The 1,153,433-nt window shown below is 40.9% G+C and overlaps 4 protein-coding genes and 1 long non-coding RNA gene across 15 annotated transcripts in view; 2 read left to right on the forward strand and 3 right to left on the reverse strand.

The window, feature by feature from the left end:
• Positions 1-227,540: 227,540 nt before the first annotated feature.
• LOC148139788 (uncharacterized) lies at positions 227,541-238,944 on the reverse strand. 2 transcript variants are annotated; one of them, XR_015753482.1, is made up of 3 exons: positions 238,809-238,944; positions 237,806-237,973; positions 227,541-228,737 (listed from the first exon to the last, which is right to left on the reverse strand). It is a non-coding gene; the product is annotated as an uncharacterized LOC148139788 (long non-coding RNA). The 2 variants fall into 2 exon arrangements; XR_015753483.1 differs by lacking the exon at positions 238,809-238,944 and adding an exon at positions 238,431-238,560.
• disp3 (dispatched RND transporter family member 3) lies at positions 238,833-731,011 on the forward strand. 8 transcript variants are annotated; one of them, XM_087980574.1, is made up of 24 exons: positions 238,833-239,202; positions 275,501-275,607; positions 434,840-434,977; positions 481,622-481,729; positions 518,295-519,372; positions 544,121-544,340; positions 581,766-581,902; positions 594,781-594,915; positions 597,625-597,785; positions 600,106-600,245; positions 638,972-639,153; positions 640,925-641,086; positions 650,533-650,694; positions 673,570-673,689; positions 675,693-675,829; positions 682,829-683,010; positions 688,772-688,902; positions 691,893-692,065; positions 693,400-693,526; positions 705,980-706,125; positions 709,157-709,316; positions 713,357-713,470; positions 718,442-718,608; positions 729,795-731,011. In XM_087980574.1, exons 5-24 carry the CDS (start codon positions 518,418-518,420, stop codon positions 730,155-730,157), a joined length of 4,074 nt encoding a protein of 1,357 aa, XP_087836700.1. In that variant the 5' UTR covers positions 238,833-239,202; positions 275,501-275,607; positions 434,840-434,977; positions 481,622-481,729; positions 518,295-518,417; the 3' UTR covers positions 730,158-731,011. The 8 variants fall into 8 exon arrangements, with proteins under 8 accessions (XP_087836700.1, XP_087836699.1, XP_087836705.1 ...); XM_087980573.1 differs by lacking the exon at positions 434,840-434,977; XM_087980579.1 differs by lacking the exon at positions 434,840-434,977 and having other exon boundaries at positions 673,570-673,665.
• A 228,554-nt stretch (positions 731,012-959,565) lies between these two features.
• On the reverse strand, positions 959,566-977,059 carry ubiad1 (UbiA prenyltransferase domain containing 1). The gene is made up of 2 exons (XM_043675591.2): positions 976,441-977,059; positions 959,566-966,800 (listed from the first exon to the last, which is right to left on the reverse strand). The coding sequence occupies exons 1-2, from the start codon at positions 976,946-976,948 to the stop codon at positions 966,316-966,318; spliced, it is 993 nt and encodes a 330-aa protein (XP_043531526.1). The 5' UTR covers positions 976,949-977,059; the 3' UTR covers positions 959,566-966,315.
• Positions 977,060-977,246: 187 nt separating this feature from the next.
• Positions 977,247-1,153,433, forward strand: part of mtor (mechanistic target of rapamycin kinase) — a 387,814-nt gene continuing 211,627 nt past the window's right edge. For 2 of the 3 annotated variants that reach the window (XM_087980582.1, XM_087980583.1), the window contains exons 1-28: positions 1,003,464-1,003,479; positions 1,011,061-1,011,214; positions 1,012,333-1,012,441; positions 1,013,380-1,013,612; positions 1,015,493-1,015,693; positions 1,016,767-1,016,901; positions 1,017,986-1,018,261; positions 1,021,850-1,021,958; positions 1,025,969-1,026,152; positions 1,026,608-1,026,736; positions 1,038,555-1,038,799; positions 1,040,247-1,040,462; positions 1,041,334-1,041,539; positions 1,052,577-1,052,699; positions 1,052,872-1,052,955; positions 1,053,608-1,053,700; positions 1,066,179-1,066,313; positions 1,072,254-1,072,383; positions 1,077,510-1,077,760; positions 1,081,539-1,081,625; positions 1,084,053-1,084,220; positions 1,087,797-1,087,909; positions 1,090,043-1,090,205; positions 1,098,344-1,098,436; positions 1,103,923-1,104,069; positions 1,112,560-1,112,702; positions 1,115,052-1,115,214; positions 1,118,503-1,118,648. In XM_087980582.1, the coding sequence (XP_087836708.1) occupies positions 1,011,095-1,011,214; positions 1,012,333-1,012,441; positions 1,013,380-1,013,612; positions 1,015,493-1,015,693; positions 1,016,767-1,016,901; positions 1,017,986-1,018,261; positions 1,021,850-1,021,958; positions 1,025,969-1,026,152; positions 1,026,608-1,026,736; positions 1,038,555-1,038,799; positions 1,040,247-1,040,462; positions 1,041,334-1,041,539; positions 1,052,577-1,052,699; positions 1,052,872-1,052,955; positions 1,053,608-1,053,700; positions 1,066,179-1,066,313; positions 1,072,254-1,072,383; positions 1,077,510-1,077,760; positions 1,081,539-1,081,625; positions 1,084,053-1,084,220; positions 1,087,797-1,087,909; positions 1,090,043-1,090,205; positions 1,098,344-1,098,436; positions 1,103,923-1,104,069; positions 1,112,560-1,112,702; positions 1,115,052-1,115,214; positions 1,118,503-1,118,648 (4,202 nt within the window). In that variant the 5' untranslated portion in view covers positions 1,003,464-1,003,479; positions 1,011,061-1,011,094. Of the gene's footprint in view, positions 977,361-1,003,463; positions 1,003,480-1,011,060; positions 1,011,215-1,012,332; positions 1,012,442-1,013,379; positions 1,013,613-1,015,492; positions 1,015,694-1,016,766; positions 1,016,902-1,017,985; positions 1,018,262-1,021,849; positions 1,021,959-1,025,968; positions 1,026,153-1,026,607; positions 1,026,737-1,038,554; positions 1,038,800-1,040,246; positions 1,040,463-1,041,333; positions 1,041,540-1,052,576; positions 1,052,700-1,052,871; positions 1,052,956-1,053,607; positions 1,053,701-1,066,178; positions 1,066,314-1,072,253; positions 1,072,384-1,077,509; positions 1,077,761-1,081,538; positions 1,081,626-1,084,052; positions 1,084,221-1,087,796; positions 1,087,910-1,090,042; positions 1,090,206-1,098,343; positions 1,098,437-1,103,922; positions 1,104,070-1,112,559; positions 1,112,703-1,115,051; positions 1,115,215-1,118,502; positions 1,118,649-1,153,433 lie in introns of those variants that run through there. The other variant, XM_043675588.2, reaches the window with a different exon arrangement.
• angptl7 (angiopoietin like 7) lies at positions 1,136,225-1,148,372 on the reverse strand. Its single transcript, XM_043675590.2, has 5 exons — positions 1,147,991-1,148,372; positions 1,139,851-1,139,951; positions 1,138,031-1,138,225; positions 1,137,617-1,137,815; positions 1,136,225-1,137,186 (listed from the first exon to the last, which is right to left on the reverse strand). Exons 1-5 carry the CDS (start codon positions 1,148,370-1,148,372, stop codon positions 1,137,017-1,137,019), a joined length of 1,047 nt encoding a protein of 348 aa, XP_043531525.2. The 3' UTR covers positions 1,136,225-1,137,016.

A 1,153,433-nucleotide genomic window follows, 5' to 3' on the forward strand; every position in this document is an offset into this window, starting at 1 on the left:
ACCATCCCCTTTCCACAGCAAAGTGAACAAGCATAATGTTCTGGGTTGCTGGAGGTAGTACCTTGACCTGGATATGCAGACAGATGATAAACCTTTTACGAGCTGAGGAGGCTCAGACTTTCCAATAAAGTGGTCACTGTGACTTTCATCAGCTCATCAAGAATGAGGTGGCATTGTCACTGAGGTCTCTTGTCCAGGACTCAAAGCACCATTGTTTTTCTGTCCTCTATATGGCCCTCTGATTGCTCCTCTGGTATTAGGAGAAGGGTACTCAACAGGGAACAGGCAGAGAGCAGCAGCTTACTGTCACCACCTGAAGTCAGGAGTACTCATCTGGGAGCTTACTGAAAATGTCATGGAGAGTGTTCACTGAGGGGACTAGGGTTGTGAATTATTTAGACTCGAGTGGCAGGAAAAATTCCGGCTAGCGAAAGTAAAAAGTAGGCCACTTTGGGCGATGGGACCATTTAATGAGGAGACAGAAGATTGGATTCTGTAAACTGAATACTTTAATTCATACTTGAAGGCAAAGTATTGACTAAAGACTTAATGGCACAGGTTGTCTTGAGCATCATTGGGAGGGAAACCTTCACAGAAATCTAAGAATATGCAAAAAGGCAGTCTGCTGCATGAAAAGGTATTATTCATAGTTCTCAGACAACAGACTGCCTATTTGCACATTCTTAGATTTATACCAAAAATTACCTTTGTATAATTTGGGCAATGGCATTCCAAACCATAAATCTCTATCAAGTCACCTCTCAACTGCCTCAAATCAGATTGTCTTATAGGCAGGAATACAATAGTTTGGCATGAGTAAGTATAACAATGGAAATTAATTTGTATAGTCAGTCATAATATTTTAGTTAATTCTCATTTCGTCACAAGAAAATCCAAAATAGGCATTCTCAGGATTATTACAGAACTCACCATGGCATGCCATTTAGCTTTTCTGACCTGGTTAAGCCTTTAAACCTGTTGTGGCACCATAAACCAGAATGATATGCTCCACTCCTGCTGCTGATTCATCTGTTACTTCCATTTAGGAAAGAATCTGCCTGTGGACCCTTAGTACATGCAGCATCATGCTCATGCTGTCATTGCTGAAGCAGAATGTTACTTTGCCATGTTGAGCCTCCAGCTGTGCCGTCCTGACTCTGTCAAATCACATCAGTAATGGTTTGATTTTGACCTTGCAGTGTCCCATTAACTATTGGAGCTGAAAGATACTGATGTAATTTGGGTTTTATGCCTTCTGCTTTGGAAACCTCGAAAACTGACGAGAATGCTGTGGCTGTATTTAGAAGCCACAAATAAGCACAGTGCTGAAACTTTGGGGTTCCCAATATGCCTGTGGTCTCCATCACTGCTTGTGATTCTCAATGTTAAATTTCAAATCCCTGCCTTCAGGTAATGTTGCAAAGGAACACATAGATGAGGAAAGGTAAGGAGAAGAGGCCAGGGATAGAGTCTTTAGAAAGACCAGAGGTTATAGTATAGGGGTGAATGCAAAAGATTGGATTTTCTGAAAGTGCATGGATTTAGTTTCACAGTATGTGTTTAATAGTTACCACAAACTAAAGTGAAAGCAAGTTACATTTGAGGGAGAGGTCACATGAATAAATCAAGCCAGCTAGTGCACTCTGTAAAATTGTGTTTCTTCAAGCACCCTATTTTTTCTGTGAAAAATGCATGCACTACCGTCAGCAGCTACATGTTACTCAAGTTACCAAATGTCCAAGATCAACAAAAATACGAGTCTGCCCCACTTTCGTTAGGATCTACACATACATTTTATCAATTATTTCTAAAGAATTCAAGTATTTTAATGACATCTGTGCAAGCTGCTATAACTTTGGTATCTGTTCATTCCTGGGATGATGTTGTTTCTGTGGGAAATGTCATTTCACTGGCAAGTGCCTGACCAGAATCCGACGTTTGTCTTTCAGATTCAATGTCTCTACTCGATCCATGACTTCCAAAGTATATTGAACTATTGCTGCTAATTTTTAATTCATGTAAAAGCCTCTTCTTGTTCTGCACCCCAATTTCAATGTACTTTTTTAGCCGTGAGATTGTATAAGTGTTCACATTCTGATGATAAATCGGACAAAACATTTGGTGGATAATTCATATATCCAATACACTATTGTACCACTTTTACATTTGCTCGTTACTGCATTTTTGTTAAAACTTGTTACATATGTAGTTACGGGTGTGTGCTGCTCTTTGAAAGGGTCATCTCACACGGGAGGAGTTGGGTGTCAGTCCAGGTCTGATTGTGTAGCTATAAAGACATAGAAGAAACTGTTTCTGGTTCAAATTTCTACAGCCTCACCTTGTGGCAATTTTACTTATAATTTAGATCTAAACAAAGCAAGTGGTGATGATATTGAGTCATGGCCCAGTAAAAAGTGTGATAACCATATCTTTGAAAGAAAGGGAGGATATCGAATGAAAATGGTATGGAATTGGAATGGAAGTGTGGTAGACTTGTTGGGAGACAGAACAAATGTTGAGGGAAGCGATTGCGTGGTGACTCAGACTGCAGTAGATGCTGGTGAAGAAGGGTATTCAACAGGGAACAGGAAGAGAGCAGCAGCCTATTGACAACAGCTGAAGACAGGAATACTCATCTGGGGACTTACTGAAAATGTCATGGAGAATGTTCACCGAGGGGACTAGGGTTGCGAGCTATTTAGACACGAGTAGCAAGAAAAATTCCTGTTAGCGAAAAAAAACACAGGCCAATTTGGGCGATGGGATCATTTAATGAAGAGACAGAAGATTGGATTTTGTACACTGAATATTTTAATTCATACTTGAAGGCAAGCAGAGTGACTGAAGACTTGATGATACCAGTTTTCTTGAGCATTATTGGGAGGAAAACCTTCACAATTCTGTTATAAAGGTGTAGATGTATATTGTACCTTTAAGAGAGAGAGGAAGCTAGCAAGGATTGAATGAAAGCACAGAGAGAGTTGAACAAGGTAAAAATGCAACACTTGGTTGAAACAAATAGCTGGAGTTATGTTACCATGGAACAAAACAAATTCAAATTCGGCCAATTGGTTTAAATTATGCTCCAGATACCAAAATCCAATCGAGTTTGAATTTAGTGTTTCGATTACACCAAACCAATGAAATGATCCAATGTTTTGGAGTATAAAACCAGACATTTTGAACAGTTAGGGGGAGAACTGCCAAGATAACCAACAAGTTAAGACTGCTGCCCAGATAGGGCTCTGCAAGGCACCTATCCATAAAAAATGTTCAGTAGAAGACTGAAGAAAAGCCAAAGGAAAATCTACAGAGGAAAATCGACGAAGCTGACTGGTTTTGAAACGTGATTTTTTTTGTAAATCTTAATCGGTTTTTTTATTAAATCAGTATTGTAGAGTGGGAGATAAAAGATAGGTTTAAGAGAAAGGAGTTGTTATTTTAATATTCTCTGTTGGACTTAAAGAATAAAATTGTTAATTTTTACTTTAAATAGTGACCTCTGGGATAGTTCTTCGCCTCTTGAAATTTAATAGATTATGGCATGAGGTGACCTTCTCTGTGTGTCGGGTTTACCGCGTATCATAACAATTCTAAGGAGTATGGTGCAACTCGAGAAACCTGCAGAACAGACCTATAAAGAACTATGTGCAGTGTTGGAAAATCATTTTGCACTGAAGCCCTGGTGACTATGGAACACTTCCGGTTTTATAAAGGGGTACACCATGAAGTAGCGTTCATCGTCCAAACCTTGGCTGCCTTAAAGAAGTTAGTGGAACATTACAAATTTGGAGGGCTCCTCCGGGATGCCTTGAGGCACCTTGCATGAAGCTATTCAAAGGAAGCTACGTTTAAAGAGAAACCTGGATTTTAAACTTTCAAAACTGCTACACTGTTGGAGTTGGCAGCCAATGAAGCAACACACTTGGCTGTCAGTATTCACGTGCACAGTAGAAGCTCAGCAGAATGCGGAACAAACTGCAGATTACCACTGTGGTGGTGAGTCTGGCCATGAGGAGTCAACATGTTGGACTCGAGAAATTCAGTGCTTAAAGTGTAAATGAGTATGACAATGCCCATAATTGTCAGTTACAAGGCAAATAAGAGAAGAGGAGTGAATAGGAACCAATCCTGAGGACAAGACGTAAGGTACATGTCACCAGCCGGAGAACAGACAGGGAGTCAGCTGGGTTTGCAGAAAAAGCAGAAACACCACCGTCAGCAGTGTTTTGGTTAAATATCTTGTCAGCTTGGGATGAAACTGATCTTTTCTGGGTTCTTTACAAATTAGAGGGAAAGACAGTAAGGACGGAGGTGGATATGGGCACAACGGTGTCCCTGATTCCCGAAACAGTCTATAGGGAGATGTGAAGGACACTACCATTGAAGCCTGCCAATGTGGTATACACAGAAGAAGTGGTGCTACTGAAGGGCTGTGCACTGGTGAATGTACAGCAAAGACTTGCAGAATTATCACAAAAGTAGTAAAAGGTGACTACCTTGTATTATTTGGATGCTCCTGGTTACGAAAATTAAGGCTCAGTTGGCGTGTAGTTAATAAGCTGGAAGAGTCAAACATGTTTGAGTTTGCAAAAGATCCTGGACAAACATAAACATGTTTTCAAAGGAACCCTGGAGGAAATGAAAGGAGTTGAAATTAGGTTACAACTGAAGCCAAAGGCACACCCTTTTGTCTGAAGGGGACTCCAGTACCATTTGCCATGCAGTCTAAACTGGAGGTGAAATGGCTGGTAAATCTGGGAGCGTTGGAACCAGTGAATCGTGGTGAACTCCCATCATTCCGGTCCTAAAAACAGATGACAAGGTGAAGACTTGCAGTGATTTTAAGGTCACAGTCAACCCAGCCCTGAGTGCAGATCAATATCCCCTTCCACACATAGGAGATCTATTCAGTGGACTGGCAGGAAAAAAAAATTCAAACATGGATCTGACACAGGTCCACCCACAGATGGGGGTCACAAAAGAGTCTCAGCTGCTGCTGACAATAGTAATACACAGGGGACATTTCTGCCATAAATGACTGCCTTTTGGTATCATGTCAGCACTGGTTCTATTCCAGAGGACCATGGATCAAATTTTAAGTGGATTTCCAGGGGTCCAGTGTTATCCAGATGAACTTAGGTCACTGGCTCTTCTGAAAATGAACATTTGAGAAACCTAGAAGCAATCGTAAAAAGATTGTGGAGAAGGGCCTAAAAGTACAATGGGAGACATGTGAGTTTTTAAAGATCCATAGACTATCTGGGCCATGTAATCGATGGTGAAGAACTATCCAAGGTGACCAGGAACCTGGAAGCCATCATGAATGCCCCTAGACCAGATAATGTGTCTCACCTGAAATTGCTCTTGGGACTTGTCAATTATTATGATAAGTTCATCTCAGATCTGACAACCATGCTAAAATACTTGCATCAGTGCTGGGAAAAGAGTGACCATGGAAATGGACCCTGGATTGTGAGGAGGCTTACTGAGAGGTAAAACAAACATTTAAAAAGTTGGAAGTACATTTTGACACAAAGTTGCCATTACAGTTAACGTGTGACACCTTGCCTAATGGGATTGGCACTGTACTATTAAACATCTTACTGAATGGAGAGGAAAAGCCTATTGCTTTCACATTGAGGTCACTAATTAAGTCAGAGGAGATTAATGCCCAAGTTGCAAATGAAGAATTGGGCATTATATTCAGTGTTAAGAAGTTCACCCAATTCCTTTACAGCAGGCATTACATACTGCTGACCAATCACAGACCTCTAACCTTCATTTTTGGCCGCTATAAGAGGATACCATCAATGGGCCATCACACCTGCAGAGATGGCACTGGTTCTATTAGCCTACTCATATGAAATCAGATAATGACAGGCGGAGAAGCACAGCAATTTATTTGACTTGTCAAGGGGATGTATAGCCGGTCAGGCAGCATCTGAGGAGCAGGTCAGTCCACGTTTCAAGCATAAGCTCTTCATCGGGAATATTGTGCTTGAAATGCTGACTCTTCTGCTTCTTGGATGCTGCCTGACTGGCTGTGCCTTTCCAGCCCTACACGTTTTGACTCTGATCTCCAGCATCTGTGGTCCTCACTTTGTCCTATTACCAGGGCATACTGATGTTCCCACCAGGAACTTGAAATTATATACTTTTCCCCGGAAATGATTGTCTTTAGTGTTGGTGAGTCAACTGCAGAATATTACCCAGAATGACCTTGTGTTGAGCCAAATGGTGGATCTAGTCTTGAGAGAGAGAGAGGGAGTGCCAGTCATAGAAATTGCCCAGAATTGCGCTCTTACCTCGGCAATGGGAGTTGTCTGTATTGGATTGTTGTTTAATGTGGAGAATGAGCATTGCTATTCTTCCCAGTTAAGAAGGAAGGTGCTGGAACAACTGCACCAAGGGCACTCCAGCCGGTGTAAATAAAGTAAAAAGCCAGGAGCTACGTTTGGTTGCCGAATGTGGACTACCCCAGATTGAGGACAAAGTGGGATCATATGAATCCTGTACATTGGTAAGGAAGGTGCTGCCATTGTCTTATCTTCACTCAAGGAGAATGGTCTCTGACACCGTGGCAGGGGTTTCACATTCATTTCATAGGATCAGTAGAGGACCAAATGTTAATAGTGATCCATGGGTGCCAACTGCAAATGACCCCAGGTGGCAGTCAAAACGTTTGGTAATAGCAGAAGCAACAATAGAATAGAACAGAATTGTCATGTGTACCAAAGTACAAACATACAGGAGTACGGTATATTGAATTGAATTGAATTTATTGTCACGTGTACTGAGACACAGTGAAAAGCTTTGTCTTGCAAGCAATACAAGCAGATCACATTGTTAAGTAGCATAGATAGTAAATAATAGGTAAACAGCAGCGAAACAAAAACAGGGGTACAGGTGAATGTTAAGAGTTTGTGAGTCCATTCAGTATTCTAACAACATGCACCAGCTGGTTTTGAAACAGTTTCAAAACTGGCTGGTGTGTGTGTTCAGGTTTCTGTACCTTCTCCCCGATGGTCGCAGTTGTAGAACAGCATTGCCAGGGTGGGATGGATCTTTGAAAATGCTGGCGGCCTTTCCTTGACAGCGAGCCTGGTAGATGGATTCTATAGATGGGAGGTTGGCCTTTGTAATCGTCCAGGCCGAGTTCACCACCCTCTGTAACTGTCTCCGATCTTGAATGGTATGGTTGCCATACCAGGTAGTGATACATCCAGACAGAATGCTCCTGATGGCACACCCATAAACGTTGGCAAGGGTACTCACCGTCATGCCAAAAAGTTTACAATGTAGCCCCACATGGCACCCCCTTAGGTAAAAAGTGCCTAGGCACAATCTCAATTACAAAATAGAGTAAAGATAAAAAGGAAAAAGAAAGTTACATGACCTTCCAGTTATTCACAGTGGAGGTTAGAAAAATAAGAAATAAAGTTAAAAAGATAAGTATTACAGATTTTCTATAAAGGGCCAGCAGTAGATCAGTGCAAGGGGCTTCCACACGTGGTCTGACCAGGCTCGCAAACTGCTGACTACCCACACTGCTCCCCAGTCCAACAACAGTCCCCGCTCAGCTCAGACCTCCAGCCCAATGACCATCCCCGCTCCTCTCAGGCCTCCAGCCCACTGGCCATCCTCCCTCCACTCAGGCGTCCAGCCCATTGACCATCCCCACTCTGCTCAGGCATCCAGCCCATTGACCAACCCCACATCACTCAGGCCTCCAGCCCATTGACCATCTCTACATCACTCAGGCCTCCAGCCCACTGACCATCCCCATTCCGCTCAGGCCTCCAGCCCAATGACCATCCCCACTCTGCTCAGGCGTCCAGCCCAATGACCATCCCCACTCTGCTCAGGCCTCCAGCCCAATGACCATCCCCACTCCGCTCAGGCCCCCAGCCCAATAACCATCCCCACTCCGCTCAGGCGTCCAGCCCATTGACCATCACCACTCTGCTCAGGCTTCCAGCCCATTGACCATCCCGACTCTGCTCAGGCGTCCAGCCCATTGACCATCCCCACTCTGCTCAGGCGTCCAGCCCATTGACCATCTCCACATCACTCAGGCCTCCAGCCCATTGACCATACCCACATTACTCAGGGCTTCAAGCCCACTGACCATCCCCACTCCGCTCAGACCTCCAGCCCATTGACCATCCCCACTCCGCTCAGGCGTCCAGCCCACTGACCATCCCAACTCCGCTCAGGCGTCCAGCACACTGACCATCCCCACTCCGCTCAGGTGTCCAGCCCATTGACCATCCCCACTCCGCTCAGGCATCCAGCCCAATGACCATCCCCACTCCGCTCAGGCGTCCAGCTCAATGACCATCCCCACTCTGCTCAGGCCTCCATCCCACTGACCATCCCCACTCCGCTCAGGTGTCCAGCCCATTGACCATCCCCACATCACTCAGGCCTCCAGCCCATTGACCATCCCCACATTACTCAGACTTCAAGCCCACTGACCATCCCCATTCCGCTCAGACCTCCAGCCCAATGACCACCCCCACTCCGCTCAGGCGTCCAGCCCAATGACCATCCCAACTCCGCTCAGGCCTCCAGCCCGTTGACCATCCCCACATTACTCAGACTTCAAGCCCACTGACCATCCCCACTCCGCTCAGGCCTCCAGGCCACTGACCATCCCCACTTCTCTAGGACCTCCAGCCCACTGACCATCCACACTCATAAGGGCCTCCAGCCCATTTGCCGTCCTCCATGTCTCCAGGCAACTCTGCATCAGGGAAAACACCAAAAATGGGAAATAAACAAAAGGAGCAGAGGAGCTCCAGGTAGAGCTTCCTACACTGCCACCAGCTTGACTAGAAAATTTGTAGGTTTGAGAGGTGGCAAGGAGGGTGGAAAGGACTGGACTGGACTGGACTGGACAAAAGTACTGAGATTAAGGAGAGGGGTAGAATCTGGAGGAGGTAACAGAGACAAGGAGGGTTGTAAGGGCTTGAAGAGGTTACAATTTGGAGTGGAAATTGTAACTTCCTCTGGCATCTACAGAGATTCAGAGGGCTGTAAGGGCTGGAGGTATTTACAGACGCACTGGGAGGTAAGGAAGAAAGGAGATGAGGAGGTGACATTGTTCATGAGCATTGGGGATGGGAATAGGTTACAGATATCGAGAGGGTTTTAGGGAGAAGGATTATTAGGGAGATTGCGAGGACTGGACATAGTTACATTCACATTGAGGACTTAGACCAACTAGATGAAATATTTGCCAGGTTTGAGAACAACAAACAAGTCGTGAGTAACAACAGTCCATAGTTTGTAGCAAAAGACTTCAGAAAGTACCTGGAATACCACAGAGTCAGACAAGTAAGATTGACTCTCTATCACCCCATGACAAACAGCCAGATTTGAGAGATTTGAACAAACCCTGAAGTAAGCCTTAAAGCCTCCCATGGGATTGTTCACTAGGAAGGCACATCACCAATCTCCCCAGCATGTGCAGGAACATGCCACATATGACAACCCAGTGCTCACTGGCATCCATAATGTTCAATTGCCAGCTGAGAACCATATTTGACTTGCTGCGGCCTGAAGAGACCAGAGAGGTTTTAGAGCAAAATCAAGAAAGACAAATGGCCAGAAGGTTGGGAACCTCAAAGTTCAGGGTATTCCAAAGAGGAGAGACCATTTTGGCCAGAAATTATACATGTGGGGAAAAGTGAATTCCAGTGATGCTGATGGCTCAAATAGGACCATTGTCAGATATGGTTCAAACCTAGAATGGGTGGCACGGTGGCTCAGTGGTTAGTACTGCTGCCTCACAGCACTAGGGTCCCAGGTTCGATTCCAGCCTCAGGCGACTGCCTGTGTGGAGTTTGCACATTCTCCCCGTCTCTGTGTGGGTTTCCTCCGGGTGCTCTGGTTTCCTCCCACAGTCCAAAGATGTGCAGGTCAGGTGAATTGGCCATGCTAAATTGTCCGTAGTATTAGGTAAGGGGTAAATGTAGGGGTATGGGTGGGTTGCGCTTCGGTGGGGCGGTGTGGACTTGTTGGGCCGAAGGGCCTGTTTCCACACTGTAATGTAATGTAATCTAATCTAATCTAAATTGCCCGTAATGCTAGGTGCATTAGTCAGAGGGAATTAGGTCTGGGTGGGTTACTCTTCGGAGGGTTGGTGTGGACTGGTTGGGCCAAAGGGACTGTTTCCATACCGTAGGGAATCTAATCTAAATAGTGAATCTAATCTAATCTAGTCTCAAGGAGACATGCGGACCAACTGATTGCCACACCTCACCAATGAGGGGATGTCCCTTAGAATTCAGAGCCTGTCTGGGGGGGCCTGTGGTATCAATCAAGTCATGTGTCTCCAAACCAGGGTTGGTCAATTCCAAGGAGACAACAGCAGTGTCACAGGACAATGTCAGCCAGTCAGAGAGTGATACATCTGCTGAATGGCAGGACCTTCTGGAAATCCAGGAGAATGCACCCAAAAGGCTTTGAGATGAGGTGACAGTCTTCTAGAAATCTCAGTCTTCTAGTCTTCTAGGTTCAAATTTCTACAATCCTACTTTGTGGTCTTTTCGTAATTTATAATGAGACTCAAAGATAATACAACTCCCACATTATCAGATTTTGAGTGAAATCCTTTTCCTTTCTGAACATGACCTATGTACTTGAATTCAGGCAACTTTTTATTATTCAGTCAAGAGGACATTGCTGGCTAGACCATCATTTATTGCCCATCCCAGAGGGCAGTTAAGTGTCAACCACATTGCTATGGATCTGGAGTCACATGTAGGCCAGACCAGGTAAGGATGGCAGTTTCCTTCCTTAAAGGGCATTAGTGAATCAAATGGGTCTTTCTAACAATCGACAATGGGTTGTGAAAATTTTAATTCCAGATTCTTACGGAATTTACATTCCACCATCTGCTGTGGCAGGATTTGAACCTCCCTGAGTTTCCCTGAGTTTCTGGATTAATAGGCTAGCAAGAATACCATAAGGCCATTGTCTCCCCATTCAATGGTATTGTTTGCCTATTCAGCTTCAGATTCATCTGGCAGCTCTGGCTGTCTTCTAATCATGATCTGCGGAGCTTCATTCGATCATAGGTCCACATGCATGGACTAGCAGATCATCTATTATAGCTTCCACTCCAGGAAATTCACTGACTATATCTGTTGTCTGTGTTGATCCTTCTGAAACAGTGGGAATGCTGAATAGTATGCACAACTACTTCGTCTCCTGAATGGAGTCCAAAATGTAATGAGAAAACTACTGCTTTCACCCAGCTTCACTTCCCAGAAACAATTCTTCACATCAAGGGTATTAAAGATCTTTACACTGGCAGGTTGTGGCAAAATTTCTTTAATAGTTCGCAAGGGATAATCAGATTTCTTCAAAGCTTTATTGAGGTTTTTCTGATCCATGCATACTCTCATCTTTTCTCTTCTTTTTACTGCTACCATGCTGCTAATTCAGCCTGTCGAAGTTGTCAGTTTATTTTAATTATTCTCTTCTTCTCTACCTTATTTTTAATCTTGTTTTTCAGGCTGGGATTTATGGAAATCTGAAATCTCATCAACAGATGCTGAGTCAGTCTCACAATCACATTTATTTTGAGATGCTATTTACCACAAAGACATGCAAGAACTAAAAATACATTTTTGTAAGCTTTTAGGATCAGTTAATCAGTGACCCGTAAAACACTTCAAATCTCTTCTGGCATGTGTACAGTTATCAGTTCAAGCTTCAGATTTGCTATAGCTGAGATGAGTGGATTTTTGCTAAATATCAACAATCTGGGATTCCAGAACTTCATTCTTTCCATTGAATTGGGCTCTCAGCATTGCTTGTTCTTTTGGATTAAGTATCATTCAAATGCATATCTTTGAGGGCTTCATGTTGGAGGTCACCATTTTGAACCACTTCACACAGATCTACAAAGCAGCAGTGTCCACTTTCTGTTCACCTGATGCTTTCATTCTGTAGTCATCATTCTAACAATCAGAAATCATTTGTCAGCTTTTGACCTGATGATGCTATCCTCTTGAATGGCATGAAATGAGTTGTCAGAATTCATACCTGATATCACTTTAACTGTCATCTTTATAGGCTTGCTTTCCTTTTTTCTATCGAGACATGTGTGTGCAAATTAGTTTAGTTTCTTGTAGTTAGAGCACAGCTTTCTCTATGCTGGACGTGCTTCCTCTCCTTTTATGTGATGTCTTCCACAATGTTCACATTCTTCTCTCGAGCCTTAATCCTGCTGCAAATCTTTCTCTTTTTTTCCACTTTATTGTTCTTATTGGGCCTGAGTTGCCTTTCAACATAATGAAACCTCATCTGTTCTCCCATTAATGTACTCCAGCTTTTAATTGGCAATCTCACAGTTCCGGTGCCTGTTACCTGTGATATCAAATGGTGGCAAAAACAGAGGTTGCTGGAAAAGCTCAGCAGGCCTCGCAGCATCTGTGGAGAGAAATCAAAGTTCATGGTTCAGGTCTGGTGACCCTTCATCAGAACTGATGGGAGCTAGTAAAATGTCAGTTTATATGCAGAAGATAGGGTGGGGGCAGGGGGTAAGGGGTAAATGATAGAGCCCAAAGAGAGAGAACAGTTAGACAGACAAAAGAATCCAAGCTACCCTATCTTCTGCATGTAAACCGACGTTTTCCTAGTTACCATCAGTTCTGAGGAAGCAGCACCAGACCCAAAATTTTGATTTTTGTTCACAGATGCTGCCAGACTTGCTGAGCTTTACCAGCAACTTCTGTTTTTGTTTCTGATTTACAGCATCTGTAGTTCTTTTGGTTTTTATATTGAATGGTGGAGCAGGCTCGAAAGGGCAAAAGGCTCTGCTCCTCCTCCTATTTTCTATATTTCTATGCTAAAATAATCTGATTTCTAATTAAGTATTCTTTCAGTTGTCTAAAGTCTCACAATTCAGCTAAATGTGTCAGTGCTATCACATACTGATCAATAATTTGACTGTCTCCCTGAGCTCTGATGTTGAATACATGCCAATCATGACTCATATTAACATGGGATTCAAAATATGTCTTCAAAGCTTTCAAATGCTCTCCTGTGTGGGCATTCTTCTCCTCGGCAAGATGAAGGCTGCAATACTGCTCGGAGCACACTTTCCCCTGCACTTACAACAGAATTGATTCTCTTAATTGTTTGGGCTTCTCATTCAGTTCTGCAGCAGTCGTTTACCATGGAGAGTGGACAGAATTCCAATTCTGACTCAGATCACTTTCCTGATCTCCTGATCTTCCTTCATTTCCACAACAGCAGGAAATGGAACATTAACAGTTGCTCTGACTCATGCAGCAGAATGAACAACTTTAAAGTTGCGTATAGTAGTTTGTTAGTACCCCTTTCATTTTTGGACTGCGGACTTGCTTTAAACCAAGGAATAAGTGGAAGAATAAAAATGGACAGAATTGCAATGCTGTAAATCAGAAACAAAAACAAAGGTTGCTGGAAAAGCTCAGCAGGTTTGGCAACATCTGTGAAGAGAAATCAAAGTTAATGTTTTGGGTCCAGTGACCCTTCCTCAGTTCTGAGGCAGGATCACCAGATCTGAAACGTTAACTCTGATTTATCTTCACAGATGCTGCCAAACTGTAGAAGATGTTTGCAGTTTGTAAAATGAGCTACTGGAAGTTATTGTGAGTTGCATGTACATTATCACCTTATACTTACATTGGAAAAGAATGCTAGACACATTGGCATCATGTGTGCATGTTCAGGGCAATTTTCACAACAGACAATCCTTTCATTGGTTTTTCAATCAAGACCAGTTATTGTTGGTTCAGAAGGACTTAGCATAGCCCTAATAACTTGATTGATTCTTAAGCAAATGACAACATTGGATGGCATGGTAGCTCAATGGTTAGCACTGCTGCCTCACAGCACCAGGGACTTGGGTTCGAATTCAGCCTTGGGTGACTGTCTGTGTGGAGTTTGCACATTTCCCATGTGGGTGTGCTCTGGTTTACTCCTACAGTCCAAAGATGTGCAGGTCAGGTGAATTGGCCAAGCTAAATTGCCCACAGTGTTAGGTGCATTAGTCAGAGGGAAATGGGTCTGGTTGGATTACTCTTCCGAGGGTCGGTGTGGACTTGTTGGGTCAAATGACCTGTTTCCACTCTCTAGGGAATCTATCTAATCTAATCCATGTGTGATAAATAAAGGAGAAGCCTCTAGTTTGCATAGTATCAGAGTCTAAATTTTTCTCTCTCCCTCTGGTATGGAGTAGTAACAGAAAATCTTCTAGTAGTTGTACAAATTTGCCTGTAAGTTACTCTTTCTGCTAAAAAGGTTTTAAAAAAGTACCTTCAGAGGTGATCACCTTCAGAGATCCACAAAATTAAACTATTTTCCTGTTCTCTCATTAATTCGAGAATGGAGATGAAAAAGGAAGTTAAAAAGACAGGATAAGGAAAGGACAGGTGGGGATGCCCTAAGATTCCCTCCTCAGATCACAAAGAAATGTGTTGAGGGTGGAAGTGAAAAACAAAGGTCTAATTGTTTCTATTCCAACATAGTAGAAGACTTTCATTTAGCATGTTGGAATTTGCGAGGGAATTCATGAACTTTATTGGGGTTTGTAAGTGAATTTGAAAAAGGAACTCAAAAAGAAAATGCTACAGATCAAACTGTAGCTGAAACTACAACAATGAGTCAAGAGATAAAATTGCTATGAGTGTCAGTGAGGTGAATTGGGTAGATTAAAGACACAAAGAGATTTTATCAAAAGCAAAGGTAACCCCTTTTCCTTCAAATAATGCAGCTAAACTATGGATAACTATGGATACTGGAGCTACTCAGACTCTTCTGCCAGAAAAGGACATGGTTTTCCCTCCAGAGAATGAAATGAAAGAAAAAGCATTCATAAACATGATAAATGGAGAGTATAGCACAGTTCCTTTGCGCAAAGTAAAATTGGAATGCGGCTTGTTAATCTGAATAATGGTAGTAGGCATTGTCAAGAAATATCCTGCAAATGGAGTTTACTTACTCCTGGGTAATGATTTGGTTGAATAAAGGTTCTTGCTTCACCCACAGTCAGAATAGGGTTATGGAGATAGAACAGTTATAGTAACAGCTTCCAGATATTTTTCCATCCTGTATAGTGACCAGAGCAATTGTTCAGCAAAGTTAATTAGCAGAGATCAAAGTAATATCAGAGAGAGATGTTAGAATAGCCAAGACTTTAGAGAAGGGGATAATTCAAATGAAGTATTTGGGATTTCCTCATTAATTGAGGCTTCAAAACTAGATTCAGAGTTTTTAAAAAAGAATAGCACAGACAATTTATACTGAAACAGTGGTTGAAGAAGGTTTGGAGTGTTATTACATGGAAATGAAGTTGTGATGAGGAAATGGAGACACTTTCACAGATCTATGGGTAAACTGCTGTCATGATGAGACATTGTGAGTAATACAACAAATTACAAAAGCAACACACGTAGAAATATGAAAAACTGAAGCAAGAATAAACAAGGTGTTTACCTGGTCAAGACTTCAGAAGAATGTCGTGCAATTCTGTAAGACATGCCATACATGAAGGTGGTAGGAAAACCTCAACATAGAATCAAACTAGCACCATTAATAGACATAGTAGAAATGAAGTATGAGCAGGTCTGGTAATGCCTGTGGAAAGGGAAGTAGAGTTCATCTTTTGTATTCTGTGTGAAGCTGGAAATGGTGGTTTTTATGCTGTTGATGGATGTGACGGAGGAGCAAATGGAACAGATTGTGAGAACGCCCACAGAAAAGACAAAGGCTGTGATAATGCTAGTAAGGGAGAAATAGAAATGTAAAATGGGTGTAAATGTTGCAGTTTTGAGAAGATTTGTAGCTCAAGTTGAAGTTCTGGACTTAAGCTTGCTTGCTGAGCTGGAAGGCTTGCTTTTAGTCTTCAGAGAGAAAGAATCTTAATCTCTCTCTCCCTGTGTGTGGAGAACCAACAGGAGTCTTCCAGCAGCTGTTCTCACTCACCATTTTCCTTTTAATGATGCAAATTGCATTGTTGAAAGGAAAAGGGAAAAATAAACTCATCAGCATTGAAAGGATGCACGTTCAACCATTGAATCATAGTCACCATACTAGCTAATGTCATCAGTGAGCATCCTGTGAAGCCCTGGTGTTATGCCTCACTTTTTATTTATGTGTTAAAGTTTCCTTGGGTTGGTGATGTCGTTTCCTGTTCTTTTTCTCAGAGAGTGGTAGGTCCAAAATCGATATGTTTGTTGATAGAGTTCTGGTTGGAATGCCATGTTTCTAGGAATTCTCGTGTGTGTCTCTATTTGGCTTATCCTAGGATATTACATGTGAAAAATAAAAATTGTTTCTGTTCTGCTAAAGTCCATATTATACAATGTTTTAATGAACTATTAATCTATAATGACCATAATACTCTAGCAGTTGTTAAAAAGTTTAAAATCCAAAATGTGAGATTGCTTAAAAGGAGCTTACCAATTTAACCACTCAATAAAGACATTGTTCCCTTTTCTAGTGAATATAGTGTGATTGCAGACACTTTGTCCAGGGTTGTCAAATAATGGAGCATATTAGGAACTTAATAGAAGGTGCAAAAAGCTTATAAAAGGAATAAATAAGGATGAATGGATGTAAGTCTTGCTTTTTGTTATCTAATTGCCATATACCTTAGGAAGAAATGCATTTTTGAAATGGCATTTAATTTCACTTGAGAGTGGAAACATATAAAGACTATTTTTATTGTTCACCTCTGGACTAGAAAAATGGGAAAAACTGCTGTTTTAAACTAAGGAAAGCTGTTTGCAGCTTAAAAAACAAATGACTGGAACTCTTTCTGAGTTGTATCTACAATGTTGCCTTATTCAAGCAGTGGGACAAAAAGGCTTGACACATCTCATTTGCGCCCATTCAGAGGAATTTTCCCCAGAGACGGTCTTTTGATCAGATTTTCAATTGGGACCAGTTATTGTAGGCTCAGCAATAGTAAACACTCTTTGATTAGTTCCTGGGCATGTGACTATACAGCCTTGTATGGAAGCTTCTAGCCTTCAGAGAGAAAGAACCTTAATCTCTCTCTCCCTGTGTGTGGAGAACCAACAGGAGTCTTCCAGAAGCTGTTCTCACCCACCATTTCCCTTTTAATGATGCAAATTGCATTGTTGAAAGGAAAAGGGAAAGGATGCATTGAAAGGATGCATCTTCAACCATTGAATCATAGATGGAGAATAGGTGGAGCCACAGCCTCATGTCATTAATAAAAATTCAGGAGCTGAAAGAAAGCCAAAAGATAACAACACAGTAGCCTGATCCAGTCTAGTGCAGTATCTATGCTTTTCCGATTTAATTCCCCTTCCCCACCTAAAATGTTTGTGTCTTGTTTTGTCTGTATGTGTTCATTTTTATATGTACAGGACTTTTGAAACAGGATAGAGTTTAAGTTATGGAGTTATACATTAGCAGCCCATGTTTGATTCTTATTATTGGTTCAAAAAAGGTTTTATTAAAATAAAATCTATGTGCCTGAATTATACAACTGAGAAAAATTGCACAATTCAGCCTTTTGATCAGATCTTCTCAATTGTGACAACACCAGGAATAGCTTTGGAGCAAATTACTGCAGATATTGGAATCTTGTACTGAAAACAACTAATGCTGGAGATCACAGCTGGTCAGACAGCATCCATGGAGAGAGAGCAAGTTAACATTTTGAGTCAAGATGACTCTTCCAGTATTGCTTTCCAGTTCACTATCCCAGTGAGTCATACACTTCCTTGCTATATTTCTACATATACATATTCACTCTCAACTGGAGAGTGAATTTGATCATAATTCACATAATATATTTAATAGTTTAAACTAAAATGAGAGCAAGTTAAAGTAGAGGCAGAGGTCACATGGCTATGTCAAGTTAGCTAGTACATTGTGTACAAGTTGCTGAGCATGCATGGGGAAGAATATACTCAAAATCATAATCATAGAGGATATTTTCTTTTATATATTTTATTCCATTGCTGCAGTATGATATGATTCCAATTACAGCTGCTCTCTAAAATTCTATCCGTTGTGGCTGAACCCAGTGATTGTTAGCCAGGGATCAACACTGTCATCAGCTGGTGCAAACAAAAGCAAAACCAATGAATAATCCACAACAGCAGACTTCCTGTTGGATGTAGGTTCGCTCACTGAGCTGAAAGGTTCTTTTCCAGACTTTTCATTACCTTATTAGGTAACATCTTCAGTGGATTTATGCAAAGCAATGCTGAAACTTCCTGCTTTCTATTTATATGGTTGGGTTTCTTTGGGTTGGTGATTTTATTTCCTGTGGTGAAGTCACTTCCAGTTCCTTTTCTCAGGGGGTGGTAGATGGGGTCTAAATCGATGTGTTTGTTGATAGAGTTCCAGTTGGAATGCCATGCTTCTAGAAATTCTCGTGCATGCCTAGTAAAGTAATGAAACGTCTGGAAATGAACCTTTCAGCTCAGCGAGCAAACCTACATCCAAAACCTCAACCTGAGCTACAAATCTTCTCAAAACTCACGAAGCAGACTTCCTGGCTGGACCTCTCCTGTCCTTAGCCCAGGGACCAACGACTAATCATATCATCAGCCTATTTTTCCAGGAAGGAACATGTGATGGAGCAAAAGGAATTAGAAGTGGCTTACACTCTAAGAAATACATTCAGAAATGAATCAACTAGGTCACATCTGCAGTTGATGCCACATTACTTATCTCGGCATTCCATTGAAGGTTATCATTTGTTAATTATTCTAAGATGTCCATTTTAAAGTCCCATGGCTAAATACATTTTTATGTTCCAAACATTTATTTAAGTAATTCATTGCATGCACATGCCTGAGGCCTCTTAACTGCAAGGAAAATGCAGTGCAACAAGAACTATAACACTCAGAAGAATGTGATGCATTTTCTGGAGGGAAATGTTTACAGCACCACTACATCACTTCTTCCTAAATGTGTACTGTCAATTCCAGTTAAATCTGTAGCTCATCCTCGTAAGGTTGCTAATGGTCCAGTTTTAACTAAGCAGTTATTTTCTTTATAATATCATAATTTTCAGTGGCATTGCTCACAATGAGTCAGAGCTATTGTGCTTTGGGGAGACAGAGAGACTATACACTGTGCTATTCATATGCTAATTTTAAGAAATTATAGATTAATATTTAAACAAATTGCCAGAACTTTGGGCCTAACATTATATTGTGTGATATAAAACAAACAATTTACTCTGTTAGTATGAAACTTATTTTGGCTCTTAGTACAATGGAGATATCTATCCTTTATTTTAGACATATCAATGCCTCTGTCAAAATAGTAAACAAAGAAGAACAACTTCCATTTATATGGTGTCTTTAATATAACAAAACTTCACAAGGTGCTTCACAAGAACTTTATCAGGCAAATTTATCACTAAGCTATATAAGGACAGAACCCAAAGCTTGGTCAAAGAGAATCCATAGCTTTGAAAGAGTGCTCTAAATGTGCTTTGATGCTGAACCTTTAATAAGATACCCACGAAGATTTATAAAATTAAAAGCATTGTATAAGTGCAATTTGTCATTGAAGCTGAATGGTGCAGACCAGAAGACACCAGCTATAATGTCCAATCTGTGCTGAGTCTGTTGGTTCCAGACAAGCTGCAGCCTGGATAACATCATTGGTGAAATAAAGAAAATTACATAAGGTCCCATTTATTGATTTCCTGTAGGGTATCTCCTTTTGAATTATGTGTGTGAAGGTGAGGGAAAGTGTATGACTAATACGTTAACAGATGTAATATGAGACTGGAAAAAACATATTCCTCTGATGGTCAATACAATGAACAGCATTAATTGTCTACTAGAATTACACTAAATATGCAGAGCCCAATGTCATGCGCTGCTAAAGGCACATTCTCAACTTTTGTGTTCAGCAGCACTAACTCACGACATCAAAGCTATCCTGTTCACAGTTTCATTTCATCCTTCGCCTCATCCAGCAATTTAACAAAAAAGCTATTATCTTCCTTTCAGGTGTGAAGTCGTTACTTTCAAAAACTCATTGATATCAACATTGCTCAGAATCCTTCTTCTCTTTGATTTTCGTTTGACTTCATCTCTTCTTCAAATCTCACTCCTTGCTATGCATTTGTGATTCCTGCTGATCCTCTCCTCTCTGACTCTGCAAGATCTGCCATAGCATCATCCCCTAATTGACCAAACTGAATCAGATTTGAGCTCAGTATGACACTGAGCTCTTGTTCTATCACCTCTCCCTCAATGTCCTTGGTCAGGAAGCATCCATCCACACAGTGGATTTTTTACACATCAACAATACTCTCTCTTCACTTGGACTCACCTCTCCAGCCACTTACATTTCCTCATCTTTTCATTGAGAACTACCAGCCTGATGTCAGCTGTCTAATTCTCTTTGCTCCAGTCATATAGTATTATCCATCCCCTCCTGAGATGGCAGTACTCTATTGTCTCATGTCAGCTTAAAAACAGGTTACTGGATGTCATTCTAAGTCATATCTACAATGTTATCTTTTTGAACAGTGGACAAGAATGCTAAACACATGATGTGTGTGTGTGTGTGTGTGAGATTTATCCAGAGACAGTCTTTCAATTAATTTTTCAATCAGCTCCAGTCATTGTGGGCTCAGCATGGCAAATACTCCTTGACTAGTTCCTGGGCACATGGATGTATAGCCTTGTATGTGGATAATACAGTAGAAGCTGTAGAAGCTGCAATGTGAAACAACCTAAATCTCTGTCTCTCTCCCGCTCTGGTGTGGAGGGCTAATAGGAACCTCCTGATAGCTGTTCTCAATTACGGTGTACCTGTAACTGGTGCAAATTCCCTTGCTGAAAAGAAAATGGAATACAAACACTTCAGAAGCCATTGTGAAACTCGAAAGGGTTCAGAAAAGATTTACAAGGATGTTGCCAGGGTTGGAGGATTTGAGCTATAGGGAGAGGCTGAACAGGTTGGGGCTGTTTTCCCCGGAGAGACGGAGGCTGAGGGGTGACCTTACAGAGGTTTACAAAATTATGAGGTGCATAGATAGGGTAAATAGGCAAAGTCTTTACCCTGGTGTCGGGGTGTCCAGAATTAGAGGGCATAGGTTTAGGGTGAGAGGGGAAAGATATAAAAAAGACCTGCGGGGCAACTTTTTCACACAGAGGGTGGTATGTGTATGGAATGAGTTGCCAGAGGAAGTGGTGGAGGCTGGTACAATTGCAACATTTAAGAGGCATTTGGATGGGTATATGAATAGACAGGGCTTGGAGGGATATGGGCCGGGTGCTGGCAGGTGGAACTAGATTAGGTTGGGATATCTGGTCAGCATGGACGGGTTGGACCGAAGGGTCTGTTTCCATGCTGTATGTCTCTATGACTCTATGACACTGAATGAAAGATGGAGAATAGGTGGATTCTCAACCATGTTTATGAATAAAAAATCAGGAGTTGAAAGAAAGCCAAAAAAAACAATTCCTGAACATCTGTGACCCATAAAGCTTTTGATATAATTCACCTTCCCTACTGATAATATTTGTGTCTCCCCTAACATCTTTATTAAAACTGTTCATCAAGTTGATAATGTTGTTGTTGTTTAGCATACAAACCTCTACTTAGTAATGATCAAGAGCTAACTCTAACATTTCATCCTTTCTCCCCTGGATCATCACTCCACCACTGAGCATCAGGCAATTGTATCCAGAATTTTTATTGAATTCATTCCTCTGGAAAACTTCCCTCCACAGCCTGTGAACTCAGTGTGTCTCTGCCGTGCAAAGGTCACTTCTACCTCTTTCCCACAATCCATAAACATCCACTAGCCACCCTGATAGATGTATAATTTCAGCTATTTCCTGCCTTATGGAGTTGATTTCTACCTATTTCAACTCAATGTTTCCCCCTTTAATCAGTTTATTCTTACCTATTTCTGAAACTCTTCTAATGCCCAATGTCATCTCAACAGTTTCATGATTCTAATAATCTCCTCTCCTCTATGAATATCTAATTTCTAACACTTCCAACCTAAAGAAGATAGTGTGACAGCTCTCCTGTTCTTCACTACAAACCATGGATTCCCATAACTGTCTTGACTACATTTCCTCACACTTCATTCGGATAATAACTCTATTCCATTCTCCTAGTTTTTCCTTCTTATTTGTTTAGATGGGACAATCTAGTTTTTTATGTTTTCAGTTTTCTCTTGTTTGTTTTAGAAAGTTGCTAGCCAGTATTTCACACTGATAATCTAGACTTTTCTTCTGTTTCTTTATGCAATAACACTTCCTTTAGAGTTTGAACCAAGAAAGTATTGCTATTTAATCTTTCTTGCCTTGCACTGTATTTCAGATCTTCCCTTTTGTTCTTTCTTCCCCCAGTCTCTCCTTTCATTTGTTCAAAGCCTAGTTTATTTCCAGGTTTTCTACATTATATTGAAAGATCACAGACATAAGTGGTGCTAAGGTCATTGATGTTAGTGGGATGTGACATATCTAAATTAGAATTACATTATGTTGATCATCTCGCCGCACCAACAACTGACGTCATAAAGTAACTAATTACTACTTAAGGACCTCATCCCTTCACTGCTGGTGTTAACAAAACTGCAGGCAACCTATCACTAACAGCTCCAACTGTTGCAATAGCTCATCTATTCCTTAAGGGATGAGGAAGCTGGAATCACTCAGTTAAGGACAGTCAATACCTTATCAAGGGCTCCAAGATCTGGAAAGGTCAGGACACAGTAAAAACCACATTACTGCTCTCAAAATGATCCACCTCTCCCCATGATCCCACACCATGAAAATTCTTCTCTTATTAATTAACTCTGTCCTTGGTTGCATCTCCTGTTGAGTCAGCAGGTACAAGAAATGCCTGCCTCTGACTGAATGCCAGATATTGTGGACGAGACCAATCACACAACACTATCGATTACAGGGATAGGCCCAATTCTGGCCTCACTACAATCTGATTGACATGTGTTTGGTGGAACTTCCAGAAAAGAGTCAGCATGGGTTTTTCACTAGGTCTCCAGCCAACAGTTGAGCTTCCTTTGCTTCAAAAAGATTCCCCCCAGTATACAGTTTTTCTCTCCACAGGTAACAGCTAAACTAATGGCGTACTTCAAGGACTTTCTTTTCAAGCCTTAGATTCAATTGTAGATTTCAAAAAATGTTATTTTTTGTTTTATGTTGTTTATGGTGAGATTTTCTTGTTCAGCTCACCATGCTGAATTGGAAATTGAAATGGGTGAAACAGAAGCCTTTTTAAATGACCTGCTCTAATCTGCAAGCTGCAGAAATCCTGGCCTTTGTATATTCACTTGGTATGCATTTATCAGGAAGTGATTGTATGTTCAAATGTTTCTTCCACTGCCATGCAGCCTACAGCCATCATCCCAGACAGAGGATTACTGGATCATAACTGATTGATCTTACTCAGCTCCCAGGACAGATCTATTTGATATTCTAGAGATTGAATTGTCTATTGTTGCTGTTGCTTTGGAGAATGAGTAATATGTACAGGGCAATGTTTCTGTTGCGAGTTCCAATTTAGCTCACATTCTGCCAAAAAAGGAAGAACTTGAAGTTATGCATTGGGTTTCACACCCTCAGGGTGTTCAAAGGCACTGGCCAGTTGATGAAATACTTTAAGAAATATTGTTACTATTGAAAGGGTGGAAAATGCAAGAGCTAATTTGCATACAATAAACTCGCCCAAACGGCAATGTAATAATGACCAGATCACACATTTTATATTGTTGTCTTAGGGATATATATTGGGAGAATTTCATTTTTCTTTAAAGTAGGGCTCTGGGATTGTTCACATTCACTTGAGAGATGAGGCAGGACTTTGATTAAAACCTATGCTGTAGCACTCTCACATTACCATACTCAGATCTATGGTGTGGGACTTAAACTCATAGCCTTCTGACACAGATACAAGCATGCTAACAGTGGACCTATGATTTACAGCAACCTGACTTCATTATTGTAAATGTGGTGATTTGTAGCAGTAGGCAGTCCAACCAAAAGTCTTGAAAGGACCTGCTGTAGAGTGCTTGGAAAAAGTTCAGCAACAATTCGTAAATTATTGCTGCACCAAAAGTGACCATCTCCACTACTTTTGTTTGGAATTGTTTCCGCCTGTCTTTTAATTTACTTGGATTGTTTGAGTTCTGTGAGGAACCCACAGTTATTTTAAACTTCTCCAATGCACCTTCCAATCCTCTAGTGCACAATGACCTTGATTGCCATACATTCCTGGTCCAAGGCCTGAAGGCTGCTTCGGATAGCCTGCTAAGGATCTCTTGCACATGTGCAAGTGCACTATCCACAACCTGATGTTGCAGACATAGTGGGATCATTGGCAGTTGGGAGGAGAATTGGCAGCATACCCTAGAGACCCTTGTGATGTTGTTTCTGGCATGTTCTCCTGGCTCTTCACTTCCCTGTAACTGTAATGTTACATCTTGGAATAGAAGGGGGATCTAGAGAGAGATCGAGGTGCCTCACTCCCATTGTGTAGATCTATGGCTAGTGCAATGTAGTGCAGATACATACACATATTCAGTAACCGCTGCATGTTCTGCTGGACTTGGATTTCCAAGACAGTACCCAACCTTTCCATAGAGATGGCCGAGAACAAATGTAACAGGAGCCATGACAATAATCAGAACTTGGACATTCTCCTCCACCTTCCACTCAAGTCTGCATGTGGCCTTTGGCATCTGTGCTAGATAACCCCCTGCATGTTGGTGCATCTCTATCAGGTCACTTATGGTCTATTCCAAAGGTTCAACTGAATGAGGATCAACATGGACCTGGTCTATCGTAGATCTCCGAGAATCAGAGACACATCTTCCATTAGCCGTGAGCATCATTCTATGATATGCTGACCAGATTGTGACACAGAGTCTAATGTAAAATCTGTTTTCACCAAGATGAATATCCCTGCAGTTTTGGAAAGTGCAGGGGAATGTTGTGATAGTGTTTCCTCTGAGTCTGTGGAGTCATTATCCTCAGAGGCAATACTTGAAGTAGTGGTGGAGTTGGACATGAAGTTTGCAGAAGTGTGTCCTCTCTTCCTTTTTTCAAGAATCTGCAATGGAGAACACAAAGAATTAGTTGATGGCTATGCACACTGGCGATTTTCTCATACAATCTATACATTTCATCTGATGCTTAGCTCAAAAACCCAAATGCCTGTCAAACTTGCACTTGTCCATTTACATTGCTTTATGCTCTCATGTATGGCACTTTTCAAAGGCTAAACACAGTACGTACCGAGGCAAAGCACAGAAGATTGTCCATTGACTTACAATATTGGATACAGGTTTTACTATGGGCTCCATAACTATTATACTGTACTGCAACATCAATCCAGGTCTTGTTACTTGGAGGCAACTTGTCGAATTGTCAGGAAATAGCCTTTCCCAGACAGCTTGGAAGAGAACCTATAAAAAGGCATCACTGAACCTTGGGGCTAGTCTTTTCCTTCATTGAGACATCATCAATTCACAGAATCACAGAAATGATAAGGTGCAGGAGGAGGTCCAATGGTCCACGGTGCCTGTATCAGCTTGTTAAATGAGCACCAATAGGCAGCGCAAATCTCCTGCCTTCTCCTCCATATTGTTACACATATCTTTTATCAAAATAATAATTCAATGCCCCCTTGAATGCCTCACTTGAATCTGTCTCCACTACACTTCCAGGTGAGGATTGGGAAAGTCCAAGTTGTTCAGACTGCTAAATAACACCAAGAGTGATACTCCTGGTTTGTGAATGTCTGTCCAGGTGCCCTTTAATTATAACCTGTAAATTTAGGCCAGGACCTCTGGCCTGATGAGGTAATGATGGTTCCTGCTCCACCCTGGCTCATTCCTAACTTATTAATTAATTAGGCACCACATGATCACATGTGACTAGACATTTGCCCTCAAGCAGAAGTGTCAGACACTTCCTCTCCTGCTATCGAAAACAACCTCACTGTTAATAGAAGATTCCATTCAAAAAATCCATCAGCACTGAAGGCAACCATTTGGCCCAATATGTTTGGACTGGCCTTTGAAAGACCAATCCAATAAGTAACAGTATCCAGTTTTTGCACCACAGCCCTGCAAGTGTTTCCATTTCAGATATGATTTAACATTATCATATCAATTGATTACTGCTTGAAAAAAAGTCAAATTAAAATGGGGTGAGATTTATGAAAGCAATTGAACGTAAACAGAATTTCTAAATGGCAGGTTTCCCAGAGAGTGTAAAGAGTAGTGAATCCAGTAACAGGGTATTGATGAATAACCAATCACAATGTCATACCTCAGTTCATGCCACATCCACGCAACAACTCGGTAAAATTACAACTTGGTGAAATCAATGGAGTGAAATCATGAGCAATTATTCATTGCAAGAGAGCAAATATCACCTCCCTAAAGATATGTTCTTTATTTCCCAGTAGTAAAATATTACCAACAGCTGAAAGCTTGATTTCAGCAGCCTCAATCAAGCAATTAGCCACAAGCACTTGTTAACCGGGAGAAAAGTTTAAAAGTTTGCTTTCTTTCATTACTTTGTCTATCATCTCACAGCTTCGCTGGAAAACTAATTATTTTGTACTAGATTAGGCATTATAATACTCCAGATGCAGAAGTATCGTATTTTATTTGATGTAATAAATAATAACAATATTGCTACTGCTCCTAAATTTTTAATGCCTCTCATTTCATCAAATGTCATTGTAACTTTGGGAGCAATTAGCCCGAGGTCTCTTTGGATTCCTCTTTGCATTTAGCTCTAATGTTAACATTATATAATCACAGAAGTAACTGCATAAAGTGGAAAAAGCCCACTAAATGAAAACAATGAATAAAGTTAGACATTGTTGGCAATAACCTTTTGGCAAACAAAATACACTTGGATAGCTGTTTGCTAGAAGTCAATGCTCTGACCCATTTCATTTTAATTGGGGTTTCCATTCCTCAATGTGGAGAGTGTTTGGCCTTAGTATTTAGCAAAAACATGAAATGATTTCAGCTTTAAACAAAAATGTTTCATTAGATTATAAATAAATTTACATTCTTTATGCCTTCTTTTCAAAGATCATTGACTCTAAAGTTTATAGCTCTTTGAGATCAGCCTCAGTCTCAGCAGGGTGAGCAATTTTGATCAATTCTAGTCTCTCCAGTTTTACTGCAGAAAATTGCAAAGGCTGTTCAATTAATCAAATTTAGAATGATTCTGAGCCCAGAGATGTCATCCATGGCTTTTTAAGGGCAATATCAGTGCAATATTTGTTAATTTTTTTCCACTTCATTTTATGATTGTCAATACCAAGTTTCATACTCCACAGAGGGAAGCAGCAGCAATCTCTTTGATTTCATAGTTTGTTCTTTGAAGGTCAATTGGTCTCTAGATGTATGGTTGCAAAACATTTTCAAAATTCTTTGTTGACTCAATCAACACTGCTTCTAATGCATTGTGTAAGTTGTGATGGAGCTCTGGTGATAACATGACACAGCACCTAAATTTGATTCATTGTTCAGATTGGAATTTTGACTTTATCCATAGCAATGCAGAAAGAATGTTATAATGGCCTACTGCATCGGGTAAATTATTTTAAAATATAATGACTGTAGTTGTGTGGGCAATTTGATCTATAAATTTGTACACTACCTTAGCTACAAGTGGTAGTGAGATGGGTGACCAGTCAGCTTATTTTAAATGCAGTTTGAAATGCTAGTGGATGATGTCTTTGATTCTGTTTGTCCTTATAGCTCACTGTGTCCGTGCACGTATGAGCTGCCCAAGACACACAACTGATGTTCCCTCATGTTCTATCAAATCCATGATCAGTTTTATGTAGTGTGAATTGGCCAAATGCTTGTGTAAATTGCTATGCACACGTTGAGCAAATTTTCCATTTGCACACTAAAAGATTCCTTCACATTTGCAAAGGCCATACAGGATTTGGATGTCAATAGCAATACAGTGTCTATGCACTCAGTTGACATTGCTAGCCTATTTACCAATATACCACTCTAGGAATCCATCGATCTCTGCATTGCAGCATTATAGCATGGTGTAAATCAGTATTCATTGAATTGATTAACTCAGCAACTCGTGCACATGAGTTCAGATTTAACATATGATACATGCCCAAATAGCTGATGTTGTAATGGAACCCTGCTAGGCCCAGGACATTAAAAGATCTTTCTTGGATTCCACAAGAAACATATGTTCAGTGAAACAGCACCTAGGCTCCTACCCCTTTCATATTTCTAATTTGTAGTTGATATGTTTTCTATACTTAGATCTGTTGTTGCATGTAAGAATGTTCTTCCATATTTTAATAGGTTCCAACCTGTACTCAAATCCACAGTCCAACATGTGGACCGATATTCTCCTTTTCACACTATTCCAGTTGCTCACACCCTCTCTCTTCTCTTCTCCCTCTTCCTCCACTTCATGAGCTAGACTCGGAACATTACCTTTGTCTTACTGCTGAATTTCTACAGCATTTTCTGTTTTTATTTCTGGAACAATCCTTGAACTTGTTCTTTTAACTTTTTTGTTTCCGATCAGGCTATTAATTATTAGTAAACTGCGTCTCCATGTATATCAGTCTTCCAATGTACAATTTACACATGACCCAAACTTAAATTAGGTATGAATTAAAGATCAGAAGGAGGCACTGATGTATCTAAAAAGGATTTTAGGGGAAATGCCTTTATCCAAGAGAGTGGCGAGAACACAGAACTTGCTATGACATGGAATAGTTGGAATTAATAGCATACATGTATTCAAGAGGACCCTAAAACAACTTTCATTACTACAATTGCTCCCAACATTCCTTGATGTTCGAAGAGACCAAAGACCTGAGTATCCCAATCTTAAAGAAACACACCAATAAAACATCCACAACCATCTGAGATAGAAAATTTTCAAGATTTATAATCCGTCGAATGAAGACATTTTTCCTGGTTTCAGTCAAAAATATCTGCGACTGAACATCTGTGTTCTTGATTCCCCAGCCAGTGGAAAAATAACTCATAGCATTTAGTCTAGCAAGCCCTTTTAGAATCTTGTATGTTTCAATGAGATCACCCTCATTCTTCTAACCTACAGGAAATATCGGTTTAGTTTACAAGCCTGCCATCACAGTACAGCTTTCAAATTGCAGGGACCAATCTAGTGAAACTTCACTATGCTGCAACAATACAAATATGTGCTTCCTCAAATATGGAGACTGAAACTGCACACAGTTCTCCAATATGATCTAACCAGTGCTTTGTACAACTGTACAAACTGTCATTATTCCTCTGCTTCAATAAAGGTCAACATGCCAACTGACTTCCCTTTTGATGCTGCACTTCCCAAGTTTTGTATACAAGTACAATCAAGTTTCCCCGACCTTCAGTATTTAAACATATGCTCCTTTTCTCACAAACATATTATACTCCCTCTGCCATCTTGTTAGCTAACTAATCCATAATCTCTTAACTAATCCATAAATGGAATCTTATCGGTGCTTGAACGATATGGAGGTACAAGTGTAATGCCCCTGGTTGATTGTCAGGTGGGCTGCACCAAAAGAAAGGCCATCCAGTACCTCTGAGGAGGAGAGTGCTGAGGCCTCAAAGGAAGCACTGACAAGGCTGTCCCCTGCACCCCGTATCAGCTGACATCTCAATGGGAACTTGAACTAGATTACAGTTGCGAACACAGGCGGGTGAGCACATCATTGACAAATTTCCGCAGATGGTCAAGAAAGAAACACTCTGGTTCACTGGCACTCAGGGATTGCCAGGCATCAGACAACTGCTCAGCCCCAGGCAGGGCAGGACTTTGGTCTTACCGATCAGGGACTTAATGCACAAATAGACACAGGTGTATCAGCTAGGTATCTGGGAGATAATGGCTTTCCTAGCTCAGAAGCTGTAGGACTATGGCAAGAACACACTCATTGATGTATGACAGACCCTGGAAGGGAGGGAAGGAGGCAGGATGCTACAATGCAAGGGGCTCAGAACATGGCAGATGAAGGAAGACAGGGTGGATCTTGGGGGATATACAAGAGCCATGAATGTGAAGAGATTCAGGATTAGAAAGAGAAGGCCAATGTAGAGGTCCTGAAGTCAAAGACAACAGTGGGCAGATAAAGGATCAGTTTAATGACGATGCTTGGCAGGTCAAGGAAAGTTAATGGGCTGATTAGCCACTGTGCCAGGAAGCAGAATGATGGTACCAACAGACATTCAAGGTGAATGAAAGTTGCATAGTGGTGATAATAGGTAACTCAACAGTCGATAAAGGTGGGGAAGTTTAATGGAGGGAGGGTTGAAGCTGATTGAAGGTCAAAAGTAGCTGAGGAAGGGTGCTGGGTGATGACTTCCAGCTGTTACATCAATGTAGGATTGTCCAGATATGCAACTATGTCAAAAAAAGTAGTCCTTGGAATTAAGGTTGAGGAAAGAGTTGTCCACAGTTGGGGATGTGTTGATCAAAGAAAAACAAATAACAAAGAAAATTTACAGCCCAGGAACAGGCCCTTTGGCCCTCCACGCCTGTGCTGATCATAATCCACTCTCTAAATGTCTTTTGCCCAATTCCTAAGAATCTGTATCCCTCTGCTCCCCAACTACTCATGCATCTGTCCAGATGTACCTTAAATGAATCTACCGTGCCTGCCTCTACAACCTCTGCTGGCAACGCGTTCCAGGCACCTACCACCCTTTGTGTAAAGTACTTTCCGTGTGTATCCCCCTTAAACTTTTCTCCTCTTACCTTGAATGCGTGACCTCTCGTTATTGAATCCCTCACCCTATCTATACCCTTCATAATTTTGTAGACCTCAATCAGGTTCTTCTTCAATCTCCTTTTTTCTAATGAAAACAATCCTAACCTACTCAACCTCGCTCCATAGCCAGCACCTTCCATACAAGGCAACGTCCTCGTAAACCTTCTCTGCACCCTCTCCAAAGTGTCCACATCCTTTTGGTTATGTGGCAACCAGAACTGGACACAGTATTCTAAATGCTGCTGAACCAAAGTCTTGTACAATTTTAACATGACCTGCCAGCTCTTATACTCAATACCCTGTCAATAGAGGGGCTACTAATGCAAATAAAGGGCTTCCTGTTAGTCATTAATCCCCATGGCAGGAGGGAGAGCCAAAAAGACTGTGCTAACCACATCTTTACCTGTCTTTTGTCTGCAGTTCATCTCAGGAAGTTAAGTGGGGTCAAGCACACCCAAAACTTCTATCAAATCTGAAGCATTTGTAGGGGGAATTGCAGAAGATCCCTCAACCTATCTACCCCCCTCCTCCACTCCAACCTCTCACCCTCACAACACGCAGCCCTCCACTCCCTCTGCTCCAATCCTAACCTCACCATCAAACCAGCAGATAAAGGGGGTGCGGTGGTAATTTGGCTTACTGACCTCTATACCACTGAAGCCAACTTGAAGACATCTCCTCTTACCGCCCCCTCAACCATGACCTCACCCCCCCATCACCAAATCATCATCTCCTAGACCATACACAACCTCATCACCGTAGGAGACCTCCCACCCACAGCTTCCAACCTCAAAGTTCGGGAACCCAGCACCGCCCGAATCTACCTCCTTCCCAAGATCCACAAGTCTGACCACCCCGGTCGACCCATTGTCTCAGCCTGCTCCCGTCCCACCGAACTCATCTTCACCTACCTCGATGCTGTCCTTTCCCCCCTAGTCCAGGAATCACCCACACCGTCCACCTCCTCCAAGACTTCCATTCACCCTGCCCCCAACACCTCATCTTCACCATGGACAACCAATCCCTCTACACCTCCATCCGCCATGACCAAGGACTCCAAGCGCCCAGTTTCTTCATCTCCCGATGTCCCCACCAGTACCCTTCCACTGATACTCTCATTCGTTTGGCTGAACAGGTTCTAACAATTTCTCCTTCGAATCCTCCCACTTCCTCCAGATGAAAGGGGTAACCATGGGCACCCGCATGGGCCCCAGCTATGCCTGTCTTTGTTGGCTACGTAGAACAGTCCCACTTCCATAGTTAAATCAGCACCACTCCCCACCTCTTACTCTGCTACATTGATGACTGCATTGGCGCCACCTTGTGCTCCTGCGAGGAAGTTGAGCAGTTAATCAACTTCACCAACACATTCCACCCAACCTTAAATTCACCTGGACCATCTCTAACACCTCCCCTTCCCTTCCTGGACCTCTCCAACTCCATCAACAATGACCAACTCAACATTGACATTTTTTACAAACCAACTGACTCCCACAGTTACCTGGATTACACCTCTTCTCACCCTACATCCTGCAAAAATGCTGTCCCGTATTCCCAATTCCTACGCCTCGCCACATCTGCTCCCAGGAGGACCAGTTCCACCACAGAACATACCAGATGGCCACCTTCTTTAAAGACTGTAATTTCCCCTTCCACGTGGTTGAAGAAGGCCTCCAATGCATCTCATCCAAGTCCCGCACCTCAGCCCTCAAACCCCACCCCTCCAACTGTAACAAGGACAGAACCCCTGGTCCTCACCTTCCAACCCCAACCTCTGCATAAACTGCATCATCCGCCGACATTTCCGCCATCTCCAAACGGACCCCCACCACCAGAGATATATTTCCCTCCCCATCCTTTTCCACTTTCCACAAAGACCGTTCCTTCCATGACTACCTGGTCAGGTCCACGACCCCCAACAACCTACCATCCCCTCCTGGCACTTTCCCCTGCCATCGCAGGAATTGCAAAACCTGCACCCACACCCCCTCCCTCACCTCCATCCAAGGCCCCAAAGGAGCCTTTCACATCCATCAAAGTTTCACCTGCACTTGCACAAATGTCATTTATTGTATCCGTTGCCCCCGATGCAGTCTCCTTTACATTGGGGAGACTGGACGCCTTCTCGCAGAGCACTTTAGGGAAAATCTCCGGGACACCCGCACCAATCAACCCCACCACCCCGTGGCCGAACATTTCAACTCCCCCTCCCACCCTGCCGGGGACATGTAGGTCCTGGGCCTCCTCCACTGCCACTCCCTCACCGCCCGACACCTGGAGGAAGAATGCCTTATCTTCTGCCTCTGAGTACTTCAACCCCACAGCGTTAATGTGGACTTCACCAGTTTCCTCATTTCCCCTCTCTCCACCTTACCCCAGTTCCAACCTGCCAGCTCAGTACCATTCTCACGACCAATCTTCCTTCCCACCTACGCGCTCCACCCTCCTCTCCGACCTAAAACCTTCATCCCCACCTCCATCCATCTGCTCTCAGCTGCTTTCTCCCCAGCCCCACCCTCTCCCATTTATCTCTCCACCCTGGAGGCTCCCAGCATCATTCCTAATGAAGGGCTCTTGCCCAAAACATCGATTTTCCAGCTCCTCAGATGTTGCCTGACCTGCTGTGCTTTTCCAGCACCACTCTAATCTTGACTCTGATCTCCAGCATCTGCAGTCCTTACTTTCACCTCGAAGATGATCCAGTCCAGGCACAACAGCAGCAAGAATGTCAACATGTTTGTTGAGTTTGGGATTATTTTCAGCATGGACTAGTTAGATCTAAGAATCTGTTTGCTTGCTGTTTGAGTCTATGACTCTATGTGCTGTCAGCAAATTAACAGAAAGCTCAGGAAGATGGAAAATAAAAGCCAATCTGAAATCAGAGAATAATATGCATTTGAGGAGACCACAGACTGACTAACTGCCTTCAAACATCAGAGACACAATGTCAGACAAAGCTGAGCATGACAATGTCTATGATAAAAGATGTCTCATATATATTTTAGGATTTGAATTTTAAAGTAGGGGCTGATGTATATGTGAAAGTTCTGTGAGGTGTTTTTTCAAACAGATCAGAAATCATTTATAACAGTGACCTAAGTGGGTTAATTCTAAGAAAGCACGTGAAATGGTCAAGAGTCTGGCAGGACACCTGCAGTGTGAATGGATGGAATGTTAATATGGCTAATTTACGACAGATCAGAAAGGCATTAGTTTTAGCTTTTGAATTCAGTGAAGAACAAACAGGAATTCAGTTCAAAAGGGAGAACAATTTCTTCAAGCAGAAGAATCAAGCTTTTAACACAGGAGAATCAATTATTACAGCTGAAGAGTTCAGTATGAAGCTTTCAGTCAGAAGAGTATTGGATAGAAGCCATCAAGCATTTGGGTTTCAGGGCAAAGCTTTGTATCGTTCTTTGTAGTTGTATCTTTCTGTCTTCTTTCATTTGGTATGATTTTTCTTCTTTTGTGTAATTAACACACATTCTGTTGTTAAAGAAAATCTGGAGCCCTGTGTGAGTATGTTTCAGTGACTAACCACCACTGTAACCAAATGTAAAAGTTAAAGACAATCTATCAAGTATCATTCTGGGATCTAACTTGTCCAATAGTACCACAAGCTGGGATTGTAATGTCTGTTCCCTATGTCAGCTGCTTCAGGATGATCTAAATCCCATTTGACTGGGAAAGAATTCAATGGAATTAGCTTAAAAATTACCGCATCATTGAAGGACAGGCAGCTAGGCAAAGTAGGTAGGGCTGCCTTGTTAGTAAGAAATGAAATTAAATCGATAGCAAGAAGTGTTATAGCATCAGACAATGTTAAATCTGTGGAAGTAGAGTTGAGGAACCAGAAAAGAAAGAAGCCCTTAATGAGAGCTATGTTCAGGCTTCACACCAGCAATCAGGATGTGTGGCAAGGAATGTGGAAAAGGCATGGAAGAAACACATTTTACAACAATCACAGGGCAGACTTCAATTTGTAGGCGGACTTGGAAAAGGAAGAAAAGGAATTTGTGGAATGTCTACAAGTTGGTTAATTGGAGCAGCTTGAGGTAAGATTACTAGGGAACAGGCAATTCTGGATTTAGTGATGTGCAATGAGGCACACTTGATCAGGGAGCTTAAGCTGAAAGAATCCATAGGGTGCAGTGGCCACGATATGATTGAATTCACTCTGCAGTCTGAGTGGAAGAAACTGGAATCAGATGTAATGGTATTACAGTTGAGTAAAGGTAACTACAATGTCATGAGGGTATTGCTGGCCAGACTGGATTGGAAGGAGATGGTGGAACAATAATGGCAGGAATTCTGAGGGTAATTTGGGAGGCACAGCAGAAATTTAGAGTCATAGAGTCATAGAGATGTACAGCATGGAAACAGACCCTTCGGTCCAACCCACCCATGCCGACCAGATATCCCAACCCAATCTAGTCCCACCTGCCAGCACCCGGCCCATATCCCTCCAAACCCTTCCTATTCGTATACCCATCCAAATGCCTCTTAAATGTTGCAATTGTACCAGCCGCCACCACATCCTCTGGCAGCTCATTCCATATATGTGAAAAAGTTGCCCCTTAGGTCTCTTTTACATCTTTCCCCTCTCACCCTAAACCTATGCCTTCTAGTTCTGGACTCCCTGACCCTAGGGAAAAGACTTTGTCTATTTATCCTATCCATGCCCCTCATAATTTTGTAAACCTCGACCAGGTCACCCCTCAGCCTCCGACACTCCAGGGAAAATAGCCCCAGCCTGTTCAGCCTCTCCCTGTAGCTCAGATCCTCCAACCCTGGCAACATCCTTGTAAATCTTTTCTGAACCCTTTCAAGTTTCACAACATCTTTCCGATAGGAAGGAGACCAGAATTGCATGCAATATTCCAACAGTGGCCTAACCAATGTCCTGTACAGCAGCAACATGACCTCTCAACTCTTGTACTCAGTACTCTGACCAATAAAAAGAAAGCACACCAAAAGCCTTCTTCACTTTCCTATCCACCTGCGACTCCACTTTCAAGGAGCTGTGAACCTGCACTGCAAGGTCTCTTTCTTCAGCAACACTCCCTCGGACCTTACTGTAAAGTGTATAAGTCCTGCTAAGATTTGCTTTCCCAAAATGCAGCACCTCGCATTTATCTGAATTAAACTCCATCTGCCACTTCTCAGGCCATTGGCCCATCTGGTCCAGATCCTGTTGTAATCTGAGGTAACTCTCTTCGCTGTCCACTACACCTCCAATTTTGGGGACATCTGTAAACTTACTAACTGTACCTCTTATGCTCGCATCCAAATCATTTATGTAAATGACAAAAGGTAGAGGACCCAGCACCGATCCTTGTGAAACTCCACTGGTCACAGGCCTCCAGTTGAAAAACAACGCTCCACCACCACCCTCTGTCTTCTACCTTTGAGCCAGTTCTGTATCCAAATGGCTAGTTCTCCCTGTATTCCATCTGATCTAACCTTGCTACTCAGTCTCCCATGGGGAACCTTGTCGAACGCCTTACTGAAGTCCATATAGATCACATCTACTGCTCTGCCCTCATCAATCTTCTTTGTTACCTCTTCAAAAAACTCAATCTAGTTTGTGAGACATGATTTCCCACGCACAAAGCCATGTTGACTATCCCTAATCAGTCCTTGCCTTTCCAAATACATGTACATCCTGTCCCTCAGGATTCCCTCCAAAACTTGCCCACCACCGAGGTCAGGCTCACCGGTCTATAGTTCCCTGGCTTGTCTTTACCGACCTTCTTAAACAGTGGCACCCCGTTTGCCAACCTCCAGTCTTCCGGCACCTCACCTGTGACTATCGATGATACAAATATCTCAGCAAGAGGTCCAGCAATCACTTCTCTCGCTTCCCACAGACTTCTCGGGTACACCTGATCAGGTCCTGGGGATTTATCCAATTTTAACCATTTCAAGACATCCAGGACTTCCTCCTCTGTAATCTGGACATTTTGCAAGATGTAACCATCTATTTCCCTACAGTCTATATCTTCCATATCCTTTTCTACAGTAAATACTGATGCAAAAGTATTCATTTAGTATCTCCCCCATTTTCTGTGGCTTCTCACAAAGGCCGCCTTGCTGATCTTTGAGCGGCCCTATTCTCTCCCGAGTTACCCTTATGTCCTTAATATATTTGTAAAAACCCTTTGGATTCTCCTTAATTCTATTTGCCTAAGTTATCTCATGTCATCGTTTTGCCCTCCTGATTTCCCTCTTAAGTATACTCCTACTTCCTTTATACTCTTCTAAGGATTCACTCGATCTATCCTGTCTATACCTGACATATGCTTCCTTCTTTTTCTTAACCAAACCCTCAATTTCTTTAGTCATCCAGCATTCCCTATACCTACCAGCCTTCCCTTTCATCCTGACAGGAATATACTTTCTCTGGATTCTGTTATCTCATTTCTGAAGGCTTCCCATTTTCCAGCCGTCCCTTTGCCTGCGAACATCTTCCTCCAATCAGCTTTTGAAAGTTCTTGCCTAATACCGTCAAAATTGGCCTTTCTCCAATTTAGAACTTCAACTTTTAGATCTGGTCTATCCTTTCCATCACTATTTTAAAACAAATAGAATTATGGTCACTGGCCCCAAAGTGCTCCCCCACTGATACCTCAGTCACCTGCCCTGCCTTATTTCCCAAGAGTAGGTCAAGTTTTGCACCTTCTGTAGTAGGTACATCCACATACTGAATCAGAAAATTGTCTTGTACACACTTAAGAAATTCCTCTCCATCTAAACCTTTAACACTCTGGCAGTCCCAGTCGATGTTTGGAAAGTTAAAATCCCCTACCATAACTACCCTATTATTCTTACAGATAGCTGAGATCTCCTTACAAGTTTGTTTCTCAATTTCCCTCTGACTATTGGGGGGGGTCTATAATACAATCCCAATAAGGTGATCATCCCTTTCTTATTTCTCAGTTCCACCCAAATAACTTCCCTGGATTTATTTCCAGGAATATCCTCCCTCAGCACAGCTGTAATTCTATCCCTTATCAAAAATGCCACTCCCCCTCCTCTCTTGCCTCCCTTTCTATCCTTCCTGTAGCATTTGTATCGTGGAACATTAAGCTGGCAGTCCTGCCCATCCCTGAGCCATGTTTCCATAATTGCTATGATATCCCAGTCCCATGTTCCTAACCATGCCCTGAGTTCATCTGCCTTCCCTGATAGGCCCCTTGCATTGAAATAAATGCAGTTTAATTTATTAGTCCTATCTTGTCCCTGCCTGCCCTGGCCATTTGACTCACTTCTATTCTCAACTGTCTCAGATTGATCTCTTTCCTCACTATCTCCCCCCCCCACATCTTGCTAGTTTAAATCCTCCCAAGCAGTTCTCGCAAATTTCCCTGCCACTATATTAGTCCCTTTCCAATTTAGGTGCAATCCGTCCTTCTTGTACAGGTCACTTCTACCCCAAAAGAGATTCCAATGATCCAAAAATGTGAATCCTTCTCCCATACACCAGCTCCTCGGCCATGCATTCATCTGCTCTATCCTCCTATTCCTGCCCTCACTAGCTCGTAGCACTGGGAGTAATCCAGATATTACTACTCTTGAGGACCTCCTTTTTAAATTTCTGCCTAACTCTCTGTAATCTCCCTTCAGAGTCTCAACCTTTTCCCTTCCAATGTTGTTGGTTCCAATGTGGACAACGACCTCCTGCTGGCCCCTCTCTCCCGTGAGAACATTCTGCACCCTCTCTGAGACATCCTTAATCCTGGCACCAGGGAAACAACACATCATTCTGCTTTTTCTCTGCTGGCCACAGAAACGTCTGTCTGTGCCTTTGACTACAGAATCCCCTAACAAAATTGATCTCTTGGAAGTCAACGTACCCCTCGTTGCATTAGAGCCAGTCTCAATACCAGAAACGTGGCTGTTCGTGCTACGTTCCCCTGAGAATCCATCACCCCCTACATTTTCCAAAACAGTATACCTCTTCGAAATAGGTATATCCACAAAAGACTCCTGCCCTAGGTGCCAACCCTTTCTGGAGTGAACCCATCTGTGTGACTGTATCTGAGACTTTTCCCCTTCCTATAACTGCCATCTATCACATATTGTTGCTGTTGCAAATTCCTCTTCACTTCTATCTGTCTCTCCAACCGATCCACTCGATCTGATAAGATTCACATCCAACAGCATTTATGGCAGATATAACCTGCAGTAACCCTTAAACTCTCTTTAAACTCCCACATGAGACAAGAAGTATATATCACTGCAAAGGCCATTTTTGCTCCTTCACAATCTACAGACCCAGAAAATAACACCGTCTTATTCCTCTGCAAACACTGCCCCAGGTTAAATTAATAGCTATGGCTTATGTTTTCAGTTTAATCAAGAGACTCATCTCCAAAAACATATAATCAATAAAGAATCCATGATACTCACTACTGCAGCCTTTCTATTGGACAGACTTAAAACAGCAATTAACTTATCTGATTCTGTGCTGTGAACTTCGTCCAACAGATCCTCCAAGATTAGTTGTGAATTTCACTGTTTGTTAATTTTCCCAGGTGCACTCCGTTGCCCAGTGATACACGAATTCAAACAGCAAATGTGGTAACTGTGCAGGTTTTCTTTCTCTCTCTCTCTCTCTCTCCTGCACTGTCCTCACCATGTGCTTCCTTTGTCTGCTCTTCTCCCTTTAAACTGCTGTTGTTTTGACTTTTTTTTCCCAAAGTTCCAAAACAATGCAACAGCATATAAAACAGTAACTGCTGCTCCTGGAATTCGAGGAAATCACCTCCAACATCTAAAATACCTCAAAAAAAAGAGCAGCTCTTACAGCCAGAAATTTTTCCCGTCCTCCATCTTATCCTAAGGAAGAAGTAAATTACTAAGGGGAGGATGAGGCAACTATGGCTGACAAGGGAATTCAGGTGCAGAATAAAAGCAAAAGGAAAAGCATACAACTTGGTGAAGATTAGTGGGAAGACAGAGGATTGGGAAGCCTTAAAAAAAACACAAATCACAACTAAAAAGGCAGTAAGGAGAGAGAAGATGAAATATATGAGGGTAAACTAGCAAGTGATATAAGAGAAGTTAAAAATCACACAACACCAGGTTATAGTCCAACAGGTTTAATTGGAAGCATACTAGCTTTCGGAGCACCATTCCTTTATCAGAATTACCTAGTGTGCTTCCAATTAAACCTGTTGGACTATAACCTGGTGTTGTGTGATTTTTAACTTTGTACACCCCAGTCCAATATCGGCATCTCCAAATCATGAATCTTAGGGAAGATTGCAAGTGTTTTATTGATATATAAAAGTTAAGAAACAGGTAAGAGTAAACATTGGATTATTAGAAAATGAGGTTGGAGAACTAATAATGGAGAACAAAGAAATGGCAGAGGAACTGAATTGATACTTTGCATCAGTTTTCACAATGGAAGACACTTGCAGTACACCAGAAGTTCAAGACAAGACAGGGGCAGAGGTGAATGCAGTGGTCATCACGAAGGAAACAGGTACAGGGGAAGCTGAAAGATCCGCAAGGTCCATTCGGACCAGGTGGACTACACCACAAGAATCTGAAGGAGATAGCTGAGAGTGGTGATCTTTCAGGAATACCTAGAATCATGGAGGGTCCCAGAGGTCTGGGAAATGGCTAATGTAATACCCCTTTTAAGAAGATAGAAGGTAGAAGATAGGAGACTATAGGCTAGTTATTCTGACCTCGGTCATTTGTAAGATTTTAGAGTCTATTAATGATGATATTGCTGAGAACTGGAGAATGAATGGCAAAATAGGGCTGAGTCAGCATGCTTTCACTAATGGGAAGTATTAATTTTAGTATTACTTGTGAAAATTTCAGTGAGTAGGATTAAAGTCACTCACTTCTCTGGCTTTCCTCATATGAAATTCTCCTCAATTTTTGGTTTTGTTCCTTCACCTGCTAGTAATTGGTTACCTAGTTCTCCAAACCTCTAATACAACTACTCACCTATGAGAGAGGCCACTCAAATGTAAAAGACTTTACAGGCAGTCACATGACCTCCAGAAATATTTCCAACTAAGTATGTTGGGCAGCTTGACAGAATGACAGGAAAATACTTGAGTATTCTGTACAGTATTGAAATTTTTGGAATTATCATTGATTTTCTTTCTGTATTTTTCTCATTTTTGGTTTGGAACTATGAACTAAAGTTAAGACTTGAACTTTGGACTTTGAGCAGCAGCCATGTATAAGGAAAGAAAACAAACTACTCTTTGTTTGTGGGAAGCGGCCTGAAAACTTACCTGCAGGTTAATTATTGTTTTAAGAACACCACAGACATCTCAACACTCGAGTTGTATTATGCTCAAAACTGGAATGTGATTGGATATTCAAAAGGACAATCAGAAGGAAGCTAGTGCCAATCAGAAACAAACAGAAAGAGAAACCACAACTCAAACTAATCTTGATTGTTTTTTAGACAGAAGGTGGTGCAGCTGTGAAAGGTGCAGGATTGAGTGTCTTGTTGCTTTCAAGTTATCCTCTAATTATCAAATTATATATAATCTCATGTGCCTGTGAACAACTTATTATCCAAGGATTGCATGAAAGTTTAGCAACCATATTTTGAAACTGTTTAAGTGAACTGGCCAATTATAACTCTTATTTTTCTTTCAGTTTATCCCTTAACCATGCCTGTCCATCTCTGTGTGTAAGTGGGGGTTGCAATCAAAGAAGATTGGGTTTAAATCATAGACATTAATTAGATTTGTTATCTAACTTTGCTGTGCTAAAGATACAATATTAATAATAAATTGTTTATGTTTAAACTATAAACCTGTGGTCTATTATTAGTTATTCATAAAGCTGTGTTTGGAATAATTGGACAATTTTGAGAATCACTGAATATTTTCACTGTGTTGTGAATCCAGTGTTAGCCAGTGTAACTTGGTCTGGCTTGCTATCCCTGTGTTGTAACAAAATCACATTCTACCTTGAGGGATATTTGGGAACATAAGTATGCACAAAATCATCATAGAAAGGAAGAACATGTATGTGTGGAATAATTCTGGACATCAAAAGTCTTAGCTAAGCTGTGCTTAAGTCAATACCACAAATAGCAAATCATAGAATAATAAGGTAATCTGTTTTTGTTGATGGTCAAATGAGAAATATTTGCTCAGGCATCAGGAGACCCATCTTTCTTTCCCAACTAGTGCTGTGGGAACATTTATATCTAATAACCAAGCCAGGTTCAGTTTAGCACAATCATCCCCAAAGCCATGAATATTGACAGCAACAGTAATGGAAGCAAATTGATCAAACACTGCAGAAATAAATCACTTGAAATCATAATCACTTATGAGCCTTGAGGGTGGCAATAACTTCAATGTTATTAATTGGGGAATAGCATTCTGACAGGCAAAATTCATAACACAAAAGTTTTTTTGCTGTTAACTGATGCTCATTAAAAGAAACTGTAAACATATCTGTACCTTATTATAAAACACACATCTGCCACACTACATATCAATGAAACTTTAGTCTTTCATGATAATTTTTGGATCCACTTTTTCAACTGCAAAATCCATATTTAAAATAAAAAGCATCTAAACTCATCACCCTCTATACTTCGATTTTTATATGGCATTATATTGCATTTGCCACAAAACATGATCAAAAGCATCCCAAATAATTTTCAGTTTTCTTTTCTTTTATTCTGAGTAAACAAAATTTCTATTCATCAGAACAAGAGTTTAAACAAAATAAAAAGAAAGCATTCTGTTTCACCGTAACCTGATTAAGTTCATAAATTCAATTTCCTTTGTGTTTTTTAATCTGCTCAAGGGCCACAGCCTTTTCCAAAAGCCTGGATTTGGGTTTGATGTTGTTATGGAAAGATTGAAAGTTTCAAAATAAAGCTATCTCTCTATTCTCAATACCTGCACATAAACTGAGATTGCTTTATTTATCTCTTTTCTAAACAGTGGTGGTGCATTGCCCCCACAATCTCAGTTTGTGGTTTTTGACTGTGTAGGAACCACAACAATACTGTTGCAAAAGTTAGGATTTATCTTACGCACACTTAGATGTAGGGTGGTGGTGGTGGTAGTGCTGGTGGGGATGGCCTGATGGTAAATATACACAAGAAGAGACCAAAGTGAAAGGAACAAATAGATTATTGATTATCAACTATCTGTAGAAAATTTTTAAAAAGATGCCAGTTTATCAATGCTGTCGTTTTTAAAATGGAGCTGGAATTAACAGTTTGGATTTCCTTTGTAGGGGTGATAGCAGTTCAGGAATCATAGCCAGTTTATAAAAACCAAAATAGAAACTGCTAGAGAAACTCAAAGGTTCTCTGAAGAAGGGTCACTGGATGCAAAACTTTAACTCTGTATTCTCTCTTCAGATGCTGCCAGATCTGCTGAGTTGCTCCAGCAATTTCTATTTTATCATAGACAGCGTCTTCTCTTAATATTTGTTCAAATTGCTGAATTTTGACTACTGTTCCACGATTTTGGTAAAAGAAACTTGACTATTTGCAGACAGCACAAAATGTAGGATTTTGGCTCATTTTTATGGGCAGGAGGTTTCTCTTTTGTAGCCCAGAGATAGTGGCTTGTGTTTTGTCAACAATGTATTAAGCAGTGCTGACTTCTTAACTGACTGCTATTTGGAAATTGTGTAGTTAAAGGCATCTGGGTTCAGCACTGTAGGAGTCACATGATGAAATCTCCAGACAGAGAGTGGTAGTAAATCAATTAACAATGTAACAAAGGTTTGTACTGCAAATGAAGGTCTGTCTATGGCTATTCCAAATGGTTTAAGTCAAAAGGCTTTTACATTAATTTTTATAGGATAGGGGTTATATGCAATTCTATTGTATCAGTTTCTTTCCTCCTGAAGACAATCAGAGTCTGTGACCGTTTTAACATAATAGTTGGCATTCCAGTCCTGTCAGAAAGTACGTGAGGTGTGGATTGTCTGGCTGACTTTGAGTTCTGAAAAGCTAAGAAAGTTACTGCTAAATTCAGTCAGGTTATAGCAGCCATAATAGTTGGGCTATTTAATGTGGTTAAACATTAGACCCCCAGAAGATTCCACCCTAAGCGTCAGTGTCAATGCTGTGGAACAAGAACGCCTCACAGACAAAAAAAAGTGTTCACTTATGACAAAAGTGTGTTATATTTGTAGTAAAAAGGTCACCTTCAAAAGATGTACAGCAGTCAAAAAGAGTTCCAGAATAGTGAAAGTACTTTTGGGTACCCAGATAAAGACCTTCATTAGAAAGGTACCTCCTTTGAAGATACATCTCAATTGGGGATGATGTTTGAGAAACTTCAGGCTGTTCACTTAGTGCTTATTCAATTATGAGCCTACCTGACATGAGTGACATGTGAAATGATGAGATTTATGGTAAAATTGACTGTGAAGTCCTGAGAAGCCAAGTTTGCTGTCTTGCTCTGTCTTTTATGCTTCTGCTGGACAGCACAGTGAGTTTTACCCTTGGGAGTGGTAAATTGTCATTTAAAGAGCATTATCGCATATTATACACATTGTTAATAGCCTAAGTAATCTAATTAATTATTCATCTTTCTATGTCATCAAATCTGTTAAACAAGATAGATGCTGAGAAAATTCAACATGTATACCACAGTGAGTACTTCCATGTTTGACAGTGAGCACCAAAATGTCATGGGAACTGGCCAAATGCACCCACTATTCATGGACTTTGGCATCCAATATGTGTCAGCATTCATGAACCCTTATAACACATCTCCAATCCACCTACGGTGCACGTTCACATTTCAATGTTGCATCTCAGGCACCAATGGCAACTATCATTATAATGCTATAGCAAGGATCTGGAGTTGCGTTCTCGTCCAGTCCTTGCTATAGCATTGTCCAGGTCCCTCTCCTCGAAGCAAAGTCATAATTTCCTCTTTGCTACACTGGAGCAAATCTCAGGAAGTATACAGGGCAGTTCCAGACTGACAGGACTTCTCCTAGCACACAATGGACTTTTAAAGATGGTACATACTCAAGGGATGCTGGTGAATTCTGGGATATCCACTCAGTGGCGAGTTGTTCTGGGTATGGCACGTGTTAAGATGGTACTGGAATTAGATGTGAGGGATGCCATAGGAGTAGGGTTGGTAGATAATCAGTGAGTTTGGTAAACTTTAGTGAGTAATTTTACATGGCCTCACAACAGAGATCTCTTGAAGAAACTCGACATAACCTGGATTTCGCCAAAACAAAAATAGGATTCAGTCCATGATGTATCAGTTTGTTTCTAACATTTCAGCTTTGATACAAAGATATAGCCCTGTTTTAAATTTTGTGGCCTATGATGCCTATTCACAAATGCAGCATTCTCATTTTACTAGTAAGTACTCCTGTTATAATTTTTCAACCACCTAATGTTCAGGTATGTTTTTTCTTTAGGAATCTAATTTACTGCTGAAGCTCTAATATCCGATCACACCTCAGCAGATTCCTGATTTAAATCTGTTCATTCTCTACCCAATTTTGTTGTTCATATTGGGTTTTTCTGCATTTTTATCCACCAGATCTGGCTTCCTTTCATCTCAGAATGCAGTTACAGCTCTCCTGAACCTGTACTACCTGACAACTGTTTAAACACTTCCATCTGCTGACTGACTGGCTACTCTTTTCTTAAAGACGAATGCACCAAAGGTTGTGACACATTTCTCAGCAATAATCTTCTCTGTTTCTTTCTCTTTGGATTCCACTAGTCTCTTTTCTCTGTTGATCTCTTCAGGGCTTTATGCAAGAGTGTCCATCAGCACCAACAATAACAGCAATGAGAAGGTCAGGTGCTACTTCATTTAGTTAAGTTAGAATGCTGCAATCAATCTTTCTTGTTATTGCTAGTCAAGAGATTTCCAGTTGTCTCTGGTGCAGGATGAATCATAAATAGGTTTACTGGGGCCAGAAGAAGTGACTGTGGGGGTTTTACAAAACATGAACAAGGCAGTCAAGTTGAAGTTGGAGTTACCTTCATCCGTAAGAAAAGGAGAGATAATTACAGCAATAACTCAGCATTTAAATTTGCTGGAAATGCCATTGGAATCTTGGAAGATGGCTAAAATTCAACTGAAAATGAAGAAGGTTGAGTTAGTGGCAAAAGAAAAAGAAATGAAACTGTTTGAAGTACAATTGAAAGCAGAGGAAAGAGGAAAAGAATTAAAGGCCTGAGTGGAACAAAAAGAAAAAGAGAGAGAAATAGAGAGGAGAGAGAGAAAGGAAGAGAGTAGAAAGGAAGAAACAGAGGGAGTTTGAACTTCATAAATTGGCATTTAGACAGGATGGAGATGAAGGCAGAAGATAAGCTTAGTGAGGAAGAGAGTGAGATGAGCAAACCCATGGTAGCCAAAGGCCTGGTGAAAATCTGTTTAAATATATTCAAACATTGCGAAAATTTGATAAGAAGGATGTAGAAGCCTTTTTCATCTCATTTGAAAAGGTGGTTAAACAAATACAGTGGCCAGTGACCATGTGGGTTTTGTTGCTCTAAACAAAACTTATAGGTAGATCTAGTGAGGTATTCGCTTCACTATCAGTGGAGGATTTGGAGCATCTGAGGAGGTGAAGAAAGCAATTTTAAGTGCACATGAGCTACACCAGAAGCCTACAGACAGCATTTCAGGATACTAAATAAGGACCCCGGTCAAACGTACATTGAGTTTGAAAGGATCAAACAAAGCAATTTTGACAGGGGGATAAGGGCATTAAAAATTGAGCAAACCTATTACACTCTTAGAGAGATGATTATTTTGGAGGAGTTCAAAAATTCACTTCCTGAAGTAATGAGAACTCATGTGGAAGAGCAGACAGTTAAAATGGCATGATTAGCAACTGAAATGGCTGGTGATTATCAGTTGGTTCATAAAACAAAACTTGGCTTCCAACATCAATTTCAACCAGCGAGGGATAGGAACCGGGGAGAGGAGAAATCTTCACATATTAATTGAAAGGTAGATCCTAGTGAAGATCATAAGCATAACTTACCACAGTGTAAGTTTCCCCTTGTAGGGGAAAGAGAATTTAAAAAAACTTTTGTGATTTCACTGTAATAAAGTAGGCCACTCGAAATCACAGTGTTGGTGGGTTAGAGAAAGCACTGGGAAGCCAGACGCCAGGATAAACCAGTGAACTTTGTAGGAGTGCTAACAGAAAGCACAATGAAGATGAGACATCTGTACTGGAATGTACAACCTGGAGACTGATTAAGGAAGAAGTGCCAGATTTTCGTAAACTATATACAGTATCTGCAAAGGTAAAGTTTACTCACATTGGCCAGGAGCAACAGATAAAGAGGTTGCAATATTAAGAGATACAGGATCCTCTCAATCTTTGATTTTGAAAGATGAGGAGATGTGTACCTCGGAAGGACTATTGCCAGAAGAAATACTAGTAACAGGAATTCAAGGTGAGATATGAAGTGCTGAATTATGTAGAGTGAGGTTTGTGATGATGATGCTCCTTTATTTAAGGTGGGTTGTCCTTGGTATTTTTCAAAAGTGTTGTACGAGGCTGAATTGCTGAAATATCTGGGTTGATCTGCTTGAAGAATTTTTTAAATTAAAAAAAACACTTGTATGATGAAACAGAAGTGGCCAGTTCTGCAAGCTCAACTTTTTCTCTGGTTTGGTTTGGTTTAGTTGGGTTTTAGCAGTTGAACTGTTCAGAACAAGCAATCAGTTTTGTGAGACTGCTGGTCAGCTGTTGGCTGGTCAAAAAAACAGCTACGTCGAAGAAGGTGTTCCATGCTGAATCACTTTGCCATCTCTCTCTCTCTCTCTCTCCTGTAAGACCCTGTGTTTGATTTTACCTTTTCTGCCAAGGAGTGTTAATGGGGATTGTTGCAGGAATTTGGAACAGCATCATTAAGTTGGGATAGTCTGTTGGGTTTTCAGATATGTCAAGTTATCCAGTATTCTGTATTCTTTTGTTTGTGTTCCATTCAGTAATTTGTAAATAAATTCTGTTTTGTTTTAAAACTGAGGGGTTTTGACCAGCTGCATCACTCCAGGAATACCTACTTTACACCTGCTCAAAACAACTAGAAAAGTTAGGATCTGGGCTACCTTCTTGAAATGTTTTGAGAGGGTCTGGCTGGTTCCATAACAGGTTTGAATATCCAGTGAAAAGTGGAGAAATTGTGGTAGGAGTACTGGACAAACTCTCAGGCCAAGAATACAATTTGTCCTTGCTAACAATACAGCTGGTTCACAGGTAGAACTGCTGCCTATTGTGGTTGAAAAGCCAGTGGAAACACAGGCAACTCCAATTTGCAGGAAGCATATCCTGGGATTTTTTTTTCCCTGACTCGATGGGAACAAGGTCACAAGGTCACCAGTTGAAACAAGAGAGATCAAAGAGCCCAGATAAGAAAATTGAAGTGGAATTATCAGAGACCCTGTTTGATCAAATGGTTGAAACAAAACAGGAGCAGATAGATGACAAAGTAGAAATCTCTAGATCAGAAAAAATAACTGAATTACAACAGAAAGATGAGAAACTAAACCAATTGTATAAAAAAAAACACAGAAGAAGAATCTAGATGTATCCCTGAATGTTACTGTCTTAAAAATTATGTCTTAATAAGGAAATGAAGACCATCACATATTCAAGTAGATGAGAAATGGGCATAAGTTCATCAAATCATATTGCCAGTGAGTTATACAAAGGAGGTGTTGCGGGTAGCACATGAACTAAAAGTAGGAGGTCACTAAGGGGTAAGAAGAACTCAAGTTAAAATACAAAAACATTTTTACTGACCTGGACTATACAAGGATTTGTTGAATTTTGCCCGATCTGTCATACAATGTCAGGTAATTGGAAAACCACAGGCAGTAATAAAACCCACATCTTTAAAACTTATTCCTGCATTCGAGGAACCTTTTACATGAATCTTAGTTGATTGTGTAGGACCCATACCTAAAACAAAAAGTAAGAATTAGTATTTGTTAAAAATAATGGATGTGTCCACTAAATTTCCAAAGGCCATTTCATTACGCAATATCACAGCTAAAAGGATTGTAGAAGGGTTACTCAAATGTTTCAATAGATATGAACTACCTACAGAGATATAATCAAATCAAGGGTCAAACTTCACATCAAAATTATTCAAGGAAGTTATGGACAGTTTAGGAATAAAACAATTCAAATCTACTGCGTATCATCCAGAATCAAAGAGAGCGCTAGAAAGGTGGCATCAGACATTAAAGACCATGTTGAGGGCTCATTGTCAAGACTATCCAGATGATTGAGATAAGGGAATTCTGTTTGTACTTGTTGCAATCAGAGATGCACTGAATGAATCACTCAAATTTAGTCTATTTGAATTAGTTTTTGGGCATGAGTTAATTAAGGATAAATTGGTAAGTCAGATTTCAGAGACCAGAGTTTTGGACTTTGTGTCATATTTTAAGGAATGGTTAAATAGAGTGGGGGGAGTTGACTAGACAGCATCACAGCGTACAATAAAACAGGAAGCAGACAAGAAATCAAAAACTTATGATTTTGCTATTGGGGATAAGGTGTTAGTGTTACTTCCAGTGGTAGGTGAACCTTTAAAAGCAAGGTTTAGCAGACTCTATCAAGTCGCAATGAGATTGAGTGAGGTGAGCGATTTGATAAGAACTCCATACAGAAAGGAATCTCGCAGAGTGTGTCATGTGAATATGACAGGGAAGGAAAGCCAAAAGAGACTGTTACTGGTTACAACACAGTATGAAGAACTAAGTTCAGAGGATTCTGAATTGGACTTAGCTCAAGTTAAATTGGACATTGAGGAAGTTGTCAAAGATTGGGATAAATTATTGAGTTACCTTCCTGAGGAAAATCAAAATGACCTGAAAGAGTTATTGCTATCGCATGAGGAGATATGTGGAAATAAACTGGGAAGTACTAACCTAATTATGCATGATATAGATATAGAAAATGCTGTTCCGATTAAGCAACATATTCATTTAAGATGCGTCTGGACAGATGTATGAGTAGGTGGGGAGCAGAGGGATACAGATGCTTAGGAATTGACCGACAGGTTTAGACAGTACATTTGGATTGGCTCAGGCTTGGAGGGCCGAAGGGCCTGTTCCTGGGCTGTAAATTTTCTTTGTTCTTTGTTTAACCATGCGAAGTTGGCACAGTTCAAAAGGAGATTGAACACATGCTCCAAGACGATACAATTGAAGTGAGTTACAATGACTGGAGCTCACCCATAGTAACGGTGCCAAACCTAAATGGTACTCAATGGTTATGTGTCGAGTATTGCAAAGTCGATGCAATTACAAAGACTGATGCATGTCTAATTCCACATTTGGAAGACTGTGTTGAAAAGCTGGGACAAGTAACTTATATTTCTAAGTTGAACATGTTCAGAGGATACTGACAGGTACTTTTATCTGAAAGAGCAAAGACAATTTCGGCTTTTGTAATGCCGAATGGACTGTATCAATTTAAAGTAATGCCATTTGGTATGAAAAATGTGCCAGCCCCATTTCAAAGACTAACCAATAAGGTTATTTCCAGATTACCCAACTGTGTAGTTTATATTGACTTTTAGTCACACATGGAAGGAACATTTGCAACATTGTTCGATCAACTTTGGGGGGGAGGCCTGGGGACAAACCTGGCCAGGCATGAATTTGCCAAAGCACAAGTCATCTTCCCAGGCCATTTTATTGGACATGGACAAATGGTCCCAGGGAATGAAGAAATCAAAGGTTATTGGGGAGTTTCCCATACCATCGACAAAAAGAGCAGTACTACAATTCCTGGGATGAATGGATTTTATCGGAAATTCATACCAGATTTTAGCAACGTGTCTGCTCCACTCACTGAATTACTAAAGAAAGGCAAGTGGACAGCAGACTGTCAGAAGGCATTTGACAGCCTGAAAAATGTGTTAACCACTGTCCCAGTATTAGCCAAAAATTACTCATAGCCATTCAAGGTGGCTATCAATGCCAGTGAAAAGGGTGTCAGTGCTGCGCTCCTGCAGGAAGACAATGAGAAGTTAGAAAGACCTATTGGGTATTTCTCCAGGAAATTGAATATTCATCAGCAGAAATATTCAACAGTTGAGAGGAAGACTTTGAGCTTGGGGTTAATGTTACAACATTTCAATGTTTATGCTACCAGTTATGGATCTGAGACAATCATACACACTTATCATTAACCCATTGATGTTTATGAAGAAATTTACAGACAAAAATTCCAGACTGTTTAGATGGAGCTTGTTGTTACAGTCATTCTATTTGAAAACTGTGTAGGTGGCAAGATGGGAAAATGTAATTGCCTACACATTGTTGAGAATTGAATGACAAATGGAAGCATTCAGTGGCAGGAGTAAACAGACTGAAACAGAATGTAGTAGTTCACGTTTGCATGTTTATAGTCAATGTAATGTATATGTGTGATGTAATGTGCTAACAGTTTAAGGTAAAGGGTTTAATGTAAAGCCATCTTTGGATATTGATGCTTCAGTATTTTTTAAAGTGGGAGGTGTGATGATGCTGCTCCTTTAACAAGGTTATGCTGTCCCTGATATTTGTTTTCAGATGGGTTGTAAAGGCAGAGGTTCTGATATGTCTGAAAATATCTACTTGAGAAAGCTTTAAGTGTTTTTTTCAAACACTTGTTTAATTCAAGTGGAGTGGTCAGTTCTCCCATTTCAGCGTTTGGGTTTTGTTTGGTCTTAGCAAGCAGTTTTGTTTGCAGGTGCTGGACAAGCTTTAACTGGGAACCCAGAGAGGCTGCTGGGAACCCAAAGAACCAGTTCCATACCAATCCTCTTGCTTGCTGACATCTCTCCTATAAGAACCTGTGTTTGATTTTACTTGTTTTGCCAAGGGGATTTTATAAGAATGTTGCAAGTAATTGGAACAGCATTATTAAGTTGCAATAAAGCCGATTGGGTTTTCATATAATTTATGTTATTCTGTACTCTGTTCTCTTTTGTTCATGTGTAAATAAATTCTGTTTTGTTTAAAACTTCATGGTTTGACAAGCTGCTCTTGAAATATTCTCTTTGCATCTGCTTAAAAAGTTAGGGTCTGGGCTATCTTCTTGAAATGTTTTGAGAATGGGCTGGCCTGGTCCTTAGCATGATGTAGAGATGGCTGATAGCATCAAATTCCTGGGAGTGACAATCACCAACAATCTGTGCTTGTCCACTTATGTTGAGATAATGATGAAGAAAGCACAACAATGCCTCTAATTTCTCAGGAGACTAAGGAAATTCATAGTCTATAAAGGCTCTTACAAAGTTTTGTAGATGCACCAAAGAAAACATCCTATCTGGGTGCATCACAGAGTGGTACGGCAACTACTCTTCTAAGACTGAAATAAACTACAGAGCTGCGAACACAGCACAGTCCATCATGCAAACCAGCCTTTCATCCGTTTACTTCATCTACACTTTCTGCTGCACTTGGAAAGCAGCCACCATAATCAAAGACCCTTACAACCCCAGCTCTGTTCAACCCCCTTTCAGAAGATATAAAAGTTTGTATCCATGTGCAAACAGATCCAAGAACAGCCTGCTGTTTGAATGCACCTCTCTAATGCTAATGTTGAAATCTCTCTACACTTTCTCCACAGCTGCATCCTGCACTCTGTTCTGTTACTTGTATAGTATGATCTGCCTGTAAAGCAAGTAAGATAACACTTTTCACTGTGCTTTTGTACATGTGACAATAATAAATCAAATCAAATCAAATCAAAACAGCCCAGTGCTCCACTCAGTGCTTGTGTTGTTTATCAGAATATGTAGTGCTTGAGAGTAGCTCAAATCAAGTATGTCAAATCCATTATCTTAATACGACACTTTTCAACCTCAGGAACACCCATTAATGCCCCATTAAATTGCTGATTGACACTTTTTAAAAGGACCTTCCTGAAAAGAGGTGATTTGGGGATCTTTTGAGCTCTCCAACCTGTAGGCAAGATCTGAATCATTTATGTTAAATTTCATTCAACTTTTCAGGTCCACGATTCTTCAAGAGAACTGATCTGAGTTTGGAATGTGCCATCTGAATACTTGGTTTGCATAAATTCTGAGGTACACCATGCTGTTCATTTAACTATATTAATGAAATGTAAAAAATTATATACAGCGTTGGCCTTCAAAATTATTTTTACAGAAACTAATTTCAAGTATTAAATTAGTCAATTCAGTTTTCTTCGAAAACAGAATGGTGATATTACAGTTATAGCATTGCAGAGAGGGGCTGATTTTAAACTATAGATGTACAGCAGGGTAAAGCATGTTTACTGCTTACCTATTGTTTCTGCCATCAACCTCAAGCCATTTTGTAGTCTGGGCCTGATTTGAAAGCAAGTAGTTCGAGGAGATCACCATCCAAGCACTCGCAATACACCTCATTGGTTGAAAAAGGTAGGAAATAAATCAGTTCCTATAGCCAACTATCCGCATTTAAGAGGAGGCGGAATTAGTTAATGTTGCAGGTACATCACAGAGCCAAAGTGTGCCTAGTCATGCAAAAGTTATTTTTAGACAAGGTAGTTTCTTTACCTCCAATGTTCCTTTTATAAAGAAAAGCCATTTGGATTCTGGTGAATAATTCTACAGGAGACCTGCAGTGCTAATTAAAAATCTCATTATTTAAGCATGTCTGACATAATTCACAAAACCAAGACAAAAGCTTGGACCGCATCATATTATAAATTTTATTTATTGAAAATTGTCCACTGTCTTGATCTCAACAGTTTCTAAAACTTGCTGATAAAGTATACATATTGTTGAAATTTGTTTTGCCCAGCACTCATCAGGACCATTTGCATGAATTGATTCCCTTTTACAAATTGTCCTGATGAATGCAAGATGTAAACTTTATCAAAATGTGTCTTTCTTCAGCAATGTTCAAAGTTGTGTACTAGCAAGTCACTATTTGTAAACTTTGAAAATTTGAAGAACTGAAACAAATGATGTCACAGCATTCTGTTCACCAGCTACCCAATCAGGTTTCAAAGTATCAGGGAAGTAGTGTTTGGAACCAGGACCAGGTAAATCTCATTGACCATGAGATCCTTGATGTGGTTGTTAACCTGGGTCAATCAGGGAGCCCTTGCTGACAGATATAACCAAGAGATTTGTTGGGTTGCTGGGGTGGGGGGGGGGGTCTGTATCCAAACACTGTTTCTTATGTACTTAGACTGTCTTGTATGTATTTGTTACTCCTACTTTTGTGATGACTGATTTGTCCTCATTTCCCTGAAAACTGGTTAGACGGTGGGGTTTGGGGTTTGGCTTTGCTGCTTCTCTCCCTAGTAAATTGCTGTTTCTCTATATACAAGTTAATTGTTTGTAAACTGTGTACTGCTTAATATAAAAAACAGGAGATTCAGAGCGTCTCCTTATTCTCGGGGCTGGTTCTGAGCTGGCTGATTAGAGGCCATGTACTGTGCACATAAATAAAGGGTGACTTGGTGACAGGATACCTACCACCATGGAGTTATTTCAAGATATTTCTGACTTGCCTCATTCAGTAGTACTTTACCTATTTTTCCTAATCAACCTGTTCAGAGGTATTATTACTCATCTCTGGAGCAGGTGGGCTTTTGAGCCTGCCTCCCAGTCAAGGGGTAGGGTCATTACCACTATGCCACAAAAGGGCACTGTCAGTAGTACTTTATACAAAGTCAAGCTGTGAGAGCCAGCTTTCAGTACCCTATAATTTAACAAACAATCATTACTGATTTATTTCTATTTCCTTTAGGTCGTTCTCTGAACTTGACAAATGGTCTTTGCTACTTATCTACACAATGATTACCTTCTTTATGGTGGTATATTTGTAAACTAACCAATGATAGGATATGTTTAATCTTCTCTCAACATTGATAAATAGTTTAATATTGCTTTATTGTTGTTAATTTCTGGCCTTTGCCTACTAAGAAGGTTTCTGTTAGTTATCTAAAAACAACAGAGCAATTGAAAGTGACCAGTCAGAGACTTTAGCTGATATACATTCAGCTGCAAGCTTTCATTTCCAGAACATCACCTCAACTTTCCTCTATAGGATTACTGCTGAAGGACACATCCATGCACAGCAAGAGTTAATACACCTGCAGGAATAATTTAACTATCTCCAATTGAATGATTTGATGGACAGCTCTGTAAAGGTAACACAATAATAAACTGTTGGGAGAAGTTATTGTTCAAATTGAGGTTAATTAAATTATGTAATGTAGAAACATACAGGAGGCACTCTTGTAGCATGGTGATAATGTCCCTAGTCTTGGATCAGAAGGCCCACTCAAGTTCTACTTGCTCCAGAGATGTGTAATAACATCTCTGAACAGGTTGATTAGTAAAAAAGATTAAATAAAAAAAAACACATGGATTCCTATTTGGCCAATGTGAAAAGAAGACATGAAGAGTGATGTAATAGAATAGATAAGGACATGAGTAAACCATATGGTCTCTGGAGGCGACTCTGACACTGTGTGAGAAGATGGCCAATCTTCTACACCAAATATATTTTCCCAGCTTTTTTCTCATACCATAAATATATCAGAAGTTCTATCATTTACCTTGAGCTTAACCTATGATTTTCTGAATTATCTAGAAATTCATTTTTAATATAAGTCTCTCAAGAGTATGTGTCATTTTAATAATAGGTGTGTGCAGTTAATGATAACAGATATCATATGCTTAATTCTCACAGAAGCCAATTAATGTTACAATACACAGTCATATTGTGGAATAGCAATCACCAAAAACTTTCATTTAAGTTACTATAGATTTCCTCATCTGCCAAATCATCAATAAACCTCGAGTACTTTGCACTTGCCTGATTGAAAGTAAGATAATACACCTTTCCAAACTAAAGATCTCACACCTGAGCTATCTCGAAGCCAACTCAACCCTAAAGGGAGCCTGATCCTTGGGTTTGTTTTATTTTCCAAAAATGTTCCATTTTCTCTTATTTGTTAGATTAGATTCCCTCCAGTATGGAAACAGGCCCTTCAGCCCAACAAGTCCACACTGACCGTCCGAAGAGTAACCCACCCAGACTAATGCACCTAACATTATGGGCAATTTAGCCTAACCAATTCACCTGACCCGCACATCTTTGGACTGTGGTAGGAAACTTGAGAAAGACCTCACAGTCACAGGGAGAATATGCAAACTCCATACAGACAGTCACCCAAGGCAGGAATTGAACCTGAGACCCTGGTGCTGTGAGGCAGCAGTGCTAACCATTGAGCCACCGTGCCACCACTGTATTTTTCTATTTAATCCTTTTGATTCTTTGATTAAGGTGATTTGATAAAATATTTAATAATCAGTTCACTAACATCGCCTGTCACACATATCAAGTTGCCCTTTTTTACTGACTTTATTAACGTTTATTTAATTCTTACTTATTCAGTTCTAAAGAAAAGTGTACACCTGGAACGTTGGTTGTTTAAAATGGAAATGTAGGAAGTTTAGGTAATTCAGCTCCTTGAGCCCATTCTTCTGTTAAATTAGATTATGACTGATATCTAGTTCCAATTACTTTCCTTGACTCCAACAAAATTCACCAATCTTAGGTTTGAAATTTTCAATTAACCACCAGCTTCAAACAGCTTGTGAGAAAAGAATTCTAGATTTTCATTGTCCTTTCTCTGAAATGGCATCATTCTGAAGAGTGTTTGGCTCTAGTTTTAAGATTATGCCTTTTTAACTGTCTATTATCGACCCTATCAAAATGTTTGATAATTTTAATTCAATGTAATCATTTTACAATTCTCATCAGATGACTAGCTCATTTTCAGTTTGCATTTTTTTTTACAAACTTTCATCATTTTGCTTTGTATTCCCCAAAACAAACTGCTTTCCTTTCAGAAAGTAGAATTACCAATTTAATCATTAGTTGGCACCTTTCTCTAAGTTTCTCCATAATAAAGAAAAGAGAGGCAAACTCAAGAAATTATGCTTCCTCTTATTGACTGCTATGGCTGTGGTTGTTGAAGATCAATCCTCCCAGATCTAGGACATCTATGCAGGAATACATTGCCAGCATCCCTGGCAATGGACGTCAGATTATAGGATGTATAGGCAGAAGAAGATTATTCAGCCCACTGAGTTTGCTCCACCATTCAACAAGACTGATTTGATAATCTTCAACTCCACTTTCCTGCCTTTGTTCCAGTATCCTTGATTCCTTTACTGATTAAAATCGATATATCTCGGTTTTGGACATTCTTAGAAACCCAGTTTTGAATATCCTCTGTGGTAAAGAATTTCATAGATTCACCACCTGTTGACAGAAGAAATCTCTGTTCATCTCTGCCTTAACTGGGTGATTCATTATTCTAAGACTCTGCCTTCTGGTCCTAGACTCGCCACAAGGCAAAGCAAACCTTCAAAATCCACCCTGTTGAGTCCCCTAAGAATCTAGAAGGGTCATTCAGATCTGAAGAATGGTCAAGCTGTCAAATTATTTAAGTCCCCAAAAATAGTGGCTCAGTGATTAGCACTGCTACCTCACAGCACCTAGGACCTGGGCTCAATTCCAGCCTTGAATGACTGCTTATGTGGTGCTTTCACATTCTCCCCATGTCTCTGTGGCTTTCCTCCAGGTGTTCCCGTTTAGTGTGCAGGATGTGTAGGTTAGGTGGGTTAACCCCAGGAAATGCAGAGTTACAGGGATAGGGTAGTGAGTGACTCTGGGTGAGATGCTAAATCAGAGATTCTGATTTAGGGCACAATGGCTGTTTCAACAATGTCAGGATTCTATGATGATGATGAATCCTATATGCTTCCTCATGATCACTTCTTATTCCTCTAACGTTCAATGATTCCAGAGCTAACCTATTGAACCCCTCCTCATAGACCAAGTGGTCGCAAACAAGCTGATGGAATGAGCAGACATGTGGCTGATGAAATATGAGGACAGAGAAATGTGAAGTGATACATTTTGCTTGGAAGAACAAGGGGAGGCAACATAAATGAAGGAAGGCATTGTATTGGGGCTTAAGGCGTGGAAGGACATGGAAATCTGTGTGCACGAATCATCAAAAGTGTCAGACTTACAAAGATACATGTGATCTTGAGTCTTAAAGGTTGTGGCATAAAACACTGGCTCAGCCTCAGCTGGAGTATTACATTCAGTTCTGGACCACACCAGGAAGAATGTGAAGGCTTTAGAGAAGGCGCGGGAAAGATTTACGAGGATGAAAGACTTTAATTTTGTGGAGAGATTGAAGAAGCTTGGTCCTTAAATTAAGCAGACCTTTCAGGAGGGAAATCAGGAAACATTTCATCACACAAAGGAGGCAGAAATCTGAAACTCTTTCAGAACATGATACACAACAACATTGTACATTTGAATTTGGCACTGTATAGATGTTTGTTTTGCAGCTATGTTAAGGGATAAGAGGCAAAGGGTGGTGGAAAGAATAGTGACAAATCAATCCTGACCTTGCTGAGTGGCAGAACAAAGAGCTGAGAAAAGTGTGAAGAATTATCTAGCCTAAGAAACAAAATCAGGAACAGAAATTGCTGGAAAAGCTCAGCAGGTCTGGCAGCATATGTGCAGAGAAATCAGAGTTAATATTTCAGTGATCCTTCCTCAGAACTCAGTTGCGGTGTAAATGTATCGGTAGAAACCATTGGATGTCTGGACAGAAAGTAGCTGTTCTTGCTCTGAAAGGAAAATAACATCTTAAGCCTGAAGAAAGTTGGTTTATTTTTCTTTCAGCAGTTTCTGTAGCCTATTGCTCTTAACAAGGCAGAAGTGGGTACTTCAGATGCTAGAGATTAGAGTCAAAATTAGAGTGATGCTGGAAAAACACAGCAGGTCAGGCAGCATCCGAGGAGCAGGAAAATCAACATTTCAGGCAAAATTCCTGATGAAGGGCTTTTGCCTGAAACGTCGATTTTCCTGCTCGTCAGATGCTGCCTGACCTGCTGAGCTTTGCCAGCACCACTCTAATCTTGACTCTGTTGCTCTTAACAAGTAAGCCAGAGACTGAATACGGGTGAATCAGTAACTCTGTACCTTCTGCAAGCAAATGAAAGTATCATGCAGAAGTAGAATCAAGAAACATACTCCCTGCCAAGCCAAAAGAAGCATTTCAGTGACGCCTGTGACTGGGACCATTGAACAGCCTTTCCCTCTGGCCCTTGCATCCATGCCTTTTTTTCATCTATGTCTGTCTATAAGTGTGTATGGAGGAGAGTTTGATAAGAGGGTTACAGATTTAACCAGTATTATAAATTGGTAGTTCATAATTGTATTCCTTGTAGACTCTATCTATTTGTAATAATTAGTCATCCTTGTCAAGTCAGTATCCTTGTCTGTTTTTTTTAACATTGGTCTAAGCAAAAGGGAAATTGGGGAATCCTGCAAGCTTTTTAAAATATTTAACTTATATAAATAACTTCAGGAATATTGGGGCTTAATTTCCCTCACACTACCCCAAATAGGCAATAACAGCTAAAACAGCAAGAAGCTTGATACCATACAGGACAAAGCAGCCTACATGATTGCCACCACACCCGCAAACATTCAGTCCCCCCACCATAGATGGCACAGTTGCGGCAGTGTGTACCATCTACAAGGTGCACTGCAGAAAATTCATCAAGGCTCCTAAGACAGCACCTTCCAAGCACGACCATTCAGAAAGGCAAAGGCAGCAAATATATGGGAACATCACTGCCTGCAAGTTCCTTTTCAAGCCTGTCATCATTTTGACTTGAAACAATGGCCCAGATTTTCTGTTGGCCACACAGTTGTTGTACCAGCAAAGATTGTGCATGGGAACCTGAGGAATCCCAACTGTACTAGACTCTGAAGGAATTACCTTGGAAATTGAAGATTCCCCTGGGCAATTTCTTTACAGTTGGAACCCAAGTATCAATGAATTCAGATTGTTCTATAGAAGTAAAGTAAATGATTACACAAGCTATATTAGACCATTGAATACATAGTTAACTCTTGAGTAATTATTCAACTGAATCCATAACTTATCACATACAGGTCTAACCACACCTTGCTCAAGCCACTTACACCCCATTCACTGATCGGACACGTCCTTCTTTTTCCTAGGAACTGGCACCCCCATCTCAATCTTAACCCATTAACCCTTCCCACTCACACTTTCCCCTATTCCAGAACAGTGGCCCCCACCTTCTCCCACACTGGACCTGATCTGTGTCCTCTCCATTATTTCAGAGGAACTAATACCCCCTCCTCCATGCTGGAGTCAATCTGTCTCCAACTCCCACTCATTCCAACTGACCCCAAGTTCAGTGATCCCCTTTTTTTTCCTTCTGCTCAGACACCCGAAGTCTGTGTGCAGCAGTGGCTTCTGGAACAGGAAGCTAATGCTACAATCCATGTTGGTACAAAGAATGCTCTTTGTGGAACATCAGAGCAGCTTAGAAGGAGCATTTCCCATGAGCCATCCCCTGCTTTTCAACTTCCCCCTACTTCTGTTCTGGATCAGATTTGCTTCCGCTCTCCACCAACCAGGACCTAACCCGTCCCCCTGGCTTTCAGACCCAACCCATCCACTCCCAAGGGACCTTAAACTCACCTTCTTTTTGCATATCTCCATGTTCCTGTTGGACGTAGTCTCTCCCACCCATCCCAACCTACGCTAAACACTCCATTATTTATCTGGTCCTAATGCCACCTTGCAGCGTGGCACCATCCATATCTGGCACCCTATTCACTATCCACTTGGCATCCCACTGACCTGGCAACCCACCAAATTGGCATCCAACTCACTTGACCAACCTCTTAATCCAGCACCTATCCACTTTGCAATCAACCCACCTACTACACAACCGCATAGCATCCTACCCACTATCCACTTGGCCTGCTATTCACCTGGACCCCTACAACTCCACTATTGACCCACCTGATACCCTACCCCGAATCACCTGGCATCCACCTCTCATGATAATTAAGCTCACATTTATTTACATACTCGTCATTTGACAGCAGCTGTCAAAGCGGTTGTCTGTGATTCTGGATATTTAAATTTCGGATATGGTAGCTGACTACTGTAAAAAAAAGACTTGTTTTGTCTGCTCCCAACAGTTATGCACTATTAAAGAATGAAACTACAGCTCCGTATTTCTGAAGGAACCCTGATCGGATTCTCTTATCAATAATGCAGAATTCCCTTACTTCATAAAAAGGGTGGAGTGCATGATATTGCTACACCACTGAAAATCTAGCCCTATATTGCCATTCTTTAACTGTCGCTGGATGAGGATCAAGGATCCTAACTGTATTGTGGATGTAGCTTCACCAATTAGACTGCAGCAGATCAAGAAAGCAGCTCATCATCACCTACTCAAAGGCAATTGAGGATGAACATTAAGTGAAAGCAATGGTTCTAACAACACTCAAGAAGCTCAACTCTATCTAAGATAAAGCAACCCAATTGATAAGTACACCCTACACAGCCTTAAACATTCACTCCCTCCACGATTAGTGCAACATGTCTGCACTGTGTACCATCCACAAAATGCGCTGCAACCCACCAACTCTTGCTCAACAGCATCTCCTAGGCATGCAATCTTAACCATCTAGTTGGAAAAGAGCAATACACACATCACAAGCGCTATGTTCCCCTATGAGGCACACTTGAAGATATGCTTATTCATGTCTGCTGAGTTGCAAGTAGAATGTTTAGAAGAGTGTGGAACTCCCTGCCTAACACTATCAAGTACCTTCATCACAAACACATACCAAAGCAGTTTAGGAAGGAATCCTAACACTATTTTTTCAAGGGAAATTACAAATGGATAATAAAGACTGGTCCAATTAGCAATGCCTATACCCTATAAAGACAATAGTAAAAAATATTAAATGGAATTTCAATTAAGAGTTTGGCAATAAAAAAAATGAAAAAATTCACAAGGGGATATTACAGTTGAATGAAGTGATATGATTGTATAATTTGTTTTCACAATGGAAGGATAGAGATAGAAGGTGCTTATGAGCCCCAGACAGTGATTGACATACATCATTTCACAGCAACAATGACGTACTACGATGGGTTTCAATTTTAATATTATGGCTGAATTCATTAGAAAATTCAAAGTAAATTGTTTGAAGAGGGAGGGGTAAAGCAGTTTATAAATTACCAATTCCTGTTTCCAAGCTGAAATCCACACTGATCTATGACTTTAGATTTAAATGTCAGATTGAATTGCTGCTTTTACATCTCTCAACTCTAACAATGAAGATCTTGCCTCCTGCCAAACCTGAAAAAACACCTGAACATGAAAATGACATCTGCAGAATGAGAACAATGCATTTTAGAAACAACATCACTGTTGCAAGAGGTAAAGCAAAAAGAGATACTTTAAGTTCCACTCTGCAACACATATGCTTTTGATTAACAAGTATTTTAACTGCATGCAATATACAAGAGCATATCATATGAAATAAGGGTTTTCCTACTCCAATTTTCTCATTTTCCCTATGGTCTAGAACAAACTGAGTCATAGCACTGGTAAACACCAGTATCCTTTATGATGATTCTCCATGAGCTAGCATCAGTAAACTACAGTGAGGTTCCTGTGGCTAGGTCCAGGTGGGATGCTCTTCGGAGGGTCAGTACTACCTTGCTTTGTGCCTGTGCTGAAAGGAAAGGCAAGGCAATGGCAAGGGTAGGCAGGTCAAGGCTGAGATTCCATGAGCATCGAGGTAGGTGCAAGGTGAGTCAGTGCTTGGAAAACAAGTGAGCAACCCTGAGATGTAGCCTATTCCAATCCATCATTCCAGTCGAAATGCAAAAGTCTCCTTGTAGCAGTATTACAATGAGAAGTCTCAGTGCACTCCAAACTGCAATATTAAAGCCAAGCGCCTGCTCTGACTTTCATGTTAGGAATTGTCAGCATCTAGTTTCTATCTGGCACATGGTAGATTAGGAACCTGCAGAAAAAAGAAGTGGGATTTGCTGTAACTGAGGGAGATAACAAGCAAAAATCTCTGTTAAAATTTATCTCACCATCCACTGATGATAATCTCCTCTTGACATCTGCTCACTCCACTTTTTTTAATTCACCCACCCCCATGGGTTGGTCACAAAAAGATTAATTTAAAATGGATAATTTTCCTTATGGATACATTTCAGCCAGACAAAAATAACTTATATTTTAAAAGAAGGTTATTAAACCAGGCTTTCATGAATTAACAAGAGAGATCTTATTAGTTACTAAATGAGAGAAGAAATAATAATGCAGCACAGGTTAAGGATGAGAATTGCATCCAATGCAAAGTAAAAGTATCTAAGTCATTCTGAAGCGTCGATAGTAGAACAGTAGGCTGATACATTAGACAGTTGTGGCAGTGTTGATATTAGTGATTGAGAAGTCAACTTCCAGATTCTTGACTGTGTAGATTGATTGAAATTCTTCTTTCCTGATTCCTTTTGATGGTGACTGGTTGGCAGAACTCAGTGTAAGTGCCTTTCGCTTTGTCTTACCTGCAGTTCAGTGATGTTTAATAGGTATTTCCAACTTCACAGTAGACTAGTCCATATATTAGCATACTGGCCACTAACACAAAGACTAAAGTTACAATCCATTCTTATTGCTTTTTGTTATATTCCTAGAAGTGGAAAACATAAACATCTTTGCAGGAGAAAGCTTCCTGTGGCTGGTATCTTTCTTATTTGAAGTTTTCCTGATTGTGCACAGGTAATACATTCCATGAGAGTATATAGGATTCTGCCAGACAATCACTGAATCCTTTATCTAAAGCAGTTCTCTTTTTAAAAGTATGTCAGAATTAGGTTTGGTATGTCCATAAACACTTCATGATTCTGATCTGTCGTCACAGCAATATTTGAAGCTATTCCCTTCCATTTGGAAAACCGATCTCTCCAGACAGCTTCCAAGAGCATCATCATTCTCAACAGTTAATGAAGTAAAAAGAAAATCATAATATACAAATGGTGTATCTTACAAAAAAAGTCTGTCAAAATAAATGGAATACCTTTCAAATTGACAGTTTCCCACCATTCAGAACCAAATCTGAGTGTTGTAGACTAAATGTTGCCTGCTAAAAGTCTGTTGCCTGCTTGTGAAAACTGATTTGACAATATAGCTTCAACCTACCACACTCTTCTAAACATTCTACTTGCAATGGCTGTTAAATAAAACTCTGCAATCTCCTCCATTATTATATATGTTTAAATGCATTCAATGTCAATGATCACGACCTGGGGATGAAAATAGAGATATGGAATTTGTTCAGTAAAGCTAAAATGGTGGGATGATACACCTGAGAAATGCCTCATACGTATTTCCCTTAAGCATTTCCACAAAAGACACGTTTTGTCAAAGCTTTTTGTTTTCTATTCATTTGAACAATTTGGAAGAATACCAATGGAAAGAACAACAAGATTTATACCATATGATAAGACCGTGCTAATTGGTTGGTGTATTAACTTTGATTGATAGATACATTGTCATAAAAATGTAACAGTTAAATAATGACTGACAGTTAACTGCAAAGCTTTGTTTAAATTTAAACCAGCTATTTGATTTATTAAGGATTGTCCTGAGGAATAAACCAGACAATAGCAGTCATCTATTTTGTTCAGTTGAAACAGGCACAGTATGTACATGTTCTTTCTATCTGAAAGGAACAGGACTCTTATATATTAAAGTGCATTGCTTCCAAGTATACTAATCTGCAAGCCCAAGTGACAACCTTACATTTGTTGTCAGCATAATTCTTAGCAGATTTGCGATTTATTTTTCAAATGTTGTTCAGCCTAGAATCTAATGTAATTTTGGATACTGTGCTTAAAATTCTGCAAGCATTTTGCTTGCTAGGCAGAATCATTTTTTTGTTTTTTTTTATCCACTTGTGGGATGTGAGCATCACTGGCTGGAAAGCATTTATTTCCCACTCTTTGTTGTCCTTGAGAAGTTGGTGGGGTGCTATCTTATTCAGCCACTGCAGTTAATATGTTGCAGGTAAACACATGATGCCAATGGGGAGAGTGTTTCAGGTTAACTTCTTTAGTAAACCACGGCTCCCTTGCTCGACTACTTCCTCCCTGCCTGACAGGAATATACTCATCAAGGACACGCAGTAGCACCGTGGGCGGCACGGTGGCACAGTGGTTAGCACTGCTGCCTCACAGCGCCAGAGACCCGGGTTCAATTCCCGCCTCAGGCGACTGACTGTGTGGAGTTTGCACGTTCTCCCCGCATCTGCGTGGGTTTCCTCCAGGTGCTCCGGTTTCCTCCCACAGTCCAAAAAAGATGTGCAGGTCAGGTGAATTGGCCATACTAAATTGCCCGTAGTGTTAGGTAAGGGGTAAATGTAGGGGTATGGGTGGGTTGCGCTTCGGCGGGGCGGTGTGGACTTGTTGGGCCGAAGGGCCTGTTTCTAATCTAATCTTCCTTGAGTAAGGTCCACATTTCAAGTGTGCCTATCCCCTGCAGTTTCCTTCCCCATCCTATGTATCCTAAATCTTGCTTAATTGTATCATAATTGCCTTTCCCACAGCGATAACTTTTGTCCTGCAGTATATATCTATCCCTTTCCATCGCTAATGTAAACATAACCAAATTGTGATCACTATCACCAAAGTGCTCACCTATCTCCAAATCAAACACCTGGCCAGTTTCATTACCAAGTACCAAATCCAATGTGGTCTTGCCCCTTGTTGGCTTGTCTACAGACTATGTTAGGAAACCCTCCTGCGCACATTGGACAAAAATTGACCCCATCTAAAAGACTTGAACTATAATATTCCCAGTCAATATTTGGAAAGCTAAAGACCCCATAACAACTATGCTATTACTCTCCCTTCTATCCAGAATTACCTTTGCTATCCTTTTCTCTACATCTCTGGAACTATTTGGAGCCCTACAGAAAACTCTCAAGAGGGTGACCTCTCCTTTCCTGTTTCTAACCTCAGCCCATACTACCTCAGTAGTTGATGGAAAGGTTTTGGGAAGTCAGGAGATGAGTTACTTGTCACATTATTCCTAACTTCTGACCTGGTCTTGTTGCCATTGTATTTACATGGTGAGTTCAGTTGAGTTTCTGTCAATAGTAACTCCAAGAATGTTGATAGTGGGGGATTTGGTGATGGTAACACCATTGAGTATCAAGGGGCATGGTTAGATTGTCTCTTGTTGGAGATGGTCATTTGTGCGGCACGGATGTTATTTCCTACTTGTCAACCCAAACCTGGATATTATCCAGACCTTGTTGCATTTGAACATGGACTGCTTCATTATCTGAGGAATCGTAATGGTGCTGAACATCATGCAATATTGGTGAATATCGCTATGTCTGACCTTACGATGGAGAGAAGGTCATTGATGAAGCAGCTGAAGATGGTTGCGCTAAGGGCACGACCCTGTGGAATCCTGTAGTGATGTCCTGGAGCTGAGATATTTGACCTCTAACAAACACAATCATTTTCCCATGTGCCAGGAATTACTCCAACCAGCACAGAGTTTGCCCGATACCTATTGATTCCAGTTTTGCTTGGGCTTCTTGAAGCCACACTCAGTAAAATATAGCTTTGATGTTAAGGGCTGTCACTCTCACCTCACTTTGGGAGTTCAGCTCTTTTGTTCATGTTTGAATCAAGGCTATGTTGAGGTAAGGAGTTCTGCCTGGCAGAACTCAAACCGGGCATCAGTGAGCAAGTGATTGCTGGGCAGGTGCTGCTTGATCACATTGTTGAGATGCTTGAGCGTAGATTGATGAGGTGGTAATTAGTCAGGTTGTATTTATTATGCTTTTTGTGTACAGGACATTGCTGGGCAATTTTCTACATTGTCGGGGAAATTGTAATTGTAGTATTGTAATTGTAGTGGAACAGCTTGGGTAGGGGAGCAGTAAGTTCTGAAGCACAAATCTTGAGTCCTATTGCCAGATGTCGATTAACATCCTATTAGTCATGAATACGATTCATGTTCCTACTGCATGGTAGCAGCATAAAACAGTTATTTTCATAACTGTTTATATTTTGATATATTCCATCCTTTAAGAATGTCCTGACATTGGCTGAACATTTTCACAATCAAAAGTGGTGGCCATAAACCCATGAATTTGTACAATATGCAAAGATCTAATCAGGATGCTGTTGTCTTGCAGGGTGGCTTTGACATGTCCTATTTCAGCCTCATACTTGCATGGTAGGAAAATGGTTCAGGCCTGATCCATGAGGTTGCCAATAAGGCCAATTTTATGGTGCTGAACTTGTAGGAAACTCAAACCGTATATCTGCCAATGAAGGTTGGCTTGTGGTAGACAGTACTGACAGATTTTCAACAAGTACATCAAGGAAAAGGAGCTCAATTAACTGCTCCATTTCTTTTCAGCATTACTCAAGCACCTTACACTGAGCGTGGTAAAATATTTCCTCATGTTCACTAATTGGGTTCCCACCACATACTAAGTGACAGACTAATCTTCCTAATGTCAGCAAAGGAAGCTATTGCTTGGTTCCAGGGATTTGATTTCATTAACTACATTTATAAGTAAAATCTGTGGGGATCTATAGAACTGACTTGGATAGTAAAACACAGGGATAGCAAGCCAAATCAAATCAGGCTTTCCAACTCTGGACTCACGATAGTGTAATTAAAATATTTGATGGTACCCTACAAAATGTTCAATTATTCCAAACTAGGCTTTACAAATAACCAACCTTGGGCACCAAGTCTATAGCTTAAGCCAAAGAATGGGAATAAATGAGTGCTTTTCTGGTTGGTAATCAGTGACTTGAGGTATGCTTCACTTAAACTATGGTGTAAGATTGCTCGCTGATCTGGAAGGTTCAAATTCAGACATTTTATCACCACATTAGGTAATATCTTCAGTGAGCCTCCAGTGAAGCACTGGGGTTAATGACCCACTTTCTATTTATGTATTTAGGTTTCCTTGAGTTGGTGATGTCATTTCCTGTGGTGATGTCATTTCCTGTGGTGATGTCATTTCCTGTTCTTTTTCTCAGATTTTGGTAAATGGGGTTCAAGTCGGTGTGATTGTTGATAGAGTTCTGGTTGAAATGTTGTGTTTTTAGGAATTCTCGTGCATTTCTCTGTTTGGCTTGACTTAGGATATGTTGTCCCAGTTGAAGTGGTGTCCTCTGTCATCTGTATGTGAGGATACTAGTGAGAGGGGGGTCATGGTTATTTTTTAGGCAAAAGTGAGGCTCCCTGCCTCTATTCCTGATGAAGGACTTTTGCCCGAAACGTCAATTTTCCTGCTCCTCGGATGCTGCCCAACCTCCTGTGCTTTTCCAGCACCATTCTAATCTAAACCATGGTTATTTTTTGGCTAGTTGATGTTATTGTATCCTGGAGGCTAGTTTTCTGCCTGTTTGTCCAATATAGTATTTGTTACAGTCCTTGCAAGGTATTTTGTAAATTACATTAGTTTTATTTTTGTCTATATAGGGTCTTTTAAGTTCATTAGCTGCTGTTTTAGTGTATTGGTGTGGGCTACCATGATGCCAAGAGTTTTGAGTAGTCTGGCAGTCATTTCCGAGATGTCTTTGATGCAAGGGAGAGTGCTAGGGTTTCTAGATGCATTTTGTCTGCTTATTTGGGTTTGTTGCTGATAAATCAGCTGTTTGCTCTCGTGCGACATCTAGAAGTGGCAGTTTGTTGTTGTCTTCCTTCTCTTTAGGCCATCAGTAATATCCTTACTGGCATAAAATTCATTAGTATCCTTACATACAGATGAGGAAGGACACCACTTTAACTGGGACAACATATCCTAGGACCAGCCAAATAGACACACACGAGAATTCCTAGAAGCATGGCATCCCAACTAGAACTCTATCAACAAACACATCAACTTGGACCCCAGTTACCATCCTCTGAGAAAAAGAACAGGAAATGATATCACCACAGGAAATGACATCACCAACTCAAGGAAACCTAAACACATAAATAGAAAGCGGGTCACTAACCCCAGTGCTTCACTGGAGGCTTACTGATGACATTACCTACTGTGGCGACGAAACATCTGAAAATGAACCTTCCAGATCAGCGACCAAACTTACATCCAGAACCTCAATCTGAGCTACAAATCTTCTCAAAGCTCACTATCACTTAAACTATCTATGTCCATTTGCAAAGTTTCACAATCCTCTGCACACTTTGCTCTACCACTTATCTCAGCGTCATCTGTAAACCTGGACACCTACACAGGTCCTCAACTACAAATCATGTATGTAAATTGCGAATAATTGCGGTCCCAACACTGATCCCTGAGGCACACCATTAGTCATTGATTGTCAACTAAAAAAGCACTCATTTATCTCCAATCTTTGCTTCCTATCAGTTAACTAATCTTACGTTCTTACATTCTTAGTAATAACATAACTTAGAAGAGCATAGGTCAGCTACGAAGCAATCTAATTAATATCTATGATCTAAGCTCAATCTTCTTTGAATAAAACCCCCACTCAAGCACTGATAGACAAATAGCCAGACATGGTTAAGGGATAATTCTTTTAAAAATAAGAGTTGCAAATTGCCAGTTCAATAACCATTTCGACTAATACAAGGCTTTCATGAATCTGATGCATTGTATTACAGGCAGTTTGGATTATATTTTGTTGAACTCTGAACTAACCAATCAATGCAAATAGACCTCTGAAGACTTTGCCTTATTTCTTATAGATCAGAGTTCCAGTACCTTCCTTAGGATTTTCAACAAGATAAGGTTATTGAGTATAGAAGTTAGGAAGTTACATTGCAGTTATACAGGATGTTAGCGAGTCTGCACGTGGAGTATTGTGTTTAGTTTTGATTACCTTGTTATAGGAAGGATGTTATTAAACTGGAAAGAATACAGAAGAAATTTACAAGGATGTTGCCTGGATTCAAAGATCTGAGTTATAGAGAGAGGTTAGACAAGCTAGGACCTTTTTTCTTTAGAGTTTAGGAGACTCAGGGGGACCTTATAGAGGTGTATAAGATCATGAGAGGCATGGATAGGGTGAATGCAGTCGGTCTTTTTCCCAGGGTCGGGGAATCAAGCATGAGAGGGCATCAGTTTAAGGTTAGAATGGAAGGGATAAAAGGGAACCTGAGGGACAACTTTTTTACTCAGAAGGTGTTATGCATATGGAATGAGCTGCTGGTGGAAGTGGTTGAAGCGGATACATTAACAACATTTAAAAGGACTTTGGATGAATACATGGATAGGAAAGGTTTAGAAGGTTATGGACCAAGTGCAGGGAAATGGGGTTCGCGTGGATGGACATTTTGGTCGGCATGGACCAGTTTGGGCCAAAGGGCCTGTCTCTATGCTGTGGGACTCTATGACTCGATGACTCTAATAACTGGAGAATAACTAGAGAGCAAAACCAAAAATCCAATCCAGCAGCTTCCAAAACAAAAATGAGAAAAGTAAAAGAAAAGTAAAAATGGTCTCAGCTGTAGTAACAAATCCTAAGTAGGATTGGTGATTTAGAATAAACCCCCAAAATGATCTTTATCAATTTAATTTCCTTTGATTGCCTGTTTTATCAATCCATGCTCAAATTTATATGTGGCCCCCAACACTTTACAATCATGAGGACGTTTACTCCTCTGTCGATTTAAATATTGTCTTCATCATGTGATAATCTATTCAGGTTTGGCTTTAACTTCATTTATTATTGCTGTCATGACTACTACTGTAAAACCTTCCTTTTGCAGAAATAGAAGGTCTTTCATGTGTAATTGATCATTTTCTGATACAGTCACTTTCATAGTCACTATTACATCTATCAACACCAGGAATACAAATGTGAGGCATCAATGAACTTAGGTAGAGCATTATCATATTTCATATTCATTGTTAACATTGATTTCTTTGCCGTTGAATAATACAAATACAAGCTTGGAATTGTTGCTTTAAATACTGAGGTTGAGACTGTTTCATGTAAGACTGCATCACACCAGTGGTGCAGATTGAATGGTAAACCCAGGAATAAAAAACTACTGACAGAAATGCTGAATTTACTTCTCCATTTCACAGACAATCTCAGACTCCCCAGTCCCAGCATATTTCCCAGTTAATACTGCTAACAGCAAATCTCTGCCTAACTATTGAATAATAAACTATTTAAGTTATTGGAAAACCTCATCAACTGTCACCAAGCATATTTAGCTTCTCTACAGGAGGGAATCTGGCTATCAGAATCTTCATTTCTGTGTTTTCTCAGGGAATCTGATCTCTATGGGTTGCATTCAATGCATCTGCATTGCTATTAAGCTTATTTGCATAATGTGAAAACCTAGAAAGCAAATATGGCAACCAACTTCCAAAATCTGAGACACACACATTTTATCACTGTTAACCACATTGTCTAATGACTCAGATTAATGAATCAAGAATTGAATATCTAACTTTGCAGATGGCAACAAATGAAGAGGCTTTCTAAGTTGTAGAGAAGGGAGCACAAAGTTGGAAGGGACCAAGATATACTGAGTAGCTGGGCACAGTTATGGTAAATGGAGGTTGATGTGAGGTAATTCACTGTGAGACCAAGAGAGACAAACAAAACATTTCCTGTTTGTTGAAAGATGAAGAAGTTTGGCAGAAGAAAGGGAATTAGGTGTTCAAGTGCACAATTACTAAATACTGATGTATAAGTACATTCATTTCTTCACTCAGAGAGTGGTGAGTCTGTAGAATTCTCTGCCATAGAAAGTGGTTGATGCCAAAACATTTATGTTTTCAAGAAGAAGTTAGACATAAGACGAAGGGATAAAGTAGGAACATGATACTGAATTGGATGATCAGCCACAACCACGCAGAATGGAGGAGCAGGCTTAAAGGGCCAAATGGCCTGCTCCTACGTTATGTGTTTTCATGTTCAGGTCATTTGTAACCATCATTATCACTTCCCAGAGATGTGTGCCCCGCTACTGTGGCAGCTGCCATGATTCCTACATGCTAGAGCACTCTCATGAACTGGTATGCTGAAGCTCAATAACCTTTGCAAGTCTGATATCTGGGCACAAGTGCTAGTCACTGTAACCATGGCTTATGCACAATTGTGCAATCCCTTGACTGATGCACAGCAGCAGACTTTTAATGCCTCTCTTGTCTCAACAGGGCAGTGGTGGAGTAGAAAACAGGACTGCACGATGCAGTTTCAATGCTTGGAATGCTCTGGGGGTAGCCTTCCAGAATAATTCAGACATAATGAACCTTATCATTGTAGAGTGTTGTGCACTGCATAATTGGAATAGGCAATGAGGTGGTGTCCTGGATTCTGAGGATCTGGGGGAATGACAGCAATCTTCTGAGGAGGAGGTTGAGCATTTTGAAGAAGAGAAAGCTTTCTTTGTCTGTGACAAAGATCAGCTGTGTCAGGCACTAATTGCCAGACAGAACCTTATTCACAATCACTCCCAACAGATGACAACTGGGTACATCAGACCGTCATGCACTGTAAAACACACATTGGTCATGATGCTGAAATTGGGTTTGCATTGTTGGTATGAATTTCATCCTTAGTTGGTTTTATTTGTGTTTGCTTTTGCTGTCTTTAAACAAAAGCGCATCTTGTTTTGTCTGAATGTTTGTCTGCATATAATATTTACACAAGCTGAAAATCTAAAGTGGACACTAGGGAGTTCCAACTCAGAGATTGTTCAGATGAGTTGTAGCTACAAATGGTAAAATATCGGTGTGCGATGGTTAAACAGGGCCTGGAATAATGGAATGAGGTTGTATGTGCAAGTAAGTGTCAGTCTTGCTGGCTAACTGCTATGGACAAAGCAGCTTTCTGGCTGCTGTGCCATTGTGTTGCTGGTGAGGGCAATTCTGGATTATCTATTCTTATCTGGGCTCACTGTGGCCTTTCACAGATTGCGTGGATGCAAGGCATGCTGGTCTTTTGGCAGATATTAGCCATGTGGCAGGGAACACCACTTCTAATCTTTGGTTACATTTTCTCTCCTTTGTGTTTTGCAGGTACCAGCAGAATGTCCATTGATTAGAGAAATGGCCTGAGTTTAAGAAGCCATATCTGATGAAGCGAGTATCAAGGGTACAGAGGAAGCATCAACAAGGCTGCCTCCAGTGCCAGCTGCCAACTGATATATCGATATTGAGATATTGAAAGTGTCTATGTGAAACACTGCAGAGGTCAAGCAAGAAGTACCGCAGGGTGCTGACACTGGGAGAACAGGCACCTGCTCAATCCCAAGCAAGAGAACCCTGTGATGTTAGCAATCAGGAACTTAATCCCCATGCACAGGGAGAAACAGCAGCTGCAGTCAGGTTATGTGGAGGACAATGGCCTTTCCAGCCTCGAGGTTGCAAGAGTGCAACAACATTATGGTACACAGCTGCCCTAAGCATTCAATTACCTGCTGCCTCCATTCCATTAAGCCTGCAGCTGTCCACCGTCTCCCCTATCCTCATCTTACACATATTAATAAAAGCATGTCAACTAATGAGTTCAAAGCCTGACTTCCTCTCTAAGGATTGTGTGACATATAGAAGTTAACTCTTAAGGATTGGAATCTGAGTTAAGTTTAATGCAAACAAGTAGGTTGATGGAGGACAGCTTTATTCTGTTAAATTCAGGCATCAAATTCTTCCCTAGACAAAGAGATTAAATTTCCAAATGACTACTTGTCAAGGGGTTAGAGTGAAAAGGTTATACATTTATCTGAAATATTTCCATTGAAATCCCTTGTGAGGTTCTTTAAGGAGGATTAAGGCCAGGGTATCGAACATTGAGAATACACACTGAGATCTATTGGGAAATTAAATGGTTATATTTATTTTTCTCCCTTAGAACAGTGCCTAACTATAAAGGATTGTAACTGAGAACTCAAGGTTGTAGCTATCAGACTGAAAAGACAGATAATATCCAGCTGTCAGACAAGCTGTTTCCGTTAGAGGAGTTGAGCTGTTCTTGGCTTCACCAGGAATCAATCATTTGTAGTTATCTATTTAACACTCTCCATCCTATTATTTTGAATGGTATAATTGGAATGTTAGTTCAGCCTGTGGATAAAATAGATAGATACCAGGATTCCTGTCAAGAGATAGCTCCTGGGTAATCATATATGTTCTACATTAAACTTTAAAATTTTAGAGTCAATATTTCTTCAAGGCATTCAGCACAAAATGGTAAACAATATTATAGAACAGCAGAATATTAGGATTGCATATGTCTAGGTTTTGGTTTTGGTGAATTTTGTGTTTGCTAATTGAGAAAAGCTGTGATACTTGGGGAATGGAACTATTTTGTCCACTGATACTCATTACCAGCATCAAAAACTCTTACGTGAGTAGGCAAAGCCTAGGTGTACAGTTAAATCTTCCCTTTATTTTGCTTGAAACATAAACTCCACATTATGCCTCTGATGAGTCAATAGGATTTTCAACAATTCTCAGCCACACCACAATAATAGTTTGAGATATGATGGACACCTTTTCATTGAAACCTACCAGATGAGATAGTTCACTTGCACACAGGGATGCTTGAGAAGTTGTAGCCCTGCCCCATTCTGCTTCCTTGCCTGTGATTTGACATCCATTAAAACAAATGGTCAGAAAGACATTGTGCTCAACTGTGCAGTTTCCAAAGGAAAACTCTCAATATATATTAGGAATACCAAATTAGGAATTTTGTCAAAATAACAAAAGCCTGTATTTATTTAGCTTTTTTAAGGTAGTAAAATGACCCATAGCATTTCACAACTGCAATTTGTGAGCACTGAACTTTACTTCCTTCAGCCTGTTTCATTATTTACTTAGATTATCTGAACTTAATCCCATCTACCCAACTTTTTAAAATATATTTGCTTTTGGCACTGGTCACTATCAGAGCCAGCATTTATTGCCCATTTCTAATTGCCCTTGAGAAGATGGTGGTGAGCTGCCTAATTGAACCATTGAGGTCCATGTAAGATAGATGAACCCATAAAGCGTTTAACAGGGCTATTCTAGGTCTTTGATCCTGTGATTGTGACAGAACAGCAATATTGTTCCAAGTCAGGATGATGTGGGATTTGGAAGGGAACCTGTTGGTGATTTTTCCTGATGAAGGGCTTATGCCTGAAATGTCGATTCTCCTGTTCCTCGGATGTTGCCTGGCCTGCTGTGCTTTTCCAGCACTACACTCTTGACTCAAGTGTCCACTGCCCATGATCTTCTGACAGAGATTTGAAAGATATTGTTGAAGGAAGTTACCTTAGCTCCATAACTTTCATTATCTTTTCTGAGCAAAAGACAATAGCTGACTCTGAACCAAAGAAAGGTTGATGATTTTGACTGGTGATCAAAACTTGGTCAGCTCCAAGCTTTAGAGATCTTAAAAAAGGAAAACAAAAGAGAGAAAGAGAGACACTTGGGGAGAAATGTCCAGAGCTTAAGATGTGAACAGCTACATCCTCCAAACAGTCTACATTGCTCCAAAGTCCTATTTCTGCACCTGTAAATTAATGGAGATAGGCCTAAATTTATCGCAAACTACAGTTGTGTAATACTGCTAAGATAAATTCAGTGGCATTTAGGCTTGTATTTTGAAGCTATGAGATCAGTTGTCATTGTAATAAATGGCAGGCATGATGGTAATGATTCAGTGTATGACATTTAAATTATAGCTGACATTTCTGATGAAATGCTTTTTCTCTGCATATAGCACTGGTATATCAATTCAAGTATTTTAGTGTTTGCAATCTGCTTTTAAATTTTCTGACATTTCAATTAAAGGTTACCTAAGTTGTAAGTGGGTTTAACCTTTTATACATTTTACAATAATCCATTTAAAGACTTTCCTGAATATTCATGCTGCACCTTTTTAACCTGGTCAACAATTCAAAAACCTATTTAGAAATTGCAGAGCTTGAGGCATTTGTTTCATTCCCAAAGGAAATGCTGTACAGGTAGCAAAATTGCATTCACAAATGAGGCTCTTGTGTAATGTAATATGTCAATTATATGGTTGTGCAGCCAGAGAATATTTGCTCTATATCGGTGATCATTTTGCTTACAGAGGAGATAGGGTATCAGGTGCAAGAATTATGCCCAAATACCATAATGTGTGTTAAAGCTCTGGCTTAAAATGGAAGGAACTAGTGAATTAGAGCATTAGTGAGTGACCCAGTGATAGAATCTGAACAAAGAACTGGAAGATGAAACTGAACTTTTATTAGGAGCACACACAGACCTTTCTGATAGTAAGTTTGTGGGATAAATTGTTAGCACGAGCATACAGGGCCAGGAAGAGAAATCATGGGCCTTGCCATTTCTCTTGCTTCTAGGCTCCTGATCCACTGCTATTCCCTCACATCCTTTGGGTGGATAGATTTGGGACCCACAGCTGCAGCGGGGTTGAAATGTTTTGTAGGCATAGGAAAGTATCTTGGCTTTAGCACTCTGTTCCTGTGTTTATAAAGCCCACTGAAGGCTCAGGTTTCAATAAGATGTACTTTTTAACCACGGTTTTGTCAGATAATTACACATAACTTGAATATTCACAATATGCAAACAGGTGTTCACCATTGAGTCTGGCCTAATTCAATATCTGTGCAGTAACATCCAAACAATTCTAACTTCATTAACAAAAGGTTACACTTCACATTGACAAGCCAGCATCTTCTGGGATCCAAGGTTCTGGCACAATATTTAATAGTCACCTGAGCATTCAAACCAAGAGCTCCACAACAGTCTATGATTGTCTATTCCATACCCACATCCTCGGGGATGTCTGCAAAATGTTGTAAGCAAAATGCTGAAAAATTCCTCTTGCCTCACAGATACCTAATTGAACGCTCTGTTGCAGGCTTCCCTGTGGTCTTCTTTGCCTCTGATGAGCAGAAGAGGCTCCCTCACTGTATTTGGACTGAGATCAGTCCCTCAGGCAGACATAAAAGGGAGATCCAGTGCTGGATGTAAATAAGTAATTTTCTGCATTCCAAAAGGATAAGTTCCATCAACTTCTCATTGCAAATTTGCACTTATAGAGATTTTGTCCAGTCCAATTTGGCCACCATACAGCCATGTCACATAGGCATGCAAACTTCACCACTGAAGGGCTATCACACGCAATCCCTTTTTTATGGCAAGTCAAGCTGGCACATATTAAAAAAAAAGCTGAGGGCCCAGCCTTGCAGAAGATTGCTGCATCCTCACCTCTTTTGAAGAAGATGCTGTCCAGCTAACAGGCAAGGAACAAGATCAGATAAAATAATCAGAATGTCAGAAACCAGTAAAGAATATTATTATCTCATCCTTTTAGATGTGGAACCACGCTCACTTATTCCTCTACATAAGAGTTTGTGAATCTTATGCAAATAATTCTCTCTCTTCTGGCAAGTGCAATCAGTGAACACATAAGAGATTGTCCAGCACTAGTACATCTGATTATGAAGCTGTTTAACCTTAGATTGCACCAGCAATGTGCTTACCTGCAACCTCTAGAGTGCAGAAACTCCCATGGCAATGAATAACGTAATGAGACTTGGGATACAATCTGGTGAGAACATCACTGCCATGTGTCTATAGTTAAAGAAAAAGAAATGCTTAAGGTCTCTGACACTGAGGACTGTTGTGCAGCTGGGACTTGCTGTGCACCATGCAACACACAGTCATAAATGACATGCTCAACCTGCAGCAACAGACAGGAGAGCTTCAAGTAGGGATGTATGAGGCCCTCAGTAGACTGCAGTGATATATGGAGGAATCTGACCATCTTTTAATACTGTAGTTGTTCCAGCATGAAAGCACTTGGCTATGTCCATGGAAAAGGTGGACACTACAATTGAGACTTAAGTCCAGCAGAACATTCAGTGGTTGCCAGACAGGTGCATGGGCTGGTATGCTTTCCTTTATTAGTCTGAGTATTGAGTACAGGGGTTGGGAGGTCATGTGGCGTCTGTAGAAGACATTGATTAAACCACTGTTGGAATATTGTGTGCAGTTCTGGTCTCCTTCCTATTGGAAAGATGTTGTGAAGCTTGAAAAGGTTCAGAAAAGATTTACAAGGATGTTACCAGGGTTGGAGGATTTGAGCTATAGGGAGAGGTTGAACAAGCTGGGGCTGTTTTCCCTGGAGCATCGGAGGCTTAGGGGTGACCCTATAGAGGTTTATAAAATCATGAGGAGCATGAATAGGGTAAATAGACAAAGCCTTTTCCCTGGGATGGGAAATCCAGAAATAGAGGGTATAGGTTCAAGGTGAGAGGGGAAAGATGTAAAACAGACCGAAGGGGCAACTTTTTCATGCAGAGGGTGGTCCATGTATAGAATGAGCTGCCAGAGGAAGTGGTGCAGGCTAGTACAATTGCAACATTTAAAAGGCACCTGGATGGGTATATGAATAGGAAGGGTTTGGAGGGATATGGGCCGGGTGCTGGCAGGTGGGACTAGATTAGGTTGGAATATCTGGTCGGCATGGACAAGTTGGACCGAAGGGTCTGTTTCCATGCTGTACATCCCTATGACTCTATGACTCTATGACCATAGTCATGGATGTTCAACATCAATGGCAAACCAAGAGTGAGATGAGACACCTTGACGTATTTCATGTGCCCTCTTGCCAAGGGGAATGGGCAGTGCCAACAGGTGTCCACATGAAAAATGTATGACAGTCTTGATACTACAAGCTCTCTGAACACTCCTGAGGTACCTGGCCATCCGCCTCCTCTCTGACAGTGAGCCAGATACCTGCAGCAGTTTATGGCCAAGGAGGGCACCCTGCATCAGTGTTGGAGAGCATCACCCACCTGGGCTGTCCAGGCCCTGCCACCAAGGAGAATGCCTGCTAATGATTTCAGAGTTACCAGATCATACCAGTCAGCTGTCTTTGTCATTGCTGAGAGGTAGCTACAAGACTTTGGCGGCAAAGTGGCACGGTGGTTAGCGCTGCTGCCTCACAGCGCCAAAGACCCTGGTTCAATTCCCACCTCAGGCAACTGTCTGTGTGGAGTTTCCACATTCTCCCCATGTCTGTGTGGGTTTCCTCCGGGTGCTCCGGTTTCCTCACACAGTCCAAAAATGTGCAGGTTAGGTGAATTGGCCATGCTAAATTGCCCGTAGTGTTTGGGGAAAGGGTAAATGTAGGGGAATAGATCTGGGTGGGTTGCTCTGCGGAGGGTCGGTGTGGACTTGTTGGGCCAAAGGGCCTATTTCCACACTGTAAGTAATCTAATCTAATCATCTACTCATTCCAGAATGCTGGTATCATGGACAGCTCCCTGGATACTATGCACAGACCTACATTCTATGGTTTGTCTGGTCACACATGTTCTGAACATTCATGGAGTGGAAGCCTTTCCTATTCATGAAGACTGCTGTTTGCTGATAGGACACTCTGATTGCTATGTGGGTGCAGTCTGTTGCACCCTGCATCTGTGGAAATCCCACATGTTGGCAAAGCCCACTGCCCGCACAGTTCAGAGGTTTATTCAGGTGATCCCTGGTATGAAACATAGGAACAGGGGAACATGTATAATATCCTTTGATAGCCTTGCTTAGTAAAGAAATGTCTGTCTTAAATTTAAATTGAACAATTGAATCAGCATTGACCATTGTTTGAGGAAGAGAGTTCCAAATCTCCATTACTCGTTATGTGTCGAAGTGCTTTCCAACATCTCTTCTGATTGGCCTCGTCCTAATTCTGAGACAATGCCCCATGGTTCTAGAATCTTCTACCAGTGGAAATAATTGATCTTTATCTACCCTGTCCTTCCCTGGTAATATTCTAAAGAATTTGATTAGATGACCGCTTAACCTTTTAAGCGGCAGAGAATAAAGGCCTGATTTTTCTCCACATAACTCAACCCTGAAGTACCAGTATCATCCTTATAAACCTGCAATGAAACCCCCACAGGGCCAAAACATTCTTCCTAAGGTGTGCATCCAGATCTGCTGACTGTACTCTAAATGGGGCCTAATTAGGGTTTCGTATAACTGCAGCCTAATGTCTGTATCTGTATACTCCAAGTCGTTAGATATGGAGAATAGTATTTCATTAGCCTTCTTTACTATTTTCTGCACTGGTTTGTGGTGTTTTAAAGAGCTATGCACCTGAACCCCAGCTCTTGTTGGATATCCACTGTATTTAACTCTATGCCTTCTAAAGTATACCCTGATCAAACCATTTTAAGTCAAAAACGGATAACCTCACACTTATTAATATTAAAATCCATCTGCCACAGCTTTAATCATTCACCTTATCTATCAATATCATGCGGTAAATTTATTCTGTTGTCAACACTGTCTACACTGTTGCCCAACTTTGTGTCATCAGTAAATTTGGATATTTGACTCTTTTTGCTATTTACTAAGTCATTAATAAATAATGTGAATAATCGAGGCCCCAACACAGTTCCCTGCAGGACAGCACTAGTCATGTTCTGCCAATTTGAGTACTTACCCATTAGTCAAACTCCCTGTTTCCTGTCACTCAACCAATTTGTATCCATGTGAGTAATTTGCCTTAAAATCTGTCGGCTTCCACCTTTGCTAACAATCTCTTGTATGAGACTTCACCAAAAGTCTTCCGCAAGCCCATATAAACACCATCCATCAACTTACCTCTGACCACCACCTTTGTTACATTTTCAAAAAGCTTGATGAGTTTTGTCAGACATGACGTACCCTTCGTGAATCCATGCTGTCTCTCCCTGATGAACTGAATTTTTTTGAGGTGAGCAGTTACCCTACCCTCCACCAATATCCCCATGACAGATATTAGGCTTACTGGTCTGTAATTCTTTGGTATTCCTCTGCCGCCTTTCTTAAATGGTGGAGTTACATGAGCGCATTTCCTATGAGAGGTAGAACTTCAGAATCCAGGGAACTCTGAAAGATTATTATTATGACATCAGAAATGTGCTCTCCTACCTCTGATAACACCCATGGATGGAAACCATCACATCTTGGGGATCTGTCACTTTTCAGTTCCATTAATTTTCCCATTATTGATGATTTATTTAAGCTAATTTTACTTAGGCTTTCTCCCTGACCCTCTGTAAATTTCCTTGGGACTTTTGGCAAGCTATCCTCTTTTTCTGCAGTGAATACTGAATAAAATTGATCATTCAGCATGTCTGCCATTTCCCCTTGGTCAATGACAACATCCCCACTCTCAGCCTCCAGTGAGTCAATAGTACTGTTAACTAGCTACTTTCCCTTTAAATAACTATAAAGTCTCTTCTTATTGTCTTTTATGTCCATTGCAAATTTCCTTTCATTATCCCTTTTAATCACTTTTATAAGCCATTTGGTGACCCTTTCCTTGTCTTTGTATTCGTCCCATTCAGTAGGATCTGTACTGTTCTTTCCATTTTCTTAGCCCTTTCTTGTAATTTTATGCTGTCACTTATCTCCTGAGATGTCCATGGCTGGTTATTTGAGGTGGAGCTTTCTTCACCTTGGGCTTTTGAATAGCTTTAAATGTTTTTTTGAACACCCTGCACTGTTCCATGGTTGTTTTACCGATAAGCAGAGCTTCCCAGTTTTCTATACACTGTCTCTGCTTCATCCTTTTAAAGTCTGACCAATCGAAATCCAAAATTCTAGCATTTGATATTTGATATTTGCTTATCTCTTACAATCATAACATGAAACTCAATCATGTTGTGATCACTATTTGAGAAATGCTCATGAACAATTGATTAAAACGGTCTCAGTACTCATTACTCAATCGAATATTGCTTGTTCTTTGTCACATCCAAGACATATTCATACAATCCTGACATTGTGTAAACAAGCCATTTGGCCCAAGAAGTCCACACTGAATCTTCGAAGAGTAACCTTTTACTATTGTTGTCCTGGAGCTGGAAAAGCGCAGCAGGTCAGGCAGCATCCAAGGAACAGGAGAATCGACGTTTCGGGCATTAGCCCTTCTTCAGGAATGAGGAAAGTGTGTCCAGCAGGCTAAGATAAAAGGTAGGGAGGAGGGACTTGGGGGAGGGGCGTTGGAAATGCGATAGGTGGAGGGAGGTCAAGGTGAGTGTGATAGGCCGTAGTGGGGTGGGGGCGGAGAGGTCAGGAAGAAGATTGCAGGTTAGGAAGGCGGTGCTGAGTTCGAGGGATTTGACTGAGACAAGGTGGGGGGAGGGGAAATGAGGAAACTGGAGAAATATGAGTTCATCCCTTGTGGTTGGAGGGTTCCCAGGCAGAAGATGAGGCGTTCTTCTTCCAACCAGTCCTCACTTTCTCCTTGAAGATTTTAACCTACTGAGAATCCTCTTACAAAGATGCCTTCCTTGAAAAGCTCTGATCTCCAGCATCTGCAGTCCTCACTTTCTCTTCTAAACTATCCTGGACACAGTCTAGCAGTTCACAACCTTTCTGACAGGAACTTGTATCTTTTTGTCCCAGTAATGTTAAGATTACATCCCCCCATTAATATTTCTCTGCCTTTGCTACATAGTTGCCTAATTTTAGCAACTGGCACTTCTGAGCTGCTACCAGATGGTCTGTATACGACAGCAGTTTTAGTTCCTTTATGATGCCTCAGTTCCACCTGTAACATTTCCAATGGGCACTTTCCCTCATTACATCCTCATTCACCTCAGAAGTCATTCAGTTTCTAATAAGCAATGTTTCCCTACCCCATCTGCTGTTTTCTCTAACCTTTCTGTAAACCTTGTAACCTGGTATGTTTATTTCCCAGTCCTGACAATCCAGCAGCCATGTCTCTGCATTGGCTACCATAATCACAGTTTCCAGTTTGAATCTGCACCTGTGGTTCATTTAATTTGTTTCTTACACTCTGTGCAGTTGTATAAATAACTCTATTTTTGGATGTACACTCTATGCTGTCATTTAGAATCTTTTTATTTCACTTTCCCATCTTAGCTGTTGCAGTCTTGCCTTGTTCATTACACTGGTCATACTTGTTCATCCTATTAGCATCTACTTTCTCCTCACATGCTGATCTGTTGCTTCGGTTCCTAACCCACTGCCATACATGTTTAAACCCTCCTGAGTGGCACTAGCAAGCCTCCCCACAAAAATATTGTTGCTCTTCCCAGTTTAGGTGCAACTTGTCCATTTTGTACAGGTTCCTCCTGCTCTGGAAGGGATGCCAATGATCCAGATATCTGAATCCTTCTCTCAAAACCAGCCCTTTGGCCATGAATGCAGCTTTGCTCTCTTTTTAGTTCTGGCCTGACTTGTACATGGCAAGGGAATAATTCCATGGTCCTGCTTTTTAATTTTTTGCTTCAGTCCCTAAATTCCTTTCACAGGACATGATCTAGTTCCCACGCAGATCATGATCTTTGACTGTTCGCCCTCTCCTTTCAGACTGTCCTGTGCCCACTCAGAAACATCCTTGACCCTGGTGCTATAGAGGCAACGCATGAACCTGGCATCTCACTTGTGGCCACAGAAACACCTACCTGTGCCCCTGATTATCTAGAGACCAGGCTGCTCACTTGCACTTTGACCCTCCTTTGAGGCACTGTGGTGTCATTGTTCTGGCCATTGCTGTAACCATCCCTGATAGGTCACTCACTCAGTCTACACCTTCAACAGTAACGATTAGATTTAGATTAGATTAGATTACAGTGTGGAAACAGGCCCTTCGGCCCAACAAGTCCACACCGACCCGCCGAAGCGAAACCCACCCATACCCCTACATTTACCCCTTACCTAACACTACGGGCAATTTAGCATGGCCAATTCACCTAACCTGCACATCTTTGGACTGTGGGAGGAAACCGGAGCACCCGGAGGAAACCCACGCAGACACGGGGAGAACGTGCAAACTCCACACAGTCAGTCGCCTGAGTCGGGAATTGAACCCGGGTCTCTGGCGCTGCGAGGCAGCAGTGCTAACCACTGTGCCACCGTGCCGCCCACAAAGAGGAGAAGACCCACAGGGAGCTTCTACACTGACTGCCTGCCCTTCCTGGTGGTCACTCGTCTATCTACCTCAGCTTTTAGAAAGCTTTGTCCCTAAAACTCCTGCCTATGAAGCTTTCTGCCACTTGCATGTTCCTTAGTATATCCAACAGCAGCTCCAACTGATCCGTGCAGTTTGACAGGAACTGAAGGTAGACACACTTCCTACAGATATAATTGTCAGGGATGTTCAAACTGCCCCTACTTTCCCACATCTGACAGCCAAAGCACATAAACTGCCATTTCTAACACTCGAGTGATTACTAGACTAAAAAATAAATAAGTAAATAAATGAATAAATCTTATTGAGTTACTTAAATTATAGTTATTATTCTCCAAACAACAGTCCAAGTATTCTCCCGTGCACTACAGTCAAATTCCCACTGCTCTAAAACTTTTAGGCTATGAAAGAGTTTAAAAAGTTGAATATCTGGATGAAAAAGAAGTTTGTCCTGTGAGCAAAGGCTAGGCAGGTGAGGACTGTACTCAAAGAAGTTTAGAGGAATAACGCTTGACAGGGTTAATGCTGAGAGAATGTTTCCCCTCACGGGTGAGTTTAGAACTAGTGAGCTTAGTCTCAGAACATTGCCAATTTAAGACTGAAATGAGAAGAAATTTATTCTGTCAAAGGGTTGTGAGTCTTTGGAACTCTTTGCCACAGACAGAAATAGGGACAGGGCCCCTGTATATACTTAAGATTGAGATAGATTCTTGTTCAGTAGGGGAATCAAGAGTCACAGGGAAAATTTAGGGAAGTGGACATGAGGAATGTCAGATTGGCTATGATCCTATTGAATAATGGGGCAGGCTTGAGGGGCAAAATGGAACATAGAATTGGATATCATGGATAAAACAGTTATGCCCAAACTAGACATTAAAGCAGAAGCTGAAGAAGCAATCGCACTTTGTAATCAACTGGGATTATAATTAATGGTATAGCTTGCCAAGGCATAACAGCACAGATATTTTTGACAACGTTCTACAAGTTTTTGACAATTACTTTAATTTGGCCACAAATAAATTCTTAAAAAGTGGAATTTTAATAGAAAAGTTCAGCATACATGAGAATCCATAAATAATGTCATTAATGATCTCTACAAAGTGTTATGAATGTGAATACATTTTCACACTGAAGCAGAAGGTCCTATGCTACACAAGAAAAATATGTTTTAGAAGTGAATTTCACAATTTTCAGAGATCGGTGGAGAGTATTAACTAGAAATCCAGTATAGCAACATGTGCTCAGAGTTAGGGAACTGAGCTAAGAAACTGTTAGAAGCCTGGGATAGTTGGATGACTTTCAGATGGAAGATGGACCAAGAAAGAGAAAGGAGGAAGACCTAGAGGAGCCTTCCCTACACTTCAACAAGAGAACAAGATACTGTGTTCACAACTTTAATGAGATTAACACACTCTGTGCCAAGTGGTTGTCCATCTTTGGGTATCAGTGAAGTATTCTCACTGTCACGGTTGATATACTTCTTTGTCTCATTAACAAAACTATCTTTTCAAAACTGTTCCTTCTTTACACATTTAATAAAATGTCTGAAAATTCCCTACAATTGGTCAAATGCCTATATTAGGTAGAGTACTCCCAAATTCATAGAATCTAACCTAATAAGTGGGAGGAAACCTATTTATGTTTGAAGGACATGTACCTTATTGCTGGCAAATATTTTTCACCAATGGAATGAGGTCAAAAAGTAAAATACCGCTGTTACAAATCCATATGTCAGAAACTTGCATTAAATATTTGCTACAGATGGGATTCCTGATGTGATCTTGTCAGAAAAGGGTCTATTTTGCTAACAAATCTTACAACCAATTTACAAACAGTTCTGGATTTGGACAAGAGAACAAACTTACTAAGGTCTTCACAAGCATATAGAGAAGCCAAGCATGGGATACAGGTAGTCAAAATCACTTTTGAAGTAAAGTGCGGACTTTGATGTAGCATTGTTAAACTACAAATTCACAACTTTCCACTGTGGCTTATTGCCATGTAAGTTGTTGATTGGTAGAAAACTAAAGACTGAACTTTCTATCTGACCAAAAAGGTTGACTTCATAGTTATGTCCATGAGATTATAGCAATGGATGCAACAAAAAACTCTTTCCAGGAGCAGGAAGCTAGCCACACAGAAATTTTGACAAACGAAGGCCACAGGTAACAGATATGGATATTGGATCTTAATAGGATCATTCAAGAAGAAATGGAACAGCAGAAACTGTATGTTATATACACAGCTAGGGAAATTGTATGAAGGATCTGCAGAAACCCTGTTTCATTGTGTACTAATTGACTGCAAATGAGGGAGATCTTGATTATAATGACTCACTGACAGCATCAAGGTCAATAAGCCTCAAGCCAAAGACCTACCAATTTTTTGGAAGAGTAGTGAAACCTCCAGGCTATTTGAATTTGTGAAGTGAGAGATTTGGAGGAATGGAGATGGATAGTGGTAAACATAATTATATATTTCATAGATAAATGCTTTGAGGAAGGTGTTGCATCAGGTGATTATTCTGAAAGATTGGATGCTGAAGCCTATATTGAGGATCAACTAATCTGATGATTATGTAAGGACCTGGATGGGGAAAGGCAGAAACATCTTAGGATCTCAAATGGGCAGACCTATTTTCCTAGATCTTTCAATAGTCTTAGCATTAATGCTTATCTCACTAATGCAAAATATACACAATTATGCAATAAACTACATCTTGTTTAATTCTGGATTAGTGGTGCTGGAAGAGCACAGCAGTTCAGGCAGCATCCAAGCAGCTTCGAAATTGATGTTTCGGGCAAAAGTCCTTCATCATTCCTGATGAAGGGCTTTTGCCCGAAACGTCGATTTCGAAGCTGCTTGGATGCTGCCTGAACTGCTGTGCTCTTCCAGCACCACTGATCCAGAATCTGGTTTCCAGCATCTGCAGTCATTGTTTTTACCCCCTTACATCTTGTTTAAGACTGGAGCCTCTTCTCATTTGGTTTCCTCATGGCCTTCCTTTATAACTTGGCCCTGTAGATCCAGTTAGACAAGGAGAATATCAACAGCAATCAATGCAACCACATGTTGGCAGTGATTGGCATCCCATGTTCCGATTGCATATTCCACTAATCTTTGCTAATAGTGACATAGATTTGTAAAAAATGTATTCATTAATTCCAAGAAGGTATTCAAAGGTGAATGATATACACTACAGATCATTTAACCTACAGATGAGGATGTTAGAGGGAGCAATAAGCTTTATAATGTCCATTGGAGATCAGTGTTCATTTCAGATAATTCAAAGTCAAATTGGAGATTTGATTCTCTGACTCGAGGGAAAAGGATTGAATCACAAGAATGTACAAGTTAAGATGATCAGGGTGAAACAGAATGAAAATAAAATTTTTACACATTAGTGAGAAGTGGATGTTGCTAACAAACCTAAGTTTACTGATAACCATTAACTAGTGTTGAAAAGATACTGGTAAGCTAACGCCTTAATCTACTCTAGCCCATATAGAGTAGACATAGCCACATTGCTATGAGAGAGGAAATTCTAAGATTATGACTCAGTGACTGTGAAGGAAAGATTTATCATTCATGGCGTGTGACTTGCCAAGAATTTGCAGGGGATGCCATTCCCATGATTTTGCAGCCCTTATCCTTCTCGAAATGATAGTGGCAGAACACATCCACTGCTGTCAGGAGTGAAAAGTAAAGTATTGGGCACTTACTGCTATCATTGCACAAAATCTCATCCCATTACAATTTAAACAATTAAACACAAATCTGGTTAGTTCATTTAAATTCAAATTTAATGGTATCTATGGATTATAAAATCTTTGGAGAGCTATAAAGAATGGAGTTCAATGATTTTCGAGGATTGTGTGAGTCATAGAAGATGAACTTTTGTCCTGGGCTGAAAACTGCAAGTATGCAGCTCTTGATTCATAACTTGTAAACACCACAAGACAGACTGATCCATTAGATGTCCTAAAATTACATCATTACATAGCATTGACAAAGGCAGCATCTTCAGGGTAAGAAGTAAGAAACTTTTTAGGAATTTCAAAATGCCAAAATTTCTGAACTTTGAGCTCAACTTTAGCTCCCATTAACACAACAATCACAGGCACCATCAATCTTCATTATGGACACAGCGAACCTAAAACAGACGTAGAATGCACAATGGCAATGGGGCCTTTCAGGTCTCAGGATGTAGGAAAGAAATAGTTTCAAGGAAATTAGTCGCATTAATAACACTGACCATGATAATGCTACATGTTTCCGCACAACTGGATTAACAAACAAGGGGCATTTGTCAGATGAACTGATCCCTAATCCTTATGTCACTAAGAACAGATTCATATATATACCAAAAGTGAAATATTTGCAATATTGCACTCTACATTAAAGGTCAGGGGAAACTTGTTACAAGTAAACAAGTGAACAAAATGGTTGAAATTGACAACTCAGAGTGCTTTGTTTTACAATCATGCTTATGAATTTTCTGCTAAAAATGTGTGCTTGGAAACATTTTCTTGAAAAATTTATTTTGTTGTTTCTTTTCCTCCTTGGAAGCTCTAAGTCGCAGTGGAATGTTAACACATTTAAACATATGTTTAGAACTCCACTGAAAATGTTTAGCGTGCACCACCTTGCACGTGACCTTATTATAAAAGGACTAAAATTTGCTACTTGCATTATCAAGATTTTATTCTGTTGTATGTGAATAGGCAAACATGTTGACAAATATTCAAACTCAAAAATAGTTTCCAATGACTTTACTGTGTCCAAGTAAAACTTGAGAAGTCAATAAGTTTGCCTTAAAATGGCTAAGCAATAATAGTGTTGGACTTGGATGGTGCACCGACTAGAGCATGACAGGGACCCATGGTGAGGTTCTTAATGTTACTGATTGAGAGGGATCATCTGGATGTTAACCTAATGAAATTAAATTAGATGGTGGAATAAATAGGGAGAGAAATCAACTTTAATGAAGCAGCCAAAGCTGGAGAGTGATACCTACTTACCATCATTTTCAAATTATTTAGTGCCCAGGTAAACTGAATGTGCTCCATTGACTAGACTGTTACGGTTATCCTTTAACATTAGAAAGTGTTAAAAGGTCAAAGGTTCCAAATGACTGCATTGTAAGAGTTTGAAAAGCTTAATGTCTGCAACAATGAGAGTAACAACTCACACTGTAATGTGAGATCATATAAGGGGGAAGAGAATCAGACTAAGAAGAATCACAGCTTCAACAGAATTGGTCATGTTTCTGTAAAGGTGCATATAATTCCTTAATTTGTGATAAATTAGCAGGGGGCCCACCCAGTTATTTGGGCTCCACTGATGCCTCAGCAGAAGAGCTGGATAGTAAATGTACAGACTTGTATATAGGAAAAATAAATTTTGATGTCTGTACGTAAAGTAATGTAATGTGTGCACAAGAATGACATGACCAATTGTAAAGAGACCCAAATAATTTTATGAACAAAGTTTATTTTTGAAATAAAAAAAATTCCTTAATTTGTGATAAATTAGGTATTGTTCAAATTTGGTCCTTTTTTTTATATGAAGAGAGGTTGATAAAGAGGTGATGAGCACTCTGTTCCAAGCCACTAAAGCAACCAGCTTGTGAGACCTTGGCCCATCATTTAAAAGCCATTGGAACAATAGAAGCACTATGAAGGGGTGGGGTCAAGTTCCCACACACTCAGGATTTCAGTTTAACTCCCAGTAGGTAATTGGGTTCAGAAGCTGCTATACATCTCACCTGTTACAGCAAAATGCCTGCATTCTTTCTCTCTCTCTCTCTCTCTCTCACTCTCACTCAGTATTTTCTATTGAGATCCTTTCCCCCTGGACTGGAGAATTGCATGTGAGACATTCTATTTTATGGATTTTGCCTTTGCCAAAGGTGTGTTTATGGGATGTTACTATATTAGAACAGTTGCTATTTAGTAGTTAAATAATCTATTATTCTATAAGTCTTTCAATAGAGGTATTACAAATTCTTATTTTCTTTGTTTGTATTTTAACTATAGTGTAAAAATAAAGTGCACTTTGCTTCATGCCTGATAGGTTGACCAATCAAATTGCATCACAATGCATTACACTTGTCTTTAAAAGTAAGAAAAAGTTGGGGTCCAGATCATCTTAAAATATTTGAGGGGTTTTGGTCTGGTCCATAACAGAACCTTAATGCCCATCTAAGATGGCAAAGGGAACTTCAGTTTAACATCTCATCCAAGAAACAGCATGATGATGCAACATTCCCTCAGCGTGGTATTGGAGTGTTAGCTGAGATTTTGTGTTCAAGTCTCGGAAGTAAGAATGATACTGAGCCATAGATGACAGTCCAACAGTTAATTTTTATAGAAAAGAGAAACTAAATTTTGCTGATGGGAAATGTGGACTATAAATGGCATATTGCTGAGAAAATTTAATTATAATTGACAGGACCTCGATCTTACTCTCAAATTAAACCATCAGGGATCTTCTTACAGTTTTGTAAGCCTCTCTGTAATTTTCATATCTTGCAGAAAAAAATATGACAAATCACATTATCTATTTAAGTGAAGATGAGAAGCAAAAAAAGGGAAAAATTCTGAACTGCAAGTCAACTACACCCACATTCAGTTAGAGGGTCATTGAAAGGGATCATACAGTGACCCATTACCTCGACTGACCTCCCCTCCTCATCTGAAGGGATGCAGGACAGAGTGGGATTTAGATTATAAAAGTGGAAATTGGTAGTAATATACTTTGATTGCAAGGATATTATAGCTGATGTATCTCTCTTAGGGTCATATCCAGCACAACATAAAGACTACAGTCAACAAGCTTGGAATTGGTGGAGTTTGTCAAGATAGACATTTTTGCAATAATTTAACAAGTTCCAGATTTCATCTTTCTTTGACACTGTCCAATTTTGGAGCTTTCATTTTATAAAAGGTCTTTCTGTCAATATATTGTGGTAGGTGTGGACCCTTGGCACATCACTAAATCTCTCAAGTACTCTATCTTTACTATTGTACCCACTGTCTACCAAAGCTCAGGGATCTGCCACTCTTACAATTGCGTGTAACAATTTTTCTCATTTATGCCTCCACCCCCTCACCAAATCTCCCACACAACAAACCCTGCATGGCCTCTGTACTACCTCATCAGTCCTTTCGAAAACCTCAAAACCTTTTCCGACATGCCAGCACTAAGAGCCATTCCATCCACTGTAATTTCACTCAGTTGTCTATTTTTTTTCTCATTATAGAGAAGACAGCCCATTACGGCACAGAGAGAGCTCAGACAGGCCAAGAGGTGCCTGACATTCATGTTCTCAACCTCAATGAGGAGAGCGTCCTAGCCCTGAGAGGAGAAGACTTGGACTGTTCCTGCAGGAATGTCAAAACATCCATGTCCATCTAAACAAGAAACACTATTCACTCCACAATAACTCTCACAATAATCCTGCTGTCAATCATTGCACACCATTTCTAATCACTGGCTGTGATGTCTTCTTGCTTTTTTGTCTGCATGCAGCTCCTTAGAAATGTAATTGGCACAGCAAGGTGAAGTAAACCAGGGATGCTTTGAGCATGTAGGCCCTTGCTAAGTGAACAAGCATTGAAAGTAGAAATGACCATCCCAGAGGCAGAGTCTAGTCCAGTTTGCAAGTAGGCACAAAGTGTCCCAAACTTTCCAAAGTTGGTGAACTGGTGAAATGTGTTTGCATGTGGAAGGAACTATAAGATAGAATATGTTGATTACTTAATTTACAGTGATAGATTCCTTCCTTACAGTTTGAAATTGGTATAGGAGGATCATTACCAAAATGCGGAAATTGGAAAATAAAGTACTTTTCATATAGAAAGTAGTAATTTGAATTATTTTTGAACAGAATGGTTAAAGCCAAATGAGAAGTGTTGCAATATGATTTCCAAATGACGTTCAATGAAATAGAACCTTAAGATCAATGGAAAAATCAAATAGCTATATGGATAAGAATTATATTTACCAAAGGAAAGACAAAATTTGGCCTTGACACTCTCACTTCCTACTAGATTCAGGATAGGTGTAAGGTGTTCTTAGAGCTAAAGGCTCAAGAAATTCACATAGAGGAAGGTTTAGATAATCTATTAGCATTTATGGACCAGTTATAAGAGAGGTGACCCATTAAATGCCAATGAAGTGCCATCAGAATTTGATAAATTTAGAAAGTTGGGCACTCAATAATGGGCTGTCTTCTCTATAATGTTATTTATGAGACTTTGTTCAAGATTGATAAACATCTATTTGGCGATCCTTAACTGAGTGCTTGCCTTTAAAATTTGTTGGACTGTACTAAGCTGTCAAACATGGAGAGACTCCTAGAATTGAAAGGAGTTAGATTTTCTAAAAGAAATGTGCATTTGGAACAGATTTCAGATGCTTTCAAAAATATTTATTCCCAGCATTCATAGCTCAAATGGCACACTTAGCAATAATGTTAAAGAATGAGAATTCAATGTTAGTGGCAAGGTCAGACCACCAGGGTTATAGGCTGAAGCTGTCAATTTGAAAGGAGAACAATTGCTAAAAAAATGGCAATTCTAACAAATGGCAAGAATTGGCAACTGTTAGATAACGTCAACAGGTATTTTAGTTGTGACTTGAAATAACCATTAGGTAATAAACTATTCTAAATGAAATAACAAAGTGTTCAAATTTAGGCATGGCATGGAAGGATGAGAAAGAGAGGATAGGGATAGTGATCAGCCAGAGGGAATTGTAAAGTCATTTAGAAGCTTCAGTCCAGTAATGAATGTTTTAGTCACAACCCTCTTCAATTACATTGTATTGGACAGCGGATATATGTCCACAGTGTACGCAATGGATTGGTTAAAATGTAACCTCATTTCTTCTTTGTTAACTTGTTTCAAGTTTGGAGACGATAACATGCTGAAATCTAAGCAATTGCAGCGATTCCCTACAAAATAGCTGAGATATACCACTATATCATCACAGATATACTGTACTATCAAGTGAAATATCCTCACCATTGAGCAGGTTGTATTGAATACAAGGCAATTGTTTTGGAATGTCAGTTGATTTGCAGTTTACACAATCTGGATTTTCAAGTATCTCTTTTAACAATAGTGAACCTCTAGAATTTTAAGGAGGTGTTTATTGACATCAGAGATAACAGTTTAAAGGATGAAAGGCTAATTATCTTGAAATTACATTAGCAGTTTGCCCATCTATCATTCACAGGTTAAACTTCTACAAAACGATGTAAGAGTAAGGATGATGAGTACACCAGCTGACGGAAGAGATCGGTGCTAAATGTCATAAATGAGAATAGAAAAGGAGAATGCCAATTAAATTCTCAACCGACCTAGAGGAAGAAATTTATTTATTATGAGTTTAAGCATATCTGTGGAAATATAAACATTGTGGTAATGATGATGGCAACTCACAGGGCCAGGGACCCAGGGTCAATTTCAGCCTCAGGCGACTGTGTGGAGTTTGCACATTCTCCCCATGTCTACGTGGGTTTCCTCTGGGTGTTTGGTGCATTAGTCAGAGGGAAACGGGTCTGGGTGGGTTACTCTTCAGAGAATTGGTGTGGACTTGTTGGGCCGAATGGCCTGTTTCCACACTAAGGAATCTAATGGAATCTAAAAAAAATTGAAAGACCCTTTAATAATGGAATGTGTGAAAAGAAAATCACACATTCAAAGATAGGATTCTTCATAAAAGCTTAATTAATTAAACAAGTTATAAATTCACAACACCAAACACTTATAGAAAAACAAAGAAAAGCTATTGCATTGGGGAAAGGCAGATTAAAATGAGGCAGGATCTGGTCAAAGTAAACTGGGGACAGCTACTTCTGAGTACCTCTACAGCAGAACATGAGTGGGGGTAGGGGATCTTTAAATTTGAATTGGTGAAATGACAGACTCAATATGTTCCCTTTATGGGTGAAATATAGAAGCAACAATGCTAGAGAACCCTGGATAAGAATAGATACCAAGGGAACAAATCAACGGAGGCCCCAGTTGAGGGTAGAAAGTGCGAGGGGATCTTAAGAAAACTATTATGAGAGCAAAGAGGGGGAACAAGAAAATGCTGTCAAGCAAGATGAAGAAGAATCCCAAGATATTCTGTAAATATATCAAGGGGAAGAGGATAACCAGAGAAAGAGGAGGGCCCATGATGTAGCAGGGTGGTAGAGATAAATAAGGAAATTAAATACTGGTAAGTCTCAAATGAGTGGGAGGGAACTACAGGAGAAAATTCTGAAGGAGAGAATTAATCTCCATTTGGAAAAGTAAGGTTTGATCAGCAATAGTCAGCATGGCTTTTTCCGAGAGACCATGCCAAACAAATTTGATTGAATATTTCAAGGAAATAATCAGAGGAAGGAATATAGTTTATATGAGTTTCAACAAAGCCTTAGACAAGGTCCCACATGGGAAACTGATAAAGAGGGTAAAAGTATTTAGGATCCAAGGGAACTTGGCAAGTTGGATCCAACGTTGGTTAGTGGTAGGAGACAGAGGGTGGGGGTAAAAGGCTGCATGATTGGAGATGGTTATCGAGTGGTATAGCACATTGATCAGTGTTGACTTCCTTATTGTTTGTGATATATATAAACGAGAGAGAAAACTATAGGTGTGGGGGTGGTTTAAGTAAGTTTGCAGATGACACAAATTTTGCCCAAGTGGTTAAAAGTGAGGAAGAAGGTTTTAGATTCCAAGTGGTTGTAGATGGATTGGTCAGGTGGGCATATCAGTGGCAGTTGAAATTTAACCCTGATAAGTGTGAGGTGATGTACTTTGGAAGAAGTAATGCAATGAGGGAGTACTCAATGAATGGCAGAACATTAGGAAGCTTAAAGGAACGGAGGGATCTTGGGGTGCTTGTCCACAGATTCCTGAGGGCAGCAGGACAGATTAGTAAGATAGGTAAGAAGGCTTACAGGATGCTTGTATTTTTAAGTGGAGGCACAGATTGTAAGAGGAGGGAGGTTACATTTGAGCAATGTAAAACTTTGGTTAGGCAAGATGTGATCTATATGGACTTCAGTAAGGTGTTCAGCAAGGTTCCCCATGGGAGACTGGTTAGCAGGTTAGATCTCATGCAATACAGCCATTTGGATACAGAACTGGCTTTAAGGTAGAAGAGAGAGGGTGGTGGTGGAGGGTTGTTTTTCAGACTGGAGGCCTGTGACCAGTGGAGTGCCACAAGGATCGGTGTTGGGTCCACTACATTTCAGCATTTATATAAATGAATTGGATGTGAGCATAAGAGGTATAGTTAGTAAGTTTGCAGACAACACCAAAATTGCAGGTGTAGTAGACAGCGAAGAAGGTTACCTCAGATTACAATTGGATCTTGTTTAGATGGGTCAATGGGCTGAAAAGCGGCAGATGGAGTTTAATTCAGATAAATACAAGGTGTTGCATTTTGGAAAAGCAAATTTTAGCAGGACATATACACTTAATGGTAAGGTACTGGTGAGTGTTGCTGAACAAAGAGACCTTGGAGTGCAGGTTCATAGCTCCTTGAAAGTGGAGTCACAGGTAGATAGGATAGTGAAGAAGGCATTTGGTATGCTTTCCTTTATTGGCCAGAGTATTGAGTACAGGAGTTGGGAGGTCATGTTGCGGCTGTACAGGCCATTGGTTAGGCCACTAATGCAATATTGCATGCAATTCTGGTCTCCTTCCTATTGGAAAGATGTTGTGAAACTTGAAAGGGTTCAGAAAAGATTCACAAGGATGTTGCCAGGGTTGGAGGATTTGTGCTATAGGAAGAGGCTGAACAGCTGGGACTGTTTTCCCTGGAGTGTTGGAGGCTGAGGAGTGACCTTATAGAGGTTTACAAAATCCTGAGGGGCATGGATAGGGCAAATCGACAAAGTTTATTCCCTGGGGTGGGGGAGTCCAGAACTAGAGGGCATAGGTTTAGAATGAGAGGGGAAAGATTTAAAAGAGACCTAAGGGGCAACATTTTCATGCAGAGGGTGGTACGTGCATAGAATGAGCTGCCAGAGGATGTGGTGGGGGCCAGTACAATTGCAACATTTAAAAGGCATCTCGATGGGTAAATGAATAAGAAGGGTTTGGAGGGATATGGGCCTAGTGCTGGCAGGTGGGACTAGATTGGGTTGGGATATCTGGTCAGCATGGACGAGTTGGACAAAGTATCTGTTTCCATGCTGTATATCTCTATGACTCTATGACTCTATGACAGCTGACGTATTGTGTGTAGTTCTGGTTACCCACTAAACAAAGGATGTGATTGTACTCAAGGGCTGCAGAAGAGATTCACAAGGTTGTTGCCTGGAATGGAACAGTTTAGCTGTGAAGAGAGGCTGAATAAACTTGGGTCTATTTTTTAGAGCAGCAAAGGATGAGAGGGGTTCTGATCGAAGTGTATAAAATTATGAAGGGCATGGACAGGGTGGATAGAAAGCAGCTACTCTTATTTGAAGCATCAATAACAAGGGGACATAATTTTAAGGTGAAAGGCAAGAGCTTTAGAGGGAATTTGAGGAAAGTTTTTTTTTTACCCAGAGGACGGTCCGAATTTGGAATGCATTGCCTGGGACAATAGTTGAGGTGGGAAACCTCACAACTTTCAAAAAATTACATGGATGAGCAATTGAAATGTTAACATTCGAGGCTAATGTCGAAGTGCTGAAAATTGAACTTGGAGTATTTTTGTTGGGGCAGACTCGATGGGCTATAGGGCCAATTTGATATTGTATGATTCTATGATCAGCACTGGCAAAAAAGACTCCCTGCAAATGATAGAGAGCTATGTACCGTATGTATTGGTTTTTGATAAAAATCCAAAAAGATTTTTGGCACTGAATGGTCATTTCATGGCTTGGAAAGGGGTTGCCACTGGTAACTACTCATTTTCTGAGTACTGAATATTCTGCAATGCATGGAGAAGAATATTAGTTAAAACTCAGATGACGGAAAAAATTTGGCAAGCCTTACAGTGTCATTCAAGGTCATCAGAAATAAATTTTAATGGGAGAATGTGATAAGAAAAGATAAAAAGAATGGAAATATCCAGGTAAAGTTATAAATAGTAATGTTTAAATAGCATTTACAAGGCAATCAAACTGCGAGGGTGCATCATCCATGCTGAAAACTAACTTCCAGAATCTGAACGTGACATAGAAAATTATGAGGCACCATACAATTCACATACACATATATTGGATATTTACATAGACAAGATTATAGCAGAAAATCGGCTAAATGAATGGATAAGGTGATAAAGATGCAGGACAAGGCTATTTGCCTCAGAGGGCAATCCTATAACTTGGCATGAAGGTAATATATGTGCCTGAAGGGGCAGATGAATGGAAGAATTATAGGGAGAGTAGAGAAAGCCACCATCAAAAATAAATGACTAAGTGTGCACAATGAGGGACAGGAAGAAAGATTCATACATTGGCAAAATGAGGTAAAGATGTGAAAGCCCAGTAAATTCAGTAGGAGCTCTTAACTTGGATCTAGAATGAACACGGTCCTAGGAAGAGATCAGAAACTTAATGGGAAGAGAACATATGTTGTCTATTGATCTGGGAAGCCAAAAGAATAACTTTAAAGTACCTTCGCTGCTAAAACATTACTTTAGAACATAGAAGAATACAGCGCAGCACAGGCCCTTTGGCCCTCAATGTTGCGCCGATCCAAGCCCACCTAACCTACACTAGCCCACTATCCTCCATATGCCTATCCAATGCCCGCTTAAATGCCCATAAAGAGGGAGAGTCCACCACTGCTACTGGCAGGGCATTCCATGAACTCACGACTCGCTGAGTAAAGAACCTACCCCTAACATCTGTCTTATACCTACCATCCCTTAATTTAAAACTATGCCCCCTCGTAATAGCTGACTCCATATGTGGAAAAAGGTTCTCACGGTCAACCCTATCTAAACCCCTAATCATCTTGTACACCTCTATCAAGTCACCCCTAAACCTTCTTTTCTCCAATGAAAACAACCCCAAGTGCCTCAGCCTTTCCTCATACGATCTTCCTATCATTCCAGGCAACATCCTGGTAAACCTCCTCTGCACCCATTCCAGTGCCTCCACATCCTTCCTATAGTATGGCGACCAAAACTGCACACAATACTCCAGGTGAGGCCACACCAGAGTCTTATACAACTGCAACATGATCTCAGGACTCCGGAACTCAATTCCTCTACCAATAAAAGCCAGTACGCCATATATGCCTTCTTCACCGCACTATTTACCTGGGTGGCAACTTTCAAAGATCTGTGTACGTGGACACCAAGATCCCTCTGCTCATCCACACTACCAAGTATCCGACCATTAGCCCAGTACCCCATCTTTTTGTTACTCTTACCAAAGTGAATCATCTCACACTTAGCTACATTGAACTCCATTTGTCACCTTTCTGCCCAGCTCTGCAGCTTATCTATATCCCGCTGTAACCTGCCACATCCTTCCTCACTGTCAACAACTCCTCCGACTGTCGTATCATCCGCAAACTTGCTCACCCAACCTTCTAGCCCCTCCTCCAGGTCATTTATAAAAATGACAAACAGCAATGGTCCCAAAACAGATCCTTGCAGAACACCGCTAGTAACAGCACTCCAAGATGAACCTTTACCATCAACTACTACCCTCTGTCTTCTTCTAGCCAGCCAATTCCTAATCCAAACCTCCAACTCACCCTCAATGCCATACCTCCGTATTTTTTGAAGTAGCCTACCATGGGGAACCTTATCAAACGCCTTACTAAAATCCATATACACCACATCTACCGCTTTCCCCTCGTCCACCTCCTTAGTCACCTTCTTAAAGAATTCAATAAGGTTTGTGAGACATGACCTGCCCTTCACAAAACCATGCTGACTATCCTTGATCACATTATTCCTATCCAGATGTTCATAAATCCTATCCCTTACAATTCTCTCTAAGACTTTGCCCACAACAGAAGTGAGACTCACCGGCCTATAGTTACTAGGGTTATCCCTACTCCCCTTCTTGAACAAGGGAACCACATTTGCTAGTCTCCAGTCTTCTGGCACTACTCCTGTAGACAATGAGGACATAAAAATCAAGGCCAATGGCTCTGCAATCTCCTCCCTTGCATCCCAGAGAATCCTAGGATAAATGCCATCAGGCCCAGGGGACTTATCTATTTTCACCCTTTCCAGAATTTCCAACACCTCTTCCCTACATACCTCAAAGCCATTCATTCTACTTAATTGTGACTCAGTATTCACATCGGCAACAATGTCCTGTTCCTGAGTGAATACTGACGAAAAGTATTCATTCAGTGTCTCCCCAATCTCTTTAGCCTCCACACGCAACTTCCCACTACTATCCTTGACTGGACCTATTCCTACCCTAGTCATTCTTTTATTCCTGACATACCTATAGAAAGCCTTAGGGTTTTCCCTAATCCTACCAACTAAGGACCTTTCATGTCCCCTCCTTGCTGCTCTTAGCTCTCTCTTCAGGTCCTTCCTGGCTACCTTATAACTCTCAATCGCCCCAATTGAACCTTCATGCCTCATCTTTACATAGGCCGCCCTCTTCCATTTAACAAGGGATTCCAATTCCTTATTAAACCACGGCTCCCTCACACGACACTTTCCTCCCTGCCTGACAGGTACATACTCAATAGTTGCTCCTTGAACAAGCTCCACATATCAATTACGCCCTTGCCTTGAAGCCTACTTTTCCAAGCCACGCATCCTAAGTCATGTCTCACCGCATCATAATTTCCCTGCCCCCAGCTATAACTCTCGCCCTGCAGTGCACACTTATCCCTCTCCATCACTAGAGTAAAAGTCACCGAATTGTGGTCACTGTCCCCAAAGTGCTCACCTACCTCTAATTCTATCACCTGGCCTGGTTCGTTACCCAGAACCAAATCCAGTATGGCCTCACCTCTTGTTGGCCTATCTACATATTGTGTCAGGAAACCCTCCTGCACACATTGGACAAACACCGACCCATCTAATGAACTAGAACTATAGCTTTCCCAATCAATATCAGGAAAGTTAAAGGCCCCCATAACAACCACCCTATTACTTTCATTCTTCTTCTGAATCATCCTCGCAATCATTTCTTCTACGTTTCTAGGACTATTAGGAGGCCTGTAAAAAACTCCTAACAGGGTGACCTCACCTTTCCTATTCCTAACCTCAGCCCAAACTACCTCAGATGGCAGGTCTTCATCTATCGTCCTTTCCACCGCTGTAATACGATCTTTGACAAGCAATGCCACACCTCCCCCTCTTTTACCCCCACCTCTGACCCTACTAAAACATTTAAACCCTGGAAACTGCAACAGCCAATCCTGTCCCTGTTCTACCCATGTCTCCGTAATAGCCACAACATTGAAGTCCCAGGTACCAACCCATGCTGCAAGTTCACCTACCTTATTTCGTATACTTCTTGCATTGAAGTATGCACACTTCAAGCCACTTTCCTGTTTACAGGCACCCTCCTTTGAGATTGATGCCATGTTCCTAACCTCCCTGCACTCCAGGTCCTGCACCCTAAAGCTACAGTCTAGGTTCCCATGCTCCTGCAGAGTTAGTTTAAACCGCCCCCAAGAGCTCTAGCAAACCTCCCGCCAAGGATACTGGTGCCCCTCAGGTTCAGGTGTAGACCATCCTGTTTATAGAGGTCCCACCTTCCCCAGAACGAACCCCAGTTATCCAAATACCGGAATCCCTCCCTCCTGCACCATCCCTGTAGCCATGCATTTAACTGTTCTCTCTCCCTATTCCTTGACTCTCTATCACGTGGCATGGGTAACAAACCAGAGACAACAACTCTGTTCGTTCTAACTCTGAGCTTCCAACCTAGCTCCGTGAAAGCCTGCCTAACATCCTCAGCCCTCCTCCTACCTACGTCATTGGTGCCAATGTGGACCACGACTTCGGGCTGCTCCCCCTCCCCCTTAAGGACCCGGAAAACACGATCAGAGACATCACGTACCCTTGCACCTGGGAGGCTACATACCAGCATTTTAGATATAGGGGTGTATTATCCAACATTCTAAAGGAAATCATTTACACGGGGCAATCTGAGGAAAGTTCCTCCCTGGAAGGTTATGTGGATAACCATTTTCATTGGAACAATGTGCATTTGACAAACGGTCAGAATATTTTAAAAAATGACAGAATGACTTAAAGGTTAATCAGGAGGAAGAAATTAAGAGTGTGAGAAGAAGCTAGTGAGAAATATAAAACAGGGAGAAAGTGAGGACTGCAGATGCTGGAGATCAGAGCTGAAAAATGTGTTTCTGGAAAAGCGCAGCAGGTCAGGCAGCATCCAAGGAGCAGGAGAATCGACGTTTCGGGCATAAGCCCTTCTTCTGAAGAAGGGCATATGCCCGAAACGTCGACTCTCCTGTTCCTTGGATGCTGCCTGACCTGCTGCGCTTTTCCAGCAACACATTTTTCAGCTCTGATCTCCAGCATGTGCAGTCCTCACTTTCTCCTAGTTGATTTTAACCTACTGCGAATCCTCTTACAAGGATGCCTTGCTTGAAGAAGCTCCCTTCCTCCCTCAGCTGAAGAAAGGCTTATGCGCGAAACGTGGATTCTCCTGCTCCTTGGATGCTGCGCTTTTCCAGCAACACATTTTTCAGAAATATAAAACAGATAGCCAGAGTTTCTACAGGTAATTATCAGAGAAAAAATTAAGTAAGTTGAGTGTTGGACCTCCAGAGAGTGAGAATAATAGTTAATTGTGGATAATAAGGAAATGGCTGATTAAATTAACATTTTGCTTATTCTTTACTATAGAGGATATACAAAAATTCCAATATTAATTATAAAGAAAAAGTTTGAAGAAGAGTGGAACATAATAAAATTACATTTATATGCAAAATGGTACGAAGCAAACTGATGGAGTAGTGGGCTGAAAAGTCTCTGGGTCCAGAAGGACTTCACCTTGGGATCTTGAAAGAAGAGGCAAGTGAGTTAGTAGATCCAGTAGTTGTTAATTTTCTAAATATTCTTCGAATCAGGAAAGTTTCCATCAATCTAGAATTGGCAAACCTCCATATAACCTTTCTGTTTATGAAGGGAGGGAGGCAAGAAGCAGACAACACTAAAGTCGGTAGAGTAGTGGACAGTTTGGAAGAATGTTACAGGTTGCAGGGGGACTTGGATAAACTGCAGAATTGGGCTGAGAGGTGGCAAATGGAGTTCAATGCAGCTAAATGCAAGGTGATGCACTTTGGGAAGAATAACAGGAAGGCAGAGTACTGGGTCAATGGAAAGATTCTTGGTAGTGTGGATGTGCAGAGGGATCTTGGAGTCCATGTACATAGATCCCTGAAAGTTGCCACCCAGGTTGATAGTGCTGTTAAGAAGGCATACGGTGTGTTAGGTTTCATTCGTAGAGGGATTGAGTTCCGGAGCCACAATATCATGCTGCTACTATACAAAACGCTGGTGTGGTCGCACTTGGAATATTGTGTACAGTTCTGGTCCCCATATTTTGGGAAGGATGTGGAAGCATTGGAAAAGGTGCAGAGGAGATTTACCAGGATGTTGCCTGATCTGGAGGGAAGGTCTTATGAGGAAAGGCTGAGAGACTTGGGTCTGTTCCCATTGGAAAGAAGAATGCTACGAGGGGATTCGATAGAGACATACAAGATGATCAGAGGATTAGATAGGGTAGATAGTGAAAATCTTTTTCTTAGGATGATGACGTCAGCTTGCACAAGGGGGCATAACTACAAATTGAGGTGTGATAGACTTAAGACAGATGTCAGAGGCAGGATCTTTACGCAAAGAGTGGTAAGAGCATGGTATGCCCTACTTGCTAATGTAGTCAACTCAGCCAAATTAGGGAGATTTAAACAATCCTTAGATAAGCACATGGATGATTTTGGGATAGTGTAGGGGGACGAGCTGAGAATAGTTCACAGGTCAACGCAACATCAAGGGCCGAAAGGCCTGTTCTGCGCCGTATTGTCCTATGTTCTATGTTCTAAAACTGTCGGTAAGGTAGCATGATATTTGTCATGGTTGGAGGTGCTGGAACTGATTGTTATAAAGGTTGGAACCAAGACAAACTCATGGGAATCAGGCAGGGTTGGCATGACATTGTGAAAGGGAGATAATGTTTAATTCATTTATTAGACTTATTTGGAGAAGTAGGATGAGCTGTGTTTAAAGTGAAGCCTGAAGTGGAGCCTGGATTACGAGAAGGCATTTTTCAAGATGGTAAATCAAAGGTTATTGCAGAACATACAAGCTCATAGACAGGAAACTGACCGGCTGAAGAAAACAAAGTATGCCTAAATAAATCTTCGTTGATTGGCAGTCATTTCAGGGTCTATGCTGGGCCCTCAACTGTTTACAATTTACATCAATGGTCCTGACTCTCAACCCCAGTCTGCACTGCTGCAATGACCGCCTGACTATCCGATAATCTGGGCCAACACTTGCTAAAAAAAAAAGAAGCTTCCAAATAACTGAATCACCATTATTTGGTATTATGCAATTCTACTCAAAAGACTCAATCTATTCCTGACAAAGTTTTCATGTTTGCTTTGCATCAAGACATTTAGATGTGATGACAATGCTTGGTGTGATTCATGTCATGGCAGCACTGGCTTTCCATAAACTATACTGAACTAGACATGCCCTATAAATTCTTTGGCTTCTAGACAAGTCGGCAATACTCACATCCTCAAGAACCTGTAGGGAGTAAATCACTTCTCTTCTCCCCATTTCCAGAGTTTTTAATTTGTTCTTGAAGATGTGAATATTGCTGGCTAGACTAAAATTTACTGTTCATTACAGTTGCCTTTGAGAAGGTGATGGTCAGCCACCTCCTTGAAACATTGCAGTGAGTCATCTAGAGGGTTATTTGGAAGGGAATTCCATAACTTTGATCCAGCAACAGTAAAGGTTTAGTTCCAAGTTAGGATGGCATGAGATTGGGAGAGAAGCTCGCTGTTTTGGGGATCTTTTATGTTATTCCGATGTTTGTCCTTTTAGGTGGTTGAGGTCATTGGTGTGGACAGTACCATCAAAAGGACCTTTGGAAAATCTCTAACAGTGGATTTTATGGATGATGCACATTGCTGCAACTGTTCATCAGAGATGGAGGGAGAAAGGTTCCTGGTTGTGATGCCAAACATGTAGCTGTTTTGGCTTAGATGGTCCCTTAGTGTGTCTGGAGTTACACCCATCCAGGCAAGTGGAAATATTCCACCACAGTCCTGATATCTAACTTGTAAATGGAGAGAATTAATTTAAAAATACCGAGATCTTGACCTGTCCTAGAGCCACAGTATTTATATGGCTTGTCCAGTTCAGTTTCAGGGCAGTTGGAATCTCCAAAAAGCTGATCATGGGAATCAGCAATGACAATGCCACTGAATTCAAGCATTGATGGTTAGATTCTCTTTTTGTGGAGATGGTCATTTCCTGACCTTTTAAATCAAGTCTGATTTGGTCCAGGTCTTTCTGAAATGAACACAGCTTGAGTATGTGAAGAATGGCTAATGGTGCTGAACATTATGCAATTGTCTGCAAAATCCCTACTTCTGACCTTATTATGGAGGGAAGGTCATTGATGAAACAGCTGAAGGGCCTAGGATACATCTGGAGGACCTCCTGCAGTGATGTCCTTGAACTGAGAAGATCAACTCCCAACAACCATAATTATCTCCTTTTGTTTTAGAAATGGCTTCAAGTAATGGATAGCTTTTCTTTGATTTCCATTGACTCCAGTTTTGTATGGGCTCCTTGAGTCAAGGGCAGCCACTCTCACCTCATCTCTGGGGTTCAGTTCTTTAGTCCAAGTATAGACCAAGGTCAGGAGCTCAGTGACTCTGCCAGAACCCAAGCTGAGTGTCAATGAGCAGGTTATTGCTTTGCAAGTGTTGCTTGATTGCATTGTAAACCATATCTTCTATCACTTAGCAGATGATCAAGAGGAGACTGATGGGGTGGTAATTGGCTGTGTTGATTTTGTTCATGCGACAAACTTGAGTGATTTTCCACTTTAAGTGTTGCAGTTGCACTTGAACAGGTTGGTTATGAACATGGCAAGTTTTGAAACCAAATCTTCAGTGCTATTGTAAGGAGTGTTCTTTTTATCTTTTTATTTTTAAAAACTATGGATTGAAATATGAGAGAACTAGTTTTAAAAAAAATGTTTGAAAGGTTGGCTGCTGTTTTCAAACACATAACCTGACATCCATGCCAAATATTGTGTGAACAAATGAATAAGCAATTATTGGAGTTGTAAACAATTTGGAACCAAACAGGAGCAGTTAATTCAGCTTATAAAGTCTGTTTCAATTATACCATGTCTCAATAGCACAATTCCATTCATGCATTTTGATTCCTCAACCTCAATATCTTCACCTAAAAAATACATTAATCATTTGTGCTCTCAATATCCCAGACTTGACACCTTTGTTTTGGAAGAAAATCCCACATTTTCTGAAGGAAATGCTTCCTCATATTACCCTCAATCTCCTGGCATTACTTTTAAAGTTATGTCCCCTTGTTTTGAAATCTCACACCACAGAAGGTGGTTTGCTATAGCTTGATGATTGTTGAAAATTGGGGTCCCTTAAAAATTGGGTTTTCCTAGTACTTATTGTGTAGCATGAGATTTCATTTAAAAACTATTACAACTTTTAATTTCTAAAATTATTAATTTCTAAAATTCTATCATATGAATACAAAGGGGTGAATTACAAAAGAAAGATCATGATGCCCATTGAACTAGCATCAACAATTTACCTGGTGCCAAATGTGTACTATTGTTGTGTAGATCTTAAAAACAAGCTTAGAAAGAATGGTAAACAAACCCTCACATGAAAGAAGATGAGGGAACAAGGGAGGGGTAGGGGCTGGGATGGGAGTCGGTAGATGGGAAGGGAGGGTTATTTGAAATTGCAAAACTCAATGCTGAGTCCTCCGGGCTGTAGGCTGCCGAGGTGGAAGATGAGGTGTTGTTCCTCAAATTTGCGTGTTGAGTCGTTGTGGCAATGGAAGTGGCCAAGGATGGTCATGTCGGAAAGGGACTGGGAAGGGGAATTAAAATAGGAGGTGCAGCCTGGGAGGTCCGGTCAATTCCTGTGGCCGACCACTTCAACTCCCCCTCCCACTCCGCCAAGGACATGCAAGTGCTGGGCCTCCTCCACCACCAAATTCTAGCCACCCGATGACTGGAGGAAGAACACCTCATCTTCCACATTGGAACCCTTAAACCACACAGAATCACCAGTTTCCTCATTTTTCCTCCTCCTACCTTATCCCAGATCCAACCCTCCAACCTGACACCGCCCTCTTGAATTGTCCTACTGGTCCCTCTTCCTTCCCACCTATCCACTCCACACTCTGCTCCGACCTATCACCATCAACTCCAACCTTCATCTACCTATCACATTCCCAGCTACCTTCCTCCTGTCCCACCTGCCTCCCATTTTTCCCTCATTCTCCTTGCGCCCCCACCCCCCACCACCACTCATTCCTAATGATGGGCTTATGCTCAAAACATCGACTCCCCTGCTCTTTGGATGTTGCCTGACCGGCTGTGCTTTTCTAGCGTCACACTTTTTCACTCTGTCTGTGAACCATCCCCAGTTGTCATGGTGGAGCTGAAAAATGTGTTGCTGGAAAAGCGCAGCAGGTCAGGCAGCATCCAAGGAGCAGGAGAATCGACGTTTCGGCATAAGCCCTTTCTCCAGTTGTCATGGTGGTATACTTTCTTTCAAACTAATTAATATATCATATATAAACTTCTTACCAAACTTAAATTGTCAGAAAATTGCTTACAGATCACTGCCTATTAGATAACTGTGACGACGATAGTCTAAAATCAACAATGGTTAACACATTTAATAATCTAATTTGAAATGTCCAGGAATAGGCAATACTCTAATTAGGGCCCACTGACTGCATCAAAACATCCATCTCTCTTTATTTAGATACTTTCATTTGCCTTTACTTTTATTTTTGCAATGTTCTGATGTAAAGTATTTTGATGGCAGCATGATGAAGCTAACCTTGAAGTTACTGATTCTGTGAGTATGAGATGACTAAATCAATGCAAAATGTTCATACATGTTTGCTGTGTCACTGTCAAATTACTGACTATTCTGGCTTGATAATCTACAGTTCATATACTCTATTTAGAAGCTAGCTAATTTAACTGCAAAACAAAGGGAATGAGTTCCAGCTGAATTTAATGACAGCAATATTAAGATTTTCCTATAGACTGTCCAAAATAAATTTAGTGATTACATCAGACAGACTATGTTGAAGGTAGTTTTAATCAACGTATTCAGTCACCTTAGGGATGAGTAAGACTTGAACATCAGCCTTCTGGCCAAGAGGTAGGGATATTGCCACTGGACCACAAGAGCTTCAACTGTATTTTATTGTGCCTCGTGGTGACATTCAATCACAGCACTGGATGATGTCACTGCATGTATATAAAACTTCACAGGGACAGGGGATAGTGAATCTTCTTTAATGCTATCTCTTAAATCCATGATATGTATCATCAAAACTGGACCTTAGGAGTTAGAAGCAATATCACCTCTAAATTCTGTTTTAAATGACATGACATCTGATTTGGAAATATCTCATTATTGCATCATATTCATTGCAGTAAAATCTTGTAAATCCCAATTTAACAGCACTATGAGAACACTTTTACCACACAGACTTCAAATGTTCAAGAGAACAGTTCAAACCATGTATAAGGTAACAGTTCTGAAGGGAATAATGTTGATGTTACATTTGGTCAATGCATTCAACTGATGTCATTCAGAGTTTGTGGTTGAAAACACGTTCTACTCTGAAATTTGAAATGAGCAGATAGATCTGTAATGTCCAAGTAATTATGTGTGACCAATTGTATTTGTAATTAGTGGGCGGCACGGTGGCACAGTGGTTAGCACTGCTGCCTCGCAGCGCCAGAGATCCGGGTTCAATTCCCGCCTCAGGCGACTGACTGTGTGGAGTTTGCACGTTCTCCCCGTGTCTGCGTGGGTTTCCTCCGGGTGCTCCGGTTTCCTCCCACAGTCCAAAGATGTGCAGGTCAGGTGAATTGGCCATGCTAAATTGCCCGTAGTGTTGGGTAAGGGGTAAATGTAGGGGTATGGGTGGGTTACGCTTCGGCGGGTCGGTGTGGACTTGTTGGGCCGAAGGGCCTGTTTCCACACTGTAAAGTAATCTAAATCTAAATTCCTATCATGTAACATACCTTGTTACTATAAGAACAGTACTTCTGCTATAGACATCCTTTGGGGTATCCTCTATGGAGTAAACTACTTAAAAAGCACAAACAAAAGGAGGATTAGTGGTAAAGAACTTTCTCAAACAATCCTGACAAGGTTTTAAAGATGGTAGATGCCATGAGGTACAAGGAGTGGTCATCTGGAAATTAGGCGAAAGATGCTGGAGATTAGAGTCAAGATTAGAGTGGGGCTGGAAATGCACAGCAGGTCAGGCAGCATCTGAGAAACAGGAAAATCGAGGATCCGGTAGGAGCCCTTCATCAGGAATGAGGCAAGAAGTCTCAGGGGTGGAGAGATAAATGGGAGGGAGTGGGGCTGGGGAGAAGGTAGCTGGGAATGCAATAGGTGGGTGGAGGAAGGGTTAAAGGTGATAGGTTGGAGAGAAGGGTGGAGCGGATATGTGTGAAGGAAGATTGACAGGTGGGTCAGGTCATGCGGATGGTGCTGAGCTGGAAGTTTGGAACTGGGGTAAGGTGGGAGGAGGGAAAATGAGGAAACTGGTGAAGTCCACATTGATGCCCTGGGATTGAAGTGTTCTGAGGCAGAAAATGAGGCGTTCTTCCTCCAGGTGGCGGGTGGTGAGGGAGTGGGGGTGGAGGAGACCCAGGACCTGCAAAGGTCCTTGGCAGAGTGGGAGGGGGAGTTGAAATGTTTGGCCACAGGGCGGTGGGGTTGATTGGTGCGGGTGTCCTGGAGATGTTCCCTGAAGCACTCTGCGTGGAGGTGTCCAGTCTCCCCAATGTAAAGGAGACTGCATTGGGAGCAATGGATACAATAAATGCTTTTTGAGGAAATGCAGGTGAAACTTTGATGGATGTGGAAGGCTCCTTTGGGGCCTTGGATGGAGGTGAGGGGGGAGGTGTGGGTGCAGGTTTTTCAATTCCTGCGATGGCAGGGGAAGGTGCCAGGAGGGGATGGTAGGTTGTTTGGGGGGCGTGGACCTGACCAAGTAGTCATGGAGGGAATGGTCTTTGTGGAAGGTGGAAAGGGGTGGGGAGGTAAATATATCCCTGGTGGTGGGGTCCGTTTGGAGGTGGCGGAAATGTTGGTGGATGATGCAGTTTATGTGGAGGCTGGCAGGGTGGAAGGTGAGGACCAAGGGGGTTCTGTCCTTGTTGTGGTTGGAGGAGTGAGGGTTCAGGGTGGAATGTGGATGAAATATGTTGGAGGGCATCTTCAACTACGTGGGAGGGGAAATTATGGGCTTTAAAGAAGGAGAACATCTGGTGTGGTGGAACTGGTCCTCCTGGGAGCAGATATGGTGGAGGCGGAGGAATTGGGGAGACGGGGTAGCATTTTTGCAAGAGGTGAGGTGGGAGGAGATGTAATCCACGCAGCTGTGGGAGTCAGTAGGTTTGTAAAAAATGTCGGTGTTGAGTTGGTCGTTGTTGATGGAGATGGAGAGGTCTAGGAGGGGGAGGGAGGTGTTAGAGATGGCCCATGTGAATTTAAGGTCAGGGTGGAATGTGTTGGTGAAATTGATGAACTGCTCAATCTCCTCGTGGGAGCATGAGGTGGCGCCGATGCAATCATCAATATAGCAGAGGAAAAGGTAGGGAGTGGTGCCAGTGTAAGTCCGGAAGATGGACTGTTCTACATAGCTGACAAAGATACAGGCATAGCTGGGGCCCATACGGATGCTCACGGCTACCACTTTCATCTGGAGGAAGTGAGAAGATTCGAAAGAGAAATTGTTGAGGGTGAGGACTAGTTCAGCCAAACGAATGAGAGTGTCTGTGGAAGGGTGCTGGTGGGGACGTCGGGGGAGGAAGAAACGGAGGGCATGAAGGCCCTGTTCATGGCGGATGGAGGTATAGGGGGATTGGATGTTCCTGGTGAAGATGAGGTGTTGGGTGCTGGGGAAGCGGAAGTTTTGGAGGAGGTGGAGGGCGTGGGTGGTGTCCTGACCGTATGTGGAGAGTTCCTGAACTAGGGGGGAATTGGACAGTATTGAGGTAGGTGGAGATGAGTTTGGTGGGGCAGGAGCAGGCTGAGACAATGGGTCAGCCGGAGTAGTTATGTTTGTGGATCTTGGAAGGAGGTAGAATCGGGTGTTGTGGGGTTCCTGAACAATGAGTTTGGAAGCTGTGGGTGGGAGATCCCCTGAGGTGATGAGGTTGTGTATGGTCTGGGAGATGATGGTTTGGTTTGGGGGAGGGGCTGACGTCATGGTTGAGGGGTCTGGAAAATTAGCACAATTGATACCTTCTCAAAGGCAACTGGAATTAGTGAGTAAATGCTGACTTCACTAGGGACACCCATATCCACAGAATTATATTTTGAAAAATCAGGAAACATTAGAGAGTAGGAATCACATATGTTAACATATGATCCTTGTGCATAACTTTTTTGATTCATGTCAACTCATGGTCAATGTGTATTATGGTTTGGTAGCCACTGAGTCTGATTTGAAATTGTTCAAAGTTGATTCATACAGGCTCTTCGTAACCAGTAGGGGAGAAAAAAAAGTCTGTTCTTGATACATTAGCATCTAACACTAAGAGGTAAATAAATAGATTCATCTCTATCGAACATATTCTGAACAAAAGATCTCTGCACTTTCTAACATCTAATTTGAGAGTTTGTGACCTTCAAGTTAGTCCTTCCTGGTATTTTTGATTGTTACACTGAAGAAGGCTCTAATACTAAAGGTGCCATTTCTAAGCTGTTAATAAGCTTCCATTCTTTTGTTTATTCACTTGTCAGCATTTAATCCACTCAGTGAGACAGCCTTCAAACACAAATCTCTACCACTTATTTTGTGCAAACAGCTTTCCTCCTAGTTTTCCACTAAGAAACATAAGCACTCCTCCATCCTCATCCATCTTTATTCCTCAAATACTTAAGGCAAACAAATAAAACATTTATTTCTTTTCAAGCATAAAAGGAAAAGCTACTTTTGAACAAACAGCCATAAATATTTCAGAGGATAGAATTCACGGATCAGCTACCTACAGTGCATATCAAATAGCAATGGAAGGGAGAGTTGTACAAAGTGATTGTATGAAGCAATAGTTTAAATCTCTGGAGGATGCATTCAGATGACAAACTATAGTTTTGAAAATCTCCCTATTCTACTGGCTGTGTGAACCTTCTGGAAACCAGTTTGGACTCAATGAAGCACATGATCCAGTTATGATCATTTTCCTCTTTGCTGTGCACAAATTGATTGCCAAATTTCCCTATATTCCAAAGACTGTGCTTCAGAAAATGACTTAATTGGCTGTACAGTGCTTTGGGACTTTGTGAAGCCATGAATGTTATGTAAATATCTGCCTATTTTTCAAGTTATTGATTGGACTAGTTAGAATAGCATTTAGTCCTTTCAACCTACACCAGCTGTTACAAAGGTCATTTTACTTCATATTTGCTCCTTTCTCCTACCCTTCTCCTTTCCTCCAGATATTCATGCACTCCCCCATTGAAGGTTCCTGCCAAATCCATGTTCACATCCAGATCAGCCATGAATTCTATATTGTTGATAAACTATATCCTCATGTTGCTTCAATTTCTTTTACCAACCATTTTAGATCTTCAGATCTTGTCATTGACCCTTCAGCCATGGAAACAGTTCCTTTTTATGTCACCTTTGGATTTCCACAGCACTGGTGTTTGATTTATTGCTGTTTAACAGTGCATTAGTATCTTGCTCAGAAAGAATTTCAACGGCATTAGCAGTCATGGGAGCTTTCTACTGTTTTTAATCAAATTATGATTGATCTAAGATGCTCAGTACTACATTGGGTGTTTAAAGTTAGAAGTCAACCAAACCCTGGAACTTGCATCTTGTAAATAGACTGTTCACACAGGCTGAGGGAAAGCACCAATTTCCAGGCAATCTCATAAGGTTACCTATATTTTAGTTAAAATCACACTGGCAATTAATCTATTGATGTCCTTTTTTCCTGATGTCTTGTATTTTCACTTGTTATCTGAGCAGGAAGTAAGGATTCCCACCAGTAGCCAGTGGAGTGCTTCATATTTACAAAGATCAGGATCCTATGATTGAATCCAAATTACAATTAGAATGAATGGCCTGGACCTAGAAACCTATATGACTTTTCTGAAAGGAAAAGAGAATCTAGAATTAGGAAAATCTCAAAATGGTGAGCTTCATTTATTTTTTATTTTCCACACAGAAGATTTATACAGTCATGGAGTCATTACACTTCTCCTACCCTAGCTTTTCCACTGCTTGCTTCCTTGCTTCATTTCTCTTGAATGAGAGACCCTAATGAAGCCTCTTTCATTTCCCCAACACTCCATCCCAACTATTCCTTTGCTGCATGAAACCATAACCTTTCCCACTGGTGGCCCATGCAGCCCACCTGTTTTAGTAGGTAACTAATTGACTGCAGAGTGGGGGCAAGGGTAAGGTGGAGCCCAAGGATTAAAGTTGCAAGTTACCCCTGCCCCCAAGTAAAAAAATGGTCTTAATATTTGAATTTCCTGTTCCTCCAATTGTAGAGATGCATCTGGATTAGATATTTAAATCTCTGTTATTATGCATAGATTGTTGGCAGTAGAATAGCACTAATGGATGTGGGTTTGCTTGCTGAGCTGGAAGGTCATTTCCAGATGTTTCATCACTGAAGAGGTAACATCTTCAGTGGGCCTCAGGCGAAGCACTGTACATGATTCCAGCTTTCTATTTATATGTTTAGGTTTCTTTGGGTTGGTGTTGTCATCTCCTGTGGTGATGTCATTTCCTGTTCTTTTTCTCAGGGGGTGGTAGATGGGATCTTGCTCGATGTGTTTGTTGATAGAGTTCCGGTTGGAATGCCATGCTTCGAGGAATTCTTGTGCGTGTCTCTGTTTGGCTTGTCCTAAGATGTGTTGTCCCAGTTGAAGTGGTGTCCTTCCTTATCTGTATGTAAGGATACTAGTGAGAGAGGGTCATGTCATTTAAAATGCATCTGGATGGGTATATGAAGAGGAAACATTTAAAGCGATATGGGCCAAATGTTGGCAAATGGGACTAAGCCAATTTGGGATGTCTGGTCGATGCGGATGAATTGGACTAAAAGATCTGTTTCTATGCTGTATGACTATAATCTGTAAATGTTATTTATAAGGGAATCTGAAAGCTGGAGGTTGAGTAAATAATTCTGAAAACCAAAAGAAGTTGTAAGTGGAGCTTGGAAAGTTGTGAAATAGGTTAAAAAATAAACTAGCAGATGGAAGTCAACATTTGTAAATATGAGATGATGAATTTGTTAAAGAAAAATATAAGTAATAGTGGTACTTTGAACAATGGAAGTTAGGTTGTAGTGGAAAAAGGGATTTAAGAGTTCAGATGTGTACAATATTGCAAGCAGCACCTCAAGCAGATAAGACCTTTTTAAAAAGGATGGCACAAACTGGCTTTTAAAACCTGTGATGAAGACTATGAAGATTGAAATATAATGGTAAACCTTCATAAACCTCATTAAAACCAGAGATGGAAGACAATGTTGCGTTTTAGTTTCCAAACAAAGGGTAAAAGTATTGAAGAAACACAGCAGGTACAGGATAGATTCATTAGGATGCTACTTGGTATGAGGACTCACAATCACGAAGAAAAACTTGAAAAGAATGAGTTTTTTAAAAATTATAAAACAATTGATAGATGTCCGAAGTAATAGCAGGGTGATTTAAAAAAGAAGGAAAAGATATTTCTTGTGGTGGATGGATTCAGGTCAAGTGAAAGAGATATAAAATAATGCAAAGGATTTAGAATAGAAAGAACCAGCATGCTGGGACTGTTAAAGAATGCCACCCACTGTCTGTTGTCGTTACATTTGGAATTCTTTGACGATCATATTAAACAGGACTATACCGTAGAGACAATATACAGTAGCGCCTCGACATATGAACGACCCCGTTCATGAACAAATCGGTTTACGAACAGGATTGTACGTAAAATTTTGCTTCAACGTACGTACGAAATTTAAGGTACGAACAAAGGTACGAACGCAAAAAGCCCGTGTGCGACCACGTGGTTTCATTGTTCTGCTTTGCTACATGCACTTGTTGAACGCAAAGGCTCTCAGGCCCTGCGTGATCTCATTCAGTTCGTCTTTGGCGCGGGCGCTGTGAACAGCCGTCCAAGCATTCTTACGCTATCCGAGCAATGGGAAAAATTGATTCAGTTCGCGAACTTTTCGGTTCGCGAACCGGGTCCTGGAACAGATTAAGTTCGTAAGTCGAGGCGCTACTGTATAATAAAAGAAAGTCTTTCATTTATAGAATACAATTCACAACCTCAGAACATCCCAAAGCATTTTATAACCAATAAGCCGTTTCAATGTTGTTACTGATATAATGTAGGAAACACAACATCTTGCTCACAGCAACAACCCACTAACAGCAATGAGATAGTGGCCAGATAATCTTTTTTTAACCTTGTTGGTAGATAGGAATACAGATGGGTTCTGCACTCTGTAAATGTTTTGCTTTGAGATTATGTCAAATCATGTGGTGAATAAACTTGAGTAAACACATACCACGTAGAGTGGCAGAAAATCAGTACTGGAGGTAGTTTTTTTTCCTACAATATTGATGCATGGAGAAGATCAATGTTTTGACTAAATTAACATTAGAGAACTAACCTCTATTGTTTAAAAAAAACATCTTTATTGGCATGAACATATTGCCTATGATACAAATCACAGTTCCTCAGAGGCTTAGCTAATAAATGCATGTGATTCTCAGTGAATGGAGATAGCTGGTTTCAGCCTACATAGTGATAAGGGGAATTAAAAATAACCTTAATGCCCTTGGATGATAGAAAATAAAATTAAGCAGTCTGATAACATCACAATCCTGTTCAATAACTGACCAATAGCACGGCTCAAAAAGCATAAGTGAGGGCCAGGGCTCAGCATCGATAGGTTGCTATCGCCCATAAATACATACCTAACTGCAAAGAAATGGATGGAAGAGAGCTGAAAATTGGAAATATAGACTACCCACATTTCAACATGAAATTTTGAGATTAAATGTTATGGAAAACAATACTAGAACTTTTTGTTGTTGCAAAATGTATAGTGAAAGGGAGAAGTTAATGCCCAGCAATTGTAGCTTTAACCCAAATCATTTTACTAGCAGTTTTATCAAAGTGATCATTATGACCTCTGAACACTCTTATTGTATTTTGACTTATCCATCATTGTTTACTTACTCTCGTCTCCATCTGCTGCTAACGAGAGGCAGAAGCAGAGTATTACTTTGTGATTCACCTCCACTTTATTTCCACTGATCCCTGCAGTTCTTCAGGATACACTTGCAACCTTGCTGTGTCTATCAAAACTTAGAGAAACAATAAAAGCTCACCAATAATTTTAGTTTTTAGAAATTAAGGGGAATGATAAGAATTCTGAATATGATGTGATAATTTGTTTCAAAACCATTTGTTCTATCTTATGCACTTATAAATAGAAAAAGTTCCCAAAATAATGATTTTATTTTTGGTCATTGGAATGGTACCGGGGATTACAGGGTCAAATTGAAGACTGTTTGCAAAAACACTGTTTATATTCTCTTGACTCTAAATGATTAAGTATTTCTTAAAAATTTAATATGAGAACCAGATTTCAGTGAATAGATACAACAAGATTAATGTCTTTTAAAATAAAGTCAGACCAGTTAGAGAGAAATTAGGAAACACATTTTCACACATCAGGCAGCAGAAATCTGGAATTTCCTCTCCCAGTAAATTGTCAATATCAAGCACAATTGAACCTTTCAAGATGGAGATTGATACGTTTTTGTAAAGTTTAGTTATCAAAGAAAATGGAACAAATTTGGGTAGATGGATTGTGGTATAATCGCTTATAATGGTAGAACAGTCTGAAGGGGTTGAATGACTTGGTCTTGTTCCAATGTTTTCTATAGATAGGCCTGGATATTCACTGTCAAGTCAATTTTACAAAGTTGGGAAAATTCTCAATTTGGCATATCCCTCTGAATTAATAACACCAACTAAAAACAATCAAAGCTTAGTTCTGAGGGGGGATGAGGTGAGTGTATACTAGAGTAGGCCCAAACCCCTAGAAATAATGCAGAGGCAGCCACAGGAGCTTTCGAATGCCAAGATGTGCTGGTCAAAAGGACTACTTTGGTGTTCCAGGACCCAGTAATTGCAATAGGACTAAAGTAAATATACACTGGAGTAAGTCATACAGAATCTGTAGTCTGTTCCAATATTCAACTGGAACTCCTTCCTTAATACTATATTCCTGAACTATCCCACTGTCTCTTGATATCATAAATAATTAATCTCAGCCTTGGATATAATCAATGACTGATGTTCCAGAGTCATCTAGGGTGGAAAATTCCAAGGGTTCATAACTCTCAGTGTGAAGAAATTTCTCCTCAACTCAATTTTAAGTATGCTATTTCTCATTCTGAGACTGTGTTTCTTGGCTCTTAATTTTCCAGGCAAGAGAAACTTTCATGGATCTGCACTGCTAAGCCCTCTAAGAATTTTGTATGCTTTAATTAGATCACCTCTCATTATTTTAAACTCTAGAAAATATTGACCCAGTCTTGCCTTTTTCTTTTCAATGGAGAGTCACATCCTCTGAGGGATTAGTTTCTTGAACATTCATTGCACTCCCTGTATGACATATGCAGTCTAGCCCTTAGGTGAGTCACTACGTGGTATTCTGGGCGTGATCTCAGCAAGGGTTTTTACAGTTGCAGCAAGACATTTTTACTCCCATATTCAGCACGTTTCATAATAAAGGTGAATACACCATGTACCTTCCTAATTGCTTTTTGCACCTGCATGTTAGATTTCAATGACTTAATATAATCAGTAACACAAAGAATAGCCCTGTCTGGCCCTGGCCCCCTTTCTACTTCCATACCCTACTCCTGCCCACCACCCCATAGACTTCAATAGCTTCTATGTCAACCTATGCCCTTCTACTCAGTCTCATGCCAACCCATTATCCCACTCACGATCATGGTCCCTTCCAGCCTCTATGCCAATAAGTATAATGTTTTAAAATATTGTGTTTGAAAACATCTTTTTAATTTTAGGGAAAAGGGGTAATGAAGAACAATGTGTTCTGCCATGAGGTCCGCCTGACAACAAACCTTTGTAGCTTGGTTACAAATGGAGGTGAGGGGCTTAGGTTGAGACTTCCCTCAAATCAAAGGGACAAGCAGCTGAAATGGCTGTGGCCAGTCTTTCTGTCTTGATTTTTGAGCAGAACAAGTAATTGAAACACAAAGACATTTGACAGAGACAGAAATCACTAAAGTGGTTGACTGTGAGGTGAAGGCTACAGGTCCTCTGTTAAACTCTCCAAAATCTAAGTCACTCAACATTAAACTCAATGAACAAGGAGTCATGAATGCATAGAACGTTTCTTATAAAGACTGTAATTTTGTGTTTAGGTTATTGAAAATTAACAGGTGCAAAAGGAAATGGTGAGATAAAGTATATGTATACAGCATGGGCTACAAAATAACATTGGTTCCCTTTGTCTGTAGCTCTGGTAGTAGTTACCACTAGGTAATGTTTAATGTGTGACTTTGTTTTACAGTTTGTTACAGAAAAAGAAGAAAACTTGAAATCCTAGTCTACAATTTCTTAGTCACTGGAAATTCAAATATTTTGTTTAAACTTAACAGGTATTATCATATGCTTAATAAAAACTGAAAGAACTGCAGATTCTGTAAATCAGAAACAGAAATTGCTGGAAGAGCTCAGCAGGTCTGACAGCATCTGTAAGAGAAATTAAAGTTAATGCTTTGGGTCCGGTGACCCTTCCGTTTTTGATTATAATATGCTTAGTCACGTAAAATTGCCAATATTCTAATCTTGTATAATGATTGTAATTTATTTCAGCTTGTGTGATAGTATCAGCAGAAGAGCCAGTTAGCACGTTCATTGCCTCTGTTGTGAATTATTAATGTGTCAACATCAAATGAGGACAGGATGAAACTTCACTGTCCTGCCATCTGCAGTTGATTATCATGTTGATGTTGACTGCCTGAGAGAACAGGATTGATGACCTTGGGAAGACACTGTATGAATACCATGGTCCACAGACAATTCCTAAGTATAAATTCTACCATCAGAAGAGATGCAAACAGGAGCTGGAAAAGGGGGCTTCATTTTATGTTTATAATTTTTGCAGAATATTTTGAATAGGTGAAACCTTTAGAATGTCATAAAGGATAGCTCAAATAACCCCTATTGTTTCTTTTCTGTGGCTGCACTGACTATCATTATTGAAGACATCATTCAAACCTTCTAATATATACATCTATTGCTTGATTACTATATTTTTGCCATTTGTGTTCATATCAGGCTGACACTGAGATTGGTGCTAGAAAGCTTAGGGTGATGTGAGCTAACATAAGCAAGGCCTGAAGGCCATGGGGGAGGAATGGAGTTTTAACCCTTTAGTTGAGAATAAATGCAGGACTATTGTCACAGAAGTTAGGGAAGACCCAAGCCCTAATCGGCCTGTGGATTAATTCAGCAACTGTACACAAAATCTCCTGCAGCCATCATGACTATTGCCTGTTGCTGATATTCCCCCTAATAAAAACCTGCAAGCAATGATTGTGCATCTAGAATTTTAATTTCTGACAGAGACAATGGGCAAGATTTTAACCCACTCAAAACCTATTAGATTGCACTCAACAGTTCCAAGCTTATCTATCTCACTCAAAGATAACAAAGAAGATGGCCATGGCAAGAAATGCAACAGAATTATGTGAGAGGTCTGGCAAGGTCTAGCTTGACATCTGAAGCAAGATCCAGAGATTTTTATTAGGAATGGTAAGTGACTTATTACGCAAATTAATGCTTGTTAACAGCTGGAGGTCTGTGACTAGTGGAGTGCCTCAGCGGTGAGTGCTGGGCTCATAACTGTTATCTCTATTAATGATATGGATGAGAATGTACAAGGCATGATTAGTGAGTTTTCTGAGGCAACTAAAATAGATGGTATCGTGGACAGTGAGGAAGGTTATCAGAAATTGCAGCAAGACCTTGATCAGCTGAGGAAGTGGGCTGAGAAATGGTAAGTGGAGTTTAATATAGGTAAGTGTGAGGTCTTGCATTTTGGAAAATCAGATCAAGGTAGGAGTTTCATGGTGAATGGTAGGGCCTTAAGGAGTGTCGCGGAACAGATGGATCTTGGAGTTCAGGCTCACAGTTCCCTGAAAGTAGAGTCACAGGTAGACAGGGCAGTGATGAAGGCTTTTGGCACACTGGCCTTCATCAGTCAGGGCATTGAGTATAGAAGTTGGGAAGTTATGTTGCAGTTGTACAGGACATTGGTGAGGCCGCACTTGGAGTATTGTGTTCAGTTTTAGTCACCTTATTATAGGAAGGATATCATTAAGCTGGGAAGAGTCAGAAGAAATTTACAAGGATGTTGCCTGGACTCAATGGTGTGAGTTATAGGGAGAGGCTTGGCAAGCTAGGACCTTTTTCTTTATAGAGTAGGAGACTGAGGGGGGACCTTATAGAGGTGGATAAGACTATGACAGACATGGATAGGGTGAATGCACTCAATCTTTTTCCTAGGGTTCAGGAATCAAGGACAATAGGGCATCAGTTTAAGATAAGAGGGGAAAGAATAAAAGGGAAGCTGAGGGGCAACTTTTTTTACACAGAGGTTGATACGCATATGGAATGAGCTACCAGCAGAAGTGGTTGAGACGGATCTACTAACAACATTGAAAAGGCATTTGGACAAGTACATGGATAAGAGATGTTTAGAAGGATATGGACCAAGTGGAAGGAAATGGAGTTAGCATGGATGGACATTTTGGTCAGCATGGACCAGTTTTGGCCAAAAGGCCTGTCTCCATGCTGTTGGAGTCTGATAAACTGCACATCTAACCTCATTAGTATGCAACATTCTGACCTACCAACCCCCATGAGTAAACTAGATGCCGGGAACTCTCGACAGGGAAGTCGGATTGGGTCTATCTATCATCAATCACTCAGGTCAAGTATAATTGTCCTACATATGGGCTCCTATTTGTGGGTCTTTGAATGGCTGAAGAGGTCAATGTGGAATCCACAGATTCTCTTCCAGAGTGGGCATTGGTGAGTGGTAATGGTGATTGGAGGTGGTGATGGGTGGACCGTCCTGATGTTCTGTCTATTCTTGCAAGAGTTACTTCTGTTCAGTGGTGTAGCAGGAATCAAACTGAAGTTCTGATAGTTTCTGGACTTGTACCCAAGGGTGCTTATTGCAAGAACTGAGAATGGTTGATTTAAGCAGACTTCAGTCTTCTCCTATGTCCTCTGGGGTCAATTTTGGCAAGTGAGACCTGTAGATGCTGTGTAGTGACCATGTCACTCAGGCTCTCAATGTTGAATCTTGGCCAGATCTGCTTCTTCTGAATCATCCTCTTTCTGTATAGCCTGCTGGGCATTGTGAAACAGATAAGGCAGTGATCAGTCCAGCAATCATCTGAGCCAATCGTAACCCTGGAGCGAACAATGACATAATCAATGGGATGTCATTGTTTCAAGCATGGGTGTTGCCAAAATGCTTTGAATTTGTGTTTCTGAGAGTAGAGTGTATTTGTGATCGTGAGGTTGTACTCAGTGCATTTTGTGAGAAGAAGGTCTCCATTGATGTTGCCAATATCTTCCCTTCCTATGGCTGTGGTCTCAACCCATTCTGGCATTGAAGTCTCCAAGAAGAATTATCATGTGATCCTTAGGGATGCTTAACAACAGTGTGTTAAGGTTGGAATAGTACGTCTCCTTTACTTCCTCCTCCAGGTCAAGTGTTGGGGCATAAGAGTGCCAAACTGTAGCCTGGTTACATTCCAGGTTTCCAAATTGATTATTCTTTGTTTCTGACCACATGTGGGTGATCCCTCTGGATGCAGTAATCCAGTCAGGAGTTTTGAGGCAAGCTATTTTCAGGGCACCTGAGGTGAGCAGAGCAGATCAGATTATAAACAGAGCTCATCAGTTGCGGGAGCAGGTGCTGAGATGCTCTATATGCCTCATCCAGGAGTAAGATGACTGAGTCTGACACCCGCTACTTAATGTGTCAGTTTGTGTCTCGGGGCTTCCAGCTCTCACAGTCCTGCCACCTGTGCCATCAGCTGAGCACCATAGGACTTTTGTCTGGGATGTAAGTAGGGCAGGTATCTCTTGGTAGGACACCTTTGCAAGATGTCTTTTAATGCAGGGAGGCTGGTACACAGACAGCCACCACATGGACCTTGGCAGAGAGGGGTTGAAGCCCAGCGGTATGGAGAGACAGCGACTGGCACCTCTCCTCAGTTGCACCCTTCATTCGCCACTGAAACCATTGTGTTGCTCTAATTTAAGTTCAGCTATCATCCTCTGCCTACACCACTGTTGAGGTCTTCCTGGATTGTGCTTTATCTGGAACTCCCCCCTTGACCTGATCATCATGGGTGATCCTGCAAGGAGCCACACTCCAGATGGTTTAGCTCTCGGGTTCATAGATATGCACAAGCCTCTCTACCACAAGAAGGTGACAATCCTCCAAGAGTAGAGGAGTGGGTACCTGGCTGCTGACTGTAAAGAAGCGCCAAGTTGCTCAACGCACAACAGCATCTCAGGGTACAATCCATTGGCATCAGCCACATGCATCCCCCATCTAGAGACATTGCCATCTGAGACTTGTCATCCTCTCAGGACCTTCACAACACCATTCCAATCCATTTACAGGGCTTAAAAAGCACAGACGACATTGCAGGGCATGATAGCAATTAGCACTGAAAAGCTACTGCAAGCATAATTTGAGAACATGGAAAGGCAGTCAGCTCATGGATTATACCAGGCTGCATCTCATGGCTGCTTGCTTGCTATCTTAGTGCTATGTCATTTCACCCCTACTTGGATGATAACAGCATCCCTGCCTTCCTTTGTTTTGGCATGACAACTAGTACAGACAGGAGAAAGTGAGGTCTGCAGATGCTGGAGATCAAAGTTGAAACTTTATTGCTGGAACAGCACAGCAGGTCAGGCAGCATCCAGGGAACAGGAGATTCGACGTTTCGGGCACAGGCCCTTCTTCAGGAATGAGCAGAGAGTGTTCAGCAGGAGAAGATAAAAGGTAGGGAGGAGGGACTTGGAGGAGGGGAGTTGGAAATGTGATAGGTGGAAAGAGGTCAAGGTGAGGGTGATAGGTCGGAGTAGGATGGAGGCGGAGAGGTCAAGAAGAAGACTGCAGGTCAGGAAGGCGGTGCCGGGCTGGAAGGATCCGGCTGAGACAAGGTGGGGGGAGGGGGGATGAAGAAACTGGTGAAGTCCAAGTTCATCCCCTGCGGTTGGAGGGTTCCCAGTCGGAAGATAAGACGCTCCTCCTCCGACCGTCGGGTTGTTGTGGTTTGGCGGTGGATGAGTCCAATGACCTGCATATCCTCGGTGGAGTGGGAGGGGGAGTTGAAATGCTGTGCCACAGGTTGGTTGGGTTGGTTCGTCCGGGTGGCCCAGAGGTGCTCTCTGAATCGCTCCGCAAGTAGGCGGCCTGTCTCCCCAATATAGAGGAGGCCACACCGGCTGCAGCGGATGCAGTAGATGATGTGGGTGGAGGTGCAGGTGAATCTGTGGCGGATATGGAAGTTTCCCTTGGGGCCTTGGAGAGAAGTGAGGGGGGAGGTGTGGGCGCACGTGTTGCACCTCCTGCGGTTGCAAGGGAAGGTGCCGGGAGTGGTGGTTGGGTCGGTGGGGGGTGTGGATCTGACAAGGGAGTCGCGGAGGGAGTGGTCTCTACGGAAAGCTGATAGGGGAGGGGAGGGAAATATATCCTTGGTGCTGGGGTCTGTTTGGAGGTGGCGGAAGTGACGGCGGATGATGCGCTGTACATGGAGATTGGTGGGGTGGTAGGTGAGGACCAGTGGGGTTCTGTCCTGGTGGCGGTTGGAGGGGCGGGGCTCAAGGGCGGAGGAGCGGGAAGTGGAGGAGATGCGGTGGAGGGCACCGTCGACCACGTCGGGGGGGAAATTGCGGTCCTTGAAGAAGGAGGCCATCTGTGTTGTACGTATTTTGAACTGGTCCTCCTGGGAGCAGATGCGGCAGAGACGAAGGAATTGGGAGAATGGGATGGCGTTTTTACAGGGGGCAGGATGGGAGGAGGTGTAGTCCAGGTAGCTGTGGGAGTCGGTAGGTTTGTAGTAGATGTCCGTGTTGATTCGGTCGCCTGAGATAGAAACAGAAAGGTCTAGGAAGGGGAGGGAGGAGTCCGAGACTGTCCAGGTGAATTTGAGGTCGGGGTGGAAGGTGTTAGTGTAGTGGATGAACTGTTCAACCTCCTCGTGGGAGCACGAGGTAGCGCCGATACAGTCATCAATGTAGCGAAGAAAAAGATGGGGGGTGGGGCCAGTGTAGTTGCGGAAGATGGATTGTTCCACATACCCTACGAAGAGGCAGGCATAGCTGGGGCCCATGCGGGTGCCCATGGCTACTCCTTTTGTTTGGAGAAAGTGGGAGGATTGGAAAGAAAAGTTGTTCAGGGTGAGGACCAGTTCGGTCAGTCGAAGGAGGGTGTCGGTGGAAGGGTACTGGGTGGTACGGCGGGAAAGGAAGAAGCGGAGTGCTTTGAGTCCTTCGTGATGGGGGATGGAGGTGTACAGGGACTGGATGTCCATGGTGAAGATGAGGCGTTGGGGACCGGGGAAGCGGAAATCCTGGAGGAGGTGGAGGGCGTGGGTGGTGTCACGAACGTAGGTGGGGAGTTCTTGGACTAATGGGGACAGGACCGTGTCGAGGTATGCCGAGATGAGTTCGGTTGGGCAGGAGCAGGCTGAGACGATGGGTCGTCCGGGGCAGTCAGGTTTGTGGATTTTGGGCAGGAGGTAGAAACGGGCGGTGCGGGGTTGTGGGACTATGAGGTTGGAGGCGGTGGATGGGAGGTCCCCTGAGGTGATGAGGTTATGGACGGTCTGGGAGATGATGGTTTGGTGGTGGGGGGTGGGGTCATGGTCAAGGGGACGGTAGGAGGAGGTATCTGCGAGCTGGCGTTTGGCCTCAGCGGTGTAAAGGTCAGTGCGCCAAACTACTACTGCGCCTCCCTTGTCAGCTGGTTTGATGGTGAGGTTGGGGTTGGAACGGAGGGAGTGGAGGGCTGCGCGTTCCGAGGGTGAGAGGTTGGAGTGGGTGGGGGGAGTGTGGGAGTTCAGGTAGCGGTTAATATCGCGGCGGCAGTTTGCTATGAAGAGGTCGAGGGCAGGTAGGAGGCCAGCACGGGGTGTCCAGGTGGACGGGGTGTGTTGGAGGTGGGAGAAGGGGTCGTCAGAGGGTGGGCGAGAGTCTTGATTGAAGAAGAAGGCACGGAGGCGAAGGCGGCGGAAGAATTGTTCGGTGTCACTCCGTGTATTGAATTCATTGACCCGAGAACGTGTGGGAACGAAGGTGAGACCTCTGCTGAGGACTGATCTTTCATCCTCAGAGAGGGGCAAGTCTGGAGGGATGGTGAACACACGGCAGGGCTGGGAGCTAGGACCTGGTGTGGGGCTGGAGCTGGATGTGGGGGCGGGGTTAGGCCTGGGGGCGGGGACAGAGGTCGGCTTGGGGGCGGAGTTGGACATGGTGATGGAGACCGGCGGGGGGGCGGGGTTAGGCGCGGTGACGGAACTCGGCCGGGGGGCGGAGTTAGGCGCGGTGACGGAACGCGGCGTGGGGGCGGGGTTAGGCGCGGTGACGGAACTCGGCCGGGGGGCGGAGTTAGGCGTGGTGGCGGAACGCGTCTTGGGGGCGGGGTTAGGCGCGGTGACGGAACTCGGCCGGGGGGCGGAGTTAGGCGCGGTGACGGAACGCGGCGTGGGGGCGGGGTTAGGCGCGGTGACGGAACTCGGCCGGGGGGCGGAGTTAGGCGTGGTGGCGGAACGCGTCTTGGGGGCGGGGTTAGGCGCGGTGACGGAACTCGGCCGGAGTTCCGTCACCGCGCCCGACCAGTTTCTTCATCCCCCCTCCCCCCACCTTGTCTCAGCCGGATCCTTCCAGCCCGGCACCGCCTTCCTGACCTGCAGTCTTCTTCTTGACCTCTCCGCCTCCATCCTACTCCGACCTATCACCCTCACCTTGACCTCTTTCCACCTATCACATTTCCAACTCCCCTCCTCCAAGTCCCTCCTCCCTACCTTTTATCTTCTCCTGCTGAACACTCTCTGCTCATTCCTGAAGAAGGGCCTGTGCCCGAAACGTCGAATCTCCTGTTCCCTGGATGCTGCCTGACCTGCTGTGCTGTTCCAGCAATAAAGTTTCAACTAGTACAGACAGGCAAGCAGGGAAGTTTGCCTTGCTGGTCAGCAGTCAAGGGGGCAAATATTCTGCTGTACATTAGTGAGCTATATCAAACTCATACATGGAAAATGTACCAGCAGCTAATGCAGCAAACTAACTGCATGTGCAGCAAGCAAGCACAGAAAGTCAAGACTTGGCTCTGATTACTGTCCAGGGGATTGGCTGTGGTCAGGCAGTTGGTTGGGGTGTTCTCAATCAAACGCTCGTGCCCCTTCAGTCCAGTGAATGTGTCAGTCATGCATGTGGCCTCATCGCAGCCAGTCCTGTGGATGGAGCCAGAGCAGCCAGGTCAGGGATATACACAGTGTCAGTAAAGGCTTGGCTACTACCTATCCAGGGCTATTCGGTTAGGTTGCTCAAGGGGATAGACCATGATCAGGCCTCAGGTCCATCCACAGAAACGAAAGGGAAAGGGAAGGGAAACAAGTACGTCTGCTGCCATGGCAGGGAAGGAGACTTGTGACTATTCATTGAGATTGGGACTGCAGGTTGGAGGCAAATGGAATGGGAAATATGAATTGTAAGAGGAGGATAGAATAAAGCATGGAGAGGAATGCAGTGATACGGGATGGGGAGATTCCTCTGCAGTCAAGAGCAATCCCCTAACAGAATAGCCCTGACCTTGAGAGGGTGAAAGTCGATGTCCACATCTGACATGGTCACTTCATGTGCTGGGGAAAAGGTAGATGTAGTCATATGTAGAATTCTCTGAGGAAGTAATGAGCAAATTAGATAAAGTAAACCAAGTGGATGTGAACTATTTCCAGAAAGCCTTTAACAAGATGCAACACAGGAGACTGTGAAATAAGGTAGGAGCCCATGGTGTTTGGGCCAAGATACTGGCACAGATGGAAGATTGACTAACTGGCAGAAGGCAGAGAGTGCAGATAAAGAGGTCTTTTTCAGGATGGCAGCCAGTGACTAGTGGATTATGATTTATTACTGTTACATGTATCAAGATATAGTGAAAAGTATTGCTTTGTATGTTAACCAGACAAATTATACCTTGTGTAAGTACATTAGATTAATAGAACAAAATGCACAATATAATGTTAGATGCACAGATAGCTCAGAAGGTGCAGAGAGAGTGCTGCAGGGGTCTGTTTTGGGACCACGGCTACTAACAATCTGGACAAATGAATTGAATGCATTGTTACTAAGTTTACAAATGACATAAAGACAAATGAAAGGAAAGGGTGAGCTTTTGCATTTTAGTTGGAAGAATAGAGGCACACACTATTTTCTAAACAGCGAAAGGCTTTGGAAATCTAAAGTGTAAGGAACTTGTGAGCCCTTGTTCATGATTCTCTTAAGATTAATCTGTAGATTCAGTTGGCAGTTAAGACAACAAGTATAGTACACCACAAAACTAAAAATTTCTCAAAGACATGGTGGCCATTTTTGGAATACCTGGACACAGATTTGTCTGCCACATTAATAAGGGCTTTTATATAGCCGGAACAATTGTTCAATATCCAGAGTGGGGGCACTGCAAACGTATGATTAGGTGAAAATTAATGCTCTTGATATTCGAGAGTTAGTGTTTTGTTTTGCTGAGCTGTATTATCATTATTTATTAGTTTGTTCTTAGTTATTATTTATTTAGTTCAGTAGTTAGTTGGTTTGTTTAATACATATTTATACATTTGTACATGAGGGTGGTTTGAGTTTTTTTTACATTTTTTGGGTGTTCTTTCTTTGTATTATTTTGAATTGTCTTGTTTTCTATTTGTTGGAATATTAATAAATCTATTTTTCAATGAAAATATATTTAAAGAAAAGATGTCAATCAAAGAGGTGATAAATTGCCTCCTGAAAATTTGCACCTACAGTCAGTCTGATAACATGAGTATGCTTGTGATCCCCAAAAGATGCTGTCTTGCCCAAGATGTTTATTCTAGTCTTACATGTGGGACAAAGAAAGTTTAAAATCAACATATTTTATCAATGCCAGAGAGCTTGCTGTTTTTGAAAACAATTTAAAAGGTGTCTAAATATTTTATTTAAAATTCTAAATATTTTGGCAGCTATGCATTTATTCCTGACAAATTGGCATCGTCAATCACATTTTTGTATCATACTATGTTGTGATAATATGTTTGTTGTTATAAAAGTATACTCATTTAAAAGCAAGATTATGTAAATAGTTGACATCACAGGAAGTGATGTAGTCATGTGACACAAAAACCATCTTAGTGTGCACAGCAATCAAGTTAGGAGATGGCACAAAAATAGGGGGCAAGGCAAGTTGCATAAGAGATGCAAGCAGTTTGTAGAGGTATATGGATAGCTTAAGTAAGTGGATAGAAAGTTGGCAAGTGAAGTATAATGTGGGAAAATATGATGTTGTTCATTGTGGAAGGAAGAACAAAATAACAAAGAATTACATAAATGGAGAAAAGCTGCAACACAAAAGGACTTGGGGCGACTTGTGCATAAAACACAGTCAGCCAAGATGCAGCAGAAATGCTAATGGAATGTTGGCCTTTATTTCAATTGGGTTGGAATTTAAGAGTCTTACTGCAACTGTAAAGGTGCTGGTGAGAGCATATTTGGAGTATGGTGAGCAGTTCTAGTTTCCCTTTTTTAAGGAAGGATATGATTGTATTTGTGGCTTTTATAGAGAGGATTCACTGTTGGTAAGGCGGGATTGTCTAAACAGCAAAGGCTAAAGAAGTTGGGATTCTTCTACTCACTGGAGTTTCAAAGAATGAGAGATGATCTTATTGACGCATACACGATTCTTAAGGAGCTTGACAGGGTAAATGCTGAGATGATGTTTCTCGCCATGGGAAAGTCCAGGAGGGATTTCTTTTCTCAGAAATTTGAGGGACTTTGAAACTTCTTGCAATAGAGAGCTATTGGGGGGTGGGGTGGAGGGGAGTGGTGGGTTAATTAGTCAATCTATGACCCTATTAAATGGTGGAGCAGTCTGGAGGAGCTGAATGGTCTACTCTTGTTCCTATTTCTTACGTTCTTACCAAATGTGACGATAGTAGGAAGAAGATCTCCAATAATGGTCTATGTTCAACTGTTATATCTGTCATCAGTTTTGTTTGTATTAGACTGTAAAAGAGATAATATCACACCTAGAATGTGTGATTAGTTTTATTTTACAAGACACATCAAGCAATAAAATAGTTTCTTCAGATCTTATCCTCGCTGAACTTGCCAACAGTAATAATCATTGGAGGATCCTTCAACATTTCACTTCCGTCTATACATGTTGACATTTCAGTCATACCTGCCCACAATTTGCTTTTCTTCATCTGCTTTTAATTTGAGCTCAGACATCAGCAAAAGAGCTGGAACCTTTGGTGGAGGGTGGTGCTGGAAATTAATAGTCACTAACAGCAAAAGTATAGTTACTACAAAGGCTTGACTTTTAGTGTCAACTAGAGCATGGGATGAAGCAGAGAGATAGGATTGGTCAAAACCTGGGAGTGGATAAAGTCTGAGGCCTTGTGGCGGGAGGAATCAGAGGTTTGGAGGGAATGAGAATCTGGGCCGAGTTGAAGGAAGAGGAAGTCAGAGGCCTTAAGAGAAGCCCTTTGAGGAAAGGACACCCAAATCACAGATGACCCTCAGGCAGATTCCTGGATCCAGGAGATAAGTGTGAAGGGCACTTAATTCCTGAATTCACCAACAGTTTACAGCGGCGGAAGCCTCTGTAGTTTGTCATGAGGTCAGCCAGCTGGACATCATAGTATATGAGTTCCCTGATTGGAGTTGTTAATATAGTCCAATCAGAAAGCTCTGGCTGACATATGAATAAAGTAAGTAGTAGAGATCCTCACGTGGTGCCTGACTCTGTTTGAGGCAGTACTATAACCAAGGATGTTTTGTGTTTAAATAAAGGATGACTTGGTGATGGGACACTCGCTTCTGTGGAGTTATTTCATTTCCCAGGTTCCCTGACTGTTAGAAATCCATCTTGACAGCTATTAAAGTTAAAAAGCTGCAGTAATGTGGCTCACATGATTATTATCAAATCTCCAGCAGAAACTTGTCTCATTGAACTTAATTGGTCACCCGAACAACCTCTGGTAAGCGAAAACTAGAAATAGATAGGGTGGACACAGGTTTGAGTTAGTAAACAGATTTTTCTAACTTTGACTCATAATTCTGCCTTGTCATGACCTTCCTGAAGAAGGGCTTATGCCCGAAACGTCGATTCTCCTGTTCCTTGGATGCTGCCTGACCTGCTGCGCTTTTCCAGCAACACATTTTGAGCTCCCTTCTGGGAAAGTGCACTGATAATAAAACCCTCCCATTCCTAGGATCATCATAACAGTTAAAGATTTAATCAAATTACTCAAAGCCTTCAGTTATCTTTCTGAAGTACTCAGGTTAACAGAAAATATTGACTAGGTTTCTGTACTTAATATGAACTACTATTTTATAGAAATAAATCAATAACTATAGGCAACCAAAAAAAAAGTTATTGACATAACTCTTCTGTTGGAAACTCTAACCCTTGCTTAAATGCCTACACAGATATGGAGACAAACACAGACAAAGAAACAAACGTGGATGTTATGGGTGGAGAAAAAGACATTGGGGAATCACACCTCAATAGTATCCATCCATACAGGAGTTAATGAGGTGTATCTTTTTGTTTCTTTCAGGTCTTTCTGATTATGATATCCAAGCTCTTTCCATAATTGCTGAAGTCACAGTGAGGGTTTGATAAATTAATTTTCTGTAGCCTATACAGAAGCTAATCAATGCATCTGATTTAGGAATCAACACTATTGATCAAGTCCAATTACTTTTGTTAGGTTATATCCAGAGGTCTTCTAGCATATATTGAAACTATGGTTCCACCAGAGCCTGCTTTTGTCAAAGTTCAACTGATAAGAGCATAATTTTATCAGGACACTCCTACACTCAGATCATGCTAGCAAAATTGTACATCCAGGTGTATCGCTATAGATTTTTGTTTTTCTTAAATAGTCTTCCAAAATCCTCCCATTGTCCTTACTCTAACTATGAAAACTCTGTGTCTAACTGCCCCAGTATTTCTTGAACTATCTCTCCTTTTCCTTCACTCAATTGTTTGTCATTCCTCCACTACTCTTTCCATCTGACATATTTGCTTCTTCTCTCCTCTTCCCTGTGATGATATTGTTATAACATTTTATGTGACATAACCAATTCTTCCTTTTATGATCAGAATAAATCACTATTAGATAAACCATTTTATTAATCCTCCCAAGCAACTTGTATGGAACACTGAATTTCTTTGAGATTCAACTTCCATAGACAATTATAGCGATATTTTGTCTACTGCGAGAAGCATTCCAGTTATAGCATGTCTGGCTACCCATTCTTTCATTCTTGCATGTGAAACTTTTTAAAGTATTCTTGTGCTGCTTTTCATGCTCCTGTGAATCTTCCTTGAAACATAGAAATATAATCCAACATTGAGGATTTGTACTTTTGTCTTAAAAACCTTTCCTTAATTATTAATAATGGGCTTCTTATCTTATGCCAATACTTTAATTCAAATATACCAAACCTAGTAGATTGCCCCATTTGGAGAAACTCTGGTACACATTTGGAGAAACTCTGGGGACAATAGTGAATAATCAAATCCTTTATCCCAATTCTATGCATATTCATGACAATATAATAATGGTTTTGTAAGCTTTCTGCTATCTCTCCAAAGCTCCCTTTGTTTGTAGAATGATGTGCAGTTGACTTCGAGTCATAGAGGAGAAAGTGAGGTCTGCAGATGCTGGAGATCAGAGCTGAAAATGTGTTGCTGGAAAAGCGCAGCAGGTCAGGCAGCATCCAGGGAACAGGAGAATCGACGTTTCGGGCATAAGCCCGAAGAAGGGCTTCCTGAAGAAGGGCTTATGCCCGAAACGTCGATTCTCCTGTTCCCTGGATGCTGCCTGACCTGCTGCGCTTTTCCAGCAACACATTTTCAGTTCGAGTCATAGAGTCCTAGAGCACGGTGACAGGCCCACCGACCTAAACTGGTCCATGCCAACCAAAATATCCATCCACACTAACCCTATTTCCCTTCATTTGGCCCATACTCTTCTAAACCTTTCCTATCCATGTATTTATCTGAATTTCTTCTAAATTTTGTTAATATTCCCTCCTCAACCACTTCCTTTAGCAGCTCATTCCAGAAGCGTACCACCCTCTGTTTAAAGAAGTTGCCCTTCAGATTCCCTTTTATTCTTTCTCCTCGTACCTTAAGCTGGTGCCCTTTAGTCCTCAATTTCCCAACCCTGGGAAAAAGACTGAGAGTATTCACCTATCCATGCCTCTCATGATTTTATACACTTCTATAAGATCCCACTTCAATCTCCTACACTCTAAAGAAAAATGTTCTAGCTTGTCTAACCTTTCACTGTAACTCAGATCCTTAAGTCCTGGCAACATCCTTGTAAATTTCTTCTGCACTTTTTCCAGTTTAATAACATCCTTCCTAAAGCAAGGTGATCAAAACTGAACACAATACTCCAAGTGCGGTCTCATCAGTGATCCGCACAACTGCACATAACTTCCCAACTTCTATACTCAATGCCTTGACTCACTGCCTTTGTCAGTGTGCCAAAAGCTGTCTTCATTACCCTGTCTACCTGTGGCTCCACTTTCAGAGAACTCTACATCTAAACTCCAAGGTCCCTCTGTTTCACTACTCTCCTTATGGTCCTACCATTCACCATGAAACGCCTACTTGGATTTGACTTTCCAAAATGCAACACTTAACATTTCAGTTGTTTCAACCCCAAACTGCTTATGTCCTGGAAACTTTAGATATAAAACTAGAAACTTGATAAGATTTTATTCCAATGAGTAAAAACCTGCTTTGACTTTTTCACTATTACTTTAGATGTAATTCTCCTGAAAAGAGTAGGTCCTGAAATCACGTTGTTATATCCATAATCGTAAAGATATACTGGTGTCCTGTTTTCATATTGGTAATGGTCTTATGCAACCTACTGATACTGGACTGAATGGTTCTTCAAAAACTGGCATGGGTCTTAAAAGTATTAGTTTAATTACAAGTTGAAGTTCCTACTTGGTATGTATGACACATTCTACAGGATTGCATGACATTGTTCGGTGATTTTTACACTCGTGATGGAGAGGGATAAGTGTGTACTACAGGGCAAGAATTATAGCTGGGGTAAGGGAAATTATGATGCGGTGAGGCATGACTTAGGATGTGTGGCTTGGAAAAGTAGACTCCAAGGCAAGAGTGTAAATGATATGTGGAACTTGTTCAAGGGGCAACTATTGAGTGTCCTTGATAATTATGTACCTGTCAGGCAGGAAGGAAAGGGTCGTGCGAGGGAGCCGTGGTTTAATAAGGAATTGGAATCCCTTGTTAAATGGAAGAGGGCGGCCTATCTCAAGATGAGACGTGAAGGTTCAATTGGGGCGATTGAGAGTTATAGGGTAGCCAGGAAGGACCTGAAGAGAGAGCTAAAAGCAGCAAGGAGGGGACATGAAAGGTCCTTAGTAGATAGGATTAGGGAAAACCCTAAGGCTTTCTATAGGTATGTTAGGAATAAAAGAATGACTAGGGTAGGAATAGGTCCAGTCAAGGATAGTAGGGGGAAGTTGCGTGTGGAGGCGGAAGAGATTGGGGAGACACTGAATGAATACTTTTCTTCAGTATTCACTCAGGAACAGGGCATTGTTGTCGATGAGAATACTGAGGCACAAATAAGTAGAATGGATGGCTTTGAGGTATGTAGAGAAGAGGTGTTGGAAATCCTGGAAAAGGTGAAAATAGATAAGTCCCCTGGGCCTGATGGCATTTATCCTAGGATTCTCTGGGAAGCAAGGGAGGAGATTGCAGAGCCATTGGCCTTGATTTTTATGTCCTCTTTGTCTACAGGAGTAGTCCCAGAAGACTGGAGGATAGCAAATGTGGTTCCCTTGTTCAAAAAGGGGAGTAGGGATAGCCCTAGTAACTATAGGCCGGTGAGTCTCACTTCTGTTGTGGGCAAAGTCTTAGAGAGAATTGTAAGGGATAGGATTTATGCACATCTAGATAGGAATAATGTGATCAAGGATAGTCAGCATGGTTTTGTGAAGGGCAAGTCGTGCCTCACAAACCCTATTGAATTCTTTGAAAAGGTGACGAAGGAGGTTGATGAGGGGAAAGCGGTAGATGTGGTATATATGGATTTTAGTAAGGCGTTTGATAAGGTTCCCCATGGTAGGCTACTGCAGAAAATACGGAGATATGGCATTGAGGGTGAGTTGGAGGTTTGGATTAGGAATTGGCTGGATGGAAGAAGACAGAGGGTAGTAGTTGATGGCAAAGTTTCTTCATGGAGTGCCGTCACTAGCGGTGTTCCGCAAGGATCTGTTTTGGGACCATTGCTGTTTGTCATTTTTATAAATGACCTGGAAGAGGGGTTAGAAGGTTGGGTGAGCAAGTTTGCGGATGATACGAAAGTCGGAGGAGTTGTTGACAGTGAGGAAGCATGTGGCAGGTTACAGCAGGATATAGAGAAGCTGCAGAGCTGGGCAGAAAGGTGGCAGATGGAATTCAATGTAGCTAAGTGCGAGGTGATTCACTTTGGGAAGAATAACAAAAAGATGGGGTACTGGGCTAATGGTCGGATACTTGGTAGTGTGGATGAGCAGAGGGATCTTGGTGTCCATGTACACAGATCTCTGAAAGTTGCCACCCAGGTAAATAGTGCGGTGAGGAAGGCATATGGCGTACTGGCTTTTATTGGTAGAGGAATTGAGTTCCGGAGTCCTGAGGTCATGATGCAGTTGTATAAGACTCTGGTACGGCCGCATCTGGAATATTGTGTGCAGTTTTGGTCGCCATACTATAGGAAGGATGTGGAGGCATTGGAACGGGTGCAGAGGAGGTTTACCAGGATGTTGCCTGGTATGGAAGGAAAATCGTATGAGGAAAGACTGAGGCACTTGGGGCTGTTTTCACTAGAGAAAAGAAGGTTTAGGGGTGACTTGATTGAGGTGTACAAGATGATTAGGGGGTTAGATAGGGTCGACAGTATGAACCTTTTCCCGCGTATTGAGTCGGGTATTACAAGGGGGCATAGCTATAAATTAAGGGGGGGTAGATATAGGACTGATGTTAGGGGTAGGTTCTTCACTCAGCGAGTCGTTAGTTCATGGAATGCCCTGCCAGTAACAGTGGTGGACTCTCCCTCTTTATGGGCATTTAAGAGGGCATTGGATAGGTATATGGAGGATAGTGGGTTAGTGTAGTTTAGGTGGGCTTGGATCGGCGCAACATCGAGGGCCCAAGGGCCTGTACTGCGCTGTATTCTTCTATGTTCTATGTTCTATATTGTTATGAAGTCTTGTTTAGGTAAAAAACCTATTTCTCAGTGGCTGTGTTTTCTGTGTTCCTAAATGTCCTGTTATGGAAATTTCATATGCTACTCTTGATATTTCTTTGATATCTGAATGGTACCTCTATATGATGAACAACCATCCAATCGTCATTTGCAGGTGTTTGTGCATCTCCACTTCACCATCAGAACTCCTTCAGTTTCAATGTAATGTGAGCTGATTGTGCTAACTTCTTTAAATCTGGATCTGCTTACTGAACCTCAATCCAGGAAGGCAAGGCAAACACTACTTTTGAACTATCCTCATTCTTAAAGATACTTTTAGCTACCATAATAACTGCTTGTGGTATTACTTTGACCTCTGGTGATAGACTTTGTTTAATGGTTGCTCTGGTCAATACAAATGATGGAAAAATGCCTGGAATCTGTTGTTTCCACTGTTCCTTCTCTTTAGTCTCATTCGGACTCTCTGTAATTTTAGGCAAAGCTAAATCTTTTACTCCAGCCAAATTATTCTCCAGATGTAAATTAACTCTGTCCAGGGGTAACATCTTAACTACGTTAAATACCACTGGTCCAGGCAACAATCTATGCTGCAGGTGCACTTTGTACAATGGCAGTCAGACTTAAGATGGCATTGAAAATTGTTAAAGAGTTTTTGTAAGTGTCAGCAGTTTCCTCGGCACAACTACAGGGTTGTGACTAAAACTAACGCAGCAGACTTAGTTGCAGACTGGAAATAAATTCATCAGTGCAAGCTAAGAAAGCAAAAATTATAGCTATATTAGATGAAATAGTTGGATTTATTGGAAATTGGCAGGTCAAATGATCCAACAATATATTAGACACAGTGAACTTTGAGTTGCAGTTCAGGCACATGGGAATGAGAAAACTGGAGATGGAATTTCAAAGGGAGTTAGAACTTAGAAAAATGAGATTCCAAAGGACAGAAAAAGAGAAAGAAAGGGCAGAAACCAGGGAGAAAAATAGAGAGAGAGAATTGGGGGAATTTAAATTTAAAATGGTGCAGTCTAGGCATATTAAATCAAAAATTTAAGAAGATTTGGAAGAGGTTCTTTCTAGTCATAATCCATGGTTCATTGAGATGTTTAAAATTGTTCAGGCTTTTTCAAGATTTGAAGAGAAGGATGTGAAAGCATTTTTTATATCATTTGAGCAATACAAACGAAGTGGCCAAAGGTAGATTGGACCTTGCCCAAAGTAAATTAACCAGTAAAGAGATTTATGCATCCCTGTTAGAGGAACATTCTGGGGATTATGATGAAGAGAAAATGGCTATTCTAAACACAAATGAGTTGGTCACAGAAGTATATAGGCAGAGTTTTCAGAACTTGGGAAACATCCCGAACAAACCTATACCGAGTTTGAAAGAACTAGACAAAATAATGTTAATAAGTGGATAAGAGCATTAAAGGCTGAGTGCTTAGATGCTCTTAGAGAAATTATTGTTATATGAGAATTTAAAACTCCTATTGAAGACCAAAAAGCAACAATAACAGGACAAACAGCTATAATGATTGATGATTATGCGCTGATCAATAAACCTGCTGTTCATCACTCTCCAGTAATTTGAGAAAAATAAAATGTAGGAGACTGAAAAGCAGGCAGGTAGCCAGGGTACAGAATAAGCAACAGGGATTGTCCCAAGTACTCCTGCTCAGATTAAGAAGGAAATTGCTGAGTGTGGAGGTGAAGTTTGGAAGCTTAAATGTTTCTATTGTAGTAAGTTGGGCTGTCTGCCCTCAGAGACCTGTAGATAGAGAATGGTTAGTTGAAAGTCACAAGGTAGACCCATGGGACTTGTAGAAGTTAGTAAACATTAGTCAGAGGAGGGTACAAAAATATAATACCACAGATCTAACCATAACAAAATGCTGGAGGTGAATCCTGTCATTAGGGAAAAAAATGGTGAAGATGGATGAGAGGTATGCAGGATTTTGTCAAGAGGAAAGGTGACTCCTTTTTTCTTAAGTTGAGCCACATATACCTATAATCATAATAAGAGATTCAGGGGCAACACAATCACTTTTATACAAGAAAGCCATGATTATCCATCCAGAGAGTTTGATGGGAGCTAAGGTATTAATACATGGGATTAGTGGAAGATATATTCCAGTTCTATTATATCAAGTTCAATAGAATGTGATTCATTATCAAGAGAAATTGTTGGAGTAGTAAAAACACTGCCTATTGAGGGAGTAGACTTGCTTCTGGGTAATAATTTGGCAGGACTAAGGATAGTAGCTTCACTCATAATTACAGAATGCCCAAAGGAGGTGCAAGAAACAGAACAATTAGAGTAACAAGTTCTTGGTATTTTTCCTTCATGTGTAGTAACCAGGGCAAAATCCATCAATAAGCATTGATGTGACACCACAAGTAAGTGAAAGGATAGCTGAAACTTGCCTGAGGTGTGAAAATAATCTAAGTGGAGAGTTGGGCTTGACATCCCTAATTACAGCACAAAAAACAGATCTTGAAACAAATAAATTAGCACAGTCAGCTCATACTGGGTACAAGCCAAAGGAATTCCAGAGTGCTATTATCTTAAGAATGGGGTGCTGATGAGGAAGTGGAGACCTCCTCAGAGACCTGTAGATGGAGAATGGTTAGTTTTACATCAGGTAGTGGTACCACACAGTTATCGTTTGGCGATATTGCAAGTAGCACATGAAATTGCCAAGGCAGGACAGATGGAGATTCAGAAAACCTAGACATCCATAAACAGGTATTTTAGCTGGCCAGACTGCATAAGGATATGGTGAAGTTTTGTAAAACGTGTCGTGCTAGTAAAGTTGTTGGTAAACTTCAGCATGTGATTAAATCTATTCCAATTCCTATGCCAGTTTTTCAGGAACGATTTAGTTCCATATGAGTAGATTATGTAGGGCCATTGCCTAAAATGAAAGCCAGAAATGAATGTATCCTTATCATCATGGAACTGACTACTTGATTTTTGTAGGTTATTCCTTTAAGGACAGTCAAAACTAAAGTGGTCGTGGAAAACTCACACGTGCTTTCACTTGTTATCATCTATCAATGAAAATATAGTCTGATCAAAGATGAAACTTAATGTCAAAACATTTTCAAGGTATCATCAGTAATTTGAGGATTTAGCAACTAAAATCGACTGTGTATCATCCACAGATCCAAGGTGCTTTGGAGAGGTGTCATCAAACTCTCAAAACCATGCTCAAAGTCTATTGTTATGAGTACTAACATACAGAAGAAAATGAGAATGTATAGGTGCGTCAAATAATGAATGTAGTAGAGAAGGATATAACAAAGAAAAATGAGACCCAAAGAAAAATGGACAATTCACAAACTGAATTTTCTACTTAACAAATTTGTACTTGTATAAATTAACAAAATCAGAGGATTTTCTTTTCGGACATAATTTTCCATGCAATAGTGGTGGTGGTTCTGGTGGTGGTTGGGTGGGCATGGGGTTTGGATTCAGTATTGCATGGAATACTATGGAAACACCTACAGTGTGGAGGACTCAGCAGAAGTCAAAGTTTCCATAACAAGTCATAGGACAGAGAATATGGAAAGGGTCAGGAATCTAACTTCAGGCACAACAGAAGAGAGGATAACTATGAGAGGCTTGGGTGCAGTCATCACAGGAGTATGGTTGTTGTACTTAAATGTACACGGCATACAAAATAAAGTAAATGAATTTGTAGCACAGATTGAAATTGATGGGTACAATGTTCTGGGTACCATGGAGACATGCCTGCAAGAGGATCAGGGCTGGAAACTAAATACCCAAGGATACATTTCCTATCTAAAGGACAGGCAGATGGGCAGAGGCGGTGGATCTGCCTTGTTTGTAAGAAATGAAATTACATTAATAGCAAGGAGTGATATACAGTTGAAAGGAATAGAATCTGTGTAGGGAGAATTGAGGAACCACACAGGGGAAAAAGCTATGGTGGGAGTTGTGTACAGGCCTCCTGTAGTCAGGAGTCAGGACATGGCAGGAAAATAAATCAGGAGATAGAAAAGGCATGTAAAAAAGGTACTATTACAATAATCAACGGGGACTTCAATATGAAGGTGGTTTGGGAAAATCAGTTTGGTAACTGATCTTAAGAAAAGGAACTTGTGGAAAGTCTACGAGATGGATTTTTTTGTAGCAGCTTGTGGCAAAGCCAATTAGGCAACAGACAATTCTGGAATTAGTGAGTTGTAATAGGGCAGACGTTTTTTATAAGGAGTTTAAAGTGAAATATATTTCATCTTCTTCCTCCATATTGCTTTTTTTGTTATCGTCTGCTGTTTTTTAAAGGTATCCTAATCCTTTGACTTCCCACTAATCTTCACCACATTGTATAATTTTTCTTTTGGTATTATTCTATCCTGACTTCCCTTGTCAGCCATGGTTGCCTCATTCACTCCTTACTAGGCTTCTTCTTCCTTGGGATGAATTTCTGCTCCACCTCTGAATTTGCCCCAGAAACTCCTACCATTGCTGCTCCACCACCTCCCTCGGGATCTGGAACTATAACATGTTAGAATTCACCAGGCAGTTTGAGAGGGAGAAGATTGAATCAGATGGAATGATATATCAACTGAGTAAAGACAACTACACAGGCATGAGAGAAGAGCTGGCCAGAGTTGATTTGAAGGGGAGGCTGGCAGGAAAGATGGTGAAACCATGCCAACTCTTCCCGATTGCTTTGGACTTCTTTAAGTTCTTAGCTATAACTTCTTTCATAACATCCCCCATGATGACTAATTGGCTTATAGTCTCCTGTTTGCTGCCTCCCTGCCTTCTTGAATAGGCAAGTTATATTTGCTGCTTTCCTTGGAATCGTTTCTGAATCAAGGAAATTTAGGAAAATTAATACCAACAAATATTCTACATTAGCTATCTCTTTTAAAGACCCTAGGATAAAGCTCATCTGGACCAAAGACTTGTCATCACACAGCTCCAACAGTTTACATAGTGCCGCTTTCCTAGTGATTAGTTTCAGTAAGTTCTTTTTTCCCTTTCACCTTCTGATTTATAACTATAACTGGAATATTTTGTCTCATCTTTAGTGAAGACAGAGCTAAATGCAGTTATATTCTCATTCTTTTAGTTTGATGTGTTTCTTAAATTCTTTAGTTAACCACTAATAGTGAGTCCACCCATTAGAATTTTTCTTTATTGTAGACTTATGCATATTTTAAAAATCCTCTTAAATTCCAAATGACCCAGGACAACACAATCCATGCTATTATGTCCACCCTTACATACTCAGATGTGCAATATGCACCCTTAACCAATCATTACTCCTTCTTTCCCCCAGACACTGCTCCGCACTTGACCAGCCATCATTCCTCCTTCTCTGTATTGAACGTCTTTTATTCCATCCTGCCCTGGAGAGACAGCTAGCTTCTGTGCTAGCTGTGCTACTTTTCCTCCTGTTAGAGAATTTACACCACAATTCAATCATACACCTTGACTCAGACCATGTTGCTTGAAGGACAGAACTATATCTTCCCTGAAGTTCAGAAAGAAGTCAAGTTCCGTAAGAGCATACTCTATAGTTGTGTTTGCAAACAAATGGGTAATTTTCAATTGGGCAGATCTTACTGGGTCAAAACTGATAAGTTTAGTTTTTAATGAGTTTCAAATGCACGCTGATAAGTTTTCTGACATCTGCAGTCAAGGAAGGTCAAGCAACAAATCACTGTCAGCGGGTTCCTACTCCTTGTTAATGCCACTTCCATTAATTAAACTCTAAGTGGCTTTAAACAACACTCCCAAGCGAAGGAAGGGGTTGCCACCCAGCACCAATTCTTGTAAATCTTCTTTGCATCCTTTTCAGTGTCTTGAAAACCGTTTCAACCATCATCACAGTTGCCCACAGACCTTCAACACAGGTTTAGTAAAACTTACCTGTTTTCAATCTGATTCACCCAATACTAAAATTGAGTTTTAATAAATATTTGTTTGGAAAATGAGGAAGCGAGAGTTTGCCTTCTAGGTTGGTTTATTCACACTCACAAAAATACTGGCCACCATGTCTTTCTATGGATCCGTTACTTTCCCAGGTGGAACCCAACTTTTTTTCGCCCAGAAATCAACCCATCACTTCAGAGAAACACAGCATCTTTTTTTTTAAAAAGATGAACAAACCAAGTAAGCAAGCCAAACCAAAATAATCACAAGTTAAACAAAAGAACGCTTTGTGTGCAATGTGACTGAAACAATTTAAAACAATGATTATTACACTAAAATACTTTGGTGATCCTTCGGTGGGAGAAAGGATCCCAGGACTATTATTTTCCAGATAAAACCAAAAACTGCACATTAGGAACATAGTAACAATAACAAAAATCAAAGAGCTAAATCAAAATATAATTAAAAGGGGAAATAATATGTCCCCAGAACTCTAATTATTTTCTTTATAAAACCCAATCGCCAAAAACAAATACTGACCATGAGGAACCTAATTCTTGTTATTATAATTAAACTCTTTGGACATGTTATGACACAAGTCTGGAGCAAATGGGTCTTGAACTCAACCCCAGAAGGAGCCGTTACCACTGCATTATATAACCCCTTGGAAATGGATTTCTGTTGTTCTTTTCAATTTATTTTCTCAACCAATGTCTAATCACCTAATTGCCTAATTAAACAAATAATACTGCCCACGAAGCACAATGTAACAATAACAAAAACTCAAAAAGATAAGGGAAACAAAAGTGTGTTGGAGGGGGAGATAAAGCACACCAGTCCACATAATACACATCTCTCTCTAAAAGTTCATGGATACATGAAGACACCAAGTATTCTCTTTCCAAGAACACCTGGACACACGTGTAGCTGCAGAAAAGAGGCAGGTATCAGGAATGATGATCCACACAACAGCCCACTGCCTGGGCTTGGTTGATAGGCGCTTTAGCCAGTCCTGGAAAGCAGGCTGATGAGGAAATTCTCTGATCAGCCCGACCCTATGCAAAATATATGCCCAAAGATCAGGAGTATGGGGCTGATGTGCAGCCAAAGAACAAGCACAGACATTTTAAAATAGACAAGCAGAGGGTGCAATCTTCAGTATCCTTGGTAGGTATGGTCCATAGTACCACTGAATAAACAGGTGGGCTACAAGTCCATAAACCACTTTAGTCTATGATCACATGGGACAACTATATGCAACAGTGGTCTGTTTCCTTATAGAAAGTGGAAGAACTGCACAAAGTGTCCTCCACTGGGGACTGAGACCACCCAGCCATAGAATGGAATATTAAGGTGTGCCTGGGTAGTGGATCAAGGAGAAGATGTAGATGATGTACAGCAGCAGCCAATACATTGCTCTCTTCTGTGTTGCATGGAAGAACATGGAGGGACCTCCCATGAGATGGCTCAGGTGCAGTGGCAGTGCAGATCTCTAATGATTGATGCTACACCTGAAGGTGGGAAGAAATGAGTCAACTATGTTCCAGAAGAGGATTGGGTCCTGGTAAACAATGGGCAGAATATCAAAGGAGTTCTGAAGAACTTCTTGGTCGATAGACATGAGCTGCATGTCATAACTCAGGCTGTGCATGAATTGGAATAAATATGTCACCAGGCTGCTTCATCTTGGAGGAGGTTTTGCTGCAATTTCTGAAAGCAGAAAGTTGCCACTTGGACCACATTCCCTCTAAGTTCCAATGCTGCACAGAAAGAAAATCAAAGGGAATTTTGCAACTGATTGTGATTTTTTTTAAATCATGAGATTACAATCTTGCTATCAACATGCCTCTGATGTCATCCACAAATTTAGAAATTGTGTTATTGACTTCAAAGTCCCTGACTTACATTAGTTGAAAAAAGGTGATGGCCAGAATTGGAGACAATGCTCTTTGCTTTTACATAGCTGCTGCAAAGATTGACTTGTGTTTAGCCTACCCTAAGAAAGTCTGATTACTCATCAATGTGAAATTCTTGGGATCGAACGGAAGTTAATCACTGCTGGTTATTTCTAATTTGCAGATGTTTATAAATTGATGTTATAAATTTCTGATGCTTATACATTTTTGGCATTAAGACCAATGAAACCAGTATGAAATGCCAATATTTCTATCTTTCTCTTTAGAATTCCTCGCTGTGAGGTGGGACATCAAAGCAAGACAAATATGCAGTAGATACAAAGGCATTATTCATACATAGCAGAGTCAATGTCCCATGGCATTATTCATGTGAAACAGAGACATTATAAGAACAATGAATAAAGCTGAATCGCATTATTTTGAAATATGTAAGCTTTTCACTTGTATCTATAAAATATTAAAAATCATAAGATTAATTTCTGGTCGATTGCATTGCTTTTTCAGTGCATTTCAATGACAACTGGCGGAAAGATTCAATGAAAATTGAGTTTCATTGATATACTGAGCTGCTTTAAAGCTAAAGGTTGTCTGTCCACAAAGCTAACCACACACCAACATCAATTAAACATCTTGAAAAGTATCTACTACTTCTGCCAATCTGTGGGACTTCAAGGCATCCCTAAATGTGCACCTTTTTGAGTGTACGGCTACCAATTGGCACAATTTAAAAGCTTTTGAACATATTAGAATATTTGAACAAGTTAGAATCTGACCACTGTTCTCCAATGCAATTACAAATATTCAATGTATTTTTGGAAAAGTAATTTTCATTAATTTAAATGCCAGTTACACAAGACAGTGGATTGACACTGTAATTAAAATGATTATTTTTTGTGATAAATCTAATCTCCACTATAATCAAAAAGCTTCAAGTTATCACTCTTAAATATATCAAGGAATATTTTTAAAGAACATCTTTCAGAAAATGTTAAAAACTGCTGCCCAAGTGCATAGTTCCATTGCAGATTTTGCCTATGCCTATATGCAAGTTATTATGAGGGACATAGAAACACTTCCCAAACAACCGTATTTTCTGCCCAGATAGCCAATTCCACACAAAGCATAAATTCTGCCCCTGTGTTTACAAATACTGCTTTCATGCTTTTCCTATTGTATAATTTCTTGTGTCTCAAAAAAAAATTCCAATTAGCACTGGTTTTCTTTCCTCATATATTCCTGACATTTTTTTCTTATAAGTTCATAAGATATAGGAGCCATTCGGCCCATCAAGTCTGCTCCACCATTCGAGCATGGCTGATATGCTCCTCACCCCCATTTTTCTGCCTTCTCCCCATAGCCCTTCAAACCATTACAAATTAAAAATCTGTCTAACTCCTCCTTAAATGTATTCACTGTCCCAGAATCCACTGCACTTTGGGGAAGTGAATTCCACAGATTCACAACCATTTGAGAGAAGTTGTTTCTCTTCAACTCTGTTTTAAATTTGCTACTCTTTATCCTAAGACTATGACCTCTCGTCCTAGAATGCCCCAGAAGAGGAAGCATCCACTCCACATATCACCTCCTCTGAACTGCCTCCAATGCCACTACATCTTTCCTCAAATAAGGGGATCAAAACTATGCAAATATCAGCCATTCTTCAAATATCAGCCACTTTCCTTTCAATAGTTACTACTAAAACAGTACTCACTATTGTATCAGACAGTGCCCTCCAAATCATTGTGAAAAGAATTCTTCATGCTGTCTCTAGTTCTTCCACCAATCACCTTAAATGTGTATCAATGATTATCAACCTTATAGCCATGAGAAACAGATTCTCTTTATGTTCATCTTTAGAATGGAAACTGCTTTCTTAACTTGTTATGTCGTTGGAGGTGCTTCATCACTGATTGGGATCAGGGAGGGTGTGAGGAAATATGTAGTTATGTGTTTCAAGTTTAGATATTGTTCCAGTAAACCTTTTCAGTAGAACATGGAAATAAGGAATTAGAATATGACTCTGGAATGGGACTACACTCTACCTGCCTGCCCAGGTCTAAATATTTCCTCATCCCATTATCACTCCCAGAGTAATAATATCAATAAGAATTTTCATTGCTAACAAGGGAGAAATGGATGACAAAAATCTTTTTCAAAAAGCATTTTGAGCAACATCTTTGATTCATCTTACCTCTTTCATGATGAGTCATTCAGGATTGATTATTTTAATAACTCTTACAAATTTCTGAGCATGTCTTCCCTGCTTTCGATCATACCTTCCACAGCTCTTCAATTCTAATTTACTGCTATTTAGTTTGAATCAATGTGCCAGTGAAACAATGATGCTGGCAGTCTCATGAAAGCAAATGAAACTTACAGGATGTATAGAGGAACAGTGGCCATAATATATATTCTGATATTTCTCATCATATTGGTCAATCGATCTGATATCAGACTGTTTTACATTAATGAAATATAAAATGACTTTCATGGCATTGTAGGTCATTATTTCATGACGGCTGATTTACAGTGTCTGAACAATTGAAACTTCTTGGCAGCATAACGAAAGGTAATTTTTGATTTTCATATAATAAAATAGTCCTGGAATAGCATGGAATAAAACATGTAGCAATGAAATGTTAAGCATATAAATAATTTTATCCCTTACAATTATTAAAATCGAGGAGTAGCTATCAGAGTTAGATGTATAATACTTACCAGGACTGCAATTGGGGATTTAAAAGAGGTCCTGAGATGATGCTGCATGTAATAGCACTGAAAATGAATCAAGGATTCAACAGAACTTGGGGTGAAGTTCTTTAATTTAATAGTTTTACAAATTAATGCAGTACAGGAATCTTTCAAAGTGATATCCTACATCAAGTTGTCTTCAGCTGCTTCAGTAATGACCTTAACTCCATCAGAAAGGCAGAAATAGAGTAGTTCACTGATGATCACACAATATTCTGTTCCATTGGCAAATCCTCTGGCAATGAAGCAGTCCATGCCCGCAAGCAGCACGGTTAAAAATGAGACAACACCAGGTCATAGTCCAACAGGTTTATTTGGAAGTACAAGTGGATTCCTTTCATGGCAAAGACTGATTATAGGTCTTACAGAAAAATCTATGAAAAAGTAAACACATGGTCTTCTGCACAGTCTCTGATTTCCTTCTATTTTTTTCAGTGGATGATCAAGAGACCCTTTGAGAAAAGGCATATTAGACAACATCCATAAAAGTTCCAGACATCTTTTGCCATCAAATCAAAATGTAAAACATAATTACAACTTTTAAAATCTCACATTTATTTTGAAGCACGTGCTGTGTTATGAAGAAATCTCCCTTGGGGATTAACATGTTTCTCAAAATAAAACATATGCTACTACAGGTAGACTCTCATTAATTACAATTTCATACACACGGTATCTTAGTTGAAAAAACATAGAAATAAAAAAAATTTAAATTTTGCTTCATCTTCAGATCAATTTGAAAAACCTTTAAGCATTATTGCTGGAAACTAGAGAAGTGGATTTAGTCAGTATGACTGAGTGAACAGCACTGACACATCCTAGAAAATTAGGCACACTGCATAATCCAAATTTGCCTCATAGTCTTAGCTATGTGTAAAACTATTCTGTACATGTCCAAGCACAAGACTTATGGAGAAGCTGGTACCATCAAGTGAAAAATTCAATGAAAGCATTAAAAACTGCAAAGGACAGGTCAATGGACAAACATTATCGTGAAATGTTTATTTCTTTGAATTTCTAGAAATTTAAGTTTTAAGTATTAGAAACTATTTATTTAGAAATAACATTTTCAAAAAGCATTTTATGCAAAATATTGGAACCTAGTGGCTGAATCAGTCTTGTGTTTACATCCATAAAATCCATTGTAAATATGGACATAGGAATTAATAATGGGAAAAAATTGGCACAGACAAAGTAACAAAAATATGACACCTAGAAAAGGTATTGCAGTCAAGAAGTGTACGTACATTTATTATGTTTATGTTTTATTATCAAGAATAGATATTGAGCTTTTTTTAAAGGTTGCAACATTGGCTATATATACTTTACATGAGCATGCAACAAAACATTCAAAACTCAAAAATCTAAAAGGAAACCTTTTCATGAAACAAATATGTTCATATCAAAAATGTAATTTTCTTTTGCAGTGAGTAGCAGAAGTTAAAAAAATTAAATCCCAAAGCCATCTTAACCTTCAATTGGCACTTAATATGACTAATTAAAGGATTATTTATTTCATGTGAAAGATAATTAGTATAACCAAATAAAGATTTGCAAACTGTAATAGACTAGGTAACTCAAAGTTTGTGAGAAGATTTGTAGCTCGGGTGCTCGTTGTTGTGGTTCTGTTCGCCGAGCTGAGAATTTGTGTTGCAGACATTTTGTCCCCTGTCTAGGTGACATCCTCAGTGCTTGGGAGCCTCCTGTGAAGCGCTTCTGTGATGTTTCCTCCGGCATTTGTAGTGGTCTGAATCTGCCGCTTCCGGTTGTCAGTTCCAGCTGTCCGCTGCAGTGGTCGGTATATTGGGTCCAGGTCGATGTGCTCATTGATTGAATCTGTGGATGAATGCCATGCCTCTAGGAATTCCCTGGCTGTTCTCTGTTTGGCTTGTCCTATAATAGTAGTGTTATTAACCAGGTAACTATTGGGATTCAGCATGTCCATTCATAGAATAAATTATTCATCTTCAGTAATTGTCTATTGCTAAACATTATCTTTTTGGTTCATTGGATTATATCTCCATGCATTTAGTTCTTGGCTACCAATAGATAGCTCCTCTTGGCACAATCAAAGTCGATGCCACAGTAAATTATTGAAATCTAGGCTGACATTCACAGCACAAAAGCAAGTACCATATTGTCAGGTATGAAAAAGAAGCAAAGAAAAATGGCACCATGCTATTCATGAAATGTAGCAGGCTAATTGATTCTTGTACTGATGATTGCACTGGCGTGAAAATATGTTTATCATATTAAAGTCCTTAAACCAGATAAGCCACAGCAATTATACCATGAGGCGCTCAATCATCCCTCTGTCAAATATACGCGCTGCTTTTCCACTTCTCTAACTTCTTCTAACTTAAAAGATAGCTAAAATTCCACTAATGGAAATGAGAAGGATTGTCAAAAACTTAAATTGCTGCAACAGTTAGACAGCTTTTCTCATGGACACTTTTGATAATATCCCCTATAAAATTCAGTTTTTTCAGCACATACAATGCTTGCTACCTATTGTAGCTTCATCCTCCATTGATAGCACATGCATTATCTTGTGCATTAAAAATCAATATTTTATGTCAAGAAAATGCTTTAGAACTAAATGGACCTATCTTAATTATGTATAAGAATTGCTTTTATTGAAAGGAGTAATTATGAAACTTTTTCACTGGGAATCAGCATGACATCATAAGAAGGAATCCAAACTAGTTGGAATCAAACCAGTATTAATTTGACTTAATTTGATACAATTAACTTTCATAGCAGATGGATATTTTGTGATATTGTGTCCTTAAGTACACTCAGAAGGCTACTTTGCATATTGCAGTAGCTGTTTGGATAGGTATATCTATTTAGCTGGAATGAATCCTGTATATTTTGTTTCTTGGCCAAAGACCAATCCTCAATTTCTTCTGTGAAGGAGAAAGACGACCAACACACCTGTTGCAATAAAAGACTATAATTTTCATTTTCTGGGCCTTTTATGTGGCCCACATCCACCCAAGCATAAATATACATATTCAGGCAGCAAACTGCACTAGGAAAATCAGGAAGAAAATAAGTGCACGGATGCAGCCATGACCATAGGCAATTCTCTTCAGATCAGCCTAGGAGCTTTTTTTTTACAAAAGGAATATGTATTCTTCTCATTTCATCTTTGGGTTCTTTCTGGAACTTTTCCATCCATGACAGTTCGATACCATAGGCTGTATCTTAACTAAGTGTCATTTTCATCAAGTTACATGGGGGGCTACACTCAATGAGGCCTAGCAGGATTTCCTGTGCTCTCTTCCCAAAGTTTTCTCATAACTACATACCATGACCTTATGGCACCACTTTTGTCCAATGCTAGCCCAATTTGCACACTTATTGTAGGCAGAAATATTTGCCACTTCCAGGATATTTCAGGATCCCTGGTGCTGGCACCATCTTGAAAAGGCTATTGGTCAAGTCTGGAGCTGCCCTCCACAATTCATGGCATTTTCTCTGGACTTGTCAGAAAAGGGTTTGTGGACACACTGCTTTGTGGACAGGACGTTTGACCCTGATGGATTGGTTCATGCAGAGGATGGCCATTTTTACTCCCCAGGACTAGTAGGGGAGATCATGCCACCATACCCTGCCAGCCTGGTCTGAGATTACCACCTGTCTTGGTATGGTCTCAACAGTCCAGAGGAATGCCAGTAATGCTGCAAGAAGGTCAATTACTTTCTCCACTCACCAGGTTATGTGCCACCATATTCTCTCTGCTACTTAATGTTCACTCATCAGTGTTACTCCACTCATCTCTTACTAAAGCTCATGCTTTATCATTCTCACTGTCATGTGCAACATCTTTCCTCACTCACTCCCACCCACCCAATACTCACACCACAACTATTAACCCTGAATGATGTCTGTCTCTCCAACTCACACACTTGAGAATAGCTCACCGTCTTTACCTCACCTTTCACCAGTGCTAATAGCTGTGTCACTCACTTTCATCTCACTCAACCTTTTTCTTTGTTTCATTCCAGGAGAAAACAGCCCATAGCAGGTCTGAATAAGCAAGATGCACGTTGAGGTGCCCAGCATTTGGCTCCTCACCTCATACAAGGAGAGGATTTTGACTGTGACTGCCCTGAGTGGCTTAATTTACAGAGTCCAAGCCCTTGGACAAAGCCCTCAATTGACTGTACTGGGACCTGCTGACAGATGGCAGCATCCTTTGACTTGACTGAAGACTACTTCCTGAGACTTTGAGACATGGCCATTTGGTTTAAGCTTTTGCATTGTGTTTGCTGCAAGGCTGTTTGTGCATACTGTAGGTGTGTGATAGACACATGACTGTGCTATTCCGAACATGTCATCTCTTTGTGTGATGACTGAAAAACCTTGACAGGCTAATTGGTTTTGTATCTGTGCAAAGCAACAAGACAAGATGGAAGCCCTGTGTCTTTAAGGTATGACTGAAGAGGTAAAGCATCTAAAGGTAAGGCAAGATACAAATGCTCTCAGCATCTAGGTTCGTGTGCGCTAAGAGAGTGAGCAAGCAGTACAATCCATGAGCTGGCACCTGCCCCACATCAAACGTAATAGATGTGTGTGGTGTAAAATTCCAAGCAGTGGAATGTGGTGAAACGGTTAAAAATTATGTCCCAATACATGTGTGAATCTAACCGGAATGGAGGTGTTGCTTAGTCCCGTGTGAATCTTCTTATCTGTATGTAACCAGAATGGAATGTGTTTTTTAGCCTTGCTCTGCTGTTCACATGAATGTTTATATCTGGAAAAGAGTATATCAGCTGGAAAAGTCTCCAGTTCGGTGAGTCTGCTCCGGGGTTACGTTTAACCGCCGAGCGTGGGTTGTTGGCAACCGCTCTACGAGAACTGACGGCTCCCAGTTTTGGTAACATGTAGAGTGAGTATAAGCCAGACCCGTTCTGGCGACGCTGCGGGGAATAAAATGCCCATATTCTAGCAGACTCGCCTCTTGGTCGTTTGTTCTGTGTCAGACTACTCTCCTACGAACCTGACCTTGAGAATTTTTTAAAACATTTGGCGTAGTCAGCAGGATCAATCGCAATTGAGGAGAGATTTTGATACAGAACAATGCTTTGGAAAAAGACTAAGAAACCAGAAGAACAAACTGTGGAGGTCCCGACCGTCCCGGGATGGCATGGATGTGGGCATGTACGTGGCAGTTTGTTTGAGAAAGGATCCCAGTCCTGCCGAAGAACCCCTTGCCTGGGGTACAGCGGAGGATGTGGGCATGTAAGCGGAGTTAACAGAATTGAATGGGATTGAACTGAACTGAACTGAGTGGAACTGAAGTGAATCAAATTGAACGGAACAAAATGGAACTGAGCTAAATTGAATTGAAATGGACGGAACTGAATTGAACACAATTGAATTGAACTGAACAGACCTGAACTGAGCTGAATTGAATTACACTGAATTGACTGAACTGAAATTAACTGAAACGAATTGAACTGAATTAAGCATAATGTAACACATGTATTGGGCCAAGCAGTGGAATGTGGTGTAAAATTATGTCCCAATACATGTGTGAATCATAATGTAACACATGTATTGGGCCAAGCAGTGGAATGTGGTGTAAAATTCCAAGCAGTGGAATGTGGTGAAACGGTTAAAAATTATGTCCCAATACATGTGTGAATCTAACCGGAATGGAGGTGTTGCTTAGTCCCGTGTGAATCTTCTTATCTGTATGTAACCAGAATGGAATGTGTTTTTTAGCCTTGCTCTGCTGTTCACATGAATGTTTATATCTGGAAAAGAGTATATCAGCTGGAAAAGTCTCCAGTTCGGTGAGTCTGCTCCGGGGTTACGTTTAACCGCCGAGCGTGGGTTGTTGGCAACCGCTCTACGAGAACTGACGGCTCCCAGTTTTGGTAACATGTAGAGTGAGTATAAGCCAGACCCGTTCTGGCGACGCTGCGGGGAATAAAATGCCCATATTCTAGCAGACTCGCCTCTTGGTCGTTTGTTCTGTGTCAGACTACTCTCCTACGAACCTGACCTTGAGAATTTTTTAAAACAATGTGTCACACACTTTCATCTTCCTTAATACCTACATCTCTCCGCATTAAGTCTGAACTAGTCAAAATGGGTGGTGGGTTGCCTGGTATTCAGCTCCTCATCCCTTACTATCGACCCAAGTGACTGACTGACCATATCAAAGCCCCTGAACTGGTGACAGAGATTGCCTTTCACTTTCTGTACCAGGACACCCTGACCAAAGGCTATCTCCCTTGACTTGACTGCAGACTTCTGACACGATGAGAAGCTTCCTGACTTTATGTCTGTCTAAAAAGACAAGGCAAGACTGAAGTACTCTGACCCTGCTATCTCTGGCTGAGGGCCAAGCCACAAAATGGCAAGGCAAGGATGCTGTGATCATCCAAGTAGACTCAAATTGAGTGAGTGCCATGCCAGCAAGTGAACAGCCAGGAGATACAATTTGGTGCATGTCCCTGAGTGCAAAATGAATTGAATTGAATTTATTGTCACGTGTATCAAGGCACAGTGAAAAGATTTGTTTTGCGAGCAATACAGGCAAATCACATAGTTAAGTAGTATAGATAGTAAATAATAGGTAAACAGTGGCAAAAACAAAAATACAGGTACAGGCGAATGTTAAGAGTTTGTGAATCTATTCAGTATTCTAACAACAGTAGGGTAGAAACTGTTTCGAAACCGGCTGGTGCATGTGTTCAGGTTTCTGTACCTTCTCCTCAATAGTAGAGGTTGTAGAAAAACATTGCCAGGGTGGGATGGATCTTTGAGAATGCTGGCAACCTTTCCTTGACAGCGAGCCTGGTAGATGGATTCTAAAGCTGGGAGGTTGGCCTTTGTGACTGTCCGGGCCGAGTTCATCACTCTCTGTAACCGTCTCCGATCCTGAATGGTACAGTTGCCATACCAGGTAGTGATATATCCAGACAGAATGCTCTTGATGGCTCACCTATAAAAATTGGCAAGGGTATTTGCCGTTATGCCAAATTTTCTCAGCTGCCTGAGAAAGAAGAGACATTGTTGGGCCTTTGTAACCAGTGCATCCACATGAAGTGTACAGATTGTAACAAGGTCTTTACAGAACTATTTCTAGCCATGTTTTTCTTTGACACAAGCTAAACAACTTTTGTTCATTTACATAATAATCCTGCCGTATAGAAAACTACTCACCTTGGTAATTAGGTTTAAACATGCTTCTAGGACCTGACATCAATAGTAAAGAGAAAAACTAGAAAAAAGTGAAAATGAGTCATGATACTTAGAATGCTGGGAGATTCACAAAGATTTTTGATTAACTTGGAGTCTAAGAACAGCCATATAATTCTTAACACTACCTTAATTTGCGATAACAAGAAATATATTGATGAAAACATATATATTTTAATATAAACAGATAGTTTATATTAAAGGACCACTGGAACAACTAGTTAGAGTTTTAACTGAAGCTGGGCTAGAGGAACCTAGCAAACTGTTAATACAATGTTAGAACAATTCTCTCAACTCTCATGCCAGGAACAGAATAAAGAATAGTTTCACTGTTCTCGTGGAGAAGTAGTACTGCTATGGCATAACTTGGATCGACTTTTAACTTTGAAAAGTATCTTATGCTACTGATTTTTATGAAGATTAAAACTTCTGAACAATAAATTTCAAAATAACAGTATTTATTTAAATGTACAAACTTCTATCATGAAGGACAAAATTGTTGGATAGGTATTCTGCTAATTAGACTTTACAATACGAATGCTTGCTAAAAATCAACTCTTGGTGTGAAGTTTATGGTAACATATATTACTCTCACTATTAAATTCAACCTATTTAAAAAAAAAATCTTACAACTTAAAGCTCCTCCAATACAAATAGGCACCACAGTGGCTCAGTGGTTAGCACTGCTGCCTCACAGCACCAGGGACCCAGATTCAATTATAGCCTCAGGTAACTGTGTGGAGTTTGCACATCTGCATGTGTTTACTCCGAGTGCCTTGGTTTCCTCCCACAGTCCAAAGATGTGCATAATAGGTGAATTGGCTGTGCTAAATTGCCCATAATGACCAGGGATATGTAAGTTAGGTGGATTAGCTATGGGAAATGCAGGGTTACAGAGATACAGTAGAGAGTGTGAGTCTGGGTGGGATACTGTCTGGAGAGTCACTGCCAAATTGTTGGGCCAAATGGTCTGTTTCTAGACTGTTGGTGTTCTATGAATAGGGATTTATGCAAGTAATGTTTTGAATGAAATTTTACATTCAAAGTTTGTGCGAAGATTTGTAGCTCGGGTGCTCGTTGCTGTGGTTCTGTTCGCCGAGCTGGAAGTTTTTGTTGCAAACGTTTTGTCCCCTGGCTAGGCGACATCATCAGTGCTTGGGAGCCTCCTGCGAAGTGCTTCTTTGATGTTTCCTCCGGTGTTTATAGTGGTCTGTCCCTGCTGCTCCCGGTTGTCAGTTTCAGCTGTCCGCTGTAGTGGTTGGTATATTGGGTCCAGGTCGATGTGTTTGTTGATGGAGTTTGTGGATGAATGCCATGCCTCTAGGAATTCACTGGCTGTTCTCTGTCTGGCTTGCCCTATGATAGTAGTGTTGTCCCAGTCGAATTCATGTTGTTTGTTGTCTGTGTGTGTGGCTACTAAGGATAGCTGGTCATGTCATTTCATGGCTAGTTGATGTTCATGTATGCGGATTGTTAGCTGTCTTCCTGTTTGTCCTATATAGTGTTTAGTGCAGTCCTTGCATGGTATTTTGTACACTACATTCGTCTTGCTCATGTTGGGTATCGGGTCCTTCGTTCTGGTGAGTTGTTGTCTGAGCGTGGCTGTTGGTTTCTGTGCCGTTATGAGTCCTAGGGGTCGCAGTAGTCTGGCTGTCAGTTCCAAGATGCTCCTGATGTATGGTAGTGTGGCTAGTCCTTTTGGTTGTGGTATGTCCTCGTTCCGTGGTCTTTCTCTTAGGCATCTGTTGATGAAGTTGCGCGGGTATCCGTTTTTGGCGAATACCTTGTATAAGTGTTCCTCTTCTTCTTTTTGCAGTTCTGGTGTACTGCAGTGTGTTGTGTTGTGGCCCTTTTGAATGGTGTCCTGATGCAGCTTCGTTTGTGTGTGTTGGGGTGGTTACTTTCATAGTTTAGGACTTGGTCTGTGTGGGTGGCTTTCCTGTATACCCTTGTAGTGAATTCTCTGTTCGGTGTTCTCTGTACCATCACGTCTAGGAATGGGAGTTGGCTATCCTGTTCTTCTTCTCTCGTGAATCGGATTCCTGTGAGTGTGGCGTTGATGATCCGGTGTGTTTTTTCTATTTCCGTGTTTTTAATGATTACGAACGTGTCATCGACATATCTGACCCAGAGTTTGGGTTGAATTTGTGGTAGGACTGTTTCTACTGCATAACTGCCTCTGCTATGAGTCCCGAGATTGGTGATCCCATGGGTGTTCCGTTGATTTGTTCGTATATCTGGTTGTTGAATGTGAAGTGTGTTGTGAGGCACAAGTCCAGTAGTTTAAGTATGCCGTCTTTGTTGATAGGTTCAGCGTCCTGTTTTCTGTTCTGTATGTCCAGTAGGTTGGCTATTGTTTCTCTGTTTGTTGTGTCTCTTCCGCCAGTCCATTGTTCCTGAGTGTGCATTCTAGTGCTGCTAGGAAGTCTGCTGTCTTGGCGTCCCTGTGGTTGTAGTTGAGCCCCTTGGCCAGTATTGTTCTTTCCGTGTCTGTGAGCTGTCTGTGGGAGAGGTTTTTAACCCAGGTGTGTGTTGTAGTGTCCTCTTTGTTGTGTGTTAGTTTGGCCATTGCATGACCATGTTAACTACATGTATTAGTTTGCCTGCCCACCCCCCCCCATCCCCCCCGCTAGGAACAACTAACTGAAATTGTAAATAGGTATTCACAACAAAAATTTCTTATACATCAAGAAGTTCTACATTCTACATGTATGTAGAAGTTATGCTCCATTTTTGGTGCAATACTCTTCGTATTTGATGTAAACTTTTAAAATTATTAAGCCATTTGGTTACTGGATACTTTCTTTTAGTCCTCTATGGCTTTTTAATTTTTTTAATCTCATGGAGTTTAAAATGCCCTCATTTATATTTTGGAGAATTATTTTAACACCTGATGCCAAATCATTGTGGATCAGTTTGTTTCTAAGATGGTTAGTACAATTGGCTATTAATTATTATGATTAATTATTTGCTTCAAATGGATCTGTACATCCAATAAAGACTGTAACGTCTAATATTGCTATAAGCATGCATTCTGGAGTATTGCATATTCTTACATATGCATTTTGATTATTGACATGAGTATACAATTCTTGTAACTGTAAATATTACTGATAGTTTATAGCTTTAAATATATACTGCTTTAGCTACTATAATATGAAGGCAGGTGGATGTACATGTCATGTCATCCACAAATGTTTAGAGATTCAGACCTCGAATGGGTTAATTTTGGTAATTCTTGGAATGATTCTGCTTCTCTTTGCTAAAATACTAATGATAATGCTAGACAATACATTCCTTTCAACTTTGTCTGACAGTATAAGATAGTTACTCTGAACATCAATGACAACACCAGTGAATCAGTACTACCACAGAGTCTACCACCACACCAACCAGACTTTTCATCTGGGTAATTCTAAAAAATGACATGGTATTAAATCCTTTAAAACAATGCCAGTTCTTGGGTTATGATCATGTGATTTGTTAGGATTTTCCATAAGGCTATATATTTATATCATAGATTACTCTATAAAATCTGATATCAACCAAAGATTGCGTCTTGTGAGAGGACTTTATTTTATAAAGAATTGACTATCATTATACAAACTGTGCTCCAACAATGAAGCAAATTAATTGTTTTGTTGCATGTTAAGGCGGGCATTAGCCTAGTACCATTGCTAGATGATTAATCTGAGAACCTTTCTCAAACCAGGGTGAAGTTTGAATTCAATAAAAACACAGAATCAAGAGTTTAATTATGACCACGAAACCATTAGAGATTATTGGAAAAACTTGCCTGGTTCACAAATGTCCTTTAGGAAAGGAAACTGCAATCCTTACCTGGTTAGGCCTACATGTGACTTTAGACTGACAGCAATGTGATTGACACTAAACTGCCTGAAATAACTGCACAGAGACCAGTATCCGGTCACCAAGTTACTCTTTATACACATGTGGAAGGTCCTTGACACTGCTCCAGCTCCTTCAGAGCCAGCTTTCAGAGTGCCAGGATGTCTGACACTTTTGTTTTTACCTGTCAGCCACTGTTACCTGATTTGACCAGATTAATAGCCCCAATCCTGGAACTTATATTCTACATGTAACCGAGTCTAGAGTTTACCTGGCCATTCCCATGAATGTGGGGGAGCTGCCGGCAATAATTGTTTTCCCTGTTGGCATCCACCAACATGGCTACATCTGCATCCAATCCTGATGTCACAAAGCTAGTCCCTTTTTTCCTAAAAGTTGTTCCTTGGCTCAAAGATACTCTGTCCTTGATTTTATTCAGAGGGATGATACAGAAATGAAAAGGATTTTGAGAGGCCTTCTGTTTTTATGGAAACAGATGAGACTTCAGGCCAAAGTGGTCATGTTTTAGGAGTGACCTGTATAATGAAAGGGGAGTGGTCAGCTCTCTAACTGAGCAGTTTAGTTCAGTCTTGAACTGGTGAGGAGTTCACCAGTGAGCTGTGAGGAAACTCTCTCTGTCTCTTTCTGCGCTTCAACTTAAACCTGTAAGCTTGTGTTCCATTTATACTGGTTTTTAAAAGGAGCTTGCTTATTGGGACAGTTGTGTATATTCAGAACAGCATAATTAAGTCTAGTTTGAATAAACTGAGTTCTGTAGTGGTTCTTCATTCTGTTCTTTGTGTTTCATTGTGTAATTTTGTGAATAGATTTTTGTCTGTTTTAAAATCTAGTAGTCAACCTCGCTAACTTAATCCGAGTAATTTTCACTGTATGGAAACAGATTGCAAAGTTATGGTCTGGGCTGCCTGCTTAAGAATGTTTTGAGTGGTCTGGCCAATTCATAACCCCAATGACTCGGGTGGAGTTCAGCCAGTATCAGGTGGCGACCTTTGCTTAGGACAATAACTCTTGGTCCCCATAATAATATGCCATCCTCTACTGTGATCTGGTTACTCTGAGTCCAAAAATGTTTCAATTCTGGTTGTGACAGCCCTTTGTTTTCCACCATCACCACCACCTGTATCAATTTTGCAAGGACCACATCTTTCTGTGTCTAAAGTATAATATTATCAGCTATAACTGGAAGTGTATCCAGAAAATTTAAGACCATTATGGAGTCTTCCAGTGACAGTACCACTGGTGATATATCTGCCAGCAGGAGCAGCTCAATATATCCGCATTCATTATTTGGTCTCCCAGGTGATGTTCTGATTTGTAATGGTATGCACTTAGTTTTAAAGTCCACTGCTGAATTTGGCCTGAAGCTATGGGTAACACTGCCCTGTCCTCTGTAAGTTGAACTAGCAAGGGTTTGTGGTGCATTATTATTACAAATTTGCATCCATAAAGGTTTTGGTGGAGCTTCCCAGTTCCAAATATGACTGCCAAACCTTCCTTCCATATCTGGACATAAATACACTCTGCATTAGCCAAAGTCTGGGCTATTGGGCATTCCTCTTCATTGAGGCACCTATAAGCTAATACTACACCAATGCAGTATGGAGAGGCATCCCATGTCAATGTCACATCTCATTCGCGCTCATCGTATAGCAACACCTTTGAGGATGAGAGCTGTTTCTTCACATCCTTGAAAGCTATGACTTGGCTGCACATCCATTTCTAAGGCTGATTCTTTTTTAGCAGTTGATGCAAAGATGCCAGAATGGAGGCCAGGTTACATATGAACTTTCCATAATAATTCACCAGCCCAAGGAAAAACCTAAGCTCCCGTATAGACATGGGAGCTGGGCCACTTTAATCATCCTCACTTTATTTTCCAATGGATGTAATCTGGTCTTGTCAACTCTGTAGCCCAAGTAGGTCACTTGGGGCATCTGGAACACATGTTTTTCCCTTCTAACAACCATCTGGGAGAAATATCTAAGAACCATGTCCAAAGTCTCTAAATGCTCCTTATTGATCTTCTCTGTCATTGGCATGGTGTCTAGATAAATGATGACTAGGGTGGACCTTGTAAAATGTTCTCCATCGTCCACTGAAAAGTTGCACAGGGTCATAATACACCAAATGGTACAAAACCTTATGGGTATTAATTGCAGCATACTTCTGGGAATCCTCATCTAACCGTAATTGCAAGTATGCATGGTTCATGTACACTTTTGTAAAAAACTGCCCTCACACCAGCTTTGCGTATAAATCTTTTATACAAGGGATTGGTATTTGTCCATCTGCAAAAAGTCATTTACCATTTGTTTAAAATCCCCACAAAGGTGAACTAACCCTTCAGGCTTCTCAGTTGGGATGACTGGCGCTGTCCATTTCACAAACTGGACTGGTTTGATGATTCCTCCAGCCTCTTGATTAAGTCATAAATGTGGATAAATGTATGGTTATCCACTTTGGTGGCAAGAACAGGAAGGCAGATTACTACCTAAATGGAATCAATTTAGGTAAAGGGGCAGTACAAAGAGATCTGGGTGTTCTTGTACACCAGTCAATGAAGGTAAGCATGCAGGTACAGCAGGTAGTGAAGAAGGCTAATAGCATGCTGGCCTTCATAACAAAAGTGATTGAGTATAGAAGCAAAGAGGTTCTTCTGCAGCTGTACAGTGCCCTGGTGAGACCACACCTGGAGTACTGTGTGCAGTTCTGGTCTCCAAATTTGAGGAAGGACATTCTGGCTATTGAGGGAGTGCAGCGTAGGTTCACGAGGTCAATTCCTGAAATGGCGGGACTACCTTATGCTGAAAGACTGGAGCGACTGGGCTTGTATACCCTTGAGTTTAGAAGACTGAGAGGGGATCTGATTGAGACAAATAAGATTATTAAAGGATTGGACACTCTGGAGGCAGGAACATGTTTCCACTGATGGGTGGGTGCCGAACCAGAGTACACAGCTTAAAAATACGGGGTAGACCATTTAGGACAGAGATGAGGAGAAACTTCTTCACCCAGAGAGTGGTGGCTGTGTGGAATGCTCTGCCCCAGAGGGCAGTGGAGGCCCAGTCTCTGGATTCATTTAAGAAAGAGTTGGATAGAGCTCTCAAGGATAGTGGAATCAAGGGTTATGGAGATAAGGCAGGAACAGGATACTGATTAAGGATGATCAGCCATGATCATATTGAATGGTGGTGCAGGCTCAAAGGGCAGAATGGCCTACTCCTGCACCTATTGTCTATTGTCTATTTTCTATTGTCATGCAGCATGGAACCAGACCCTTCAATCCAATCAGGCCATGCTGACTAAAATCCCAAACTAAACTAGTCCCACCTGTGAGCACTTGGCCCAGACCCCGCCAAACATTTCTTATTCATGTACTTATCCAAATATCTTTTAAATGTTGTACAAAGAACTAAGAACAAAGAAAATTTACAGCCCAAGAACAAGCCCTTTGGCCCTCCAAACCTGAGCCAATCCAGATGTACTGTCCAAACCTGTCAGTCAATTCCTAAGCATTTGTATCCCTCTGCTTCCCACCTACTCATGCATCTGTCCAGACACATCTTAAATGAATCTACCGTGCCTGCCTCTACCACCTCTGCTGGCAACGCATTCCAAACACCCGCCACTGTAACTGTACCCACATCCATCACTTCCTCTGGAAGTTCATTCCAGACATGGTCCACTATGTAAAAAAATTGCTGCTCATATCTATTATAAATCTTTTCTCTTCTCACTTTAAGAATATATCCCTTAGTCTTGAAATCACCCAGCCCACGGGGGTAAAGACACCTAGTATTCACCTGATTTATACCCCTCATGATTTTATAAACCTCTATAAGGTTACCCCTCAACCTTCGACGCTCGTGAAAAATAATCCCAGTCTCTCCAGCCTCCCCTTATAACTCAAACCATCCATTCCTGACAACACCCTAGTAAATCTCTTTTGAACCCTCTCCAGCTAAACATTATCCTTCCTCTAACAGGACTTCCAGAACTGGATACAGTACTGCAGAAGAGGCCTCACTAACATCCTGTACAACCTCAACATGACATCCCAGCTCCTATACTCAAAAGTCTGAGCAATGAAGACAAGCATGCTAAACACTTCTTAACCACTCTATCAATATGTGATGCAAACTTCAAAGAATTATGTACCTGAATTAGGTCTCTCTGTTCTACAATGCTACCCAAGTCCCTATTTTTAATTGTATAAGTCCTGCCTTTGTTTGTTTACCAAAATGCAATACCTCATGTTTATCCAAATTAAACTCCATCTTTCACTCCTCAGCCTATAGACCCAATTGATCAAGGTCTCTTTGTAACCTAAGGTAGCTTTCTTGACTGTCTACTAGACATCAATCTTGGTGTCATTCACAAACTTATTTACTTCTCATCTAAGTTATTTACATGAATGACAAACAAAAGTGAATCCAATGCCGACCCTTGTGGAACACCACTGATGAGAGACCTTCAGTCCAAAAAACAATCCTCATCCATCACTCTGTCTCCTGCCTTTAAGCCAATTTTGTATCCAATTGGCAAGCTCACCCTGAATCACGTGTGACCTAACTTTATTAATTACTCTCCCATGGGGAGCCTCATCAAAGGCATCACTAAAGTCCAAGTAAACAAGGTCTACTGCTCAGCCCTCATCAATCTTCTTGGTTACTTACTCAAAAAACTCAACCAAGTCTATAAGACACAATTTGAGATATGATTCATATATCTAGGAAACTCTGAAATATTACAGTTAGGGAATCTACAATGTGCTCCCAACTTCCTTTAACACTATCAGGTGGAAAATGTCAGGTCCTTGGATTTGTTATTCTTTAATTCCATTAATTTCCTCATTACTGATGTTTTACATATGCTAACTTCATTCAGTGTCTGTTCCCAGTTCACCATAAATTGCCTATTGACTTCCAGCAAGCTATCCTCTTTTTCTCCTGCCAATACAGAGGCAAAGTAATTATTCAATACTGCCATTTCCCTATAGTCATTGACAATATCTCCACTTTCAGTCTTTAGTGGGCCAACATTGCTCCTGACCTCCTTCGTTTCCTTTATGTAACTATAACATTTCTTCTTATTGATTTTGAAATCCTTTGCAAGTTTTGTTTCATAATCCCTTTTAGTAGCTCTTATAAGCTGCTTTGCAGTCCTTTGCTGGTCTTTGCCTCTTTTCCAATCAGCAGGATTTGTGCTGCTTTTGTTTTTTTTGGTTTTATGTTATCCCTTTTCTGTTTAGCTGTCCATGGCTTTTTTTTTCTCTCTCTGTGAAGTGGAGCTTTTACTTTTCAGAGTTACAACTGGTTTTGTATTGTGTCAATTGAGTTGACTCAAAGATATTCCAAAGAAATTTTACTGGAGTGTGAGCACAGTTTTATCTAAATCTTATTTGCTTTAAGGTAGATTTAAACATTGTGCATAAATATTAAGTAGAACAGTAATGGTATAATTATCTTTGATTAGCCATACAGGTAACACTCAATAATAACTGAAGACAGCATTAAATATTTACTTTTCTGGGAGTATTTACTCTCTTTGTTAGTGAAGTAATCGTCTTTAAGCCTTATATATTCTGTGATATTGTATTAATTCACACTATGTAATCTAGATTTGGCTTTTGCAAAAAAAATTCATAAGCAATTATGAAAGATTTCTATTCTCATACTTACATTCTCACGAGTCCATATCTAGGTAATAATATCCTAGAATTTATAGTAAGGATTTCAAGTGCTGTTAATGGTAAGTTGTTTTGGCTATAAAGCACTTGTGGTATATTGTATACACTTAATTGGGGGAAATGCATTTAATTACAGCACCCAGTTTATATTTGGTATAGCTGACTAAGTTCTTCCAACGATCTGAAATTTACCTTCATTGGGATTTTATGCTAACAATAAGTTTACTGTGTACATTTACTTGCTAGGGTGAGGATCAAGGTGAGTGGCTGGTTGGTGACGATTGTAAAACCATTCCCAGTGTTGGACTATAACCTGGTGTTGTGTGATCTTTAACTTTGCACAAGGATAATATTCAGTTTGTTTAAGGCTGACTTAATTGGCAAAGTAAGAGAAAAACAAGATAACGTGAAGATGAGTTATGATGTTGAGGATATTCAGTGCTTGTGAGATGCTAAAAAGATACAGGTGATAAGAAATAGGTGATTGCTGTAAAGAGATTAGGTGCATGGATTTGTTGTTGGTCTGTTTGCTGAGCTGGTAGGTTGTTGGCAGACCTGTCATCCTCTTTCTAGGTGACACCATCAGTGCTGGTTTGCCTCCTGTGAAGAGCTGCTGTACTGCTCCGCTTTGAATTTATGTGGTTCTGTTTGAACTGTGTCCAGTTGGTGTTGGTTCCGGTTTTTCTATTGCAGTGGTTTGTATATCGGGTCCAGGTCAACGCTTTTGTTGATGGAATCGGAGGATGAGTACCGTGCTTCCAAGAATTCCTTTGCTGTTCTTTGTTTAGCTTGTCGTAGTATTATTCTGTTATCCCAGTCAAACTCATGGTTCTTGTTGTCCGTGTGTATGGATACTAGGGAGAGTTGGTCATATCATTTAGTTGCTAGTTGATGTTCATGGATGCAGATCGCCAGCTGCCCGCCTGTTTGTCCTACATAGTGCTTAGTGCAATCGCTGCTTGGGATTTTGTAAATTACATTCATCCTGCACAGAGTGGATATCGGGTCCTTTATTCTGGTGAGCCACATTCAAGTGTCAAGTGAAGACTGGATCCATAAGGTCATGCAGTAATTTTCTTGTAAAAGAAAATTTGACAACAGGAATGCACGAGAAACCAAATCCTTTTATCCAAATTGCACCTCCAATCCAAAGTGAAAGAAAATGAAGGTCAATATGAAACTGAAAGCATTACAGGATTCAGTAGCAGAGCAAAGTAAATCAAGATCTTTTAAGATGAATCGGTTATTTTCACATTCCCAAATATTAAATGAAAGTAAATTAAATAAAAGTAGTCAAGTCAAAGCTCAGAGTTAACACAGTCAGTAATATTGAGAAAGCTGAGTCGAGCTAATGGAAATGGAAGACTATACCTATAGTATAGGAGAAGCAGCTATCAATAGGATAGCTGATGACATCAATAACAGTGATGTCAGGTCACAGATGAACAATGTGTAGGAATAGGATGATCAGCCTGGGATCTCTTTATTATTGTGCATATCATTCGAAAAAAAGAGTTGGTTGCAATGATCTATTCACTGTCTGTCTTTAAGCACATTTACTATGTGGTGGTAATTATAAGACTGAAGTATCCTTCCTTTCAGCACTTTAACAAGATGCCAGCGGAAGTACTACAGAAAAACTATGTAACCTACATATAGTGGTCGACCAGGAGCTCCAGTTTCAAAACTAGCATATCTGCAGCATCATCGTACTGTCCGCTCTAATTATATTAATGATAAAATGCAGTAGCTTAAGTAATTAAATTCATTTATACAATGTTTATATTCAATTAATTCATCTACATATTCAATACATACTATCAGCATTTCTTAATATACAATGGAACATATTACAGAAGGGAGCTCACTAGGTAGAGTTGTAGAAGAGAAATCCAGGGCTGCTGGCACACGATTCTTTGAAATTTGCATCACAGCTACACAGGATGGTTAGATTTAGATCTTATTGTCATGTGGCCTCAAGTACAGAATTCCAGGAGTATTGTGAAAAGTTGTATAATGTCACCACACAAAGGACCTCGGTACAAGGTCATAAAAGAGAGAAACGAAATTTAAAAGTTAAGCATTATACTCCTTCACAAAATAATTAGAAAATTAAAGAAATAAGGTAATAGTTAACAATAAAGTCCTTCTTCATGGAACTGGAAAAATAAAGGAATAAAGTTAAAAGCTCAACAGTCTACCTTGAGTCCCTATGCATGCTGGGGCCCAATCGTTTCTGTTTAGCTTGCTTTCTGGGAAACCTCAGCTGCCTGCTCCTGATGTCACTGCTACAGATACTGGGGACCTCCCACACCACTCAATCTTCTCGCATTGGACCGCAATGCCATCATCGCTGTTGCTGCCACTGAAGCTGCTGCCTCTGATCTCCTCATGCTACTTCCACAACAGGACTGGCTCACATTTTCCAATCGCTAGGTACTCACTGGGCCCCATCTCACTGCTGGCTGCCTTAAATGCTGGGCTGAGAGACTGCCATGGGTCAAGACACTGTCATGGGTTGCCGAAAGATCCCAACTTGTGATGACAGACTGAAGTGGGCCACTAAGATACCACCACGCGGAACAGAGAGACTGCCATGGGCCACTGAGAGACCAAGCTGAAAGACTGTCACAGGCCACCAAAAAGACCCCATCCCAACTGAGCGATTGCTGCTGAAAGACCGAGTTGAGAGACCCCCAATCCGAGTTGAGACACTGCCATGCCAGGCTGAGAGACCCACGATCCAGGCCAAGAGACCACTGTGGGTTGCTGAAAAACCAGGCTGGGAGACTGTCAAGGACTGCCAAAAGACTCTGCCAAAGGAAAGAGAAAACAAAAGTAACATCGAGAAAGCAAAGGTAAGAAGGAAGGCATGAACAAGCTCTGGCTGAAGCATTGTACTCCACCTCTATCTTGAGGCTTTTAGCACGCTTGCCTTTATTGAAAACATTGCTTTCAGATCTTTGAGTATAGGAGTTGGGTCATCATGTTGAGGTTGTACAGGATGTTGGTAAGGCCTCTTCTGGAATACTGAGTACAGTTATGGTTGTCCTGCTACAGGAAGGATATTAGTAAACTGGAGAAATTTCAGAAAAGCCTTTCCAAGATGTTGCCGGGAATGGAAATAAAGATAGGCTGGGACTTCTTTCACTGGAACATAAGAGGTTGAGGAGTAATGTTATAGAGGTTTATAAAATCATGAGGGGCATAGGTAGGGTGAATAGCATGGATCTTTTGCGTGGGGTAGGGGTGTTCAAACTATGTTTAAGGTAAGAGGAGCAAGTTTAAAAAAGGACATGAGGAACAACTTTACTTCCATTCCCGGGATGGGAATGGGATCAAAGATTATGAGGAGAAATCAGGATTAGGCTATTGAGTTTAACAATCAGCCATGATCATGATGAATGGCAGAACATGCTGGAAAGGCCGGACAGCATCCTCCTGCTCCTATCTTCTATGTTTCTATGATTAAATGCAGGCAATTGGGACTCGTTAATTTGGGAACATGGTCGGCATGGACTAGTTGGACTGAAGAGTCTGTTTCTATGCTGTATGACTCTGTGGCTGTATGACTCTAATTGGAATGGTACCTAGTAACATGTATCACTGGCACAAAGTTTAAATAAAAGACAACAGCAGGAGTCATGACTCAATAGTAAACCAAAACCAACAGAGACCCCTGGAGAATGGAGCACAGAGACTCCACCAGTGAACAGAACAGACAGAAAATGAAATTGGGCAGGAAAGAGTGAATAAATTCAGATGCAAGAAACTTAACCATCGCAGAAAAAAATCAGAAAAATATAGTATACAGACTCCAGAATCAGCAATGGGACAGGCAAGTCTAAGGAGTAGACCATACCAATTCAATTAAAGCAGGAAGAATGGCCTCAAACAGTACATGAGAATAGTTGAGCATTGTTTGACATCACTCTTAACTTAATACAAGTCAAGATAACTTTGTTATAGAGAAATCCCTTCCACAATCCAAATAATTTGAACATTTGGATGGCCCGGAAGAGGCTGTAAAATGGCAAAACTGGGACCTAAAATTTCAACACTCACAGCTGTCTCAGGCCACTGACACAAATTTGATAAAGAACCAATCAACATAGTTTTATATCCAGTTAGTTTAAAAGCTACAAGACAAGCAATTACTGAAGCTTTAGCCATGAATGATTGGAAACTGAAAACATTCAATAAATACCTTTACCTTTGACAGAATCCTGTGATTATTCTAAATTTAATTGATTCCCACAGAACTCAAATTTGTGAATCAAAACAATATATTGTAGATGTAGGGAATCTGAAACAAACAGACATGGTGGCACGGTGGCACAGTGGTTAGCACTGCTGCCTCGCAGCGCCAGAGACCCGGGTTCAATTCCCGACTCAGGCGACTGACTGTGTGGAGTTTGCACGTTCTCCCCGTGTCTGCGTGGGTTTCCTCCGGGGGCTCCGGTTTCCTCCCACAGTCCAAAGATGTGCAAGTCAGGTGAATTGGCCATGCTAAATTGCCCGTAGTGTTAGGTAAAGGGGTAAATGTAGGGGTATGGGTGGGTTACGCTTCGGCGGGTCGGTGTGGACTTGTTGGGCCGAAGGGCCTGTTTCCACACTGTAAGTAATCTAATCTAATCTAATCTAATCTAATCTAATCTAATCTAAAGAATGCTGGAGAAACTCAGCAAGTCAGCCAGCATCTGTTGACAGAGAAACAGATTTGGCATTTCAAGTCCGATAGTCATATGAGAGCCATACTAGACCCAAAATGTCAACTTTTTCTCCCTCCACAGATGCAATTTGCAAATGACTCATATTAGCTTGTGGACAATTGTAACTTTGGGCCAAGGTAGTGAGAATGATTTTTTTGGCTAATAGTCAAAAATCAGGTTCTCGGCATAAACTCTCCTGATTAAGTAATCATTCCCTAGTTGGCAATGTTCCAATGGATGGTGGGAAGCATATTTTCGTGAATTTGCACTCATTCATAGACCATCTCATTGCATTAGCATTGCACTCCCTAGCTTCCTTTCCAGTCAAGGAACACAATGGTAGAGAAATCTGACTACCAAATCTGAGTGTGCACCTGGTGATTTGCAGCTTCCACTGCAATTCGCAAAGTGCTGCACTAGTTTTTTTTAAACACTGAATTGCATTTTCTTCACAATGTACTTCCACGGTCAACTGACATAATCTTCCTGGACCCTTCAGCCATGCAACATGGTATAGGCAAAGCATCAGTCTCACACGTCATCATGCTGTTTTCTGTTCAAAATCAGTCAAAATTTGTGGGCTTCAAGCATGCTCTTCAGAGCTGAGGGAGGGCAAAGACATGGATGCTTATTGCAAACTTAAAAATCACACAACACCAGGTTATAGTCCAACAGGTTTAATTGGAAGCACACTAGCTTTCGGAGTGACGCTCCCTCACCTGATGAAGGAGCGTCGCTCCGAAAGCTAGTGTGCTTCCAATTAAACCTGTTGGACTATAACCTGGTTGTTGTGTGATTTTTAACTTTGTACACTCCAGTCCAACACCGGCATCTCCAAATCATGCTTATTGCAGGTCATTTTTCACTGAGCAACAGTCTGGCATCATACATACCTAGATAGGATTTTTGGTGCTGACATGGAACTGGGTATCTTCTGTACCTTAGCTTTTTTGTTAATACAGAAAGTCTTTAGCACTGACTTAGAAGCCGGTAGCTTCTGTGCCTTAGTCTGATTTTTAGGGCAGAATATAATTAATGCTGAATAACCGACAGGCAGCATCTGTAGAATTACCTGCTTTTTTTTGCAAAAACTGAGGCAGGACCCTTTTTGCAGTGGGGAATTCTGAACAGTAAATTCATCAGTCAGAAAGGACATGTACATGTTAATACGTAGCACGATACTACACTAAGATCACAACTACAGAACATGTCAGTCCCCTTTTGGCAAGGGGAGGTCAAGCAACAGGAGAGTCGATATTTCAAGCATAAACTCTTCATCAGGAATGTGGTAGACGGGGGTGGGGCGCGGTGCAAGGGGGCTGAGAGATAAATGGAAGGGGGTGGGGCTGGGAGAAGGTAGTTTGGAATGCGATAGGTAGAAGAAGGTGGGGGAGTGATGGTGATAGGTCAGAGCAGAGAATGGAGTGGATAGATGGGAAAGAAGCTGAACAGGTAGGACAGTTCAAGAGGGTGATACCGAGTTGGATGGTTGGATCTGGGGGAAGGTGGGAGATGGGGAGATGAAAAAACTGGTGAAATTGACATTGACTCTGCATCCTCGGATGTTGCCTGTCCAGCTGTGCTTTTCCAGTGCCACAATTTTTGACTTTTATCTCCAGCATCTGCAGTCTTCACTTTCTCCCACTTTAACTTTTTTAGTAAGGAATTCCAAAAAGATTCCCAGCACTCAGAGAATTATTTTCCACATCTTGCCTTAAATGGGCAACCCATTATTTTTAAACTATGATTCTCCCTCAAAAGGAAACATGCCTTGGAGATCCACCGGTTAAGTCCTCTCAGATTCATGTTTCACTTACACCACCTCTAACTCTTCTTAACTCCAGAGGATATATACCTAGGCTGTGTAACCTTTCCTAATATGGCAATCCATTCATTCCAGGTTTTAGTATGGTAAATCTCCGAAATTCTTCCAACTCATTAACATCCTTCTGTAAGTACAAAGAACAATACTCTACACAGAGTACCAGATGCGATCTGATAAATGCTCTGTATAATTGAAGAATAACCTTTCTACTCTTGCACTCAATTCCCCTTGCAATAAAACATTACACTCTAACATTAAAAATCACACAACACCAGGTTATAGTCCAACAGGTTTATTTGGAAGCACTAGCTTTCATAGCGCTGTTCCTTTATTAGATGGTTGAGGAGTATAAGATAATAAGACACAGAATTTATAACAAAAGTTTACAGTATGATGTAACTGAAACTATATAGAGAAAAAGATCTGGATTGTTTGTTTAACACCAGAAGGAGCAGCGCTTCGAAAGCTAGTGCTTCCAATAAATCTGTTGGACTATAACCTGGTGTTGTGTGATTTTTAACATTGTACACCCCAATCCAACACCGGCATCTCCAAATCATTGCACTGTAATAGCTTTCCTAATTCCTAAATCTATTGCTGTAACTGTATACTCACCTGCTATGATTCATGCACTAGTGCACCCAGGTGTCTTTGTATTTCAGAGCTTTACAGCCTTTTATCATTTAAATAATATATAAATTTAAATAATATTAAAAAATAAAACAGATAACCGTAAATGCTGGAGAGTCAAAAACAGAAATTACTGAAGAAACTCAGCATGTCTGCCAACATTGGTGAAGAGAAAATAGAGTTAATGTTTCAAGTCCAGTGAGCCTTCTTCGAAACTGATAGCAGCTAGGAAAAGATGGTCATTATGCTGATGATGGCGGCTGGGATTTAAAGGAGTAAGTGCATAGGTAGAAAGGGAACCCAGAGAAAGATAGGAAAAAGGGTAAGCTGATAAATGTTGATAGTATGCCAGGAGAGAAAATAATTTAGATAGCTAATAATGGGGACTATAAGCATTTGAAAGTGGATTGGCTGTGTTGAAAGCAATCCATTTTGTGACAGATGAAACATAAATAATATGCTTCTTTTTTATTCTTCCTATTGAAATGGGCAATTTTACACTTTCCCACATGAAACTCTATTTGCTAGTTATTTGTCCACTTAGTCATCTTTTCTAAAGTTAAAAATCACACAACACCAGGTTATAGTTCAACAGGTTTAATTGGAAGCACTAGCTTTCGGAGCTTAACAACAATCAATTTTTCAATGTATAATTTCAGTTACATCACACTGCAAATTTTTGCTATAAATTCTGTGTTACAATCGAGCCCTCCACTATCACCTGATGAAGGAGCGTCGCTCCGAAAGCTAGTGTGCTTCCAATTAAACCTGTTGGACTATAACCTGGTGTAGTATGATTTTCAACTTTGTACACCCCAGTCCAACACCGGCATCTGCAAATCATCTTTTCTAGATTTCTTCGTAGTCTCCTTATGACCTCTTTACAATTCACTTTCTACCTATCTTTGTATGATCAGTATATTTAGCTGCAATACCTTCAGCCCTTTCATCCCAATTATTTATGTAAATTACAAAGAGTTGAGGCTCCAGAACCGAACCCTATGACACACCACGCTTGACATACTGGAAAAGACCCATTTTTTTCCTACTCTCTTTTTCTGTTAGCCAGCCAATCTTTTCCAACACCCCTCCCCCAAGTCCCTCCTCCCTACCTTTTATCTTAGCCTGCTGGACACACTTTCCTCATTCCTGAAGAAGGGCTCATGCCCGAAACGTCGATTCTCCTGCTCCTTGGATGCTGCCTGACCTGCTGCGCTTTTCCAGCAATTCATTATCATCTCTGATCTACAGCATCTGCAGTCCTCACTTTCTCCTCGAATCTTTTATCCATGCCAATATGTTACTCCCAAAATAATGAGCTTTTATTTTCCACAATTATCTTTGATGCAGCACCTTAATAGATGTCTTCCATACTTTAAGTATAATACATTTACTTTATCCCCTTTTATGGACCAGGTCAGACTCCCTCAAAACATTACAAGAAAGTGGCCCAGACTCTAACTTTGCAATTGTTTTAAGCGGTGTAACACGGATATTCCAAGAATTATGCAGCTGACCGACTCACTTAGTTTTAAACAAAACAGAAGTTATTTACAAGATTACCAAATGAAACTTAAACAAAAGAGAACAGAATACAGAATAACCTAACCTATCCAAAAACCCAATAAATCATCCCAACTTAATGATGCTTTTCCAACTACCTGCAACAATCCCCATAAATACCCCTTGGCACAAAAGGTAAAATCAAACAGAAGGTCTTACAGGAGAGAAGTCAGAGATAGGGTCAGCCTGGACTTGCTTCTTAGAGTCCAGCAGCTTCAAAACACTACTGCTTGCTAACCAAACCAAAATGAGCAAAAGCTGAGTTGGGTGAACTGGCCACTCCCCTCTCATTGTACAACTGCATTTTTTAAACTTGAATGCCTTTTGCCTGAGGCAGTATCTGTCAGCTATAATCGAACTGGCCGTAAAACTCTTCAACTTAGACTTTTCGGAGTCTGGGTCTTTTACGACCTCTCTGAAAATAACTAACAACATAACCTTGTTAAAGGAGCGGCATTGTCACACCCTTTATCTATAGCACAAGTTACTTTTTCAAAGACATCCAATAGTTAAACATGATTTCTCTTTGACAAAACCATATTGGCTGTGCCTGATTATTTTGAACATATCCAAGTATCCTATTACAATGTCTTTAATAACATCATCTAACATTTTCCCTACAGCAGATGTTAGGCAAACTAAGTTGTAGTTCCCTGTTTTCTGCCTCTCTCCCTTTTTGAACAAAGGAGTTACATTAGGTATTATCCAATTTAAAAGAACCTTCCCTAAATCAAGTGAGTTTTGGAAATGAAAACCAACAAATCAACTATCTCACTAGCTACTTCATTTAATAGCTCACTGTAGTGATTGCAATGAGGTCAGCCACCACATGAATGAGACTCCTCCATTCTCATTCCAGCCTTTTCGGTGTCTGTGGCACAGCTGCCTGATATTCCCCTGTCTCACCCTTGCTCTCTGCAGATTGACCATCTCAATTTGGGCTGAGTACAGGACACACACATCTTCTGTATGGGATTGAGCAAGTGTCTGGTGAAGTCCATAAATTATTCATTAGAGTGCTACACAGTGTAAAAGTTCTTTATTTTGGGGATAATGTATGAATATGGAGAGAGGTTTGACTGATTTAATTGAAACAAAAGATCTTGATCGAGGTGGCTGAGAGAGTAAGTACTTGGAAGACCTTTCTCTTTATGTGGAAGTCTATGGAACCAATGATGACAAGAAGTAGTCTCCTATATAATGTGGAGGTGAGGAGCAATTTCTTCTCTCAGAGGATTGATAACCTTTACAAATTTCTACTGCAGAGAACACTGAAGATTAGGTCATTGATTATATTAAAGTTTAGGTTGGACAGACCTTTGATCAACAAAATAGTCAAGGGTAATGAACAGCAGGCAATAAAGTGAAATTACGACCATGGTTAGATCAGCTATGATCTTGATGAATAGCAAACCTGCTCCTATTTTGTGTTCTTAAATTAGTACTCTATGCATCTATTTTAAAACCATATTTAATTTTTAAACTGTTATATCTGGCTTTTTTCACACTTACATGCAACTTTCAGAAACTTCTTTGACTATTGTTATTGCTGCTGTTTGCAGCTACATCTGCAGGAAAAAATGCAGTCATGATATGTTATGTTTACCTGTCTTGTGCTGTCCTCTCATATCCACTGTAGATTATCTGCAACAACTCTGTGATATCTATCATTCAACCACACTTAGGTTTCCACTCTTTCTCCTACACTTCACTTTGTCTTTTAGATGTTTGTAGATTTTTCTGCTCTGATCAAATGGCCAAAATATTAATTTTTCTTTTTGATGTCACTTTTTGCCCTTGTAATTTCTAGTATGTCATCATTTGCATTATGTAATTTTTTTAGCATATGTTTTAGTACTAAAAACCTCTACTTTCTAGTATTTGGCTTTTCTTCAGGTTTCTGAGGCATATCTGAAAATGGATAGACTGTAGCATCGTATGAGTTATTTCCTGTTACAAATGTGAATTTTTTTATCATTAACACATCCTTTATCTTCACAAATTTTCTAGTTTTCTTTATCCTCCTAATTTCTGCATCACATCTTCCTGTATTACTTTTATCTTTCACAAGAGTTGAGCAAGTTAAGAAATGGCCTGGTAGAAGTCTTTACATTTATGAAAGAAGGATTATGATTAGAATAAGGGGATACACATATGTTTAGAAAGTCAAGACCAGTTTGAAGTGCCCCTGCTCTGAGCTAGAATCTCCAGGCTCAGGTCCCATTCCAGAAATGAATGCCCAAAGAAGATGTATTAATCATGCAACACAAGAGGTTGATTATCAACCTGTAAATCTTTCTGACATAGTGCAAGCACCTGACTGTCTCCATAGAAGGTATGGCTCTTTTAGAGTCCTAAGTATAGCTAGTGAGATCTCTGATTTGCTGGTTTTCATTTTCCAAAACTCACTAGACTTAGGGAAAGCTTTTTTAAATTGGAAATTCTAGTGGCTGCTAGATATGCACTTACATGTGTACTCCTTCATTTTAGCCATTGGAATACAGCATCAATGGCAAGGCAAAATGATGCTGAGGTGACCCTCCCTCTCAGGGAGATAGAGCTGTACCAGTAAGCACACATAGGGAGGTGGAGTGGCAGACAGGCACCCCAAAAGATTCTTCTCAGCACAGACCATATGTGGCTTGTTCCTTACTCTCTCTCCCCTGCTTGTGACACCAAACTATGCAGCAGTTTAAGTCAAGAAGGGTGAGTCTGCATCTGTGCAGGAGACTCTCAGTAAACTTGGGTTCTCACAACCAAAGGCACCAAATGACAAGTCCCTGAGTTCCATCGAGGCCAGTATGATGTCACCAAGTCACCCTTTATTTACAAGTGCATAGTACTTGACACTGGTCCAGCTTCCTCAGAGCCAGCTCTCAGACTGGACAGAACCTCTACACACCTGGTTTCCTAAACTAAGAAGATTCTAAATCTACTGGTTATATCAGTCAGCCAGGGCTTTCCTGATTGTCCCAGTTTAACATGGCCCAGTCAGCACAGAATCAGTCCCCTAAACTGAGGAGATTCTAAATCTCCTTATTTTTGTTTTAACTTTATTCCCTGCACTACCACCCAACAGCAGTAGTGCTTTTATTTTACACTCCTGTTTATTTCTCTTTTTCTTTCTTTTCTCTTTCTCAAATTAGGCAAACACCCGGGTGGCCAGGTGTTATATATATATATATTTTTTAACCCCCACACTACCACCTAAGTGCAGTAGTGCTTATTTTATCCCCAGAACCCATGGTGTGTGTGTGCAGGTGTGAAACACACTGAAAGACACAAAGTGCACAAATCCTTATTCAATTTCCACCACCAGGAAGATAGGAAAACACCCGGGTGGCCAGTGACAAACACTGCCCTTCACATCAGAGGGCAGTGCTGTGTGATCAAAACAGTGAAGGGGAGGGTAGGGACTAAATCAAAATAGAGTTGGAGGGAGAAATGATGCACTCCACTCCCTGCGGCGCCCACCTCTCCCTGAACAACTCCAGGGTGTTGTTCGACACCGCGTGCTCCTTCTCCAAGGACACCCGGGCTCTAACGTAACCGCGGAAGAGGGGCAGGCAGTCGGCCCTAACGACCCCCTCCACGGCCCGCTGCCTGGACCTGTTGATGGCCAGTTTGGCCAGGCCCAGGAGCAGACCCATGAGGAGGTCTTCAGACCTGCCCTCCTTCCTCCGTACCGGGTGCCCAAAGATCAGGAGCGTGGAACTGAAGTGCAGCCAAAAACAGAGGAGAAGGTTTTTCAGAAAATCAAAAAGGGAGTGCAAATGCCCACACCCAATATAGACGTGGTCCACGGACTCCACAGCGCCACAGAACAAGCAGTTGGGCTGGGAGTCCGTGAACCACCGCAATCTGCGGTTGCAGGGGATTGCTGCGTGCAGCACCCTCCACCCCAGATCCCCGAGAGAAAGAGGGATGACTCCCGCGTAGAGAGCCCTCCACTGGGGATCCCCACTGTCTGGTGGCAAATGGGCACGCCGAGGCGTGTCCGGACGGTGGATGAGGGAGAAGAGGTGGACGGTGTGCAGCAGCAGTCCGTACAGGGCTTTCCTTTTTACGTGCCTAAATGAGACAAAATTAAAATTTCGGAGGCGGCTCAGGTTGTGGGGCACAGGCTCCCGCGGGAAGTACGGGACCTTGGGGCCAATGTGAAATTCCGTCCGGGCTGGGGTGAGCGCGGACGGGATCCCACCGCACACCTGAGCGTCCACCAACTGGTGCACTACGTCAGATCCGAGCACCGCCGTTTTAAGGCATCGGATGGCAGTGGCCACGTACCGGACGTCTACCGCTGCCCTGCTGGCTATGTCCTGCGGCAGCATCCAGCCCAGGCCCCCGGCACCCAGCACATCCCCGACCCTGGTCACCCTCGCCACCACGGCCCTCCCCTCCGACAGCCACTCGAACCCGCGAGTACGGAGGTGCGGATTCCTGAGCAACGGCTCCCTGACGACAGCCGCTACTCCAGCCGGAGGGTAGGCGCGACGCGATTCGACCATGTTCCAGACAGTGATCAGGTCCTGGTAAAAGACAGGCAGCGTCTTGAGGGCGACCTCCAAACCGTCACGGTCGACGAACAGGAGCTGCGTGTCGTAGTTGAGGTTACGCACCTGGCAGAAAAAATACGTCGCCAGGGCGTACACTCCTGTTTATTTTATTTTTTTTTTTAGAGTCTCTAACACTTCTGCTTATTTTTTTTCTTCTTTTTTCTTCCCACACTACTGCCTAACTGCGGTAGAGACACCATTTTATATATATATTTTTTTTATCTTTTTCTTTTTTTTTCTTTTTTTTTCTTTTAACCCCCACACTACCACCTAAGTGCGGTAGTGCTTATTTTATCCCCAGAACCCATGGTGTGTGTGTGCAGGTGTGAGACACAGTGAAAGACAAAGTGCACAAATCTTTATTCAATTTCCACCACCAGGAAGATAGGAAAACACCCGGGTGGCCAGTGACAAACACTGCCCTTCACATCAAGGGACAGTGCTGTGTGATCAAAACAGTGAAGGGGAGGGTAGGGACTAAATCAAAATAGAATTGGAGGGAGAAATGATGCACTCCACTCCCTGCGGCGCCCACCTCTCCCTGAACAACTCCAGGGTGTTGGTCAACACCGCGTGCTCCTTCTCCAAGGACACCCGAGCTCTAACATAACCGCGGAAGAGGGGCAGGCAGTCGGCCCTAACGACCCCCTCCACGGCCCGCTGCCTGGACCTGTTAATGGCCAGTTTGGCCAGGCCCAGGAGCAGACCCACGAGGAGGTCTTCAGACCTGCCCTCCTTCCTCCGTACCGGGTGCCCAAAGATCAGGAGCGTGGGACTGAAGTGCAGCCAAAAACAGAGGAGAAGGTTTTTCAGGAAATCGAAAAGGGAGTGCAAACGCCCACATGCCATATATACGTGGTCCACGGACTCCACAGCGCCACAGAACAAGCAGTTGGGCTGGGAGTCCGTGAACCACCGCAATCTGCGGTTGCAGGGGACTGCTGCGTGCAGCACCCTCCACCCCAGATCCCCAAGAGAAAGGGGGAGGACTCCTGTGTAGAGAGCCCTCCACTGGGGATCCCCACCGCCCGATGGCAAATGGGCACGCCAAGGCGTGTCTGGACGGTAGATGAGGGAGAAGAGGTGGACGGTGTATGGCAGCAGTCTGTACAGGGCTCTTCTTTTATTTCCCTGAACGAAACAAAATTAAAATTTCGGAGGCGGCTCAGGTTGTGGGGCACAGGCTCCCGCGGGAAGTACGGGACCTTGGGGCCAATGTGAAATTCCGTCCAGGCTGGGGTGAGCGCGGACGGGATCCCACCGCACACCTGAGCGTCCTCCAACTGGTGCACTACGTCGGGTCCGAGCACCGCCATTTTGAGGCGTCGGATGGCGGTGGCCACGTACCGGACGTCTACCGCTGCCCTGCTGGCTATGTCCTGTGGCAGCATCCAGCCCAGGCCCCCGGCACCCAGCACGTCCCCGACCCTGGTCACCCTTGCTGCCACGGCCCTCCCCTCCGACAGCCACTCGAACCCGCGAGTACGGAGGTGCGGATTCCTGAGCAACGGCTCCCTGACGACAGCCGCTACTCCAGCCGGAGGGTAGGCGCGACGCGATTCGACCATGCTCCAGACAGTGATCAGGTCCTGGTAAAAGACAGGCAGCGCCTTGAGGGCGACCTCCAAACCGTCACGGTCGACGAACAGGAGCTGCGTGTCGTAGTTGAGGTTACGCACCTGGCGGAAAAAATACGTCGCCAGGGCGTACACTCCTGTTTATATCTGTCAGCCAGAGCTCCCTGATTGGATCAGATTAACAGTCCCAATCAGCAAACTGATATTCCGAGGACCAGAAAACTATGATAAATTTTAAATGCAGAGACTATTTATACTGGAGCAGGGAGGGTTAAGAGAAAATGTAGTAAAATTATGAAGGGTTTTGATGAAGGAAATAGTGTGATACTATTTTTCTGTTGGTCAAGTGCTTTGCAATTTATAATAATCACTACTGATTTAAGTTATGGACTCAATGGTGAAGTGTTATTGAAAATATTACTGGGAATGTTTGTAACAAAAACCATTGATTATTTTAGGAAGAGTACATAAAATTTTCAAGCATAAGGTACAGCACTATGGAGCTGGAGTAGAGCAGTGAAATTAATTTTGAATTGCTCTAGAACAGTTCTGGCACAGATGTAATCAGCTAAATAACCTACTTGTGTGTTGTAAACATTAATGGTTTTCTAATAGAAAAATATTTCTGTTGCTTTTACATAGTCCAAAATTTTATACAGTACTTTAACTAAAAGTCAACCAGATGGTTTACAACACTCTCTGCTTGTTTTTGTATTCTATGCCACTAGATTTTCAACAAAGAAATCTATTTGCCTTTTCAGTAGTCTTAGCCATTGCCTTTAATAGCCTAAATTACTTCAATAAGTCTCATTGTTTCTTTGCTTCTCTATTCAAGATTTCTTAGTTCAACATCCTTTCATGTTTCTTACTCCTAAGGTACAGGTCATTCTGGTATAATGTGCATTTTGTCAATGCATGTCAACGCATGTCAGTTTGTCTACTGAGCGGGTATAGTGATTTTCTTTGGCAGTATTTTATGGTGGTTTTTCAATAGCACAACGCTGCAGAGGAACACAACCATCACATTATATCAGAACGTCCTGTATATTATTTCACCTTATGTTGCATTATATAGCATCTGCTATCTCTGTGCTCATTCTGAGAGCCTTTTTGTACCCTTCTCCAACAATGATGTGAAGGTCCCGGTGTTGGACTAGGTTGGACAAAGTCAGAAGTCAGATGACACCAGGTTATAGTCCAGCAGGTTTATTTGAAATCACAAGCTTTCAGAGCGCAGCTCCTTTGAAAGGAGCAAAAGCAAACTACTGCGGGTGTTGGAAATCCAAAATAACAACAAGAGAAGAGAAACAATTAACATTTTGAGTCTCAAACTGACTCTTTCACAAAGCTGATAAGGGTTTGAAAATGATTGTTTAATGCTGTTAACAGAGAGGAAGGAGGGGTGAGCAGAACAGATAGCAAATGCTACCAGAGCAAAATCAAAGGTATGTGCTGATGGCAATAAAAGAGCAAGAGAGTTGTAAAATAGGTGAAAATGAAGTTGTGAAAAGGAGAAACTGGGTCTGTGCTGCTGGAAGCAAAGTCAACAAAACACAAGTCAGACAGGATGGAGAAGGGGTGAGGGATAGAAGGGCAATAAGAGGGCAGATATCACGTTGTTGCACTCTAAAATTAGGTGTTTTTCTTTTGCTTGTATTGGACTTTAACAGAACATTGCAGCAGACCTGGGACAGAAATGTGAGCATGGGTGCAAGGTGGTTATTGAAATGGCAAGGAACTGGAAGTTCAGGATTATACCTAAGGACAGAGCAGAGATGTGCTGCAAAGTTGCAATTGATCTGCATTTGGTCTTGCCAATGTAAGGGAGACAACAATTTGAGCAGTGTGTACAGTAGGTTAGATTAAGAAAAGTAAAATAGTGCTTCATTTATGAGCTCTGAATGAGGTCTTGGCCAGTGAGGAAGGAGAAGGCTAAAGGGTAAATATTACACCTTCTGCAACTGAATGGGAAGGTGCCATATTGGAGGAAGGGAATGTGTGGAAATGTTATGAGTGATTGAGGAGTGGACTTGGGTGTTATGGAAGAAATTGTCCCTGTGGAATACTGACAGTGGAAGAAAGGGAAAGATGTGTTGATGGTGGTGCAGAAGAATGTGCCCTTCTCCAGTCTTTCACAATATTTGTCATAATTTTCCAACACTACTATCAGTGAATATTGATGATGTGCATTTCAAGGTACAATCCTGTGTCACCTTTGGCAGAAGTGATCCTGAACATCATAACAAAATTCCTATTTATAGGAATATTACACAGATAGTTGTATGAATGACTACATTGAATATTTCAAATTAGGAAGTCTTGAAGAAGACCACAAAGTAACTTCTAAATTTCAATTTTACCTGTTTGATATCAGCAGTAAACTAATTATCTCAATAGTTCATGGTTGACATAAAAATATCACACATTCAGGGCAGGGAAGGAGCTGATGTGGATATTATGAATCCATATTATGCAGGAGAAATTTACAAGGACACAAATATCTTCACATTTTCATATACAGAAACAACACTATGTTCCTTAATACTTGAATTTAAAAACGGAATCACATGAGACTTGAGGATAGATCTAATTTGGTTCTATCATATCTTGGCTACTGGACACAAGGTGAGGGAAGCAATATACAATTGAATTAGGTGTTATTGCAGGCATTTATTGATTCTATATGGTGCAGTGATGAATTACATCAAAAATTCTGATAAATTCCTAAAACTCCCTCCCTAGATAGCAGATTGGACATGCTTTGAATCATTTACTCTAAGCTCCTTAATTTATACTTAGTGACAGTTCACCATGTTGAAGTTACTTTATTCCAAAATGACAAAAATATTAGTTGCTTCGAAATGAGTACATAATGATTTTACATCAATATCCCACAATGTCAGGTCCGTGGGGAGAACATAGAGTACCTCATCACCATGTTGTCACTTGGTGAGGCAAAACACAAAGTTCCAACACTCTTTGCTCCGTACCCAAGTCAGCAATCTACTGTTCCATTTTGGCAGCTCCAGAAAGATTTCCGCTCTAATCCTGACCTGTTTGCAACTCACTCCTGAGAAAGCATGTTGGCTACAACCTTTAGGCAATTCACACAACATAGAAATCAAAAGAACTGCAGATGCTGTAAATCAAAAACAAAAACAGAAATTGCTGGAAAAGCTCAGCAGGTGTGGCATCATCGGTGGAGAGAAATCAGAGTAAATGTTTTGGGTCGAGTGATGAAGTGTCACTTGACCCAAAACATTAAATCTGATTTCTCTTCACAGATGCTGCCAGACCTGTCAAGCTTTTCCAGCAATTTCTGTTTTTGTTTCAAAACAACATCAAATACCTTTCACTAATTATAATTAGAGTGGAACCCAACTATCCTACCCAGTTATTATGACCACGAGAGCATTCATTTGTAGATAATATAAACATCTTAATTGAGTACCATTAACCATAAGGTTACGTAAATCTAACCAAAGAATTAATGTCAAAATAATGACTATGCTTGCAGCAATTTGAGAGTAGTCACCATCCCACCCATCTAGCATTGATTTCTGCAGTACCCCAATAGTCATTGCTGCCATTTGGAGAAAGGTCTGTGTTTCCTATGCTTTGTTTCCCATCACCCCTTATCAAATCTACTCGTTACATTCCTGAAGAATTTCAGTCAATTTGTCAAACATGATTTCACTTTCATAAATCCATGCTGGCTATGTCTGATATGCTATTGTTTACCAAGTGCTTAGCTATTAATTATGTTATAGTGGACTCGAGCAATTTTTCCTACTACTGACATCACGTTGACTGGTCTATAATTTCTGGTTTTCTCTCTTCCACTGTTTTTCTTCTCTATGTAAAGAGGGGTGACATTAGCTACCTTCCATCTATAGGAACTGTTCCAGAGTTTATGGAATCTTGGATGATAATCAACAATGCAAACATTATTTCTGGGCTACTTTCTCAAGTACTCTAGAAAGTACATTATCAGGCTCTGGGGATTTATGGACCTTTGATCCTATCAATTTCCCCAACATTATTTCTTATTAATTTTGATTTCCTTCAGGTTTTCCTTTTCATGAAACTTTGCGTTCCCAATATTTATATCATTTGTGTCCTCCACTGTGAACACAGAAGATATGAACACAGGTTCAGGAGTAGGCCATTCAGCCCTCAATGAGATCATAGCTGCTCTGTGGTCTAACTCCCTTTATCTTTGGCCCATATCCCTTAAATACTTTTGCTTAACAAATTTTTATCTATCTCAGATTTAAAATTAACTGATGTAGCATCCACTGCCATTCATGGAATAGAGTTCCAAATCCTTTCCACCCTTTTAGTGTAGAAGTACTTCCTAATATCTCTCCTGAGTGGTTTGACCCTAATTTTTAGACTATGACTCCTCATTCTAGAATTTCCAAACAGTGGAAATAGTTTATCTTTATCTAACCTGTCTTTTCCTGTTAATGCCTTGAAGACTTCAACCAGATCATCCTTTAATCTTATAAATTCTAGAGAAAACAGAGCTAGTTTGTAAAACCTCTCCTCAAAAACAGGCCTTGAAGTCGAGGTATTAGAACCAAAATATGTATTTAATTGGTCAGCTATTTCTTTGCTCCCATTGTAAGTTTCTCTATTTCTGATTGTAAAGTAACTACACTTTTCTTCACCAATCTTTTTCTCTTCACATATCGATAGAAACTTTTACCATTAGTTTTTACCTTTGTACTTTATCTTTCTTTTCTTAATTAATCTCTTTGTCCTTCTTTGTTGAATTCTGATCTACTCCCACTCCACCGGTCTTTTGTTTTTCTTTCTGGTCAACGTGTTCCTTCTTTCTTGGATATAAAATTATCTTGAATTTTGCTTGTAAGACATGGTTTGGCCTCCTTTCCCATTTTAATTCATGCTTGCGCTCTTTAAATGTTTGCTATTGTCTTTCTACCATCATCCCTTTAAGCAATTTTCCCTAATATATTATAGACAACTCATATCTCAAATCATTGTAGCCACCTCTATTTAGATTCAGGACACTAGTCTCAGAATTAATTACATCATTCTCCATCTTGATAAAGAATTCTATCATATTATGGTTGCTCATCCCAGAGGGGCCTTGCACAACCTGATTGTCAATTATCTCATTCTTATTGCACAATACCTAGTCTAGGATGGCCTGATGTCCAGTTAGTTGTTTTCTGTATTGGTCCAGAAAACTATCTTGCATATTCTCCAGGAATTTCTCCTCCATGGTATTATTACTAATTTCATTTTCCCATTAAAAATGCAGATTACAGTTACCTATGATTACAAATGTTCCTTTTTTTGCATGCAGCACTAATTTCCGGTTGAATGTCATTCCCTATAGTTTGTGGGTATGCACATAATCCCTACTAAATTTTTTTCGACCCTTGGCATTTCTCAGTTCTATACATTCTGTTTTCATGTAGAGCTAATACCCTTCCTCACTATTGTGTCATATTCCCCTTTAACAGCAATGCAACTCAACTGCCTTTTCCATTTTGTCTGTCCTTCCTAGATACTGAATAACCCTGGATATTCAGTTCCCATCCCTTGGCACCCACAGCCATGCCTTTGTAATCCTGTCTATATCATTCCTTTTTTTATCTATTTGCGCGATTAATTCATCCACTTTACAGTGAATGCTCCGTGTATTAAGGTACAAAGTGTTAAGATTTGTCTATTTAACATTATTTGTCCCATTTCCATTACTTTTTAAACTCTGACCTTATTTGATGCTTGCTCTTGATTTGTCTTGCTATCTCTTTTCTTATTAAGCTATCTTTTCTTCTTGTCCTCAATTCCCCTTGCTCTAATTCCTTTGCTTAGGTTCCAGCCCGTGCTATTTTAGATTAAAGCATCACCAACTGGGCAAATACTCCACCAAGGACATCAATCCCAGGGGTAACCTGTCCAGTTGTACTGATCTCACGTTCCCACACAACCAATCTCAATGCAACCTAAATGCCATGGTAATTTGGCAACTTTGATTGACGTGATCTTTCCGACTCACATTCAGGTCTACTGGGAGGTACAGAGAGGTGTCTCCTAACTTCTACCATCTTTAACATACTACTTTTGAGGTAGATTTTCTTCTATATGTACAGGACAGTCTTCTTTTTGCTCCAGTTTCTGTATCAGCAGCCCAGGTGCTACATCAGAGTGAGGAATTCTTGTTATGGCCAGCTTCAGTTTCACAGGAATTCTGCAATATCAACCCTTGATCACCCCTTCTCTGTGCGAAGTATGGGGTATAAAATACAATACAAAATACTTAATTGCTTAACAGATGCAAATGATCAATTGGCCAGTCAACTAGCTGGTGAGAGCTTTCATGACTGACAAGACCGTAATACAAACATGTTTCTGAAAACCTGCAGTCATGCAAAGTTAACCTCTCAGTAACACACCTGGAGCAATTTCTTGGTGTATTTGTCTCTGACTGTAAACAGAAAGACAAACAAAACAGCAAATAATTCCACATTTACAACCATTCAATTAAGTGAATTGGTCAATCAGCAGACCTACAACAATGTTAGGCAAGCAGCTCTACTGGGAGAACTGTGCATTGTTAAGGCAAGACGATGAGCACATTAGCAACTTAATATAGAGTTACCTATATTGAAATAATAAATTAAAGAGGTCTGAAAGCAATTAGATTCGAAGGAAACCACTCTGATGGTCTACTTATAGATGAGTCTGTGATATTAGTAATCCAAATATTAATCTTTGATCTTTATGAAACTATTCTTTTCTTCTATTACCCACAGTGTGTCGATTGTACAAAGGTCACAAGAAGAAGTACAGGTAAGGGATGTCACTCATACATCTAAATCCACATTTTGTAATCATCCATAATCCTAAAAGTAACCTAAGAGCACATAATCCAGAGTACTAAAGGAAATGGTGCTGGAAATAATGGATACATTGGTGGTAACCTTTAACATTTTGCAGGCACTGGACAGTTCCCTTGGATTGTAGGCTTGCTAATGTTAACCTACTATTTAAAAAATGTAGGTAAAGAGAAAACAGGAATTTATAGATCAGTCATTCTGACATCAGCAGTGGGGAAAATGCTAAACTCCATTATAAAAGATTTAATACCATAGCATTTGAAAAGCAGTGACAGGTTCAGACAGAGTCAGTGTGGATTTATGAAAAGGAAATCATGCTTGACAAATATATATACGGGCATGTTTAAATATTAATCACTGCAGAAAAATGTATTTCTTACCATCAACCTTGAACTTACCTTTTACCAGTTCAGACAGGTATCTTTGACATTTCACCATGTTTTTCTATCAAATTATTCTCTTACATGGGACCAGCAACTTAGAACTTATTAGGTAAAATAGCAAGTTGTAAAACTGAATTTGTTAGATCATCATATGTAGTCTGGCAACAGAAAACAATAATGTAATATGCTCCATTATTGGAAAAATCTGGCCTAGTTACAATTCCAGTCTTAAAGTACATGGTCAACTCCTAATGTTGTCAGACAGCCAAGTATGGGTAATAAATACTTCTTGATAAATACTGAAGTAAACAATTATTTGAAAGATTTAAAACATTGGTATCCAATGATTAGTACTTCCTGTGTAGCATGAGACCTCAAATAACTGTGTAATTGTAGTATCTAGCCTTTTGCTATCATAAAACAAATTTCTAGCATATGAAAACAAAGAAATGTTCATAAGAATCACTATATCACAATGTTCCATTGAACTGATGTAGTGTTTATTAGGACCTTATTTTCAATTCAATGTTTTGTAGAACAGAATACTTTGGTTTTAGAAGGAATGACGACTAACTTTCAAATGGAGAAGGGCAAAGTAACAATGGTCATCTAATATCATAAGTAACTGTCCGTGGTCATTGGCTGACAGCAGACTGATATAGCATAAATTGCCATCATCCAACTAAAGGTAAATAAAAAGAGGGAATGGGCCATTACCTTCTTGATGGCTAGGGGTTTGAGGGAAGAACAAAGACTGTTATCATCAAGAAATACCAATGAAGTTTGTAAACACCCCACCACTTCAAAGCACAGGGTTTCACTACCTCGGCTTATCATAGAATTCCTACGGTGTGGAAACAGGCCATTTGGCACAACAAGCCAGGGAATTATAGACCGGTGAGCCTGACCTCGTTGTTGGGAAGTTGTTGGAGGGAATCTTGAGGGACAGGATGTAAATGTATTTGGAAAGGCAAGGACTGATTTGGGATAGTCAACATGGCTTTGTGCATGGGAAATCATGTCTCACAAACTTGATTGAGTTTTTTGAAGAAGTAACAAAGAAGATTGATGATGGCAGGGCAGTAGATGTGATCTATATGGACTTCAGTAAGGCGTTCGACAGCGTTCCCCATGGGAGACTGATTAGCAAGGTTAGATCTCATAGAATACAGGGAGAACTAGCCATTTGGATACAGAACTGGCTCAAAGGTAGAAGACAGAGGGTGGTGGTGGAGGCGTTGTTTTTCAGACTGGAGGCCTGTGACCAGTGGAGTGCCACAAGGATCGGTGCTGGGCCCTCTACTTTTTGTCATTTCCATAAATGATTTGGACGTGAACATAAGAGGTACAATCAGTAAGCTTGCAGATGACACCAAAATTGGAGGTGTAGTGGACAGCGAAGAGGGTTACCTCAGATTACAACAGGATCTGGACCAGATGGGCCAATGGGCTGAGAAGTGGCAGATGGAGTTTAATTCAGATAAATGCGAGGTGCTGCATTTTGGGAAAGCGAATCTTAGTAGGACTTATACATTTAATGGTAAGGTCCTAGGGAGTGTTGCTGAAGAAAGAGACCTTGGAGTGCAGGTTCATAGCTCCTTGAAAGTGGAGTCACAGGTAGATAGGATTGTGAAGAAGGCGTTTGGTGTGCTTTCCTTTATTGGTCAGAGTATTGAGTACAGGAGTTGGGAGGTCATGTTGCGGCTGTACAGGACATTGGTTAGGCCACTGTTGGAATATTGCATGCAATTCTGGTCTCCTTCCTATCAGAAAGATGTTGTGAAACTTGAAAGGGTTCAGAAAAGATTTACAAGTATGTCGCCAGAGTTGGAGGTGCTGCGCTACAGGGAGAGGCTGTACAGGCTGGGGCTGTTTCCCTGGAGCGTCGGAGGCTGAGGGGTGACCTTATAGAGGTTTAAAAAATTATGAGGGGCATAGATATAAAAGAGACCTAAGGGGCAACTTTTTCATGCAGAGGGTGGTACGTGTATGGAATGAGCTGCCAGAGGATGTGGTGGAGGCTGGTACAATTGCAACATTTAAGAGGCATTTGGATGGGTATATGAATAGGAAGGGTTTGGAGGGACATGGGCCGGGTGCTGGCAGGTGGGATTAGGTTGGGTTGGAATATCTGGTTGGCATGGACGGGTTGGACTGAAGGGTCTGTTTCCATGCTGTACATTTCTATGACTCTATGACTCTATAAGTCCACACCAACCCTCCGAAGAGCAACCCACCCAGACGCATTCCCCTACCCTATTACTCTACATTTACCCCTGACTAATGCATCTAACCTACACACCCCTAAACACGATGGGCAATTTAGCATAGCTAATTCACCTAACATGCACATCTTTGGATTGTGGGAGGAAATCAGAGCAAACTCCACGCAGACAACCACCTGAGACTGGAATTGAACCTGGGTCCCTCGCGCTGTGAGGCAGCAGTGCTAACCACTGAGCCACCATGCTGCCCATTGCTTCTCCATCACACAGAACAATTTTGTGATCAGTAAAGCATTCCAAACTGTGACATATTGTATACCTCTTATCTTTGTCTAATCGATTCATACATTGTATCTAAGTCGCTGCTTCTTAACAAACTCAATTAAATTTCTGAAAATTGCTTACAATCACTTGATTGCCTATGTTATACAACTGAGATCATGAACCCTCAAAACCTAATAACCAGTCTCAAAAGTGGGATGTCACAGATGTCGAGGTTTAATTACTTTAAGTTTGAAGAAGTTGAGAATCAGCAGTCTTAGATTGCAGTTACATGCATGTGAAGTTATTCCTAAGTGAAATCAGGATGTTGCAAAGTCATTTGAGTATGCTAGAGAGTGGTGGACAGTTTGATTGTAAAAACTGGGTGTATTAGACGTAGCAGAAGACCATGATGGAGATTCAGAAGGGTAAAATTATGATTAAAATAAAGTCTAGAATAAATGAATTCATGTGTGTGCCTTACAGCTGAATTAAAAAAATACAAGGGATCTAGGGAACAAGTTACAAAGAGAAGGTGACAGCTTACACATTCAGTTAACTCAGGAGATAGAAGCATGAAATGAGGAACGGTATAAAAAGAAACAAATAAAGAAAATATAGAAACAAAGCAATGTCTTACAAGCAGACAATCTGGTATTAAAAACAGAACTAGAGGAAACAAACGGTGCTCCAACAGAATACATTCAACAAAAAATTATTAACTCCCTTGAAGCAGAGCATACTCACTGTACAGCCAAAATGAAACAATTTCAGATACAAATTAGACAACAATGAACCGGGATAGGGCAGTGTCTCCGAGTAGGATCAGCAATCTTGATAGATGTTGGGGAAACAAGTGCAAAATAATTTTCCTGATGATTTCAGGCATTCGGGGATAATTTGATTGAAAGCAAGTCCTCTCCTGCTTTGTACATGAAACAAAGCTTGTATGTGTAGTCACAAGAGCCATGGCAAAAACTAAGCAGGAAGGAGGCAATGGCAAAAATCCTTTCTCGGTGGTTGGGGAATTCACAGTCACATACAAACCCATGTCACCTGCTGAGGTGAAGGCCTTGAGGAAAGAATTGGGCATTACCATAGAAATGAGCTCTGACATTCTCCTCCTCTTGCCAAAATGGGAAATGTATAAAATCTCCCATCCAGATTTAAGACAGTGATGACTTTTAGTAGATCCTCCTAGTTGCCTGTTCCTAAACTTAAAACCAGAAGCAAAGTGGGATATCATAGCAAAAGGTCTGCTTCGAGAATTACAAGAGGACACAGGATGGACACTGGGGGAAGCAGATATGCATTTCTAACAAGTATTAGTATTAAGCAATCCCCCACTGAAAATTACAGTGTATTTGCATACTGCTACAAAAAGAACCAGTTAGAGGAGGGAAGAAAAATCCAGGTAGAGCTGAATACTGTGATTCCCCAAATTTCAAGAGCCTCTTTCTGAAAGGGCTCCAGCTATTGGTCCAAACTGCATTGGGTGGTTGCAACAGTAAAACAGTGGACTGGGATGAGTTGATCTGTTATGCTCATACAGTCTGGGGACAGGTCAGTAATAGCCTTTGTAAATATTTGAAGAAAGGCTATGGTAACAGCATTGAAGGCCCCGCTCCCAGCCAGAAGTCTGAACCATCTCCCCTGTGCAAAGAAAGGGTATCCAAATTCACTGACCTGTTATGATTAGTTTAGTCACTACACCCATGATTGTTGCAATTTGGATGGGGAAGAGCTTGACAAGGAGAGCAAGTTCTGTTTTCCTCTTCCCATAAAAATGGGTATTGACCCAGTCAAACAACATCTAGAGAGAACAGAGGCAGCAATAGAAGCCATGAGGATCAGACTGTGTACTTGGCAGATCATTGTATTGGTGACCCAAACTCCGATTAGGGGTTTAGATAGGGTTGACCATGAGAACCTTTTTCCACATATGGAGTCAGCTATTATGAGGGGGCATAGCTTTAAATTAAGGGGTGGTAGGTATAGGACAGATGTTAGGGGTAGATTCTTTACTCAGCGAGTCGTGAGTTCATGGAATGCCCTGCCAGTAGCAGTGGTGGACTCTCCCTCTTTATGGGCATTTAAACAGGCATTGGATAGGCATATGGAGGATAGTGGGCTAGTGTAGGTTAGGTGGGCTTGGATCGGTGCAACATCGAGGGCCAAAGGGCCTGTACTGCGCTGTATTTTTCTATATTCTATGTTCTATGCTAACAAGCCACAGTCCACAATGACTTGTACAGGCTTCTCAGGGAGAGATGATGTCTTCACTGTGATATGATAGTTGTGGGAGACCAATAGTCCATACTGTTGTTAGTCGAGGCAGCAACTAATACTATCTGACTCTGGCTCCTCTGCCACATTTATCCATGATCCCTCACAAAGTCCACAAGTTCACTGGAAATTCTGACAGGATTCAATACAAGTTTCCATTTTCATTGAATTGAATATGGATAGGATCTGAGTCAGTGCTGGGAATAAAAAGGGTTAGGCAGAAACCTACAAACAACAAGTAAATGTGACTTCTTCCTCGATAATGAGGACATATGACCTTGAACCTTCCTGGAAGAATGTGTAAGACAGCAGTTCCAGTTGGTATGGGGACAGATTTGAAAATACATATCCTTCTGCTCGTCCTCTCTGATGTAGTAAGACATACTTTGGAATGTAATTTCATCACAGTCAGTGGTACAGGGATGGGCAAAGGACCATCCAGCACAGGTAAACAGGACATCATAAATCTGTACACATCCTTCTCATCCTGTGAGGTTACAGGGGCCCCCAGTAAAAAAACTGGAGTACATTCACAAGGAACTTTCTTGACTGTTACAAAGGACTCATCTTATATTTAGGTCACGTCTTTTTAAATCTTTGATCTTTTGGATCAAAAGATCCAAAATAGGTTTGACAACTAAGTTAAAAATTAGGAGAAAGTCAGGACACCAGATGCTGGAAAGTCAGATGCGAAAAGTGTGGCACTGGAAAAAAACACAGCAGGCCAGGTAGCATCCAAGAAGCAGGAGAGTCGATGTTTCAGGCATAAGTCCTTCATCAGGAATGTGGAGGGGGAAGGGGGCTGAGAGATAAACAGCGGGGAGAGTAGGTGGGATGGTCATAGGCATATGCAGGTGGGAGGTGATTTTGATAGATCGATGGGGAGAATGAAGTGAAGAGCTAGAAATGCCCACCTATCACCATCCCACCTATCTTCCCTCCAGACCCACTCCCACCCCGCTATTTATCTCTCAGTCCCATTCCCCCTCCACAATCCCGATGAAGGGCTTATGCATGAAACAATAACTCTCCTTCTCCTCGGATGCTGCCTGACTTGCTGTGCTTTTTCCAGTGCCACACCTTTCAACTAAGTTAAAAATGTCAAACCAAAGTTTTGGAAACAGCGTAGACTCCACTTTTGGAGGATTTGTTTCTGCAAAGTCAAACAGGTTCTCCCACCATATCATACCAAATCCACCTCATTAATTATCTACCATGCCATATGACATCTCTTCTCCCACAGTGCCCAGTACAATTTCTGACATTTGCTCCAGGCGTGACTGACAGGGGGAAATTGGTGACCAGCTTTGCAAGTAGAATCCTGGAGGTAGGAGGTGGGGTGAAAGTGGGATTTCCTCATCCTCCAGAACTAGTATTGAAGGCCACAACACCAGGCTTTGTCAGCCTGTTCAGGGGTTGCCATCAAGTAAAACAGTCTTAGCCAAGTGGAGGAATGCCCAGCCTACTCCATTCTGCAAGCATACGTATCATCATCTTCTCTCTAATATCTTACACTCTGCTACTCTACCTACCTATGACTATGGCTTATGTACTATCACTCTCACAATTCTCTGGAACATCTCTATTTGACCTCACCCACTCCAGCCCCTGAAACCACTAACCCTGCATACCCTCTGCTCTGCCTACTCACTTGCTTAGTATGCATCCCCACCAACATCAATAGTAATAGCTGTGTCATCAAATGTTATATCCCATAATACCTTTGTTTTTCTCATTCTCCCCAAAAGGAAAACAGCTCACAAGAGACCAGAAAGTCAAACCTGATGGTGGCCCATCATTTGGCTTCTCACCCCATATGAGGAGTGGATCCTGACTCAGACCACCCGAAGCAGATCCTGGACTGGAATGAGACCTACTGTGACTTACTGTGCTGGGAACGTCTGAGTGAACGTTATCCCGCTTGATTAGACTGAGGCCTGCTGACAACAACGACAAACTTTCTGGATTTGTGTGTGCACTGAGCTGCATGGCAAGGCTGTAGGAATATGAGCCTGGAAATTCTGGTGTAGAGGGAAAAATGCAACAAGACAATTAAAGAAAGGGATGCTATGAATACCCTGAAAACAGCAAAGAACCCAGTCATGCAGAATGGTCCATGAACTGAGTATGCTTGCAACAGCAATACAATATAGATGCAGGTGCAGCATCGAAGTGCAGAATCATCCTGTACGTGGATTGAAAATGAGTCATGAGGCTTCGTAGAGGCTGGAACATATTGAATGCAAATATCTGTGAATGTATAAGTATTATATCTGGTCCATGCCCATGGAGTATACCCTGAGATGTTGGTGCACATGTTGGTTTCCAAGATGGAGGTCAGTTGGAGCAATTGGTGAGATGAATCCACTAGGTGTGTGCTCTGATATCCTTGTCAAGTGTTTCCAAAGTCTCGCTTGGATTTGGCAGCATAAGAATCTGAATATTGATTAAACGAGTTGGACTTTCGACAATGTGTTTAACAAGTATTAATTCCCATAAACTAACATCTCACCACTGCCTATCAAGAATCTCACTATGCTGTTGTTAAAAGCATAAAAGGTAGCATGACATGTCCCCAGCATTGAGGTGGACCTCGCTACATTCATTGTCCAATTCTGCTACTCATGTTCCTTAGCCATTTCCACTCAAACCCCTGTAAGATTCCACTTAAACTGTTGGAGAATGCAAAATCCCTAAAATGACTAAGATCACTTGTGTCTCTGATATAAAAACACCATTTAAAATCACCTAGCCTGGAAATAATTGTTTCTGAAATTGGGATAAAGTACGTTGACACAAGTTGCTATGTTAAGAATTCAATGGGAAATTCAAGTAAAGTTTCAGGAGAGAATCAAATTAAAAATGTTAATATAAAAAAAATTAATGGATCAGCCTTGGCTGTCTTAATTTGTAACAATAAAAATGGGAAAACTTGTCTGAGGAGAAATTAATTGTCCACTAAGAAAATCTGTTAGCCCAACAACACTATTGAGATTGCACACACCAAAAAGACTCGAATATGTTTTGCTATATTTGAATTTGGAATAACTTTAAAAGACAGAAGAAAAAAAAGCATGATCTGGGAAGTTAATTTTCTGAAAATTTTCGCATCATTTTTTGAGAATGAACAAACAAGCGTAATTTGGAAGTGCTTCAAACAACACAGTAATATTTGATTTCTATTATGAAAGGACTTTTTAAACTGACAATTATATTTCTCCAGAGCTCCTGAATCAAATAGAATGGTAAATAATGGAATGTCCACTCCAAATGAAAGATAGTGATTGGAAAATAACACAACATTGAATGGTGATAATCCACCTTAGTTCAACAAAATATAGCAGGTGAAGGGAAAGTGTAGATGAAACTAATTAAGTGACAACTTTTTCTTGAAGACACATGTGCCCTTGCATCTGAACCTTTTCTTTAAATAAGATAATTGATTTGGATGATTTGGCCACCACATAAAATATTGGGATCAAGCACGATCATATACATACACCTACATCTCCAATTGAGCTTTCGAGGAGATCACCTGAAAACCAAGAATGCATAGCATGATCTTGGGATACCAGAATAACTGTGCAGAAGTGATTGGTTACATCTGAAATAAATAACATGAGGGAATGCATGGTGATAATGCACTGAAGAAAGTGTCTCAGACATAAATACCCAGGTTACAAATGGTTACTGCAAGAAAGAGCATGTAAACATATTCTAAATGATCAGGGATTGTGGCTAATCTATAGAAAAACTGACTGTAAATTGAGAGAAGGTAAAAATTACAAGATGTTCTGGTATAACGTTATGGTTGTGTCCCTCTGCAGTCTTGTGTTATCGAAAATCGCGCTATCTTGCTAAAGAAAATTGCGCCGTAGAAGATCACTATAGAAAATAGTTATACCCATTCAGTAGAAAGTTCACATTATCCAAACAGTGTCCACAACCTGTTAATCAGATTATAGCCAATTCACTTAACAAAATGCGCATTATACCAGAACAACCTGTAAAATGAATTTTGTATTGAGAATTTTGAAAGTTAAGGGAGGGGATGTATTTAGTAAGAAATATCCACAGATGAGTACAGGTGGAAGATAAGAGGTAAATTTTGTCACAACTAATGCCAGGACTATGAAACATGAGGGAGATGCTTGCACGATTGGGAAGTCCATCTTCTGCTTCCAGCTCACTGAGCCAACTATGATTGAAAGTCACTTCTTTATCCCTGTCTCCATAAAGGTGATCACAGAACTGTGAGTCAATATGTCAGTGCAGAATGAAGCGCTTGAGACGATCTCTCATTTTGACCACTCAATCCATTCATTGTCCCCAAACCTCAGATCATCCTAAAAAAGGACCAGTACTCAGATTAAAATAGTCCAGTAGAAAACAGAGAAGAAATTCAAAAGTCAGTAAGATACCCTGGTTGGACTGCTGTTGTTTTTATGTTTCGAAACCATTAAAAGTTTTATATTAACAATTCAAGTAGTTTTCCTATGTTATCTATATGAAGAAATTAGTGAACCAAACTTGTCCTTTAGAAATAGATAGACCAGAAGATCATTAGATATAGAAGCAAAATTAGGCTATTCAGCTATTGAGTCTGTTCCACCATTCGATCATGGCAGGTGTGTTTCTCAACATCATTCTTTTGCCTTCTTTCTGTAACCTTGATCCCCTTACACATCAAGAACCTACTCTGTCTTAAGTTCACTGAATGACTTGGCTTCTACAGCCTTCCGACACAATGAGTTCCACAGATTCACCATATTCTGACTGATTAAATTCTTATTCATCTAAGTTTAAATACTCATCTCTTCATTCTGAGGCTGTGCCCTCAGGTTCTAGTCGCTCCCACTAGTGGACACATCTTCTCCACATCCACTTTATCCAGGTCTGTCAGTATTCCTTAAGTTTCAATGCAAAACCCCTCATTCTTCTAAACTTCATCATGTACAAACATAAAATCTTCAACTGCTCCTTTTTGACAAACCCTTCATTTCCAAGTTTATTCTTGTAAAGCTTCTCTGGAACCCCTCCAAAGCCAGTACATCCTTCCTTAGATACAGGGCCCAAGACTGCTCAAAGTATTCCAAATCCGGTCTGACCAGAGCTTTATACAGCCTCGACAGTACATCCCTGTTCTTCTATTCTAGTTTTTTCAAAATTGCATGCTAACATTGCATTTGCCTCCCAAACTGCCAACTGAACCTGAAGTCCCCCAATGCTTCAGTCTTCTGAAGCCTTTCTCTATTAGAAAAGTCTACGTCTCTATCCTTACTACTAAAGTGCAAAACCTCACACTTGCACACATTGTATTTCATTTGCCCACTCTCCTAACATGTCCACGTTTCCTCACTTCCTCAACACCATCTATCCCTCTACCTTTCATTATGCCATCTACAAACTTAGAGCAATGTCTTCAATTCCATCTTCCAGATGATTAATGTAGAACGTAAATAGTTATGGACCAAACACAGACCCTTGCACAACTCCTCTAGGCACTGACTGCAATACTAAAAAAGACAACTGTTTCCCCACTCCCAGCCTTCTGCCAGTCAGTGAATCATTTATCCAAGCCAGTACTTTGCCTCTAACAACATGGGTTGGTATATTATTTCGCAGCGTACTATGTGGCATATTGTCAAAGATTGCTGGAAATCTAATTGATCATGTTAACTGGTTGTCCTTTGTCTAACTTGTTCATTACCTTTCCAAGTATTGTAACAAATTTGTCAGGCATGATCCCCTCTTGAGGAAGCCATGTTGACTCAGCCCTATTTTAGCATGCACTTCCAATACTCTCCAATCTCATCCTTAATAATGGACTCTGAAATCTTACTAATGTCGCAGGACAGGCAAACTGGCCTATAATTTCCCCTCCATTGCTTCATTCCCTTCTTAAAAAAAGTATCACATTCACCATTTTTCACTGGACTCTTTTTGACTCCAGTGATTCCTAAAAGACACCACAATGGCTCTTCAATTTCTTGAGCTAGCTCCTTCAGAACCCTAGGGTGTAATCCATCCAGTTCGGGTGATTTATCCACCTTCAGCCCTTTCATTTTCCCCAGTACCTTCTCCTTGGTGATGGCCACTACACTCACTTCTCCCCTCTCACTCTTTTGAAGTCCTGGTTTGCTACTGATTTTTTTTATCAGTCATTTGTGGGCATCACAGGATGTCAGCATTTATCGCCCATCCCTATTGCTCTTGAGAAGATGGTGGAGACCAGCCCTTCTTGAACCGTAAAAGTCCACCTGCTGTGGATTGGCCCACAATGCTATTAGAGAGGGAATACCAGGATTTTGACCCAGCAACAGTGAAGGAACAGCAATACATTTCCAATATGGTGAGTGCCTTCGAGAGGAACTGAAAGGTGGTGGTATTCCAATGGCTCTGCTGCCTTTGTCATTCTAGATGGAAATGATTGTGGATTTGGAAGGTGTTATCTGAGAATCTTGTAGGTAGTACACACTGCTGCTACTGAACATCAGTGGTGGAGGGCATGGATGTTTGCAGTGCCAATCAAACAGGTTGCTTTGTCCAGGATGGTGTCAAACTATTTGAGTGCTATTGGAACTGCCCCCATCCAGGGTGAAGACTGATGCAAAATATCTTCCACCAAGAGGCCTGAGACACAGTATCTACTCAGTTCCGCTGCCATTTCTTTGATCCCCATGATGGCTTTCCCAATCTCATTTTCCAGTGGTCCAATGTGTTATGGACCAAGCCAGACACACTCAAAACATTTCAAGAAAGTATCTCAGATCCCAACTTTGCTAGTTATTTTAAGCAGGTATAACATGGATATTCCAGGAGGGATGCAGCTGGTCAAATCACTTAGTTATAAACAAACTAGAATTTATTTAAAGATTACCAAATTAAACACAAACAAAAGAGAACAGAATACAAATAACTCAACCTATCTGACAAAACCAACAGACTATCCCAATTTAATGATGCTGCTCCAAATACTTGCAGCAATCCCCATAAACAGCTCTTGGCTGAAAACGTAAAAATCAAAAACTAGGGTATTACAGGAGAGAAGTCAGAGAGAGGGAGGGTCAGCACAGACTTGCTTCCCTAGGGTCCAGCAGCTTCACAACATCACTACTTGATAACCAACCCAAAGAAAAGCTGAGCTGGGAGAACTGGCCACTCCCCTTTTATTGTACAAGTTTTGTTTAAACTTGAAAGCCTTTTGCCTGAGATAATATCTGTTAGCTATAATCAAATTGGCCCTAAAACCCATTGAAAGCTAGACACTTCAGAATCACTGTTTTTATGACCTCCCTGAAAAAAAACAAGGACAACATAACCTTGTTAAAGGAGTAGCACCATCAGACATCTCCCCTTAAAAAAACTATGAATATCTAAATGTGGCTTCATTTTAAAACCTCTTAATTTTAAACAGTCAGTACACTACAACACACATACATTACATTGACTAAAACATTTACAACCACATTCTGTTTCAGTCTGTTTTACTCCTGCCACTGAATGCCCCCATTTCTCATTCAAGTCTCAAAAACACATGAGCAATCCCGTTTTCTGTCCTGCCACATGCACAATTTTCAAACAGTCTTGCATTTTTGTCCTTAAGTTTCTTCACAAACTTCAATGGGTTATGGTCAGTGTATATGATTGTCTGATACGTTACTGGTAACATAAACATTGAAATGTTGTAACGCCAACACCAAGCCCAAAGTCTCCTTTGCAACTGTTGAATATTTCTGCTGATGAATGTTTGATTTCCTGGAGAAATACCTGATGGGTCTTTTTATCTTCTCATCATCTTCCAGTAAGAACACAGCACTGACACCCACATCACTTGTATTGATGGACACTTTGAATGACTTTGTGTAATTACATTTGGTTCATACAGGGCAGTGGTTAACACAGCTTTCAGGCTGTCAAATGCCTTTCGATAGTCTGCTGTCCACTGAAACTTATTGCCTTTCTTTAGCAAATCAGTGAGTGGAGCAGCCACACTGCTAAACTTTGGTACAAATTTCCAATAAAATCCACTCAATCCTAGAAACCATAGTACTGCTCTTTTTGTCGATGGTATGCAAAACTCACCAATTATCTTTGTTTTTGCATCTTGTGGGCCCATTTGTTCATGTCCAAAAACACGCCCCAGGAAGGTGACTTGGGTTTTGGCAAATTCACTTTTCGCCAGATTTATCACCAAGCCTGCCTTTCGAAGTTGATCGAACAATTCAGAAAAATGTCCTTATCAAATAATTCACTTCACTCAATTTCCTTTCGACTTGATAAGGTCCACTAAACTTTGCTTTTAAAGATTCACCTATCACTGGAAGTAACACTAACGCCTTATCGCTGACAGCAAGATTGCATGTTCTTGGTTTCTAGTCTACTTCCTGTTTCATTGTATGCATTTAAATGTTGTCCAGCCAACTGTCCTGCTCTATTTACTTGTTCCCGAAAATTTGACACATAGTCCAAATATGCGGTCCTGAATTCTGACTTACCAAGTTCTCCTGAATCAATTTTAGCGGTCTTCTCACTTCATGCCCAAAAACTAATTCAAATGGACTGAATTTGGGCAATTCATTTGTTGCATCTCTGATCACAAAAAGTACAAACAGAATTCCCTTATCCCAATTGTCTGGATAGTCTTGTCTATAGTCCCTAACATGATCTCTAATGTCTAATGTCACCTCTCTAGTGCTCCCTGCAATTTTGGATGGTACGTAGTAGATTTGAATTGTTTTATTCCAAAGTTGTCCATAATTTCTTTGAATAATTTCAATATGAAGTTTGACCCTTGACCTGATTGTATCTCAGTGGGTAATCTGTATCTAGAGAAAACTTTGAGTAACTCCTCTATAATCCTTTTAGCTGTGATATTGCATAATGGAATGGCCTCTGGAAATTTCGTGCCTATATCCATTATTATTAACAAATACTGATTCCCACTTTTTGTTTTAGGTAGGAGTCCCATGCATCAATTAAGACTCTTATAAAAGGTTCCTCAAATGCAGAAATAGGTATTAAAGGTACAGGTTTTATTACTGCCTGTGGTTTTCCAATTACCTGACAAGTCTGACAAAATTCAACTACATCCTTGTGCAGTCCAGGCCAGTAAAAATGTTTTTGTATTTTAGCTTGAGTTTTTCTCACTCCTAAATGACCTCCTAGTGGCAGCTACTCACAACACCTCCTTTCTCTAACTCACTGGCAATATAGCTTGATGAGCTTCTGCCCATTTCTCAACTGCCTAAACCTGTGATGGTCTCCATTTCCTCATTAAGACCTCATTTTTAAGATAATAACATTCAGGGATACATTTGGATTCTGTTTCTGTGTGTGGTCTTTGATACAATTGCTTTGAATTTTCATCTTTCTGCTGTAACACAGTTAATTTATCTGAGCTAAAGATGTGTGTCTCAACCATTTGATCAAGCAGGATCTCTACTAATTTCATTTCAACCTTCTTATCTGTACTCTTTGATTTCTCTTGTTTCAACAGGTGACTTTGTGACCTCATTACCATACAGTCAGAAAATATTCCAGGAATATATGCCCTGCAATAGTTCAGTTGCCTGAGTTTCCACTGGATTTTCAACCACAGTTGGCAGCACTCTTACCTGTGAACCAGCTATATCATTAGCAAGGACAAATTGTATTCCTGGAGCTGAGAGTTTGGCCAGTACCCCTACCATGACTTCTCCACTCTTCATTGGACATTCTTTACATAATTGAGCACTTGTCTCATCATGAGTTCCCATTACTCATACCTCTTCTGGCAATAATCCTTCACAGATTGAGAGGATCCTGCATCTCTTAATATTGTAACATCTTTACCTGCTGCTTCTGGCCCATGTGAATACCAATGAGCCTTACTTCAGTTGTGGGTAAAATGTTAGAAAAGGTTATAAGAAATAGGAATGAATAATCTGGAGAGGAATAAGTTGATTAGGGATAGTCAACATGGTTTTGTGAAAGGTAGGTCATGCATTTTCTTTTATTTTATTGAATTCTTTGAGATGGTGACCAAACAGGTGGATGAGGGTAAAGCGGTTGATGTGGTGTATATGGATTTCAGTAAGGCATTTGATAAGGTTCCCCATGGTAGGCTACTGCACAAAATACAGAGACATGGGATTGAGGGTGATTTAACGGTTTGGATCAGAAATTGGCTAGCTGAAAGTAGACAGAGAATGGTGGTTGATGAGAAATGTTCATCCTGGAATTCAGTACTAGTGATGTACTGTAAGCATCTGTATTGGGGCCGCTGCTGTTTGTCATTTTTATAAAATGACGTGGACAAGGGTGTAGAAGGATGGGTTAGTAAATTTGCAGATGACATTAAGGTCAGTGGAGTTGTGGATAGTGCTGAAGGACGTTGCAGGCTACAGAGAGACAAAATAAGCTGCAGAGCTGGGTTTAGAGGGGGCAAATGGAGTTTAATGTGGAAAAATGGCAGGTGATTCACTTTGGAAGGAGCAACAGGAATAAAGAGTACTGGGCTAATGGTAAGATTCATGGTAGTATAGATGAGCAGAGAGGTCTCAGTGTCCATGTACATAGATCCCTGAAAGTTGCCCCCCAGGTTGATAGGGTTGTTAAGAAGGCATACAGTGCGTTAGCTTTTATTGGTAGTGGGATTGAGTTTCAGAGTCATGAGATCATGCTGCAGCTGTACAAAATTCTGGTACGGCCGCACTTGGAGTATTGCGTACAATTCTGGTCACTGCATTATAGGAAGGATGTGGAAGCTTTGGAAAAGGTTCAGAGGAGATTTACTAGGTGTTGCCTGGTATGGAGGGAAGGTCTTATAAGGAAAGGCTGAGGATCTTGAGGCTGTTTTCATTAGAGAGAAGATGGTTGAGAGGTGACTTAATTGAGACATAAAAGATAATCAGAGGGTTAGATAGCATGGGCAGTGAGAACCATTTTCCTCGGATGGTGATGGCTAGCACAATGGGACATAGCTTTAAATTGAGGGGTGATAGATATAGGACAGATATCAGAGGTAGTTTTGTTACTTAGAGAGTAGTAGGGGCGTGGAATGCACTGCTTGCAACAGTAGTAAACTCACCAACATTAAGGGCATTTAAATGGTCATTGGATAGGCATGGATGAAAATGGAATAGTGTAGGATAGATAGGCTTCAGATTGGTTCCACAGGTCAGCGCAACATTAAGGGCCGAACATTACTGCGCTATAATGTTCTATGTTCCAAACTTTACCTTTGCAGGTGTATGGTTCGGGATGATCTGGCACTTACTATTTAACCAACCTCTGACTAGGTTGTACATTGTGGTGCAGTTTTCTGGCATCCACAGAGCTTTCTGTTACCACTCCAACAAAATTCCTTGGCTTATCCTGTTTTCCTACATCTGCTTTCCCCGTGCTTTTCCTAACCCACCAATACTGTGATTTCATGTGACCTACTTTACTGCAGGCTCAGTGGTTAGCACTGCTGCCTCATAGCGCCAAGGACCCGGGTTCAATTCCTGCCTTGGGCAACTGTCTGTGTGGAGTTTGCGTGTTCTGCCCGTGTCTGCGTGTCCCCGTGTCCGGGTGCTCCGGTTTCCTCTCACAGTCCAAAGATGTGCAGGTCAGGTGAATTGGCCATGCTAAATTACCCATAGTGTTAGGTGGATTAGTCAGGGATAAATATAGGGGAATGGGTTTGGGTAGGTTGCTCTTTGGACGGTCGGTGTGGACTTATTGAGCCAAAGGTCCTGTTTCCACACTGTAAGGAATCTAATCTAAACAAAACACCAGAGCTTTTTAACTTCTCTTTCCCCTTCAAGGGTTTCATTTTAACCCTGTGGTAAGTTATCCTTATGATCTTCACTGCGATCTACCTTTCCCTTTCCAAGTGAGGATTTCTCTTTACCCTAATTTCTATCCCTCATGGGTTGAAATTGATTTTGGAAGCTGAACCTTGATTTATGGAGCAACTCATAACCATCAGCCATTTCAGCTGCTAATCTTGACATTTTAACTCTCTGCTCTTCCACATGAGTTCTCATACTTCAGGAAGTGAAATTTTGAACTGCTTTCTAAGTGCCAATTTCTGAAGTTCAAACTCCCTCTTTTTCTTCCTTCCTGTCTCTTCTGCTTTTAATCGTAATTCAATCTGTTTCATTTCTGCTGCCCTTTCATTGTCTTTTGCCTCTAACTCAAACTGCTTCATTTTCATGTGAATTTGAGCTCGCTCAAGATTCTGATGGTGTTTCCAGAAAATTTAGATGCTGAGCTATTGCTGTAATTTTCTCTCTATTCCTTACAGAAGGAGGCAGCTCCAACCCCAGCTTGTCTGCTAATTCCAGCAGCTTGGCCTTAATCACCTTAAACCCCCAAGTTCACTTCTTTCACCCCCAGAAAACTCCTGGTGACTGAAAGAGCCATTGCTATCCTCAGCACTGTTTAAACCAACTGAATTCAACACCCAGAACAAAAGACGCTAACACCTACCACTTGCTGTCTTCGAGTCCAACAACCCTAATCCCAAGAACAAATCCCAGACGAGTCCCCAATGTGTTATGGACCAGGGCAGACCCCCTGAAAACATTTCAAGAAAGTAGCAAAGATCTGAACTTTGCTAGTTCTTTTAAGCAGCTTTAATGTGGCTATTCCAGAAGTCATGGCAGCTTGTCAAATCACTTAGTTTTAAACAAAACAGAATTTATTTACAAAATTACCAAATGAAACACAAACAAAAGATCACAGAATACCAAATAAACCAACAGACTATCCCCACTTAATGATGTTGTTCCAGATACTAGCAACAATCCCCATAAACACCCCTTGGCACAAAAGTTAAAATCGAACACAGGGTCTTACAGGAGAGAGGTCAGAGAGAGAGAGAGGGTCAACAGGGACCTGTTTTTCTTGGATCCAGCAGCTTCACAACACCACTACTTGATAACCAAACCAAAGAAAAGCTGAACTGGGAGAACTGGCCACTCCCCTTTCATTGTGCAAGTTTTTTAAAAAAAAACTTGAATGTCTTTTGCCTGAGGCAGTATTGTTAGTCCTAATCAAATTGACCCTAAAACCCATCAAAAGCTAGACATTTTGGAATCGCTGCATTTACAACCTCTCTGAAGAAAACACCAAGGATAACATAAATTTATTAAAGGAGCAGCATCATCACAAATGTCCACTCTTGCCTTTCTCTTACCCTTCATAAATCTTAAAAAAAACGTTTGCAATCTTCTTTTACATTAATAGATATGTTTCACTTATTTCACCTTGTCACCACTTATTGCTTTTTTAGTTGTCTTCTGACATTTTTTAAAAGGCTTCCCAATCCTCTCATTCCCACTAATTGTCACCATATTCTATGATTTTTCTTTTGGTTTTAGTCTGTCCCTGACTTCCCTTGTTAGCCATAATTACCTCACCTTCCCCTTACTATGTTTCTCTTTCCTTGCGATGAATTTCTACTGTGTCTCCTGAATTACCCCGAAACTCCAGCCATTGCTGCTTCATCTTCCTTGCTAGGCTCGCCTTCTAATCAATTTTGGAGCTCCTCCCTCATGTCTTTGTAGTTACCTCAATGCAGTACCATTATATCTGATTCCAGCTACTCCTTCTCAAACTGCAAGGTGAATTAATATATTGTGGTCACTGCATCCTAGAAATTCTTTCATCTTCAGCTCCCTCATCAATTCTGCCTCATTACACATCACTAAGTCAGACATGCCTGTTCTGTAGTGTGATCTACCACAAGCAGCTCCATTTGTAGACATTCCACAAATTCTTTTTCTTGGGATCCACTAACCACCTGATTTTCCCACTAGCAAATTAGAGACCCCATAATTATGGTAGTAGAGCCTTTCTTACATGATTTTTCTATTTCCTGATTTATTTCTGCCCACATCCTGACCATTGCTAGGGTACCTGCACATAAGTTTCAACAGAGTCTTTTTTCTTTTGCAGTTCTTCAACTCTATCCACACAGATACTGTGCCTTCTGATCCTTTATCACTTCTTCCAATCTATTTGATTTGATATCGGATAAACAAGGCAACCTTGCTCCCTCTGCCCATCTGCCTGTCCTTTTGATAGGTTGTGTATTCTTGGATATTTAGTTCCCAGCCTTGATCCCCTTAAAGCCACATCTCTGTGATGCCCACAACGTTTTATTGACATCTTGTTTCATAAACTGCATGCATTTAAATAAAACACCTTCAGTCCTGTATTGACCACCCCCTTCTCATGGCTGTCCCCTTATCTGCTGTGCCTGAAATTAGGTTTATGATCAGTTCCATATTCTCTGTTCTATTGTTTTGGAAACTTGAATAACCTCTCCTCAGCCCTTCCCCACTTTATAACTCGTTTAAAAAGTCCTTTGACCACTCTATTTAGCCCTTTACCCAGATCCTGGTCCCAAATCGGTTTAGATGGAGTCTATCCTGTTGCTAAATTCCCTCCTGTCCCTAAACCAATGCCAGTTGCCATGAAATGGCATACCCCTTTAGTTACTAGTTTACTTCCCTAATGTCATTATCTCTTTGCCAATTTACAACTGACTCAGGCAATAATGAGATATTAAAACATAGGACTTAATTGGTTGTCATTTTGTTCCTAATTCCTGATATTCCCAAAACAGGATTTTGTGCCTACTCTTGCCTATGTTATTCGTGTCAATATAGACCCCAACAATTAGATCCTCCTCTCTATCTCCAGTATCCTTTCAAACAAAATCAAGACGTCCTTCATCTTAGTAACAGGTACACAAAAAGCAGGACACTCGATCCTACTCACAAAAGATGCTATCTGTCACACTAATTATCGAATTCTCCACCACTATCACTTTTATTTGTGCTCCCACACTTGAATGATTTTCTGGACCTGGTGCAACAGTCAGTTTCACCATCGTCCCTTCTGACTCTTTCCTCATCCAGACAAGGAGCAAGTAGCTCATACCTTTTGGACAAGGTCAAGAGCGGAGGCTCCTCTAATGTTACATTCAGAATCCCTCTACCTGCCTCACTTGATATCACACCCTCCTGTCCCTGCCCATTGGCCAAATTTAAAATATTTAAGTTACAGGTGTGACTGCCTGGAACATAGCCTCAAGGAAATTTTTCCCCTCTTGGATATGTTGCAGTTTCTGAAGCTCCTATTCCAGCTCATCAACTCTGAGGTGATTTTCCTTGAGTTTCAGATGTGGTCGCTGTGACTGACAATTGGATCCATCATCTCCCACATCATGCAAGAAGAACAGCTCGCCTTCTAACATAATTAATTAGGCTTTATTTCTTGTTGAAAAATAATATTCCCTGTTAATCAGTAAATTATTATATTTCTTTCTGAATCTAATACTATTTGAGGCTAATCCTTAATGTAAGTCCCTTGTCAGCCAATCAGATCTCTGTGGAGGCAGTAGAGAGTGTTGAGTTCCTACGAGTGACAATAGCCAATAATCTGTCCTGGACTTGTCACATAGATGCAACAGTCAAGAAAGTACAACACCTCTACTTCTCCATGCAGCCAAGGAAATTCAGCTTTTATAGATGCACCATAGAAAGCATTCTCACTAGGTGCATAATGGCCTGATTTGGCAACTGCTCAGCCCAGGACCATAAGAAACTACAGAACGCGGTGGGCAGTGCCCAGACCATCGGGGAAGCCAACCATCCATCCATGGACTCCATTTACTCTTCTTGTTGCCATGGAAAGGCTGCTAACATCATCAAAGGCTACTCCCTTGCTGGTAATGCTCTGTTTCAATCTCCTCTATAAGGCAGAAGATTTAGAAGCTTTAACAGACACACCAATAAGTTCAAGAACAGCTTCTTCCCTGCCATTAGATTGATGAATGAGCTGTCTAACTTCAAATAATGTTGATTTTGCTAATGTTGATCTAGCTTTGTGCACCACTGTGCAGTTGTAACTGTATGCCTTGCTCTGTCTAAAAACCAATGATCTGTATGTCCTTGTTTGCTATGATCTGCCTGTACTGCTTGCAAAACAAAGCTTTTCACTGTGCTTAGGTACACGTGACTGCAAAAAATCAAATCAAACTATTTGACCTACCAAGCCTCTTCAGAATTTTACTTATGTCAGGTCACCCTGAACCTTTCCTTTTGTAGAAAAGAAAGTCCTAGCCTGTTCAATCTTTTAATATATGCTTATTGCTACAGTCCCACTCTGTCACCTGAAGCAAATATTGGCACAACAAATAGGCTATCGAGCTGAGCATTGGGGGATGGTCTTGTTGTGGAAGGGAAATGTTCCTAACTCTGGCTGGAAAGCCCGAGTTCAATGCCCACCTGATAGGAAACATTCTTAACATGTCTCCACACTGTAGGGAATTTATGCTTCTATGCACAATGAGTCGATCAAAAACAAAATGACAAACATTGGGACCACCACTACGTTCTGGTCAAGCTGCTTGAAATAGTACTAAGTATGTATTGCTGACCTGTACAGAATGTGCCACAATTCATGGAATGGCAAAGGCTTGAAATAGAAATATAAAGTTTTGTCTTCAGACATTGATCAATGTTACTTATACGGAAATAGCTGAAAAATGTGTTGCTGGAAAAGTGCAGCAGGTCGGGCAGCATCAAAGGAACAGGAGAATCGACGTTTCGGGCATAAGCCCTTCTTCAGGGCTTTCGGGCTTATGCCTGAAATGTCGATTCTCCTGTTCCTTTGATGCTGCCTGACCTGCTGCGCTTTTCCAGCAACACATTTTTAAGCTCTGATCTCCAGCATCTGCAGTCCTCACTTTCTCCTATATGGAAGTAGTCTATTTTTGTCAGCAGTCCTCTCTAGGAACTTACGTTGCAGAAGAGCAACATACCACAACCAGCAAAGTTGTATTTATCAACATAAAATGCTTTGAACATTGAATGACCTATGGGATCAGCATCTTCAGAGAGGTCTTGATCTCATTTTTCATTCCTCTGTTGAGTCATCCATTTTATGGAATTCTATGGAATCATTTTCAAGTACCATAGACACAGCATTTCAATTTAATTATCATCTCAATCCATAAGTGATTTCTGTACAATTATAAATGAGTAACATATTCGACAAACACTCTGAAAATAATGAAACAGCAGCGCTCTGCAAATTTGCCACAGCATGCAAAGTAATTCGAGAAATGTTTAATTTATAAATGAATGGGCAACCTTATGTCACAGTATTAATTTGTTCTACATCGGTTATTCCAAGCAAAGACAGGTGTTTAATGTGGGGAATGAGAGTTGTTATCCCTACCACATTAAGAGGAAAGTTGCTGGAACAAGTGCACCAAGGTTACCCTGCTAATGATGTGAATTAAAGAAATAGCCAGAAGCTGATGGAGGGTGTGAAGATAAAATCCAATACTGGGGTCCTATGTTTAAACAAGGTAGACTATAATAGAATGAGGGAGAACTTAGCCAAAATAGACTGAAACAAAGATTTTATGGTGGGAAAGTTGATGACCAGTGGAGGACTTCCAAATAAATTTTTCAAAGTGCTCAGCAAAAATATATTCCAGTGGAAAGGAAGGACTCAGAAAAGGGGTCATCTATCATTGGCGTCTAAGAAAATAAGGGAGACTATTAAATTGAAAGGGAAGACATACAAAAGTGGCCAAAAACAACATGAAGCTAGAACACTAGGAAAATTTTGAAGGTCAACAGAAAGTCACAAAAAGAGCTATCAAGAAAAGTAAGATAGACCGTGAGAAAAAAAATCGAGCATAGAATATAAAGACAGATAGCTAAAGTTTCTATAAATATATAAAATAAAAAAGAGTGGCTAAAGTAAACTTTGATCCTTTAGAGGATGAAAAGGGGCATTTAGTTATGGGATACGGTGAAACGGCCGATGCACTGAACAGTATTTTGTATCAGTCTTCACAGTGGAGGACACTAAAAACATCGAGGAGAAAGTGAGGACTGCAGATGCTGGAGATCAGAGCTGAAAATGTGTTGCTGGAAAAGCACAGCGGGTCAGGCAGCATCCAAGGAACAGGAGAATCGACGTTTCAGGCATGAACCCTTCTTCAGGAATGAGGAAAGTGTGTCCAGCAGGCTAAGATAAAAGGTAGGGAGGAGGGACTTGGGGGAGGGGTGTTGGAAATGTGATAGGTGGAAGGAGGTCAAGGTGAGGGTGATAGGCTGGAGTGGGGGTGGGGGGTGGAGAGGTCAGGAAGAAGATTGCAGGTTAGGAAGGCGGTGCTGAGTTTGAGGGATTTGACTGAGACAAGGTGGGGGGAGGGGAAATGAGGAAACTGGAGAAATCTGAGTTCATCCCTTGTGGCTGGAGGGTTCCTAGGCGGAAGATGAGGCGCTCTTCCTCCAGCCGTCATGTTGTTATGGTCTGGCGATGGAGGAGTCCAAGGACCTGCATGTCCTTGGTGGAGTGGGAGGGGAGTTGAAGTGTTGAGCCACGGGGTGGTTGGGTTGGTTGGTCCGGGTGTCCCAGAGGTGTTCTCTGAAACATTCCGCAAGTAGGCGGCCTGTCTCCCCAATATAGAGGCCACATCGGGTGCAGCGGATGCAATAAATGATGTGTGTGGAGGTGCAAGCGAATTTGTGGCGGATATGGAAGGATTCCTTGGGGCCTTGGAGGGAAGTAAGGGGGGAGGTGTGGCCACAAGTTTTGCATTTCTTGCGGTTGCAGGGGAAGGTGCCGGGAGCGGAGGTTGGGTTGGTGGAGGGTGTGGACCTGATGAGGGAGTCATGGAGGGAGTGGTCTTTTTGGAATGCTGATAGGGGAGGGGAGGGGAGGGAAATATATCCTTGGTGGTGAGGTCCGTTTGGAGGTGGCGGAAATGATGACGGATGATACGATGTATATGGAGGTTGGTGGGGTGGTAGGTGAGGACCAGTGGGGTTCTGTCCTGGTGGCAATTGGAGGGGCAGGGCACAAGGGCGGAGAAGCGGGAAGTGGAGGAGATGCGGTGGAGGGCATCGTCGATCACGTCTCGGGGGAAATTGCGGTCTTTGAAGAAGGAGGCCATCTGGGTTGTACGGTATTGGAACTGGTCCTCCTGGGAGCAGATGCGGCGGAGATGAAGGAACTGGGAATATGGGATGGCGTTTTTACAGGGGGCAGGGTGGGAGGAGGTGTAGTCTAGGTAGCTGTGGGAGTCAGTCGGTTTATAGTAAATGTCCGTGTTGATTCGGTCGCCCGAGATAGAAATGGAAAGGTCTAGGAAGGAGGTGGCCTACTCCTGCTTCTAGTTCTTATGTTCTATGTTCAAAGGTGGACTCTAAATTCAGGGCAAAGTGAGAATATGTGAATGCTGCTCCTTAGTAAGGAAGGTACTGCTGTTGTCTCCCCTTCATCCATGGGAATAGTCTCAATCACCATGACAGTAGATTCATGTCAATTCATGGGACCAGTAGATGGATGGATATTACTAGTGGTTGTGGATGCCCACTCCAAGTGGCCTGACGTGGTGGTATTAGAGGAAGCAATGATAGACCAACTAGATGAATTATTTGCCAGATTTGGGAAGCCTGAACAAGTCATGAGCAACAATGGTTTACAATTTTGAGTTCAAGGAGTACCTGAAAAGTCATGGAGTCAGAAATGTGAGATCGGCTCTGTTTCACTCTGTCACTTATAGCCAGATGGAGAGATTTGTACAAACCTTGAAGCAGGCCTGAAAGATCTCATCTGGGAAAATTCGCGAGGGAAGAAACTCAACAGGTTCCATAGCAAATACAGGAACATGCTACATATGATGACGATGCTCGCTGATGTCCTTCTTCTTCACTGATGGTTGAAGATAAAGATCACACAACATCAGGTAGCTTCCAAATAAACTTGTTGGACTATAACCTGGTATTGTGTGATTTTTAAATTTGTCCACCTCAGTCTACACCAGCTTCTTCAAATCATCAGTTAAGAACCTGCTTGACTTACTCGGCCAAAATACATCAGAAAAGTGTTTCAGCAAAATCAAGGAAAGATGGTTAGAAGGGCAAGAATCTCACAGTTTAGGGTAATCCAAAGAGGACACATCATGTTGATCTGGAATTATACATCTGGAGAAAAATGGATCCCAACAGTGGTGGTGGCTCAGATAGGACTGTGGGCATGTATGGTCTGACTTGGAATTGTTATGGACCAGATCAGACACCCTCCTTCTCCAGGTATTGTAAAGGCATAGCCTAGACCCTAACTTCTGTATTTATTGAAAGGCAAGTATAAGGCGCTATGTTCCTGATGTAATTCAATTGACTGACAATTAGGCTTTACCTAATAAAATATTTTATTCTTACAATATAGTTGTATTCCAAAAAATATATAACTTTACTCTATTGAAATACCTAATAAGGAAAGGTATTATTTAAACACTAATAATCAAATGTTCCAATATTGGCAGCATCCCACAAACACACTCTTTGGCACAAATGCAAAACAGTTATGATTCTCAAGTGGGTGTCTGTCCAGCCCAGAAGAAAGAAACAATCTGCTCCTTTTGATTTTTTAAGAGCAAGTCTCACTACCTATGACTTCACTCTAATAGCCGCAAACTCAAGCTTTTAACTCAGCAACCAGCAGAAAACCTTCAACTAACTTGAAGCAACACTAAAAGCCTTTGTGGGTCTGTGTGAGTCCTGAATTTGCCCACTCATGATTCTTTTGTCTCATTTTTAAAGGAACACCACGGAGAAGTGAAAAGCTGCTTACCAACTTGCTGCTTGCCTATCGGAAGCAGACATTTCAGCATCACTATGTCCATACACCTCTGGAGAACCAGCACAGAATACCTCTTAAAGGCACAATCTTGTCACAGGTTGAATTGGTTTAGAGGAGAGACGCGGAACCGTCTGGTTGCTGAACCTCATGAATGGTGGGGGTGGGGGGGTGGGAACAAAAGTGCCCCTCAGAATACCAATGGGCCTAACGGTGTTGACTGAGTCATGTGTCTCCGAGCCAGGATTGGCCATACCCAGGGAGGGGACAACTGCAATGATACAGGTAATAGCCGATCAGAGAGGGACATATCCATGGAACAAGAGCTTCTGGAACCCTGGAATACTACACTTCAATAGTTTCTGAAAGGAGGAGGTGGGTGTTCCAGGAGAGGTCACCCGCCTCAGAGATTGATAATTTCAGTGTAGACTACAGAAGGGTCATTTTCTTTTTGCATTTTTTTTGACAATATTCCTGTCAATGCACATATGTTAGCTACAATGCCTGTATAACAGTTATAATTGTTGGAGATATATATACATATATATAAATAAAGGGGAGTATTGAAATAAAGAAGGAGTGACGTTTGTATGCAATTGGGTGTGTGTCTCCTTTAAGAGAGCAGGTCAGGTGACACAGACATGGAAGCTAAGAGAGGCAGTCTAAAGATTGATTGTGGATCTGTGAGATCTATAATAAAGTTTCCCTGTTCATGTTTACAGTCCATCTACCTTGTGTTCTATTTATTGTTCAAATGAACCACAAGCATTCCAAATTCATGCCCCATTTCAAAGGATTATCAAATCCCTATAGTGTGGAAACAGGGCATTTGGCCTATCAATTCTACACTAACCTTCCGAAGAGCATCCCACCCAGACCCAGCCTTCCACCCTATCCGCATAACACTGCACCAACTATAGTTAACCCACCTAGCCTGCACATCCCCAGACATTATATGGCAATTTAGAATGGCCAAACTATATAACCTGCTTATCTTTGGATTGGGGGAAGAAACCGGACCACCTTGTGGAAATCCACGCTGATATGGGGAAAACGAGTAATCACCAAACACTAGAATTGAACACAGGTCCATGGTGCTGCGAAGCAGCATTGCTAACCACTGAGCCAACATGCTGCCGTGTCAATCATTATACGCATCTTCTAACCATCATTCTCTATACTTTTCTGTCTTTTACCTTGTAGGACCAACTCCCCGACCTCTGCAGAAGAGAATACAGAGACCTCAGTGAAGCATTGGCAAGGCTGCCTCCTGCACATCTCAGATACTGACACCTTTATTGGAACATCAGGCTTAGGAAGTTGGAAACATAAGCTGATGGACACTTCATTGCAGTTCTGTAACTTTCTAAGCAAAAAAATCCTAGATCCTCAGCACTCAGAGGACTGCTGGAGACCAAGCAGTCTGCTCAGCCCTAGACAAGAAAAATTCATGGTGTCAGCAATCAGGGATTTCATGTATTGAAACAGAAGTGGCAGACAGGCATGTGGAACACAATGGTCCTCACTGAACAAAGGTTGCAGGAGTACAGTGTAGTCTAGTTCCTCCTTAAAACAAGTTCAATAATTCCAACCAGAATGTTATTGAATGAATTTGCCCAGGTGTTTCACAATATCAAACTAGTCAAATCACTAGCTGGTACCAATGCAAAATAGTCCAAACTTTATTAGGAATCAAGTTTCAATAGTTTCAAAACAATACTATCTCTAATCCTATTTAGCCCATTAAGCCTACATTTTCCAACACTCGTGTAGATTGTGCAGCCACACTCTCTCTGCTTCTGCGGGATTATGAAGCTGCTTTTACTTTTCCTCTCTCTCTCTGGGCAGTCAGCAGGTTTCTGCCTTTGGTCATGCGGGTCTCCTCAGAACATCCAAGAGGGTTGAAGAGAGATTGGTCTGCAGGTAAACCTTGTTTTCATACTTTTTTGGATGGTTTTCTGGAACAATCATGAAAACAGACTTAAAAGTGTGAAACATGGTCAAGTTTGGATGGCTTGCTACTGTTTGTTTCTTTGTGTAGCAAGACCCGTTACTCTTCTGTCTGGTCTCTTCTTTGGTGCACAAGTTGCTGGAGGTACGTCTGTCCAGGATGGCTGTTGCCTTTTACATTATGCTAATGTCATTGGCTGCTATGTTTGCACTGTCTCTGGTGTGTGGGTCTTGTAACTTCAGAGTTTTACTTGGCTAATGTACCCAGCATACCTTTCTGTTTGGGCAAGTTAGCAATCTGTGTTTCAGCAGCCAGAAGACTGTTCAGACACAGCTACCTAAACATGTGATTGACTGGCTGCCTGCATGGAAAAGTTGGCATTATCTTAGACAGCCAGGTGCAACTTTTCAAAGTCTGCTGCTGAAGCACATTGATCTGCCGTCACGACCCAAGACATGGTGACAGGGAACGAGGAAGTTAACACATGCTCCCAGTTGCCAGGGTGATGAAGTGTTGCTAGCAGGCACCCAGTCCAAGGAGCTGGCACACACACGCCCCTTACTAGTCACCTCTCAGGACATTCTAGAAGTGACAAGGTTCTCCACCTCCTTCCTGTCTGACCCCTCTAATCCTTGATAGGTAATGCCACTTGCAAGAACATCCTCAGCATGTCAGGGCCATCAATGCAAAGAAGTCTCCAAGCAAACCTTCAGGACCAATACGCTGCATTGCTGAGCAGGTTCCTTGCACCGCAGCTACAGATCCTGGGACATCACTAAGGTGAAGTGAGAGAAAAAGAAAGTTAAAAAAAACCTTTGAGGCACATTGGTGACACAGGTGACAGCAACAGTATACAAAGTATCACAGCTGCATAAATTTGATTGGTTTTGCTTTATATTTGTTTGCTTGAGTCTCTGCATTACTCTGAATGCAACTGTCCCAGTGTGATGGCTAACTTCACCTAAATACATGATGTATCATGGATCAACATCTACGTTATAGAACATTACAGTGCAGTACAGGCGCTTCGGCCCTTGATGTTGCGCTGACCTGTGAAATTAGTCTGATGCCCATCTAACCTACATTATTCCATTATTATCCATATGTATGTCCAATGCCCGTTTAAATACCCTTAACATTGACGAGTCTGCTACTTTGCAGGCATGCCCCTACTACTCGCTGAGTAAAGAAACTGCCCCTGATATCTGTCCTAAATCTATCACCCTGTAATTTAAAGCTCCCCTCGTGTTAGCCTTCACCATCCGAGGAAAAGGCTCACACTGTCCACCTTATCTCACCATCTGATTAGCGTAAGCATCAACGACATAGGTAGGAAGAAAAGTGGAGATCTAAGCAGAAATTCAGGGAGCTAGAGTGGAAACTTAGAGTTAGAAAAAACAGAGTTTTTATCTCTGGTTTGTTATCCATGCCACATGCTAGTGAAACGAGGAACAGGGAGAGAGCGGAGCTGAACATGTGGCTGCAGGGATTGTGCAGGAGGGAGGGTTTTGGATTCTTAGATAATTGGAGGTCTTTCTGACAAAGGTGGGACCTCTACAAACAGGATGGTCTTCACCTGAACCAGAGGGGTGCCAATATCCAGGAGGGGGGGTGGAAATTTGCTAATGCTTTTCAGGAGGGTTTAAACTAATTGTAATAAAGGAGGTTAAGAGTACTGAGGTCAGGAATAGGTTTAAAAGGTCACAAGAAGGCACCGGAAATTAGGATGTTGGTTTGAAATGTGTATACTTCAATGCCAGGAGCATCCGGAAAAAGATGAGTGAATTTGCAGCATGTATTGGTACCTGGGATTTCAATGTTGTGGCCATTTCAGAGACATGACTAAGGAAGGACAGGAATGGTTGCAGATTCCGGGATTTAGATGTTTCAGTAAGAACAGAGAAGATGGTAAGAGTTTGGGAGGGGGGGGGGGGGGGGGGAGGGGGAGCGTGTGGCATTGTTAATCAAGGGTAATTTTATAGCAGCTGATGTTTAAGGACTCAGCCACTGAGGTAGTTTGGGCTGAGGTTGGACACAGGAAAGGAGAGGTCACCCTATTGGGAGTTTTCTATACGTCTCAGAATTGTTCCAGGGAAGTAGAGGAAAGGATAGCAAAGATGATTCTCAATAGGAGCGAGAGTAACAGGGTAGTTGTTATGGGGGCTTTAACTTCCCCAGTATTGACTGGAAATACTATAGTTCAAGTAGTTTAGATGGGTCAGTTTTTGTTCAATGTGTGCAGGAGGGTACTCTGACAAAATATGTCGACAGGCCAACAAGGGGCGGTGCCATATTGGATTTGCTACTGGGGAATGAAACTGGCCAGGTATTAGATTTGGAGGTAGATGATCACTTTGGCGATACTGACCACAATTCAGTTATGTTTACAATAGCAATATGCAGGGATAAGTATATACTGGAAGGAAAGAGATATAACTGGGGGAAAGGTAATTATGATGTGATTAGGCAAGTTTTAGGATGCATAGGATGGGGAAGGAAACTGCAGGGATAGACACAATTGAAATGTGGAGCTTATTCAAGGAACAGCTACTGCGGATCCTTGATAAGTATATACCTATCAGGCAGGGAGGTAGTTGTTGAGAGAGGGAGCCATTGCTTACTAAAGAAGTTCAATCTCTTGTCAAGAGGAAGAAGGAGGCTTATGTGAGGATGAGGCATAAAGGCTCAATTAGGGGGCTTGAGAGTAAGAAGTTAGCCAGAAAAGATCTAAAGAGAGGGCTAAGAAGAGCCAGGAGGGGACATGGGAAGTTGTTGGCAGATACGATCAAGGAAAAGCCAAAGGGCTTCTATAGGTATAACAGTAATAAAAGAATGACAAGAATAAAATTAGGGCCAATCAAAAATTGTAGTGGGAGGTTGCGTGTGGAATCTGAGGACATAGGGAAGCACTTAATGAATACTTTTCGTTAGTATTCACATTGGAAAAGGGCCATGTTATAAGAATATAGAGATACAGGCTACTAGATTAGATGGGGTTGCGATTGACAAAGAAAAGGTTTTGGCAATTTTGGAAAATCTGAATATAGATAAGACCCTGGGCTGGATAGGATTTATCCTCAGATTCTCTGGGAAGCCAGGGAAGAGATTGCAGAGCCTTTAGCTTTGATCTTTATGTCATCATTATCGACAGGAGTAGTGCCAGAAGACTGGAGGATAGCAAATATTGTTCCCTTGTTTAAGAAGGGGAGTCGGAACAACCCTGGTAATTATAGGCCAGTGAACCTTACTTCGGTTGTGGATAAGGTGTTGGAAAAGGTTATAAGAGATAGAGTTTATAATCATCGGAAAGGAATAATTTGATTAGGGATAGTCAACATGGTTTTGTGAACGGTAGGTCATGCCTCACTAACCTTGTGTTCTTTGAGAACGTGAAAAACCAGGTGGATAAAAGTAAAGCGGTTGATGTGGTGTATATGGACTTCAGTAAAGCGGTTGATAAGGTGCCACACAGTAGGCTTTCGTACAAAATATGGAGTTTCGGGATTGAAGGTGATTTAATGGTTTGGACCATAAATTGGCTAGCTGAGAGAAGACACGGTGGTGGTTGATGGGAATTGTTCATCCTGGAGCTCAGTTACCAATGGTGTGCCACAAGGATCTGTTTTGGGGACACTGCTATTTGTCACTTTTATAAATGATCTGGATGAGGGCGTAGAAGGATGGGTTAGTAAATTTGCGAACAACACTAAGGTAGGCAGAGTTGTGGATAGTGCCAAAAGATGTTGTGGGTTACAGAGGGACATAGATAAGATGCAGAACTCAGCTGAAAAGTGGCAAAGAGTTTAATGTGGAAAAGTGTGAGGTAATTCACTTCAGAAGTAGTATCAGAAATGCTGAATACCAGGCTAATGGTAAAATTCTTGGCAGTGTAGTTGAACAGAGTTCTCGGTGTCCGCATGCGAAAACATATGGACATAAGGAATAAGGCATACATAGACAATGAGTTTTGTTGACAACATTGTTCCTTGTGCTAATGCATCCCTATTCTTTCCCTAGCCTCTGCTTCCAAATTTGATGGTGTAAATGAAATAGTCAGCATTGTCTGTTAGAAAGGTGTATGGCACCCAGACAGCAACACATAAAATTGCCAGGGATTGGTGACTTGTAAGCCTGAGTCCTGTACTGTGCAGCAATGTGTATGCATGATCTTGTTGCTCTCTAAAGAGTCTCACATCACTGCCTGTCAGCCCCAATCCTCATAGGTTGAGACATCTACCTGGACCATTCCGAAGTGGTCGCAGCCATCTTCTTTCCCATTGCATCTTTTGATTTCCAACATGATGGAAGGTGAAAGGGAATGCTCTGTGGCCAGTTGTTTCCAGCTTCCATCTCTACATGTTAGTGAGGCTCTGAACTTCCAGATCCCCTTCCTGATAGATCTTCCCATGAACCTCATTTCCTGTTTCACACCTCTCCAGATTGCCACCTGACCCATCTAAATGACACGTAAGGTGACCATTCCAGGTGTGGTCATACACTGTCTCCACAACCCTTGAAGTCATGTAGTCAATATCTCCTCCCCTGCATTACACTATCCCCATTCATGCTTTACCATATCCACATATGGAATCATAGAATTTCACATTTCAGAAGGGGGCCAGTCAGCCTAGCATGTGTTTACTGTCTATAATTGCTCTTCTTCACAAACAACATCCCCACTTCCCTAAGTGTCTGGTGAATTGGTTCTTTCCTGTGGCAATGTCAAATATTAAAGATTGATGTATAGTTTTACAAGTAAACCAATCAATCAATCAGAAGACACAGATAAAAGAAATGAGAGAATGGAGTTCTACAAAGTGCACAGGAATCCTTCGTCACATTGTATGTCAGGACATCATGACTTGTTATTGGATCCATTAATGCAAACTGATTCAGAAAAGATAGGTGAAAGAAAAATAGGAGAACATCTAAATAATAGTTTAAGGTAACAATTGAGAAGGACATGAGCATGACAAAGACTGCATTGATAGACTGGAGATACATTGATTTTGAAGGGCTCCAAACACAACATAAAATAAAATGGACAATGATATTGACAAAAAAATTACAGAATTGTAAAATAAAAATATTCAAAAATTTTCAATAGAGTCCAGAAATACATATTTGGGTAAAGAAAAACATGTACAAACTGAACACCAACAAGACACCACAGATGAAGAAAAACATCTTGGAAAGTTAAGGCAAACTGATATTTTTCAAATACATTGACAGTAGAGAGAAGATGGCAATACAAAAATGAAGAAACTGGAAGAGAATTTAAAACAAGCATTAAGGAAAAAAAACAGGAACACTAAGTAAATTATCATGGAGTATAGAACAAACTCAAATTATTTTACAGGTGAAGAATTAAGAAAAAGAAAATTTATTACAGGATGAACAGAATAAAGTCTCAGACAACATGAAACAGCAGAAATATTGAATAAATATTTTGCTTTCATAGTTATCAGGGAGATGGATCAGATGGACCTAACATTGGAAGACAAAATTAGAAATGATACAGAATATGTCTAAGCTAAAGAGAGGGGAAATATTCATGAAGGATAAAATCTGTTCTAAATATTACATTTGCATATTATGAAAGCATCAAAAGAGGAGAATAAAAAGGCATTATTACATGTATGTAATAATTTGTCAGAAATAGTCTATGCCAGAGATGTTAAACAATATTATTAAAACATTAAGAAGAAAGGGTATATACTTACACATTCATATGACTTAAAGCACTGTCAACCATTCAGTTCTCACACATACATTGATATAGTCAAAGAGAACAGAGTACTTTTGGAAGTTGGAAATAAATAACAATTCACAATTCATGCGGAGTGCATTGTGGGAATCAGCTTTTGAGAATGGAAACATGGACACTTTTCCCACACTTCAATTGTAGCTTAAACTAGTTCAGATAGCTAGAGTTGAATATAATAATTATTGCAGGATTCCCTTAAAAAGATTAATGTTCAGCTGGTCATTAAATTAGTTGCTTGTTACTTTCATATCAGAGGACACATTTCTTTGCAATGTTATGATGATGGGTACCAACTGCTACCATGCAATATGTTCCTTCATATCATGAGACCAAAATTCTGTCACTTTCTTTCCAGCATCACTACATCATTGTGTGGATCTGCATTGGATGAACAGTAGCAATTCAAAAAGGCAGTTCTCTCTCACTTTCTTAAGGGAGGAATGAATAGCAAATGCTGTCCTTGTCAACAGCACCTACACCTTCCAAAGGAATAAAAATAAGTTTGCCAAAAAACATCGCCTGGATTATGCACTCATTGGACTAAAATTAATTACACAATGGTTGCACAACTGACATATGTGGCTGTGTTATCTGTGAAAACTTGCATGAATTACATTGATTAGAAAGGTAACAATTGTAACACCCCTGGTTGACCCAGCTGGAACGTTCTAGGAATACTTGGTACTCATTGAAATGGAATATACGACAAGCCCAGGCCATTTAGCCCCATGAACTGTACTATTCCATTCAATGAAATTAGGGTTAATCTGACACTTAAATCTGTATATAAACCCTAGTCACATGCCCACTAATATCACTGGATAGCAAAAGTCTCTCATTCTCACTACTGTAAATCATTAAATTTCTAAAATTAGTCAACCATCAATTTCAACTGGGGAAGAAAGTCCCAAAATTCTACTACCCTTTGTGTTAAGATGCATTCTTAATTTCACTCCTGCAACACCTGTCTCTAAGCTTTAGACCGTTTGCTATAGCTCTAGATTACTCAAATAAAAAAAATTGGTTTCATCTACTCCATATCTAAGTTCATGTATATTAGGGCATCCTTATCAGATTTGTAAAGAATTGGCAAAGTGAAATTCCCATCAGTCATGATGAATGGGGACTGAAAAGTCCTTGGGGAAGTGTTTCCACTTGTTGTTTTCTTTCAGACTTTCACTTAATATATGTATGTTATTATGACCAGATTTCAGAGATGTCACTTTTATTCTGTTACTTGTAATTTGAATGCTTATGGTTAGTCATGTACCCCATTCTTCAAATGATGGTAAAAATAACATGAAGATCTCCCAGTTTTTAGTTCAGTGATGTCCTCCAAAATCTGGAATTTGACCTCTAAGTTGAGACAGAATAGTCACAAAACTGTCAAATGAAGAATTGCAAATGCTGGAAATCTGAAACAAAAAAAAATTGCAAAAGAAGTTCAGCCAGTCTGGCAATACTATGGAGAGAAAGCAAAGATAACAGATCAAGTCGAGTGACCCTTCTTCAGAACCGATAATACTTGGAAAGGGTGGTATGGAAGATGGGAGGGATGGAGTAACTGGGTTGAATGGACTGGTGGAGACAGGGGCCCTGAGAAAAAGAACGATTAGGCAGACAAAGGGATGGATGATAGTATGCCAATTGGAAAGAAAATTATCAGCGCCATTATCAAGTTTTCTTTCCCACTGGCACACTATCGCTCACTGCTTTTTTCCCACCACACTGTCTTCAGCATATATACCACCTTTTCTCTATACTGTTACTTCTGAAGAAGGGTCATTGTACTCGAATGGTTAACTCTGATTTCTCTCCACAGATGCTGCCAGACCTGTTGAGTTTATCAGCAATTTCTTTTCAATTACAAAACTACCTTCATGTTGTTTTAGTTATCCAATTTGCAGACTTTGCTGGCTTTGCAAACTAAACCAGCCTTTGGATAATTTAAAGTGAAGTTGTTACCCACATTCTTAAATTTTTTATATTAATGGCCAGTAAAACTTTGAAAGTATCAGAACTTAAATTTAACTTCATTTAGCAATTTTGATCTGTGGTACATTTGTAATTTTGAATTCTTGACATTGAAAAGAGCTGGCTTTCACTTGTGCAAGAAATAAAGTTGGTGTGTTTAGCCAAACATCATAATTTTTAACAAAAAGAGAAAAATTGCTGGAAAAACTCAACAGGTCTGGTAGCATCTGTGGAGAAAAAACAGAATTAACATTTCAAGTCCAGTGACTCCCTTTTTTCAGAACTGATGCTGCCAGACCTATTGACTTTCTCGCAGTTTCTCTTTTTGTTTCAGATCTTTAAGCATCTGCTGTTCTTTGTTTTATTTTAGCAATTATTTTTAAAAGATGTAACAGATTTATTGTTTGATAAATTTGTGATAAGTTGGCACCATTTTTACTATTTACGCTTCACTCAGTCTTTTTACAAACCTATTTGCAAATATTTATTTTTGGATACACCCTTCTATTCAATTTTTGGCATTTCCCTTTAAGTTTCTGTTTGGAAAATATCAGACATTCTCTTTAGGTTTGTTCAAGAAATACACTTAGAACTCGAGTGAAAGAGTTCTCACTAAAACTCTTCTTGATCATATAGGTACTTGCATTTCAATACTGGTGGTCGAGTTAAAAGCTGGAAATAAATTTTAGACCTCTCAGCAACTGTAAAAGAAAAACGGACTCGTGTTTTCTGTTTATACCCTTCATCAGAACGGTTCATTTGTCTTTTCTCTATAACAATGCTCACAGACCTATTACATATTTCTAACATCAACCTTTTATTCCTTATTGAATAGAGATGTGAGAAGTGGTGAGCTCCAATACAGTCCTTACGCTAGGTTTTTTTTCACTGTCCATTTGTCAAGTTATTCAAACAAACATGGGACTAGGTTGAATTTTCACTGCATCAACAGGAGTACAACACTGGTACAATCATGACCAGAGCAGGGTGCAATGCAATGATCTGTATAGTTAATTAATTGCACTGTTGCGTGTGATTTGAACATTTAGAGGTAACAGTCCAATCATTATGTGTTATCCCTTAGGCACTATGCAGTACTTATGGCAGATCTTTGGAAGGCTGTGGAACTCATTACCAGGGTTAGTGTTTGAGGCAGAAACAATAGCAACAGTGAAGATAGGTAGGATAGATTTTAAAAATAATAATAATTTGTTGGATATTTTGATATATCTAATTACCCTGGAAAAATTAATGTAAAAAGTGACTGCATAGAAAGAGGCTATTCAGCCACTTGTGTCTATGTTGACCCTCTAATGGGAACAAGCAATCCTACCTCCCACCACTACCATCCTTGCCTTTTCCCTGTAGCCCTGCACACTTTTTGTTTTCAGGTAATGATCCAAATCCCTTTCAAATGCCTCATTTGAATCTAACTCCTCCACACTCATAGGCAATACATTTGACATCTTAACCACATGCTAGATATAAAAAAATCTTGCTTCACTTGCAAATTACCTTAAATGTCAGCTCTTTGGTTTTCAATCTAGCTCAAATATGAACAGTTTCTATCTGATCTGACCAGACACATCATACTTTTGAATACCACTATCAAATATTCTCTCAGTATTTACTTCTCCAAACAAAGTTCAAGGCTCTTCAAACTATGTAGATGAGTGATATTCTTCATCCTTGGAATATTCTCATGAATCTTTTCTGAATCTCATCTAATGCCTTCACATCCTTCCCAAAGTCTGGTGTCCAGAACTGGAAGCAATACTACAGTTGAAGCCGATCCAATGTTTCATGCAGGTTTAACATAACTTCCTTTCTTTTGTAATCTATACACTTGTTTATAAAGCCCAGAATGCCATAGCTTTAATCATCTATTCTCTAAATCTGTCTGGTACATACACATATACACACCCTTACTTTGGCATAGGCATTCCCACAATGTTAAATAGAAAAACCCAGAGTTTTGACTCAGATCATCGAGAGTGGGTTGGCACATTTAAAGTCACTCTCCCTTTAACTGCTTATGGCACCCTGTCCCCCTTCATGATGATCCCCATCCCACCCTCACTTATCTTGGACCTGGGCTTTTGGTGGTGCTAATGGTATGGAAGACCTCCTAACCTCTGACAAGTTAGTAGGTTTCAGGAGGTGAGATCTCCATCACCAGGGCCTTGAATGCCAGGTAAGATCTGACAGTGGCCATTTCATAGCTAGGTCTCCTTCATGGAACTGACAGCAGTTTCCTGCAAATTCTCTGACTGATGGACGAGAGCTCCTAAGGCTGATTGAATCCTGACCTTATTATTACCATCTTTCTAGGATTAAACATGACAGAAAAGTATGGTTAACCAGAAATCAGCAATGTACAACACAGAAACAGACCCTTATGGTCCAACTCTTCCATGCCAACCAGATATCCCAACCTAATATAGTCCCATTTGCCAGCACTTGGCCCATATCCCTCTAAAACCTTCCTATTCATTTACCCATCCAGACGCTTTTTAAATGCTATAATTGTACCAGCTTGGCAGTTCATTCTTTACACGCACCACCCTCTGTGTGAAAAAGTTGCCCCTTTGGTCCTTTTTATATCTTTCTCCTAACCCTAAACCTATGCCTTCTAGTTCTGGATCCCTCACCCCAGGAAAAAGACTTTGTCTATTTATCTTATCTATGCCCCTCATAATTTTATAAACCTCTATAAGGTCACCCCTCAGCCTCTTACGCTCCAGGTAAAACAGCCCCAGCCTATTCAGTCTATCCCCATAGCTCAAATCTTCCAACCCTGGCAACATCTTTGTAAATGTTTTCTGAATCCTTTCAAATTTCACAACATTCTTTCCCATAGGAAGGAGACCAGAATTGCATACAATATTCAAAAAGTGGCCTAAACAAAATCCTGTACAACCACAACATGACTTCCTAAGTCCTATACTCAATGCCCTGAACAATCAAGGAAAACATACCAAACGTCTTCGTCACTATCCTATCTACCTGCGACTCTACTTTCAAGGAACTATGAACCTGCACTCCAAGGTCTCTTTGTTCAGCTACACTCCTAGGACCTGACCATTAAGTGTACAAGTTCTGCTTTGGTTTGCTTTTCCAAAATGCAGCACCTCATTTATCTAAATCAAACACTGTCTGCCACTCAACCCACTGGCCCATCTGATCAATGAGCAACGTGGTTGGAATTGAGATCTCAATGTGTAGGAAATTGCAGTTGTAAATTAATCTTCCCATGATCCCCACATATCTTGATTTTTCTCCTTTAATCTTATATACCAAAAATGAATAATTCATAATAGCGTCTCAATATGATTTCAAGACATGTCCAACACAACAGCTCCTGTTGTAGTCTGAGGTAACCTTCTTCGCTGTCCACTACACCTCCAATTTTGGTGTTATTTGCAAACTAACTAACTCTACGTGCTATGTTCACATCCAAATCATTTATATAAATGACAAAAAGCATTGGACCCAGCACCTATCCTTGTGGCACACCACTGGTCACAGGCCTCCAGTCTGAAAAGCAACCCTCCATTACCACCCTCTGTCTTTTATCTTTAAGCCAGTTCTCATCGCATAAGAAAAAAATTATGCCAAGGATATAGTAATAAGCTAGATACTTTTCTTGCACCATCTCATCGATTTGAATTAAATCCCGTTATTCCTGCTTTCAAAGAATATTTGTGTTTTCAAGGATTGCCAATTCTGTTTGGATATATTCCTGGAGATTTGATCTCTTGCCATTTGATCACATGATACTTGTGCAGGATTTGCAAATGTAAGTGTTTTGAGCTGAATGTAGCGTTTCAGTACACCAACAGTTCTGAATATTAAGCTGTTGTGTTGGGACAAAATGTCTTGAAATCATATTGAAACAAATTATGAATTATTCTTTTTTGGATTTGTAAGATTAAAGGAGAAAATCAAGAAATGGAGGTAATTAATTTCAGAAGCACTACTTGGTGTTGCAGATGGTATAATGTTGTTATAATGTGGGGATCACAGGAAGATTGATTTACAACTGCAATCTCAATTCCAACCATGTTGCTGGTTGAGGACAGTGAGCAATTTAAGCCTGACACTGGATAGGAGATGAAGAATTGTTGATAGGGGGCTGAATATAGAGGAGTGGTGAATGCGGGCTTAAATTTGATTTTGAAGGTGGGGGCTAAGTGTGAATTGGTTGTTACAGTGAGGGAAGAGGTTGCTGAAGGTGGGACTGGTACAGATTGTATATATTAGATGCCTGGTGTTTTCTTTGGATGAATTTCATTGAAGATCTACCACTCTTACTTTCATTTACACCTCAGAAGAAAATTAAGCGTAAGCACTGGGAAGTCACATTCTATCCTATGTGACATCAGAAAGAGTGGAACAAAATAGGGAGCTGGAATACTCCCTACTTGAAATAGTAACAATATACTTTTTTGAACAGACTGAACTTAAAGCATGTGCATTGGCAGCATGGTGGTGCAGTGGTTATACTTCTGCCTCACAGTGTCAGGGAACTAGGTTTAATTCCAACCTTGGGTGACTGTCCATGTGGAGTTTGCATTCTCCCTGTTTCATCCCTGTTTCCTCCCAGAGTCCAAATATGTGTCGGCTCGGTGGGTTGGCTATGCTAGATTGCCTCTACTATCTCGGGTTGTGCAAGCTAAATGACTTAGCTGTGGTAAATATAGGGTTATGGAGATAGAGTGGAGGTTTGGGTCCAGGAGAGATACTATTCCAAGGATTAGTGCAGACTCAATGGGCCACATGGCCTCTATCTGCACTGTAGGGATTCTATGATACATATGGGAGCATTGAAATTAACTAGGTTAGTGATTAACATATGCATGGAACTCCTGTATAGTCAATTATCCGAGATACAACACATGAATTACAAATAAATAACTCATTGTGATATTGACTGACGACATTGGCAGGTCACATCTATCATTTCATGTAATTGAAAAGTTACAATGTTGTGCCAAGATTTTTTTTGTGTACTATCCTTAACTAATCAACTCAAGTTGATTCCACCATAACTACAGAGTCAGAATTGTAACAAAAATCAATATTTTTCCTTATCTGAATCCACTGTACTCAGACCAAGTCAGAAATATTGAGTGCAGAATCCAATTATAATGTTTGGTACATTTTCACAAGTAAGCTGGACATGTTAACATTTCATCAGTAGCACTCAAAACCCTCGGGTCCGGAATTTGTGGATTCAAGTATCTGTCACAAACTGAGCTGGTAATCTATGATGGCCGTTCAGTTGTGTGAGTGAGTGCTGAACTGTTGGATGCGCTGTTTCTTTTTTCTCTCATGAAACATTAATCTAAGGCTTAACTGCCACTCCAGACAGTAACAATTGCAAAGCTTTATTTAAGGTGTCCTGTCAATAAATGTTCCTCAAATACTGCAAAAGAAAATCTAGTTATTATCACATTTGTTTGTAGGAACTTGCAGTACATATATTGGTTACTGGTTTCCTTACATTGGAATACTGAATATACTTCAAAAGATACTTTAATGACTATAAAGCATTATGGGAATACTTGTGATCATAATATATTTTATATGAATGCAAACTCTCCTTTTCTTTGACCCTTCCAAAAAGGAACGTTCCTTCAGAAATGCAGTGAAGTGTCAGCTCTAGATTAGTCCTGTAGAGGGCTCAAATATAAAATTTATGGCCGCTTTGTGGTGTCAACATAAATACTTCTGTTTAAACCAATGAGTTAAGAAGGAGCCTATGTGGACTTACCTTGTAGTTTAGTGCTAGCATGAACTATGTTTAGTATAATAAAAATGTCTGAACTGTGAGCTATCATTAGTATCCAAATGAACTAAATCATTTATTTGTAGTTTTTTTTCCTGATGGTTGGATATTATACTATTTTTAGCTTATATCTGAACACTCCTCAGATCCCCATTCATCTATCCACCACTGACATCCTCGTCCTTATGAAACATCATGGACTTCCCTAATGTTAAAAATGTTAATCTTTCTTTAAAATCAACTTGTTCAGATATGTAATGACATCTTCATGACAGGTGGTACTTGAATCAGACCTTCTAGTCAAGAGGTAGGATCAGTATTACCGTGCCACAAGATACCCTGCTTTTTCAACTTCTTTTAAAAATCAACATCTTGAATAAGAACTAGAGGGCATAGGCTTACCGTGAGTGGGGAAAGATATAAAAAGGACCTAAGGGCAACTTTTTCCACACAGAGGGTGATGCATGTATGGAATGAGCTGCCCGAGGAAGTGGTGGAAGCTGGTACAAATGCAGACTTTAAAAGGCTTCTGGATAGTTACATGAAAAGGAAGGGTTTAGAGGGAAATGGGCCAAGTGCTGGCAAATGGGACTATGCTAGGTTAGGTTATCTGGTTGGCGTTGGACCGAAGGGTCTGTTTCCATGCTGTACATCTCTATGATTCTATGTAATGATATACCTCTGTGGTCATCATGTCCTGAAGTGAGACTGAAATCTGAAACTTTTAACACAGAGGTAAGGGCTGTGCCACAAGACCCCTAGCACAATTTGCATATGACATACCTGTGAGGCAGGTGGGGCTTGAATCTCGACCTTCTAGCTGAGAGGTAGGAACATTACCAGTGGACCACAAAACTATCAGTTCTGTTTTCATGTTAACAGGTAGGAAAATATGACCATGTTTATAATGATAACTACAAACATTATCATCTTGGCAGATTACATTCATGTCTTTTACCTCCTATAGTCCCTTCATACGTTCCTCGATAACATGTGATTGGACCCAAAAGGATTCATGGAGAAAAGGGGTATGAAAGTAGGGATGCAGTTCAACGAGCTTCAATTTCTCATCAATTGACCACAGACCTAACTGCAGTCAGTACTCAACATGTTGACTTGTGGCATCATGACAATCTGCTCATGCTCAGATTAAAATGACTGACAAAGTTTTTAGCAGGACCTTCAAAGATTCCAAAGCCCAAAGGACATTGGCCAAGAGAAAATTAACAATAAAACAGGATTTGAGTAGCTTGTTATGTCAAAATTGTAGGGGTTACATGACACAGAAGCAGATGAAATGAAAGAGCAAAGATTTGTTATTGCACAGGGATATGCACGAGTGTCTTACATGTTTTATATTGTTTGTTGTCTGTTTGTTATTTAAAGCATGTACTTATGATTGTTTGGCACCAGTTTCCCACAACACCAATTTGCATTGGTTGGTTGTCAAGTGGCCTTTGTCATTTAATAAAAGGCAAAACCTGAAATGGCATTGATCAATGGGGATACTCAATTGATTTTAGGTCAGTTGGTGGCATTGATGGTGAGAAGTTGATGGAGGTGGGGTACAGACAGGAATTGTGGCTTTTGCCTGATGTTGAGAAATGAGTGCAGTGGTGGACTGCAAGTGATTTGTTTTTCAAGAAATCTAGGGCAGCTAAGTGCATTTCTCATATACCCTCCGTTCAATGGCCTCTATGCGCTATGCACAGAACAGCGCGCCATTACATTTCGGAAACCTTGGTCAGTCTACAAGATAAGATGCCTCCAGATTTGTCCAGGTAATGGAAATGTATTTTTATTATGTGATTCACCTAGTGTTCATAGTAGCTTTTGTTACTCAAGTTTGTAGATGTACCATTAGCCACTTTTTAAGTGGGTATTCCCTATTCCTGAACTGTTTATAGATAAATGCATCTTGGACAACGCAGATTTGACATCCTCTTCTATGATCATGAGGCTGGTCGTATACCATTTGCACCCTTCGCCCGTTGTCTCATCTCAAAGTAGGTCCTCCTATTGGCTCAGAGGTAGCCAATCTCTTGCTATGTGACTGGATCTCACTCCCTGTCTGCTACTCCACCTCCTCAAAGCCTCTTAGGAGTGAATTATTCAAGTATATACCTCAGCATCCATTCTACCATTCCTTACTTCAAGTTCTAAAAGCCAGATATTATACTAGCAGCACTCTACCATATTTCTAGTATCATCTCCTCTCCTCACTTTGTCTATATTGCTTCATCATTCCTGGTTCTCATCATACCTGTTTGGACAAAAAAAAAAAATCGCTGAAAATTAACAAAATGTAAAAATCTCATAGGCCAGGAAGATGTGTAGCATCATCATCTGCATTATGAGGATTACTTTCAAAAGAGGTAAGGTTTAGGTTCCTGATGTTCATTCTGAAACATTGTCCAGTATTATCTTTCTAGCCATATTAATCTTCAACTTTTTTTTTTAAAAGTACATTATATGCAATTTTATTCGCAAATCTAATAATAGTACAAGTTAAAATGTATTCTTTAGGGTGATATTAAATAGGGAAATTACCTTCATAAATTTGCAATAACTTGCAATGTTATCATATTTAACACTAGTGAAGATTTCACATCTCACTTAACCTATTACTAATAAAACACCACAAGGTGAAGTACGTGTAAACAGTTGGTTTACATCATAAAAAAATTAATGGTATTTGCACAAAAGTATTTTAAAAACTCAACCTGTATAAAAAATGGACACTAACATTTATTTTGTACGCTACAAGTATTTTGAAAATAGACAATACAACTGAAATTTTACGCACTTGAATTTTTGTGGACCCTTGCAGACACAGATGGGCCCCCAACAACATTGGTGTTTGACTTTGAAGTTTCATATTTAGATAAGTACATGAATAAGACGTGTTTGGAGGGATATGAACCAAGTACAGGTAGGTGGGATTAGTTTAGTTTGTGATTACGGTCGGCCTGGACTGATTGGACCAAATGGTCTGTTTCCATGATGTATGACTCTATGACTCTACATTCTAGTGTATCTCAATTGAAACATATACCTTCAAATTAAGGCTTAGTAAAAGCTTGTGAAGGTTGGAGATGAAGAGCCAGACTAGATTACCCATATCTTCAGAAACAATTCAGAAAGGCGGGAAGCCAGTAATGGCTGCCAATGACATCATCCTGACCCATAACAACCATGGCCTTGCTCTTAAGGACAACTGGCAGTCACCTACTTTAGAACAAAGGCTCCAGTTGGCAACGAGAACATGACTATCTGATTATGAGTAGTATGATGGCAAAACATCCTTTATAGTAAGGGCAAAATCAAAAGGCCATAGTAAAGGCAATGTAGACAAAACAGTATTTATTGCCAAAGATGAAGCTACTGAGAGTTAACTGGAAATCAACCAATGGCAGGGAAAATTGTCACAGAGATCCTGGTTGAAGACCTTGCAATCATGCTCTGCCAGTGGCCTTTACCTTCTTTACTTCTCACTGCTTTTGAGGATCAGCTGTAGACCATAGAGGCATCACAACAACCACTATGTTCCACTGCATTTTACTGTTCACAGGTGCACTCTTTACCAAATTCATTTAAGGAACAGAGGAAATTATTTCTTTTTTCCATCTCTGGATTTTTGTTGGGGCTGGGCATCATTAATTGCATCCATTTGGTCACCAAGTAACTGGCCAATGTGATCTACTAATAGGAAGGACTTCCGTTTCCTGTGTGTCCAACCAGTCTGCTACCATATGAAGAGAGAGTGTGTGGGTTGTTTTCCTGGCAGCTGTATTGACTCCATCCTCTGGTGTCCAAGTTATTTCAGAACTCCATTCAAACGTCCAAACTGTGTGGATGAATCCTAAAGGTCAAGGAAAATCTCTTGAAAAGATGGTTACTAAACTTTCTACAGGATTCAAAGGCAGAGACACGGAAACTGCTATCATTCAATTAGGAGTGCTTTTGTAATTACAACTTAATTTGTTAGAACAATACATGAACAACTTCAACATAAGCAAATAAAATGGATGTTGTAGATCTAAAGTACAAAAGCAGAATGCAGAACAATTCTGCAAGTCAGGTAGCAATTGTGGATTGAGAATAAAAGTTAACATTCCTGTTCAATGATGTTTCATTAGAATGGGAACATAGAGCAAGCTTGAGAAAGTTCGGTGAACACAAATTTCATTAAACCTAAAAATCTTGGCAAAAATAAGAAAACAATTAAAAATAAAGGTGAGCAGGCAGTTAGAGACAAATGAAACCTTCCTAGAATAGAAGTGACAGTGAAATAAACAATAAAATCCAAAAGAAAAAACAAATTTATACAATGCCATTCACAACCCCTACAGCTACTAAGTGGTTTACAGACAGTGAAATAATTTTGAAGTGCAGTTATTAGTTATTTTCAACTAATTAGAGCATAAAATAATTTCAATCCAAAGGGTTTGTTTTTCTGATTAGAAAATATCTTTTTTTTAAAAACTGAGGCTGTAGGCCTCAAAAATCTACCTCTTTCTAGCTGCAACATTGGTTAACTCTTTTTGTTTTACAGCAAAATGGAAGAAAACCATTATATGGAGGAGGTAAGTGTTTCCCAACACTGCTTGTGGGTTAGCAGAAACAACCAGAATGTTTCCTCTGGCAGCAAACCTATAAACCCTTCAGTGGTCAAACTGTTTTCCAATGATCTCTGATCCATTGACATATTCAATATTTGATCACCCATCAGCATGAGTATTGTTTTACTCCAGATGCCAAACACCCAAATAAAAATTAAATAAATTGCATTAACTTCTTGCACGTCAGCATGGAGCAACTAATACTGAAGTAGTCTTTGAAATGGTTTGGAAACCCATTTAATTCTTGACTGCATAAAGTCAGTTTATATTCCAATATGGTACTGAGAGAGCACTACATCGTTGGAGGTGTTTTTCTTTTATTTAGATATTTCGTTAAAACCTTATGGCTCAGCTGCAAATTGAAGATTCTGAGACACTACACAGGAAAGATCAAGTGATCATTTTGTGTTCATAAACATACTTCCTACTTCTTTACTTGATCTAAAATAATAGTTCCTGACCTTAAGTGATTTCATTATGTTCAAGATTGACATAATAAGATGCAACGTAAATAACACTGTTTTTGATCATTCCCCTAAATAGCATCCATCATTTCCTTGTACTAAATACCCTTCAAAATGTAAAGACTACTCAATAGAATAAGCAGGTACTTTTTTTTATTTAATGGAAGTGCATGGTTAGTCTTATGAAATTGAGATATTAGAAATGTTGTCATGGACCTATTGTGACCCCAAATCTATTTATTGCAAACTATTATACTCAACTTGCAAAATCAGAGAAATTAGATCAGATTTCTAGTGGAGCAATTTTTATAACTAGTAACCCCTCTGTTTTGAAGCTACATGCTATACTTATAATCAAAATAATGATAAGAATTCATTTGTAAACTTTCTTAAATAAGAAAATTCATAAATAAACTCAGCATCATTCAAACTGAAACTTTTTTTGCCTTAATGTCACATATTGTTATCTGCTACTGCTCTTTCCACAAGAGCCTGTGGAATATAAAGATCTAGCTTTCTTCAGGTAATATCATTATGAGACAAGTACATGTTACACCATATACACAGAGGCCAGGTTTTAAAATTACATACTTAGTCTGTCCTCTTGCTCGGCTTTCATTCTGATGCACAAAAAAGGAATCACAATATTTGAATGTTGATCAAGAAAGCAGTCCTGCACGCAGTACCTCTCTAATCCAAAGGGGCAAGGTTCTCATGAAACTTAAGAATGTGGTATATCTCTCAGCATCATTGACTGATCAGAGACTGCACACTTGTAAAGGAAACTGTGATAAAGATGCCTTATAAATAAATTATAGGAACTATTGGACAAACCCCAATCACTCAAAACACCTTCACTTTTATAAAGTTAAGATTGAGAACAGTATTTCATTGTTGTGGTTGTGAAAATATCTTTATTAAAAGGTTCTATTTGAGAATTTATTTCAAAAAATAAAATCATTTTTACAAATACAGAAGCCAATTTTAATATTACATATGTACAGACTTTTGTTTTTTTAATAACAATCTACTTTTGAATAATAGTGTGTTTTGGAAGTGTTCAAGTTTATATTCTTGCTATCATTTTTTTTTCCTCCAGGTCTGAATCATTGATCTCTCTTCTGGGACTGCTCTAGAGAAAGGGATGGCAAATTGCCTTCTTGAACCATTTCAGTCTATGGTGGTAAAAGTACCCTTCTGGCAATGTGTTATATGGAGTTCCAGGATTTTGACACAGCAACAAGTGGCCAGTAGTTACCCCTCATGAGATAGTGAGCATCAAGATACTATTAATTCTAAGGAGGTTAATGGCTGCACAGCATCCTAATATCCTCTAACTCCAACATGCATTTGCCAGTAGGATTCAGTGATTGTTCAGGAGGAGCAGAAATGCTTTCTGTGGATAAGAATTAAGAAGAAAACAAAAGAAACCACAGACTGTCTCTAAGATTGATAAAGCTTGCAAGGAGTATCGATGACCTTTCCATTTTATCTACCAAGTAAATATAATACACATTGTGCATGAATACAAATGGAATATCAAAAACAAAAAAAAGGTATAGACTGACTTTACACTTACTTTCAGAATCTGACTGCAGGAGTCACAGCAGTGTTATAAATGCATCATGCAAAAACAAAACACTCAGCAGCTTTTTTTGAAGAGGAACTTTACACACATCAATACTGTTGAACTGGTAACTCGTACTTGAATACTGTGACAACTGCTGCAGCTTAATCTATAAGTTGATGATTAAATCAAAAAGCAAACCAAGGCTAAGACTGGCACTGGTAAACAAAAGACTGAGTCCATAAGGAAATAATCATTTTAATAAGCAGAAGAAATTATAAAAAACATTTCTTGCCCAAACACTTGCCATTGAATGCATCATTCTGTTTCATTTTTATTGTTCAATGCTCTCCTCAAATATGCTGTTCACATCATTCTTTTCCAAGGATTTCAGGATAGCACAGGTCCCTGCTGTGATACCAGCACAACATTTTCTAAATGCTTATTTTATTAAATATGCTCGCAAAAGCGCTTTGTCAATGGATTAAATTCTATTCTTTAAAATCTCTGAATGTACTTGACTCTGCTCCAGAACATTTATGATAAATACTACTCTTATTCACTTATTATTTCAAAAATAAACCTTGGAAAATAATGAAGATTTCAACATGTAAATGCTTCATGCCTTTGTGACAAATTTCTGTCTTCACTATTTTAATGACATTGTTAAAACCATTTGAAATAAACGGGTTAGCAACTCTGTTAAAATAACATTCACATAACACCACTCACAATGGTTTCCAAGCTTAAAATTTTCCACCCCCACTCTCCTTTGTCTTTCTGTCCTTTATTTTCACCTTGGTACGTTCCTTAGAAAAGACAACTGATTCCATTATTAAAGGTCTATGATTGTGCTATTTTGTTGTGGCTTGACATATTGTACAATCTTGCTACATGGTGGTGGTGGGGTGCTCAGCCTTCAGTGCAACCTTTTGAACTTGCAACAGCCTTCAGCACCATATAAAATCCCAGCATTTTGCAATCAGAAAGCAAAAGCAATGCAGTGTTGAATGGCCAGAATGAAACTTTACTCTCCTTTCTCTTATGGTCATGTTTAGTTATTAGCTCCATCCTTTAAATAGGATTAAAGACAGGATTATTGGCAGTGTGGAGGAACAGAGGGATCGGGTGGGGGTGGGCAAGTACATAGAGCCCTTAAAGTTGCCACCCAGGTGAATAGGGTTGTTAAGAAAGCATATAGTGTTTTGGCTTTCATTAACAGGGGGGTAGAGTTTAAGAGCTGCAAGGTTTTGCTGCAGCTCTACAAGTCCCTGGGTGAGACCACTCCTGGAATATTGTGTCCAGTTCTGGTCGCCCTACTATAGGAAAGATAGAGGCTTTGGAGAGCATGCAAAGAAGGTTTACCAGGGTGCTGCCTGGACTGGAGGGCTTGCCTTCTGAAGAAATAAGCTCAGGCTTTTCTCTCTGGAGAGAAGGAGGAAGAGAGGAGACCTGATCGAGGTGTACAAAATAATGACAGGAATGGATAGAGTCTATAGCCAGAGACTTTTCCCCAGGGCAGGATTGACTGGTACGAGAAGTCATAGTTTGAAGATATTAGGAGGAAGGTATAAAGGAGATGTCAGAGGTAGATTCTTTACGCAGAGAGTTGTGAATGCATGGAATGCGTTGCCAGCTGTGGTGATGGAAGCAGAGTCATTGGGGGCATTTAAGCGACTACTGGACATGCACATGGATAGCAGTGAGTTGAGGGGTGCGTAGATTAAGTTACTATATTTTACATTAGGATTAAATCTCGGCACAACATCATGGGCCAAAGGGCCTGTTCTGTGCTGCATTTTTCTATGCTGTATGTAAATAAAGGAAGAGCTTGTTCTTTTGGTTGGTCACTGGATGGCCCACTGCATCATTATGGAATAATTTTAAAAATCAAAGTAGTGGCTAAATTTAACAATAATGAAGTACTCATAGCTGTAGTTTCAACAGGAAGCATTGCTCCATCTATTCAATGTGTTTCCAGCCCAGTCTCAGGTGAGCATTCTTTATATGCCAATCGGAATCTTCTCCATGTCCCACATGGTGAGCTGACAACTCAAAATGAGATTGTCAATTCAATGAAGACAATTATAGCCAGTTATGCATGAGATTACATTCATTAAGTGAAGAGCTGAGTTTATCCCAAGCACTCAGAGGATGCTCGAGACAGAGATGAACTTCCAACACATTAACCTCGGCCAGATAATACACTATGCAATTCAGCTTTGAATAATCGCTTTCTGAAATTCAAATAATCTTTCAACTCTCACCACACTGACATTATGTGAAGATTCTCCTTTCTTCTTATTGCTACTGGTCAACCTATAAATAACTTAGGTTGAGTGGTCAGAGAAACAGCAGTAGATCCTACGTCAGACTCTTATTTACTTTAGCTCTGGCTTCAACACCACAATTCCAACCAAACTCATCTCCAAACTCAAAGCCTTGGATTCTGCTTTGTCTTCTGCAACCAGATCTTGACTTCCTGACCCACAGACCACAATCAGCAAGAACAAGTGACAATACCTTCTTCAAAATAATCTTCAATACTGGTGCCATGTGCTTACTCACACTCCCTTACTATTTCGTAAGTCTATAAGGAATATTGGAGGAGGTGTAGTAGAAAGCGAAGGTTACATCAGAGTACAATGGATCTTGATCAGATGGGGCAATGGGTCGAGGAGTGGTGGATGGAACTTAATTTAGATAAACACGAGCTGCTGCATTTTGGAAAATCAAATCAGACAGGACTTATACACTTAATGGTAAGGTCCTAGGGATGTTGCTGAACAAAGAGACCTTGGAGTGCAGGTTCATAATTCCTTGAAAGTAGAGTCACAAGTAGATAGGATAGTGAAGGCAGCATTTGGTATGCTTGCCTTTATAGGTCAGTGCACTGAGTATAGGAGTTGAGAGGTCTTGTTGCAGCTGTACAGGCCATTGGTTAGGCATACTGCTTATAGTTCTGATCTCCTTTCTATCGGCAAAATGTTGTGAAACTTGAAAGGGTTCAGAAAAGATTTACAAGGATGTTGCTAGGATTGGAGGATTTGAACAAAATGAGAGGCCGAATAGACTAGGGTTGTTTTCCCTGGAGCACTGGAGACTGAGGGGTGACTTTTGTAAAATCATGAGAGGCATGGATAGAGTGAATAGACAAGGTCTTTTCTCAGGGTGGGAGAGTTCAAAGCTAGATGGCATAGGTTTAAGGTGAGAAGGGAAAGATTTAAAAGGGAACAAATGGGCAACTTTTTCATGCAGTGGGTGGTGTGTTTGTGGAATGAGCTGCCAGAGGAAGTGGTGGAGACTAGTACAATTACAAAATTTAAAAGGCATCTGGATGGATATATGAATAGGAAGGGTTAAGAGATATGGGCCAAATACTGGCAAATGGGACCAGATTTATTTTAGATTTCTGGTTGGCGTGGATGAACTGGACCAAAGAGTCTGTTTCCATGCTGCATAGCTCTACGAGTCTACGACTGTGGGGCTAAATTCTGCTCTAATTCCATTTGCACGTTTACCGATGATACCATTGCAATTATTCTGAATTTAAAAAGACGAGAGATTACAGGAAAGAGATAGAGCGCTTCATGGCAAGGTGTAAAGACAACAATCTCTCCCTTAATGTGAACAAAACAAAGGAGTAGGTCATTGACTTCAGGAAGTCTAGTGTAGGACATGCCCATTGGTATCAATAGTCGAAAGTTTCACATTCCTAGCAGCAAACATCACTAACGATCTGTCCTGATCCGTCCACATCAACGATACAGTCAAGAAACCACACCAATGTCTCTCCCTGTTCAGAAGGCAAAGGAAGTGTGGCATGTCCGCAATGACTCTTAATTTTTATAGATGTACCATGGAAAGCATCCTTTGCAGATGTATCACAGCTTGATATGGCATCTCTGTCCAAGACTGCAAGAAATTACAGAGAGTTGTGAACACAGCCCAATACCTCACACAAACATGCTTCCATCCATTGGCTCAATTTGTAGTTCCTGCTACCTTGGATAAGCAGCCAATGTAATCAAAGGCCCTAACCACCCACCTTATCCTCTCTTCCAACCTTTCCATCAGGCAGAAGATAGAAAAGTTTGAAAACATGTACCAACAGATGAAGAACAGCTTCTTCCTAATCAGACCTCTGAACAGACCTCTCGACCTCTCATACATTAAAATTCTGATGGACAATATTTTTCTAACCCAATTAACAAATTTTCATCTTTAAAAGGTATCTCATCTCAGGGTAATCTTATTACTCACTGGGCAATGATCTGGAATCTACTCCAGCTATTTCAGCTCACCAGCACCTGGATGACTTTTTTTGTGATCTGTGGAAATGGATCTAACTCGCTGGCAACCAAGCATGCGGTTGTTATCTTGAACAAATAAAATGGCATCGTTCTCCCAAAGCTACAAAACACTAGTTTTTGAAGTACTCCCTTTTGCCAGGAGAGGACCATCAAAAGAGAAAACAGTTGGATCAATGAAACTAATAGTACATGCATGGGTAATTAAAATATTAACAGTCAGAAAAACTTCACAATTGGGCATTTGCTTTATGCTTTGTTTAGTATTGGGTCTCACTAACTTAAGGCATTGAAAGGTGCAACAGGCTCACGGTACTGAATTAGACTCCTTCTGTTCCTTTGGCCCGTATCTTGTTGCTGGCTGCTACTGCTCTCCTGGTTATTCTATGCAGTGGAGTCAATTTAATTGCATGTACAAAGCTTCTGTAGCTGGTCAGAACTGCAGCACGATACTCGAAATGAGGTTTTCTCTGTAGTTGGCTATCCTGTATGAATTGATCTACTGATATTCCCTTGTGAATTTTATGGTCTGCAGATAGGGGTCATTTGATCGACCTCCTTAGGTCCTGGTTATCTGTCCAGGGCACTAGTCCATCATTTTCTTACAAGATTTCCATGAAAATTAGCTCTCAGATTGCTTGGGGATGGCATGAATATGGTTTCCCAATTGGCTTTATAGAATTTGTCACATGCTGCCAGGCCAGCCTGTTGGGACAGCAGGTGATTTTGCTTTTGCAATTGTACAAGAACCAGCTGGATTGCTGCTCACTGTCCTTATCTGGAGATTTTGGTACAATACTTGAACTCAGTTAAATTATTAGTAATGTTGGGTTTCAGTTTGGCATTTGGGCTGTGAAGAATATTCACACAGTTTAACACAGTGACAAATGTCACAGAGCTAAGGCTAACTATGGGAAGGTAGCTACTGAATAAATTCCACTTTGTGCATAATGAGAAGCGCCAAAGATGGATAATCAGCATAATTGCTTTGAAATTTTGAATTTAACTAGTTTTCTTGTTATAAATCAGTGTAAATATGCCAGTCACAAATATTTTAAACTAATTCATGGAATGTGGGTATCACTAGTCAAGGCCTGTATTTAAATGCAACTGAGCGGCAGGCTTAGCCATTTCTGGGAGTAGTTAACATTCCCCTACTTAGCTGTGGGCTTGATGTTCAATACTCACCTGGAGTAATGAAGAACAGCTGATTTTCTTCATCCACCCCAAGGGCTGATGGGTTTTTCGGAATTAATAATTTCAGGGTCACTACTGCCAGGACTGGCTTTTTGTTCCAAATTCTTTACTTAATGGAATGTAACTTCCTCTGCTTACTCTTTTAAAATCTTTGGTTCTGGGTTACTAACCTCATAATACCACAAATTCGATGAAAGGTGTTCTGAATGGTCACTGGACCTGAAACGTGACCTCTGCTCTTTCTCTGTTGATGCTACAAGACATGCTGACAGTTTTCCCAGTAATTTGTTTTTGTTTCGGATGTCCAACATTCAGTGCTTCGTTTTTCTTTGAAAGAATATCATTGATATGGAACATTAGCCCTTCCTTTCCACACATGCTGCCTGGCCTATGCATTGCAAGATTCTGTTTTTATTCCAGTGACGACCATAATGCCACCAAGACACCACGACTAAAACTAATTGCTCCGCCCGCTCAATGTTGTAGCCAGTCTTCGTGTATAAAGTGTTGAGACGCTACATAAATGGAGCACGAAGGAGTTTGCTGTTCGTAGCGTTTGTTAATTCATTTGAAAAACTGAGTTTACAACGGGTCAGAAGCGAAAAGAACCGGATAGCCAATAATAAACTTCAAAATTGACAGTTCAAGTCAGGAATGTGCTGTAAACGCAAACGTTTAACGTTTTCTTAATGTAGGAACCAGTTAAAACAGGCTTATGATCACTTCACAACTAAAATAAAAATATTTTAATTTAAAAAAAAAACTCTTACCTCGTATTTTGAACTTTTTCGCTAATAGTGCATTTCCCTTTGAGGCATTCGCTTGGATTTGTCGTGAGTGTAATACACAACTTTAATGGTTCATCATTCTGCCCTCTGCAGTTGCAATATTTCCATCGTCGCGGTTTCGTATTGCGTGGAATTTTACAAGGTTGGTGACTGCAGGGAGGGAAGTGTAATTCTACAATTGCGTACAATTAGCAGGAAAACTATTTATTCGAAAACAAAGTTTTGCTTTAATACTTTTGTGGTATGTTATAGCTGAAAAGGGGCCTGCATGAAAATTTCAGCATTTCATGAAAGCTGCCTTTTAATTTAGAAAAAAATGACACTAACCCAAAGTTGTGCAAATAAAATACTGCGCCTGAGAAGATCGGAATTTACGTAACTTAAACTCATACCTTAGGGGAAATCTCATTTAAATTAAATAACCAAGTATCCATACAATACAGCTAAACAAATAAAAAAAATCCAACACGGTTCTGGGTCACAATTGTTAAAAAAAATTACTTTAAAAAAAAAGTTTTATTCCCCAAAAGAGTTTATTTATTCCCCGCCATCTGTTTTAAACAATCTTTCTCACACATCAAAATAGTCCTTGATATTGACTCCTTACTTTTAGGTTTCATAATTGATCTTGATGTGTTTATACAGAAACGTTATAATGCCCCTATTTTCAACAACTTGGTTTCCGCACCAATTCAACATTGGTACAGAAAAACTATATCATTCTCAATACCTCACGCTCCAACTGTGTCAGAAACAGAAGAGCGCCTGGAAGATTAATATATCGTGAGACCGCACCAACCTGCTGAAATGCATGGGGTCGCCCGTCTCCACAGAGCACCAATTAACAGACCGTTTTACTCTTACGGCAAGAACTGGCTGCTCTTTGCGAGTAAAAGCAGGCATCAGGAGTCGAGTGCGCACCCGCCCGATGAGAGACGGGCGGGAAGAAGACGGGTCGTCCGGTTACACCGAAGTCAGAGTTTACCTTTATGGCGGATGTTTGGTGTACCCCGCTTCCAAAACAAAAAGCGGTGCGTGCGCTGGAGCTGGGGATTTTTGTTTTGTAGCTGGGGCTGGCGGTTCAGCGTTGCAAACACAGTAGCTCGAGCGTGACAGCTAAAACCGTTGGGCTCGCGAGCCAAACAGAACTGGGATTCCTGGGCTCGCGCTCCGGTGTTGCCATCCCTCCCGCTCCAACTGTCACTGAAGCCTCTTACTCCGCCCCAATTAAATCTCATTAAGTTTTAACATCGACGAAAGTAGAAACACCTCCGATGCATTTTTCAAATCCAATTTACTTATTTATCCTTTGACCATTTTTTTTCACTGAAGATCGTTCCCATTGCTGCATCATGTGTGAGGAAAATGCATTCAAATTGGTAAGTTACATCGTTTTGGCATATAAGGCAACAAAGAGTGTATGCATATAAGGAGATTAATTTTGCTGGGGAGGACGTACAGTTTGTTTGGCCTTTCTGATTTTTTTCTATTTTAAGTTAATTGTTTAATTTTCTGATCATTGGAAGTGATAACTTTCTATATTTAATCGTTGTATTTTAGTATGACTGACAGTGTTTTCCTTCCCCTCTCAAAGATATTCATTAAGACCATCGATTTCTGGAATAATATCCTTAAGTAGTCACAAAAATAATTGCTTAGTGATTATTTTCATTTTTAATAAATAGACCTGCATTTAATAGAATGTGTTAGCTTTGTCTTTTATACAATGCCATTATTGATAGAGGTCTCAACTAATCTCCTTTAATAAATATGTATTATTTATATATACACACTTGTAAACTACCTTTACAAACTACTAAGGTGTGCCATGATGTAAACGGTTTAAACTATTATTGTACCTTGACTGCAAGTTTTGCAAATTCCAGGCAAGCAATTACGGTATTTACCAGGAGGTATTGGAGCACAAGGTTCAAAACTGACTTGATTCCCTTTTGGTGGATGTCTATGCCTTTTGATTCTTGGTAAACTTACTGTTAAATTGAGGATGTGTATTGATTTTCAAAATAATTTCATGTTTCAACCCTCACATGTTTCTAACACAATAATATGTCCCACGATCCTTCACAGAAGTATTAGAAATTACAATTTTAAGTAACTAGAAATTGATACAAATGACTGAAAACTTTGTTTCAGGATTGTCTAAGGATTCTAAGGACTGTCTTTTAAAGGAGGGTCATAAAGGGGGAAAGGAAGTTGGGGATGAGGTGAGGAATGGAATTACAGAGTTTAGAGCCTTGATAGATGAAATTCCAGCCTAATTAAAAATAGAAATAATCAAAAGGTTAAAATTTAAGGAGTACAGAGATCTTGAAACATTGTAGATCCAAAGGAGATTAGAGCTAATAAGGATTAAGTAAGGTAAAGTGATGGTGTGATGATCATGTAAATATGTTGTAAAATTATGTGGTCACTGTGTTTGAAATATGCCTTATTGGTTGGTTGATGTTTGTGAGGCCACTATATTGAAACTTAGAACTGCAGCGTAATGTTAGGATGCCTTGAGATTAAATCGTCGAGTCTGGAAGTTTTTCTGTCGCATTAGTATATGGTAAATCTGTACAAAGTATTTCTTGGGATTGATCCAATGCTTAAGGTAGGTGTTGGAGGATGTTTTTCAGTCTTCTTAACTTGTTCATTAAACATGCGTTGATGAATTAAATTTTTGTGTTTATTTTTGTTTTTCTTTCCTTCCCTTTCTGCATTCCCCTCTCAGACGATGTTGGCATTTTATTTGGATCCTGACAGCCTGGAGTGGGCATTTTCATGTGAACTTTTTAGTGTTTGTCATCAGGTTTAGCCATGAATGTCACCATGGCTAAACCTGATCTTACCTTTTACTCATTGTACACAGCTCTGGATTTTCCAGTAGGTGTGACTAGATACTAATCCTAAATGATTCGTTTCTCACTAACTTCAGGATACTGATGCTAATAACAACTCTACCACTGCTGCATCAGCTTTGATCAGTAGAGGAAAGTTGCCTTGGGAGGAAAGATTTTTTCTAGCATTGGAAATATGTTACCATTTCTTAGTCATCACCAAGTCAAAATCTGGGATTTCATACCTGAACAGCATGATAGTATTTTCACACACAACATATTGATTTGAAAAAGGCTCACAACCACCTTCTCAAGGACAAGACATGAAGAGGACATTTAGAGTATTTACCTTTGCCACACTCATGTTAGTTCAACATTATAATTATGCAGCTTTTCCTTGAATTTATGCTCCGTAGCTATAAGGTTTTTTTAAAAAAAACATTTCATTAAGAACTACCATTGCAGCGAATAGTTTTCAGCTAATCTGCATCCAGTAGCTTATTTGAAAACTTTGTTCACATTGTGAGATCTTTAAATTCCACCTAAAGTAGCCCAGAAAATTCATAACATTCCAAAATAATTCAAAACATTTTTAAATAAAAGAGCTCATAGCATTCTCCAATTTGCCTCTCAACATTAACAGATCCCTTTAAAAAATTAAAATTTGAATGCATATCTGCACTAAAATCAAGCATTTTTTCTTTGAAACATAATCTGTGTACAAAGTATTTTTGAAATCTATCCATTAGTTTTTGAAATGTATTGTTTAAAACAGGGCATTACCTCCTCCCACCATCAGTGGCAAAGGTAATTAGTGTGGACAGTGAATGCTGACCTTGCTAGCAACACCCACATCTAATTAGTTAAACTTTTTAAAAGAACAATCTCTCATTCATTACTCTGTTTCTCATCAAGATGTGTGCACGTTTGATGTCCTGATTACTTTCATTAACCATTTTCAACATTGAGTGAAAGAATGTTTACCTGATATGCAGGTAACTAGGGCACAGGTTTTCTTTGTGATCTTCACAGCACACGAATGTTCAAACCCAGTGAGGTACACACCAAAACTGTTTAGTTACACTGGTCCACTACACTATTAACCCACTTTTTGTACAATTCTGGAGGATAAAGCAGAAGTAACTTTCTGCTAATAAGGGATGGAAAGCCCCCCCTCATTATCTCCTTTTAATTTTCTCTCTATTAGAAGTTTCACTGCTAATTTACAAGTGCAACATTCCATGGCTTGCCAGTCAATGCATTAAATCACAGTTTTTCTATAGCAGTCCTTTTTAAAAACACTTCATTTTGGAATTAAAATATTTAAAATGTCTTTAAATACTTCAGAGTTCTGATCCATTATCCTAAAAATTGTTGAAATTACACTTGAACATATATAAAATGTTGGTAAGTTTGCTCGCTGAGCCAGAAGGTTTATTTTCAGACATTTCGTCATCATGCTAGGTAACATCATCAGTGAGACTCTGGTGAAGTGTTCGTGTTATGTCCCACTTTCTATTTACGTGTCTTGGTCTCTTAAGGTGGGTGGTACCATTTCCGGTTCTTTTTCTCAGGCATTGGTAAATGGGGTCCAAATCAACATGTTTATTGACAAAGTTCTGGTTTGAATGCCTGGCCTCCAGGAATTCCCATGCGTATCTCTGTTTAGCCTGTCCTAGAATGGATGTGTTGTTCCAGGCGAAGTGGTGTACTTCTTCGTCTGTATGTAAGGATACTAGTGATAGTGGGTCATGTCTTTTGGTGGCCAGTTGGTGTTTGTGTATCCTAGTGACTAGTTTTCTGCCTGTGTGTCCGATGTGGTGTTTGTTACAGTCCTTGCAGGGTGTTTTGTAAATGACATTTGTTTTGCTGTTTGTTGGTACTGGGTCCTTAAGGTCATCAGTAGCTCTTTCAATGTGCTGGTAGGATTGTGGGCTACCATGATGCCACAGAGTTGGAGTAGTCTGGTATGTATGATGGCATACTTTGGTAGGAGGAACGAGAAAAGGCAATCTAAAATAACGGATGTATGATAGTGTGGCTAGGGTTTCTGGGCATGTTGTATCTACTTGTTTGGGTTTATTGTTTAAAAATCGGTGGACTGTGTTTATATGCTGTATAATTATTTTTCTTCTGCTCGTAGTTCCTGGGTGTTGCAGTGTGTTGTGGCCCATTTAAATAATGTCCTTTTGTGGGTGTTGGGATCATTGCTTCTGGAGTTAAGTATCTGGTCTATGTGTGTTGCTTTCCTCTAGACGCTGGTATGCAGTTCTCCATTAATTGTTTGTTCCACTGTGATATCTAGGAAGGGGAGTCTGTTGTTGTTCTCCCCTTTTGTGAAATTTGTCAGTAAGGATGTTGTTGATGATGTTGTAGGTTTCCTCTAATTTGTTCCGTTTTGTGATGACAAAGGTGTCATCCATTTGGCAGACCAAAGTTTGGGGTTGGATCATGGGGAGGGCTGTTCATTTGAGTCTCTGCATTACTGCTTCTGCTCAGAAGCCTGATATTGGTGATCCTATGGGTGTTCCATTGATTCGTTTATAGTCTTGCATTTAAGGTGAAATGAGTAGTGAGGCACAGGTCTACCATCTTAAGGATGTTGTCCTTGCTGATGAAGTTGGTACTGTCTTGTGTTTGTGTCCTTACTTTGTCTAGTAGTGTGGTCAGTGTTTCTTTGGCCAGGCTGATGTTAATTGATGTGAATAGGGCTGTTACATCAAAGGAAACCATTATTTTGTCCTCTTCTATTTTGGTCTTTGATGATGTTCTTGGGCGGAATGGATGGAGTGGCATGAGTCTTCCACTAGGTCTTTCATTTTTCAGTGGAGTTACTTTGCTAGTCTATATGTTGGTAAGTCAGGGAGTGGGATTATGGATCTGAGGGGGACCTCCTCAGGCTCGTAGAAGTGAAATGTGTTGGATCCATCAGGTTTCATCTTTTGGAAATCCATCTTAAAAATTTCATTTGATTTATGAAGCTTCTTCAATGTAGCTCTGATACAATTTTCTAGCTGTAGAGTTGGGTCTATCACCACCTGTTGGTAAGTGTTAGTATCTGCAAGCAGTGAGTTCGCCTTTTCAATGTACTGTGTTCTGTTTAGGATGATGGTCATACACCCTTTGTCTGCAGGAAGTATTACAATGTTTCTGTCTTTTCTGAGTCTTTCTAGGGCTTTCCTTTTCTCTGTGTTGACGGTGCTGTCTTCCTTCTTCCTGCTTAGTGTTGGTACAACTCTCTGTCTGATGGTCTGCTGGGTTTCTCCTGTGGGTCCGATGGTCTGCTGGGTTTCTCCTGTGAGTCCGTTGTCTTTCAGGGTTGATTTGAATGCTGCTAAGAAGTCCTTTTTGTCCAATCTCTGTAGTTGTACTTCATTCCACTTACTGGGATGGCTTTTTCAGTGTCTGTTAGTGGTCAGCCCAATAGGTTCTTAATCCAAGCCTCTGAATTGTCTGTGTGTTCTTTTGTGTGAGCTTGTCCAGATTTTTCTTTATTGGACCGATTTGGACCCATTTACCAACCTCAGAAAAAGAACCAGAAATGATATCATCCACCTTAATAGACGGAGACACATAAAAAGAAAACGGGACAGAACATGGATGCTTCACCAGAGGCTTACTGTTGCATGGCGATGATACATCAGAAAACAAACATTCCAGCTCAGCGAGCAAACTTACAACATGAACCTTAATCTTCTCAAAGATCGCAAATATATGAAAAAGTACTGTGAATAGAGTGATTCGGTTCTTTTTTGTGAGGTTTTTATAGGAGTTGTTAAGATGTTTGATAGTGAGAAATAAATATGCATGTTGCAGGAAAATATTTATGTATTTGTTAGGAGATCAGAAAATTTAAACTGGGATTCAGTCTGGAGAATTGAGGCATTGCATTTGGGGAAGGCAAGCTGATTAAGTGGGTATCCAAATGGTCAGATACTAAGAAGCAGAGCTAAAATGTACTATCAGCCGCATGTTAGGATGGGAGGGTATGGTTGGGGAAGTATAAAATTGCAGTCATGCCTGTCTTGCCATGCCTGTTGCCCTGCTGCCTCTGCAGGCATTAGAAGGCTTTAGACAGCCTGCTTGTCTTTGGCTTATTTGGGCAATTAATTGGCTCCATTGGAGCATTGGAATGTCCTATTGGAAGTTTTGTAGGGTGGTGGAAGCTTAAACCATGTGACCTAGTTTCTTCAGGCCAAGCATGGCACCCTCCTTTTGGGCATCTTGTACATCTCACTTGCCCTTATCTGGGTTCCCATCTGTTTTATTCAGGCTTGGCTCTGATGAGACCCTAGTCTCAACTGGGACTCACTATTGACTTTCACAGTGCCTATATAAGATTCAGTATGTGTCGAAAAAATCAGCAGAGGTATTAGTGGAGTACAGAAAGTTGCTGTGGTTCTGTTCGCCGAGCTGGAAGTTTTTGTTGCAAACGTTTCGTCCCCTGTCTAGGTGACATCCTCAGTACTTGGGAGCCTCCTGTGAAGCGCTTCTGTGGTGTTTCCTCCGGCATTATAGTGGCCTGTCCCTGCCGCTTCCGGTTGTCAGTTTCAGCTGTCCGCTGTAGTGGCCAGTATATTGGGTCCAGGTCGATGTGTTTGTTGATGGAGTTTGTGGATGAGTGCCATGCTTCTAGGAATTCCCTGGCTGTTCTTTGTTTGGCTTGCCCTATAATGGTAGTGTTGTCCCAGTCGAATTCATGTTGCTTGTCGTCTGCGTGTGTGGCTACTAGGGATAGCTGGTCGTGTCGTTTCGTGGCTAGTTGATGTTCGTAGATGCGGATCGTTAGCTGTCTTCCTGGTAAAAAGATTGGGTACCCAATGAACACAGTCCACCGATTTCTCAGCAACAAACCTAAATAAGCAGACAAAACACGTCCAGAAACCCTAGCCACTCTCCCCTACATCAAAGGCATCTCGGAAATGACTGCCAGACTACTCAGACCCCTTGACATCATGGTAGCCCACAAATCCACCAACACACTAAAACAGCAGCTAATGAACTTGAAAGACCTTATATAAACAATGAGCAAAAGACAAACAGGCAGAAAACTAGCCACCAGGATACACGAGCACCAACTAGCCACAAAAAGACATGACTCTCTCTCACTAGTATCCTCACATACGGATGAGGAAGGACACCACTTCGACTGGGACAACACATCCATCCTCGGACAAGCCAAACAAAGACACGCACGAAAATTCTTAGAAGCATGGCATTAGATTAGATTACATTACAGTGTGGAAACAGGCCCATCGGCCCAACAAATTCACACCGACCCGCCGAAGCGTAACCCACCCATACCCCTACATTTACCCCTTACCTAACACTAAGGGCAATTTAGCATGGCTAATTCACCTGACCTGCACATCTTTGGACTGTGGGAGGAAACTGGAGCACCCGGAGGAAACCCACGCAGACACGGGGAGAACGTGCAAACTCCACACAGTCAGTCGCCTGAAGCGGGAATTGAACCCGGGTCTCTGATGCTGTGAGGCAGCAGTGCTAATCACTGTGCCACCATGCATTCCAACCGGAACTCTATCAACAAACACATCGAGTTAGACTCCATCTACCACCCCCTGAAAAAAGTAACAGGAAGTGACTTCACCACAGGAAATAACATCAGCAACCCAAAGAAACCCAAACATATAAATAGAAAGCAGGAATTTTCAGCATTTTTCGCATGAGGCCCACTGATACCTAGTAAGGTAACGAAACGTCTGGAAATGAACCATTCAGCTTGGAGTTACTGTGCTTATATGTAAATATGCAGAATATAGTAAATATGATCAAGAAATTCAAACACCTTGCCATGTGGAAGAATGATTTGTGGAAATAGCAGAGATCTAGCTTAAGGAAAAGCAGTACTGGATATTAAATATTCCTGGGTACAAGGTGTTGAGAAAAAGAAAGAAATGAGGAGGGGTAGCAGTATTGGTTAAGGAGCCATTGCAATGGTAAGAAAAGAACATGTATCAGACAGTTCAAAGACAGAATCAATTTAGCTAGAGCTAAGGAACAAAAGGGATACAATTATGTTGTTATATGTGGTCTATAAACCAGCAACAGCATGTAGGAAAGGACATAGAGGAACAAATCTGCAGGGAAATTAACAAGATGCTATCATTACAGAAGAGTTATAATAGGAGACTTCAAATTTCCAAAAACAGATCAGGATACTTGTATAGTATCTTGAGTGGATACTTGTAGCAGAGAGACGCAAACATTCCTGGATTACAAGCAGGAGACCTTTCTATGGTGGTGTGTCCAATCCAATAAGAAAGGATGCACTTTTGGATCTGGCTGTTGATAATGAGGGCCCCACGTGAATCAAATGCCAGTCGGGAATATGTATGTGATATTGACCATTTAATCATAAAATTCTGGATGATGGTGGAGAATGATATATAACAATCCAGAGTGAGAAAAATCAATTGGCTGAGAGCAGACTTCAATGGGAGCAAAAATGGAGCTGGACAGGATTGACTAGAACAAGAGTAATCGTTGCTGGATATTTTTTCAGGCTGGAGGAAGGCTTGTAGAGGAGTTCTGCAAGGGTTGATGTTGCCTTTTTGTGCGGTGGTCAAGTTCAGAGTTTTCAGATGATATGAAATTGCAAGAAATATAAACAGTGAGAATGACAGTGTAGAACTGCCAAAGGACAAGCGGGCATAGATTTAAAATGATTTGCAAAAGAAGCAAGGATGATATAATTAGAACAGTTTCCACTGTGAGTAGTTATGGTATGGAATATACCACCCAGAATGTAGTGGAGGCAGATTCAATTGAGTCATTCAAGAGGGCATTGGATGATTATTTGGATAAAACATATTGCGCAAGGCTTTGGGGAAAGGCACAAGACTGGCACAAGGTAATGCTGACTATTTGAAGAACTGGTGCAGGCATGAAGACCAAGCAGCCTCTTTCTGCATCTTAAGACTTGTGTGATTCTGTGATATTCAGCTAATTTCAAACCAGAATTGGATAATAATCTGTAAAGATTTACAGTGCGAAGATGGAAAAGATGTGGGATCGGTACTCGCTGAATTGCTGCCAGAAACAGTATGGACATGATGATCTGAAAGACCCTCTTTTATACTGTAACTATTCTTTGTAAGTTGGATCACTTTGTTTTTGGCTGACAGAAGACACAATGAGCCAAATGACCTACTGTGTCATGATTTTTCTATGTTCCTATTCTGAATTCTCAATTTGCTATGACATTTGTGACCCATCCATACCTCGTTTTAGATGTCCATGTCTGAATTTAGAACAGTTTATTTCTCCTTGTATTCTCTGGAGATCATGTTGTGATTCTGGTTAGAGAATGCTGAAATTGTTCTGTGATGATTGCCAATTAGAGTTCCAGTTTAAGCTGTGATCATTCTGTGGGAGTAACTGCTTAATCAAAGTCCAAATTCAGTTTACTTGTGTTCCTAAGTCAACCTGTTAAATCACTTGTTAGGTTTAGACATTTGCATTAGTTTTTAGTGTGCAGAGAGATATTGATGTGAAACATTTGTTGAGTGTAAAAGCATGGAAGAACCTAAATTATCATAGCTGAACCTGAGTGGTTAATGATGACATTAATAGATATTGATTCTGGTTCCTTTCACAGATCAAGTATTGAGAACAAGATAATTTTGGTAACCAAATGCAGTTCTTAATTCTTTCTGAATAGTTAAAAAGGAGAAAAAAATGTTAAAAAGGAGAAAGTCTTGTTAGTGAGTTCTCAATCTCAGAATGCCCTGTTGGGATAGAGCTGAGAAACAGCAATGAGAAGCAATTATTGGTGGGAAATGTTTATATGCCTTTAAACTGTTGTGCTAATTTTCCATGCTTTAAATCAGGAAATTAGAAATGCATATAAGTAAGACAGTAATGGGCAACTTCAATTTACATATAGACCAGATTAACCAAATTATTACTAATTAATTGTGTACAAGATGGAACAACCTTTTTAAAAACTGACTAAGGTTTGGTCTATTTTGAATTTTGTTGTGTAATGAGAAAGGGCTAATTAATAACCTTGCTGTAAAGAGGCCTTTGGGAATTTGCGACCACAATATGGCAGAATTTTCTATTTAAAATAGAGTTGAACGTGACATATTTTATTCTGGAATTATGATCTTAAATCTGAGTAAAGAAAACTGGTAAATTGTCAAAGTGTGGATTGGGGAAGTGCTAAAATATTTAATAGCAGTAATAGCTAGTATTTAAAGGATTATTACAAATTCTATAAAAGAAAGCAGAGTAGGAATCAATGGCTGTTCTCAAAGATGCACATTATTAATGATTGAACTGGAATGGTCAATGCTGGACTCTCAATCTATTTAAACACTTTTTAGATTTGGACTCAAGGTAAATGTGTAAAGTTATGCAGTTTGGTGAAAAAAATTATTAAATGGTGAGAGGTTGGGAAGTGCGAAGTGACTTGGGTATCCTTCTCCATGAGTCACTTAAAAACCTGTATATAAGTGTAGTAACAAGCAGTTAGGAAGGCAAATGGTATGTTGGCATTTATGCCAATTATTTTAAATTATTTTTATGTACTATACATCGGGTTTCTCTCCCTTATTAAATAACCAAAGAGAAAATTGGCAAACATTCTCTTCATAGAAATCAGGAAGGTTTACGTTGTATTTCACAAGTAAGAACAATGCAGTTAGCAAACCTTTTTATACTATAATTGGAAGTTCCATCCCTACTCCACATTATGGACAAATATTGTTGAATGAACTAAATTGCATAAGGTTGCAAAGACAAGAAAATAAGTTTGGTACTTCTATTAGTCACTTAGAGGACGGGAGTAACTGAATATGGTGGCTTAAAACAATTATGGATAAAATTGATGTCAAAGTCTGAAATGAAGCATTGTCTATTTGCTGGGGAGGGATAACTGAAGATTAATGAAGGCAATACAACTTAGTAGAGAATCTGAGGTCAAGAAACAAAGTTGATAATTATCTCTATAGGTGAAAGATCAGTGGAGTATACATTTCAGTGCAGAAGTGGCCAAACATAAACAAGAATGAGGATGATTGTGCCATTTTCCAAGGAGTTGGGTCACTTCCAAGCTGCGTTTGCTACTGGAAACATATACAAGATAAATCTAAAGCGAATCTCTCAAAAGATTTAGATATCCATAAAATAGTAGACATCCAGAAAATAGTGTATGCCTTCTCTTAGCAAAAATAAGAAACCAATAGCAACTGCTAGATTACTAATGTCTTAGTAGAGGGAAATGAGACATTCTTCAAATTAAACAAGAGTACAGCAGTTCTAGATGATACTGAATGGTTGATCGAAGAAAAGTTATCTTCCATCACCACTCATGTCGGGAGGTATGGAACTCAAAATCATTAGACAACTGGATGTAAAACTGAGAGATTTTAGAAAGAAAAATCATTAAAAATTTACATAATACTGAATCAGTGTTTTGCTTGTAAGCAGGAAAGCCTATGCTAAATTGCATCTGATTTACAGAATGGAGGAATTTTAAAACTTAGATCAGATTAAAGCCGTCAGAGTTGATTTTCCATAGCTCTTCAAGGGCTGGGAAAGGTGATGTCAGCATACCAGAGAGGGAAAAGAAAAATCCCCATTTAGTCTTGCAAATTGTAAAGAAGAAATTTTGATTTTATATTGAATGAAGAGAGTAGTTCATCTTTAATAGAATCAACATTCTCATCCGGGGGATCATCCTAGTGCCAGGGCTAAAATAATGTATCAGAATAAGTATAGATCTTGCACAGTTTATTAAATGCAAAGTTCATCCTATATTGTCTGTGAGTGAGAGCTTAGCAAAATTATGAAAGGGTTCAATCTTCACACAATGGACAAAAATGGCAAAAAATGCAATGCCCCCTTGAAGAGTTTAAATTAGTCACAACATTTTTTTTTTACTCTGTTTTAAGATTTTCTTTGAATCTATGGCCCTTCAGCATGAGAGCAGTGCCAGAAATGTTAGAGAATATATAGCATCTTTGAAACTATGGATCAGTATATTTCACATTGATGACATGATCCATGGAACCACACAGAATATGAATCGTGTGTGCTGTGCTGCCATGCCAAACCTAGCTGTTATTATATGAACTGCTCCATTAGCTGTTATGATAAGACAATATTTGGTGATTTCAGTATAGTGCAAGGAAGCGTGAGAGAAACTTTTTGAGAAAATCAAAGGTGTTAATATCACTCGATATTTTGCCTCCCGATGACCCAGAGGTACCCATCACCATTGTTGCAAATCCCTCAATTGGAATAGAAGCTGTACTGTTTCAGATATAGGTGGAAAGCGTGACCAGTTTACAATGCAATTGTTTTCAGTGACAGAGGAAGATACATTAGTCCATGGATTTGTGAAAAGTTTGCAGATTACATTCTTGTCCTTCACTTCAATAGAGAGACAGACCACAGACCCTCAGTGACATTCTTAAATTAGTGATTCAGATTGAGGGTGATAAGTTTAGATATTAATTTTAAGAAAAGTAAACTGCTCGATGCTTTGTCTTATATTCTTGATTCAAGGCCTGGAGTTGAAGAGGTGAACAATTTTGCATTGATAATGTCTGCACTCATACCAGCAACAGCTCAGCAACTGAATGAAATTAGAGAGACACAGAAATCTGAAGAGTATGCTTTGGTTAGCGTGTCCTGCACCAAAAGGTAACCAGCATATATGCCACCCATTCTTCAACAGTGATATGAACAGAGAGCAACTGTGTAGTAAATTTTGTAGTCACTTATTACGAGAGATTGGTCATACGAGTTCTGTAATTTGATTAATTGGAACAATTGGTTATCGTAAGATGTTTAGTCAGAGCAAAATATTATGCTGAATTTTACAGTTTTGTGGCTAAGTGCAAGTTGTATCAAATTTGTTGGAGGGATTCTTATCGCGAGGCTGAGTGTATATTCAGGCCAAATCTGACCAATCTCACTGCTTTAATTGCCGACTGCTCCCCTATCATGAAATTTATTTTTGTCATGTGCCGCTCCTAGAACAACTCGCCACCTGCCAGATATCCCAGAATTGACTGACATTGCTGGTGCAGGCACCACCTTTTAAAAAGCTGTTGCACACCCAGACAAGTGCGGTCAGTCCAAAGTTGCCTCTCACATTGCAACAACTATCCTAGAGCCCTTTCTGGATATGATGGTACACAGGTGGCAATTAAATAGACAATAGGTGCAGGAGTAGGCCATTCGGCCCTTTTGAGCCTGCACCACCATTCATTATGATCATGGCTGATCATTCACAATGTTCCTGTTCCTGATTTATCCCCTTATTTCACTATCTTTAAGAGCTCTATCCATTTCTTTCTTGAAAGTATCCAGAGACTTGCTTCCACTGCCTCCTGGGGCAGAGCATTCCATATATCCACCACTCTCTGGGTGAAGAAGTTTCTCCTCAACTCTGTTCTAAATGGCCTACCCCTTATTTCTAAACTGTGTCCTCTGGTTCTGGACTCTCCCATCAGCAGAAACAAGCTTCCTGCCTCCAGAGTGTCCAATCCTTTAATAATCTTATACGTCTCAATCAGATCCCCTCTCATCCTCATCCTTCAAAACCCAAGTGTATACAAGCCCGTTGCTCCAATCTTTCAACATATGATAGTCCTGCTATTTCGGGAATTAACCTCGTGAACCTATGCTGCACTCCCTCAATAGCTAGAATGCTCTTCCTCAAATTTGGAGACCAAAACTGTACACAATGCTCCAGGTGCGGTCTCACCAGGGCCCTGTACAGCTGCAGAAGGACCTCTTTGCTCCTATGCTCAATTCCTCTTGTTATGAAGGCCAGCATGCCATTAGCTATCTTCACTGCCTGCTGTACCTGTATGCTTGCTTTCATTGACTGATGTACAAGAACACCTAGATCTCGTTGTACTTCCCTTTTGTCTAACTTTACTCCATTTAGATAGTAATTTGCCTTCCTGTTCTTGCCACCAAAGTGGATAACCACACATTTATCCACATTAAACTGCATCTGCCACGCATCCGTCCACTCACTTAGCCTGTCCAAGTCACCCTGTATTCTCATAACATCCTCTTCACTTTTCACCCTGCCACCCAGCTTTGTGTCATCAGCAAATTTTAGTACCTTCATCTATATCATTAATGTATATTGTAAACAGCTACAATCCCAGCACCGAACCTTGTGGTACCCCATTCCGAAAGGGACCCATTTATCACTACTCTTTGCTTCAATCCAAGTCAGTATTTTGCCCCTAATACCATGTGCCAATACCAATTCCTCTTCCTCTTCCTCTTTCCCAAGACCAGCAGTGGAAACCATAATGTCAGGCCACGCCAGCCTGGTCTGTGTTTGCCATCCACCTTAAAGCAGCAACAGCCTTCTAGAGGAACATGCAACAATATAGGAATCAAGTCATTGACCTTCCCATTCTATCAGAGTAAATGCCACCATGTTCTCTCTGAAAACAGAGTTCCTCTTTCTCTGCGCCTTTACTTGCCACCCACCAAGGTTCATGCTCTACCACTTTCATTAATATGTAAAACATTTTACGTGCCCCAGCCTATGATGTGGCTAACCATACTTGCCTTCTGCACCACCTGTTCACATGCTTAGGACACCTATCCACGCGCTAACGATGTTAGCTGTATCACCCACATTGAACCCCTTTGCTATTTGCCTTTCAAGGAGGATAACAGCCTATAATAAGGCTGAAAGACTCAAGATGAGTGGTGTGCTGTCTGTCATTTGGCTCTCACCCTGTATGAGGGGATATTCCTGACTATTCCAGATTTGAGCCTTCTAGCAGGCTGTAGAATAGTATCAGAGGTTGTTATTTACTTAGTTTGCCAGGAACCTACTCAGCAAAGGCTATCCTTCTTGACTGAAAGCATGCTGACGAGTGTGACAAGTTTCCTGGATTTGTGTTCATGCTAAATGGCAAAGCAAGACTAAAAATATAGGCCTAGTATCTCCAGCTGAGGGGGCAAAGTGCAAGATGGCAAAGCAATAGAAAGAGGGATGCTGTGAACACCCAGGCAAGCTCAGAGTTAGTGAGCACTGTGACAAGAAGCAAAGAACTCAGAATGTAGTCTGGTTTAGTCCATAAGTTAGGTGTGTGTCCCTGATTGCACAGTGTTCTTGCAGCAACAATAAAATGATAGCTGCTGATGCAGTATTGCAGTAGAGGAGCATAGTATAAGTGGATTGCAAGTGTGTAATGAGGGCTCTTAGAGGCTGTAACATGTTGCTCCCATGGAACTTATCCATTGTCCAGAATAGAGGTTATTTGGAATAAGCGGCAAGCTCAACTTGCTTTTGGTTTCTGAAGAAATTCTCCAGACTCTGACCTTGAGGATTGACAAAATTTTATTGCATGATATCATGGGGAGCACACCATTCCTTAGTATAGTCTGATTCATCTCCAAAGCACTTCCCAATTACCGCGGATTCATGTAGTACAAAAGATGTTGAGCTGACAATTTCTCAGGACTGTACATAACGAGCTCTTGTTCTCAGACCTTGAGTCAATGCACACTCTAGATACTACATGTGCCAATTGATAACGTTTGGCTGAGATGCGTTTTCTACAGATAAGCAGTTTATGCGTTATGTGATCAAAGCAGAAGTTATGTGGTTGTTACAGAATGTTGTAGCAGGCTGGGGTCACCCAGGGCAAGAGGCCAAGCCAGGTGAGAGCAACACCATGACTGACCAAAATCTCTGCAAACCAGCAGTCCATCAAAAACAGCTTCCATAATCCCTCCTTTTTGATCATAAGATCAAAGCAGCAGGTCAGGATTGCCAGCACGAAAGGGAATGTAGCCAGAACCTGGGGGATTATCTGGTGGTGGAGGCTCAGAATCAAAGGAATACTCATCTGTATCAGGGTGAGGGATTTCAGCAAGGGGGATCTTGACCAACTGAGAAGTTAATGGGACTGAAGGTAGTAATAGTGAGCCAAAGCGTACACATCACTGTTTAAGGAGAAAGTGGGGTCTGCAGATGCTGGAGATCAGAGCTGAAAATGTGTTGCTGGAAAAGCGCAGCAGGTCAGGCAGCATCCAGGGAACAGGAGAATCGACGTTTCGGGCATTGAAGAAGGGCTTATGCCCGAAACGTCGATTCTCCTGTTCCCTGGATGCTGCCTGACCTGCTGCGCTTTTCCAGCAACACATCACTGTTTAAGACAGATGATAAGAACTGAAATGATAACGAGAATGACAACAGGTATAACAAGGCCCTGCAAGAGGGCCTTTCCTAAGGGACAGAACCATCCACCCATCCAGCTCCACAGATTCCGAGGGGAGCTGGTTTTATGAAGCTTGGAGGCAGACTTTTGAATGTGATCAGCAAGGTTGATAATGTTCTCACTGGAGTCGGGAATATAGGTGCAACATTTGGCGCCAATGAAGGCACAAGTGCCCCCTTTCTTGGTCAGTAGATAATCTAAGGCCATTCTGTTTTATAAGGTGACTGTGCGAATGGTGGCTACCTCTGCACTAAGTTGGTCAAGGACCGCCATTGTGTCATTCGGGTTATTTCCTCAAGAACTGAGGCCAATTTCCTCACTGCTATGAATGGTCCCATAAGAGGGGAAGAGAATGGCCAAGAACTGCTCAGTGTCAGTTATAGCTGTCTTGTTGTGAGGCCAAGACCGTTGGAATGGGGAGGAATGCAAGTGGTAATTAAAGGGACCACATACTCTAGATTTGCGACTACCAGTCCAGGAGAGTGGCAGCCAGGGATAGGCTTTGTGGCCGCAAATGAAATAGGTGCCATTATAAGTTCTCAAGTAATTGGTCTGAGTTCCAGTCCAAAGAGTTTGGAACTTGGCACTTGTAGTAGTATTTTTTAGCTTCAATATTCATGCCTCAGTGTTGCTCCTTATGACTCAGATTTTTAAAAATTTCTACACTTTTGTTGGGAACTTCAAGGTTCAGGATATTCCCAGCGTAAGTGCATTGACACATGGATGGGGTAAGGAACAGGGAATGGATACATTTACTGGTTCCAGCATTCCATCCTGATGTGTAGTTACTTTTAAGGCAGATGGTTCTCATGGGTATACCCTTTCTTGTAGTATTAGTGAGGAACAGAGCTGGGAGTGTATGCGCGAGGTTGGAACCAACCCTTATACTTTTCCATATTATAACCTGCGGACTCCCAAATGAACTTATCGTTAATGGAGTAATTGGTCCTGTCAGGGCCTCGCATAAAAGAGTTGAGATTCCCGGTCAAACCTACCCCCCCCCCCCCCCCCAGGGGGAGTTTTGTTCCAACCACCGTTCTACTGTTTTGGATTCATTAAATGGAATGGATCTCAGGGGGATTCCTCCCTTAGAGTGTATGGGGATATGGGTGCATACCCAGCAGCTAGAGTGGTTAACCTTCTGTGCATAAATGTAAGTCATGTAAAGAAAAGTGTTGGCATCCAACTCCTGTGACAGGGTTCGTCATCCCATCTTTCCTGTTCCCCTCTTGCCCAGTCAGTATGAACAAGACAATGAGGAGCACAGAGACTGAAATAGCTATCAGTCTCTACATATTGTGTCTGGTGGGCAGGCTGATGCCGCCAATGTTTTCTGCGCGTGTCTCTCCGGGGATGTTGCTCTCTTGCAGCAGGTTCCATGCGTCACTCAGGTCTTCCCTCGAACTTGACAGCCATCCGGGTTACCGGAGGAAGAGGTACGGGCCTTTCCATCTAGGAGAAAGAGACCTCAACTGGGATCATTCCTGTGGTTCTGTTGACCTGGTTTCTTATGGTATACAGGGCTAAGGGTAGAGCTTCTGGCCAAGGCAGGCCTGTGTCCTGTGTGATCTTTATCAGGGTGGTTTTAAGGGTGCCATTCATCCGTTCCACCATATCTGAGGACTGGGGCTGATAGGGAATATGATATTTCCAAGCGATGTCTAGTGCTTTACTAACATTGTCTGCGACTACTGTGGTAAAGTGAGTGCCTCTGTCATTGTTAATGCTCCCTGGAATTCCAAACCTAGGGATCACATCCTTCATGAGGCATTTGACCACTGTTCTCGCATCGTCTTTCCTGGTGGGGAGGGCTTCTACCCATTTAGAAAACATGTCAACGATTACCAACATGTACTTTAAACCCTGTTTAGCTTGCATGTGAATGAAATCAATCTGTACATAATTAAAGTGTTCATCTGGGACTAGCAGATGATCATATGTTGCTAAAGGTTTAGCATTTTTATTTTGTTGACATATTAGTCATTTTAATATTTGTGCTTGTGCAGCTGCTGCAAAGCCTGATGTGTACTAAGTTTGTCATACTGCATATATCATTCCTCCTTTTCCTACATGGTCGACCACATGGGCAGCCAGTGCAAGAACACAAAAGTAGACTTTAGGGCAAATGAACCTTCAGTTAGGGTGCACCATTATTCCTAAAGAGGATTCCTTAGCTCCAATGTGTGTCCAGCTGTCTTTCTTGGTTTGTGGAGAAGTTCCTTCTGGCAGCACAGCAGATTCAAGGGTTTCAAAATGTGTGCATATCACATAGTCAGCTAGCATTTGGTGATCTGAGGGCCGAAAAGAGGATCAGTCTGTGAAAAGGATCATGTCTGCGTTGTCTAATGGAGTCTAAAAGGTCAGGGCATGGACTACATGCAGATGATTGTGTTCCTCTGCCGGAGAAACTTGTATAATAGGGAGAAGAGTGGCAGGTTTTAAAATGGGGGAACGCTGAAGCGTAAGATTAGTGTGAGAAAGTAGGATGATCTCACAGCCAGTTCTCCTTGATGTCATAAAATGCTGAGTTGCTACTGAATTAGGTAGCAGGGAGACCGAATGAGGAACAAAAACTGTACAAGGATAATCTAGTACAATAGGGGAGGACTTTTCTACCTTTACAGTGGCAGCTGCTGCAGCTCGTAAACAGAGCAGCATTTCCCTTACAACAGGTGGTAACTGAACAGATTGAAAGGCTACTAGGCACCAGAGGTTCCCCATGCATTTGTGTTAGAATACCAGACGCATTTCCCTCCTTTTCATTAACATAAAGCTGAAAAGGCTGCATGTAATCAGGATGCCCAGAGCAGGTGCTGAATTTAAGCACTGTTTAAGTTCTTAAAGGCTTGTGCCATTTCAGGTGTCCAGTTCACCTGGGTCAGGTGGTTTGGTGAGGATGCCTGGCGGACAGATGCATCAATAACTCGATAGTCTGGTATCCAATGTCTGCAGTAATTCACCTTGCCCAAAAAGGACAAAAACTCAGTTCGTGTAGTGGGAGGAGATTAATGATGGCTCCGATGCAATCTTGAGATTGTCTCAGACCACTATGCGAAAGTCCATATCCCAGATATTGTACTATCTTTTGGCAGAGCTGCATCTTTTCAACAGAGACCATATGTCCATCCTGAGCCCGACAGCGGAGCAATGCAGCAGGTGAATCAGAGGCCACTAATAAATCATCAGCAGAATGAACCAAGGTGTTTTTATATGGCAGGTGGAGGTCTTTCAGGGTCCTTTCAGAGGCATATACAGTAGGGCTTTCAGTGTACCCTTGGGAAAGCCATGTCGATGTATATTGGCAGGTGTCATAAGTAAAAGCTTTCTGTCACTGGCTATCTGGTGACAATTTAATGGGGAAAAAGGTTGAGCAGAGGTCAATGACAGAAAAACAAGTGGCAGTAGCAGGGAGGCTGGTAAGGATGGTATTCGTGTCTGGCATTACTGGGGGCAGAGGACAGCAATGGGATTGACTGCCCTCAAGTCCTGCACAAATCTCCACTGTCCTGGTTTTCCCTACTTAGGAATAAGGAGTATAGGAGTGTTGCAGGGGCTGCTGTAGGAGGGAATCAATAACTGATTTTGTACCTTCTTTGGCAAGTGGTGACCAATTGTACTATCTAATAGAGGGTAGGGCGGCCCCATGTTCCACAGTGACCATATCAGGTCGAGCAGATAGGACTAGTCCTGCGTCATTGAAGTGCTGTGCCCATATTGATGGTGGCACATTATTGAGCAATAAGGGGCTATTATAGGAAGGGGACAGTGATGGGGTCTGTAAGGTAAAGGTTGTATTTTCAGATGAGGCAAAACAACGTACCTGAAACTCCTCCTGCCCTAAGCGGACAACCTGCATGGAGTCTGGATCAGCAGGGTCCAGGGGTTTAAATTCTTTGGCAGACTGCGGAGTCTGGGCACCATGGGCCCCAAATCCTTTGGGTGCCATAAGGCTTTAACAATGATTGCAACATGAGGAAATGAGGCAAGGCTGTTTCAGAAAAGCGGTTGTTGTTTGGCATTGAGATGAACTTCAGCAGCTAATCCTTCATTTCCAACTTAATAAAATCCAGGCAATGTCAGTGTCGAAGGCAAATTGAGGTAGGGGTCTGCAATAACGAAATAAGATGGATCAGGGTCGGTAAGGTAAGTAGCAGTGCAATGAAGCTTGGACAGAAAACAGCCTGTCTGAATGATTCAGTGAAGGAAGGAGGTGGTCGGGGACGGGAGGAGCATGCAACAAATGCAGGAGGCAAGAGGTAAGGCAAGAAGAGAAAGGATTGCCCAGGAAGGTCCATGCGTAAAGGGAAGAAGCAGGAGAGGATGACGGTGGAAGAGCACTCATGGCAGCCTGTAAAACGAGTTGTTGGAGTCAGGGAGTTCCAAGGTGAGGGCCTTTGGAGAGCAGTGAATGGAGGCATTCAGTTTGCAGAGAATCTGGTGGCCAAGAAGGGCAACCAACAGGAAGGGGAAATCATAATAGTGTCGGACACAGACGACAATAGGACGGGGTAGAGAGAGGTTCAGCCCTGGGCACTCCAGCGACAACCAAGGTGGAAACTGTGTCAGAGCTGAGAGGAAGATCCGCTGAGGAAGGCGCAGATGTCTGGGTGGCTCCGGAGTCCATCAAAGCCAAGACAATATGACACCCCCATCTCAAAGTCCGCCATGGCGTTTTATGACAGGGAGTGGGAGAGTTGTAGTGAGCCAGCCTGCAAAACTTTCCTCATGCGGCACCCTTAAATATTAGGGGTGTGGGGAAAAGGATCGTGAAGAGTGAACGCAGCCTGTCGAAGCTGTCGCTGCAGGGGAAGTTGCTGTTGCGACAACTGTTGAGGGGGGAGGTTGGACCGGCATTCTCGCACCCAGTGGCCTAATTTCCCATAGGCTCTGCATCTGTCTTTGCTTTTATCCCTGCGTTGCTGTCCCCTGTCCCTGATTCCATGGCTTTGTTCATCAGGAGTAAGCCTCCTTTTCCTTCTTATAATCAAAAAGACCCTGTTGATCCATATTGATAATGGCAGGAAGGAGGGGATCCCAGTTCGTCTCCTGCAAGTTGCAGATATGGGATTTGAAGGTCTAGGTGTGGTGGGATTGCATGCAATTGACAAGAGTCTGGCGCGCTAAACGATCATTGTCTGAGAGAGGGATGCCTGCTGATGATTCCCAAACTTCCTTTAAAGCAAGCAAGGAAGTCAAGCATAGGCTCATTAGCTTTCTGCAGACAACACGTAACTTCTCCAAAGTGTGCCTATTGCCATGCTGCTGTCATAATAACAGGTTTAATGGTTTCTGCAAGCCAATTTGCACGTGCATCTGCATCAGTCCACGGCGCCTGGGGGAATACAAAGAAGCCTTTTAAGGCTGCCCAATGGGTCCCGTACGCCACATGCATTAAGGTCTGACGTCCTGTGGCAAGCAATTGTAAATCCTGCAGATGTTTGCTAGACTGTGTCTGCGGCACCTGGTGAGGGAACCAACAAGAGGGAAAAACATATTTGAATTCTTCCTTACCAGTTGACCAGCTGCAAATGCATCTGTCCATGACAGTAATGGTAAGAATGACCATTGCACAGTCCTTGTGGTGACAAAGTCCCACCTTCACGTTCAGAACAATGTCCATTGTGTTGTGTGCTACTATCATCATGCTAAATGGGACAGACTTTGAACAGATCTGCAATATTCAAGTCTGTGTTACTAAATTATTACAATTTTTAGATTAGATTCCCTCTAATACAGAAACAGGCCCTTCGGCCCAACAAGTCCACACCGATCCTCCGAAAAGTAACCCATCCCCCTACCATAAATTTACCCCTGACTAATGCACCGAACACTATGGGCAATTTAGCATGACCAATTCACCTAACCTGCACATCTTTTGGATTGTGGGAGGAAACCCACACAGACACGGGGAGAATGTGCAAACTCCACATAAATAGTCACTGAGGCTGGAATTGAACCCGAGTCCCTGGTACTATGAGGCAGCAGTGCTAACCACTGAGCCACTGTGCTGCCCTATCATATGTTTATTATATGGTAAAGCATACATATGTTCACAGACATGATGTAACAAATGACAATGAATGAAGATTAATTATATTTAACAAACTAAAGAACTGCAGGTGCTGAAAATATGATACAAAAACAGAAATTGCTGGAGCAACTCAGGCCCAGCAGCATCTGTGGAGAGAAAGCAGAGTTAACATATCATGTTCAGTTACCCTTCAGAACTGTTTACACACACTAATTCCACTTCTAATCTTGCATCACCCTGATTGAAAATATCCCAGTGATCAACCCTCAAACTTTATTCACAACCTAACTGGGACAATAATGCTGATAATTGTACCCGGCTGTTTCTCAAGCCATCACAAAATATATGAATATATAAATCCCAATTATACCACCAAATTACTCAACTTGCCTGACTAACTGCTATTGCGTATAAAAGCAATTCACATCAATTTACATCATTAACACTAAAATAATTACTTATTCAAGCACAGTTTTCAATTCTCTTCCTACAAGTTAGGTTTTCAGTCTACTATGGAACTCCAGCCATTCCCTATCCTTTTAAAAAAAAAGTAATATATGTTAAATTGTTACATGTAAACTTCTATTCCCTCTTCCACTGCTCTAAAGCACCCCCCAAAAAATGCAGTTAAGACAGAGACCCCCCTGGTCCTCACCTACCACCCCACCAGTGTCATCATCCAATGCATCATCCTTCCGCCAACTCTACCTAGACCCCACCCACATCCTCCCGTCCCTATCCCTCTCCACAAAGATGATTTCCTTTGCCAATCCTTGGTTTGCGTCACTCTCCCCACCAACACCCCCTCCCGAATGTCCAGGTATCTTCCTCTGCAATCGGAAAAGGTGCAAAACCAGCCAGCACACCACTCCTCTCGCCTTCATCCAGGGCCCAAAACAATCCTTGCAGGTAAGACAGATGATCACCTGCCTCTTCTCCAACCTAGTTTACTGTATCCGGTGCTCCCGATGTGGTCTTTTCTACATCGGAGAGACCAAATGTAAACTTAGGGAACGTTTCGCTGAATATCTCAGCTGGGCCTGCAGAGGTCAACTGGACCTCCCAATCACTGCCCATTTTAATTCCCCTTCCCACTCCCTTTCCGATATGACCATTCTTGGCTTCTTCCATTGCCACAACGAATCAAACCGCACATTGGAGGAGCAACATGTCATCTTCCACTTGGGCAGCCTACAGCCTGAAGAAGCTGAAAATGTGTTGCTGGAAAAGCGCAGCAGGTCAGGCAGCATCCAAGGAGCAGGAGAATCGACGTTTCGGGCATGAGCCCTTCTTCAGGAATGAGGAAAGTCCTGAAGAAGGGCTCATGCCCGAAACATCTATTCTCCTGCTCTTTGGATGCTGCCTGATCTGCTGCGCTTTTCCAGCAACACATTTTCAGCTCTGATCTCCAGTATCTGCAGTCCTCACTTTCTCTTACAGCCTGAAGAACCCAACACTCCCCCTCCCCTCCATTCTTCTCGGCCACCTACTGGATTCATTTCTTCCATTAACCAACCAGGTTGTACCCTCTACTTGTCTTCACCTACCCTCACCTCACTACCCTGCTCTCCCCCCAAGCTCCCTTTATTTGGAGCTCCCCTGACACCCACCCCCAGAGTTCCATCCAAAATATCGACTTCTCCACCTCCTGATGCTGCCAGGCTTGCTGTGTTCCCCTAGCCTCCTGCTTGTTTAACTTTGTGATCTTTAGCAATGGTAACGTGACATTGTCTGTGGGGTGATGGCTATTCTTCGATTTGACAGTAAACTTAGGTTCCTTGTTTAAAAATTCTTTCTTCATATTTCTGTCTTTTTCGCTATATGAAGAGTGAGCGGTGAATGCTTTCCATCAAAAGGCTATATATAATTCTCACACTGCAGGCCTTGGCATTTGTTTTTTGCAAAGTTTAAAAAAACTTTCTGTCTGCTGCTCACCTGGCACCTACACCTTTTAAACAGGCTGCAGTTGATCAATTAGAAGCTGTTATTAGATAGACTTCTCTTAACTCAGTGACATTCCAAATTCTCTGTCTTACTGCTTCAATAAGCAATATTGAAGAGTAGAATAGCCTTTTATTTGTCATTTCCACTTTATGCAACTGATAAAGTAAAAACAAGACAGCTTTCTTCCAGTTTCTGGATCAGTGGTGCTGGAAGAGCACAGCAATTCAGGCAGCATCCGACGAGCAGCAAAATCGACGTTTCGGGCAAAAGCCCTTCATCAGGAATAAAGGCAGAGAGCCTGAAGCATGGAGAGATAAGCTAGAGGAGGGTGGGGGTGGGGAGAAAGTAGCATAGAGTACTTCCAGTGCTGAGGGTGCTACATTGACACACAAACTACACAATTGTACACGGCATAAAGTGCATAAGAAATGCAAATTTTGCAAGTTGTGTGTAACAGAACAATGATGAATAATCTACATTTTTCTAGCAGCAATACGAAATAGTTTCAGTTGGGAAAGAGTCTGATTATACTGTGTTAAGGAGTCTGATGGCTTGGGGGAAGAAACTGTTGCACAGTTTGGCCATGAGAGACCAAATGCTCTGGTATCTTTTACCAAATGGCAGGAGGGAGAAGAGTTTGAGTGAGGGGTGTGTGGGGCCTTCCACAAAGCACTTCGCCTTTCGAATGCAGTATGTGGAGTAAATGTCTATGATGGAGGGAAGAGAGATCCCGATGATCTTCTCAGCTTTCCTCACTATCCATTGTGGGGTCTTACAATCCGAAATGGTGCAATTGCTGCTCTTGCTTTTATTAATGTGCAAATCCTGCTGTTGTAATATGAAAAGGTGAGTAAATATACCCTGACTAACCTAAACCAGTTCATAGTAACCCTTCTTAGCTCAGGCATGTTACGTGATGAGATAGACAAAGGGGACTGGAGTCTGGGGAAGTTTTAACGCAACTTTATTGAGTACTTAATTAAAGAAAAAACTATCTATCAAACTCTACTCCACTATTTGATTGAACTCCATCAAACTCCATCAATTTCTTCAGAGGAGTCTCCAATAAGTAGTCCTAAATGTACAACTGGCTTTTGACATGTGCTTTTGCGGATTCACTACACCCCATCCACAGGTCCTTATCACTGTATTTGAACTGGTTGGCTGAAAGGATTGGTAATACCTATTCAATAAGGCTGGGACAGACTGTTTGTTAGCCTATGAATGTTGGCTGATGTTTCAGGATCTGCAGTCATCAATATGGGCTTCCACTGTCATTTGGGGTTGGTTCTCATCTTCGGGTTACCTCACTGAGGTGGTCTCTCTGGAGAAACAGTTGAAGATGCAAAAAGCAAAGAACTGTAGATCCAGACTGTTCTTTTTATGATCTTCTCAAAGATTCTGCAGCCTGTGTCCAATATTAGCATTGGGCAGGAGCAGACATTCCAGTAAGGTGACTAATTTACATATTTGGAGGTTACGGAAGATGATTTTGAATCTTGAAGAATCAAATGCTGTTGATGCCAAACCTCTGGCCTCCTAGGAGCTTGGTGCCACAAAATGTGCATAACATTTTACTAACAAAGCAGGTACCCTGGAGGTGTCAACAATGGTTCGTTCTGAAACAATGTGGCTGTTCGCACCTGGCCAGGCATTTACAGGCCTGTCTGGTTTCAACAGGAAGTTGATTGTCCAAGGCTTAGCTGCATGAATACTGTCTGTTCCAGCTGTGCACTTTGCAAATTGATGTCCAGCCAGGTTTAAAATTGCTTTTGCTTTTCATGTTATGATCCATACTCATGAATAGATGCCAATATTTCTGTAACAATTCTGGAGGTCATCATGACACTACTGGTATTTCACTTGCAATTCCCATTTCAGCTTCTCGTCCCATAAAAATATAAGAACAAAAGAACTTGAGAAATATGAATAGGAGCAGATCATTTGACACCTCAGGCCTGCCCTGCCATTCAATAAAATTGTGGTTGATTTGATTACAATGTCCACCATCAAGAGTAGCTTGGCAGCAGCTACTGATTCAGCTGCTCTGGTTCTAAATGACATATTTGCTAGACTGTGTCTATGGCAATTGATGAGGGAACCAACAAGAGGGAAAAACATACTTGAATTCATCCTTACCAGTTTACAGCTGCAAATGCATCTGTCCATGACAGTATTGGTAAGAATGACCACTGCACAGTCCTTGTGGTGACAAAGTCACACCTTCACATTGAGAATAATGTCCACTGTGTTGTGTGCCATATCATCATGCTAAGTGGGACAGACATTGAACAGATCTAGCAACAGGGCATTGTGGGCCGTCAACAGCAGCAGAATCGTACTCCAGCACAATTTTTAACTTCATGGCGCAGCATATCCCCCATCAACCATTATATCAAGCCAGGGGATCAACCCTAGTTCAATGGAGAATGCAGGAAAGTAGGCCAGAGGCAGCAGTAGGCATACCTAAAGATAAGGTGTCAACCTAGTGAAGTCACTGAACAGGACTACTTGCATACCAAACTGCATAAGCAGCAAGTGATAGACAGAGCTAAGCGATCCTACAACCAACAGATCAGATCTAAGCTCTGCAGTCCTGCCGCATCCAATCGTGAATAGTGATGGACAATCAAACAACTTACTGGAGGAGGAGACTCCACAAATGTCCCCATACTCAATGATGGAAGAGCCCAGCACATCAGTGCAAAAGACCAGGCTGAAGCTTTCGCAGCAATCTCTAGCCAGAAGTGCCGAGTGGATGATCCATCTTGGCCTCCTCCAGTATCACAGATATTAGTCTTCATCCAATTTGTTCACTCTGTGCAATATCAAGAAATGGGTTGGCTTATAATTCCAGGTCAACATTGTTTGTCCTGATTGGAATGCCCTCAAAACTTGAGGTTCCCACCCTTCTGCACATCTGTACTTCTTGATTTCATTCTACTAGCTCTCTGGTCTCTTTCTCCTGCAGCAAGTCAAACATGGTTCTGACCTGATAGTTGAACATTAAGGATGCCAGTTAGCCATCCTAGTGATGCCACCCCTTGTGAAACCTATAAGACCTACTTCCAGGTTTGTACAAATCTCTTCACCTGGTCATTTATCAAAAGGTGATATAGAGCTAATTACATATCTCTGACTTTTGATTTTCCAGGTACTCCTCAAATTCTTGTGCCATAAACTGTAGACCATTGTCACGATTGTTCAGGTTTCCCAAACCTGGCAAATATTTCATTCAGTTGGTCTATTGTTGCTTCTGCTGATATTGACCTCTTGACTGCCACCTTGCCCACATGAAGTGGACATCCGAGACCTCAAGTAGCGTGATTTTCTCTGCCTATCTCACAAAATCAGTGTGAATCTGCTGCCATGCTGTTTGAGGTCATTCCCATGGACGAAGGGATGATAATGCTGGTGCACTTGTTAAAAATATTTGCATGATCTGACTTTCTCCTCTATCTGGCAGTCCACATTTGGCCACTAAAAGTAGCTGTTGGCTGTTTCCTTTATACCAATCCAGGGTGCTCTTGTTCCAGCATCATTCCTCTTAATGGGATAGGAATAACAACTCTCATTCCCCACGTTAAACACCCGTCCGAGATGGATAAATCCCAACTCCTGCACAGGTAAGGGTCTAGTTCTGGGCTGTTTCCATGACTGGTCCTCCCTCTCACGACTAAATCAACCACTTGACTCCAAACTAGGTCGTTCTGAATAGCATTTTACATCTGATGCCCTAACACCACACCTTGACATCCTGAGAAAATTAGATGATTTGCAGGTTCCAGTCTGGGACATCTTTATTCCCTGGTGGTGGCAGCCTTGACAGGACATCTGCATTGCCATGCTTCACGACTGTGGTATTTGATCTTCTGTGAGTAGACTGATACAGCCAATTCCCATCTGTACCGATATGCTGCCGCCATTGACGGTATGCCTGTATATGGGCCATAAATGGAGGTTGTAGGTCTGTGGGTGGTCATTAGCACGATGTGACTGCTATAAAGAAAATGGTGAACTTCTTAATGTCAATCACAATGCTCAATCCTTTCTTTTAATTTAAGCACAATCTTCTTCCATGTTTGTTAGTGACCTTGATGTGAATACGATGGGCCTTTTGTCTCCATTCTGTCAGATGTACAACATTACAGTGCCAATCCTATAAGGCAAGGCATCACATCCTAACTGTAGTGGCAACTTCTATTCGAAATGTGTTAACATTTTTAAGGCTTGTTTCACCTTCTGATGAGCCGTCTGATCATTCTGGATCCATTTCCATAGCTGCCCCGCTCCCAGCATCCGATGCAGCGGTTTTAGCATGGTTGTCAGGGATCAGACACAAACTTGCCATAGTAATTTACAAGTCTCAAGAACAATCTGGGTTGAGGCACATTCTCTGGTCTAGTGGCCTTCATGACGGCCTCCATTTTGGGTGCCTTGTGCAGTCCCTCACCATCAATTTCATGGCTCAAGTATTCTAAGCAGTCTTTAAAAAACTCGCATTTCTCTTTTTATGTTGCAGATCATGTTCCTGCAATTTTTTTAGGGTTCCTTCTAAATTTTGAAAATGCTCCACTTCAGAGGATCCAGTAATTAAAATATCATCCAGATAACCTTGGACTCCTGGCAAAGCATTTAATATTTGATCCATGGTCCTCTGGAACAGAGCTAGCACTGTTGTGGTGCCGAAAGAAAGCCACTTGTCATGGAACAGTCTCCTGTGTGCTACTGTTGTCAGCGGCAGCTGAGACTCTTTTGTAACCCTCATCTGTAAGTAGGCCTGTGACAGATTCATTTTTGAAAAATTTCTTTCCCCCTGCCAATCCACTGAATAGATTTTCTATAAGTGAAAGAGATATTGATCCACACTCAGGGCTGGGTTAATTGTGACCTTAAAATGACCAGAAATCCTCACCACACCAACTGCTTTTAAGACCAGAATGATACAAATGACCTATCCACTGGAGGTTAATGGTTCCAACACTCCCAGAATTACCAGCCGTTCCAGTTCTGCTACGCTTTAGCCTGGATGACTTTCAGGCTCCTAGGATGAGTCTGTGGCTTCAGCTGTAATTTAGTTTCCACTCTTTCATTTCCCTCAGGATTCCTTTGAAGACATCTTTGTACTTGTCCAGGATTTCTTGCTAACTCGTGTTTAAGTCTGCTAGCCAATTAACCGTGCCCTAGTTCAACCTTATATTTTTGTAACCAGAGGTGTCCAAATAATGCAGTTATTCTCCTTTTACTACATAAAATGGCAATTCTTCACACTGGTCTCTTAACTGTACTTTCACCAGTATATAGCTCTTCAGAGCCAACACCTGTCCATGTCCAAAGTGTGCTCTGGGGAGGCCTCAGTGGTAGTGCCTTCAATCTCTACCTTTAGATTGATTCTGGAATCCGAGACACTGCTCCATCCATATCCATGTCCATTTTTAGTCTTCCCCTCTACTTTGGGTAGAATCCAGAAACGATCAGCTTCATCCTGCACCACCAATATTTTTAACTAAAACTGCTGTATCTGGGCCTTGTGCTTCTTCTGCAGACCTAGCTGACTTTCTGTCTACTGACATGTACTTTAAGCTTGTCCTTAGAATTTTTTCTGACTATCCTTCCCTTGTTTAGGTTGTACCTGACAATTTCTGGCAATATGACCCACTCGCTTCTACCTGCGGCATTGGGCTTTTCAAGTGCAGCACGATGACTCCTTGTGGCCACTCTTGCTACATCAGCGGCATTCAACGATTGGTACTGCATTCTACTGAGTTTACACTACTTGATGCACCCGCAAGTCATTAGCTGACTGCGTCGCTTTGCTGGGGGTCAACTCTATCGAGGTAGCAATTTCAAAAGCTGCCTTAGTTTAGGTCTCACCTTATTAGTATCTTATGATGGATGGATTTGTGTCAGAGGCCACAAACCAAATGGTCCCACAAGGTTTCTTGGAGGAACCCTTTGATTTTTCAATGGTCCTCTCACCCCTTTTAGGCAACCATGAATTGGGCGATGGATTCTGCTTCATGCTGTGCCCGTTTATAAAAACAAAAATCTTCGATAATCATCAGCAGTTTGGCTGCAAAATGATTTTCTAATTCTTCACGCAGCTCTTGGAATGTCTTCCCTGCAGGTTTCTCTGGTTGCACCAGACTGCTTAGAATCACAAAGACTTACTTCCAATAGTACATAAGAAAACTAATGCCATGATGACCTCAGGCACTTCGTTTGCCTTTAACAATGAATTAAAGTGTTCTGTATATAAAGTCCAGCTTCTGCCGCTGGAATCCAGTGGGTATTTGCAGTCAGCTTCCACCTCAGCTGCTTACTCACCAGTTATACAAGTGCACCATTCCTTCTTGGTGTTGCCTGAAGCCAGAGTTTGCTCACTACCAATCTCTACGCAACTTTGTTAGTTCCTGAAGCCAGAGTTTGCTCACTACCAATCTCCACACAACTTTGTTAGTTCCCAAGTGTGTACTCTTCTTCAGCTGTTGGCTTGAGTACCCTCTCAATTGCTGCCCTCAAACAGCTGCCCGGTGAGTACCTTCTCTCCTGGTGTGGACCATGACCCGAGTCCCCTCGTGACTGCTTCTCTTGACGTTAACTCCTTAATCCTATGCCATTTCCAAAGTCCAGCAACATCCCCTCCATCCAAAAAAAAAGGTATTTGCAATTTGTTCATGCGCTGGATCCTATCTTTGTTGCCAGCTGTTAAGTTGGTGCTTCCTTTGGAACCAGGAATTATATACCAGGTAGACAAATAAATCTGAACAGGACCATTTCTTTGGTGATGCTCACACCTCCATGGCCAGTTCCAGAATGGATGCAAGTTTTGCCCCTCTGGGGCACCTGACTAGTTCTCTAAAAGGGGAAGCACCTCCAAGTACATACATAATAATATCTCAAGTCACTTAAGAAGCGAGTACATTTCAATAAAATTGCCCCTCATTCTTTTAAACTGAGTAAAGGCCTAACATATTTACCTGTTCTTGATAAGTTAACCTCCATTTCCTAAGAATCTACCCAGTGAATCTCTTTTGATCTACCTCAAATGTGATATATCCTTTCCTAAATATGGGGACTAAAACTATTCTTTGTACTGCAAGTGCAGTTTCACCCACATGAATTATACGACATTAAGGAAGAGTATGATTTTGAAGTATTACCTCAGTAGTACCAATATGTGAACCTTATAAGGAAGTACTTTTGTCTTAAAGATATTTCAAAATAAACACAGTCTAGCCTACTGTAATTTTCACAATTTTACATTCCAAGTGGGGTGAAACCAATCATATCCCTCTAGACCATGAAAGACACCTATCTTCTATTATTTCACAGCAGCTGAAAACTTTTTGATGTCTCATCTCAAGCATTTGAAATGTTCTTATCTATTTTCGAACAATAACTGCCACAGACATGAACTAATAATGTTGCTCTGGAATAAACAAATAAGCAGGGAACTTTGAGGGATTGAAGGAGAGATTAGAAGAATGCGGTATTGATAGCTGTCCCAAAGAGGTGTTCCTGGTTCTACAGAAGTGATCAACCTTTTAAGAAATTTTACTGTTAACAGTGTTACGACAAGGGGTAAACCACTCTGCTAATTTAAACCAGCAACACCTACTGTAATCTGTTAAAATGCGAGAGGCAAAGATCTATCCCAGAGGTAAATATTTAAAGTAAAAACTAACAACTTTATTCTTTAAGTCTAGGCATGTTAATTAACAATTTTTTACAACTCCTTTCTCTTAAACCTATCGTTTACCTCGTACTCTACAATACTTATACAATAAGAAATCCTGATTACGATTTATGAAAAAAAATAACGTTTCAAAACCAGTCACATTTGCCAAATCTCCTATGTAGATTCTCTCCAGGTTGGTTGCGATATTGTGCTGCGTAGACTTCTTCCACAGTTAGGTACCTCTCAGAGCTCTTAAACTACATCTGTTGGCCTTTTGGCACTTCTCCCCCTAACTGTTCAAAATGTCCAGTTTCATACCCTAAAACCTTGGATCATTTCATTGGTTTGATGTCATCAAAATACTAAATTCAAATTTGATTGGATTTTGGTATCTTGGGGCATAATTTAAACTAATTAGCCAAATTTGAATTTGTTTTTGTCACATGGCAACCCAGCTACACTGTTTGTGTCAACCATGTGTTACATTGTTATCTTGTTCAGAACACTTTGTGCTGTGTCAGGCAGTTTTGCGAGCTTTTCAACTCTCTTAAAGGTACAGTACTTCTACACCTTCATAACAATAGACATGTTTTGAAATGTGGACATCTACCCCATAGAACTACATCTAAAAGAATAAATGAAAAGCTGAAACACCAATTTTAATTCATCTCCTTGAGATAAGTCAACAAACTGCTAGCTATATATTCCTTTGTTTTAACTTTTTCATGAACTATCAACGCTCAGTGAGCCTCACCTTTTGCACTGCATACTTGTATGTAATACAGGCCCAGTTGAATGTGTGTAACCTTATGAATGGTGTTGTATTACATAATCTGTCTCAGCTTGAGCACAGGAGAAAGTGAGAACTGCAGATGCTGGAGACCAGAGTTGAAAAATGTGGTGCTGGAAAAACACAGCAGGCCAGGCAGCATCCGAGGAGCAGGCGAATCGACGTTTCGGGCATAAGCCCTTCTTCAGGAATGAGGCTGGTGTGCCAAGCTGGCTGAGATAAAAGGTAGGGGGGAGGGAATTTGGGGGAGGGCCGCTGGGAATACGATAGGTGGAAGGAGGTGAGGGTGATAGGCTGGAGAAGGGGTGGGGTTGGAGAAGTCGGGAAGAAGATTGCAGGTCAAGAGGGCGGTGCTGATTCCAGGGGTTGGGACTGAGATAAGGTGGGGGGAGGGGAAATGAGGAAGCTGGAGAAATCTACATTCATCCCGTGTGGTTGGAGGGTTCCTAGGCGGAAGATGAGGCGCTCTTCCTCCAGGCGTCGTGTGGTCAGGGTCTGGTGATGGAGGAGGCCAAGGACCTGCATATCCTTGGCGGAGTGGGAGGGGGAGTTAAAGTGTTCAGCCACGGGGCGGTTGGGTTGGTTGGTGCAGGTGTCCCACAGGCATTCCCTGAAACGTTCCGCAAGTAGGCGGTCTGTCTCCCCAATGTAGAGGAGACCACATCGGGTGCAGCGGATACAGTAAATGATGTGTGTGGAGTTGCAGGTGAATTTGCGACGGATATGGAAGGATCCATTGGGGCCTTGGAGGGAGGTGGGGGGGGAGGTGTGGGCACACTTTTTGCGGTTGCAGGGGAAGGTGCCGGGAGTGGAGGTTGGGTTGGTGGGGTTGTGGATCTGACGAGGGAGTCGCGGAGGGAGTGGTCTCTCTGGAATGCTGATAGGGGTGGGGAGGGAAATATATCCCTGGTGGTGGGGTCTGTTTGGAGGTGGCGGAAATTACGGAGGATGATACGATGTATCTGGAGGTTGGTGGGGTGGAATGTGAGGACTAGTGGGGTTCTGTCCTGGTGGCGATTGGAGGGGCGGGGTTCAAGGGCAGAAGTGCGGGAAGTGGAAGAGATGCGGTGGAGAGCATCATCGACCACCTCGGAGGGGAATTGCGGTCTTTGAAGAAGGAAGCCATTTGGGTTGTTCGGTAGTGGAATTGGTCCTCCTGGGAGCAGATGCGGCAGAGGCGAAGGAATTGGGAATATGGGATGGCATTTTTACAGGGGGTAGGGTGGGAGGAGGTGTAATCTAGGTAGCTGTGGGATTTGGTCAGTTTGTAGTAAATGTCTGTGTTGAGTCGGTTCCCCGAGATAGAAATGGAGAGGTCTAGGAAGGGGAGGGAGGAGTCTGAGACGGTCCAGGTAAATTTGAGTTCGGGATGTGGTCTCCTCTACATTGGGGAGACAGGCCGCCTACTTGCGGAACGTTTCAGGGAACACCTCTGGGACACCCGCACTAACCAACCCAACTGCCCCATGGCTGAACACTTTAACTTCCCCTCCCACTCTGCCAAGGACATGCAGATCCTTGGCCTCCTCCATTGCCAGACCCTGACCACACGACGCCTGAAGGAAGAGCGCCTCATCTTCCTTCAGGGATGAATGTAGATTTCTCCAGCTTCCTCATTTCCCCTCCCCCCACCTTATCTCAGTCCCAACCCCCGGATTCAGCACCGCCCTCTTGACCTGCGATCTTCTTCCCGACCTCTCCGCTCCCACCCCCTCTCCGGCCTATCACCCTCACCCTCACCTCCTTCCACCTATCATATTCCCAGTGCCACTCCCCCAAATTCCCTCCCCCCTACCTTTTATCTCAGTCCGCTTGGCACACCAGCCTCATTCCTGAAGAAGGGCCTATGCCCGAAACATCAATTCTCCTGCTCCTCGGATGCTGCCTGGCCTGCTGTGTTTTTCCAGCACCACATTTTTCAACTCAGCTTGAGCACAGAATAGTATTTGTTTATAAAATTGTTCATTATTTAACCTAAGAAACCTATCAGACTGAAATTTTCATAGCCTCAAAAAGCAATTATGGACATGTACAGAATTGACTAAATACATCTTCTCTAAATTCTGAAGCCAAACTCTGTGATGGTCTAAGTAAGAATGGGAAAATTCATCCCTCCTTACCAGGTACTAACAAAGTGGAGTGAGGATCTGTGCCAAAGCAAGGATTTAGCAAGCATTGCTCATGATCTCACAAAAGAAAAAGGAGAATGAGTAGCTCAGGAATGCTCAACTATTCTTTCATCGTCTTTACTGTGCCCTTTTCTTACTCTGTTTCCTTTAACATCAGCACAATTTTGGTCTTGTCGGTTTTGGTCTCTGAGTCATGAAGGTACTGATGCTTGGATCTCTGGTTAAAGCTGTTCTTTAGCTATGACATCAGCTGTCCTATTCTTTGAAAAGATAGCAGATGAGAGACCGAATATGGTACTGCACAATAATTTAGACACTCATAATTGTTCTGTTATTGTGTACGTACATGCAGGCAAATGCAACTCAGTAAATATGATGAGTCATGTATAATTTGGTTTGACTGGGCATCATTTGTAAAGGGATAAAATTGAAAGCAGAGAAGTTGTATTAAGCATTTGTAGAACATTTAGTTAGGTCACAATTAGTGTGAAGTGCATTGTTTTGGTTTCTATATTATGAAAAGGATACACTGGAGAAGCATTAGAAGGATTTGCAAAAATGATATTAAAGCTGAAAGATGTTTTTTAACAGGAATACTAAGAGAATTAAGCATTTTGTTCTCTTAAAAATGATGAGATGGAGGATGACCTGATTATGGAAAGGTGTCATAGGATAAGCATGTAGCAGATATTTCTTCTTGTTGGACAGAAGAAACCATAGGCCAGAAAAGGGAAATAGTCAGTACTGATACGTTTAAGAGGAAATTCAGGATAAACATCTTTCGTGGTTAGAATTTTGTAAGGATTTTATTTTTAGGTTTCTTTTATTTTCGATTGTGGACTGAAATAGATTAAGGACTGTTTTAAAACCAAACGGTAGAGAAAGAAATGCTACACTTTTGAAAATACTGGAACTCATTGTGAGTTGTGTTTATACTCTTTTCTTTGCAAGTGATAGGGAAGATAAAGTAAGTTAGCACAGCATTGGAGGGCGGATGTGTGTGGCTGAGCAGAGAGTGATTTGACTGATGACAGGTAGCTGATCTGTTTGTGAAAATGTGACCAGTTGTGGATACCTGAATTCATCAGCTTGATAACAGCTGTCTGTTTTCTGTGTAGGTGACAACTTTGGGTTTTACAATAGAGGGTGAGAAGCCTACAGACTGTTGGATGAGCAGGTTCTATGTCTGTTTTCTCTGCACTAAAAATGCCTGAAGGAAAGCCTAATATTTTGTCTTATTAGCTGCTCTGATTTATTGCCTTCATCCAGTAACGCAGAGACTTTTTAAAATTAGTATAATTAGCCTCTTGTCAAGAAATGAAAGAACTTGGAGAAGACTGAAGAACAGAAGACTTGGGGACAAAAAGGAATATCAGTCTATTGAGTGTCATTATACTGTATTTTTTCCCTCAGTTTTCTCTCTTCCCTAAACTCATTACACCAATGTTTTCTTGTTTGTCTGTGCCTATCGGTGTGTATGGATTTAAAACAACTATTGGATTTAACTCAAACAGCAGTTATGTATTTAGTTCATGGTTTTGTTTACATGTGGCTATAGCCTACTTATATGTTATAAGCAGTAGTTTTTATTTAGTATGGTAATCTGTTCAGTATTTTCTATTCCATCAGATAGGTAAATTGCAGACTTTGTATAAGTCTTTAACTTTAATGCCGATCCAGGTGTAGTAGTGGTTGGGAATCAATGTACTTACGTAGGTCATAGCAATGTGGAACTGGCTACCACAGATAGTTGAGGTGACAATTGCAGATAATTTAACATGAACCAAGATGAATTAAATAGAATGTGTTGATGCATTTAGCTGAAATAAGAGACAATTCATAAAGAGCTGCTATCAACTAATGAGCCAAATAGTCTTTTTTTGCTGTGTTCCTCTATGGGATGTGACTGCTGCATTTTGTTGTCTGTTCATTATTGCCCTTATTTCTGTATAAGATGTTATTTGTGCTATCTCCTTTTCACTTATCATCACAAAGTTACCTTTAGTTTTTTTTATTCAATCACAGGATGAGGGCATTGATGGCTAGGCCAGTATGCATTGCCCATTCCTAAATGCCCAGTTAAGAGTCAACCACATTGCTGTGGATCTGGAGTCACATGTAAGCCAGACCAGGTAAGGATGGCAATTTCCCTCCCTAAAGGATATTAGTAAACCAAATGTTCTTTTTTCTGACAAATGGCAATGGATTCGTGGTCATCATTAGACTCTTAATTCCACTTTTTTTCTTGAATTCAAAACTTACTGAACAGTCCACACTCCTGTTTAAAACCTTACTTGATTAGAAAATCTATCATAGAATATTTTAGGTAGGGAGGAGGGACGAAATTTATAATAAACTGAAATCTCTTGGCTGTCAACCATAAGTTCATTACAGGGTCTTAAAGGATGACTGAAGCAAATTGGTAAACACATTGATGCTTAACCTTAGATTGCGTGGTGATTCAAAAGACTTCAGTTTTCCATTAAACTCAAATTTGGCCAATCAACTAAAATTCTGATCATTTACCTCACCAGTAATTTCAAACATGAAAGCAGGACATGTTGACATATGGATGCAGAACCCTTTCTGGGCAATAGGTACCACTTTGTTACTGGATTGCTGAACAGTCCTGTGATTACAGTGAGCAAGATGGTCAGTGACAACTCCAGCATCCAAGCAGTGCAGCTATTTTTTGAAATGTGTAAATTTGTACAGTAATAGTCAAATTTCATAGGATGTACTGTTTCATGAAATTACCCATGGTGAATTTGCTGAAGTTTTATGTAATAAGTGTTGTGTAAGTGACATTGATATAATATTGGCTTGGGGTATCTGGAGTCACTCTGCTCTTTTGTTGACCACTGGAGTCTCCTTTAAATCTTATTATGTAGCTTGTCTCAAGATGATATAAAAATTGCCCAAGTATTTGTGTGAAAGATCGAATGGCATTGACTCTCCAGTTATACGACTATACCTCCCACTCCGTAAAATAAAAGATCAACTGAGCTACAGATCCAGAAAGACCTGCTGGGATTGCAGTGGAAGTTTTAATCCTTTTTAGACACTTTCTTTCTAAAGGAAAATGCTTTAGATGTATTGTCTTTGAAAGGATTTAATTTTGTACATGGGGGCTGCTCATTTCACTGAGAATTTCAAACAAAAATTGAATATATAACCTTTAGTGGTTGTGGAGACAGTTTGGCTCTGGTGTAGCAAAGTGGTTGGATTGGGAAATTTTGCTTCAATGTGTGTCCCAACCCCACACTGTAAGGGGAGCATCAACTTGACTGCCCTTTTCATCAGGTTGAAGAATTAGTTGCCTGAAGATATACTTGGTGTCCAATTAATAATTCTGGACAAACTCCTGAGGCTGGACAACCACTGGTCACTGAAGGAATTGCAGTCTGTGGTAAATGAAAGAAAAGGATGTACGTAAGGGAATCAGAGAGGGTGCCTCCATATTAGATTAGATTAGATTACAGTGTGGAAACAGGCCCTTCGGCCCAACAAGTCCACACCGACCCGCCGAAGCGAAACCCACCCATAACCCTACATTTACCCCTTACCTAACACTACGGGCAATTTAGCATGGCCAATTCACCTGACCCTGCACATCTTTGGACTGTGGGAGGAAACCGGAGCACCCGGAGGAAACCCACGCAGACACGGGGAGAACGTGCAAACTCCACACAGTCAGTCGCCTGAGGCGGGAATTGAACCCGGGTCTCTGGCGCTGTGAGGCAGCAGTGCTAACCACTGTGCCACCGTGCCGCCCATATTGAGGTATCCTCTCTGCACTTCCATACTATTTCAAACAAAATAATTGAAACAGCGACAGGACTACAATGATGAGGGAGAATCCTTTTCAATTCAGCCTGTGGGTGCAGCCATGTAGGTGGGGCAAGGTTTCAAAGATAATGGTGTTCTGTCCACCTGGTCCACCATAATTGGTAGGCCAATTCTAGGCAACCACATTGGTCCTGATGCAGTGAGGTTCTGCAGCTCAATTGGAAATTCCTTTGACACTGATTTTAATCCTTAATTAGGCTTTAGATTGACTAAACATTACTTCAGCTGCTTCTGAGATGGATGTTCCAGGTCCAATTCAACCTTCCAGAAACTGGTTGAGGGGCAGAATGGTGCTACAAAACAGTGGTGGCTTGAAATTATTTGTTTGCCTGTCTGAGTTCCCACTTTCATACGAACAATTATTTCTGGAGACAGAAACAGAGTTAACAGAGTGGGTGGCATGGTGGCAGTGGGCAGCACGGTGGCAGTGGGCAGCATGGTGGCTCAGTGGATAGCACTGCTGCCTCACAGTGTTAGAGACCCAGGTTCAATTCCCACCTCAGGCAACTGTCTGTGTGGAGTTTGCACATTCTCCCCCTGTCTGCGTGGGTTTCCTCCGGGTGCTCCAGTTTCTTCCCACAGTCCAAAAATGTGCAGGTTAGGTAAATTTGGCCATGCTACATTGCCCGTCGTGTTAGGGGAATGAGTCTGGGTGCATTGCTCTTCGGAGGGTCGGTGTGGACTTGTTGGGCCGAAGGGCGTGTTTCCACACTGTAAGTAATCTAATCTATACTAACTAAACTCCTTTTTTATTGGTTTCATTTTTTCTTTGGCAGCCGATCATGGTTTTTGCCATTTGCATCAATTTGTTCCTTTACTTCTCTCCCCATTCTTTGTTATCTTGCACCATTAGTCATTTTGTTATTGAATCTCTCATGCCTCTTAACTTATCGTAGATCTTCTCTTGCAGCTTTTCTCACCACTCTCCCATCACTGACTCTATACTTGTTTTGAAGCCTTTTGCATCTCCAATATTCCCTTTCATGATGTAAGGTCATTGATCTGAAATGCTAACTGTTTTTCGCTTTCCACAGATGCTGCAAATCTGCCAAATATTTCCAGAATTTTCTGCTTTAATTTCGTATTTCCAGTATGTTTGGTGTTTTTGCTTTTGCAGTGTTTCCACTAAGAAAGTAAACAGAGGTTCTGTATGCCTGCTTGCTGTTCATGAACAGTCTTCTGATGTTAAGGTTAAAATAATCAATCAACCAACACCACCAAATACAAAATGATAGATCAATGCTTTGTATTTGCTTTTGGAATTTCTTTGTGCTTCAAGGCTAATTCATGATTTGAGAAGTGCTTTAGAATGTCTTTAGGTCAGACAGAAGTTTATTCATTTGTACTTTTGCTTATCAAGAACATGCATCTTGAGCAATTCTTTTATCCTCTTGATGATTTCTTTGATGATTAGACTATTATGCCTATTGCTACGATAAATAAAACATTTTCCCATTCCTTCCCCTCAAGCTATCATCTGCCTGATCTCCTTTTGAAGACTGTCATTCGTCTGTTGAATTTGAAAAAGAAATTTGGTTGTGGAGGGCATTTAATTTATTTACTTGTCTGACAATGAAAGGAGAATAACACGAGTAAATTGAAGACTCAAGAAAGCAATAAACCTAAGCTGGAAATGAGAGGGTGCAAATTGCAGCAATATATTGGAGTAATTGTTTAGGCTTCTTGGACAGGATTGCTATTACAGCCATGTTAATAATACCAGTAAATCAAGTACAAAACCTGTGTTCGTGTCCTGGTAAATGCAACTCAGCTAGAATGTGGAAATCCTTTATTATGATAATTGAGTGAAATGTTAAAGTTATCATTTGGTATTATACAGTATAAAATGTCATATGATAAATTAATTCATGATCATTAACATTTCTGTAAAGCCACAACCAATGTTGGTGTTTGCTCCCTGCTTTGCCTTGTATGCTGCAAATAAGATTAACTAGCCTCAACCTGAAAATATGAAATGCTGCAAAGCTGAGAGAATGCAACATGCCTCGGTCATTCCACTTGGGAGCTGTTATGTTGTTATATTATTTGGAAAAAAATTAAGGGCTATATTATATGTGTATGTAAACATGAATTACTCTGGATGCTACATCATTCACGACAGCGCTATAGTTTGCAATTGAATTAATAATGTGTCTAGCAATATATGAAAGTTTGGAAAATTCCACTTGATGTCAGCTGTGGTACTTGTTTCTGAAAATGTGATTGTAACTTTGGGTACCACAAGGCGATAGGCTGCATATGATTTCATTTACTGTTATATATGGTATCATTTTGCTCTCTGCGTGGGATAACTATATTTTTAGAATCAATGAAGCCATTCTGTGATTGTACTTCATTTAAAAAATGTAGATAACATATTCATTCTGTTCCATTTTGTAAATGGATCATTAAGTAAATGTGAGCAACTTTATGCAATGTTTTGTGGAAAATGGATACAATACTCTAAAATCAGATGTTTATTTTAATGGACAGATATAGCTGATATAATCTTAATTGACAACAGAGTTATTCATTTGCAAACTTGTTGATTTTCTTGCTTTCAACTTGTTTGGAGATGTTAGCACTCACCTTTGGAGCAGGTGGGACTTGAACTCAGATCTCCTGGCTCAGAAATAGGGACACTACTACTGTGGACAAAATAAAGACTGCAGATGCTGGAGATCAGAATCAAAGAGTGTGGTGCTGGAAAAGCACGGTTGGTCAGACAGCATCTGAGGAACAGGAGAGTCAACTTTTCGAGCATAAGCTCTTCATCTAGAATGAAGGGTGTCCCAATGGGGCTGAGAGAAAAATGGGATGGTGGTGGGGCTGGAAAGTTGGGAATGCAATAGGTAGATGAAAGTGGGTGTGAAGGTGATAGGTCGGAGAGGAGGGTGGACTGGATAGGTGGAAAAATGGACAGGTAGGACAGTTCAAGAGGGCAGTGCCAAGTTGGAAGGTTGAATCTGGGATACGGTGGGTGGAGGGGAAATGAGGGAACTGGTGAAATCCACATTGATCCCGTGTGGTCGGAGGGTGCCAAGGTGGAAGATGAAGTGTTCTTCCTCCAGGCGTCAGGTGGCTAAAGTTTGGCAGTGGAGGAGGCCAAGCACTTGTATGTCCTTGGCGGAGTGGGAGGGGGAGTTAATGTGTTCGGCCACAGGGCAGTGGGGTTGTTTTAGTGCGTGTGTCCCAGAGATATTCCCTGAAACATTCCACAAGTTGGTGTCCTGTCTCCCCAACGTAGAGGAGACCACATCGACAGCAACGGACATATTAGATGACGTGTGTGGAAGTATAGGTAAATCTCTGTTGGATGTGGAAGAATCCTTTGGGGCCTTGGACAGAGGTGGGGGGAAGATGTGGGCGCAGGCTTTGCACTTCTTGTGGTGGCAGTGGAAGGTCTGGGAGTGGAGTGTGGGTTGGTGGAGGGTGTGGACATAATAAGAGAGCCCCAGAGGGAATGGTCTCTCCAGAATGCAGATGGTGTGGGGAGGGAAATATATCCCCAGTGGTAGGATCTGTTTGTAGGTGGCGGAAATGGCAGAGGATGCTGCAATGTATCCAGTAGTTGGTGGGGTGGAAGGTGAGGACTGGGGGGAACTGTCATTGTTGTGATTAGAGGGGTGGGATTCCAGGTGGAGATGCGGGAAATGGAGGAGATGTGTTGGAGGGCATCGTTGACTATGTGGGAGTGGAAATTGCAGTCTTTTGAAAAAGGAGGCCATCTGAGAGGTTCTGTGGCGGAATTGATTCTCCTGGGAATAGATGAGGCGGAGGTGGAGGAATCGGGAATAAGGGATTGCATTTTCACAGGAGCAGGGTGAGAGGAGGTATAGTCCAGGTAGCTGTGGGGTTCGCTAATTTTGAAGTAGATGTCGGCATGTCGACTCAGTCGCCGGAAATGGAGATGGAGAGGTCCAGGAATTGGAGGGAAGTAACCGAGATGGTCCAGGTGAACTTGAGTTCAGGGTGGACAGTGCTCATGAGGTTGATGAACTGTTCAACCTCCTTGTGGGAGTACAAGGTATTACAGTCATCAATGTAGCAAAGGAAAAGGTGGGGAATGGTGCCGGTGTAGCTGCGGAAGACCGATTGTTCCACGAACTCAACGAAGAGGCAGACATAGCTGGGCACCATGTGGGAGCCCATAGCTACCCATTTGGTCTGGAGGAAGTGAGAGGATTGGAAGGAGAAATTATGTGTGGACCAGTTCAGCCAATCGAATAAGTGTGTCAGTGGAAGGGTACTGGTAGAGAGAGGAAGAAATGCAGGGCTTGTAGGTCTTCGTCATGGTGGATGGATGTGTACATGGACTGGATGTCCATGGTGAAGATGAGATGTTGGGGGCCGGAGAAACGAAAGCCATGGGGTAGGTGAAGGGCGTGGTGTCCTGAACATATCTGGGGAGATCCTGGACCAAGGGGGACAGGATGATGTCAAGGTAAGCGGAGATAGGTTTGGTGGGGCAGGAGCAGGCTGGGTCAACCGTGGCAGTCAGGTTTGTGAATTTTAGGTGAGAGGTAGAATTAGGTGGTGCGGTGTCAGCAGACTGAGGTTGGAGGCTGTTGGTGAGAGATCCCCTGAGGTGATGAGGTTGTGGACGGTCTGGGTGATGATGGTTTGGTGATTGGAGGTGAGATCATTGTTGAGGGGGCAGTAGGAGGAGGTATGTGTGTGTTGACACCTGGTTTCAGCAGTGTAGAGGTCGGTAGGCCAAATTACCAGTGTCCCCTCACTCCCTGCCCCCCCCCCCCCCCCCCCCCCCCCCCCGCCCATCTGCTGGTTTGATGGTGAGGTTGGAGTTGGAACAAGAGCTGGAAATGTGTTGCTGGAAAAGCGCAGCAGGTCAGGCAGCATCCAGGGAACAGGAGAATCGACGTTTCGGGCATAAGCCCTTCTTCAGGAAGGGGTGACATCACCAACAGAAGTGATGTTTACCCCGGGGGTCGGGGTTGGAAACAGTGCCTTCGTTGGCATCTGCAGGGGTGGAAGTGATGTAACACCTGACAGTTGATGTCATCGATGGTGTTCCAGTGAGTGACACGGTGGGGGCAAAAGTGGCTGAGGCGGTGACAATTACGGAGGTGGATGTGATTTGCCAGGTAGACGTCATGATGGTTATGGTAGCGTTGTCTTGCCGGTGATTGCAGAGGTGGTTGTCTTGACAGTAATCACTGAGGCAGTTGTCTTGATGGCGATCGTGGAGGTGGCATAGTCGGCAGTGGCTGCAGTCTGTGGGGTGGTGGGGGCAAAAGTAATGTCATCATTTACTGTGGTGATGGTGGCTGGAGCGGATGCATGGCAAGTCTGGGAGAGTGTGGCCTTGAGCTGGGAGAGGGCTGACTGCAAGGAGAGTAGGTGGCAGCACATGCCTGCAAGTGTGGCGCGGAGGATCCAGAGGGAGAACCATTTTTGGAGGCTTTGGATTTGCAGTAGGTACTAGTTGTCCTGGTCAGATCCAAATTGTGATGATCTGAATGTAGTCGGAGTCCATATGGTATCAGTTGGTACTGTCAGCAAGTGCTGAGGAAGGACATGTGGCTCTGATAGCCGGTTTGCTTCAGGACATGGATGAAGAATTTCAAGGCAGAGGAGACAACCTGGGATGTGCATTGAGAGAGAGACTCACTTAGATCCTTGTACTGGGAGGAGGAGAACTTCTTCAAAGTAAGCATCCTTGGAAGAGGCTTTGCAGTAAGGTTAGAATCAACTAGGAGAAAGTGAGGACTGCACATGCTGGAGATCAGAGTCGAAGAGTGTGGTGCTGAGAAAGCACAGCCAGCCAGGCAGCATCCGAGGAGTAGGAGAGTTAACGTTTTGAGCATAAGCTCTTCATCAAGAATGAGGGGGTGGCCCAAAGTGGCTGAGAGATAAATGGGAGGGGGTGGGGCTGGGGGGAAGATAGCTGGGAATGCGATAGATGCATGAGAGTGGGGGTGAAGGTGATAGTTCGGAGAGGAGGATGGAGTGGATAGGTGGGAAAGAAGGTGAACCGGTCAGGCAGTTCAAGAGGGCAGTGCTGAATTGAAAGGTTGGATCTGGGATAAGGGAGGGGGAGGGGAAATGAGGAAACTGGTGAAATCCATTTTGATCTCATGTGGTTGGAGGATGCCAAGGCAGAAGGTGGGGCCTTCTTCCTCCAGGCATTGGGTGGCTAGAGTTTGGTGGTAGAGGAGGCCCAGGACTTGTATATCCTGGGAGGGGAAGTTAAAGTGTTTGGCCACCGGGCGTTGGGGTTGTTTACTACGTTCGGCCACAGGGCAGTGTCTACTTTCCCCAGCCCCACTCCCCTTCCATTTATCTCTCAGCCCCCTTGGGCCACCCCCTCATTCCTGATGAAGAACTGATGCTCAAAATGTCAACTCTCCTGCTCCTCGGATGCTGCCTGACTGGCTGTGCTTTTCCAGCGGCATACTTTGACACTACTACTGTGCTGAAACAACTCCTTTTTTTAAGCACTCATTCAAAATTGGCCACCATCCTTTTGCTCACTTGTTTCTGGTGATCCAGCTGGAACTTACCGGAGTGGATGTCAGGTTTACACAACATTTATGCTCAGATTTGCAAGTTAACCGAGCTATTAGCTTTCCAACTTTAAATGCATAAACTCAAGACTGAAGGCGCGCAATCCTGGTGCTAATGGAATCTTGTTCAAGAGTCTTTTTATTCAATGGAGATGTGAAGTGGAAGAGAAAACTGCAATAATTAAAAATAAATTTTCTAGAAATAATTGGAAAGTCACAGACACGTGTACCCTGATAATGTCTGTAATAATTCTAAATGATTTTAGAACGTGTCATTTGAACTCCACAAGCAAAGAAGGGTTCAGCTTAGATTCTTGATTATTGCTACCTATTTGAAAATGCATGTCTGCCTGTTACAGGTAGGGTTATGATCTATTTCTACAGTCAGACCATATTTAGTATATTGTGAGCAATTTTGAACTCCATATCTAAGGAAGGCTGTCCAGAGGAGGTTTACAAGAATGATCCCAGGAATGAAGGATATGGCATTTGATAGGTTGAGGACTTTGTGTCTACACTCAGTGGAGTTGAGAAAGGTAAGGAGATCTCATTGAAATTCTCAGAATCCTGAGATGCTTGGGTATAGTGGTTATCGAAAGCATGCTTCCAATAGTAACAGAGATGAGAAGCTGAGTGAAGCCTCAATGTGAAGAGACAATCTTTTAAGAACTGAGATGAGGGCACATTTCTTCAGTCTGAGGGTGGTGAATCTGTGGAACTCATTGCCACAGAAGGCTGTGTAGGCCAAGTCACTGAGATAGATAGGTACTTGATGAATTAGGAGAATGAGGTTGAGAAACATATTAGCCATGATTGAATGGTGGAGCAGACTTGATGGGGCAAATGGCCTAATTCTGCTCCTATATCTTATGGCCTTATGGTCAGTAATCTGCAAGGGGGTCAGATTGGTTGAGTGAGTGGGCAAATACCTGGCAGAAGGTGTTCAATGCAGGGAAATGTAAGGTCATGCACATTGGTAGGGAGAATCAAAAGGTAAACTGTTATTGAAATGCAGAGAAACTCAAATATGTGTAGCATTTGGATGTTCTTCTGCACGAAATACAAAATAATTAGCATGCAGGTGCCACAAATAATTAAGAAGGCAAATAGAATTTTGACCCTTATTGATGTGGGTCTGGATTTTTTTTTATTCATTCATGGGAGGAGAGTATTGCTGGCTAGACTATGAGCATTTATTGCTCATACCAGAAGGCAGTTAAGAGTCAAGCACATTGCTGTGTGTAGGCCAGACCAGGTAAGGATGCAGTTTCCTCCCATAAAGGATATTAGTAAACCAGATGGGTTTTTCCAACAATTGATTCCTGGTCATCATCAGACTCCTAATTCTTGTCTTTTTTCAATTGAACTCAAATTTCCGGGTTTTGAACCCACACGCCTGGCACACTCCCAGGGTCTCTGGATTAATAATCTAGCAACAATAATCTAGCCACTAGTCCATCACCTCCCCCTATAGTTTAAAAATAAAAAAGCATTGTACAACTGTACAGATGTTGGTGAAGCCACAGCTGGAGTACTGTGTACAATTTGGCCCTGTACTTGAGTAAGGATATTTAGGCTTTGAAGGTTATTCAGAAGATGCAGAGTAAACCATTTAAATGGAGATGTGAAGGTATTTCTTCTCCCAGGGGGTAGTGAATGTCTGGAATTATCTGCCCCTGAGAGTTGTGAAGCCTAGATTAATGGAAGTATTTAATGAGGAGGGAGAGTTTTGAAATATCAGGGAGTTCACAGTTTGCTGAGCTGGCGTGAAAGAAGCATTGAGACTTCACTGTTGAAGGGCAGGTCAGGCTTAAGGGGCCATAAGCCCTATTCCTCTTACTTTTTATATTCTTACCCAGCATACTGGACTAGACGGGTGTTTGAAAACCTAAAGGTATAATCACTGATGTTAAGGCTGAAATATCCAATTTAGGACTAGGAAATCAAACTGTGTGAAAGAATTGCATATTGGATGATATGATTGAAAAACTACATCATTTATTTATAAAGGTAAATTCAGTCTGGCACTCCAGGCAAGCATGTTGGGAGATGAGGTGTGCTGTTGCCATATTGTTGTCATATTAGTGCAATAATCACTAAATTAATTGTTGACACTAGTTATTTTGTCGTATGACTTCTCTCTGCATGTGGGATAATTGACTTATCCCATAAAGGAAAAATGCCTACCATGGATTTGATGAGCTGAATGGCCATTTTCTCTGCCATAATGATTACATGTCAAATACTGGGAATATGAAATACTAAAATGTCATATTCATTGTATTCACCATCTTTTTTTTTCACATTTTTTTGAAAAATCTGAATTAATTGGAATGAGCTCTTCTGAGATTGAAACTGATCAAAAGGATGTGTGATAGCATTAGGGAGAGTTTACATTTTAATTAAACCTTAATACCCAGTTTGAGGTTAAGGCATTTATCCACCAGTTTCTAAATACTGTAATTTGAGATTAAAAATGTCAAAGCAATAATCCTATTATTTGTGATGTCCAATCAATGCACTAAGAAATGTCAGTATATTTTAAGTGGGATTTAAATTGACTTCCTAAGATGTGCTAAAAATAGCAAGGGAAAGCCAAGATGGATCTTATCCCATGTTGGTTCCAGTATTTTCACTTTGAAAGCTTTAGGCAAATCAAACATTTACTGAACCTACAAATTATCATTAATTAGTTGTTTTAATGAATGGGCCTACATTTCAGTTTGGAGCTACATATTTTCATGGTGTTTAGATGGGGCTTTTTGTAGTAGTGGACCAGTAAACCAGAGGTGGTGTGCTCAAATCTTACTGTGGCAGGTTATATCTTCAAACGTAGTAGCTCTATGCTGATGTTTTGGCTACCAAAACAAAATCCACCAGATTTAGTTGCCACACTACTCAGTCTGATTTACAGTAAGTGCATACATCTGATAGGCCCTCAATGCTCACACTGCATTAAATTGTAAAGAAAAAGGTCTTGGATTTAAAACAAAATAGTGAGAATTATTATGACTGACCTGATGTGATTCAAAGTGACATTTTATCACTATTAGATTTGCCCTAGACCAACCAGAGTTTGGTTATAAATGAAGCTTTGCCAGTAGTGCCCACGTTATAGGAATAGAAAAGTGAAATATAATTGCAATAAAATTTGATATTTCTTGCAACTACATGGTGTTGCTGGGGTCATCATATGATTTAAGATGGTATTTTGTATGAACTTCCTAAATTCTTCTATTATTCAGTTTTTATTTAGTACAAAAAATAGTTTCAGGCAACCAAGTTAAGACCTTACTCAAGACCACATGTATTTAGAATTAGTGCAGTAGCTCAGTGTGGTTCCTATTACTTTATAAAAATATTATGTATTAAAAATGCTTGCATAATTTGAGCAAAAGTAGTGTATTTATATTAATAGAATCAAGGTTATACTGTAAATGAAATGGAATTTATTGAGTTTCCATGATAGCAAAGGAATATTGGGTCCATGGTGTTTGTTTCTGTATGACTTGTGTAAATTACCAGTTATTGATTTCAAACAACCTGCAGGCTTCTGGCAAAGAATTAAATTTGAAATGTTAGCGGTTAGGCTGAGAAGGAGGGAGATCAGGGTAGCGAGAGCATGCAAGACCACTGGAGAAGTTGTCCCTTGACATGAACAAATCCCTCTTTTTGTTTATTATTTCTGTAGATTCAACTGCAAATTATTCTTTTGGCTTTTTGAAAGCAAAAGTAAGTCTGATGCTCAGAAGTGTAATCCTTTTGAGATTGACAGTTTTATCATGTTCTGGGATGTGAAGTAGTAGCAGGTGTTAGAAAAGTGCTGCACAATCACATATACCAGGGTGTACAAGACTGCACACACTAAAGTTGAAAGGAAATGGATAACTGCATTCTTTCTATAATGACAAAAAATTTCAGACAGATTGCCTACTAATAAATTCTATCTGACAACAACTTGTTTACAAGAAAAAACTGAAATATACAAAAGTCCAGTCAGCATTTGTGAAAGGGAAACATCAAATCTTGGTTTTCTCGAACAGACATGTTCGTGCATTCTCAGATGGTTAAAATGTCTTTCCTCTCCTCTCTTTTGGTCCATTCAGGCTGCAATTCCAATTTGATTTGTGTTTTTCAATCTGATTTCAGTATTTGAAGTGTTTTTTTTCTGTGCTAATTTTAAAGTTTTAACTGTCAACAGTAATTACTGCAACTACTTTAGGTTGAGATATGGAGCTTTGAAAATATTTTCTTGTCAGAAAATATTTCACCCCTGCCTTTTTTTCTCTCTCTGCTAATCTCCAGGTTAGCATTTTTGATATTGGGCTTTTAACAGGATTATTAGAATGGATCGTTTATGGTAATGCAACTTGTTGTTTTGCTTCAGGTGAACTAGAAATTCTATAATCAATTCACTGTTTGTTTTGCTTAGACAAGTGATGTGAGACCATCTTGTAGAGGACTTGTTTTTAAAAGTTTAAGCATGCAAGGTGTAGGTCATTTGGCTTTTCAAGTCTGCTCTGCCATTCAATATAACTATGGCTGGTCCTCCAACTCATTATTTTGTTCCTGCTTTATTCTCATACCCTTTGATTCCTTTTAGTTCTAAGAACAGTATCTCATTTTTGAGAATATTAAATGCTTTGACTCAACTGCTTTTGTGGCAATAAATCCAAGGATCACCATTCTCTGGATGAAGAAATTTCTTCTAAACTTAGACCCATCCTTGTTTTCTTAGACGATGATCCCAGGTTCTGGAATTCCCAATCATCGGGAAAATCCTTCCTGCATTTACCCTGTGAAAGAATGCATACGTTAAACAAAATAAAAGTCAATAGGATGCAACCTCTTCCTACTTAAAATAGCTGAGGGAGTTTCTTCTTTTAGGAAGAAATGATGAGTTCATTGGATGAGTAATCCAAAGGACCAGCCTAGTCTTCTGGGGTGGTGAGTTCAAATCCCATTAAACCACCTATCGGAATTTATATTTAATGCATAATTCTTGATTTTAAAAAAATACCATAATAGTGACTATAAAAGCTATCATACATTGATAATATAATATATTGATTGCTTTATCAGTATTCTTTAATGGAAGGAAATCTACCATCCTTAGCCAGTCTGGTCTGTGAATCCAGACACTCAGCAATGCAGTTGACTTATAGTTGTCTTCTGCAATGCCCAAGCAAGTCAATTGTTTCAAGAGCAACTAGGAATAGAGAATAAATGTCAGTTTTCCTGATGATGCCCATTTCCCACAATGGAAGACGAAAATCACCTCCTTGCACTGTTGACTAATAGAAATGCTGAGAAATTCAAGTTCTTTAAACTTTGGTCCTGTACTTATGACAGTCTAATATCCTTGGAAAGGGAGTAAAGTATTTGCAGAACAAATAATAAGCCAACTTTTCAATACCATGCATATGAAATTCCTCCTTGTTTTGGCAGAGACACAACAGGCTTGTAATGATAAATTAATACCTCAACTAAAGCAGCATATAGAAGAATTTTAGGATAATGAATTAACCTTCAGTTGAGTTGGTCTTCCTCATTTCCATTAAAAACTGAGGATTTTCTATGACTCCACCATTGGTGGCCATGCCTCTGATTGGCTTAGCGTTAAGATCTCCATACCTTTTTTTGGCTCTCCACCTTGAATTCATCGTTTGGGATGTTCTTTTTGACTGACATGTATTTCCCTCCAGATGTGGGAAGTAGGACCGTCAACTTTCTTCAGAACCCAAATCTGTCCTTGGTGTGTGGGAAAGAAATTGACCTTTAGGATTTTTACCAAGCTGTTGTCTTAGTTATGTTAGGAGCAGATGGAGGGGCATTTAGAGAACTTCTAGCTTGGAAATACTAGCACAGTGCAGTAAAACATGAGTAACTGATCACATCCTTCAACATGGAGGTGTACTGTTGACAATGTTTAGTTAAACTTTAAATAAAAGTCAATTTAGCGTCAGGAAGAGGTGAAATGCATTGATTCTACAAAGCAATCTTTGGCTTCATGCGCAAAAATCCAAAGAGACAGGAAGGTCCTTTAGGGTTGGAGAATTTCTCTGAACCACCCCACCCCAATCCCCCTATCATTGGTCTTTCTGCTGGTTTCCTCTCTTCAAGAACTTAAACTCCATTGGGACGCTTTGCAGGTCATAGAGTATTAGAGATGTACAGCATGGAAACAGACTTTCGCTCTAACTCATCCATACCGGCCAGATATCCTAAAACAACCTAGTCCCATTTGCCAGCGTTTGGCCTATATCCCTCTGAACATTTCCTGTTCATATGTCCATCCAGATGTGTTTAAAATTTTGTAATTGTACCAGCCTCCACCACTTCCTCTGACAGCTCATTCCAAACACACACCACCATCTGTGTGAAAAGATTGCCCCTTAGGTCCCTTTCAAAGCTTTCTCCTCTCCCCTAAGTCTATGCCCTCCCCTAACCTGGAGAAAAGAACTTGTCTATTCACCCTATCCCTGCCCCTCAAGATTTTATAAACCTCTATAAGGCCACCCCTTAGCTTCTAATGCTCCAGAGAAATAGCCCCAGTCTATTCAGCCTCTCCCTATAGTTCAAACCCTCCAACCCTGGCAACATTATTGTAAATCTTTTCTGAACCCTTCCAAGTTTCATATATTCTTCCTATAGCATTATTTAGAGAAGACTGGGTTGGACAAATTAAAAATCACACAACACCAGGTTATAGTCCAACAGGTTTATTTGGAATCACCAGCTTTCGAAGCGCTGGCTACTATCTGATGAAGAAGCAGTGTTTCGAAAGCTAGTGATTTCAAATAAACCTGTTGGACTATCACCTGGTGTTGAGTGGTTTTTAACTTCCTATAACAGGGAGACCAGAATGTTTGCAGTATTCCAAAAGTAGCTTAACTGATGTCCTGTACAACTGCAGCATGACCTCCCAACTCTTTTGCTCAATGCACTGACCAATAAAGGCAAGCATACCAAACGCCCACTGACGTGTGATTCCACTTTCAAGAAACTATGAACCTACACTCCAAGGTCTCTTTGTTCAGCAACATTCCCCAGGACTTTACCATTAAGTGTATAAGTCCTGCTCTGATTTGCCTTTCCAAAATGCAGCACCTCACATTTATCTAAATTAAACTCCTCCACCACACCTCAGCCCACTGGCCCATCTGATAAAGATCCTGTTGTAAGCTGAGGTAGCCTTCTTTGCTGTCCACTACACCTCCAATTTTGGTGTCATCTGCAAACTTACTAACCATACCTCCTATGTTCAAATCCAAAACATTTCAGCTGGAATATCCAGAGATTTCCGAATAGTGACCCTTTAATAATCTTGATAACCAGAGTTAATGAACTAAATTGATTGCTCAATTCATTATGTTCAAAAGCATATGTTCATATGTGGTTTTAGGAAAAGCACAGCAGGTCAGGTAGCATCTGAGGAGCAGGAGACCAATCATTAGGAATGCCTGAAATGTCAACTTTCCTGCTCCTTGGATGCTGTCTGTCCTGCTGTGCTTTTTTTGGTGTCACACTTTTCAATTGACTCTCCAGCGTCTGCAGTCCTCACTTTCTCTTAGTCACTAAACTCATATGGTGTGCAATCCTGCTGAACGTGGATCTGCCTTAGCAATAATTTCCAGCATCAGAAAACTGGCACGCCAGTTGGCATTGGTATATTTGGGCTCCATTTGTCTCTGTTTCTGTTTTTAGCTCCTCAGGAAAATGCAACCCAATATAATTCTATGTGACTTTGTCATATTTTAGTCATAGAGTCATACAACATGGAAACAGACCCTTTGGTCCAACTAGTCCATGCCTGCCATGTTGCCAAAACAAACTTGTCCCACTTGCCTGCATTTGGGTCATATCACTCCAAACCTTTCCTATTCATGTACTTATCCAAATGTCTTTTAAATGTTCTAACTGTACCTGCATCCACCACTTCCTCTGGTGGTTCATTCTACATACAAACCAATCTCTGTGTAACAAAAGTTGCCGCTCATGTTCTTTTTAAATCTTTCCACTCTCACTTTAAAAATATGTCCCATAGTTTTGAACTCCTCCACCCTCAGGAAAAGACCCTTACTTTTCACCTTATCTCCGGCTCTCATGCTTTTAGAAACCGGTGTAAGGTCACCCCTCAGCCTTCAGCAAAGTGTCCCAGCATTTTTTTTTATAATTCAAACTTTCCATTCCCCGCAAAATCCTGGTAAATCATTTTTGTACCCTCTCCAATTTAATAATATCCTTCTTATAGCAGGGCAACCAGAACTGTTGAAACTTTATTGCTGGAACAGCACAGCAGGTCAGGCAGCATCCAGGGAACAGGAGATTCGACGTTTCGGGCACAGGCCCTTCTTCAGGAATGAGCAGAGAGTGTTCAGCAGGAGAAGATAAAAGGTAGGGAGGAGGGACTTGGAGGAGGGGCGTTGGAAATGTGATAGGTGGAAAGAGGTCAAGGTGAGGGTGATAGGTCGGAGTAGGATGGAGGCGGAGAGGTCAAGAAGAAGACTGCAGGTCAGGAAGGCGGTGCCGGGCTGGAGGTATCCGGCTGAGACAAGGTGGGGGGAGGGGGGAATGAAGAAACTGGTGAAGTCCAAGTTCATCCCCTGCGGTTGGAGGGTTCCCAGTCGGAAGATAAGACGCTCCTCCTCCGACCGTCGGGTTGTTGTGGTTTGGCGGTGGATGAGTCCAATGACCTGCATATCCTCGGTGGAGTGGGAGGGGGAGTTGAAATGCTGTGCTACAGGTTGGTTGGGTTGGTTCGTCCGGGTGGCCCAGAGGTGCTCTCTGAATCGCTCCGCAAGTAGGCGGCCTGTCTCCCCAATATAGAGGAGGCCACACCGGCTGCAGCGGATGCAGTAGATGATGTGGGTGGAGGTGCAGGTGAATCTGTGGCGGATATGGAAGTTTCCTTTGGGGCCTTGGAGAGAAGTGCGGGGGGAGGTGTGGGCGCAAGTGTTGCACCTCCTGCGGTTGCAAGGGAAGGTGCTGGGAGTGGAGGTTGGGTCGGTGGGGGGTGTGGATCTGACAAGGGAGTCGCGGAGGGAGTGGTCTCTACGGAAAGCTGATAGGGGAGGGGAGGGAAATATATCCTTGGTGCTGGGGTCTGTTTGGAGGTGGCGGAAGTGACGGCGGATGATGCGCTGTACATGGAGATTGGTGGGGTGGTAGGTGAGGACCAGTGGGGTTCTGTCCTGGTGGCGGTTGGAGGGGCGGGGCTCAAGGGCGGAGGAACGGGAAGTGGAGGAGATGCGGTGGAGGGCACCGTCGACCACGTCGGGGGGGAAATTGCGGTCCTTGAAGAAGGAGGCCATCTGTGTTGTACGTATTTTGAACTGGTCCTCCTGGGAGCAGATGCGGCGGAGACGAAGGAATTGGGAGAATGGGATGGCGTTTTTACAGGGGGCAGGATGGGAGGAGGTGTAGTCCAGGTAGCTGTGGGAGTCGGTTGGTTTGTAGTAGATGTCCGTGTTGATTCGGTCGCCGTGTTGATGTCAACACGGACATCCACTACAAACCAACCGACTCCCACAGCTACCTGGACTACACCTCCTCCCATCCTGCCCCCTGTAAAAACGCCATCCCATTCTCCCAATTCCTTCGTCTCCGCCGCATCTGCTCCCAGGAGGACCAGTTCAAAATACGTACAACACAGTTGGCCTCCTTCTTCAAGGACCGCAATTTCCCCCCCGACGTGGTCGACGGTGCCCTCCACCGCATCTCCTCCACTTCCCGCTCCTCCGCCCTTGAGCCCCGCCCCTCCAACCGCCACCAGGACAGAACCCCACTGGTCCTCACCTACCACCCCACCAATCTCCATGTACAGTGCATCATCCGCCGTCACTTCCGCCACCTCCAAACAGACCCCAGCACCAAGGATATATTTCCCTCCCCTCCCCTATCAGCTTTCCGTAGAGACAACTCCCTCCGCGACTCCCTTGTCAGATCCACACCCCCCACCGACCCAACCTCCACTCCCGGCACCTTCCCTTGCAACCGCAGGAGGTGCAACACTTGCGCCCACACCTCCCCCCCTCACTTCTCTCCAAGGCCCCAAAGGAAACTTCCATATCCGCCACAGATTCACCTGCACCTCCACCCACATCATCTACTGCATCCGCTGCAGCCGGTGTGGCCTCCTCTATATTGGGGAGACAGGCCGCCTACTTGCGGAGCGATTCAGAGAGCACCTCTGGGCCACCCGGACGAACCAACCCAACCAACCTGTAGCACAGCATTTCAACTCCCCCTCCCACTCCACCGAGGATATGCAGGTCATTGGACTCATCCACCGCCAAACCACAACAACCCGACGGTCGGAGGAGGAGCGTCTTATCTTCCGACTGGGAACCCTCCAACCGCAGGGGATGAACTTGGACTTCACCAGTTTCTTCATCCCCCCTCCCCCCACCTTGTCTCAGCCGGATCCCTCCAGCCCGGCACCGCCTTCCTGACCTGCAGTCTTCTTCTTGACCTCTCCGCCTCCATCCTACTCCGACCTATCACCCTCACCTTGACCTCTTTCCACCTATCACATTTCCAACGCCCCTCCTCCAAGTCCCTCCTCCCTACCTTTTATCTTCTCCTGCTGAACACTCTCTGCTCATTCCTGAAGAAGGGCCTGTGCCCGAAACGTCGAATCTCCTGTTCCCTGGATGCTGCCTGACCTGCTGTGCTGTTCCAGCAATAAAGTTTCAACTTTGATCTCCAGCATCTGCAGACCTCACTTTCTCCAACCAGAACTGTGCACAGTACTCCAGAAGAGGCTTCACCAACGAAATGTACAATCTCAACATGACATCTTTATTTTGTCATGCTCCAGTGAAATGCACTGGAATGTTTTCCTACATTGAAGGCATAATAGACAAATACAAGTTACGGTCTTGTAGAAGCTTTGAGTTCTCAAATTGTGGAGGAGAAGTATGATGACTGTTGTTTATTTTTATGCGTGGCACAGATTTGTACAAAGTGAGGAGCAAAGCAAGTCTGGCAGCATTTGTGGAGAGAGAAACAAAATTAACGTCCTGAATCTGATATGATCCTTTATTTGAAATCTCCAGCATCTATATTGCTTTTATTCATGTGCCTCCTTGTTCATAATCAGGAAACATTCAAAAGAAGGTTCACTGGACCTGAAACGTTAACTCTGCTTTCTGTCCATAGATGCTGCCAGATCTGCTGAGTTTTTCCTTCAATTTCTGATTTTGTATCAGGGAACTTTAAAAATCTGGGAATGATTAGAAAGCGTCAGTTCAATTACATGGTTCACATCATATCTAAGCACATGAATAAGCTCTTGCCTGAACTATGAGATGAGATTACATTTTTGGTCAAAACTAATTTCAGGGCATTGCTTTTGTTTTCATGAAGAATATATAATGTCTATTAATTTCTGGTATTGAAATTTTAAATTATAGATTTGATGGAACTGATTAAAGGTCTTTCCCTGGAGAGTCCTTTGCTATGACAAAGATTGTAAGTGGGAGACAAAAGAAATCCATGGCTAAGCAAGGAAGTTAAAGATATCATAAAGTCAAAAAAAAGGCATAGCGTATTCCAAAGGTGAGTGGCAGACTGGAAGATTTGGAAAATTTCAAGGACTATCAAAGTGCTACTAACAAAATAATAAAAAGAGCAAGGTACTAGTGTTTTCCACTGTGAAAACTAAGGCAAAGCACTGATTTAATGTCATGACCATTTCTGTGTTTTCTACTATTAATTTCTAGTCTCTTCCTCCAGTGGACAGCATTAACTTTAGCATGACAAATTATAAAAAACAAACTAGTTCAAACTATAAAAGCAGATATCAAAGGTTTCTATAAGTATATAAAAAGGAAGAGAATAGCTAATGTCGGAAAACAAATGGCAGCAGAGATAATAGATCCATTGTTTCTAATATTCCAAAATTCTCTTGATGTTAGAAAGGTTCTAGTGACTTGGAAGCATACAAAAAGCCAAGTAGAAAGTAGGAAACTATAAACTAGTTAGTTTAACATCTGTCATTGGGAAATTGCCTAAATCCATTTTTAAGAAAGTCGCAACAGGACATTTGGAAAGTCAAAATGTTATCCATCAGAATTAGTATGGGTTTATGAAGAGTAAGTCATGTTTGACTAATTTGCTAGAATTCTTTGAAGATGTAACAAGCAAAATGTATAACTGTGATTCTGTAAATGTAGTATACAATAAATGTAGTAAATGAGAACACATTTGCTAAGATTGCACATGAACTTTTTATGCACTATGTAAGATCACATGGTTAGGAGTATCTTATTACTTGGATAGAGGATTGGCTAACCAACAGGAAAATGTTGGTTTTTGTGCAGAAGATAGGGTAGGGGGAAGAAGTAAATGATGTGTGGGATAGAGCCCAAAGAAAGAGAGGAACAGTTGAACAGAGAAAGGAATGGACAGATGTCCTCTCCCCATCCCACAGACCTCTTCGCCCAGCTCCAACACATTCCCTCCACTTGGACCCCTCCCTCTGGCCTTTTACCTGCACATGATCTGCTCATTGAAAACTGTCAATGTGACATCAGTCACCTCAATTTCTCTGCCCACTCCCCCACCTCACCCAATTCAACTTGTCTTTCTCCAAACTGATTACACTCCATGCACTTCTATCCAACCCTGACTTTGTTCATAAGCCTGCAGATAAGGGTGGTGGTGTTGTAGTCTGGCGTATTGACCTCTACGTTGCAGAGACTGAGGACCAGCTCTCGGATAGCACCTCCTACTTCCCCTGGACCATCACCCCACCATGGAACATCAGGCAATTGTATCAACTATGGTCTCTGACCTCATTTCATCCGGTGATCTCTTTACCCCATGGTCCCCCCACTGCCTTCACATGGATAGTCCTGCACCTCCGCACAGCTCGCTTCTACTTCCTTCCAGAAGTCGACAAACAGGACTGCCTAGGAAGATCCATTGTTTCTGCCTGCTCCTACCGCCACAGAACTCATCTCTTTCTACCTTGACTTGCTCTTTTCTCCCCGGTCCAGTCCAAGCCCACTTATATCCATTATATTTCTGACGCTTTACGCCAGCTTCAGAATTTTCAGTTTGTAGGCTCCAGCCACCTCCACTTTATACTGGATGTGCAATCCCTTTACACACCCATCCCCCACCAGGATGGTCTCAGGGCTTTCTACTTATTCTTGGAGCAAAGACCTGAACCGCCCCCACCCACCACCACCCTCCTTATTTTGGCTGAGTTTGTCCTCACCCTGAACAACTTCTCTTTTAACTCCTCTATTTTCTTCAGGTCAGAGGATGGCCATAGGTACTTACATGGGCTTCAGTTATGCCTGTCTCTTTGTGGGTTGTGTGGAACGTTCCTTGTTCCAGTCCTATCCCGGCCCTCAGTGACAATCTTTTCCCCAATATATAAATGATATAATTGGTGCGGTTTTCCTCTCTCCTCTGGAATTGGAAAAGTTCAATGATTTTGCTTCCAACTTCCACTCTGCCCTCACTTTCACCTAGTCTTTCTCTGACTCCTCCTTTCCCTTCCTCGACATCTCCGTTTCCATTTCTGGGGGTACATTAGCTACAAATATCTACTATAAACACATTGATTCCCACAGCCACGTGTAATATACATCCTTGCATTCTGCCTCCTGTAAAGACTCTATTCCATTCTCTCAGTTCCTCCTTCTCCATTACATATGTTCTGATGAGACCAACTTCAACAAGGGAGCCTCCGAAATGTCCACCTTCTTCCTCAACTGAGGATTCTCCAGCATTGTTGTCGACAGGGCTCTCAACTAGGTCTGACCCATCTCCCGTACTTCCGCCCTCACCCTCTCTCTTCCCTCCCGCAACAACGATAGGGTTCCCGTACCATCCATCAGCATCCACATCCAGAAGATCATCAGCCACCACTGATGCCACCACCAGATACCACCCCTTCCTTGTCTGCCTTCTGCAGGGACCATTCCCTTTGGGGCACCCTCATTCACTCTTCCTTCACTCCCAACACCCCCATCGTCCCTGCAGCACCTTCTGCCACAACTGCAAAAGGTGTAACACCTACCCATTTTCCCCCTCCCTTCTCTGTAGCCAAGGGCCCAAACATACCTTCCAGTTGAAGCAGCACTTTATCTGCACTTCATGCAATCTAGTCTACTGCATTTGCTGTTCAGAATGAGGTGGTCTGTACATAGGGGAAAGTAGCCTGGGTGACCACTTCATAAAACACCAGAATTCTGTCTGCAAAACAAACCCTTAGCTTCCAGTTGCCATCCACTTTAACAGACCACCCTATTCCCTGACCAACATCTCTGTCTCAGGCTTGCTGCAGTGTTTCAGCAAAGATCAGTGCAAGCTGGAAGAACAACACCTCACTTTCCACTTGGGGACCCTGCAACCCCTCAACTTGATATTGAGTTCAATAATTTTAGGCCTGAACTAGGCCTATGTCATGTCCTAGGCCATGTCCTAGCCCCCAACCCCATACACCAAACCTTGTTGTCACATAGCCTGCCATTATACACTACCTATTAAGAGAAATCAGAGTTAACCTCTTGGGTCCGGTGACCCTTCCTCAGAACCATGACATGAAACATTAATTCTGATTTCTCTCCACATTTGCTGCCAGACCTGCTCAGCTTTTGCAGCAACTTCTGTTTTTGTTTCTGATTTACAGTATCCACAGTTCTTCCGGTTTTTGCGCACTACCTATTGTTAGCCACTAACAGTCTCCTTTAACAGCTATTCACTCTCCTAATCAAATTGTTATCTATGCTTTTGTCTGTCCAAGTGTCTTCTCTCTCTCTTTGGACCCTATTCCAACCTGTCATTTATTCCTTACCCCTTCCCCACCCTATCTTCTGCATTTAACTAACATTTTCCTAGCTACTATCAGTTCTGAGGAAGGGTCACTGGACCTGAAACATTTTCAGTGAAGGGAAATCAGTTACTTTTCCAGAAGCTTCTGTCTTTGTTTCAGTCTAATCTGACTTGACTGTGCTGTACCCTGATTTGACCCCCACCAGTCCTTTGGCTTAGCCTGACTCTGCCTGAAATAATGCACAATACCCTTCCAGCCCTACATGGCCTGGATTGACACCCTTCTCAATCCGACCTTACTGATTTAACACCCTACCTATCTACCACTCTTACCTCCCTCATCCATCTTGCATATTTAACTTTTCTTAGTCACTGTCAAAATGCCTTTGGAATGTTTTAACTCCTAAAATATAGCAACAGGTACCTTAGCCTGCAACACGACTGCTGAGCTCCCTGGTTATCTCTCATGGATACATTTATAACAATAGGCCAAATTTAGAATCTTGGCTGGAACAAAAGGATAATTTTAAGACTTCTGGTCAAATATATTCGGATGTAATAATATCTGGGTCGATACTGCAGGTGAACACATCTTTTCTGTCCACATAATCATTGTGATGCTGTCCTCCTTCAAGTCTTAACACTACCCTTGCACCAAAGAAGAACAATTTGAGCCAACCCAGTCTTTCATCATAGCCAAAACTTTCTATCCCAGGCCACATTCTGGTGAGGCTCCTCTACAACCTCTCCATAACAATCACATCCTTCCTATCATGAGGAAACCAGAACTGTGCACAGTACTCCAGCTGTAGCCTAATCAAAGTTTTATACATCTCCAATAGAACCTCTTATAATCTATACCACAACTGATAAAGGCAAGTTTCCCATATGTCATCTTAACTACCTTATTTAACTGTCCTACCATACTCAGAAATTTGTGGTCAAATATCCCAAGATTGCTCTGTTAGTCTGAATTTCCTTTGATGTATAGTGTGTAATTTCTATACATTTTTAATATGATTTATTCAGTTTTAAATTTGAAGTTGTGGCATATAGGTTTTCCATGTGTCTCAAGGTGTTTAATGAATATCTTGTATTTCTCTAGCTAGGATGATTTATTTCAAAATTAAGCTGAAAAGAAGTAACTTTGGATGGTAATGACATTTTTATTTACATTGGGAGAGGTTACAAGGCAAAGTAAACAGTGTAGAACACTAAGCTTTCAGATAGAATTCTGTGAAAGTATTCAGTGAGCCTTAAACTATCGGGTAAAGTAATCTGAACCCAGCTTTAATCAGGAAGATATAATTTTTTTTATGAGAGAGAGGCTAAAAGAATGGAAAGGCCTGGGAAATATTATTGGTGAAAGTAGAAAATTAACAATTTGTACAGCATTAGAACTAGACTATTTGGGTGCACTTTGAGGTTGCTTGGTATGGATTACAAATTTACAGATTCTGAAAGATTTATAGAAAACAATGAGGAGTGATATGCCACTCATACCTAAATATTGCATACCTATGAAGAACCAACAATTTGTCTTATGATAGTAAGATTAGTTCTGATGGCTAATATGGTCCCAAAAGACAATTGCCAAAAGTGGGTACTAAAGTGAATATTTACTAGAAGAGGCTTATTAATAGAGAAATGTGACTATTGTGAGTAGGGTTGGGAAGGAAAATAGAAAAGCGAGATAAATGTGCATAATTAGACACAGAAAGATTAGGCTCATGGATTGGAAACATGAAGTACAAAGATGGAAAGCATAAAAATGCAGTGAAAGCTGAAGTAGTGAATCTAGGAGTAAACATGTCCCTGGCCCTAGAAAGAAATCACAGACTTTTAAATGGAATCCCATTAATAGGAGGGAAGGTCAAGCAGAAGCAATCCAGAAAGACACAGAAGGTAAGATAGACGGCATGGTTCAAAACTGATGAAAAATATAGTCCAAACCAGGAATACCATCATGTGACCAAGAAGTCTTAGTGGCCACTCATAAACTAGAAGAAAGTTAATTAAAAAAATTCCAAACAACAGGAACTACAAAAGCTGGAGAGAATTTGGGGTACACGGAAGTGCCAGATAGGAGACAATCAGCCCTATCACATAGGTGAATATGTACAAAAAAAAATCCTGATTGGATTTAAAAGGCTATGTTTTGAAGGAAATTATATCGGAAGTTTTGTTGGCTTTGCTAAAAATGCTTGGGACTGCAAATCAGTTGATATTAAAGCAACAAATTTGCAATACCAACTGAAAAAGGAAGTTATTCTTTATTCTTCAAAGCAAACACACCAAATGCAGAGGGGAAACTCTGGAAGATGAATGTTTATGTGTACTGAATAATGCCTCAGGATTTTAGTACTTCTCAGTAAGATCTGTCTTAATAAGATTGGGCTGTTTTCAGTTAATTTAAAACTTGCCATTTTTTGCTGACATTCCTGAGGGTCAAAAAGTGTGGGGCTGGAAAAGCACAGCAGGTCAGGCAGCATCCGAGGAGCAGAAGAGACGACATTTTGGGCATAAGCCTGAGAGTCTGCTTTCAGGCATTTTTATGATGCATCTAGGTTTTTTCTGGGAAACACTGTCATAAATGGGCTTAAAATGGAAGTCAGGCTTCTTGGGCTCTTAAATGCTTTAGAAAAATCAGGTGAAATGGATGAAGTGTCACTTTCTACCAGCAGTATTATCTGGAAAATATTAGCCTTAATGCATATAATCAAATAGGCACTCACAAGAAAAACAGTAGCTTCTAAAGCTGGAATAGAAAGGTTACAAAGTTTAATTGGAAAGCTGCCGCCCAAACAAGGCCAGATCCTGTTTTTGAAGCATTGTAGTTGACTGTAACTATGAAAACTCCCAAGATGGAAGATATTGTTCGAGTAAGTAAAACATAGGAAAATTTTTTAAAATGGAGCATTGTGTTTTGAAATTTCCAACTTTGGAAGATGCTAGGGATGTGAAAGTTATTGTTGTTAATGATGCATCTCACGAAAATATCGGTGATGAATTTCCCGAATACAGGAGGTTTATAATTTTTCTTGTGGGAAAGGGAGATTATTGCCATCTTTTAGCCTGGGAAATTAAAAAGATCAGAAACAGTAGTAAAATGTATCTTAGTGGCAGAAACTTCAGGTCTCCATGAGATGGCAGATAGAACATAGAACATTACAGCGCATTACGAGCCCTTCAGCCGTCAATGTTGTGCCAGCCTGTGAAACCAATCTGAAGCCCATCTAACCTACACTATTCCATTCTCATCCATATGCCTATCCAATGACCATTTAAATGCCTGTAAAGTTGGTGAGTCTACAACTGTTGCAGGCAGTGCATTCCACACCCCTAGTACTCTCTAAATAAAGAAACTACCTCTGACATCTATCCTATATCTATCACCCCTCAATTTGAGGTAGCCTCGAGCTAGCCATCATCATCCTAGGAATAGGCTGTCACTGTCCACCCGATCTAACCCTCTGATTATCTTATACGTCTCAATTAAGTCACCTCTCAACCTTTTTAATGAAAACAGCCTCAAGTTCTTCAAACTTCCCTCGTAAGACCTTCCCTCCATACCTGGCAACATCCTAGTAAATCTCCTCTGAACCTTTCCGACGCTTCTACATCCTTTGTGTAATGCGGTGACCAGAACTGCATGCAATACTCCAAGTGTGGCCGCACCAGAGTTTGTACAGCTGCAGCATGACCTCATGATTCTGAAACTTGATCCCTCTACTAATAAAAGCTAACACACTGAATGCCTTCTTAACAGCCCTATTAACCTGGGTGGCAAGTTTGAGGAATCCATGTACATGGACACCAGGATCTCTCTACTCATCTAGACTTCTAAAAATCTTACCATTCGCCCAGTACTCTGCATTTCTGTTACTCCTTCCAAACTGAATCACCTCACACGTTTCTGCATTAAACTCCATTTGCCACCTCTCAGCCCAGTTCTGCATCTTATCTATGTCCCTCTGTAAATACAGCATTCTTCGGCACTATCCACAACTGTACTGACCTTGGTGTTATCCGCAAATTTATTAACCCACCTTCCTATGCCCTCATCCAAGTCGTTTATAAAAATGACAAACAACAGTGGACCCAAAACAGATCCTTGCAGTAAACCATTAGTAACTGAACTCCAGGATGAACATTTCCCATTAAACACCATGTTATGTCTTCTTTCAACTAGCCAATTTCTGATCCAAACCGCTAAATCACCCTCAATGCCATGCCTCCATATTTTGTGCAGTGGCCTACCATGGGGAACCTTTATCAAATGCCTTACTGAAATCCATATATGCCACATCAATGGCTTTAACCTCATCCACCTGTTTGGTCACCTTCTGAAAGAACTCAGTAAGATTTGTGAGGCATGACCTACCCTTCACAAAACCGTGTTGACTATCCCTAATCAACGTATTCCTATCAAGATGATTATAAATCCTATCTCTTATAACCTTTTCCAACACTTTACTCACAACCAAAGTAAGGTTCACTGGTCTATAATTAACAGGTTGTCTTTACTCCCCTTCTTGAACTAGGGAACAACATTTGCTTTTCTCCAGTCTTCCGGTACTATTCCTGTAGACAATGACGACATAAAGATCAAAGCCAAATGCTAAGCAATCTCCTCCCTGGCTTCCCAAAGAATCCTAGGATAAATCCCATCCGGCCCAGGGAATTTGTCTATTTTAACATTTTTAAGAATTTCTAACCCCACCTCCTTGTGAACCTCAATCCCATCTAGTCTAATAGCCTGTTTCTCCGTATTCTGCTCAACAACATTGTCTTTTTTTCAGTATACACCGAAGTAAATTTTTTAAGATACACCGAAGTAAATTTTCATTTCACACTTGCCCTATATCCTCTGACTCCATGCACAACTTCCTACTACTGTCCTTGGTTGGTCCTAATCTTACTCTAGTCATTCATTTATCTCTTATATACATATAGAAAGCTTTAGGGTTTTCCCTGATCCTTCTGCCAAAAACTTCTCATGTCCCCTCCTCGCTCGTCTTCACTCTCTCTAATGGTCTTTCCTAGCTACCTTGTAACTCTCAATCGTCCTGACTGAGACTTCACATCTCATCCTAACTAAAGCCTATTTCTTCCTCTTGACAAGAGATTCAACTTCCTTAGTAAACCATGGCTCTTGCGTTTGACAATTTCCTCCCCGTTTGACAATTTCCTCCCTGTTTGACAGGTACATAGTTATCAAAGACACACAGTAATTGTTCCTTGAATAAACTCCACATTTCTATTGTGCCCATCCCCTGCAGTTTCCTTCCCCATCCTATGAATCCTAAATCTTGTCTAATTACATTGTAATTGCCTTTCCTCCAGCTGTAGCTCTTGCCCTCCAGTGTATGCCTATCCCTTTCCATCGCTCAAGTAAACATAACTCAATTGTGGTTACTATCATCAAATGCTCACCTATCTCGAAATCTAACACCTGGCCGGGTTCATTACGCAGTACCAAATCTACTGTGGCCTTGCTCCTTGTTGGCCTGTCTATATACTGTGTCAGAAAACCCTCCTGCATATAATGGACAAAAACTGACCTATCTAAAGTAGTTGAACTGTAGCATTCCCAGTCAATATTTGGGAAGTTGAAGTCCTCCATAACAACTAACATAAAAACAATCATTATCAACAAGCTTGCTGACAATACCACTTTGGTATGATGGATATCAAACAACGAGTTGGAGTACAGAAAGGAGATAGTGCTTGGTGTTATTGTGCAATGATAACAACCTCTCTCTCAATATCGGCAAAATGAATGATCTGATCATTGACTTCAGGAAGAAAATAGAAGGTCATACCTCCACCTCCATCAATGGAGTTGCTTTGTACAGAGTTGAGAGCGTCAGGTTCCTAGGAGTGATGATAACCAACAATCTGTCCTGGATTTCCCAGGTAGATGCAACAGTCAAGAAAGCGCAACAGTCAAGAAAGCACAACACCACCTCTTCTTTCTCAGGCAGCTTCGGACCCTCGCCAATCTTTACAGATGCACTACAGAAAACATTCTATCCGGGTGCATAATAATCTGGTATGGCAACTGCTCTGCCAGGACCATAAGAAACCACAGAAAGTTGTGTGCACAGCCCAGACCATCACGGAAGCCAATGTCCCATCCATGGACTCCATTTACATTTCTCATTGCCACAGAAAGGCTGCCAACATCATCAAGAGCCCTCCCACCTTGGTCATGTTCTTTTCTGACTTCCTTCAGGCAGAAGATGCAAAAGCTTGAACACATGCGCCAACAAGTTCAAAAACAGCTTCTTCCCTGCTGTTATTAGACTGTTGAATGGATTTCCTAACTTCAGATAATGTTGATCTTGTTAGTGGTGATCTTGCTTTGCTCCTGTACAGTCACATGCTTTGTATGTCTCACTGTGTCTAAGCATCCCATGACCTGTATGCCTTTGTTTGCTATGATCTGCCTGTACTGCTCGTAAAACTAAGCTTTTCACTGTACCTAGGTACATGCGACTACAATAAATCAAATCAAATCAAAGGTGCACTATGGCAGCATTTACAAGATGCAATGCAACAACTCACTCTCAGGATCACCATGCCAAAGCAACTTTCTTGATCAGAGCCTCAAACATTCACATCCTCCACCAATAAGGCACAAGAGCAACGTTATGTACCATCTTTAAGATACACTGAAGTAACTTACCAAGTTTCCTGAAATAACACTTTTCAAATCCACAAACCCTATCAGCGAGGCATCATATACATGGCAACATCACCATTGGCAAGTTCCCCTCACCGTTATGACTAGGAAATGTACAATTTTTTTCTTCACGTTGTTGGGTCAGAGTATCTTCACAAAATTGTCATGTAAATTGTGGGGTTTTATATGTTTTAATATTATTTGTTGTGAGTTTAGGTTTCTGGTTTCTGAGTTAGCAACCAGTATCTTTTCTGTGTGTCTGAATTTATTAATTGTTAGTAATCCTGTAGTCATGACGATTTCTTATAAATACAGTTTTTGAGGCCTGGAATTAGAGTGAATAGGTTTGTTTGTACCGTGAATGGACTTCTGTTAATTTAGGTTATTTATCTTGCTGAGTCACAAAACAATGATGCCTCAAAGTTCATTAGAAATTTCTGGAACCTGTGTTTTTTTAAGTTTAAAGGAAATAACCATAGCTTAGAGAGGGAGATTTTTCAGTTTCACCTTTTTAAAACACTGAGTGTAGCAATCTTCTGAAGTCATTGGAATAGGATGGCTGTATAAACCCATGCTCCTGAGTGAACTACGCTACCTTACAAATGGAGATAGCATTGTTCCCTGACCAGATGTGTTGGGTTAACTTGAAGAGATTACTTGAAGCTGAGTATATTTAAGTAGGTATATGATCATTCCAGGAAGACGATATCCACAGTTCCAGTCTAAAAGTTGAAGTCAAAAGTGACTTAAACCTAGAGATGTTTGATACAGGAACTCTAATGTGAGTATTCTACAAGTGAAGTTTTGAATACTGTACAAGAGATGTGTTTTGGGGCTATATCTGTTTTGTTTCTTTTTAATTTATAAAGGAGTGTTTTGGGGTAAAATTTCTCCATTTATCAAATCGCCATTTAGTTTAAAAATGGATTGATTTGTAATGCCCATGAATTCCTCCAAATAATATTTTCTCCTTCATTTGTTTCCTTCTGGAAGACAAATAATAAAATCAGTCAAAACCTTTGGCTGACTTGCTACAGGTCCCTCAGTAGCTTTATTGATTTACATCCTGATTTGAAGTATAGGAAATATCTCCATTCTGAGGTAAAATACTCAAAACTCCAGCAGTCTGATTCTCCTTGTCAATATCTGAATAAGAATTCTCATTACCGTCTTGAACGATCTCTCATTTCCTAGTACATTCTAAGGAAATACTTGCTGTGCAGTACTGCCACAGTTTTGATGCCCATTTTTCTGATGCCTCCTTTTCTGAGAATACCTTAGACATTCTTACTACTGCAATCTGTCAACCAGTTAATTTCCAACAATTAGTTTAGATACATCCAATATTATTACAATGGAAACATGTTAACTTCTTTGTCACTTTTCAGTTCCAGTCTTCCTTCTTTACGATTATAACAGCCTTCTGTATATGTTATCTAAAATTAGTACGTCATGCAACTATAGATTTTCTATTTCTCCAACTTCTTTGTGGATTTTCAGATGACTGTCTCCCCAGCTGCAATTTGCTGTGTAAAATACCACAGGTATCTGCCAGAACTGCTGTTTCTCTGATGCTTAATACTTAAAATCTTGTTTAGATGAGCATTAATTTTGCAGGAACACTATTTCTGAATTCTTCCAGGATCATAATTTTCTTACATTCTCAACTTATTTCTCTAGCTTCAGCAATCTGAGTCATTGACCCCAAACATTTACTTGCGAATTCTACAGATTTCTGTTTAGATTTATTTTGTGCACTCCTGAACTTTAATTGACAACAGTCAGGTACATGATTTTTGACAGTCTTGTACTCTACAGATTGTTCATTGAATATACTGGTACAAACAGTCATAGCTGTACCTATCAGAATACACTGTAACATTAATGTCTCTCAGCCACATCATCTGGCCAGCTAATTATTAAATTGAGGTAAAATACTGCAGTTTGACTGCAGTTAAGTTAAACAGTATGCATAGGTTCTCCATTAAATCAAATCACTTAATGGAGTCACAATCATCATCCATGATATTACCTCCTCTCTCCTCTTTTATTCTAAGCTTTTCTTCAGATAATTCAACCTCTAACTTCCCTATTTGTTTTAATAATTTCATTGTCCTCTCTTTTTCTCTATTTCCATCTGCTTTGGTTTCCCTTTCCCATTGATTTCCATTATCCTTTTGTTTTTCTTCAAGCTCAAGTATTCTCATTTTGCACTATATGTTAGCTAATTCTAGCTGTGATATCCCAATTCCATTTTCCCAATTCTAAACACGGGACAAACATTTGAAGTGCCTCATCTTTCAGATCCTGCTTCTAATTTACCTTCAATTTATCCACTTCAATTTAGCTTTTGTCAAATATTTCAAATAATTTACCATTTTACATTCCACTTCCACTAAATGTTATTATAACAAACCAGATCCTATCTTAAAATCTGGCTTGATAGATCACATTTTTTTTTTTTCTTGATAATTTGGGTCGAGGGGTGAGAGGATAGGTTTTACAGTTGGCTGCTGTAACTTACTCAGAAGTTACAGCAGTTTTAATTCCTCAAAAAACTTTTAGGAACAATTCATGTAACCAAGTCAAAACTCTCTGAAGTCTGCAACTCTAACCCGGATTTGCAGACTTTTTTGATGCAGCATAACTTCTAATCAGTCATTTAACATATCCAGGCAATGTCCAAGTAGTTGGTGCATTGATACTTCAAAGGAGTCGACTGCAGTGTTCCAACGAGCTCAGCACAAGCCTGAAGAACAGCACCTCATTTTCTGCTTGGGAAACCTGCATTCTCTAAATAATTTAAGAGCCTGATTCCATTTCCAATTTTTTTTATCCACCCCTATACCCTTGTCATAAAATGGGTTACTTTCAGCACAGCCAAACCACTCTCTCCTACTGTCAGCTCTTATTATACTTAATCAATTTCTCTTCTGTCCTGGCCTGTTATCAACAATCCTCCTCATCTGCCTAACTCTTTCACACCTCTCTCTCTTTCTCTCCCTCTTTAGGCTCTGTCTCCACCTATCTGTTTCATTGTTCCCCTCACTCCAAACCTTGTTTATTATCATAAATACCATTTTTCCGATCTGCTATCGATTCTGATGAAGTCTTACTGGACGTGAAATGTCAACTCTGCCTTCTCTGCACAGATGCTGCCAGATCTGCTGAATGTTGCCAGCAATTTTTGTTTTAGAAACTGGCAAGTTACCAAAAGGGGACTGGTGATTTTGGATCTATATTGCAATAAAGCTACAGACAATTTTATAGAAAAGGGACAAGAGGGTCACTTGGATAGATTTCTGAAATATGAGGAATATTCCAGGAAAATTATCTTGTATAAACAATCCAATTAAGCAAAAGAAAAAACAGCTTTGGCGGCTTTCCCCCCTCATTTTCTAAGACACATAGATGTTAGTTTTAGAAAAATGTGTTTTAGTTTCATTTCTGTCTGCATTTGCCACCTAGTGTGCTGTGTTTCTAACTGGAACCATTGGCCAAATGTTACAGACACCATTGTTATACATTATAGAGACAGCTGATTTTAAACAGTTTTAAATATTCCTAATGAAGGGCTTATGTCTGAAACTTTAATACTCTGCTTCTCGGATGCTGCCTGACCTGCTATGCTTTTCCAGCGCCACAGTCTCGACTTTGAACTCCAGTATCTACAATCCTCACTTTCTCCTAGTTGATTTTAAACGGAGTTCCAACTCAATGCTTTTAATGAAAGCTTTACTTAAACATGATCCATCAATCTCATAACTCAGTGATCATTACCTCCCCATATTTCTACAATGAATTCATTTCTAATTAACTCATCATTCTTATATCCATCACATGTTCCCTCATTCCTTTCAGTTTCAGCCCTTCTTTCAGGTGTCTTTTTAAAGTACCTAATAAAAACAAACAAAACATTGTACAAAATTACAACATATTACATTTTACTTCTGAATGTTAAAGTTTCGAGCACCAATTGTATGTCTACTCATAGTGACTTGTAATCGATATAGCGTTCACTGGGTATTTTTGCTAAATCCTTTACTTTTTCCAATATTTTTGTTAAAAACACCATAACATCATATAAAAACCCCACACACAGTTGTGGGTGTACAGGGAGTACAGTAGGAGGCTGTGAATGCATCCTTACAGGATGCCAGTGTTGAGCATTATCATAAAGGAAGTTCTGTTGTGTCTTCACTGATTGTGGTCTGTAGGTCAGGAAGGTGAGGATCCAGTTGCAGAGGGTGGAGGCAAGACCTAGGTCTGAGTTTTGAGATTAGTCTGGAGGAGATTATAGTGTTGAAGGCTGAGCTGTAGTTAATGAGTAGGAGCCTGACTTAGGTGTTCTTGTTATCCATATGTTCCAGGGATCAGTGTAGATTGAGGGAAATGATGTTCTCTGTGGACCTGTTCCTTCGATAGGCAAAATGCAGGGGATCGAGGCAGGTTGGGAGGCTAAAGTTGATGTGGGCCACGACCAGCTTCTCAAAGCACTTCATGATTATGGAAGTCAGAGCCACTGGGTTGTAGTCGTTAAGGCATGTTGCGTGTGTTTTCTTTGGTACTGAGATGATGCTTCTCTTCTTGAAACAGGTGGTGAAGGAGGGAGAGATCAAAGATGTCAGTGAATACCTCCTCTAGGTGTCCACACAGGATCTAAATACTCAGCTGGGGACTCCATTTGGGCCCTTCGCTTTCCTTGGGTTGACTCTCAGGAAGGCCAATCTGCTGTCTGTAGCAGTGCATAGGGGGCTGTCGAGGCAGGTGATGTCATGATTCTAGCATTTGCCTGAACCAAGCATAGAAAACTTTGAACGCATCAGGGAGGGATGTGTTTTTGTCTGCTATTTTGCTCTCTTTCAATTTGTATCCCATAATGTTGTGTAGGTCTTGCCACAGGCACCGGGTGTCCATATGGTTAGTTTGGACCTCTAACTTGGTTGGAGACTGCCTCTTGACATCTCTGATGGCTTTGCAGAGGTCATATCTGGATTTTCTGTATGGGTCTGGGTCATCCGACTTGTTTCTGCATGCCTGGTCTTCAGTAGGCAGTGGATTTCCCAGTTCATACAATGTTTCTGGCTGAGGAACACCTAGATTGACTTCTTTGGCATGCAGTCCTCCATACACTTGCTAATGAAGTCTGTGACAGTGGTGACACTCTAGTCCAGGTTGTCCACTTAGTTCTTGAATATGGCCCAGTCCACTGATTTCAAGCAGTCGTGGAGAAGCTCTTCTGCTGCTTCAGACCAGCATTATACTATTTTCTGTGAAGGATCCTCCCATTTCAACTTATGCTTGTAAGATGGGAGGAGGAAGACAGCGTTGTGAACTGATTTTTCGAAATGTGGACATAGAATGGAGCAGTAGTAATCTTTGGTGGCTGTGTAGCGATGGTCCAGGATGCTCGGTCCACTAGTGGAGCAAAAGATGTATTGGTGGTATTTTGACAGCACCCTCTTGAGTTTGGCCTGGTTGAAACTGCCGGTCACGATGAATAAGGCCTCATGGACCTTCGTCTCCGGAATGTTTGTAGCCATGTAAATTTCATCCAGGGCATGTTTGCAATGCATGGGGTGGTATTTAGACTGCTGTCAGGGGTGGCATGGTGGCTCAGTGGTTAGCACTGCTACCTCACAGCGCCAGGGACCCGAGTTTGACTCCACCCTCGGGCAACTATCTGTGTGGAAGTTTGCACGTTCTCCCCGTGGCTGCATGGTTTTCTCCAGGCGCTCCGGTTTCCTCTGACAATCCAAAGATGTGGGGGTTAGGTAAATTAGCTATGCTAAATTACCCCATAGTGTTCAGGGATATGTAGGTTGGGTGCATTCGTCAGGGGTAAATATAGGGGGGTAGGAGGAATGGGTCTGGGAGGGATTACTCTTCAGAGGGCCAGTGTGAACTTGTTGGGCCGAAGGGCCTGTTTTCACACTGTAGGGATTGTATGATTCTAATTTGAACAGGATGGCAGAGGTGAACCCGCATGGCAGATAGTAGGGCCAGCATTTCACTGTGAGGTATTCTAGGTCTGCAGATCAGTGGCATCTGAGCAGCAGGAGGTGTTGGCTAGGAGGCATACCCCTCTATCTTTTGCCCTTCTCGAGGACTTCATGTGATGTATGTAGAGACTGAATGTTTAACATGGCAGATTGCGTGCCAATCTAATAGGCTGTATTGTCATGGATGATGTCAAGCTTCTTGAGTATTCTTTGAGCTGCACTTATCCAAGCAAATGGGGAGTATTTCATCATGTTTCTGACTTGTGCATTATATATGTTGGGGATAAGCATTGGGTAGTTCTGTGGTGAGTTATTTCACTGCAGGATTCCTTGCCTTTGATCTACTCTTGTAACCACAATATTTATACGGATGGTTCAGTTCACTTTCTGATCAATGGTAACCACCAGGATGTTGATAGTGGGGGGGTGAGGGGTTAATGTTGTTAATGGCATTGAATGTCAAGGGGCAATGCTTAGGTTCTTTTGTTTGTTATGGTTGTTCCCTGGCATTTGTGTGGTGCAAATGTCACTTACCACTTGTCAGTCCAAGCCTGATATTGTATGGGTCCTGCTGCACTTGGACAACATGGCATGCTTTAGTATCTGAGGAGTCTCAATAGTGCTGAACATTATGCAATCATCAGTGTACATTGGCACTTCTGACCCCATGATGAAGTGAAGGTCATTGATGAAGCAGCAGAAGACGCTTGGGCCTTGGCCACTATCCTGAGAAGCAAATGCAGAAATGTCCTGGAGATAAAATACCTGACTTCCAACAACTACAACCACCTTCCTTTCTTCTGGATAAGATTCTAACCAGCAGAGAGGTTTTTCCTTGACTCTAATTGACTCTAATTTTACTAACAAAAACAGAAATTTCTGGAAAAGCTCAGCAGGTCTGGTAACATCTGTGGACAGAAATCAGAGTTAACGTTTTAGGTTGAGTGATCCTTCCTCAGAACCAGTTCTGATATCTTCCTCAGAATTGGTATTCCACAGGTTCTGAGGAAGGGACACTTGATCCGAAGCATTAAGTCTGATTTCTCTCCACAGATGCTGCCAGACCTGCTGAGTTTTTCCAACAATTTCTGTTTTTGTTTTTGATTTACAGTATCCAAAGTTTTTTGGTTTTTACTCTAATTTTACTTAGACTCCTTAATGCCAGATTTGGTCATTCTTACTTGGCTGAACCAGAAGTGTTTTTACATTAATCAATGTTAGTTTCATGGTCACCGCTACTAAGACTAGCTCTCAATTCCAGATGTCATGTTTTAAATTTAAATTCCACTATTATTTTGATTTAGTTTTGAATAATTTATTGCCATATGGACCGTAATACAATGAAAAGCTTTGTTTATGAGCAGTACAGGCCGATCATAATATGCAAGGATGTACAGAACAAAAGATTTAGACAGGCATATGGGTTACATTGCACAGGGCGTACAATAGAGATCAATGTTAGCAAGATCAGCATTTTTAGAGGCTAGAGAGTTCATTCAATAGTCTAATAACAGCCGGGAAGAAGCTGTTCCTGAACCTGCTGGTGTGCGTTGAGAGTTCTGTATTTTATGCCCTGATGGAAGAGGTTGTAGGAGATCATTATTGGGGTCTGATGGGTCTTTGATGATGTTGGCAGCCTTTCCGAGGCATTGAGCCACGTAAATCGAGTCTATTGATGGAAGGTTGGCTCCCGTGATGGCCTAGGCTGTGCATAGCACCTTCTGTAGTTTCTTACAGTCCTGGGCAGAGTAGTTTTCTTACTAGATCATTATGCATCCAGACAATATGCTCTTTATGGTGCATCTGTAAAAGCTAGTGAGGGTCCTGATGGACGTGCTGAATTTCCTGAACTGCCTGAGGAAAAAGAGGCAGTGTTATGCCACCTCGACTGTCGCATCTACATGGGAGGTCCAGGGCAGATTGTCGGTTATCGTCACTTAGAGGGACATGAAGCTCTCCACCCGCTCAACATCAGCTCTGTTAATGTTGATGGAGGGGCATGTTCTCCTCCTTCTTTCTGAAGTTAATAGTTTTGCTGACATTGAGAGAGAGATTGTTCTCCTAGCACCATGTCACCAAGCTCTCTATCTTCCTTCTGTATTCTGGCTCATCATTGTTAGATAGCCGTCCTACTATGGTGATGTAATCAGCAAACTTGTAGATGACGTTTGGATTTTGGGAACGCAGTCGTGGGTGTACAGGGAGTACAGTAGGGGGCTGAGGACACACACTTGGGAGGCTCCAGTGTTGAGTGTTATTATGGAGGAGGTGCAGTTGTCTATCTTGACTGACTGTGGTCTGTGGGTCAGAAAACTGAGGACCCAGTTTCAGAGGGCAGAGATGAGACCAAAGTAGGCTTATATCCCATGTCCCTAGAGTATTGGCCTGAATACTAGTCCAATGACACCATGGCCTGAAACATCTATGATTGAATTATGTATTTGTGATTTGTAATCTTATTACAAAAAAATCATATTTGAGTACAGTTTTTTTCAGTCTGACATACGTAAAAGTAAAAAAATAAAACATATAGTATAGGTGCTATTGTGATGCAAGGGTTCTCGATTGTATTTGCTGTTTTGGGTCCATGTTAGGTTAAAAAAATGGAGAGAACTTACATTTGAGTGTAGGTTGAATTTTGCTGCAAATAAGTGCAAAAAAAATCATTTACCAAATGTAACTAATGCACAAAGGATTCACTCTCCTGACCAGACCACCAGCACCACTGTCCTTTTCTTGATTTCCCATCCATCACAAAAAAAAAGGAACTCAATTTGTCCTCTAACCTTTCTGAAAGCACGTGTTGTTAACATCTCTATGATGTTTTCCTTTGTTTCAACCATTTTTAAACAATATTTTTTCGGTAAGTTATTGGTTATAATATGTTCATGTTCATTATATTGAGCAAGTCAATTGCTTTAATATAAATTTTGCACTTTTTTTTCTGTGGTATGAGGTTTGCCAAATTCCACCATCTGACTTCAGACTAATCCTGTTGTCTGTTATATGCAGTTTTGATATCAATTATAATGTATGCACAAGCATTTATCAGCATTAAAATCCATCTGCTGTATGTCAGCTGATTTACATAATGAGTCCAATTTTTCCTGAAGATGATCAATTTTATTTGCTGTCTGTTCCATAACTCACATGATCAGCAAATTTTATAATATAACTCAATGATATTGCACACCACCCAGAACAACTCCCTGTATAGCACCAGAGGTAACATTAATACGGCCATAGTTTGTATTCAGTTATGTAGGATTTTCCTTTTGTACATCAGCTGTCTATGTGGTATACAGTTTTTTTTTAATTCTTTCATGGGGATGTCTTTTTAGTTTGTGCTTTTTGGAAAGCTATGAAATGGAATGAGAAAGAGCTGTTTTAAAACCAGTCTTTAGAAAGGTGGCTGTATGTTTTGAAAGCAAGTAAGCTGGCACTATGCCAAATATCACATAAACAATTGTTTGAGCAAGCAAAAATTGAAGTTTAAGTTGTACAAGCCAAGGGGGTGTATAGATGTAGCTTTGATAGCAAAAATAAGTTGATTGTTCATGGACTGCTGACCAGTTATCGATGACTGACTTTGTGCTCCCCAAGAACACTATGATTGGTTTTCACGTAACTGAAACATGAACTGGAAAACAAGTGATTGAGTCAAAAGTATGTTGTTTTTTTCCCCAGCTTGGAAGCCCTCTATTTGTTCTTTTGCAGTCAAAACTGACTTTAAACCTGAAGCAAACCAGCTTATCTTACCTACACAGTTGTTGTGACTTTTAACTGATAAGCCAGAGACCTCTTATAACTGAGCAACCACCTTGCATCTCTTATCAATCAGTGGAAGCTCCCAGTGAAAAAAAACAGCTGCTAAACAATGTGCTAGCTAGCAGACAAATCAAGAATCATCACGGCAACAGAACTTCAGAACATAAGCTACTAAACTGAACTCTTAATCTTGCTCTGCCGATAACTGTTCGTATGTATGGGTGTTGTCGGAAGAATTTATAAGCAGATTAGAATATTAATTAATTATGTTATATGCAGGCGGTTTATGATTGTTTACCTGTAGCTAGCATCTAATTAGTTAGAGTCATAGAGATGTATAGCACGGAAACAGACCCTTCGGTCCAACTCGTCCATGCCAACCAAATATTCCAACCTAAACTCGTCCTATTTGCCAGCACTTGGCCCATATCCCTCTAAGCCCTTCCTATTCATATACCCATCTAGATGTCTTTTAAATGTTGCAATTGTACCATCCTCCACCACTTCCTCTGGCAGCTCATTCCATACACACACCACCCTCTGCATGAAAAAGTTGCCCCTTAGATCCTTTTTATATCTTTCGCCGTCACACTAAACCTATGCCCTCTAGTTCTGGACTCCCCCACCCCAGGGAAAAGACCTTGTCTATTTATCCTATCCATGCCCCTCATGATTTTATAAACCTCTGAAGTCACCCCTCAGCCTTTGATGCTCCAGAGAATGCAGCCCCAGCCTATTCAATCTCTCCCTATAGCTCAAATTCTCCAATCCTGGCAACATACTAGTAAATATTTTCTGAACCCTTTCCAGTTTCACAACATCCTTCCCATAGAAAGGAGACCAGAATTGCACATAATATTCCAACAGTGGCCTAACCAACGTCCTGTACAGCCGCAACATGACCTCCCAACTCCTCTATGCAATGCTCTGACCAATAAGGAAAAGCATACCAAATGCTGCCTTCACTATCCTATCTGCCTGCGACTATACTTTCAAGAAGCTATGAACCTGCACTCCAAGGTCTCTTTGTTCAGCAACACTCCTCTAGGAACTTGCCATTAGGTGTATGTGTAATATTTGTTCAGTACAGAAACCTGTTCCATGCTTTTTATCAACCTGGATCTGAAAGTCAGGTAAATTGGGAAATTTTATGTACTTTATGAAATCTTTAATTTTTGTGATGACTAAAGGAATAGCACATTTTGATTTCCAGTGTGTTACCGTGGTGAGTCAAAGCAAAGTAAACATTGCTGTTAAGATCAGCATTTGTTACTCATCCCTCATTGGCTTGAGATTGTTGACCTGAGTTGCTGCAATCCATCTGGAGCAGCTACACCTATCATGAAGGGAGTTCTGGGATTTTGACCTAGCCGCAGTTAAGGAACACCAATACAGAACAAAGACAGGGTTGTGTGTGGTTTGGAGGGGAAGTTACAGGTGGTGGTATTTATTTGAATCTGCTGTCTTTGGTCTTCTAGATGATAGATATAATCGTTTAGAAGTGCTGTTAAGGAAATTTTGGTGATTGGCAGCTGTAGTTGCTCAATATCTGATTCCTGCCACTGTGCACCGCGGTGGTGGAAGTGAATGTTTATGATGGTGGAGGGGCTGACAGCCAAGTGGATTGCTGTGTCCTGGTTTTGTTCAACTTCTTGAGTATTGCTGGATCCTCACTCATCTAGGTGATTGGAAGATACCATCAAATTCTTGACTTGTGTCTTGAAGGTATTCGACACGTTTTGGAGGATCCAAAGATGAGTTACTTGCTGCAGAATTTTCAGTCTCTGACTTGTCCTTATAACCATTATTTATATGTCTAGTCTATTTCATTGGTAACTCCCAGGATATTGATGGAAGGTGATTCAGTAATGATATTGTAGCTGAATTCAAGTGGAAGAAGGTTGAGTTCTCTCTTATTTGGAGATAGTAATTACCTGGAACTTACATGCTGCATTTTTCAGCTTTGGCTGATGACTTATCTAGCTCTTGCTGCCATGAACATGGACTTCTTCAGTAGAGTTATCGCAACTAAACACTGCAATCATTAGCAAACATCCTCATTGTGACCTTGTGATGGACGGAAAGTCACTGCTGAAGTAGCTGAAGATCATCAGGCCAAAAAAACCATCCTGAGGAAGTTCTACAAATAAGTCTTGAGGCTGAGATCGTTGATTTCCAGAAAACACAATAATCATCCATTTGTCTTAAATATGTCTCCAATCACTGGAGACATTTTCCTCTGATTATTGTTGACTTCACTTCACTTTAATTAAAGGTTTCATGGTGTGACACCAAGTCAAAAGATGGTTTGACGTCAAGAGCAGTTATTCTCTTGTCCCTCTGGAATTTGGTTCTTCTCTCCATGTTTGAATCAAGGCTGTATTGAGTTAAGTATCCCCACCAGAACCAAACTGAGCATCGGTGCAAAAGGTGTTGCTGTCTAATGCTACCTGACAGCACTGTGTTGATGACATCTTACATTGCTTTGCTGATAATTGCAAATAGATTTCTGTAGTATTAATTGGTCAGTATGGCCTGTAGGTACCAATGTTGCAACTGTACTGGAACAGTTTTGGCTTGTAGTGATCTAGTTCTGGAGAATCTGTCTTCAGTACTGGTGTTGAGACATTGTCAAGGTCCATAACCATAGCTATATGTAGTATTGCCACTCCTTGATATCATAGAATCCCTATCATGTAGAAACAGGCCATTCAGTCCAACAAGTCCACACCGACTCTCTGAAGACCATCCCACCCAGACACAACTCCCTACCCTCTCCATGCAACCCTGCATTTCCTGTGGCTAATACACCCAAACTGTACATCTTTGGGCTGGGGGAGTAAAATGAAGTACCTGGAGGAAACCCACGCAGACGTGGGGAGAATGTGCAAATTCAACACAAATCAAGACTGGAATTGAACCCAGATCCCTGACGCTGTGAGGGAGCAGTGCTAACCACTGAGCAACCATGCTGCCCTGTGCCATATTAGGCGTAGAGAGTCATGTGCTGGGAAAGTTAAAAGATATGTTACCATTTTTGAAATTTAGATTTCTTTTAAAAATAGAGGAAGTTAGATAAACGTTTTTATTTAAACCAGTCTGAAAGTAATTTGTACAGTGGCCTAAGGGTATCAGTAACAAAAAGGCATCTGGCTGCAGTCAAGTTTGTTGAAGGAGCCCTATCATGTCATGGAATAAAATGTTAATATTGTTAGGCTTATGACAGGCAGAATAAATGTATTCAGGCAGTTAGTTTTCCTTTGACCTCAGACAGAAGGTTCAGAGTTCTAGTTCAGAAGAAATTGAGTTCAGTCCACAAAATAAAACAAAATTACATCAGCAGAAGAATGAAAGTTTTTTTTTCCAGGTTAGGTTCAAGGAGACAGTCATCTCAGCAGTAGTTTCTAGTCTGTGAAGCTACCAAAAAGAAAAGTTAACCCATCAGAATTGTGAAAGGTTCATGCCATTGGACTCAGAAAGAAATTGTAAAATTGTCTCTATAATTCAACAAAAAAGAGTTGGAAAGTATCAGTTAAGTGGAGATTTCTTTGGGACTGAATCTAAAATGGATGGTGCTGGGAAGCAGGTTGAAGCTCTTTTTTTTGATGATTATGATAAGATCTTTTGAACTGTCTTCTATGTTTGACCTTTTCTCTTAATTGCATTATAAAATGAATTCCTGGTGTTGAAAAAATGTCTTGTAGCCTTGTGTGAATATGCTTCAGTGACTAACAACACTGCAAAATTGAACAACTGCAAAAAAATTAAATAAATGAACTAGAAAGTTAGCTTTCATTCTGAGCTTATTATCTTGTGCTACCATCAGCTAAGATCATAGCAATGGAATAGATGGACTATGGCATCTGAGATTTTAGGAACTTTGGGCCTTCAGGAGGAGACCAATATGAATCAAACACTTGCTACTTCTATCCAAATATGTTTGCAGTTGTTTGAGTCTATGTCTTTTTACTGATATTCTTGGCTCCCCCATCATTGAAGATGTTGATATTTGTGGGGATGCCTTCACATACAGCTAATTGTTTAACTGCGCATCACCATTCACCACACTTAGCTCGACTTATTTGCTAGCTGCTTCTGCTATTTGATATGATTGTTGTAGCTTCACCTTTTGGGACTGTTATGATGCAGTAGTCATGGCTCTACCTCTGAGCTAGGAAGCCTGGATTTAAGTCCCACCTGTTCCAGGGATGTGTCATAACATCTCTGAACAGGTTGTTTAGGAATATCTTGTAGCTTGACCTGATTGGCATCCAATTTTAGGTATGCCTGATGCTGTTCTCGGCAAGCTTAAATTCGCTTTTCATTAGGGTTAGATAATCCCTGGCTAGTTGGTAATTTTCGACTGAGGGATATGCTGAACCTTGAAGTTGTAGATTTGGTTGAATATAATTCTACTACTGATGATGATGATGCACAGCACTTTATCAATCCCCTGCTTTGAGCTGTTGGATGTTTTCCAAATCCATCTCATTCAGCAAAGTTATAATGCCATACAGCTGAATATGGGTCTGAAAGGGTTAATATCGAGTAGTGCCGTAAGTGCCACCCACTATGATGATGATAGTGAACAGCTTAGCATCTGAAAGATGTTTGACCCAGCAGACAGGTCTTCCTCATAGATTCCCACAGAGACTATCATATCCATATAACCTGTGACAACCAGCTAGTTTTTTTTTGTTGTCAACATGAGAGCAACTTCTGGTTAGGTCAGTAAGTATTCTTCTTAGCATACTAAACCAAGCAAAACCTGTAGATCCCTACTCTTAGAGGTTGGTGGCAGCAAATCTCCACCTGATCTGGTACCGACCTGGGTTACTTACACATACAACATTGTAGGCAATGAAGCAGGTTTGATTTGATTGCACATAAAACGCACACTGTATAGTGAACAATATCCTTAAATGACTACAGAACTATATGTTGGTCATTCCTATCAATACAATCATAGATGTCTCTGAGGCAGCAAATGTAGTGAGAGTGAGATTAAATAGGCTTTTTTCCACTTCCTCACTACAAGCTACAGGCCGATTCCAGCAGATATGCTTTTCAGGACTCAGCCAGCCTGGTCAGAGGTGCTGATACTGATCCATTCTTTGTGATGGCCATTAAATCACAGCCAAAATACATTCTGTGTTCTTGCTATCCTTCACATTTTCTTACAAGTTGTGCTCAACATGGCAGAATACTGACTCATCAGTTGAATAAGGGCAATTGGTGACAATCAGCAGGTTGTTTCCTATTTTGACCATAACCATGAGTCTTCATTTAGCCTGATGTCCTTATTCAGAGCTCCCCAGGTAACTCCGTCGGGATAGTTCTGCCAGTTTTGTCACAGGTTCCTGGAGGCTTATTTAGATACTTAGAGATTTAGCTGGAGAAGATGCCATTGTTGGTTTCTGTGCTTCACTTGGTGTTAAGTGGTCTGATTTTATTTCTTTAAACAGCTTCTTTGCTTAGCTGAGTGGCTTATCGGGCCACATCAGTGAGATGTAAATAGTCAACCATATTCCATAGTGGGACTAGAGAGCGTTTAGGCCAGACTAGTAAAACATAGAAGACTTATTTTTCTAAATGGTCATTAGTTGAACCAGACAGGTTTGTTGATAGTCTGAGAGTTCACCATTAATAGCTCACTATTAGTTCACATAGTCACTATTAATGAGACCAGCTTTTAATTACTGATTTAATGTTTAATTGAATTTTGAACTGGTATCCATCTGCGGAGTATTCATCAGGGCCTTTGAATTACTAGTCCAATAAAATTGCATAACAATGGTGTATATATTCTTCAGGACTTTTTATAATATGCGTACCTTTAATCTAAAAATGTGTATGGATGCACTGTCGCATTGTGGTACACCCCTTTTACATGAATTGAAAGGTAGGTGAATATGATGTTTTACCAGAACTGTTTAGATGTAGAAAACCTTGGGATAATTTTTATCCTCACTATTTGGTCACTATCCTGCACACTGATTACAGAACCAGTGAAAATGTAGTTGTTTCTTCAATCAGGAGGTAATCAACTAACTTAAGAGCCCACTCAGTAGATGAAACTCAGGGGATGAAGCTCAGACCTCCACCTAATTCCCTTCCAGAATACCACATGACCGGCTATATTTTTCTAGCACTTAGTACTTTTTTATTTCAGATTGTTAACATGTACTTCTTCTTCCTTGACTAATAAAATCATAGAATTTTAATGTATAGTTTGTATTCAAACTTTAAACTTCTTTAAAGAAGAAAAAATTAGATCTCTAGTGCCATTGTTTATGGGTAATCTGAAAAAGGTTGAGATGCTCATTGACATCATGTTTTGACCCTTTAAGCTAACCACTAAAATAATGAATGAATTAATTGCTTTTGAGCTTCATGTTGCTTCTTAAGAACTGTATTGTATTTGTAATAATGAGTGACTAGTGTGTTTTTAAAATATATATTTGTTTAGATGCATTTTTTATTTATTTAGTAACGTTTATTACATGAATGTTACAGCACTCGCTTTTGTTTAAAAAAAGTATTGTTAGATGGAGTCTAGTTACAGAGGATACTTGGTAGAACGTTCAAGCCTTCATATAAATTGTAAACCTGAGTGTGAACATGATGTTCTTTCAACCTTGGCATGGAGTACATTCCAATTGGAGGCGTGGGAAGGTGACAGCAGTAACCATGGCAATTGTGTTATGTACAGTAACATTTTCAATAACATTTGGAGATTAATAGCCCAAGTGCTTGGTGAGCCCATCTGTATGAACAGATCCTTTCATGGCTATAAACAATGAACTGGTCAAACAGTTTAATTCTGTAAATCTCGATCTCTGAATAAATTAATATATTAAGAAAAAGAAACATTCCATTTAGAGTGGAGTGAAGAAAACCAATTCTCTGATATCAGGTATCACCACGACTTCACCGAGCTTGATGAAGACGCTACCAGCAACAACATAGTGGTATTGAGAGCAGATGTTCGACTGCACCATTTCTAAAATTTCAACTACTAGCTGTGATTCAATGGGAAGCACTCTATTCCCAGGATAGAATCTTAAAAGCTAAGCTCACATTCCAAAGGTGCACTGCTGGAGATAATGTCTTTCAGTTGAGATGTTAAACCCAGTTTGTCCCCTCATGGAAGTAAAAGCTCCTGTGGTACTCTTTGGAAGAAGAGTAAAGGAATGTGCATTGGTGTCCTGGCCAACATTAATCTCTCTAAGAGGGATGAAGTTATTGACAATGGAGTTTGCAGTCTCTCCCCAATATTTACATGGAGGATATTTCTGCTCATCCATTACTCGATGTGTGACAATATTAAAGGTAATGGAGCAGTCAGGGAGAGATTTCATGGTGTCTGAAATCAATGCTGAGGGCCTCCAAGGCAACTGTCTCTCAATAGTAAACCACAGTGTGGCCCCTTCTGCAGGGATGGTGATCCTGTGTCTGAGACAGTATCTTTTGATTTTTGAATCCATTGGTATGACCATGTCAGGCTATTGCTAATCTGTGAGATATAGTTATTAATTGCTTTAAATATTTGGTTGCACTTTAGCATAATACCTCTGATGTGAGTATATTTTGTATGGGGAGTCAGGCTGTGAGACTCTTTGTGTTTACACTCTTGTTTTGGGTATCCATAGAATTGGAGTTTATGGTGTTTCTCGCAGCCGGACAAATGCTCAATCCCTCGCACAGAAGACTTGTACGCAAAGCTGGAGTGGGTACTGTCCTCGAATCTGGACATGAGTCATGCGTACCCGGAATTGCGGTTAGATGAGGACTCCCCGAAGGATACTACAGTTAATACACATATGGGTTTTTACCAATATATGAGACTACCTTTTGGGGTATCATCAGCCTGTGCCATTTTTCAGTGTAAGTTGGAGAATATTTTACAAGGTCTACCTCAGGTCGCCATTTATCTGGATGACATGCTAACAACAGGGAAGATCAATAAAGAGCACTTATAAAACTTGGACATAAGTTGTTAGACATTTCTCTAAGGCAGGGATATGCCTTAGAAGGGAAAAGTATGTGTTCCAGGTATCCCAAGTGACCTTCTTAGGCTACATAATCGATTAGATTGAGTTACAAGAGTTGGAAGAAAAAGTGTGGGTCACATATTTGTACCAGCTCCCATGTTTGTACCGGAGCTTGGGTTTTTCCTTGGATTGGGAAATTATTATGGAAAGTTTATGTGTGACCTGGCCTCCATCCTGGCACCCTTAACATCTGCTACTGAAAAACGGTCAGCCTCGGAAATAGTCTCATAGCCAAGACATAGCCTTTAGCAAAGTGAAAAAGTATCTGTCATTGTTTAAAGTGTTGACACTTATGACACCAAGCGAAATTTGGTGCTGACATGCGATGCCTCCCCATATGGTATTGGGGTAATGTGGCTTGCAGCTGGCCCAATGTAGAGGAATGCCCAACAACGTATGCTTCACAGACTTTGGCTGATGCAGCGCACAAATACACCCAGGTAGAGAAGGAAGGTCTGTTAGTCATCTTTAGTGTGAGAAGTTCTACCAATACCTTTACGGACATATGTTTATAGTAGTAACAGACCACAAACCTCTGCAAGGGCTATTGACAGAGGACAAGGCTGTGCCTACCATAACTTCAGGCCACATTCAGTGGTGGGCTCTCATTTGTACAATTACAAGTTGGAACACTGTCCAGGAGGCCAAATAGCAAATGCAGATGCCTTATGCCAACTCCTGCTGGCAGGTATGTGGAATCGTCCATTCTGAATACCTTTCTGGTCACCGCTGACCATATCAGACTGTGGACGCAAAAAGAGCTGATCCTGACAAAACTAAAACAGCTGGTGCTAGTGGAGAAAGCAAAAGCTTTACAACCAGAATTGAAACCTTTCTGGAGACCACTTCACTGTAGAGGACGGCATTTTATTATGGGAATCAAGAGTAATTGTCTTGAGCAAAGGTCGTTGCCATTTACTGGCTGAACTCCAGCAGGGTCATCCAGAGGTTTATTATTAACTTATGTTAGTAAAAAGTTGTATCTAGTAGCCAGGATTGGATGCAGACATAGCCTTGTTGGTCGGCAGTGCTGAGAGTGCCAATAAGGCCAAATGTTACCGCCAGCAGCTCCCACACATTCACGGAAATGGCTGGGTAAACCCTGGTTTCGGTTACACATCAATTTTGCAGTTCCTTTCATGGGCTCAATGTTGTTAGTCATTGTGATGTCCACCCAAAGTGATTGGACATGATAGAGTTAATTCAACAAAAACTAGGATGACGAGAGAATAGCTTCAAGCATCTTTTGAAAATCATGGGCTCCCAGAAGTGGTGGTCACAGACAACGGGCCATCGTTTACCAGTAAGGGGTTTGTCATTTGACTTTAGGAAATATTCATTCGGTAGAGAAGGACGACTACATAACATCCATTGTCCAATGGTCTGGCGGAAAGGGCAGTCCAAAGTTTGAAGGTAAGCTTAAAGAAAAAAGCTATAGCTTCACTTGACACCAAATTGTCCCGGTTCCTATTTGATTCATAGAATCATACAGTCCCTACAGTGTGGAAACAGGCCCTTCGGCCCAACAATATCAGACCACTCCTCATGCAATTACAGGATAGTTCCAGCAGAGTCGCTAATGTGGGGAGGACTGCACACCATTTTAAATCTGATCTTCCTGAATCCTGGAGGGGGTGTGAAATGGCATCAGGAATATCAATGCCAGACACAAGACTGCTGTAAGCGAGAGAGACAGTTTACATTAGGGGATGAAGTTTAGTGCCAAAACCACAGAAATGGCCCTGCATGGTTAAGAGTCACGGTCAATGCGAGGCCCAATCCCATACAAAGTTCAGGTAGGTGAGATGGTCCTGAACAAGCATGTGGATCACATGAAAGTTGCAAACTCACAAAAGTGGCAGGATCAAAACATACCTAGTCCCTCAGAACAGCCAGAAGGACTTACAGAACCCATTCCATCTAGCGTTGAAGAAACCTTGAAGTCTGACATGGACACGGTGGATGTCGCAGCCTTCATGCCTTTACCACCTGAAGAAGAGGATGAATTTCTCCCAAGATGCTCTGGGCACAGGTTGGAGGAACTGGACCTGATATGAAATTGCCCCTAGAGAAGATACAAGATAAAGAACAGGCCTGCGATCCCAGACTAAGAGGGGGAGGGATGTAGTGATTGTAACGAGATCAGCTGTGTGAATCTGAGAATATGAGTTTCCTGACTGGGGCTGTTAACCTGGTCCAATCATGGAACCTTAGTGGACAGATAGAAACAGGAGTGTCAGAGGTTCTGTTCACTTTTGAGAGCTGGCTTCTTCTTTAAATAACACACCAAAACTGCATACAATTTTCAAGATGTTGTCTCACCAATGTCTTGCATAATGGAAGCATACCATCATTAGTTTTATGTGCAATTTCTCTTGTAATAAAGGTTAGCATTCCATTAACCTTGTTAGTTACTCACTGTACCTGCTTAATAATAAATTGCGATTCATGGATGTGAACACTTGGATCCCTCTATACCTCTGAATTCTTAAGTTATTTTCTATTTATGTAATGTTCTACTTTTGGTTTCTCCTACCAAAGTAAATAATTTCACATATTCTACTCCATCTGCCAGATTTTTGCAGATATAGACTGATATAGGTATATCCTCTTCACAACATATTTTCATAACTATCTTGTGCCATCTGTAAATTTAACTGCCAATTTAGTTTCACACTATTGATATAAATTGAAAAATGTTGAAGACTCCTGCTAAAGCCTACTCGTCAGATCCTGACAATCTGAAATTCCTGAAAAAGGGCTTATGCCCGAAACGTTGATTCTCCTGTTCCTTGAATGCTGCCTGACCTGCTGCGCTTTTCCAGCAACACATTTTCAATCTGAAATTGACTCTCATTTATGTTTTCTGCCAGCTACCAAACTTCTACAAATTCTGGTTCGTTACCCTCTTACAATGAGCTCCTACTTTGAATAATAACCTTTTAGGTAGCACTTTGTCAAATGCATTTTAGAAATCCAAGCAGAGCACATCAGAGAGCTTCCCTTTACCACAGTGCACATTACTCCTTTAAAGTATTCCAAAAAATAGTTAAACATAATTTCCGTTTCAAAAAACCATACTGACTCTTTCCAATTGCCTTGAACCTTTGAAGTGCCCAATTATAACCTCCTTAGTATCACGATGGATGTCAAATTAACTGACCTATCGTTACCTGTTTTCTGCCTCCCTGCCTTCTTGAATGGAAAGGTTATATTTGTTTCTTATGGAATTTATCAGACGATATTAAATTCTGGAAAATTATCACCACTGCATTTACTGCTTCATCACTCATCTCTTTGAAGACCTTTGGAGGAAGTTCATCAGGACTCAGACAGTTAGCAACCTACCATTGTATCATCTTTTGTTAGTACTGCTTCCCAAGTGATTATAATTTCACCAGATTGCTAGTCCTTTTACATGCTGAATTACAGGTATTAATGGAAAGTTTTTTTGTGTTCTGTAATGTAAAGGCAGTAAGATTCACTCACAATTTATTTATTTTCCAGTATTACTCTGACATAATTAATTAATCCCATCTCTTTACAAAATACCAAGAATAGTATAGCATGTTCTGTGGTTAGTTCTAGCAGCTCCCATGCTTTGATGAAAACATTTATAAAGCATAGAATGAATGGAAGGGTATTGAGAGGGTAGAGGATATGAGAGACTTCGATGTGCATGTGCACAGGCACCTGAAAGTGTCAGAATATGTAATTAAGTTGGTAAAGAACATATATGAAATGCTTTGCTTCATTCTGGCTTTTATTGGTAGAGGAATTGAGTTCCGGAGTCCTGAGGTCATGATGCAGTTGTATAAGACTCTGGTGCGGCCGCATCTGGAATTTTGTGTGCAGTTTTGGTCGCCATACTATAGGAAGGATGTGGAGGCACTGGAACGGGTGCAGAGGAGGTTTACCAGGATGTTGCCTGGTATGGAAGGAAGATCGTATGAGGAAAGACTGAGACACTTGGGGCTGTTTTCATTAGAGAAAAGAAGGTTTAGGGGTGACTTGATTGAGGTGTACAAGATGATTAGGGGGTTAGATAGGGTTGACAGTGTGAACCTTTTCCTGCTTATGGAGTCGGGTATTACAAGGGGGCATAGCTTTAAATTAAGGGGGTTAAATATAGGACTGAAGTTAGGGGTAGGTTCTTCACTCAGCGAGTCGTAAGTTCATGGAATGCCCTGCCAGTAGCAGTGGTGGACTCTCCCTCTTTATGGGCATTTAAGCGGGCATTGGATAGGTATATGGAGGATAGTGGGTTAGTATAGGTTAGGTGGGCTTGGATCGGCGCAACATCGAGGGCCAAAGGGCCTGTACTGCGCTGTATTCTTCTATGTTCTATTTATTGAGGAATGAAAGCAGAGATGTAATTACGATACTAAAATGGTTGTTAAAATAATTGAAGAACAATACTTAATAAGAAACTACTGTGAACTTTTAGTTGAATAACTCCCAAGGACTCAACACTGTTAGTTAAACCATTCATGGGATTTTTTTTCTAGATTCAAGATAGCAAAGAACGAATAAGATAATGCTCACAGTCAAACAAACAATTGTTTATTCTTTGAATTCCTGAGCCTTGAACGAAGCCACTAAAACAGCAGAGGCATTGGATAAGGGAAGATGATTGATATTCGCAAGTCAGAAATGAACCATCATGTACGGACAAATTGTAATCTATCGTGCATCAGACCTGGCAATATGTACCTGCCTTCACACCAACCATATATTGTAATTAAATATGTTTACCTATGTAGTGAAAGGATAATTATACTCATATTGTATGCATTATATAAACCTAACCAATAGCAATGATTTGGTTTAGATCACTATATTTCTCTTAATTGGTATTTGTTAATTTCTTGAGACTGAATCCTTGAGTATAACTGTCTCTATAGTCCATTGTTCTGGAGTCCTAGTTATAGCTAAGTAATAAAAGCCATTTTAACACTGAAGGTCTTTGACTGGTCACTCTCTGTGAATAGGAATGCTATTATCTGACCCCAACAATTCCCACAACAAAATTATGTAAGACTGTTTACGCTACTGTAGAGTTTTGTATAAGTTCTAGTCACCACATTACAGGTTGGACTTAATGCCCAAGACAGAGTACAGATGAGATATATATGAATATTGTCAGAGGTTGAAAATTACAGCCATGTGATAGGATTGGATAGGCTGGAGATGTTTTGCTTAGAACAGAAGAGGCTGAGGGTTAATAATTGACTTGAATATAACAATGAAGGGTTTGGATGGAAGACCTGTTACCCCTAATGGAGAGGCTAAATACCAGGGGTCTCAGATTTAATGTGATTGGATTAGAGAGGTCATAAGGAAAAGGATTTTCACCCATACAGTGGTGTTGTGGAATGGAATTCACTCTGCACTTTGGTTGAAGCTGAAACCCTCAACTTATTTAAAGGGACCCTGGATCTTCACTGGAAGTGCTGTAACCTGTAAGGCTTACAGGAAAGTGGCAGTTAGTTTCATCTAGAAGTACCGATATAATGGGCTGAATGGCTGTAACTCTTATATGGTTTACTGCAGTAACTCACCAGAACTTCTCTGACAACAGCTTCCAAACTTGAGATCTCTACAAGCTGGAAAAACAAGGGTGGTAGATACATGAGAATGTCAGACCATGCAAGTTCCCCTCCATATAACGTATCATCCCAACTTGTATTTCCTTCAGTGTTGCTGCGCCAAAACTTTGGAGCTTCCTTTCAAACAGCACTATGGGTATTCCTTCCGCTATCTCCACAACTACATAATTCAAGAAAGCAATTCGCTACCATCTTGTCCAAGACTACTGGGATGGACAGTAATTGCTGGCATACTATTGACATCACATCTCTTGAACACATTTTTTAGAACATGTGACAGAAGTACACCTGTGTTGTCAGGGAGAGAGTTCCAGAATATTCACCCTGCATGACAACATACCAAGCAACTTAACAATATGCCAAGTCATAAGTACCTTGAGCTCCCAGCAGGAGAATGTGGAGTCAAGTCATAATCAGATCATCCTTGTTCTTATTGAATAGCAGAGCAGGTTAGAAGCGCTAGCAGCCCTACTCCTAATTCATTTGGTTTATTGAAATCTATAATGAGGCAATGCTTTCTGTGAGGTGGGAGAAAGTGAGGTTGGCAGATGCTGGAGATCAGAGTTAAGAGTGTGTTGCTGGACAAGCACAGCAGGTCAGGCAGCATCTGAAGAGCAGGAGAATCGACGTTTCAGGCCAGAGCCCTTCATTAGGAATATGAAACCCATTCCTGATGAAGGGCTCTGGCCCGAAACGTTGATTCTCCTGCTCCTCGGATGCTGTCTTTCCTTTCTGTGAGGTGCCATGAGCAGCACATGTCAAGAGCAGCTGAATTGCTTTATGCTATTGGAATTAACTCCGGAAGAAATTCTAGGAATTAATAGGCAGCTAAGCATTGGCATCAATACTCATAAGTACTCTTGACAATCTGAGAAAAAAGGAAGGTTGATGGTTCTGTGTTGAGGAATCCCATAATAGCTTGGAAGAAGCCTGTGTTCAATAACATGTCATTGTATCGGAGAAATTGGGATTTGAGCAATATTTGAGCTTGGGGAAAAATCCAGGGCCTGCACTATCTCAGTGAAGTGTGCTGCTGGTGAAGATGTGAAATTATATCTGTGATTGAGTGTAGCTTCATAATCCAATATGTGCTAGGAAAGGTGGGTGATAAACCAGAGAGCGAGTAGTTATTGAGGCAGTCAATGACAAAGTGGCTGTTAAGAGGAGTTTAAAGGCCTATTTAGCAAAAGTGAAGAATTGTGGTCCCTTGTGAGGTTTAAAGAAATTTGGTGATCTCTTGATCATTTGTGTCTGTGGGCTCTGTCTTAATTGCATTTACTATTTGATGTTTGATTGTAGTCTATTACGCTTGTTTGCTGCATGTCAATTCTCCACTTAGAATATAAGTTGTAGGTGTATTGTGGATTACATTACTGTTCTAATGTTGTCATTTTTATCAGTTGTACAAAATCATGTAATCTCATGGATTTATTCTCTTTGTAAATCCTCTCAATCTCATACTTTGAAAAAGGTATTGGTCCCTAGTCAGATTGTAATATAAATTTGGTGGTCTGACCCAGGATTCCCAAGATCTGTCAAATCCAGAAGCAAGAAAGTTGAGTAGTCCCAAGCAACAGAAAACCATACAAAATAGGAACAGGAGCAGGCTGTTCAGTCCCTTGAGCCTGCTCTGCTATTTTCTGTAGGATCGTAGCTAATCTGACACTCCTCACGTTCATTTTCCTGTCCTTTCCCCACACTCGTGGACTATACAACCTACTTCAAGATTAAGAATCTGATTGATTTATTGTAACCTGTATCTAAGTACAGTGAAAAGCTTTGATTACAAGCAGTACAGGCAGACCATAGTAAGCAAGGACATACAGATCATTGGATGAAAAAAAAGCATTTGGACAGAGGCATACAGATTACATTGCATTGGGGTGTGCTAGGCAAGATCAACATTGCCAAGATCAACATTGCCAATGTAACACCTGTTACATTGAAGTTAGTGGTGAAGAAGCTGCTCTAACATCTGCCAGTGCATGTGTGTTCAAGCTTCTGTATCTTCTGCCTGACGGAAGAGGTTGTAGGAGAGCATTGCTGGGGTGCAATGGGTCTTTGACCATGGCAACCTTTCCATAGCAATGGACCATGTAAATGGAGTTCATGGATAGAAGGTTGACTGCTGTGATGGTCTGGGCTGTGTGCACAATCTGCTGTAGTTTTTTACAGTCCTGGGCAGAGCAGTTTACATACCAGGCAATTATGGACCCAAACAGTTTGCTTTCAGTGGTGCATCTGTAAAAGTTGGTGAGGAACCTTGTGTACGTGAAAAATTTCCTGAGCTGCCTGAGGAAGGAGAGGCATTGTTGTGCCTTCTTGACTGTTGCATCTACGTGGGAAGTCCAGGACAGATTATTGATTATCGTCACTCCTCGGAACTTGATACTCTCCACCCTCTCAACTTCAACTGTATTGATGCAGATGGGAGTGTGTTCTCCTCCCTTTTTACTGAAGTCAGTGATCAGTTCTTTAATTTTGCTGATATTGAGAGAGAAAGATTGTTCTTATTGCACCATGTTACCAAGCCCTCCATCTCCTTTCTGTATTCTGACTCAATATTGTTTGACATCCATTCCACCACAATTGTGTCGTCAGCAAACTTGATGGCATTCGTTCAGAATTTGGCTACACAGTCGTGGGTGTACAGGAGTACAGTAAGGGGCTAAGAATCTGTCCTTGCCGGTCTCCACTGTTGATTTTTATTGTGAAGGTCTGTGTGTCAGGAATCTCCGGATCCAGTTCCGGAGGGCGGAGGGAATCCTGAAGAAGGGCTTATGCCCGAAACGTCGATTTCTCCTGTTCCCTGGATGCTGCCTGACCTGCTGTGCTTTTCCAGCAACACATTTTCAGCTGTAGTGTGACATGAACCTAAGGTCCCGGTTGAGGCCATCCCCATGGGTACCGAACTTGGCTATCAGCCTCTGCTCGGCCACTTTTCGTTGTTGCCTGTTCTGAAGTCCGCCTTGGAGGACGGTCACCCGAAGGTCCAAGGTCGAATGTCCTGGACCGCTGAAGTGTACTCCGACTGAGAGGGAACATTCCTGTCTGTTGATTGTTCTGTGGTGTCCATTCATCCATTGCTGTAGCCTCAGTTTGGTCTCGCCAATGTACCATGCTTCATGGTATCCTTGCCTGCAGCATAGAGATAGTCAATGTTAGCTGAGTCCATGAGTACCCACCACGTACATGGTGGGAGATGTCCCCAAGGGTAATGGTTGTATCCATGTCGAAACTCTGACACGTCTTGCAGCATCTACCGTGACAAGGTTGTATGGTATTGTCCTGAAAGCTGGGCAGTTTGCTACGAACAGTGATCTGTTTGAGGTTTGCTGGCTGTTTAAAGGTGAGAAGTGGAAGTGTGGGGAAGTTCTTGGCAATAATTGATAATGTGTTGTCGGCTGCAAAGAACGTGGCGTGGTTTTTCGGCTTCTGGGAATTACTAGACAACGAAGGGTACCCTGTCGGTTGTAGCTTGTGTCTGTCTCCTGAGGAGATCATTACGGTTCCTCACTGTGGCATGTCAGAACTGGTGGTCAATGAATTGAGCATCGTACCCTATTCTTATGAGGGCATCCCTGAGTACTTCTAAATGCCTGTCACATTCCTCCTCATCTGAACAGATCCTGTGTATGCGTAGGGCTTGTCCATAGGGAATGGCTGTTTTAATATGTTTCAGGTGGAAGCTCCGTCTCCAAATCAGATTTATGAAAGCCATATAGAATTGGTGGTATTGTTTCTGGCATTTCTGCTTGAGTTCCTGAGCAGTAAAGATCATGCCCATCATCCCATAGTTTGTCAGAAGCAATACTGACTTCCAGGAAGGATTGCCTCAGAGACTGAGAGAAGGTGCCTAGTGAAGAATTGGGAAATGATCTTCCCAGTGGTGGAGAGTAGGAAAATTCCTCAGTAGTTCCCACAGTCCATTTTTTCATCTTTCTCCAAGATGGTGGTGATGGCAGCATCCCTGAGATTGGCAGGGATCCCTTCTTTGTCCCATATTTTCAAGAACAGTTGATGGACATGATGGGTAGGATCTGTTCCTCCACATTTGAAAATCCCCACTGAAATCCTATCTACTCCTGTGGCTTTTCCATCTTTTATGTGTCTAATGGCGACTTTAACTTCTGTCACATTAGGTGAGAGTGCAAGATCGTCTTTGATGGGGATTTGGTGGAATTCCTCAAACAAATCCTTGCCAATGATTATATCATGGTTTAGGAGTTCTTTGAAGTTTTCTGTCCATCAGAGGCTCGTATTTTCTCTGTTTCTCAAAAGGGTTCCTTTCTTACTTTGCATTGGTTTGAGGCCAAGGTTGCTGGGTCTGTGTATTGCCTTGGTGACACTGAAGAAGCCCCAGGAGTCGAACTTATCAGCAAGGAGTTTCGGCTATTTTAGTGTTCTTAGTCCACTATTCATTCTTGGTTTCCCTCATCCGTCTTTGTAAATAAATCTTTGCTCTTTGCCTTGCTAGTAATGTTGTTTTTACCAAGCTTGGAGAGCTTTCCTCTTCTTGTCAGTGAAGTCTTGCATGATGTGGTCATTCTTGCTGAATCAGTCTTCGTGTTTCCTGATCTTGTAACCAATGAGAAGATGGCTGTACAAGAGCTCTTTCCAGATTTCCTCCAATCCATTAAAATGCACTCTTTGGAGATTTTGTTGAAAAAATTGTTGGAGGTTCGTAGTCTGCTTGGCTCTTGAAACTGCTCAATGTTGAGCTTTTTGCTGAACTGTTACATTGTCTTCAGCTGTTTCTGGTGCCGTTTGATGGGCATTAAGGAGCGGATAAGCTCATCGGTTATTCAGCAGGCACCTAATTTGTCATTGCTTTGGTAAAAGGGATGTTTCTTTATCCACTAACTTGCTCTGCTTCATCTTGTATCCCATAATATTAATTACGTCTTGCTACTTTTTTTATTTGGTAAAAGGACATCCTTTTGGTCTCTGGATCGTATAACAGTTAATCATATGCCAATGCTTTGATTGTTGATGCCTCCAAGAAGTTTGAACAGTGCATTGGTTACGACCACCTAGAGATTTGCACATTTGTTGGGCAGGTGAGTTCCATTTTAATTGCAATTCCTGAATCCTTTCTTGCTGATGGCTCCATTCCAGAGTTGGGCCTCCTTTCCAAACCTGATGTTCAAGTCCCCAAATATGATAATTTTATCTTCTTTCTGAATGTTAGTGAGTATTGTATCCAGCCTTCTTTGGTCTCATCTATGGTATCAAGGGTTGTTGCAAAGACACTCATGGCATTGCTTGCTCGTTTTTGGAAAGTTGTAGACAGAGTCATGAGACGATCACTGATGCCAACAGCGAGTTCAAAGAGTCAAATGTCAAGTTTGTTCTTGATAGTGAATCCAATTCCATATGTTCTGGGTTGATCCTAATTTTTCCTGTCTTGAAAAGGGTGTAACCTCAACCTTCTTCCCTCAGCTGCCATTTGATTGCTTTTCAAATCTTCTACAGGGCATGATATCAATGTTGAAGTATCCAAGGTCACAGGCATTAAGGGCAGTTCTTCATTCTGGACAATTGTTTTGTTCATTATCCCTGATGGTTCATAAGTTCCACATCCCAGAATTCAGTTTTCAGGCTACAGTCGGATGAGCCTACTGGATGTGATTTTACAGCCAGGTTGGTGATGGAACATACTTTTTAGGGCACCTTTTCTTGTCCCTTCTCTGTGTGGTGTGAACAGTCTGACTTCTGAAGAGAGCTGCTCAGTCCTGAAGAAATTTGCCAAAATGCTACGTTCATATTCCTAGAGTAAAATGACCGACTCAAATTCCACGGACTATGTGCTAGTCCAAAACTAGGGACTTGCAGATCTCTCAATCCTATCCCTGTTGCCTCTTGCCAATTGCAATAGGGCTTATGTGCTTGTTTCAGGGGATAGGATTCCTCTAGGTAGACACCTTATGCAGGACATCTTTTAGTGTGCAAATGCATGATGTTTGACAAGAGGTCAATCCAGTTCCAGTGGCAAGGAAACCTCAATGACTGGATGTCTTCCTATTGTTGCAACCTTCCTCTACCATTGGAACAGTTGATTTCACATGAATATCTTCTGCCTGGATTCTGTTGAGGACTTGTTTTGGATTGTACCTTGGCTGGTTCTTACCCTTGCAACCATATGATCATAGGTGGTCCTGCCAGGGGGCATTGCTCTTGGGATCAATGGAACACTCACTGCTGCAAAGTAGCAAACACAGAAAGGATTAACTATTGGGTGCAGAAGCGACTTATGATTTCTGGTGGCTCCTGCACGTTCTAGACTCTTGTTGTTTTTATGTAGGTGCCCTTTTCACTGGATCAACAAAGGATTCCCTAGACCTAACTGTTACTTTTGTTTGAGCTGAGATGATGCTGTTATGTTTATTTGAGTTTTGTTTGACCGAACCTTATTGACACATTGTCAACATATAGTCTGTGACGTGTCAAATAACATTCTCCCACTTTTGTCGTTCTGTAAGTAATGCACAGGATACTATTCTTCTGCATCATACTACAATAGATTTTAGTTATTTGCTTGCAATTCAAATTTCTTGGCACTGTAACACTTTATGCAAGTGGGAGTGCCATATGTTTCCAGCCTCTTCAAAAAAAATAGAACCAACCCAAAAAGCTCTATCAGTACATATATTGCAGGATAACTAACTGAATGTATGACTCGATCAACCATTTTTGAATATAGAAAACAACGGTGAAGAAACACCTCCTGTTCTTTATTTTAAGCATTGTCATTTTAACATGTTACTTTATACAGCCTGGATGCTGTGGCAATATGAAATTGTCACTGTCCATATAGTTTTTCCCGTATTTGCTGTTCCAATCTCTTTTTGACTATTCAGTTCTTATCTCCTCTTCTTTTTGACCCTGTCAAGAAGTATATGGTATTCTGTTGCTAATTTTTGAGTATTCATTTCTATTATGTGAGTGTATTTTAATTCAAGACATCCATCTCATTCACATCAACTGGTACCATTATTCAATTGTATGTGCTTGCATACATTCTCCAAAAGCATTGGGTAACTTAATTCATAGATATTTTATTGCCAAATGGTTTATCTTGAATGTCTCCATTGAGAATTGCATCATATATGTAAGAGGGGATTGCTATTGGCATTCACATTTATTCACCCTTTGTGATTACAATCATAGATTGTAAGTGACAACACTATTCAATTGGGTTTGGATAATGGTACAAGCAATTGTTTTGAGGTTTAACTTTTAGGGAAGTAAAAGCCACCTCAATCAATTGGGTTGGGGGAGGTTGCTGAGGTTGGGATGTATGGGGACCAGCTTGCCCCAGTGTACAGTTAAATTTGCTTGATAGAATTCTTGCATGTACAGTAAGTCATAACTTAAAATTTGTTGATAGGAAAGAAGAAAATTTGTTTTCCTTTTAAGTTCAAATTTCATCCAAAACACCCAGTGTGTTTGTCTGTATCTTAGTTAATTTTACAAATCAGTTCTTTGGTCATGCCCATTGTTGAGAAGACCAGCATTATTGACCATCAGTAATTTTCCTTAAGTTTGCAGTAAGCTTCCAGTTTGGACTGTTGTAGTTTGTGTGATGAAGGTACTTCTGTAGTGGTATCATGCAGGGACTTCAAGGATTTTGATCCAGTGACCATGAGAATGCAATGTATTTCTGGATCAAGGTGATTTGTAACTTTGAGGGATATTTGAGGTCCCCATTACCTCGGAAATGTTTGCTGGGATATGAACCAAGTACAGACAAATGGGACTGGTGTAGTTTGTAAAACCTAGACAGCATAGAAGAATTCGACTGAAAGGTCTGTTTCCATGCTGTATGACTCAAGGTACATGGTACAGGTAATGGGTTAGGGAGGTATGGTTTAAAAAGCCTTTGTGAATTGATATAGTACATCTTGTAGAGGATACACACTGTGACTATGATGCACCAGTAGTGGAGGAAGACAATTCTTTAGGTGATGAGTAAGGTGTCAGTCAAGTAATTTATTTTTGTCTTAGAATAAAGATTTTTGAGTGTTGTTTGAGGTAAATCCAGGTAAGTGAAGAATATTCCAGTACAGTTTTGTCTTATACTTTGTAGATGGTAGAAAGGTTTTTGAGAATCTGGAAGTGAGTCACCTCTCTCAGAATATCCAAACTCTTATCTGCCCTTGTAGCCGCAGTACTTAAACAGCACGTGCAGTGGCTGCTAGTAAGATGGCATTCAACAACAGTATAATGTCAAGATGTTAGACCAGTCTTGTTGAAAATCGTCATTGATGGAGAGAAGGTTCTTAATGGAATAACAAGAGTTGACTGGGTCTAGGAAACTGTTAAGGGGATCTCCTGTAGAAATGCCCTATAGTTGAGGTTAGTCTCCAATTGCCACAACCATTCTCTGGCTTCTTTATTATCCTCTGAGTAACACCACAGGAAATCCATGAATGGTGTGCAAGCTGAGTAGTGTGAGTTGATCCTCGTGGCATTGCTGACCAGCAATTTGAACCCACACTGTGATTTGTAATGTATTGACCTTTCGATAAATTTACTGAGCATTGAAATGTGTTGGGGTGGTTGGAGAAGCACAGTTTAAACTTGGTATAATCACTTGTTGGGAAACTGATAAGATTGGATGTAATGCTAATTTTATACTTAACCTACTTTTGTTTTCCACTGGTAAGTGACAATGGCATCAAGTGGAATGTGAAAACATTGTTAATCATAAGTCAGCTGGTCATCTATTAGTTGGGTTAAAATTACCTCAATTTTTTTACATTGCTTGACAGGAACTACAAGTATCATGCAGCTTATTTACGCAACAAAACTTTACCTGTAGATTTAATGTTTGATATATTAATTAGAGTTGTATGTCAAAGCTTGCTTAAGATCCAAGAAAGCTTTTTCTATTCCACAGTGGATTAGCAAAATTGACTATAGATGCAAGCATTTAATTTATTTATTCATATTTCTTTCTGAAAAATTTTCAAGTTTTGGTTTTAGTCCAATGGTAGAAGGAGAGATATTTCTGGGTCAATGTGAGGCAAGGTTTTTTTTGTAGCTCCACTCTGTACAAGAATCCTTCTATTTTCCACTGATTCAGTGGATAGGCCAGGTCTATTAAAGTAAAAATGTTCCTTTCAAATTGTCTACCCTACATTTGCTTGGTGTCAGGTGCAAACTGTAATCCTGCTGATTCCAGAACAGATGAAGTTTAATGGCAGACTTAAGAATTTGTAACCTGTGCACCTGTGGCCTTTAGGTCTCTTCTGGAAACAATTGTATAAGGGTTTATGGGTCTGATATTGTTAATACTGAGAAATATTTTAAGCACCACCTACTATGATGATGTCATATGGACTGGTTGGCAAAGAACTTAAGCCTTACCTCTTCAAGGTCCTAACATGTAGGTCCTCCTCATAGTCTATGGAACAATGTCTCTCATTAATGCAAATAGTTGCCAACATACAATAAACTACTACTTATTTATCACAACTCAAAAGTGGTTTTCAAAACAATGCTAGATCAAGCAGACCTTGGAGATGTTTAAAGAGCATGGTGGTTGCAAACCTACCCCATGGTCAAGTGCAGACACTTTTTGACTGAATACCAGAAATTAGAGAGAAATGTGTAATCTTATTTGCTCATTATCATTGCAAGATGGGTTAATTACACAGAAAATTTGTATATCTTATGATTAAATCACGACTTATACAAGAACAATATAGTGCTTTTCATGACCACAGGATATCTCAATGCGCATTACAGTCAAGCATTTTAATTTAGGTAATGAGGCAACCAATATACTCACAGCAAATTCCCACAAACAGCAATGTTATAATGACCAGATGATCTGTTTTACAGTGTTGTTTGAAGTTTTGGACACACATCCCAAGCTCTTCTTTGAACTGGTGCTGTTAGATCTTTTTTAGCTACTGGGCAGGCAAAGTCTTATTTGAAAGATGGCATCTGTGACTGTGCACTGCTTCTTCAGTATTATAGTGGAAGATCAATCTTGATTTTTGTGCTGAAGCCATAGCATAGGACTTCAATTCAAATCTTGTGTCTCAGAGGTGTGAACGCTCCCAACTGCATTGGATAATGAAGCTGAGACTGATGTTTGCACTTTAGTAATGATGACGATGAAATGATTATTGATCCTCATTTTTAAAAAAATCATGTCAGTAAGACTGTGGTTTTAATTCAGGGTCATGTGGAGCTGTGGATTGAGAATGAAGAGGATTTTTGAGCTCATGCAGATTGGTAGGATTTGAGTTTGCATGTTTGAGATTCTCCATTGAGAGAGTAGTATACTTTATAGAGAGGCATATGTTTTACCCTCTCTAGGTGGATGCCATGACAGTGCAATGGCAGCAGTGCATTAGCCTCTGAAATACTCTTCGGAGGTACATCCACAACAAGGGCAATCCAGGAATTTCACACCCAAGAAGACACATACAAGCAGACTCCTTCCACCACTTATATCTTTCCCTTCTCACCCTAAACCTATGCCCTCCAGTTTTGGACTTCCCACCCCAGGGAAAAGACATTGTCTATTTATCCTATCCATGCCCCTCATAATTTTATAAACCTCTATAAAGTCACCCCTCAGCTCCAACACTCCAGGGAAAACAGCCCCAGCCTATTCAGCCTCTCCCTATAGCTTAAATCGTCCAACCCTGGCAACATAGAGTCATAAAGATGTACAGCATGGAAACAGACCCTTCGGTCAAACCCGTCCATGCCGACCAGATATCCCAACCCAATCTAGTCCCACCTGCCAGCACCCGGCCCATATCTCTCCAAACCCTTCCTATTCATATACCCATCCAAATGCCTCTTAAATGTTGCAATTGTACCAGCCTCCACCACATCCTCTGGCAGCTCATTCCATACACGTACCACCCTCTGCGTGAAAACGTTGCCTCTTGGGTCTCTTTTATATCTTTCCCCTCTCACCCGAAACCTATGCCCTCTAGTTCTGGACTCCCTGACCCCAGGAAAAAGACTTGGCCTATTTACCCTTTCTATGCTCCTCATAATTTTGTAAACCTCTATAAGGTCACCCCTCAGCCTCCAACGCTCCAGGGAAAACAGCCCCAGCCTGTTCAGCCTCTCCCTGTAGCTCAAATCTTCTAACCCTGGCAACACTCTTGTAACTCTTTTCTGAACCCTTTCAAGTTTCACAACATCTTTCCGATAGGAAGGAGACCAGAATTGCACGCAATATTCCAACAGTGGCCTAACCACTGTCCTGTACAGCTGCAACATGACCTCTCAACTCCTGTACTCAATACTCTGACCAATAAAGGAAAGCATACCAAATGCCTCCTCCACTATCCTATTTACCTGCGACTCTACTTTCAAGGAACAATGAACCTGCACTCCAAGGTCTCTTTGTTCAGCAACACTTCCCAGGACTTTACTGTTAAGTGTATAAGTCTTGCTCTGATTTGCTTTTCCAAAATGTAGCACCTCACATTTTTCTAAATTAAACTCCATCTGCCCTCATCAGCCCACTGGCCCATCTGATCAAGATCCCGTTGTACTCTGAGGCAACCTTCTTTGCTGTCCACAGTACCTCCAATTTTGGTGCCGTCTGCAAACTTACTAACTCTACCTCCTACGTTCACATCCAAGTCATTTATATAATTGATGAAAAGTAGTGGACCCAGTACCAACCCTTGTATCATACCACTGGTCACAGGACTCCGGTCTGAAAAACAACCCTCCACCACCACTCTCTGTCTTCTGCCTTTGAGCCAGTTCTGTGTCCAAATGGCTAGTTCTCCCTGTATTCCATGAAATCTAACCGAACTAGTCTCCCATGAGGGACCTTGTCAAACGCCTTATTGAAGTCCATATAGATCATGTCTATCGCTCTGCCCTCATTAGTCCTCTTGTAAGGTAAAAGCCCATATGTCAATGCTGAACATCATTGCTCTGTTTCAACTTTCTTGCCAAAATAAAGAAGCTAAAGTTAGGTTGCAATAGTACTTAAAGAATGGTGATTTTGCTTAGGATGCTGTAGATTTGAATTAGACTTAATTTAAAATCAGTGAGAGAGACAGCAACAGGAGTGAAGTTCTGTATACAACATAACTAGTGTAGACCATTATGGATCAGAGCAATGATATGAAATGTTTAGCAAAATGAGTACTCTTAACCAAATGAGTAGGCCTGCAACTATGACAAATTTGAAATTATTCTTTGATATTGGTGATAAATTAAAATTGCACTCCTAAAATAAATGGAGGAATTAATTTCACTGCATGAATGCATTTCAAATTCTGCACAATACAGTGGCAACCGATGTATTGTGTTACTTTTGCTTGAAATAAAATATCTCTTCTGTCCTTGATACTAATTCTGTACTCGGAATACATTATACTTAAATAAAATCAGCCAGAATCTTAAATTGATATGAGTGATGTGTACTTTTTAATGTTGGGATATTCTAGAATCTTACATATATTATAGCCTGTGGCCCTTATAATACAATTAATTTTTAGAAATAACTGTTTTTGGATACTTTTTTTTGCAATTTGATTAGCAGGGTCATCATCCAATTAAACCATGTAATATGATATTTCTCGTACTGGGATATCCTTCACCGAATTTTATACTGAATATGAGTCCGTGATGAATCAACAAATTCATATAGGTTTTCCTTTGTATCTTTACATTTTATATTATTTTATATGTGAACAGTAATATTGTTATATTTCACTCTGTTTCTACACCTCCTTGGGAATTCCCCTTTCTCTCTACAGAGGCCATACATGTTTGTAGAAGATGTACATAATGCCATTTGCTTTCAAGTGAAAGATAATTGAATATCTCTTGAAAGAACAACAGTTCTAGATTGTAGGCAAAATTACCTCAAACAGTAATTTTACCTCAAACAGGAGGCCGCACTTAAAAGGGCAAGAAGTCATTCGGAAACAGGTAACCTCCAAAAGGAAGAATTTGGTCTGTGGACTAATCCATCTTGCACTTCATTCAGATTTCTCTGGGAGAACCACACTGTAGGGAATCTAATCTAATCTAATCAAGACAACTGAGATGAAAAGCACAACATCAAACACACTGCTCAGTGGGCTTCCCAATATTTTCTAGTAAAATGTAAGTTCATAAAATACTTGTACCATTTTTCCTTTATGAATAACTTACCTCTTCTAATAATTTTTGTGCTGATGAAAAGTGTTATTGAACAGTGGACATATCGGCTGTTCATTGTGTCAGATGTCCATAGAGTCATACAGCATGGAAATAGAGTCTTCGGTCCAACCAGTCCATGCCAAACATAATCCCAAACTAAACTATCCCACATGCCTGCTCCTGGCCATATCCCTCCAAACATTTCATATTCATGTACTTAATGTTATAACTGTGCCCACATCAGGAAGTTCATTCTACATGTGAATCACCCCCTGTGTAAAAAAGATTTGTCCACCATGTTTTGTTAAGTCTCTGTCCTCTCATCTTTAAAAATATACCCCCAGTCTTGAAATCCCCCATCCTAGAAATAAAATACCTACCATTAACCCTACCTATATCCCTCATGATTTTATAAACCTTAAATGATGACTTTGTCCCTGTTTTCACTGAGGAAGTTACCAGAAATCCCTCAGAATTAGAGATCCAAGTGGTTAATGAGAATGAGGAGTTAAGGGAAATTAGTATCAGTAAGATGATTGTACCAGAGAAATGAATGGGGCTGAAAGCTGATTAAAAACCCGAGGATCCGATAGTTTACATCCTAAAGTTTTGAGGGAGGTGGCTAAAGAGAAGTCAATACATTAGTGACTAACTTCCAAAATTCTGTAGATTAGATTCCCTACAGTGTGGAAACAGGCCCTTCGGCCCAACAAGCCCACACCGACCCTCCGAAGAGTAACCCGCCCAGTCCCATTTCCCCTCTGACTAATGCACCTAACACTACAGGCAATTTAGCATGGCCAATTCACATGGCCTGCACATCTTTGGACTGTGGGCGGAAATCGGAGCACCCGGAGGAAACGCACGCAGACACTGGGAGAATGTGCAAACTCCACACAAACAGTCGCCCAAGGCTAGAATCAAACCTGGGACCCAGGTGCTATGAGGCAGCAGTGCTAACCACTGAGCCACCATGCCATGGATTCTGGAATGCTACCTATTGATTGGATTAGCAAATGTCACCTTAACTATTCAAGGGCGCAAGAGAGGAAACAACGAACTGCAAACCTGTTAGCCTGATGCCATTCTTAAGGAAAATGCTAGTATCCATTGGAAGGACACTTGGTTGATAATGATCTGATTGGATAAATTTTGAATGAAATTGTGTTTGGTGTACTTGTAGTTTTTTGAAGAATGAATTGATAAAGGAGAACCAATAGACCGTGTATTCTTAGATTTTCAAAGACTTTTGATAAATTGCCTTGTAGGAAATTGGTTAGAAAATTTAAAGCACATGGGATTGGAGTTAATGTATTGGAATGGATTGATGATCAGCTAACAGGCAGGAAACAGAAAATAGAAATAAATCATTCCCGATTGGTACTTGGACTCCAGCTGTTCAAAATATTTACCAATGATTGGAACAGACCATATGTAATTTTTCCAAATTTGAAGATGATACAAACCAAGCAAGTGTGTCGTGAGGTAGTTGTAAAGTGGTTTCCAGAGGATTTGGACAGACGTTAATGAATGGGTAGAAACATGGAACATAATGTGGAAAAATATGGGGTCACCCAGTTGATAGGAGAAACTGAAGTGTTGGTGTATTTCTTAAGTGGCCAGAATTTGAAAAGTGCTGGTGTACAAGAGAGCTTATGTGTGTGTGTTGATAAATCACTGAAGGATAACATGCAAGTGCAGCAAGCTATTAGAAAGACTAATGGAATGTTATCTTTTATTGCAAGTGGATTTGAGTACAGAAAAAGTGATTTTCAAGGTTTGCATAACGATTTGTAGCTCAGGTGCCAGTTGCCACAGTTGTGAGTATGTTCACTGAGCTGGGAAGTTGATTTGCAGATGTTCCATCCCCTGTCTAGATGACACCTTCAATGCTTTGGAGCCTCCTGTGAAGCAATGCTGTACTGTGCCTTCTGGAATTTATTTGGTGCTGTTCACGCTGCTTCTAGTTGCCGGTTTTAGTTGTTCATTGTCGTGGCCGATATATTGGTATTGGTTTACATGTTTGTTATGGAGCCCATGGATGAGTGCCATGCTTCTGGAAATTCTCTGGCTGTCCTCTGTTTAGCTTGTCCTATGATCATTGAGTTGTAGGATAAGTAGTCAGACAACTAACAATTCGCATCCACGAACATCAATTAGCCATAAATGGCATGATCAGCTATGCCTAGTAGCCAGAGTCAAAAAGTGTGGCACTCGAAATGCACAGCCAGTCTGATAGCATCCAAGGAGCAGGGGTTGATGTTTTGAGCATAATATGAAGAGATTATGCTTGAAATGTCTACTCTCCTGTTACTCGGATGCTGCCTGACTGGCTGTGCTTTTTCAGCGCCACACTTTTTGACTCTGATCTCCAGCAACTGCAGCCCTCATTTTCTCCTATCCGTAGTAGCCGTGCACACAGATGACAAGGACCAGAAATTCAACTGGGACAACACAATGCTCGTAGGACAAGCTAAACAGAAGACAGCCAAAGAATTTCTAGAAGCATGACACAGGACAAAATGTCTACAAATCAACTTTCCAGCTCGGTGAGCGTACTCTTGCTTCAATTGTATGGGAGCCAGGAGACCTCACCTAGAGTACTTTGTGTGCTTTTGGTCACCTTATCTCAGGAAAGACACTGGCTTGGATTTTACTTTGGCCAGACATTTGTTATGCCAGCATAGATAGGGGTTGTGCTTGCGATCATGCAAATCTCCATTTTAGCACATGCTGAAGAAATTGTCCAAGAATTTGAATTTTTGCTGGATAATTCCTCTACACCTGGAGTCTTTTCAAAGTCTCCATTTAATTTGAAAACTTTGGAAGGTTACTCAGGAAATGTTAGACAATTAAATTCATAGTCCAAATACTGAATAACTATTCAATAGATCCCAAACTTAATTGCAAAAACCTCCCAAACCAGTTACAGACTCTGATCTAACAACTCTCTGGACTAAACCCTGAGCCACACTTCCCTCCTCACCAGAGTGGACTGAATCCAACTACCCCAATCTCTGCCTTACCTGATCCTGGACTTGATCTGTCTGGAACTGACTTTACTACTCCTGCCAATGTTTCTCCGCTGCTGGACCCAACTGGTTTCTTTCCTGCCCACCATTACTTGAATCCCCTGGCAGACCAGTTCCAAACCCACTAGCCTCTGAACCTGCATTAATTCAGATTGACTTCAAATGTACCAAGGTTCCTTGACTCCACACTCTGTAATCCCTGCCATGATATCAAAGAACAGTAATTTTTACTTCAGCTCTTCAGTCCATATTTAACCCAGTGCTGTAATAAGATTTGGACATGAATAGTCCTGGTGTAACCCCCAAGCTGAACATCAGTCAGAAGATCATTGGTCATGCTGTCAGTAGCAAATCATCAATGAGACCTTCCATGATTTTGTTGATGATTGAGAGTAGACTGAGTCATAATTGGTCAAATTGAAATTTGGAGAAAGCGAGGACTGCAGATGCTGGAGCTCAGAGTCGAGAGTATAGTGCTGGAAAAGCACAGCAGGTCAGGCAGCATCCGACGAGCAGGAGAATCAACGTTTCGGGCGTCAGCCCTTCATCAGGAATGAGGCTTGTGAGTCAGGGCTGAGAGATAAGTGGGAGGAGGGTGGAGTTGGGGGGGGGGAAGTAGCTGGGAAAACAATGGCTGGATGAAGGTGAGGGAGAGGGTAAAAGGGAGGGGGGTTGCTAGTGATGGACAGGTCCAAAGGGCGGTGCCAAACCTCCAAAGGGAGGTTTGGGACTGGGATAATGCAGGAGGAGGGAAAATGAGGAAGCTGTTGAAATCCATATTTATCCCGTGTGCTTGCAGGGTCCCAAGGCGGAATATGAGCCATTCCTCCTCCAGACGTTGGGTGGTAACAGTTTGGCAATGTAGGATGCCCAGGACCTACATGTCCTTGACAGAGTGGGAGGGGGAGTTGAAGTGTTCAGCCATGGGGTGGTAGGGTTGGTTTGTGCAGGTGTCCCAGGGATGTTCTCTGAAACTATCTGCAAGAAAGCATCCCGTCTCCTTGATATAGAGGAGGCTACACCAAGTGCAACGGATGCAGTAGATGACGTTGGTAGAGGGAGAGGTAAATTTCTGTTGGATGTGGAAGGATCCCTTGGGGCCTTGGACGGAGGTGAAGGGAGTGGTATGGGCACAGGTTTTGCACTTCCTGCAGTGGCAGGGAAAGGTGCGGGGAGTGGGGTGTGGGCTGGTGGTAGTGTTGGGGGGGGGTGGAGTTGACCTGATGAGGGAGTCACAGAGGGAATGGTCTTTCGGAATGCTGATAGGGGTGGGGAGGAAAATATATCTCAGGTGGAGTTTGGAGGTGGCGAAAGTGGCGGACGATGATGCGTTGTATGCGGAGGTTGGTAGGATGGAAGGTGAGGACCAGGGGGGCTCTGTTTTTGTTGCATTGGGAGGGGTGGGGTTCAAGGTGCGTGAAGTAGAGGAGATTCACTGGAGAGCTTCGTCAACCACATGGGAAGGGAAGTTGCGATCATGGAAGAAAAAGCCATCTGGGACTTTGAGGTGGAATTGTCATCCTGGGAATTTGGAATAAAGGATGGTGTTTTTACAAGAGGTCAGGTGGGAGGAGGTGTGGTCTAGGTGGCTGTGGGCTTGTAGGAAATGTCTGTGGTTAGTCAGTTGCCAGAGACAGTGCTGGAGAGGTCCAGGAAGGGGAGGGAATTTGTGCTGTTTTTGTGAATGGGATATACATGGACAATTTGACACAAATCTCTTGTGATTTCCTTCATTGGTGGATATTGATATGAGTAATGCCTACAGGTTGTTGGGCTATAAGATGCTTTGCCTGAACACGAATTTGCTCTAACGTGATTGACAAATTGCAGACATTGTTTCCAAAGTGCGAACTTTTAAAACATGTGTTGGCTGTAACATGATTAACAAATTACGTTAAAAATCACACAACACCAGGTTATAGTCCAACAGGTTTAATTGGAAGCACACTAGCTTTCGGAGCGACGCTATGAATCACCTGATGAAGGAGCGTCGCTCCAAAAGCTAGTGTGCTTCCAATTAAACCTGTTGGACTATAACCTGGTGTTGTGTGATTTTTAACTTTGTACACCCCAGTCCAACACCGGCATCTCCGAATCAGAACAAATTAAGTGCTTTCATGATGGGAAGGGATAGGTATATATCGCAGGGCAAGACTTATAGCTGGGGGAAAGGCAATTACAATGCGATTAGGCAAGATTTAGGATGCATAGGATGGAGAAGGAAACTGCAGGGGATGGGCACATGTGGAGCTTATTCAAGGAACAATTACTGCGTGTCCTTGATAAGCACGTACCTGTTGGCAGAGAGGAAGGTGTTGAGTGCAGGAGCCATGGTTTATGAAGGAAGTTGAATGTCTTGTCAAGAGGAAGAAGAATGCTTATGTTAGGATGAGATATGAAGGCTCAGTTAGGGCGCTTGAGAGTTACAAGTTAGCTAAGAAAGACCTAAAGAGAGAGTTAAGAAGAGCCCGGAAGGGACATGAGAAGTCTTTGGCAAATAAGATTAAGGAAACCTTAAGGCTTTCTATAGGTATATCAGGAATAAAAAAAAGACTAGAGTAAGATTTGGGCCAATCAATGATAGTGGGAAATTGTCTGTGAGTCAGAGGATATAGGGGAAGTGCTAAATGAATACTTTTCATCAGTATTCAGACTGAAAAAAGACAATATTGTTAAGGAGGAGATTGAGATAGAGGTTACTAGACTAGACCGGATTGAGGTTCACAAGAGGAGGTGTTAGCAATTCTGGAAAGTGTAAAAATAGATAAGTCCCCTGGGCTGGATGGGATATATTCTCGGATTTTCTGGGAAGCCAGGGAGGAGTTTGCAAAGCCTTTGGCTGTGATCTTTGTGTCATCATTGTCTACAGGATTAGTGCCAGAAGATTGAAGGATAGCAAATGTTGCCTCCTTGTTCAAGAAGGGGCATACAGACAACCCTGGTAATTATAGACCCGTGAGCCTTGCTTTGATTGTGGGTTAGGTGTTGGAAAAAGTTAGAGATAGGATTTATAATCATCTAGAGAGGAATAAGTTGATTAGGGATAGCCAACATGGTTTTTTGAAGGGTAGGTCATGCCTCACAAACCTTATTGAGTTCTTTGAGAAGGTGACCAAAGTGGTTGATGTGGTGTATATGGATTTCAGTAAGGCATTTGATAAGCATCTCCATGGTAGGCTATTGCACAAAATACAGAAGCATGGGATTGAGGGTGATTTTGTGGTTTGGATCAGAAATTGGCTAGCTGAAAGCAGGCAAGAGTGGTGCTTGATGGGAAATATTCATCCTGGAGTTCAGCTCCTAGTGGTGTACTGCAAAGATTTGTTTTGGGGCCACTGCTGTTTGTTGTTTTTATAAATGACCTAGATGAGGGCATAGAAGGATGGGTTAGTAAATTTGTGGATGACACTAAGGTCAGTAGAGTTGTGAATAGTGATGAAGGATGTTGTAGGTTACAGAGGGACATAGATAAGCTGCAGAGCTGGGTTGAGGGGGTGGCAAATGGAGTTTAATGCGGAAAAGTGTGAGGTGATTCACTTTGGAAAGAGTAACAGGAATAAAGCATTCTGGGCTAATGTTAAGATTCTTGGTAGTGTAGATGGGCAGAGAGATCTCAGTGTCCATGTATGTTGACCCTTGAAAGTTGCCATCCAGCTTGATAGGGTCGTTAAGAAGGCATACGGTGTGTTCGCTTATATTGGTAGAGGGATTCACTTTCGGAACCATGAGGTCATGCTGCAACTGTACAAAACTCTGGTGCAGCCGCACTTGGAGTATTGTGTATAGGTCACTGCATTATAGGAAGGATATGGAAGCTTTGGAAAGGATTCAGAGGAGATTTACTAGGATGTTGCCTGAAATGGAGGGAAGGTCTTACAAGGAAAGGCTGAAGGACTTGAGGTTGTTTTCGTTAGAAAGAAGATTGAGAGGTGACTTAATTGAGACATACAAGATAACCAGAGGGTTAGATAGGATGGACAGTGAGAGCCTTTTTCCTTAGATGTTGATGGCTAGCATGAGGGGACATAGCTTTAAATTGAGGGGTGATGTATAGGACAGATGTCAGAGGTAGTTTCTTTACTCAGTATTAGGGGCATGGAACGCTCTGCCTGCAACAGTAGGAGACTCACCAACTTTAAGGGCATTTATATGGTCATTGGATAGGCATATGGACGAGAATGGAATAGTGTAGGTTCGATGGATTTCAGATTGGTTTCAAGATTGGCGCAAAATTGAGGACTGAAGGTCCTGTGCTGAGCTATAATGTCCGATGTTTTATGCTGTTTCTAAATCACAATTTTTCTACAACACGGAGTTCCACAAGAATGCAACCGTCATGTTATTGAAGAACTATCTGTATTTTGGAAAGGTATAGGACTGCAATCATGCCTACAATCAACTGTTATTCACAAAGGAAGTTGCTATTTAAGCAATGAGAGTTTCTAACCATACATCTTGATGTTCATTGGTATCACTATCACTGAATCCTCCACTGTCAACATTTTATGGGCTATCATTAATTATATATTAATTAATTAATGAGCTACCATTAATAACCATCCATAACCTCATCACCTCAGGGGATCTCCCATCCACCACTTCCAACCTCATAGTCCCACAACCCCGCACCGCCCGTTTCTACCTCCAGCCCAAAATCCACAAACCTGACTGCCCCAGCCAACCCATTGTCTCAGCCTGCTCCTGCCTCACCGAACTCATCTCTGCATACCTCGACACGGTCCTGTCCCCCTTAGTCCAAGAACTCCCCACCTACGTTCGGGACACCACCCATGCCCTACACCTCCTCCATGATTTTTGCTTCCCCGATCCCCAATGCCTTATCTTCACCATGGACATCCAGTCCCTGTACACCTCCATCCCCCATCACGAAGCCATACAAGAACAGATGTTCAGTCTCTTATTTTAATTATGCTGTCCTATAAATGGAAGAAATCTGCTTTGAATCAGCATTCTTTAGTTTATCACTGCATTCACTCTGCTTTCTATGAAAGATGTGCTTTGAAAAAATTGGGTTTTTATTAAAAACTGTCAGCTTTCATTTTCATTTTTCAATGCTAACCTATGAATGATCAGATTTACATTTGAAATCGAAGTCTCTAATTTTTGGTTCACTGTTGTATCCATTGAGCTACTGTACCCAGATATGATCAGTTCTATTGTCATGAAAGTAATAAAAAGTGGAGGTCAATCTCCTCTGAGAACTAAAACCCGAAATGCCCAGAGAGACTGCTTTGCTTCATAATCTGTTAAAAGAAGTGTGACAAGTGGTACAACCTATCTGTCACCTCCCAATCTGTCATAAAGGAGTGGTTAAATGAAATGAAATCCTTTCACTCAGAGGAATGCCTCTCTCCAGCAAATTCTGGTCAGGAATATTAGCCAAGAGTACTACTGTACCTTTAGTCAGATGATGGTTACTCTGAGAGCTGAGAGAGCTAATCTCTTCAGATGACAGTTTGCTCTCTGCCAATTTTCAAATGCCCTCTTCTTTTATCCCCTTTATGACCTATTAATTTCATTACAATCAGATTGGTTCTAGGTTGTCAAAACCATCAGATTTAAATTGAATTGGTCCTCATCTCTAAGTACCTGGTTTATATTAATTGGCTAAATTTAAAAATGCTGCTTTGACTGCTAACAATGTAGCCTTTTATTATAAATGTTCCAATTCAAGTACCTGAAACTGGCAAGCTACTGCCCATAGACACTCCTTTTCAAATCACTAAGCATAGGAAAAAACACATACTCTTTTAAAGATACCATGCAGTTTTCTCCCTCTACCACCCCCCCCCAGTCATTTTACAAACATAAAATTCTAACATCCTGTCTGCCAATCCACAAATATTGTATTCAACTTCGCAACAGTAGATATGTGTGCTATTTTAAGAGAAAAGGGTTTCTTGGTGTTGTAACCAATGTTCTTTCCTCAAAGTCAATTTGTCATTTTAAGTTTGTGGGACATTTTTATCAAAGCATAGCTGCACCATTTACCAATGCTTAATAATTGCATGAAGATCAATCAAATATTGTGAAAAATGGCTACTTCATTGAGCATATTTTTATTATTTCCTCTTGACTTTGTCTGATTTGATGATTTAACCAGGCTGATTTCTCTTGAATAAAAATAAAATATGGCAGATGCTAGAAATTTGAAATAAATTTGTGCTGAAGAATCAACAGTACAGAAACATGGAGAGTTAATATGTCTTATGTGACTTCTTCAGTTCACATCTGACTCAAAATGTTAACTGTGTTTCTCTCTGCAGATGCTGAGTTTCTCCACTTTTGTGATTCCTCTTGGACACTGCTCAAGTTGTCCTGTTTCTTTTTGTTAATATTCATTCATGACGTGGACTTTGCTGGTTGGGCCAGCATTTATTGCACATCCCTAATAACCCTTGAGAAGTTAGTGGTGAATTGCCTGTTAAGGAGAGAGATTCAACTGTTGGTAGGACAATGGTATGTTTCCAAGTCAGGATGATGAATGGCTTGGGGCTGAACATACTGGTAGTGTTGTTGCCATGTATCTGCTGCCCTTTCCATCTTAATGGTAGTGGTTATGGCTTTGGAAGGCGTTGTCTCAGGAACCTTTGTAAATTTCTGCAAAGTGTTTTGTAGATGATACACACTGCTGCTACAGTGTCGGTGGTAGGACAAGTCAATGTTTCTGGATGTGATACCAATCAAGTGGGACCCTTTGTCCTCAGTAGTGTCAAGTTCTTCAGTGTTGTTCAGAAGCATACTCATCTGGGCAAGTGGGAAGTATTCTATCATTCTAAATAGAACTAAAAGAACAGCCGATGCTGTAAATCAGAAACAAAAATAGAAATTGCTGGAAAAGCTCAGCAGATCTGGAAACAGCTGTGGAGAGAAATCAGAGTTAATGTTTCAGGTCAAGTGACCCTTCCTCAGAACTGATGGTGGCTAGGCAAATGTTGGTTTATGTACAGAAGATAGGGTGGGGATAGGGGGCAAGGAGTAATTGATAGGTGAAGATAGAGCCCAAAGACAGGGAAGAGCATTTACACAGACAAAGGCGTGGATAACGATCCAGTTAGGAGGGTGAATAGCTGTTAATGGGGACTGTCAGTGGCTAACAATGGGTAATGTGTAATTGGAGGCTCTGTAAAAACAAGTCAAGATTAGAGTGGTGCTGGAAAAGCACAGCAGGTTAGGCAGCATCCGAGTAGCAGGAAAATCGATGTTTTGGGTAAAAGCCATTCCTTAGATTCCAGTATCTGCAGTCCTCACTGTCGCTCTGTAATAACAAGGCTGGTTGTGGGGGTTGGAGTAAGCACATGTGAGAGCTCAAAACCTAAAGTTATTGAACTCGATATTGAATCCAGAACGATGCAGGTGGAAAATGAGATAGTGTTCTTCCAGCTTACATTGAGCTTTGCTGGAGCATTACAGCAAGTCTGAGACAGAAATGTTCGCCAGGAAACAGGATGGTATGTTGAAGTGGCAAGCAACTGAAAATTCAGGCTCCTTTTTGTGAATGTAGGTGTTCTATGAAGCAGTCACCCAGCCTCTTTTTTTATTTCCCATATGTAGAGGAGACCACATTGTGAGCAGTGAATGCAGTAGACTAGATTGTATGAAGTGCAGGTAAAGCACTGCTTCACTTGGAAGGTGTGTTTTGGCCTTTGGATACAGAGGAGGAAGAAAGTCAACGGACAGGTATTAACTTTCTGTTGTTGCAGCAGAAGGTGTCATGAAGCTGTGGGGAGATCTTGAGAGTGAACCAGAGTGTAACCAGAGAGAACGGTCTCTGTGGAAGGCTGACGAGGGAGGGGAGGGGAATAATGTGGCTGGTGGTGGGACCTTGCTGGAGGTGGCAGAAATAGTTGATGATGATCCTCTGAATGTGGATGCTGGTGGGATGGTAGGTAAGAACAAGGGAACCCTATCACTGTTGTGGGAATGAAGAGAGGGATGAGGTGTGAAATGCAGGAGATAGATTGGACCCAGCTGAAGGCCCATCAACAACAATGCTGGGGAATCCTTTGTTGAAGAAGAAGGTGGACACTTCGGAGGGTCCCTTGTCAAATTTAGCATCATCGGAACAAATGTGTCAGAGACGGAGGAACTGGAAGAATGGAATAGAGTCTTTACAGGAAGCAGGGGTGGAGATGTATAATCCAGGTAACTATGGGAGTTGATGGATTTATTGTGAATATTGGTGGCCAGTCCATCTCCAGAAATGGAAACTGATGTCGAGGAAGGAAAGAGGAGTCCGAGATGGACCGGGTGAAGATGAAAGTGGAGTGGGAATTGAAAGTGAAATTGATAATCTTTTCCAATTCCGGAAGAGAGAAGGATGCAGCATTGATGATATTGTTGATGTACTGGAGAATAAGTTGTGGGGCGGGCCGGAATAGGACTGGAATAAGGAATGTTCCACATACCCCACAGAGACTCAAGCATAACTGGGGCCCATGTGCATATGCATGACCACTGCAGCGTTATGGTTTGCAGTCAGTCATTTGCTGATTTTTAGGTGGTTTGAATCACCCTCAGATCCCTGGTTCTGACAGTGGACTTATTTAGGAATATGAAATGAAGAAAGCTGTAGACAAGTGTTTCAGGGCAAAAGAATCCATGCATTTATTAAATATTAAAGGTCAGTATCCATACAAGAAATAAAGGCAAATGTAATAAACAGTGAAATTAACACAAGCAATTATACTGAGGACTTTAGTTAAATATACTACTAAATTAAATGCAGGTTAAACACTATTAGAAGCTAAACAAGTTTTTAATCACAGAAAACTTTAATTAGACTTCATACTCTTGACGTTCCTGCACTGTCATCACCCAACTTCCCCTCCCTGCTAGCTAGGATGGAAATGTTAAGGTCTCGAAGGTTTAACCTCACCACTAGCGAGAAATGTGATTTTGAAATATAGCTGACTGTTCCGATTTATAATACCCGGTCCCTCGAAAAAGACTTCAGATGGAATAGGTGTTCAGTCTGGGTTGAGTTCGCTGATGTGGAAGGACGTGTATTTGGATTTATCAGCTAAGAAATTGGTTTTTCTTACTTCTGGTGGCTTTGCAGGCCTTGGTTTTACCCCGGGATGTGTCTGAGGCCTTGTGGTGTTGGTAGGTCAGTGATATTTGGAATTTGTTGGCTCTCAGGTCTGGTGGTGATGGTTGGTCGCTGTTGGTTTCCTTTGTATGGAACAAGCCTGTATCGGTCGGTTTCAGAATTAAAGTTGGGATCCCTCGCTCCTTAGGATCCCTCTGGAGTTAACTGTGGAGTATAGCTGTCTGGTAGATAGCTGTCACATGAGATTGGGGCTTACAGTATACTAATTGCAGACCTCTTATCTTTGCGCTAAATCTGCACTTGCCATTATGTTATTGGTGGAGTCAATTGGCTTCCAGGTAGTTAACAAGTACATGTAAATGCACTTGATTGAGGTTGAATGCCTGATACTCTTTGAATGAATATTGATTAAAGTTAAAAGTCTGGTATCTGTATAAGTTTCATAATGTCTGGATTTTGTAGCCCGACATGTAGAAGTTGGTTTCAGTTTAGAGTGTTAGGTCTGGTTGATTGTTCTCTGAGAATGAAGATGTAAATTGGATTTTCGGTTTGAACAATGGTCCCAACCTGAAATCATTCAGGCTCTGTTGCAGCCTGAGCTTAGGCTATTGTCCAGTGTTTTAGATGTTAAAAAGTCCAGGGTCTTATTGTAGAATATAGGGACTTTTGCTCAATCCTTCACCAGCCCTGTTATTTCCAGGAAAATGACATTCCTGAGTCACATTCCTGAGATAAGGCTTTATTAAAAAAATGCACCTGAGCTGAGATGCCACTGTTTTTTAAATAAAACTTTAAATTATCTCAGGAATGTGACTTGAATGCAGTTCTGGCATTTACACATTAATGAATTGAAACTTGCAACCCATTCTGAGTTATTAAAGACTTAATAGCAATCTAGATTTGTTCAATACATCGCATCAGTTGTGTGACATTTTGATCTTTTACTATAAATTCTGTGTCCTATGATCCTGCCCCACTAGCTACCTGATGAAGGGGCTGCACTCCAAAACTCTTGGAAGAAATGTTGTTCAGGATATGGACAAGCTCAGCCAGGTAGAGGAGGTGAGAGGTTATGGAGACAGTTCAGAATAAGCAAAGAGCCCTGAGACCATTCTGGTGTGGGAAGGACGTGTAAAGGGATTGTGTGTTCATGGTAAAGAGGAGGCAACTGGAGCCTGAAAACTGGAAATTCTGAAACTGGTGTGCCGCATCTGAGGAATTGTGGATGTAAGTGGGCAGGGACTAGACCAGGGAAGAAAAGACTGAGTCAAGGCAGACGCAGTTAGAAACAATGGCTCTGCCCAAGCAGACTTTTTTGTGACTTTTGGGAAGGAGTGAAGGATTTCTCTCCACAGATGATGTCAGAACTGCTGATTTGATTTTTTCACACTCCTTATTTTTCTTCTAGCTGGAGGACAACTTTGGGGAACCAGGATGTGAGTAGCTTGTTGCAGGTTCCTAGCCTCTGTCCTTCTCCATGTATTTTTTGCCACATCTTTCAAACATACAACTCTGTCCCATCATTTTTAGTGCCTTTGCAAATGAAAACAATCACACAACACCAGGTTAGAGTCTATCAGGTTTATTTGGAAGTACAAGGTTTTGGAGTGCAGCCCCTTCATCAGGTAGCTAGTGGGGCAGGTAGCAGGTGAATTTGTGGTGGATACGGAAGTATCCCTTGGGGCCTTGGAAGGAAGTAAGGCTGCAAGTTTTGCATTTCTTGCGGTTGCAGGGGAAGGTGCCAGGAGTGGAGGTTGGGTTGGTGGGGGGTGTGGACCTGACGAGGGAGTCACGAAGGGAGTGGTCTTTTCGGAACGCTGATAGGGGAGGGGAGGGAAATATATCCCTGGTGGTGGGGTCCATTTGGAGATCCCGGAAATGACGGTGGATGATACGCTGTACATGGAGGTTGGTGGGGTGGTAGGTGAGGACCAGTGGGGTTCTATCCTGGTAGCGGTTGGAGGGGCGGGGCTCAAGGGCGGAGGAGCGGGAAGTGGAAGAGATGCGGTGGAGGGCATCGTCGACCACGTCTGGGGGGAAATTGCGGTCCTTGATGAAGGAGGCCATCTGGGTTGTACAGATTTGGAACTGGTCCTCCTGGGAGCAGATGCGGCGGAGACGAAGGAATTGGGAATATGGGATGGCGTTTTTACAGGGGGCAGGGTGGGAGGAGGTGTAGTCTAGGTAGCTGTGGGAGTCGGTTGGTTTATAGTAAATGTCCGTGTTGATTCGGTCGCCCGAGATCGAAATGGAAAGGTCTAGGAAGGGAAGGGAGGAGTCTGAGACGGTCCAGGTGAACTTGAGGTCGGGGTGGAAGGTGTTGGTAAAGTGGATGAACTGTTCAACCTCCTCGTGGGAGCACGAGGCAGCGCCGATACAGTCATCGATGTAGCGGAGGAAAAGGTGGGGGTGGTGCCAGTGTAGCTGCGGAAGATGGACTGTTCCACATATGTCAATAGTTATGTGCATTAGACTTAATTTACTGAAAGCCTTGCTACTTTAATAATAGGATGCACCATGTTTTAGCAGTAATACTCTGAAAGCTAATTTTGTCACAATAATATGCTAAATGATGTCTTTTTGTTTCTAAATATCCAGGCAGAACTGTTCAGCATATTGATGCGAGTTTCCAGTATTACTCATGTTTGATGCCTTACTCAAAAAGTCAGTACCATCATTTGCCCTTATTTCATGTGTTGGTGAATCGGAAAGATTCCAGCCTTACAGTAGTCATTACTGGCTGCATAATTAACAGAAAGCTGCATGGTACATGGAATAATTGAATGCTGCAAAGAGACTATGTTCAATTATTAATCAATGTTTAGTTAATTGATCCCAGAGTCTCAGGAGAAAAGAAAATCCGGGGTCAAGCTCTTGATTAGTGGTCTTCAGGGGCATTGCGGTTGGTAGACTTTATTTTGTTCTTTCATGGAATGTCAGAGTTGCTGGCAAGGATTTGTTGCCCGTTTCTACTTTTTCTTGAACGGGCTTGCTAGGCTTCTTAAGTCACATGTGGAACTGGACAGTTAAGCATGGCAGATTTGCTTCCTTAAAGGTCATTAGTGAACTAGATGGGGGGTTTTGACAACATTAGTTGATTCTGCTCACCATTTCCAAACCTAGCTTTATAGTCTAGATTTAAAAACAAAATAATTTCAAACATGTAATATTATGAGGCAGCTTGAAAGAGTAGATGTTGAGAGATCTTTTTACAAGTGGGGGATTTTCGAACTAGGGCATATAGTTACAGAACTCTCTTGAGAGAATACTCGCTTAAGACTGAGTTGTGAATTAAATTCTTCTCTAGGAGAGTAGTAAATGTGGATGCTAGATCACTGCAAGTATTTAAACAGCAGATAGACTTTTGAAATATCACGGAAATGAGGGCTAAGAGCAACTGGCACGCGAGGAGTTGAGGACTGGGGCAGATCAGCCATGATCTTACAAAATGACAGAAGAGCTTGATGGGCTTGAGTAGTCTACTTCCATTCCTATTTTGTATATTTGTATGTTTCCAAATTCTGGTTGCAGTGGGATTTGAACTCACTAGATTACTAGGGTTGTGATGTTACTGCTATGTCACTGCCTTTCCCCTAGAATTGTACACAAAAGTAAGCGTGAATAGATTGGTGCATTATAGGCTTGAAATTTGTTTTATTTTTAAAATAATTATTTAGCAATAATATGTGAAAAGAAATGGTGATTTATAAATTAAGTGACATCAAATATCAATGAAACTGTTGATTCCTGCAAAATGGAAGCTGTGAGCATATATCTGATATGAACTGGTTTGGTATGAATCTTATGATAATCTGTGAGACCACAATGGATTATTTTACGAATAATCATTCATATGCTGTAAGTGTGGGACTGTGTCTTTGATAATGCAGTAATCTGAGTAAATTTTAAACGTGCATTAACTGGAGAATTTCGAAATGGCAGTAGTTTAACTAATTCTGAAGCATAAGAGATAGGTATCAGCACATGTATCTAGATATTTGGAGTATAGACATACTGTACCAGGTTGCGAATGGGTTATAATCAGACTCACACAGCACGGAAACTGACCTTTCAGTCTAACTCATCCATGCTGACCATGTTTCCCAAACTAAATTCGCCCAACTTGTCTTTGTTTTGCCCATAATTTGAAGGCAAATGTTTCAAATATTAGTATCTTTATAACAAACCTCTTCTTGAAAATGAAGCAAAATCAGCAATAAATTATTTAAGAGCCCTGTAAAATACTTATTACTGTTTATTGTGAATGCTGTAAAATCTGCATGAAGTTTGAGTTCTATTGAAAACATGTTGTAACTGACACTGTGCTGACTTATATTTAGCACTGTTCATTGTATTTGGACATAGTAAAAGGTTACAATACTCTTATCTGCATTTTGAGCATGAAAGCAGTCTTGTAATGTTGCAGGTGAGGAAGATGTACAGCTTTGTTCTTTTGCGTCCATTTGCAAGTCAATTTGTGTGCAATTTGGAACACAATGCAGGACAATATAAAATAGTTATTTGTAAGTACAAGGAAAATTTGTATTTTGGATCTTTAAAATTAATATTAATACACACTGTATGGGATTGCATTCCTAAGTATGAGTGTTTGTAAGTCGGATGTTCATAAATCAGGGACACCCTATAATTGATAATTGAAACTTTTGATCCACGTCAACAAATGCTATTATCTGTAAAGAACTCGTAGTAAATGTACCAATGGCTGGCTGTGAAAGAGGCAGAAAAAAATAGGCTACTTTGATAAATAGGAGCTAAAAACACCTATGTAAAATTGTACTCAGGACCTGTAAACCTGCATAGGCAGTACACCACAGTTTGAGTCATTGTGGGCAAAAATAATTTGACTTGAGCTGCAGGACCAACATTTGGGATATTCATTGTGGACAGTTAAGTGCAGTAATTAAAAACCAGGAAATACACATTGGCTACTATTGGTAAATGTCACGATGGTAAGAGCCAAACATGTATCTGACTAAAAAAGACATTGAAAAAGTTAACAACACCATTTATGCCCTTCAGTAACTTCATACGTTCATATGTTCATAAGATATAGGAGCAGAATTAGGCCATTCAGTCCATCAAATCTGCTCTGCCATTCGATCATGGCTGATATGCTCCTCACCCCCCCATTTTCCTGACTTTTTTCCATATCCCTTCAGCCCATTACCAATTAAAACTCAATCTGACTCCTCCTTAAATTTACTCCGCACTTTCCGGGTAGTGAATTCCAAAGATTCACAACCATTTCAGAGAAGTAGTTTGTCCTCAACTCTGTTTTAAATTTGCTACCCCTTATGCTACGATTATGACCTCTCATTCTAGAATCCCCCACAGGAGGAAGCATCCTACTCCACACCTTTTTATCATCTTGAATGCCTCGATTTGCTCTCCCCTCATTCTTCTAAATTCCAGAGAGTGTAGGCCTAAACTGTTCAATCTCTCTTCTTAGGACAAACCCCTCATCTCTGGGATCAATCTAGTGAACCTTCTCTGAATTGCATCCAATACCCACTACATCTTTCCTCAAATGAGGGGACCAAAACTGTGCATAATACTCCAGGTGCAGTCTCACCAATACCTTGTATAGTTGCAACAATACTTCCTTCCCTTTATATTCTGTTCATTTAGCTATAAAAGCCAACACTCCATTCACTTTCTTTATTATCTGCTGTACCTGCATGCCAGTTTTCTGTAACTCATGAACGAGTACACCTAGATTCCTCTGCACCAGAATTCCCTGAAGTCTCTGCCCATTAAGATAATAGGTGGCCTTCCCATTTTTTTGACCCAAATGCATGACCTCACACTTATCCACATTAAATTCCATCTGCCACATTTTGGCCTATTCTCTTAACATATCTATATGCATTTCCTCATTTATGTGCCATCTGCAAATTTTGCTATAGAGGCTTCTATCCCTGTATCCAAGTCATTAATGTAGATTGTAAATAGCTGATGTCCAAGGACCGAACCCTGAGGCACCCCATTAGTTACATCTTGCCATCCAGAAAAAAATTATCCCAACTCTCTATCTTCAGTCCATCAGCCAGTCATCTACCCAGGCTAATAAATTACCCCTAATCCAATCTTGTGAATTAACCTTTTGTGCGGACCTTATCAAACACCTTCTGGAAGTCCAGATAAATTACAGCATCCTCATTTTTCACCATGCTTGTACGTCTTCGAAGAACCCTAGCAAATTATTTAAACATGATTTGTCCTCTATAAAACCATGCTGACTCTGATGGATGGTGTTTTGACTTTCTAAATATTGCTTCCTTGATAATTGGTTCTAACACCTTCCCAACTTCAGGTGAAATCTATTTTGGAATTGTAAACTATAGTCTAAGATGCCCATTTCTACATACCATTTTCAAAAATTGCTGTAATTAATTGGTATTCAATTCAAATCCTTAAAATTCTGAATTTTGTTAGACATAAACCTAAAGAACAGATGATTTCAAATAAATTAGTTGTGGCAATGAGTGAAGTGAAGAATGAATATGCCAGACATGAGCTTCATTGTGTATGCTAACCATTTCCAATGTAATTTAGTAAAGTTCACATAAATAAATCTTTCGAGGTAAAGAATTTCTTGTGATTTTTTTAGAACAAAGTACAGTTGGTCCCCGGGTTGCAAATGGGTTCCATTCTTCAGTCTATTTGCAACTCAATTTATATGCAAATCAGAACATAATGGAGGACAATGTAAAATAGACATTCGTAAGTACAAGGAAAAGTTTGTAGTTTGACTCTTTAAAATTACACTATTGTATGGGATCTCGTTTGTAAGTAGGAGCGTTCATGAGTCAGACATTTGTAAATCAAAGACCCCCATATTTGTTTTTTAGTGCACATTACACCAGTAGTAAGATCCTTAGAAGCAGAAATTTCCTCTCTCTCTCTCTCCCTCTCTCTGTCTTTCCCCTGCATGTGGCCTTTCTCTCCTCTTATTCCCGTGCTTTTAATCATAATTCAAACTGTTTCAGTTCCTTTTCTGTTTCTTTTGCCTTTAATTCAAGCTGCTTCATTTACAGTTGAATTTTAGTGATTTCCAAAGATTTCAATGGCATTTCTGGCAATTTTGTGTGTGTGTGTGTATATATAAAGTGCAATGGTGGTCACCTGCAGTGTGACATGAACCAAGGTCCCTTTTCGTAAATCTCCTGACGTCATTTCTTCCACTCCTAGAAAACTCTTAGTGCCTGAAAGAGCCATTACTACACAAGGTACATCCTGTTTAAACCAAACAAATTCAATACCCAAAATTAAAGACACCAATAATTATGACTCGTAGAATCTTAATCCAATTAGGATTATCGATTTTAATCCCAAGAAGAGCCTCTAATTTGTTGTCGACCAGATCAGATTCCCTCAAAACACTTTGCTCTGCCACTTATTTTAGTGTCTTCTGCAAACTTTGACACACGACACGTGGTCCCCAAATCCAAATCATTGATATAAAATGTGAATAATTGCGGTCCCAACACTGATCCCTGAGACACACCAATAGTTACTGATTGCAAACCAAAATAGCACTCATTTATCCCCACTCTTTGCTTCCTGTTAGTCAGCCAATCCTCTATCCATGCTAATAATGACATGGTGATTCAGTGGTTAGCACCGCTGCCACACAGCACCAGGGTCCCAGGTTCAATTCCAGCCTCGGGCAACTGTCTGTGTGGAATTTGCACATTCTCCTTGTGTCTGGCTTTCCTCCCACAGTCCAAATATATGCAGGTCAGGTGAATTGGCCATGTTAAATTGCCCATAGTGTTAGGTGCATTAGTCAGAGGTGGGTAGGTTGCTCTGTGGAGGTCGGTGTGGACTTGTTGGGCCGAAGGGCCTGTTTCCACACTGTAGGTAATCTAATCTAATACTTTACTCCTAACACCATGTATCTTTATCTTATACAGGAGCCTCTTGTGTGGCACCTTGTCGAATGCCTTTTGGAAATCTAAGTACCCCACATCTACAGGGTCTTTGTTGTCCACCTTGTTCGTAATGTCTTCGTAGAATTCTAAAAGATTAGTTAAGCATGACCTGCTCTTCATCAACCCGTGCTGCGTCTGCCCAAATTCTATCTAGCTACCTTGCTATTTCTTCCTTGATAATAGATTCAAGCATCTTCCCCATTACAGAAGTTAAGATAACCAATCTATAATTCCCCATCTTTTGACTAGCTCCCTTCTTAAACAGTGGCATAAGATTTCCTATTTTCCAATCTGTTGGAACGAAGTCAGAATCCAGCGAATTTTGGAAAATTACCACAAGTGCACTTGCTATTTCTCCCACCATCTCTTTTATTACCCAGGAATGCATTCCATCAGGGCCAGGAGACTTGTCTATCCTTAGCTCCATTGGCTTGCCCAACACTATCTCTTCCATATTAATGATTGTCTTCAGGTCCTCAACTACCTTTGTCTCTTTGTCATGTACTGACATGTTATTTGTGTCCTCCACTGTGATGACCAACACAAAATATCTGTTCAATGCCTTGGCCATTTCATCATATCCCATAACTGAATGCCCCTTCTCATCCTCTAACAGACCAATGTTTACTTTAGTCATCTTTTTCGTTTTATATATTCATAGAAACATTTGCTATCTGTCTTCATAGCTCTTTTTGTGGTTTTTCTGTTGACCTTTAAAGTTTTCCCAGTTTCCTAGTTTGCCACGATCTTGGCCACTTTATATGCCTTCTCTTTCAATTTATTAGCCTTCCTTACTTCCTTAGACACCCATAGTGATTACCCTTTTTCTCCAATTCTTCTTCTTCACTGGAATATTCTTTTGCTGAGAACTCTGAAAAACTGCTTCGAAAGTCCTCCACTGCTTGTCAACTGTCCCACCATAAAATTTTTGTTTCCAGTCTACTTTAGCCAAGTCCTCCCTCTAACCTATTGTAGTCCTTCTAGTTTAAGCACAGCATCCTAATATTGGATTTTATCTTCACACTCTCCATCTGTATTCTGTATTCAACCATATCATGATTGCTCCTTCCACTGTATCATCACAGTGGAAACATGTAAGCTTTGTCTTTTTTAAGTTCTGCTAATTTTATCAATAGTGAGGATACTAATGTTCAAGGAGTTTCTGCATTGATACTGAAAGCAATATTAACTTCCACATCTACTTCCTACCTTTCTGCAAAACGTTGTGTCACTATCTTCCTGTGTATCCTGGCCAATTAACAATTTAGTTGAACTGACTTTTGCTAGTAATCAAAATAATTGATTTCTGGGTTCAATGCAAAATTTTAGCCTTTTAGCCATTACTTATTATTACTTCTACAGTAAAAATGCTGAATGCTGCATTCAATCATGAACACAGATTGCATAGCACAGAAGTAAGCATTTAACCTGGCCAGTCCATGTGAAAGTTTATACTGCACTTCCACCTCCTCCCATTTTTGTTTCTCTGAATGTATCACATTTTCTGTACCAAATCTGCGATTTCCCTCATGTGCTTCTCTAACTTCTCTATCAGTACAACTAAATGACTCAATTGCACCTCATGGTCATGAGTGTAATATTCTCACTCTTTGATAAAGAAAATAAATTATGTATTAAATAGTACACATAATTCTTGTGCAATTAACTTGGAAAATCATTTTGTACAGAGGAAAATCTTTGTCATGCAGTGCAAATCACAACTGAATAGCTGCATTTCTTTTAGCTGGATTCCTTGAACCTGCTCCCCCATTAAATAAGACCATGGGCAATTTAATTGTATTCCCAAATCTAATTCATACCTGCCACTGATAACCTTTCAACCTCTTGCTTACCAAGAATCTACACATCTTTGCCTTAAATATATTCGATGACATCTTTCACTCATTTTTCCACTCTCAAACCTCTGTGAGAAAAATAATTTGCCTCATCTTTGTGTTTTAAATGGATAACCCCTTATTATAAAGTCATAGAAATGTACAGCATGGAAACAGACCCTTCTGTCCAACTTGTCCATGCCGACCAGAAACCTTAAATTAATCTAGTCCCATTAACCAGCATTTGGCCCATATCTCTATAAACCCTCCCTATTCACATACCCATCTGGATGCCTTTTAAATGTTATAATTGTGTCAGCCTCCACCACTTCCTTTGGCAGCTCATTCCATACACACACCACCCTCTGTGTGAAAAGGTCCCTTTTAAATATTTCCCCTCTCACCTTACATCTATGCCCGCTAGCTTTGGAACTCCTAACCCTGGGAAAAATACATTGTCTTTTTACTCTATCCATGCCTCTCATGATTTTGTAAGGTCCCCCTCAGCCTCACAGTGACCCCTAGTTCTAGATTCTTCCCATAAAAGAAACATCCACCACATCTACCTTGTCAAGACCCCTCAGGATCCTATATGTTTCAATTAGTTTTTTCTCTTACTGTTCTAAGCTCAGCAGATATAAGCCTAGCCTTTGCAACATTTCCAAATAAACAACATTCAAATCCTAATTATTAGTCTGGTAAAACGTGTTCTGAAGTACTTCCTGTGCATTTACATTCTGCATTCTGCCTCAAAAAGAGTGATCAATATTGCACTGTACTCCATTGCCCTGTCCAACTGAAGAATAAATTACCTACTTCAGTATTAAATTTCTGTAGAATAATATATTCTTCATGGACTAAAGTAATATTTCAAATATGAATATATTAAAGTGTTCAGCAAATCTTGTCCCATGCCACCAAAGTATGCCAATCTTCCACCTTCAAGTTTCTCCTTCACATCTTTTTTGTATGTTGCAATAGAAAAGTCATATTTCTCTTTTAGTTATCTGACTCTTCTATGCAGTTTGACTAGAGAAGCTATCTAAAGAATAATTGGTGCTCTGTGCAGCACTGGAAAATGATGGCGTATTTTGAAAATGGTGAATAACCATTAGATAAGGTGAAAAGCTACCATTTGTTGGTATAAAACTGAAACATTCAATACCCATTAGAGAATTAATATTAGTTTTACGCTACAGTAAATGTGAATGTATTTCCTTATTAGGAATGAGAAAGGCCTGAGTGGAAAACAAATGTTCATCTCATTCAGATGTTGAATTAAGTCCATGTATCCACACTAATACTTATGAAGAGACTCAAAGAAAGGATTATATTTCCATGTTGTGTCTTCAACCAAATTTTTGCTGATGTCTAAGGAGGAAGAATTTTCTGACACATTCTCATTTCTTTATTTATTTCATGCCGAGAAATTACTTCCTGAAGAAGTAAATTCTACAAACTTTCTGCACCAGTTTCATCTAAATTGGCTCAAGTTGAAATACTGTGATCTCTTTCAGAGAAATTTGATGTGATTCCTTGGATCAGGGAGTTGCTTTTTTATAAATAGAGATCACAAATAATCCTGAGCTATTCTGCTTCCACAGTCTGCTGTAGATGCAGTGAGCATTTTGTTACTGAAATAACTCCATAAGGACCAGTATTCAATCACCAAGTCACTTTATTTACACATGTGTACTACATGACACTGGTCCAGCTAGCACAGAACCAGTTTCTAGAGAAAGCAGAACCTTTGACACGCAGATAGTAAGGACTGCAGATGCTGGAACTCAGAGTCCATGACACTCCTGTTTATTTTTTTTAGACGGGGAAAGAAAAGGAAACTCTCCTTCTTAGCAGAGACCAACAGCAGCAATGACACACTGACTGTGGCCCAACCAGCACAGGGTCAGTCCCCTAAATGAGGGCATTCTAAATCTCTTGGTTATTTATTTTTCTTTTTTTGTGTGTGCGCAGGTGTGAGACACAGTGAAAGACAACAGGTGTGCAAATCTCTATTCATTTTCCTCCACCAGGAAGAAAGGAAACACCAGAGTGACCAGTGACAAGTAACGCCCTTCTCATGAAAGGGCAATGGTCACTCCTGTTTATTTATTTTTATCCCCTTGCCCACACTACTGACTAGTAGCAGTAGTGCTTATATTTTCCCCAGCACCCATGTTAGGTATGTGAAGAACAACAAGTGTGTAGACCTTTATTTATATTCCACCACTAGGAAGAAAGGAAACACTAGAATGGCCTGTGACAAGCAGTGCCCTTCTCATGAAAAAGCAATGCAATGCTCACTCCTGTTTTTTTTTTACAACCGGTGTACAAATCTTTATTCAATTTCCACCTCCAGGAAGAAAGGAAACACCAGGGTGGCCAGTGACAAGCAACACCCTTCTCATCAAAGGGCAATGCTGCGTGATCAAAAATGTGAAGGGATGGGCAGGGATTAAATCCAAATAGAGTTGGAGGGGGGAAATAAAATACTCCACTCCCTGCGGTGCCCACCTCTCCCTGAACAGCTCAAGGGTGTTGGTAGATAGAATGTGTTCCTTTGCTAGGGACACCCGGCCTCTGACATAACCACAGAAGAGCAGCTGGCAATCGGCCCTAAAGACCCCATCCATGGTTCGCTGCCTGGACCTGTTTATGGCCAGTTTGACCAGGCCCAAGAACAGACCCACAAGGACGTCCTCTGACCTACCCTCCCCCCTCCTCACCAGGTGCTCGAAGATCAGGAGTGTGGGACTGAAGTGCCAACCAGAAGCAGAGAAGAAGGTTTTTAAGAAAACCAAAAAGAGAGTGCAAGTGCCCACACCCAATATATACATTGTCCACGGACTCCACAGCACCACAGAACAAGCAATTGGGCTGGGAATCCGTGAACCATCACAATCTGTGGTTGCAGGGAACCACTGCATGCAGCACACTCCACCCCAGATCCCTGAGAGAAAGGGGGAGGACTCCCACGTAGAGAGCCCTCCACTGGGGATCCCCACTGCCCGGTGGTAAATGGGCACACCAAAGCATGTGTAGGCAGTGGATGAGGGAAAAGAGGTGGATGGTGTGCAGCAGCGGTCTATACAGGGCCACTCCTGTTTATGTTTTTTTTTGTTTTCTGGCTTTGCTTTTTTTGCTTGAAAAACAATCACAATAAAAATAAAGAAGAAACAAAAACTTCAAAATAGCCTCCTCCTCAATGGGAAGACACCAACAGAAACAGCCTCCTCTCCTCTTTAATGCAGGAGAAAAAAAAGAGCAGAGTCCTTCACTCACACTGGTCTAGCTCTCTCAGAGACAGCTCTCGGTGAGCAGAACCTTTGCCACTCCTTTATTGTTCTTTCTTTTTATGAGTGGACAGAAACTCTGACACTTTTTTTTCTTCTTTTTTTTTCCTTTTTTTCTTTCTTGTCGTGTGTGTGTGTGTGTAGGTATCAGACTCAGTGAAGAACAACAAGTATGTAAATCTTTATTTGTATTCTACCACCAGGAAGAAAGGAAACACCTGAGTGGCCAGTGACGAGCAGTGCCCTTTTTATCAAAGGGCAATGTTGTGTGATCAAACAGTGAAAGGGAGGGCAGCGATTAAATCAAAATCGAGTTGGAGGGAGAAAAAATACACTCCACTCCCTGCGGTGCCCACCTCTCCCTGAACAGCTCAAGGGTGTTGGTAGATATAGTGTGCTCCGTCTCCAGGGACACCCGGGCTTTGACATAACTGTGGAAGAGGGACAGGCAATCGGCCCTAACGACCCCTTCCATGGCCTGCTGCCTGGACCTGTTTATGACCAATTTGGCCAGGAGCAGACCCATGAGGAGGTCCTCTGGTCTGCCCTTCGCCCTCCACACTGGGTGCCTGAAGATCAGAAGCGCGGGACTAAAGTGTAACCAAAAACAGAGAAGAAGGTTTTTAAGAAAATCAAAAAGGGAGTGCAAACGCCCATACCCAATATATACATGGTACACAGACTCCACAGAACAAGCAGTTAGACTAGGAGTTTGTGAACCATTGCAATCTGTGATTGTAGGGAACTGCTGTGTGCAGCACCCTCCATCCCAGATCATTGAGAGAAAAGGGGGAGGATTCCCACATAGGGAGCCCTCCAAGGCGTGTCAGGGTGGTGGAAGAGGGAAATGAGGTGGATAGTGTGCAGCAGCAGTCTGTACAGGCCACTCCTGTTTATATTTTTAAAATTTTATTAGCAGTACAAAATACAGTAAACAATAAACAGAAAACAGCAGTTCACAAAAACCTCACCATTCAACCAGTTTTCAAGGAGATGAGGACAAACCTCAAATCCCAACAAAGTAGGGAGCACTCAAGTTACGCTGTTTTTGCCAAAACCCAGAACTGAACCTTCCCCCCCCCCCCCAGCCCACCCCATCCCACCCCAGATCGAGGAAGATCAGATTTAACCTGGTGCGGAGTCTTCTCCCCATTGATATTGTGATTTGTTAATAGATTAGTGGTAAGAAAGCCTTGGAGTTCAGAGACAAGTTAACTTTCAAAACGTATTTAAGACACAACAAGATATTAGCAAGGAAATACATCTACTTATAAGTAGGTTAGTCGCAGGGTATCAAAATTTGCACAAATTTGGACCGGGTGCTGGCAAATGGGACTAGATTAGGTTGGGATATCTGGTCGGCATGGACAGGTTGGACCGAAGGGTCTTTTTCTGTGCTGTATATCTCTATGACTCTAAGTGACCTTGGGAGTTATACAAAAGGTGGTTAAGGCCAAATGGTGGGAATTAGCAGACAAGCTGGAGTTGGAGCTGCCTCCTTCCTTGAGGAAAGATGAGTTGATTACGGCATTAGCTGAGCTTTTAACTTAGTTGGAAACACCTTCAGAATATGTAGAGATGGAAAAAATTCAATTGCAAATGAAGCAGCTTGTGTTAGAGGCAAGAGATAAGGAAAGGGCAGCAGAAATTAAATGGTTTGAGTTACGATTAAAAGCAGAAGAGAAAGAAAAAGAATGAAGGGCTTTAGCAGAAGAGAAAGAAAGCGAAAGAGAGAGAGTTTGAACTTCATAAAATGACACATAGGAAGGAAACTCAACTTAAAAGGATGGAAATGAAGGCTGAAGCTAAGTGTAGTGAGGAAGAGAGTGGAGATGAACAAGTCCCTGATAGTCAAAAACCTGGTGAGAAACTGTTTAAGTATGTTCAAGCACTGTCTAGATTTGATGAGAAGGATGTGGAAGCCTTTTCCATCTCATTTGAAGAAGTGGCTAAACAAATGCATTGGCCAGTGACTTTGTGGGTTTTGTTGAAATAAACAAAACTTATAGATAAAGCTAATGAGGTATTCACATAACTATTACATGAGGTATCTGTGGAAGATGAGGAAGTGAAGAAAGTCATTTTAAGTGCATATGAGCTTGTACCAGAAGCCTATAGACAACGTTTCAGGAATCTAAGGAGGGATCCTGGTCAAACTTGTATTGAGTTTGAATGGATCAAACAAAGTAATTTTGATAAATGGATAAGAGCATTAAAAATAGAGCAAACCTATGATTCTCTTAGAGAGACAATTATTTTGGAGGAATTCAAAAATTCACTTCCTGATGTAGTACGAATTCATGTCGAAGAGCAGAAAGTTGAAAAGCAAGTTTATCAGCTGAATTGCCTGATGATTGAGTGGTCCATAAAATATAGTTTGGATTGCAGAATCAACATCAGTCCATGAGGGATAGAAATTGGGGCAAAGAGAAATCATCATGGGGAAAGGGAAAGGTAGATCTCGGTGAAGATCATAAAGATAATTTACCATAGGTTAAAAAGGAAACCCTTGAAGGGGACAAAGAAGTTGAAAAGCTCTCGTGTTTTCATTGCAATAAAGTAGGCCACATGAAATCACAGTGTTGGTGGGCTAGGAGAAGCACTGGAGAGCCAGATATAGGAAAACAGGAGTTTTGTTGGAGTGGTAACAGAAAGCCCAGTGGAGGCTAGAAAGCTGCACCAGAATGTACAAGCTAATCAGACGTTGGTTAAAGAGGAAGTGCCCAATTTGCTTAAAGGGTATATCTGCAAAGGTAAAGTTTATTCACGTAGGCCTGGAGTAGCAGGTAAAGAGATTATAATATTAAGGGACATAGGATCCTCTTAGTCTGTGATGCTGAAAGATAAGGAGATATGTACTTCTGAAAGACTATTGCCAGAAAAGATACTGGTAATGGGAATTAACAGGGAGACAAAAAGCGCTCAATTATGTAAAATGAGGTTGGAGAGTCTAGAAAGAGTGAAGAATTTGTGGCTGGAGTACTGGACAAACTCTCAGCTCCGGGAATACAATTTGTCCTTGCTAATGTTCTTGTGAATGCTATAAAATCTGCATGAAGTTTGAATTCTATTGAGAACAAGTTATAACTGATATAATGCTGACTGATATTTAGATCAGAGTGGTGCTGGAAAAGCACAGCAGGTCAGGCAGCAACTGAGGAGCAGGACAATCGATGTTTCAGGCAAAAGCCCTTCATCAGGAAGAGAGTGCCTCCTTGATGTTTAGTACTGATTACAGATTACATTACAATGTGGAAACAGGCCCTTCGGCCCAACAAGTCCACACCGACCCGCCGAAGCGTAACCCACCCATACCCCTACATTTACCCCTTACCTAACACTACGGGCAATTTAGCATGGCCAATTCACCTGACCTGCACATCTTTGGATTGTGGGAGGAAACCGGAGCACCCGGAGGAAACCCACGCAGACACGGGGAGAACGTGCAAACTCCACACAGTCAGTCGCCTGAGGCGGGAATTGAACCCGGGTCTCTGGCGCTGCGAGGCAGCAGTGCTAACCACTGTGCCACCGTGCCGCCTACTATTCATTGTATTTGGAAATAGTAAAAGTTTACAATACTCTTACCTGCATGTTGAGTGTGAAAGAGATCTTGTGATGTTACAGGTGAAGAAGTCGTACAGCTTTGTCAAATTTTGATCTGCTTTTCAATGATTACTTCTGTCCCACAGGCAGGTTCTGCATGCTTAGAGATAAGCGTGCCAGTTTCGTAAATTTAGGGTTAGATTTTCATCCCAGGGGCGGATAATAGGAATTGGAAAATTGGTCAACTTAGTGTGCCTGCCTCAGGAGAAAATGATTGTGAATGGGAATTTTTCTTATAGTAAGCTAGATGGATGTGTGTATGCATACAGGGGTTGGAGGCAGAATCCCTGGAAAGTGTTTAGAGATTGTTGTGCATTGTCAAGTGCCAAGATGGACTTTTCAAAGGACTTGATTTCCTGATGTGGGACTTCATTTAAGTTCTAATAAATCAATTTGAAATAAATAAGTCTCCTATATTCCCTTAATTCCTGCACATTTTCTATGCCCATTTATGCCAAGCCATGCAACACGTCTGACACAAATCCACATCCCATGACCACTCATATAAAAAAACCCAATAGATTTGATTAACAGCTCTTTCTCCTTAAACTGTTTGGGATTGTGTTTATTTACACAAGATGAAGAGGTGTCAAGTACTTGCACTTTCTTCTGTTGAAACTTTAAAGTGTCTAGATGATTGACACTATGATAAAACTGTAGTAATAGAATTATTTTAATAAAGTTATAAATTACTGATTTTCCAAACACCATTGTTGTAATATGATTAATTGGTTTTATCTGTTTTGTTTAATTGGAAATTGCAAATGTGCGGATGGCAGGTGATGAGCAACATCAGAATTGACTGATATCATTTCCATCCTCCATAGTAGGTTATGAAAATGAGACCTGCAAAGAATTTCACCTTCCTATTACTCTTGAGTGCTAGGTTTTTCCCCCATATGAGTACCACTGGCTCTTGTTGTTGTATAATACAACTTTCATGGGTTACTCATTATATTTGTTTTGGGGAACCACACTTTATATCTATGATATGTTTTATTCCACAAGGCTTAACATATAGATCTGGGGACACTCTACAGTCATGGAATTCAAGCTTTCAGTACACCATTGAATGCAGCTAATCCAGAAATTTTGGTTTGTATTAATCAGACACAACCTTAAAACTCCTTTCACACTGAACAAGAATACTTGTATGTACTGATCCTTGGTTATGTGGTATCCAGGAGCCACTAGCAAACTTGCATTTAATAATCTATCATTTGATCATTACAGAAGTAACTGTTAGATACTTAAACAAAGTAGCTGAGGTAATCCTGTTAATTGAGACTTACCATTGTACTAGATTATGCCTTTAGAGAAAAAGAGGAAATGGTATATGCTAAATCTTTCTCTGAACAATCAAAAGACAACAGCAGAAAATAAATTGGTGTAGCCTCATCAAGAATGAAATGGAAACCAAGTTCTCTTATGCTGTGGTTCTGTTCGCCGAGCTGGAAGTTTTTGTTGCAAACGTTTTGTCCCCTGGCTAGGTGACATCATCAGTTCTTGGGAGCCTCCTGCAAAGCGCTTCTTTGATGTTTCCTCCGGTGTTTATAGTGGTCTGTCCCTGCCGCTTCCGGTTGTCAGTTTCAGCTGTCCGCTGTAGTGGTTGGTATATTGGGTCCAGGTCGATGTGTTTGTTGATGGAGTTTGTGGATGAATGCCATGCCTCTAGGAATTCCCTGGCTGTTCTCTGTCTGGCTTGCCCTATGATAGTAGTGTTGTCCCAATCGAATTCATGTTGCTTGTTGTCTGCGTGTGTGGCTACTAAGGATAGCTGGTCGTGTCATTTCGTGGCTAGTTGATGTTCATGTATGCGGATTGTTAGCTGTCTTCCTGTTTGTCCTATATAGTGTTTAGTGCAGTCCTTGCATGGTATTTTGTACACTACATTCGTCTTGCTCATGTTGGGTATCGGGTCCTTCATTCTGGGGAGTTGTTGTCTGAGCGTGGCTGTTGGTTTGTGTGCCGTTATGAGTCCTAGGGGTCGCAGTAGTCTGGCTGTCAGTTCCGAGATGCTCCTGATGTATGGTAGTGTGGCTAGTCCTTTTGGTTGTGGTATGTCCTCGTTCCGTGGTCTTTCTCTTAGGCATCTGTTGATGAAGTTGCGTGGGTATCCGTTTTTGGCGAATACCTTGTATAGGTGTTCCTCTTCTTCTTTTTGCAGTTCTGGTGTACTGCAGTGTGTTGTGGCCATTTTGAATAGTGTCCTGATGCAGCTTCGTTTGTGTGTGTTGGGGTGGTTACTTTCATAGTTTAGGACTTGGTCTGTGTGGGTGGCTTTCCTGTATACCCTTGTAGTGAATTCTCTGTTCGGTGTTCTCTGTACCATTACGTCTAGGAATGGGAGTTGGCTATCCTGTTCTTCTTCTCTCGTGAATCGGATTCCTGTGAGTGTGGCGTTGATGATCCGGTGTGTTTTTTCTATTTCCGTGTTTTTAATGATTACAAACGTGTCATCGACATATCTGACCCAGAGTTTGGGTTGAATTTGTGGTAGGACTGTTTGTTCTAACCTTTGCATAACTGCCTCTGCTATGAGTCCTGAGATTGGTGATCCCATGGGTGTTCCGTTGATTTGTTCGTATATCTGGTTGTTGAATGTGAAGTGTGTTGTGAGGCACAAGTCCAGTAGTTTAAGTATGCCATCTTTGTTGATAGGTTCAGCGTCCTGTTTTCTGTTCTGTATGTCCAGTAGTATGTCCAGTATTGTTTCTCTGGCTAGGGTTTTGTCGATCGAAGTGAACAGTGCCGTCACATCGAATGATATCATGGTTTCTTCTTTGTCTATGTGTATATTTCTAATGATGTCCAAGAATTCCTGTGTTGATTGTATAGAGTGTTTGGATCCGCTGACCAGGTGTTTCAGTTTCTGTTGTAGTTCTTTGGCCAGTTTGTATGATGGTGTCCCTGGCAGTGATACTATGGGTCTGAGTGGGATGTCTGGTTTGTGTACTTTAGGTAATCCATAGAATCTGGGGGTGTTGTTGCTTTCCGGTTTCATTCTTTGTAGGTCAGCTCTGGTTATCTGTCTGTTTTTTTGTAGATTCCTTAGTGTGTTATTTATCCCATTGATGAGCTGTGGGGTGGGGTCAAACTCCCTCTTTTGGTAGGTGTTGGTATCTGCAAGTAGTTGTTGTGCTTTCTGGATGTAATCAGATTTATCTAGGATGACCGTCATTCTGCCTTTATCTGCTGGTAGTATGATTATGTTCTTATCGTTTCTTAGTGATTTCAGTGCTTCCCTCTCCTTGGTGTTGAGGTTATGTGTTTGTCTTTTCCTTATTATCATAGGTACGCCAGTTTGACAAGTTCTCTTATATCAATCCGTCTAATATTCTGGCATCTGTCTCACCTGATCTCCTTTGAGAGTAGTTAACTGTAGACTTAATTAGTGTAATGTGCTACTGCACACTACTAAATAAATCTGAAAGATACATTTGTTTTTATGAAGTGTCACTCAAAAGTATAAAACTTGCAAACTAATTTTTAAGTTATTTGTAAAGTTTTCTTCCACATGCCAAGATGATAAATATCTTGTCGCCTTGATATTGTGATTTGTTCAAAGACTTTGAAATATGTATAATCAAAAGAATTTTTGATCCTGTTTTAGAGCCAACTAACTTCTAAAATTAAATGGAAAAGATTTTACAGTGCTGTTTTGAGTTATACATAGAACTTTTAACATTGAATCAGGATGTGAAGTAAAGCAGCAATGATGGTGCGTAGGTCTAGTATTGTGTCGACTTCAATCCTGGTTTCAAATCCATCATTAAGATCAGGAAAGTCATTGGATAGCTATGTAGTGCTTTATACAAGAATGCTTAACTCTCTCTATATTCAATAAATTACAAACCTTACAAACCATTCTTATGCAAATTCAGTTGCTGTTTTCTTCATTGTGTCCCATGAACAAGGATAAAACAAATATGTTTTTGGTGAGGGAATTGAAGAAGAAATATTTGTCTTGGGCCCTGAAAATTTCACTGCCTTTGTCTGAAATGCATCATGAAATTTTCAAAATCCACCTCTACTGGATGAATTTGCCGCACCTATGTGAGGCCTAAACCTGCTATCATCTGGCAGAGAATGTTGGAAATTTAATAAATATATGTTACAAATGTTCCACGTCTCCATGTCAAGTGTGCAAAGCCCACAAGGAGTAAAAGTATGGTTTGTAATTCTTAGTGAACTGCCAGACCAAATGTTAAAAATGAAATTATGTAGAAAATTCTGCAATGTTTCAAAAGATCCAACAATAAGAGGCTATTATTTTCAAATAAGTATTGCCACATATTTCACAGAATCACAGAATCCCTACAGTGCAGAAAGAGGCTATTTGGCCCATCATGTGTGCACCAATTCTCTGAAGAGCATTCCAACTGGACCTAGCTCCCTACCCTACCTCCATAACTCTAATTTATCATGGCCAATCCATGTAGCCTACATATCCCTAGATATTACCGACAATTCAGCATGGCCAATTCACCTATCCCACAAATTTTTGATATTTAACTTAGGCCAAAATTGTACGTATTGAACTGAATCTCTTCCCCTACTTATTGCTAACAACCAGTCATAACTATTGAATGAAATGTTTATCTACATATTATCACATTAGTAGGTCAAATTATGAGCAGTGAACTTCACTGAATATCCTTGTGGACAATAAAGGAGCTGAATAATACAAATACAAAAGGCCTAAGTTTGAATCCTACTCCACGCTATGTTATCTAAACTAGTTAAAACTAGGCCTTTCTATGTTGTGGTTCTGTTCGCCGAGCTGGAAGTTTTTGTTGCAAACGTTTCGTCCCCTGGCTAGGCGACGAAACGTTTGCAACAAAAACTTCCAGCTGAGCGAACAGAACCACAACAACGAGCACCCGAGCTACAAATCTTCGCACAAAAAATTTAGGCCTTTCTATATTTTAGCAATCTGATATGGTTACAGTGTGACAACATGCCATACATCAATATGATATTTTAAGTAAAATGTCAATTTATTATAAAGTGGAAAGCATAGAATAGATTAGAGACATGAAGGTCCAAGCAATAACATAGTAATGTTTAAAAGCTAAGGACTACAGTAAACTACTTTCTTTTATTCCTTTGTGAAGGATGCCTCTTATACCACAAAGGATTTGGAACAGGCTTCTGTAAAACTATTCAAAATACCAACAAATTGAGAATATTGATGGGCATAGTTCAAAGTTAGTTTGAAAGCAAAGTTAAATCCACATTTGTGTCTTTAACAGTGGACACAGAGGTGATTATAACAAAAATGTCTGTGCCCGTACAAATGCACTGAGAAAGATATAATACAATGTTCATGTATCTTTATAACAGCAAATAAATTTTGCTATGACATTGTGGTTTCAAGAGAAGAATTTGCAAGCTTACCTTAGAAATTCAAATGTGTGGAATAGATTATATGATGGAATCTGTCTTGCATGGTAGAAACAAATTTCACAAAACAGATGTATTTGTTGTATGCATGCCTTTCTTAGAAAAATCTTGTAATTCGATTTCACCTAGCAATCTTCAAATTCAGTTTTTATCCATTTTAACATTCACACCAGTGGTTTTGGTTTTCAATTAAAAAATTCACAAAACAATTTTATTTCTGCAAGTATAATACCATACTGAAAAATGAATTTCTCAATGACTGACCATCCATTTCAATTTACAGTTCACAGCTCTGTCAGTAATGTGTTTGGGTTTACTCAGTATTCCAACTTACAATGTATGTAATTCTAATCAATATACACAGACCAACTAAAATAAATTTTCTTTCCACTCATTTTGCCCAAATATTTTTATTGCTATTTTAATGATAATAAAGTTTTTTTTTGTCCCGAAGGCAACAATTCAAAGTGTTTTATTATGATGTGAATTAACTTTTGTCATTAATCTTTCCTCAGTGTTATGGGCCAGACCAGATCCCCCTCAAAATATTTTAAGAAGGTATCCTCGACCCTAACGTTTACTTATTTTAAAGGTAGATGTGAAGTGTAAGCTGTAGATGTAATGCTGCTTGACATTAACCAAAGCACAATTTATTTAAACACTATAGACAAAATACAAACAGAAGAGGAATTTAGAATACTTTATCTATTACTAGTTAACTATTCCAATGTAGTAACATCCCATAAACACATGCCTTGGCAACAAAGTCAATTTAGATACAGATCCTTACATACAGTTCTCCAATCCAGGAGGAAACAACATCAAAAGAGATTTCAGAGAAAGTACCAGTTAGAAATCATTCACTGAAGCCCCAACTCTTCTGGGACCTCAAACAGCTTCTGACTGCTAAAGCAAAGAAAAACTAGAAAACCTGATCTGTGAGGATTACCACTCCCGTTCAAGTTGCTTCCGTTGTTCCAACTTTTTTTTAAAAAAACACCTCAAGGTCTTCTAAGTTGTTTACTTAGGCCGGTTCCAATAGCTAGTTCGGTACCTCTGCCTTTACAGCTTCTCTTCAAAAAATCTCGGGACAAAATAACATTTTTAAAGAGACAAGCTCATCACATTAGTTGCTCTTGATCATTGAATAACTTTGTTTTCCCCTGTCTAACCCTAACTCTAACTCTAACCACCTCAGTCTGCCCTTTCGCTGTCACTAAATTGTCTGACTGCTTGATCAACATTCAGTGCTAGATGAGAAGAAATTTGCTTAAATTAAATGGGCGGCACGGTGGCACAGTGGTTAGCACTGCTGCCTCACAGCGCCTGAGACCCGGGTTCATTTCCCGCCTCAGGCGACTGACTGTGTGGAGTTTGCACGTTCTCCCCGTGTCTGCGTGGGTTTCCTCCGGGTGCTCCGGTTTCCTCCCACAGTCCAAAAGATGTGCAGGGTCAGGTGAATTGGCCATGCTAAATTGCCCGTAGTGTTAGGTAAGTGGTAAATGTAGGGGTATGGGTGGGCTTCGCTTCGGCGGGTCGGTGTGGACTTGTTGGGCCGTAGGGCCTGTTTCCACACTGTAATGTAATCTAATCTAATCTAATCTAATCTAAATATTGGTAAAACTGAAACTGTTTCCCATATTTTCCTTGCGGAAGCATTCACTCGAGTTCAGCAATCAGACCACGTGGAATCTTCAATGCAGTTATCTCTATGGGAATTGTGAGGGAATTTAGAAGTTCTGATAGGCAATTACCCAGTGTCTGAATCCATCTGCAAAAATTCTCCAATATGAGTTAAAATCAGAGACTTTGGGAAATTCAAGTTTACCTCCCTCAATAATTAGCCAAGAAAAGTTAATTACTTAAAACCTGCTCTAACTTCTATGTATAAAACTGGAACCCTTATCCAGACAAACACACCATTGACATCATGCTATATCCACATAGATAACTGACAGCCACCTTCCCATGTCATAATCCCAACAGTCTCCACCCCAGTACAACCACCTAGTCTCACCATTGATTTGAATCTCCCACCTCCCTCCAAACTCTTATATCTGACTCTTGCTACTGGCTCCCGCAAGCTCCAAACTGACATGACTGTTCTGTTTCCCATAAGCCAACTTGCTTCAATAGTCCTTAATTCTTTCAATTCCCAAAACACCCAATTTACCATAATTCCTCACCTGATACCCTACAACCTTCAACCACCTGCCAGCCTACTTATTATGCATATACTCTCTCGGTAGCTGTTAAAGTGGCTTTAGATCTTAAAATGCCATAAAATATCCCATCTTTTTATTTCTGGACTTCGGACTGAAAATGACTAAAATGGACATTACTTTTAAAAAGAGAGACTGTGCAAGGAGTTGTTTGAAACTTGGAAAAAACAACTAACACCGATGTATTAGACGATATTACTCCTTGGGGTCATTTGAATGCAGACAATTTGTGGCGTCATCTATTGTGGGATCAGGAGAGCTCAGAATTGTAACAACCCTCTGATTGGTCCGGCTGTACCTTAGCACAAATCCTGTGAGGAAAATGCCAACAGAAGTGGAGTCTCCAGAAGCTAGTTGTCTCTTTCTCTGTAAAGTTGTTTTTCAGACTGGGCCAATGCAGTGCCACAAGGATCAGTGTTGGGTCCACTACTTTTCGTCATTTAATATAAATGGTTTGGATGTGAGCATAAGAGGTGTAGTTAGTAAGTTTGCAAATGACACCAAAATTGGAGGTGTAGTGGACAGTGAAGGTTATCTCAGATTACAATGGGATCTTGATCGGATGGGCCAATGGGCTGAGAAGTGGCAGATGGAGTTTAATTTAGATAAATGCGAGGTGCTGCATTTTTGGAAAGCAAATCTTAGCAGGACTTATACACTTAATGGTAAGGTCCTGGGGAGTGTTGATGAACAAAGAGACCTTGGAGTGCAGGTTCATAGTTCCTTGAAAGTGGAGTCACAGGTGGGTAGGATTGTGAAGAAGGCATTTGGTATGCTTTCCTTTATTGGTCAGAGTATTGAGTACAGGAGTTGGGAGGTCATGTTGCAGCTGTACAAGACATTGGTTAGGCCACTTTTGGAATATTGTGTGCAAATCTGGTCTTCTTCCTATCGGAAGGATGCTGTGAAACTTGAAAGGGTTCAGAAAATATTTACAAGGATATTGCCAGGGTTGGAGGATTTGAGCTATTGAATAGGCTAGGGCTGTTTTTCCTGGAGCGTGGGAGGCTGAGGGTGACCTTATAAAATCATGAGGGGCATGGATAGGATAAATAGACAAAGACTCTTCCTTGTGGTGGGGGAGTTCAGAACTAGAGGCCATGGGTTTAGGATGAGAGGGGAAAGATATAAAAGAGATCTAAGGGGCAACTTTTTCACACAGAGGATGGTAAGTGTCTGGAATGAGCTGCCAGGGGAAGTATGATTGCAACATTTAAAAGGCATCTGTTTGAGTGTATAAAGAGGAAGAGTTTGGAGGGATATGGGTCAGTTGCTGGCAGGTGGGACTAGATTGGGTTGGAATGGACAAGTTGGACCGAAGGTTCTACTTCTGTGCTGTAAGTCTCTATGACTCTATATTCATTCTAATTTGAAAGAAGAAAACTACTTTCGGCGACCCTAAAATAAATAATTTTAAAAGTCATTGGTTGGACCTAGGGTCCTTCTTGTCAACCAAAGACATGTTGCTCTGCAGATAATATCATGGCATTATCAAAGAATCTAAAGGATTGAGAGACAGACCTGTACAGTTTTATGATCTTGGCTGGTGGTGATACAGAACTGTATTTTCTGACTATTCTTTTCTCTCTCCACCCCGTAATATTTGTATCTTGTCTGCTTCTGTTTTGGTGTCTATTTGGGTGTGTGTGGGGATTTAAAATGACTCAGATTTAAGTTGTACAGTCGTAAATTAACAAGTAATAGTTACTTTATTTGAGTCACACAGCACAGAAACAGACCCTTTGGTCCAACTCATCCATGCCAACAGAAATTCTCAAACTAAACTTTGTTTGGCCCATAACTTGAAGATAAATGCTACAACCTTTACAACAAACCACTTTCAAAAAAGAGGCAAAAACAGCAATAAATTATTTAAAATCCCTGAAAAGTACGTATTATCCTTTATAGAATGCTGTAAAATCTGCAGGGTGTTTGAATTCTATTGGGAGCATGTTAAAAGTGACATTATGCTGACTTATATTTAGCACTGTTCATTGTATTTGGATATAGCAAAAGGTTACAATATTCTCTCCTGCATGTTGAGTATGAAAGTGATCTTGTGATGTTATGGGTGAGGAAGTTGTACAGCTTTGTGAAATTTTGATCTATTTTTCTATTACTATTGATGTCCCCTAGATAGGTTCTGCACGCTTAGAGATAAGCATGTCAGTTTTGTCAATTTCGTGCTAGATTTTCACCCCAGAGGCAGATAGTGCGAGTTGGAAAGTTTCTTAACTTGGTGTGCCTGCCTCAGGAGAAAACGGCTGAAAATGGGAATTTTTCTTCCAGTGAGGTGGATGGGTGTGTGTGTGTAATCATACCAGCATTCCTGGAAGGTGGTTGGCGACAGCCATATGTTGTCAAGTGCCAAGATGGGCTCTTTAAAAGACTTGATTGCCTGAAGAGAGACTTAATTCAAGTTACAAATATCAGTTTTTTAAAAAATAAGTCCCTTATATTCCCTTTAATCTGACACACTTTCCATGCCCACTTATGCCTAATCTTAATACATGTGTGACTCAAACCCACATCCCATGACCCCTCATACCAAAAAAATGAACAAAAGGTATGATTGACAGCTCTTTATCTTTAAACTGTTCTGGATTGTGTTTGTTTACATAAAATAAAGAGGTGTCAAGCACTTGTAGTTTCTACTGTGTCTCGATAATTATCACTGATGGAACTGAATTAAAATAATTATTTTAATAAAGTTATAAATGACTGCTTTTCCAAACATGCTATCTTTGTAATAGGGTTAAATGTTTTACCTGTTTTGTTTAAAGGGCAATTTCTGTTTCTTATTTATGAGGAAAACCTGGTATTTATTTTAACCCAAATCAGACAATTAGGCAAATTAGATATTTTGATTGTTTGATTAAACATTCACATTTGTGGTGATTTGGGAAACAGTATACCCAAATCTGGTGCGCACTCCCAAAAGAGTTGTGACAGCATATAGAGTAGATATTTTTGAGCATTCAGTGAAAATTGATGGGTTGAAATTAGAAATAAAAACAGAATGATCACCTTTGATGAGATTGTATTATAGACCTCCCAATGGTCAGAGGAAAATTGAGCAACAAATATGTGGAGAGATCGCAGATATATGTAAGAATAATAAGGTTGTAATAGCATGTGATTTTAATTTTCCAAACACTGACTGGGGCTACCATAGTGTTAAAAGCTTGGATGGTGAAGGATTTGTTAAGTGTTCAAGAAAATATTCTTTTTCAATCTGTAAATCTGTAGAGGGAGAGCAAACCTTGACCTTCTCTTGGGTGATAAGGCAAGACAAGTTACTGAAGTGATAGTAGAGGAACTCTTTGGGTCTAGTGATCATAATTCTATTTGTTTTAAATTGTTTTGGAAAAGGATAAGCCTTCCATAAAAATTAAAATTTTTAATTCGAGTTAAGCAAATTTTAATGGTATGAGAATAGTATATTCCTATCTCTTTCCATCGCTATTACTTTAGCGATGAAAAGGGATACGCATAAACCACAGCACGAGTTATAGCTGTGGAAAAGGCAATTATGATGAGATTAGGTAAGATTTAGGATGCATAGGATGGGGAAGGAAACTGCAGGGAATTGGCACAATTGAAATGTGGAGCTTATTCAAGGAACAACTACTATGTGTCCGCGATAAGTATGTACCTGTCACGGAGGGAGGGAGTGGTCGAGCAAGGGAGCTGTGGTTTACTAAAGAAGTTGAATCTCTTGTCAGGAGGAAGAAGAAGGCTTGCGTTATGATGAAACGTGAAGGCTCAGTTACAAGTCACAAGTTAGTCAGGAATGACCTAAAGAGAGAGCTAAGGAGAGCCAGGAAGGGACATGAGGAGTCATTAGCAGATAGGATCAAGGAAAACCTGAAAGCTTTCTAAAGGTGCATCAGGAATAAAAGAATGACTAGAGTAAGATTAGAGTTAAAAATGTGTTGTTGGAAAAGCGCAGCAGGTCAGGCAGCATCCAAGGAGAAGGAGAATCGACGTTTCGGGCATAAGCCCTTCTTCCTGCTGCGCTTTTCCAGCAACACATTTTTAAGCTCTGATCTCCAGCATCTGCAGTCCTCACTTTCTCCTAGAGTAAGATTAGAGCCAATCAAGTTCAGTAGTGGGAAGTTGTGCGTGGAGTCCGAGGAGATGGGATAAGTGCAAAATGAATATTTTTTGTCAGTATTCACTAGAAAAAAAAAATGTTGTCAAGGAGAATACGAAGATACAGGCGACTAGACTAGACAGGATTGAGTTCACAAGGAGGAGGTGTTAGCAATTCTGGGAAGTGTGTAAATAGATAAGTATCCTGTGCCAGATGGGATTTATTCTAGGATTTTCTGGGAAGCCAGGGAGGAGATTGCAATGCCTTTGGCTTTGATCTTTATGTCATTATTGTCAAGAGGAATAGTGCCTGAAGACTGGAGGATAGCAAATGTTGTCTCCTTGTTCAAGAAGGGGAGTACAGACAATCCTGTAGACCAGTGAGCCTTACTTTTGTTGTGGGTTAGGTGTTGGAAAAAGTTAGAGATAGGATTTATAATCATCTAGAGAGGAATAAGTTGATTAGGGATAGTCAACATGGTTTTTTGAAGGGTAGGTCATGCCTCACAAACCTTATTGAGTTCTTTGAGAAGGTAATCAAACAAGTGAATAAGGGTAAAGTGGTTGTGGTGTATATGGATTTCAGTAAGGCATTTGATAAGGTTCCCCATGGTAGGCTATTGCACAAAATACAGAGGCTTGGGATTGAGGGTGATTTCGTGGTTTGGATCAGAAATTGGCGAGTTGAAAGAAGAGGGTGGACTTTGGTGGGAAATGTTCACTTACTAGTGGCGTACCACAAGGGTCTGTTTTGGGTCCACTGCTGTTTGTCATTTTTATAAATGACCTGGGTGAGGATGTATAAGGATGGGTTAGTAAATTTTGGATGGCATTGAGGTCGGCGGAGTTATGGATAGTGCCAAAGGATGTTGCAGGTTACAGAGGGACATAGATAAGCTGCAGATCTGAGCTAAGAGGTAGAAAATGGAGTTTAATGTGGAAAAGTGTGAGTTGATTAACTTTGGAAGGAGCAACAGGAATAAAGAGTACTAGGCTAATGGTAAGATTCATGGGAGTGTGTTTGAGCAGAGGGATCTCTGTGTCCATGTACATAGATCCCTGAATGTTACCATCCAGGTTGATAGTGTTGTTAAGAAGGCATACGGTGTGTTAGCTTTTATTGGTAGAGGGATTGAGATTCGGAGCCATGAGTCATGTTGCAGCTGTACAAAACTCTGGTGCGGCTGCACTTGGAGTATTGCGTACAGATTTGGTCATCGCATTATAGGAAGGATGTGGTAGCTTTGGAAAGGGTTCAGAGGAGATTTATTAGGATGTTGCATGGTATGGAGGGAAGAACTTATGAGAAAAGGCTGAGGAAATTGAGTCTGTTTTCATTTGAGAGAAGATGGTTGAGAGTTGACTTAATTGAGACATATAAGATAATCAGGAGGTTTAATAGGATGGATAGTGAGAGCCATTTTCCTTGGATGGTGATGGCTAACACAAGGGGACATAGCTTTAAATTGAGAGGTGATACATATAGGACAGATGTCAGAGGTATTTTCTTTATTCACAGAGTAGTAGGGGTGTGGAACACCCTGCTTGCAACAGCAGTAGACTCGCCAACTTTAAGGACATTTAAATGGTTATTGGATAAACATATCGATAAAAATAGAATAGTGTAGGTTAGATGAGCTTCAGATTGGGTCCCCAGGTCAGCACAACTTCAAGGGCCGAAGGACCTGTATTGCGTTGTAATGTTCTATGTTCTATGAGTCAAGAACTTGCAAAAATTGATTGGAGTAGATTGGTCGCAGGTAAAGGGATGTCTGAGAAGTGTGAGGCTTTCAAGAATATGATAACGAGAGTTTAGAGTTATTATGTTCCTGTTAGAGGGAAAGGTAGGGCTAGTTGAATTAGTGGATAATGGGTGAATAATGATATTGAGGTTCTAGTCAAGAATAAAAAAAAAGCATCAAATTACATACAGACAACTGGGTCCAAATGAATCTCTTGAATAGTATAAAGAGGGTCGGGGCATTCTTAAGAGAGGGAGATCAGGACAGTAAAGAGACGATATAAGATAACTTTGGCAAATAAGGTTAAGGATAATCCAAAATGATTCTGCAAGTACATTAAGAGCAAGAAAGCAACTATGGAGAGAATGGGGCCCCTTAAAGTCTGTTTTGAACCTCAGGAGATGGGAGAAATATTAAATGAATATTTTGCGTCAGCTTTTGCTGTGGAGAAAAAATAGAGGCTAGAGAACTCAGGGAAATAAATATTGATGTTTGAAAACTGAGGAGGTGCTGGAGATCTTACAAAGTATAAAGGTGAATAAGAACTTTTTGGAGGGATATGGACCAAGTGCAGGCAGGTGGGACTAGTTTAGTTTGGGATTAAGGTCAGCATGAACTGGTTGGACTCAAGGGTCTATTTCCTTGCTCACTGACTCTATGACTATAAGTACTATTTCATGGATGGCTTTAATGATTGCTCCTATTCTGGTCGATCGCCTTCATAATCTTACATTTCCTTGGTTTATGAAACTGCATTCCAGTAGACTGTTTCAAATATAAATCAAGCTCTTCTCCAACAGCTAGCCTCACACTGAGCCAGTCCTGTCACTGGATTTTTTTCCAAGCTCCATTTTGCTTAGTTACATCAAGCAAATACTACTTGTGACCATTCCAACACTACTTTTTAAGCTACAGTTAATACTCACAGGCTTCTACAAAACCACTTATGACATCCCCAACACACAGCCAGTAACCTTCCCACTTACCCAGTTCCACTACTACTTCTGAGCCCTGATCCCAACATTTAGTGTCCATTAATTCCTTGAACTTCTTCCTGAGTTTGTTCAAATAGTACTGGGCCATCCAGCTGCTTTTGACTCCTCACTGAATCACTTGCACTGAGTCCGTGTAGTTAGTCATAGAGTCTTAGAATCATAGAGCACTGAGACAGGCCCTTTGACCCAAACTCGTCCATGCCAACCAAAAATGTCCATCCATGCTAACCCCATTTCCCTGCACTTAGCCCATATCCTTCTAATTCTTATCTATCCATGTATTTGTCCAAATGCCTTTTAAATGTTAATGTACCTGCCTCAACCACTTCCACTGGCAGCTCATTCAATGTGCTTACCACCTTCTGTGTAAAAAGAAAAGTTGCCTCTCAGGTTCACTTTTATTCTTTCCCCTCTAACCTTAAACTAATGCCCTCAACCCTTGGAAAAAAAACTGAGTGCATTCACCCTATCCATGCCTTTCATGATCTCATACACCTCTACAAGGTCTCCCTTCAGTCTCCTATGCTCTAAAGAAAATGTCCTAGCTTGTCCAACCTCTGTATTTCCAATTATACACTTAATTGAAGCAGCCCTACATCTGTTTTTGCCTTTCATGCCCACTTTCTCACTGTTGCCTTTGAACTCAGATTCAGTGATCCCTGAACTGACCTGAGTGAATTATCAAAAGCCTTGCAATGAACTTCTTCCTTTCTCCATCCATTGCTCAGTAAAATTCAACAGCGCCACCAACCAACTCTTGGAACTGTCTGTTCCCTACATGTTATTAGACATAGATTGCTGGCTTGTTTAGTACAACAAACTGATACAAATTGAGCATTTCATCACACTTTCCATATGACATTCATTATAATGATGGTTTCTTTACAATGGACTTGAACATATAACAAATTCTTATGATAAACCTCCAAAACAAAACTTATTTCAGAATTTATGTATAATTCTTTCATCTATGTGTGTACCATATTATCAAAGCAGACCCATGGAACAAACTAGATTAGATTAGATTCCCTGCAGTCTGGAAACAGGCCCATCAAGTCCACACCGACCCTCCGAAGAGTAACTCACCTGGACACATTCTCCTACCCTGTATTTACACCTGACTAATGCACATAACATTATGGGCAATTTATCATGGCCAATTCACTTGACCTGCACATCTTTGGATTGTGGGAGGAAACCAGAGCACCCAGAGGAAACCCACGCAGATACGGGGAGAATGTGCAAACTCCACACAGCCAGTCGCCCGAGGTTGGAATTGAACCCGGGTTCCTGGCGCTGTGAGGCAGCAGTGATAACCACTGAGCCATGGATTACCTGGATTTAAGGATCATATTAATATAATTCAGCACTGAGACTTTTCACTTATCCTTTAAAAAATGACCATAACATCAACAATTAGAGGGTTCTTTTCATCATTTTTAATGGTTAACCAAGTGCACTGAAGATATATCAAAGATTTCTTTGAAAACATTTTGACCAGTTTCTACTTTTATTTTGAACCTTTGGTTTTGAACCTTTCTGGTGTAACTTCAAACTAATACAAAGGGTCCCCGATTTACGAGTGTCTGACTTATAGATGTGCACATTTATGACCACTGCCCCATACAGGGTGTTAATTTTAAAGATCTGATATACAACCCTTTCCTGGACTCCTGATATACAACCCTATCCTGGACTCATGAACAGCTACTTTATGTTATCCTACAATGTGTTCTGACTTGCATACAAATTGACTTACAACAGACTCAAAAATGGAACCTTTTCATAACCCAGGGACTGCCTGCGCTCTGGTGTGCTGCCCCTCTTCATTTATAGATACATGTGAATCAAACTATCTGATACAAATTAACATGGATTTCTCAACTTGAAAATAAGTTTCATCTTTTTCGAAGCTTAATTGAATTAAATAGTATTTATTGTCACGTATACCGAGGCACAGTGACAAGCTTTGTCTTGCTAGCATACAGGCAGATCAAAGAATTAAGTAGCATAGATAAGTAAATAATAGGTAAACAGCGGCAAAAACAAAAACACAGGTACAGGCGAATGTTAAGAGTTTGTGAGTCCATTCAGCATTCTAACAACAGTCGGGTAGAAACTTTCGAAACCGGCTGGTGCATGTATTCGGGCTTCTGTACTTTATCCCCAGTGGTAGAAGTTGTAGAAAAACATTGTCAGGGTGGGATGGATCTTTGAGAATGCTGGCAGCCTTTTCTTGACAGCAGGCCTGATAGATGGATTCTATAGATGGGAGGTTGGTCTTTGTGATTGTCCGGGCCGAATTCACCACTCTCTGTAACCGTCCCCGATCTTGAATGGTACAGTTGCCATATCGGGTGGTGATACATCCAGACAGAATGCTCTCGATGGCACACCTATAAAAGTAGGGAAGGGTGTTCACTGTCATGCCAAATTTCCTCAGCTGCCTGAGGAAAAAGAGATGTTGGGCCTTCTTAAGCAATGCGTCCATGTGAAGAGTCCAAGAAAGCTTGTGGTGGATAACCACTCCCGGAGCTTGACATTCTCCACTCATTCCATCTCTGTGCTGTTAATGTGTAGAGGGGCATGAGTAACATCCCGCTAAAAGTCAATAATGAGTTTGTTGGTTTTGCTGGCATTGAGAGCTAGGTTCTTCTCAGTGCACCATTTTCCCAGGTCTTCCGCCTCCCGACTAGTCTGTTTCGTCGCCATATGAGATTTGACCAACTATGGTGGTGTCATCAGTGAACTTAAATGCCATAAATGGCATTAATCTGGTATTTGGTGACACAGTTATGGGTATATAGTGAGTACAATAGGGATAGAATATATAGCCCTGAGGGGCTCCAGTGTTGAGTGTTAGTGAGGATGAAATATTGTCCCCAACCTTCACTGATTGTGGCCTGTGGGTCAGGAAACTGAGGATCGAGTTGCAGAGAGTGGGGCTTAGTCCAAGATTACTAAGTTTAGTGATCAGTCTCGAGGGATAATAGTGTTGAAGGCTGAACTGTAGTCAATGAGTAGGATTCTTACATAACTGTTCTTGGTGTCAAGATGTTCCAGGGAGGAGTGAAGGGCAAATGATATGGCATCTGATGCCTCCGATAGGCAAATTGGAGTGGGTCAAATGCAGTGGGGAGGCTGGAGTTGATTAATGCCATGACCAACCTTTCAAAGCACTTCATGAGCACCGAAGTTAGGGCCACTGGGCGGTAGTCATTGAGACATGCTGCATGAGTCTTCTTAGACGCAGGGATGATGCTGGCCCTCTTGAAACAGGCAGGGACAGTGGCCTGCTGCAGGGAGAGGTTGACGATGTCCGAGAATACCTCTACCAGTTGATCTGCGCATGCTCTGAGTGCACGGCCTGGTATTCCGTCTGGTCCCATCGCTTACTTGGATTCACACAAAGGAAAACTGATCTGACCTCTGATGCAGTGACTGTTGGGATAGGGTGGTCAGGACTTGTCGGAATAGGTGTTACCTCGCTGCCGAAATTCTGCTGAAAGTGAGCATAGAAGGCGTTGAGACGATCTGGGAAGGACATGTCATCATTTGCTATCGCACAGTCTCTTTCTAGAACCTGTGATGTTATTCAATCCTTGCCACAGTCACCGGGTGTCTGTCTGGGTCTCTAGTTTGGAGCGGTATTGGTGCCTGGCTGTCTCAATGGTTCTGTGAAGGTCATATTTGGATTCCTTATATTTGAGAGGGTCTCCTGATCTGAAGGCCTCACACCTGGTTTTTAGTAGGTTTTGTACGGCCTTATTCATCCAGGGTTTTCAGTTGGGGAACACCTGGATTGACTTCCTCAGTATGCAGTCCTCTACACACTTGCTGATAAAGTCTGTGATGGTGGTGGCGTTCTTTTCCAAGGTACCTGCAGACTGTTTGAATATGGCCCAATCAGCCAATTCCAGACAGCATCGGAGTTGATCGTCTGTCTCCTCCGACCAGAACTGGGCCTGTATCCCCGAGGGGGTCTCCTGCTTGAGCTTTTGCCTGTAAGCCGGGAGAAGAAACATTGTGGTCAGAGTTCCCAAAATGAGGACGGGGGAGGGAGTGGTAGGCATCTTTCACAGAGGTGTAGCAGTGGTCTAAAATGTTCGAGTCCCTGGTTGGGCAGGTAATGTTCGAATCCCTGGTTGGGCAGGTACTTGGGCAACATCTTCCTTAGATTGGCTTGATTGAAGTCACCAGTTACAATAAACAGGGCCTTGGGGTGTTCCATCTCTAGAGCTTCCTCAACCTTTACTTATGGCAGTATGTGCACAGCAGTTAGTATAGCAGCGGTAAGTTCCTGTGGGAGATAGAAGAGGCAGCATTTGATGGTGAGGAATTCAAGGTATGGGGAGCAACAGCTGCCCAGGGTTGCAATGTCCATGCACCACAAGTTGTTGATTTAAAAAGCAAACCCCTCCACCCTTTGTCTTACCCGAGGACACTGTACGATCCATACGATGGACAGAAAAACCATCAGCCTGAAGTGCGCAGTCGGGAATTGATGGGTTGAGCCAGGTTTACGTGAAGCAGAGTGCGCAGCAGTCCTGCAGTTCACGCTGCAAGCTGAGCCGTGATCTGAGTTCATCCGTCTTGTTCTCCAGAGATTGTACATTTGCTCAGAGTAAGCTAGAAAGCTTTACATTTGTTATGGAAAATATATGTTTATAATTGACAACCAAAGTTAAACGTAACTTCCTCAATCGCTTTCCAAATAATAGATATTGTTTCAAGAGAATAAATCTGCACCAAGGGAATTTGTTTTTCTTTACCAAAGCAATTTTATGCTTTAGCTGAGCAATGTGCTACAGCCTTCTGCTCAAATTCATTTTATTCCCTTTGATACTTCAAAAACAGAGACTAAATTTCCATTTAATTCTCAATTTCCTCTAAACATTTGTTTAGTCTGCTACGCCCAATTGCTTTTCAGGTTGATTTATCTTTTCATTCAATTTCACAGCTGTGTTGATCAATTCAGTTGTTTTTGTTTTTGAGTCATCTATGGATGCCTTACACAAGTTTAATACATCACATGAGCATTCTGTTCATTTTTAAATGTTTCTCCACAATTGTGGATTGCTTCTTAAATTCTTTAACTTTGCTCATTAGCTCCTCCGTTCTGTTCTTTAAAATTTTGCTTAAAAAGTTGGTATCCGTTCCTCCATACTGCACGTCATTGTTCTTTTTCTCCAGATTGCATTGGAGTTGAAAACTTAATTGATCTTCTTAGTATAAAGTTCTAATGATTTGAAATCCATGATTTTAATTCTGCATTCTATCAATTGTTCTGCATCAACATCAATTCCTTCCGTTTGAGACATTTTAAAATAATATTTAATAGAGTCTTCTGTTACTTGAAGTTCGTTAAGATGTTTTCCTTTAATGTATTGCTTAAGTAATCTTTACACTTTAACTTCAGAAAAGTCAAATTTGTAACCTTAAATGAAGTGTATACAAGTTCTTGCAGAAGGTGCAGGTAATTAATTATTTGCTAGATTAACCATTTTTTTAAAAGTTCAATTCATTGTTTTTGGGAAGTATAAACAGAGATCTCTCTCAATGCTGCTGTGTCTATCATAAGTGCTGCTATGGTTGTACAGAGTTTAATCAGTTAAAGAGATTTCTGTGAGGGGCTAGAAGTTGCTCCTTTCTTTTTTTGGTTGCAGCATCCTGTTACTCTTCATCTACCACAAGAAAAGAAACTGATGAGTTATTCTAATTGAAAGAAATAGCACATAAAATTAGGGGATGTTAGATCATCTTGAGAATGTGTAATGTACATTCCATGAATTCACACATTACATTTGAAATGTAATTGTGAGGTCATGGTCCATTGTGTGTTCCAGATGAACACATCTGCTGAAAGTGTCACCAGTTGCACAAGAGGTCTTATTTTCAGAACTTGAGAAATGGCTGGAGTTCATGTTGTGCATTTGTGCTAGAGGGAACCACATGGATAACACTTTTAGGGAGGTATCAGATAGGGACTAGGTCACCACCAGGCAATCTAGGCTAAGTGTGCAAGCAGGTATTACTGTAGTCAGCTGGATCTATCTTGCTTGCTAATTGGTATTCCATTTTGTGTACGGGTGAAGTTGATAGCGCTTCAGAAGAGTGCAGACAGAGGCAGTTGGTGGCACCAAGGATGGTTCAGTTGTAGATGGAGAGGATGGAGTTCAGGTGAGAAGAGTTGAAGAATATTGATAGGAGATGCCATAGTCAGCTGATCAGACAATGATCTTGGGGAAGTAAATTCCTTCACAGGTTCCGGGATAGATGGCATTCATCTGAGGTGGATGATCAGCCAGAGGTTGTGGCCCATGTTGATATCAAAAACCTAGGTTGGGATGGGAATGAGATTGTGAAGGCGGACATCAAAGAGCTGTGTTGGAAATAGAAAGGCAGGACTTCTAATGCAGTAGAGTCATAGACTTGGACATCATGAAAACAGACCCTTCGGTGCAACTCATCCATGCTGATCAGATATCTTAAGTTAATCTAGTCCCATTTTCCAGCATTTGACCCGTATCTCTCTACGCCCTTCCTATTCATGAACCTATCCAGATGCCTTTTAAATATAGTTGTACCAGTGTAGGAACAAAACCCCCAACTGTGGACAAAGACTGGGGGAGCAGGCAGATTTCAGGTATGGAGCAGTCTTTGTTCAGGTAATTTTTATTCAAGTAGTCACTGGATCATGCAGGGAAAGGGCCACAGACTCTCCATGAATCTGGCCTCAATGAGAGGATTCAGTTATCCCCTTAATCTTCAGCTCAGATTGGAAGAGAGGTCATCGATGCTCTGGTTTTTAAAGTGAGGTATATTTTCATACATTTTATATTGCAATAATTGCACACAGCGTGGTTACAGTACTCCTCCTTTATTCTATACATCCAATCCTGTGAAATACCTAATCAATGATGGACACTCGTATAGATAGCCCTAGGTTCCCATAATCTCATGGTGTTTAACAGACCTTGTAATTTCCAGGCCTCGGGATCTTTCCATATATTCTGTTATTTTGCACTCCAAAGTTATTGGCTGTATTCCTTCAGATATGGCCCAGCCTTGCTTATCGCTGACACTGCTTGAATTCTGTTGTTCATTGTATTCATTAGCTGTCTGTATCAAATTCTGTTACTCTTATATTTCCCATTGTATTATTATATATAATTATAAATAAAAATACAAAAGACTTTTGGTTCTGACTAACTGCTATAAGATTTATAAAATTAATTTCTATTGTAAGTTAGTTTTATGTAAAGTTTCAAAGAAACAACTAATTGCTGCAAAAAAACTTTATTTGTTGTTTTCTCAGCTGCATGATGAGCTTGGCTGACTGCGTCTTCTGGGGTGATTTACACCCCTTGTCCAAACTATCTTTGTTCAGTCCTTGGACATTCACTTATCAAACTGTCTCTAACAAATCTTCTTGCAGCTGTTATTTGTGCTAGGCTCCCCTTTGCCTTAGAATAACCCTTTCTCAAAGGTACCATTGCACCTCACTTAAATGTTGGAGCAGGTTTTAATTCTGTTAAAGACTTATCAGCCATTTTGTGTAGGATGAGAGGGACAGCTTAGCTGCCAGCCATCTTATGTCTCTCATATATGGACATTACTTACAACGAGGCTCCACCACTTCCTCAGGCAGTTCATTCCATACACACACCACGCTCTGTGTGGAAACGTTGACCCTTAGGTCGCTTTTAAACCTTTCCCCTCTTACCTTAAACCTATGCCAGCTAAGTTTTGGAGTAAGCTGAGAAGACGACCTTGGCTGTTCACCCTCTTCATGCCCGTCATGATTTTATAAACAACCATAAGGTCACCTCTCACCTTCCAATGCTCTAGGGAAAATAGTCCCAATCTATTCAGCCCCTTACTACAGCTCCATACCTCCAACCCTGGTAACAACCTTGAAAATCTTTTCTCAACCCATTCAAGTTTCATAATATCTTTCCTATGCCAAGGAGACCAGAATTGAATGCAGTATTCCAAAAGTGACCTACCAATGTCCTGTACAGCCATAATATGGCATCTCAACTCCTATATTCAATGCACTGATTAATAAAGAGAACTGTACCAAATGCCTTTTTCAATCTCTTGTCTACTTGCAACTCCACTTTAAAGTAATGTAAGAACCTGCACCCAAGGTCGTCTTAGAGTCATAGAGATTTCCAGCATGGAAACAGATCCTTCGGTCCAACTCATCCATGCCGACCAGATATCCCGAACCAACCTCGTCCCACCTGCCAGCACCTGGCCCATATCCCTCCAAACCCTTTCTACCTGTCCAGATGTCTTTTAAATGTTGCAATTGTACTAGTCTCCACCACTTCCTATGGCAGCGCATTTCATACACTCATCACCATATGCGGGAAAAAGTAGCCCCTTAGGTCTCTTTCCCCTCTCACCCTAAAGCTATGCCCTCTAGGTCGGGACTCCCCTACCCCAAGGGAAAGACCTTGTCTATTTGCCCTATCCATGCCCCTCATGAGTTTATAAACCTCTATAAAGTCACCCCTCAGCCCCCACACTCCAGGAAAAACAGCCCAAGCCTATTTAGTCTCTCCCTATAGCTCAAATCGTCCAACCCTGGCAACTTCCTTGTAAATCTTTTCTGAACCCTTTTAAGTTTCACAACATCCTTTGATAGGAAGAAGACCAGAATTGCATACAATATTCCAAAAGTGACCTAACCAATGTCCTGTACAGCCGCAATATGACCTCCCAACTCCTGTACACAATACTCTGACCAATAAAGGAAAGCATATCAAACGCCTTCTTCACTATCCTATCTACCTGCAACTCTACTTTCAAAGAGCTATGAACCTAAACTCCAAGGTCTCTTTGTTCAGCAACACTCCCCAGGACCTGACCATTAAGTGTATAAGTCCATTAAGATTTGCTTTCCCAAAATGAGGCACCTCACATTTATCTAAATTAAACTCCATCTGCCACTCCTCAGCTGATTGGTTCATCTGATAAGATCCCGTTGTAATCCAAGGTGACCTTCTTCGCTGTCCATGATATCTCCAATTTTGGTGTCATCTGCAAACTTATTAACTACACCTCTTATGCTCACATCCAAATCATTTATATAAATGACGAAAAGTAGTGGACCCAGCACCGATCCTTGTAGTACTCCACTGATCACTGGACTCCAATCTGAAAAACAACCCTCCACCACCACCCTCTGTCTTCTACCCTTGAGCCAGTTTTGTATCCAAATGGCTAGTTCTCTCTGTATTCCATGAGATCTAACCTTGCTAACCAGTCTCCCATGAGGAACCTTGTCGAACGCCTTACTGAAGTACATATAGATCACATCTACCACTCTGCCCTCACCAATCCTCTTTGTTACTTCTTCAAAAAACTCAATCAAGTTTGTGAAACATGATTTCCCATGCACAAAGCCATGTTGACTATCCCTAATCAGTCCATGTCCCTCCAAATACATGTACGTCCTGTTCCTCAGGATTCCCTCCAACAGCATGCCCACAACTGACGTCAGGCTCACTGGTCTATAGTTCCATGGCTGGCCCTTACCATCTTTCTTCAATAGAGGCACTATGTTAGCCAACCTCCAGTCTTCCGGCACCTCACCTGTAACTATCGAGGATACAAATATCTCACCAAGAGACCCAGCAATCACTTCCCTCGCTTTCCACAGAGTTGTAGGGTACACTTGATCAGGTCCTGGGGAATTATCCATTTTTACATGTTTCAAGACATCCAGCGCTTCCTCCTCTGTAATATGGGCATTTTTCAAGATATCACTGTCTATTTCTCTACATTCTTTGTCTTCCATGTCCTTTTCCACAGTAAACACTGATATAAAATACTTGTTTAGTATCTCCCCTATCTACCCTATCTCAAAGTCTGCCGTGCTGATTTTTGAGGGGCCCTGTTCTCTCTCTAATTACCCTTTTGTCCTTCAGGTGTTTGTAAAAACCTTTTGGATTCTCCTTAAGTCTATTTGGCAAAGCTATCCCCTTCTTGCCCTCCTGAATTCCCTCTTAGGTATACTCCCACTGCCTTTATACTCTTCTGAGGATTGACTCGATCTATCCTGACATATGCTTCCTTCTTTTTCTTAACCAAACCCTCAATTTCTTTAGTCATCCAGCATTCCCTATACGTACCAGCTTTCCCTTTCACCCTAAAGGGAATATGCTATCTCTGCACTCTTGTTATCTCATTTCTGAAGGCTTGCCATATTCCAGCTGTCCCTTTACCTGCGAACATCTGCCCCCAGTCAGCTTTTGAAAGTTCTTGCCTAATACCGTCAAAATTGGCCTTTCTCCAATTTAGAACTTCAACTTTTAGATCTGGTCTATCTATTCCATCACTATTTTAAAACTAATAGAATCATGGTTACTGGCCCCAAAGTGCTCCCCCACTGACACCTCAATCACCTGCCCTGCCTTATTTCCCAAGAGTAGGTCATGTTTTGCACCTTCTCTAGTAGGTATATCCACATACTGAATCAGAAAGTTTTCCTGTACATGCTTAACAAATTCCTCTCCATCTAAACCCTTAACACTATGACAGTCTCAGTCTATGTCTGGAAAGTTAAAATCCCTCACCATAACCACCCTATTATTCTTACAGATAACTGAGATCTCCTTACAAATTTGTTTCTCAATTTCCCTCTGACTATTAGGGCGTTTATAATACAATCCCAAAAAGGTGATCATCCCTTTCTTATTTCTCAGTTCCACTCACATAACTTCCCTGGATGTATTTCTGGGAATATCTACCCTCAGACATACAAGATGATCAGAAGATTAGATAGGGGAGATAGTGAAATACTTTTTCCTAGGATGATGACGTCAGCTTGTACGAGAGGGCATAACTACAAATTGAGGGGTGATAGATTTAACATAGATGTCAGAGGAAAGTTCTTTATGCAGAGAGTGGTAAGGGTGTGGAATGCCCTACCTGCTAATGTCGTCAACCCTGCCACATTAGGGAGATTTAAACAATACTTAGATAAGCACATGGATGATTTTGGGATAGTTAAGGGGGGCAAGCTGAGAATAGTTCACAGGTCAGTGCAACATCGAGGGCCGAAGGGCTTGTTCTGCGCTGTATTGTTCTATGTTCTATTTTCAGTACAGCTGTAATGCTATCCCTAATCAAAAATGCCACTCCACCTCCTCTCTCGCCTACCTTTCTGTCCTTCCTGTAACATTTGTATTCTGGAACGTTAAGCTGCCAGTCGTGTCCATCCCTGAGCCATGTTTCTGTAATTGCTATGATATCCCAGTCCCATGTTCCTAACTATGCCCTGAGTTCATCTGCTTTCCCTCTTAGGCCCTTGCATTGAAATAAACGCAGTTTAATTTATCAGTCCTACCTTGTTCTCTGCTTTGTCCCTGCCTGCCCTGACTGTTTGGCTAGCTTCTTTTATCAACTGTACCAGTCTCCCATTGACCTCTTTCCTTGGTATATCCCTGGGTCCCACCAACCCCACCTTACTAGTTTAAGTCCTCCTGAGCGCTCTTGCAAATCTCCCTGCCGCTGTATTAGTCCCCTTCCAATTTAGTGCAATCCGTCCTTCTTATACAAGTCATGTCTACCCCAGAAGAGATTCCAATGACCCAAAAATGTTACTCCTTCTCCCATACACCAGCTCCTCAGCCATGCATTCATCTGCTCTATCCTGCTATTCTCACCCTCACTAGCTTGTAGCACTGTGATTGGTCCAGATATTACTGCTCGAGGACTTACTTTTTAAATTCCTGCCTAACACTCTATATTCTCCCTTAAGAATCTCAACCTCTTCCCTTCCTATGTCATTGGTTCCAATGTGTACAATGGCCTCATGCTGGTCCCTCTTCCCCTTGAGAACATTCTGCCTCTCTGAGACATCCTTGATCGTGGCACCAGAGAAGCAACACACCATTCTGATTTTTCACTGGTGGTCACAGAAGCATTTGTCTGTGCATCAGACTGGAAAGTCTCCTAACGCAATCGATCTCTTGGAACCTGATGTACCCCTCATTGCATTAGTACCAGACTCGATACCAGAAACCTGGCTGTTCATGCTACATTCCTGTGAGAATGCATCACCCCTACATTTTCCAAAACAGCATACTTGTTTGAAATGAGGATAGCCATAGATGACTCCTGCACTACCTGCCTACCTGTCTTACCTTTCCTAGAGTTAGCGCATCTGTGTGACTGTATCTGTGACTTTTCTCCCCTCTTGTAACTGCCATCCATCACACCCTTGTAAATTCCTTATTGCGTCTCACTGTTGCTCCAACTGTTCCATTCGATCTGATAGGATTCTCTACCAACGGCATTTATTTCAGATGGAATCCTCAGTAACACGTAAAAGCTGCCTAAACCCCCACATTCAATAAGAAAAGCACAACACTCTACTAAGGGCCATTTTGCTTCTTCCAATCTGCAGACCCAGAAAAAAAAGGTACATCTTATTCCTCTACAAAACACTGCTCCAGGCTAACTCAGTACTAATGGCTTATATTTTTTAAGTTTAATCAAGAGACCTATCTCAATAAAACATATAATCAAGAAAGAACCCACTCTATTCACTATTGCAGACATGCAGCAAGGCCCCAAGGCCACACGTAAAACTATTCATTTATCTGTCTCCGTGCTGTGACCTCTCCCAAACAGGTTCCTCCAAGGTCAGTTGTGAATTTGTTAATTTTCCCAAATGCATTCTGATGTCCAGCGATACTGCAAAGGCAGTAACTGTGTAGGTTCACTGCTGAGTCAGTTAGCTGTCTGTCTCTGTCTCTGTCTTCTCCACTGACCTCACCATGCTGCCTTTGTCTGTTTCTCTCCCTTTTAAAAGTGCCATTGTTTTAGCTTTTTTCTCCAAAGTTCCAAAACAATGCAACAGCATATAAAACAATGATTGCTGCTCCTGGAATTCAAGGAAATCACCTCCAACACCTAAAATGCCTCAAAAAATGAGCCGCCTGTTACAGCCAGATATTTTTCGCATCCTCCATCTTGGATTATGGGAACACTGCCCACACCCTACCATTAATTATATGTCTTACCCTAACTTGTTTTATGAAAATGCAACACCTCACTGTCACAATGCTGGCCTTTTTTTTTCTAAAAGCTGTTCCTTTCTCAAGGATACTGTGTCTTTGATTTCTTTTTTTGGGTGGGGGGGAGGGTCGTAAACGGGCCGGGCTCCGATTAGTCTAGTTTGGTACAGAGATGAAAAGGATTTTGAGAGGCCATTTGTTTGCATGTAAACCGATGACACTTTAGGCCAAAGTGGTCATGTTTTAGAAATGACCTGGATAATGAAAGAGGAGTGGTCAGCTCTATGCTGAGCAGTTCAGTCCAGAACTAGTTGGGCGTTCAATAGTGAAATGTGTAGAAACTCTCTCTCACTCTCACATTCTCTCACTCTCACTCTCTCTTTCTGCCCTTCTGTCTGTCTCTGTCTGTTAGCATCTGTTCCATTTTTTTGTTGTGTTTTCAGGGGATTTGTATTGTGGGACTGTTGTCTAATTTCAGAATACTATAATTAAGTCTACCTTGGTAGATTGAGTTCTGTAGGGGTTCTTTATTCTGTTTGTGTTTCATTGTGTATTTTTGTGAACGCATTTTTGTCTGTTTTAAAATTTGGTGGTCAACCTCGCTAACTTTGGGTAATTTTCATTGTACACTTAACAAAACAAATTGCAAAGCTATGGTTTGGGCTGCCTGCTTAAGAATGTTTTGAATGGTCTGGCCTAGTCCATGACAAGTTGGAAGCTTCTCTGGGATTTTAAACAGGAAGAGGTAAGTGTTAGTGTCTTTATTTTGGGTGTTGGTTTGGTTGGGTAATCAAAGCTTGGGATAGTAATGGCTCTTTCAGTCGCCAAATGTTTTCTGGAAGTAGATGCAGTGACTTTGGAAAGGTGAATAAGACCAAGCTGCAGGAATTAGCACTCAAGTTGGAATTGGAACTGCCTGCTTCTGTGAGAAAAGGAGAGAAATTTACAGCAGTAGCTCAGCATTTAAACTTGCTAGAGGAACCATCAGATCTCTCAAAGATAAGAATTCAATTGCAAATGAAGCAGCTTGAGTTCGAGGTGAGTGATAAGGAAAGGGCAGCAGAAATGAAACAGTTTGAGTTATGATTAAAAGCAGAAGAGAGGGGAATAAGAGAGAGCAGCACAAGAGAAAAATAAAGAGAGAGTTTTGAACTTCAGAATTTAACTCTTAAAAAGGAAAGTCAGCTTAAAAGGCGAGAGATAAAGGCTGAGGGTATGCTTAGTGAGGAAGAGAGCGAGGATAAGCAAGCAAGCCCCTGATAGTCAAAAGCCTCGTGAGAAACTGTTTAAGTACATTCAAACATTGCCTAAATTTGATGATAAGAATGTGGAAGCATTTTTCATCTCATTTGAAAAGATGGCTAAACAAATGCAGTGGCCAGTGACAGTTTGGATTTTGTTGATCCAAACAAAACTTGTAGGTTGGACTAGTGAGGTATTCGCATCCCTATCAGAGGGGATATCTGAGGAGTATGAGGAGGTGAAAAAAGCCATTTTAAGTGCATATGAGCTTGTACCAGAAGCCTATAGACTGTGTTATTATCAATAGACTATTAAGCCAGAAACTCAGCAAATGTTCTGGGGACTGGGATTTGAATCCTGCCATGGCAGATGGTGGAGCTTGAATTCAATGAAAAAAAAATCTCAATGACCATTGTTGATTGTCAGAAAAACCTATCTCATTCATTCATGTTGTCTGGGGATGAAATCTGCCATTCGCACCTGCTCTGGCCTACACATGAATCCAGTCCATAGCAATGCGTTTGAATTTCAACTGCTCTCTGAAATGCCCTAGCATTTACTTCTATGCTTGTTCACCTACACTAGATCCCAGATAAGTAATGGCTTAATTTGAAAATTTCCGAACCTCCGACCTTTTAAGCACCTGATTTTAATCATTCTATAATTAAGATTTGTGCACTAGTTAATTGGGCCTTAAATTTTGAAATTTTCTCCTCCAAATATTCCATCTGCCTACATTGACTCCTTTCTTTAAGATATGACTTGAAAAATGCCTGTTTATCAATGTCTACTTATGTGACTTATTTGGCTTAGATTTATCGTAGCTTTTTGTTATTCATTCACTGGGTCTGGGTGTGTCTGACTCAGTCAGAATTTATTGTCCATCCCTAACAACCCAGAGAGAAGTAAGGTGAACTACATTTCTGTGGGCCTGGAGTCACATGTAGGCCAAATCAAGTAAAGCATGGCAGATTTTCTTTCCTAAAGGTCATCGTGAACCAGATGGGTTTTTTTTACTGTAGTTGACATTTGTCACTGTTAGACTTTTAATTACAGATATATTTTATTGAATTCAAATTCAACCACCTACCGTCATGGGATTCAAACTCTGATGCCTAGGACATGGCTTGGATCTCTGGATTAATAGTCCAGTGATAATACAATGAGGCTATTGCCTCCATTATTCCTGTTCCAATGAAGTGGGTTTTTTTGTATTTATATAGCACCTTTAACAAATTAAAAGGACATATCTCTTCAGATGTTTGCTTATGCAAAATTCACAGGACATCTTCACGTACTTCAGCTTCCCTCCTTCATAAGATTAAGAGTGGGAAAATACTTTGATCGTTGCAGTTTTCAGTTTATTGTGATCCCAGCTGATGATAAAAGTGGGCAAATCAGATCCCAATGTGAACCCTGGTTTGATCGACCATAAGTTAGATTTTTGTTATGTATCTACCATGGTGGTCAGTCACTGAACACATTCACTGTTGACTGACTGAACTGGCTGCATGCTACAGCTACTATATACAAAAAACCTAATATAAAGATTGGGAATTCTTACCGAATTATACAGGCTCATGGTGGAGAGCTTCTAATACACTTAATGATTTATCAGTATTACTGTATGAACTGACAACAGACCATAATCAAGATTGACTGCAATGCAGTTGTGGCTTTGGCTCACACCCTCCAAAGACAGGGTCATTGTGGTGCAGTGGTATTACCTCTACCTCTGGCCAAAAGGCCTAGTTTCAGGTCTCATCTACTTCAGAAGTGTGTAATAACAGCTCTAAACAGGTTGGTTAGAAAATATCTATACCCTCCAAAGGAAATAACTTCCAATCAATCCACAGTTCCTGTTCATAAATTTTGATATTTCTATCAGATATCCTTTTAATTATTACTTTTAATGGTCGAAAAATCGATTCAGAAGTTTTTGTTTCTTGTTTTTGTGCAATTAACCAGTAAATTATACTCTTAACTAACATGGTTTTGTCCGCAGTAATGTTAGATAACAGGCCTTAGGGAGTTATTTCAGTGATGGCATGGCAATTCACTGCTCTTCCAGTTCCAGCCTTCAAATGAAATGCAATACTTATAAAGTGCTGACAAACTTAAGCAAACTTCATTTTGTGCAATGAAGGCCATCACGTTATACAATATTTTGAGCTCCATCTTCTCAACTGAATCTAAAGTCTTAAAGTCTGAACATCATATTACAAAGCTTGGCTTGGATGTGTAATCCTTCTACAGTGCATTTAATGCAGGGAATTTGGAAGGAACGAATATGGTGTCATGAAAGAAAAGGTACTATTCTGATATTTCTTAAAACAAACAGAGGATGGAGGGAGCAAAGATGAGGAGACCTGACAGTCTGGAGACCTTAGTTAGTTGAGGAGAAAGATGATTAATGAGTTTTAAGATTTTTATCTCCTAAGATTATAAAAATACAAGTGCTCTGTTGAATTTATAGCTTAACCAATTAATTTTTTTTTTAAAAGGATTTAGAGGTACTGAATAGTGTGTAAAGAAGACTGTCAAGCATGATGTCAGAAATGCCTGGATATACATAGCAGGAAAAGCTGAGCGTTTGAGTTCTGATGAGAGGTCATTGACCTGAATCCTTAGTTCTGTTTTTTGATGCAGATACTGTCAGACCTACTTCTTTTTATTTGCAGAGTGTTTTACTTTTGCGTTGGTGATGATCAAACTGGGTCTCTTTTCCCTTGAAAAAAACCTTGTGGCAGAACTAGCTTGAAATCATATGACCCACAGTGAAACATGACACATCCCATCTTTCACAAGTGTGGAATCAGGCTGGGTTTACGTAACGTGTTTTGTGAAGGCCATGGCCACTTAAATCATCAACAGTCCCCATTGAAGTGGGATTTTGGCAACCTGTAACATGTGACTAGAGTGTGTGCATTAGACTAGCTGAAAGAAGCTGTGAACTCTGAATTAGTTTGAATTGCTGGGTACCCCTTTGGAGAGGTAAGGTACTTCTATGGATATGGTTTTCAGGCTTGCGTATCATTGAGACGAAGTTGGTGTCAGGTATCCCGGGACAGCAGGGATAAGGAATCAGAGATCCTTTTGGTTTATTAGTGATAGGGAGGATTGAGCTTAAAAATTACATTAACCTCATGGAACTGTCAAGCTGTCCAACGAATATAGAACCTTTCAAAATGTGTTTCAATGAATGAATGTTTTTCTCAATAGAATGTAGCCTACAGTATAGCATTATAACAGATAGAACTTCATTTTTTCTCCAACATGAATGAGTACCTGTGGATACTATGTGAGTTGGTACAGTAGATAAATATGAAATGGATGGTAGATGGAGCTATGTCTTTAAACTAAATTGGCATTGGTGTATGAATGGGACAGGGTCTGTTAGAGGGGCATAACATGGCACAAGAGTATGAGGGCCAATGGGAGATGGGAAGAGGGCATTAGCTAATGTAGACAGTTATGAATCAAGTAGGAGGAGTGTTCGGGAATGAGGTGGTTGAAGGCTAGAGTAATGTTTTCTGTCTCATTCTTCCATTTTCATTTGGACATGGTGCTGGAGCCTTGAGAGAGTTTTCACCCCATCCACTATAGAACCAGCAGTCCTCTCAGCACTTCCCAGGTTGCCTGGCTCGATTTCCAGTCAACAAATCAGATGTGCAGGTTTTCAGAGAATTCCAGGTTTATCTCTGTAACATGAGGAGTGCATACTATTCCACAAGCCATACTGTTTAAAGATGAATGTATGTACTGTACCTTTAAGAGAGAATGAATGTTGTTCTGAACTGACTGCTTACAAGCACCTGTATACATGACTAGATAATAGTCTCAGAGTGTACTGGAAAACTGAAAATATGTAACACTTGGCTGTGAAATGGATACCTGAATTTGGTTGCTGTTTTGATAACTATTCAAATTTAACCAATCAGTTTAAATTATACCCCAGGATACTAAAACACAATCAAGATTGGATTGATTGCCTTTTCAACATCAAAGCAATGAGACAGTCTGATGTTGGGAGTATAAACTGTGGACGTTTTGAAAATTGGAGAGAGTAATTGTCATTGAGACAAAAATACAGGGAGAGTGAACATCTTGCTCTTCAAGAAATTAGGAAACACTCTCTATTGAAGGTATCTTTTCATATGAAACATACTCACAGTAAAAAGAAAGATGACGACCCAGGGAGATCCTCAGCTGAAAGAGGGAAGACAGAAGAAGACAGCAGCTGTGTGCTTTTGAAATTAAGTTGATGTAATTTTAATCAGTGCTGAAAAATATGTTGCTGGAAAAGTGCATCAGGTCAGGCAGCATCCAAGGAGCAGGAGAATCGACGTTTCAGGCATAAGCCCTTCTTCAGGAATGAGGAAGGTGTGCCAAGCAGGCTAAGCTAAAAGGTAGGGAGGGGCATTGGGAATGGGTTAGGTGGAAGGAGGTTAAGGTGAGGGTGATAGGCCGGAGAGGGGGTGGGGCGGAGAGGGCGGGAAGAAGATTGCAGGTCAAGAAGGCGGTGCTGAGTCCGAGGGTTGGGACTGAGATAAGATGGGGGGAGGGGAAATGAGGAAGCTGGAGAAATCTGCATTCATCCCTTGTGGTTGGAGGGTTCCTAGGTCGAAGATGAGGCGCTCTTCCTCCAGGCATCGTGTTGCCATGGTCTGGCGATAAAGGAGGCCAAGGACCTGCATGTCCTTGGCAGAGTGGGAGGGGGAGTTAAAGTGTTCCACCACGTGGTGGTTGGGTTGGTTGGTGCGGGTGTCCCAGAGGTGTTCTCTGAAATGTTCCGCAAGTAGGCAGCCTGTCTCCCCAATGTAGAGGAGGCCACGTCGGGTGCAGCAGATGCAGTAAATGAAATGTGTGGAGGTGCAGGTGAATTTGTGACAGATATGGAAGGATCCCTTGGGGCCTTGGAGGGAAGTGAGGGGGGAGGTGTGGGTGCAAGTTTTGCATTTCTTGCGATTGCAGGTTTAATTAACAGAGGGGTTCACCTCCGTATCGTAACAAAGTGTAAATGTTTTATTGAATTACAAAAAATGGTCAATTTGTTACTTTTTTGGTACTGCTATCCATAATAAAAGAAATTCCTACTAGGCTTAGGTAATTGACTGAAAAATAACTTATTTATTCAAAGCAAATTTGTTCTTACATTAAGTAACTAAACTGATTACCAATTAAACTCTATTTCAGAATTTATAGAGTCATAGAGATGTACAGCATGGAAACAGACCCTTCGGTCCAACCTGTCTATGCCGACCAGATATCCCAACCCAATCTAGTCCCACCTGCCAGCACCCGGCCCATATCCCTCCAAACCCTTCCTATTCATATACCCATCCAAATGCCTCTTAAATGTTGCAATTGTACCAGCCTCCACCACTTCCTCTGGCAGCTCATTCCATACCTGTACTACCCTCTGTGTGAAAAAGTTGCCCCTTAGGTCTCATTTATATCTTTCCCCTCTCACCCTAAACTTATGCCCTCTAGTTCTGGACTCCCTGACCCCAGCGAAAAGGCTTTGCCTATTTATCCTATCCATGCCCCTCATAATTTTGTAAACCTCAAAAGATTACCTCTAAGCATCCGACACTCCAGTGAAAACACTCCAGCCCCAGCCTGTTCATCCTCTCCCTATAGCTTAAATCCTCCAACCCTGGCAACATCCGTGTAAATCTTTTCTGAACCCTTTCAAGTTCCACAACATCTTTCCGATAGGAAGGAGACCAGAATTGCACGCAATATTCCATTTCTTTTCCATCAATATAAATAATTCTTACGTTATAATCTTGAATTAACAGACTCCAATAAAATGTTTTGAGAAATGACCAAGTGTAAATGGTCAGTGTATATTAGCATATTATGTAGTCAGTTTATAGTTCAAAAAGCTAGTAATAATCCACTGTGGAATATTTATTTTGCTACACACGTAAAAAGGTACCTACATGTTTCTCTATACTTGATTGATCATTTGCAATAAATCCAAATCCACCCCTAATTCTCTTGCATCAATCACATTTTAAAGGGTTTATTATCATCAGAGGTAGTCAAAACTTTAAAATGTCATGAACTGGTGCAGAAAATAATCAAGAAAACTGATGGAATGCTGGCCTTTATATCTAAAGGACTGGAGCACTAGGATACAGAAATTATGTTGCAGTTGTATAAAACCCTGGTTAGACCTTGTAACAACCAAAAGAACTGTAGATGCTGTAAATTAGAAAGAAAACAGAAGTTGCTGGAAAAGCTCAAGGTCTGGCAATATCTGAGAAGATAAATCAGAGTTAACATTTCGGGTCACCTTGGTGAGCCTTCTCTAGACTGCCTCCAATGCCATTATATCTTTCCTTAAATTAGGAGACCCAAATTATTCACAGCATATGGTATGATGAGTGTATTGTATAATTTTAGCAAGTCTTTCCTACTTTTTGTACTTCATTCCCTTTGAAGGTAATATTCCATTAACTGTCCTATTACCCACTGAACTTGGATGTCATGAGAGAGGACTTTAATCACTCTGTTCATTAACTTTCTCTAGGCTTTCTCAATTTAAACAATATTTTGCTCCTCTATTCCTGCCAAAGTGCATAACCTCACATTTTTTCTCATTGTTTTCTATCAGTTGACCTGTATGCATCCATCTGCAGACATTACATATCATCCTCACCACTTGCCTTTCCAATTATTTTGTGGTGCACGCAAACTTGGCTATAATACATTCACTTTGCTCCTCCAAGTCACTATTATATATTGTAAATAACTTGGGCCCCAGCACTGACCCCTGTGGCACATCACTATTTACAGGTTGCCATTCTTATCCTTGCCCTCTGTCTTTCATTGGTTACTCAATCCTCCACCCATAGAGGTCTGTTATCTTAATAAGTAGTCTAATGTGTGCTATGTTATCCAACTCCTTCTGAAAATCCAAATATATTACACCTGTTGCTTCCCCTTTATCCATTCCGTTGTTACCTCTTCAAAGAATTCTACAGAATCCAGTCAATACATCAAGTTTTGGAAATAATAACACTGGAGAACTCCAACTACTTTGACTAGGTTCAATCAAGTGATGTTCTAAGATGTATTGAACATCTCTTTTCATCCAAGTTTTTCTAATCTTAATCTATTGGGATGGTGTTTTATTGATAGCTAAAGTTGTACACCTTGTCTTATCTCTTAGGAATTTAAGGAAATCTGTAGTTACCTTACCAGATCTTTCTGCTGTCCTTCTGATTATGACAATATGGTGTCTAACTGTTCCAATATTTCAGTACTGACTCATTAGGTAGTTGAATTATGTATTTATGTTTCAATACAGACTCACAGGAGCATGCAAAGTAGCACAGGAGCATTTGAAAAAAAGATGAAGATCAAAGAATAGATAGATAAACATGCATAAATCAGAACACTTCCAACTGGAGACAAAATGTCATTGCCTTTTTAAGAGGAACCTTTGAAAGTAAGATTCAGCAGCCTGTATATGGTAATTAATAAGATTGTAGGAGAAAGTGAGGAGATGCTGCCTGACCTGCTGCGCTTTTCCAGCAACACATTTTCAGCGATTGAAAAGATTGGTAAAGCTTTGACAGACACTCCAGATCACAGAAGGAAACATCAGTTGTGTCATATTAGCGTGTTAAAACAATACCATTGTAGAAAGATAAACAGGAGTAGGTATATCAAGTGGTTAGAATTGTACAAGATGCCCAGGACAATGAGGGTGAGGTAGAAGGAGATGTAGATATTTTGTTCATTAGCTATAATGGACTTTTTGTCCTATGACCAGAGATTAATTTAAATGAATGAAACCTACTTGTTCATGTAGGAAATCCCTGGCAGCAAAAAATTGGAAATCTGGACTTTTATACTAAACATGGGGAAATTCATGACAATTAGCTTTAAATGTTCTCTCTAAGGCTCCCTGAGTTCATGGTTAATATGCTGTGGACTTCTACACTATTTCACACAAGTTATTACTTCATTCTTTTAAAAAATTAGATATGAAATTGGAACCCTGAAATTAGAGATTGCTAATCCATATTGAATAAAGAAGCCGAGCTATTTTTCTCACCAGACCTTTAGCTGTAATTGTCCTCATGAAATATCTTCTGAAAATTGAGTTACTATAATATTTCAATAGTCATAACACCTGATAATATCTGATAAGTTGACCAATAAAAATGCCAGCCTCTGAGTGCTTGTGTTTTCCATGTCCCTTCATATCCTACTATGTCCTATGTGCATATCTCTTTAGGATACCTGAGTGCTAACATGATTTGATGATGCATCGTCCACTCTTTGTCTGTAAATCAATCATTGCTCTGTTAACAGTTCTAATTAACCTGACAGCTCATGTGTTTATGCACTTTGTGCCCAGATTATGTGCCTGGATTATTGGGAGATCTCTTCCTGTACAAGAAGGATAAGTTGCTCTTAAACTGGAAAAGCAGAATATCCATGTCGAGAGGTTTGCTAATGCCACTTGGGAATGTTTAAGCTATGTAGCAGGGGAAATGGGAGCCTGAGCAATGGGTTAAGATATGGAGTGATTGAGGAGTGGGTAGAGATTAAGTCAAATAAATCAAGAGAGAGAATATCTGTGGGTGTAGGTTTGCTTGCTGAGCTGGAAGGTTCATTTCCAGATGTTTTGTTGCCCTACTAGGTAACATCTTCAGTGGGCCTCAGGCGAAGCACTGTACATGATTCCTGCTTTCTATTTATATGTTTGGGTTTCATTGGGTTGGTGATGTCACTTCCTGTAGTGATATCATTTCCTGTTCTTTTTCTCAGAGCATGGTAGACGGGGTCAAACTCAATGTCTTTGTTGATAGAGTTCTGGTTGGAATGCCATGCTTCTAGGAATTCTCGTGCGTGTCTCTGTTTGACTTGTCCTAAGATGGATGTGTTGTCCTTCCTTATCTGTATGTAAGGATACTAGTGAGAGAGGGTCATGTCTTTTTATGGCTAGTTGGTGTTCATGTATCCTGGTAGCTAGTTTTCTGCCTGTCCAACGTAGTGTTTATTACAGTTCTTTGCAAGTTATTTTGTAAATGACATTAGTTTTGCTTGTTTGTATGGGGTCTTTCAAGTTCATTAGTTGCTGTTTTAGTGTGTTGGTGGGTTTGTGGGCGAGGTGCCAAGGGGTCTGAGTAGTCTGGCAGTCATTTCTGAGATGTCTTTGATGTATGGGGAGTGGCTAGGGTTTCTGGAGGACAAAGGAGGGAATTTATATGTGGAGCCAGAGGAATTGGGTGAGGTTCCTAATGAATACTTTGCATTGGTATTCACCAAGTAGAAGGATATGGATGATGGTAAGATTAGGGGAAGGGTGTGTTGATATTCTAAGGGATATTAATATTAAGAAGGTGGTGGTATTGGATGTCTTGAAAAATATTAAGGTAGTTACATCTCCAGACCTTGAGTGGATCTAATGGGATATTGAGGGAGGCATGGAAGGAGATCTATGAAGACTTAACAGAGATCTTTGTATCCTCTTTAGCCACAGGCAAGGTACTAGAAGACAAGAGAATAATCAGTGTTGTTCCTTTTTGTTTAAGAAGGGCAACAGGAAGAATTCAGGAAATTATAGGCCAATGAACCTTACATCAAGTATAGGAAAATTATTGGAGAAAATTCTTAGCAACAGGGTTTATTCACATTTGGACTTAGTAGGGATAGTCAGCATGGCTTTGTGTGGGGAAGGTCGTCTCACAAATTTAGTTAAGATTTTTGAGCAAGTGCTAAAGATAATTGATGAGGATAGGACGGTAGATGTTGTCTACATGGACTTTAATAAAGCATTTGATAAGGTCCCTCGGTATGGTGGCCCAGAAGATTAAGTCACATGGGATCCATGGTAAGTTGGTTATAAAAGTGGCTTGATCGTAGAAAGCGGAGGGTAGTTGTGGGGGGGGGCGGAGGCAGAGGGGAGCATTTTTCTGACTGGAAATCTCTAACCAGCAGTGCTATACAAGCATCAGTGCTGGAACCTCTGTTGTTTGTAGTATATATCACACACATATACATAAATAAATAATTTGTATTAAAACGTCAGGAGTTTGTTTAGTAAGTTTGCAGACGACCTGGAAATTTGTAAAGTTGTGGATAATGTGGAAGGTTGTCAAAAGATACAGCAGGAAATTTGGAAACAGAAATAGCGAATGGAATTTAATCCAAGCAAGTGTGAGGTAATGCATTTTGGGAAGTCAAATGCAAGAAAAAAGTGTACAATAAATGGCAGGACCATTAGGAGCATTGATATGTAGAGGGTTCTTGAGATGCAAGTCCATAGTTCCCTGTGGTAAAGAAAGCATATGCCATGCTTGCCTTCATTGGTCACAGCATTGAGTTTCAAAGTTTAGCTGGGCCATATTTGAAGTATCATATGCAGTTCTGGTCACTGCACTACAAGAAAGATGTGGAGGCCTTGGAGAGGGTGCAAAGGAGGTTTACAAGGATGTTTTCTCAAAAGTTGAAACTGGACCCTTTTTAAAGAGGTACCTTACCTCTCCATTGAGTTAGTTGGTGGAAAAGCACAGCATGTCAGGCAACATCCGAGGAGCAGGAAAATCGATATTTCGAGCCAGAACGGAATCGGTAGCGAGTTCACTTGAGGACATGGCTGAGGAGCTTCAGGGCAGAGGAGAGGACATGGGGAGTACAATGAGAGAGGGACTCAGTTAAATCTTTGTAGAGAGGGGAAGAGAACTTCTTCCAGGTAGGCATCCTTGGAAGAGGCTTCACAGTAAGGATGAAATCAGCTAGGAGACAGTGAGATCTGCAGATGCCGGAGATCAGAATTGAGAGTGTTGCTGGAAAAGCACAGCAGGTCAGGCAGCATCCGAGGAGAAGGAAAATCGATGTTTCATCGACCCGAAATATCGATTTCATGCTCCTCGGATGCTGCCTGACTTGATGTGCTTTTCCAGCAACACACTTTCAACTCAGATCTCCAGCATCTGCAGATCTCACTGTCTCTATTGAGTTACCCTAGCCATCCAAAGAAATGCACTAAATTCAGACCTGCTCTTTGTAGGTCTACTTTGCACGCCTCAGGTTTCACATTCCTGGATTAACAAAATCCAACATGAGTGGAGGCCAGATAATAATTAAAATGAGCAAGCTATTTCTGTAAACTGTAGAGTCGTACAGCACAGACATAGACCCTTTGGTCCAACCAGTCTATGCTGAACATAATCTCAAACTAAACTAGTCCTACTCGCCGGTCCTGGCCCATATCCCTTCAAACCTTTCCTATTCATATACATATCCAAATGTCTTTCAAAAGCTATAATTGTGCCCACCTCCACCATCTCCTAAGAAGGTTCGTGCAAAATGTAAACTGCCCCCTCCTGCCACTCAAAGATAGGAAATCTCAGGCTGGGATTCTCCATTCTCATTGTTTGTACTGTTGACAAGATAGTTGCTGGTAAAATGGTTAGTTTTTCTAACGTTATCAAGTTAGTACTCTTACTCACAGAAATATCTATCTTGCAAGAATTTACAGAGCAATTCAGCTCATGTGTTAATTAAAGGCGTAGAGATTTAATGGTAGATACACATTAGGTAATGCATATTATTCATGAATCCTGAACAAACAATTCAACAGATTTACATTTATATAGCCCCTGTTTTGATTTGGAACATCTCAACGAACTTTACACAATAGATCACTTTGAACTGTATTGTCTTGTGTACCATTAGAATGTACAGGTAAGAAATTCTGAAGATAGATTTTAGACCTGAAACTGCTTATATTGTTTCTGCATGCAGGTGCATGATCTCAATATTTACCCCCTTCCTTTCTTTTACTTTGTGGAGTAGAACTGGTCTGGTTATGGTGCTTTATTTTTCACTGAATATTTCTAGGCAAACCAAATCTGTTATCAGGAAATGACCTTTTGTTTATAGGGCAAAATTTTGAGGCTTTGAACTTGTCTGTAATGCTTCCTTTGACACATTTATTGAAAAAAGGCAGAAGATTTGAATGCACGGATGACAATTTGTAAAATGTGCTGACAATTCCACTAGTTTCAGCAGGCTTTAATTATGAGAAGGAGAAAGGGAAGACTCCAGCAGATGCTGGAGATCAGAGGTGAAAAGTGTGGAGCTGGAAAAGTACAGCAGGTCAGGCAGCATCCAAGGAGCAGGAAAGTCGACATTTCAGGCATAAGCCCTTAATTGGTCAATCCTACCTAACTGTGTAATTCAAGAAAATAATTATTTATTGTAATCAAACTGCTTTGGCCATTGCTTAAAAACAGATACGTTGAATTGCTAATCTACAGCTCTATAACTTATATATTTTTGAAATGGACAACTTTTTGAGTTTTTATGCATGGAAAACAGGTGGTAGGATAACTTTTCACTTTCTTCTCTACCTGTTAGTCAACCATGATAAGATGTATTTTTTTGAAGAAATATATTAAAGCCATTTGAATGTTGTCACTTTAAAGAGTAAACATGAAATAGGCTTTCTGACAAGTTTAAATCAAAAGAAAGTATCAATATTTATTCATACATCACCCAAAATTAAATCAATGAAAGTATTCACTCCCTCAAGCACACAGACAATTGCAAATTTTAAATAAGTTCTGAAGATGTCACATGTGCTGAGATAGAAAAATAAGAAACAAATTACATGGTTTAAATTAGTCTTTTAAGATAGGATGTATGGCCAGCCTGATGAGTTCCCTCTTTTGGTTCTCTGAAAGTAGAGGTTGCAGGTATCTTTACTTTTATAGGAAGTTACGACTGAACATTTCTAGAAATGCTTACAGGTGAAGTCAAATTTGCCCTCTCTCTGCCTGACCAAAAGTGTCAGGCAGTGTTCCTTTCTTCTTGCTGGAGTGTGGTGCTCCTATATCCTGTTGGTCTCCATACTGACTTATCCCTTGCTAGCATCAAATTGCTGCAAAAAAGGAAATTCAATGTGGCAAAGATGCAAGAATGACTATTATTCCATGCTCTGATATTTTGTTTGTAAAAGAATGAGGGGGATCTTATAGAAGCATATCTATTTCTTTCATAATTTTATAAGAGAGAAGTAGAGAGGATATTTCCACTGGCGGGTGAAACTGGGACAAGAAGGCATAGCCTTAAAATTATGGGGATCAGCTTTAGGACTGAATTGAGAAGGAACTCCTTCACCCAGAGGATTGTGAATCCGTGGAATTCCATGCCAAATGAAACAGTTGAGGCTTACTCGTTGAATGTTTTTAAAGCTAAGATTTTTTTTAACAGTAAAGGAATTAAGGGTGATGGACAGAGGATGGGTAAATGGAGCTGAGCCCATGATCTTATTGAATGGTGGAGTGGGCTCAAAGGGCCAGATGGCCTACTCCTGCTTCTATTTCTTGTGTTTTTTATGTAAGATGCAGGGCTAAATTTTATACTATTTTGGCTATGTATTGGTTATGTTGAATTTTCTTTGGAGGGTTTTCTTTGCCAGGAGACCTAACATCCTTTCTCACTATATCTTGCCAAACTCACCACATTAATTTCCTAGGAGAAAGTGAGGACTGCAGATGCAGAGTCGAGAACGTGGTGCTGGAAACATACAGCAGGTCAGGCAGCAACCGAGGAGCAGGAGAATCGACGTTTTGGGCAAAAGCCCGTCATCAGGAATTCCTGATGAAAAGCTTATGCCCAAAGCGTCGATTGTCCTGCTCCTCGGATGCTGCCTGACCTGCTGTGCTTTTCCAGCATCACAACCCCCACATTAATTACCTACCATACCCCAATGGCATCCCTCTATCCCCATCTCATCATGCACCATATACAGAGCAGCTCGCCACTCTGTGGATGTCTGCAGAAAGACTGAAATTCCTTGCATCCTCACCATCTTTAAAAGCTGCACACCTTGACAAGCTTTGACAATCACCATTGCTTCTCACTGGTAACCTAATGGCATAGCAGTCACAAAGCCACACTGCACATGCACATAGCTGCAAGACTGATACTCCTTTAGATATATAACCCTTTCCTCTTACTCTACTTGTTGTTTAACCACCAGGCTACACAGTTTGCCTCTCTTTAGCTACATCCCATCTAAACACCCTCTCTAAGTTGCTGTTACTCTGTCCCCATTGAGCAGTGGACACCCGCAGCCTGTCATTGTCCAGTAGCAGAACATCATGTACAGGAAAGCAATTGGACAGTTCTAAGCACGAGCTTTGATTTATAGCTAACAAAAGTGAACACAAATGAAGGGAGGCTGATTGGCCCCACAAAATGAATAGAGGTGCAGTTTGCCTCACCATGCAAATTATATGCTGCCGCCATGACTAACAACAAGTCATTAGTCCATAATTGTCTGCTGCACCCAGCTCTCATACAACTGGTTATCGTTCAGGTCAAATATGACTTAGTGTCTGATATACTTTAGCTCTTTCTTGTACAAGCAGAGCTTCCTCCACCCCAATGTCCTTGTTCTCCATCTTCCCCAGTTCCTCAGCATCAATTGTTTTATCTTACTGTTTGGTCCAGTTGTGCAGAGCACAATATTCTAAGATGAAGAAGCACATGCTAAACAGACCATCCTGAAGAAACACTAAGACCAGTCCAAATGGCAGAAGTGCATATTCAGCAGCACTGATAGGCGCTGGTCCACGACCCTGGTTATAGCAGGTGCACCACCTTGTTGAAGGCCTCTCGCCAACAAAAAGACTGACATTCTGTGAAAAAGGACTGCTTGCTGAACTCTGACCCACTTTCCATTGCAGATACAAATCTATCATTAATGTTTGCATAGCATTCTAGAGAGTCTATCATCATGCTTACTAGCTTGTGTGATGTATGTTGAAGTGATGCTCCATTCTTTCACAACATCCTTGGATACAGAAGTTTCAAAAGTAGTGAGAAGTTTTTGGCCAGCATTTGCCTCTTATTAAATCTTTGCCACTAACTTCTGCATCATTGAGATGCCTCTGTTAGATATACAAGCACCATTTAAGTGGTTAAATTAATGTTTCACCAACATTTGAAGCCTCAGCACATTCATTCTGCATGCATTGCAAGTCGGTGAAGAAATGATTACGAATCAAATACCACTGCAGTTTGCAAATAATGTTTCATGTATTTGCACCTTTAGTGTACCATCTATCAGATTTGGATCCTGTTCATTCATCAGACTGACACTGACTTCACCTACCCTGGATGTTGTCCCAGCCATTTACTAGGTTTTCATATCTAGAGAACAGCATGTGATGGCAGGGAGCACAGCTCATGATAGGCACCATCAGTACCAGGTGCCCCCAAAGTCACCATGACCCCTTTTACCTTGCACTATCCTGGGAGTCCATTGCCACCTATCACCCCCATAAATGTACCCAAGCAGTTGAACTTTGTCACCAACTGTCCTCCCTGTCTCTTGAACTCTGACATTACATCTTAATTATATTCACCCTGGTCCTCTCTGCTTCCCCTCTGGAGGCCGTGCTGATGGTTAATGTCAATAACATCCCTTCCATAGCCTACCATGCTGTCCAATTCTAATTCGCCATAAGGATACCCACCATATACTTTAAGTTTTCTGTCAACATGATTGTCATCACCCCAACACATGCCTTTGCTTCCACTCTCTAACCTGATGTCCCACTCATTCTGACAGTCTTCCCTCTGCTGCCTCACCAGTGCTTTCACACAGCCCCTCAATGAAAAATAGTCTGCTCCCCAGGACTATAATCAGATCTCTGACCGACTTTGACAAATAACCCCTCAACATAAATGATCAGGTCATTGACTGCTGTGATTGTGGCTCCCCTGTGGACGATATGTGATTCCAATGACTCATTGTGATAGTCCTACAAGGTTGACCATAGACCATTCTGCAGACTTTAGTTGGATATCCTTGACTTAGTGTGGCTCAAGCAGATGACTGACCATGGCCAAGCCCCTGGACTGTGCCTCCCCCAGTTTCCGACATGGCCATTTGGTTGAATAAATGCGCACCAATTTTTGACATGCAGACAGATGGCACATGCTGTAGATGCATTAGAGTGGTGTTGGAAACGCACAGCAGATCAAGCAGCATCCGAGGAGCAGGAAAATCGACCTTTCGAACAAAAGCACTTCATCAGGAATGGAGGCAGGGAGCCTCCAGGGTGGAGAGATTAGTGGGGGTGGGTGGGGCTGGGGAGAAGGTAGCAAGGAGTACAGTAGGTGAATGGGGTGGGGATGGAGGTGAGAGAGGAGGGTGGGGGAAGGTAGCAAAGAATACAGTAGGTGATTGGGGGTGGGGATGGAGGTGATAGGTCAGAGGGGAGGGTGGAGCAGATAGGTGGAAGGGAGATTGGCAGGTAGGACAGGTCATGAGGACTGGAGTAAGGTGGGGGGAGGGGAAATGAGGAAACTGGTGAAGTCCGTATTGATACCCTGGGGTTGAAGTATTCCGAGGCGGAAGATGAGGCGTTCTTCCACCAGGCATCGGGTGGTGAGGGAGCAGCGGTGGAGGAGGCCCAGGACATGAATGGGGGTGGAGTTATGAGCAGGGGTGATGTTCCCCTCAGGGTTCGGGGGGGGGGGGGGAATGGTGACACTGGGATCTGTTGGGAGGGGCGTGTCCACAGTATGCAGGTGAGTGGCATTGGTGGGGGCTGACGTCGTGGCGAACACGGCAGTAGGGGTGGCGGAAGTCGCTGAGCGTGTGATGTCAGCGATGACATGGGGGGGGGGACCGAAGTGATGTCACATGTGGTGCATGCGGAATCGTGAGGGGCGAAAGTAGCAGTGGAAGTGGTCATGATGGAGGATGGAAGTGACGTTCATCGATCGCCATGGGAATGGTAGCTGTACCAGCCACATGGTTAATGGCATCCAAACAGTTCCAGAGGCCAGGAGAATCTTCTGGAATGTTTGAGGAGTGCTGGTTATGGAGGTGGGTATATAAAGGTTTGTTGTACTTACAGTTTTTGATGTTTGAGATGGTGTTGAAATACTGTTTGTTGAGAGGATGAATTCTTTTTAGAATAAAATACAGAAGGGGTCCTTTGCAGTTCTGAGAGAGTGTGGCCCGTAGCTGAGGCAGGGCTGACTGTCGACAGGTTAGGTGCAGGCGCATTGCTGCGAGTGTGGAGCGGAAGATCCTGAAGGAGAACCATTCCTGGTGGTTTTGAATCTGTAGTTTGTACTGGTTGTCCTGCTCGGTTCCAAACTCTGCTGGTTTGAATGTAGTCCGGAGTCCATGTGGGATCAGTTGGTTACGGAGGCAGGCACTGAGGAAGCAAATGTGGCTGTGGTAGCGAGTCTGTTTCAGTACATGGTTGAAGAGCTTTAGGGCAGAGGAGATAACCTGGTCGTTGCAGTGAGCGAGAGACTCACTGAGATTCTTGTGGAGAGAGGAGGAGAGCGTCTTCAAGGTAGGCATCTTTGCAAGAGGATTTGCAGTAAGGTTAAAATCAACTAGGCTTTAGATGATAGATTGATACAGTTGCTGATGTACAGCAAGATGCTTCCCCTCTCCTGGACAAGTCCCTACTGACATACATTGAAACAATCTTTTTGCGTGCCTGTATAAAGGAGCACATTAATTTGGCAATGCTGATAGCCTTTTGTTCTGGCTGAACACCAACTCATTTAACAGATATGATGTGGCATAGATGCTGTGAGCATGCAGGTAGATGCTAAATGACCAAATGCTATGAAAGCAGGTGAGCAGAACTGAGATGTAGCCTGATCCAATCTGTGAGCTGGGTGCCTCCCTGTGCACAATGTGTCCTTGCAGCATGCCATCAATGCTAGCTGCTGGTGTGCCCTAAGTGCTTCTGCTTCCTAACTGTCCTGCAAGCAGATTGAAGTGATGTCGTGATGTTCACAAGGGATTGGCAAATATTGGATGCCAATATCCATGGGCAAGTATTCTGTACAGTTGGTATCCATGGATCGAGCCCTATGATACTGTTTAATGCTGAGCAACATGGAGGCTCTTTGCACTCAGCAGTAAGCTGAAATCACCAGGTACATTCTTGACATTTAACATTTGGTAAGACAGGAAGGTGAATATTAAATGCATCGTAGTGTTAGTAGGACACTTTACATGATATAACCCCTCACCATCTGGCAAATTTCTAAAATGTGCAGTGAACTGCTCCAGATATCAAGATGGGCTTCATCTGACGTCTCTTGCAATCTGCCGCAAATATTGCCATAGCCTATGTCTTTCAGGCACCTGTAAGATTCCGTTCACAGATTCCACTGACTAATTGCAAGGATGAGATGACTGTCATAGGGACCAAAGATAAGGTGTGCATGAATGACAATTCACCTATGGTTTGTAATTTTAATGATAGCATCCTTTTGACGTCACCAACTGAATCCTTAATCTTTAATGAGGGTTGTAAGGAAAATGCATAGAAATGAAATGAAATAAATATTGTCTTATAATGGGATTGCTGGCATTACTGAAATAGGAAGAAAAGCAGAGGTTAGGAATAGGGAAAAAAATAGTTGAAGATTTAAATTTACTTTGCAATTGTGAATATTGGAAATGAAGTTTGTCCCTGATGAACATCAGGTACTACATTTTTGTGGGAAATATGTACAGCCTGTGAATGTGACAGAATTAACAAAGCACAGCACTGACTTGAGAGTGATGATAGGATTATCACTTTCAAAATCCAAAGAAAATAATAAAACAGTTTCATATTTAACAAAATGGTGAGGTGTGTAATCATACCAGCTGAGAAATGAAAGAGCTTCTAGTTAAGTAGCAACTGCAATGACCTCAGAATTTCTCAAAGGTTTTCGAACCAATGGATCTTTTTCACTCTCTGGTAATATGTGAGTGGCACAGTGGTTAGCACTGCTGCCTCGCAGCGCCAGAGACCCGGGTTCAATTTCCGCCTCAGGCGACTGACTGTGTGGAGTTTGCACGTTCTCCCTGTGTCTGCGTGGGTTTCCTCCGGGTGCTCCGGTTTCCTCCCACAGTCCAAAGATGTGCAAGTCAGGTGAATTGGCCATGCCAAATTGCCCGTAGTGTTAGGTAAGGGGTAAATGTAGGGGTAGGGGTATGGGTGGGTTGCGCTTCGGCGGGTCGGTGTGGACTTGTTGGGCCGAAGGGCCTGTTTCCACACTGTAAAGTAATCTAATCTAATCTAATCACTTTTATAGATAAAGAGACGGCCAGTTTGCATACAGCAAGGTCCCAGAAACAACAGTGAGGTAAAGACCATTTTAGTGACATTGCTAAATAATCTGTTCCTTAATCAATTTATGATGAACTTCGTAACCCAAAAGAAACAAAAATCATATAGGGGCAAAGGAAGGGGACAATAATACATGTGAGTGAGAATGTTTGAGAGAATTGTTCATTAAAAACATATAGCAAATGTAATCAGTATATGACTGAAATTAAATTAGGGAATAGTGATAGATATAGGATTTTACTGTAGAGAACATTCAAAATAGACATTAATTAATCCATGTGGAACTTTGGAGTAATATTCTAAGGAGGGTAGGAGGAACAAAGCACAGGGGATTTCAGATTGCTGATAATCTTATCGTGTGAGCACAGGGGGTCCTGGTAGGATTAGTTGCACTGAATGTCTTTTTCTTTTGTCCTTCATTTTTATTCTGTTCTTAACAATTCACCATTTGAAATGAATGCATTTTAAACCACTTTTGATTAACATTACATTCCTCTTGCCTCTTTTAAATGTCAACATTTCTGTAAGATTGAAACTCTCCATGTTTGAGATTTCAGGATCTGCAAAATACTGTTATTCTGTCCTTCCTCCTTCATTTACTTTACCAGCAGTCTACACATCCCTTCCAATATAGCATATATTTACTTAGTTAATGGCCAAAGATGTCAAGTAGATAATGATCAAAAAAAATTCTAAATGTTCAAAACTGCAATTGTGAATTTTTTTCTATTATATTTGAGAGGCTCACACCAGTACTGCTTTACATTGATCTTTTGGACAAACATAATATTCATTGTTGTCTTAAAATGTGATTGCTTAGTGAGTGTTTGTTTACTTTTGTGTATAGAGATATCTATACGTGCTCTGGGCTGGACATCTCCAGATTATTATAATGTTCAATTCAGACAATTGTTTGTTATAATTTTGTTGATGTCAGTTCCTCTTGGCAACCAAACTTAGTACAAACTAATTGTTGTAAAATTGACCAAACTGTAGGTACAAGAATTTCCAAACAAATTAGAAATTAATTGCATGCATGTTGTTAACTGAAGTTACAAGTGTTGCAATTGAAATAGATACACAAATTTGAGTCAGAATTAAGAAAAGGAGAGGGACAACACATCCACACATTTGAGATATGAACAATTTTAAAAATTAGTGTGCTTCAGAAATCCCAAGCCATCCATGCCACTGCATTAAAAAAAGCAAGTTCTCTCATTAGAGAAAGAGGACTGATGGTGGTTTAACCTGAGGGTAACCACAGCTCAGGCAAGGGAAAAGGTTAGGAAGGAGAGTCCTTTATGGTAAGCTCAGCTGGTGTAAAGATTTAACCTATACCATTGACATCATTCTGCAGTACAAACCAACTATCCATGCAAATGAACTAACTAACCCCTGCCACTGTATTGGAGTAAAGATAATTCATTCTACTTAACATCTTGACTAATAATCTTGATCCCAAATTTTACTACATTTGTACCCTCTGGCATGACACCCATCCAGTCCACCTGCTGAGCCTGATTCCCCAACCCTCTCCAACCTCGCCTAAACACTTATCTGACACAGTGGCACCCTAATTGATTGGCACCCTATCCTTTCGACAGTTGGTATCCTATCCAGTTGACATCTTACCCCTGCTTTCCCAACTCACATTCTAATTAGCTGGCACTCTGCCCCTACTCATCTGACACACTCCCATCACACTTACTTTTATAGATATTTTCTACTCAACCTGCTCAGGTTATTATCCACCTCTGGAGCAGATGAGACGTAAATTTAATTAGATACATAGGTGGGCCTCCTGGTTCAGAAGTAGAGACGTTACTACTGCACCACATCCATCCCCATCCTTATCTTGTATACTTAACTTTGGCAACAGCTCTCAATTGGCTGTCAGGGTCTTTACATTTCAAAATACCATCCACCCACCCCACATTCCTGATGAAGGGGCTTAGGCTTGAAAGTCGACTATCTTGCTCCTTGGTTGTTACCTGACCTGCTGTGCTTTTCCAGCACCACACTCTCGACTCTGATCTCCAGCATCTGCAGTACTCACTTTCTCCTTCGTTATTCAAAAGTCTGGTTAAGAATCATTGGGGTCAATTTTGATGGTCTTTGAAGGTTTTAACTTTACTATGTTGTAAATGCAGATGTAGGAAGGCTAATTTGATTTGGCTGTCTGCCTCTATGACAGTTAGAAATTTGGTTCAAAGTGGGAATTGTGTATAATGGAGTACAGAGGTGCTTTAACTAAGGTTTGCTGCAATAATAAACTTTCCAGAGTGAGATGTCATTGGAGGAGGTTAAAAGGTGTGGATCGAGAGGCCTATCTGCAGTAAAAACCACTGATGAATTGTCATCACAAATCACAACATAATGTGAGTGCAGAGAAAGCAACCAATTAGTGAGTAGGATTGTTGAATATTTATAGTCTTTAATGTAAAAGTAAGGTTTTCAGTTTATGTTTAGGCCTCCACCAGTGGTCCCCAGCATCACAGATATCAGTCTTCGGCTAATTAGATTCAGTTCAGGTTATATCAATAAATAGTTGGAACCACTGGATACTGCAAAAGCTATGACCCTGACAACATTTCAGACAAAACAAAAAAAGACTTGTTTTCCAGAACTTGCTGCTCCCCTAGACAATCACCTCCAGTACAGTTGCAGCACTGACATCTACTTGACAATATGGAAAATTGCCCAGATGTGTCCTGGACACAAAAAGCAGGACAAATTCAGCACAAGCCATTATCGTCCATCTCAATCTACTCTTGATCATCAGTAAAGCAATGGAAGATATCATTAACAGTGCAATTAAGCAGCACCAATTCAACAATACCCTGCTCAGTGATGCCCAGTTTTGGTTCTGCAAAGCTACTCAGCTCCTGATCTCATTTCAGTCTTGATTCAAACATGGACAAAAGAGCTGAATATCAAAAGTAAAGTGACAGTGATAGCCCTTGACATCAAGACCGCATTTGCACAATTGTGGTCTAAAGGAGCCGTAGTAAAACTGGAATCAATGGGTATCAGGGAGCAAACTCGCTGCTGGTTGGAGTCACACCTGGCACGTAGGAAGATTGTCATGGTTGTTGGAGGTGAGCCATCTCAGCTCACCAGTTACTCGCCATCCTGACTTAGAAATATATCATAATTCATTCACTGTCACTGGATCAAATTCTGGGATTTTCTCTAACGGTTATGTGTGTTAACATACAACATGTGGACTATAGCTGTTCAAGAAGGCAGCTGGCCAGCACCTTCTCATGGGTAGCTAGCATCAGGCAATAAATATTGGCCAGCCAGTGATGCCACATCCCTCAAGTAAATTAAAAAAAAAACTATCAGGACTAAAGACTGATTAAACCCCCTGAATCTAATGGGATATATCTTAGGATATTAAAAGAAGTAGTGGGTGCGCTGTTAGTCATCTTCCAAGAATTCTTAGATTCTGGAAAAGTTCAGGAGGATTGGAAAATTCCAATGTCACACATTTATGTTAGAAAGGAAGGGGGCAGGAAATAGGTAACTACAGACAGTTATCTTAAAGGTCTGTTATTGGGAAAATTTTAGAGTTCTATTATAAAGCATAAAATATAATAGCATTTATGAATACATAATATGATCAAATGAAGTCCACATGGATTCATGAAGGGGAATTCATGCCTGACAAATTTATTAGAATTCTTTGAGGAGGTAAAAAGCAGGAGCGATAAAGGGGAAACAGTGGATATAATTTATTTTGATTTTCAGAAGGCATTTGCTGATGTACTACATGTTAAGCTCTTTAATAAGACAAGAGCCCATGGTTTTGATGGATTATATAATGGATGGACGATCAGCTTTTAATAGATTTCAGATAAGGATGGACATTTTCAGGATGGCAACTCATCAAGTGCCCCATGGATCATTACTGGGCCACAGTTATTTACAATATACATTAATGATTGGATGAGGAAAATTAATTTAATATAGTCAAGTTGCAAATGACACCAAAATAGGTGGGCAAACAAGTGGGAGAATGACTTAGAGTCTGCAGAGGGATATAGATAGGTTAAGTGAGTGGCTTAAAAATATGGCAGTTGGAATATATTGTGGGAAAATATGAAACTATGCATTTTGGCAGAAAGACTGGGGGAGTGGAATATTATTTAAGTGGAGAAAGACTGCAGAAAGCTGCAGCACAGATAGATTTTGGAGGTCTCGTGCATAAGTCTTGAAAATGCAAATTCAGCAGGTCATAGGGAAGGCAAATAGAATGTTGACCTTTATTTCACAAGGAATGCAGTATAAAAATGAGCAAATTTTGAAAAAAAGAACTGTACGAGGTACTAGTCAGACCATATCTGGAAGCACTTTTGGGCCCCTTATTTAAGGAAAGATATACTAGCAATGGAAACAGTCAAAGGAAAGTTCAATAGGCTGATCTGGGTATGGAGGGGACTGACTTATGAGCAGAGGTTAAGTAATTTGTGCTTGGTATTGATTGGTGTTTGGAAATGTGAGACGTGCCCTTATTGAAACATATAAAATTCTTAGCAGACATTAGCAGGATAATGTTGAAAGGTTATTCCTCCTTATGAGAGAGCCGAGGACCAGAGGGCATAATCTCAGATCAGGGGGCTGCCCATTTAAGACAGAGATGTAAGGAATTTCTTCTCTGAGATGGCAGTGAATTTATGCAATTCTTTATGTAGAGGGCTGTTGAAGGTAGGTTGTTAAGTATATACAAGGCTGAGGTAGATGAATTCTTAATCAGCAATGGAATCAAGAGTTATGGGCAAAAGGCAGGAAGACAGAGTTGAGAATGATCAGATCAGTCATGGGGCAGCACGGTGGCTCAGTGGTTAGCACTGCTGCCTCATAGCACCAGGGACCCAGGTTCAATTCTAGCCTAAGGCGACTGTCCATGTGGAGTTTGCATATTCTCCCCATGTTTGCGTGGGTTTCCTCTGGGTGCTCCGGTTTCTTCTGACAGTCCAAAGATGTGCAGGTTAGATGAATTGGTTGTGCTAAATTACTCATAGTGTTCAGGGATGTGTAGATTAGGTGCATTGTTAAGGGGAAATATAGGGTAGGGGGAATGGGTCTGGGTGAGATACTCTTCAGAGGGTCAGTGTTGACTTGTTGGGCCAAAGGGTCTGTTTCCCCACTGTTGGGATTCTAAATAACAGGGCAGACTCAATGAGATGAATTGCCTGTTGCTACTTCGAGTCACAAGAGATGTACAACACAGAAACAGACCCTTCAGTCCAACTCATCCATGCTGACCAGATATCCAAAATTAATCTAGTCCCATTTGCCACCTTTTGGCCCATATCCCTCTAAACCCTTCCTATTCATATAGCCATCCAACGCCTTTTAAATATTGTAATTGTAATAGCCTCCACCACTTCCTCTGGCAGCTCATTTGATACACTCACCACCCTTTGTGTGAAAAATTTGCCCTTTAAGTCCCTTTTAAGTCATTCCTCTCTCACCCTAAATCTTTGCCCTCTAGTTCTGGACTCCCTTGTAAATCTTTTCTGAACCTATTCGAGTTTCACAACATCTTTCCTATGGGAGGGAGACCAGAATTGCACACAATACTCCAAAAGTGGCCTAACCAATGTGCTGTACAGTTGCCATATGACCTCCCAAATCCTTTACTCAATGCTCTGACCAATAAAGGAAAGCACACCAAACAATTTTGTCACTATCCTACTTGCCAGCAACTTCACTTTCAAGGGATTATGAATCTGCACTCCAACATCTTTTTGTTCAGCAACACTCATAATAAATCAGCGCTTTATTGTTAAAAACTGAAAGAACCTCAGATCCTGGAAATCAGAAACAGAAACAGAAATTGCTGGAAAAGCTCTGCAGGTCTGCAGCAGCTATGAACAGAAATCAGAATTTCGAGTCCAGCGACCATTCCTCAAGCACTGTATTGTTGCTTCTTTCATTCAAATTTGAAGCCAAAATAAAGGGCTAAGGTATAGATTCGAGAGCTAGCCGAAGGCATTTCACACACTTGCCCCATTGCTCAGTCCTTTGAGTATTGCAGTTGAGAAGTCATTGGTGAGGATTCTTCTGGAATATTGTGTCCATTTCTGGTTGCCCAATTATAGGGAGGATATTATCAAGCTGGGGAGAGTTCAGAAGAGATTTACCATGACGTTGCCAGGTATGGAAGGTTTGAGTTATAAAGAAAGGCAGGATAGACTGGGACTTTTTCATTGAAGCGTAGGAGGTTGATAGGTGATCCGATAGAAGTCTATAAAATAATGAGAGATTAGGGTGGGGGATTTCAAGACTGGGGGACACATTTTTAAGGTGAGAGGAGAGAGATTTTAAAAAGACATAAGAGGCAAACATTTGCACAGAGCGTGGTTTGCAGCTGGAATGAACTTTCTGAGAAAGTGGTGGATATGGGTACAATTACAATGTTTAAAAGACATTTGGATATATACATGAATAGAAAATGTTTGGAAGGATATGGCCAGGAACAGGCAGGTGGGACTGGTTTAGTTTGGGATTATGTTCAGCATGGACTGGTTGGAATGAAGTGTCTGTTACCATGCTGTATGATTCTATGACTCTAAAAATGTGCTAACTGAAGAACACTGTAAAACAACTTGACTGCTTCTGTACTTGTCACGATTACGCAGTAGGTTCAAATCATATGATATTTTCTGATGATCATTTCTGGTACCCTATGCCGTTTGCCACCTCTACCAGTATGTGGTTCTGGACCTTGTTTGAGGTACTCAGAGGAGGATTTCTATCTTCAATCTTTGATTTGTCATTGGCAAATCTAGTGTCTAGTGTTTAGTGTAGAGGATACATTACTGTAGAATATCCACAGAAGCAGCACTGTTCTCGGGGAGTAAAAGAGGAACTACATTTAATCAGGCCCAATTTCTATCATCTCTAAAACATAGAGTAGATTTTTCTTTTGCCTCCATCCACTGACTGTTTGGCAGTAATAAAATGGACATAGTTGATGCAACATGAACAATAACTACTTCAGAAATTTACAAAACAATATTTCAAGATCCAGGTTAGGAATGCAAGGAGTACGAATTCGTGTGTCAACAGGATATCTGGTCGGCATAGAAGAGTTGGACCGAAGGGTCTATTTCCGTGCTGTACATATCTATAACAATAAAAAGCATGTTGCCAACATCTGAGGCCCACATTGATTTTTGTTTTAATGTGCCCTGAATATAATGATTTATTGAAGTTAAATAACACATCTGCATGGTAAACTAATTGGTAAAGTTATGTCACATGGGATTCAGGGTGAACTTTCCAATTGGATACATAATTGACTTAATGGCAGGAAGACAGAGAGGAATGGTGGAGGGTGGCTTTTCAGACTGGAGACCTGTAACCAGAGGTGTTCCACAGGGATTGGTTCTGGGTCCTCTTTTGTTTGCAATTTATATAAATGATTTGGATAAGAGTAAAGAAGGCATGATCAGTAAGCCTGCGGACAACACCAGAATTGGTGGCATTGTAGATAGTGAAGACAGTTTTCTATAATTACAAAAGAATCTTGATCAAATGGGTCAATGGGCTGAAAATTGGCAAATGGACTTCAATCTGGATGAATGCATTTTGGTGCCACAAACAAGGGTAGGGCTTATACAATTGATGAAAAAGGCCTTGGATAATGTTGTAGAAGAGATGGATCTAGGGGTACAGGTATATAATTCTTTGAAGTTTGTGTCACACGTAGACAGAGTGGTTAAGAAGGTGTTTGACATGTTTGCCTTCATTGCTCAGTCCTTTGAGTATAGGAGTTGGGAAGTAATATTGAGGTTGTACAGGATATTGGTGAGGTATATTCTGGAATATTTTGTCCAGTTCTGGTTGTCCAGTTATAGGAAGAGTACTATCAAGCTGGAGAGGGTTCAGAAGAGATTTACCAGGATCTTGCTGGGTATGGAAGGTTTGAGTAATAAAGAAAGGCTGGATAGGCTGGGACTCTTTTCATTGGAGTGAAGGATTTTGTGAGGCAATCTGATAGAACTTTATAAAATAATGAGAAGTGTAGATAGAGTTAATGGTAATTGTATTTTCCCTATGATGAGGGATTTCAAGACTAGGGGCACAGGTTTAAGGTGAGAGGAGAGAGATTTGAAAAAGACATCAGCAATTTTTTTTACAGAGAGGGTGGTTCGCGTGTGGAATGAACTTCCTGAGAAAGTGGTGGATATGTGTACAATTACAACATTTGTATAGATAGATGAAAATGAAATAAATAAATAGGAGCATTATGGCCAGGAGCTGTTAGATGGGACTAGATTAGTTTGGGATTATGTTCATCATGGACTACTTGGACCAAAGGGTCTGTTTCTGTGCTGTATGACTATGACTTGAATAAAAGCAATGAGTATCCTTTAATTTATAGTTGTTGGATGTGTATATTATTAATTATACCATAGAAACAGATGGATCTGAAACTGGTCAGAATTCATTTGGGTTTTTAATATCCATTTTGTCCTCTAATATGCATTGCAATTGTTTGATTTATATGTCATAAATTCTTTTGAACTTCCCATGATACTGTGTCCAAATGTTTTAATGGATGGATGGACGGGCATGGACTTGAACATTGAAATGGAATCCCAGAAGTGAATGTGTATCCTGGAAGTGAAAATACATGAAGTTAACTACTCGACATTAGCCAGTTAGTTCTGGGTATTCCACACCTGATCAAAGAGATCCAAAGTGCCTCATTTGATTTGAAGTGCCTCTCTATTAAACATAATTGCACAAGTTTAATTATGCTATCTCTACCACTTATTTCATTGTTGGTGAAATTTGTACAAGTATATTTTCAAAGATTCTTGCAGGATTGCATTTGAAACCAGAATGTACAATTTTGAATGAAGAAGCTCCAAATTACTACCGATGGAAGGTATTTTCTGCAGACTCAGCTACTTACTATACTTGTATACATATGACTACATGGCCAAGTTCAGCTCTAACTTCATGTACAAATTTGCTGATGACACCACTGTTGTGGGTCAGATCTCAAACAACGATGAGACAAAATATAGGAAAGAGACAGACAGCTTGGCAGCATGATGTAAAGGCAACAATCTCTTCCTCAATGTCCTCAATATGAAGGAGCTGGTCATCGACTTCGGGAAGCAGAGTGGAGGACACACCAGAGTCTGTATCAATGGTATCAAAAGGATTAGATTAACAGCCCCAAACAGGGAATTTATTCTATGAAATCCACCTGGCTGAACTCATTACCATCACCACCTAAGTATATGTTAAGTGATCTGCCATCTCTTTGTTTCCCATTATCACTTTCCTTGTTTCTGGCTGTCAGATATCTTCATTTGTCTTTACTAATTTCTTTCTTTATGTACCTATTAAGGCCTTAATAATCAGTTTATATGTTTCACACAAGCTTACTCTATTCTCTCCCTCTTAATCCAACCCTTTGTCCTCATTTGCTGAAACCTAAACTACTTCCAATCCTCAGCTCTGTTGCTTTTTTAAAAAACAAATGTCTGTACTCTATACTTGGATCTAATACTATCTCTAATTTCCCATATTATCCATTGTCAAGCTACATTTCCTATTTTATTTTTGTGCCACACAATGATCAATTGTGGCAATCACCCATGTGCTCCTTAAATGTTTGTTATTACCTTTCATTGTTATCCCTCTAAATAATGTTCCCCAATTTATTATAGCCAGTCACACATCATGTCATAATATATTCCTTCATTTAGATAAAGGACCCAGCCTCAAAAAATGGTGCACTGTCTGCCCTTTTGGGTAAGCATAACAAAACCCCATAGTACTATTTTGGAAAATAACAGGGGTGTTATCCATACTATATTAGTCAATAATTAATCCTCAGTCAACATGTTAAACAAGATTATCTATCCACTATTGTATTGCTTTTTGTGGGAATTGCTGTGCGCAAACTGGTTGTACTGGTTTCACTTAACAAGTATTTCACTGGCTATAAAGTTCTTTGGGACATTGAGACCATGAAAGGCCTTATGTAAACAAGTCTTTCTTTTCTGTATATGTAGATCTTTTAGCGTATTTTGCTCTCATGTTATAGAACTGTGGTACAAATCTGCTTTTCTGGCAAATACTGAATGAGTAATTAACTCTTGCCGATGGTTATGTAATTGATATAGATTTTTAAGTTTTGATTTTGTGCAGTCCTCATCCATTTTATTCAAGATTTTAGATTCGGGCTGAAATATAAAGTCCAAAGCTGCACAGTTGTGACTAACAGACACAGTGGGATTCAGACATTGTAGTTGTACCCACTGGTGGGCTATATTTGGAACACAAGCTATAGAATCAACTCAGTTTTCCTTCTGGGATTGCTTAACTGAGAGTCTGCAAAATATACCTTCCATTGGTAGTAACTTAGAGTTCCTTCATTCACAGTTGTGTATTCTGGTTTCAAATGCCACCCTGCAAGAATCTTAGAAAATATATTTTTATAAATTTCACCAACAATGAAATAAGTGGTGGAAATTGCATAATTAAACTTCTGCAATTATGTCTAATAGAGAGGCATTTCAAATCAACATAGGTCACTTTGCATCTCTTCGATCAGGTGTGGAATACCCAGAACTAACTGGTTAATGTAGAATAGGTAATTTCAACAATGTGATAAAAGCCAGATAACACGTTAAATGTTAAAGATAATGCAAGGGTGAAAACCAAGACATGCCATATTGCAGAGGTCAATGGCAAACTGGAGTATTGGGTAACTTCTAAAGACCAACAAAGAAGTAAGAAAAAAGCAAAGGTTAATTATGAAAGAAAACTGGCAACAAATATAAAAATGGATGGTAAAGTTTCTATAAGAATGTAAAATTCCCTTCAAGGATGACACTGAGGAGTTGATGATAGCGAAGAGCGTAAATGTCAGATGCACTAAATCAGTATGTTGCCTGATTTTTCACAGTGGAGGACACTGAAACCATCCAAAAAGTAACAGGTAATACAGATTATAGAAAAGGAATAACTTAAAACAATTACTATCTTTAGGGGAAAATGTACTGAAGAAAGTATTGGGATTAATGGCAGACATGTTCCTGGAGCCTAGTGGCCTGCATCTTTGTGTCTTAAAGGAAGTGCAATACAGATATTGGACACATTGGTTATAATATTCCAAAATTCCCTGCATTCTGAAAAGGTTCCAGTGGACTGGAAAATTCAACTAGAACACCCTTAAAAGGGAGGCAGACAGAAAGTAAGTAATTATGGGCCAGTTTATGGCATTGGAAATTGTTGGACTTCATTATTAGGGAAGTAATGATGGAACATTTGGAAAGTCAAAATGCAATCCATCAGAGTCGGTATGGCTTTATGAAGGGTAAATCATGTTTGACAAATTTGCTAGAATTCTTCAGAGATATAGCAAGCAAAGTCAATAATGGGAATCCTGTAGATGTATATCTGGACTTCCAGAAAGCATTTGGTAAAATGCCGCACAAAAGGTTAATACACAAGGTAAGGTAACATGATGTTAGGGATAATTTACTAACTTGAATATAGGATTGGCCAACTAACAGAAAGCAGAGAGTTAGGATAAATGTCTCTTTCTGGTTGGCAGTATGGAACTAATGAGATACCACAGGTTTCAATCCTTAGGCCCCAACTATTTGCAATGATATTAATGATTTGGACATAGAGATAGAAGATACCATAGCTACATTTTCAGATGACACTAAAATAGGTGGGAAAGTAAGTACAATGAAGAAATAAGAAATTTACAAATGGATATAGATAGGTTAGGTGAAAAGGCCAAAATTTTGCAGATGGAGTTAAATATGGATAAGTGTGAAGTTATCCATTTTGGTCGAAAGAATAGGAAGGCAACTTGATATCTCAATAGAGAGAAACTTGAAAATGTTTTGGTGCAGAGGGATCTGGGTGTTCTCATGCATAAGTTGCAGAAAGCTCGTACACAGGTAGAGCAAGACTATGGGGGGGCAAATGGAATTTTGGTAATTATTGCTGAAGGAATCAAGTATCAAAGTAGGAAATATTGTTGCATTTCAACAAGATATTGGTGAATCCGCAATAGATTTTAAAAGGTAGGCTTAGACTGAATGCTTCTCCTGATAGGATAATCTAGAATGAGGTCATAATTTGGGGCTAAGAGGTGGCAGGTTTAAAGAGAGATGAGGAGGAATTGCTTCTATCAAACGGTTGTGAATCTGTGGAATTCATTACCCCAGAGTGTAGTGCATGCTGTCATACTGGATAAATTTGAGCAGAGAGATCTTTAAGTCCAGTGGGTGAGAGAGAGCAGGCACAAAAGTATATTTGAGCCCAAAATGTGATCAGCCATATCATGTTGAATTCTGGTCAGACTTGATGGGCTAAATTGCCTACTCCTGTTCCAAGTTGTAATGTTCTTATGTTTTTGTGGCATGAAATTCTAAGCTGAGACAGATCACAAGCTTTTGGTAATATTTTATTTTCTGGATAAAAGAAATCCCAGAAATATGTCAACATATGGAGATTCAGGATTAGTTGATAAGATATGACTATGCCATTGTGTTCTAGACAAGGTGCAACTAACAGCATATACACTCTGAAGGGCAGTTGTAGATCAAGTAGAAAAAGAGGATTTTTTTCCCGCCTAAGTAATGACTTATTCTACAATAACTGATACATCACCAGGAGCTGAAACAAAACCCAAGCAAATTTACGCAGCTAAAGTATTGATGACAGGTGCATAAAGGTCAGATAATTCTGTTTGCAAGAGTGCTCAAAACATAATCCAGCAGCCCAAGTGCTTAAAAAGCTACCACAAGAAATAACAGCATTTGTCAATATTATCAGATTATGTTTGGGAACGTTATTAGTGTATGATCATAGAATTGTTATTACAAAGTTGACAAAAAGAGAAATTTCATAAAAATATCATGGGAGTTATCTAATCATCAGAAAGTGTGGATCAGAGTGGTGCTGGAAAAGCACAGCAGGTTAGGCAGCATCCGAGGAGCAGGAAAATCGACGTTTCGGGCAAAAGCCCTTCATTAGGAATGGAGAGATAAATGGGGGGGTGGGGCTGGGGAGAAGGTAGCCAATAGGTGAATGGTGATGGGGATGGAGGTGATAAGTCAGAGGGGAAGGTGGAGTGGATAGGTGGGAAGGGAGATTGGCAGGTAGGACAGGTCATGAGAACAGTGCTGAGCTGGAAGGTTGGAACTGGGATAAGGTAGGGGGAGGAGAAATGAGGAAACTGGTGAAGTCCACATTGATGTCCTGGGGCTGAAGTGTTCAGAGGTGGAAGATGAGGCATTCTTTTCTTCCTCCAGGCGCGGATGTGAGGGAGTGGCGGTGGAGGAGGCCCAGGACATGCATGTCCTCGGCAGAGTGGGAGGGGGAGTTGAAATGTTGGGCCACAGGGCGGTGGAGTTGATTGGTGCGGGTATCCCGGAGATGTTTCCTGAAGCGCTCTGCGAGGAGTCATCCAGTCTCCCCAATGTAGAGGAGACCGCACCGGGAGCAACGGATACAATAAATGACGTTGGTGGATGTGCAGGTGAAACTTTGGATGTGGAAGGCTCCTTTGGGGTCTTGAATGGAGGTGAGGGCGCAGGCTTTGCGATTCCTGCGGTGGCAGGGAGAGTGCCAGGATGGGGAGGGTGGGTTGTTGGGGGGGGGCGTGGACCTGACCAGGTAGTCACGGAGGTAACGGTCTTTGCGGAAAGCGGAAAGGGAAATATATCTCTGGTGGTGTGGTCCGTTTGGAGGTGGCTGAAATGTCAGCGGATGATGCGGTTAATGCGAAAGTTGGTAGGGTGGAAAGTGAGGACCAGAGAGTTCTGTCCTTGTTACAGTTGGAGGAGTGGGGTTTGAGGGCGGAGGTGCGGAATGTGGATGAGATGCGTTGGATGGCATCTTTAACCACATGGGAAAGGAAATTGTGATCTCTAAAGAAGGATGCCATCTGGTGTATTCTGGGTGGAACTGGTCGTCCTGGGAGCAAATACAGCAGAGGCAGAGGAATTGGGAATAGGGATGGCATTTTTGCAGGAGGTAGGATGGGAAGAGGTGTAATCTAGATAGCTGTGGGAATCGGTGGGTTTGTAAAAAATGTCAGTGTCAAGTCAGTCATCATTAATGGAGATGGAGAAGTCCAGGGAGGGGAGGGAGGTGTCAGAGATGGTCCAGGTGAATTTACGGTCAGGGTGGAATGTGTTGGTGAACTTGATGAACTGCTCAACCTCCTCGCGGGATCACAAGGTGGCACCGATGCAGTCATCAATGTAGTGGAGGAAGAGGTGGGGAGTGGTGCCAGTGTAACTATGGAAGATGGACTGTTCTACGTAGCTGACAAAGAGACAGGCATAACTGGGGCCCATACAGGTGCCCATGGCTACCCCATTGGTCTGGAGGAAGTGGGAGGATTCGAAGGAGAAATTGTTAAGGGTGAGGACCAGTTCAGCCAAATGAATGAGAGTGTCAGTGGAAGGATACTGTTGGGGACATCGGGAGAGGAAGAAACGGAGGGGTTGGAAGCCCTGGTCATGGCGGATGGAGGTGTAGAGGGATTGGATGTCCATGGTGAAGATGAGGCATTGGGGACCAGGAAGTCTTGGAGGAGGTGGAGGACGTGAGCGTATGTGGGGAGTTCCTGGACTGGGGGGATAGGACAGTATCGAGGTAGGTGAAGATGAGTTCAGTGAGGCAGGAGCATGCTGAGACAATGGATCGGCCGGGGTGGTCAGGCTTGTGGATCTTGGGAAGGAGGTAGAATCGGGTGGTGTGGGGTTCCCGGCCTACGAGGTTGGAAGCTGTGGGTGGGAGATCTCCTGAGGTGATGAGGTTCTGTATGGTCTGGGAGATGATGGTTTGGTGATGGGGGTTGGGGTCATGGTCGAGGGGGCGGTAGGAGGAGGTGTCTTTGAGTTGGCGTCTGGCTTCTGCGGTGTAGAAGTCAGTGCGCCAAACTATCACTGCACCCCTTTATCCGCTGATTTGATGGTGAGGTTGGGATTAGAGCAAAGGGAGTGGAGGGCTGCGTGTTGTGAGGGTGAGAGGTTGGAGTGGGGGAGGGGGGTAGACAGTTTGAGGTGGTTAATGTCTCGGCAGCAGTTGGAAATGAAGAGGACGAGGGCAGGTAATAGGTGTGAACAAGAGCACAATTATTACTGTAGTGGCCAGACATTTTGAAAGACATACAGAATTACATTAGAAATTACTGGTTTGGCATGAATATTTTCTACCATTATCAAAATTGGAAAAAATTAGTTTGCGCGAATCAGCAAAGTTTATGAGGAACACAACCAATGAGGCAGCCATGTAGCAATATAACCAACCAGCCAATTGATAAATCCACAACTCACGTAACATAGGATACAATACAGCTTGGTGAACAAGTAGTTATGACAGTTGTTTGATGTTAGATGCTATGGCAGCATGGAAGAGGCATGTTTGGGCAGAATTCTTCCCAGGAAGAATCTTCAGTGACAGTGACAGAGATCAAGCTAAGCAAGAAATAATCCTCAAATAGCAGAATTGAAGAATGTTACTGAGTTTTGAGCTGGAATTCCAGCTCAGCAAGCAAATTTACATCCAGAACTGAAGAATAGACCATGCACCAAAAAAGTCAATTGCTGAAGGTGCGATACATAACTCCATAGAATTCGCCATTGAAAATGGACAAGCAATATCCAATGATTCAAGTATCCAAAACAGAAATTGCCTGTTTCAACAAAGTAGACATCTTCCATGAAGGAATTTCCAATTTAAACAGACTTGCAGACCTTAGACTGTCAAGAAGAGACTCCAAGGTGTCCACCCAGCAAACTACCAATCTTTCAAATACAAAGAGAAAGTGTTCCAGAAGAACAGTGGGACTTTGGATAGCCTGAGTTTGCAAAATCAGAGACTTTGCAGGGGTATGTAGGGGAGACAGATCTCTGGTGAATGTGATTACAAACACAAATGTTTAATGTTAATAATGCAAAATGAAGCTTGGTTTGGGGGAATTTCTTCTGAAAGGGTTAAAATTGAAGAACAATATGAACATTAAGTGACTCCCACTATGATGATGTGGGAGCTTAAGAACAGCTTAAGATATTGAAGAAGTAAGCCCTAACATCTGTATTCTCCTCTCGGTCTCTGTATCAATGTTTAATATATTAATGTAACCTGTAACTACTGACAAACAAGCAATACATGATATCTAGTTAATTACAAGGCTGTTTTTCTGGTTTGACCAATACATAGTTTTCCTCTATCACAAGGTGTTCTAGGTTCAGGTCTAGCAACTGGTTGAATGTTGACTTGGTCAATCAACGGAGGATTGGTGCTGGCCAGCTAATCACAAAGAACGTTGGTGAAAGGGAGGAAAACAAAAACTGACTGGAATTTTAAAGCTTTTGGTATGTTTTGGTATGTTGCTGTGCTTTGCGCGATCTCTCTCTCTGTCTGTCTCTCTCTCATTCACTCTCTCTTCGGCAGTCACTGCAGTTGTTAACTTGTTGATGTTGTGATTTAAAGAAAATACCCTCTGTAAGAAGTGGGTGAATAATTTTGGAAGCCTTCCGGACCTGTTTGTTCAGAATTCAAGCAAGACCTAGAGGTTACTTGCCTCTGGACACCTTCAAACACTTCTGAAGGCCTGTTACCCAGTGTGAAACAGATGAACTGGCAAATTTTGTTTTAATTTATCATTTAACTGTGTCTGTCAGTGTGACAGTGAGGTAAAATAGTTAAATAAGATTATACTTAAATAATAAAGAGATTACCTTGTTGATTATACATGCTGTACTAAAGTTACATTAATAATTGTTAATTTCTGTTTAAATTATAAGCTTGGTGATATATCTGTTAATCTCAATGTCAGGTTAGGAACAGTCAAGCAGTTTTGAAGGTCATAGAGTCAGAGACTTGTACAGCATTGAAAGGTCTCTTTGTTCAGCAACACCTCCCAGTACCTTACCATTAAGTGTATGCATCCCGCCCTGATTTTCCTGACCAAAACGCAGCACCTCATATTTATCTAAATTAAACTTCATCTGCCACTCCTCAGCGCATAGACTGATCTGACCAAAGTCCCATTGCATACTGAGACAACCTTCTTCGCTGTTCACTGCACTACTGAATTTGGTGTCATCTGCAAGTTTACTAATCATACCTTCTATATTCACATCCAAATCATTTATATAAATGACAAAAAGCAGTGGACCCAACACCGATCCTTGCAACATATTGTTGGTCATGGACTTCCAGTCTGAAAACCAACCCTCCACCACTATCCTCTGTCTCGTACCTTCAAGCCAGTTATGTGTTCGAATGGTTAGTTCTCCTTGTATTCCATTTGATCTAAATTTGTTAACCAGTCTACCATGCAGAACCTTGTCAAATGCTTTGTTGAAGTTCATTTAAACCACGTCCACCACTCTACCTTCATCAGTCCTCTTTGTCACTTCTTTAAAAAGCTCAATCAAGTTAGTGGGACACAGTTTCCCATGCACAAAGCCAGGCTGACTATCCTAATCAGTCTTTACCTTTCCAAGTACTGTCCCTCAGAATCCCCTCCAACAACTTGCCCACCACTGATCTCACTGGTCGATAGTTCTCTGGCTTTTCCTTACCATCTTTCTTAAATAATGTCACCATGTTAGCCAACCTCCAGTCTTTTGGCACCTCACGTGTGGCTATCAATGATACAAATATCTCAGCAAGTAGCCCAACAATCATTTCTCTAGCTTCCCACAGAGTTCTAGGGTACACCTGATCAGGTCCTGCTGAATTATCCACCTTTATGCGTTTTAAGACATCTAGCACCTCCCCCTCTGCATTACGGACACTTTTCAAGATATCACTATTTGTTCCCACATATTCTCTAATTTCCATATCCAGTAAACACTAATTCAAAATACTTGTTTACCCACTTACTGCGATTGCACACATAGGCAGCCTTGCTGATTTTTAAGGGACCCTATTCTCCGCCTAGTTATTCCTTTGTCCTTAATTTGTTTGTAACATGACCTAAACCGTATTTGACATAACTATCTCATGGCCCCTTTTTGCCCTCCTGGTTTCCCTCTTTAATATACTCCTATTGCCCTTATACACTTCTGGGATCTACTGAATGTTTTAATTTTCCTGTGTTACAAATCTCAGAATAGAGAGACTGATTTATTATGACTTGCTGTCCATAGGTTGTAATAATTTATAGTCACTGTATCCAAAGTAATTAACAGAATGAAGCTCTTTACGTCATTTCTGAGAAAGAAGTACTTACGAGATATCTTTTCATTGAACTTAGTATCTAGAATTGGATGCAAATGTAAAAGTTTTTGTTAAAAGATTTATGATTTTATGAGGGGCAGTTTCCCATTTTGAGTAGAGTTAGCTGAAGTTTGTAATTTTCTTAAAAAGCACAATTTTACACAGATGAACTGTGTTCAAATTCAAATGTAAACTTGCAACCTTGAGGGCAATCTGTCAGACAACACAAGTAAAAGAAACTATGAAAAAGCTAGCTGTGTCAAGCAGCCCTGAGCTGATCTCACCTAAGTGTAAGTACAATATCAGGATGTTTCAGATTAGGTTTCTAAAATCTGTACCTTCTTTCTTAATTAAAAGCTGACTGCTGACCTTGTGAGTAAACTTTAACAATAGAATGCATTGTGACTCCTAATATTGAGAGATGAAGAGAATCATAATATCCCCACAGTGTGGAAGCAGGCTCTACAGTCCATTGAGTCCACAACGACCCTCTAAAGAGCATTCCATCTTGACCCAACCCCCCTACCTACTCCTGTAATCCTGCATTTCCCTGCAGGGAATGTAGCCTGCACATCCATGGACACTATGTGCAATTTAGCATAGCAAGTTCACCTGCACATCTTTGGACTGTGGGAGGAAACTGGAGCATCTGTAAAGAACCCATGCAGACACAGAAAGAGTGTGCAAATTCCTCACAGTTGTCCGAGAATGGAATCGAACCACTGGGCCACCATACTGCCCCTATAATGTACTTGTGTAACGTACTGTCATTAGCTATAATTTCTTTGCATAGAACTATCTAGAAATTTAAAATAAACTTCCTTATTCAGAAACTGGGGATGTTTAGAAATCTAACTCGACAGTAGGTGGACCAAAGGCCAATTTGCTGTGTACTGGGGTCTCATCTGATTATGTTTTTGAGGTTTTTTGGTCCTGTAATTCCATCCTTTTATTTGATTCAGTCTTAAGTCAGCATTGATCTTTTGCACACAAAACAAATAGTACTATTTATTTTGAATGGGTATTCATATATCAAAATATTTTCTAGTAAAAATGGTTCAAGTGAAGAAAAGTGCATTATTCACAACAATTGATTTAAGAGAACAGATTTTCTAAAGCATAAGATAAATATGGATTACAGAAAAATGAATTGATCCAATGTGCATTGCCCTTTTAAGATTTTTTTGCAGTTTGTAACATGATGTGAAATTGCAAATCTGATACACCCCCAGTACCTGTATGTTTAGGTTGTTACTCAAGCACAAGTAATCAGGCACAAAAGGTGTTTACATGGGAAACATTTATTAAAAGTAATTGGCTGACATTGGTGAGAGACCACTGAAAGTTGAACATAATGTAGAAGGACAAATGCAAAACAGAAGAAACTAAGGAAAGGAACCTGGAGTCTCCTTAGGGGTATGGCAGTGCAGGATCTTGTTAGGTATTAAGTGGAGTATGCTTCAATGGGAGAGCATTTTAGAATGAGTGATTATAACATCATTAGATTGAGGATAGTTATACAATCAAACATAAAAACATATTACTGGTAGAGGGCTAACTTTAATGGATTGTGGAGGGACTTGGCCCAGATGGATTGAAAGCAAAAAATTAATGCTTGACAAAACAGTAACTGAACAATAGGAAGCCTTCAAATCATGGTTTGAGTAGAGAGTAGAAGCAAACCAATAAGCAGGAAGGAAATCATCTTAAGTCAAAGCTACCTGGTGGCTATAGAAGTTGAATAAAAGGCCATTCTAAGGTTCATAGTATGGTAGAGAACTGAGCTGAATACGGAAAGAACAAAAGAACTTCACTGAAGAAGAGAATGCTGTCATTGTAGCCACAAAAGAGGAGTGGTAGTAATGTTTGATAACATAAACCTAGACTAAGTGGAACAAAAAGTGCAGAAAAACTCAGCAGCTCTGGCAGCAACTGTGGAGAGAAAAAACAAACTTCATGATTTGTGTCCATTGTTGGTCACTGGACTTGAAACATTAAGTCTGTCTTTTTTGTTCCATGATTGCTTTCAGACCTGCTGAGTTTTTTTAGCACTTCTGTTTTTGTTTAAAATCTACAGTTTTTGTTTCAGTACAGATTAAGTAGATGTAGTTCAGAGGTTGGTAGTCTTCAAATCAAAAAAAGCCACTTTGTTTGAATGGAATACTTCCTATTTAACTGAGGGAAGTAATGGGTAAAGTGGGGCGTAGTGGTGGGAGATAATGTTATGGAGCCCCCTGTTCCTCCTCCTTGCATTTGGTATGCTATATTGGCATCAAAATTGATATTTAGAGCAGAATTTCTAACAGAATTCAAACAATTTAGAATACAATGTTCTAAACAAATGAAAGCATTGAATTGTTAAAGTTAATCATGTTTGTCTCATGTGGCCAAGTGCTTAGATGATGTCACATTGTAGGTTGATGATGCAAATATCAATTGGTAATGGATAACAGTGAAACAGGTGATAGGTGTTATTTGATTCATTATTATGTGTTAATAGTGTCCTTATTTTAGAGCCAGTAGACTGAAGCACAAGTCCTACCTGGTCCAGAAGGATATGATAACAACATACATTCCTGATGAAGGTCTGATGCTCGAAACGTCGACTGTTCTATTTTCCGGATGCTGCCTGACTGGCTGTGCTTTTCCAGCATCACACTTTTTGACTCTGATATATAATAGCATCAGACAGTGTGTGAGATCCAGGGAAGGGACGAAGTCAATGAGATCAAAATGAACAAGCAAGACGTCACAGCATCATAGGTTGATTAGAAAAGACCTTGTCTGTTTATAGTGTCCCTACCTCTGAGCCAGAAAGCATGAATTCAAAGTCCCACCTGCTCCAGGTATGTGTAGTTACAATCGAAACAGATTGATTAGACAATATCTATAAAGGTGCAAAGAGAGCTTTTGTGCAGTGGCATTGATTCTACCTCTAGGCCAGAAGGTCCAGGTTCAAGTCCTACTTGCTCCAGCCAATGTCAAAACATGTCTGATCTGATTGAATAAAAATATCTATAAAAAGGGAAAGGGGACGTTTGTGTAGTGGCACAATCCCTACAGCATCATAGTGTCCCAACCCCTAAGCCAGGAAGTTTGGATTCAAGATTCACCTGCTTGAGAGGTGTGTAATATCACCTCTGAACAAATTAATTAGAAAATATCCATAAAAAGGAAGTGGTGCAGCAGTAGTGCCCCTCTGGGTTTGCATCCCATCTGCCATAGAGGTATGTCATAAAATGTTCAAACAAGTTGATTAAAAATGTCATGTTCAGAAAGAAAACAGCTGGGACTGGATGGCTGTGGAAGTTGCAACTTTGTTTTACTCAATAAACTTTAGTTCTAAAGGAAAGCCCAGAGTTTTTGTTTCAAATTCACCTTCAGGTTTGAATTCAGTTAACTAATGAAAATGATGTGGTTGATGTTTTTATACACTTACAAAAGGGATTTGTCTCAGTGCCTTGTTAGACTGTTAACATGGCATTAAAGGGACAGTAGTGTCGTGAATACAAAACTGAAGAATAAAAACAAAGATAAAAGGTGAATTATTGCTTTTGAGTCTAAAACTAAATATACTTGTTGTTTCCCAAGGATTTCTAGTGGGACCATTGTTGTTTTTTAATATATGTTAACAATCTGGATTTTGATCCACAGACTTTGTAGAAAATACAAAACCCAAATGTAGGAAACAATAAGCAGGATAATAACAGATCTCAGGAGGACATAGACTAGTGAAATGAGCAACATCTGCTGGATAAAGTTTAACAAAGAAAATTGAGAAGTCAAACAATTGAGTCGGACAAGTGAGCGAATGCAATATGAACCAAATGGTGCAATTTAAAAAGGAACAGAAAACCTGAAATTTCTGAACACACATCCTAGCAGGCAGCAGATCAAATTGAGAAGCTGTTTACAAAGTATGTGGAAACTTTGAATTTGTTAATAGAGGAATGGATTACAAAAGCCAGGAAATTATGTTTAAACATTTATAAAGTAAAGGTTAGGCCTTACCTGGAGCATAAAAACTGAAAGAACTGCAGACTGAACTGAAAATCAGAAACAAAAACAGAAATTGCTTGAAATACTGACAGCATCTGTGGAGAGAAAGCAAAGTTAATATTTCAAGTCCAGTGAACCTTCTTCAGCACTTGAAGCATTTTGTCCAGTTCTGGGTACCAAACTTTAAAAACAACATTAACTCGGTTTTGAAAAAAGATGCAGAAGAAATTTACTCAAGTGATACCACAGATGCTGTGTGGAGTGACCAGCAAATAGGGATTGGTCTCTTCAGAATTGGATGTTTTGATAGACGTGTTCAAAAGCATGAATGGGTTTCATAGAACACATGACAAGAAATTGTGTAGTTGCAGAATGATTGGTAACCAAGGACATAGGTTTAAGGTGATTAGGAAAGGAACCAGAGCTTATGAGAAAAACATCGCTTGATGTGCTGAAGCAGATTTAATAGTAATATTCAAAGAGAATTAGTTATTTGAAAGGGAAAAATTAGATGGCTCAATCAAAGTGGGGGAGTGGGGGCAAGGACCAGTGTGGAGAACAAGCTGCAGGAGAAGCTGTGCTTAGTGCTGTGCTGTACCATGCACCTGGAGCAGCCCAAAGTTTCAGCCTATGAGGTACCGATCTGGGCTGGCCAGGGCTGAGGCGGAACCCAGGGCCAGGGCTGCTCGCCATTAGCCTGGACACGCAATCACTCCCATTTCCTTAAACAAATATGCTTAATATCTGTTTTGGGGAGCTGAAATTTAAGGGCATGGTCACCCAAAAGGACAACGTCGGATGTAGTTTGGGGTTGCTCCTCGGGAATGTAATAAATTTATATATTTTGGTTTCTTAAATTTGGTCATTACACGCCCTCTATACTCCGCTTGGCTTTTCAAAAAGAAAACACAACCTATTTTTATCTGTATCCTTTCAAATGGCGACTTCTTGAGCAAAATTCGAGTCAGTCAAGTCTAGTCATACTAGGCCGCGTTATTCGCCTGAGCCTGAATCTCCGGAGAAGCTGAATACTAATTAAGCCATGCTACGTAGTATTAAGGGCATGATCTGCCGGCCGAAATCATCACCAAGCTTGAATCTATAATTTCAGAGACAGTTAAAAAGGAGGTAGCAACCTACTGAAGCCTTTGGGGGAAAATGTTTCTTCGCAAAGTGGGACTATTTTGGACATGGTATGTTCGGCTAATGAGCATGATAGCTAGCTTCCAAGTTAATGTTAGTGTGTTATCTGCTACTGTTGAGTCTCTGACTAAGAAATGTGAAGACTTGGAGGCCCGCTCCAGGTGGAATAATAATTGATTTGTGGATTTAGCCAAAGGATTAGAGGGTCCTCTCCCCACAGAATTTATGGCCCAACCTTTACACGACCTGCTCAGTCTTGAGGTTAAACTCGTGTTGGATAGGGCCCATTGCACACGGTGTGCTAAACTGAAAGGTGGCACGTTACTTCACCCGATGCTTGTCAGGATGAACCAGTTTCAAGTGAGAAATCACATTCTATGCCATGCTGGAAATGCTTCTCTCCTTGTATAGAATGGAAAGAGAATATTCATTTTTCAGATTTCACCCCATCTGTGGCTAAGTAGCGTTTGGCTTTTGCAAAGGTTAAGAAGGAGCTACACTCATGACCTAACGTTAAATTTGGCATTCGTTATTCAGCGATTCTACATAATACCTCTCCGAGCGGCATAACTCATAAATTTGATGATCCAGGTCATGGACTTTGTGAATTAAACCTTAAAAAGATTGAGGCTGCAGTGCTGGATTAATGGTTGGGCATGGCTAGGCCGATTAGCCATTAGCTTTATGCTACCATGGACAAAGACTACATTTCCCACTGTGGAGATGAAGATGGATGGTATGCTGTGTTTACAAACTTGGGTTTGGTATTCTTCTTATATTTGACTTTATTCGCCAACAAGTACATGTTTTCTTACTCATAACTTTTGGTTATTGGTACCAAAGAATGTAGAGTTTAATTGTTTAACTATGTATGGTATATATTTTTATTAGATGTATATTTTTACTCATTTCTGCTATGCAGTTTTTGTATAGTTAACTTCTATATTCCCCGAGGTCACTGTATAGTTTGCTTCAGCTACAAAAGACAACAGTTTTTTTTCCTACTATGGGTTGAGAGAGCATGCACTCATCAAGGGGGTGTTTCTGCTGGGAGGGGTTGGTGGGCAGGTACTCCATTTGGGGAGACACTGCTGTGGGGGGTGTGGTGGAGTTTGTTTTGTTCTGATGGGGATGGGAGTGTGGCACATACCTCACTTTTACAAGGTTTACATTTTTGGGAGTTTGTGTGGTTATTACACGTTATAGTTTAATGCTTCAACACCATTGGTAGTTAGGATCAGTAAATTTGCCAATCTGAATTACAAAGGCCTGAACAATCCAATTAAACACAGTAAGGTTTTACATTATTTACGTCATCTTAATACCCATACAATTATTTACGAGAAACCCACTTGAAAAATATAGACAGTCCTGAGTTGAAACAAAATTGTCTTGGACAATGTAATCTTCCTCATTTTCTAGCAGATCTAGAGGAGTTGCTATTCTTTTATGTAAGCCTTTTCCTTTCAACCATGCTAAACCTATCTCTGACTCTACTGGCAGATTTATTATTATTACTGGACAGATTTTTGATATTGATGTAATCTTGGCTAATGTTTATGCTCCCACCTGAGACGGTGAGGCTTATTCCAGATGGTTTCTTTCAATGTTACTGGATTTATCTTCACACCAATTAATCTTGAGAGGAGATTTTAACTGTTGGTTGAATCCTCACTTAGACCGTTCTTCCTCTGTTCTGAGAGCCCAGTGCAAATCTGCTAAAATAATGAAGACTTTTATGGAGGAGTTTAATGTTGTTGATCCCTGGCAGTTCTTTAATCCCTCTAAAAGGAATATTATTTATTTTGCATGTCCACCACACTTTTACACATATTGATTTCTTTTTGATGGATGACAGACTGCCCACATCCATTTCTATTGCAAATATGATTCAGTTGTTTTATCAGACCATGCATCTGTCTCTATGAATGTTCACTTTGACCAGTTTCTTAGTACATGCCCACCTTGGCATCTCAATACAGGCTTACTCTTAGAGGAAGATTGTGTTAATTTTATATCTCCGTGGATAGATTTTTTAAAAAAAAATTAACAATACCCCAGATGTTTCCTTGCAATGGGAAACCCTGAAGGCATTCAGCAGGGATGAAATAATTTCTTATGCAGCACATAAGAATAAATTTGCCAATTTGGTAGGGTTAGCACAACGTCTGTCTCAATTCAGCTCTCTTTATGCAATCTCTAAGTCTCCAGAAGTATATAAAGAATGCATATCCCTTCAGGTTGAGTATGATGTTGTAATGTCACAATACATCACCGAGGTTTTCTTCACTCTAGGTCTAAATTTTATAACCAGGAGATAGAACTAGTAAACTGTTGGCGCATCAATTGCAGCAAATGTCTTCATCTCAATTAATCCCACAAATTCAAGCTAATTCAGGTGTCACGTCAGACCCATTAGAAATCAACAAGACTTTTAAGGAAGTTTCCATTTCACTTTATTCATCCGAACGTTCTTCTGCTACAACAGATTTTGGACTTTTTTGATAAGATTAATGTTCTTACTATTGATCAAAATGTGACAAAGAAATTGGAACAACCAATCACAGCAATAGAAATTGAGGCTGCGGCTGGGTCACTACAAAGTGATAAAAGTTCCGGACCCAATGGTTTTCTGGCCGTATTTTGTAAAACATTTTGGAAAAAGCTGGTAACACTTTTGGTAGATGTGTTTGTTGAAGCATTTAATTCTGGCTCTCTTCCTCAAACTTTAACTCAGGCATCAATTTCTTTGCTTTTAAAGAACAGCAAAGATCCCTTACTATGTGGTTCATGTTGTCCGATAATTCTGCCAAATGTTGACTTTAAATTATTGTCAAAGCTATTGGACCAACATTTGGAAACCATCTTTCCATCTATCATCCTAGGATCAAACTCGATTTATTCACACCAGGCACTCTTTTTTTTAATCTTAGGTGGGTATTTAACATTGTTTACAATTCTTCCCCAACCACTCTCCCTGAGGATTTGATATATTTTAGTTGCTGAAAAAGCCTTTGATAGCGTGGAATGAAATTATCTTTTATTTACTTTGGAGAAATTTGGCTTTGGGGAAAAATTTATTTCCTGGATCAAACTACTCTATGCATCACCGCAGGTCTCTGTTAGGATCAATAGTATGAGTTCTGACTTTGTCTACTGCTATATGACTCCTCCTGATTTTTCTGACATTACTAGAAATGGTATGGAGTTGAAGGTTGCCCTCTGTGCAAATTATCATTTGTTATTTGTCTCGCACTTAATTCTCTCCATTCCAATCGCACTTTTAATTTTAGAATCTTTCAGTAAGATTTCTTGGTATAAATTGAACCTCAGCAAAACATATCTTGTTTTGGGGAGCTGAAATTTAAGGGCATGGTCACCCAAAAGGATGATGTAGGATGTAGTTTGGGGTTGCTCCTCGGGAATGTAATAAATTTATATATTTTGGTTTCTTAAATTTGGTCATTACACACCCTCTATACTCCGCTTGGCTTTTCAAAACATATTTGCTACCAATGAGCCTAATATTCCTTTTAGAGGGATTAAAGAACTGCCAGGGATCAACAACATTAAACTCCTCCATAAACTGATCCACGAGATAATTTACATTTTAAAATTGCCAACTCTGGATTTGTTTATTTTGGTGTACACATGGCAGATACACTAAGTAATTTGTATAAGAAAAGTTTGAACTGTTACCAGTACAAATTAAATGAGACTTTGAATGTTGGTCTCTCCTTAATTTGTCTGTTGCTCCTAGAATTAATTCAGTTAAAATGAATATTTTTCCATGAATTTTGTATTTATTTCAATGCATACCAATTTTTCTCCCTCTTTCATTTTTCCATAGACAGTCTCATTCTTGAATTTATTTGGAATAAAAAAAATCTCCTAGGTTATGAAAACAGTTGTTACAGAGGCCTAAGGTACTAGGTAGAATGTTGTGCTGAATATTTTGTTTTTATTACTCGGCAGCAAACATTAGAAATTTGAACTATTGGCTCCAATATGAGAACCTTGATGTTCTCCCAAACTGGTTGATAATTGAGGCAAATTCCACCCATCCTGTTACATTGAAGGCTTTATTGCATTCGCCTCCTTTCTTCAACCTCTATTTACATGAATAATGTTATTGTTTTATCCAGTCTTAAAATTTGGTTTCAATTTAGATGCCACTTTACTTTCAGTCATTTTCTACTAAGGTGCCGTTGGCAGCAAATCATATTTTTAGTGGTTAGTGCCTTTTCTTGTTGGGCTAAGTTAGGAATAAAAACTGTGAAAGATTCATATGTTGATGGCGTTTTTGCATCTTTTCAACAATTATTTGATAAGTTTTCACTTCCTAAAAGCCACTTCTTCAGATACCTCCAAGTTCCCAGTTTTGTCCATAGTTTATTTCAGGTTTTCTCCGCCCTTCCTACTGATTCTGATTTTGACAAAATCTTTCGAGAGCCAATTCCTTCATTAAGGGGGGCTATTTCAGCTATTTATTCAAACATCCGTAAAGTCTACTCAGATTCTCTTGATTCTATTAAAGCTGAACTGGGACTCAGATCTGGAAGAGGTAATTCCCCGTGATGTGTGTAATAAGACTTTACAAAGGTGCACAGATCTTCAATCTGTGAAAAGCATTGTTTTATTCAACACAAGATTCTACACCACGCCCACTACACCAAAGCTCGACTTGCAAAGATATTTGAAGTGGTGTCTCCGCCCTGTGATCGGTGTCAACAAGCCCCAGCAAATTCTATCCACATGTTCTGGCTTGGCCCTTCTTTAGATAAGGTGTCAAAAATATCACTTAAAGTATCTGGTGAAAATCTTACTCCTAATACTATTACTGCTTTGTTTGGGGTGTCGCCCTCTTTACCTAACCTTACTTCCTCAAAAAAAGACATGATAGCATTCACTACCCTGCTGGCCAGAAGATTGATATTGTTAAAATGGAAATCCCTAACTGCCTACTCATACACACTGGATTAGAGATGTGTTATACTTACTTAAATTGCAAAAGATTAGATTACCCTTATCTGGCTCCTTTAACACATTTACATAGATTTGGAACCCTTTTTTTCATTTGCTTCGGGTGTTGTTTTTTTTTAACTGTTCCAGACTGAGATATCTTCTGTTGAGGTGATTATTTTTCTCTTTTTTTTTCCTTTTTTCTTTTGTTCGTTCAGTTATCTTGCTGCTAGTTTAATCTATTATGTTGTGTGCTTTGTATATGTTTATATTTATTATGGCTGCTTGTAATTTTTTGAAAATATGTTTGGGGGAAGTATGGACCGTGGGGAAGGTGGTCAGGGATTTGTTTACTGTTTTTTATTGCTTGTGATTGCATCTTGTTTTGTTGTCATTTTATTTGGAGAAAAATTAAAAAAAACAATTGATTCATTTTGTTGTGCTTTTGTGTTTTTATACATTGTTAAAATTCAAGCTGAATCAAAGTTCAAGTGGCATGCACTTTGATTCCGATGCACAATAACATTGGAGCTGCTCTGATTGAATACAGTAGCTCATTTTATATCTATTTCCTTTTGTAACAATCCCTGAAATGATTTTGACATATCATTCATCATTTCTAAAGTATCCTATATTCTTTTAGGCTTCTGATTTCTACAGGTCCAAACATGATTGTCTGAATTCCAGTTAGCATCATGAGCATTTTGGGGTGTCTTCAGAATATACATTCTTTCCTGATTCTGTAAGCATAGAGATAAAATGTAACATTTGAAAAGAAAAGGCTTGTATTTCAATACAGTCTCTCATAACATTACAAATTCCAAATAGCTCTGTAGGTGATGAAATATCCTTGAAGTGTAGTGACATTTGGCTGAAATGCAATAACAATATTATGTATATCAAGCTCCCAAAGTCAGCAATGTGATAATGTCTAGATAATCTTGTAGTTATACTTTTTTGTCAAGTAAGCCTACCTTAATAATGCAGGATTGCCTTAAAATCCTAGCAACATACTGCTGGATTAATATGCAGTTCAAATGCTTGTGTGGTGTATGTGCTAATAATTGGCCGATTTATTGATGTAATCATAGAATTTTGCAATGGTAACAAAGGGAATTGCATCTGTGTAGTCCTTTTTATAGTCACAGCCTATGAAATAATTGTTGAAGTGTGTTACTGTTATTATATAGACTGAGAAGAGACAATTTCTCATGACCTCTTCATTTTATTGTATGATACCTTTTTCTTGTGCAGCATTTTGTTTGTGGTATCTTAAAGAGGATAGCCTGTTAGCTGTCACATGGTACCTAGGCATTGTTGCAAGACCTGTCAACATGCAGCTTGCAGGGAATATTGCATGGGATCCTTTCTGCCAAGTTTGAAAGTTCAAATGGATCATTTAATTTGGAATACAGCACTCTGATAGTGTAACAGTTCCTTAGTACTGCAATGAGCTGTTGGCCCTGATTCATGACTTTGGGTACCTGGAATGGGATTTGAGTGCACAGAAAGCATGGCTCAGAAGCATTGAGTATATGAATTTACAAACAAGGAACAAGTGTAGGCCACTCAGCCCACTGAGTTTGCTCTGCCAGTCAATAAGATCATGGCTGATTTGATTTTAACTTTAACTCTGTATTCTTGCATATCCCCGATAATCTTCCATCCCCTTCATCATCAAGATCCTATCTACTTCTGCTTTAAAGGTATTTAAAGAATCTACATAGATGCCTTTTGAGGAAGAGAATCCCAAAGACTCAAATACTCTGAAAGAAAAATGTTTTCTTATCTCTGTCTTCAATAAGCAATCCCTTATTTTTAAACTGTGACCCATACTTCTAAACTTTCCCACAAGAGGAAACATCCTTTCATTATCCACCTGATCAAATCCCTTCTGAATCTTTTCTGTTTCAATTCAGTCACCTCTGGCTCTTCTGAACTCCAAAAGACACAGACTTAGCCTGTCTAGCTATTCCTCACAAGGCAATTCCTTAATATTCTTCCAAAAATACAATGATCAGTATTGTTCACAGTACTCTAGATGTCATCGCACCAATGTCCTGTATAACCACCCTACACTTGCATTCAATTCCCCTTGCAATAAAGCATAGCTTTTCTGATTGTTTGCTGTATCTGCATACTAACTTTCTGCAATTCATATACTAGGACATCCAGATCTCTCTGTATCTCAGAGCTCTGAAACCTTCCACCATTTAGATAATTTGCTGCTTTTTCACAATTTCTGTCAAAATGAACAATTTCACACTTTCCCACTTTGTACTTTATTTGTCAATCTTCGTTATCACTTAATCTATTCCACTTTGTAGTCTCCTTATGTCTTCTTTGTAACTCGTTTTCCTACATACCTTGCATCATCAACAAATTTAACTACCATGCCTTTGGCCCCCATCATCCAAGTCAATTATATAAATTGTATACATTTGAGGCCCCAACAGCTACCCCCATGGCACACGTTTTATAACATCCTGACAATTTGAAAAGGACTCACTTATTCTTATTTTATGCTTCCCGTTAGCCAGCCAATCTTCTATCCATGTCTGTATGTTACCCTCCTACACCATGAGCGTTTATTTTTCGCATTATGCAGGCCAGCCCGAGTTAATGAATTCTTTCAAAAAGAGTTGCCAAATGAAAATCATTTTTTTATTCTAAACTTCTTAAAGTACAAAAATGTAAGTGTCAAATTCATCTTGGAGGTTCATGTCAACCCCTCCAGCTGAAGGTCTAAGACGTGTGCATTCTCCTTTTTTGGAAGTGTAGATGATAGTGAGCCATAATTTTGATGTCAAAATAATAGTGAGACAAATGGCACTTGCCATCGCCTATGTCATAACAGTAGATCAGTTTCTGACAAAAGACAGGCACACAGTTATATGTCACAATTATATTCAGATTCTGACTTCACTAGTACATTCCAAATCTCTCAAATTCTTTGTAAGAGGAAAACCAGTTTCTCAAAACAACTGTTGCATTTGATCATAAATCTTTGTACTCTTGTTCTGCACCCATCAACCACTGGAAACAGGCTTCATTTCTTACCCCTATTTGTCTTTTGTAATTTTGTCAATTCAATTAAATGACTGCGTAATCTCCCCATTTTTAACAAAAACTAAATTTGGAAGTTTCCTGGTATTTATGTGTACTAAAACAAGGCAATATTTTCATGAGTTTGTGTTGTATTTTCTTTCTTGCCTCAACATCCTTCCTGTCTTGAAGAGGCCACAACTGCGCATTGTAGTTCAAGTCTGGTCTGTGTACTGTTTTATATAGACTCACAATTACACCTCAAGTTTATATACCATTACCTTGCCTTATCATTTTTAAAATTTGTTTTCTAAGTCTGTTACATTTTGTGGCATTGTATTTAATCTCCTAAGAATCTGAACCCTATGCCTTCCAACTCTATTCCACTTCTTGCTATTGATTTAATTTCATTTCTTACTAACAAGGCAACCTCATCCCCTCTCTGAAAGAGAAAATGCTGGAAAATCTCAGCAGGTCTGGCAGCATCTGTAAGGAGAGAAAAGAGCTGACGTTTCGAGTCTAACTGACCCTTAGACTCGAAATCAGAAGATGGAAAAGGCACTCATAAAGTAACCATGCGGACTTCAATATACAGATATACTGGGAAAATCAAGTTGGTAGCAGAACTCAAAGAAAGGAGTTCATCAATGACTACAGCTTATGGTAGAGCCCAGTTGAGAACAAGCAATTCTCGATTTGGTAAAGTGTAATGAGGCAGACTTGTTTAGGGATCTTAAGGTGAAGGAATCCCGAAGATGTACGTACTACCTTCAAGCAGTATGCTCCACAAGTAACATGTGAGAGTTCTTGGATGCTGATTGCATCGACAAGCAATATGTGTGCAGGTGGTGCAGCCAGTACCTCCAACTTGCTCGCCAGGTTATAGAGCTTGAGCGAGGTTTGGAGGCACTGAGGAGAATGAGGTTTATATGAATAGCGTGTACAAAATGGTGATCACCCCACAGAGTAAAAAGGTGCAGGAGGATAGGGAATGGATGGCCGTTGCATGCAAGCATAAGATGAGGCAGATAGTGCAGGAGTCCCCTAAGGCCATCCCAATGGTCAACCGGTACTCATAGAATCCCCAGAGTGTGGAAATAGGCCCTTTGGCCCAAAAAGTCCACACCAACCCTCTGAAGAGTAACCCATTCCTCTATATTTACTCCTGACTAATGCACCTAACCGACACATCCCTGAACTCCGTAGGCAATTTAGCATAGCCAATCCACCTAACCTGCACATCTTTTGATTGTGGGAGGAAACCAGAGCACCAGGAGGACACCAGCACAGATATGGGGAGCATGTGAAAACTCCACACAGACAGTCGCCCAAGGCTGGAATCGAACCCAGGGCCCTGTGAGGCAGCAGTGCTAACCACTGAGCCACTATGCCACCTGTACTCTGTTCTGGGTTCTTGCATTAGTGATAATGCCTCAGGGAATTACAGCCAAAGCAAAACCCACAGCAAGAAAAACACGATAGGAGACCCAATCATTAGGGGAACAGAGAGCTGCTTCTGCAGCCACTCTAATGACAACAGGATGATATGGTGCCTCCCTGGTGCAAAGGTCCTGCAGGTTACTGAGTGGGGAGGGAACCATCTAGTGATTATGGTACATTTTGATATCAACGACGTAGGTAGGAAGAGGAATTAAGTCCTAAAGGCAGAATTTAGGGAGGAGGGAGCCAGATTGAAAACCAAGACCTCATAGGTAGTAATCTCCAGATTAGAGAAGCTAGGAATTGGCAGATGAGGCATTTTAACATGTGGCTGGGGCAGTGGTGTAAGGAGGAAGGCTTTAGACTTCTGAATAACATGGGAATTTTTCTGGGGAAGGTGTGACCACTTCAAGAGGACAGTCTTCACCCAAAAAACAATCAGATCAATGGTCTTTCAGGTGGTTTTGCTAGCACTAGTGGGTGGAATTTAAACGAGTTTGGCAAGGAGATGGGAACCCAAGGGGAGGCTTGATGTTAGCTAGAATGAGTGAGTGCATAAGGAAAAAGAGAATCAAGACAGTTAATGAAAAACAAGAAGCAGCTGAACAGTGTAGCACTAAGATGAGTGGAAACCAGGTAGTGACGGGAAAAGTGAGAATGATGTTAGCTAGAGTGAGTGAGTGCATAAGGAAAAAGAGGATCAAGACAGTTAATGAAAAACAAGAAGCAGCTGAGCAGTGTAGCACTAAGATGAGTGAAAACCAGGTAGTGACGGGAAAAGTGCAGGTGTGATGTGAGAACTTTAAAAAAATGTATAAAAATTGCATAATAGAACTTTACCTGAATGCTCACAGCATTCGAAATAAGGTAAATGAGTTGATGGCATATATCATTGCGAATGGTTATGGTTTAGTTGCCATTAAAGACACATGGTTGCAGAGTGATAATGACTGGGAGTTAATTATGCAAGGGGTATCAAGTTATTCACAAGGTGACCTTCTCTTGAGAAATAAGGCAGTGCAGGTCACTGAGGTATCAATGGGGGCGCACTTTGGGGCCAGCGACCATAATTCGATTGGTTTTAAAATAGTGATGGAAAAAGGTAGACCAGATCTAAAAGTTTAAGTTCTAAATTGGAGAAAGGCCAATTTTGAAGGTATTAGGCAAGAACTTTTGAAAGCTGAATGGGGGCAGATGTTCACAGGTAAAGGTTCAGCTAGAAAATGGGAAGCCTTCAGAAATGAGGTAATGAGAGTCCAGAGACTGTATATTCCTGTTAGGGTGCAAGGAAAGGCTGGTAGAGAAGGAGAATGCTGGATAACTAAAGAAATTCAGGTTTGGGTTAAGAAAAAGAAGGAAGCATATGTCGGGTATTGACAGGATAGATCGAGTGAATCCTTAGAAGAGTATAAAGGCAGTAGGAGTGCACTTAAGAGGGAAATCAGGAGGGCCAAAAGGGGACATGAGATAACTTTGCCAAATAGAGTTAAGGAGAATCCAAAGGGTTTTTACAAATATCTAAAGGACAAAAGGGTAACTAGGGAGAGAATAGGACCCCTCAAAGCGGCTTTTGTGTGGAACCGCAGGAGATGGGGGGATATACTAAACGAGTATTTTGCATCAGTATTTCTTGTGGAAAAGATACAGAATGGAGGGAAATATATGGTGACATCTTGCAAAATATCCATATTACAGAGGGGGAAGTGCTGGATGCCTTGAAACTCATAAAAGTGGATAAATTCCCAGGACATGATCAGGTGTACCGGGAACTCTGTGGGAAGCTAGGGAAGTGGTTACTGGGCCTCTTGCTGAGATATTTGTATCATCAATAGTCACAGGTAAAGTGCCGGAAGACTGGAGGTTAGCTAACATGGTGTCACTGTTTAAGAAAGGTGGTAAGGACAAGCCAGGGAACTGTAGACCAATGAGCTTGACGTCGGTGATGGGCAAGTTGTTTGAGGGAATGAGGAACAGGATGTACATGTATTTGGAAAGGCAAGGACTGATTAGGGATAGTCAACTTGGCTTTGTTCATGGGAAATCATGTCTCACAAACTTGATTGAGTTTTTTGAAGACGTTACAAGGAGGATTGATGAGGGCAGAGCGGTAGACGTGATCTATATGGACTTCAGTAAGACATTCGACATGGTTCCCCATGGGAGACTGGTGAGCAAGGTTACATCTCATGGAATACAGGGAGAACTAACCATTTGGATACAGAACTGGCTCAAATGTAGAAGACAGAGGGTGGGTGGTGGAGGGTTGTTTTTCAAACTGGATGCCTATGACCAGTGGAGTGCCACAAGGATCGGTGCTGGGTCCACTACTTTTCGTCATTTATATAAATGATTTGGATGTGAGCATAAGAGATATAGTTAGTAAGTTTGCAGATGATACAGGAGGTATAGTGGACAGCGAAGAAGGTTACCTCAGATTACAACGGGATCTTGATCAGATGGGCTAATGGGCTGAGAAGTGGCAGATGGAGTTTAATTTAGATAAATGTGAGGTACTGCATTTTGGGAAAGCAAATTTTAGCAGGACTTCTACACTTAATGGCAAGGTCCGAGGGAGTATTGCTGAACCAAGAGACCTTGGAGTGCAGGTTCATAGCTCCTTTACAGTGGAGTTGCAGGTAGATAGAATAGTGAAGAAGGCATTTGGTATGCTTTCCTTTATTGGTCAGAGTATTGAGTATAGGAGTTGGGAAGTTATGTTGCGGCTATACAGGACACTGGTTAGGCCACTGTTGGAATATTGTGTGCAATTCTGGTCTCCTTCCTATTGGAAAGATGTTGTGAAACCTGAAGGGGTTCAGAAAAGACTTTCAAGAGTATTGCCAGGATTGGAGGATCTGAGCTATAGGGAGAGGCTGAACAGGCTGGGGCTATTTTCCCTGGAGCGTCGGTGCCTGAGGGGTGACCTTATTGGGGTTTATAAAATCATGAGGGGCATTGATAAGATAAATAGACAAAGTCTTTTCCCTGGGGTCAGGGAGTCCAGAGTCCAGAGCTAGAGGGCATCGGTTTTGGGTGAGAGGTGAAAGATATAAAAGAGACCTAAGGGGCAACTTTTTCATGCAGGGGGTGGTACATGTATGGAATGAGCTGCCAGAGGATGTGGTGGAGGCTGATATAATTCCAAGATTTCAAAGGCATCTGGATGGGTATATGAATATGAAGGGTTTGGGAAGACATGGGCCGGTGCTGGCAGGTGGGACTACATTAGGTTGGGATAAGTGGTTGGCATGGACAAGTTGGACCAAAGGGTCTGTTTCAGTGCTGTACATCTCCATGACTCTATGACAGAAAGGAAGGAAAGGAAGGTGGTGTAGCTCTGATATTTAAGGATGACATCAGGGCGATAGTGAGAGATGAGATAGAGAAAACGGTTGAATCAATGTGCGTGGAAATTATAAATAATAAAAGGAAAAAGTCATTGATAGGCGTAGTCTGTAGGTGGCCAAATATTAACATCACAACTGGGCAGGCAATAAACAAAGAAATAACTGATGTATATAAAATGGTATGGCAATTAAGAAGGATGTTATTAAACAGGAAAGAGTGCAGAAGAAATTTCCAAAGTTGTTGGCAGGTTTCAAGGGAATGAGTTATAGGGGGAGGTTGGACAATCTAGGACGTTTTTCTTTAGCGCATAGAAGACTGTGGGGGGATCTTATAGAAGTGTGTAAGATCATGAGAGGCATGGGTAGGGTGAATGCACTCAGTCTGTTTCTCAGGATTTGGAACTAGAGGGCATCAGTTTATGGTAACCAGAATAAATGGGAACCTGGGGGGCAACTTTTTTTACAAAGAGAGTGGTGCGCATATGAAATAATCAGCCAGCGGAAGTGGTTGAGACGGGTACATTAACAACATTTAAAAGGCATTTGGACAAATACATGGATAGGAAAGGTTTAGAAGGATATGGGGAAACGGGGTTAGTGCGGATGGGCATTTTGGTCAGCATGGACCAGTTTGGGCCAAAGGAACTATCTCCGTGCTGTAGGATTCTGACTGTATAATTATTATGGGGAATTTAATCTATATATTAATTGATGAAATCATGTCAGTCAAGCCAGCCTTGAGGCGGAGTTCTTAGAATATATCTACAATAATTTCCTCGAACACTATGCAATGGAACCTATGAACGAGGAAGCAAGCTATTCTAGATTTGGTCCTGCATAATGAGATAGGAATAATTAATGATCTCATAGTTAGGGATCCTCTCAGAAAGAGCAATCATAATGCGTTACATCTAAAATACAGATGGAGAAGGTAATCATGTCAGTCAAGCCAGCCTTGAAGCGGAGTTCTTAGAATATATCTACAATAATTTCCTCGAACACTATGCAATGGAACCTATGAACGAGGAAGCAAGCTATTCTAGATTTGGTCCTGCATAATGAGATAGGAATAATTAATGATCTCATAGTTAGGGATCCTCTCAGAAAGAGCAATCATAATGCGTTACATCTAAAATACAGATGGAGAAGGTATAGTCTTAAACAAAGGACACTATAATGGAATGGGAGGGATTTTGGCTAAGGTAGACTGGGAGGAAAGACTATATGATGGGACAATTGAGGAACAATGGAGGACATTCAAAGTGATTTTTCATAGGCCTCAGCAAAAATATATACCAGTGAAAAGGAAGGACTGTGGAAAAAGGGACAATTGGCTATGGATAACTAAGGAAATAAAGGAAGATATCAAATTGAAAGCAAATGCATACACTGAGGTAAAGATTAGTGGGAAACTGGGGCGATTGGGAAATCTTTAAAGGTCAACAGAAATCCATGAAGAAAGCTATAAAGAAAAATAAGATTGATCATGAGTATAAACTAGCTCAGAATATAAAACAACAAAGGTTTCTACAGATATATAAAACGAACAAGAGTGGCTAAGGTACATATTGTCCTTTAAAGGATGAGAAGGGAGCTCAATAATGGGAAATGAGGAAATGCTGAGGCATTGAACAGGTATTTTGTGTCCGTCTTCACAGTGGAAGACACGAATAACATGCCAATAATTGATGACAAGGAGGCTGTGGCAGGACCTAGAAGAGATCATTATCACTAAAGAGATAGTGCTGGACAAGGTAATGAGGCTAAAGGTAGACGAGTTTCCTAGCACTGAAGGAATGCATCTCAGGCATGGCAGAGGAAATAGCGAATGCACTCATGGTAATTTATCAAAATGCGCTGGATTTTGGGCAGGTTCCAAGAGATTGGAACACAGTAAATGTGACACTACTGTTTAAAAAAGGAGGTAGACAATGGGTAACTATAAGCCCATTAGCTTAACTTACGTAGTGGGGAGAATGCTTGAATTTGTAGGTAGAAGTAGTGAGACATCTGGGTAGAAAATGTCCCATTGGGCAGACACAGCATGAGTTCGTGATGTGTAACTAATTTGCTAGAATTCTTTGAGGAATTATGATTGCGCTGGACAATGGGGAAACAATGGATGTGGTGTATCTGAATTTCAAGACAGTGTTCAGCAAGAGGCCACACAAAAGGCTGCATGAGATAAAGGTGCACAGTGTTATGGGTATTGTATTAGCATGAATAGAAGATTAGTTAACTGACAGAAAGCAAAGAGTGGGGATAAATGGGTGTTTCTTTGGTTGGCGATGTGCGGCTCGTGATGTGCCTCAGGGATCAGTGTTGGGACCACAATTGTTTGCAATTTACATAGATGATTTAGACCAAGAGTAGTGTGTCAAAGTTCACTGATGACAATAAAATGAGTGGTAGAGCAAAGTGTGCAGAGGACATGGAAAATCTGTAGAGGGTTAAAGATAAGTTAAGGAATGGGCAAAGATCTAGCAAGATGGAATATAACATTGGTAAATGTGAGGTCATCTATTTTGGTAGCAGTAACGGCAAAATGTACTATTATTTAAATGGTGAAAAATTGCAGCATGCTGTTGTGCAGAGGGACCTAGATGTCCTTGTGCATGAATCACAAAATGTTTGTTTGCAGGTCCAGCAGGTAATTAAAAAGGCAAATGGAATATTGTCCTTCATTGTAAGAGGAATGGAGTTTAAAAATGGGGAGATTATGCTGCAGCTGTATAGGGTACTGGTGAGGCCACTCCTGGAGTACTGTTTATAATTTTGGTCTCCTTACTTGAGAAAGAATGTACTGGCAATGGATGGGATGCAGAGGAGGTTCACAAGGTTGATTCCGGAGTTGAGAGGTTGGCTTTAGAGGAGAGATTGAGTAGACTGGGACTATACTCATTGGAATTTAGAAGAATGAGGGGGGATCTTCGAGAAACATAAAAATATAAAGGAAATGAATATGAAAGAAGCAGGGAGGTTGATTCCAATGGTGGGTGAAATTATAAACAGGGGGCATAGCCTCAAAATAAGCAGGAATGGATTTAGGTCTGAGTTGAGGAGGAACTTCTTTGCCCAAAGTGTTGTGAATCTGTGGAATTACCTGCTCAGTGAAATAATGAGATGACCTGATTGAATGTTTTTAAGGCAAAGATAGATAGATTTTGAACAGTAAAGGAATTAAGGATTATGGTTAGCAGGCGGTAAGTAGAACTGAGCCCACAAAAAGGTCAGCAATGATCTTACTGAATGACAGAGCAGGCTCGAGGGGCCAGATGGCCTACTCCTGCTCCTAGTTCTTGGAAAGGTGATGGAATCAGATGTAATGGTATTACAATTCAGTAAAATTAATTAGAAAGACATGAGGGTGAAGCTGGCCAGAATTGTTTGGAAGGGGAGTCTAGCTTGGAAGACAGGGGAGCAGCAATGGTAGGAGTTATTGGGGGTAATTCAGGAGGCACCGCAGAGATTCATCCCCAGGAAGAAGAAACATATTGGGGGGAGGATGAGGCAACCATGCCTGGCAAGGGAAGGCAGGGAGGGCATAAAAGCAAAAGAAAACTTAGTGTGGTGCAGATTAGTGGGAAGCTAGAGAATTGGGAAAAATAGTCAAAAGTATCAAAGTCAAATTAACAGGATCGAGATTAAAAGAAAAGGTAGTGATATATATATAAATATGTCAAAACACTGCCATATTTTGATGAGAAAGATGTTGTAGCCTTCTTTATTTCATTTAAAAAATTGGCTAGGCAGATGGAGTAGTCTGAGGATTATTGGGTAATGCTAGTTCAGACTAAACTGGTAGGCAGAGCTAGTGTGGTATTTGCTGTGCTGTCAGATGAGGGGTTCAAGAGATTATGAAGAGGTTAGACAGGCTTTTTAAGTGCTTATGAATTTGTACCAGAAGCATACAGACAGTGGTTCAGAAACATAAAGAAGGAATCAGGTGAGTTTGAAAGAATTAAACATCGTCATTTTGATTGGTGGGTGCATGCTTTAAAAATCAATAATTGAGATAAATTGAGACTCAAAGAGAGATTATTCTGCTGGAGGAGTTTAAAAACTCACTTCCAGAGATGGTAAGAATTCACGTGGAGGAACTGAAAGTTCAGGAAGTGAGAAGGGCGGTAGAATTAGCAAATGAGTACATGTTGGTGCATAAGACAAGCTTCCGGCCAGAATTCTGTCCTGTTAAGGACAGAAGTTAGGAGAAGGGGAGATCCTAAACTACAAAACCAAAAGTAGGGAGCACTGCTAAGAATTTACCACATGTTAAAGAAGCCCAGGGTGAAAAGGAGGTGAAAGGTCTTAGGTGTTTTCACTGTAATGGAGTGGGACACAGAAAATTACAGTACCTGTGGTTTCAGAAGGGCACTGGAAAAGGTGTTTTCACTGCCAGAAGGCGGGACACGTAAAGACACAGTGCTGGTCATTAAAGAAAGACACGGTGGGAAAAGATATGGTAAAATAAACTAAGCCAAGGAGACCCCAAAAGAGCCGAGGAGCTGCAGGAGAGTGCACAGTCTAAGCGGGGGCTGGAGATGGAGTTAGTACCTGATCTCTACAAAGAATTTGCCTCTGTTGGTAAAGTCTACTCAGAATGATCGGGGGAGAAGGAAAAGAAGTTATAATTTTGAGAGATACAAGATCTAACCAGTTGCTGATCGTAAGGAGTGAGCAAATATGCATTCTTTCTGATCTCTTACCCGAGAGTGTGGTAATTCGTGGGGTACATGGACAGAAATTCAGCATTCCCCTATGTAAGATCAAATTGGAGTGCCAACTCAAGACTGTGGAAGTTACCGTGGGAGTGATTGACAGAGTGTCAAGTTCCAGGAATTCAGTTTGTTCTTGGGAATGATTTGGCAGGATCTGAGGTGGAAGTGACACCCCTTGTTGTGGAGAAGCCCAAGAAAGAGCAAGAAACTGAGGAGTTAACACAGAAATATCCTAGTATTTTCTCCGACTATGTGGTAACCAGATCCCACTATCATAAGTCACAGCATGAAGCGAAAAGAGAAAGATTAAGGAGTTAAGGTTCAGTTAGCAGACACCCTGTTTGACATAATGGTGCAGGAAAACCTTGAACAGGCAGAGGGTAGACAGAAGTGTTTAGTCCTGAAAGGTGAAGGAACTTGCAACAATAAGACAAGATGATAAAAAATACATTTGTGCATGTGTACTCTGAAAAGGAGGCAGAGAATATTCTGGAGGGTTATTACCTGAAAGCTAGAATCCTAAGATGCAAATGGAGACCACGGCAGGTTAGTGCAGAGGAGAAATGTGCCGAATTGCACCAGATTGTGTTGCCGGTTGCATACAGATAGGAGGTGTTGCAGGTAGCACATGAACTACCTGTAGGAGGTCACTTAGGGGTACAAAACGGTCAGGTACAAAAACATTTTTATTGGCCCTGAATGCACAAGGATGTGGTTAACTTTGCCGTATGTGTCATACATGCCAAATGGTAGATAGATCACAGGTGATAATAAAACTAGCACCTTTGTTGCCAATTCCCACATTTGAAGAACCTTTCACGTGGGTTATAATTCATTGTGTAGGTCCCCTTCTGAGGACTAAAATGGGGAACCAGTGTTTGTTAACTATAATGGATGTGTCTACCAGATTTCCGGAAGCAATTCCATTACGGAGTATCAAGACAAAAAGAGTGATAGAGGTGTTAGTAGTTTCCTTCACACAGTATGGGCTACCCAGAGAGATTCAGTCAGATCAAGGGTCAAATTTTACTGCTAGGCTGTTTAAGGAGGTTATGGATAGCTTAGGTATTCAGCACTTTAAATCCAGTGCATATTATCAGTGATCCCAGGAAGCTTTAGAAAAGTGGCATCAGATTGAAGACCATGCTGAGAGTATATTGTCAGGATTATCTGAATGATTGGGATTAAGGTATCCCATTCACATTGTTTACCATTAGAGATGCCCCAAATTAATCTATTCAGTTCACTCCCTTTGAGTTAATATTTCGTCATGAAGTGAGAGGACCTTTAAAATTAATTAAATAAAAATTGACATGACCAAAGTCCGAGATCTCACATTAGATTATGTATCGGAGGTGAGGGAGAGACTAAATAAAGTAGATGAGTTAGCCATATAGCACTTAAAGAGGGCACAGTGTAGAATGAAGCAGTTGGCAGATAAAAGCTCTGAGACTCAGACTTTTTCCCGAGAGAATAACGTGTTAGTACTGTAACTAGTGATAGGCGATCCCTTCAAAGCCAGGTTTAGTGATCCCTGCCAAACTGAGAAAAAGTTGAGTCAGGTGAACTATTTATTAAAGATGCCAGATAGCAAAAAGAAGGTATTGGGATGTCATGTGCACATGTTGAAACCGTATTATACTAGAGAGAAAGTATTAAAGTAACAGGTATTAGTTATTATCTCGCAGAATAAGGAATCAAATCCAGATGATGTGGATTTTCATGTGCCTCAAAGTAGATTAAAAAATGAAGAAGTCTTTGAGGAGTGGGTTAAATTAGTAAGCTATCTGTCTCAGGAGCCTAGAATGCAGTTGAAAGGTTTGTTATTGCAGTATATGAACATATGTAAGAATCAGATGGGGAGGACTAATTCTATTGTATATGAAGTAGATGTAGGAAATAGTGCTTTGATAAAGCAACACCCCATCAGCTAAATCCTTTCAAAGCCAGATAGGTTCAGAAGGAGGTAGAGGCCATGCTCGATGAGGACATCATCGAACCAAGTCAGAGCGAGTGGAGTTCGCCGATCGTCTTAGTTCCCAAACCGGACGGGACTCGATGATTCTGCATAGATTTTGGGAAGGTCAACACCATTACAAAATCAGACATATCCAATTCCTAGATTGGAGGACTGTATCGAGAAAGTCGGACAAGCCAATTACATTACCAAGTTGTCTTAATGCGTGATTACTGGCAGGTACCTTTATCAGAAACGGCAAAAGAAATTTCTGTGTTTCTAACCAAAATGGGTTATATCAGTTTAAAGTGATGCCCTTTGGAATGAAGAATGCACCCGCCACATTCCAAAGACTCAAGAACAGAGTTGTGGCTGGGTTTACAAACTGTGCGGTCTATTTGGATGATGTGGTGATATTTAGTAAGTACAGTTGGCGGAGCTCTTAGAAAATCTACGAGAAGCAAAACTGGTGATAAATGTAAACAAAACTGAATTTGAGAAAGCAGAGGTAGAGTTCTTGGGACGTAACATTGGTCATGGAAGGTTTACCCCATGGAGCACGAAGATAAAGGCCATCAAGGAATATCCATGACCATCTTCGAAAAAAGAGGTACTTCGATTCTTTGGACTCAGCGGATTCTATCAGAAAGTTATTTTAAACTTCAGCAGTGTATTGGCACCGTTAATCGATTTGCTGAAGAAGAACACAAAGTTTCGGTGGACAGAGCCATTCGACCATTTGAAATTGATATTAACCATCAAACCAGTTTTAACTACCCCAAACTTTTCAAAACCTTTTAAAGTCACCATAGATGTTAGTAACACAGGAGTTGGAGCTGTACTCCTACAGGAAGATGAGGATGGAATTGAACTGCCAGTTGGTTACTTGTCGAAGAAGATCATCATCCACCAGAGGAAATACTCCACAATCGAGAAAGAACTATTTAGTTGGTACTGGCCTTACAACATTTTAACATGTCTGTCATGAGCAATGTGTCGGAGACTGTTGAGTACACGGATCACAATCCACTTACATTCTTAGAAAGCTTTAAAGACAAGAATATGAGACCATTTCATTGGAGTCTTATGTTACAGTCTCTTAATTTAAAAATCATACATGTTGCAGGTTATAAGATTGTAATTGCAGATGCGTTATCACAGATTTAACTGATAAAGTTTAGATGAGATTTGTCTACTTAATGTTTCATTGTTATATGGGAAGAAGTTAAGGTGAACTTAAAGTTATCTGTATGTTAGAGTAATGTGTTTAAAGAATAGAAAAAATGAAGCGATCTTTTCATTATAATGGTTCATTTTTTTCTTAAGAGGGGAGGTGTTATGAAAATGTGGGTGTACTGTACCTTTAAGAGAGTTAAAAGCTAGCAGAACTGCCTGACAGCACCAAGTGTTTTAACAAGATATAATGTAACATGTGGTCCAGCAAGTAGGGTAGCTGGTTGCCTGGAGACAAAAACAAATTTGAATTTGGCCAATCAGTTTAAGTTATACCCCAGAAAATACCAAACTCCAATTAATTTTGAATTTAGTAAATTTACAATCTTAAAAGCCAGTGACGCAATCCGATGCTTTGGGGGGTGTAAGACTGGGGAAAATTGAACAGTTGGGAGGTGAACTGCCAAGCCACCGGTATGTATAGACTACCTGAAAAATAGCTCTCTCAAAGGTAGCTTTATCGATTAGTAACCTGTGAAACAGAAATCCCTAAGAAGAAGAGAAGGAGACAGAGGAAAATATAAGAGAAGATTCGACATCTGGCTGGTTTTGAAAATTTGAATTTTTGGTCAATCTTAATCAGGTTTATTTTTGGACTAGTAGTATAGAAGGGAAGGTAAAAGTTAGGTTAGAGGAAGGAGTTGTAAATAGTTATTAGTTAATTATTCTCTGTTATACTTTAAGAAATAAAATTGTTAATTTTTACTTTAAATATTCTTGGCCTCTTGAATTTTCACAGATTACTGCATGGGATAAATCTTTTCTGTGTTGCTGGTTTAAATTAAACAGGAGGGTTTACTCCATTACATAGTAAGCCTTTTAAATCTAGCAAAGGATAACTGTCAAAGAATGATGAGGAAGGAGATGAAATATGAGAGTAAACTTGCTGATAATATAAAAGAAGATTGCAAGAATATTTTGTAAATCTATGCAAGGTAAGGTGGAGCCAAAAGTGGACATTGGACCACTGGAAAATGAGGCTGGAGAAGTAATAATGGAGAACAAAGAAATCACGGAGGAACTAAACAGGTACCTTGCATCAGTTTTAACAGTGAAAGACACCGTAGAGTCATAAAGTCATAGAGATGTACAGCATAGAAATGGACACTTGGATCCAACTCGTCCGTGCCGACCAGATATCCCAACCTAATCTAGTCCCATTTGCCAGCATGGCCCATATCCCTCTGGACCCTTTCTATTCATATACCCATTCTTGAGCCTTTTAAATGTTGTAATTGTACCAGCCTCCACCACTTCCTCTGGCAGCTCATTCCATACACTTACCACCCTCTGCCTGAAAAAGTTGCCCATTAGGACCCTTTTAAATCTTTTCATTCTCACCCTAAACCTATGCCCTCTAGTTCTGGACTCCCCCAACCCAGTGAAAAGGTCTTGTATATTTATTGTATCCATACCCCTCATGATTTATAAACCTCTATAAGGTTGCCCCTCAGACAGCAGCATACCAGAACTTCAAGAGAGTCAGGGGGCAATGGTGAGTGTAGTGGCAATCACTAAGCAGAAGATGCTGTGGAAGCTGAATGGATTGAAGACAAATAAATCACCCTGACTACACCCAATGGTTCTGAGGGGGATAGCTTGGGAAATTGTGGAGGAAATGGTGGTGATCATTCAGGAATTATTGGAGCCAGGAAGTGTCCCAGAGCACTGTCTAATGTCTAATGTAACTCCTCTGTTAAAAAGGGAGGGAGACACAAGACAGTAAACTATAGGCCATTAACTTGACCTCAGTTGTTGGTAAGATTTTAAAATCCATTATGAAGGATGATATTGCAGAGTACTTGTAAAATAGTGCTGAGTCAGCATAGCTTCATCAGGGGCGTTCATGACTAAAAAATCTCATGGAATTCTTTGAGGAAATAAAATGCAAGATAGACAAAGGAGAGCTAGTGGGCATTTGTGGATTGAACTGCCAGAGGAAATAGACAATAGACAATAGATGCGGGAGTAGGCCATTCTGCCCTTCGAGCCTGCACCGCCATTCAATATGATCATGGCTGATCATCCTTAATCAGTATCCTGTTCCTGCCTTATCTCCATAACCCTTGATTCCACTATCCTGGAGAGATCTATATAACTCTTTCTTAAATGAATCCAGAGACTGGGCCTCCACTGCCCTCTGGGGCAGAGCATTCCACACAGCTACCACTCTCTGGGTGAAGAAGTTTCTCCTCATCTCTATCCTAAATGGTCTACCGCGTATTTTTAAGCTGTGTCCTCTGGTTCGGCACTCACCCATCAGCGGAAACATGTTTTCTGCCTCCAGAGTGTCCAATCCTTTAATAATCTTACATGTCTCAATCAGATCCCCTCTCAGTCTTCTAAACTCAAGAGTATACAAGCCCAGTCACTCCAGTCTTTCAGCGTAAGGTAGTCCTGCCATTCCAGGAATTGACCTCGTGAACCTACGCTACACTCCCTCAATAGCCAGAATGTCTTTCCTCAAATTTGGAGACCAGAACTGCACACAATACTCCAGGTATGGTCTCACCAGGGCCCTGTACAACTGCAGAAGAACCTCTTTGCTTTTATACTCAATCCCTCTTGTTATGAAGGCCAGCATGCTATTAGCCTTCTTCACTACCTGCTGTACCTGCATGCTTACCTTCATTGACTGGTGTACAAGAACACCCAGATCTCTTTGTACTGCCCCTTTATCTAAATTGATTCCATTTAGGTGGTAATTTGCCTTCCTGTTCTTGCCACCAAAGTGGATAACCATACATTTATCCACATTAAACTGCATCTGCCATGCATCTGACTACTCACCTCACGTGTGCAGGTCACCCTGTATTCTCCTAACATCCTCCTCACATTTCACCCTGCCACTCAGCTTAGTATCATCAGCAAATTTGCTAATGTTATTACTAATACCATCTTCTTATCATTAATATATATTGTAAAAAGCTGCGGTCCCAGCACTGATCCCTGCGGTACCCCACTAGTCACTGTCTGCCATTTCGAAATGGAGCTGTTTATCACTACTTTGTTTCCTGTCAGCCAACCAACTTTCAATCCAAGTTAGTAGTTGCCCCCAATACCATGCGCCCTAATTTTGCTCACTAACTTCCTATGTGGGACTTTATCAAAAGCTTTCTGAAAGTCCAGGTACACTACATCTACCGGATTTCCCTCATCCATCTTCAGAGTTACATCCTCAAAAAATTCCAGAAGATTAGTCAAGCATGATTTCCCCTTCATAAATCCATGCTGACTCTGACCTATCCTGTTACTACTATCCAGATGTGTCGTAATTTCATCCTTTATAATTGTCTCCAGCATCTTTTCCATCACTGAAGTCAGACTACCTGGTCTATAATTTCCTGCTTTCTCTCTCCCACCTTTCTTAAAAAATGGTACGACATTAGCCACCCTCCAATCCGTAGGAACTGATCCCGAATCTATCGAACTCTGGAAAATAATCACCAACGCATCCACGATTTCTCGAGCCACCTCCTTCAGTACCCTGGGATGTAGACCATCGGGCCCTGGGGACTTATCAACCTTCAGACCTAACAGTCTCTCCAACACCAATTCCTGGCAAATATAAATTCCCTTAAGTTCAGGTCCTTCAGCCACTGTTACCTCAGGAAGATTGCTTGTGTCTTCCCCAGTGAACACAGATTTGAAGTACCAATTCAATTCTTCTGCCATTTCTTTGTTCCCCGTAATATATTCCCCTGTTTCTGTCTTCAAGGGCCCAATTTTAGTCTTAACCATTTTTTTGCCTTTCACATACCTAAAAAAGCTTTTACTATCCTCCTTTATATTTTTGGCCAGTTTACCTTCGTACCTCATTTTTTTCTCTGCGTATTTCCTTCTCAGTAATCCTCTGTGGTTCTTTAAAAGCTTCCCAGTCCTCCGTTTTCCCACTTTTCTTTGCTATGTTATACTTTTTCTCTTTTAACTTTATATGTTTCTTAACTTCCCTCGTCAGCCACGGCCACCCATGCCTCCTCCTAGGATCTTTCTTCCTTTTTAGAATGAACTGATCCTGCATCTTTTGCACTATACACAGAAATATCTGCCATTGTTCCTCCACTGTCATCCCTGCTAAGGTATTGCACCATTATACTTTGGCCAGCTCCTCCCTCATAGCTCCATAGTTCCCTTTATTCAACAGAAATATTGTCACTTCCGATTGTACCCTCTCCCTCTCAAATTGCAGATTGAAGCTTATTGTATTATGGTCACTACCTCCCAATGGCTCCTTCACTTCAAGGTCTCTGATCAATTCTGGTTCGTTGCACAATACCAGATCCAGAATTGCCTTCTCCCTGGTAGGCTCCAGCACCAGCTGTTCTAAGAATCCATCTCGGAGGCACTCCACAAAGTCATTTTCTTGAGGTCCAATACCATCCTGATTCTCCCAGTCTACCTGCATGTTGAAATCCCCCATAACAACTGTAGTAACATCTTTGCGACAGGCCAGTTTTAGCTCCTGACTCAACTTACATCCGACATCCACACTACTGTTTGGGGGCCTGTAGATAATTCTCAAGAGGGTATTTTTACCCTTAGAATTTCTCAGCTCTATCCATACTGACTCTACATCCCCTGATTCTAGGTCCCCCTGCGCAAGGGACTGAATATCAGCCCTTACCAACATGGCCACCCCACCCCCTCTGCCCATCAGTCTGTTCTTACGATGGCACATAAGATGCAGACACAGTTACAACATTTAAAAGACATTTGGACAGTTACATGAATAAGAAAGGGTTAGAGGGATGTGGGCCAAACGCAGGTAAGTGGGACTAGTTTGGTTTGGGAAATCTGGTCAGCATGGATGAATTGGACCAAAGGTTCTGTTCCCATGGTGTATGTCTTTATTTTCTGCTGGGTCACTCTTCGGAGGGTTGGTGTGAACTTATTGGGCCAAATGGCCTGTTTCCACACTGTAGGGATTCTATGATAAACCAAAGACATGCAGATCCTCTAAATCAGAAACAAAAACAGAAATTACTTGAAAAGCTCTGGCAGCATCTGTGGAGAGAAATCAGTGTTAATGTTTTGGGTTAAGTGGCCATTCCTCAGAACTCTGCACAGGAGCCTGCTAAATAGATAAGAGCTGATGGTGTTAGGGCAAGGTGTTGGCAGGGATAGAGGATTGGCTGATTGGCAGAAGGCAGAGAGTGGGGATAAAAGGGTCTTTTTCAGGATGGCAGCCAGTGACTAGTGGAGTTCCCACACGGTCAGTATTGGGACCATAACTATTCACATTATATGTTAATGCCTAGATGAAGAAACGAAGGCTTTTTTGCTAAGTTCGTAGATAACACAAAGATAAATGGAGGAACAGCTATTACTGAGGAAGTGGGGAGGCTGCAGAAAGGCATAGACAGGCTAGAAAAGTGGGTAAAGAAGTGTCAAATGGAATACAATGTGGGAAAGTATGAGGTTCTGCAGTGTGATGGGAAGATTGAAGGCATATACTATTTTATAAATGGGGAAAGGTTTCAGAAATCTGAAGCGCAAAGTGATCTGAGAGTGCTAGTCCAGGATTCTCTTAAAGTTAACTCAGTTGGCAGTTAGAAAGGCAAATCAGTGTTTGTATTCATTTGAAGATGGCTGAAATGCAAGAGCAGGGATGTATTACTAAGGCTGTATAAGGCTCTGGTCTGACCACATTTGGAATATTGTGAACAATTTTGGGCTTCATATCTAAGGAATGATCTGCTGGCATTGGAGATGATCCAGAGGAGGTTCACAAGAATGAAGGGTTTGTCATATGAGGAATGGTTGAGAACTCTGGATCTGTACTCAATAGTGTGTAGAAGGATGGGAGGAGATGGAAATTTGCAGAATACTAAGAGACCTCGATAGAGTGGACATAGAGAAGATGTTTCCACTCGGAGGAGGGACTAGGACCAATGAGCACAGCCTCAGAGTGAAGGGATGACTCTGTAGAATTGAGATGAGGAGGAATTTTTTCAGTAAGGGGGTCGTGAATCTGTGGGACTCATTGCCGCAAAAGGTTGTGGAGACCAAGCCATTGAGAGTATTTAAGACAGAGATAGGTTCGTTATTGGTAAAGGGATCAAGATCTTGCAGCTAAGATTCCTGATCCATGGAACTGTTCCCACACAGCTCTTCTGCATCCTCTCAAGGATTCTCATACCTTTCCTAAAGTGTTGTGGCCAGACTGGATTCTTTAGCTTTAACCCAATCAGATTAGCCTAGCATCCCTGATTTTGTACTTAATTAGCAGAATCTTATAATGGACTGAACAACATGGACTGTTGCAAGATTTATGGCAAAATCACTCAAAGTCCTGCGTGGCCTATCTCAATGCCAGGAGCAACTCGCTGCATCTTTTATTAATCTGCCAGTCAGCAAGGTCAGTTCCTTGATAAACGGCCATGAATGTCAATTAAAGGGGATTATTGCTTGTTAGTTGTCTTATCAAGGCACAACTTGCCTCATTAATATTTAGCTTTCCATCTTAACAAATACGCTAAACAAACTACATATCGAAAACTCTGGACATGGAAGTCGGTGTGGGGTATTTGGTGTCAGCTTGATACTGGCTGCGAAGAGCATCCATGTTGTTCAGCAGTGACCTAGAGAGGATTTAGAAGGATGTTGCTAGACAGGTAAATGTGTGGCCCGGTGGTTGAACAGTGACTAGGATTGTCTGTACAAGGGAATATCAGGCATGCTGACTCTCTGCTGTGGCCAGCATGGCTTTGTGGCTGCTATGTCATTGCGTTTCAGTAAGGGACAATGCCAGAATGCAAATGCTCGTCTCAATGCACTGCAATCTTTTAAAGATGGTGTGGATACCAGGAGTGGCAGTCATTTGCTGAGTGGTGAGTTATTCTGTAAACAAGCCATGGAGCTAGAAGTTAGGCATGCTATAGGACTGATAGTTAATGAGGTGAGGTTGCTAAAATACAGTGAGAAATCTCACTCGGCCTTGGTGCAAAAACCCTAATGCAGCTGACAAAAAAGTTTAAAATATAGCCCATGGCTTTAATTATAAAGCCAAAAATCTCATCTGCTTTGCTAACTGTAATCTTATTATTTCCTACCAAAGATCTATGCACATTAATCCCAAGTCCCCGTCTTCCTCTACATGCTTTAGAACTGTACAATTAAGTCATTATTGCCTCTCCCTATTGTTTTTGCTGAAACACATTACCTCATCTTTTTCTATTGATGATATGTATCGTGTTGCAAGCAATCTGTATTATCTACATTGTCAACCAATCCTCCAACTTCATCTTCGAAATTTTACTCTAATACAATATCCAATAATGACTAATAATGTCCACAGGTACAAGTGATTGCTCAGCTTGCAATTCAACTGAATAGTTCTCACGATATATGTTAAAGTTCACTACGTATTACAACACAAGTATAGTAGGCCAAACCACATCAAACTCCCTGACACTGGATTGGCAACACTGAAATTATAGCATTTGATGGTCCTCAAAATTGCCCAATTGTTACTCAGTGGACTTGACAAATAATAGATATCAGACACCAAGTTTATAACTTAAACAGAAATTAACAATTTATTTCTAATCCTGTAGCTTTATTAGAGCAAAGCTAAACAAAAAGTAATCTAATTAATACCTGTGTTTTAAGCCAAATCTTCTTTGATCATAGCCCCCCTCTCTCACCTAGATAGACAGACACAGTTAAGGGATAACCTTAAAAAGAAAACAAAAGAATAGTAATTTTCCAGTTCAATAACTGTTTCAATGTATCAGGTCTTTGTAAAATCCTTGAGTGATATGTTGCATTACAGGCACTTAGGATTGGATCTTGCCTGAATTCCTAAGTCACTAGTCAATGCAAACAGCTTCCAGCGGGCTCCAAAGAGTGTTCACTTATTTCTTATAAACTGGGATTCTTTTTTTCAGATCATTCACCATTTTTTTATCTGGATATAAAACTAGAAAGAGGAAAACTCAAATATGGCACCCCAGTCCAGCAGCTTCAATGCACACAGCCCAAAAAACCCAATCAAAAGTCGGTTCAACCTTTGGTTTCTCTTTTCCAATATTTGTGTGGTTAGCTGGCCAGTACTGGTCTCCCCTTGATTGCTCAATGTGATGTCCAAACAGCTGCCAGTCCGGAGCATAACACATTTGGTGTGAAAAGGTCTGGAGAGTTCTTAATTAACATGAAATTATCTTTTCAGGCTACTTCCCACATGCAAACGTCAGTTTGTTTTTCTCTTATTTTTAAAACAAGCTGTTGTACAAAGTTCAATTCTCAACTTCAGCTTATAATTCTGAACCAAACCTGAGAACAATAAAGAAAAAACAGTAATTGCATCAACGCAGTTCAATATGAGAGTTCACTATGCTATGGCTATTAAGGGAAATACCATATTTTTAAAATTCCTTTCTTGTTAGCTCTAAGGTAGGAGTCATGGCTAGGTGGAGAAATCAACCAATGTTTAGTGATGGAGCAAGTGAGGAAGTAACATCTGCTTTCTTAGGCATTAAAAGACCTATGTAACCATGAATGACCAAAATTCAATTGCTGTCAGACTTTGACCATATTTCTTGACACGAACAAGATGACTTCATGCTCTGAAAGAGTTTGTGTAGTTTAGCATTCAAAACAGATGCAACATGCTACAACATTGGTAAAGAATTATAATTGTTATGGAAAATAAACTCATTAAAAAGTTTAGATTTTGTGTTTTATTTGCACTTTTCACATCTGTTCAATTGTACAAACCTTTCTTTCCGCTACATTCATATAGTAGTTTAAATGTTTTATGTCCCCATTAATCAGCTTACATCAAATCATCTATACAAGATGGTAATTCAACAGTTCCCTATCTTATTTAGTTACACCAATACAGTGACAGCTAGCCTTTAGCGTAAGATTCAAAACAAAATTTGCTGGAAAAGCTCAGCAGGTCTGGCAGCATCTGTGGGCAGAAAGCAGAGTTAATGCTTCAGGTTCAGCAATCCTTCAGAGTTCTGAGCTTTTCCAGAATTTTTTTTTCTGACTTCCAACATCTGAAGTTCTCTGTTTTATTGGCTTAGCATAAGATTGTTACCTAAGATAACAGACTAGTGGGCTCACAAGTTACATAATAAAGAAGAAACACATTTTTCTGAGTTTGGAAATATTAAATTATTCAGCTTTCTGCCACTCAGGATTCATAAGCCTACTATCAAATTCAATTTTCAGTATTTATACAGCATAAAGCTGGTGTTGAATTTCATGGGGTACCAATGCCAATGGGACCTACAATGTTCCATTTCTATGGAAACAGTCATTGTATTGTGTTCTGATCCACAGTACATAAAAGCTAGCTCGCAAGGCTTTAATCTCATGTTGATGATTTTCTGGTTGATAAATTTTGAAATGCACAGTTGGAATTTTGTAACAGCATGCCTTCTTGAGTAAAAAGCAGAAAACTAACCACTCTAAGTGGACATCTATATCATAGGTAGACATTGTTATGTTATTTTATGGATGAATCTTAATAGTGTTGGTGGTAGAGATGTTCAGCAATACAATGCTTCCATTGTGAGACATTACTACCAGGGAGTGCTGTTCAGAAAATAATCTCCAGCTCCCCAAGATGGACTTTCCACAAGCAGAACTGCCAGCTTGGAGCTTCATATTACAGAAAATGCCTTTCATATATTTGCCTACCACCATAGCACAATAATGATTAACATCTTTACCCTTAATGCTGTGTGCCATTATTAACAGATTACCAAAAAATAGATTTTGTGTTTAATCTAAAATAAAGTAGACATAAAATGTAGAAAATAGGAGTAGGCCTCGCAGTGCCTTGAGTTGTTCATTCAATATGTTCATGACTTGTCATCCAACTCAGAACTCTTTGATCCCTTTAGCCCTAAGAACTATGTCTAACTCCTTTTTGAAAACATTCAATGTTTTGGCCTCATCTTCTTTCTGTGACAGAAAATTCTGTAGCATCACCACTCTCTAGGGGAAGAGGTTTCTCCTCATTTCAGTCCTAAATGGCCTACCCATATCCTTAAATGGTGACCTCTGGTTCTGAACACTGCACGCAATGACCCTGCGAAGGTATCCCTGTTCCCAATTCCTCTTGAAGATCAAAATACCATTTGCCTTCTTCATTGCCTGCTGCACCTACATTGCTTATCTTCAACAACTGGTGTACAAGGAGACCTCAGTCTCGTTGCAACAATCTGTCACCATTCAGATAATAATCTGCCTTCCTGCTTTTGCCACGAAGGTAGATAGCCTCATACTTATACACACTATACTTCATCTGCCATGCATTTGGCCACTGATTCAATTTGCCCAAATCACATTTTGGCATCTCTGCATCCTCCTCGCAGCTCGTTCTCCCACTCAGCGTGGTGCTATCTGCAATTCTCAAGAAATTACATTTTTCCCTCATCTAAATTATGAATATGTATTGTGAATAGCTGGGGTCCAAGCACAAGAACCCCACTACTCACTGCCTACCACTTGGATAAAGAACAGTTTAAATGTACTCTTTGTTTTCTGAATGCCAATCAGTTCTGTATCCATGTCAGAACACTTTCTCCAATCTCATGCACGTTAATGTTAAATGCAAATTTCTTATGTGGAACCTTATTAAAAGTTTTCTGTAAGTCCAAATAAACTACATCCACTGTTTCCCCCTCAACTCCATTCGTTACACTCTTGAAAAATTCCAGTAGATTTGTCAAGAGTTGTCCTTTGTATACCGATGCTGACCCTGTCCGATTCTGTCATTGTTCAAGGATAGGAAAGCATTTGGCTTTTCGGATGGTGCCATAACAAGTAAAAAAAAACACATAATGTCTATGCAGGCGGTTTGATCCATGATCCCACAATGCTGTTTACGTTTTGTTTAAGGACAAGTTGAGTCAGGGTTTTCAATTAGGTGTTAATATGTATGTTAATTGTGGACATTTGTAAGTGACTTACGTGTAATTATTTTGTATAGTGGAATGTATAGATCAATCAGTGCAATGAATGGTTCATTTAAAGCTGATCAAAAGGATCTGTCCTTGGTATGTGTAGTACAATTATTATGTTTTTCTGTGAAAATTGTCACTTTGTATGTCACATAATATTTACTGGGTTATAATGAAAATGTAGTAGGCTGTGATTGCACAATCTATACATCATGTTCCTAAATTATTACCAATGTCAAGTGCTAGCAAGAGCAGAAGTAACACAATATACCAGATGAATACATGACTGGGAGAAAAGGTGTTGAAGGGAGTGATTCAGATTCTAGGGAAGGTGAGACTCTGGTACAAGCAGGGTAGGTTGCATCTAGCCAGATAGCAACCATTGTCCTCAGACTGCTGTTTGCTTATGCTGTCAGAAAGGGTTTAAACTGGAATGGCAAGAGTTTGGGAACCTAAGCAGGGAGACAGGAGGAGGAACCAAGGATAGAAACAAAACAACAGGAAGGTAAGAAGCAAAAGTGGAAAGTAGAAAAAAAATTGGTGAAAAACAGATGGAACCATTGTAAAAAATAAAGACAAGATGACTAACAAGGCTAAAAAGACAAATCAAAATGCTTTTTGTCTTAATGGGCAGAGCATATAAAATAAGGTGGATGAGTTAGCAGTACAAAAATATATACAGTAAATGGTTACGATGTGAATATGATTACAAAGACATGCCTAATAATTGACCAAAGATGGGAACTGAATATCTAGGGATATTCATTAATTAAGAAGAATGGCCAAAAAGATAAAGGAAGTAGGTAAACGTTATGCATAAAGGAGTAGTGCAGAAGCATACTGGCTAGGAAAATCATGATATGAAATCTGTAAGGGTGGCAATAAGAAATACTAAGAGCAGAAAAAGTTGTTTGGTGTTGTCTATAGGCTGCCAAACAGTAGTGCAGATGTAAGAAAAGACCTTAAAACAAGAAATCAGAGATGCATGAATAAGGGTACAACTCTAATCATGGGTTAATTTAATTTAGATGTATGATTCCTGAAGAAGGGCTTATGCCCGAAACGTCGATTCTCCTGTTCCCTGGATGCTGCCTGACCTGCTGCGCTTTTCCAGCAACACATTTTCAGCGCTAATTTAGATATAGGTCAGGCAAACCAAACAAACACTGATATTGTGGAGGGGGATTTTCTAGACAGAGTATGCGATGGTTTTTAGGCCAACACATTGAAGAATCAAACAGAGAATAGGCTTCTCACGAGTGGCTATTGTGTAATGTGAAAGGATGAATTAACAATCTTTCTGTGCAGCTCTCTTGGGGAACAGCAACAAGAACAGAATTTTTCATTACAATTGAGAATGAAGTAGTAAGATCCAAAATTAAAGTCCTGAACTCAAAAAAAAGGGTACTATGAGGTATGAAAAGCAAATTGACCATGATAAATTGGGGATCCTTACTAAAAATACTAACAAGTGGACAAGCAATGATTAGTATTTAAATAACATATGCATGAATTGCAACAATTACTCATAATTCTGAAGAAGAGTTGTATTGGACTCGAGCCATTAACTCTGTATCTCTGACTACAGATGCTATCAGACATGCTGAATTAGTCCAGCATACTCTGTGGTTGCTCCAAGTTTCCAGCACCTGCAGTATTTTGCTTTGAATTATCCTTTCCTATCAGGCACAAAAATAAAAGTGGAAAGTTGGTTCAACTATGGCTTACAAAGGAACTTAGGGATAGTAATAGATCCAAAGACCAAACCTGTAAAATTGCCAGAAAAAAAACCCAGCAAGCCTGAGGATTAGGAGCATTTTAGAATTCAGCAAAAGAGGGCACAGCATTTGATCAGATAGGGGAAAAGTATATGTGAATAAAATTGCACGGAACATAATAACTGATGGTAAAAGCGTCTTTAAGATTTTGAAGAGAAAAAGATAGTGAAGACAAATTTAGGTCCCTTATAGGCAGAAACTGGGGAATTTATAATGGTGAACAAAAGCATGACATAAGAATTAAATATATACTTTGACTCTATCTTCAAAACACAGAATGTAAAAAATGTCCAGGAAATTTTAACGAAACAAGGGTCTGGTGAGAGGGAGGAATTAAAGGAAGTCAGTATTAGCAAGAAAATAGTGCCAGGGAAATTAATGTGGTCACAGGCTGAAAAATCTCCAGGACTGATAATATGTATCCTTAAAAGTAAAGGAAGTGACCCTGAAAATATTGGATGCATTGGAGGTCATCTTTGAAAATGGTATGGGGTCTGGAGCAGTTCCCACAGATTGGAGGGTGATCAATGTAACCCTAATTTTTAATAATGGCAGGGAGCAAAAAAATGTAATGTTACAGATCAGTTAACCATACATCATGTGAAAAAATACTAGAAGCTATTATAAAAGTCAATCTAATCTAATCTAATCTAATCTTGATAGCAGAACATTTGGAAAACATTAACAGGACTGGACAAAGCCAGCATGGATTTATGAAAGGCAAATCATGCTTAACAAATCTACTGGACTAATTTTGGGGATGTATAGCATGATTATTGCATATTTTTGTTAAATATGTAACAGAATAAATAAGGCGAACCAGTCTATATCCAAAAAATTTGGATTTTTTAGACAACTTTTGATAAGGTCTGACATGAGAACTTAGCGAGCAAAATTAAAGCAAATTTGGCATGGATTGAGAATTGGTTATAGAATCATCATAGAATCCCCACAGTGTGGAAACAGGCCATTCAGCCCAACAAGTCCACAATGACCTTCCGAAGAGCATCACACTTCAACCCTATCACCCTGCATTTTGTGTGGTTAATGCACCAACCTACATATCCCTATACACTACGGGCAATTTAGCATAGCCAATCCACATAACTTGCACATTGTTGGACTGTGGGAGGAAACTGGAGTACCTGGAAGAAACTAGCATAGACATGGGGAGAATATACAAACTCCACCCAAGGTTGGAATCAAACTCAGGTCCCTGACCCTGTGAGGCAGCAGTGCTAACCATTGAGCCTCCATGGTTAACAGAGTGGATACAGAGATTGTGAACAAATTAGTCCTCTTCCACATGGCAAGCAAAGACTAGTGGGGTACCGCAAAGATCTGAAGCTTGGGCCCCAGCTATTCAAGTTATTTATAAATGAATTGGATGAGGGATTCAAATGTAACATTTCCAAATTTGCTGATGACACAAAACTGGGTGATTATTGTGAGGACGATGCAAGGAGGCTTTGAGGTGACTTAGACAAGCTGAGTAAATGAGGAACACATGACAGAGGCAGTACAAAGTGGCTAAATGTGAAATCACACCCATTGATGTAAAAAAAAGAAAAGCATATATTGATGTATGTATGCAGTTTTAATCTTCCTACCTAAGAAAGGATGTATTTGCCAGAGAGAGAGGGCAGCAGATGTTCGCCAAGCTGATACAAGGGTGGCAATTGGTTACCTCAGTTGACTGGACAGCTGGTTTGCAATGCAGAGTGATATCAACAGTGAGGATTCAATTCACGCACCGGCTGAGGTTACCATGTAGAATACTCCATTTGAACCTCTCCCCTGTCCTGAGGCATGGTGACCCTCAGCGTAAACCACCATCAGTTGTTTCTCTCTAATAAGAGAGCAGCCCTATGTCTGTTAAGACAATGGCAACTTTATATTTTCCTTTACAAGGGATAGCAAGGTTGTCCGATAGGGAGAGATTGGTTTCGACTCGACCTATATTTATTAGAGTCCAGAATGAGATAGGATCTGATTGAACATATAACATTTTAACTACGCTGGGCAAGCTAGATGCAAGGAGGATGTTTTCCTTGTTTGGAATGTCGTCTAGAAGCAGGAGACACAGTCTGAGAACAGGACAAACCATTTAATATTGAGATAATGAAACTTTTCTTCACTCAAAAGGAAGTGGACCTGAAGAATTCCCTATCACAGAAAATTATGGAGGCCAAGTCACTGAATATATTCCACAAAGATTTTTTTTCAAGATACTAAAGGCATGCAATCAGGAGCAAGTGAGAGTATGGCTTCAAGATGGAGGACCAATCATGATTGAAGGACAGAGTAGCCTTGTAGATGCTGACTGACCTACTCCAGATCTTAGTTTCTGTTTTCTCTCCCTAATTGAGTGGCAATCCAAAGATCTTTAAAACAGGATACAAAAGGATGCAGGGAAATAGAATTAAACTAGATCGCTCAAGTTGAACTGACAACACCGGCATGGATTCAATGGGCACACTTCCTTCTTCTGTGATCACAAGTTTTTTCGTCTATCTTTTTGGGCTATTTAGCTGCATGAAAAATTGGTTGCTGTAATTACATATATATTGATAACTTATTGTCAGGTAGTCCAATCAATAAGTCCCTGTCTTAGCTTTCCTAACAAAGGCATCAATGCTTCAGTGCAGGAACTGCCATCTGTACTTTGGAGATTAATTTAATACTTATGCATTCCTGGTGCTAATTGCTCCTCTTGCATTGAGGCATTTTTTTAAGTTTGAATCCACCTCTGCAACAAGTAGACTTTTCAAAACAATCTTCTCAGTCACTTACTAATCTGTGACATTGTGGCCTGCTGTTCACAGTGCATTTACCACAATTTCTTGATGTATGATTGCAATGGATTTAACACAGGTTACAGTTGATGTGATAGGAACTTTACAGGCAAAGGAAATTATCTTGCTTACAATAGTTCCTTCAACTTATTAATGTATAATTTATTTGTTAAAATAATTTTCTCAATAGAAATAGTCTTCAGTGCAGTTGTGTTTACATTGCTGAAAATCATTAATTTAGGTGAATCATCTTTTAATGAACCATGGATTCTTAGAAGAATTATTGTTAAAGCTGGAGTTGGGTTATTTTGGAAATTTCCTTGCATGGCAAAATCAACAAAATAATGTATGAGTTGAAACAGTGCACCCTACATGTGCAGTGCTGTGTATTCTTACCTTAAATACATAGCAAAATCAAATACACTATTAATTAGAAAAGAAATACAATATATTAAACCTTTTTAAAAATAATCACACTCTATGACTATATTTTTAGATTGGTAATGCCTCTTCTAATGACACAGACTGGTCAGTGCAAAGAGCTGTTGAGTCACGCCACTACCTACGCTGACAAATGTCTGCTACTGTCATAGAGTCATAGAGATGTACAGCACAGAAACAGACGCTTCGGTCCAACCCGTCCATGCCGACCAGATGTCCCAACCCAATCTAGTCCCTCCTGCCAGCACTTGGCCCACATTCTTCTAAACTCTTCCTATTCATATACCAATTCATATTTACATGTTGCAATTGTACCAGCCTTCACCACTTCCTCTGGCAGCTCATTCCATATACGTATCATCCTCTGCGTGAAAATGTTGCCCCTTAGGTCTCTTTTATATCTTTCCCCTCTCACCCTAGACCTATGCCCTCTAGTTCTGGACTCCCCCACCCCAGGGAAAAGACTTTGTCTATTTATCCTCTCCATGCCCCTCATAATTTTGTAAACCTCTACAAGGTCACCCCTCAGCCTCTGATGCTCTAGGGAAAACAGTCCCAGCCGGTTCAGCCTTGGTGGATGGTGCCTTTCAGTGTGAGTTAAGAACAGAAGCCAGGAAATGGGAGCAGCATTAAACAAATTCCACGTCCTCAGGTAAGAACAAATGACAAGAGGTAATGCCAGGGAGGAGAATGGAGCAACAGTCAAAACTAGTGGGTAGGCAAAGCCCATTTCCTTGAAAAATACCTCTGGCCTAAAGTTCCTGCAAGTTCCACAAAATGTGCCAACCTTATCACCGTGTCAGGTGGGTCTGTCCACCTAATTAATATTGTGCCCAGCCCATTGCAGCAATCAAGGGTGGTCAATGCCTCGATGCTGGAGATGTTGGCCTGGTCAAGACCCTGGTGTTGGTCTATCTTCCTTCCCAGTAGATTCGCAGGACCACTTTCAATACCTCGGGAATGTCCTGTCAGCCAGAGCAGCTATTGATGAAGAGATCCAGAACTGCCTCCAGTGTGCTAGTGCAACCTTTTGCCACCTGAGGAAAAGGGTGTTAAAGAACAACAACATCAGACCCAATACCAAGCTCATGGTTTATAGAGCTGTGGTGTTTCCCATTCTCCTATATGGCTCTGAGACATAGACTGTCTATAGCAGACACCTCAATGGGCTGGAGCAGTATCACCAATGCTGGCTGCACAAGATCTGTTTAACATCCCATAACATTACTTTGTTTGATAGTTGAAAAACATGTCTGATGAATTCAGATCTATAAGTTTGTTTGTTTTGAAAGTGAAGAATGACTTTACTCTGGGGATGGTTTTTAATTGACATCTTTACCGTTGCGTATTCCTCAGGATACTGAAGACAGTGAAATTGTAGTTAAAAATTGAAAGCAAAACTAACTCAATAATACAATTCATCCATTTTAGAATGAATAATACCCTGTCAAGATGGTGGCAGCAGGTTGGCATTGGTCAGGCTACTGAGCCTGGAGCTCGTCTACTTCCATCTGCTTTTCTTTTCCTTTTTTGTTTTTGTTTTAATTTTGCTTTTTACTTTTGCTTTATTTTCCTTGAAAGTCTTTTACTTTTTTGCCTCAATTGTGGCAGCATTGGCAGTGACATCACCGAGAGTGAACCCTGTATGGAATGGCAGACGAAGATGGCGGTGCGGGCTGAGGGAGTGGCAAAGCTGAGTAAATGATGAAGGAGAAGGTGTCCAGCGGTGGCAGCAGTATTGCCAATACAAGGTGGACCTCAGCTCCACCCCAGCCCATTGTCTCTCAGTGAGCGAGGATCAGGTCCCAGGCTTAATCCTCTGGTCCAGACTCACAAGCTGAGCCGAGACTCCAGGTTCGAGGGTAAGCACAGGTGCCTGCCAGCGGAGGTGGTGATGGTGACAAGTTTGGTCCCAACACAGGACCCCGTGGCACTGGCGGTGGCTGTATCTGTGAGACCAGCCCAATGTGAACTCATGGCAGTGGCACCTGTGGTGGAGTCAAGGTGGTGTCAGAGACTGATAACACCTGCTTCCAGCAGCAGCAATGGCATTGTGAAGCACAGTTGAAGCAGTGTAGTCAGTTTAGCAGCAGGGACTCCAGGCATCATGGAGGAGCCCTGATCCAGGCCCATGACCAAGCTAGAAATGAGAGCTGTTCCAAAGACCACATAACTTTATTGAAATAAGGCGATAAGGTGAACTTTTTTTTTTGGCTTTATATTCTGTATTTTGGTTTATTTCCTGTGTTTTAAGATGGCACCACTAAACGACAGTTTTCTATATATTTGTATTTTCACATGACAACAAATCAAATCAAACAGTATATTTATCCGCAAGTCGCAGATTTCTTTTAACATTGTCTCCTATGTATTACAAAAAATGTTTATTAACTCATAACATGTCATAAATCTCCAACTGACCACTGAAGGGCCTCAAATGATCCATGGGCAAGCAGACCATATGACACTTCTCACGTTGCTGGTAAATTACTGCGGAGTGTATCAGCACTCGGCACAGCACCATTCAATTTTAGGCCCCTTCCATTTGTCTACCATCCAAACTACATGGGGTATTATAAAATTACAGCCGTGATTATTTTCAAGAGCATCAACTTCGAAAAAAAACTCTATTCTATTGCCCACTGTAGAACTTCAGTTTCTAAGCTGTGCTGTTTTTATTTTTCAGTATTATTAATTGTGAATTAAAATGAGAAAAAAAACCTTGTAAAAATCAAGGGGATTGCTGCATATTTTGGAAGCTGTGGGGATTGCTGTATATTTTGAAAGTATGTAAACAGACATTTATTGCAAACACAGTTTACACAGTGATTGGACTGTAGTTTGTAGAAGAACTGGAATTGAGGGGTAGTGTATAGGTGGAACTTTGGTTGGTACAAATAAATGATTGGTTTGTGGGCAATGACCAGTTATCTGTGGTGTACTAAGTTAAGCATTGATTTATCATTCTCAAAATTCTTTAACATGTAACCTTCTCTCCATTTATATTGATAGGGCATTCATGTGGAAATGCACATCCTGATCCTGGAATCGCATAGGAATATTACTGGCTGCAGTCCCAGATTATATGAGGATGCATTAGTATACTTTCAAGTGTTGATGGTAAGTCCAACTGCTTTGCTGCTTTGACTGCCCGTCCTAAAGTTAGTTTTTCGGAGCTGGAGTCCACATACACTCCAAGATCTATTGCTGATTTATGGTCCCAAATCTGCATGTGAGATCCAGCAGATTGTTTGATCATGAGAAAGTTCACAATAGTGATAATCCTGCCAACACCCAATATTTACCACCCCTGTGACCTCTCTAGCCAGTCAATGGGCAGTGAGCGTACCTAGTGAGAGTCAATGAGAGTAACTGTTAGAAAGCAAAACTTAAAGACTTGGATTTTATAGAGCATCATTCATGATTTCAGAATGTCCCAAAGTGCTTCACTGACAGCAAATACTTTTGAAGTAGCCTATATTGTAATGTAAGAAACGAAGCAGTCAATTTGCATAAGATTTAGAACCACAAACCGACAATAGGATGATAACTAGGTGATTTGTTTATAAATGTTCGTTGAGAGGTATATGTTGACCAGGACTGCCTCCCGTCTACTGGGATCTTCCTTGTCTGTATGGTTCCAATGAGTAGCTGTATTCACTATGGTTCTAACCAGTTGCTTTATTAATTGAGCGAAATGTAGCTTCAGTATCACCACATTTTTAGACATGCATACAGTTAAAATTAAACTTTGGTGCTTGAGTTAATAAGCATCATACTACCACTTCTTCAGCTGTTTAATTCAAAGGATCATTGTAATCACAGGCAAGTGATTAAGAAGTTTTTTTATTGGTTTTGTTTACTGTTGCCTATCACAATGATACTTCCTGTGTCACTGAACCGAAAAAGCAACCTTTGCTTGCAAAAGTCAATGAATTTGTGAATGAGAGAGGCAGAGAGCAAGGAAACAAAACTACAGTAGTGTGGGCTGGATTGGAATTTGGGTCCTCATTGAAAGCCAGAACACTAACTGACAAGTCCGTTCAATTCTTTTCAGTTTTTAAAATTACTGCCATTTTAACATATTTGAGATGCAAAGCTAAAAATTATTAATCCTGCAGTCAATCAACCAAGACCTGCCCTAAATGGAAAAATGATTGATACACAATGGGATTACATATAGTTCAGGAGGAAGCAGACATGTGTAAAGAGAAAATTTATTATAGTAAAAAAAATAAGCAGTAATCCCAAGAAAGAAATCCAAATTATTATAAATGCTTGGGAAGGCAGCTCTTAATTATTAAATGAGATGTTGTAGGGAATGCCTTTTAAATATTTGCATATTTTGGATTTTATTTACGTGCACAACTCAATGTCTGTAATATTGCTCAAGGTAGATGTGGAAGATACTCAGAGAGGAGAAAGTGAGGTCTGCAGATGCTGGAGATCAAAGTTGAAACTTTATTGCTGGAACAGCACAGCAGGTCAGGCAGCATCCAGGGAACAGGAGATTCGACGTTTCGGGCACAGGCCCTTCTTCAGGAATCAAAAGAGAAACAGAGATACTCAGAGAAACATTATGTGTGGCACAGTTAATCTATCATGCATCAACCAAGTCTCCATGGTCTAATTGCTTTATGTAGTCAAATAGTGAGATAAATTTCTCTCAAGTACTCCTTTAAGTGAATTAGAGGGTAATTGTTTCTGTGGATTGGCTGATGCTTGTAAATGTCTGACCTCAGCCCAAAATCAGCAAAAGCAACAGGAAGTTGCTGTGTATATTTTTGGGCAAAAGTTTGTTTTGCAACTGTAGTTAGGTTTGTTGCTGTGAACTGTAATGTCAGAATTCTAATGGTTAAAACTTTTTAAAGTATAATAGGCTAGTTTTTACATTCGGTGGCTAAACAACAGAAGTTGCTGATGCCTGTAAAGAAAGATGTCTCAAAGATTCAGCTTTCACTTCCACACTGATTCCCTTTTTCTCATGGGTGATTGATTGCCATTTTTTAGGCATGCACCAGCATTGGTGTAAACAGTCAGGATAAGTAGGCAATTACATTGAAGTAAACTCAGACAACAAAAAAACAAGATGTTAAACATATTTATCCTTCACTTTTAAATTTATAGACAGCAAAATTAATTCTGATTGTGTTTTTTTAGCTATTAGCTCAATTATCAGTATAGGCAAAGCTTAAAATTGTTACTTTACAATGTTTTTATCATATTGAAACAAATTACATTCTAAAACTACAAAGTGAACATTTTAGTCTGAAGTAGTTTCAGTTTGCCATGTTGCCTGAGTTGCAGCCTCAAACTACTGAGGTTGACTTCATTATCAGTAGTCATAAAATAAAACACATTAATCAGTTTGTAGTTATACAAAATTTTGAGGGTGGCTATCTTTGAATATTCAGATATGTTGGTGAAAGAACAATGCCTTTTATCCAGGGCATAAAATATAGTTATGGAGAAAATAAACAAGTGATGATTACAGAGACTTCAATATCAATCACCGTGTTGTTGATTCTGTTTGGGCAGGGAATTCCAAGGGTAATAAATGCCTTCTTGTGTAATGTTCAACAAATGGATACAAGTACATTAGTATGGTTTGAGAGCAGTATAAAGTGAATACAATTTTCAGTTTGTTTTCTTTTTAAACTCTACCTTCTGTGTATAGTGTATTTAGGGGAGAAAAATTGACTTCTGCCACAAGCTGAGTGATAAGACAGTTCACAAGCTTAGTTTGTGTTTGTCTCTGAGATGACTTTCTGCCCACCTTTCCGCACCTATACTAAGATGGCCTACCTTCACTTCCATAACCTGATTCCAATTCTGCTGAAACTCTGCACCTGATGAAATCCTTATTCATGCCTTTGTTATCTTTAGACTTGATTATTCCAGTGCTCTTTTGACCAGCTCTCATCTCTACCTTGATGCGGGTGTCCCAGAGATGTTCTCTGAAATGATCCGCTTGGTGCTGGGAGTGGACCTGTCAAGGGAGTTGTGCAGGGCATGGTTTCTCCAGAACGCTTATAGCAGCGGATCAATCTCCTCCACTTCTCACACCACCGCCCTTGAACATCCCCCCCCCCTCCCAATTCAACAAGGACAGAACCCCCTGGTCCTCACATTCCACCCCACCAATGACTGCATACATCACATCATCCTCCACCACTTGCACCACCTACAAACAGTCCCCACCAACAGAGATAAATTTCCATACCCACCGCTATCAGCGTTCCAGAGAAACCATTCCCTGCGCAACTCCCTCGACAGGTCCACACCCCCCACCAGCCCACACTCCACTCCTAACACCTTCCCCCGCCACCACAGGAAGTGCAAAACCTGTACCCACACCACTCCCCTCGCCTCCGTCCAAGGCCCCAAAAGATCCTTCCACATCAGAAAGAAATTTATCTGTACCTCCACCAATGTCATCTACTGTATCTGTTGCACCCAATGTGGTCTCCTCTACATTGGGGAAACAGGACACCTTCTAGCAGATTGTTTCAGAGAACATCCCTGGGATACCTGCACTAACCAACCCCACCGACTCGTGGCTAAACACTTCAACTCCCCTTGCCAATCTACCAAGGATATGCAGGTCCTGGGCCTCCTCCATCGCCAAAACCTAACCACCCGATGCCTGGAGGAAGAACGCCTCATATTCTGCCTTGAGACCCTGCAATCGCACAGGATCAATGTGGATTTCAACAGTTTCTTCACTTCCCCTCTTCCCACATTATCCCAGTCTCAAACCTCCAACTCGACACCGCCCTCCTGATCTGTCCATCACCTTTCCATCTATCCACTCCACCCTCTTCTCCAACCTATCACCTTCTCTGTCACCTTCATCTACCTATTACATTCTCAGCCACCTTCCCTCTAGCCTCATCCGCCTCACATTTATCTCTCAGCCCCCCGGCTCACAAGCCTCATTCCTGAACATCAATTCTCCTGCTCCTCGGATGCTGCCTAACCTGCTGTGCTTTTGCATCACCACACTCTCGACTCTGATCTCCAGAATCTGCAGTCCTAACTTTCTACTACTTTAGGCAGATTGCAAACACTCTTGGAATTTAAAAATGCAGTAGTTTGTCCCAATCATCGTCTGGCTATTTGACCTTTCTTCAAAAGATGTCCAGATGTATGTCTCTATCCAAGCTCCCTTCTCCTTACAGGTGCATCACTGTTATTATTGAACTCAATGCCTTGTTGTCAGTAATGTATCCATTGTGTATAAGTACCATGTAAATTTGTATGGGTCAACAAATATACTTTTTAAAAATTAGTATTTGGATCCCATCATTTCAAAAGAGCTTAAATTAATGTTTTTTCTTTGCTCTGTTTACTGTTTTTGTGCCTCATGAAGGTTTCTCATGGAGAGAGCATGTAAGGCTCTATAACTTTCTAGTGTGACTACTTTATCACTCTACCTAGCCTACAGTATTTTTCCCACACATCTTGGGAGAACTTAGTATTACTATGAAGCAACTTTTTAGCGGGGGAGGTGGAGAGAGTGTGCAACAGGTCACTATCACTGAAGCAGACTGGAGGAGTGTGAAGTGAGTCAACATCACAATCAGGTGGATTTGGAGGCATATGCAGCAAGCTAGCATTGCTGTGAAGCAGCTTCTGAAGTGTGTGGAGTGTTCCAGCATCACTGCGACATTGACTGAGAGAGCTACGTAGGACAGTATATCTTCCGTAGTTACACCTGCACCACTCCCCACCTCTTCCTCCGCTACATTGATGACTACATCAGCGCCACCTCATGCTCCTGCGAGGAGGTTGAGCAGTTCATCAAGTTCACCAACACATTCCGCCCCGACCTTAAATTCACCTGGACCATCTCTGACACCTCCCTCCCCTTCCTGGACCTCTCCATCTCCATTAATGACGACCGACTTGTCACTGACATCTTTTACAAACCCACCAACTCCCACAGCTACCTGGATTACACCTCTTCCCACCTTACCTCCTGCAAAAATGCCATCCTATATTCCCAATTCCTCCGCCATATCTGCTCCCAGGACGACCAGTTACACCACAGAACACACCAGATGGCTTCCTTCTTTGGAGATCGCAATTTCCCTTCCCACGTGGTCGAAGATGCCCTCCAACGCATCTCATCCACATCTCGCACCTCCGCCCTCAAACCCCACCTCTCCAATCGTAACAAGGACCAAACCCCCTGGTTCTCACTTACCACCTTACCAACCTTCGCATTAACCTTATCATCCGCTGACATTTCCGCCACCTCCAAACAGACCCCACCACCAGAGATATTTCCCTCCCCACCCCTTTCCACTTTCCGCAAAGACCGTTCCCTCCGTGACTACCTGGTCAGGTCCATACCCCCCAACAAACCACCCTCCCGTCCTGGCACCCTCCCCTGCTATCGCAGGAATTACAAAACCTGCGCCCACACCTCCTCTCTCACCAGCATCCAAGGCCCAAAGGAGCCTTCCATATCCATCAAAGTTTCACCTGCACATCCAACAATGCCATTTATTGTATCCGTTTTTCCCGATGCGGTCTCCTCTACACTGGGGAGACTGGACACCTCCTCGCAGAGCGCCTCAGAGAACATCGCTGGGACACCCGCACCAATCAACCCCACTGCCCTGTGGCCCAATATTTCAACTCCCCCCCAACTCTGCCGAGGACATTCATGTCCTGGGCCTCCTCCACCGCCGCTCCCTCACCACCCGACACCTGGAGGAAGAACGCCTCATCTTCCGCCTCGGAACACTTCAACCCCAGGGCATCAATGTGGACTTCACCAGTTTCCTTATTTTCCCTCACCCCACCTTACCTCAGTTCCAACCTTCCAGCTCAGCACTGTACTCATGACCTGTCCTACCTGCCAATCTCCCTTCCCACCTATCCACTCCACCCTCCTCTTTGACCTATCACCTCCATCCCCAGCCCCATTCACCTATTGTACTCTTTGCTGCCTTCTCCCCAGCCCCAGGCTCCCCCCCCCCCCCCCCCCCCCGCCTCCCCCCCCTCCCCTCCCCCCATTTATCTCTCCACCCTGGAGGCTTCCTGCCTCTATTCCTGATGAAGGGCTTTTGCCCGATACATCATTTTTCCTGCTCCTCGGATGCTGCCTGACCTGCTGTGCTTTTCCAGCACTACTCTGATCTAAACGCTGGTTTCTAGCATCTGCAGTCCTCACTTTTGCATAGCTATTAAACAGACTGAGCAAGGGAGAGGTGGAGAGGATAAGTGAACTGACCAGAGCACTCTGGTGTAGACTTCCACTTCAGTGGAGGTAAGGGGAGAGGAGGAGCCTGTGCTTCTGAGATAGCAAGAGAAAGCAGGGACAGCACTTCCATAAAGAGTATGTGAAAGCAGCTTCATAAAAACAAAGGACAGAAGTGGTGTCAACAGCTTCACAAATAACTTGAAAATGTGGCTCAGCAGCTTCATTAAAAAAAGGGTGAATCTTCATGAGAGGGGCAGCAATGGTGGGAAATTTTAAAAATGGTGGCAATTCACTTCTTCAAATTGTTTCTTCCTGTAACAACCAAAGTGTAATGGCACAGGAAAACTGCCAAATGATGAGTGTGTCTTTCAGTTAGCCATGTGTTTAAATCAGGAGGCATTAGATAGCTAAAGAATAAAGTTAAGAAATTCATCTTTAAAAATTTCACCTCCAAATTCATTAATTGATTAGAATAGAGATGGCCGGACTGAAGCTTTAATATTTGGGAGCTGGTGGATACCAGTTTGATCCACAGTGACCACATGTACAGCAAATGCTGGCTGCTTGAGGAATTTCAGCTCAGAGTTAATGAGCTGGAGTCCAAGCTGCAGTCATTACGACGTGTCAGAGAGGGAGAGAAGCACATGGACACTGTGTTCCAAGAGGCAATCACTTAGGTTAATTGCATCAAATTTGTTCCCTGCGAGAGACAAGAGAGTGTGAATACAAGAGAGGCAGGTATGGAGAAACTAGAATTTAACTTTGGAGGTGCCTCAGATAGTGCCCTTTTCTAATCGATGTGATGTTCTAGCATTTGGTGTAGCTAAGGGCACAGACTGTAGGGAAGAGAAGTGAACTGACCAGAGCACTCTGGTCTAGACCTCCATTCCAGTGGATGTAATGGGAGAAAATAAAAATGTAGCAATCAGAAGTAGTATTGTTAAGGAAATAGTTACTAATTTCTGTCGCATAGACAGGAGTCCAGAAAGCTGTGTTGCCTATCTGGCGCCAAGATTACAGACAGCTCTTCTGGACTGGAGAGGAATTTGAGTGGGAGGAGAAGCATCTCATTGTCATGATCTATACAAGTACCAAGACATAGATAGGACTAGTAAATACATTCAGCTGGGGGATTACAAGGAGCTCAGAGCTAAATCGAAAAGCAGAACCAGAAAGGTAATAATTTCAGGATTACTACCTAAACCACAGACAAGTTGGTTTGAGATTAGAGAGGTAAATGCATGGTACAGAATTTGTGTGGGAGGAATGTTTCCAACTCATGGAGCACTGTCTTCCATACTGGGAAAAGAGAGATTGCTGCAAATGTGGTCACTGTGGATCAAACTGGTGTCCCCCAGCTCCCACATATTATAGCTGCAGTCCAGCCATCTCTATTCTATTCAATTAATTAATTTGGAAGTTAAATATTTAAAGATGAATTTCTTAACTTTATTCTTTAGCTAGAATAGTGCCTCCTGATTTAAACCAATTGGCTATCTGAAAGACACACTCGTCATGAATCAGTTTTCCTGTGGTGTCACACTTTGGCTGTTACAGGAAGAAACAATTTGAAGAGGTTAGCTAATCGCCACCATTTTTAAGCACCCACCATTGGTACTGGCTTTATTTGAACAATACTGGAACTAGTGTCCTGCCAAATTATAAAACTAGAGTCGTAGATAGTGCTTTAAATGAAATAGTGGGGAGGAATGTTCAATTGAAAGGAGTTTTTTTTAAATGAAAAAGAAATGAGAAAGCAGATGTGAAAAGTAATGAAGAGGCAAACAATAATCAAAATGTGATAGGAAGTAGAAAATGAATGCAGAAAAATGCAGCAGAAATTAGAACCAGTGAGAATAATAATAGGGTTATGGACTAGACCAGACCACTCAAAACATTCTTAAGCAGGCAGCCCTAGACCATAACTTTGCAATTTCTTTTGCTAAGTGTAAGTAAAAGTTACCCAGAGTAAGATAGCTAGGATTACTCCTAAATTTTAAAACAGACAAAAATTCATTCACAAAATTATACAATGAAATACAAATAACAGAATAAAGAACCCCTACTCAGCCTAACCAACTAGACTTAATTATGCTGTTCCGAATATATACAACAGTCCCAATAAGCAAACTCCCTTTATAAACCATATAAATGGAACACATGCTTACGGGTTGTAGTTGAAGGGCAGAAAAGAGCAAAAGTTTCTGTACAGCTCCCTGTTGAACTTCTCAGTTCAAGACTGAACTAAAACTGCTCTGCTCAGCTCAAGAGCCTCTCAAAATCCTTTTCACCTCCTTTTCCAAACCAGACTGATCAGAGCCTGGACTGGTTTATTGCTCCTCTGAAAAAATCAAAGGCAGAGTCTCCTTGAGCCATGGAACAGCTTTATGAGACCTCCCCCCTTAAAAGAACCATCAACACCAAAACTAGCTTTATTTTTAATCCTTGAAAATCCAGTTAGTAGTCTAAATACGCATATGCATTATATTAACTATAAACATGCAAACATGCACATGCAAATTCAGGCCACGGTACACCCGCCACCGAACATTCATTCTGCAGTCACATTTTCGTGACCTGCCACATGCACAATTGTCAAATTGAATGGCTGCAGGAACAAGCTCCATCTAAACAGTCTGGCACTTTTATCCTTTAATTTTTCCACGAATGTCAATACGTTGTGATTTGTGTATGTGATTGCCTCAGATGCATTGCTGGTAATATAAATACTGAAATGTTGCAATGCCAACACCATGCTTAAAGTCTCTTTCCTCACCGTTGAACATTTCCATTGATGAACATTCAGCTTCCTGATGGGTCTTTCTATTCCCTCATCATCCTCCTGCAAGAGCATCGATAGCCACCTTGAAAGGCTTTGTGTAATCTGGTGTGGCTAATACCGGGGCAGTGGTTAATACAGTTTTCAGGCAGTCAAATGCCTTTTGACAGCCCGCTGTCCACTGAAACATCTTGCCCTTTTTTTTAACAATTTGGTGAGTGCAGCAGCCACACTGCTAAAATTCGCACAAACTTTCAGTAAAATCCTCTCAACCCCAGGAGCCGAAGTACTGCTTTTTTTCATCGACGGTATGGGAAATTCCCCAATTACTTTAGTTTTTGCATCCCTACGGCCATTTGTCCATGTCCAATAACATGGCACAGGAAGGTGACTTGGGCTTTGGCAAATTCACTTTGAGCTAGGGTTACCACCAAGCCTGCCTTCCGACGTCGATCAAACAAGTTGAACAAATGCTGTAAATGGTCCTTCCAGAAGTGACTAAAAATCACCAGGTCATCAATGTACACTACACAATTGGGTAACCTGGCAATGACCTTAGTCAGTCTCTGAAATGTGGCTGGAGCATTTTTCATACCAAATGGCATGACTTTGAGCTGATATAATCCATTTGGTGTTATGAAAGCCAAAATCACCTTTGCTCTCTATGACAGAGGTACTTGCCCAATTGCCTCTGAGTAAGTCCAACTTAGAAATATAAGTTGCTTGTCCCACTTTTTCATCACAGTCCTCCAACCATGGATTTGGTTATGCATCAATCTTTGTAAAGGCGTTAACTTTACAATAGTCCGCACATAGCTGTTGGGTACCATCTGGCTTTGGTACCTTGACTATGAATGAACTCCAGTTACTGAGACTCACTTTGAGTACGCCATCTTGGAGCATGCGTCTATCTCTTTCTGAGCATGCGCCAACTTTGGAGGGTTATGCCTATAACACTGTTGTTTAATCGGAACAGCATCTCCTATATCTACATCATGCACAATTAGGTTAGTACTTCCCAATTTATTTCCGGACACTTTTCAGTCATTTCTATTTTCTTGTGGAAGGTTACTCAATAATTTATCCCAATTTTTGACAACTTCTTCATTGTCCAATTTGATTTGAGGAATGTCCAATTCAGAATCCTTTGAACTTGGTTCCTCCTTCTATGCTGTAATCATTAACACCTTCTCCTCTTGCTTTCCTTCCCTATCAAAATACATTTTGAGCATATTCACGTGACACACTCTGTGAGATTTCTTCCTTTCTTCCACCTCACTCAATATCATCTCAATTTGATAAGGTCCACTAAAACTTGCTTTCAAGGCTCACCTCTTACTGGAAATAACACCAATACCTTATCCCCAGTTACAAAATGGCAAATTTGTGATTTCTTATCCACATCCTGTTTCATTGTATGCAGTGATACTTTTACATGCTGTCTAGCCAACTCTCCAGCTCTATTTAATGGTTCTTTAAAATTTGACACACAGCACAAATGGGTGGTCTCTGAATTCTGACTTGTTAATTTCTCCTTAATCAGTTTTAACAATCCTCTTACTTCATGCCCAAAAATTAATTCAAATGGACTGAATTTGGTCGATTCATTTGGTGCATCTCTGATCACAAAAAGTACAAACAGAACTCCCATAACCCAATCATCTGGATAATCCTGACCATAAGCCCTCAAGATGGTCTTTAGTGTTTGATGCCATCTCTCTAGTGTTCCCTGCAATTCTGGATGGTGCGCAGTAGATTTGAATTGATTTATTCCCAAGTTATCCAAAACCTCCTTGATGGATGTGAAGTTTCATCCTTGATCTGATTAGATCTCTATTGGTAGTCCATATCTAGTAAAAATAACTTAAGTAATTCTTCTACAACTCTTTTAACTATGATGTTGCATAATGGGATTGCCTCTGGAAATCTAGTTAACACTTCCATTATTGTTAATAAATTCTAACTTTTTGTTTGAGGAAGGGGACCTATGCAATCAATCAAGATTCTTATGAAACGTTCCTCAATGCTGGAATAGATATTATTACTGCCTGTGGTTTTCTGATTAGCTGACATGTATGGCACCTGGCAAAATTCAACTACATCCTTATCAACTACATCAACTACAGGCCTGTAAAAATGTGTTTGTATTTTAGTCTGTGTTTTCCTCACATCTAAATGACCTCCAAGTGGTAGCTCATGCGCCAACCACAGCACCCCTTTTCTATACCCCACTGCAAAATAATTTAATGAATCTCTGCCTATTTCTCATGTGCTTGAATGTGTGATGGTCTCCATTTCCTCATTAAGACATCATTTGCTAATTAATAACACACAGGAATGCATTCACTTCCTTTCTCAGTAAATGCCTTTTGATATAACTGTTTTAACTCCTCATCTTTCTGCTGTAATTCAATCAGCTGAGTAGAACCAAAAATACTTACGTGTTTACCTATTTGCTCTTTCTCTTTTCAACCTATGTGATCAAAGAAAGTTTCAAATAACTCTGTCAGCTTCCTTATCTGTGCCTTTTGATCTCTCCTGCTTCAGCTTGTGCCTCTGTGATCTTGTGATCACACAATCAGGGAACATTCCCTGGATAAAGGTCCTTGATTTCTTCAGTTGCCTCCATCTCCACTGGCTTTTCAACTAGAGTAGGCAGCACGCTTACTGGTGAATCAGCTATATCATTTGCAAGGGCAAATTGTATTCTTGAAGCTGAGAGTTTATCTAGTACTCCTAACACAAATTCTCCACTCTTCTCTGGACTGTCTAGCCTCACTTTACATAACTGAGCACTTTTTGTCTCACCATGAATTCTGTTACCAGTACCTTTCTAGCAATAGTACCTCAGGAGTACATATCACCTCATCCTTCAGCATTACGGACCGAGAGGATCCTGTGTCCCTTAATATTGTAACATCCTTAACTACTGCTCCTGGCTTATGTGAATAAACTTTACCTTTGCATGTATATTTTTTCAGCAGATCTGGCACTTCCTCCTTAACCAACCTCTGATCATGTTGTACACTCTGAGGCAGTTGAATAACTTTCCTTGTGCTTTTTGTTACTAGTCCAACAAAACTTCCAGATTGTCTGGTTTTCCTGCATCTGGCTTCCTCCTGGCCCACCAACACTGTGATTTTGTGTGACCCATTTTATTACAATGAAAACACCAGAGCCTTTTAACTTCTTTGTCCCACTCAACAGTTTATTTTTTACCCTGTGCTAAGTTATCCTTATGATCTTCACTGAGATCTAACTTTCCATTTCCACATGAGGATTTCTCTTTGCCCCAATTTCTATCCCTCATGGACTGAAATTGATTCTGGAAGCCAAACCGTGTTTTATGGACTAGCTCTAATCATCAGCCACTTTAGCTGCTAACCTTGCTGTTTTAACTCTCTGCTCTTTCACATGAGTTTGCACTACTTCAGGCAGTGAATTTTTGAATTCCACCAAAATAATTACCTCTCTAAGGACATCATAGGTTTGTTCGATTTTTAAAGCACTTATCCATCTATTGAAATTACTCTGTTTGATCCTTTCAACTCAATATGGGTTTGAGCAGGATCCCTCCTTAGATTTCTGAAACGTGGTCCATAGGCTTCTGGTACAAGCTCATATGTACTTTTTTCACCTCCTCATACTCCCCAGATATCTGCTGTGATAGGAATGTGAATGCCTCACTAGCCCTACCTACATGTTTCATTTGGATCAACAAAACCCACATTGCCACTGGCCATTGCATTTGTTTAGCCACCTTTCATAGAAAACATAGAAAAAATACAGCGCAGCACAGGCCCTTTGGCCCTCGATGTTGCGCCGACCCAAGCCCATCTAACCTACACTAGCCCACTATCCTCCATATGCCTATCCAATGCCCGTTTAATGCCCATAAAGAGGGAGAGTCCACCACTGCTACTGGCAGGGCATTCCATGAACTCACGACTCGCTGAGTAAAGAATCTACCCCTAACATCTGTCCTATACCTACCACCCCTTAATTTAAAGCTATGCCCCCTCATAATAGCTGACTCCATACGTGGAAAAAGGTTCTCATGGTCAACCCTATCTAAACCCCTAATCATCTTGTACACCTCTATCAAGTCACCCCTAAACCTTCTTTTCTCCAATGAAATCAGCCCCAAGTGCTTCAGCCTTTCCTCATACAATTTTCCTACCCTACCAGGCAACATCCTGGTAAACCTCCTCTGCACCCGTTCCAGTGCCTCCACATCCTTCCTATAGTATGGCGACCAAAACTGCACACAATCCTCCAGATCCGGCCGCACCAGAGTCTTATACAACTGCAACATGACCTCAGGACTCCGGAACTCAATTCCTCTACCAATAAAAGCCAGTACGCCATATGCCTTCTTCACCGCACTATTTACCTGGGTGGCAACTTTCAGAGGTCTGTGTACATGGACACCAAGATCCCTCTGCTCATCCACACTACCAAGTATCCGACCATTAGCCCAGTACCCCGTCTTTTTGTTACTTTTACCAAAGTGAATCACCTCACACTTACCTACATTGAACTCCATTTGCCACCTTTCTGCCCAGCTCTGCAGCTTATCTGTATCCCGCTGTAACCTGACACATCCTTCCTCACTGTCAACAACTCCACCGACTTTCGAATCATCCGCAAACTTGCTCACCAAACCTTCTAGCCCCTCCTCCAGGTCATTTATAAAAATGACAAACAGCAATGGTCCCAAAACAGATCCTTGCGGAACACCGCTAGTAACTGCACTCCAAGATGAACCTTTACCATCAACTAGTACCCTCTGTCTCCTTCCAGCCAGCCAATTCCTAATCCAAACCTCCAACTCACCCTCAATGCCATACCTCCGTATTTTGTGCAGTAGCCTACCATGGGGAACCTTATCAAATGCCTTACTAAAATCCATATACACCACATCTACCGCTTTACCCTCGTCCACCTCCTTAGTCACCTTCTCAAAGAATTCAATAAGGTTTGTGAGGCACGACCTGCCCTTCACAAAACCATGCTGACTATCCTTGATCACATTATTCCTATCCAGATGTTCATAAATCCTATCCCTTACAATTCTCTCTAAGACTTTTCCCACAACAGAAGTGAGACTCACCGGCCTATAGTTACTAGGGTTATCCCTACTCCCCTTCTTGAACAAGGGAACCTCAAATGAGGTGAAAAAGACTTCCACCTCCTTCTCATCAAATTTAGGCAATGCTTGAACATACTTAAACAGTTTCTTACTAGGCTTATGACTACCAGAGGCTTGCTCATCCTCACTCTCTTCCTCACTAAGCCTTTCCTCAGTCTTTATCTCCAGCTTTTTTCCGCTGACTTTCCTTTTTAAGTGTCAGTTTTTGAAGTTCAAAAGCTCTCTTTTTTTCTCTCTGTTCTGCTTTTAATTGTAACTCAAACTGTTTCACTTCTGCTGCCCCTTCCTTATCTCTTACCTTCGAGTAAAGCTGCTTCATTTGCAATTGAATCCTTGCCCTCTCTATAAATTCTGATGGTTTCTCCGGCAAGTTTAAATGCTGAGCTACTGCTGTAACTATCTCTCCTTTCCTGACATAAGCAGGCAGATTCAGTTCCAGCTTCTCTGCTAATTCTTGCAACTTTGTTTTATTCAGTTTTTGTAAGACTTCCAAAGTCACCGCATCCAATCCAGAAAACTTTTGGCGACTGAAAGAGCTATTCCTATCCCAAGCTTTGTCTTTTCAACTAAACCAACACCTGAAATAAAGACAGTAGCACCTACCACTTGTTGTTTAAAATCCCGCAAAGAGTCCCCAGTCTGTTATGGACTCGGCCAGACCATTCAAAACATTCTTGAGAAGACAGCCCTAGACCATAACTTCGCAATTTGTTTTGCTAAGTGTACAGTGAAAATTATCCAGAGTAAGATAGCTAGGTTGACTACTAGATTTTAAAACAGACAAAAATTAATTCACAAAATTACACAATGAATCACAAAGAATAGAATAAAGAACCCATACAGAACTCAGCATATCCAACTAGACTTAATTATACTGTTCTGAATATACACAACAGTCCCAATGATCAAACTCCCTTTAAAAACCAGTATAAATGGAACACATGCTTACAGGTTGAAGTTGATGGGCAGAAAAGAGCGAGAGTTTTTACACAGCTCCCTGTGAACTTCTCAGTTCAAGACTGAACTACAACTGCTCAGCTCAGCTCAAGAGCTGACCACTTTCCTTTCATTATACAGGTCACTTCTAATACATGACTACTTTGGCCTGAAGTCTCATCTGTTTACATTTAAACAAAAGACCTCTCAAAATTCTTTACATCTCTGTGCCAACCCATTAAAGCCCAGCCCAGTTTATTGCCCCTCTGAAAAATCAAGGACAGAGTCTCCTTGAGCCAAGAAATAGGTTTTAGGGGAAAAAAGGGACTAGCTTTGTGACAATAGTTAAAAAGTCAAAGTTTAAGGCTTTTTATCTGAATGCATGGCCGATATGTTTTCAGAGAGATGAGAAATAATGAATGGCTTAATAGCTATCACACAGATGTCACAGCTTGATAGCTATCATATGTGCAGGATGACCAAGATTGGAAAATGGATATTCAAGGGTGTCTGATTTTTCCAGAAGAACAGAGAAAAAGAAAAAGGATGTGGAATACCTTTGCTAATAAAGGAAGGTATCAAAGGTGGAGGTGAGCAATGATATATGTGTAATGGTTGATAATGTGGAATCAGTTTGGGTAGAAGTAAGGAATAGCAAGGTTATGGGTCCCTGAAGAGTAGCCTCACTATAGGATACATTGGAAATCAGGAAATAATAGTGGTGTTAAGAAGGGCACTACAGATGCCTTATGTGATTTTAATCTGCATATTGATTGGACAAATCAGATAGACAAGAGTGACATCAGGGATTGCCTCTTAGAGCAGTATGTTGAATAATTTATCCAGGAACAAGTTATTTTAGATCTAGCAATGTGTGACACAGTTGGATTACTAAGAGATCTTGTAGTTCAGGATCCTCTTAGGGGTGGCTAGAATGATCATGATGTAGTAGAATTTCAAATTGAAATCGAAGGAGAACAACGGGGTGTCAAACTAGTCTCCTCAACTCAAACAGACAATTACAAAGGTATGAAGAAAGGGTTTTCCAAAGTGGGCTGGGAAAATAGACTAAGGAAAAAAATAAGTGAATGAGTAATTAACAGACAATTAAGCAGATATTTCATAATACTTAGCAAAAATTCAAAAGAACTCAACGCAAAGAGTGGTTAACAAAGGTGGTTTATGAGAACATCTAATCAAAAACTAAGGCATAGCAAGCATTAAAAATTAATGGCATTCCAGAGAATTGGGAATTGTTTAAAAATCAACAACAGATTACTAAAATACTAATAAAGATGAAGAAAATTGATTCTGATGATAAATTATCAAGAATCATAAAAATAAACAGCAAGTGCTTCTATGGGTATAGAATAAGAAAGTAGCTAAAGTGAGCTTTGGTCCCTTGAAGGATATGATTAGAGAATTAATAATGGGGAACAAGGAAATGACAGATAAATTAAACAAATATTTGGCATGGTTTTCCAGCAGCGGAAAACATAAACATCCCATAGATAACAGATAAGGAAGGTACTAATAGGAGGAAACACCTTATGTGTTATCTAAATTATTTGACAAGCTAGTGAGACAAAAGTGAGGCAAGTCCTGATGACTAGCATTTCAGGGTTTTAAAGGAAGTGGCTGCTGAAATAATGGAGATTTAAAAAATGAAAGAACTGCAGGTGCTGGAAATCTGAAACAAAAGCAGAAATTGCTGGAAAATCTCAGCAGGTTTGGCAGCATCACCCCTCCCCTACCCTATCATCTATGTAAAAGACATCCTTTGGGTTTAGTGATCCTTCTTCAGCATCCTTTCTGAAGAAGGATCACTAAACCCAAAACGTTAACTCTGATTTCTCTTCACAGATGCTGCCAAACCGTCTGCAGTTTTCCAACAATTTCCATTTTTGTTTGAGATAATGGAGATGCTAGTTAAAATATTCTAGAACTCACTAGATTCTGAGAATGTCCAAGTAGATTGGAAAATAGGCAATCTGACACTCTTGTTCAAGAAGCTAAAGAGACAGAAAGCTAGAAGCTAGAGACCAGTTAGCTTAACTCCTATCATTGGTGAAAATGCTAGAATCCATTAAGAAAGAGCTAACAGGGTACTTAGAAGGCTTAAATGTAATGAGAGTCAACATAGTTTTGTGAAAGGGCAATGATGTTTGACTAATTTGTTCGGGTTCCTTGAGGATTTAGCAACAGAGTTGATAAAGGGAAGATAATGGATGTAATGTATTTGGATTTTCAGAAGGCATTCGATAAGATGATACATCTGAGGCTATTGCATAAGATAGGCGCTTATGGGTATTGGAGATAATGTATTAGCATGATTGTGAATTGGTTAATACATAGAAGACATTGTCAAATTTAATGTGTCTTTCTCAGAATGGAATAAAGTGCCACAAAGATCAGTCCAGAGGCCTCAATCATATTAATGCTTTGGATGAAAGGACAGAGTGTAATAATAATTTTTAAAAATAGGTACGAGGGCACATCGTAATGAAAACATAAGGAATCTGCAAGGAGATAGAAATAGGTTGAGTGAGTGGGCAAAAGCTCAACAGATGGAGTTTAATGGAGGAAAATGGGAGGTATTGCACTTTGGTGGAAACAGTCAAAAGGCAAACTATTTTTAAAATAGAGATAGACTCCAAAAGGTGAGTTACAGACGGATCTAGGTGTTCCTCTGCATATAACATAAAGAGGTTAGCGTGCAGGTGCAGCAAGTAATTAAGAAGACAAACAGAACTTTGGCCTTTATTGCTCAAGGGTTGGAGTTTAAGAATAGTGAAGTCTTGTTACGACTGCACAGGGGCGAGTGAGGCTGCACCTAGAGTACTAAGTCTCGTTTTAGTCCCTGTATTTTTTTTTAAAAAGAGGTACTGTCATTGGAAGCACTTCCAAAGTTTGCCAAGCTGATTCTTTCAATGAAGGATGGATTTATCCAGAACTGCTAAACAAGTTCTGCCTTTATTCATTAAAACTTTAGAAGAATGAGGGAGGATCTTATTGACATTTACAAGATTTTGAGGGAGTTTGACAATATAGAGGTTTACAAGGTATTTGCAATGGTGGGGGAACCTTGAAATAAGGGACTTGGTTATAGAATAAGGAAAGGCATACTTAAAGCTGAGATGCAAAAGAATATTTTCTCCTAGTTGGAGCTGAATAATCCAAAGAGTTATAATGTTAGATCATTGAAAGTATTCAAAAAGGATGTGAATGGATTTTTGAAATATCAGAGATTTGATAGATATTCTGAGTTGGTGTAAAAGAGAAGTTGAGGCTTGGGGCAAAGGAGCCATGATGGTCAGACTTGTGGACCCTACTTCTACTCCTATTATTTTATATTCTTAACTGCTTTAAGGTGAAGGTTTTCTTTGAGAATGCTGTTTTTCCCTGCTGCTGATTCTACAAATGCTGTCTATTTTCTCACACAATTTCAGCTGAGGAATGATTGTCTAATTCTCATTTAAAGCAGAGTTGTCCCGAAAATGGTACATTCACTTTTCTTCTGAAATAATCCTTGTCTAAATTAAAGTGACAGAGGAATCCGAAACTATACAGGGAGACAGGAGAGAGAAACAAGGATGAAAACAAAAGATAGAGTGGAAGATAAAACAAGTGATATCAAGAAAATTCGAAGTCAAGAATCAAACAGGGCCACAGCACAAAATAATGTGAATGGGACTAAGAATATTAAAATGGTAAACCATAAGGTCGACTGTCTTATTGGGTAGAGCATTCACAATAAAGTAGATTAATTAGTTGCACAAATAGAAATAGGCAGGCATAGATGCAGTGGGATTACAGAGACGTGGCTGCAGGTTGACCAGGGATAGGAACTATCTATCCAGAAGTATTCAGTTTTTAGAAATGACAGACAAGCAGGAAAGGAGATGAGGTAGCATTGTTAGGTAATGAGCACTATCTAGGCCAAGCTAACACTTGCATTCTCCAGAAGGATAAACACAGGAAGGATATTTACAATGATTCTCAGGAGTCCAGCACCAGTAGTCACACTAGGGTTGCAGGGTGGACCACTTGGGGCTGAGAAGAGAAATTTCTTCACCCTGAGAGTGAAGAATGTGGAATTCTCTACCACAGGTTGAGGCCAACCGCATTCAATGCTTTAAAGAAGGAGTCAGATTTAGTTCTTAGGAATAAAAGCATCAAAGGGCATGGAGAGAAAGTGGGAACAGGGTACTGAGTTGGATGATCAGCCATGATCATATTGAATAGTGAACCAAGCTCGAAGGGCTGAATGGCTTACTCCTGCTTTAATTTTCTTTGTTTCTATGTTTCTATAACATACTGCATGGGTAAAATTGATTTTATTCACCATTGTTACCTTGAGGTATTGATGTAACATTTCCACTGTTGATCACCATGTCATATGTTACGCTATCAACCACTTGTGGCTTGTGACTGGTATAGAGTGCTGCTACTGATCCTCCTTTCTGTGGTATGTCAAAATGGTAGAAGATAGGTCATTATTCAGTCTTAACAAGAAGAGGCAAATTTTTAATACATCAAGATGTAGTTTATTCCATATGTTGCATTGACTTGTTAGGCACAATTTGGAAGGCATATCTGTTTCCTGATCTCCACTCTGCCGCCACAATTGGACTGACATCCACCTCTCTCTTGGACCTGACCAGACTCCCAACCTGGAACCAGTCACAGACTTTAACACTATCGGACCTGACCCCATTTGTTCCCATTGCTGTCGGACCAGACCCAGGTTCTGAAACCCAAAACCTGCTATTACCATCTGACCCTCCCCGCCCCACCGACTTAATGCCCCTACCTGTGGACCCAACCAGCCATCCCTCTCTTCCTGTCAAGATTGGACTGAACTTAACTGAAACCCCTTACCCTTGCTGCACATGACCAAGTCCTCTACTGCTTGATCTAAATCACTGATACCTGACATCATTCCCCTTCCAGCTCAGATTTCTCTCACTCACCCCAGTCTATACTAAACACAGCATTGCATACCTGACCCACTTGCAAACTGGCATCCAACACAACTGACACACTACTCCCTTCAGCATCCTAACCACCCAATGTCTAACCCAGCCAAACTCTACACCACCACCCCCCATGCTGGCACCATACCCCCTAACCCAGCTGGCACTCTATTTACCTGGCACCCTTACACCATCCACCTGGAGACCTGTTCCTACTCGCACCTAGCAATAAGTGTATGGTATCCACAACTGAAGTCTAGCTCAAAGTTCACATTTCAGTGACCTTTCATCAAAACCAGGAAAAGTTAGAAATGTAATCAATTTTTTTAAGTCATCACAGCGCATTATGCTCTTATTCCAGATTTCCAGCATGTGAAGTATTTTGCTATCGTGTAAATACAAGACGTTATATCTTCAAGTATCCAATCATGCCTTTGTCCCCACTTCTCCAAAAGCAATTCTCGGTTCGATCCCAAAACATTCATTAATTTGATGCAATATGCTTCTTTGAGCATTATGTAACCTAATTCCACAATGTACCTTCTACAGATATTGTTCAGTAGATATGTTTTTTCAGATTCGATTATGTAAGCTCGCCCTATGTTATAATTTATTTTAGCTTGCGTTCTGCAGTTTATGTGTCTTTGTCTTTGGATCTCATATCGTGAAATGAAGTGCCACTATTACTAGGTAAAGAAAATAATGATAGTATTGCCATATTATTAAAATATTACAACTGAAGTTGAAGGATTCCTTTCTAGTTCTCTGCCTCCACTGGCCATAAGAAAAGTAAGCAGAATGATGATATGTCCAATTATGTAGGTTTTACACCCCATTAGGTTTGGCATTAGAAATAATTCAGTCAGGTTTATTTTGCCAATGGAGAATCAGTTGAAAGGTAACAGGCAGAGAGACTAGAAGACAGCATGTGAGAAAAAGGAGAAGCAGATTCCACCTTCCACAGAGAGAATAATCAGCTAAATGTAACCCAAAGAGATGGAGAAAAATGACTAAACCCTAAATTTTTTGCTTTGTTGTGATTATCTGAAGCTGCCAAAGAACTAGTGCATGTGGAGACGAGGGATATCCTGGGTAATCGTCACTGAGCTGTGTCATCTGCTGATACAGGTTTTGAACTCAGAAGGAACAGGCAGACAACCTATCCAGGTGCGAATCAAGGTCACAGCTGCTCTGAAATTTTATGGTAGCAGTTCATCCCAAGGAGCAACTGAGACTTATTTTGATGAGAGTATCACTGCTATGGTGCTTTTCAGTATAGTATAGAAAAGCTATGCTGCATCATTGAGGCTTGTCATGTCCTTCACAACTAGACCTGACAAAGCGGGGAATGTTTTAAGTGCAGATGAAAAATGGGATCAAGAGCAATCTTGTGAAGATTATGATGAGGATCAAGACATTCATTTTGAGGGACATTTCAGAGACCATAATAGACCCATGCACCGTCTAAACGAGCAATCAGACAGAACCTTATTGAAAACTTTCTAGGAGGAGTCAGCTGGGTTTGGATTTCTTTCATTGTATCAATCTCTGTTGTTTAAATGGCAAGTAGCCTGTGGTCCAGCCATTGTACATGTGAATTGTTTATTTTCCCTTATTAAATGTTTCTGTTGATGAGTATTTTTTTTATAATCCATATAATGTATGCATGGTATCATCAGCTGATTTCTTCTTCAAGTATTTGCAATTACAAGTCCTCCTTACTGTTCAGGAGTCAACAGTGCTCAGCAGGACAGCATTGACAGAGCATTATGCTGGAGGTAGATGGATTTTAAAACTTGAGCTTACATTTGGAATCCAAGTGCTATACAGTGCAATCTTACATTATAAGCATCAGGTTGGGAGCTTTAATAGGAAATCTCTTCTAAACGTTTTCATCATCTGTTGGTCTTCAACATTTCAGAATTAGCATAGCTTGCTAAATTATCCTGAAAATCTTGAGCAACCTGTAGGATAGCACTTAACTTGAAAGAGACAGTCCTTTCATCACAGATGCTGATGGCATAATTACTGAACTAAGAAAGGATGACTGCATGAGAATGGTCAATATGGGGGTGGTGAACTTCCCATCAGAAATAGATCTGTTTAGTTTTACAATAATGTGACCACTTGAGATTTATATTTTTGGAATGGCTATTTTTGAAGGAGAGCTTTCTAAGCTTTCTATTGCTTTTTTGAAAGACATGAGAATGTTCAACACTTATGGGCTAAATTTTATCAAAAGCCAACTGAATGTCAATTTGGGGAGTTTCATCTCTCTGAGAGCTTTATCAAGTTATCATATGCAATTCTTCATTGCTCGCTTCATTATGTGTGTGCCATGGCTGTCATTACTGTATGCTACCAATGGCAAAAGTACTCTCGCTGTTGGGACCTCCCTGGAATTCTGGTGCCAGTGCTATATTTGAGACCAGAGTGTACGAGATTAAGCACAGTTAGCTAGAAGCTGCCCTTCACAGTGCCCTTAATGGGAGGAGAATGAAAAACAAATGCCTGTGAGGGCATGTAGGTGACTCTTGAATGCATACACCAGATCATGTTCAGAAATTGAGTCATAGGGTCATACAGCACAGACCCAAACTAAACTTGTCCCACAGACATCATCATATGTCAGATCAACTATCATTGTAACTACAGCCATAAGAATGAGTTACACAGGCTATCTGTCCTTAGCACCACAAAATCTTAAAACCCCTGCCTTAAGGGAGTGTTATTGTTCCCAGATGCCCAGCATAGCATATTATCTCTTTTTTCAATGCTGAAGTTGGAAAGCTTTCAAATGGTTGAAAATGTTATTTTGTACTGAAGACATAAGTGAAGACACAGAAGAGCTGCCTGTGCTTCTGGAACAAAATTGACCCCCTTGCATTTTGAACAACAAAATATTTACACTTAATGAATGATCACTGCACCCATCTCTTATCTATTGGAACTGGGTATCAATTCAGTCCTGCCTGGCTTCTTGCTGTGTTGCACTGATGCTGCACTGCTCTATCATACCAAAGACGATTAGATTACTTACAGTCTGGAAACAGGCCCTTTGGCCCAACAAGTCCACACCGACCCGCCGAAGCGTAACCCACCCAGACCCATTCCCCTATATTTACCCCTTCATCTAACACTACAGGCAATTTAGCATGGCCAATTCACCTAACCTACACATGTTTCTCCTGATCAATATCCTCATTTTCCTCCACAGGGGGTAGCTATTACTCTCCAATGGCAAAAGTACTCTCACTGTTGGGACCTCCCAGGTCTTTAGAATCATCACATCCCTTCTTTACCAGAGCACAGTTTCTAGAATTGGTGGCATACAGTAATGACAGCCATGGTACACACATAATGAAGCGAGCAATGATGAATTGCATATGATAACTTGATAAAGCTCTCAGAGAGATGAAACTCCCCAAATTGACATTCAGTTGGCTTTTGATAAAATTTAGCCCCTAAGTGTTGAACATTCTCATGTCTTTCAAAAAAGCAATGCTTAGAAAGCTCTCCTTCAACAGAATTATAGAGCACAGACTGTCTGTACTGTACTGAAAGTTAGGCAATCTAAACATTGGATCTCATCTTCTGGAAATCAACCCTTTATTCCATGATAGCCCTGGTGGAAGAATGGGCTGCAATGTTTCTATGCATGGCTTAAGTCAGGGTTGTATAATGGAGTTATCAACTATGGTTCCAGAGGGTAGTCTTTACTCCCAATAGTCATCCTTGTATGGCAACCAGCCCTTGAAATGAAGCAGGACCATGAGAACTGTCAAGACTACAATCATAATAGCAGCTCCCAGGATACCTGGCACAGAATTCAAAACTGTGGTACCGATGAACATACATGACTTGTACAATTATGGAATGAAGCCCTTTGCTACTGCACAGAATGTGACACCCTCAAAGAGAAGTGTACAGTCTCTAGTGCCCTCATCTGGGGGAAGTCAGCTGTGTCGGCAAAGACTACTGCTCAGCAGAGTGAATCACAGGCTCAATCTGGTAATCGACCTGTAAAAATTTAGTGTTACCTTGATGGCCAGTGGAATAGGAGGCTACTTAATCCTTCAGGCCATAGGTCCTACTTCAGCAGTTGGCATAGCTTTGTCACAGTGTCCCATAAAATCCTCAATCTGTGGTTATCTGGAAGAAATGTCATTGAGAACTTGGCCACCTGAACCTTATATCATCTGCAACTTCTACATATGGAAACAGTTCAACAGCTGCTTGAAGGTTGTTACTGGTCCTGGTTTACTGAAGCATCTGTTACTTTTCCATTTCTCAGTGCCTTCATGTACTGTCACCACAGCAACCATGTCCCCTGCTGTGGTTGAATTCATTGGTCATGGTTCCAATGAACTTGTCTGGGGAATTTCAGAAACAGAACAAGCTGTTAATAATGTGAGCAGTTAGCATTCACATAATTCTCATATAACTGACAGTTTAGCATAATCCTCCACACAGTACAACATGAAGGACTCCGACAAGGAGAGCTATGGAATTCCTCTACATGAACCTTTGACAAAGAAGAAAGTGGTTAATAGGCATCTTGTAAATAAAGTCATGGTGCACAAGGGAAAGAGGTTACTGAGGACCTTTATATTAAAAAAAATTGGCTTTGACAGGACACAGTGCAGTACAATAGGTGGCATGACTGAACCATTGGGCTGTGGCTGCGGGGTTAATGTTGGGAGATGAAAACATAAATAAAGGAGTTGCATAAGAACAATACAAGTAGTTCTGGGATAACACACATTTCAGCAGCGCAATTTGGTTATATTATCACTGAAGAATTAGGGAATGCTTACCTCAAGAACACTTACCTCTGTTCGCAATAACGCGTTTCCAGTGGGGATCGGTTGGCACGCTTCATTCTGTGCATGCACTGATGTCAGCTGCCTGTAGAGCTGCTTTCTATGAGAGGTTCTGTACAGAGAGCAGCTTTCTTACATTTTTTAAATGTACTGTGTTAAATTTACTTTTGTTTCATTAATAAATATGATTTCAACCTTCATTCAGGCTGTGCTGTGCTTTGTGTTAGGCATTTGGGTGATTTTTGTGTGACCGTGAGTGTTACTGTTTGCTGCTCTGCCCCAACGCCACTTTTCCCAGGGGCCCCATTGTTTCTATTAAGCAATGTTTTATTAAGTGAGGTTTCGTTGGAACGCAACTACAGTGTTGTAGAACTATCTGTAGTGATGCGGTTGGCAGAGAGTCCAAAGAAAAAAATTAACATGACAGTTCAGGGGGCTTTTGATACTAAGTTAAGCCTCTGACTCACTCTGCTGAGCATGTCTCTTATCCTCATCTGAATTGCAAACATGGAATAAATATAGGAAAATGGCTGCAACCATACTTGGAGTAGCATAAGTAAATGTGTTTTTATCTGTCTGAGTGTGTGGACTCTGGTGTGAATGGCAGGAAGCCTTTAAAAGGATGACTGCATTAATTAAAGTACAGGTTGAAGTCACATAATACGATGTATGCGAAATGCTTGCAATGTCAAACTGTGTGGGATACAAGTTCTAATCACAAACAATCATTGCCCATTACAAGTTGATCATAGTCAAACCTGTGAAGCAGAAGTAATCACAGATTAACTTAGAAATGTCACCTGGCCACAATTCACAAACAGAATCCAAGGTCTCAAAGATTTCACAAGGGCACAGAGTTGTTCTCCTTTTACATTGAAGACTGAGTATTGTTAATATATGCAATGCTGTCTTTGTGATGTGGGCATGGGGACAAAAAGTTTCGGAAATCAATTTCCAACTGTATTCGCACAGCATGGCAAGTGTTGTACATATTGGAATAAGATCTCCTATGTGCTTGTGAGTGGCATGACCGCCTACCTCATTATCCATATACTCCAATATACTATCATCTCCAATCCTTCTGTGCTGAGTTGCCCTTTTCACAATTATTGTCCCCTCTGCATCCTAGCATGCTGCTTTCAATCCCCACAATTGACTTCACAAGCTGCTCTAACACCGTAGTGCCTTTGATAACTCCCTTTTCGTTTCCATTTAGCAAACCCCAAGACTGATTATGCTACCCCAAACTGACTTGGACAGACAGCCCCAATTGATGAGTGCCTGAGCCTGTGACTGATCTCAATGCAGTTCCCTGGCTGACATCGTGAATCTACTGATTGAACTGGATATGCAGGACTCACTGCAGTTCGCTGTCCAGACTATCGTGATAAGACCTTGACTGTCTCAAGTGGCCATCTGACTATGCCCAAGCCCATGGACTGGGATCAGACTCTGCCTTGACTGACAATGACTGCTCCTTAACTGATGAAAAACCCTTGACTTGACCGAGCATCCAGAGGTGTATTCACAGTAGGTGCTGGATGGCTGGATAATGGAAGATACATAGCGGGAACGAAGACGTATGCATCACAAAGGGGCATCGAGAGATCATTAGAGATAGAGTAGTAGAGTAGAGTAGAGTAGCTTTTTATTTGTCATTTCTACCATATACAACAGAAAAAGTAAAAATGAGGCAGCGTTTCTCCAGGACCGAGGGTGCTACGCAGACAGCACAAAATACACAATCGAACACGGCATAAAGTTTATAAGAAATGCAAGACACACAAGTTACAGTGTAATAGAAGAAGAATAAATAATAGACATTTTTCTGGCAGCAATTCAAAGTCGTGCAAAGAATTTCAGATGGGAAAGAGTCCGATCATACTGTGCTAAGGAGCCTGATGGCTTGGGGGAAGAAACTGTTGCACAGTCTGGTCATGAGAGGCTGAATGCTCCAGTATATTCTGCCAGATAGGAAGGAGAAGAGTTTGAGTAAGGGGTATAGGGGGGTCTTCCACAATGCACTTAGCCTTTCAAATGCAATATGTGGAGTAAATGTCTGTAATGGAGGGAAGAGAGATCCCGATGATCTTCTCAGCTGTCCTCACTATCTGTTGTAGGGTCTTACGATCGAGACAGTGAAATTCCCGAATCAGGCAGTGATGCAGCAGCTCAGGGTACTCTCAATGAAGCCTCTGTAGAATGTGGTGAAGATAAGGGGTGGGAGGTGGTCTTTTCTCAACCTGCGCAGAAAGTACAGATGCTGCCAGGCTTTCTTGGCTATGGGGCTGGTGTTCAGGGTCCAGGTGAGATTCCCCGCCTGGTGTCCATCAATAAATTTGGTGTTCTTCACAATCTCCATGGGGAAGTCATCAATGTCCAGTAGAGAGTGGTTACTCCGTGCCCTTCTGAAGTCAACAACCATCTCTTTCGTCCACGTACAAAGTTATTAGTTCTGCACCAGTCTGTTAGCCTCTGCACTTTCTCTCTGTATGCTGACTTGTCATTCGTGCTGATGAGACCCACTATAGTTGTATCATCAATGAACTTGATGATGTGATTCAACCTGTGCATCGCTGCACAGTCGTGTGTCAGCAGGGTGAGCAGTAGTGGACTGAGCACACAGCCCTGGGGGGGCCCTGTGCTCAACATGATGGTGTTGGAAATCCGGACTGACAGGTCTCCCAGTCTCTCACCCATGAGGGGTGTGAAGGCAGCAAGCCTTTGCTAAAGTCTCTTTGTAATTTGTCTTATGATATACCAGCCTTCTGCACGCATTCTTTTCTTCACACTGATTCAAAAGTAGAAACTTCTTTTACAGTTCTTCCCTTCTTTTGCAGTTCTCTTCGAACATCTGTTTACTTTCTTATTGACCAATTTGTTTTCAGGCTGGTTGATCTTTTCTTTCAGCTTAGCACCTGCTCCACTCAGGTCAGTGTTTCTGTTTCCGAGTTTACAAAACCTTCACATAGGTTTGACCATTCATATGGGCATTCCACTCATTTCAGAATGTATTTCTTCTTAGTTACTGCCTGTTTCTTAGGCTGTGGCAACTTGTCAACTTCTCATTTTGTACCTTAAAATTTTCCAGAACTATTGTTAAAGTCTAGGTCTACTCTTTTATATTGCATATCACATCTTTCTTGTTTCCAAATTGGAATTGAGGAATTTCATTGCTGTTTTCAAGTTAAATTGCCAGTCGTTCAGTCGCCTGGATTCTTTATTCTGTTCTGATTCATCAGCAAATCCTACTCTTATTCAAGATGCCTCCACAATACTTTATAGAAGCTTACATTAGTCGAAGTTCATTAGGTTTTAATTGAAGACCTGTCTTGCTTGACATTTAGATCATTTGGGTATTTCAAACACTCATTCAAGTGTTTCACTTTCTATGACTAATGCTCAAGTGTTGTCACCATCTTGTGTTTTTCATCAGCAAACTCTACTGATCAGGTTTACTTTAGCAGAGTCTACTTCCTGACACTAATTTTGATATTTTTATATTTTTGATGCTTTTTTTTCTTGGCCCTGAGCTACTCGTTTTTCCATTCTGATCTTTATTGCCTTACACAATTGATACATAGCTACAATACAAGCAGGAAACAGTCCAGGATATTCCTCCTACAAAATCTCCATTTCTGTCCCCTCAACTGGTTCTTTTGAAATTCCCAAAAATGCCAGGATTTTCATACCTGTCAAATTATTAACCAGTATAAAATCCAGCTCTGATAATCTAGGAACAATATCCACAGTAACAGGTCTGTCTATGAAGTCACTTCATAAATTAACTTTGTACAAGGGAGCAGTTGCATAAATTCTAGCAATCCCCTATTTGTACTTCCTCTTTTATCACGCTATCTATTGCCAAGCCAATTTTGCATCCAATTGGCTAGGTTCCCCTGGATCCCATGTGATATAACCTTACTAACCAATCTGCCGTGCAGAAATTTGTCAAATGCTTCGCTGAAGTCCATATACATAATGTCTAGCACTCTGCCTTTGTCAATCTTCTTTGTAACCTCTTCAAAAAACTCAATCAAGTTAGTGAGACACGATTTCTTATGCACAGAGCCATGCTGACTGTCTCTAATCAGTCTTTGCCTTTCCAAATGCATGTAAATCCTATTCCCCAGAATCCCCTCCAACAACTTACTCACCACTGATGTAAGGCTCATTAATCTATAGTTCCCTGGATTTTCCTTACAGCCTTTCTTACAAAATGGCACTACATTAGCCAATCTCCAGTTTTCTGGCACCTCACTCATGGCTGTCAATGATACAAGTATCTTAGCAAGGGGCCAAGCGATCTCTTCCTATAAAGTTCTGGGAAACACCTGATCAGGTTTCCCCAGGATTTATCTATCTATATGCATTTTAAGACCTCCAGCACTTTCTTATATGTAATATGAACTCTTTTTGAGACATCACTATTTATGTCCCAAAGTTCCTTAGCTTCCATTTCTTTCTCCACAGTCAATATTTATGCAACATATTCACTTAGGATCTGACCCATCTCCTGTGGTCCCACACATTAATGGTAATGTTTATCTTTTAGGAGCCCTATTCTCTCACTAGTTACTCTTTTGCCCTTATTATACTTACAGGATCACTTTGGGTACTCCTTAACTCTATTTACCAAAGCTATCTCATGTCCACTTTTTGCCCTCCTGATTTCCCTCTTAAGTATACTCCTACTGCCCTTATACTCCTCTAGGAATTCACTCGGTCCTAGCTGTTCATACCTGACACATGCCTCCTTTTCTTGACCAGAGCCTCAATGTTTCAAGTCATCCAGTGTTCTGTACACCTATCAGCCTTACCCTTCACAATAACAGGAATATACTGCCTCTGAACTCTCGTTATCTCATTCTTAAAGACCTCCCAATTCCCATTCCAAAATCATCCCTTCACTTGTGAATAGCCTCTCCCAATCAACTTCGGAAAGTTCCTGTCTAATAACATCAAAATTGGCTTTACTCCAATTTAGAAATTTAAGATTTTGATATATTCTATCCTTTTCCATAACTATATTAAAACTAAAAGAATTATGATCATTGCCCTAAAGTGCTCCCCCACTGACACCTCAGTCACTTACCCTGCCTTATTTCCCAACAGAAGGTCAAGTTTTGCTCTTTCTTTAGTAGGTACATCCACGTACTGAATAAGAAAGTTTTGTGTTGTAAGTTTGCTCACTGAGCTGGTAGATTCATTCTCAGATGTCTTGTCACCATGCTAGGTAACATCACCAGTGGGCCTCCAGTGAAGTGCTGATGTTCTGTCCCGCTTGCTATTTATCTGCCTTGGTTTGACATAGTAGGTGATATCATTTCCAGTTCTGTTTCTGCACGGTTGCTCAGTAGAGTCCAAATCTATATGTTTGTTAATGGAGTTTCAGTTTGAATGCCAGGCCTCTAGGAATTCCCGTGTGTGTCTTTGTTTAGCCTATCCCAGGATGGGTGTATTGCCCAGTTGAACTGGTGTCCCTCTTTGTCTGTGTGTATGGATACCAGTGTTACTTGTTCATGTCTTTTGGTGGCTAGTTGGTGCTCACGTTACTGGTGGCTGCCTGTTCGCCAAATGTAATGTTTGTTGCAGTGCTTGCAGGGTATTTTGTATATGAAATTCGTTCTGCTGGTTGTTGGTACGGAATCCTTTAAATTCATCAGGAGCTCTTTCAGTGTGGCAGTTCAACTGGGACAATACATCCAGCCTGGGACAGGCTGAACAAAGACTTGCTTAGGAATTCCTAGAGGCCTGGCATTCAAACCAGAACCCCATTTACAAACATATAGATTTGGACTCCATTTACCAACCTGTCAGAAACAGAACTAGAAATAATATCACCTACCATGATAAACTGAGACAGATAAATAACAAGTGGGGCAGAACACCAACACTTCACCAGAGACTCACTGATGATGTTACCTAGCATGGTGATGAAACATCTGAGAACAAATCTACCAGCTCAGTGAAAAGATTTATAACCTGATCCACAACCTGAGCTACAAATCTTCTCCAAAATCTTAAGAAAGTTTTCTTGAAATCACTAAACAAATTCCTCTCCATCCAAACCCGTAACACTGTGACAGTCCCTGTCTATGTATGAAAAGTTAAAAGCCCCTATCATTACAACCCTATTATTCTTACAGACATCAGAGATCTCATACATATTTGCTTCTCAATTTCCCACTGATGATTAGGAGGCCATTAATACAATCTCAACAAGGTGATCATCCTTTTTTTTCTCAGTTCCAACCACATAACTTCACCAGACAATCTTCCAGGAATATCCTCCCTAAGTACAGCTGAAATGTTATCCCTAACCAAAGACACCACTCCCTCTGCTCACTTGCCTCCCTTTCTATCCTTCCGATATCATCTGTACCCCTGAATATTAAGCTGCTAGTCTTGTCCATCCCTGAGCCATGTTAATGTCTTCTGCAAGGGGCTCAGCCAGTTTAGAGTCTCTGAATGTCCCCTGAATGTCAGAGACCTGAAGTGTTTCTTTCTCCTTCGGCTATGCAGTGATGTGTTCTGCAGATTGTGGTTTTGTGTTTAATCGAGGTTGAGTTCCTGAGGTGATTGTTGTTAGGAGAAAGTGAGGACTGCAGATGCTGGAGATCAGAGCTGAAAATGTGTTGCTGGAAAAGCGCAGCAGGTCAGGCAGCATCCAAGGAGCAGGAGAATCGACGTTTCGGACATGAGCCCTTCTTCAGGAATGAGCAAAGTGTGCCCAGCAGGCTAAGATAAAAGGTAGGGAGGAGGGACTTGGGGGAGAGGCATTGGAAATGCGATAAGTGGAAGGAGGTTAAGGTGAGGGTGATAGGCCAGAGTGGGGGTGGGGGCGGAGAGGTCAGGAAGAAGATTGCAGCTTAGGAATGTGGTGCTGAGTTCGAGGGTTGGGACTGAGACAAGGTGGGTGGAGGGGAAATGAGCGCCTCATCTTCCGCCTAGGAACCCTCCAACCACAAGGGATGAACTCAGATTTCTCCAGTTTCCTCATTTCCCCTCCCCCTACGTTGTCTCAGTCCCAACCCTCGAACTCAGTACCACATTCCTAAGCTGCAATCTTCTTCCTGACCTCTCCGCCCCCATCCCCACTCTGGCCAATCACCCTCACCTTAACCTCCTTCCACCTATCGCATTTCCAATGCCTCTCCCCCAAGTCCCTCCTCCCTACCTTTTATCTTAGCCTGCTGGGCACACTTTGCTCATTCCTGAAGAAGGGCTCATGCCCGAAACGTCGATTCTCCTGCTCCTTGGATGGTGATTGTTGTTATGCCCACATCCTGAGGAAGGTTCCCCAATAGGTTATGGTTCCAGATAGGCTTGCCCGTATTGCTCAATTCCTGGGTAATGATGGATGAACTGGCTGCCCATCTTTGTTCACTTGCCCTCCCTGGATGGTCACAATAAAGTTAGTTTAAAAATGGTTCCTATCCCTTTGCAGATACCTTTGTGCCAAACCTATATGAACTTATGTTTTAAAAAGAGCCAATTTAGCCAGGTTTTCTTGATTTAACAAAATGTAAGTTTATTAATTGCTAAAACTGAGAAGAATAAGTAACACAACACAAATGTACACACATTAAAAATAAGTCCAAGGGATAAGAATTTTAAAAGAAGCAGATATACAGATCACAAAGAGTGAACAGTTGAATGTTACAGCCGTTGTAGTGAAAGTTACCAGTAGCATTGACTGGGTAGTTCATAAGTCAGTTTCATGATCCTTAGTTTTGCAGATTGGTTGAGATTTTGTGGTTCTGATTCCTTTTGACTGGGAACAGATTCCAGTGTTCAGGGTGAAAGCTGGTCCTTTTGTTGTCCTCAATAAAAACTGAAAGAGCTGCGAATGCTATAAATCAAAAACTAAAACAACTGGAAAATCTCAGCAGGTCTGGCAGCATCTGTGAAGAGACATCAGAGTTAATGTTTTGGGTTGAGTGACCCTTCCTCAGAACTCAATACAAAATATGTCTGCAATTTGGGCATAATCCACTATTGGAGACTTGCTGTCATCAGCTCTTTATTATCTTTGTGTAACAAGGGATCTCAGTCCAATCTGTTTTGACTTATCTCTTAGCCCCACCCCCTCTCAGATGTGTTGTTTGAAGTTCCGTTCACATTTGTATCTGTGACATCACCACACATGTCTCCCTCTGGACAGCTGTTTAATTTACACCCACAGACACTTTTGGTTGTACAAGCCACTTTGTTTTAAAAAACTGAATTATAAATAAAAAATGTCCACAGTACTTTAGGGTCACGACATTGTCTGTGTGCTAGTGGAGGGTTCAGGTGAACACTGTCGCAATGAATCCTCGGAGAGTTCACACACTTCCTCTTCAGAGTTGGTGCAAGAAAGGGCCATTTTCTGACATTCGCGGGGTTCTGTAGTGTCTGCAAATAAGACAGGAAATTAGTTTGTGAAGATGGAAACAAAAAGCATATGCAGAACAAAGAGTTGGCATTATTGAGAATCGAAGAAAAGCAGAACAAAATGTTGATTATACAATTGGTATCACCTTGTCACCAAATGAGCGTGCTCAGTCTTCCGGGGAATTTCTATGATTCATTTATCAAGGAGGGCGAGGAGCCAGCTGTCCAGTTTTAGCTTGTTTTTTTCCGAAATGAAATTTAGAGAAAGTTTGACCATGATGGGAATGCAGGGGCAGTTTGTATTCTAACATAATGATATGGAGTATTGAAGCATCCAGTAAGTAGGAAACATTGAGAACAGTAAAGGTTAGTGATGTGAGTGAATGAAATAGGTGTGAATCCTCAATTGGCTGGTGTATGTGACTTTAAGGCTTACAGCTTATCACACTTGGTGAGATGAAATAAAAATAGAATGTTTTGGAGAAAATCAAATCTGGCATCAAATACGGAGGGAGAAACAGTTTACGTGTGGCATTGTGACTGGAGGAGTAAATCAGTGCATTGGAGGATGCCAGGATGATGGTGATACCTGCCTGAAAGTGGAGTACTTACGTCTGTGGTAGAAAGGTATGTGTGGCTGATGCTGGTGAATTGTGCTTTATTCTCCAGTTTGTCTATGGCCAAATGGAATTCCTGGATCAAGTGGCAAGTTGAACCAGCCAAGGATTTGCTCTCCTTTCTATGTCAAGTTTTCCCAAAAACTAATGTGTATGGTAAATTTGGTAAAATCACAACCTGTGGCAAGCAATAAAGCATGTCAATTGGGAACTTGCCTCTCTCTGGCTTGAATCTCACCATGTTACTCAAACAAAGAAAAGATGTTGTGGTGAGATGAAACAGATCTTGTGATTAACATCATCAAAAATCACATGACACAGAGTTATAGTCCAACAGGTTTATTTGAAGCTGCAAGCATTCGGAGCCCCCACTCATTTCTAGGCTCTGAAACCTTGTGGTTTCAAATAAACCTGCTGGACTATAACTTGGCATCATGTGATCTTTGACTTTATCCACCCCTGTCCACCCCAGACCACCACTGGCGCCTCCACATCATGATTGCATCACACCTGATCCTTCCACTTATCCCAATATAGCCCGTGCTAAGATTCCAACCAGCGTTTCAAATCAACTATGACTTCTGCAGAACTGAAGTGATATTTATCTTGATATCGATAAAAATGGGGAGAAACAAGCAGAACAGTTAGTAAATGTGCCCAGAGCAAAAGGCCAAGGAAATGATAATGGAATTAAAGTTGAGATATAGAAAAGAGTAAGCATCAATGGTAGATGTTAGTATCAGAAAGTGATGAACTCTGCTGAGAGGGAACTATTGCAAACAAGACTGGGTGTGAAATCAAAATGAATGATCCTGGGCAAGATATGAGTGCCATGACAGAGTTAGAGTGACTTATGGTCTTGTGAGAGTATGTTTGCAAAGCGAAGATGGTACAACTTAACCATGCAGAGGTCATGAGATCATTGACCTTTTGTGGCAATATTGCCCATCCAGTTTTCATATGGCCATAGCAGTTGGCACTGCTGTGATCTCTGCCTAAACTGGCCAAGTATAATAGAATGGTTTTCTTATTCAGTCAGTTGGGAATAGGACTAATCCTCTCTCTGTTACCCCATCCAGCTGTGTCTGGAGTGCAGTTTCAATAAAGCGGGAAGAAAGGTTCAATTTCTTAGATCCCATATCTGGCTTGCTACATTTGAGATGGTCTCTATCTAGCCTATAAATATGGTGCCAGTGCCTTTGAGCACTCAACATAGAGTTCATTGAGTAACTCTGGAAACATCTTATTGTGAAGATAGTGAGCTGAGAAGCACATGATCACGTGAGGTATTTTGCCCTGGCTATTGGCAGATATTACACCATCTAACATAGTTGCTGCCAGTTTTTAAACTTCAAATGAGCAAATTTCATCCATGAAAAAATTGTGTCCTTCTAATCTAAACCCCAATTGAAATAAGTTGACTTAGCAACAGCAGGAATCAAGATTGATACCAGACTAACTATTCTAAACCATAGATCTATTCCTGATCCACCTATCTTGACTTTAGCAAGCTATTCTGTGTGTTATACATCCATAAACTCAGGGAAATTTATTCCATGCAGAAGCTGTTCTCTTTGGCTGTTTAAGGGTTACAGAAAAATTAAATATTTAATGAGAACAAATGATAGTCAGGAATCAGAATTTCATTGTCCTTTGTTTTGTTATGGTGATCTGGAACAAATACTATTGACAATCAGGTGGTGCGAGAAGTGTCAAGAACTGAAGGCTGTGATTCACTTGTGGTAGTTGCTTGTTCAGTTGATCCTAATCTCTACGCTATTGCAGCTATCCTTCATTTGCCCACTTTGCATCTCTTTAGCTTTACATTTTGAGTCACTGTAAAGTTTCAATTAAGCAAGCTACATATTTTTTTCCAGATAATTCATACGAGCAGCCTCTACAATGAAAGAAAGTTGACCTGCTATCATGCATTTGAATATAAAATGGATTCATAATCATAGAATCGCTACACTGTGGAAACAGACCATTTGGCCTAACAAGTCCACACCGACCCTCCGAAGAGTATCCCACCCAGAACCATTCCACTATGCTATTACTCTACATTTTCCCTGACTAATGCACCTCGCTTCCACATCCCTGAACACTATGGGCAATTTAGCATGGCTGACTCACCTAACCTGCACATCTTTGGACAGTGGGAGGAAACCGGAGCACCTGGAGGAAACCATGCAGACACAGGGAGAATGTGCAAACACACAGAGACAGTCACCTGAGGCTGAAATCGAACCCTGGTCCCAGGCACTGTGAGGCAGCAATGCTAACCACTGAGCCACAGTGCCACCCAAATAATTCTAATATCTTGGTGTAGAAAATTTTCAACTTACATACTTTTCAATCTAGTAGCAAAGCATTTCCATAAGAAAGCTGAGGATGTTTTATATCAACTTATAATAATGGGGGTCAGTTAACTCTGTTGGCAGAATGGCTGGGTTTACATTAGAATGATGTCAACAATGTTGATTCAAGTCCTGCACCAACTGACGTTACCACAAATGACTCTCCTTCTCAACCTCTCCCCTCGCCTGAGGCTTGCTGACCCTCAAGTTAAACTACCACCAGTCATCTGTGTCTAATGAGAGAGCACCCCAGTGGTCCTCTGGAATTATAAGACTTTATCTTTAATTTAACTATACCAACAATCAAGAGAGGTCAATTTAGGAATTCATTACTAGAAATCATATTTTACAGTGTGCCTAAATTATATGCCAAATCACCTTAATTGCTTCGAGCAACTATGTTGCAGTTTTTCCAAGTTATAAACTTTATTATATTGTATTTTCTATTGTAGGTGTAAATAGGCTATTCATCTGGAGGACAGACTGAAGAAAAGGAGACTCCAGCAACAAATTTCCAGTTTTGCTTGAGAACCTTCTCCCCACCACCTAACATCTATCATCAGGGCAAAACTAAAATGGAAAGTGATGATGACCCTTTGGTGCAGCATCTGTGGCTGGAGGAAGAAGAAGACAATGTGTTGGTAAACTCTTACAGAGGTCAAAGGCTGTGCAAGAAATGCCACTGTAACTTTAAAAGATTATTCTATGATTTGCAAGTTAAAGGTTTTTGGGGAGTGGTTGGGTGGATATTTACTAACCCATATTGCACTGCCTTAATATTAGTAATAGGTTGCATAATCCCAACAATTCTGACTGTTGTTATGCTTTTGCATTGTTCTGCCCTCGATATTGATATATCCTACAATGCCTTTGAGATTCGTAACCATGTATCCTCACTGCGCTTTGATGCACTGACGCTTGCTTTAAAATCACAGTTTGGGTCTTGGGGGAGGAACAGACGTGATTTGGCTGAGTACACATCTGCTACATTAGAAAAACTCATCAAAGAAGAGCTGCAAAAACTGCACAATAATTCTTCTCAGCCAGTCGATGCCTCCCATGTCAAAAACATTTACAAATCAGGTGAAGCGCAGAGACCTGATGGAATTCACCTGAGCAAAAGAGACTTGTTCTCACAACCTGTGACCAAAAGGAGCCATGATAAATACAAAATGCGGAAAGCAAGAGCAGTGTCACACAAGAGCTATCCAAACACTTACATTAATGGAGATACTCAAACACATGCATTATGGAGGATGGAGCTTGTATTTCTAGCAAGAGGTGATGATGAAAGGAATATTTTCACGAAAGAACGTTTATTGACAATTCATGACATTGAGAAGAAAGTCATGGACCATCCTAGGTTTCGAGAATTTTGCTGGAAACCTCATGAAGTCCTCAAGGACATGCCACTTGGTTCATATTCTTATTGCTCGCCTCCCAGTTCCCTCATGACCTATTTTTTTCCAACAGCACAAGGTGGAAGGATTTACTACGATGGAATGGGACAAAAGTTGGCAGATATTCATGGTAAGTTCTCATCTAATCTCAATCTGTAAGTGAGAAAGTTTGAAAGAATTAAGAGCTGATTTGATTAAGTGTTTTAGTTGATGTATGGATTTATTTACTTTATAATGTTTCCTATTATTTTTAATAGGAGAAAGTGAGGACTGCAGATGCTGAAGATCAGAGCTGGAAATGTGTTGCTGGAAAAGCCCAGCAGGTCAGGCAGCATCCAAGGAGCAGGAGAATTGATGTTTTGGGCATGAGCCCTTCTTCAGGAATCATTCTTCAGGATTCCTGAAGAAGGGCTCATGCCCGAAATATCGATTCTCCTGCTCCTTGGATGCTGCCTGACCTGCTGCGCTTTTCCAGCAACACATTTTCATCTATTATTTTTAATATAATTGCAGGGCAGTCTAATCATCAGCTATCACATTCTGCTGCTAATTGTTATGGTAAACAGTTATAGATATTAATCATAGAGACATTTTGTTTTCCATCATGGTTTGTCAGCAGCTGAAGAAAACTATTTAACTATTTTCCATGGGGAAATTTTAAAAAAAATTAATGATCACTAATTAGTCATGATGTACAATTTTTTAAAAGTGCAAATGCTGCATTGAAGAATTGTCCATCTGCATCATTCTATGAATCAAAATATATCCCAATTTTCCACATCAATGAACCATTCGATTTGTACTAGAGTCAGAAAATCATAACTTTAAAATGGAATCTAACACACTTTTCTTTTGACTGAAGAAGAATGAGTAACAAAAAACTTTAATTTGAGTTTATGCTTGATTGATTAAAACATATTATCATTAGTTTTTAGAGTTAACATGCTGGATTATTTTAAATGCTTCGGAATGAAACAATAGCCCATGACAAATCCCATTAGCTTTTACGCTCTCTGAGAAATGCACAACTTTCTGTCAACCACTGGTGACATGGCCACTAAATCTATTTGTTGAATAACGATTTTTAAAAAGTAAGAGGGGCGTTTCCTTGTTGAGGTACTCTTGACCTTACTTATCTTTCATTACTGCCTACTGTCCTTTCAAGCTGTAAGGTCTCTAATTATCCTCTACCTTTCAGAGTCTGCTGGTTGTCTTTAATTGGATGACAGATTGCTGTTCTGACCATTAGTTGACTGAGTGCCTTTGAAGAAACTGCAATCCTAAATTTGCAGTAATGGGGAAATGGAAGCCAATATAGAATAGTGAGGTCAAGTGTTTTGGATGATCAGGAATTACTGCAATATTGAACATGGGCAGCATAGTTTTGTATGAGCTGAGTCAGAGTTCAACATGTTTTTTCCTTTTTAGGGCTCTTCTTGAGATTTCTCTTTCTGATTTTTGGGGACTACCTCCTGGCTTTCAGGGACACCTTTCTCAGTCTCATGAATTCTTTCACTAGGTGGTGGGGCATACATTTAGTTACAATTTCTTTTGTATTTCTGATGATACATGGGAGATCTGAACTCATGTAGAAGCAGAATTAGAAAAATTCATCAATACCCCAATAATCATCACTGTTCCATTAAACTTAAAGCCACAATAGACAAGGAAAACATTAATTTCCCAGAAACCACGGTTTTAAAATCAGTACAAGATGACAAAACTGACACACTTCTCTATGCAAAAAGCCTTCATACTTAACATGCTTCCTATAAATTGCTGAGGTCGCAGTTAAACAACTTGATCTTTGTGTCTAATACGGCTTGTGTGCCTCATAGAATTTAAGATGTTTGAGATATGATAACACATAAATACAGACCTTTATGAAATAGAACTTTTCAATATTAAATTATACAATTGACATATTGTTCATTACAATGTTATGACTGTGATGATAGGAATGCACTGGTAATGAGGCTCTACTACTCCACCAGTCAAGCCATTGATGTAAATGTGTTAATTCAATCACCAAAATGTCTAGTCAATATCAATTTTATACTCATATGCAGAATAAAAGCAACTTTAATTAACTCAAACTAATCCATTTGTTATAACACAAAACATGTCCTTAAAACAAGAAAATACTAGTTAATATATATAACAGAATACAGAATGCACACTATATTGTCTTAATCCCGAATACACACATACATATAAACAGCAGATAAAAACAACAGCCTCTGAAGAGATTGTTATTTTTCAAAAGTAAAAACACCCCTGTTTGCTCAGGGCCTGAAAATGAAGGATATAACTTTGACTCCTAACAGGTCACTGGGTTTCTTGTGAATGAAATTGAATTGCTGACAGCCATAGATTGACAGACGGTTTTCAGTTCGGATTGAAAATCAAAGTAGATCCAACTCTTTGGAAAATGGTCACAATTCTGTTTTTGAGGATTTATAAGGTAGTTAAGGAATACTGATATTTGAAAATTATATCAGGTTCTCAGAATGTTTGCTGAGATAGAAAGGGAGAAACATTGACAGCTTCTGAGTTTTTTTCCTTATTGACCACTTAATTATGTTAAACAGTTAACTAGAAAGTGTTGCTAGGTACTTATTAGCATAGAGGCCCTCATAATTTTTTCATAATTTTCAGCAAATAAGTCGTAAGCCCCATCTCTTATCAACCTGAAAGATTTATGGGCCTTTTTTCTAAAGTCACTTGACTTTTTTTTTACAAACAACAGGTAAACCACAGCACACATTAAACAGTTGACTTTGTTTCCAATACAGCCTTCTTAATCCGTAAAATATCCAAATAGTTCCATCCCTTGCAGTTTTCACATAATCCTTAATATGAAAGTGTTTTTTTCCAACAATGGTAGTATCTACTACATTCTCCTCCGTATAGTAGCTCCTAGGTTCATGAAGCTTTTGTCTAGAGATTGCACATTGATTTACATGGAATTTACTGCATCAGTTTTCCAGGGCTGAGTCTTATCATTTTATGGTTAACTCCGAGTCACATCAAGTTTTTTTGGAGAGTTTATCACTATGAGGCCTAGTGAGATTTCTCACCCTATCGTACCAAACTCACCCCATTAGTTAACTATCCTACCCCATGGCATCTCTCACATGTAATATTTGCCTTGTCATATCATTTTTTGTACCCAGACCAACCTGCCACTCAGTGGATGTCTGCTGAAAAACCAGTATCCCTTACACATAAGCCATCTTTGAAACAAAAAAAACAGAAATTTTAGGAGAAACTCAGTATCTGTGAAAGAAAACAGCATTAATGTTTTGTTTCCAGTGACTCTTTGTTGGAACAGCAGTAGGGTCACTGGACTCAAAGCATTAATTCTGGTTTCTCTCTACATATGTTTTCGGGCCGGCTGGGTTTGTCCAGAAATTTCTGTTTTTGTCAATGAGGTTCTGACTATCCTGTAGTGCCCATCACAGCTGATCTCTATCATGAATAATAACATCCTATTGCAACCCATGTCCACGTCCTCATCCTCTTCCTTAGAAGACCGGTCCCATTCCTCCAGTTCCTCGACATCCAGGATATCTCCATATTGCCTGCTCTAATTATTCAGGGAACAATAAACCAGGATAATGCAGCATACTCTGTTCCATCACAGTCTTTCTTTACAAAGGGGCAGCACTCCACAACTCTCAGAGGGTTACTCAATGGTGTCATGGGTCATGGTCCTAGTGGATAACCCTTGTTCCTGAGAAACCATCCTTGTAAGACACTGAATTGTCAAATACACCAGGTACAGGAGAGTGTTCAATAATGTACGAGTCATCGCAACTAACAGGGTAATGGGCACATACTTCCAAGAAGGGGTAACGGTGATCACAGATTACCTGAACATTTATTGAATGGAATCCCTTTCTGTTGATGAATTATACTGAATTGTGATACAGCTCTCTGTGTCACATGTGTGCAGTTGATAACGAACTGCATCTCAGGAACCCCAACTTTGTCACCAAATCGAACTGTCCAAGTTTCAACACTGATCCCAAAATGAATCTATGTGACCTTCCACAAATCACATTGTTGTCCATCCTGATGCATTTGTAGATGCACAACTGAGAAATCACATACAGTTTTTCCATTGTTTCCTGGTAAATGCCAGTCACGTGGATTTTCAGTGCCACAGTCACCTTCTCAAACACCAGGAGAGGATGACCTCCCACTCCTGGAGCTCTCAGTTTCTGCTTCAGCATCCAGCATAGTTCTGTCATTGCTTCTTAGATATATGGAGCCTTCATTAGCACTGCACTTTACTCATGCCCAGGAAATGGAGAGACAGACAAAAATTCTGGTCTTCTTGCAGATCTCATGCATCCTGGGGCAACATCCAGTTGTGACCTCTCCCTGAGCTCATTGCTCCTTGTCCTCTATGCCTGCTTGCTGCTGCTCCTGGATTTGCTGCTGGTTCTGCTTCTGCCTTCATCTTCACAAAGTGACAGATTGGTTGTGGTATTTTTCCTAAGTACAAATTAACAAATGGGGTGATCTAGTAGATGGAGTTCATCATATTCAATAATTAACATCTTAACCCATTGCAGACTTGGGCTTTTAGTGTCATAAAGTCACAGAGTCATACAACACTGAAGCAGATCCTTTAGCCCAATTCATCTACGCCGAACAGGTTTCCTAAACTGAACTAGTCCCATTTGCCTGAGTTTGGCTCATCTCCTTTTAAACCGTTCCTAACCAAGTACTTTTCAAATGTCTTTTAAATGTTGTAATTATACCTGCCTCTACCACATCCCCTGGTAGCATGATCCATATATGTCCCACTTCTGATGAAGGGCTTATGCCTGAAACATCGACTCTCCTGCCCCTCGAATGCTGCCTCTCCTGCTGAGTTTTTCCAGCACCCATATTTACATGATTCCCTGTGAAAAACTTGTCCCTCAGGTCCCTTTTAAATCTTTCCCTTTTCACATTAAACCTATGCCCTCTAGTTTTGGACTCCCTTACCCTGATGAAAATAAATTTATTATTCACCCTATGCATGCCCCTCATGATTTTATAAACCTCCATAAGATCACTCCTCAGCTTCCTGCACTCCAGGGAAAAAAAGTACCAGTTTATCTAGCCTCTCTTTATCACTTAACCCTTCCAGTCTCAGTAATATCCGATATAGTAAAGCCACATCCAGTGAATTAATAAATTTTACAAGTCTTTTTTGTATCTTTTTCAGTAGCAGGGTGACCAGAATTGTATGCAGTACTCCAAATGTGGCCTTATCAATGTCTTATACAGTTGTAACATGACATCACAACTCCTTTATTCAGGGCTCTGACCAATGAAGGCAAGCATGCCAAATACCTTCTTCACCATCCTGTCTACCTGTGATGTTACTTTCAAGGAACTATGTAACTGCACCCCCTTGGTCACTCTGTTTGACATGACTTGACAGGGCTCTGGCATTATCTCTGTGTACGTTTATCCTGTTTAGTCTTTCCAAAATGCAAGACCTTTCATTTATCTGAATTAAACTCCATTTGCCACTCCTCAGCCCACTGAGCCAGTTGATCAAGATCCTATTGTATTCTTAGATAACTTTCTTCACTGTCCATTATACCATCAGTTTTGGTATCATCCCCACAAACTTACTAACCATGCCTCCAATCTTCTCCAAAAAATTTAGATAAATAATGAACAATAAAAAAAAATTGCCCGTAGTGTTAGGTGTAGGGGAATGGGTCTGGGTGGGTTGCGCTTCAGCGGGTCAGTGTGGACTTGTTGGGCCGAAGGGCCTGTTTCCACACTGTAAGTAATCTAATCTAGAAAATAGACATAGCCTCGATCTTTATAGAATAACCTTGCAGTCCGAACATCAGCCTCCACCACCACCCTTTGTTCCCTACTTTCAAGACAATTTTGTATCCAACTGGCTAGTTCCCCTTGGATCCCATGTATTCTGACCAGTCTACCATGCAGAACCTTGTCAAAGGGCTTGTTGAAGTATATATACACAACGTCTACCATTCTACCTTCATCTACCTTCTTAGTCACCTCTTCAAAAAACTCAATCAAATTTGTGAGACACGATTTCCCACATGCAAAGCCACGCTGACTATCCTGAATCAGTCCTTGCCTTTCCAAATGCATGTAGGTCTTGTCTCTCAGAATCCCCTCCAACAACTTACCCACCACTGACGTTAGGCTCACCGGTTTGTAGTTCCCTAGTTATTCCTTGCAGACTTACTTAAATAATGGCATAACTTTAGCCACGCTCCGATCTTCCATCTCCTCACCCATGGCTGTCAATGAAATGAATATCTCTGCTTTATGCATTTTGACGCCTTCAGCACCTCCGCTTCTGTAATGTGGACTATTTTCAAGACATCACAATTTTTTCCCTGAGTTCCATGGCTTCCATTTCTTTCTCCAAGGTAAGTGCTAACAAGAAATATTTGTTTAGGATCTTACCCATCTCCTGTGGCTCCATATATAGATTATCTTGTTGATTTTTAAGGACTCTGTTCTCTACCTGGTTACTCTTTTGCCCTTAGTATACTTGAGGAATCTTTTTGGATTCTCCTTTGCTTTATCTGCCAAAGATATCTCATGTCCCCCTTTTGCCTTCCTGATTTCCTTCTGATATGTACTCCTAAACCCCTATACTTCTCAAGAGATTTACTTGATCATAGCTGGCTACACCTGACAAATGCTTCCTTTTTCTTGACAAGACCTTCAGTATCTCCAGTCATCCATTGTTCCTTTCTCCTGCCTGCATTGCCCTTAACACTAACACAAACATGCTGGCCCTGAACTCTCGTTACCTTGCTTTTGGAAGTCTCCTACTTGCCAAACATCCCTTTACCTGCGAACAGCCTTCCCCAGTCAACTTTTGAAAGTTGTTGTCTAATGCCATTAAAATTGGCCTTGCCCAATTTAGAACTTTAACTTGTGGACCAGACCTATCTTTTTCTATAACTATTTTAAAATTAATAGAATTATGGTCACGAGTCCCAAAGTTGTCCCCCAGTAGCACCTCAGTCACTTGCCCTTCCTTATTGCCCAGAAGAGGTCAAGTTTTGCCCCTTGTCGAGTTAGGCCATCCACATATTGATTGAGAAAGCCCTTAAGGTGAGGGCAGCCCCTGTCTATGTTTGGAAAATTGAAATCCCCTACTATTACAACTCTTCTATTGTTACAACTAAGTTTGATCTCTGTACAGTAACTGCCTTCAACTTCATAACAATTTGTAAACAATGTAGATATTTGTTGCTCCGTGAGATTTTGAACGAATATTCAGAGATTACCTGATCACAGATCAAAGTGTGGAATGCAGCCAGGCTCCTCAATTTTCTACTGACTACTGGGGGCCCCTCGTACAATCCTGTCGAAGTGATCACCACGCTTTTATTTATCAGTTCCACAAATATAACTTCACTGGACAATCCCTCAGGAATATCCTCTGTAAATACTGCTGTGAAGTTTTCCCTAATCAAAAACAACACTCCCCTTCCCCTCTTTTGCCTCCCCTTCTGTCCTTCCCATAGCAACTGTACCCTGAAACATTAAGCTGCCAGTTCTGTCCCTCTCATAGCCATGTTTATGTAATAGCTATATTATCCCAGTCTTATGTTCCCGTCCATGCCTGGTGTTCATCTGCCTTACCTGTCAGGCCTATTGCATTGGATTAAATGCTATTTAATTCATCAGCCGTCCCTCATTCACTCATCTTATCTAATGCTCTTGGATGTTTATTTGTTCTTATGTATTTTGTTATAACAAAGCAGGGAATTCTTCTGTTAATTAAACCAAACACCCAGAAAAGCTCATCTCGCCTCATAATCTGTGAAAATACGAGTGACCGAGAGCTCCCAAATTTCACTATTTAAAGAAAATAATATCAATTTATTCTTTAACTCTAAAAGTGAACATTAACAACAACTATTCACAACTCTAAGCCCTCCTTTCTCTTGACTACTTATCATTTGCCTTCAACTCTATAACAATATACTGTTCCAATAACACAGTTATTAAAATTACATCAATTTAATTTCAAAACCATATAGCGGCTGTCATCGTCAGTGTCTTTCTTCTTCCAGCTGAAGATCTCCCTGGGTCTTTTTATTACTGTGAAACAGTACCTTTGATAGAGAGTGTTTCAATGGCAGTTGCTCTTCTGACTTTCAAAGCACCTTTTTTTTAATATACCCCTAACATCAGAACATCTCATTGGTTCGATGTTAGCAAAACAATAAATTCAGACTTGATTGGGTTTTAGTATCCTCGGGCATAATTTAAACTCATTGGTTAAATTCGAATTGTTGTCAAAACAGCAACCAACTCAGGTATCTATTTCACAGCCAAATGTTACATTTTTTCAATTTTCCGGTATACTCTGAGACTGCTCTTGTAAGCTTTCACTCTCTCTTAAAGGTACAGTAACTGCCTTCAATCTTATAACAATTTGTAATAAATGTAGATATTTTTTGCTCTGTGAGATTTTGAATGAATATTCAGAGGTCACCTAATCACAGATCAAAGTGTAGAATGCAGCCAGGATAGTGACTTGATTGGCTTGAGCCCTCTGTTAAAAGCAACTTGGGGAGAAAGTGAGGAAAGATACTTCCTCTTATAAAATTATACCATTATTTCACAACCAATCTGTAGTGATAAATCAGTGTGCACAGCTCATAGCAACTAAGTTGCTGCCAGTCTAGCGCTAGAAGGTGAGCTGGTAAGTGATTTTCAAATTAGAGTGGAAAGACCTGGTTTTAACTTCCCCTGCTGGACAATAAAGAGGAAGGGTTGAGGTTAATTGCTGGTCATTATGATTGCATTCCTAATGTTTGCCCCATTGCAATTTCCATGGCTAACGAGGCCTCATTAATACTTAAAAATCAGGACCTGATGAAGTATTTCAGATGTTGACGCTATCTTTACACCTGACCATGTAAGTCAGACATTTTACTCAAAAGGGCCAGGTGATACCCAGGTGGATTGGAATTTGTTTAGTGTATCTTCATAGTCAATCAGTATTTACCTTATCTGAACTGTTACTATCTTGAAAATCTCCATTCTGTCACTCCTAAGTCATCTCGGCTCAAGTATCTGTTTTCCCTCCTTTCTGGTAATTTCCTATACAATCAAAACTGATTTTTTTTTTCTGTAACTGTTATATCAATTCCATCAGACCAGGTAACAGAGATAGACTCTGCACATTTGGTAGATTAGCAATGAAGTCTATTCCCTAGACATGAAAGCTGCTTGTTAATGTAAGTAATGGTCTCTTGAATTATAAGTACTTCAGTAGTTTATGCTCCCCAAGTGAAATATAGTCTGGATGTTTTTGTTCAGTTCAGTATTTCAAATAGTACAAACCAGTTTCATTATCAAAGTAATACTCCTGTTCATCTGCTCAAAGACAATAGTTAAGAGAAACTGAAATTCCTCTTTGAATTATTGTTTGCTTTTTTGTGTGGTATCTATTCTGAGAAATAAACAGTTTTCAATATTTTTTATCCCTCCATCCTGCCAACTGCAAAACCCTAGCAAGAGATGTATGTAAGCAACATCCAATTATTCACATTTATACTGTTTTATATCTCTAAGCATCTCCCTTGGACATTCAACTGTTGCTGAAATAACTATACCAAGGCCAGGCCCTGTCACCAAGCCACCCTTTATTTACTAGTGTACAGTACACTGGCTGTAACTAGCCAGTTCGAAGCCAGTCCACAACTGAGGAGATCCTAATCTCCTGGTTATATTGTTCAGCCAAGGCTTTCCTGATTGTCCCAGGTTACCAACTCAAATCAAGAACCTCTTGGTCAGCAAGGTTCACCTGGTCCCAATCACTACAGTTGTCATTGTTAAATCCCACATGGTCAACATCCTGGGGTTCTCAGAAACTGAACTGGACCAGCCATATAAATGTTATAGCTGCAAGCGCAGGTTTGAAACTGAGAATGCAAAAGCAAGTAACTCAGTTGCTGACTCTTATTCATCATCTAAAATGCACAAATCAAAAATAGTCTTCACTTCCCTGGATGTCACAGCTCCAACACTGAAGCTCAAACCATCCAGGACAAAGCAGTCTACACTACACGCGGTCACCAACTCCAAATCATCTATGTAAATTATGAATAATTGCAGCCCAACACTGATACCTGAGGAACACCACTAGTCACTGATTGCCAACCAGAATAGCACTCATGTATTCCCACTCTTTGCTTCCTGTTGGTTAACCAACTCTCCATGCTACTACATTGCATGTAACGCCTTGCATTTTTATCTTATGCAGCAGCCTTTTGTGCAGCATGTAGTTGAATGCCTTTTCAAAATCTAGATGCACCACATCTAGATGCACCACATCTCAAATCAAGAACCTCTTGGTCAGCAAGGTTCACCTGGTCCCAATCACTACAGTTGTCATTGTTAAATCCCACATGGTCAACATCCTGGGGTTCTCAGAAACTGAACTGGACCAGCCATATAAATGTTATAGCTGCAAGTGCAGGTTTGAAACTGAGAATGCAAAAGCAAGTAACTCAGTTGCTGACTCTTATTCATCATCTAAAATGCACAAATCAAAAATAGTCTTCACTTCCCTGGATGTCACAGCTCCAACACTGAAGCTCAAACCATCCAGGACAAAGCAGTCTACACAATCAGTACCCCTTCCACCAATCTAAACATTCACTGTTTACACCAATGCACAATGGGACCAGCTGCAATTTCAACAACACATGTCAGTAAATGACAAAGAAACAAAGGTAGGTGAGGACCTGGAAACAATCATTATCACAAAAAAGGTGGTGTTGAGCACCTTCTGTTCAAGAAAACTATCGTGGATACATTCAATTAACTCCTCTTCAAGGCTACCATGGCCGATGTGGTTCAACCTACTCCTGAAGCACCACAGTCCATTTGGTACATCAACAGTATTATTAGGAAGAGATTTCCTGGATTTTGATCCAGCGATAATAGAGGAATAGCAACATAGTTGCAAGCCAAGGTAGTGTGCGGTTTGCAAAGGAAGTTGCAGGTGGTGTTGTTCCCACATGTCCTTTTGTTATAGAGTTTGTAGATCTGGAATGTGTTGTTGAAATTGCAGCTGGTCCCATTGTGCATTGGTGTAAACAGTGAATGTTTAGATTGGTGGAAGGGGTACTGATTGTGTAGACTGCTTTGTCCTGGATGGTTTGAGCTTCAGTGTTGGAGCTGTGACATCCAGGGAAGTGAAGACTATTTTTGATTTGTGCATTTTAGATGATGAATAAGAGTCAGCAACTGAGTTACTTGCTTTTGCATTCTCAGTTTCAAACCTGCACTTGCAGCTATAACATTTATATGGCTGGTCCAGTTCAGTTTCTGAGAACCCCAGGATGTTGACCATGTGGGATTTAACAATGACAACTGTAGTGATTGGGACCAGGTGAACCTTGCTGACCAAGAGGTTCTTGATTTGAGATGTGGTGCATCTAGATGTGGTGCATCTAGATTTTGAAAAGGCATTCAACTACATGCTGCACAAAAGGCTGCTGCATAAGATAAAAATGCAAGGCGTTACATGCAATGTAGTAGCATGGAGAGTTGGTTAACCAACAGGAAGCAAAGAGTGGGAATACATGAGTGCTATTCTGGTTGGCAATCAGTGACTAGTGGTGTTCCTCAGGTATCAGTGTTGGGCTGCAATTATTCATAATTTACATAGATGATTTGGAGTTGGTGACCACGTGTAGTGTGTCAAAGTTTGCGGATGATACTGAGATGAGTAGCAGAGCAAAGTGTGCAGAGGACTGTGAAACTTTGCAAAAGGATATCGATAGTTCTCGGTGAGTGGGCAAAGGTCTAGCAGATGGAGTACGATGTTAATAAAGGTGAAGTCTTTGGTAGGAATAACAGTAAAAAGAGCTATTACATAAATGGTAAGAAATTGCAGCATGCTGCTGTGCAGAGGGACCTGGGTGTCCTTGTGTATGAATCACCGAAGGTTGGTTTGTAGGTGCAACAGGTAATTAAGGCAAATGGAACTTTGCCCTTCATTCTTCAGAGATTGAGTTTAAAAGCAGAGAGGTTATGTTGCAGCTGGATAGGGTACACCAGTACTGCGTGCAGTTTTAGTCTCCTTACTTGAGAAAGGATGTATTGGCACTAGAAGGGGTGCAGAGGAGTTGCACTCGGTTGATTCTGGAGTTGAGAGGTTGGTTTATGAAGAGACACTGAGTAGACTGGGATAATATTCATTCGAATTTAGAAGAATGAGAGGGATCTTATTGAAACATAAAATTATGATGGGAATAGATAAGATAGATGGAGAGAGGATGTTTCCACTGGCGGGTGAAATTAGGACAAGTGGGCACAGCCTCAAAATTGGGGGGAGCAGATTTAGGACTGAATTGAGAAGGAACTTCTTCACCCAGAGTGTTGTGAATCGATTGAATTCCATGCCCAGTGAAGTGGTTGAGGCTTCCTCAGTAAATGCTTTTAAAGGTAAGATGGATAATGTTTTGAATAGGAAAGGAATTAAGAGTTGTAGTGAGAGGGTGGATAGGATGAGCTGAGGCTACAAAAAGATCAGCCATGATCTTATTGAATGGCAGAGCAGGCTTGAAGGACCAGATGGCCTACTCCTGCTCCTGGCTGTTATGTTCTTATTTTTTTTAATAGGGCTCATTACCATCTTCTTTGAGGGATAGGCAAAAAATGTTGGTCTTACCAATGGCACCCACATCCTGTGAAACTCTGAAACAAAAATACATTATAATACAAAATACTGTGGGTTAAATGGATTAATGAGTGTAATCTTCTGGGCCCATCTGAGGCATTTAGCAAGGCAAAATTTGAGTGGAAAGGCAAAATTGTGATTCCCAACATTGGATTAAAACTTAAGCATCAAGTTCCTAAAACCTTTCACATATGAAAGTCCCAAATGTGTAAGCCAGGAACCCGTTTTGCATTTATTAGCATTATATGAATGTTGTCTAACACCCCAGCCTAGTGCAATTACTTTTATGGGTACAATTTCTTTTCAAACTCCGTCACAGGATGTGGACATTGCAGGCTGGACAAGCATATATTGCCCATCCCCAGTTGCCTTGAAAAGGTGGTGGTGAATTATTTGCCTGAACCACGACACTCCATGTGCCGTAGGAAGACCCACAATGCCAGTAGAGAAAAGAGTTCCAGGATTTTCATCCAGCGAAATTGAAGGAACAGCAATATGTTTCCAAGTCAGGATGATGAGTGGATTAGAGGGGAACTTGCAGGTGATGGTGTTCACATGTATCTGCTGCCCCTGTCCTTCCAGTTGAAAGTGGCCATAGATTTGGAAAATATTATCTAAGGAATCTTGATGAGATTTTGCAGTGCATCTTGTAGATGGTATACGCTGCTGCTATTGAGTATCTGTTGTGGAAGGAGTGGATGCTTTTGGATGTGGTGCCAATTAAGCAAGCTACCTTGTACTGCATGTTGTCAATCTTCTTGAGTATTGTTGAGGCTGCACCCATCCAGGCATGAAGTATTCTATACACTCCTGCATTGTGCTTGGTAGATGGTTGACAGGTTTTCGGGAGCCAGAAGATGTGTTACTCTCTGCAGAATTCCGAGCCTCTGAAATGCTGTCATAACCACAGTAATTATATGGGTAGTCCAGTTCAATTTCTGATCAATGTGTACCCCAGGGTTTGATAGTGGAGAATTCAGTGATGATAATGCCATTGAATGTCAAGGGATGATAATTAGGTTGTCTCTTTTTGGAGATGGTCTTTGGTATTTCTATGGCACAATTATTACTTGCCACTTTTCAGCCCAAGCTTAAATATTGTCCAGGTCTTCCTGCATTTAGACCTGGACCATTTAAGTACCAGAGGTGTCATCAACAGTGGTAGACATTGTGCATCATTGGCAAATGTCTGCACTTCTGATCTTCATTAACAATATTAATAAAACATCTGAAGATGGTTACACCTAGGATTTCCCTTTGCTAGACAAAAGTGAAAAAGAAGAGTTTGTACATAAACCCAATTCTATATGTGAGACATAAGTAGAAAGTGATAGAGAAATCCAGTAGGTCTGGCAGCTTCTAGAAAGAAGCAGAGTTTACTCAGATCACCCAGGTTGTGAAAAGTGTAATTTTAACTGGTCTTGCAAGATATTGCCATGGTATACTGCTAATAGTGTAAGGGATGCAAACTGTGCACCCAACTCAGCCTGCCCAAACAAGGCAATCACACTGGCTAATGCTAGCAAACCTGACCATGGCAGGCGTGAAGGTTTCAAAGTAAAAAGTGGTCAAAATAAAAAGTACGATAAAACTCCAGCAGATCTGCAGATGCAACACTTGAGGACAAAGGCTATGCCTATCTCTCTGAGAATCACAAAAGGATTCAATTTCCTCATCACAAGCTCCTTTCAGATTTCAAATGGGACTTGTGTGGCATCTCACAATTGGCCACACAGAAATGGATATTTCCATACTAATCAAGGATAGAGAGCAACAATTAACAATATATCCTGTGGTTGCCAAATCTTCCTTGTCCAAGTTGGTGTTTGGGTTGGGACTGAGGCATTATTTTTCTCTCCTGGATTGGGAGTGAGATTGGGAGGCTGTATAGAAAAACACAATGGGAAGAATCTTATAGGAGTCTGAGTGATGTGGGCTGTGGCGAGATGTGTGGCAGAATCAGGCGCTAAGTGTGCGGAGGCTCATCTCACCATTGAGTTTATCTCACTCTTTGCTTTTCACAATAGCTGAAGTGATGAGATTCTCTGCAGAGAGGTGCTGATTGACAGGGATTAATGCTTGATAAATGCCTATTCAATGGCACACTTTCCTTATTAATTTACACTCTCAAGTTTGATAAGTTGGGACAATGTTGAGAAACCTCAAAATGAAAACCAGTGCCTGTACCTGGCAGATTCAGCTCTCTGCTTACTCCCCCCACCACCATGTGTCTGTGACCAAACCGCAACTCAGACCATGATATATAGATGCTCGTCACATTTAGTCCTCTTCCATGGACATTGGCATCACCATCTGTCTAGGAGAGCACATCTTGCTGTCAAACTCACACCTGCTCCTTGTTCCAGTAGCTTATGCAATAAACATATGGCAGGTGAAGCAAGTATTCCTGATGAAGGGCTCCAGCCCGAAACATCGATTTTCCTCAGATGCTGTCTGACCTGCTGTGCTTTTCCAGCAACACACTCTCAACAAATGAAGCAAGCAGCCAACAGTCATACAACTTTAAGGTGAGTCATCCTCAATGAAGTCCATTGAGACACTAGTCAATTGGGGTCCTCAGCACAGTAATGGAAATGTGTTGCTGGAAAAGCGCAGCAGGTCAGGCAGCATCTAGGGAACAGGAGAATCGACGTTTCGGGCATTAGCCCTTCTTCAGGAAGCCCTCCTCAGCACAGTAAGTCAAGGATAATTTTCCATAATAGTCCAGGAAATTGGCTACAATCAGGTGTCAACAGAGTCTCCGTGTGTCCATGCCTCTGCAGAGCAGAGACTGGGCCACAGACGTCCAATGGCACCATAGTGGCCAGTCAGACGGGGTGTGGCAAAGGGCTGATGCAGTTGGAGAGATGTATAGAAACCAGTTGAGTTTGAACACATCTTGCCCGGAGCTGTCCAGTCATGTCAGTCGAGGGGATGAGCCACCCTCAGTCACCTGGTCAATCCTCAGAAACTCATGGGAAAAGAGTTTGGGGGTTGGGGTGAAATAGCAGCCAACATTCCCTCTGAGGTTTCTGTATTCTTCTCCTCAGAAGAAAAGGATGGTACTTCTGATAGAGTCAGTCATTTCAGTGCTGAGGACAAGGGTATCTTGTGAAATCTGCAAGACCAAAGAGAGAGAAGGTATTGCAGCCTCTGGTTAGAAGCGGTGTCCAGTGACTGAAAATTACAGTGCAGTTAATGGAAGAGTGGCAGTAGCATATAGAGTAGTACTTACTTGTTTGGCAGGACATGATGTTTCAACATCCCTGCAGGTGTGATCCCAGTCCTGTCAGGGCTAAATTTCCCTTCTTACTGGGGATAAGGATCCTGATGTTAGGTACCCCTCCAACTGCTCAGGCGCTCTCAGCCCTTATTCAGGCTATCTTCTCTTATAATGAGAATAAATCGGGGAATGATTTACACTACTATGACACAGTGGCATGCCTGTCAGTCCTGGTACATGTGGGAGGAAGGTGATGAGATGTAACAGAACTGAGGAGAAGGCACAAAGGCTTGCACTATTAGTGGTATGGGAGGCTGACAGGGTAGGGGAAGAATGTTGGAATCAATAAGCATGTGAAATGGCAGAGATAGTGACTGTGAGTTTTAGAGAGAAAAAAGTATGGAGTTAAACCTTGCAGAACCGAGAGGTAATTGACTTTTTTATAGCATCCTGGCTGTTCTTTCACACCTTGAAGCTGGCACTGATCTGGGTGTTGACTGCAGACCAGGCTATTAAGATCTGGTGGCACAACCACTTCTTCCCAACCTCTGAAAAGAGAACAGCTGTCCTGTGCAACACCCTGTCCACCAGGAGCTCAAGGTTCCAGTTGGTGAATTGTGTTGCCATCTTCCCATTCCCTGGTATTTTGTGAGTATGATCTTCAATACTGTCCTGATGTATTGCAGCATTTTAAAGGTGATGTGGGTACAAGGGATGCCAGTCTTTGAGTTGATATTTGCTGAGTAGCGAGGTGTTATGGGAAATGATGCGTTAGAAATCAGATGTGAGACATATTGTAGGGCAAATAAATGTGTCACATTTAACTAAATACAGTAAGACATCTTACCAGACCTCATGGTGACAAACACACCAAAAAAAACATACAATACCACTTGAATTTAGCCAAAACAAACTTAGATTCAACTCAAAGATTTGTTAATGTTGAGAGCTGCCATATTTTATCAAAATGTTTTAAAGAATCGCTGTTTCATGTGCTCGCAGAATGGAGGTTTCCTCATTAGATAGGTGTATCCAATCTCCCCTTTGGCACAAATACAGTTCCTTTGCTCTGCCAGCTTCACTGCCTGCTCCTTGAAGAGAGCCAGGAGCACTGTAGGCATTCTTCATACACACTGTTAAAAATCACACAACACCAGGTTATAGTCCAACAGGTTTAATTGGAAGCACACTAGCTTTCGAAGCAACACTCCTTCATCACGTGATAGTCTGGTCAACTCATTCATACACACTGTTCTGGACATGTTTTTGCTTATGTGCATGTTCTCCTCTTGCAGAAGGAGAGAAACATTCAGATATATTAGCATGGGACCTATCCTCAGATAAGGATTGAAATGTCAATTCCCAAAGCTGTGAATGTCTGCTTTAAGACCATAAAACCATAAGACATAGGAGTGGAAGCAAGGCCATTCAACCCATCAAGTCCACTCCGCCATTTAATCATGGCTGATGGGTGTTTCAATTCCACTTACCCAGACTCTCCCTGTAGCCCTTAACTCCTTGCGAGATCAAGAATTTTCAAAGTTTGTGAGAAGATTTGTAGCTCGGGTGCTCGTTGCTGTGGTTCTGTTCGCCAAGCTGGAAGTTTTAGTTGCAAACATTTCGTCCCCTGTCTAGGTGACATCCTCAGTGCTTGGGAGCCTCCTGTGAAGCGCTTCTGTGGTGTTTCCTCCGGCATTTATAGTGGCCTGTCCCTGCCGCTTCAAACACATCGACCTGGACCCAATATACCGGCCACTAAGCGGACAGCTGAAACTGACAACTGGAAGCGGCAGGGACAGGCCACTATAATGCCGGAGGAAACACCACAGAAGAGCTTCACAGGAGGCTCCCAAGCACTGAGGATGTCACCTAGACAGGGGATGAAACGTTTGCAACAAAAACTTCCAGCTCGGCGAACAGAACCACAGCAGATCAAGAATTTATCAATCTCTGCCTTGAAGACACCCAACGTCCCAGGCTCCACTGTGCTCTGCGGCAATGAATTCCACAGGCCCACCACTCTCTGGCTGAAGAAATGTCTCCTCATTTCCATTCTAAATTGACTTCCTCTAATTTTAAGGCTGTGACCATGGGTCTTAGTCTCCTTGCCTAATGGAAACAACTTTGCAGCATCCACCCTTTCTAAATCATGCATTATCTTGTAAGTTTCTATTAGATATCCCCTCAACCTTCTAAACTCCAATGAATACAATCCCAGTATCCTCAGCCATTCACCATATGTTAGACCTACCATTCCAGGGATCATCCGTGTGAATCTGCTGGACACGTTCCAGTGCCAGTATGTCCTTCCTGAGATGTGGGGCCCAAAATTGGACACAGTATTCTAAATGGGGCCTAACTATACTTTTATAAGTCTCAGAAGCACGTCGCTGCTTTTATATTCTGACCCTCTTGAGATAAATGACAACATTACATTTGCTTTCTTAATCACGGACTCAACCTGCCAGATCCCTTTGTACTTTGGCTCTATGAATTTTTTCACCATTTAAAAAATAGTCCATGCCTATATTCTTTTTTCCAAAGTGCAAGATCTCGTACTTGTTCACGTTGAACCCAGACCCCACTTGTCACCAGCTGCCATTCCGAAAAAGAACATTTTATCCCAACTCCCTGTCTTTTGTCAGACAGCCAATCCCCAATCCATGCCAGTAGCTCACCTCGAACACCACGGGCCCTCACCTTACTCAGCAGCCTCCCATGAGACACCTTATCAAAGGCCTTTTGGAAGTCTAGATAGATGATATCCACTGAGTTTCCCTGGTCTAATCTACTTTTTACCTCTTCAAAGAATTCTAACAGGTTTGTCAGGCACGACCCCCCCTTACTAAATCACTGATGACTTGTTCTAATCTGACCCTGCACTTCCAAGAATTTAGAAATCTCATCCTTTATAATGGATTCTAGAATTTTACCTACAGCCAAGGTTAGGCTAATCGGCCTATAATTTTCCATCTTTTGTCTTGATTCTTTCTTGAACAAGGGGGTTACAACAGTAATTTTCCAATCATCTGGACCTTTCCCTGACTCAAGTGATTTTTGAAAGATCACAGTCAGCAGCTCCGCTATTTCCTCAGCCACCTCCCTCAGAACTCTAGGACATAGCCCATCGGGGCCAGGAGACTTGTCAATTTTTAGACCTTTTAGCTTTTCAAATACTTTCTGTTTTGTAATGGCTACCATACTCAACTCTGCCCCCTGATTCTCCTTAATTGTTGGGATATTACTCAAGTCTTCCACTGTGAAGACTGACACAACGTACTTATTAAGTTATAGAGTCATAGAGATACACAGCATGGAAACAGACCCTTCGATCCAACCCGTCCAGGCCAACCAGATATCCCAACCCAATCTATTCCGACCAGCCAGCACCTGGTCCATATCCCTCCAAACCCTTCCTATTCGTATACCCATCCAAATGCCTTTTAAATATTGCAATTGTATCAGCCTCCACCACTTCCTCTGGCAGCTCATTCCATACACTGTGTGAAAAAGTTGCCCTTTAGGTCTCTTTTATATCTTTCCCCTCTCACCCTATACCTATGCCCTCTGGTTCTGAACTACCCGACCCCAGGGAAAAGACTTTGTCTATTTATCCTATCCATGCCTCTCATGATTTTGTAAACCTCTATAAAGTCACCCTTAAACCTCTGACACTCCAAGGAAAACAGCCCCAGCCTGTTCAGCCTCTCCCTATAGCTCAAATCCTCCAACCCTGCAACATCCTTGTAAATCTTTTCTGAACCCTTTCAAGTTTCACAACATCTTTCCGATAGGAAGGAGACCAGGAGATACAGCTGTAATGCTATCCCTTATCAAAAAAAAAACACTCCCCGTCCTCTCTTGCCCCCCTTTCTATCCTTCCGATAGCATTTGTATCCTGGAACATTAAGGTGCCAGTACTGTCTATCCCTGAGCCACATTTCTGTAATTGCTATGATATCCAAGTCCCATGTTTCTAACCATGCCCTGAGTTCATCTGCCTTCCCAGTTAGGCCTCTTGCATTGAACTAAACGCAGATTAATTTATCAGTCCTACCTTGTTCTCTGCTTTGTTCCTACCTGCCCTGACTGTTTGACTGTACTAGTCTCAGATTGATCTCTTTCCTCGCTATTTCTCTGGGTCCCACTTGCACCCTACCTTACTAGTTTAAATCGTCCCGAGCAGATCTAACAAATCGCCCTGCCAGTACATTAGTCCCCTTCCAAATCTGGTGCAATCTGTCTTTCTTGTACATGTCACTTTCACCCCAGCCATGCATTCATCTGCTCTATCCTCCTATTCTTACCCTCACTAGCTCATAGAACTGGGAGTAATCCAAATATTACTTTTTGAATTCTTGCCTAACTTTCTATATTCTCCCTTCAGAATCTCATCCTTTTCCCTTCCTATGTCGTTCATTCCAATTTGTACAATTACCTCTTGCTGGTCCCTCTCCCCCCTTGAGAACATTCCACACCCTCTCTGAGACATCCTTGACCCTGGCACCAGGGAAACAACACACCATTCTGAATTTTTGCTGCTGGCAGCAGGAACGTCTGTCTGCGCCTCTGATTAGCAATTTTGGTTTCAATCACAAACTTACTAACCATGCGTTCTGTTGTCTGATCCAAATCATTTATATAAATTATAAACACAACAATGGACCCAGCATTAATCCTTGCAGCACACTGCTGGTCACAGAATTCCAGTCTAAACGAGAACCCTCTATCACCACCTTCTGTCTGCACCAGTCAAACCAATTTTGTATTCAACTGGCTAGATCTCTGGGGATCCCATGTCATCTAACCTCATTAACCAGTCTACCAGGCAGAACTGTGCCTAAGGCCTTGTTAAAGTCCATGTAGACAACATCTACCATTCTACCTTCATCTATCTTTTTGGTCACCTCTTCAAAAAGCTCAATCAAATTTGTGAGACACGATTTCCCGTGCACAATGCCATACTGACTAAGGAGAGTCCTTGCCTTTCCAAATACATGTAGATCCCATCTCTCAGAATCCCCTCCAACAACTTAGCTACCACTGATGTTAGGTTCACTGGTTTGTAGTTCCCTGGCTTTTCCTTGCAGCCTTCTTTAAATAATAGCACGACTTTTGCCAGCCTCACCCCCGTGGCTGTTGATGATACAAATATCTCCACCAGAGGCCCTACAGTTTGTTCTCTAGCTTCCCACAATGTCCTGGATACACTTGATCAGGTCTTGGGGATTTGTCTACCTTTATGCATTTTAAGACCATCAGCAGCTCATCACTTGTGCTATGGACTCTTTTCAAGACATTACTATTTACTTCTAAGGTCTCTAAGCTTTCATGTCTTTCTCCACAGTAAATACTAATGAGAAACATATGTTTAGGTTTTGACCCATTTCCTGTGACTCCATATGTTGATGACCTCATTGATCTTTAAGAGGCTCTATTTTCTCAAATAATTCCCTTAATATACTTGTAGACTCTCTTGTGATTCTCTTTTACCTTTTCTGCCAAAGCTATCTTATGAACCCCTTTTGCCCTCCTGATTTCCTTCTGATGTGTACATCTACACCCCATATCCTCCTCAATGGATTTACTTGATCCCGGATGAATACACCAGACATATGCATCCTTAGTTTTCTTGACCAAAGCCTCAATATCTCTCATCATCCAGGGTTCGCTACTCCTGCCAGTCTTGTCCTTCACATTAACAGGGATACACTGGTCCTGAATTCTCATTAGGAGAAAGTGAGGACTGTAAATGCTGAAGATCAGAGTAGAGAGTGTGGTGCTGGAAAAGCACAGCAGGTCAGGCAGCATCTGAGGAGCAGGAGAATCAATGTGTTGGGCAAAAGCCCTTCATCAGGAATGAGGCTTGTGGGCCATGGGAGCTGAGTGATAAATTATCTCCCATTTATTTCTTAGCCCCCTGGCCCACAAGCCTCATTCCTGATGAGGGGTCTATGCCCAAAACATCGATTCTCCTGCTCCGTGAATGCTGCCTGACCTTCTGTGCTTTTCCAGCACCACACTCTCGACTCTGAATTCTCATTATCTCATTATTATTTTGAATGTCTCCTACTTGCCAGATGCCCCTTTACCTGCAAACAGCCTCACCCTACACACTTTTGACAGTTCCTCCCTAATAACATCAAAATTGGTCTTGCTTCAATTTGGAACTTTAACTTGTGGACCAGATCAATCCTTCTCCATAACTATTTTAAAACTAGCAGAATTATGGTCACTGGTCACAAAGTGCTCCCCCGACTAGTACCTCAGTCGATTGCGCTGCCTTATTTCCCAAGAGGAGATCAAATTTTGCCCATCCTCTAGTAAAGCTAACTACATGTTCTTGAGCACATTGAACAAATTTGTAAAGATTTTAACTTTACAAACATGGACTAAGAGTTCCATAGTGTTAAGGAGAGGAACTTATTAAGTGTGTACAGGAAAATTTTCTGATTCAGTATGTGGATGTACCTACTAGAGAAAATGCAAAACTTGACCTACTCTTTGGAAATAAAGCAGGGCAGATGACTGTGGTGTCAGTGGGGAAGCACTTTGGGGCCAGCAACCATAATTCTATTAGTTTTAAAATAATGATGGAAAAGGATAGACCAGATCTAAAAGTTAAAGTTCTAGATTGGAGAAAGGCTAATTTTGATGGTATTAGGTAAGAACTTTCAAAAGCTGATTGGGTGCAGACGTTTGCAGACAGGGGAGATTGAGTGAACCCTTAGAAGAGTATAAAGGCAATAGGAGTATATTTAAGAGGGAAATCAGGAGAGCAAAAAGGGGACACGAGATAGCTTTGGCAAATAGGTTTAAGGAGGATCCAAAGGGTTTTTATAAATACATTAAGAACAAAAGGATAACAAAAGGGTAACTAGGGAGAGAATAGGGCCCCTCAAAGATCAGCAAGGCAGCCTATGTGTGGAGCTGCAGGAGGTGGAGGAGATACTTATCGAGTATTTTGAATCAGTGTTTACTGTGGAGAAGGACTTGGGAGATATAGAATGTGGGGAAATAGATGATGACGTCTTGAAGAATGTCCATGTTACAGAGGAGGAAATGCTGGATGTCTTGAAACACGTAAACGTGGATAAATCCCCAGGACCTGATCAGGTGTACCAGAGAACTCTATGAATAGTTAGGGGAGTGTTTGCTGGGCCCCTTGCCCTGATATTTGTATTATCGATAGTCACAGGTAAGGTGCTAAAAGACTGTAGGTTGGCTAACATGGTGCCACTGTTTAAGAAAGGTGGCAAGGACAAATCAGGCAACGATAGAGCAGTGAGCCTAATGTCGGTGGTGGGCAAGTTCTTGGAGAGAATCCTGAGGGACAGGATTTACATGTATTTGCAAAGGCAAGGACTGATTAGGGATAGTCAGCATGGCTTTGTGTGTGGGAAATTATGTCTCACGAACTTGATTGAGATTTTAGAGGAATTAGCAAAGGGGATTGATGAGCGCGGGGGTAGACATGATTTATAAGGACTTCAGTAAGTCATGATCTATATGGACTTCAACAAGGTCCCTCTTGGGAGATTAGTTAGCAAGGTTAGATCTCATGGAATACAGTGAGAACTAGCCATTTGGATACAGAACTGGCTCGAAGGTAGAAGACAGAGGGTGGTGGTGGACAGTTGCTTTACAAACTGGAGGCCTGTAATCAGTGGTGTGCCACAAGGATTGGTGCTGGGTCCACTACTTTTCATCTTTTATATAAATGATTTGGATGTGAACAGAGGAGATATTGTTGGTAAATTTGCAGATGACGCCAAAATTGAAGGTGTAGTGGACAGCGAAGAAGGTTACCTCAGAGTACAACAGGATCTTGATGGGCCAGTGGGTTGATGAGTGGCTGATGATGTTTAATGCGAGGTACTGCATTTTGGAAAAGCAAATCAGAACAGGACTAATCCACTCAATGGTAAGGTACTGGTGAGTGTTGCTGAACAAAGAGACCTTGGAGTGCAGGTTCATAGCTCCTTGAAAGTGGAGTCACAGGTAGATAGGGTAGTGAAAAAGGTGTTTGGTATGCTTTCCTTTATTGGTCAGAGCATTGAGTATAGGAGTTGGGAGGTCATGTTGCTGCTATACAGAACATTGGTTAGGCCACTTTTGGAATATTGCGTGCAATTCTGATCTTCCTATCGGAAGGATGTTGTGAAACTTGAAAGGGTTCAGAAAAGATTTACAAGGATGTTGCCAGGGTTGGAGGATTTGAGTTATAGGAGAGGCTGAACAGGCTGGGGCTGTTTTCCCTGGAGTGTCGGAGGCTGAGGGGTGCATCCACTGTTTTAAAAGAAAATAAGGACCAAGAAAATCATTCAGTCTAACGCTATGACCTCTCGGTTATAAAAAATGTTCTGTTTTTGAGAAACCTCAGCTAGACCGCAGCAACACTATTGTAGGAAAAGGCCTGGCTGTCGAAGGAAATAAGCATATCAAGGTTTTTTATGTTATTCCCTCATAGCATTATTTCAGGATCATGAATTCTAAATGCAGTTTGTTCACATAACATTTTGACCATCCAACTCATCAAATTATTTTGTGTACGAAGTAGAAATGTACAAGTAGGATTGGAACTGAGACAAATTGAGAGGTAGTAAGTGATAACCATTCACTATGTGGTTTTAAAGACTTGAAGACTGTGGGTTAAAATTGGGTTAAGTAATGAATTATTGACTGCGATAGTTTAAATGACTATTTATTTTGATAATATTTCAGGAAAATGTAGTTGTATTTAACCACTGTTTTAAGGACCTTCATCAGCTTCTTAACTCAAATTAATTTGACTTTTCAGATTTTGGTCAACGAAATGCCAACATGGGTGGGCACCCATCGCTGTACAGCAGAGTATTTAAGAACTTCATAAAAATAACAGCCAGCATTTAACTTTGTTTATTATTTATGAAATGATTTGTATTGATTTTAATTTTCCAGGCTCACTCAAGCTGGCTATTACTCATCCTGAATTTTACTGGTATGTTGATGAGGGACTAACAGTTGAAAACATGAAAAGCTCCCTGCTTCGTAGTGAGATCCTGTTTGGAGCCCCACTTCCCAATTACTACTCAGTGGATGACCGATGGGAAGAGCAGCACAGAAAGTTTCAGAAGTTTGTGATCTCTTATGCTGATCTTTTGGCCTCACAATCCACCAAGTGAGTAAAATAAGTATATGATTGAGCTGAAGAGAAATTTGGTCAGGCATTTGTATATCTAATATGGACATAATCCTGTATTATTCCTTTGAAGATGCTTTTTCTATTTCAAGTTTTATCCCTAAAGGCCTTAGCAATACTTCCACAAATATGTTTCTCTTCATTAAGTTTCCAAAATGATGATTCCTTGTGTGCCTTTTGCATTGTGCTCAGTAGCTGAATCTAATCACAACAAACAATGTCCACAAATGTGCATTTCAGCAAGAGCCAATGGCCTATAACTGGAACTGAAATTCCAGATTTTTACCTATTGCTAGAGACCAGTTGTAATTATATTACTGTCAACAAAACTGAGATCAGCTAATTCAACACAGACCAGGAGTCAAACCTTGAATCTTTTAGGTTTTTTTTTGCTCAATTCCTTACTAGGTAGTGCAGTTCCCCAAAGGACCATGAGTAAAGCTTTTATGTGTAAAGTTAATTCAATGAATTTTGTTATTTTTGTTTGCTTTTCTTAAGTTTTAAAATGAAATAGTAATGGAAGCTCTTCTCTCATTCAAACAATCCTACCTTTCTCCACTCTATTTGTGGCTTAGCTGCAGCGAAATTTACAATGTAACCCTAGTTCATCTACTGCAGTGTGATACAAGGTAGGATGTTAGCAGTATTATTTTGTGTTACTAACTAAACGAATAAAAAGGCTTATTCTCAGATTCATGATGATGTAGGACTGAAAAAAATTATTGAGGTTAAAAAAAAGAATTTGGAATACATTATATTACATTAGGAGGCCATGGTTTAAATTTAAATTAGTTATCCCAATATATATCTAGTTCTGGTAACTGTGAAATACTAGAGACGTCAGCCCTGGAAGTGGGTTAGAAGAGAACCAAAAGAATGGTCTTTAGCATCACAGACCTGAGCTTTGTAAAGAAAGGCTTTAAAATATTGAATATTTTAACTTTGGGAAAAGTTAGCAAATCTGTCCAAAATTTATTCACAATAAGTTTAGGAAACATAAACCTAGAGCACTCCTGCAGGTTAAGCAGTATCAATAGGAGAAAATGGCACAAGCTCAAAATAGGGGCCAGTTCGGACCAGTTTCAAGAAGTTATTTGTAAACTCATGACACTGAATCCTGAGTAAGATGAATAAGATAAAACTTCCTGGAAGCATTTTGAAGAAAGATTTCTAAGCTGTATATTAGACAGTAGATTCTTTCCTAAGATTGACTGAATAACTTTTGGTGAGATTAATTAAAGCTGTTGAGAAAACGTAAACACATTTATTGTGTTAATAAATAGAGTTCTTGCCTAATCTCCTGAGTATTTACAGAATGTTTAGTTTTTGTGAGACACCACAGCCATTCTCTTTCATTTAAGTTCTCTGTTGTCCTTTCTATGAATTACATTGTATTAAATAGAATTGCTAATATTGAGGGTACTTGGTATGGACTGACTAAAAGTGAGCTGAGTAACTACATTACAAAGGATTTAATATTTGGGAAAACTCATGTTATAGAATCTTAATGTAATGACCAAAAGTGAAAACATTAGCTGCTCCATAAGCATTCTGACTTGGAGTTTCTTTTACACTATATTTTTATCTACTTTATATTCAGGCGTGTATCCATAACCTCTGCTTCACAGTACTGATCTCTTTGTTTCACTCTTTCACCTCAGCATGTAGTCATTTTCTCAATTGCATTCATACAAAAGCAGATAGAGCAGGGGTAGAAAGATTAGTGACCACAATTCACTTTTAAATGGAACCCTGAGCCGTGAAGATCAAGCTCGCACAATGAAAGAATATTAAATGGATTTCTTCAGAATCTTGCCTGAGAATAAACCTTCCTTGTAACAGTAAAATAATATCCTATAATGAATCATCCTGTATCATGGATAGGTTAAGGGAAGGTATATGATCTAGCATGTCATTAAAACAAAGACAACATTTCAGCTGCATTACAAATATTAATATTGTACAAAACCAAACTGACTAGCAGGGTCTGCAATTTGTTACTATGTCAACGGATCAGGATATCTCACTGAAGTAATTTAAATCTTAAGGCAATATAAGTTGGGGAAAAACAAGGAGTTATTAGCCATTAATTTTGCCTTGCTGCCAGCTTCCTCACCTTAAAGGATTACTATATGAAGCTTATCGTAAAGATTGTAAAGGAAACTTCCAATAATATCATCCTAAAGCTATTTACTTGTACCAAAATGTCTTTCTATATTACTTTAATGCCAACCCAGCATTTAAAATGTTCGTAACAAAACAGTACTGATTTCTACCTGATAAAGAACAGAGTAAGATAAGTTCCATTCAACCCAACATATAAACTCCTGAGAGATCCTCGCAAGGTGGAAATGGAGAGGATATTTCCTCTTATTGGAAAATCTATAACTACGCATTACTGTTTATAATGGAGGGTAAGTTTGCTCAATTGGCTGGATGGACGGTTTGCAAAGCAGCATGATGGCAATAGCATAGATTAACTTTCTGCATGAAGGAATTTTATTCTCATCCTCTCCCCTCACCCATGGTGTGGTGACCCTCAGAGGTCTAACTTCCATTTTTTGTTGATTTCCTTCAGGATAACATTGGAGCATTCAGGTGTTTGAAGTAGTGCGCAGCTGGGATTTAAATATGACACCAGCAGTATTTTATGTTGCAAAGTCCTGGCAGTGGTGAGCATTTCTGTCTCTCCTGCTTTACAATTCCTTGAGACTGGGCAGAAGAGACCAGTTTCATTATTAATAAAATAAAGAATGGAAGGAAACTTCCATCAGAAAAATCGACATGGACCATTCTGAACTGGCTGCTATAAATGTTACTTGAAGAAACACTTGGTTAAAAAATGTGAAAATTATGCTGTATGAGAAAATCTCACTGACACAGTAACACTCAACTAACTTCCTAGATGTTTTCCAATTTGAATTTGGAAATGGAGGTTGATGGTGGTACAGTGGTAATATCACTGGGACCAATAATCAGAGTTTTAAGCCTGGGACATACATTCAAGTCCCACAATGGCAATTGTTGGAATTTAACTTCAATGAATTAATTAAATTCTTCAGCAGGAGCCTCAAGGTGCTGATGGACAGGTGATACAGAGGAGGGCCATGTTTTTTCTTGCTGACCAGCAAAGGAGATGGAACCAGACCCACTAGTCCAGAGCAGTGATAGTTGCTCGGGTTAGTACAGTGTCCCAGATTAAAATAAATATCCAGCAGTTCAGGAGGAAAGGGAATATCTTCTGTGCTTTAGAAGGGTAAGTGCCACCTCACACTAACAGGGTCCCCATTCTTCAAACCTTGCCGCTGCACATGCCTCTCACCATTCATGTGTATCCCTATTGTATGTAACATGTTCACTAGACTGCTCTCACTCACTTCGTCCTCCCAATCTATTAGCCCTCCCTGCCCTCTGTACTTCATACTTACTTATTGAGGACACCTCATCATCTGTCTTGTTCCTCCATTGCCACTAGTAGCTCTTCCAACTATTTCCCTCACGCATTACCCTCCTTTTGTCTCATGGCAGGGAAAAATGTCTCACCACCAGGTGATGATGGATAGAAGCTCCTCAACTCACCAGAAAGTGGAAGACTTTGGCAATCAACCCAGGGATCTTCATTGTACTGTGATGGACTGCTCTACCATTACCAATTAATGCTATCTCATTATTAATCTGCACAAGCTTTCATTCCTTTTTGTTAAACTAATTTTCTTTGTCTTGTGCAAATACTCACAGCACCCAGCAAACCTGCACTAAGAAAAGGCCAGCACCAAGGGACAAGTTTGTTAGAAGTACTCAGTCAACTGGATCAAAGTTGAAGCAGTCTACCAAAATTATCAGTACCATTCAGACTTTGACAAGTATCTGTCTGGCTGCCTACATGGATTTACCACGATAGAATCTCAGATCTAGCATGCAGTCTTTTCCAGATATGCACTCTATTCCTTTAGCCACAGATGCTCAACATCAAAGTCAAGACATTAGGGGGGATAACTGCCAGGAGGAGGAGTTAAACTCAGGCCACCCAGATGCTTCTTAGGAAACCAGAGGTCCCTCGCCCATCCATCACTCCTTGCAGAATATCGAGAAATCCGAACAGTGGAGCATGACACTATCTGGGTGGAAACCAGAGTAAGCTTGGTACTCTACACCAAATGCCCCTGGAGATGACCAACTAATTCATCCACAGCCAACACAACCAAGAATAGTGGATACTCCCTACGCCCCAGCTGCAGAAGTCAGGATTAGACAGTGAAAGAGAAAGGAAGAAATCATCTTCCAGAAGGCAAATAGGTGACACTTCATTGTAAAACTTCTTGAATTGTTCTTGCTTTCTCTCTCTTTCTCTCATATATATATATATGTATGTGTGTGTATATGTTTATTCACACTGATAAAGTGTCTGCTGTGATGACTTTATCATTGTTGGACTTGCTGAAGTCGGAACCATTTGAGAGTTGCGCAATCAACAAGCACTGCTTATCTAGAGGAGATCCTGTGATAGGATTCAACACCACCAGTGGAGCAGGAGAGATGAGGACCCCAAGACAGGCAATCAACATTATCTGGGGAAGCACACAAGGTGTGAAGTCCAAGACAAGCAGTTAGCATCACCTAGAGAGGGAACAATGGGAGAGCTTAAAAACACCACAAGAACAGATACTCTCAGAGGGAGAAAACAACATGAGACAGGAGCCTACACTAGGAGCACATCCCATTATTGTCTGTTAATTTGGTAAAGGGAGGAAGGCTGATTGATAAGTACTTGTAAATTTTTCTACTATTCTAACTCTAATAAGTAGTTTTTAAGGTTATGGGATGGCTCTTCAGCCATCTCCTCTGCCCAGAAGCTCTTCAGCCACGTTCTCAAACAGACTCACTACCACAGCCACATCTCCTTCCTCAGCACCTGCCTACGGAACCGACTGACCCCGCACGGACTCTGGACTACGTTCAGACCAACAAAATTTGGACCCAACCAGTACCTACAACAAATCCGAAGCCTCCAGCAACAGACCTCCCTCCGGATCCTCCACTCCCAGGACAGAACCCCACTGGTCCTCACCTACCACCCCACCCATCTCCATGTACATCGTATCATCCGTCGTCATTTCCACCACCTCCAAACGGACCCAACCACCAGGGATATATTTCCCTCCCCTCCCCTATCAGCGTTCCGAAAAGACCACTCCCTCCGTGACTCCCTCGTCAGGTCCACACCCCCCACCAACCCAACCTCCGCTCCCGGCACCTTCCCCTGCAACCGCAAGAAATGCAAAACTTGCGCCCACACCTCCCCTCTTACTTCCCTCCAAGGCCCCAAGGGATCCTTCCATATCCACCACAAATTCACCTGTACCTCCACACACATCATTTACTGCATCCACTGCACCCGATGTGGCCTCCTCTATATTGGGGAGACAGACCACCTACTTGCGGAACGTTTCAGAGAACACCTCTGGGACACCTGCACCAACCAACCCAACCACCCCGTGGCTCAACACTTCAACTCCCCCTCCCACTCCACCAAGGACATGTAGGTCTTGGACTCCTCCATCGCCAGACCATAGCAACACCACGGCTGGAGGAAGAGCGCCTCATCTTCCGCCGAGGAACCCTCCAACCACAAGGGATGAACTCAGATTTCTCCAGTTTCCTCATTTCCCCTCCCCTACCATGTCTCAGTCCCAACCCTCAAACTGAGCACCACCTTCCTAAGCTGCAATCTTCTTCCTGACCGCTCCGCCCCCACCCCTACTCCGGCCTATCACCCTCACCTTAACCTCCTTCCACCTATCGCATTTCCATCACCCCTCCCCCAAGTCCCTCCTCCCTACCTTTTATCTTAGTCTGCTTGGCACACTTTCCTCATTCCTGAAGAAGGGCTCATGCCCAAAACGTCGATTCTCCTGCTCCTTGGATGCTGCCTGACCTGCTGCGCTTTTCCAGCAACACATTTTCAGCTCTAATCTCCAGCATCTGCAGTCCTCACTTTCTCTTATGGGATGGCAGCTCAACTTAACCAAATGGTGCATACATATTGCAGTTCATGTGAAGTCATGAACATACCACCTGTGCCAGACAAATACATTTGTGGGAAGTGTCACCAGCTGCACAATATTGAGCTCCGAGTTTGAGGGTGTGCAGCTGGAGCAAATTCAGTGTCACAACAGGCAGTTCAGTTGTACAGCAGAGATAAAGAATTCTATTGTGAAGAAATAACCTGGCAAAAGTAGACTGGTTACAGTTACTACAAGGAAAGTCATTGGCAAAAATCACTGGGAGGCATTGCAAAGTGAGATTTTATGGGCACAGTGTACACATGTCCTTTCAAAGAAAATGGGTGATGCTGCCAAATCTAGTTACCTGGCTATCCAGAAACATGTAGAGTAAGATAAAGTCAGGAAATGGAGGTCATGACAAGCTCAAAAATTTAATACTTAATGAAGTTTAGACAAGTATAGACAAAACAGAGGTGAAGTGAAAAAGGTAGTTAGGAAAACAAAGGGAAAATATCAAAACATGTTGACAGATAAAATTAAGAAAAATCCAAAGGGAGGGCTTGGTCTGTCACAGAAATATGTACTAACTTGAGCCTGGACACATGAGATGTGGAAAGGGTTCTGCATTAGTACTTTGTCTCTTGTCTTCACAAATGATGATGCAGATATTCTAGTTAAAGAAGAGAAATGTAAAATATTAGATAAAATATGCATAATTAGAAGGGAAATACTGGAGGGGCTAGTCTTCTTCAACATGGATAAATCACCAGGAGTGGAAGAATTGTATCCTAGATTATTAAAGGAAGCCAGGAAGAAAATAGTGGATGCTCTGAAATCATTTTCCTATCTTCGTTCTACAGTAGTGAGGTAATAGAGGATTGGAGGTCTGCAAACGTTATACCATTATTCTAAACGGTAAGAGGGATAGGCCAATTAATTACAGGCCAGTCAATCTGTTCATAATATTAAATGATTTAGACTTAATTGTGGGAGGCATGATTGGCAGGTTTGCACATAACACAAAAAAAAGGGACAGATAATTGATAGTGAAGAATATGGCTAATGACTGTTGGATAGTATCAGTGGTTTCGTTGAATTGTTGGGAAAAGGGTAAATGGAATTCAGTCTGGAGAATTGTGGGCTTATTCATTTGGGGCAGCAAATAAAGCAAGGGAATACAAAATAAATAGGACAGTATTGAGACAGCTCAAAGAATTGAAAGACCTTGGGGTGAATATCAGCAGGTTTCTGAGTGAGGCAGGATACATAGAAAAGGTGACAAAGAAGCTAAATGGGATGCTTGGCTTCATTGACTGACCTTTGAAATGCAGAAGCAGGGATCTAATGTTGGAACTATAAAAGACACTGGTTAGATCGTAGCTTGAACTTTGTGTATAGTGCTGATCACTACATTACTGGAAGGACATATTAGCCAATTGCATAATTGCCAAAGAGTAAAAGGAGATTTACAAGAATGTTGCCAGTAGTTAAAAATTGTAGGCCTGAGAAAAGATTGGATAGGCTAGGGTGGTTTTCCTATGAACATAGGAGGCTAAAAGGTGACTTAATCACAGTATACAAAATAACGCAGGGCTTAGATAATATGGACAGGAAAGACCAGTTTTCCCTCGTGGAGAGAACAGTATGGGGGATATAGATTCAAGGTGATTGGTAGAAGCATTAGAGGGGACATGAGGAAAAGCCTTTTTATTTAAAGAGTACTGGATGTCTGGAATTCGCTTTGGTGAAAGTGAGGACTACTCATGCTGGAGATTAGAGTCGAGAGTGAGGTGCTGGAAAAGCACAGCAGGTCAGCCAGCATCTGAGGAGCAGAAAAATTGACGTTTCAGGCAAAAGCCCTTCATCAGGAATGAGGCTGGCAGCCGCGGGGGTTGGGAGATAAATGGGAGGAGGTGGGGCTGGGGGGAAGGTAGCTGAGGGTATGAAAGGTGGATGGAGGTGGGGTATTGGTGATAGGTCGGAGGGGAGGGTGGAGTGGATAGGTGGGAAGGAAGATGGACAGGTAGGACAGGTCATAAAGGTGGTGCTGGAAGGTTGGAACTGGGATAAGATTGGGGGAGGGGAAAAGAGGAAACTGGTGAAATCCAAATTGATGCAATGGGGTTGGAGGGTCCTGAGGCAGAAGATGAGGTGTTCTTCCTCCAGGCGTCAGGTAGTAAGGGAGTGGTGATGGAGCAGGCTGAGGACCTGCATGCCCTCAGCAGAGTGGAAGGGGGAGTTACAGTGTTCAGACATGGGCAGTGGGGTTGGTTGGTGCGAGTGTCCTGGAGATGTTCTCTGAAGCGCTCTGCGAATAGGCATCCTGTCCGCTCAGTGAAGAGGAACCACATCGGAAGCAATGGATACTGTAAATGACGTGTGGAAGTGCAAGTGAAACTTTGATGGTGTGGAATGTTCCTTTGGGGTCTTGGACGGAGGTGAGGAGGGAGATGTATGCACAGGTTTTACAATTCCTGCAGTGGCAGGAGTTTGTGCCAGGAGGGGAAGGTGGGTTGTTGGGGGGCATGGACCTGACGAATTAGTCGTGGAGGGAATGGTCTTTACGGAAAGCGGATAGGAGTGGGGAGGGAAATATATCTCTGGTTCGTTTGTAGGTGGCGGAAATGGCGGAGGATGATGCGATGTATACGGAGGTTGGTAGATTGGAAGGTGAGGGGGTTCTGTCCTTGTTGCGGTTGGAGGGGTGGGGTTCAAGACCGGTGGTGCGGGAAGTAGGTGCGATGTGCTGAGGACATCATCAACCATATGGGAGGGGAAATTGTGGTCTTTAAAAAAGGAGGCCATCTGGTGTGATCTGTGATTGAACTGGTTCTCCTAGAAGCAGATGCGGCAGAGACGGAGGAATTGGGAATAAGTGATAGCACTTTTACAGGATACAAGGTGGGAGGAGGTGTAATCCAGGTAGCTGTGGGAGTCAGTGGATTTGTAGAAAATGTCAGTGTTGAGTCAGTCACTTGATGGAGATGAAGAGGTACAGGAAGGGGAGGGAGGTGGTCCAGGTGAATTTAAGGTCAGGGTGGAATGTGTTGGTGAAGTTGATGAACTGTTCAACCTCCTCGTGGGAGCACGAGGTGGCGCCAATGCAGCACCCAGTGTAATGGTTGTGGTGGAAACGCTCAACCCAATTAAAAGGAAACTGAATTTGCATATAAAGACTTTAATCCAAAGGCTACAGTTTAGGTACTGGAAAGTGAGGTTAGAATGGACAGCTCGTTGATTCAGCTGAAGCAGACGCAATGGGCTGAATGGGGTCTTTTTATGCTGTAATGTTTCTATGGTTCTATCTCTCACAAGCAACTGACTCCTTGATGGCAGATAGCATCAGATATCATGGATTGTTCAACCAAGGAATTGCATTTTAATAATGTGAGCAATACTGAGATTAAAGCCAATATGCTAGGATAGTGTTTGGGCCTGCTCTGCACTGATCATCCACACAAAACACCCACTTTGTGAGCGACTGTACAGAATCAGTAATAATTGGAAAATAAGGCATCAGTGCCAGCCCAGTGCATTTGTGGGTCGAGGGTTGGGAGATGCCACATAGGCTCCCATGTCCTCTATGAAATGTGTTGCAGGTGTAAAAATTCCATGTAGCTATAACCTTGATGGCAACCCTTTCCTTTTGAGCACATGACTTGCTCCAGCAGAAGACCCAGTTTGGTGGTGATGGAGCAGGACATCCTTTATCTGCATTCAAAGTGTGGTTTTGAGAGATGTCTAAAATGAGAGGGAGATACAGGTATTTCTAGTATAACATGATGAATGCATTCCTGTGTAACTTTGCACTATAGAAAATTGCTCTACCTGTGCAGTACAAAGTCTGAACTATCCAAACAGCGTCACTATTTGTCAATCATGTTTTAGCCAATTTGCATTGATGAAACACGCGTTATTCCAGATGAGGGTTCTTGATATTCCCATCCGGCTACTTGAGGAATCTTCTTCCTGCTTCTCCCTCTATGGGATGTGCAGCAGCAACTTCACTTTGCTTGCTGACAACTTGCTCCTTCCTACGATGCTGTTTTGCCTCTATAGCAAGATACATCATCGGATATATGAATCTATAATCTGCAGGGAATGTCAGAAATATAGCAGCATTCAGTAATGAGCCTAAGCCCTTATATGAATCACAATGAGCTTTAAGTTCTGCCCTGATACAATGTATAATGGAGACCGAGATGGAGAGTAATGTCATGTTTTGATAAAGAGCTCTGAGGAATGTAACCTTATCCAGATACATATTTCAGAAGCAAAGTACCAATGTTACATTGGAGGAGAGAAATTCTGGCTGTGATCCAGTCACAGGAGCAATCTGGTTGAAACTGTGTGTGACCACATAAACTGTGCTGTAAGTGTGATATTGATGTAGCATATTCAAGAAGAACGGGTACCTGATCCGCTGCTTCTTAAACAACAAACCCAAACACGTAGACTGAACACGCCCAGAAACCCTAGTCACACTACTATATACCAAAGACATCTCGGAGATAACTAGCAGACTATTCTGACCCCTTGGCATCATGGGGTCACAAACCTACCAACACACTGGAACTGCTACTGATGAACCTAAAGGACCCTATACCAACAACCAGCAAAACTAATGTCATTTACAAAATACCATGCAAGGACTGTAACAAACACTACATTAGACAGACAGGCAGAAAACTAGCCATCAGGATACACGAGTACCAACAAGCCACCAAAAGACATGACCCACTATTACTAGTATCCTTATATGCAGGCGAAGAAGAACACCACTTCAACTAGGACAACACATCCATCCTAAGGCAAGTTAAACAGAGAAATGCATGGGAATTCCTAGAGGCCTGGCATTCAAAGCAAAACTCCATCAATAATCACATCGATTTGGACCCCATTTACCAACCTCTGAGAAAAAGAACTGGAAATGATATCACCCACTGTAAGAGACCAAGACACATAAATAGAAAATGGGACAAAACACCAGCACTTCACCAGAGGCTTACCGATGATGTTACCTAGCATGGTGATGAAACGTCTGAAAACAAACCTGACAGCTCAATGAACAACTTACAACCTGGTATTTAGGTTGGCAGAATAGCAGGTGAAAAAACTCCATTGCCTTCCTGTCAATGACCAAGTTAAGTCTGTGATGGAACAACCCATGGACAGCTTCCCACCCCACCACCAATTGATGCCTACTTAAGAGCCTCATCCTCTGCCACTGGTATTCATCCTGTGAAAGATGGGAGAGTGTGGAGACCCTGAGAAATAAACCCTGTGTTTGCTTCAAATCATCCTAAAGGTGCCTAATTGATGTATCTGGCATTATGAAGAGGAGCACACTGAGATTCATCCCTTGCTCTCACTACCAATCCCTCCATTTTTCCTTGTCACCATTATTCAGCTCTGGTTGCATCCATCATAGTCCTCAAGTGTTGTAATTCTTGTCACACTGTCAACTCCCATTGAATCTACTGAGCAATGAAGAATTACCAGCTTTTCATTAGCTCATAGTTCTTAATGGACAAGACAACAGCCCTCAGGTTCATGATTTCAGGGAAGGCTCACTGCTTAACTGTTAAGTGAGTGGACTAATTGCAGCAGGACTTCCCTAAAAAAAAGGTAACGTAGGCCCATACCAATTCTTGAGCCGAAAGACAGGACACCCTTTACCTATATTAAATATCACCCATAGTAATACTTAAATCTGAATTACTTCAGAATTCTCGAGTTTGACTGCAAACCTTGTGCATGTCATATGTATTCCAATGCTGAAAATTTAGAAGAAATAACACTCAGACTTAATGTGATCTAACAACAAACATCATACTCGTTGAGCAAGATGTTTCTGTTGCCTGAAAACTCAAATTCTTGAAGTGGGTAGATTGGTGGATCTAAAACTTTGGCAGAGCTTAAATTGTTCTCTTTGCTGATGCTTCAGCACAGTACTTAGAGGAGGCAAACTCTAGTAGAAAACTTCAACACCTTCTGCTTTTAGTTGTTTTAAAAATGTGCAGTAATTAAGTGTTTTCACTTAAAGAGGTCAAAATAGTGGTTAGGTATCAAAAAAAACTCTCATTGGTTTCATCTAGTTAAAACTCTCAAATATATTCAGAAGCTTTCAACTACAGTTTTGTTGAAGCTCCCAAAGGCATCAGTTGACATCAAATGCATTCATTGGCCCTCACATTGAAAAAAAGCAAAAAAACCCAAGGAAATTAATGGAAAGTCAGATGGGAATTTATTAATCTTCTAATTCATTGCATAAAATGTTTTCATTCTATATGGCATAAAATCTATGAAACCATAAAAACTATAAAAGCAGTATTTATAGAAATTATAAACAAAACAAAGTATAAATATAATAAACTATAAAAATGAAAACCACAAGAAGCAATCAAATCCATGAAATTGATGAAAACCATAACAAGCATAAAGCCCATAATAAAGCTCAGACCACAAAACTGATGAGAACCATAAAAATCTGAATCCATGTCAACAATTTATAATTAGCTGCAGGCCTCCCATTATTTGACAATAATCATGCTGGATCCTGGATAGCAATTTACATTTATGCCGCAGGGACCTTCTCCTCCACCATTTAACTCTCCTGCTTCTTCTGTACCATATCCCCTCTTTAGCTGCTGACTCTGCTATTGTTTCAAACTCCTCCATGCCAGGTCGACCATTTTGGAATATAAAGGATACGTTGTTGAAATAACAGGCGTAGCAGAGTATAGTATGCGTCCATCTCTCTAGTCGTTCCCCTACTCTGTCTCTCTCACCCATTTTCTCTACTTCCATTCTCCATTTAATTCATTTAATAAAAATAATCTGCATGACAGTGTCCAGCATTTCCAACTCTAGTACATTTTCTCCCGTCAACCTACTTCCTTTTACAAACCCTTCACTGTAATCCATGTGTTGGAATTTCTTTTTACTTGGAGCTGCACAGAATGAGTGTGAAAACAATTTTGACTTCAGTTTAAACTGTACGTCCAAATTTTGAATCTGCGATATCATTTCAAATTTCAGCTTTGGCCCCACAAAGCAGCAGGATGCAGAAACTGGAGTACTTGCAGGCAAGCAAGCAGGGGTTCAGCAGAGTCAAAATCCAGACAGGGTGACAGAGAGGAGAGAAACTAGAGAGTGCAAATCCGGAAGGAGGAGAACTTGGCGGGGAAATTATCTGGCTGGTGTTGGGGAAGGACTGATGGTGGGGTTGTGTAGTGACATGATTATCAGAGGCAGGGGGATAGAAATTGGTATGAGAGATTCCATGGGGGCTAAGTAGCTATCAGGATGGAGAACAATTGCAAGAAGTAGAGCAATTTTGTGGACAGAATTCAAGGGGAAATCCAGGTGAGCAAGAAAAACTTGAAAGGCATACAGGGAAAATCAAGGGAAGGATCCAGTGAGAATCGGGGGTAAACTAGGGGCAGAACTGGGAAGGAATCCAGAGAAGATCTGAAGAGAGCAACGTGTTGGGTAGCTGCAGAAATGTTGAGAGATCGGGGAAGGAGAGGAAGATTAGAGGTGAGAGATATTGGTTGGATTGATCAGGAGAGAGACCAGGAGCTAAACTGGATAGAGGTGAGATAGAGAGATTGTGGAGAAAGAGAAATTTGGTGAGAATGAGGGTGACAGAGTTAGCAAAGTGGTTGGGAAAGAGAGAAGTTCAAGAGAGAGTGATTGTAGGGAGAATTCAGAAGGGAGGGATTTTGGGGAAATCCACACTTTGAAGGATTGGAAAGGATCAGGGAGACTCTATCATGGGGGAGCTCAATCTTGAGAGGGAGGTAGACTAGGTTGATGGGGTGGAAGATTAGATATGTGAGGGTGTGATTAATCCAGGGGATGGAATACAGTGGATCTCAGTCTTCAGGGTGGAACATCACTCCCATCTGGTTTCACGAGTACCACCATTGTCTCCCCTCCCCGAACAATAGTAAATGTCAGAGTTGCCATTAGCACAATTTAGTCACCCTCCATCAAGTTGTTCAGTCTGTTCAGATCAATTTGCAAAATATCTTGTGTCAATCCAATCCAAATGAATAATAAATAAAATGCCAAAGTTTGTGATTGGGATAATTAAATAATCTTCATATTGTTTTGTGATGCACAATATTGAAGACTATTTTGTTCTCAGGAGGCAATGTATACTTTGGAACTTGCAAATCTGCCCTGGAAAGATCACGCACGTAATTCTTGCAATTTGATGGAGAAAAAAAAACAGAAATAAGGCAACAAATATGTGCTTCAAATGGTTTTTCATTAGGAGAACACACATAATTACTGGTCCAAACTGTTTTCTTCTTCAAGAAGCAAACAGTAACTTTTGAGTGGATAACATTACCAAAGACCAAGGCATGATTCTAAGGATAGTAGAACCATTATGAATGAGGTTTCATAATATACATGTACATGTGGCCACCCATATACAGGAAGCAGAAAAACAAAAGGGAGGTGTATGTGTTTGCAGAGCCGTCACACAATCTGCGGACTCCCTGTTAAACAATCTGCACAGTATTTAACATATTGATTTGGGACAAAGAAGAATCTATGATAAACATTGCTGATGTCAATTGATATGTGGAACCCAGTCAAATTTGCCTTAGCTTCTCATTTAGTCACTTCTGCAACACTGAAGAGAAACCATGTTATGCAATCCCTAAATGATTGAGTGTTTCAAAAAAGGAATATTGCTGATAATGACAGAAAGCATTTACTTAATGTTAGACAAGAAAAGGCTAAATTCACTTCAAGTCGAAATTGTAACATCAAGAGATTTGATAAGTTTTGAGAAGGTTTGTAGTTCAGGTTGAGGTTCTGGATGTAGGTTTGTTCACTGAGCTGGAAGGTTCATTTTCAAACGTCTCGTCACCATACTAGGTAACATCTTCAGTGAACCTCCGGACGAAGCGTTGCTGATGATTCCTGCTTTCTATTTATATGTTCGGTTTCTTTGGGTTTGGATGTCATTTCTGGTGGTGATGTCATTTTCTGTTCATTTTCTCGGACGGGGGTGGGGGGGAGAATCAGGTCCAAGTCAATGTATTTGTTGATAGTGTTCCGGTTGGAATGCCATGCTTCTAAGAATTCTCGTGCGTGTCTTTGTTTGGCTTGTCCTAGGATGGATGTGTTGTCCCAATCGAAGTGGTATCCTTCCTCATCTATATGTAAGGATACTAGTGAGAGAGGGTCATGTCGTTTTATGGCTAGTTGATGTTCATGTATCCTGGTGACTAGTTTTCTGCAATTTGTCCGCTGTCATGTTTGTTACAGTCCTTGCACGGTATTTTGTAAATGACATTAGCTTTTTTGTTGTCTGTCTAGGGTCTTTCAAGTTCGTTAGCTGCTGTTTTAGTGTGTTGGTGGGTTTGTGGGCTACCATGATGCGAAGGGGTCTGGCAGTCATTTCTGAGATGTCTTTAATGTAGGGGAGAGTAGCTAGGGTTTCTGGACATGTTTTGTCTGCTTGTTTAGATTTGTTGCTGAGAAATTAGCGGACCGTTCTTTTTGAATACACTATATAGGTGATCTTCCTTTGCTTTGCGTAGTTCCTCTGTGCTGCAGTGTGTGATGGCTCGTTGGAATAATGTTCTGATGCAGCTTCATTTGTGGATGTTAGGGTGATTGCTTCTGTATTTCAATATTTGGTCCGTATGTGTTGTTTTCCTGCAGACGCTGGTGTGAAGTTCCCCATTGGCTGTTCACTCTACTGTGACAGTAAAGCAGAGACTCAAACAAATAGCTCTGCCAACCATCCAACTTAAATTTTGGGTGCACTACATGGATGACACTTTGTCATCACTAAACAAAACAAGTTAGAGGAAACTTCAAGACCATCAATAGTACCCTTACTGGCATAAAATTCACTAAAGCGGAGGAAAGCAACAACAAACTGCCATTCTTGGATCTCACAGTTGAGCAAACAGCCAATGGGGAACATCACACCAGCTTCTACAGGAAAACAAACGTACGGGCCAAATATTGAACTACAGAAGTGATTGCCCCAACATCCACAAACGAAGCTGCATCAAAACATTATTCCAATGAGCTACCACATACTGTAGCACAGAGGAACTATGCCCGAGCAGAGGAAAATCACCTGTACACTGTATTCAAAAAGAATGGGTACCCAATGAACACAGTCCGCCGATTTCTCAGCAACAACCCCAAACAAGCAGACAAAATATGTCCAGAAACCCTAGGCACTCTCCCCTATATCAAAGACATCTTGGAAATGCCAGCCTACTCAGACCCCTTGGCATCATGGTAGCCCATAAACCTACCAACACACTAAAACAGCAGCTAATGAACTTGAAAGACCCTATACAGACAACAAGCAAAACTAATATCATTTACAAAATACTGTGCAAAGACTGTAACAAAGACTACATTGGACAAACAGGCAGAAAACTAGCCATCAGGATACATGAACATCAACTAGCCACAAATCGACATGACCCTCTCTCAATACTATCTTTACATACAGATGAGGAAGGACACAACTTCGACTGGGACAACACATCCATCCAAGGACAAGCCAAGCAGAGACATGCACGAAAATTCCCAGAAGCATGGCATTCCAACTGGAACTCTACCAACAAACACATTGACTTGGACCCGATTCCCCCCCGCCCAAGAAAAAGAACAGGACATGACATCACCACCAGAAATGATATCATCAACCCAAAGAAACCGAAACGTATAAATAGAAAGCCGGAATCATCAGCAGTGCTTTGTCTGGAGGCTCACTGAAGAAGTATGGTGACAAAATGACTGAAAATGAACCTTCCAGCTCAGCGAACAAACCTACATCCAGAAGAGATTTATTAAATAAACTGATGTGCAGTTATTTAAGTAAATAGCAAAGGATGCAGAAGATTTGAATTTTTGAAGGTTTTAGTTATGAACATATGAATCGGGAGCAAAGGTAAGCAATTTGGCCCCTCAAGCTTGCTCCACATTGAATAAGTTCATGGCTGATCTGTTTGTATTTTAAATTCCAAATTCCCACCCATCGCTGATAACCTTTGCTTTCATAATAGAAACAATCTATCTCTGCCTTCAAAATATTCAATGATCTTCCCTCCAAAGCCTTCTGAGGCAGAGTTCCAGAGACACAAAACCAAAGCTGCACACAATATTTCAGGTGCAGTCTAATCATGTTCCTATGCAATTAAAGCAAGACTTCACTTCTCCAGTTTTCAAATCCTCTTGCAATAAAGAAAAATATTCCATTAGCCTTTCTAATAGCTGCTGCACCTGCATGTTATCCTTCAGTGAATTATCAACAAGGATACCTAGATCCGTTTGAACCTCTACACTTTTCAACCTCTTATCATTTAAGAAAAACTCAACACACCTGTTTTTTCTACTGAAATGGATAACTTCACATGTTTCCATGTTCTTGCCCATTCAATAAGTTTGTTCAAATCCTCCTGAAGCCATGTTGCAACTTCCTCACAACACAAATTCCCACTTAGCTTTGTATTATCCTCAAACTTGAAATGTTACATTTGATCCCCAACTCTAAATCATTGATATACATTGTGAAGAATTGGGCCTCAAGTTCGTTGCAGCACCCACTTGTCACAACCTGCCATCATGAGAATGACTCATTTATTCCAACATTGTGTTTTCTGGCCATTAGCCAATCATTAACCTATGACAGTACAATATTTCCTATTCTATGTACTTTAATTTTTGTAACCAGCCTCCTGTGGGGGAGGAGATTTTCAAAAGCCTTCTGAAAATCTAAGTGTACAATATCCATAGGCTCTCCTTCATCAATTTTGTTTGTCATAGCTTCAAAAACCTCCAACAAGTTCATCAAAAACAATTTTCCGTTTGTAAATACATGCTGATTATGTCCAATCAGATCATTCTCAAATCAGTGTCTATTTATCTCATCTTTCATAATATTATATTTTCCATACTAATGAAAGGCTTACAGGTTTGCACTTCCATGATTTCTCTCTCAGTTCCTTCATAGATGCTAGGATAACATTTTCAACCTGCCAATCCACAGAAATCATTACAGATTGTTTAGAGTTTTGGAAGATAAATACCAATGTCTCTGGAGCCACCTCTTTTAACACTCGAGGATATTAATCATCAAGTCCTATGGATTCATCAACTTTTAGCCCAATAAAGTTCTTTAGTACAATCTTCTTACTGAGGCTAATTTCCTCCTTATTCTCCCTAGCCACCATGATTTCTGGTTCTGAGAGATTTACAATATCTTCTTCAATGAAAACAGATACAAAAGTAATATTTTAGCTTTTCTTTGTTCCCCATTATAAATTCTCCTCACTCTGCATGTAATAGACCCACATTTGTTTTAATGAAATGTTTCCTATATTTGAACCTATAGAAGTCTATTTTTTATGTATTTATGGGATAGTGCTACACAACACAATGTGAGGAATTATCAATGTGAGGCAGGACATCATCTCCATAAAGACTGTGTTGTGTCAATATTGTCATGGACAGAGGCACCTGCAGGAGGCAGATTGGTGAGGATGAGGTCAAGTATGTTTTTGTCCCTTGTCAGTTCTAGCTCCACTTGCTGCAGGCTCAGTCTAGCAGCTAAAATGAAACAAAGAACTGCAGATACCACAAATCTAAAGCAAAAACAGACATTGTTGGAGGAACTCAGTAGGTCTGACAGCATCCGTGGAGAGGAAGCAGAGTTAACATTTCAAAAGTTCACCAAATTCCTGAGATGGGAAGACTGGCATATGAGGAGAGTTGGATAGGATTGTATTCACTGGAACTTAGAAGAATGAGGGGAGATCTCACAGAAACCTATAAAATTCACATGTGAATATACAGGTTAGATGCAAGAAGGATATCCCCAATGATGTGAGAGTCCCAAACTGGAATCATAGTTTAGAGATAAGAGGTAAACATTGTAGGATGAGTTGAGAAGAAATGTTTTCACCACGGGAATGGTGAGCCTGTGGAATTCACTGTCACAGAAAGTGACTGACGCCTTAAATTATATGTCTCCAAGAAGGTGTTAGATATAGCTCTTGTGGCTGAAGGGATTTAGGGATATGGGGGGAGCACAAGATTAGGGTAATATGCTCAATGATCAGCCATGATCAAATTGAATGATGGAGCAGCCTCAAGGGTTCAAATGGCCCGCTCCTATCTTCTATGTTTCTATGATTCCAGTGGCCTTTCAACAGAACAGAATCTGGTCTCTTTGTTGAGACTTTGCAGTGATTGGAACAACTGAGTGGCCTGCTGGCCATTTCAGAGGACAATTGAGAGTAAACCACATTGCTGTGGGTCTAGAGTCACATGTAGGCCAGACATTAGTGGGTTTTTCTGCCAGTCGGCAGTGGTTTCATGACCATCATTAGATTCTTAAAGCCAGATATTCAGTGAATTCAAATTCCAACACCTCCTATGATGGGATTCGAACTCCGATCCCCCGAACATAAGCAGAATCTGGATTGTTAGTCTGATGATATCATGAGGCTATTGTGAAGCAGAAGATGAGATGCAAATACAAGACATTATTTTCTTTTCTACAGTCATGAACAAAAAAAACAAGGTTATAACTTGAAAAGAAAGATAGACTTGCATTTATTTTGCACTTTTTATGACTAACAGACACTTCAAAGCGATTTACAGCTAATTGAGTACCCTTCAAATGCACTTTGTTGTGATTTGTAGGAAATAAGACAGCCAAGTTCTGCACAATAAACTCCCTCAGCAGCCATCTGAACACTGCTAGGCATTTTGTTAATGTTGCTTAAGGAATAAAGATTGACCAGAACTTCAGAGATTTTCCCTGCTCTTCTTCAAAGTTAAGACACGGTATCTTTTATGTCCACCTGAAGTAGAGACTTCATTTCACTTAATACTGTAGTAAAGTGGAAGTCTTGTGTTAGTGCTCAAGTCCTGAAGTAGGACTTGAAACCAGAACAGTGTGATTCAGAATACCAAACTGTCTCAAATGCCAGAAAATAAATATCCTAAGAAATAGAATAAGATTTACATCATATGTAAATTATCATTAGCCTGAATCCTCATAGTCTTTGACTACCCTGCAATCTATTAGACACTAGAATTACTTGAACAGTGTCATCTTTGTAGTCAATTTTGCAATACGTATACATTTACATTACAGAAGAAATTGTAAAGCTGGTCACCAATTGTAAATAACCCATGGTATTTAATAAAGCAAGTTGACAAAGAGCTAGGGGAACCAATCTATAATTCACTTGTGGCTCAGATCCATAGCCTCATCTGTGACCAATCACTGAGACACAAATCATGATGAATTGTCCACAACAATAGAATAACTGGGGTATTCCCATTGATCGACATAACACAACTGCTATGGTTGAACTCAAACACTCAAAATGTTTGTAAGTATTTGGGGTGGAAAAGTTGAATATTTATCAACAAATTTTCCCTTGATTTAAATAACACACAATATAAACTTCATAATGATATCCATTTAATGTGTGGCTCGACAATTTAAATGTTTCTCAAATAACTTTAGAAATTTTGATATAAGGGCGCAAGCTCACCAGCAGCTCAGAAATAACCGAAAGTAAACGGAGGGGGGTGAGTCGTTCTAATGTATGTTAATCTGGTACTCGGGTTCATTAATTAATGTTCCATCAGCCAATTTAGCCAGATTATTTTGGCTACATATTATGTAGTGTCTGCTCAGACTCAGGGAAATAGTATACATGTGCAAACATGCACATACCAAATAATAAATCCAATTTATCAATAAAGGTATTTTCATTATAACAGAGGAGATCACAGATTTATTTCAGTATTTACATAATTAGTAGTGGATGTCTGTAACAACCTCTTCCCCAAAAAGCTGCTGAAAGTAGGAAAATTTCAGAACTCTGAATAATAGATTTTTGTTAGGCAAGGACATTACAGGTTTTAGAATCAGAGCAGGCAGGTGAAATTAAAATACAATCACCTATGAACTTATTGAATGACAGATCAAGTTCAAAGAGTAGCATATCTTATCTCTGATCTTGTGTCTCTGGTGTTATGATATTGGTGTTTAAAATAGTGAAACAAAGGGAGAGGGTGGACATAAACAGACTTACTTGCAGTGACTGGGGTGTCTAGAACAAAATAACATTGATGTAAAGTTTAACATAATAATTAGGTCAGAAAACTGAAGCAAATTTCATGTAAAGGGTGGAGACCAATGGAATGTACTAGTGGAGGTGATGGTTAAAGCAGAGACCATGCCACCATTTGCAAAAATGTAATCTTTGTTACATAAAAATTGAAAGAAATGGGAATAAAGGAATATGCAGCTGGCAAGAATGGGAATGATTATGCAAAGGATAAACACTGCGGATGGAATCTTGTGGACCAACCAGCTAGGGAACCTGTAAGAATACATCATCTCCTTTTCAGGAGAGCCTGCTACTTCTTGTGTTAAACAGGCACTTGAAAATGAGTAGCATGTCATCCCTGGCAATAAGGGTTCCAGGATCATAATTCTTACCCACTGAAAGCTGCCAGTTAACCAGTTTTATAGAACAACAGTGCCCCAGAGAGATAGTGTTGTTGTCAGTACAACACTCATCCAAGGCCTCGGATCTTTATTGGATCCCAGGTCATAGATGGGAGTCATAGGATGAAACTCACCAGACAGGAAGTGATGAGATCTGTATCAATTACAAGGGGTTAGCTCTCTGTGAGCTTGGTTCCTTTCCAAAGCTAGGCCTCTCAGTCAGGCACTAGGTGCCTTTAAATGAGCATCCACCCCCTACCCCACCCAACCTGTATAAGAATAATCATACCAGGGTTGGCTTGTTATGCACCTTGTATAGCAAGTACCCAGCATTGCTAGGTAGTGCTGGTAGGATGAGGTTCTTACATGATCATTAATTAGCCACTTACAAGTTCCATTGGTTGGAGGTAAGAAATGTTCTCCATAGGCCTTTTTGCTGTGGACTTCACTGGGACAGAAACAGGAAGTTACAGGTCTCACCTACTGCCTTTCTGCCTGATAACATGCCTCCCACTTTCCAAATGCACTTGGGGGGGAAACCATTAGATTTCCTCTGATTTGGCAGAACAGCCTATGAGTATGTTGTAGTTTTATATAGGAGTGCTTGATTTGACGTGTTAAAAATAGTAAAATACTGCAGATGCTTCTTCAAAAAGTGTCATATTGGACTCAAAATGCTAACTTTTTTTTGTCTCACCACAGATGCTGCAAAGCTTACTGAGATTCTCCAGCTTTTCTATGTTTCATTCAATACCCTGTGTGTGTCTTATGGTCTCAGTGGCCTTGGAAATTTTGGTTTGGTACCCGATTCTTTGAGGCTTTCAAGTACAATGTCACTAACCTGTTGTCACAACTTACTAATTCCCTCATGATTCATTTTGTTTTTAGTGCCTGGAGTTATATTGATCTGTGAAGTAATTCCACAAAGACTGGCAACTCGCCACCAAGTCATCTTTTACTCACACACACATAGTACATAACACTGACCCAGCCACCACAGAGCCGGTTCCTAGAGGCATATTCTTTGCATAAGAAATTGTTGTCATATAGCCCAATCTGAATGGGCATTTGGAAATATAATAGTTGCTGTTGCAATATGAATAAATGAGATATGCCACATCTAAAGTTTGTAAATTAGCAGAAGTATGGAGAGAGACAATAGCCAACTAAGACATTAGTATAGCAATAATAAAACCTATTCTGTTTGGAACAGTATTTTTGTATTGGATCTTGAGACAAGGATAGTTAATGGAGTGTGGGGATTTAACTTCATATGTTATCACTAATTCTATGTTAAAAATTAATCTATTGGTTATTTCAAAATCTCTGAAGGAAGTAGGATTGCAAAGATAATTGTCCTACTTTGTGAACCATTAGAAATAGTGCTGTAGATGGAATTGTACATGCTGTGGACAACTAATCACAAAATGAAAGTGCAACATTAGTATTATTATCAATAGAGAACTCACAGATCAAAAGTTAGATTGAAAACCCTGAAGGATATTGGCTCAAAGGTTTGAAAGTACTTGCAAACAAGTTAAAGCATTGCAGATGTCAGCTCCAATTTACATCACAAGATGTTGTTAATGTTTCTCTTTATGAATTCCAGACTGAAGTGATTGGACAGAGATCAGCCAGGTGGATCTCATAGAATAGGAGTTCCCTGATTGCATCAGGTTAGCAGCCCCAATCAAGGAATCTTGACTGACAGTTATAAACAGGAGTGTCAAAATTTCTGCTCTTCTAGGAGTCAGCTCTGTGCTAGCTGGGTCAGTGTCATGTATTTGCACATGTGAGTAAAGGGTGACTTGGTGGCAGGATACCAGTCTTCGTGGAATTATTTCACAGACTAATTCAACTCCAGACACTAAAAACAAAAAGAATCATTAGGGAATTAGCAAGCTGTGATGACAGATTGGAAACATTTCTTTCAGTAATTCAAAAATTGATTTGGACTTTTTGCTGAGTTCTTCCATTGAAAAGTTCAATGTCTTACTGAAATATTGTTCAAACTACATAATACCAGAATGGCTGTTTCAAGTCTGCTATAAAAAAAGAACACTGTAACCCCAAGCTGTGTTCAGTAGTAGTTTCAGTCATTGAAAGAAATTAATAATTAAAAAGTACCTTAAACATCACCCATGATGATGATGCCATATTGACCAGTTGGAATAACAGCTTAGGATCTCAAGGAAGTCAGAGCTAACATCTGGTCCTTCTCAAAACCTCCTGTCATAATGTCTATCAAATCAATGTGACTGGTAGCTAGTTGCTTACATGAAATAAACAATGGGCCAAATTTTACACTTTTTTTGGGCTATATACCAGTTGTGCCGAGTTTGAGTGTTTTTCACCATATTACCAAACAGGATTACTTGCCATATTTGAACAAACTCTCCATGCTAAGTATGTCTTGCTTCCTTCTAGCCCCCCACTCTCGCACAAACAAGGCAGACAAAGAGATGCATTTAAGGGATAAATCAAAAGTGAAAAACAAATGAGATATAACTGGCCAGTTCACTTAAGCAGGTTCCATAATCTGTAGCATCACCGGTACATAGGAGTATGTTTTGTTTCACTTCTGATTACACCAATGCGTACAAATTTCTTCTGGCAGATTCTGAGGAATATTCATTTTATTCTTATAACTAAGATTCTGTTCTCTGAATCTTCAATAAATTGATAATGAGGGGGCAACTAGGGAAGAACCAACACTCTGTCCTGTAGCTTTAGCAAGTACACTCTTTCTGACCTACACACACTCCAAGTCTAAAAACCAGTTCAAACTGTGGCCTCTCCCTGCCAGATTGACCATGTCCCCAGAGGTCCAGGCTAACATTCAACATCTGCCATCTGCTTGAGCATAAGGCCTCTCCAGCGTCAAAGCATATATTGAGCACTTTTTAATAAGGAACAGCCTGCAATTAACTTTCAGGCCTGCCCTCATAAGTGAATATCAGTTTGTTTGTTCTCTTTTTTTTAAAACAACAAGCTCCTGCTCACAGTCCAAAGGTCATTTTCAGCTTTCCTCTCTCAGCTCACAATTCACAGCTACAAAACAAAAATGATAAAAAGAATAAAACAAAATAATGATAGCCAGCGAGGGTTCTCACACAATGCCTCAATAGTAATTATAGCTGTAAAATATTTTTTATTTAACAGTAAGGGTTCCATGTTTAGGAATTTCAGTCAAAGGAGCCATGGTGAGATGCTACCTCTTGTATTTGGCACACATTGCTGCCATTGTGTTAAGTTTTGCAGTCCTGCCACATTCAGTCATGAATGGTGGTGGACATTTAAGCAATCAGTATAAAGTTGAGGCTCCACAAATATCCCCATCCTTAGTTACAGTGGACTGCAGCACATCAGTGCAAAAACAAAGTAGAAGTATTTACATCCATCTTCAGAAGAACTGAGTGGATGATTTTGGCTTCCTCCTGAGGTCCCCAGCATTACAGATGCAAGTCTTCAATTTGATTGATCTAATAAGACATCAGAATGGCTGTAGACACTGAATACTGCAAAGCCTATGTACCCTGACATCATTCTGACAATAGTACAGAAAAACTGGATTCAATACCTGCCCACATCCTCCACTTTTGTTTATTGTACCTAAGATTTTGTACCTAACATGGTGCTGGGAATGGTGACATTGTACACTTTTCACAATACTCATGTACTTCTGTACTTGATACATGTGACAATAAATTCTAATTCTAAAACTAGCGGCATCCCGAACCAAATTGTTCCAGTACAGTTACAACAGCGACATCTACGTGATAATGTGGAAATTACGCTGTTGTTTCTTTGCACAAAGAAAAGACAAAACCAATCTGGCCCATTGCTATCTATCAGTCTATTCTCAATCGTCATCAAAGTGATGGAAGGGTTCATCAATAGTGCTATCAAACAGTACTGGCAAAGGAATCATCTGTTAACAGACACTCAGTTTTATTTCTGCCAGGGCCACTCAGCTCCTGACTTCAATGCAGCCTTGGTCCAAACATGGGCATAAAAGCTAAACTCCATCAGTATTGTGAGTGTGCCTCGACATCAAGGGATCATTTGACCAAGTATGGTGACAAGGAGACTGGAAAAGCTGGAGTCAGTGGGGATCAGTGAGGAAGATGTTTGTTGATTGGAATAGTACTTGCACAAAGGAAGGTGTTGTGGTTGTTAGAGGTCAATCATCTCAGCCACAGGACATTACTATAGAAGTTCCTTAATATGTCCTAAGCTCATTCATCTTCAGTGTGTCATTGATGACCTTACCTTCAACATAAGGACTCAGTGTGGGGGTGTTTACTGATGATTTCAAATTGTTTAGCACCATTCATGACTTCTCAGAAAGTAAAGCAGCTCAGCTCCATGTACAGCAAGACTTGGACAACATCCATGTTTCAGCCGACAAGTGATAAGTAACATTAGGATCACACAAGTGCCAGACTATGACAATATTCAACAAGAGAGGGAGTCTAGCTATTGCCCTTGATGTTCAATGGCTGAATCCACCTGAGGGTTATTATAGACTAGAACGTGAACTGGATCAGCCATTAAAATGCTGTGACTACAAGACCAGGTCAGAGGTTAGGCATTCTGTGGGGAATAAGTCACCTCCTGTATCCCTACTGCCTGTCCACCATATACAAAGAACAAGTCAGGAGTGTGCTGGAATACTCTCCATTCGCCTCCAAAACACTCAATAAACTCAATGCCAACTTGGACAAAGCAGTCTGTTTGATTGGCACAGCAAACATCACCTTCAGCATTCACACCCTTCAACACCACTGCATAGCGATGCCAGTGTATATCATAAGACATATGAGCAGAAATTAGGCCATTCAGCCCATCGAATCTGCTCCGCCATTCATTCATGGCTGATAACTTTCTCAACCCCATTCTCCTGCTTTCTCCCTGTAACCGTTGATCCCCTTGATATTCAACAACCTATCTATCTCAGTCTTAAATATATTCAATGACCTGGCCTCCACAGCCTTCTATGGCAATGAATTCCATAGATTCACCACTCTCTGGCTAAAGAAGTTTCTCATTATCTCCATTCTAAAATGTCTTTCCTTTACTCTAAGGCTGTGCCCTTAGGTCCTAATCTTTCCTACCAATGGAAACATCTTCCCAACATCTACTCTGTCCAGAGAAAGTGAGGGCTGCAGATGCTGGAAGTCAGAACTGAAAATGTGTTGCTGGAAAAGCGCAGCAGGTCAGGCAGCATCCAAGGAACAGGAGAATCGACGTTTCGGGCATAAGCCCGAAGAAGGGCTTATGCCCGAAACATCGAATCTCCTGTTCCTTGGATGCTGCCTGACCTGCTGCGCTTTTCCAGCAACACATTTTCAGCTCTACTCTGTCCAGGCCATTGTTTCAATTAGATTGCCCCTCATCCATCTAAACTCCATCAAGTATAAACCCAGAGTCCTCAAAAGTTCCTCATATGTTGAGCTTTTCATTCCTGAGACCATTCTCATGAACCTCCTCTGAACACGCTCCAGGACCAGTATGTCCTTCCTGAGACATGGGGCCCAAAACTGTGCACAGTATTCCAAATGCAGTCTGACTAGAGCCTTAAAGAAACTCTGAAGAGCCTTAAAGAAACTCTGAAGCAGCTTTGACAAAGGGTCAGTTAGACTCGAAACATCAGCTCTTTTCTCTCCTTACAGATGCTGCCATACCTGCGAGATTTTCCAGCATTTTCTCTGAAGTACATGTCTGCTTTTATATTCAAGTCCTCTCAAAACAAATGCCATCATTACATTTGCCTTCCTAACTACTGACTCAACCTGTAACTTTACTTTGACAGAATCCTGAACTAGAACTCCCAAGTCTCTTTGCAGTCAGACTTCTGAATTTTCTCCCCAGTTAGAAAATAGTCCATGCCTCTATTCGTCCTACCAAAGTGCATGACCTCACACTTTCCCACATTGTACTCCATCCGCCACTTCTTTGCCCACTTTCCTAACCTGTCCAAATCCTTCTGCAGCTTCCCTGCCTCCTCAATGTGACCTGTCCCTCTATGTTTCTTTGGATTGTCTGCTAACTTAGCCAGAGTGCCCTCAGTTGCTTCATCTAGATCGTTAATGTATAAAAGTTAATGAAAAGTTGTGGTCACAACACTGAGCCTTGCAGAACACCACTTGTCACCAGCTGCCATCCTGAGAAGGACCCTTTTATCCCCATTCTCTGCTTTCTGCCAGACAGCCAATCTTCTATCCATGCTAATACCTTATCTCTAACACCATGGGCCCTTATCTTACTCAGTAGCCACCTTGTTAAAGGCCTTCTTGAAGTTCAGATCAATAATATCCATTGGCTTTCCTTGGTCTAACCTGCTTATTACTTCCTCAAAGAATTCTAGCAGATTTGTCATCTACAAGATGCACTGCAGTAATTCAAAAATGTTTTTTTCGCATCGCTTTCCAAACTAAAGACCCTGCACCACCCATAAGGACAAGGAAAATGCATGCATGGGAATACCACCACAGGCAAATTCCTTTTCATTCTAATTTGGAACTAACTACCTTGCCATCCCTTCATAGTTCCAGACTTTTGACCTACTAACAATGTCTTCACTTCACTACGTAAGTACTGCATTATCTGGGGTGGTTCAAGGGGATAACTTATTAGCACTGCTGCCTCACAGTGCCAGGGACCCAGGTTTGATTCCAGCCTTGGGCGACTGTTTGAGTTTGCATATTTTCCCTGTGTCTGCCTGGGTCCTCCGGTTGCTCGGGTTTCCTCCCACAATCCAAAGATGGGCAGGTTAAGTGAATTGGTCATGCTAAATTGCCCATAATGTTCAGAGATGTGTACATTAGGTGCATTACTCAGGGTAAATGTAGAATAATGGGTTTGGGTGGGATACTCTTCAGAGGGTCGGTGTGGACTTGTTGGGCCGAAGGACCTGTTTCCAAACTGTAGGGATTCTATTGTATTCACCTTTTCCAGTGCAATTAGGGATGGATAATAAATGTTGACCTAGCCAGTGATCCCCACATCTCACGTACTCAAGAAAAAAACATAAATTCGATAGGAGGATCCATCATTGTATAGAAAAAGCAAAAAGACAAATTAATATAGGCCAAATCTTACTTTTGGCTAAGTGTCAGTATTGTCAGGTTTGATGGAGGGTTTCTCGCAGCTAGGCTGAGCAAGCCTTCTCACCACCTCCATCACCTCAACAAACTCGCCTCATTAATTACTCTCCCGTATTGATTGCACACCTCTCACATGATTCTCGTCCCTTTCTACCAAATACCATTCCCAGAAGAACTCACCAGGTATCTACAGAAAGACTAGCATCACTAGTGATCACGCCATATTTAAAAGGTTGCTCTACACCCTTCCCTCTATACCCAGAGAAGCATTGCCTTCACCAGCAAAGTAATAACACAACAGTCACAAAGTCAAACTGTTCACAGCACATAGCCGGCATAGCTTATACTTCCTCAGACATAGAACACCATTCTTTCATCTTAGTCACTGTTTAACTGCAAGGCTGTACAATTTATCTGTCCTTAGTTACATCCTATCTAAGTCACTGCTGTCCCCAATGCCTATTTTCGACCCACATTTTATCATTGTCCAATAGGGGAACATAACATACAGGTAAGCAATCTGACAGTTCCAAATATGAGCTTTTATATCCAGTCAGCAAAAGCAATCACAAACAAAATGAATAGATGCTGCAGTTCACCTCCACAATGCAAACTAAATTGGCATGATGACCAGTGACTATTTTACAGTCACGACTGCTTCACCAGAGCCGTAGTCAAAGCATGAGCAATATTATGTCTGTGCTCCACATCAATCAGGGGATTATGCAATGGTATCATCAGTGGTTGCAAAGGATAGCCTTGTCCCACAGTAATCTATCTTCTAAGACTCCTGGACCCCTCAAAGGTATGTTTCAGGAAGTAGGGGATGTGATAGCTGTCAATATAGCAATGAACACACCTCCAGGAAGTGGTAATGGTGATCACAGATCACCTGGACATTAATGCAACCCCTTCCTAAGAGTTCTGCAGTGTTGTGATCTGGCCCTATCAATGCAATGTGTGTACAAATGATGACACCTTGCATCTGAGGGAGGCAGCCCCATTTTCCAATCCTCCTGCCAGGATTTCAGCACTGATCTCATCATGAGGAAACAAAATAAAGTGGTGTGTGCAAATTGCATTAGTCACTGTCTTGATGCACTTGTAAGCACACAAATGACTGAAAGATTATACATAGGTCAAAAATCGCTCCCTCAAATAGATATTCAAAGGACTATGGTCATGTTTACAGCTAGAGGAGAGGATTAACTCCCACTCCTACAGCCCTCAGGTCCCACTCTAGCATCTAGCATTGCCTCAGCCATTCTGCAATGCAGTTTGGATTCAGTAAACAGCAAGTGATGGCAGGAAACGCAATTCATGGTGGTCACCATCAGTACTATGTTCTATCTGGTTGCCAGGTACTCCCCCATCCCCAAAATCTCCATATCCTGTTTTACCTTGCACTGCCTGGACTGCCCATTTTCACCCATTTAGAAACCCACCATGTCGAACTTTGCCTTCAGCCTACCCCCTTGCCTCTTGAGCCCGAACACTACATATTACTGATGCTAAGTATGATCCTTTGTCCCAAAAGCCCTTCAATCCTCCACATCAACACAAAGACACCAGGACTTTATTCACTCTAGACCTCTGATTGAATTCAACAGACAATGCCTAGATGTGACTGACCAGACCTCTAATTGCTATCTTTGCGATTCCCATGATTGCTTGAGATAGCCCTACAAATTGTGCAGTGCCTACTGCCAAGGCTATAGTAGGATATATCCCCTAACCTTGACCACCTGAGAAAATGACTGACCTTGGCAAAGCCCCTGAACTGTATGTAGACTGTGCCAATGACTGAGGCTACCTGGGCCTTTGACCAATATTGGATCCCCTTGACTAGAATGAGGACTAGCTCACTTTCCTCATTCAAAACTGGAAGCAATATATTTATAATGATATTTAAATTTATGACTTTATTGAGTTTATTGGCTGAAAGTCCATGCCTGTAGGGAAAACCCTCCACTATTTCTTGTGAAATGAACTATGGGACTGAATAGGAACCACATAGTTGAGATCACTTTTGCTTTTTGTTGTTTTTGTAGAAATGTATATACAGATACATGAATATAAAATTGGATGAGTATAGGAAATAGAGAATATTGATCAATGGATATTTTTTGGGTTGGAAGCAGATTGCAGTGGAGTTCCCCAAGGGTCACTATTGGGACTCTTGATTTTCCTGATATATATTTATGTTCTGGCTCTTGATTTACAGGAACAATTTCAAAGTGTGTAGATGACATTAAATTGGAAGAATTGTAAAGTGTGAGGTGAGTCACTTTGTAAGAACTTTGAAAGCCAATATAAAATATAGGATACAATTCTAAAAGGGTACAGGTACAGAGGGACCTAAGTGTATATGTCCACAGATCATTGAAGGTGGCAGGACTGGTGAGGAGAACAATTAATAAAGCATACAGTGTTCTTGGATTTATTAATAAGGAATAGAATACAATTGCAGGGAGGAGATATTGGACTGAAAACAAAAACTGTTGGAAATCAGAGGGTCAGACAGAGAGCAAGCTATTGTTTTGAGTGTAGACTCTTTATCAGATGCTGAACTTGTACAAGACACTTGTGCCCGAAACGTCGATTCTCCTGCTCCTATGATGCTGCCTGACCTGCTGCGCTTTTCCAGCAACACATTTTTCAGCTCTGATCTCCAGCATCTGCAGTCCTCACTTTCTCCAAGACACTTGTTAGACCTCAGCTGGAGTTTTGTGCACAGTTGTGGGTGCCACACAATAGAAAAGATGTGAATACATTGGAGAGATTGCAGAAACAATTTAAAGAATAGAACCAGGATTGAGAAACTTCAGTTATGATGAGTGATTGAAGGAGTTCAGACTTTCTCCTTTGAGATAAGATGCCTGAGAGAAGATTTGATGCAAGTTTTCAAAATCATAAGTGGCTGAAAAGTAGAAGGGAGAAGTTATTGGAAAATAAGAAAAATGGAACAATTTGAAGTGATATGTGAAAGAAACAAGAGTGATGTGAGAAAGAAGCTTTTCACACAGCAAGTAGTTAGGATGTGAATGAGGTGGAGGCAAGTTCAGCTGAGGCATTCAAAGGGGCATTGGATGATTATTTGAATAGAAATTATGTGCGTGGAAATGAGGAAAAGAAAGGAAATTGGCAGCAGTAGCTAATTGAAAAGGTGCAAGCACAGTGGGTCAATGGGCTTCTTCTGTGCCATAACAAATAATCAATTCTGTCAGAAGGTGACTATTTAGCTCTTTGTTAGAACTATCCCCTTTAATCTCCCTTCACTGCTCCTTCCCCATCCTCTCACTGCTTTTTCCCCCACAAAGGAGGATTTGCCCGTGGTTCTAGAAATGGGAAATGTATTAAAGAGTTCAAAGAAATGAAAGTAGGTTAACGTCCAGGCAAGCATGACTGTAATAAGATTTAGAAAGTAATTCACAACAATACAAACATGACAAAGATTAAGATAATAGGTTGGAAAGATGTTAGTTTTCAAGAGTTGACAATATATCAAATATATGCAAGCTGGACAGCAATATTGCCAAAGAATCAGATAGAACAGAATTGGGAAGCACGCAAACAGTGTTGAACAAAGCCCAGGAAAAATATACTTTGCATTAAAAAATGGAACATCTAAATATTGTCGTGATGATATAAAATATGAACTACTGATTGAATTCTTTGGCTAATTTAATGCATACAACTTTCATGGACAGAAATAGTTTTCAAAGAAAGGACCAAAACACTGATTTTAAACGGTCACAGTAATTGTCTTATCCATATAGTTAAAAATCATACAACATCAAGTTATAGTCCAACAGGTTTATTTGGAAGTACAAGCCTTCAGAGCACTGCTCCTTCATCAGGTATCCGAAAGCTTGTTCTTCCAAATAAACCCGTTGGACTATAACCTGGTGTTGTGTGATTTTTAACTTTGTCCACCCCAGTCCAAAACCAGCTCCTCCACATCATGACTTGTCCAGTCAGGATGGCCATGTTTCATGAAGCCAGTGTGGATCAGACAAAAGACAGCCTGAGCTGAAGTGAACAAGGGCAATAAAATCAATCAGGTAAAAACAATGACTGCAGATTCTGGAAACCAGATTTTGGATTAGGAATAGATGAAGGGCTTTTGCCCGAAACGTTGATTTTGCTGCTCCTCGGATGCTGCCTGAACTGCTGTGCTCTTCCAGCACCACTAATCCAAAATGAAATCAATCAGTTAGACCCTGTGTGGGAGGAGTGAAAAGCTCTTATCTGATTTACACTATTATGAAAATTTTCAAATGTTGGAGACAAAACACTTAATTGAGTTACCAGTCAGGAAATGGCAGCCTTTGGGGGCACAGAATATAGAAACAGCTTCTATTTCCAAGAGCTTTTTAAGTAGACCAAGAGAAATGGAATTAAGATTGCAGAACTGAACACACCTGAGAATGATCTTTCTCTTTCTCAAGAAGAGAAGAGCCTAGTTGACAGCACTGACTGGAAAAGAAGAATCAGAGAACTGAAAACTTTAAAAAAACTTCAAAATTCATAACTGCTCACTGCATGGAAGAAGTCAACTCACCTCAGGTCAAAGCCTTACACTAAAAGGATACCCAATCTGTGTGTTCTGTAAGGTTAAGCAAAAATCTCAATCATTTTGAGAAGATTCCCTACCATCTAAAATTACTGAAATTCTACCAGAATCTTGGAGTTATTTTTGAAATTAAACTTAAAGAAAACCCCAGCAGTTAAAATATGCTGTAATATACAGTCACAGGGGCAGTTTGTCTAGAAGCTGGGGAAACCTATTCACACCTCAGCCCTACAAGAACAATGAACTAACCTTTGTGACAACTGAATTCAGACAACATGGACTCTGCGCAAATTACAAACCCTCCAACTTCAATTGATGTTCAATCACATAAACACAGGCATTCCATACAATCAGGAAGCCTATTCACCCTGATGGAAAAGACATTTGCACCTCCTCTAATAATCAGGATGACCAATTCATCTTGAAAGAAACAACAAAGAGACTATTATAGGAAACCAGAATTAACGGGGAGATAAGAGGCCTGCACTTCCAGATCAAAAATAAGTCAGAAGGGGTTGAAACAGAACAGGGAAGGATCCCTGCAAGTACCTCCAGAAGAAGGACCACAGCACCAAGAACAATCCTCACTATCCAAGTTCTTCTGGAATAGAGCCGTTCATCTGCTCTTGATTCCTCTCTGAGTTCTTTAAACAGGGTCTATGTAGTTCAGCTGCCTTCTGAGCAGTACAGCTAACTTGGGTAGTTGTTGCGGCTGTTTGAGATTTGTCTGTGTTCTTTTTCTTGGTATACAATCACAGCTTGCAGCTGGGCCTTCAAAAGATTCTGAAGAATCTCCTTAATATGTCCTAGGTTTATTTTCTTTCCATTTGATTTCCACTGATTGCAGTTGAACATTTTTGAGTGCTTTTAAGGAAAATAAATGGTTGCAATTGATGTGTTAGAAGCAAACGATATTGCTAATAGTGCACATTCACATTTTGGACACACTTACTGACACCATTTTTGGTGTGAGCAGACATTAACACATTTTAACTGGCGAAAATTATAACCTTGTGCTAAACATAAGTTAAATCTTTGTTGTGACCAAATAAGGAGACTGACAAAAAAATCATAGGGTCACCGATGTGTTATGACATAGAATGAGGCTTTTTGGCCTGTCATATGTGTACCGCCCTTCAAATTAGTAACTTTATTCAGTGCCAAACTCCTTTTCCTCATATCCTTACACATTATTTCAATCCAAATAATCATCCAATACTCTCAGCTTCCTCAGACTGAACCTGCTTCCACCACACTTTCAGGCAGTGCATTCCAAACCCTCACTATTTGTTGTTTTTTCTCACCTCACATTTTCTTCTTTTGCAAATTAAAGTTGTGTCCTCTTGTTCTTGTTATTTTTACAAGCGGGAAATGTTTCTCCCAACGATTGTATCATGATTCAAGATTTTGTAAACCTAAATATGATCTCTTCTTACCCTTCTTCTCTCCAAGGAGTGTAGTCCTAACTTTTTTATTCTATCCTTATAACTGAAGTTTCTCATCCCCTCAACCATTCCTGTAAGTACAGAAACTGTTTTCTTCAATGCATTCACATCTTTTCTATAATGTGGTGCCCAGAACTACATTCACTGCCACATCTGAGTCTAACGTGCATATTTAAAAAGAAGGAAACTGATTTATTCCTTTTCACCAGTAACACCATAATAAAGGAGACATTATGAGAAAAGAAATGAAGGGAAAATATAAAAGTAAGAAAATGTGTAGCTCCATGGATATTGCAAGGGAGTATATAAATGGATGAATAATGAAGTCAAAAAAGATTAATTAGGAAGGCAAATGAAATGAGATTGTCAAAGGACAAATATAAAAATACTCAATATTCTACTTAATACATAATTCTCCATAAATAAAACTTTTTATTTGGAATAATATGAGCAGTTTGGGACACCATATCTCAGGAAGGATGTGCTGGCATTGGAAGGAGTCCAGAAGAAGTTTACAAACATGATCTCAGTGATGAAAGGTTTGTCATATGAGGAGTGGTTGAGGACACTGGTTCTGTAATTGATGGACTTAAGAAGATGTGGGGGGGGGGACATCTCATTGAAACTTACAGAATACAGAGGGGCTTGCATAGAATGGATGTGAAGATATTACCATTAGTTGAAGAGATTAGGACTCGAGGTTACAGCCTCAGAGTGAGGAACAACCCTTTAGAATAGAGATGAGGAGGAATTTCTTCAGCCAGAGGGTGATGAATCTGTGGGACTCATTGAGAGAGAAGGCTGTGGAGACTAAATCATTGAGTGTATTTAAGACAGAGATAGATAGGTTTAGTAAACTTTCATATGAACTAATGAATAAGGCAGAGCACATGGAGCTAGATGACTAGTGTTAGAGTGGATAGCAAGCTATCTGCAAAGCAGAATTACTAGAGTGACAAACAGTGAATGTGGAGCCCCATGAGGATTAGTTCAGGGACCACTCTCATTCATAATCTACATTAGTAGTTTAGACTTTAGAATTTTAAAAAAAACTTCTGAAGAAGTTATATCAAACTGAAAATGTTAACTGTTTCTCTCCAGAGATGAGGCCAGACCTGTTGAGATTCTCCAGCACCTTTTATTTTAATTCATAGCTTCTAAATGTGTCTATGATAGTAAACTGAGAGGGCTAGTCAAGACTGAAAAGCACTATAACAACTTACAATAAAACATTAGTACAGTTACAGAATGGGAATGGAATTGGCTAACGAATTTCAAGTTCTGGTCTCCTTCCTATCAGAAGGATGTTGTGAAACTTGAAAGGGTTCAGAAAAGATTTACAAGGATGTTATCATGGTTGGAGGATTTGAACTATAGGCTGGGGCCGTTTTCCCTGGAGCGTCAGAGACTGAGGTATGACCTTTCCAAGGTTTATAAAATCATGAGGGGCATGGGATAGGATAAATAGATGAAGTCTTTTCCCTGGGGTAAGAGAACTCAGAACTAGAGGGCATAGGTTTAGGGTGAGTGGGGAAAGATATAAAAGAGACCTAAGGGACAACTTTTTCGCACAGAGAGTGGTACGTGTATAGAGTGAGTTGCCAGAGGAAGTGGTGGAGGCTGGTACAATTACAGCATTTAAAAGGCATCTGAATGGGTATATGAATAAGAAAAGTTTAGAGGGATATGGACCAGGTGCTGGCAAGTGGGACTAGATTAGATTGGGATATCTCGTCAGCATGGATGGGTTGTTTCCGTGCTATACATCTCTATGACTCTATAAGTGTGGGGCATTGCATTTTGTAAGAAATAAGGTTGCATATTACATAAAAATAAAAATTTAAGTGGAATTAAGGAGCAAAGCGACCAGGGAGTACAAATACAAAAATTACAAAAAATTGTGAGGAGAAATTATGTTATAACAAATGCAAACCAAAATATTCTTGTTGCAACTGGAACGAAAGAGTTGGAAAGAAGAAAAGTTTATGGTAAATCTGTATTGAACCTTGTTTGGACCACACTTGGAAGCGTGTGTTTCAGTCACCATATCATAAAATCGATATAGGGGCATTAGAGAAGTTGCAAAAAGTTTACAAGAATAATAGCACAACTACACAATTAGCATAAACAGGCAGGTTTCTTTCCTATTGAAACTAAAAAGCTGAAGTATGACCTGATGGAAGTCTTCAAAATTATTAAAATGTTTGCTAGAACAGACACTAAGTTTTTCCACTTGTGTGGAAGAGCAAACTAAGAATATAAAGTCAATAATGAATATAATGTCAATATAAAGTAGTCACCTAGAAATGAAGCTGTGAACTCTGTGAGTAGTGAGAATGTAAATGTTTAAAACATTTTAAGCATTTGCTACAGTTGCCTCGAAAAGGAAGCTGGATAACATCAGAAAGAAAAAACTAGAGGGTTCTGTAAATACATGTTAGGTGAGAAGAAGCTTTACCAGAGTATAAACATTGTCTTGAACTGGGTGGGCCTGACAGCCAGTTTTTGTTTCTATGTAACTTTATATTTTTCTTCTTCAAAGGTTCATCAAATTAGCAATTATTATGATTAACTATTTATGAATAGATAGGTGTAACACTAAATTAGATACTTTAAGTTGTCTTCTGTTGCATCTATGATTTAACACTATAAATATATTTATAGAGACCAACATTGTGGGAATTTACAATAGTTTATTTGTATTGATTTTATTCATTAATTTTTTTCATAAATTTTCCAGGAAAGTGCAAGTCCTCTATGGTGGAACAGACCTGTTTGACTATGAAGTACGACGAACATTTAAGAACGATATGTTGCTGGCTTTTATCAGCAGTGGATGTATAGCAGTTCTGGTGTATATTCTCACCTCATTTTCAGGTCAGCAAGCCCCTGCCCATTTTAACCATTAATTGTTTTTCTTGTGAAGTAAATTAATTTTATTCCCTTTCCCTTACCTTTACCAGCATTGCTTTGCAAAGGGTCACTGGGAGATGCTGGAGCACAGAATACTTTCAGTTCTAATTTTTCACTCTTCTAAAACAAGAAGTACCAGGATGCACCAGCCTTACTAATCACCAAGCTCTCAAATGGTCCTCCATATTTATCCTCTTACGCATTCATGCATTCAGCAACTTAGGCCCTAAGTTCTGGAATTCTCTCTTTGTGTGGTTCATTCCACCCATCACACCTCACTTTCGTGGAGTTGCTTCTTAAAATTCAATTCTTTGACAAGATTTAGGTAACCTGTCCTAACATCTCTTCACATAGCTTCCTATGATATTTGGTTTGATTATGCTCCAGTGGAAGGCATTGGAATGTTTTCACAATTTTACACATGTTTTATTTAATGCAAATATATATTGGTAACCTTGTATAGAATAGCAAATATTTCATTTGCAGAACTGTAGGCATTTAGCAAGGTTTAGCTATTCATTTTGCAGCTTGTTCATATTTTGCCACTTCGACCATTTTAACAATCACATTTAATGAGTTTGCTTATCTCCCCTTCCTATGAAAAAAATCTTTCCATTTGTTTATATCCCAGTTTCATAAATTACTCATTGACTAAGTAGGGCAGCAGGTGACTGAATTCAAACTTAGTGTGAGCAGTTCTGAGCACCAGATTTGAGGAAGGATATGTTGGCCTTTGTGTGAGTAGATTAAACAGAATACTACCTGAACATGAGGGTCTAAATTACAATGAGAAATTACACAAACTAAGTTTATATTCCCTGGAACTTAAAAGATAAGGTATTTGATCAAAGTTGTAAAGATGGTAAAAGGAAACAGATAGGGTCGAGAGGAGAAAATTATTTCCACTGGTTGAGTTGTCAAGGACTAGGAGCTATGAAGTAAAAATGACAGCTGTTCCTTTCAGGAGTAAAATTAGGAAACATTTCTCCTAAAAAGGGCAGGATATTTTTGGCACTGAGTTATACAAATGACAATTAATGCTAGATCTTTTGTAAATATAGTCTCTGAAATAGATTGTTTTTGCTAATCTTTGATATATGGAATTAATTGCAGATCATCTATGATCTCATTGGTCATTCCGTCCAACAAATGAATACTGGTATTTATGCTATATATATGTTTCTTCCAATCCTTCTTCATAGAATCGTAGACTAATTATACCATTGAAGACCATTTAACTTGTCACATCCATCTAGCACCATCAGTAAATCTTTCTATTCTTTTCCCTCTCGCGTTTACATAACTTCCCCATAAGTGCGTTTTGCCAGTTATCTCCATGTGATAGTAAATTTTATATTTGTTATCTTATCTTATATTTCAAGTGCTCTTCATTTTGGGCTCTCACATTGAAACTCAGACAGAATTTAACACCCTGAGACCATGACTACCTTCCCTTCCAAGATGGATTCACTCTTTCCTCTGAAACGGCAGTTAAGTGAACCCTTAAGAGCCTCATTCCAAAACCAAGCTTGTTAAGTGGGACCGCTCTTTAACAGAGACTCCTTGCAAGATTTTGACATCCACTGGCTGCAAGAAAAGATTCTAAAATAAGAATTTATCTGCCCTATATAAGCTGACTCCTTCACTCCCTCCCTACCCATCCAACCCAGCAACCCCAATCCACATGCCATTTCCTGGAGCTCTTATGTCAATTCCTAATAAATGCCATACTGAAGAACTAGTGGTGGCCACCATGGCATTGACAGGACAGCTGCTGTCCTCTCATGGGCTGGCACATCTTGGGAATGGGATTTTCACCCACTTCCAAATTTATGGGGACTGATTTCACTCATGGGAACTAGAATGCCCAATCACCATCCGATAAGTGCTCAATTAGGGGTAGCCATGCATGAGAAGGTCAGCGATTGTGGTGATAAAACTGATAGCAGAGAGCCCCTAAACTGTTTCTACTTCTCAGGGTGAAATGTGACATCACACAAAGCAGCTAAGTGATTTGTGAATATTTATGTTGTCTCTCTTTTGATTGGGAGAAAGTGAGGACTGCAGATGCTGGAGATCAGAGCTGAAAAATGTGTTGCTGGAAATCTCTTTTGATTGGCCAAATGATTTGAATCAGGAAATATTATTATATCAGAAGAGTACAGTTAATAAATGTGACTTCTAAAATATTTAAGATCTAAATTAACTGATTGGGTGAAGATGGCTGAAGAGGTAATGTGTTATACCTGTAGTCTGTGGGAACTAGTGGATGCCTGCAATGAATGTTTGCTGCCTGAGAAACTTCAGCTCAAAGATGAGCTGGAATCCAACCTGGTTATACTGTGACACATCAGGGAGAGGAGAGGCATTTTGTCACTGTGTTTCAGGAGGTACCCACACCCTTAGATGAATTACATCAAATTTAGTCCCTGACTATGGACAAGAGAGTGTGATCGTGAGTAAGGCAGCTTTGGGGAGCTGCATTTAGTGTTGGAGGAGTTTCAGCCAGTGCTGTTATCCGATAGGTATGAGGTTCTTGCTGCTGTTGTGGATGAGTGTACAGACTGCAGGGATAATAAGCAGACTGAACGTCACCAGGACTGCTTGGAATTGGTGGACTAGACCATATTCAAGTACTCAGTACCCTTAATTATGAAGTGCTTCAAAAGGCTGATTAGCCAACATCAACTCTAGCGTCCCAGCATTCTTCGATCCTCTACAATTTGTCTATCGAAGTAACAGGTCCACAGCGAATGCCATTTCCCTAGCCCGACACTCATCCCTGGAACATCTGGACAGGACACCTACATAAGACACCTCCTCATCGACCATAGCCCCACCTTCAACACCATTATTTATAGAGGTGGCACTTTTATATATAGAATCAACATGGCTTTATGAAGAGGATAGCATGCCTGAAAAATCTAATAGCGTTATTTGAGGAGATAATAAGCAGCATAGATAAAGGAGAACCAGTGAATGGAACATATTTAGGTTTCTAAAGTATTTTCTATAAGGTACCACCCATAAGGCTACCGAAGAAGAAAAAAGCCAATGGTGTTGGGATAATATATTAGCATGGATGGAGGATTGGCTAACTAATAGAAAACTGAGAGTTAGGATAAAAAGGCCATTTTCAGCAACATGTAACTAGTCTAGTGCACAACGATCAGTGCTGGGCACATTATTATGAGCAATATATATATATATAACAATTACTTGAATCACAGAAATGAATGTACTATCACTAAATTTGCAGATGACACAAAAATAGGTGGGAGCACAAGTACTGAGAATGACACAAAGTCTGAGGATCAACATAGATAGGTTACATGAGTGGGTAAAAACTTTCCAGATGGAATATATTGTGGGGAAATATGAGGTTATCCACCTGACAAAGATTAGAAGAGTTGAATATTATTTAAATGATCTAAGACTGGAGAGAGCTGCAACACACAGATTTGGCGTTCTTGTACATGAAGAACAAGGGAGGTCTTGCTAGGCAAGACACAAGTCAAAGTCACACAAATATTATGACACAGAGGTCGAGCCCCTGTGTTAATTATAACTAAACCATGCAGAATAGCTCGTTTCACCTCAATCTGCTAAAAGGATGAGTGAGTGTGAGTGAAAGAAAACCCCTGATTTCCACTGTTTAAAGAAAAAAAAACAACTTATTTTCCTAACTCTAACAGTGAACACTATTAATAAATCTGAGTCTCCTTTTTCTGAACTAATTACTATCTGGCCCCATCTCTTAAAAAAAAGGTACTCCCATAACAATCATTAAACATTACATTAACTTAATCTCTCAAAGTCCATACAGTCTCTTATGCTGTCTTCCTTCTAGTCTTCCAGATCTGTTACTTCCTTGCGATTCTGCTGTCTTCTCCCTGGGTTGTCTTCTAACGTTTTACTGCTTTTATTGGAAAAGGTATGTTTGATAGATAGTGCCTTCTGAGATTTCTGGGAGAGCAAGACGTTTATTTCCTTGGATGGCAGTTGTTCTGACCAATTTTCAAAAAGCCCTTATTTTAACCCCCAACATCATACCCACTCAGTGGTCCATTATTGTCAGTACAATAAATTCAAACTCAATTGGGTTTTGGTATCCTGGGCATAATTTAAATTAACTGGTTAAATTTGAATTGGCTGTCAAAACAGCAACCAAAACTCAGGTTTCCATTTAACAGCTACTTGTCACATCTAGCTATTCTGGAACAGCCCATGTCTTAGCTATTCTGTATATTGGCAACAGTTGGCTGTACTTTAAATTCGGAAAGAGACCATACACTCTTTCAACTTTGTAACACATGGGATACTGTGAATAGTTTTGGTTCCTTTATCGAAGGTAAACTAGCATTGGTAACAATAAGGAGAATATTCATTAAGTTGATTCTGGCTATTTTCTTATGATGAGGTCAAGTAAGTTGAGCTTATACTCCTTGCCATTTAGAAGATTGACAGGAGACGTTAATGAAACATCTAAGATTTTTAAGGTGCATGATAGGATAAATGCAAAGGCAATGCTTCCCATTTTGGGAGAGTCTAGAAACAAAGGATATACTCTCAGAGTAAAGGTCTACCATTTAAGACAAATGGGGAACAATATTTCTCTGAGGATAGTCAGTCTGTGGAATTCTTTACCGCTGATGGTTGACAAAGCTGAGTCATGAAGTTTATTCAAAGTTGAGATCAACAATTTTTTAATCAATAAGGAAATCAAATGTTATAGGGTTAAAACAGGAAAGTTGAATTGAGGATATCAGATCAGCCTTTGACTGACAAAGCATACTAATTGAGTCAAACAGTTGACATCTACTCCTACATCTTATGATCTTATTTGATTTGCCTCTGTGTTTGCTGCCAATTTATTCTGGTCCCTTTATTCCTTTAATTTTCTTTTTCCTTTTTCTTTTTATATTTAGCCTGAATGTCCTTGTATTTTCAAGTTGACACTTTTCATATTCTCCTTTTCTCCTTCATCCAACTCTCTAACCCATTTGTTATTCATGCGCCAGCTGTTGCTTTAATTGAGATCAGTTAACTCAGCACTGATCAATGACCTTCTGGTTTGTGTAACTCAGTGCCACAGAGCATGTTACAAACTCAATAAGCCAAACATGTTGCATTAGAAAATCAGCTGTTAAGTGGAATGTGTGATTTGTCCTCGAAGACTGGAATTCCAGTCACAGACTGAAATTACAAAAATAAAGTTGAGAGATAAAGATAAATGTATGCTTCAATACAATTTAAACATACTTTCCATTGTTTAATATGCAACAATTCTTTGCTTCTGTGGTTTATAAGATTATGTAGGGGCTCAATTGTATAATAGCTTTATAATTCATCCGTGTCATTTTTATTGTATATACACAGTGCAGTAGTTATGTTAAAGCAGTCTTTATAGGAAATTGTTAATGAAGCTCAAATAGAGTTGCAATAGATTTATCATAAACACCCACTAAACATATAACTCAAAATCTTTGCTGAGAGCAATATTGAATGGCTTGATATATTTATCAAACTGAGCATCAGTCATTGCCATTCGTCCAACTACTAATTGTATAAGTTCCTAAAAGACTTTTAAAATTTATTGTACTCTCCACATTTCTGAAAAAAATTAGTTGAGTACTGAGATGATAGTGAAGACGGGCATTAACTGCATGTTATAAAGGGATGAGTGTAAATTTAACAGCAGCTCCACTAAAGTCCTGAATTGAACTTCCTTAAAGAGTGGGCAGCACAGTGGTTAGTGCTGCTGCCTCACAGTGTTAGAGACCCGGGTTCAATTCCTGCCTTGGGCAACTGTCTGTGTGGAGTTTGCACATTCTCCCCGTGTCTGGTGGGTTTGCTCCGGTTTCTTCCCACAGTCCAAAGATATGCAGGTTAGGTGAATTGGGCATGCTAAATTGCCCGTAATGTTAGGTGAAGGGGTAAATGTAGGGAAATGGGTCCGGGTGGGTTGCTCTTCGCAGGGTCGGTGTGGACTTGTTGGGCCGAAGGGCCTGTTTCCACACTGTAAGTAATCTAATCTAATCTAATCGAAAGTGGGAGGATGGCACTGCACCTTCCTTAAAGAAGTAAAGTTAAATCAGTGGAATTGGTTTGTGGGTGGGCCTAATGCTTTTCAAGATCTTAAGAGAATTAGTGACTATTTGACTCAAACTGCAAAGGCCAAACAGATGCAATACATGGAAACAACTTATCAGGAAGGAAAAAGAAATGAAGCAAGTGCTGGAGAAACCCGGCATGTCGACCAGCATCTGTGGAGAGAGAAATAGATTTAACATTTCAAGTTCAATATGACCTTTCTGAAACTCTCTCCACTGATGCTGCTCAATCTGTTGAGTTTCTGTAGCATTCTCTGTATTCATTTCAGATTTCCAACTACAGCTGTATTTGTTTCTATTGAGGAAAAAAAAGACTTGCATTTATGCTTTTTTCCAGGACATCCCATAGCAGCCAGTGATGAAACTTTAAAGTATAATCACTGTTGTAATGTAGGAAAATGAGGCAGTCAATTTGCAAGAATATTTTGTAATTTGCAATGGCAAAGTCCCACAAATAGCAATTAAATAAGTTAACTGACCACAATTTTGTTTGAGGAACAAATGTTCTAAAATTCAGGAAATTTTGGAAAATCATACCACACATCTGTTATCTGTACAGCTGGCAATGATGATGGAAGGGATAGATTTTTCTGAAAGCTTGATCTGCATGACAGAGCAATGCATCAAAAAATCAAATCTATGAATTAACAAATTGGTTCAAATGATTGTTTACACTATTAATGGATGTCAGGTTCTGCAATCAATTTCATGGAAAGTGATTTGTTAAATTGCCTTTGAGTTCTGTATTGCTGTGCTTTATGGCCACAATAAAGCTTCACAGGCAATATTATACATTTGTACTTCTGCTATCCAACACAAGCCAGATGTTCTCCATTCAGAAAATAGGGCAACAAAATAACTGGAGAGGTTAATTGCAAATAGATGTTTCATTTCTTTTAGAAATTAACGGCTGGAAAGCATGAATTGTGTGAGTGTTTATACTTGTGCAAGAACAAATATCATTATCATTGGAAAATTAGCATTTTGTAATTAAGTTTTGAAAGTATTTTTGTTGTATGTGAAGTCTGAGATTATTATAATCCATACTGAAAACTCTTGTATCTCAAATGTGTTGAGCTATCACTACCTGTTTCTTTTTTAGTTTGAACATAAATGTGTATGTGCATTATTTTTAGTTACTCATGTGTGTCTACATCAAAGTTCTGTGCACCAGTCAAAAAAAATGAAACATCGTTTTCACTTTTCAATTTCTGCAGCCAAGTTGTGCACAAAGACGACATATACAATGTTCCTATAAAGAAAATGGACAGAATGCCTGCAAAATTTAACTTCTCACTCGTAACACTAAATCCTCTCTGGGGATCTGAGCTTTGAATTTCCTGTTATCACATTTTTGAGTAAACCTGTCACAAACAATCCTTATGAAAAATTATTTTTTAAAAACTCTCAAGTTCTAACATTTGATTCTGTTCAGTTTCTGTTATTTTTTTAAAAGTCCCTGATGCAATCTAGTTGCCTATGTGAATAATCATAGAATCTTAATTGTACACAAGCAATCCATTTGGTTCATTATATCTGTACTAGCTCTTTGATAGACCTGTCCTTTTAATTCATTGCTTTATAAATTGTTTTTCCTTTAAGTATTTAATTATTTTTTACATCTTACTTTTGGATGTACTTTACTTATCCTTTCAGGTAATTCATTTCTGCCCACAACTGCTCGTCATGTCACCTTTTTTATTGTTTGACCCCAAAGATTTATTATTGGCTTGCTTCTGTTTCTCATCTGCATAATGCCTCTTAGTGACATAATTCAAAAGCATTGGATTAGTCTTTGAATGCATGTTTATCACACCAAATTCTATCTCACCAACAATTCCCTCAAACAATACTAGATGAGTTGAAATTTTCCTCAAACCCTTCTAAATCAGATCCCTAATACTGACTCCATCTTGCTCCCTTCCATTTCAGACTAAACCAGAATGTTCAAAACTTTGGTGTCACATTTGGCCCTAAGGTGACCTTACAACCACTTTAGCATTATCATAAAACCACTTATTTCCACTTCTGTAATTCTACCTGACTTCATCCTTATCAACTCATCTGCTGCTGAAACTTTCCTTCACGTCTTTGATATCTCTGATGGATTCTCCCATCATTTAAATGGATGTGTTCTTTCAAAAACAAAATAAAAGATAGTGTTACAGTCTAGCTTGCTATAATCATACATGTGCTATTGGATCAAGGTTTAATTTATATTAGCAAATGCAAATACTGCCTATGAAGTTGGTGTTGTAGGTTCACTGGAGGCATTGGTATTGTGCTGCGCTCACTTATGCCCTGAAGGCACTTGACTCTGCTGTTCTGAAACGCTGAAATCACTCAATGCAGAGATTCCTCAATTTAAGTATGTCTAAGATTATTTTGCTTTCCATGTATTAGGACTTTGCAAGCTTTGAGGTTGGTTTTCAAGATATCTTTATCTCTAAGTTTGACACAGTCCATTGTGCAAGTTTCTATGCTCAACTGGCTTTGTGTTTTCTGGAGTACTCCATGTGAACCACATAACAAACCCAATGAAATAGAACTCTGATGAGCATGCTTTCTAACTGCACAGATCCTCCACACTGTTTGCAGTGTCAAAAGCTTTGTTCAGATCAATAAATATCATATACAGTTCCTTATTTTATTCGCTTATTTTCTTAAATTTGACATGCTGCAAATATTATGTCTCCCCCAAAATGCATGAAAGCTACACCAAGTTAATGAGATGAATGACAGTTCAATTGAGATTAACCCTTGCAAGAGTTGTTCTTGCAGTTAATGATGAGGAGGCACTGGTGTTGGAGTGAGGTGGACAATGTTAAAAATCACACGACACCAGGTTATTGTCCAACAGGTTTATTTGGAAGTACTAGCTTTTAGAGTGTTGCTCCTTCGTCAGGTAGCTAGTGGGTCAGGATCATAAAACACAGAATTTATAGGTTCATTTAATATATATTAGTTGCACAACACTATAATCTTGTGCTATAAATTCTGTGTCTTATGACCCTACCCCACTAGCTACCTGCCGAAGGAGCAACGCTTCGAAGGTTAGTGCTTCCAAATAAACCTGTTGGACTATAACCTGGTGTTGTATGACTTTTAACTCTTGCAGTTAAAAGTAATGATCTTCCATGTTGAAACTCAGATAGATTTGATCCCTTTATGTTTGTAAGGGTGAATTATTAATGCAGTCTTGCGACACAGCATGCTGGTTTCAGATAAGGTTGAAGAGATTAATGAGTTTCCTAACCATGTTAGCCCCTCTATACTTGAATGCTTCATTCTTACTGAATATCAACTACTCTAGAATGTCACCAGCTCCCAGTGATTTTCCCACAACAAGCTGCTTTGTGGCTTTCATGACTTCCAGTTGAGAAGGATCAAGAGCAAGTTGTTCCAGAATGTAATGCCATTATGTATCTCAATGGCATCATTGCACACTATGGATTTTTAATTAAGGATGTGGTCAGTGTTCTGTTCAAAGAGAGAGATCTTGTGTCTATTTGTCAGGTGCAGATTGCCTTCACTCAGAGGATGGATATCGCACCATTGGTTTTGGGACCACAGAGTGAACACAAACCTTCAGATGGAGCCTTCAGACATTTTTATTAGCAACTGCTTGAAGCTCATTGGCCATGTTTTCCCACCAATAGTTTTTAATTTTTCTCAGTTTAGCCCATAGCATGTGTTTTGCGCAATGGCATCTGCCATTCCTTGTAGATGATATTTTGCCAGAGAAACAAGATCTATGAGTGTTTTGCGACTTCATCTAGAAATTGGTGATATATTTTCACTGTTATCAAATCAGTTTTTGGAGCTTCTGTTTAACTGTCGGTAATGTCCTTTAACTTTTTTCAAAAATCATCAATGGCAATGTTGTCCTGCAGGATATCTGCAATTTCTAGTTTGTGGCTAATTTCTGTTGTTATTCTTGTCTCTTGGCTATGCCTTTAAGAAAAGTTACATCAGGCTTACTTTGTGGCTTGCCGTAAACCCTATCTTCAAATGCAGAATACTGCCAAGGAGCTATTTGGAAGCCAACATTCTATACATCTAAGCAAGCGGGTCAAGCAACATCCTGAGATTTCTACGACAGACAGTAACATAGTCCAATGTGTTGCAAGTTTTTGAATCTAAGATGCATCCAAATTGTTTTCAGTTTAGAATTGTAGAGCCATACAGCCTGGAACAGAGCCTTCAATCCAATAGTCCATTCCAACCATAATCCCAAACTAAACTAGTCCCACCTGCCTGCATTTGACCGGAGTCCTACAAATATTTCTTATTCTATGTACTTACCTAAACATCGTTTAAACATTGTAACTGTACCCACATCTACCACTTCCTCTGGAAGTTCATTCTACACACAAATCACTCTGTCTAAAAACATTGCCCCTCATGTCTTTTTAAATCTTTCTCCTCTCACTTTAAAAATATGCCCCTGAATCTTGAAAGTCCCCACCCTAAGGAAAAGACACCTCTCATGATTTGATAAACCTTTATAAGGTTACCCCTTAACCTCCTATGCTCCAATGAAATATTTCCCAGCCTATCCTTACAACTAAAGCCCTCCAATCCCAGCAATATCCTGGTAAATCTCTTCTGAATCCTTTCCAGTTTAATAATATAACAGGGTGACCAGAAATGGACACAGTACTGTGAAAGAGGCCTCACCAACATCCTGTACAACCTCAACATAACAAAGTTTGACTGCTTGCTGTCGGTTAGATCAAATTCATTGCATTTAGAGATGAGTTGGCTATTGGAGTTTGCTTTGCCAATATGGTGGTGTCCTCGTACTCCTCCTGTCCATATGTTACAACCTGCTGCAAAGCAAGAAATTCACCAAGTTTGTCCTGCTTGGGTACGGTTAGAGTTTGTCCTGCTTGGGTAAGGTTAGAGTTCTCTAATTATCTTGCTGAGATCATCATATTGTTTCCTTTGACTTCATTTGTATGTGTCTTTGTTGAAGTGTAGGCTCTATTGAATGTTGTATTTTGCAAGATTATGCAAGATGTAAAATTAAGAATGGTGAGTCGTTCACTGATCCTTGGATGGCTGAGTCAAGCTTGCATGCCAATTCAAATTAAATATCAAAGCCCATGCCTAATTGTTGAGGCTGGTCCTTGGAATTTTCATGTGGTGGAATGTGTAGCCCATATCAACTGCCTCATATTGAAACTCATCAGTGAGCTATGTTTCACTTGAGGCAGTTGTATGGATGTCATATCCATCCAACATTCTGGTACTAAGGGCTGTTCTGCACTCTGGTCTTGTATTGTTGTCTAGAAGTGTTCTAATATTTCCTAGACCAATTTTCATACTGTAACTAGCAGTCTTACTCTTTATGTCTCAACTTCAGTGAATGTGTGACCATTCAGAATTGGTAACCTGGCAGGTGCAAGTAAACAGGATATGTTTAGGATTCCAGTTTCTTTATTTTCCCCAACGCTATACCCATAAATTGGAAATACTTTCTTGCCACAGAAGGATACAAATTCCACATCTGCCCTGATCTTTGGGGTGTATCAGTCAGTCTGTGGCTACCTATGTGCTGGGTTGTGACTGAAAACTATCCCCATCATCACTCAAACTTTCCCACAGGCTAGTAAGTGACTACAACAGCAGGTCAAAGGCTGAGATCTCAGTGGTGAGTAACTCACCTCCTGACTCCCCAAAGTTTGTCCAACATCTACAAGGCACAAGTCAGTAATATGATGCAATATTCTCCACTTGTCTAGGTAAATGCAGCCTCAACAACACTCAAGAAGCTCTACACCATCCAGGACAAAACAACTTGGTTGATTAAAATTCTATCTACTACCAGTACTTGTACTGTTCTTTATACCTTAGTACATTCACTCCCTCCATCGCACATGTATTGTGGCAGCACTATGTACCATCAACAAGATGCACTGCAACAAGGCTCTGTCAACAGCATTTTCCAAACTGCAGCCTCTACTATCGAGAAGGACAAGACCATGAGATGCATGCAGAAGACACTACCTATATGCTTCCCTCCAACCTGCGCTCCGTCTTGACTTAGAAATGTTTCAGCATTCCTTCACAGTTAGAAGTCTAAAATTACTTACAAAGTGTGGCTGTGCCTGCACCACATGAACTGCAATAGTCCAATAGACTGCCTCACCATCACTTTTTCAAGTGTAGTTAGAGATGAGAAATAGATGCTGATCTGGCCAGTGATGCTTGTATTCCGCAAAAGAATAAATAATACATTGTGAATACGTTACCGACTTACATAATATACATTTGTCCCCACACTTGTGAATGTATTTTGTTGTCTCTCTTCCTTTACTCACTTGAATGGAGGGCTTTCCATCACTCCCTCCTACCTTGAAATCAATAGCAAAATTTTGTAACTCTGCTGGAAGTCCATTGTACATGGCTACATTAAATGAATAGTTAAAATCAAAAGCCCTGCATCAAATTTTCTTCTTTACTTACTTCAGACTCTTGGTTAATGATGCACGTCCATAAATAGTAGCATCTTATTGTGTGTCTATTAAATGGGAGTTGAAATGAATATTAAAACAAACAAGTTCCACAGTTGCATATTTATTTCTGTAATGTTACCACTTGCTTTAAACTGCAATATTTTCTTTTTCTTTAACTAGCTTTTTAGAATGCATTTTTCATTTTTCCCTGTTTTAAGAAACCGTTTTAATCTATGCAGAATCTTACACCTGTTTTGTGTTTCTCCAGCCTTTCTGACGTTCTTTGGAATTGCCAGTATTGGTTTGAGCTGCCTGGTTGCCCTGTTTCTATACCATGTAGTATTTGGTATCCAGTACCTGGGCATCTTAAATGGAGTAGCAGCGTTTGTCATTGTGGGTATTGGTAAGTGATCTGACAATGATTTCATTTGCTGTGCATTTTACTATCAGGAGGTGAATATATTCATTGGAAAAGCTCAGCAGGTTTGTGGAGAGAAATTAGGGTTAACATTTCAGGTCCAATGATCCTTCCTCAGAACTGATGGTAGCTAGGAAAAAGTTGGTTTTATGCAGAAGATATGGTGGGGGGATAAGGAGTAAAGATAGGTGGAGATAGAGCTCAAAGAGAGAGAAGAACAGATGAACAGGCAAAGGAGTGCATAACAATCAGCCTTGGAGAATGATTGTTTCAGCTCACTACCTTGTTCCCTGGCCAACACCTGTCTCAGGCTTGCTGCAGTGTTCTAGTGAAGGTCAGCACAAGTTAGAAGAACAGCACCTCATTTTCCACTTCAGAACTCTACAAGCTTCTGGACTCAATATCCAGATCAACAATTTTAGAGCTTGAAGCACCTTCTCCCATGTCCTTAGCTCAACCCCCCACACACCAGGTCTTGTTATCACATCGTCTGCTATTACATACAACCCATTGTTAGCCATTAGTAGTTATGCATTCTGTTCTTTTCTTTGGGTGCTGTCTTCTGCATAAAAACCAACTTTTTCTGAGCTACCAATTGTTCTGAGGAAGGGTAACTGGACCTGAAATCTTAACCCTGATTTCTCTCCACAGCTGCTGTCAGACCTGCTGAGCTTTTCCAGCTATTTCTGTTTTCCAGCATCTGCAGTTCTTCAGTTTTTATTGTGAATATGTTCATTTCAATTTTTTAAATTAGTAAAGGTAAACCTATACATCTAAAAAGTAAAGAAAGGATTATAAGTTTATTATACAAATGAATAAGGCCTTGATTATCTAGTCCTGTTTCTTTCTTCATGCTCATTCAAATGAGTGAACTTCATGCTGTGGAATAGAATACGTGCTATTATAGACACCCATTATCAGCATCAAATCAAAGACGAGACACAACACTGTTAAAAGATCCTTCAATATACCTCAGTACCAACTCTAGTGAAAATTTTTCTCATACTCAAAAAGCCTTATTCTATGTTGGCTATCCTGTGGTCTTTGTAAGTGACTACCCACTTAATTTCAATTTGAGTTTTTGCTTTAGGCTGTGAGCCTGAGTTCATGGGAAGTTACTGCCCAAAATGACTCATTTACTCTTTCATAGCTAAAGCTGTTCTGTTTCTATTATAAGTGTAAAAAAAAGTTGACCGTTTAATTTTAAAATATTGTTGAAAAGTGACACACTTCATTTAAACCTTTCATCATTGAAAAGCAAAGGGAGAACGATTATACCGTAGGAGAGGAAAATGCTGATTGGTTACTGTGTTACTAGGAAGAATGTACCAATTAATGATGATTGGCAGCTAACTTCTAAGCATTGTTCAGATGACTTCATTCTGATTCGTCAAGACATTACCCTGAGAAATCAATCAGCAAATTGCTGTCATATATTTTGTTGACTCTGCCAATTTAGGGTTGTCAGTCAGTTTTTCAGTTTTGCGCTTAGGTGTACAATGAACTGAGTATATTAACACAAGGGATCTTTTCTTCAATTAATTGTTTACTAACATAACTGAGTACCTTACTGCACTGTCCACCTGAGGAAGCTCAAAGTTTCCATTCCTCTGGTGAGTAGCATTAACAATCGAACATCAAGCAGCTGTTCACCAAATACAAATGATCTGTGAATGCCATTTAAATAAATCATCCAAACTGCATTATGTATCATATAATGCAGTTCCCTACCATTATTAAATAAGATTATGATTCATGGGACCTTACCTACCTCTTCAAAATCTTAGGTGTAAGGGAATCAAATAGATTTATCATTTGCTGCACACATGCAGTAATTCATATTTGCATGGTGTATGCAGTAGGTATGGTTGTGTTAGGTCTTGCAGCAGATGTGTGACATACCTTTAAGGGATATGCCCATGATATCATCATATAACTTGGTATCTAACTTAATATTTTGAAGTGGAGGGGCCGGTATTGGACTGGTGTGGACAAAGTTAAAAATCGCACAACATCAGGTTATAGTTCAACAGGTTTCTTTAGAAGCACTAGCTTTCAGAGCGCTGGTCCTTCATAAGGTAGCTGTGGAGCAGGATTCCGTGTCTTATGATCCTGCTCCACAGCACCTGGTATTAATTTAATATTTTGAAGCTTTCAGTCCCTATCTTGCAGAGTTCTGTTCACCTGTAAATCCCTTGACTCAATACCCTATCATTATTTGAAATGTTGTTGTTCTTTTGAATGGTGCATCTGTATGAAAAACCTCTTACAAACATTTAAAAGAGTTAATCCATTGAAAATATATTTCTGTTTTACCAGCTTTACATAAGAATTTCATCCAAGTACATTAACATAAAATGAGGATTGTCAATCTTTTGAAATGGTCAAAAGGCCAGTTTTTTTTAATAAAGCAAAATTCTGCAGACACTGCAAATCAGAAACAAACACAGAAATTACTGGAGAATCTCAACAGGTCTGGCAGCATCTGTGGGGAGAGAAACAGAATTCATATCTTAAGTCCAGCATGACTCTTCTTCAGAACAGAACTTCAGTTATATCTGAGTTGAAATGTTAACTCAGTTTCTCTCTCCACAGATGCTGCCAGACCTGATGAGTTTTTCCAGCATTTCCTGTGTGTATTTCAGGTTTTTTTTTAAATCTGTTTGCTTTTTCAGTTAAATGTTGTATTTTCAGGGGTGGATGATGTATTTGTGTTCATCAACACTTTCCGGCAAGCAAGCCACCTTCGTAACCCACAGGAAAGAATGATTCATACCATTAAAACAGCAGGGAAAGCCACCTTCTTCACCTCATTCACCACAGCAGCTGCCTATGCAGCAAATATATTTTCCCAGGTCAGTTAATTATAACAAACTTCATGCTGTGTGCAGTCTACTGATTTCTTTTATTTGCCTGATTGAGATACTTCCTTGTTTCTTTCTGTTTACAATTTTTGCATGAGTATGTTTGTTTATAATGTCAATCTCAAGGGCTGTCTTTCATTCCAGAGGTTGAGGGATTGGCTAAAATCTGTTAATTAGGTGAAGCAAAGTGTTCAAAATGGCTATTTCAGAATCCCTTGATATTATTGTTAATTTACTTGGTTATAGTTATTTTTCATCAACCTGTTCAGACATATTATGATACACCTCTACAGCAGGTGAGATTTGTTCCTGGCCAGCAATCGAGACATTACCAGTGCACCACAAGACCCCTTTATTTGATTATAGCCCCATATATTCAATTGAAACTGACTTGTTCCACCTGTCCAATTTGCAGCAACATGCATTAGGTTTAACATCAGCATGATTTTCAAAATTTAAAGAATTGATAGTTCATTTCTGACCATGACTGAATCCTCATATCAGTTTGGAAAGCTAAATGTCTCATTTTGACTTCAAATTCACTTTCGCTGTTCTAATATCCTTTTGAAAGGGAAACCTGCCTTTCTAATCTAGATCATGTCTCAGTTATCTCTACCTCATGTCTCAGTTATCTCTACCTCTGACTGTTCCATTGGACTCCTGACTGGCCTCCCATTGAACACTCTCCATTAGGTCATCACAAACTCTGTAATCCACGTTCTAACTCGTGCTACTGCCTGTTCACCTCTCACCAATGTACTCATCAATCTACACTGGCTGGCAATTAAGCAACAACTTTCAAATTCCTGCAATGCCTTGCCCATTTAACTCGAAAAATCTGGGTTATCTGAACTCCTCACTTCTGCCTTTTGATTGCTGCGCCACTTTCAACTAGCCTCTGAGGACCTTAAGCACCCGAATACCCTTCATAAATCTTTCCCCTTCTCTCCCATTCTTTCCAACTTTTTGACTTTACCTTCCTTAACATCTCCTTAGAAAACACTGACTCATACTTTATTTAATAATAATTTCTGAATAACATAATACAACTTTTGACCATGTTAATAGGTTTATTTAAATACAAATTGTTGTTACATAAGACTGTAATCCTATACAATGGGACTGACTTAATTATCCTCTGAGGTGCTGTGACACATCACTTAGTACCAAACTGCGACCTAAGCAGGATACTACCACCTTCTCAAAACAGTTTGGGATGAATAATAAATACCAATTTTGCATGTGACATTTAATTTTCAAGACGGAATTTTAAAATCTGCTATATTAATTTAGTTTCAGTTTGTTCAAAAACAATGTAAATTGCTCAGTTTATGTTCAGAAACTCAGCATCTGTCCAATTAATAATTAGATAGTAGAATAATAATTGTATCAATTGAAATTGAATGCATAAAGACTGAGGGTATTAATTGAACACATAATTAACTACTTCCGTAGTAAGTAGGAGATTTTTAGTTTAAATCTTAGTGTTGTCTCTCTCAATCTTGTATGAATAGACTTGGTGGGGTCTTGTGGCACTGGGATAGTGTCTATATTTTTGTGCCAGAAAATACCAGTTAACCTGAGGATATAATTTCGAAGAAGTTGTGACATAATAGGTCAATAATTGATCATTATAAAGAGACAGTCAGTGGCACAGTAAACTCATGAGGTATATATTTGCAGTGTTTCACTTTGGACAAGTTAATTCTAAGTAAAGACCTAGCTCTGGTTTCTTTCTTGACCACTGGAATATAACATAGGAATGTTTATTTCACTACTGCCACTTTGTCTTTTACATTTTATTAATGTTTGAAATATGTTGTTTGAAAGTAATTTTTTCTGAGATTATTAATGTGAAGGATGTTAATTTTGGATGATTGCTTTTAATTTGATTATCTGCATTAACAACATGTCCTCTTTGACCAGGAATAAAAATGGTTTCATTCAAGGTAAAACTTCTTCTTTGTTACCCCAATTTAATATCTTATTTCACAACTTGGGGTGGCACTTCATCTTCTTCAATAGGATGTATTTATTTTCCAGAACCAGCCACAAACCTGACCTTACTGAACCATCTGCCTATTTCCCCTTACATTCACACCCGTCAGGAAATGTAATGCACACCCAAAGACACATCTCATATATAAACCTTTTTGCCAGCAAGACAGGAAACCAGTCCAACTAGATTTGAACCAAAGATGGCATGATCAGCTAAAATTCAGATTATTCCACTTTCAGTACTAATTCATGGCCCATTGACCTATGTTATTGTTTTTGATGTTTAATAATATTTCTATTCTATTCCTCGCAGATCCCAGCTGTCCATGACTTTGGACTGTTCATGTCTTTGATAGTTGCTTGCTGCTGGATGGCTGTTCTGTTCCTTATGCCAGCAGCACTCTGTATATGGAGTCTGTACATCTCACCTCTGGAAGTATCCTGCTGCTCCAGGTAGAGGCAGCTTTTTAAAAAATCTCTTCTGTGTTTATATGAACTGGAGTATAATATTGTAGTTGGGCTTTTAGAATTTGTAATGAGGAAGAGGTTGTGGAGCAATGGTTGACGTCTCTGCCTCTGATCGAGAGGTTTGAGGTTGAGTAGCAGTCTAAAACTCAATGCCTGAAGAAAATACTTGTATAACATTGCCAGTCAAGTTGAATAATAACCTGAAGATCCTTCCAAAAATACCAGTGGTAGACAGTGAAAGCATGGGGGAAAGCTAACATGCAGAAATGCATGTTGCCTTGGCAACTTAGATTGAATGTGATTTGTAACACACCTTCACAATATGTTGTCATGTTGCTATGGTTGTTCTGTTAAGTTCTAACTTCCATCTGAACTTAACATTAAGAACAATTATCCTGCTCAAGCCATGAAGGGCCCAAATTCCATTGTCAAATGTATAGCGTAATATTGGAGGTGAAATTAGCAAATATGCAACTTGTGCAGAGTTAGATTAGATTCTCTATAGTGTGGAAACAGGCCCTTCGGCCCAACAAGTCCACACCGCCCCTCCAAAGAGAAACCCACATAAACCCATTCCCCTACCCTACATTTACCCCTGACTAACGCACCTAACACTATGGGCAATTGAGCATGGCCAATTCACCTGACCTGCACATCTTTGGATTGTGGGAGGTAACCGAAGCAAACCCACGCAGACAAAGGGAGAATGTGCAAACTCAACACAGATAGGCGGGAATTGAACCCAGGACCCTGGTGCTGTGAGGCAGCAGTGCTAACCACTGAGCCACTGTGCCGCCAAAGTTGCTTGGAAGGATTTAAACTAGTAAGGTGGGGGTTGAGTTGTATTAATCATCTGTTAGAACCACCTACTATTCCAGAATCAGTTTCATTGACTTTGAAAGAACTGAATATCAGATATGATTGTAACAGATTGAAAGTGATTCCATCATTTTTATATCCCTGTCCATGGTCTGTTTCACCCCTAAAGAATTCTCAGTCATGAAATGCACTTGGCCTCAGGGTTCAATAAGAAGAAAAACAAAGACTTAGGCATTCAGGTAGATAATGCTTTGATGTTTGTATCAGATATGGATAGGGTGGTTAAGAAGGTGTTTAGCATGTGTGCTTTCATTGCTCAGACCTTCGAGTAGAGTCTGAATAGGGACATTATGCTGAGATTGTGAGGGGCTGGTGAGGTCTCTTCTGCAGTTACGTGCCCAGTTGTGGTCACTCTGTTATAGAAAGGATATAATGAAGCTGGAGAGGGTTCAGAAGAGATATAACAGGATATTGCCAGTAATGGTGAGTTTGAGTTATAATGAGAGGTTGGATAGGCTTGGACTTTGTTCACTGGAACGTAGGATATTGAGGGGTAACCTTCTCGAGGGATATAGATAAGGTGAATGGCAGGTGTATTTTCCCTATGGTGGAGGCTTTCCAGACTAAGGGGCATACTTTTAAGGTGAGAAGAGAGAGATTTAAAAAGACATGAGGGGCAATGTTTTTACACAGTGGTTTGTGTGTGGAATGAATTTCCAGAGGAAGTGGTGAATGCAGGTATATTTACAATGTTTAAAAGTCATTTAGATAAGTACATGAATTAGAAATAGTTGGAGGGATATGAGCCAAATGCAGGCTGGTAAGACTAGTTTAGTTTGGGATTATGGTTAGTATGCACTGGTTGGACCGAAGCATCTGTTCCATACTTTATGACTCTGACTCTGATGAAAATTACAAAACTTCTCATTCTTGATCATTGTATAGTAACTTCTGTTTCAAGTGTGCATTCTTCTATGGAGGAGTACAGAGAGAAGGCTACCCCCCAACCTACAAATGAACAAAAAGACTAAGGGGCACTTCCAAGGTGGCAGCTCCAAATGGCATGGAGATAAATAATATTAGGGAACAAAATCACATTTTTGGCCATCAATAGCAAATAAAAAGGCATTGCTTAAATAGTATGTTCAAGCGAAATACTTTAGCATGCAATATTTCTATGTAATTCAAGAAGTGTTGAATTTAGCGGCTGTGAGATAGAACATAGAACATTACAGCGCAGTAATGCGCTTCGGCCCTCAATGTTGCACTGACCTGTGAAACCAATCTGAAGCCGATCTAATCTACACTATTCCATTTTCATCCATATGTTTATCCAATGACCATTTAAATGCTCTTAACGTTGGCATTACTTAACTGCTGCAGGTAGGGCATTCCACGCCCTTGCTACTCTCCAAGTAAAGAACCTACCTCTGATATCTGTCTATGTCTGTCTCCCCTCAGTTTAAACCTATGTACCCTCGTGCTAGCCATCACCATCTGAGGAAAAAGGCTGTCACTGTTTAATTGTCCAATCGTCTGATCATCTTGAATGCCTCTATTAAGTCACCTCTTATCCTTCTTCTCTCTAACTAAAACAGCCTCAAGTCGCTCTGCCTTTCTTTATAAGATCTTCCCTTCATACCAGGCAACAACCTGGTAAATCTCCTCTGCACCCTTTCTAATGTTTCCATGTCCTTCCTATAGTGCGACGACCAGAACGCAATACTCCAAGCGTAGCTGCACCAGAGTTTTGTAGAGCTGCAACATGACCTCATGGTTCCAAAAATCAATCCCTCTACGAATAAAAGCTAACACACTATGCACCTTCGTAACAACGCGATCAACCTATGTGGCAACTTTCAGGGATCTATGAACATGGAAACCGAGATCCCTCTGCTCATCTACACTACCGACAATCTTACCATTGGCCCAGTACTCTATATTCCTGTTAGTCCATCCAAAGTGAATTACCTCACACTTTTCTGCATTAAACTCCATTTGTCACCTCTCAGCCCAGCTCTGCAGCTAATCTATGTTCTTCTGTAACCTTTCACATTGTCCACAGCTCCACTGACTTAAGCGTCATCTGAAAATTTACTAACCCATCCTTCTACACCCTCATCCAGGTCATTTATAAAAATGACAAAGAACAGTGGCCCCAAAACAGACCCTTCCGGTACACCATTAGTAACTGAACTCCAGGATAAACATTTCCCATCAAACACCACCCTCTGTCTTCTTTCAGCTAGCTAATATCTGATCCAAATCACTAAATAACACTAAATCCCAAGCCTCTGTATTTTCTGCAATACCCTACCATGGGGAACCTTATCAAAAGCCTTTACTGCAATCCATGTACACCATATCAACCACTTTGCCCACATCCACCTGTTTGGTCACCTCAAAGAACTCAGTAAGGTTTGTGAGGCATGACCTACCTTTCACAAAACCATATTGACTATCCCTAATCAAATTATTCCTTTCTAGATGATTATAAATCCTATCTCTTATAATCCTTTCCAACACTTTACCCACAACTGATGTAAGGCTCACTGGTCTGTAACTATCAGGATTGTCTCTACCCGCCTTCTTGAGCAAGAGGACAACATTTGCTATCCCCCAGTCTTCTGGCAATATTCTTGTAGACAACGTGACATAAAGATCAAAGCCAAAGGCTCTGCAATCTCCTCACTAGCTTCCCAGAAAATTTTAGGATAAATCCCATCCAGCCCAGGGGACTTATCTATTTTCACATTTTCCAGAATTGCTAACACCTTCTCCTTATGAACCTCAATCCCGTCTAGTCTAATAGCCTGTATTTCAGTATTCTCCTTGACAGCGTTGTCTTTTTCCTGTGCGAATACTGACAAAAAATATTCATTTAGCAACTCTCCTATCTCTTCAGACTCCACACACAACTTCCCACTACTGTCCTTGACAGGCTCTACTCTTATTCTCGTCATTCTTTTATTCCTGACATACCTATGGAAAGCTTTAAGGTTTTTCTTGATCCTACCTGCCAAAGACTTCTCATGTCCCCTCCTGACTCTTCTTAGCTCTCACTTTAGGTCCTTCCTGGCTAACTTGTAACACTCAAGCCCCCTAACTGAGTCTTCATGTCTCGTCCTAACATAAGCCTCCTTCTTCCTCTTGACAAGAGATTCAACTTCTTTAGTAAACCTCAGTTCTCTCGCTTGACCACTTCCTTCCTGCCTGACAGGTGCATACTTTTCAAGGACATGCAGGAGCTGTTCCTTGAGGAGCTGTTCCTTGAACAAGTTCCACAATTCAATTGTGCACATCTTTTGCAATATCCTTCCCCATCCTATGCATCCTAAATCTTGCCCAACCACATCATAATTGCATTTCTCCCAGCTGTAAATCTTGCCCTGTAGTATGCACCTATCTCTTTCCATCGCTAAAGTAAACATAATCAAATTGTGATCACTGTCACCCAAGTGTTCATCCACATCGAAATCTAACACCTGGCCCAGTTCAATTCCCCAGAACCAAATCCAATGTGGCCTCGCCTCTTGTTGGCCTATCTGCATTCTGTGTCAGGAAATCATCCTGCACACATTAGACAAAAACCGACCTATCTAAGGTACTCAAACTATAGCATTTCCAGTCAATATTTGGAAAGTTAAAGTCCCCATAACAACTACCCAGTCACTTTCGCTCATATCCAGAATCATCTTTGCAATCCTTTCCTCTACATCACTGGAACTTTTTGGAGGCCTATAGAAAACTCCTAACACTTCTTTTCTGTTTCTAACCTCAGCCCATACAACCTCAGTAGACAAGTCTTCACGAAACGTCCTTTCTACCACCATAATACTGTCCTTGACTAACAATACCACACCTCTCCTTTTAACACTTTTCCTGTTCTTACTGAAACATCTAAACCCCAGAACCTGCAACACCACTCCTGTCCCTGCTCTATCCATGTCTCCAAAATGGCCACAACATCAAAGTCCCAGGTACCAACCCAAGTTCACCCATCTTATTCTGGATGCTCCTGGTGTTGAAGTAAACATGCTTCAAACCACTTTCCTGCCTGCCAGTACAGTCCTGTGATCTTGAAACTTTATTCATCGCCTCACTACTCTCAACCTTCTGTACGCTGGAGCTACAATTCAGGTTCTCATCCCCCTGCTGAATTAGTTTAAGTCCTCCTGCAGAGCATTAGCAAACCTCCCCCACCATTCCCCCCCCCTCCCAAAAAGGATATTAGTAGCCCTCTGGTTCAGTTCTAGACCATCCCATTTGTAGAAGTCCCACCCACTCTACGATGAGCCCCAATTATCCAGCTTTCTGAATCCCTCCTCCTGCTCCATCCAGATAGCCACGTGTTCAACTGCTCTCTCTCCCCATTCCTCACCTCGCTAACACGTGGCACAGGTCACAAACCAGAGATCACAACTCTGTTTCTTCTCGCTCTCAGCTTCCACCCTAGCTCCTTGAATTAAATAGACATACATTTTGCACAGAGCTGGATTTTAGTTTGCAAAGGGATGGTTTGAGCATTTTTGTTTCCATAGTGGTTTTGTTGGAAGGAAGAATTTTAGACAAGAAACTGAGAAAACACATCGCTGTTCTTCAAATAATGCAATAAAGTCTTTCTCAAGCTAATAAGAATGAATCCTCAGTATAATAACAAAGGAACAATCACTCTGGCAATATGGCATGACCTGAGTGTCAGCTGGATATTATATTCAAGGACTGGCCTTGAACATACCTAAAACAAAATTGAGAATTTTATCACTTGAACAAAGATGACACACAAGTTAGCTTTTTTCTGTACTATCGATAAGACCATATGCTAATAAAGTATACTGAATGCATTTCCTTTAGCGCTTAGCCCTGGGCAGTAACAGTGGCAGAGACTATGGCAATGCTTTACATCCAATAATGGGAATGTTGCTTGCCTTTGGAATAGTAATTTATATTGCATCTCTAGAAATGTTTCCTTTTCCACGAATTGATATTCTTCTCAAGCTGACTTCTTGAACTATTCTTGTTGAATTATTGGATAAAATGAAGGCAGGCTTGCTGTTGATGCCTCCCATGATATATTGAAATGAGGTGATTTGTTTAATTCAACGCTAGCAAAATCTAGCCACTTCACTATAATCAGTCTTGCCACTATCTTTGTTTCCAGACTCATGACCTGACATAAGTCTTTTCACCTGCAATTTCCTCCAGTCACATACTAGGAAAATCAAATTATTATCATCTTCCACCCAGCACAATTCTGTTTGATAGTCTTCATTCCCTGGTTAAGATTAAACCAGAATTATTGTAAACTGAGTTGATAAGGTTAAAAATCACACAACACCAGGTTATAGTCCAACAGGTTTAATTGGAAGCACTCTAGCTTTCGGAGCGTCGTTCCTTCATCAGGTGGTAGTGGAGAGCTCAATCCTAACACACAGAATTTATAGCAAAAATTTATAGTGTGATGTAACTGAAATTATACATTGAAAAATTGATTGTCTGTTAAGCCTTTCATCTGTTAGAATACCATGATAGTTTCACTTCTTTCATATGTAAATCACAAAACCTGTTTTTAAAAGTTGCATTCTTAGGTTAGCTGTTAACAATGACAATAGACAATAGGTGCAGGAGTAGCATTCTGCCTTTCGAGCCTGCACCACCATTCAATATGATCATGGCTGATCATCCTTAATCAGTATCCTGTTCCTGCCTTATCTCCATCACCCTTGATTCCACTATCCTTGCGAGCTCTATCCAACTCTTTCTTAAATGAATCCAGAGACTGGACCTCCACTCTGGGGCAGAGCATTCCACCACAATGGTGTTAGCTAGACAATGTGTTGAAGGTTTTAGCCCCCTGTGTTCTCTGTCTATGCCATGATGTTTAGATTGATTCTAATCTAAAAAGTGAGATAACAGAGTTTTACATGAATTCATGCAGTTTTTGAGCAAAGTACAATGTAACCCCGCAAGTACAAATTCACCCCACAAAATATATGTGTGCATATGGGTCTTTGTCTGTGTGTGTGTGTGTGTGTCTGTCTGGATTGGGGGTTGTGAGTGTGAGAAAGTGTATGTGTGTGTGTAGCGAGTGCAGTGTGTCTTAAGTCTGTGAGGGGATGCATGTGTGAGTGTGGGAGTGTGTGTGTCTGTAAGGGTGTGTATGAGTGTCTGTGTGCGTGTCTGTGTATATGTGTGTCCGTGTGTATGTGTGTATAGGAGTGCCTGTGTGTGTGTGAGAGCGTGTATGTATGTGTGTGTGTGTAGGAATATCTGTGTGTGTGTGTATAGTGCAATGGTGATCACCTGTAATGTGACATGAACCCAAGTTCCTGGTTGAGGCCCTCCCTATGCGTACAGAACTTAGCTATCAGCCTCTGCTCGGCCACTTTTCGCTGCTGCCTGTCCTGAAGTCCACCTTGGAGGATGGTCACCCGAAGGTCCGAGGTCGAATGTTCTGGACCACTGAAGTGTTCCCCAACTGGGACGGAATACTCCTGTTTGTTGATTGTTGTGCGGTGCCTATTCATCCGTTGTCGTAGCCTTTGCTCGGTTTCCCCGTTGTACCATGCCTCCGGGCATCCTTGCCTGCAATGTATAAGATAGACAATGTTGGCTGAGTCACATGAGCACCTGCCATGTACAAGGTGGGAGGTGTCCCCACGCGTAATGGTGGTATCTATGTCCGCACTCTGACACGCTGCAAGACGGAGGAAGGTGGACTGTGGTTGGGACGATGAGAGATAAAAGGGAGAGGGGTGGAGCTAGATAGATGGGAAAGATGATGGACAGGTCAAGAGGGTGATGGAGGATCTGGAACACCCCACCAACCAACCAACCCCACCACCCCTTGGCTGAACACTTCAATTCCCCCTCCCACTCCATCAAGGACATGCAGGTTCTGGGCCTCCTCCATCACCAAACCCTAACCACTCAACACCTGGAGGAAGAATGCCTCATCTTCCGCCTTGGGCCTCTGCAACCACACAGGATTATTGTGGATTTCACCAGTTTCTTCATTTCCCCTCCCACCCACCTTATCCCAGTCCCAAGTCTCCCACTCGGCACCACCCTCTTGACCTGTCCATCGTCTTTCCCATCTATCCACTCCACCCTCCTCTCCAACCTATCACCTTCTCCCTCACCTTCATTGACCTACTGCATTCTCAGCTACCTTCCACCCAGCCCCAACCCCCTCCCATTTATCTCTCAGCCATCCAGCCCACAAGCCTCATTCCTGATGAAGGACTTCTGCCTGATACGTTGATTCTCCTGCTCCTTGGATACTGCCTGACTTGCTGTGCTTTTCCAGCACCACACTCTTGACTCTGATGTTCAGCATCTGCAGTCCTCACTTTCTCCTATCTTAAGTAAGTGGGCAACAAAGAATCTGATGGAATATAATGGGTGTTGTACACTTTAGCTACATAAGTAGAAAAACATTTGCAAAACTTGTAAATGTTAATGTTGAGAGGGTATGCTTTTACAAGGAACAAGGAACAATATGACAATTTATCTATAATTATAAAGGGCTTTAATGCAACAACACAGAATTGCACATATGTGCAGCTTTGCTCTCTATATTGAAGGATTTATGGATTTATTTGCATTGGAGAGGCAGTGCAGCAAAGGACTTATAAATTGTTTTCTGTGATGAGAGATTGAATAAACTGAGCAGATAACCCCATGATCTCATTGAAACATACACAATTTTTCATCTGTCCAGCTAAAAACTGAGAAACTGTTTCCCCGATACAGGAGCACATCGCCAGAATAAGAGGTTGACCATTTTAGATTCCGATGAGAAGAATTTATTTCTGTTAAAGGTTTATTAATCTTTGGAGTTTTAGAAACATAGAGAGTAGGAGTATGCCACTCAGCCCTTCAGACCTGCTTTGCCTTTCAATATGATCATGGTTGATCATCCAACTCAGAACCCTGTTCCTGCTTTCCCCGTACACCCTTTCATACATTTAACCATGAGAATTATGTAGGTCATAGAGATGTACAGCATGGAAACAGACCTTTCGGTCCAACTCATCCATGCTGACCAGATATCCTAAATTAACCTAGTTCCATTTGCCAGCACTTGGTCCATATCTCTCTTAACCCTTCCTATTCATATACCCATCCAGATGCCTTTTAAATGTTGTAATTGTCCCAGTCTCTCTATCACTACCTCCGGCAGCTCATTCCATACACGCACCATCCTTCATGTGAAAATGTTGCCCCTTAAGTCCCTTTTAAATCTTCCCCCTCTCACCATAAACCTGTGCCCTCTAGATCTGGACTTCCGCATCCCAGGGAAAAGACCTTGTCTATTTACCTATCCGTGTCCCTCATGATTTTATAAATCTCTCTAAGGTCACCCCTCAGCTTCTGACGCTCCAGTGAAAACAGCCCCATCCTATTTAGCATCTCCCTGTATAGCTCAAACCCTCCAATCCCAGCAGCATCCTTGTAAATCTTTTCTGAACCCTTTCAAATTTCGCATCATCCTTCCTATAGGAGGGAGACCAGAATTGTGTATAATATTCCAAAAGTGCCCGAACTAATGTCCTGTACAGCCACAACATGACCTCCCAACTCCCATACTCAATGCTCTCACTAATAAAGGAAAGCATACCAAACGCCTTCTTTACTATCCTATCTACTTGCGACTCTACTTGCAAAGAACTATGAACCTGCACTCCAAGGTCGTTATATCTAGCTCCTTCTTGAAAATATTAAATATTTGGGTCTCAACTGCTTCCAGTGACACAGAATTCTGCAGGCTCACCACTGTCTGGATGAAGACATTTCTCATCTCAGTCCAAGATGTCTTAGCCTATATCCTTAGATTCTAGCCCCTGATTCTGAACTCCCCAGATACCAGGAACATCCTTCCTGCACTTACCTTGTGTAGTCCAGTTAGAATTTTCTTCTAAACTCGAATGAATTTCATCCTAATCAATCCAACTTCTCTTCATATGTCAGTTCTGCCCTTCCAGGCATCACTCTGGCAAATCTTCATTGCACTCCCCCCATAGCCAGACATTCTTCCTCAGATAAAGAGATCAAAGCTGCACACAGTACTCCAGATGTGATCTCACCAAGGCCTTGGATAATTGCATCTAAAGATCCCTGCTACTGTACTCGAATCTTCTCACTATGAAGGTCAACATACCATTTTACTTCTTCACTGCCTGCAGCACTTGTATGCTTACTTTGTGAGTGGTGAACAAGGACACCCAGGTCTTGTTACATCTCCCCCTTTTTTAATCGATCATCATTCAGACAATAATGTATTTGGCTGTTTTTGAAATCATTTCTGCATCCTCCCAGTTCATGCTTCTACCTAATTGTGTTATCTGTAAACTAGGAGATATAATAATATAAAGGGAAATCCAAAGTTATCTATAAGCATTAAACAGTAAGCAAGCGGTTAAATGAGGAGTAGGGCCAATCAGAGACCAAAAAGGGGATTCAGTGTGGAGGCAAAGGGAATAACTGAGGTGATAAATCAATACCTTGCATTGTTTTTACAAAAGAGGAGGATTATGCTCAGGTCATGGTAACAGAGAAGGGAACTTTGACATGAGAAAGATCCATGATTGATCAGGAAAAAATCTTGACAAGGCATCAGGACCAAGTGAAATGTATCCAAGGATTTTGAAGGAAGTGAAGGTTTAAATTGTTGGAGAATTAGCCATTTTTTTTTTCAATCTTTCCTGGACTCAGGGAAGATCCTGGGGGGTTGCAAACATTACAGTCTTGTTAAAAAAAAAAGCTGTAAGGATAATACAAGCAATTACATATTGGTTAGTTTAATCTCAATGGTGGGGACGTTTCCCAAAACAATTATTTGGGATGGAATTAGTGGTTACATGGAAAAAGGTGGGATGGTGAGGAAGAATCCCCACAAATATACAAAGGGAAAATTTTTGTCTGACTAACTTGCTGGAGGTTTTTTGAAGAGGCAACATGGTAATGCTGCTGATATGGTACAGATGGATTTCCAGAAGGCATTTGATACAGTACTACACAACAGACCTAGGAGGAAAGTTATAGGTTGTGGTATAAAAGTGATAGTGTCAGCATAGATGCAAAATTAGTTGAGTGATGGAAAGCAGAGAATCCAAAGAATAGAATCTCAACAGTGTGGAAGCTGGCCATTCAGCCCATTGAGTCCATACCGAAAAGGGGATTCAGTGTGGAGGCAAAGGGAATAACTGAGGTGATAAATCAATACCTTGCATTTCTTTTACAAAAGAGGAGGATTCTGCTCAGGTCATGGTAACAGAGAAGGGAACTTTGACATGAGAAAAGTCCATGATTGATCAGGAAACATCTTGACAAGGCACCTCTGAAGAGCACCCCAGCCATGCCTACCTCTGTAATGTTGCATTCCCCATTGGAACCCACCCAGCCTGCACATCCCTGGATGCTATGGTCAATCTACCTAACCTTCACATCTTTGGACTGTGGGAGGAAACAGAAATCTACGCATTAACATGGAGAATGTGCATGCAGTATACAGACAGTTGCCCAAGTCTGGAATCGAACCTGGATCCCTGGAGCTTAAGGCAGCAGTACTAAACACTAAGCTACCATGCCACCCAATGATCAATGGGCATTTTTCAGGCTGGAGGATGATTTGTATTGGAGTTCCCCTCAGGTCAGAATTGGAACCTTGTTGCATGTATGCTTTAAATGTATGCCATTGCCTAACCACCAACATCCCTTTCAATAATGTTCCCCAATTTATCATAACCAGCTCATATCTCGTAGTAACATAGCTTCCTTTATTTAGATTCAGAACCTTAGTCTCAGAATCAACTGCATCACTCTCCACCTTTATAAAGCATTCTGTCATATTATAGTTACTCTTCCCCAAACGCTATTGCACAGCTAGATAGCCAATTATTCATTTGAGGCTGCAGATTAGCCATGATTATAGTGAGCAACAGAACAGACTTAAAGGATCTTTATGGTTTACTTGTGCTATTTATGATGTTCTTATACTAATCTATTTGAGAGGATTTGGGAGTTTTTTCAATGTCATTTACAAACTTCTTCCCTGATCAAACACCACCAAAAATAAATTACTGTTCGTGCACCTTACTGTTTTATTGGAACTTACACTACACAAAGTGTCTGTTCTTCTTACTGGAATAACAATAATAATTGCACTTCCAAGTAATCACTTGAGTGAAGTGTTTTTGGATATTTTATCAGGGATATGAACATGTAACAATGCAATTTCTGTTCTCCTCCTCTGGCCAAACATGCTACAACTTCAACCTCAAAATAGCTATTCTGACTTTTCATTGTAAAATCAAATATCAGGTCTTCCATGAGCTACGTCTGTAAGAATCTCAAACCCAGAGCCATAATTTTCTCTTGCCCAATCCAAAGGATTGGGAATGGACTGCACACAATAATATATTGGGCATCACCAAAGGCTAATGATATATATCTTTTTAAAATAATTGTCCAGCAAAAGAATAGATAGGTGATTTTATTTAATGTACAGCAAGGTATTTTTATCTGAAATTAATTGTCTTATAGAATCCTGGAAGTAGATTCATTAGTAACGTCAAAAGCAAACTTGATTAGAAGTGAAAGAAAGTCAGGTGTATGGCAAACAAGCAGAAAGCAAATTATGCAAAGAATTCGCACAGGCACAAAAGACAGATGGCTGTATAATCATGGAGTTGCTAAATGCATTTTTTATGTCAGAAAAACCCAGTGCCTTAAATATTGTTGAGTTTAAGTGTGATGCAGTGCAACACTGAGATACTGCTTGAAGGCAATGAGATGACAAGCTCAATCTAGTGCAAAGATATATCACTGATAAGCATTTCACTGTTACTAACAGTCAGAGATTCATTGTCCAGGAACAACTTTTAGACCAAGTGCCACATGAGATGTTCAGTGGCTGGTTTGGTAATATATTAATTATTAGAAGGCGAGGAGCTGTGATGCCTGACCCAAAGGGGATCAATTTGAAGAAAGACGAGAGTTTATACAGTGAATAAATTGTCAAATTTCAGGTGGAAATAGTAGTCAAATAAGCCTTTGAAGGCTGTGTTCAGGCATGCACTCGTTGTGGGGCTCCAATTGACCTTTGAAGACCAATTAACTGAATGCAGGATCCACTCATTAATGGCAATTAAATCACTTAACAGCTGAAAGAATGTTATCATATTCTAATGACCCAAAGTATGAGCAGAACATTAAAGAACAGATTTGAAATCAGGGCAGTATAAAATAATTATATTCGCAGCTCAAAAGGAGGAATAATTCTGGTGAAGAAGAGATCATATATGCATTTTAGAATGTCTCTCCAGATGACTGTTTCCTTCTTTGAGTGTTATTCAATTTGATGTGGATTCTTTGATAGTTTTCTCCATAATATTCCTGAAATTATAGAATCCCTACAGTGCGGAAGCAGGCTATTTTGGCCCAGTGAGTCCACACAAATCCCCTGAGGAATATCCCATCTTGGCCCACCCATCTTTGCAATCCTGCATTTTTCATGGCTAGCCCACCTAGTCTGCACATTCCTGGACACGATGGGCAATTTAGAATGGCCAATCTGTACATCTTTGGACTGTGGGAGGAAACCAGAGCACCTGGAGGAAACCCACGCAGACACAAGGAGAATATACAAACTCCACACAGTCACCCAAGGGTGGAATTGAACCTGGGTTCCTGGTGCTGCGAGGTACAGTGCTAACCATTTAGCCGCCCTGAATGTGAAGCAGCTCTGTTTATACCAAGGCTGCAAAATTTAAAAGGAAGAAAATATTTTTGGGCAAGTTGTTTTGCGAATCACTTTCAAATATTTTCTTATTTTCATATGACATTATCACACATGAATGACAATATATCTCCCTCACTGGAAACTTAAAATGGTTCACCTCTATGAGACTATATAGATGAAAATACATAATCTGCATGTTTGCTGCACAGCCAACAAATTACCTCATTCTCGGAATCAATGTCTCTCTTCAAATCTAGGGTTCCACCATATCAGAAATGTATATTTTTTTTGCAAAAATCGATTATGTGAGGTATCTTTAGCCCAATGTTTTAAACAGAGCTACACTTTAAAAGGTGAAGGACCAAGCTTGTAGTATAAAAGTTTTATAATAGCAGTGAATCTATCCCAACTTGCAAGCAGCTTTGTCAGCATACCATTAGTATTTAGTTTCTGCTTTAAATATATGAACTATTTTTTAAAAATAATGAATAAGAAAGGAAATCTGAACTGTTCTGAGTTCTTAGCACTGCATTAATACAGACTCCTTTTGCATTCAACTTTGTAAAATTAGCTGATTCTTCTTAATTATTTGAAATATATTCTATTATTGATATGCTGCTAATTACATTAGTCAGTTTGGAAAGTATTGAATTTAGACTTAAAGGCAAGGACACCTGGAATACTGTGTACAGTATTGGTCTCCTTGTTAAGGAAGAATGAAAATGCTTTGGAATCAGTACAAAAAAATTTACTAGACGACTACCTGAATGACTGCGTTGTCTTATGAGGAAAGATTGGACAGGCTAGGCTTGTATCTGTTGGAGTTTAGAAAAGTTAAGATGTGATTTGGTTGAAATGTAAAAGATCTTGAGGGGTCTTGATCGGGTGTGTGTGGAAAGGATCTTTCTTCCTGTGCCAGAATCTGGAAATAGAAGTCACTGTTTAAAAATGAGGGGCCTCTCATTTAAGGTAGAGGTGAGAAGCTATTTTTTCAGTGTCGAGATTCTTTGGAACTCTCTTCCTTTAAAAGCAGTGGAAACAGAGTCTTAGTATATTTTTAAGGCAGAGATAGATAGTTTCTGGACAGCAAGGGATGAAATGTTGTCAGGGATGTTTGAGATTATAGAGTAATCAGATCAACCAATTTTCTACTAAGTAGAAGAGTAGGCTCAAGGAGCTGAATAGCCTACTCCTGTTCCTATTTTGTGTGTTTGTACAAAAAAACTTCACCGTACTGCCTTGCATTTCTTGTAGTTTATTTATAATTTAATGAAAATTTCCTAGCTTTGTTTTTTGTTGAAAGCATTTAGATCCTGGTAGCTCTGTGATAATTGGGCCATGGATGTGGAAAATCTCTATCTTGAGCCTGCCAAATGCAAGAACCAATAGAGTGCAAGTACATGTTACTGATTTGGTTATATACTGATGAATGTACATGCCAACATCTGTACCCAGTAGTATATCTTCCAGTAGTGTGGTACAGTAACACATAGCTATGGAATTATAATTGAGTATTGTTTACTTAAGAGGTTGGTGCAGCTTCTGCTCCTTCTATTTTTTTTCTTGCAGTCAGAGACACCAGTAAGGAAGCAAAATTACTCAGGTCTTTACTTTTGCCTTAAATTTGATATTTAATTGAACATTATTTTCTATTTTCCAAAAACAGAAAACCTCATTAAACTGTTAAATTTCTTTTGAGGTACAAAGCGGTTTAGGAAAAGTGATCCATCATGGCTCACAAGCAAAGTTAAGATTATATTAGATCAAAGGAAGAGACTTATAAAGTTGCTATAGAAACAGTAAGTCTGAGAATTGGTTGTATTTTAAAATTCACAAATGGAGGGCCAAGAAACTGATATTTTTTTTAAAAAAGAGAAAATATAATATGAAAGTAAGCATCAAAGAAACCTTAAAACCTTAAAAGGCTGGAAAAGCTTCCATAGCTATGTAAAAAGGAAGAAGTCAGCAAAGACAAATGTGAGTCCATTGCAACTAAAGACAAAATCATTTATAATGGGAATAAGAAATTTTCCCCTCTCTAGTTTAGCATGACCAATGGTGAGAAAGTTGAGAAAATATAGTCAGAATATAAAAATCAGAATCTCAATGTAAAGAAAAAAGTTTCACAGCTTTTTCCTATGCATCTTAAATTGGGAATTATAGAATTTTGCTATTGACTGTCTTTTTTTTAATGTATTTATGTCTCAGCTTGTTTTATTCCCTGCCATATCTAACTCTCTTTTTCTTCCTCCTCGAGAAACTAAATGGCACAAATTCCCAACATGCAAATCAGAGCCAAATTACCTGGTACCTACAGCTTGCCAAATGCATGTCCCAACCATCATCCAACTGTTTCTTCAGCACAATGTCTCTCCATGCTCCATGGCGCCCATCCTCCTCGACTCTTCATCCACCCATTAGAAAACCACCAGCCTCAGCTCATTATGCTTGCTTACCGACAAAGTCTCAGAGCACTTAAACTTTTCAACACTGGAAATCAGGAACATCTACAATTTACATGCTTTTGTCTGGTCATTTTGTGTGCAGGTAAGGCATGCATCTCATACATCTACACAGGATTCGTCTTATGGTTCTTAGCTTGCTTCCTCAGCACTCACTCATTTTGCACTTACTTGGAGGCTACAACTCTGTCCACTTCATATGCCCTTCTGAGAGCACACTCACTGACTTCATCATTGACTTGCAGACTGTTAGTTTCTGATCAGAGGGCCAGTCTTTGTGAGTCGCATTGCTTTTTACTGGAAAGGGTTTTCAGTTTTGTTATAGGCAGCTAGCCTCTTGCTTGCATTGCCTTTTAACTCACAGTGTAAGTAAAGAAAGTAGTCACAACTTGAAGCACTGAACAATCTTATAATTGACCAATCACTGTGTTGACACCAAGCTGTATCACCAGCAGATTGCAGCAGTTTTCTTTTGCTAAAAATGCACTGCATATGCATCAAGCAAATGGCCATGATTGAAAGTCAAAGGGTAGAAGTCCTTATGGAGTAAAGGGAGAGTACAGTCTGTCAGGGGACTGCCACAGTTAGTCAATGGGTTTGTCCAATTCCCATCCAAAGGACTGGCCACCAATCAGGCGCTTGGTCCTGTCAGATCCGAGGACTCATGTCCGTGGTCTAGGAATTGGGCCAGATGTAGCGCATCCAGTCCAGGGATTACAGGCACGTCAGTCATGATGCTTTGGAGAGAGAATCCAAGGGGTTGGACCATGCTGTTGTGCCAAGTCAATAAAGGAGTTTGGACTAGTCGATCTCCGATTTCTCAGGGTGGTTGGTAAAGTCCTGGGGAAAATTGCTACTCAAGTCTGGAAATGAGTTTCATTGCAGTAGGTTATTGAGACTGCTCTTTTAGTGGGCCATTCTAGATTAAAATGTTCTGAGAACAGGAGGGACTGTGATCTCTGGGAGGGGGTGTCCTTATAGGTCACAGTCACACTATATGGGAGGGATATCAATGGTATGGGAATTTCCAAAATCATGACCTCTGTGAATAAAGTGGGCATGTTAATTGTAATATGGAAGGGCTTGACTGAAATGAAGGAAAACTGAAATGAGGGAAAACTGAAAGATCATCGGGTCCACAGAAACAGTTAGGTAAAAGAGAACATGACTACTGGTGGGAATATTTTGTCTCACAACTGAAACCTGAAACTCAGTGACAAAACAAAGGTGGAATTTTGTCATGTCAGATTGAATGTCAAATATGCAATAACTACACAAGATGGCTGATATCCCGTGAAAAGTGGGGGGAGTAAGTTATTCTCTTTGGGACAAATTCTTTGTGTTTGAGGTCCTGCTATGGACAAAAACAGTAATACCTCCACTGATTTTAGTAAGCCATTCATCTGATTTCAATTTGTTCTTATTCTGGGATGGTTGAATTATCCTTTGAGGTAGATTAAGGAGGCTGGTTTGTGTTCTCTAAAGTTTAGAATAATGAGAAATGATCTTTTTGAAACATACACAATTCTTTTAGGACTCCACAGTTTAGGTTCTGGAAGGGTGTTTTCCATTGCTATAGACACAGTCTCAAAATAAGATGAAGATGAGGAATTTGTTCACTCAGAGGATGGTAAATCTTTGGAATTTTCTATTCCAGAAGACTGTGGAGGATAAGTTACTGAGTCTATTCAAGATAGGTAGATAGATTTTTAGACATTCAATGTATCAAAGAATCTAGAGATAATGCGGGGAAAATGGTGTTGATGTATAAGATGAGTCATGCTCTAGTTGAATCATAATCAGGCCTGATGAACCAAATTAGATTCTCTACAGTGTGGAAACAGGCCCTTCGGCCCAACAAGTTCACACCGACCGCTGAAGAGTAACCCACCCAGTCCCATTTCCTTCTGACTAATGGGCAATTTAGCATGGTCAATTCACCTGACCTGCACAACTTTGGAAGGAAACCCACGCAGATACAGGGAGAATGTACAAACTCCACACAGACAGTTGCCCGAGGCTGGAATCGAACCTGGGACCCTGGTGCTGTGAGGCTGCAGTGCTAAGCCACCATGCCACCCTGGTCTGCTCATACTCCAATTTCCTATGTTCCTATTACCAAACAGGTTTTCATAGATTAGATTAAACCCATTTACTCACTATTGTGCCAATCATCAGTCCCTTTAATTTTGAGAAACGAGAAACCCATTAGATTACTCGTGGTTCTAGAGACAATCTACACAAGGTCTTGTCCCTTACACAGAGAGATTGAAGAGTGTTTGGCTCCAAAGTTTAAAAGTTTTATTAACAAGCTGCTATATAAGAATCTAATCTAATAGTTTAGATTTTTATATAGCAGCTTGTTAATAAAACTTCTTTAATGAGAAAAAGAACAATTCTCCCATTTTGAGAAAGATGCTGTGGCTATTCACATTTTCCTGCAGGATGAGTAAACAATGTCAAGGTTATTGTGTATTTAGAAAAATTAAAACCATGAATGCAATTAATAGCCTCCTGAATGGCAAAGTTTAGGTGATTAATCAAATGCTCAGTCTGTAGGGGATTACGCCTTGGTAGTGTGCAGCATTGTTTGTATCTCTCCACAATTTGTAGTGAGGCCCCAGCCTGGAGGTGACAGTGCAGGGTCCTGGCTACTCCCAAACCTGTTTCGCAGAGACGACTGTCTAGTTATTGCCCTGCAATGCTTCAAACAACAACTAGGCTGATGTTCATGCTAGCTTCTCATTCCTATCATCAGGCATCAAGTTAGTAATTCTGACAATTGGGATGGCACAGTGGCAAGCACGGCTGCCTCACGGCACCAGGGACCTAGGTTCAATTCCAGTCTCGGGTGACTGTCTGTGTGGAGTTTGCACATTCTCCCCGTGTCTGGATTTCCTCCCACAATCCAAAGATGTGCAGGTTAGGTGAATTGACCATGCTAAATTGCCCATTGCGTTCAGGGATGTGTAGATTAGGTGCATTAGTCAGGGAGAAATGTAGAATAATGGTAGGTGAATGGGTCTGGGTGGATTACTCTTTAAAAGGTCAGTATGGACTCATTGGGCTGAAGGGTCTGTTTCTACAGTGTAGGAAATTCTATGACAAAATGTCTGAAAATGCCAAGTGAAAATTTGGAAACATACATTGTTTTGTAGTGGTTAAATCATGCATTCATAACAAAGTCAAGATTGACTTTAATGCCATGCTCTGGAGACACATATTCAAATCCCACCGTGTCAGCTAGTGGAACTTAAATTCAATAAATAAAATCTGGATCTAAAACTCTTCTCTGTACCAATGAACATGAAGTTGTCATTGTTGTACAGATCACCCTGGTTAGCTAATGACGTAGAGGGAAGGAAATCTGTTGTTCTAACTTATTCTGGCCTATATGTGACCCAGGAGAAAGTGAGGACTGCAGATGCTGGAGATCAGAGCTGAAAATGTGTTGCTGGAAAAGCGCAGCAGGTCAGGCAGCATCCAAGGAACAGGAGAATCGACGTTTCGGGCATAAGCCCTTCTTCAGGAATGAGGAAAGTGTGTCCAGCAGGCTAAGATAAAAGGTAGGGAGGAGGGACTTGAGGGAGGGGCATTGGAAATGCGATAGGTGGAAGGAAGTCAAGGTGAGGGTGATAGACCGGAGTGGGCCACCCCAGTCCCATTGGATGGAAAATGGCATGGTAGCAAGCCACTTTTCTTGGCATCCATTTTCCCTCCTACTTCAGTCTTTCCAGTTGCTGAGGGGAAGTTGCCAGCCGTGGTATGTAATAATCTGCTATTTGATCAGGTTTTAACTGATTAAAGATAGTCTCTATGACTTACTAACATGGCACAGTAGTCAGCAGAAAGCTTGAAAAATAATTTCTTGCAAATCTACATGTACTACAATATTCTCATTGCCATGCATTTCATTACCCTATGATACCTTTGCCGGAAAGAGTTAAATCTGACTTGTTCTGAAAGTTTGCATTTTAACTTGGGTCCTTTGATTCCTTCGAGTTATACTTTTATAGTATATTTGAAAGAGGTGAGAATATTCATTTTAAGTTAAATATTAGTGTTAGTAATGAGTTCCTGTGTCCTTTCAGATTAGATTAGATTAGATTACTTAGATTACTTACAGTGTGGAAACAGGCCCTTCGGCCCAACAAGTCCACATTGACCCTCCAAAGAGCAACCCACCCAGACCTATTCCCTTACATTTACCCCTTCACCTAACACTACGGGCAATTTAGCATGGCCAATTCACCTAACCTGCACATCTTTGGACTGTGAGAGGAAACCGGAGCACCCGGAGGAAACCCACGGAGACACGGGGAAAATGTGCAAACTCCACACAAACAGTTGCTTGAGGCAGGAATTGAACCCGGGTCTCTGGCACTGTGAGGCAGCAGTGCTAGAACAATGATTATGAGCTCTCAAGACAACTGACAAATCTCTGTTCAACTTTCAGCAATAAAAACTCAGAAGTAAATTTATGCTGCATCTTATATATTAGTCCTAAAGGATAAGTTTAAACCTTGATTAGGAGATCCTAACTATTCTAACATGCTGCTGGCTAGCCTGTTGCCATGCAATCTCTATAAACATGAGTTTGTCCAATTCTCTGCTGCCCACGTCTTGATTTGAACCAAGTCACGTTCACCGATCATCCTTGTGCTCTCGCATCAACATTGGTTCCCAAATCCAGTGACACCTTCATTTTAAAATTTTTATTCTTATTTTCAAATCCCTGCATGGCCTACCACACACCCACACCCCTTGTTAGAGGTGCCCCAGTTGACACTTGGTTTTACTAGAAACTTCTTTGGGTAGGTATGATGCCACCAACCTTTCTTGTAATATTAGTTTAAATGTGTGGCACTGGAAAAGCACAGCCGGTCAGGCAGCATCTGAGGAGCAGGATAGTTGACGTTTCGAGCATAAGCTCTTCATCAGTCATTTCTGTCATCAGCAGTCAAGCACCACATTTTTCAACTCTGATCTCCAACATCTGCAGTCCTCACTCTCTCCTTGTTGTAATCTTAGTCAATGTATCTTATTGATATTAAGTGATGAAGGATTAACCACTAATAATCTTTCTGTAGAAGATGGATGTATTTGAAAAGCAAGAAGTATTTTACATCCTAATGAGATAACAGGTTACATTTGACTAATACTGGTAAAATACATTATTTTTAGATTAGACTTGTATATTTTTGCAGAGATTCATATTTGTTATAAAAAGTGGTGACCCTCAGATTAAGCCACCACCAGTCATCTCTGTGAGAGAGCAGTCGTACGGTCCTCTGGGGCTAGAGTGACTCTACCTTTGTAAGATGTTGTGTAAATCAAGTTGTTTATGTTGAGCCCAGAAATACTGAAAGGAGATGCTGTCATTCATAAAGTTTCTCTCGTGTTTTGTTACTAGAAGTACTCTTGGAGTGGGCATTTTATACCCAATTACTCAACATGGAACGTTACAAAGTTCTGTTTTTCTGCAATGGTATGAGAAGAGTTGCGCTCAGTTTCCTGTTCCTTTTGAGGAAACTACTGGAATGAACATTGTGATGATGTAACCTGTGAACTCTACTAATATGTGAGGATTTTTCTCCTCGGTCCTGTACAAAGGGAAATTGATGGGAAATAGGGACCCAGAAATCCTACTGGACAGGGTGGTACAAAGGAAATAAGGTAACTCCATCTCAGCCTCCTCAAATAATCCTCAGCATCACAGATGCCAGCCTTCAACCATTTCAATTCACTCCAAATGATATCAAGAAATAGTTTGAGGCATTTGGACACTTGAAAGGCTTTGACAATATTCCAGCAGTAGTACTGAAGGTTTGTGCTCCCGAACTGCCATACCCCTAGTGTGGATACCAGGGGTATCTGTATATCTGTAATACTGGTATCCACACATTAATGTGGAAAACTGTCCAAGTGTGTGCTGTCACAAAAAGCAGGATAAATCCTACCTAACCAATTACTGACTCATCAGTTTACTCTCAATCAGGAATAAAATGATGGAAGGTGTCATCAACAGTGCTATCAAGCACCATCTGCTTCTGACAAATTAGAGCCTTGGTTCAACCATAAAGAAGAGCTGTACTCCAGAGGTGAAGTGAAAGTGACAACCCTTGACATCAAGTACCCTTTTAACCAAATGTGGCATCAAGGAGCCCTAGCAAAAGTAGAATCAATGGGAATCAAGTGGAGAAATATGCACTGGTTGGAGTCATACTGGGTAATTAGGAAGATGGTTGTCATTATTGGAGGTCAGTCATCAGCTCCAGGACATGCAGGAGTTCCTCAGGGCAGTATCCTAGGCCTAATCATCTTCAGCTGCTTCATCAATGCGCTTCCCTCCATTATAAGGTCAGAAGTGGTGATATTCACCAACAGTACTTGACATTGTGCAATCATTTGCAACTGCTCAGATACGGAAGCAGTCTATGTTCAAATGCACAAGGCCTGGACAAATATCCATCCTGGCACCTTCCCCTGCCACCGCAGGAATTGCAAAAGCTGCGCCTACACCTCCTCCCTCACCTCCATCCAAGGCCCTAAAGGAGCCTTCCACATCCATCAAAGTTTTACCTGCACATCCACCAATATCATTTATTGTATCCTTGTTCCCGATGCGGTAACACTCACCTTCATCCCCCTCCGTCCACGCATCAATGAATTTAATACACACCGTGACGTCGAACACTTCTTCCGCCGCCTCTGCCTCCGAGCTTACTTTCACAATCAGGACTCCCGCCCACCTTCCGAGGACCCTTTCACCCACCTTCAACACACTGCATCCACCTGGACACCCCGCGCTGGCCTTATTACCTGCCCTCGACCTCTTCATTTCCAACTGCCGCCGGGACATTAACCGCCTCAACCTGTCTACCCCCCTCCCCCACTCCAACCTCTCACCCTCACAATGTGCAGCCCTCCAATCCTTCTGCTCCAATCCCAACCTCACCATCAAGCCAGCAGATAAAGGGGGCGCAGTGGTAGTCTGGCGCACTGACCTCTACACCGCTGAAGCCAAATGCCAACTCGAGGACACCTCTTCCTACTGCCCCCTCGACCGTGACCCCACCCCCCATCACCAAACCATCATCTCCCAGACCATACAGAACCTCACCACCTCAGGAGATCTCCCACCCACAGCTTCCAACCTCATAGTCCGGGAACCTTGCACTGCCCGGTTCTACCTCCTTCCCAAGATCCACAAGCCTGACCACCCTGGCCGACCCATTGTCTCAGCATGCTCCTGCCCCACTGAACTCATTTCTACCTACCTCGACACTGTCCTTTCCCCCCAGTCCAGGAACTCCCCACAAAAGTTCGAGATACCACCCATGCCCTCCACCTCCTCCAAGACTTCTGTTTCCCCGGCCCCCAACGCTTCATCTTCACCATGGATATCCAATCCCTCTACACCTCCATCCACCATGACCAGGGCCTCCAAGCCCTCCGTTTTTTCCTCTCCCGACATCCCGAACAGTACCCTTCCACCGACACTCTCATTCGTTTGGCCGAACTGGTCCTCACCCTTAACAATTTCTCCTTCGAATCCTCCCACTTCCTCCAGACCAAAGGGGTAGCCATGGGCACATGTATGGGCCCCAGCTATGCCTATCCCTTTGTTGGCTACGTAGAACAGTTGATCTTCCGTAATTACACCGGCACCACTCCCCACCTCTTCCTCCGCTACATTGATGACTGCATTGGCACCACCTCGTGCTCCCGCGAGGAGCTTGAGCAATTCATCAACTTCACCAACACATTCCACCCTGACCTTAAATTTACCTGGGCCATCTCTGACACCTCCCTCCCCTTCCTGGACCTCTCCATCTCCATTAATGACAACCGACTTGACACTGACATATTTTACAAACCCACTGATTCCCATAGCTACCTGGATTACATCTCTTCCCATCCTACCTCTTGCAAAAATGCCATCCCATATTCCCAATTCCTCCGCCTCTGCCGTATCTGCTCCCAGGAGGACTAGTTCCACCACAGAACACACCAGATGGCTTCCTTCTTTAGAGACCGCAATTTCCCTTCCCACGTGGTTAAAGATGCCCTCCAACGCATCTCGTCCACATCCCGTACCTCCGCCCTCAGACCCCACCCCTCCAACCGCAACAAGGACAGAACGTTCCTGGTGCTCACCTTCACCCCACCACCAGGGATATATTTCCCTTCCCACCCTTTTCCGCCTTCCGCAAAGACCATTCCCTCCATGACTACCTGGTCAGGTCCACGCCCCCTATAACCCACCTCCCATCCTGGCACCTTCCCCTGCCACCGCAGGAATTGCAAAACCTGCGCCCACACCTCCTCCCTCACCTCCATCCAAGGCCCTAAAAGACCCTTCCACATCATCAAAGTTTTACCTGCACATCCACCAATATCATTTATTGTATCCATTGCTCCCGATGCGGTCTCCTCTACATTGGGGAGACTGGACACCTCCTAGCAGAGCGCTTTAGGGAACATCTCCGGGACACCCACACCAATCAACCACACCGCCCTGTGGCCCAACATTTCAACTCCCCCTCCCACTCAGCCGAGGACATGGAGGTCCTTGGCCTCCTTCATTGCCGCTCCCTCACCACCAGACGCCTGGAGGAAGAACGCCTCATCTTCTGCCTTGGAACACTTCAACCCCAGGGCATCAATGTGGACTTCAACAGTTTCCTCATTTCCCCTTCTCCCACCTCACCCTAGTTCCAAACGTCCAGCTCAGCACTGTCCCCATGACTTGTCCTACCTGCCTATCTTCTTTTCCACCTATCCACTCCACCCTCCTCCCTGACCTATCACCTTCATCCCCTCCCCCACTCACCTATTGTACTCTATGCTACTTTCTCCCCATCCCCACCCTCCTCTAGCTCATCTCTCCACCCTTCAGACTCTCTGCCTTTATTCCTGATGAAGGGCTTTTGCCTGAAACGTCGATTTTACTGCTCCTCGGATGCTACCTGAAATGCTGTGCTCTTCCAGCACCACTAATCCAGAATCTGGTTTCCAGTATCTGCAGTCATTGTTTTTACCTAATATCCAGGCAATGACCATCTCCCATAAGAGACAACCTAACCAATATCCCTTGACATTCAATAGTGTTACCATCACTGAATAACCCACAAAAACTTCGTGGGTGTTATCATGACCAAAAACTCACTAGACTTACCATATAAATATAGTAGTTATAAGAGTAGGTCAGAGGAATACTGCAGTGAGTAACTCACTCTTGAATCCCCAAAGCCTGTCTGCCATTTACAAGGCATAAGGCAGGAGTGAGTGAGAATACTCCTCACTTGCCTAAATGAGTACAGCTCCAATAGCAATTGAAGCTTGATTCTATCCAGGACAAAGCAGCCCATTTGATAGGCACCACATTCACATCCATTCCCCCTTTTTCATCCCCTCATTCTCTCTAGAATTCAAATTGTTTTAATGCCTGACTCTAATTCAAGTTGTTTCATTTGGATTTGAATTCTAGTTAAATCATGTTGAAGCTCACCCTTCCCCTTTCGGCTTAGGTGGTGAGGTAATTCTTTTTCGTTCCTGCTTTCAAGTTGGCACTTAAACTCTGCCGCAAATTTCAGATTGATCTTTCTTAAATGCTGAAAGGCACTAATACAAGTCTTCTCTTCCGAAAATCACTTCAGCATTGAAAGCAGTCATGCTGGCTTTTCAGTGAAAGCAGCAAGGCTTAAAGCTAAAGACAGCTTTTGACCTTGCCACCTTCTTGACCAGTCTCCCTTAATGTGGATGTGAGCATAAAACCACAGAACAAAAGAATAAACTATTTCAAATGACTGCATCAATTCCAAATGAAATCGGTTAATCCAAATGACCAAATCCATCCAATTGCACACTGACAGCTATGAACAGAATTGTCCAAATTTCCTACTTGGTACTCTTGGGAATTACAGCCTTCAAGTTCTTACTGTGCCATGTAAATAATCTAACAACTGAGTTAAAAAGCAGTTGATTGATTCTTGTTGGTTGCAAGAAGAGGAGCCAGTCCATTAAGCATTCACTTAAAAGCTCAGAATGACATTTGGCTTCAGAAAAATACCTAAATTTGAACCTAGAAACGTTAGATCTAATGCCAGGGATTCACTTTTGTTAATGATTAGGTATGAAAGCACTTAACTATCAAAAACAGAATGTAACAATGAAATTTGCTTCACAGACCTGTTATCTTAACAACTTTCCTGAAGATGGAATGCACAAGTTGAACAATCCAGTTTTACTGATTTATATTGATGACTGTTTATTGATATTTATTTCTAATGCTGCAAACTGAAAATATAAACTTCAGAAGAGATCAAAGCATCCAGTATTTCACCATGTTCATTTACTACTACTTTCATATGATGAAATAAGCTGACCATGGAGTGTTAAGTTTGGCTATCCACTCAGTGAACACTGAGAAATTAAATGGAGGAATGAGTTGCCTCTGATAACAAATATTAGCAGAAAGGTTGATAAAATATGCTTCACTGTCGGAAATGTGGCCATGGCCGCAGTTCAGGTCACCCCTCATCTTACAGTTTATAGTACCACACCTCCAGGCTCAGCTAGGTTTTCACTCTTTGGCCTGAATTGATGAAATGAGGCCAAAATATGAGATTCCTGTCCAGGAACGGACAGGCATTTTGGGTGGGGGTCATGGTTAGATCACCTTCTTAGAAGGAAGAATTGACTTCTTACCTAGAAGAATTATTATCAGATAGTATATATGCAAGTGGTGATGTACATGGATCAAATTCCAATAAAGCAGAAGACCAGTGTGTGGCGTATGCTCCTATAATCCCTATTAGAGATTCATTACAAAACCAGTGTGTGGCGTTGTAATGAATCTCTAATGGGAATTATAGGAGCATATTGCAGTGCCTCAACCTATTATTTCAAATGCTCTTTCAGATATATCCTACAGATTTCATTTGTGTTTGAAAATGTATTGCAAAAGTGTTTTCCACCATGGAAGCTAAAAAAACAGGACATGCAGAGTAGTAATCAGGATTACTACAGGTGCCACATACTAGTGAGGCGAGGAACTGGGAGTGCAGCTAAACCAGTGGCTACAGGGCTGGTGCAGGAGGGAGGGCTTCAGATATGTAGATCATTGGGGTACCTTCTGGGGAAGGTGGGACCTGTACATGAAGGATGGTTTGCACTGAAACTAGAGGGGCACCAATGTCCTGGGTGGGAGATTTGCTAGAGCACTTCGGGAAGGTTTAAACTAGTTTGGCAGGGAGATAGGAACCAGAGCTACAGATCAGCGGACAGGGTAACTGTTGAAGGGGCAGAAATAGAATGCAGAGAGTCTGTCAGGAAGGATGCATAGTTGATAGGGCAAAGGGAGGGGTTAAAGTGTGTCTGTTTCAATGCAAGAAGTGTCACGAATAAGAGTGATGAACTTAGAGCATGGATCAGTACTTGGAACTATGATGTTGTGGCCACAACGGAGACTTGGATTTCACAGGGGCAGGAATGGTTGCTGGATGTTCGAGGGTTTAGATCTTTAAAAAAGAACAGGGAGAGGGGTAAAACAGGAGGGAGCGTGGCATTGTTAATTAGAGAGTGCATCACAGCTGCAGAAAAGAAGGTTGTTGAGGAGGGTTTGTCTATTGAGTCAGTATGGGTGGAAGTCAGTAACAGGAAAGGAGCAGTCACTTTTTGCGGTGTTTTCCATAGACCCCCCCCCCCCAGTAGCAGCAGAGAGATGGAAGAACAGATTGGACAGCAGATGTTGGAATAGTGCAGGTGTAACAGAGTTGTTGTTATTAGTCATGATTTGGAGATGCGAGTGTTGGACTGGGGTGTACAAAGTTAAAAATCACACAACACCAGGTTATAGTCCAACAGGTTTAATTGGAAGCACACTAGCTTTTGGAGCATCGCTCCTTCATCAGCTGACAGAGAACACAGGGGGCTAACACCTTCAACATATTGTCTAGCTATCACTATTGTTAACAGCTAACCTGAGAATGCAACTTTTTAAAATAAGGTTTTGTGATTTACACATAAAAGAAGTGAAACTATCATTGTATTCTAACAGATGAAAGACTTAACAGACAATCAATTTTTCACTGTATAATTTCAGTTACATCACACAGTAAATTTTTACTATAAATTCTGTATGTTAGGATTGAGCCCTCCACTATCACCTGATGAAGGAGCGATGCTCCAAAAGCTAGTGTGCTTCCAATTAAACCTGTTGCGTGTGTCAGAGACATTAGGGACATTAAAGTGAATGCTGGACAAGCACATGGATAGCAGTAAATTGAGGGGTATGTAGGTTAGGTTGACCTTAGATTAAGACAAATGCTCGGTACAACATTGTGGGCGGAAGGGACTAGACTGTGCTGTACCGTTCGATATTCTAAACAACTACAATGCCTCCTTAAGGTGAACACGGGACAAGATCATTTAGATTCCTTTCATTATGTAAATTATCTGAAATACCTTTTAGTAAAATGGGTCAATTTTGAAGACAAGTGAGACAGTTTATCCTGGCATCCTCATCAGCATGTATGCCTCAAACAATATCATTAAACAAATGAGTAGATAATCCATTTTTATTTGTTTTTCTTGTGGAAACTTGTGCACAAATTGGCCACCCATTTCCAATGAGCTGCAAAGTTGCAGATGGAGTTTAATTCAGGTAAATGTGAGGTGCTGCATTCAAAGTTTGTGCGAAGATTTGTAGCTCGGGTGTTCGTTGCTGTGGTTCTGTTCGCCGAGCTGGAAGTTTTTGTTGCAAACGTTTCGTCCCCTGGCTAGGCGACATCATCAGTGCTTGGGAGCCTCCTGCGAAGCGCTTCTTTGATGTTTCCTCCGGTGTTTATAGTGGTCTGTCCCTGCCGCTTCCGGTTGTCAGTTTCAGCTGTCCGCTGTAGTGGTTGGTATATTGGGTCCAGGTCGATGTGTTTGTTGATGGAGTTTGTGGATGAATGCCATGCCTCTAGGAATTCCCAGGCTGTTCTCTGTCTGGCTTGCCCTATGATAGTAGTGTTGTCCCAGTCGAATTCATGTTGCTTGTTGTCTGCATGTGTGGCTACTAAGGATAGCTGGTCGTGTCGTTTCATGGCTAGTTGATGTTCATGTATGCGGATTGTTAGCTGTCTTCCTGTTTGTCCTATATAGTGTTTTGTGCAGTCCTTGCATGGTATTTTGTACACTACATTAGTTTTGCTCATGTTGGGTATCGGGTCCTTCGTTCTGGTGAGTTGTTGTCTGAGCGTGGCTGTTGGTTTGTGTGCCGTTATGAGTCCTAGGGGTCGCAGTAGTCTGGCTGTCAGTTCCGAGATGCTCCTGATGTATGGTAGTGTGGCTAGTCCTTTTGGTTGTGGTATGTCCTCGTTCCGTGGTCTTTCTCTTAGGCATCTGTTGATGAAGTTGCGCGGGTATCCGTTTTTGGCGAATACCTTGTATAGGTGTTCCTCTTCTTCTTTTTGCAGTTCTGGTGTACTGCAGTGTGTTGTGGCCCTTTTGAATAGTGTCCTGATGCAGCTTTGTTTGTGTGTGTTGGGGTGGTTACTTTCATAGTTTAGGACTTGGTCTATGTGTGTGGCTTTCCTGTATACCCTTGTAGTGAATTCTCCGTTCGGTGTTCTCTGTACCATCACGTCTAGGAATGGGAGTTGGCTATTCTTTTCTTCTTCTCTCGTGAATCGGATTCCTGTGAGTGTGGCGTTGATGATCCGGTGTGTTTTTTCTATTTCCGTGTTCTTAATGATTACAAACGTGTCATCGACATATCTGACCCAGAGTTTGGGTTGAATTTGTGGTAGGACTGTTTGTTCTAACCTTTGCATAACTGCCTCTGCTATGAGTCCCGAGATTGGTGATCCCATGGGTGTTCCGTTGATTTGTTCGTATATCTGGTTGTTGAATGTGAAGTGTGTTGTGAGGCACAAGTCCAGTAGTTTAAGTATGCCGTCTTTGTTGATAGGTTCAGCGTCCTGTTTTCTGTTCTGTATGTCCAGTAGGTTGGCTATTGTTTCTCTGGCTAGGGTTTTGTCGATCGAAGTGAACAGTGCCGTCACGTCGAATGATATCATGGTTTCTTCTTTGTCTATGTGTATATTTCTGATGATGTCCAAGAATTCCTGTGTTGATTGTATAGAGTGTTTGGATCCGCTGACCAGGTGTTTCAGTTTCTGTTGTAGTTCTTTGGCCAGTTTGTATGATGGTGTCCCTGGTAGTGATACTATGGGTCTGAGTGGGATGTCTGGTTTGTGTACTTTAGGTAATCCATAGAATCTGGGGGTGTTGTTGCTTTCCGGTTTCATTCTTTGTAGGTCAGCTCTGGTTATCTGTCCGTTTTTTTGTAGATTCCTTTTGTAGACGCGCACAAACGACTCCACAAGTACAAACAAGAAATTGCGCGCCAAAAGTCGTTAATTTCAAAAACCACTAATCGTGAATGGACCCGGACCATAGAACAGGCTGTCACCATAGGACAGAACAGGACAACACACCGCAAAAAAAAGGCACTAAAAGAAAAAATGGCCAAACTAACACACAACAAAGAGGACACGACAACACACACCTGGGTTAAAAACCTCTCCCACAGACAGCTCACACACACGGAAAGAACAATACTGGCCAAGGAACACAACTACAACCACAGGGACGCCAAGACAGCAGACTTCCTAGCAGCACTAGAATGCACACTCAGGAACAATGGACTGACAGAAGAGACACAACAAACAGTGAGACAAAGTATCGTACCCCTGATAACAAGGAAAAGACAAACACATAACCTCAACACCAAGGAGAGGGAAGCACTGAAATCACTAAGAAACGATAAGAACATAATCATACTACCAGCAGATAAAGGCAGAATGACGGTCATCCTAGATAAATCTGATTACATCCAAAAAGCACAACAACTACTTGCAGATATCAACACCTACCAAATGAAGGAATTTGACCCCACACCACAACTCACCAATAGGATAAATAACACACTAAGGAATCTACAAAAATCTTTTGTACTCTGCTAACAAGGTACCCCACGTTTGGAAGGATTTTGTTCAGCTTCATTGGTCAACTTATTTGCTGCAATCTATAGCATTTCAATTTAAACTACAGATTTGGTGTTGCTTGATCACTGCTTTTTGATTACCATTGTCTTTCCTGATTTTTCACTGTTTGGTCTTCCCATCTACTTTCCTGCTATTTCAATTTGCTGTTGTCCTGCATTATCTTGTTTTCTAAAATAAAAATAATATAGGTAATTGTGTCTCACTTCTCCCTTGGACATCTGTTAATGTAAATGACTTTCACTTTAATTCTATAGATTTCTGACATGAAGCATCAAGTTGTTTCTTTATTTTTGTAGCTTTTTTTAACCCTTTCCATTAAATTTGTCAAACCATTTGAAGCCTTTCAAAGGAAGTGCTTGTGGAGTAGCAGTGATGTAAAAACCACCAGTGCCCAACTGTATAACTTATTTTGTGTACAGCATGACAATTTGCACAAAGAGTTAATTAGTAAATAAAGGGACTTGCCGCACGTAAGAATGCTGGTTGGGATCATCCACTTGATGTGTTATTAATTGGACAATATGTTATTTTTAATTTGAAGCTGCAGAAGCTTTCTCTGTTTGTGACTAAAGAATTGTTTTTTGTTCCCCATTTATATGATTCTTGTATAAATGTTTATTCCTTTAACAGATTCGTAATTCATGTACAGTTACTTGAAGTTAGAGATAAATAGGATCAAACTGTTTACAGCAACATCCATAATGTTTTTCTCAAGCTTTTGATTACAGTATCAGTCATTTGGCCAAACATGTCTTTCACAATACATTAAAAATTTACTTTGCTTTATAGGCATTAATTTGTAACCCAGAAAAATAGAAAATATAAAATATGAAGGAAAGCCTTAGCTATTTCAGCCTATTCTCCCATTTTTTGAGATCATGTTAGGTCTTCTATCCAACCACTTGAGTTAATTGCCTCTTCAAGGGGTCATCTTCCTGATCTAACTTTTTTTAAATTGAGAAACTTTGGGCTTAGGCCCTTTGCCTAAGTGCAAAACAACCACCAAAGTTATGAAAAGAAGGCAAGAAAATAATCATTGTTACAACACTGCATGCAACAGCTTATTAGTCTCAATACCATGTTAGGAATGCAAAATTTGCCTTTGAATATTTCCCAATTCAGTAAAATTGTTGCTTGATCTCAGCATTGATGATGAGCTAATTTGTGTACCTATAACTTTTCCATGCATAGGACATTAAATGTGAAAGTTGCCTTAATCCAATAATAATTTTTCAGTTTATTTTGTCAGTAAAGGTACAAAAATAATAACCTCTAGTTCATCAGTGACCATTATCATTAGTTTGGGCAATTAGGTGGCCTTCATTTGGACCTTACGTATAGATAAATCTGAAGAGAAAAACAAATTTATGGACAACATTTTACTCTCTCACCAGGAGCAGATTGGGATGTGTAAATTAAGTATGATGCCATGGGAAGCATTCCCAGCACCTACACCCCTCCTCCCAATATGAACCCACTGCAATGTTATAAGCAGCCAGTTGGGAGGCAGGGTGGAAGGTGGCTCATTCCCTCATCTCAGTAATTTCTCTCATGGCTGGCTTTCTGATCCCTACCCTTTCAGCCCCCACTGCTTCAATTTCTCCCCATCAAGCCTCTCACCTACCTACCTATCTGACCATATGACATTGGGTCTACTCCTGGCAGTGGCCACTGTTCTTGTTTTGACCAACTAAGAGCTCTTGGAGGCACAATTTGCTTCCCAAATGGATAAGGGGTCTTGCTCTGAGCCACAATTCTCCAAGCGTTAAGTGGCTATTGGACAGATTGCTGGAGCAGAGGCAGGTTTGACATCAACTTCATCTGTAGAGTGGAAGGAGAGGTCAAACAATTTTTTTTGCCAATTTTATTCCATTATTCAATTCTGAAAACAAGACTTACTTTGATATTACACTATATGTGTACAGCTTTTCCAAAACTTGTATTAATATCCATTCTTTATGTTGAGATTTGGATATGACAGATTGTAGAAGTATAAAATGATGCAACACACACGTTGGCAATTTAATCCACCATGCTTTTTGCTGACATTTTTACAGGTGCTATCTAACTGATTCCATTCCCATATTTAGATTAGATTAGATTAGATTACTTACAGTGTGGAAACAGGCCCTTCGGCCCAACAAGTCCACACCGCCCCGCCGAAGCGCAACCCACCCATACCCCTACATTTACCCCTTACCTAACACTACGGGCAATTTAGCATGGCCAATTCACCTGACCTGCACATCTTTGGACTGTGGGAGGAAACCGGAGCACCCGGAGGAAACCCACGCAGACACGGGGAGAACGTGCAAACTCCACACAGTCAGTCGCCTGAGGCGGGAATTGAACCCGGGTCTCTGGCGCTGTGAGGCAGCAGTGCTAACCACTGTGCCACCATGCCGCCCAAAAATTTCTTCAATAAGAACTCAGTTTTTCTTTCCTTTTCAAGTATATTTAAATTCTAGTTGCAAGTTACAATTCAATCTGCTTCCACCAACCTTTTAATAGTGCATTCCATATCATCAGAACTCAGTGTAAAAAAAAATCTGATACTACTACCAATTGTCCTCAATCTGTGTCCTCTGATTACCTCTGTTGCTAGCCTACACAATCATCATTTTCTATGATTTTAATCATCTCTATTAAATTGCCACTCAACATTTTCTGTTGTAGGTATAGATCTCAGAATCTCTGGTTTCTTAACATAACTGACATTCTTCATCCTGGTATAATTTGTAGTAAGTTTTCTTTGCATCTTCTCAAGGGCTTTAAGATGCAGTGCCAAGGATCTACTTATTCCATTCATAGATGAACATAGGTAAAAAGGAGTTATGTTGAGCTTCCTGATCGCATGAAATTCAAGAGCAGGGAAAACTAAGGGGAGAGTTCAAGATTTTACAGAAGAAAGACCTGCTTAGCAAATTGAGCAATTAAGTGTCAGATGAAGTTCAATGCAGACAAATGTGAAGCTGTAAGTTAAATGAAAAGCAGTTAAAAGAGGCGTATCTTAAACATCAAAGGAGTAATTTTGATTTTGAACATCAGTGTAAAGCAGAAAATATCAAATCAACCCCCTATTATACAACCCACTGAATTTTCAAATGAACTCAATTGAAATTCAAATTGTGATATTAAAAATAAACTGCCTATTCAAAATTGTCTGCCTTAAACTATTGTTCAGAATAAAATTGCACTCAAAGATCTTCGGATAATGAGGGAGCCGAGAGATGTAGAGATGCAGATAGCTTAATCTACATGGAGTACAGGTCAAAAGCCCATAAGCAAGAAATTCACGTCAAATTTATGCAAGTCATTGTTGATGCCAAGTTGGAGTGTTACATACTGCTTTGAGCATTCATTACAAAACAGGTATTAGAGCCACGAAAAGTACAAGCATCTACTCAATGATACCAGCAATAAAAAAAACTGTTGATATGGGAAAAGAATTTTGAATTTTTTTTTAAACTCAAACAGAAAGTTGAGAAATGTTCTATTAGAAGTTTTGAAAGATTAGTAGTGAAATATTTATTATCCCTGATTTAGAACATTGTCACTGAGGAGGGCACACACTATGGTTTGTTATTAGATAATAGAAGAAATCTTATGGTACCCAATTGGGTTATGAGAGCCCATCCAACATGGAAAATCCTGCCCAATATTTATAAACTGCTGGTTCCCTCTGGACATAGGTATTACTACAAATGTTTAATTACAAATAGCTATTCATACAAAGAGCAAAATGTTATTTGAAATGGAATTGGATGAATATTTGAAATGAAAAATAAAAGATGGAAAAATCAGAAGTGGCCGTGTGGAACCCAACTGTTCATCATTCTCCATTCTGAAAAATAGCCATTTACCATACCTTGTTGTTTTTCATCGTTAAATACTGTTTCTTCCAAGTTGACACTCTCCATCCTATTCTGTGATCTTCAGTGTTGTGTTATGTAGTCTTTTATGAAAATTAATTTAGAAATTCAATTAATTTTCTTCATCAACCTTCTTTGTTACTTCTTCAAAAAATGCAATTCTCTTATTCAAGTATTTTCTGCCTTTTACAATTCTGTACTCATCCAGACCTGGAAGTCAATGAGTTTACACTCGAATCAGTGGGCTAGGTAACAATAGTCATAATATGCCCGAGTTTTACATCCAGTTTGAAAGAGAGAAAAATGGGTGTGAGACTTGAATTTTAAATTTGAGTAAGCGCAACCATTGGACATGAAAGTAGAAATAGCTGAAGTGAACTAAGATATTAGGCTAGGAGATAGATTAGTGGAGATACAATGGCAAGCATTCAAAGGAATATTTCAGAATATTCATAGTAAGTACATTTGCAGATATGGTAGCAAAGTTTAAGACGGATTTAGACTCACGAATCTAGCAAGGAATAGAGGGATACAAACTAAGTGTAGGCAGATGGGATAAGTTTGGAATGCCATCATGATTAATACAGACATAGGTGGGCTGAAGAGCCTGTTCCTGTGCTGTACTGTTCAATGTTCCAAGAAGAAGACATACCATCCATGGTATGGGGCGGCACAGTGGCTCAGTGGTTAGCACTGCTGCCTCACAATACCAGAGACTTGTGTCCAATTCCACCTTCGGTTAACAATCTGTGTGGAGTTTGCACGTTCTCCCTGTGTCTGCATGGGTTTCCTCCAGGTGCTTCGGTTACGTCCCACGGTCCAAAGATGTGCAGGGTAGGGAGCTGGATCTGGGTGGGATGCTCTTCAGACGGTCAGTGAAGACACAATGGGCCAGATGGCTTGCTTCCACACTATAGGCATTCTATGGTTAACTGAAAAAGTTACAGAAAGCATCAGAATTATGGATAAGGCATACAATTGTACAAAGGTGTTTGGCAAACCAAATGACTGAAATCCAAAGATGAACAGAGAATGGCTAAAACAACCATCAGGATAAATAAGTTGAAGCATGAAAGTAAGTAAGCTAGAAATGTAAAACAGCAAGAATTTTCACAGATTTCTAAAATGGAACAAAGTGAGAAAAGAAGGTGTTAATTATCAGGAGAGCAAAACTTTGGATTTATTACTAAATAGTGAAGAAACGGGAGATGTAGAGATTTAGAGATTGATCAGTTTTTTTTAAACATTTGTATTTTTGAACTCACCTAAATTTCTAATTTATGTGCATGGGTATTGCATGTTTTATGTCTTCAGTTTTACATTTTGTTCAGATTCTCTATTTCTGATTCCTTTCCACTCTGATTGATTTCCGGTATTCAGAATAAGAGAGATGACTTTTGTTGTCCTGTTCCTGTTTGTATGTGCTCAGTGCTCAGTGAGGCCAGGTCCCCCTTTACCTTCAGCACAGATATGACTATGGATTAGTTCTTCAACTATCATTTTAACAGTGGCCAATGCCAGGCTGCCAAACAAGAGAATGTTCGGTCTCACGAGCACACTTCAGTAGAGTTGAAACTGACTTTTTATTTGCAGATTGGGACGTAATCCACAGAAGGGTGGATTGCTGCTGAGTGTCTGTCAGCCTCTTCTGATCTTTGTAGTTACAAGAGATCACAGTCTGTTTTGACTTACCTTTGCCCATTTTGAAGGACTGTTTGAGGTTGGGGTGGCACAGTGACTCAGTGGTTAGCACTGCTGCCTCACAGTGCCAAGGACCCGGGTTCAATTCCCGCCTCGGGCAACTGTAATGTGTGGAGCTTGCACATTCTCCCCATGTCTGCATGGGTTGCCTCTGGGTGCTCCAGTTTCCTCCCACAGTCCAAAGATGTGCAGGTTAGGCCATGCTAAATTGCCCATAGTGTTAGGTGCATTAGTCAGGAGTGAATGTAGAGGAATGGATCTGGGTGGGTTGCTCTTCGGAGGGTCGGTTTGGACTTGTTGGGCCGAAGGGCCTGTTCCCACTCTGTAGGGAATCTAATCTAATCCCTTGAATCCAATGTAAGACTCCCGCTCTCTCATTCTCATTAGAGCAGGTGTGTTGGTGTTAATTTTCCAATATTTCTTATTTTCAACATTTCTTAGTTTCTGGAAAAGTTCCATCTAACTGAAAAGCAACAAATATAACCCTGCTATCCAAGAAAGAAGAGTAGAAAACAATAAACTACGCATTCACACCTGCTTAGTTTCTTCAGCTTTTTCTGCTTTCATTATATTGATTCCTAGCATGAGCAGTATATCTAATGAGGAAAGATTTTTCACTCTGGGTCTGTTTTCACTCGAGTTTAGAAGTGTAAGTATTGATTTGATTGAAATTTATAAGATCCTGAATATTCTTGACAAAATGGATGTTTAAAGGCTTTTTTTTAACATTAGAAGTCGCCCTTTTAGAACAGGGATCAATAAATCATTTTTCTCTAAGGCTATTGCAATTTCAAAACTCTGCCTCAGAAACCTAATGGACTTGGAGTCATTGAATATTTATATGGAGGTAGACAGAATCTTGTTAAGCAAGGAAATCATAGTTTTCTGGAAACATGGCAATGTGGAATTCAGAACACAAACAAATCAACCATGACCTTCTTGAATGTCCTATTTCTGCTTATAATTCATATATATGTATGTTAATTTTCATTCTACACAACATTCTTCCCAATTATCAAAACCCAGTTACCAACTTGATCAAAACCTTATGCAATGAATATCACTGTAGCCCAATTATTCTCACTCAGACAAACTATTTACTATCCCTCAGATGTCCCAAAATATTGATTCTTTGGAAATTGTCTAGAACATTTGAACTTGTGATGAGCAATTCTCCTCCTCACCAGAACTCCTTCAAAAATGCCTCCTATTCTGAGCCAGAGCTGGGACTTCAACTGTTCCATCTTGCTAACATGGATATGTATCCAGGAACTATTAGGCCAAAAAATCCTAATCCAGCTCCTGGATAACCATACACCTAAACCCCAAGTCACTCACACTGTGCCCATGAAATATATTCCTAGTAGTCTGGGGCAGTCATGAATATTCATGGATGCCAATGAATGCAAATGAAGTTCCTGACCATCAGGGCACTTAAATTTAGCCTCCAATCCACTTAAATTCATGGACCACTTTCTCAAAGCTCCAGACAGGCCCAGGGGATTCCACTCACTGTATTCGATGCCTTATCAAATGAATTATTTCCATCTTGGTCAGTCACAAACCAGGAACTCGCATGAATCAGCACCGTGATTTGACCCTTAAGGGAGGCTGTGAGGAAATCCCTCAATCATTTTCTACTGTCTTCTTGGAAATATTTTGCTATGACCAAGTTCCAACTGTCCAACAGGTACACAATAAGTGCAGTATCAGAAAAATGCTGACTTTTTTCCCTTATTTATAAACATGTTATTCTGTTTCTGTTAAATTATTAAACAAAGGTCTGATTGGTTGCATTTCTGATCATCAGAGAATACACAAGTGTGAAAGCATCTCTCCCAGATAGACAAGTAACTGTTGACATTTCAATTTTTTTATTTTTAGCGCATAAACAATGCAGCACAGTTTAATATTTAAAGAGTTGAACAGGAAGTTTCTGAATTCAGTCCTTGGTCTATGCTGAATTACCTACCATTTGGAATGGTAGTACAAGTGTTAGAATCAAAAACCCTATGTTTTGATGGTACATTTCATGTTTAACCTTCTGTTTCAGCTGCCAAAGTATGTGTAAGAAGAAAGATAGCAACACAACCCAGAATTCAGGAGAGTGTGATCAATCACTTCTAGTCACAGACCAGGATTTATTGGTGATTGGTGGGATACTTCAGTACTTGGATGATGATATTCCTCTTCTATCCATTGATGAAGAAGCAGGTGTTTCCTTTCTTCCTGGAGGTTAATGTATAAAAACACTCTAATTTCCATTACATGCATGTGATTAAATTATACAAAGCACTGTGAAATGATAGATATGGAGACCAAATTAAGTTAAAATTAAAACTTAAAATTCCAACTTTGTGGACAACACAAAACAAGGTGGCAATTTGAACTATAAGGAGGCAAAGGCTGATTGAGTGAGCAAAGACTTGGCTGATGAAATACAATGTAGGTAAATGTGAAGTTATTCACTTGGATAGGAGGAACAGAGTTGCAGAAATTCTTTTAAATGGTGAGAAATTGGAAAGTGTTGATGCCAAAATTATCTGGTTATCCTTGTATATACTGAAAGTTAAATGCAGGTGCCACAAGCAAATAGTTTTTGTCTTTATCATGAGAGACTTTGAGTACATAAGTATGTTTTGTTTCAGTTTTATAGAGCCTTTTTGAGTCTGCACCTGGAGAGTTACGTGCAGGTTTGGTCCCCTTACCTGACAAAGGATATATTTGCCACAGGACTAAAGAAGAGAGATTGAGGAAACTGGGCTCGAATTCTGTAAAGTTTAGAAAAATGCAAAGTTACCTTATCAAAGCATACAAAATTTTTAAACGTCAAGACAGTAGTTACAGAAAGGATGTTTGCCCTGACCATGAAGGTCTAGAATCGAGGGGCACAGTTTCAGAAAAAGAGACAAGTATTTAGGATTGAGATGAGAAGGAACATCTTCACTCAGAGAGTAGTGAATCTTCAGAATTTTCTACCTCAAAGGCTGGGGAGGCTTAGTCATTGAGTGTTTTCAAGACAGAGATCAACAGATTTCTGAATGCTAATGACATCACATGTATGGGAATAGCACAAGACAGTGGAACAGAAATAAAAGATCAGCCATGATCTAGAATGGCCAAACAGGCTCTCAGGATTGAATGACCTACTCCTGTTTTTATGTTTCTATGTAAGTAATACATTATTATAGCACCTTAGCACATAAACCTCTAAATTGTTACAATCACTGAAGAATTTGGCATGCAGTGACTGTTCTTTAAGCAAATGCAGCAACCATTCTGTAGTATACATGTCCCCCAGATAGTCAGATCAGTTAACCTAGCTGTTTTTGGTGCTGTTGATTGAGGAAGACTTCAAAGCCAGAGCAATTGGCAAGTTTGCTGCTTTTCTTCCATTGCAGCATCTTAATTAATTAGTAAGTTCTTAGAGACATCTCAGCAAAATAAAACCTGGCAGATAATTGTCATTTTACAAGTATCCTTTGTTAGGTTATTAGGATGGGTTCACTGGCCTCTTAGAGGAAGCAATGCTACAGCAGTAGAACCAAGTCTTAAGCCTGGACACTTTTAAAGGTACAGTTTTTAGATCAGAGTGGTGCTGGAAAAGCACAGCAGGTCAGGCAGCATCTGAGGACCAGGAAAATCGATGTTTCAGGCGAAAGCCCTTTTGCCCTAAATATAGATTTTCCTGCCCCTCAGGTGCTGCCTGACCTGCTGTGCTTTTCCAGCACCACTCTGATCTAAACTCTGGTTTCCAGCATCCGCAGTCCTCACTTTTGCCTACTCTTAAAGGAACAGCTCAGAACAACAATTTGAATTTTCACCAATGTTCATTTGATGTTCAACTAAATATGTTTGAATATTCAGTACTTATTTGAAACAATATTGAGTAGATTTGTTGATTTTGAGGCAGAAAATTGTGGACCATTTCCATGATTTAAAATCAATTATCGGCTATATTTTGTTATAACTATTTTAAAATAGTTCATTACTTTTTTTTCTAAAGCTTCATTAGACAATGGGGATGTGCCTTTGGTTTCACTGGTGCCTGAGGCACCTCCACCTGAAGATGGAAGACATAATCCTGGTCAACTGATAACAAGACTGCAAGATGTACTTTACCACTTTGTTGCGCTTCCTGCAGTAAAGAGTAAATGGGTCATTTTAGGTAAGAATTAAGTTGATTATGATTTAATTGTTAATGTTATTTCAATCCAAAATGAGAGAGCAGACCTTTAACAAGTTTTAAGTAAAGTGTTGATCTTATGCACGTGAAGAAATAGTGCAAATATATTCACTTTTTCAGTTATGGAAAGAAGAAAAGGTTTGCATTTATATAGTGTCTTTCATGACTTCAGGATGCCCCGATGCACTTTCCAGGCAATTACATATTTTTATTGAATTGTAATCACTGTTGTGGAAATTGCCCCAAGGCCAAACCTGTGTGTTTATAAATGAACCTGTAACATAATAACACATCCCAAATTGTTTCACAGGAACATTACAAAATAAATATAACAACCAGAGCCACAACAACCAACAACTTAACCATAAAGATAGGTTTTAAGCAATGTGTTAAGAGAGGAAAGTGAAATAAAGATTTAAAGATTAGGAAGTCATGATTTGGAGGTGCCAGTGTTGGCCTGGGGTATACAAGGTTAAAAATCACACAACGCCAGGTTATAGTCCAACAGGTTTATTTGGAAGCACTAGCTTTCGAAGTGCTACTCCTTCATCAGGTAGCTGTCCTAATCACCAGATTAGGAAGGGAATTCCAGAACATAGTACCAAGGTAACTGAAGGCACAAGAGATCAGAATTAAAGGAGTGTAGCTATCCCCAAGTATTGCAGAGCTAGAAGAGGAAAGGCTGAGGCTATTGTGGTCAAATTAAACATTCTATATTGACCCACAGCTGGAGAAATCATGCCTGACAGAACATTGGCCAAACTAAATTAAATAGCAGCCATCAGTAATCAGCTACAGAGAACAGTGGAAACCCAGAACAAAGAGTTTACAAATGTTCAAGGAGAACCAGTTGAAATCACCCCAATGGTTGTGTATTAGATAAGTGTCAATTAGATGTCCTGGCATCTTGATTGCTTGAGGGCAACAGTGAGTGGTATTAGCTTGACACCGTCAGACGATTTGAACCCAGCTCATGACCCCTTTGGCCAAAGGCCACACAATATTTTGCAATATCTGGTGCAAATGAGGAGAAGAACACATTCCTGGGTGCCATCCCCTCAGTCACTGAAGACTCGGCGAAGACTCCCAAGGAAGTCTCATGGCAGAAGATCGTGTGGCAAACCAAGAAGACCGAGGAAAAGATCCAGCCTGACCTGCAAGACCCATTTTTGTGGAAGAGAGCCAACCCTACATCAGAGACGATGGAGATTCCAACAATTCAGCTCAAACACATGAATCAGTGTGGGTAATGTTCTCTCAGGCAAATGTGCCAAATAGAGAGCAAATATTGTGGGAATCTGGGAAATGCTCGCAGGATGTTTTTAATAAGGAATAATTTATTAGTAAAATCAAGTTGAGCCCACAAACAGATTTCTGTGTCTCTTTGTCCAGCTCACCATCAAGACCACTTCGGTAAAATATTTTTAATACGTAAACTGATTGAAGCATCCAAAGCACAGAAATCACTATGGAGGCATTTTAAAATCAAGGATAAGAATTTAAATTCAACCATTAAATAACAGTGAGTTGGTATAGATCAACTCAAGGCTGATAGATGAGTGACATCAAGGTGCATATTAGCAGTGTTTTGAATGAACTCATGTTCACAGAGGTTTCAGGATGGAAAGCCACTAACAGTGTGCTGGAAGAACCAGGTCTGCAGGTAACAAAAGCATGAATGAAGGTTTCTGCAGCAGTGAATGTGAGTAGAGAAGGGCTTATGCCCGAAACGTCGATTCTCCTGTTCCCTGGATGCTGCCTGACCTGCTGCGCTTTTCCAGCAACACATTTTCAGCTCTGATCTCCAGCATCTGCAGACCTCACTTTCTCCTTAGAGATAGAGATGGTCAATTTTATGGAAATGTAAATAGGCTGGCTTAATGGGTATAGTTGAAAACTCATCTTGAAGTCATTTATAACACTGGGATTGTGACAAGCTAGCCTCAGATAGTTGCCATGGAAAAGGATGAAATCTATGGTGACAAAGTAGAGTTTGGAGCACAGATTGAAGAAAATGGCTTCAGTTTTCCCATTGTTGAATTAGAAGAAATCTCTGCTCTTTTGTTACAGGATGTTGGATAAGCAACTCAATAGCTAACAGATGTCGAGCTAGGCAGGCATGAGGTAGATCTGAATTGCATCGGTATTCTTGTGGAAGTTATAACAGCTTTTGGATGATGTTGCTGAGGGGCAATATTTACATGACAAATATGAAGAGTCCAAGGATAAGTGTTTCGGCAATACCAATGATATTAATTGCAGGGGTGGGAATAAAGGTCATTGATAATGATTTTATAACTACCATTAAACAAATAACAATGGAGCCAGGCAATTCAATATATCAAATAGCTAGATGACAATGGGGAGGAGAGTAATGTGATCAACTGTGTCACAAGCTGCAGCCAGATTGAGAAAAACAAGATGGGTTGGTTGGCTTTTGTATAGTAATACATGAAGTCATTTCTGATGTTGATAAGAGCTGTTTTGTTACAGTTGTAGGGGCAGACACCTGATTGGAGAATTCAGATATGGAGTTCCAGGAAGGCTAGGTACAAATTTGGGAGGTGACTACTCATTCAATGATTTTGGAAAGGGAAGGGAGATTGGAGATGGGGTGGTCACTGGCAAAGCCAGCGGGGTCAAAAGTTGTTTGTTTTTAGGCGAGCGATGAAGGCAGAGATATGCAGCAAAGTTGGACAGCTACTGAGGAGAAACAACCAATTAATTATGTCTGTTTACATGCAAACCAGTAAGGGAGTCTAGGTGATCAGCTATTTAGGACAACAGAAAATGGATCTCATGAATGAGATGAGCTTAGAGAAGGCAGGAAGTAAGAAACAAAAATTATGTTCAGGTCAAGGGTAGGGAGAATTTTATTGTAGGTATGGTTCAGTGTGTTGGGGAAGAGAGGGAAGTGACAGACATAACTAATTAGATGATTTCAATCTTGGTAACTATCCATGAGCCATTCTTATCATCTGTAGAGACTGGAAGAAATTGGGAAAGATGTTTAAGGAGACATCTTGCAGTAAAGAAAATAAACTGGATTTTTGCTTTGCATTCCAGAATAATCCTGAATTATCCAGAATAATTGTGAAATAGTAAGCTATTTTTTGCAGAAGAGAGCAACATGTTATCCAGGCAGATCTGGAAGTAAATAGCTAATCCATTTGTCTGCCAGTGTTCAATTTTTCAGCCTTTGGACTTAAGGGAGGGGAAATGAGGACTGTACTAGGGCAACAGCCAGAAACACTAATCGCTAAATGCTATAAACTCCATAAAAGATTTTTCAAAAATGGTCCCTAATATCACTTACCTCAATCACTTTTCATTTTTGAAAATTGCTAAATGCTTCATCATTTAATACAATTAATGACTTACTGTTCATCAAAGCTTTCATTTCTTAATCTACGTTTTAATTTCTGAACAGAATGGGGAATGAAGATAGAGAAATCTAAGATATGATACAAAGATAATTTGCTGATGAATGTTCCACAGCACCTTGCCCATTTCTACTTCATAACATTCAGTTCATGGGATTTTGTTTGGAGAATTTTCTTCTATTATTTCTGTTTGATCATCTGAGAATAAATGCACTGAAGCTTAACTCATGTCAGCTGTGCACAGTGGGAACAGAAATTGCTTCTATTATTATTTCTGTATTCTTCAGTTGAATCAACATCTCCACAGCTAGTTGATTTATGTTTTTCTTTTGAATTTCATTCCATTTCTGAGATGTGACTTTTGGGTAAATTTACTAATCCTACCTTCCCAGCTGCAAAACCACACTTGAAGTCAGTGCAAATCTAAGAAAGAGCTACATGACTAGCACTAGATTAGCAGCCCTCATGAAACTGGGGTGTGGGATCAGTCACTTTCCCTTCTGTTTCTGTGGGTGAGAAGGATATAATTTATCTCTTTTTTTTAACCTGAGGTGGATTTTAATTATAAATTGAAGCAATTAAATGATAAGTGCACAAAAATGAGGGAAGAAACTTTGTTTCAAATACAGCTGACTTACTCAGAAATTGATACGATCTAAACTTGTACTGCTTATTTCCATTGTGTTCTCAACTGACCAAAAATCTCTCAATTGAAAACTTTTTCAGAAGCCAAAGCTTTTCCTTGATGCTTACATAAGGCTTCTTGTTTAAAATACATTTAAGAATCTATTAGCCTTTTCTTCCCATTTTTCTTAAGTGCAAAAATATATCAAGGATTAATGATCTTCCAGTGCATACAAACAGAACAAAACCTAAAACTATTAAAAATATTGCAGGAAGCTTTCAATAATAAAATTTACAATGCCAAGTTAAGTACCAATGTTTAATATATTTGACATTATGGATGTCAAGATTTCAACTGCATGTTAATTTTTCTAATGGATTAACTTACTGCTGACTATGTGCAAAACTGCTGGATGCTTCACAACTGGTTGAAAATAAAACTTTGCCATTCCACTCTTCTGCTGTGAAGAATAGGCTGGGGTGGTTGTAAACCTACTGCTGGTCTTGGGTGCGAGTAGACAGGTGTGATGCCCACTACGTGTGCAAGATAAATTTCAGGGTTGATTTGTAACTGGATTTGAGTGTCAGCAGAAAGGTCTGAAGGATTGTTAAGATTTTATGGAGAGACTTGGCACATTTCCAAGAAGATTGCATTCCTTTGGCAACTAATCATCTCCAAGGGAGATAGCTGAAGAGAAGATTTGTAGCTCGAATGCTCGTTGTTGTGGTTCTGTTCGCCAAGCTGGGAATTTGTGTTACAGAACACCGAATGGAGAATTCACCACAAAGGTATACAGGAAAGCCACACACACAGACCAAGTCCTAAACTATGAAAGCAACCACCCCAACACACACAAAAGAAGTTGCATCAAGACACTGTTCAAAAGGCCACAACACACTGCAGTACACCAGAACTGCAAAAAGAGGAAGAAGAACACCTATACAATGTATTCGCCAAAAACAGATACCCCCGCAATTTCATCAACAGATGCCTAAGGGAAAGACAACGGAATGAGGACATGCCACAACCCAAAGGACTAGCCACACTACCATACATCAAAAACATTTCTGAACTGACAACCAGACTACTGCGCCACTAGGACTCATAACAGCACACAAACCAACAGCCACTCTCAGACAACAACTCACCAGGATGAACGACCCGATACCCAGCATGAGCAAAACCAATGTAGTGTACAAAATCCTATGCAAGGACTGCACAAAACACTACATAGGACAAACAGGAAGACAGCTAACGATCCGTATCCATGAATACCAACTAGCCACGAAACGACATGACTAGCTATCCTTAGTAGCCACACACTCAGATGACAAGCAACATGAGTTCGACTGGGACAACACTACTATTATAGGACAAGCCAAACAGAGAACAGCCAGGGAATTCCTAGAGGCATGGCACTCATCCACAGATTCAATCAATAAGCACATCGACCTGGACCTGGACCACTGCTACGGATAGCTGGAACTGACAACCGGAAGCGGCAGATACAAATCACTATAAATGCCAGAGGAAACATCACAGAAGCGCTTCACAGGAGGCTCCCAAGCACTGAGGATGTCACCTAGACAGGGGATGAAACGTCTGCAACACAAATTCCCAGCTCGGCGAACAGAACCACAACAGATAGCTGAAGAGATAGTGGAGGTGTTAGTGGTGATCTTTCAGGAATCACTAGAATCAGGAAGGATCCCAGAGGATTGGAAAATCGCTAACATGACACCCTTGTTTAAAACTGAAAATGTGTTGCTGGAAAAGCGCAGCAGGTCAGGCAGCATCCAGGGAACAGGAGAATCGACGTTTCGGGCATAAGCCCTTCCTGAAGAAGGGCTTATGCCCGAAACGTCGATTCTCCTGTTCCCTGGATGCTGCCTGACCTGCTGCGCTTTTCCAGCAACACATTTTCAGCTCTGATCTCCAGCATCTGCAGACCTCACTTTCATCCTTGTTTAAAAAGGGAGTAATGCAAAAGACGGAAATTTACAGACCAATTAGCCTAACCTCGGTTGTGGGTCAGATCCTGGAATCTGTTGTGAAAGACGAGATTTCAGAATACTTGGAAATGTATGGTAAAATAGAACAAAGTCAGCATGGTTTCATCAAGAGGAGGTTATGCCTCACAAATCTGCTAGAATTCTTTGAGGAAGTAATGAGCAGCTTAGACCAAGTAGAGCCAATGGATGTTATCTACCTGGACTTCAAGAAGGTCTTTGACAAGGTGCTGTACAGGAGGCTACTGATTAAGATAAGGGCCCATGGGGTTAGAGACAAGGTGCTAATGTGGATAGAAGTTGGCTGTCTGGCAGGAAGCAGAGAGTGGGGATAAAAGGATGGCAGCCGGTGACAAATGGTGTTCCGCATGGGTCAGTGTTGTGACCACAACTTTTCACGTTATACACTAACCATCTCGATGAAAGGACTAAGGGCATTTTGGCTAAGTTTGCAGATGATACAAAGGTAGATAGCGGGACAGGTAGCATTGAGGAGGCAGGGAAGCTGTAGAAGAATTTGCACAGGTGTGAAGAGTGGGCAAAGAAGTGGTAGATAGAGTACAACGTGGGAAAGTGTGAGGTTATGCACTTTGGTAGGACGAATAGAGGCATGGTCTATTTTCTAAATGGGAAGAAAATTCAGAAATCTGAAGAGCAAAGAGACTTGGGAGTTTTGGTCCAGGATTCTCTCAAGATAAACTTGCAGGTTGAGTCAGTAGTTAGGAAGGCAAATGCAATTATGGCATTTGTTTTGATAGGACTTGAATATAAATGCAGGGACACACTTCTGAGACTCTATAAAACTCTGATCAGACCACATTTGGTGTATTGTGCACAGTTTTGAGTCTCATACCTCAGGAAAGATGTACAGGCCCTGAAGCATGTTCAGAGGAAGTTCATGAGAATGATCCTAGGAATGAAAAGCTTAACATATGATGAACGTTTGAGGACTTTTGGTCTATACTGGATGAAGTTTAGAAGGATATCGGGAGAGCTAATTGAAACTTACAGAATATTGAATGGCGTGAACCGACCGGATGTTGGGAAGATGTTTCCATTGATAAGAGAGACTAATGCACAGCCTTAGAGTAAAGGGAAGACCTTTTAGAATGGAGATAAGGAGAAAGTTCTTCGGTCAGAGAGTGGTGAACTATGGAATTCATTGCTACAGAAGGCTGTGGAGACTAGGTTATTGACTGAATTTAAAACTGAGATAGATAGGTTGTTGAGTGTCAAGGGGATCAAGGGTTACGGGGAGAAAACAGGAGAATGGCGATGAGAAACTTGTCAGCCATAATTGAATGGTGGAGCAGACTCGAGCTGAATGGCCTAATTTCTGCTACTATATCTGATGGTCTTATATTTTATATGGTTACCATCTCTCTGCCAAATTCATAACGATGATATTGTCTCTAGAAAGAAATATGAAAGAGATCATTCTGAGGAGACAATGAGATACAAAGAACAAAAAAAATTACAACACAAGAGCACAGGCCCTTCACCCTCCAAGCCTGTGCTGATCCAGATCCTCTATCTAAACTTGTCAGCTATTTTCTAAGGATCTGTATCCCCCTGCTCCCTGCCCATTTATGCCTCTGTCTAGATATATCTTCTATGACGCTATCGTGCCCGCCTCTACCACCTCTGTTGGCAATGCGTTCCGCACACCCATCACCCTCTGCATAAAGAACTTTCCACACATATCTCCCTTAAACTGTTCCCCTCTCACCTTGAACTTGTGACCCCTTGTAATTGAGTCCCCCACTCTAGGAAAAAGCCTCTTGCTATCCACCCTGTCTGTACCTCTCATGATTTTGTAAACCTCAATCAGGTCCTCCCTCAACCTCCATCTTTCTAATGGAAGTAATCGTAATCTACTCAACCTCTCTTCATAGCTAGCGCCCTCCATAACAGGCAACATCCTAGTGAGCCTCCTCTGCACCCTCTCCAAAGCATCCACATCCTTTTGGTAATGAGGTGACCCAGAACTGTATGCAGTGTTCCAAATGTGGCTGAACCAAAGTCCTATACAATTGTAACATGACCTGCCAACTCTTGTACTCAATACCCCATCCGATGAAGGAAAGCATGCCGTATGCCTACTTGACGACTTTACTGACTTGTGTGGCCACCTTCAGGCAACAATGAACCTGAACACCCAGATCTCTCTATACATCAATATTCCCCGGGCTTTTCCATTTGTCGTATATTTCGCTCTGGAATTGGATCTTCCAAAATGCATCACCTCACATTTGCCCAGATTGAACTTCATCTACCATTCCTCCGCCCAACTCTCCAATCTAACTACATTCTGCTGCATTCTCTGACAGTCCCCTTCACTATCTGCTTCTCCACCAATCTTAGTGTCATCTGCAAACTTGCTAATCAGACCGCCCATATTTTTCTCCAGATCATTAATGTATATCACAAACAACAGTGATCACAACACGGATCCCTGTGGAACACCACTGGTCACAGTTCTTCATTTTGAGAAACTCTCTTCCACTACTACTCTCTGTCCCCTGCTGCCCAGTCAGATCTCTATCCAACTAGCTAGTACATCCTGGACCCCACTTCCTCTATGACCATCTTATTAAACTCCTTACTGAGATGATGTTGCTATTTCCTTCATGTGTGAATATTGCATATGGACTAATGGAAGCTTACTGTAAACCAATATTCTTTGCCTGTCAGACACCAAAGATTGTTGGGTTATTTCTCAATTTAAGCTTATGGGGGGTTAAATTAGAGTTGAACATTAATTCGGTATTTTTATGATTATCATGTACACATTAAAACATACTTTGCTAAATCCCATGTCATATCTGATTTTTGTGAAATATATTATTTAATGGTTTAATATTAATAGAAATATAGGAACAGAAATAGGTTATTCAGTTCTTTGAAATTATTCTGCTATTCAATTGGATCATGTCTGATCTGTGCTTTCCCTTACTTGCCTTTGTCCATATTCCTTGATACTCTTACCTGATGAAAATCTATTGATATCGGTCTGAAAATTTCTATTGGGTGGCTTCAACAGCCTATTGGGGGAGACAATTATTTGGGGTTTAGGAGTGCTTCTTGATTTGACTCCTGAATATCCTGGCTCAAATTTTTATATTGTAATTTTGGAGGCACTAACGATATATTAAAATGTGTCATTTCACATTTCTTTCAAAAATTAATACACCATATGCTAAATTCACCAATGCTATCACGCCAGTTCATTTTGGAGATGAAGTGATGACACCACATCAGTTTTCCCCAAGCTGTGCTCAAACACAGCTGCACACCAGATTTGTGACATCAGTGAATTTACCCTCTTACACAGAGGACTTTTTAGAAACGAAACCTATTATTTTCTAATCAAAAAAGCACATTTCCTTGTTCTATTTTTCATTCTTTCAGGCCTTTATATCATTACCCTGGTGATGTCCATAGGATTTGCAACCCAACTGCGAGCTGCCAGCAGAGCACCATTGCTGTTCAGTCCTGATACCAACATTCAGGTTCTCCTCGATCTTAAGTATAATCTCAGTGCAGAGGGCATTTCCTGCATCACATGCTCAGGTAAAGTCATGGATCAATCATTAACTAGCACCACTTTTTAAAAATTCATTCAATACATGTGCATGTCACTGATAGTTCATGCATTTATTCCCCATCACTAATTGCTCTTAAGAAGGTCATGGTGGAAAGGTATCTTGAACTGCATCCTTCCCTGTGGTGGAGGAAATTTGACACAGCAACAATCAAAGAACGCTGATGTATTTCCAAATCAGAATGACAGGTGACTTGGAACCAGTGTTCCTGCCAATTTTATGGAGAGAGAGCAAGCAAACATTTCAAGTCTAGATGACATCTTCATCAGTAGAGTCATCTAGACTCAGAACTTTAGTTTGCTCTCTCTCTATGGATGCTGTCTGAGCCACTGTCATCTCCAGCATTTGTTTTTTTTCAGTAGAGATTTCACCATCAGCAGTAATTTGTTCCCACTAGTTTTGTTTTCTTCCATGCAGACCTCCTGAGGTCTGTACGCGATAATGACAGCCAAATTAACCAGCTTATTCCACAGTATTTATGTGTTGAGTCCATATAAAAGTTGTCAGTCGGTTGTAATCTCAAGGATTTTGATGGAAAATGAGTTAGAGAAATGATCATTTTGTAAACAGATGCTGAGAAGAAATGTTCTCACATGTGCATCTTCAAAGTGAAAGGAAGTTGCAACCATCAATCCCCGTGGAAGCTGCAAGAAACTGAGAGGTCAACCAGCTTGTTGGTAACTTTTGATAGACACATGTCAAAGCAATATGTCCATGACATATCTTGCAAGTAACATACAGGCATCTCGACGAATGCCAGGAGCATTGCTGCAGAAATCCAGAGAATCTCAAAAATAGCAAACTCACCTGGTCCTCTGGTTCTATAGTGCCAAAACTAAGCTCTGAATTTTTCCATTTTAGCATAGCATGGGGTTGGGTCTGTAACTGTGATAATGGTCTATCGCTCAGCAAGCTGGCAAGCAGCTGTTTCCATTGGTAACAAAAAGCATTTTGAAAACGGGTGGAACCTTTTCTGGAAAACTTTGGAGCCTTCCATTTAACTTGAAGCAGCTGCAAGAAGAAAAGCCAGACCTGAAATAAAGGCAGAAAAAGGTTGCCACATTTGTTTATTTTCAGCACACTTTGCATCTGTAATCTCTAGAAAGAAATATGCCAAATTGCAGTTACTAGTTCTGCAATGCTGAAACAAAAGGCAAACTAAAAATATAAGGGGAAAAGAATAACTTATCCCTGATTTGTCTGCATGTGATTGCTTTCTGTGAATGAGCCAATTTTATGTTCTTTCAAAGCCTTTGCAGTTAACCCCAATTTGAGTTTATAATCCCAGAATACAATTGCAGTCAATATACCAAAGTGGCACAAGTCAAAGCCAACCTGCCGTGAAATTGGATCTCAACCTGAAATTCAGAAACTGCTGCTTTAACTTGCACAAAGGAGATGATACATGACAGCATGTAACAGAATATGTCTTATACAGTATTATTAATTCATATCTGAAAAACACTAAATGTATTACCCTATTCAAGGTGCAAGTGAGCAGAGATCAAATTTATCATTAGTTGGTTGGGACTCATCAGATCTGGTTTAGGTTAGATACACACATATTGCTGATGACCACACAAGCTTCAGCATACCATCATTGAAGTTGAACAAATCACAACACACTGTTAATATGTATTGAATATACTGATTGTGTTATATCATATATCTGTTAGTTTTTCTAAATTCTAATGCATGATTTCATCTTTTTAGAGTGGTGCCACCATTATTTTTCAAAACTGCTGTTAATAGTGACTGACATGATTGTTACCTGAGTACAGAAAATTTGGTTTCTATTTACTAAATTAAACAAGTGTTTTATCTTGTCTGAAATATTTCTGATTAATTAAGAACAGAAGTCTGCAGTAATGACAAAATGTTTCTACTTGAAAATGTCAACAGAAAATAGGGTTGAAAGTGGCACCATATTTATAATAAGTAATTTGCTGAAGGTTGAACCTATCAGAAATTTCTCCCCATGGATCATGTAGTAAATGCAAAGTCCAGTCTGGAACAGAGCCACACCAACAATACTCAGTACTTAATAAATGATCCTAGCTAGGATGGCAACTTGAGTGTAATTGATTTGGAAGGTGAGGTAAATGTAAGTTGAGGCTACTACTGCTACTTAGATTAGATTAGATTAGATTACTTACTTACTGTGACCCTTTTGGAAATTGTGTGTGTGTGCATGTATGCAGCATGAGTGTGCAGGTTTAAAGTCTAAACCCTTTTTCTGTATGTTTGATTATGGACTGAAATGGGAAAAGGACTATCTTAACCACTAAGGATTGTGGGAAGGATTGCTGCACTTTTTTGAAGCTTGTTGTAATTGCTGTTTATGTTTCTTTATTTAGTCAATGGGAAGGTTCAGTTTCAGATGAAAAGGCAATGCTGTGTTAAGGTGTTATGAAGATGTGGGTGAACTATACCTTTAAAGAGAGTTAAAAGCAGCAGAACTACCAGACATAGCACCAAGTGTTCTCAATAAGGTAACAATGTTACACTTGGTCGAACAACTCAATTAACTCGTTGCCTGAAGACAAGAACAAATTCAAATTCGGCCATTCAGTTTAAATTCTACCCTGAAAAATACCAATTTCCAATCAAGTTTGAATTGAGTATATTGACAATCTTAAAAGCCAATAACATAATACAATGCTTTAGGGAGGTATAAGAGCAGGGAAAATTGAACATTTGAGAGGAGAACTGCCAAGCCCCAGCAGCTAACAGACTGTGTGAAAAATAGCTCTCTTAAAAGATATCTTTTTGATCAGTAACCTGTGACACAGAAATTCCTAAAAAGAAGAAAAGAAGACATAGGAAAATCCAAATAGAAGAACTGAAAGCTGCCTGGTTTTTGAGATAAGAAATGTTATTTTGTAAATCTTAATTGGGAGTTTTATCGAACTGGTATTATAGAAGGGAAGGTAAAAGATAGGTTAGAGTAGTGACTTGTTAATAGTTGTTAGTTAATTGTTCTCTGTTATACTTTAAGAAATAAAGTTGTTCATATTTTATTTTAAATAGTTCAAATAGGTAACAAATAGGATAAATCTTTTCTGTGTTGCTGGTTTTAAATTAAGCAGGAGGGAACCGGTATTTGTTAACCATAATGGATGTCTCAACCAGATTTTCAGAGGCAACTACATTACGGAGTATCAAGGCAAAATGAGTAGTAGAGGAGTTAATAGCTTTCTTCACATGGTATGGGCTACCCAGAAAGATTCAGTCAGACCAAGGCTCAAATTTTACTGCGAGGCTGCTTAAGGAGATTATGTATAGCTAACATATACAGCCCTTTAAATCCAGTGCATATCATCCTGAATCCCAGGGAGCTTTAGAAAAGTGGCATCAGACCTTGAAGACCATGTTGAGAGCATACTGTCAGAATTACCCGAATGATTGGGATAAAGGCATCCCATTCATATTGCTTGCCATTAGAGATGCCCCAAACAAATCTACTCAGTTTACTCCCTTTGAGTTAATATTTGGTCATGAAATGAGAGACCCTTTGAAATTGATTAAAGAAAAATTGACAGGACCAAAGTTGGAAATTTCACACTTAGATTATGTATCGGAGGTGAGGGAGCAATTAAACTGAGTAGGTGAGTTAGCTAAACGCCACCTAAAGAGAGCTCAGTATAGAATGAAGCAGTTGGCAGATAAAAGCTCTGAGACTAGGAACATTTTCCTGAGGGGATAGCATGTTAGAACTATTACCAATGGTAGGGTTAGTGGTACTTATCAAATTGAGAAAACATTGAGGCAGGTAAACTATTTAGTAAAGATGCCAGATAGGAAAAAAAAGGTATCGAGTGTGTCATGTGCTCGTGTTCAATCTGTATTATATTAGAGAGAAAGAACTAGAGAAACAGGTGTTAGTTACTGCCCCACAAAGTGAGGAATCAAATCCAGATCTAATCTAATCAAATCAAAATAGATTTAAAAAATGAAGAAGTCCTTTAAAAGTGGGATAGATCAGTAAACTATCTGTCTCAGGAGCATAGAACGTAGTTGAAAGATTTGTTATTGCAGTACAAGGACATATGCTAGAATCAGATGGGGAGGACTAATGCTATTATACATGAAGTAGATATAGGGAATACTGCTCCAATAAAACAACACTCCTGTCGGCTTAATCTTTTCAAAGCCAGACAGGGCCAGAAAGAGGTGAGGCCATGCTCGACGAGAACATCATCAAACCAAGCCAGAGAGTTTGGAGTCCGCCAATCGTCTTAGTTCCCAAACCGGATGGGACTCAGTGATTCTGTGTGGATTATCAGAAGGTCAACACCATTACAAAATCAGACTCATATCCAATTTCTAGATTGGAGGACTGTGTCAAGAAAGTCGGACAAGCCAGTTACATCACTAAGTTGGACTTAATGCGTGGTTACTGGCAGGTACCTTTGTCAGAAATGGCAAAGAAATTTCTGCATTTGTAACCCCAAATGAGCTACATCAGTTCAAAGTAATGCCTTTGGAATGTAGAACGGACCCGCCACATTCCAAAGACTCATGAACAGACTTGTGGCTGGGTTAACAAACTGTGCGTCTATTTGAACGATGCAGTGATCTTTAATACGTCCTGGAAAGATCACATGGTACAGTTGGCAGAGCTCTTTGAACGACTATGAAAAGCAAAACTGGTGATAAATTTAAATAAAACAGAATTTTCGAAAGCAGAGGTGACGTTCTTGGGACATAACATCGGTCATGGAAGGTTGACCCCCATGGAACGTAAAGACAAAGGCATCGAGGAATTTCTATGACCAACCTTGAAGAAAGAGGTGCTTCGATTCTTAGGACTCAGCGGATTCTATTGAAACTTTGTTCTAAACTTCAGCAGTGTTGTGGCATTGTTAACCAATTTGCTGAAGAAGAACACAAAATTTCTGTGGACAGAACCATGCCAGGAAGCATTCGACCATTTGAAATTGATACTAAGCACCAAACCAGTTTTAGTTACACCAATCTTTTCAAAACCTTTTAAAGTCGCCATCGATGCTAGTGACATTGAAGTTGGAGCTGTACTCCTACAGGAAGATGAGGATGGGATTGTACTGCCTGTTAGTTACTTTTTGAAGAAGATCAACATCCACCAGAGGAAATACTCCATAATCGAAAAATAACTATTGAGTTTGGTACTGGCCTTACAATATTTTAATATGTATGTCACGAACAATGTGTTGGAGATAGTTGTGTACACTGACCACAACCTGTTTATATTCTTAGAAAGCTTTGAAGACAAGAATATGAGACTATTTTGTTGGAGTCTTATGTTTCAGACTCTTAATTTAAAAATCGTACTTGTTGCGGGTTGGAAAAATGTAATTGCAAATGCATTATCATGGATTTAACTGACAGTGTTTAGATGAGATTTGTCTTTATTTAATGTTATATATATGTACAGGTATATGGGAAGAAGTTAAGGTAAACTTATCTTAAGGTTATCTGTATATTAGGGTAATGCGTTTTAAAAGTAGAGAAAAAATATGAAGCCATCTTTTCATTGCGATGGTTCATTTTCTTTCTTAATGGGGGCATTTATAAAGATGTGGGTGAACTATACCTTTTAAGTGCATTAAAAGCAGCAGAACTACCGGACACAGCACCGAGTGTTTTCTATAAGGTAGCGATGTAACACTTGGTTGAACAATTCGATTAGCTCATTACCTAGAGACAAAAACAAATTCAAATGCAGCCAATCAGTTTAAATTTTACCCCGAAAAATACCAACCTCCAATCCAGTTTGAATTGAGTTTATTGACAATCTTAAAAGCCAAAGACACAATCTGATGCTTTGGGAGTATAAGACCACGGAAAATTGAACAGGTGAGAGGAGAACTGCCAAGCCCTAGTAGGTAACAGACTGCGTGAAAAATAGCTTTCTTAAAAAGTACGTTTTCGATCAGTAAAATGTGATGCAGAAATTCCTAAAAAGAAGAAAAGATGACACAGGAAGATCCAAATAGAAGAACGAAACTACCTGGTTTTGAGATAAAAAGTGTTGTTTTGTAAATCTTAATTGGGAGTTTGATTGGATTGATATTATAGAAGGGAAGATAAAAGATAGGTTAGAGTAAGGACTTGTGAATAGTTGTTAGTTAATTATTCTCTGTTATACTTTAAGAAATAAAGTTAATTTTTACTTGGCCAAATTCTTGGCCACTCAAATTTGTACAGATTACTGCATGGGATGAATCTTTTCTGTGTTGCTGGTTTTAAATTAAGCAGGAGGGTTTACCCTGTGTCATAACAAAAGTAAGATTCAGCTGGCAACAAATAGCTGATTGGTCTTTGAAGTTGAGACCCGTTGTTGATGACCTAAAGCCTGAAGAAAGCCAGTGTATTTTCCCTCGCCAGTTGGTCTAAGCTGTTCCTTTCAACAAAAATGTCAGAGACTTTATAAGTTTTGAATCATTCACTCTGTGTCTTCTGTATCCAGTGCTGTTGGATAAGGAGGGAGTAATTTCTGTTGCATTCTTCCCATGGACATACACATCATTAATTGAGTTTTTGGACTTGTGCATGCAGTTGATACTGTGGAACTAAATCTGGGGAAAAGACAGCATCTGTAGAACAGGATAGATTGGAAAAAGGAGATACTTTCAGAAGAAGAAGTGATCCAAACAATTTAACCTTTTCATTGTTTCTAGATAAAAACTAATATCTGAGCCACATCCAATTTTGCAAAACTTAAGTACGTAAGTTTACAAGTTTCAGTTCAACTCATCGAAAGAACTTATGATAAAATCCTATCAATATAAAAGTTATAATTTCTCATTCCATTTTAATTTTAAGCTCCCTAATACCAAGGAGCATTTGAAAAGAGAAAACAAAGCAAATTTATGGGTAATGTGTTATATGGCAAAGGAATGTGAAAAGTTATAATTGGAGAGACCATTGGGTGTGAAGTTGAAGGTCAGAAGGAGTATTATTAAATGCAACCCTTGAAACTAGACTGTGTAATGTGAGTAATCATCATACCATACTGTTTACATAAATTTCTGATAGCAATATTTAGAAGGATTTAACCTGTTTAAAAATAAAATAACTGTGATATTTGTAGGGAGAAGGATTCTGCAACTACTTTTCCTTGCTTGACTGGATTGAATGCATAATCGGTTACGGTGGCAGTGGAACAATTGCTAGGGAGTCTTAACAAGAAGAGGCTTTTCTCTTACAATGAAGTTTACTACATGAACGCAATTAGTTACATGTCACATTAGCTACTTCAGTACAGTTGTGAAGTCTATCGAGAAACATAAATTACACATCTGTCGTATTTGCGCTTAGTAGCCATTCTCTGATACTCCCATTCAAAATTGTATGAAATTTTCAGATTGCGTGAAAAGTAATGCAATCTGCAACTTTAACCCTTTCAAAACCATCACCTTATACAACATTATCCTGTTCCAAATAAATAAGCACAGTGTTTCTCTGACAAAGTATTGTTCATGAGATAACGTCAATATTTTTAGACAAATGTTTCAGGAAGTTTGCAAACAGGATCCCAGAAACAATAAAACGGGGATGACTGATGGAAGAATTAAATTTTTCTCTTATCTGCAGCTGGGGAGCTCCTTGATCCTTGAAGAGATGTTGCAGAAAATCTTACTTCAAACTGCTGTCAGACAGGGTGTTCATTTGGCATCTCGTCAGCCAGTACTGCCTCAGTGCTGCACTGCAGTGCCAGACTTGATAATGTGCTCAAGCCTAACTGCAGATTGAATGCACAATCTGCTGGTCCAGAGGTGGAGTGCTATCAGTCAGCTGAGCTGACACTTATACTTGATTACAATAGATGTTGTGGAATTTCATAAGTGTTTTAACGTGTTTGTTAGTAGTTTGTCTCACTGTACACTTTCGATGAGCACCAGCCTCAACTTTGTCTAAAATGCATGACACGTTTGATCATTTCTCCAGTACACTTTATTTTGTATTTGTATGTTTGTCTCTTATGAATGTGTTGTTGAGATTGTGCAAATGTGATTTTAGTGTAGCTATCGACTCTGATGCTTCCAGACTTCTGATTAAATTCAGCCTCTGAAAGTGAAGCTGTTTTCCTAATGCATTGCAACCCAGAATTTATACATAATAAAACCATGGCAAACAGCCTGAGAGTGAGCGATGAACAGAATATGTCACCTCAATCTTTATTTTATGTAAATTACTTTCCCTGTGCAGTATATACAATAGCACTAGAAAGATTCTGAGAGAGAATTGAAATGAGGTATGAAGTGTGTAAATAAAACAAATCAGAGCACATCTCTCTATTATTGGAGCTGTTCTTTCAAGGACTATACTCCTGTGGGAATTAGTGAAACCGGCCCAAATTTTGTAATTGGTGAATCATGCAAAAACATGATTTTCCTAAACACAGCTAACAATATTGGGCATTTTATTATTTTCTTTTTTCTAAGCTTTAAAATGAAATAACATAATCAAGCTAAACAGCTGCAAAACAAAGAAGTCTTGCTGTTGTTGAAAGAGAACTTTGAAGGAACTCATTACGTGATACTGATGCTCCAGTTCAGACATGTGATTTTTTTACTCTCCAGAGCACGACCTGAGAATTTCCCAACTTCTGCAGCCTGTCCTCCAGTTGTAATGTTCCTTACTCTTCTGGGAATGCTCCAGTGAAGTAAAAGTTGCATGTGGAGAGTTGCAACAACAGAAAATAGATTGAGTGAATCAGGCAGCATTGCAGCTGATAGTTTTTACGAGGAGTCTTTAGATCTCAGAAGCAATCAGATTTCTTGTCATATACATGTGCAAAATCACTGTGCCTTGAAACATTATATTAGTAAATTTTTAGTTAATATGTTGACTGGAAATTTCTTTAACTGAAGGTTAGAGGGTTACAAGCGACATGGGCTCTGGGGAGATCAGTGGTAGAATCATGCGATAGGTCTGGCGAGGCCTGCCAAGACATATAGAGCACCTTGTACACGTTTGATAGGCAGCGTGCTGAGTTTCTCACAAAGCAATAGTGAGTTGTCAGTTGAAGAGGATTACTGCTCATTGAATGCATTGTTAATGGCCAACTCACCCCCATTAATATTTGGTTTCCTATCTTATCAAATACACCAAAGAAACTAGATGTTGAGAAATCTCAACATGGAAATTGGAGCAGAAACTGGTGACTTTAGCTCAATGTTTGCTCCGTTGACACGGGGCATCAACATCTCAGGGCACCCTCCATGGATGCTGGCCAAATGCATCCCATATCCACAATCTCTAAGAACCCTCAAGGCATATCTCTGATCAACTTACAGGATGCTCCTGCAATGCTATACAATCAATAATCATTGTAATGCTACAGCAAAAACACCATGAGCTCAGGGATACACAACAAGATAATGGAATGTGCCAGGCTGCATCTTAGGTCTCTTCACTTTCTTTCGTAGAGCTTGCTCATTCTGGGCCTGGATGGTCATAGAATCATACTACATAGTAGAGGCTCCTTGACACATCAAGTCTGTACTACCAAATGTATGCTACTATCTACACTAGTTGAACTTTCCTGCATTAAGCTCATAAATTTGAAAATTCATAGCATTCCTGCCTTGCATTTCTTACCATACCTTTGTGCACTTTTACTTCAGCCAGAGATACCAGGTTTATGTTATTTCTGTCTTGTGCCATTTAGCACAGGCACGAAGGTAGGAAGTTTGTCATGAACTGTCAACAGGCCTTGAAAGATGAGGAGTATGGCTTTCACTTCGCAACCCCAGGGACAATGAGTCAAGGGCAGCACTCTTATACCAGTCCAGAGATTTGGACATGGTCGCTCAGCTGCTCAAGACAGGTCAGAGCCAAGATGCTCTCTGAATAAGAGGTGGGAGCCAAATGTCAGGCAGCCCACTTTAATTTCCTTATTGGAAACTGGGTTTATCCTAGAAATAGAGAGACAGGAATTACAAGAGACTGACAGAGCTGTTACTGTACAGGCAGGTAAGGAGGTTTCCTGTGTAAGTGAGTAGGCAGAGCTGAGTGCATGCAAGGTTAGTGCTGTCAGGGTCTGAGAAGACAGTGTGTGAGGGGAGATGTTGCATACATTCATGAGTACTAGAGCATGATCTTTGGTGGGAGTGTGATACAGGACTAAACATGGAGTAACTTTGAGATATAAGAAAGAAGGTGATGGCACTGAAGCTAGCAAAGTTAAGAAGGATATTGGATTCTACCTACTGGATATTCCTCCAGTTGAGATAGGTGTAACCTGTGTGACAACCTCTGACCAGGCTGGCATGGTCTGGTGTTGTGGCCTCATCTGGTCTGTGAGAAGAGGAAGTGCTACCAGTACACCACCCTGTACAGCATGACCTCCAGTTCCACAAAGCATAACACCAATTTTTCCTATCTGCTATATCCAAGGCAAATGTCAGGAGCCATGCAGGATAGCTCTGGATTTACATTTCTTGGCTGGCTGTACAACAGGGTTTTAAAGATGGCACAGCTGCAAAGAATGCTGATTAATTCCAGTTTTCTGGGCAGTGGTTGTTCTGGAAACAGAACCTGGTAAGATGAAGCTGGAACCAATAGCAGGAACATCATTGGGGTGGGTAGGTAGTCAATGAATCGAGTTTGATAAGATGCAGCAAGAAAACACACTGGGTGTCATGGTGAAAAATCCTCCAAAAACTTGACACAACTCATACTTAGCCAAACAAAGTAAGCTTTGTTTAAAAAAAACTATCTTTTTCTGTAATAAATGCTTTTTTCTTTCAGTCACTAGTCTTTCAGTGGCTAGTATAATGCATTCAAAGAAGTGCAGGTTCATAGCTCCTTGAAAGTAGAGTCGCAGGTAGATAGGATAGTGAAGAAGGCATTTGGTATGCTTTCCTTTATTGGCCAGAGTATTGAGTACAGGAGTTGGAAGGTCACATTGCGGCTATGCAGAACAGCGGTTAGGCCACTTTTGGAATATTGTGTGCAATTCTGGTCTCCTTCCAATCTGAAGAATGTTGTGAGACTTGAAAGGGTTCAGAAAAGATTTACAAGGATGTTGCTAGGGTTGGAGGATTTGAGCTATAGGAAGAGATTGAATAGGCTAGAGCTGTTTTCCCTGGAGGGTCAAAGGCTGAGAGGTGACCTTGTAGAGGTTTATAAAATCATGAGGGGCATGGATAGGGTAAATAGACAAGGTCTTTTCCTTGGGGTCGGGGAGTCCAGAACGAGAGGGCATTGGTTTAGGGTGAGAGGAGAAAGATATAACAGAGACCTAAGGGGCAACTTTTTCACACAAAGGGTGGTCCGTGTATTGAATGAGCTGCCAGAGGAAGTGGTGGGGGCCAGTACAATTGCAACATTTAAAAGGCATCTGGATGGGTATATGAATAGAAAGGTTTTGGAGGGACATGGGCTGCTTGCTAGCATGTGGGACTAGATTGAGTTGGGAAATCTGGTTGGGTTGGACGAGTTGGACCGAAGGGTCTGTTTTCATGCTGTACATCTCTATGACTCTAAGTCTGGCAGTATTTGTATAGATCTTGGGAGCATGTCAGTATTTACAGAGGTCCCCAGGAATGAATCTATATTTTCATGAAACTCTCAACCACTTCCGTCAGCCATATCCATTCCCCTTCCTCAATTTAACTTGGGTTCAAGCCAGAATTAACTTAATTGAATGAGCAGCCTGCAGAAGTATGGCAGGAGTCAATTCATGAACCTTTTTGAAATGAGGTTGGTGATCTAATTTTGGATGACCTGTGCATTTCATGGAGCATATGATACCATTATACTGCTGTTTTATGCTCCAGTAAAGGAGCTATACACAATTTCCAACTCCTGGTGTATTGTCCTTCCTTTGCTTCCATCATTAATGGCAGAACCTGCAACCGTGTCAGTCCCTTCTCAAATCCGTTTTTGTTTGCTGTTCATCTTCAAACCTTCAAAAACTTTTGGTGTGGTTTAGGGCCCTAATGTCAGTGCCCAGCCCAAACTTGCCAGCACTGAGATAGGTATTGAGATAGTGCCAAAAGTGACATTCTAATTGACCACTTCCACTATTACTGTTCTGTTAAACAGATAGTCAGATTCTCAATTGTGTTAGCTCAATCAGAAGCCTACGTCTTGGCCAGGAGGTCTGGGTTTAAATCCCACATGCTGTTGCAAGTCCAAGTGTTGAATGGAAAATATCGAAAAGTAAACCCTGTTGGGGCCTTCAGTATATAAATTGACTCCACGGAGTTGGCAGCCAATCCACAGCTCAGTGGGAAATATCGCCAGGAGGAGGAAAATGGGAGAATCCATGGTAACACCCTTGCTTCCCATTTATTACCTCTTGACATGATGGCTATCGTGGTGCAATGGGAGTACCCCGCTCTCTGAGCCAGGAGACCAAGACTCAAGTCCATCTGTACCAGAATTGTGCAATTGCACCACTGAACAGGTTGATGAAAAATATCACACCTCTCTACATGTAATGCTGCCTCGACAGGACTAGGAAAATTCAGCCATTGGAGCAATCTAAGACTTTGCCCACACAGATTTTTGCTTCTTAATCTTTCCAACTTTTAAAGATCCTCAGGATGTTCATATTGTGACCAGACGGGCCTCTCAAAGCGATTGACTTAAGGAAAAAAAGGACAATAAATGAAGCATGCTGGGAAATTGAGACAAGCCTTGGCCAAAAGTAACTGTGATCAGAGACTCTGAAATAAACAAGCTGCAGAATCCAGACAGGCTGCACCTACAGACAGATAGTATACAACTGACACAGCAGCTGCAAACAATAGTCCTGAGTGCCATTCCCAGGACAATCGGAAACGTTGAGTTGTTTACCAGACACAGGGGCACCTCGCACCTTTAGCTACCTGACCTATGTCCTCCCAACACCTCCAGGAATGGATGCCCAAGGACTACCTGCCATTGACATGTCAACACATGATTGGATCCAATCGATCAGAGTAATCAAGCTCTGATTTATCTATTGGTGGACATCGAAGACTGTCTCAAAAGAGAGCGAAGACTTCTAAGTATAATAATGCTACAACACCACCCTCAGGAGCAGTAATTCAAGACCAACTACCAAGAAGAGAAGACATCCCAGAGACCACTGGGAGAAAGCCAGATGACCATCACCATGTGGATCAAGATCAAGATTTGTGTGGTGGTGTATAATGATCCAGAGCTAAGTTAAGGCATAAGATATTTAGTTACATTTATAGTGTAAATTGTTAGTTTGTAGAGTATTTTGTTATTATAATATTAATAATGTTAAATAAATAAACATTATGGTTTACTATTGTTAAGAGTCAACTTGCAGCTTCTTTGTCACGTATGAGTTAAACACACTGCGGCAGGCACAACAATTATGCAAATACAAGCTGTAGATTAGAATACTGTGATCAGTTTTGGTCCCTGTATCTGAGGAAGGATGTGTTGGCCTTGCAGAGGGTTCAGCATTGATTTACAAGAGTGATCTATGGAATGAAGGCTTTATCATACAACGGGCTGTTGAGGACTCTGGATCTGTACTCAATGGAGTTTAGAAGGAGGGGTAACTCATTAAGACTTACAGAATATTGAGAGGTCTGGATAAAGTGGACATGGGGAAGAGTTTTCAGCTAGGAAGAGAGACTAGAGTCTGAGATAACAGAGAGTTTTATGGTCTTAATTATTTTATTTATATTTATGTGACTTCTCTCATCATAATTTTGTAAAGCATTGTATAATGTTATATAAGCAGCTGAATAGAATGTTCACAATTTAACTGCTTGTTAAAATGCCCTGTAAGATATTACTTATAACTGTTCATTTTGTATCTTTCACTATTCCTTGTTATTTCCTAGCTCAGTTTAAATATTCTTCTTGATAGACCAGTACTTCATCTGGAATAAAAACCCAATATGCCAAAACTCAAGAACTGATATTCATCATTGAATTATTCGGTCTCTCTCTGCTACAAGTTGCTGTCCAGCCCAAAGCCTAGAAAAACAATGTAGTCACAGGTCTTTATCATTACTAGCATGACTGTACAGGGTAGATTCATTCTCCCAGCCCCTTGTAAAAAGTATCCTGTTACGTTGGGTTTTTTACAACTGGATCAAGAATTCTCAGTATGGAGGGGATTTCTAATGTGACTGCAAACTACTGGTATGTAAATTAGTGTAGCAATTGTTATTTTATTAATGGATCCTTCTAATATGTGATTGTTATAACATGTTTTCATTCTTGCCTTTGCATCAAAATGTTTGTAGGTTAAACTTCAGAACTGTGTAGCTTGTTACCCTGGTGTAATACACTTAACTCTGCATTGTCAGATGAAGGATTAACCCAATAGCTGTTTTTAATGTCATCTCCATGTAGATCTGAGTAGATATTGAAGATCTCATAGTATTCTCCAAACATTGTCTAAAAGTTAACCACCTGCTCATTTATTTCATTGTGGGGCAATCCTATTACAGCTTGGCTGCCATGTCTTCCTATAAAATTCTCACTGCACATCAGGCCCTTGCATTGTTTGGCTGGAAGTACCTAACTCGTTCTTTAAGGTCTGATTAAAATGAATATAAGAAGGCCCATGTGCTTTAATATAAAGCAAATTTAATAGGTAAATCTATTTAGATACATACAAACTAATGAGAGAATCTATTAGCAAAACTGCATTAGACATATTCACCTTAGGACAATTGCTGACACTCAGAGCTCTATCACAGTTTCCACGGCACTGGTTTTCAAACCCCAGCCCAATGAGGAAGATCCAAGGAGAGGGACGGAATCCCTGATATTAATAAGCAAGTCCAGGTGGCCTCACATAGACAGCACAAGCAAACGGTTTCCACCGACCCTCAAGATCAGGCAGTCTCCCTCAGTCAGAACATGCTGTTTTTGCATTAGTCCTGTTTTTCATGTACTTTTCCACTTTACTTCAATTGCTACTTCAATTTATATAAATGATTTGGATGTGAACATAGGAGATATAGTTAGTAAGTTTGCAGATGACACCAAAATTGGAGGTGTAGTGGATAGCGAAGAAGATTACCTTAGAGTACAATGGGATCTTGATCAAATGGGCCAAGGAGTGGCAGATGGAGTTTAAATTAGGTGAATGCAAGATGTTGCGTTTTGGAAAAGTAAATCATAGCAGGAACTTATACACTTAATGGTAAGGTCCTAGGAAGTGTTGCTGAACAAAGAGACCTTGGAGTGCAGGTTCATAGTTCCTTGAAAGTAGAGTTGCAGGAAGATAGGATAGTGAAGAAGGCATTTGGTATGCTTGCCTTTATTGGTCAGAGTATTGAAACAGGACTTGGGAGGTCATGTTGCGTCTGTACAGGGTGTTGGTTAGGCCACTTTTGGAATATTGTGTGCAATTCTGGTCTCCCTCCTACTGGAAGGATGTTGTGAAACTTGAAAGGGTTCAGAAAAAATTTACAAGGATTTTGCCGGGTTGAAGGATTTGAGCTATAGGGAGAGACTTAATAAGCTGAGGCTGCTTTCCCTGGAACATTGGAGGCTGAGAGGTGACCTTCTAGAGGTTTATAAAATCATGAGGGCATGGATAGGATAAATAGATAAGGTCTTTTTCCCTGGGGTAGTGGAGTACAGAACTAGAGGCATAGGTTTAGGGTGAGATGAGAAAGATATAAAGGAGACCTAAGGGGCAACTTTTTCACACAGATGGTGGTGCATACTTGGAATGGACTGCCAGTGGAAGTATTGGAGGCTGGTACAATTGCAGCATTTAAAAGGCATCCGGATGAGCATATGAATAGGAAGGGTTTAGAGGGACATAGGCCAAGTGCTGACAAATGGACTAGATTAAGTTAGATTATCTGGTCGGCATGACAAGTTGGACTGAAGGATCTGTTTCCATGCTGTACATCTCTATGACTCTATATTCATTGTCATGTTCTGTTAATACTTAACAATGAACTCTTAATTGTTTGGTTTGAAGATATTATCTTTGAGCCTAAAATTACAATCATGGTAAATAGGTATCTAGTATTTGAGGACAAAGAAGTTTGAAAGGGTTTTGCCTGTAGGATATGGGGCCATCTGAGTACATGTGTTCATATGGGTCTATAATAGGCTGTCGGAGTGGGTGAGCATAAGGTGATACGAGTTGGGATAGATTAAGACATGGGCAAGACCTTTGAGCTTGACTTACAAATGGTTCGGTAATCCAGACATGAAACGTTGTTTAGATTGCAGCTAGATTACAAGTGTCAGTTCTGGAATCCACATTATAGGAGGGATGTGATAGAATAAGAGAAGGTGCTGAGGAGGTTAACCAGGTTGTCGCCTAGGCTGGAGAGTTTCAGTTATAAAGAAAGATTGGACATATTGGGATTATATCCTTAAAGCAGATGAGAGTAAGAGGGGACTGGATTAAGATGTATAAAATAATGAGGGGCAAATAAAGGGGAGATAGGAAGAAACTTTTTTCGCCTTGATGGAGGGATCAATGACCAGGTGGTATAGATTTAAGGTAAGGGCAGAAGGTTTGGAGGAAATGGGAGGAAAACCTTTATCACCCAGAAGATGGTGCCCCTGTAAAAGGAGGGATGTGCTGGCATTGAAACGGGTCCAGAGGAGGCTTACATGAATGATCACAGGTTGAATGGCTTGTCATATGAGGAGCAGTTGAGGACTCTGGGTCTATACTCAGAGTTTAGAAGGATGAGGGGAGATCTGATTGAAATTTACAGAATACTGAGAGGCCTGAATCGAGTCGACATGGAGAAGGCTTTCCAACAGTTGGACAGACTCGTACCTGCTGGCACAACCTCAGAGTGCCTTGCCTTTAGAACTGAGATGAGGAGGAATTTCTTCAGCCAGAGAGTGGTTAATCTGTGGAAATCATTGCTGCAGCAGGCTGTGGAAGCCAAGTCATTGAGTGTATTTAAAACAGAGATAGATAGAAAGTTTATTGATTGGTAAGGGGATCAAGAGTTACAGGGAGAAGGCAAAAGCATGAGGTTGAAAAACATATTACCTGAACAAGGCACAAGCAAGGAAAGTGATGGACACACACCACTTACCTCGATAAATGCAGATCCAACAACATTCAAGAGGCTTGACACCTTTCAAAGACTGAGCAAGCCACTTGATTGGCACTACATACACAAAAATCCACTCACTCCATCATTGATGCTCAGTAGCAGTGTTATGTATCTACAAGATACACTGCAGACATTCACCAGGTTTCTTTAGACTGCACCTTCCCAACTGACGAAGACTTCCACCTAGAAGGAGAAGTGCATAGGCACATAAGAACACCACCAGCTGCAAGTTATCCTCTAAGCCACTCACCATCCTGACTTAGAAATGTATTCTCATTCTTTCAATGTCACTGGGTCAAAGTCTCAGAAATCCCTCCCTAATGATATTATGGTCATACCTAGAGAGAGAAATATCATTTCACCCAATAGAGGATTACAACCTTACTAACATTGTAACAAATTCTGCATTTCAGGTTGCGTAGATTGTTTTGAAAAGATAGATCCCAAACTCTAAAAGTATAGGATTTTATTGTTGGAATCTTTTCAGAAATTTCTTATTCTTCCTGGAAACTAAGTGGAGTAAGAGGTAGAGAGAAATGTAGAAACAAGCATATTTTAGTGACACAGGATGAAGATACACTCGACTGATGATCACTGAGAGTCAGAAGTGAATTGTTTCTGACAGTTTCACATTACAGCTGTTCATGGTTGAAAACCATCTCCAGTGCAATCCAGGCCATTCATGATTCCTAATTTAGACTTCAAATATTCATGACTGAAAACAAAGAAGATGGAAATGTCTCTTGATGTTATCTAGAAGCATTTCACCTTTGAATTGAAATTGTATTCCTGAAGTTAAAAGAAGAACCCAGAAATGCAATTAACCTGTGACATCTGCCATATAAACTTCGAGTACAATATTGCTAGCAAGATGGAAGTTAAGAAGAGTTTTGTTGCTTTCTTAGAATTTTTTATTATGTTTATTCATTGAGGTGGAGGTTGTTTTCAATGGGAAACAAATCCTTTTTTATTTCCAGTGCTGCTGGTAACATCATCAATTTCTATTCATTCTGCCCAGTCTCAGAAGTGTATTTTTGACTGACACCTGAGACCCTCCAAGTGAGATCGTTAAACTATAAGGCAATGGTCATGATAACTGATCACAAAGTTCCACATTTGAATTCATCATTATAACATTTGTACTCTTTACTACTATTGATAACAGAAGTAAAATTAAGCAAAATTTTCAACTTTTCTAACAATGGTCTTACAAACATTGAAATACAAGATGTCCTACAGAAAGAGGTTCATATAAACTTCATTAGAAGTGTAATTCGAAACTCAGATCAGTCAGTTCTATACTGATGTATCTCTGAACCCCATTGCAGACTGTACTGATAGGAATGAGGTTAGCCAGTGGATCTCGTTGAGTATGAGTTCCCTGATTAGAACTGTTAACCTGGGCTAATCAGGGAGGGTTAACTATCGAATCCTGACTGACAGATATAATCAGGAGTCGCAGGGAGGGTCCTCATTTTAGGGACTGGTTCTAAGCTAGCTGGTCAGAGTCCATGTACTGTACACATGCACATAAAGGGTGAATTGGTGTCAGGATACCAGCATCCAAAGATGTATTTCACAGATTGTCTATTACATCTTCATAGACCATGGTCAGCCTGAATTTCCATTGTGGTCTGTCGCATGAACTGTAATGAACATTGTATTTTAAAGTTTGCAAAAATGACTTGTTTTATAACTTTCTATCATATACACTGTTCATACTTTAAGTACTATACTCACAATTAGTGGTAATACAACATCTGACCTTTAAAAGTCCTGTAGTTGCCTTCCCTCTAACTTAATAGATAATGAGCTGAATAAGATTTTTAACATGTAGCCAACCTTCCCATCATTGCATTATCCAGCCAGTAAACTGTTCCTTTTTCAATTGATGCATTTGGCCAAACTCAGATCTTTCAGCATGCAACTAATATAGAAATACTTAAATTTATTCAATATACAGTTGGAAAAATTCAAGTGCAAAATGTCAAGAAGATAGCATTCAAATTATTGTATTTTATTTCCTTAGTTTAAAAATGTGTAATGACAGATTCTGATATAATACTTGTAAAAGGTTAGTTTTTAACATATGAGTTCAGTTTTTTTATGCAAGTGAAAAGCTGCTAATATAACAGTGAAGCTGTCAGATGATTGTAAAATCCCAATCGGTTCACCAATGTCATTTTGAGTAGGAAATCTGGTATCCCTACCTAATCTGGCCTTATCTGTGTCTCTAGTTCCAATCAAGTTGATTCTTAATTATTGCTGTAAGATGGTCTGCCAAGTTATTCAGTTACACCAAGCTACTAGAAGATTGTTCTCTACTTTATTATCAGGCCAAATAGCTGTGGTGCCAGATGGGATGGTAACACCCAAGATGAATGCTTAAATTGAAAATACTTTGTATTTTTTATGTTTTAATTTAAAATAATATTTTATTTCATCTAGTGATGAAAGGTGAACAATTTGCAGCATTTATCACAACTGCATGTGCAAGTGGTGTGAAATTGCGTTACTTTATGTCTCCCCATATAAAGCATTCACAGCAATCTTTTTGAAAGGATTATGCTTCCTCAGAATAGCTGTTTTGGCAGTTATGTTGCATAGTTTACATCGTTGCAATAACGTTGCATTGTTGTAATTTTTAACTGTAATTTTTAACAAATATCTTCCATAATGCATGTGCTCAGATGAGATGATACTGGCTTTCCGAGGCCCTCAGCAGTTTATCATTATATGTTTTGAAGTCATTGAAGAGCGACTCTGGTATTCTGAATAGAACTTTCTTACTAAAGATAGCACCCACATTGAATTACTTGGGAAACTAGATGTACAGTACAACTTTGATTTACCGAACACCAATTATCTGAATTTTGGATTATCTGAACAAGATCTCAAGGTCCTATAAAAATGGCATTAGGAAACTTGGCAATCAGTTATCAATTAAATGGCATTTTGGTGTGCCGGATAACCGAGGCACGTTCGGATAACTGGCACTCATAAGTTACCACTTGTTTACGATCAGATCAGTTATCCAAATGATCAGTTATCCGAACACAATATTCCCGGCCCGTCTCGTTCAGATAATCAAGGTTGTACTGTATTTGGATTTGCATGTATTGATAATGAACACAAATAAGGGCTAAATTCCCAATTACCATATGTGTCAGTGCCCTTTTGAAATTCTAACTTCTTTCCGATTTGAGCTACTCTCAGGTCCACATCCTTCTATCAAGCTGGTTTTAACCTTCCTAAACAGCACTAATAAGTATCCCTGCCCAGGAAATCAGTCGCAATCCTGTTAAGGCGTAACCTTTCCAGCTTGTCAAGTCTCAACTGCCTCAGAGCTCACCTTAATGCCTTTAAAACCTGATGCCTTCCTCCTATACCAATTCTATAGCCACATGTTCAATCGATCAATCTTCCTATTCCTTTCCTCACGAGCATGTGGCACTGGGAGTAATCTTGAGATTACTGCTCTTGAGATCCTGTTTTGTTTTAAATTTCCTTCATAACTTCTTAGGCTCTGCTTTCAGCTCTTCATTTCTCTTCAAGTTATTGGTACCAATGTGTACCAAGATTCTGGCTGTTCACCTTTCCCCAGCAGGATATAAATCCATGATTCCAGTCACCACTAAGTTTCAAAGCCTAGAGCTCAAACTTGTGAGGATAATGATTTTTCCTGCCGATATGCTCATCTGGGATACATGGAACATTTATGACTAGCCACATAAAGGAGAATATACATTCCATTTCTCTCAACTGATCTGCCCTCCTGTCACTTAAAAAAACCTCTTTGTTACAATCACAATAAGTAGAATAATTCACCAGTTATTCACCACCAGTTATTCTTCCCGGGCTCTTCATGTACGGTGCTGAACTCCTCCTGGCTCTCTGTCCCTTTTTTTTAAGCTGTTGCTCTCCTTAAGTGACAGGGTTAGAAAAAGAAAGGTGTGTATATCACCAGGGGTAAACTCAAAGTCAATGTTAGTTAGACCTACCTTGACTTGGCACTGAATACCAACTCTCCCTTCCCTAGACTTTCCCTCTCTAATGCTGTTTCTTAAGCAAGATAGCAAAAAATATTTAATTCTTTAGCCTTGCTGCTTGGCATTTTTAAGTGCCCATTTTTATTAATGACTCATTTTTTAAATTATCTGTTTAATACTTATTCTTGTTCATTGTTGGCCAAGACTTGTCTTTCTGCAATTTGCCCCCATTTACCAAGTGAGAGAAATATTGAAATCTGGCCCCATGTGAAAAGTTTGACAACTCTGATCTATAGTATTGACAACTGCAAGAAAAGTTAGCAGTTTTCTGCATACTTATATCAGTGTACAAACTAATATGTGGTGTGCTGTCTCGTACCATTTAAAATCAATATTGTAATTACTTATTGGGATTCATAGAATCCCTTCAGCTCAACAAGTCCACACCAAACCCTTCAAAGAGTAACCCAGCTCAACAAGTCCACACCAAACCCTCCAAGAGACCTATTCCCCTACCGTATATTTACCCCTGACTAATGCACTTAACCAATGCATCCCTGAACACCAAGAGCAATTTAATATGGCCAATTCACCTAACCTGCACAATTTTGGATTGTGGGAGGAAACCTACAGGGAGAATGTGCAAACTCCACACAGACAGTTGCCCAAGGTTGGAATTGAACCCAGGTCCCTGGTGCTGTGAGGCAGCAGTGCTGACCACTAAGCCACTGTGCCACCCCTCAGATTGTGTAAATAAAGATTGCTTCTGCGTATAAAGCCTTAGCAATATTACACATAATGCTTTCTGCAGCTGAATGACAGAGATATTCTGACGGTGTATACTGTACTCTGTTTTTGTCAAGACCAACACAAATACATTAGAGGAAACATTCCCGTCCTCCAGATACATATTTGCTCCAAAAAGAAGTACACAGTTGGAATAATTTAACTTTTTTCCTCTTATAAACCACGCCTAATATATTCTGTATAAATCAAATGTTATACTTCGAGATATTACAATATAAAAGTCTCATTTTTAAACCACTTATAAAGTTTGCATTAATTTGTTAATGCATCTTGAGTTTTATTTTGTGCAGATTGATGGTTTATTAGGTTTAAAGCTACAGTATTCATGCATGTTTCTGTGCATCACTTTGCAGCTGCATCCTCTAATTGATGATGGAAATCAAATAATAGTCTAACGTACCTATTGCTTTTGCTCAGTCTGTCACTAAACTAGAGGGCATTTATGGACATTAATTTAAAACCATCAACAGAGAATAAAAGGTGAGGATACAAGAAATTCTTCCATACAAATGGTTGTTAGGGCATTGAATGCCCTAATAGAAAAGGTAGTGGAATTGGACCAATAACAATATTAAAAAAAATTGATAAATATTTGAAAAGGAAATAGTGAAAGGAAATTATTAGGTAAATAGGTATTTTCAAAAAATGACACAAGAACAATGGGGCATATAAATGTCTTCTATATCATGGATCAGTTAATGCTGAGATACTAGTGGCAATTTTTTTTTTTGTTTGTAATAACTAAACCTGAGGCACCATAGAGGAACTAGATTCCAATCCTAAGCATTCCTGTTCAAGGAGCCTGTGGGTATGTGGCCATTTTCACTTCACAAAAATTAGCCTAATATCCACCCTAGATATTGAATTTAGATAAAACTAATCATGATACTTTTACTAATACTTGCTGGATGTGTTTGTTTTACTATGTGAGTAAACCAATATGAAAATCTGTAAATATTTAAAGTTTACAGTTATCAGTGTATGCTGATATGTTGGTTTTCTAATTGGCATTCTTCTATACAATAGGTGTGTTTCAGGAAAAGCCGCAACCTCTGCTAAATAACATGCGAACATCTTCAGACAAGAAGAAACGAGGAGAGAATCTCCCATGGAATAAACGAGGTACGACACAGAATACAGGCACAGGTCAGATGTGCCCTTATGTTTTTGGCTTGTCCTTACTAATTCTCCTCCAAAATTGTTGCCTGTTTCTGCCAAGGTAGTAGGAAATTGGTGTCTGAACCAAAAAAGTGTGTCAAAGCATTTGTTTTTTAGCTTGAAAGGGATGTTACTTTAATTACACTTGGGGCTAGTAGTTTTAAATGGCATAATATGAAACAGTAAACCTGATAGGTTTTGTGCATTGTTGGTATTATGTTATAATTTTACAATAAAATCTCTTTAAGGTGCTGGAAATGGTTGTTTCTGACCTGATCTAAATGAAGGAAATCATTTGCCCTAAAAATAATGGATAAATTTGGCCTTTAGCATCCCCTTCAGTACAAACCTCCTTTCCACTGACTGTTTATCTGCTTTATTATTCCCTATATTGTAAATAGTACTAAGACTCAGCTGCCACTGCTTTTGTGCCACTTAAAGTTACTTCGTTCCTGCTGAGTTTTCTTTCTTTCCTAAAACAACTCAGATTTTACTTTTGGAGGAAGTCATACCTTGACCTGAATGTTATACTTCCCCAGGGGCGGGATGGGAAAGTGGGGCTGTGTTGTTGGTAGCCAGGTCCAGAGATCCAGAAAATTAGATCCAATGCCATAGGTATTGCTTATGGTGCCTACCCACTCTATGCTACAATTTTACACAGGTAAATGGAGGATTTAGCTGCCTTTTCCCACATGCTAATTGCAGGATTTCTTGACAAGTCACTACAACGTTTTCCCTGTTAGCCATCAGCGACAGTTGGGAAACCCAACAGGTTTCACTTCTTGGGTGGTTGTGGGCAATGGAAGGCTACTTTGTTTGCAGGGTCCCCATTTTCAAGATCTTGAAAATGCACCCCCTTCCTTCCAAAGGTCTAATCCTGCCGTCTATGCCCCCCTCCCCCACCATACCACACCTCTACCTCTCCACCCCGACCCAGGCAATACCCATCACTTTCACTTAACTCAGTGTTTAGTCTCAGAAACAATTTCTTCTGGGGACTGAATGTAATCCCAGTTGCAGAGAATAGAGAGTGAGACCACTTCCCAAAATGGGGTGGAAGACGCAGCTTGGGCCGATTAATGGATCTTCAACTATCTGGGGGAATTGTGGACATCTTACTCTTAATACGGTGTAGAATTCGATCACACATGTGAGGTGCAAAACTAAAAAGACCCAACACCTGAATAGGAAAAATTACCTAAGGTTCCTATTCCTAGTTACACCTGCTAGAATCTGCACACACTTTAACATGTTCTGAAGACACGATTAATCCCCTCTTTGGTGCCAACATTTAGACTCCCATGTGTGAATAGTGGTAACTTGACCTCAGGTGACTGATTCCAAATATTCAGCAATTCATTGGTGAACAAGTATGATATAAACTATTTCAAAAATTGAAAATATTCCTGAATTTTCAGGAATTATTCGAAGCAAATAACATGAATGCATTCAGAAACAAACGAGTTAAGTACAAAGGGAGATATTAAGAAAGGATTAGATGAAGTAGGTTGGAGAACATTGAATGGTACATGTACTCATACAATCTACTAGAACTGAATGTTCTGTTGTTCCGCTGTAAGTTCTATGTAATATCATCACCATATTTTAACATCATGGAAATGGGGAAATCTAATGTCAATTTAGCTCATTTCATCCTGCAGTGCTGGCATCAAAGAGCTAAAAATCTTGTCAGATCTAGATCCAATGGGTTTTAGCCTCCTTAAGTGGGCAACTCATCGTTATCATTACAGGTCTTCTTTCTGTGGCTAATGTTGCTGCATTACATTTCTCGTTCCACTGGCAATACAGGTAGCTCAATTCTGTCTTCCACTAATTCACCAAGTGTATACAAAATTTCAAAACTTAAGAAAAAATCAAGATGAGAAGAAAGAAAACATAAAAAAGAGAAATGCTGAGTTCTAATATTTCCCTTGGAACATGCAATTTCTGTTTATCACTAGAATCTTTGCAATTTGAATACATTTTCTCAGGTGCCTTACGGACTGTTTATGTCACCAAGTATGAAGATGATGTCCAACCTGCCATCTACAGATTTTCTTTGGATTCCTCTGTTCCATGGCCATGGCATTTGCCATCAACAAAGAATGGGGAGATCCCATCATTTAAAGTGAGTTCCTGCAAAATGTTTTTTGAATAGACTAGAATTATTGAACTGTAACAACTGCATCAAGAAGTTTATAATTTAAAAAATGCATCAACTAGGATTTTTTAGAAGAGGGAAAACTTGGGCTGACATAATAGAACAAAATGAACAAAACATTTTTATGGTAGTCATGGAGCACTTACAGGAGCCAAAAAGTTAGAAGCTGTAAATAAACTTTGATTGAGAGGGAATACGGATGGGAGACCTCTATCCACACAGTGGTTAGAATGTGAATATTGCTACACACAAGGATTTGAAGCAAATAACATGAATGCATTCAGAAACAAACAAGTTAAGTACAAAGGGAGATATTGAGAAAGGATTAGATGAAGTAGGTAGGAAAACATTGAATGGTACATGTACTCATACAATCTACTAGAACTGAATGTTCTGTTGTTCCGCTGTAAGTTCTATGTAATATCATCACCATATTTTAATGACATCACCTTCCCAATGAATTGCATTAATTTTTCTGTGGCACAAGCTGTATTGTGGCAGAATACACTGATGACTCCTCTTACAGATTTGAATAATAACTGTTACGAAATTGACCCCTAATCCATATTGGGAGCTGATCCCATAACAGAGTGCTAAATTTGGCTTCGGTATCCCTAGGCAGTATTCCAATGATTTCTGCCAGAAAATGCTTTGATACAAACATCAATTAAAATTGCTAAACTATTCTCTCATACTAATATATCTAACCACTGCATGTAATAGTGATAAAAATAAAGTCACTTGAGTAAAGGTAGTTAATAAAAATACAGAAATGGTTGAACATAAATCATCACCCCCAGCTGGTAAAATTAAGTAGAATTAAGTTGTTGAATTTTGGTCACCCTCATTGATTCCCATTTCAGATTGGTTTCCAATGGGATTATCCTCTTAATCCTTTACAGCTACCCCACTAATGAGTTAGACCGACACACTAGAATTCCATCCTTCTGCCTCTCTACTGTTAAACACGACAGTGAACCCTTCTCGGAATCGTTCAAAAATCTCTGCCAACTATACCATGTGACTTTTCCATGACCCACTATAGATCACTACATCATCCAGATAAACTGCACAGTTTGTTAATCTGTTCATGAGTCGTTGGAATGTGACTGGTGTGTTCATCATTCCAAAAGACATCACTTTGTATTGATATTGTGATGTAACTTGCCTGTCCAACTTACTGTACACAGTCCTCCAATCTTGATATTGGGTATGAGAGTCTGATTTTGTTACTGCATTGACCTTTTCTGATAGTCCACGCTAAATCGTTGCGTCCTGTCACGTTTGGGAATTAACACAATCGGTGAACTCCATTCACTCTGACTTGGTTCGATGATATCTTTGTTGAGCATCACATCCATTTCCTTCTGGACTTGTGTGGCTTTGAGAGGATCAGTCTGTAGGAGTGTTGTTTTATTAGACAGCATTCCCTACTTCCACCTCATGCACAATCGTATTCATCCTCCCCATCTTATTCCTGCATATGTCCTTATACTGCTGCAACAAACCTTTCAACTGGGTTCTTTGTTCCTGAGACAGATAGTTCACTAACCTATCCCATCGTCGAGCTTCCTCATTGTTTAACATATTTTGAGGCACATCAAACTCCATGACATCTAGATTTGATTCCTCACTCTGCAGAGCAGAAATTAACACCTATTTCTCTAGTTCTCTGTCTCTATTATCGTAGGGTTTCAACATATTCACATGACATATGTCATGGACCAGACCTGACCGGTAAAAACAGTTTTAAGCAGGTAGTCCAGACTGTAAATTTGCTCTTTCTTTTTAATAAGTGTATAGTGGATATTCCCGGAGTGAATTAGCTGATTCTACTGCCAAGTTTTAAACAAACAGAATTTATTTACAAAAGAACAGAATAAAACAAAAAGAATAGAAAATAGAATACAAGATAACTTATTCTATCCAAAACCTCAACAGACTATCCCAACTGAATGATGCTGTTCAGAAAATACTTGCAACAGTCCCCATAAATAAACGCCTCAGCACAAAGAGTAAGAATGACACAAAAAGCGTATAGGTTACAAAGTCAGAAGAGCAGAAGAAGGGAGAGAATTAGCAGCCTTTCTTCACCTACACTGCTGCTGAACTGAATCAAAACCTCTAATCTAAATGAAGGCTAGCTACACAGCTGGCCACTCCCCTTTGATTATATCTTTTCTTTAAGACATGAAAGCCCCAGGCTGGAGGCATTATCTGATAGGATTAAACGAAAAAGGTCCCCAATACACCTTTCAAACCCAGCTTAGTTGGAGCCTGGCCAACTACCCCCTCTCTGGAAAAAAAGTCAAGGGCATAGTAAACTTGTAAAAAGACCAACATTGTGACACATACCCAATACAGTTTTCTTTCTATCCAGAATCTTTACTAACTTTTTCTCTGACTCAAGTGTTTCTCAAATTTGATAGGGACCACTAAACCTGGCATTGAAGGGCTCTCCTACCACTGGTAACAGTATTAATACATCATCCCCATGGGAAAACGTCTGAATTTTAGAGTTTCTAAGTGCCACCTGCTTCATTTCTATCCTGTGCCCTCTTCAGTTGCTGTTTAACTAACATACTTACCCAATTTAACCTCTCCCTCACCTCAGATACATAATCCAAGTGTGAGATCTCTGACTTCGGTCCTGTCAATTTTTCTTTAATTAATTTCAAAGGCCCTCTCACTTCATGTCTAAATATTAATTTAAAGGGAGTAAACTGAGTAGATTCATTTGGGGCATCTCTAATGGTAAACAATGCAAATAGGATAACTTTGTCCCAATCATTCAGATAATCCTGACAGTATGCTCTTAACATGGTCTTCAGGGTCTGATGCCACCTTTCCAAAGCTCCCTGGCATTCAGGATGGTATGCACTTGATTTAAAGGACTATATGCCTAAACTATCCATGACTTCCTTAAACAGCCTAGCAGTAAAATTAGATTCTTGGTCTGACTGAATCTTTCTGGGTAGCCCATACAATGTAAAGAAAGCTGCTAACTCGTCGACCACCATTTTTACCTTCATACTCCATAATGGAATTGCCTCCAGAAATTTAGTAGGCACATCCATTGTGGTTAGCAAGTACTGGTTCCCACTTTTAGTTTTAGGGAGGGGACCTACATAATCAATCATAACCTACATGAAAGGTTCTTTGAATGCGGGAATTGGCAACAAAGATGCTGGTTTCATTGCTGCCTGTGGCTTACCTATCATTTAACACGTATGACATATTACTTCAAACTTTAACCACATTTTTGTGCAGTCCAGGCCAATTCCCGAATGCTTTTGTACCTTAGCCTGAGTCTTCCTCACATCTAGGTGACCTCCTACTGGTAACTGGTAACTCATGAGCTACCCTTAACATCTCCTGTCTGTGTGCTACCGGCAACACAATCTGGTGCACTTCCGCCCATTTCCCCTCTGCACTAACCTGCAGTGGTCTCCATTTTCACCTTAGGATTCTATCTATAAGATAATAACCTCAGGAATACATTCTGATTCCTTTTCTGAGTATGCATCAATATATATGTTTTATTGTTTCATTTTTCTGTCGTAAGCCCATCAGCCTTTCAAGACTAAACACTTCTGCCTGAGCTTCTTCCAGTTCAGGTTTTTCCTGCACCATTATTACATCAAACAGGGTATCAGCTAACTAAACCTCAACTCCTTTATCTTTCTCTTTAGTTTTTGCTTCTTGCTGTGAATTATGCTAGTGGGATCTTGTTACTACACAGTCTGGAAAAGTTCCAGGGTGTTTTTCTTTTAACTTCTCAGTTCCCTGGTCTTACATTACACTTTTTACATTACATTACATTACAGTGTGGAAACAGGCCCTTCAGCCCAACAAGTCCACAACGACCCGCCGAAGCGCAACCCACCCATACCCCTACCCCTACATTTACATTTACCCAACACTACAGGCAATTTAGTATGGCCAATTCACCTGACCTGCACATCTTTGGACTGTGGGAGGAAACCGGAGCACCCGGAGGAAACCCACGCAGACACGGGGAGAACGTGCAAACTCCACACAGTCAGTCGCCTGAGGCGGGAATTGAACCCGGGTCTCTGGCGCTGTGAGGCAGCAGTGCTAACCACTGTGCCACCGTGCCGCCCACTACTGGTCTTCTTTTGGCTTCTCCACATCAAGGGGTGTCACTCCCACCTTGGATGCTGCTAAATCATTCCCAAGAACAAACTGTATTCCTGGAGCTGACACTCTGTCAATCACTCCCACTGTTACTTCCCCAGTCTTGATTTGGCTCTTCAACCTGACCTTAAATAAGGGAACGCTAAATTTCTATTCATCTATTCCACAAGTTACCACTCTCTTGGGTAACATGTAAGAAAGAGTGCAAATACGTTCATCCCTTACTACTAGAGACCGATAAGAGCCCGTATCTCTAAAAACTATAACTTCTTTCCCTTCTCCCCATGTTCTTCCTGAGTAAACCTTACACACAAAGGCGATGTCTTTATAAAGAGCAGACACTAACTCAATACCAATTCCCTGCCTAGGCTGTGCACTCTCCTGCAGCTCCTCGACGTTTCCTGGGGTCTCCTTTACTACCTTCAATAATTCCACTGGCTTAGCCTCTTTTACCACATCTTTTCCCACAGTGCCTTTCTTTAACAAGCGGCACCGTGACTTTCCATGTCCCACCTTACCATAGTGGAAACACCTGAGGACTTTCACCCCCTATTTACCCACTTGGGCTTCTTTTTTCACCTGTGGTAAACTATGACCAGTGTGTTCCACTCTTTGTTTTGTAGTGTAGGATATACCTTTCTCCCAGTTTCTATTGCTCACAAGATGAAATTCTTGCCGGAAGCTGGATTTTGCCTTATGCATCAATGCATATTCATCTGCCATCTCTGCCCCTCTTCTCACTTCTTGAGCTTTATGTTCATCCACATGAATTCTTATCATCTCTGGAAGTGAGTTTTTAAACTCCTCCACCAGAGTAATCTCTCTTAGAACCTCATAGATTTTACCCATTTTTAAGGCCTGCACCATCTTTCAAAATGACTATGTTTAATTCTTTCAAGCTCAACATAAGTCTGACCAGGTTCCTTCTTTATGTTTCTGAACGGCTGTCAGTACGCTTCTGATACCAATTCATAAGCAATCAAAGTAGTCTGTTTGACATCTGCATAATCTCTTGACCCCTCAAGTATTTGAGGCACTGCAAATACCTCACTCGCTCAGCCTACCAGTTTAATCTGAACTAGCATTACCCACAAGTTCTCTGACCACTCCATCTGCCTAGCCGATTTTTCAAATGAAATAAAGAAGGCTTTGACATCTTTTTCAGTAAAATGTAGCATTGTTTTAACATATTTGTATACATCACTAACTTCTGCCTTCATCTCCACCCTGTTAACTTGACTTTCCTGACTAATTTGCAACTTATGAAGTTCAAATTCACTCTCCCTTTCTCTCTTTCTCTTTCTTCTCTCTCTTTACTCAGCTAAGAACCTTCTCTCCCTTTCTTTTCCTCTCTCTCTCTCGTCCTTCTCTCTCTTTTTCTCCTCTCTCTCTTTCTCTTTCTTTACTTTTAGCACTTTCCATTTGTCTCAGTTGCAATTTAAGTTTTACTAACTCTACTCATTTGTCTGTTTCTCTGATGTACCTAAGTGCTTGACCAACTCCATCACAATTTCAGCTTTGCTTTTATCCCTGATTAAAAGCAACTCTAACCTATTTGCTAATTGTAAAATTACGTCCTCCCTCTGTCTTTCTAAACTTTCTTAGGAAATTTGGGCAGCAACTTCAAGCCCCAGAACCTCTTTAGCAATCTGAAGAGCCATTTCTCTTATTTTCAATTTAACCAACGACAAGTAACTGAAATTAAACAAATGGTCTCACCTACGTTTTATTTAAAGATCTAGGACACTAATCGGCAAGTGTTCAAATCTGCTGGGATCTTTCCTACCCCAAATATGTTCTAATCTGTCCAAATCTGAGACTGGATCTGTCTAAATCTGCCCAAATCTCAGACTTGAGCTTCCAAACTGTTACGACATAGCAGTGAACCCCTCTGTTAATTAAACCAAACACCAGGAAAGCTCACCTTGCCCCATAATCTGTTAAACTATAAGTGACAGGGAAATCCCAAATTCCACTATTTAAAGAAAATAATATCAATTTATTCTTTAACTCTAAAAGTGAACATTAAACAACAACTATTCTCAACTCTAAGCCCCCCTTTCTCTTAACTACTTATTACCTGTCTCAAATTCTACAACAGTATGCTGTTCCAATAAGACATTTATGAAAATTATATTAATTTCAAAACCACACAGCAGCTGTCAACTTCAGTATCTGTCTTCTTCCAGCTGAAGATCTCCCTGGGTTGTCTTATTTCTTTTTACTGCGAGTATGTTTCATATGAAAAGGTATCTTTGATAGAGAGTATTTCCTAATTTCTTGGCTCTCTCTCAATGGCAGCTGCTCTGTCTCCAATATTCAAAATACCTGCCTTTTTTTATATCCCCAACATTGGTTCATCTCATTGGTTCGTTGTTGGCAAAACAATAAATTCAAACTCAATTGGGTTTTAGTATCCTAGGGCATAATTTAAATTGTTAAATTCGAATTGTTGTCAAAACAGCAACCAACTCAGGTATCCATTTCACAGCCAAACGCATATTTTCAATTTTCCATTACACCCTGAGACTGTTATCTAGTCACAACACAGGTGTTTTAAAGCTCTCAGTTCCGAACAGCATTTACTCTCCCTTAAAGGTACAGTCCACGTCTTCAAATTCATAACACTACCTCTCACTTCTCCTTAAAGCCAACCACACCTCATTTTAATATCTTCCTCAGTGTCCATTTTTGATTAATTACTCACCACTGAAATACACCAAGGTACATTTTTCTGCATTAAGGGACCTTGGATAATGTCAATCTGAATTATAATAATCACTTTGATTATCTCTTTCTGCTTCTAAGGTTTACACAGCACCCTACGGTAATTTTACAAAGAAGCTGACAGTTTGCTCTTCCATTGTTGGGTTGCCAAGTCCCAAGTGTCCAAAGAAATGGATGATCACATCATTATCATGCAATAAAAAGAAAGGCTGGAATCTTGATTTCCATTTCTATGCAGCAGCCACTAAACAACGTCACACTCAGTAAGTTATAAGATTTGTCAAGTGTCTCTTTTGCATTTCTTGCCTTACCTCATTGCCCACCCCACCTGCCAAAATGCATTCCCTGGAGTATCAAAGATTAAGAATTGAACCTTCGATCCATTTATCCACACTGATTTTACTTAGGCATCAAAGTCATAGAACTAAGGTTGGTAAATTAATTTAACTGCAAATCAGCCTTGATCTATTCGAATGACAGAATAGGCTTGAAGAGCTAGGTGGCCTAATCCTGTTCTTATGGGGTATACATTTGAACTATTTAAAATGATTCTGTTTCATTCATTCATGGACTGTGTGTCTCACTGGTTATGCCATAATTTATTGTCCATCCCTATTTACGTTTGAGAATGTGAAGCTACCTTCCTGAACCACTGCAGTCCTGATGCAATGAGTACATCCAGAGTGCAGTTAGGAAAGGATCCAGGACTTTAATCTAGAGAAACTGAAGGAATTTTGAAATAGTACTAAGTCAGAATGGTGTGTACCTTGGAGAGGAATTTGCAAGTGATGATATTCATAAGCATCTTCTGCCCTTGACCTTGTAGGTGGTAGAGGTTGCAGATTCAGAACATGCTGTAAGACGAGCCTTAGTGAGTTAATGTACTGAATCTTCTAGGTGGTATACACTGGTGCGACTGTTCACTTGTGTTAAAGGAAATAAATATTGAAGGTGTTCAATGCAGTGCCAAGCAAGTGGTCTACTTTGTCCTGGAGGGTGATGGTGAGCTATTCTCTTGAACCACTCTCTTACAAGAGGTTGACATGTTGCTGTATCATACTGCGCTACATCGATGTCACACCAATAGCATGTGCCAGCAGTTTACACAACAAACACTTTGCATATGTTGGACTGAATAGCCTTGTGTGAAAGTCCAGCAGTCAATAGGTACCATCACAATCAGTCAAGGGTGTTACCCAAGGGATTGGCCAAGGTCAGTTAGGTGCTTGATCCTGCCAGAGCCTTTCCAGTCCATGGATTGGGCCATGGTGAATCGATAGGAATCTCATAGGGCAAGGAGAGTTGGTAATTTAAGAGAATGAGGTAGGTGAGAGCCATTGAGTGGACACTTTGCTTCCATTCTTGAGATCCGTAGTCCATAAGCCTTGGTGAGAAGGATATGTAGTGGCTGATACAGAGTGAATGGTGACCCTGCGAGTGTGAATTAGTAGAGAAAAGATAATGGCACCTCGCAATGCACAGGAGATCATTAATCTTGTTTCTGCACTGCTGTCTTTTGTATTTCATACCAAGCATTGCATTGACTCAGACACTATCTCAGACCAAGCTGGCTGGTCCTGTTGCCTGGTCAGCAGGATACAGCACTGTCCTTCTCTCCAGCATCCCCTCCATGACCACCTTCAGGTTTCTTCCAGTAAACTGTCAAGCTAACTTACCTTACAGTGCCATATCCTCAGAGGTGACAGTCTAAAATTACAATGTGAGAGGTAGTTCCTAGTTTGAAGCACCTAAATTACTGTGAATCTTGAGTTCAAATATGACGCCAGCAGTATGAACATCATATTTCAGCAACAGAGAGTACTGCTGCTTCGCCTTCTGTTTGATTCCACAAGACTGGCACCATAAAAGCTAATTGCATGATTAATGAGAAAATTGTGTAAAAATTGTGGCATGGCAATTTGGGCATCTCAAATCCCACTGGGGAAATTATTTTACCAGAAAAATCAGTCCAGAAAAACTGTTTTTTGTTTCTCTGGTGGGTGTTACCAAAAGAATGGAACAGAAACTTAAAGAAGAGCTAGGTTATCCAAAGGTGACACCAAGGCTACTTCTTCAGAAAAGGATAGTGGAAAGCTGGAGCTCCTATTCACCTCCTCATTAACTCCTCCAACCACCCACCCCATCCCCACCCCCAACCACCCAGCCCACTCAAAATTCTGCTCAACCGAGATGAATTACAAATTTCAGAACTCAGATTGTTAGACCTATACTTATATACATATTGTATATTTTGCAATGTTAAAATATTAAGGAACCAAGGAAGGTAGGTGGAGTTAAGATACAGATAAAACATAATTTAATTTAATGTCAGAACATGCTCAAGATGCTAAATGGCCTGCTTTGTTTCTGTGTCTTCCCCTTGCCCACATAGCACCTGGAGAAAACAAATTGTGAAAATGTTTTGTGTTTGAGGTAAGGAATGTCAGTGGTGTCAGAACAGATTCTTAATGTTCTATACTCAGGATGAGCATCAAGCTAAATTCCAACATGCTTGAGGAGTGTTCAGTCAATTTGGACCAAGAGCATGGCTTAACCCAATCTCAGTAGAGTCCTTCTCACCAATCAATCGTCTCTATTCTCACCACACCATGTTAATGCCCCTTAAATATGAGATGACCATTTGACTGCTACATTATACAAAATTATCCCCAATTGAATCAAAGAGCTAGTAAAACTGGAGCTAATTGGAAAGAGGTGTAAAACTCTTCACTGTTTAGAGTCATACTTCACACAACGAAAGATGGTTGTGGTTGTTGCAAGTCAATTATCTCAGTCCCATGATATCAGGCAGAACTTTCTTCACATGCTGTTCTAGGATCAACCATTTTCAGTTATTTCATCAATAACCATTCCTCCACCAAAAGTTGAGGAGCTGGGATGCTCATAGAAGTTTGCACAATATTTGACACTATTAACATCCATATGCAGCCCAGGGAGCCTCCAAGATTTGTGCCAAATATACTAAATACTAAGCAATATAACATCTCCAGCAAGCAAAAACTTCACCATCTCCCCTTGAGGTTCAACAGGCATTACTATAGCTGAATTCCCCACTATTAACATCTGAAATTATTATTGACGAGGAATTGAATTGGACCAACCACAAAAATACTATGGCTACAGGAGCAAGTCAGAAGCTAGGTTTTCTTTGGGGTGTAGCTCCTCTCCCCAGTGCTTGTCCCTCATCTACACATCAGGAATATTATGGAATACTCTCCACTTGCCTGGACGGGTGCAGATCTAACAAAATTCAAGAAGCTTGACACATCCAGGAGAAAGCATCGCACTTAATTGACACATCCCCACCTTCCACCTTCAGTTTGACCACACCTGGCACACTGTCTTAGCAGTGACTGTCATATTCAAGACACACTACAATAGCTCACCAAGGCTCTTCCATCAGTTCTTGAACTCCATGACCTATATCAATTAGAAGGTCAGCAGTTACATAGGAACAATATCACCTGCAAGTTTCCTTCCAAGCTGTACATCATTCTGACTCCAAACATAAGAAATAGGAACAGGAGTAGGCAATTCAGCCCCTGAAGCCTGCCATGCCATTCAGTAATCATAATTGATCTGCACCAGGCCAAACCTCCTCTTTCATACCTCCCTGATATTTCAAAAATCTATCTGCCTCCTCTTTAAATACTTTCAATGACCTCAATTCATGCTAATATGTTGCCACTACTATGGGTTCCTTCTTGTGTAATAAACTTTTATATGGAATCTTATCTAATGCCTATTAAAATCCAAACAAACCAGTTTTATTTTATATTTACCAGTTCCCCTTGATCAACACTGCTTGTTATATGCTCAAAGATCTCTAGAAAATTTGTTAAACATTACTTGTTTTTTGGAAAACCATGTATGATGCTATTTAATTACATTAAATTTTATTAAATGCCCAATTTCTTCCTTAGTAATGGATTCCAGCATTTTAGCAATGACAGATGTGAGGCTCACAGTTTCCTGCTTCCTGTGTACCTCCCTTGTTACATAAGCAGTTTTCAAATTTGCTGGAACCAGAATTCAGTGAGTTCTGGAATATTTCAGCCAATGTCTCCATTACTTCTGCAACCACCTCCTTTAAAATTCTTGGATGCAGATCATCAGGGCCTAGTGACGTGTCTGTATTTAATCTCTTCAGTTTGTCAAATATTTTGTCCCTCGTGATAGAGATTGTTGCAAGATCCTTCCTCCCATGAGTAGCTTGCTTATCTGTTATCATTGGAATATTATTGGTGTCTTCGATCATGAAGACTTCAAACTATATCACTGTTCCTTCAATGTTAAAATCCTGGGATTCACTCACTAATAGAACTGTGGGTATGCCTACACCTCATGGACTGCTATGGACCAAGAAAGTAACTTATTACCAATACTCCAGGGTAATTAGAAATTGATAATAAATACTGGCCTAGCCAGTGAGGCCTGCATTTCTATGAATGAGAAACAGATAGAGATAGCTTTGCACTGCACACTATTACACAAAGAACAAAGATCAAGGTCCCTGTAGCATTGCAATTTACTGCAAGAGAAAAAAAAATCAGCCCATGTATCCAAGATTAATTTGAAAATTGATTCTGAAGTTTGTAGGATAAAATACACTAGAATACATAGTTCCCTATGTCAAGATAGTTTAGAATTTGTCCCATTTTCTCTGATACGGCTGGTCCCACAGGAACTACAGATTGTTCAGTCAGTCAATGAAGTGGCCATTCTTAATTCATGAAGCCAGACAATGAATGTTGAGTACTATTCAGCTATCAGACACCTCATAACTGAGCCCATATCTATCTTTGCCCAACATCCATGTAAGTAAATGTTCAGACAAGGGTTACCTGAATCCTATCAGAGGCAGAAATCCTGGCTATTCATTCAAAACCCACAGCTCAACTCAGCAACTCTGACACATTTGTAACAAGTTGCTACACTTCAACTGAGATTGATTAAGCAACCACAGATAAGGAAATAAGCATCTTAGTTGCTTGATTTTGCATAGAACCATTGGAATGTTGCATTACACTTCCATAACCTAACTCCTTTAAGACTCAGTGGCTGGAAGTTTTTGAAATATCTAGGATCCTACTGCTATGCCTGAAAGCAGGGAGCGGCTCCTGTTTGTGGGCCATAGGACATGAGCCGTGTGTTACCAGCTACTGCCAATTAAATGGCAGTCACCAAGGGTGATGTCATATTAAGGACAGTGACTGTTGGATGAGACGCCTGGTCATTCAAAAATTCAGCAGCTTGGTGACCTTAGTAGCTACTGGGAATGATATTCATTGTTGAGCCTTGCTTTGGAAGACAGGGTACATGTTAAAGCAAGGTAAGTGGGTCTGAGGCTACTGGGTCACTCGGGGCAGGAATTGCCTTCATTGTGCTGATGGAGTGGCCATTATTCCAAGGGTCTTCTCATAAGCCAAACAATGCACACTCATCTCATGCACCTACGAGATGGACTGCAGAGTGTACCTGACAGTTCCCCCATACAGTGGAGGGTTGTCCAGTTGAGGTGGGAAGAGATGTTTAATTGACCACTTAAATGGTTGGGGTCCAGATGGATAGGCCATTCCACATCTTTCCTGCCAGTGGCAAATAGCATGGTGGGGTGATGTTGTCAGGTCTGCCAACGGAAGTCTCCCCATGTCACTGTACCTATCCTTCTAGTTAGCTGTAACTCCAAAGACCAATTAAATTCTGGCCAGCATCTCTGCAATTGTGTTGCCAAATATATTCGCTGATCATGAGTGAAGGGGTAAAGCATACTTTTATCTTAGCTGAAAGCTTTTCTTGAAAATAGTAATTTTAAACAGTAGTTTTGAACAGGGCTGTCTCCTTGTGCTATTAGAAGACCTTCCAATTTGAGAAGGTCTGTTGATCCCATATTTTGCCAATAATTAAGATTTGCACATCCAAAGTATTAATTCCTACTCCAACTTAGGCACATTTATTCATGTCAAGTTCATCTCACAGTTTAAATTCTGGATTTTGTTTTAGGAAGCTGTACTTTGCTCAGCTGCGGAAGACTCCCTATCACAGTCGTATCTGCTTAGCACCACCTGGCTGCATCCTTAGTGCCGGACCCAATGGTCCAAATAAAGGATTTTTCTATGTTCCTGATGAGAAAGGTATGTTAACAACAATAATCAATTGTATTTGTATAAACCTGTGGCATAGTGATAAATTCATAAGCATTTCATAAGAATGTCACCAAAATAATTCAACACTACAGCACATAAGTAAATATTAGGAAATATAACCAAAAGTAAGGTGTAGTTTTAAGGAGCTTTGTAGAAATACCGAGAGGTTTAGGAAGGGAATTCCTGAGCTTAAAACCTCAGCAGCGAAAGGTACGGCAGTGATGGAGAGGTTAAAAGATGCAGAGGAGACCAGAATTAGAAGAATGGGATTATGTTAGAAAATTGTGGGATTGAAAGAGGTTATGGAGATAGGGAGGAGCAAGACAATTTGTGATTTGAAACAAGGATGCAAATTTTGAAATCAAAGCAATGCTTAAATATTAATGCAGATCAGCAAGATCTGCAATGTTGGATGAATTGAATTTAGTGTGAGTTAGGACACAGGCAATAAGGTTTTGATTATGTCAAGTTTGTGGAGAATAGAACATGGGATGCATGCCAGCCTTGGCTAAATAGTGAAATCTAGAGGTAACAAAAGGTGAAGGTTTCACAAACCAATTAGGTGAAGCAAATATCAAGTGATGTTATCAACATGGAAATATTGCATTCTTAAAGACAATGCATATGTGGTCAAGAGCACGACTTGGGGTCAAATATGACATCATGCTAGCATACAGACTGGCCCATTCTGATTGATGGAAGGAAGGGAAATGGAATCAGTGGCCAGACCCAGTTAGTGTTAGGACTAAAGATAATAACTTTGAACTTGGTAATATTTAGTTGGCGTAAATTTCTGCTTATCAGTGTTGAATGTTAACCAAGTAATGTAACAATTTAGAAATCAGTGACAGATCAAGAGATGTGGTGGTGAGATTAAACAGGTGTGTATCATCAATGCACATCTGAAAACTAATATTGTCAGTTTAAATGATTCACCAAGAGGCAACATATAAGAAATATCAGAGAGTGCAAGGTTAGATTTTTGGAAGACAGCTAGGTTCATTGTCCTTTTTCATAAATAGTTTAACCCTCATGATACAAAGGTTATCGTTTCCTTAGTCTTCCCTCCTAACACTTGATCCTCTTGGTCTACCTCATTCCACGGAACCAATCAGCAATGTCTCCTCCTTTGTTTGGACTGGAAATGTATTGTTTAAGAAAATCTTCCTGAACACAGTTCCAATACTCTTCCGCCATTCTGCCCTATACACCAGTGCTAACCTTATTTATGTAAGAGTAGAATATTAGAGGTCCCTCATTTCCATTGTTCTATACTCCTTGCACCACTTTGAATTTCCCTGTGTGTTTGCTTCTCTTCTTTTCCATTGGGCTGTGCCTGAAAGAATAAAACCTAATGTGTAATAGCACTACTATTATTCCTTAACTCAAACCTACTAGTCTTTGACAGCTCTAGCTTATGTTCCAGTACTGCAATGTTCACCTTAAGTAACATTGCCTTCCTACATCCTTTCTTGCCTTCCCTAGTTTCCTAAGCAACTTATATCCAAAAATATTCACAAATTAGTGCTGCCCTTTATTAGACAAGGATTCTACTATCACCTAAAGGGAAATAAAATTTTAACTGACACGACTGATGTTTGATGAGGTAACAGAGAGAATTAATGAAATAATGTGATTGATATTGTGTATATGGACTTCGAAGATACATTTTATAAAGTGCTAATTCTGCAAGCAAAATTGAAATTCAGAGAACCAGGCTGCATTCTTGGCTGTTTGTTTGCTGTCACAGGACTCACTCACTATAAGCCTCCCTGATTGTTCATAGCATTCCTGCCTTGCTTCACTTTTTGTGCTTTTGTCCCTCAGTCAGAGATAACCAGCTCATTTTACTACAGACATGCCTACTGCTTAACACAGACCAAAGCCAGGAAGCTTGTCATTGTTGTGAGCATGCCTCAGTCAAATCAAGGGGATTAGCCTTCAACTGAGGATTCCTGTAACAATAAACTGGTAGCCACTAATACCAGTACAGGAGTTTAAGCATGGTTAGTCAGCGGCTTGGCACCGTCAGAGTCCAGAGCCTGTCCTCATAATTGGTGAAAAGCCAAATGATAGGCAACACACCATCCCGTCTTGACTCTTTCTGTTTTCCAAATGGAATGAAGGAAAGGCAGGTACCACAGGAGATGAAGCTATTATAATGGGTGCAGGTAGGGAGGTGCCCTGAGTGAGTGAGTTGGCAGCACAGATAGTATACTGTTTAGTGGTGTCGGGGGTTCGGTGACAGGGAGTCAAGGAAGATATTGCGTGCTATAGTAAGAGCAATACAATATAGTCTTAGTGGCCAGTACAGCTAAGTTAGAGTATTGTGAGATATCAGAGAGTAGCACTTAAATGGAAAGGTAACCTTCTTCCTACACTGACCTTCTTCATTGACCTTCTTCCTACAGTGCTGGGCATTTCTCCAGATGGCTTAGACTGTACTGACCTGGGTCACAAACTTGAGCCAAGCTGACATGGTTTTGTGTTCCTGTAGGAGGAGGAGGTCCCATATCAGCACCACTGCATCAGCGGGACTTTCGGTACCCTGCCCACAAAACAGGATGCCAACTCCCCCCTGCGAGTCACAACAGGTGCAAATGTCAGGAACCGTGCAGGATAACTCTGGATCATCAGTCCTTGTCCAAATGCACACTACTGGCTTTTAAAATGGCATGGTGCAAGCAGTGCTGGTGAATTCCAAACTATCCACTGACTGGTGGATGGAAGGTGTGGCTGGCAAATATCGCTATAGAATACAACGGCTAGTTTCAGACTGACATTGCTAACATCCTCAAGAACCCTTGGATGACCGACAGGAAAAGGAACAGGAAGAGGAGAATTATATTTTATAAAAAGTAGGGATCAAAAAGAAAGAATTTGACTATCATGAGAAACAGTGCCTGTAAAACTAGTGTATAATTTATAAAAGGTGCTGATGTCTTGGTTAATTATGTCATTTTGTTCTGCATTCTTAGTCTCGAACGTTGAGGAAGCTCCAACATTTGATTTCAATCCCTGCATGAACGATGGCTGTGGGAAGCCAGCAGTGCGTCCTCTAGTGGACACAGGTGCTATGGTCTTCGTTGTGTTTGGGATTTTGGGAGTGAATCGCACAAGAAAGCAAGATAATCATGTGATAGCAGATATGGTATGTGACTGCCTTTGAATCATTTTATTTTCAAGTTGTGTGTATTCTTCCTTTGCCAACGATCTGTTCCAAAGTTACCCTGTCTACATGTCATAAAAGCCATGATACGGACTTCAAAACCTTACACAATAATTGTTTTTAAAGGATAAGACTCCTTTCATTTTCCCTAAAATGTCACTATGGAGTCTATGAAAGTAATTCAGTGAATAGCTCACCCTCTATTTCTTATACTTGCTGATAGATGGGAATTATAGAGCAAGATAGGCTTGCCTGTCAGTCCTTCCATTTCTCTAATGCTGTTTTTATTTGCATGATCTCTTCTGATGTGTTTCTTTAATGATCCATTTATGATATTTTCCAATACCAAAGAATGACTATGCTTCTGTAGAAAGTACCTGACCTTCCATGAGCAACCTATTGACTAAACCCACAAGCTCTACCATTTGCAAGGACAAGGACAGCAGTAGATGGGGACACAGTCACTTCTGAACTCCAAAATCATGCATCATTCTGACTCAGGGATGTCGCTTGTCACCAGGTCAAATTTCTGGAACTCACTAATGAAATGCCTTTATCACACTGAAGTGGACAAAAAAGGAGGTTCACTACCAATTTCTCAAGGGCAACTTGGAACAAGTAACAAATGTTGGCCTTAATAAACATGACCATATCCCTGAAACCACTTTGTTTTAAATTATAGCAATGCCCTGCAATTACTAGTTTTTAAAAATTGCCAATAAACCACTGGGGATTGTCACAACAAATTCCTGAATAATCACAGGAGAGTTAGTTGGTCAATAAAAAGCTTTTGTACTTTTATTCATTCAAGGGATATGAGTATCTTTGACAACATAAACATTTGATGGCCATCCTAATCTCATTCAAGAAAGTGGTGGTGAGCTGTCTTCTTCAACCTCTGCAACCCATGTGGTGCAGTGACAGCGAAGAAATGGCAACATGGTTCCAAGCCAAGATTTGCCTGTGGGTCGGAGAGGAATATTCAAGTGGTGATACTCCCATTCATCTGCTACCCTTCTCTTAGGTTGTCAAGGTGACACATTTTGAATGCACTGTCAAAAGAGGCTTAGAAGTTTTTGAAGTGTAGCTTGTAGGTAGTATGTTCTGCAGCCTCAATATTGGAGGCAATGTGTTCTTAAGTTGGTGGATGGAGTACCAATCAGGCCAGCTGCTTTGCCATGGATGGTGGTCTCCTGGGTCCACTAAGGTCACGGAATATATGATGTTTGGATGAGATAAGCTAAATTATGATGTAGAAATGTGACTAATTTCTTAATTATCTATTTTTCTTTCCCACTCTTTTTCTCTCCTGAAAGGGCAGTGTCATCTACGATGAGAGTTTTGACCTGTTCCAAGAAATTGGAAATCTGTGTAAGATTTGCAAAGCTATCAGCAGTAATTCGGAATTGGTGAAGCCAGGAGGTGCTCAGTGTTTACCTTCAGGTGAGATAAGAACATACGTATAAAGCCAAACTCAACTATCTGGAAGAGTCAGTTCAGATAGTGAATCATTAGAGGACCACAGGGTCAATCTACAAAGTACTGCAGAAAATTACATATTGGTGTAGTGATTCGGTGAAGGCAAGGGGGAGCTGGGTTTTGGGAGGGAGCAAGAAATCTTATATCCATGACGTCTTCAGCCATCATAATGTGAAGCACATTTGATGGGCCAAATAACCTTTTCCTACATGATGATTTGTATGTTTGCAACCTTCTTCTGTGACCCCTGTTTCTGCCTTTCTGTCCACTTTTTGATTTGCTATCTGCCAAGACAATCCGTAACCTAATTATTTTTAGCAATGTTTGCAAGGTTATTTTCTGCCTGGATTCATACAAATTTGGAAGACAGGAGTTAATTTGCTCCTGAGGTAGATTTTTCCCTGTGTATGGCATGGACAATAATGAGTTGATAAAGGGAGCCAGTGGATGTGGTTTACTTGGACTTTCAGAAGGCTGCAATATATAGACAAATTTCAGAGAAGTGTAAAAATAATATGGTAGTAATAGTAAGGCATTTCAATTTCCTCAAGATTGATAGACTAAGTGTAAAAGGCCTAGAGGGGATGGAATTCTTAAAATGTATCCAGCAGAGCATATAAGCCAGTAGGTCAAAATTCCTACAAGAGACAGAGCAATATTGGACCGAATATTAATAAACAAAACCAGTAAGTGGTAGAAGTGTCACTGGGAGAATATTTTAGTGATAGAGACCACAACTCATTTATTATAATATGATAAAGCAGAATCCAGAGAAATTGAAAACCAGAGCAGTTGGAATATTTCACAAAAGAAATAGTGAAAGTGCAGAGCTAATACATTTTTGTAAAGCTAAAGAGTGAGACGTAAAGTCCAAAGAACCTTGGGTATCGAGGGGATATACAGGATTGCATAAGGAAAAGGAGGAAAGCTTATGGTAGATATTGAGGGCTCTGAATATGAGAGTGTGAGAAGATATAAACAGCAAAGAGGGGGCATGAAAAAACAGTGGCACGTAAAATAAAGGAAAATCCAAATATTAGGAACAAGAAAATAACCAGGGAAAGTATGGAGCCTAATAGGGACCTAAGTTACAAACTGTGGATTGAGTTGGGAAATATAGGTAAGGTTTCAAATGATTGCTTTACTTTTCTATTCATGATGGAGAAGAACATTATAGGTATAGAAGTCAGGGAAGAGGACTGTGATATATTTGAACAAATTACAATTGAGAGGGAGGAGGTTTAGTGAGCTTAGAATTGAATGAGTCCCCAGCTCCAGATGAGATGTATCCCAGGGTGATGTGGTGGGCAAGAGAGGAGATTGCAAAGGCCCTCACATTACTTTACAAATCCTGTCTGGAGACAGAAAACATTATGGAAGGACTGGATTAATTAAAAATGAAGTATGGCTAAGTGGTAGGGATAACTCAAGCAACTATAGGTAAGGAGTCTTAACACCAGTAGTAAGGAAACTATTGGGAAAAAATGAATCTCTTGGAGAGGCAAGGATATCAGAGGCGGAAGATGAGGCGGAAGAGGAGGAAGATGAACACCTCATCTTCCACCTCGGAACACTTCAACCCCAGGGCATCAATGTGGACTTCACCAGTTTCCTCATTTCCCCTTCCCCCACCTCACCCCAGTTCCAACCTTCCAGCTCAGCACCGTCCCCATGACCTGTCCTACCTGCCTAGCTTCCTTTCCACCTATCCACTCCACCCTCCTCTCTGACCTATCACCTTCATCCCCACCCCCATTCACCCATTGTACTCTATGCTACTTTCTCCCCACCCCCACCCCTTTCTCATTTATCTTTCCACCCTGCAGGCACCCTGCCTCTATTCCTGATGAAGGGCTTTTCCTGCTCCTTGGATGCTGCCTGATCTGCTGTGCTTTTACAGCACCACTGTAATCTAGACTCTGGTTTCCAGCATCTGCAGCCCTTGTTTTTACCTGTCAGAAATAGTCAGCTTTTTCCAAGGAATCTCATGACTAACTGGCTTAATTAAGTTTTTTGAAGAGGTGATTAGATGTGTGGATGAAGGTGGTGCAATGGATATAGCTCATCTGGACTTTAATAAAGCTTTTCACATGCTTTTATGTAGGAAATTGGCCAAGGAGTGTTCCAGGGCAATTTGGCAAGTTGGATTCAAATTTGCTTAATGGCAAGTTGATAATTAAAGTTTGTTTTTGAGATATGAAGTCTATGTCTGTTTGTAGTGTATGTTAGTGATCTGTACATGAATGTAAGAAGTTTGATTTGTAATTTTACACAATTAGTGATGATAGAAAATGAATGGTGGGGTAAATAGTGAGGAGAAAAGCCTTCGATTACAAAATGGGTTAGTTGAATGGGCATAACAATGATAAATGGAATTTAATCCTGATAAGTGTGAGGTAATGCATTTTGGAAGGATTAATAAATCAAGGGAGTACAAGATAAATTATAAGACCCTAGGAAATACAGAGGATCAAAAGGACCATTGTGTACATCTCCACACATAATTGTAGGCAACAGAACAAGTGATAAGGTGGTTCAGAAAGCATAAGGCTATACTTGCTTATATTACTAAATGCTTTTGATTGCAAGAACAGGAAGGTTATGATGGAGCTGTGCAAAATGTTAGTTAGGCCACAGCCTGTATGCAGTTCTAGTCACAACACTGTGGGAAGGATGATGTGAGCAAAATTATGAAGGGCATGGCTAGGATAGATAGAAACCTTTTCCTTTCATAGAGGAATCAATAACCTGAGGCATAGATATAAGGTAAAGAGTCAGAGGTTTAGAGGGATTCAATGAAGGATTTCTTTCATCCAGAGGTCATCTGGAACTCATTGCCTGCAAGGTGCTAGAAGTGAGAATCATCACAACACTTGAAAAATATTTGGAAGATCACTTGAAATGGCATAGCACATGTGTATGACAAGTGCTGGAAAATGGAAATAGAGTGGGCAGGTGTTTGATGACCATTGGCCACACAATGGGCTGGAGGACCTTTTTATGCTGTAAAACTCACTGTATGAATGAAACCATCATCCCTTGATAATCAATAGCATTATCATTACTATAACCAACTATCAACATCCTGTAGGGTTACCATTGATCAGAAAGCAATCTGAACTTGCCATATAAACACTCTGACTTCAAGAGCAGGTCAGACAATAGGAATCCTGCTGCAAGTAATTCACGTGCAAAGCTTATCGACCATCAATCAGGCTCATGTCAGGGATTTGATGGAATATTCCCCACTTACTTGAATGAATGCAGCCTCAACAACACTCAAGAAGCCTGACACCACTCTAGACAAAACAACGTATTTGATTGGCATCATAGCCACAAGAATTCACTTTCTCCATCACCAAAGCTCAGTACTATATACAAGATGCACTGCAGAAATTCACCAAGGTTCTTTAGACAGCATCTTCCAAACTCATGACCGCTACCATCTAGAAGGACAAGGGCAACAGATAAATGGATACATCACGACCTGCAAGATCCCTTCCAAGTCATTCATCATCCTGTCTCAGAAATATGTCATTGCTACTTCACTGTCACTGGATCAAAATTCTGAACTCCCTTTCTAATGTGTCTATCTTACCAAACAGATGTAAGGGTTTAGGAAGTCAGTTCACCACAGTTTGCTCAAGATCACTTTGCGTTCAGCAATAAGTAGTGAAGCACACGTCTCATAAATGGATTTTTAAAAATGATATGACATCCTTCTCAGTGTGTCAATGTTGGATCGGTTAGGAGCATACTTCTTCCGAGTCAGACAGCTCTAGGATCTAATCCCAATCCAAAGGGAGCACAGAAATTTTGGGTTATCTCTCTAATGTAGTACTGACAATTTATAGCTGAAAATGTGTTGCTGGAAAAGCGCAGCAGGTCGGGCAGCATCCAAAGAACAGGAGAATCGATGTTTCGGGCATAAGCCCTTCTTCAGGAATTATGCCCGAAACGTCGATTCTCCTGTTCCTTGGATGCTGCCTGACCTGCTGCGCTTTTTCAGCAACACATTTTCAGCTCTGATCTCCAGCATCTGCAGCCCTCACTTTCTCTCTCTGACAATTTATAGTACAATCAAATAATAGATATCACATGATAACTTAAATTGAGGCTCCATCCGCCATTTCAGTTGTATGTAAAAGATCTCATGGCACTATTCTGAGAACAATATTCATCTTTCAATCAACATTTCAAAAAACAACTATCTTTTCATTCTTACATTGCTATTTCTGGAATCTTCATGTATGGAAATTAGCTGTCATCTTTTCTAAATCACTGCAGTAACTATATTTCAAAACTGCAACAATAACAACAATAACAAATGTACTTTTGCAAGTCCTGAGGTTATAAGAGGCACTACATAAATGCAATTATTTTTTTTTTTTTATGCAAAATCTAATAATATCAGAAATATCAAGAGAAATTTGCCAGTACTTTTATGAATTTGACTAATGGAGCCTTGTTCCTAATGGGCATGGTCCCCTAGCAAAGAAACAACTGTAACCTTACATTAATTGCTGTGAGGGAACACAGGAGAATTGGTGAAAAGAAAAATCCCATTTGAGCATTGAGCCCCACTGTTCAGGAGTTTGTGCTGAGATGCAACTACTGGTGCAGATTAAGCTGAGTTTCACCCGGCATCTAATTTCCCTTAATAGGGCTCATGTGGCACAGCGATTGTGTCCCCCTACCTCTGGACCAAGACATCTGGGTTCAAGACCCACCTGCTGCAGAGCTGTGTCATAGCATATCTGAAGAGGATAAATATTTGAGACTGCTTGATGTTAACACAAGCTTTTCGAAATAAGTCTCCTTTGTGCCCCAACCACTAACATTCCTTGCTTCAGTGAATACAATACTCAATTTGATTAGAATGTAAAATACTGTAAGTGAAAAATAGAGAAGGTACCCAAAGAATGTAGGAACAACAGTATGCCATTCAGCTCTTCAAGCCTGTTCCACTGTTTAATGAGATCATGGCTGATCTGTGGCCACATGAATTCCATATGTCTGTCTTTGGCCCATATCTATAATACCTTTGCTTAACAAAAAGAAATCTAACATCCTTTATAGGATAGTTCATCTTTGCTGAACAGTCTAGCCCTAATTCTCAAACTATTTAGTTCTAGAATCCCCAACCAGTGGAAATAGTTTAATTTTACCTAACCTGTCTTTTAAAATCTTGAAGGCTTTGATCAGGTCACACCTTAACATTCTAACTTCGAGAGAAAACAGGCCTAATTTATTTACTCAATCTTTATAACTTAATCCCCAAAGTCCAGGTATCATTCTTGTAAGCCTGTATTGTACTCCTCCAAAGCCAATAAAGCCTTTCTAAAGTGCGGTGCCCAGATCTGCACACAGTGGTCCAAGTGAATTCTAACCAGGGTTTTGATAAATTGCAGCATAATCTCTGCATCCTTATACTGCAATCTTCTAGATAAAATAGCCAGAATCTCATTTGTTTTGTTTTATATTTTCTGCACCAGTTTGTGACATTTTAAAGATCTACGTACCTGAACACCAAGTCTCTTGGTGATGGGATTAGTCGTCCATGTGTTCCAGAATTTTCTGTCCTTTAAAAATTTCATCCTCAGTGAGAGATTTTGCTATAATTTCCAAAATGACAGTTTGTCTGTAATTCAAGTGATTACTGAGGTCAAGATTTGAGACTGTGACATATTCTGCTTGATGTGAATGTATTTGCTTTTTTCAAATTTAAAAACACATTTGAAATGTTTTTGAAATTTGAAAATTTGAAAAATAGAAGTGACTGTCTATGTATTTTAAAACTTTTTTAAAAAGCTAAACATATATATTACAGGAAAAGGTACATTTGTTATGCTCTTCACAACTGGAAAAAAGTACTCAAACTCCAGGCAGTTAATTGATGCACACACGTGTTGATCAAGAGTTATCAAGTGCACATTCAGCACTAAAGTGAATATAAATCCTGAGATGTATCCACAAAGACAGTTAGATTGCTTCTCTGGATCCACTTCAGTCACAGTCAGGAACTGATATAGAAGTTCAGTGGCCAGGATGGGGCAGTCTTTGTTTAAAAACAGCGAAATCTTTAAACAAGTTGATTACAGGAAATGTTTACAAACAATGGCCCACTGTAACTTTTAAAATCATTCAACAGCTACTTTGAAGTAATGTCGAAGATAAATGCTGCAGTTACAGACAATATTTGTGATGATACTAAGTCAGAAATACTCTGAAAAGTGGTAATTTATTGACCCATATCCAACTAATTGTTCTATGCATAATGCTATATAATCATCATATTTAGGAACAAAGCAAATTCCATATATTATTGTCTGTATGTGCATCTATATATTTCAGTCTAAAACTTAGATTTAAATATTCATGTTAAAGTTATCATTGTAAAAATCAGCCTCATTAACTTTGGCCTAAAAATACATAATTTTCCACATATCTCATGTAAGTGTAGATTTTTTGTGATTAATTCTTACTTACCAGCAATTGCAGCAGTTCACAAATTTAAAGGCAGTGTTGGGAAACTTTAGGTTTTTCCTTCACCAATTCTAGCACAAGTACCGAGCCACCCCAGGGCCTAGGACACAGGGGTACATCAGGGCCCAGTGATCAGGGCTCAAGGCTTTAGAGAACCCACTAAGCTCATGTCAGTGGCATGCAGTAAGTCCAGGGCCCAAGTCAAGAGCTGCACATAGGTCCGGCATTCCTGTACATCCCCGTGAACCAATCAATAAGGCAAAGTGTATCACATGATTTATCACAATATCTTTCAGATAGAATCACATATACACATTCTAATTTAAAAGTAGCAGAATTGGTGAACTAACATCAGCAAAATAATCAAAATGCCATCCTTGGAATTATCCAATTCTATGCTCTCATAAGAGAAGAAAAATAGTATTCCAAATTTCAAGGTCTGTACCAAATGGTGCATAAGATTCATGAAAATGTGTGATTTGGTACTCATTCAAAAAAATATTATTTCACAGCATATGTCACCTGATCTCAATAATTATCAGTGATTAAATTCCACCATTTTGTTATCTGTTATCGATGCAAATTGTTTATGCATTGGAAATATGGGTGAAACACTGACGGACTTACACATGCCAGTAAATAAGACCAAAGCTTGCAGTAAACACATCCTTTTAAAGATGACTGACCACAAAAAAATGTGATCCATAATGGTTCTGTCTTGTATGGTGCAATGACAAAGATTAAAGCCAATGGTGATATTCAAGCACAAAGGTCAGGTGAATTGGCCATGCTAAATTGTCCGTAGTGTTAGGTAAGGGGTAAATGTAGGGGTATGGGTGGTTTGCGCTTCGGCGGGTCGGTGTGGACTTGTTGGGCCAAAGGGCCTGTTTCCACACTGTAAAGTAATCTAATCTAATCTAATCTAACCTCTTCCCAAAAGCAATCTCAGAGAGGCATTGTCATCCACATTCATGAGAAAGGCTGGATGGCTGTGAGTAGTTGAAAGAATCAAACAAAAAATGTAGAATGTGATACCAGCAAGACAATCCAAAGAAAATCTTGGACATGTACAAAACCCATCCTGTCGACAGTATAGTCTATGATGTGAAATCAATCAACACTGACATTGCAGTTATTCCTGTCAGTCAGTGCTGCTTAGGCCTTGGACATGTATAAAGACAGAATCCAAAAGATGTGGAACAATTTCATGTTCCAGCAGCATTGTGTCAATTGGTCATAGATGTGTGGTATGAATTTAATCTCAATAGTGTGAAAAAAATGTTTGCAATGTAGAATAATAAATGCATTTTTCACAACATCAGCTAAATTATTATTTTTGAATATAATTAGAAAAAAGCTGCAATACAAAGGGGCTTGGTGGTCCTTTTGCATGAAACACAGAAATTTAGCACATGCATACAGCAGGTAATCAGGAAGTCTAATGGAATATTGGCCCTTATTTCAAGAGGGTGGGAATATAAGATTAGAAAAGACTTACTACAACTGTGCATAGTGCAAGTAAGGCCACATCTACAGTACTAAGGGCAGTTTGGTCTCTTATTTAAGGAAAGATATCATTTTAATGGCACTTCAGTGAAGGTTCACTAGAATTATACCTGGAATGGAAAATTGTCTTATGAGCAAAGGTTAAACATTTTGGAACTCTACTCACTGGAGTTTTGAAGAATGAGAGATAATCTCATTGGAACATATAGGATCCTTAAAGGGCTTAACAGGATAAATGCTGAGAGGATAGTTCCCTTCATGGGAGAGTCTAGGCTGAGAGTGCATAGTCTCAGAATGAAGGGGTGCTAATTAAAGACTGAGATGAGAAGGAATTTCTTCTCCCAGAAGATTGTGAGTCTTTTGAACATTTTGCAACTGCAAGCTTTTGAGATAGAGTCCTTGTATATATTGAAGGTATATTGCAGATAGATTCTTGATCATTAGGAGAAGCAAGTGTTCTGGGTAAAATGCGGGAATGTGAATGTGAGGAATGTTGGGTGAAAGAGCAGGCTCAACGGGTCAAACTACTTACTCCTGTTCCTATTTTGTATGGTCTTAATATATCATCTAGGAAACAAAGCAGCCAATTTGCACATAGCATAAAAATATAATTTATGGTCTGTAACTTGATAGTAAAAATTATTGAGCCTTACGTGTGGCTCTCAAACGAGCTTCAGTGCATCGGACGCAATTTTTCTGCAACTAATTTCTGAGGTTGTTGTAAACAGTTTTCCTTTCAGTATCGCATTTTAATGAGGCCTCTGCACCCTTAGCTAATTTTTTGGGTGGGATAATGAAGGTTGATATGAATGTCATATGCAATGGCTTGCAGTAAAGCCAAAATAATCATGAAGCAGAATTAGAAAGGCTGAGCCCATATTTTCTGACTGCAAAACTGATAGTTGTCCATTCTTTTCTAACCTAATTCCTTCTTAATCATCTTCTGAAAGCTTTAAATATCATTAATATGCCCATTTAATTAGCTTTTTTTGCACTCTAATGATCTCCCTAAAGAGATTTGTCAACTCAACAGGATTGCTCTGCATTCTCCAAAAATTAATCTTCAGGAAAGTTGAACATTTTAAAAAATATTTCCTTTGAAAACTGTATTTGTTCGATTACAGAAACGTGGGAGATGGAAAAATGCTAACTATGCTTTCTCTTCCTTTATACAAAAGATCGATACTGCATAGAATTGCCAAGATCAGAGGAACTCCTCAATTAACTCCAATGACCTGGCCTGAGTTTTATTAGGAAGGGGAGGAGTGGGTGTGGCTTGGACACCTGTCAAGAATTTTCCAGATATTTCCCACAAATTAATCAAAGCTTTCTTTATCTATTTTCTTGCTTTTCACAGGAGATCAAGATAGGTGGACAGACAGGTTATGTTGAGGAGGCAGGGATGCTGCAGAAGGTCTTGGACAGACTAGAAAAATGGGCAAAGAAGTGACAAATGGAATACAGCGTGGGAAAAATATGAGGCTGTGCACTGTGGTAGGAAGAATAGAGTCATACACTATTTTCTAAATGGGGAAAGGCTTCAGAAATCTGAAGCACAAGGGTGCAAGGAGTTCTAGTTCAGGTCCGTAGAAGGTTACAAGAATGATTCCAGACATGAAGGTGTCACTCAAGGAGTGGTTGCAAATTCTAGTTCTGTACTTGGAGTTTAGAAAGTTGGGGGGATCTTATTGAAGCTTACAGAATACATAGAGGTCTGAATAGAATGGCTGTGGAGAAGATGCCACAGCCTCAGAGTGAAGGGATGACCCTTTAGAACTGAGATGAGGGGAAAATGTTTCTTTAGCAAGAGGGTGGTCAATCTGTGGAACACAATGCTGCAAAAGGCTGTGGAAGCCAAGTCATTGAAAATATTTAAGACAGTGTCATGGACTAGGCCAGACCCCTCAAAACATTTCATGAAAGCAGCCCAGACTCTAACATTTCTAGTTGTTTTAAGCAGGCATAAAGCATATATTCCAGGAGTAATGCAGCTGGTCAATCCACTTAGCTTCAAACAAATCAGAATTTATTTACAACATTACCAAATGAAACACAAACAAAAGGGAACAGTATTCCGAATAACTTAACCTATCCAAAAACCTAACAGGCTATCCCCATTTAATGATGCTATTCCAAATACTTGCAACAATCCCCATAAACACCCCTTGACATAGAAGGTAAAATCAAACACAGGATCTTACAGGAGAGAAGTCAGAGAGAAAGGTTCAGCATGGACCTACTTCTTTGGGTCTTGCAGCTTCTCAACTGCCTGACTGCTTTCAGTGAATAGTCAAACCAAACCAGAGAAAAGCTGAGCTGGGAGAACTGGCCACTTCCCTGACATTGTACAAGTGCTTTTCTTAAACTTGAAAGTCTGAGGTAATATCTGCAGTTATAATGCAATTGGCCCTAAAACCATTCACACTTAGACTTTTCGGAGTCTGTGTCTTTTACGACATCTCTGAATAAAAAGCCAAGGACACCGTAACCTTGTTAAAACAGCAGCATCATCACAACAGAGATAGGTTCTTGATTAGCATGGGAAGAAGCAGGAGAATGACAGAGCAGACTCAATGAGCCAAAATCTTATGGTTTTAAGATTACAGATGATTTAAGAGTGTGTATGTTGTGAATCCTAAAGTTTAAAATATTTAGATAGACCAAAAGATAATTTTCTGCCTGAATTTTGTGCAGTTGTAGCCTAGAGGGCCTTGACGCCAATTGAAGCTGCCAGCACTACCCATTCCCTTCCCGTGCCCCCTATTGTGGCTCAATGACTAACATCAGTAAACTCTTCACAGACAAGGATTTAAAGCTGGAACATACACTTTTGTTGGCATGATAATACCTAATTAATCAAACATCTAGTCTGTACTCAGCTCCTGTCATTTAAAGTTATAGAGTCATACAGCAGAGAAGCAGACCCTTCAGTCCAACTCATCTGCGCCAACCAGACATCCCAATCTGACTTGGTTGGATTTGCCAACATTTCGCCCATCTCTCTCTAAACACTTCTGATTTATATATCCATCCAAACGCCTTTCAAAAGTTGTAATTGTACCAACCTACCACTTGCTATGGCAGCTCGTTTCATACTCACACAACCCTCCGTGTTAAACAGTTACCCCTCAGGTCCTTTTAAAGTCTTTCATCTCTCATCTTAAACCTTTACCCATTAGTTTTGGACTCCTCCTCGGAAAAAGATCTTAGCTATTCATCGTATCCATTTCCCCATGATTTTATAAACCTCTGTAACCTCATCCCTCAGTCTCTAACACTCCTGGGAAAGTAGCGTCAGTCTATTCAGCCTCTCCCTATAATTCAAGCCCTCCAGTTCCAGCAACATCCTTGTAAATCTTTTATGCACCATCTCAAGTTTAACAACATCTTCCTATGGAAGGACGACCAGAATTGTACACAGTATTCTAAAGGTGGTCTCACCAATGTCCTGAAAAACTGCAACATGACATTCCAACTCCTATATTCAAAGTTCTGAACAATGAAGGCAAGCATGCCAAATGCCTCATCACCATCCTATCTACCTGTGACTCCACTTCCAAGGAACCATGCATCTGCACCCCTCGGTCTCTTACGTCCTGCCCTGGTTTGCCTCATCAAAATGCAATACGTCACATTTATCTAAATTAAACTCTATCTGCCACTCCTCAGCCCATTGACCCATCTGATCAAGGTCCCATTGTAATCTGAGATAATCTTAATCACTGTCCACTGCACCACTTATTTTGGTGTCATCTGCAAACTTGCTAACCATTTCCCCTATATTCACATCTAACTCATTTATATAAGTGTCAAAAAGCAGCAAACCTAGCACCGAACCTTATGGTACACCACTTGTCAGAAGCAACCCTCTACTACCACCCTCTGTCTCCCACTTTCAAGCCAATTTTCTATCCACTTGGCCAGATCACATTGGATCCCATGTGATCTAACCTTGGTGGGCGGCACGGTGGCACAGTGGTTAGCACTGCTGCCTCACAGCGCCAGAGACCCGGGTTCAATTCCCGCCTCAGGCGACTGACTGTGTGGAGTTTGCACGTTCTCCCCGTGTCTGCGTGGGTTTCCTCCGGGTGCTCCGGTTTCCTCCCACAGTCCAAAAATGTGCAGGTCAGGTGAATTGGCCATGCTAAATTGCCCATAGTGTTAGGTAGGGGGTAAATGTAGGGGTATGGGTGGGTTTCGCTTCGGCAGGTCGGTGTGGACTTGTTGGGCCGAAGGGCCTGTTTCCACACTGTAATGTAATTAATCTAATCTAATCTAATCTAATCTAATCTTACTGCCCAATCTACCATGTAGAACCTTGTTGAATACTTTGCTGAAGTTCATATACAGATTTGAGTTTGGCCTTTCTATCATATATCAACTTCAAAGGTTTGTAAGTAATATTAAGTTCTTCTTATTTCCCAGGTTACAGTATTTCAACCTTCGTGCAAATGTTACATCCAGAATGTAAGAGCATTCCAGAGCCTAACTTGCTTCCTGGACAACTGTCTCATGGTGCTGTTGGAGTAAAAGATGGCAAAGTCCAGTGGATTTCAATGGCCTTTGAATCTGTAAGCTTTCAAAATAAGAATATCAAGAAATTTATTAGCATCATGATTGCATTTTTTAAATGTCCCAAAGCTCTTTACATGAAACAAGTTGCCTTTATGTCTTCCAGTAGCATTTTTGCAGAAAGCCAGCTCCCATCAACTGTTGGTATCAAGATTGCACTAACATCGCTGCAAGAAATAATTAGTTGCCATACTTTCAGCGTTCCTGTATGGGATCTGTCAGATCACGAGTCAATCACCTATATTCATGATTTAGATGAGGAAATTAAATAGCTCCAAGTTTGCAGATGACAAAAAGCTGGTTGGGAGTGTCTGTTGTGAGTAGGATGCAGAGAAGCTTTAGTGTGATCTGAACAAGTTAAGTGACGAATGTGCTGCAGATACATATAATGTGGGTACATGTGAGGTTATCCATTTTGTTAGCAAAAACAGGAAGCCAGATTATTATCTGAATGGTAATAGACTGGGAAAGGGGAGTATACAATGAGACCTGGGTGTCCTTGTACACCAGTCACTGAAAGTAACTGTGCAGGTACAGCAGGCATTGAAGAAGGCAAATGGTATATTGACCTTCATAGTGAGAGGATTCGAGTATAAGAGCAGGGATGTCTTTCTGCAACCGTGTGGTGAATGTACCTTCAGGAACAGGAGAAAAATAAAACTTTACTTTGCAAAAGAATTAAAACAAGCCAAAATTTATTAAGATAAAAAACGTTCAAGCATATTGGATGGGCAGATGTGTGGTCTTATTGTGTGCAATTTTGGTCTCCTTATATAAGGAAGTCAAAAATCACACAACGCCAGGTTATAATCCAACAGGTTTATTTGGAATAAACCTGTTGGACTATAACCTGGTGTTGTCTGATTTTTAACTTTGTCCACTCCAGTCCAACACCAGCACCTCCAAATCATATCTAAGTAAGGATATTCTGGCTGTTGAGGGAGCGATAAAAAGATTTACCAGACTGATTCTTGGAGTTGCAGAACTGATGTACGGGGAGACACTGAATCAGTTGAGAGGGATCTCATAGAAACCTGTAAAATTGTAACAGGATTAAACCGAGTAGATACAGAAAGGATGTTCTCAATGACCAGGGAGTCCAGGGATAGGAGTCTAAAGGTTCAGGGCAGGCTTTTTAGGATAGAGATGAAGAGAAATTTGTTCACTTGAAAGAGAGTTGTGAGCCTGCAGAATTCTTTGCCACAGGAAACTGTTGAGGCCAACACAATTAAGGCTTTCAAGAATGATGTAGATGTAGTTCTCAGGACTAAGGAATCAAAGGATATGGGCTGAAAGTAGGAACAGGGTACTAAGTTGGATGAACAACCATTATCAGAGTGAAAGGCAGTGCAAGCAGGTAGAGCCTAATGGCCTAATCCAGCTCCAAACTCTATATTTTTCATGTTTTTAAGAGTAGGACTGCTATTCATTCTTGACCCAAGGCAGAACCTGAATCATGAATCCCAGGAGAATGGAAATCCATGTGGTTGTAACATACTGTTCAACCTGCAAGAGAATATCAACATCTATTTAAAACAGTTATGTTGTGAAATTGTTCCAAATGGGTGAAACCCCAAAATGATGTTTTTCCTTTGATTTCTCTGCTCCAATTTGCCTTTCCAGTCTAAACATCTTTTTTTTGTTTTGCAGGGCACATTAGGTTTCAACACAGCCTCTTAATGCCCTAAAGATATCTGCCCATCTAACACAATGTCCATGAGCTTCTTTATCTTAATAAATCTTGGTCAGTTGTACTACTTTTGAAAATAAAGTTTTTCTTTTCTCCTATTGCAGAAGTTATACTCATCACAAAGCATAGGTCTCTACCAATGTCAATTGATACTTAGCCACTGAAATGTGCTATGATCAGTCTCAGCATCCCTGTGCTGGTAAAGGAAAAATCAACAAAGCGCCTGTTTCCGATATCCAGTCAGTTCTCTTATTGAAGTGTGTATATGTGTGATCACTGAGTATATGTCCTTCAGACTTTATTTCTCACTTTCTCTCACTCAGGAAATCACCTCCATTAGTTTTCCACCACATGTGGAAACCAATGAGAATTAAGTCTACTGAAGGCAACTGTTAGTGCCACATTCATTCAGGACCCAATCATTTTACTGATAAAGGGATTGCATGTGCAAAAAGTACACTGCATTATAGCTGGTCAGTGGATTGTTATGGAATGTCATTTCCTGCCTAAAGCAGATCAGGGGATTAATTTTCTAGAGGACGTTATCTTAACCACAAATGTGCTCGAAAACAAAAACCCAAGATTTTGCCCAGAAGAATAAAGTAATATTGGAGGAGAAAATGATGTTTTCTTTAAGTCTCTGATGCCATCTGCTGCACAGGACAGTTTTCTTCAACAAACCAAGAATATGGGTGAAAACCAAATGAACATCACCCTACGAGGAATCATGTTAACACTGATGGAATTTATTCCAGTTGGGTCCATTTGTAATTTCAAAGTGTGTCATTGTGTAAAAGCTGAACCATGTAGGAAGAATTTTGTTTAGTGAACCAAAAAAGGAGTGATTTGCCTCACATAGTAAGAGGCTGAAAAAGTCCTGATTTTTTCACATACAGTGGAGCACTTTAAGTGGAGAATCTACTTTCTGTATAGGCAACCTCAGCAGTCAGTTTATCCAAGGCATGATTCCACAGACAAAAGTGACATATGGGACCACATTGTGATCATGGTTCAGAAAGAAATATTTGCCAAGAAACCAGGAAACTATGGTACTTAATATATTAGTAGTTCAAACCAATGTGCCAATTACAATGTACGTGTAAATGGAATGAATGAGATCCAACCAACAAACTTTTAAGAGGAGAGTAAGAAAAACTAAACAATTTTGGCAAGATTCCAGAATCAAGGGATCAAATAATTTAAATTAGAAACAAAAGCTGTTGATGGTATACCCCACAAAAATGTTTGGCATTGTATTTTAGACAGAAATATGACTTAACTGATACAATATATATTGAAGATATCTTGATTCCTTTTGTTGTCTCTTTGATTCTTCACAGACAACTTATAAAGGAAAGTCATCATTTCAGACATATGCAGACTATTTGAAATGGGAGAACTACCTTCAAGAGCAGTTACATCAGTTTTCGGAACAATCATCACTACGTCATGGATTCCAGACTTGCGAGCACTGGAAACAGATATTCATGGAAATAATAGGCAAGTCACAGGAAGATCAGTGTAAGAGTTCATGAGATAAGATACAAGTGCCTGAGATTTTCAATTGGTAGTTTGAAATAAATGTATTGTCGCTGGAATTAAAATAGAACTGATCAGAAGACCCAGATTACACAATAGATAGCACATAAAGAACTGTTTGTAGGTGATTCATTTCAGGTGTTGCTATACAAAAGGTGAATACAGGAGCAGGAGTAGGGCAATCAGCCCCTTTTCTTTCTCAAATGAGAACATAAATAGCATTGCTTTGCACTCCATAATAATCCATGCACTTTGTACTCGCTGGTGTTTTACAATGGCCTCCAGAAAACTAGATCCTTCATAATCCGCTTCAGATCCAGAAGATATGGCAATTGGTCAGCACAGATAAAATATCATTGTCCTCTGATTGGCAGAGAATATATATTTGATTTTGCCTGAATTTAGTTTTTGGCCCCTTTATAAAGGAAACTAGCTCTTGCTTTTTGTTTGACATGCAGCAGTTCCCTGTTTCCAGGCTTTTATCATCATTAGGTCAAAATCCTGGTGCTCCCTAACTCAGAGCATTGTGCATGTATCCTCACTATACTGATTATATCAATAGTAATCACCAAAGTCCCAGAAGACCAGAATGTTGTTTCATTAGAGGGAGATGAGGGTCACCATACCTCAGGCTAGAGTCATAGAGATGTAAAGCATGGAAACTGACCCTTCAGTTTAACTTATCCATGCTGGCCAGTTGTCCTAACCTAATCTAGTCCTATTTGCCAGAATTTGGCTCATATCCCTCTAAACCTTTCCTATTCATGTATCCACCCAGATGCCTTTTAAATGTTGTAATTGTACCAGCCTCCACCACTTCCTCTGGTTGCTCATTCCATACACGCACTACCCTCTGTGTGAAAATGTTGCTCCTTAGGTCCCTTTTAAACTTTTCCCCTCTCAGCCTAAGTGTCTGGCCTCTGGTTCTGGACTTCCCCGCCGCAGGGAAAAGACCTTGTCTATTTACCTTATCAATACCCTTCATGATTTTATAAACCTCTATAACGTCACCCATCAGCCTCTGACGCTCCAGGGAAAACAGCCCCAGTCTATTCAGCCTCTCCCTGTAGCTCAAATCCTCTAACCCTGGCAACATCCTTGTAAATCTTTTCTGAACTCTTTCAAGTTTCACAATTTCCTTCCTATAGGAGAGAAACCAGAGTTGCACACAATATTCCAAAAGTGGCCTAACCAATGTCCTGTACAGCTGCAACATGATCTCCCAATTCCTCTACTTAATGCTCTGTCCAATACAGGAAAACATACCAAATGTGCTCTTCACTATCCTATCTATCTATGACTGTACTTTCAAGGAAAAATGAACCTGCACTCCAAGGTCTCTTTGTTCAGCAACACTTCCCAGGATCTTACCATTAATGCAGCACCTAACATTTATCTAAATTAAACTCCATCTGCCACTCCTCAGTCCATTGGCCCATCTGATCAAGATCCTGTTGTACACTACACCTCCCATTTTAGTGTCACCTGCAAACTTACTACCTTTATCTCCTAAATTTACATTCAAATCATTTATGTAAATGAAGAAAAGCAGTGGACCAAGCACCGATCCTTGTGACGCACCACTGGCCTCCAGTCTGAAAAGCAACCCTCCACCCCCACCCTCTGTCTTCTACCTTCAAGCCAGTTCGGTATTCAAATGTCTAGTTCTCCCTGTATTCTATGAGATCTAACCTTGCTAACCAGTCTACCATGCGGAACCTTTTCAAACACCTTGCTGAAGTCCATATAGATCACGTCCACTGCTCTGCCCTCATCAATCCCCTTTGTTATTTCTTCAAAAAATTCAATGAAGTTCGTGAGACATGATTTCCCATGCACAAAGCCATATTGACTATCCCTAATCAGAGGCGAAATCGGTCATACTGACCTAATCTAGTGTGGAAATTGAACCAGCACTGATCATATCATCCTGCATCACACATCAGCTGTCCAGCTAACAGAGTTACCAACTCCACCCAAAAAGAATGCTCATCAACATCTTCTCTTGAGCAATTGGAAATAGATACTTTGAAATTTGTTTATGGAATGTGGGTGTCGTTGGCTGGGTCACTATTTATAGTCCATCCCTAATTGCCCTGGAGAAGGCAGTGTTGAACTACCTTCTTGAATCACTGCAGTTCTTGGAATGCAGGGACATCCACAGCCCTGACAGGAAAGAAGTTCCAAGATTTTTACCTAAAGACAGTCCATGAATGGCAATATAATTCCAAATAAGATGGTGGGTGGTTTGGAGGGGAGCTTTCTCATGCTCATGCTCCTATGCACCTGCAGTCCTTTTCCTTCTAGGAGATAGATTTCTTGGATTTGGAAGGTACTGCTTGAGGAGCTTTAGTGACTTACTGAAGGATATCTTCTAGATGGTACACACTGCTGCCACTGTGTATCGGTAGTCAAGGGAGTAAATGTTGGAGGGGTGGATGGGACAACAGTCAAGTAGGCTGCTTTTTTCTGGATGATGTCAAGCTTCTTGAATGATGTTGGAGTGCATTCATTGATACAGTACTCACCAGGCAAGTGGAGAGTATCCCACTATACTCTTGACTTGTACCTTGTGAATGGTGATCAAACAATTGGGAGACAGGAGATGAGTTACTCATTACAAAATGTCTTGCCTCTGCCCTATTCTTGTAGCCACAACATTTGTATTGTTGGTCCAGTTATCTTTTTCCATTTCTGAGACATGTTGTCACTGGCTAGCATCTATTGCCCATCTCTAATCCCCTAAAAGACAGTTAAGAGTCAATTATCAAATGTATGCCAGTTTTAGAGCTGGATTAGAACAGCTTCACTTGGCAGCTTGGCTTATCCTGGAGCATAAGTCTTTGGTGCTGTTGTTAGAATGTTGTCATGGCCCTTAACCATGGGAGCATCCAGAGGCTTCATATCATGTGAAAGGAATCAACTTGGTTGAAGATTGGCATCTGTGATACCGGGAACCTCAGGAGGAGGCCAAGATGGATCATCTACTTGGCACTTCTGACTAAAGATGGATAAAAATACTTAAGTCTTCTCTTTTGCGCTGATGTGCTGGACTCCCCCATCTTTAGGATGGATATATTTATGGAGCCTACACCTCCTGTTAGTTACTTAATTGTCCGCCACCATTCACAACTGGATTTGGCAGGACAGCAGAGCTTAGATTTGATCCATTGATTGTGGGTTAACATAACTATTTCCAGTGTATGCATGCAGTGTCCAGTGTTTGGCATGCAAGTAGCCACCAAGCTGACATCTCATGTTTAGTTCTGCTTGGTGCTGCTCCTAGCATGCCTTGCAGCATCTTCATTGAACAGGGCCATGAGGTCACAGGTTGTGATGAATAAAATGCTGCTGCTGATGGCCGACAGCACCTCATTTAACACAGCATAATGTCACATAACACGATGCACGGTATCCTCAATGTGAAGATGGGACTTAATCTCTACAAGGACCATTGGTGGTCACTATTATTGATACTGTCATGGATGGATGCATCTGTGACAGGTAGGTTGGAAAGGACAAGGCAGGTAAATCTTTCCCTCTTCTTGGTTCTTTCACATCTTCTGTAGACTCAGTCCAGTAGCTATATCATTTAAGACTTAGCCAGCTCAGCAAACAACATTTTTATTGAACTCAGTCCTATGTATTTTCCAGTTAGGTTACATATCATTAAAGATTAAACAAGACAACGTAAATACCATTGCACTTTTACAGAAAACTACTAAGTACTAAATGATATGATATTGTTGCTGCAATTAAATGTCTTGCTGTGAAGGCTACCAGAAGATTGCAAGTGGTTGTTAGCAAAGGACAATATCTGATAGTAGGTTAAGGGGTTTTGCATCTGTTGATTAACATACTGATGCTTCAGTCTCACAAAGAATATTGTCACAAGGTTGCCTGATAGAATAACAAAACACTGTTATTTAGCTATGGTTTTATATTCCATTATCCTTTGAAATGACTTGGGAAACATTATATTGTCTTTTCCATCCCTGCAGGTGTTCAGAGTGCATTATATAGCTTGATTCTCTCCCTGATAATTTGTGTTGCTGCAGTCGCTATTTTTACCACCCATGTTCTACTCCTTTTACCAGTCTTGCTGACCATTCTAGGTAAGAAAACCACTGATTGTGTCATCCTACCTGTCAGTACACAGTTTTGGAATGCAACAGGATTTGAAACTGGTGAATAAATGAGCAGATTAACTTTTAATGACTTGCATTTTGCTTTCCAGTAACACCTTAAGATTGCAGCTAAATAAAGATATACTGTTGAAAATTTGCAGGAATGTTTACTTAAGTTTATTTAATGGAATTGACTACATTTCAAAAATAATGTAATGAATCAACTCGAGGATACAGAATACATTGCATCAATGCAAGTTATTTTCTATTTCTTCAATATTCACACAATGCTTGTTAATTATTTTCCAAAAATTCTAATCTATGTTTTGTCATTAACTGAGTCAATAACATATCCACTAATCTAGAAAACTGGCAATAGAAAATCCAAATAACATCCACCCCCATTCTCTACCAAACTAAACTTGTTAACAGCTCAGTGCACTGAATGTGGAGTAAGACAAGGCAAGCATCATAGAAATTAAGAATTAATTGAAGTTTAGATTGTGAACAAGCAACTAGAATCGAGGGTTTCTATATTCAGATGGAGCTCTAGTTGGCAACAAGAGATTGATTGCTCTATGGTCTAGTCACCAGTTATCAATTACAAAAACCTGTTGCTTCCCGACAACTATGTAATTGGTTGTCTGGTAACTGAATAACTTAGGGTGAGGAACAACATGTGCAAAAAAACTACCAAGTGTCCTCCAATCAGGAGCTTCCTCTCTATTCTCTGCAGTAAGACACTTTAACCTGAAAGAAAGCCAGTTGATTTCTTCCTTCAGCAGTTGCTGTAAGCTGTGATTTTAAATGATAAATCAGAGACCTTTTTTTTGAAGTGAACTAGCTACCTTGTGCTTCTTGCAAACCAGTGAATGAATTTGAAAAAAACAGGCCAAGAAGAAGCCTTCTAATAATCAGGAAGAACCAACTCAACAAATCTTGTGAAGTAGGACTCCTGAAACTGTTTTTCCTGTTTTCCTTCAATTCCTACACATTTTCCCCTCTTTACATCTCTAAAGCCTGGACTAAAAACAAGTTTCCAAGATATGGGCAATGCGGTGGCTCAGTGGTCAGCACAGCTGCCTCACAGCACCAGGGACCTTGGTTCGATTCCAGCCTCAGGCGACACACTGTGTGGAGTTTGCACATTTTCCCTGAGTCTGCATGGGTTTCCTCTGGGTGCACTGGTTTCCTTTCACAATCCAAAGATGTGCAGGTTAGATTAATTCACCATGCAAAATTGCCCATAGTTTTCAAGGATGTGTACATTAGATGCATTAGTCAGGGCAGAGTAATGGGGAATGGGTTTGGGTGGGATACTCGTCGAATGGTCAGTGTGGACTTGTTGGACCTACAGGCCTGTTTCCACACTGTAGGGCTTCTATGATTCTATGATATTTGAGGTAGCCAGAAGTTGTAGTTGTCCAATATTCTTAAAGAGACTGTTAAACTGAAGACCTGGATATTAGCAATCATATGACACAAAGAAGACTTGAAGACTGAGAAACAAAGGCGACAGCAGATTTCCTGAAGAAACTAGTACAGAGTCAGCCCCTGTTCTTACTCAATTATTATGAAAATACTCAGAGCCTTGAAAATCATTGGACACTACCATCTGAGGAAAGTATTGAGCGACAATAAACAAATGGTAGCCTTACAGTTGAAAAAAAAGTCTTCAAAGCAAGAACAAATCTCTTGAACATTGCAGAAATCTAGAATGGAAATGCAAGCCCTTGTTAAGACTTGAGATTACATGTAGGATAAGCATGAATGCTTGAAAAGAAAATGCTTGTGGTAGTCACCCAAATTGTCATCCAGCCTAAAGACTTCAATGCTATCCAGAAGCACTTTATATATACTGATTCAGAAATTTAGTTCCTCACTGACAATGATGTACTTCTATCTTCTGATGGAGTTTCAGAAATGTTCATGTCTGCAGAGAAGGTGCCATCCCACTCCATCCCAAGCCCACTCTTCGATACAATGACGAGAGAGCTCATGTATCCTAAGCATTCTCCAAAGCAACTCAGAATGCTGTCAGAGATTAATGCGTTAAGTGGGGAAGAGGAGTGGGAATAAAGATTAAATGTTAATGGGTGTCATAAAAGACCTTGAGGTGATGTAGACTAAAGGGTTGATACTTTATAAAGAATTAATAAACGTGCAAAAATCGTGAATGTCATTGTGCTTTCAGATTATGTGGAATATATCTGTAAAGTTCCAGCAGGACATCAGCTCATATCATGCTTTGTAAAATGTTACATTTAATAAGCCTATTAATGGTTACTCAAAGGAATGTAAACTTTATGTTACCACAGAGGCAGCAGTTTATAACATTTAATTTAATTTATATAGTATTTGGGACTGACTTCAGCTAATCTATACTTAACTGCCTATCAACAGCAGCAAGCCCTTATCCTTGCTGATTCACAGTAGCCCCCAATCTCTCAAACTTTTATCTTTACTTCTCCATATCTCTGCAATCTCCTCCAGTCCTATAATTACACATCACCCTGCCCATTTCTTCACCCAAAATTGGTAGCTTTACCTTCTATTACCAGATAGTTCTCTTGTTCCTTTAAGACCCTCCTTAAAAGTAAACTGAGGCTCCTAATAGTTATTTTGTGACTCCGCATCTATTTTTCTTTTGTCAGTGAAGCACAACAGGATCTTTTTGTGTAAAGGGGCTTCCTCAGTACAAGTTGTGAAATACTCTTCCATTCATGGAATTCTGAAATGAAAACAATTGATGGTTGAAGGTAGAGTAGACTAACTGATAAATTATTTGACAAGTTTATCACTATAGAAAATACATAATTTGCTGAAGTTAAATGCTGAAGTGAATCAGCAGAGAGCACTATCAATCTAATGCGATTTCATCTCAAGAGTCTATACATATCCCCACAATTGACCATCACCACAGTGATATCACCAAATGAAACGTTGGCATTAGGAACTTATTTTTGTGATTATTGTTACGTATATTTTTTTTAACTGTTGCACTGAAAAGCAATAACAGAGTGAAATTGTCACATATAAAATCAGTAACAGACTCAAACCGAATTTGCCTTACTTGAACTATGGTGTCAATTATTTTTTGGAGATAAAACTTTAACCCAGATTAAATTCCCTGTGTCCATTAGTTTTAATATTTTGCAGTAAGGATTGACCCACAAGACTATTATCAGACCAAAATTTACAAATGTTGATCTTTCTTAAAATTTCCTTTTTAGGAGCCTTCTTGGCTTTGAACAAGACAATCATGGATTTAAGTTACATTCCAATGGTTTGATTACATCATCTAAGGTGACACTTTAATATGATACTTAGGGAGTGTTGAACTCATAGAAGTGGGGAGAGGCAAGGGGGCTGAAAAATAAATAGAGGGAGGGGTGTAGGGCTGGGGGGAAGATAGGTAGGAGGACGATAGGTGAATACAGGTAAAGGGTGAATGGGATTGGTCAGTGGGACGTTTGGACGGGATTGGTGAGAAGAAAGATAGACAGATTAGGTCAGGTCAAGAGGGCACAATGGAGAGGGAGGACTGGTCCTGGGATGAGGACTGGTCCTGTTATGGGTGGTGAGATTTGGAAGCTGCTGAATTCTATGTTGAGGCCATCAGGTTGTAAGCTCCCAAGGCAAAAGATGAGGTGTTCTTCCTTAAGTTTATGTGTGGCCTTATTTTGGTGGCGGAGGAGGCCCAGAATGGACATGTTGTTGGGGATGTGGGTGACAGAGTTGAAATGACTGGCAATTGGGAAGTTAGGTTGATTGGAGCATGCAGACTATAGATGTTCCCTGAACCAGTCCCCGGGTTTGCACTCAGTCTCTACGATGTATAGGAGACTACATTGGGAGCAACAGATATAGTAAATAAGGTTAGAGGAAATGCAGGTGAATCTCTCCTGTTCTTGGAATGATTCTTTGGTGCCTTGGATGGAGGTAAGAGGGAGCAGGTGTGGCAGAAGGTATTGCACCTCCCTTGGCTGTAGGGAAAGGTGCCAGGTGTGGAGGAGTGGTTGGTGGGGTGTATGGACCTTACGAGGGTGTGGCAGAGGGAATGGTCTCTACAGAAGGCTTTTAGGCGTGGACAACTCCTAGAAGTACCATATTCCAGATGAGACATTAACAAAGGCCTTATTGCCTACTTGGATAGGTATAAAAGATCACATGACACTAATTGAAAATTAAGAAAGGAACTTCCTGGCCAAAATCATCAATCATTGTTGAGCCATAGCTCATTAGGTAAGAATTACCTCTGAGTAAAAGGTTTAGGGAATGAAATCTCAATCCAGAGACTTGAGCACAAACTGACACAATACCAGTACTAAAGAGATACTGTATTATCAGAAGTGGCATCATTTTAATGAAATGTTAAATCAAGGCTCCGTCAGCTATCTCAGGTATCCTTAAAATATTCTATGATTCTATTTTTAAAGAAGAATCAGATAATACCTTTTGTGTCCTGACCAAAGAATAATACATTGACATTAATTTTCTTTGTTATTTAAAGGGGCTTTGCTATGCTAAAATTTGATTTCTGTTTGCCTGAAAACAGCTGTGTCTAACTGCAATAATGGTTCACTGGCTGCAAAAAGGTTCTTAAGTAGAATCATTCTTTTAACAAATCATAGAAATTTAACGCACAGAAGGGGGACATTTAGCCCATTATGTTTGTGTTAAAAATAACAAGTAATCATATATTCTATTCCTAATTTTGAGCTCTTGGTCCATGGCCTTAAAGATATGGCTTTTAACTTTTTAAATATTATGAGTGTTCTGTCTCACCCACTGTTGCACATAGTGAACTCCAGATCCTCCTTTCTCTTAGCTTAAGTTTATACCCTATTTTTCCTTTCTCTGGGCATTGTTTTACTAACTTCCTTCTTGTTTCTTGTTATTGTCTTTGGATTTGAGTATTTTAGTATTAATATGTGCGTGTCCACTATATTTTGCCAGGTGTTATCTGCTTGATGGTTGCCATCATGTATTGGTTTAGCTGGGAGATGGGAGCTGTGGAAGCCATCTCTCTGTCCATCCTAGTGGGCTCTTCTGTGGATTATTGTGTCCATCTTGTCGAGGGTTACCTACTAGCAGGAGAAAACCTTCCAATAACTGAGACCGACGTAAGTAGAACCTACAGCTAGTTCAATTTCTTTCAGTGATGGAGTGCACCTTCCCAACATCAAGCACGACAGTCTACAACCTTTTCATCTTGTTGCCAATTCCATTTGCAAACTATAAATTATAGGAAAAAGTAATAATTCTTTTAGTTCTGAGAAAAAAGGGTGACTGATTTTTTTTCAGAATTATGAGTTGAATCAAGTTGTAATATCATGACTTTTATCATGACAAATCTTATTGATCCCATTTAGTTGCGGGATTTACAATTGAACTTAAAGAAACTCATAGATGGATCCAATTGAAGTGCCATTCTTCAAGATGACAAGTGGTTATCAAACAGATATTATCTGTCGAGGCAGTATTGAACAATAATGATCCCATCCAGTAATATTCTCAAGGCTAAAAGATAACTGCAAATTAAATAGCCCACACTGGCTCATCTGACTCAATGCACAGGGAGTCCCCAAAACTTTCACTGCCTTTGTAAGGAGCAAACAGGAGTTTACAAGGGCAACTGCGAAATGGCATAATTGTTTTCCAGTGAATTTCACTGAAGGACTTCAAACTAAGAAGGAAATGTTAAGGGTCACGAGCTAGGGTTTTAAAACTCTATGAACGGAGAAGTGTTTCAGTAATGGTAACAGAGCATTTTGTATTCAGTGCAAACACAATTCAGCTGAGTGAGATAACTAATGAGTAGAGTCTACTTTAGACAACTAAACAAGAGAACAAGAGGCGAAATGTTATTTCTTTCTAAATTGCTGTGAAACTAAGTAAATGGGAATATACGTGTAAAATACATTTTGGAGAAGTATAGAAAATATATCATTCCCCTGATCAATAGCTTTACACTTGAGAGAAATTTAAACACAATCATACACCGGGTTGAATCATCACTTAATATCATAGTAACCAACCATGCACAGCTGTTGAAAATCATTGGAAAGTCCGAGTCGCTCACCATTTGTTTTCTATCACTCAATAATACAAATACCTGTTGAGATGAACAGCTACACCAAGAATGCTGGCTACAGAATCTAGCATTTGAAACCACTCCTACATTCAGTAAAGGATTGTCTAAAAACTAAGGTCAAATGGAGTCTATCTACCTGCTTCTCTCGTTATGACTAGATGGGAGTCCATCACATTTAGGTTATACTCCTGTAGGGATGAGTGTCTTTTTTTTTGTTTAAAATGAACACATTTTGAAATCCCAGGTATCGGTTAAGAAAGTAAAGCCTCACGTTTTTACTGTTTTGAACAAACCAACCAACCAAGCTATCTTATAAAGACTGGAAAAGTAAAACAATCCATAAATTATGCATAACTTATACTCTAAAAAACAGAATTACCATGAGGTAATATTAATTCTTAGACAATCTGTGGTAAAACACTCTTCAGACTGCACTTTAAATGGCCAGTGGGGTCAACAGTGTTCCAATCCAGATGTTAATGACACTATGGTTTACAAATCTCATTACATCCCACATCTCCACTTCCAAATGTCTCGCCTTAAAATTCATTCCATAGCCAATCCATCACAAACTACCGCAATGACTGCCAGTATCTTTCCTGAAATTGCATTCCATTGGATTCCCAACGTTGCACTCCAGCACCTACATAATTCCAGCTCTTTCACAGATAGTTAGATTCACTGTGCTGACACTCTGCCTGTGATTTTTCCAAGCTCCAATATTTCTCAGATATATCGCTTACGGACTTTCTTAAACCTAATTGTCAGCTGCACTGAAATGTCACTGGCCTCCAGGAACTTCTCCTGCCCTGCCTGCAATCTGTTAAGACCAGAAGACCACTGGAAATAGGTAGAGGATAGGCTGTTTGGTACCTTGACTCTACTCCAATAGGCTCCTGGCTGATCCAACATTTCCCATGTTCACTTTCTTAAGTTTTCCTCATAGCCCTTGATTCCCCTATTAATCATGAATCTATCTATCTCTATCATGATTCTATCTCTATCTTAATCTCAATCTTAAATATACACAAGGACTCCTTGCCGTGGCAAAGAGTTCCAAAGACTCAGAAAAGAATCTTTTTTTGGGAGAAGAAATTCTTCCTCATCTCAGTCTTAAATTGATGCACCTCTACTCTAAGACTATACCTTCTGGCCGCCGCGATATTAACCGCTACCTGAACTCCCACACTCCCCCCACCCACTCCAACCTCTCACCCTCGGAACGCGCAGCCCTCCACTCCCTCCGTTCCAACCCCAACCTCACCATCAAACCAGCTGACAAGGGAGGCGCAGTAGTAGTTTGGCGCACTGACCTTTACACCGCTGAGGCCAAACGCCAGCTCGCAGATACCTCCTCCTACCGTCCCCTTGACCATGACCCCACCCCCCACCACCAAACCATCATCTCCCAGACCGTCCATAACCTCATCACCTCAGGGGACCTCCCATCCACCGCCTCCAACCTCATAGTCCCACAACCCCGCACCGCCCGTTTCTACCTCCTGCCCAAAATCCACAAACCTGACTGCCCCGGACGACCCATCGTCTCAGCCTGCTCCTGCCCAACCGAACTCATCTCGGCATACCTCGACACGGTCCTGTCCCCATTAGTCCAAGAACTCCCCACCTACGTTCGTGACACCACCCACGCCCTCCACCTCCTCCACCTCCTCCAGGATTTCCGCTTCCCCGGTCCCCAACGCCTCATCTTCACCATGGACATCTAGTCCCTGTACACCTCCATCCCCCATCACGAAGGACTCAAAGCACTCCGCTTCTTCCTTTCCCGCCGTACCACCCAGTACCCTTCCACCGACACCCTCCTTCGACTGACCGAACTGGTCCTCACCCTGAACAACTTTTCTTTCCAATCCTCCCACTTTCTTCAAACAAAAGGAGTAGCCATGGGCACCCGCATGGGCCCCAGCTATGCCTGCCTCTTCGTAGGGTATGTGGAACAATCCATCCTCCGCAACTACACTGGCCCCACCCCCCATCTTTTTCTTCGCTACATTGATGACTGTATCGGCGCTACCTCGTGCTCCCACGAGGAGGTTGAACAGTTCATCCACTACACTAACACCTTCCACCCCGACCTCAAATTCACCTGGACAGACTCGGACTCCTCCCTCCCCTTCCTAGACCTTTCTGTTTCTATCTCAGGCGACCGAATCAACACGGACATCTACTACAAACCTACCGACTCCCACAGCTACCTGGACTACACCTCCTTCCATCCTGCCCCCTGTAAAAACGCCATCCCATTCTCCCAATTCCTTCGTCTCCGCCGCATCTGCTCCCAGGAGGACCAGTTCAAAATACGTACAACACAGATGGCCTCCTTCTTCAAGGACCGCAATTTCCCCCCCGACGTGGTCGACGGTGCCCTCCACCGCATCTCCTCCACTTCCCGCTCCTCCGCCCTTGAGCCCCGCCCCTCCAACCGCCACCAGGACAGAACCCCACTGGTCCTCACCTACCACCCCACCAATCTCCATGTACAGCGCATCATCCGCCGTCACTTCCGCCACCTCCAAACAGACCCCAGCACCAAGGATATATTTCCCTCCCCTCCCCTATCAGCTTTCCGTAGAGACCACTCCCTCCGCGACTCCCTTGTCAGATCCACACCCCCCCACCGACCCAACCACCACTCCCGGCACCTTCCCTTGCAACCGCAGGAGGTGTAACACTTGCGCCCACACCTCCCCCCTCACTTCTCTCCAAGGCCCCAAGGGAAACTTCCATATCCGCCACAGATTCACCTGCACCTCCACCCACATCATCTACTGCATCCGCTGCAGCCGGTGTGGCCTCCTCTATATTGGGGAGACAGGCCGCCTACTTGCGGAGCGATTCAGAGAGCACCTCTGGGCCACCCGGACGAACCAACCCAACCAACCTGTGGCACAGCATTTCAACTCCCCCTCCCACTCCACCGAGGATATGCAGGTCATTGGACTCATCCACCGCCAAACCACAACAACCCGACGGTCGGAGGAGGAGCGTCTTATCTTCCGACTGGGAACCCTCCAACCGCAGGGGATGAACTTGGACTTCACCAGTTTCTTCATCCCCCCTCCCCCCACCTTGTCTCAGCCGGATCCTTCCAACCCGGCACCGCCTTCCTGACCTGCAGTCTTCTTCTTGACCTCTCCGCCTCCATCCTACTCCGACCTATCACCCTCACCTTGACCTCTTTCCACCTATCACATTTCCAACTCCCCTCCTCCAAGTCCCTCCTCCCTACCTTTTATCTTCTCCTGCTGAACACTCTCTGCTCATTCCTGAAGAAGGGCCTGTGCCCGAAACGTCGAATCTCCTGTTCCCTGGATGCTGCCTGACCTGCTGTGCTGTTCCAGCAATAAAGTTTCAACTTTGATCTCCAGCATCTGCAGACCTCACTTTCTCCTATACCTTCTGGTCCTAAACTCTCCAATGACGGAAAACATTTTCCCTGTAAAGCCCCTTAAGAATCCTATATGTTTCAATGAGATTGCCTCTCACTGTTTGAAACACTAGTGAGTAGAGTCCCAATCTTTTCAGCCTTCACTCTTAAGGCAATCCCTCCATACTAGGGATCTTTCCAATTAATTTTCTCTGAACTGCCTCCAATGAAATCTTTCCTTAAATAAAGGAATGAAAGCTGCTGCTGTAGTCTCACCTGTACCTTGTACATTTACAGTCAGATTTCTCTACCCTTATACACCAAGTCCTTTGAAATAAGGGCCAACGTTCCATTCACCTTCCTGATTATCTGCTGCACCTGTGTGCTCGCTTTCTGTTTTTCGTGCGCAAGTACGTCCATGTCCCTTTTTGTTGCAGCTTTCTGCAGTTTTTCACCATTTAAATAATACGCTGTTCTTTTGTTCGCCTTTCTAAGATGAACATCTTCACATTTGCCCACGTTATACTCCACTGCCAACTTGTTATCCATGTTAATACTTAACCTATCAGTATAAATGATTCCAATACATTTCCAACAACATATGTTAGGCTAATTTTGCCCCCATCCCTTTTTTGAATATTGGTGCTGCATTGGCAGTTTCTAATCCTCTGGTACTTTTCCAGAATCCAAGGATTGTTTGGAAAAATACAACCAGTGCATTCTTATAAATACAGGAAAATGGATGTACGGAATGTCGGATCATCTATGAACCTATTAATGGCAGAGCAAGCTCAAGGAGCCAAACAGCCTACTCCTGTTCCTATTTCTATGGTCTTTCTTATGGTCTTATCCACTATCTCTTTAGCTACCTCTTTTGGACCCATCAGGGCCAGGGGACTTAAGTGCCTTCAACCTATTAGTTTACTTAATACAATTTCTCTTAGTGGTGATGATGGTACTTAATTCAACCCAATTGGACCCTATATCATCCAAGCCTCGATTGTCTCTCACAACTGTCCTCATTTTATCTTTTATCTATTACCCTCTTTTCTATCCCTTCTATTTTTCCATCCACCCTATTTTTCCAAAAAGTGAAATAGTCATGAATGTTAAATTCCCAGTTTTGATCTCCTTGGAAGCCTGTTTCCGTGATGGCAATAAGATCGTGTTCATTTTACACCATCATTCATCTACCTTCTTCCAAATGCTTTGCACAAAGTTTGTTTTATTGTCAAATTTCCCCTACACTTCTATGTTTCCTTGGTGCAATATGACACTTACATTCTGTCCCTTCCTTTTATTTTCTGGTAACAATCAGCCCATTATTAACTTGCAATCAGATGCTTGATTTTCTAATTTTTCATACATCTGAACCCACCCTGTTCCCCACTATTTAATTTAAAGCCCTATCTACTAGTTTTGTGAGTCACCAGGACTCTGAGCCCGTTGCATTGGAACAGCTCCCTCCTTCCCCAGAACTGATGCCAATGTCCCATGAATTCAAACCTATTTCTCCCACAGTTTACAGTACCTCTGTAATCTTGTTTATCCTGTGCAAATTAGGTCCTGATTCAGGTAGTGATCCGCATTGGATTAGATTAGATTAGATTCCCTACAGTGTGGAAACAGGCTCTTCGGCCCAATAAGTCCACACCGACCCTCCGAAGAGCAACCCACCCAGACCCATTCCCCTACACCTAACACTATGGACAATTTAGCATGGCCCATTCACCTAACCTGCAAATCTTTGGACTGTGGGAGGAAACCGGAGCACCCAGAGGAAACCCACGCAGACACGGGGAGAATGTGCAAACTCCGCACAGACAGTTGCCCGAGGCGGGAATTGAACCCAGGCCCCTGGCGTTGTGAGGCAGCAGTGTTAACGACTGAGCCACCATACATTTTTGATTCTGCTTTATAATTTATCCTCGTGCAGCTCCCCTAACAGAACCTCTTTCACCTTTCTACCTATATCATTGGTACCTGCATTGGACTACATCAGCTGGCTATTCCCCTCCAATTCAAGTTCCTTTGTAACCTAGCTGAGATATCCTGAACCCAGGCAACATCACCTTCAGGATTCTCGATCCTAGCCAGAGTGTCTATCCCCCGACTATATTATCCCTGATTATAACTACATTTCTGAAGAAGAATTCTGAAGAAAGGTTACTGGACCTGAACTATTAACACTGCTTTTCTCTCCACAGATGTGCCAGACGTGCTGAGTTTCTCCAACAATATCTGATTTTGTTACAGATTTTCAGCATCATTCCTGAACATGCAAAGCTTATTGATGTTCACCATTATATTATTCACCTCTATATTACATAAGGTCAGAAGTCACACAACACCAGGTTGCATTCCAACTGATTTATTTGAAATCACAAGCTTTTGGAGGGCCGGAATTACCTGGAATTATTTTGCAATGATCTCTCCACCTAAAAATTCTGTGCTTGTGTGCTTCCTTCCACTTCATTTGCTGAAGGAGCAGCACTCCAAAAACGTGTGACTTCAAATAAACTGTTGGACTATAACTTAATGTCATATGACTTCTGGCTTTGTCCACCACAGTCCAATACCGACACCTCCACATCATGGCTATATTACATACAGCTAAGAAAAAACAATCATTTTTGATTTGATTCAGAATTTTTGCATAATTTTTACACAATGTCAAAACAACATTGCATTCTAGACAGTGCCTTTAATGCAGCAAAACATCTAAAACACCTCTCACAAACCTAGTCAGACAAAAATTGGTGCTGAGTCAAAGAAGGAGATAATTAGAATGGGTGGTTAAAAGATTGGCCAAGAAGGTAGGTTTTCTGAAAGGTCTTAACAGAAAAGAAGGGACAAAGGTAAAGATACTTAAGGGAGAGAATTCAGCATTTTACTCTCTTATTAATACACCCACTAGTGGTGGGAAAAATGATTGAGGGATGCACGAGAGAACACCGAGTGCTAGAATGGTCCTGAGGCCAGAGGTACATAGCCTGGGAATCAATAAACAAATGGGAACCCACCCACAAATGGGGACAATGGTGATCCCACTCAGCTGGACAATGAAGAAAACAAAACTTGGGGAAATAAATATTGATGATGAAGAGTTCATATTACTGAAGAGGAGGTGCTGTTCACATAAAGGTAGATAAATCCTGGGACCTGATCAGCTGTTTCCCAGAACTTTGTGGGAAACTAAGAAAGAGATTACTTGCCCCCTTGCTGAGATATTTCTGCCATCGATAGCCACAGATGAGGTAGCAGAAGACTAGAGGTTGGCTAATGTGGTGTCATTATTTAAGAAAGGCTGTAAGGAAAAACCAGGGAACAATAGACCACTGAGCCTTACATCAGTAGTAGTCTGGGGGACAGGACTTACATACATTTGGAAAGGCAAGGACTGATTGTGGATAGCATGAAATTATGTGTGAGAAATCATGTTTCACTGACTTGATTGAGTTTTTTGAAGAGGTGACAAAGAAGATTGATGAAGGCAGAGCAGTAGACATTCTCTATATGGATTTCAGAAAAGCATTTGTCAAGCTTCTGCCTGGTAGACTGATTAAAAGCTTTAGGTCACATGGCTCCAGGGGGAGCTAGCCAATTGGATTCAAAATTAGCTTGAAGTTGGGAGACAGAGGTGGTGGAGGTTGTTTTTAGGACTGGAAGCTTGTGACCTGTGGTGTGCCACAAGGATCAGTGCTGGGTCCACTGCCTTTTGTCATCTATATAAATGATTTGGATGTTGATATTGGAGGTATGGTTAGTAAGTTAGCAGATAACACCAAAATAATTGATATAGTGGACAGTGAAGAAGATTATCTCAGTGTACAAATGGGCCAACAGGCAGAGGAGTGGCAGATGGAGTTTAATTTAGATGAATGTGAGGTGTTGCATTTTGATCAAGCAAACCAGGTCAAGAATTAAACAGTTAATGCTAGGGCCCTGGGGAGTGTTCCAAACAATGAGATCTCGGAGTGCAGGGACATAGTTCCTTGAAAGTGGAGTCATGGGTATATAGGTGGTGAAGAAGGCATTTGGCACCCTTCCCTTCATTGGCCAGAACATTGGGGTGTCATGTTGCTATAGGAAGAGGCTGAAAAGACTGGGGCTGTTTTTCCCTGTCAGAGACTGAGGAGGAACCTTATAGAGGTTTATAAATCATGAGCAGCATGAGTAGGGTTAATAGCCAAGCTCTTTATCCTATGGTGGGGGAGCCCAAAACTAGAGGGTATAGGTTTAAGGTGAGAGGGGAAAGATTTAAAAAGGGCCTGAGAGATAGTTTTTTCAAGCAGAGGGAGGCGCATGTATGAAATGAGCTTCCAGTGAAATGGTGGAGGCACCTGGATGGATACATGAATAGGAAGAGTATAGAGGTCAAATGCAGGCAAATGCCGGTCAGATTCGGATACCCGGTTAATACAAATGAGTTGAACTGAAGTCAGCATGGTTTTGTGAAGGGCAGGTCGTGCCTCACAAACCTTATTGAATTCTTTGAAAAGGTGACGAAGGAGGTTGATGAGGGGAAAGCGGTAGATGTGGTATATATGGATTTTAGTAAGGCGTTTGATAAGGTTCCCCATGGTAGGCTACTGCAGAAAATACGGAGATATGGCATTGAGGGTGAGTTGGAGGTTTGGATTAGGAATTGGCTGGATGGAAGAAGACAGAGGGTAGTAGTTGATGGCAAAGTTTCTTCATGGAGTGCCGTCACTAGCGGTGTTCCGCAAGGATCTGTTTTGGGACCATTGCTGTTTGTCATTTTTATAAATGACCTGGAAGAGGGGTTAGAAGGTTGGGTGAGCAAGTTTGCGGATGATACGAAAGTCGGAGGAGTTGTTGACAGTGAGGAAGGATGTGGCAGGTTACAGCAGGATATAGAGAAGCTGCAGAGCTGGGCAGAAAGGTGGCAAATGGAATTCAATGTAGCTAAGTGTGAGGTGATTCACTTTGGGAAGAATAACAAAAAGATGGGGTACTGGGCTAATGGTCGGATACTTGGTAGTGTGGATGAGCAGAGGGATCTTGGTGTCCATGTACACAGATCTCTGAAAGTTGCCACCCAGGTAAATAGTGCGGTGAGGAAGGCATATGGCGTACTGGCTTTTATTGGTAGAGGAATTGAGTTCCGGAGTCCTAAGGTCATGTTGCAGTTGTATAAGACTCTGGTGCGGCCGCATCTGGAGGATTGTGTGCAGTTTTGGTCGCCATACTATAGGAAGGATGTGGAGGCACTGGAACGGGTGCAGAGGAGGTTTACCAGGATGTTGCCTGGTATGGAAGGAAGATCGTATGAGGAAAGACTGAGACACTTGGGGCTGTTTTCATTAGAGAAAAGAAGGTTTAGGGGTGACTTGATTGAGGTGTACAAGATGATTAGGGGGTTAGATAGGGTTGACAGTGTGAACCTTTTCCCGCGTATGGAGTCGGGTATTACAAGGGGGCATAGCTTTAAATTAAGGGGGGGTAGATATAGGACTGAAGTTAGGGGTAGGTTCTTCACTCAGCGAGTCGTAAGTTCATGGAATGCCCTGCCAGTAGCAGTGGTGGACTCTCCCTCTTTATGGGCATTTAAGCGGGCATTGGATAGGTATATGGAGGATAGTTGGTTAGTATAGGTTAGGTGGGCTTGGATCGGCGCAACATCGAGGGCCAAAGGGCCTGTACTGCGCTGTATTCTTCTATGTTCTATGTTCTATCTGTGTGACGCTAAATAGGCTAAATAATGTGGATTAATGTGTCAAATGCTGCAGAGGGAGCGAGAAGTTCATTCGAGTCACAGATGATGTCATGTTTGAATTTAATTAAGGGCTTATGATATTTTGCTTCAGGCTTTCAGGGTCTTCAGCTTTGGCACCGTAGAGAAAGGGAGATATGAAAAAGAAGCAGCTGAAAAATGTAGTCTCAATTAACGCCTTCATGAAAAGTGAGCATACAAGTTCAGCAGGAAGGTGAATGGAATGTCTGTTTCAAATAATGTAGTATAAAAATAAGGAAGTCTTGCTAAAATTACACAAGGCATTAGTCAGACCACACCTAGGACACTGAACAGTTTTGGTCTCCTTTTCTAAGGAAAGATATAATGGCTGGAAGCAGTCCAGTTTTGGTTTGTTATATTGATCCAAGGTATCGAGGGATTATCTTAGTTTGAGTAGGTTGGGTCTGTACTCATTGATATTTACAAGAATGAGAGGTGTTCTTTTTGTAACATATGAGATTCTTAGGAGTCTTGACAGGGTAGATGTGGTGAGGTTGTTTCTTCTTATAGGACAGTCTAGGACCAGATGTCATTATCGCTGAGTAATGGGTCACCCAGTTAGGACAGAGATGAAGAAGAATTTCTTCTCTCGGAGAGTAGGAAATCTGTAGAATTCATTACCACAGAGGACAGTAGAGGCTGGATTGTTAAATGTATTCATGACTGGGGTAGACAGATTTTTAATCAGTAGAGGTTATGGAGCCAAGGCAGGAAAGTGGAATGGAGGATTATGGAATCAGCCATGATCTCATTGAATGGTGGAACGTACCCACTGGGCAGAATAATCGACTTGTGCTCCCTCATCTGATGGTCTTGTGAACTCCATACAATTGAAAGTGAGATGGGAGGATGCAAAGAAGGGGGGATTAAAGAAATGGTGGTTTTGGAGAAATGAAATTAGAAATTGCTTGAAAATGACCAGGATTGTAATCTTGAAAAGGGGCGTATTTGCCCAGTAAATGTATACTGGCATTTCAATTCTAAAAGACCCCTGTAGTTGCAGTTTTTGTCTTATTTTCATTGGATAGATGAACACATTAGCTAACACCCTGCCTTATTTGATTAATAGGATAAATCCAAAATGGGGAAATGGAGAACTCTAGCTGCTGTGAGCCATGTTGGTGTTGCCATTGTGTCCAGTGCCATCACTACAGTCATAGCAACTATCCCCCTCTTCTTTTGCATCATCACACCATTTGCCAAGTTTGGGAAGATTGTTGCCCTGAACACCGGCATCTCTATGTTCTACACCTTGACAGTCAACACGGCTCTGCTCAGCATCCTGGCTCCAAGTGACTTCTATCGCTCAAGGAGATCTTTAATTAAAGCAGTCCTGGGAGTAGTGGCCATAGGAGGTGGAGGATTCTGTGTCTGCCTTGTATTGATTAAATTGGGATTCAAAATTCCTCTCCCCAATGGATCAACACTGTAATTTATTTATACTACTTTAATACAAGAGACAACAGAAATAATGTTTTAAAAAAGGGAACTTCATCACAATGCAAAAACTGGGACTATTGCCACTTTTTTTGTATCAGTTGTTTCTTTCCTTTGTATGGCAGATGATTGCTGACTTGGTGAAGCTATAAGTAATGACCTAACTGCAAGCAATGGTGTGAGTGCAGCTTTTCCTGCTGTTTAGATGTACAACTATGGTCAAACTCTTTATGATTTTCCACTATTTGTAAGGAAAGCATTGAAACAAATGAAAATGCCTTCTGAGAGCAACAGGTTCTATATATGTGGTAGACATACTTTGCGCATAATTGTAAGGAAATCTGTTCATTGCTGCGCTTTTCTAGCAACACATTTTCAGCTATAATCATGGAGGGCATGACCATTTCACCACCAGTCTTTTCCCAACACCGTGAAGAAATATCATGTGAAAGACCAACTAAGAAAATTTGGTTCCCAACTGAAATTCAGTGATATGGGTCATTGAAACTCAATCCTCCAAGCTCTGGGTTAAAGTGAAATTCAGTTTTTGAATAACTTTTCCATGAGTTATTTTTCTTTTTTACTTCTTACTCTTTTTTTTATTCTCCAGTTTCTCTCATTCGCTCCTTGTCGCCCAGTGGGCGGCACGGTGGCACAGTGGTTAGCACTGCTGCCTCGCAGTGCCAGAGACTCGGGTTCAATTCCCGCCTCAGGCGACTGACTGTGTGGAGTTTGCACGTTCTCCCCGTGTCTGCGTGGGTTTCCTCCGGGTGCTCCGGTTTCCTCCCACAGTCCAAAGATGTGCAGGTCAGGTGAATTGGCCATGCTAAATTGTCTGTAGTGTTAGGTAAGGGGTAAATGTAGGGGTAGGGGTAGGGGTGGGTTACGCTTCGGCGGGTCGGTGTGGACTTGTTGGGCCGAAGGGCCTGTTTCCACACTGTAAAGTAATCTAATCTAATCTAATCTAATTCATGTAATCACAAGGAATATAGGCATGCACAATATCACCCAAATGCCATTCTTCACCCATGTATTCTATCTGACCATCAAGCAGACACTGCCAACAGAAATTGCTGGAATGATCACCAAGACCAATGTACAATATGCCTTTATAGTCCATTGGCCATAAAGTCAGATAGAGTCAGCCCCTTCCGCTACCATCTAGAATGATGCTAATGGCCTGACCTACATGATGCTGTGTTATGCCAAGTGTTCCTATATCCATGTTGTAAGGGAAGTCAAAATTCCTGTTGGTTTACGTCTTTTAGAAATTAGGGACATCTAAGAGCTGTTTAATTTGTTAGTAATTCTTGAAGTACAGCTGCTGTTATGTCAGTGATAAACATGGTAGCCAATTTGCATACGTAAAGATCCCACAACAACAGAAAAGTTCAATAACAAAACAGTGAGCTTTGGTGAGGTAGATTGAGGGAGAAATTTTGTTTAGGACATCCAGAGAAATCAATGATTTTGTTCTAATAGTGAAACAAATCCACATGGACGGATGGATGTTTGGTTTAATATCTTACCCTTACTTCCAACACTGCATCTTCCTCAGTACCCTGCTCAATATTAGCCAAACAATCATCACTTTCACTAGTGAAATATATCAAATATGTACACTCATACAAAAACTACCTAAGTAATCTTTCCACAGGTTGCTTCTTCATAGTAAAATCTCCTTTCAAACTAAACTGGTCCCACACTAAGCAAAAAGGAAAGCTTTAAGACATTAAACTAAACCAGCTCCCCCAATCTGAGCAATTGTAGATTTGAAATAATAAAGACAAATGTTACAAACTCAGTCTGTTGATCATGAATGCATTTATAAATATGTGCTTAACCCAGTTGCAAGTAGAATAGCTAATCCACTGTAACAATGCAAGGTAGCTATCATTAATGAGAAAGGCAATGGCTCATTTAATAAAGATATATGGCAGTGAACCTTATAGACCCAGACAATGTGTGGTGAGATTGCTGATCTGAAGTTGTAATAAGGTTGATACAATGGCTTTTACACACTTGGGCTGGAGAGCAGTAAAGTAGTGACCTTCATTCCCATTCCTACCTATCATCCAGTAACTGCAGGTGGAAAAATACATTAGTGAAATTTGGGTTAATGATTCACCTTCTCACCATATTTGAATTGACCGTCAACATCTGGCTTGGGAATTCAAGCACTTCCATTTCTCAACCAATAGTGCAGTCAGACCACCAAAAACATGCAGACTTAGGCTGTTTGCCCTTTCCCTACCTTGATTTTTTAACGAAAATACTTAGATACTTTCATAGCTGGTGTAAAGCCCCTGTTCAGGAATGCAACAGAAGTAAATAAGTCCTCCAATAGTCACAGTAATGTTCAGCTTCTGTATCAATAATGTTTTCCTGTCCATTCCCAGATAGTGCTCAACATCCAGCCCGCTGCACAGCATACAAACAGACAACATTCACTCCTTCGCACCCCTATCAGATAGTGCTCGCCTCCTCTCCTGGCACACTCTCTACAATGCCTGGTTCCATCTAGCTGGCATTGGAACAATCAGAATTATTGGGGAAGTGGGAGTGTTGAATGTTTTTGTGAGGTGAGGTGAGGCAGAATGAGCATTGTCAGGGTGAGAGAGAGAGAGAGTTGAAAATTCATTGGATGAGAAGAGAGATGAACACAGCGTTTGAGACAAAGTGGGGAATGAAGGAGTGGGTGAACAGTGTCAGCAGAAAGTGAGCATGTTTGGGGAAAATACTAAGCTGTTATGGAGGTTGACTTAAAATGTCAAGACAAGGTAAGTCAAGGGGATTGTTGTAAATCAGCCATTCACATATATCCAAATTTTAGCTCAGCGTTTGTAGAAATAGTTCCAGAGCATCCAGTATTCATCAACATGCCCTGACAATTCTTCAGTACATGCTTCAACACAAGGAATAGCCAAACAATAGCTGCCTATATATATATATATATATATATTATATATATATACACACACATACATGTATAAATCCATTGGGTTTTATATATCCAGAACACAAAAAGGGACCATTTAATCTGCGCAATCTGTCCTGGATTTTTTTGAGAACAACCCAAATCTGATCTGATCCCTTTCTCTCCCTATGGCTTTTTATCTGCATTTCATATTCATTCAGATTCCCAAAAGAATGCAGTGTCCTCTGCTTCAATCACTACTGGTGGCACAGCATTCCTTTCTTCAATAACCCTGGCCCACAATTTTGAAGTGAGGTACATTTGATTTGCTATTGTATTTTGTTTATCTGTTTTTAGCTATTTCATTTTCATGGTCAAGCATAAACAAGTAGATTACACACTAAAACACATTTAGAGATTGTTGATAAAAATGCACAAATGCAATCTCCAACACTATAGTTTAATGAAAATTGGACAGTTACTGTCAGTATAAAATGAAATAACCTATTGGCATTGTAACTTATATTTTAATACATAGATATATAAAAATAAAGTAATAAAATTGCATCTTACCAGTTATGTGGTGGGAAAAGGTAAATAATACAAATTACTTGAGACAGACCGTGAAACAAAATGGAGAAATAGATACAATGTGATGCAGTGGTTGTTGCCTTTTACCCACAATACAGATACTCAACGTGGGAGCTCTGCAGCAGGATCACTAATTTTTGAAGTTGATTTATTGTCTATACATCCTTGCTTTAAAAGAATAGAGGTATCAGACCAGACATGATGTTGACATCCAATGCTTCAGCCATTAAACCTGCTTCATTGTTCTTTTGTTGTCAAAATTGCATAACAAAATTTGCAAGAGCCGTTAAAAGTTTATCGAGTATGTTTTTCCATGGCTGGTGTCAGTTAAGTGAAGTGGAAATATAAAATAGGTTGCCCCATTTTATAATTAAAGAGACTGAACTAAAACGCAACATATTATCATGAGAGAACTGGTTAACCAGGAATGAAAAGCAATTAATTCTGAAGTACTGAACTGTCCAGTACATCTACATTAGTAGCAAAATCTAACAAAGTTTTGAAAATAGTCTGAATGATTCTAATTACTGTATATTGTTAGTAATTTCTTTTTCCATATTGTGTAAATTTCTTAAGTAATTTTGTAGAAAAGGAATTTTTGAACAATGTTCCCTGTTTTAGGAACTGTTGTCGAATTATTTGACATTCAAATTGTTGTATTACTGCTGCTTTAATTCAATCCAAAATAAATTTCTATTCATTGTCAATGAGAACCTTTTTAGGAGTTCTCTGTCCTTGGTTTTTTTTGTCTCTGTTGCTTCCTGCCCTTTCCCTTCACAGTCAGTGGGCTGCAATCCTATAATAAAGCCCCCAATTTCATGTTGGAGTCCTGTCAATAGGTTTTAACTTTCGTCTGCAATTAACTATTTCTTGGTGCAACAGCTGTAGATTTTTTTTTAACATTTGGAATATTGATGTTTGGTTCAGAGATGAGAAGCTCTCTCGATAAGCTATACAGACTAGGAAAGGCTCAAGTTTAATATCTCTTCTGGGCAGCAGTAAAGAAACTCCAATTTGTTTTAATTTCTGGATCAGGAAGAGGTTCCAATGAAAACTGGCATATTTGGGAATAGATGGTAAGGATTTAGCTGTTATATTTCTCACTACTTACATTTTATTTATAAATGATTTTTTGCATGAGGCAATGCCACGCAATTATAAGAGAAGGATGAAGAAGGAGAAAATGGGATGAAAAGGAGCAATTAATAATCAATTCCAAATGTTCTGATTGTAGAATGTCAGATGAAACTCTTGGTCCTTTCCTATCAAACCTTAACATGCAGTACATGTGGTCCAGTAGAATTTAGGGAAAAATGAAAAGTATTTCACTGTCAGCAACTTAGCACAATTTGGACCTTCACATTAGCATTAAATATTAATATACATTATTTGAAACCTGCATAACATTCGAATACTGAAGACAGGATGGAGCAAATAAGGAGTTGGACATCCTGCTGCCTGGAATTGATTAGCTTGATTAAAAACACTGTCACTAATACAGCATCTCATCTTGGAAGCTGCAGAAAAACTGAACTTGTGAAGCTAATGATGTCAGAGAGTAGCACAAAGAATTCTGAAAAAATCCACAATCTGAGCTATGTTACCTAAAGCAGAGGAAGAATGCACATAACACTCACATGAGGCCAGATTGATGAAAGGGCAGGAAAGAATATTTAACTCCTCTTTTTTCACAATTGGATAGTTCAATAATCTTTTGTTTTTCAGTCCTGGATTGGAAAGTACCATTAGACAATGATGAAATAAAAATTACTGTAACTGATTTACTGCATCAAAATTGCTAAAAAGATTCAAAATACTGCTAACCTTAGTGATGCGCAAATTGTTTAATAGAAATTTCTACTTGTCAGAAACAAAACAAACGACTAGAATGAGTTCCAGTTCACATTCCTGATAGCTGTTTTAGAAGGAATGCTTGTACTCTAGTCTGTTTTTATCAAACATTTGGACTTGATTGAATTACTTCCTTGTGAGTGGTTGCTATTCATCATTATTACACCATGCTGGATAAACAAATTCACACAATTACTTACTTTATCCACATTGCAAGCTATTTTAGCATTGCCTGATCAATGTACTGACTCAGGTTGCATTGCTGATGAATGAGCTTCAACTGAGGACAGGAAACCCTCATTAATTTTAATTGTAATAGAAATTTAATAACATTATTTCTTCTCTCAAAGTAATTGGTACAAAGCAGCTTAGGTTGATAAAAAAAATTATGTGGGTTTGTCATTTGAACATAGCATCTATATGACACTCCAGACTGTCTGAATAACATTTACAAATCTTTGAAGATAAGTCCCTAAGCCTCTTTCGGTTTTGGAAGAGTCAGGTATCAGGAATACCCATGACCAGTCATTGATATCCATACGTATAAAATATTTTTGACTGGGTGTGAAGATTGTCCTGATTCCACTGATTTGCTGAGGAGATGTGAGTATCAGTAGATGTCCACTGGTCAGATCTCCACAACAATCAGCTAGCTCTTGGATTTCCTGTGAGGGGAGCATTGCTCCACCTCCTGTTGCTGGGAATTGATCTGAATCACACAGAGAAGGCTAGATTAGCAAAACAAAAGTCATGGTCTATCTTGTGTTCATTGTTGCGAGTCCAAAAGATTCCCTCAGGGTGCTCTAACGTAAAATTTGAATCCTGTCTGCCCAAAGCATTTCTGCCAATTCACTCTGTCCTAGTACATCTGGGATATTGTATGGTACAGTGGCATCAAGCAGGTTCCTGAACCACTTTAACAATAGAGCAAACAATTTGATCACAGTCCATTCTGCAGCAATGATAACATTTAATTTCATGTGTGATTGCACTGTGAGAGATAACAGCCCCTGCTTCAGCACTGGAAGGCTTTGTTAGAAATCATGCTTCATCTAGACACTCAAATTAATTCAGATATACACAACAAATATTGCTCCAACATAATGAACAGAATTTGTAATGAAGGGAATCCAATGTCAACTTAAAGCCATACGGTCATATAGCATAGAAATAGACCCTTCGATCCAATCAAACCATGTCGACCATGTTCCCAAACTAACCTAGTCCTGTGCATCGTGCATGGCCCATATCCCTCCAAACCTTTCCTATCCATGAATTTAATCAACGAGGAGAAAGTGAGGTCTGCAAATGCTGGATATCAGAGTCGAAGAGTGCAGTGCTGGAAAAACCCAGCAGGTCAGGCAGCATCCGAGGAGCAGGAGAATCAATGTTTCGAGCATAAGCTGTTCATCAAGAATGAAGGGCTGATGAAGGGCTTATCCTTGAAACATTGATTCTCCTGCTCCTCGGATGCTGCCTGACCAGCTATGCTTTTCCAGCACCACACTCTTTGACTGTATTCATGAACTTATTCAAATATCTTTTAAATGTTGTAACTGCATCCACCACTTTAGCTGGCAATTCATTCTACACACAAACCACCCTCTGTGTAAAAACGTGGTCCCTCATGTCCCTTTTAAATCTTGCCCCTCTCGCCTTAAAAATAGGCTCTTTAGTTTTGAGTTCTCCTAACCTTAGGAAAAAGACCCTTGAAATTTGTCTTACCTATTACCCCTCATGATTTTATAAACCTCTATAAAGTCACCCCTCAACCTTCTACACTGCTGTGAAGGAAGTCCAAGCCTTTCCAGTCTATTTCATATCTCAAACCCTCCATTCCCAGTAACATCTTGGTAAACCTTTTCTGAACCCTCTAGAGTTTAACAATATTCTTCCTCTAACAGGGCGACAAGAACTGGACATGATAATCCCAGAAGAGACCTTACCGACATCATGTACAACCTAAATATGACAGCCCAATGCCTATACTCAAAGATCTAAGCAATGAAGGCCAGCATGATCAACACCTTCTTAACCATCCTGTCTACCTGTGATGCAAATTCAAAGAATTATGAATCTGAATCCCTAGGTCTCTCTGTTCTACAACACTACCTAAGGCCTGACTGTTAATTATATAAGTCCTGTCCTTTTTTCTATTGCCAAAATGCAATACCACACATTTGTGCAAAGTAAAATCCATCTGCCACTCCTCAGCCCATTGACCCATTTGATTAAGATCTCTTTGTAATCTTAGATAATCATCACTGTCCACGCTATGACCAATTTTGATGTCATCTGCCAACTAACTAACCATGCTTCATATATTCTCATCCAAATCATTTATATATATAGCAAACAAAAGTGGATCCAGAACTGATCCCTGTGGAACACCGCTGTTCATAGGACCCCAGTTCAAAAACACAGCCTCAACCATAAACCCAAGTGTTTCGTACCATAAACCCAAGTTTGTATCAATTGGAAAGCTTACTAAACATGCAATATTTTATCCTATTTTACATAGTTTGACGATTGTGTAGTAATGTTAGTAGAATTGTTTTATCTGTACCCTCCGATGGAGAACAATGTGAAAGAGTGGAAAAAAATTACAGATTCATTAGCTGTTTTACAAATTGTACTGTGACTTCTTCTCATCGATATCGCCATCATTATAACAGTCAAAATTGTCCCAACAGACAGAAGGCTTTATGCATCTCTGTAGCAGAGTACCTTGATGGATATTAACTATCTTTAAACTCAGAGCCTGAGTTTCAGTCTGTGAGCTGAAATTTTCAGAACTGACCGCTAAGTCAAAGGCTTGCCCCCATATTTTGATGCTATGATTTGTTTTAATTAACTGTTGGTTTGATGTTCTTCAGCAGCTCATGCTCCACTATTCTTCAAACAATAATCATTGGAATCAAACTGAATCCAACAGAGAAGAATGAAGAGAGCTGCATCTGGAGACAGTAATGATCGGTCCATGTGTCCAAGAGAGGTTTGTGGGCGGCACAGTGGCACAGTGGTTAGCACTACTGCCTCACAGCGCCAGAGACCCAGGTTCAATTCCCGCCTCAGGCGACTGACTGTGTGGACATTCTCTCCGTGTCTGCGTGGGTTTCCTCTGGGTGCTCCGGTTTCCTCCCACAGTCCAAAAATGTGCAGGTTAGGTGAATTGGCCATGTTAAATTGCCCGTAGTGTTAGGGACAGGGGTAAATGTAGGGGAATATGTCTGGGTGGGTTGCGTTTTGGTGGGTCAATGTGGACTTGTTGGGCCGAAGGGCCTGTTTCCACACTGTAAGTAATCTAGATGCTTATTGCCTGCAGCAAGTGATCTGCACAGCAAACCTAACATCATCAGTTTATATTCTGGTCATGTGTAATATGATTTTCACAATTCTGCATAAACATAATCATGTCTATTCTACTTTATTCACTAATACCGGCCATGCTTTTGGCTATCTTGGCTCAAATATCTGGAATTCTGTCCCTAAATTCCTGCTACCTCTCCTGCTATAAGGTCCTTCTTAAAAGTTACACTTCCTGATAAATCCCTTCTTTGGATCATCATCCTTTGTTTTTTGGATTATATTGTTGTGACATATGCTGGGACATCAAAAATGTAATATAAATGCAAGTTATTGAGTGTTAGAGGATTAGGATAAGTCACCACATTCCCTATCTCCACGGCCGTATGACCTCCTGATCCTCACTGTTTGGACTCACTTAAAGAATCATGGAATTCCTACAGTGTGGAAGCAGGCCATTCAGCCTATCTAGTTCACATCAACCCTCTGAATAGCATCCCACCCAGACTCAACCCCTAGCCTATCCCTGTAACACTGTATTTTCCATGACTAATCCATCTAGCTAGCACATCTGTGGAAACTATGGACAATTTAGCCTGGGCAATCCACCTCACCTGCACATTTTGGACATATGAAAAATAAGCATTGAGGGAGGCATCAGAAAGCTGCAGGTACCATAGAAGAGATTCATCAGTCAATGACACAGAGTGAGCATGAAGAAAATACAAGCAGCTAAAATGTTTACAAAATATATTTAGAAAACCACGTGGTGTAAACCTCACTATTATGTTGCTGAAAAGTAACAAAAAAAATTAGTGGAGACTTTTTCATGAATTATGATTTATTTTAATATCATCTCATTTGCAAGCGGAATGATAGTTATGGTGAATTAGATTGGTTCTGTATTTCTGTAAATCAACTTATGTCAGTTTTAAAACACCCATCACTCATTAGACTTGCTTGCTATATTAGAAAGATAAGGTGTACCACAACAGTGAGCATGTATTTCAGGGTTGAGAATATTCCAAAACAGCAAATTAATCATTAAAACCAGTAGTTAATAAAAATGACCATGCAGCAGAGCTAACTATTAAACCTTTTTCTCCCTTTTCAATCAGGAAGTGGAACCATCCACCAGTTGTACTCTTGGCTACCTTCTCCCCAGCCCCATCCACCTCCCATTTATCTCTTCACCCCAGAGGCTCCCTGCCTCATTCCTGATAAAGGGCTTTTGCCCGAAATGTCGATTTTCCTGCTCCTCGAATGCTGCTTGACCTGCTGTGCTTTTCCAGCACCATACTAATCTAGAGAAAGATAATGTCTAGGCCCCACATCCAGTCACTTGGGTAGAGGATGAAGGTGGGGGCTGATCTAAGAAGTTGAGTTTGATCAATATTGCCCTTGGTTCGCCTCTTGTGAGGTATACTTTGAGTTGGAGGGAAATAAGAGTTGGTTTGAAGAAGGGTTAGGGTGGGTGTAAGCAGCAGTTTTCTGACTGCATTCCAGATGCCATTTGGGAGGTACAGTTGGTTGCGCATGCCATCCCGCATTTCCACTGCTTTAGAAGAGTATCAATGCAAATAGCATTAAATATTCAGTGCTCAGCCAGGAGATGAAGCTATCATGGATGATCTGTTACTATATGGATGAGGAGACACAGTGGGAAAAGCCACTGGAGATCACAATCACACCGCTAGATAGTTCACCACTTGAGCCTGAAGCTGAACTAGAAAAAATATGCAATTAAAGATGCCTCAAGGCAAATGCATTAATTATGTGCTGACAGTGAAAGGCCTTCACTTGGATCCTGACAATGTGAGAATTGTAACAGAGATGCAGTGACCAGCAGATATAAAGGTAGTGCAACACTTTGTTGCATCTATAAACTATTTTGTAAAGTTCTTACCTAATTTATCATTAGAGTGCAAACCTTTATATGAGCTCAGTGCTAAGAATGTGCAGTAACAATGGGGTACAAACCATGAAGCATTTTTCATTAAAATTAAACAACTAGAGGTGAGAGAACTAGTGCTGATTCCTGGTGAAGTCACATTGCAATATGATGCCAATAAGACAGGACTTGCAGGCAACACTATACAACAGAACAGCCAGTTGTATGCAGGGCATTTATACAAACTGAATGATGTTGCTCTAGGGTAGAGAAACAAAGAACAGCCAGGGAATTCCTAGAAGCATGGCACTCATCCACAAACTCCATCAACAAACACATAGACCCGGACCCAATATACCAGCCACTACAGCGGACAGCTGAAACTGACAACCAGAAGCGGCAGGGACAGGCCACTATAAATGCCGGAGGAAACACCACAGAAGCGCTTCACAAGAGGCTCCCAAGCACTGAGGATGTCACCTAGACAGGGGACGAAACGTTTGCAACAAAAACTTCCAGCTCGGCGAACAGAACCACAGCAGGGTAGAGAAAGATTGCCTGGTTAATCAAAACCTGTTTGGGAAACACATCGTAACAATGGAGCCCAACTAAAAGCCACTTCAAATCATCATCTTCAATCTACTTTACCTACTCCACAACACCTACATGGAATATTACTTAGTTTGCAGAGATATCTTCTCTGCATATCTTGTCTATATGATAATGCAAGCAAGCTGATAACATGCTGTTGAGAGAAGCACTTCCTATGAACGTTGTTGAGTTTGCCAAGAGATAGTGTAAATCTTCCAGATTCAACAAAGAGCAACAATTCAGCATGTTGTGGAAGTAAACATCCCAGCAGAGACGCTGAACCTGAAATTGTCCTGCTCAAATCAGGCAAACTACATAAAATACCATTCCATTGTCCAAGTGCTGCAGGAGGCTGAATAGGGTGGGGTTGTTTTCCCTGGAGCGTTGGAGGGTGAGGGTGACCTTATAGAGGGGCATGGATAGGGTAAACAGAGAAGGTCTTTTCCCTGGGGAGGGGAAGTCCAGAACTAGAGGGCATAAACTTAGGATGAAAGGGGAAAGATTTAGAAGGGACCTTCAGGGCAACTTATTCATACAGAGGATGGTGTGTGTATAGAATGAGCTGCCAGAAGAAGTGGTGGAGGCTGGTACAATTACAGCATTTAAAAGACATCTGGATCAGTTTATGAATAGGAAGGGTTTAGAGGGATATGGGCCAAGTGCTGGCAAATGAGACTAGATTAGTTTAGGATATCTGGTCGGTGTGGATAAATTGGACTGAAGGGTCTGTTTCCGTGCTGTATATCTCTATAACTCTATGATGAAAGGATGGTGTGAAATCATCAAGGACACACCTGTTGCTAGCAGAGATTATTGTGCGCATACAAATGAAGTGATAGCCCAGAATGGTAGATTGTACAAAAGCAACTCAATCATTAGGACAATGAGAAAATCTGAACTGAAGAATCTGTACGTAAGATGGCACCATAAGTGGTGACTTCTAAAATGTTCTCTCTACTTATTTGAGTATGTGTTATAGACCTGGCCAGATCCCCTCAATATAATTTTAAGAAGGTAGCCTGGATGCCAAATGTTTCTTATTTTAAAGGTAGATGTGCAATGGGTGTTCCAGGTGTGATGCACTGGTCAAACCATTCAGCTTTAAGCATAACAGAGTTTATTTAAACACTATAGTTTAATCTCGAACAACAGAAAACAGAATTTAGAATAATTTAACTATTGGAAAACTTAACTAAATACTCAATACAGTAATTTAACTAATTAACTGTTCCAATGTAGTAACATCCCATAAACTCACCTCTTGGCAAAAAAGGTAAATTCAAACACAGATTCTTATAGACAGGAGAGAACAGCATCCAGAGAGATTTCAGAAAAAGTCAGCTAGGAATCACTTACTGAATCTTGCAACCCTACTGGATGCAAAACATCTTGTGACTGCTGCAGCTAAGAAAACAAAAAAGCCTGAACTGGAGGAACAGACTACTCCCTTTCCATCGTACAACTTACCACACTGGCCCTTCTTTTTAAGAAAAGGTGGGAGCACTGCATTTCTGAGAGGAGATTCCATTCAGGACTCCCTCAATATTCCACAGTCATATTTCCACTGCTCTTACTTTCCACAGAGTCAACTCAATTCCTTGATGGTTTACATCAATGTGCTTCAATATCTCTTTGGAATTTGATTCAAACTGTGATTGTTGACTGAGGCAGTCTCTCATTCCCATTTTGTACCTCTGCCTTTACAACCTCTCTTCAAAAAAAACCAGGACAAAATAACCTTTTTAAAGTGACAGCATCATCGCATATGTGACGATAAAGTTAATTCAGTTTGAATCAAATTTCAAAGAGATATTGAAGCACATTGAGGAAAGTAAGAGCAGTGCCTTACTGATCAAGTATGAACAATGTGATTAAGCACCACATCACTCAGTGCAGTGTCTATAATGAATGAATACCAAGTTAAACAAGCTAAAAGCTGCTAATGACACGTGACATTCCAGAAGACCGTGAATAAAACTGCCGTCACAGTGGAAATATGACTGTGGAATATTGAGGGAGTCCTGAATGGAATCTCCTCTCAGAAATGCAGTGCTCCCACCTTTTCTTAAAAAGGAAGGGCCTGTGTGGTATGTTGTGTGACATTACAACTCCCTGAAAATCCATCCATATTCTTTAAAACAAGAGGTCTCCCAAAGGCACACATTAGCATTGTCACTGCCTGTTCCTCAGGTATCTGCTTGATCCCAGGCTGATGTTTGTTCTGTGAAGTTTCAGTGGGGTCTGACACCAGGGGATGGGTTCAAGGCAGGGGTTGTCAGGTTAGGGTCTGAGGGAGACTCAATTGGGAATGTATGAGGTAAATATGAGATGAGCTTAGTAGCTACTCGGGAGTTAGACTCTGTATTTAACAGTCTAATGTTTACCAAGTAACTATTTTACTTAATTTTATCAGATTCCTCTAAATTCTCTGATTTAAATGGATAATTTCAGAGGCTTCCACATTAGGAAAATTGCTCAGTTGAAGATTTAATTTTTAGGACTATTTCTCCAGTGTCCTACAATGGAGATTCGGTAGGGTCTTCATGCACAACTGCACTGCTAAAGCAATGCTTTGACCAGCAGGAAATCCATTGTATCCAATGCACCTGCAGACACTGTCAAAAGTGGAACTAATTAGAATTAATGCATTATCAATACTTCCAACTCCATGTTCCGAGATGGCAGCTTCAGCAAATTAGGCAGCGTTCGAGCTCCTAATCCTGTCCACTCCAGACCAGCTGCTTCCTTCTTTCTTCCTTACTCTTTCCATCTTCTTTTCATTTCTTCATCTTCTTCCTGTCAGATATGGCAACATCTTGGAGGAGGGAGTCCAGAGTGGGGTTCGAGGCATGGTGATGGCAGTGGCCTGAGCTGGTAGTGGAGCCAGGGACTCCTGGTTGCAGTAGAGCCACTCTGGTGTTGGCAGGTGGCAACTGCAGTGGTGGCAGTGTGGTATGCCCAGAGCGGGGACTCCTGGTATCACTGAAGTAGCAGCAGAGCCAGGAACACCTGTTTGTGGTTGTGGTAGGCCCAAAGCAGGGGCTCCCTGGTTATCGATTAGGCAGCAGCAGTAGCTCCTGATTGTATAGGCCTGGGGCTGGATGTAGTGATTGGAATGAGGTCAACCAGGTAGGCCACATAGCGTATGAGTTTCCTGATTGGGGCTGTTCATCTGGTCCAATCAGGGAGTCCTGGCTGGCTGATATGAACAACAGTGTCAGACACCCTGTTCACTCTGAGAGCTGGCTCTGAAGAATCCGGGTCAGTGTCCAGGACTTACCCCCATGTGTAAATAAAGGGTGACTTAGTGGTGATGGGACATCAGTCTCTGTGGAGTTATTTCACCAGGGACTCCTGGCTCTCAATGAGGCAGTGACAACAGTCAAGTGGGGACATTGGTTGCGACACAAGTGTGGGATCAGCACAGGACCTGGCATCAGCAGTGGCGAAGTGGGCCCAAGGGCGAAGGGATGGCATTTGAAGACTGGTGACCCCTACATGGCTAGGTCTGGTGCAGGTGGTGGAGGAGGGTTGGAAGAGCAAGGTATTGCTGGTGAGCTGTCTCAGGACTCACGGCAGAGGCAATGGAATGAAGATAGATTCTCTTTCAGTTATATCTTTTTATTCTTAAACTATTCAAAATGCTTTTGGTTGTAACGACAATAGAAGATTTTTGCTGTATTTTACTATATTATTCACTGTAAAGTACAAGAGACATTAAATCATTCAATTCAATTTTGTTACAAATGATTATTTTCTTTGTGACTACGTACGTTATGTAGTTTGCACAGCTGGTCTGGCCTTACATGTGGCTTCAGACCCATAGCAGTGTGGCTGATTTTTAACTGTCCACTGAATTGGCTTATGAAGCGACTTAGTTGTATCAACAGCTAAAAAATGAATGAAACTGGTAGGACAACCCATCCATAATGCATCTGCCCATGACAGAATTGGTAAGAATAACTGCATGGTTGTTATTAAAGTGCTCTCTTTATGTTAAGAATACTCTAAGTTGTCTAGTATGATGCTATCACTGTGCTAAATGAGATAGGCTTAAAACTTAGACTGGCAACTCAAGACTTGGCATCCATAGAAACATCAAAAATAGGAGCAGGAATAGGTCATTCAGCTACTTGAGCTGCTCCACCATTCAATATGGACACCGATGATCATCCATCTTAATCCCGGAACACATTTTCACTCCATACCCTTTTAATCCTTTAGCCCCAAGAACTGTATCTATCTCCTTTTTGAAAACATTCAATATTTTGCCTCAACCACTTTCCGTAGCAAAGGATTCCACAGGCTCACCACTCAGGGAGAAGAAACTTCTTCTCATCTCAGTGCTAAATGACCTACCCCGAATCATTAACCTTTTACCCTGGTTCTAAACTCCCTGCTCATTGGGAACATCTTTCTTGTATATATCCTCTATAATCCTGTTGGAATTTTAGAGGTTTCTCTGAAAGACCTCCCTCATTCTTCTAAACTCCAGTGAATATTGTCCTAACTCATCCAGTCTCTCTTCATAAGTGAGTCCTGCTATGCCAGGAGTCAGTCTGATAAACTTTTATTGCACTTCCCCTATAATCCAAGTGTGATCTAAATAAGGCCCTGTACAACTGCCACAGGATATCCTTGCTCCTTTATTCAAATCCTCTCACTATGAAGTTAAAAATCACACAAAACCAGGGTATAGTCCAACAGGTTTATTTGGAAGTACAAATCAGTTAGGGAACAATTCTCAGCGGTCAAGGACATTCAGCCTCGGATCTTTGGGTGACCATCCTCTAAGGTGGACTTCAGGATACGCAACAACGCAGTCGCTGAACAGAGGCTGATAGCCAAGTTCGGTACCCATGGGGATGGCCTCAACTGGGATCTTGGGTTCATGTCACACTGCAGATGATCCCACTACACTATGCGCGCACACTCACTCACTCACTCCCTCACACACATGCACACACATAAAAGTCCATGAGGTGAATGTGCATTTGCAGATACATTCTATTTTGTTCAAAGAGTGCACAATCTGTAGGCAGTCAGTCCATATGACATTCTATAAATTCCTACTTTGGAAATGGAACCAGTCTGACTCAAGGTTGAAATACAGAAAGATGCTAATTTTATACCTTTGAATCATTGTCTGAGCTGAGATGTCACCTTTTTCTTGAAATCTTAAGTTATCTCGAGAATGTAACTTGAAAAAAGTTCTGGGATTTACATATTATGAATCAAACCTGCAACCCAATTCTAAATGATTAAAGACTTAACAGCGATCTAGGTTTGTTCAATACATCGAGTCCTTCATACAAAGTATGACACTTTGATCTTTTACTATAAACTCTGTCCTATGATCCTGTCCCACTAGCTACCTGATGAAGGAGCAACGTTCCAAAAGCTTGTACTTCCAACTAAACCTGTTGGATTATAACCTGGTGTTGTGTGATCATTAACTTTGTCCACATACCAGCGCCTCCACATCATGCCTGAGTGAAGTTCTAATTAAATATTTGGACGTTTTTCAGCAAGGTCTTGGCCCTATCAAAGGAGCTAGGGCCACCTTGCATGTTGACCAGGAAGCAATTTCACAATTCTGCAAAATCTGCCCAGTGCCATTTGCCTTAAGGGCAAAACTAGAGGCAAATATCAGAAGGCTAGAGAGTGAAGGAATCATCAAGCCAGTCCAGTTTGCTGTATGGACAGCACCAGTTGTACCAACTGTGAAAGCCTGACAGGTCAGTTTACCTTTGTGGGGATTTTAAACAAATACTAAATCATCTTTTGCAGCTGGATAAATACCCAATTCCTCAAAAAGAGAATTTATACATGAAGTTGGCAGGTATGTGCTCTCTCAAGCTGGACATGAGCCATGTGTACTTGCAATTGCGATTAGATGAAGATCCCCTGAAGTATGCTCCAATTAATACCCAGAAGCGTTTGTACCAATGTACAACAGTGTCATTCAGGGTAATGTCGGCCTGTGCTAGTTTTCAGCGGATGGTGGAAAACATTTTACAAGATCTACCCAAGGTCACCATTTATCTAGATGGCGTGCTAATAACAGGGAAGATTAGAGTGGTGCTGGAAAAGCACAGCAGGTCAGGCAGCATCCGAGGAGCAGGAAAATCGATAAAAGCCCTTCATCAGGAATAGAGGCGGGGTGCCTCCAGAGTGGAGAGATAACTGAGAGGGGTTAGGGGTGGGGAGAAAGTAGCATTGAGTACAATAGGTGAATGGGGGTGGGGATGAAGGTGATAGATCAGAGAGGAGGGTGGGGGAAGGTAGCAAAGAGTACAATAGGTGAATGGAGGTGGGGATGAAGGTGATAGGTCAGAGAGGAGGGTGGAGTGGATAGGTGGGAAGGAAGATAGGCAGGTAGGACAGGTCATGGGGACAGTGCTGAGCTGGAACTGGGGTGAGGTGGGGGAAGGGGAAATGAGGAAACTGGTGAAATCTACATTGATGCCATCGGGTTGTACTCTTTGCTACCTTCCCCCACCCTCCTCTCTGACCTATCATCTCCATCCCCACCCTCATTCACCTATTGTACTCTATGCTACTTTCTCACCACTCCCACCCCCTATCCCCCTCTCATTTATCTTTCCACTCTGCAGGTACCCTGCCTCTATTCCTGATGAAGGGCTTTTGCCCGAAACTTCGATTTTCCTGCTCCTCAGATGCTGCCTGACCTGCTGTACTTTTCCAGCACCACTCTAATCTAGACTCTGGTTTCCAGCATCTGCAGCCCTTGTTTTTACCTAATAACAGGGAAGACCAGTAAGGAACATTTAGAGAATTTGGACATAGACTTCAGACAGTTCTCCCAAATAGTTATATGCCTTAGAAGGGAAAAAAAGTGTGTTCCAGGCACCCCAAGTGACCTACTTGGGCTGCAGAGTCAACAAGACCAGGTTACACTCATTGGAAGATGAAGTGAGGGTGATCAAAGGTACCCTGGCTCCCATGTCCGTACCAGAGCTTAGTCTTTCCTTTACTTGGTGAATTATTACAAAACGTTCATACACAACCTGGCCTCCATCCTGGCACCTTGACATCAACTTCTAAAATTGGGTCAGCCTTGGAAATGGTCACGTGGCCAAGCCACAGCTTTCAGGGAAGTGAAGAAATAGCTATCATTCCCTAAGGTGTTGGCATGACATGATCCCAAGCAGCATTTGACATGCGATACCATCCTGTACGGCATTGGGGTAGTATTCATTCATAGGTAGCCCAGTGGAGAGGCATGTCCAACGGCAAATGCATCTCGATCTTCAGCTAATGCAAAATGTAAAAACACCCAGATAGAAAAGTAAGGTTTGTCGGTCAAATTTGGAGTCAGGACATTGCATTACTACTTTTACAGATATGAATTTGTAATAATAAGGGACTGTAAACCCCTGTTAGGTCTACTCAAAAAGGACAAGACAATGCTGTCTGTAGCTTCAGGCTGAATTCAGCGGTGGGCTTGAATACTAAACATGGATAATGGAACACTGTCTGGGAGACCAAGTAGCAAATGGGGATGCATTGTGCTGCCTCCTGCTGGCAGACACACCATCCACGGTTCTGCCACTGGAAGAGTCCATATGGTTTTAAATTTTCTGGACACACCACAGTTACAGGTTTTGGACGCAGAAATATTTGGTCCTGGCAAAACTGAAACAGCTGGTGGTAATGGGGGAAACCAAAGGGTCATCACAACCAGAACTGAAACCTTTTTGGACCCGGACAGACCAGATTATAGCAGAGGATGGGATATCATTATGCAGAGCAAGAGTGATTGTCCCGAGCAAAGGTCGCCATCAGGTACTGGCTGAACTCCACCAGGGTCATCCAGGGGTTTCCAAAATGAAGATGTTAGCGAGACATTAAGGCTGGTGGCCAGGATTGGATACAGATAGAGCTGTGCTGCTGGGGAAGTACCCATAGTGCAACAATGACAAAACTGACTGTCAGCGTCTCCCCCACATCCATAAACCCTGGACTTGGTTACACGTCAACTATGTCATGGGCTCCTTTCATGGGCTCAATGATAGAAAAACTATGTGCATACTTTGCAACACATGGACTCCCAGAAGTGTTGGTCACAGATAATGGGCCATTGTTTACCAGCACAGAGTTTGAATATTTCCTAAAGTCAAATGGCATTCATCATAGAAGGACAACTCCATACCATCCATCATGCAATGGGCTGGCAGATAGAGTAGTTCAAACATTGAAGGCAGGCTTAAAGAAAGGGCCTACAGCTTCACCAAATGCCAAACTGTCCCGGCCCTATTTAATTATAGGACCACCCCCTCTTGGAATTATAAGGATAGTTCCAGCAGAGTCACTCATGAGGAGAAGACTCAGCACCAGGTTAAATCTGATCTTCCTAGACCTGGGTGGAAATGAGAGTGAAACTGCATCAGGATCAACAATGCCCAACACAAGACTCTGCTAAGCAAGAGAGACTGTTTATTTCAGATGGTGAAGTTTGGTGTAGGAAGCATGGGAATGGCCTGACTTGGGTAAGAGGCATGGTCAAAGTGAAGTCAAACCCAGTATAAAGTTCAGGTAAGTGTGATAGTCCTGACAAGCACGTGGACCATATAAAAGCTGCAAACTTGCAAAAGGTGCGGGAGCAAAATGTGCCCAGCTCCTTAACTGCCTTTCTGGAACCTGAGGTTCTCCCTCTTGGTCAAGCATTGAAGATACCTCAGAATCTGAGATGGACACACTGGATGGCACCATCTCAATGCCTTATGGGCAGCATGGTGGCGCAGTGGTTCGATTCCAGCCTTGGGTGACTGTCTGTGTGGTGTTTGCATATTCTCCCCGTGTCTGCGTGGGTTTCCTCCCACATTCCAAAGATGTGCAGGTCAGGTGAAGTGACTACAGTAAGTTGCCCATAGTGTTCAGGGATGTGTAGGTTAGGTGCATTAGTCAGGGGTAAAAAGAATAGGGTAGGGGAATGGGTCTGGGTGGGTTACTCTTTGAAGGGCAGGTGTGGACTTGTTAGGCTGAAGAGCCTGTTTCCACACTGGGATTCTAATTCTTTGCCACCTGAAAAGGAGACTGCATTTCTTCCAAGACCCTTCGTCTGCTAGAGGCAAGCTACTGTATGTTACTCATCGCCCTTGCAGGAACCTGACCTGATGCTAAAACGCACAGAGGATCTATAAGAAACAAGAACCGGCCTATATCCATTGACTCAGCGGGTGAGGAAAGTAGTGATTGTAACAAGATAAGGAGAAAGTGAGGACTGCAGATGCTGGAGACCAGAGTTGAAAAGTGTGGTGCTGGAAAAGCGCAGCAGGCCAGGCAGCATCCGAGGAGCAGGAGAATCGACGTTTCGGGCATAAGGGATTCCTGAAGAAGGGCTTATGCCCGAAACGTCGATTCTCCTGCTCCTCAGATGCTGCCTAGCCTGCTGCGCTTTTCCAGCATTGTAACAAGATAAGTCAAATAGACATATGAGTTTCCTGATTGGGGCTGTTAGCCTCGTTCAATTAGGGAGCCCTGGCTGACAAATACAAACAGCTATGTCAGAGGTTCTGGTCACTCTCAGAGCCGGCTTTGAGGAAACTGGATCAGTGTCAAGGATTTCTACGTGTAAACAAATGGTGACTTGGTGACAGTATACCAGTCTCTGTGTAGTTATTTCAGTGTAGGTCTGGGATAGGGAGGGGACCATAATGCAGTAGGTACTCCCTTTTGGATGTAATGCGTTGGTTATTTAGTTAGTGCAGCATCTTTGCCAAGTTGGTGCACAAACTGTGATTAAGACCTGTGTTGAAGCAGAGGTTTCTGAAGATATGGTTCTGCTGCTTCACCCATCTGGGGGAGGTGACTCCCCCCCCAGTATTGTTCACAGACAGAGTGTGCCTCATCATCCTCCTGTTCGGTGCTCAGTTGTTAAAGGGCACTGAGCCTTTTAACACACAGAAATGCAAGTGGTTTGGCAGGGACACTCTCTGTCACTGACCAATTTGCAGAAGTATTTAAACACCACTGATAAATTCCCCATTTATCAGAGAATTACATTTCACTCAGGTTAACATAATTCTTATTTCTTAATTCAAAACACTCTTGAGCTGAGGTTCTCTCCCTCTTGGTATAAGTTAGAATGTGTGGAAACCAGGCTGTATTTTTCATTGCAACTTCACAGCTAAATAAATCCCTCAAGGAACTGGTTAAAATAAATGCAGCATGAAGGGAGAGTGGGATATGCGTCTGCTCTGCGTGCCGAGTGTGGAAAATTTATTGCACTGCCAAATGGAAATAAAAGAAGCGAGGGAAGCAGCCCATTAATCTCTGATCACCCTACGGCTACAGCTGCTCCCCTCTTACTTTGTAAATGATTTCAAGATCATCTATTAAGGCAGGTGATTTAGTGGAATTGTGGTGTGTACTGAAAGAAATGAGAAATTGAAGTCACAGTCACCAAACCTATTCAAAAATCCATTCTTGAATGCCTCATGGGACTGCAGGCAAAACTCTTAATCATTTACATTTCACCGTATACATAGGTTGCATTTTAATATCTGCCCGTGACTATTGGTAAGTACGGTGAGTCAGCGGGTTTTATAGTCTGTCTCACCGTGCATAGAAAATGATTTAGACATGTAGCAATCATTCCTCTTTGCTTAAGAAAAGCTAGTCTCATGGTGAAGTGCTGTAGGAAGTTAGATAGTTCAGGCAATGGAGGTGAGGGCAGACACAGACTTGGGTTTTAAAGATTCATCTGCCGCAGATGGTGGCAGTGAGGAAGGTGGGAATTCCACGGTTTTGAGACTCAGAAGGAGAAGAACGTGTCAAGTCAGACACAGTGAGCAAATTAGACTTCACTTTGCTGATGTAGGGAGTAGAAAGTGGGGTGAATTTCAGTTAAAAAAAACAGAACAAACAGTAAGGTTACATTGGGGTAAGGTTAAAAGCACAGATGAGACATATTAGAAGACAAAGCAAATCAAATTTTAAAACTGTGTCCTTCATTAAAAACAGGAAAAGGAGAAACCATTCAGCCCTCAAATTTCTGTTGCCTATTCAATTAGATGTCCCCTCCTACAACCTAGCTGACTTCCTAAATCCTAAAGCTAAATCCCTTACCAAATTTAAACGTATCAGTCTCAACACATTGAGCATTCCTGCATGATTATCACTGATATCCAGAATTATATTTTCAGTTGGTAGGATGACACTTCTCATGCTGGTTACACATCTGCAGCCCATGTCATAAGGTACATTTCTTCAGGAGCCTCTCTTGATCAGCTGCTATCGCTTTGATGGAGAAACCACCTGGAAGTATTAACATTGCACTGCCATAGTTACAGTGATAAAGTTTAACAAAAATCACACCTATGCTTGATGAATCACAGGACAGCCACTGTACTTCTGAACATGTTTATTGTATAATAAAACTTAAGGGCTGATAAACTGAAAGTTAGTTTGCATTGATTTTATTTTATTGTTGCTGATTTCCTCTGAAGGCCTCAATCAACAGCACCAACTTGAATAAATTAATATTTTGAAATGCATTGACCTCTAATATGAATAGATGAGACAAGATCAGTAGTTGTGATAAAAGCAAATATAATGGACAGAGTCTTCTGAGGGCTGGAATGACATAGTCTATGGCTAAATATGTTGGAGTAATCAAGTGAGGCCTTTCTCAACGGCAGGAGATGAATTTTTCAAACTAACCTCTGGATATCAAGGCAAGTTTTTCACTTAGAGTCATAGGGATGTACAGCATGGAAACAGACCCTTCAGTCCAACTCGTCCATGCTGATCAGATACCTAACCTAATAGTCCCATTTGTCAGCACTTGATCCATATCCCTGTAAACACTTCCTATTCATATATTCATCTAGATAGCTTTTAAATGTTGTATTTGTACCAGCCTCCACCACTTTGCCTGGCAGCATATTCCACATACGCACCATTCTCTGTGTGAAAACGTTGCCCCTTAGGTCCCTTTTAAACTTTTCCCTTCTCAGCCCAAATGTATGCCCTCTGGTTCTGGACTCTTCCAACCCAGGGAAAATACTTTGTCTATTTATCCTATCCATGCCCCTCATGATTTTATAAACCTCTATAAGGTCACCCCTCAGCCTCCGACCCTGGGAAGAAAGCCCCAGCCTATAGCTCAACCCCAGTAACATCCTTGTAAGGAGCTAGAGCCTATTAATGGGGATTATCACTCATTATCACCACATTTTGCCTCAGTAATATGCAGTCCACCTGCTGGATGGAAAGTAGACACCTATCACTCCCAATATGAAAGTCTGAGTGGTTACCTGGCGACTCCAGCTTGCCACTTGCTAGACTCTAAGTGGTTACCTGGACCTCCATCTTGAACCCTAGTCACATTTGGCATGCTCCATGAGCTGCAGCCACACACAGCTCACATCCACAGCTGTTGGCGCCTGGCACATGCCAGCATCTTCGCTCCATCAAGGGGCATCTCCGACCCACTTATAGTACACTTTTGCATTTTAATGCCGTATTTCTGGAGCACCCAACACCTAAAAGGAAGGGGCACCAGACCCAAAAATGTTAACTCTCATTTCTCTTCACAGATATTGCCAGGCCTGCTGAGATCTTCCAGCAACTTCTGTTTTTGTTTCTGATTCACAGCATCCTCAGTTCTTTTGGTATTTATTTAGTATCAATACAACACTATTGCAAGGATATTTTGTATGCAAGTGCCAGGCAACCAACTCATGGACTACAGTGGCCGCCATCTCAGGGCTGCTCAGTCACTTCCTTAGCACTCCCTCATTTAGCCCTGACCTGGATGCTCATGGCTTGCTTGCCTTAAATTTCAACACTTTGCCTCATTCAGCTAAAGCTAACAGACTCACAGTGTTCCCACCTTGGCTTGTCTTCTACCTCTGACTCAAAGCCAGAAAGCTTGTCATGGTTGTCATTATCATCTGCCAAAAGAGCATACCTACTGCTGTGCGGCACCATGTGGACACAGCAAACCCACTGCATGTGAATCTACCAAATGACGATGCCTCAAAGTCAAATGGAGTAGTCCTGAGTTAAATCAAGAGAAATAGCCAGAACTTTCTGGCACACTAATTCGGGTGAAGTCTCCAATGTCAGTCCCAGGGACTTGGACACAGTCGCTCAGCTACTCAGGGAGGTCTGGATCAGGATCCTCTCCTCAGAGAAGCTGAAAGCCAATGATTCCCCAGGCACATCTCCCATACCCAGACCCCCTCACTCAATACGCTTCTACTGGCTAATCTATCCCTGGAGTAGGATGTAAAATATCTATCGATTGGCTATCATCTGTCTTGCTTTGGTGCTGAAACCCAATTTTGTCACCACTGTTACCTCACTTCTCCAGCTGGAAGTTGAGTCGGCAAAAGCTTAAGAAAATATAAAATCTTTGACGTGGGATTGAAGAGGTACAATTTATTGTGAGATAATTGAGATATTTACATTTGTCTCTTTCATTTGTTATTCCAGCCAACTCCAGCATAAAGTATCAACACTTATTAACACTGTCATAATCCCAGATTTTCATTCTTACCCTGAGCTTCTCTCACAAACAGCAGCCACATTCACCCAGGTATATTGACACTGACTACAGCAGCCTGCAATAGCTTTATTTCACATCCCACGTCAATTGGGAAGTATTGGCTAACAGAATATACGCCCAAACTCGACATCCTGGAGAGATGAGACCACCAAGGATAAACTCAGTGAATCGCATAAAACATTAAATGGCTTGCAAAAATCAAGTTTGAGTCGCATCATAATAAAATGATTCAGGAAAGTGGGACTGGAGATCATAAATTTAAACATATGAAAAATCAGTTTAAATCTGATAGCAGCGGACATTTTCCAAAGTAGATACAAATTGCCTCCTCTTAATGTAATAGTGACACAGGTCTAGAAAATATGGAATAAATTCCTTGGTTGAGCAGGTGGATCCGATATACAAGTTTCAATGTTTATTTAATTGACACCGGCAAAACTGCACATATCTTTTGAGTGTATCCAAGTAGAATTGCAATGACAAAGGTTAAAAATCTCGCAACACTGGGTAATAGTCCAATAGTTTTATTTGGAAGCACTAGCTTTTGGAGTGCTGCTCCTTCAGCAGGTAACTACAAAAGCTAGCGCTTCCAAATAAACCTGTTGGACTATAACCTGTGTGATTTTTAACTTTGTCCACCCCAGTCCAACACTGGCTCCTCCACATAATGAAAAAGGTGTTTACATTATAGACTGTGGAGCGGCCCTCAGGTAAATCATGAAAGAGAAAGAAAATATGTCATGGGTAAAGGTAGGTTATGGTAAGATGATCTTATATCTGAACAGCGGCATTCCTCACTGAACATAATGAGCTGCCAAGGACAGTAAGGGAGATCACTTTACTTTGAGCCCCTGGCATCCTGTGGTATTTGCTACCTTTACCAGTACAGTATGTGGCACTGGGTAAGGGACATTTGAGGTTGTTCCCTGCCTCCAATCCTCCTTTGTCTTTGCTTTGTCTTGGGCCAATTGGTGATTGGAATATTAGAATATCCTTTATTGTCACATGCACTCAAATACAGGAGTACTGTGAAAAGCGTTGTAATATCACCTTTTATGGTGCCATCTCAGGTACGAGTATGTTGGTACAAATCTTAGATACAAAACAGGAATAAATAAAAATGGAGTTGCATTACTTTACAGTGTTTAAGGGATAAATTAGAAATAAGACCAAGTTAAAGAGTTGAAATTGCAGTCAGATGTTTAAAAATTTCAAATAAATTGCAGCAGCTCAGCACAGGGACAAGGACTCACTCCCCACCCCCACTGCTGCTCTGGGACTCGTTCCCCCCACCCCCTGCAGCTGCTGCTCTGGGACTCACTCCCCCCCCCACCCCCTGCAGCTGCTCTGGGACTCGGTCACCTCCCCCACCCCACCCCACCCCCTGCCGCTGCTTTGGGACTCATTCACCCCATTCCCCACCGCTGCTCTGGGACCCGCTCCCTGTCCCAGCTGCTAATGCAGGACTCACTCCCTGGAGGTTAGCGGCAGAAGTTACACCACGATAAATTATCTAAAGAGGAAGCATGATCGCAACGGGTGCAATTTCATTCAGTTTTGTATAACCACGAGAGCATTTAAGAACTGGTGCAGATTCATCCGTTCCGTCTACAAACTCAAATAGAACTCCTTGTCTCCACTCTCAGACTGCATTTAACATCAGCATAAAGCCTTGAGCATCACGTAACATGTACATTAACCCCTTCAGACTATTATCTTATACATTCCCATCCCCAAGCATTTATCCCCCTGACTAACCCATTATACAATTACGTATAGAGCCATGTCAGTTTTACTACTGCCACACCTTCCCCTAAATCTTTGATGCAGGTGGTCTGATGTTTTACACTTTCCTCAGAAAGTCCCTTTGGACTGGAATAATGGAAGGTCTTTTGCTTGAGGATTATTGACCAACGTTCTGATTTGTGAATCTTTCCTCCACTGGAAGATCTTTTATCCCTCAGATATCCTTTGAGGATGATGTCATTCGCATCATTAATCTTCCATTACCTTTTCTGAAAGGCAATTGACCTTCTTAAACGCAGCTGCTCTGTTGAAATAAATACTTCCTTCCTTTTAGTGTACTAGATTTTGGCTATAGGTGGTCATGTTCTAATAGGAAGAAGTCGTATCTTTTTTGCAGCACCCTGGCTGCTTAGACCATGCAGTTTCCTCTTCTTGACCATGTGCTGGATTTGTTGGCATGTGATTGGCTGCTACATAGTTACATGCAGTTTTTCTTTTCCCTCTTGACTTATTGATCAGGCTGATGTCTTCAGTCACCCATTGTAGTTGTTTGACTGGTGAAGAAATCTGTTTTATGTTACTGAAAGATAGAGACTGGCTCAGCAGCATCTCAGCTACTGGCGTTGATCGTTCTGTTATGAAAGACAGAGGATTGAACCCTTCCACTAGTCCTGAGATGTCTATGACTTCCTGTATGTTGACAGTATTAACAACTTGCTTATGCTACTATAAGTAATCCCACTTGAGTCTCTTTCTGCTTGGGCTCCACTATGCATCTGGGAGACTCAATGAAACTGCAAGGTTGTCTCCTGAGAAGTTAATCAAGAATAGTTTGTTCACGAACTAGCATGGACAGATGTTTGCTTCTGGGTCCTTTCAGCTCCTCTGAGACATTGAGGTTGAGACATGCACGCATGCTCAAGGGTGAAGTTGGTTAATTGTGAACAGCTTGCACATTTTCAATTCAGTTTTTGTGTGTTACATTGTGGTGTATCTTTTAGTATTCCCAATCTTCTGACAGCCATTCCATCCGTGTGATGAATCTTACCTTGCAGCTTCTGTTCCTTCATCCATGGCCATTTGTCTGACACAATATTAATACTCACTCCTGTAACAGACACACAATCAACAGAACGTCATTTGATATGGATGAGTTCAATTCCTTTTGTCCACCTCAACTAGTTGGTTCCCTCAAGAATGCTTCAGGTATCTTCTCCAATGGAGACATCTTATTAAATGGAGCAAGTATTCTGAAGGTGATAGGTGTTAGCTCTTTAACAATATTTGCTTGCCTTCAGATTAAATTCTGAGGCCTTTCCACTTCTGTGGCCCTGGTGTACTCAGGTTATTCATTTTCCTTTTGGAAATGTCTAACTTTAACTCCTGAAGCTTTCAGTTGCTCATTACAGAGTCTCTTTGATTGAGGCCTTCTATTTTCTAAGTATGGCTGCCTTTGCTCTCTTTTTCTAGCTCATATTCTTGTCCTACTGCCAGCTTCTAAATGAAGGTTTGTACTTCAAGTGTTGAACTTGCCTTTTTATTGCTTCCACTATCTGTTTCTACCTGTATGGCATTTCAGTAGTGGACAGACGTCTGTCTTCTTCACATGGTAATGATAAAAAAAAGCTTGCTTGAGATACCTTTTTGTCTGAACACTCTATATTTCTTCAACTTGTGGTGAGAGTGACATCAACCATGTGGTATTTTCCCAGATAATCACTCGTGCTACTTTGTGATGTTTGCCACCTCTCCCATCGTTCCTTGAGGTATTTTGCTGTTAGTTTGTCTTGGACCCATATGTAATTAGTGATAGAAGACACACTACCATAGACTGATATTCTTAGATAACGAGAAGTTTTGTGGCATGATAGCAATAAGTACAACTATATTTGCTCAGACATAATTCTTGGGATGTTCGGAACTGGTGCTGATACATCAGCCCCTTCTGAAACCTAGAGCAGAATTCATTGTCCCCACTCAGACTGCATGTGACATCCATGGAAATAGTGGAGTCAATGCAACAGGAGCTGCAACTCCAGTAATCCCTGTAAATCTTGCCAGAAGTTCTTTTACCACACCCCTTTTTATCATCTATATATAACCCATAACACTTATCAATTCATTCTTCTGGGAGTATATCATCAAGGTCATTGAATTCTTGCTGTGGTCGTCCCTCAGGAAAAGCTCATCCTACCACTGTATATCCCTACTGCTGGGACACACATAAACTGCTGGAGGCTGGGTTACATTTTCAGAGTTGTTGCTGCAGTCTTACCTTAGTACAGTCAGTTCTGGTATACCTTAGTACAGTCAGTCAGTTCTGAAGTTATAACATGACTGAAAAATTTAGACCATTACTTGTATAACACAAACTTTCCTTACCTGTATGAGCTATAATGTGATTCCTGTCCCATTGATTTAAATGGTGCTGCTATTGTGCGATTTGCTTATAACACAGGATCGCACGAGAACAGAACTATCGCGTCATATTAGAACAGACAGGAACTCTCTTTGCTCTTATGGCTGTCTATAAAACTGGCCAGACTAGCTTCCTGTCAGGAGAGGATTGTTCTCCTATTAATGTGGGATTGGTTTTTCCTGTCAGGGGACGGTTGGTTTCCTGTCAGGGAAGGATTGGCTTCTTGACGAGGGAGGATTGGTTTCCTGTTGAATGTGGGATTGGTTTCCTGTCAGGGGACGGTTGGTTTCCTGTCAGGGAAGGATTGGCGTCTTGACGAGGGAGGATTGGTTTCCTGTTGGGGGAGAGTTGGTTTCCTGTCAGGGGGAGGATTGGCTTCTTGACGAGGGAGGATTGGTTTCCTGTTGGGGGAGAGTTGGTTTCCTTTCAGGGGAAGATTGGTTTCCTGTCAAGGGAGGATTCATTTCCTGTTGGGAGAAGATTGATTTCCTGTCAGGAGAGAATTGGCTTTCTCTTGGGGGAGGATTGGTTTCCTGTTGGGAGAGGAATTTATCCTCCATGTATTTTCAGAGGACTTGTTGCTTTCACTTCTTCGTAAGTACTATAGCCTTTGTAACACTTTAGTGAACATGGGTGATGACCTTTCTTCCAGTTAATAAGTGTCACGTGCCTTCTCTTGCACATTTTTTAGTTTTTGTTCAGACATTTCCATGCAGGAGCTCCCCATGCCTAACTGCGCTTTGAAATCTGAGCAGCCCTTCCAACCTTGAAGCTTGACTTCGCTATTTTCCAAACCTCTGTGTTGAATCATCCGGGTTAAGGTGATCTCTTCAGGGCTGGAATGGAACTTGGAATGAGAGCAGAGGGATCTAGTTATCATCCATGTTGGTACCAATGACATTGATAGGACTAGAGAGGAGATTCTGCTGAACGAACTTAAACAATTGAGAGCCAAATAGAAAAGTAAAACCTTTAAGGTAATAATCTTTGCCTGACTACCTGAACCAAGGGCAAACTGGCATAGGGTAAAAAAGTTAAATGTGTGGCTCAAACATTTGTGTAGGTAGAATGGGTTCCATTTCATAGGGCACTGGTGCTAGTTCAGCATTGAATATAGAAGTTGGGACGTCACGTTTTGGCTGTACAGGTGAGGCTCTTTTAGAATACAGTGTTCATTTCTGGTCTCCCTGTTGTGAAACTTGAAAGAGTCTGATGGGTCACTTTATAGAAGTCTACGAAATCGTGAGGGGCATGGATAGAGTGAATAGCCAAGGTCTTTATCCTAGGGTGGCGTAAGTTCAAAATAAGAGAATATGGGTTTACGGTGAGAGGGGAAATGTTCAAAAAAGACCAGAAGGGTAATTTTTCCATGCAGAAGGTATGGAATGAGCTGCCAGAGGAAATGGTGGAGGTTCGTACAATTACAACAATTAAAATGCATTTGGATGGGTACATGATTACGAAGGGTTTGGGGGAGATGGGCCAAATGCTGATGAGGTCAGATTGGGATAACAGGTAGACACAGATGGGTTGGACCAAAGGGTCTGCTTCTGTACTCTATGACTTTATGAAAGCAAATGAAGAGCTGGCTTTTATTTCACAGGAAAATTGAGTACAATAATAATGAGGTGTTGCTAAAACTATAGAAGATACTAGTGAGATCACAGCTGAAATCGTTTTGGGCCAAATGTATGTAAGGTCTCTCTTGTGAGAAGTGTAATCAGATGCTTTACTACATTAAAGTTGTTAACCTAGTTATAAATTGCAGTTGTTAGTTTTGCAACATCTACACTGACTCCAGATTTCCATCCAATCCTTTATTTATATGAAAATATCCAGGATGTTATAATTATAAACCTGTAGATATATTTAGTTATCTAGATCTCTGCAGCACTGCTTTATTGGAACTAGACTCCCATGTTCCCCTTACCCATGTTTCAACCAGCCTCACACTTCTTCACTTCTCATTCAAGTTTAAATAAAACTAAAAGATTTTAACTTCATTTGCATTTCTTTGAAGCCACGCAATTTCCAATTTGTGTGCATTGGCAGCATGAGATGTATTTTTCAAAAAGTGGATGTTATGTTAGATACTTATATTGCCGGGAACATCTATTAAATTTTGATGCTATGATCAGTCTATGCTTCTGATCACTATCCATTGATCCCCTACTTCAAGTACTTTTACATGGATAGTGTAAGGGAAATGGGATAGTTGTGAAACTGAGTACTGAGAGGAGAAAAGGAAATTGTGCGGTACAGCACAGGAACAGGCCCTTTGACCCACCAAGCCTGCACAGATTCCCAGTCCTTATTTAGACCCATGACTTCTATCAATCCCTCTGTTTGCCTCACGTTCATGTGTCGATCAAGAAATGCCCCAAATACTGCTAGCGTGCCTGCTTCTGCCACTGGCAGTGTGTTCCAGGCACCCACCACCCTCTGTGTGAAAAACTTTCCCTGCACTCCTCCCCAAACTTTCCCCCTCACACTTGAACCTGTGCCCTCTTATAGTTGACCTTTCCAAACTACCCACCCTATCTATGCCAGTTTGTAAGGATCAATTTTGAATATTTTGCTATATCTGATCATGTGATTCCTTCTAAGTTTTTGCAAAAACAGCAAGTTTTCACTTTTTTCTCTCCCCTTACTTTTCCGTTTGCTCTTCACTAAAAGTATCCAAAGCAATTGTAGCCAAATAAAGCAGCTGTGCAGAAAAGCATGACATCTATTAGCTTTGTGACCAGAAAGTGTGAAAAATGTATCACACCTTTGATAACAACAAGAGGAGTGAGGACAATGGTTCATTAATCTCTGATCATTCTACAGTTAATCACTCCCTACTACTTTGCTACTGACTACTGATCTGTAAATGAAGATTAAAAATAGTTTAAAAGGTTGCCCATTCTAGGAAGAAGCTCATTACAATTCTGAAGAAACTGGAGTGGAACAGTATGTGCAAAATAACTCTTTGCAGCCCATGCACATTACTGCCAGACATCAATCTGTTATCACACTTGAACATGCTGAAGTGACGAGTCTCCATTCCTGAGGTGGTGTTTCAACCGATTTTGTTTTATTCATACGTATGGTGCAGGCGTCACTGACTGGTCATCATTCATTGCCCATTCCTAGTTGCCCTTGAGAAAGTGGTAGTGAGCTGCCTTCTTGAACCACTGCAGTCGAAGTGCTGTAGGTTGACCCACAATATCATTAAAGAGAGAATTCTAGGATTTTAACCTACCAACAGTGAAGGAACGTCAAAAACTAATCCAAGCCAGGATGTGAATGGGAACCTGCAGGTGGTGGTGTTCTCTTCTACCTGCTACCCTTGTCCTTCTAGCTAGAATTAGTCATGGGTTTGGAAGGTGATGACTCAGGATCTTTGACAAACTTCTGCAGTGAATCTTGTAGATAGTACATACTGCTGCTACTGAGTGACACCATAGAGGGAGTGAATACAAGTGGATGTGGTGTCAATCAAGTGGGCTGCTTTGTTTCAGAGATGTCACATTCTCTGAGCATTGTTGGAGCTACTTTCATTCAAGTATGTGAGGAGTATTCCTCCACATGTGCCATGTAAATGATGTATAGGCTTAGAGGAGTCAGGAGATGAGTTATTCACTGCAGTGTTCCAAACATTTGACCCTCTGTTGTAACCATTGTGGTTCTATGGCAAGTCCAGTAGAGATTCTGGGCAATAATAACTCTCAGAATGTTGATAGTAGGGGAGTCAGTGATGGTAACACCATTGAATGCCATGGGAAGGTGGTTAGATTATCTCTTATTAGAGATGAGAGTCAGAAAGTGTGGTGCTGGAAAAGCACAGTCGGTCAGACAGCATCTGGGAAGCAGGAGAGACAATGTTCCAAGCTTAAGCTCCTCATCCTGCTCCTTAGATGCTGCCGGACCTGCTGTGCTTTTACAACACCACACTTTTTGACTCTCATCTCCAGCATCTGCAGTCCTCACTTCTTTCCTTTGGAGATGGTCTAGTTTTTGTGTGTTGTGATTTGCTACTTGTCAGCCCAAGCCTGGATATTATCCAGGAGAAAGTGAGGACTGCAGATGCTGGAGATCAGAGCTGAAAAATGTGTTGCTGGAAAAGCGCAGCAGGTCAGGCAGAATCCAAGGAGCAAGAGGATCGACGTTCAGGAATCCTGAAGAAGGGCTTATGCCCGAAATGTTGATTCTCCTGCTCCTTGGATGCTGCCTGACCTGCTGCGCTTTTCCAGCAACTGGATATTATCCAGTCTTGTTGCTTTTGAACATGGACTGCTTCTGTATTTGAGGAGTCATAAATGATGAACATTGTGCAATCATCAGTGAACAACCCCACATCTAACCTTATGATGGAGGAAAGGTCATTGATGAAGCAACTAAAGATGGTTGGGTCTAGGACACTATCCTGAGGAACTCCCGTGGAGCTGAGATGACTGACCTCCAACAACCACAATCATCTTCCTATGTGTCAGGCTACGGGGAGAGTATGGGTGAGTGAAGTTGAAATGCCATCAGCCATGATTAAATGGCGGATTGGACTCGATGGGCCAAATGGCCTTGCATCCACTCCTATGTCTTATGGTCTTATGGTATGACTCCAGCCAGTGAAGAGATTTTCCAATTCCCACTGATTCCAGTTTTGCTCAGGTTCCTTGATGCCACACTAACTCAAATTCAGCATAGGGCTGTTACTATCACCTCAGCATTAGAATTCAGCATCTTTTTTCCATGTTTAAACCAAGGCTGTAAAAAGGTCAGGAGCTCAGTGGTCCTGGCCAATCCCAAACTGCGCATCACTGAAGCAGGTTATTGCTGAGCAAGTGCTGTTGATGGCACTGTTGATGATACCTTCTATCGCTTTACTAATGATTAAGGGAAGACTGATGGGGCAGTAATTGGCTGAATTGGATTTGTCATTTTTGTTTGTGTACAAGGCACACCTGGGCAATTTTCCATATTGTTGGGTGATGCCAGTGTTGTAACTTTACTGGAAGAGCTCGGCTAGGGCTGTGGCAGGGTCTGGAACACAGGTTTTCAGTATTATTGCTGGAATGTTATCAGAGCTTGTAGTCTTTCCAGTATCCAGTGCCTCCAACAGTTTCTTGATATCACATAGAGTGAATTGAATTGGCTGAAGACTGGTATCCGTGATGTTGAGTACCACTGGCAGTTGGCAGCTTGAGGTCATTTATGTTTTTCCCTCTTGTTGGCTCCCTCATTACCTGCTGCAAACCCAGTCTATGTCCTTTAGGACCTGACCAGCTCAATCAGTAGTGCTGCTACCAAGCCACTCTTGGTGATGGACATCAAAATCCCACATCTGGAGTATATGCCTAGACCTTACCACCCTCAGTGCTTCCTCCAAGTGTTGTTCAACATGGAGGAGTACTGACCATCAGTTGGGGGAGGATGGTATATGATAATCATCAGGAGGTTTCCTCACCCATATTCAACCTGATGCCATGAGACTTCATGGGATCCAGAGTCAACATTAAGGATTCCGCCTCACCATATACTACTCTGCTATCACCTCTGCTGGGTCTGTCCTGCCAGAGGAGAGGACATGACCAGGGATGGTGATGATGGTGTCTGGGACATTTTATGATTCCATGAGTATGACTATGTCAGACTGTAGCTTAACTAGTCTGTGAGACGGCTTTCCCAATTTTGGCACCAGCCCCCACATGATAGTGAAGAGGACTTCACAAAATCGACAGGGCTGATTCTGCCATTGTCATTTCCAGCACCTAGGTTGATGCCAAGTGGTTTTATTCCTTTGTTGAGACTTTGGAACAACTGAAACAGCGGAATTGCTTTCTCGGCAAATTTTGGAGGGCAAATGAGAGTCAACCACATTGTTACAGGTCTGGAGTCACTTGTAGGCCAGATCTGGTGGTTTGCAGATTTCCTTCCCTGAAGGATAAGATTTTTTTCCAGCAATCAGCATGGTCATCAGTTCTTCACTGCATTGAATTATTTATTAAATTCCAGTTCCACCATCCATCATGGCAGGATTTGAACCCATTAATTGAACAAAACATTAGCTGAGGTGCTGGATTTATAGATTCATGATAATACCACCAGGCCTAAATGGGAGAAGCAGCTGCAGACTTCATATTTAAGACTGAGTCAGCTGCATTCCCATTTGAAGAAATGTCATTCTGGGAGTAGACCCACAACCTCAGGACTCTGGCATTGTGCCAATGCACACTGTTATGAAGTAGTTCCTCACTTCCACCACTAAACAAGGAAGTGAGGGGAACGGTCCTTTCATCTATGGCCATCCTATAGCTAATCAGACACTCCTACTTTGCTACAAACACAAAAATTACTGGCGAAACTCAGCAGGTCTGGTAGCATCTGTAGACAGTAAAACAGAGTTAGCATTTCAGGTCTGATTTGACCCTTCTTCAGAGACTCTTTTCTGAAATGAAGTCATACCGGATTCAATCAATTAATTCCGTTTCTCTCTCCACAGATCTGAACACCCAGGTCTCTCTACGTCCCCAGGATTTGTCCATTTGCTGTATGATTCGCTCTTGAATTGGATCTTTCAAAATGCATCACCTCACATTTGCCTGGATTGAACGCAATCTGCCACTTCTCTGCCCATCTCTCCAATCTATCTATATTCTGCCATATTCTCTAACAGGCCCCTTCACTATCTGCTACTCCACCAATCTTAGTGTCATCTGCAAACTTGCTAATCAGGCAACTGATGCTGCCAGACCTGCTGAGTTTCTCCAGTACTTTTAGTGTTTGTTTCAGATATACAGCATCCACAGTATTTTGCTTTTATTGTTATTACCTTGCTATGGAGTGTTCAGTAAAAAACAACAAGCACCAATATTTTACCTGCAGAAATGCAATCTGCTGCTGATATATCATCATTTTCCCCAACAGGGGTTTGACACTCCAGCTTGCAAACATTGAACTGCTCAATGAATTGCCTCATCTTATTTCATGTCCTCTGTAGAGTTTGTGCACATTATCTTTGCTGACATTTCGGTGCAGAACTGAGGAAGTAGCCTTAATAGAGGTGATAACTTTCAGTTGTACTATTAAACCAAGGAGTACGTTCCTGCCTGTTCAAGGTGACATGAAATATGCTGTGGTACTATTTGCCAAGAGCCAATGAGCTGTCCTGCCATGGTGTGTAACATCTCAATCAATGCCATCAGCAGGATAAACAAGTCATTTAATTCATTGCTGTTGTGAGATATTGCTTTGTACAAACTAAATGCCACATTTATCTACAAAATATTAGTAGCTGTGCTCCAAAAAGTTATTTCTTGAAACTGTTTATGATGTCATGAAAGGTGTTTTATAATCCCAAGTATTTTCTTCCTACCTTTTTCAATCATTTGCTTGTCAGCTTTTCACTTGAGCTTGTGAATAAATAAATTTAAAATGTCAAATTCACAAACACCTAGTTACATGTGAGGCTAAGAATGTTCTGATGAAGGAAATAGAGCAGTATTTCACTCTACTGAATACTTTTAAAATAGTATAGGTATGTCCTAAGGGATCAAAATAGGGCAGCTGTGGCTATTAAGGCACAATTGTCTCAATAGACAATTGGCAACCAAATCAATTAGATAACACTTTGAAAACATAAGAAGTCATGAAATATTTAGCATAGACCTCCCACACACTCAATATAGTCTCTGTTATACAGAATCATAGAATCCCTCCAGTATGGATCGAGGCTATTGGACCATTGAGTCTGCACCGACCCTCCAAAGAGCACTTCATTCAGATCCAGCCCCTTCTACCCTAAGCCTGGCATTTACTATTTAGGGGAGAAAGTGAGGTCTGCAGATGCTGGAGATCAGAGCTGAAAATGTGTTGCTGGAACAGCGCAGCAGGTCAGGCAGCATCCAGGGAACAGGAGAATCGACGTTTCGGGCATAAGCCCTTCTTCAGGAAATTTACTATTTAGTACCTCTTATTCAACGTAACCTGCCATATTTGGATAACATGGTTATCACTGGTTACCAGTGGTTAGCGCTGCTGTCTTACAGCACAAGAGAACAGGGTTTGATTCCAGCCTTCCAGCCAACTGTCTGTGTGGACAAAGAACAAAGAAAATTACATCACAGAAACAGGACCTTCGGCTCTCCAAGCCTGCAGCGATCCAGATCCTCGATCTAAACCTGCCCCCTAGTTTCTAAAGATCTGTATCCCTTTCATGCACCTTAAATGATGCTATCATTCCTGCCCCTACCACCTCTGCTGTCAACACGCTTCAGGCCCCCAACACCCTCTGTGTAAAGAACTTTCCACGTATATCTCCCCTATATCTTTCCACCCTCACTTTGAACTCATGACTCCAGTAATTCCGCACTCTGGGAAAAAACTTCTTGCTATCCACCCTGTCTATACCTCATGATTTTGTAGACCTCAATCAAGTCCCCACTCAACCTTTGTCTTTCTAATGAAAATAATCCTAGTCTATTCAACCTCTCTTCATAACTAGCGCCCTCTATATCGGGCAACATCCTGGTGAACCTCCTCTGCACCGTCTCCAAAGCATCCACATCCTTTTGGTAATGTGGCAACCAGAACTGTATGCAGTATTCCAAATGCAGCCGAGTCAAAGTCCTATTCAACTGTAACATGACCTGCCAACTCTTGTACTCAATACCCCGTCCGATGAAAGAAAGCATGCCGTATGCCTTCTTAACCACTTTACTGACTTGTGTTGCCACCTTCAGGGAACAATAAACCTGAACACCCAGATCTCTCTGTACATCAATTTTCCCCAGGACTTTTCCCCCTTGATTTGGACCTTCCAAAATGCATCACCTCACATTTGCCCGGATTGAACTACATCTGCCATTTCCTTGCCCATCTCACCAATTTAACTATATTCTGCTGTATTCTCTGACAGTCCCCTTCACAATCTGCTAATCCACCAATCTTAGTGTCATCTGCAAATTTGCCAATCAGGCAATCTACCCCTTCCTCCAGACTATTTGTGCATATAATAAACAATAGTGGTGCCAGCACGGATCCCTGTGGGACACCACTGGTCACAGGTTTCCATTTTGGGAAACTCCCTTCCACGTCTACTCTCTGTGTCCTGCTGCCCAGCCAGTTCTCTGTCCATCTAGTTAATACACCCTGGACCCCATGCGACTTCACTTTTTTCATCAGCCTACCATGGGGAACCTTCTAAAATGCCTTAGTAAAGTCCATGTATATGACATCCCAGCCCTTCCCCCATAATCAACTTTGTCACTTCCTCAAAGAATTCTATTAGGTTTATAACACATGACTTCCCTGCACAAAACAATGCTGCCCGTTACTGATCAGCCCATTTTCTTCCAAATGGGAAGAGATCCTGTCCCTCAGTCTCCTCTCCAGCAGCTTGTCTAAAACTGATGTCAGGCTCACCGGTCTATAATTACCTGGTGTATCCCTGCTACCCCTCTTAAACAGGGGGCAACATCAGCAATTCTCCAGTCCTCCAGGACCACACTCATGTTCAAGGATGTTGCAAAGATATTTGTTAAAGCTCAACCATTTCCTCTCTGACTTCCCTCAGTAACCTGGGGTAGATCCCATCCAGACCTGGGGACTTGTCTAACTTAATGCCTTTTAGACTACCCAAAACTTCCTCCCTCCTTATGCTGACTTGACCTAAAATAATCAAAGACCTATCCCTAACCTCAGCATCGGTCATGTCCCTCTCTTCTGTGAATACTGATGCAAAGTACTCGTTAAGAAACTCACTCCACGCATAACTTTCCTCCTTGTCCTTGAGTGGGCCAACCCTTTCCATAGTTACCCTCTTGCTCCTTATACAGGGGAACCTCGATTATCCGAATACCAATTATCTGAAAATCGGATTATCCAAAGGAGATCTCGAGGTCCCGATAGAAAGGTTATATCAGACGTGTTTCCAACAGTGATCGAGTCTTTTGTTTACAGTGATTAAACAGGCACAATTTCCAAATGACCTACCTCCTGCCCTCTCTGTCTCCCTACCCTAAACCCCCCCACCCCACCCCACCCCCCCCCCCCCCGCTTCCCAGGAATAATCTCTCCAAAATTGTCCTGTACAGGGCAAACATGGAATCTGCTATTTGGAGACATACCCCACAAAGGCAGCAGCAGTCTTGTTGTTGTACAGTCCAGCTGCTCCGGAGAGGGGCGGGGATGGATGGGGAGTGGGGGGAGGGGGGGGGGCTGTATTGGGGGAGGTGGTGGTTCGCACGCTTTGTGCTGAGCGGTGGGGGCGGTATTGCAACGCGTTGGGTGGTGGTGTTGGACGGGGGGGACAAGACGGGGACGGTGTTGGGGGCCAGGGGCGGTGTTAAGGGGCGGAGGGAGGTGTTGGACAGGTTTGGAGGAGGGGAGATGTTGGACAGGGCTGGGGACAGGGGGAGATGGGGGGGGGAGGTGTTAAGGGGCGAAGGGAGGTGTTGGTCGGATTTGGTGGGGGGGAGATGTTGTACAGGGCTGGGGACCGGGTCAGACGGGGGGGGGGGGTGGGGGGGAGGAGGTGTTAAGGGGCGGAGGGAGGTGTTGGACGGGTTTGGAGGGGGGGGAGGTGTTGGACAGGGCTGGGGACCGGGGCAGACGGGGGGGGAGGTGTTGGGGGCCGGGTCTCACGCGCCATGTGCTGCTACAGTCTCCTGAACGGGGAGCAGACTTTAAAACTCCGAGCCCCAGAGGAAAGGCATTTAATCGACTTTCCGAATAATCGATTATCCGAACAAAATAGTGCCCACGTTTGGATAATCAAGCTTCCACTTGTATATAAGAAAAAGGCTTTGGAATTTTCCTTAACCATGTTTACTAAAGATATCTCATGACCCTTTTTAGTCCTCTTAATTCCTCATTTCAGATTGGTCCTACATTCCTGATATTCTTCCAAAGATTTGCCTGCCTTCAGTCGCATAGACCTTATGTACACACCCTTTTCCTCTTAGATAATCTCACAATTTCACCTGTCATCCATGGTTCCCTAACCTTGCCATTTTGATCCCTCATTTTCACAGGAACATACCTCTCCTGAACTCTAATCAACCTCTCTTTAAAAGCCTCCCACAAATCAAATGTGTATTTACCTTCAAACAGCTGCTCCCAATTTACATTCTCCAGCTCCTGCTGAATTCTGGTGTCGTTAACCTTCCCCCAGTTTAGCACACCTTCTTTTGGACCACTCTCATATTTGTCCATGAATATTCTAATACTTATGGAATTGTGATCACTGTTCCTAAATTAATCCCCTACTGAAACTTCACCCACCTGGCCGAGCTCATTTCCCAACACCAGGTCCAGTATGACCCATTCCTGAGTTGGACTATTTACATACTGCTGTGGAAAACCCTCCTGGAAGCTCCTTACAAATTCTGCCCCATCTCGACCTCAAACACTAAGTGAATCCCAGCCAATGTTGGGAAAATTAAAATCTCCTCCCACCACCACCTTGTTGCTCCTACATCTTTCCAGATTCTGTCTACATATTTGTACCTCTATCTCATGCCCGCTGTTGGGAGGCTTGTAGTACCCTTCCTATTTGAGCTCTGCCCATATTGCCTCACTGCTCCAGTCTTCCATAGTACCCTCCTTCAGCACAGCTGTGATATCCTCTCTGACCAGTAATGCAATTCCTCTACCCCTTTTACCTCCCACTTTATCCCACTTGAAGCATCACTATCCTGGGATATTTAGCAGCCAATCTTGCCCTTCCCTTAATCAAGTCTCAGTAATAGCAATAACATCATGTTCTCAAGTACTAATCCAAGCCTTAAGTTCATCCACCTTATCTACAATACTTTTTGCATTAAAACAAATGCATGTCAGACCACATGTCCCTTTGCATTCATCATCTGCTCTCTGACTTCATTATCTGTTCTTTACAGGCTTTAGGTACTGCTTCCTTATTGTCCTCTAACCTCATGTGGTTCCTATCCCCCTGCCACATTAGTTTAAACCCTGACATTGGCTCCAGTCCTGCCCAGGTGTAGACGGTCCAATTTGTAATAGTCCCACCTCCCCCAGAACGGGTCTCAATGTCCCAAAAATCTGACCCCTCCCTCCTGCATCATCTCTCAAGCCATGCATTCACCCTGCTTATTCTATCATTCCTACTCTAACTAGCATCTGGCACTGGTAGCAATCCTGAGATTACTACCCCGGAGGTCCTACTTTTTAACTTGGCTCCTAACTTCTTAAATTCTGCTTGTAAGACCTCATCCCGTTTCTTATCTATGTCGTTTACGCTTATATACACCATGACAACTGGCTGTTCACCCTCCCCCATTGAGTATGTTCTGCAGCTGAGCCAAGACATCCCTGACCTGTGCACCTGGGAAGTAACATACCATTCGGAAGTCTCGTTTTCAATCACAGAACTACCTAACTACTCCCTTTACAATTGAATCCCCTATAACTGTAGCCTTTCCACTCTTTTTCCTGTCCTCCTGCACAACAGAGCCAGCCACGGTGCCATGAACCTGGCTACTGCTGCCTTCCCCTGGTAAGCCATTTCCCCCTCCCCCATTCCTTGCACATTCTCCCCATATCTGTGTGGGTTTATACAATGATGTGCAGGTTTGGTGGATTGGCTGTACTATACCATCCATAGTGTGCTGGCTAGGTAAATTAGGTCAGGCAGCATCAGAGGAGCAGGAGAATCGACGTTTATCCTGATGAAGGGCTTATGCCCGGAACATTGATTTTCCTGCTCCTCGGATGCAGCTTGACCTGTTGTGCTTTTCCAGCACCACACTCTCGACTCTGATCTCCAGCATCTGCAGTCCTCACTTTCTCCAAGATTAGCCAAGGTAAACGTAGGGTTACAGCTGTGGGTTTGAGAGATAGGGATATTCTACAGAGAATCGGTGCAGACTCAATGGGCTGAATAGCCTCTTTACACACACTAGGGACACTGTGAAGATCACACACATAAAGTGATCATAACCAGATAATCTATTGTGAACCCCAGTTAAGCCACAAATTTTCTTTGGGAAGGTATTTCAATATTTCTCCACAGGTAAACCATGGAAAATCTAAAAAATGTACCAAAACAAACTTTAGACATCATTACCATTTCATATTATAATTATCACTTAATTATCATCATTATTAGCTATAAACTAAACTGGACTAGTCATATAAATACAGTGCATACAAGAGCAGTTCAGAGGCTAGGAATCTTGCTGCAGGTAACTTGACTCCTGACTTCCCAAAGTCCATCCATCATCTACAAGGCAAAAGTGAGGAATGTGATCAAATACTCCCCAATTACCTGGAAGTTCCAACAACACTCAAGGAGTTTGACACCAATTAAGATAATTGATTGGAAGTACATGTACAAAAAACAACCAGTCCCTCCGTCACCTACTCTCGATAACAGGAGCGTGTGCCATCTGCTAGATGCATTGCAAACATCCAAGCACCTTAGATAGCCCTTTCTAAACCAGTGGCCACTACTATCTAAAAGGATGAGGACAGGAGATACACGGGAACTTGCAGGGTCCCCTCCAAGCCACTCACCGTCCTGACTTGGAAATATATCACCGTTTCTTCAATGTTACTGCATCAAAGTCCTGGAAGTCTGGGTAAAGATGGCAGCAGAGTAGAATGCTCTAGCCAGATCTCATCAGCTCTGCCTGTTCTTTTTCTTCTTTTTCAACTCTTTTCATCCCTTCCATGTTTTCCTTCTCTTCTTTAATCTTCTCAGACTTTTGGCCTCAGACAACCAGCTCCAGCCTCCAATTCCCAAACTCTGAACCGGGGACATCAGAAACCAGCAGGGTTAGTGACCAAGTGTAGAGCAGGGTCAGTAACCCAGTGTGGAATGGGGTCAGTGGCCCAGTGCAAAGCAGGGTCAGTGAGCCAGTGCGGAATGGGAGCAGTGTCCCAGTGCAGAGCGGGAGCAGTGTCCCTGTGCGGAGTGGGAGCAGTGTCCCAGTGCAGAATGAGAGCAGTGGCCCAGTGTGGAGTGAGAGCAGTGGCCCAGTGTGGAGTAAGAGCAGTGGCCCAGTGCAGAGCATCACAGCAGCAAGCAGCCAGACCATGTAAAGGCCCCCAGTGCTCGTCTGCTGCAGAGAGCCCTTGAAGATTAAGTGTGATGCTTTTTAATATGTTTTTCTAACCTATTGTTATACTGTGTATAGCTGCAGCTTTTTTTAAATCTTCATTTCCCTATTCTGTAACTAAGGATTGTACCTAGGTACATTGTACCTAAGATGGACACGTGTTTATGATATTTTTACACTATAACTAATTTTGTAATTGAAGAATCTGTACTTAGGTAGCTTTGTACCTCTGATGGCGATGTAAATGGTGACTTTAAACCTTTCACTGTACTCATTTGAGTAAATGTCGCAATAAAGCTAATTCTAATTCTAACTGCATTGTGGGTCAACCTACTTTGGAGTGGTTCAAGAAGGCAGCTCACCACCTCCTCAATGGCAATTAGAGATCGGCAATTAATACTGCACAAGCCAGTAACCATCCAATGAGTAAATAATAACACAAAACATTCCTAACACAGTCTTTGTTGGCATTACATTTGTTTGGTCCTCAGACTGAGGGTCATCATCTTCCTGAAATATTGATCTGAGTTGAAAAATGGTTCCTGTAATTTATCTGTAATAGAATTGCAATTAGGAATGTTTAGAAAGTGGAAGTGTTCCCTTTAGATTTACAGGTTATTGTTATAATATCAATTGCTTAAATTAGCAGCCTATTCCACATATTTAATACTCTATGGGCAAAACATGTTTCTCATCTCAACATAAAATAACATCTAAAAATTCTAAACCTTGTAAAGGGAACATCAGAGCAGTTTGTATCATAATTGTTGTGTTGTTTTGCTTTGAATAAACCAAGTTTAGGAAATTAAATCCCAAAGACCACTTGATCTTCAATTTGAATGTCGCACTGCTAATCAATCAGTTTTTTATTCAGTGATAGATATTGGGTTTCTGTCTTTATTGCACTAGGGAATGTATCAGATTGCTACCCTTACATCCTGGGAAGTTTCTCTGAGATCTCCAGTACCAGACTTCTGCTTGGGTCCAATGCCAGGATTTGAATAGAAGGCAGAGAAAATTCTAAACCTGCACCATCCTTATCCCTTCCCATGAAAGATGGCTGCTCAATGCCGAACTATTTGAATGGAGGGAATTCTGCAGACTCATTGAGCAGTGCAAGGTTTCGGGTTAAGTAGAAGATCATGTGGTGAAAGGATGCGACCACCAATCCCCTTTCTTTTGATTGGGTCTAAGAGCTTCAATCCACATATGTTCCGGTGTCAATCCTGAGGTAAGTGAGTGAGATCATCGGCGGTTTGTGGAGAAATGACTGGGTGTCAAAATAAATGGGAGGTATGCTTGCAGGTGTTTGAAATGCTGTTGGGGAGCATTGGAGTGTGAACAGAAAGGGCCTAGAAGATGAAGTCAGGAGTAGTGTTGGAGATTCCCCAATTAGGAATGGAAGAGATTGAGGTGAGCAGTTATCTCTTTTGTATTCCATGTGCCAAAAGTTGGTTTTCCTGAAGGGATATATTATTGGCTGCCTCAAATGTAAACTAAAATTACAGGAGGACACAGAAGGAGCCACCTGTCCTCCTGTTTGCATGTTTCTTCTGATTACACTAAAGGAAGGATGTTGTTAAACTTGAAAGGGTTCGGAAAAGATTTACAAGGATGTTGCCAGGGTTGGAGGGTTTGAGCTGTAGGGAGAGGCTGAACAGGCTGTGGCTGTTTTCCCTGGAGCTTCAGAAGCTGAGGGGTGACTATGATGGGCATGGATAGCGCAAATAGATCCTGGGGTGGGGGAGTCCAGAACTAGAGGGCATAGGTTTAGGGTGAGAGGGGAAAGATATAAAAGGGACCTAAGGAGCAACTTTTTCCTGCAGAGGATGGTGAATGTATGGAATGAGCAGTAGAGGAAGTGGTGGAGGCTGGTACAATTACAACATTTAAGGAGGCATCTGGATGGGTACATGAATAGGTTTAGAGGGATATGGGCCAAGTGCTGGCAAATGGGATTAGATTTAATTTGGATATCTGGTCAGCTTGGACGAGTTGGACCAAAGGGTCTTTTTCCGTGCTGTACATCTCTATCACTCTCTGACACTTCCTATTTAGACTTTCTGCTTCCACAGATTTTTAGTTTTCATTCTGCAGTTGCCGGGGTTTTGAAGCTGGGTTAGGGAGCTGCTGTATATCTCTCCCTGCTACTCTCTCCCTCAGAGCTTTCTCTTCAGCTATTCCTCCTGGATTACAGAGTTGCCTGCGAGACAATCTATTTTATTGAATTTGCCTTTGCCAGGGGTGTGTTTATGAGACATCACTATAGTTAATACAGTTACTGCTTAGTAATGAAGTAATCCGTCATTCCGTTAAGTTATTCCAATTTATTCTTTCTTTTGTTGTATTTTAACTATCGAGTATACATAAAGTGCACTTTAGTTTGACCAATCAAATTGCAACCAGAACATAACGCCTGGCTCTTGCCTTTGAAGTAAGTAAAATTAGGGTCGAGGCCATCTTCTTAGTATGCTTCAAGGTAATTTGGTATGGTCCATAATAGAACCTACAATCTTCTTAGCATATAAATATAATGTTAGTCCTGTAATGAAGCCATTCAAACCTATATCAAAGCAGTCACAGACTCTGGAGGATTTCATAGCATTGAATAACAGCATGGAGAATTGAAAGATAAAAGGTTTGTGAAATATGCACAGGGACCATTAAACAACCAACTGAGAAGGATACTTTGTTATTCAAAGTTTCTGTACAAGTGTTGAGTGGAAAATTGCAAAAGTGAAGGAGTACAGATTGTACCGTGCAGGTAACTGCCCCCATGCTGTTTGATAATGGGCCTTGAAGCTGCTGGAATACAAATCTAAGAAATGATCTGCCTGATTTTCTCCTTGCTGGATGGAAACGATAGATGGTACTTTTCACTGAGCGCTTGCAGTGAATAAGGGACATCAATCAAGGCGACAATCAGAAGGCCCAGATACAAATGTTCCCTATTATATTTGTTCAGCCAACAACAGCTCAACTCTCAACATGCAGGTGTGTGAACTTCAAAACACAGCTAGAATCTTTTCATTGAAGATCGCTGTTTTGAAACATAAAGTAATTTTAATCATAAATGCAATCTGCCTGTAATTACTATCATCATAGTTGCAAACTGTTGTATTTGGCAATGCTTCAGCATGACTGGAATAAGAGCCAGGAAATTTCCATTTGCTACAGTTTAAGTTATTTTGCGTTGCAAGCCTGCTTTTCTGGTGATTTCTCAAGCACTAAATTTCTGATATTATTGCTCAATCTCTGCCTGGAATTTTTCAAATTAGTTTGTAATGAATTTAATTTTCTCTCTGTACCTTTTTTCAGTGCTCCTGTTAAAAAAAAATTACTTCCCAGTCTATGTTATTTGACATAGTCCATTAATAAATTCTTCCCTATTAAAATGAAATGTATTGTCTGTGCCAAATGTTAGCACACAGCAGAAATTGTACCCTCTAATCAACAGCTTAGTCCATATAAAAGTCACCACAGTCCCACTCTCTCATTAGGGAGAGACAGCTGGTGATGGTTTAATCTGAGGGTCACCATGACTTAGAGAAGGAGTGACATTGAGATAGAGAGTCCATCCTGGTAACCTCAGCCAATGTGAGAATTGAACCCACGCTGTTGGCATCATTTTGCATTGCACATCATTTGTCCGGCCAACTGAGGTCACTGCCCTCCTTTTGGTTATTAGGAATTTAGAAAAGCACTTGCTGCAAAGTGATTTGCTACACAGTGCTCCGTATAATTTGGGACCATCTTCGAACACAAAAAAACTTTACAGACTTAAAGAAGGGAAATAGTAAGCATTTTGACAAGCATGTGAAAAGTAAAGTCAAAGGAGGTGTAAGACTGTTTAGAGACAAATCATAAAAATGCATTGTAGAGACATGGTGGAGATATTAGATCAGTATTTTACATTAATGTTTAGAAATTACAATATTGCAATGATTTGATGGGCTAAAGGAGAATGTGAGGGAAATATATGTTGGAAATATAGTTACCAAAGGATTTGGTTCTGAAACAGATTAGGAATTGAAAATGTCAGCGAGGATTCCCATTTTTGGAATATTCATTGACCCCTGCTGTAAAATGGAGCTTGTGTATGTTACTCTGATGGTTCGACAACCCTTCCAATGCAGCTTATACTCACAGATAATGAGTAAATATTAGTTGAAAGTTCAGCTCTTGATGTTTCAATACCATTTACGAAAGACTTCTCAGACATATATTTTCTGGACACGTTAAACTAAACTAGCTTCTGAGGAGATCTATAAGAGTTCCTGCGGTGCTAATCAAAGAAAATTGCGGTGTTCTCCTTATGCAGTGTTAACTCATTCCACATCACCTAGAACAACCAAAAATAGGATAATGACCGTTCATTGTCTATTAGGCACTTTTATTTATACAATTGCTTTCCAATTTTGTCTGAAAAACAGCAGTTTAAAGTAATCCATTCCTGAAACACTGAACAATGCCCTAAGGTTTTGATAAGATGCTATACAAATGGAAATTTTTCTCTTATTTCTTAAAGATGGTAATGGGTGAGCATTCACTTCAGCCCCAACTTGTGCATCCCCAATCAACTGGCAGCGGTATCATTTACAAACTCACACAGAGTTCCACCCTGCTGACAAGCAGATGCTCCTCATGCTGTCCCCAATTCCCCCACATTTCCTAATTGATGCTGCAACCCTATAATTCCCATATCAAATGGGTGATCAAATGTTGCAAGAAACATCTTTGAATCAGAGCCAGTCATTCAGAAATCATGCACGGAACTGGAGGAACACCGAAAGATGCGGGCCACCTTGTACAAATATGAGGTTCTCTTTTTGGTAATCAACCTATTTTTCTAATCAAACTGTTCACAGACGTTATTACACACCTCAGAAGCTGGTGGGACTTGAACAAGCTCCTTGGATGCTGCCTGAACTGCTGTGCTCTTCCAGCATCACTAATCCAGAAAATGAACCTTCTGCTTATCTCAACCTTCCACAAGCAGACCAAGCCAGGCCCAGCAACGCACAATGAGAAAACTATCTTGTCTTCAGCATTCTTTCATCTAAAAAAGATGATGGACACGCAACAAACAACCTATTTCAAACAGAGTTTCTTCATATGGCACTCCTTTGCGATGACAGCAGAGGCCAGAGGTGACAGACATGGTGCCAGAAGTGCTGCATACTGAGATATCAAGGTTATTGCAGGCTGTTGTTTTTGGTCTTGGTGTCTGTAGTCAGCCCTTTGTAACCTTTAATCATCATAGTGGTATAAACCAGCTTACAGAAGGAGTCAACATTTTCCTATGTCATTAGCTGACCACTCAATAATAATTAGGGGCATTGTGCCATCCTTTTTGACATCCGTCCAGAAGAGGTTTGAGTGCTCCACTGATTATCTTGCTCTAACTCGCTCACAGTACAGGAAGCCCTTGGGTACATGAGCATCATACGTTCTGCAGAAGTGGCCAAGCCTTAGAAGACATTTTTGATGAGTGCTCACAGATTAGGGAGTGCTGCCTTTGAAAGGATTGACACATTATAATTTTCTCTTATCAGATCAGACCCAGAATGTGCCTCAAAAAGGATAGTGCTTTCTAATCTATTACAGCCTCTCTACTCTACTAAAGAGATCAACAATAACAACAGCAATTAATATTTATAGAGCAATCTTAATCTAGGAAACACCCCAAGATGCTGGACAGTTGCTGAACCTGAATAAAGAGACTTTAGGACCAGGAACGATAGTAGTACCTCCTGCCACCACACTGGTACAGGTGATTGTTAGCACTGACCTTATCAATATGAGTCTGGACATCAGTACGTCACATCAGTGCACTGCTCTGCCAATATTTGTCTCACTGCCCGAACGTCCTCTGGGAGCTAGTTTGCTTCATGGCCCAGTTCAGGTGTCCTGCTGTGAGCTGGTTATGTCACTTTGCTGCCCCAAAATCCATTCTCCGGTTCACTGCTCCTCTTGAAGGAGAAACATTTAAAATTATAGCAGTGTTCCCAAAGCCTTTTCCCACCGTCAACCCATTTTAAAAATTGAAAGTTACTGTGACCCCTGAAAACTGAATGAAAATTGAGAGCAAGGGCCTGTTAGAGCAGCAATACAGAGTGTCTACATCAGAACTTCACAGTGCCATTATTGCCTCAGAGCTTGCAATCCCAAATAGAACCAGATCACGACCCCACCGAGGGTCCCATACCCTTCACTGCGGAAAATCTGAAATAAAGAAATATTTGATAAAGAATGCATTTTATTGATTATGCAGTCTTTAAAATAGCTTTGAAATTTGTTGATGTTATGTATGGTGCTAATCTTTGATGTGGGAAGTGAACAATAAAGTCACCACAGCCCTACTAGATCATGGGGTTGCTCACTCATTAGAGAGAGGCAATTGGTACTGGTTTCACCTGACGGCTGCCACATCTCAAGCAAGGGGAGTTTTGAGAAGGAGGGGCCTTCTACTCACCTCAGGTGGTGTGGGAATTGAACCCACCACTATTGATATCACTGTGTATCAGCCAGCCAAGCTAACCTACCTCCATGTAACAGTGATATCAGGCTTTCAACAAAAATGCAATTTTAAAATTCTAAGTGAGTCTCAGCCTTGGTGTGAATTATAGCTTGAGAAAAGCTGACCAAGGATATCCCACCTTTATCAAATTCTCAATTTAGTGCCTGTTCCTTTTTGTATTCTGCCCTCCTTACCTGCCCTCTGTCTTCCCACTCACTACATCATTACATGCTGGATCCCTATTTTCCCAAACTGATAGTCATTTCCCCCTGCCCCTGACCATTGATCAAAGATATCCAAAGATGTGCATGCTAGGTGGATTGGCCATGCTAAATTGTCCATAGTAACCAGGGATGTATAGGCTAGGCAGTTTAACCATGGAAAATACAGAGTTATGGGGATAAGGCTTGCGGGGGGGGGGTTAGGATGCTGTTTGGAGGGTCAGTACAGACTTGATGAGCTGAATGGCCTCTTTCTGCACTGTGGTGTTTCCATGATTCTAATAGTAAACCCACATCTCTTACAGTGATTGTCTGCTGGAACAAACTGTCCAGTTAATTCTACCTCTCCCCCACTCTTCTGGTCAGACACTACGATAAATGATAGAAGCACATGTGATTGTCTCTACATGTGCGTCATAACAGAGGCAGTAAAGTACAATCCATGTAAGTATATCACAGATAAGCTCAAAATGTTTGCACACATAAATGTATTCAGCCATATGGAACACAGCAAGTGACATAATTGATTACATTTCTCCCATGAGCAAAGGAGACTATGCAACTCACAAGCAATATTCAGTTGTGATTTCTTCTGTTATCTGACTCAAGGCAATGTTTCAATGGAAGCTTTAATCGCCTCCTCAGAGGAACTGAGGTTCACAAGCAAACTGGAGATGAATGGTTTTGAACAGATTTTTACATTAATATGCATTGCAGGGATAATCAACTAATGCTTATCTCTGAATAAGCTGTGAACTGTCAGTCTCCTTAATTACTTTGGCATGTAGCTTTTGAGCATTCAAAACTTTTTTTTTGTAATGATATGCTATCCTTGCCAAGAAGTAAACATATTTAGCTCTGGTAATACAGTTGTACTTTTCCATTATCAGAATATAATTTGCTGAAGGCAACTAGTGCTTTGTTTTTATTTGGGGACTTCACACTTAAGATTAATTTACATTGCATACTGATCCTCCTTCTACAGAAATCCCTTTGGCGCTTGAGTGAGGAACTATAAGTAAAATGTTTTGACAGTCTCAATCCAATAGCACTGCCTGTGATCCATTGATGTACTTAGAAAGACTTTTAAAAATGCAGCAGTCCCTTCAACCCAACAAAATCGTGTTCTAAAACTCAAATAATGGTTGCTCTGTATTGATTAGATTACTTACAGTGTGGAAACAGGCCTTTCGACCCAACAAGTCCACACCCACCCGCAACCCACCCAGACCCATTCCCCTCTTCACCTAACACTACGGGCAATTTAGCATGGCCAATTCACCTAACCTTCCCATTTTTGGACTGTGGGAGGAAACCAGAGGATACCCACGCCGACATGGGGAGAATGTGCAAACTCCACACAGTCAGTCACCTGAGGCGGGAATTGAACCGGGTCTCTGGCGTTGTGAGGCAGCAGTGCTAACCACTGTGCCACCGTGCCGCCCACAAGCGTCCAATTGTACGTCCAATTACTAGATTGGTAACAAAGGTCAGTGTGAACATTTTCTGTTTACCTCAAGACGGAAGAGATATTCGAGGGCTCAAGTTCCAGATTTCCACTACTCTTTGCATGAAGGAATGCTTTCTCTGACACCACTGAATGGTTCAGCTCTAACTTTAAGGTTATAACTTGTTGTTCAGAATGCCACCACCAAAGCAGGTAGCTGCCCTGCAAAATCCTTCACTCACCTTAAGCACCTTTATTAGATCATCCCTTAATCTTCTGAATTCAAGAGAAAACAAATTTATTTAGAGTCATAAAATCAAACAGCATGGATCCAGACCCTTCAGTCTAACCAGTCTGTGCAGACCATAAAACCAAACTAAACTAGTCCCACCTGCCTGTGCTTGGCCCATATCCCTTCAAACCTTCCCCATTCATAAACTTATCCAAATGTTTTTTAAATGTACTAACTGAGCCTACATCCACCATTTCCCCTGGAAGTTCATTATACACACGAGCCAATCTCCATGTAAAAATATTGCCCCCATGTATTTTTTAAATCTTTCTCCTCTCAACTTAAAAACATGTCCCCTGTTTTGAAATATGCAGTCGTCCTTGGGAAAAGACATCTGCCATTCACCTTATCTATACCCCTCGTGATTTCATAAACCTCAATAAGGTCATCTTCATTTTCCAACACTCCAGTGAAACAAGTCCCAGCCTATCCAGCTTCTCTTTTTAACTCAAACTCTCCATTCCTGGCAACATCCTAGAAAATCTTTTCTGAAAATACTCCAGCTTAATAATATCCTTCCTACAACAAGGCAACCATAACTGGACACAGTACTCCAGAAGAAGCCTCACAAATGTCCTGTACAACCTCAATATGCCATCCCAAACCCTATACTTAAAGATCTGAGCATTGAAGGCAAGTATGCTAATGCCTTCTTAACCACCCAATTTACATGTGATGCAAACTTCAAAAAATTATATACCTGAACCCCTAGGTCTCTCTGTTCTACAAAAGAGATTTATGTAATTTGTGTAATCTATTCACACTTTAACTCTTTCATTCAATGGATCTGAACTTCATCTCCTCTAATGTTGAAATATCCTTCTCAGAGTGCACTGCCCAGAATTGAATGGCGTATTCCATCCAAATGCAATCTAGCCAGAGCTTGATACAACTGTCAGAGAACCTTCACACCTTGTACTGCAACCCAGTGGAACTAAATTTGCTCAGTGAATTGTTGAGGATTAGCTGAAGATGTGTTTGATGTTGACACCAAGTTCACAAAAATGGGAGGGTACTGAAATCTGGTTGAATAAGACTTCCCAAAATAAAGTATGTTGATACCATATAGGAGCTAAGCACTGACGATGCTGGTAATATAATAGAGAAGTGTTACAATTCACTAGGTTTTCGCATTGGAAATCAAGTCCCTGAAGTTGTCATAATATTTAAAGATTTTTAAAAAATCATAAATCAGACTTTGGCTACAAGTCAATGGCTCTAAACTATTAGCATATGATACTACTTATTAAAACTGGAATCCTTTTATAAATTCTCTCTTACACACAGACAGACAGACAGTGATCTGATGATGGATGACTAGACCTGAAGGGTTGACTTTGTTTTCTTACCCCAGATGCTTCCAGACCTGCTGAACTTCTCCACAAATTCCTGGTTTTGAAACAGACAGGGTAAATAGGTTAAGGACAGAAGAGAAAAGTTGGACAAGCAGTTTAGTAGTCTTCGTTCCCAGGTCCCATTGTGGAGAGGATCTTTACAAAACTTCTGCTGGCCAGCACGTTAGTTCAGTCAGTTTTCTGCAATTGTTTCCACTGATTGGCACAATATGGTCAATTCACTTGTTATCTGACTTATCAATTAAAAGTTACAGCATTGTTGTAGGAAAGCTTCCATTCGAGTTTATTGTGAATTTTTTGGCAAGCAAACGTATTGTTGTCATTGATAAGTGGTCACTAGCCCGAGACCAATCAACTTCTTGTTGCCAACAAAAGCTGCATCAGTAAACACCCTCAGCTCGAAATTGTCTGCTACTTTGCAATTATTGCTTGTCCAAATAATTCTTTACATGAGCATAGAATCATAGAATTTTACAGTATGCAAAGAAGCCACTTGGCCCATCGTGTCTATACCAGCTCCAGAAAGAAGCAGGCATGGATTTCAGGTTTTGTGCTTTCAGAACTGCAGCCAAGTTTCAAAGCACTGGTTTTTAAAGCAGCTCTTCCTTATTTCAGTCCCCAGGTTTAAAAAACACAAAATAAAAAGACACAGTCCTTATGACAAAAAACCGTGCAGAACACAACAGGTCTGGAAAGCATCTATGTAGATAGAAAGACAAAATTAATGTGTCGAGTTCAATATGTCTCTTCTTTGGAATTAGGTGGGATAAAGTAGATTCATACCATGGTCTTCTGCCCATCGGAATTGACTGAGGCTGCTCAAAGAAGTTTAATATATAAAATGCTTCCTTAGAGTGAAATATGTACTCTAAATTTTAACAGTCACCATTGTTCAACAATAATTTTGGAGACAATTTTCTGCTATCATTTGCTATTACAATCCAGCCACCCACTCTGTTTGCTGCTGACTTCCAGGATTTCACCTATCTTGGAAAAGCAAACGAAATGTGCTGTGACTCAGCATGAATAGTGCTGCCAATATCGATATAACAAAATGTGTTTGGATTGAAATCCTGTTCACAGTGAAATGTCATGACACTGAGTGCCACCAAATTGTTAGGTAATTTCCACATGTCTCTGAAATACAAGGCCAATAATAAATTCCAAATAAACAGAAGATACAGAATAAAATTAACATTTACACAGAATGGTATTTTAGAATGACAATAACTTATTTTGTTATATACTTGTGAATCTCTTGATGATGTAATCCCAATCTGGGCAGTCCATGTAGAGGTAAAACCTTCCTATAGAACACTAGTGAAAGGAAGATGGAAAATCAGCTATTTAATGAAAACATTAACCATTCAAAAAGTGTAGATTATTGCCTCAGCTCATGTAATAGAGAAAATAATTTTCAACAAATGCATAAAAGGATTCTCATATTTTTTCAATTATACCAGTACTCAAGGTCTTTGTCCCATTGCGAAAACACAGAGAAAAAGAAAAGAGAGAGATAAAACTCTTCCAGCTCTTTCTTATTATGTACGCCAGGCAGGATCATTTTGAAAAGTAAACTCCTTCTACAAAATTGCTGCATTAACCACACTTTAGTGAATTTTTCTTCCGGGTCTGTCCTGATTGGGAAAGTGGGTTAAACCAGGACGCGTTAATACAACTGAAGGGTATGGTGAGGAAATCCATTTTTAAAATATTTAACATTCAAATCAATTGATTATGTAGAATAGTGATAGCTGGGAAGGCAATGTGTGGCAGCTGTAGCATGTGGGAGCTGGTGGATGATCCATGATCCTGCAGCAAGTCTTGGTTGGTTAAGGAACTTTGGCTCAGATTTGATAAGCTGAAGTCCGAGGTGTAGACACTGTGACACACCAAAGAGGGGCACAGTTACCTGGAGATTGTGCTTCAGGAGACAGTCACACCTCTTAGATTGATTACATCAAATTTGGTCTGTGGTTGGGGAGGGAGGGGTTTGAATGTGAGTGAGGCAGATATTGGGATCCAGAATTTATCTTAGGACGAGGCTCAACAAATGCTCTTGACCAACAGATATGAGGTTCTTGCTGCCAGTGTTGACAAGGCACAGACTGCAGGGAGGTTATGAACTGACTCAAAGATCATGATATGGAACGGCTTTCAATTTGGAGGAGAAAGATAGCATAATTAGGGAAATATCTACTGCTTTCTGTGGCAAAGACAGAGAGCCCCAAAGACTGTGGTGCTCATATGGTTTCAAGATTAAAAACATCTCCTCTGGGCCAGAGAAGCATTTGAAGTAGGAAAAGAAGCATCCAATTGACATGATCCACAAAGGTACCAACAATATAGGAATGACTAGGAAGAGACATTCTGCTGAGAGTCAGCTCAGGGTTAAGTTAAAAAGCAAAACCTCCAAGGAAACAAAGTCAGGATTACTATCCAAGTCAAGTCATTAGTGCAGGATAAATAAAAGATACATGAGAGAGAGGTAAATGTTTGGTTCAAAAATTGGTGTGAGTGTAATAGGTTCTGATTCTCAGGTATTGACACAAGTACAGGGTCAGAGAGTGCTGTTCTGTTGAGCTGAGAACTGTGATTTAGAAAATTGTACAGTTAGGGTTATAGATAGAGCTCTAAACTAATTGGTACAGTTGAGTCTGAAAATCAAGAAGGATATATTGGCTTTGGAGGCAGTTTAAAAGACATTCACTGGGCTGATTACTGGGAGAAGATGTTGATTTGTCAATAGCAGCTAAAGCGGTCAGGCCTTAATTTATTAATGATTAGAAGAATGAAATATTAGTTTATTGAAACATATAAGGAGGCTTGACATGGGGAGTGTTGAGAAGTTATTTCTAATAATGCTGGTATCTCAAAATAAGGAACATTGATACAGGATAATAGGACACTCAGTTAAAACTGAAATGTGAAGGAATTTCTTTCCTCAGAGAGTAGTGAATGTTTGGAATTCTCGACCCCAGAGAGTTTGGAGGCTGCATCACTGAAAGTATTTAAAGAAGAAGCAGATAGATGTTTGAAATATTGAGGAGTTGTGAGCTACATGGAGCTGGCATGAAAGAGGAATTGAGGCCTGGGGCAATCAGCCACAATCTGATAGAATGGCAGGTTTGAGGGACTGAATGGCCTACTCCTGTTCCTACCCCGTAAGTTCTTATATTCATGGAATGACACTTTTCTTTGGGAGCAGCAAGAAAAAGGGGAAGCAAAGATATGACATTTGCATTCTCTACTAGATAAAATAATAGTGGAACTAACATTTAGCTTAGTGGTAGCATTTCCATCCCTGAGCCAGATCCCAGGGAGTCAAGACTGGAATTATATTTTTCACTTGACCTCCAGAGAGATTTTTTTTAATTTCAAAAATATACTTTATTCACAGAAAATAAATCTTTGGTACATGGACAGTTAATGAACCCACTCAAATTTTTACTTACAGATGTACCATATTCTATATTTACAGACATAATTCCTGAATGGGCCCGGCCCCCCCTTATTACTCAGTAGAAGGACCTTACATGGTGGGCTTTCCCCACAGCACCTTGGCGGCTACTACCCCAAGATAAAAACAATGACTGCAGATGCTGGGAACCAGATTCTGGATTAGTGGTGCTGGAAGAGCACAGCAGTTCAGGCAGCATCCGGCTACTGCCTCAAGCTTCAGCGCATCCCTCAGCACGTAGTCCTGGACCTTGGAATGTGCCAGTCTGCAACACCCAGTCGGGGTTAACTCTTTCAGTGGAAGACCAGCAAGAGCAGGCAGATCAAAGAGCATATTTTACCAAGTTGATGGTCCTTCCAGTATATTTGATGCTTGTCTTGGTGTGCGTCCTGGGGAACAGACCATAGAGCATGGCGTCCTAAGTCACGGAGCTGTTCAGGAAAAATCTCAACAAACTCCACCGTGTTCCTCTCCAGACTTCCTTGAACTCCAGAGAGATGCTCAAGTGTGCGATGGTGACACTGCTGTCATATGGATTGCAGAACCCCATAAAACCATCCTGCCAGTTAGGCCTAACCACCCTATTGGTTGCTATGATGTTGGTTATAGGTATGGAGGAAGTGATAACTTTGTAGCTTTTAAAACCTTCCATTACGTCACATTACCTACAAATGACAAATGTCAAGATGAGAAATAAAAAGAATCCTTCCAGCTAAAAACATTGGCAAATATATCACTTTTTCAATGCTACAGCTGCTCAACAACAGGCACCAGCACGAAAAACAACACCCCATAATATTGAAAGCCATTTCATATGCAGTACTTGTAACAGACCCTCCCTCTCACTGATTGTTTCTGTCAGCACTTGGTCCTCCCATCCCCAGTGGATTTGATTCCTGATGTCCATCATCTTATACAATTGGGATGTTGCTGACAACCAACAGATGTTAATCGATGAAATTCACCACCAACAGAAAGTAAGATAAAAGGATGTGCTTTTCCCTACAGTTTTCACTTCAGTTACAGTCCATAGACAAGTCTGTCTGTATCCAATACACGTCAAGTATCTTATGTGATTTGTCGACTGATCTTGTACTTATCTCTTGTCAGACTGGATGATGGATCAATTTTTGTTAATTGAGTGCAGCTAGGCACTTGTCTTCAATCATCATTGCGAGTCCTAATTACAGTACTGGTGTTTCAATCATAGATAAAAAAAATGCTTCCTAATATATAATCTCTTGTTTTATTTTTAGGATTGATTGCCAACCTGTTTTTGGGTTAGCGATCTGGCAGATTGGTGCAAGAGCTAAATTCGATAATGATCAGGTTGTATCTTAAGTTCGGCTACCCCATTGGAGATATGGACTAAAGTAATGTGGACCTGTCATTTTGGAATGAGATGAATTGTTATCAAGTTGAGTTTTGAAGCAGGTATCTCTTGTTTGTAGTTCCTTTCATATTCTTTAGATCCTGACCTTTGCACATGAGGGATTAAGAGCAGGGCCGCGTTCCAATTTTCTCTCATTTTGGGGACTAGTGAGTAAATTCAGAAACTTTGTCACAAGTCTAAACATCAATTTCAGTTAAAAAAAATCCAGAGTAATAAGTGCCAAATGTGAGGGCTCACCAATAAAATAATGTTTGCATTTTCATTTAAAAAGCAGAGATAAAGACTTGGCCCCAAGTCCTATTCTCTATGGAAGGGAATTGGGATCATGGACAAGCTAAGGAATCAGTTTTAACTAACACTGCTCTTGGTCTGCCTCGGGCTGGCCACACTCTGAGCTGGCCTCAGTGGAGGTTACCTGAAAATGTGTCACCACTCATCTTGGGTTTTCCTCCTCTCCAAACCTGCATTGTGGATGTAGAAAGGGGAGAAAGGGTGAATGTGTGTCCAGCTCAGATTCACTCACACACGTTTAGCAGCATGGAATTTATTTTGTTTCATGTCCATCAGAAAACAAACAAACATAAAGGAAACACTTCAGTAATGTCCCTATAAAAAAGACCATTATTTTTGTCTTGTTTAAAGATGTAACTATATTGTTGCATTTGTGTCAATCTGGATCATTTTTCTGAAGGCATGATCCTGTTTTTATGTGTGTGAGTTCCTTTTAGACTTTTATAATCTTTATTACTGCAATATTAATCGGTCACAAGATTCTCTCTGAATCTGGTGTTTGCCTCTTACATCTTTGATGAGTACCAATAACTCTGATACTGCACCCAGAGTAATTAACAAGAAGCTCTATTTTAGATTAAAATTTAGATTTCATTTAAAGGGTGATGGTGGTATGTTAATAATGTCACTGATTATGAAACCAAGGTCCTAGGTCAAGGCTCTTGAGGGTATGGGTTCAAATTCAACCAAATGAAATTTAGAAAAAGACCAAGTTTCTCAAATTTACATTTAATTATCTGTGATCAAGAGTTGGTATCTGTTGTGTTATATCTCATAGTCGGTATATGAATATACTTTTAAGAGATATGCTCAATATATCATCACTGCATCGTAGCATGTGCCCTGAAGTTATAAAAGATGTCATACGCCATTTTACTAGGGATCACTGAGATTAGTTTAACCTGTGAACTAACGTTAGCACAAACGCTTAACAGGCTGTGGATGTATTGCTGTGCATAATAGCTGGCTGTAATAAGTGTCTGTTGGATTCTCTAATATCGTCACATTCGTAACCAGTTTCTTATGTTACAGGAGATAAGCATTGTTGCACAAGATCTAATACCTTGTCAGGGGCAAAATCACATCATAGCCAGCAATGGCTGCTATCTACGTCAGATTTCAACAACTTTGTGGCATATCTTTGGAAATCTAATTCAGAGAACAGTTGGTAACTAGAACAAACGGAAAGTTTCTTATCCTTAAATAGCATCCATTTCTGTGGGTGTGGAAAGATGTACAAATCTGTAGATAGGACGTTAAGCACCAAGCAAACAGATTTTTGTTATTGGAAGTTGAGATTTTCCAAATAAGATTGCCTCACTTAAAAATTTAAAGTCTGCAGTCCACTTTTGAACTGAGATAAAGTGCAGTGGATTGTAGAGAGCTGAAGCGATCAATGATCCTGAGTAAGAGCTCTAAAATGTTGCTTGCCATTGGCAATGAGGGACTTTGCAGAGTTAGTACATCTGTTGTTTTTTCTATGAATGACCATAAGAACATTGGAACATAAGAACTAGAAGCAGGAGTAATGGAAGATCAGAAAGATGTAAAAAAAATTCTCAAAGACCAGATCAGGGTAAGAATTATTGTCAGGATTAGTAGGCTCCAACACATGTCATACAGACATCGGCCTCATTAATATATTGACCAGGCTGCCTGAAGATGTTGCAGCAAAGATATGAGTTTGACTCTTCTGAAGAGAAAAACTTTCAGAGAAGCACACTGAGTTGATCATTGCAGGTACACCATTTAAAACATTCAGACGGTAAGATAAAGAGCCACAGCATTGATGTTTTACTAGAGGATAGACACAAGCCTGAAGCCATCATAGCAGATCAACAACAATTGCATGCTTTAGATGCAACAATTGTTATTGTTATGTCCATCAAAGTCCACCAGCCCAACAAAATCTGTAATAGATTAAGCCAGACCTAGGGCCAAACACAGGTGACCTGTAAAATGGTACAATACCACAACACTGTCTGCAAGGGAAGAGTTCAGAAAATGTACAAATGCAAATATATCAATGAGGTTCTGGGGGTCAACCAAGGAAAAGGGAAATTTCAGAAAATACCAGGTTTACCAACATGTTAACCTCATAGATCATATCCATGGTATAAGGTAAATAAGAAGTTGTTGTGGTTCTGTTCACCGAGCTGGGAATTTGTGTTGCAGACGTTTCGTCCCCTGTCTCGGTGACATCCTCAGTGCTTGGGAGCCTCCTGTGAAGCGCTTCTGTGATGTTTCCTCCAGCATTTATAGTGATTTGTATCTGTCGCTTCCAATTGTCAGTTCCAGCTGTCTGCTACAGTGGCCGGTATATTGGGTTCAAGTCGATGTGCTTATTGATTGAATCTGTGGATGAGTGCCATGCCTCTAGGAATTCCCTGGCTGTTCTCTGTTTGGCTTGTCCTATAATATTAGTGTTGTCCCAGTCGAACTCATGTTGCTTGTCATCTGAGTGTGTGGCTACTAAGGATAGCTGGTCATGTCGTTTCGTGGCTAGTTGGTGTTCATGGATGCGGATCGTTAGCTGTCTTCCTGTTTGTCCTATGTAGTGGTTTGTGCAGTCCTTGCATAGGATTTTGTACACTACATTGGTTTTGTTCATGCTGGGTATCAGGTCCTTCGTCCTGGTGAGTTGACAACAACTCACCAGGACGAAGGACCCAAACTTTGTAAATAAGAAGCTTTAACATTAATAGCATGCATCCTGATAAAGTCGAACAATGCACACTAAACGGTAAAGTCAACACAGGAACTAGTGCCAATAAATTACCATTATGCATCCTGAAGGATATGCACCTCAGCAAGTGGCACTCCATGTATCAACAAGAGAAAATCTTGCAGTGTATAACATATCATCAATTCCATGCTTTAACAGAATCACACTGCAGTGTGCCAATACACAAATTCAACTTGAACTTCAAAATCATTGGCACATACCAATAATCCAGCTTTTGCAGAGCTCCCAGCATACAACCATCTCACTACAGTCACAATCCCTGAAATTCAAGCCACACCTCCTGTGGTGGAACACACCATACATGATGTAGCTGAAGTGAGATATAAATGATGGTGGATGATAGAACATAGATGATGACATCCAAAACACTAATCAAATTATCCTATCCACACAAAGCCAAGATATTTCTTTTGATTCACATGTTGATGCTCTTGATTACAAAGTTGAAGATATTCTCCAAGTTATACTTGCACCAAACCAAGTATGAATTGTTGCTATCCACAGTCACTAAAGATGAGCAATTAAAACAGTTGTAAAAGATCATTATCGAGGACAGCCTTCCATATTAACAAAATACCTGAGAAGATTTGGTCATTTTGATAATGTGGAGACAAACTTGGTATATCATGACAAGTTATTTTCAAGGACAAACTGGTTCTAACACCTAAAGCATTACTCCAAGTTATCATGTCTACATTATACCGTGGAGACTTAGGTATTGAACACGCAAGCAGGGTTACAAGGAGTCTGCGTACTGGTCAGGGAAGAAACATGATGGTTAACATCTCATGAATATATGTGAAACTTGCCAAATGCATTAGACCACATCAGAGAGAGCCTACATATCAACACAAATGTTCCATCAAGTCCTTGAACAGAAATAATAACAGATCTATTCACAGTGCATAGAGAAAATTACAACTTTGTGACAGATTGCTTCGCTAAATTTTCCATTGTTTGTCAACATAGCACAACATCACTGACATGATGAGTACTACTCCTATTTTATGCAGTACTCAGAATCAGATAGTGTCTAACAATGGACCTCAACAACTGGCAAACTATTTAAAACATGGACTAAATGGCAAATGACCCAAGATGCATCATCAGCCAATTATCCATGTTAAAATGATTCAGCAGAATCCATAGTATGTGCTATCAAATCAATGATTATTAAAAGGTAAGCAACACAGCCAGATTTTTGCATTATAATGTTGCACTTTTATCTAACAAGAGAAAATCTTGCAGTGTATAACATATCATCAATTCCATGCATTGGCAGGATGACACTGCATTGTGCCAATACACAAGTTCAACTTGAACTTCAAAATCGTTGGCATATACCAATAATCCAGCTTTTGCAGAACTCCCAGCATACAACCATCTCACTACAGTCACAATCCCTGAAATTGAAGCCACACCTCCTGTGGTGGAACACACCATACATGACGTAGCTGAAGCAACAAATCATCTAACCATTCTGAAATACAGCATATTGCTCTTCAAAGATAGAAGAGAATTAAAGAGATACACAATGAGCAATGATTTACCAAACCTGTCCACTGAACTGGGAGTGAGTTAGAAATGCAAATACTTGGATCCCATCAAAGATTCCTCGAATATGCAGCCAGCCCAGATCATGCAAAGTTATTTCTGATCTTGATTCAATATTGCAAAGGAGCAGAAGCTAATTCAGATTAATGTAGGGCATGTGAATCATGCATGAACAGAGAGAGAAAGAACATTCCCAACAGTAATGTTGCATAGTAACAGCAATCACCAGAGGACTATGGTTAAACACAGAGAACAACATGTGCATCTCCAGATGTGATTATGGTTACCAGATCAGGATGTGTTGTCAAATCTTCAAAGTGTTATATCAAACTTAAAAATGTTACACTAGTAAACTCCATTTTACCTGTTTGTATAATTACTAAATTAACAGAATGTGCCTTTGTGGAACAATGCAAATCTGTTTAGAATAATTTTTATTGTTGGAAAAAGAGGCATGTTAACTTTCACAATTGGTATGGCAGTATACCTTTAAGATTCATGCTTATGACATCATTGCTGCATCATACCTTATGACCTGGGGGTATAAAGGTCTCATACTCCATCTTACCTTGGATCAACTGAAGTAGGAAATGCTATTGCTCTGTTATAATCCAATAAGTTAATGTTAGCCCAGATAGTTAACTGCCTCAGTAATGTAATGTTTGTACATATTAATTAACTGTAGTAAATGTCTGTCAGATTCTTCAATATCCACACCCAGTTTTTACATTAAAAAAGTGAATATAAATGATGTCATATCAGGTAAAATCCCCTGGAGGCAAAATCACATAAGGTTCAGTGATGATCATCATGAAACTGTCACAGATCATCACACAACATCAGATTTTGCATTTCAGCAATAGAGATGAGAAAAAAACTGTGAGAAGGAATGATTTAAGGCTTAAATAAAGCACTCAAGGCAGTAGATCAGATATGAGAGTGTAAGCTAATATCTGAGCAAGATCTCAGAGACGCACTATAAATCATGTCTAATTCTAACTGTGAAAGTAAAAAAATCTGTAAATAAATGTTCTTCTTGAAATGAACACTGAGTGCAGTAGAGTCATTTGAAAGATAATCAGGACCCCATCACAGCACAGGCAGATTGAATACTAAGAATAAGTAGCTGAATCAAAATGCACACTTTTGGATGTGAATTCACTGGCCTTTCTAAATAAGCCATTATTTGTTTGTTTCTGGTTGTCTCCTTCCTCTGCATTGAAGATTTGACAAATCAGAGGTGACCTTACTGAAATACATAGATTCTTGAGAGGATTGACATTTCTCAGGGTGGTTTCCCTTATGGGAGTGTATCTGAGCAAACTGCATGAATCCATGTAAGATTCTGTAAATCCATTTCTTAGATTTGAATCAGTCTGACCATTGTGGCACAGACAGTCTCACACAGGGACGCCCACACCTTCAATACATTATCTGAGCCAACATGACACCAAGTGTTAAAGTTCACTTGAAAATATAACTTTTAAAAAAGTTTTGCAATTTACATATGAAAGAACTGAAACCAAACTGATCATTCTAACAGATGAAAGACTTAACAAACAATCCAGGTCTTTTTCAATATATAATTTCAGTTACATCATACTGTAAACTTTTGCTATAAATTCCGTGTTTTACAATCTTATACTCCACAACCACCTGATGAAGGAGTAGTGCTCTGAAAGCTAGTGCTTCCAATTAAACCTGTTGGACTATAACCTGATGTTGTGTGAGTTTTTTTAACTTTGTACACCACAGTACAACACCAGCATCTCCAAATCTAAGAGACTAAGTGAGAAACCTTACATTTAACATCTGTGCTAATTTATGACTTAGCAAATAGCTGATGAAAAATGAATGAGTCATTTAGTATTCAAAGCTTTATCCATAAGTCTGCTGTTGAAGTAACAGTTGTACAATCTATCCATTCCATGATTTGTAATGACTGCATGCTAGAGAAATAGAAAGATGTACAATTTATTTGAATTGTTTTAACAAAAATGCCCTCACTCACTATGGTGGTTAATGTACTCTTCAAATTAGTGTCCTCGCCCTTTAATCCTTGCATATAGGGATACTGGAGTTGCTTGTAAACAATTCTCTTCTAATAAAACACTTCCATTTTTCCTACCCTGATACTACATGCTCTGAATAATCTTTACCTGCCACTTCTCTTTCCTTTCTTGGAGACTCTAGACCCCTGGTGGGGAAAGGTATGGCTCTGGGAAGATCAAGGAAGTGGGATTACTTGTCTTACAGTAAATCCCATTTATTGGATAGACCAAACACAGAGATCTTCAGTATAAGATAGCCAAGTAATCAAACAGGGAATTCAGAAGAAAGGTATTTATCCAGAGAGGTGAATATGTAAAACTCACTGTCACAAAAAGGCAGATAAGGATATGAGGGGGAAGGAAATAGAATATTATGCTATTAATGTATTTTGTGCTGCATAATCCTTTGTAATTTTATGTTCCGTAGATACAGGCAGACCATTTGGTGTGTGAACTTGGCAGGCAATACCAGGCAGATATTTTTATCATTGCAATCCTCATATGAATACTTTAAGGAGGAAGTACTTACGATGTGGTGAGGTTGGTGATTCTTTCTTCACTCAAGGGAGTTTAATTCAATTGTGGCACCAATTTACTGTCCAGCAAAAAGCAGTTAACTCAGCAAAGGCCACCTGCACACCACGATGTGGCTCGTTCATGTCATCAAATTATTATACTGAAAGCTGCGAGCTGACTCAAGTGGGGGATAAATACTGACATGAAGTGAATTGTACCAAATGGCCAGTTCCTGTATTGCGTATTCTGTGCAATACCAAATAAAGGGCAATTTTGCGCTCACACAACATCCTAACACATTCACTTTCTAAAAGGCAAATTGGGCAGGAATCAAGAATTGCTATTTTGGAAGAGAAATTTGTTGGTGTAATGCCTCTGAACTGGATATTCTGCTACAAGGAGGCAACTTTACCATCTCTGAGGTTAAGGAGGTAGTTGGGGAGGTTGTGGGTGGTGAGAGGGGATGCCTTGTAGCAGATGGTTATATTTAGGAATTCTCCCCAAGACTAATTAACATGTACGCCTTGTTGGAGAAAGTGAGGACTGCAAATGCTGGAGACCAGAGTTGAAAAATGTGGTGCTGGAAAAACACAGCAGGCCAGGCGGCATCCGAGGAGCTGGAGAATCGACGTTTCAGGCATAAGCCCTTCTTCAGGAATGTATACTTTGTTGGTAAAGAGAGCGACTGGCCATCCTGCAGCATCTCCCAGTAGCCAGACACTTCAACTGCATCACTGATGTGTTGCTAACTTCATGTCCAGATTCCTGATGGAAACAGCTAAAGACACCAAGCTACATGACCCCCTGCAGACGAAGCACAGCATAGATATACCTGGCTGTGACCTGATGTTTCTATCCACTCCAGGATAGATTTCCTGTTTGTGTCCTGAATGTTCTTGCTCAGATCCACTGACGTCAAACCGATGTTCTTCCCTGACCACTGCCTCCTGCTGGCCAGCTGTCACCTACAGGATGACCAGCAGGCCGGCAAGAGAATGTGGAAGTTGAATGTGAAACTGTTGGCCCAGAACACAGTAAGGAACTCAAAAAGGATTACCAAGTTTCAAGCACCATGAAACCAAGATCTGAGTCTCCAGCGGGCTGCTGGGAAACAGTCAAGGGGAGCATCAAGAGATTATTCATCCTCAAATGTGTTCAGAAGGTGCGAGAGAAAGAGAGAGAAACTGGTAAAATTTTTCAAACTCCAGAAAAGCATACAGAATCTACTTCTGCTGCAGACAATGGGGCCTGATGTCAAAGAGGATCTCCAGGAGGTGAAGACCCAGCAAGCCTTGCTCTTTGCCTCGGAGGCCTCCAAGATAATCGTGCGGTCCAGGGTCTGCAGTGTGGAACATGATGAGATGTGCTCGCATCTTTTCTTCCAGAAAGGGCATAGGGAGAGCTCTGTGTTCAGCAGCCTGAAGGAGGAAGATGGCTCGGTAACATTATCCCAGTCTAACATCCTGAGGATCAGCAAATCCTTTTATGCCAGACTGCGTGACATGAAGCCCACAGACAGTGCGGCCTCCCAGTTGTTCCTGTCCTCTATCACGGAGCTCTCGGATGACAGCACGAGGGAGAAGGTAGACCAGTTGTTATCACTGGATGAGCTGACCAAGGCCTTCAAGTCCTTAGAAAAGAGTAAAACTCTCAGAAGTGACAGCTTACCAGCTGAGTTGTATTCAGTTCTGTGGAGGTACAGCAGAAATTCAACACAAGGAAGAATAAATTTATTTAGAGGAAGGCAAGGCAACCATGGCTGACGAGGGAAGTCAGCACAGCATAAGAGCAAAAGGAAAAGCACTTAATGTGGTGAAGATCAGTGGGAAGCTAAAGGATTGAGTCGTCTTTATAAAATGGTAGAGGATAACTGGAAAAGCAAAAAGGAGGGCAGTGATGAACTTGAGGGTGAACTAATAATGTAAATGAAGACTGCAAGAGCTGTTTTTAGATATTCAAACGTTAAGAGAGGGAGGCAAGAGTGAACATTGGACTGCGATCATGGCTGATCTGTTTCTCAATCCCATTCTCCTGCTTCTCCCCTGGAACCCTTGACCACCTTACCAATCAAGAACCCATCCATTCTATCTTAAATACTCAATGACTTGGCATCCAGAGCCCTCTGTGACAATGAGTTTTACAGAGTCACCACTTTCTGGCTGAAGAAATTCTTCCCCATCTCAGTTCTAAAGGGTCATCCCTTCACTCTGAGGCTGTGCCCCCTCTGGTCCTAATCTCTCCTACTAGTGGAAACATCGTCTTTCACATCTACCTTATCCAGGACTTTCAGTATACTGTAAGTTTCAATAAGATCCCCTCTCATCCTTCTGAACTCCATCGAGTACAGACCCAGTGTCCTCAACGACTACTCGTATGATAAACCCTTCAGTCCTGGGATTATTCTTGTAAACCTCCTATTGACCAAGGTAAATACATGCTTCCTTAGATACAGGTTCCAAAACTTCTTACAATTTTCCAACTTTGGTCTGACCAGAGCTTTATACAGCCTCAGCAGCACATTCCTGCTCTTGTATTCCAATTTTCTTGAAATTAATGCTAATATTACATTTTCCTTCCTAACTGCCAACTGAACCGGCATATTAACCTTTAAAGAATCTTGAACTAAGATGCCAAAGTCCTTTCGTGCTGTAGATTTCCAAAGCCTTTCCCCACTTAGAAAATAGTCTATGATTCTATCCTTCCTTCCAAAGTGCATAACCTCACACTTTCCCACACTGCATTCCATCTGCCACTTCCTCGTCTGTCCAAGACTTGGACATCTGTCCAAGTCTTTCTGCAGCTTTCCACCTCCTGAACATTGCCCATCCCTCAATCTATCTCTGTGTCATCGCCAAACTTAGCCCTCAGTTCCTTCACCCAATTCATAAATGTACAATGTGAATAGTTGTGGTCCCAACACAGCTCCTTGTGGAACTAGACTGCAACCCAAAAAAACATCTTTTTATCCCTGCTCTGATTCTGGCAGTCAGTCAATTCTATATCCATGCCAGTAAATTACTCCTAACACTACAGACTCTTATCTTATTTAGCAGCATCATGTGTGGAACCTTGTCAAAGACCTTCTTGAAATCCAAATAGATCAAACACACTGGTTCTCCTTTGTCTAAATTGCTTGCTATTTCCTCGAAGAGTTCACACAGATTTTGCAGTCATGATCTCCTCTTGGTGAAGCCATACTGACTCAGCCCTATTGTACCATGAAGGATGGGTCCTCAAGAGCCTATGTGAAAAGGAGAGGGTGGATCCTGTCGGGTGGTTTTCTGAACAGGCTGTTAAAGTCATTTGGCCAAATGGCTAATGACCAGAACTTTCCAACAAGCATCAAGACGTAGCTTAGCTGCTGGTGAGGGGGGGCTCTATCCATCAATTTCTTAATTCATGCCTATTCTCTATGCATCACTGCACACTGGCCTTAAAGTGATTGAGCTGGTGAGGAGATTGTCACACATCTCCTGCTGTGATGTGCCTTTAAAAAGGTCTGGAGAGCAATGCAATGGTTTTTGTAGAGGTTCAGCCCAAGCAGCTCAGTGATGCAGGACTCTGTGTTCCACTGGATATACCCTGAGATGCACAACTTTCTCTGGAGCACCATCAACTCAGTGAAAGATGCTCTTTGGTCTGCCTGTAACTTATCTGTTTTCTAGTGTACAGTGTTGACCTTGACCAAGTGTTGCAGATTGGCACATTCCAAGGTACAGGACTACATGCTGAGGGGCACACTAAAGCTTAGGATAGCTGCTGGAAGGACGACTTTCTAAGGTCTTTCTGCCAAAGTATAATGGGACTCTGTTAAGATCAGAGACCCCCCTCTTTGCCTTAAGAGGACGTAAATAGTTTCTCTGCATGATTAGAAAAGGCCTTTGTTGCAACTGGGTGGTAACTCTGAGGAATGTCAAGCACTAATGTACATATTCTGCAAAGTCGGTACAAAGTGTTTTTGGCCTTTTCTATGTACTTATGGATAAATTATGAGTAAAGCATACTTCTGCAATGTAAAATATTAAAATAAATTAATGCAGAGTGCAACAGAGTCACTTCAAAGACAAGGAGGACCTGATCGCCACAAAGAAATGATGAAACAAAGGATGTTACTTACTTGCAAATTCTCTTTGGCAGCGAAACAGTAAGTTGCAGATGGACATTGAAAATCATCTGTATATTCTGTTTATGAATTTTGCAGCCTATTTGCACGGATTGAAATGGTCATTGGTAAACATGCATAATCTAATCTTTCCTTCTGTCCAATGTCCCATTAGAAACACCCACTGATGAACTTGCTGCTCTTTAGATGACGCATGACAGACTCTCAAATTGATGACTTGCCAACTCTTACAATGTAGCACTATCACTACATGGCTTCAAAAACAGGACACTATAGCAGAGGTTTCAACATGAAGGTCACAAAATATTATTTTGTGGCCTGCACAATTTTCCACCCATTCATTTGAATAAAGAGAAAATCTTTCATTTATCTCTGTGTTCCTAAATTCCTGTACACAGTATTGTCACTTAAAATCATGTATAAGGAATGCTAAATCGCACAATTACCCTCCATAGTTTCCTTGCTGCAAAAGATGATTCAACACATTAGTATGCACATCCTACATTCTTTTGTAATATGAAATGCAAGACTAATGAATTCCAGATAACTGCTCTGACTCTTAAGTGTTATATCGAAATGTATAATCATTACTGATTTTCACGTGTTAAATTAAAATGTCAATCTTGTAAGCAGTGTAATTGACAATCCCAAACTATAAAGATAAATATTTACAAGACTGTTCTGCTTATAAAATTAAATTGGCAGCATTTAGCATGAGTTTTATTTTGGACTGTAAAGTATATGGGCTCAGGAGGGAACTGAAATGGCACATTGCCTCATAATTAGTGTTGAAACTTGAGATTGTAGAGCTCATTCCAATTTAAATCTAAATTACTGGAAGGCAACATAAGGTCTGCAGGCCACAATTCTCGATTCAGCTCCCGCTGTGTGAAACTTACTTCTCTCCTGGAGCATCCAAATGGTGAACCTTTATCCTTAAGACGTATCTTCTCTCTACGGTACGGTTGGCAAGGACTTTGCTTTCATTGACCATGAGGATCCGTACTGAGAGGTTTAATGGTTTGAACATAGGGCTTTAGCAATTTAACTCACTTTATGCACACTTTTCCATTGGCAACTGAGGATCCATAAATTGATTGAATTAATCTATGTTTCAATGTCTGGATTAGTGGTGCTGGAAGAGCACAGCAGTTTAGGCAGCATCCGAGGAGGAGTATAATCGACGTTTTGGGCAAAAGCCCTTCATCAGGAATAAAGGCAGAGAGCCTAAAGGGTGGAGAGATAAGCTAGAGGAGGGTGGGGGTGGGGAGAAAGTAGTATAGAGTACAATAGGTGAGTGGGGGAGGGGATGAAGGTGATGAGTCAGGGAGGAGGGTGGAGTGGATAGGTGGAAAAGGAGATAGGCAGGTAGGACAAGTCATGAGGACAGTGCTGAGCTGGAAGTTTGGAAGGGGAGGTGGGGGAGGGTGAGGTGGGGGAAGGGGAAATGAGGAAACTATTGAAGTCCACATTTATGCCCTGGGGTTGAAGTGTTCTGAGGTGGAAGATGAGGCGTTCTTCCTCCAGGCATCTGGTGGTGAGGGAGCGGCGGTGAAGGAGGCCGAGGGCCTCCATATCCTCGTCAGAGTGGGAGGGGGAGTTGAAATGTTGGGCCACAGGGCGGTGTGATTGATTGGTGCGGGTGTCCCAGAGATGTTCCCTAAAGCGCTCTGCTAGGAGGCGTCCAGTCTCCCCAATGTAGAGGAGACTACATCGGGAGCAATGGATACAATAAGTGATATTGGTGGATGTGCAGGTAAAACTTTGATGGATGTGGAAGGCTCCTTTAGGGCCTTGGATGGAGGTGAGGGAGGAGGTGTGGGCACAGGTTTTGCAATTCCTGCAGTGGCAGGGGAAGGTGCCAGGAGGGTGGGCTGTAGGAGGGCGTGGACCTGACCAGGTAGTCACGGAGGGAACGATCTTTGCGGAAGACGGAAAGGGTTGGGGAGGGAAATATATCCCTGGTGGTGTGGTCTTTTTGGAGGTGGTGGAAATGTCGTTGGATGATTTGGTTTATGCGAAGGTTGGTAGGGTGGAAGGTGAGCACCAGGGGCGTTCTGTCCTTGTTACAGTTGGAGGGATGGGGTCTGAGGGTGGAGGTGCGGGATGTGGACGAGATGCATTGGAGGGCATCTTTAACCACGTGGGAAGGGAAATTGTGGTCTCTAAAGAAGGAGGCCACCTGGTGTGTTCTGTGGTGGAACTGGTCCTCCTGGGAGCAGATACGGCGGAGGCGGAGGAATTGGGAATATGGGATGGCATTTTTGCAAGAGGTAGGGTGGAAAGAGGTGTAATCCAGGTAGCTGTGGGAGTCGGTGGGTTTGTAAAAAATGTCAGTGTCAAGTCAGTCGTCATTAATGGAGATGGGGAGGTCCAGGAAGGGGAGGGAGGTGTCAGAGATGGTCTAGGTAAATTTAAGGTCAGGGTGGAATGTGTTGGTGAAGTTGATGAATTGCTCAACCTCCTCGCGGGAGCATGAGGTGGCGCCAATGCAGTCATCAATGTAGAGGTGGGGAGTGGTGCCGGTACCTATGTTAGCATTATTCAAGTTGTCATTGGTACAAATCGATTTGGGTGTTGACTTTGAATATATCCAAACCAAAGGAGTAGCCATGGGCACCCGCATGGGCCCTAGCTATGCCTGCCTCTTCATAGGATATGTGGAACAGTCCATCTTCCGCAGCTACACTGGCACCACACCCCACCTTTTCCTCCGCTACATCGATGACTGTATCGGCGCTGCCTCGTGCTCCCACGAGGAGGTTGAACAGTTCATCCACTTTACCAACACATAGAACATAGAACATAGAACATAGAAGAATACAGCGCAGTACAGGCCCTTGGGCCCTCGATGTTGCGCCGATCCAAGCCCACCTAAACTACACTAACCCACTATCCTCCATATACCTATCCAATGCCCTCTTAAATGCCCATAAAGAGGGAGAGTCCACCACTGTTACTGGCAGGGCATTCCATGAACTAACGACTCGCTGAGTGAAGAACCTACCCCTAACATCAGTCCTATATCTACCCCCCCTTAATTTAAAGCTATGCCCCCTTGTAATACCCGACTCAATACGCGGGAAAAGGTTCATACTGTCGACCCTATCTAACCCCCTAATCATCTTGTACACCTCAATCAAGTCACCCCTAAACCTTCTTTTCTCTAGTGAAAACAGCCCCAAGTGCCTCAGTCTTTCCTCATACGATTTTCCTTCCATACCAGGCAACATCCTGGTAAACCTCCTCTGCACCCGTTCCAATGCCTCCACATCCTTCCTATAGTATGGCGACCAAAACTGCACACAATATTCCAGATGCGGCCGTACCAGAGTCTTATACAACTGCATCATGACCTCAGGACTCCGGAACTCAATTCCTCTACCAATAAAAGCCAGTACGCCATATGCCTTCCTCACCGCACTATTTACCTGGGTGGCAACTTTCAGAGATCTGTGTACATGGACACCAAGATCCCTCTGCTCATCCACACTACCAAGTATCCGACCATTAGCCCAGTACCCCATCTTTTTGTTATTCTTCCCAAAGTGAATCACCTCACACTTAGCTACATTGAATTCCATCTGCCACCTTTCTGCCCAGCTCTGCAGCTTCTCTATATCCTGCTGTAACCTGCCACATGCTTCCTCACTGTCAACAACTCCTCCGACTTTCGTGTCATCCGCAAACTTGCTCACCCAACCTTCTAACCCCTCTTCCAGGTCATTTATAAAAATGACAAACAGCAATGGTCCCAAAACAGATCCTTGCGGAACACCGCTAGTGACGGCACTCCATGAGGAAACTTTGCCATCAACTACTACCCTCTGTCTTCTTCCATCCAGCCAATTCCTAATCCAAACCTCCAACTCACCCTCAATGCCATATCTCCGTATTTTCTGCAGTAGCAGAAAACACCTTCCATCCTTACATCAAATTCACCTGGACAGTCTCAGATTCCTCCCTCCCCTTCCTCGACCTTTCCATTTCTATCTCGGGCGACCGAATCAACTCAGACATTTACTATAAACCGACCGACTCCTGCAGCTACCTAGACTACACCTCCTCCCACCCTGCCCCCTGTAAATATGCCATCCCATATTCCCAATTCCTTCGTCTCCACCGCATCTGCTCCCAGGAGGACCAGTTCCAAAACCGTACAACCCAGATGGCCTCCTTCTTCAAAGACCGCAATTTCCCCCCAGACGTGGTCGACGATGCCCTCCACCGCATCACCTCCACTTCCTGCTCCTCTGCCCTTGAGCCCCGCCCCTCCAACCGCCACCAGGACAGAACCCCACTGGTCCTCACTTACCACCCCACCAACCTCCATATACAGCGTATCATCCGCCGTCATTTCTGCCACCTCCAAACGGACCCCACCACCAGGGATATATTTCCCTCCCCCCCCATCAGCATTCCGAAAAGACCACTCCCTTCGTGACTCCCTCGTCAGGTCCACACTCCCCACCAACCCAACCTCCACTCCCGGCACCTTCCCCTGCAACCGCAAGAAATGCAAAACCTGCACCCACACCTCCCCCCTTACTTCCCTCCAAGGCCCCAAGGGATACTTCCATATCCGCCACAAATTCACCTGCGCCTCCACACACATCATTTATTGCATCCGTTGCAGCGTCCTCTATATTGGGGAGACAGTCCGCCTACTTGCGGAACGTTTCAGAGAACACCTCTGGGACACCCGAACCAACCAACCCAACCACCCCATGGCTCAACACTTCAACTCCCCCTCCTACTCCACCAAGGACATGCAGGTCCTTGGACTCCTCCATCGCCAGACCATAGCAACACGACAGTTGGAGGAAGAGCGCCTCATCTTCCGCCTAGGAACCCTCCAACCACAAGGGATGAACTCGGATTTCTCCAGTTTCCTCATTTCCCCTCCCCCCACCTTGTCTCAGTCAAATCCCTCAAACTCAGCACCGCCTTCCTAACCTGCAATCTTCTTCCTGACCTCTCCGCCCCCACCCCACTCCGGTCTATCACCCTCACCTTGACCTCCTTCCACCTATCTCATTTCCAACGCCCCTCCCCCAAGTCCCTCCTCCCTACCTTTTATCTTATCCTGCTGGACAGACTTTCCTCATTCCTGAAGAAGGGCTTATGCCCGAAAAATCGATTCTCCCGTTCTTTGGATGCTGCCTGACCTGCTGCACTTTTCCAGCAACACATTTTCAGCTCTGATCTCCAGCATCTACAGTCCTCACTTTCTCCTCCTTTGAATATATCCACGTAGCACTAAAAATAACCCTCTTCAAATTTTCAGTCTCATGAATCTCAAACAGGGGAAGCAGAGAATAAAAAATGTGGGTTTAAAAAGAAGTGAGTGCTTCTTCCCAGGCTTCAACATGCAAGACCAAAGGATGGCATAGCCTGTGGAACTGCACCTTCATGGTGCAAGAGCAGAACAAAAACTTACATTTGTTACTTTAATGTAATAAAAAATTCTACCACACGAGCAAACAACATTTGATGCAGAGCCATATAAAATGATGTCAGGACAGGGAGAGAAACAGAGAACAGAAATCTCAGAGGATTGGTTAATGATGAAGTCAATCAATCAGGATTTCCATTCTTGCTTGCTATCCGGTGAGTCCTTGTTATGTTGGTGTGTATATTTAATGAAGATAGAATAGAGCTTCTCTTGATGGCCTGCTTATCTAGACACTGAAAATGATGTTCATAGAAAGCAAGGGAGGATGCTACACAAAAATCTGGAACTAAAGAAAGTGGAGAAAATGGCAAGGTATAGGAGAAAGTGAGAAAACAGCAGCACAGTTTGTCATTGCATTAGAACTTTGAGACTTTCCGATTTGTAATCAACAGTTGGAGAAAGGATGTTACAATTCATAGAATAATACAGAAGGAAGACATTGGCTACATTATGCCTACACTTTTGAAAGACCTGTTCAATAAATTCCATTCCTCCGCTTTTTCCCCTCTAACCTCTAACATTTGCCCTTCATTTTTGTAATGTTACTATTGGATCTGATTCATTGATCCTTTAGGCAGTGATCACAATGACTTGCTGTGTATTGTAATGGACAAGTTGTGAGTTTTACAACAAATATTTACTGTACTCAACACCTGTCTGTATGCAAATGGTGATTTTACTTTTTGCCCTCAATTTTCCAGCAGAGGTGCATTTCCTCTTTTGATTCTGTTTGGAGGTTCTGACTTTGTAGGTGCCAAAAGTAAACTGCCAAAAGAAAGTTATAAACCAGAACAAGGTTTTATTTTGCACACTCTCAGACACAGACATTGTGGATTATTCAAACATCCACAGAAAGATAGAATGGGAAAGATGTGCATATTACTCAATGGTTACAATTTATGTAATAAATTACAATAAAATAACTGAAAGATTCCTGATGAAGGGCTTTCGGCCGAAAAGTCGATTTTCCTGCTCCTCAGATGCTGCCTGACCTGCTATGTCTTCCCAGCAGCACTCTAATCTTGATTCTAATCTCCAGCATCTGCAGTACCCACTTTCACCTGAAGGATGAATAGGAAGAGTTTCAAGAAATAGGGGCCAAATGCTGGCAAATGGCAGTAGATCAGTTTAAGATATCTGGTCGGTATTGATGAGTTCGACCTAAGGGTCTGTTTCCCTGCTGTATGGTTCTATGACGCTATGACACCAGTGTAATTGTGTCTTTGATTTTAAAGAGCCCGAAAGTCCAAAGATGGCTTTGGCAGTCTGGAATTCCTTTGTAGAGATAGTTGGTTGGCCAGCAAAAAGTTGAGGTGTTATGAACAGTTTCTTCTCCTTTAAAATCGCTTCAGAATTCCGCTGAGAAGCTTTGCTGCTACTTCACCACTTTGACGAAATAAAACTTTTACTTGCAGAGCACAAAGACAAATTGTTGGATGCTGTTACCAGAGACTTTTGTATCTTTACAGCCCCAATGTTGAATTTCATCAGTAGATGTTTTATGGAGCAACCGTAAACTGCCTGCTGTTTTAATATCATTTATACAAAAAGCAACTGTGAGAATCATATGACCAACACCCCTTAGGGAAGAAAAGCATTTATCTTCAAGCCTTTGCAAATAGCCCTTTGGTCTATGGTCCACTTCAGGGCTAAGTGACTAAGTGAGTAACACAAATTCTTGTAAAATGGATGTAATTTGCAATTGTGTAAGTATTATTCTTGGAGATGAATGCTTTTGCAGCAGATTCTAACACAATAGGGAGCATTCCAGACCCATCAGGAGGTATTGGCTATTGTTGACATCAGAGGAGGTTCCAGAAGGTATTGCCAAATCCAATCACATGATTATAATTGACAACAGTTAGTGCTTTGTTAGCTGTCTACTGGGTTTTTTAAACACTTGCTGAATATACATAATTATCTTTCATTTCTTTTGTGACTGTATAAAAAGGATTCTTCACACTGCCTCTGCTTGCTTTGTCAATTACCTTAAGTCTGTCTCTATTAGTTACTGACCCTTCTGTAATTGGTATCAGAGTTCTGCATACTTTCTGTTAATCCAAAAGGGATGGAACTGCAAAATTGAGGATCCTAACTATCATGGTGAAGCACTGTCACGGACAGAATTAATAAAGTTTGTTGTCTGTGATCAAGCAGTTTTGTGCGTGAAGTTAATGTGTTTTCTTACCCTCAGCCATTTGTTCCACTATAACTAATACAAATGATTTATTATTGCACGCTCTCTAAAGGTACATTATGTTTCATAATGTACTGGATACAGAAAATGAATTTAAAAATTAAATAAAGAATGACTTTGGTCTCCTTTGTAACAAGCCTTAGTTAATTGATGTTTTAGCTGGAGTGAAGGATTCTCAGTAAGGTGTGAGGATTCTTATGGTTAAATTGCCAGGAGAACAAGTTTCACGTGCACTTTAAGTTCGGAGAGATTAAATCCTTCTCACACTTTCAACATATGGATGCTTGTTGTTTGGACATGAAGTTCTCTTCACATAGTTCAATGACCTTCAGATAGTTTCAGAACAGCTTCTCTTGTTTTTTTAAAGCCAATAACAAATATATTTTGTTTAATTAATATTTTCAAGTCTAAACTCCTTTTCCAAATAAGGTGATGTGTTAGACTGTTAAACACATGTATTGTGGTTTTTCATGCTCTGAGAATCAAGGTCTTTGTGTTTGGGATGAAGGGTCACCATAATACAATGAAGGATCAATGGGATCCATTTCATATTTATCTAAAACTCATTGAGTTTCAATGTCTCTCTTGTCTATCCGTGGGCGGCACGGTGGCACAGTGGTTAGCACTGCTGCCTCACAGCGCCGGAGACCCGGGTTCAATTCCCGCCTCAGGCGACTGACTGTGTGGAGATTGCACGTTCTCCCCGTGTCTGCGTGGGTTTCCTCCGGGTGCTCCGGTTTCCTCCCACAGTCCAACAGGTCAGGTGAATTGGCCATGCTAAAATTGCCCGTAGTGTTAGGTAAGGGGTAAATGTAGGGGTATGGGTGGGTTGCGCTTCGGTGGGTTGGTGTGGACATGTTGGGCTGAAGGGCCTGTTTCCACACTGTAATGTAATGTAATCCTTAAATAAAGTGATGTGTGAACTTCACTTGGCCGTGATTTAATTAGGCTATTTCCTGATTTTCAAACTGGTAATGCTGACCAAAGTCATACATACGTTCTTAAGATGGCTGCAGCATTTGTGTTGATTTTTAAAGATAATGTTACAAATTTTAAGACAATCATGGGCAAGGCAGTGTTTAGGTATCTAATTTCAGCTCTGCTTAGTGATCTTATTGATTTTGTTACATTTTAGTCCATAATTAGCCCCTGGTTAATTTATTGAGCAGTGTATGGAAAAATAATGGTGCAATTTAATAGAATAACAGTTCAGGTGGAATGAAGTCATTGTGTGCATTTGAGTTTTGTAGTTCTTTCAACAACTCTGTGCAAGGTCCCCATCTCTTCGCTGAAGGGCACACAGATAACTCATTTATCTTCACAGTATCTTTCTCTGTGAACTGTACTGTTTGTGATAGCTCTTGTGCAGTTCTTATCCCTTGCATTTTCCTTTTCTACAAGGAAGAATAAAAACAGATCTGTGAGTGAAAGGAGATTTGAAGTCCACCTGATAGGGAGAGCTGCGTCCTACCCACTCTTGACTGAAACCCAACAAAGATTTCAGTGTGGAAGCATGGATTCTCATTGCTGCCCTTGTTCTGTGCCCACCAGGAATCTGGGAGATGGTGGCCTAATGCGAATGTCACTTAATAAAATCTGGAATTGAAAGCCTGACCATGAAACTACCATTCATTGTTGTGAAAAACCTAACCAGTTCACTAAAAGGAAGGAAATCTGCCATCCTTACACTGTCTGGCCTACGTATAGTTCCAGGTCAATAGAATTGTGGCTTAACTTCTCCCTGGTATGTCCAAGCATGCCAAATTAGAGTTAGGCAGGAAATGCTGCTCCCATTCACATCCTATGAGAGAACAAGAAAGAAAAAATCTATTGTAAGCTCATCAACTTTATGTATTAGGACTCTCACTTTCACACAGCTTGGAGACAAAATTGCAAGTAAAAACAGGTTATTAAAATGGAGGCAAGGTCACAAATTCTAATCCACTCATTTGACAAGGATGTTGCCAATGTTGGAGGATTTGAGCTATAGGGAGAGGTTGAATAGGCTGGGGTTTTTTCCCTGGAGTGCTGGAGACTGAGGGGTGACCTTACAGAGATTTATAAATCCTGAGGAGCATGGATAGGATAAATAGACCAGGTCTTTTCCTTGGGGTGGGGGAGTCCAGAACTAGAAGGCATAAGTTTAGGGTGCGAGGGGAAAGACTTAAACGGGACCTAAGGGGCAATCTTTTCACACAGAGGGTGGTGCATGTATGGAACAAGCTGCCAGAGGAAGTGGTGGAAGCTGATACAATTACAACATTAAAAGGCATCTGGAAGGGTATATAAATAGGAATGGTTTAGTGGGATATGGGCTAAGTGCTGGAAAATGGGACTAAATCAGGTTAGGATATCTAGTCAACATGAATGAGTTGGACCGAAGGGTCTGTTTCCATGCTGTACATCTCTATGACTTCCACATTTCCCCAACACAATCCCACATCGCAGACAGAAGCCACGTTCAGATAATATTACCATAATCCACTATTGCTTCTTTCAATATAACAGTGTCTTTGTAATGCTGACCCTTGTTTAAAGTAATAAAGATTTCTTTATCAGTGGAAATTTGGGCAAGATGATGAAGCCTTGAAAAAAAAATTGCAGTTGAAATGAAACTTGACTACAATAAGGACTGGTTCAGGTAGTCACTAAATCTTAAGAGACAAGTTAATTATGCTGATTATGTTTTCAGTGACAATTTAATATTTGCATTACACTTTAAGTGATGACTCAATTATTGGGTTTGACACTCACTAACGGAAATTGGCTTCCATGTACAGATAGGCAGGTTTTACCTGTCAAAACCTTGAGCTTTGTGTTGAATCGTTTGCTAAAACTAACACTGTGCAGTGAGCTCTAATCACTGTTGATTACTAAATTTCCAACCACTAATCTCAGTACTGAGAGATACATCACGTGTTGAAGGAGGCAGCACTTCTGGTTCAATACTTTCCATTAGCATTTATATGAAGGAAAAGTAGATTCCTGTATTTCCACAGTGCCGTTCATTGCCATTTGGGAAATCCTAAGTGCTTCACAACCAATGAAATATTTACTTTGGAACAGTCGTTTTAGTAATGTAGCCAATCACAGCTCAGCAAAGTTCCCACAACCTGCACTGAGATAAATTACCATATTGTCTGTTTCAATGGTTGAGGGATGAATATTCATCAGGACCTTAGAAATCTCATTGCTATTTATAGTATACAGAATTTACAGCTCAGAGCAGGCTACTCAGCATAATTAGAATCAATGAGTCCTTACAGTGTGGAAGCAGGCCATTCAGCCCATTGAGTCCGGACCAACCCTTTGAACAGCATCCCACCCAGACCTAAACCCCCTATCCTATCACTGTAACTCTGCATTTTACCATGGCCAATTCAGCTAACCTGCACATCTTTGGACCAAGGGAAGAAACTGGAGCACCCAGCAGAAACCCACGCAGACAGGGGGAATGCACAACCTCCACACAGACAGTTGCTCAAGAGTGGAGCCGGACCTCAGTCCCTGGAACTGCGAAGCAGCAGTTTCTGCCACGATGCCACCCTAACTGGTTCAGACTAGTCACATAAGCCTCCTCTTACCTCCATATCTAACCTATCAGCAGGATCTTTCAATATCATTTCCCTCAGACTTTTATCTAGCTTTCCTTTAGGCATCTATGTTATTTGTTTCAACATTCCTCATGATAGTGAATTCATAATTTTAATCTTTCTGTGTAAAGGAATTTTGCTTTATTCTTCACATTGTCACAGGATCATTTACACCCACCTGAGATGATAGGCATCCCACCCAAAATAAAACACTTCTGAAAGTTCAGCATTGTTTTCACATTGTCTTGAAGTACTAATCTAGGTTATGTACCAGATTCTTGGTTTTACGTAAGTGTAATGTAAAATTTCCTTCAGTCTGTCTCAGACCAACCTCAAATGAGTGCGAGAGTGCAGGTATTACATTGAGGGGTTCTAGTGGTGCAATGGTAAGAAAAACATTAAAAATCTGAGCAGGAGTAGGCTAATCGGTTCTTTGAGCTTGCACCGCCATTCAATATGGTCATGGCTGATCATGCGATCTCAGTATCCCATTCCCACTTTCTCCCTATGCTCCTTGATCTTTTAGCTACAAGGACCACATCTAGCTCCCTCTTGAATATATCTAACAAACTGATATGTAACATGCACCCCTGAGCTAGGAGGTCTTGGTTGAAGTCTATCCTGGTCCAGTGTTTTGTTACAACACACTCAGTATGTTTAAAAATGTAAGTGTCGCATTTTCCAATTCTTGCACTAACCGTGGGAAAGCTGCCATGAATTAAGTTGCCCATTTATGATCTACAGCTAATCGAGACAGGAGCACTTTTGCACTCTGGACTTGACCAGTGTTTGAACAGTTTCTTTCTTCTGAGTCAGTTCTTCTCTGGGATCTCTTCCAGCTCCTATGATGAAGTTGAGGTCAACGCAGACTCAAAGATGGCATTTTTGAAGTGTGAACAATGTGCAAATGTCAATTCTCCTGTGCACATTGTGTTGCAGTGTATCTTGTCACATTCCTAAGCTTCTGACAATCATTCCATCCGTGCATGTAGTCTCAACTCTGTAGGTTGCAATTTATACTTCTAATCCACAGTCTGATAGTACCGTAACACCTATTCCTGTTTCAAACATAGAGTTTACAGGACATCCACTGACTCAAATAAGTTCTGTCTCTTCTGGTTCATCCAGCAAATCCTCTAGAAATCTCTGGTACTTTCTCCAATGTAGATATCATGTCCAAAATGTGTATCTTTTCCAATGATAGTGGTTGCTCTACTTATAGACCTCTTTTGAATATTTGACCACCAGTTCTGAAACTATGTCCTACTTTGACACATCTTCTGGCAGTGACCTCCTGTTTTGCAAATGTAGCATCCCTTTGTGATAGCTGGATGTTTTCTGTACCAATGAGGCTTAATTGTCCCTCAATACCGAGACTAGTTCTTAGCAGCTATTGTTTAACTGTCTTTCTGTATTGGATCGACTGAAGAGTTATAAAGTTAATGGGCTCTGTTGCCCTCTTGAGGTAGTGTTGTTTTACTCCTTTCAGGACCTCTCTTGAGTCTTTCTGGTTTCTATCACTAGAATTGTTTGAATAGCTTTCTCTAAAGTTTAAATTCCTCGAACTATAAGAAATATAATAAAGTTCCGTCAAATTTCCAACAACATGTCTGCCTCTTTTATGATTTCTGATTTCAAAGCTCCATATTAACAGATTTCCTCTAATCTGTAGAGATCATTAAGGAAATTGTTTATGAATTCAGCTGGAAGTTGAACTCTGTTAGGTTGTTATCACTCAAGAATTTTATTTGTTTTTAAATTGAAATAGTTATCAAAAGCCTTTCAGACGCCTGCAAAAGTAGTGTCCAACAAACTTTGATTTAACCGGTACCTTATCAACCCCGAATCTTGTTAAACTGGCAAAAATTATGTACCTCAACTACCACGATCTACCATGATATCAAATATTTATGCTGTAAATAAAGTATAACGGTGATGTGCATACCCCTGTGTTATGTTTCTATTACTTACTGTGTGCTTTTACATAGATTTTAGGAGATATGGTGATGTTTGTACATAAATTTATTGAGGGATGTTGATGTCGTGAAGCTTTGTTTGGTCAGTGTTTACCATGGTTATGTGTACCTCTCGATTATTCAGAATATTTAATCAACCGGCAAACTCCTGGTCCCATGTAGATGTCAGTAAATAAAAAGTTTTCTCTCTTTAATGCTCTATTGATTAATGTGATTATCTACAATCAGACACACTGAATATCATGGTGCATTAACTTGCTCATCTCTAAGCTTAGTGTTTTATTTTGAGGTAATGCTGTATCTTAAGAATTGTCACCTCCACATTGCACAATCTTGACATCTTTTATTGTCTTTCTGTGACCTTGAATCTTTGTGTATTATAATATTTTCCAAACCTTCTCAATTTTTTTCTTAATCTTATTATCATAAAGTTGTTTTGAATTTGTATCAATTTAATGCCGCTTATGATTTCATGTTCCTTAGCTTACATTAAATTTCTGTAATTTGTAAATTATTGTAAATTATTTTCTCTTATTGTCAATTTTCTTATGCACTGCATTACAGTAATATTGCATTAAATTATTCAATAAATTTTAAATTCTATTAACTAGCTGCTCTGTAGCATTTTACAGCTTTCAACCAATACAAATCTGTTTCTTTGTGATATTGTATTTCTGCACTGTACTTTTCCAGCTTTTTTTCAGACATTTCCTGCCCTTTCTGTCTATCAGAACTGTGGTTGCTCAACCTTTGCATGTATTTCCACCTTCTGCAGTCAAAATGATGTTGCACAATCTAAGAATAACAGGTAAACCATTCAGGACTGAAATTAGGAAGAATTTCTTCACTCAGAGTTGTGAACTTATGGAATTCTTTGCCACAGAAAGCTGTTGGGGTCAGTTTGTTAGATAGATTCAAGAGGGAGCTGGGCATCGCATGTGGCTAAAAGGATCAAAGGATATGGAGAGAGAGAGAGAGAGAGAGCAGGAATAGCAGATTGAATGGTGGTGCAGGCTCAAAGGGCTGAATGGCCTATTCCTGCTCCTAGTTTCTATATTTCCTATTTCTTCTGGATCTTCTCCTCATGTTGATGGTCTCTGCTTGGAATTCTAATTCTCGCTGCAACACATCATGTGACATTACCCAGAATGTTGCTTCTGACATCTCCTGATATCTACTGCCTCTGCCAGTAAGTGGTTTAGAGTAAAGGGTTTTGGAGATAGGTTGCTAACACCAATCGTCTTATGTCATTACTTAATAGTGACCAGTTGTAGAGGATACACAACTATAGAGTCTTTACAGAAGAGTTATTGTCCTTGGCTATCATGCAATACACCTTGTTAACTATCAGTACATACGCATTGCAAGTCAAACTAATTACTAGGACTCTTGGGAACTACTGCATTGAATACATCTACTTCCTATCAAAGCTAGTCTCAAACTCGCTGTCACCACCTACAAATGATTAAATGACATCAGCAGAAGGGACAGAACTCAATGTATCAAACACATTAACTCCTTCAGAACCATTACCTTATGCACAAATCTATCTCTTAAGTGGGCAACCCATTATTTTTCTAGGTTCTCCCACAACAATCATAGAGGTATGCAGCACAATAACAGGCCCTTTGGCCCAAGTTGTCCTGAAATAACTGCACAGAGGCCGATATCCTACCACTAAGTCATCCTTTATTTACATGTGGAAAGTCCTTGTCAGTGATCCAGCTCCCTCAAAGCTAGCTCTGAGTGTCAGTATGTCTGACACTCGTATCTTTATGTCAGCCAGGGCTCCCTGATTGGACCAGATTAACAGCCGCAATCACAGAACTTATATTCCATAAGGTGAATTTGGCTGACCCCCTGGTTTCCTAAACTGAACAATTCCCACTTGCCTGCATTTGGCCCATATCCCTCCAAACCTTCCCTATCCATGTACATGTGCAAATGTATTTTCAATGTTGTAATTTACCCACCTCTGCCACTTCCTCTGGCAACTCACTTGATATATACAACACCCTCTGTGTTAAAAAAATTCCCCCTTGGGCCCCTTTTAAATCTCTACCTTCTCACCCTAAGCCTATGCCCTCTAGATTTGGGCTCCCTTACCCTGGGGAAAAGACCTTGGCTCTTCACCTTTTCTAAGTACTGAATGATTGTATAAACCTCTAAAAGGTTACCCCTCAGCCTCCTACGCTCCAGGGAAAAAAGTCCCAGCCTATCCAACCTCTTCCTTTAACTCAAACCCTTCAGTCTCGGTAACCTTGTAAATCTTTTTTTTTCACCCCTTCCAACTTAACAACATCCTTCCTATCTTCCAGAATTAAATGCAGATTCCAAATGCGGCCATGCCAATGTCTTACACATCCTTTACACATCAACCTTGACAAAAACCCTATGGGTCTTATATCCTTCAAACAAATTGTCTTTCCACACTGCTAAACTGCAGCAGGGACCAGCCTAGTTTGTCCAACCTTCTTGCAGAAGTGTACCTGCACATTCCAGTTATCAGATTAGTAAACCTTCTCTCAATTGTTTCCAACATGGGCTTTAAATACAATTAACTTAACGTTTTTTGTGTTGCATTTATTGAGTATATACATGAGTCCACAGTTGTGATTGTAGTGTGAATGGGACCACTGGTCTTCAAAAGTAGCAAAGCGTGCTTGCACAGAATAGTCCCAAATTGGAAACATATGGGACCTATCATCAAGTGTTATTTCACGCAGAATTTTAATGGATACTCTAAGTAGCTTGTTGCAATACCATGAATAGTTTACATTTTGAGAAGCTCTTTCTTTCAGATGAAACATTAAACCACATCCCTTTCTACGTACTTATGTGGAGGTTAAATATCCCACTCTTATTTGAAGAAGAGCAGGTAACTGAAGGATTCTGGCCAATATTTAAATGATTTAAAAATAGGTTAGACGACCCCAAAAATAAAGTTGAAAGGAAAAGAAATGGAAGGATATGCTGAAAAGCTGTGATGAAGTAGAAAGAATGGGCAGAGGATCATCAGGATCCAAATAGTATTCAAATGTATTGTATATTTATCTGGTCATTCACTTGTTTGTTAGCTGTGTAATCTCAGTGTGTGCACATTGGATGCTGAGAAAACTATTGGCTGTATATTATTCAGGGACATTCTGAAGATGCTTTATAACTTTATACATTATAAATAACTTTCTTTTAATGTACCCCAGGGTCCTCTCATTAAAACTCTAAGCTAGCACTACAATGAAGAAACACAATGATGAGGCACAGTCGAATTACACAACTGTTTCGTTTGCCATTTTCCCCTTTAATATATGTTTTAGCTGTAAGAATTTATGGATTACAGCCGATACATGTTGGCATCAAACTGCACCACCAGGGAACTCACTAATTAGAAAGGAAATGAGGCTGCACGTTAATCTAATATGCCTCTCTGAAGTCATCATGGTTTTCACTGTTCTTCAAACGACGATAGATTAATTAGCATGCTGAAAATCAGGACTCTGACACCTGCTACTGTGATCTGTGCAGCAAGTAAATAAGCTTTGGCCTGCAGAGATATTTCCTGATCTGAGGGATCATATTTCAGTGGTCCTGCTGGCTTTAATGAGCATTTTTTAAAAAATTCTGTTTATTTTTGGTGCACAGCAACCCAGAAGGACAATGTCAGAAAAGAAGGTATTAGAACAAAACAAAATGGACTCATGGTAACCTTTTGCACTGCCATGTAGATGGGGAGGGCATTGTGGGTATTGAAGTTCAACATGGACTTTAAGTCTTCTGAGTTTATTCAGCGTTTGTTGTGTGGCACAGTGGCTCAATGGTTAGCACTGCAGATTCAGTGGTTTGCACTGCTGCCATACCGTGCCAAGGACCTGGGTTTGAATCCAGCCTTGGGCAATTGTGTGGAGTTTGCACATTCTGCTCACATCTGCGTGGATGTCCTCCCACTGTCCAAAGATGAGCAGGTCAGGTGGATTGGCAATGCTAAATTGTCCATTGTGTCCAGGGATATGTAGGCTAGGTGGGTTAGCCGTGGAAAATGCAAAGTTATATAGGTACGGGTGTGGATCTGGGTGGGATGCTCTTCGGAGGGTTGGTGTGGGCTGAATGGTCTGCTTCCACTCTGTAAGGATTCTGTGAATAGAGCTGTACAGGTAAGCTTTCGGCTCTTGAATTTTATGAAAGGGACAGGCCCCCTGATGTGAATTGTCACGTCAGATACTATTCCAATTTTTATAAATTGTCATAAAAGTTTCCAATCTTGCACTTTGTATCTTCTTTTCTGTTTTGTTGTTATTTTAACTATCTCTGCATTGCTATATAGGACATGCGTTTCTATGGAACATGCTCAAGCCATCAACAAATCATGTACAATTTGCTCATTATGGATCTTGGCCAACCTTTGTTTGAGGCAAGTAATTAACTGCATTTAAGGTGTGCCCTAGCAGGAATATTCATGCAAACATATCAATTAGATGCAGGAATAGACCATTTAATCCCTCTAGCTGGTTCCATCAATTGATAAAATCATAACTAATCTGGCTGTGGCCTCAACTCCAGTTTTCTATCAAATCCCTGTCACCTTCTAGACACTTATCACTCAAGAATTTATCTACATCAGCCTTAAAAATATTCAATAACTCTGTGGATCTCTGGGGAAGAGAAATCAATGGAACTATATTCCGAGAGAAATAAAATCTTTTCATCTCGATATTGTTTTTCCTATTATCGTTCCCTCCTTATTGTCTGTCCAACAAGAAAACAGTTTTTCACCATCCACATGCCAATTCCCCTCAGAAACCTACCTGTTTCAATAAGATCACCTGTCATTCTTCTAAATTCTAATGTATACAGTCTCAATCTGTACAATCTTTCCTCATAAGATAACGTCTACACACCCGACACAATTGTAGAAAAATTCTCACTTGTATATTTCATCTTCTTGCAATTGATGACAACATTCCATGAAATTCACTGAGGTTTCTTAGACATCACCTTTCAAACCCACAACCACTATCATCTAGAAAGATAAGGGCATCAGATACTTGGGTACACCACCACCTGCAAATTCTCTTCCAAGTCACTCACTATACAGACTTGGTAATATATCACAGTTCCTTCATGGTTGCAGGGTCAAAATCTTGGAACTCCCTCCCCAGTAGCACTGTGGATCCACCTAACTCAAATGGATAACAGCAGTTCAAGAAGACAGCTCACCATCTTCTCTCTTTTCATGGTGGAGGACACTAGTGAAAGGTGATGTCTAAGAAGACTCGGTGAATTTATCCTAACTCCCTGCTTTCTGTTGGTTAGCCAATCCTCTACCCAAGCTGATAAATTACCCTAGCACCATGTGATCTTACAGTGTGTATTAACCTTTTGTATAACATCTTAACAATACTTTCTGGAAGTCTAGATATACTAGATGTAGAGTTGCCTCAGGCGACTTTCTGTGTGGAGTTTGCACATTCTCCCCGTGTCTGCGTGGGTCTCCTCCGGGTGCTCTGGTTTCCTCCCACAATTCAAAGATGTGCAGGTCAGGTGAATTGGCCATGCTAAATTGTCCACAGTGTTCAGGGTAAATGTAGGGGAATGAGTCTGGATAGATTACTCTTCGGAGGGTTGGTGTGGATTTGTTGGGCCGGAGGGCCTGTTTCCATACTGGAAGTAATCTAGTGTCATCCTTATAGTTACAGGCAATGCAGAGGTTACAAAAAGGGAGAACTTAGAACAAGCATCATTACTAGGGAAAAAGCACTGAGCAAACTATTGGGATTAAAGGCAGACATGACCCCAACATATGATAAGCTCCATTTTAGCATCTTAAAAGAAATGTCAACAGAGCTAGTGAACTCATTAGTTATAATATTTCTAAATTCCTTGGATGCAGGAAAAGGTCCAGTGGATTAAGAAAATGATAATGTATCACGCTTATTCAAACAGGGAGGCAGAAACTATAAACCAGTTAATTTAACATCTGTCATTGGGAATTTGTTAAAATTCATTATTAAGGAATAACAATACATTTGGAAAATCTAAGTATAATCCATCAGAGTCAGCATGTTTTAATGAAGGGTAAATTGTGTTTGACTAATTTACTACAGTTCTTTGAAGATGTAACAAGCAAAATAGACAATGGGTATCCTCTACATATAGTATATCGGGACTTCCAGAAGGCATTTGTTAAGTTGTTACACAAAAGCTTAATACACAAAGTAAGATCACATGGGGCTAGGTTAATTTATCACCTTCGGTAGAGGATTGGCTAAGCAACAGAAAGCAGAGAGCTAGGATAAATGTGCTTTTTTTCCTGTTGGCAAGATGTAACTATTGGGGTGCCACAAGATTTGTCCCTTAGGCCCCAACTATTTACAAACAATATTATCAATTTAGTAACAGGAGTAGAAGGCATTTTAGCCAAATTTTTTGATGTCAGTAAAATAGGCAGGAAAGTAACTTGCAATAAAGATATAAGAAATTTTCAAATGAATATGAGTAAGTTAGATGTATGAGACAAATTTTGGCTGATAGAGTTAAACATGGATAAGTGTGAGGTTATCCATTTTGGTCAGACAAATGAAAAGAAAATATAATATGTAAAATGGAAGTATACTTCACAGAGCTTGAGGACTTCTGGGTGTTCTTGTGCATGAATCACAGTAAACTAGCATACGGATACAGCAGGTAATAAGGATGGAAAATGGAACTTTGGCTTTTATTAAAGGGACAGAGTATAAAATTAGGGAAATGTTGCTGCAACTGTACAAACCATTAGTGAAACATACCTGAAGCACTGCATACAACTTTGGCCCCTTTATTTGAGGAGGGATGTAGCTGCATTGGAGGCAGTTCAGAGGAAGTTTACCAGATTGATTAGATATGAGGAAGATGTCTTATGAAGCGGGATTGAGAAGATTAGGCTATACTCTTTAGAGTTGGCATGAATGAGAGATTTAATTGAGGTATATAAGATGCTAAAAGGGATTGACAATGTATCCCGAGAGAGGATGTTTACTCAAGTGAGGCGGTCTAGAACACATTGAGGAGAAAGTGAGGTCTGCAGACGCTGGAGATCAGAGCTGAAAATGTGTTGCTGGAAAAGCGCAGCAGGTCAGGCAGCATCCAGGGAACAGGAGAATCGACATTTCGGGCATAAGCCCTTCTTCAGGAATGAGGAAGGTTTGTCCAGCAGGCTAAGATAAAAGGTAGGGAGGAGGGACTTGGGGGAGGGGCGTCGGAAATGTGATAGGTGGAAAGAGGTCAAGGTGAGGGTGATAGGTCAGACTGGGGTGGGGGCGGAGAGGTCGGGAAGAAGATTGCAGGTTAGGAAGGCGGTGCTGAATTCGATGGATTAGACTGAGACAAGGTGGGGGGAGGAGAAATGAGGAAACTGGAGAAATCCGAGTTCATCCCTTGTGGATGGAGGGTTCCTAGGCGGAAGATGAGGCGCTCTTCCTCCAACCGTCCTTTTGTTGTGGTCTGGCGATGGAGGAGTCCAAAGACCTGCATATCCTTGGTGGAGTGGGAGGGGGAATTGAAATGTTGAGCCACAGGGTGGTTGGGTTGGTTGGTCCAGGTGTCCCAGAGGTGTTCTCTGAAACGCTCCGCAAGTAGCCGGCCTGTCTCCCCAATATAGAGGAGGCCACATCGGGTGCAGAGGATGCAATAGATGATGTGTGTGGAGGTGCAGGTGAATCTGTGGCGGATATGGAAGATTCCTTTGGGGCCTTGAAGGGAGGTGAGGGGGGAGGTGTGGGCGCAAGTCTTGCATCTCCTGCGGTTGCAGGGGAAGGTGCCGGGAGTGGAGGTTGGGTTGGTGGGGGGTGTGGACCTGACGAGGGAGTCACGGAGGGAGTGGTCTTTACGGAATGCTGATAGGGGAGGGGAGGGAAATATATCCTTGGTGGTGGGGTCCGTTTGGAGGTGGCGGAAATGACGGCGGATGATGGAGATTGGTGGGGTGGTAGGGGAGGACCAGTGGGGTTCTGTCCTGGTGGCGGTTGGAGGGGCGGGGCTCAAGGGCGGAGGAGCGGGAAGTGGAGGAGATGCGGTGGAGGGCATTGTCGACCACGTTGGGGGGGAAATTTCTATCTCAGGCGACCGAATCAACACGGACATCTACTACAAACTGACCGACTCCAACAGCTACCTGGACTACACCTCCTCCCATCCTGCCCCCTGTAAAAACGCCATCCCATTCTCCCAATTCCTTCGACTCCACCGCATCTGCTCCCAGGAGGACCAGTTCCAAAAACGCACAACCCAGATGGCCTCCTTCTTCAAGGACCGCAATTTCCCCCCAGACGTGGTCGACGATGCCCTCCACCGCATCACCTCCACTTCCTGCTTCTCTGCCCTTGAGCCCCGCCCCTCCAACCGCCACCAGGACAGAACCCCACTGGTCCTCACTTACCACCCCACCAACCTCCATATACAGCGTATCATCCGCCGTCATTTCCGCCACCTCCAAACGGACCCCACCACCAAGGATATATTTCCCTCCCCTCCCCTATCAGCATTCCGTAAAGACCACTCCCTCCGCGACTCCCTCGTCAGGTCCACACCCCCCACCAACCCAACCTCCACTCCCGGCACCTTCCCCTGCAACCGCAGGAGGTGCAAGACTTGCGCCCACACCTCCCTCCAAGGCCCCAAAGGAATCTTCCACATCCGCCACAGATTCACCTGCACCTCCACACACATCATCTATTGCATCCTCTGCACCCGATGTGGCCTCCTCTATATTGGGGAGACAGGCCGGCTACTTGCGGAGCGTTTCAGAGAACACCTCTGGGACACCCGGACCAACCAACCCAACCACCCTGTGGCTCAACATTTCAATTCCCCCTCCCACTCCACCAAGGATATGCAGGTCTTTGGAATCCTCCATTGCCAGACCACAACAAAAGGACGGTTGGAGGAAGAGCGCCTCATCTTCCGCCTAGGAACCCTCCAACCACAAGGGATGAACTCGGATTTCTCCAGTTTCCTCATTTCCCCTCCCCCCACCTTGTCTCAGTCTAATCCATCGAATTCAGCACCGCCTTCCTAACCTGCAATCTTCTTCCTGACCTCTCCGCCCCCACCCCAGTCTGACCTATCACCCTCACCTTGACCTCTTTCCACCTATCACATTTCCGACGCCCCTCCCCCAAGTCCCTCCTCCCTACCTTTTATCTTAGCCTGCTGGACAAACTTTCCTCATTCCTGAAGAAGGGCTTATGCCCGAAACGTCAATTCTCCTGTTCCCTGGATGCTGCCTGACCTCACATTTTCAGGTCTAGAACACATGATCATAGTTATAGGATAAGTGGTAGCAGATTTAAAACAAAGATAAGGAAAAATTACTTCTCTCAAAGGGTCATGAATCTGTGGAATTCATTGCGCCAAGATATGGTGGGTGCTGGGACACTGAGTAAATTTAAGGAGGTGTTTAAGAGATATTTACTTGGTAATGGGTGAAGGGTTATGGACAGTGTGCAGGAAAGTGGAATTGAAGCCATGATGAGATCTGCCATGATCATATCAAATGGCAAAGCAGGATCGAGGGGCTCAGTTGTCTACTCAGCTCCTAATTCTTATGATCTTAAAATGGGCAAGTTCACATGTTATATTCCATCAGTTGGATTTAAGGTTTATGCAGAGAGTTGTTTTGATCTGGAAGGCCTACCTGAAAAAGATGATCAAAGCAGATTGAGTAGCAATTGTGATTAGGGAATTATGTACATCACTGAAAAGGAACATTTTCCAGAATTGTGATGTTAGGAGCAGGGAAGTGGGAATAACTGGATAACTTTCCCGAAGTGTCGTGGGCAGAATTTGTGTGTTTCTATTTACTGCCTATGATCAGGATGCTGTTATATAAAATGTTTTCTTACTCTCAGAGTGTTCTAACCAAATAATTCTACCAGCAAGCTTTTTAGTGAGTTTTAAAAATAAAGTTTATTTAATATCACACTCTCGATGCAGATTTTGCAATGTCTCACTCCCTCATCTCACACATGCTCTCTCACACTTGAGGATAGATTCAGATGACAGTGAAACAACACAGTTGCAAACTTTAATTATCAGAGTGCAATTAAGGCAACCTTGGAGATTCTTTACAGTTGATGCTTTACTGTTGAAATGAAAGTGACGAGTTTCATTAAGTTACAAAGTTTCTTGGAGTCAAATATCTTTGGTAACCAGGTCAAAAAACTGAGATAAAGTGCCTTTCAATATACTTTATGTCAATTAATTACTTTTGATATACAGTCACTGTTTTACTGCAATGAAATTTAGTTATCAAATTGTGCAAAAGGATGCATAAAAACATATCATAATGCACAGTATCAGATTGACGCAAGTTTCAAGTATTTCCTTATTTGATTATTTACAGCTTGCTTGAAGGTTTTCTATACAACTCTTTTTCTATCTGTAAACAGCCTCTGCTGATTTGAAACAAACAACCAAAATGGTTTCCTCGTCATGCGACTTTCACAAAACAAATTATTTTTACCAGACAAAGAGTGATGTGTCTGTTGATTCCCATCCTCATCGGATGTTGAGATTTATCCAGTTTAGTTTGGATGAGGGTAACCATCACAGAATCATAGAGTCATACAGCATGGAAACAGTCTTCAGTCCAACCTGTCCATACCAAACATAATCCAAAACTAAACTAGTCCCACCTGCCTGCTCCTGGCCCATATCCCTCTAAATGTTTCCTATTCATGTACTTATCAAAATCTCTCTCAATGTTGTAACGGTAACCACATCCACCAGTTCCTCAGGAATTTCATTGATCCACAACCTCTGTAAGAGCTTAGCCTCTCATTTTCTTTAAAAATCTCTCGCCTCTCACCTTAAAAAATGCCCCCTAATATTGAAATCCCCATCCTAGGGAAAAGACAACTACCATTAACCCTATCTATACCCCTCATTATTTTATAATCTTCTACAAGGTCACTTGTCAACCTACTATGCTCCAGTGAAAAAAGTCCCAGCCTATCCTGCCTTTCTTTGTAACTCAAACTTCCAAAACCTGCAAAATCCAAGTGAATCTCTTCTGAACTCTCACCAGCTGAATAATATCCTTCCTGGAACTGAGTGACCACTACTGGACACAGTATTCCAGAAGAGGCCTCACCAATGTCCTGTACTCCCATACTCAAAGGACTGAGCAATAATGGCAAGCATACTAATCACCCTTTTAGCCACCTTGTCTACATGTGATGAAAACTTCAAAGAATTATGTACCTGAACCCCTTGGTCCCTCTGTTCTAGAACACTACCCAAGGCCTTACCATTAATTGTATACGCCTACACTTATTTGTTATACCAAAATGCAATGGCTCACATTTATCCAATTTGAACTCTATCTCCCATTTCTCAGCCCCATTGACCTATTTGATCAAGATCCTTTTGTAATCTTAGAAAACCTTCTTCACTGTCTACTATGCCACCACTTTTGATGTCATCCGCAAACTTATTAGTCTTGCCTTCTATATTCTCATCCAAATCATTTCCAGAAATGAGAAACAAAAGAGGACCCAGTGCCAATCCCTGTGGAACACTGCTGGAGACAGGCCTCCAGTTAAAAACAACCCTCCATCATCACTCTTTGTCTCCTGCCATTAAGCCAATTATGTATCCAATTGGCAGTTCACCCTGAATCCCATGTGATCTAAATTACTGATTAGTCTACTATGTGGAACCTTGTTGAAATCAATAGGATCCATTCACGGTCAACTTATACACATTGAGTTTCATTATTTCCTTTATTCCAATGTGAGAAAGAGAAATGGTCCACTCGGAATGCTATGTTTCTTTACGTGAAGATCCATCCTTAAACAAAGGGATATGTGAATGCCCCGAATGTTTGTGAACATCATATTCACTTAGGTATTTCCTGGATTCTTCAGACTGTATAGAGGTCAAAATGCCAAAGGTTTCATTCTTTACTATGTTTAGTATACAAAATCTAAAGAATATTGACTGACAGTTCATAATATGCTAGAGCATGACACAAAGAGTTAGCACTGGCACAGTGGGATGAATGGTCTCATTCTGAACTGCCTGATTTTACGATTCTATAAATATGAAATTTCTTGGCCACCTGTATTAATTACTTTTAAAATACAGTGAATATAAATGTTTAATGTGATGCCCCATATCATTCATTGCTGACCATTTAATTAGTCAGATAAAATTTTCACAATCTTAACTAAATTGCAAGTGTGTGCTTCAGAGCACAGTTAATTAAATTTAATTGATCACTTAAATTGGGATGATGTTTATCAGAGTTAAAAGCTGAGTTCAAACGATGAAGAGACATGCAAAAACCAAATAAATGTCTGATTACATTGATACCTAATTAAACCACAAGAATATTTACAATGGTCATCAATGGGTTTTTTAAAAAATATTTGTTCATGGGATGTGGGCATGGCTGGCATTAATTGCCCATCCCTAATTGCCTTGGGAGATGGTGGTGGTGAACTGTCTTCTTGATTTGCTGTAGCTCTTGGGACGTAGGGACACTCACAATATTGTTAGAAATGGAATTTCAGGGTATTGAGCCAGTAGCACTGAAAGGACATTGACATATTTCCAAATCAAGATGTTGTGTGGCTTGAAGGGGAACTTGCAGTCGTGATGTTCCCATGAATTTGCTGCATTTGGCCTTCTAGAATGCTGAGGTCACAGATTATGAAGGCGTTGTTGGTGAGTGGGAGGAGGTGTCTGGTTCCTTATTCATTCAGTGGTTACATATTTTGAAGTTTGTCTAGACTCCTTTAGCAGAACTGCAGTTGAATTTTGAATAACGTTTGCTTTGTGATCCCATTGGCAGTGAGTCCAGTTGAGTTTCTGGTCAATGGAAACTCCAAAGATGTTGTTAGTGGGGGATTCAGTGATGGTAACCCCAACTGAATGTCAAGGGGTGGTGCTTAGATTGTCTCTTATTGGAGATGGTCTATATGTGGCATTTATGTGGTGCAAATGTTATTTGCCACTTGTCAGCCCAAGACTAACTATTGCCCAGATCTTGTTGCATTTGAATATGGACTGCTTCAATACCTGAGGAGTCGCAAATGGTGCTGAGCATTGTGTAATCATCAATAAAGATCTCCACTTCTAACCTTATGATGGAGGGAAGATCATAGATGAAGCAACTGAAAATGGTTGAATGTAGGACACTAGCTGAGGAACTCCTGCAAAGATGTGCTGAAGCTGAGATGGCTGACCTCCAACCTTCCATGACCATATTCCTATATGCCAGGTATGACTCCAACCAGCAGAGTGTTTGTCCCCTGATATCTATTGATTCCAGCTTTGCTTGGATTCCTTGATGCCACACTCATTAAATGCATCCTTGATGTCATGGGCTGTCACACTCAATACCCTCCGAATTCATCTCTTTTGCCTATACTTGATCTAAGGCTATAATGAGATCAGGAGCTGAGTGGCCATGCGAAACACAAACTGGGTGTCATTGAGCAGTTTATTGCTGAACAGATGCTGTATGATAGCACTGGTGATGACACCTTCCATCACTTTACTGATGATTGAGAGTAGACTGATGGGGCAGTTTTTGGCTGGGTTGGAGTTTTCCTGCCTTTTCTGTACAGGACATATCTGCACAATTTTCCACAGTGCTGGATAGATGCCAGTGTTGTAACTGCACTAGAAGAGCTTTGCTAAGGCAGTGACAATTTCTGGAGTACAAGTCTTCTGATGGAATGTTATCAGGGCCAATTGCCTTTGTAATATCCAGTGCCTCCAATCATTTCCAGATGAAAGGTTGAGAATGCAGAGAATCAAAATGGCTGAAGACTTGTGCAGTCAGTTCTGATATAATACAATAGCACCATACCCATGCAATCCCGCATTATAAGAAAATTGTGTAATAGCCACGTCATTTAAACCAATGGGAATGGAATCACATTATAGCCAATACAGATAAGGAAAGTTTATGTTCTGCAAATAGTGGTCTAAATTCTTCAATCGCATTATAGCCAATCCGCATTGAAGAAACGCGTGTTATAGCAGAACCAACTATATCTGTAATGCTGGAGACCACTGGAGGAGGTCAAGGTGGATCAACCACTTGGCACTTCTGGCCAAAGATTGCTGTGAATGCTTCAGTCTTATCTTTTGCACTGATAGGCTAAGCTCTTCAATCATTGAGGATGGGAATATTTTCTGTAGCTTCCTCCACCAGAGAGTTCTATAATTGTCCACCACTATTCACAACTGGATGTGGCAGGACTGCAGAGTTTAGATCTGATCTTATGGGATTGCTTAACTCTGTCTATCACTTGCTGTTTATGTTGTTCGGCATGCAAGTAGTCCTGTTTGGTAGCTTCACCAGATTGACACCTCATTTTTAGGTTTGCTGGTGCTATTACGGCATGCCCTCCTGCACTTTCCACTGAACCAGGATTGATCCCTTGGCTTAATTGTAATGAGGTTGAGTGGAGCGATATACTGGGCTATGAGGTTACAGATTGTGCTACAGTACAGTTCTGGAGTGCTATTGATGGCTAGCAGTGCCTCATGGATTCCCAATTTTGAGTTGCTAGATCTGTTCAAATTCTGTACCATTAGGCATGGTGCTAGTGCGCACAACACAACGGAGGGTATTGTCAATGTGAAGGCAGGATTTCATCTCCAAAGGGACTGCGCGGTGTTCACTCTTACTGATACTGTCATGGACACATGATCTGCAGCCAGCAGACTGATAAGGATGAAGTCAAGTATGTTTTTCTCTTTTGTTGGTTCCCTCACCATCTGCCATAGACCCAATCTAGCCATAATGTCCTTTTGGACCCAACCAGCTCAATCAGTAGTACTGCTGCTGAGCCATCTTGGTGGTGGACATTGAAATGCATGATTAAATTAGATTAGATTCCCTACAGTGATATGTGAGAAATGTTTGAGGAAATTAATAAGTAGCTGGAAATCCTTCCTTTCTGCTTATGTCCAGACCAGTGATGAATCTCAAGCTATTTATGGGAATTAAATACGTCAAAGTAAGTTTCAATTCATTTTACTTTTCTTCTCATTTTTATTTCTTTCTTGCTACATGACTATGATAGAGATATTTTTGTCAATCCAGATGGGCAGATGATAATTTATTTCAGGTTTGATTTATAGAGCAAATATGTCAGTGTTAAAGACTTTGGTATGGTGTAGGTGATAGCTGTTGAAGTGTTGGAAAGATTAAACAATTGGCAGCACAGAATCTGAGAAACTTTCACAGCTTGCAAATCCAACTGAGACTCCCTCCTGTCAAGGTATCAGAGTTAGCATCTGCTTCAGAAAACTGTCTTCCTAACAGACAGCAGAGCAACATTTCAGGAATGCTGAAAAACTAGAGAAAAAAAATCACTTTTCAGTACATTACCCATAGTCATTTAATACTTACATTTATATAGTTTTGAAATAAAATTCCTTAAAGCTAAACCTCGACCCTATTCTTGTCGGGAGCTAATGAGGGAGATTTTTCTTTATTCTTTGAGGGTTCATCACAATTGAGGGTACACGAATAACCATTATCTTCCCTTACCTTGCTCAGGTCTTCTGATTCATGTTGAGATGTATTCTCAGCAGAAATGCAGGAAAATATGGGGCTGGATTGTACTGACACCTGCCAGTGGGTTAAAGGCAGCGGTTCATGTAAAATCAATACCCCTACCTATCCATCCATCGCTGCCCCAGTCACAATTTTACAGCTGCAGGGGCAACATCAGATGGCCTGCCCTCAAGTGGCAGCACTTAAGTGGATGATTCATTCTGACAGAGGGCCCCATCGTCCCAGCACTGGGGTTTACGCCCAATGGGACATGCCCACTCCAAGCACCGAGTTCTTCCTCAACAACAACTCTGAGGCTGAATTTTCCAAAGGGTCGAGGTCCTGCCTCAAGGCAATTGACCCTTAATGGCATGGTACAGCCACTGTTCCTTATGCATGTGCCATGACCTATGCACCTCAACCCCCAGAGTAACTTACCATCAGCAAATGCAGAACACCAGATGAGAAAATGAATGGTGTACATTCGCCAATCTCACCGCTGCAACACAACCTGGGTCATTGTCTTCAAATAAGTGCCAGGCTGAAAAATTGTTCATCTGCCCTCGATACACCTCAGGTAGTATAATTAATATCAGTGATAATAGTCTCCAATCTATAGCTACAAATTAAGCCGAGCCTGCAAAGTGATTTTATCTGTTCATTAGCAATGAAATTGAATAGTATAAATTGGATGTGAAAACATGACCAGTTTACAAGATGAAGCAGGGTGAGACTGCCACCTCCAGGGAATCTCATTCTGTTACCCTCCACTGCCAGGTCTGGCCCTTTATTTTATCTATAATTTGAAAAGTCATAATATGACTTTTTCATCACCAGCTTCCATATTATGTCCTTCTAGAGAACAGGAGAAAGTGAGGTCTGCAGACGCTGGAGATCAAAGCTGAAACTTTATTGCTGGAACAGCACAGCAGGTCAGGCAGCATCCAGGGAACAGGAGATTCGACGTTTCGGGCACATGCCCTTCTTCAGGAATGAGCAGAGAGTGTTCAGCAGGAGAAGATAAAAGGTAGGGAGGAGGGACTTGGAGGAGGGGCGTTGGAAATGTGATAGGTGGAAAGAGGTCAAGGTGAAGGTGATAGGTCGGAGTAGGGTGGAGGCGGAGAGGTCAAGAAGAAGACTGCAGGTCAGGAAGGCGGTGCCGGGCTGGAGGGATTCGGCTGAGACAAGGTGGGGGGAGGGGGGATGAAGAAACTGGTGAAGTCCAAGTTCATCCCCTGTGGTTGGAGGGTTCCCAGTCGGAAGATAAGACGCTCCTCCTCCGACCGTCGCGTTGTTGTGGTTTGGCGGTGGATGAGTCCAATGACCTGCATATCCTCGGTGGAGTGGGAGGGGGAGTTGAAATGCTGTGCTACAGGGTGATTGTGTTGGTTCGTCCGGGTGGCCCAGAGGTGCTCTCTGAATCGCTCCGCAAGTAGGCGGCCTGTCTCCCCAATATAGAGGAGGCCACACCGGCTGCAGCGGATGCAGTAGATAATGTGGGTGGAGGTGCAGGTGAATCTGTGGCGGATATGGAAGTTTCCTTTGGGGCCTTGGAGAGAAGTGAGGGGGGAGGTGTGGGCGCAAGTGTTGCACCTCCTGCGGTTGCAAGGGAAGGTGCCGGGAGTGGAGGTTGGGTTGGTGGGGGGTATGGATCTGACAAGGGAGTCGCGGAGGGAGTGGTCTCTACGGAAAGCTGATAGAGGAGGGGAGGGAAATATATCCTTGGTGGTGGGGTCCGTTTGGAGGTGGCGGAAGTGACGGCGGATGATGCGCTGTACATGGAGATTGGTGGGGTGGTAGGTGAGGACCAGTGGGGTTCTGTCCTGGTGGCGGTTGGAGGGGCGGGGCTCAAGGGCGGAGGAGCGGGAAGTGGAGGAGATGCGGTGGAGGGCATCGTCGATCACGTCGGGGGGGAAATTGCGGTCCTTGAAGAAGGAGGCCGTCTGTGTTGTGCGTATTTTGAACTGGTCCTCCTGGGAGCAGATGCGGCGGAGACGAAGGAATTGGGAGAATGGGATGGCGTTTTTACAGGGGGCGGGGTGGGAGGAGGTGTAGTCCAGGTAGCTGTGGGAGTCGGTCGGTTTGTAGTAGATGTCCGTGTTGATTCGGTCGTCTGAGATAGAAACAGAAAGGTCTAGGAAGGGGAGGGAGGAGTCCGAGACTGTCCAGGTGAATTTGAGGTCGGGGTGGAAGGTGTTAGTGTAGTGGATGAACTGTTCAACCTCCTCGTGGGAGCACGAGGTAGCGCCGATACAGTCATCAATGTAGCGGAGGAAAAGATGGGGGGTGGGGCCAGTGTAGTTGCGGAAGATGGATTGTTCCACATACCCTACGAAGAGGCAGGCATAGCTGGGGCCCATGCGGGTGCCCATGGCTACTCGTTTTGTTTGGAGAAAGTGGGAGGATTGGAAAGAAAAGTTGTTCAGGGTGAGGACCAGTTCAGTCAGTCGAAGGAGGGTGTCGGTGGAAGGGTACTGGGTGGTACGGCGGGAAAGGAAGAAGCGGAGTGCTTTGAGTCCTTCGTGATGGGGGATGGAGGTGTACAGGGACTGGATGTCCATGGTGAAGATGAGGCGTTGGGGACCGGGGAAGCGGAAATCCTGGAGGAGGTGGAGGGCGTGGGTGGTGTCCCGAACGTAGGTGGGGAGTTCTTGGACTAATGGGGACAGGACCGTGTCGAGGTAGGAGGAGATGAGTTTGGTGGGGCAGGAGCAGGCTGAGACGATGGGTCGTCCGGGGCAGTCAGGTTTGTGGATTTTGGGCAGGAGGTAGAAGCGGGTGGTTCGGGGTTGTGGTACTATGAGGTTGGAGGCGGTGGATGGGAGGTCCCCTGAGGTGATGAGGTTATGGATGGTCTGGGAGATGATGGTTTGGTGGTGGGGGGTGGGGAGTTCCGTCACCGCGCCTAACCCCGCCCACCGGCCGAGTTCCGCCACCGCGCCTAACCCCGCCCCCCGGCCGAGTTCCGTCACCGCGCCTAACCCCGCCCCCCGGCCCAGTTCCGTCACCGCGCCTAACCCCGCCCCCCGGCCCAGTTCTGTCACCGCGCCTAACCCCGCCCCCCGGCCCAGTTCTGTCACCGCGCCTAACCCCGCCCCCCAGCCGAGTTCCGTCACCGCGCCTAACCCCGCCCCCGGCCCAGTCCCGTCACCGCGCCTAACCCCGCCCCCCCGCCGACCTCTGTCCCCGCCCCCAGGCCTAACCCCGCCCCCACATCCAGCTCCAGTCCCACACCAGGTCCTAGCTCCCCGCCCTGCCGTGTGTTCACCATCCCTCCGGACCTGCCCCTCTCTGAGGATGAGAGATCAGTCCTCAGGAGGGGTCTCACCTTCGTTCCCACACGTTCTCGGGTCAATGAATTCAATACACGGAGTGACATTGAACGATTCTTCCGCCGCCCTCGCCTCCGTGCCTTCTTTTTCAATCAAGACCCTCACCCACCCTCTGACGACCCCTTCTCCCACCTCCAACACACCCCGTCCACCTGGACACCCCGTGCTGGCCTCCTACCTGCCCTCGACCTCTTTATTGCAAACTGCCGCCGCGATATTAACCGCTACCTGAACTCCCACACCCCTCCTACCCACTCCAACCTCTCACCCTCGGAACGCACAGCCCTCCACTCCCTCCGTTCCAACCCCAACCTCACCATCAAACCAGCAGACAAGGGAGGCGCAGTAGTAGTTTGGCGCACCGACCTCTACACCGCTGAGGCCAAACGCCAGCTCGCAGATACCTCCTCCTACTGCCCCCTTGACCATGACCCCACCCCCCACCACCAAACCATCATCTCCCAGACCATCCATAACCTCATCACCTCAGGGGACCTCCCATCCACCGCCTCCAACCTCATAGTACCACAACCCCGAACCACCCGTTTCTACCTCCTGCCCAAAATCCACAAACCTGACTGCCCCGGACGACCCATCGTCTCAGCCTGCTCCTGCCCAACCGAACTCATCTCGGCATACCTCGACACGGTCCTGTCCCCATTAGTCCAAGAACTCCCCACCTACGTCCGTGACACCACCCACGCCCTCCACCTCCTCCAGGATTTCCGCTTCCCCGGTCCCCAACGCCTCATCTTCACCATGGACATCCAGTCCCTGTACACCTCCATCCCCCATCACGAAGGACTCAAAGCACTCCGCTTCTTCCTTTCCCGCCGTACCACCCAGTACCCTTCCACCGACACCCTCCTTCGACTGACTGAACTGGTCCTCACCCTGAACAACTTTTCTTTCCAATCCTCCCACTTTCTCCAAACAAAAGGAGTAGCCATGGGCACCCGCATGGGCCCCAGCTATGCCTGCCTCTTCGTAGGGTATGTGGAACAATCCATCTTCCGCAACTACACTGGCCCCACCCCCCATCTTTTCCTCCGCTACATTGATGACTGTATCGGCGCTACCTCGTGCTCCCACGAGGAGGTTGAACAGTTCATCCACTACACTAACACCTTCCACCCCGACCTCAAATTCACCTGGACAGTCTCGGACTCCTCCCTCCCCTTCCTAGACCTTTCTGTTTCTATCTCAGACGACCGAATCAACACGGACATCTACTACAAACCGACCGACTCCCACAGCTACCTGGACTACACCTCCTCCCACCCCGCCCCCTGTAAAAACGCCATCCCATTCTCCCAATTCCTTCGTCTCCGCCGCATCTGCTCCCAGGAGGACCAGTTCAAAATACGCACAACACAGACAGCCTCCTTCTTCAAGGACCGCAATTTCCCCCCCGACGTGATCGACGATGCCCTCCACCACATCTCCTCCACTTCCCGCTCCTCCGCCCTTGAGCCCCGCCCCTCCAACCGCCACCAGGACAGAACCCCACTGGTCCTCACCTACCACCCCACCAATCTCCATGTACAGCGCATCATCCGCCGTCACTTCCGCCACCTCCAAACGGACCCCACCACCAAGGATATATTTCCCTCCCCTCCTCTATCAGCTTTCCGTAGAGACCACTCCCTCCGCGACTCCCTTGTCAGATCCATACCCCCCACCAACCCAACCTCCACTCCCGGCACCTTCCCTTGCAACCGCAGGAGGTGCAACACTTGCGCCCACACCTCCCCCCTCACTTCTCTCCAAGGCCCCAAAGGAAACTTCCATATCCGCCACAGATTCACCTGCACCTCCACCCACATTATCTACTGCATCCGCTGCAGCCGGTGTGGCCTCCTCTATATTGGGGAGACAGGCCGCCTACTTGCGGAGCGATTCAGAGAGCACCTCTGGGCCACCCGGACGAACCAACACAATCACCCTGTAGCACAGCATTTCAACTCCCCCTCCCACTCCACCGAGGATATGCAGGTCATTGGACTCATCCACCGCCAAACCACAACAACGCGACGGTCGGAGGAGGAGCGTCTTATCTTCCGACTGGGAACCCTCCAACCACAGGGGATGAACTTGGACTTCACCAGTTTCTTCATCCCCCCTCCCCCCACCTTGTCTCAGCCGAATCCCTCCAGCCCGGCACCGCCTTCCTGACCTGCAGTCTTCTTCTTGACCTCTCCGCCTCCACCCTACTCCGACCTATCACCTTCACCTTGACCTCTTTCCACCTATCACATTTCCAACGCCCCTCCTCCAAGTCCCTCCTCCCTACCTTTTATCTTCTCCTGCTGAACACTCTCTGCTCATTCCTGAAGAAGGGCATGTGCCCGAAACGTCGAATCTTCTGTTCCCTAGATGCTGCCTGACCTGCTGTGCTGTTCCAGCAATAAAGTTTCAACCTTCTAGAGAACAAACTCATCATTAAGTCCTGTTTCTATATTACATTCCTACATTGACTTCTATGTCCTTGAATGTTTCTAAGCACAGAAACTCAGCTAAACATGTAGGTTTTTTTGATTTTGCTATTTCCTTTCATTTTTCCAAAGCTTTAGAACGAGACAGAGATTTATTAAACGCGGTGCAGCCGCGACATTGACAAGTGATGTTTCTGTATATTTTCCAAACCTCAGCAGAGAATTAAAATCCTGTTGCTGTGATTTGACCTCCAGTATGTATTCAATAGTGACCCTCGGCCTAGCTTTAGGATATATGTAACAGCATGAAGACCATTGTGCCCAATTTGTACTGAGATGATCGCATATTAAACAAGGCCTCCCAAACTTCTTAATAGCTATCTCGTGAGCATCACAACTTCCAATATGGGTTTCCTTTCATTTGATTCATATGTGAAACAATCAGAGGATAACTCCTTAAAGGTTCTCTCAGTTGGTTGCTCCAATTTCAGTCAAGGAAAGAAATAGGTGTTGTTCCAATTTATCAAGTGTGCACCAGCTTCTGAATTCAACAATATGCCCTGCAAAAGTACACACTCATTATGTTAGGCCAATTTCATTGATTCCATTCTTCTCCCTGACAATTGTCTAAGAATAAACCAACCTCAATGTCAAATTATACCCTGAAATGAGTTTTCTACCACATTCCACTTAGACTGCCTATTTCCATCTGTGTAACATTGCTTGTCTCTGCCTCCATAACAGTTGTTCTGCTATTTAAGCCCACATTCATGTCTGTTATCCTCAATCTGCCTATTTTAACACACTAGCCAACCTCCCATATCTTATCCTTCCATAGAGGTCATCCAAAACCTATGGTCTATTTAACCATCACACCTCTACTCTCTGCCCGACATTGGCTTCAGTTAAACAAGGCCTCAAATTTAATATTCTCATGATTGTTTTCAAGTCCCACCATGGCTTTCCTCTTCCCTTTCATTATAATGTCCACCAGACCAACAACTCTGTATGTTCACTGTGCCCTTGTAAGTTTCTGTATTTTGCGAACCTCTAATTTTATTTGCACCAGCAGTAGTAGCACTGGATGAAGAGCCCAGCCAAGTGAACAAGTGGAGATGCCAAAGCCTAAGGCAGTTGTAGTCTGTTCCCCTGAGAGTGATAAGACAGATACAGCCCTAGCTCAGCTGGCTGTAGATCCAGTACTTTAGGAGTCCATGGAAATGGGATTGGGTGTAGAACAGCAAAAGCATTTGTGTCCCTACATATCAGAATTTCCTGAACTAGTGTGGGGTTGAGCAGGGAATGAAAGAAACATAAAAAGGTCCAGGCAGATGTTCGTCCTTCATTGACAGGAAGACTTCATATTCTTCAGGCTGCATCTTCAATGGAAGTGTTAGTCTAAGACTTAGGAGATGGTACATGTTATATAGTTCATCCTGGGTCAGAAGGTCTCAGTTGAGAAGTTCTTAAACCAGATGTTCCCCTGATGTTAATGCCAACCTCTACTCCATGCTGGCTCGGCAACTAGAGAATCTCTGTATCCTGCCCACTATACAGTCTTCGCCTGGTGACTGGTCTCCCTCCACAGTTTCATCCTCAAGGGCCATGTTATAGAGAGCATAGCAAACTACCATAACATGTGTGCCCAGTTAGGAATGTATGGTGGGACACTAGCCACTAGCACAAGCACTGGGTTTAAATAGCATACCTCCAGAAGCCCAATGCCTTCTTAATGGTGGCTTTTGTTTGAGTCTCATGTGCCTCTGTCTAAGTGTCCCAAAGAGGAGTGCATAGCCAATTCTTCAGAAGTCATCTTTTGTTTCCTCAAGGCTATCCACAGACTTTGGAAGTTCAAGAGAAAAGGTGTATAGCCTAGCCTGGCAGAGGATGAAAAGGTCATGACAACTTCTCGAAATGTAACCACACACAGGGGGGAAAGTGTTGTTGTAACCACAGCCCAGCTTAACACTGAGGTAGCTTAATCTTTGTCAGTAAATTTGGTGCTGAGGGTCTCTATGTCCATCAAGCCTTAAGTCCCTTTGTGCTGATACCTGGGCTCTGGCCTTCCTAGAGAGTGTGTTGCTCCTTATTGCCTCATTGCCAGTTTCTGCCTTCCTTGTTGTCATTGTGCCTAACATGCTTACATCATGCTCTTATGTCCATGTAATGCCAGGATAGGGGAGAGTATTTTTTATCCATTAGTGGGACACAGGTATCACTGTCTAGATCACTAATTATTGCCCATCCATAATTGTCCCTGAAAGGCGATGGGAGCTGCCTTCATGAACCACTGCAGTACAAGTGCTATGGGATGGGTTGACCCACAATGACCCCGGGGAGGAAGTTTCAGGATTTTGACCCAATGACAGTGAAGGAACGACAATATATTTTCAAGTCAGGATGGTGAGTGGCTTGAAGGAGAACTTGCAGGTGATGGTGTTCCTAGGTATCTGCTGTCCTTGTCCTTCCAGATGGAAGTGGTTTGGAAGGTGTTGTCTAAGGACCTTTGGTGAGTATCTGCAGTGCATCATATAGGTAGTACACACTGCTACTACTGAGTGTCAGTGGTGGAGGGAGTGGATGCTTGAGAATGTGATGCCAATCAAGCCGGCTGCTTTGTCCTGGATAATGTCAAGCTTCTTGAGTGTTGTTGGGGTTGCATTCATTCAGGCAAGTGTAGAGTATTCCAACACACGCCTGACTTGTACCTTGTAGATGATGGACAGGTTTTGGTGAGTCGGGAGGGGGATGGGTGAGTTACTCACCATGGTATTCCTAAAGACCTGTTCTTGTCGACACTGTATTTATGTGGTAATTCTAATTGTCTTTCTGATCAAGGGTAACACCAAGGATGTTTATAGTGGGGGAATAATACCATTGAATGTCAAGGGGTGGTGGGAAGACTGCCTCTTATTGAAGTTGGTCATTGCCTGGAATTTGTATGGCAAGAATGTACTTGACACTTGTCAGCCCAAGCCTGAATATTGCATTTAAAATGGAATGTTTCAGTATCTGAATAGTCGTGAATGGTACTGAAATTTGTACAATCATCAGCAAACATCCCCGCTTCTGACCTTCTGAGGGAAAGTCATTGATAAAGCAACTGAAGATGGTTAGGAACTTCTGCAGAAATGTCCCGGAGTTGAGATGACTGACTTCTGGAAACCTCAACCATCTTCCTATCTGTCAGGTATGACTTCAACCAGCAGTAAGTTTGTCCCTTGATTCCCATTGGTTCCAGTTTAGCTAGGACTCCTTGACACCACGACACTGGCCGAGCACTTACTGACCATGCCCCGTGCCACCAGCACAGTGACAATGGCACCTGTTTGTCAATAGTTGAATCCTCTTGCCGGGCTCACCCATTTATGGAGCCAGGGTAATTCACTGCAGTGGCCATGAGTTTAGTTCCTTCAGTCTCTCTGCTCCAGACAGCACACAAAACCCCTCTACCTTCACGAAAATCACAACACCTCCTAATTACTAAACTCTTAATGAACAACAATTACAACATTAAAAAGACATTTAGACAGGCAGATGGATAGAAAAGTTTAGAGAGATAGGGGTCAAATACAGGCAAATGAGACTAGTTCAGTTCAGGATACCTGGTCGGCATGAATGAATTGGGCTGAAAGGCCTGTTTCTGTGCTGTATGCCTCTATGACTCTCCTCAGCCCCCTTGACTGACCTTAATCAAGAATTGTTTGCGATCACAATGTTATTGTCTACCTGTGCTTGACAACAATGGGAACTACACCAGGAAACTATCACTGCAACCACTGCTAGCATTCTGCACCACCCACCACCTCTATTCTCATCTCAGCAGAACTCAAAAATCCAGCCCATGTGCGCAACGTTCCCAGGACAGCTAAAGAATAATAAGCTATATGTTTCAACCCTGTTTATTATCCAGCAGTCATCCTCAGGAGGTAGTTTTGTGGTGACAGACAATGACAGCATCAGGCTTGATCACAATACCTTCCACTGTTGAAAGGGTATTGTGATTGAGCTCATTCTGCAGATTGGACAGCTTCTGTAATACACATTATTGCAGCCCACCGAGAGCCAGTGTGGGGATAGAGAAAATTTCCACTTTGCAACCCGCGAGCAGATGCAGAGCAGAGAGATGTTTGAATTTGAGAGCGTACTGCTGGCAGTCACCTTATTTTTCAGTGGCTGAACAGATCACACAGGAAGCTTTAAATCCCAACAATCTCATTTTGACAGATCCGTAGGAGGGTAAGTAAGACACGACAGATTGTGACTTGTCATAAATGAGGAGTCGCCATCAGCACAGGCAGCTGTGTATAAATAGAGGGCATTGATATTCCTTCTATGTAGTCACAAGGTTTATGCAAACAAAAGTGTCAGAACCTATTCCTTCCATCAGAATGAAAATAACCCAGTTATTCTGAAACATTAGCATTTTCTACACAGTGCCAGTAGATATATCACCTGCAGCTACTCTTCCTTCATTTCTTTTCCTTTAACCCTTTCTATTGAATATAGAGTCTATGATGAATCTTTAGATTCTGTTCTTTATTATTTGACTTTATTTTCTCACATTTTGATTTGCTCCCCTCGTCCTTCATCTCCTAGAGATTCACAGCCTATACTGTCCAACGCTAGCAATAGAAAGTCTGAATAGACCACAGCAGAAACAGTAATTCTGAACAGGAACGTTTTCCATTCCTATTGAGTCTAGGCCTGTGACTCCTCAATCATAGCTCCGATGTGCCTTAGAAAGCCATACAGTTGCAGTCAATAAGACAGCTCTCATCACCTCTTAAAAGCATTTAGAACTGGCATATAAATGCTGATTTTAAAAGCAAAGGCCGCATACCATGAATTTTTTAAAAAATGCAGCACCTTCAATAGCACAAAGCAAACTGCTACAAATCACAATAGAATAATGACAAGCAAACCCATTTTATAATAACGTTGCTTAAAAATTATGTGCAAATATAGGCTAGAAAGCAGGGGAAATACCCCTCACTCATCTTCAAAATAATGCCATGATTCCAAAGGATAGGCTCTGCCTGCGATGGCAGACAAAACCTCAATATATGCCTTATCTGAAACAGGGAGCATCAATCTGCTCGGAAGGATAGAAAATGGAGTTAATTTATCAAAAGTTGTTTCATATCAGACCCTGACTGCCACTGAAGAGGGTGAGAAAGGGGAAGGTAGTTAATCCAGTGCATAATCAGACAGGCTGACTTGCATTCTCTCAATGAAAGTTTTCCATTAACTGATTGCTCCCTAAATGAATTGAATTAAATTGAATTGGCTTTATTGTCACATACTCAAATAAGTACAGTGGAAAGTCTATAGTTGCTGCATTGCAGCGCCATCTTAGGTACAAGAGTACCTAGGCTCAGATACTTAAAATTAAATTCTAAGGAAACAAAAAAAAATTAGATAGTAAAGAAATAAACAGCCCAGCAGGAAATAAATTGGAAAAATAAAGAAGAAAAATGTTCAGAACGTTAGTCTTTCTGACCCAGTCCATGCCAGCACCGAGCCTGAAGGGAGACCTCCACAAACTCGTTGCCTTGAACCCACCAATATAGGAGTCGCTCCACTTTAGGTGCCATCTCTTCGCCGTTGGGCCCACTTCACTGACGTTGCTGAATCCACACTCGCCCCACAACCAAGAGTCCCTGGCTCTGCTGCCAGGCCAGGCCGTAGTTGGGCCATGGGTCCTGCTGCAAATATCACCTTGCCAGTGCCTCCATCTTGGAGAGTCCGCTGCTGCCTGTGCCACCTTCCCTGATTGCTGGAGGAGCTTTGCTGCTACTGCCACCGGCCCTGAGCGCTAGGAGAATGACCTCACTATTCCTGGCACTGGCCCTGAATGGCAGGAGAATGCACTTGTCTGCTCCTATCACCAGGAGCAGCCACGTCTGTCACTCCGCCAGTGTCACTGCTCTGCCGATGCTGCCAACCAACCTTCCCGAGAGAAAAAGAAGAAAAGACCAAAAATAAAAGAAAATAAACAAAAGAAAAGAGCAGAAGCAAACATTACACAAGGGAAGGAAGCAGATTAGAGCAGATGGGCCCCAGACAAGAACCTCCACGCGGCCTTGCTGCTCTGCTGCTATTTTGTGCCAGATGAGAAATGAGACCAAAGGTTTCTTAATATTCTTTCATGGGATGTGAGTGTCACTGGCCAGACAGGCATTTGTTGCCCATCCCTAGTTGCACTTCAGAAACATGAGAGGAAACAGCTGGGTAAGAGAAGAAAGATTTTAAAAAGACTTGAGAGGCAATTTTGTTTTATACAGAGAGTGGTTCATGCATGGAATGAACTTCCAGAGGATGTGGTGAAGGTGGCTACAGTCACAATGTTTAAAAAACATTTAGATAAGTACATGAACAGTAAATGTTTGGAGGGATATGTGGGACTAGTTTAGTTTGAGTTTAAGGTCAGTATGGACTGGTTGGACGGATGGGTCATACGATATGACTCTATGGCTGCATGATGTTGTAAATTTTCATCTTAATTCATAATCAAGAAGTCCGTCTGGCAGCTGGACTCTCCTCAAGCATACAGATATCTTGAAAGCAGTAGAAAGCAGGTTGAAAGCAAGATATGGTCACTTGGTGTCTTGAAGTTGATAATCCCAGAGACAGTACGTTTTGACAACCGATTAAAGAATTGGCTTCAAACAGCTGTGAATACTGCCACCTTCGACTAACTAGAGTGATTTTCTCTCCGACTAATTTGTTGTAATTTGGATTCAAACATGATTAATTCTGTCTTACTGCCATGGGAGTGCTTCCGAGAAGAAACTATTGCTTTCTCAGTTTGCATGTTTCACAACTTATCACGTGAAAATGTCCAAAGCATTTCACACATTAAATTACTTTTGAGGCACTGTGACTGCTATTTTGGAATTATTCTACGTCAGTAACATCCACAAACAGCGATGAAAATACACTTGGTTAATATTTAACATTGATTAGTTAAGAAAATAACTGTCTAAAATGCTGGACAATTTACTACCCATCATAGAATCTTCGGTATCCACATGAATCACAAGAAAAGCAGATGGCTTTGGTTTAACATCACAAAGATGATATTACAAGTTACGAATAAATTTTACAAATTCATACTTCAGCAGGATTTTTCATGTGGAAAGATCACTTGTACCATTTGATTGTGTTTTTAAATGTGATTGTTAATGCAAAAATACCATCATGTTTTCCTCAGGAACACTTTCAAAATCATATTCTGTGACCATTGTGTTGAATTGAGTTTTTGGGGACAGCTTTGAGTGATGAAGGTTAAAAAACGAATGTATTATATTTTCCAGTCCGAATCTCTGGCATTTTCTCAGTTGATGTATATCATTCACCGAGTGCCTTATAAATGCATACTCAAACTGAAGATACATTAGAGCCAGGAACTTGGTGTGACAGCATATTGTCTGATTCATCTGCGTGTAGCTCAAACTAGAATTCTAATGAACCTTTGATACTTCCAGCATCTAACTTCAACAGCTTGCATTTATATAACACCTTTAATGCTGAAAAATGTCCCAATGTGCTTTGCAGAGACATGATCAGACAAAAATGTACAAAAGTGGGAGATATTAAAAGAAATAACAAAGGGTTTAGACATCAATGATTTGTTTCAGGAGGATCTTATATGCGAAGAGCAAGAAGGATAAGCAGAGTGGTTTAAGAAGTGAATTCCAAATCTTTGGATTCAGAGAGCAGAAGGCAGATGGAATAAAGAAAGTAGGAAACATACAAGTTTGAGGAATCCAGAGATTGAATTGAATTTACTTTATTGTCACATGTTTTCAGATGAGTACAGTGAAAAGTTTACAAGCCACTACTTACAATGTTATATTAGATACAAAGGCACAGATTTTTCAATACAAATTCTTCGGAAAAAATATTAGAAAATGAAAGAATAAAAGTCCAGCATTGCAGATTCTAGGAATAAATTAGGAAGTACAGAAGTAAAAAGTTTAGTACAACAGTCCTTCCAACCCAGTCCGTGCTGGCACCTAGCCTCCAGTCTGTGATAGGCCTTGACTGCAGACCACGCTGGGCCTTGACTGCAGACCACACTGGGCCTTGACTCCAGATCGCGCTGAGCCTTGACTCCAGATCGCGCTGGGCCTTGACTCCAGACCGCGCTGGGCCTTGATTCCAGATCGCGCTCGGCCTTGACTCCAGATCGCGCTGGGCCTTGACTCCAGATCGCGCTGGGCCTTGACTCCAGATTGTGCTGGGCCTTGACTCCAGATCGCGCTGGGCCTTGACTCCAGACCGCGCTGGGCCTTGATTCCAGATTGCGCTGGGCCTTGACTCCAGACCACACTGGGCCTTGACTCCAGATCGTGCTGGGCCTTGACTCCAGACCGCGCTGGGCCTTGACTCCAGACCGCGCTGGGCCTTGACTCCAGACCGCGCTGGGCCTTGACTCCAGACTGCGCTGGGCCTTGATTCCAGACCGCGCTGGGCTTTGACTCCAGATCGCACTGGGCCTTGAGTCCAGAGTGCGCTGGGCTTCACCTCGAGATCCATAATATACTAGAGACGGAGGATATGACAGAGGGAGAACAAAGCAACAAAGCAATAGACGAATCAAGGAATTGAAGCCGATGTAGAGGGATGATTGGTGAACAAAATAGGCAGCAATGCTTAAGAAAGGTGAAAATGTTTGGCTGGCCAGAAAAGATTGAAATGGTTAGATTTGGAGGTGACAATTACATGGATAATGATTTCAGCAGCAGATGAGCTGCGATGAGCACAAAGACATTTCATATTATAGAACAGATATGAACAAGCTTGGTAGTGGAATGATTACGCAGTTGGAAGCTCAGCTGAAGGTCAAATATAATGCTGAGGTGCCTAAACCATCTGGTTCAACCTGTGACAGGCCTGTGAGTGAAGATATTAGGAATTGGATCTGCTGGACAAGAAAAACTCAGAGGTGGAATGAGGGAAGTTAAGAGGGCAACTACAAAAGTATATGGATTCAGGGCTAGTATGAGGATGAACCTTGGGAAAGTTTATCTCAGTGGACTAGAGAAAGAGAAGGATGTGGCATACACAATTGAATAAGAAATAAGGAAACAATTAAGAAGACACTTTGACAGCTACAGAGATACTGTGACACCTGCTCCTAATACTTATTAAAGTAACTCATTTTCATATTAATTGAATCATAACTGCAGTTGGGACGATTTCTGTCTTTCTACATTAAATATATTTTGAGTTGCTGAAAATACCCTTTGAATACCTGTAAAACCAATTTCTCACTCAAATGATCGACTGCTGCATGCAAAAGTGCATTCAGTCCCCTCCAACTAAAAACTACATTTTCGTCACTATCCTGTCCATAGTACATTACACAAGTTGAAGGCTAACAATGACTTCAAAAGAGCAACAAGACTGCTGTAGAATATTTTCTGATCTTATATATGTGGTATGTCCATGCAATGTTGATACTGTCCATGCAATTGTTGATGCCTGTGAATAGGAGTCAAAGTTGAATTCTTCCACTTAAATAAGGGGAGGCTAATACCTTAGGTTTTTGTTGAATGCTTATGTGAGATTAGTTGGGATTTTGGCTTAAGAGATGGATAACCGCCTGAAAGGCCAGCTAGACCCATTAACTTGCGTGATTGTATCGTGAATATCTGTTTGTATGGGGACTTCACCACAATTGGTAATTTAACCATCTCAAACCATTGATTTCACAATTCCTTTGTGTCCCTAACCTTGATCTTGATTTCAGAGCTAGCATTTAATGTGACTTTTTTTTAAATTTTGATTTTCTCCTCCTCTACGACATTTTTTTTTCCTGGCCCTTAGTACATCACAAAGCACGTTATAGCTTATGAAGAGCTTTAAAATGATCCATTTGTTACAATGTAGAGATACAGCAGCTAACTTGGGCCCAATACTCCCTCAAACAGCAAAGTGATACTGACCCAATAATTTGTTCTGATTATACAGATTGAGGGAATAATATTGGCCAGGACACCAGCAATAATTCCTAATTTGAAATAACGCCATAAGAACATTTACAACCATCCAAGAGGATGGGGCATCAATTTCATCCAAAGGAGAGGACTCTGACAGTGTAGCATTCCCTCAGTACTGCACTGGTGCGTGACCTGGATTTTACTATCAAGACTCTGAAAGGGGCTAGATGTCACAACTCTCTCACTCAAAGAAAATGCTGAGCCCTAGCTGACACCTTTAAAATTAACAACAGGAGAAAGCTGAATTGTCATTTGTGGTTGAAATTAATGCACATTATTATACCACATTCCTAGGAATTTGGAGTCTGATTTTCCATTCGTTTGCGTGCTTTCCATGGGATCTAAGCTAATCTGCTTTAACTATTCTAATATTCCCTGGGTTTTGTAATTTTTTTTATTTCTCTCATTATGCTTCTGCTTATATTCATATTAACACCCTGTTAACTCATATCTCATTCCCATCTAAACAGTAGGAGTCGCAATCTCTTTCCTTGTGTAAGTGGCTTCTCCAATCTTATTCAACTCCTTGTGAACTGTTGAGCTGTTATGTCTTCCAATTCTGACAAAGGGTTACATCTAAAATGATAATGTATTCAGACTTTCAGACCGAATGCTTTTCCAGTACTTTTTTACTTGGATTTTCTCACATAAGAATCCTGATTACCGTCTTGAGATACCTGTGAATATTTGCACAAGTGTGGGTATTGGCTGAGGATGTCACCTGGCCAGATTTGATGCTACCAAATATGTGTGCCAGCATCCACTGTCTAATCCAGGCTTGAGATAAATAAAGGCCATTTGCCACAACCCACTGAGTTTAGAATGCAGTATTTACAAACTGAGCAAAAGAATATCAAAGCCAATAATTTTTCATTGGTTTTGAAAATGCAACATACTGTTGTGGAAACTAATTCATCAACAACAAGTTAATTTATATCAGCACCATGTCAAAATTATAGGAAGGAATCTGACGCAGTACTCTGGAAAATAACTCTGTTCTTTTGATCGTCCTTCAATAGTTATGAATATTTATACGCCTGCTGTGCTGTGCAAATTGTACTGTAATTCTTGCATGGAGCTTACTCAAAATGCTGGTAAAATTCATGAATAAAATTGATGTGGTCTTGGATTTTAACAGCTTCAGTTTGATTGTGATAAATGGCACTTTATGTTTTTTTCGTGGAGTTTGTCAAGTTAATGTCCTCCCCAGCATGCCATGAAAGCAGGAATGATGATTTATTATATTCTCTTTTCCATTTAATCAACAATCAGGTGAAAAATTCATGATATTTTAGCCACATCTTGGTGAGCTGTCATAACTGCATTATTGTGAGAGGCCTGATGTTAGGGGAATACACGTTCACATTGGATCATGTGATCACAGAACAAATGCCAGCCCAGCCGAAATAAAAACATCTACTGCATGTTTAGGTTGTTTGGGATGTGTAACAGGTCAGTCGATTTCAAAGGTAATAGATATATTTGGCTGCATTTTTCCAACCACTGGACACCAATTCCACTGGGGAATTGTTGAGAAAATATAACAAGATAAAAATGATATTGTTGAGAATGAGATGGATGAGAATGAAGATTGAGATTCTTAACGTCAAGGGAAAATATCTGATTCTCAACATCATGTGATGAAGTCCATCATATCTGCAATGAGACACTTTCTTCCAATGGTGTTAATAAGAATAAGAATTTTTATGTCAAGTATATTTAAAGTTACATGTGAAACAAAGGAAATGTGAGCCGCTGCTGAGCTGACACTTCCCTGGGGTGTGAAATTACTGTTTAGCAATTTCCCCCCATCCTATACTTTTATCTAAAATGGACTGCTGATAATATCTTATGGGAAAATTGTCTTTGCTTAATATCCATTGACAATTGTTGCAATTACTCCCCTCTCCCCTCACCATCTCATTCTTCTTTCCTCTCATTGCTCCATTCTCCTCTCCCCTTGTCAATGCATTCCCCTCTCCCTCATAATCCCATTGTCTTCTCAGGTCGCCATTATGTTCTCTCCCCTCATAGCCTGCTTTCCACTCCCCCCATGACTTTTTTCCATTCCCCTCATCACCCCATTCACCATTCCATTTCTCTCAGACACCCACTCTTCTCTTGCCTCATCACACTGTACTCCACTTCCATCCTCTGTTCTGCGTATAGCTTTATTTCCCTCTCCCCTCAGTGCCCTATATGTTGCTCCCCTCACCATCCCATCTCTGTTCCACTCATCAGCCCATTCTGAATTTCTGTCACTGGCCCACATACCCTATTGTTCTCCAATCCCTTCATTGTTTAGTTTACTGGGCTTGTGTATGAAGTGCATCCCAGCTCCAGCAATTTTACCAATACCTATATATCTTTTCATTTTACGGAGTAGATGAGATGGACGTGGGTTGGTTGTCTCAATTTCTTCAGAAATGCTGTTTTTGAGAGTGTAGTTGTAAGGTTTCCAGAGGACTGCCGTGATGTAGCTGCAGAGCCTGCAACATGTTTAATGAATGCGTCACCTGCAATTGTGTTGGCAACAAACAGGACCTTAAAGAACAAAAGGTGTTCACATACCTTACAAAGCCAGGAACTGAGCAATTGTAAGTAATTTTTTTAGTTCATTCCAAATGTTTGCACAAGTAACCTCGGTGGTAAATTATGACAAAATAATTGAAAACAGAGAGTATTTATAGATCTCAAAATTTATTTTGAGGCATCATGTGGAAGCAGTTAATCCAAATCTAAAAGACATGAAACCACTGCAGCACATTTGGCCAGGATCTCTGCTCAACTGATGGACAGGGTACATAAACTCCCAGACAACCTGTCAAGGAACATGAAGCAAATAATATCCATGCCAAAGGAAAACAATGTTTGTTAAGGTCATCCATTGCTTGCTAATGTGGTTTGCTTCGAATTACATAAGCAATTTATCCGTACATTAGAATTTCAATTAATGAGATCCATGAGAGATAATCACTAATGTGATTGCCTTAAATGTAACACATATGATTTAATTTCTTCTCAAGATGTTTGCAAGGTTGAATGAAATGGCTCCTATTTGCCATAAATTCATACCTTCAAAGGACTTTGAGATAATTATATGAGATATGACCAATCACTTAAATTTAAGGGCCAAATTTTCGCTAATGAGGTAGATAGCTTGAGGCTGAACTTGCCCAACATGACAGAACAGTCTTGATTTAAAGGACCCCATTGGATCCAATTTTCACTCCAAGAAGATGGAAGCGGGATCTATTCAGATCCACCCACCCTGAAGAAGATCCTGGGTGATAAACCTGGGTGACCATGATGAGGTGCTGGTGTTGGACAGGGGTGGACAAAGTCAGAAGTCATACAACACCAGGTTACAGTCCAACAGGTTTATTTGAAATCACAAGCTTTCGCAGCACTGTTGCTTCATCAGATTGAAGTCACTTCATCACTTCAGCTGACGAAGGAGCAGCACTCTGAAAGCAGTCCTCACACCTGGTGCGGTGTGACTTCTGACTTTAACCTAAACAATGAGTGAGTGTCAAGTAAGGCTGGTTAGAAGCTCCATCATGGCCATTTGGGATTTCAAGCTTACTGTTTTAGAAGCAATTGGGGCCCTCACCCTGTAACCTCACTACCCCAGCCCCATGCTGCTCATGGCTTTTCCTGTGTCACATCCTCCAAGCCCCATAATACCTGCGATAACCACCAACACCCCATTCTCAGCCATTAGCGGTCCCACGAGCAGCTATTCACTCTCCCAGGCTGACCTTTTATTTATTCCTTTATCTGCCCAACTGTTTTCTCTAAATCTCGATTTCGTCTCCACCTATTCTTTACTCTTTCCTACTCCCTCCATCCTCCTGTAGCATATATACCAATCTTTTTGGGGCTACAGTCTGTTCTGAAGAAGGGTCACTGGACCCAAAATGTTAACTCTGCTTTCTCTCCACAGATGATGTGAGACCTGCTGAGTTTGTCCAGCAATTTCTTATTTTGCTGCCTGTAATAACCAAATGACCCCTCTAAGCACACCAGTATCCCATATATACCTCGATAATCTCTCATTACTTTGTGCCCACAAAACCCCATGCAAAGCCCAGGACAACTAATACCTACTTACCCTAGCCACCTCCATATTCTTTCATTAGCCCATACTATTCTATAGCCATTCACCCAATATCCAGAATGGATAAACTTCAGGACCTACATGAAGATGGAAGTACTAAACTTCTAACAATCTCATACTCATACTCAATATCATCAAATGGTTAATCTCTTAAAAAAAAACTTCTGTTCAGACTGTGGATCAAAGACTCTTTATCTTCTTACTAGTCCTTTAAACTGCCAGTCAAACTTCAAATTCAGAGTCGCTTGTAGAGATGAATTAGATTTTGAAATATTCATAACAACTTAACAATAGTACTTGGAAAATGTCAAAAAAGAAATCTATTGATCCTGTATTGAACAGACAGCAATTTCTTTCTAACTTGCACCAGATGTTTGTCAGTCAAAGCAATAGATTACATTAGATTAGATTGGATTAGATTAGATTCCCTACAATGTAGAAACAGGCCCTTTGGCCTAACAAGTCCGCACCGACCCTCTGAAGAGTAACCCACCCAGACTCATTTCCCTCTGACTAATGCACCTAACACTATGGGCAATTTAATATGGCCAATTCACCTGCCCTGCACATCTTTGGACAAGTAGAGAGTTTTTTCTTAACACTCACTTAACAGCTTAATTTTTTTTTAGTCATATTTAAAGAATGCAGATTTAAAAGGCTGTATATCATGACAGTTAATCAGATAAATCTGCCCTTAAAGTATATACATCTACTCCATGAATGTGTGGCATCCGTATTGTGGGTCAAAGCCCTTAGAACTCCCAAAATGGGCTGATTTAAATTCAGCATTAAGTTCAAATGACTGCAGCACTCAGTTTTCCCTCTTGTACAATTCATGCCCCACTCCGATAGCAAAAATGTAATTGCCCAGAAACAGAGGCAGGATCAAGCGTCTGCTCACCATTTTTAAATGTCTGCTTCGTCTTCCTGACTCCGCAAAAAGTCTTTAATCGCACAGGTTAAAATGTGAAATGTTTTTGTTCATTTCTTATGGCCTGATGGATTAATGAGCATGGTTAGGGACATAAACTGTGCAACTTGACACAATAGAAGATTCATCCCCTGATCTGATCTAAATGTGTTCATTTCACTCACAGTCCAGTGACATGGTTCGAATTTACAATTGTGTCGGCACTGGTCGAGACAGAATAACCTTTTGGTGCAGATGGCATTACTCATAAACATCAATAAAACTCAGTGGCAAATTCAGTGTGCAGGCAAAAAACAGGAACCCAAGTATCCAATATGGTGTGTGCTCACACATTCCATTCTATCACACTGTTACGCCTTGGACTTAATTGGCCTCATCCACAGGCACGCAGTGCACACAGGAGAAGCATTAAAACCAATTATTAAAGCATTTTTATAAGGGCATTACTCTTGCTATAGTACTGTCTCTTTGTTTGTTCAATGTGCTTGAGATACTATGGAATGAACTCACTTAGTGATTAATGAGGCCAACAGCCCTAAGGGACATGTCATCAGTGTTTATAAAAGGCTCATTCCCTCCATCCATGGTAATTGCTGGTCTGCCCATTTTGGCTGCCATGAAAACTGCCAAGAGAGGCCCCATCAATCTGGATCACACTGACCTTGTTCATTGAGCTGACCACATACTGTACTCCACATTGGGCAAAAGGAAGTCGAGTGAAATGATGACATAATTGTGGGACCGTAAAGGGCGACAGCAAGCAGCAAAGAAACGGGAGGTTGTTTCTGAACCTAATGCTAGCTTTAAAGATATTCGAAAAGCTACCTTCCATCAGCCTTGCAGTCAGTACATTCCAGAGCATAAGGATGATTGGAAATTTTTGAGTACACCAAATTGGAAAAGGATATTCCATAAATCTCCACAATTTACTGAGTCAAAGAATTTCATGAGGTTGCAAAAGACCATGGTCAGCAATTGTTGCTGTCCCTTTTTTTTTTCATTTACTTCACTTTAAAGACCATGTCTGTATTGCCTCCTTTATTATCACTTTTTTTTCTGAATTTTGTTTCTATTTAGACATCCAAGGATTTCCAAAGTTTTTCCAACAAACAATGTTCTCTTTGCTACAGTTAGTGAAATTACATAAGCATCTGCAGATCTTAGTTGTCTACTTAATGTTTCTGGTAGACACATCTATTTAAATTCTGTTCCTTTCCCTCCAATTTTGGAAACTGGATCCGGATGTAATTGTAACTTTTTGTCTTTAAAAATAACTATTTGATATGAACTTGGCACAATGCAGATTACCTTTTTTAACATCATTTTCGAATCTATTTACAGTTCATTAAACTCATTAACTCATAAGGGCATCTATTTAAAAGCCATTAACCTCTCGTCAACCTCCCCCTTACTGTGTTTTGATCCATTCTATACAGATGCATCACCAGTCTGACCATGCCATTTCTGATGAAGGATCCCACCTGTATTTTCTGTTCTGTAGGATGCTTACTGAATTCTTGTGCTCCTTCAGTGCTTGCTTTTTTTTAGATTAGATTATCTACAGTGTGGAAACAGGCCCTTCAGCCCAACAAGTCCACACCGACCCTCCGACCCACCCCACTCTATTTATCCCTGACTAATCCATCTAACACTACAGGCAATTTAGCATGGCCAATTCACCTAACCTGCACATCTTTGGACTGTGGAAGGAAACCAGTGCACCCGGAGGAAACCTACGCAGACAGGGGGAGAATGTGCAAACTCAACACAGATAGTTGCCTGAGGTGGGAATTGAACCCAGCTTCCTGGCACTGTGAAGCAACAGTGTTAACCACTGAGCCACTGTATCTTGGGTTATACCAGCATTCATATGCAAAATACCATGCATGCTGTTGCTGTTGAAAACATTCAGCAGGTCAGTTGGAAGCAATAGAGAGAGAAAGCAAAGTTAATGTTTCAGGTTAATGACCCCTTGATCTGAAACCCTGCTCAGCAGTGGATCCTATTGGATCTGGACATTTGGGTGATGCCAAGAGTGGCTCATGTCTGCACGAGTCAGACATACTGCGAGTCTCCTTGTCAGATGCATCTCAATATGCACTTCCAAGACTTGGAGGGGAGAAGATGGAGTGAAATTGGAGGACACAGTCACCTCCGGAGTGTCCTGAATAGAGACCTCTGAGCAGGCTATGTTACTCCTGGCACTGTCCATGTGGAGAAGAGGTGTCTGCAGTATGCACCAGGTTCCCTGTCCCCTGTAACATGCCTCCAGTCCTGGGGACCACTATCTGGAGTGATGGAGTGTAGGTGTGTGTCTCTCTAGCAGACCCCTGAGGGTGCTGGACCTGGCAGGCAGTGCCAGCCTGTCCATGGAGCCGGGCAGATGGTCACATGACTTGCTGCACTGCTGCAGCTTCCAACCATTGCCTCCCACATCCTGGATGCTGTTCCTCTTCTTCCCTGTGCACCCTCAGGGCCCTGATTGCTGACACCCACAAGCCCTCTCCTGTCTGGGACTAACCAGGTACCTGGTTTCCAGCAGTCCTCCGAGTGCCAGCAGCCTGGGGTGTAGCTGAGGAGCTATTGCAGTGAGATGCTCATCATATTGGGTTCTAAGCCCTACACTCCCAATGAGGAGTCAGTATCGGTGCAGGGAGAGGGGGTACTGGAGGCAGTCTTGTCAGTGCTGCCTCAGAGGCCTCCATACTTTCATTCTCAGAGATTGAGGAGTGACCCTGTGGGAACCCAGGAGTTTCTCTGTGGAAGTGGTTAAGATGCTGGCTGAGGCTACATGAAAGAGAAAGCATCCTGGAAGTGGTGTGCAATGGAAGAGACTGTAGCAGTGGAATGAAGAGTTTGCAGGACACTGATGATTCAGCATCATCACAGGAATGGATCCGGTCTTCTCCAGGATTCTCTTCTTTCATGGGGGGAGGAGCCTAATGTTAGGCATCTCCACCACCCCTTACAAGCTCTGCCTTAGCCTTACCATAGACTGTCTTCTTCTGTAATGCGAGAAAAGGAAGCAATGAATGCATTGAAAGTGGTTGTTCATTCTGATGCAGGTGAGTAAAATGCGCAACTAAACCCGAAATTGCTGGAAAAGCGCAGCAGGCTTGGCAACATCTGTGGAGAAAAATCAGAGTTAACATTGAAGGTCGAGAGACCCTTCCTTAAAAGGGGCTTAAGATGGTGTGGTGTTCCAAAACAGGGAGGAGGCAGTGTGGAGGGTATGCATTGTCAATGTTGTGGAAGGTCGGGATGGTGTGAGACTGAGTGAGGAAGAAGATTGCCACTGATAGTGAGACTGTCAGAACATGAGCCTTGGAGGGAGGTGGGTGCAGTAGCAGAGAGAGTGAGTGCAATGTATTGGAGAGATGGTGGTGACACTTGCTCTGGAACAGCAGAAAAGGTCATGACCCTCTTACAACAGTGCTGGCCATTCCTCCACACCTTGGCGACCCAGGTGATCACCTTGGAACAGGGAGCCAGGGTCTGGTGGAGTGCCGTCCTCAGTCTGTCATCCATGAAGAGTTCAGCCCTCTCCGCACCATCACCAACCACCAACACCCCCCTCCCCCCCACCGGAATCAAATATAAGTGTTGCCTTCGGGGTGAGGTAATTAGTTCAATGAGGCAAGTTTGGTGACATATGATGAGAAAACATGTTAAGCATCATGGCAGAAATCTCTCAAAGCAACTCAGACTTAACTGAAGAACATATAATACTCAGCACAGTGTTGTGTATTGCTTGTGTAATGATACTGCTCCTCTAACAAGGTTAGGTTGTCCTAGTGTTTTTTTTCAGAGGGGTTGTAAAGATAGAGGTTCCGTTTTGTCTGCATTTATCTATTTGAAGAAGCTTTTAAGTTTAACAAAAAGCCCTTGCTCAATGAAAGGGGAGTGGCCAGTTCTCCCAACTTAGCAACTCCTGGTTTGGTTTGGTTTTTAGCCATCTGGTTGTTTAGAGCCATTAGTCAGTTTTGTTTTTGAGACTCCTGATCAAAGAAACAGCTACCTGGAAGAAGGTGTTCCATGCTGAATCTCTCTCCTGTAAGATCCTGTGTTTGATTACACCTTTTTTGCCAAGGAATGTTTATGGAGATTGTTGCAGGAATTTGGACCTGACACATTAAATTGGAATAGTCTACTGGGTTTTTGGATAGGTTAGGTTATTCTGTATACTGTTCTCTTTCATTTGTGTTTCATTTGGTACTCTGTAAATAAATTTCGTTTCGTTTAAAACTGAGGAGTTTTGACCAGCTGCATCACTCCTGGAATATCCACTTTACACCTGCTCAAAACAACTAGAAAAGTTAGGGTCTGGGATACCTTCTTGAAATGTTTTGAGAGGGTCTGGCTTGGTCCATAATACTTGTGATGTAGAACAGGTTCCATGAATTAAAAAAATATTTTTCATCAACCTGCTCAGTCATATAATGACATACATCCAGGGCAGGTGGGGCTGAAGATAGTGAATGTGGGGAGGGTGAGAGAAACTAAAGAACTGTGAACCAGGCATCAGCAGTACAGAAAACTGCTCAAATATATTCTTGGGGATGTAGTAACTGGCACTTGTGATATCACAATGTTCGGCACACGTTTATAAAATAAAATCGTACTTGACAAATCTATTGGAGTTTTCCGATGGTAGTTTAACAGGATAGTTACAGGGAACCAACTGACATAGCATATTTGGATCCCAAGAGGCAGAAGAAAAAGTGCCTCCTAAGAAATTGTAATGCAAGATTAGGGCTTGTGAAATTGTAGTAAATATGTGAGCATGGATTGAAAAAACAAAGAGCAAGGTATTCAGCCTTTTTAAGCCAAGTTAATCAGCAAGTTATTTTTGGGATAGTAGGGGGCAACAAATGGAGCATTGTGAGAATCAATGTTTTGACTTCAATGACATAAATGAGTGGATCAAAAGTACTTTATCCAATTTAATGACAATACAAAGGTAAGTGACGCTAAGGGAAAGTTAGCTGTGATAGAAAGAGGAGGCTCAGAAAAGCCACTACTGTCAAACATTTTGAGGATCAGCAAATCCTTTTATGCAAAACTGTATTACGAGAAGTCCACAAACAGCATGATCTCTCAGGTATTCCTCTCATCTATCAGAAAGGTCTTAGACCGTGGCATGCTGGAGAGTCTGGACAAACAGTTAACTTTGGATGAGCTGACCAACATCGTCAAATCTTTTCAGAACAGTAAAACTCTCAGAAGAGATGACTTACAGTTCAAGTTGTAGTCACCTTTGTGGGACCTGATTGACCAGGATATGCTGGAGCTGTACAAGAAACTTCTGGCCAGCAGCGTGTCCATATCCATGAGGAAAGATAACATCGCCTTCAGCTACAAGTAGGAGGAGGAGAGAGTAGAAATAGAAATTAGCAACTCATCTCTGCTGAATGTGAACGACAAATTTCTGTCTAAATCATTATCAGGAAAGATTACCTGAGGCAGGGCCTGGTATAGGGGGCCCAAAGTGCTCAGGTTAGGGGGCATGGTCACAGTGATCAGTTTGGGATTGGGATAACTGTGATCAGTTTATAATTGAGATCACTGTGATCACTTTGAAGTTGGGACCATTGTGATCAGTTCGGGGCCAAGAATGTTGCCTGTGGAGGATTCAGTGATGGTAATGCCATTGAATATCAAGGATGATGATTAGATTCTCTCATATGGGAGATTATTAATGGTTGGCGTATGTGGCATGAATGTTACTGACTGTTAACAGTCCAAGTCTGAATGTTGTATAGATTGTGTTTCACTTGAACGTGGACTGCTTCAGTATCTGAAGCATTGTGAATGGTGCTGAACATTATGTAATCATCAGCGAACATATCCACTTTTAACCTTAGGCATGAGGGATGGTTACTGAAAAAGCAGCTGCAGATGGTTGGACCAAGAACACTATCCTGAGGAACTCTTGCAGAAATGTCCCGGAGCTGTGATGATTGATCCCCGAAACGACAATTATCTTTCTTCCTGCTCGGTCTGACTCCAACCAATGGAAAGTTCTAACTCCTGACTCCCATTGACTCCAGTTTTGCTCAGGCTCTTTGATGCCACACTTGGTCGAATGCAACTTTGATGTCAAGGGTAGTTACTCTCAGCTCGCCTCTGGAATTTATCTCTTTCATCCATATTTGAGCAAAGGCTGTAAAGAGGTCACAAACTGAGGGAATCCAAAGTGATCACCACAAGCAGGTTATTCCTTTGCATCTGCTCTGTAGTGGTTCAAAAAGGTAGCCCACTACTACTGTTCAAGGGAAACTGTCGATGCTGAACAATAAATGTTGACCAGCCAGCGATGCCCATGTCCCATCAATGAATTTTTAAAAGTGCTGCTTGATAGCACTGCTGATGATCCTTCCATCTCTTTGTGATCATGGTGTAGATTTGCAGGACAGTAATTGTACAGATTGGATTTGTCCAGGCTCTTGGGCAAAGGACAGACCTGGACAATTTTCTGTATTGTCAGGTAAGATGCTAATGTTGCACCTGTATTCCATGAGGGGAAAGTGAGGACAATAGATACTGGAGATTAGAGTCCAGAGTGTGGTGCTGGCAAAGCACAGCAGGTCAGGCAGCATCCGAGGAGCTGGAAAATCAATGTTTCAGGCAAAAGACCTTCATCAGGATTCCTGCCAGCACCCTCGACCCTATATTCCATGAGGAGAAAGTTTTAGTCCAAAGACCTGCATATCCTTGGTGGAGTGGGAGGGGGAGTTGAAGTGTTGAGCCATAGCGTGGTTGGGTTGGTTGGTCCGGGGGGCTTATGCCCGAAACGTCGATTCTCCTGTTCCCTGCATGCTGCCTGACCTGCTGCGCTTTTCCAGCAACACATTTTCAGCTCACCTATATTCCATGACTCTATAATGATGAAGCGAAGAACATTGATGATGTATCTGAAGACAGTTGGGCAGAGGACATTATCCTAAGGAACCTCTGCGGAGAGACAGTGGAACTGAGGTGACAGACTTCCAATAATCTCAATCATCATCCTTTGTGCTGGGTATAACTCCAATCAGCCTAGAGTTTTCCCATGATTCTCATTGATTCCAGTTTTGATGGTGCTCCTTGATGCCTCCCTCAGTCAAATTATGTCAAGGGCAGTCACTCTTACCTCTGGAATTGAGCTGTATTGAGGTCAAGAGTTGAGTGGCTCTGGTGGAACTAAAGCTGAGAATCAGTGAACAAGTTATTGCTGAGGATATGCCACTTGATAACATTGTTCATGACACCTTCTGTCATTTTATTGATAATTGAAAGTAGACTGAGGGAGTAGTAATTACCTAGGTTGAATCTGTCCTGGTTCTTGTGTACAGGACAGACCTAGGCAATTTTCCATAGTCCCAGACAGATGCTAGCTTTGTGGCCATGCTGGAACAGCTTGACTAGAGACACAGCCAGTTGTGAAGAAGAACTCTTCAATACTAATGCCAGAAAACTATCACGACCTCTAACTTTTGAAGTTTCTAGTCCCTTCAGCTGTTTCTTGATTTCACATGGAGTGAGTCAAATTGCCTGAACACTAATATATGTGATGCTGGGGACCTCTGTTCTCTTAAATGGATACTAAAGATTCCATGTTACTATTCAAAGAATAGCAAATGGGTTATTTCTTGTAACCTGGTTAATATTTATTAAAGGCACCAGAATAAAGCAAGTGTTTTCCCTTCCCTTTGTGTCCTGCTATTTAGCTCCTCACCCAGGTTTCCCACAGAAAACTGGTCTGACATGAAATACGGAATTGTTATACTGAGGTGACTTGTGACCCATAAACAAATCTACAAATTTTGTTTGCTCCTAAATGCTTCTGATCTTTCCGCAGGATCCATTTATAATATTTATTTATGACAAACCATAATTTACTGTAAAACCATCACTCTGGTTAACCGGATACACAATGCTGTAAAATGTTAAGGTGAGGGCAAATACGCAGTTCAACACAGAGTCCAAAAGTTGCTATCCCAGAACACTGCTTGTTGTTAGCTTCTTGCCATCTGGTTCCCCATAAAATGTACGAATGGCATAATATTCCTGAAATAGCATGGCAGTTCCAAATTAAAGTCATGACAGAAAGTTAACTTCTCATTATTTGAAGGCTAAGTATCCTAATGATGTGTCGATTTTTGCCATCAACTTCTTTTGCAGTGAAAATTAATTATTCCAAGTATGGAGTTTCATTTCTTGAGGCTTTCTGTTGGCTATTTTATAAAAGATAAATTTAAATGTAGTTTTGGTAACTTTTCATTTCTGACTTTGTTTTCTTACTCCTGTCTTTCCTTCCTTCTCTTTACTTCACTTTCCATATTTGATTTGACATTGAATTCACTGACTCAATTAACAATTTCCCCTCAGTCATTCTCTATTAATTTTACAATCAATCAATCTGACTGATTAAGCACATACACTCGTTTGTTCTGTTCACTGGAGTCCCAGATGTTTAGTTCCCCTCACTGCAATATTATCAGCTCATATTTTCAGCAAGTTGTCATGCAAGTATTTTCAAGGGCAAAGTTAACAAACAGCAGATTCCTTAGGCACCCAGCTACAGCACATTATGGCCCATTGTTTAACTAGTGTGCATCCCGACACATACCTAGATTTTGTTCATCCAACTGTTTAATGGCATTTATGGTTTCAACTTCAATTACCTGCACAGCAGGCAAACTGTTTAATTTTTCCATTACTGATTTTAAATATGCATCTGTTTTATGCTTATTGCCTCAACATTGCAGGAATTTGGTGAATAGAAAATCTCTAAACTATGATTTATTAGTAGTAAGTTCCACTGCGGAAAACATAAACCTTCTTCCAGCCCATTAGCTTCGCACAATGTGATGGATGTATTAAATCCATTAGAACAAATGATACAACTCTCAATGATATTATGAATGTGAAGATGGCCAACCACATGTGATGGAGCAAACCAACCCACAGACCATGAACAATATCCAAACATAAGGGGTATTATCCCGGTTACAAGGCTATGAAGAATATTGTCTGTCATATACACATTGGAAAATCAAAAGTGGCTGTCTGGTTTCATCAGATATTTACCCACTACAACGGCCCATTGCAATTCATCTTGTATTGGTATATAGAGACAACTATTGCAAAATCCCTCCCTTACACCCAAGGAACATTCATTCCTCAGACTCAAACTTTGCAAGAGATGGAGACCCATGACAATTTAGACAGAATTTTCCTGGTCCTGGATTACCAAAAAGTGTTAGTGGGAGTTGGGCCAGGAAATAACTTAGGAGCCATGTTAAAAGGCTCCATGGTGCATTCTCACCGCTGGGGAAATACGCAGGTTGCCGATTGGCTCCCCATGAACTCAAGACACCAATTTAAGTAACTATTACTTCAGAGAACAACTGAGGGTGGTTTTCTGGTCAGTCACTTTTCTGGTGGCTCCCTTCCATGAGAAAGCTGCCACCTGCAGCAGGCTGGTGTGTCAGCTGAGCCAGGTACCATGAGTCCCATTCATGGGAACACAGGAAGGAGAGGCCACGCATAACAACAATGATCCCTAAGGACTTTTCTATCTGTTCCAAGGAGCCTGCCATCTTCCCTCCTCGAAAACACTTCATTATTTTTGCCCCCCTATTAGTGCTTCCATATTGAGGCATCCTCGTAGTTATCTTCATGCCTCAGCAACACCTTGGCTCCCAGTGGTGCTGCTAAAGGTTCTGGAATTGCCAATTTTGTGTTTGGGCTGATAACATCAGAGTGCTGCCATCAAGGCCACTTCCTTGAATATAGCTCCCTGGCCTGCCTCCTGACAGACATAGGCTTGGAATCCGAGAATTGGGCTCCTGAGTATGTAAGAAAATCCTGCTCTTTCTCTCCTTCCTTTTATGTGCTGCCTCATGACCTACACCAAGCACTAGTTGGTTAGTCAAACCTCAAGAGGTTAGTGATATCCATGTACGTTATCCAACCTAGTTCATGTGAGAGGATGAAAGTAACCCACTAACATCCATATGGTAATGGAGCTCCTACATGGTGTTGGATAAGAGATTCTAGGATTTTGAATTTGTGCCATTGATTGGAGGGATAGTAGATGTCCAACACCTAACTCATGGTTTACAGAGGTGTGGTGGTTCCCACCCCCCTATATGGCTCTGAGATGTAGAGCTAATACCTCAAGGCATTGGAGCGGTACTACCAACACTGCCTATACAACAGCCTGAGAATCCTCTGGGAAGACAGAGGCACTAACACCAATGTCCCTGAACAGGCCAACATTCCCAGCATTGAGATATTGACCACCAAACCACCTCCCCCCATTCCCCCCCAGTCAGTTGCGATCAGCTGGGCATGTTATCCCCATGACCGACACAAGGTTCCCAAAGCAGGTGCTCTACTCCCAGCTCTAAAATGGCAGGTGAGCCCCAGGTGGGACAGAGGAAGTGCCTCGGGGACACCCTCAAGGCCTCACTGGTGAAGTGCGTCATTCCCACAGACACTGAGGAATCACTGGCCCAAGACTGTCAAAAGTAGAGAAGGAGCATCCCGGACGGTGTCAAGCACCTTGAGACTTACCATCAGGAAAAGGCAGGGGAAACAGCGCAAGGAGCGCGCTGCCACACCCCATCCACCCCTTTCCCACAACCAGCTTCTTCCCAAGTGTAACAGAGCCTGGGGTAGCCTCATTGGATTGTACAGATTCACCCTGAGAGTGGAAGAGAGTCATCCTCATCTATGAGGGGCCACCAATGAAAGACTGATGAGTATATGTCCACGTCTGTTCAAACAGTGCTCTATGCATGCTATATGCATACAATAGTATATATCCTTTGCTCAGATCTGAAAAAAGAAGCTCGCAAAGGCAGGAAAGGATCCTAGAAGACTTAGTATAAGAAAATGGTGAAGTAAAGAACTCCAAAGACCAGAGAAAAAAAACTCGTAAGAATTCAAATGCAGGACGATAGAATTGGATGACTCCAAACGGCTGGAAGGAAAGGCAGTCTGTGAGACACAATTTATACTGAAGAATTAGAATATATCATTACTGATCAGAAATGTATGTATTCTGCATCAAGATACAAGCAATCTGCTTCTACACTCCCAGGAAATTCCTCAACCTTTGATGGGAAATATATAATCCCAATAGTCAGCACAATTGAAAGCAGGGGTCATATCGGCAGTGACAGAACCAACACAATGTTGCTCAGGGCTAATAGTTGTTGCCAAGACAAACGGAACGCTGAGATTGTGTGTGACTCTCACTCAGTTAGACAAAGGAGATAAAAGAGAAATCTGTCTGATTTTGTCTGTTAATGATAGCTTGGCAAAAAAAAAGCTTTTCACAAATCTGGATAGAAACGATGTGTTCTGACAGATACCGTGAGGCTACAAGTTAAGATTGCCCACCACACTTATGACACTATTCAATCAGTTTCACTTCAACAAAATTCCATTTGGGATCTCTTCTGCATGAGACATTTTCCAAATAACAATGTCTAGAATCCCAAATGAGAAGCAGGGAACTGCTTGCCACATGGATGATATCGTAGTGCATGGCAAAATTAAGAAGGAACATAGCCATAGGGACAGAGATGTGTTCAGGGCACTACAGAATGCAGGTCTTACCCTAAATGAGGAACGTAAATTCTCTGGAATGATGATATATATTTCGGGAACACATAATCCAAGAATAATACACCATGGTAGATCCAAAGAAGACTAGCATGAATTTCTAGCACCAAAATGCATAAATGATGTACAGTGCTCCTCAGGCAGAGTGAATCAAATGGTAACCTTTATCACTAACTTAGCCAGGGTCCATACAAAGCCATTTGAAGAACAGCCTGCAATAGTATGAGAGACAGAAACAGACTGCGGCTTTTGAAAATATGGAAGAGAAGTTACTTGATATTGCCATTCGGGTGCATTACAATCCAGGCTTACACAGTCTGATCTCTCCAGATACATAGCCCACAGGACCAGAAACAATCCTTACCCAAGTGAAGCTGATGGAACTGTACATTCTTACAAAAGGATGCAAAAAATGAACTTTAAAGTTACTTTTCAATAAAACCCACAGTGTACAGCATTGTTTAAAGACAGAGATCACTATTCACAACAAAGTGAAATTGGTGATGTAGATTATGCAAACCTACAAGCTACTAAATTGGGGGATCTTGGGGATGAAAGCTAGCATTAAAATGCTATGACATTCCAGATAAGTAAAACCACAATCTGATGAAGGAACACTAAGCACCAACTTTTATTATGGTGCTGAAATGCAGTACTTTAACCAAACAGAATTGGCCAATTTGACTGTTATTCAGTTGTAGGTTTTCAAGGAAACATTAAAAAAAAAATTCTAGGAAACCAAATGGGTAAATAATTGCAATGGGATGGGGCAGGATTTTGGGCGGGTGGGGTGCATCTCACCTAGTATGGGATAATGATTGGGGATGGTCTATTATTGAGCTAACAACTATCTGTCATTTACCATTTTATTAAGCAATACCAATTGTTGTAAATAGTTCCACATAACGTAAACACTCAAATTCATTAGGGCAAGTCATTAGTATTGATCACCTCCACTTCAGATGCATTCTGAAAACTAATAGCTCTCATTCTTAAGGTTCAGAGTGGCATTGCTTTGATGTTCAGTTGGTATCCTTGCTTTATTTTCAAGTCTTGTACATGTATTATTAAAGGATGAAGTTTGGATGTTCTTGTAGAAATAAGAACTAGTTTACTTTTCAGGATATTATTTAGTTTTGTGACTTTGTGACTTCTATGCACAATCTTCAAAATAATGTGCTTTCTTTTATTAAATTTATACATTTACTGAAAATTTACAGTGTCTCATGCAGTCTTCTGTATAAAAGCTCAGCAAACCCAACTCTTATTCCCTTGGTGGGGGAATATTTTCTGAGGAATTCCATCCAGACATTTACAATATCTAGGAAAATTACCGCTTCACTTAAAAAGAAACTGTAGTTTTGACTATTGGAAGAAGATGACACCCATGGCCTTTCTCCTTTTTAAGGAGGGATCGTTGAGCTCCATGGATTTGAATAATACATCCTCGAGTGTAGCTGTTATCTGGCTTAAGTTGAGGGAAATTAGTTGAGACCTACTCCTGATAAAAATGTTCATAACTGAGGAATTACAATGGTAATAACACCATGAAAGCTTCAACATTTTGTATCAAGAACTTTAATGGAGAATAAACAGAGGTGAGCAACCACAGAGAAGGATGCATTAGCAGTTACATGGGTTTGGGAGAGGTTCATGGACCACTACATGAGACTGAAGCTTCATGTCAAGACAAACCATAAGCCTTTAGTAGTATCACTGGGATTGAAAGTATTATCAAAAATGCCTTGAAGCATGTATACATTCAGACTTACACTATGACATAACTGAATGTCATTGGTTTATGTTCCAAGTAAGGCTCAACTAAGGGCAGATACATTCCCAAAGGCAACATTGGATCAACTGGGAAAAAAGGATGTTCTTGCAGAAGGAATAGAGTTTTATTCTTTGGCAACAACCAACCCATTCTCAGCTATTGAGGAAAACTACACAGAGAGATTTGAGCAGCTTAAAAATCTGACAAGGAGTACGCAATGGCCACACAAGTGCATGGATTAGAGGCAGAAGCATGCCAGACAAATCTGTTGGAAGGCTGATTGAAATATAATCCAAAAGATACCAGAGCAAAAATAGCACTAGCCAATATTTGAAGATTCGTTTTATGACCATTGATTAGTTTCACCAAAATCAATGAGAAGAGAAATCCAACAAGGACGACACCGGGAACATTCAGGCATCACAAAGTGTAGAGCGTGAGCACATTAATCAGCAGATGGCCAAGCATTTCCAAAGTATTCCAAAACAACTTTAAAAGATATGAAAGCTTTCCTCGGGGGTTCATTTTTTCAGCGGTGGTTGACGTAGGAGGAGTGACAGCGAGGACCAGAGGCCCGATGGGAAGGTAATTTTTAAAAGATGTAAAAGATATAAATGTGGAGTGCACACTGAACAGGAGCAGACATGGGATTGCTGGGTATATCTCGGTGGTTGCTTTTCCCGAAATACGATTCGTGTAGTGTCTCCCACCAAAATGAAAGGTTTTTGATTAGATTCCCTAATTTGGAAATGCCGGTGTTGGACTGGGGTATACAAAGTTAAAAATCACACAACACCAGGTTATAGTCCAACAGATTTAATTGGAAGCACATTAGCTTTGGAAACAGTGTGGAAACAGGCCCTTCATGCCAACCAGTCCATCCAAAGAGCAACCCATCCAGATCCATTTCCCCTCTGAATGATGCACCTAACACTATGGGCAATTTAACATGGCCAATTCACCTGCCCATCTTTGGGCTGTGGGGGGGAAACCCACACAGACACGGGAGAGTGTGCAAACTCCAAACAGACAGTCACCCAAGGCTGGGATCGAACCTGGGACCCTAGTGCTGTAAGGCAGCAGTGCTAACCACTGAGCTACCATTCTCTGTACACCAGTTTGGTACAGTGACTAGTTTTTTTTTGTAGTTTTTCAGTAGTCTCGGGAATTCAGAATAGTGGGAATAGAGGTTAGGGCAGTTAAATGTTCCTTCCACAGAATGTGGGAGGTAAGGGTCACCAGTAGTGTCCCTGCTGACTGCATCTGTGGGAAGTGCACCCAACTCCAGCTCCTCAACTACCACATTAAGGAAGTGGAGTTGGAGCTGGATGAACTTTGGATCATTTGAGAGGCAGAGGGGGTTATTGAGAGGAGTTACAGAGAGGTAGTCACACCTCAGATAAAAGAAGGAGGGAGATGGGTTACCGTCAGAGGACGGAAAGGGAACTGTCAGGTGGTGTGGGGATCCCCTGTGGCCGATCTCCTCAATAACAAGTATACTGTTTTGGATGCTGTTGGGGGGATCAACTTACCAGTGGTAAGCAGTGGGACATAGATCTCTGGCACAGAGTCTGTCCCTGTTGCTCAGAAGGGAAGGGAGAAGAGGAGCAGAGCATTCATCATTGGGGACTCCATAGTTGGGGGGGACAGACAGGAGGTTCTATGGGAACAAGATAGACTCACGGTTGGTATGTTGCCTCCCAGGTGCCAGGGTTCGTGATGTCTCTGATCATGTTTTTGGTATCCTTGAGGGGGAAGGGGAGCAGCCCCAAGTCGTGATCCACATAGGCACCAAAGACATAGGTAGGAAGAGAAATGAGGATTTAATGCAGAAATTCAGGGAGCTAAGGTGGAAGCTTAGAGCTAGAACAGACAGTTGTTGTCTCGGGTTTGTTGCCCGTGCCACGTGCTAGTGAGGCAAAGAATAGGGAGAGAGAGGAGTTGATCACATGGCTACAGGGATGGTGCAGGAGGGAAGGTTTTGGATTCCTGGATAATTGGAGCTCTTTCTGGGGTAGGTGGGACCTCTATAAACAGGATGGTCTTCGCCTGAACCAGAGGGGTACCAATATCCGGGGGGATGTTTGTTAATGCTCTTCGGGTGGGTTTACACTAATCCAGCAGGGGTATAGGAACAGAAATTGTAGTTCAAGTATACGGGAAGTTGAGAATAGTGAAGGCAGAACTAAGGTTTCAAGATTGCAAGAAGGCATCGGCAAACAAGAAGTTGGTTTGAAGTGTGTCTGCTTCAAGGCCAGGAGCACCCGGAATAAGGTGGGTGAACTTGCAGCATGGGTTGGCACCTGGGATTTCGATGTTGTGGCCATTTCAGAGACATAAGTAGAGCGGGGACAGGAATAGTTATTGCAGGTTCTGGGATTTAGATGTTTCAGTAAGAACAGAGAAAACGTTAAAAGAGGGGGTGGTGCAGCACTAGGACAGTATTACGGTTGCAGAAAGGACGTTTGAGGTCTCATTTACTGAGGTAGTATGGGCTGAGATTAGAGACAGGAAAGGAGAGGTTACCCTGTTAGGGGTTTTCTCTAGGTCTCCAAATAGTTCCAGAGATATAGAAAAAAGGATAGCAAAGATGATCCTCAATAGGAGCGAGAGTGACAGGGTAGTTGTTATGGGGAATCTTTAACTTTCCAAATATTGACTGAGAATACTATAGTTCAAATACTTTAGATGGATTAGTGTTTGTTCAATGTGTGCAGGAGGGTTTCCTGACACGGTATATAGACAGGCCAACAAGGAGCAAGGCGACATTAGATTTGGTACTGGGTAATGAACCCAGCCATGTGTTAGATTTGGAGGTAGGTGAGCACTTTGGTGATAGTGACCACAATTCGGTTATATTTACTTTAGTGATGGAAAGGGACAGGTATATAATGCAGGGTAAGAGTCACTGCTGGGGGAAAGGCAATTACAATGCGATTAGACAGGATTTAGGATGCATAGGATGGGGAAGGAAACTGCAGGGAATGGGCACAGTTGAAATGTGGAGCTTATTCAAGGACCAGCTACTGCAGGTTCTTGATAAGTCTGTACCGGTCAGGGAGGGAGGAAGTTGTCGAGCACGGGAGTGAGGTTCACTAAGGAAGTTGAATCTCTTATCAAGAGGAAGAAGAAGGCTTATGTTAGGATGAGATGTGATGGCTCAGTTAGGGCACTTGAGAGTTACAAGTTAGCCAGGAATGACTTAAAGAGAGAGCTAAGAGGAGCCATGAGGGGACATGAGAAGTCGTTGGCTGATAGGATCAAGGAAACCCTAAGGCTTTCTATAGATATATTTTATTCTATAAGAATAAAAGAATGACGAGAGTAAGATTAGGGCCAATCAAGAATATTAGTGGAAAGTTGTGCGTGGAGTCAGGGGAGATAGGGGAAGCACTAAATGAACATTTGTCATCAGTTTTCACACTAGAAAAAGACAAGATGGTCGAAGAGAATACTGAGATACAGGCTTGATTTGGAAATGCCGGTGTTGGACAGGTTGCAACCACCTGATGAAGGAGCAGTGCTCCAAAAGCTAGTGTGCTTCCAATTAAACCTGCTGGACTATAACCTGGTGTTGTGTGATTTTTAACGAGATACAGGCTATTAGACTAGATGGGACTGAGGTACAAAAGGAGGAGGTGTTAGCAATTCTGAAAAGGGTAAAAATAGATAAGTACCCTGGGCTAGATGGGATTTATCCTAGGATTCTCTGGGAAGCCAAGGAGGAGATTACCGAGCCTTTGGCTTTGATCTTTATGTTGTCATTGTCTACAGAATAGTGCCAGAAGACAGCAGGATAGCAAATGTTCCCTTGTTTAAGAAGGGGAGATGAGAAAACTCTGGTAATGAGAGAACTGTGAGCCTTACTTCGGTTGTGGGTGAAGTGTTGGAAAGGCTTAAAGAGATATGATTTATAATCATCTAGAAAGGCATAAGTTGATTAAGGATAGTCAACATAGTTTGTGATGGGTAGGTCTTTCCTCACAAACCTTATTGAGTTCTTTGAGAAGGTGACCAACCAGGTGGATGAGGGTAAAACCGTCGATGTGGTGTATATGGATTTCAGCAAAGCATTGGATAAGGTTCCTTACGGTAAGCCATTGCACAAAATATGGAGGCATAGGATTAAGGGTGATTTACCAGTTTGGATCAGAAATTGGCTCGCTGAAAGAAGGCAGAGGGTGATGGTTGATGGGATATATTCATCCTGGAGTTTAGTGGGGTACCACAAGGATCTGTTTTGAGTCCACTGCTGTTTGTCATTTTTATAAATGACCTGGATGAGGGCATAGAAGGATGTGTTAGTAAATTTGTGGATGACATTAAGTTGATGGAGTTGTGGATAGTGATGAAGGATGTTGTAGGTTACAGAGAGACATAGAGAAGCTGCAGAGCTGGGCTGAGAGGGATGGCAAATGGAATTTAATGCAGAAAGGTCTGAAATGATTTACTTTGGAAGGGGCAACAGAAATGCAGAGTACTGGGCTAATGATAAGATTCTTGGCAGTGGAGACGAGCAGAGAGATCTTGGTATCCAGGCACATAGAACCTTAAAAGTTGCCACCGAGGTCGATAGGGCTGTTAAGAAGACGTACAGTGTGTTAGCTTTTATTGGTAGAGGGACTGAGTTTCAGAACCGTGAGATCATGCTGCAGCTGTACAAAACTCTGGAGTGGCCACATTTGGAGTAGTGCACACAGTTCTGGTAACTGCATTATAGGAAGGATGTGAAAGATTCGGGAAGGGTTCAGAGGAGATTTACAAGGATGTTGCCTGGTATGAGGGAATGTCTGAGGAAAGACTGAGGGATTTGAGGCTGTTTTCTTAGAAAGAAGAAGGTTGAGAGGTGACTTAATTGAGACATGTAAGATAATCAGAGAGTTTGATCGGGTGGACAGTGAGAGCTTTTTTCCTCGATGGTAATGCCTAGCACAAGGGGACATGGCTTTAAATTGAGGGGTGATATATACAGGACAAATGTCAGAGATAGTTTCTTTACTCAGAGAGTAGTACGGGCATGGAATGCACTGCCTGCAACAGTCGTAGACTCGCCAACTTTAAGGGCATTTGAAAGGTCATTAAAAGGTGAATAGGTATATGGAAGAGAATGGAATACTATAGGTTAGATGGGCTTCAGATTGGTTCCACAGGTCAGCGCAACATCGAGGGCCAAAGGGCCTGTACTACGCTGTAATGCTCTATGTTCAAAAGATGGTTGATGGGATATATAGGATCATGGGTGGAACTATCCCAGCCCTTAAATAATGTGGGTTAAATTTGGGAAAATTGTGTGGTGGCCAGCAAGGAGCTTCTCAACATCGAGAACAAAACTGCTTCATTTCCAGTCAAGTGTTGAACAGCAAGATGAAATTCATGCTAGTGAGCAACAAGAGTTTTTTGCACACAGTCATTGGTTTAACGTGTTATAATTGCTGGGGATAGAGGGAATTAACAATGTGAAAGGGGAGAAATTCAAATAGAATGGGAAGGAGATGTAGTGCATTGGAGGACTTGTATGTGCAATGAAGTTTCTGCTGTGTAAACCATATGCCCTGAGGAACATTTGTTTGTGGTTGCTGCCCCACTCTGGTGAATGGCAACTCAAGAGCACTAATGCTTCACCAGGTCAAACTCTTGGCTTCAAAGATGGCATTGCGCCAAGGGTCCCAGTATATCCTGGCAGGTATGAGCAATTCTGCACACAGTGAGCAGGAAAATTGGTTGAGTGGGCACCTTGAGGCATGATGCATAGGCAACAAGGCAAGTTTGGGAAGATAGTGCGAGAAAGCTCAATATGTTTGACAGAGTGTAACCCTCAAAGAAACTCACTGAAAACAACACTTCGCAAATATCTGGTAAGATTCAGCCCCATATTTCACACAGCCAAGAGCATACAGAGCCATTGATTCCCTCAAGATTTCTAGAAAGACAATGAGAAGCATTAATTGTATTCGGCATCAAAGGGAAGATGTATCTATTCCTAGTCAACCATTATTCTGGATGGATTCAAGTGACAAGACCTCATTTATCCACAGCACAGTCAGTGGTCAGACACAAAAAAATTCTTCATGTTACACCTGAAGAATTAGTAATAGAGAGAAGAACTCGATTTGTGAACAAAGGCTTCAGGAAGTTCACACTCAAAAAAGGCATCAATCAGGTGACAAGTTCTCCAATCCAGTCTCAGTAAAATGGAGAGGCTAGTTGAGTGGTTGTAAACATAAAGCCAATGATCCAGATGGGGAATTATTGCCATTCAAACACAGAGCAACACAACTGAATAATGGATATTTGCTGGCTGATTTGTTAGTGGGAAGAAGGTTACAAAAGTAATGTGCTAATTTTAAAATGCAACCTCAAACTGAATGGATAGGATAAATAGACACAGTCTCTTCCCTGGGGTGGTGGAGTCCAGAACTAGAGAGCATAGGTTTAGGGTGAGAGGGGTAAGATATAAAAGAGACCTAAGGGGCAACGTTTTCACACAGAAGATGGTGCATGTATGGAATGAGCTGCCAGAGGAAGTGATGGAGGCTGGTATGATCACAACATCTAGATTAGATTACCAACAGTGTGGAAACAGGCCCTTCAGCCCAACGTCCACACCAATCTTCCGAAGAGTAACCCACCCAGACCCATTTCCCTCTGAATGATGCAGCTAACACTATGGGCAATTTAGCATGGCCAAGTCACCTGACCTGCTCATCTTTGGACTGAGGGAGGAAACCGGAGCACCCGGAGGAAACCCATGCAGACACGGGGAGAATGTGCAAACTCCACACAGATAGTCACCCGAGGCTGGAATCAAACCTGGGACTCTGGTGCTGTGATACAGCAGTGCTAACCACTGAGCCACCGTGGCATCTGGATGGGTATATGAATAGGAAGGGTTTAGAGGGATATGGGCTGGGTGCTGGCAGATGGGACTAGATTGGGTTGGGATATCTGGTTGGCATGGATAAGTTGGACCGAAGGGTCTATTTCCATGCTGTACATCTCTATGACTCTAAGTATAACTACTCAAGACCACAGCTAAAGCAAACTGAAAAATATCAAAGCTCAAAACAGCAGTAATGGTCCAATTGTAGATGTGGGGAAAACCATACAAATCCTAAAACTAGGACAAGACGTTTACTTAAGAGATGGGAAGTCCAAAATCACAGTTATCGGAAAAACAGATTAAATGAGATCTTACATTGTGAGAATGCCTGAAGGCACATTCAGGAGGAATAGAAGGATATTGATCTTCCTCCAGTCAAGAAGTGAGACTGAGCAGGATATCATGGGATGTGGGGCAGACATATCCACACAACGTCATACAGTTTAGTACAACAATTCCAGACATATTATAACATCATTATCTTAGTAATGAAATTAGATTGGATATTGCGTTAGGGTTCCAGATCATCTAGACTGAAGGTTCAGACTTTTGAGGAGGAGGGAGATGATCACAACTGTGGTGATAATGATGGTAACGATTGCAAAAACAATGTAAGCAAGTAAAAAGAAATTACTGAAATAATGTGTGCCAATTGGTTACTGCTTTTCCTGTGTGATTACACTTCAAAAGTAATGAATTGGCTATAAGGGACTTTGGGAGATTCTGAGGTTGTGAACTAATACAACCAGGCCTTTTCTTTTTCACAATGGGCAGACTGCATTAAAAGGCTGTTACACATAAAGCCTATCCCATACAGGTCAATGACAAGAATCAGCAAATTCAAAACAGTTCAAGTGTTGTCAAGTTGAATCCACATTTGGTGAATTGTGTTTAAGTTTAAACCAGAGAAAGAGATAAAGAATATCACAAGCAAGGCTGACACCTGAACTATGTCATATTCGGTTTGATTAGGAACAGTCAGCATGGCTTTGTGCATGGGGGATCATCACTCACAAATTTGTTAGAGTTCTTTGATGAAGTGACCAGAAAAGTTGATGAGGCAGGGCGGTAGATGTAGTCTATATGGATTTCAGTAAAGCCTTTGATAAGGTTCCACATTGTAGGCTGCTCTGGAAGGTTAGATTGCATGGAATCCAGGGGGAGCTGGCAAATTGGATATAAATTGACTTGATGGTAGGAAGCAGACCATAATAATGGAAGGATGCTTGTTGGACTGGAGGCCCGTGACTCGTGGAATGCCTCTGAGGTGGTGCTGGCCCCATTGCTGTTTCTTATCCAAATCATTGATTATAGATAACAATGTCCAAGGCATGATTAGTACATTTGCAGATGACACTAAAATAGGCGGTATCGTGGACAGTGAGGAAGGTTATCAGAAATTGCAGCCAGACCTTGATCAGCTGGGGAAGTGGGCCGAGAAATGGTAAATGGAGTTTAATATAGATAAGTGTGAGGTGTTGCATTTTGAAAGTGTTATGAAGATGTGGGTGTAATATATCCACAAGAGAGTAAAAGCTAACAGTGACAGCACAAAGTGTTCTCAGTAAGACACAATGTAACATATGCTCCAGCTGCTGGGATAGCTGGTTGCCTGGAAGTGAAAAATCAGATTCGAATTAGGCCAATCAGTTTAAATTGTACCCCAAAAATACCAAATTCCAATCAAGTTTGAATTGAGTATACTGACAATCTTAAAAGCCAATGACACAACTTCTTACAGTTTGGTACAACGATTCCAGACGTATTATAACATCATTATCTTAGTAATGAAATTAGACTGGATATTGAGTTAGAGTTCCAGATCATCTAGACTTGAGGTTCAGACTTTTGAGGAGGAGGGAGATGGTCACAACAGTGGTGATAAAACCGGGGAAAATTGAACAATTGAGAGGTGAACTGCCACCTGACCAAAACTGTAGACTGCTAGTCAGAACTCTCTGAAAGGTACCTGTCTAGTGAAGGAGTTTGCACAGTGGAAAACCTCAACACTGACCTGGAGAGCCAATCTACCAACGAAGATAAAGATAAAAATTCGGCCGCTGGCTTGTTGTAAAAAGTGAATTTTTCTGTAAATCTTAATTGGGAGTTTTTTTGGACTAGTATTATAGAAGGGAAGGTAAATGATAGGTTACAGGAAGGAAATGTAAATAGTTGCTAGTTAATTATGCTCTATTATATATTAAGAAATAAAGTTGTTAATTTTTACTTTAAATAGTTCTTGGTCACTCGAATCTTTACAGACTACTGCACGGAATAAATCTTTTCTGTGTTGCTGGCTTTAAATTAAGCAGGAGGGTTTACCCCATTTCGTAACAAATGTCAAATCAAGGTAGGAGTTTCATGGTGAATGGTAGGGTCTTAGGGAGTGTAATGGAACATAGGGGCCTTGGAGTTCAGGTGCACAGTTCTCTGAAAGTGGAGTCACTGGTAGACAGGGCAGTGAAGAAGGCTGTCAAGATTAGAGTGGTGCTGGAAAATCACAGCAGGTCAGGCAGCATCCGAGGAGCAGGATATTCAATGTTTCTGGCAAAAGTCCTTCATCAGGAATGAGGTTGGGAGCCTTGGGGGTGGAGAGATAATTGGAGGGGTGTGGGACTGGGGAGCAGGTAGCTGAGAATGCAGTAGGTGGATGGAGCTGGGGGTGAAGGTGATAGGTCGGAGAGGAGGGTGGAGTGGATAGGTGGGAGGGAAGACTGACAGGTTGGAACTGGGGTAAGGTGGGGTTAGTTCCAAACTTCCAGCTCAGCACCGTCCTCATGACTTGTCCCACCTGTCAATCTTCCTTCAAACCCATCCGCTCCACCTTCCTCTCCGACCTATCACCTTCACTCCCACCTCCATCCACCTACTACACTCTCAGCTACCTTCTCCCCAGCCCCACTCTCTCCCATTTATCTCTCCGCCCCGGAGGGTCCCAGCCTCATTCCTGATGAAAGGCTTTTGCCCGAAACGTCGATTTTCCTGCTCCGCATATGCTGCCTGATCTGCTGTGATTTTCCAGCATCACTCTAATCTTGACTCTAATCTCCAACATCTGCAGTCCTCACTTTCGCTTTGTGAAGAAGGCTTTTGGCAGACTGGCCTTCACCAGTCAGGGCATTGAGGATACACATTGAGAAGTTATGTTGCAGTTGTACAGGACATTGGTGAGGGGCACTTTGAATATTGTGTTCTGTTTTGGTCACCTTACTATAGAAAAGAGTGCAGAAGAATGTCGCCAGGACTCAGTGGTCTGAGTTATAGGGAGAACTTGGACAAGCTAGGACTTTTCTTTAGAGCGTAGGAGACTGAGGGGGGTTTTATAGAAGTGTATAAGACCATGAGGGACATGGATAGGGTGAATACATTCAGTCTTTTTCTCAAGGTTTGGGAATCGAGGACTAGAGGGCATCAGTTTAATGTTAGAGGGGAAAAAACAAAAGGGAACCTGAGGGGCAACTTTTTTACACAGAGGGTGATACACATATGGAATGAGCTGCCAGTGGTTGAGTTGGATACATTAATAACATTTAAAAGATAAATACATGGATAGGAAAAAGCTAAAAATCACACAACACCAGGTTATAGTCCAACAGGTTTAATCGGAAGCACTAGCTTTCAGAGCACCGCTCCTTCATCAGGTGGATAGGAAAGGTTTAGAAGGACATGGGCCAGGTGCAGGGAACTGGGGTTAGCATAGATGAACAATTTGGTGTGGTCATTGTGATAAAAAAAAGTCTTAAGCTGCTTTACACATTTAGTTTTAAATAAATGAAACACCTCTATGGACAGCAGTGTGCAAAAAATAAATGTTTCCTTTTCCATTTCACATGCTTCACTTAATGCTCATGTTCTTCAGCTGGACAAATTCACAGGATATTTCTTGTAAGTCATTTATTGTTGATTTTTATCTGTTATCTAATTCACTCCATGCTATATGTCCTCAAGCCATGTAAACCATGATTCATGATTATTTGACCTTCGAGTGATGAAAGTGACCTGAAATTAATTAGATTATTAGAAAAAGAACAGTGCAGCTTTCAGAGTGATAAGCTTTTGCTTTGTAATAGATGAACAAAATGTTGGAGAGAAAATCAGGAGAACAGGCTCTGAATGCACAGGGATGTTTTCCTGGGTGATTTTTCATCTCCCTAATTCAAGTTCATTGCTGTGCTCCTGAAGTTCTTATTGGTGCAGTGTGAAGATCACCCTTGATTGAATCGTTTCAAAATGATAGGTGCGAGCCAACCATGCGCATATCTAAATTATTTTGTAATATACATACAGAATATCAATGACCAGCAGTCTCCTATATCATCTTTCAATATACTGTTAGCCAGCTGCAGATTCTGGGCTCTTTACACTAATTTCTGCAGTACCAGCGCTGTCAGGATCATTTTTCTGGTTTCCAACAAGTGGCTGCTTGTGATTGTTTGCTGTCACTAGTCCTCTTTTCTACCTCAAATGAAAACAAAATACACCTGCACTCTGAATGTTTGAAAACTAGAACACACACAGAAAATGCTAGCGAAACTCAATAGGTCTGGCAGCATCGTTGGAAAGAGAAATAGAGTGAAGCTTTTAGGTCTGGTATGACTCTTCCTCAGAACTGCACGAACTGCACTGTAACAAAGCAAAAATGAAGTGATTGAAGGAAACTTACAGAACTGCAATGGGAACTTATCGAAATCAAATTAAAATGTCACCACCAGGAATTATGGCACACCCCAGCTCCTGCAGCGATCACTCATTCCTGAAAATCTACACAATGCCAGTGGACTCCTCATGTTCCTTCTCCATGTACAAGTCCAAGCACAGATGCAACCTCAGGAGAGCAGTATACAGCCAAGTGCTGCAACCTCCTCCACAGCCCACTGCCTGGACCTGTTGATGACCACTCTGGCCAGGCCCAGGAGCAGGCCCAAAGAGGTCCTTAATTCTGAGTGCCGCTTCTAGACAGGCTGTTCAAAGATTAAAAGCCTGAGGCTGAACAAAAAATTTAAAAGGATTAGAAATTATCCAAATAAATATGAAAAATTGTTTCCTCTGGGCTGCAAAAATTACATATGGCCTGGCATGCATTGACTCTATCTAATATGAACTCCTAGCCTCAACATAACTCGACTCCCAGACTCAGCATGGACTCAAACGCCTGGCCTCAGTGTGAACTCAAACATGCCTCGTGTGGATGCAATGACCCGGCTTCAGCATGGACTTACACTCCCAACCTCAGTGCGGACTGAAATACACAGCCTCAGCCCGCACTCAAACTCCTGGCCTCAGTGTGAACTCAAACACCCGGCCTCAGCCCGGACTCAAACTCCTGGCCTCAGCCTGGACTCAAACTCCTGGCCTCAGCCTGGACTCGAATTCCCGGACTCAGCGTGTACTCGAACTCCTGGCCTCAGCCTGGACTCAAACACCCAGCCTCAGTATAACTCAAATACCCGGCCTCAGCACGGACTCAAACTCCCGGCCTCAGCGTGGACTCGTACTCCCAGCCTCGAATTACCAGCCTCAGCGTGGACTCAAACACCCGGCCTCAACCTGGACTCGATCTCCTGGCCTCAGCGTGGACTCAAATTCCAGTCCTCAGCATGGACTCAAACTCCCAGTCTCAGTGTGGACTTGAACTCCTGGCCTCAGCGTGGACTCGAATTCCCGGCCTCAGCGTGGACTCAAACACCCGGCCTCAGCGTGGACTCGAATTCCCGGCCTCAGTGTGGATTTGAACTCCCAGTCTCAGCAATGACTCAAACTCCCGGCCTCAGCATGGACTTGAACTCCAGGCCTCAGTGTGGACTCGAACTCCCGGCCTCAGCCTGGACTCAAATTCCTGGCCTCAACGTGGACTCAAACACCCGGCCTCAGTGTGGATTTGAACTCCCGGTCTCAGCAATGACTCAAACTTCCGGCCTCAGTATGAACTCGAACTCCCGGCCTCAGCATGGACTCGAACTCCCAGCCTCAGTGTGAACTCAAACACTCGGCCTCAGCGTGGACTCGTGCTCCCGGCCTCAGTGTGGACTCAAACTCCCGGCCTCAGCGTGGACTCGAATTCCCAGCCTCAGCATGGACTCAAATTCCCTGCCACAGTGTGGATCTGAACTCCCAGTCTCAGCATGGACTCAAACTCCCGGCCTCAGCATGGGACTCAAACTCCCACCCTCAGCATGGACTCAAACTCCCAGCCTCAGCATGGACTCAAACTCCCAGCCTCAGTGTGGACTCAAACTCCCAGCCTCAGTGTGGACTCAAACTCCCAGCCTCAGCATGGACTCGAACACCCAGCCTCAGCGTGGACTGGAACTCCTGGCCTCAGTCTGGATTTGAACTACCAGCATCAGCGAGACCTCCTGGCCTCAGCGTGGAACTCAAACTCCTGGCGTCAGCGTGGACTCGAACGCCTGGTATCAGTGTGGACTCGAACTCCCGGCCTCAGCGTGGACTCAAACTCCCGGCCTCAGCGTGGACTCAAATTCCCGGCCTCAGCCTGGATTCAAACTCCTGGCCTCAATGTGGACTCAAACTCCCGGCCTCAGTATGAACTCAAACTCCTGGCCTCAGCGTGGACTTGAGCTACCGGCCTCAGCGTGGACTCGAACCCCCGGCCTCAGCATGGACTCGAATTCCCTGCCTCTGCGTGGACTCGAACTCCGGGCCTCAGCGTGGACGCGAATTCCAGGCCTCAGCGTGGACTCGAATTCCCGGCCTCAGCGAGGACTCAAACACCCGGCCTCAGCATGGACTTGAACCCCCGGCCTCAGTGAGGACTCGAATTCCCGGCCTCAGCGTGGACTCAAACTCCCAGTCTCAGTGTGAACTCAAACTCCTGGCCTCAGCGTGTACTTGAGCTACCGGCCTCAGCATGGACTCGAATTCCCGGCCTCAGCGTGGACTCAAACTCCCAGTCTCAGTGTGGACTTGAACTCCTGGCCTCAGCGTGGACTCAAACACCTGGCCTCAGTGTGAACTCAAACTCCTGGCCTCAGCATGGACTCAAACTCCCCGCCTCAGAGTGGACTCAAACTCCCAGTCTCAGTATGAACTCAAACTCCTGGCCTCAGCGTGTACTTGAGCTACCGGCCTCAGCATGGACTCGAATTCCCGGCCTCAGCGTGGACTCAAACTCCCAGTCTCAGTGTGGACTTGAACTCCTGGCCTCAGCGTGGACTCAAACACCTGGCCTCAGTGTGAACTCAAACTCCTGGCCTCAGCATGGAGTCAAACTCCCTGCCTCAGAGTGGACTCAAACTCCCAGTCTCAGTATGAACTCGAACCCCCGGCCTCAGTGAGGACTCGAACACCTGGTCTCAGCATGGACTCGAATTCCCTGCCTCTGCGTGGACTCGAACCCCGGGCCTCAGCGTGGACTCGAATTCCAGGCCTCAGCGTGGACTCAAACTCCCGGCCTCAGCATGGACTCAAACAACTGGCCTAAGCCTGGACTCGTACTCCCGGCCTCAGCGTGGACACAAATTCCTGGCCTCAGCATGGACTCAAACTCCCGGCCTCAGAGTGGAGCGAACTCCAGGCCTCAGCCTGGATTCAAACTCCTAGACTCAATGTGGACTCAAACTCCCGGCCTCAGCGTGGACTTCTACTACCGGCCTCAGCGTGGACTCAAACTCCCGGCCTCAGTATGAACTCGAACTCCCAGCCTCAGCATGGATTCGAACTCCCGGCCTCAGTGTGAACTCAAACGCCCGGCCTCAGCGTGGACTTGTACTCCTGGCCTCAGCGTGGACTCAAACTCCTGGCCTCAGTGTGGACTTGAACTCCTGGCCTCAGTGTGAACTCAAACACCTGGCCTCAGCATGGACTTGAACTCCCGGCCTCAGCGTGGCCTCAAACTCCCAGCCTCAGCGTGGACCCGAATTCCCAGTCTCAGCGTGGGCTCAAACTCCCGGCCTCAGTGTGGACTTGAATTCCCGGCCTCAGCATGGACTCAAACTCCCAGACTCAGTGTGGACTTGAACTCCTGGCCTCAGCGTGGACTCAAACACCTGGCCTCAGTGTGAACTCAAACTCCTGGCCTCAGCATGGACTCAAACTCCCGGCCTCAGAGTGGACTCGAACCCCCGGCCTCAGCCTGGATTCAAACTCCTGGCCTCAACGTGGACTCAAACTCCCGGCCTCAGTATGAACTCGAACTCCCGGCCTCAGCGTGGACTTGTACTCCCAGCCTCAGCCTGCACTCAAACTCCTGGCCTTAGTATGAACTCGAACTCCCGGCCTCAGCGTGGACTTGTACTCCCGGCCTCAGCGTGGACTTGTACTCCCGGCCTCAGCCTGGATTCAAACTCCTGGCCTCAATGTGGACTCAAACTCCCGGCCTCATCGTGGACTCGAATTCCCAGCCTCAGCGTGGTCTCAAACTCCCGGACTCATCGTGGACTCGAATTCCCAGCCTCAGCGTGGACACAAACCCCCGGCCTCAGCGTGGACTCGAATTCCCATCCTCAGCGTGGACTCAAACACCCGGCCTCAGCGTGGACTCGAACGCGCGGCCTCAGCGTGGACTCAAACACCCGGCCTCAGCATGGACTTGAACTCCCGGCCTCAACGTGGACTCAAATTCCCGGCCACAGTGTGGATCTGAACTCCCAGTCTCAGCATGGACTCAAACTCCCGGCCTTAGCATGGGACTCAAACTCCCAGCCTCAACATGGACTCAAACTCCCAGCCTCAGTGTGGACTCAAACTCCCAGCCTCAGCATGGACTCGAACACCCAGCCTCAGCGTGGACTGGAACTCCTGGCCTCAGTCTGGATTTGAACTACCAGCATCAGCGATACCTCCTGGCCTCAGCGTGGACTTGAATGCCTGGTATCAGTGTGGACTCGAACTCCCGGCCTCAGTGTGGACTCGAACTCCCGGCCTCAGCGTGGACTCAAACTCCCGGCCTTCAGCGTGGACTCAAATTCCCGGCCTCAGCCTGGATTCAAACTCCTGGCCTCAATGTGGACTCAAACTCCCGGCCTCAGTATGAACTCACACTCCCGGCCTCATCTTGGACTCGAACTACCGGCCTCAGCGTGGACTCGAACCCCCGGCCTCAGCATGGACTCGAATTCCCTGCCACAGCATGGACTCGAACTCCCGGTCTCAGCGTGGAATCGAAATCCCGGCCTCAATGTGGACTCGAATTCCCGGCCTCAGCATGGACTCAAACACCCGGCCTCAGCATGGACTTGAACTCCTGGCCTCAGCATGGACTTGAACTCCAGGCCTCAGCGTGGACTCGAACTCCCGGCCTCAGCCTGGACTCAAACTCCTGGCCTCAACTTGGACTCAAACTCCCAGCCTCAGTATGAACTCGAACTCCCGGTCTCAGCGTGGACTTGAACTCCCGGTCTCAGCGTGGACTCGAACTCCAGGCCTCAGCATGGACTCGAATTCCTGGCCTCAGCGTGGACTCAAACTCCTGGCCTCAGAGTGGACTCGAACTCCCGGCCTCAGCGTGGACTCGAATTCCCGGCCTCAGCATGGACTCAAACTCCCGGCCTCAGAGTGGACTCGAACTCCCGGCCTCAGCCTGGACTCAAACTCCCAGCCTCAGTATGAACTCAAACACCTGGCCTCAGCGTGGACTTAAATTCCCGGCCTCAGCGTGGACTCAAACTCCTGGCCTCAGCCTGGACTCGAACGCCTGGTATCAGTGTGGACTCGAACACCCGGCCTCAGCCTGGACTCGAACACCCGGTGTCAGCGTGGATTTGAACTTCCTGCATCAGCAAGAACACCCGGCCTCAGCGTGGTCTCAAATTCCTGGCCTCAGCCTGGACTCGAACACCCGGTGTCACTGTGAACTCGAACTCCCGGCCTCAGTATGAACTCGCATTTCCGGCATCAGCATGGATTTGAACTCATGGCCTCGAGGTGAGGCCCGGCACGATCTGGGGTGGAAGGACTGTTATTCTGAACTCTCATTTCTCTATTTTCCTAATTTATTGCTGGACCTTTTATTTATTCATTTTTCAATGTTTTTTTCCCGTAGCAATTCTACTTAACATCTATAGCTGGACACTTTGGGATGTAAGATGGCATCATCAGTGGCGACTTGTAAAGTTTCCACTCTACTCATGAGAGAACTATAACATATTCCACCCCAGATACCCAATGGAAAGAGGGAAGACCCCTTACAGAGAGCTCCCCACTGGGGAATCTCCATTGCCGGGTGGTAAAATAGCACGCCAAGCTGTTTCCAGTCAATGGATGAAGACAAAAAGTGGAGAGTGTAAGTCACATTGAATTTTTAAAGACTGAAGAGAGCTATAGTCTTTTAATTATACTGCAGTTTTGGAGGTTTATGTTAGACATCAATGTTTTATTTAAGGAACTGTGCTACTTGAGCCACCTTGCAATGGATAATCTCCATGAATCCAGATTCTAGTGTCAACTATTTTAGTGAAGCCTGGGAGCCCACTATAATTGCACAGATATCAACAGTGAGACTTCATAGCAGAGAGTGGTTGGGTAGCACCCATAGAACAATGGCCTATAACTGGGTTCTCAAACCTTTAAGTTCACGTCCCTCAGACTGCAGTAACCGACCCATCTTTGTCTTATCAATTACTCTGAATGTTTCTCCACTATCACCCCGATTGTAAAAGCTTGCCATCCTTCACACTTTTCCTCATTCCTATATTGTTGCTGAGTCAAAATGGAAACTTCTTTCTTACTCAAATTCATTCTTCTACAGAGCATTAGAACTGTCTAACATTTTACTTACTTTCCTTATTGAATACACTCTTAAAAACATGTACTTGAGTTACCTAATAACTTTTGTTTGATTTAAGCCATTTACTCTCCTCCTCTTTTCAATCTTGGTGGTGTTTTGCATCACAGACTGATTACTTACAGCTAGAACTGCTGCAGTCTATTTCGTGTAGGTAACCCCACTCTGCTATGACGGGCGGAGTCCCAGAACTTTGAGCTAGCAACACTGAAGGAATGGTAATATACTTCCAAGTCAGGATTGTGAGGGGCTCAGACAGAAACTTGCAATTGGTGTGTATCTGTTGCCCTTGTACTTCTAGATGAAAGTGGCCATGGGTTTGGAAGGTATTGAAGCAACCTTGAAGAAACCTTGGCGAATTTCTCCAGTGAATCCTGCAGTTGGTACACGCTGCTACTACTAAGCATCACGGATGGAGGGAATGAATGCTTGTGGGTGTGTTTACAAACAAGCAGGCTGCTTTGACCTGACTGATGTGAAACTTCTTGAGTGTTCCTGAAGCTGCAGCCATCCAGACAAGTGGAGAATATACCATCACGTTCCTCATTGTGCCTGAAAGATAATGGACAAGCTTTGGAGACTCAGGAGCTGAGTTATTCGGTGCAGGATTCAGATTCTCTGATCTAAAAATGATGCCTCCAAGGAGCAGCAACCCTTCAGCATTGCACAGGAGTCTCAGCCTGTATTTTGGAGCTCAAGTCCTAGAGCTGAAATTTAGTGTTGGTAAGTGCGTTCAGCCCAATGATAGGAGAAGCAATAGGAATCCTGGGTCCTCATTCCAAGAGGGGCCTGCATTGTTTAAATGCAATTGGTCTGCATCAAAGCTTTGACAGAATTAAATACGGAGGAAGGTGGGGATCCTGTACCGAAGCACGGCTGGTCAAACAAAGGCCAAACAGAAGCTCTCCCTTACAGGCAGCATTTGCTGATGCCAGTTTTCCATACAGGCCATCAGCAGGGATCATCCAGGCAATTTGGAGGTTGCAAGAAGGAGGCATGGAATACAAGAACAGGCAGCAGTTAGTCAGCAGGCACAGGTCCTCCACTGCTTGCTCCTGCCATGGGGCACTAAATGCCTTTGAAAGCAGCACCAACAACACTGACCTCACCTCTCCCATTCCGCTCCCCATGGCCTTGCCCAGCAAGACACTGGAAATATGACAGCATTACTGGGTAACATTCAGAGGCACAAGAGATCCATGTGAACTCAGGAGGAACCCTGAGACACCATTATATTTTAAAATAGAAAATAAATACTAGGGATACCAATGATCAGAAATAAAGTTCACTTCTGAAGGGGAGTTACATTGGACTCAGAACATTAACTTTGTTTCTATCTCAATAGACATTGCCAGTTCTGCTCAGTTCCTCCAGCACTTTCTATTTGAATATCTCTCAATCCTAGCTTAATCAGGGATAATTCCTTTAAGTGGCTCAATAATGAGCCTAATTGGTCATCACAAATGAGAACAGAAATTGTTAGTCCCTACCCTCCAGAAAAAAAAATTAGTCCCTACCCTCCCCTTCACTGTTTTGATCACACAGCACTGCCCTCTGATGTGAAGGGCAGTGTTTGTCACTGGCCACCCGGGTGTTTTCCTATCTTGCTGGTGGTGGAATTTGAATAAAGATTGGTGCACTTTGTGTCTTTCACTGTGTCTCACAAAAAAAAGAACAGAAATTGCTGGAGAAACTCAACATATCTGGCTGCATTTGTGAGAGAAAACAGAGTTAACATTTTGAGTCCAGCGATGTTTTTTCAGAACTGTTAGATTAGGTTAGGTCTTACTCCTCTGAGATCAAAAACTGTTCTACCCCCCACCCAAGTCCATGTGACATCCGATATTGGGCAGTGTTACAGGAACTCCACAGCATTAATACATTCAGACCCTTACACCCTCAGAACCCCAGTTCTGAAGAACAGTCATTCGACTCAAACATGGACAAAAGAGCTGAATTCCAGAGGTGAGCTGACAGTGAAAACCCATTAACATGGGTCATCCCTGGCACAAAGGGAGATGGTTGTGGTTGTGGAGGATCAGTCCTCTCAGCTCCAGGACATCTCTGTAGGAGTCCCTCTGAGTAGTGTTCTAGGCCCAACAATCTTCAGCTGCTTCATCATTGACCTTCCCTCTGTCATAAGGTCAGAAGTGGGGATGTTCGCCGATGATTGACAGTGTTCAGCACCATTCGCAACTCCTCAGATACTGAAGTAGTCCGTGCTCAAATGCAACAAGATCTGGACAATATCCAGGCTTGGGCCGACAAGTGGCAAGTAACATTCGTGCCACACAAATGTCAGACAATGACCATCACCAATAAGAGACACTCTAACCACTACTTTTTGACATTCAACGGTATTACCATCACTCACCACATAAACACAGTGGCTACAAGAGCAGGTCAGAGACTAAGGATACTGCGGCAGATAACTCACCTCCTGACACCCTAAAGTCTATCCACCATCTATAAGGCACAAGTCAGGAGTGTGATGGAATACTCCCTACTTGCCTGGACGGGTGAAGCTCCAACAACATTCAAAAAGCTTGACACCATCCAGGATAAAGCAATCCGCATGATTGGCACCACATCTACAAATGTTCAATCTCTCCACCACTTGCGCTCAGTAGCAGCAGTGTGTACTATCTATAAGATACTCTGCAGAAATTCACTAAATATCCTTAAACAGCACCTTCCAAACCCACAACCACTTCCACCTAGAAGGACAAGGGCATCAGGTATGTGTGAACACCACCACCTGCAAGTTCCCCTCCAAGCCACTCACCACCCTGACTTGGAAATATACCACCATTCCTTCACAGTCAGTGAGGCAAAAACCTGGAATTCCCTCCCTACCAGCATTGTAGGTCAACCCAGAGCAAGTGAACTGCAGCGATTCAAGAAGGCAGCTCATCACTACCTTCTCAAGGGCAATAGAGATAGGATAACCATTGCTGGCCAGCCAGTGACACCCAAGTCCCACAAATGAAAAAAACAGCTTGAAACATTAACTCTGCTTTCTCTCCACAGATGCTGACAGACCTGCAGAGTTTCTCAAGCAATTTCTGTTTTGGTTTCAAATGTTCAGAATCTACAGTTCTTTTGATTTATCTAATTAACTGTTAGCTGTGTTCCCCATGTCAGTACTTTCCTGCATCTGGCAATATTGATGTTAGGTTTCCCACTGACAGGATTGGGTCACACAAGTACAAGGGGGTGGGAAAGTGTCAGGGAGCAGGGACACCTCCTCCCTTTCCGCTGTTGTAAACTGATTCCTCACCACAGCTCATCGTGATGAGGTGATCCATCTGGTGCATTTGCTGCCACCATTCTCTCTCCTGGTAGGGATCTACAAGGTCTACTTGCTCTAATGTGGTTGAGAAAAGCCATCCAGTAGGCTAATGAGGATAAGTCTTGTCTTAAACAAAATGTAACTCATTGCATGCAAAAACCAAAATTGCTGGAGAAATTCAGTAGGTTAGGCAGCATCAATGGAGGGAAAGCAAAGTTAATATTTCAGGTCCAGTGACTCTTCTTCCCTTCTTCAGTTAACTCTGTTTCTTTCTGCACAGATCCTGCCAGACCTGTTGAGTTTCTCCTGCAATATCTGTTTTTGTTTCAGCTTTCCGTAGTTCTTTGTTTTCTGTGTAGTTCACTGCTTGATAGTATTATAGAATCCCCACAGTGTGGAAACAGGCCCTTCAGCCCAACAAGTCCAAAGAGTAACCCATGCAGACCCATTCCCCTACCCTATTTTCTTATACAGTATTTACCCCTGATTAATGCACATAACCTACACAGCCTTGAACATTATGGGCAATTTAGCATGGCCAATTCACCTAACCTGCACATCTTAGGATTGTGGGAGTAAACTGGAGCACCTGGAGGAAACCCACGCAGGTACTGGGAGAATGTGCAAACGCCAGACAGACAGTTGCCCAAGGCTGGAATTAAACCCAGTTCCCAGGTGCTGTGAGGCAGCAGTGCTTGCCACTGAGCCACCGTGCCACCCTAGTAACTAGGTACAATGCCATTAGAATGATTGAAATTGTTACTGAGACTATGAGGGAAATTCCGATGTTGGGCCTTGCTCCTTTGAGGTCAAAAGCTTTTTTCCTCTGGCCCAAGTCCATGTGACATTAGGTATTGAACAGTGCTCAATGCACACCTCAGCATTAAGCCATTTAGGCTCTTACACCCTCATACAACACCCAGCTCCTACCTCACCTCCTCTGGGGCTGGCAGGTTCCATGCAGAATGCCCTACAGTGTCAGCTTAAATTTGGAGCTCCAAATATAAGACTTTAATCCACAATCATCTGACCTAACGTTGAGGGTTTAAAGTTGCTGAGAAATGTTTTGGAGGAAGTGTAGGGGCTCCAGTTGAGACAAGAAGAGATTGTGAACCTAAATGTATCCATAGATAAAACAAGACTAAAAGTGGAGCTATCTGATCTAAAAATTGGAAATGTCTGTTATTTTCATTCATTCATAAGTCAAGGGCATTACTGACTAGGCCAACATTTACTGCCCAGAGAACAGTTCAAAAGCCAACCATGTTGCTGTGGGTCTGAAGGCACATGTAGGCCAGACCAGATTAGAATGGCAACTTCCTTCCCTAAAGGACATTAGTGAACCAGATGAGATTTCCCCCCAACAATAAAATCATGGTCATCCTTAGATTCTTAAATCCATATTTTAAGTGAATTTAAATTCAACCATCTACCATGGTGGTATTCTCAGCCCCAACCCCAGAACATTGTCTGGGTAAATGGATTAATAGAATAGTGATCATACCACTAGACCATCACCTCCGCTTTGAATGTACAAAACCATTGCTGGTACTTATTTTTCTTAACTCCATCGAGACTCATTTAATATCTAAACTTTTTGTGATGACAAATATTTCTGAAATAGTTGTGTGTTCAAGCCCTGTCTGAAGGATTTGAATTCATACTCTAGATTAACAATCCAGCACGATGTCAAAGATAATAAACTAAGGCACTTCCAATAGATGGCAACGATTCCTGAAAAGCAACATGAAGTTTAGCTTAGGCCTGATCATCAAATCATTCAACCTTTTGCCGTTTATAGAATCCTGTTGCGTGCAACTTTTCTATCTCTTTTGTCTGTGTGGTAACAGTAGTAGAAGGTCAAAAGTGACCCATCGTGAATGAATCACTTTGAGATGTTTCGGTTGCAACATAAATGTAAATTTTTAATTTTATTCTTTTGACCGTACTGTGAGTAGCAAATTTCCTAAACATTATGCCATATTCTTTACTATTAGTTTTAAATTCTTTTTGGAAAGTTTCACTTTGAGATGTAATAAAACTGAATTTCACACAACGACCTTTTTTATTGTTAAGATCAATTGCAAAAGCACAGGGAACGTGTTTCTGCAATGTTCATTCCCTGTGCCTTTGCAATTTTGCTTGCATACTTGGTAAAAATGCAGTTATTCGTCTCTGAAATATTACTTTCTTTCTAACAGTTAATAATCCTTTCTGTGAAGCCTCAGGGGAGTAGAAGTTGCTGTCTGTAATTGCTCATAATAATACTCTGTTAAATCAATGCCACATTTGGTTCACACTTTCATTTGTTGGATATTACCACTTCTGCTTTGCTTCATTACAATCAATAAATAGAATAACCAGAAGCTAATCAGCCATGAAATATGGAATTGATTTTGTTTGGCCTTCAATGTATTTAAAAATTATCATAGCGTGTGACATTGTGGCGTGGCAACTGAGTTATTCAAGTAAGCTGTTCTTGGAATTGAGCCTTGCTGAAAATTCTCTGAGGAGAAGATGATGTCCCTTTCAATTTGTTTTACAAGCTGAAACCTGCTGAGCTAGCCAGCTATCCATAACAAAATTGTCTCCCATTTAGTTAGACATGTAGACATAGTCATTTTGGTATGTAGAGCTTAAGTATGTAGAGCAAAAAGACACATGGTGTCAAAGCTTTTCATCAAATACTCATCAGGACAATTCACAAGAAATACAAATGTAAAGGGAAACAACATTTGTATTGTATGAAAGGAAAGGGCTGATTGAATGACATGGATCTTAAAAGGGTTCAGAAAAGATTTACAAAGATGCTGTGAGGGTTGAAGGGTTTGGGCTATAGGAAAAGACTGAATAAATTGGGGCTAGTTTCCCTGGAGTGTCAGAGGCTGAAGGGAGACCTTATAAAGGTCTATAAAATTATGAGGGGCATGAATAGGATAAATAGACAAGGTCTTTTCCCTGGGTTGGGGGAATTCAGGACAAGAGGGCATAGGTTTAAGCTGAGAGGGGAAAGAGCAGGAGGTCATTGTCCACATTGGAACCAAAGACTTTGGAAGGGAAAAGGTTGAGACTCTGAAGGGAGATTACGGATAGTTAGATAGAATTTTAAAAAGGAGGTCCTTAAGGGTAGTAATCCTCCTTGTGGCACTCCACTGGTCACAGGCCTCCAGTCTGAAAAACAACACACCACCACCACCCTCTGTCTTCTACCTTTAAGCCAGTTCTGTATCCAAATGGCTAGTTCTCCCTGTATTCCATGAGATCTAACCTTGCTAACCAGTCTCTCATGGGGAACCTTGCCGAACGCCTTACTGAAGTCCATATAGATCACATCTACTGCTCTGCCCTCATCAATCTTCTTTGTTACTTCATCAAAAAACTCAATCAAATTTGTGAGACATGATTTCCCACGCACAAAGCCATGTTGACTATCCCAAATCAGTCCTTGCCTTTCCAAATACATGTACATCCTGTCCCTCAGGATTCCCTCCAACAACTTGCCCGCCACTGAGGTCAGGCTCACTGTTCTATAGTTCCCTGGCTTGTCCTTACCACCCTTCTTAAACAGTGGCACCACGTTTGCCAACCTCCAGTCTTCCGGCACCTCACCTGTGACTATCAATGATACAAATATCTCAGCAAGAGGTCCAGCAATCACTTCTCTAGCTTCCCACAGAGTTCTCGGGTACACCTGATCAGGTCCTGGGGATTTATCCACCTTTAACCATTTCAAGACATCCAGCACTTCCTCCACTGTAATCTGGACATTTTGCAAGATGCCACCATCTATTTCCCTACAGTCTATATCTTCCAAATCCTTTTCCACAGTAAATACTGATGCAAAATATTCATTTAGTATCTCCCCCATTTTCTGTGGCTCCACACAAAGGCCACCTTGCTGATCTTTGAGGGGCCCTATTCTGTCCCTAGTTACCCTTTTGTCCTTAATATATTTGTAAAAACCCTTTGGATTCTCCTTAATTCTATTTGCCGAAGCGATCTCATGTCCCCGTTTTGCCCTCCTGATTTCCCTCTCAAGTATACTCCTACTTTCTTTATACTCTTCTAAGGATTCACTCGATCTATCCTGTCTGTACCTGACATATGCTTCCTTCTTTTTTTTAACCTAACCCTCAATTTCTTTAGTCATCCAGCATTCCCTATACCTACCAGCCTTCCCTTTCACCCTGACAGGAATATACTTTCTCTGGATTCTTGTTATCTCATTTCTGAAGGCTTCCCATTTTCCAGCCGTCCCTTTACCTGCGAACATCTGCCTCCAATCAGCTTTTGAAAGTTCTTGCCTAATACCGTCAAAATTGGCCTTTCTCCAATTTAGAACTTCAACTTTTAGATCTGGTCTATCCTTTTCCATCACTATTTTAAAACGAATAGAATTATGGTCACTGGCCCCAAAGTGCTCCCCCACTGACACCTCATCACCTGCCCTGCCTTGTTTCCCAAGAGTAGGTCAAGTTTTGCACCTTCTCTAATAGGTACATCCACATACTGAATCAGAAAATTGTCTTGTACACACTTAAGAAATTCCTCTTCATCTAAACCTTTAACACTCTGGCAGTCCCAGTCTATGTTTGGAAAGTTAAAATGCCCTACCATAACCACCCTATTATTCTTACAGATAGCTGAGATGTCCTTACAAGTTTGTTTCTTAATTTCCCTCTGACTATTGGGAGGTCTATAATACAATCTCAATAAAGTAATCATCCATTTCTTTTTCTCAGTTCCACCCAAATAACTTCCCTGGATGTATTTCCGAGAATATCCTCCCTTAGCACAGCTGTAATGCTATCCCTTATCAAAAATGCCACTCCCCCTCCTCTTTTGCCTCCCTTTCTATCCTTCCTGTAGCATTTGTATCCTGGAACATTCAGCTGCCAGTCCTGCCCATCCCTGAGCCATGTTTCCGTAATTGCTATGATATCCCAGTCCCATATTCCTAACCATGCCCTGAGTTCATCTGCCTTCCCTGTTAGGCCCCTTGCATTGAAATAAATGCAGTTTAATTTATTAGTCCTACCTTGTCCCTGCCTGCCCTGACTGTTTGACTCACTTCTATTCTCAGCTGTACCCGTCTCAGATCGATCTCTTTCCTCACTATCTCCCTGGGTCCCAAACCCCCCACCTTACGAATTTAAATCCTCCCAAGCAGTTCTAGCAAATTTCCCTGCCAGTATATTAGTCCCCTTCCAATTTAGGTGCAATCCGTCCTTCTTGTTCAGGTCACTTCTACCCCAAAAGAGATTCCAATGATCCAAAAATGTGAATCCTTCTCCCATACACCAGCTCCTCAGCCATGCATTCATCTGCTCTATCCTCCTATTCCTGCCCTCACTATCTCGTACCCTCTGGACCCTCTACTGTTTGTCATTTACATAAATGATTTGGATCCGAGCATAAGAGGTACAGTTAGTAAGTTTGCAGATGACACCAAAATTGGAGGTGTAGTGGACAGCAAAGAGGGTTACCTCAGATTACAACAGGATCTTGACCAGATAGGCCAATTGGCTGAGGAGTGGCAGATGGAGTTTAATTCAGCTAAATGCGAGGTGCTGCATTTTGGGAAAGCAAATCTTAGCAGGACTTATACACTTAATGGTAAGGTCCTAAGGAGTGTTGTCGAACAAAGAGACTTTGGAGTGCAGGTTCATAGCTCCTTGAAAGTGGAGTCACAGGTAGATAGGATAGTGAAGAAGGCGTTTGGTATGCTTTCCTTTATTGGTCAGAGTATTGAGTACAGGAGTTGGGAGGTAATGTTGCGGCTGTACAGGACATTGGTTAGGCCACTGTTGGAATATTGCGTGCAATTCTGGTCTCCTTCCTATCGGAAAGATGTTGTGAAACTTGAAAGGGTTCAGAAAAGACTTACAAGGATGTTGCCAGGGTTGGAGTATCTGAGCTACAGGGAGAGGCTGAACAGGTTGGGGCTATTTTCCCTGGAGCGTCAGAGGCTGAGGGGTGACTTTATAGAGGTTTACAAAATTATGAGGGGCATGGATAGGATAAGTAGGCAAAGTCTTTTCCCTGGGGTCAGGGAGTCCAGAACGAGAGGACATAGGTTTAGGGTGAGAGGGAAAAGATATAAAAGAGACCCAAGGGGCAACTTTTTCACGCAGAGGGTGGTACGTGTATGGAATGAGCTGCCAGAGGATGTGGTGGAGGCTGGTACAATTGCAACATTTAAGAGGCATTTGGATGGGTATATGAATAGGAAGGGTTTGGAGGGATATGGGCCGGGTACTGGCAGGTGGGACTAGATTGGGTTGGGATGTCTGGTCGGCATGGACGGGTTTGACCAAAGGGTCTGTTTACATGCTGTACATCTCTATGACTCTATTTAAACAGGACCTAAGGAGCAACCTTTTCATGCAGAGTGTGCTGCATGCATGAATGAGCTGCCAGAGGAAGTGGCGGAGGCTGGCACAACATTTAAAAGGCATCTGGATGGGTATATGAATGGGAAGGGTTTAGAGGGATATGGGTCAAGGGCTGGCAAATGGAGCTGGATAAATTTAGGATATTGGGTCAGCATGGATGAGTCGGACCGATGGGCCAGTATATCTCTATGACTCGAGGCAGAATCTGTTTGATAGAGGCATTGCAATTACAATGTCAGTTAATGATGACTGAAAATTAACTGCCAATGTTTGTTTATATTTTAAACAATAAAAGTTGACTCTGATTGCCTTAAGAAATGAATCAGAGAATCAGAGAAATGAATCAGAGAATAGTTGTTACCTATTTTGTTGATTTGGAATAGGCGCAATGTGTTATTTCTGTCTACAAAGAACCTTTATATACCTTCCATTATGCCCAAGTGCCACACTGTGAGCCCAACTAACAATTGTAAATTGTTGTCAGCATAATTCTATGCACACTCAGAATTATTTAGAGTCAGCTCGATTATTTTCTTGACAATTTGCCTGGTTCAAAATTTAAACAAAAGGAGCAGTAATCGTGTATTCTCTAAGGCAATGCCTCAACCACATCGATTCCATTTGCCAACCAGTTAGCACTTCCCTCACATGCAGTTTGAATTTATTTTTCCTTTAAATTCGTATTTCTTTCAAATTGTCCTGATGAATGCAAGATGAAAAATTTCAGTGAAATGCAAATTTTCTTGGCAGTACACATGGAATTCTTTCACAATTTTTGTTTTAGATTAGATTAGATTAGATTAGATTACTTTACAGTATGGAAACAGGCCCTTCGGCCCAACAAGTCCACACCGCCCCGCCGAAGCGCAACCCGACCCATACCCCTACATTTACCCCTTACCTAACACTACGGGCAATTTAGCATGGTCAATTCACCTGACCTGCACATCTTTGGACTGTGGGAGGAAACCGGAGCACCCGGAGGAAACCCACGCAGACACAGGGAGAACGTGCAAACTCCACACAGTCAGTCGCCTGAGGCGAGAATTGAACCCGGGTCTCTGGCGCTGTGAGGCAGCAGTGCTAACCACTGTGCCACCATGCCGCCCACTTTGTTTGTGTATCAACCACAGACACTTAATGGTTAACTGTGTTTTTTATCAACGCAACCTCAATTCTATAATTCCTCAGCTTGTTTTCAAAACCTTTTATGGTCTTATCTCTTTCTATCTGAACAGCCTCCTCCAATAGTTCAACTCCTTAAAATCTCTGAGCTCCTCCAATTCTGACCTTTTGCACATCCTCAATTTTAATTGCTTCAATGTTGAAAGCGTGGCCTTCAACAGGCGAGACCTTAAACTCTAGAACTCCCACTCTAATGTCTGCCTCTCAGTCCTCTTTTAAGACACTCCTCAGAAGTTCTCTAGTCGGGCGGCACGGTGGCACAGTGGTTAGCACTGCTGCCTCGCAGCGCCAGAGACCCGGGTTCAATTCCCGACTCAGGCGACTGACTGTGTGGAGTTTGCACGTTCTCCCCGTGTCTGAGTGGGTTTCCTCCGGGGGCTCCGATTTCCTCCCACAGTCCAAAGATGTGCAAGTCAGGTGAATTGGCCATGCTAAATTGCCCGTAGTGTTAGGTAAAGGGGTAAATGTAGGGGTATGGGTGGGTTACGCTTCGGCGGGTCGGTGTGGACTTGTTGGGCCGAAGGGCCTGTTTCCACACTGTAAGTAATCTAATCTAATCTAATCTAAAGCTTTTGATTATCCGTCCTAACCTATCAATTATGTGGGTCAGTGTCAAATTTGTTTATCAGTGCTCCCATGAAATGTTTTGGGGTGTTGCTATGTTAAAGGCTGCTGTATTCACAAAATCCTTAAGCTGTGTTGCCAGCTGATCTCAGTCAGGAAAAGTCTGTGCAGTGCTTCCACAGACCTCAATTCCCCAGATGACTCGATGTGCAAATATTTGCCAGGGTCCCTAATCCCAATTGCCATCCAGTAACACCTGCTGGAAAATACGGTCATGAGGATGTTGATTAAAGACGAGCTTGAGCTCAGCTGTAATATTCTGAAATCAAATAAGTGATGACATTTAGCATCCAGGATCATGATTGAAGAACAGCCACTTGGAAAATGTAGCAAGACACAGCTGCGAAGCCAAACTCAACAAAGCAACCACTGGAGAATCCGAAAGAAAATTGGGGAAAATGTAAATACATATTTACAGATATTTTATTGGTTCAAATTTATCAAATACAACTTACATTCTTTTTTTTTTAATTTCCTTCTTTGGTTTACTTACAGTGGCTGTTCTTCACTCCTTATCGTGTTTCCTTTGACACGTTGAGGTAATCTGCTAATCGTGTTAGCTGAACCAAAGCACCACTACAGCCACAGAGCTAAATGCTTCTTAATGGCTGATCAAAACTGTGACTTTTTGCTAAAATCAACTAATTAACCAACTGGTTAGTGAAAATTTAATGACTTCAAATGTCAGTTCTCATTCAACTCCTATGCTAAATGAATTAACTTCCAACCTCCAACCGTATTAATAAAGCAATTAAAGCTATTAGTATGTAAATACAGCTAAAACCTTCCTAAATCAATTTTATTCAATATTGTAATCTCATTCTATGTATTTCATAGTTAAAACAGATAATAAGAAATATGACTGATAAAAGATTACATGGTTATAGGGATAGTTATCCTGATAGGGAAACTATAATTGGATTTATTAAGGCCAGTAGATTCTGTTGACTATTAGCGCTGAAAATGTGTTGCTGGAACAGCGCAGCAGGTCAGACAGCATCCAGGGAACAGGAGAATCGACGTTTCGGGCATAAGCCCTTCTTCTGCATTAAGATTTCTCGCCAAAAGCTTTACATAGCAGGAATAAATAGTAAGTAAGAGATCCCTGTTTCTGAATCTGAGCCCTTCATAATGCTCTGTTCATGTCTTTCTCAAGAATGTGGATTAATAGATAATTTTACAGCTATGTAAATGGACAGAGATTTGTATGATCTGTGATTTTCACATACTCACCACCTCGGTCAAATTCCTGATGTACACTTCTAGTTCATAGAATCCCTACAGTGTGGAATAGGCCATTCAGCCCATTGAGTCCACACCGACCTTTTGAAGAGGATTCCACCCAGACCCATCCCTTAAATTATTCCTGTAACCCTGCATTTACCATGGCTAATTCACCTAGCCTGCTCATCCCTGGATATTATGGGCAATTTAGCATGACCAATCCATCTCACCTGCATCTCTTTGGACTGTGGAAGGAAACTGGAGCACCCAGAGGAAACCCATGTACACAGTTGCCCAAGGGTGGAATGGAACCTGGGTCCCTAGCATTGTGAGGCAGCAGTGTTAAGTACTGAGCCCCTAGTTGTTTTTAAGAAAAAAGGGGAGCCAAGCGCAGGGGCGGACCTCTTGCTCTTTACCAAATACAACTATGAGATCATTCAGCTCAATCTGAACTACAGCAATGGATAGACAGAGCCTCAATTTATCTCAAAGAGGGCACTTATACTGTATAGCATTGTTTGGTATTACATTGAAATGTTAGGTTAATATATGTGTTTGAGTTCTTGATAAGAGGCACAGTGCTACTGAATGCACTCTATTTTCTTACATTTGGTGTTTTGGATCCATTATAAATTGAAAAGAGAAAAAGCTTAAAATACACAGTAGGTTCATCCGTATTTGAAAAGGGTTAATGTTTCTGATATAGAACTTTTGGGCTAAAACTTGCTTTTCGCTGTTTCTCCGTTATAATTCATGACATGCATTTGTTAATTCTGTTGGAGTGGGAAACATGTAAATTTAGTGCTGTCATCTCAGTTCCATGACTGTAAGGTAGGTCAAAGCAGGTTCCACAATGCTGGCTGCCTTTTCATGCTGTTGGTGGTTGTTACACTCAGCAAGGGACTTAACAGCACGTACTGAGAGAATGTGATTAAACCAGCCTGCTCTTATGAAAGGAAACATGAATCTCTTAAAGGTAAGCTGCACTAAATAATATCACCAAAATTTAAATTATGGTAAAGTGAAAATCAGGCCTGACAGAGGGTTCCAGGGTGAAAATTGCAGCAGTGGAAGCTTATAACGTGGAGGTGGACAGGAGGATAAACACCATTGATCTATGTTGGGGGTCAGGGACAACCTCTCAAGGACAACCCTTAGAAGAAATTGAATGTAATTACTAGAGAGGTGAACTCCTGGATTTGATTTATTGCTGTTGCATGTACCTTAAGTACAATAAAAAGTTTTGTTTTGCATGCAGTACAGGAAAATCATAAAATAAAAGGACATACAGATCATATGGTGATTGAACAGAGTGAGGCATACAGCGTTACAGCTGCACAGGACGTGTATAAAAGCAAGACCAACATTAGATTTGAAATTTGAGAAGTCCATTCAGTGTCTAATAATAGCGGGAAAGGAGCTGTTCTTGAACCTGTTGATTTAAGCTTTTGCATCTTCTGATTGACAAAAGAGTTAGAAGAGATTATAACTGAGGTGCGAAGGGTCTTTGATGATGTTGGCTGCTTTTCTGTGGCAACAAGGTGTAGATGGTGTCAATGACTGGGAGTGTTCACAACTCTCTGTAGTTTCTTGCATCCTGGGCTGTACTGAGCCGTGATGCACCAAGATAGAGTGCAAGGATTCCAGTCCTGAGCACCTCAGAGCAGTGTGACAAGAAATTTCATGACCTCATCTGTGTAGGGAATGTCAATGAAAGAATCTTCATGATACCTCCTACCCTCCATTCCACCAATCTCACACAGTGGTCAATGCACTGTACCCCAAACATTTATTTAGCAGCACTCACTGCCCAATAAGGACTCACGCCTATCATTTAGATTCACAACCTCACTCTTACTCATCTACCAATCATGCAAGCCTCACACCCACCTTCTCCACATATCTCCAGCTACAGAGTTGTGATGAGATGTGGGGAATAAGTGGGCTGTGGCCAGCTCAAGATTACAATATAATTCAGCTCACTGGAGCATGAGGCGACAGACGAGTTCTGCAGCAGAGGATACAGCTGATAATCATGCACACCAGGTTGTGAGACCCATTGGCTGGTCTGCCAGACAGACTCTTATATTGAACAAGAATGGAGAAATATGATTCCAGAATAACACAGTGTATCACACAGAGCTTACCCCCTCTATAGCCTCTCTTCAATCTGCATGTTCTGCTCCAGGCCCAGAGACACTACAAATGCAGTCCTCCATATTTGCTGAAGCTTTTATATAATCAGGTCCCCTTCTTGTCTGCTTCCCCCATAATAACATTCCCAAGAGAAAACAGCAGCAGTCTCTGGCAAATCCAGGAATTGACCAAAACCTTCCGAAGCTCATGAATGGCCCTTTGCAATTGCAGAAGTTCTTCAAAATTACCTTAACTGGCAAGTTAGGTGTCTGTCCTATTCAATTTGTCAGTGCAAGAGCCATCTTGCAGCTCAACACCAGCTCATTATAAGGTGACAGAATACATTTGTTGTCTGAATCTGCATGGTGCAATTTAAACACATTGTTGTCATGATGGCCAGCAGAAGAAGCATCAATGAAGATTCAACACCTCAAAGGTCACTACTGAAAGCCAGGTAGTGGCATCTTGTCCAGCAGTCGCATTATTATATGGTGTCTCCAATAGCAGGAGTGCAATCAATGTTTACAAATAATTCAAATATACTTGATTACAAGGTTCATGTAGGTGGCTTCACGTCATCAGAGGCTTTACTGATCTTTGCCAAGAGTATTGTGTACTCATCGATCAGTGTTTTCTGCCAATGGTTTAAATTTAGTATTCCCACATGCTTTCATTATTTTAACCATTCAAGTAGTCATACCAATTCCTCCGTCACTATTCATACAAATACCAGAAATGTTTTGGCAACATCTATCTTCATGCAAAACCTTAAGTGACTCATTTGATTGACCACTGTTTGTGGGACCTTGCTGTACGTGTGCAAATTGATTGTCATAGTTCCGATATCAGAACAGTGATTGTACTTAAAAAATACTTAATTAAATGTGAAATGCCCTATGCGAGATCATTCTTCTTTCCTAATTCATACCTTTCATGCAATGTCTCTGAAAACCAAAATTAATTCATCTTTGGAATCATTTAAATTCTTATTTTAATTATTTTTAGATTTTTTTATCGAATCTATTTTTCTCATCAACCTGTTTAGAGATGATATTACACACCAGTGACCAACTGGTGCTATTTCACTGGCTTTGCAATTGATTTTTCATTGGTTCATAACCAATTAGTGTAATAAATTACACTGCTGGCGAAGCTGCTAATTGTTTTTCAGCTGCAATCTTGCTCTTTTATCAATAGGTCAAGAGAAAACAACCATTTCTTTGTATTTATAACGCTCTTAAGAAATCTAGTACGAATAACATAAATAACTCTACATTATGTTTTTGTTCTAATTAATGTTCAGTTTCACTAAAGGCTTTATTTGGATTCAGCATTTGATTGCGTGATTTTGACCTGAAGAATGGTTTTTTTTAACTCCACCTATGCCATGCTGAGAAAGTAGATTAATGCATGGCTCTGAGCTTCTTCCTACATCAATTGAAACTGATTTAATGAAAAAAGGCAGTGTACAGCCAGCAGCTGACACACAATCCTACTATCAACAATAACATGCATGGATTCCAGAACACCCCAGCAGTGTAACATTAAGAAAGTTACATGACGTTAAAATGCGTCACATTTGGTGTAAAGTTACACACCTGATCTTCAGTCACTTTCTATGACGTGTAGTAATGTAGTATGTTCAGTCAGCTTCTTATTTATAGAATCATAGAATCTCTACAGTGTGGAAGCAGGCCATTCAGCCCATCAAGTCTACACTGACCCTCTGAAGAGCATGCCATCTGGACCTACCCCATACCAAATCCCAGTAACTCTGCATTTCCCATGCCTGGACATCCCTGGACATTGTGGGCAATTTAGCATGACTTATCCACCCAACCTGCACATTTTTGGACAGGGAAAGGAAACCAGAGCATGCACAGGAAGCCCACGTAGAAACAGGGAAAATATGCAAACTTCACACAGTTGCCCAAGGGTGGAATGGAACCAAGGTCCCTAGTGCTGTGAGGCAGCAGTGCTAACCACCGAGCCACTATAATCAAAGAGCACATAACCTAGATTATGTGCAAGCCTGTGATATTACAGCAATTTAAACAGTTAATGGTGTTATTAAACTTCAGGACATCTGTCTCAACAAAAATCCAATCTTTGTGGCATATAATGTGTAAGTTAACACATAGGGCAACATTCAAATCATTTCATACAGGCAGTGATGTTTAACCCAAGAACCCATGTCAACATGTAATTAACATATGGGAGGAGGTACGAAACTTACACTTAGTGTGCAATATGCTTTTTTACACTGAAATTTCATTGGTCCTTAAATAAGGTGGAGCTGCATGCCACTAAAGTGAAAATACATAAACAATATAATGATATATAAATGTATTTCTTTCCCTGGCTTAGTGATTAAACAGAATTTTACTGTTTCTATACCACTATTCCAGCAATAGCTTCAATTGAAAGTGTGGAAAACAATAAAAGACTTTGGGAAGATACAAGATAATGGAATTGGCAGACAAATGTATGATAAAAATTTAATGCGGCTGAGTGTGAGATAATACATTTTGGGAAAAAGAGACAAGAAGTTACACTTAATGGAAAGACTGTGAAGCTGAAGAATAAACAGCAACCTAATTGTTCTAACACATAAGCCCTTGAAAGATGCCAGTACTGACGAATAAACCATTAAGTGTGTCAATAAAACATGGACATTATAAATGAGAGTATTGAATCCAAACATAAAGAAGTAATGATTAGTTTGTATAAAATATTAATTAAGTTTTTGTTATGGCATCCTATCCATTTTGGGAAGGAAATACAGAGTATGTGGTATTGATTCACTTGAGAAGAAACATTATAGATTTGAGTAGAAATAGGATATTTTGGTTATTTTCACTGCAGCAAATAAAATTAATTAAGTATTTTACAAATGTGTCAAATTATAATAGAAGACTTTGGAAAAGACCATTTCTTCTCATGGGGATTTAGTCACAAACAGTCTTCATTTTAAAAGGAATACTAAATGGGGAGAGAGATTTTGACATATTTATGTATGACAGAGGTTTGTTGGAGCAGGCAACATCTTGCCACAGAGAATGGACACCATTGTATATTTAATGCAGGATTGATTACCTCTTTGAAAATCAGGAAGACTCAAATAATGGAGACAAAGCAAGCATTATGTTGAGTGTTCGAAGCTGTGTGCAAATGTTCAGTCTATGCTGAGACTAAGTCGATCCAATTGTCACAAAACTGGTCCCTTTTTTCTAAAAGCTGTTACTTTTCTTGAGGATACTACGTCCTTGATGTTTTCAGAGGGGTAATAAACCACTATCGGTGCCGATCAGATTGGTTTGCTACAGAGATTAAAGGGTATTGAGAGGCCTTTTTGTTTATATGTAAACAGATGAGATCAGGTCAAAGTGGTCATGCTTTAGAAGTGACCTGTATAATGAAAGGGGAGTAGTCAACTCTCTAGATGAGCTGTTAAGTTCAGTCCAGAACGAGTTGGGAGTTCAACGGTGAGCTGTGTGGAAACTCTCTCTTTCTGCCCTTCTAACTCCAACTTGTAAGCATGTATTCCATTTGAACTGGGTTGAAGGTGGTTTGTTTATCAGGACTGTTGTATATATTCAGAAGAGCATAATTAAATCTAGTTTGGATATACTGCATTCTGTAGGGGTTCGTTATTCTGTTCATTGTGTTTCATTGTGTAATCTTGTGAATAATTTTTTGTCTGTTTTAAAACCTTGTAGTCAACCCAGCCATCTCACTCTGGGTAATCTTCACTGTATACTTACCGAAACAAATTGCAAAGTTGTGGTCTGGGTTGCCTGCTTAAGAATGTTCTGAGTGTTCTGGCCTAGTCCATAACACAATTATCTTATTTCTTATTTTCCTCAATAGTAAAAAGTAGATATTGCAAAGTGGCAATCCATCAATTTTCTGGTTCTCTTCTTCCAGAGATCTTATGTTCCCTTGACCATACAAGTACAGAGCTAACAGTAAAAGTGCTGTGATAATGACCTCACAGTGAAAGCAACTCCCTGTATGTTCTGTCAAAAGCAATAAAGTCCACCTTTCGAGATGTAGTTTTCCTGTGTGTCTTCCCTACAGTAGGTTAATTGCCAACCAAGATAAGCTGCTGCTATATCAGGTCGTTATCTTGATTCTGCCCTGTTAAGCTATTCATGCTGTGCATTTTGCCTCCAGCAGCAATGATTATATTATCACTTGGAACATAAAAATGCAGGTATGGAGACTGCGTTATTGAACAGTACCACAGACATCCATGACAGACAACTAATATAGGAGGAGAAAGTGAGGTCTGCAGATGCTAGAGATCAGAGCTGAAAATGTGTTGCTGGAACAGCGCAGCAGGTCAGGCAGCATCCAGGGAACAGCTCTTCCTGAAGAAGGGCTTATGCCCGAAACGTCGATTCTCCTGTTCCCTGGATGCTGCCTGACCTGCTGCGCTGTTCCAGCAACACATTTTCAGCTCAGACAACTAATATACACAAACTTAACGGTAAGATCCTGAGGAGTGTTGTCGAACAAAAAGACTTTGGAGTACAGGTTTATAGTTCCTTGAAAGTGGAGTCCCAGGTAGACAGGATAGTGAAGAAGGCATTTGGTATGCTTGCCTTTATTGATCAGTGCATTGAATATAGGAGTTGGGAGGTCATATTGCAGCTGTACATGACATTGGTTAGGCCACTTTTGGAGTACTGCATTCAATTCTGGTCTCCCAGCCATAGAAAAGACATTGTGGAACTTGAAAGGATTCAGAACAGATTTGCAAGGATGTTGCCAGGGTTGGAGGATTTGAGATTTAAGGAGAGGCTGAATAGGCTGGGGCTATTTTCTGAGGAGCCTCAGAGGCTGAGTGGTGATCTTATAGAGGTTTATAAAATTATGAAGGGCATGCATTAGGTGAACAGCCAAGATCTTTTCCCCAGGGCATAGGTGTAAGGTGAGAGGGGAAAGATTTAAAAGGGACATAAGCGGCAACATTTTCACACAGAGGGTTGTGTGTGTATAGAAGGAGCTGTCAGAGGAAGTGGAGGAGGCTGGTACAATTACAACATTTGAAAGGCATTTGGGTGTGTATAAGGATACAAAGGGATATGGACTAAATGCTGGCAAATGGGACTCGATTAATTTAGGATATCTGTTCAACAACAGGAAGGGTTTGGAGGGATATGGGCCAGGTGCTGGCAGGTGGGACTAGATTGGTTTGGGATATCTGATAGGCATGGTTGAGTTGAGCCGAAGGATCTGCTTCCGTACTGTATATCTCAATGACTCTAAATATTACATTCACAGACACATCAGTGTCTGGACAAATTTTAAACTATTTGGTTAAAAGGAACAGTGTGCTTTCATTAGTGTAACATCTATTAGTTGATACTAAATAAGATAAAGTCTGAGACATGCTATGCAACTGTGTCAACATCATGAGCATGTCTCGTAAAACTATCCTGGCGGGGATTCAAGATGGCGGCGATCTAGGAAGATCGCATTGCAGAGCTCCGCATCGCAGCATAAGTGGGATGAACTTTCAACCCACCCAACCCGGAGCATCGTGATATCCTGGGACTCCAGAAAGACCAGGGAGTCCCAAGAAACTTTAAAAAGTTAACTTACCTGCATTTCCTGCCATCCAGAGGTGCCAAAAAAGGGAGGAGGAGCATCTGAGACCAAGTCTGCAGCCCAGCCTGCAGGATCCTTGGACTCGATTACTTTCCAGGCCCTGGTGAATGAGCTTACAAAAGTTCGTGAGATTTTGGGGAAATAAATAGAAGAGAAGCTGGCTCCAATCTCTTTCATGCTACAGAAGCATGATCAGCAGCTGGGAGACCTGGAAGAGAGGAGGAATGAAGTTGAGCACAAGGTCACAGTGGTGGAAGCTAATGCCAGTTCATCCAAGGAAAGGATCCAAGCCCTGGAGGTGCAGGTCCTAATTTACGCAACCAATTGGATGATCTTGAGAACAGGGGCAGGAGAAAAAACATATGGATCATCGGTCTGCCTGAGGGTAAGGAAGGAGAGCGGCCTGTGGAATTTATTGAGGACTGGCTGCTGAAATTCCTTGACTTGGAGGCTGGCATGAGAGGACTGAAGATCGAGAGGGCTCACCGGATCACGGCGCAGATATCTGGTATGAGTCAACGTCCTCATCCTCTCCTGGTATGGTTCCATCACTATAGGGATAAGGAGAGAACCATGGAAGCTTCCAGCATCCCAGGGAAGGATCTGAAGGCCCTAATTTACGAGGACTCTAAGATCATATTCTTCCAGGATTTCTCAGTGGTGGTGATCCAGAAAAGAAAATCTTATCATGGTGTCAAAAGAAGACTGAGGGAACTTGAGATTCAGTACTCTCTGAGATATCCGGCAGCGTTTCAGACCACCTTAGATGGATCCATACATCTCTTTGACACGTCGGAGAAGACAAGAGACAAAATAACTCAATCTGAACAATTTAGTATATATCAGTATTAATGTTGTTTGGGTACGTCTTTGTCATTTTGTAAAAGAAACAGAGGAAGTCCAGTTGGAGCTTTCTTTTTCAATTTCTTTTCTATTGATAATAATTTGGTTTAAACTATGTTTGGCAGTGGTTGAGATGTGTATTTTCAATTTCTAAGTTAAGTTATACCAAAGGATAGGTGGGGAATTTATCCTTTTATTTCTTTAAAAACTTTTTAAAAATTTCATAGTGGTATTCTATGGTGCGTTTACTTTCTTTGTTTGTGTTCGCAGTGCAGCTGTAGCTGGGAGAAGTGAAAGTGTGTGGGGGGGAGTGGTTAGATGCCTAGTTATGGGATGGTAGTTGCTCCCTTCAGGCAGGGGTGAGTTCCTCTATTCAGCACCGTTGGCACTTTATATGTTGGGGTTTTTTTAGTTTTTATTGTTTTTAATTTTTAATAGTTTTGTAGGTTTGTTAAATGTAGTGGTCTTAGTTTATGTAGTTTTTATGTTCGGTGGATCATGTGACACTAAGGCTCAGCAATTTGTGGTTCAAGTTCCTCCTCTCTGGAATTTAAATGTTACTGCAGAAGGTTATGGCTAATGACTTGATTAAATAGTGTACATGGAATATCAAGGGAAATCACTCACAAATTAAGAGGAAGAAGGTACTCTTGAGTCTTAGAGGGGAGAAGGTGGATATTCCTTTGTTACAGGAGACACACTTGGATGACAGGGAGCATTTGAAATTACAGCAAAATGCCTTTGACTGAGTTTATTTTTCATCATTTAATACCAGAAGTAGGGGAGTGGCTATATTGGTTCGGAAGAATCTCCCATTTAAGTTACTGGAGTGTGTTAAAGACACACACGGGAGGTTTGTAATTCTTAAAGCATTGATAAATGGGGAAGAATATGGTGTTTTAAATGTTTATTGCCCTTCGGCTCATTCCCTAAAATGTTTGGTAGATGCATTTTCTAAACTGATCAGTCTCGAGTCCTGGCGTATCATTATAGGGGGAGATTGCCCAAAGGGCCCTCAATGTCCTCTGTTAAAACTAAACAATTAGTGGTTCTGTGTGTGAAGTCAGGGTTGGTGGACCTCTGGAGGTGTCTCCACCCTACGGGCAGGGATTTTACGTTTTTCTTCAATCTGCATAGGTGTCACACCAGGATTGATTTTTTTCTGACCCCGTGGCAACCTTAGACTTGGTGGCATCTTGTACAATTGATAATATTACCATCTCTGATCATGCTCCAGTGTCCCTGTTGGTTAAGATTAAGGACACTACAGTGAGTTAGAGGCACTGGTGAATAGATCCCTTTATCCTCAAGGATAATGAGTTTGTAGAGTATTTCTCTAGGGAATTTTGGGCATTCCTAGGCATTAACTTAGGCTCAGTTGGTAGTTCATCCTTCCTTTGGGAAACTGCCAAAGTCTATGTTAGGGGTTAGTTATTTCCTACTCCATCAGTAGGAAGCGGCAGAAGGGTGAGCAGCAATGTTTCCTCGAAGCACGGCTGAAAGCAGCCAAGAACGCTTACTTTGACAGACCCCCGTTGGTCAAACTACAGAGGATTACGGCGCTGCGGTCTGCATTGAATTCCATGCTCACACAGATGACAAAGAAGGAGCTTGCTTTTGCAAAGGAAAGGTTGGTGACAGGCTAGGAAAGTACTTAGCAAATCTTTGTAGGAAAAGGAGCCACAAGCCATTACGATGATTAAGGAAAGAGCTTGGAACCTAACATGTGACTCTAAAAAGATGAATGTGGCGTTCTAGAGATTTTACTCTGAATTATCCCAGTCTGAAGGTTGTGAGGAGGGGTGGGCCAAAGTAGAATTTTTTTTAAGGATCTGAAGCTCCCAGGTGTGACCCCCGAACAAGAGTCCTTTCTCAATGCTCCATTATCAGAGCAAGAATAAGGCAGTCTCAGAGTGGAAAGGTGCCCAGTCCTGGTGGACTTCCCAGTGAATTCTATAAAGAATTTATAAACATACTGTCAGGCCCAATGCTCAATATGTTTAATGACTCATGCAGCCATGATTGTCTCCGGCCATCTCTGAGAGAGGCCAATGTTTCACTTATTCTTAAAAAAGGGAAGGTCCCGGAGGACTGTGCTTTGTACAGGCCCATTTCACTCTTAAAGGTGGACTTTAAAATCCTTTCTAAGACTCTCATGTTAAGGCTAGAGACTGTGTTACCTTCTATTGTTAAAGAGGATTAGATGGGCTTCAAAAATGGCAGCAATTTCCTCCAATAATGTTAGGAGGCTGCTTAATGTAATTTAAGCATGCCAACAACAGTCAGGGACTGTTGATACAAGGACTGGTGATTTGTCTAGATACAAAGAAAGCATCTGACCGAGTTGAGTGGCAGTACCTTTTCTATACTCTGGAGTGGTTTGGTTTGGGCAAAGTCTTTATAAGATGGGTAAACAGTGGCCCTTCGTGGTGGTTATCACCAATGGGGCACGATCAAGCAAATTAAACATTTTTAGGGGCAGCCGGCAGGGCTATCCCCTTTTACCACTGCTTTTTACGTTGGTGATTGAACCATTGGCGGAGGCCATTCGTGGGGATCCCAACCTATCAGCTCCAGAAGTGGGGTCAAAATTACATAAGATTTTGTTGTATGCAGATGATGCCCTAATTTTTTTGTCAAATCCAGCAGTTTCAGTGCCTCACCTGATACAATGCATCTGCCCATTTGGTGCTTTTTCAGGGTACAAGATTAATTTTGTGAAAGCAGAGGCTATGCCTTTGAATGGTCTTACAAAGGAGTTAGCTCTTGAGGGCGAATATCAATTCCCATTTAGGTGGTCACAGGGGAGTCTTGTGTATTTGGACATATTCATTACTCCAGTTCTGGATCGGCTGTTCAAAGCTAATTTTGTTCAATTAGAGTCATAGAGTCATAGAGATGTACAGCATGCAAACAGACCCTTCAGTCCAACCCGTCCGTGCTGACCAGATATCCCAACCCAATCTAGTCCCACTTGCCAGCACCCGGCCCATATCCCTCCAAACCCTTCCTATTCATATACCCATCTAAATGCCTTTTAAATGTTGCAATTGTACCAGCCTCCACCACTTCCTCTGGCAGCTCATTCCATACATGTACCACCCTCTGCATGAAAAAGTTGCCCCTTGGGTCCCTTTTATAGCTTTCTCCTCTCACCCTAAACCTATGCCCTCTCGTTCTGGACTCCCCCACGCCAGGGAAAAGACTTTGTCTATTTATCCTATCCATGCCCCTCATAATTTTGTAAACCTCTATAAAGTCACCCGTCAGCCTCCAACGCTCCAGGGAAAGCAGCCCCAGCCTGTTCAGCCTCTCCCCATAACTCAACTCCTCCAACCCTGGCAACATCCTTGTAAACTTTTTCTGAATCCTTTCAAGTTTCACAACATCCATCCGATAGGAAGGAGACCAGAATTGCACACAATATTCCAACAGTGGCCTAACCAATGTCCTGTACAGCCGCAACATGACCTTCCCACTCTTGTACTCAATACTCTGACCAATAAAGGAAAGCATACCAAACGCCTTCTTCACTATCCTATCTACCTATGACTCCACTTTCAAGGAGCTATGAACCTGCACTCCAAGGTCTCTTTGTTCAGCAACACTCCCTCGGATCTTACCATTAAGTGTATAAGTCCTGCTAAGATTTGCTTTCCCAAAATGCATCACCTCGCATTTATCTGAATTAAACTCCATCTGCCACTTCTCAGCCCATTGGCCCATCTGGTCCAGATCCTGTTGTAATTTGAGGTAACCTTCTTTGCTGTCCACTACACCTCCAATTTTGGTGTCATCTGCAAACTTACTAACTGTACCTCTGATGCTCACATCCAAATCATTTATGTAAATGACAAAAAGTAGAGAACCGAGCACCAATCCTTTATTTGACAAAATTAAACAAGACCTTCAAAGATGGGAGGCACTTCCGGTCTCATGGTTGGGTCGGATAGCACTTATTGAGATGAATATTCTCCCCCATTTGCTCTAACCTATACAGATGGTCCCCCTGATTTTTAATAAGCAAATGTTCAGGAAGCTAATGGCTGGTTCAGCTCCTTTATTTGGCATCGTAAGCGGCCCCTCATTAAATTAGCTAAACTGCAACTGCCTCACAGAGTTGGGGGGAGTGGACCTCCCAGACATTAAAAACAACCAACTAAGCTCACTTTTATCCTGAGTGAGTGATTGAGCTTGTGGGCATCCTCTTTCAATATGGTTAGATATCGAAGCCTCCCAGGCAAGGTGCCCCCTTACCAGTTTGCTGTTTTTGGTAAAAATGAGGACAGTAAGGGAATATTGCTGTAACTCAATAGTCATCAATACTGTTAAAGCACGGAGAGCACTTCAGCAGAGGGAAGGCAACATTGGCAAAACATCTTCTTTTACACCTTTAGTGGATATGCGGCGTTTTCAACCGGGGATTATAGATTCAGGATTTAAACGTTGGGCGGCTAGGGGTGTGTCTTGCATGGGCAATTTATTTGAGGGAGACATATGATGTCTTTCAATCAGTTAGTACGGAAATACGAGCTATCTAATAGGGACCTCTTTCGGTTTTTTTTTAAGTTAGGGATTATAATTAAAAAAAAGACTACACTTTTGACTGATCACTACAAATCCGACATAGAGAGGGGGATGCTCAGTGCTGAGAACACACTTTCTATCAGGACTTTATATCACCAATTGGGGGGTGTCCCCTTAGATGAGTTCCTCAGAGGCATGGGAAGCTATTTGGGAAAGTGCAAGAAAGATATCAAGTTGTAACGGGACCCATAAGATTCTCACAGGGTCTACTTGTCTCCGGACTGTTTGTCAAAATTTAAACCAGTGGTATCTTCAACATGTCCCAAGTGCAAGCATTTTTACCGTTGTCTCTGGTCCTGTGGTAGGCTGCAAACATATTGGACTACTTTGGCGGGTGCAATGGAGAGGATTTTGGGTGTAAGGGTGGAGAAGGACCACACCTCTCTTCTTCTGGGCCTGCCCAGTGTGTTCCCTGCAGACACGCATAAGAAAAAAACTTTTCAATATCCTCACTTTCTGCGCAAGAAAGAATATCTTGCTAGGTTGGATATCCAAAAACCCCCCAGGCCTGTCGGGTTGGCGGAAGGTTGTTATGGAGCATATTCCCCTGGATTTTCTCACAAATACGGTACACCACAAAACTGAGAAATTTTATAAAACATGGCAGTCCTTCTTGGAATACTGGGACAATGATTTATCTGTCACACTAACAAGGGCTTTTATACAACCGTAATGTTTGTGTTTTACGAGTCCAATATCCGGGGAGGAGGAACTGTAAACATATGAGTGTCTTGTTTGGCTGAGCTGAGTAATTACTATTTATTAGCTTGCTGTTGGTTATTATTTATTTACTTAGTTAAATAGCTAGCTTTTTTTTATCCTATAATTTTCTATATATGTTTATACATTTATATATGAGGGTGAGTTGGGTTTTTCTAAACTTGTGTTGTTTTTTTGTACTGTTTGCAATTGTGTTGTTTGTATTTGTTGTAATATTTTTTAAAATCTATTTTTCAATGAAAATATACTTTAAAAAAGTATACTGACCGTTATTGTGAATCATAACACAACAGCTTGGTGTCGAATTGATATTGCAATCATATGTGTTTCCCTTATCGACATTGCAGCCACGCAGATTTACTCACACCCGCATACTCAAACATTGCATGCACACAGTTATAGACCTGTTTCAAGCTGATATATAAAGATCATTAAATTCTTCTGTAGCCAAGATACAAAATTTTGTGGTTATCTTCATCTAATCACTTTGTTATCTACAAGTATTTTCCAAGAGCTCACTATTCGATTAAGTGTGCTTCCTGCTGATGTTTAGAAAACAAAAGCCACCACTGCCTCCCTACCCCCACAGCTTACACCCCTCCCCCTCCTACCCCCTCCCCAAACATCCCCTCCCCCCCACCCCCCTCCCAAACCACCGCAACCTCTCAGCAGGAAATAGAACTGAGAATGAGTCAATGGCTGAGCAATAAAAGACCATGTAATCAATCATGTTTAATTTGTCTTTGCAGACATTATTGTTTAGATCTCATATTAAAAAAATGTTGTTGCAGTTTCACTCAGGTGCTATCACCTTTGGTATTCTTACTCTTCTCTACACTTCTAAATGGGGAATTGTTGTAAGCCATAAACAGCTGCAAAATGAATTTCCAGGATCTTTTCCTTCAAATTTGCTCCAGTGTTCACCAGTCAGAGACAACAGTCTGAGCATGGTGCAATATGAATATTTCTCTGTATCACATTGATGCATCATCATTTTGAACTTTTAATGGAAACTGTTCATGAGGTAGCTTCAAACCCCTTCAGCAAGAGCAGAGAGAAAGTTATATTTACATGGGTTACTGAATAAGGCAATGATTATGAAAGCGTTACTGTTCTTGTTACATTGGCTCAACCTGTTATAAGGCAGTTGATACCTGAAAGATTGAAAGAACATCAATGTCTGTTCCCACTTGGAGCTAACCAGTTTCTGTTCCAGTCTCTAAATTATTGTTTTGGTGCAAAGTCCAAGTAAGTAACAATAATGAGTTGGCCCTGGTGTCTCACAAGAGACCATCATATACTCAGGTATAACATAGACATTAAGTGGAATAAATCATACTGCTAATCAAGATTGAATCTATTTTCTACCAAAGACTTAATGTGGGCATCCTTTCCCATTTAGTTTCAACAACTTAGATTAATCACAATAAGAAAGAACAAATCTCCCTGAGGCATCTCAGGTTTCTGTAGAACAATATACACTATGCTAACAGAATTATTTCAGGAGTACAAAAGAAGCCCAGAAAAGAACAAGTAAACACATTAATTTACTTTATCGGTCCATTAGCAAATCATATCTTAAGGCAACAGAATATAATAGATATTTTTCACAATATTGGAACAGCAATTGACAATTACTTCATATTAAATATAGTTATTTTATGCAGAAAGCAATATTGCATGAAAAAATACAGCTTCTAGAAGAACCTATTAATGATTTTGGTACATTTTCAGAAGTTTGTGATTATGGTGGTTTACAACTAAAACTAATTTGAGTCAAAATTGCCATCGGAATCTTTGAGGCATCTCAGATATTGAACAATCAGAAGAAGGTCTTACATTGGAAAGACCTGTCCAGATGGTGTTAGAAACTGAAATTCGAAATCAATACAAGCGAACATCAACTAGAAGAAAGTGATTACTGCAGATGCTGGAGATCAGGGTTGAAGATTGTTGAGATGGAAAAACACAGCCTGTGAGGCAGCATCCAAGGTGGAGGAGAATTGACGTTTCGAGCATAAACCCTTCATCAGGAATGAGGCTTGTGGCCCAAGGGGGCTAAGAGATAATCGGGAGTGGGGTGGTGCTGGAAACGATATAGGAAGATGAAGGTGGGGGTGAAGGTGATAGGTCAGAGAGGAGGGTAGAGCAGATAGGTGGAAAGGAAGATGGACAGGTAGGACAGTTCAAGAGGGCGCTGTGGAGTTGGAGGGTTGGATCTAGGATAAGGTGAAGGCTGCCAGATCTAATCTTCCAACTTGCACCACCCTCCTGAACTGTCCTACCTGTCCATCTTACTTCCCATCTATACATTCCACCATCCACTCCAACCTAACACCTTCACCTCTATCTTCATCTAACTATCGCATTTCCAGCTACCTTCCCCCCCCCCCCCCCCCCCCAGCCCCACCCCCTTCCCATTTATCGCCCAGCCCCCTTGGGCCACAAGCCTTATTTCTGATGAAAGGCTTATACTCAAAACGTCAATTCTCCTGCACCTCAGATGCTGCCTGACCGGCTGTGCTTTTCCAACTCCACACACTTCGACAAGGGAACATGAGCCTAACTCAACAAAATCATCGAATCTTTGTCAACGAGTTAAGGCTCATTGTTCATCAGGAAGGTGTGTTCCACTTTGAACCTTCTTTGCCAAAAACTACTCATAGGATTAGGAAAACCTAAAACAGAATATAGTACCACAACTGTAAAGATACTGTGGCTTTAAGAAATGTATTTTGTCTTGGTTTTTTTTTGAAGAGAGGTTTTGAGACAGATACAGAGCGGTCAATTCAAAGCCAATCAAGTAAATAGCATGTGAGGCTCGGGTTATTTTTTTAAAGTTGGAACAATAGAAGCAGCCTGAATGGATAGAGTTAGGCTCCCACAGAACCAGGGATTTTGTTTAGCTTTCAGTAACTGTTGGGGGTTTGAAGTTGGCTCTGGAAACTGTTTCATCTCTATCTCTCAGCCACAAAAAAGCTGGAGTTCTCTCTGCTGCCAGAATCGAATGTCAATCTATTCTATTGAATTTGCCTTTGTTAAAGGTTAGATTCCCTACAGTGTGGAAACGGGCTCTTCGGCCCAACCAGTCCACACCAACTCGCCAAAGAGTAACCCACCCAAATCCATTTCCCTCTAACATACCTAACACTATGGGCAACTTAACATGGCCAATTCACCTAACCTGCACATCTTTGGACTATGGGAGGAAACCGGAGCACCCGGAGGAAACCCACGCAGACACGGGGAGAATGTGTAGACTCCACACAGTCTCCTGAGGCTGGAATCGAACCTGGGAGCCTGGCGCCATGAGGCAGCAGTGCTAACCACTGTGCCATCGTGGATTGAAATTTTACCATATTGGAACAGTTGCTGTTTAGTAGTTAAATAATCTATTATTCTGTTAAGTTTCCCAATAGAGTTAAACTTATACCAATTCTTCTTTCTTTTATTTATATTTTAACAGTCGGGTGGGAATAAAGTATGTTTTGCTTAAAGTCAGGTACTGCAACCAACCAAATTATATCTGGAATACAGCATCTTGCACATGTCTCGGAAGATTCTTCATCCACTAATGGTGCAAGTAAAGAATCAAATACTGGTGATGACATTGATTATCGCACAGGAGATTATCAGTCTGACATTCAGGCATGATCACCATACTGAAACCCAACAAGTTTGATTAGAATGTGTGTTGATCTCACACAATTCAATAAGGCAGCGGCTACAGAAATCTTCCCATGCCTATTGCAAGCAAAAGCTTATCCAAACTTTTCCCAAAGCAAAGTCTTTTCTAACAAGAGCTTCTGGCAAATTCCATTAAGTGAAATGTCCAGGCTTTTTATCACGTTCATCTTCCTGTTTGCAAGGTTTTGGTCCAACAGATTGTCTTCAACTCCAAAGATCTTCAAAAGTTGAAGGATGTTACACCACAGGTGAGGTGCCAGAACACTGGAGGTTGGCTAATGCGGTGCCATTATTTAAAAAAGGCTGTAAGGAAAAACCCGGGAACTATAGACCAATGACATCAGTGATGGGCAAGTTGTTGGAGGGGAGTTTGAGGGATAGGAGTTACATGCATTTGGAACTGTGGTAAAGTGAACCAGGGCAGAACTTATGCAGTTAATGGTAGGGCCCTGCAGAGAGTTGCCAAACAAAGAGACCTGTGGGTGCAGGTGCTTAATTCTTTGCAAGTAGAATCATAGATAGATAGGGTAGTGAAGGTGGCATTTGGCACACTTATCTTCATTAGTCAGTACATTGAGTATATGAGATGAAGCATCGTGTTGCAGCTGTACAGGACATTAGTTAGGCCACTTTTGGAATACTGCATACAATTCGGGTTGCCCTTCTATGAGAAGGATGTTGTTAAACTTGAGAGACTTCGCAAAAGATGTACAATGATGTTGCCAGGACTGGAGGGCTTGAATTATAGGGAGAGGATGAATAAGCTGGGACATTTTTTCCCTGGAGCGTCAGAGGCTGAGGGGTGACCTTATAGAGGTTTATAAAATCATGAGGAGAATGGATAGGATGAATAGCCAAGGTCTTTTTTTCCAGGGTGGGGAGTCTAAAACCAGACAGCATTTGTTTAAAGTGAGAGGTGAAAGATTTAAAAAGGACCTGAGGGGAAACATTTTCAGAGGGTACTATGTGTCTGTAATGAGTTGCCAGAGGAAGTGCAGGAGGCGAGTACAATTACAACATATAAAAAGCATCTGAATGGGAGTATAAATAGGAAGAGTTTAGAGCAATATGGGTCTAATGCTGACAAATGGGCCTAGATCAGATCAGAATGTCTGGCCAATACAGACAAATTGGACCAATGGGTCTATTTCCTTGCTTTCTGATTCTATGTCCTATGGATAATATAGTGCATAAAGCATAAATGACAGAAGTTCATGATCATGATCTTAAAAAGACTGTGAGCAGCACGGCTCACGCTTTGGAGAAATTGTGGGACACGTCACTGACAAGGATGGCATAAAGCCAGATCCTAAAAAAACTAGGGCAGTAAAAGAGATTTCTATGCTATGGTCAGTACATGATTTACTTAACAAATTTTTACCCTACTCGGCAATCAACAAATAACCCCTGAGACACTAACTTGAAAAGTTTTAAGGATGATGTTGGGATGCTTTTTCAGAAAATGAGTAACAGGCAGACTTCCGCAGGTGTCCTGGCCCATTACAATCCATCATTCCCAACTGTTATTGCTGGGAACGTCTTAGCCATAGGTATTGGAGCAGTTTTCTTCTGAGAACAGGTAGAAGGATGCAGAAACCCATTTGAGCAGTTCTGACACATAAAAGTGATACCAGTTATATTTGAATCATGGGCCCGTGAGAGATTTCCAGAACTTAATATTTCTGAAAATTTACTTTTTAAGATTACTTATCTGGTTTTAGATGAGCTATAATATTTTACAATTGGTATTAGGAAGATCAAAGTCATTGTTTTTACTGATTGGCACAAAATGTTTCTCTTCATTCCATGCCCTTGCCACTGCCTCAGACTAAACTATTTGTGAACTTTTTCATTCCCAGTCTGAGTGTCTGCAACAACGTCCTCTTCATAATTAAAACAGCCAGCTTCCACCTACGGTACATTGATCACCTGTTCCTGTATCTTTATAATTAAAACCCTAACCTTATTTTATTATCACTACGTTCCTACTCCAATAGTATATTAGAAAATGCTGGAAATACACAGCAAATCTGACAACATTTTCTGGGAGGGAAGCAGAGTTTACATTTCAAGTCGATGGATTTTTATTATCAGTAACCTGCAACAATAATTCTGTACCTTTCTCGATAGGTGCTGCCCAACTTATGGAGTGGTTCCAGTGTCTTCGGTTTTATTTGAGATTTGTGCTTTGTTTTTGATCAACCCAATGTTCTCTTGACCTTGAACTCATGCTTCAATCTCTGTAAACTGAAATTCATCCAAATTCCACAACCATTATTCTAAGCTGCACCCAGTCTCACATCATCCCGATCCTTGTACCTATACGCAATGTCTCAAGGTTTAAATTCACATTACAGCTTTGAAATTTTTCTGTGACCTCACCCTCCCAATTTCTGTAACCTCCTCAAGCTGTTGCTAAACTGTCTATTCATCTGCCCCTTTTGTCCATAACTTCTTTCTTTATTCCATTACCAATGTGTGTGCTAGTTATAGGCTGGCAATTTCTCTATATTACTGAGGGAGTGCTGCACTGTCAGAACGGGTGCTACTTGGATAAAAATAAACTGTGGCCCCTCTTCTGACTCAGGAGGAAGTGAGGACTGCAGATGCTGGAGATTAGAGTCAAGAGTGTGGTGCTGGAAAGGCACAGCAGGTCAGGCAGCGTCCGAGGAGCAGGAGAATTGACGTTTTGGGCATAAGCCCTTCTTCAGGAACAACGATGAATTCCTGATGATGGGCTTATGCCCGAAATGTCAATTCTCCTGCTCCCCAGATGCTGCCTGACCTGCAGTGCTTTTCCAGCACCACACTCTCAACCTTCTTCTGACTCAGTTGGACATAAAACATTCTGTGGCACCACATAAAGAAGATTAGGGGAAATCTGGCCAATTTTGTCTCAACCAATCACTCCAAAACAATTATTTGAATTGAATCCCTACAGCACAGAGAGAGGCCATTTGGCTCATCAAGTCTGCAAAAAGAATCCCACCCAGACTCACCATCCCCATAATCTCCCATTTACTGTGACTAACCCAATTGGATTGCAGATCCCTGGACACTAAAGGGCTATTTCTGGCACAGCTAATCCACCTAGCCTGCACATCCTTGAACTTTGGGAGGAAACCAGAGCAACCAGCACAAATAGGGAAAACATGCAAACTCCTCACAGGCAGACGCCTGAGGTAGGATTGAATCCAGGTCCCTAGCACCATGAGGCAGTGGTGCTAACCACTGAGCCACCATGTTGCTGCAGTTGGCCAATGTTTCACACAGTCTGCACACCAAATGGCTGCCATATTCCTCATATTATAATGGTGACTACTCACTAAAGTACAGAGGAACCTCAATTATCCAGCATTCAATTACCCGAATATTGGATTATCCGGCAAGATCACAATGTCACAATGCTCAGCTAAACTATATTATCTCTTATTCGATTATTGGAATTCATTTAACCGAACGAAATACTCCGTGCCCTTGTCCTTTGGTTCCTCTGTAGTAGTATTTAGTTGGCTGTAAAGTGCATCCAAAGTTCGTGAAAGATGTTATATAAACGCAGCATCTGTATTCTTTGCCCTAATTAAGAATGATTCACTTGAAACATTAGCACGAGGCATGTGTCTAACTCACAAAAGACAATACAGTTTTTGAACCAAAGCTATGGCAGGAGGAAAATGAGCCCACTAAAAGAACTCCTTGATTGCTTAGGGTTCGTTATTTTGTTGAATGCAAACTCAGCAATAATTTCAAAGCACAATCATGGCCAGGAAATAAACCTACATAGAAGAGTCCAGTGGTGCAGTGGTATTGTGGTGATATAGTGGAAGCTCCAGGTTCAAGTCCCACCTGCTCTGAAGGTGTGTCATAACATGTCTAATAAGGCTGATTAATATAAGGTGGGTTGAGTCACCGATAGTTTACTTAGTGGGTGTGGTTCATTAATGCAGGATGCGGTTTTATATTTATTTGCAAGGTTATGTGTAACCATAACAAAGGTTACATCTATTTGAACTGTACTGCCTTAGTCTTTCTCTAGTTTGAAAGGGGTTGAAAAATCCCCAATTAGGGAATGGCTATGGAATTAAGGGTCAAAGTCGGTACGGTGAAACACAGAAGTCTTTCTTACTCAATTTTCCCATCAGAAAGCTGATAGGGAATGCATCAATTTAAAAGTGCCAGATATTCATCAGCATTTCAATGCATCACTTTGTAAGCTACAGTTATGTCAATGAATATAAATAATGCAAATGAGAAAATTATTAGACTGACAGTCAATTGACATTGATGTTAGTGTTTGATATCAAGAACACTGAAGTTTCTGTCATGACAAAGAGTGACCCAGGTTACTAAGTTCCAAGGTACATTTCTATAAGATTCAACATTTACAAAGAGGAAGATCAAGCCCTACTGGTAGGTCATTTTGAGAAAAACTTGTAACGTTTTAAAGATCTTAAATGAAAACCAAACATGAATCAATCTGTTAATTTACAAACCCTAGAGAATAACCTCCAATGATATTAAAACTGTAATAATTGGATATTCTGTGGTGTTTCTGAATAATGTTTCTGAATTGAAGAATGCATAGATTCCGTGAACACCTGTCAGCAGGAATGTTAGGCCCTAAAACATTATTATGGGAAACTCCAGCTCAGGAACAACCTGTACTGAACAAGTACAATATGACTACAGTCATGATGCCCATCTATTACTGGGTTAGTGATTGGAAGTACTAAAAATGAAATTACTGAGAGAAAATCAAGCCAGTGAGACAATTTTACTTTTGTTCCACGTTTTTGTGCTTATGTACATGATGGATGGCAGTATTGGAATATGTAAACAAGTTCTGTTTCAATCATGAAATAAAATTATCAAACACTCCCAGTTCCAATTCTAATCAGTGAAGCATTCAATTATTAGCTCACAGGTAAACACTGAGTCAGGGATAGCTTTCTGTACTTTGTGATATTTCTGTTACTGAGTTTTCACTTGGTAGTCACAGTTTGTTTAAAACGTTAAGAAGATTTGAGAGGATAGGCTCAGAGAAATTATTTCCTCTGGTCAGGAAAGAACAAACAAGAGAGCATTCTAAAAAAATGACAGCTGGCCATTCTGGAAGCACTTTTTCAATACAGACGAAGTTGAAGCTTGGAACAGTGTCTCACAAAAAACTATAAATGCTGGGGACTTTGATGCTCTTGTCGAACCCCTCTGCTAATTAAAACCAAAACACCCAGAAAAGCTCACCTCACCTTGTGATCTGCGAAAAGTGTGAGTGAGTGAAAGAGAAGACCTTAAGACCATAAGAAATAGGAGTGGAATTAAGGCCATTTGGCCCATCTAGTCCACTCCACCATTCAATCATGGCTGATGGGTATTTCAACACCACTTACCCGCACTCTCCCCTTACCCTCAATTCCTTGCAAGATTAAGAATTTATCAATCTCTGCCTTGAAGACATATAACGTCCCGGCCTCCACTGCACTCCATGGCAATGAATTCCACAGGCCCACCACTCTCTGGATGAAGAAATGTCTCCGCATTTCCGTTCTAAATCGACCCCCTCTAATTCTAAGGCTGTGCCCACAGGTCCTAGTATCCCTGCCTGACCTAGTTTCCCAGCATCCATCCTTTCTAAGCCATGCATTATCCTGTAAGTTTCAAATAGATCTCCTCTCAACCTTCTAAACTCTAATGAATACAATCCCAGGATCCTCAGCCGTTCATTGTATGTTAGGCCTACCATTCCAGGCATCATCCGTGTGAATCTCTGCTGGACATGCTCCAGTGCCAGTATGTCCTTCCTGTGGTGTGGGGTGCAACTCCTAATTTCCACTACTTAAAGAAAAATAACAATTTATTTTCCTAACTTTAACTGTAAACAGTAAACAGAATCTAAGCTTCCTTTTTCTTAACTAATATCTTTCTGAACCCAACTCTATAAAAATGTTGCTCCAATAATACAATTATTAAACATTACATTAATCTCAAGACCACACAGTCTCTTATGCTTTCTTCCTTCCAGTCTTCTGAATCTGTTACTTCCTTCTGTCCTTCCAATTCTGTTGTCTTCTCCCTGGGTCACCTTCTCACTGTTTTTACAGGAAAAAGTACCTTTTGGTGGAGAGTGCCTTCTAAGCTTTTTTTGAGAACAAGATGTTTATTTCTTTGGATGGCCTACAATCTCCAGTTCTACTGCAGTTGTTCTGATCAATTTTCAAGATGCCCCCATTTTTTATTCTCCCAACATTGTTCCCTCTCATTGGTCCGATGTTGTTAATACAATAAATTCAAACTCAATTGTGTTTTAGTATCCTGGGCATAATTTAAATTAATTGGTTACATTTGAATTAGATTAGATTCCCTGCAGTGTGGAAACAGGCCCTTTGGCCCAACTAGTCCACACTGACCAGTAACCCACCCAAACCCATTTCCCTCTGACTAATGCACCTAACACTATGAGCAATTTAGCATGGCCAATTCATCTGACTTGTTGTCAAAACAGCAGCCAAAACTCAGGCAACCATTTAACAGCCATTTGCTACATGTATCTGTTTTGGAACGGCCCATCGCTTAGCTGTTCTGTTCTGGCATCTGTGGCTGTACTTTAAGTTTACTTTAAATTCCAGAAAACACTTACTATCTTAAAGTGAGCATACACTCTTTCAACTTGGTAATACTCTTTCAAGACTAAGATCAATAGATGTTGGTGGTTAAGGATATGGAGAAAAGCAGTGGGGTGGGGAAAATATTTTTGAGATTCAGATTCAACATGATATAACTTAATGGAGAAGAAGAGCTGAGAGGTTAAATCAAGGCTCTGCAACCATAATGTTAAGTAGAGCAATTTTATTTTAAAATTTAGTCAAAACGGTGTATTTTAAGAGCCAAAGTGCTATAAACAATAACAAAAACAGGCCAGGGCCATTGATTTTTATGCAACACACTTTAATTAAATTTCATGAAGTTACATGTATTAACATAAATGAAAAGAGATAGCTGACAACAGAATCCCTATCATCCACCCCCTCAAGTCTGCACCAACTCTCCAAAGAGCATCCTACCCTCCATTTATCATTGCTAACCCACCCAGCCTGTACAACACAGGATAATTTAGCATGGCCGATCCACTAAACCGGCACATCATTGGACTGTGGGAGGAAACCAGAGCATTCAGCAGAAACCCACATAGACACATGGAGAACATGCACAGTCACCCAAGGCTGGAATCAAACCAGAGTTCCTAGCACTGTGAGACATGAGTGCTAAACACTGCGCCACCATAAATACTTTATAGAGATTTTAACTAGGAGAAGTTGCTAATTGAAGATGCCGGTGTTGGACTGGGGTGTACAAAGTTAAAAATCACACAACACCAGGTTATAGTCCAACAGGTTTAATTGGAAGCACACTAGCTTTCGGAGCAACGCTCCTTCATCAGGTGATAGTCTGATGAAGGAGCGTCGCTCCAAAAGCTAGTGTGCTTCCAATTAAACCTGTTGGACTATAAGCTGGTGTTGTGTGATTTTTAACTTTGCTAATTGAATGTTGCTTCCTCACAAGTACCATGTTCATAAAATTTTGAAACAATGAAAGAAGTCATATCATTAACATCAATTCCTTCCTTAAATTAAATTAAAATATTTAATGTGATTTCTATCCTGGATTACCTTCTGAGTCGTTCTATGTCTTTCTGAATTGTGTGCGGTTGTTTTAATTTTCAGGCAGGAGTGTAAACTTCCCTCATTCAAGTAACTTCTCGATTTGCTTTTTCTGAAGTAGACACGGTGGGAAAGATGGTGTTTGGCAAATTTGCCTTCACTGGTCAGAATATTGAGTATAGGAGTTGGACTTCATGCTGTGGCTGTACGGGACATTGGTGAGATAGTGGACAATTTAACGGACAAGAATTTTTAAAATTGCTAATTTTTTACCATGTCTTTCTGCATCGCGAGCATATTGAGGAAGAGTTGTCTGAAATCTTATTCAGTCAATATTTGAAAGCTGCTGTCACTTGGGAGCTACAGGTCAGATGACAGAAAGCTGTTGCAAATGGCTCCACAGCCCATGTTGTCAACGTTTGGGCTAAATGATCTACATATTCTGTCGTAACAATGATAATGCAACTTTTAACTCTGCTGATCGTAACATGAAATACGTTGGAATGAATCCTCAATTGAATTCCCCTGGAACACATGCCATTGTTAAACATTTGTTAACACAAATCTGTGAAACTGGAAACTCATCATTCCCAAGCAAATAAAACCCCACTGGCAAGATTCACTGTCACCTAAAATAAGACAGTCAAAGATATTGAAACAGCAATCAGAAGTGGGATCACCATCTGAATTTCCATCCCAGATCAAATGTAGTGAGGCTGATTGTCCTGACCTACTGCTGCCATGGCTGAGAGTGTCTAGCTCGACATAAGCATTTCTCCATCTAGCAGGGGTTCTTCCATCTCAGACTTATAATTGGATGATTTAAACTGTTCAAAGTTCTTCCAGTATAACAGGCACACTGCTGAGACACTGAATAATGAGGCAATAAGCTAATCTATCAGACTTTGAAGAATTAACACATTAGCAGTTACAAAAATGCAAATGAGCCCATTTAACACTCTGCCTCAGTGAGTGGGGGACAGTAGCTGCAATGCCCCAGTTATTTGAGTTAAGATTTAATGTCATGTTGATTCCATATCCTGAAGCATTTCTCCAGAAACAACTTGCAGCCCAGACTTGGAGATAATAGAGGCTGGTTTCTGCATCAGTTGGTTTTTGTGTTCTAATACAAGAGCCACCTTAGGAAATTCAGAATGACATTCCAATTGTATTTGCTTAGGAAGTAATCTGGACTCTACCAGCAAAAAAGGAAAATAATCTATCAATATACAGTTTTGTCAAAATAGAACCCTCTCAAATTGTTTTTGTGAATGCAGGGATAGGCTAATTCTTTGATAAGAATGAAAAAATAGGAGCAGGAGGAGTTCATAAAACCCCTTGAACTACTCCACCACTGTGGTGAGGGAATGGCCTAGTGGTATTATCGCTGGACTGTTAATCTAGCGACCCAGGTAATGTGCTGGGTACCTGGCTTTGAATTCCAAAACAGCAGATGTTGGAATTTTAATTCAAAAATATATAGAATTAAGAGTTTAATGATGATCATGAATCCATTGTTGATTAGTGGAAAAAAACCATCTGGCAAGGAAACTGCCTTCCTTACCTGGTCTGGCCTACATGTGATTCCAGACACACAACAATATGGTTGACTCTTAGGGATGGGCAATAAATGCAGGCTAGCCTGTGACACCCTCATTCTGTGAATAAATGAATTTTTTTTTTAAAATTCAAATAGAATAGAACATATCAATTTTTCTCTTAATCAAGGTGCCAGTGAGTAAATTTTGGAAAAATAATATTTGACACAGTAATAATCATTTTTTTTTAAAATCCAAAGCAATAAATTGATGATTTAAATAAGTAGGTAATGAATAAAAGTGGCAATTGAGAATGTCCAAACAGCAGATTGAACTAACCTTTTTTTATCACCTCAGTAAGAAGCAAAACCAGCCACAGGTTGATTGGTGGTAGGAGAAATACTGTTCGGTTATGTGTGATAATACATCCAGATATAAAAAAACAGAAGAAAGAAAAAGAAGCAAAACTAGAGAGACAGACTAGGCTGCAAGTCCTTGATCACCAGAGAAAGAAGGCTTTGTGAACCAATTCTGACTTAAGGAGTCAAGTTTAATTAACATTCCACTGGTGTGCAATCTGAGCTGGGCAAAGCAGAATTCATGTGAAAGTGTAACTAGGAAGAGGGTTGCTTTTCAGCCTGAATTCTTCTCAAGCCTGTTTTATTGATAGGTCTGGGGGTCTCTCCATCCGACACACATTCCCTCACTACCTCCCATTCATACATTCACTCTCCCTTCAACCCTGACTACCTCCTACTCTCTCTATCTCTTTCTGCAACAGAGTCTACAAACACTGCCTCATACATATAGGATGCTGTGTGGGCTTGGGAGAACCAGGCTGCCATCTTGAATTGCATTCCTACAAGTTGGGGAGGCACTTTCTTATGAAGGAGTCTGGTTTTCCAACGATTTGCTCTCTGCCACAACCTGAAACCCACTTGATGTTTCAGCCTTGCTTGCCACCCAGTGTCCACCCGCTGCTTCCTTCCTGGGTACATTCACCAACCAAGCAAGTGTTTCATTAGCCCAGGCCAGTCCAGCCCAGCAGGCTCAGTATTTCTCCTTCTGTCCAGGGTTCAGGGTGAAGAAAATAAGGGCTATTCACACATCTCACTGCTCCCTCAATCGGAGTTCGATTCTCTTCAACATTTGCTGGTGATTGACTCAGTATGAGTAGACAATGTCTCTAATTGGAAGAGCAGCTCCTTGCATCATCTTCCAAATTTACTAAACTGTATTTGTAATACGGGTCATGGATCATATAGGACACCTTGGCCAGCCATGTTCTAGCCCACAGGCCATCTGTTGGACAAGCCCGTTCTCCATTAACTCTACTTTCTCATCTCTTACACTTTTAAAATACCAGCTCTTATAGAGATACTACTCATTCAACCATTGTCATATTCCAGGAGTCAGTCTAGTGAAAATTCATTGTTTCATCCGCTAAAGCAATTGTTCTCACCATACTCCTGCACCGCAGTGGGATCTGGACTGTATCATTGACAATTAAGAGTTTTGAGCAAATTCTATCAAACACGCATCCATTTCATCTTCTGCATGGGAGAATTGTCAAACAAATGCTTCTTGAAGCTAATTTGAAGCTGTCAGACAAAACTGTTGAAAAATCAACAGTGTCTGGATTACTGAAAAACATTTCACTTGTCAGGTCCTATTTATTCAACTCTCAAATGGCCAAGGTTCCAGGGGAAGACAAAGAAAACACTTCAAAGGCATTCTTCAGCTTTCCCTGAAGTGAGGGAGCATTGGCAGTAATAACTAAGAGGAGTAACAACTGTACATCAGACTGCATGATGCTTTGAATCACAACATCTTAATAAAATGACAGAGAAAGAAAAACAGGAATCCCATTACTTTACGGAATATTCTGCCCCATGTGCCTTAAGATCAGTAGATCAAGAATTGACCTGTTCAGTTACATGAATATGCGTGCAAAGAACTTGAATGAATGAATAAATGATTTATTGTCTCTTGTATTTTACAGTGAATAATACAATGAAAAGCTTCCAATTGTCGCCACAATCCGATGCTACTTTGATTAGTTTAAAATAAAAAGATATAACCGAAAGACAGTATATCTTATTTCCAGTATCTTCATTATGAAAAAAATAGAATAAAACAAAATAGAATAGAATCCCTAAAGTGTGGAAACAGGCCATTTGGCCCAACAAGTCCACACTGACCCCCAAAGGAGTATCCCACCCAGACCCATTCCCCTACCCTAATACTCTACACTTATCCCTGATTAATGCACCTAAACTACACATTCCTGGACACTATGAGCAATTTAGCATAACCAATTCACCTAACCTGCACATCTTTTGGATTGTGAGAGGAAAGCGGAACACTCGGAGTAAACCCACACAGACACGGGGAGAATGTGCAAACTCCACACAGACAGTCACCTGAGCCGGCTCACTAGTGAGACCTGTGCTGCCACCTGCACCCCACTTCACCCAAAACGCCTTGCTGCTGCCTGTGCCAGACCCACCAATGTAGGAGCCACCAATCTTTAGGTGCCATCTCTTCACCACTGGGCTCACCTTACTGAGGCAGAGTCCTGAGCTGAGCCACACTTGCCCCACAACCAGGAGTCTTTGGCTCTGCTGCCGCCTTGATGATGCCATTGGTCCCTGCTCCAGGCATGCCACACTGCCACTGTTGTAGCTGCCTCCTCGCCAACACCAGGAGAGTCAGCTCTGGGCCTACAGCAACTAGAGTCCCTGGCTTCATTACTAGGTCAGGCTACTGCTACACCAAAAGTCCTGCTCTGGCCACCCACCTCTGAGATGCCACCTTGCCAATGCTGCTATCTTGAAGAGTCCGCCGCTTCCAATCACTGGAGCTGCCACCCCCAAACTCTGAGCAGACATCATCCCCTTTTGAGGATTGAGGGACAGACTATGATGATGCTTCCTTAGGTTCAGAGAAAAAAAAGCTGTACATAGTAGTCCAGGTGTGGCCTAACCAACACCTTGATATTATTGCAGCAAGGCAATACTACCTCTGCCCTCCTAAATGCTGCACTTAATGTGCCTTCTTCATTATTTGCTCCATCTGTTTGTCACCTTTCTGTGATTCATGTACAAAGCATTCCCCAATCTCTCTAAACACTAGCATTCATTATTCTCTCACTTTATAAAAAAATATATGCTTTTCCATTCTTTCTATGGATGTGCAAGTCTCATTTCCTTCTATAATACTCTATTTGCAAATTTTAGTCTAATCACTAGTCGGGCCTATATCTTTTTGTAACCTTGAACGTTCTCACCTAAATTGGTATTGTCAGCACACTTTGTTAAATGTTAAACTTGGTCTACTCATCTGAGTCATTGATATTGATTGTAAATAGCTGAGGCCCATGCACAGATCTTTGTATCACTGTATGAGTTATAGTATTCTATAAATGGCTGGTTAATTCAGTTTTCCAAGTGTCCTTAACAAGTTACTAAATCTTGAATCAAGCACTTTCTTTACTATTGATGTTTGACTGACTTGTTTATAGCTCTGATTTTTTTTTCTTCCTTTATTCAACAGGATGGCTGCGACCTACCACTACACAAAGTCTGTTTTAATCTTGAAGAAAATTTAGAAAATCAATAAAGTGATATCGAGTTAATACAAGGAAGGAAGATAGCATTTGGAAAGTAGTCAATCACTGACATGATGTTAGTTAGGTTGTTGAAATCTAATATGCTAAAATTAGAAGATTTCCATTTGAGTTGCTTGCAACATGAAGTTCCTGTTGGACAGGTGAACTACAACAGTAATTTTCACACCAATATTTGAAGGGAATGGACTGAATCTCATCCATAGCAACAATCCATAGAGGGAATGCTGGCACAAGAGGCATAGAGTCAGATGGAAGATCATTCTTGTCAAAGAGTGTGGTTTTCAAATTTTCAGACCCTTCCCCCTGAGAATGAGGAAAGGATTCAAAGACCGAATAAGGGTCTGAAAGGTTGTGTTGCGAATATCTCTGCAGCTAGTAGGAAGGCTAGCCTGATGCTAGGAGCATGTTATACCCATAACATATTATGAGACAGTGACATCACTGATAGATGTCAATACATCATTCTGCTAGGTGTAAATGCTTAATTCAGAGCTGTTCTCCCCAAACTGGAACAGTCTGACGTAGAGTCTGGGATATTAAAAGTTAACCTAAAGATCATTTCTCAATCATTGATGAAGGGAGAGGAACCAGCCCGGATTATGAGTGAGAATTAAGTGAACAAATACTATTTAAATGCATGGATTTGAGCAAGAGAAACAATTAGATTTTTTTTTGGAATTAATATATACAGAATTTTGTTGATGATTTAAGAAGGAAGATGCCATTAGGATGTCCCAAAATACTTTATGAGCAATGAATACATTAAAAATAAAGCACTGTTTTGTGGTTAAATGTGCATTTGTGGTATTTTGCTACGCAGATTAGAAGGTCTTTAGGGGTAGGAACCCGCTGCGATTCTTGCTCCCAGTTGCAATGCAGTGTTATTTCTGTAAAGCAAGTGCATGAAAACAAGGCGTTAGGCAGGATTAGATCTGCTATTATTCTGTCTGAGCTTGCATAACAAGGTGAAGTATCTAAGCCCTATAGAGCAAGTTGTGGAAATGAACCCCACATTTCAGAAAAGGAAATTTGGAAAAAAAACTGAGAAATGATAGGTACGGTCATAGATACAAGCAGGGACATAGATGGAGCCTTTCAGAAAGGGTGGGATGAAGTAAGATGTCAAAGTCTTGAGGTGAGCATAAAATCAACATGAAACAGCTGAACTGAACCGCTTACTTCAGTGGTACTATGTTGTCCCATACTGCTTGCGTCATTATGCTTTTGTGATAATTGTTTTGTAAAAGCATGGTTTCTGCAAATCAGACTTTTGGAACCTGGATCTGTGTACAATAGAATGGGCATAAATGTCATTCATCTCAGCTAGGCATAATGCATATTGCAGTGTTGAGAAATTTGTATTCTAAATTTTCTGTATTTGTTAACTCATCAGCATCTTATTTCTACTATTGCAAAATGGGACCTCTATCCCACTTTAGCCAGCTGAATTTTTTTTTAAGAATGTGGAGCTCTTATAGTTGCACCAATGTTTTCCCATTCAGAAATATTTGTAGTAGACCACTTTAAGTATGTGTAAATTACTGCAGATGGTGAAAAATCTGGACAGTAAATAAAAGAATGCTGGAAATCACAGCATCCATTGATGCTACCCGATCTACTGTGATCTCCAGCATTTTTTGTTTTCACCACTTTAAGTATGCTGTTAGGAAGGTAGAACTGACTTTAACTCCATATGTTCTTTGCAGAAACCTAGCAGCTGCTATCATACCATAGCATCTCTGAGAGGTTTCTACCACACTGTCAGTCTTTTTCTTTAAAAAAAGTGGCATGTCTCTTGGTTTTGAGATTCTGGGATCACCATCAAATGGAACCAGCCTGTTTCTGTTGGTGAAAAATCCTCTACCAAGTCTGAGACAACAGTGAACAGTTTGTCAACCCTTGTGACCAGCTGGTCTGAACCCTCTTGTAAATATTCCTGCCAGGAGATCCTAACCTACCATGTAATAAATAGGTTTCAGCATGTTATCTGTCTCTGCATAATGACCTGTCAGCTATGTGCTGAGTTGGACAGATTACTAGCCTGAAATGTTTGCCTTTTGAAAAATTATATTTGATGCAACTTATATTGATTCTTGATATGCTTTGACTTGAAATTTGTATTAAATCTAATGGGGAATGTGCTTCACCAGAATTGCACTGTGCATTTATCACAATGCACTGTCACAAAATATCTGCGTTCAGCTTTGTACAGAAACTGAATTACCTGCAGAATTAAGATGAGATTACAGGAGCCTTTTGCTTACAAACCTCCAGCCCATATCAATGTCCATAAGGCTGGCCAACTTGCACTATGTTGATGTAACTGCCTGTGTAAATAATGATAGATAATGCTGGAAATCACATAATCAGCTTTGGTGTTTATAATAATTTCTGTCCTTATTTTAGATTTCCAGCATTTGAGGTTTTTTTTTTTATTGGCATTAATGACAGCATCTCCTCTGGAACTGGAATGTACATTCTGAAAATATGTTGCATGTTAAATGAAGTGAAAGAAGTACTCTCTGCACTGGGTTAAGTAATGGCTCTTTGCCAGTTTTCTCTTCAAAGCTCACTCATGCTGAGATGCAGTTCCGCAGGGAAAAGAAGCCGACAATGACCTACAAGAGGATGTTTCTTAGGCATATGTCCAGTTACTGAGTGTTATCTGATGATATACCATGGAAACAAACCATTTTTTTTCATTTATTCATAGGATGTGGGCATTGCTAGCTAGACCAGCATTCATTGTCCAGCCCTATTGCCCAGGAGAAGATGTTACCTTCCTGAATCGTCTTGAATCTTATCTCCACCATGAATCAGAAGTGGGGTTTTCACCAATGATCGCACAACGTTCAGCACCATTCGCAAGTCCTCAGATACTGAAGCACTCTATGCTCAAATTCAGTAAGACCTGGACAGTATCCACACAAGTGCCAGGCAATGACTATCTCCAACAAGAGAGAATTTGACCATCACTCCTTGACATTGATTGGCACCACCATCACTGGATCCCCAACAATGTAGATCCTGAGTGTCGTCATTGACCGGAAATTGAACTGGACTAACCATATAAGTACTGTAACCATGAGACTCGGTCAGAGGTTAGGAATTCTGCAGAAAGTAACTCACTTCCTGACTCCCAAAGTCTACAAGGCACACGTCAGGAGTGTGATGGATTACTCCCCACTTGCATGGATGAGTGTATCTCCAACAAAGCTCAAGAAGCTTAACACCATCCAGAATAAAGCAGCCCACCTGAATAACATCACATCCACAAACACTCAGTCCTCCATCACCATCGCTCAATGGCAGCTATGTGTCCTACCTGCAATATGCACTGCAGAAATTCACAAAGGTTCCTTAGGCAACAGCTTCTAAACATTCATTCATTACTATTTAGGAAGACAAAGGGGGAAAACACATGGGAACACCATCACCTGCAAATTCCCCTTCAAGCCAGTCACCTTCCAGATTTGGAAATATGTCAGTGTTCCTACAGTTTTGCTAGGTCAAAATCCTGAAATCCCTATAATGGTTCCAAAAGCAGCTTGCCACTGCCTTCTCAAGGACAAATAAGGATGGACAGTAAATGCCAGCCCAGCCAGTGATACCCACATCCTGTGATTGAAAAAATAAAAAAATCTTTATGTGGTATACATACACTCCACAGTGACATTGGGAAGTGGGGGTGATGGGAGAGTTCCAAGATTTTGACCCATCTCTGTCACATCTGTTCTGATGGTGTCAATTTCGACAATAATGCCTCCAAAATGTCCACATTCTCTCTCAACCAAAGATTCCCCCAAAATTGTCAGAGCCCTCAGCTGGGTCCAATCCATCTCCCACATTTTGGATCCCACACCCTCCCTTCCCTCCCACGACAGTGATAGTCCTTGTCCTCACTTACCATCCCACTAGCATCCACATCCAGAGGATTATTTGCCACTATTTCTGTCATCACCAGACACATATTCCCCTCCTTCCCTTGTCTGTCTTCCACAAGGACAGTTCCCCCCAGGACACCCTGGTCAACTCCTCCTTCACTCCCAATGCCCCCCATCGCCCCAAGGCACCTTCCCCTGCAACATCTGCCCATTTACCTCCTCCCATCTTAATATCCAAGGGCCTAAACACACCTTCCAGGTGAAGCAATGTTTTATCTGCACTTCTCACAATCTAGTCTAAACAATTTACTGCTCACAATGTGGTTTCCTCTACACTGGGGAAACAAAGTGTAAACTGGGCAACCGCTTTGCATAGCACCTACGTTCTGTCTGCAAATAAGACCCTGAGCTTCCAGCTGCCTGCCACTTCAACATATCACCCTGTAGCCTGTCCAACCTCACTGTCTCTGGCTTGCTACAATGAAGCTCAGCACAAGCTGGAAGAACGGCACCTCATTTTCTTGCTTGAGAACCTGCAGCCTTCTGGCTTCAATATCGAGTTCAACAATGTTAGGGCTGGAGGATCTCTCCCCATGCTTTCTCAAACTCCCACACACCAGGCCTTGGTATCACATGGGCTACTACCATACGCTACCTATTGTCAGTCATTAATTGTCCCCTTTTGCAGCTATTCATTCCCCTAGACTGACTTTTTTTCTTTAGGCTCTATCTCTACCTATCATTTACTCCTCCCTGTTTCCACTTCATTTTCCAAATACAGAGCATCTTTTCCTTAATAAAAGCAAATTACTGCGGATGCTGGAATCTGAAACAAAAGAGAAAATGCTGGAAAATCTTACCAGGTCTGGCAGCATCTGTAAGGAGAGGAAAGAGCTGACGTTTCGAGTCTAACTGAGTCAAAGCATCCTTTTCCTTGTTACCATCAGTTCTGAACAAGTATAACTGGGCCTGAAATATTAAGTCTGATGTCTCTTCACAGATGTTGCCAGGTCTGCTGAGCTTTTCCATTAATTTCAGTTTTTGTTACAAGCTACAACAATCCAGTTGAGAAAACTGGATTGTACCAACAGACATCTATATGTCCAGAAATTATGATTGAATAGACATTACATAGCAATAATATGATGCTACAGTTTACATGTGTTTTGGAGTTTTAGATATTTGATATAGGTGCAGATTTAAATAGGTCTCACTACCATATGGTTTTATGCTTTCATAAAGTAGTACAAAACAGAAGTTCATAATGACTCATCAAAATTACTTCCAACTATTTATGTGGAGTTGTGCACTTCTGAAGTTCACCCAGCAAATTTCAATTTACAAGGGTGAATAGAGGCTTGACAGATATACCAATAACACTTCAAGAGATAATTAGTGTTTTTACTGTATTTGTACTATTCACTGTTTATGTTCTTAACCTATAATGGTTTGGGTAAGATTTTACAAAAATCGCTTGAAAACCCTCATGATTCCAATGTTACTGCATACGCTCATTAATGTGAGTCTGCAGTTTTGCCTGATCCCCATGAACTAAATTTAAAATACTTATTGTGGTCTTCAAATTTCACCAAACCATCGCAAATCCTACCTCTGTAATTTCCACTGGCAACCTTTGACCCAGTATTGTAAGCAGAGAGAAGCAAAATACCGTGGACACTGGAGATCTGAAATAAAAATTAAATCCAGCATCTGTAGAGAGAGAAAAGCAAAGTTAATGTTTCTAGTCCAAAATGACCTTTCTTTTGGCAATCAGTTCTGAAGAGTCATAATGGATTCAAAATATTAATTTTGCTTCTTTCTCCACACATTCTGTCAGATCCGTTGAGTTTCTATAGTACTTTCTGTTCTTATTATTGACAGCAGAGTGTCAATGAAAAGCCTTTGCGTCTGCCCTACTTCTTTAGAAAAGAACTCAAAAGCCATCACTTGGATGAAGAATGAGAACCTCAGTTCAGTGTTTATGGAACTTGGACATCAAGGGTTCAGATCAGGCACAGGAGGTCCTACAGGGAATAGGTGGAAGTAGTGACAATAGGATGGAAATAGTATTGGGAATGTAATCAACTCCTAAACTGTGATCCCAAAAAGTGCTTTTCCTACTCATGCTGGCCATGTGTTCATGTTCCTTTTGTATACATTCAATTCATGTTGCCGAGAGAATAGTTAAAAAATGAGAGAAACCAGAAAGTTCTGCTTCCTATCTTTAGTGAAATTAAACTTCAAAATAAATGATTACTTTCTGCCTAAATCAAGAAAATTTTTCATAATTTAGTTATTAAGTAAAACACTGAAAAATAGCTCACAAATGTCAGTGGTATGACTGAAAACATTTGCTTACAGTACAATATTCGAAGAGTTCTCTCATCCTTTCAGTGTAATATTGCCATCTTCAGGTAACCTAGTCAAACAGCACCAGCAATATTAATATTTCAGGCTTACAAGTGACCTGGGAGGAAAGGAAAGGACTTTATCTTATATTCAGTGAAGCCTTTCATGAACTTAAAGTATGTTTTGTTTTGTAGCCAATGAAGTGTAATCATATAAGAAAGCAAAGCGTGTAGAAAAAGTAAATCTGGGCAACAATTCAAACTAACTGATAACATAAAGGCAGGAGTCACATATTAAAATTAGCAAAACACAAACTTAGAATTGATATCACATGGTGTGGTAGTGAAAGTGAAAACTCTTTAAAAATATCGCTGATGTATTGGGAATTATCTGAAAGGTATTATTGTATGGATGAATTAGAATGGACGACCAAGGGTTTTCTTACCCATATCAATCATTATTTATTCAATAATGGGATAGGAACTTTGCTCGTCACAGCAGCTTTTATTGCCCATTCCTAATTGCCCTGGAGAGGTTGGTGGTGAGCTGACTTCTTAAATCATTACATTTCTTGAGGCATATGTACATCCACAATGTTGTTAGGAATGACAGCAAAAGTGAAGGAACGCTAATATAGTTCCGAGTCAGATGATGTTTGCTTTGGAGAGGAACCGGGCAAGTAGTAGTGCTCCATTGTCTTTCCATGTGGTAGAGGTCATAGGTTTGGAAGGTGTTGTCGAAGAAGCCTAGGTGTGTTACTACAGTGCATCTTGTACGTGATTACACAGTGATACCACTGTTTGCTGATGGTGAATGAAGTGAATGTGAAAGGTGTTGGATGTGGAGCCAGACAAACAACCACTTTATCCAGTTGTGTTGAGAGTTTCTTGCATTTTATTGGAATTGTGTCCTTCCAGACAAGTGGGTGCAGTACATCATACTCCTGACTCATTTGTTGTACAGTAGATGGTGGGCAGGCTTTGGGAAGTCAGGGGTTAAGTTACTCACTGCATTGTTCCTCATCTCTGGCTTGCTTTTGTAACTACAATATTTATATGGCTGGACCAATTCAGATTCTGGTCAATTGTAATTGATAATGGGAGACTCAGCAATGCTGATTCCATTCACAATCGAAGGGCAATGGATGGATTTTGTCCTGTTGGAGTTGGTAGTTGCTGGTGTTTCTGTGGCATGAATATTACTTGTTACTTATTAGCCCAAGTTTGAATATTGTTCAGGTCTTGCTGCATTTGGCCATAATACTGTTCAGTACCTGATGGGTCACGAATAGCGCTGAACATTGTGCAATTATCAGTAAAACTTCCATTTTTGACCTCATGATCAAGGGAAGGTCATTAATGAAGCAGCTGATGATGGTTATATCTAAGGCATTACCCTAAGGAATTCAGTCCAGGGAGTGAATGATTGATCTCCAACAACTACAATTATTTTTCTTTTTGTTGGGCATTGCTCCAATGAATGGAATGTTTTCCCCAATTCCCATTGATTCCAGTTTTGCTAGAGCTCCATGATATCATACTGAATCAAATGATTCTTTAATGTCCAGTAGTCAATATCACCTCACCCCTGGAATTCAGAACTTCAGGCCATGTTTGGAGGAATGTTGCAATGAAGTCAGGAGCTGAGTAGACCTAATGATACCCAAACTGAGCAGTTACTGATAAACAAACTCCTTCCATCATAATGCTGATGATTGAGAGTGTATGGGGTGGGGGAGGGGTGGGTGTAACTTGTTGGCTTGAATTTGTCTTATCTTTTAGGGACAGGACATACCTGGATAACTGTTCACCTTGTTAGTGTAGTTGCCAGTTTGTGACTATACAGGAGCTGGTTCTGGAGCACAGTTCTTCATTACCATCATTGAAATGTTATTGGAGCCCTTAGTGTTTGCAGGATCCAATGCCTTCAGCCTTTTCTTGATCTCACCTGGTGTAAATTGAATGGAACCAGTGATGGTGGAGACCTCAGGAGGAAACCAAAATGGATCATCCACTCAGCACTTCTTGCTCAAGGAAGCTCCAAATTCTTCAGCCTTGCCTTTTGCACTGATGTGCTGGTCTCCCCATCATGGAGGATAGTGATATCTGTGAAACATCCCTAATTATTTAATTTTCCACCACCATTCATGATTGGATGTGGCATATAAACAGAGCTTAGGTCTGATTTATTGGCTGTGATTTCATGCTACTTATGCCAGTTGACATGCCAAAGGTCCTGTGCTGTAGCTTCACCAGTTTGACACCTCATTTTTCGGTATGTCTAATCCTGTTCCTGCATGCTTCATTGAACAACGGTGACTTGGTGAGGGGATACTGGCTTCTGTGAAGTTATTTCAGATCTTCCATTCAACTTTTTTTCTATGTTGAAGATGAATGCTGCATTTTTCCACAGGACATTTAAAAATAATACAACAAATATGAAGCATTTGGGAAATTCTTATAAGGTATTGTTTAAATACAACTTGTTTCCTGTGATCTAGTAAGTTACTAAGAAAATATGTTTACAAACATTTCTTATTTGGTAATAAAAGCACAGGATTATGGTGTAAATCGTGTGAAATGCCTTGTGCCACTCCCTTGTAGTGTTACATAATGATAAATGTCTATTCTGGCTCATCACCCTTCACGAGTAAGGAAATTTTTACCAAGCAACTCTTGATGGCGTCAGTACCTCTTTAAATGAATAATAATTCTAAAATGAAAATATTACTATTGCATCTATTCTTTTTACATGCCTGAAATGAATTGCAACACAGTGACAGTTTAAAGCTCACCTCCCCACAATATTTCCATGATGCCTTTCCAATAATGCTGAATGCTATTTGTTGACTTGGAGTTTAAAATCGAGAGTGTGGTGCTGGAAAAGCACAGCAGGTCAGGCAGCATCCTGCCTGAGGCAGAAGAGGCAGGAGAATCGAAGTTTCAGGCATAAGCCCTTCATTAGGAATGTCTTATGCCCAAAACGTTTATTCTCCTGCTCACCGGATGTTGCCTGACCTGCTGTGCTTTTCCAGCACCATACTCTTGACTCTGATCTCCAGCATCTGCAGTCCACACTTTCTCCTTGGAGTCTAAAACGCATAGCCGGTCTTTTGCATTACCTATTATTGTATTAAATTACCAATTCCCAATTCGATCACATTTCTTCACTCATTGTAAATTCCTGATAAGTAGTTGTGATATGGAGTAGGGAGGTTTTGAAGGTTCGTTGTTAAATGAGACAGTCTCTGATTAGGTAGTTAATTTGCTAGTTAGTTAGTTAGTTAATTACTTAGTTGTTAGTCAGTTGTTCTCAATTCGTGCAATGCTACATGCATCACAATTGTCCTTAATGTCCATAGGTCTAGAAAATTCCCAGGCCTGAGAGACTATCAACAATCTCACACTGAAAGTGAAAATTGACTGAGAATGGAACCTGGCTTGGTTGCATTAGATTCTATGGTAACACTCAATGTCTAGACTCATTCATGAAAACTAAAGTCTTTTCTGTATGTTTTTACAATGTTACAGCCACTGCCCCACCCCGCAACATGGGTATGATTTGAAGAAGAGGATGGAATTTTTCCAGTGACCATTCAAATGTCAACCTTTATCACAGACTGGAGGTTGGCAAAAGTGGTGCCACTGTTTAAGAAGGGTGGTAAGGACAAGCCAGGGAATGATAGACCAGTGAGCCGGACGTCAGTGGTGGGCAAGTCGTTGGAGGGAATCCTGAGGGACAGGATGGACATGTATTTGGAAAGGCAAGGACTGATTAGGGATAGTCAACATGGCTTTGTGCATGGGAAATCATGTCTCACAAACTTGATTGAGTTTTTTGAAGAAGTAAGAAAGAGGATTGATGAGGGCAGAGCAGTAGATGTGATCTATATGGACTTCAGTAAGGCGTTCGACAAGGTTCCCATGGGAGACTGATTAGCAAGGTTAGATCTCACAGAACACAGGGAGAACTAGCCATTTGGAGACAGAACTGGCTCAAAGGTAGAAGACAGAGGGTGGTGGTAGAGGGTTGTTTTTCAGACTGGAGCTGCGTGACCAGTGGATTGCCACAAGGATCAGTGCTGGGTCCTCTACTTTTTGTCATTTACATAAATGATTTGGATGTGAGCAAAAGAGGTACAGTTAGTAAGTTTGCAGATGACACCAAAATTGGTGGTGTAGTGGAGAGTGAAGAGGGTTACCTCAGATTACAACAGGATCTTAACCAGATGGGCCAATGGGCTGAGAAGTGGCAGATGGAGTTTAATTCGGATAAATGCGGGGTGCTGCATTTTGGGAAAGCAAATCTTAGCAGGACTTATACACTTAATGGTAAGGTCCTAGGGAGTATTGCTGAACAAAGAGACCTTGGAGTGCAGGTTCATAGCTCCTTGAAAGTGGAGTCGCAGGTAAATAGGACAATGAAGAAGGCGTTTGGTATGCTTTCCTTTATTGGTCAGAGTATTGAGTACAGGAGTTGGGAGGTAATGTTGCGGCTGTACAGGACATTGGTTAGGCCACTGTTGGAATATTGTGTGCAATTCTGGTCTCCTTCCTATCGGAAAGATGTTGTGAAACTTGAAAGGGTTCAGGAAAGATTTACAAGGATGTTGCCATGGTTGGAGGATTTGAGCTAATGGAGAGGCTGAACAGGCTGGGGCTCTTTTCCCTGGAGCGTCGAAGGCTGAGGGGTGACCTTATAGAGTTTGACAAAATGATGAGGGGCATGGAAAGGGTAAATAGGCAAAGTCTTTTCCCTGTGGTCGGGGACATAGGTTCAGGGTGAGAGGGTAAAGATATAAAAGAGACTTACGGGGCAACTTTTCACAAAGAGTGTGGTACGTGTATGGAATGAGCTGCCAGAGGAAGTGGTGGAGGCTGGTACAATTGCAACATTTAAGAGGCATTTGGATGGGTATATGAATAGGAAGGGTTTGGAGGGAAATGGGCCAGGTGCTGGCAGGTGGGACTAGATTGGGTTGGGATATCTGGTCTGCATGGACAGGTTGGCCCTGTAAGAAACAAACTTAATAAAATTTAGACAAGACCAACAAATCTAGAAACAAGACAATTGAATACGAACTTGCAAGTAAGGGCTTCAATTGCATAAGCAAATGAGCAAATTAGAGCTCAGGTTAGTGTACAGTTATACCCTTTGAGCTGAGTGAGGTCATTTCTCCAGACTCCTAATGACCCAATCTCTCTTACTGTGTCATACCACTGCCCAGCTGCGCTCCACCCTTATTACTTCCCCCTTCCCCAGGTTGGCAATCTTCCTCTCTGTAAGTGCTGACACACACATTATTTTGTCGACAGTACATCAAGATCTGGTATCAATTCTGCTGGTACATTCCATCCTCGGACATTTCATTAACTTGCATCATTTTGTATAGCCCAAGCATTTTGGTTATCTCAGCTTTTTGCTGAAAACATAATTTTTAAAAAGAATTTATTTGCTATAATAATTACACACCAAAGTTAGTATTTAATTAACCACAATTATACACTGAAAAGTAGAGATACTCTTCCCTAAATACCTGCAGAGTTAATAGTTCTCTTGCTGTACCCCTTTTCTGGATGCTTTTTCTCTATCGGCAAAAACAACACTTTTCCCCATTTCTAACAATTCCCCCATTTCTTTTCTTTTACCATTTGCTGTTTGTGCAATTTTTATTTTCTGCCCTCTTTTCACCCTGAGGTGTAGAGGTTCACAATCTTGCCATTTCTGCTCTCCTAACTCTGTTTTTTTTTTCAAACTCTCGGAGTACTCTATTACTCTCTCTTTCTTGTGCGCTTACTTTTGTCATGACCATCATTGATTGTTGTCCTCCTAAGGACATTATCAACTTACTCATTATCCACTTTAACATGTTAAATCCTATTATTAAACCTACTATTATCAGTAATACATAAATGCCTAAATTAGCTAACCATTTAGCTAACCATTTTCCCCAACCGGTCAATCCCCATTTCTCATCTTTTCGAAGTTTATCCTCAATCTCTTTTATGTTCTTTATCTTTTTCTTTACTATTTCTGCCTTATCTTCAACTAGGGAAGAGGCGTCTTGGATGAAGGTCCAGCATTCCTTACCAATCAGTGCACAGGTTCCCTCTTTTTCGGCCAAGATATTGTCTAGAGCCATTCGATTCTGTAAGGCTGTTAGTCTTGCAGCAATCATTTCGGTGACTATGGCCAATATTTGGGACTGAGTTTCTCCCATTACGTCGGCGGTATTATTAATTAATTTCTCAAGGGCAGCCGCCAGTTTATGTATCTCTTGCAGTGCTGTAGTTTGGGAATAGTGTCCATAACAGACGGTCAGAGACCTCTCGGGCCTTACGTCTTATTCCCCCTCCCTTCCTCAGGTTGTGTTCATGTTTTTCTAATCGGAGGTGAGGGACTATATCAGCGAGGTAACAGCAGCCACTCCAGCCTTTCTGACTTTGAAGCAGCGATTCATCAACATCAAAACCGACTCAGGCGACTGACTGTGTGGAGTTTGCACGTTCTCCCCGTGTCTGCGTGGGTTTCCTCCGGGGGCTCCGGTTTCCTCCCACAGTCCAAAGATGTGCAAGTCAGGTGAATTGGCCATGCTAAATTGCCCGTAGTGTTAGGTAAAGGGGTAAATGTAGGGGTATGGGTGGGTTACGCTTCGGCGGGTCGGTGTGGACTTGTTGGGCCGAAGGGCCTGTTTCCACACTGTAAGTAATCTAATCTAATCTAATCTAAAACATGCGTTCGGTCATTCGAACGTATTTTTCCCCGGGAATAAATGGATAGCCCTTCCGGCCGTGTAGCCAATATGTTCCGTTCAATATTCGGGGAACGGTCACGGCAGTGGCTTGGCTGGTTTTCCTAATTGGAAGGGTGCGGCGTCATTCTGATTACAAAAACAGGTGGTATTCACTACTCCTTTCGGTGGGGAAATTATAAGGCCACCGATAATTCCCTGGGTTTTTCGGGGCTCGTCTAGGGAACCATCCCGCAAAGTTATATTTACCCCTGTCAGATTTCCACTTTGTATCATTTGAGCCCGAGTCAAATTGTTGTACATCGTACACTTCCTTTTTGGTAAGCGGTATTACCGAGGTGGGGATCCCAGGTTCGTCATGGTGTGGGACCTCTGCACAGACCCGACAGTCGGCAAGTCCCTCTTGTTCAGCATAATTTTGGCATAGTGTAGTAAAGTGATTTTTCCCATCTCCTTGAATAGTTAGTACTACTAACATTACAATACTATACTAGTACCCGCCCATCTCTAACCCCTGTCTACCGACCTGCCTATCTCTCTTAATCTTTTAGGCGGGGAGAAAGTGAGGACTGCAGATGCTGGAGATCAGAGCTGAAAATGTGTTGCTGGAAAAGCGCAGCAGGTCAGGCAGCATCCAAGGAACAGGAGAATCGATGTTTCGGGCATAAGCCTGGAAAGACCTTCCTGAAGAAGGACTTATGCCCGAATTAATCTTTTAGGCACCAGGGAGAGGTGAATCCACACAGCCTTTACAATCAATAACAATATATATATATATCAGCAAATGTTAAAAGAGTCTTTTGTCTCAGTTCATTCTTTCTTTCTCAGCTTAACGTTCAGAGGGTTGTCTGTAGGATGAGCATGCCACTCCGCCAATGGTGCATTCACAGGACCTTTAACGCGAGTGTGATGACTCCACCCTTTCTCAGCAGTCCGAATAGCTGTTTCACTAGTTAGGAGGGTTAGGAATGGTCCCTCCCAGCTCGGGTGCAGTTTGGTATCTTTCCAGGTCTTGATCAGGACCCAATCACCCGGTTGTATTTGATGTACCACAAACTCGAGTGGCAGTGTCTGTACCAACAGGCCTTTACTCCTAAAAATAGACAAAGAAGAGCCGAGCGCCACAATATAGTTCTTCAAAAACTTATCATTGAACTCTGACCAGTCTTTCAGCTTCGATAATGCTTCCCTCTATCCCGTCTACTACAGTATATTCCTTGTGCTTTTTACCCTCAATCATCCGGGAGGACCCGTCGATAAACAACCGAGCTCTCGCATGCAACGGTGCATTTCTTAAGTTCATTTGCGCTTTAGTCTGATATTCAGTAATATCAAGGCAGTCATGTTCTGGATTGCCGGGGCCACCCCCCTCTCTCCGCCACAGAAATGCAGCTGGATTTAAGCAACTGTCTGTGACTAACACAAGGTCATCTTGTTCTATTAAGATTGTCTCATATTTCAAGATCCTAGAATCTGTGAGCCATTGTCCTGCATTCTGATTTAAGAAATTCTTTGCCTTTTACTCCAGAAACCTTGAGACCTTTGTTAGTTAATTTAACACCGCTAGGTCTAAAGCTTAGGGATGATCGTGCTGCTCCCGTATCCACTAAAAACACTGTTTCCGCTCCTTCAGGTCCCACCTTTAGATTTATCAAGGGTTCCCGGTGGGTCTCAGGAAGAAGGAACCCCTGACTCCCCTATTCTTCATCAAAAGTCATCAATGAAACTGCCTGTCTCACTTCAAAGGCTTTCACAAAATTCTGAGATCTAGGTGCCGCCTCTTTAATACCCAAAATGACCATTTCTCGAAAGTCCCTCATTTTTCCTTTATCGTGTTCATCCATACCCTTCCAACATGGGTCCACACTGGGGAATTTGTTTTTGGCTGGTATCACTCCCTCACCCACCGGATGTCTCTTTTCCATTCCCTCAGAGCAGCTCTTCTAATCATGCCCCTTTCTTCTCCTGACCGTACCTGATGTGGGGTGCTGACTACTAAGACTCCCCTAAAAGTAAGTTTCCGACTCTCCTCTACCAATAAGGCTGTTGCTACCACTGCCTGCACACACTCTGGCCAGGAATGTAGCTTTCCATTCTTTAATTAACAATGAATTAATGCAGTCATGTTTTAAATTAACCATGAATCAATATGACATGTCACTGAGAATGTATGAAGGAATCCTGCCAATTAATATTGATTCAGGCTAACACAATTGAATTATTATAAATATTAATTATTAATTATATATATTATAAAATTCAGGATGGAAACACAAGTGATTAAAACATTTTAAAAACTGTAATCGCGCAGTTCTGTTTGTTTACCAGTCACTTGTGACTTCTCATTCTGTTTCTGTAATTGTTTTGCTCGAGCACATGCATTTTCAAAACCTCAACAGATTCCATAGCACCTTTTGTAGTTAATTCAATCCCCAATTTGGTGGCAATATCTCGTCATGAATGCAAAACTGATTCTTCTCATCACAAAACATATGCCTCTCATCACAAAACTGTTGCCATAATCCAATTAACCTTTTTTTTTTCCCACTCCCTTGGGCTTAAAATTTAAGGATGGCCTTGCTGCCTCCGTATCGACTAGGAAAACTACGTCCTCTTTGTAAGGTCCCACCTTTAAATTTATCAAGGGTTCCTGGTGGGTCCCTGGGGGCAGGAACTCCTGACACCCCTATTTTTCATCAAGGTTCATAAAAACGGCACTGCCTTTACTTCCTTTTTCAGATCTGGACACTCTCTCTTAAAGTGACCTGTCTTTCCACAGTAATAACATCCCGCCTGTGGGGATTTCCACTTTGATCCTTGTTCCTGTCTACCAGACCCTTTCACATCTCCTCCCCGATCCCTTCTCCTCCCTTTATTTTCAAGATGCTGCCCGCCACCATTCCGGTTTCCTTCTCCTTTTAGTTTTGTCCTTTTCTTTATTGCCTCATCAACCGTGGTTATCATTATTTTTGCCTTCTGTTTCTGCTTCTCATGTTACGTTGCCAGATCAATTGCTGAGCCCATTTAACCAACTGAACAGCTTTAGGGCCACCTCATGGCCATTCCTCATCACCCAATGTTTTGTTTAGACCTTGATTTTTTTTTTAAAAGAAATATTGCAATATTTCTTGCTCCCTGTAATCTCAAATACAATTTATCAATTTCTGCTTGCTTTTTGTTAAAGCCTGTTCCTAACTATACATTTTGGAATCTTACTTGTAAATAAATTTATATATTATAAATTTACTCAGTGTTTAATATTCAAAATGCAAAATGCACACAGTTCCCAACTCTGAAATCCACCACAATCACCCAGTTCCAGTCCCCCGATTCAAATCCAAAACTAGTCCTCCCAAGTAGTCCTGACCAGTCATTGCTCAATTACAATGCTATAGGTCGTGAAATAACCAGAGCTGCCTTAAAAGGATTTGTCTATTCAAGTTAAAACTTCAACTGTCCTCCATAAATCGCTTTTATGTAAGGATAAAAGAGATTAGTTAGAAACTGATAGTAAGGCAGTCATGACCTGTAAAAAGAGCAGGAGTTAACATTTTATTTCATAATCTGTAAAATCCTTAACCTTAAAAGAAATCATGTTAAAATTTCCATAATAGAAATCAGATTCAAAACAATCCCGGATCTCAAGCTCCAGGGAACAAAGCACAAACATTCAATCTCCAACAAACAAATGTGCATTCAAACCGAATCACAAAGGGTTAAATTTTCTGTTAGCTGTACAGCTTTTTTTTTCTCTCTGTCTCACACACTCTCACACACAGACACTGTATCTCACAGACACTTTGAGCTTCCTGCAACGACTCCTCTGGCTTTTGAATATTTTTCTGGATGTCTGGCTATAATTAGTTACGAGGTATACCCTCAGTAGCCCTTCTGACATGAAGCATAATCTGATTCCTCCTGACTGTAAGGCTGTTTCTCATTGACATTTTATCATTTTTTTTTTATCCTTTCCTCGGGTCCGAGGATTGTACTTCCAATTACTTAACATTTTTCCTAAAGGACTGTCCATTGGGATGTGGTCCTCAGACGTCCCTCCAATGTCTCCTTCTAAACTTAAATCACTATTTTTATTCCCCATTTCAATACTCGGCCGTTTCTTTATGTAATTTAATTAACCTTACTGAGGTCCGGTGTCACCTTCTTCCACACCCACTTCAGGGTCCTGACCTTCGCGTGGGGGATTTCCACTCTTAACAACCGGTCTAAGGCTGGGTGATCGAATCAGGTAGACACCTTACTCATCAGATTAATCTTAGCCAATTAAACACTTTATTTTAAAAGTTGCCAATTTCCCGTACTTCTCGTACATCCCGTACTTCTCGTACGTCCCCGACCACCAAGGCAATACTTAAAGGTCCCTTTTCTAACCTTGGTCTGCGCACAAGAGTTACCTGGTCGAATCTCCTCGCCCTTATCCCGCGGCAATACCTGGCAACCACTACCGTTGCCTATCCCGGTCGCTTACCCGACCGAACTTCCTGCCACGTGTTAGTGCGCCCTGTCCCACAGCAATTCCCCGGATATATCCACCTGGCAACAGTGACAACTGCTACCTACCCTGGTTGATCGGGTTTGCCTAACCCGGTCGCCCAGAATCCCGGTTCCTCGGATACCCGGATATATCCGACTGGCAGCAACTGCCGCTGCTGGCCACCCGGATATATCCACCTGGCAACAGTATCAATGGCTACCTACCCTGGCTGACTGGATTCGCCTAATCCAGTCGCCCAGCACCCCGGTTCCCCGGATCCCTGGATATATCCGACTGGCAGCAACTACCGCTGCCTACCCCGGTCGCCCAGATAAATCTTTTAAGACCTTTCTTACCCGGGTCTTGTGCACACAAGAGTCACCCGACCGAACCTGCCGCATCTGCCCGTCTTGTTTCCATGGTCTCTCAGTCCAGATCACGCTCGCCCAAAGCCGCTGCGGCAACAAGGGGAAATTAGAGATCGCCGAAATCAGCGAGGTGCACCTTCTCCGTTTCTCCAAGAATGCCAAGTGACCGGAGCTTGGGATCCCGGAACGAGCCCCCAAATCTGTAAGAAACAAACTTAATAAAATTTAGACAAGAGCAACAAATCTGGAAACAAGACAATTTATTACGAACTTGCAAGTAAGGGCTTCAATTGCATAAGCAAATGAGCAAATTAGAACTCAGGTTAGTGTACAGTTATACCCTTTGAGCTGATTGAGGTCATCTCTCCAGACTCCTAATGACCCAATCTCTCTTACTGTGTCATACCACTGCCCAGCTGCGCTCCACCCTTATTACTTCCCCCTTCCCCAGGTTGGCAACTTTCCTCTCTGTAAGTGGTGACACACACATTATTTTGTCGACAGTACATCAAGATCTGGTATCAATTCTGCTGGTACATTCCAACCTCGGACATTTCATTAACTTGTATCATTTTGTATAGCCCAAGCATTTCGGTTATCTCAGCTTTTTGCTGAAAACATAATTTTTAAAAAGAACTTATTTGCTATAATAATTACACACCAAAGTTAGTTGTTAATTAACCACAATTATACACTGAAAAGTAGAGATACTCTTCCCTAAATACCTGCAGAGTTAATAGTTCTCTTGCTGTATCCTTTTTCTGAATGCTTTTTCTATAGCTGCAAAAACAACACATTTCCCCATTTCTAACAGCCCGAAGGGTCTGTTTCCATGCTGTACATCTCTATGACTCGATCTAACTATAACCACCAAACATCTAATTTCTCTTTTAGGACCATGCTATGTGCAAAATGTCTGCTGCTTTAATTTACATAAATGTAATCATTCCTGTAAAATTAATTCACTGGATACAAGATGCATTGAGAGATTAAGGAAAATGAAAAAAGGCTTTTTAAATACATTTTTTAAAAAAACATCTTGGATCACTCCGGCTTCATGAACTGTAAAATTCCTTAGACTCTATCTTACTTTACCACACACTGATGAAATGATAACAGTAACGGTGGAGCAGCTCCTAACAATTTCCCAAGCAGTTTTCTGTGCCTTGGTCGATCCTCTCCATTAATGCAAGATCTGATGTGAATTCAAATTGCAGCAAGGACTTGGATAACACTCAAAAATTACGTTGGTCCTGTTTCGCATGTACTATTATTTTGTGGAGGCAAAAGTGAATGGTCTGTCTAATTTTACATCTTAATAATGTTTGAATGACTACAATTTATAATATTGGAGGCTTGAATTACTCTGAATTACAATATTGTAATGGTGTATCCTTGTTTGAATTGTTTTAATGTGAAATTGAATGTAAGTATGAACTGGAAGGTACAAATACATTCCAGATAAGCTGAAGGAAAATGTTTGATGATCACAGAAGTATTTTTTAACTCATCTCCACTGTCTTAACTGTCTTTCCTGTACTACCAGATTCACATCATGATCCCAGCCTGGTAAAATATGGTCGTTGTCGTTGTGGCTATCCCTCAAGGCCGAGGATGATGGTCTTCATTCCGTTGATCTATTTGTACAGTCATAGAGATGTCCAGCACGGAAACAGCAGCTTGATCCAACCCATCCATGCCGACCAGATATCCCAAACCAATCTAGTCCAACCTGCCAGCACCCGTCTCATATCCCTCCAAACGCTTCCTATTCATATACCCATCCAAATGCCTTATAAATGTTGCAATTGTACCAGCCTCCACCACTTCCTCTGGCAGCTCATTCCATATATGTGCCACCCTCTGCGTGAAAAAGTTGCCCCTTAGGTCTCTTTTATATCTTTACCCTCTCACCCTAAACCTATGCCCTCTAGTTCTGGACTCTCCAACACCAGGGAAAAGACTTTGTCTATTTATCCTATCCATGCCCCTCATGATCTTATAAACCTCTACAAGGTCACCCCTCAGCCTCTGACGCTCCAGGGAAAACAGCCCCAGACTATTCAAACTCTCCCAATTGCTCAAATCCTCCAACCATGGCAACATCCTTGTAAATCTTTTCTGAACCTTATCAGGTTTCACAACATCCTTCCAATAGGAAGGAGACCAGAATTGCACGCAATATTCCAACAGTGGCCTAACCAATGTCCTCAACAGCTGCAACATGACCTCCCCACTCCTGTACTCAATACTCTGACCAATAAAGGAAAGCATATATACGCCTTCTTCACTATCGTATCTACCTGCGACTTTATTTTCAAGAAAATATGAGCCTGCACTCCAAGGTCTCTTTGTTTAGCAACATTCCCTAGAACCTTACCATTGCAAAATGTCCATATTATAGAGGAGGAAGCGCTGGATGTCTTGGAACGCATAAAGATGGATAAATCCCCATGACCTGATCAGGTGTACCCGAGAACTCTGTGGGAACCTCGAGAAGTGATTGCTGGGCCTCTTGCTGAGATATTTGTATCATCGATAGTCACAGGTGAGGTGCTAAGATTTGTTTTCCTAAAATACAGCACCTCGCATTTATCTAAATTAAACTCCATCTGCCATTTCTCAGCCCATTGGCCCATCTGATCAAGATCCCATTGTAATCTGAGGTAACCTTCTTTGCTGTCCACTACATCTCCAATTTTGGTATCATCTGCAAACTTACTACCTATACCTCTTATGGTCACATCCAAATCATTTATATAAATTACAATAAGTAGTGGACCCAGCATGGATCCTTAAGGCACTCCACTGGTCACAGGCCTCCAGTCTGAAAAACAACTCTCCACCGTCACCCTCTGTCTTCTACCTTTGAGCCAGTTCTGTATCCAAATGGCTAGTTCTCCCTGTATTCCGTGAGATCTAACCTTGCTAACCAGTCTCCCATGGGGAACCTTGTCGAACACCTTACTGAAGTCCATATAGATCATATCTACCGCTCTGCCCTCAACAATCCTCTTCGTTACTTCTTCAAAAAACTCAATCAATTTTGTGAGACATGATTTCCCACGCACAAAGCCATGTTAACTATCCCTAATCCTTCCTTGCCTTTCCAAATAAATGTTGGGAAGAGGTGGATCACATTTGAGCGCTGTAAATACTCTGCAGGATGTGTTGATGGGGGTTGTGTGATGTAAGTATGAGTTCTGTTTAGTAGCTTGTCACGAGTTGGATGAAGTATTTAATTGGAACTCACTTCCCCACACAGCAGTGGAGGCCTAGTCATTAAATATTTGTTAGGGCAGAGGTAGCTTGTTTCTTTATGAACAACAGGATTCCCTTTAACAACTTGCTCACCACAACATCAGGCTCACTGGTCTATACCACCCTTCTTAAACAGTGGCACCACATTAGCCAACCTGCAGTCTTCCGGCATCTCACCTGTGACTATCGATGATACAAATATCTCAGCAAATATATATGGGCTCTCAGCTGGTTAATGAGTCCAATGTTGGCTTTGAAAGTTCTTCCGCACTCAGGACAAGTAGTTCCAGATGGTAGATCAGGCTTTGGTTATTGCTGCTTCGCTTTCTGTTTTCTTCTCTTTCCTTCTAATTCTGTACATCTGTTGGCTTTAAAAATTGCTGTTCCTTCTCGGATGGTGGTTTGCCAGAGTTCCTGTCCTTAGTATTGGTTGATTGGGACAATGCTAACATTCTTAATTTACACATTGGAAGTTAGTATGTGTGAATGAGTTTCTTTCCTCTATCACGTAGTGCTATGTATCACAATAGAAGCACAATAAAATGAACAGGCATTAAGGTACAACATTGCCAATTTGAAATTCTAAGTTAATAGGAAGTATTTGGAACCGCAAGGGGCTCCTTATTATTGCACGCAGTGTCTCACTGATATATTTTTGCAAGTTGTAGCTGAGTAAATCTTGCCTGTTAATGTTAGTGAAAAGCAAAGGGACCAAGTTCCCTTGTTGAGATTCACTACAACTGGAATTCTGATTCTAGACCTCTGATGCTGGGCAGGCCCTTCCTAAGCTATTTGCTTCTGTGAGTCACTTAGCTTTGCACAAATGCACCACGTATAATAAGTTATTGAGAAAGTGAGAACTGCAGATGCTGGAGATCAGAGTCGAGAGTGTGGTGATGGAAAAGCACTGCAGGTCAGGCAGCATCTGATTAGCAAGAGATGATTCCTGCTGAAGGTCTTATGCCCGAAACGTCGATTCTCCTGCTCCTCGGATGCTAGCTGATCTGCTGTCCTTTTCCAGCACCACAGTCTCAACCCCATATAACAAGTTATGTTAATTTGGTCAGATCTCAACTTCCTGTAGCTAGCAGATTTTTATGTTATGATTTAGATTTCAAGCACAAAGCCCTTTCCAAATCTGCCAGCTCATGCAATTTGAACAAAATGAACCAGTATAATGGAAAAAGAACTGAGATGGCAGACCACATGGGCCAGAATGTTTGGGCAACCAGCCTACATTTTAGACACCCTGCGATCTCAAAGCTTTGATGATCTGGTACTTGTTACATCTGCTGGAGATTAAATACAAAAGTGTCTTTGAGGCATTTTTGTATCTGGAGCGTTGTTAAACAGCACATTTGAATCACAATAAAAATCAAACATTTAATACATCTGGCTGGAAGACTCTGACTGGAAAAATTAAATACAGTCTGTATTCTGAAGTATGCTTAGTATCCTGCAAAAACATAGCAGTGAGGCACTACGTTCCTAATGATTCCTACTAACTTAGAATTTCAAATTGACAATGTTGTATTTTTGTATTTTTATGCCAGTTTATACTGTACTGATAGTAGCATAAATTGCCATGCATCAGTTGTGTTCCATTTAAGGTCATATCCTAACTCAAGTCTCAGACATGAGATACTTCAGCTACTTCCTCAGAAAGAGTAGCTGGGATAATTCCTTTCCTTACAATTCTTATCTTCAGTGTACAGTGTGTTAGATAGGTTCAAATAAGATTAAAGATAAAAATCACACAGCACCAGGTCATAATCCAACAGGTTTATTTGGAAGCACTAGCTTTCAGAGTGCTGCTCCTTCATTACGTAGCTGGGATGAAGCTACCTGATGAAGGAGCAGCACTCTGAAAGCTAATGCTTCCAAATAAACCTGTTAGAATATAATCTGGTGCTGTGTGGTTTTTAACCTTGTTCACCAGTCCAACATTGGCACCTCCACATCATTAAGATTTAGGAGTCTAACCTGCCCTTTATAATGGAGGGGGGAATGGGTTGGGGGGGGGGGGTGTAGAAGAACGTAACTGGAAATGTGTTGCTGGAAAAGCGCAGCAGGTCAGACAGCATCCAGGGAACAGGAGAATCGACGTTTCAGGCATAAGCCCTTCTTCAGGAATGGGGAAAGTTTGTCCAGCAGGCTAAGATAAAAGATAGGGAGGAGGGACTTGGGGGAGGGGCGTCGGAAATGTGATAGGTGGAAAGAGGTCAAGGTGAGGGTGATAGGTCAGACTGGGGTGGGGGCGGAGAGGTCGGGAAGAAGATCTCAGGTTAGGAAGGCGGTGCTGAATTTGATGGATTTGACTGAGACAGGGTGGGGGGAGGGGAAATGAGGAAACTGGTGAAATCCGAGAAGAACGTAAGGCAGGGAGGCACCCACAGGTGTAAGAATTCCATTTCATTTCAATCCAATATTTAAAACCAAATCACTGATTGATCACAAGGTTATAAAAAGTAGGAGCAGGAGTGAGGCCATTCAGACTGTCAAATCTTCTCCATCATTCAATATGATCATGACTGATTTGATCCTTGCATTCATTTTCCTGGCTGCCCCAATAACTTTGACATCTTTGTTAATTACAAATCCATCTAACTCAGCCTTGAGTATGTTTAGACCCTGCTTCCCTGTCTGAGGAAGAGAATTCCAACAAAGAACAACTCTCTGAGAGAAGAAATTATCGCTCATTGCTATCTTATTGGAAGATCACTTATTTTGAAGTTGTGCTCCTCAGGTGTGGGTTTCCCATTAATAGAAAATCTATCCTGTTAATTCCCCTCAGAATTTTATATGTTTCAATAAAATTGCCTGACATTCTTCTAAACTCTAGAGTGGCCCAACCTGCTCAATCACTTTTCATAACATAAATTCCTTCATCCCAAAAATCAAACTAGTGTACATATTCTGAACTGCTTCCAGTACAAGTACATCCATATTTAAACAAGGAGTCAAGACCTGTATGTAATTCTCTAGGTGCAGTCTCACCAGTGCCCTGTCCAGTTGAAGCAAGGTTTCTTTATTTCTATGCTCAATCCCTCTCAGGATACAGGTCAACATTTTATTCGCCGTACCAATTACTTAGATTACATGCTAACATTTTGTGATAAATGTACAAGGACATCCAGATCCCTTTTTAATACAACAAAAACTCTCTTCCTAACAGCAATATGGGAGTAGCCGACCCCATGGACTTCAACAGTTCACGCAATCAGCTCATCACCACCATTACATTTTGACTACGTGTTAAAAATAGTTGAGATCCCAGGTACTTATTGAAAGACTAAAGTCACAAGATTATGTGGTTTTGGACAAATAGCAATAAATGTTGTTACGTAAAGTTGGAAAAATAATACAATCTATAATTATATATAGGTTATATTTTAACATCCCACCGAGTATACCAAAGACCAAACATGGTCAAGTCAAATCCCATGGATTTCTCCTCATTCCCATCAGTCGTTAGTGAGATTGTGTGTCATCAAATCTCATTAAAGTTTTACAAGGGATTCCCATGCTTCTGGTTCAATTAGAAAGCTTTGGAATTCCCTAAAACACCACAGTGTCACAGACTGCCTCAATGTTTGTTCACATTCTGGTAGTTTATCCTCCTTTCCTGGGTTTACAATTCACTGGATTTTGGAACCTATACACTGCCCTTTCTCACAATCAAAAATGTCAAAGGATAAGGCATTTAATTCTGCTCTAAGTCTCTGAGCCGGTCCCATGGGTCCACTAATAATCTATAGCTTTCCGTAATCCTGAGCCATACTAAATAGAAGAGTCCTAGGTTCCAATTTTCCCTTTGAGCCAAGTGAATTAATTCAGTTAAAATGACAATGAGATATTACAATTGATTCAGCACTTTGGGTTAGGAAGAAAGAAATGTTAGCCATGGTTCCTATTCCAGGTCACATGACAAGTTCATGGTCTGTACATTCAACTGCAGGAATGACTGCATGAACTGGAATGTTTGACTTCCTTTCTGGACAATTTTCACTGGAACTATACCACAATATTGGTCAGTGTTTTCAGAAAACAAAGTGAGGAAATTTAGACAAGCAAAAATAATATTTCTTCAGCTTCACTCTAGACTTATCATTCATAAGAACATAGGAACATAAGAACTAGGAGCAGAAGTAGGCCATCTGGTCCTTCGAGCCTGCTCTGCCTTTCAGTAAGATCAAGGCTGATCTTTTTGTGGCTTCAGCTCCACTTACCAGCCCTCTCCCCATAACCCTTAATTCCTTTACGTTAAAAAAAATCTATCTTAGTTTTAAAAACATTCATTGAGGAAGCCTCAACTACTTCACTGGGCATGGAATTCCACAGATTCTCAACTCTCTGGGTGAAGAAGTTCCTTCTTAATTCTGTCCTAAATCTGCTCTCCCTAATTTTGAGGCTATGCTCTCTTGCCCTGGTTTCACCTGCCAGTGGAAACATCCTCTCTAATTCTATCTTATCCCTCTCCTTCATAATTTTATATGTCACTATAATATCCCCAATCATTCTTCAAATTCCCATTAATGTAATTCCAGTCTACTCAGTCTCTCTTCATAAGTCAATCCCCTCAATTCCGGAATCAATCTAGTGAACCTCATCTGCACCTCCACATCCTTTCTCAAGTAAGGAGACCAAAACTGCACACAGTACTCCAGGTGTGGCCTCACTAGCACCCTGTACAGCTGCAACATAACCTCCCTGCTTTTAAACTCAACTGGCAAAGAACTCCATTTTCCCTCTGTAACATCACTGCCTAAACCACTATACTTCAACTTTAAGGCTTTCACCGTGAATTTGGCATATTATTACTTTATTGGCACATACTAGAAAAGTAAAACTCTTGAACCCCTCCTAATTTTCCATTACATGCTGTCCGTTGGTGACATCATGAACAAATATATAGCCAGTTTCAATGTGTACGTGACCACATGCTGTCCTTCACTGTAATTTCCCTTGACCCACCACTGTCTCTCATCCAATATTTGTGAAGCAGACATTTCTTCCAACTGTATACTGGAAGTAATCAATTGATGGAATAAGATCATTTAAGTAGCATCATTTTTTCCAAGGCTGACAGTGCTGCGATTACACAATGTTCCTTATGATATCAAAGCAAGTCTGCATGGTGGCATTTCACAGCCAAATTTTCCTCTGATGTCTTTGGTCCTTGCCTCAACACTGAATTTTAACACTTCAACCCCAGGGCATCAATGTGGATTTCAACAGTTTCCTCATTTCCCCTTCCCCCACCTCACCCTAGTTCCAAACTTCCATCTCAGCACTGTCCCCATGACTTGTCCGGACTTGTCCTACCTGCCTATCTCCTTTTCCACCTATCCACTCCACTCTCTCCTCCCTGACCTATCACCTTCATCCCCTCCCCCACTCACCCATTGTACTCTATACTACTTTCTCCCCACCCCCACGCTCCTCTAGCTTATCTCTCCATGCTTCAGGCTCTCTGCCTTTATTCCTGATGAAGGGCTTTCCCCGAAACATCGATTTCGAAGCTCTTTGGATGCTGCCTGAACTGCTGTGCTCTTCCAGCACCACTAATCCAGAAACTGAATTTTAGCTCCTGACTTTATCCCTCTCTAAAGGCTGAACAATTGTCTTGCAATCTTTTTTGACCTCAAGACCAGCTGCTAATCACTTATCCCTGCCACCACTAAATCATCTATTTCCACCTGTGTAACATCACCTAACTCTCTTTTTGCTTCAGATCATCTGTTGTAATTTCTCAATCAAGATTATGCACTTTCTAGGCATAACTATTCCAATGCTCACACAACTCCACATATCCTGTGCTCTGAAAATTGAGGTGATTGAAATCCCTCCGTCCTGTATATTAAACTATATTCACCAAATCCCATTATCATTCTTTTGCTTCTTGACTTAATGGACTCCCAGTTAAGCAATGCCTAGGTCATTTAATTCTTGCTTTCAAATTCTTTCATGGCCTGGCCCCTCTCAATTACCGTAAAATCTTTCAGTCCCACAACTCATCGGGATATCAGCACTTATTTAATTCTGGCCTCTTCAGCTTCCCCGGTTTTAATTGTTTCACTATTGATGGCATAGTGGCATAGAGTATAGGAGCCTAAGGAGGTAATGTTGGAGTTGTACAGAGTGTTGGTCAGGCCACAGCTGGAATACTATGTACGGGTCTGGTCACCTCATTCCAAAGGTATGTGATAGCAATGGAAGGATTACAAAGGAGGTTCACCAAGATGTTGCCTGGGATGGAGCAATTGAGCTGTAAGGAAAGACTAGATAGGCTTGGATTGTTTCATTTAGAGCAGAGAAGACTGAGGGGGGAATGATTGAGGTGTGCATAGGAAATAGAACATTACAGTGCAGTACAGGCACTTTGACTCTTGATGTTGCACCTCCCTGTGGAACCAATTTGGAGTCCATCCATCCTACATTATTTCATTTTCATCCATAAGACCATAAGACATAGGAGTGGAAGTAAGGCTATTCGGCCCATCGAGTCCACTCCGCCATTTAATCATGGCTGATGGGCATTTCAACTCCACTTACCAGCATTCTCCCTGTAGCCCTTAATTCCTTGTGACATCAAGAATTTATCAATTTCGGCTTGAAGCCATTTAGCGTCCCAGCCTCCACTGCACTCCACGGCAATGAATTCCACAGGCCCACCACTCGCTGGCTGAAGAAATGTCTCCGCATTTCTGTTCTGAATTTACCCCCTCTAATTCTAAGGCTGTGCCCACGGGTCCTAGTCTCTTCGCCTAACGGAAACAATTTCTTAGCGTTCCCCCCTTTCCAAGCCATGTAATATCTTGTAAGTTTCTATTAGATCTCCCCTTAACCTTCTAAACTCCAATGAATACAATCCCAGGATCCTCAGCCGTTCCTCATATGTTAGACCTGCCATTCCAGGGATCATCCGTGTGAATCTCCGCTGGACATGCTCCAGTGCCAGTATGTCCCTCCTGAGGTGTGGGGCCCAAAACTGGACACAGTACTCCAAATGGGGCCTAAGCAGAGCTTTATAAAGGCTCAGTAGCACATCACTGCTTTTATATTCCATCCCTCTTGAGATAAATGACAACATTGCATTTGCTTTCTTAATCACGGATTCAACCTGCATGTTTACCTTTAGAGAATCCTCGACTAGCACTCCCAGATCCCTTTGTACTCTGGCTTTATGAATTTTATCACCGTTTAGAAAGTAGTCCATGCTTGTATTCTTTTTTCCAAAGTGCAAGACCATCCATATGTTTATCCAATGACCATTAAAATGCCCTTAAAATTGGTGAGTCTACTATTGTTGTAGGCAGCGTGTTCCATGCCCCTACTAATCTCTGAGTAAAGAAACTACCTCTGACATCTGTCCTATATCTATCATCCCTCAATTTAAAGCTATGCCCCTTCATGCTAGCCATCACCATCAGAGGAAAAAAGCTCTCACTGTCCACCTTATCCAACCCTCTGATTATCCTGTATGTCTTAATTAAGTCACCTCTCAAACTTCTTCTCTCTAATGAAAACAGCTTCAAGTCTCTCAGCGTTTCCTCATTAGACCCTCCCTCCAAACCAGGCAACATCCAAGTAAATTTCCTTTGAACCTTTTCCATATGCTTCCAATAATGTGGTGACCAGAACTGTACATGATACTTCAATTGCAGCCACACCAGAGTTTTGTACAGCTGCAGCATGATCTCATGGTCCTAAAACTCAATCTCTCTACCAATAAAAGCTAGTACACCTTATGCGTCTTAACAACCCTATCAACCTGAGTGGCAACTTTCAAGGATCCATGTACATTGACACTGAGATCTCTCTGCTCATCTACACTACTAAGAATATTACATTAGTGCAATACTCTTTATTCCTGGTGCTCCTTCCAAAGTGAATCACCTCACACCTTTCCGCGTTAAATTCCATTTGCCACCTCTCAGCCCAGCTCTGCAGCTTATACCTACAACATCCTTCAGCACTATCCACAACTCCACTGACCTTAGTGTCATCCGCAAATTTACTAACCCATCCTTCTATGCTCTCATCTAAGTCATTTATAAAAATGACAAACAGCAGTGGCTCCAAAACAGACCCTTGCAGTACACCACTAGCAACTGAATTCTGGAACGAAGCAATTCCCGTCAAACACCATGCTCTGTGTTCTTTCAACAAGCCAATTTCTGATCCAAAGTGCTAAATTACCCTCAATCCCATGCCTCCATATTTTGTGCAGTAGCCTACCATGGGGAACCTTATCAAATGCCTTACTGAAATCCATATACACCACATCAACTGCTTTACCCTTATCCACCTGTTTGGTCACCATCTCAAAGAACTCATTAGATTAGATTAGATCCCGACTATATGAAAACAGGACCTTTTGGCCCAACAAGTCCACACTGACCCTCTGAAGGGTAACCCACCCAGACCTATTCCCATACCCTGTATTTACTCTTGACTAATGCACCTCACACTACGAGCAATTTAGCATGGCCAATTCATCTGACCTGCACATCTTTGGATTGTGGGAGGAAACCTGAGCACTCAGAGCAAACCCACAGAGACATGGGGAGAATGTGCAAACTCCACACAGACAGTCACCTGAGGCGGGAATCAAGCCCAGGTCTCTGGCGCTGTGAGAAAGCTTTGCTAACCATTGAGCCACTGTACTGCCCACAAGTATCCCTAATCAACTTATTCCTCTCTAGATGATTATATATCCTATCTCTTATAACCTTTTCCAGCACTTTACCCACAACCGAAGTAAGGCTCACTGGTCTATAATTACCAGGGTCGTGTTTACTCCCCTTCTTGAACAAAGGGACAACACTTGTTATCCTCCAGTCTTTGGCACTATTCCTGTAGACAATGACGACATAAAGATCAAAGCCAAAGGCTCTGCAATCTCCTCCCTAGCTTCCCAGAGAATCCTCAGATAAATCCCATCCAGCCCAGGGGATTTATCTGTTTCTTTCCAGAATTGCTAACATCACCTCCTTGCAAACGTCAATACTGTCTAGTCTACTAGCCTGTATCTCAGTATTCTCCTTGACAACATTGTCATTTTCCAGTGTGAATACTGACAAAAAATATTCATTTAGCACTTCCCCAAACTCCTCAGACTCCAGGCACAACTTCCCACTACTATCCTTGATCTTACTCTAGTCAGTCTTTTATTCCTGATATACCTAAAGAAAGCTTTAGGGTTTTTCTTGATCCTATCTGCTTACGACTTCTCATGTCCTCTCCTGGCTCTTCTTAACCCTCTCTTTAAGTCATTCTTGGCTAACTTGTAACTCTCAAGCACCCTAACTGAGCCTTCACGTCTCATCCTAACATAAGCCTTCTTCTTCCTCCTGACAAAAGATTCAACTTCTTTAGTGGGAGTCTGGAATGCACGGCATAGGAAATATTTTTTAAAAAATATTTGCATGAGCACTCGAGATATCATAACAATCAGGAAATTGGAATAGCACACTTTCAGTGGGGTGGAGGGGGTTTATGTCAGTGCAGACCTCTCCTGCGTTGTATGAATCTATAAATCTACAATGGTCTTAACATAAGCTGCCAAGATCCTAAATTCTGGAACTAGTCTTCTAAATCTCTTCTCCTACCTTTCCCACCTTTGGGAAATTGCTTAAAATGGACTTAACAATTACACAACTGTTACAGTGCAGGAGGAAGTCATATAGCCCATAGTGTCTGTATCAGCTCTCAAAATGAGCATTTCGTTAGTGCTAATCTTCAGTCTTCTCCACGTAACACTGCACAATTTTCCCTTTTCAAGTAACTAGACAATTCCACCTAGAAAGCATTGATTGACTTGTGCCCAAAGTTTTAGGTAAGTTACCATAAAATCTTATATAGAAATCAGTTGATGCTTGATAGCACTCTTATGCAGTGTCTCGCCATTTGTGCTAAATTATGATTCTACATAAATACTGTTGTTGCAGTGGTAGATTTGATGATTCATTTAGCACCAAGAAGCTCCTGCTGTCCAGAGCACAACATCTATCTAATTCTTAAATGAATACAAGGCTTTAAATCTCTATTATCGTACTTTACTTGTCATTTAAAGAACTTCTTAATCTTAATTTAAAAATTGCTACTGGATTTGAATCTGTGCCCACTTCTTCTGCAGTCACAATATATTTCATGTTTCAAATTTACATATTCTCTTACATTTATCGACTTTCATTTTTTAAAAACACTCATCTGTTAATCTTTTAAGGCTTAAAATTGCCCCATGATTTTCCTAACAATCCTCCTGTCTTAATGTTCAGTCTGTTGGCCGTGCTTTGCATCATACCATGGTTATCTCCCTAAAATCTGGTTACAGTACTCAAGGTGTGGCAGGTTTAAGTATTTCTTCTCCTTTATTTCCCACAAGAACAAACATATTGTGCATTTGATTTCATGTTGCTATCCTTCAGGACAGGATAGAATTTGGTTTGGATGTAATTTAGCTCATGGTGAAATAGCCAATCAACGTTAATAATCCAGGTTCATGCATGAAGAGTTACCACCTGGACGAAGTATGACTGGAGAAACAGATTGATGTACATTGCACTATGATTATATGCAATGTGATTGATTGACACATTTCAGCATAGAGAACATTTATTGCAGCAAGTTTTATGTAATCTCATTTCTTATGTTAAGAGCAATTCCAGTCAAGGTTGAGTGATTTATGGATGCCAAGCAAAAAATAAAGACACCACACTAAGATTATAGGAATGCAAGAACAAAACAGAACAGAAATGTTTAGTAGCATTTAGCAATTCAGTGACATATTTCGTCAATGCCAGAAGCAGAATATTTCCCATTACGGAGGCTGTGGCATTTAAAAACATGGATGCGGGAGCAAGTCTAAAATTTATTATCAACAAATATATATACAGAATATGGTTGATCCAGTAATTTCAGTTCAACCTAAATCATTTACAAGCAAGAATCCGCTTTCTATACAACATTCCAGTTTGTTTTTGTCTCAATTCAATATTTGCTTTGATCTCCCGTTTGCCAAATAGTCTGTAGGTGCACAGATGTTGCTATCAGCTTTAGTCAGTATTTCATTCATCTGAAAACAAATGTTTGTTTGTTAACAAATGACTTTGACTTGAGCTAAATATTTATGATCCCAGAAAGCTGATGAAACCTCTAACTATTACAATGATTGAATATGGTCTGTTGAAGTGCAATTGCTTTCTTTTATCTACTTTTGTTCGCACTTTTTATGTCAAAGTACTTACTAATCCTAAACAGATTTTGAAAGCAGATGTTGTACCAAAATTCAATTAGGTTGGTTCTGAACTGTGTTCTTGGAGATGAGAATTCTTCACGAGCATTCACTGCGTTGTCTTGCAAATTACTCAGCTTTGAAGTAATCAATCTTGCACAAAAGCAGAGTTGATAGGAATTAATGGACAACATTAGACCTTCCTCAAATAAGCATCAATGTAGACAGGCTACTGATTGTGGCACTAGCTGCATAGGAGGATCCCTGTGCTTACACAAAGATTTTGTAAATTGAATGAAAATCTGAAATGGAAGCTACAAAATTGTAGAAGCCACCAGCACAGTAAACTTGATTAGAGCTTGATTTCCCCATTAACCTTAGCAGACAGGATTCAGCCAAACACAGGTTCCAATCATTTTAAAGAAAGATTAAATACTTCTGAGGTGCAATATTTCTTCACCTGTTCACATTAGAATCAATCATTAATTATTTACAAGTCAAATCATGGGTTGTAGCAGAAGCATTTGTATTGATTAAGCCCAAATTTTGACAGAACCCAGAGTAACAAGTAGGGCAAGGAGAGATAGAAAACTGATAGTTGATGTTATGAACTTCTTAATGGCAGTATGGGGCAAAGAAAGATAGGTGGGGGAAAAGATCTCTGTTACTTTTGTGATGTGACTTACATAGCTGAGGTGGTTCAAAGAACATTGGTGGAAAACTTGCAGCCCATCATGTAATGTTATCATTGACAGCAGCTCTCATTGGATTGGAGTTGTTGTAAATGAAATCCCAGTGAACTGCCTAAAGAAAGGCATTTTTTGCTGTGACATTGAAAGGAATTATTGCCTCAACGATAAATCCTTCATCCTTTCTTTGGCAGCAGCTTAAAAACCTGTAACCTCTCCCACCCACAAGGACAAAGTCAGCAGATGAGTGGTGGCACTGTCATTGGGAAGTCACAGACCATCCTGACTTGGAGCTAGATCATCATTCCTGCACTGCAAGGCAAAAGTGAGTACTGCAGATGCTGGAGATTCCACTGCTGCTATGTTTGCACAGCAATGTTGAACAATAGTGGTTTAAGCAGGTAGCTCATCACTACTTTCCCAAGAGCAATTAAAGATGGGAATAAATGTTGTTTTAGCTAATGACACTTACATCCAGTAATCATTATTACCATAGAGGCTGCCTTCTATCATAACCATGGGCATGCTCAGCTGTTCAATACATTCTTACAGGCAATCAGTATAATTTCCCAGTCATTAGTTTTCACAGATTTTCCTCAAGTATTAAATAATATTTGTTTTTCACTTGAATAGCCGCAGCTTTTTACTATATCACCCAAGTGCCTATTTTATGCTACCAACTCTTCAAAGTCTGAGAAATATTGTTTGTCAAGGCTGTGGGGCATAACAGCTCCACTGACTTAACTGTCAATTGTATGTTGGAATTGGAATGGAACAGATCAGGGCTTAACGTGGGTGGCATGATGGCACAGTGGTTAGCACTGCTGACTCACAGTGCCAGAGACCTGGGTTCAATTCCCACCTCAGGCAACTGTCTGTGTGGAGTTTGCACATTCTCCCTGTGGGTTTCCTCCCACAGTCCAAAAATGTGCAGGTTAGGTGAATTGGCTATGCTAAATTGCCCATAGTGTAAGGTGAAGGAGTAAATGTAGGGGAATGGGTCTGGGTGGGTTGCTCTTTGGAGGGTTGGTGTGGACTTGTTGGGCTGAAGGGCCTGTTTCCACACTAAGTAATCTAATTCACCAGACTAATAACAGAAATTGAAAATATATCTGTGAGGAAAAAACCTGAGATTCTGGTTCTATTTCGAACAGAAAATGCAAGGGAATTTATTATAAGCGTTTAAAATGATGAAGGGTTTTGAGATTGAATAAGGAAAACCTACTTCCTCTTGTGAATAGTGATGAGTGGTCGTCAATGTAAGGTTCCATTAAAGTACAAGGACAGAAAGGTTTGGAACATGTACTGCTTTACAAAAAAATGGGACAGGCCCAAACTACTTCTTACAGGTCAAAATGGGGCAAAGTTATGAGGAGCAGATGAATGAGATTAGATTTGGATTGCTCTAGCAATACAAGTGCAATGGATACAATATCCACTTTTGTTATAGCCTTTTATGATTGCTTCCATAAATTTTTTATAAGATGTAACTATCCCTCATAAAGCAATTACATTTTAAACCACAGGGATGGATTTTGTTCAAGGAATATTATTCTTCCACTTGATTTATTTTACCATTACAGCATACAACATCTGCACTCAAGCTGCTCTGAATATTCTTTGAATAACTGTGGTGACCAATAGATTAATTGCACTTTGCTTATGCATGATAAATAGATGAACAAATCTGTGTTGCTGCTATAGGCATCGAATGCCGTTATGTACAAATTGGTGTAGAATTGTTTTTATAACCCAGATTAGAGGACAGCAGGTGGCTCACTTCAAAGGGAAAATTGGCAATATTTCAGATTAAAAATGCATATTTTTTAACTTCAATTATCTTGAACATGCTGAAATGATTAAGATGGTTCCCATTTGCCACGTCTGCATGCTTGTGTGTGATTGATCTCCCTGACATTAAGTTTTATATTTGATGTAAAAGAGACATTTGGAAATAACCCCTTTAGTTTTATGTATTGAGTTGCACTTTATTAGAATTTTCATGTTTTAGCATCTTAGACTGTAGAATTAGACTGTAAATTCAGTAGAATTTAATAACTCACTAGTGGTGCTTGGTGACAATGGTTATAATTGATTGGACAGGAGTGTGTGGGTTGGGTGCCTCTCCATCTCCACCTAATGAAGTCTCTGTTTGTTAGGCTGGAGGACAGCCTTCCCACCAGGACTCTTATTCAGGCCCTTACATGGGAAATTAATGGGTTTCTAACCCAACAGCGACTTGGCACGTGAGAGCCTTTTTTTATGAGAGGACGGTGACCTTTGTTCAACAGCACTCAGTATCTAGCATGTGGGAGCTGAAGCAATGGGAGGGTGGTGTTGGGGAGGGGGAGTGGTGGATGGGGGAAGGTGCCAATGAATCAGATCCATATCTTTATTTTTAATTAACCACCCACTCCCATACTGGTGATCCTTTCTCACAACCCATCCTCATTCACCTCTGGCATGGGTCCCTTGTAAACCCTGGGCTTTTCACTGGTCTTTATTAGTGGCAGCTTTCCTTCCTGGTGGCACCACAAACACTGGGCAGCTCCTTATCTCAAATATCTGGATAGATTCTCCTTTACATTGGGGAAACAGGATGCCAACTTGCAGAACATTTCAGAGAACACCTCTGGGACACCTGCACTTTGGCCTATGGCTAAACACTTTAATTTCCCCCTCCCATTTTGCCAAGGACATGCAAGTCTAAGGATTCACTCAATCTTTGCTGTCTATACCTGACATATGCTTCCTTCTTTTTCTTGAACAAAACCTTAATTTCTCTAGTCATCTAGCTTTCCTACTAGCCTTGCCTGTTATCCTAACAGGAATATCCTGTCTCTGGACTCTCATCCTCATTTCTGAAGGTTTCCCATTTTCCAGCCGTCCCTTTACCTGCAAATATCCACCCCTTAATCAACTTGTTCTTGTCTAATACCATCAAAATTGGCCTTCTTCCAATTTAGAACTTTAACTTTTAGATCCTGTCTATTCTTTTCTATCACTATTTTAAAACTAATAGAATTATGGTCACTGGCCCCAAACTGCTCCCCCATTGACTCCTCAGTCACTTGCCCTGCCTTATTTCCCAACAGTAGGTTATCTTTTGCACCTTCTCTAGTAGGTACATCCACAGAGTGAATCAGAAAATTTTCTTGTACACACTTAAATTCCTCTCCATCTAAGCCCTTAACACTATGGCAGTTCCCAGTCTATGCTTGGAACGTTAAAATCACTGAACACGTTGATTAGAATAACAAAAGATTAGTTAAAACTAAAAAAGGTTTTCAAGAACTGGTTGACAGATAAGCAGGATTTGGATTCGATTTGAAAATGGACTGAAGTCAGCTGACACCAAGTCCAGTGACATTAAAAAAAGAGCAATGACAACTTATTGCCCTTGCCATCAAGGAAATGTCTTAAAGCACAATAAAGGTATAGTCACAAGAACACCATCAAACCAAAAAAAGCATTAAGTGGTGAAGAAAACTTGGCTGAAGCAGCCTATAGTTACCAGATTTTGTTTGCCCCTCTCATTTTTTAAATAAAGATGTTAGATTGACATCCAGAATGATCGACAAATTTCACACTGACAAGTGCAGCAGACATTATTTTTCTGAGCTGGAACTGAGCCAAAATCTCAGGTGGAAGAATAATGTTAACACAACTGTCACCGAGTCAAATGTTGCTCATCATGGCTAGGGAGTAGAAAAGAACAACCCTTTTAAACTAGAAAGTAGTAAACCTAAGAGTCAATTTATTAAAATGATTATTTAAAGAATCATTGCAATTATAGTTTACAATTATGAACACAATATATTACTATATTTTCTCCAAAAACTGGTTATTATAAACAAGAGTCAGCGTATTACTCTAGATGTTCAGTTCCTAAAGTACATTTGACAGGTCCTGTCTAATATAAACTAAGCAATGTATATCAAATAATATTTGCCTAACAAATAGATTTTGGCTGATAAATTCATCCAATCGCGTATGAGTGATTGGCAAAAAAATAGGATAATTTGACATTAGAAACACTTATCCTGTCAAATTGTGTAGGTAAATGGAAAAATTGATAAAATCCAGAATACAATATCAGTTTGACACATTATCCAATTAAACTGAGGTCTGTAGTCCTCTGAAACTCATCTTTAGAACGCCCAGAGCTTTTAATGAAAGACAAGTAAATTTAATCAGACATGTATAAATAAAACTGTTGCACTGGATTTCACAACAGAACAGGGAATTTTCAACATATGGACAGCAGGTCAGATTCAAACAACGTACGCGAATTAGTGGAAATTTTATTTCAAATGCATTATATTTTAATTAATACTTCTGCAAATTTTCATAATGTAGACATGCATTGATTAGTGACAAATACAGCAAGAAATAAACAATTTTCTGCAATAAATTTGTACTTATAATTTGAACTTGTTGGGAGTTCTCGCAATAAAAGCTGTAATATATTTAGAGATGCAGAGGTTACTTTTTTTTTGCAATATATAAAGTCCTGAAAATGCACATCAAAATCAGCACCTCTACTGCAGGAATGATCCTTGCATTGGTGTGCGTGCATTGGTAGATTCAATAACTATTCTTGGTTTGGCATCTTTGCTGAATTATTACTGCAACTTGCTGATCAGCACTCAAGTTTTGAACTGACAACCATGTGTACACAATGTTAAATTAGTAAACTGTATCAAGATAAATACTTTACTTGAAACTTCCATTTAATGTCAAAAACACTTGCTACAAAACATTTTGTCCTTCAGAACTTTAAGAAAACAGCATATTGTATTTAAATTTTAGTATTATTCTTATTTTATTACATCAGATAGCATAATATCATCTACCTAAGTTTCTCTAAATTGACTGAAATATGAACAAATGTGTCTGGTAAAACCAACCATAGTTTAATTTTTTTAAAACCAATCTGTTTGGACATGTTATGGTACATCTCAAGGGCAAGTCAGACTTGTATGCTCATTTTCTGGCCTAGAGGCAGAAAACATAACCATTATCCCACAAGAACTGCTCTCAACCCCAAAATATAGAAAATATAAATAGCAGAGGATGACAGCTACTCTGCTCCCAACCAGTGCTACTAATACATATTCAGCTGAAGAAATAAACATAATTAAACCATTATTTGACTTTTATTAGATCCACCCTTTACAGTTATGTTCCACTGGACTGAAATTTGTCAGCAATTAACATGCAGGTATGCATAACAAAGAAAGGTCAAATATGAAAAGCATCATGTAAATTAATCCATTTATCACTCTAGTCCAAAAAACATAATCAGAAATACACATGGTATTTAAAAACTACTTGGCTATGTACTTGACATGCCATAGTCTATAGGACTACAAATCAAGAACTGGAAGGTGATGCTGGCTAATCCAAACCAAGACAGCAATGAGGTATGACAACTGGACAGGACTGTACCTAAAGGATATATGATAGGCTTTGTAGAAATGAGAATGTCAGGAAGTGCAATGTGGATGTGGAGAAAGAATAACTGCTGCCAAAAAATTACTAAGCTTTAAGTATAACGTCTGCAGTAATGCATTCAAAGGTTCAAAGGATAACCTAAACAGTTATAATATACGGTTTTAAAAACAAAGATAAAAGTGATCTAGAAACTATCAACTTCTTGGTTAAACCAGAGGTCACTTATTCCCAACAAGTGCTCTATCTTTCTCAAAACACATGACTAGTTATTCAAAGAAATAAGTATCACCTTAAGACTTAAAGAGGTGGGATGTTTCCACTTTGGATTGCATTATCTTGGGCCAAGAAACTAACATGGGAAAAAATACATAAGAATCAAAACGTGGATTATACTGACTTTATTGAATATCTTAAAATTCATTAGCAACACTGACCCTGAAGAGACTACTCAATTAACCCTTCCAGCTTAAAACCATCTAAGAAATGATGGTTTGACACCATAAAAGTAAAGCCAGTGTGATGACTTGTCATTGGAATTTTACTGCAAATGGAAAATTGATTCTAAAGCCATTGGAACTGTGGGGAAAAAAAACTCAACAGTACATTTGTAGATTTTGTCCTTCCAAGTTTGGCATGCAATGAGGATCATTTTGAGCTCAGAAGCAAGACTAATTTATAGGTATCTGAATAATGGAGAGCAATTAGAGATTAGATTAGATTACTTCCAGGCCCAAACAGGCCCTTCGGCCCAACAAGTCCACACCGATCCGCCGAAGCGCAACCCACCCAGACCCATTCCCCTACATTTACCCCTTCACCTAACACTACGGGCAATTTAGCATGGCCAATTCACCTAACCTGCACATTTTTGGACTGTGGGAGGAAACCGGAGCACCCGGAGAAAACCCATGCAGACACGGGGAGAATGTGCAAAATCCACACAGTCACCTGAGACGGGAATTGAACCCAGGTCTCTGGCGCTGAGAGGCAGCAGTGCTAACCACTGTGCCACCCACGGTGATTATATCTATTAGTGTTGTGTATTAAACGCTAATGAGGAACTAGAAATTTGTTTCAAACAATACTTATGCTTAAGGAAAAACAATAGTACAAAGCAGAAGAACATATAAAACAAGAGCAGAGTGGATAATTTGATCCTTTGATCTGCATCACCATTAATTAACATCATGGCTGATTTATTTGCATTGCAAATTCAACATTCCCACCTACCCTGAACAACCCCAGGTTCCATAATCTACCCAACTGTCTAAAAAACTTAGAACTCTGAAAAATATAATGATTCTACCGCTTGATGCAGAGTTGTCAGGTTACAAAGCAATAATAACTTTTTTCCCCTTAAATTGTTATGAAAAGGCAATGCCTAATTTTAAAACAGTGCCCTTTAATTATGGACTTACCCACAAGATGAAATATTCTTCCACATTAATCTTATCAAGACTATCCAGGCTCCAGTAATAACAAGTCTGGCCTATCCAATCTTTTCTCAGAAGACAACCGTCTTATTCCAGATACAAATCTGGTAGACCTTCTATAAACCACTTCCAAAGCATTTAGGTCCTTCCTTACCAAGAGAGGCCAAAACTTCTCAGTACTCAAGATGTGGTCTCACCAATATGTGTAACTGAAGCAAAATATTGAGGTCCCAGCATAGATCCTTACAGGACCACACTCAGCACAGCTTGTCAAACAAACACCCATTTTTATACACCCTTTAGCTGGCTGACAAAAAAAAACAATCTTCCAGCTATGCTAATATGTCATACACTGCATCATAGGCATTTATTTTCCAGAATAATCCTCGTCATGGACAGACAATCTTAAAGGATCAGAATACATAAAGATATTAGGAAAGGTTAATTTTCTTTCTAGGTTTTGGAGAATGACTCTCCAAGTCGTTCAATGGGGACGACTCTCCAAGTCAAATCCATTTCAAAAAAGGTTTCAAAGTACTTAAAATAAAACAGCCATCAGTCCAGTAACCTGTCCCAAACACAAATTATAAATTTAGGTTCCTATCATTTGTCAGTTTTATTTGTTTGGATCAAACTGGCTAATAATTTTCTGACACCAAATTGTGTCAGGGTAACATACCAGCCTGGATAGAAGATTGTTTCTGCCAGACTGTATGCGCTTGCAAATCTCTACTTTTGGGATGCTGGAATTGCTAAAAGATGTATCCGGGCAGTGTGATTTGAAAATCTGTCCAAATTTAGCTTCATGTAAACAACACACTAGCGGAAAGCATGTTTTACACATCCACAGGTTAATTCTTGAATAAGCAAATGTCAACAAGAGAAAGAAAGACCAAAACTCTCCCTCCTAAAATCTCTCTTTTTAGGTCAGGAAGTTTTGACAATAGGAGTCACAATAAAATAAAAATCAAAATTCCTTTGAATGCTCTGTTAACTCATTATATGTCTCTAAATGATTGAGCTTAATCATAGTTAATTTTACTTCATTGCACTATTCAGTAATACTATTATGGGATGAAAGTGCTCTTCAGTCAAAAGGAAATGAACTTCAAGAATTTTAATGTATCGAGCAGCAAAACAAATGTAAAAAATACCGTAAACAAAATTCAGGTAAGACTTAATTAAAAAGAAACAACTATAAATAGGGGAGAAAAATAATGAACTGCAGATGCTGGAAATCCGAAACAAAAAGTAGGTCTGACAAAAGGTCACTGGATTCATAACATTGATGGTTTCTCTCCACAGATGCTATTCAGCAATTTCTGTTTTTGTGATGAATTAGGGAGCATATTCATCGACACAGGCGATGGTGTGCTCCATACTCCCCACAGCACACTGAATTAACAAAACTATCTTGACACTGACATTTTCTGCATTTCAAATCTTTATCCACGTGAAAAATCTATAAATACTTGAAGACAAAACAAAAAGAAAAAAAATCAATGGTCAGTGCAATAATTAATTACTTAAGGCAACAGAAATTAAAGTTCAATTACTAACATTTCCTAAAAATGGGAAACGGATATCTTTGAATAAAACATATTTCTTCATGAAAAAAAATCCTTACATTGAAGAGAAAATACACTCAAGGGCAATAAACCATTCTTTTTATTTGACCCTAATAGTTTTTTCTCCAATCTCTTCGTGAAAATATATCATTTGGAGCACAAAACATCCAGTGATGGAAAGGATGCCTGCTTCTACAATCTCATGGAAAAACTCCACTGATGTTCAAACAACACGAGACAGTCCTGAAGTAGCAAGTTTCCAAATGGAGAGAATGAAGTTTAAAATAAATTATGTCCAAAGCAAAAAAAACAGAAGAATTCTAAAATGTCTTCCTCAAACTAACAAAATTCCAAGCTTTCTCATATAAATTAATAGGCTTTTCAATTTTGTTGTTGTTATGATTGTAAAGGAGGCTTGAACAGGAGAAAGTTTTTATACTGCTGGCACTTTTTTCCTGCCTTTTAAGCCAGTAGCAAAATTCAGTACTGAAAACAAGTGCTAGAGATCACAGTGAGTTACATCGATGGAGAGCAAGCTAGCATTGCAAATCTAAATGACTCTTCAACAGAGCTTGTTCTCTCTCTGTGGATGCTGTTTGACCGCTGTGATCTCCAGCATTTGTTGTTTTCAGTACAGATTTCAGCATCTGCAGTGAGTTGATCCAACATAATGCAGTACATTGATTGTGAAAGCCATTATATCTCATTCACTAATTAACTCAGTGTTCTAAACTTTCCAAATGTGACATGATTGAGACTTGAAAATAATCATTACCGCTCAGTGAGAAATGCAAAAGTGGGAAAGATGACCTGAGAGAAGACAGGAAAGGGAGTGTGGAGAGGCAAAATTCCAAGGTGGCCATACCTGCGTCACAGCTCACAAACTCAAATTGCACTTTGGAGAAACTCTGACTTAGATAACAACAAAAGAATTGCTTGACCTCGCTAAATGGACCAACGTTAGCATGGCAAAAGGAGCAATTTTTGATTGCCCAACTGCACAGCTGACCAAGAGGTCATTAATTGAACTGAATAGCTAACTCTGGGGAGTGTAAAGGGTAAACAAGAATCCATTTATTCCCTTAAAATTTAATGCAAAGTCATTTGAAATCTTGTACAAAGTAAAATGATAAATACTAAATACTCCATCCTCTAAAACAGTTTACGTTTTGACATCTTGCCAAGCTGTTTACCTGCCTTTTAATCTCCTTTTTACCATTAATTTATGTATTTCAAACATAACTTCAAAATATCAATCCTTGCAAATAAACAGTGCATGTTATGACAGAATTAAACAAGTACCGAAATGCAATTACAATTAAGTTCAAACAAACTCAAAAGCAAAACAAAAAGATGTTCTCTCAAATTAGATGGACATCACATATCTAAAATTACTTCCTAGGACCAATTCTCAGTACATCTGTATGTGTGCTACAAATTCACTTTCTTGCACTACCAGAAACCAATTGTATAAATCATACAAATTTGTCCATTACAGATGTTGCCAAAATGAAATTATATCACAAGCCATTTACAAGCTACGTCAGTCCTCCATTATTAACCTGTTAATGCTTAAAGTTTTCAAGACGTAAAAAACAGATAAATTCAATTTTCTATTGTCCATGATTTTATATATGAGAATCAACTATGTAAAGGATTAGGTATAATGAATCAAAATCTAAGGTAGCATGAGTTTAAATCTACTTGTGATATAGTTTCTCACCATATGATGACACTGAAAATATGGATTACTTGTACAGTACGTATGCAAATTGTTTTCCTGATGTTGAAATCATTGTTTTAAAAAAAAACACACCATGCACCATTTAATTTTCAGGTGCAAATTGCACCTTTGCCAAGGAGTGGAAGGTGGAGTAACTGCAAAAAATTAACAATTTTTTGTTTAAAAGGAATAGTGGCTTAATTGAAAAAAAAAGTACTGTTCCAACTTCTCTATTTTAAAATAAAAATAGCTTCACCATCGTCAATTTTGATTTCTGAAATTATAGAAAAAGGAGTCTGTGCCGTTTTAGTTTGGTAAGCTTCCAGATGGTGCTAACAAAATGGCAAAAACGTAGAACAATCCTAGAAAAAGATTTAGTTTTGCAGTCATCTGGGGAATTTTGGCATAATTCTGGCTTCGAAACTGTCGCTCAAGTGAAAAGGCCAAAGGTACAGTCAAAAGCGGCAATGCAAGGCTGATTGTATATCGAGTTGCTAATATACAAAATATTACATAGGGTACAAATATCAGCATGTTATACACAATGTAAGATAACGTTGGCCCAATAATGATGGCAAAGGTGACAATCCCAGCCTGTTTATCAGACTCCATGTCTCTGGTATTGTTACTGTGCAAGATGGCTTCTGTATTGAGTGCTAAAGGAATTGCATAAAGTAGTGGCGAAATGGCCAAGTAACCAACTTGCACAGAATAGGCAAACATCACAGCTAACGGTCCAAAGGTGATCAGAATGATAATATCACCAAGAGCAAAGTATTTAAATCCAATGCCTGTAGGTCCAAAAAGAGACAAGAGTTAGAATACATTTAGTATATCCACATGCATTAAATTGTAATACAATATATGGATTATTAATCTAATTCCATTCACTGAATTAGATGGGACTTGATAAGAAAAAAAACCTGAGTGAGTCAGGATACTGTTTTAAAAATAAATGCAAAAGCCTTGTCTGTTGGCTAAGCATCATAGGAAATTAAAATAAAATGCCTAAAAAGTATTTGCAAAAGAATTGATTTGCATTAACATAGCTGAAACTGGAACAACAGACCTGCAGAAAACCCATTATGCAAAGAGAAACTAAGGAATGCCCTTTTTTCAAGGTATGACAATAGAGGGATCAAAATTATTTTATTAATATGGATGACCTCCAACATGGGCCAATAGTCAACCAAGACTTATAAAGACTGTCTCTTTTTATTTTTCTTGTTTTTTTTTTCAAATTGTGGACTGTTTAATACCAATGATTTGCAAGTAGGTTAGAGTTTTAATTAATTGTGTTCAATGCTGGCAGTTTGTTAAGTATAGAAATCTGTTCTGTGCTGTCATCCTGGGTTTGAAAATCAGGTAAATTGGGGAATCTTTGTAAACATATTTTAAAATCTTCAACTTTTGCGATGACTCTCAGAATAGCAGGGCAGCACACTTGTCCAGTGAATTGTGACACTGACCAAAATCCCACCTGTGAAGAACTATAATTATTTCAGTTTGTTACAGAAGACAGTAACATCAACTCAGCCTGTAGGATGTAATCATAACACAGCAGCTCTCTTGAAACAGTTTTATCAAACTCAGATCCCATGGCTGTTACAAGTTGGAATATAGAGACATAGAATTTTAAAATAAAGTGCACTTGAAATGCTATAGCAATTCTGCTGGAAATGACAGATTACAGTTTGAAAGAGAGTGTGTCTCAACCAGCTTGGCCACAACGCCACTGGAACTTCATGACCAACAGCAGAAAGTATAATTGGTTTTTCTTATGGACTTTAACATTTTTCCCAATTCTAATTTTCCTTATGCTGCAAGTTGCTCTCTCTGCTTGGCATGCTATTGTGTGCATATGCTGTGGGATTTGAGATTGTTTTGATCTAATAGCATACGATCTTTTATGAAATGAAGTTTTAAAATATTAAAGCAAACTTATTAGTTGCTCGCTGAAGAGATCCAGCTGGATTGCTTCTTCATATCTTTACATGGCCAACTTTTATTGATTTGGGAAATCACATCATTTTAGAAATTCAAACTCCACTATATTCTGGAGGAAACAGGAAAACATTTATCCCTCCAGACTTGCTGGTAACACTTCGGCACACAATCATTAGATAGCATTTAACCAAAATAAAATCTCAAACTGCCTGCCTGTTATTCGATTACATGCAAACCAAATGTCTTAATTGACACTAAGTACCCCTGCAAAATAAAGATTGGGTCAGATAATGTCTTTACCAGAAGTCCTAAAACATTGTAAACACATTGAGTGTATTCAATTTTAGCAGCTTAGATTATACAGATCTACTATATAAATTGCTCAACAGCTTTTATTTATTCATTCATGGAATGGAGCCATTGCTGGCAATGTCAACATTTATTGCCCATCCTTAATTGTGCTAATAGTTTGCATCCTTTAACTGTTGGAATCCATAAGGTATAAGTATCACTTGGTGTAAGATCCATTAACACCAAAGGAACAGCGATATAGTTGCAAGTCATGATGGTATGTGATTTGGAAGGAAACTTTCCCCTGTTGCTTTCTCTTAGGTCAAAAAGTCACATGTTTGAGTGTTGCTGCTAATAGAGTTTTGCTAAGTAACTGCAATGCATCTTTTAAATGGTAAGCATTGCAGTTACTAGACTGGTATGGGGGATAAACATACTGGACTGATTGCTGACCAGTTGGGTTATTTTGTATTGGATGGTGAGGGTTGTTGCGGCTTCACTCAAAAATACAAAGGAGTATTTCCTAATTCGTAGCTTGTTGATGATAGACATCAGGAGAAAAAAATACTTACCACAGAATTCCAAACCCTTGACCTGCTGACTAGTTAATGGTTATCGCCAAGATGCTAATGGTATGGCAATTAATAGTAGTGTACCATTGAATGCGAAGAGAAACCTCTTATTTCTTGTCCAAAACGATCATTGCTTTGTGACATGAAAACAATGCTTCTGATTGGTCAGCCCAAGCCTGAATATAGTCCAGATCTCACTGTTTGCAAACACATCTTTAGTATCTGAAGAGTTGCAAATGGTGCTGAATGTTGTGCAATCAGCAGCAAACTTCTGACCTTGTGCTGGAGAAAGGTCACTGCTGCAGCAAGTGAAATGATTGGACTTAGGATATTGTCCTGAGAAACTCTTACATCTTACTGTTGTGGGGTTGAGGTAATAGACCTTTAACCATGCAGCCACCTTTCTTTATTATAGTCTTGACTCCATCCAGTGGAGAATTCTCCCCTCCTCCCCCCGTTCCTACTGATTTTGCTGGAAACAGTTGCTTGGTCCAACTCATCCAGATATCCCAACCCAATCTAGTCCCATCTGCCAGCACCGGCCCATATCCCTCCAAACCCTTCCTATTCGTATACCCATCCAAATGCCTTTTAAATGTTGCAATTGTACCAACCTCCACCAATTCCTCTGGCAGTTCATTCCATACACTCTCAACCCTCTGTGAGAAAACGTTGCCCCTTAGGTCTCTTTTATATCTTTCTCCTCACACCCTAAACCTATGCCCTCTCGTTCTGAATTCCCCCACCCCAGGGAAAAGACTTTTGTTTATTTATCCTATCCATGCCCCTCATAATTTTATAAACTTCTATAACATCACTTCTCAGCCTCCGACGCTCCAGGGAAAACAGCCCCAATCTGTTCAGCCTCTCCCTATAGCTCAAATCCTCCAACCCTGGCAACCCTTGTAAATCTTTTCTGAACCCTTTCAAGTTTCACAATATCTTTCCGATAGGAAGACCAGAATTGCACGCAATATTCCAACAATGGCCTAACCAATGTCCTGTACAGCCGCAACATGACCTCCCAACTCCTGTACTCAATACTCTGACCAATAAAGGAAAGCATACCAAATGCCTTCTTCACTATCCTATTTATCTGCGACTCCACTTTCAAGGAGCTATGAACCTACAGTCCAAGGTCTCTTTGTTCAGCAACACTCTACGACTTTACCATTCAGTGTATAAGTCCTGCTAAGATTTGCTTTCCCAAAATGCATCACCTCGCATTTATCTGAATTAAACTCCATCTGCCACTTCTCAGCCCATCGGCGCGAGAGTGTGCGCGAGAAAAGAGATTGTGAAGAAGCACAAATGGCCTTTAGTAAAGTGATATTCGCTTCTTCTCAGATGTGGGAGTTTAAAGAGAGTTTAAGGGTTACTGCAGATTCTATCTACAATAAATGCTGTTGGTTGCAAATCCTATCAGATCGAATGGATCAGTTGGAGAGACAGTAAGAAGCAATGAGGAATTTGCAAAAGCAATAGTATGTGATGGATGACAGTTGTAGGAAGGGGGGAAAAGTCTCAGATACAGTCACATAGATGGGTTAACTCCAGGAAAGGTAAGAGAAGTAGGCAGCTAGTGCAAGAGTCTTCTGTGGCTACCCCCACTTCAAACAAGTGTGCTGTTTTGGAAAACTTAGGGGGTGATCGATTCACAGGGGAACGTAGCACAAACAGCCAAGTTTCTGGTCTTGAGACTGGCTCGAATGCAACAAGGGGTACGTCGGGTTCCAAGAGATCAATTGTGTTAGGGGACTCTCTAGTCCAATGTATCAACAGACGTTTCTGTGGCCAGTAGCGAAAAATCAGAATGGTGTGTTGTTTCCCTGGTGCCAGGATCAAGGATGTCTCAGAGAAGGTGCGGAATGGTCTCAAGGGGGAGAGGGGCCAGAAAGTGATTGTCCACATTGGAACCAATGACATAGGAAGGGAAAAGGTTAGATTCTGAAGGGAGATTACAGAGAGTTAGACAAGAATTTAAAAAGGTCCTCAAGAGTAGTAATATTTGAATTACTCCCAGTGCTACGTGCTAGTGAGGGTAGCAATAGGAGAATACAACAGATGAATACAGGATGGAGGATCTGGTGTATGGAAGAAGGAATCACATTTTTGGATCATTGGAATCTCTTTTGGGGTAGAAGTGACCTGTACAAGGACGAATTGTACCTAAATTGGAAGGGGGCTAATATACTGGTAGGGAGATTTGCTAGAGCTGCTCAGGAGGATTTAAACTAGTAACATGGTGGTGGTATCCAGAGATCTGGTGAGGGAAGAGATCAATCTGACACTGGTACAGTTGAGAACAGAAGCAAGTCAAACAGTCAGGGCAGGCCGGGACAAGGCAGGACTAATAAATTAAACTGCATTTGTTTCAATGCAAGGGGCCTAACAGGGAAGGCAGATGAACTCCGGGCATGGTTAGCAACATGGGGCTTACCAGAAACATGGCTCAGGGATGGGCAGGACTTGTAGCTTAATGTTCCAGGATAGAAATGCTACAGGAAGGATAGAAAGGGAGGCAAGAGAGATGGGGGAGTGGCGTTTTTGATAAGGGATAGCATTACAGCTGTACTGAGGGAGCATATTCTTGGAAATACATCCAGGGAAGTCATTTGGGTGGAACTGAGAAATAAGAAAGATGATCACCTTATTGGGATTGTATTATAGACCCCCTAATAGTCATGGGGAAATTGAGAAACAAACTTATCAGGAGATCTCAGCTTTCCGTAAGAATAATAGTAGAATGGTTACGGTCAGGGATTTTAACTTTCCAAACATAGACAGGACTGCCATAGTGTTAAGGGTTTAGTTTGTTAAGTGTGTACAAGAACATTTTCTGATTCAGTATGTGGAAAAGTGTGAGAACATAGGAGGTACAGAACTCAAACAGACATATGCTGGTACAGAGTGAATTTCAGGAACAATGGAAATGGAGAAAGACAAAAACAACTGAGGTAAAATATAGCCTTGGTAGGAAGAACAAAACAGAAAACAATGGAATGGAAAATCAAGCAGTTTCGTCTCTTTGTAGTTGAATGTTTAACGTCAAAATTCAGGGTGAATTTTCAGTACAACTTTAGCATTATTACAACACAAACTATTTGTGCACTAACACTTGTGTAAATATACTCAGTTACAGCACAACATTCTGACTATTTCATGTAAAGGCTGCACATTTATGGGCTTTGGAATGGTGGTAAAACACTGCAAATCTGTTGCAAATGCACATTGCAAGTGGTGGGACAGAATACACCTTCACGACCTTCAACTGAAAGTTAGTTTCAAAATTAAGCATTTAAATATTCGAATCTGGGATAAGGATGGACTGATTTAGTATGTGGGAAGAGCTAAAATACATTCTTGATATTTGCTGTTTATACTTGCCAATTTAAAAAAAAGGAATCTTAAGAATACCCTTAGCGGGCATTCATTCAGCCTGCCTGGCATATCTCAAATTAAGCTTTCCAAATAGTCCCACTTCTCACAGCTGTATAAATTTTCTCCTTGTCAGTATCTGTCAAATTGTCTTTTGAATAACATATCCTGAGGTCACCTCTGATTCTTTTACAATGATCTTAAAACCTGTGTCCTATGGTTACTCATTCTTTTACCAGAAGATCGGTTTCTCCATTATTTTTTCTCAAAACCATTTATGATTCAAATAACTTTATTAAATATCTTCTCAACCCCTCTATTCCAAGAGTCCAGCTTCTCTACTACCTCCATAATACCCAAATCCCTCCAACTAGCTAATAACTTCTGTAACAATGATTAGGCCTTGGCAAAGTGTGGTGGTCAAAACGGAACACAAACACTCCATAATTAGCCATAGACCAGAATGGGGCCTGGGCATTCTCTGCTCTTTTGAAATGCCATTTCTCCCTCTATCCAGTTTTGATGCTGCCCACCATTATAGCCATTCTCTGGTCACATCTGTTCTTTTCTCACACTTCACCTCTTATCACCAGGATAATACTTCCTCTGAGGTCTAACTATTATGTTACAAAGGTTTACTGCTATTCTTTGCTTTACCTCACCCCCCCCGCCGCCACATTATTAACGTCAAGAATCCGTGTGCTCTTTTAATAGCCTTCTCAGCTTCACAAGCCAACTTCAAAGATTTATCCCTCTTTTCCTGCATACTATTTAGGTGACATTACATCTCCTCATTCTTCCTACCAAGATCATAGGTCCATTAATCAAATTTTAATCTGCCAGAGATTTGCGCACATTTTAACAATATTCATTCTCCAGAAGACTGTTGCTATCTTTATTGTTTATGAGATTACAAAGTCTTATTTGGTTGGAAAAACTGATAGGGCAATGAGTTTTGATATTATTAATGTTCAAAACAAGGGGGAGTTCTAATACCTTCTACATTCTGCCATTTAGAGTCATTATTCTGGTCTATATTCAAAGATAAAAGGAAACCTGATATTTTCACTACTTTCCAGTTCTTGAAAACTTGTTGGTCTAGTGGCCTACAACATTGTCGTAAGCCACTCTTCAATTCTATGAGCAGACTATCCTAAACCCATCTACATCATGCCTTTCTAGAGTGTGAAAGTTTGTTTCATCAATACTGCCACCTCTTTTTTTTTTCTTACCCTGCTTTCCAGAGTACTACTCAGCCAGAAATTTGAAGTTTTCAAGCCTCTCCTCCTTTGAACCAGGTATGTTACTCCCAGTGTATGATGGGACATGAGACAACTTCTCTTAGAATTTAATATAGATAAAATATTTTATTACGTGGAATTCAGCTTTTAGTCACAATCATTAATTACAGAAAAAATATGGCAATTCTCAGTTAAACTAAGTGATAGAAATTTGTTATCTTTAAAAGGTAGAAATATTTGAGTCATTCTGCATCTCATTTCCTTCTGCAGCAGTAGGTAACAAAAAAAAAGCCATACTAGGGAAGTTGCAAATGGAAACAAAAAGGAGGATGCAACACATTATTACTGTTTCTTTGGAAATAAAAATAATTCAGCTCTGATGAAAATCATTTCTTTCTCATTGATGCTGATTTGCCCACAGTTTCAGATTTCCATTATTCATGTTTTAAAAAAATCAAGTTAATAAATTTGGTTTTGAGTTTGCTTCTTAGAACTCTCGGCATGAACAGAAATCAGTCATAACACACTCAAATGTATTTTTCTTTAACAGCAAGCAGCATAAGTGAGTTAATACAAATCGATGGATAGGGCAAACAGCCAAAGTCTTTTTTCCTAGGGTGGAGGGGATCCAAAATTAGAGGGATAGGTTTAAAGTGAGAGGGGAAATATTTTTAAGTACCTGAGAGGTAACTTTTTCACACAAAGGGTAGTGCATGAATGGAACGAGCTGCCTGAGGAAGTAGTAGAGTGAGGTACAATTACAACATTTAAAAGGCATCTGGGTGTGTATATGAATATGAAGGGTTTAGAGGGTGTGGTGTAAAATTCCAAGCAGTGGAATGTGGTGAAACGGTTAAAAATTATGTCCCAATACATGTGTGAATCTAACCGGAATGGAGGTGTTGCTTAGTCCCGTGTGAATCTTATTACACACCTCCCCGTGTGAATCTTCTTATCTGTATGTAACCAGAATGGAATGTGTTTTTTAGCCTTGCTCTGCTGTTCACATGAATGTTTATATCTGGAAAAGAGTATATCAGCTGGAAAAGTCTCCAGTTCGGTGAGTCTGCTCCGGGGTTACGTTTAACCGCCGAGCGTGGGTTGTTGGCAACCGCTCTACGAGAACTGACGGCTCCCAGTTCCGGTAACATGTAGAGTGAGTATAAGCCAGACCCGTTGTGGCGACGCTGCGGGGAATAAAATGCCCATATTCTAGCAGACTCGCCTCTTGGTCGTTTGTTCTGTGTCAGACTACTCTCCTACGAACCTGACCTTGAGAATTTTTTAAAACAGAGGGATATGAGTTAAGAGCTGGCAAATTGGACTAGGTCAGTTCGGGATATCTGGTCAATGCAGACAAGTTGGATGAAAGCATCTGTTTTTGTGCAGTATGACTATTACAAAACAGACTCCAGATTTGACTGGTGCTGGAACAGCACAGCAGGTCAGGTAGCATCTGAGGAGCAGGAAAATCGACGTTTCGGGCAAAAGCCATTCATCAAGAATGAAGGCAGGGAGCCTCCGGGGTGGAGAGTTAAATGTGAGGGTGGTGGGGCTGGGGAGAAGGCAGCCAAGAGTACAACAGGTGGATGGGGGTGGGGATGAAGGTGATAGGTCAGAGAGGAGGGTGGAGCGGAAGGAAGATGGCAGGTAGGACAGGTCATGAGGATGGTGCTGAGCTGGAACGTTAGAACTGGGGGGGGGGGGGGAAGAAAAGACAACTTGGGAATCCACATTGATGCCATGGGGTTGAAATGTTCTGAGGCAGAATATAAGGCGTTCTTCCTCCAGGCGTCGGGTTGTGAGAGAGTGGCGGTGGAGGAGGCGCAAGATCTGCATGTTCTCAGCAGAGTGGGAGGGAGTTGAAATGTTGGGCCATGGGGCGGTGGGGTTGATTGGTGCGGGTGTCCCAGAGATGTTCCCTAAAGCTCTCAGCGAGAAGGCGTCCAGTCTCCCCAATGTAAAGGAGACCGCATTGGGAGCAATGGATACAATAAATGACATTGGTGGATGTGCAGGTGAACTTTGATGGATGTGGAAGGCTCCTTTGGGGCCTTGGATGGAGGTGAGAGGGAAGGTGTGGGTGCAGGTTTTGCAATTTCTGAGGTGGGAGGGAAAGGTGCCAGGAGGGGAGGGTGGGCTGTTGGGAGGCGTGGATCGGACCAGGTTGTCAGGGAGGGAACGGTCTTTGCAGGAAGGGGTGGGGAGGGAAATATATTCCTGGTGGTGGGGTCCATTTGGAGGTGGCGGAAATGTCAGTGGATGATGCCGTTTATGCAGAGGTTGGTAGAATGGAAGGCGAGGACCAACGCGGTTCTGTCCTTGTTGCGGTTGGAGGGGTGAGGTTTGAGGGCGGAGGTGCAGGACGTGGATGAGATGCTTTGAAGTGCATCTTCAACCACGTGGCAAGGGAAATTACGATTTTAAAGAAGGAGGCCTTCTGATGTGTGCTATGGTGGAATTGGTCCTCCTGGGAGCAGATACGGCAGAGGTGGAGGAATTGGGAATACAGGATAGCATTTTTGCAGGATGTATGGTGGGAAGAGGTGTAATCCAGGTAGCTGTGGGAGTTGGTGGGTTTGTAAATAAACGTCAGTATTGAGTCAGTTGTCACTGATGGAGATGGAGAGGTCCACGAAGGAGAGGGAGGTGTCAGAGATAATCCAAGTGAATTTAAGGTCGGGGTAGAATGTGTTGGTGAAGTTGATGAACTGCTCAACCTCCTCGTGGGTGCACAAGGTGGCGCCAATGCAGTTATCAATGTAGTGGAGGGAAATAATGCCAAAACAACTACAATATTAAAATAAAGAACTGCGGATACTGGAAATCTGAAACAAAAACAGAAATAGCCAGAGAAACTCAACAAGTGTGGTAGCATTTGGGGTGAGAAAACAGAGTTAACTCTTCGATTCTAGTGACTCTCCTTCACAACTATGAATCACTCCAGCTAAAGGTCTCAAAACTGAAATAAGGGGCATCCTGCTTAGTTCCTCCTTACTTACCTCCAGTGTAAAGAAAGGAGCTGGAAAGGCCCCCGAAGAAGATCAGAGCTAAGTGTTCAAGTTTGAGTTTGCACAAAAAATAGAGTGAACAGGCGCAGAGGCAGCCCAGAGTGTACAGGCAGGCTCCGAACCGCACCACATCCTGTGGCTCTAGGATCCGGTCCACTAAGGTCCGGTCGTCGCTCTTCTTATGATCGATGCCCCGGCTGAAGTCGTAATAAGTGTTCACCAGGTTACCGGCCGCGTGTACGGCCAGCACGGCCAAGGCAGCCAGGAGGGAAATGGTCAGGTCGAGCTGGCCCAGGGTCTTGTAAGCCAGGGCCGTACCCAGGGCAACTGGAGTAAGCGACGCGCTGAAGCTCCAGGGCCGCAGGGCAAGCACGTACGCGGCGCACTTCTGCTTCAGGCTCCTGCCGAAACCCTGTCCCGTTTCCTTGTCCGCAGCGGGGATCTGCATCCTCGATTCGGCGTCCGATTCCACCTGCTTAACTTCCCCATTCTCTTTCATTCTCGGCCCGTCGCCCCCTTTATCCAATAACCACCAGGATGACAACCGCCATCTGCCTGAGCACCCACATCGCACGAAAGTCACGACCTCGAGCCACAGCGCTACACATGCGCAGACGCTCAACGGTCCAGGGAGTGGGACGACACCTAGCTCCGTGCGCCCGAAGCGGTATTCCCTCGCGCACGCCCGCACGCGCATTGATGACTGCGACTTGCCTTCGCAAACGTCATAATGGCCCGCCCTCCAGCACATGCTGGCGCTTCCGATTGGATCACGCAGATGTCAATCACCGGCGCGCAAAGTCTGGAGGTCATTTAGCTTCCTTTCAATATGGCAGCTTATATGGAGTAAAATAGTCAATTTACTTTGAAGTGAAGAATTTATGCTTTATTTATTGTAATACGACAAGAGAGTAAGTATACACGGATGGGTATACGTTATGATTATTTAAGTGTTGAATTCATGGCGGCCAAATTATAAAAAAATCTTACGGTGCTATTTGCAAGTTTTCTGATGTGTGTTATGTTCCAGAATTGAAGAAGTTTGATAGATTTTGTTTATTCGAATTATTTATAATTCATTGTCAGACAGTATCTCTAACAAATGAGCAAAGAAACGCGTTTCAGAATAACTCCACCATTTAGGCAGAATGTAGTAACACAAGACTGGTTACAAAAACAGAAATTGCTGGAAAAACCCATAATAGTCTTGCAGCAGCATCTATTTAGAGAAATCAAAGTTAACGTTTCATGTTGAGTAACCCTTCTTCAGAATTCGACCCGAAACGTTAACACCGATGTCTGTTCACAGATGCTGCCAGACCTGCTGAGCTTTTTCAAACAAGTTGTGTTTTTGTTTGTCATTTACATCATGCGCTGTTCTTTTGGCTTTTAAGAAGCCTGGTTACTTGCGGTAGATCATCTGTTTCACAGAAATGAAAAACATTACTATAATCCAATAAAGATAAGGGCCACTGAGCGTTCTATTTACACATCAGTGGTGTAAAAATGTGAAAAGGTTTGTTTTACAGGGGTGTATACTAATACTTCTAATTCTCCTAATTTGTTTGTTATTCTAAATCTTTTATATTTTTGGATCATGTTTGCCAGTTGATTTTAACATTTAGTTTCTAATTCATAATCCTATTTATCTCTAACAGCTTTATTTGCCCTTATTTAATGACTGTGCTTAGCCAAATGTAGGTCCCTTTTGAAAGAAGCTTTCTGTTTGTTAACCTCACTTACTGTTAAACTATGTAGAAGAAGAAAATCGAGAGACAGTGGCATTCCTGGCAATGTAGGTATTTTGAAATAATGCAATTCTGCTTCTTAATATATCCTTACTTGGCCTAGTGCTGAAAATTAATGGATGATGTTCCTATGAAGTGGCTTGTTGTAATTCTATTTGTCACTATTTACAAGTTACTTTTTTCTTGACTTTCAATTGTTCTGTTTAATCAGTGTCACCTTTTGATGGGGAGAAAGTGAGGACTGCAGATATGGAAGATCAGAGTCAAAAAGTGTGGAATTGGAAAAGCACAGCTAGTCAGGCAGCATACGAGGAGCAGGAGAGTTAATGTTTCAAGCAGAAGCTCTTCATCAGGAATGTGGGGGATGGGGGCAAGAGAGCTGAGAGATAAATGGGAGGGGTGGCTGTGGGGGAAAGATAGCTCGGAATATGATAGGTGGAAGAAGGTGGGGGGTTAATAGTGATACGTCTGAGTGGAGGGTGAAATAGCTAGGTGGGAAGGAAGATGGATAGGTAGGACAGTTAAGGAGGGTGGTGCTGAGTTGGAGGGTTGAATCTGGGATAAGATGTGGGTAGGGGAGATGAGGACACTGGTGAAATCAAAGTTGACTCTGTGTGGTTGGAGGGTCTCAAGGTGGAAGATGTGGTGTTCTTCCTCCAGTCTTTGGGTGACTAGGATTTGGCGGAGGAGGCAGCCCAGGACTTGCATGTCCTTGGCAGAGTGGGAGGGTGAGTTGAAGTGATCGGCCACAGGGTAGTGGGGTTGTTTAGTACTTGTGTCCCAAAGATGTTCTCTGGAACATTCTGCAAGTTGATGTCCTGTCTCCCCAGTGTAGAGGAGCCTTTTGAGGGCCTGTTTGGTCTGTGGATGACATGATCACTTAAGTGGAGGCAGTAGCATGGTGTTAATGTCACTGTACTAGTAATAAAAAGTATGTTGTAAGATCCATCTAACTCTGCGTGGGGGTGGGATTTCGGTGTTCATGCACAAGAGTGCCTCGGTAGCAGTATTACTGATCAAGTTGGTTGGGTCCTAAAAGACATAGTTGCTTGACTGGGTCTGCAGCAGGTGGTGAGGGAAAAACCTACTTAGCAATATTTACCAAAAAGACCTTACCATTCTGCCTGCTGTAGATGCATCTGTCCATGACAGTATTGGAAAAACTGCACAGTCCTTGTGGGGAAGAGGTCCTGCCTTCACATTGACAATAGTCTCCATCTTTCATTGTGTTAAGTGGAACAGACTTTGAACAGATTTAGCAACTCAGGACTAGACATTCATGAGGCACTGTGGGCCATCAACAGCAGCAGAATTCTACTCCAGCACAAGCTGCAACCCTGTGGTCTGGGATGTCCCCACTCAATCGCTATCTTCAAGCCAGGGGAACAACCTTGGCATGGACAGGTTGGACCAAAGGGTCTGTTTCCATGCTGTACGTCTCTATGACTCTAAATGACGAGTGTAGAAAGGCATGTCAGGAGCTACACTGGGCAGACCTGAAAGTGAGGTGTCAGCTAGCGAAGCTATCAAACAAGACGACTTGCATGTGATAGACAGAGCTAAGCAATTCTACGACCAACAGATCAGATTTAAGCTCTGCAGTCCTGCTTCATCCAGTCAAGAAAGTGGTGGGCAGTTAAACAACTCGCTGGAGGAGGAGGTTCCACAAATATCCTCTTCCTCAGTGATGGAAGAGCCCAGCACATGAGTGCAAAGATAAGGCTGCAGCATTTGCAGCAGAAGTATTGAGTGAGTGATCCATCGTGGCCTGTGCTATTGGTCCCAGCATCACAGATACCAGTCTTCAGCCAATTTGATTCACTCCACATGTTGAAGACACTGGATGCTATGGCCTTGACAACATTCTGGCAATAGTACTGAAGATTTGTTCTCCAGAACTAAGCTAACTTCTTCCAGTACAGTTATAACACTGACATCTACCTGATAATGTGGAAAATTGCCCAGGTATGTCCTGTACATAAAAAGCAGAACAAATCCAATCCAACCAATTACCCATCAGACTGTTCTTGATCATCAGTAAAGTGATGGAAGATGTTATCAACAGTACAATAAAGCAGCTACTCTTCATCAATAACTGGGCATCACAGTGCAGGTTTGGGCTCCACCGGGGCCAATCAGCTCCTGACCTCATTGCAGCCATGGTTCAAATAAGGACAAAAGAATTACAGAGATGGGATGAGAGTCATAACCCTTGATATCAGGGCCGCATTCAACAATGTAGCATCAAGAAGCCACAAAACTGGAATCAATGGATGCAAACTCTTTGTTGGTTGGAGTCATACCTGGTGCATAGGAAGATAAACTTGGTTGCTGGAGGTCAGTCACCTCCGTTCAAGGACACCTCTGCAGAGTTCCTCAGGGTAGTGTCTGAAGCCGCCCATGTTCAAATGCAACAAGACTTCGACAATCAGCTTGGGCTGACAAGTGGCAAGTAATGTTTGTGCCACACAAATCACCAATAAGAGGCAATCTAACCACTGCCCCTTGGCATTCAATGATAGTACCATCAACATTCTGGGGGCTTTCAATGACCAAAAACTCAACTACAGTGGCTTCAAGAGCAGATCTGCAGTTAGGAAGACTGGTGAGTAACTCACCACCTGATTCTCCAGAGCCTGCCCACCACCTACAGGGCACAAATCAGGAGTGTGATGCAATAGTCTCCATTTGCCTGGATGTATGCAGCACCAACAGCACTTGAGCTTGACACCATCCAGACAAAGCAGCATGCTTGATTGGTACTACTTCCACTCACTTCATCACTGATGGTCAGTTGCAGTAGTTTGTACTGTCTACATGATGTGCTGCAGAAATTCACCAAAGATCCTCAGACCTCACCTTCCAAACCCACAATCACTTCCATCTAGAAGGACAAGGGCCACAGATACATGGGAACATCACCACCTTCATGTTCCCCTTCAAGCCATGCATCATTCTGACTTAGAAATGTATCACCCCCATTGTCGCTGGGTCAATGTCCTGGAATTCTCTCTCTAATGGTCAACCCACAGCAGGTGGACTGTAGCGTTTCAAAAAGGCAGCTTGCCGCCAACACCTCAAGGGCAACTAGGGGCAGCTAATGTTGTTCTGCCACATCCCACATCCCACAAATGAATTAAAAACTCGTCTGGGATCTGGTAAGATGGTGGCGATTCTGTAGAACTGCTGTGGACAGCTCTGCATAACAGCCAAAGCATACTGGTGTTTTTTGCCATCCTTGGCCAATTTATGTGGTGGAATAATTAGTTTAAAACCTTACAAAATACATATTTGTTAGTATTTGGGAGTGGGAAGGATGCAAGTGAAAAGGATTGAGCAAACAGCAGCAGGGAGGACACTCTCCTCAGCAGCCTCTCCAGAACCCCCCAGGGACCTTACAGACTCTCAGGGATTGGCTGCGGTGATGGAGAGACTTGCCTTGAAAGTTGGGGCTGCGATTGAGGAGATCCATGGGGAAATTCATGCCCAGGTCCAACATATCGTGTCCATGCTGCAGAAGCATGAGCAGCAGACCCAGGGCCTTGGAGAGCGGCTGGAGGAGGTCTAAGGCCTCGGAACCTGCGATGGAGTCCTCATCCAGTCGGATCCAGATACTGGAGCGAGAGGTGTGGGCCTTGCGAGACTATATTGATGACCTTGAAAATCGGGGTCGGAGGATAAATCTCCGAATTATTATTGGGCTCCCTGAGGTGAGGAGCCAAAGGTTTTGGGCCTTCACATCGAGTCCAGAAGGCTGCAGTTTGAAAGGACTTGTTGAGTTACAGCGCACAGGTCTGGGCCAGTGCAGCATCCCCACTCAGTCCTAGTGCACTTCCACTCATAGAAGGACAAGCAAAAAGTGATAGAAGCTTCTAGATTACTGGGAAATGATCCACAGGTACTGCTGGACAAGGGGTCAAAAATCATGTTTTCCCAGGATTTCTCAGCAGTTTTAATTCAAAAGAGGAAGTCCTTCGATGAAGTTAAAAAGAGGCTGAGGAACCTAGGCATCCAGTACTCCATGAGATACCTCGCAGTGCTCTGTTTCAGCCACGAGGACTCCGTTTATATATTTGACTCAGTGGATAAAGCTAAAAACTTTGTAGACACTGTAAAAATAGATGGACTGGCCTGAAGAATGCAGTTAATGTTTGTTCTCTTTTCCTCCTTTCCCCATGTTTTCCTTTCCCTTTCTTTCTCCCTAATAATTTTGTTTTTTGGAAAGGGGGAAAAAAACTTGGAATAAGTTGTTCCTTTTTTTTAATAACTAGATTTTCTGATGAGAAATTTTATGGATGCTCTTTGTTGTCTTCCCCCTTTAGTTTTGTTTGTTCTGTTTCTCTTTTAGTCACAAGTAGGGATGACATAAAGCCAGGGATGGGTGGTGTGCTCATCCTGAATTTTTTATTTTTTCTGTTGATTTAAGGATCATCTCCTTGTTTATTTTCTGGCCGAAGGCTGGGGCACAGTCCGAGTTTGAAGCAGCTGTGAAGGAGGAAATGGGTAGGGTGAGTGCCCCCTTTGGGCAGGGGGGAAGAGTCTTCCATTCAAGATTTTAAATTTGGTTTTGTTAGTAGTTTTTTGGTAGCAATAGTTGTTTATAGTTGTGATAGAGTAGTTTTTGTATATATAATTCTTCGACTCTGAGTCTTTGTTTACTTGTGCTCTGCGCTTTGTAAGCAGGGTTCTCTCTCCGTGGGGTGCAAGGGTCTCCGAAACGGAAAATAGCCAGATGTCTTATTAAATGGTGCACCTGGAACATCAAGGGAAGTCATTCGCTTGTTAAAAGGAAAAAAGTGCTTTCTAGCCTTAGGAGGGAAAGGGTTGATATCGCTTTGTTGCAGGAAACCCATCCTGATGATGGGGAACACCTGAAATTACAACAGGGGGGTTATGACCAGGTTTTTTTCATCCTTTACTACTAAATGTAGGGGAGTGGCTGTACGTATCCAGAAATATCTTCAGTTCACATTATTAGAACAGGTGAAAGATGAGCAGGGGCGATTTGTGATGTGTGATGCTTAAAGTCCTGATACGTGGGGAGATATAATGCAATTTAAATGTCTACCGTCCTCCAACACATCCCCTGAAACTTTTGATTAGTTCTTTCTCTAAGCTGAGTGCTGTTGGAACACGGTACATTATTATAGGGGGGGATTTTAATTGTCTTGTGGACAGGATGCCTTGTGGCCCCCAACCTATTTCTTTGCAGGCCAAGCAGGTGGTTGACTTATGTGAGGAGTTGGGGCTGGTGGATATTTGCAGATGTCTTCACTTCGCCCTACTTTTCAAACCCACATAAATGTCACACGAGGATTGATCTTTTTCAGGCTCCCTCGGCCCTTCTGGATTCGATTATGGATTGTAAAATTGGGAATATAGCTGTATCTGATCACGCGGCGGTATATTTGGAGGTTAAGGCCAAGTGAGGGGCTAGGTTTGCGGCATTGGCGTTTGGACCCTTTTCTCCTTAAGGATTCCAAATTTGTGGAATACGTTTTGAAGGAGTTTTAGGAATTCTTGACTATCAACTCGGGCACGGCTAATAGTCTGTCTATGCTATGGGAGATTGCTAAGGCCTTTACTAGGGGATTAGCTATTTCCTATTTGACTAGCCGGAAACGACAGAAAGAGGAACAGCAGCGTCTACTTGAGACACGGTTGAAAGCCGCCAAGGCGGCACATTTTGCGCGGCCTTCAGTGACGAAGCTACAGCGGATCATTGCCCTCCGGGTTGCCTTGAATTCGATACTGACACAAAACGCAAAGAAATAACCTTGCTTTTGCTAGACAATGGGGATAGGCCAGGGAAGTATTTAGCGTACCTGACTAGGAAAAAGCATGCTCCCCAATCCATTATTGCAATCAAAGACAGGGCTGGGATCCTTACATACGATGCCAAAAAGATTAATGAGGCTTCTCTGGGTTTTTACTCTGAACTGTATCGGTCTGAAGGATGAGAGGACAGGAGGGTTAAAATGGAGGCCTTTTTTAAGAACCTGGATCTCCCAGGGGTAACTTTGGAACAGGCGCCTCTCTCCTTAACGGCCCCTTGACAAGTCAGGAAACACAGGAGGCAACTAAGCAACTTCAGAGTAGGAAAGCACCTGGCCCTGATGGTCTCCCGGGTGAGTTTTATAAGGAGTTTATTGGGATTCTGTCAGGGCCGATGTTGGAAATGTACAATCACTCCTATATGCATGAATGCCTATCATCATCTTTGAGAGAAGCTAATATTTCCTTAATTCTTAAGAAGGGGAAGGTTCCTGGGGATTGTGCCTCATACAGACCCATCTCTCTCTCAAATTCAGATTTCAAGATTCTGTCTAAGATCCTGGCACTGAGATTGGAAAAGATGTTGCCCCATATTGTTAGAGGACCAGACAGGATTTATAAGAGGCCATAGGTCCTCTAATAATATTAGAAGGTTGCTGAATATGGTCCAAGTTTGTCAGCAACTATCGATTCAGGGGTTGGTGATTTCCTTAGATGCAGAGAAAGCATTTGACCAGGTGGAATAATCGTATTTTTTTAATGTCTTAGAACAGTTTGAGTTGGGTGGGGTCTTTGCTAGGTGGGTAGAGGTTTTATATCGCCACCATCTGGCTGCGGTCAACACCAATGGGGTGAAGTCTGGGAATTTTAGGATTGGTAGGGGTAGTCATTTGAGGCTATTTCAGGATATAAGATTAACTTTGCAAAATCGGAGACTATGCCTTTGGGGAACCTTAAGGATGTGCCAGAGGTTGAAGGTGGCCCTAAGTTCCCTTTTAAGTTGTCACAGGCAGGCTTCCAATACCTGGGCATTTTTATTACCCCCAAGTCTGATCTGTTATTTCAGACTAACTTTGCTCACTTGCTCGACAATATTAGGCGAGATCTCCAGAGATGGGAGGCTCTTCCAATTTCAGGTAAAAACTAAGACTGCAGATGCTGGAAACCAGAGTCTAGATTAGAGTGGTGCTGGAAAAGCACAGCAGGTCAGGCAGCATCCGAGGAGCAGGAAAATCGACGTTTTGCGCAAAAGCCCTTCATCAGGAATAGAGGCAGGGTGCCTGCAGAGTGGAGCGATAAATGAGAGTGGGGGTGGGGAAAAAGTAGCATAGAGTACAATAGGTAAGTGGGGGTAGGGATGGAGGTGATAGGTCAGAGAGGAGGGTGGAGTGGATAGGTGGGAAGGAAGATAGGTAGGTAAGACAGATCATGAGGACGGTGCTGAGCTGGAAGGTTTGAGCTGGGGTGAGGTGCGGGAAGGGGAAATGAGGAAACTGGTGAAATCCACACTGATGCCAAGGCGGAAGATGAGACGTTCTTCCTCCAGGCGTCGAGTGGTGAGGGAGCAGCGGTGGTGGCGGCCCAGGACCTGCATATCCTCGGCAGAGTGGGAGGGGGAGTTGAAATGCTGGGTCACAGGGCAGTGGGGTTGATTAGTGCGGGTGTCCTGGAGATGTTCCCTAAAGTGCTCTGCTAGGAGGCGTCCAGTCTCCCCAATGTAGAGGAGACCGCACCGGGAGCAACGGATGTAATAAATGATATTGGTGCATGTGCAGGTAAAACTTTGGATGTGGGAGGCTCCTTTGGGGCCTTGCACGGAAGTGAGGGAGGAGGCGTGGGTGCAAGTTTTGCAATTCCTGCGGTGGTAGGGGAGGGTGCCAGGAAGGGAGGGTGGGTTGTTGGGGCACGGACCTGACCAGGTAGTCACGGAGGGAACGGTCTTTGCGGAAAGTGGAAATGGGTGGGGAGGTAAATATATCCCTGGTGGTGGAGTCCGTTTGGAGGTGACGGAAATGTCTTCGAATCATGTTTATGCAAAGGTTGGTAGGGTGGAAGGTGACCACCAGGGGGGTTCTGTCCTTGTTATAGTTGGAGGGGTGGGGTTTGAGGGCGGAGGGGCGGGATGTGGACAAGATGCGTTGGAGGGCAACTTTAACCACGTGGGAAGGAAAATTGCAGTCTGTAAAGAAGGAGGCCATCTGGTGTGTTCTGTGGTGGAACTGGTCCTCCTGGGAGCAGATGCGGTGGAGGTGGAGGAATTGGGAATTCGGGATGTCATTTTTGCAGGAGGTAGGATGGGAAGAGTTGTAATCCAGGTAGCTGTGGGATTCGGTGGGTTTGTAAAAACAAAAATCAGTGTCAAGTCGGTCGTCATTAATGCAGATGGAGAGGTCCAGAAAGGGGAGGGGGTGTCAGAGCTGGACCAGGTGAATTTAAGGTTGGGCTGGAATGTGTTGGTGAAGTTGATGAATTGCTCAAACTCCTCGCGGGAGCACGATGTGGCGCCAATGCAGTCATTAATGTAGCGGAGGAAGAGATGGGGAGTGGTGCCGGTGTAACTACGGAACATGAATTGTTCTACAGTAGGAGGCGGTGTCTCGAAGGGGGAGATTATGATATCTTTTGAGCAACTGAGCCTCCAATACGGGTTGCCCAGCAGAGAGATTTTCTGTTTTTTTCAGGTTAGGGATTTTATCCAGAAGAAGACTACGCTTCTCACTGAGCCCTATAAGCCTGATACAGAGAGGTTGTTGCTACGTTCCACAAGCACCCTTTCGGTTACTGCCTTCTATCGCCTGCTGGGTGGCAGGATATTAACCAGTTATGTGAGGTCTGGGAGCAAGAGCTAGGAGTGGAGATCTTTTCTGAAACAAGGGAGAACATATGGGAGAATGCTTGAAAGATCTCAATCTGTAACAGGGCATGCGCTACGCAGTTAAAGTTCTGGACAGGGTTCATCTGGCACCAGACCATCTGGTAAAGTTTAAAAAAGTGTGCCAAATGTAAAATAAGTGTAGGTACTCTTACATTGCTTCTGGACATGCCACAGGCTCTGTGTTTAATGGAGCGCCGTGGCGGGAGCGGTAGGGAGAGTATTGAGGACTGAAGTCAAAATAGACCTGATATCTCTCCTCTTAGGTCTACCGAATTCATCATCTTTAGATGGGCATGGGAAGAAACTATTTAATATTCTTGCATATTATGCACAGAAGAATATTCTGGTGAACTGGGTGTCTGAGAACCTGCCGGGCTTGCTGGGATGGCAGAAGTTAATTATGGAGCACGTTCCCTTGGACTTTTTTACAAACATGGTGCACCACACAACAGACCATTTTTATAAGACATGGCAGCCCTGCTTGAGTTATTTGGATGTAAATTTGTCAGTTATCTTAACTAGGGCATTTGTTTAACCAGGATGGTTAAGTTTGTCAAGCCCTGGGCCCTGGAGTGGGGGGTGGGGGGGGGGGGGGGGGGGGGGGTCTCCTGAGTTATTATGGGTATATATGCAATGCTCCCATTGCTTTGTTTGGGAGCTTTGCGCTGAGCATAGCTGTGTTCTTTTTTGTTTTTTTTCATCTATTAGTTATTTACTTCTTTATTGGTGTTGCTTTGCACAGTGTTAGGGTTTGTTTTGTATTATAGGGTAGGTTAGTAGTTAGTAGACTGTAGTTGTATTGTAACTTATGTTTTTTCTTTTTATTATACTGATATTTGTTATTGATTGCATTTTTAATAATTTTATACGTTTGTAAAGTTAAAAAAAATTGCTAATAAATATATTTAACAAAAAAAAAATCATTGTCCTTTCAGGCAGGAAATCTGCCACCCTTGCCTGGTCTAGCCTTCATGTAATTCCAGACCCACAACATTGTGTGGTTGACTTTAAATGTCCTTTGCGCAATTGGGGATGAGTGATAAATCCTAGCCTAGTAGCAACACCCCCATCTCTCGAATGAATGAAGAAAAATAGCGTAATTCAGTAGTTTGAGGTCAATACCTATACGTTTATCTGTAGACTGCCATTACGTTTCCATCAGTCTGATTGGTATGTAGTACCAAGTGATTCTACAACTGGATTACTTTGTTTTGAATGTTGGTGGCTATTGTTTTAATTGTTCTTGGCATTTCCTTGTCTGCAGTTTCCTGACTTTTTTTTTGTATGAGTCAATCTGTGCCTTTGGTTGTTGCACTCTTGACTCTGCTGTAAGTTTTTTTTCATGAAATTGGGTTAAAGTCATTTATTTTGTTGTCCAACCTCAAATTAATATGGTCGACTATCCTAATTGGAGAAGCTGGTGGAAACCAGGTATTGCTCAAAAATAAATTCATTCTGATGTTTCAAATGGGAGGAAGATGCATATTAGGCAACTAATAAAACGTATCTTCTACCTGATCTGTATAAAGCAAGAAGATTCCAATGTAGCCCATGAGGAAGCTGTGAATTGTTTAAAAATTGAGAAGGATACCATCTTTGCGAGATGTGTATTCTCCAATAGCTAAAGTTCTCTGGAATGATTGGCTATGTATTATAAATCAATTATTGAGTGTTTAATAATTGTTTTCTAAACCATCATATGGTTACATTTATTCATCATTTATATTATCAATATGATCAGTCCATAACTTTATCGAAAATATTGAAAGAAATGTTAATTTCAAGCAATCTTCTATTTTGTCGTGGCAAGTGAACTAATAAATTAACATTTGTGCATACAATGAGATGAAGTAGACTAGCAGTTTTATTTTAACAGATAACTGTTGATTTAAAGGGCTGATGTAGTCTAACTTTTAAAATGATTGTGTTTTTGAGAACGTGCTTTTTTTTGTAATACATTGCACATCCATAAAGAAAGATTTGTATTTACACAGCAGTTTTCACAACTAAAGTTATTACAACATGCTTCAGAGATAATCATGTATTTCTGAAGTTAAAGACATCTATCTTGATGATGTCCCTCTTTAAGTTAATATGGTAGACTATCCTAATTGGAGAAACTGATGGAGACTGCTCAAAAACAAATTTCTGATGCTTGTAATAGGTTTAGCCAAAATATGACTAATGTTGTGTAATTATCTTGATATTTGATTTGGAAACTGTGGGCCAACATACTGCATATAGTATGTAAGCAGACCTAAAATAATTATTGACTGTTTCTTAATTCTTACAATGTTGAGGTTGGTAGTGTGACAATGCTGCCGCTTTAACAAGGTTATTTTCTCAATGGCAGGGGAGTAGTCAGTTCTCCCAGTTCAGGTTGTTTTCTACTTTTTTTTTAGTTGTAACAGTCAGAAGCTGCTGTGGTGGATAAAAGTTCCAAGCTTCAGCAGATGGTTCCTGACTGCTTTTCTCTCAGAAATCTCTCCTGCCTGTAAGAACCTGAGTTTGAATTTACCTTTTGCCAAGGGGTGTGTTTATTATGTAATGGGAATTGGAACAGTTCCTTACTAAGTTGCTAGATCAAGTCAGTTAAGCTATCAAATAGTTCTATTCTAAATTTTGTTTTCTTTTGTCGTGTTTCAACTGTACTATTTTAGGTGTTGGAGTATTTTAGGTATTAGAGGCGATTGCCTCGAATTCCAGGAGCAGCAATTATTGTTTTATATCCTGTTGCATTGTTTTGGAACTTTTGGGGAACAAAAGATCAAAACAACAGCACTTTAAAAAGAAGGACGACTGACAAAGGCAGTGACCACATTGTCAGAGAGAGAAACCAATACTGCTGTCTACTACAGCAGTGAATCTGCACAGTTACTGCCTTTTACTGTTTGAGTTCAAGCATCTCTGGACATCGGAGTGTGTCTAGGAATAGTTAACAAACAGCAAAATTCACAGCTGACCTTGGAGGAACCTGTATGGAACACAGCATGGGAACAGAAGTGCAGAGGTTTTAGGTATAGCCTTCCTGTAAATCCACAATAGTGAGTAGAGTGGGTTCTTTCTTGATTATATGTTTTATTGAGATCTGTCTCTTGATTAAATGTTAAAAATATAAGCCTTACGTATTAAGTTAGCCAGGAGCAGAGTTTTTTTTTTACAGCAATAATAAGATGGTGCTATTTTCCAGGTCTGTAGATTGTGAAGGAGCAAAAATGGCCTTTAGTAGAGTGATGTGCTCTTCCTGTCAGATCTGAGAGTTTAGGGAGTGTTTCCATGTTACTGATGATTATGTCTGCAGGAAGTGAATCCTATCATATCAGATGGATCGGTTAGAGAGGTGGTTGGAGGCAATAAGGAAGTTACAGAAGCCAAGAGTTGTGATGGATGGCAGTTATAGGAAGGGACAAAGCCGCAGATACAGTCAGGTAGATGGGATAACTCCAGGAAAGGTAGAAGGGGTAAACAGGTAGTGCAGGAGTCCCTGTGGCTATCTGTATCTGAAACAAGTATTCTGTTTTGGAAAATGTAGGGGGTGATGGACTCCCAGGGGAATGTAGCACGAACAGCCAAGTTTCTGGTACCAAGAATGGCTCGAATTAAATGAGGGGTACTTTAGGTTCCAAGCAATTGATTGTGACAGAGGACTTTCTGTTCAGAGGCACAGGCAGACATTTCTCCAGTTGGCAGTGAAAAGGCAGAATGGTGTGTTACTTCCCTGGTTCCAGGATCAAGGCTATCTCAGAGAGGGTGCAGAATGTTCTCAAAGGGGAGAGGGACCAGCAGGAGATTGTTGTACACATTGGAACAATTGACGTAGGAAGGGAAAGGATGAGATTCTGAAGGGAGAATATAAAAGTTAGACAAGAATTTAAAAGGGAGGTCCTTGAGAGTAGTAATATCTTGATTATTCCCAGTGCTACGAGCTAGTGATGGTAGGAATAGGAGAATAGAGCATATGAATACGTGACTGAGGACTTGGTGCAGGGGAAAAGGGTTCACAGATTGGAATGGGACCAGTATATTGGCAGGGAGGTTTACTAGAGCTCCATGGGAGGATTTAAACTAGTAGGGTGGTGGGAGGTTGAGTGGTGGGACTCCGGGAAATAGAAAGGAAAGATATCAATCTGAGATCGGTACAAATAAAAAAAGGAGAGTGTCAAACAGTCAGGGCAGGCAGCAACAAAGCAGAAAACAAGGTAGGAGCTGAAAATGTGTTGTTGGAACAGCGCAGCAGGTCAGGCAGCATCCAGGGAACAGGAGAATCGACGTTTCGGGCATAAGCCCTTCTTCAGGAATGAGGAAAGTGTGTCCAGCAGGCTAAGATAAAAGGTAGGGAGGAGGGACTTGGGAGAGGGGCGTTGGAAATGCGATAGGTGGAAAGAGGTCAAGGTGAGGGTGATAGGTCAGACTGGGGTGGGGGCGGAGAGGTCAGGAAGAAGATTGCAGGTTAGGAAGGCGGTGCTGAGTTCGATGGATTTGACTGAGACAAGGTGGGGGAAGGGGAAATGAGGAAACTGGTGAAATCCGAGTTCATCCCTTGTCGTCGGAGGGTTCCTAGGCGGAAGATGAGGTGCTCTTCCTCCAACCGTCGTGTTGTTGTGGTCTGGCGATGGAGGAGTCCAAAGACCTGCATATCCTTGGTGGAGTGGGAGGGGGAGTTGAAGTGTTGAGCCACAGGGTGGTTGGGTTGGTTGGTCCGGGTGTCCCAGAGGTGTTCTCTGAAATGTTCCGCAAGTAGGCGGCCTGTCTCCCCAATATAGAGGAGGCCACATTGGGTGCAGAGGATGCAATAGATGATGTGTGTGGAGGTGCAGGTGAATTTGTGGCGGATATGGAAGTTTCCTATGGGGCCTTGGAGGGAGGTGAGGTGGGAGGTGTGGGCGCAAGTCTTGCACCTCCTGCGGTTGCAGGGGAAGGTGCCGGGAGTGGAGGTTGAGTTGGTGGGGGGGTGTGGATCTGACGAGGGAGTCACAGAGGGAGAAAACAAGGTAGGACTGATAAACTAAACTGTATTTATTTCAATGCAAGAGGCCGAACAGGGAAGGCAGATGAACTAAGGGCATGGTTAGGAACATGGAACTGGGATATCATAGCAATTACAGACTGACAGCTTAATGTTCTAGGGCACAAATGCTCGAGGATGGATAGAAAGGTGTGGCAAGAGAGGAGGGGGGAGTAAGTTTTTGATAAGGGATAGCATTATGGCTTTACTTAGGGAGGATATTCCTGGGAACTCATCCAGGGACGTTATTTGGGTGGAACTGAGAAATAGGAAAAGGATGATCACCTTATTGGTATTGTATTATAGACCACCAAATAGTCAGCAGGAGATTGAGAAATAAATTTGTAAGGAGATCTTAGTTATCTGAAAGAATAATAGGATGGTTATGGTAGGGGATTTTAGCTTTCCAAGCACAGACTGGGACTGCCATAGTCTTAAGGGTTTAGATGGAGAGGAATTTCAGTGTGCACAAGAAAATTTTCTGATTCGGCACATGGATGTACCTACTAGAGAAGGTGCAAAACTTGACCTACTCTTGGGAAATAAGGCAGGGGAAGTGACTGAGGAGTCAGTGGGGGAGCATTTTGGGGCCAGTGACCATAATTCTATTAATTTTAAAATAGTAATGGAAAAGAATAGTCAGGATCTAAAAGTTGAAGTTCTAAATTGGAGGAAGGCCAATTTTGACGGTAATAGGCAAGAACTTTCAAATGTTGACGGAGGGCAGATATTCACAGATAAAGGGACAGCTGGTAAATGGGAAGCCTTCAGAAATGAGATAATTTGAGTCCAGAGACAGGATATTCCTGTTAAGGTGAAACATAAGGTTGGTAAGTGTAGGGAATGCTGGATGACTAGAGAAATTGAGGTGTGGTTAAGAAAAAGGAAGCATATGTCAAGTCTCGACAGCAGATTGAGTGAATCCTTAGAGTATAAAGGTAGTAGGATTATACTTAAGAGGGAAATCAGGAGGGCCAAAAGGGGTCATGAGAGAGTTTTGGCAAATCGGGTTAAGGAGAATCCAAAGGGATTTTATAAATATATTAAGGACAAAAGGGTAACTAGAGAGAGAATAGGGCTCCTCAAAGATCAGCAAAGCAGCCTATGTGTGGAACCACAGGAGATGGGGAGCAGACTAAACGAGTATTTTGCATCAGTGTTTACTGTGGAGAAGGACATGGAAGATACAGAATGTGGGGAAATAGATGGTGACCACTTGAAAAATGTCCATATTACAGAGGAGGAGGTGCTGGATATCTTAAAATGCATAAAGGTGGATAAATCCACAGGATCTCATGCTACAGGGAGAGGCTGAACAGGCTGGGGCTGTTTTCCCTGGAGCATTGGAGGCTGAGGGGTGACCTTATAGAGGTTTACAAAATTGAGGGGCATGGATAGGATAAATAGACAAAGTCTTTTCCCTGGGATTGGGGAGTCCAGAACTAGAGGGCATAGATTTAGGGTGAGAGGGGAAAGATATAAAAGAAACCTAAGGGGCAACTTTTTTACGCAGAGGGTGGTACGTGTATGGATTGAGCTGCCAGAGGATGTGGTGGAGGCTGGTACAACTGCAACATTTAAGAAGCATTTGGATGTCTATATAAATAGGAAGGGTTTGGAGGGATATGGGCCGGGTGCTGGCAGGTGGGACTAGATTGGGTTGTGATATCTGGTCGGCGTGGACAGGTTGGACTGAAGGGTCTGTTTCCATGCTGTACATCTCTATGACTCTATGACCTGATCAGGTGTACCCTAGAGCTCTCTGCAAAGCTAGGGAAGTGATTACTGGGCCTCTTACTGAGATATTTGCTTCATCGATCGTCACATGTGACATGCCGGAAGACCGGAGATTGGCTAACGTGGTGCCACTATTAGGAGAGGTATAAGCAATAGCCAGGGAACTATAAACCGGCGAGCCTGACATCAGTGTTGGGCAAGTTGTTGGAGGGAATCCTGAGGGACATGCATTTGGAAAGGCAAGGACTGATTAGGGATAGTCAACATGGCTTTTTGTATGGAAAATCATGTCTCTCAAATTTGATTGAGTTTTTTGAAGAAGTAAGAAAGAGGATTGATGAGGGCAGAGCCGAGGACATGATCTATATGGATTTCATTAAGGCACTTGACAAGGTTACTCATGGGATACTGGGGTTACCAAGGTTAGATCTCATGGAATACAGGCTTGAAGATAGAAGACAGAGGGTGGTAGTGGAGGGTTCATTTTCAGACATGGAGGCTTGTGACCAGTGGTGTGCCACAAGGATCGATGCTGTGTCCACTGTTTTTCGTCATTTATGTAAATGATTTAGATGTGGACATAAGAGGTATAGTTAGCAAGTTTGAAAATGACACCAAAATTGGAGGTATAGGGGACAGCGAAGAAAGTTACCTCAGAGTACAACAGGATCTTGGTCAGATGGGCCAATGGGCCAAGGAGTGGCGGATGGAGCTTAATTTAGATCATTGTGAGGTGCTGCATTTTGGAAAGGCAAGTCGTGGCAGGACTTATCCACTTAATGGTAAGGTCTTGAGGAGTGTTGCTGAACAAAGAGACCTTGGAGTGCAGGTTCATAGCTCCTTGAAAGTGGAGTAGCAGGTAAATAGGATAGTGAAGAAGGCGTTTCGTATGCTTTCCTTTATTGGACAAAGCATTGCATGTAGGTGTTGGGAGGTCATGTTGCGGCTGTACAGGATATTCATTTGGCCATTTTGGATTATTGCATGCAATTCTAATCTCCCTCCTATAGGAAGGATGTTGTGAAACTTGAAAGTGTTCAGAAAATATTTACAAGGATGTTGCTTGGATTGGAGCATTTGAGCTACATGGAGAGGCTGAATAGGCTTGGGCTGTTTTCCCTGGAGCATTGGAGACTGAGGGGTGACTTATTAAATCATGAGGAACATGGATAAGATAAATAAACAAGATGTTTTCCTTGGTGTGGGGTGGGGGAGTCCAGAATTTGAGGGCGTAAGTTTAGGGTGAGAGGGGAAAATTTTTTAAAAGGCACCTAAAGGGCAACTTTTTCATGTAGAGGGTGGTGGGTGTATGGATTGAGCTGCCAGAGGAAGTGGTTGAGGCTGATACAATTACAGCATTTAAAAGGCATCTGAATGCATATATGAATAGGAAGGGTTTAGAGAGATATGGGCCAAGTACTGGCAAATGGGGACTAGATTAGGTTACACTATCTGGTCGACATGGATGAGTTGGACGATGCTGACCAGATTTGTTACCATGCTGTACATCTCTGATTCTAACTGTAGTGTTTAAATAAATTCTTATTGTTTAAAGCTGAGTGGTTTGTCCAGCTACGTCACTCTTGTAACATCCACCTCATATCTGCCTTTAAAATAAGAAAAAGATAGGGTCTGAGCTGCCTCCTTAAAATATTTTGAGGGGGTCTGGCCTGATCCATAACAGAGGATCGATTGGAAAAAGTAATTTGAGCAAAGTATTTTAACTTTTTAGTCTCTAACTCATTTGTAATAAAGCACTAATTGGTTTCAGTTTGAATACACAAAAACAGTTTGAAAAAATTTAGTTCTGCAAAGGAAAATAATTGTAACAATAAATGAAAAATTTCTTACTTTACTGAACTTGTCAGAAATCTCTTTTTATAATTTCAGCATGGCTCAATTAGCAGCTCTATTTCCCTTCAGTCAGAGGTTTGTAAGTTCAAATAGTAAAAACTGCATGGCTATGTAGTGTTAGTCTGAAGGGAAGCTGCATTGTTGGAGGCATTTTTCTTCTGCTGAATTGTTAAAATAAGGCCTTACTGGCACATTCAGCTAGTCTGCTAAAGATTCCATTATTTAAAGAGCAGGGAACCCAACTATCCTAGAAATCATCCCCTTTACAATGATTACCTCCAGGAACATGTGAACTGCTTATCCATATGTTGTTTCTGTGACCTGTGAAATTTACTGCACCAGATGAATTCAGACAAGTGGTGAGGTTATCACAGAGATTTGAAATTTTCTGTTTCTTCCTTGCATTCCACCCTTCCCTTGCTTTTTTAAAGAAAAATGTTTTTCTCTCCATGTGCCATCTCAACTCTTGTTTTTTTTTCTTTTATTTGTATTCTTTTCCATCTCCATTTTACCCTCTCATTCTTACCTGTTTCTGCTTTTCTCTCTCTCTTTACCTCCATCTTGCTCTCTTATTCTCACTGTCTTTTTTTTGCCGATCCACTAAGCTTTCTGTCACTGTCTCTGTCATGTTCTTGCACCCTTGGCCTCTCACTCTCCCATTTGTGCTGTTTTAGATTAGATTACTTACAGTGTGGAAACAGGCCCTTCGGCCCAACAAGTCCACACCGACCCGCCGAAGTGCACCCACCCATACCCATTCCCCTACATTTACCCCTGCATCTAACACTATGGGCAATTTAGCGTGGCCAATTCACCTAACCTGCACATTTTTGGACTGTGGGAGGAAACCGGAGCACCCAGAGGAAGCCCACGCAGACACGGGGAGAATGTGCAAACTCCACACAGTCAGTCACCTGAGGCGGGAACTGAACCCAGGTCTCTGGCGCTGTGAGGCAGCAGTGCTAACCGCTGTGCCACCGTGTTAGGGAGAAAGAAAGGAATAAAATTAAAAGGGTTTTGTGCTCCATTGTTCACATACTGTCGCTCTCTTCCCCTGCTCATTCTTTTTCTCTGTTTTGTCAATTATATTAGATTAGATTAGATTACAGTGTGGAAACAGGCCCTTCGGCCCAACAAGTCCACACCAACCCGCCGAAGCGAAACTCACCCATACCCCTACATTTACCCCTTACCTAACACTACGGGCAATTTAGTATGGCCAATTCACCTAACCTGCACATCTTTGGATGGTGGGAGGAAACCAGAGCACCCGGAGGAAACCCACGCAGACACGGGGAGAACGTGCAAACTCCACACAGTCAGTCGCCTGAGGCGGGAATTGAACCCGGGTCTCTGGCGCTGTGAGGCAGCAGTGCTAAACACTGTGCCACCCACGGTGTAAATGAGATTAGTAGGCTAAGTAAACATTTTGCTAAGTAATTATTTAATATAAATAATTGTAATTATTTCTTGTGTGTTCACATTAAGTCATTCAAGGCAATTGATTTGGAAATCTAATGAATATAAATCAAGGCAACTATATTTCATAGGCAAAATAACTAATTCTCTCTTCCACCCATGGAAAGTCTCGGATTCCTGATGCATTAGGAAATGGAGAACAAAATAAACTGAAAACAAAACAAGAAATGAACATTGTGTAGCTATTAACACTGTACAGATTTTAATGACTTTTAGTTTTAACTACTTAAATTTGTCACTTATCACACTGACTTGAGACAGAATATCATTTGTGTCCCTTGCAATCTGAGTGGTGCAGAGAGAGCCGGTTTTGACACTTAAAATTCTCAGTTTCATGTTGAAATTCCTTTCATGTCCTTGCCCTTCCCTAGCACTGGAATATTCTTTTGGCCCTAGAACTCTCCAATAAAATCTGCATTCCATCAACTTTGTCAAATTGTCTGTTCCAAAATTTCTCCACCCATCATTTCTGGCATTATTTTCAAGTTCCCAAGCTGTAAGCTTGAATTTTCTTTTTACAACTTTACTTCTCCTCTTACTTTTAAATCCCAATTCATTGACCAAACATTTGACTACCCTTCCCAAATATCTCTCTTCTCAGTATGCTGATTCTATTTATGAATTTAAGAAGTATCATTCAATATGTTTCTGTTATTCTTGCATTTTATATATAAATTGAAGCATTTTCTGCTTGCATACATGTATGTAAGTCGCTATTGCAGATCTGGCTAATTGTAAATTATGAAGCAGTCACTTGGAATTTATTCTAATGTCATGTAACTGGATGATACATTTTTGGAACATGCTTGTAAGTGGTCTTGTATATTGAGTTCTATATGATAAATTCATTGAGGAAGCATTTTAAACAATATTAAAACATTATCAAATACTAGTACTATTAGGGAAAGTTTGAACGACTTGGGTAGTAGGAGAAGCACCAGAAGAGAGAGGAGAGAAATATGATCATAAGACAGCGTTAAATCAGCTGTAAAATATCCTAAAAATTTGCAAAATTCAAACTTAAGCACAAATAGAAATAACTGGCTGTGGTGTGGTGGCCATTATAGAGATGTGATCAAAGTTTGTGCCAAGATTTGTAGCTCGGGTGCTCGTTGTTGTGGTTCTGTTCGCCGAGCTCCACTGATTCAACCAACAAGCACATCGACCTGGACCCAATATACCGGCCACTGCAGCGGACAGCTGGAACTGACAACTGGAAGCGGCAGATTCAAACCACTATAAATGCCGGAGGAAAGATCACCGATGCGCTTCACAGGAGGCTCCCAAGCACTGAGGATGTCACCTAGACAGGGGACGAAACGTCTGCAACACACATTCCCAGCTCGGCGAACAGAGATGTGATTGTAAACTGACAATGTATGGGAATTGAATATTCAACCATATTTGACAGGCATACAAGAAAAAGAGATGAGAATGCAATTGAAACAGCAAGATTTTGGAATCTATATGGATGAAGTTGAAAAAGGGGAATAAGTCACCCATTGGAGTTATTTATCGACTCCCTAAGAGTAGCTGCATTATAGAATAGAGCGTACGTTAAGACAACGAAAGTACTACAATAATTATGGGAAAATTTTGTCTTCATATAGATGAGCACATTTGCAAGTATAACCTTGAGTTCATGGTGTATCTGGGGACGTTTATTGGAACAACCAAAAAACAGTCGATTCAAGACAATGAATGTGTAATGAGATGGGGTTATTTAATGAATTCATGGTAATGGGTCCTCTTAAAGTGCCAGAGCACATTAGAATTTCTCATTCAGTCTGCGCATGAAGGATCTATGTCTTAAAGGAATCACAAAGTTATGAAGCATTGACTAAAGTGGACTGAGAAAATAAGTTATGAGGTAGGCAGTGACAAACATTTATAGAGTATCACAGACAAAGATTGTGTTTTATTGTTTTTTGTGATTAGTATTTCTTTGTGTGAAGCTAGTATATTTTATTATCCTGTGATTTTTATTTCAATTTTAAATATTCAAGCAGCAAAGTTTTGTGAATTTAAAAATAATGATTATCCGTTATCTCACACATGCTCGAGAAGTACAAAACATGAATTCTCTCATATGCATTTTAAAAATTAACCAATCTGTTCAGAGATGTTATTACACACGTCTGGGTCAGGTGGGATTGAACCCAGAGGTAGGGACACTACTACTACTGTACCGCAAGAGGCATTCACATACGCAAACATCACATGGACAAAGATTAGGAACAAGTGAAAAAAACAAATTAAAATATGGCATTAGTTTAGTCTCTTGTGGCTGGCCTGTAATTTTAGATAAATAAATGCTTTAGCTAGAATGTAGATCTTATAAAAGCACAGATTCTAAATAAACTGCAAGGTCTGTTGCAGTTGAATTGCCATGAGTGCAGCTCTTTGAATTTTGTTGTATCAGATTGGGAGGAGAATCTTTTTCCCGTTTTCAAAGTATAGCCATCTATCACCTTGGCTTTGTGTTTCTGCTCGTATCTATCTCACCTCCAAATTCTGCTGTTAGACTTAAAAGCAGGTAGCATAATGGCCAACAAGACCTATTACAAGTCTGAACCCCCTTTCCAGATACAGGGGTATATTCATAGACCATAGAACATTACAGCGCATTACAGGCCCTTTGACCCTCGATGTTGCGCCGACCTGTCATACCAATCTGAAGCCCATCTAACCTACACTATTCCATGTACATCCATATGCTTGTCCAATGACGACTTAAATGTACTTAAAGTTGGCGAATCTACTACCGTTGTAGGCAAAACATTCCATACCCTTACTACTCTCTGAGTTGGGAAACCTCCAATGTTGTGATTTGCACACCCTGATGATTTGAGACAATAAATATCTTTGTATTTAAACATTAAGAGCCGTTATAATATAATGGAAGGTTAATGAGATCCGTTCCATTTAATTTAATATTCATTCATTTCAATGTCTCTGTCCAAGGTGAAACAGAAGAAAAGTTAGCTATTATTTATTCCTGCAATGGTTTCTGACACTAAGTGGATGGTTCCAAGCAAGTACTGACATCATCTCATAGATTTTACATATGATGTTATGTGCAAATACATTTCTTCTCAAGTCTAGAGAAATGCACAATTTTGAGCTGAGTTTCAGAGGGGAGAGATGTTGCAATATGGGGGACAGGAGGGCAACAAGGAGGGCGTAGGAGCTGGGATGGGGTGGTGTAAAGAGGGCCAACAAGTCTGGAAGCCCTTTTATCCCTCCTTCCATGCTCCCTTCTCTCTCTCTGCCCCACTCCTCCATTTTCCCCTTCCATGAGGTAGGTGGAATATTTGCATTTTATTGCAAAGAGACTGAAGTTGGTGTATGAACCTCCAAAGTCCATGCATGGCGTCAACTTCTGGAACTAAAAGTCAATGAGCAGCTCACTGATATATGTATATGGAAGCTTAGAGAGCCTTTGAGCATCTGCACAGCTCAGAGGATATGTTGTTGGACTATAAAGTATAGGAATGCTTTTACAGCTGTTGTTGTCAAGTCTCAACAACTGCAACAGCTTTGGTCTCCTTATTTAAGGAGGGATGCCTTTTTATTGGAAACAATTCAGCGAATGTTTAGGAGGCTCATTCCTGTGTGAAACTGGTTAATTTGTGAGGAAAGGTTGCTAAGAGGGGCCTAAACGCATTGAAGTTTAGAAGAATTAGTGGCGATCTTACTGGAAGATATATTCCGAGAGAGCTTGACAAGGTGTGGTGAGACGATGTTTCCCGTTAGGGATCTGAAACTAAGGATCACGGTATGGAAAAGAAGGGTTTCCAATTTAAGTGGGAGCTGAAGAGGAATTTATTTTTTCATAGGATTGCTCATCTTTGGTATTCCAGAAAGTAGAGGAGGCTGGATCATTGGATATATTCTAAAGAGTTAAGTTGAACTTTCATCTACAAGAAGGTGTAGGGTTACGGAGACAGCCAAGTAAATTAAGTTGAGGCCACAAATAGATCAACTATGATCTTTTTGTACTGCAGAGCAAGTGAAGAACTAAATAACTTTTCGTGTTTAACTTTGTTTAATTACCCTCATAGACTCTGAAAATTAGAGTGCTAAGGATAGGAAAGAAGAAGAATTTCTGATATGTTTAAAGGAGAACTTTCTCAGTGTGTCTGCAGCCCATTAGGAAATGAAGCAATGGTTTCAATCAAGTACCTGGTTTCAAAAAATGAAAGGAAAGCAAGAAGAGTGAGCTACAGTCGGGCATCAGTGATATTAGCATAATTTTGTTTAAAGAAGTTACAGAGATCAGAAATGAGGAAGGGCTAACTTCATTGATTAAATTGTAAAAGTTAAATGTGTGACTAAAAAATAAGTGGATCTATGGATAGCAGTAAGAGAAGAGAGACTTCAGGTACAAATAGGGTATATTCCTTTGAAAAGAGAATGCACAACATTTAAGTCAAATGTGCTCTTGATAACCAAGAGAATAAAAATAAAGACATTGCAGAAAAAGGAAACTTGTGACAAGATTCAGAAGGAAGATTTAGTTAAACTCCAGGAAGATTATGGAAAGTACCAATGCTTGCAAGGAAGGCTGAAATGATTGAGAAGATGAGCAGGTAATATTAGATTGAATGTTAAACTATTTTACAAACCTGGAAGTAGTTTGAGGAAATAAGTTTGTCTTGTTCAGGATCCAAACAAATCTTCATCCAGAAACCTGGCAAAAGTGTTCTTTACTACCCACTCTTCTTTCAGTGTAACTTTCCTGCCATCTGCTTACGTTGTAATGGATAAGATAGTCATAGGTATGGAAGATGCACTAAAAAGATTACCATTACTGAAAGTTGGTAGGTAACCATGTCCAGATGAAATGCATCCTTTGTTGTTGAAAGAGGCAAAAATGTAAATAGAGGCATTGGTCAAAATGTTTCAATCCTTATGGAATACAGATGTGGTGCCAGAAATTTGATTGTGGCATAACATTACCAAACATAACAATTTTTGAATCGTCCAGGAAACTACCGATTACTCAGCCTGACATTAGTGTGAGGTAAATTATTGAAGGTTGTTATGGGGGCAAACTAAACTTTCACCTGGAAAGACATGATTTATCAAAGAGTGCAAGAGCAGCAGGTTGACTAAAGTGATGCAGAGGATATATATGACCAATAAGGTAGGAAGAATACACTGTCTTTCTCTCTTTCTATTTCCCCCTGAGTGTCTCATTTAATTAAGTTAACCTCTTTCCAGTATGGCCAACCATATCCTTTTATTAAATAGAATTAAATTAATATTAAATTAAATAAATAAATATTAAATTAAATATTAAAAAGCTCAATCAGGTTTCTTTAATAAACACAAATTGATTTATTATAGAACGAAACTTGATCCGTGAAGATGGCAATGTGATTTACACACTGTTTCTATTATTGAAAATATAAATGTTTCCTCCTTTAAATAACCAAAAGCACATGTGCATATACACACTCCCCCAAAAAGGATGAGTTCTGAGATCTTCGGTGACTGTCAGTCTGCTGTTCTGGTGCACAAAGATAGATGTCATTGTACATGTGGTTAACTCTGGGGACTTTGTGTCATCATTCACAAAACATCAACAAACCCTTTCAAAGGTGTTCCATGTTAGAGCTATTGGACCAAAGCTGATTCTTTTTCAGAAGCAGCTGGGAATCCTATTTCTTTCAGCAAGTTTCTCTAGAGCTATTCCATTCACTATGCAAGCAGAAACTGGAACCTGACCATTCTAAACCCAGGTGGATGGCCTGCAGTAAATTAGCAGTCATCACCAGAGATGTGACAACTAGGAGATGCCTTTTAAAATAATGTTTAAATTTCATATAATTGACATTTTAAGGTGTCCACAAAAAATGTCTAAATAGTAAAACGTTCATAAGAATACATTTTGAACTGTAAGAGTAACTTTGGAAAATTACACATTGAAGGATTCTTACAAAGATGTGGCACTAAATCTGACTTCTCCTTTTGAAGATCAAATGCAAGCATGATGGGGTGAACGGCCACCTATCATTGCTGTAAGTTTCTGTGATTTATCCACTGTTTGACTACCCTTTAGGAAAATTGCAATTGACATGGCAGCAAATCAGTATAGCACTGTGTGACCTACTGGTCCATGTGGTTTGTGAAAATGTCATGTGATATGACATAACTTCTTGTTTTCTTTTCCAAAAATACATCTCTTTTGTCTCAGTAGCCTACTTCAGAGTAAAACTTTAACTACATAGCCTCAGTATCAGGAATAATGTTTGTACAGGATATGTAGTTTGCCCAGACTTCTTTTGAATTGGGCACAGTGTAATCTTTATTAGGGGAGGAGCTGCAAAGAAAAGCTTTTACTTAAATGGACAGATGTCAGCAAGGTTCGGGTGGCCTCTGTTCTAGCAAAATAAAACGGCCAGACATGAGTCTTGGAGAATACAAAGTACTGTACCTTTTAAATCTGTTCATTTGTCAGCTCCTTCGTTTCAGTAAGAAATTGAGATATTAAGCAGACAAGTAGGGAAGATGAGTGGTGGAAGAATAAGTAACTTGCATTTACATTTTGGGTAAGAACATGTGTATATGTGTGGGTATGTTTGTATATTTTTGTGCAGTTATATCAATCAAATTTAAGATAGAATCATGTACCATGAGCTTTCCTGTATGTCATTGTCACATTGTTCTAATCACAAACTGGCCATCCAGTCAACTGAGCTAACTAACCTTTTTTCCTTTATTGTTCTAATATAGAAACAGAAAATGCTGGAAATGCTCAGGTCAGGTATCTATGGAGAGAGAAACAGCATTAAGGTTTCAGGTTATGGCTTTTCATCAGAATTAGAAAAAATAGTGATGGAGCAATATTTTAGAATGAAAATACATAGGGAGAAGGCTGAGCAGGATAGTTGCTGATAATGTGAGAGGCAGGAATGGTTTGAATGGCACAAGACAAATGGTAGTCATAATAGGACAAGAAAGATTGTTCTAGAGGAGTCATAAAAAGCCAACAGCAAAGTCACTGTCAGCAACTAGTATCTGAACATGGGAGCAGTGGTCGTAATGTAAAGTTGTTCAAATTAATGTTGAACCCGGCAGGCTGTTAATTGTATTCTTGTGTGAGCTTAGTGAGCATTGGGACAGTATTCTGTAGAGCATAGAACATTACGCACAGCACAGGCCCTTTAGCCCTCAATGTTGCGTCGCCCTGTGAAACTAATCTGAAGCCCATCTAACTTATACTATTCCATTCTCGTCCGTATGCCTATCGAATGACTATTTAAATACCTGTAAAGTTGGCGAGTCTACATCAACACCAGACACTATGGGCAATTTAGCATGGCCAGTCCACCTTACCTGCACATCATTCAGTTGTGGGAGAAACTGTAGCACCTGGGGGAAACCCATGCAGACACAAAGAGAATGTGCAAACTCCAGGCAGTGTGCTCCATGCACCTAGTACTCTCTGAGTAAAGAAACTGCCTATGACATCTGTCCATTGATGTTTTGTATAGCTACGTGGTTACGGAACTCAATCCCTCTAGTAATAAAAGCTATCACACTGTATGCCTTCTTAACAGTCCTATCAACCTGGGTGGCAACTTTTGAGGGATCTATGTACATGGGCACCAAGATTTCTCTGCTCATCTACACTACCAAGTATCTTACCATTAGCCCAGTACTCTGCATTCCTGTTACTCCTTCTAAAGTGAATCACTTCACACTTTTCTGCATTAAACTCAATTTGCCACCTCTCAGCCCAGATCTGCAGCTTATCTATGTCTCTCTATAACCTGCAACATCCTTCCGCACTGTCCACAATGCCACCGACCTTGGTGTCGTCTGCAAATTTACTAACCCATCTTTCTACGCCCTCATCCAAGTCGTTTATAAAAATAACAAACAGCATTGGACCCAAAACAGATCCTTGTGGTACACCACTAGTAAGTGAACTCCAAGATGAACATTTCCCATCAACCACCACTCTGGTTTCTTTCAGCTAGCCAATTTCTGATCCAAACTGCTAAATCGTCCTCAATCCCATGCCTCCGTATTTTGTACAGTAGCCTACCATGGGGAACCTTATCAAACGCTTTACTGAAATCTGTATACACCACATCAACGGCTTTGCCCTCATCCACCTGTTTGGTCACCTTCTCAAAGAACTCGACAAGGTTTATGAGGCACAATCTACACTTCACGAAGCTGTGTTGACTTTGCCTAATCTCTATTCTCTTCAAGAGTAAATTTTATACCCAAGCCAGTTTTGAAAAGCAAACTTGAAGCTGGAATTTTAAATATATTAGTGTATAGGAGTCATTGATATTGAATCATAGAATCTCTACAGTGTGGAAGCAGGCCATTCGAATCATTGAGTCCAAATTGACCTCCCAAAGAGCATCCTGCCCAGACCCAGCCCCCTGCCTATCTCTGCAACCATGCATTGCTAATGGCTAACCAACATAGCCTGCACATCCCTAGACACGATGGGCAATTTAGCATGGCCAGTCCACCTTACCTGCACATCTTTCAATTGTAGGAGAAACTGTAGCACCCGGGGGAAACCCATGCAGACACAAAGAGAATGTGCAAACTCCACACCGATAAGTCACCCGAGGCTGGAAACAAACCCGAGTCCCTGGCAGCAGTGCTAACCACTGAGCCACCCATAAAATTATGATTTTAAGTACACCCACTGAATAGAATTACTAGAGAATGGAAACATCATCAATACAAGAATTGAATGAATTACCATAACAAGCAAACATGAAATTTGCCAGATATACACTCATACTTACTTTTGTTAAAATGGTTGGTCCTGAGTTTTGTTTTGTTTTTAATTTCAGTTGACTCATTTAGGAGATGTGAATGCTAGTATTTACTTTTTTTAATACACTTTCATATATGAACATGTATTAGGTGAGAAAAGGTAATAAAATTAATCAATTTGTGGTCAGTCTTGTGCTCAGATGTGACATCTTTTCCTTTTATTGGTGCTGTCTGTTCCATTTCAAGCACCTGATGTCAAAAGTTAGGAGGTGATCTGATGGTGTTATTTAAAGTTATGGAAGATGTATTCCTAGAATAGAAAATGAGAACAGTGAGATGACTTGCTTTCTAATTGGGGGAGTTTGAATCCGGATATTGAAAGAGCCCGACACTGTTTGTGCTGAGGATAGACACATGCCGGAGACTGAGAATCCTGAGGCAAGTTGCTCATCTGCTGACTTCTGAAAGACGTAAGCCAGAAATGGGATGGAATACCGTCCACTTTGCTGGATGAATCCAACTCCAAAAACACTTGAAGCTAGACACCATCTAAAGGAATCCATTTGATTGGAACCCCATTCATTATTTCAGACATTGACTCTCTGTCACTGCACAATGGCAACACCATACACAAGGTGCACTGCAGTGACTCACTAGTACTCCTTCAACAATTCCTTCTCATATGGGCACGAGGGGCTGATTGACCTCCTTTTGTACTCTAACAGTTTGCAATTCAAACCTATGACTTCTAACATCTAGAAGAACAAGAATAGCAGGTGCTTGGGGCCACCACTACCTGCAAATTCCCATCCGAACCACACATCATCCTCTTGATGAATTATATTACCGTTCCTTCTCTGTCATTGGACTAAGATCCAGAAACTCCCTTCCTAACAGCACTGTAGTTAAATGTGTACCAGCTGTACTGCAGTGCTTCAAGATGGAGGTTCATTGCCAGTCTTTAATTGCCCTCAAGAATATAGCAAGAAATATCCTTGCCATTCACCCCATATCCCATGAAAGAAAATAAAATTGCGGACTAATGTTTGATTTCTTCATAACTGCCAGCTTAGTGAATGATGTTGATTGTGGGTTATTTGTCTCTTGGGTATAAGTCGTTACCTTTGTCCTGGTAAAGTTAAATTTCCCCTTCCTCCCCAAAACACAGAAGCAGCAAAAATTCACAGTCTGAAAATGCAATAATTTTTCATTCTTAGCACTTCTAATTTGTATGGCATATAATGAATAATTCCTGAGTTAAAGGATGCATTGATATTGGTTTAAAAAAAGCCAAAAGAACTGCAGATACTAGAAATCAGAAACAAAAACAGAAATTGCTGGAAATAGCAGGTCTGGCAGCATCTGTGGCCAGAAATCAAAGTTAATATTTCAGGTTCAGTTGCCCTTTTTCAGACTGATGCGAGCTGGGAAAAAGTTGCTTTTTATACAAACATAGGGTGGTGATAGAACCCAAACAGAGAGGACAGTTGGACAGACTAAGGAATGGATAACAGTCAGACTAGGAGCATGAATAGTTGCAAATGGTGACATTTAGTGGCTAACAATGGGTTGTGTGTAATAGCAGACCATGTGACAACAAGGGCTGGTTTGTGGAGGTTGGGGTAAGGACATGGGAAAAGGTGCTTCAAAGCCTAAAATTATTGAACTCGATATTGAGTAGCTGTAGAGTGCCCAGGTGGAAAATGTGCTGTTCTTCCAGCTTGCATTAAGCTTTACTGGAGCACTGCAGCAAGCCTGAGTGAGAGATTTAAACCGGGAACAGAATCATGTATTGAACTGGCCGGCATCTGGAAGCTCAGTTTCCCCAGCATACAGGAGACAATATTGAGAGTAGTAAATGCAGAAGACTAGATTGAGTGAAGTGCAGGTAAAGTGCTGTTTCACCTTGAAGGTATGTTTGGGCTCTAGGATACTGAGAATGGAGGAAGTAAACAGGTGAGTGTTACACATTCTGTAGTTTCAGGGCACAGTGCCATGGGGCTGTGGGCATGGTTTTGGGACTGAACCAGAATGTTCTGGAGAGAATGGTCCATGCGGAAGGCTGATTTGGAGGGGAAGGGGTTATGTGTCTAGTTGTGGCATCCTGCTGCAAATAGCGGCTAATGATCTCTGGATGTGGATGATGGTAGGATGATCATTGATTTCACTTCCAATTTCCACTCTGATCTCATCTTCACCTGGTCCATCTCTGACTTCTCCCTTCCCTTTCTTGACATCTGTTTTCATTTCTGGGAATAGGCTGGCCACCAATATGCACTACAAACCCACTGACCCCCATTGTTACCTTGACTATACATCCTCACACCTTGCTTCCTGTAAAGACTATTCCATTCTCTCAGTTCCTCTGTCTCCATCACATATGTTCTGATGATTCCATGTTTGACAAGGGGACCTCTGAAATGTCTACCTTCTTCCTCAACCAAGGATTTCCCAGCACCATGATCAACAGGGCCGTCAGAAACTGACTCATCTCTCACTCTTCAGCCCTCATCCCATCTCTTCTCTTCCACGCTGTTATAGGGTTTCCCTTGTCCTCACTTACCATCCCACCAGCATCTACATTCATAGGATCATTAGCCACCACTACTTCTACCTCCAGCAGGATGCCAGACACACATTCTCCTCCGCTTCCTTGTCAGCTTTTTGCAAGGATTGTTACCTGGAGACCTGTGATCAGCGGTGTTCCACAGAGATCGGTGCTGGGTGCACTTTTGTTTGTCATTTAAGTAAATGATTTAGTTAGAATATACAAGGCATGGTTAGTATATTTTGGATGACATCAAAATTGTGGTGTAGTCACCAATCTTGTTATCTAAGATTACTTAGAGATCTTGATCAATTAATTCAATAGGCTGAGGAGTGGCAGGTAGAGTCATAGAGATGTACAGCATGGAAGCAGACCCTTCAGTCCACATATCCTAACCTAACCTAATCTTGTCCCATTTGCCAGCACCTAGCCCATATCCCTCTAAACCCTTCCTATTTATATACCCATCCAGATGTCTTTTAAATGCTGTAATTGTATCCACCTCCACCACTTCCGCTGGTATTACCCTCTGCGTGAAAAGGTTGTCCCTTAGGTCTCTTATATCTTCCCCCTCTCACCATAAACCTATACCCTCTAGTTCTGGGCTCCCCCAACCCAGAGAAAAGACCTTGCCTATTTATCCTATCCATGCCCCTCATGATCTTATAAACCTCTACAAGGTCGACCCTCAACCTCTGATCCTCAAGGATCAGGGTTAATTTGGATAAATGCGAGGTATTGCATTTTAGTACAACAAACTAGAGCAGGACTTATACAGTTAAATGTAGGACCTTGGGTAGTATTGTAAAACAAAGAGACCTGGGGGTTCAGATATGTAAATTTGCATTGCATATAGATAGGGTGATTAAAAAGGCATTTAGCACATTTGCATTCATTGTTCAGACCTTTGAGTTTAGTAGTTGGGACATTATGTCAAGATTGTACAAGGCTTTTCAAAGATCATAGAATCCCTACAGTGTGGAAATAGGCCATTAGGACCAGCAAGCCCGCGTCAACCCTCCGAAGAGTAACCCACCCAGACCCATTCCCCTAACCTATCACTCTACACTTACCCCTGACTAATGCACCTAACCCATCAGCTAACTTGCACAACTTTGGACTGTGGGAGGAAACCAAAAACCAAACCGAGCGAAACCCATGCAGGCACTGGGAGAATGTACAAACTCCACACAGACAGTCGCCTGAGCCTGGAATCGAACCCAGGTCCCTGGTGCTGTAAGACAGTAGTGCTACTTGTTTGTGTGGTCTCTTCTGGAGTGCTATATCTAGTTATGGTTGCCCTGTTGTAGGAAGGATATTATTAGGCTGGAGAAGGTTCAAAAGACATTGATCAGGATGTTGCTGAGAATGGGTGGTCTGACTTATATGGAGAGGCTGAAAAGGTTGAGTCTTTTTCATTGGAGCATAGGAAATTGAGAGATGATCTCATAGAGGTTTGTAAAAGCATGAGGTGTTTTGATAGGGTTAATGGCAGATGTCTTTTCCTAGAGTGCAGATTTCAAGATGAGAGGGCATATTTCTAAGGTGAGAGGAGAAAGATTTTAAAAAGACATATGAGACAACATTTATTACACAGAGCGGTTCATATGTGGTATGTACTTCCAGAGGAAGTGGTGGATGTAGGTACAGTTGGAAAGTTTAAAAAAAAATTAAAGTTAAAACATGAATAACCAATGTTTGGAGGGATATGGGCCAAGCGCAGGCAAGTAGGATTAGTTTAATTTGGGATTATGGTTGGCATGGATTAGTTGGAACCAAGGGTCTATTTCCATGCTGTATGACTCCATGACTGTATGTTCATACCACACCTCCTACACATCAGGCTTTGTTATCGCATGGTCTGCTATTACAACCAACCCATTATTAACCACTAATAGTCCCCATTAATAGCTCTTCATTTTTTAAGGCTGACCAGTATCCATTTCTTTGTCTGTGCAATTGTTCTTTCTCTTTGGGCTGTAGCTTCTTCTATTATTTACTCCTTATGCCCTCTCCCACCCTATCTTCTGCATAAAAAAAAATTCCTAGCTGCTGTCGGTTCTGTGGAAACATGGAAAATAGGTGCAGGAGTAGACCATCCAGCTTTTTTAGCCTACACCACCATGCAATATGTTCATGACTGATCATGCAGCTTCAGTATTCCACTCCCACTTTCTTTCCATACCTCATGATCCCTTTAGCTGCAAGGGTCACGTCCAGCTCCCTCTTGAATATACCTAACAAACTGGACCCAAATGTTTGGAGGGATATGGGCCAAGTGCAGGCAAGTAGGATTAGTTTAGTTTGGGATTATGGTTGGCATGGATTAGTTGGAACCAAGGGTCTATTTCCATGCCTGGACCCAAAATGTTTTCTGTGATTTCATTCAACAGATACTGCCAGATAGACCTTTTTTGAGCAATATTTGTTTTTTGACATTTGACATTCATATCGCTGATGGCGCCGTGTTATCATCATTCTGTTTGATATAAATGAAAGAGTCCAAAGAATTATCAGTTTTTCACCACTATTTTACTATGAAATGTAGAGGTACAGACTTGTGCAATAATGTTCAGAGAAAAAATTGTTGGCCCCAGTGCCCTTTTCAACTTCCAACAGTCATCTGCAGAAATTATTTTCTGATGGTTTTCAGCCTGAATATATTTTAAAATTGTAAATATGAGACATAGGGAACCTCAGAGTCAAACTCTACCATCATGTTACACTCGTATATAGATGCAGAAGTCCTCTCTTTTAACTTTAATAATAGACTAATATTGTGGTGTTTTCAAACGCATCTTTATAATGACTAATTTGTGTTTCCCTTTTGAAGCATCTGCAGAATCTGTAGTTATTTAGATTACGCTATGTCAGGAGTGGGATCTGTCCTTCAGCAGTTTGTCAGTGGATTGAAGAGTCGGAGCGAAGAAACTCGGGCTAAAGCTGCTAAGGACTTGCAGCATTATGTCACCACTGAACTTCGTGAGGTACAGTCAAATAGTAAAACTTAAAACTAGTCAAAGGGAATTGTGAAGCTTTATTTTGTTTTATTTTAGTGCTCTAAACTGAGGAGACTCTAAATCTCCTGGTTAAATGTTTTTCTCTTCTATAAAGCACCCACGCTACCGCCTAACTGCGGTAGTGCTTCTATTTTCCCCAGCAGCCATGTTGTGTGTGTGCAGGTGTGAAACACCGTGAAAGACAACAGGTGTATAAATCTTTATTCAATTTCCACCACCAGGAAGAAAGGAGACACCCAGGTGGCCAGTGACCTGCAGTGCCCTTCTCAGAGGGCAATGCTGCATCATCAAACAGTGAAGGGGAGAGCAGGGAGTAAATCAAAATAGAGTTGAAGGGGCATCACTCCTTGTGGTGCCCACCTTTCCCTGAAAATCTCGAGGGTGTTGGTGGACACTGCGTGCTCCTTCTCCAGGGACACCTGGGCTCTGAATTGCAAAGCTTTATTGGTTTGAAATATTCAAATTACTCAATTGTAATTGGTCTCTGATAATGCTGATTTAATGCGTTAAAATTATTTAATAGAATAAGAAAATATGAGTCATGAATTCAAATCCAGTTAGTATATTCCTTTTATAGGATGCCACTTGTTTTTTCTTTGAGTTTATATCACAATGTTCTGTGACTTGAGAAGGTTTAAGTTCTTTATGTCCTGCTGTTGTTTTGTGTTGGCCAATTGATATCCAGTCTGCTTTTTGCTCCATATCTTTCTCTACCTTGTTCCATTTATGTACAAACCTGAATTAAAAATTGGGTAAAATGTAAGCTAATGCTTTCAACTTTCAGCCAAAATCGCATGCATTAGCCATTGTCCAGTGCATTTCACCACAAGATATTTAAGGATGACCTTGCTAGTTGCTGAAATAAAGGGATATTGGGATTTAACAGGTAAATGGAATTAGGTCAACTACAAAAGCATCAATATAGACAGACTGTGTCAGACAACCTGTTGTCTTGTGATTTCAGTGTATCGAACTAAGATAAATTGCAGTGCCCTTGGGTTTTTATGTTCTGTTAATCTTCTTTATTTTCCTTTCAATATAAATTACACAATTTTATTAAGAGATTTTAATATGTATCCCTCAAGGTCAACCAAGAGGAAGTCACTTCTTTCTACGATGAATTGAACCACCATATTTTTGAACTTGTTTCCAGTTCCGATGTGAATGAAAGGAAAGGAGGAATCTTGGCAATTGGTATGTGCAGCATAAGAAAAAGAGAAATAAAAGCTGGCTGTACTATAGCATGTCGTCTTGTGTTCAAAATGTATGTAAGAATATGTAATTTTTCATATTTCATCCTAACACTCAAAATCATTCTGTTTTAGAATGATTAGTGCACTTAATAGTATATCAGCTGAAAGGATGCATCAAGTTACATTCATGAGAAAGCAGCAAGATATAGTCTATTTGCTCTGCAAATCTCAAGTGGTTTATGTTCCTAAATTTTTCTTGAACATCAAGCGCAGTGTTAAATTGATTTGAGACCTTTTTATTGTGTTTATTCTGTGAGTGATGATGGATTTCTGAAAAGTACTGCATTTGTCCGAGCAGTTACTTATTGCAACTTAGGAGTCCAATCACCCCATCACGTCTATGCTGACACATGAGAGCAATCCAGTCAGCCCTGTCCTTTGCTGTAATCTTTAGCTATGCAAGTTTACTTTCCTCAATACCAATTTGATTTTGAAATAATTTCTGGGTAGGAAGCATTTAAGGATGCATGTAGCACAGGTTGAGAAGTCATACTTATTGAATGATTTAAAATTTAGTTATTTACTTTTGAATGGCTAATCACAGAACAGGTAATTCAGTAATGCATCCAAGGAGCTTCGAAAACTGCTGTGCTCTTCCAGTACCACTAATCCAGAATCTGGTTTCCAGCGTCTGCAGTCATTGTTTTTACCTAGGTAATTCAGTAAGTTTGAAACAAATTATTCTGTGTATTCTAATTAAACTAGAGTGAAATAATACATTTTCTTCTTTTTTTTTTGTTGATTCAGTAATTATACTATATTACAGACATGAGTGAAGTATAAATTTTTAAACAAATTATTGTGTTCTATGTTTGCTGCACAAATCTCTCTTTCTTGCTTATAGTTGATGTGGAAAGCTTTCTTTTATTCCCAATGCAGTGAGTCTGATTGGAGTTGAAGGAGGAAATGCCACCCGAATTACACGCTTTGCCAATTACTTGCGTAACCTGCTCCCCTCCAGTGATCCTGTTGTTATGGAAATGGCTTCAAAAGCAATGGGCCGCCTTTCCATGGCTGGTGATACCTTTACAGCTGAATATGTTGAATTTGAAGTCAAACGTGCACTTGAATGGTTAGGAGCGGATCGTAATGAGGGAAGACGACATGCTGCTGTAAGTCTTGTCTTGGAGTTGATTTTCAACACGAGTATATCAAAGAATATGTCTTATTTGTTGGAGGTCTAGAAGGGAGAATTTGTTCATTACTCACACATGAAAGCTCATTTTGCAAGTTTAGTTTAATTTAATTTCACTGATCATATTAAAATGAATATCTTGCAAACTTTGAGAAGTTATCAATGCAAACTTATTATTTTAAAAACCTTCCCTTCCATGTGAGAAAGTCAATTCCCTTTAATTGGTGCATTACAAATACAGTACAGCCCCAAGTGTGGAACATTTTCTGACATGGAATTAGTAGAGATTTCAGATCTTAAAGCAAATTGAGATGCAGAAATGATAGAATACGATCTCCTGAGTGCATACAGTGCAAATACTTATATTGGTTGTTTAGTTTCAAACAGTGTATTAACTTGCCAGTTTTCATACAAATAACAAAACTTGAAACATGTTAGATGTTTAAAATTAAATAACCTAAACTTCAATCATAAAATCAGCAGATCTGATTCATTTCTCATAAAGCAACTTTTTATTGCTGTTTTTAACTGAGTTGTATGGTTTAAAACTAATTTGGGGTGGAGTGGAGCAGTTTTCTTTGGAGAAACAATCTGTTTCCAGTTAACAAAAAAGGCTACTTTTTGAGAGACCGATATTGTATAAATGCAGATATCTAAAGTAATTCACGTGCAACAAATTACAATGAATATATGACACCATTCTTGAACTTAAAACATACATTGTTTATGAAATCTTATCGTTTTTTTTTGTGTTGTTGGAAGGAACATTGGTTGGGCTAGAATGAAACTATATTTTCAGAATTGTCATTGAATCCATCAGAGTCACTAGGACGCAGATTTCAATTTAACTTCCATCCAAAGGATGGTACCTCCAATAATGTTGACCTCCATAAGGACTAACATGAACTGAACTGCATAAAACTGACAACCTTTTTTGCATGTTTTGGTCTGACGTGATGTGAACTCTTAAACTTTTCACTGTTGGATGAGGTTGTACTAACCTGATGCTCAATAACAGAGCACCACTGAGCCTTTTTCTACACTTCTTGTTTAAAGAATATTAATTTATTCTATTTAAGTGTTTTACTGTACCCCTAACTTTTCTGTCTCTTCCCCAAAAGTAGTATTTATACTGAGGTATGGTTTCATGGGTACTGACATTTGTTTGTTACCTTGCACAACGACAGTGTACAATGTTTGGGAATAGTGAATGATGGTAGGTATTTGACCATTGAAGCACCGCAGTTGTATCTGTTGCTGTCATTACCTGACCACAAGAGTTGCTAGAAAGTTAGCTTCAGAAGACTTTACTCAATTCATTTGTTAGTCCTTCTGTTCTGCCCTCCCACAATGGTATTGAGGACAGTTGTGGCAATTGTATCCTCCACAACACCTGACACAGCTTGGATCAATTTCAAAAGTAGGATTTTTCTGTTTTGGTTTGGCTAGAGACTGGGTAAAATTATTAAGCTATTACCCAGAAAGTGTGTTTGCTATTTATCAAACATTGAAGCACTCTGAACTTCAAATGATCAAGTGGGAAAAGTTGAATTATGAGGTGTAAGTTCGTGATGGTAAAGAATATATTTTGTTAAGATTTATTTTTCCAATTTCAGAAAAAGAACATTTGCACAAGATAGAGAACAAGAAATATGTTTTTCTTGTCAATGCATGTATAATTTTGAAATACTTTGCTATATATAAAATGGGTATCTTTAGGAAGTGAGCTTCCTTATATGTACTTGGTTTCAAGAATACTACTTCTTTGTGATGTTTGGGTTGGTTTTCAAAGAGCCTTATGCTTTTCTTTTGAATGTTTGGTTTGGCATTTAATGCAATGAAAATGTTTTGTTTCAGGTTTTGGTGTTGCGGGAATTGGCTGTTAGCGCACCAACATTTTTCTTCCAACAAGTGCAGGCTTTTTTTGACAATATATTCTATGCAGTCTGGGACTCCAAGCAGGCCATAAGGGAAGGTGCTGTTGCTGCCTTGCGTGCTTGTCTAATTCTTACTACTCAGAGGGAGACCAAAGAAATGCAGAAGCCCCAGTGGTACAGGGTAAGTGATTGGATAGTTGCTATCAACACATTATTGGCAAGTCAAAATAAAAACAAATGGGAAGTTCTCTTCCAGTCTGCTTGAAATTTTCCCTTTGTGAATCAGAAGGAGACCTTTTTGCCCATCAAGACTTTACTGGGTTTCTATCAGAATGATTAGCTAGTTCCAGTCCCTGGCCATTTCCTGGTTGCCAGATATTCAGAATGATACAAATGACTGTTTTCAAGCATGCCTTTAGGGTTCATAAAATTTTGAATTGCTGACCTTACAAACCAGGATAGCATCAGCTTTAATTAGGATTGCCAACCCTCCAGGATTAAAAATGAAAATTAATCTCCAGGACATTGTTGCATGCAATCCAAAAGGGAAGAAAATAGTTGGGACATTTAAAATTTGAATTTGATACATTGATTTTTCCCATAGTTTTCTTTTTCAGTTCACTTTACCAGATATGAAAATATTGACAATTGGGAGAAAAAAGACCTGCTTGCTGATAATGAGTCTTTTTCTTTTCAAATAGTATAAGAACACAGTGTTTCATAAAAATGATGTGTTAACTGACTAATGGCTGAAGCATTGGCAAGTCATGTGATTAAACATACAGAATAGACTTAATTGTATTTGGCTACTCACCTTTAACAATTAATTGTGTACTGCATTAGCTTGGCTTTGTTGTGCTGCTGAGGTTGCCAAAATTGACTTCTGTGTTTCTGGGTTAGGTTAATGATACTAAAATGTTGCCTCTTTTTTTAAAAAGTCTCTTACATCCATGTAAAATCCTTTAGAAAGCTAGAAGAATTAGAACTAGAAAACCTCTTCCTGCAAAATTGCAGAGTTACATCCAGTGTACACAATGCATCCCTTGCACTCTAGGGTGAAGGGTCAGCACATTGGTAACTACACTTTTAGTAATAGTTAACTATTAAGTTTGTTCAAACCCAATGGAAAATAGCTTTAGTCGTTTAATTGACCATAAACTGCAAATTCCTTTCTTCACTTTTCTGTCCAGATAGCTCACTTTATAAAATTTAGAGGCTATTGATTCAAAATAATTTTTGATGTTTTATGTCTAGCAAACCTTTGAAGAGGCTGAGAAGGGTTTTGATGAAACTTTAGCTAAAGAGAAAGGCATGAATCGTGACGATCGTATACATGGTGCTTTGCTTATTTTAAATGAACTGATCCGAATAAGCAGCATGGAGGGAGAGGTAGGTTCGGGATAAATTTTGTACCAGTTACTGAGAATACCTCTATTACATGTCTCTGAAGTACTATTGAAATGCCAGTTAGGTGGAAATGCTGGAATTTTACTACAAGAGACTATTTCTGAAATTTATGAAGTAGTTTTGTGAGGAGTGCCTTGTGTGAGCGATAAACAGGATTTCTTCACACCAAGTTGTACCACTGCTAGCTGTGATTCCAATGCAGTGTATGTTTGTGGTTGCATGCTTTCTGGAAACTTCCCTTAATTATTTTGGCAAAAATTAGCAATCTGTAGGTCTTGTTCTTTGAATGTTACATGGATAGGATTTAAACTTATGTGATTAGTTCAGCATTGACTGAACACTTCGAATGGTAATGGTAACAAGCTAATGGTAATTGTCAAACAGTACCTAATCATGACAGTTGCTGTTCTACTTTATAGATTCAATAGATTACTTTTCATTGTAAAATATTTTAAATATGATGGTTTATAGATTCAAATAGTTACTGAATAACTATTTGGTTTGTTCATTTTAATATCTTTGGTCTCGAAGAACGTACATTTTTAAGCTTTTTATCCCCTCCCCGACCCCACCCCTGACGCCATGAAAGCATTTACATTGATCTTGATCTGCCCTTCTTGAGTTTTTAATTATGGCAATGGGTATTGTAGTATCCCACAGTTGAAAGATGCAAGTTAATTGGATGTGTAAATTGGATTCACTGCTGCATTTGTTTCTAGTGTTTGGAAAACCAGGCCGTGAAAGGGTGTTCAAGTTGCTCGCTCCACCACCTAAATATTTCTTTCACCTGTCCTGCCCACAGATTTGCTGATTGGTTTTGTTTTATCAAGTATTAATTAATCTCTTTCTATATTTAAATATATTTCACAAGCAATGTAGGCAAGGACTGAAAAGGTTTCTTTAAAACTCGAGTGAAGCTGGAATTTAGAATGTCATCTTAAAAGTTCAGATTGATATAAATCTTGCCTGTTGTGTGGCTTTTTGGTATAAGAGTTTGAGTCAAATTTCATCATTGTGTGTATAGCCTTTTGAATACAGTTTTAACTTTCTTTTATTTTTAATGAAGCGCTTGCGTGAGGAGATGGAGGACATTACCCAACAGCAGTTAGTACATGATAAGTACTGCAAGGAGTTGATGGGATTTGGGGCTAAACCCCGTCACATTACATCCTTCACAAGTTTCCAGTCTGCACAGCCCCAACAATCAAATGCACTATTCGGACTTCTTGGATACAATACACCACAGGGCATTACGGTATTTGGAACAACACCTGCTCCATCTAAGCCAACTTTGGTGGAAAGCAGGTACTGCCGTGAACACATGGAAGTACGGTTTGAACAGGTAGCAATATTTTGCTTAATACTAGCTTTTTATTATACCTTCCTGACTATATATGTTTCACATATACAATTTTAATCAACTGTATGTGGAACACACTGATTGTTTACATGGGCTTTTAGCACTGGCAACACTGTGTAACTGGCTTTGTGTTTTTCTGCAATATAGCATTAGGCTGCCAGTACTTTCTTGACAGCATTTTTTTTTTGTTTTTTATGCTCAATGTGCTTGGTTGAAGACATGGAACCTTCACTGTAGTTTAGCTAGTGAAAGTCTTAGTAGAATCACACAGCTCAGAAGGAGATCACTTGGCACTTCATGCCAATGCTGTCTCTTTGGATAGTAATCTTAATCAATTTTACTCAATTTTAACCCCATATCCTATAAACTTTCCTTCAGATATATTTGAGGTTAATGGTCTGTTCCTATTCTGAATATTTTATTTATTTGACATTTTTTATCAAAAAAATATTGTTCGAACTTTCCAGCTGCGTTCACCATCTTTTTCAGGCAGTGGATTCCGGGTAAGTACACTTTTTCTCTGAATTCTCTGTCAATTGCATCAATTTACTTTATAAGATTTGTTTTTAAAATCCAGAAACTAAATGTTTTTGTTTTCAATTTAAATGTAAGTTATAAATTTGTGAACTGTGGGAAGCTATATGCAAAGAAAGAAAGACAGGATCTGGCAGACTTAGGTAACAGACTTGAGAAGTAGATAATGCAACTCCACCTTTTATTATACCATATGGTGTCAACTTTTGCAATGGCATTCAAAACACATTGAAAAGCAAGGCCAACCTTACAGTCACAAGTGAAACAAAGATACTCACCACTGATCATGAAAAATGCTATACTAACAGATAGAACATCACAGAGCAGTACAGGCTCTTTGACCCTCGATGTTGCACTAACCTGTGGAACGAATCTGAAGCCCATCTAACCACCACTATTCCATTCTCATCCATATACCTATACAATGACCATTTAATTGCTGTTAAAGTTGGCGAGTCTACTACTGTTGCAGATGGTGCCCCTACTACTCTGAGTAAAGAAATTACCTCTGACATCTGTCCTATATCTGTTACTCAATTTAATGCAATGTCCCCTCGTGCTAGCCATCACCATCCAAGGAGTTAGGCTCTCACTGTCCAACCAATCTAACCCTCCTATTCTCTTATATGTCTCAATTAAGTCACCTCTCAACCTTCTTCTCTCTAACGAAAACAGCCTCAAGTCCCTCGGCCTTTTCTTGTAAGACCTTGCTCCATACCAGGCTACATCCTAGTAAATCTCCTCTGAACCCTTTCCAAAGCTTCCACATACTTCCTATAATGTGGTGACCAGAACTGTACGTAATACTCCAAATGTGACCGCATCAGAGTTTTGTACAGCTGCAGCATAACCTCATGGTTCCGAAACTCAAACACTCTACCAATAAAAGCTAACACACCATGAACCTTCTTAACAACCCTATCAACCTGGGTGGCACCTTTCAAGGGTCAGTGTACCTGGACACTGAGATCTCTCTGCTCATCTATGCTACCAAGAATCTTGCGATTAGTTCAGTACTCTGCATTCCTGTTACCCCTTCCAAAGTTAATCACCCAATTCTGCAGCTTATCTATGTATCTCTGTAATCTGCGGCATCCTTCGTCACGACCTACAACTCTACCGATCTTAGCATCGTCCGGAAATTTACTAACCCATTCTTCTATGCCCTCATCCAGGTCATTTATGAAAATGATAAACAACAATGGACCCAAAACAGATCCTTGTGGTACCCCACTGTTAACTGAACTCCAAGATGAATATTTCCCATCAACTACCACCCTCTGTCTTCGTTCAGCTAGCCAGTTTCTGATCCAAACAGCTAAATCACCCTCAATCCCATGCCTCCGTATTTTGTACAAGAGCTTACCATAGGGAACCTTATCAAATGCCTTACTGAAATCCATATACACCTCTTCAAATGCTTTATCCTCATCCACCTGTTTGGTCACCTTCTCAAAGAACTCAATAAGGTTTGTGAGGCAAGACCTACCCTTCACAAAACCGTGTTGACTATCCCTAATCGACTAATTCCTTTCTAGATGATTATAAATCCTATCTCTTATAAAACTTTCCAACACTTTAACCACAACTGAAATAAGGCTCACAGGTCTATAATTTCCATGGTTATCTCTACTCCATTTCTTCAACAAAGAAACAACATTCGCTATCCAGCAGTCTTCTGGCATTATTTCTGTAGACAATGACAACATAAAGATCAAAGCCAAAGGCTCGGCAATCTCCTCCCTGGCTTCTCAGAGAATGCTAGGTTAGAGTGATCTATTTGACGAACATTCTAACTCTCTGGATGTTCATTTGTTAGTAGCATCTTTTAGTAGGGATTTTCAATGTTGAGTTCCAATTATGTCATTGCACTATCCTAGCATCCAATTCTCACAGCCAGCTAATCAGTAAATAAAGAACACTAACACTGTAAGCCACTGCTTAAAGGTTTTATGGAAAGTCAAATAAAAATTGGAATCTTATGATTGTTAGAAGCTGAAATATCATAAAATGAAAATTAAAAGCATTTTAAAAATATAGTAATTTAATCATAATATTTCTTATTCAGGATCAGAATGGTTATTTGGTTCTGGTTATTACTCTGAACATGTTTAAAAATGCACTTGTACCTCACTGAACGTGGCTTTTTTTTTAGTAGAGTTTCTAGCAATGATCGAATGAAAAGGCAGTGGTATTGCTAGATGAGTTGGTAGTCTTCATGGGCTGTACTATGGCTCCCCTCCCAAATCCAGCAATAATAATCAACAATAGCTAGGGATATTTCTTTTCATTTATAATAATTGTAGTCAAATTTAGAGGTGTTGTGATGGCAAACCCTGAAAAATTGCCATTAAAAGAACCCTGAAAATTCAGGCTATCGTCATGGTGGTGTAGAAAAGATGACTGGCTGAACTATAATATAGTATAATGATAATCATTGGCTGAAAATAATTTTACTTGGTTGGAGGATGGGGGCATTGCTAGTGGTCCAATTCACCCTTTCAAGAAAATTTTACAAAATTGTGAAAATTTTGAAGTGTGCTTGAGGTCGATCACTAAAGTCTGATATGTTTAACACCACAGATTTGTATGTTCGGTGTGTGTTCCAGGGCATTTTGATACTTTTGCAAACTGCTTTATGCAGACAGAAGGTCCAAAATATTTAGGCTTACTAATTTCCAGTGACAGTTTACAGTTATTTTGGCTTTCCATTTTTCCTGGAAAAGCAAATGCTTTTTAACATTATAAAGGTACATTTTTATAGAGGTACCCATTTGTAATTATTATATTACGCTCTTTCTTATTACATGAGATTCCAGGGAATTTTGATCTTGTTTGGCAATCAAGGTTTTTATTATGGATTGTATTTCAAATTCTGCATTTTTTGACATTTAAAGAATTTTTTATATTATAATTTTTCAATAATTATCATTCAACCCTGTGATTTGCTTTCACCTGGCCCTAAGCCTGAGCTAAGACGGATTTGAAAATTAGACCTTGTGAATGTTATTTGAATGTTCTTTAATCTTTGCATAGGTGACTCGTTGGGTTTTGAAGTATCGTAGTAGTAAGAATCCACTGATTCAAATGGCTATTTTAAACCTGATTCCTCGACTTGCTGCTTTCCAGCCCCATTTATTCACAGGTGAGGCAATAAAAGGTACAATATTTATAGCTGCATTTATGTGCAGTATTTTAGATATGACTCGACAAAGGTAATAGTGTGAAATAAAAGGTGCTTCAGAGCGACACATTAAAGCATTTGAATAAGAAAGATAGCTTTTTTGGTTAAATAAAACATCGTGTGTGCCAGAAATATATAATAGCCTATGTTCGATACACGACTAATTATTTTTAATTTTTGGGGAAGGCTGTTATTTTGATATCATTCAATTCTTGGCTTTTCACTGTCTAACTGAGCAAATCTTTTAAGTTTGATGATAATTTTGTCAGAAATCATAACGTCAATCTCAAATTGCATTTTTTTGTCACTACTAAGATCTTAGGTTTGTTGTCATATTCATCTGATAAATTAAATATGATTACTGAGAGACAAAATGAATTATTAAATTAAGTGAACAAAAGTTTTGTCAGTAATAGGTCTTATAAAGAATAAGAGTGAGATACTGAAGCCGAATGAGCTTAGTTCCTTTACAGCTAAAGGCAGGGCCTCCATCTATCATAAGAGTATAAATAATAGGAACAGGATTAGGCTGCACTATTCCTTGAGCCTACTATAGCACTTAGAAAGATGATGGCCAAGCTGTGTGGGTGTGCGACTATGCAACAATTTAGAATATTGCATGGACAGGCCACATGCAAGTTATTGTCTCTTTTAAGATGTGTGCATGCTTAGTTATGAATCATCTTAGTGGGACAGGAGATGAGCAAAGCATGTAAAGCAATGAGGCCCTAGAGGGAACATGGCTGAGCCTTGACCTGAATTTTTTTCTTTTATCTGTCCAATTCCCATGTCGGTTGTTTCTACAGAGACCAAAAATCTTCTGCTCTCTGTCTTGCATGCACTAACGAGCATCTATAGTCCGAGAGGGAAGGGAATTTCAAAGATTCATCATCCTATGAATGAAGCAATTTCTCCTCATCCCGGTCTGAAATTGCCGTGCCCCTTATCAGAGATATGGCCCCCAGAACTAAACTCTTCACCTCTGCAATGCAACCTTTCAGAATCATGTAGGTTTAAATAGCACAACTTCTGGCTCTTATTAATGCCAGAGAGAATAGACTGATTCTATTTAATGTTTCCTCATAGGATGACCCTCTCTTTGCAATCTAATGAATATGTATTGCATCTTCTTTAGGCATGTATTTCCTTCTTTTGGAGCAAAGATCAAAACTGTATACAGTACTCAAGTTGTCCTAAGAAAGTCCTACAAACCTGCATCAAGTCTCCATTAATTTTCTGCTCCAAACCTCTTGGAATTAAGGTCTTTTCAAGTTATCTGCTGCATTTGCATATAACTTTGAGTTTCAGTTACAAAGATTCCCAAATATCTCAAACTACCAACATTTGACAATCTTTCAACATTTTAAAAAAAAACTTGGTTTTTCTACTATTCTATCAAAATGAATAATCTCACATTTACATGTATACTGTAGCAACTGCCATCTTGCCCTCTTCTTAACCAGTTATTTCTCTTTATTAGGACCTTGAAGCTTATTTTCTCACTAGATTTACACCCTTGGTTAACTTTGGTCTCTTTGTCTGAATTAGTAATATAAATTCTAAAAAAAAAAATGAGGCCACTGCATCAAATCTTCCAGCTCGTGACTCACTATCCTGATGATGGTCCATTCATTCTTGCTCTGTTTTCACTAGTCAGTAAGTTACATCCAAACTCATGAGTTCTTTTTCTGAGCAACATTTCGTGTGACACCATCTTGAATGCCTTTTGAAAATCCAACTATTACACAAATGGGTTGTCCTTTGTCTATTCTGCTAGATAACTTCAAAAAATTTCTAATGGATTTCTGAATCACTATTTCCCTTTCACAAAATTATGGTGTCTCTACCTAATCATATCATCATTTTCTGAGTGCCTTGCTACCGCTTCTGAATAATGATGACTTATTTTTTAACTGGTTGTAGCTCTGTTTTCTCACTCCCTCCCTTCTTGCTACTCTTTCTGCTAACATCAGTATAATGTGCTGAATTTTAGATTTGTGATATTCGTATGGCTCTTATGATTTTATAGTTACATTTTTATAGTCACTGTCATTGACAAGCTTGGATTAAGAGTGTAATGTTTATCTGTCTGATATTATGTATGTTTGTTATAATATTGTATTTGTCTCCAGTATACACACAAGGTCATAAAGCAATGCTAAATACTTTATTTGATCTTAGGAATTTAAGTAAATCCTTGAGTCCTCTTCTAAAGTATTAAAATTCTCTGTTGGAAGTATTCCAAAATTATGAGGGAATTTGATAGAGTAGATAAAGAAAAGTTATTTTCACTGACTGTAGGGTAAGTAACCAGAGGGTTCAGCTGTAAACTAATTGGTCGGTGGGAGAGAAGTGATGGCGATCTGTGGGGGTGGAGTGAATGCTGGTGGCATTAGTAGGTGTTTTGTAAGTGGCTGAGTGACAAACGAAGAGGCTTGAATGACTGGGTGTAGTGACTGGAGAGGCAGGGGGGTGGTCTTGGTGACGAAGTGGATTTGGGATTGATGGATGAGCTGATGGGTGGATGGTGAGTGAAATTGAAAGTTTCTGTGTGCCTGCTCAAGAGGAAAGTTCATCTTTCTTGAGCCAAGAAGTATGATTGAGTTTGATTATCACAGAATGTGGGAGCGCCATCCCTATGCTACCTCAGACAGTGTACAAAGTGGAATGCCAGACACCATATTCTAACACCATCTCAGATTTTGAATTTAAACACACTGGATTGGAGTGGCCAGTCAGAGTTGTTGATTGTTTAAAAATCAGAAAGTGATCGAGAAACTCAAGGTCTGGCAGCATCTGTCAAGAGAAAAATAGCATTAACATTTTGATTCCAGTGACCTTCCATCAGAACTGAAAATAGCTGGAAAAACATGGTATTTGTGCAAAAGAGTGAAAAGGTGCATAAAATGGGGTGGAGAAAGAGAAAAAAGAGAGTAGGCAAATAAGATTGCTAGTGATGGGTTTAGAGAGAGATAATTGCTTGGTCGAGTGGTAATGAGAAGTGTAAATGGTTTAAATTAGGTTAGCTGTGATGGGAGCAACCCATACAAGACAGGAACTAGCATTTACCTGTGCACTCTACAATCTAGTCTGTTGTGTGCACTGCTCACAATATGGTCTCTTTTACATTGGAGAGATGAAATGCAAATTGGGTGACTGCTTTGCCAAACACCTATGCTTTGTCTGCAAAAGTGACCCTGAGCTTCTAGTTGGCTGCACTTCAACACACATTCATGCTCCCATGCCAACTTTTCTGTCTTAGGCTGCTCAACACAAGCTGGAGGAATGCACTTAACCTTCCTCCAAGGTACCTTCACAGTCTTCAGGACAGAACATAAGTTTAACAGTTTTAGAATGTGAATAGTCTCTGTGTTTCTTAAGCTTTCTCCACACCCCTGGGTCCTGCTTGGAATGTGTTGCCCTTAGCACAGTCTACCCATTTTCAACTTTTCGTGTTTTCGTTAGCACCCTACCTAACATTTATCATGCTTTCTCAGCTTATCATCACCAATCTCTTTGTTTGCTTATTCCTTTTTCTTCCTGTCTGGTGAAAGTGGAGGGGGAAGGATGGGATGAGATGGAAAGAGAAGATTCACACAAATCATGATGTAACTGATTACATGATTCCTATCAATGAGGGATGACATGTCTAGAATGCGCACGTGATATGAGAGGTCTTTAACACCACACTGGAGAGCTATATTTAATGCTATGTACAGATGTAAATAAAGGTGTATTACGTTACATAAAATGGTGAAGAGCCTAACTTAGAGATAAAGGGAAAGCAGCCTCAATGTTTGTGCAGACACTTAATCTGAGATACTCAAGATGAACATCTCAAAGTACAGGCGGCAGTATTGGCTTAAAGCACCACATAAAACAGTAGGGTACAGTGGTTTTATTGTGAGATGGCCTGTTTTCCTCCTGGTATATTGAATTGTTGCCATTTTTACATTTCTCACTTAACATAGAACAACACCTGTTTGACTCCGTGAATCATCTACTTGGCTGTCTGAAAAAAGAAAAGGAACGTGCTGCTGCATTCCAGGCACTCGGTCTACTGGTGGTTGCTGTAAGAGTGGAAATTAATCCATATCTGCAGAGGATCCTAGAAATTTTAAAAGGCGCTCTCCCACCGAAGGACTTTGCACACAAGTATGATTGGACAAAATAGTTGGTCTCGACTTGTGTTAAACAAGTTATTAGCTATATAACACAACTGCAAAGTTTGTCATCTCTCTGGATTAAAATTACAGATCTTTAACCAAGAAATGAATAGCATCTATGAAAAATCTAAAGCCCACATATGGTTTTACTTCTACTATTGTATAACCATCTGTGAATAAGTTCCTTTGATAAATTCCAACTGACCTTTAATACCTTTGTTATGTAAAGGAAACTGGTTGTAAATGGAAATAGGAAACTGAAAATGAGTTTTTCAAGGACATGAATGTATAAACCTATTGGAAACTTCAGACTTGGACTTTGATTCATGATTGGCCATTTCTAGCAATTATACAAAGATTTAATTGTTTCCATCTAATTTGGTTTAAATGGCTATGGTTATAAAATAATTTATAAATAAAGCACATTAATTTTGTGTTTCCTAGGAGGCAAAAGGCTGTTCAAGTGGATGCAACAGTATTTACTTGTATCTGTATGATCGCTAGAGCCATAGGACCAGCTATCCAGCAAGACCTTAAAGAACTACTGGAGCAAATGCTTGCTGTTGGACTCAGGTAATAAATATTTCATTAATGTTGCCATTGTTAATGTTTTTAATGTGAATTGATTAGAGTTTATGATTACCAAATTTTTTTAATGCTGAGTTGAGTTTATGAAAATGCCATTAGACTTTACCAGTTGAAGGCATGACATAGGAGCAGAAGTAGGCATTCTGACTATCACATCCATTCTGCTATTTCATGAGATTCCATCTGATCTGATAATCCTCAAATCCATTTTCTTGCCTTATCCCAATAATTGCTGATTCTTTTAATGATTAGAAATCTGTCTATTTAAACTTTGAATATGTTCAATGACCCAACATCAACAGTCCTCCAAATGAAAGAATTCTACAGATTGATCATCCTCCGAGTAGAAATTCCTCAACTTTGTTGTAGCTAAAGCAACTCCATATTCTGAGATTATGTGCTCTTGTCCTAGACTGTCCCACAGGGGAAACAACCTTTCCACGTCTACAATATCAAATCCCCTAAGAATCCTGTGTGCTTCACAAAGATCATCTCTTCTAAATTCCATTAAGCTTTTCCTCCTTAGAAACGTGGAATTAACATTGGCTCAGATTTTTGATCAGGGTTAGAACTCCTTGGTCTGAACCTTGCCAGAAATTGGGTAACTCCTTAAAAAAAAAAAATTCATAGACGGTTCTTCTCCATAAACCCTAAAAAAAATTCTCTCACTGTCTTTGAAATCTCACTTCATTACTTATGCACCATGTCTCTATAGTGCTCCACCCATTGTATTCTGTCATTTGCCAGATGTACTGGTCACGACTGGGCCTTCCCGCAATTCTTGGCATCATCTTTAAAGCTCAGCCTTGCACCCAGTCAAGAATTAGCTACAATTCCTGTCAATTGCCCCAGACATATTTGACAGAAAGATTGGCTCATGGAGCCCTTAGTTGCCAAGGGATGTGTGTGGCTGCTGCACATTGAGTATGCTCTGAGATATATCCAAGGTGACAAGTTTACTAACATGAATTATTTCAGGATGTAACAAGCAGGATAGATATAGGGGAAGCAGTGTATATAATTTTTAAAAAAAATTAATTCATGGGATATGGATGTTGCTGACTGGCCAGCGTTTATTGCATGTTCCTCATTTCCTTGCAAAGGTGGTAGTGAGCTGCCTTCTTAAACACTGCAGTCCACCCACTGTAGGATAACTTACAATGGCATCAGGAAAGGAATTCCAGGATTTTGACCCAGCGACAATGAAGAAGCAGTGATATATTTTCTTGCCAGGATGACTTGCAGGTAGTGGTGTTCCCATGTATCTGCTGCCCTTGTCCTTGTGGATACAAGGTGCTGTCTAAGGATCTTGGGTGAGTTTCCATAGTACATCTTGTACATAGCACACGTTGCTGCTCCTGAGCGTCAGTGGTGGAGGGAGTGAATGTTTGTGTGGCTATTTTGTCCTGGGTGGTATCAAGCTTCTTGAGTGTTGTTGGAGATACACCCATCTAGGCTGGTGGGGTGTATCCAATCATAGTCCTACCTTGTGCCCTGTAGATGTTTGACAGGCTTTGAAGAATCAGGAGGTGAGTTATTCTGATCTGTTCTTGTCACTACCATGTTCACATGGTGTGTTCAGTTGAGATTCTGGTCAACAGTAATCTCAAAGATGTTGGTAGTGGGGGATTTCGTGACGATAACACTATTGAAGGTCAAGCGGCAGTGGTTAGAAAGTTTCCAGTTGGTTATGATAATAGCCTGTGTGGCACTTGTCAGCTTATGCCTGGATATTGTGCAGATGTTGTTCCATTTGGTTATAATTGATTCGGTATCCGAGAAGTCACGAATGTTGCTGAAGATTGTGCAGTCATTTGCAAACATCCCCAATTCTGACCTTGTGATGAAACAGCTGAAGATCTTAGAGTCTAAGACATTACCCGAAGGTGTGCTGCAACTGAAATGACTGATTTCCAACAACCATGACAATTTTCCAATGTGCCAGGTATGACTCCAACCAGCGGAGAGTTTGCACCTGGGGCCCATTGATTCCAATTTTGCGCAGGCACATTTCGTTAAGTACAGCCTTAATGTCAAGGGTTGTCGGTCTTGCCTCACCTATGGAATCAGCTCGTGGGAGTTAAAAGAGAGTTTAAGGGTTATAGTGGATTATACCTGCCATAAATGTTGTTGGATGTGAATCATATCAGATCGAATGGATTGATTGGAGATACAGTTAGAAGCAATGAGGAATTTGTAATAGCAACAGTATGTGATGAATGGCAGTTACAGGAAGGGGGTAAAGTCTCAGATATAGTCACATAGATGGGTTAACTCCAGGAAAGGTAAGAGAGGTAGGTATCTAGGGCAGGAGTCTTTTGTGGATATACCCATTTCAAACCGGTATGCTGTTTTGGAAAATGTAGGGGGTGATGGATTCTCAGGGGAACGTAGCACAACAGCCAAGTTTCTGGTATTGAGACTGGCTCTTATGCAACGAGGGGTACGTCGGCTTCCAAGAGAACAATTGTGTTAGGGGACTCTCTAGTCCGAGGTACAGACAGCTGTTTCTCTGGCCAGCAGCGAAGAAGCAGAATGGTGTGTTGCTTCCCTGGTGCCAGGATCAAGGATGTCTCAGAGAGAGTGCAGAATGTTCTCACGGAGGAGAGGGGCCAGCAAGAGGTCATTGTCCACATTGGAATCAACGATATAGGAAGGGAAAAGATTGAGATTCTGAAGAGAGATTACAGAGACTTAGGCAGAAATTTAAAAAGGAGGTCCTCAAGAGTAGTAATATCTGGATTACTCCCAGTGCTACGAGCTACTGAGGGCAGGAATAGGAGGATAGAGCAGATGAATGCATGGCTGAGGAGCTGGTGTACGGGAGAAGGATTCACATTTTTGGATGATTGGAATCTCTTTTGGGGTAGAAGTGACCTGTACAAGAAGGACGGATTGCACCTAAATTGGAAGGGGACTAATATACTGGCAGGGAAATTTGCTCGAGCTGCTTGGGAGGATTTAAACTCGTAAGGTGGGGGGTGTGGGACCCAGGGAGATAGTGAGGAAATAGATCAATCTGAGACTGGTACAGTTGAGGACAGACGCGAGTCAGTCAGGGCAGGCAGGGACAAGGTAGGACTAATAAATTAAACTGCATTTATTTCAATGCAAGGGGCCTAACAGGGAAGGCAGATGAACTCCGGGCATGGTTAGCAACATGGGACTGGGATATCATAGCAATTATGGAAACATGGCTCAGGGATGGCAGGACTGCCAGCTGAATGTTCCAGGATACAAATGCTACAGGAAGGATAGAAAGGGAGGCAAGAGAGGCGGGGGAGTGGCATTTTTGATAAGGGATAGCATTACAGCTGTGCTAAAGGAGGATATTCCCAGAAATACATCCAGGGAAGTTACTTGGTGGAACTGAGAAATAAGAAAGGGATGATAACCTTATTGGGATTATATTATAGATGCCCTAATAGTCAGAGAGAAATTGAGAAACAAACTTGTAAGGAGATCTCAGCTATCTGTAAGAATAATAGGATCGTTATGGTAGGGGATTTTAACTTGCTAAACATCGACTGGGACTGCCATAGTGTTAAAGGTTTAGATGGAGAGGAATTTGTTAAGTTCGTACAAGACAATTTTCTGATTCAGTATGTGGATGTACCTACTAGAAAAGGTGCAAAACGTGACCTACTCTTGGGAAATAAGGCAGGGCAGATGACTGAGGTGTCAGTGGGGGAGCACTTTGGGGCCAGCAACCATAATTCTATTAGATTTGAAATAGTGATGGAAAAGGATAGACCAGATCTAAAAGTTGAAGTTCTAAATTGGAGGAAGGTAAATTTTGATGGTATTAGGCAAGAACTTTCGAAAGCTGATTGGGGGCAGATGTTTGCAGGTAAAGGGACGGCTGAAAATGGGAAGCCTTGAGAAATGAGATAACGAGAATCCAGAGAAAGTATATTCCAGTCAGGGTGAAAGGAAAGTCTGGTAGGTATAGGGAATGCTGGATGACTAAAGAAATTAAGGGTTTGGTTAAGAAAAAGAAGGAAGCATATGTCAGATACAGACAGGATAGATCGACTGAATCCTTAGAAGAGTATAAAGGAAGTAGGAGTATACTTAATTGAGAAATCAGGAGGGCAAAATGGGGACATGAGAAAGCTTTAGCAAATAGAATTAAGGAGAATCCAAAGGGTTTTTACATTAAGGGCAAAAGGGTAACTCGGGAGAGAATATGGCCCCTCAAAGATCAGCAAGGCGGCCTTTGTGTGGAGTCGCAGAAAATGGGGGAGATACTAAACAAGTATTTTGCATCAGTATTTACTGTGGAAAAGGATGTGGAAGATATAGACTGTAGGAAAATAAATGGTGACATTTTGCAAAATGTCCAGATTACAAAGGAGGAAGTGCTGGATGCCTTGAAACGGGTAAAGGTGGATAAATCCCCAGGACCTGATCAGGTGTACCATGGAACTCTGTGGGAAGCTACAGAAGTGATTGCTGGACTTCTTACTGATATACTTGTGTCTTCAATAGTCACAGGTGAGGTGCCGGAAGACTGTAGGTTGGCTAACGTGGTGCCACTGTTTAAGAAGGGTGGGAAGGACAAGCCAGGGAACTATAGACCAGTGGTGATGACCTCCACCACCAGTGGTGGGCAAGTTGTTGGAGGGAATCCGGAGGGACAGGATGTACATGTATTTGGAAAGGCAAGGATTGATTTGGGATAGTCAACATGGCTTTGTGCGTGGGAAATCAAGTCTCACAAACTTGATTGAATTTTTTGAAGAAGTAACAAAAAGGATTGATGAGGGCAGAACGGTAGATGTGATCTATATGGACTTCAGTAAGGCGTTCAACAAGGTTCCCCATTAGCAAGGTTAGATCTCATGGAATACAGGGAGAACTAGCCATTTGGATATAGAACTAGCTCAAAGGTAGAAGACAGAGGGTGATGGTGGAGGGTTGTTTTTTTCAGACTGGAGGCCTGTGACCAGTGGAGTGCCACAAGGATCAGTGCTGGGTCCTCTACTTTTTGTCATTTACATAAATGATTTGGATGTGAGCATAAGAGGTACAGTTAGTAAGTTTGCAGATGACACCAAAATTGGAGGTGTAGTGGACAGCAAAGACGGTTACCTCAGATTACAACAGGATCTTGACTGTTGTAGTGAGAAGTGGCAGATGGAGTTTAATTCAGATAAATGCGAGGTGCTGCATTTTGGGAAAGCAAATCTTAGCAGGACTTGTACACTTAATGGTAATGGCCTAGGGAGTGTTGTTGAAGAAAGAGACCTTGGAGTGCAGGTTCATAGCTCCTTGAAAGTGGAGTCGCAGGTAGATAGGATAGTGAAGAAGGCATTTGGTCAGAGTATTGTGTACAGGAGTTGGGAGGACATTGGTTAGGCCACTGTTGGAATATTGCGTGAAGTTCTGGTCTCCTTCCTATCGGAAAGATGTTGTGAAACTTGAAAGGGTTCAGAAAAGATTTACAAGGATGTTGCCAGGGTTGGAGGATTTGAGCTATAGGGAGAGGCTGAACAGGCTGGGGCTCTTTTCCCTGGAGCGTCGGAGGCTGAGGGGTGACCTTATGGAGGTTTGCAAAATGATGAGGGGCATGGATAGGGTAAATAGACAAAGTTTTTTCCCTGGGATCAGAGAGACCAGAACTAGAGGGCATAGGTTTAGGGTGAGAGGGGAAAGATATAAAAGAGACCTAAGGAGCAACTTTTTCACGCAGAGGGTGGTACGTGTATGGAATGAGCTCCAGAGAAAGTGGTGGAGGCTGGTACAATTGCAACATTTAAGAGGCATTTGGATGGGTATATGAATAGGAAGGGTTTGGAGGGATATGGGCCGGGTGCTGGCAGGTGGGACGAGGTTGGTTTGGGATCGCTGGTCGGCATGGACGGGTTGGACCAAAGGGTTTGTTTCCATGCTGTACATCTCTATGACTCTAAGTAATGAGGTCAGTGGCTGAGTTGCTCTGACTTAACACAAACTGGGTTTCATTGAGCTGGTGCTGCTTGATAGCACTGTTGACATTTTCTATCACTTTTTACTAATGATCGAAAGGAGACTGATACGGCAGTAATTGGCTGAGTTGGATGTGTCTTTTTTTTAATGTACAGGGCATATCTGGGCAGGTTTCCACATTGTTGGGTAGATGCCAATGTTGTAACTGTACTGGAAGAGCCTCACTGGGAGAGCGGCAAGCTTTACCACACAATTCTCTTTACTATTGCAGGAATGCTTTCAGGGCTCATAATCTTTGCAGTATCTAGTGTCTCCACCCGTTTCTTGATATCATATGGAGTAAATCAATTTGCTGAAGACTGATATCTGTGACGCTTGGGACCACGCGAGGAGCTCTGTCCGGATTTTCCACTTGGCACTTCTGGCTGAAGATTCCTGCGGATGCTTCAGCCTTCCCTTTTGCACCTTTGTGCTGGGCTCTTTGATCATTGAAAAGGGGGATACTTCTCGAGCTGCCTCCTCCAGTGAGTTGCCCACTACCATTCTTAATCGGATGTGGCAGGACTGCTGAACTTAGATCTATTGGTTTTGGGCTTGCTTAGCTCTGTCTTTTTGGACCCAGCCAGCTCGATTGTTAGTGCTGCTGCTGAACCAATTTTGATGGTTGGATATTGAAATCTCCCCCTCAGAGAGTACATTTTATGCAAATGTCACCCTCAGAACTTCCTTGAAGTGTTGTTCAATCGGGAAGAATGTCGATCCATCAGTGGATGGAGGGTTGTATGTGGTAACCAGCAGAATGTTCCCTGGCACATGTTAACCTCAAGCCAGGAGAGTTCATGGGGTCCAGAGTCAATGTTGAGGATTCCCAGGGCAGCTCCCTCCAGACTGTATTACACTATGCCACTATCTCTGCTGCATTTATCTTGCTGGTGGGACAGGACATATTCAGGGAGGTGATAGTGGTGTCTAGGAAATTGTCTGTAAGGTGTGAATCCATGAGTATGACAATGTCAAGCTATTGCTTTATTATGTGAGACAGCTCTCCCAAGTTTGGCACCAAGCCCCCGGATGTTTTGAGGAGGACTTTGCAGGGTCAACATTGGTGTTTCTGCCGTTGTCTTTTCCGGTGCTGAGGTTGATGCCATAGTGATTGATACAACTAAGTGGCTTGCAAGGCTATTTCAGAGGGCAAGCGAAGTCAGCTACGTTCGCTGTGGGTCTGCAGTCACATGTAAGCCAGACCAGGTGATGTTGGCAGATTTCGTCCTTTGAACGACATTAGTGAACTAGGTGGGTATTTTCAACAATGGTTTCATGGTCATCAGATTTTTAATTCCGGATTTTAAAAAAAAATTGGTTCAAGTTCCACCATCTGTCGTGACGGGATTTGAAATTAGATCCCCAGAACACTGGCTGAACTTCTGGATTAGTGGATAGTCTAGTGATAATACCATTAAGGCCAGGGTCTCCCCAAAATCCAACTTATTTAGATTTTCAGAAGGTGTTTGATAAGGTATCACACATTACGCTACTTAATAAGACAAGAGCCTAAGGTGTTAGAGGTTGTTTATTAGCATAGTTAGACGATTGGCTAACTAAAAGACAGAGTTGGGATAAGCAGGACATTTTCAGGATGGCATCCTGTAACTAGTGTTGTGCCACAGGGATCAGTGCTATGGCAACAATTATTTATAACAAACATTTATGACTTGGACAGGAAACTGAATGTAGGATAGCCAAGTTTGCAAATGACAAAAGTAGATGGGAAGATAAATAGTGAGAACAACAAAGAGTCTTAGTGACATAGATCAGTTAAAAGAGTGGGCAAAAGCTTGGAAGATGGAATATAATGTGGGGAACTGTGCAGGAAGAATAGTGAAGCTGAATATCATTTAAATGGAAAAAGCCTGTGGAAAGCTGCAGAACGGAAGGGCTTGGAAGTCTTTGTACATGGATCACAAAAGCTAGCAACCAAGTTCAGTGGGTAACAGGGAAGGCAAGTGGAGTGTTAACCATTATTTCAAAGGAAATAAAGGATAAAAGTAGGTTGATTTTGTGAGTCAGACTACAACTGGAATACTGTGAACCGTTTTGGTCCCTTATCTAAGGAAATATGTCCTGGCATTGAAGGCAGTCCAGAGAATGTTACCTAAGTTGGAACCAGGTGTGGAGTATTCCTCTTAGGAGAGGCTATGTAAGTTGAACCTGTATTCATTGGAATTTAGATGAATGAGAGACAACTGTATTGCAATATACAAGGTTCTTAGGAACTTGACTGGTTAGATGCGAAAAGGTTGCTTACACTCTTTGGGAGTGTTTAGGACCAGATGGCAGAATCTTGGAGTAAGGAGTTGTGCATTTAAGACAGATGAGGCGGAATTTCATCTGGTTGTAAGTTTGCTTGCTGAGCTGGTAGAATTATTATCAGACATTTTGTCACCATGCAATGTAACATCATCAGTGAGCCTCTGTTGAACTGCTGATATTCTGTCCTTCTTTCTATTTGTGTCTTGGTCTGTTGTGGTAGGTGATATCACTTCTGGTTCTTTTTGAGAGGTTGGTAAATGGGGTCGAAATTGATGTGTTTGTTGATGGAGTTTTGGTTTGAATGCCAGGCCTCTTGGAATTCCCATGTGTGTCTTTGTTTAGCCTGTCCTGGGATGGATGTAATGTCCCAATCAAACTGGTGTCCCTCTTCGTCTAGTGATAGTTGGTGCTCATGTATGCTGGTGGCTAGTTTCCTGCCCATCTGTCCATTGTAATGTTTGTTGCAGTCCTTGTAGAGTATTTTATATATGACGTTCATTCTGCTGGTTGTTGGTACAGGGTCCTTTAGATTCATCAATAGCTGTTTCAGTGTGTTCAGAGGTTTGTGGGCCACCATGATGCCAAGGGGCCAGAGTAGTCTGGTTGTCATTTCCAAGATGTCCTTAATGTATGGTAGTGTGGCTAGTGTCTCTGGGTGTGTTGTGTCTTCTTGTTTAGATTTGTTGTTAAAGAATTGGCGAACTGTGCTTATCGGGTACCCGTTGTTCTTGAATAAGTTGTATATGTGCTTTTCTTTGGCTTCTCATAATTCCTGGATGCTGCACTATGTTGTGGCTCATTTAAATAATGTCCTGATGCAGCTCTGTTTGTGCGTGTTAGGATGATTGTTCCTGCAATTGAGTATCTAGTTCTGTGTGTTTCGCTTTCCTGTAGACTGTGGTCTGCAGCTCTCTATTGGCTGTTAGTTCAATTGTGCAAAAGTGAAGACTGCAGATGCTGGAGATTAGAATCGAGAGTATGGTGCTGGAAAAGCACAGCAGGTCATGCAGCATCCGAGGAGCAGAAGAATTGATATTTCGAGCAAAAGCCCTTCATCAGGAATGAGGCTGTGAGCTGAGGGGGTGGAGAGATAAATGGGAGGGGGTGTGGGGCTGGGGCGAAAGAAGCTGAGAATAGATGAAGGAGGGGGAGAAGGTGATAGGTCAGAGACGAGAGTGGAGCGGATAGGTAGGAAGGATAATGGACAGGTAGGACAGGTCATGAGGGTAGTGTTGAGTTGGAAGGCTGGAACTGGGTTAAGGTGAGGGGATGGGAAATGAACAAACTGGTGAAATCCACAGTGTTTGTTCGAATGTAACATCTGGGAAGAGGAGTCTATTGTTGTTCTCTTCCTCTTTGGTGAACTTTATACCAGTAAGGATGTTGTTTGTGTTTATGGGTTTCTTCTAATTTGTTCCATTTCGTGATGATAAAGGTGTCATCCACATAGCGGAACCCCAAGCTTGGGCAGGATCATGGGGAGGGCTGTTCGTTCTAACCTCTGCATAACTGCTTCTGCCAAGAATCCTGATGTTGGTGATCCCATGGGTGTCCTGTTGATTTTTTTTTTGTAGGTCTTGTTGTTGAAGCTGAAGTGGATAGTGAGGCACAGGTCTACTAATTTGAGTATGCTGTACTTGCTGATGGAGTTGGTGCTGTCTGGTATTTGTGTCCTTGGTTCGTCTGGTAGTGAGGCCAATATTTCTTTGGCCAGGGTGATGTTTATTGATGTGAATAGGGCTATCATGTCAAAGAAAACCATGACCTCATCATCCTCACCTTGGTGTCTTTGATGTTCAGGAATTCCTGGATGGAGTGGCGTGAGTCTTTTACCAGGTATTTCAGTTTGCAATGAAGTTCCTTTGCTAGTCTGTACGTCAACATGCCAAGAAGTGAGACAATGTGTCTTGGGGGGCCCCTGGTTTGTGAACCTTTGATAATCCCTAGAAATGGGTGTGTTAACTCCGTTAGGTTGCATTCTTTCCAGGTATGTCTTTTCAGTTTCACCAGTCTTGTGGAGTTTCTTCAGTGATGCTCTCGTGCAGTTTTCTAGCTATGGAGTTGGGTCCATCGCCACCTATTGGTAGGTGTCGGTATTTGCGAGTAGTGTGTTTACTTTCTCATTGTACTGTGTTCTGTTCAGGGTAACGGTCATGTGCCCTTTGTCTGCCTGTAGGATTACAATATTACTGCCATCACTGCGACAAACATTACATTAGACAGACGGGCAGGAAACTAGCCACCAAAAGACATAACCAAAACCATCACTAGTATCCTTACACACAGATGAAGAGGGACACCAGCTTGACTGGGACAATACATCCATTCCAGGAAAGGCTGAACAAAGACACAGGGATTCCTAAAGGCCTGGCATTCAAACCGGAACTCCAACAAACACATCACTTTGGACCCTATTTACCAACCTCTCGGCCACTTTTGGAAATTGTGTGCAATTTTGGTCTTCCTATCTGAAGGATGTTGTGAAACTTGAAAGGGTTCAGAAAAGATTTACAAGGAGGTTTGCCAGGGTTGGAGGATTTGAGTTATGGGAGAGGCTGCATAGACTGGGGCTGTTTTCCTCTGGAGCGTCAGAGGCTGAGGCGTGACCTAGTTTATAAAATCATGAGGGACATGGATAGGGAAAGGAGACAAGATCATTTCTCTGGATTGGGGGAACTAGAGGGCATAGGTTTAGGGCAAGAGGGGAAAAATATAAAAGAGACCTAAGGGGGAACAACTTCATGCAGAGGGTGGCGTGTGTATGGAAAGAGCTGACAATGGAAATGGTGGAGGCTGGTACAATTACAGCACTTAAAAGGTATCTGGATGGGTATATGAATAGGAAGGGTTTAGAGGAATACCAGCCAAATGGCTGGTAAATGGGACTAGATTAATTTTAGATATCTGGTCGGCATGGACGAGTTGGACCGAAGGGTCTGTTTACATGCAGTACATCTCAATGACTCTATGACTCTTGGAAAAAGGACTGGACATGGTATTACCCACCACAACAGACTGTCACACAAATAGAAAGTGGGACAGAACACCTGCGCTTCAATGGAGGCTCACTGATGGTGTTACCTAGCATGGTGACCAAACATCTGAGAACAAATCTACCAGCTCAGTGAACAAACTTACAACTGGAGCTACAATCCAAGCTCCAAATCTTCTCAAAAATCACAGGAATTTCATCTCTCTGAGGGTAGTAAACTTACGGAATTCTCGAGGAGAGTGTGAATGCATTTTAATGTACCACAGATGGCGGAAAGCATTTTTGTCTATCTGATGGTTGGCAATTTCCTTTTGAAGATAAAAATGTGCTGTGAAAATTTTAGGGTAGTTTGAATCTGGGTAAACACTCCAGTGATTATACTTGCCCACTTTGCCTCCTTGCTTGATAATAATGACATTAATGAAAGGAAACAAGATTAATATTTATCATTACATATTTTGTAATATATAACTTGAATGCTAACCTCAAGTTCTGCTGGTCTTTGGAAGAATTATTTTATTCACTTGCAACTGTACTAGTTACTCATGTATTGATGTTTCTGCTTTAAAGCCCTGCTCTGACTGCTGTCCTGCATGACCTAAGTCGACAAATACCGCAACTGAAGAAGGATATCCAAGATGGCTTACTGAAAATGTTGTCACTGGTACTGATGCATAAACCTCTTCGACATCCAGGCATGCCCAAAAGTCTAGCCCATCAGCTCGCACCCCCTAGCTTAACTAACATTCCTGAAGCAAGTGATGTTGGATGCATAACTCTTGCTCTTCGCACTTTAGGAAACTTTGAATTTGAAGGTAAAATGTGGCTGTGTGTTTTCACCTGAAGTGATGTTAGATATAGAGTGGTCACTAGAACAGGATTGTAAAGCATTAATCAGATCATATTTCAAAGTATAAAATGGAAAACAGTCTGATCAGGCAGCACCTGTGATGAGAGAAACAATTAACATTTCATGTCGGTGACCTTTTGTCAGAACTGGAAAAAGTTAAGATTGCTATTGGATTCAAGAAGTGCAGAGATAGAACAAGGAAGGAATAAATAAAACAAAGCGTCTGCAATAGGTTGGGAGGCAGGAGCTGTTATCTTAGAAAAAAAGATGATGCAATGGGTGTGGTAATTGGACAAAGAAAGAAACATAGGATGGGTTTGGAAAAGCTGTAAATTCAACAGGAGCTACCAATGGAGAAAATTAGATTAGATTGCTTACAGTGTGGAAACGGGCCCTTCGGCCCAACAAGTCCACACCGACCCTCTGAACAGCAACCCACCCAGACCCGTTCCCTACATTTACCCCTTCACCTAACACTACGGGCAATTTAGCATGGCCAATTCACCTAACCTGCACATTTTTGGACTGTGGGAGGAAACCGGAGCACCCAGAGAAAACCCACGCAGACACTGGGAGAATGTGCAAACAGACAGATGCCTGAGGCGGGAATTGAACCTGGGTCTGTGGTGCTGTGAGGCAGCAGTGCTAACCACTGTGCCACCATGGAAGCAATGGTTATAATTTGAAGTTGTTGAGCTCAGATGGCTGTGAAGTGCCTAATCAAGACATTTTTGATTTGCTGATCTTAATGTTCTGTTATTTCATTACAATAGTATGAAACACCACGAGTGGGTAATTAAAGTGACAATGACTAGAAATTCAGAGTTCTACTTGGTGACCGAAAACAGGTGGGCTGCAAAGAAGTCAGCTAATCGAAGTAGAACAGACGGCATGGTGATCAGCAAATATTGTAGCTTTTGAGTACTTAAGGTGTAAAGCCAGATGTTCGAAGTGCGTATGGTCCTTTCAATTTGGATTCTCCAAGCAGATTTTTGATCACTCAATTTAGTAACTATATTAGTTTAGTATTTTTGACCACTTAACATTGGGAGGAGTTTTGTTATTGTCAGATTTTAGGTTTTCATAAAATACATGTGACAAATACATTTTCAGATTATTACCAACGGTCAGATCCCTGATTTCTAAAAGGCAGTTGCTGATTGAAGTAAAGTAACATGGGAGCTGACCTAAAGGCTTGTTATTCTTGTAATTTGAATTCTTGAAATAGGGATACATCATAAACTTATAGCTATCAGCTTATATTAAGAATGTTTTTAAAATTAGTTACTTAAATGTTTTCATGATCTCCACTTGCAGATTTTAGTTGATGCAGTTCTTACAAAATGCCATTGTATAATAGCATGCAATTTATGTTCTCGTGTTGAATAATGTTTGATTTGCATTTAATGCAGGTCACTCACTTACCCAGTTTGTCAGGCATTGTGCTGACCATTTCCTTAACAGTGAGCACAAAGAGATTCGAATGGAAGCAGCTCGAACTTGTTCACGACTGTTAACTCCATCAGTCCATCTCATCAGTGGACATGGGCATGTTGTCAGCCAGACAGCTGTTCAGGTGGTGGCAGATGTACTCAGTAAACTCCTTGTGGTTGGAATTACTGATCCAGGTAATTACTTAAAAAAAAAACTGTGTTAAATTTACATTTAATGACATAATATCATGTGGTTCAGTGAATAAAATGTTGTTGAACTTGCATTTCAACTGGAATAATTTGATTAAAGCTTTTAATTCTAATAAACTTAGTTCTTACTAGGATGTCTGCATCTCACACTGATCATGAAACTGTTTAAGATGTTGGATTTCTCTTCTGAGTATATTTGTACAATTTGACACAATTAGTGCAATGAGCATTTGTTTTAAATGCTGTATTAATAAGTACGCATGTAAATTTGCAGGGTGTTTTCTGATTCTAGCAGTGTTTTGATTTATAACTGCAAGATAAGAAGATGCATTTGGCCCATGTGAGCTCAACCACCCACTGTTTTCCTCCATCACGGTTTTCATCTGTATCTCAAATTCCTGCTATCTTCCACTTGGAATTGTATTCCACTCTTTGTATAAAGATGCTTCCTACTAAAGTTTATTTTTTTACTGGATGAACCTATGTCAGAGTTCCTACAAAACTACATTTGAAATACAGTTTCGGTAAACCCACAACCTTATTATTCACTGTTGTTTATAATTTTTGTCATCTGTCAGTATAAGCCTGCTGTGATGATAAAGCCAAGACACCTGGAGGAACCTTCTGTAATGTTCAGTACATTTTAAGGGTGCAAACTTACCTACAGTTTTGCTATTACAGTCTTCTATTTTTACATGATAAACCTTTAAACCTGAAACTGCATTTATAATGGTAACCATGCATAGCATAAGTGAATTTTGCACTACTTGCCTTTATTGGACAAAAGTACTTTTGATATTTTTTCTAATTCCTCCTTTTAAGGAGAAAAGTCAACGTTTCCCTTTCTTTTACTCAGATCCTGATATTCGTTACTGTGTATTGGCCTCTTTGGATGAACGATTTGATGCTCATTTAGCACAGGCTGAAAACCTACAAGCTCTTTTTGTGGCTCTGAATGATGAAGTGTTTGAAATTCGAGAGCTTGCTATCTGCACTATTGGTAGACTGAGTAGCATGAATCCTGCATTTGTGATGCCTTTTCTTCGCAAAATGCTGATACAGGTAAACTTTTATTATTATTGTTTGCTAGTGCATATCATCAGGGGCAACATCTTTTCTTTTATAATCCATAATCTGGATTGGAAGTCAGGCTACTATATAATTTAAATACCAGGAATGTTTTGCAACTTGGGGAAAAGAAATCAAGTGGTATGCATTTTTAACTGTACAAGATGGTGTTGCTGTTGAGTCAATACCACAAGGAATGTTGTGGTTCTGTTTGCCGAGCTGGGAATTTGCGTTGCAGATGTTTCGTCCCCTGTCGAACAGAACCACAACAACGAGCACTCGAGCTACAAATCTCCCAAACTTTGAACCACAAGGAATTTTTGAGTGAATGGAAAACTTCCTGCTGACAGCACTTGGATTGGTTGAGCTGTAGCGTATTACAAATCTGTAAGTGCAGAGTAGTCAGAGACCTCCAAAACCAGCAAACTAAAGTAATCATTTCCTCCTCTTCTCCCAATGTGAGTGAAAGGACAAAAACACATTTAAAAGAGAATTCTAACAATAAAAGACCTCGGCCCACCTGATCAACTATTGAAATGAATAGCCATTGTTTTAAAGACACCAGTATATTACCCTTGCTGAAATCCAAAGGACTGTAACAGACAATTCCTGCTAGAATGGCAGTCGAAGTAGCTGATAATAACAAACTGATACATAAAACAAAACTCTTTTTTCCTTCATGTATATAAACCTTAGAAGTATAGAGGGTGGGAGAGCAAAAGGAAGACAAGTGGCCAGGGTAAAGAAAGAACAGCTGGGAATACCGCAAGATCCCATCATCAGATCAAAAAGGACGAGGCTGAGGTTAGAACTGAAATTCAAAGGGCTATGTAGAACAGCTTCAATTTAAATGCTGAACGTTGAGTGGGAAGCCCATGGGACTTATTGGCATTTGTAAGAGTGAGCCCGAAGAATAAACTCACAAAGTACATACCATGGATCAAATGGTAGCTTTAACTACAACCAAGAGCCTGGAGGTAAAAACTGTGTGTGCAGGTGAGTTGATTAAGATAGTTAAGAAATATGAAGAGTTCTTATCAAAAGGAAAGGTTGCCTTTTATCTTCAAGTAATGCATGTACTATAATAGGAACTGCAGGAGTTACTCGAATTCTTGCTAACTAAAGACTTAGTTTTCCCTTCAGAACATGCAACAAAAGCCAATGTGCTAGTAAACAGGATAAGTGGAGAGTGTATCCTGATTCTGTTGTACGAAATGCAACTGGAATGTGACTTGCTATCCAGAAATGGTAGCAGGCAGTGTTAGGAAATTAGCTGTTGACTTACTCTGTGATTTGGCTAGAGTGAAAGTTTATATCCTTGTTATAGCGTATAAGTCATACAGGCTATAACGTTATAATCTATAATCTCAGATACTCTGAGTAAGGTTAAAATGGTGGGACAGTTATAAGAGCAAGTTTCGAGTATCTTTTCACTGTGTGTGACTGAACCTTGCCAAGTTACTTTGAGTTCATCAGTGATGTTAATTCCTAAACTGGATGGGTTGATGAGAAAAGTCAATGCTATATCAAAAACTGATTTGTACTGAAATCCTCAGTGAGAAGATTGTGCTGATAAATTTGGCAGTATCTTGATCCTTTCTAAAATTGACCTAATGAAGGGATACTGGTGAGTGGCATTAACATCTAAAAGTAGATCAGCCTGTGTTGTAACTCTTTTGGAGTAATAATGTTGTCATGCCATTCGAGTTTTAAAATGCCCTAGCTACATTCCAAAGATTAATCTATCAAGTAACTTAAATCTATTTCATAGCAGAACACTTGGAAAACAGTGACAGGATTGAACAGAGTCAGCATGGATTTGTGAAAGGGATCCCTTTGCACCAGATAACCCCAAAGTCTCTTCCCATTTAGTTAATAGGTTGTCTTCCTATTTTTTCAATCAAAATGCATGACCTCACACTTATCCACGTTAAGCTCCTGGAATTCTTCGAGGATGTAACTAGAGTTGATAAGAGGCCACCAGTGGATGTGGTTTATTTGGACTTTAAGAAATCTTTTGACAAAGTCCCAGATAAGAGACAAGCATGCAAAATGAAAGCTTATAGGGTTGGGTAGCATATTGAGATGGATAGAAAACTAGCTGGCAGACAGGAAACAGAGAGTAGGTATAAACATGCCTTTTTCATAAAATCATAAGCTATAGGAGCAGAGTTAGGCCATTTGGCCTATCAAATCCGCTCCCCCATTCGGCCTATTGAATCTGCTCCACCATTTGATTGTGGCTGATATGCTTCTCACCCTCATTTTCCTGCCTTCTTCCCATAACCTTCAACTCCTTACCAGTTAAAAATCTGTCCAACTCCTCCTCAAATTTACTCACTGTCCCAGAATCCACTGCACTTTGGAGTAACAAAATCCACGGTTTCACAACCCTTCGGGTGAAGTAGTTTCTCCTCAACTCTCTTTTAAATTTGCTACCCCTTATCCTAAGCCAATGACCTCTCGTCTTAGAATGCCCCACAAGGGGAAGCATCTGCTCCATGTCTATTTTAATCCATACTTCTATCATCTTGAATACCTCATTTTGATCTCCCCTCATTTTTCTAAATTCCAGAGAGTATAGGTCTAAACTGTTCAATCTCTTCATACAACAAAGCCCTCATCTCTGGGATCAATCTAGTGAACCTCCTCTGAACTGCCTCCAATGCCGGTACATCTTTCCTCAAATGAGGGGACCAGAAGTGTGCATAATACTCCAGGTGCAGTCTCACCAATGCCTTGTATAGTTGCAACAATACTTCCTTATCTTTATATTCTATTCCTTTAGCTATAAAAACCAAAATTCCATTCGTTTCTTTATTATCTGCTGTACCTGCCTGCTGGTTTTGTGACTCATGTATAGAATACAGATCCCTTTGCATTAGAGCACCCCAAAGTCTCTTCCCATTTAGATAATAGGTTGCCTTCCCATTTTTTCAGTCAAAATGCATGACCTCACACATATCCACGTTAAACTCCATCTACCACATTTTGGCCCACTCTTCTAACTTATTTATGTCCATTTGTAAGATTTGTATTTCCACTTGCTGTTATGGACCAGGGCAGACCCCCTCAAAACATTTCAAGAAAGTAGCCTGGATCCTAATTTTGCTAGTTGCTTTAAACAGGAGTGGATATTCCAGGAGTGATGCAGCTGACCCAACCACTTAGTTTTAAACAAAACAGAATTTATTTGCAAGATTGCTAAATGAAACACAAACAAAAGAGAACAGAATGCTGAATAACTTAACCTATCCGAAAACCCAGCAGACTATCCCAAATTAATGATGCCGTTCCAAATTCTTGTATCAATCCCCATAAACACAACTTGGCAAAAGAAAAGTAAAATTAAACACAGGGTCTTACAGGAGAGAGAGAGAGAGAGAGAGAGAGATGGCAGAGTGATTCAGCATGGAACACCTTCTTTCATGTAGCTGTTTCTTTGACAAGCAGCCTCAAAAAAAACTGACTGCTTGCTAAAACCAAACCAAGCCACTCCCCTTTCATCGTAGAAGTGCTTTATTTTATCTTAAAAGCTGCTTCAAGTAGATAAATGCAAACAAAATGGAACCTCTGTTTTACGACCCCTCTTGACAAAAAATCCAAGGACAACCTAACCTTGTTAAAGGAGCAGCATCGTCACATTGCATTTTACCGTCCTGCCTATTTTTGTGTTGGCTGTCAGTTTGGCTACAGAACCTTCTATCCAATGGCAGGCAGTGACTAGAGGGGTACTGCAGGGATTAGTGCTATTCACAATATTTATTGATCATTTAGATGAGGGAACTCAATATCTCCAAATTTGGAGATGACACTAAAGTGGGTGGGAGGATGCATAGACACTTTAGTATGATTTGGGCAAGTTGAGTGACTGGACAAATGCATGGAAGATACAGTTTATTATGGATAAATGTGAGGTTAACCACTTTGATGGCCACAACACAAAGGCAGATGATCATCTGGCTATTAATTGAGAGGAGGGAATGTGCATTTAGACCGGAGTATCCTTGCACACCATTTACTGAAGGTAAGCACGCAGGTGTAGCAGGCAATAAATCAGGCAAATGATATGTTGATGTTTGTGGCAAGAGCAGACATGTCTTATGGAATTATACAGGGCCTTGGTGAGACCGTACTTTGGATTTGTGTGTAGTTCTGATCGTCTTATCTGAAGATATTCTTGCTATAGAGGGATTCCCATGAACGTTTACCAAACTGATTCCTGGAAGGTGAATTTGACAAATGAGAAGTTAAAGCAGTTAGGATTATATTTTCTTTAGTTGAGAAGAATGAGGATGATCTCATAGAAACCTATATAATCCTAACAAGGCTAGAAAGGGTACATGCAGGAAGGATGTTCCTGGTGGTGGGCAATTCCAGAATTGAGGTCACTATCTAAAGTTATGGGATAAACCATTTAGGACTAAGATGAGGAGAAATTTATTTAGCTGGTGTTTGGTGAGTCCATGGAATTACTACCATAGAAAGAAGTTGTGGCCAAAACATCTATGATTTCAAGGAGTTTGATATAACATTTAGACTAACGGAATCGAAAGATTATGGAGGAACAACAGGAGCAGGCTATTCATTAGGGTGATCAGCCATGATCATAATAAATAGCAGAACAGACTCAAAGGGCTGAATTGCCTACTCCTCATATTTTCTACATTACTTTGTAAGTGCCAGTGTAGTTTATTTAAAAGATGTTGTATACAGTAACACTTGGGAAGAACACACACAAGCGATTAGAAGACTTGCTTAGCAAGTGCAGTTATCTGGCTTAGTGATAAGTCTCCCTTGCCAAGAGTAAATTTTTAAAAGGGAGGGTAACTTACTTGGAACGTATCTAAAGCAAATGTTGTTAAAACAGCAAATATAAGGCTTTGATCGAATTCCCCGTTCATAAAACTAAACAGGCGATGAGATAAGTCATGAGATTTCCAAGAGTGCATGAGTTTGCTTAGAAACTTGTGCATAACTTCAGCACAGTAGCTGTACCTTTTAACAGATTTGTTACAGATACAGGCCAAGGTGGTATGGGGTGGGGGAATTTTAAGTGGTCGTGAGAATTTAAATACAGATGAGGCTGGTTCTGAAGTTAGAGAGCAAGTTAATTAGACAAGTTAGGCGAGAGCAAGTTAATTAGACAAATTAGGCAAGAGCAAGTCAGAAAACAAGGTGACACTGAAGAACTAAACTGCATTTATATCAGTGCAAGGGACCTGACAGGTAAGGCATATGAACTCAAGGCATGTATGGGAACATAGGACTGGGACATAGCTATTTCAGACACATAGCTGAGGGATGGACAGGACAGGCAGCTTAATGTTCTGGGTTTAGATGCTATGGGAAGGATAGAAAGGGAGGCAAAAGAGAAGAAGGGAATGGCCTTTATTAGGGAAAACATTACTGCTATACTTTTGAGAGGATGTTTCTGAGGGATCATCTAGTGAAGTTGGAACTCCGAAATAAGGGGATGATCATCTTGATGGGATTGTATTATATATTACACCATACCCCCAACCCCCACCCCCCGATAGTCAGCAGGTAACTGAAGAGCAAATATGCAGAGATCTCAATAAGGTGGTAATAGTAGAGGATTTTAACGTTCCAAACGTAGACTGGGACAGCCATAGTGTTAAGGTCTTGGATGGTGAGGAGTCATACAGCCATAAGGATGGAAACAGACCAACTTTGGTCCAACTTGTCCATGCCAACCAAGTTTCCCATTCCCTCTTAACCTTTCCTATTCATGTATCTATTGTGTACTTTTAGATGTTGCAACTGTGTCTCCATTTACCATTTCCTTTGGCAGTTCCTTCCACATACAAACCACCCACTGTGTGAAAAAGTTGTCCCTCAGGTCCCTTTTAAGTTTTTCTCTTCCTTAGAAATATGCCCTGTAGTTTAGAACGCTCCTACCAGGACATGATCAAGTGTGTCCCAGGACAATGTGGGAAGCGAGAGAGGAAATTGCTGGGCCCCTAACAGAGATATTTCTATCATCTACAGCCACAGGTGAGGTGCCAGAAGACTGCTGAGTACTTAATGTTGTACGATTATTTAAGAAAGGCTGTAAGAAAAAACTCAGAAAGAATAAACCAGTGAGTCTGACATTGCTGGGTAAGTTGCTGGGGTTCTGAGAGAGAGGGTTTACATGTGTTTGGAGAGGCAAGGACCGATTAGGGATAGTCAGCATGACTTTGTGCATAGGAAATTGTGTCTCATAAGTTGTTTGAGATTTTTGAGGATGCCACCAAAACGATAAGTGATGGCATAGTATTGTCTACATGGACTTTAGTAAAACGTTTGACAGGGTTCCACATGGTAAATTGGTTAGTAAAGTTAGATTGCATGGGATTCAGGGAGAGCTTGTCAACTGAATACAAAATTGACTTGATGATAGGAGACAGAGGGTAGTGATGAGGATTGTTTTTCAGACTGGAGTTCTGTGACCAGTGGTGTTCCACAGGGCTGGACAGACTGGCACGTTTTTCACTGGAGTGTAGGAGATTGAAGGGTGACCTTATAGAGGTATGTAAAGTCATGAAAGGCTTGGATAAGGTGAATAACAAAGGTCTTTTCCCTTGGCTGAGGGAGTTCAAATCAACGAGGAGAAAGTGAGGACTGCAGGTGCTGAAGATCAGAGCTGAAAGATGTGTTGCTGGAAAAGCGCATCAGGTCAGGCAGCATCCCAGGAGCAGAAGAATCGACGTTTTGGGCATAAGCCCTTCTTCAGGAATGAGGAGGGTGTGCCAAGCAGGCTAAGATAAAAGGTAGGGAGGAGGGCCTTGGGGGAGGGGCGTTGGGAATGCGATAGGCGGAAGGAGGTTAAGGTGAGGGTGATAGGCCGGAGAGGTCAGGAAGAAGATTGCAGGTGAACAACGCAGATGGCCTCCTCCTTCAAAGACCGCAATTTCCCCTCAGACGTGGTTGACGATGCTCTCCACCGCATCTCCTCCACTTCCCGCTCCTCCGCCCTTGAACTCCGCCCCTCCAATCGCCACCAGGACAGAACCCCACTGGTCTTCACCTACCACCCCACCAACCTCCAGATACATCGTATCATCCTTCATCATTTCCGCCACCTCCAAACAGATCCCACCACCAAGGATATATTTCCCTCCCCTCCCCTATCAGCGTTCTGGAAAGACCACTCCCTCCGCGACTCCACACCACAACCAACCCAACCTCCACTCCCGGCACCTTCCCCTGCAACCGCAAGAAATGCAAAACTTGCGCCCACACCTCTCCCCTCACTTCCCTCCAAGGCCCCAAGGGATCCTTCCATATCCGTCACAACTTCATCTGCACCACCACACACATCATCATTTACTGCATCCGCTGCACCCGATGTGGCCTCCTCGACATTGGGGAGACAGGCTGCCTACTTGCGGAACGTTTCAGAAAACACCTCTGGGACACCTGCACCAACCAACCCAACCGCCCCGTGGCTGAACACTTTAACTCCCCCTCCCACTCCGCCAAGGACATGCAGGTCCTTGGCTGCCTCCATTGCCAGACCCTGACAACACGACGCCTGGAGGAAGAGCGCCTCATCTTCCACCTAGGAACCCTCCAACCACAAGGGATGAATGCAGATTTCTCCAGCTTCCTCATTTCCCCTCCCCCCACCTTATGTCAGTCCCAACCCTCGGACTTAGCACCGCCTTCTTGACCTGCAATCTTCTTCCCAACCTCTCCGCCCCCACCCCCTCTCTGGCTTATCGCCCTCACCTTAACCTCCTTCCACCTATTGCATTCCCAACGCCCTCCCCCAAGTTCCTCCTCCCTAACCTTTTATCTTAGCCTGCTTGGCACACCCTCCTCATTCCTGAAGAAGGGCTCATGCCCGAAACGTCGATTCTCCAGCTCCTTGGATGCTGCCTGACCTGCTGCGCTTTTCCAGCAATACATTTTTCTCTGAGGGAGTTCAAACCAAGGGTTCACTAGCCAGTTCACTCGGATAGCTGACCTTCAATTATTCCAAATACAGTTAGACATCCTTTAGCTCCACAAAAGTTGGGAAAAGGCTGAGCACCCCCCCACCGCCCCCATTACTACCACCAAAAATCCTGGCATTGATTGCTGTGAAATGCTCACAGCTGCCATTTTCACTCTGCACTCTGTAAATTTTCGGACCACATTTTCAGATGCAGCAGAAAGTACGAGTTAGAGATAAGTGAAAATACAGAACCGAGATCTGTGAAAGGAAGTAATTTGGAACGTGCCATTTCCCTTAAAGTCTCCAGTTTGGAGACGGTGCAAGTTATAATAAATAAAGGCTCACTCTGAGACAATGTTGTAGGCGAATCTATGCACAAAAATGGTCTTTCTCAGGTTGTCTCAAAAGACAGTAAAATAAACTTCTGAATGATGATTCATTCTGGTGATCCTTTCAGTATAAATTCTGAACAGATGTTGCAATTTTGGAGACCCTATTTTGTTCTATAACTTGTTGAATGCTTTCTCTCAAATTTCACTGATACCAGTCTGCTGTTTAATGCTAATAGGCAGACAATAGTGACCCAAAGTGGGCAAGCTTTTTGAATTTTATACAGTGTAGTCATATCATCTAGGCTAAGAACGTGATACATTTTAACTTATTTGACATCCTGAGAAGAGACGCATTTTCTGTGCAATAATTTTGGATTGAGGGATATTTGAAACCTAGTTAGAAAAATTTTGTTTGGAATAGCTCCATCATCATCATCATCATCATCATCTGATTTGAGAACTATCTTCATTTCCTAACAATGTTCGACATTGTTTCTGTGCTTGCATTCTGTAAAATGCATTAGCTGTACAATTTTTCCAGAAAGGCTTTTCAAATACTCTAGCTTGTTAAGTTGACGTTTTGAAGGTTGTATTTTTTCCTTTTCTTGGAAGAAGTCCTGAAGTTACAGAAATTGCAATATTAAATCTGGATTTTGAAATTTTAATAGTCTTTACCATCTGCAAAATCCTGATTTTTAATGCATTGCTATAGATTCTGTTACAGTAACTGCTGAGAGATATTTTTGCAAATCTCAATTTTTTTTTATAGCTTTGGTGGCTGTAGTCTGTACAGAGCTGTCATAAAGGAGAAAGAATGTGAAGAGATTGCAAATGGTTCCTCTCAATGATGTATGTGCTTACACTGAAACCTGCAAATACTATGTATTCCAAGTTTTGTGTCTAACTTATCATGATAATCTTTGTTCAGGATTGGGAAGTATTTTCTTATTTGTGTGATATGAGGGTTGCCTACAAGGCAAATATTCATTGCCCATCCCTAATTGTCCTTGAGAAGGCAGTGTAAGTACACCCACAGTAACAGGCAGTTACTTGTTTTTAAGCTAGTGAATGTAAAGGAACAGAGTTCTAACAAAGGATGGTATGCAACTCAGAGGTGAACTTGACTTTCCTACCATGGCAGAGGTTGGGATTAGGAAAATGTTGTTGAAAGAACTTCAGCAAGTTCCTGAAGTGCTTCTTGTGGATGGTTGCTACTGGGGTGAGGAAGGAATATAGTGAAGTAGATAACTGCCTTCTACTTTGTAGATGAATGGGCAGGCTTTGGGGAATCAGAAATTGACATGTTGCAGAATTTCCAAACCTCTAACTTATTCTTATAGTCACAATATTTGGATGGATGGTGAAGTTCAATATCTGGTCAATAGCATTTACAGAATGTTGTTGATGAGGAGCTTGCTAGCAGTATTGTTGAATGTTTGGAGAGATGGTCTTTTTTGAGACTAATTGTCTGACACTTGTGTGCTGCAAATTGTTATTTGCTACTTATCAGCTCACGCCTGAACATTGTCCTGGTTTTTACATTCTTAGCTGCAAAAGGACTGAGCATTATATATTCCTTAGCTGATATTCCAACTTCTGATCTTATTCGGAAGGAAAGTCATTTTTAAGCAACTAAAGATGATTGAGAGAAAATGAGGACTGCAGATGCTGGAGATCCGAGTTGAAACGTGTGTTGCTGGAAAAGCACAACAGGTCAGGCAGCATCTGAGAAGCAGGAGAGTCGACGTTTCGGGCATAATTCCTTCAGGAATTCCTGATGAAGGGCTTATGCCTGAAACATCGACTGCACTGCTTCTCGGATGCTACCTGACCTGCTGTGCTTTTCCAGCATCACAGTTTTCAACTAAAGATGGTTGGTCCCAGGATACTCCTATCCTGAGGCTGAGTTGACTAGTTTCTAACAATCATTTTTCCTTTGTGGAATATGACTTACGCTAATAACAGAATACATCAAAGGCTTCTATCTTATATTTTTGAAATATTACCACCATGCTATAGCTGATATATTGAGATTTTTCTTTGTAAAGTATTGGTTTCTACCATATTTCCCAATAAGTGAGCTTTAAACTACATTGCAAATACAATTTAGGATTCAAACAAGACCAAACTCTCAGAAGTTGCAACATGAAACAAGTAAGATCCTACACTGTCTTGATAGGGGAGATGTGGAAGTGATGTTTTCTCTGCGCAAGAATCATAGTTTTAAGAGTCACTGTTTAAAAATCAGTGGTCATCCATTTGAAACCAAAATCAAGCAAAACAAAATCTCTCTGTATTGAGTCTTGAGTTACTCTCATCTGGAATGGATGGTGGTAGCAGAATCTTTGAATATATTTAGGGCAGGGATAGATATATTCCTTCCCCTTTAACTCAATGCTTTTAATTACTGTCAACTCTAGAATTTCTCATTCTTTTGTCCTTGTAAGTGCAGCTCTATTATGTTTAGACATTCCCAATGCAAGAAATTAAAAATTCTTTGCAGGTCACCCCTTGTCTATTTTGCATAATATATATACTATACCAGAACTGTGGGAGAAGCTTTTGTTGTTTGATTTTGGAGCTATGAATTTATTTGAATTCTTCACTTTTTTTATATTGATGTCTGTATAGTAATAGATTGCCTTATAAGAACAGATACTGAGTGTGTGATATTGTCCATAAATTTGATCATTTTGTTGTCAAAATAAAATAAATGAATGTTCATTTCATTTATAATTTCTTTATAATTCTTAGATTTTAACTGAATTAGAACACAGTGGAGTAGGCCGAAACAAAGAGCAAAGTGCCCGAATGCTGGGCCACCTGGTTTCAAATGCTCCCCGCCTTATTCGCCCATACATGGAACCTATTCTCAAGGTAAGCAAGAAGGAATGTCTTTTTCCTACAGTGACTATAAATGGAAATTAAATCCGCAATGAAAGTTTTAAAACATTTTTATGTTAACATTCATTGACAAGAAAATACATATTATATATTGAAGAATATAGCAAATATCTTTGCTGTCTGTTGACTGTATGCTTTCTCCTAGGCTTTAATCTTAAAATTGAAGGATCATGATCCAAACCCTGGTGTAATTGTCAGTGTTCTGGCTACTATAGGTGAACTTGCCCAGGTAAGGTCAATATTATAGATTGATTACTTCTGTACAATACAATTCATTACATTTATAGATGAGAAACTTAAATTGCAGAATGTGTACTGTAATAATATTATGATGAATTTAAATTATACCAGAGGAATCCCTAAATGCATCAAAACTATATTAAAAAAATGTTAGACTGTAGGACTGTAGTAAGTATTGTTATTGCACATTGTGCACATATTGATTGCTGCATCTATGAGACTATACAAGAACAGTGCAATAAGTGACAAGTTTAATTAATTTCATTGGAGAAATGTTGGCTGGTACATTCTCAGAACTCTTCTGTTCATCTTCGAAGAGTGCTATGTTGCCTTTTATATCCACCTTAACAATCAGTTAGGAGTCTTGGTTTAATTTCCTATCTCAAGATGGCACTTCAGACAATGAATATTTCCTCAGCTCTGCACTGCAATGTCATTGAGTATGGCTTGAACCGTATTTTTTTTAAAAAAAGGCACCTTGTATTGTTGAAGATATTTCATTAATTTTATGACTTGTCTTCAAGTGTATTTCTCAAATATAAAATAATGATTGGCCTGTTATAAGCTTGATTGATGTAAAACTGCTTGTTAGTGTATAGCCTTCTTAAGAAAACAATTGTGGTTGATGTTTGTCCCTGAAGGTGAGTGGACTGGAAATGCGAAAGTGGATGGATGAACTATTTCCTATCATCATGGACATGCTCCAGGACTCTTCTTCACTTGCAAAAAGACAGGTAAACCTGTCCTAGCAATTGAATCATGGTTGACAAATGCAGCAGGTGCTGTTATGGCTTTCTGGTACTGATTTGGTGTGAAACAGAAGCCTAGGTACTACATTTAAAAAAATACAGTGTAAACTTTATGCAGAAGGCGTCTTTGTGTATGAAGGTTTTGCAAAGTAATGCTTGCAGCTGCTGATGGCTTCTGAATTATATGATAATATATACATTATTTTGATTAATGGGATAAATATTCTTTTATTGGTGTTCTTTGTCTCTTCATACAAAACTTCAAGTGAATATTTGGGATTTGGTTCTGAATTTTGTTCTAATTTTAAGATGGGGAAGACGATAAAGTTTGTTAAACTTTCTCTGTTGCTTTGCACTCGATTTTGCCATTGTAAATGCTGTGAAGCCTGACAAAATCAACATGATTCTGTATGTTCACTTTTTTTCCAATTAAGTTTAATGTGAAATGGTTTTTAATTTCGATCCTCATAATCCATGACGTTGGTAATTGAGGCTTTTGTGATCTACAGCTTCAGATATTCTGGAGAAGTATATGTCCCGTTTGTTTTGAAGATTAACCCAGTTGATGATCTGGAACTTAATTTCCAATTTCTGCTCCTGTTTGCTGTGGGTTTCTGACAACATGAGAGATTGATCAGCAATGGGACGCGAGCAGCTGTGCTTCACATTCCTGCCCTGGAGACTGGCCTGCCCTTAGGGTGCCTCATGCGTGTCATAACAGGAATTCTTAGTGCATTGCTCTTGCACAGAGGCGTGATAGGAAAATTGGCTCAAGTCCTCTTTTATCTGTCAGGGCTGAAAACAAGTTACTTTTCCAGTCATTAACAATCCTTTGTGAATTTCTTTTTTTTTGTATACATTGTTGGACGTGAGTAATGACTAACTTGTCTAGCTTATTTGTGTAGTGGAAAAATGTCATTTAGTTGTACCATGCCACTGAAAACAAAAGCAAGGCTGCATTCATAGCCAATGTCACTGCTAGGTGGAGCCCCATGAGTGGTTGTGCATTAAGTCACAACATCATATCTTTATATTTCTGTGGCTGTTTTTATGACATGCAGAGACTCACTGAGGATTTTCTTAAACATTGAATTTATTATAAAATACATTGTACAATATAGAATGAATGTCAAACTTTGCCATTCCTTATAGTACCAGTGTATTACTGAAACACTCTGAACCTTGTGTCTGGCACATTTATTTAGATGATATTTTAAAGCAGCAAGCTAATACAGCGATTTTTCTTGCTTGTACTTTAAATTGAAACCATTTTATTACTTAATTTTATGTTTTGTGATGAATAGTGTTCAAATAGATATCTGCAGCCATCTAACAAAGGACATTTACCAATTAAATGTCAGTTTTCAATGCTTTGTGCACTGCACTAGATAAAGAGGAAAGGTAGACGTTTCAAGCTTTGTTAACCACTCTAAATTTGGAAACTCTCAGTAAATGAATGCAGACTGATATGCATGAAATATGTACCTGAAAAATTAGAATTCCTAATGTGATCACCTTCACAGCAATTGTTTGCACTTCCACGTCAAACCTTGCATGCACAGAATGCTGTAGGCTACTATTCATGTATTGGGGGCATACACTGTAATAGTGATAATGGTGCTATTTTAAAGTTACAAATTCCAGACACTCTTTTTTACTTTTCTTCTTTGTCTGTTAAATCTTCATCTCCATCAAGAAACATGGTTAGATGAACAGAAATTATTTCAGAACACACTCAACGTAATGTGAAAATTTTTTTCAGCAGATATGTGGCTTGGGTTAGGCGAGATTGGAAATCATCCCTACAGAGAAAACACCTGGTTTCCACGGGTGCTTTCCACAGTGATAGGCAGAGACTGCTGAACTTGAAATGTATGGTAAATGCAAGCGATTTACTGCACAATGTCTATCCCACCAATGATGGTTCCAGATGTTTATTCTCTCAGCAGATTTGGTAATCTTCTTGATTGCTAGTCTTGTGTAGATTGCAATGGTAAACACATGATTTAATGCGAGATTCATTTACGGCAGAGACTTGAAACATTGGAAATTGGATGAGCTTGAAGAGGCACATTTGACAGTCAGTTTAAAATTAGTTTTTGGAAGTTGGAAATGTTTGTAGTGCTTTTAACTTAATTGTTTAAGATGAACTTTAATAATTGCATGCAGAATCTTCCAGTCCTGTCTCCCTCCTTACATAGTGATAAGCAATTCTTTGAAATTTTAGTGAGTATCTAAAATTGCTGTTGGGAAATTGAGAGAGTTTATAAGTAAGAAAAGACTGAACAATTAAAATTTCAGCTATTTGAGAAGCTAGCATAAATTTTAAATGTAACATATATTTTTATGTTTAGGGTGTAGGTTTGCTCGCTGAGCTGTAGGTTTAATATCCATCAAACCTACAGTTCAGCGAGCAAACCTACACCCTGAACCTCAACCTGAGCTACAAACCTTGCATATTTTTATGTTAGATTCCCTACAGTGTGGAAACGGGCCCTTTGGCCCAACAAGTCCACACCGACCCTCTGAAGAGTACCACATCCAGACCCATTTCCCTCTGACTAATGCACCTAACACTATGGGCAATTTAGCATAGCCAATTCACCTAACCTGGATCCCAGGTGCTGGGAGGCAGCAGTGCTAACCACTGAGCCACCGCACTGCCTCTCAGTGCCAGGAACCTGGGTTTAAATCCCACCTCGGGTGACTGCGCAAACGGCACACAGACATTCTACCCCTGTCTGTGTAGGTTTCCTCCGGGTGCTCTGGTTTCCTCCCATAATCCAAAAGATGTATGGGTCAGGTGACTTGGCCATGCTAAATTGCCCATTGTGTTAGGTGCATTAGTCAGGAGTAAATATAGGTTAGGGGAATGGGTCTGGGTGAGTTACTCTTCGGAGAGGCGGTATGAACTTGTTGGGCCAAGGGGCATGTTTCCATACTGGAGGGAATCTAATCATATAAGATATTGGAAAGACAGGGTTCGATTAGGAATCGTCAGCATGGCTTTGTGCCTGGGAGATCATGCCCCTCAAATTTGTTAAGAGTCCTTTAATGAGGTGACCAGAAAGGTTGATGAGAACAGAGCAGTAGACATAGTCTATATGGATTTCAGTAAGGTCTTTGATAAGGTTCCACTTGGTAGGCTGCTCTGGAAAGTTAGATTACCTAAATTCCAGGGGGAGCTGGCAAATTGGATCCACAGTTGACTTGATGATAGGAAGTAGGTAATAGTGGAAGGATGCGTGTCAGACTGGAGGCCTGTGACCAATGGAGTGCCTCAGGACAGTGCTGGGTCCATTGCTGTTTGTTGTCCATAATCAATGATTTGGATGAGAATGTCCAAAGCATGATTAGTAAGTTGCAGATGACTCTAAAATAGGCAGTATGGTGGACAGTGAGGAAGCTTATCAGAAATTGCAGCGGGAACTTGATCAACTGGGGAAGTGGGTCAAGAAGTAGCAAATGGAGTTTAATATAGGTAAGTGTAAAATGTTGCATTTTGGAAAGTCAAATCAAGGTAGGAGTTTCATGGTGAATGGTAGTGCCTTAAGGAGTGTAGTGGAACAGAGGGAAATGGAGTTCAGGTGCACGGTTCTCTGAAAATGGAGTCATGGGTAGACAGAGCAGTGAAGAAAGCTTTTGGTACATTGACCTTCAGTCAGGGCATTGAGTATAGAAGTTGGGAAGTTATGCTGCAGTTGTACAGGACGTTGGTGAGGCTGCCCTTGAAATATTATGTTCAACTTTGGTCACCTTGCTACAGGAAAGATGTTATTAAACTGGAAAGAGTGCAGAAGAAACTTACAAGGATATTGCCAGGGCTCAATGGTCTGAGTTAAGGGGAGAGGTTGGACAAGCTAGAACTTTTTTCTTTAGAGCATAAGAGACTGAGAGGGGAATCTTATAGAAATGTATGAATGCACTCAGTTTTTTTTTCCCCCCAGGATTGGGGAATCGAGGGCTAGAAGGCATCGGTTTAAGGTTGGAAGGGAAAGAATAAAAGGGAACCTGAGGAGCAACATTTTTACACAGGGGTAGTATGTATATGCAATAAGCTGGAAATGTGTTGCTGGAAAAGCGCAGCAGGTCAGGCAGCATCCAGGGAACAGGAGAATCGACGTTTCGGGCATAAGCCCTTCTTCCTGAAGAAGGGCTTATGCCCGAAACGTCGATTCTCCTGTTCCCTGGATGCTGCCTGACCTGCTGCGCTTTTCCAGCAACACATTTCCAGCTCTGATCTCCAGCATCTGCAGACCTCACTTTCTCCTATGCAATAAGCTGCCAGCGGAAATGGTTGAGGTAAGTGGTTGAGGTACATTAACAAAATTCAAAAGGCATTTAGACAAATACCTGGATAGGGAAGGTTTGGAAGGATATTGCTTTGCCGGTGCCACACTTCTCAACTTAGAAGAATATAGGCTAAGTGCAGGGAAACTGGGTGAGTGTGGATGGACATTTTGGTCGGCATGGACCAATTTGGGCTAAAGGGCCTGTCTCGGTGCTGTAGGACTCCACGACTCTGTGTAATTCAGCCTGATATCTTTAAAGAAAGACTCGCAGTTTTATGTTCTCTGTCATAATGCAGTTATTCCACTCGCTCTTACTTGGTTATAACCATGACAGCTGAAGCTTGTGCAATGTGAATGTTGAACCTTGTTATCATTGTAGTTTAATATATAACTGCTGTTATTTTTTTTCCTATCTTTTTAGCTCTGACTGTAATTGCCTACAGTGTTTTATTGCTTCAGTTTACTTCATTATTGCCTGTGAAATAAGTCTGTTTGGCAGCTTAGCACTCAGGCTGTTTGTAATCCACTGAAAGGTAAGTTAAAACACAAACCCAGAGCAGGCTTGACTAGTGGAGTTCTGATAATTTCCTGAATATTAGGAAATTATCTCGAATAAAAACCTAAAGTATAAAGATGCCAAAAGCAACCTGGTCTCAGCTTACTGAACTGGAAAGATGATGGTGCTTTTGCACTGGCAAGAAAAGTCAGTCACTTGGATGCATTATATTTCTCTTCAGACTTACAGTATTGTAAGAACTGCATTGTAAGGTATTAAGATGTTCATGCAATTGAATTCCACAATAACATACTGCCTCATGATTAAATTCCATTTATACCATCATTTATGTTGTGATTTCTATGCTCATGACTTAGAGTCATGGAGATTTACAGCACGGAAACAGACCCTTCGGTCCAACTCATCCATGCTGACCAGATATCCCAACCCAATCTAGTCCCACCTGCCAGTATCCCTCCGAATCCTTTCTAATCATATACCCATCCAAATGCCTTTTAAATGTTAGAATTGTACTAGCTTCCTTCACTTACTCTGGCAGTTCATTCGTACACGTACCAGCCTCTGCGTGAAAAGGTTGCCCCCAGGTCCCTTTTATATCTTTTCCTTCTCACCCTAAACCTATGCCCTCAAGTTCTGAACTCTCCCAGGGAAAAGACTTTGTCTATTTATCCTATCCATGCCCCTCATGATTTTATAAACCTCAATAAAGTCACCTCTCAGCCTCCGAAGCTCCAGGGAAAACAGCCCCAGCCTATTCAACCTCTCCCCATAGCTCAAATCCTCCAACCCTGGCAACATCCTTGTAAATCTTTTCTGAACGCTCTCAAGTTTCACATCTTTCCGATAGGGAGGAGACCAGAATTGCACGCAATATTCCAGCAGTGGCCTAACCAATGTCCTGTACAGCCGCAACATTCCTCCCAACTCTTGTGCTCAATACTCTGACCAATAAAGGAAAGCATACCAAACTCCTCCTTCGCTATCCTACCTACCTGCGATTCCTTTCAAGGAGCTATGAACTTACACTCCAAGGTCTTTGTTCAGTGACACTCCCTAGGACCTTACCATTAAGTGTATAAATCCTACCAAGATTTGCTTTCCCAAAGTGCAGCACCTCGCATTTATCTAAATTAAACTCCATCTGCCACTTCTCAGCCCAGTGGCCCATCTGATCAAGATCCCATTGTAATCTGAGGTAACCTTCTTCGCTGTCCACTACACTTCCAATTTTGGTGTCATCTGCAAACTTACTAAGTATACCAGGAAAGGAATAAGTTCCGTGAACTATATTTCTCTGTTTGACTGAACCATTTCAGATCAGTACGGAGTTCTAAAAGTAAAAATTTCACATCAATAATCTTGCATCTTTCAAATTGTAGTTGCTGTACAGATAAAGTTAATTCACTTTGTACGGCAAGTATGCTGGGCACACTAATCCTAAGGTAAAGATGGAAGTGTGATTCACAGAAAACACTTGTTCTTGCAAGCTTCACCTTTCATCTGTACCTGAAATGCACATCACCTGGTTCCTAACTTTTGGTGATCTCTGCTTAGGGGCTCCTGCTCCATTCTCCCATTAAACAGGGAAAGAGACAACTTATTCTCACCTTTTTTGAAGATTTGTAGCTCAGATTGGTGATAAGTCTATAAGTTAGCACACTGAGCTTGAAGGTTTGTTTACAGACGTTTCGTAACCATACGAGGTAACCTCATCGGTGAGAGTCTCTGGTGAAGCACTGGTAGTATGTCCCACTTCTCTGTTTATGGGTCTTGGTTTCTTAAGGTGGGTAATGCCAATAAACACATTGACTTAGATCCTATCTACCTTCCCTTGGGAAAAAAAAACTGGAAATGACATCACCCACCTTAAGAAACCAAGACCTATAAACAGAGGGGCGGGACATGCCACCAGCGCTTCACCAGAGACTCTCACCACTGATGTTACCTTGTATGGTGACAACATCTGAAAACAAACCTTCAAGCTCAGTGTGCTAACTTATTTTCACCATATATTTGACAAAGACCAACCACTTTCATCACGTTCTGCTGCAATGAAAAAAAATTGTTGAAGATTCTTTTAGTTGTAGCACATTAAAGATTGCACTGTACTAAGGATTCTTGTTAACATTCAAGGCAGTACAATCAGTCGATCATGTGTGATAGAGTGTAATTTATGGGAGATTTGTAGAAGAGGATGCCTGCAGAAGCATCAGTTAGTTCAACTGATTATGATTTTCCTACCTTTGAAAAATGACAACATTGACAGTGTTAGTTGGGGCAAAGAATCCTGTTGAGTCCCTTTTGTGGTCATTACTGTCAATTTGGCTGTTAGCATCTGACTTAAATTGTCCCACAGATTGATCGACATTGAAAGACCTACCACTATGGGATGGTTATCTAGAATAGATTAGATTAGATTCCCTACAGTATGGAAACAGGCCCTTTGGCCCAACTAGTTGACACTGACTCTCTGAAGAGTAACCCAACCAGACCCGTTCCCCCCCAACTAATGCACCTAACTCTACAGGCAATTTAGCATGACCAATTCACCGGACCTGCACATCTTTGGACTGCGGGAGGAAACCGGAGCACCTGGAGGAAACCCACATAGACACGGGGAGAATGGTGCAAACTCCATACACAGTCATCCGAGGCTGGAATCGAACCCGGGTCCCTGGCACTGTGAGGCAGCAGTGCTAACCACTGAGCCACGGTGCCGCCTCAGTGGCAGCATCTGTGGGGAGAGCTTGGAGTTGGCGTTTCAGGTTGAGTGACCCTTCCTCAGAACTGAGTTTAGGATGTGGTTGGTGGGGAGAGGGGGTATGCACTTGACCTGTGGCATGGCTACTTGACCTGGTGCATTGGTCTGGTTTCCCTCCACGCGTGTTGCCAGATCTGCTGAGATTTTCCAGCAATTTCTGTTGTAGTTTTATAGCATCCGCAGTCCTTTTGGTTTTTATTTGGTTATCTAATGGGCTGCTTACTAGAGTTTTCCAGCTGTTCAATAGCTTTTAATTCATTCAGGGATTGGGTATCCCTGACTGGGGGCATGTGTTGCATGTCCCTGGTTGCCCTTCAGAAGTTGATGAGTTGTCTCCTTGAATCACTGTACCCTATGTTGTAGGTAGACACACAATGTCATTAGGAAGATATTTCCAGAATTTTGACACCACGACACTGCAGGAATGGTGATAGATTACCAAATCAGGACAGTAAGTGTTTGGAGGGGACCTTGCAGGTGATGGTGTTCCCATGCATCTGCTGCTCCTGCCCTTCTAGATGGAAGCAGTGGTGAGTTGGAAGGTCTGTCTAAGGATCTTTCGTGAATACCTACAGTGCATCTTGTAGATGGTACATGCTGCTGCTACTGAGCATCAGTGGTGGTACACGCTGCTGCTACTAAGCATCAGTGGTGGAGGGAATGAATGTTTGTGGATGTGGTGCCAGTCAAGCTGCCTGCTTTGTTGAGCTGCTTGAGTGTTTTTGGAGTTGCACCTGTCCAGGCAAGTGAGGAGTCTTCCATCACACTCCTTACATGTGCCTTGTAGATGGTGGACAGGCTTTAGGGAGTCAAAAGATGAATTACTTGCTGCAATATTCCCAGCCTCTGAGCTGCTCTTGTAGCCACTGTATTTATATGATTAGTCCAGTTCAGTTTCTGGTCAATGGTAACCCACAAGATATTGATAGTCAGGGATTCCATGATGGTAATGCCATTGAATGTCAAGGGACAATGGTTAGATTGTCTCTTGTTGGACTTGGTCATTGCCTGGCATTGGTGTTTCTATTTTGTTATAACTAGGAGAAAGTGAGGACTGCAGATGCTGGAGATCAGAGTTGAAAAGTGTGGTGCTGGAAAAGCACAGCAGGTAAGGCAGTATCTGAGGAACAAGAGAGTCACCATTTCAGGCAAAAACCCTTCATCGGTAATGTAGGATGGGGTAAAGTGGGCTGCGAGATAAATAGGAGGGGTGGGGGCAAGGTAGCCGGGAAGGCGATAGGTAGATGCAGGTGGAATGTGATAGTGATGGGTCAGAGAGGAGGGTGGAGTGGATATTTGGGAAGGAAGATGGTCAGGTGGGACAGTTGAAAAGGGCGGTGCTAAGTTGGAGGGACTCAACTCCTGAACTGTCCTACCTGTCCATCTTCCTTCCCACCTATCTGCTCCACCCTCCCATCCAACCTATCACTATCATTCCCCCCCCCCACCTGCATCTACTATCGCCTTCCTAGCTACCTTTCCACCCACCCTCACCCTCCTATTTATCTCTCCGCTCCCTTTTCCGCCCCCCTCTCCCCATATTCCTGATGAAGGGATTATGCCCAAAATAGTCGATTGTTTTGCTCCTCGGATGCTGCCTGACCTGATTTCACTTTTTGATTTCCTATTTCTTATGGTCTTATGGCTGCTTTATAGCACTATTGCTGATGACACTTTTCATCAGGTTACTGATCATCAAAAGTAGACTAAGGGGTAGTACTTGTTCAGGTTCGATTGATCTGCGTTTTTTTGCATAGTGGGCAATCTTACAAATGAAAACCATGTTTTTTGAGGAAGTAACCAGAATTAATGAGGGCAAAGCAATAGACATTGTTTATATGGACTTTAGTAAAGCCTTTGACAAGGATCTGCATGGTAGACTAATTAGTAAATTTAGTACACTTGGAACTCAGGATGAGTTTACCATTAATTCAGAAGCCCAGGCTAATGTTCTGGGAAGGAGAAAGTGAGGACTGCAGATGCTGGAGATCAGAGTCGAGAGTGTGGTGCTGGAAAAGCATTGACATTTCAGGCTTAAGCCCATCATCAGGAGAGCCTCATTCCTGATGAAGGGCTTATGCATGAAACGTCGATTCTCCCGCTCCTCGGAAGCTGCCTGACCTGCTGTGCTTTTCCAGCACCACACTAATGTTCTGGGAACAGGAATTTAAATCCTACCTCGAAGATAGTGAACTTTGAATTCAATAAAAAGTCTGGGATAAAAAGATGGTTAAAGGATGACCATAAAATCACTGTCAATTGTCATTATAAACCATCTGGATCACTCATACCTTTTAGGGAACAAAATCTGCCACCCTTAGCTGATCTGGCATACATTTGAATCCTCACTCTTAGCCAAATGGCTGACTCTTTGCTGTCCTCTGAGAAATTAGTAATGGGCAATGTTGTTGGCCTTGCCAGAGGTTCCCATATCCATGAATGAATCTTCTTTTGAAAAATGTACCAGTTACCGGATAATTTATGTCTGAGTTACTGATTAACAGAGAAATATTGGCCAGAGTGTTTCAGTTTCTGTGATATGGTGTCATGGAATATTTTGTATTACTTTATGGGGCAGGTGGAACCTCAGTTTAATGTTTTTGAAAGATGATGCACCAACAGTTTAATGCTCCCTTAGTGCTGCACTGTAATGTCAACTTAAATGTTGTAGGGCAGGACTTGAAATCAGAACTGTTTAACTAGGGGTTAAGTGTGCTGCCAACTGATCCAAGGCTGATACATAAAAATATGAATGAATTTGAGTCAAAGATGAGTATATATAGGTAGTTACAGATCAAACCAAATTCTGGAACTCCCTTGTAACAGCACTGTGAAGTATACCTACCGTGCATCGATTTCAGTGCATCAAGAAGGCGGCTAAACACCCCCTTACTCCCTACTTATGGACGATAGAATGGGGATGAAACATCTGCAATCCAAATTCCCAGCTCAATGAACATACCCACAACAACTGCAACAATTGAAGGTTGGCTTCTGAGGAAGGGTCACTGGACCCGAAACATTAACTCTGATTTCGCTTCACAAATGCTGCCAGACCTGCTGAGCTTTTCCAGTAATTTCTGTTTTTGTTTGTAAAGATTGGCTAGGCCAGGGTTGATTGCATGTTCCAAGGATAAATTTAAAAAAAATTAAATCCCAGTTCTGTTATCATTAAGTGAACACCACAGTTGATGATGGCGAACTGGGTAAATCTTATTTAAGGTATAGTTTGGTGAGTATGAATGAACTTTGGTCTGTAAGACAGTTATCCCAATTTTGATGGTAGCCCTCAAATGTTGGTTTATGAGTGGAATTTTAAGTGGCTGACTGGGTAGTGGTTGCTTTGTTATTTCCAGTACATAGGCTAATGTTAGGTGGTGTGTCTGTTTTTGTTTGTCTTCAGCTTTTCTACAGTGTTTTGTTTTCCATTTCAATTCTTTCATGGGATGTGAGAACCTCTGACAAGGCCAACAATTGTCACTTATAGAGTCATAGAGATGTACAGCATGGAAACGGACACTTCGGTCCAACCTGTCCATGCCGACCAGATATCACAACCCAATCTAGTCCCACCTGCCAGCACCCGGCCCATATCCCTCCAAACCCTTCCTATTCATATACCCATCCAAATGCCTCTTAAATGTTGCAATTGTACCAGCCTCCACCATATCCTCTGGCAGCTCATTCCGTACACATACCAGCCTCTGCTTGAAAAAGTTGCCCCTTAGGTGTCTTTTATATCTTTCCCCTCTCGCCCTAAACCTATGCCCTCTAGTTCTGGACTCCACGACCCCAGGGAAAAGACTTTGTCTATTTATCCAATCCATGCCCCTCATAATTTTGTAAACCTCTATAAGGTCACCCCTCAGCCTCCGACGCTCCAGGGAAAACAGCCCCAGCCTGTTCAGCCTCTCCCTGTAGCTCAGATCGTCCAACCCTGGCAACATCCTTGTAAATCTTTTCTGAACCCATTCAAGTTTCACAACATCTTTCTGATAGGAAGGATACCAGAATTGCACACAATATTCCAACAGTGGCCTAACCAATGTCCTGTACAGCAGCAACATGACCTCCCAACTCCTGTACTCAATGCTCTGACCAATAAAGGAAAGCATACCAAAAGGCAGTTGAGAGTCATCCATGTGTATATTTGGAGACATATGTAGGCTAGATTGGGTAAGGAAACAGATGAGATTATTACTGATATAGGTATAGATATAGATAACTTAGTGTGGAAACAGGCCCTTCAGCCCAACAAGTCCACACCGATCCTCCGAAGAGCAGCCCACCCAGACCCATTCCTTTACATTTACCCCTTCACCTAACACTACAGGCAATTTAGCATGGCCAAATCACCTAACCTGGACATTTTACTACTATTTTATGAATTAAATTTAAATGTCCTCAGCTCCTATGGTGGAATTTGAACTCTTGCCTCTAGATCAGTAGTCTGAGCTTTGGCTTACTAAACCAATATGTTAAAACTACACTACTTTCCAGTTGTCTTGATGCAAAGGAAATTAATGGTTATGTTCATGATTTATTTTGTTGAAACAATTTTTCTTATTTTGCTGCTTTCTTGTCACTCTCTATTCTGTTCCCTTCTCTCTCCCTATGTCGTCCTCCTCTATTTCCCCAAGTTCCCCTTCTTTCCCTCACACTCCATTGCTTCCCCTTTTCTCTCCCTATTTTCCCTTTCGTCCTGCATTTTCTTCTCTCCTTTCTCCACATTTTCCTCCCCCTCCACCTCTCTCTCCATTGCTCCCTTCTCCTCTATGTACCTCTTGTCCCTCTTTTTTAAAATTAAGTGTACTGCTGAAATAAATAATACTACTATTGAAAGCAGTCCAAGAAATAAGGTTAACTGCTGTTGTTCCTGTGTGAATTGGACAGGTGGCGCTGTGGACCTTAGGACAACAGGTTGCCTGCACAGGGTATGTGGTAGAACCATACAGGAAATATCCATCTCTCCTTGAAGTTCTACTGAACTTTCTTAAGACTGAACAAAACCAAGGCATTCGGAGAGAGGTAAGGCACAGAGCATATAAAAGTATAGGCTGCCATTATGTAATTGATTTAGGTATAATCATCTGATCCTTTTCTTTGAAAGAATGTAGCAATCTTTTTGATAAAGTAGAGATCCCAAATGATTGCCTTTGCAATTGCTGCATGACCCTATGCTCAGACGGAGTGCCTGTCAGAGATAGGGATGCCACATTATGATCTAGATTTTCCATAATGAAGGTTCTCCCATTATTTGGTATTTTATTCCTCCGCCTCCTGAAGACAGTACATGCCATGAATCTAATTCAAGAAATTGGACCTGTGTTGTCTGGAGCCTTGTAGAATGTGGGGGCAACCGTTCTGAAACTTACAGGATTCTCACAGGGCTTGACGTGTGGACATAGATAGGATGGTTTCCTTGGTTGGTGATTCTAGATTTATGGGCCATGGTTTCAGATTAAAGGGTAGGTCATTTAAAACTCAAAAGAGGAAGGATTTTTTCACACTAGACATAATTTTTGGAATTTTCTTCCTCAGAGAACTGTGAGACCTCAACAATTTGAATATGTACAAGACTGTAACTGATTGGTTTCTTCATGTAATTAGCTTCCAGAAATTTATGTTCCCTCTAAGTTAAGCAGCTTGTGCACACACTTGCCCCAAGTGTCTGTTCATGGTGATTGATGTACTATGCTGCTTACTGAACTAATGTCCAGTTCCAGAAGTTGCTGCTGTGCACGGACCTTAGATGTCTACACAAAAGAAAAAAATTAGCACGAGTGCTGCAAGGAATGTGGAGTTAATGAGGGGAAAATGACTCTGAGGTGGATGATCAGCCATGATCCAATTGAATAGTGAAGCAGTGGGTAGTGAATAGTGGGTTAAATGCTCTATTTCTGTTCCTATGTTCCTATCATCTCCAGACTTTGAATGTGATCAATAAACATGTTACCTGGTCCTTGGTCCCAATCTTAAGTCAACATCTAGCAAGTACATGAAAGCAACACAGAAATGACTTAATTGACTTCTTGTTTTCCCATCATATGACCTCCACCAACCCCAGATGATTACTACACTACCACTAAATGACTGTGGTATGTAGAAAATCTCCAGGTGTAAACTTGTAACTATCCGCCTGTGTTGCATAATGATGTTGTGAGTAGTTGACTGTATAGTTTAATCTACAGAAGGCATAGATGAATGAATCTATATTAATTTGTAAAGGTTGTATGAAAAAAAGTAAATTGCTGTTAACAGATTTGCTCCTGAACATATGGTCAGCAAAAACTCAGTCTGGTTGCTCTGATTATATAACTTTGACAACTGCTACTTCAGCGACTGAACAAGAATCAATCGAGTAGCTGGTTACCAGCAAACCCATTGAAGTTTTGCACCTACATAATTGCATTAAAGTTCTGGAGCTACACAGACAGCATCCTTTGTATGTATTTAAAGGATCTCTTGTAAAGTGGGTAAACACAACATATTAAACAAATGAAGATTCCTGACAACTTGAACAATTTATGAACGTGTAAACTATGGGTCATCGGCCCTGCAGGGCAAGCCAAGAAAATTGCCTTAGGTGTTTCATCTATAAATTACAGATCCACATTTGAAAAATGAACATCTTGTTGCTGTTTTGGATTTAAAGTACAAAGTTAACATAATTGTCAGCTGCATAATACTCATTCATTATGTTGTTTGTGTCTGAGAAATTGCTTCACAGTTTTCCCACTTTAAAAGCATAGGTTCCATTGATAGCTCAGCATGAATACCTGACTAATGTGGTTTGAGCTATCGGAACTGATAGAATTTAAAATTTAATTCTTGGTTTGTTCTGAGCTAGCTGATGTCAGGCATAGCAACAGTAGGTTTGCTCAAATCTCTGAAAGTAGCGAGGATAGAAATCAGCCTGAATTCCTCCAGCTCATTCATTATCCAAGCATGCGTTGAAAATTGCAGATACATGCTTTCTAAAGGAGGACAAGTTTGAGCTTCCTTGTGAGGTCTACCAGAGATTCCAGTTCAGATTTGAATGGGAAGAGTGATCGCTTAAACAGGTCATGGTCATAGAGTCACACAGCATGGACACAGAGTTCCTTTGGTACAATTAGTCCATCCAGCCAAGTTTCCCAAACCAAGCTAGTCTCATTTGACTGCATTTGGCCCATATCCCTCCCAACCTTTCTTTTAAAATACTTATCCAAATGTATTTTAAATGTTCTAACTGTACCTGTATCCACCACTTCCCCTGGCAGTTTATTCCACACACTAACCAATCTCTGTATAAAAATAAAATTGTCCCTCATGTCCTTTTTAAAACTACTTCCTTTCCCCTTAAAAATATGTCCCCTAATTTGTAACTCTGGAAAAGACCCTTCCAAACACTTTATCTATGCACCTCATGGTCTTATAAACCACTATAAGGTCGTCCCTCAACCTCTGATACCCCAGTGAAAAAAATGTCCCAGCCTATTTCTAGAATTTTCATTCTCCATTCCCAGCAACATCCTGGTAAATCTTTTCTCAACTCTTTCCTATTTAACAATATCCTTCTTCTAGCAGGTGCTGGAAGACTGTAGAATCCCATCGGGTTATACTCTCATCTTAAGACCATAAGACATAGGAGTGGAAGTAAGGCCATTCGGCCCATCGAGTCCACTCCGCCATTCAATCATGGCTGATGCGCATTTCAACTCCACTTACCAGCGTTCTCCCCGTAGCCCTTAATTCCTCTAGACAACAAGAATCTATCAATCTCGGCCTTGAAGACATTTAGCGTCCCGGCTTCCACTGCACTCCGTGGCAATGAATTCCACAGGCCCACCACTCTCTGGCTGAAGAAATGTCTCCGCATTTCTGTTCTGAAATGACCCCCTCTAATTCTAAGGCTGTGTCCACGGGTCCTAGTCTCCTCGTTTAACTGAAACAATTTCCTAGCATCCACCTTTTCCAAGCCATGTATTATTTTGTATGTCTCTATTAAGTCTCCCCTTAATCTTCTAAACTCCAACGAATACAATCCCAGTATCCTCAGCCGTTCCTCATATGTTAGACCTGTCATTCCAGGGATCATCCGTGTGAATCTCCGCTGGACACGTTCCAGTGCCAGTATGTCCTTCCTGAGGTGTGGGGACCAAAACTGGACACAGTACTCCAAATGGGGCCTAACCAGAGCTTTATAAAGTCTTAGTAGTACATCTCTGCTTTTATATTCCAACCCTCTTGAGATAAGAGACAACATTGCATTCGCTTTCTTAATCACGGACTCAACCTGCATGTTTACCTTTAGAGAATCCTCGATTAGCACTCCCAGATCCCTTTGTGCTTTGGCTTTATTAATTTTCTCACCATTTAGAAAGTAGTCTATGCTTTTATTCTTTTTGCCAAAGTGCAAGACCTCGCACTTGCTCACGTTAAATTCCATCAGCCATTTCCTGGACCACTCTCCCAACCTGTCTAGATCCTTCTGTAGCCTCCCCACTTCCTCAGTACTACCTGCCTGTCCACCTAACTTCGTATCATCGGCAAACTTCGCTAGAATGCCCCCGGTTCCCTCATCCAAATCATTAATATATAATGTGAACAGCTGTGGCCCCAGCACCGAACCCTGCGGGACACCACTCGTCACCGGCTGCCATTCTGAAAAAGAACCTTTTATCCCAACTCTCTGCCTTCTGTTAGACAGCCAATCCTCAATCCATCCCAGCAGCTCACCTCGAACACCATGGGCCCTCACCTTGCTCAGCAGCCTCCCGTGTGGCACCTTATCAAAGGCCTTTTGAAAGTCTAGATAGACCACATCCACTGGGTTTCCCTGGTCTAACCTACTTGTTACCTCTTCAAAAAATTCCAACAGGTTTGTCAGGCATGACCTCCCTTTACTAAATCCATGTTGACTTGTTCTAATCAGACTCTGCTCTTCCAAGAATTTAGAAACCTCATCCTTAATGATGGATTCTAGAATTTTACCAACAACCGAGGTTAAGCTGATTGGCCTATAATTTTCCATCTTTTGCCTTGATCCTTTCTTGAGCAAGGGGGTTACAACAGCCATCTTCCAATCATCCGGGACCTTTCCTGACTCCAGTGACTCTTGAAAGATTTCAACCAATGCCTCTGCTATTTCCTCAGCCACCTCTCTCAGAACTCTAGGGTGTATCCCATCGGGGCCAGGAGATTTATCAATTTTAAGACTTTTTAACTTTTCTAGCACTATCTCTTTCGTAATGGCAACCATACTCAAATCAGCCCCGTGACACCCTTTAATTTTTGGGATATTACTCATGTCTTCCACTGTGAAGACTGACGCAAAGTACTTGTTAGTTCTCCTGCTATTTCCTTATCTCCCATCACTAGGCTTCCTGCATCAGTTTGAAGTGGCCCAATGTCTACTTTTGCCTGTCGCTTGTTTCTTATGTACTGAAAGAAACTTTTACTATTATTTCTAATATTACTGGCTCGCCTACCTTCATATTTGATCCTCTCCTTTCTTATTACACTCTTTGTTATCCTCTGTTTGCTTTTGTATCCTTCCCAATCTTCTGATTTCCCACTGTTCTTAGCCACTTTATAGGATCTTGGTCAGTCCATCAGTTGAGCGATGGAGTAAGGGAAATTAGAGTTTTCAAATTTGGAAAATCTGTTACTACTTAACATTTCATATTTTGCAAAGAACAAAATATCATTTTAATAGGAACACATGCATAAGACAAATTAATTTGAATGAGATTTGACATGTTTAAGTGCAGATCTGTTAATAAGAAAATGAAAAGCAAGCATAACTGTTATAGACACATAGTCGGAAAGCATGGAAACAGAACATTTGGCCCAACTTGTCCATGCTAACTAGGTCTCTTAAACTGAACTAGTTCCACTTGCCTGCATTTGGCTCACATCCCACTAAACCTTTCCTACCTGTGTACCTGTCCAAATGTCTTTAAATGTCTTGTAATTGTACTTGCCTCTGCTACTGCCTCTAGCAGTTCATTCTATATATTCATTATCCTCTATGCCCCTCAGGTCCCTTTTAAATCTTTCCCCTCTAACCTTAAACCTATGCCCTCTTATTTTGGACTCCCCTGCCCTGGGGAAAAAACCTAGTTGAGGATCCCGTTATATTCTTCAAAAGCCTTCACTATCCACTCAACCATCAATTTTGGTGTTATCCACAAAATTGCGAACCATACCTCCCAATATTCTCATCCAAATTATTTGCATCAATGATGAGCAGCAGCGAACCCAACACTGATCCTTGCGGCTTATCGCTAGTCACAGGCCTTCAGTCTGAACAACAATGCTCTACCACCACCCTCTTTCTCCTACCCTTAATCCAATTTTGTATCCAAATGGCTAGCTGTCCTTGGATCCATGAGATCTGAACTTACTAACCAGTCCACCAAGTGGAACCTTGTTCAGGGTATTGCTGAAATCTATGTAGAAACTATCTACCACTCTGCCTTTATTTACAATTGCACAAATTGCCATTCCCTGGAATTTAAAAGGTTTAAGAAGTATTGTGATGCAAGTTGACAAGATGTTAGGAGGAATGTTACATATATTATTAATTTAGAACAACTCTGGTAGATAGAAATTATATTTCTACTATTTGAGCATTAGTTTAAAAAGTACAGCAACTTTCTGGGACTTCCAGCAGTGAAATTAGGAAACATATCTACAAAGGGTGATAGCAGTTTGAGACAACTCTGTTCCACAAATGCTAGATTATTTGTGAATTTTAAGTCCAATCTTGATAGATTTTTATTAACAAAAGATATTAAGGGGAAGAGGCAAAGTCATATGGACTTAGGTTCAGATCAGCCATGATCAAGCGCATGGTTCGTTCGAGAGGCTAAGTAACCAATTCCTGTTTTATATGTTTCCATCTCAAAACCTGTCAAGAAAATTATCCCTAAGATAATTTTTTCATTTTTAACAGTGAACATGTCACATTTTACTCCATAGGCTATCCGTGTGTTGGGGCTATTGGGTGCCTTAGATCCGTACAAGCACAAAGTTAATATTGGGATGATTGACCAGTCGCGTGATGCCTCTGCTGTCAGTCTGTCGGAATCTAAATCAAACCAGGATTCAGGTATGAATGTGTTTAGCATTAAGTATCTATTTTTTCACATTGACCTGAGAGTATGGTTGATACTGATTTTAATAATAAATAATGAATAGTCACTTCACTTCGCATTTTTATTTATTTTCAACTGTTTGTTTTTAACCTTTATTGCATTAAAATTTTAGTTTTGGATCAACTAAGATACAAAACTATCAAAGCATTCTTTGATACTTCTGTAAAGTGTTGTGGGATTAAATGTGAAACATTAAACTTAACACAAAAATCAGATTTTGTTTCTTTTATGTGAAGCTAAACATTGGCTCCGAACAATTCTGGGATGGGAGTTATCTGTAGATTTGGGACCTATTTGCTAAAGCAATAATGTTTCAAGGTTAGCACTTTATCCATAAAAATATTGATAAATTGTTGATCATCTTTATCCATTGTTTTTGTGAACCGTTCTAAATTTAAAGATAAAGAAATTCTTTTGTAGACTCATTCATACCTCAACATTGGGTATATTAGAAATTTAGATGCACTATTATTAAATATTTTTCTACAATGAAATTAAAAGAATTTCAGGCTTCTCCTGTGGTACTTCAATTGTTATTTAATTCGCTAAAGTTGATGCCAAAACACCACCAATGCGTTGTGTTTAAATCTGCTTTCAAGAATTTTTTTTAATACTTAAGTTCTGAGCTGTTGACTGTAACCTCATCACAATATTATTTTAAGCATATTCTAAATTTTTTTTACTTTGTTTAATCTCTCTTGTTCTGGGTATATTTACTACCGGGTGTCTTCTTGAAACTAATACCGTTTTAAACAATAAAGTTAAAAATTCTTAACTCTTTTGAGTTGAAGTTGAAACTTTGTTGTACAGTTAATATGTCCAAGACATTCAGGACAAAATCAGCTATCTCTGGTCTAGGTCTTACAGATGTTACGCAAATTCATATTTTTACATTATAATTTGTTTTGTGTTCCAGGAATGGAGAGTGTTGCTGTCTTTTTCCTCTTCATTTGATATATGTTCTCATTTTTCCCTTCCCCTTTTATGTTGAGCCTACATTGTTCATTAACTAAAAGAGCAGTGTGTAGAGTCATGGTAATAAATTTTTAGCAAAATATACTGTCATGCCAGCAGCATAGCTCTCCAGTTTCTTACTAAGTAACCAATCTTCACGAATAAATTAAATCCAAATGCTGCAGGCTATTTGACTCAGATCACATGCCATTAGGCCACCAATGTCCCCAGTGATAATATGCAGCAGAAGCCATTAAACACCATTTGGTGCAATAGCCCTGGCAAAGTGCTCCTCATCAATGTCACATTATGTAGCTTACACTGTACTCTATAAGTATAATGTGTCACCATCAATCAAGAATTGCATTTAAAAAGCATCTGAACAGATGAAATTAAAGGATTTAATTTTTCCTGTTTTTCCCACTTATCAATTTAGCTTAACTCATTTAAATGTAGGAATTATGATTGAGTAATTGAAGTTTTTGTTACTCTGCATGAGATCCACAGAGTGTGATGTTTAACACTTAGATAATGTTATTTGTAGCTTTAAGCCTTAAATATCACCAGAACCTTTTTTTAAACTCAAACTTCAAACTCTTAATTACACTTATTAAACAGCTCAGTAGTTAATTGTTAAAGTCAGTTTTGTGACTTGGATCCAAATAAATTTGCAACATAATAGGGTAAACTACTGAATTAAAATATATTTATCTTCCTTTCTATAAACAAAATAGACACATTACTTGTGAAAATTGTTGTATACACTGTTGCCTGATTAGCTTTGGAGATCAGTGAGAAATTAAGTCAAACTCCTCATGTACATGGAATACCATGAAACAAGTCAACTTGATTGACATTTTCTTCTTCAATATCATGAATGAAAATTAGTGCAACATACTGGTGACTTGAACGATTTTTGCTTAACCATGAAGAGGATCATCTTGTTGCAAGCAATGCTTGTATGTAAATGGTCGTCAAAACAGCGATCAAAAACTAATTTCCTTTTGAACTTTTGACCAGAGGAAGAATTCACCCAAAGAAATTAAGCTTTGTGGCTACAATGAACAGGTGATCTGTATAAATTATGGCACAGGCAGCACTCCACAACTGGGTGTAAATGTGTACTGACCTTATCTGCCTTCAAATGCACCTTGGATACACCTTTTTAATTTCATTTCATCCACACGTACTTCAGGAAATCAAGCTTCGTATTAATTATAAACGATGTAGCATATGATGTCACAATCTGGTGAGGTATTAACATTAAACGGCCTCCATCTAATACGATATGTTGGGATAATGTGTGGAAAGATTTGAAACTTAGTTATTAGTACTTCTTTAGCAAGAATTTTTGGCAATAGCAATGGTAACACAAACTATTTGCCAGGAAGTATTTTGTGAGTAGCTGCAATTAGTTGAGTTCTGAGGTGGAATTTGGGTTTGGTTTATAGTCACAGTTTCAAATTTCTGTTAATCCTCTGTCACGATATCGCATCATTCCTGAGCAAGTTAAAGTGACTCCAAACAAGTATAAAAATCAGGTATCTCCAACCATAGTAAGTTTGTTTTAATTCTGTTGTTTTTGTAATGGTAATACATTCATTATTCTGAAGTAATACTTCAGAACCAGCTATCAAGAAGAAAAAAAACTAATTTATCCTAAAATGTAGCTAATTAAGACATTTCATCAATTCTTTTGTTTTTGCCATTATGCATGTAGCTGACTTGCGAAATATGCTTAATATCCGATTAAAGCAGCTTTTGCTTTGGTTCTTGCCTTAACTTTTCTGAATTCTAAATTCATTGCATTTTTACTCAGTTGAGGCAAGCTTCATTGCTCTGACTTGAGTTTGTTTGAAACCCGATGTTAATTGACATAGCTGGGCATCTTATTGAGATATTTGTATCATCGATAGTCACAGGTGAGGTGCCGGAAGACGGGAGGTTGGCTAACGTGGTGCCACTGTTTAAGATAGGTGGTAAGGACAAGCCAGGGAACTATAGACCAGTGAGCCTGACATCGGTGGTGGGCAAGTTGTTGGAGGGAATCCTGAGGGACAGGATGTACATGTATTTGGAAAGGCAAGGACTGATTAGGGATAGTCAACATGGCTTTATGCATAGGAAATCATGTCTCACAAACTTGATTGAGTTTTTTTTGAAGTAACAAAGAGGATTGATGAGGGCAGAGCAGTAGATGTGATCTATATGGACTTCAGTAAGGTGTTCGACAAGGTTCCCCATGGAAGACTGGTGAGCAAGGTTAGATTTCATGGAATACAGGGATAACTAGCCATTTGGATATAGAACTGGCTCAAAGGTAGAAGACAGAGGGTGGTGGTGGAGGGTTGTTTTTCAGACTGGAGGCCTGTGACCAGTGGAGTGCCACAAGGATCCACAGTGCTGGGTCCACTACTTTTCATCATTTATATAAATGATTTGGATGTGAGCACAAGAGGTATAGTTGGTAAGTTTGCAGATGATACCAAAATTGGACTTGTAGTGGACAGCGAAGAAGGTTACCTCAGATTACAACGGATCTTGATCAGATGGGCCAATGGGCTGAGAAGTGGCAGATGGAGTTTAATTCGGATAAATGTGAGGTGCTGCATTTTGCGGAAAACAAATCTTAGCAGGGCTTATACTCCTAATGGTAAGGTCCTAGGGAGTGTTGCTGAACAAAGAGACCTTGGAGTGCAGGTTTGTAGCTCCTTGAAAGTGGAATCTCAGGTAGCTAGGATAGTGAAGAAGGCGTTTGGTATGCTTTCGTTTATTGGTCAGAGTATTGAGTACAGGAGTCGGGAGGTCATGTTGCGGCTGTACAGGACACTGTTAGTCCATTGTTAGAATATTGCATGCAATTCTTGTCTCCTCCTTATTGGAAAGATGTTGTGAAACTTGAAAGGGTTCAGAAAAGATTTACAAGAATGTTGCCATGGTTGAAGGCTTTGAGCTATAGGGAGAGGTTGAATAGGCTACGGCTGTTTTCCCTGCAGCATCGGAGGCCGAGGCTTGGCCTTATAAAGAGGTTTTTTAAATCATGAGGGGCATGGATAGGATAAATAGAGAAAGTCTTTTCCCTGGGGTGGAGTAGTTCAGAACTAAAGGGCATAGATTTAGGGTGAGAGGGGAAAGATATAAAAGAAACCCAGAAGGCAACCTTTTCACTCAGAGGATGGTAAGTGTATGGAATGAGTTGCTGGAGGAAGTGGTGGAGGCTAGTACAATTGCAACATTTAAAAGGCATGGGTATTTGAATAGGAAAGGTTGTGAGGGATATGGGCTGGGTGCTGGCAGGTGGGACTAGATTGGGTTGGGGTGTCTGGTTGGCATGGACGAGTTGACCGAAGGGTCTATTTCCGTGCTGTACATCTCTATGACTCTATAAGAGACTCCCCCTTTTTTGTACCCCTTTCTGAGGTACAAACTGATCATGCTGATAGCTTTGCTTGTTTCATCATGACAGGAAGGAATTTATTTTTCTTACTTATAAAGTACAATAAAGTAGTGGTAATAAAAATGGTAAATTGTAATTGTTTCATTTGATTAGATTATACTTCCTTCTTTTTTTAAAAAAAGTTGTTTTGTCATATGGACATTCCAAAAAAAGCTGTAGCTGATATCCAATTCCCAGCTCTCCTGAGATGCTAGTGGAGCTTGCTAGGCAATTAAGAACCAAAGTTGTTAGTGTGTAACTGGGACCTCCCTAAAGCATGTTTCCTTCTCAAAAGGATGCCAGTCAACCAGTTGAGTTTCACGAGGATTTGAAACAACTTGTTTTTGTGGTTAGGTTAAGCTAGTTGATGTATGCTTTCCAGTTCCAGTAAAAATCCAGTTACATCAACAATTGTCTGTTTTGTATGTATTCACCCATTGCTGCTGAATTATTATGTTATGCTTTGTTGTAGAAGTACTTAAGTACAATACTATCCAGACCTTACATTAATTCTTATTTTGATTTAAATAGGGCTTTAAAAAATAGCTTGTGAAGGTACTGCTGTATAGGTAACTGGGATGTGGGCTTGACAGCATAGTTTTTTGATCCCATGCACAGCTTGCAGTGTTTTAATGTTCAGAATTCGCTGTACATAACTTACAATTTTAATATTTATTTTCTTGATTATAGCTGATTACAGCACTAGTGAAATGTTGGTGAATATGGGGAATTTGCCATTGGATGAGTTCTACCCAGCTGTTGCTGTAGTGACCCTCATGCGTATCCTGCGAGACACATCGCTCTCAAACCACCATACAATGGTTGTTCAGGCAGTCACCTTTATCTTCAAATCTCTGGGTTTAAAATGTGTCCAGTTCCTGCCTCAGGTCATGCCCACGTTTCTGAATGTCATTCGAGTCTGTGATGCCAATACACGAGAGGTAGGTTTAGTGTAGATCAAAATGATTTTGAGTCACTAATCTGTGAAATTTGAACTTTTAAAAATATTGATGCTTATGAGTGCTTACTTGGAATTTGTGGAACAACTTTGTAAGTACTAGAGATTTTAGAACCAAAGAATAGGATCTTGTATTATGAGGAAAATAACAGAAAAGTGACTTTCAGACGTTACAGCAGTATCTTGTGAAAATATGGTCATTAAATACAAGAAAGTGCAAGACCTATGTCAATCAGTTAGGATGTGGAGATGGGTGAGGTGCTATTTTAAATTAATGAATTTAGTTTCCACAGTGAGGAGACTATCTTCAGCATGCTGAACAGATAAGATCAAATGAACCAAATCAATTTTTGATCCTTCACAGAACTCCACAGAGTCCACAGAACTTAGCACAACCAATCTGGGAATAATTGTACAATTCTTCTACAATTGGAGGAAGGCCAACTTTAATGATATTAGGCAAGAGCCTTCAAAAGTTGATTGGGGGTGAATGTTCGCAGGTAAAGAGGCTGCTGAAAAATGGGAAGCCCTCAAAAATGAGATAATAGTCCAGAGAAGTATGTTCCTCTTAGGGTGAAAGGCTCGTAGGTGTAGGGAATGCTGGTTGGCTGGAGAAATTGAGGATTTGGTCAAGAAACCAAGGAAGCATATGTCAGGTATAGATAGCAAAGATCGAATGAATCCTTAGAAGAGTAGTAAGGCAGTAGCAGTATACTTAAGAGAGAAATCAGGAAGGCAAAAAGGGGGCATGCGATAGCTTTGGCAAATGGGGTTGAGAAGAATCCGAAAGGATTTTATAAATACATTAAGGGCAAATGTGTAACTAAGGAGAGAATAGGGCCCCTCAAAGATCAACAGGGCAGCCTATGTGTGGAGCCGCAGGAGATGGGGGAGATACTAAGCATCAGTGTTTGCTGTGGATTTTATAGAACTTGGGGAAATAGATGATGACATCTTGAAAAATGTCCATATTACAGAGGAGGTGGTACTGGATGCCTTAAAATACATAAAGGTGGATAAATTGTCAGGGCCTGATCAGATGTCTCCTAGAGCTCTGTGGAGGACAAGGGAAGTGATTCCTGGCACCTTGCTGAGATGTTTATATCATTGATAGTCACAGGTGAGGTCCTGGAAGACTGGAAGTTGGCTAACATGGTGTCACTATTTAAGAAAGGCTGTAGGGAAAAGCCAGGGAACTATAGACCAGTGAGCCTGACATTTGCGGTGGGCACATTATTGGAGGGAATCCTAAGGGACAGGATTTACTTGTATTTGGAAAAGCAAGGACTGATTTGGGAAAGCATGTCTCACTAACTTGATTGAGATTTTGGAGAATAAAAATGTGTTGCTGGAAAAGCGCAGCAGGTCAGGCAGCATCAAAGGAGAAGGAGAATCGACATAAGCCCTTCTTCAAGAATGAGAATTTGGAGAAGTAAGGAATAGGATTAATGAGGGCAGAGAGCGCGATGGATGTGATCTATATGGAGTTCGGTAAGGCATTCAACAAGGTTCCTCATGGGAGACTGGTTAGCAAGGTTAGATCATGGAATACAGGGAGAACTAGCTATTTGGATACAGGGTTAAAAATCACACAGCACGAGGTTATACTCCAACAGGTTTATTTGGAAATGCTAGCTTTCAGAGCACCACTCGAAAGCTAGTGCTTCCAAATAAAACTTTTGGACTATAACCTGGTGTTGTGTGATTTTATAACTTTGTCCACCCCAGTCCAAAACCAGCTCCTCCACATTGTATTTGGTTACAGAACTGTCTCGAAGGTAGAAGATAGAGGGTGATGCTTTTCAGACTGGAGACTTCTGACAAGTGCTGTGCCACAAGACTCGATGCTGGCTCCACTACTTTTTGTCATTTATGTAAATAATTTGGATGTGAATATATGAGGTACAATTAGTAAGTTTGCAAATGACACCAAAATTGGAGGTGTAGTGGACAGCGAAGAAGATTACCTCAGTATGCAACGGGATGTTGATCAGATGAGCCAATGGGCTGGGAGTGGTAGATGGAGTTTAATTTGGATAAATATGTGGTGTTGCATTTTGGAAAGGCAAATTAGGGCAGGACGTATCCACTTAATGGCTAAGGTCCTTCGGAGTGTTGCTGAACAAACAGAACTTGGAGTGCATGTTCATAGTTCCTTGAAAGTGGAGTCTCAGGTAAATAGGATAGTGATGAAGGCATTTGGTATGCTTTCCTTTATTGGTCAGAGCATTGAGTGTAGGAATTGGGAGGTCACGCAGCAGCTCTACAGGATATCGGTTTGGCCACTTTGGAATATTGTATGCAGTTCTGGTCACCCTCCCACAGGAATGATGTTGTGAAACTTGAAAGGGTTCAGAAAAGATTTACAAGGATGTTGCCAGAGTTAGAGGATTTGAGCTATAGGGAGAGGCTGAACAGGCTGGGGCTGTTTTCCCTGAATTGTCAGAAGCTGAGGGGTGACCTTATTGAGGTTTATAAAATCATGAGGGGCATAGATAAGGTACGTAGACAAGGTATTTTCCTTAGGATGGGGGAGTCCAGAACTAGAGGGCATAGGTTTAGGGTGAGAGGGGAAAGATTTAAAAGGGCCATAAGGGTCAACTTTCTCTGGCAGCTCATTCCACACACGCCCCACCTTCTTCATGAAAAAGTGATGGAGGCTGGTACGATTGCACCATTTAAAAGGCATCTAGATGGGTATATGAATCGAAAGGGTTTAGAAGGGTATGAGCCAAGTGCTGACAAATGAGACTAGATTAGGTTAGAATATCTGGTCGGTGTGGAAGAGTTGGACCTTAGGGTCCGTTTTCTTGCTGTACATCTCTATGACTGGAATACTCTGTTGATGTGCTCTTTCCCACCACTCATCTTTATCAACCATGTTATCCTGATGAGAATTGAGGGAGGAATATTTGAGGGGAAATGACTCGCCTTTCACGTGCAGTCCTTTTTTTTTCAAGTAGCCCTTGACCCTTCTCCCTACTACAAACAAGCAATTGGACATCTGTAGTTGTCAACAGTAACCAACTGTGATGACAGTCTTGATTATAGTGCTGATTTAAAGCAACAGATTCATGTCAAGTGGAGATGAAAGGAAGATCTTCTGTAATGTTGATGGTTGGTTAAAAAGTACCTATTTCCAGTGCAGGATTAACGCGATGAGTAAGAGTAACTTCTTGTTTACTTAAAAGTGCTATTTTAAATATAGGAAACAATTTGGTGTGTTCTTAATATTAATTAAAATAAATTTTGATATATCATGCGAGTATGGTAGCAAAAACAGAAAAATCCTTGCAAAATCTGCAAATACATAGCAAGTATGTCAACATCCAATAAAAGAGAAGTTAATATTGTAGGTATACCACTTACAAGATCCTAGTGGGTCTTCTCTGTACTTTCATTATTTTTCATAAATGGAAATGATGTAACTTTTCTGTTCTGAGGAGAGTTGGTTTTAGAATTTGATTAAAAACTGTACATGACATTAGTTAAAATCATCGTGTATAAGTTATGATCCAAGGCTTGGTTTTGTGAGTTTGTTACTAATTTTGACATTATTTTCTATTTAAACATGGTGGTTAAAGTTCTGACAGACTGGTGCTTTCCCCAGATCTATAATTCAACACACTTGTAACTGGTAATCAGTTGGGACTGTAGAATTTTGAGTTTAATACTTAAAAGTAGAATGTAATCATAGAATGGTTATGGGCAAAACCGATTATTTCTAAACCATATGTATAATTGTATGTTTTCTTTATCAGTTCTTGTTCCAACAACTGGGAATGCTTGTATCATTCGTGAAAATTCACATCCGACCTTACATGGATGACATATTTGCTTTGATAAAAGTGAGTATTGCAATTGTTTAGTCATTTGGGTTCATATCCACTTTTTATGTTCTTGGTCCTTAATCCTTCTTGACCTCAATTTTGAGATTGGCTGAGTGACTCTTGTGTTTATTTTTGTTAATGTCTGGTTATTCTTGGATTCCCTCTGTAATTAACTCAGATATGATCTGAAGAAGAGTCATGAGGCACAGTGTTAACACTGTTTCTCTGCTCAGATACTGCCAGACCTGATGAATATCTCCCAACAATTTGTTTTCATTTTGGATCTGAAGCATGTGCATGATTTTGCTTTAATGTAATTCTTTTTACTATTCCTTTGCATAATCAGTTTCTAACTTGGTTACATTGAAATTAATACTTATGGTGCTTCCCTGATGGATTAGTCAACTACTTAGACCAAAGATGTTACAGGTTTAATCCTTATCTTGTGAGAGTTCGGTGATCTTATTGCCAGTCAGATGAGACAACTTTTTAAACCATTAGTTTGGCCACAGATGGAATACTGTGTTGAGTTTTGGTCACCATATTATTAGAAAGGCATGATTGCCCTGGAAGAGATTCACCAAGATGCAGAACCTCACTTATGAGGAAAATTGGATAAGCTGGAGTTGTTTTCCCTGTAGCAGAGGAGGCTGAGGGACAAATCTGATTGAGGTATGCAAAATTATGAGATGTGTAGACATGACAATCTTTACCCCATGGCAGACATGTCTAAGACTAGGTTGCTATAAGTTTAAGGTGAGGAGCAAGTGATTTAGACGGGTTCTGAGGAAAAACCTTTTCATACAAAGGGTGATAGAAGTACAGTAAATGTTGCCTGAGTGGGTGGTGCAGGCAGGTACACTTGCAACCTTTAATAGGTAACTGGATGAGCATTTAAAAAGACAGGGCTTAGTAGGCTGTGGCGGTAAATGGGATGAGTGTACTTTAGTGTTTATTGGTCAGCAAAGACAAAGGACACATGATTCTGTGATTCTATATTGAGTTGCCTGTTTATGATTGCAATAAAATAAACCTTGCTGGAAACGCACAGATGTGTTGTTAACTGAGAATAGGATCATGCTTAATTAGTTCGTATGATGAATATTCAACACTTACTACTGAGGTCTACACTAGAGAAAAACACAGCCACAAAAGTGAAATTGGGGTCTGTGCCTCAGAGAAGGGTCAAACACAAGAAAATGAGCATGTTAAAGAAAATAAACAATCCCATTCTTTACTGTCAGACTAAGATAATATTCATGTTGAAAGACACTGAAAAATATAGCATCGGATTCTGTACATGAAGTGTGCATTAAGCATTTTATTCAGTGCAAGAGTAGAAAATTCTTGTTACTCTTTGATAATACGAGCTGATGTGATATAAATGATTTGTATATTATAAAATGGTAAGTTATCTATAGTTACCTGATTTCAAAGGAAGATGTTATATGACAATCGTGTTATGATTTCCATGGATATGTTGAGGTTTGAACTTCATCGTTGGACATATCTCTGCCATATAGGCTAGGTGTAATGCTAGCACTCCTTGAATACTGGATGCCAGGCAGATTTCATGATGTTGCTGAAGTATTCCAAGCTGGTAGGATTACTGTCAACTCAGTGGACTTGTTTTTAACTGAATCAAGACTGAATTATCTTGAATTGTGTGCTATATGATGGAAATAGACTCACTCATTCATTTATGAATTAATTGCCTGTTTACATTTTATATGAAGGGTATTAAATTCAGTGCAAAACATTTAGAATTTTTTTAAAGTCAATTTGTATTCTTTAACAGTAGATTGAATAGTAGTGCTTTTTTATCTGTTCTTGCTCTTCCTCCACTCATTGTGCTTCCTCCACTCATTATTCTCTCTGATGTGAAGTGAATGCTTTTGTTTTGTATACCTTCAACATTCCTATGCAGTTGAGCATTGCTTTCCCCTTTTTAACATAGCTTCTACTTGTCCACTTGTCATATTTTAGATGGTTTTCAAGACTGATGGGTGTTCGTTATGAAACTCTGTCATTTGACATTGAACCAAGGCCTGCACGTAAATGTGCTTTTGTGCATTGCAGATAAGCTTCTGTCATAGCTATCATGTAGTCATCTCCAGTATGTTCATTATTTCATCCTTTTATTTTTAACTTTTTTTTGCAAGTATTTTCTTTTTGTAGTATTTTTATAATTTATGTTATAATTTTGTCTAGTAATCACATCTCAAATTTATATGAAATCTTGCATCAAGTCTTTTAATACTTAGATATAAAGTTGTAGCCATGAAGTACTTAGCTTATTTAAAGTACTGCGCTACAATATAACTTATTTATAATGATGACTGTGTACTCACTGATTATTTAAGCTTATTCTCAATATGCACTTTTTTAATATAAAGAATAAGAATTTAGAGTGCAATAAAATTAATTATCTTTAAATGTTTGCAGGAATATTGGACGCCTAACAACCAAATGCAGAATACAATCATCCTGGTTATTGAGCAGATTGTTGTGGCTTTAGGAGGAGAATTTAAGCTTTATCTGCCACAACTGATTCCTCACATGCTTCGTGTCTTCATGCATGACACCAGTTCAGGTCGCAGTGTTACAATCAAGGTGAGCCATTTGGAGTTTTGATTGTATTTGCTGATGGAACTGATGTTTTGTAACTGAAATGCTCTCAGCCCCTTATAGATATATTTTGATGCTGTAAAAGCTTTCAAAGTTTAATAAACTCTTGTGTATTACTATTGTTATCTATTCCAATAGTATGCTTGGGAGCTTATTAAAAGCATAAGAAGTAGGAGCAAGAGTAGGTAATTCAATCCCTCAAGCCTGCCCTCCCATTGTATAGGATCCTGGCTGACCTGACAAGGCCTCATTTCCTTAGCGTGCTAAGTCCTCCTGGCTCTTAACTCCTTGATATTTGTAAAATCCATCTACCTCCCCTTTTAAGTACTTTCGATGTTCTAACATCCACAACACTCTGGGAAAGTGAATTCCAGACACTTGCTATCCTCTGGAAAATAAATGCTTTTAAGTTTTAGTTTTAAATGAGTGTCCCCATATTCTGTAATACTGTGTCACCTAGTTTGGGATTTCTTCATTGGTGGAAACATCTTCTTCTTAACATCAACCCTGTCACACTTCCTCAGAATCTTGTATGCTTCAACAAGATAACTCCGCATTCTTCTAAACTCTACTGAATAAAAGTCTAACTTATTTAGTTGTTCTTGATAAGTCAACTCCCCATCCCAGGAATCAGTGCAGAGAAAATCTTTTGAACTGCCTCCAATGCCAGTACATTCTCTCTTCAAGACAGTGACCAAAACTACATACATACTCAAAGTATGGCCTCACCTACACCCTCTATGATTGAAACAAGGCTTCCCTATTTTTAAATTCCAATCCCCTAATTGAATTTGTGGTCCTTATCATCTGTGTGTATGTACAAGGTGCACATAGATGACAAGGACCACAAATTCGACTGAGGCAACACATCAAGCATAGGACAAGCTAAACATAGCACAGCCAGAGAATTACTAGAAGCATGGCACTCAACCAACAACTTAATCAACAATTACATTGACCTAGACCCAAAATACCAGCCACTACAATGAACAACCAGAAGCAGCAGAAACTGAACCAAATAAATTTCAGAAGACACAGTACAGCAGTGCTTCGCAGGAGGCTCCAAAGCTCTGAAGTGGTCACCTAGATAGGGGTTGAAGCGTCTGCAAATCAACTTCCCAGCTTGGCGAGCATACCCTCAACTACGACAACTGGCACCTGATCTACAAATCTTTAAACAAACCTTGAGTCTCTCCCATTTAATTCTTCCTAACAAAGTGCGTAACCTCACCCTTTTCCCCATTTAACTCAATTTTCCATGTTTTCCCCCAGTGACTCAACCTGTCAATATCCCTTTGCAGATAACCTCATCACAACATGCCCTCCCACCTGTCTTTGTATAGTCAGCAAATTTGAATACTTTAAATTCTGCTCCCTCCTCCAAGTTGTGAATATAAATGTAAATTGCATTTGTCAAAAAACTTTAATACCAACTGTCTTCTATATATTAACCAATCTTCAATCAATATTATTATTCACAATACTGTGAGTTCCTATCTTGTGCAATAACCTTATCACTTGCCTTCTGGAAATCTAGATATACTGCAACTGCTGGTTCCCCTTTATGAACTCTGCATGTTAAATCCTCAAAGAACTCCCGCAAATTTGAGGATCATTATTTTCCTTTCAAAATCACAAATACTCTGATTACATTCAGCTTTTCGAAAGGTCCTGATATTCCTTAATAGTGAACGCTAGCATTTTCCCAATAACAGATGTTGGGCTAACTGGCCTATAGTTTTCTGCTTTATGTCACTTTCCTTCTTGTGCAGGGACACTATATTAGCAGTTTTCTATTCTGATGGAACCCTCTCAGAATCCAGTGAATTCTGGAATTTTTCGACCAATGCGGCCTCAATTTCTGCAGTACTTCCTTTAGAATTATGAAGGCTATCAGTATATTTAATTCAATTTTTCAAATGATGCAAGGGAGAATAAAGAAATGATGATTACCATATTCAAAGTGCAACACAGTCGGCAGCCCACATAACAATTACTGCCTACAAAGCCATTTGTGGATAAAAAGGTGGAAATTAAAAATAGGCATGCTTATACCTTCATGATGCATAATGTGCTCATGGATTCATGAGGCTTTACTGATGTTTATTTTTCAGTCAGATTGGCTTTTCCAGCAAACCAAATTGTAAGGTCATTGCAGTTTCAGAAAACAGCATATTAAAAAAATCTGCACTTTCTCATAATTTTAAAAAATGACTAATTTGTCATAATCCACTACCTTTTAGTCATAATAAACTACACATATTACTAGATTGGGCTTGGCCTGTGTTATGTGTCAGCAGTGGGTGTTCCTTCTATTATTGACATAAGGGGTTTGCTAGATGTGAAAACAGTTGTGTTTAAAATTCTCAATGTTATTGAGTGATGAGAGTAATTTAGTAGAACAAATATTTATTCCCCTTTATTAAGTAATTATATAGCCCCCTTGTAAATGCGTAATGGTCCTGGGCAAGTTAACTCTAGTCTAGATTCTTATGTTTATTCAGGCAATTTCACAGTTCATAGCATCGTAGAATTTTACAGTACAGAATGAGATCTTTTGGCTCATTGGATTGGACTGTTCTGTCACCTCAGGACCTAGAACTCCAGGGAGGAAGATAGTCATCCCCAGTCCTGGGGGATTCCCCCAGCTGTTTGTGGGAGCTTGCTGTGCACAAATTGGCTGCCACGTTTCCCACATCACAATTCGTGGGCGGCACGGTGGCACAGTGGTTAGCACTGCTGCCTCACAGCGCCAGAGACCCGGGTTCAATTCCCGCCTCAGGCGACTCTGTGTGGAGTTTGCACATTCTCCCCGTGTCTGCGTGGGTTTCCTCCGGGTGCTCCGGTCTCCTCCCACAGTCCAAAAATGTGCAGGTTAGGTGAATTAGCTATGCTAAATTGCCCGTAGTGTTAGATGAAGGGGTAAATGTAGGGGAATGGGTCTGGGTGGGTTACGCTTCGGCGGGTAGGTGTGGACTTGTTGGGCCGAAGGGCCTGTTTCCACACTGTAAGTAATCTAATCTAATAGTGCACACATGTCTTGAAGTACTTTGTTGACTGCAAATGATCTCAAAATGTTTTGAAAAACACCGAAATGCAAGTCGATCATGTTACTGTGAAGGTCCCACCTTCTCAATTTTGCCCCTTTCCTGAGATGTGGTGACCCTTAAGATAAGCTTCCTACCAGTCGTGTTTCTTCAATGAAAGAGCAGCCTTATGGTCTGCTTGGACTATGGTGATTTTACCTTTAGTTTTTCTGCAGTCTCTCTATAAACAGCCAGCCACTCCACAAGAGGCACATCTCCTCACTTGGACTTCAGTTCCAAAATGGAGAAGAGACAGAGAGCGCAGTTAAAGTAGGGGTAAATCAGAACAAAAGAACATTCAAACTCACCAAAATCTAAAGGTTGGACAATAATTCTGTTTAAAAAGTGATTTTGTTTGTCACCTAATCTTTATGGGCAGAGGCAGCTTATGTGTAACAAAGAATATTATGATGATAATAATGAAAATGTCAGTGCACTTGTTGTGTTTCCTCAAACTATATGCATCCTTTTGCAGTTACTAAATGCAATACAGCTTTTTGGAGCAAATCTGGATGATTATCTGCACCTTTTGCTCCCTCCAATTGTTAAACTGTTTGACGGACAAGAAGTACCGCTCGGACCTAGAAAGTAAGTTGACAGTAAATTTTCAGTTTGATATTTTCTAAAGCCCATTCAAATATACGATTTGTTTTACTGTCATTTGTATCCATAATTCATTTTTCTTTAAAATTAGTATGGAGATATTCAGGTTTGTACAGTAGCTCAATAGTTAGCACTGCTACCACATAGCACCAGGGACCCAGGTTTGATTCTAGCCTTAGGTGACTGTCTGTGTCGGGTTTTCACATTCTCTGTGTGACTGTTTTGTTTTCTGCTGAGAGCCCCGGTTTCCTCCTGCAGTCCCAAGATGTGCAAGTTAGGTGGATTGGCCATGCTAAATTGTCCTGTAGAGTACAGGTTGTGTAAGCGAGACAAATTAGCCATGGTACGGAGGGCGGCACGGTGGCACAGTGGTTAGCACTGTTGCCTCACAGCGTCAGAAACACCGACTGACTGTGTGGAGTTTGCACATTCTCCCCATGTCTGCGTGGGTTTCCTCCAGGTGCTCCAGTTTCCTCCCACAGTCCAAAAATGTACAGGGTTAGGTGAATTGGCCATGCTAACTTGCCTGTAATGTTAGGTGAAGGGGCCAAATGTAAGGGAATGGGTCTGGGTTGGTTGCGCTTCAGCAGGTCGGTGTGGACTTGTTGGGCCGAAGGGCCTGTTTCCACACTGTAAGTAATTTAATCTAAAATGTAGGGTTAGAGGGATAGGGTGGGTGTCTGGGTCTAATTGGATGCTCTTTGGAGGGTTGCTGCAGATTTAATGGGTCAATTGGCCTCTTTCTGCACTGTTTAGATTCTGTGATTTTTTTTCAAGTCTTCCACAGAAGAACTTTCTTTTAGTCACTGCAAATCCAAAATAGATTGGTCACTTTCTAAGCCTGATTTCAGCTTTGTTGACCGAGTTTTCAATTTACACATTGAGAATTGCTGGTGTGAGGGGTTGGGGTGGTAGTGGGGAAGAGTCGGGTGAAGAAACTTCCTCCCTACACCAATTAAAACCATTGATACATAGTCTGCTATCAAAGTACTACCAAGGGTAATAGCAAAACCTTGTGTTGTGGTCCCAGCTGATGATAATACTGGTCAAGTCAAATTCCAGAATGAAATCTGGCTTGATAGACAAGATTTTATTTTTCATTTAGTTGGTTAATGTGGTGGTTAATCACTGAGACATATTCATAAGAGGCTTCAAACTTTTTTTAGCAATAGAATAGTAATTTATAACAAAAAAGATGTAGAAAATGCGAGCTTCCTATATATAGATCATTAGCAAGATCTAATATACATAGCAAAATGAAATTTCAACCCATTTCCTGGTGATATCTGTGACAGAGACTCAAGTCCAGAAAACATAGATGATATCTCAATTCTGTAGAGTTCTACTTAACTGACTACTGCAAGTTTCTTGGTCTTAGATTGTGGAGACAATTTGACGAGTCCTTTCCAAATCTGCTGACATGTACTTGTCTGCAAATCTGAGAGCATTAAGTTTCTCAGTTCTAACAATCAGCAAATTTCTAATCAAATTCTTCTAGTTTGGATGTTTCACAAATTAATACTGTTTATGGAGATAACTTGTTCCTTAATCTGCCATGAATCCTCCTGGGAGAGAACAAAACTTGCTTATAAAGTCAACAGTAGTGTCTTGTGAACTGACTCGAAAAACTTGCTTTCTGAAATGAATTAAAATAAAACTTGCACATCCTAGATTTTTCTGGCATGGAAACAAAACCTGTGCAAGTTTGCTTATCCTAAATGTTGCAGAGCAAACATGTTTCTATTACCACTATAGGAGTTTGTAGTCAGCTGCCCTGTGAAATATACTAAATTAGGCTACTAATCTAGAAGGACTCTGTGAACTTGAAATCCTTTACAAAAGTAACCAATACCCATTCTCCCTATTTTGAAATCCAATTCCAAAAAACTATATGAGCTCTATACCTTGCACCATACTTGATTCTGGCAGCGTAAAACTCGTGGAAAAAATCTAGCATCTTCAGATAGTACGAATGTTATGGCAAGCCTACACTGTAGTAAAATAATAGTCACCTGGTATATATAATTACTATGGTCAAATATTACTGTTGCTGAAAGGAAAAACTGCAAAAATAAGTTCCACATTTGTGAGGAACAATTTTATTTCCTCACATACAAGGGTCGCCTTGGAGACTTTGGATCGTCTGACAGAATCCTTGGACTTCACAGATTATGCCTCAAGGATTATTCATCCAATAGTGCGCACGCTTGACTGTACTCCTGAGTTGCGTCAGACTGCGATGGACACACTTTCCTCATTGGTGTTTCAACTTGGAAAAAAGGTGACAGCAAATTCTTTTCACATGGTTTCCTAAACTATAGGTGTGAATAATTATACATGATAATTATTTCAGATCATGTAGCTACATGCATTTCAGATCCTCAGGTATGTAAATTGTGGTCTGATGCCAGTGACTGGGAGCTGCTTATGGAAACTTGAGGAAATGCTATGTTTTATCTCTCAGTCTGGGACTATAAATCCAACCCAAGTAGTGTGACAAAAGAGTTTTCATTCTGCTTTCTGTGTGGTCTCTATTGGATTGAGCTTGGCAATCTCAACCCAGTATTAATAAAAGCAAAAGTATTGAGTGATGTTGGAATGTTTGTTTTTGATGCTGGGATAAGTAACTTAGTTTAGCAGAGTTAAAAATCACACAACACCAGGTTATAGTCTAACAGGTTTAATTGGAAGCACTAGCTTTTGGAGCGCTGCTCCTTCTTCAGGTGGTTGTGAAGTACACAATTGTAAGACACAGAAATTATAGCAAAAATTTACAGTATGATGTAACTGAAATTATACATTGAAAAGTACTTTGATTGTTTGTTAAGTCCTACAGAGAGAGACACTCGCACATGCACCCTCTCACAGACTTAGACCCTTTACACTCTCACACACATATATATACTCTCTCTCACAGACACTCACAACACCCCCCCACCCCAGACAGCCCCACACTCCTACAGACACACACACTCCCACTCTGACACATGCATCCTCTCACAGACTTAGACCCCTCTCTCTCTCTCTCTCTCTCTCTCTCGCACTTATATCAACCTCCCACCCCCCCCACACGTGCACATGCAAGCGCGCACATATATGTTTGTGGGTTGAATTTGTACTTGCAGAGTTACATTGTACTTTGCTCAAAAACTGCATGTATCCATGTAAGACTCTGTTAACTCATTTTTTAGATTAGAACTAGTCTAAATGTTATGGCACAGACAACAGCACACAGGGGGCGAACACCTTCAATTATCTGGGCTGACACCAATTGTTAAAGTTAACCTGAGAATGTAACTTTTTAAAGATGTTTTGTAATTTACATATGAAAGAAGTGAAATTAACATGGTCATTCTAAGAGATGAGAGACTTGACAAACAATAAAGGTATTTTTTTTCCATGTATAATTGCAGTTACATCACACTAAACTTTTGCTATAAATTCTGTGTCTTACAATTGTGTACTCCACAACCATCTGATGAAGGAGCAGCGCTCTGAAAGCTAGTGCTTCCAATTAACCTGTTGGACTATAACCTGGCGTTGTGTGCTTTTTAACTTTGTACACTCCAGTCCAACGCTGGCATGTCCAAATCATAGTTTAGCAGAGCACAAGCAATTTCATTTTTCTTCTGTTACCTAGGATTTTTCTCTAGTTCTAGGCATAGGAGAACTGTATGCCAATTTGCAAGTTACAGGACTGAAACCAGCTTCATTATTTCAAGGGCAAAATTGCAGAACCAAAATAATAATCAGAAAAGCAAATGTTAAGTGCTTGTTGCTTAATACATCAATTGTAGAAAAGTTCTGTTGTTTCAAAGATCTTAAGAAAGGAAAATATATTCAGCATATATCAATATCAATTATATTTTAATTGGTAAAATTGATGGGTGAAGTGAAATTGCTGTTAGATTCACTTGTGAATGCTAACTTAGCAGCAGGGCAATTTGCTTTTAAATGTGACCTTTGGTATTAGATGTATCATATGGCATATTATAGAGAAACAGTGAATGGTAGGTTAGCATATAAACATTGTATATTAATAGGCAAAAAGGTGATGAGAAACAGGATCAGATTTAGGCCAATTCATCTATCAAACCTGCTCCCTTCTACTTCAACAGCCCCCAAAATTTACCACTCTCCTGAGTGAAAATGTTCCTCCTCTATTCATTCCTAAATGTCCTGTCCCTTTTTCTGAAAGTGTGTCCCCTGTTCCTGAAGGAAAGAGTGAAGTCTAATCAGGAATTCAAATGTTCTCTGAACCGTGAGAGAGCATCTTGAACTGGTTATAAGTATTACTGAACCTCCAGTCCACTCCTACGTTAGAATTACAACCTTGAAACCATTCCTTTTTATTATTGGTTATGTGTAATGGAAATTAACTAAATGTTGCCAAACTTTAAAACTGCTGATTTTTGGCTGATTATGTGTCTGGAACTACTTGAGGGTGTTTTTTTTTTCTTTCAATATCTGGTAATTTTCAATGTAGACAGTAAATAATAATGTTTCACACTGTACATTTAAGTGATTCAAAAGATAGTTGGCAGAGGTTGCTCTGTGATAAACTGAATGCCTCACGGCACTTGGAAAGTATTGTCATGAGGCATGCACAGCACAATGATATGGTATGCATTATAAAAGAGTTATTTTTAAACATAAACTCTGAAGTGTGTTTTACAAATGTATGCATTTTAGTTGTTGTGGAAATTTAGCTTAACTGTTCAGTCAGGTACTGGAGCATTTAAATGTCAACCATAAAATTAAAGTCTATTCATCAATGTTCACCATTTCCTTTCAAAGTCCATTGTGGCAACAATTATTATTAAAAATGTTTTTGTTATTAGCTTTGAAGCTTTCTTAACTCTGTGAGAAATTGGTCACTTTCTTAGATTTGCATTTTCTTACTGGATGCAGTAGCTCAGAACAATATTAGGCATGGTTACCCAACATATCCATTGGACTTTTTTGAGACACTGAGATGGAAAGAAATATTTTGAATACTGAGAGAAATTATATATTTTTCATGAATTGAAAGCTATTTTAAAGCTTATGCGTAGATTTGCCTGTAAAATGGAATAGTGTCATAGTGCTGCAAAGTGAATGTGCAATGAAAGGTCAGAAGTGGAGATATTTTCTGATAACTGCACAATATTTAGCAACATTCTCAACTCCACAGGTACTGAAGCAGTTCATGACAAAATGCAGCAAGACCTGTACAGTGTCCATGTTTGGGTTGACAAGTGGCAAGTAACATTCACACTACATGAGTACTAATCAACCATTACCTCCAACAAGAGGTAACCATTACCCCAAAACATTCAATGGCTTGCCGTCACTGATTCCCTCATTGTCAGCATTCTGGGGCTTACTATTGACTAAAAACTGAATGGGACGAGCCATATAAACACTGTAGCTACCAGATCAGGTCACAGGCTAGATCCTGCAATGACGAACTCCCCTCTTGACTGCAGAAAGCCTTTCCACTATTGCAAGGCACAAGTCAGGAATGTGTTGAAATACTCCCCACTTGAGTGCATGAGTGCAGCTCCAACATCACTCGGCATAGAACCCGGCTTGACGAGCACCACATCCACAAAAAATATAGTCCTCCACTCTATAACAGCAGTATGTACCATCTACAAGGTGCATTGCAGAAATTTCCCCAGGCTCCTTAGAAAGGGTTTTTCAACCTCCAACCACTGCCATCTTGACAAACATTGTGCCCTGAAAGTTTTCCTCCAAGCCACTCACCATCCCGACTTGAAAATCTATCACTCTTCCTTCACTATTGTTGGGTCAATATCCTCGAACTCTCTACCTAATGATATTGTGACTGTACCTCTATCAAATGGACTGTAGCTGTTTAAGAAGGCAGCTTGCCACTACCTTCTCAAGGGTAGTTAGCAGTGGTCAATAAATGCTTGCACAGCCAGTAATGCCTACATTCCATGAGGAAGTCTTTAATAATGGTGACCTTATAGAGGTAACCCTATCCATGCCCCTCACAATTTTATAAACCTCTATAAGGTCACCTCTCAGCTTCCAATGCTCCAGGGATTACAGCCTTCCTCAACAAATATTATATATTATGACTTGTTTTCCATTCTCCTTTTGAGGATTGACCATGCTCCCTATATCATTACCTTATCAATTTTGGAAATCATGAATACAAAATTCAACTTACCATTATTAAAGACTTCCTGATGGAATGTAGGCATTACTGGCTGTGCAAGCATTTATTGACCACTGCTAACTACCCTTGAGAAGGTCGTGGCAAGCTGCCTTCTTAAACAGCTACAATCCATTTGATAGAGGTAGAGTCACAATATCATTAGGTAGAGAGTTCGAGGATATTGACCCAACAATAGTGAAGGAATAGTGATATATTTTCAAGTCAGGATGGTGAGTGGCTTGGAGGAAAACTTACAGGGCACAATGTTTCAATGTAGCGGTTATCCTTGTCTTTCAAGATGGCATTGGTCAGAGGTTTCCCTGGTGGGGGTGTCCAAAACTACAGCACATAGTTTTAAGATAAGACTGGAAAGATTTAAAAGGATTTAAGGGACAACTTTTTCATGCAGAAGGTGGTGCATGTATGTAATGAGCTGCTGGCGGAAATGGTGGGGGTGGGTACAATTGCACATTTAAAAGGCATCTGGAAGGGTATATGAAAAGGAAGGGTTTAGAGGGATAAGGGCCAAATGGGACTAGATTAACTGAGGATATCTGTATGACTCTGTTATGTATGTTAATATATTTGAGATTTCCTGCTGTGATTCTACAAGTCGAATAAAGAATTTGACTCATTCTCCAGCTTTAATATATTCTCATCAACCTTCAAAAATGTATGTCTTTCTCCAGTTGTGTTTAAGGAAAGGTTTATATTGGAGTTTGTGATGTATAGAAAATAGTCCACTAATGTAGGGCATCACCATATCATAAAATGACATTCAGGAGCTAATCATGGACCAGCGCTAATTCCTGCATATTGTTGATCAGGTTTCATCTATTGTCTTCGACAGTCAATATACAAGCGATCAAATTAGGACTGGATTTTGTGTGAAGCACCTATTAGTTCAGCTTTCCTAGTGTTGTGGCATAACTGTGATTTGAAATTATAATCTCTCAAGACCCCATTGAAAACTCAGAACAGCAGCGGTATGCAGCTGGATGTGGACTGTGCAAAACATGTCAAAGATTCTCTGATTCATGGCCTCCGTTGATTAATATTGAAGGCTAGGGATGAGCATGTTTTATATTAAACTTTTTATCAGTGAATAGGTCTTCATGAGTTTTATGTTGCTAATCTATGGGGGAATCCATGTTTATTTTGGAAGCTAGATTGCTGTGTTTGGCTACTCATGATTAAGAATAAACTCCATTGTATCCCAGAAATGTTAACTAATTACAGGTTATATCCTGAAACCCCACTGCAAGGCTTAAGTAATACTCTAAACAGATTTTCCATGTGCTGTTATTGGGGATGTTATATTTTGATTGCAGTGTCAAACTGAAGATCTTGTTCCCTTTCCAGTGATGATGTTGAGGCGCCTATATTGGACTAGGGTGGAGGGAGTCAGAAGTCCTGCAGACACCAGGTTATAGTCCAACAGGTTTATAGCGCTGCTCCTTTGTCAGAATAAGGCATTACTCCTTCACTACTTCGAAGGAGTAGTGCTCCGAAAGCAACCTAAAACTCATGAAGAAATACTCACTAACAGGGAAGTGTGATGCTTTTACCCTTGGAGTCAATGGTTAGTAGTGGAGACTGAGAGTTTCAAGTCCTGGAAGAGTGTTAAGGATGTCTGGTTGTAATTAGTTGTGTTTTAAACTATTAATTTAGTTCTAAAATAAAAGGCTGTGGGGCTTTCAAACTCCAGATTTGTTTTAATTGCTGGCACCAAATGAGCATTACTTCTTAGATACAAGGCCCATGTGAGTCATGGGGAAAGCTGTGAAGGAAGCTATTTTTGAAACCAAGTTATAGCCTCCCTACAAATCAGTGAATATCACAAACCAATGTTATACTCCCAAAGGTAACTGTAATTGAACAAATTAAAGTCCACATTTGTATGTAAGAGCTTTATTTCAGTTAGCCACATTCCATAAAGCTTTCACCCCACTGATTGCTAGCTCTCCATATTTAAATAATGAATTCAAACCCAATTCACTCTTCTTTAATATAGCCATCACCTGTTCCCTCATTCCTTTAGGCCTCAACCATTCTTTCATACTATATTTGATGGTAAAATCAAGCAGCATGGTGAGCACTGAGAGAGGCTGCTTCACTGACTGCGGGAGGGTGATAGTCTCTGGTCAGAGCCATAACTTACAGCTGTCTCAGGATTCCAGGAGATTCATACTGGTGTTGCCAAGAGGGAGGAACCATTGCGACAGCCTTTATTGCTGATCATGGATATGGAAACCTCCAAAAAGTGGGGGAAAGAGTCTGTGATCATCACTTGAAGTTACTCCTTAGGAATCGCCAACCCATTGGAGGCTGGGAAGATGATGTGCTGCTATTTTCTGGAGAGACCAATGTATGATAAGTGTGAAAGGGTCTTTTTAAAATTTATAGTATAAGTTGCCTGGAAACAGAAAATAGTGTATGGTCAAGAATACGTTTAGTCATTTGGTATAGTAAAAGTTTTGAAGTGTGAAATTATTTCAGTTCTTCCTGTTTCCTTTATTCGTTCACAAGAAGAGGATATAGCTGGCTAGGCAAGCATTTATTGCCAATCCCTAATTATCCAGAGGGCAGTTGCAAGTTAACCACATGTCTGTTGGTCTGGAATCACGTGTAGGATGGCAGTTTCCTCCCCTAAAGAATGAGTGAATCAGATGGGTTTTCCAACAATCAGCAATAGATACGTGGTCATTGTATTTGCAGACTTTTATTGAATTCAAATTCCAGTAACTGCTGTGGCAGGTTTTGAACCCAGATACCCAGAACGTTACCTCAGTCTCTAGTCCAGCTATAATACCACTCAGTCATTGCTTCCCCTCAGCTGTTTGAACTTTTAGTTTCTTTTTAAACCATAACTGTTTCTACTCTGGTTATAACTGTAAGATTATCAAGTGAGTCATAGAGTCATACAGCACGGAAACAGACCCTTCAGTCCAACCAGTCCATGCTGAACATAATCCCAAACTAAACTTGTCCCACCTGCCTGCTGCTGGCCCTATCCCTCCAAGCCTTTCCTCTTCATGTATCTATCCAAATGTCTTTTAAATATTTAATTATACCCATATCCAACACTTTGCAGAGGAAGTTCATTCCATACACAAACCACCCTCTGTCTAGAAAATTTGCCTCATGTCTTTTTTTTTTAATTTCTCTCCTTTCACCTTAAAAATGTGCCTCTGGTCTTGGAATCCCCCATTCTAGGGACGCTACCATTAACTCTATCTATACCTTTCATTATTTTATAAACTTCTTTCAGGTCGCTTCTCAACCTTCTACCCTCCAGTGAAAAAGGTTCCAACCTATCCAGCCTTTGGATAGATTCCAACCTTCCATACCTGGCAGCATCCTGGTAAATCTGTTCTGAACCCTCTCCAGCTCAATAATCTCCTTCCTGTAACTGTCCACATTCATTCTAATTAATTGTGTGTAAAGTACTCTGGGACCTTTCTGTAGATATGGTAAGACACATATAAATTCAAGTCTTTTTTTCTCGTAATGATATTTCATAAACCATTTTTCTCCTGTAAACCTTCTCGTGGTTTAAAATGTGCACAAGTTGTAATCCAAAACCAAAGTTATGTTTTCCAACTACAAAAGTTCAATTTACTTTTGTATTCTTCTGTGATGTAAATAAACAAAGGTAAAATTGTCTGTCTTTACAGCACTTCTGTTGACCCCAGAACTTCCTATCTGATTCAAAATGATGAACTTTTGAAATATGCTCTCAGTTCTCTGTGTAGGCAAAAGAACCTGCCAATTTGAATGCATTGAGTTTGTACATGCAGCATTGTGACAATTAGATAATTTGTATTTTTGTGTTTGACGAAAGAGAAATGTTGGTTTTAGTACTGGGAGAACTCCTTGCACTCCTTTGGAAATAATGTTTTGAGCTCTTTTGCATCCAAGTACACTGTCAAGGTTTCTGTTTCAAATATTATTTGGAAAAGGCTACCTTTTGATTTTCCAGCATAAGTATCAGCTTAAGTTGTGGAGTGAATTTGGATCTAAAAGCCCCTGACTCTGAAGCAAGAATGTTACTACTAACCCAAGGCTGTTTTTATACATAATTTTCTAAAGTTTATTGGGATTTATTGTCTTACCAATAAAGTACTTAGTCTTTTTTGTTAAAAATATAACAATTTTGATTGATTCTGGTAATATTTAATAAATGTGAAGCAGTAATTAGTAAATAAAGACATCTTTAGATACTAATGACTGTCTTATTTATGTTTCAGTATCAAATATTTATTCCTATGGTGAACAAGGTGATGTTGCGTCACAGGATAAATCATCAACGATATGATGTTTTAATATGCCGCATTGTTAAGGTCAGTGTAGATACGTTGGTACGTTTATTTTGAAAGTGCCAAACTACAATAGCAATATTTTGTTTTCAATATTACGTGTTATTCCTTTCATCTCATTAGTTTATCTAGGCTCAAAATTAGCTTATTATCCTGATGATTCTGAAGTCTGTACAGTCAGTTATTCTGTAACGTAATGGTTGTGTTCTTGTGCAATCCCATGTTATAGAAAAATTGCACTTTACAAACAGCGCTTAAAGTATTGGCGATGTAATCGGGTTACAGCCAACACACACTTTAGAAACGGTGTCCCCAATTTGTCAGTTGCTGTCACATGGTACCATGTTGTCACTTTCTTATTTCTGTTTTGATGTATTCCTGAATTCAACTTTCCCACTATTGGGAATGGACTCTTCCATATAGCATCTAAACATTTTCTCTCTTGGTCATGAATCTTCAATTTGATCCTCCAAACGCCTTTTTATCAAGATACCTTTTAGCCTAGTCTTTGTATTTCTCAATATTCATTGTATCAAATTCACTAACCTATTGGATGTACTCCACAATATAGTTCAACCATTTGGAGTTATGCAGTTGATGCCAGAGGAGTTACACCAGTCAATGTCAAATGGTGTGGAACCCTCATTAACCTTCCAATAATAACTTGATAAGAAGACATGCTTCTAGTTCTGTAAGACATAGACTTGATTGCCATCAAAAGAATTAACATTGGATAGGGTTAGCCCACAAAATTTTGAAAATAATCAACAATCCCAGAACTCGATGGCTGATGATATGTACAGGTTGCAAACAGGGTCCATTTATAAGTTAGTTTATATATTTTTATTCATTCGTGGGAATATGCTTGTTCCTGGCTGGGCTAGTATTTATTGCCCATTCCTCATTACCATTGAGAAGGTTGTGGTGAGCTGCCTTTCTGAATTGCTGCAGTTCATATGGGACCTCAGACTAATTAATACAATTAGGTGGCTAGCTTGGCCATTTTAGAGAGAAGTTGAAAGTGAGCCAGACCAGGTGAGGATGACAGATTTAGTGATGCCCATTAGTGAGCCTGGTCCATGGTGGAGCACTTAAAAAGAACTGTAAAGTTGAACACATTTTTCTTTATTTCTTCATTTTGCTGTCTGTATATTCTATGTTTCGATTTATCATTCTGTTTTAAGATGGCACCAAAGAGCAGCAACACTGTACATCACTTTTCACTTTATTTTGTAACAAAATAAAATGACAATAAATAAATCAAATCAAAAATGTTTTTTCCAATAATCGACAATTGTTTCATGGACATCAGTAGATTCTAATTGCAAATTTTTTTTTTCTTTTAGTTGAATTCAAATTCCACCATCATCTGTGGGATTCGAACTTAGGTCCCCAGAACATTAGTTGAGTTTTTGGATTAATAGTCTGACAGTAATACCACTAGGCCATTGCCTCCACTTGATGTCAGATCTTTAAAATTGCACTCCTGTGGGGAATCCTGTTTGCAAGTCAGATATTCATAAATTGAGGACCCCCTGCATGCAGCTTATGCTGAATTTGCTACCTATTCTTGTACATTTGAATGACTTTCCCAAGTCACTGTCAACCTGTATGAGAAATGCCGATCCCCTTTACAACTTAAAATAATTTTTTGACAGCAGTAATTATACTAATCCACTGATTGACAAATCCCTCTCCATTTGATAAACTGGTTAGTAACTACAATTGCAAACATACAAGTTCTTTGTGATAATGACAATGGGTCAATAAAATTAACTTGGTGATGAGTTCAAGAGTCTTCTGATCCTGCTTGACTATGGACTCTTTTAGTATATGCTGTTTGGCAAACATCTAGCAATATGAGGGTATCCATTGCCGTTTACTTTAGACCATCATGTAATAGCTGAAACTTTGTTGAAGCTAGACTCAAAAGAATAATTACTGCCTATCAGATGTTAATGAAACAAGAACAAAACTTTGTCGTAGAAAGTGAGGACTGCAGATGCTGGAGATCAGGTTGAGAGTGTGGTGCTGGAAAAGCACAGCAGGTCAGGCAGCATCCGAGGAGCAGGAGAATTGACGTTCTGGGCATAAAACATTCATCAGGAGTCAAGCCCTTCTTCCTGATGAACGGCTTATGCCCAAAGCATTGATTCTCCTGCTCCTTGGATGCTGCCTGACTGCTGTGCTTTTCCAGCATCACAAGAACAGGACTTTAACTTCTAACTCTGGAGGAGCACAAACAAGTGAACTGTAATCTAAATTTTGTCCAAGCATTTACAAATGTTAACATTTGTTAGATTTAAACTGTGGAATTGTTTGGTTCCATTCTTTGAGGAGATAACTAGGATTTTGAATGTCTATTTAAACCTTGATGGTCTCTGCAGGAATTGTAACAATAATAATACTATTTTTGGATAAATATTTATTTGGTAGTTTTAGGTACTGACATGACTGTTAAGCATTGAATTCAACAGTAATTGAACTCCATATTTAAAATGAAAATATTTAATGGTGCAATATGATGTTTATCAAATTTAACAATCTGTTGACGATACATTTTGGTCAAATCAACATTTGTTTGAGGAATGGCAGAAAAGTAAAAGAGGTGATGTCAAATTTGTATAAATTAAGGGTGATGTATTTGTAAATGGAAGAGGTTTACTGGATGGTTCTCAGACTGAATCCAGTTGACTTGGATTGAGGAACAGGAGGGTTTCCATCAGCTGTTCCAGTATCTTCCCACAACCAAAAATGTGCAGGTTCGGTTGTTGTTTGTGCTAAATTGCCTGTAGTGTCCAAGGATACGTAGACTAGGTGGGTTAGCCGTAGTAAATGAAGGGTTGCGGGGATAGGGTGGAGAGCTGGGTCTGGGTGGGAGGGTCAGTGCAGATCCAATGGACTGAATGGTCTCTTTCTGCACTGCACTCTAAGATTCTATATAAATATGATGGTTATGATAACAGGTCAGAGGTTTGGAATACTGCAGCAAATAACTCAGTCCTGACTTCCCAAAGCCTTCCACCCACAAGGCAAAGGTTAGGAATGTTTTGGAGTGAATCAGTGTATCTCCAACAACACTCAAAGCTTGACACTATCCAGGGCAAAGCAGCTTGCTTGATTTGCAGCACATCTGCAAGCATCTACTCTCTCCACTGCTGACAATCTGTACATACTGCTGCTACTATCTACAAGATGTTTTGCAGAAATTGATCAAAAATCCCTAGCCAGTGCAGAGGAACCGTGATTATCTGAACAAGATCACAAAGTCCTGATGTGTGGCTAACTATGTTATCCCCCATTCGATTAACTGAATGAAATACTCTCCGCCCCGTCTCCTTCGGATAATCGAGATTCCTTTGTACTTTCCAATCTCCTGACCACTTCCACCTAGAAGGAGAAGAGTATGCAGGTACATCACCACTTGCAAGTTTCCCTTTGGACAACTCACCATCTAGACTTGAAAAAGTATTGCAGTTTCTTCAGATTTGATGGGTCAAAGCCAAGGTAGATATTTCCTCTGTAATAACAGTGTAGGTCCATGGCACATGGACGGCAGTAGTTCAAGATGTAGCTCACCTCAACCTTCTCTTGGGCTATTAGGAACAGGAATAAAGCAGGTTTGCCAGCGACACCCATGCCCAGAGGTGAAAGAAGATCTTGGTTGGACGTGATGATGCTTTCTTTCTGTGATGTAAATGTCTATAAGTGTTAAGTATTCGCCCCTTTCCATTGCTATATTTTGTACATAATCAGCTGTCACTACATCTTTAGCCAGAGCATCACAAATCCTGACCACTCAGTGCAAACAAGTTCTCCTCACCATCTTATAGGCCTTTTTTTCAGTTATCTTGAATTCATGGGGGCATTGAATTCTCACATTGCAGAATATGGCCATTCAGCCCATCGAAGCTGCACTAACCCTTCAAACAGCATCCCTCTTCTTGTTGAATGCCTTTATACATCCTTTTTGGACAACAGTTTATGCAAGATCATATATTTCATTGAGATAGTGAAGAACATTGATCAAAGCGTTAAGTCATGGTACTGAATACAGTTGACTTTTGATGGCTCACCTTGATTAACTGTGCCTTTGCAAGTGAAAGCTTTTTATTTCTTGATAGTTTCCAATAACTTCTCCAGCACAAGTGTCAGGTGTCTTGGCCTCTATTTTAGTTTATCCCTCTCCCCTTACTAACAAACAATAGTATAGTATTAGGAACTCTCCAGTCCTCTGAAATTGTACCTGTGACCAATTACGATTTGAAAAGTTTTGACATTTTGCTATTTGTACTTTTTTTTATTTTCTAATTAACCTCTTCAGAGAGATTATTATGCACCTCTGAGGAGAGAGAGAGACCTAAACCCAGGTCTCCTGTCTCAGCGGCGTGGATGCTACCACAGGAGTCCTTTATTTGTACTATTTCTTTTCCTTAACCTATCTTTTTATTAATCTGTTCAGTGATGTTATTACACACCTCTGGTGAAGGTGGAATTTGAACCTGGGCCTCCCAGTCTCTAGATAGGGACATGACCACAGCACCTAAACAGGGCTATCTATTTGTACTATTACTTTTCTCAGTAATTAATTCCATCTGAATCAGTGACTGACCAATTTTCAGTCACATTCTTTTTTTGTTTGAAGACAGCATCATATTCCTTCAACAATTTTGTGACATCCTCTGCCTCTGACAAGAAGATTTTCTTTGGGACCTTTATAGGCCCACTTTTTAAAAAATCTTCTATGATAATCTGTCTTTGCTTCCTGCGTTAATGTTTTCAATTCACTTCTATAATTTTTTGTCCATGTTTGAACCAACACTAATGAAGTCAAGAACTGAGTGGCCCTGGCTGAACCCAAGCCACTGGGAGGTTACTGAGCAATTGCTGTTGATGACACCCTCCAGGACTTCATTGACTATCAAGGGTAGACTGATGTGTCACTAATTGGCCAGGTTGGATTTGTTCATTTTATGTATATGAAATATCTAGGCAATTTTCTACATTGTTTGACTACACTGATCCCATTTTCTAGCTTTGTGAGGCAGAGATTATGATCTTGCAAGCTATAAAAGTTTCTGCAACCACCACTCGCAGTCAGAATTCCAGATTCCTACCATTCTCTGGGAAAAAAAAATTGTCCTCAACTGTCCTCTTAGCTTTCTACCTCTTAAATCTATTCCCCCTGGTTATTAATCCCTTTACTAATGGAAAAATTGTCTTCTCATCCATTTTATCAATGCATCACAGTATCTGATAGAGGTATATAAGACTATTTCTCAATTTCTGTTGGTCTAAGGAATACTACCCCATCCTATCCAGTCTTTCCTCATAGCTCAGACTCTCCAGCCCAGACCAGATGAGAAATTTGAGGTTACAAACAGAAGGTGTGTGAGAGAGCTTGCATGATCCTATGATGCAGTATCCAGCACTTTGCTGATCAAGTAAAAGTGTGTTTCCACCATAATGATTTGATTGTTTTTCAAAATGTGTTCAATTGTGCACAACAGGGTTACACCTTAGCTGAAGAAGAAGAAGATCCTATTATTTTTCAGCACCGGGCATCTCGAGGCAATCAGGGAGACACATTGTCTAGTGGACCAGTGGAAACCGGCCCGATGAAGAAATTGCACGTCAGCACTACCAACTTGCAGAAGGTTTGTTCGCAGCTAAAGAATTGATTGATGAAGTATAAAATATATTTGCATCTTCCTAAGTATGTGGGAAAGTATGAATTTAGTATTAAACAGTGGGCATTGACTTTTTATTCCTGAATTAAATTTTGGGTACACTTATCACAAGCTTGTACAGTGCAAGCAATTTAAAAAGAAAATTGAAGCTTTGATCTAGTGTGTTCTATGAGCAAATCCAGATCAACTTTGAATGAGTGTGCGCACCTTTTAGATAAGAAGGTGTGTGAATCTTTAAAATGAGCAAACCTAATTTAGCTTGTAATTTGTATTTTGTTGAAAGAGAAATCAGCTGTTATAAATTTAGTAGTTGAGCAGGCTAAAACTGGATTCAGAGGAACCTCGATTATCCGAATATCGGATTATCCGAAGGAGATCTCTAGGTCCCGATAGAAACAATACCTCAAAGACGTGTTTCCAACACCGATCGCGTTCTTTGTTTACAATGATTAAAAAGGCACCATCTCCAAATAACTGACCTCCAGCTCTCTCTCTCTCTGTGTCCACACTTTCCCTGGAATTCTACAGAGGGGCACACCCTAAACCTCCCTCCCCCAGAAAATCTCTCCAACATTGCCCTGTACAGGGTAAAGGTGGAACCTGTCAAAAAGTTGCAGTAAAATGTATGTGTGTGTCTGAGTGTGGACGGGGTTGGGGGCACAGACAGAGGTGGGGTGTTGGACGGGGTTGGGGGCGCAGACGGAGGTGCGGTGTTGGATGGGGTTGAGGGGCGCGGACGGGTGTGCGGTGTTGGACGGGGTTGGGGGTATGGTGTTGGACGGGGTTGAGGGCGCGGACGGAGGTGTGGTGTTGGAAGGGGTTGGGGGAGGGGGGAGAGGGAGTGGGGGGTGGATAGGGGGCATTTTCAGGATGAAGGGCTTTTGCCCAAAACATCAATTTTTCCTGCTCCTCGGATGCTGCCTGGCCTGCTATGCTTTCTCAACATCACTCTAATCTTGACCCCGGCATTTTCAGGATGCCAATCTAATTAATGGAGTGCAAAGAGGATCAGTGCCTGTGTCCTCGATTTATAGTAAATATTAATAACTTAGATGAGGAAAATGAATGTACTATGCAGAATTTGCAGAAAGCACAAAAATAGTTGGAAAGCAAGTAGCGAGGATGACGCAAAGGCCTAGGCAATTTTCTACAATTTTATACATCCATACCTGTAAACAGGTCGGGAAATATGTAGATACTTGGCCGATGGAATAAAATGTGTGGTAATACACTTTGTCAGGAAGAATAGAAGAGTTCAATATTATTTAAATAGAAAAAGACAGCAGAAAGATACAGCACAGAAAAAATTGGGGTTCTCATGCATGAAGTATTAAAACTAGCATCAAAGTTGGGCGGCTAATTGGCAAGGCAAGTGGAATGTTGGCCTTTATCTCAAAGGATATGGAGTGTAAAATGGGGAGTCTTGCTAAAATTATCCAAGGCACGAATCCAATTATGATTGGAATACTGTGAACAATTTTGGTCTGTTTATCTAAGGGAAGATTTACTGACATTGGAGGCAGTCTAGAGAAGGTTCACTAAGTTGATCGTGAGTATGGAGGGATTTTCGTATTAGAAGAGATTGAGTAAGTTGGGCCTGTTCTCATAGGTTAGAAGAATTAGAAGAAACCTCATTGAAACACAAACAATTCCTGGGGAGCTTGACAGATAGATACAAAGAAGTTGTTTCTCTGTAGAAAAGTCTGGGACTAGAGGGCATAATCTCCGAGTAAAGAGATGCAAATTTAAGGCAGAGATGAGGCTAGTGAACTTTTGAAATTCTTCACTGCAGAGAGCTATCAAGGTTGGGTTGCTGATAATATTTAAGGCTGAGATAGGCAGATTTCTAATCATGAAGGGAATCATGGCTTATGGGTATAAGGCAGGAAAGTGGAGTTGAGGATTATCAGATCAGCCATAATCTCATGGTGGACCTGTCCTTGAAGAAATTCTCCTCCTAAGCCTCTTCCAAGGATGCCTACCTTGAAGAAGTTCTCCTCCTCTCTCTACAAGACAAAGCCTCTTCCACCAATGGGTTGAGTGGCTTACTTCTGTTTCTACCTCTTGTGGTTTTATGGTCTTTAGTAATGTTTGGTTACTTTAAGCAAACAATACAGGGTCAATTAAAAATAACCTGAACATGAATATGAAATATTTCTGTTGTCAAACTATTCCTTGAATGAATGTCAATTAAATGCATTTAAATTTGAAAGGATAATTAGAATGACGGTATATAATTTGCAATATTTATTGTATTTAAATTAATTGCAGGGATATTTTACAGAAACTTCAGAATACAACGTGGTTTGTTTTTCATTTTTACTTTCCATTACTTGTTTTGAAACACATTGCAGATTACAGTAATTTTTTCTTCAGAAGCTATTAATGGCCTTAAACCTAATGCTGAGAAAATGGCCTGAAGCTTGAAGAATGCTGTATTCCTAAAGTAATTCCTAATGTAAATGCTGAAATTCAAATGCTGTAAGCATATTAAAACCAAGTGACTCACAACTTGTAAATCAAGTGTTGCTACATTTTCTAATTCTCTTGGTAGTCTCCAAGCCCACAGCTGCAATATTTAATATGAGTAACCGAAGTAAATTTACAACACTGAAGTTGATGCAGGCATTAATTAGGTGATCTTATGTTGAAGCTATTTAAGAAGAATACATTTTTTGTCATTTGTATTACTGTTGTTATTATCCTAGCTGATGTTATTATTGGACAAGTCCGATCCCAAGCTGAAATGTGGCTTGATTGCTTGTTTTGGTTTTAAAAAGGTGGTTTCACAATCTGATGCTACAAATTTAATTTTAACAACAAGACAAATGAATTATGCAAACTAATTAAAATAAAATTGAAATAATCAAGCAATTTACATATAATACAAGTTTACCAATTTCAAAAACAACCCCATTAATCCCAGAAACATTCATTTAAAAAGGCTCAAACACCAGAGATAATTCCCTTCTCTATCGCACACAGGGTTGACTTAAATGGGGCATCAATTCAGGTTTGGACTCTAATTACCTCTTTCTTGAGTATTTCTCAGCTTCAAATAATCCCTCTGGTTTTAACCAAACACCTCTGGTCTGGTTAATTCCTTACACTGAGGTAACATATTCTAAACAGTTCTAAACTATCTCCCTTTCTCATAAGGAACTGTTTTGCACATTTAGCTTCAGCCAACACTTTAGCAAAGACTGCCAATTGAAAACCTAAAAGTTTTTTCCCCAAGATATTGGTATTTCTCCTCACTAAAAGAAGGTATATTTATCTGTGACCTTCTAAAGTAAAACCTATTGCTCATCACTTTTTATTCTGTTCCCACATAAATCTCGCCTAGTAAAAATGAAACCCCATTACTTCTCCAGGAAGTCTCTCTCTGGAAAGAAATCACCATGGTTACAAGTTGATCATTATACCCCTCATAGACACCCCTGACCAAAACCACAAGTATTTCTGCAATGTATTTTGTATATTGTAAACACTGCTTTTATTGAATGTCGTATAAAGGGAGTAAGTGTTTGCGGCTATAGTACTAATCAAGCTGCATTGGCTTGGATGGTTTTGGGCTTCTTTAATGTTGGTGCTACACTCATGTTGACAAATGACTGTATTATTACACTTCTGATTTGTGCCAAGTAGAGGTGTCTGACAAGCTTAGAAAAGTCAAGAGGTGAGGTATTTGCTGCAGGACCCCTAATCTCTGACCTGTTCTTGTAGCCACTGTATTTAAATGACCAGTCCTGCTCAGTATCTGATTGCTGGTGTTCCTGCAGTAGGATGGTGATAATGGGTGATTATTGAATGTCAAGGGTGTTAGATTCTCTTTTGTTGGCAATGGTCAGTGCACCATGGCTATATGTCAAGTTATGCACTTCAGTGTGAAAATCAAAAAGAAGAGGATTATTTAGATGATCATTTGTTGGGAAGTGTGGATGTTAAAGGGACCTGTATGTAGTCGTACACCAATCAATGAAAGTAAATGGGCAGGTGCAGCAAGCAGTTAGGAAGTCAAATAGTAGATTGGCCTTTATTGCAAAAAGATTTGAAACATTCCCAAATAGGGATGTTTTGCTGAAGTTATATAGGACCTTAGTGAGACCATGCCTAGAGTATTGCATGAAGTTTTGGTCTCCCTTCTAAGAAATGACATATTTGCCATTGAGGGAGTACAGTGCCAATTCATTAGGCTGATACCATGGATGGCAGGACTTTCCCGTGAAGAGAAATTGGTTTGAGTAGACATATATTTGCTACAGTTTAGAATAATGAGAGGGGATCTGATTGAAACATATAAAATTCTAACAGGCTGGATAAATGAGACGCAGAGAGGATGATTTCCTTGTGTTGCAAAACTAGAACCAGATGTGGAGACTCAGATTATGGGGTAGACCATTTAGGATTGAGATGAGGAAATAATGTCTCTGAAAGTGTAGTGAACCTTTGGAATTCTCTACTGCAGAAGACTGTAGAGGCCAAGTCACTGTACATAACATAAGATAGATAAATTTCTAAATTTTAAAGGCATCACTGGGTGAGAGTGAGAATGTAGGGAAATGGCATTAAGGTAGAGGATCCACCATGATCCTATTGAATCACAGAGCAGACTCGAAAGGTTAAATGGCCTACTCCTGCTCCTGGTTTGTAAGTTTCTCTGCACTGCTGGGCGCTTTAACAGCATTAATGTCACTGCTGAATGAAATGTCAAAGTTGTGTCATTGTGAGAACTAGTTTGGAATTGTAATAGAACATAGAACAATACAGCACAGAACAGGCCCTTCGGCCCACGATGTTGTGTCGAACATTTGTCCTAGCTTAAGCACCCATCCATGTATCTATCCAATTGCTGCTTAAAGGTCGCCAATGATTCTGACTCTGCCACTCCCACAGGCAGCGCATTCCATGCCCCCACCACTCTCTGGGTAAAGAACCTACCCCTGACATCTTCCCTATACCTTCCACCCTTCACCTTAAATTTATGTCCCCTTGTAACACACTGTTGTACCTGGGGAAAAAGTTTCTGACTGTCTATTCTATCTATTCCTCTGATCATCTTATAAACCTCTATCAAGTCACCCCTCATCCTTCGCCATTCCAATGAGAAAAGGCCTAGCACTCTCAACCTATCCTCGTACGACCTGTTCTCCATTCCAGGCAACATCCTGGTAAATCTTCTCTGCACCCTCTCCAAAGCTTCCACATCTTTCCTAAAGTGAGGCGACCAGAACTGCACACAGTACCCCAAATGTGGCCTAACCAAAGTCCTGTACAGCTGCAACATCACTTCACGACTCTTAAATTCAATCCCTCTGCTAATGAACGCTAATACACCATAGGTCTTCTTACAAGCTCTATCCTGTAATATACTGTTATTGCCAAGGCAAAGATGTCTTGATGCAGATGTTGCAATGCGACAATACCACAAGGTTAACAACTTGTGTGTTAACCATTAGTAATTGCACCTGATGTAATTTTGATGTAATTCAACCATGTTGCGAGGATTTTTGTGGTGCAGTGATGGTATTTCTACCTCTGGACCAGAAGTTCTGAGTTCAAGTTTCACCTTGACAGGGGTGTCGTAACATTTCTAAACAGGTTGATTTAAAAGAAAACTTCTTCAATGTTGCTGAATTGGGATCTGAGTCTATGGAGCAAATTTGTCTATTATATATTGAAATAAAACAAAGAACTGTGGGTACTGGAGATCTGAAACAAACAAAAACAGAAATTGCTGGAGAGACACAACAGATCTGGCAGAATCTGAAGAGAAAGCAGTGTTAATGTTTAGAGTCCGGTGGCCCTTTCTTAGAACTGAGCAGCTAGGAAAAGCTGGTGTTTATGCTGATGACGGGGAGTGTAAAGGGGTAGGAGTGAGTGGGTAGGTAGACCGGGATTCCAGAGACAGAGTTTAAAACAAAGTCAGTAGACAATGGGATTGTTGACAGTAAGCCAGGGAAGAAGAGAAGGTAGGTGATAATGGAGACTATGCGTAGGTGAAGATAGGTTGGCTGCACTGAAAGCAACACATTTCATGATAGTACCTGGTGTGTTGGGTGGCTGTTGGTCATCAAAGGAAGTGGTCTGCACTAAAATTGTTCAACTCGATATTGAGTCCTGGAAGCTGTAAGGCCCCCAAGTCGAAGATGAGGTGTTGAGCTTTGCTGGGTCACTGGCAGGCCTGAGACAGAAATGTTGGCATCACATGCTGGCAGTCATAAATTCAGCAACTCACCAGGCCTTCTTGACAGCACCTTCCAAGCCCATAATCTCGATTCCCTAGAAGAACAAGGGAGCTCCCTTAAAACCACAATGAGAACTTATACCACCACTTCTTCACTGTCAGTGGGTCTAAATCCTCAAAGTCCCTCCCTAATATTATTACATTGTAGATGTACCTATATCTCACAGACTGCAGAGGCTCAAGAATGCAAATTGCCATCACTATTTCAAAATAAGTAAGAATGTGCTACAAATTCTGGATTTGATAATGATGCATTCAATCAATGAATGAATTTTAAAGAAATACATTCATTGAATTACTCTTTGCAATTGTTGCCACCTCTAACATGATGCCACCATGCCCTCCTAGAGGAGGCAATTGCCTAGTGGTATTATCGCAGACAGTTAAGACAGACAGCCAGATAATGTTCTGGAGACCCGGGTTCGATTCCTGCCACGCCTGATAGTGGAATATGAATTCAATCAATATGTGGAATGAAAAGTCTAATGATGACCATGAATCCATTGTTGATTGTTGGAGAAACCCATCTGGTTCACTATCCTTTACTGACATCTTTACCTGGCCTGGCCGATATGTGACTCCAACCTACAGCAATGTGGTTGAATCTTAACTGCCCTCTGAGCAATTCGGGATGGGCAATAAATGGTGCCTAAACAGTGACGCCCTCATCCTGTGAATCAGTAAAAAAACAACAGATCTTACCTCCATTTGCATTCAGCATTCCAATTGGAACATTTGCCCCTTTATACCACTCTGATCCACTTTGCACTTCAACCCACAGCACCTTATCATGCAAGTGTAAGAAATGCAACACTTGCCCTTTTATCAGCTCTACTAAGGGACCAAATATTCTTGCCACATTAAGCAGTAATTTATTTATTGTACTTTCAACTTTTAATACACTCTTTGCTGCTCACAATGCAGTCTATAATACATTGGGAAGTCTAGACATAGATTAGATTAGATTCCCTACAGTGTGGAAACAGGCTCTTTGGCCTAACCAGTCCACACCGACCCTCCGAAGAGTAACCCATCCAGACCCGTTTCCCTCTGACTGATGCACCTAACACTATGGGCAATTTAGCATGGCCAATTCACTTCACCTGCATATCTTTGGACTGTGGGAGGAAACCAGAGCATCCGGAGGAAACCCACACAGACACTGGGAGAATGTGCAAACTCCACACAGACAGTGATCCGAGGCTAGAATTGAACCTGTGACCCTGGTGCTGTGAGGCAACAGTGCTAACCACACTGTGCCACCCCAAATCTTGGATTGCTTTGCAGAACATTTCTTTTCAGCATCCTTCAGTTTCCTGTCATTATAAATCTCCACTTGCATTAAACCCTCGGTCTTCTACATTGATTCAGAGAAATTCAATGTAAATTGGAGGAGATTCCTCTTTAGTTCTTTTACAACCTTTCCTCAACAATGACTTCAACAATTTCAGATCAGTATCTCTGGCTCTAATTTTTTTGGACAACAGCTTTCACCTCCTCCACATGATCTTTAAGTTGTTTTTCACTATTTCCATTATCACCTCCTTTTATTCTTCACTTCTGTCCTCTTTGTTATTTATTTCTTGTCTTCCACACTATTGCAGGTTGGCCCTTTTTTTTGTTTCTCTTACTTACAACACCATCACCACCATCACTGCCATGCTTATTTAAAATCTGCTTCAATTCTATTTTTTTCTAGTTCTGATTCAAAGTCATCACTTGGAAATGTTAATTTTGATCATTTCTGTAAATGCTGGCTGAACGATTACGTTTGTCCAGCATTGTCTGTTTTTATTTCAGTAGTTCAACAATAAAAATGAATAGAAGTAGTTATTTGGATGATCTAATTTATTAGAATGCCACATTGGTTTTTTTTAATGATGTTCTGTCATTCATTTGAAATGAAAATGATTGTGGTTAAGTTTAGAAAGTACTGTTCATGATATTAATAGATGATTGCATAGCACATTCTACCTTGTTCAGTAGTATAAGACAAGCATGAATGCTTTTATTTTAAATTTGTTGATACCTGAAATTGATTATGAAGGCTGTTTCCTTCATAAACCTCAGATATTTTAGTAGCACTATGGTAATGAGTAACTTCATTCATGCTTGAATTACCTCTGGTAATGTTACTGGACTTTGTGCAATGAACTGTTCCAAAAAAAGTCACAAAGGAACAATTGTATGAATTTTGATTTGCGTTTCAGGCTTGGGGAGCTGCCAGAAGAGTTTCTAAAGATGACTGGATGGAATGGCTGAGGCGATTAAGTGTGGAACTGCTTAAAGAATCTCCATCACCTGCACTCCGCTCATGTTGGTCTCTAGCTCAGGCCTATAATCCTTTAGCTAGGTAAAATTTCCAGCTTAATATTTTGTGGTAATTTACTAAAAATAAGTTTGAGCAATATATAAGTCAATCAGTGTATTGAACTGGCAGTATGATTGTAATGAACGTCTGTACTGACATATGAAGAATGCTAGAGACTTAAAGGAATTCACTTAATTTCAGTCCTCCCACAAATGTCACCCCTGCCACCAGACCTCTTTGCTGTAAAGTGCTGTTGAATATTTGTTCAACAAAGAGGTATGTCTGATTTGTTCAAATCTGAATTATGAATCTTTGGTTCTTGGCAGTTAGAAGCTAAAAGAGGTTTTTGAGGGATCTTGGGAAAAGAATTCACAACTGCTTTTGTTTCAATTTGAGTCATAGAGATGTACAGCACAGAAACAGACCCATCGGTCCAACTCATCCGTGCCGACCAGATATCCCAAACTAATCTAGTCCCTATATCCCTCTAAACCCTTCCTATTCATATACCCATCCAGATGCCTTTTAAATGTTGCAATTGTACCAGCTTCCACCACTTCTTATGGCAGCTCACTCCATACACGCACCGTGCTATGTATGCAAAAGTTGCCCCTTAGGTCCCTTTTACATCTTTCCCCTCTCACCCTAAATCTATGGCCTCTAGTTCTGGACTCCCCCACCCCAAGGAAAATACTTTATCTATTTATCTTATCCATGCCCCCATGACTTTATAAATCTCTATAAGGTCACCCCTCAGCCTTCATGCTCCAGGGAAAACAGCCCCAGCCTATTCAGCCTCTTCCTATAGCTCAAATCCTCCAACACTGGTAACATCCTTGTAAATCTTTCCTGAACCCTTTCAAGCTTCAAAACATCCTTCCAATAGGCGACTCTCTGTGTGGAGTTTGCACATTCTCCCCATGTCTGCGTGGGTTTCCTCCGGGTGCTCCGGTTTCCTCCCACAATCCAAAAATGTGCATGTTAGGTGAATTGGCCATGCTAAATTGCCCGTAGTGTTAGGTGAAGGGGTAAATGTAGGAGAATGGGTCTGGGTGGGTTACGCTTAGGCGGGTCGGTGTGGACTTGTTGGGCCGAAGGGCCTGTTTCCACACTGTAGGGAATCTAATCTAGGAAGGAGACCAGAATTGTACACAATATTTCAAAAGTGGCCGAACCAATGTCCTGTAGAGCCACAACGTGATGTCCTAACTCCTATACTCAATGCTCTGACCAATTAAGGAAAGCATACAAGCACCTTCTTCACTATCCTATCCACCTGTGACTCCACTTTCAAGAAGCTATGAACCTGCACTCTAAGGTCTCTTTGTTTAGCAATACTTCCTAGGACTTGACCGTTAAGTGTATAAATCCTGCTCAGATTTGCTTTCCCAAAGTGCAGCACCTCGCATTTTAAGTTTCAGTCCTTCCTTTGCCTTCTATGATGTTCATCTGGGACACCATCTTCAGCCAAGAAGGTGGGCAGTCTAATTAGTCCCAGACTTTTGCTACTGTCTGTGTACAATCAGCTCTGCTAGTGATAGCCAAGATAAGTGTTGGGAAGGAGGCTTGCCATTGAAACATCCCAGTGCCAAATGAACAGAGCAACAGTTGAAAGGAAAGTTAATTAAAATAAGAATGAACCGACAGAAAAATATTTGTGAGCAACTGCCCGTATAAGGGAACTTTCATGGGCAAAAGCTGTGTAATATTGATGCTTGTCTTACATGAGAGGCATATCTTTGACAAAATTGCTTGAATGAAGCAGTAATAAATGCAAGATATGGGATGTATTAGCATACATAACAACCACCATATTAAATTGTAATTAAATGGTGTTGAGCACTTTTATAGGTTTACTGATGTGGGTTTTTTAAAATTTTCAATATTTCCTCCTTTTTACACAAACGCTCAACTCAAAGGCTTACAGTTGCAAGTTGCGATCCAAGCTGAATTAAATTAGTGTTCTTTCTGACAAGGATCTCTGCTCAGGGTCATTCTGTTTACCCCACATGATGAGATAACTAAATTCAAATCCAATTTATATTTTTCTTTAACTGCTTTAACCTTCCTTGTAATAGGCAGAAATGAAGTGAAAACTAGATCAGGCCTGACTGTGAAGCCCACATCAATTGCTGAATAATTTCCTAGCATTTGTTTAGGCTTATGTTGAACAATTGCCTTTTGAGAAAGTATCAATGGATGCAGAGCTCACAGTCAGCAAAATGAGGTGACATAAATAAATCTGCTTGAACATTGATGAATTTTTTGAGTTGTCCTTTATTTTGAATGAATGTGCATTCTATAACTAAAGTTTCTTCCATATTTGGACATATGAATAATTTGTTTTTCTTTTCGTTTTCTAAAACTTGTTTAATTTTCTCTTTCATGCAGAGACTTGTTTAATGCAGCTTTCCTATCCTGTTGGTCAGAACTACATGAAGCACAGCAAGATGAATTGATCAGAAGTATTGAGCAGGCTCTGACTTCTCAAGACATTGCTGAGGTCACCCAGACACTTTTGAACCTTGCAGAGTTCATGGAGCACAGTGACAAGGTGAAAAAAGAGGCTAAATTTGATAGTGTCAAGTTCTGAAGGTGTTGTCTTTTATGAAAATTGTTGAACATGCTCTGTTTGTCTACCCCCTGCGCTACCTCTATCTCCCCCCTTCCATCGCTGTCTCCATCTCTCATCTCTTTTTTCTTTCTCTATCTGTCTCTATCTGTCTCCTCTCCCCCATCTCTGCCTCCCTCTGACTCTCACCCCCTTCTCCCTCTCCCTGTCTTCCCACTCCCCCCATCTCTTGCCCTCTCCCTGCCTTGCTGCCTTAACACCCTTTTCTCTCACTTGTTTGGTTGTTCTCTCACTCACTCATTCTCTCTCTTTCCTGCATTCATCAAAATATAATGTAACGTTTGTTGCCATGGGATCATTCAAATTTTGATCAGTAATACTCTTGTGAACCTCCTTGAGATGCTTTGCTACAGTAAGTATTTTCTACATAGGAAGTTGTTCTTAATGCTTTGTTTGCTTCCTACCTTATCCTCTACACCATTCTCTAATTGCATTTTATTAGAAACGTGCTGCTGGAGTGGAGAACTAATTATGCAATTAGAAGTGTCACTGTTGGGTGGGAGGGTAATTGTAACAAGGATGCAAAGATGCTTCAGTATGTTGTAGACAGATAAGTGAGTGGGCAAGTGAATGGCAGGTGAACTATAATGTGCATAAATATGAGGGTCTTCATTTTTGTAGAAAAAACATGAAGGCAGATTATCATTGGATTGGGAATTGCTTAAGAGAGAGCGAAGTGCAATGAGACTTGGGTGTCCTTGTACACCAGTCACTGAAAGAAAGTGTGCAGGTGCAGCAGGCAGTAAAAAGACAAATGGTATCTTGGTCATCTTAGTGAGAATGTCTGACTACAGGAGCAGGCATGTTTTGCTGCAATTGTATAGGGTCTTCGCGAAATCCACACCTGAAATAATGTGTGCTGTTTTGGTCTCCTTATCTGAGTAAGGATGTTCTGGTTGTGGTGGGAGTGCAGCAAAGATTTACCAGACTGATTCCTGGGATGGGGTCTCTGGGGTCCAGAGCCAGGGGTCACAGTCTAGGGCCATTTAGGACTGAAATGAGGAGAAATTTATTCAGCCAGAGTGTGGTGAGCCTGTGAACGTCCCTGTCACAAAAAGCAGTTGAGGCCAAAACATTGAAATTTTTCAAGAAAGAGTTAGGTGTAGTTTTTATTGCTAAATGAATCAAAGGATACTGAAATAAAGTGGGAGCGGGGTCCTCAGTCAGATGATCAGCCATTATCATATTAACTGGCTGAGTAAGCTCAAAGGGCGAAACCATCTACTACTGCTATTTTCTGGAAAGGTCGTTCTGCGATAATGCAGGTTTTGTTAATACAAATTTGCTGTAATGCAATTGACAAATTGGAGACACTATTTCTAAAGCATGAACTTTTAAAACATGTGTTGGCCATAACGTGATTACATTGCCAATACTTTAAGCGATCTTTCTAAAGTTATGATTTTTCTATAATGTGGGGCTGTGCAAGAATGCAACCATTTTTTAGGAAGAACTACCTGTATTACCTGACTGAACACAAGTATAGCTGAAAGTCAGCACCACCTCTTTTAAGCTAAGACGACTTTAGCTATCAATTTAACCTACAAATGGTGGCCCAACTGAGGTTACTGAAACCATGGCCATCATGAGGGAATTTGGTAGAGCAGAGTGACTGACTGAAATTTTATTACATGTGCTAATAAAGTTCTTTTTACTATTCTGGTCTATGTTTTGTTGTCTCAGCACAAACAAAGGTATGTGCAATGAGGTAAAAAGTTGCACGTACCAGCTTGAAAACAATGATGTAAAGGCTTACTCCACTGTTGGTACTTTTAATGTTTTCTTTGAGCATCAATAAATTTGGTTTATCTGTTCCTTTTGAGCTATGCTTCTATATTAAGAAAATGTAAAACATATTTGCAGTGAGTTTTTAAGATCCAACCATCTTACTGTAGAATGTTTCCCTCGCATACATAAAGATTTAAGACAATTGGATTATTGAACTTGAAGCAGTCACCTTTTACTTTGAGGTCTGACTACTATCTATCTCGACAAAGTTTATCAAAATTTATTTGTTAGATTTTTTTTTGAAAAGGGATTAAAATTAATTGAGCTTGACCAATTTCTAACTGCTCCAAGTGGATTATGTTTCTGCAATGCATAACTGAAGAGTTTGAAATAAATTGTCATCTTCTTACTCTTGTTTCACCTAACACTTTGCCTTCAACTTTGAACTGTTTTCTCTCCCTTTCAGTATTTCTGTTTCCCTCTTCCATCTTCTATTTCTCTTCCTCGCCATCTTTCTGTCTGTCATTTTCTCTTCTCTGTTCTAGTTGCCCATCTCTTGTGTGTCCCTCTCCCCCTGAACCCTTATTTTTCTGCTAGCGTCTTCATCATCTATTTTTCACTGTCTGTCTTTGTCTATTTTGTAAACTGCCTTTCTCCTTGTTTTGTATTTGGTGGAACTAGAACTATGGATAGTGATTGTGTAATAGAGATAATTGAGTGGTAGAAAATAGTCACTAATATAGTCTAGAGACCTAATAAGAGTAGATAAGGCTACTGACAGCTGTAATTCAGCCCCAGCAGCAGGCGAGTCTCTGCTTAAAAAGCACAGATGGGTTGAAACTCAGAAACAAGCTGGCTTTTCAGTTCCTCTGTCTGTTCGAGTGGTCAGGTAGATCATGGCTAATCTGTAGCTTAACTCCAACACCATTTCCCCCCCAAAAAATCTGTCAATCTCAGTTTTGAAATTTTCAACTGACCGAGACTGAACAGATGTTTTGGAAGAAAGTTCTACACTTCAATTACTTTCTGTGAAGAAGTGTTTCTGGACATTATCCCTGCATGAATAATTGAGCTTTAATTTTAAGTTTATGTTCTTCATTCTGGACTCCACAATCAGGGCAAGTAGTTTCTCTCTGCCTACCCGAACCCAATTCATTTGATATCTTTAACACCTTGAGATTATCCTTTAATCTTTGGTATTTAAAATTTTGTCATGCCAAGTGACACCGAAAAATTGCAAATTATTTCTTTCAGTATTTATTTCAAATGGAATTATTTATTTGTTACATTTCTATGTATACAATATACTGCAGGAAATTATCCCCTTTGGGGGTTGAGGCAGATACTCTATGTGCAAAATGTAGAATATTGTGTTTGTTGTTAATGTTGCCTTATTTGTCAACTTGATACATTCAAACATGTGCCAAAACATTTGAATAAACTATTTGGCCAACAAATAGCTAACTCCTTAATTTCTATCAGGGCCCTCTACCACTGAGAGATGATAATGGCATTGTCCTCCTTGGAGAAAGAGCAGCCAAATGTCGTGCTTATGCCAAAGCCTTACATTATAAGGAGTTGGAGTTCCAGAAAGGTCCCTGTCCAGCAATTCTAGAATCATTAATCAGGTAAGTTGAACTGCTTTATTTAAATAAATGTAGAATTCATGCAATATACAGTAGTTTTAATTTTAGTGGATAGCCAGAAAATAATTAATGATGAAACCTTTGCCAAAGGGGGTATAATTAAATAAGAACAGGAACCCAAAAGCTGGACTTTCTTTTGCTGCCTGCAATATGCCACATGATATCCAGTTCTAGTCAAGTCAGTGGAACTGAACAATGAACAGTGGAACTGAACAATTCCAGCCTCTGCAGTATGACTAAACAGTATTATGGAAAACTAATCTAAGACCAGTTGTTTTGCATCCAATGTCCAATTTTGGTCCCTTGGTCTCCACGAAAAACAGATCCCCATGTTGCACAGGTGAAAAAGATAACTGAGCTGGTACAGTTTAAGACATGTGTTTGGCAATTGAGATTGCAATTAAATAAAAGAAAATTTAGGTTAGTAACCATTTTGCCATTCTGACTGTGCAAGCAATTTGAGGTGCAATTTGGAAGACTGGAAAGTATATTAGTCGTGTTGCCAGTTTACTCCTCACTTTGTGCTGATTTGAATATTTACTGAGCACAGTATATCTCCAGTCTAAAAGAAAGCTGGTTTCTTTGACCGATTTTAAAAGTTTATAGAGAGAACCTCTCTAAACTGAGTTGAAAATGAATATTACTAGACTGTGTTCATCAATAAACAATCAATTAAATGAGTGACCACATTTGTCTAATAATCCTTTATCAATCAAAAGAGCTTATGTATGTCAGAATTTGTAGACAAATTATATATTGTCTTTACATGACTTTATATTAGCCAGATTTCTAACCTACCTTGCTCCCTTTAAGCATTACATCTATGTTTTTGCAAAGAACTTTTAACTCTTGACATGCTTTCAAGATCGTAATTGTTCCATCATTTGAAATGTGTTGTATACTTTAATGTTGGTTTGGATATTTTTATAAGTTTGTCAAGTTTACATATCTGAATAAATCTTTGTATATTCAAAGTCAAGTGATATTCGTGTATGTATTTAACCCGAGCTTCTGATTTATTTTATTTGCTGAGTCTGAAAGAAAGTTACTGATGCAGTTATTCATTCAGTGTAAGAGTGAAAAGCCTTATTAAGAAAATCTAATTTCTGGCTTATCAGAAATGGACGATAGCTGGTGGCGAAAGGGGTCCTCTGTAGCTTTCAGAGGATTCAACTCTGCCTTATAAAGTTTTGATACTGTTATTTTCAGAAGAGTATTACTGATTGAAGGAAATGTTTCATGCAAGCTGCTTCATCTGTAGCAATCAACATCGCCATGTTTGTGGACATTTGTTTCAAAGATATAATGCAATATATGTAATCAAGGTGAATATTTCAATTAGATATGCAGTTTTGTTTTCCCTAGTTTTTCTTTTCATTACATTACAGCTCAGTTTGTACAAAAGTTAAAATTGCCTCTTAATTCAAATTAGGGGCAGTTTAAGGAACAGGGAAATTTATTACTTTCTATTCAGCAATGTCACCAAAAAGTGCATTTGAGGAATAGGATTTCATTCTACTGTGATATATTTAGGTTTGTATATCTTGTTAAAATTTCTGATCAGGCTTACATATGAAGAGCAGGTGCATTATTTTTGGAGAGCTTGGGAAATCACAGCTCAGCTCAGCATGAATCTGCTCTTGAAGCAGAGGTGAGTGGGAAATTTTAACAGCATGTGATATAAAGAAACAAGACGGAGATAAATGTCAAGATTTTAAAAAAAAATTGAACTTCTCTACGTGAAGGTGCTGCTACAATCCAGAAGAATAAACTAAATGTGTCATTGATCAGAGTCCCTTAAAAAAAACCATCCAATTCTAGTTTTTTCTATATTTGTTTTAGACATTGTACTGATTTATGTTAACAGTGTCTACCTAATCTCAAAGACAAAAAATGTCTTTCGCCTCCTTATATTTGCTAAGAGAATCTGCTACTCTGCATTGTTACGACTTGAGCTCATTTGTAACAATGTGTGTGGAGACCATCCTCTATTTAAATTCTGTTTCCAATTGCCCAGATTAGATTGATTTATGGAACGTGTATTTTAAGACTCATGCAGCTGCCAATAACTTTTTGCATTTGGATGATACTTTTATTATTACAGCATGAATCAAAGTTAAATTATGCTAAGAATTCATGCCCAACTTAGAATAAAACATGCAAAAAATACTACGAATATAACTTGAGGTTTGAAGCTTTGGTACATTAGCTGTTGCTGCATTCCTCAACTAATAAAGTGGAAATGTGGTTTCAATAAGGCACCTGGTTCACCTCTTTGAGTTGATGTGACATTCTACAGATATTTGTTTGGGTATCCTGTTTGATTTCATGGAAGCAATTGTAGTCCATAAATAATGGAAGGTTACTTTGATTGTTGACCATTTTTAAGAGCTGTTAGTAGCTCAGGTTTAAAGAGTTCAAGTGCATAATCTGGTTGGCTATCATTTGAAGTATTGCTCATGTAATTCTTTGAAAACTGGTAGTTCAGTACAAGAAAAATGCTTGCCTAAGCCTCATTTAGAGCTCCTTGAAATAATCTGGTAATAACATATAAGTTACATTTAACAAGAATGATTAAATGAGGTAGTTTTTGCTGAAAATAACTTTCTAGTCTTATCTACTTGGCTGAATCTTGGCTTACTTGACTGGATTATGACAGCTAGAAATGGCATAAAAATATTGTAATCATTAAAGCAACTTCTGATGGATACTACAAAAACTGAAAATTGTCATTTCTGGTAGGCTAATTAGATGTTAGCATCTACTTTGAAGCTCTGTGGTATTTTCTTTAATTTGTTTGAAACATGAGCTACCTAATATTAGATGGGGACAATTCCATGTTATTTAATTACATATTATGTAATGGCCTAAACTCAATACTTTTTGCTGATAACTCCAAAGGATGAGTCTGACCATTTTCATGGCAGTTGATAGATTGGGTAACTCAGCTGAATAGTTTTCCATATGGTAAACCTTCCCTAACTATTTAAGATAACAAAGTCAGAAATCAAAGCTATAAGTTCAACATTCTAAATACACTAACATGATACAGGACTAATTTCTCTGTTCTAGATAGTTGTCAAGAAAGTCTTTTGGATTCTTGCTCGGTTTCTTAGTAAAGAAGAAATGTCTACAAGTTGTAACTGTAGCATTTTAGCTTTTGTTTTCTGCATTGTATGAAGATGTTCAAGTTTCTTTAAAAAACAAAGGTGTTTATTCCAATGGTGTCCAAAGCTAAAATATGTTACCAAAAAAATTGTGTTAAATGTCGATTGAATTTTAAATCTGTATGAGTTTATAACACTTGAAGTTTGAGGTAAATGTAGCAACTAGTGGCAATGCATAGCAAGTTTGTCCGCACTAGTAAAGAGAAAAAGATGGTTGATACTTTTGACACTAACACTTTCAGAATGGATAAGTGAATCTCGTTGTAAGAATAGTTCGAGTTACAACTTAATGGAATTTACAATGAAAAGAATTCTGATTGCGCTTCAAACCTTTCATTCCGAGCTCTCAATGGAAAAGGATGTTGCTAGGGTTGGAGGGTTTGAACTATAGGGAGAGGCTGAATAGGCTGGGGTAAATCCCTGGAGTGTTGGAAGCTGAGAGGTGAGCTTATAGAGGTCTGTAAAATCATGAGGGACATCGATTGGGTAAATAGACAAGGTCTTTACCCTGGGGTGGGGGGTGTCCAGAAGGAGAGGGCATAGGTTTAGGGTGAGAGGGGAAAGATTTAAAAGGGACCTAAAGGGCAACTTTTTCATGCAGAGGGTGGTGTGTGTATGGAATGAGCTGCCAGGGGAAGTGATGGAGACTGGTACAATTGCAACATTTAAAAGAGATCTGGATGGGTATATGAATAGAAAGGGTTTAGAGGGATATGTGTAAAGTGCTGCAAATGGACTAGATTAAGTTGGGATATCTGGTCGGCATGGACGAGTTTGACTGAAGTGTCTGTTTCCGTGCTGTATATCTCTATGACTCTGATATCAAGCTAACAGAGTAATGTGATTAGTCTGACTTGGAATGAGTCATAAAATTACAACTCCAATATTTTAATCGTAGCTAAAATTAAACATTTGTTGAAGTGTGCTATTGATCTGAAATAATTTTCCTGTCAGTTTAATGATAAAAATGTACTGCTGTTTAAACTTTTTTACCATTTTTTTCAAAAAAAACAATCTCTACATTCAGCCAGAAGATGATAATAGAATCCCTGCAGCATGAAAGCAGGCCTTTGGCTCATCAGAACCATACTGACCCTCTGAAGAATATCCCAACTATACCAACCCCCTTACCCTCTCCCTGTAACTCTGTGTTTCCATGACTAATCCATCTCACCTGCGCCTCCCTGGACACTATGAGCAATTTAGTATGGCCAATCCATCTGACGTGCACAATTTTGGACTGTTGGAGCAATCCAGAGCATCTGGACAAATCCCATGCAGACTCTGGGAGAATGTACATACTCCACACAGACAGTTGCTCAAGGGTGGAATCAAACCCAGGTTCCTCGTACTGTGAGGCAGCAGTGCTAACCACTGAGCCACCTTGCTTCCCACAACTATATTTATTAAATCTTCTTGACTAGAAATACTTGATTTTATGTTGCTTAATCTGCAAATTCCAAATTGCATTACCATTCATATTAAAACTCCATATAAATCCTCTTCTTTCTTCTTTCTTATCCTCAGTTTCCTCAACTCCTCTCTCCTCCAGAAACTCTGACCTCATAGAAATATCCCCTATCTTGCACGGTATCCCTCTCACCATTTTCCCCAAGGTCTTGCCAATTTACATTGGCTCAGGTTCTTCTAATTTCCAAACTTCACACTCTCCATTTTAGGCCTTCAACTTTTTGGTGACTCTGTTGTAATATGTTGAATTGTCTTTCTTTGTATTTTCATAGTGAATTTTTTTCCAGTGAATTTAACAAGTTTATTTTTCTCTGTTTTCTCTATTTAGCTTGAAGTATTAATCGCACATGTTGCAGCCTTTCAAATTTCATTTGGAACATATCATTCTATAATTTTATTTTAGAAATCTGTTTTGTAAAGTTTGAAATGCAGCCTTTTGGAGATATTAACCTATAAATGCAAAACAAAGAGATTGGACTGAAATTATGTTGCATTAAAGAGACTTTGAAAAGTCATTCCATTCAAAGTATTTTAATGTACTTTTTTTATCAACCTGGTCTGACATATTATGAAATATCTCAGTTCTAGGTCGGTCTTGTGTTCCTGGCCGAGATGTAGGGACATTATCACTATGACACAAGACCCAGCTTCACATTCAGATACTGGCAAGTGATTATATTCTTGGCAATGAATTAAACAATATGAAAATGTTAATAATTGGGCAATAGAATTAATGCCCGTTTAATAATTAGCTGACATTCAGAGAGGGAATTCTTTATTTGTTTAGTTAGTTGAGACTTGATTTACTTGAAGTAGAGAATATTACTAAAGTAAAATACATATGATGTTGGATTGCATACTAGACCGCAGCCTCTGGCATGATTATAGTTCAGTGTTTTAAATAGCATGATAGTCATTCAAAATGCGTTATTTTCACTTCTAGAACAAATTGAGTAGAATTTTAAGTTAATAGTTACAGACATTTGTAAGTTAGATAAATCTGCCAATAAATATTTCCAATTTGAATAAAATTACAGTTGGGTCTACCTTTTCAGATCTTTTCTGTGAAAAGCCATACTGTTATAATTTAAATCACTTGCACGCACTGTTGGATGCCATCTTATTTTTTTCCATATGACCCTGCATTATTGAAGAACTGACAGTATTATAATTCTGTCGCAGTATCAATGCATTTATTGGTCCAGATTTTGAGCAGGGATGATAATCATTGCAGACCGGAAAACTGCCCAAAATCTTTCTCCGGTTTCATTCTAAACATTGCCCTCGGGTATCTCTGACATCTGGTAACAGTGATGCCAGCAAGCAAGCTAAATGACCATTAGCATTAAAACATCTCAAAAACAGCACTCCAGAATTGATGTACAGACTTTACGGTTCATATTTTATAATTTTACTGAAAGTGAAATAAAGATTAGGCATTCACATGGGATTAAGTTAGAAAATTAGTGTTCAGTGCCATTTGAGACTCCTTAGTCTGTGTCAAAATGCAGTAAGATCTGGATAGCATCCAGGCTTGGGTACAATAAGTAACAAGTAACATTTGTACTGCACAAGTGCCAGAAACTGACCATCTCCAACAAGGGGGAGTCTAACCACTTCCCCTTGGCATTCAATGTCATTACCATCATTGAACTCACCATGATCATGTCTAAAATCAAAATTAGACTGTTAATTTGTGGACTGGTTGCTATTTTAGACAAAAGCAATTCACGCTAGCTTTTATCAATAATGGAAAGCAACTATTTACTCTAAACACACTCAATTTTGACAAGTGGCAGAGAAAAGATTAGATTACTAACCTACTACCATGTAAGTTGAACTATTCCTCTTTAATTTCATTGCCCCCTACCGCACAGGGCCAACTTCCATCAAAGGCATTCACCTCTTTTATGATTACTCTAGTTATAGTATTTGTTCTTATCATTTTCAACCTTCCCTTGATGCTTAATGTAGTTAATTGGTTAAAAAAATCACACACAACACCAGGTTATAGTCCAACAGGTGCATTTGGAGCACTAGCTTTCGGAGCGCTGCTCCTTCATCAGGGCAACCACCTGCTGAAGGAGCAGTGCTCCGAAAGCTAGTGCTTCCAAATAAACCTGTTGGAATATAACCTGGTGTTGTGATTTTTAACTTTGTCCACCCCAGTCCAACACCGTCATTTCCAAATCATAGTTAATAGGTCTATTGTCCTTCTGTTTCTTTTGCTGTTTCGTTCTCCTACTTGAGCCAACAGAACAAATGTAATTCAATAATGATTCATGTTCTCAACCCCACAACAACACACACACCATCTCCTCCTCCTCCTTTCCCCGCCCCCCCCCCCCCCCCCCCCCCCCCCAGTCACCTCAAAGCACGATACAATTCTATAATTGATCCCTTTTCATCTTTGTTTACATTATGCCTTTTTGGAGTGCTGAGGGGTAACTTCCAATAATGCCACTCCCATCATTAAACTTCATTTGATGGAAATTCAGATGTGGAGGATAGTATGTTTGGTTTGCAACCAGAATAATTTTGCATCTGTTGGAAATATCCTCTGTTCCTTCTAGCGTTTCTCAGTAAATAAGCTTGTGCAGAGACAGCTCAGTTCCTACATTGCATGGGCCAACAGTACTAAGTCCGTACAATTTTGCCTGTGTTGACAGACATTGGCCACCTTTCTCACATTAACCAATATGAATATTAAGTGTGTCATCGATGTGGAGTAAGAGGTGCTTTTCCCAGAATGATGCCCTTTTTTGCAATGCCTGTAGTGGTCATATTGTATTTGGCCTGGCCTGAACAACTTCATATCAACAGAGGAACAGGAAAAGAAACTGTAGAGGTTAACTTCACTGCAGAAAGTTAATCTGAAGTGCACATATGGACGTCAACGTATATGAAGCAGTTGACAATGTCGCCTTCATTTTGAATTTGTTTGAAGATTGGGGCAGCATTCGTATCGTTTGCTGGGGGTGGGAAAGAAGTTTGGTTTTGATTCTAGTTTTGCAATGGACAGTTCTTTTAACCCAACAAAGATATGGTGATCCTATTTATTTAGCCATTCTGAGGAAAGTCTGCAGCACAAAAAGGAGAATATACGGAAGCACAAACCTGAATTTTGCTTATCTTGGCTTTATTACATGTTCAAGTTCAGTGTGATTTGTGTGACAATAAGAATATGATGCAGTTTTATATATTATTTGTGTACCTTTTAAGGCTATTCATTCATTGAAATTTCAATCCAGAAATGGGCTAAGGAAGATACCTATTGCCAAGAATTAGCTCAATGTAGGAGTTGATGTAATCCCATTTCCCTGTACCCCTCAAAATGTCCAATATATTTTCTCAGAAGTGCTGTGATTGATTTGTCTTTAGTCGCATTTTATATCATGCATTCTATTCTGTATAATAATCCTTTTCTTATTAAAATAACTATTTAGATCCTCTCCCCATTTAGAAATGATACAAACTCCCAGACTTTCCAATGGCTAGACTGTCGTTATTTCAATGTAGATAGGAGTTGCTCATGGGAACATGATGGAATTCCCATAGTACCAGACTCTGAAGGAATTGCACAGGAAGTTGAAGGTTTCTCTGTACAGTTCTCCTATTCCTGGAACCCTTTGAAAAATTCATTTAAATCGGAGACTTCAGAGGATTCCAATGAAATTAATTAAATAATTGCTCACAATAAATTAGACTATTAAATACATAGTCTAACCCCTGAGTAGTTATTCAACTGACCCCCACACTTGCCTCAAACACCCCAACTATACCTTCTCCAGACCACTTATACCATCCCAACATGACATCCATGAGACCCTCTCTAACCAATACATACGTACTCTCTCTGCACCCGAAACCACCCTTGCCACACTCCAAACATAATCCCCCTCCATCATGGAGGCAACAAGCTAACTTGGAGTCATAGAAATGACTGTTTGTTCCTCTAGCTAATAATATTTCCCATTACCATTGCTTTTCTCCTCCTCTTCTGCCTTTTCACAAACAGTTGTGTCACCCACAATGCCATGAACGTAGTTGTGACTGCATTTTCTGATATAAAGCACTTCCACCAGTATTCCAAATAGAAAACCAATTAATGAGTGAGATCTCTGGAGACCCCAACCTGGTTCTCTTGCATCACTTAGTGGTTACCTATTCCCTTCTTATCTCTATGCTCGTGGCCTGCAGTATAACCACTTATACACTAACTCACTGCATATGTGCTCGTCTGGGTCACTGGTAGTATCTATCACTTTCCACATACCATCGACCATGCATTCCATGTAACTGAGCTGCGCTGCAAAGCATTGACTTTACTTGATTTCTGCTAACTAAATTTTAGAGCTCTGATGAAGAATCATCCAGACTTGAAACATTAGCTTACTTTCTCCCCATGGATGCTAACTGACCCACTGTGACCTCCAGCATTTTTTATTTTCAGTACAGATTCCAGCGTCTGCAGTAATTTGCTCCTCCATAACTATATTTTACTTTAGCTTACTTCAAAAAAAATTTAGAACTGTTATTAAAACTGACTAGGAATGATAAATCCAACTAATATTTAACACATTTGACCAGTTGCTATAAATCTTATTTAAAGCATCCCATTCCCACATAAATCTAATATACTGCTTACTCTGTTTGATGTGCTCCCCTCGCTATAGTTTGAAAAATTGGACTCCCCTGACTCAGAGCACCTCACTAATCACCATCTAGTTTGATCCTTTGCATTGTTTATCAGATGATGTTTGAACCTTGTAGTGCACATCATACCTGAATTGTATCCACAGATGCCATTTGAGATATTGGATAAAGATGTGGTAGGAACCTCAGGGCTTATTTTTTTCTGTCCTGTTCGAGGTCAGTCATCGCAACATAATTAATATGTTAGTTTAGATTAGCTAACTCCTCACAGCCTGGAAATTCGATCTTGAATTTCATGGCTAAACATTATACCAGTGGCTTATTTACCACCTAGGCTTCTAGAAGATTAGAGCTTTCATTTCTGTGTTAATTATATAAAGTTGCTTATGCTGTTAGAGTGAATATAAAGTAGCAGATAGTTGCTTCTTCATTGGTCAAAATCTTTGTGATGATGCAAGAAGTTATAATTGTTACATGTTGAAAGTATTTGTTCTGACATCTTTTTTCATTTTAATCTTCCTTTTTCCTTGATAACTAAGGTTCTTTACTTCTGAGCAGAAGTACTCGTGCAGAAGGATAGACTAGTAAGAAGGGAATAGCAGGGTAGATCAAAACCATTGAGAAATAGCATCATCTTCATTTCCAAATGGGTATCTTGTAAGAAAATGATACTAATAGACTTTTGGGTAGTAAGATATCTGATGAGATTTCATATGGTGTCAGATAAGCCCTCAACATTAAGTTGTAAGATTTGGAGAGTATACCTTATTGGTCAAAGCCAGATGGTTTTGGGCAGACTGGGCTTCTGGAAAGAGTCATTTATTTTTCTTTTGGAATTCAGTCAGTTTGTAAGATAATGTGCTTCTTCGCTGATCTCTGGTTCTGACAGAGAATATGGCACAAACGCTAATCCATTGTTCCCCAATATATATTTGTAGTGCACAGTTATTGTATGGTGTCCCCTCTACAGATATTGTGCTGGTCTAATTACCTTAAATTCAGCAAATAAGAAGGCTATCACTTGGCTTCAGGGATTCACATTCAGCAAGTAAATAATCGAATGTCAGTCTCATTTTCTTCATTTGTTCATGAAATGTTTAATGTTTTTCATAAAAGTGCAAAAATTATACTATAACATGGTGTTTTGTACTTGACATTCTTAGTTTGCTGGAGCAAAATATCACTCTTTGAGGCATGATGTACCTCTAAGAAGAACCTTGTTAGACTTGTACAACGCAATAAAGTTGTACATTACTGCATTAATAACTTTATTTTGCTGTTGTACGCTACATATTTTACACATTACACAACAAGTTGTATGTAGCCCCGGATGACAAATTGACATTTGTTTCTCACTAAGAAGTTTACTTTCTTGAAGCAAACAAAAGTACACGGCCACAAAATGGTGAGAAAATCAATCCTTTATAAATTGACTAATATTGATACTTTAGTCTAGAAATGTGCTAACAGTTTCTAGTAACTTGCATGTAAATACCTTACACAAGGAAGCAAATTGCAAATTGTTTAAACAAAACATGCTGCAAACCAAGCAGAAGCATGAAGATTCTCTGTAGACATTTTCCACAAAGAATCTAAAGAGCTATACAATTTTAATCAAGCTACTTGTTTGCCTTTACATCCATTCATATTTTTGCACAATTAAAAACAATAGAACGGAACATCTTGTAACAATAATTCAGTTTTCCTTGACTTAAGTAACTTTTCATCATGTGCATCAGCCAAAGCTTTTAAGTTCTGTTGCATATTCAGAGTTTGGAATTATTAAGCATGCAAGTGTATTTTCTTTAAAAAAAAATCCTTACCACCCGTTTTCCTTTTAGAAAAGCAGATTTTTTTTTTAAAAATGCAACAATTCTTTATTTCATCTAAAATTATTGACTCCTTTAGTAAATGTTGTTTTAACTTCGCTATCTTCCCTGTGGGTGACCTCAATTATGTGGTCATTATTCTGGGTTGAGCCTTGGCATAATATACCAAATAGATCCAGTTACATTTGCGGTAGACTGCTGTAGTAGATGCATAACTTTATGATATGAATAAAACTGCTAATGTGTTTTTATATACTGTTAATAACATGTATAGGTTACTTTTGAAAATAAAAGTTGCAATCATGTTGTCTACAACTACTTCTGCACTTAAAGAACATTTAGTTAAGTGGGTTTTATTTTTGGGAAGGGCAAAACTGTTCAAGGGAACAGAATTATTCTAGCGCAGTAGGTGGTTATTTGGCCTGGCAAGTCTGCACTGGTTTTTTTGAATGAATGATTTCTTTCGCAAGGTTTGTGAAGGTTTGTAGCTCAGGTTGAGGTTTAGGGTGTAGGTTTGCTCGCTGAACTGTAGGTTTGATATCCAGACGTTTCATTACCTGGCTAGGAAACATCATCAGTGGCGACCTCCAAGTGACGCGAAGCTGTTGTCTCCTGCTTTCTATTTATATCTTTCTCCTGGATGGGGTTCCTGGGGTTTCAGAAATGACAGCCAGACTACTGAGACCCCTCTGAATCCTAGTAGCACACAAACCCGCCAACACTCTCAAACAAAAACTAACAAACTTAAAAGACCCAGTACAACCCATGGACAAAACCAATGTCATCTATAAAATTCCATGCAAGGACTGCCACAAACACTACGTAGGACAAACAGGAAGAAAGTTAGCCACCAGGATTTATGAACACCAGCTAGCCACAAAAAGACACGACCCCCTCTCCCTCATAGCCCTACACACGGATGAAAAAAAACACCATTTCGACTGGGACAACACATCTATCCTGGGACAGGCTAAGCAAAGACATGCCAGAGAATTCCTAGAGGCCTGGCACTCCAACCACAACGCCATAAACAAGCACATAGATCTAGATGCTATCTATCAATCCCTCAGAAAACAAACAGGAAATGATATCACCACAAACCCCAGGAACCCCATCCAGGAGAAAGATATAAATAGAAAGCAGGAGACAACAGCTTCGCTTCACTTGGAGGTCGCCACTAATGATGTTTCCTAGCCAGTTAATGAAACGTCTGGATATCAAACCTACAGCTCAGCGAGCAAACCTACACCCTAATTGATTTCTTTAATGCCATTGTCCTACCTTCTCCCCATAGCTCAGAATATTCTTCCTTTTCAGATCACAGTCCAATTCCCTTTCAGAGACCGTAACCGCCCGTTCTATGAAACTTGTTTTTCTTATACTATTTTTTTTTTGTTCTTTTGCCAATTATTGAAATCTGTGCCCTCTTGTTCTAGACTTATCACAAGTGAGAAGTTTCAGCCGATCTACTCTGTCCGGATCCCTGGTGATTTTGAATATATCTAACAAGTTTCCTTTCAGCATTCCTTTCTCTGAGCAAAACAGTCTTAAATTCTCCAGTCGAAGATAAAGTTTAGTAATTCTCAGCATAGCTAGATTGTCAGATGAGCTTCATATGAAATGTATAAGCGGCACGGTGGCTCAGTGGTTAGCACTGCTGCCTCACACCACCAGGGACCTGGGTTCGATTCCAGCCTAGGGCGGCTGTCTGTCTGTGTGGAGTTTGCGCATTTTCCCCATGTCTGTGTGGGTTTCCTCTGGGTGCTCTGGTTTCCTCTGTCAGTCCAAAGATGTGCAGATTAGGTGAATTGGCCATGTTAAATTGCCCATAGAATTAGGAGCATTAGTCAGGGATAAATACAGGGTAGGGTCTGAGTGGATTACTCTTCAGAGGGTCAGTGTAGACTTGTTGGGCCAAATGGCCTGTTCCCACACTGACTGTAGGGAATCTAATCTAATCAAGATTTATAGTGAGGAGTTTTTTTTTTATTCAGTCATGGGATGTGGGCATCATTGGCTGGGTCAGTATTTATTACCTGTCTCTAGTTGCCCTCGAGAAGGTGATGACGAGCTGCCTTCTTGAATTGCTGTATGGAGACGTACAAGGCCAACAGTGAGAGAATTCCAGGATTTTGATCCTGCAGTACTGAAGGAACGACAATATATTTCTAAGTCAGGATGGTGGGTGGCTTAGAGGGGAATTTGCAGATGTTGGTGTTCCCATGTATCTGCTGCCTTTGTCCTTCTAACTGGCAGTGGTTGAGAGTTTGAAGGAGCTGTCTAAGGAGCATTGATGAATTTCTGCCTCATATCTTGAAGCTGATACACATTGCTGCCACAGAGCATTGGTGGTGGAGGGGGTGTTGAAAAAATATGGTGCTGGAAAAACACAGCAGGCCAGGCAGCATCCAAGGAGCAGGAGAATCGATGTTTCGGGCATAAGCGCTTCCTCAGGAATGACGCTGGTGTGCCAAACGGGCTGACATAAAAAGTAGGGGGGAGAGGCGCTGGGAATAAGATAGGTGGAAGGAAGTGAGGGTGATAGGCCGGAGAGGGGGTGGGGGCGGAGAAGTCAGGAAGAAGATTGCAGGTCAAGAGGGCGGTGCTGAATCCGAGGGTTGGGACTGAGAGAAGGTGGGGGGAGGGGAAATGAGGAAGCTGGAATAATCTACATTCATCCCGTGTGGTTAGAGGGTTCCTAGACAGAAGATGAGGTGCTCTCCCTCCAGGCATCGTGTAGCCAGGGTCTGGAGATGGAGGAGGCCAAGGACCTGCATGTCATTGGCGGAGTGGGAGGGGGAGTTAAGTATTCAGCCACGGGGCGGTTGGGTTGGTTGGTGCGGGTGTCCCAGAGGTGTTTCCTGAAACGTTCCGAAAGTAGGCGGCCTGTCTCCCCAATGTAGAGGAGGCCACATCGGGTGCGGCGGATACAGTAAATGATGAGTGTGGAGGTGCAGGTGAATTAGCGACAGATATAGAAGGATCCATTGGGGCCTTGGAGGGAAGTGAGGGGGGAGGTGTGGGCGCAAGTTTTGCACTTCTTGCGGTTGCAGGGGAAGGTGCCGGGAGTGGAGGTTGGATTGGTGGGGGGTGTGGACCTGACGAGGGAGTCGCGGAGGGAGTGGTCTCTTCTGAATGCTGATAGGGGTGGAGAGGGAAATATATCCCTGGTGGTAGGGTCTGTCTGGAGGGAGCGGAAATGACTGAGGATGCTACGATGTATCCGGAGGTTGGTGGGGTGGAAGGTGAGGACCAGTGGGGTTCTGTCCTGGTGGCGAATGGAGGGGCGTGTTCAAGGGTGGAGGTGCGGGAAGTAAAGGAGATGCAGTGGAGAGCGTCGTCGACCACGTCGGAGGGTAAATTGCGGTCTTTGAAGAAGGAGGCCATTTGAGTTGTTCAATAGTGGAATTGGTCCTCCTGGGGGCGGAGGTGGAGGAATTGGGAATATGGGATGGCATTTTTACAGGGGGCAGGGTGGGAGGAGGTGTAATCTAGGTAGCTGTGGGAGTCGGTCGGTTTGTAGTAAATGTCTGTGTTGAGTCGGTCGCCCGAGATAGAAATGGAGAGGTCTAGGAAGGGGAGGGAGGAGTCTGAGACGGTCCAGGTAAATTTGAAATCGGGGTGGAAGGTGTTAGTAAAGTGGATGAACTGTTCAACCTCCTGGTGGGAGCACGATTGATGACATTGATACAGTCATCAATGTCGCGGAGGAAAAAGTTGGGGGTGGTGCCAGTGTAGCTGTGGAAGATGGACTGTTCCACATATCCGACGAAGAGGCAGGCATAGCTGGGGCCCATGCGGGTGCCCATGGCTACTTCTTTGGTTTGGAGGAAGTGGGAGGATTGGAAGGAGAAGTTGTTAATAGCGAGGACCAGTTCAGTCAGTTGAAGGTGGAGGGGGTGGTTGCATGTTGATGTGGTACCAATCAAGCGGGCTGCCTTGACCTGGATGGTGTCAAGCTGTTGTTGGAGCTGCACTCATTCAGGCAAGTGGGGAGTATTCCATCATGCTCTGGACTTGTGCCTTGTAGATTGTGGACAGGCTTTGGATAGTGGGGAGGTGAATTATTCGCTGTAGTTTACAGCAAAGGGTTTGGGTTTTTTTTATGGAATGTTTGAAACTTTCTTGACAATATTCGGTGAGTGAAGTGGTACTTCTGACTGCTGGAATGAACAAATGAACCAGGTGTTTCTTAATATTACATTGGTGTAATTTCAATGCCTGCAATATATTTGAGCGTGTTCCAGAAGTTAGTTTCTAATGTGAGTTTTGAAATGAATATTTTTTGCAAGGTTTTGTCAAAGGGAATTTGATACAATTAGCTGGCTAATTCATTTAATTGGATATTACTTCCAGTAATAATTCCAACGTCAGTCTTTTAGTTACTCCATTTAAAGAAATAGCCTTGCACTAATGTCCTTACAATTATACAGCAAGCTTTATCAAAACTAAGGAGACTAAGCTTTGCTTTGGTATGTCCCACTGAAGTGTGCCAGCATTGCAAGAACTCAACAGATCAAACAAATCTAGCTAATTTGTGATTATCTGCACAGTGGGGTTAAAGAATTTGGTACAAGTTTATTACAAGCAGTCACATGTTTAATGATAAAGTAAACTTTACGAAGTTCTATTTTGGTCCATTCTTATTCTCCACTGTAGTTTTCAAAATGAGCTTAAGTATGTGTTTATAATCTAATAATTAATATTAGAAAAAATGCAGAAGAATAGTATTTAATGGTTTTCCTACATAAAGTACAAGTTTGTCTATTAAATGATGCACAAGTTTATCAATAAAACACAACATATCTTGTCAATTTCTATTAACTGCAATTTATAAACCAAGAGCTATTTAACAACAGTAGAAAATAAATTAGTTCTGTCTCTAACCCATACGTGATAACTAGCTGTTGATAACCATAATAAATCCTATCTTAAACTAAGATGAATATTGGCTCCAGTTAAGAGCTGAATTTTCTTGTCATTTATTCTCAATACATCACTATTTCCTAATTTAGGTATTCTTTTGGCATCTCATGGGCTAGCTTTATCCTATCACTGGAGAAGAAGCAAGTTCACTCAGCTAAATATGCTAATATTCCTGTGCACGTAGATACATGCCAATCTCTAAGATGAACAAAAGTTGTTCATCAACTGCAGCCCCATATGGACAAATTGTCTAATTTCAGTATACTGGAAAGGTGCAGCAAGTCAGGCAGCATCCAAGGAGCAGGAGAATCGACATTTCGGGCATAAGCCCTTCTTCAGGAATCCTGAAGAAGGGCTTATGCCCGAAACGTCGATTCTCCTGCTCCTTGGATGCTGCCTGACCTGCTGCACTTTTCCAGCAACACATTTTTCAGCACTGATCTCCAGCATCTGCAGTCCCCACTTTCTCCAATTTCAGTAAACGAAAGGACAGTTAGCAATTTAGAAGTTACATGAATTTGCATGTGCTAAAGTCACATGAATTATTTTCATTGGAGTTGTTACTTTGACACCCAACTCCCCCCTATCAAGACAGGTACACCTCGGATATTCTGAATTTTGACAAGGGGCTGATTTTCCAAACCTCTTCCACCAAGGGAAACACCTACTCTTTGAGAGCAACAAATCTGGAACAAGAAGTAGAGAGATAAGTAAGGAGATCAGAGGTGATGTTCTCTGTCTTCCTACCAAGACTTACACCCATTTGTTCAAATGAATACACAAATAGCTGGTGGTGACCTTGAACCTGAACTTACTGTCAAACCAAGTGTCACTTCCAGTGCAGTGTTTGCATGAAATCCTGCGAGAGAACCTAGGGAGGCGATGGCCTCCATGGTATTGTTGCTGGACAGTTGATTCAGAGACTCTGGCAATGTTTTGGGGACCCACGTAGGAATCTTGCCACAGTCGATAGTGGAATTTGAGTATCTGTAATTGAGCTAATGGTGACCACAACTCCATTGTCATCTGGTTCACTAACGTCCTTTATGGAGGGAAACTGCCATCCTTCCCTGGTCTGGCCCACAGTAATCTGGTTGACTCTTGACTGCCCAGTGGGCAGTAAGTGCTGACATAGTGACACCATTATTATGAATTAATTTTTTAAAAACTGGATTGCAACTAGGCTATGTTAATAGTTTGATCTGCTAAATGTAGGCACCCCTTAATCAATGTAGGCACACTTAGAATTGCACCAAATACTGAAACCCTCAAAACAAACCTCTTCATTTGGTGAACTTGCTAGTATTTTGGTGGTGTTATGGTTTTGAAAGTGAATCTCTATACTTTTTCAATTAAGTAAAATGCATTCTACATTCAATCCTGTTTTGCTTTCAGATCTTGACATTGAGAAGTATAGCGACAGGGATAATAAAGTAAAGCCAGAAAATATTTTGGCAACAGGGTATATCACCTTGTCCCATGGAAGAATATGCAGCCCAGATTGAAGAAAATAAACCATCAAATATATGTCAGTAACTTGCCTTCCTAACCTAAATAAAATGTATTTAGAAACGTATTTCTTTAGTAAACTGTAACTTCTTCAGGGATGTTAACATTTTTCACTAGTCACTGGACATAACAGATCATAATTTTGTTTAGTTCCAAGCTTTATGCAAAAGAAAGAAAAAGTATTGAATTGATTCTAGTCCGACCAATCAATAACGAATTACATTGGAAAAGCATTTTAATATAGTGCCACATTCCATCTGGTCTGGCACTTCAGTCTTGCTCTCCAAACAATCTGATTGATGTTAAGGACCTACAGTGCTAGTGGGAAAATATAATTTCCTTATGAGTCACTGATTCATGCGTACACTTTTGAACTTGGGGAGAGGCAGTTTATGTTTCTGCGTTTTCTTGTTATATTTGAGAACTGAGCATCAATGTTTTCTTTTGGAGTAGTCTGCTCTTTAATTAAATTTGCGTTTTGTTTCAGATTATAAAATTAACTTTCATATCATTTAATTCTATTGAAGACCACAGTGACATTTTGCTGTAAAATTTCAAAAGTGTATTTAATTTTTCTTTGACACATTTAAAGACTTCTTAGGGAAGCTAGTAATTTTTGTTTAATTTTGTAATTATTTTCAGACGTCTAATTGTGTGTGAATGATTTAGCAGAGAGATGAAAGGATTTTCTCAAAAGCTTTGTATTGAAAAATCCATCAATCCATAATTTAGTAAGAAAATGCATTACTAACTGTTAAATTTCCCATTTATGAAGTCACAAATTGTCAAGTACTCAGGGCTTGAAGCTTTGAGGTCGAATCTTCATTTCAACTTGTTTTAGTGAGTAACTTGAACCATGCCAACCATACCATGTGATGCCATCAGAGTTTTGAGTGTGCTCTCCTTGACGATAGTAAACTCCATTCAGATTAGAATCTGAGCAACAGTTGTACCAGTAACCACCTGCAGAAGATAGGATAATAAGCTATTATATAAGTTGTGGTATCATTTCTTATGGTTAAAAATTAGGGAGGCAGCAGGCAAGGTGATTGATGGTAAATATTTTTCAAAATTACAAGAGCCAGGTGGTCATTGTGGTCTTTTCCAGTCCAGTGCAGTCAAGAGATTTTTCTTTGCAATGCGTTCATAGAATTTACCAATATTTAGTAGATTATGCAACATATTTTCACAATCCTTATTACTATTGAAGGGTTTTTCTATTTTTGGTCAGACATTCCCATTGCAAGGAATTGTTTTACGAAAGGTTATTATTTTCCTTCTGGAACTTAATTTTATTATAGCATTGTATAAATGAACGCTAACTGAAAATTCTGTGATCCATCCAGGGCACAATAGCATCTTGTTTTCTTTTTGTTTACTTATTGGCTCTTACCTTTGCGGAAATGTACACAGTTGTCCACACACTTGTCATGGTCTCTATCCTTTGTACTGAAGGCAGTATTATTGTGGTATCTGAGTGAATCTCGTCCAGCTGTCCCATTGTAATTTCCAATTATTAATTTGTAGCTATTCAATTCATCGCTTATTGAAAAGTAGTCGTATTCTGCATAACAAGTATGTCCTTCCCAGTCCTATTGTTACATAATTAAACAGTTCACTTACATGATATAATTTGTTACTACCATGTTGTAAATGTTAATGAATGCATTAATTCACATTTAGAGTATACTTCATTTTTAAGATGCAAATTTAAATGTTACATGATTTTCTCCAGTTCTGTTTGTTAAATATTCCAACTGAAAACAGAAATCATTATTTTGTAATTACGAATAAATAAATGGATTACCTCCATATCAATTCTCAGTATACTTGGCTGCCTCGTTAACCGAAAAATGTGATCGTTGCCAAGCCAGAAGTCCCCACGGATGTTGCCAAACCCTCGCTTGTACTGTTTCCAATCACGGTAGAAAGAGCTTAGTCCAACTTTTCGACGTTGTATAACGGTCCAACCACCACCTTCAGTTTCCATGTCACAGTATACCTGTAATAGTCCAAGTAATTATTCAATATGTCATAAAATGTATTCTTGAAAGTTGATGCTATCAGCTAGACTTTCACTCTCTGATAATAAGATTCAAAGTCTCATTCACTCCTCGAAGTTTTGACCCATAACATATTGCCTGATCATTTGGATGAATGCAGAATTTTGATTTGGATTTCATATTTGGTAAGCTCAATTGAAAGCATTATGTAAAAGATACAAATTAACATATTGGAAATACTGGAAATTAGAACTAAAACTAAGAACAATTTACTGTAAAAATAGAATGAAAGTAGCTTGTAAAAATAGAATGAAATGTTAATGTTTCATAAGTAATCCTAATTAATTAATTGTCTTTGCAAATACTAGCTAACTGTATATTTCCAGTTAATTGCATTTTACTTCTGTAGAATACCTACAGTGTGGAAGCAAGCCCTTCAGCCCCACAGATCTACATCGACCCTCTGAAGAGTATCCTAAGCAATCATTTCCTATTACTCTACATTTATCCCTAATGCACCTAACCTACACACCCCTGAACACTATAGGCAATTTAGCATGGCCAATTCACCTAACCTGCACATCTTTGGATTGTGGGAGGAAACTCTGGCAGACACTGGGGGAATGTGCAAACTCCGCACAGACTGCTGGAATCGAACCAGGGTCCCTGGTGCTGTGAGGTAGCACTGCTAACCACTGAGCCACCATGCCACATTCTATTAAATTACATTCTTGTCATTGGACTTCTGCTGCTGTGGATCAATTAAATTTTTAAAAAGATAGTTGCTGCTTTCTTCCTGTTGTGAAATGTTGCAACCTTTTGGTCCGATTTCATTGTCAGTGGCAGAAAGAAAATGATTGAAAGTTCCCTGATTGACAGAGAGTTCATAAATTAAAATGGATTTGAATCATTCAAGCAAGTTCTGTTCTAACTTCAATAAAGATATTTGAACATGGAATAAGATATTAATTATTAAAAGAGCAGGGTTGTTGTTACTTAGATTTTTTTTAGATTACATTACAGTGTGGAAACAGGCCCTTCGGCCCAACAAGTCCAAACCGACCCGCCGAAGCGAAACCCACCCATACCCATACCCCTACATTTACCCCTTACCTAACACTACGGGCAATTTAGCATGGCCAATTCACCTGGCCCTGCACATCTTTGGACTGTGGGAGGAAACCGGAGCACCCGGAGGAAACCCACACAGACACGGGGAGAACGTGCAAACTCCACACAGTCAGTCGCCTGACGTGGGAATTGAACCCGGGTCTCTGGCGTTGTGAGGCAGCAGTGCTAACCACTGTGCCGCCCAAACAGTACTTATTGCAGTACTGTTTCGATTTAAAATTCTTATGCGAGAGCAGTCACAAGACTGTAGTCCCTCTTTCAACAGTAAAATCCATTAAAAACTATGGGCTAAATTCTCCGTGTTTATAAGGATCACTAAAGTGAAGAGACGATATTTTAGTGTTCATGGACAATTCTCGTACCAGAGTATAATCTTCACAAACAATAAATAACGTGATTGTGTATTGCAGTCTACCAATTTAAATATTTTGTGACAGTGAAGCATGTGCAAAAGATGACAAGAGTAAAGGATGTCTCTTTTGAGCAGCATCACCTCAAATTCTGGAGTTGCCAGGAACTCGTCGGCAGGTAGCTTGTATACTCCAGATATTCGGTAATTCTTCTGATATAGCGATGTGCAGTCATAGATGGCATCTGCAAACAGAAGATTAAACTCTATTATTATTCCAGAATTCCCAAGTTTTACGTCAGACTCTTACTGTTACTGTGTATGCATGAGCAAAAATGAAGAGTGGCCTCCTTTCTAGTAATAGCTTTGTAAAATGTTTTCCACAATGAGAGGTATAAATTTGAACAATGGTTGAAATCTGTGCTGATATATCATATTCACTTGACCAGGAAAAGTCCATTCATTTTTTTTATCACTGTCAATGAAATAAGGCTAAATATTGACACACTATTACAGTAAGAAAGCACTGAACTGAGTTGAGAATTATCTTGATATTTCAAGTGTTAGCTGTGAGAATATTAGCAAATGCAGTATACATACAGGTCACTGAAATATTCTATGTATTATTCCTGTGTAAATTTTGTACCCACTATGTTAGCATTATTTTATTGTGGGTACAGACTTGTGTTTTGCTTTAACAAACTGAATTAAATTGCTCATTTATCCTAATTTATCTTAGTTTTGTTTCAAAGCTCTTCTGCTTCTCCTTTCGTCAGAATGTATAGACGTCATAAATGAATTACTACATTTTACTCTGTATCTCAATGCCTGAACCCTTTCTCACAAGGGACTTATCCAATTCACTCCTAAATGTATTGATAATGGCAGCCTTAGAGTGCTTCCCACGACAAATTGGTCAGTATGTTAACCATACTCTGTTTAACGTTTTTTTTAATTCAAAGACTATATATTTACCTGCCTCTTTGAAGTTCAGAATCACAACTTACCCTTCATTGGCACACCAGAGAATACTCCCTAATTTGCTTTTCATGAATTTTCTGTTTACTGCTGTCTAGGGCTAGAAAATAAAAACTTGTAGATATTTACATTTGATCTAATTTGAGTCACTTGGTTTAAATACTGTTTTTATCTTCCAAAACAAAAGAAACCAGTGAGCGTACTTGACCCATGTTGATGGAAATAACTCAGCCATGCAAATTTATAGCTTTTCTGTATGTTTACTAACTGGAGCAAATTAATTATTTAATGTTTACAAGTTCAGAGGTTGGAACAGTTGAGCTTGGCTGTTAGATGTAAAGACAGTGCAAACCTAATTAAAGTCAGAATAGTGCACTTCTAATTCAGCCTATTTGAATTTATGTTGATGAATAGTTTTTTATGTAACTTGGAAACATTAAAGAGACGCTTCCACTTTAAATTTAACTTTGTGAAGATTTTGAGAAATAAGTCTTACCAATACCATAATGATTTAAAAAAAAACACTAAAACAAACTTGTGGAAAATTTAAATTTTTGTTGTGTTCTTTTTGTTGAATGTGATTTATCAAGAATAGGTTAAGATAGTAATATGTTGGTTTGTGTGTATTCTTGAATTCAGCAATGCTAGTTACTGTTTATTTGAACGATTTCCAAAATATGGTTCCGTACACAAAATTGTGGCTTGTCAGATGTCCAGGGTAAAGAAAGCGCAGGGCTGGATTGTTCAGTGGAAGTTTAAATAAATATGAGCACACTTCATAGGTTAGGTGCAGAAGCAACAAAAAAGGGAAACTACATTATTTATAGAACTCTGAAGTCATTACGGCAGAGAACTGTTAAGTACTCCAGAAAGTGAAATATGCAACCAGATGATTTTTCACCATTCAAATAAACAAAGCAGAACAACTTTGGTCCTTCAGATATTTGACACTTCTTTTACAACTGCTTCCTATGCTAAAGTGGCTGATTTGAATTTCGGTATCAAATAGGGTACAGTATTTGGCATTAGGATTCTTGAACTAGAGAGGACATAAATCAACTTGGTTTCTTGCTTTTTCAGCAGTAAAGTGATTGAAAGCTTCTGTACGTAGGTATTTTGAAAACATAATTTGGCTTAATTGTTATGAGGAAACCAGAGCACCTGTGAAAGCCAGTGCAGACATTGAGAATGTGCAAACTCCACACAGACGGTCACTCAATGTTAGAATAGAGCCTGGGTCCCTGGCTCTGTGAGGCAGGCAATGCACTAAAATGTCATACGTTGAATGAGCAGTTGCATATTTCTCGGGATAGATTATTACATATAGTTATTTTAGAGTCGAATGGTTTAACAATTGCTGCAGTAATTCATTTAAACAATTTGATTGATTGCACCTAATGAAAATAGCCTTTGGATCTTGTGGGTGGATGTGTCGTTCTGCCTTACATAATATTTCTATTTCCCTCAATGTGCCATTTGCATGAATAATTGACGTTTATAATTGCAGCTAAAGATTGAGATGTATGAATGAAATCTCAGAAGTTTTTATTCAGGTTCACATTGACCAGGCGATCATTTGTTTTAATTTGTAAACCTACTTTGATTGAAACTGGATGACAGCAATTTGAAATCTTTCTTGCAAAGGTTTGAGAACATATGTTAGTCGTTACTGCAAGAGTGACTTGTCAATGCAGTATTTATTATTCTGTGATCCTTAATAATTCTCTTTTGTCTCATTTTTCTCATTTTCCACTAAAGTCACACTTATCTGATTATTATTTCTGAAAATTCATGTGCAGCTCAAAATGACCATTTATTTGTTAAACTTTGCAAATCATAATTGCAACATCTCAAATTATAGGCCAAGCTATTGGGCTGTGGATGATGAAAACCTGCAGTTACAAAACAATTCTATCCGAGGGAGTTAAAACCCATTTTACTGAAGAAAGGGACAGCCTCATTTGTGCTATGTTTGATGACTGAAGAGTCTGACAACAGTCCTTACTGTATTGGTTTGCTCATGAAATAAGGCTATTTGATTAAGTCATTGAAGGATGCTCACCATCTCTAGATTAGTAATTAGATGAGTGTGACTTTAGTGGAAAATGATAAAAATGAGAGACGAAAAATAACCTTAAGACAATTATTAAGGATCACAAAATGATAAATACTACGTTGACAAGTCACTCTTGCAGCAGTAACTACGTACATTCTCAAACCATTGCAAGTAAGATTTAAAATTGTTGTCGTCCAGTTTCAATCAAGATAGGTTTACAACATTAAAACAAATGATTGTCTGGTCATTGTATACCTGAACAAAAATTTCAGAAATTTTGTGTTTTCTCTCTTTTAGGTTCAGAAGCATTCTTTATTGGCAGAACATATCATTATGGTGTAAATGTCTGTAATCTGTCAACTGATGAGGTCTGTTTTAGCACTTCATTCAGATGGCACAAAATTGGTTGAGTGTCTAGGATGTATGAAAAGAAACTGAATTCTGACTGAAACCTTGTCCTGATATTTTAAACTTATTTAACAGTTCATTCATCTTGTAGAATATCATGACCTTTTAGGTCCTCCACCAACTGTCCTCCCTCCTCCCCCCACCCACCTCTTTCCCCAACCGCCTCACCCTGCCTCTTTCTCTGAGCCCCTCGCCTTGCCTCTTCCCCAACCCCCTGACCCTGCCTCTTTCCCCAAGCCCCTCATCTTGCCTCTTCCCCAACCCCCTCACCCTGCTGCTTCCCCCACCCCTCTTGCCCCGCCTCTTCTCCCCCATACCTTACTCACCTATCCCTCTACCCCTTCCCCTTTGCTCCACCTCTTTCCCCCAATTCCCTACCCCACCTACCCCTCCACCCCTTCCCCTTAACACCCTGCTCCCACCTCTTCCCCTCCTCTACCTCTTTCACCCAAACCCCCACACCCCTCATCTCCCGCCCACCCATCATTCCTCCCACCTCTCCATCCCCCCAAAAAACCCTCTGACATCTTTACTTTGAACTTCATGAAATGGAAAACTGATTTTAAAATTTCGTTAAGGTCTCATCAATGTAATGTACTGTAATCTAACACTGATATACTACTTCGATAAATATCAGAACACACAAAGACTAAGGTGTCTGTCTATTTTCAATACCTTCTGCTTAAGTTATTGTTGAGAGGTGCAGTTTGAAACACGGAGCAGTGTTGTCCTATCAAATAATGTGTCACTTTTAAAACAAAATCAGTTAAATGACTAAGTAATTGACAGTAAAGCACAACTGGTGTTAGATTGATCCAGATTAAATTTGATGTGACCTTTAAAATTATGTTGCTGATGTTTAGAGAAATTCAGCTTACGTTTTTATAATAGTAAGATGGCACAGGCAATCAAAATATGAAGGGCCTCTTCCTAGACAAACTTTCTCCCTTGAAAAGAGTGCATTGAATCTTTTGCATGCATCTGAATAACTGCATAGAACCTTACTTTAATATCTCACTCAAAAGATGACACCTCTGACAGTACTGGATGATTGCTGGACTGTATAAATGTGTCAGGAAGGAAAAAGTGAGGACTGCAGATGCTGGAGAGCAGAGCTTAAAAATGTGTTGCTGGAAAAGCGCAGCAGGTCAGACAGCATCCAAGGAGCAGGAGAATCGATGTTTCGGGCATAAACCCTTCTTCAGGAATGAGGAGGGTGTGCTAAGCGGGCTAAGATAAAAGGTAGGGAGGAGGGACTTGAGGAAGGGGCGTTGGGAATACGATAGGTGGAAGGAGGTTAAGGTGAGGGTGATAGGCCAGAGAGGGGGTGGGGGCGGAGAGGTCGGGAAGAAGGTGGCACGGTGGCACAGTGGTTAGCACTGCTGCCTCACAGCACCAGAGACCTGGGTTCAATTCCCGCCTCAGGCGACTGACTGTGTGGAGTTTGCACATTCTCCCCGTGTCTGCGTGGGTTTCCTCCGGGTGCTCCGGTTTCCTCCCACAGTCCAAAAATGTGCAGGGTCAGGTGAATTGGCCATACTAAATTGCCCGTAGTGTTAGGTAAGGGGTAAATGTAGGGGTATGGGTGGGTTTCGCTTCGGCGGGTCGGTGTGGACTTGTTGGGCCGAAAGGCCTGTTTCCACACTGTAATCTAATCTAATCTAATCTAATCTATAAGATTGTAGGTCAAGAAGGCGATGCTGAGTCTGAGGGTTGGGACTGAGAAAAGGTGGGGGGAGGGGAAATGAGAAAGCTGGAGAAATCTGCATTCATCCCTTGTGGTTGGAGGGTTCCTAGGCAGAAGATGAGGCGCTCTTCCTCCAGGCGTCGTGTTGCTATGGTCTGGCGATGGAGGAGACCAAGGACCTGCATGTCCTTGGCGGAGTGGGAGGGGGAGTTAAAGTGTTCAGCCACGGGGTGGTTGGGTTGGTTGGTGCGGGTGTCCCAGAGGTGTTCTCTGAAACGTTCTGCAAGTAGGCGGCCTGTCTCCCCAGTGTATAGGAGGCCACATCGGGTGCAGCGGATGCAGTAAATGATGTGTGTGGAGGTGCAGGTGAATTTCTGACGGATATGGAAGGATTCCTTGGGGCCTTGGAGGGAAGTGAGGGGGGGAGGTGTGGGCGCAAGTTTTGCATTTCTTGCGGTTGCAGGGGAAGGTACCGGGAGTGGAGGTTGGGTTGGTGGGCGGTGTGGATCTGACGAGGGAGGTCACCCTCACCTTAACCTTCTTCCAACTATCGTATTCCCAACTCCCTTCCCCCAAGTCCCTCCTCCCTACCTTTTATCTTAGACTGCTTGGCACACCCTCCTCATTCCTGAAGAAGGGCTTATGCCGAAACGTCGATTCTCCTGCTCTTTTGACGCTGCCTGACCTGCTGCGCTTTTCCAGCAACACATTTTTAAGTGTATAAATGTGTCACCCTAGTCTAGGATCTGCAACTGAGGCAAGCATGCTACCATTGATTCAAGCTGATAGTTTTGTCCTTTGGCACTACAGACAGTACAGACAATTGGGTCTTCATATATAGTAGAATTAAATAATGTAACCAACCTAGCAGCTTAAATGTGGAACCATGAATATTGTTGGGTTATGGACTCCAGTTTCAGTAGACTGAATGGATGGAAACCATTCTAAAATTCAATGTATCAATAGAAACTGAATCAATGTAAAATAGAGAGAGCAGTGTACTGGATCTATTTTCTCAAAATGAGATCAAAAATTGAATAATGATATAAATGGTAAGATCCTCAATCTTTCCAGACTCTTTCTGACTGCTTTAGGTGAAGTGAAAAGTGGGATCCTTTCATGCATTTTTTAGATAGTGATTGAATAGCGAAAGTATGCCATTTGGTCTGCTTCACTAGCAGGTGAGAATGCAAGATTGCTGAGATTTCTTGTCTCATTGACTCCGTCTGATAGAATGTGAATCACAGACTCAAGGTCTCTGAATGGAATGTGAGTGTTCTTTGTATGGACTCCGGCTACATGTGCAAATATGAGTTTACTACTGGTGTGTTAAACACGCAAGTGTATAGGGTAGGAGCTGGCAGGCATGGATTTCTATTTTGAGATTGGAGATAGAAAGCCCTTTGGTAATTTCACAATATGTTCTGCTTTGAGGAAATTTGAGCCAGTGAATGTAAAAGTGGGGTTCTTGGCCATTGCGATACAATCCTGGTTCACAAGTTGCAATACATACACTGTTAAAAATGATGTAGGATCCCATCATGATGTTGTCACTTATGCCATGCCCTGGTTTTCAAGTGATGGATTTGCCTTCACTATTTTAAGTTTAGAATGCACATAAATTCAGCCATTACATAAAATGAGATAGGAATGAATGATTGTTTTAAAATTAGTTTCATATGAGGAGACAGTTTTTATTCCTGCAAAGTTTGACCTAACAGATAAAAAGAAAAAAATTAAACTGCTAGTATACATCTGTGTTCTCACTATTACAGTTGATTCAAAAAGTCTTGTAATATTGAAGTAAAGATAAATGTGATTACGGCAGCATTTAAATGCATTGTGCGATAACAGAATTTTTGAAATTTTAGATGAAATTTTTTTAGACTGTTCAAATTTAACCATCGGTATTTTGTGCTAAAACAGAATGTAATTTGAACATAATAGCTCTTCAGGCAAAATCAACTCAAACATTCTATTGTATCAGTTCTGTAGTTTCTTGCGTAACTCCATGTTATGTACTGACAGCATTAAATATCTTCTGTAAATGATGAATGCATGGCTTAATTTTAATTGATTTTCATATGAATTAAAAGTAATATCTTGATTACTTTAACAAGTCAAAACAAACTTGAAAGATCTGCACTACTTTGGTGTAGGCTGTTGCAGAAAGAAAATACAGTGAAATTAAATCTGTTAGTAAGTAAAATATAAAAATGTTTAGTAGCCCTATTCCGAGGATTTGGGAGGGTTTGGTTGAGGTGAGTGAGTTCAAAGGCACATTCCTTTTTTGGAGAAGAATTACTGTGCTCTTTCATTTCAAATATGATCCCTGATTTATTCTTTGTGAGCCGTAGTCCACATAATTGAAAGTTTTCCAAATTATATACGAGTTTGAATGGGATCTCGCTCAAGAAAATTGGGAATACCCAGACTACATTATACAGCTGTGTTTTATTAAGTAGAAATTTGGCTTTCATCTGTCAGGCTCTGTCTGATAATGCTCCTATCACGTTCCTTGGAATATTTTACTGTTAAATGTGATGTACAAATGCAAGTTGTCATTCATAATTGATCAATGTGAACTGTTTCTCCATAATACTGATATATAAATGTGAAGTATTATCTTTGATTAATTTCAATTATAAAGAAATAATTGTAACTATTTTCAAATTGAAGTGCTTTTAATATTTTTTCAATGGCTAAAACACCTTTTAAAAGTTAAATTTCAATTGCCTGTGTTTATTAATTCCAAACTTGACGTTCTGACAAATACAGAGGCAAATGTGAGAACTGCAGATGCTGGAGATCAGAGTAAAGATTAGAGTGGTGCTGGAAAAGCACAACAAGTCAGGCAGCATCCGAGGAGCAGGAAAATCGACGTTTCGGGCAAAAGCCCTTCATCAGGAATGAAGGCAGGGAGCCTCCGGGGTGGAGAGTTAAATAGAGAGAGCCCATTTATCTCTCCACCCCGGAGTCTCCCTGCCTCTATTCCTGATGAAGGGCTTTTGCCCGAAACTTCGATTTCCCTGCTCCTCGGATGCTGCCTGACCTGCTGTGCTTTTCCAGCACCATTCTAATCTTGACTCTTGTGACAAATGCGTTTAATACATATTCCTTCCCATCTATTCCTCACTAGAATAATCTGCTCTTACCTGTTGATGTCTGTGTAACTGTTTGGGCTGCTTGAAGCTGAATAATGTCTATCCGATTGTTGACTTCAGAGTATTTTCCTTCAGCTTCTGTAATACGAGATTCCATCTGCCGATAGCCATTTTCCACTTCCATCATTTGCATGACTACATTTATCCAGTCAGTCTCCTGTTTCCTACTAAGCTCAGCCAGAATGCTAGTCAGGTTGGCCACTTGGATTTTCAGCTCTTTAACATCATCACAGCAGGTCGTGAGTTTCAGAATGTTAACTCCTCCTGTGGTTCCCCTTCTCCGAGGTGCTTTCTGAACCCGGCTGTAGCTTGGAGAAACGATGCAGAGGAACAAAATGAATGAAAGAAGCCAAAGGAAAATTTTGACTGTCATCTTTGGAATTTAATTAATGTAAAAATCTTATGTCCTTGGGCTTAAAACACTTGCCGCTTTGGATTATGTTTTCAAAAAACGTTAACAAAACTAATGATCTGCTTTGTCAGAGTGTTTTAACGTTTTGTATTAGTAGTTCAGAATAATTAGAAGCACATTGTTGAGAGAAATTCCTCTTGTGCACTTTATCCAGTGAAGATTGAAACTTGCGAATTAAGTGTTCCTGGTGTCCTTTTCTGAAAAATGTAGGCAGTCTTGAAAATAGCTCGACACAGCATCTTAAATACCTAATGCATCTTTAGTCTGTGCCCCTCCCATTCCTTGCTCCTGCACATATGGCAGGCTCCTCCCAGTCCATCAATTAGCCTCAGGTGCTGACAGGAATGTGGGCTGGAGTTTTCTTTGAGAGAAGGATGCCTTTTGTTTGAAATTTGGCGAGCAAAGGACCTCAGTCCTGTCAGCTTTTCCTGATATCATATTACCAGTGTTGTGGAGGAAGGCAGCAACAGGTTTATGTATTTTTTGTCCCATTTCTTATAAATACATGCTGTGATGAGATAAAATATTCAAAGCTGTTAATACAGTTCAGTAATAACTTGCAATAGTACACCACACTCAAATACGCACACATGTCTACGTGCATTTCAATGAGCTTTTAAGCATAAAATCTATTCTACATCATGTTAGAATAAATATCTTTTGAAAAGTAACAAAATAACAAAAGTCAGCAATTTTCATTTTTGTGCAGACAGGATACTATGAGGTGATTACTTCAGACTGTTAAAATACTTAAGCAGCATACTGTTTCACTTACTTGTACAGCTGATATACATTTCATTTGAGGTTAGCCACAACATGTGACTCATGTTGCAGATTTATCCTGCAGTCATTTGTAATCAAAATTATGTTTCAAAAGTAGACTGCATTTTTATTTTGTGATATACTTCACATGTTAACTGAAATTAAGATAAACTGCTTTAAATAACATTGCAAACAGTAAATCAAAGCCAGCTCTTTCAGAATTTCAGATGTCTGTCCTCACGTTTTCCCGTATTGCATCCCATCTTCCAAGTTTTTATCCACTCGCTGAACCTGTCTGAATCTCTCTTAAACTGTCTATGCCATTCTCCCAATACTGGCCTTCCCACTTATTTTTGTACAGTGTCATCTGCAAACTTGACTATAGGATATTTCACTTCCTTCATCCATGTCATTCATATCTACTGTAAATAATTGTGACTCCATCGTTAACCCCTGTATCACTCCATAAGTTACAGGTTGCCATCCTAAAAATGAGGTTATGCTCTTTGGCAGGATGAATAGTGGAGCTGAATATTATTTGTATGGAGAAAGACTGGAAAAAGCTGCAGCACAGATGGATTTTAGAGTTCTCATCTATAAATCTCAATAAGCTAGCACCCAAGTTCAGCAGGTGATGGGGAAGAAAAATTGACTATTCGCCGTTATTTCGAAGGGAATGGAGTATAAAAATAAAGAAATCTTGAAAAAACGATACAAGACATGAATTACACCACTGTAAGAACATTGAGAGCAGTTTTGATCCACTTATCAAAGGAAAGACATACTAGCAAAGGGGGCAGTCCAGAGTAGATTCATCAGGTTGATTCCAGGTATGGAGGGATTTTCTTATGAGTGGAAGATGGTGTAGTTTGGGCCTGTACTCAATAGAATTTAAAAGAATGAGGGATGACCTTACAGGGGGTGCAATCTCAGAGTAAGAGGTTACCCAGTTAGAACAGAGATGAGGAAGAAATTGTTCTCTGAGCGTGATGATTCTGTGGAGTTCTTTATCATATATGACTGTTGAGGCTGGGAGTTAAGTATATTCAAGACAAAGATAAATTTTTAATCAGTATGGGAATCAAGGGTCATAGGGATAAGACAGGAAAGTGGAGCTGATAATTATCAGATCAGCCATGATCTTATTGAATGGTGGCGCAGACTCGTTGGTCTGACTGGCCTGCTTCTGCTGCTTATCTTATGGTCACTCCACTGGTTACAGGTTGCCATCCTAAAATGCTCCCTTTACCCCAATTCTCTGCATTTTAATTAGCCAGTAGTCTATTTATGCTAGTATTCTACCCCCAACAGCATGTCCTCTTATTTCATTAAGTAACCTTGTGTGTAGTATGGTATTGAATGCTGTTTAGAAATCAACACCAAATTGTGACAGTTTCTTTAGTAACTGTTAACTATGTCTATTTAAAACCCTTTGGCATATATTAACTAGAATAATAATTATTGTCATTTACCAAATATTAGTTTTATGGAGTTTTGTGAACTGAACAGAACATTGTAATTCACAAATTGGTAGTGTCTTTTCATTTTCTCATTTTAAATAAATGCTGCAACCTGTCTCCTAAAATTTACTACTTTTCAATCACCAATACCGCCGCAAAATATTCCTCTGTTCAAACGTTTAGTACTGATTCTTAAAAATGTATTTCTTTAAAGTCTCTTGTCTCCCCGTGCTGCTGCATTGTTCATGATTTCTGCAAATGAGACTGCATTGAAGTAACTTGCTCCCATGCACACCACAGAACCTCATTTTGCCAACATCTGGATGCAGAGTGCTTCACTTAACACTTTTACAACACACTTAATGAAGTCTGACCTCTGATGTAAATACCACAAAGTAAGAATAATTTGTTTATTAGAGCAATGACATATGTTGTTAAATAACATGTTGCTGGTTTTAAGAATTACAAAATACAATCTGCATGTGCAGAAATACAAAATATTGTGATAAAAATCCAAGTTACAATAGTCCTAATTCTTTCTTCTCTGCAACAGTATGGGTATTGAAATCTAAATACAAGCTTGACGGCTGAGATTGTGCCCCAGATTCATACTGTAAATTGGGCATGAATTTGCTGCAAGTTCAGTATTATGACATTTTAATAGCAACAGAGTAGCAACCCTGAAATGTTCAATTATTTTTCTCAATGTTCTCTACAGTTACTCACTGTATCCTCCTCAGATTCCTCTTTTGTTTTCACGTTCTTTGGGACCATCATCACTTATTCTGTTCGTAGTCATTGTACTACAGGCGGAGCGTTCCAAAACAGTGCTTCATTTCTACCCCAAGACTATTACCTTTACATTCTCTTCAGAATTTATCCTTGTCCTCATCACACATCTTCAACTGCATTCTAATCCTTAGTGACAATGTCCACAGTCAGCGTCCATATACACACTGATACCAGTCCATACCTTCACATTTCTTTTATAATTTTGCTTATCCAACCTGCTTTCCTACATGAGCTGCCATTTCCTCCAGTTAAACACAGGAAATTGCTGCAGTTCGTTGTGCATTGGGGTGAAGATAGTGACTGTTGAGCGTAGTGGCTGGTTCTAAAAATGGACTGCTTTGTACTAGATGGTGTCAAGCTTCTAGAATGTTGTAAGAACTTCATTCATCCATGCAAGGGGATGATATTCCATTACAATCCTAAATTGTGCTTTGCAGATGGTGAATAGGCACTGGGGAGACAAGAGGCAAGTTACAATACTGAATCCATAGCATCTGACCTGTTCTTATAGCCACATTATTTATATGGCTGGTCCAGTTCATTTTCTGGTCTGTGGTAATCCCTAGGATTGATACTAGTAACTGTCACAATCAGGAGGCAATGGTTAGATTCTTATTTGTTTGAGATGGTCGCTGTGTGGTCATGGATGTTACTTGTCACTTATCAACTTGATCAGAAACTTAGAAGATTTCAGGAGACTATCCAGAAGTTTGATGCAGGAGATTGTCTTTAAGAAGGATCTTGCAAAGGAGAGTGTTGAAATTAGGGGAGATTGCAAAAGTTTCAGGTCTCTGTAGCCAAAAGTGTGGCCATTCATCGGGTTGATGAAAAAGAGAGAATTAACCAGAGACAGAGCAAGAGTAGATTTGTAGGAAGCTTTAAATCAGAAATAGAAATAGAGGAAGTGAAGCTCTGAAGGATTTAAACCAACTTAATACAAGTGCCGCCTTGGGCTGTGCTTTGATTTGTCTATCCTTCCATACGTCAGTGATTCAGATACTCCTTTTACCACTCTGCATCCATTTTCCAAATGAGATCATCAGTAGTCACTGTTTTGAACAAATTATTGAAAATTATCACAAATAAGAGAACAAAATCAAAAGGAGTTTTCAATTAAACTGTGATTTATGTAATTTCATTTTGCAGCATTTTGTGGATACTAAGATGCTCCTCTTTAAATGAGCCTGTTTCTGGATTTCTTGAAATGCTGTTGTGCATCTTTGTAACAGCTGCATAGGTTGTTTTGAACTGAGTGGGCAGGATAACGTGTAGATGTACATTTATTAATGCCAAGCAGCAATATGTTACATAATGATTCCATTGCAGTGCGTAAGAAATGACAGGGCCTTTTATTGTTTAAAAATAAGTTGTTCTGTTGTTAAATTTACAGTTTCAACTATAACAGTGTCAATTTGAAGGGTCGATAGAAAATGAACATGCTCTAACTTATCATTAAGGAAAACTAACTGAAATGTGAGTTAGACAGCTGGAAACTGTAGTTGAACTTTTTATATTCGAATAAAGCTGATTCATTTCACAGTACACCTATGGAGATTGGTCTTTCTCATTGTAATTGTTTTCATTCCCATAATCTTTCAATATACTTAATTACAGAAATGGGTCTGGTTGCTATTGTAAATGTTAAGGTCATATGTTAAAAGAGTCCAAGACCGTTGGAAAGATTAAATCAAGACACATCTTTTGTGGAGAGAGTTTTTTTTGACATACTCAATCTTATTCCTCTCAGACCATGCAGTGTTGCAGGTGCTCATGTATTCATACAACTAATAGCCACTTTCTTCATTAAACATAGGTCTTAGTGTATTCCTTTTTTTCTTCAAATTCAAAATGTTCATAGTCTGTCCAAAGCTAATAATTTTTTTTTGTCTCACATTATTATTCACACCATTAGCATATCCCATGTTTCCCATGCTGTAAAATAAATTATTTTTCCACTTGGAGGTAGGGTACAAAGCAATCCATCATCTTAATGCAATATTCCATAACT

The sequence above is a fragment of the Chiloscyllium plagiosum genome, unplaced genomic scaffold, assembly GCF_037043375.1.
Source record: "Chiloscyllium plagiosum isolate Xiang-an unplaced genomic scaffold, Cpla_swu_hap1 HiC_scaffold_37, whole genome shotgun sequence".
Lineage (NCBI taxonomy): Eukaryota > Metazoa > Chordata > Chondrichthyes > Orectolobiformes > Hemiscylliidae > Chiloscyllium > Chiloscyllium plagiosum.

Coding starts and splice junctions, on each gene's coding strand:
- ubiad1 (XM_043675591.2), bottom strand. CDS start 976,948: ATGAAAGAGAATGGGGAAGTTAAGCAGGTGGAATCGGACGCCGAATCG. Junction 966,801..976,440: donor CTCCTTTCTTTACACTGGAG/GTAAGTAAGGAG, acceptor TTGGACCTACAG/GCATTGGATTTAAATACTTT.
- angptl7 (XM_043675590.2), bottom strand. CDS start 1,148,372: ATGACAGTCAAAATTTTCCTTTGGCTTCTTTCATTCATTTTGTTCCTC. Junction 1,138,226..1,139,850: donor TGGCAACTCCAGAATTTGAG/GTGATGCTGCTC, acceptor GGACTATTACAG/GTATACTGTGACATGGAAAC. Junction 1,137,816..1,138,030: donor TACTGAGAATTGATATGGAG/GTAATCCATTTA, acceptor ATGTAACAATAG/GACTGGGAAGGACATACTTG.
- disp3 (XM_087980574.1), top strand. CDS start 518,418: ATGGAAAGTGATGATGACCCTTTGGTGCAGCATCTGTGGCTGGAGGAA. Junction 683,011..688,771: donor ACTAAACAACGTCACACTCA/GTAAGTTATAAG, acceptor ATTTTGTTTTAG/GAAGCTGTACTTTGCTCAGC. Junction 706,126..709,156: donor TTTCAATGGCCTTTGAATCT/GTAAGCTTTCAA, acceptor GATTCTTCACAG/ACAACTTATAAAGGAAAGTC.